Source organism: Ambystoma mexicanum, chromosome 11, assembly GCF_040938575.1.
Source record: "Ambystoma mexicanum isolate Mex_15411 chromosome 11, UKY_AmexF1_1, whole genome shotgun sequence".
NCBI lineage: Eukaryota > Metazoa > Chordata > Amphibia > Caudata > Ambystomatidae > Ambystoma > Ambystoma mexicanum.
Genome location: NC_090934.1, coordinates 582618977 through 583770152, shown reverse-complemented (window position 1 = coordinate 583770152; position 1151176 = coordinate 582618977). Strand labels below are relative to the sequence as shown.

Here is a 1151176-nt window from a genome sequence, read left to right as displayed (position 1 = left end):
TATCCCCCTGATAGCGGCACTTGCGACTGGGAGTGGTCACGCTGGAGACCACGCCAGGGCAACCCCAGCCACCCCAAAGATCGACCAAGACCCCCTATTCAATGGGATAGGTGGTGGGGGTGATTTTCGTAGAGCCATGTTCACCAAGACAGGGCCACACACTGCTCAACGATCTGATAGAGACCTCACCGTTTCACAGAAACCCTGTCCCTGAGTTTGCCATCGAGGGTGCTCCAGCGTCACTAGGCCCAGCCTGGACCCACTGGCTGGAGAGACTTGAAATGTTTTTCACGGTGGCGGAGGTAACGGATGACCGGAAGAAAAAGACATTGGGCCTCATTACGCATCTGACGGTAATCCTGTTGGTGCTACCTGCGGGTTGCTGCCAGACTCATAAAATCTTACCAGCGCCTTACTTCCCAGTGCCACAGGGAGATTACAGCTCCGGCAGCCCGGGAAGTCAGGCGTTGACAAAATGTAAGTCCCCATTTCCATAGAATTCCATAGGACTCTATGGGAGTTGGGACACGGAAGCACCGGCACCGTTGCTAATGGTGCCAGTGCTTCCGTGGCAGGTCTGCCTACTGTGGCCACTGCGCCTGGCAGGGTCAGACCTGTTGGGCACAGCGGCAGGCAGACTCCTAGTTTGCATGTCCGAACAAGGGTGCCAGCGAGCTTACAAGCACCCTTGTTTCCGGACCAGCAAACTTATAATGAGGCCCATTGCTGTTGTTTTACGCAGGGAGTGGCATCCACAAACTGTATAAGGCACTTTCCCCATGGGACGATGTCCTACCAAGATGTGGGGAGAGCACTCATGGAACACTTCAAACCAATGTTGAACATCGATCATGAAAAGTTTCAACTTTGGCAGGTGGCCCAGAGGCCAAAATGAAGTATTGATGGGCTTGTTAACTGGCTGCCTCAGCTGGCAGCAATGTGTGCCTTCCCCGATGAGGAGGGCAAACTGCTTGGCCTGGTGATACAGAGGTGCTGGTCGAACAAACTGCGCGCGCGCATATTTTGAAAGAGCCCAGGATCCCATTGGTGAAGATCTTGGAAGTGGGATGAGCTTGTGGAGATAAGATCAGCGTACATGGAGGGGGCTATGAAGGGGCTTCAAGGAGAAGAGGTGCATGCGATACCCACATAGAGCAAGAGGGGGTCCAATGGGAAGAAAGGGGAAGGCAGTGGGTCGCAGAGGTCAGTGAAGAAAGATGTACCCAGCCATCAATGGGACTGTTGCAGAGGGATACTGCCGCACCCCGAGGGTGTCCGGTGTCAGAAAGGCACTATGGAGGGTGCCACTGAATGGGGCACTTCGCAGTGAGATACAAGGCCCTGTGGCTGGTGACAGAGGGGGCACGGTCACAAGATTGGTGGTGGAGAAGAGGAACGATGGCGCTCACAGGAAGATGGTGTCACTCAAAGAAGACGTCAGAGAGGAAGGTGAAGAAGGAGACGAGTACCAGTGTGCCGTCAAAGGTGCAAGTTCCAGGTATTATGATACACAAGATGTCTTCCTTGGAAGGAGGGTGCGAGAACAGCCTGAGCCGTGCTGTAAGGAGGCCGGGAGAACTGTTGGGAAAAGAAGGGCGAGAGGCGCACGAGGAAAGCGAAAAGGTTGAGCAAAGGAAGACAGCTAGCGGCTTGTGGACTAAACATTAGCATGCCTGTCAGGGCACTGTTCCGAGGTTTTTTTCTCATTGTTATTTGTTACCCTTGGCATGGGATGTTGTGACCTAGACACGTCACCACCAGGTTGCGGGTAGTCACGTGTTTGTGGCACAGGTGATCACAGCACATCACCCACAGAGATGGCTGTGATCACATGTGACTGTACAATAAAAGGGCAGAGCAGCTTCCCGCTCAGCAGTTAATTACTAAATGGTGTGGCCTGCGGTCATTGTGTTGTGTGTTGACTGCCTGAATAACTCTGGGCCCCTGCAATACCAAAGCCATTAACATATCCCACTCACGAGCGTCTACAACCACGTTTTAGCTTACTGCAGCTTGACAGAAAAATATCCATTTGCAAATACGTCTGTTCCCACCCACAAGGGCAGTTCGGTACCGAAATGCTAGGCAATTCTCCTCTGAAGAATAGTACCAACACGTGTTGCAGCCTTATTGGGCCTGATCACTGAGGTGAAGCTTGGCCTCCCTAAGAACCAGTGAGCATGGGTCCACGTCTGGATTACCTTCGGTAACTTAGTGTGAACCCTCAAGTTTGACCAAATATGCAAAAGTGTGGGAGCCCCTATACTGAGGGCGAACACGGTTCAAATAACCTGTTCTGTGTTGTGTACCCCACCCAGGAGGGTCTACAACCACGTGTTTACAACCACTGCACCCTTCACAATACACATTTTCCACACAGTAATATCTTTCTCCATAGTCCACAGGGAGTAAAACATGCCAGTGGTGGAGTGAGGAGCCAATGAAATGGCGGCCCACTGATGGTGCAGCTGCACAAAAGTAGAAATAACAGACACATTGACTAATAACAATGTCTTTTTTGTCCCCCTCTTTTCTCCTTCCTATAACCAGATGGAATCCGTGGTCTCATTGGTGGAGAAAGGGAAAATGCATTTGTTCAAATGAAAACAGCTGCATGGTTGTGGTCCTGCACATACGTATAAAACAGATGTGTTGACTCAGGTCTTATTCTCTCTCAATGCCTCTAACCTTTTGAAGCAATTTAGAAGAATATGCATTGTAGAGTTGGGTCATCTGGAATATTCCATAAATGTCATGCCGCCGTCCTTTGGTGGCCGCTGGCGATTATGGAAGGCTTGGCGGCGCCATTAGATGTTCCGTGTGTTTTTTCTTTTCACTTCCTGGTTTGGCGGTCTAGTCTTTTTCTTCTGTGTTACTTTTCCTTCCGCTTCCTGGTTTATCGGTCTAGCCTTTTCTCTTGTTTCCGTATTTAACCACGCCCCTTTCTGGGCTCTGTGCGTTGCAACTTGTTTCTTTCGCCTTGTTGCCGTGCTACTGTGTTTCCTGTACTTCCCCTATTACCTGGTTTTCTCAGTAACTAAAGCAGTGATACTTTCTACTGCTTCTTCCCTTCCTTTTTGCCTGTTTACTCCGTTCTATAGATTCCCGTGCCTTTCGGGGCTCTTCTATTCCTCCCTGTTTTCCGGATCTCGTTCCGGTATCTGGCAGTGGTGTGTTTTCCTCCATCCCGGGTTTCCCGGGCTTCTCATGCTACAACTTCAAATACGACAGCTTGACTGCTCCGGAAAGACTTTCCTGCCTTTCACCTGCACTCCGGACTCTCCAGTCAACTCCTCCAGCACGCATTTGTTATCAACAACATCCGGCGAGAGGTTTTTTAAGCGGCTGCTTTTTTCCTCTCTTCCTGGCATCTTCGGGACGGGGCCGGCTGTTTTCCTGTTTATCAGGGAATCAGGGTGGCTTCTTCCCGCGGACGACCTTATCTCTTCACAAAGAAGAAAAGACCAAAAGACAAGTCCTACAGACGAGGAAATCTTCTGGAAGAAACAGGTGAGGAGAAAGGGGAGGAGGACATAGACGTATCTGATTTGGAGGAATCTCCGTTATATCCTAGCACTTGTGACAATAAAGTCGTGGTTCGCTGTAGTTTTAAACATCTGTCTAGATGAATACAGTGGCCCAGAGGTGGTAGTGCTGCACTGTTGTGTGTCTGATCACTTGAGTGTGAGCAGATCTTGAAATGATTTATACTGGAATCCGTCACGAAGCAGGCGATCAACAGATTTATGATGTGCAAAACATGGGGTTTCCCTACTTTTAGCGAGAATCGGGTCTGCTATCATATTGCTCATTAATGGGTTGAAGCAGTCACCACCTTAAATGTAGTGCATGTAAACAAATAGTCTTCAATAGTAGTACTGTGCATAGTGGTTACCAAAAACAGCACTGCACTTGATTTGACTTGACATTTATTATGCGCAAATCCTTACGGAAGCAAGCAGGAATCCTGCATCTAGCCAAAGATGTTTATGGTACTTGCTCGTTTAAGTATAGTCACTGAGTTCCTCAATCAGACGAACAGAAACGTTTGAGCGGAAAGCACCAATTGGAGGGGCATTCTGCAACTCAACTGGGAGAGAGTTCCAGAGGTGAGGGCCTTTAATAGAGAAACAGCAATCCCCGGGTGGCGTAGTAAGAGGGGGGACGACCAACACATTTTGTCTGAATGAACGAAACACTCAAGCGGGCTGATGAAGCTGAATTTTAGATATCAGCTATTTGGGTGCTGTCCCCTGGATACATTTGTGAATCAAACACAGTGTTCTGAACGCAATTCTTTTTCTGACATGCAGCCAGTGCAATTTTCTCTGATGTATGTAGATAGGAGCACGTTTTTAAAGGTTATAAATCAATCCAACGGCAGCGTTCTGGGCTACTTTCAGACGGTGTAATTGACTTTCTGGGGCACCCAAAAGAAGGGTGCCACAGTAGTTGAGCCTAGAATAGACCATGGTCCCCACAACCACATCCCGATCTATTTCTGGGATGAACGGTAGGATAGGTTTCAACAGCCTAAATTGATAGAAGACAGCTTTTACTGTCTCCGAGAGCTGTGCGTTATAATCCAAAAATGCCTGCCAAAGGCAACCAAGGTTTTTTTACTTACCTGGAAAAAGAAGTATTGGGTCGAAGTTGGCTGGACAGGAATAGGTGGCACAATACTCCTTTACGAAGATTTTTTGGGCCAAACACTATTACCTCTGTTTTGTTAGGATTAAGCGTGAGTTTGCTTTCCGTCATCCAATCTTTTATGGCATTGGCACAAGCTAAAACATGGTCTGTTGCTTCCAGGACAAATTTTAATCTGACATAAATTTGCATGTCATCCGCATAGGAATGATACTCCAGATTAAATCTTGAAAAAACATTTCCATCAGAGAATTAAGACAGATATTAAATAATATAGGGGACAGTGATGACCCCCAACGAACTCCACAACCGACTGGCAAGACATTGGAATAAAAAGCTTCAAGTTTAACTACTTGGGTCCTATGTTCCAAAAAAGAGGAGAAGCACTTCAAAGTGTCCTCTCAGACTTGAGTCACCGTCGAAGGTCTCTTCAGCAGCTGGCCGAAGTCTACCGTGTCAAAAGCCGCTGATAGGTCGAGCATGATCAACATGCTTAGCTCACTATCATCAGTGGCCCTTAGAATCTCATTTCACACTGCCAGCACCAAGGCGGTCTCAGTCCCATGGCCGGGTCTGAAACCGGACTGGAAGTTATCTAGGATACCATTTTCCTCTATATAAGTCTGCAGCTGTGTGGTGACTATTTTTCCAAAATCTTTGCTGTCCAGTGGAGGCCTGCAGTAGGCCGATAATATACTAACACCTGATGATCCAGAGTGAGTTTTTTTCAGCAAAGGCGTAAGGACCAATTTCTTAAGTACTTGTGGCACCACCGCTTGGGTTAGGGAAGCATTAACAAAATTTGTCCCAAAAAAAAAAAGGAGCACAGAAAGGGTATAACTTAAAAGAAGCACAAGATGGAAAGGAGAGGTTCATAATTGTGGCAAATAATTTTTTGGACCGATATTTTGAGGCAGTAATTTGACTTTAAAAGAACTGTGATTTTGCCCGAACAATTCCGTTTGTAAGCCGCCAGTGCCTCTTTGGCATCATAGCGTGAAGATAGGTCTTTGATTTTTCACCAGATTTTTTCCTTCCTTCGATAATTCTGGTTTAGCTCTCTCAAAGCTTCGGATACCAGGCATTATTTCTGTTTTTATTTTGTGTCCTAGACTTCAGGGGTGCCCTTGCATCACAGCAGTTCTTCAGGGAGGCTATATTAATCTGATAATATTTTTCAGTTATTTTCCACTGTGTATGGTAGAAGATCTGCCACTACTTGAGGTTCTGTGATTGCATCAAGAGCTCTTTTGCTGTGAGACATAACAGAGTTTATATGGATATTCGTCTGTGTAGTAGCCTTATTGAGGTATTACACCTCCTGTTATCGGTCCACAATTAAAAGAAAAGCATCTGGTTCAAAAAAAGCCTAAAAACTGTAAGCTGCCTCCTAAACAGACTAATATGGGGTCACAGAAGTTTTTAATTAAATTGAGGATGGAGGTTGATAGGGGTATGGCCCTTACAAGAGTCTATCATGAGTGGAAAAAGGAGTTTTTCAAGAGCAGGAAGGCAAAGGATTCTCAGGGGTCTGGGAGTGCTCATCTCCAAGGTGAGGGACAGGGGGTGGAAAGGAGTGCCCCACAAAATGATATACAAACTGAAGAAAGCCCCTCTTTTGTCCTAAACAACACCTCAGTTTATCCGTGTGATGAGGAGATTGCATACACGGATGAAGGTGGTGATGTACAAGAACTTTCACATAAGTTCTGACCGGTAGTGGGCCTGGGGGTGGGGAAAGTATGTGCATTGAGGGACTCAATAGTGAATTCACTCCTTGGTAATAAACAGACAATGTCGGGGGGAGGACCTTAATGAGGGGTCCTTGCCGCCACAGCAGAAAATACAGAAACTTTATTCAATATTCTCAAGACTGGTGGTTGTCATTGAATCAGTCTCCCCTCCTTAGGTCCCAATGGGTGCCTTTAGTAAAGTCCCTGTGCCCCTGTACCGGACCATAGAAGAAAAGAGATCATGTTTGCCAAACCGTAAGAAACTCTAACAAAGAAATGCCACTCGTCCTTTCTGTAGATGGGGTAGTCAAGCGAAAAGTGAGGTCAAGGTACCAGTAGGGCAAGGTGTGAAAAAGAAGCCAGAAGAGTGTGCGATCTGTCTCTATTTAAATCAGCTTTTTTGAAAACTCAAATAAAATCCCCCCTAAACAGACAGTATAAACTTTCACTACTTTTTGATATTCCCAGCCTTAGGTTGGTAACTACAGATGACATTAGTATTGTGTAATTTGTGCATGAAGATTGTATAGACATTGTAAAATTACACCCGCATTCACAAATCATTAAGAATGCAATTTTAGCAGAAAATGTATGTTTTCTCTCTTTGGGCTTTGAAGAAGCAGACATGGGGATCTCAGTTGTCTCCAGACTTGCAGCCCCAAAAGATGGGTGTGGTCATAAGGGTGTGGGGCAACAGAACACCATGCAAGTGGACTTCAATGAGTGGCTGTGGCATTCTCTGCAGAGCCCTCAAAGAAAGGCAATCCACGGGGGGGGTTTATTGGGTGGATTATGGTTCTGACAGGGTAAGCAGAGCTGTAAAGGAAATTCGAATTTGGTATTTGTATCCTGCAATTCCAGAGGTTTTTCAAACATCGTGAGTAATCAAGACCTTTTGCCTCGTATGATGTTAGCTGGCTGCAGAAAACCCTGTTGATGGATACGCAGATTACAGAAGGGTTTGACAGTTTTCATTGAAGCACAGCGAGGCAAAAGGCGTTGTCCGTTTGGTGGTATTTTAACAGCCATCAGGGGTAATCAGGGCTTTGCTGTGCGAAAAATAGATTCAGGCAGAAAGGATATGCTCGCATCCATGCTAGAAGGGTCAATTCAGGGGGAGGGGGCAACGAGCAAGTGTCAGCTGGTCAATGTATACCTCTCGAATGGAAGACGCTTTAACTGCGCTTTCCTTCCTAATTTTGGGGGAAATTCCTGAGGAGGGGCATCAGTTATTACTGTAGGGGACTTTAACGGTGAACGCCTAGATGATTCCTGGTATGAAGAACTAAACAGGAAGAACACGTCAAGGGCAGCTAGTGGTAGGGGCCAAAGAGTTCGACAGGAGCTAGAGGTGTGGGATTTGCTGCCTATGAACGGAAATCTGAAGAGTGATGTACCACAGAGTTTTATTTGGCATAATGGTCCTTGGAAATCTTCCTTGGACTATTTCTTTTTGTCCACTGACTTGTTTCAGAGGGGAAGAAAGATGCAGGTAAAAAAAAATGGCTTTTAGTGATCATTCCATGGTATGTTGTGACTTGTCATTTCCTGGGGTAAAATGTGCCAAAGGTACGATTATGAACGTTCAAGTTAACTCAACAAATCATGCTGTAAAATGGTCCCAGAGAATGGCCTTGGCCTTTGACCACCAGATCAGGTGTCTTTTGGGGTCAAAGGGGAACGTTCTGTGTTCGCCAAGTGGCTTTGCCCCTTGTGTTGCCTGAGGTTTGTTGCCTGCTAAACATCTGGAAAAAACGTCAAGGCTGGTGGGGTCCATCCATGGTATCGATGCACTGGTACAGGTGCGTAAAAGGGAGATGCGCTCAGCAATTAGAGCGATACAGAGGGAGAGGCCTTTGGAAGCACTTACAGAAATACGTGAAGTGAAACAGGGCTATAAAAACTGGTTAAAGGGCCAAAGGTTTCTTATGTGACTCAATGAAGCCGAAAAAAATGTTGGGCTGCATGCTGGGAAATAATAACCACTAGGATATGGGAACTGATAAAGCCAAGGGGGACTGATCAATTCTTGCAGACCCAGCTAATACCGGAAGAAGTGTGGGTGAATCATTTTACAAAATATTTGCATGTTAGTTTGTGGGGGCACCGTGTTGGGACCTGGACAACATTGCCCTCTTAATGAAGTTGAGTAAAAGGTCCAATGCTCCAGGTCTAGATGGCTTGTCGAACTTCACTTTTAAGTCAAATGTCCTCCTCTGGGCTCAATTATTGACCAATTTGTTGAGAAACATTTTGGCAAAAAGAGAGCTTCCTGGGGCCTGGAGTGCAGCATTGATTGTTTTAATTTTTAAAGGTGGATACAAGTTATCTCATCTGCACTACAGGCCAATTACATTATTATACGCCTCAAACAAGATTTTTGCCAAGATGATACAGAAAGAACTACATACTTGGGCTGGGGGTGCTAACTGTCTGGCCATTTCCCAAACAGGCTTCAAGAAGGAAGTGGGAACATCCTTCAACAGCTTTGTTTTGGCTCTTCTTTCAGGACAGGCTAAACAATAGGGGGGACCGGTGTACCTGGCCTTCCATGATGTAGGCAAAGCCTTCGACCATGTTAACAGTGCAATTTTGTGGAAGAGCTTGGACGACAATGGATGCCCCTACCCCTGATTGGGATCTTGGTGGCCCTCCACTTGGGGACTAAAATGAAGGTGAGAATGGATTTGCTTGGTTCATTTACAGAGTAGATAGAGACAAATCGAGAGCTGTGCCAGATTTGTGTACTCACGCCATTCCTGTTTAGTTTCTATATTTAGGACATGGTTGCCAGCTGGAACTTAGTGAGGAATAACCCGCCAAAATTGGGGAAAGTGAAATTGCAACATTTAAACTAAGTGGATGACATTGTCATCTGCGATATGACCACCATAGGCCTGCAGGGGGCTCTACAGGCTGTTGATGAATTCCTAAGTAATTTGGACCTCTCATTAAATATCACCTAATAAAACATATTGATGCTGAATGGGGAAAGGTCTAAATAGAAATCATTTACTTGGTCCTTGAATGGCCAAGATTTAGAGGTTGTCAACAAGTACAAGTACTTGGGCTCCTTTATTTATGATGGAAAGGGAAGGAGTGGACAGTATGGAGACCTAAAGTCCAAATTCTTGGCAGCCACAAGTCAGCTAATCCAATTTGATTTTAAATTCGGTAGATTTTCGCTACTGCCTGTGATGAAGTTATTCAGACAACACATTTTCCCAAAACTGATTTTTGGGGCTCAGACTAGGGAAAATAAGGCACCATGGGCAAAGTTGGAGGCAATACTGTTGAGCAAGTTATTGCGTCTCCAAGCATCAGTCCCCGTGGTTGGGATTTTGTATGAATTGGGAACACTTCCAATTCAGACATTAATTGACTGGGGCAAATTGCAGATCTATGCTTGTATAGTCTCCCTGCCAGAACGCCTCCTTTTTATGTATCTGAACGTCATGTACGTAGATGGCAACTGTAGGGTGCTTGTGATTTGGGTTCAACAGTGTCCGCAGGTTCTTTTGAAAATGTAGTCATCAACAGAGAAACTGACCCTGAACCTAAACAAAGTGAAACAAAAACTATACAGATATGCTTGGATACATCTGAGGGTTGACTTGCTGCAATACTAATGTTTTAACAACCACTTTGTTTGGTCGATAAAACATTTTAATATTCTGGCTCCCTACTTGAAGAAGTATACATCCAGAGATTTTAGGTTTCATATGTTGAAGCTAAAATTAAATCTGTTCCCTACTATGGAGGTGCTGGAGATAAGGAGTAAGGTCCCAAGAGGAATTAGACTATACCGACATTGGGTCCTAGAGGATGAAACCTTGAAACATCTGTGTGTATTGCCCTGACTTGTGCTCCTTGTGGAGGGAAAAAAACAGAAAGGCTTTTTAACTCGACGGATGAGGATCGATGGATCAGAATCTTAAACACAAATGAAATTTCTTTATCTTTAAGGTTTTCAGAATTTCTGGATGTTGTTTTAAGAAAAACTTTTTAAAAAAGAGAACTGTTTTTAATTGATTGTATTAATTGGTGATTTTGTAATTCTGATGTGTGAAAAGTTCTGTTTTGTACTAAAACGCACAATAAAAAAATAATAAACTCTGCCAGCTGAGCAGGGTTTGCCAGTGTGAAGTACACTCAACCAGTGGGGAGTGACTGTCATGTAATTTGTGTGTTGCATACATGTCTAGAAGTATGTGGTATACTTCAGGGCATGCTTTAGCTGCGCTTCCATCTGATGAAAGATTTACCATTGAGGTTATATCAAACAAAAACATGTGGCTTGCTATCTTCCACCAAGAATCCAAAAAACAATGAGCTCTTTGAAAAACTGGTTTTCTGAAAAATGAAAATGGTCTGCAGCAAACAGAGATTCCATTCTGGCACTTGAATGGCATTTCACATCACTCACGATGTCAGTAATTTGGCTTTCCAGGGCTTCAACTAGGGTGCACTGGCACCTGCTCACTCTTGGATTCACTGCTGCAGAGATGGATTAGTGTTGTGACAATGCCTTTGGAATTTCCTGACCTAGCACACTGCTTGCAGCTTGTCATTGGGTAGTGTGAGAAACCCGAGGTTATTCTCCCAAGTAGACCTCGGGAATCCCTTATTCAGGTGCACAGGTAAGGGCTGCGCTCCCAGATTCCAAACCTGGGGGTTGACAAGTGAGGGAGGATGACCTTAGTAGGAGAGCCCATGGTTATGCTCAGAGGAATGCCCCAGGTGAGACGCAATACTATGCTGGGGAAAAGGATGAGGAAGACACGTCCTTGAGACATTTATGGGCTGTATCAACTCGACCTCCCTTCCACCCAATGAACCTCCTTTTCGAGAATCCACCATCCCCTCTGCATCTGGTGAATCCATTAGACACCCTGCTACACTTAGAAACCACATTCCCCAGAATCCCTGTTTCCAACCTGAATACTCCCAGTCATTCCTCTTCACTTTCCTTTGATTAATCTTTCCCGAAACCCCAGTATACCACATTAACAACACACTACCATTCCCACAATCCCCCTTGCTCAGGTCACAATAAAAGGTCTGATCATGATGCCTACCCCCGGGGATCCAGACCAGGTCCAGCAACCCCGGAAGCAGGCATCAAGTTATTTTGGGCAAGCCCAAAAACCCCTGCTAGGGGCTGTTTGGGTGCGGTCCTGGTGCCTATGGCGCCAGGCTCATATGGAGAGTCAGTCCTGGTGCCGTAGGCACTAGGCTCATAGAGTAGAACTTACCTGATGCAGACCATGCTGCAAGCTTACCTGAAGCAGACCATGCTGCAAGAGCTCCAAGCCAAATGTGGCTTGGAAGAGACTATTTTACCTAGGAACTATTTTTTACTCGGGCGGGGCTGGGGAGGAATACTTACCTGGGACTACTTTGGAGGCTATTTAAACCACGCCCAAAGAGCAGCACATGCTTTGTGTTATTCTGCATCCAGCAGCGTAACGCTCACCGTGCCCGCAAGTCTGCATCCAGCCTTCTGCCACGCCCGCCTCGAGTTTGGAGCTCCTAGAAAAAGGGAGAAAGAAGGAGAAAAGGTTAGAACAAGAGCAATACCTTTGATCCTTATGTGAATTCCCGATCCATCGCGCCTTCGAGCTGGAAGAAAGAAGTTATTTTATGCACTTCGCCTCGCCTGCTGCAGCGCCACGCTGAACTCACCGGCCTTCGCAGCATCTTCACATTCCACCGCATCCTCCTGCATGTTCCCGCCGCATTCCGGCACCTAAGGAGTAGACAAGAACAGCAAGGTGAGCCAAGGGAATACACAGAGGAATATTAGTAACCCCCCCATAGACTTACCTGATTTTACCACCGGGGGTACTATTCCTCTTCACTGGTCGGCGCAGCTTCCACTGCATCTTTGCCGAACCCCGGCCCCTAAGGGGAAACAAAAGGACAGCAAGGTGAAACAAAGGGACTATCAAGGGGAACCCTCCTCACCACATTAGACTTACCTGATTTTACCGCCAGAGGTATTATTCCCCGAGACTTCATACTTTCTCTCAGTGCCTGAATAAGGGAGAAAGCAACAGGTTACATATTGACATTATTTATCGAACTGTGTTGGAAATACAAATCCTTACCAGAATATTACCGGTTGCCACGAGGAACTCTTCACTAGGGTTAAGCTGCAATCTGCAAGGAATCGGACAAGAGTGAAAGTCAGGCATTTGAACTCTTACGAACTACATACTTTTCGGAGTCAATATTGTTCTGGAACTCACAAATTCCTTCGAGCCAGTGAAGCAACTGGTTATCAACGCGCCCCTGCGCTCAATGCAGGATGGAGAGCTCATCTTTTCAAACCATCAGGTGAGACTATAAGAGGGGACATCAAAGGTGATCCGTGGGGAGAACAGCGGAGGGGTGGGGGGATTTACACTAAACTCCACGGGTGGTTAATTCCCTTTCTCCATTTGCAGAAGAATATTCCTACGGGCCAAGCAAACGAAGCTAGGTGGGCCAGTCCAGTCCGTCATCTCGGCCCTACGCGTCACATTGGTGGAGACCGCAGCTGTCCAGTTCAGATCAATGCCTCTGTGGCAGCCAGGTGAGCGTAACAGGTCTGGTCATTTTCGTTCATTTCACAACCCCTACCAATCTCACTCTTCCAAATGTACCCAAATCCCTAGGAAGTGAACTATAATTCCATTTAACACCTTTTCCCCTTCCAACCCTGTAGGATACTTGGAAATTCTACCACCTTCCTTTTACAACATGCACACCTTCCCATACTGTGAAAAACAACAGACTCGTTCGAAAACTGTTTACCTGACATGGGTCCAACCAACCCAAGGGTCAGGCAAAGTCAGGCAATTTACCAAAATCACACACACCTGACAGCCCTTTCCTTTACCCACAGGGATAAAAGGTGGAGCAAAAGAGCGCAATACGAGCAAGGCATACCGCACAACATGAGAGCTGCCTCAGCACAGCAGTTCAAGAGGAGGAGAAAGATGGCACATACCGAGAGGGTGTCAGGGAGAAAAGCGACCTTGCCCTTCCCGAGCAAGGCCTGTGAGACCTCCACAGAAGGAATCGTAAGACCGTGAACAATAGCCAGCTTGTGTTGCAGCAGAAGTCAATGGTACACAAGACCCTCCTCCGCTTATAACCAAGCCGGGGAGGGACGCTTGTCTCATTGGTACCAAACTTGACTCCAAAGAGAAAGAAATCCAAGCGGTTCATCACAGCCGGTGAGTAGAGGGGAGAGTCAATAAGAAAGAAAACTGTTGAATGAAAAGTAGCAAACAGCTAATTGAACGTTGAAAGTTTTAAGAGCGATTAATGCAAAATGGGGTAAACCAGCAATAGAGGAGTCCGGCAGCACTTGGGTGCTCACTCAGGAAACTCTGGGCTATTACCCAATTGTTGAAACTACCATATCCAGAAGGCCTTGGGAAAGGTGAGAAGAGGGTCAAAGTGGTCATACAGGGGTCTTGTAAAATCCTCTGTACAGTCGAAAGTCTTTGACCCACAGATGATTGTGAAGATAAGGAAAATGAATCCTGCATCGTAAGAGTTGAATGAGAAAGGCATGGTTTACAAGATTGAACCCGAAAGAGGGATGCCAATAAAGATGAGGCGGAGTCTAAAGTCCCGAAATACAGTGTGTTGACAAAAATGAACCCGGCTGAGGGAAGTCCACAATGAAGTGTATAAAAAGACATTAAGATTCGCTAAGGTCACGATAAAATTGCATTAAAAGCCATAGTAAACCCGACTGAGGGAAGCAAACAGTCGGATCTGAACCCAGAAGAGGGGGGTGTCCAAGGGTGAGAAGCTAAAACCCACCGACCCAGGAATACAACAAAGCAAAGTACAAGAAGAAAAGCCTTTTGAATGCATGCTATGTCAGAGTGACACCAGGCAAGCGAGAAAAGCTAATATTCGAAAGGGGTCTGGGCTTGGAAGAGGGGGAACCCAGGAGTGAAGAACGGATATATGATATGGCATTTACAACGTGCCTATACACAAGTGTTTCAAGGTGCGACGAGGCAAGGGAGGGGGACAAAGGAGGACAGACAACTAGCTTACTAGGCCAAGTGACATTGAGATTGCGCAAGTGCAGGGGAGATGGGAGGGGGAAAGTGCAAGGGGAAGGGGAGGGGGAAATGCTGTACATGGGATCAAACAATAAGAAGTGCGGCCAACGGGTGGCAGGTGCAAGAATAAGTGAAAACAGCAGGTGTCCAAAGTACAGGTAGGGGGGCTGTAGGATTACAGATACAGACCCAAGTGCAAGGGTTGCCGGGAGGCAGTGCAGGTGTGCAACTGGGCGGGCAAGGACCTGGGCCTGAGATCAGAGGGTAGCCAGGTGAGCAGTTCAGTTTCAGATAGCAAATCAGCAAGGCACAGGAAAAGAGAAGGCAGGAGCAAAGAGGAAGGTCTTGAGGTGCTTCCGGAAACGCAGATGTTTCTCCTCAAGTTTCAGAGAGGCAGGGAGGCTGTTCCAGAGGGAGGCTTCAGCCGAGAAAAGAGTTCTACCACCATCTCATTGCTTGGAGAAGCGACTGACCCTGAGGGAGTTGGAGGTGGAGGAGCGAAGAGCTCGAGTAGGAAGGTATTTATGAAGAGAGAGTTGGAAATATTTAGGCCCCAGGCCCCAGAAGGCCTTGTGGTCAATGCAGAGGGTCTTGAACTTAATCCTTGCAGCCAATGCAGATTTCAGTGCTGGAGAAATATGATCCCTGGGCTTGAGGCCAAGGACAAGTCTCACAGTCCTGTTCTGGAAGAGTTGCATAGGGTGGAGAGTAGAAGCAGGCAGATTTAGAAAGAGGCTGTTGCAGTAGTCCAGCCTAGAGAGAACCAGAGCTCCGGAGAAAATGAGGTTCTGGAGGAACGAGAGCAAAGGAAGAATACCCATGAGGAGGTGTAGTTGGTAGTTTGACTTGATGTCAGAGATGTGAGGAGAAAAGGAGTGTGTGGAGTCGAAGATGACACTGAGGTTCTTAGTCTCACAGGTGGGAGCCAAGGAAGGCCGGCCACAGAGTGACAGGAAAGGAGGGTGCAGGTGTGCCAATGAGGAGAATCTCTGTCTTAATGGCATTAATTCAGAGATTGTTGGCGGCACACCACTCCTGAATAGCAGACAGTCAGAGATGAGAGAAGGAGAAGAGGTGGCAGAGGGGAGCCTGAAAACAAGCTGAGTGTCATCCATATAGCACTGAAAGTTGCAGCAGAGAGCGGCAATGCAGTGGGCAAGAAGTGCCAGGTATTGGTTGAACAGCCAGTGAGAGAGGTTAGACCCCCGGGGAACACCACAGGTAGAGAGTGAGATAGAGGAAAGGAAGGACCCAGGTTGGACCTGGGAGGGTAGGTCAGAGAGGAAAGAGGTCAGGGCCTGATCAGTGATACCCAGGTTATCACGGAACTGATTGAGCAGGATGGCATGGTTGACTGTGTCAAAGGCAGAAGACGGATTGAGTAAGATGAGAACAGAGGAGAGATTAGAATCGAGGTTAGATAGCAGGTCTTAACGGATGTTCAGGAGAGCAGTTTCCATGCTTCTGGCTGCTCTGAAACAATCTGTTTGTTGTCATGGAGACAACAAACAGATTCAGTATGGAGATTAAGTTGGGAGATGGCTATCTTTTCCAGGAGTTTGCCCAGGAAAGGAGTGATGGAGATCAGGCGATAGTTAGGCAGGAAGGAGGGCTCGGCAGAGGGTTTCTTAAGAAAAGGGTGCATAAGAAAGTGCTTCATAGGGGAAGGGAAAGCTCCAGAGGCGAAGGGGTGGTTGTAGAAATCAGCCAGGGCAGTGGTCCTTGATGGTTTTGGAAGAACAGGGAAGAACCTCTTTTGGCAAGACTTTTATAGATTGGACTTGTCTATAAAACCCTTCAGGGGAGAACAGAGGAAAGGCAGAGAAGGAGGGAGGAGAGGTGGCCATAGGCGGGCCAGAGGTAGAGAGAGTGGAGGGAAGAGGAGGAGAGGACGAGAGAGTGGACAGGATGTCCTGAGTTTTAGAGAAGAAATGAGAAGCCAAGGCCGTGCAGAAGGCCTGGGAGGGGACAGGAGAGGTAGAGACTGCAGCAGAATTGGCCAGCTCCTTGCAGGTTTTAAAAAGTTTGGTCGAGTTGTCGCTACAATCTGAAGAAGAACTCTAGAACATTTTGTTGAAACCTTTACTCTGAACCCATCAGGCCCTCAAAAGCAAGAAAACATAGCTATCGGAGGTCCTGGTATCATTATGGAACTTTCTAGAGATCTGCGCCCAGAAGAGGGGATCCAAGGGTGAAAGGCAGATAATGCTCTGTATAATAAAGAGACTTAACCACCGAAGGCCCTGATTGCTGAGAGCGGAACTATTAGCTCATGCTGGGAAAGCTTGAGCGTGTGCGGTGCTCCAAAATCTTACCTTATCCCGTGCTGAAAAACATGGGGAAGGGAGACCCCAAGTACCTCATCCTGACTTATTATTAGTGAACACTTCCTTCTTTCTTATGAACATTATCCCACACTTCTTTTTGTATCCTTTTATTTTGACAAAAACACCACTAGGACTGCCTCATTATTGTTTGATGGTCGAACATTGCGCCCATCTTAGATTTAGGTTCAGATTAGGCGTTTCTCCAACCTACCGATACAGTTTAATAAAAACCCTTGAAATGTGATCACTTGTGTCTGTCTTTCCTGTTGCCACCATGAACTTGTAATGAGAGTGGGTTGAATGTGTCAGTTGTGGACCAGAGTTTGGTGCACCTGTGGATGGCCAGTGTATGGTCTCTCCTGTTTATAGTTCAAGGGTCACCAGAACCTCTGTATAAGGAACAAGTTACTTACCTGTAACTGTTGTTCTCCAGCATGGATCTGGCATGGATTCACATGCTCATGAATATTTCCCTTCGTCAGGCTGGGAATCCTCGGTAAAGAAAAAATCAGTATCAGTTTCGTTTCTGATCTGTCTTTCTTAGTAGTAACCAATCACTGGTCTCTGGGTCATACTGTCCCCAGCCAATGACTGCCCTCTCCCTAAGCCCCGCCCCTGGCAGCCATGCTCAGATTTGATAGCACGTAAAGTGGCAGTATGACCAAGTGAAGAGCCGCAGAGGGGAAGGAGGGAGGGTTCGCATGTGAATCCATGCCAGACCCATGCTGGAGAACAACAGTTACAGCTAAGTAACTTGTTCCTTCTCCAGCATGAGGTTTGGCATGGGTTCACATGCTCATGAATATAAGAATACATAGCAGTACACACATGCATAACCGTGGGAGGTGGCAAGGCTCAACATTAAGCATTACATAAAACTCAACATTAAGCATCTCTTACCTCCTCACCAGGCTACCTTAAGCGAACAGGTTGCGCAGCACTGCCTGGCCGACTCTGGACTCCTCCCTGGAATCCCAGTCGACGCAGTAGAATCTCGTGAAGGTGCGCGTCGACCTCCACGTAGCAGCCCTGCAGATGTCCAGCAGGAGCACACCAGACAAGAACGCCGTGGTAGCAGCAATCGCTCTGGTCGAATGGGCTCTCGGACGGCCGGGCTACGGTCGGTTTGCCAACCGATGACAGTGCATGAAGCAGCCGGAGAGCTAACTGGAAATGGAAGCCTTCGAGAGAGCCATCCCTTGGTTCACAGGTCCAAAGTTCACAAACAGCTGTGATGTCTTCCGAAAACTCTTAGTTCGGTCCACGTAGAACTTCAGCGCTCTAGCTACATCCAGCGAGTGCAAAGTCCTCTCGACCGGCGACTAAGGCGAAGGGGAAAAAGACTGGTAACACCAAGGGCTCGTTGAGATTGAAGTCCAACAGCACCTTGGGCATGAAGGAGGGGTGCGTCCTCAGCACTACCCTTGTCTCGTGGAAAGTCAAGTATGGAGGCTTGCAGGATAGGGCCTGAATCTCTCCCACGCGTCGTGAAGAGGTGATGGCCACAAGGAATGGTGTCTTCCACGACGGGAACTTCAACAGAGCCCAAAGTCAATGGCTCGAATGGCAGGCCCATGAGCCTGGTTGGCACCACGTTGAGCTCCCACGCCGGGGCTGGAGCCTTCACCGGCGGGAACGATCGAAACAGTCCTTTCATAAACTCCTTCACCAGGCGATGAGACCACAGGGACGACCGTCCTGCAGTTCTGGTGTATCGGAAATCGCTGCCAGATGTATCTTGATGGAAGCATGAGCTACTCCAGCTTTGGCCAGCGACAGTAAGTATGGTAGCACTTGAGGGGCTGTAATCCGTAGAGGGTTAATCTTCTGTGCACGGCACCAGACAGAGAACCTCTTCCACTTGTGTCTGTAGCACTTGACAGTTGAGGACGCCCTGGCCTTTGCAAGAACCTCTCTGCAGTCAGCCGGGATATCGTACCCTCCAAACTCTAGTGCTGCAGGAGCCAGGCCTGCAAGTTCAGTGACTCCGGGTCGTGATGAAGAATGGCGCCTCCTTCTCTGGAGAGAAGATCTGCATCCGTCGGCAGTTTGACTGGTGGGGACGCTGACAAGTCCAGAAGGTCTGGGAACCATATCTGTCTCGGCCACCTCGGTGCGACGAGGATCATCCTGCACCGGGACCTCTTCAGTTGGTTGATGAGCCTGAGCAGCAACGGCAACGGAGGGAACACATACAGGAACAGGCCGTCCCAGGGGAACGAGAAAGCATCGCCCATGCTCCTCGGCTGGGGGAACCCGCTGGCGAACCTCTGCCACATGGAGTTCGTCGCCATCGTGAACAGGTCGATTTGGGGCTTGCCCCATCACCGGAAGAGTTGATCCACTTGTTCCTGGCGTAGTTCCCACTCGTGGCACGAGCGCAGCTTCCTGCTGAGTGAGTCGGCAATGGTGTTTTTTATCCCTGCTAGATTAAAAGGTACCAGAAACATCCCCTGGGCAACGGCCCAGTGCCACAGATCCTCAGCTTCCTTGGACAGGACTGGGGATCTGGTTCCTCCCTGCTTCCGGATGTAGAACATCGTGGTGGTGTTGTCGGTGAAGATCCTCACCACCTTGCCCTTGAGGGACGGGAGGAATGACTTGAGGGCCCAGAACACTGCTCGGAGCTCCAGTACGTTGATGTGGAGCGGCCTCTCCTCCGGGAGCCACAGGCCTCTCGCGTGAAGATCTCCGGTGTGCGCTCCCCACCCCTCCAGGGAGGCATTCGTCGTCACCTTCACCTGGTATGCTGGGGTCTGAAAGTCCGTGCCCGCCGCGAAATGCGTGCTGGTGCCCCACCATTGAATTGCTTGGCGGAATACTTTGTTGAGCGAGATCTTGTCCTCGAAGCTGCCCGTCGCTTGCATCCAACGGGCGTCGAGGAACTCCTGTAGAGGGCGAATCCGAAGCCTGCACAGGCGCACCAGATAGATGCAAGAGGACATCATCCCAAGAAGGGACTTGATGGACCTCACTCTGGCCACGTCCGTGGCCAGCAGACGCTGTTCCTTGCCCAGGATGGCCTGTGTTCTTTCCTCCGACGGCGAGGCCAATCACGACACTGTATCGAGCTTGGCTCCCAGAAACAGCGTGACCTGCGACGGAACCAGGTGGGATTTGGGGAAGTTGATGGAGAATCCCAGGTCCGTGAGTAGCCGGACGGTCTTTGCTGTGTGTTCGACGGTGAGTTCCCTTGTCCCTGCTCGGATGAGCCAGTCGACAAGGTAGGGGTAGACGTGGATCCCCTGCAGGCGCAGCCGCGCCGCCACTGGTGCCAGGCACTTGGTGAACACCCTGGGTGCTGACTTCAATCTGAACAGGAGGGCCTTGAACTGGTAGTGCCGCCCTTGGACTACGAACCTGAGAAACTTTCGGTGTCCTTTTAGGATGGGGATGTGAAAGTACGCATCCTCCAAATCCAACGATGATAGGAAGTCGCCTTCCTCCAGCTGGCCCAGCACGTGCTGGAGGGTGACCATCCGGAACTTCTGTGCCTTGATGTATTTGTTTAGCAGACGCAAGCCCAGGATGGGACGCCAACCTCCTGTATTCTTCCTGACGAGGAAGTATCTTGAGTATACTCCGGAGCCCCGGAGCCTCTTTGGGACAAGCTCGATGGCTCTTTTCTTGAGCATCGCCCTTAACTCTAATAGCAGTTGAGGGAAGTGGTTTTCCTTCCTTTAGAAATTCCAGAGTGTGCCCGTGGGCCAGGGCATCCAGCACCCAACGGTCGGTGGAGATGGACTCCCACACGCTGACGAACTTCGCCAGATGGTCTCCCACCGGGGTGCTTCGGCGGGGGCCCGACGCAACGGCCAGTTCAGTCTTGCCTGGAAGCGGCCTTGCCTCCTAGGCCTCCCTGGCGACGACGGCGAGATCCACCTGACTTGCTTCGTCCCCTGTAGGCTTCTTGCGATGAGGAGCGGGCCGTCTGACGGTAGGTCGAGGAGCCGCCACCGAATCCTTAGGAGGCACCTTGCTTGCCTCCGAAGTTCTGAAAGGGTGGCCGTCGTTGCTGCAGAACTCCCAAGGCCTGAGCCGTCTCTGTGACGTCTTGATGGCCTGCAGCGACTTATCCACTGTCTTTCCAAACAGATTGATCCCGTCGAAGGGCATGTCCAAACCCTTGACTTGCAGGTCCTGGCGGCAATCCGTCGCCTTGAGCCACCCCCGCCGTCGAAGGCAAACGCCGTTGCCCATCTGGCAGAAACCGGTGTCGGCAATGTCCGTGGCCACAGTTATGGCGTGGTCCGACGCCACCTCACCCTCCTGTAGGATCGCCAGGGCCTCTGCTCTCTTGTCCGGGAGGAAGTCCAACAGGGGGGCAATCTTGTACCACAATTCCCTGTCGTAGCGGGCCATAATCGCTAGGGCGTTGGCCGCCTTAATCATTGTCGCCGCCGACGAGATGACTCGTCGTCCCACGGCGTCCAGCTTCTTTCCTTCGCCGTCCGGTGGGGAAATTGAAGATGAAGCCGATGCCCCCCTGCTTTCTTCTTGGCCGCTGCTGAGACGACCGAATCTGGGATAGGCTGTGCCCTAAGGCACAACTGGGCGGCGTCGGGGACCCGGTACTTCTTCACGTACCGGTCCCTCTTGGCAGGTGTCGTGGACGGGTTCTTGAGGAGGGCAAGTCCCTGGTCCCAGATGTCATCCAGCAACGGCACCGCGAGGACCGTCTTCCTCTTGGCCCCGTGTCGTTGGTAGAGAAAGTCTTCCTCCTTCTCTTCGGGGCAGAGCTGAAAAAGCTTGGATGCCCTGGCAATCATGGCGTGGAAGGAGCCAATCTCGTCGGGCGGGGACGCCGGAGGAATCGGAGACGGGAGGCCAGTCCTGTTCCTGTGTAGTCCCTCAGGATCAGGGAAGGGGACAAAGGTTGAGAAGGCAGTGAGGACTGAAGGGGCAGTGGATTAATTCTCCTCCTCTTGTTTGGGGGGCTTCCCGACGGACCTAGTACAGCTGGGTCGTCCATCGGGGGTAGGGGAAGTCTCGTCCTTATCTCCGTGCATGAGGCTTGGACTGCTGTCAAAATGGCCGCCGAGTTGCCCTGCGGCTTGGGTTGCGACGGGCGTGCCGGGAGCGATGGTTGTTCCTCCTCCACGGGAACCTTGTCGTCGTTGCCACTCTCGCTCTCGTCGTCCCCCTCGTCAGGATTCCTCCTGTGGGACCGGGCCTCTTCCAAATTCTCGGTCAGTTCCTCCTCGGAGGTTGTGTCCGTGTCGGTAACGGCCACCGCCCCCCCTCTTTTTCCACCGGGGTCTTCACGGGGGTCTTAAAAGAGGATTCCCTCCGCAGAGGCAGGGAAACTCTGGGCCCTGAGGTCACCTCCACTGGGATAGCCTCCACAGGCTTCGCTAGGGCCGCAACGACTCCCTCGATAGAGCCCTTGGCCGGAATCAAGGCCTTCACCACCTTGGGTGCGCTTGAGGCCTTCACCTTAGTGGGAGGGTCACCGCCTTGCTCGCCTTCGGCCTGATCCTTCGAGATCGACCGGGACCTCTCCAGAAGCTTAGCCGGGTTCTCGGATTTTCTCTTCCCCAAGGCTCGCGGTTGAAGGCATCGGTGAAGGTGCGCCCTGCCTGGCAGCCAAGGAGCCCGACCATTCAGCGCTCCCGGTGCCCGCGGTGCTTTGCCTTTTGTTGGGCCCCGTCGTCGGGGCGCCCTCACAGGACTTAGAAGACCGTTAGGATCGGACTACTTCTTCTCACCTGCTGGGTTCTTCCCTTCCAGCCAGTTGGAGAGACGGGTCCGACAATCCATCATAGTCCGATCCGACATGTTCATGCAAAACGCACAGTCCTTCTCCACGTGCGTTTTGTCCTCGTGGAGGCAGTAAAGGCATTTTGAATGCTCGTCCTCCTTGAACACATTTTGTAGGTTGCATCCAGGGCAGATCCTGAATAGTTTGCCGGGAGTCGAGCTTCCCTTCTCCTGGGCCATGTTCTTCTCGTCCGCGAGGTAGGCCTCAGAAACCTCTGGAATCCTCCAAGAAGCGTAACTCAATGAAAACTTCACCCTTGAGGGGCGTAGATAAATCCGAAACAGGTCCCCGTTGATCGGAAGTAGAAACGGTGGAGCTTGAGGCTCGATTAAACCGAAAAAATGAGATAAATCTCTTTGAAAAAGCGCAAAACTCAGTAAAAGCTCGAGAGCTATAGCACGAGGACTCCCAACACTTGAACGTGCAGTAAAAAATCTGAGGATGGCTGCCAGGGGCGGGCCTTAGGGAGAGGGCAGTCATTAGCTGCGGACAGTATGACCCAGAGACCAGTGATTGGTTACTACTAAGAAAGACAGATCAGAAACGAAACTGATACTGATTTTTTCTTTACCGAGGATTCCCAGCCTGACGACGGGGAATATTCATGAGCATGTGAATCCATGCCAGACCCAATGCTGGAGAATAAAACTTACCTGGACTTTATAATTAAGAGTCCAACAGCTGGTCTATATATGGACTACACCCTATCCTCTTTGGTTACTACACTACTTTGTTAGACTTTAAACCACATAGGCTCATGGTGGGTTTTCATGTGAGATGTTAGCCACAAGGACTCAAATATCAGCTTAGCCCCCATTGCTGTTTGTGACATTATTTCTACAAGTGCTGAAACCAGAGATGATTTTGTTCGCTTTGTGGAGGCTGCAATTGAGTCCAGGCTTGAAAGTAACAACACCTGCAGTTAGAGGCGCCATAGAATATGCTGCTCTGGCAGTATGTAGGTCATGCTCTATGCTGATTTCTGGCTATCCACGAGTCAAATTAGCTACAGCTCAGTGGGAATGATAAATGGTGCACTCAGAATTGTGATTTGCTGGTGGCAATAGCAGCATGTTACTTTGTAGAATACATTCATCTTGGCTCTCATCTCAATAATCATTAGCACTACAAGTGTCACTGTCGCATTTTGGCCTTTGCAGGTTAAAGAGAGATGAATCCATCACATTAATACACTGCTTGCTTCTCCAAGAAGGTTTTCTGGCGTGACATGTATGAATGGGAATGTAGAGAGGCAGATATACACGTCATCTATAGTGCCCGCCCCCTTGCCTCCATCATATTGGAAGAACAACAGGAAAGCACTGTGCATGACACCAGGTACTATCCCAATACCACATCGAAGATATGAGAGACATTATGCGCTCAGACAACCATACCCTTAAACTAACATGGTAGAAGGATGCCTGCAGACACCATTGAAACTAAAGAGCAATAAGTGAAATCTGATGAGAGTAAGCTGAGGTCATAAAGAGAAGACACAAGGACACACTGAAACGATATGCAAATACTTAAGGAATGAAGATGTAACTGAAGTAAACGTATATGCGAATACGAAGAAACCATATATGCTGAGAAGATAAGGGAGTAGAAATGTAGTAAATGTACATAAGCAAAAATGCAAGGTAGATGAGAGATATAGAAGCTTGCTTCAGTAGAAAATATAACACGGGTAAAGCAGCTATGATAATGGGTGTCGACTCTGTATAAATAGTAAGCGAGAAGCCTGAAGGAGAGAGACCATGGCTGCAAAGCTGAAAGGCGCTGGAAAACAGGTTTGTGCAAAGAAGAAAGGGTATGCGCTTGGCTTAGGATCAAGGATTACATAGCAAGAAGCAATTGCAAAGTACGAGAGTCGAAGAGGATAAGCTACATACGCACAACATATTTCTCTTAGATTAAGCAAAGGAGTGAACATTTGCAAGTGCCAAGTATTGAACAATCAAAGATGCTGAAAGCATATGCAAGACGGAGCAACCAAGTCTCCAGAGGCGAAGAGGAGTAATAGAACCCAGCATAATTGAATTGATAGAACTAAATGGAAGGTCAGGAAAGACAGAATCGTGGTCTCCTCACACATGGTGCAAGACCAGTAAACTAGGCATATTCATTATGCTCCAGACGTAGATAGCAATGTGCTTTCACTCCCTTTAAAGTTCAGAGGAAGAGAACAGTCAGCAAGGTCAACTACAAAGAAGCAGCCTTGGCTTATCGCCTAACTGATGAGAGATCGTAGGCTAACTGGCCAAGTGGACAGTTGTCTGATGTTGTTCCCGGCACCTGGGTTTCGTTTTGCTTACGTGCAGCTGACAAGCCGAATGTCCAAGGTTGGGAGAGAATGTCAACCAATTAGGAGGGCCCATGTAGCGATGAGCTATAAATTGTTGCAGAACCCAATCCGCTACTGTTATTCTGCTAGTATCTGTATTATACGTAGTTAAGAGGAAGTTCAAGGCGTGCCTACCAGATAAGGGGCATCCAATGATGCTACTAACACCTAAATGAAATATAAGTATATATGTTCCCCTAACTAATTCCTCTTTTCGATAGGTTTTTTACTGTTTTCCACATAGGATGACGTCTTAGCTGACGTACATCGAGGTATAAAGCTTTTGTATAATAGAAATGTAGTTGTGAGTGTGAGCTGCTATCTTGTTTCTTCACCAGGTTCCCCCTCCTTTATTGAGCTGATAATAAAGTAGCATTTTACCATATTTTTTGAGTCTGTCTGGTTATTTGGGACTGAGATCATTTATTAGTAATTCCATTCGGTACTTGAAACGCTGCAGGTGAAACTACACATTTTGATAGCAGAGGATGGTTCTGGTCCAGTCTCCCGGGTTCTGGTCCATTCTCTCAGATCTTTTACAGGTTCCACCATTATCCACAAGATCACCAAAATTCCTGTATAGAGCGGAGAAAAAGACATGTGAAAACGAGATGGTCGGCAGGTGCCCCTTTGAAGAAATGCCTGTCTGATCCCCACAGACTGACAGCGAGCTGGTCGATGGGGGAAGAGTTGATCCTGAGGGACTTGAGAAGAGCAATGGATATAAGTAGAGCATTGAAAGTGGCAAATAAAAGGGGTGGGGTTTTATTATAAGTGTAAATATATATAGTAACAGGATTTGTTTTAAGAGAGAGATACTTCAATTCCTAGTCCCAGAGGGGGTATTTTTTAGGGATTCCTGAGGTAAGAATGTGTGTCAAACGATAAGATGGGGTACATTGGAGATGAGTTACCTTTACTAGAGAAAGTAAGAGAAGACGATCGTAAAAAATGTAAGTGCACATTTGTTTGGGGTTATAAATATGTCAGCGTAAAACTTTTGATCTGTTTAAACTAAGAAACATAAAAGGATAGTAATAATCTAGCTGGTTATCAGACTCTAAAAAATAAATGATTGACGTCAATTATAGGATAACAATTGAGATAAAATAGTAAGTTAAATAAGATTTCTAGAGTGTCAATAATAAAACAGCAGGCTAGCAAGAGTCGATAGAACTATAAACAAAGGAATAAAGTGAACATTGTTGTATAGACTTAAAAATTGGTTAAGGAATAGTTTTTTGGGTAATTGGCAGCGATTGATGCTGCTTGCCCAAATTGATTGCTGTGATATAATTAAAGTGATAACAGAATAAAAGGTCTGTTAAGTATTAACAGTTAAAAACGACTTGTCATCCTGGGGGACACTCCCTTACTACACTTGAGAAAAACATTATCGAGATACACACCCAACATTAGGAAGTAACATGCCGAGTGGGTACATGCCGAATGGGTAAAAGGCACAGCTGACAAAATGTTCATGCCTTGTCCTCAAGAAGGTTCGCTATCAAGAACAGTATTGCAACACATGACAACATATCTACATGTTCCATATGCAGGGAAGAAGTTAAAGAAAAGGTTAGCCATTTTAGAACTATGGAAAATGTATCAGAGCAAGAAAGAAGACCCCCTGAAAAGTAATGGATTCTTAATCAGCATAAAGGGAAGGATGCATCGCCTTTGGCTCCTCTTTCTACTTCTGAATACAAGAGTACAGACACTGAGAAGCAGGGATTATTTCCTTTAAAGGAGTTAAAAGCAGCACCAGTGTATGTTAATCCAACATACGTGCTCCCCACTTATAGTAGGAAGGACAATATAGAAGAAAGCAAGATTAAAGAATGCAAATATATGTCAGTACGCGATTAACACAAAGAGCGTGATGAAAAAAGCAGAGATAGAAGAAGAAGCTAAGAGACAAAAAGAATGGAAAGACAAAGTGACAATAGTGCAGAATGAGTGAATGGGAGGACGGATATTACCCAAATTAGACTGAAAGGGTATTGACAATGTTCGAGAAAGAGAAGAAAGAGTAACGGGAAAAGAAGGAAATGGAATGAGAAAGGGCATACAAAGAGGAGAAAGAACAAGAGGAAATGAAAGGAAGAATGAAGAAGGTATGAGGAACAAAGGAAAAAATAGAAGAGAAGAAATGTGATGAAATGGAAACAGATTGAAAAAAACATAGGTTGCAGAGAAGGCGAGAGGAAGAAGAGAAAGGGAGATGAGAAGAAGGGAAGAAGAAATCAGAAGGAGTAGGGGACAAAGGGATGACAAAACAGATCACATCGTTAATAGATGTATAATACCAATTGAAGCACGAGAACGATCGGAAGAAGAGAGAGGGTCACAACAGCCCTGCATTGAGCTGCAAGGGATAACGAGAGTACAGCCATGGGCTGATGAGCATGAAACAGAAGGCATAGGGAAAAGGATTGGGGGTTTATAAAGGCAAATGAAGGAGAAAGATGATTATAAGAGCAAAGGGAGCATCGAAGTATCTCCACTGAAGGACAGAGGAGGAACATTGGATGACATAATGATGGATGAGCATAGACTGTTGTCCTTATGTAGACTAGATCTTGATGACAAAGAAAGGGACGACAGTCATAAAAGTTGGGGTATAATGTCAGACTAGGAAAGGGTAGAAAAAGAAAGTGCGTGAAGAGAAGGCGCATGTGGTTTTTCGATAAATCCGAATATAGAAAGAGGGTTAAAGTGGTCAGATTTAGAAGACCCAAAAGAAAAAAAACAGAACCGACACCATAATCTGAAGGACCACGAGTATGATATATCCCCACCTTATGTAAGTAGAATAAGGTCATTGCCAGGACGAAGAAAAAATGGTGAAACTAGACCCACCTGGAAAAGACAAGAAGTGGAGGTGGGTATAATTGTGGAACCAAGATTTACACAATTGCCATTATTAGAGAAAGGGGGAGGATGACCACAATATATAATATATAATGTGGCCACAAATGGACAAAGATCATTTGAAATGTAAATTACCTAGTTTGACTGCAGATGCGGGAAGATGGATTTATGAGTTAGAAAGAATGACAGCGGGAATGATGTTAGCAATGGGTGACATCAAAGGCATATTAGCAGCTATTCTAGGGGAGAGAGCTGACAATATTTGGAGACGAGCAGGATATGAGATTACAACAGGGAAAATGGGTGAGGACGAAGATCCTGTTGCTTTTATTCAAGAACGGTAGGTCATCCTGAGATGAGGCAACCATGGGATAAAACAGTAGCATTATTTTATCTTATTTTATGTCAGGGACTGCCCGAGCCAGTGCAGCGGCAGATGAAGAAACAGGTAGCTATAAAAGCGAAGCCATGGCCAGAAATACAGTTGACTTTCGTACATCATTGTCGATTATTACAAAGGAAGAATAAGAGAAAAGCTGAGAATAGAAAGCAGGAGGAAACCAAAGTTAGTTCATAAAAAATTGTCAAAATGTGCCATAGAAGGAGCAGTATTGAGGAGTGGTGAAGGTGTGGCAACACAGGAGGTTGAGCCTTCACAGCCAAGTGTTGTAGGGTACCCTATAGGATCAAGGTAGGGACATTATCTGGCCAAGAGGTAGATGGAATGGACCTAGAGGAAGAGGAGGCGGATTTCAAAACGTTCAAGGGGGAGGAGGATTTAATGAAGGACAGGCGCAGCAATGCTGGAATTGTGGGTGTACAGGACATATGGCTCAAATGTGCCGTAGTAGCAGGGGTATGCAGCAGAACTGGCAAGCTCCAATAGGGGGATATGCTATTCTACAAAATTTAATACAGAACCACAGGAGTGCTATACTCAAAATTACATGCACAATCTGACACGTGCACCGCAAATACAGCAAACGCAGCAAGTTCTGTTGCAATCACAGTAGCCACAAGGGCAACCACAGGAAGCGCCTACGCAAACACAACAAGTACAGACAACAGGTGACGATGCCACAATGGAATGTGAATACAAGAGCCCCACAAACATCTACACCCATGATAGGGAGTGTGAGGAAATCCTTTTACAGGTACAGGGATTACTTTATATCCACAATAGGAAAGCCCAGAGAGAGACCGGATGTGTTCATTACTATCAGTGTCACCAGACCCCCAAGAGGAACCGAGGGTCAGTGTAATGATAGGAGGCAAGACATTTTCGTTTCTTGTAGACAATGGAGCAACTCGTTCCTGTGTTCGAGAGGGAATGTACCCAATGTCTGCCATTGCCATGAATGTGCAGGAATTCTCTGGGGCTATGAGTTTAGTTCTTTTTACTGACCAACTACCAATTTCTATAGGGGAACATGTCTCTATGCCACTATTGTATTCTCGGCAGCAGACACCAGTTAACATACAAGAATGCAATGTGATGCCAAAACTGAACATGACGATATCTTTCACTGACAAAGGTATAGTGTGTTACACTCTAGGGATACATTAAATGAATGTAAGAAAATTCATATTAGCTTTTACAGGCCAAAAAGCATTGCAAGGAGTTCTTTCAGACCCAGAAGTATGTTGACATAACTTCTTGGATTGATAGGTAAACTACTGAGAATTTTAGTTTAGTCCAGAAATACCTATGGATGATGAGGAAGGACAGATTATCCTCATAGAATTGGAGGAAGTGATAGTGAGGGAAGAAATGGTGATTGTTCATGGGACAGAGGAAGAGGGAAGAACATGGAGAACAGTAATAGCCTTTGATTAAGGATACAGACTAATAGACTTGACAGATGAGGAGCTGTTTAGAGATAAGAATTCAGACGATGAGTTAGTATTTTTCATAAATCTCACTTATTGGATTAAAGCAGAGAATAGAGAAATACCATAGAGAATGCCATTGGTAAAAAAGAATATCAATGTATGTTGTTTGGGTTGAGATGTCCCAAACACTTGGAAGAACCAGTGTGAATATTTCACCTAAAGTTCGTTTTTATACATGTATTTTGTTAACATATTCACTGCATAAATAATCCATAATTAATTTCTTTATACTTCTAAAATGAATATTCCTACGGAAACATAGTTGCATAAAACACAAAAGATGTTTATTATGAAACACATAGGCTTGCCTGGGATGTCCATTGAATTTCAATCCTAATGTCCATCTTCAGGGACTAAGCTCTAAAAAAACAATAAAACACACAATATGTAAGTGGTCTCTCTCATGGGTTATTTCTGTCATATGTATCCATGTATTCTTAATATTTACCAGCATATGTGGTCTTCACTCATAACATCTGTAAAAGATTTGTGTCTTCCTTTCCAGTGGAAGGTTTTTCAGAAGTATTTTCCTATAGCCTGAGATCCTACTGTAGGATCTGCAATGTAAAAAATGTATATGCTGTCTATTCTATTCCATTGCAAATGTTTACTTGGTTTGTAGCCTTAGTTTCAAAAAGTCATACCTTTCCTTATTTGGAGGCATTGTTCTTCAGTACTATTTTCTTCCTGGTGGCCTGCATTGGAAACATATTTACTAAGCTATTCTGCCCATGTTGAGGTTGCTCTAGTAATTCTGGATCTGGTTTGGAGTCCTACCTTGGTTATCCTGTTAGGCGCTTGAGAGGGACACCAGGAACCACTGGAAAGTGGTTGCATGTGTGCCCCGCAGCGCTTTTCTACTCATAATGGCGCTGGTCATTAGGACCGAAATGCATTGGACATCCTAGGCTAGCCTATGTCTCTGACAATAAACATCTTTTGTATTTTATGCAACTATGTTTACGTAAGAATATTCATTTTAGAAATACAACGAAATTAATTATGGATGTGTGCAATGAATATTTTAATGAAATACATGTATAAAAACGAACTTTAGGTAAAATATTCACACAGGTCCTTCCAGATGTTTATTAACCCAAACATACATACATAGATAGAAAGATTCTGCATCCACAGTGTGAGTGGAGTTTCTTCTGGCCACAGGACCAAATCTACTCAGGACCAGAATACATATGTAAATAAACAGTACAGAACAGATCTTTATTCAGGCTTTGCCCACTCCATCCTTTAGATCATGGGTAAAAAAAAAAGAAACCATGGATTCTAGAATTGTCAGCTCCAAGGATGGGTGCCTGAAGGCTGAGCTCCTACACCTGAACTGAATTCCCTACCCTGCCATGGCTGATTCTGTCATTTCTGACCCCAAACAACCTGCAAAGAGACAGAAGGGAAGTGGTGATGGAGATGTGGTCTCTGATGAAAGAGTGGACAAAATTTTGGACCTACTGACTAAGCTGACTCTGGATGTCACTGAAATCAAGGAAAAGATGTCCAAGGCAGATGAAAGATACACTGAATTGGCTACTAGCTTTAATAGAGCAGAGACACACTTGAATGTGGTAGATGGTAAGGTGGAAAAGATGGAAAACCAAATCAAGGATCTACAACTGAAAAATGAGAAGTTTTCCCAGAAACTCTCAGAACAAGAAAATTATTCACGAAGAAGCAATATCCGGATTGCTGGCATTCCTGAAGACTTTGAGAGGGGGAGGCCTATGGAATTTGTGGACATTTGTGGAGAAAATGTTGATGTCCTTACTCAAATTGGACCCTAAGATGAATTTGGAATTGGAAAGGGCACACAGGAGTTTGGGGCCTAAACCTAGCATGGGACAGCGATCCAGGCATTTTGTGGTGAAATTTCTAAGGTTCCCAGTTAAAGAAATGATACTTAAAAAAGCTCGAGAACTGCAAAATCTATCTTGGAATGGACATAGAATGATGATTTTTGGGGATCTCAGCCGAGACATCCTTGACAGAAGGAGAGACTTCAAAGCAGCAAAAGACAAGGCATAAGCAAAGAATCTTAAATATTATTATATGGTATATCCTGCCATCTTCCGTGTTGTTAAGGATGGTAGGTTATTCTCCTTTACTGACAGCAAGAGTGCTGAGGCTTATCTCAGTGATTTGGGGAATGAGGCGGATATGCAACAGCCCATGGAAGCAATTGCTTCCACTTCACAGAGGTTATTGCATTCTAAAAAGAAAAGATTACTTTGTCTGCAATTTTTGTCGAGGTTCACAGTTATATTTTCACTCTCTCTGTAGTGTTTTGGTTACTTTTGTTTCTTTATTGAAGCAATTTAAAAAAAAAAAAAAAAATGTCAGCTTCAGTGATCCGTTGAATCCGTTGAATCTTGTTTATTTATGTACTCTGGGATGCAGGATCTTAGAAGAAAGGCCATGACGACGCTCCTTGTGTGAGTCGCGTCCGTGCGTGATACGGACTGCACGTAAAGTTCATTGGAAATGGAGGAGGAACGGATGTGTACTCAGCGGAGAGGATCTCCGATAGCTCAGCGTCTATTTAGTGTGTGGATGACGGTGCTGAAGAATCGGACTCCTCCGTTTCGCTACAGGTGAGGAGGCGGGTCGGGAACTTTAAAGGCCAGCGAGCGCTGTGTGAATGGATTTGGCGATGCCGAACCACGGAGTGTGATCAATTTCACTATGCCGAGGGCCTTTGTATGAGACGGAGGCTTGCGGTAACGTTGGCTTGAATGCGCGCGTTCACCCACTGCGGCATTCAACAGAAAGGCAAACATGCAGTCCAATGACAGTGTGAACAGATATCCTAAATATCCGTATGTTGCCTCTAGTTTTAAGTCGCCCTTGAAAACCTTTGTCACAATGTCCCCTTCTGCTCAATGCTCACAACACTGGATCTTTGCAATAGGGCAGGGGGCAGTGGCTGCCTACTTGCTATCCTTTTGGAAAAGACTGCAGCTTTATGTATTATTAAGAACAACGTGTTTCGGTGACTGCTGAGTGGCGGTTATGTGCGCATCGCTCTATGCGGATTGGGTTTTGATCCTTTGGTGCACGATGCTAATCCATCCACAGTGACCCGACCCCTGAAATGCAATCTCGGGTCTGAACTGACGGTGACAGCGTTTGGTGTGGTGGATGCACGTCAGTCTGACTGCCTTCTGAGACTTTTGGTGTTTCATCTTTGAACCAAGATAAAGCGGAGTGAATTGGTGTGTCAGCCTGAGGAGAATACCTCACGGAATGGCCTGGCAAGGAAATGTGATGCTTAAATTGAATGAAGGGTGATGTCTCTATCCTGTTTTAGTTTCGTAGCCAGTATACAAAAGAACTGGAAAAGTGTGTTGGTTTCCTTTTGCAGTGACTAGGTAAATGAAGCATCTGACGGGTTCCCTGGTGGCAATGGATCTTTCCTGAGACTGCTCAAATCGTGAATATGTGTGGTTAATGTTATATTATGTGATTCATATGTTGTACTGAAACAGGTATTGGGTTTGGCTGAGCTTAAGCCTCGGATTTGGGTGAAAATCACATTTATTGGTGTGGTTTAGTCATCTTTGTAAAGTTCGCCCTGAAAGTCATACCGTTTGATATTACTGGTAAATGGAAAACAGTACAAAATATGAAGGGTGAGGAAAATATGGGCGCAGATCGAGAACTGTTTGGAGACTTCTAGTTTGTACATCATCCACTGTCTTTGGCTCTAAGGTGCATTATTTCAGGTTTCTTTTTCACTCTGCCTTCGATCTAGGTGGGGGTTCAAAGTTCTAAGGAGGGCTATAAATGGTTTTTCAATCTGGTTTTTGTTCCTGGTTTCAATGGGTGCTGTACTGCCACGCCAGTCGTCGATTTGGGGGGGGTAGGGTGAGGCTGGATGAATACGATTGGGAAGGCGAATGTTTCTATATTTTGATTGATTTGGTGGTTGATATCTTTAGGTTTGAGGGTTAAATACATTTTGGGGTTTATATGATTGTATGGGAGTGTAAAGTGGGGCAGGGAGGGTTGTTGCTTTAAAAGGGAAAATAAAAAATATATTGGGGAATTGAGTCAGGTATGGGCTCTGGAGTGACTGAAATTCTGGACACGGGAATAGTTGTAAATATTAAAACTCAGTGTCACCTGGTAGTAGCACACGGTGTGAGATTAAATTGATGTAGGTTGCTAAGTGTTATATGTGTTTGCTTGTTTTGTTTTTTGTTGTGCTTATCAGTGTTGTTTGTTGTCTTGGAAGCTCGCTTACAACTCCTCTGTTCAATGCTCCCTAGGGGTCCTCTCATTTGCAGGTTGTTTGCTTGGTTGAATATATGTATATGGGGTGAATTGATGGATGATGGCTGAACTACATATAGGTTCTTGGAATGTTAAAGGCCTCAACATCCCACGGAAAAGGAAGGCGGTACTAGCCAGGTTGAGAAGAGAGAAGATTGACATTGCTCTAGTTCAAGAAACTCATTTACTGGATGAGTCAAAACACCTTCTTGCCAATAAATGGTTCACAAAGGTCCTGTTAAATTGTTATGGTAACAAATCAAGAGGTGTAGGTATTTTATTGCGTGAGGGGTTGAATTTGGTGATAGATAAGGTAGTGATGGATGAAGAGGGGAGAATCATTTTAATTGATGCTAATTTAGAAGGTAGTTCTGTCACAATTGGCTCTATTTATGGTCCTTGTGCTGGAGGGAAGTCTTTTTTTGATGGGGTTTTGACACTCCTGCGGGACATGACTGGTGAATATGTAATTTTAGGGGGTGATTTTAATTGTGTACTGGACGGGAGGATGGATCGTACTGCGCACTGTAGATACACGGCTGGGAACTCTAGTAAGGCATTTAGGGATTTTTTGGACAGTCTGAATTTGGTAGATGCTTGGAGGTTCATGCACCCTATTAGTAGGGAATTTACCTTCTATTCACCTGTTCATGATTCTCACTCGAGAATTGATTATTTCCTGATTACGGATCAGTTGAATGACAATCTTCATTCGGTGACTATTAAAGAGAGGGGGATATCTGATCACTCCTTGATGACCATGCGAGTGACTATGGTTCGGGGAGACTCAGGGTTTTCTAAATGGCGAATGAAATCCTATATTTTACAGGAACTGGGGGTAATTGAATCCCTGGAAGATTTCACAAACACTTTCTTTGAACTAAATATGAACTCAGCTTCGGATCATATGGCCTGGGAGGCTTATAAGGCGGCCATTAGAGGGGAAATCATTAACATTACTTCTAGGTTGAGGAAGAAGGGGATTGCGGAACTTAAGAAATTGAAAGATGAGCCGAATGCTGCTCAAAAGCAATATGCAATGTCTCATGAAAATGAGGACAAGAGGGTTATAGGAAATCTGAGGGAACGAATTATACAGGTGATGGATAGTCAATATGAAAAGGGTATGTTCTTTATGAGGCAAAAATTCTGGGAGCAGGGGGACAAAAATGGTAAACTCCTGGCGAGCAGACTTCGTGGTCTCACGGAGAGCTCTTTTGTTCGTAAATTGGAAAGACTAAATGGGGATTTAGTAATCAAAAAATGTGATATATGCAAAGAGTGTAGATCATTTTATGCTACTTTATACCAGGAGGAACAATCTCCAATGTTGGATGATATGGATACATTCTTTGATAAAATTGTTTTGCCCAGATTGAGTGTGAACCAGGCGGTAGTAGTGGATAGTCTTATAACAGAGGAGGAGGTACTGACAGCGATTAAGCAACTTAATAAGGGTAAATCCCCAGGTCTGGACGGGCTTCCCACTGATTTTTACCAAGGAGTGAGTGGTGTGTTAACGCCCTTCTTATGTAATCTATATAATGGTTTTATGAGGGACGGGGTCATGTGTCCCACAATGAAGGAAACCTGTGTGGTGGTTTTGCCAAAACCAGGGAGGGATTGTAGAAAGTGTGAGAATTACAGGCCAGTTTCACTTTTGAATGTAGATCTGAAAATATTTACAAAAATATTGGCTAATAGATTAGATGCTTGTGTTGGCCACTTGATAAGCGATTCCCAGGTTGGATTCATGAGAGGGAGGTATGGATATGATCACATTAGGACACTGATTGACGTTTTGGGATTACCGCAGACTACAACTCGAGATACCCAGCTACTTTTCATGGACGCTGAGAAAGCCTTTGATAGAGTAAACTGGTCCTTCCTGTATCATACCCTTAAAAGAATGGGATTTGGGGACACTTTTATTAATACTATTCGGGCACTGAATTTAGATATTAATGCTAAGGTTTGGGTGAATGGTGCTATGTCTTCATCTTTTTTCTTGTATAGGGGGACACGACAGGGATGCCCATTGTCGCCTTATCTATTTAATTTGGCACTGGAACCGCTCATTGCGTATCTAATGCAGGAACCGAGTCTACGTGGTCTTCAGTTCGGGAATGATGAGGTAAAAGTTCTTTGTTATGCCGATGATATGACGATTGTTTTGTCCAATCCAGCGGAGGGATGTGATCAGCTTAAAAGTATGTTTGAAGAGATGGGTCGGTTTTCGGGCCACAAGATTAATTGGGAGAAAATGGTGGCCTTCCCACTGGATGTAAGTCTCCCGAGGGATGTCTTGGGTTCATGGGATTGTCGTTGGGAAGTGGGTACTATAAAGTATCTGGGGGTTTATTTAATCCGGGATTTGAAGAGGATAGTTGGATTCAATGTGTCCAAAGTACTGGAGACTGTGAAAAGGGATGTACTAAAATGGAGTCTATTGAAACTGGGATTGTGGGCTAAGGTGAATGCAATAAAAATGGTTCTTCTACCCAATGTTCTGTATATTATACAATCCATCCCTTTAAAGTTCACTAGGAAAGTCCTTGGTTCTATTGATAAAGTCTTTCAGTCCTTCCTCTGGGGTGATGGTAATAGACCGAAGGTGCCTACATATATTTTGCAGAGTCCAGTGAAAGAGGGAGGGTTTAGTTACACTGATCTGGGGAAATACTGTATTGGTTTTGTCCTGAAGAAATCACATTTTTATCTCTCTGAAGCGGGCAACTATGTATCTAAATGGCATGTCATTGAAAACTCTCAGGTTTCACTTTATACCCTGAGTACTGTCTACTCTATGGTGAAGCTGCCGAACTCGGGAGTGAAATTGCCGACTATGTGTACTACTAGGGTGGCATTGCATGACTTTGTGAAAAATAGTGGTGATAATGTTTAGATGCATTAAGATGCCTCTCTGTGGCATAATATAGGTCTGCAATTAGCGAATAGGCCTTCATGCTGGAAAAGTTGGATTAATAGGGGTATACTCAAAATTCGTGATGTATGGCACAATGGTTGTATGATTCCCTTCGATCAGCTGAGGGCATCTTTTGGGATTGGGGGTAGGGCACGTGAGCGCTACAGGTCTTTGAGGGCTCTTTTGATTGAACGGACTGGGATGTTGGGTGATGCTATGCCAGAAAGACCCTCGGTGTGCGAGATTGTTCGCTCCTGCCAGTGTACTGTGTCCATGTATATAAAGTTAATGCCGATGGATGATCGGGAGGTGGTAGCGTGGGATAAACTTCGCCAGATTTGGATTGAGGACCTTGGTGTCGATATACCGGTGAAGGAATGGGAATTTCTGCTCCGTGTAGGAGTGCAGTCGAAATTGGATTTGGGGCTCCGTTACATTAGGCAAAGGATCCTTTACAGATTGTATTGGACACCGTCTAGGATGTTGAGGTTGTGTCTCTTGGATAATGATTCCTGTGGGGGGTGTGGATGTGGTGGGGGGACTTTAATGCACATGTTGTGGGAATGTTCCAGAGTGTCTGATTTCTGGTCTGAGGTGTTGGATAGATTGGCCATTGTGGTGGAGGAACAACTTCCACATACCTTTTGCTCCTCTATCCTGTTGTCAAACAAGGGAAGAGGGTATAGGGCCAGGGACAAGGCTGATTGGTTAAACAGAGTTTTGATGATGGCAGCTAACCAGATACTGCGGATTGGAAAGTCAAGGAAGAAACCAAATGTGGAGATTTGGTTGCTGGATGTGCAGACTGTCAAATTATGAAAAGGTTCTGTATCTACGACAAGGGAAAGAAGATTGTTACTTGAGATTGTGGGGATCCTTTAATGAGCTATATGTTTAAGTTTCCTATATTTTATATACAACTATTTGTATTCATTGGTCGGGGGGTTGGATGGAGTGGTTTGTACATCATTGTATGTTGAGCTTTTTTGTGTTGTCTTGTTTTGACGGTTGTGTGTCCAAACATTGTTAAAGAGTTGGATTGTAATATGGTATTTCATTCTTCACTTGATTTATTGGTCTTCATGAGTTATGTATACTTTATGAATATTGTTACTGTTCTACTTTTTACAATCTATGCTTTGTAATGTTTTACACTTTTTCCAGGAAGATTTAAAAAAGGTGCCACGCATCTTATGGACCAATAGTCCATATGACGTGGGTCTATTGAGTGGAGCAGGAGCAGTTAAAATTAAGCTCAAGTCAGGAGCAATTTTGCCACAAGGAAAGCAGTACCTCATGTCCAGAGAAGCAGATGAAGGCATATTTGAAACAATTTCCTCTTTAGTGCAGCAGGGAATATTGGTGCCATCAGAATCCCCATGTAACACGGCTGTGTACTGTGAGAAACCTGACGGTGTCTCCCTGGCTGGTCCCCGGGGATCTGTCATCCAGGTGGCCAAGACACGGCCATCGCTATTGGATCCAGTTCCGGGGTTGGTACAATGATGGAGGATCTCGTAGAAGGGGGGGTCCTTGGGGAGTGGGACACTGATGGCTCAGACGCGGTATCCCCCTTCTTTTAACACCTTTTCCCCATCCTACCACGTAGGATATTCCGAAACACTGTTCCCCCTTTTCCGACAAGAACACCTTCACACAACACGAAAGACAATGGACTAACACCAGACCCGTTTACCTGACATGTACGAATACAAGGTGGAACACGAGAGCATAGGACGAGCAAGGCGGACTACACAACTCAGCCAAGCAATTCAAGAGGAGGCAAAAGATGGCGCATACTTAGAGGGTGAGAAGGAGAGAAGTAACCCTGCCCTTTCCTATCAAGGCCTGTGAATCCACTGCAGACCGAAACATAAGACCGCGAACAAAGGCCAGCATGTGGTGCAGCAGATGTCTGCAGTACACAAGACCCTCCTCTGCTGATTACCAAGCCAGGGAGAGATGCTTGTCTCAGTGGTAACAACCTTGACTCCAAGGAGAAAGAAAGCCAGAGAACCGATAAGAAACAGAACTGTGTTGAACGAAAAGTAGCAAGTGGCTGCACTTTGAACAAAATAAGAACTGTTAAAAATGTTTTGAAGGGGGAAAACTAGCAGTAGAGGAGTCTGGCACTATGTGGGTGTTACCCAACGGTAAAAGACTACCGTAACCAGAAGGCCTTGGGGAGAGGCGAAGAAAGGTCAAAGTGGTAATACAGGGGTCTTCAAAAATCCTCTGTACCGTCAAAAGTCTTTGACCGACAGATGATTATGAAAGTTAAGGGAAGTGAATCGCATAGTAAAAATTAGCACATGAAGTGTGTTTCTTAAAGATTGGCAAGAGTAAACCCGGCAGAGGGATGCTAACGAGAAGGGGCGAAGTCTAAAGTCCCGTAAGTAACTGTTGGTAAGAGTTGGCGAGAGTGAACCCAGCAGGGGGAAGCTGACAACCAGGGCAAAGCCCGAAGAACTGTTTAAAAGGACAGTACATTGTGAAAGCAAAAAGTATTGCAAGACAATGGGAGGTGAAGTGGCCCCCTTGTCATTTGGGGTTCGAGCCCGGCCAAGAGAGATCCAGGGGTGGAAAGTCACCACCCAAGTTCACTGAGAAAAGGAACTATTTTGTTAATCTGTAGAATACGACTTGTGAGGGGTCTGCACCCAGAAGAGGGGGACCCAGGGGTGAAGCAATCACCCGACGTGTTCGTAGAACAAGAACCTTACGCCCGTGCTGGGAAGGCTCAAGCAGTGCTGTGCTCCAAAGTCCCACCTTGTCCCATGCTAAAAATGTGGGGAAGGAAGACCTCAAGGCAATCACATCCTGACTTATTACTTGTGAACACTTTTTCCTTTTTTGCATACCCTATCCCACAATCTTTCTGTAATTAGTTGTAAGGAATTGGCAATAGTTTATTTTAGTCTAGGCATTTTTACTTTGACAAAGATGCCACAAGGACTGCCTTATTTTTCATTTTATGGTTGACGCTTGCTCCCATCTCAGATTTAGGTTAAGCGTTTTTCCACCTTGAAATTACAGTTTAATAAACCCCCTTAAATACACAAAGAGCATCAGGATATGAAGTAATTATTTCGAACCCAGCGATAGAAATGGTTAGATGTAGAGTAGTGAAACCAGCGACATTCATAGCAGAACCAGTAGCGAAAGAGGACTCTGTACATGACTGCACAGTATACACTTAGTTTTATGAAAATATCCCCCATGTCAGAGAAAAGATAAATTTGAAGTACAGACAAGTGTGAGACTGCGTTCACATTGTTCAGCACAGGCTTCAGGATTAGTGGTGCTTATCGCTGTACTCCAGAGGGATAAGGAAGTGACAGTGTACTCTGACTTTGCCTATGTGATGTCAACCGTACACGCAGTCACGCTGGAAAAGGAGGGGTTTCCTCCGCGCAGACGGCACACCAGTGCAACATGCGTCGCTATTGGATTAAATCATTAAGGCATTAAAGTTCCCATTATCCATCGCTGTGGTGAAATGGTCAGCCCATATTAAAAGGGCAGACCTGATTTCTTGCGGTAACAATGCCACAGAAGTTGATGCCAAAAAGGCAGCATATTTAATAAAGTTACTCACCGTAGTGACTACCTTACTCTTAGTCCATAGTCCCCTTTCCTCCATACTTTTGGGACATTCTGTCCCGTGGGACCTGACCAGAGCACTTTTGTTACAAAAGCATCAAATTGAAAATGTGTCCTTCTCTTCTGCGTGGGGTACCACACTTGGCCGTAAATCTGCACTCCTTAGCTCCGCCCCATGCAGCGCTCTTCAGTCCCTTTCTATCGCCAGGTCCGAGACCATTTAAGCAATAATAGAGGATACTTATTAGAGAGGGCAGCGGGCGGGCATATGGAGGAAAGGGGACTATAGACTAGGAGTAAGGTAGTCACTACAGTGAGTAACTTTATTATACTCCTACATCCCGTCCCCTTTCCTCCATACTTTTGGGAGATTAAATAAACTTAAATAAAACTTAAGAGCTCGCCTTACATCAAAATGATGTAGAACCGACTCGGCATCTGAAGCCGGTCTTCTGGGAAGAAGACAGGCAAGGAAATAGACTGGTTCAGATGAAAATCGGATACCACCTTCGGATGGAAAGAAGGATTGGTCCGGAGGACAACCTTATCCTTATGAAAGGTGAGGAATGGGTGCTCTACCGACAAGGCCTGAAGTTCACTTACATGCCCTGCCGAAATCACTGCAATCAGAAAAGCCATTTTCCATGAAATAATTTCAAGCACATTCAGATCCCACCTGGCATGCGGGTTACGCACAGGTGCATATAGATGCAAAGACCTGCAAATTGCCTTTTAATGACAGGGTTTGTCAATGAAAAAGAGCAGGAGCCCGTGGACAGGTAAGCGGCAATAGCCGACAAGTAAGTCCTACAGGAACAGACATGCATGCCCAAAAGCTGCCAGATGAGAAATGAAAGACAGGGATGCATCGATGACAGCTTCTCTGGGGTCCAGCTTTTTAGCTAAACACCAGTGACAAAAACTGAGCCATTTGCTCCTATACTGAGACCTGGTCGAAGGTTTTCTAGCTGCTTGGATAATATGCATATTATCAGCAGACAGATTGAAAACTCTCTAAAGATTTGAACTCAGTCACCAGGCCGCCAAGCTGAATGATTGTGGGGTGCCACATCTGCTGATCGCTCTGGTGAAGCAGCGGAAGCCTGACGGTGAACAGACTGACAGATGCTGAAGCTCTGAAAACCAGAATCTGGCTGGCCACCACGGTGCTTTGAACAGGAGAGTGCAATTCAACGTGTTCCTGAGCTTGCATAGCGCCTGGTGAATCAGAGGAGGAGGTGGGAAGGCGTAAGCCCGAGGGCTTTGAAAACTCTCTAAAGATTTTGCCATGGAATCTCGAAAGCATCTCCCAGGGAAGAAGCTCGGAGCCCTTTCCTGGAAGCATAAAGAGGAAGTTTCTTGTTCAATGATGTCGCAAAGAGGTCTACTTCTGGAGTGCCCCAATGTTGAAAAAGTTCGTAGCTGACCACCACTCGCCGGCTGAGAGAGTCTGCCGCTACATTCAGCGGACCCGGAATGTGTACCGCCAACAGCCAAACACCATGCTAAATGGCCCATTCCCAAGTATGAATGGCTAGATCTACAAGGGGAGGTGACCTGGTACCCCCCTGCTTGTTGACGCAGAACATGGATACCTCATTCTCCGTGCGGATGCGACCACCTTGTTCACAATCCCTGGCTTTAAAGATTTGAGCGCCAGGAAAATCGCCAAAAGTTCCAGATCATTTATGTGAAATTGTCTGTCCTGCAGCGGCCACAGGTCGAAAACCTGAAGATGATCCATCGTCATGCCCCACCCGATAAGGGAGCAGTCCGTCATAATGGTTATCGGAGGGGAGGGCTCCTGAAAGGGCGCACCCACCGACAGATTGCTGGAAGAATACCACCAAAGGAGATCCGTCCTCATGTAGGGTGGAACCGGGAACATTTTGGTGTCCGGATCCACCTTCTGGAGCCAGGAGCTCCAAAGAGCCAACTGCGTAAGTCGCATCTTGAGACATGCCAGAGGGAGAGCAAGCACGCACGAGGATATGAGGCCCAGAAGCCTCTGAAACCACCAGGCAGACATGTTTTCCAACTGAATGAAGACCCGACACATGGTTAACAGATCCGCCATCCTGTCCACCATCAAGCACACTCTGCAGTCAATCGTGTTCCAACGGAAACCCAGGAATATCAGGTCCTGAGAGATCGTTATGGAGGATTTCCGCTAGTTCACCGGCAGCCCAAGGCAGAACAGGAGCTCAAGGCGAGACTGAAGAAAGATTGCTCGAGGCTTTCACTGGACAACGACTGAGCAGAAGCCAGTCATCCACATGTGGATAAACATGAATACCCTGTAGCCTTAAAAAAGCCGCAATGACTGATGTTAGGCAGAAACCTGTGCAGTTCCCTATGGGACCACTGCAAAAGATTTAAGACTACAGGTGTTTGGCAGTAAACCCACTTGGTAGCAATCTGTACCACACAGATTCACTTGGTAGCTGTGGCTGAGCAGTCAGACTTCCCTCAAGAAGAGTTAGGCAGTATACAGAGTATTCACAATAGGTCAAGAGAGCACAGTAGAACAAGTAAACGCTGACCAGGGCTTGGTGTAAAAGAGATATAATTATTTATTTAAAACCACATCTAGAAAAACACACAGGCACTAATAGTAATCAATTCAAAAACACGGTCACTAAAAGATATACACTGCCTTAAAAGAATATTAGACAAGTCTTAAGTAAAGCCCCACTTATCTTCAGACAGCGGTGAGCGCTTAACGTAGATGGCACTCTAATAGTTTGTTTTAAAAAGGGAGAGAAAAGCAGAGAAAAAATTGCAACAGATCCCAATGCTTTTACGAGAACATAACAAGAGAGGAAGGCAAAGTAAAACCGTGAATTCAGAGTCAGTTGCCTGGATCCGCTTTAAGAGGATCGAAACGGAATGTGTCCAAGGTCACACGGTTGCAGTGCACAAAAGTCTTGAAAAGGTTCAAAAAGGAGTTGGACCAAAGAAAGGGACCAGTTAGAGGGTCAAGGCGGCCAGCCCAGTCCAGAAGGTTAAGGAGTTATTATTACCTTGTAGCAATCTTTAGAAAGGGAGGCCTGGCGGACACGGTACCTTAAAGTGGTGAGAAGACTCCAGCGGGGGCAGTTGTTCCTGGCAGCGGGTGCAAGTCGGTGCTTCGTCCGGGGAAAGAGAGGATCTCGTCGTGGAGGAAGACAGGAGTCCGTTGCACTGCCAGGGAAGAAACCAGCCGCAGAGTTTCTCAGGTACAAGGAGCGGTCCGTTGATTCGCGGTTCAGTGGTAAGTGGCTATCCGGCCGTCGGGGTGCTTGGCACGGGCAGTTCGACCACAAACCGGTCTGGGGTGCAAAGAAGGAAGGTAAAACTGGTTGTGCCCACCAGTCAGGGGAAGAAGCCTCTCCAGCCGGGAGATCTTCTCTGTCGTCGGGAAGTGGTGAGTCGGTTCCGCAGGGCTCCACCGGTGGTGTCGTCGTGGTAGGTCGGCTCAGCTTCTCCCTCGTCGGATTCTCAGGTCCTGTGGCGACTTCTCAAGTTCCAGTCCCCAAAGCCCTGCTTTTATGCAGCATACCCCCATTCACTCAGCCTAGCTGTCAATCAAACATGCTAAGTGGTGAGCCGGCCAGCTCTCCACTTGGGCCAATCACACAAGAGTGTGACTTGAGTTACCAAGGTAACTCAGTCCAGGGTGCCTAAACCCCCTCCCACACCCCCTGTGGTACCCAGACAGAGTGGTACCACTTTTGGAGGCTGCTGTGGAGAAGCCCGCCAAAAAGTGGAACAAAGGGCTCGACTTGGGTTGGAGTCACAGAAGAGAACACAGACGCCATTTTAGAATAGAGTCCTGGCAAAAAAATACCAACCGGTGAATTAATATTGATTAAATAAACCGGTGGTATGTTCGAGGCTATGAGAATTAAATAATTAAAGTTGGTAGCCTCAAACAATTGGAAAATGCCATAGGAAAATATTTGCGGTCGAATATAACAAGTAGTTTCCACTGCCACCAGCCAAAACTCGATCAGGGGGGACAGAGACGTGCCCCCTCGACTAACAGACCCCGGGGCAATCGAATTGTCCCGACCAGTACGTCCACAATATGATGGTTTGTACTGGTTTCTGTTAATAATTTGGGACTAGTAAAGCCAATGGTGACTTTATAGGCCCTGCGAGACAGTAGTCAGTCCCAGGGTATGGAGTCTATGGTGGGGGGTCACTATGACACCCCTGTGTTACTGCACGGAGGGTGCCGTGTAACACACATAATAAAAACACATGAGACCCTATGGAGTAAAGGACCCCATAGCCCATAAAACACATTGACAGTCAAAGGAACACCATGAATCATGCCCAAGAGTGGGAGAAAAAAAAAGAGTCTCACTCTTGGCAGGAGGAAAAAAACAAACTCCAGAAATCCAGCAAAGCTGCTGGGGGACTCACTAGGTTAGGAAATTCAGCCTAAAGAGAGAATTCTCCCTAACAACTGACATCATCTTTGTGAAGACACGCAGCGCAGAGCTGAGACCAAAAGGGAGCACTCGAAACTGGTAGTGCTCCTCTTCCAGAGAGAACCGCAGATATTTCTGATGCTGCCTCCAAATCAGGATATGCATATACGCATCCTGAAGGTCCACAAAGCTGAGCCAGTCACCCTTTTGAAGAGAGGACTTTATTTGGCCGGGCGTAATCATCTTGAATTTCTCTTGGGAAAGAGAAAGGTTGAACTGGGAAAGGTCTAGAATAGTGCTCCGGCCAGCCTGGTTGGGTTTTGGCACAGTGAACAGACGAGAGTAGAAGCCTTACCCTCGTTCCCCTAGTGGAACGGGTTCTATCGCTCTGAGATCTAGAAGTCTCTGAACCTCCGCCTTGAGGGAGGGCGTCCCCGACTGCAGAAAGGGAGGATTGAAGGACAGGGTAGAGGGGAGGGGCAAGCGGAAGCCCACCCGAGCGATGGACAAAACCCACCGTTCGTCGGTGATGGTTTGCCACGCCTCAAGATGAGACGAGATTTGTTCTCCCACCGGAGTCTCGGGCGAGCGCCAAAAAATTTAATTTTGCAGACTTTTCGGCAGAGAGACTACCTGTCTTGAAGTGGTGGCTGAAGACCGAGAGAAAAACCAACCTCGTTGCGGTCTCTGATGGGAGTTACCTCTCGGCGGGTCAGACTTACGAGACCTGCGGTCCTGGAACCCTCTGAAGCCTGAGGAGGACCGAGGATGAAAGCCAGATTTCCAAGCATTGACTGGGGCCTTCACTAGCACCGACAGAGACTTGGCAGTTTGCGTGCTGGCCTTGGTCTTGGTGAGCTTGTCATCCGTCCAAGAATGAAACAGCTCTTTGCCATCAAAAGGCAGGTCCAGAACTTTATCTTGGACCTCCTTCGAAAACTTTGTTGCATGAAGCCAAGCTTGACGAGAGGTGTCCACCCCCAGCATGAGGCCTCGAGCCACAGTGTCGACATGGTGGGCAGCAGCCTCCCTCCGGCATATCCTGCGCCAACATCTTGGCATCTGACAGCCCACCCTTGAAGTCTTACAATTTGTCTGCCGGAATGAACTCTTGGAAGTCAACCAAATCTCTCAACAGTTTCATATCTGCCGCTGATAAAATGAGCTCTGTGTTAGCCTGATGCAACTGCAGCGCAGCGTTAGCAAAAATCTTCTTGCCCAAGGAATCAAGCAATTTGTCTTCCTTGGAAAGAACCTGGGCCGCAGCTGTGGAAGTCGCAGAAGCCGGCTTAGATTACAGAGTGGCGGTCGCTACCACCGTCGAGGACGGAGGCGGACATGACGCCAAGGCTACTCCCTCAGAGGTGTGAAGCCTATAACGGGCATCAATCCTTTTATTTATGTGTAGCCCGGTGTGGGATTTATTCCAGACCTTGCGGGCCTCAGCCAGGACGTCTCTCTGGAGGAATAGGCCGGTGCACTCCTGTGGAGAAAAGGTTAGCGTCCCCGATAGCACCCCTTCCTGTGGAGCTGGTGCCTCAGGCACTGGTATGTCCAGGAGTGATATGTCCAGTACCTGGTTGTGAAATGCTCTGACTGAGCAGGGCTGATCATCACTATCCTAGTCTGCCAAGGGGTTGTCTAAAGCATCCGAGTCCCCTGACTGCGATGCGACAGGTGTCAGATTGACGTTGCACTCTGCTGAGGACTTGTCCACCGATGACAAGGGAGGCAGAGGCGGAAGAGCCGGAGGAGGCCCGGGAGGCAGAGGTGGTGCTGCCGTCGGAGCAACAGGTGCCATGACAGGAACCGTCAGGGCAGGCAATGGAGTCTGAGGGCAGATTACTCTAAAGAGGCCCTTAAAGTACTCTCTCATGGGATCAGAGTGCATTAGACTCTGAAATTTCCCAAAAAATGCATCCTCTGGCTATACCTTAGCCGCTGGAGTGGGCAGAGGCCTCTCATGAGGATCATAACCCCACAAACGCAGTAAAGAGGGCTGCCAAGAGGGCCCGCCACCCACCCGGTCTACATAGACCAATGGGGCAGATGTAGGAGGAAGCAAGACCGAATGTGGTAGTGGCATCCGAGCATGGCAGTCATAGGAAGGGTGGAACGGGTTCAAAATGTCACGTGGAAAAAGTTGTCCACCAAAAAGAAGGTTCCCAGCACCCACCGATGATAGCGTAGGTGTGAGGGAAGAACCCAAAATGGACGCAGTAGACCATGCGGGAACACACGCCATTTTGTGAACATTTGATGAGAACTGTGTCACATACGATAAGGCAGTTGACTCCACAGACTGGTCAGGGGACTTGACTGAGATTTTAGCCTTGACACAAGGAACCTCGGCAGAGCCGGTACTATGGGGCCTTGGATGTTTACTGGACATCCTGTCCCTTAAATTATCCCCCAACGAGGAACCTCGGCAAAGCCGGTAACAAAGGAGTTATGGTTGACAACCTCTCCCTGTGCCCCCTCAACAGAACCAGTAACACTGCGAGTGCGGGAAAGATGAGGAATCTACCTCATAGACAAGACCTTAACAGGCCTCTCAGTTCTGTTGGTGCACACCTTAGCCTTGTGAAGAGGAACCTTGGAACAGAGTCCGGTCTTAATAACTCCCCCGAGAGGGGCCTCGAACCGAGGTTCGGTACAGAAAGCTTCAACAGAGGCCTCAGGGCGCACCCCCGTGTCTGCGCGGAAGCTCCTAACAAGGAGACCTCGGAGCAAACTCTGGTACCCAACGCCTCAGCACGACTAGGCTTGCTATTAGCACCTGATCGGTGAACCTAGGATCATGATCCGGTACAGCCAGGCCCCTTGCGGAAACCCTTGGAGAAAATCCTGGTACGCCTATTAGGCCTGAGAGGCACCTCAGGGATAACCCGGTAATAAAGCTTATGAAGCCCCTCCCGGACCTGGAGGACCCCGGGAAGGAGTGCCCCAGCCGGGGTGCCCAGAAAAGTAAAGAACTTACCGGGCGTCTCTTCTTTCCATCAATGAAGAGTTGGAAATGCGATGGAGGAACCTTCTGGAAGATTTCCTCCCACCGACGAAGACGACACTGAAGTGCCCGGACTGAAAAGAAGTCACAGAAGAAACACGAGTCCCAAAGGTGATCCAGTCCGCCCTAGCGAAACAACGCTTGCAAGAGGAACAAGTGGAAAATCACAGACACTCCGGGATAGACGGAGGACAATGCGACAGCAGAACCAAAGCAGGAGAGAAGGACAACGGGACAGAAAAAAGGTCTTCCTGGTGATGCTAGTGCATCCAGCCCCGACCGCGTGGAGAAAAAGACTGAAGGACGATGCGTGGGGCGGAGCTAAGGAGGGCGGGGATACGGCCGCATGCGGTACACCACGTAAAAGAGAAGGACACATTTTCAATTTGATGCTTTTTTACAAAAAGTGCTCCGGTCCCGTCCCACAGGACGGAATGTCCCAAAAGTATGTAGGAAAGGGGACAGGACGTGGGAGTATTTCAAATATTTCTGATTTTGAAGTAGAAAGTGTTAAGCAAATACCAGGGTGATGGATGATGGTGAAGGACGGTTTTAATATGTTATCCATTGTACAGTTAATTGAGCTGCAAGGTCAAGCTTCAAAGGAAGAACAGGATTTATGGAAAAGCCACGGGTGTTTTTTATCCCCCACAGAGGCTATACGGAGACAAGATAGCACTGGAAACCCAGTTATGCCTCTAGCATTATTGAAGGTGGTGCTGGAGCAGCTTCAGTATCCCACGCACACAATTAGAGAGAGTCTTGCTGCCATTATCACAGAAGACTGGTTCACACCAAATTTGTTAGAACACATGGCACAGTTTATTGTGAACTGCATTATCTGTCAGAGGTTGACAGCAGGGCACACTTTGCGAACAGTGAGAGGAGCAATCCCCAGACCCAGTGGTCCTTTTCAGCATCTACATATAGATTATGTGGATATGTTGCAAACATGCAATGTTTACAGATACATGTTAGTGGTAGTATGACCCTTTTCCAGATAGGTCAAGCCAGGTCCATGCATGCACCCCAATGCCACATGTGCTGTCAAGTTTCTCGTAATTGAGGTATTTTCTAGATGGGCTTCTGTTCAGTCTTGCAGTCAGATAATGGGCCGCATTTTGTAATAGAGATGTTTGAACAGATCACTCTTCTATTAGGCATAAGGCACACATTTTTTACTGCCTGTCATCCACAGGCAAATGGTATTTGTGGGAGGTTAAATGGACTCCTTAAAGAAAGGATAGCGAAGATCAAGATGACTTTGAAGAAGGGATGGCTGCATTGCCTACCCCTTGCATTATTTGCACTGAGAAATCAGCCTGGCTCAGATCACCACCTGACCCCTCGTCAGTTGGTGACTGGACGCTGCATGAGAGTGTCCCTTGCTCCTCCCACTCAAACAGAAACTGATGCTCGTAGAGTAGAAAAAGCACTAGGGGATGAGATGCATGATTATTTGACAAACATGACTCCTAGTGTTTATTTTATGTCTCAACAGATCAAAAATCGGAGGGCAGGATTGATTAAGATTGAAGATGACAGCCAACCGACTTGCTGAAACAACCTAGCTTGTATCCAAGGGACCAAGTGCTTATAAGGAACTTTGTCTGCATTTGGAATAAGCCTTGTTTTGATGGACTGTACCTACTAGAGGGGGTCACTCCCACTGCAGTAAAGATCAAAGGAAGAGCCTGGCTGCATCTGAATGACATAGAGCCTTAGAAAGGAGAGACCCTGACCCCTCCTGCAGTCGTTGACAGTGAAGCAAGAGACAAAGCTACCCGAATTCAGATGAGATCAGCTACCAAAAGCCAAAACAAAGAACAGATGAAGTAAAAAAAAAATTGGACCTTTTGAATACTGACTTTTCCCAAGTTTAAGGTGAAAACAAATGAACATTGCAAAGTATCAAATTAACAATTCCAATTAGGCTAAAGAGACAACAGGCCTCATTCTGACCCTGCCGGACTGGAAACAAGGGTACCGGTAAGCTTACTGGCACCATTGTTTCCGGTCCAGCACATTAAAGGTCTGGCTGCCGGAGCAGCTGTGCCCGACAGATCTGACCCTGCAGGGCACAGCAGCCACGTCAGGCAGACCCGTCACAGAGCCACCAGCACTGTTAACAACGGTGCAGGTGCGTCCATGTCCCTATTCCCATAGAGTCCTTTGGGAATCAGGAACAACATTTTATCAGCGCCTGACATTCTGAGACGCCGGGTTTGTAATCTCCCGGTGGCACTGGGAAGTCAGGCGCCGGTAAATATTTATGGGTCCGGCGGTAACCCACCGGTAGCAATGGCAGGGTTACCCCCGGGCCCATAATGAGGCCCAATGCATTGCAGATAACATACAAAAAGAGCACACAACACTTTAGGTTGCCTATAATGTTGTACACATTTCTGCATGATGTTTTCGTATACATATTTCAATCTTATCCAGCTTTAGTGAGATGCCACGTTGATATTGGGAAATCTTTTGGAAAACCTATTATTATTTTCAGAATCATCATTGCGATCATTTTACAATTCCTATTATAAAAAATGTGTGGTTGTTATAAAGAGTAAAAAGAATTGCACATTGATTAAAAAGAATGGGAATTTTCCAATTTATAAGAGACACATTGCTAGCAAGAAGATCGAGGAGTTTATTTGGAATACTTCTTGCAACCTCATTCTGTACAATGTTTTGTCTTTTCTTCCTTATTATGGCATTTCATCAAATGTTCTATAATACAGATTAAGTGTTTAGCGACGAGACATCTATTTGTATCCCTAACAAAAGCACAAGTGATATTTTTCCTGATGTGTCCAAACAAATTATTCAATTTAAGAGAGATGCTGAAGAAGATCATGAGGATATAAATACATACCTTGATAATTAAGCGCATTTAAAGAATAACATGTGGTATCAGCACATGCAGGAGGTAGGGAAGAAAATGTTAGATGAGAGCTTCTCTGTGTGTTCTCTCATCCCTTATGCCATGAGCACAGACAGAACATCAATTGCAAGAGAAATACCTCAGCCACCTAGCAGCATGCACACGAGGACAATTTGAAGGAAGATGGGCAACCCTACGATGGAGATAGACAAAGGCATTCCCATATTATGATGAATACATATAAACGCAGAAAATAGAAAAAGACCTAGATTGGAAAGGCAGAGTGCTCATGTATTCACTCAGTGGTATGACAGGAGACCAGATAAGGAGTGTTAAACAAAAGAGACTGGGTTGTGCAGGCACATGGGAAACACCAGGATTGCCAGGATGCTGGGAGAGACCTCAATTATTAGTATATGCATGAGTAGCCACTGCTGCAGGATGGGAAGACAGAATGGTAGCATGCAGCGCACATTTATTGATGTCGGCACCAGTGCAGGCAGTGAAAATAGTGAATGATGGATGCCTGAAAGAATGAGCCAAGTATTTGAAATGATTAACCTGGGTTAAAAATTAAGCAGGACCTGTATCCATACGGCAATGAAGAATACAACATTGTGCTTCAGAAAAAAAGGGTGTTACCAAAGTCGGAGAAAACAAAGAATTCAAGCAAATAATTGATGTACCAGGAATGAATGGAAGAACTGTCGTGCTATTGTACCACTACTGTGCCTGTGGATCCAAAGCTTATATGCAGCTTCCTAAAAATTGGAGAGGAATATGCTTTATAGTGTTCATACATGTTCCTGCATTGGTGATTCCCCAAAGTGATCTCCACATCGATGACTTTCCAAAAATGGATGCACACCAGAGAAAGAAGAGGTCACAACATTTTTTCTGCAAAATCAATAGAAGCTTACCATGACATTCCGGCTGAGCATAAATTGTTCAGTGGAACAGCAGCGATATTTACAGCCATATTCATGCCAGGAATTCAGAAAGAAGTGAACGCCAAGGTGTTACAAATTCCCAGGTGGGAGCTGCTACAATTAATATGACAATACAAGGATGTAATGCAATTAGAGTAGAATTGAGGGCCATCGGACTTATGATCCTCCAGAACAAGTATGTCCTGGACTTAATTACAGCAATGGAAGGCGGCGGGTGGACCAGGATCGAGCCTTCTTGTTGTACATATAAACCTGCCCATGTGTGACCAACGAAAAGGGTGTCTTAACCGCTAGTCCTCGGGGACTTGTCATCCAGGTGGCCAGTGCACGGCCTTCGCTTTTGGATCCAGTTCCTGGGGGTGGATCACTGCAGGAAGATCACCTGGGTGAGGTGTCTGCAGGGAGTGGGGGTGAGGCAGTCAAAGGCGAGATGCAGTATTCTCCCCATTTAGTTTATCCAACCCACCCTTTATTTTAGAATGTTCCAAGGTCCCAACTCCACCCCCCCCCGCCCTTTTTACACAAACACTTGGCTGAGGAAGAGCGTGACAAAGTAACAACATTAACTTTAACACATCGTACTGGTCATGTCCAGTTAATCGTGTCAGGCAAAAAAGTCAGGCACTTAATTCTAAGTGCATACAAGTGATACCAATTAGCTCTCCTCACACGAATAAAAGGCAGAACCCAAAGACACACTCTGAACAAGGAGGAACACAAGAACAAGCAGGGCTTCTGGGACAAAGGCAAACCTATTGGAGCAGAGCGACGGACCAAGGGGTGAGAGCAGCGGGTTGAAAGAAAAAACAAAGTTCCCTACTGGAGGTCGTTGCCTCCGACAGGCTGCGAGAGACACGTGGAGAAGGCCTGACCCCGCAAGTGAAAACTGTATTGGGTTTCAAGGACACCAGGGGCGAGGCCCAGCCGGTGATACTAACCTTGACTCGTGAATTGTAAATCGTAAAGCAAAGAAGAAACGCACACAGCCGGTGAGTTGGCAGGTGACCTGAAAGACCGGTGCATTTATCACAAGTGAAGGCTGCACGCATGTGAATGAGAGATGAGGAAAGGCAGACCTGTGAGTGAACTTTGAAGTAAAAGGCAGCTGCGAGTTCAGCGATGCTAAGTAACTGAGTGCTCCGATGAAAGGAAGTAGCCCTCTCGAAAGCCTCAGTGAAAGGTAAATTGTTCAAAGCGAGAAAGCGCATATACAGCAAAAGTGATATGGAAAAGTTTAACTCCTAGAAAGGGGAAAGTAAAAGTTGAACTATACATTTTGAGTCGAAGTGGTCCTGCAGTGGTCTGAAAAATTAGCCACGCACATTCGAAAGCCTTCGACATCTGAAAGTGGTCTGAGCCCAACGGGGAAGGGCGACCCCCTTGCAAGTTTGTGTCGAACTTTATTGTGAGAGGTCTGAGCCCCGCATAGGGGGGCCTAAGAGAACTGTGTGGTGAAAGGTCTTAGCCCGAAAGAGGGGGACCTTTGTGAACATTTTGGTTGAAACATTTTTTTTGGAAGTCGAGAAAAGAGACTTCAATATGTAAGGCCAGACGGACCTCGATCCACGTTCCGGACCTGTATTTGTGTTGGAAGCCGAGCCAGAGTGCATCATCCTGCCTACAGGGACAGCCTTACTCTGTGAGGTCTAACGTGGGAAGGAGAGCTGGTTCAACCACATTTATTCATTTCAACATTGATCTTTCCTTTTGCATACATTTCTCCTTTATTCACATTTTTGTACAAGAGATAGGGCAGGCATTAGGTTCTGTTTGCATAGGCCATTTTGATTTGACGGACTCCGCTACGACTGCGTTATTTATTATTTGATGGTCGAGACTGTTCACATCTTAGATATAGGGCAGACTAAGAATTTCCCCAAACCCAACCATGTCAATAAAGGTGTTGAAAACGTGTATCCTTGTGTTGTGGTCTGACTCATGGTACCATGTCTTTCTCACACGATAGAGAGAATAGAACCTTGACAGAAGCAATAGCTATGCGGTGGACCCTGCATACGAAAATGGAGGCAGAAGTAGATGAGACCGAAGATCAATACTAGTTTTGGTGCCTATTCTCGTGGGTTCCAACCTGCCTGGCGAATGCCTTCAAGCTGCTTGGAGCAATACTAGTGTTAGTATTGCTAGGATTCTGTCTTGTAAGAATAACCATACGTCAGTGCAAGAAGCCAGCAAATTCAGCTTTTGCGGTGAAGATAACGATCAACTTTAATGCTTTGACTGACAAGCACACACAGACTAAAAACATCACCCGTGAGCACCTGAAAGGAAGTCCCCTGGCACACCCAGGAACTAAGTTATATTAACCTAAGGATCATAAGAACTATGTGAGACATTGGATGTTCTGTCAACCCGACTGGAGAATGTTACCATATGGCCTAGAGTGTGGATGAGCACATAAAAAATGCAGGCGTCCTGAGGGGGGTGACAAAGATATGGATTCCGAAGAAACAACAGTGTGAAGAAAACTGAGGAGGTGGTTGAGGACTCGACCAGAGGGGGGAATGTAGAAAGGCAGATGTACATGCCATCTCTATAGTACCTGCCCCCTCACCTTCGTCATATTGGCTGCCCCCTCACCTTCGTCATATTGGAAGAACAACATGAAAGCACTGTGCATTACACCAAGTATCATCCCAATACCACGTAGAAGATATGAGAGATGTTATGCGCTCAGACAACCGTATTGAATGCAGCCTCGAACTAATGTAGTAGAAGGATGCCTGCAGACACCATTGAACAAAGAAGAGCTATAAGTGAAATCTGATAAGTGTAAGGTGAGTTCATAAAGAGAAGACATGAGGACACACTGAAACGATATGCAAATACTTACGGAGTGAAGATGTAACTGAAGTAAACGTATATGCAAATATGAAGAAATCATATATGCTGTGAAGATAAGTGAGTAGAAATGTAGTAGATGTACGTAAGCAGAAATGCAAGGTAGATGAGACATATAGAAGCTTGCTGCAGTAGAAAATATAACACGGGTAAAGCAGCCATGATAAAGGACGTCGACTCTGTATATATAGTAAGGGAGAAGCCTGAAGGAGAGATCATGGCTGCAAAGCTGACAGATGCTGGAAAACAGCTTTGTGCAAAGAACTAAGGGCATTTGCTTGGCTTAGGATCAAGGATGCCAAAGCAAGAAGCAATTGTAAAGTACGAAATGAGTCGAAGAGGACAAGCTACATACGCACAACATATTTCTCGTAGATTAAGCAAAGGAATGAACATTTGCAAGTGCCAAGTATTGAACAAACAAGGATGCAGAAAGCATATGCAAGACAGAGCAACCAAGTCTCCAGAAGGTAAGAGGAGTAATAGCAACCAATATAATTGAATTTAATAGAACTAAATGGAAGGTCAGGATTGACAAAATTGTAGTTTCCTCACTCGTGGTGCAAAACCGGGAAACAAGGCCTATTCATTAAGCTCCAGACGAAGATAGCAATGTGCCTTCACTCCCTCTAAAGTTTGCAGGAAGAGGACAGTTAGCAAAGTCAACTACAAAGAAGTAGCCATATCTTAGGGCCTAACTAATGAGATGGTAGACTAATTGGCCAAGTGGGCAGTTGTCTGACATTGTTGCCCGCACCTGAGTTTAGTTTTGCTTACGTGCTGCTAACGAGCTGAATGTACAAGGTTGGGAGTGAATGCCAACCAATCATCAGGGCCTATGTAGCAATGAACTATAAATTGGTATAGGAGCCAATCTGCTACTGTTATTTTGCTATAATCTGTATTACATGTAGTTAAGCGGTAGTTCAAGGCGTGCCTACCAGATAAGGGGGATCAAATGATGTTACTAAAACCTAAAGAAATATAGGTATATATGGTCCCCTTAACAATCCCTCCTTTCGTTAGGTTTAACTGTTTGCCACATAGGATGACATCATAGCTGACGTACATCAAGGTATAAAGATTTTGTGTAATAGAAATGTAGTGAAGAGTGGGTGTCCCTACATTATTGAGCTGATAATAAGGAAGCATTTTGCCATATTCTTTGAGTCTGTCTGGTTATTTGGGCCCGAGATCATTTATTGGTAATTCTATTCAGCACTTGGAACGCTCCAGATGCAACTGCACAGGGACATTTATTTTCCCAAATTGTGTGATCTTCTTGCTTGGTTCAGGCGCCAAAAACCATGTAGGGATCCCCCTGCGCCGACGAAACAACTCATTTTCAGGTTTCCTTAGGCCACCTCCTCTCCTCCTCTCATCCTTGACTGCCTAACCGCCATTCAGGGTTGGTGTGCTAATGATCTCTACATGAATGCCAGCAAGACGGAGTTCCTCCTCATCGCCACACCTTCACCCTCCTTTCCACTCACTCTCTGGCCAGCCTCCCTTGGCCCTCCTTCTAGCCCTACCTGCGAGGCCAAGAACCTCTGGGTCTTCTTTGACTCTACGCTTTCCATCTCAGATGTCTCTAAAAAGTCAAACTTCCTACTGCACCTTCTCATAGGTACTCCGCCTTTGCTCTGCTTCCTTGAGAGGCTCACTGTCTCCCGAGCCCTGGTTCTCTCTAAGCTGGACTATTGTAACAGCCTCTTTCTAAATCTACCTGCCTCTACTCTCCGCCCTCTACAACTCATGCAGAACATGACTGCGAGACTTGTCCTTGGCCTCAAACCCTGGGATCCTATCTCTCCAGGCCTGAAATACCTCCACTGGCTCCCAGTGGACGCAAGGATTAAATTCAAAACTCTATGCATTGTCCCACAAGGCTTTCTGGGGCCTGGGTCCAAAATACCTTCAGCTATCCCTCTGCAAATACCTCCCCTCTCTAGCTCTTTGCTCCTCTACCTCTAACTCCCTCAGGGTCAGTGGTTTTTCAAAGAAACGTGCTGGGGGTAGATGGCTATCTTTAGCTGGGTTCTCCCTCTCGAACAGCCTCCCTGCCACTTTGAAACTTGAAGAGAAGATCTACAGTTCCAGAAGCACCTCAAGACCTTCCTCTTTGCTTCTGCCTTCGCCCCTCCTCTCCCTTGCTGATCTTCTTTCTCTCAGCACCGTGCACCTGGCCTACCCCTCTGTCTTCCGGGCCCAGGTACCTGCTCACCCTGCCACCCACCCGCACTGCCTCCGGGGGAATCCCGAACACGAGGGTCTGTATCTCTGACCATACAGTCCCCCCTTGCTCCCTGCACTTATCAGATAAATCCTATCTCCTGCCTTAAACACAGCACTTGCCGGCTGCACTACCACTGTCTGTTGCCTTTTATTATTTATTTTATTATTTATCGGTTTTTCTCTGCTCCCCCTTCCATGCACTTTTCCCCCTTTCCCTCTCCTATGCACTTGGGCATTCTCAATGTCACTGGGCCTAGTAAAATCGCTGTTTTCTGTTCTCCCTGGCTTCCCCTCCCTTGTGTTGTCGCACTCTGAAACACTCGTGTATGAGCACGATACAAATAAAATACACCATATTATGCCCCTTAAAGCTCATAGTGTGTTCTTTATGAAATTCTAAACTGTATGCGCTCAATTCAATGACCACCATTGTGGATCCACACGAAGGAGCAGGTCAAAAGTTAAGAGGAAGGAATCACAAAATGGCATGGGGGAAATGTGGCGCTGGATTAACGTGCACCAATCCAAATACGTGGCTGATGGAACATGGGCGTTTCTGCCCCAGGGCAAAGATAAAGGACAGTAGGAATACCCTGTTTTACTTTTCCTCACAACTTTACAACCAGTATTACAACAAAGTGCAACACAAACCCACATGTTTCGTTATATAAAAAGCCTGGAAGGGGGCAGTGGGACAGAGGATTGTGCTGGTGTGTACTAACATTTGGCTGTAATTTAACAGACTTGGGGCCTAATTCACAGAACATTTTGCATGGAGCACAGTGACTTTGCACCGTGCTAAATGAGCCTAATTCACAAAAAAGCACTAAATATGTGCAGATTTAGTGCTTCTTTTGTGAATTAGGCTCATTTAGCGCAGTGCAAAGAGTTACTTTTGCAGTGCAAAGTCACTTTGCTCTGCGGTAAACGTTCTGTGAATTAGGCCCCAAGTCTCTTAAATGGCAGCAAATGTTAGTTCACGCCAGCAAAATTACAAAACATCCCCCACAAAAAAACAAGATAAAAACCAGAAATGGTAAAAGCATTTTAGGGAACATGGGATCAGGTGAGCGGGTACCCTGCTCCATCGTAGGGCCAACTCGAGGCTGATCCCTGCCACCGCCCTTGAACGACTTTACTTGAACGGCGTTGAGCCGTGACATACTTTCCATGTTACAATTTCCTTTACCCATTTTTTGCCAATCATGGCCCTCTTTTCCTTGAGGCGTTTCAGGGGTGCCATAGTTTCCATCGTTGGTACTTTATTTATCCATTGTGACCAGGTGTTGACGTTTTTTTCCTGGCCCCTCTTTGGGATGGATGGGAGTGTTTACCTTCAGCACTTTGTGCGCCTTGTTGTAGCGGTTATCAGCTCTGAGGGTCACACATTTGTGGAGGGCTTCCTTTGCCATCTCCAGATATAGGCCAAAATTGGCCTGAGGGCAGAAAGACACCTCAATTTTGCATTCTAAAAAGGACCGTTGGCCTCCCATCCGCCCGGGTGGTGGCCGTCCTTTGTTTTCAGGGGCAGCCACCATCTCCAGGACTGAGCACCCAGTAGTCTGGGATCACCTTTGTTTTCTTTGTTGTGCAACTCTCTGCGCATCTGGGTGCAAAAGGAAACGTGCCTTTTGGCTGTCCCCCATTTCCTTTCGTGATGAAAGGAATCCCTTCTTCCCTTCATTCCACCTTATGCTTCTGGGCCTTCTACCTTCGGGTCCCAGGTGAACTAAAATCTATGTCCAAGATCGATCCGGTGATACCAGCAAAAACCAGTGGAAACCAGAAATAAAAGCACTTTCAGGGCTTATCCACATGAACTGGAAACCAAATTCCAGTTACAACCACAAGGTGGTAGAATAACAACATGCTGCGAATCAGAAGGCAAATAAATTCGCAGATTCTCCCTTGTCGTTGAGTATCTGGTCCTTATCATTAAAGACGCTTCTGCACTAATCTCTAAAGAGGCTGGTACATCGTGAAAATCCGTTTGCTGGATATAGAAGTTAATAGAAGCCAACCCTTTCAACTCCTCTTTTCTAGCTCTGTCCTTCAGCAATGGCACTTGGCAAGCAGTGGAATTCAGCGCTGTTATTTCTTCCCAAGAATTTTCTTCGAAGTACCCGTGCTGAGCTACAGCAGCTCACAAAGGAAAGTGCCTGTCTTGAATTCCTCCATGCGCCTGCACAGTTTCACCGCTGCGTATAGCAACCACTGGGCTGTCAAGGTTTATTGCAAAATGCTTTGGAAGCAGTCATGATAAAATATGGCCCCATCTACTTATGCCTTTTAGAGTCCATAAATATTTTTTCCTTAAGAATGTATGTAATGCTTCTTGTTAACATGGTCAGATGAACAGCACAAGATTGGAGTATACACACATTGTTCTCTCTTCAAAGAACGGGATTAACACCTCTTGTAAATTTCACCCTGCCACCGCAGGACTCTGAAGAATCCCGTGTCACCTAAGGCCGACAAGTACCATTATCTCTGGCTCTCACGGAGGCATTTTCGTGGAACCCGGCCAAATATGCGCCATTTCAATACAATATGCCTTCCAAAACGAAATGTCAAAGCAGTCACTGACAAAGCTCTGTCCTTTAGAAGAAACGTCGATGGAAGCCCTATATTTACAAATAATATGTTAAATAACATTTTTGGGGATTTTGAATTCATTTGTCACATATATAATTGAATTGGAGCCTCTATACCTTTAGGGCAGACCACAATTGAATTGAAGAGATATTTGCGCAAATCACACTTTCTGCCTTTCCGTAAATGTATACAGTGTATGTCCTATATGTGGTCACACTTGTTTATATGTATGTGCACATTGTTTATTGCTAGGGTGACCTGCACGATGATGTATTGAATCAGAACTATACATGGTAACTCTACGCGCCTGTTATCGATGGACTTTGTAATGCATTTATGTATGATGATTATTTGTTATACGATTTTTGTAAAATACGGTCACTTATAATACATTAAAACAATACACTCACCGGGGTGCTGTTGAGCAGCCACAAAATGGCTGTAACTCTCTAAGCCTCTGAGTGTGCCACCGGCTAATTAGTCTTTAATCCCGCTTCTTGGAGACATGAACACGATCTAAACGTGTATTCCGCTGTTGGTGATGCGCTGCCATAACTTGTTATTGTGCCAAACCACCCGGCAATTCTGGAGATTTGTGCACTACGACCTACGGCGGGCTACGCAGACTGCACTTGAAAAGACCTGGCGCTTTCAGAAACCCTGTGACCGCAGGGATAACAATAGAACTGGGGGGTGAGCGCGGTCCGCTGCAGCGCTGCTAATATTTATTGCCCACTTCATACAGATCTGTGACGAGTGCCTTAGGATGTGCGGGAACATGCCTGCTTTGGTATCAGTGAGGAGGGACCAGGGACGGTGCAAGGAATTTTGCCATCCTAGGCAAACTGTCAGATTGGCACCCCCCCCCCACCACGATCTTTCCGGGTCCTAACCGTTCTCAACCAACCGTCACCATTGTGTTACTGATTGCTGCACCCCATTACATTACCTTCACCTAACTCATTGCTCACATCTTTTGCTGTGTATGGATTCCAATGCACTTTCTTCACATTAAACTGCAAGAGCACCAGCATGTCGCTGGTACACTGTATCCAGGCAGGTTGGCTACCTTCTGAAGGCTCTCGGATGCGGTTGTGTGTCAGCTGCACACATGCTCACACAGGGTGATGGCAGGATGAGAGATGGCCAGGAACAGCAACCAAGAGCTAATCGCTTGTGCAGGGTTATTATTCAAAGGGACTCTTTCACAGTGCACGGAGCGTTCATGTCAGTGTGACACTTATTGTACACAGGGATGCACACAGCAGGCTTTGCATGTATTGATGACTGATTCTGGCTGTTAGGCAGAATCCTGTGCAGTGCCCTTAGGGACCACTACACACAATTAAGACCACAAGTGGTAATACAAGTTCACCTTTGGTACAAGCCTGTACTACTATGTTAAAGTGGTAGCAGTAGTGGAGCTGCCAGGCTTATCTCAAGAGTATATGAGCAGTAGCAGAGATTACACAAAGGGACCACAATTACTGTGACTCAAGTAAACACTGACTCAAGGTTTCAGGTAAAAAATACAACTACATTTATTTTTAAAGCATCTGTAAAACACAACACTTCTATAAATTCAAAATCACACATACAATATACTACAACCAACCAATTCTCTTGGCACAGAATAACTCAAGGTAAGTAACTTCTGTTTTTGCAGACTGGTGTTGTGAAATAAAAGACGTTACCGGGGATACACATGCGATCACTTTTTGACAGCTCAGTCGTATTCAAGAAACTCGTATCCGCGGCAAGAAATGTTATCGGGGCAAAAACACACTTAGTACATGGGCTAACCAGAGAGAGTTGGGGGCAAAAATCATATGCAATACTTTTGTCAAGGCAGACAGAAGAACAAGTTACTCTCTTACCTGGTAACGTTCTTTCGATGGGATGGTCCGAAGACGTATTCCATATCTATGACAGTAATCACCACAGCTGTGCTGCTTCGAAAAATCTTTCAGTGTCTGCGTCCTGCGTCGATGACGTTGATACGCTGTCCTCAAGGGCCTCCGTCGAGCCGACGTCACCGGATGTTATAAGTAGGACGCCCGACGCCGGTAGCCTCAGTTGTAGTTCTTTCCTCAGAACATGTGGCACCAATCTTCTGCCCGAACGACTACAGAAAGTCTTGCGGAAACGTAAGCTGCAATCGCATAAGAAATTCTGTAGCGGGGCAGGTAGGGAGGGAGCGATATGGAATACGTCGTCGGACCATCCCATCGAAAGAACGTTATCAGGTAAGAGAGTAACTTGTTCTTCAAGGGGATTTGGTCCTCCGACGTATTCCATATCTATGACAGACTCCCAAAGCAGTACCAACGTATGGAGGAGGGAAAAGAATTTAGAATATAGAAATTTAGAATGCCCAATCAAATTGCAGAGTAAAGGACCGCCTTGCCAAAGGCAGATCCTGCCCATGAATAGAGTCTAGGGAGTAGTGTCGTACAAAAGTATGGACCGAAGCCCAAGTGGCTGCTTCACAGATGTTACGAATAGGAACACCCCTCTGCAGGGCAGTAGAGGCAGCCATACCCCTAGTAGAATGGGCCCATAGGCCTACCGGAGGGTCCTTACCCGCCAAGCGGTAACATTCAGAAATTGGCAAGATAACCCATCTAGACAAAGTCTGCTTAGTAACAGCTTGTCCAAAACGCCTTCCAGCGTAACCTATAAAGAGCTGATCGTCCACTCTGACCTGGGACATGCGTGAAATGTAGAAACTTAAAGCTCTCCTAGGATCCAGCCTATGGAGCCTCTCCTCTTCCTTACCAGGATGCGGAGTAGGATAAAATGCTGGAAGAATGACCTTCTGGCTTAAATGAAATTCCGACACCACTTTCGGAAGAAAGGAAGGACAAACTCTAAGGACAACCCTGTCCATATGAAACACAGTGAAGGGTGGCTTAACTGAAAGTGCCTGCAACTCACTCACTCTGCGAGCGGAAGTGACCGCAACTAAAAATACAGTTTTAAAAGTTAACAGTCTCAAAGGACAAGAATGTAAAGGCTCAAATGGAGCACCCATTAGAAATTTTAGAACAAGGTTTCAATCCCAACAAGGCACCTGGAAAGGTGATGGCGGAAACACATTTGTGAGCCCTTTGAGAAAGGAATCTTGAAATAAGAACACTCCTCAGACGAGCGCTTTAATATGCACGGCGCCGCTAGGTAACCTTTAATGGTACCCACTTGCAGGCCCTTGTGGGCTAACGAAAGCAAAAAAGACAGAACCACAGGAATGTCACATGAAAAAGGATCCACATTCTTAACCCTGCACCAGTCGCAGAACTTTCTCCAACGACAACGGTACAGGGACTTGGTTGCAGGCCGTCTGGCCGAAAGCAACACCTCCATCACGTCTTCAGGGAGGTCCCAATCCTTATACCTCAACCTTTCAGAAGCCAAGCGTGAAGGTTGAGGGATCTGACCTCTGGATGGAGAACCTGACCCTCCTCTTGTAAGAGCAGATCGTCTCGGTAGGGAAGACGACATGGAGGGCAGATGGACAAGTCTAGAAGGTCCGGGTACCACGTTCTCCTGGCCCATGCCAGAGCAATGAGGATCATTTGGGAACCGAACCTCCGTAACCTCCGCAACCTCCGCAGCACTTGGATGACGGGGACTGAAGGAAACGCTTACAGCAGTGGGAAGGACCACTCCACCACGAACGTGTCTCCTAAGGCCCCTTTTGGAGGAAATTCCCGCGAGCAGAACCTTTAGCACTTCCGGTTGACACTGGAGGAGAAGAGATCCACTTCAGGGGTCCCCCAAATGGTGAAGATCTCCATGAGAATCTCCTGAGCCAGCTCCCACTCGTGAGAGATCGCGCTCAGCCTGCTCAGAGCGTCCGCTGTCTCGTTTTCGTCACTGGCCAGATGAACTGCCGAGATCGAAAGTTCCTGCTAGATGGCCCAGAACCAGAGCTGCATCACCTCCCTGCACAGGGAAGTGACCCTCCCCCCCCCTTTTGTTGAGGTAGTGCATGGCCACTGTGTAGTCCGTCAGAATCAGGACATTCTTCCCTCGCACAGTCGGGAGAAAAGCCTTCAGGGCAAGCCTGATGGCCCTCAGCTCCAACAGATTGATATGGAGTCTGGACTCCGACGGAGATCAATGACCGCTGACTGTCAACTCATTGGCATGAACTCCCCATCCCGTGAGGGACGCGTCCGTCACGATCGTCACCTCCAGCCGGGGCAGACAAAATGGAGCCCCCCTCATCCGATTGCCTTCGATGGCCCACCACAGGAGGTCCTGGGCGACCGAGGGCGGCAAATGAACGGGGTCCGACATCCTGCCGGAGGACTGTGACCACTGCATTTTGAGAGCCCATTGCAGAGACCTCATCCGCAACCTGGCCTCTGGCACCAGAAGAATGCAGGATGCCATGAGGCCGAGCAACCTCAAGAACTTGAATGCTGGGAGACTCTGGGCATGCTGAAACTTGTGCACCATCTTCTGAATCTGATGAGCCCTGACCTGGGGAGGAAAACACTGCCCCAGGGACGTGTCGAGCACTGCTCCAATGTACTGGAGCCGCTGAACTGGCGTCAAGTGGGACTTCTTTAAGTTGAGGGAGAAGCCCAGCTTGTGAAAGGTGTGGCAGGTGACGGACAGATGATCCAGGACTTGCTTGTGAGAGCGCGCCCTGATCAACCAATCGTCCAAATAGGGGTAGACGTGAATCCCCCCTTTCCTGAGATACGCTGCCACCACCACCATGAGCTTGGTGAAGACCCTTGGGGCGGAGGTCAATCCGAATGGCAGGACCCGAAACTGAAAGTGCGAGTCGCCAACCGCAAACCTCATGTACATCTTGTGCTTGGGATGGATCGGCACATGAAAGTAAGCGCCCTTGAGGTCGACAGACACCAACCAGTCCTGGAGTTGAAGGGCCTGGAGGACTTGAGAAAGAGTAACCATCTTGAACTTGTCCTTCCTGAGGAGCTTGTTCAAACCGTGCAAGTCCATGATGGTACTCAATCCCCAGTCTTTCTTCGAAATCAAAAAATAAGGGGAATACCATCCCTTGTTCCTCTCCGCTACAGGCACCAGTTCTATGGCGCCTTTCTCCAGCAGGGATTGTATTTCCTGCGCAAGGAGTGGATCCGGACTCTTCAAAGAGAGATTCCCTGGTGGATTGTCGTGAGGTCTCTGCCGGAAAGGAAGACAGTAGCCGTGGGCTATGATCTCCAGAACCCACATATCTGAAGTAATGGCACGCCACTCTACAAGATGCTGCGCCAGCCTTCCCCCAACCGGCGAACCATTGGACATGGCCTCATGACTGAGTTGAAGCGGCTGCGGCAGTGCCTGAGGGCAAAGAGGCGACTGCCCGAGCGGCTTTGTCACCTTGAGTACCCTGTTTTTCCACCTCTGGTACTCCTACGGTGGCCCCTTTGACTTGCAGCTCCTCTCGATTTACCAAAGGATGAGTAATATCGAAAGGAACTTCCCCTCCATTGCTGTCCCCTAAGACGAAAAGGCGAAGGTCGGCGAACTGCAGCGCTCAACGACTTTGCTGCAACTTTGGAGGTCTGCAACCTCTCAAGGCTCTCGTCAGCCTTTCTGCCAAAAAGATGTTAACCATCAAAGGGCATGTTGAGGAGCTGGGCTTGCACATCCAGAGCAAACCCTGACTTCCGCAACCACGCAAACCTGCGTATTACGGTGCTCGCCACCATGGACCGGCTGACACAATCTGCCATGTCCCGACCCGACTGAACGGACTCACACATGGCATCCTTGCCATCCTGCACAATAGCAAGAAAACGATCCCGTTCCTCCCCTTCGGGAATATGTTCAGCCGCTAACAAAATACAGTTCCACAGAGTGTGTGTGAAACGTGACAAGACACACATGGAGTTGGCTGCCTGGAAAGCCATACCCCCTGAATAAAACACTTTCTTTGCCCAGCCATCAAAACGCTTGTCGTCCCTATCAGGAGGGATGGTCGGGTATGACGCCTGCTTTGCCTGGGGCTGTAGCCTTCTGCACCCCCAAACTCTCCGGGGTGGGGTGCGTGGTCAAGTAGCAGGAGTCGCTACTGGCTGGGCGGTGTTTTTGCGGCAAAGACTTGCTCACTGCCGGGAGACTCTCTGGAGCAGTCCAAGCTGCTGCCACCCTTCACTGCAAGGCCATATGAAATGGCATTACCGGGTCAGTTGGTGGACCTTGGTCTAGGATATCCGTCAGGTCATCCTGCAGAAAAACCACTGGTGGCGCAGACCACCCCAAGTGTTCCGTGACCCTCGACATAAGGCGCCGGTACGAGGACTCCGCATGGGTGCCAGTCTCAGGCCTACAGAACTCCACCTCCGGAGAGGTGTCCAGACCACTGGCATCGTGCAACGAATGCCGCAGGTCTTCAATCTGGCTATGACCAAACAAAATCTCGTCAGGTACCTCCTCAGGAACCATACCTTCCTCAGACCCTTCCTCCACCTCAGAAATATAATCCAGAGGCTGGAATGAGGGCACAGTAAAAGGGACAAAGACATTTTTAGCCTTGGCCAGAGCCTTTCTAGGGGGTTCCACCGTGCCACAGTGCTGACAAAGCAGACTCGAAAGGCGTCGAGGGCATCGATGGAATCGGCGTAGAGCGTGGCGCCGACGGCTTCGACACAGTCCTCGAGGGCGGAGCCCCGAGCGTGTCCTTCAACAGCCTGGGCGCCGAAGGCGTCGATGTCTTCTTCGAAGACCTCACAGGCTGCGACGGTCTTGCGGGTGTCGAGGACCGGGACCTGGAACGGGCATGTCTAGAGCGACCATCTTTGTCCGACCGGGAAGGCGTGTGAGTGGTGTCTCTAGCACGTTCACGGCCGGCGTCTTTCGACGGAGCGGATGGAACGGAGCCCTGCGATTGAAAAATTGCCAACATCTCCTGCCGGAATGAATCCCATTCTGCACGAGTGGAGTGCTTGTTGGGACAAGCCACCCACTGACGGGCGGAGACCTCGGATGAGGACGGGGAAGGCGACCGATGCTGGCGCTTCTGTGAGTGCCTCGAAGAGGCAGAGGAATGGCGGGACCTACCCCTGGACCGAGACCCCCCGGACCTACGCCGACGATGCGGAGAGTCACCCCTCGAATCGTCAGTCGAAAGCCCAGTGGATCTCGACTTCCGTGGCTTGGTCACGTTACCTACAGAAAGCTTCTTCTTACGCTCCCGCAAGGCCTTCGATGTAAGTGACTGGCAGTCTACACAGTCATCCGTGTAGTGGTCCTCACCGAGGCACCAGAGGCAGGCGTCGTGCGAATCCGTCAACGACATCTTGGACTCGCAGTCCCAACACTTCTTAAAACCCAGCCGCGGGGTGGAAGAAGACATCATGGAAATCTTCACAACGAACAGGTTCGAAGAACCGAAAGAACAGAACTCAGAAGAACCGAGACGCGCCGAGATCTCCGAAGCAAACACATTCGCAGAAAAAACGGAACTGAGGCTACGGGCGTCCGGCATCCTACTTATAACATCCAGTGATGCTATCCCCTCGAATCAGAGAACACTCGCTGACAGAAATACAAAAGTCAATAGGCCGGAGCCAGTGTCAAGTGGAACCGGGTTCCTGTTGTCGAGAGTCAGACAGTTCAAGATTCAACGTTGCCAGGAGTACCTGGATATTGTCTTTAGAGGAAGCATAAGTTATAAGGAGAAAAGACACGGGCAAGCCTTGGAGGAAGAAAAAAGGGATTCCCAAGCAGAACAGTACCTTATTCAATGAAGAAGCTGGTACCACGGTGGTTGTTCCTGTTGGTTTCCTGCAGACCCACGGTTCCTGGAACTTCTGCAAGAAGGAGGACGTATGGAGGGGTCTGCACCACACAAGGATGAAGCCAGCAGCAACAACAGTGAATAAAAGGTGCGCGCCTTTCAAACAGGAGAGGCTCTTGTGCCGCGATTTCGACCACGAAGGGGATCCTCTGGTTGTGGAAGATGAGCTGGTTGACCCCACCAAGCTCAAGGGAAGAAGACTCCGGACTGGATCTTCTCTGGTCGTCGAAGGGTAGATAGCTCAGGACTGCAGCAGGGCTTCACCGGGACGGGGTAGTTGCAGCAGCCGACTTATTCTCCGCTTCCCTTCGGTTCCTTTTAGTTCCAGTGGCGACTCTGACTTCCAGCCCAAGAGTCCTGCCTTTTATGCGAAAATCCCCCATTCACAGAGCCTGGCTGTCAATCACGCAGCAGGGGGGTAGTCCAGCCCAGACAACCACCTCAGCCAATCATTGCAAAGCACAACTTGGGTTTCCTAGGATACCCTGTGCAGGGGGTGCCTACACCCCTCCCTCACATTCAGCCCACCTAGACACCCAGGCGCCCAGAGGAGGGCTTCTTGGCAGAAGCCCGGCAAAAAACAGTGAACAAAGAAGGCAAACCTGGTTTGCCGCACAAAGTAAAACACAAGAAGGACTTTAACAAAAAGAAATTGCGAATAAACCCGACCGTAGCCAAAAGAAAGAGTATTTGGTCAAGCGGGTTTATGTTTGAGGCTAATATAATAGCCTAAAACAATACCACGTTTATATAGTATAATCGCGGTAGAAAAGTTAGGGTAGATACCACTGCCACCAGCCAAGTCTAAATGTTAAAAGAGCAAAACAAGGCACTACGAGGTACAGATAAAAAGGGCTGAGGATTAACCCTTTCCAGTACTCCATGTAAAATGAGGTGTACTGGATCTGTGGTTAAAGGACTAGGTAAACTTAATGGCAACTTTACCTTTTTCTGGGGGACAGTAGTCAGCCCCAGAAATGGAGTCGGTGGGAAGTCTAAAAGACAACCCTGTTTCACTGCACTGAAGGTGCTGTGTAACACACAAAAGAAGGGGGCTACTGAAGTGGTGTACGCCAGAGTCCACAGTCACAAAAACAGATTAAATACATGTGGCAAAACATGGGTAAGAGTGAGGGAAAAGCTCACACTCTTACCAAGTGGAAAAAAATAACTCCAGAAATCCAGCAAAGCTGCTGGGGGACTCACTAGGTAAGGGAAATTAGTCATAAAATGAGAATTCTCCCTAACACTGGCTGACAAAGTAAAGTAAACAAAGTCTGGCTTTCTTTTGTTTTGCTATCACTCAACTTACCCTCCACACTGAATCTGCTGGTTGTCACTGTGACCATCAGCCTGGCTTTAGAGCATCCAGAGGAACGAAACTGCTCTTCTGAACACCCGTGAAGACCTGCTCTCAAATCTTGACTCTAACTCTCCCCTCTGTCCTCACTCTTCTGGACCTCTCTTCTACTTTCATTATGGTAAACCACAACATCCTGATCACACGTCTCCCTGATAGCGTGGGCATCACTGATCAGACCCTGGCGTGGCTCACCTCCTTTCTCTCTGACCGGCCCTCCCAGGTTGAACTTGGGTCTTTTGTCTCCTCTATTACGCTCTCTACTTGTGGTGTGCCCCAGGGATCTAACCTATCCCCCTGGTTTTTCAATATCTACATGGCCCCCTTGGCCCACAGGATGTCTACCTTTACCTCTGTCAGTGTTATGCGGATGACACGCAGCTCTCTTTCAGGCTACCCTTGGCCTCCTCCTCCTCGCTCATTCCGGACTGTCTATCTACAGGTCAGTCTAGTTTGCTGCTAACGATCTTTGCCTGAATGCCAGTAAGACAGAGATCATACTCATTGGGACCCTTGCTCCCGCTTTCCCACTCTCACACTGGCTGACCTCCCTAGGCCCTACGCGCTCACCTACCAATGAGGCAAAAAATCTAGGGGCTATCTCTCCTTCTCCTCCTCCTCCTCTCACATCTCGGACATCTCCAAAAAGTCCCACTACCAACTGCACCTGCTGAGAGGTATTCTGCCTTTTCTCACTTTCCCCCAGAGACACACCACCTTGCAAGCCATGGTTCTTTCTAGGCTGGACTATTGCAACAGTCTCTTTCTCAATCTTCCTACCTCTACTCTCTGTCCTTTACAACTCATCCAGAACAGAACCACAAGACTTATCCTTGACCTCAAGACCAGGGAGCGCATCTCTCCGGCACTGAAATCCCTCCACTGGCTTCCCAAGGCTGCAAGGATCAAGTTCAAGACCCTCTGCATAATCCACAAGGCTTTCTGGGGCAATGTTCTCTTCCTAAATACTGTCCCTCTAGAGTCCTCCACTCGTCATCCTCCAACTCTCTGCAGGTGAGTCACTTTCACAAGCAGAGTTCTGGGGGTACATCTGTATCCTATGCAGGTGCCTCCCTCTAGAACAGCCTCCCTGCCTCTCTCCGTCTTGAGCCGGAGCACCATAAGTTCCATAAACTCCTCAAGACCTTCCTCTTCTCTTCCTCCTTCTCTCTCCCTCTCCCCTGCTAACCTCTGTTCTTTTTCTCTCCACCCTCCTCTCCTCCCTAACTCTGCTCAGTTTTGCTGACTCGTTGCCTGGTTCACCTGCAGAGCCTTACAGGTCCCAGGCTCCCCCGCCAGTCTTTTGCACTTGCCTCTGGGCCACTGCACTATGTTCAGCATTACTGCACTTTCAGATCACGCTCCATGAGCGGGGCAACCTCTCTGCAGTTAACCCAGGGCCCTGCTGGACTGGACTCATTTGTTACCCCCAGGCCCCTCTTCCTCGCACCTCCATCTGTACACATGCATGACCTAAATGTACCAGGACTAGTTAGTTTGTCTGTCCTGCCGGTTACATGTAATTATAACAAATCCAAAACTACTAATACCATAATAACAAATACCATAACAATGAATTCCCAAATAACACATTCCTTTATTGTTGTTTTTGGGGGTTCCGCCCCAAACCCCAATTTTCTTGTTCTTGATACTTTTCCCCCACCCCAAAACCACAATTCCCCCTTCCAACCACTTTTTTTGTTTTTTCTCAAATTCAATATTTTGGAATTCGTTATTTTAGGTTCACTATAATGGTATTTGTTATTTTGGTATTCATGATAATTACTCCATACCCTCCTGCCCCCCAACCCCCTTTGAGTCCCTCCCCCCTAGCTTGGTTGCTACTGTAACACTTCATGCACTTGCACTAGGAGGTGAAATGCTGCCAGTCTGAGTATGCTAGTTTTTCTGTCAATCACTCGGAAACTTCAAGGCCCAAGAGTTATTACTGTATTTCCTTGTTCACTTCCCGCCTTGAAGTGCTTTGAAGCACTCCACCTGTGTATAAGCACTGTATAAATTAACAATAAAATAAGTAAAAATAAATAAATTAGTGCCATGATGTTCCCTTAAATAGGTTACCTTGCACTCCAGTACTAGAGGAAGTGTGATGGCCCAGCACTCCTCATAGCCAACAACTTCCCCTTTCCTTTTTTAAGCAACAACTGTATTTCAAAGTGACCTACTTGAGCAGAGCTGTGACTGAGCAGTAATAAACTGCACTTACTCAAAAAATCTTTTGCCGTTGGTGCAGCCTGACTGATGGGGCCGAGGGCTGACTCTGAGATGACCTTGGGCAATATGGAGCTATTGGCTGCAGTAAAGCAAGCTCAAAGACATCCCAGGAGTGGATGCGTTTTGGGCAGGAAGTGGGAGGGAATGGCTGGCCATGGGGATCAGCATGACCTTAGATAGTCAATGGACTGCAAGCTCAAATGGGCACAAGTGTCCCGCGAAGGCAGATGGGGCAACTCGGCACGCCCATATTCCTTGCATTTGATGTAATCACTGAAACAATGTCCGAGAATCAGGAATACTCTGCGACCTGCAGGGACACTGGGATTGCCTGCATTCCAGGGTCTCAGTAAACATCCTGTATTTATTCCACGTGGGGCATTCTGTGAATTTCTTGCCTCCAGCTCCCCTGGATGCATTGAAAAGCTATATTCCGAATCCCCAAATGGGTAGCGCGGGGGACTGGCTACATATTTCGAGGTCCTGGCTCTGACAAGAACAAGTGTTGCCTCAAGGAAGGAAATGGCAGCCATGTTATTGATTGACCTTGGAAGGTTGAAATGTGGCTGTAAAATAGTAGGCTGTAGTCGGATGCCGGGTTAACAATTCAAGTTTTATTGTGGGGTTAACCTTACCAATAGCTTCTCAATATAAACAACAAAACGTGGCTCGGTTTTCAGTGCAAGGTTTAAGTAAATCCAGAGTTCAAATAGAATCTCCTCTCGGATTCTCGCCTCGTAAATAATAATGTCAATCTTTTTTACGGACGCTAGCTTTCCATCCGTCCGCCAGCCGTCCCAACTGGGTTGCAAACAAACAAAAAAAAAATAATAAATCCACATGGAATGCGCTGTCCTCTGTTAAATGGCTTACGGCCGGCTCTTCTCCTCAGCGAGTCCGCCTCTGATATGGATCTCTGCTGTGCCTCTCCGCCAGCCTTCTAGTATGCCCAGTGTAGATCACCTGGGGATTCGTCCCATTCCTCTCTGGTCTCCGGCCAGGCTTGCGGCTGTAATCAGAAACAACTGGTGAGATCTCGGTTGCCGCCTTTAACCCATACTCTGCTCCTCCCTTCCATTCAGCCTCCACACATCTTTCCCACCCACTTTCCACACCTGCAGTGCATTTTCTTTCCCCCATCCACCCAGTTTCATACACTGTTTGACCGTCCCACCCTGTACATCTCTGGGTGTACCTATACCTATACGGCATGACTGGACTGTACCTCTACCATTTTCCCTTGTTAATTCTGTCCCTGCCCCCTCCTTGGTACCGCTTCTCGTGGTGGTTTATGGGACATGTAGTTTTACTTAGATCTGCTGGTTTAACCTTTTGTTGGCTGGGTCTAGTTATTAGAATAGGGTTCTCATTTGGCTCTGTTGCCTCTTTGTCCAGAACCACCTCAGGACCCTATGGTTTGAATCTTTTTGGGTGGCGAGCCAGCGGAGAGGGGCATGATCTGTAAAAATGGTACATTTTCGACCTAGTAAGTAATAACAAAGGGATTCTACTGCCCACTACATTGCCAGACATTCTTTTTGTAATGTGGAGTATGGTATCTCATGTGGGAGGAGTTTTCTACTGATGAAGGCTATTAAGCAAAGGTCTTGTTCCGTTCCCTTGGGATAGTACGGCACCTAGACCACGCCCTGACGCATCTGCCTGCAAATAGAAGTCTTCGGAGAAGTCCGGGCAATGTAGGACCGGTTGGGTTGATATTAGCTGTATTCATTGGCGAAAAGCTTGCACAGCGTCTGGAGTGATTTGAAGTGGCCGGTTGGTTTTTATTGCATCCGTCAGTGGTGCCGCTATTGTAGAAAAATGTGGTATGAATCTTCTGTAATACCCCACGAACCCTAGAAAGGTTCAGATCTCTTTCCGGGTTTCCGGTATTCGTAGTTTTTCCAAGGCTTGTATTTTGTCAACCAATGGTGCGATTACCCCACCTCCCACAGTATACCCTAGATAATTGGTTGTCTTAGCTGCCAGCTTGGTTTTCTTGGGTTTGATATGCAGTCCTGCCTCTTGTAAGGATTTAATTAATTTGGTTAGATGTGCTACGTGTTCTTTCCAGGTTTTACTAAAAATCACTATATCATCCAAATATGCAGCTGCGTATGGTTCATGAGGTTTTAGGATCTTGTCCATTAAGGCCTGAAAAGTGGCAGGAGCCCCGTGTAACCCAAACGGTAACACCGTAAACTGAAATAGTCCTTGAGGTGTTGCAAAGGCTGTTTTCTCCTGATCCGCTGGGTTGAGAGGTATCTGCCAATATCCTTTGGTTAAGTCCAAGGTACTCAAAAAGGATGAAGCTCCCAGACTCCATTAGTTCATCTATCCTGGGCATTGGGTAGGCTTTATATCTGGAAATGGCGTTTAGTTGCCTAAAGTCCATACAGAACCGGGTGGTACCATCTGGTTTTGGTACTAGTACCACAGGCAAACACCATGCACTCTTGGGGGGGATAATGGTACCTAGTTTCAGCATGCTATCTATTTCTTGTGCTATCTCCCCCCTTTTTGCGTCGGGGATTCTGTAGGGCCTGAGGCATACAATCTTGCCTGCCTTTGTTGGGATGGAGTGGTAGCCATATGGGTTCTTCCAGGTAGACCAGAGAATGCCTCCGCCACAGGGCCTAAAATGGAAAATAACTCAGTTCTTTGGGTGTCGCTCAACTGTTCCCCCAAGCCCACATCTTGTATGTCACTAGTCGAGTGTGTGAACATTTGTTCCGGGACTGACATTTCTGCAAGAGTTGTACACAATATTGCTGAGTCCCCTTCTTTCCATAACTTGAGGAGATTAATGTGATAGTTCTGATGTTTGTTTTGTCTATCTGGTTGCTCTACCTCATAGTTAACTGTACCCAATACCTTTGTGATGCTGTATGGGCCTTTCCATTGGGCGAGCATTTTGTTTGTGTGAATGGGTAATAACACCAGCACTTTGTCTCCTATTTTAAGCGTCCTACATCTGCTTCCTTTATCATATTTCTCTTGCTTTTCTTCAGTCCGCCCCAGGTTTTCCTGAGCATAGTCTCAGAGTTTTCCCAAGTGGTATCTTAATTCATTAACGTATTCAGTGCGGGTTGTTTCTTCCTATTGTTCCCAAGTGTCAGTAATCCCAAAATAGATTTTGGCTGTCTCCCAAATAATAATTCAAATGGGGAATACCCCGTTGAGGATTGAGGAGTGTCCCGTAGAACCATCAACACCCATGGCAGTACTTTCTCCCACCCCAGACCAGTGAGGCTGGTTGCTCTTTTTATCATTTGTTTGATGGTTTTATTATATCTTTCTACCAGCCCATCCGTCTGGGGATGGTACACAAAGGTCCTTAAATGGTGTATGCCAAGGGACTTGCATACTTCCTTCATGACGCTTGACATAAAATTTCATCCTTGGTCTGTCACAAACTCCAGGGGAATTCCCACTCTAGCAAAGTATGGCAAAAGTAAATCACATACTTGTTTTGCAGACATTCCTCTTAATGGAAACGCTTCGGGGTATCTAGTGGCATAGTCCACTACCACTAGTATGAACCGGTATCCTCGACTGGTGGGTTCCATTGGACCCACAATGTCTAGCCCCATTCACTGAAATGGCTCTTTGATCAAGGGCATCCTTTGTAATGGTGCTCGGGCCGGTATATGGGGGCTTGTTTTCTGGCATATAGCTCACTCTTGGCAATATTTTGTTATCTCAGCGTAAACTCTGGCCCAGTAGCAATTTTGCAACACCCTATTTATAGTCATGTTCTACCAGGTGGTATGGCCATGTGCCAGCTGAATCAGCCCTTTCCTGTAAGACTGGGGAACCAACAATTGCTCCTTCTCTATGTTAGCAGAGCCTTGGGTTACTCGATATATTAAACCGTGTTTGTCTTTAAAGTAGGCAGTAAAAGGGTTGATCCCGCTAGCGTCTAGAGCCTGTTCTCTGGCCCTTTTTAGCATTTCATCCATCCCTGTTTCTGTTCGAAATGAAGGCATATGGTCCTCCACTTTCCAGTCTATGATGGAAATGTCTTTATATTCTTCCCGATTCACTCGGTTTCTCCTTTTCTGCATCTTGGATAATTTTTCCCGACTGCAGGGGCTTCTCTTAACCATCTGTTGAATTCAGGTAGATCTGTTCCTATTAGCACTGGGGCGGGTAGGGTAGGAATAATGGCAGCTTTGATTGGTATTGTATGTCCCTGTAACCCCAACACAATGGGCCTCATTAGGACCCAGGCGGTAAGGGGTTTACGGCGGCGTAAACAGCGCCGACCCTTACCGCCTGATTCCGAGGTCCCTTAGCACCATGGAGGTTTTAACACCTGCTTTTAGCAGGTGTTAAAATCCATGGCGCTAAGGGACCTTGTTGTTAATTACGCCACCGTAATTTACGGTGGCGTAATTAACGCCTTCCCCACTCCCATTATGCCCTATGGGGCAAAAATGGGAATGGGGAAGGGTAAATGGGTTAATGGGGACTTACCGCCCCACTCACCTCGGAATGGGGTGGTAAGTCCGCCAACCACCATGGCGTAAACATAGTTTACGCCATGGTGGTAAAGATACGACCCAGGCGGTAACTTACTGCCTGGGTCGTAATGAGGCCCAATGTCTTTAGCTGGATACCCTTTTACATCCCCATGCACACATTTTATGCCAATGGTTCTCACCTGTTTGCGATCTTGCTCGCTCAAATGGGGCTGTATGGCCATCTGTCGGTTTCCGCTGTCCATCATTGCTTCACGGGGATGTCCATCCACTGTGACCTCTATCAAATAAGGTAATCGTTTCCTTCTGTATTCCTGCGTTTGCATGGACCCGATTTCCATTGGCTCGGTTTTCGTTTTTCTGGAACAGAATCGAGCAATATGACCCCATTCTCCACATTCAAAACATTGGGGTGCCGTTCCTTTGCTTAAGCCAGCCCCAGTAGTGGGTCGGGGTTCTGCACTTGTTCCTGGGTTCGGTTCCTAGCCCTTTATAAGTTCTGCTGCGTAATGTGAAAGCTTCCATACTCGGTCTCAATTGGGTGGCAGGGAAAGTCGGGTGCTCCCTGCCTTCTGATATGCTATTGCCAGATCTATTGCCTCGGCCAATGACAGATGGTGATGCTGCCTAACCCACCTCTGTATGGGTCCTGGAAAGGCATCAATGAATTGTTCCATCATTATTTTATCCTTAATCTGTCCTATTGTGGCAGTGCCGGGTTGCAGCCATTTTTCCGCCAAATCTTGTACTCTGTACAACAATTGTCTTGGGCTTTCGCTGGGTTTCAATCTGGTTTCTCGAAAATTGAGCCTGTAAGATTCCTCATCCATACCGAGTCTTTCCAACATAGTTTTTTTAATCTCGGTATAAGGAGTGTCTCCTGTGGGGTTGGCCGCTTGGTAGGCCCCCTGCATTACCCCCGAGAGCAGGGGTGCTAGATAGAAGGCCCATCTGTCCTGTGGCCATTGGGCTGCTCTGGCTATTCTCTCAAAATTCATGTAGAAAAACCGGAGTCTTCTCCTACTTGGTATTTTTTTTTAATACCGTAGGCGGTATTACTGGATGCGTCCGGGTCATGGCCACTGCTTCTCCCAGTATTCTTAAGGCTTCCGTCCTTGCTCTTGGGCAGCACTTTGCACTTGTGTGGCCTGTTGGAGTGCTCGTCTGTCCGCCTGCGCCTGATGACCTTGCACTTGTATAAGTTGTGGCAGCTGCTGTTCTGCAAGTGCCTTTACCACAGCTTCCATTTTCTTCTGCTTGGGCGTTCTCTTGAATCCCACCGCTGCCACCACTGTAACATAGTAGGCTGGAGTCGGATGGCGGGTTAACAATTCAAGTTTTATTGTGGGGTTAACCTTACCAACAGCCTCTCAATATAAACAACAAAACGTGGCTCGGTTTTCAGTGCAAGGGTTAAGTAAATCCAGAGTTCAAAAGGAATCTCCTCTCGGCTTCTCGCCTCGTAAATATTAATTTCAACTTAATTATTTTTCACGGATGCTAGCTTTCTGTCTGTCGGCCAGCCGTCCCAACCGGGTTGCAAACAAAAAAATAAATAAATAAAGCCACACGGAATACACTGTCCTCTGTTAAATGGCTTACGGCCAGCTCTTCTCCTCAGAGAGTCCGCCTCTGCTATGGATCTCTGCTGTGCCTCTCAGCCAGCCTTCTAGTACGCCCAGTGTAGATCACCTGGGGATTCGTCCCATTCCTCTCTGGTCTCCGGCCAGGCTTGCGGCTGTAATCAGAAACACCTGGTGAGATCTCGGTTGCCGCCTATAACCCATACTCTGCTCCTCCCTTCCATTCAGCCTCCACACATCTTTCCCACCCACTTTCCACACCTGTTTGACCGTCCCATCCTGTACGTCTCTGAGTGTACCTATCCCTATACGGCATGACTGGACAGTACCTATACCATTTTCCCTTGTTAATTCTGTCCCTGCCCCCTCCTTGGTACCGCTTCTCATGGTGGTTTATGGGACATGTAGTTTTACTTAGATCTGCTGGTTAAATGTTTTGTTGGCTGGGTCTAGTTATTAGAATAGGGTTCTCCTTTTGCTCTGTTGCTCCTTTGACCACCTCACAGTGGTGTTGGTCCTGCTTGCATTAGTGCCACTGACCGGAAGGGTTTGCACTGCACACAGGCGGGGCGTCTACAGCAGGTGTGTTAACAAAGTGAGCTAAATTAATGCGTAATATATTGCACGCAGGCACCTCTGCCTACACTCTGTGCTATTTTCCACTGTTATAGTCAGTGAATTTAGAAAGGGTACAAATGGGCGTGCAACCCGAACTATGTTTTAAAGGTGTTTGCAGAAGACGGACTGACTTTCGTATAGTGGAGTGTGAAGGAGACATGGCACACACGAGCATGCAATCTGTACAGTGTCAGTCTCCTAGTGTTGCATGCACAGTACAGCAGAGCACTCATGTTAACGCAGGTACCAGCTCCTGCTTGGGGGATTTGAAGAGGAGGAGGGAGTGTGCAAATGAATCATGGTCGATCTTATCAAGACAAGGCAGTATACTATTAGTGTGGAGTCCTCACCTGTGTGATGTCGGACTGTTCTCAGCACAGTCTTCAGTACAGGCAGGGCCCAGCCCCAGGGCCACTCTCACAGCACAGCAGGGGCCGCCGCGTCCAGGATGGGTGGCCTACGCAACAGGTACTCACTGGCCTGGTGCACTGCACAGCAAAAGGCTGCTCCCGGCCTTCAGCCAGGATGTGCAGTCCACCACGTCTGATGGACGGTCCGGACAGTGGACCAATTCAAGTTAACAGGCTCAGTGCAGGGGGCTCAGCCAGGCTGTGCAGTGCACTGCAGCATTCCTTGATAGACTCGCACCATGACCATCACGACGATCGCTCTTGACTCGAGGGGGCATGAATGGTGCTTCGTTCGTGGCCTGCCACGTGGAGTACACAATGTGCAGGTGCCAGACCCTGCCAGTGCTGCCATGCTCATGCCACTTGTGACCCTGGCCCGACCCCAACCTTCGCAGCGTGGCAGCGCCACCTGGTCTGCCGCTGCTCCAGCCAGCCTCAGCCTATAGACAGTCAGTACCGGTGCTATCACAGACAAGGCAGTTAGTATACAATTAGTGTGGAGGTGTTAAAGCAGCATTTTGCCGCTCTAACATTTCCACATATAGGCAAGCGCCTAACCTTGCCCAGTGATAGCACCAGCTCTGGGCGGGACCCTGGACGCAGATGCCCTGTGGCCCAAGGGAGCTCAGATGGAAACTGCAGCTGTACTCCTGATACGCGTCAGGGAGGAGGCGCGCATATTTGATTGCTGAGGGCCCGGTAGTGAGGACAGGAGCTTCTGTTGTTGATAGCCTCTATGCACAGAATCAATACCAAGCAAAACGAGGGAAGCGAAGTAGATCTTTGTCCCAGTGCAACCCCTACATTCTACTGGCCTCACTGACTTATTTTTTTAAAGGGACAACACTGTGCGTGCAAGTACATGGGCATGGACTGTTCTTTCCACTAGGAGGGGCTGGCGAGGAGAGAAGCTTGCAACACAACAAACAGGGTTGGGCAGAGCAACCAGCACATCGAGCTTTCTGTTTCCCTGCTTGTGATTCATAGACCTCTCCCTACAAAAATGAAGTGCGAAAGTCATTTAAAAAGCATGGTTCATGTCGCTTGAGGACCCTGTTGGGACCTGGTGTATGATGTTCCAAAAGCTCAATTTTGTTGGTATAACCTCTCCTGGTGACCATTTGCGTGTGCTTTTTACACTCTAGTTGGTACTATAAGTTTCCAGAGGGCAGTCATTGGTCTGTTCTAGGTGTAGTAGTAGGTGCTCTTCAAGTCTCCATACTGTACCCCTGAAAAGCCTATACCAATTGTGACAAAGAATTAATTATTAGTATATAACAGCATATGCTGATGCTTGTGGAGCTGTGTTCTACTGCTCACACACAGTGACGGAAGTTTGGCATTGCCTGGTAGGGACGTCTCTAAACATTCCCTTGGGGGGAGCCAATCAAAAAAGCTAAATACGCTGGATGCCTTTGCTAGACAAACCAACCCATCTCCACTGGATAAAACTATTGACCATCAAGCTGGGATTTTTTACCTGCCACTCACCCGATGAGCCATTAAGCCTTAAACAGGTGATGGACAGCATGCAAGCTGGCTTCGCAACTATGATGGATAAACTAGATGGCATTATGACCAATATAACTACTTTTAATGGTAAGATGGAGACAGTATGCAATCGGATGACGGAAGCAGAAACATGAATTGGGACTACGGAAGACCATGTAACTGTTTTGAAATCTCAATGACAAGGGTCACTGTTGACCAGAAACAAGCCTTGGTAAAATGTGATTACTTGGAATCATGCTCATGGAGAAGAAATATATGAATAATCGGCCTGCCGGAAACCTTTGGCAGCGGACCCTTTGAAGTAAGCATTGAGAACCGCCTGATGGATTTGTTTGACAAGTTTGAAAACTTGGCCTCGATGTTTGTGGTGGAAAGGGCCCACAGAACACCGCTGGCATGCCCTAAGCCTGGGGGCTCCCCGCAGGACAATTATTGCGAAATTACAGAGACCGTGACAAGTTACTGCGTCTTGCCAGGGAAAAGGGCCCGTTACATTATGAGAACACCATACTTATCTATATCCGGATCTTTCTTTGGTTGCCCGACAAGAACACAGATCCTTTCTGGCCGTGAAACGCATGCTTCAAGAAAGAGCAATCCCATATGCTATGCTATATCCAGCGCGCCTACAGATTCTATACCAGGGAAAAGCAGTTTTTTTCACTATCCCGGAGGAAGCATGTTAGGCAGAAACCTGTGCAGTTCCCTTAGGGACGACTGCAAAAGATTTAAGACTACAGGTGTTTGGCAGTAAACCCACTTGGTAGCAGTCTGTACCACACAGATTCACTTGGTAGCCGTGGCTGAGCAGTCAGACTTCCCTCAAGAAGAGTTAGGCAGTATGTAGAGTATACACCATAGGTACAGAGATGCAGTAGCACAAGCAAACACTGACCAGAGCTTTGGTGTAAAAGTATATCATTATTTATTTAAAGACACACTTGTAAATTACACTAACACAAAAGAGGTAAGTTAATTCAGCACACAGTCACTATTATATATATACAACCCTAATTACTTATTAGACAAGTCTTAGTGAGAAACACCACTTATTTTCAGACAGAGGTGAGCGCTTAACATAAGATGGCACTCTAATAAGTTATAAAAAAAAGGGAGGGAAAAAGGCAGAGTTATGAAAGCACACAAGTTTCAATACTTTTAAAAGAACCACAGTAAGGCAGGATAGGCAGAGTTCTACTGGAGAGCAAGGAAGTCAATTGCAAGGCCCACTCTTGGAGAGAGCAAGCAGAAGGGGTCAAGGTTCACACAGTGGGGTTATGCCCAAAGAGTCTTGTAGATAGTTCGCACAAAAAGGATGAAATTAAAGTCAGGAAAAGTTAGCTAGGTTGTCCCAGGCCAGCCCAGGTTAGAAAGTCGAGGCTTTACTGTCACCCCGAACGATCTGTCGCAACGGAAGCCAGGCGGGACACAGTACCTTAAGTGTGAAGGAAGCTCCAGCGGGGGCAGTTGTTCCTGGCAGCGGGTGCAAGTCAGTGTTTCGTCCAGAGGAAGAGGAGGTCTCGCCGTGGAGGAAAGAAGAAGGTCGTTGCACTGCCAGGGAAGAAACCAGCCGCGGAGTTCTTTCGGTTAAGAGGTACTACCCTTCTCTTCGCGGTAGTGGTAAGCCGTGGTATTCCGGTTGCCGGGGTGCTTGGCACGGGCAAGGCAGCCACGAGATGCTTCAGGAAGGTGAAAAGAAGGCAAAACTGGTTATCCCCACCAGTCAAAGGAAGAAGACTCTCCGGACTGGAGATCTCCTCTGTCGTCGGGAAAAGTAGTGAGACGGTTCAGCAGGGCTCCACCGGTGGGGTCGTCGTTGCAGGTCGGCTCAGCTTCTCCCTCCTCGGATTCTTAGGTCCTGTGGCGACTTCTGAAGTTCCAGTCCCCAAAGCCCTGCTTTTATGCAGCACACCCCCATTCACTCAGCCTAGCTGTCAATCAAACATGCTAAGTGGTGAGCCGGCCGGCTCACCACTTGGGCCAATTACACAAGAGTGCGGCTTGAGTTACCAAGGTAACTCAGTCCAGGGTGCCTAAACCCCCTCCCACACCCCCTGTGGTACCCAGAGTGGCACCACTTTTGGAGGCTTCTTTGGAGAAGCCCGCCAAAAAGTGGAACAAAGGGCTCGACTTGGGTTGGATTCACAGAAGAGAACACAAATGCCATTTTAGAATCGAGTTCTGGCAAAAAATACCAACCAGTGAATTAATATTAAATAAATAAACCGGCGGTATGTTCGAGGCTATAAGAACTAAATAATTAAAGTTGGTAGCCTCGAACAATGGGAAAATCCCATACAGATATATTCGCAGTCGAATATAAAAAGTAGTATCCACTGCCACCAGCCAAAACTCGATCAGGGGGGATGGAGACGTGCCCCCTCGAACAACAGGCCCCGGGGCAATCGAATTGCCCCGACCAGTACATCCACAATATGATGGTTTGTACTGGTTTCTGTTCATAATTTGGGACTAGTAAAGCCAATGGTGACTTTACATGCCCTGGTAGACAGTAGTCAGTCCCAGGGTATGGAGTCTATGTTGGGGGGTCGCTACGACACCCCTGGGTTACGGCACGGAGGGTGCTGTGTAACCCACATTAAAAACACATGAGACCCTATGGAGTAAAAGACCCCATAGCCCATAAAACACATGGAAAGATAAAGCAACACCTCAAATCATGTCTAAGAGTGGGAGTAAAAAGAGTCTCACTCTTAGCAGGAGAAAAAAATAAACCCCAACAATCCAGCAGAGCTGCTGGGGGACTCACTAGGTTTGGGAAATTAGCCTTTACAGAGAATTCTCCCTAACAAAGCATATTGAGGCTAACATACCAATCATCTCTGGAAGAGGATTCAGGTGTTATACCCCGGTCGCCATCCTGAGCAGGCTGGTTGGAACACTGTCGACTTTAGGAAAGTGGTGGGAGTGATCCTTTTATTCCTTTGGTTCAAATAACATTTTACACGATGCAAGTCATTTTGTCCTAGTAACATGATCACAATGTGAGGTTAGCTGATTTCGTTTTTGAATTGGGCTTGTGCCCTAAGAATAGAGTAATTGCCCAACAGATCATCGTGGGCCCTTGGTAGGCCCGCTAGTAAAACGGCTGCCCCCCATGCAAGGTAGCGGGTTTCTGTTTTGTGTTTGTATGAATTCACAAGTTGGGGAAGTGCACAATTGTTTGGGGAAGCAAGATAGCGGGTAGGGTGGTATACATGGTACGGTCCTGATTTGGAGGGCGATGCAGGAGGGGTGTGGAGAAACAATTTGGGGGAAAATAAGGAAAAAATATATACAGTTACAGAAAGGCACAATACATTTTTTGATGAAAAAAAACAACTCCGGCAGCCTGCTGTTTTTACCAGCACGGCTCCCGCCAGAGTTGTAATGAGGCCCCAAGAGTCAATGGGCCTCATTACGAATCCAGCGGCAGCCGTGCCGGAAAAACTGGCAGGCTGCCGCCAGACCCGTAATACCATTCCGCCTCCGTGATTGCCGGAATCACCAGGGCATTACAACCCCGGTGACCCGGTAATTCCGGGGGCGGAATTCTGTAAATCCCCATTCCCGTGGAATCCGATAGGACTCCATGGGGATGGGGACCATGGAAACACTGGTTCCGTCTATGACAGAGCAGGTGTTTCCATGTGACACCTCCTGCCTGCATGACTCTGAATCAACCGGTCTGGAAACAACGGTGGCAGCGGTTTTACCGCCACTGTTGTTTCCAGACCGACAGGGTCGTAATGAGGCCCAATGTGTCCATAAAGTTAAATCAAAGCATAGGCAACAGGTCAGTGATGATGAAAACCAAAGTGAATCAAGAAAACTCCTGTAGTGATTAGGTGTATGGGGGAGGGGAGAAGGGCTAAGGGGGAGGGAATAAACGGGATAGGAGAGATCAGGCAAAGGCAGGTAACAAACGCATGCGAGAAGGGGGGCGGCACACGGACCTCACAAGCAACCAGACAGATCGTGGGACAACGGGGGTTGCCACCTTTGAATGTTTTCCGAGGAGGGGCACAGAGATGTGGTACACTCGTCAGTGGTGATGAAGGGGTCGGGGGGTGGTAGAAGGAATGGCAAGAGAAGGAAGGAAGTTTATGGAAGCCAGAAGACGCCTTGCAAGAAGGAAGTGGTTGGGCCGAGAGCCCTGGGCCATGACAATGCCAGTCTGATAGACAGTAATGATACACCTAGAGGATGGGAAGTGTGCCAAAAGTACTTCCCATCTGGTTTCACCATTAATGGGTGACGAAGAGAAAGGGGAGAGGACTGAGACCATTTGGGGAGTTCATAGGTACGGAGAGGGAGTGACAAAGAGGATGTCAGAGAAAGTCTGCCTGGAAGAAGCCTTGACGTAGGTGTCAGCGATGGGCAGACCTGGGTTGAAGGCCAGGAGATCTTTCTTGAACTTTTTCCTTCCAGGCTGCAAAAGAGGAGTAGGATAGGTGACAGAGAAGCAGTATGAGTAAATAGGGGAGATAGAGAGCACCGTGGAGGGCAGGGGCAGAGAAAAAAAGTAAACAAAACAAATGGCCAACATGGAAAGGGAGAAGGGACTACATTTAGTCCCTTCTCCCTTTCCATGGTGGCCTGAACAAAGGGAAAAAACATCGGATTACTGGCCCGATGGACGCGCAACGTGTGCAGGCTTAACTGTGTGTTAAGCCTCGCAAACGCACCAATCGTGTGTTTGTTTCATTTATCATAACCCGCCCCAGGTACTAATGTTTCTTACAGAGGTGTGGATGTGTGAGCACTCCTTAAAAACAGATATTAATGCAGGTGGGGCTGCAGCTTGTCAGGATAGATTACAAAGATGGTGCTCTCCATCTCCCCTATTTAGTCTAACTGCTACTCTATAACCTATCCTACCTCTCTTTTGAAACCTGGAAGGAAAAAGTTCAAGAAAGATCTCCTGGTCTCCAAACCAGGCCTGCCCATCTCTCGCTAACACATACGCAGGGACGTTATTTGGGGGTCGCCAGAGGTTGCAAGTGCTCCCTTGCGACCTCTGTAGTCTCCCTTGCGACCTCTATAAAAAAAATCTTTATTTTTTTTAGCAATGCAAGCTCCTGGGCTGTGGCCAGCACCATGTGGCTCTTTAATTCAGGAGTGGCTAGCTTTCTTGTTCGGGCCCCTTAAAAAAAGAAGAAAAATAAGAACATGAGGGCAACACTTTCAGCACTGAACCTAACCTAAATAAGAAAGAATGGGAATGTCAAAAAATGTGTCTTTCTGGAATTCTATACAATAATTGCTAGACTCATTAAAGGTTTATTTCAGGCACACTTCAGGGGGTGAAGTCACTGATTTAGTCTGTTCTCAAACACCTCAACTCAGCCTTTCATCCTTCTGAGGTCGGTAAATGGGTACCAACACAGGTTGGGTGATATTGGGTGTATATTTCTTCTATGTAAAGCGTTTAAGCGTAAGTGCTATATAATAACACATCATTATCATTTGGTCATGGACGTCTGCTTGCAATCACAGTAATTTGGTAATATGGGCCTATACACACTGATCTTAACGATACATATGGCGATCCATTCAGGTGAAATGTACATCACATTATAGTGATATCGTAACCATATTTTTTGTAGTGTACAATGCTATGTGATGCCACTTCCTGTTTTGTCTACGGGTGAAAGGTCGTGTTCCATCGCTTCCCGCGATATCACTTCGGGGTGGGGTCAAATGACATCACTTCCTGTGATGTCAACAGGGGTCAAGGGTCGTGTGATGTCACTTCCGCTACCCCTGGCGTTTTGGTGAAATGAAGTCCCTGCACATACGTCAACGATTCTTCCAGGCAGACGGTCACTGACATCCTCTTTTTTGTTGCTCTCTTTGCGAGCCTATGGACTCCCATATGGTCTCAGTCCTCTCCCTTCTCTCTTCTTCGCCCATTAATGGTGGAACCAGATGGGAAGCACTCTTGCCACACTTCCCATCCTCTAGGTGCATCATGAATGTCTATCAGAATGGTACTGTCATGGCCCAGGGCTATCAGCCCAACCTCCTTCTTGAAAGGCGCCTTGCATCTCTCATCATCTTCCTCCCTTCTCCTGCCGCCACTTCTTCACCAATGACGGGTGCACCACATCCCTGTACCCATTCTCAGAAAACCTTTAACAATGGCAACCAGATTCACTTAGCTACCCTCAACTCTTTCTCTGCCGTTAAACACTCCTCTGACATCTGTCACCGCCTTGATGACTTTGACCTTGATGTCCTCGCTCTCACTGAGATGTGGTTCACAGCCAGCTCTGGCACTACTTTTGACACACTCCTTCCTGAGGGCTACATGATCCTCTCTAAGCCTAGGCCTAACAGGTCTGCAGGCGGAGTGGCCCTGATCTTCCCTGAATGGTTCCCTGCTACTATCATACCCACTGCCTCGTCTGCAGGCTTGGTTGTCTCCTATGCTCTCTCCACCACCGACAGGACCCCTGGTCTGGTCTCCCACTTCCTTTCGGAGTGGTCTAACCTCAACTCTCCTGGCCTTTACCTCCAAGCTTGTCCTCCTCAAAAACTTCAATATTTACCTGGACTCCCCAGATCCGACCACTGGACATTTCCGCAGCCTTTGTGACTCTCTTCACCTCACCATTCTACCCTCTGGTCCAACCCACTCAGCCGGACACACCTTGAATGCTCTCATTTCAGCAGACATCACCATCTCCAACCTTCTCACTAGACCTCCCTCCTGATCTGACCATGTTCTCCTGTCCTCATCTGGATCTCTTGGGACCCCCGACTAAGCCTCTGCCCGCACTGCCAGTCTCCTCCTCCGTCATTCGACTTATGATGCGAGTGTCAGTTGCTGCTTTTGCCGCCACTTTCATTCTCCAACTCCAGCTTATGACTCTCACACTGACACATAGGTCCAATATACACTACTGACTCCTGGATGTCCGGGTTGAACTTGGCAGCCTGTAGCAAGGCAGTTCTTCTCATGTCTGTAGCGATGCAGATGACACAGCCTGAGGTGTCTATATGCGCCACTGTGGTATCCATTGTGTCCTGAGCCACCATCTTTGCTTCTACCAACCCCGCCCTGAAGCACACCTGAATGCACCGGAAGGAAGTCAGCAATTTCCCGCCAAAGACTTTGATTCACGGCTGGGAGCATAGTGTCCGCATTAGACTGACAAAGATGAAGCGAGGCGTTGGAATAGACCTTCTTTCCATATGCTTTCAAGATCTTCTACTCCTTGCCTAGTAGCTCCAAGGACGAGGTAGCCGAGGAAGACTGCGGCTTGGAGTAGAGCGAGGCCGCTGCAATCACTGGGGAATGTGGTTGAGGGTGTGCCGACAGCAAGAGTGGATCTTCCTCCAATTACCTGTACTTGGCGTCGGGACGCCGACTGATAAGCTGTGCCAAATGGCTTTCCTTTTTGGCCAGTGCAATAACATCCTTCTGCATTGGAATCCCCGTTCTACCCTGCCTCGGGTTGTAGAAGCACCAAGTATTCGGCCAGACCTGCAAGCCATTCATAGAATGCTTTGGCTGAAGTTGAGGTCCTCCTCCTCATCAGTGTCAGCCAGGGTGTCCTGCTGGTCTGGAACAGGTGGAGGAGTACTGGGCGCCTAAGGCTGAGGTGTGCTGACCCGAGCGGGAGGCTGCTGTAGAGGCTGGTATGGAACTGCCTGTGCTGCAGGAGGCAGGGATGCCGGAACCGTGGGGCCCGGCGTGGGCAGCTGGGGCTGCGCGGTGGCCTGAGGTGCTGGAGCCATAGGAGGAATGACTGTGGGCGATAGCGGCGGGACTGGAGGCAGCATGTCTCTGATCACATCCCGAAGGATGGCTGCCACCTGAGGGGATCTCATAAGAGTAAGGAATTTTTCAAAAAGCCTGTCCTCACAGGATGGTGGGGCGATAGGTAGCGCAGGAGTAGGAGCAGGGCCTTGAGGTTGCTGAGGCCTGGGAGTACTATGCCTTGCTGCCTGCTGGGGTGTACCTGCCCTGCAACGCTGAAGGATATGCTGTAGGCCACATACCTGGCGAAGACCAATCACACCTCAAAATTAATTCTCCCACCTGCTCCCCAAAAGGGGGTGGCATCAGACGTGCAGCCATTTTATCTGGCGCGGCAACCGATTTGTCGGGCTGCATGCCAAGTGCCTGCATCATGGGGCTTGCCGTGCTGGGCCTGGCCTCCTCCTGGACTCTTAGCAGTGGAGCTTGAGGCCTACCTTGCACATCAGGACCGGGCCTGGTAGGCATCATTCCCTCGGCTGTGTCGTCGGTAGTGCTGCGTACAGGCGCCCACTCAGACATTTGTCCGGTAGTATGGCATAGCCCCTCAGGCGGACACCCAGTAAAAGAACATTTTGGTCCCTCAGCGACATCACCGGCAGGATCTAGCGACCCCTCGGCCTGGCCGCCGGCAGCTGAAGCAGCCTCAGTACCTGTGCTCGAGTTAGAACCTGAATGGTCCCTCCCGCTCAGATGTTTCCTGGGGAACGAGTCGCCCCTGCGGGGTGCGGATGAAAAAAGTGGCCCTACCTTGGGCCTTGAATTGTGTATGACTAAGTTCTTCAAGTCCTCTGGAAGCGATCGTTCAAAGAGCTCTCTCCACCAAGCTAACCTGTTCTTCAGAGCATGCGGTGTAAGCGCATCACACGCAGTACATTCCTCCCAGCCGTAAATGGGGTCAAGGCAGCAGAAGCAAAGAGCGTGGGGGGTCAGACGTAGGGAAGAGCCCCTCACAGGCTGGACACCTGCTGAAGCCCGATGACGTCGACATGCGCGCAGCGGAGCGCGGTGCGAGAGACAAAGTACCTGATTAAAGACCAAAACACAAAAGACTAAAGACCGTATCCGGGGAAGAGCATGTGGAATTACAAGGCCGAAGACAAACCCAGGAGCGCTGGTGAAAGCGGTCTTCACCCGTCGACGGGGAAAAGAGGACTTGGGAGTGGCACCAGTAAACGGAGTCGGGGGAGCATATGCTCCCAGGGCCATGCCTCAAAATTTAAAAGGGAAGAGGATTTTATTCTGGTGAAAAAGGTTGAGTCTCCCGTCCCTAGCAAGGGACGCCCATACAGGATGGAGGAAAGGGGGCGGGATGTAGAAGTATTACGTTGATGTACTTTAAATGAGGAGACGAAAGTAAGTAAGAACGTCTACATTTTATTGGGATTATAAAATCATGGGCCCTGTTAATTGGTTTGCTAAATTCTGACCATTCCCGTGCTTTTTCAAAATTCAGTTGAATAAGTTCATGTTGACAATGCTTTCCTTATCCAAGTTTAGGAGATCATTGAGTGACCCCGTAGATAATAACAGAAACATTATTCTTTTCAGATAGGCTACCCATCGAGCAATATTTGCCCTGTCACTCTTCCAGATCTCCTCTAGAATTATCTTACAGAGAATTGGCATTGTGACTCTGCATAGTACTTAAGAATAACTCAACAGGTGACAGATGGAAGCGGTCAGCAATAAAGGCCAAACCAAATTCATACGACAAGAGTAATTTGGGGTAGATTGTGGTACATATAAAAGTAGTTTACAGGGGGGCGTGGCTAGCCGGAGACACTGCAGAATGCGACTCTGCTGAGCTCCTGATCACTGATCCTGTCCTGGCGATCTAAATCCCCCTTCTGGAGATGCAAGAACCCTGAAAATTTAGGCGAGGGTTCCTCGAGTGTGAGAGACAGTCTGGGCCAAATTTGGAGGTGATTGTGGTGTGGAGAAGGAGTAAAGGGAGTTCCGAAGTGATTTGGAGAGCCTGGGGAGCCAAGATGGCGGGTGCGACTTTGCACGCGGAAGAACGTGGTCACTGAGGACCGGTGCGGTAAGGGGAAATAAAGTGCCCAACGCGGGAAGCACCCCCAATGAGGTGTGGTGGAGGCGAGTCGGGAGGAAGGTGTACGGCCCCTGTCCGCATCGGACTCACTGATCCCATGAAGACACGGAAGCCGCAGTCTCTGAGGAGCATGTCAAGGTACCTCAGAGGGAGCCTGAGTGAGCAACGGCAGACGGAGGCCGGTGCATGGCTGAATTAAACGTGGAAACAGCGACGAGTGTCAGCTGGGTGCTGCTCTCCCCCCTGACGCGTCAGAAAAGCTGCTGAAGGTGCGGCAAGGAAGGCCTGAAGGCTAAACCAAGAGAAACTGGGGGACTCTGCTGGCCTCCACAGGGAACACACTCTGGGACTGGGACAAGGCGCTGGGCGCAAGGAAGCTCAGCCCGGGGAAGGGTTCCCTTAGCCCACTGGGTCACAACAGTGAGTTCTCCATGGGCCTAACCCCAAGATTTTTGGCGAATTGGGAGGGAGGTAGCACCCTTACACTAAGGGATCTTTTTCAAGATGGGGTTCCCATGCAGTTTGAGGCGTGCAAAACGAGATTCGCCCTTCCTGAAAGTGACAGATTCCATTGCATACAAATTAGACATTGGAACACATCCAAAGAGTGCCGACAGGTGGCTAGTAGAGAGCCGGTGGGGTAGGAACTTACAATGAAAGAAGGTGCTCCAAGAAAAGGAATCTCGCGATTGTATTGCTTACTGGATAGGGCTGCAATGGAAGACGAATTGTCATTTATGAAGAGTTGGGAACAAGATTTGGGCATGCCTATATCAGAGGCGGAATGGGGGCAAATTTGGGGGAAGGCCCAGAAAAGCTTGAGGTGCACCATAATTAAAGAATCTGCTTACAAGATATATTTGAGATGGTACATGACTCCACTGAGACGGCATAGGGCAAACCCAGATTCCCCTAGAGTATGTTGGAGGGGATGTGAACAAGTGGGAGATATGGGACACATGTGGTGGACGTGCCCTAAAGCGGCAATGTTTTGTAAACAAATATTGAGCCACATTAAGGACATTTATGTTCAAAGGTGGTGCTCTTGGGGGCAGTAATAGAAGGTGTATATAGGGCAACGTGAGCACCCACATGTTAACGGCAGCAAGAATCACACTGGCACACAAATGGAAGTCGGAACATGGACCGATACTGGCGATGTGGTGGATTTGTATGTGCAACATTATGGCAATGGAAAAAGTTTACGCGTTAGCAATTAATAAATATCAGAATTATGTGACAGTATGGCTTCTGTTTCACAAATTCACAGCCGAAAGGGAGAATCAATTACATAAGTCAGCCATCCTCAAAAATGTCTCGGTGCTGGGGGAACTGTTGCACGGCTTACAAGATGGCCGCTGCCTGAAAGGCAACAGCATCATAATCCTGATCAAAGTGGGGGCGCTGTTGAGCAGCATACAAGATGGCTGCCTGATCGTCCAGCTCTGTACCTAGACCGAATATCCTGATTAATTAATCCGCACAGTGCCAGCCTGACCATATATGGCTGTATCTGGGGGTGTGTTAAGTAACCGGGCGTATTCCAGTCTAAAAACTGAGCAGATCCCGTCACTACAACCCGAGCTATCCGGAACGCAGCGGGGAGCAGATTTGGCACCGGCTGAGAGACACGCTGTGCGGCGGGAGGGGCCGTTGCCTCCTCCGGAGCTCGCAATTCCTGGCCGTTGATACCCGGGTGGAGAAACCACAAGCTACACTACCCCGAATGCCCTGTGCAGATTAAGTGAGGACCACCAACCTTCCTGTCAGGTCCCGGTGGCTGAAGCGGCAGTCACACTGGGATCCAAAACCACCCGCTGGAGGCTGTGAACAAGCGTGGCGCTGCTGTCCCGAACCCACAAGTGAAGGGAATCCTGCATTCGGACGAGGTTGAGACTACTGAGGGAAGACCTTCCCGACAGTCCCTGGACCTGGGGGGAGAACCATTGGCCTCCCCCCCTGGACACAGTCGCCAGAGTAGAGGTGCCCAGGAGGGCTGCTCCGTCGTCGTCAGACAGGCGGGCTGGCATGCTCCACACCCGCGGCGCCGCCGAACAACGAAGACTCAGGATGGGGACGCGGCCAAGGCCACGAGTAAACAGAACTAGTCCACGAGGCCCCTGGAGCTGCAGCCTCTGCCGAGCCCCCGGCGCTCCCCAGATTCCCCACTGGGTCCAAGCACCCATCCACGGCACGGCTGGGGGGGGTTAGTCGTGAGTCGCTCGTGTCCCATGCGAGTCTGATTGAGCCGGTGACACCAAAAGACATCAAAAGGTAGGACCCTCAGTCCCACCCCGCCCAAAGCAACGCCCGCATATAATACGGCAACGTGCGGCTGGAGAGCACTATCTCGCACTGACACTGATCTGGTCCAAGATTAGTCTTTAGACTCCATATCCCCTACAACTCCCAGTGTGCAAAACTCCTCTACACAACAGACTCTGCTAAAGGGCCCACGGCAAGCCCCCCAGCCTGAAAATAATTAAATACATTGGACTGTGAACCTGGGAAGCACTACACCAGACCTCTTGACTCCCATGTGACTCGTCTGGGGGCGCAGCACTAAGACCACGGTCCTGCATTAAACAGTGGTCCCATCTACCAATTACAGTGCTAACCCCGAGCCACAGAACCAGGGGACATTTACAGAACTGTATCACGGTGCAAGTTTCTTACCACGGAAGGCGACCCTATCCTCAGGGGTGCAACCCCTGTGCAGGGGCTCCACGACATACAACGATTACTGAGCAGCGGGGGCCGGGCATTGCCTGCCAGTCACGTGGTGTGAATGATACAGTGGCACAGCGCCACGGGCACACCACTCACACTAAGTGCTACGACCATAAGTCCCTGATTAGGCAAATCTGAGTGCTTAGGGCTGCCAATAGAAATCCTGAACCACAGAAGCAGCGTCACAAACTGATAGATAATATATTGGGATCTGAGCTGCACACACGACATAACGAACATTAAGGTGCATTGATACTGTGGCCCTGCGCACCGCTAACCATAATCATGACTAAAGGCGCCCAAAAAAAAGAAAATGGCCAATGGACTCCTCCACGGGCCCACGATCCGGTACACTTGAATCCCCCCTCCCCCAGTAATTCGCAAATACAACCAATCTAGGGGAATTCAATGGACGACCACCTGTTACAAACTATGCAGAATGTGTTCCTCGCCATTAACGTGAAACTGGACGATATTGTGGGCACAATAGGCTCGCTGAAGGCGAAAATAGAAAAGGAAAGCGGCCGCATCACGGAGGCGGAGGGACGCATCAGCACAAATGAGGACACCAGAGCACGTCACGACCGCATGCTGAATACTATGCAAACAGAACTACAGAAAGTGGTGCATAAGTGCGAGGACTAGAATCAAGATCCCGGCGCAAAAACATCAGGGTGGTCGGGATTTCGGAGGCAGCAACAAAGGGCCCTATGAAACCCTTCATGGAAAAACTACTTAAATCACTCTTCGACCCCACAAGGTCTCCTTGCAGTTCCTTGTTAGGAGGGCGCATCAGACTCTTGCTTTCCCCACACCCCCGCCCAGGTGCTTCCCCAAGAACAGTCATTGCCAGGCTCTTACACTACCGGGACAGAGATATGGTGCTCCGACTCGCCTGGGAAAAAGGCACATTACAATACGACTCTAGGAGAATACACATTTATCCGGACTTTGCAACTGGCGTGCAGATGCAAAGAAGATCTTACGATGCAGTGAAGTGCCCACTCCGAGCCAGACAGATCCCATATTCATTAATGTTTCCGGCCAAGCTCCGAATACAATACAGCGGAAAGGCACACTTCTTCGAGGACCCCGCACAGGCAACAACCTAAGTGGAATCACACATACCTGCACCCGACTACCACAGCACTCTGAAACTGCAATACCACCGAACATGGACGATAGGCAATTAGATGAAAATGATTGAGCGGGTCACATGATACCACACCTAATCCTAACGGATCCAGCACTATGAGCGACAGGCGACGGATACGTAACTTAACAGTCTGGGGTACATTGAGCTGAATGGAAGGCAGCGCTGATGACATATCCCCCATCGGTTTTCCCAATAGTTCATGAGAGCATCATCATCAAGTTGGGGCAGATGGCGAGGGTGGGGGGAGCGGACTTGGGTATCAGGGGAGAACAAAGTTGTTTGAAGTGCAAGTTGACCAGACCGTCGCGGACCAGGTGGCCTGGGGAAGTAAAGTTCATAAAAAATGTGGCGGCAGTTTTGCAGTGGGCACCATACGTATAATATAATAGCACTGGCAGACGGAAAGGATGCAACCAACAACATACCATGGCATCCCAACTGAAATTGATCTCGTGGAACGTAAGAGGCTTAAACAACCCAATTAAGGCAACAAAGATCTGGGCCTACTTAAATCGTCACAACCCCAACATCTTCATGCTGCAGGAGACTCATGCCTTAGAGCCAACGCACAAACAGATGGCATATAAAGAGGGGAGCAACAGATACTACACCAACTATTCTTCTCAGGCTAGAGGTGTGATAACTCTTATACAAAAGAGCACAGACTTCAGAATGGGATCCATCGACAGAGCCAGAAGGCAGATTTGTTGTGCTGTCAGGCACCGTCCAAGATAGACCGATCACCATGGTGAACACCTACGGCCCCAGTGTTGATGATCCGGCGTTCTACATCAAGATAGCAACATTTATGGTCACACCCCAGATGTCCCCATCATCTGGGGCGGCGACTTCAATAAGATTCTGGACCCCTCCATGGACAGATCTAGAACAAAACAAAGAAATATGACAAGGGCCTCCTGGACGATAACACAGATCATGTCACAGTATGGATTAATAGACATCTGGAGATCGGAACACCCTACCCGGAAAGAATACACATATTACTCTACCGTACACGATGCCCACTTCCAAATAGATCATTGGTTGATCTCTGAGGCATGGACTGCCGGGCAATGCCAGACCGCAATTGAACCACGCACGTGGACAGACCACTCGCCCATAGTGCTTGAAATATTCCAAGACTATGCCAATATACCCAGACCCGCATGGAGAATGCCCCCGTCTGCGCTATTAGATGGCACTTTTGCAGAAACACTGCGGATAGACATCGAAATATTCTTTTCTGAAAATGAGGACTCGGTTCCTGGATTCTCCATGGTCTGGGAGACGTTCAAAGTTTAGATATGCAGTGCAATTATCTCTGCCAAAATAGGAACATTGAAGTCCATCAGAAACGAGTTGCAAGAAACTGAAGAGAATTTGAGAAAACTCGAAAACGAATACAGCAGTACGCAAAACAGGGCATTGCTAGGACTAATTAAGGATAATAGGCAAATGTTCTGTGATCTGGCTGACTGAGAAATCTGTTTCATCTACAAGAAAATGCAAGCTAGGAGATATGGTGAAGCTGATCGCCCAGGAAAGCTGATAGCCGGGCTAATCAAAGGAGAGCGAGACCCACAGCACATTAACAGACTTACTAAACCTGATGGGAAAACCACCATTAGGCATGAGGAAATAAACAAAATGTTCAAAGACTATTACCAGGTACTGTACTCCAAAAATGACAGTTTAGATTGAGTATAGTACCTGGCACGAACCAAGCTACCTACCATGGACGATATATCCAGATCTAAACTAAATAGCCCAATCACGATAGAAGACATTGCTGAAGCTATAGCCTCATTAGCATCAAGTAAAGCCCCTGGCCCTGACAGGATTGGCATTGAATTATATAAAACCTATAAAGACATCCTTGCCCCAAAACTGCTTAAGGTATGGGAAGAAGCATGCATAAACAGCAAATTACCTCCCTCTCTTTCGGAGGCGGTAATAACAGTACTTGCCAAACCCGAAAAACCTACAAACCAAATGGCTTCATACTGCCCACTATCCCTGATAAATTCTGACGCTAAGGTCTTCGCCAAAATGTTGGTCCACAGGCTACTTCCATACATGCCCGACCTGGTACATCCAGACCAGTCGGGATTTATACCAGGGAGATCTTCTGCCATGAACCTAGAATGTTTGCTAGGAATCATGGCCCAAATAAACCCTGATCACCCTGCAGAAGCAATGATATTAGACGTAGAAAAAGCGTTCGACTCTGTGTCATGGGACTTTTTGTTCTTTGTTCTCAGATGCATGCGGTTGGGAGCAGATGTCTGCAAATTCATACAACTGCTTTATGCAGAACCAGGTTTCGTACCAATCGAAACTACTCCCAAATAATAAAGCCAGCCAGAGGTACCAGACAGGGGTGCCCATTCTCCCAATCTTATTTGCACTACCGATTGAACCCTTTGCAAGCAGGATCCGCGAACACCCTGGGCACAGGGGTTTGCACATACTGGGACCCCCACAAATAATTTCTCTAAATACCGACGAGACCCTCATATCTGAAACACCCAGAGGTAAACATATCACCGATCCTGGAGGAGGTTAACCTATTTACACTACACTGCATTATGGGATAAGCTCCCGATCTCCATGATAGGCCGAGTAGCTGTCCTAAAAATGATCGTGGCTCCCAAACTTCTTTATTTTTTCACCACTGTCCCGATCTGGCCTGGCCGGAAATTCTTTAATACACTCTGAAGTTTAGCAATGTGGTTTGCATGGGGAGGCACCTCTCTTAGAGCAAAATGGGAATCGCTCACCAAACCGTACCATCGGGGAGGCCTAGCTGCCCCCCACTTTGAACTATATTATTTGACTACCCAGGCCCATTATGCTGGGTTATGGTACAACTCCAACTTTAAACATGCACACGTAGCAATGGAGAAACAATCTGCTGCGCCAAGCGATATAAGAAGCATACTAGTGTGCGACCACAAGACGGATCCCTGCTTGTTTGATCCACTAAGTACAACACTAGACGCCTGGAAACGCATAATGACTTCGCATCACCAAACCAAACAGCCAGAACATTCCATTTTGGTACACCCCTGATTTACCCCCGACCCTGGACGTAGACGTCCAGATGACCTGGGACCCGGAAAGGACAACAAAATTGGGAGACCTGTTCCTGGAGGGCAGATTTGTCTCTATAACCGACTTTAAGGGGAAATTAGGGAACAGCACGATAAAAACACTGCAATACTATCGAATGAGAGATGCAGTAAGGCGGCAATGGCCATCCTACCCGAATGAACCAGAATTCAACGACTGCCTGGCCTTGATAGTACAAAACAATGGCAGTTAAGCGCTCCTTTCTAGGCTGTATGCTATAATACAAGACGCAACCCTGACAAGCCCCAAACTGAGGGAGCAATGGGGAGAAGACACTGGATTAACAATCGAAGTAAAATGGCAAAAAATGTGCGCTTTGACAAATGAGGTGTCTCTCAACGCCTGCCTAAGATGAATTCAATACAAAGTCCTCAATAAGCTACATTATACCCCCAAGCACATAATAAAATTTCACCCTCAAGAGATACAAACTTGCCCTAAGTGCAACACCGAAGAAGCAGACACAATAAACATGTTCTGGCGCTGCCCTCCGATTGCCGACTTCTGGTAACGCATCACACAAATGCTAGGCGACATGCTGGAGATAGCACCAGCACTCCACCCACTGAAATACCTGATAGGCGAAATCGGTAAAGCCAATGAAAAGACCCGTAGACTGTTTAACATTGGGTGTATAATCACTAAGAAATGTATATTTATCAAATGGAAGGCTACAGGAGCGCCAACACTGCAACAATGGCTTGCCTAGATGACCCAGGTCAACAAAAACGAGGATCGTTACGCACAGACCATAGTGGCGACCTCAAGACCAAAATACATTTGGGTTCCTTTCCGAGCGTTCACAGAAAAAGTGGCGCCACAGAACCTCTCATCTGCACTGTGATGTAAACTTTTAATGGTTATGAAAAAACATTGGAACTCCATCTTGGATGCGCATGTTATGGACATTGTATATGTGCTTGTGGTATGTATGCAATACTTGTGATTTACAGTGCATAGTGTGTTTTTGATGCTGCTTACTGTATAGCTCTGCTACAGGTTAAAATAAAGTTAAAAAAAAAATAATAATAATCCTGATCAAAATCCTCCGCACCATGGCCCCGTTAAACCCCTGGCGTACATAAGTATCAAATATAGGGGCACCCAGTGAGCCTAACATCTCCCCTGGCCAAGCACCCTGTGGGTGAAACGGGACGCCGCCCTGCAACGGCCTCGGCGCGGCTCCTGAAGGCGAGGTAGGGGAGGGGTGGACCCTCTGCACCGGAGTGTGGACAGCAGATCGCGACCTGGGTGCTGAACAAGAATGGTCTGCTTCAATGACAGCCCTTGGTTGGGAGGAGACCTGGGGTGCGACCTCCCGGGCAGCCCCTGGGGGCACATCTGGTCCGCTGGGTCCCAACAGCGACATCAACGAAGAGTGGGAGCCTGCGTGGACTGCGAGGAAGGGATAGGCCTGGCGACAGCTGCCTGGGGCAACCTTCATGATCCTTTTCCACAGTGGACCGCAACGCGGTACAGAACTGCGGCTGAGGCAGGGTTCCTCTGACCGAGATATAACCCTTGCACCATGGAGGGATGGCACAGCCGCTGCTTACACCAAGGTGGGTGGCAATTGGGAGGACATAGTAGCACACTGGCACTCTGAGGGTAAGAAGCTTAGCGTGTACCCGGGGCTCCTCTGACCGCCTTCTGGAGCGCTTTTGCCCCTGGAGCGACATTGTAGAACGCAAACACAAGCGGATCCCTTCACAGCTACTCCCGTCGCTACAGCAAACTGAAGGACCCCAGCGAGGCATCTCACACCGCAGCATTGCTGCATTTGTGTACGGTGGACACAGAACCCCTACTACAGGGCCCCGACTACCGAGGGCTCCCGCTCTGCACCCCGAGATTGAGAATGCCTACACACAACCTCCCGTCCCAACGAGTGGAACTGCCTGGGCAACACCTCGTAACTCCTGCGCCTCTGGACCCTGTGGGTGACTTTGTCCTCTGCCCTTGACATCATACGGGGAGATTTACCCGCTAATCCGTATCGATGCCAGCGGTGACGTGAAGGGACAACGCAACACGACTGCACACAGTGGTGGGGAGGACTACCCCTGCATACCAGATAACAATTGCTACAAACTATCCCGCATTGGAGGACAACACCCGCCGCAAAACCCCATCAGCCTGGGGCTTCATAATAAATACACCACTGTACACAACGAGAGCAATACAATATCTCCAACGGGTAGACTAGTGTGTACTTGATAAACCCCCCCAGACCATTAAGTAGATTGAGAGAAACACTGAATCACTCAACAACAAAGATCTACTCTCTGCCACACCACACCCACTACATTCTGGATATCCCGAACAACGCTCACAGACCATTGCTGCTCCAAGTGGTGGAGGAGGGCTGATCCGGCAGGGGCTCCTCCACTGTGCAGAGGATTATATTTGCATGGTGCCGCGATCCAGACAGCGAGGGTATCATGATCACTTCCAGGGTTTCTGAGTTAGGGTCTGGTATTCGGGCCAGGAAGGAATCTTGGTACAGATCTGTAGGGGCAAGATGGGTTTTAGCATGGCAAACATGGCATTCTCACATTCCCCAGTACCAAGATAACCATGGGCTCCCACAGAGATCCAATGTGTTCCAATCCCCTTAAGATGTCCATCCTGCGGGTCACTGCCTAAGTAATCATAGAGAACTAGCAGTTGGGCATAGAGGACTATAAAAGCCCCGCCTCCACAGTAACACGCGTTTTGTGTTAGTTCCGCTGACAGCGGTGTAACGCTACCGGCGCTCAGCTCACAGACCTGCAGAATAATAGAAAAAAGTCATGTTATGAACTTGAATAGCTCACAGAAAATCCACAGACATTAGTCTTCAACGTACCTGACCAGAGTTTTCGGCAGCAGCAGTCCTCCGACAGGTGACTTCATCCTCCGTAGTTCCGCAGTACAGTGAGCAGTCTTTGTCCATGGCTGCAGCTTCATTCAGAGATCTTCCGACCACCGAAAACCTACAAAGACAAAGGTATCATAGTTAGTTAAAGAACATTACATACTGGTCTGAATGAAAATAACAATACGCACATACGTACCTGAAGCTCCAATAAGTTTTATTCCAAAGCAATCCAACGCCCTGCCTCACAGAAAAAAGCCATAGCTTCATTACAAAGGTACGCTGTGCCACGCACCTTTACCGAACTACGCGCGCATACTTACCTCAAAAGAAAACCCATAGCTGGGTACCGAAGGCACACCATTTTGCACGCCTTCACCCAAACTACACACGCATCCTTACCTCAAGAAAAAACCCATAGCTGGATAAGGAAGGCATGCTGGGCCACGCGCCTATTCCTAACTGCACGCTCATCCTTACCTCAAGAGAAGACTACATGTGTTTTCTTTGACAACGCCCAAGCTCCTCAAATGAAAACTCTTTCTTTAGAGAACCTGCAAAAGAAAGTTGTTAAAATCATCAAGAGAGACCTCTCCAATCTCAGAACCTTTTTTTTTCTCACAGAGACTTCAGTGTCTTTCTGACTAAAGACCAAAGACCTCTTCAAGAAATTTAAACACTTACCTTGAGAGGCTCTTCCCGTTTAACAGCATGATAATCTTCTGAGCCTCAACACCAAAGCAGGAAGGAGAGCTCCCCAACAACAAAACACAGGTCAGGAGAGTGTGGGCCTAGGGAACTATAGGGGAGCCAGTCGGGGTGGGCAAACATGGGAGATTCATAGTAGATTTACCATTTATATTGATTCCAGTGTACCCCTCCTAGTTTCTCTCTCTCCCTCCTTTATGACAGAGGAAAATCCTAATTAACCACTATTGCCAGATCACCAGGGTTTTGGACCATTTACGCTCATGTGGGGACAAGGTAAGGATTACAGAGGGAGAGACCTGGGGGACCCCCCTGAAATTGCACCACGACCCCCACCATCGAGTCGGCACAACTGGTGGGGATGCCCAAGGGGATACACAAACACAGATCACACCAGACTGCCCGGTATGCACAGGCCAAGCATGAAAGCAATCTGGGAATGCGCCGGGGGCCCCTACTCAAGCCCCCTCGGCCCCACCACCGGAATGAGGTGGAGTTGCACCCAGGGTGGTGATAAATCCTGCACCATCACGCCCCAAAGCAGGACACGGGGGACTAAACCCGGTCCACTTATGGCACCGCTACAGTCGGAATAATCCCACCACTTCGGGCAGCTACCAGCTGACACCCCCATCAACACGTAACGAGGAACAAAGAATTACTTCCTGGGGAAACACCATGACAGACAAGCGACTACAGGCAGAAAAATAAAGGTTCCAGGTGCCCGACTGTTAGGGAGAATTCTCTGTTTAGGCTGAATTTCCTAACCTAGTGAGTCCCCCAGCAGCTTTGCTGGATTTTTGGGGTTTATTTTTTTCTCCTGCCAAGAGTGAGACTCTTTTACCCTCACTCTTGGGCATGATTTGAGTATGTTTCTTTGACTCTCGATGTGCTTAATGGGCTATGGGGTCTTTTACTCCATAGGGCTTCATGTGTTTTTGTGATGTGTGTTACACAGCACCCTCAGTGCAGTAACACAGGGGTGTCATAGCGACCCCGCAATCTAGACTCCATACCCTGGGACTGACTACTGTCTCCCAGGGCATGTAAAGTCAACATTGACTTTACTAGTCTCAAATTCTGAACAGAACCAGTACAAACCATCATATTGTGTACATACCGGCCGGGGCAATTTGATGCCCCGGGGTCTGTTAGTCGAGGGGGCACGTCTCCGTCCCCCCTGATTGAGTTTTGGCTGGTGGCAGTGGATACTACTTTTTATATTCGACCGCGAATATATCTCTATGGGATTTCCCATTGTTCGAGGCTACCAACTTTAATTATTTAATTCCTATAGCCTCGAACATACCGCCGGTTTATTTATTTAATATTAATTCTCCGGTTGGTATTTTTTTGCCAGAACTCGGTTCTAAAATGGCGTTTGTGTTCGCTTCTGTGACTCTAACCCAAGTTGAGCCCTTTGTTCCACTTTTTGGCGGGCTTCTCCACAGAAGCCCTCCAAAGTGGTGCCACTCTGTCTGGGGTACTTAGGAGGGGTGGAGGGGGATTTAGGCACCCTGGACTGAGTTGCCTAGGCAACTCAAGTCGCACTCCGTCCTGATTGGCCCAAGTGGTGAGCCGGCCGGCTCACCACTTAGCATGTTTGGGTGACAGCTAGGCTGAGTGAATGGGGGTTTTCTGCATAAAAGCAGGGCTTTGGGGACTGGAACTTCAGAAGTCGCCACAGGATCTAAGAATCCGACGAGGGAGAAGCTGAGCCGACCTGCTACGACGACACCACCGGTGGAGCCCTGCTGAACCGTCTCACCACTTTTCCCAACGACAGAGGAGATCTCCAGCCCGGAGAGTCTTCTTCCTTCGACTGGTGGGGATAACCAGTCTGCTTCCTTTTTCGCTTCCTGGAGCATCTCGTGGCCGCCTTGCCTGTGCCAAGCACCCCGGCAACCGGGATACCACGTTTTACCACTACCGCGAATCAAAGGGTAGTACCTTTAACCGGAAAACTCAGCGGCTGGTTTCTTCCCTGGCAGTGCAACGACCTTCATCTTTCCTCCACGTCGAGATCTTCTCTTCCTCTGGACGACGCCGCGACTTGCACCCGCTGCCAGGAACAACTGACCCCGCTGGAGGATCCTTTCCACATAAGGTACTGTGTTCCGCCTGGCTTCCCTTGCAACCGACTGTACGTGGTAGATTTAGCCCCCGGCTTTCGAACCTGGGTTAGCCTGGGACACCCTGGCTAAACTTTTCTGAGCCTAACTAAAACCTTTCTGAACTCCCTGCAAGCCTTTTTAAGCCTGTTGTCATTGTGTGATCTTGGGTGCATTTGTGCCCTGCTCTCTCCAAGAGTGGGCCCGGCCTACGGACTTTGGCTCACAAGTAACTTTTGACTTTCCTGCCTTGTTTAAGAGTTCCTAAATATTAGTGTGGTGTATTTTCCCTACATTCTGCCTTTTTCCCTCCCTTTTTCGTTAACTTATTGGAGTGCCATCTATAGTTAAGCGCTCACCTCTGTCTGGAAATAAGTGGTGTTAACTAAGACTGGTCTGATAAGGAATAAGGGATGTATATATAACAATACTAACTGTGTTTAGAGTGATTTACAATAATAGTGCTGAAGTGTTTCAATCAGTGTGTTTTTAAATAAATAATTATATACCTTGATACCAAAGCTCTGCTCAGTGTTTGCTTGTGCTATTGTATCTGAGTGCCTATTGTGTATACTTTGCATACTGCCTAACTCTTCTTGAGGGAAGTCTGACTGTTCAGCCACAGCTACCAGGTAAACCTGGGTGGTGCAGACTGCTACCAAGTGGTTTTACTGCCAACACCTGTAGTCCTAAATCTTTTGCAGTGGTCCCCAAGGGAACTGCACAGGTTTCTGCCTAACACCGACCCACGGGGACGGCCTGCAGGTGACAACTCTGCTCACCACACCGCACAGCGGAGCACATCACTTCATTGAGGAACGTAGAGCACGAGTAGCGGCAATCCCAGGACGAATCAACCCGCAGACAGCCCTACCATGGTCAACCCCAAGAAACGGGCCGGGATGGACCAATTTGCACTGAACAGCCTCAACTTCCCGCATCTCCAGATCAGAGTCAAACACTATCCCAGATAGACATTGCAGCCCTGAACCAGACCCTATTAACTCTAAAGAGCAGCACAGATAACCTAGGGGCAAAGATAGATAGAGGCAGTGACATGGAAGGTGGATATCTCAGCCATTCAAATTGATAAGCTGTATGGGCGCATAACTGGAGCTGAACAATGAATAAGAGATGGAGAAGACAAAGTGGCCGACCGGCAACAAACTGTAAAGAAAGTACTGGCCAAAAATGAAGACCTGGAGGGGCACTCCAGACGGAACAACATCCAGGTCTTAGGTGTGCCCGAGTCGGCCCCGATCAACTGCATGGAGAAGTTCACAGAGACTCTGTTGGTGGAAATCCTAGGCAACCCCCTCGCTCACTTCAATGTTCATGGAGGAATGGGCACACCAATCACTAGCCGCCAGGCGCCCCTGAACCCCCGTTCATAGCCAGGATCTTCAGCTACAGGGACCAGGATATAATCCTCCGGTCCGCAGGGAGAAAGGGGAACTACGTTGGGGATCCTCCACTATCCGACTGTTCCCGGGCTTCAGCCCAGCAGTTCAAGACCAGCGTAACACATTCCAAAATGTCAAGAACACCTTGCGCAAAAAGGCATCAAATACGCTATGCTATACCCAGCCAAACCTCGAGTTCAACATAATGGGACTACTTTCATTTTTTCACCTCGCCGGAATCAGCAGAGTGCTTCGCAAAAAACCTTCCTGATCCTGGGTGCTCCCCGGACACTCCCCACATCGCTCTTGAATGCACACCACGTGGAGACAACATGCTACATGACCCCGACTAAGGTACGAAGATTGCTCCGGTGCCATGGACGGGGCCCAGGTGCAATACTGAACGGCCAAAGCCATATGGAGCGAACTAGCAGCCCTTAGCACACCACTACCCGCAGCCACTGCAGACTTCTATTATGTTAATGTTGGAAGTAAGAGACAGAAGGGAGGTATCGGGAGCCGGTAGGTGTTTCTTTCTGGCGTGGCAGGGCTCGGGGCAGGGTGAAACACGATGCTGGCTGTTCCGACCGACGTCGCTAGTCAATGAGGTTGTTGAAAGGGGTTTGATGGCTCACACAATACACTACGGACAAGTACACTCGTCCACAATTGAGATCTTATATTTCGGACTTAAATTCAAAACACCCATAACGACTGCCAAGGGTTCACAAGTAATATGGCTACACCTACAGTAGGAGAAACGCCAAGTGGGACACTGTCGATAATGTCTTGGAACGTGAGGGGCCTTATCAACCAAAAGAAATCTCGGCTGATCGCAAACTATAGCAGAAACCACAGGGTAAATATACTATGTCTACAAGAAACGCACCTAGCCGAGGAGCCCCTCTCTCCCTGGACTGGCAGGGTGGGGCATTCACAGATATGAATCCTCCTACACCACGCATGCTAGGGGGGTGGCTATATACATCCACGGTACCCTACAATAAAGACTGCACAAACAGATTAAAGATGAGGAGGGACACTATATAATATTGGCAGAGGAACTGCCCAGCACCAAATTCCTACTAATAAATATATACGCACCCAAAACACTGAATCCCCAGAGTTCTTTTACCAATATGCCAAACACATCCATAGGTTCCCTGGCTACGAGATTATATGGGTAGGTGATTTTAATTTGGCCCTCACTCTAGAACTAGATAGATCCGCGACCACCCAGCAGACTCTCTCTCAAGCAGCTAAAACTTGGTTCTTCATCTCAGATTACCATGACCTCCACGACGTTTGGCGTTACGAACACCCTGTCACTAGAGAATACACATTCTTCTCTGGGGTACAATGTAGTTCTTCCAGGATTGATTACGTAATGGCCACCACCATCATTAGGAAAGTCAGGAAACTATTCTAATGCCAGACCCTTTCTGACCACTCACCAGCATTGGTCCGTATCACAGACCTAACGAGCCCTCCCGGGCTCACAGTGGTGGTTTAGAGCCACAGCCTTAGAGGATGTAGCATTTCGAGCTGAAATAAGCCAAGACATCCGGACCTATTTCCAGGCCAACCAAGGATCGGTACCGGACCAAGGCATGATATATGGGAAGCCTTTAAAGTATACATAAGGGGGTGTTGTATCTCCAAAGAAAGGAGGGTGTTGAAAGCTCTGCGTAGGTCCACACGAATACAGGAAGACACCATTTGGTATCTGTAGAACAGGCAGGGCACCTTAGACACACCTGAGCTCTGCCGAGACCTGAGGGCACATAGGGAAGAGCTGCTTCAGTTAGCATCCAAGGAGGAGAGGTTCCTGGGTGACCCGATACTGGCAGCAAGATATGGGAAGAGGGGCCGCCCAAGTAAAACCCTGGCCTGGGCCAATAGGCGGGAACGACAGGCCATCATCACAGAGATAGAAGATAAGAAGGGGGCCCCTATTAAAGACCTACAGGGGATCAATGACGAATTCCGGGAATATTACAACTGGTTGTACACCTCACGGCCCAGCATGGGGCATGATGAACTGACAATACCTAGATGAGATTGCACTGGGATGGCTGGACCAGGGCGTCTCTCTAAATACTCTGATAACTGAAGAAGAGATTTACAATGCAATAAAATCTCTCCCTAATGGCAAAGCCCCTGGGCTGGATGGTATAACAGCAGAGTTCTATAAGGTGTATGCAGACCTGCTGCTTCGCTATCTCATGGAAATGTACGAAAGCGCATTTGTCACAGGGCACCCTTCTGGAATCCACTAGATCAGCACTAGTGACCGTACTCCTAAAGCCTGGAAAGAACCCTCGATGGTTGGGGTTGTACAGACCACTGTTGAAGATCAATACCGATAATAAAATCCTGGCCAAGATACTAACACGTCTATTACCACACATTCCAACACTGGTTCTTCCAGACCAGGCCGGATTCATCCCCAGCCGGTCCACCCAGAATAACCTGACATGCTTATTCTTCTTAATGCACAATATAGACCCTAAGGTGCCGATGGTGATCGCAGCACTCAATGCTGAGAAGGCCTTTGACTCCTTTGAGTGGCCCTTTCTCTTCGAAGTGCCTTGGCGCTCAGGGTTTGGGCTAACATATATCCACTGGGTCAGACTACTACACACAGGCCCCAGAGCAGCAATATGCATGAAAGGCACGATCTCGGAATATATCTAGCCCACGCGCGGCCCACGCCAGGGCTGCCGCTTCTCCCCCATTCTATTTGCTCTTGCAACGGAGCCCCTGGCATGCCACATAGGTGAGCTACACGCACAACGAGGGATCCGAGTGCGCGCATATCTTACTTATATATCTCTATACGCAGACAATGTCCTTCTTCATGTAAAGTATCCAAGGCAAAACTTAACTCCCGTAACTCAACAAGTTATTAGATTTGGAGAACTGTCCAGACTCAGAATCAACTGTGATAAATCTGAGGTCCTGCCTTTGACCCCTGTAGTCCAGCAAGCCGATGTAGGCGGCAACTTGATGCCCCCAGGGGCTACGCTACCTGGGCATTATGGTTTCCCCGAAAGTGGACGATCTGTATAAGGACAACTATATGAAAGCACTGGACGCCCTAGAACAAAAGCTATAATCTTGGATAATACTCCCCATTTCCCAGGCTACCCGTATAGCCTTAGCCAAGATGGTAATTCTGCCCAAATTATTATACATCTTCAATAATGTTCCGATATGGCCCCCTGCCCACGCGTTAGGAAATTGATAAGGCTGGTATGGGTTGGAGGGCAGCCCCGGATAGCCTATGATACACTCACAGGCCCCTATGAACACGGCCACCTGCAATACCCTGATATATATCTATATTACCGGGAAGCTCAGGTACAGTACATAGCCGAGTGGAAACCCCCTGGGCTCGACTCGCCACACTCCATGCTGGCAAAGGCAGTCGATAACCCAAACAAATTGATAGGTATGATCTGGGGCACAAAAGGGACTACCGCGAGAAGGGAGGTTCAACCTATAGCTGTGACATGTAAAGCCTGGGAGCGGGTTAATCAGCTGCTGGGGACTGCCCCCTACTACCACCCGCCCTACCTATATACAAGATAATTGGGATCCCACTCACACATGAGATGTCTTTCCAAGAGCATTTTCGAACTCTGGGGGTGCAGACCCTGGGAGACTTGGTACAGAACAGTCAGTTCATACAGTGGGAAGAACTACGAACTAAGGGAGCCCATAACACTGTGATTCTCCTTCTCTACTATAGACTCAGGGGATACTTAAGACCAAATGGCCCGACTTTCCACAAGATCCAGCCCCTCACCCAGCACAACAGTATGTGATCAAGCCCCTATCCACTAAAAAACTGGTCTTAACCATTTATAAATTGATTAGATGCGGTAAAGAGGTGAAAAGATAATCATATAAACATGGGAGACTGCGCTGGGTGAACCGCTAAGCAATGCTCAATGGAAAATGGTTTGTATGCAAATCCGACACTTATCCCTAAACTGTCGATACAGACTAATCCACTACAAATTCATACACCAAGTGTACTACTCCCCCCTTAAATTGAGTAGATTCTTCCCAGAGAGATCCCCCACCTGTAAAAGATCATAGAACCAGCTGATTACCATGTAGCCTGGACCTGTCCACATATCAGGACGTTCTGGGGGAAGTTAGAAGGTGCAATGACTGGAATGCTCTCTCCAACACGTGTATACTCCCCAGAATTATGGCTACTGGCCCTGATCGAAGGGGGAACCCACACTGAAAAGAAACTGTTGGGAATGGCCACAGGGATAGCCAGATACCTAGTGGCAAGATCATGGGGAAAGAGCAACCCCTCTATTTGCGAGATGGCTAGAGACCATGAATATGTGCAAACAAAGGGAAATCTGGTATGCGTCACCGTTCCCAACAACCAGCCGCCCATTTGACTACTGGCACCCCTTTCGGCAATACTACATGGACATGGATCAGATTGCACAGCCCTTTGAAACAGCATTATGAGGTTCCAAGCCGGCCGAATGTAAGGATGCTCTGACAAGATCGGCTTGGTGGTTTGAGACTCCCCTCACTCTCTGGCCGGCCTCTCTTGACCCTCCTCCTATCCCCACCTGTGAGGCCAAAAACCTTGGTGTCACCTTTGATTCCACACTCTCCTTCTCTGCCCATATCGCTGATGTATCAAAAAAGTCAAACCTCCTACTGCACCTCCTCAGAGGTATTCTTCCTTTCCTCTCATTCCCCCAGAAGCTCACTGTCTCCTAAGCTCTGGTTCTCTCTAAGCTGGACTATTGCAACAGCCTCTTTCTTAATCTACCTGCCTCTACTCTCCTCCCTTTACAACTTATCCTGACAGGACTGCGAGACTTGTCCTTGGCCTCAAGCCCTGGGATCGTATCTCTCCAGCTCTGAAATCTCTCCATTGGCTTCCAGTGGATGCAAGGATTAAATTCAAAACCCTCTGCATTGTCCACAAGGCTTTCTGGGGCCTGGGTCCAACATACCTTCAGCTATCCCTCCGCAAATACCTCCCATCGCGAGCACTCCGCTCCTCTACCTCTAACTCCCTCAGGGTCAGTCGTTTCTCAAAGAAACGAGCTGGGGGTAGATCTCTGTCTTCGGCTGGGGCCTCCCTCTGGAACAGCCTCCCTGCCACTCTAAAACTTGAGGAGAACCATCTCCGGTTCCGGAAGCACCTCAGAATCTTCGTCTTTGCTTCTGCCTTCTCCTCCCCTCTCCCCTGTTGATTCTACTCTCCGTCGGCACCATGCACCTGGCCACCCTCTGTCCTCTGGGCCCAGGTACCTGCTCATCTTGCCACCCTCACGCACTGCCTCCGGGCCACCCCCTGCACTGGGGTCTGTATCTGTACCCATACAGCCCTCCCCTTTTCTTCCTGCACTTTCAGACCTACACGGTCTGCTGCCATAAACACAGCACTTGCCACTTGCTGGCTGCACTCCCATTGTTTGTTGCCTTTTTATTTATTATTTTTGTTTTTTTTTCCCTTCTCGCTCCATACTCTCCTTTTGTTTCCCCTTCCATGCACTTCTCCCCCTTCTCCCTCTACCCTGCACTTGCACATTCTCAATGTCACTGGGCCTAGTAAGATCGTTGTTTTTGTTCTCCCCTGTTCCCTTTCCCTGCCTGGTCGCGCTCTGAAACACTTGTGTATGAGCGCGATAGAAATAAAATATCAATCAATCAATATAACCTGACATTCAAGAGCCCGTTCAATACAGTATTAACAAAACCCTATGAACAAATCCATGTCCTTAGCTTGATGTTCTGCAAGTCGATGGGGGGTGGTTTAGAGAGGGGGGGATGGTGCGGGGGAAATTGCAACTGAACTATTTGGTTACTTGCTGTTCGAAAATCAATAAAGAAAGTTTTTTTTTTTTAAATGTCTTGGTGCTGTCACCCTGTGGGGTATGGTCCTTGGGTACTAAAGGGCACTCGCTGAACTTTCAGGTACTAAGCTTATCCCGTAATCCAGAAAGACAATGTTGGGCAGTCTTCGGGAGTAAAATTGGACACTTGGATATACCACCAGGGTTATGTTGTGGAAGAGGGCAAGGGGGGGCAGAAGGGGGGAAGATGAGCTGTCATCGAAAAACCTGTGACTTATGTTGCACAGTACATGTTCTGTGTTTTGGTAGCTGTTGAAAAATAATGAAATAAAGCTTGTTAAAAAAGAAGAATAGTTTACAAAAGCAGTTTTTGATTTTCTCAAAGGCCTATTATCAAACCCCCAAACTCTTGTCCCATACATTTCCAATCAGAACACTTTTGCCTCAGATGTGTAACATGTACTCTAACGGATGTGCACCAAATCGGGATGAAAATATGAAAAATACCCCCCAATAGCCTGATTCTTCCTCCCCACCTGATTCTTTTTTTTAAGAATTTTATTTTTGATTTTACATCTGTTACAGAACAATCACACCCACATTAGGGTATGTTCCCCATGTGTCGTCCGAAAATCCCCCCCTTAGCCCCCCCCCCGAGATCATTCCCTCTCTCAGACTGTTGAAGTGTTGGTACATTGATTCATCCTCCTCATGTATCATTAAGTGTGCTGGCTTTAATTATTGGGCAAGTTAAATCTCAGCGTCCTGGGTGCTGTGCCTTTCTGACGAGGAAGATGTATCCTCGTCTGCCTCGTTTATTAGGTATATCATAAATAGGCCCCAGATATCGGGGGGCGTGCATGTTGGGGCAGTGTCTTCATAAAATCAGATTCTATGTCCTGGCAGTAAAGAATGTCTTTCCGCCAGTTGGTAACCGTCGGAGCCGGTCCTCGACCCCACGACATGGCGACTCTTCTGCACGCTAGAGTTAACAGTAATCCAGGTAGTTTCCTCACTGCTGGCGAAAGATGCTTTGTCATCCCAAGTAAGGTTACCGTTGAGATCGGCCGTGTTTCCTCTCCTATGATTGATGATGTCATCTGAAGGACCTGGGTCCAGAATGGTGTCAGCTTCGGGCAGTCCCATGCTAGCTGTATGAAATCAGCTGTGTGACTTCCACATCTTTCACACTTTGCGGGTACATCTGGTTGTTGTCTGCTCTTTTTGGCGGGGGTGATGTATGTTTGGTGAAGGAAATTAAAGTGGATTTGCTTGAGGCGTGAATTAAGAGCGATTTTTTGTGTTTGACGAAGGATAAATGTCCAATCTTCATCTGAAATTGTGAATTGGAGGGAGCTTTCCCATCTTGCTTTTGTGCGTGGGTTGGCCGGTGCTGTGTCTATTAGGATGGATTTGTAAATGGATGAAACTAGTCTGCCCTCGCCTTGTGCCTGGATCACATTATGCAATAGTTGCCAAGTTGGGGGTTGCTGCGGAAAGGAGGGGAATAGTGCTTTGAGAGTATATTGGGTTCTAAAGTATAGGAACTTGTCTAGGGGGGTGTTGCCTCCTCTTTCTGTTGCTTGTTGGGGTGTAATGAAGGTTCCTTCACTGAACAGGTCGCCTAGAGTGCTTATCTTTTCAGAGGTCAGAGGGATCCCGGGTTTGAATTTTACCAGGAGGAGGGGCGAATATCTCACTTAAATTTTGTACTTTTGTGCGAGCTTCTTCCAGATCCCATAGGTCGCGAGGACTACATTCATAGTGTTAAAGGGTACCGGGAGCTGACTAATGATAACCGCCCTCAGTAAGTTGGGGGTTGCCAGGGCACGCTCAATCCGCACGTGTGGTCTGATGAAATGTGTTGCGTACCAGTGGCTGAGGAACTGTGCTTGGGCCACCCAAAAATATCGCTCTAGATCGGGGAGGGCAAGTCCTCCGCTGGATACTGGAAGTGTCCGTGTTGAGTGAGCGACCCTGGCCGGTTTGCCTGCCCATAGCAGCTCTAGGACCAAGCTTTTGACTCTCTTTAAAAAGGATTGTGGGATCAGAATGGGGATGGTAGTAAAAAGGTATAATAGTTTTGGCAGGATCACCAACCATTTTGACAAGTGAGGCTCTTCCCCAAAGGGTCAGCGGGAGAGACTGCCAGCGGTGTACTTTCTCTTGTAGTGTTTTTAATACTACCTCGTAGTTGTCTCGGAATATGTCAAGGTAGCTTAGTGACATCAATATCCCTAGGTATCGTACCCGTGAGGTCTCCCATGTGAAGTGATAATCATCAGTGAATGCTCTGGTCGCCGGGGTGAGCGGGAAGATAATAGATTTAGTCTGATTGATTTTTAAACCAGATATTGCCCCAAATTTAATTACTTCTCTCATCACTGGGTTTAGGTTTTCACTGGGGTTGCGAATGAATAGTGCTACATCGTCCGCATAGAGGGAAATAATCAGCCAGTGTGGGCCGATGTTGAGCCCTCTGTGGAGTTGCTAGGATCGGAGTTTCGACGCTAATGGGTTCCATTATTAGCGCCGACAGCGGACATCCAAGTCTAGTGCCTCGTTGTAAATAGATTGTGGAAGATCTTGCAGAGACCACCAGTATGTTTTCTTGGGGGTATTTATATAGCAGGGAGACTAGTCTAATGAATCGTGCACCTAGGCCCATCTGGGTGAGCACTGTGAATAGGAAGGGCCATTCTACCGAATAGAAGGCCTTTTCGGCATCAAGCAGTACAGTGACAGCATGATGAGTGGGGTCAAAGGCCTCGATAATTCCGAACAGCCTCCTGATGCCAAATGTCGTACTGCGGCCGGGCACGAAACCTGCCTGATCCACGAGAACGAGGGCGGGCATCCGCGGTAGTAAACTGTTTGTGAGTATTTTCGCTAATATCTTGTTGTGGAGGTTTAGAAGAGATATGGGCCTGTAGGATGCAGATTCTTCTGGGGGTTTGCCAGCCTTGTGCAGTAGTATTATATTGGCCTCGCGGGAGGACTGTGGAAGGAATCCCGTGTCTAGTGCCTCTCCGTACACCTGTGCTAGAAGGGGGGCTAGGGTATTGGCAAATGCTTTGTAGAATTCTCTCGTTAAGCCGTCGGGCCCCGGGGCTTTGGTGTTTGGAAGGGTTTTGATGGCTTCTACTATCTCGTCTGAAGTCATGGGTTTATTGAGGGGTTCACGTAGCTCTCTCTCCACCCAGTAGAGCTCAGTGTCATCGAGGTATCTTTTTAGGGTGTCAGTGTCTGAGTTGTGTTTTGAAGAGTACAGGTTTTGGTAAAAGGCTTTGAATTCTTCAGCTATTTCTTAGTCAGTGTGCACAAGCGTGCCTTGTCTGGGCCGTATCCTTTCGACTGTCGTCGGTTTTCTGTCGGCGTTCAGTAGTCTTGCGAGGAGGGCACCTGGCTTGTGGCCTTCGCCGTATTGACTGACTTGACTTTCATTTTAGGAATTTTACCTCCCGTTCCGCCGTGGATCTGAACGTTTCCAGCTCTTCTTTAAGTCCTGCTTGGGAGCGTGGGTCGTTTTTGGTGGAGATTTTAAGTTCAAGGTGTTTTAGCCATTCCTCACTGAAGGTCAGTTCCCGACGGATCAACTTAAGGATGCCGTTCTCCTTAGCCAGGCAGACGCCTCTTATGAAACATTTCCGTGTTTCCCAGATTGTGCTGATCGAGTCCACGGTGCCCAGATTTGTCTCTAAAAATGACAGGATTTCGTCCCGGAGTTCTGAAGCGAACACTTGGTCTTGCAGGGACACAGGTTTTAAGTGTCAGTGCAGTAGGCGAGATTTAGTGATTGACGGGCTGCAGACAAGGGTTACCGGGGAGTGATCTGAGAAAGTTTTAGGAAGGATTTGACAGGGCCCACATCGGAGTGGATCCGTGGCCGAGATGAACAGGTAGTCAATTCTGGAGCTAGTGTTATGCACTGCTGAGTGGAACGTGTTATCGCGCTGCTCCCAGTTGATGTGTCTCCATGCGTCTACGAGATCATAGGCTCTACATATTTCTTGTACCTGGAGGCTGGCTTTGGAAATGGTCGATGTCGTGGTCCGTGACTTGTCTTTCAAGGGGTCGCGGGTAGTGTTTAGATCGCCTCCCCAGATGATCGTCGTGGAGGTTTGTGCCGAGAGGTGTGTGAGCACCCAGTCAAAGTTGTTAGCACCATCTATATTGGGTCCGTAGGAGTTGACTAGGGTGATCTCTTTGTCAGCTACGATCCCTCTTACCAAAAGTGATCTGCCTTCAGTATCTTTCACAGTGTTTATCAACCTGAAGCCTATCTTACCGTTGATGAGGATCGCCACTCCTCTGGCATACGATGAGAATGAGGAGCAGTATCTATGGCAGCCCCAGTGTCGGGCCCATTGGTGTTCTTTTTCAGGTAGTAGATGTGTCTCTTGGAGCATGGCTACATCAATGTCATGTCTTCAGGTACTGTAGGATCTTCCTGGTTTTAGAAGGGGAGGTTGCCTCTCCTAATGTTCCATGTGGCGACATTGAAGTATTTGCTTGGCTTGCGGGTTGAGGCTGGTGTTGTTGCTTTTAAATTGAGAGGACGCAGGGTGCCATTGACGGCTTCTACAGCTGAGTACGGGAGGTTTCCATAGTGATCGAGAGAGAGGGCATAGTGCTGCCTGATGGTCTGGGGGGTCGGCACGGGTGGGTGGCTCGGGGTGCAAACCCATCCCCCTTCTTCAACTTCCTTCCTTACACGGGCAACCCCCAACTCGCCCGTTTGTTCGCTTGAACAGGGTACGGTCCGCAACAGTGCGCGTCCATTACCTGGATTCCCACCCATTAACAGTAAACAATTAAGGTAACTTTTGCGTGCAAGGGGCGCTAGGGGCTTCCCAGGCTGCACGGCCTCGGAGTGCATGACTCCTGTGTTTATTTCGGTGTCATAGCTGCGTTTTATTCATAGAACTTGTGCCTTCCATCTTGAGTTGGTTATGTTGGGTTTCTGTGGGATCTTTCCCTCTGCGCGCGTGCCTGATTGTGATTTGGTCTGGGGCAGCCTGCACAGTCCAGGAATTCATTTGTTTCCTCCGGTGTCTGGAAGAAGTGGACTTTACCACCGTGTTGAACTCTCAGCCGGGCTGGAAAGAGCATTGAATAGGATATTTGATTGTCTTTTAGCCTTTGTCTGACAGAAGTAAAGGATCTCCTTTGCGACTGGACTGCCGGGGAAAAAAGTGTATCCTGTCTGCGTCATGGTGTATTTCACCTTTTTCTCTGGCCAGCCGGAGGATGGTATCACAGTCTTTATAGTTAAGCCATTTCGCAATCATAGGCCTAGAGAGAGCGCCTGGAGCGGGTTTGGAGGATGGAATTCTGTGGGCTCTCTGTACTCTCTGTACTACGAACATGTGAGAGAGTGCTTCTCGACCAAATTTTTTTTATGCCGCTTTTTATTCGAAACGGGGGGGTTCCCTCCCCAAACCCCCCCCTTTTTTTTACCCATTTTATTTTAATCCCGGATCCCAAAATAAATATATAATTTAAAAAAGAGTAATTCGACTTTTTTTTTTCGACCTTATTGTCATTCGAGATTTTTTTTTCGAGATTTTGACCGACCTCCTTCCGGGCCTACCAGGAGCTTTTCCCCAAAGGCGTAAAAAGAGCTGGAGTAAATTTCAAAGTGCTATTTTGAGCCTGAATTCAATACCCAGTATGATGGGGTGTTCTTTGTAGGATGTGTCCTGCTTTTGTTTCCTAATGCCAAACGTTCAGTGTTTAGCCATAGTTTTGGTTTTAAGAGGGTCAGAGAAGGAAAAGAGGACATCATAGGAGAGTGGTGGAGAGAGAAAGGAGAATAATATCAGAAGGGATAGGCTAGCGAGAAGGTTGAGAGAACGATTCAAAGGAAAGAACAAGCATCTGTCAAGCTAAGATGACTAATGGAGGTACTAAGAAGATAGTGGTGAGACCAGTGGGGCTTGAACAGTGGCGCATCCAAGGTACAAGTAATAGACAGGTGGATAACCTTGCTGGGCCCAAAGACTGGTAAGGCCAAAAAAGGGGGTTGTGGACAGGGAAGAGAAGAAGCATGAAAAAGAGACAGAGACAAGCCAGGAGTCATACATCGTCTGATGGAACTGGCAAGCCTACCAAGGAAACTAAGTAACACTTATTCAGAATCTAAGCAACACATACTCATGGAGAATCTGAGCCAGGAGGGCTCACAATACACCCAAGTTAGGCGCTGACTCAAGATGGGCATCAGTCTTGGCAGAAATCTAGAATAAAGACAGACAGATGAAATAGAAATCCCAGCAACTACGGACGAAGGGAGTCACTATACAAATGTAGGTGCCAGAACGGATGCCAGAAAACCAGCAACCCTGAGTACTGAAAGTGACTCCAATAAATGAGTCAAGAAGGCTCTCCCTGACTGCAAACTATATGATATGATATGACTCTGCGAGTCATGAGTTTTCCATTCTCCAAAAAATATGCAAGTCCAACGTCCTAAACTTGTGTGCAAAGACAAGTTAAGAAAGCACTTTTAGCAAGGTATTAGGCTGATGTTAGCTCTTTTAGCAAGGTATTAGGTCCATGGTAGAGATGCAGTGGACATGTGCTTTTCGTGGTGTGACATTGTATAAAGGGCAGACAAGGGTTTGCCACACTTCAGGGAGTTTGTAGGTTGTTTGCTGCATAGTAAAGCACACATGGAGCAAAGTATTTCGTATTAGCATTCACCAAACCTCTATTAGATAAGGTTATGCAGTTTGGATTCATTTTGATTGTATAGATTCTTAGTAAGTGTAGTTAGTTGCTGTAATGAGTGCAAGGTCTGCCATATTAGAATAGGCCATTGTTAAATGCTGCAGATTGTGCCATTCTAGTGTGCTATGCCGCATTTGTGAGTTATAGTTGCATGCGTGGACCGTTAGCTCCGCCCCATTACACAAATTAGTAAGTGCGCCTTTTGTCCATAAAGCAAGTTGTTTATTGTACAACGGCCGGGAGGGGGCTTACATGACATCTAAGAGTCAAACTAACCCTGATCTCTCCGAACCACACAAAGAACACACATTATATATAATTTGCAACAGTTAATACACTTCCCCAGATAACGTTACAAAGTCATCCCCCCAAACATGATTGGTTGTCCTGTACAGTGAAATCGAAAACCCACACAATTCATTGGACATAATCCTTATAACACAATTCCCTAAAAACGTACAATTACAAGGTTTACATTTTCAACACACCCCTTCCCAAAGACCACTCCATATTTGGTGGCAGCCTTGCCTCTTAGTTACACAACAACAGAATTCCTATCAATGAGGCACACAGACCTGACCCAAAAAAACCTAAGCACATGAAGACGAGGGAAACACCCTAGATTCCCTTTTGACCTATTCATGTTTGCTAATCGCATTGTCCAGACCTGTCCGGTGTGCGATTTTTATGACTTCTACGTGGCTGACCTTTTACTATTCACAAGTTCCGCCCACACTCTGACAACACAATCGTTCCCCTAAAATGTATTACTACTGGTCTCCCCAAGTACCCCAGGAGAAGCCACCTGCTTCAAACAACCCCATGAATTCACAAGATGCCATCTCTTACAACAATGAGCTCTCCAGTTCACCAGAGATATCTTCCCTTGCCCTCCAGCACTTGAGCCATCTGCAAACTGACCACATATACCCCATCGATCAACTTGAAAATCCTGCTCCCCCAACTGCTGATGAAGCCTTTGCAAACCTTTGCAATGATGGCAAAAACACCCTTCTGATTAATCCACAATGCAGAGACCCATGATACAGAGAGAAATCTCACCTCATATTTTTCATATATTTTACTAAATTCAAAAAAGACTTCCCATAAATGTATACCATTATGTGTGCATTTTATACATATTATGATCTATTATGAGCGCCATTTATACAGCTAAACTCCATTTGCACATATTGAACGCCTGCTTAACCTGAGTGTGGAGGGGCCCTCATTGTGACAATGTTTCATTGTTATGTTTCTGCGCGCATGCAAATCTAGAAATGTATCACCTCTACACAATATAACCTAAATATAACACTTATCCCATTTACCATAAATATTGTAACATTTGTAGCAATTTGCGAAAGTGATAGAAATGACGATGATGACATGTCCACCGCTTGTCAGTGGTATGGCGCACGAAGTTCCAACTTTTACAATTTCCCAACATTCCCCGTTTAGTTCATCCATTAACAAACCAATTTCCGAATCAGCAATCTCACTATTTTTATGGAACAAATCTTCACAACCGTTTTTTCCCATAATCCTCTGCTAGACAATCCCAATTTGACTCATCATTAGTTCCGCAATCGACCCATTGTTCTACACATTCATTCCAACCTGGGGAAAAACAGAAACTCCCCCTTCAATCATTCCAAAATCTATTTGAGTGCCCATGTGAAGAAAATTGTGTCCTATATCTAGCCTTAGACAGGGTTACAAGAAACATGGCAGTACTCCTAGTCCAGCAGCATTGAAGACATAACTGACAAGAACAAAAAGTGCTAGAGAAAAAAATCAAAACAGTTGAAAGTACTTTTAAGATTATGTTCAACCATGACGGCATCCAAGAGAAAGGAGTCGAAAAAAGTATTGTCAGTAATTCCCAACTCCCTCTCACAGTTTGCAGTTCTGTAATTGTTCGAGCCAAAGCTCCGTAATCAGAGTCATTAGGAGGCACATATGTGCAGCAAGTCTTGCTTAATATATGGCACTCCCCACCGTCCATTGCTGTTAGGAGGTCCAGGATATAACGATTATGCAGGGGTACAAGATGCAAAGCCCTACGTTCTTCTTTGATTGTACTGAACACTAACACAGAGGAATTGACAAATAATACTAACTCGCAATGGGTTATCTGAAGCCATTTTGGATTGACAGAGGATTGCACAACTGGGGCCAACGGAGAGGAGAGAAAAGTTTCAGTACGGCTAAACCGTCGAAAACGAATCAGGAGTGTTCCTTAGAGCCTCAGAAGGTGCCGCTGACACAGTTAGATTTTTTGATCTCCTCAAAAAGTCTGTTTCTCCAGAGTTCTGCAAAGTTTGTAGATTGTCCATGTCCGATGACATAAGGGATGCGGGAGTATGGGGGGCAAACGGGGCACAAATGTGGGTTCAGACAGTGTCGGGTGGCTATGCGGAACCACGAGGATGGGCACGTACAAAGTGGTGATGCTGCATACAGATCTCCAGGCTGGAGGCAATTGTTTGTACGAAAAGAGCCCACATGACCAGAATAAATTGAGAATTCTGCCGTACCTCCAGCCAAATCAGGAATACACAGAGTGGTGCCACAGTTTTGATTTGTACCCACAGACACTGTGCCACCGCCCTTAAAACTCAGAAAGAAACGTGTAAGTAACGGATATTAACAGGTTTCCCAGGTTCCTTGAGCCATGTCAAGAAATTCACATACTTTCTCCAAACTTTTCCATATGCCAAATTAGTTTGTGCCACCCCTTCTTCAGAGAGTCCCACCATCCGTCCAGCCTTGCAATTTATTACCCCTTGCAAGACAATGTGCATCTGCCACTTCTACCTCATCAGGAATAAATAATCTAGGAACACCAGCGGCATAGGGAATGAGGGAACAAATGTAACATGACTCAGTTTCTCTCCCCTTCCCACTCTCTTCATGTGCTGGTACCATATATTATCAGCTGTAAAACTGTGTGCGTCATTTACAATTTCTAAAGTCCCATCAGAATCATCAGATGCAAAATCAGTTTTGAAATTTTGTTGCATCCATTGTACCCAAATGTCCCAATGTTTCCTCGATCTGTACACATTTTTTGTCCAACATGTATGACTCAAAAAGAAAAAAGAACTCTACATTGCCGAGCATATTGTCCTTATACAACCAATTCCTACTAAAACAAGTCTAAATATTAAGACAATTTAACAAAAGACAATTTATTAAAACAATTCTTAGGCTTTGTACGCTCTCCTCCCCCCTCAGCTGGAACGAACCGCAATTGCTTAGATTCTCCATAACTTAATTATTAGTCGACTACTGTCCCTCAGGCGTCAGTGGTGGCATACCAGTGTCCCACAAAACATCGTGGAGATGCACCCAAGATGTGATGCCTTCCACGCTCACCGCCGTAGCAGTGGAGAAGATGACCTTATGAGGTCCGTGGAATCGATGATCGTTCCAGAGACGGACAAAAGAGCGAAAAAAGACCCCATCCCTGGGAAGTAACAATGGATGTTGATGCTTGTTTGGTCTCATGCCGCCTTTGATCTTGTTTTGCTGATCGAGATGCAGTAACCTGTGAGGACACAATTCTGACACTCTTGGTTAAAGCTTTAAGATAGTCCCCAAATTAATTTCCCCAAATTTCTGCTGACTTATGTGCATCAGTACCTATGCGTGAGGGTGAGAGACATTTTTGACAATTGAGTTTAACAAGCCATTGAGACATTCCGTAATATTGGGCCGAGGGTGGTCCAATGAGTACAACCTGTGTCGTAATGCCCAAAAGTGAAGTAATTTCAGTCAACAAAGCATTAAAAAAGTGAGTCCCATTATAGGACCTTAACACTTCACAAATACCCCACCGTGGAAATGCCTCCCTTACCAAGAATCTGGTCACTAATTTGGCATCAGCGTGCACGCAGGGTCCAGCTTCAAGCCATCTGGAAAATGGACACAAAACCACAATTAAATAACGATAGGTGCCACACCTTTGTGCCATATCAATGAAATCAACATGTATTCCTTAAAAGGACCCGAAGGTCAAGGTATAACCCCTCAGAATGCTCCCTCAGTATTTCCTGGATTGAATTCCTTACAGACTGTGCAATTACGAATAAACCTACTCACTTGCTCAGAAGAGGTTTGGCTCAAACCAATCCTCCTGAAGTTCCACTGCAATTTGTCGCCGAGTAGTATGTGCTGGGAAATGCAGTTGCTCCAAAGCCACAATAAGCAACCATAAGGGCATCACTACCTGCCCAGTCAGTTCCTTTCTCCACAACAAATCTGTGGGCGATAGCGTACACCCGCTCTTCACCCACAACTCCTTTTCCTCCTGTGGTGCTTTTCCCTGCAGTTCAACAATTTGTAACAAGGGGACTGCAGTATACGGGACCGGCAATTGTGCCTGTTGGGACATCATTTAAATTTTTGGGATATCTGGGAGCGGCAAATAAGCTGCAGCCTTTGACAATCGGTTCGCAGCATCTTTACCAAGTGCTACAAAATCAGTTTTATGAGTATGCGCAGCACATTTAACAACCCCCTTCCTCCACAGGCAATGTTAGAGTGTCAATTAATCGTGAAAGCAGCGCAGCATGATGGACAGGGGTCCCATCAGATCTTCTAAACCCTGCTCTCTGCCATCTAGATAACCCAGAATGTACTGTAGTGGTAACATATGCAGAGTCAGAGTAGATAGTGACAGCCTTCCCCTTACTGATTTCAAGCCCCTCAATAAGCGCCACCAACTCAGCTGCTTGTGCAGAATAATGTGACAGCAATCGCTTCTCGACCTCCACACGGTACTCACCACCCACAAGACTTACAACTTCTACTCCTGTATGTTTTTCACCAGTGCCCTGATCAATCATTGATGCTCCATCAACAAAAAGTGTTCCTCCTGTCTCCAAATCATCTTCAACACTTGTACTTTTTTCCTCATCTCCCTTGCAGGTCACACAATCATGAACATCATCATCAGGTTGCACTGGGTCAGCCAAATAAGTTGCTGGGTTTACTACGCGACACCTTACTGGTCCGTACAGTGGCATTCGACAAAATAACCTCACACCCAGAAACGAGTAGTCAAAGTTGATTACGACTTCTCCAAAATTGCAAAAACTGCATGTTCCACGTACAGTGTCACAGGGAAGCCCATAGTAATGGCTGATGACTTTTGTATTGCAAAGGCTGCTCCGCAAGATACTGCTCACAGGGAAACTGACCCTGTATAACTGAGTCTAACAACCCACTATAATAGGCCAAGGGTTTGTAACCTAATCATGTTCTCTGTGTTAGCACTGCTGTCATTACCTTCCCATCTGTATGTGAAAAAAGAAAAAATGGATTTTGGTAATCTGGATTCGCCAAAACTGGAGCACTACTGATCTCAGTCTTGAGCTCCTGAAAACAAGTTCTCATTTAATCTGACCTCTGGATCAGACTATTCTCTTTCTGTGCTTCCTTGACAGCTTGCCGCAGGGGCCTTGTGTAACTAGAATAGTCAAAAATCCAAGACCCACAATAGTTAGAGCCCCAAAAACTGTGGCATATGTTTTATCGCAGTTGGTTGAAGCGTGATCTAAACTGTGATGACTCTCTTATGCCTTACCCATCTCCCTGCGGGTGATAACACCTGTCCCAAATACACTACCTCTGACAATATTGCAGTTTTTCATTGGCCACTTTGAACCCCTTCTCTGCGAGCAAGGTTAGAAGTCTGACTGAGTCTCCTCTATACTGTTCCTCCGAAGCACTACAAACAAGTAAATCGTCCACATACTGAATTACAGTAGTGGACATTTGTAAGTTCCCCAAATCCATCTGAAGAACTATGTTAAAAACACTTGGAGATACAAAGTACCCCTGGGGTAACCTTGTGTGTTCAAATCTTTGTCCACAATATCTGAATGCTGTGAGGTACTGGGAATCGGGGTGCAAAGGAAAAAAGAAAGCAGCATTTTTCAAATCAAGAACTGTGAAGTGGGTTGACCCAGTAGGGATGTTACAGAAATTGGTAGCAGGATTTGGTACCACAAGAAATTCTGCTTCAATAATGTTGTTCAGGGGCCGCAAATTCTGAACCATCCTCCAACTAGACCCCTTTGCCTTCTTCACAGGGCACATAGCCGTGTTATATGGGGACACAGAAGACTGTATAATACCTTGCTTCAACAACCCCATAATGGTCTCAAAAAGTCCTTCATTTGCCTCCTTAGACATGGGGTATTGCCTGACCTGTGGTAAAATTGCTCCTTGTTTTAATGTTATTTGCACTGCCCATACACTTTATAATAGCACAACCTCATGGGGATTGCTGGTCCATAAGTGGTTTGGCACTTTCTCCAAATCCTCCTTCCAGTATGGCGATGTTTTTCTGACTATTAATATAGTCTGTGGTACCTCCCGTTGCTCCACCATTACCTGACAAGGCACCCCAACACAATACCTTCTAGTAACAATTGATTTAAAAAAATAAATCTTCTCATTAATTATTATTTTATTGTTGTTTTCATACATAAATGCCATCATCATAGCTAAAAATGTGTACAAAAATGACGCTCATTGATTAACAAATGTTAAAACCTTAAATGGAAGAGATACATTGAACTCTTAACTTGTACTATCCCATTATATAAAAACACCACACCAACCTGTGATCTCATGTATCAAAGCATTTGTATCAATCACTTTCATTAAAAAAAAACACTGTAAAAATCATTTGTTTACAAAAAACCATCCGGTCCAACTTATAGATCTTAGATGCAAGACGATAAGCGTCATCAAACTAAGGGCATCAATATTTCATCTGCTGTTGGCATATATTGTCAAATCACTCCAATATATTCAATTACCACATATTTTTGTGTAAACAAAATACAATCAGATTCCTAAAAGGAATTTAAACTGCAGTTCTTCTTCACAACCACGGCTTCTAGAAGAATGGTACTGATAGTCCCTGGTGTTATCTCCTGTGACTCAGCAGACCGGAGCAAAAATTCTAGGGGTACCCGCCATGTCAGATCTCTTATTCCAGGTACCCAACTTGACACTATCATTACACCATACAAGAATAATGCAGAATGTACTGGCATCCCCCTAATCGCACTATCGCTGCAATACACGGGGAAAAGCACTGCTTCTATTAATGGATACAATCCTGGAGTCGAGCATACTATGCCGTCCTTTGAAAATGTGATCGACATATTAAGCTTGCTCAGGAGGTCCCTTTCCCAAAAGGTTTGCTGAAGTATCTTTGCAGTATAACAAGGGAGCAGATACAATTTGGTTACCTACCTTGATACGCAAATCTTCACTGTATGGAACCGATAGGACAGCCCCAGAAAATCCCTGTGTCTCCATTGCTTTGCCTGATAGGGAAAATCCACCTTCTTTAATAGAGGATGTTTTGGCCCCTGTGTCGATCATGAAAGAAAATGTCCGTTTATCTACCTTTACACCTATCCAGGGTTCCTCTTCTGGATCTGTAGTAACCAATAGAATTGGACACGTCAGATACCTGGGGCTGACCTATTTCTGATACATTTGAGCACCATAGGCCCATTTAACCGGGGCCCCATTCCTCCAAATCCGCAAAATGACCCGACACGTCACGAAAATCCTATTCTACCCTGTGGAAATCCTTTCATCGGTCTTGGTCCAGGTACATACCCATCTGTCCATGCTTGTCCCATTCCAGAGTCTATTTGTCCTTGTTGTCCCAACTGTCCCTCTATGGGGCTGGTTATCATTGCCCCCTCTTAACAAATCTTTGCTAGTTTTTTCTGGACCCGCTTGACCTCAGCCTTTTGTGCCTGGTCCGTACTTTCCTTTTCCTGCCACCTTTTACAAAAATGCACAATGTGTGCCTGTATCTCCTGCCAACTCTTCGCCTCCATCCCTACAACCTTGTCTAGGTCATGTCCCTTTTTCAACATGTGATAAAAAATTGCCACATTTTTTGTCCCATACTTCTCGGCTCTCCACATCTCCTGAATCAACTGAATGTGGGGAGTGGAATCCTCATCTAACTTCATTGTCGTTGCCAAAATGGAATTTATGTCTGGTGTATCAGGATACATTATCCTCAGTGCTCCCCAAACTTATGCCCTATAATTATTGAAAGCTGCTCCATTGTAGGCATTTGTGTCCATGAATGAATTCCCAGATACCCTGTTTTCTTCCACAAATCATCTGCCCGTTCCCTCATCAAGGCTGTGGAAAGATTTGTTTATGTCCTCCAATTGCCAACATGACACCAGCGGTTTGTTTTTCTAGAGCATAAATCCATTTCCCCGCCCCTGCAGTGAGCGAAGGAAGCATCTTCATTAAGTTATTCGGTCCATGTGTGACCATGGCACATACTACGCCCTCTCCTTACCCTTCTGGAGTAGTTGGTATTCATTCACTTTTGCTTTTACTAGGGCTTCCCCTAGCTGTCCTCACCATTTCCCTATGGCCACGCAGGCTCCAGGGAGCACCCGAAGACCACATGGCGTACTTTGCAGAGTCCTTCCTAGAGTGGGAGGCGTAGCCTCTGCTTCCTGTCCTCTTTGCTCCTTGTCTGTCTCCCAGTCATCCTCCTCTTCCTCCTCTGTCCCTTCTATCACATCCACTGATCCTTTTATGGGGACAATCACATCTTCAGGCCTGCCATAGCAGGCCGCATCTCTTCCCCTTCATTCTAACTCTGCTTCTATAGCGATGCTCTCCCTTTCCATGTCCACACTTACTCTCTTTATGACAGATTTATCAAGCCGTAAAAGAATCTGACCATGTCTCCATCTTCCTTCCTTTACTTCCTGTGTTTCCCGGTTCTCATCTTCCTGCTTTTTACTCCTATCCTGTTGTACCCATGCCGCTTCACTCTCTAATAACTGTGCCACTTGTTCACTATTCTGCTGTTCTCTCCTTAATCTATCCTCGATCCTGGAACCAGGGGGCAATTCTCCCCTTGCTGACTCTTCTTCATGCCTGCTCCTTACAATCCTCTCTTGCTCTGGCTCTTCTGGTCACAAGGTTAATGCCAATTATCCTTAAGATGGACTTATTCTTTCCTCTTCCGTTCGGGGCCCGCCAACAACCTTTACTAAATAAGGTGTTACACCCTTCTGCTTTCCTCATATTCCTGTGTCTCGAAAATAGGTGCACACGGAAGTGTTACCCCTGACTGTCTCGTAACCACTGGAGCAGTCACAGGAGAATATGGAGGTTCAAACTCTGGATTTGTACACTCTTCTCCGGGCGACAAAGGATAGCACCCATGGGGGTGGTGCAGAAATAATTCCTAGGCCTTCCTTCCTTGCCACTTCTTCCATAGTCGCAACCTCCTGGGCCTTCCCGCTCTGCTCATATAACCTCCATAGCTCCAAGATATTCAGTCTATTGTCCAATTTTGACCCCTTATGTTTGGTCCCTAAGCAAGTACGCAGATTTTCCAATATATCATTATGTAGGACCACTCACCAGGCCACGGTTTAGACATCTTGCTCTTCGTTTCCCTCAACCATTCCCGATGATACTTCAACATTTTTATTTTATGTCCGGGTAGCACTTGGCATAAATGATTCAGTGAAGTTTCGATGTTTCAATCAAAATCCCCAAAAACCCAATATTATTAAAGAAAACCCCAACCCGTCAATACAAACAATTACTACCAAAAAATTCCTTTTCTGTCCCTTAAAAGATTCTCTCCTCACTCACTGCTTTATCATAAACACCTCAATAACTATGTATTCCTCAACTGCGCACAAAAGACAACAGCTTATTAAAACATGCCGGCCCCAATTCTTTCCATTCCTTTGAGATTTCACCTTCACTCGAGCACAGAAGGAGAGCAATGTTTTCCACTAAAACACAGCTGTATCTCTTCCTCATTTCACTAGTATGGCCCTTTCTACTACAGAGCCATCTTCCCTGAAACTACCAGATGAGACCCACACTATGTTAGACTAACCAAGAAACTCATGGTGCTAGGTCCGCCCACACAATAAGTACAAGTAAGGTCTTCTCAAGATCTACGGGTGGTCTTACCATAAGATGCCACATCACTCTAAAGTGAGGGTTACTGCCAACCAAACAAGCAACCTGAAGGGTATCAAGCCTATCCCCAGGAATAAAACACTGCGCTGAAAGACTACACCCCTAAAACAAACTAAATAATAAAAAAACCCACTTGGTTTACCTGATAAAGATGCATTGACGTGGACGTCGAAACCTCAAAACGCTCCGAACTGGTGCTCCCCAATCGGTTCTGCTTCACAGCTCGGCTGTGGAACTTTTACCTCAGGACCAGACAGGCCTCTTGGTGCCTGAAAACCGCTTCTTTTTCATGCACAAGCTGGTCCCTGCTGCGGAGGACCAGAGTCGAGCTAGATGAACAGGATACCCCCAATATTTTTGCAGAGACTAAATCTCCTACCTGGCTTGCGAAATTGCAGGCGTGGATTCTTTAGCTCTGCCCCTTTACCCAAATTAGGCCCACCTCTAAAATTAGTAAGTGTGCCTTTTGTCCATAAAGCAAAAGTTTATTGTACAACAGCTGGTAGGGGCTTAGTTGGCATCTAAGAGTAAACTAACCCTGGTCTCTCCGAACCACACAAAGAACACACATTATATACACTTTGCAACAGTTAATACACTCCCCCAGATAGCGTTACAAAGTCATCCCCCCAAACATGATTGGGTGCAATGTACAGAGAAATCGAAAACCCAAACAGTTAATTGAACATAGTCCTTATAACACAATTCCCTAAAAACGTACAATTACAAGGTTTACATTTTCAACACACCCCTTTCCAAAGACCTCTCCATATTTGGTGGCACCCTTGCCTCTTAGTTACACAAGAACATAATTCCTATCAATGACGCACACGGACCTACCCCTAAGATACCTAAGCACATGAAGATGAGAGAAAGACACGTAGATTCCCTTTTGACCTATCCATGTTTTCTAATCGCATTGCCAGATCTGTCTGGTGTCCGATTTTTATGACTTCTGCGTGCTGACCTTTCTCTATTCGCATGAGTTCTGCCCACACACTGACAACACAATCGTTCTCCTAAAATCTATTACTACTTGTCTCCCCAAGTACCCCAGGAGAAGCCAACTGCTTCAAACAACCCCATGATGCCTACCTCTTACAACAATGAGCTCTCCAGTTCACCAGAGATCATATCTTCCCTTGCCTTGGAGCATTTGAGCCATCTGCAAACTGACCGCAGTTAGCCCATTGATCAATTGATTATCTTGAAAATCCTGTCCCCAACTGCTGACGAAGCCTTTGCAAACCTTTGCCATGATGGCGAAACCACCCTTCTGATTAATCCAAAATACGGAGACCCATAATACACAGAGCAATCACACCTCATATTTCATATATTTTACTAAATTCGAAAAACTCTTCCCATACATGTATACCATTATGTGTGCATTTTATACCTATTATGATCTCTTATCATGAGCGCCATTCATACAGATAAACTCCATGTGCACATATTGATCGCCCGCTTTAACGGAGCGTGGAGGGGCCGTCCGTATGACAATGTTTCATTGTTATGTTTCTGCACCCATGCAAATCTACAAATGTATCGCCTCTACACAAAATGACACAAAGTGACCTAAATGTAACACTTATCCCAAATATTGTAATATTTGTAGCAATTTGCGAAATTGACAGAAGTAACGATAATGACATGTCCACCCCCCCGTCAGTCATATGGCGCACGAAGTTCAAACTTTTCCAATTTCCCAACATGGCCATTTAATAGAATTTTATTTTTGATGATGGACACAAAGCTCTAAGTAGCCAAGGTCATGATGGAAAGGGTTGCTCAATAGTTTTCATTTAATTGTTGCAAGGGAGGAAGTTCTCACAGGCCTAAAACCAAACTCGAGACAGCAGGTGTCTGAGATGCACGAGAAGGCCCCAGACAGCAGCATTGCCAGAATGAATAACTAGTTTGTCAGCACAGCACCCCCACTGAAAGAAGAGCACTTGGTGCAGTGGTAAGAATGCTTTTGAAAAACAAAGAAATTGATTTCCCAGATCAAGGCGATGACAAGTTTTTTTTATGCAGCCATTCATTGTGAGATGATAACTAGGAGTTTGTTTCCAGAGTTCTCAACATGTATCAAGAAGGGAGTTTCAGAGTGGCTAGGTATAAGGAGCGGGAGGCCAACAGGCCAAATTATGGGAAAGGGATTGTGGTGTTCCATGGGTTGCAACAAAATGTCGGCCTCGCTGATTTCCACTAACTATATGATTGGTTCCGTCTTAGTGGGATGCTACAGCCCGAGCTGTCACCGGTGACACTGTACTATTAGGGTACAGCTTTCTGTTCAATCGCACAATGAAGGGTGCCAGCCAATTAAAATGATGCATTTTGTGCTGCCTGTGAAATTAAGTCATGTTTGAGGGGTGGTATTTTGATAGTCACGATGAAAGGAAACTGCCAATTATATTGCTCAATGTATAGTGTTCTTTAGGGGATTAGTGAAGAGTGGCCAATGGAAATGTTAGAATTATTGTTGCATTTATAAAACATGTTAATCTTGTGGTTTTCAGTTATCAATGTTGTGAACAAGTGTGGTCGTGTTGAGATTTTTTTTTTCAGTTCACTTCCACGGAGCCGTCTGACTCTCCCAGCCGTGTATGCAGATAAAAAGCTCTTTTTCCTGCAATTTTGCCCTCGTTTTTTGACTACTACTTGTATTACTTTGGGATACTTTACCTTTACATTTGGAGGCCCCAATGAGATCTCTTGTTCCCCCAAAGAGCTGGTGGGCTCTTCCTGCAACACACCTCGGGGGCATGGCACCAGCCTGCAGATACCAGTTCACATGCACACGAACCAGGAAGTGAGCAGACACAGTTACCAGAACTTCTGCCTGATCACTTAGGTGGGGCACCAATCCGGATGGTGCAGGCAGTTGAGAGGGGAGACTCTGCATCGAGGGGACTCTGAGTTCTCATATCACATGAGTGTACTGTTGCATTAAAGTGCAATATTGTGGATGGATTTTGTTGGTTTCATTTGTTATTATATTCATCAATAGATTAAGTTGAAGGGGAACTCCTCCAACGCGGGGAAAGACAGCGCTGTGTAGTATTGCATGACGTTTTAATGAGATATTGAAGGAGAACTACTCTGTTGTGGGGAAAGATGACATAAGTAGAATAGGGTGCAAATTAATGTGGGATCTCTCTTTATAAGGGGAAGGACAGTGCTATGTAGAAGTAGAAAGGGATCCCGCAGAGTGACAGGAAGATACTGTAAATATTATTTGTTATAGTTGTGTGTATTTAGAGGTTTTTGTTTTGAGATGTGGATGGTTTGTTTGGTATGAGAAATGTGTGAGTAAGGAGGCACCTTTGGGGTGGGAAGGGAAAACTGGTTTACAATTGTATTTTTTGCAAATTGGTTTATTTTTGGGACGTAGAGGTTTGGGAACATATGACGCTGCTGGAACAGTGTCGGTAGATATTGAGTAGGGAGGGGTGTGATTTATTGACATTATGGATATTCCATTAGAACATGTGTGTAAAACATTTCCGCAGTATAGGGATAAATCATTAAAGTACCACTCAGAGTGGGTACAGGGGACCACAGGGAGGATGCGTAAACAATGGCCCACAGAGGGCACACATACAAAAGATATTTTAGAGCACATGTACACACCTATTGTCTACACAGAGGGTACAAAGCTGAAGAATAGGCAAAGCATATTGGAATTGAGGAAAATGCTTGAAGAGGAGGACACTGCCAATGATGACCCTGCCAAAACTAATAAGGAAGTTACAGTGGCTTCCGTCCTGCCCCTTTACGGGTAGTTTCCTCTACAACAAGCTCCACTGCATGCTATACCAATCCCTTTTATGTCGCTGTAGTAGAGGATAAAAAATGGTCGACAAAGAAACCAACAGGGGCAAATAGATCTACATCAACAAGGGCCAGTAGAGCAACATCAATAGACACAATTACTACTTTCGGAGATGGAGACAAATGTGCAAAAGCAGATGGATGATGTATTGAAAGAAGCAGAGGAGGCGCTTGTAAGAGTAGCACAGGAGCAGGAGGGGCATTGGTAGCAGATACCACTCCCCACATGAAAAACAGCAACAGGGATACACTAGAGAACCAGAAAGCTTTCCTTATCATCTGGATTGAGTAAATCAGTGCACGGTCTTGATAGAAGAAGAACTGGTGGGCTTGTTCTTTGTCTAAGAATTGTTCTGTTCAGGTATGGAACTGAAAAGTGTTTGATTATCAGCTGTGATGCTGTATGCCCTGTAACCTTTTCTTGCCAAAATGTATTAGCATTACATCAACATTTCCTTGGTATCTGGCATCAATTACAACACTCCAACATCAATACATTTCTAGATGTTCAGTTTGATCTTCGCTCAATCCTTCCATACTATCCCAATGGCAAAATCAGCTGCATGTCAAAATAGATCATAATTCTATTTTGCACAAGAACAGATATTTTGTACACACTGTGTAAATCAAACCCAGCAGCCTTTCTTGAGCTGTGGATTAGCCTGCACACTGAAGAATTCCCCCAACCATGCCTGGCGGTGTGGTCTGGAATGGACAAGGGGTCTGGGCTGCAACCACTTGCTATGTGAAGCTGGGCGTGAAGATGACAAATAACCTCGTCACCCTACTTGTCCCCATGGTTCTCTGCCATACCATCCATTGAGGAATCATTGCCAGCATTACTCTGTTATAATCAGATAATTTTAACTCTGTAAAACTTAAATAATAGAACCTCTCACATCTGTGATTAATTGCTTTAAAGACTGTACACACTCTTCATTGCTGTATCGGAAACCAAACATGCTCACCTGACTCTGAATTACTGCAAAATGCAGAAATGCTCTGCAGCGCATCATTAGTACAGAGGAAATCCAGAATGGTATCTCCTGTTCAATTAGGGTTGGTCCACGTAGTTGTGCATCGCAACCACCTTATAACCTAATATTAGCAACAACTGAGTCACCAACACTTTTAAGGTCCCTTCGCCCAAGCACTGTAATTGTACACAGGGGGAATACAAGTGTGTCCAGGATTCCCCAGGTGGTGGGGCACAAACAAAATAAGCACTGGCATTTCAAAGTGGTGTGGGCAATAGATAGAGGAAAAGTAGAAGCTTGCACAGGAGAGGGCATAGGAAGGTATTTGAAAGAACAAATTATTGAGAGAGAGATCGAAGGAGGAAGTTGTAAAGGGGGCAAAGGAGGTTGGAGAGGAAAAGGGAGGAGGCTCAAGAAGCTGAAGGAGGAGGTTGATTTAGGGGTATGACAAGGTTGAAAACATACCCAGAAGATAACATAAGAGCAAGAGATCAGGAGGAAAAGAAAGTTTGGCAAGGAGTAAGCTAAGGATACGAGGGGTCTTAGGAACAAGACTGTGGAACATCGAGGAGGTGGTAGGGGAAGTAGAAAAAGGACTAGAGAAGAGACAGGATGAAGGAGTAGGCGTAGACCTACATAGAACTCTATCAAAAATGAGCATGTTCTGTACCATTGAGGAGAAAGATAGAGACAGTGGATTAGGGAGTAGTGCTACGACTATGAGACATGTAGAATGTGAGGCAAGTCAGAAAGGAATGCACAGTGTTTGGAAATCCAGGTGCTTCTGGTGAAGGCATAGTCCAGCCAAGAGCCTTTCTCCTATGCTACAACTGTTCAAGAAGGATCTGACCTGTGGCTTAGCTAGACGTGCCTGACAGGCAGGTGTTCATCTGGGCCTAAATGGCCCAGAGTAGAAGAGTCCAACAAGTAGAGGGCGAGAAGCAGATGATAGTGCACTGGAACCCAAGTGCCAAGAAGAAAGTGTGGAGATACTTAAAACCCCAGGACTGTGTGCGACAGACCAAAAGCCCAGTGAAAGAGTAAAGGTTTCAATAATCCTGTACAAGGAGGAGCCATCCAGAGCTTTGTTCTGTTCTTTATTTTATCCACTTTGTAAGTACCCCAAACAAACCATGCCTTATATTGACAAAACTGTGGGGCACCTCTGTTGATCACACTCTGCTGTGTGAGAATGCATATATTGTCGCTTACGTCAGCTCCTCCTCTCAAAACGGATCAACTGCCACTACCTTCTGTGCATCTTCTAGAACATGATGTTGGTTCTGCAAAGGAAGTCAGTATACAGGTGCGAGCTGTCCTGATCTTGAACAAAGGTCTTGTCATGAGTTGCTTGCACCTTCCTTTTTGGGGTTGTTAAAGCAAAATAGATGTTCCCTTATGGGGTGTTCTGCTAAACCTTTCTTTCAAGATTGTCAGGGGAACATTTGGAAGTCTGTGGCAGTTTTAGGGAGGAAACTGTGGGAATGGTCTTGTTTCATCAGAAAGATTCAACAGATTAGCAATTTCCATGGGATTGCTACACTGCATATGGCCTCTAAAAGAGGTACCAACATTTACAGTAACGTCAATGAGATCTCAAAAATGTCCATGGAAATAAAACCTATCCCTGTGACATTGTTGCAAATGCTACTTTATGGTGAAATTAGTAACCCTGAGATAACTATTATATAGAGTCCTTCAGTGAGTCACTAATTGTGAGCAACATAATCTTTGCTGAAAACATCCTCACTGTCAGTCTGCTATATTTGGGACAGCATCAGTGTAATTATCACATAGATCTTTGGTTACTCCACACTCGCTTGTCTATTTGCAGTAAGCTGTTTGCAAAACATTTGCATTTTGGACTGCATCTTTGGTATAAATGCTTTAAAGTAGCTTCTTCATAGTATTATCTATATTTGTGCTAACTAGATTTTGAAGTGGAATCTGAGGGCGTCCTCACTTCTTTCCCCAAAATATCTTCCCCCCAATTGGATGTGCGAGGGAGTATCACCTGCAAGGGGGCAGACATGGGGAGTAGGGATGAGGCACCCTTGAGTGAGACACGGTATCCCTATTTCCCTTTCATGAGGAATCAAACGTCCCCCAGCCTTTTATGGGATATTTCCAATCCCTTCCCTATTGTGTCAGAAAACCGTCTCCCAATGTATACATCTATGGTACTGAGACGAGGAAAAGACCGCATAGGAATTTACATTCATGCTTTATTAACTCAGACATACACAAACACCACTGGTACAAGGGAAAGCGTTGACGAGTACCAAGATCATTATGAAATTATGAAATTGATGTGAATAGCCTGCACCTGAAGCCAAAGAGGCGGTATAAATGGCCCGCTCAGGTGAGGCTAATGGGGAGATTGAGATTGCCTGTGGAATGCTTGCAGATGGAGAAGCCGGGGTGAAGGCAGGGAGACGCGTGTTCGAAGCGCTGAGGATTGAACATGCAGGGGACACCCCTGCAACCCCTGATATGTATATATATTTTTTTATAAGGGGAGCCGGGGTCAGTCTCGCAACCCGTCCCCATACATAATGTCACCATATATAATGTTGCCAATGCTTTTCCTGGCAACATTATTACCTCATACCGATTGTGGCTGGCGTTGTCAGAAGGTCTCCGGTGGCAGGAGACCCAGAAAGAGGGCCTTGCTAAGCCAGAAACAGCAGCAGCCACGAAGAACCGGCCGCAGCGGAGAAGGGCACTCGAGAGTCAGCGTTCCCAGTGAGTCAAGTGAGGAGGAATTACTCCCGGACGCTATGGTGCAAGCCGCGCGGTGAAGGAATGTCGGAGTGCTTGAAAGTGTGCAAGCAATAGCAGAGGCAATGTGATTGCTGCTCCAGATAATGTAAAACACTAAAGTTTAATGCTTACGATAACGTGAAGGTTGTTGAACAGAGCAGTTTGTGAATACCAAACTGTAGTCCAATTGGGAAGGCTGAAGGGCCTTAAAAGCAGTACACCTGAAATTGATTAAATTGAATGAGAAGCCTGTGAGCAGTCCAAAATGTCTACCCCTACATGTTCAAATCATAGGGGACAAATCATTGCAGCCGTATTGCTGCCTTTTTCAAAGGGGGACGTTGCCAGGTTAGGGCATTTTGTTTAAATATTGGACATTCGTGTGGGGGTGTAGAAGGAGGCTTGCCTCCCACCCCATAAAAAAATGCAGGAAAACAGCCACAGTGAGTTGGCCTTGCCATGCACTATTGCAACTGATAAGATCCTGTAATATGAAGTATTAGTAATTGCTTTTGTTGGAGCTTCGCAGAGACGGTGGGATCGACTTAAAGATTTCGATCAGTTTGCTATTTGGCCGGAAAAGGTCAATAGTTCCATCATCAATAAACATTGGTCGTAATTAAGCAGGGAATTCATGCAGCCCTAAGTACGGACGTAAATAAATGTTTGTGTTGTGACCGGCATACAACAAGCAGTTGCGCAGAGAGTGATCTGTCTGTGTTTAATCTGTAACAGTACCTGCCACACATATATTTCTGCTTGGACACAGACTTACTTTGCCCATCTTGAAAGGATCCCTTATACACATAGTGCTAGTTTCAGAGAAAGGTTTCTGTGTTTTGAACTCATCATACAATTTAATATCAAAAGCATAAGAGCTGCATAACAACCTTTCTAATAGTATCACTAATCTCTGCCTTGTTTTAAATGTTGACAAGTTCGGGTCCATCACATTAAAATGGATTTCCAATCCGTTTAAACTCAATAACCACTTTGTTAGTTGCATTTGCCTCAATGTGAACAGCTTCTTTAGCAGCAATGCTTGATGCTCTTTTCAGCTATCTAGCCATACTGGTGCAGTTAAAAACAATAGCATTCGTGTGTCCTAGGGGGTTGCGTTATGCCTACTAAACCTCCAGTAAACCATCAAAGCTTAGTTTGATGTTCAATGCTTCATTGGCACCAAAAGCACAGAATGGAATATTGCTTTTCCTCACAACCCAGTTGCCTTTTTCAAACTCTTCCCATATTGCAGGATCTGACTTTTTTTTTTAGCAATAGCAATTTATTTTATTTGAATTTATGTTTAGTGCCGACTATACTCAGAGGAACCAGAGTGGCAACAAGATAGTACGCCATCAGCCCAGAGACATTATGAAGGTTTAATCAATTAAATATCAAATGATTGCTTCCACTGATGAAATGTGTGAATTCCAAATCACCACTTCTAACAATTCTTATACAAAGATTCTACCATTGTCATGTTTACGTCGCCCATTTTCACTCAACTGAACAACACCATACACCTTCTGGCCTGAATCCTCAGTGCTTATAGTCTGCAATGGATGCCACCGAGCTTCAGGTCCATTGCAAAAGCAGCGTGCATTTTTTTTGTAATTGTGAACCAGTACTTTGGGACCTTGAAAATGAAGCTCCTTCCAGCTCACCACGATCACACTAGCATCTTCATGTTCTTCAAGTTTGTTTTGGCATCGGACATGTAGCCTATCAAGATTACCAGTGTGTGTGAGAGAAACCTTTTAACATTTTGTTAAATACGTTTTTTATTAAATATTTATGAGGAATAAATGTTAGATTCAACAGTTAATACAATTATGGGTATTGTCATATCAAATAATCTTATATAAATGCATACATTCAGTTAATATTTAGGCAAATCAAAGTAGTGTATAACTGGAACTAAAGGAACTGAAAAGAGACAACAAAGGACAGTACCAGACACAAAAGGAGGGGAAAAACAGAAGCAAAGATACAAGAAATTAGAGAGCGTTCATAGAGGAGATGTTAAGGTATTCAAAAAGGGGATTCCACTTTTGATTATAGTTATATACATCACTAAGAGTAATGGCACAACCTTTTCCAATCCTATGAATATAGCATGTACGATTCCACCAGGTAGCATGGGATACATGATCAAAACATTTCCAGTTAGATGAAATCAGGTAAAAACCAATGTAAAGCAATAGATGGTATAGATAAGGAGAGAGAATATTAGTTAAATCAGAATAACCACGTGATCCAACGATTAGGTTGTGGAGATTGAGTTGAGCAGTGAAGTGAATAATGTTTTGCAATCTTGTCCAAATTCTTTCCCAAAATGAAAATACAAATTTAAAGTAAAAAAATACAATGTTTAAAATCAGCAATACATTCTTTACAATATCAGACCAGCATAGGTTGACCAGGGTAGGACCAAATCTAGAGATACGCTTTGGTGTTCGGTAAGCCCTACTTAGAACAAAAATGGAAATATGAGTCAAATTTCCGGCCTACCAGACCTTAAAGTCTTGCAATCTAACCTTTTCCCATGTATCAGAGGTGTGTTGATGAGAAAGATCATGGAGCCAGCCATTTTCAACACAATGTTGAATGGAGGATGAATTGGAAATAAGGAGCTTATAGACCGTAGCAGCCTTAGTGGAATTCTTTGCAAGAAGGTTCTGTAACTGTATCGAGGGGATTGAGAAAGGTTTGCATTGACAAGGTAATCATTTTAGCAATGTCATTATACGCAGCATAGTCTGAATTATCGAGGCTTGAAATGTAGGATAGTGGATGAAAGGGGGGTCACAGAATTAAAGTACATATGACATGATAAATACAGGTATTACCTTTACTATACTATTTGTGTATTAGATCAGTTCCCACCTTGAAAGATAAATTCGTGTTAAACCAAAGGCCAATCTCATCTCGCTCTAACATGTCGGAGGGAATGGTAAGCAGATTTGACCAAGCGATTTTGGGAAGATTTTTGAGCAGGGCCATGTTGGACATGTTAAGGAATTCTGTTAGTTGGAAAGGAGCTAACAAATCTAATTCGACCGTACACCAGGCTGGAGAGATATCTGGTAATTCTTTATAATGCAAGCATAAACTGAGTTGTTTTAAAACAAAAGCTTTGTGGTAGGATTCAAAGTCAGGGAATTTAGACCCCCCCCCCAAATGTTTAGGTAATTTAAGTTTTGTTACAGCAATTTTAGGAGTCTTCTTATTCCATAGGAATTTGAGAAGAAGAGAGTCAATTTTATTAAAGAATGCTTTGGGGAAGGAAATGGGTTCCACCGACAAAGTGAACAGGCGGTAGGAGCAACCATCATTTTAATATCAAATTTGAGTTACCACGATTAAATAGATTCTGAAATGACAGTGGGAGAAAAAAAACAAAAGTTATTTGTTCAGAAACAAAACCATTTCGTTTTTCATCCCACAGTCATTTCAGATAACCTGCTCCCACCCCCTCTCTTACCCTTCGGCGGCACACTTTGCTGTGTGCCGCCGACTGGCTGTGTCCCTGCGATGACGGTTCCCTTCACTTCCATGGTCGGGAACCAGCGCTGCAGGGTCCTCTTTATTTCCAACTTTATTTCTCAGGACACACCCGCTCCCCTTGTTCACTGTAATGGCACTGAATGGGAGACTTGCTTGACATTTTCAGCCGTATGAAATGTTCATAAGGCCGAAATTTGATTAAATCTCCCATTTGTTTTCTTTTTTCGATACGATACGATAGTTTATTTACATAGCGCCTATACACAATGTGTTTCAAAGCGCTTCAAGGCAAGGGAGGGAACAAGGGAAAATACAATGACATTCTTACAGACCATGAACAGTAAGGATGTGAAATTAACTATTGTACTCGGCCTGATGCCATTTCAGATAGTACAAGAGCTAAGACATAGATAAGGAAGGGAGGGGGAGAGTGGGAAGGAAATGGAAGCAGGCGACTACCGTACTAGGCCTGACGACATTTCTGGTAGAGCCAAAGAAAAACAAGAGGTGAGGGAGAGGTGTGCAGAAAGGTAGGGGAGAAACAAAACAAGCGACTATCATACTAAGCCTGACAACATTTCAGATAGTGCTGGAGGGGGTGTGGGGAGGAAAAAAACAGTAAGGAGGAGACAGACGAGGTTGCTATCATACTAGGTCCAGGGACAATTCTGATAGAGTAAGTGCATAGAAGAAAGTAAGGGGAGGAGATATGGAAAGGAGGAGAGAACAGAGTTCGCAGTCAAAAGAGTGGAGAAGCAAGAGGGGAGAGTGAATACAATTGCAGAAGTCAGTAGTAACACATAATGTTGCAAGCCGGGATACAAGATTAAGATGGGAACAGCATGATTCAGGGCCACCATGAGTACAAGATGCAAAAGAAGTTCAGCATGAGAGTTGAGAAAGGGTGACGCACCGTGAATGAATGAAGTCCATAAAAGTCAAATCCAGCATTGGCCACAAGACAGTTTGTTTGTTTGTTTATTCACTTTTTATGCGCACCAGACCCGTAGGTAGCAGGGCGCAGTATAAGAAGATACAAGGCTTAAATAGTTACAGAATATAACAGTGTAAAATATACAGTAGACAAATATAGATCTGACATATATACAAGATATACAATATACAAAGTGCAGTTTACCAGATATTACGCTAAGTAATTACAGCAGGTAGTGGGTGGCTCGGGTCGACTAGGGGTCAGTAGAGATGAGATGTTGAATCACATTTTTTCTGAAGTGTAGGTAGGGTTGGTCTACTCTCAGGTCTTGTGGCAGTAGGTTCCAGTTTTTTGTGGCCTTTACTGGGAAGCTATTTCCAACAATCATGGTAAGCCTGTATCTCGGTATAGCCAGGCAGTTAGTGTTGCCAGCTCTGGTAGGTCTGAGGGAAGTTCTCCTGTGCAGTCTGTCTTTCAAGTAACTAGGGGCAGAGTTATTAAGGTCTTTATAGGTCAGAGATAGCATCTTTAGCTGAATTCTATTATAAGTAGACAACCATTTATGTTGGCGTCTGATGGAGGAGATATGGGTTCTTTTATTTATGCCAAGTGCTGCTCTCAAGGCATTATTTTGTAGTGTTTGAAGTCTCTGGGTGGTTCTTTTATTAGCTCCAATGTATAGTGCATTGCAGTAGTCGATTCTGGAGAGTATTATGGCTCTGGCCAAGATCATGCAACTGTCATTGGAGAGGAATGGCTTGCCAGCTCTTATCAGCTTGCAGGTATAGGCCATGTTGGAGGCCAGGGTTTTTACTTGTTTGTCAAGTGACAGGGTAGAATCAAGGTAGAAGCCAAGGGTTTTTACTTCCTTGGAGACTTGGATGATATTCCCATCAATGTTAAAAGAAGAACATTCCTGGCCTAGTTAGTTTTTTGATGTTAGTGTGGGTGCCCAGAATTATCAACTCAGTCTTATCATCATTCAGGCAGAGGCCATGAGTGGCCATCCATGCCTGGATGATAAAATGTAACCTATTCACCAATTCTGTGTCCTTACTATGATCCCCAGAAAGCGGGAGGAGGATCTGTGTAGCATCTGCGTAGTTAGTGTAGGTGATACCCAGATGGTCCAGATCATCTAACAGGGGCTTGGAGAAGATGTTATATAGAGTTGGGGAGACAAAGGAGCCTTGGTGAACACCGCACATGATGGGGGTAGGATCTGCGGCTGGTGATGGAGAGAAGACTCTCATGGTTCTCTTGCTAAGGAATGACTCAATCCATCTGATAGCCTCTTGGGAGAAATGAGCGGCAGAGTCCAGATGTCTACAGAGGACTCTGTGATCCACTAAATTGAAGGCCGCTGAGAGATCGAGAAGTAGCAGAAGTACTGTCCTCCCTTGGCCTGTCTGTTCGTCAATTTGGGATTTTAAGTCAATTAGGGCAGTTTCCGTTCCATGTAGAGGGTGGAAGCCAGATTGTCCATCTCTTAGGAGTTTATGTAGTTCTAGGCGTTTTTGAATCTGGTTGTAAGCAGCTTTGTCCAGTATTTTGAATAGAAATGGTACTGTGGTAATGGGACGGTAGTTGGTAGGGATGAGAGGATCTAGTGTCTGCTTTTTGAGGAGAGCGAGCACCCATGACTGTTTAAGGTTAGCAGGGATGGTGCCTGAGGCAAAGGAGGCATTAATCAATTTAGAGGTGAAGGGAGACAGTTCTCTGGCAGCATATTTTATTAGTTGTGCAGGACAAATGTCACCTTTACAACTGGTAGGTTTACCAATTGTAAGGATACTTTTTTCTACTTCCAAGGTAGACATTTTGGTGAAATGAACAGTTTTGTTACGTGCCATAAGAGGATTGCTAGGCAGGGGGATTTTAGGCGATTCCTGAAGTTTCAGTGTATCTTTTTTTAGCTGTATTTTATTTTGGAGCGTGTTGATTTTATTTGCTAGAGCATGTTGGATATCTGTACACCAAGACTTGTCCTTGGTGCAGATATCAGTTATGGCTATTGGTGACTCTAGTTCTTTTAGTATGGAAAAAGAGCTCTTTCATACTGGAATTAGATTTGGCTATGCGTTCGTCATAAGAATTACGTTGTGCCAGGCACATTTCATTCTTGTAGAGCGAGGAGAGAGGTTAATTTTTATTGTCATATGAGGGGCAGAGCCTCCAAGTAGTTTCACTTTTTCCTTTCAGGATGCGTAGGTCTCTCATCTGAGGAGTAAACCATTTGTTTAGATGGGCTTTGGGTTTGCTCGGTCTAAGATTGAGAGTGATGGTGATGGTGAAACCAGAATTTATCAGGACAGACTGCTGCAGAAGTAGGCTTGAGGGGGGTGAAGGGAGAGCAGGATAGAAGAATCAAGCAAAACAGGCAACACCTGTGTGCGAGAATGGTGAGGGCACAAGGGAACATCACAGGGGGACCAGAGGGGGTGGGGATGGCCTGTGGGGACAGAGGGAGTAACACATGTTGGTGCATGCTTACCTGCTGTCTGAGCAGGGGGTCGGGCCCTAGATCCTCCTGGCCCAAACAGGAATTGCCCTTTTCTTTATCTGCCCTTCGCTTAGGACGCCCGGCAAGAGACGCCCTTGATCTAATAGTTAAGAGTAGGAAGGAAGAGGAAGGGCTAAGAAGGTGGGTGGTGCTTAGGCCAGGTGACCTAGATCTACTTGTACCTGCTCCCCATCTGCAAAGGAAAAGAGGCTGGAGGGCTCCTTAAGTAGAGAAAAAGAGTTGAAAGCAGGAAGGCACCAGGTGGGCAGGGCTTGCGAAGTGGTGAAAGAGAGCAGCAGGGAGGAAGGCACCAGGTGGGCGGGGCTTAGGCCAGGTGACCTAGATCCACTTTCACCTGCTCCCCATCTGCAAAGGAAAAGAGGCTGAGGGCTCCTTAAGTAGGGAAAAAGAGCGGCAAGCAGGAAGGCACTGGGTAGGCAGGGCTTGCTAAGTGGTGAAAAAGAGCGGCAAGCAGGAAGGCACCAGATGGGAGGGGCTTCGTAAGTGGTGAAAAAGAGCAGCAGGCAGGAAGGCACCAGGTGGGCGGGGCTTAGAACAGATGACCTAGATCCACTTGCACCTGTTCCCCATCTGCAAAGGAAAAGAGGCTGGAAGGCTACTTAAGTAATGAAAAAGAGCGGCAAGTAGGAAGGCACCAGGTGGGTGGGGCTTGCTAAGTAGTGAAAAAGAGCGGCAAGCAGGAAGGCACCAGGTGGGCGGGGCTTTCTAAGTGGTGAAAAAGAGCAGCAAGCAGGAAGGCACCAGGTGGGCGGGGCTTAGGCCAGGTGACCTAGATCCACTTGCATCAGCTCCCCATCTGCGATTCATTCTACGGATTCTCAAATCTACCCTGCCAAGTTAGGTATAAAGAGGACCACTTACTGATCATACTTTCAATGGTAGATAAAATAAAATCTGCATTCAGTTTTAAAGAGTGCGAAATTTTCGTAGTAACAATGATCGGAAGGCATTTGAAGCTTGTACCATATAGAGACATCCCAAATCTATCCATATTATCAGAAATCAAAGAGCTATCTAAGGGAAGAATTTCTGATTTGTCAAGATTCAGTTTAGAACCTGAAATTTCGGAGAATATTTTAATGGAGGCAAATAAATTAGAGATAACGGATTGAGAATTAGAAATGTAAAGTAGAATGTCATTGGCATAAGCAGACAAGTTAGCAGTTGTAGAGGTAATGGAGATACCAATAATGTTATAGTTTCTTCATATACTTTCAAGGAACGGTTCCAAAGCCAAAACAAATAAGAGTGGAGATAACAGACAACATTCTCTAGTGCCTCTAAGAATTGGAAAAGAAGAACTTAACGTTTCATTGATGAAAATATTAGAGGATGGTGGAGCATAAAGGATAATTAAAAAAAAATAGCAGGAATGTCGTGCCAAACTAGGGACTTAAACATGTAATACCAACTAATACAATCAAAAGCCTTCTCAGCATCAAGTGTTACAAGTGTACGTTAAACCAGGAAAGATTGTTGAGAAGCTAAGCCATCAAAGAGAAGGAGGCTGTTAGAAGAATCATATCAACCCTTAATAAAACCAGTTTGATCAGCGTTAATGTCATGATTCGGTCTCACTGTGCCGCCATTTTTCCCTCCAAGATGGAGGATAGTCCTTCCTGCGTCAGCCTAGCTACCTTGATTCCAATGGACACAGTGGCTCTGCCCTTGCTGCCAGGGAAAGCTCTTCAGTCGGCAATGACAGCACAATTGTCCGTTGCTACTCCCTCAGCACAACGCTTCGTAGGTTTGCCTCTCTCTCTGCCTAATCTTTCTAATCTTGGGTAACTTGTTTCCTGCTCCTATGTTCTCCCCTTTACATCCTGTCTAGCGGTGCATTCCGTGTGCTGTGTGTTCCGATCCTCAGATCGTTAGACGGCGCCCTGCCGACTCAGAGTCTCACCTTGCAGATACTTTGAACGTTTCCTGTGGTCTTCACCACGCTCGAAACCACAATAGACTCCAGTTTCTCCGTCCCCGGTACGCTACAACATATATCCAATCTGGGGGTTTATACATAGAAAAGATTCCACCCATGATTTTCATCAGGATCTCTCTTTCTTTCTTTCCTACATTCGTAACTTGTTATCATACAGTTGAGGGAGCAGGCATCGTTTCCTGCCTTCTTATCTCTCCAGGCTACGATCAGAACCCCTGCACCGAGGTAATCAAGGACACACAGACACGTGTTCTGTGTCATTCGTTTTGAGTTCCGGGTTTTCATCTTCTACCAATCTCGTAACACCTTCCTCTGTCATCCATAGTCCTCTCGCTGCATTACCGTATTTCTTCAGAAAGATGAGCCTCCCGTTCGTGCTGTTTCTTCTTGGCACAAAGGTATTTAAATAATACTATTTTCACTCCTCTCACTCCCTTTCCTCCTGTATTATGCTCTCATCCTCTTTTCTCTCTTTTTGTCACTATCAAGAGATGAGGCAGTGACAGATGAGAATCCTTCCGTACCATCAGACTACCACAGTGACCACAGTGAGGCTTCCTGAACAGCAACCTTGGTCAGAAGGGGACTAGTTCCACACTACATCTACAGGGTTTTCTTTTTCCCTGGGAGACTCTTATCTCTATACCTTTGAACCTGATGGAGGGTAAGGGTACTCCAGGTGAACTTTTCATAGACATCTGGAATCCTGTTACGTCTGACCAGGTTAGTGGATTATGTCTTTCTGGTAAAATGGTTATGGAAAAAGCTGATTGTGACATATGATCTAAAGATTATTACAGTTAATCGAATCAGGCATATACTTATCAAGTCTATTGGTAAGAATGTTAGCAAAGGTTTTTGCTTCCATATTAAGAAAATAGGTTGGTAATTTTTAATTAAAGAAGAATCTTTTTTGGGTTTAGGAAATAATATTATATTAGCTTCTGTAAAGGAGCTTTGGCTAATGACTAACTTCAAAACATGTTAGAATAGTTGGAAAAGAAGTGGGGCAATAATGTCAAAGAAGGCATCATAAAATTTGATAGGCAGTACATCAGGGCCTGGGGCTTTAACGGTTTTCAAATCTTTAATAGCTTTTTTAATTTCATGAATATCAAGAAGAGCATCCCACTCAGATAGGGAGATCGAATAACTCTGGGGTTATTAACACTAGTCAAGAAATTATCAATGTTATCATTTCCGATAGCAGATTCTGTATTATAGATTTCAGTATAATAGTGTAGAAATGCATCAGATATCTTTTTAGGATTAGTGACAATGGATCCATTGTCTAATTTAATGTGTGCAATTTAATTCTTTTCTCTCTTATGCTTTAGATGAGAAGTCAACATTTGACCTGCTTTATTAGAGCCTCCATAGTACTTGGATTTGTATCGAAGGATAGCATTGCAAGCTTTCTCTGTGAAAAGATTATTGCAACTAATGTGCTTCTCAGATAATTCTTTTAACGTAGAATCAGTCTGATTATTTAAATTAGATAGTTCTCTCCTTTTAATTTCTTCCAGCATATTTCCTATGTTTTCCAAAGGATGTCTTATGAACAACAAAATTAATAATAAAGCCTGAAAGACGCCTTATAAGCATCCCAGTTATTAATGGAGGTGTCTGTGCATCAATTAAAGAGAGAACACTCCGGTGTAAACTGAATAACATCTTTAATACATTTTTCATCCTTAAGAAGTAGAGTTAAATCTCCATCTTCAGGATTTCTTTGGGCTGGCAGACCATTCAAAGGTGGTAAGAACTGGAACATGATCTGAAAAAGTAAAGGATCCAATTTGAGAAGTTAAAATAGCAGGGGTGAGGGCTGGGTTGAAGAAGATAAAATATCATCTTGAAAAAGAAGAATGGGGTGTGAATAAAAAGTAAAGTCAATGATGAGACTAGGGTTAGCAAGGCGCCATGCATCTTGTAAGTTTACATCTTGTATAAAGTTCATGCAACTTTTATGTGTTATAGGGCAGATGTCCCTAATTGGATTAAAATCCCCACAACATATTAATTGATCATAACCATGAGAAACAATATGACAACTAAGCAAAGACCAACAATTTGGGTCAGGGTTAGTTGGATCATAAGGATTCAAAATAGACAGGAATATTATTTAAGCAATAATCCCTGAGGAGGAGGTTGGGGTGTATTACCAAGTAAGGTAATTCCCCCGTGGCCCTTATTAACAGGCCCAAGTATAGCAATAGCCTAAACCAGAGGTCTTCAAACTGTGGGGCGCGCCCCCCCAGGTGGGCGCGTCCGCATCCAGGGGGGGCGCCAGAGCCCAGCATGAAATGTAAAGTAAAAAAAAAAAAAAAAAAAATATATATATATATATATATATATATATATATTCTTTTTTTTTTAGATTGGAGGAAATGGAAAGGGGCAGCTCACATGGTCAGACTGGGCCATAAAACGGTCTTAGGCACCAATGAAAAAATGGCCAGCAGTTGCAAATGGATATTCAGTGTTTAGTCACAGACTGTTTGAATAGTACCCAAGGGGTTGTTTTTTGTTCAAATGTAAACAAATGGTGATATTTAAAGAATATTTATTCAGCAACAATGGTCAAAACTACTAGCTGCATAGTGAAGTAACTCCTCAAACTGGCCTACATTGGCCAAAAAAGTGGCCCATTTTTACTGGCCTACACTAGCATTTTGCATTTTTGGTACAGTCATCTCCCTATTGCCCTATAGGCCAGTCCACGCCTGCCGGCTTATCCATAATGGGTGAGGGGGCGTCCTCCCAGTGGACACCTCACCCATCATGGAGGAGCCAGCCCAGTGAAATACTGAGCACTCCCTCAGCTGTTTTTACCAGCTACTGGGCTGGCTGAACTCTCAAAGGGAAACTCTGTTTGCCTTTGACAGTTTATTTCCCCAGCCGCACATGATCACTGAGCCATGCAACGCTGGGGGTGTTTTGATTCGCCAGCCTTACATAGCTCATTGGAAATACTGGCTGGGGCACTGCATGTATGTATGTGCGATGGGGTGCTCCTGCGCCTCCTCGCACATACGGGCAGAGCAACCTGGAGCGGGGCATTTTAGCAACCACGCGAGTTATGTTTATGGCGATTTATTTTTTATTTAAATGTGTATGGATGTGTGTATGCTTGTGTTAAGGGACTGTGGTGGGAGCAGGATGGGCGGCAGCACTGGGATAGTGGTGGGAGTAGGGTGGGGAGAGCCCACGGTCTGTACTGGGAGTAGGGTGCGGTGACGGCACGCAAACGTTCATAGCGATTTCTACATACTGTCCATCTGGCACTTTTGGGGGGGCCTGAGCTGCCCAAACTTTGATCAGGGGGGGCCCAGGCCAAAAAAGTTTGAAGACCGCTGGCCTAAACAAATGCCCCGGGCATTACCTGACTTGGTAATACCCCTTCTTATCCCCCGGCGGGGGGACTATTGCTATTAGTAACCCGGCCCGTTGGAGCGGGGTACTAAAAACGTGTTTTCTTCCTTTCCAAAACGCTCTGGCGAGCACTTAACTGAATCCCCGGCGGAAGATGGCGGCCTCTGGCCGTGAGGAGGCTCGGAGCGGGGAGATTACCATGTGGTAATTCCCTCATTCCTAGCCTCCTCATTGGCTGGGAAGCTGACAACCCTCCAACCCCCACCGGGTTCTAATAATCATAAATCAATTATGAGCAGTCTGCATTCAGTATCTTCTCTTCAGCTAAAACGTGGCATTTCAGCTTTTTGGAGAAAAGTATTGCAACACTGCCTTTTTTGTTAGTAAATGGGGGGAAAGTAAATTTGACCAATCCACTGTTTAGTTAATTTATTGTTTTCTTGAAAGCAATCTAAAAGAGTCTGCTGTATACATGCTATACCTGTCTAACTTGGCTAAATGAGAAATTACCTTTTTGTCTTTTGACGGGATGATTGCACCTTTCACATTCCACGAAAAAAAATTCTGGCGGATTTTAACAAAAAGTAACAGTTGATAAGCCCTGGCTAAGTTAAGGCAATAATACATGTGAAGAAATACAGTGCTAAAAATGCAATTCGTAAAGGGTCCTTCATAATTATTTCAGTTTCAAGAGCTTCAACATGGGAATTGATATAAACACGTAGTACAGACCACATAAGAGAGAGACCAAACATAAAAATGAAAAAATAAAAAAAGTACAGACAAGTTACACGAATAGCACAGATACACAAGAAGAAAAAAAGAAGAACCGAAATCCAAAACTGGGGAGACTAACAAACAAATGAGGCAACAAGCCAATCAGGGCCTCAAACCCAGTAATAAGAAGAAATGACTAAGACTTTGAACAAGCAGTCCACGCTAGGTAAAATAACAGGTTAAGTCATCTTAAATGCATAATAACAAAAAACACTAAACTTGTTAAAGTAGAAAATGAAGGAACCAAATAGCTCATGACTATGAGGGGGATAAACTGACAGCTAAGAAGGTGAAATATGATGCCAGTAGATATTTCATTTAGCAAATTGGCTCCGAGGATTTAATAATAGAGCGAGATTTATTTCTGGATTTATCCAATACTGGTTTGTTTTCAGACAGAGAGGAGTTGTCGAAACGACTATGAAAGGCATGGTGCTTATTTATTTACTTTTCTAATGAGGCAATGGAGGGGAATGAAGACCAGGACATGCAGAGTCCGCAGTTAATACAGATACAGGAAAAGAAACTTCCATGTGATCTGAATCTAATTCACGCAGAAATGTAAGAAGAGTGTCAAGCTCTTTACATTCTTTTGTAGGGCCATTAGGGAGAGTGAAAATCATGTTGACCGGTTCCAATAAGCCACATCTGATGCCCTTTTCTTGAATAACAGACGAATATCTAAACACTTTTTCCTTTTGGCTTGGGCCTCTCAGGAAAAATCAGGAGAAACGATTTGATTGCCTGCATAGAAGATTGAATCAGGCTTTCTTAGCACGAGCAAAAATGTGTCTAACTTGTTGGTGCACAGGAGACAAATAATAAAAGGCATTGGAGTCTTGCTAGATGATACAACTCTTGGTTTCACCAGATGAGCCCGGTGCACCTCGAGGGGTGGGGAGACAGATATACCCAATGTTTTGGGAATCCAGCTTTGTAGAAATGTAATGGGGTGGTCTCCTTATTCTGAAATGCCATAAATTCTAATATTATTTCTCCTGTTACGATTCTCTAATTCTGTGACACTTTTTTCCAATTGCATGTGCTGTAAATCCTCAAGAAGAAGCGTGCTCCTCGACCACAGCAAATCTGCAAGAGAATCCCCTAATTTCACCCTATAAGGATGGAAAATCTTCTTGAAAATCAAGGGAGCTTTTAGCAAACACATTAATGGAGGTATGAAAGTTGGCAAGCTCTACAAGCATTTTGTCCAAATTACGTTCCAGCTGGAATGGTCCGGAAGGCTCTAGTCTCAAGAAAGTGGTAAAATGTGAAGACACGAGATGATGTAATACCCATCGTAGATCAGCAAGAATAGTTAATGTGAAATGAAACACAGCAGCAATTCAACTAGCCATCAACAGGGGGCACTTTAACTGCAATGTTTTATGCAGCATAGCGCTACCAGAAATAGTCCATAATTACGAGCCAGCCGACCCATTAAAGAATAAGGGTGAAGACAGCTATTTAGTAATCATAACCGTAAATAGCTTTCGGCGCATTAAGCATAAATGCAGGTATGACGAAGCTTTAGAATGTCAGTCTGCTCATTAGTATCTGTGTATATTTTCACTTAAATATACCAATGAGGTGAGATGATAATCAAGTGCCTGAAGTTTCATAGTTGATGTAAGTGAATCATGAAGATTGTCATTTTACCGGATGATGTAGACTCTCTGATTGGGTACAGGTAGGAGGTTTACTTACATCCTGCATTCCCGCTTTCAAGGGTGTACACAGGCTCAGTCTATCCTCAGAATTAGTAACATCCATATAGATTTCAGTGTTTACTATAGAGTTTGAATCCGCCAAGGTCGAGTTAAGTACAGGTATTTCCGTTCGGCAGAGTAAACTTTTGTCTAAAAGGCCAGCCCTCCTATTGTGGACCAGTATTTCTTCAGATCCCAAATGATTGCTTTAGACATAAGGGGGTGGTGTTCCTTGCCTATTAATTGGGTTATCTACCCAAAGGAAAAAGCAAACTTGCTTGTTACTGTCAAGGAAAACTCAGCCTAAAAGGTGACGATTGCGTAGATGCCACACAACTAGTCAGGGCTACCTGTTTAGTATAGTTGTGTGTCAAGGTGTTGTCCGCTTCCAGGGCATCAATTAAAGATTCTATTAGTTTCGGGCCCAGACATGCAATCAAAGAGGTGAGGTGATCTTTTAAGAGTGAAATTAGGCTTTTTTTCAATGTAGGTTCACTAAAGTAGTTGGTAATTTTGCCAGATGTAACAGTACTTCTCAGCTACCCCAGCCAACCTACTAGCAAAGGCCCCAACCTAAACGGTGCAATGACCTCGGAGACAAAGTTCAATTTTCCCAACAGCTGCTGTACTTCCCGCCAGGGTAGTCTTCTCTTTAGATACATTTTCCTCAATCTCAGCTATTAGTCCCTCTGCAATATGCACATCCCTCCAAGGTTGTCAATCTCAATGTCCAGAAATGTCATCAACTCACTGGGCCATTTATTTCTGTCTCTTGCTAAGGGGTCTCTGTTGTTGAATCAACTCCTGAAATGAAGCCCAAGTAAAGACAGTCCTGTGAACCCACTCTGCCCACAAAGAGGAAGTAAGCAAAAATAATGCATCAACTCCCTTTTTACTCCCTTTCCCATGGAGCCGATTCCACAAATTAATTGAAGGATTCAAAGAGGGCACCTAATACTGCACACCACATGGGTGTGGGGTACATTTACCAGCCCAGCAGAACTTCCCTGCACCACCAAACTGGATTCTCAACAGTTACAAGAAGAATGGCTGCACAGGCTCTGCTGGGCACATATGGGGCAAGATGAAACATAGAACACCCTGAGAATGGCTGCAGTATTCTCTTCATGTGCACCAAAAAAAAGAATTCAAAAGCAGCCTGGCTCAGCGCTGCTATGCTGTCAGCTCAAGACTTCTAACTGAAAGAGAATATGTTCTGTGTTCAAAATGATTTTGCACTAGAACATTACACAGTTGGTTCCAGTAAAACACATTTATGCCATCTATCTTCAGGATGAACACCATCAAAGAAGGGCCCGTCCTTCCCTGAAAAGCATTGTCTGTCAAGTAAAAACTGTGAAAGAGCAGAGAAATATGTTTCAGGAAGTACGGCAAGCTTTTACTCTTGTAACAAAGTAACACAGGCAAAACTCTTCACAAGAAGCTCTCTCCCTTTGCTTGTGTCAGTTTCAAAGAACCCTTGTTTTGAACAGATTGCTGTGTATTAGAAGTTGACCAGAGCTATGGAAATGTTCAGAATAAAGATGCAAGGAAAATCGCATTTGTAAATGACCTGGGAAAGTAAAATGAACCTGTGTTGCACTGCTTTGCAAAGCAGTGAGTTGATATTGTACAAACTCAATGGAAATATTACTGTAACATGCCCTGAAACAAAACTATATATATGTTGGGAAGAAAAGCTGCCAAAATATAAGTATATTTAACTCTGTGTATTTTATTTTCTTTACAAAAAGACTTCAGCCGACTAGCTGAGGCTGGCATTCCTGTTAGACCAGTTTGGCAAAGGTCCAAATCTCACATTCCCCATGGTTTCCTATTGACAGGGCAGTGACCCGGTTTTGTGGACTGCCGAGTGTGATAATTACAGGGTGCCTCAGACTGCATGGCAGGGATGCTCTCAAGAACAAAGGGGGACTCCAACCCATGTGTTTCCCTCAGAAGTGTGAACATCCTTTGCATTCAAACTAAGGACTTCAAAGGAGAATCCATGGCAACCTCTGTACAAGGTTGACCAGTGAAGGACATGTGGCGGGGGGGTTGACAAGACTGCCCACTTTTGGGAACAAAGCCGGCCCATGTAATTGATAAGACTTTTCATATAAAGACATTTATTTCAGTAATCTAAAGAAGCAGTAATGTCAAGTGTTGACAGCTTGAATGTAATTTTTGCGCCATGAAAATGAGACGAAGTGGATCTTACTAGCATGTGGAGGATGTGAATGGCATTAAAGTGACATTGCCGGGGGAAATAGTACATGGTACAGTTATGAAACTTCTTGCAAATATGCCCGACCTCGATAAGCTTCAGTGTACCCATTTGTAGATTTTTAGGGGAAATATTTGCCATAGAAATTACGATTAAGATTGCCAGAAGGACTAAACAGCATCGTACAAACTTGGGGTTTGGAATAGTATGCTCCACGTGAAATCTGGTATTTGCCTATATAGTTTTTTATAAGGGTGACATTTATAGATATAAGTGTTTTGCTCCATAACTGATTTTGGCAAAAGTAACTGTGGGATAACAAAGCACCCCATAAAAACACCCACACTAAAACTGAGTCACTTCCTTCAGTCCAATCTGCTTGCAGGGAGGCAGTGAGATTTACAGCCTGACCTATACGATTTTAGAGGTATGTCCAGGTTAGTTCTGCCCACATAGTAAAAATCCTCTGATGTCATCTGGCCTATATAAGGAGGAGACATTCAAAATTCAGGACATTCAAATTCCAACCTGCTATATCCAGAGATCCAGACATTCCACATTTGCACTGCAAGATTCCAGTGCCAGGCCAGGGGTAGCTGATCCTGTTCCATGCAGTACCTCCTATCCAGGCAGAACCACCATCTAGAACTAAAACCTACAAAAATCCCAATAATTCAGGGATAAAGGGGGAAAGGCTGCTGAATCCTTTTGGGATTATCCTGTGACCAGACCTGCTTTGTCAAGCTACCTGCTTTGCCCAGCTGATGAACCCCACTGTCCACTGAGACCAGACCCCGGTTGCCTCACTGAGTCCCGAGTCCCTAGAGGAGAGCCGCCGCTGTGCAGTGACCAGACCCCTGTCCCGCTGTCCAAAGACCCAACTGGCTGTCCAAACTACACCATTCAAGTGCTCTTTGTAAGTATCACCCTTCCCCAGTAACCAACAAGCGGCACCCATTGCAGCTTAATCCGATTTTGGCTTCCCATTCAGGGGTGGTAGTTCGGATTCTCATTACGATTTTTTCATAGTATACCCGACTCCTTGCTACTTCTCCCCACCCACCCAGAATCTGGTTAACAGGGGTTTGAGGGAGTGTTGCAGGGGGAATGTCTAACTGTGGTGCTATTTGAAAATACTACTTGAAAGGTAATCTTGCTTTCATTCAATTGTGCATTGTGTATATTATGTAAGAAGGTTAAACTAAGTGTATCCTATCATTTTTCTGTGCAATTATCACGACACTGGTGATTGCTGCCCTATATTGAATGTGTTTGATTTGTATTTGATATTAAAAATAAATAAATATTTCATTATTACACACTGGCCTGGTTCATGGACCATTGTGACACGGGGTGTACATTAAGGGGAGTGAGGGACGGGTTAGCTTCCTTCTCAAAAATTTGAATCTGAATATAATAAACTTAAAAGCGTTTTAATTGTGTGCTGCATCCCTAGCCAGTAGAAAGAGTCCTGGTCTGGAGTGTGCCGCATCTTTAAAATCCTTAACATGGGGATGCAATCTACAAAGCAGAACTCTCCCTGCTATTGGAAATTTAGTAAGTGCATGTTTTTGGGGGAAACTGGGAGGAGGCAAAAAGTCTACTGGATATCCACCATCACCAGCAGTGCCCCTTCCCCATTCCAGAAACTAAGTCAATTGACACATCAAATATTGCAAGAACATGGAACACTACTCCGGATCGAGCCAATAACTGGCTGAGTCACTGTTGGGATATAACAGTGGGTGAAGCAATATTTTCCTTGTTGTTTTTGGCACAACTCCTACTGGGGAAATAATGAAGTTCTATAGAAAGGGGCTAGTGAAGAGGCCTGGTAACCTGCTCAGTTGTTGTACCTTGACCATGTTTTCAGTAACCACCCCTGGCAGTTGCTCTACAGAAGGTAGGCTCCTCCATGTCCTAATTGTCAAAAGGAACATCCTATAGAATCCTAAAACCATCCATAAATATGTATCCAGCAAGTTTTTCTCTTGGGCCCTGGGGTGGTTAGTCAGTAATGAATGGAGCCATTGCCTGTCCACTGGTGATGGTCCTTTCAGCCTTGTCCCATCTCCTTGCCTCATTAAGGTGGCCCCTGCCCCATGCCCATCCTTACCCCAGGGGAAAGCGGTCCTTTGGTGGTTAGCTTCACACTGCATTTGTGGGCACATTTACACTTCTCGGCCCAGTGGCTTGATCCACTGTTGAACAAGCGGCATGAATGATCACTAAAGCTGAATTTAAAGGACTGGCAGATGTTCCTATTATAGGTGCCCCTAACCTGGTAGGTGGCCACCCTTTTCCTTCTGGATGACCCTTGTGGAAAAGCTCTCACTGGTGCACTTAGGGTTTTGCAACTTGATGGACCAAGCTGCCATCTGCTGGTCCAGTTTGTGCTAGAGCTGTACTTACCCCTCCATACACGTAACCCAACCTTCCATGTCCTTTTGCTCTTGCGTCATTTCAGGCACCTGTTCCATATTGGCCTTAAAATCCCCATCATAATCCAAACAGCCTGTAGTTTAATTCCTTCTGTGCTCCTCTAATGCTCCAATTGTCCCTTGCTCTGGACATTTCTCCATTGCTACTGGTGTGAATGAAAAAGCTTTGGTCCGATTCTCAATTGTTTCCTTTGGCTTAAACCTATTTTGTATTTTCTTTTTCTCTTTCTTGTGAATGTTAATGTCAGACCAAGTAGCATGAAGGGACAACAGGGAAACAATGTCTAAAATCTCCTTTACCCATATATGTTCTTTAACTTGTTTGGACAAGCGCCACACCATTATTGAATACCCAGATAACAAGAGGGCCATGGTGACCACTTCTTTTGGGGCAGACTCACCTGGCCGCACCTGGTCTGGTGCAACCTTTATTTCCTTATGGTTTTATCAGTAGTGGCGCAGCTTAAAGCTGGCACCCCTGGCTGATCTATGGGATCTGGTGCTGTTGGTGTCAATCTCATTGACCCAGTCTTGAGTGAGGGTTGCCCCCATTACTAGCACTATATCAAGACTTTCCACAGGAAGAAAAGGACCGTTTTGCTATTTGGGAGTGCTGGACTACCTATCTTGAGCTTGCCTATCAGCTCCATCTTCAGCAATGGGGGTGGTATGTGCCAATCAAATGCCTAATCTTGTTATCTCGACTTTGTATACAGATGTTGGTAACTGGTGGTGGCGTGAGCTTGGATCTTGCCACACCCCTGGGAACAGACATACCTTCCTGCTCCTTTCTCCAGTTTAGCACGACCTTACATTACAGTCATATTGTCCATAAACTTACTGATGGCAGCTCCTCCTAAACTGGTGGAGAGACGGCAGCTCCACTTCAACTGGATGTTACCATTCTCTTGGGACATCACTCACTGAAGGTTCTTGATGCACATCTGCCAAAATGACTTTTCGGTTAAGCCGTCTAAGCCCATTCTTTGCAGAGAACAGAGTGTCCAGAGGGGTAACTAGACCATGCTTCGTGCTTTCTGAACCATATAAAGGTTTCCTTGCCCAATATTCTCTCTTGCTCAGTACCAACTCTTGGACCCAGGTCCAAAACCCGTAAATCCCCCGGCATAAAGTTCTATGTTGCAGTGCTCTTCCACCATGGCATGGACATCATTCACTGCAGGTTCTTGATGCACATCTGCCAAAACGACTTTTCCCTTCACCCGTCTCAGTGGCCTTTTCTTTGCAAGAGGACAGAGTGGCCAGAGAGGTAACTAGAGCTCGCTTCGTGCTTTCTGAACCATATAAAGGTTTCCTTGCCAGATTTGCTCACTTGCTCAGTACCATCTCTTGGACCCAGGCCCAAAACCCATAGGCCCCCGGGATCCTGTTCTATGTTGCACTGCTCTTCCACCAAAGCACTATCCATCGAGAACATACTCAGTGATTGTCAGCTTAACCTGATGGCCTCCACTTATGAAATGTAAAACAAAGAGAACACCAGAGCCATTACCCATCCAAACCTCCCCATTACAGAACCTCGTCTGCGAGGGGCAGACATCTCCATCGCCTTGTATTGCCCATAGCCGTCTCAGTACCTCACCCTGGTAGGCTCTACTCAACTAGTATCCTAAAACACTGATCCACTTCTTCCTTTGCTCTCGCTGGTGCTTGCCATTTTGGGCCACTAACCATTCCACTGACAAGCACTTGACAAGAAAGCAAGGTATGTTAGCAATTTATATTTCGGCATTGTACAAGTCTTCACACCCTATCTCTTAAGGCGCACAATCATACCCTTTTATTGCATTACAGCAATCAACAAATAAAAAACCTTCCCATCTAAGCATCAAAACCACAATGTGCCCGTGACAACCATGGCCTGCAGTGAGGACAGAGACATTTACTGATGCATCATATCGTTGTACACAATGTTCTAGGCTGCTGTTGTCCCCAGCAATACTCCAGTACACTCTACTCAAGAGGAAAACATTATCCCTGGATAACCGAGCCAGTCCTTGTGCCAAAACAGAAGCAGGTAAACGTAAGCAACCACCTTTCATTCCAATCATGCATCAAAAGCATGATATGAACCCTGATCACCCGCCATAACCCTTTCTCCTAAACTCCACCGCACATAATCTGAACACTACCTGCTTAAAGCCATTACACCGTTGTTCAATAGGGCAGGAGGCAGTGGTCCCTCGCATCTCCTTAAGTATACCCAGGGCTCCCGTTTTATAAACACAGGCACCTCCCTTCTCCCGCAGCACCTACAAACTGCCTGAAGCCATGGAGAGATTGGTAACAACTCTCTAGATGCATGTTCAATCTGCTGAAAGCGATGAGACAATTGACCACCCATCACCATGTATGCTATCACACACAGAGTTTACGTCTTTGCAGCTGGGAAACGTAAAGCTCAGAGCCGGAAGTCTGCTTCACAGCCTGCACCTGTCCATACATGGCTCTGCATATCTGCTTCCAGCCTCCCCGTCAAATGACTTCAAGGTGATAAGGAACCTGCGGCTTCACATTTTGGTAACAAACAAAAAAAAAGGGACACCATAACTTGATGCCCTTTGCTGGCTACTAGTGGAAGAGGATTACCTTTAAAATCTTATGACTCACCCATAGAAAACATGCACCACTTTACACCCCAACAAGAAACTCCAGATGAGCAAAAAAATATCTACTCTGCAACTTGCAAACTGCAACTCTGCAAACTTCTAAATGCAAGCCCTTGCAACTTGCAAGGGATTGCATTTGGGCTACTTTGCATACCGATAATGGCTTACTGAGGTGGCTCAGAACTGAAAGTGAACTTCCAGCAACAGCTACTAGAAGGTGTTGTGCAACGTGTGACTTGGCTCAAATGGACTATCCTACTTTTTTTATTTCGGGTGAAAGTTTTTTTGTTGCAAGTCTTTTTAAACCCACCATAACTTTATTGGCGTTTTGTATGCATGCGCCAAAGACCATACTGTCAAGACCTATGCTGGTCTGATGATCCCTGATAAGTGTGAAACCAAGTATGTAGTTGCCTCGACAGGCCTTGAAAAGGTCTGTTTTGGGTTGATTAAGCTATGTATAAAGTAGCACTGCCCTCTACGTTAGCCAATTTCCTAGAGAAAAGTGTGTGCATTTGGGCTAATGTGCATACCCACAATGCCTTGCTAATGTGGCTCAGAACTGTGAGGGGAACTTCCAGCGATGGCTAGTAGGTGGTGCTGTGGAATGTGTGACTTGGCTCAAATGGACTATCCTACTCTGCAACATAAAATCAAGAAACCCAGAATGGTTGAAAAGGACTGCACATCATCCCAAACCAGTGGAAAGATCCCCCAGACCATACGAAATAGGGAAAAAACCTGCAGATTTCAAAAGGACTTAAAACCAACTTTTTACACAAACCGCCTAAGCCAAGATCTTCCTAACAACTGTAAACACTGCTCTGCCGCCTCTCCCTTCCCTATCCCTAGAGGGCTCTTCAACCCCCTTCCTATACCTCCTCATGTATTAATCCAGTGGGACCCCCTGACCCCGTAGCATTTAGCTACTGAAAGTTGTCGATGTACTTTCTTTGCAGTTAGAGAACCTGAAAGACTAATGCATATCTCTCACGGTCAGTTTGCTGGCCTTATGATTTTCATTGCAACATAATTTCCCATGTGCTGTGAAGACACTTGTTCATAATGTAGCGGGTTACCGAGCCCCAGTTAGCACTTCGAGGACAGTCGGGCCATGGGATCCAAACTTTTCAAAAAATTTAATTTAGCATTTTTAGAAGGGGCCCCAACATGACAACTCACTGGGGTGGCAAAACTCATTCGACAAGCTTCAGCACTATGCAGGGAAGCTTTGGGTCTGGGGCGTGGGTAGGGCTTATTGGCCTAGGGGCAGCCATGCATGGAGTCAAGAGAAAAAGGAGCACCAGGGTCAGGAAAGCTCGCAGGCCTGTGCTCAGGGGAGCAGCCTGTGGGGCAAGAAACGTTGATTAAGCATCAAGAGACACGAGAAGTGTGCCCCAAAATAAAGAATAATAAACAGCTTTACAATGTAGGCTCCCTGTGCCATGGGAAGAAGAGGGGGGGGGGCGGGAATTCCTTTTCGGACATTGCACGCTCCTGGCCCCTCTGCATGTGGCCCCATCTGCCTTTTCACAGGAAGGATTGTGCCCAGCCAAAGAAAGTGGCAATTGTTCATTTCGCTATTTGGATTTTTGTGAAAGGTGAATTGGATCCCCAAAAATTCTGTGTATCCACGCAATTATGTTGTAAAATATACCAGTCACAGAACAATGTGGGTATGTGTTTTTAAAGTAGTGTTCATGCAGTCTGGACAGGACCGTGTGACACAGTATACAGTTCTTTGTCATCCAAGGAATGCCTTTGATCAGGAGTTTATGCAAGAAGAGAAGAAAAAAAAACATTAAACCCTAATCCGTTCCCACAGCACACTAAACGTGATCTGGACAAACACTGCACAAAAGAAGCAAAGCTTGCTGCCAGGACAATGGCAGAAGGCAAAAATTAAAGGCCTGCTGCTGACTCACAATGAGGAAAGCGATTGGATGCAATGCTCCTTCTTGACTGGCATGTAGAGCATACCGTGAATTAGCACGTGGAACATTTTTATGTAGTATTAAAAATAGAACATTGTAAGACTTGCTCGTCACAAACACAAGCGCTCCGACGGATTCCAGTTGCAACAACTCCAACATACATTCAACACTCTGAATATGTGTCGCGAGTCTTCTCCTGGCAGTCTAATTATGCTGATAAAACTCTGAAACCTGAGCTTCGTAGTGTGACCATGCGCCATATTTTCCAATGTCATACCAAATTTCTCCAGAGTAAATGGTGAAATGGCCTTTTCCGGGGAGTGTCCAGCCTCCACAGCCTATCACTGTCTATCATGCTGTGATTAGCTTCTTGATACTACACGTTGCAAAATGGATTTAGCTTCATGCATTGCAACACTTGGCTCCAACTGAAACAAAGAAAAATACTAAAAGCAATTGAATGCAAAATATTTGTGTAATTTCCATCATCAAAACAAATACACAAAACTAAAAAGTATACTATGTTTTGCCACATTGTCCGGCTATATCATTGTGACTAGTTGCCATCTGCAAGGGTGTGACAGCTTTACGTTTTTAAAACAAAAATTAATAAAATGATGCAGATGATTATGTTGCTGAAAGGGGAAACCTACCAAACAGACCCCCCCTTTCATAACACTCCATGCAAAAAGCATAGTGCACTCATGCACCTTTGCTCATGATATGTCCAGCAACTACTCTGCAGTGGCAGCAGGATAGGTTCAAAGGTCACATGCACATTCCTGTCAGCAGCTAGAACACAATATTTCAACAGGCAGGGGTGACACTGAACTCCACGGCACGTCTGGTTAAAAAAATAATAAATATATGTGTCCTAGTCAGCCTTGTGGCATGTTAAACTGTAAATATAAGCAATGCCTGGTTGTGGCTTGGTGGCTACTGGAGAAGTTTTGGATGTACCTCAACACAGCAGGAAGTTCATGACGAACAGATCGCAGAGCATGAGAAAACCCCATTGCATATGTGACAAAAAGCCAGTAATCTGGCCTTGTCAAGATTGGATGGGAATCCAGCTGGGATGGGAGGCCTACCAGAGGAGAAATCCAGAGCCAGTCCTAACCCAGAGTGGACAGTAAAAGTTGAGCGGGCCTCCATTCTGTGCTCCCCAACTATGCAGACCATCATAATCTCCAGCCTTGCCTCCAATGTCAGATACTTGTTAGTGTCTTTCTATTGCTTTCAGAGAACCAGCACAATTGGAAGCAAAGAAAAACCATCAAACTGAAGAAATAAAAGTGAGATCAGAATCATCACATGACCACTGTAGAGATCTGAAGGAGAGAGAGAGGGGTCGACAGGAAGGGACGCAGAAGTGCCAAAACAAACATACACCAGAGTCAAAGGAGCTTTGTGACGAAGTGAGAGATGCAGAGAGAAGCTGCCTCCATATGTGCCTCAGAGTTTGAATCTGTTCATACCAAATAGTGGCCGCATCTACACATACAAGTTAGCGCCAGGCATATGATAAAATTATGTGGACATAGAAGTCAATAGATGGCAAACAAAGAAAGAAACCCTGTACAACAACCACAGGCCCCCTAAACCACTTTGGACCGAAATGGGAGAAAGACCCACCCACTCTTCTAAGGAAGATTTCTGGACAGGTGAGGTATTGGGTGGAGGTGGTACTGCAGTGTGATAGTGCACGTTTGCATGGCAAGTGTGTAGATAATTTAGCGTAAGGAGCGATTGTGAAGCAGATGTTCTTGGGTGAAAAGGAGGGTGTTTCAGTATAGTGGAGGGGGAGTAATAGTGGAGGTGGAAGTAGTGGAGGCGGAAGTAAAATGAAGGAGGGAGTATTAGTGTGGTGGAGGGAGTAGAAATGTGGGGGGGTGCCTGTGGTTCGGTGGAAGGAGAATTAACATCAAATGGTGGAGGGTAAGACCCACAAGGAGTGAACATCGAAGGAGCCACAGATTGGTGGGAGGAGTGGAGAAACCATAACAGGAGAAAGGGAAGTGTTAAGAGTAAGCGTGCTAGATAGGGCCTGAATCAAACCGTGCATTCACAAGTCACGAACCAAATTCCCACTAGAACATTAATCAATAGATAATGTAGGATTAGTTGGGCAGTCTCTGAGGGAGTCTAGTGAAAGAAGGGGTTCAGCATTCAGGTTCTTACCACTGGCAGAAGATAGGACTAGCCAGTAGGGGGTGAACCTTCTGCATCTATTAAACTGGGGTCAGAAACGCCTGGGTTAGGGTGAAGGTTCTACAATAGACAAGAGTGAGAGGGACAGCCAGAGGCCCCACAAAATCATCTATAAAAACCTTGAACAACTGCCTCTGAGACTGGGAGTGATTCTTGAGCCATCCGTGACATGTGTTTCAGTTTTGTTACACAAATACTGTGCAACAGAGCAACTCACTAGTCTGTACACCATAGGTTTTCTGTTGCCTCAGATACATGTAGCTTGTCAGCTAAGCAAAAGCACAAGAATTCAAGTCAACCACCCCTGTCTAAATCCGCTATGTACCGGGCGGGCCTTAACAAAAACAGTTGGTTACTGACTCCCAATATACGTATCATGTCCAAAACTTAACTTTTAAAACACATTTTATTCGAACATCAAATGCATTTATACTTTATGAAACTTTTAAAATTACAAAATGAAAAAATGTGCACTTTCAACAATGCACATTTACAGTGTGGATATATCGAAATGTGGGGTTAGTACGTGGCATATATATATATATATATATATATATATATATATATATATATATATATATATATGGGATACATTACTCACCGTAATCGTATTTCTGATGCTTGTATCTGCTTAGATTCACATGCTGTGCATAGGCCGACATCTAGTGGAAGCTGCGGAGTATTACAGTTTGTTTTTCGAAACTCGAAAATGGGCGTCGACACAGGCGTGCCAGTAATACTATCCCTAGTGTGACGTCCACTGTACCCAAGATCCCTCACGCGTCTGGGATCCTCAGATTGTATTTTTTCTGACATGAGGAAGCATGAGGAGTAGCGTGAGTACAGATAATCCAAGCAGATAGACAGAAAGGTAAGACTACAAGCAATCATGCGCCTTCTCTCGGAGGGGAGGAAGGGTGGGTCGCATGTGAATCTAAGCAGATACAAGCATCAGAAATACGATTACGGTGAGTAATGTATCCCTTCTGAGGCTTGTGGAATCTGCTTAGATCACATGCTGTGCATAGATTAGCGAGCAGTACCCGTAGAAGGAGGTGGGATGTGAGAAGGGTCATGAGCAAACAGGTGTCTTAGAACCGCTTGTCCCACTTGTGTATCTGTCTTGGAATGAGTGTCAATGCAGTAATGCTGAGTAAAAGTGTGAATAGAGCTCCAAGTAGCTGCTTTGCAAATGGTGTCGAGGGGAACATTTGCAATGAAAGCCAGAGTGGCACCAATGCCTCTAGTAGAATGGGCCCTTTGGCGTAAAAGGCAGAGTTTTTCCAGAAAGAGAGTAACACAGCTGTATACAGTTGATAATCCACTTCGAGATCGCACCTTTAGAGACGCGATCCCCCTCTCTGCCTGTAGCTACGGAGACAAACAGTTGATCTGTTTTTCTTAGCGGTCTGGTCTTATTTACATAGTAGAGGACCACCCTACGCACATCAAGGGTGTGTAGTTTCACCTCAGCCGAGCTTTGCGGGTTCTGGAAGAAAGCCGGAAGCTCGATGGACTGGTTTACATGGAATTTAGATATGAATTTAGGTGAGAACCTAGGGTGTGTGCGTAAAACCAGTTTGTCTTTGTGGATAATAAAGAAAGGATCCTGCACTGACAGAGCCTGAATTTCACTGACCCTTCTTATGGAGGTAATGGCTACTAAGAAGGCCGTTTTATAAGTCAGGTGTTTGAGACTACTTTTATGCATGGGTTCGAAAGGGGGGCCCATGAGCTTAGCTAGCACCACATTGAGGTCCCATCCTGGCGGTGGGTTCGAAATAGGAGGGTGAAGTCTCTTTACTCCTTCCATGAAGGCTTTAACTACTGGTACTTTCCACCACGATACTTTGTTATGGGATGTGGTGTAAGCCGAGAGGGCTGCCAGGTGTACTTTCAGAGAGTTAAAAACCAAACCTGCGTCCAGCAGGTGGAGCATGTATGTTACCACGTTGGAAGGAGTGCAATCAACTGGGTTGATTTGTTTATTCTGGCACCAAATAACGAATCTCTTCCACTTGTCAAAGTAACAGTGCCTTGTGTTTGGTTTCCTGGATTCTTTTAGGATGTCCATACACCTCTGTGGTAAATTGAGATGCCCAAACTCTATGACCTCAGGAGCCATGCTGCCAGGTTCATTGAGTTGGGTTCCTGGTGCACTGTTAGACCTTGTTGCTGGGACAGTAGGTTGTACCAGGCTGGGAGTTTGATGGGCTCGCACAGCCATCCTGCGTAGGTGTGGAAACCGTGGTTGTCTCGCCCACATGGGAGCAACTAGGATGAGCGTCATCGATTCCTTGTTCATCTTGTACACCACCTTTCTGATGAGAGGAGTTGGTGGAAAAGCGTACGCAAACATCCCTGACCAGTTCATCCACAGGGCGTTCCCTTGGGAGTCTGGCTGGGGGAACCTGGATGCAAATCCTGGGCATTGTTTGTTTTCGCTTGTGGCGAATAGGTCTATAGTGGGGAAACCCCACTGAGAGAAGAGATCTTCTACGATCTCTCTGTGAAGGACCCATTCGTGTTCTTCTGGAAGGGAGTCTCTGCTTAGGGCATCCGCTAGGGAATTGAGCTCCCCTGGAACATGTTGTGCTGATAGGAAGATGTTCCGTCTGAGTGCCCATATCCAGATTTTCTGGGCAAGCTTGGACAGATTTGGCGAACGAGTCCCTCCTTGCTTGTTCAGATAGAACATGGCTGTCGTGCTGTCCGTCCGGATCTGCACCGACAAGTTTAGTAGATGGGGCTCGAACGCCCGAAGCGCTCGGAATACTGCCAGAAGCTCTAGCAGGTTGATGTGGTTCTTGGCTACTGAGTGAGACCAGAGACCCTGAGCTGTGTGGTGGAGATGGTGAGCTCCCCACCCAGTCAGGCAAGCATCTGTAGTTACCACTGCTTGTACTTCGGGATCGTAAAAGGGTTTTCCCTTTGCGAGATTCTCTTTTGTCCACCAGTGTAAGCTCTGTACGAGTGTTGGCGAAACGACCACTAGATCGTCCCACTGACCACTTGCCTGAGACCACTGTTTCGCCAACCATTCCTGCATGGGACGCATGCGCAGACGCGCGTGGGGGACCAGGTAAATGCATGACGCCATCATGCCCAGTAACCGCATTGCTTTGCGTACCGTTATTTGTTGACCTGACTGATAATGTGGAATTTGCAGTAGTATATTCCGAATTCTCTCTTCCGAGGGGAAGGTCAACCCTTTCTGAGTATCTAGGATTGCTCCTAGGAACTGTTTTGAGGTGCTTGGCACCAGACTTGACTTCTTCTCGTTGATAGAGAAGCCTAACTCGTGGAGGAGGTCGATAGTCCTCTGAATGTTTGACCTGCAAATTCCTGGGGTTTCCCCCGTTATGAGCCAGTCGTCGAGATAAGGGTACACTGGGATTGCCTCCCTGCGTAGGTGTGCAGCTGCCACCGCCAGTACCTTGGTGAATACCCTTGGTGCTGAAGCTATCCCGAAGGGCAGTACCTTGAATTGGTAGTGGCGACTGTCCACTTTGAAGCGCAAGTATTTTTTGTGCGCCGGGAGCATGGAAATATGAAAATAAGCATCTTTCATATCCAAGGTTGCCATGTAGTCCCCCTTTTTTAGGAGGGGGATTACCTCTTGTAGCGTGGTCATACGGAATTTTTGGGGCTTGACATACTTGTTGGCAGGCCGTAGGTCCAATACTGGGCGCATTGTCAAATCTTTTTTTGGCACAAGGAAGTAAGTTGAATAGATACCCTTGTTTACCTGGTGTCCTGGGACGAGTTCTATCGATTCCTTTTCTAGCAGAATGGCGATCTCCTCGAGAAGGATCTTCTGATGTTCTAAGGAGTGTATCTTTTGTCGTGGAGGGTGGTTCCGGGGACGCTGCAGTAATTCTATACAATATCCTGTGGACACTGTTGACAGCACCCATCTGTCTGAGGTGATCCCTTCCCAAGCCTGGGTGAAGTTGGAAATGCGTCCCCCTACTGGGGTTGCGTGAGAAGGGACCCTGAACTGAGCGTCACTGCTTTGGCGGAGGCATGCCACCTCCCTTGTTGGGGCTGCCTCTGCCTCTTCCACGACCTCTCTTGTTACCTTTGCTGTAACTTTGGGTAGACTGCTGGTTGTTGTTCCATTGTGTACCCTGTCCTTGGGCATAGTTGCCTCTTTGTGAATTTTGGCCGCGTGGGCGACGAAAATTACTGTTCCCCCTATGGTTCGGGGGTTTGTTGGTAAGCTGGCCAAGGGATTTGAGAGTCTCGTACTCGTCCTTGGCATTTTTAAGTGCGTCTTCGACCGCTTTCCCAAACAATAGATCTGGTTCCACCGGCTTGTCTATTAATGAAGCCTGTGTTTCTGTTTTGAACCCCGACTGCCGTAACCACGCATGTCTCTTGATAACAGTTCCTTCTGCTATCAATCTTCCTGCGTTGTCTGCCGCGTCGAAAGTTGCTTTTAATATGCAACCAGACACGGCTCTCCCTTCTGCCGAGATCCGAGCCAACTGGCCCTTTAACGGTTCAGGAGCAGAGGCTATGAGCGCCGCGACCTCTTCGCATTGATGGCAGTTGTAACTTGCCAACAGGGTGGTGGAGTTTGCAATCCTTGCTTGGTAGGCGGACGTTGAGGCTACCTTCCTGCCAAACCCGTACAGTCTTTTGCTCTCCTTGTCGGGAGGAGCTTCTGACGACGATAAGGGTGTCCCAGCCCTCTTCCGAGTGTTGGTAACCACTAGGGAGTCTGGTTTAAGATGACCTCTTATATAAAGAGGGTCAGACTGGGCTGCCCGAAAAAGTTTTTCGACTCTGGGGTTGACGGCTCTGGTGAGGTTAGGATTCACCAGGGATGGATCTATTCTACGTTGGATGGATTTAAGGATAGGGATGGTCTGAGCGACCGGCCTCCTCTCTCCCACCAACTCTTCTGCGAAGTCCCTTTCCTCCTGTACACCGTGGGTGTCGATGTGAAAATGTTCTGCTGCGCGAGCAAGAACTTCATTAAGGAGGGGTTGGTTATCAACTGGCGAGTCGGTAACTGGGGCTTCGCTCTCTACCGAGGAATCTACTCTGTAAATTTCCTGCTCATCTTCTACCTCCTCCAGGTCCTCATCCTCCGCATAGTATTCAGACCCGGTTCGTTCCTCCATAATTGAAAACTCCTGGTCCCCTTCAGGGAAAGGTTGTCCTTGATATCTGGGGTGTGGAGTAGAGTATGGAGTAGAGTAAGGCTGCACCTCGAAGGGGTCAGGTCTTTCGACCCGGGCCTTTTTACTTAGGGGGATAGGATCAGAGGAGCCTGAGGGTGTGGCCCCTTGAGGGTCATACGAAAGGAAATGTTCTGGGTTTTTGTCATAAAAATCCGCTAAGGAAGACATCCTTGACATGACCCTGTCTATGTCCTCACTGGACCATTCTTTGGAACAGGGTATGAGTTTAGTAGGCAACTTAGAGGACTTATCAAGGGTACCCTTGCTGGATGTTGATGTCCCAGTAGATTTATGTTTATCTGTCTGCTTGGGGTGGAAGGATGGTCTTACAGGAGTGGAAGGCTGAGCTTTCCGCTGTTTCCCTCCCTCCCCGTGCGTGGAAAAATGTTTTCCCTGCCCCTTGGAGGCCCCAGAGACTTTCGACGCCTGGCGCCGAGGGTCGGGAGAGGTATCTTGTTTCGAGCGTGGGGCCTCGCTGGTGTTAACTGCGCTCTCGGTCTCTTGGAGCGCGGCCTGGGGGTGGAAGTCGTCTTCGTCTTCCGACGATCGAACTTCCGTTAATCTAGGGAGCGAGGCACTCTTGGCAAGAGTGGATGATTGCCTTGCGTCATGAGGCGATCTCGATCGAGAGCGCCCAGAGGACACCGAGTCGGACCGTTCTATCCGTGCCTCTTTCCGAGAAGTCGACGTCGTCGAGGTTCGGTTGGACTTAGTGTGCTTAGTGTGTGTAGGTGTAGCGCTTGCGTCGCCGGGGGTCTTCCCCATAGCTGCCCTGCCGGACAACCTTCCGAGGTCGGGGACCTGCGCTCGGCAGTCTTTCGACGCTGTAATGCCCTCGCCGTCCGAAAGTACGGCGTCGCTGCCATCGCTGAAGGCGCCCTCCGCTGCCATGGCTGCCTGCCTGGCGTGGTGGGCCCAACGCTTTGTCGAACGGTCCTTAAGTGTTTTAGGTTTAAACCTACTACACGCTCTGCAGTTCGCTTCGGGGTGGTCCCTCGGCAAGCAGAGATTGCACGTGGCGTGCCTGTCGACCCAAGGGTATTTGCGGTTGCACTTGGGGCAGAATTGGAAAGGGGTACCCTCCATACGCACCTTGAGGCAGCGGGCTGGTAAGTGTAGGAAATATATAAGGTGTACCTATATACCAAGAGTGAAGAGTATGTACCACCCCCCACTCTCCCTACTTGCAGGGCCGAGGCCAGCGGCCTACTAGGCCCGGGCCGAGGCCAGCGGCCTACTAGGCCCGGGCCGAGGCCAGCGGCCTTCCGAGGCCCAGATCCGTCGTGCAGCAGCCGACGGTCGATGTCTTCTCCAGCCGTCGTCGATTGTCGATGGTCGACGTTGGGGTGGGGAAGGATGTCAATAAATAATTTTAAATTGCAATAATAGCAAAAGTATGGCTAAGGCCAGGGGACTCCGCAAGATGCTTCCGACCAGTATGGCGGAAAAAAACAATCTGAGGATCCCAGACGCGTGAGGGATCTTGGGTACAGTGGACGTCACACTAGGGATAGTATTACTGGCACGCCTGTGTCGACGCCCATTTTCGAGTTTCGAAAAACAAACTGTAATACTCCGCAGCTTCCACTAGATGTCGGCCTATGCACAGCATGTGATCTAAGCAGATTCCACAAGCCTCAGAAATATATATATATATATATATAAGAAACTTGTCAAACCTTGTGTTCATATATATATGTATATACACACACACACACAGTTTGACAAGTTTCTTATTTTCATAGCCATGTGGGGGGGGGGTGAGGAACATGCAACGTTGTTGACGGAACGGGCGGAAGAGGCAGCGAGATGCTCAAGGGGCCTCGAATACAAAACGAGCAGGAACCTCCAGAGGCACATGGTGCCCAAGCACCCCATCGAGCTAGATTACGCGAGCCCAACTGGTCAACCCAGGATAGAGATGCCAACTAACCGATACCACTAACAATTTCCTCCTCTGCATACACCTCTCAAACTCCAAACCAAACATAACCACAAACCTACAGCACAACAAACCGCACAAACTTCACCACATTGAAACAACAAAACAATAAACGCACATAGACTCGCACATCAGTACACGACGACTACCGGCCGCATACACCCCAGGCCCAGCCAACGGACCCACCGGGCTGAGGCTGCCAACAGGACATCACTGCTCTCTTGCACTTTTCCAGCCTCCCCCCACTAACTCACCCGCCCTCCCTCTTTCAGAGCCGCCAGAGCGCCAGGGGACCACTCCCGTGGTGATAGTGCACGGTACAAATGTCCTTTAACATTAACATTAACATATTACTATATTTTGTCAAGTTGCACTGTTTTTTTATATAACCGTTGCTCAGGCAGAGAAATAAGTATTTTTATCCTCTCTTGGCGGATTGTTGTTTGTATCCCCTCGATGTGTCTACATATGTTTCAGCGGAGAATTTAAATGGGACACTATCACTAGTGTCTTTTTCTCTCTTTGCCCGTCTTCAGGGCAGTTCTATTTCTTTCACAGAACACAATCAACGTTTTCACCCTTTTAGTAATTGCACGCACAGTCACCGTAAAAAAAAGAAACAAACACCAATGTAAAAACAGTGATATAACACTAGGGCAGAGGACATGAATCAGGGTCAGTTAGGCCCTCCTTTTTTGTAGAAGACTGACCTGTGTAGTACTTGTAGTCGGATTGGAACAAATTCACTGCTTAGATAGAGAGCACATATCCAATTGTGCATTAAAGGAAGCCATGTTGATGTTTTTCTGTCATCCATATTCAAAACTGTGACAAAAAATAAATATGTGTCACCAGTCTATGTCACTATTGAATACACACATTAATCGTATCACAAGTCAGGTTGATTACTAACCTTGACGAACAATATGTTGTTTACATTCCTTTTGTCTCAGCTTCTGTCTTTATCAGCTTTAATGAGGAAGCTTGTCTTTCTTAATTGATGTTGGTCGTTCTCTAATTGATTTCTAGGATCTGACCTTTGTCCGTTAGCAGATGTATCACGAGATCTGTAACATAATACACTTTCTCAGTGAAAGCAGTATTAGGTTTCTTTCTGTTCTTATTTGAGCAGTTATATACATTTTGCAGGTTTTCAATTATTGATTCCTGTTTTGTTGATGGTATTAACTTATATATTACTACATTATATTACTACATTCCTAGTTCTACAATTTTGCAATACTAATTTGTGCTCACCAGAGCGATTTCTTGCATGTATTGGACACGCATGTTTTTCAACATAAACAGCGATATAACTCGTTTTTTATTATTCTTACAAGCTACAGGTAGATAGAGTATAGCTTTATACCCTGTATAATTTATCAAGTCAAAGATTTTTTTACTCACTTTCTGTTCTCTGTTTATTCCTCTCGCATCTCGCTAGCATTCTATTTCAAAGGTTGCCGAACGTGTGTCTGTCTGCTGCGTCAGCTTTCTTGTTTTTCTTGTATTCAGACACACTTCCTGTATATGAGACAGGACGTCCTGTGGTCATTGTCCGTGTCCTTAACGTCCACCATCTTGTGTAGATGATCGTATATATTTATTATGTTATCATGAGCGATGTGATGGCCCATCTTTTGTTCAAACTTTCATGTAATCCCATACTTAGCCGCCGTACTGGTGACTTGCACAACGGCCCGACATTGTCAAGTCATGTATTATAAATATTTAGACTTAAGGAGGTTGAACATGTATTTATCCTGTGGACCATCTTACTGTGTATATCTCTCTACTTGTAGCCCTCGTATCTATTCTTCCAGTGGTGTTGAGTAATTACGATATTTTGCAATACCTCAGTCACTTTAAAAAAGGTTTTTATCCAAAAAGGCAATGGCGTAGTTTTAAACATTTAGTTAAGGATCTATATATAATATTTCTTTGTTTATTTGTCTAATGCATGGTGTATCTGTCATTCGGAACGTTGCTTTCTTTATACTCCGTGTGTTTACATAATTAGCACCTCTTTGTATTGTGTTGGCACAGGGAAAATAATTTTGATCTCGATACGGTCTTGGTGCCCGGATGTAATGGCACATACTCATCATCAGGGTCCTAAAGTTAAAAGAAATTCACGGAGCATGAACTTGGCTACGTTATAGGTTCGCTCTAGATTGCTTGTAGAATCTTTTTATTAGACATATTGTCAATACCTTATTTATCTCTTCCTCATCAGTGCTGTTGTCGGCAAAGGTGTTACTGCCAGACTTTCCTATGTCTGGAGACTCCAGAACTGTGAATATTGACACTTTTCCTGGTTATCTGTCCGATTTACATTGACATTCCCGATTCTACTGAAGAATTTAGGCCCTTCTTTACTGTATTCAAGTTATAAGTCCACCTTTGTTTGTATGATGAACCAAAAAAAAACAGTAGGTTTGTGATTAAGGCGGATGTAGTGTGCCACTAAAGGTTTGTTTTCAATATTATTCCTGATACACACTCTATGTTCTCCTATGCGTTGTCTTATAGGATGTTTAGTTTTTCCAACATAAAGGAGGTCACAGAGGCTTTTAATCCCATATACCACCCATTGTGATAGACAATTGGTAAAGGTGTCAAATATCCGATCTTTTCCATTTAGAGTGATCTTTTTGATGTTACTGGTCAGAGGGCAAACTGAGCACTTTCCACATCTGAAATGTCCTACTACAGGGGGTAGGTCCCATAAGGTTTTTTGTTTTGCTACTGAGCATTTAATCTCGGGGTAAGTATGTACCAAACTGTCTTTGCTGTTCCTCTGTCTTTTAAAAGCAAATCTCGGCGGGGCTTCATTGAAATCAGCAGTCTTGATGATATGCCAATTTTTTAGAATGGTTTTACGTAAAAGGCTGCTTATAGGGCTATATGTACTCGCGCAGGTGATTTTTCCACATTCATTTTCTGTTGGGGCATTCAAACGTTTCTGTTGGCAGTTTTGGCTCTTTTGTACGCGACATGAGTTTGTTTTTTGGGATAGCCTCTATCCCGAAATCGTTTTTCTAGGACTTTTCCGTGTGTTACATAGTCCGATAATTGAGTGCAATTTCTCCGGATTCTGAGAAACTATCCTACTGGAAGGTTATTTTTCAGACTCGCTGGATGGAAACTGTGGTATTCTAGGGGCATGTTCCTTTCTGTCGGCTTCCTGGATAGCACTGTTTCCAAAAAGCCCTCTTGTGTTTCACAGATTTCTTAGTTCAAAAAAGGCATAGTGTAAAGGTCATGATTCATTATAAAACTATTGTGTCTATTCTGCTGGTTGAGCCAAGTTGTAAATTGCACCAAAGTGTCCGTGGAGCCTCGCCAGGTGACAAAAATGTCATTGATATATCGATGCCATGAAATAATGTTGTTGGTATAGGGATTATTAGGATGATATATCGAATTAGTCTACAGAGTATCCATATATAGGTTCGCAATATCAGGGGCAAAGATTGCCCCCATGCTGGTCCCATATTTTTAATTGTAATATGTGCCTTCATAGAGGAAGACATTTTCAGTGAGTGCTAGCCTCGTACATTTCAATATGAAAGCAGTTGGTACTTTTGAAAGGGTCGTTGTGCGTTTATTGAGATATTGTTCAAGTATCTTTTTTGAATTTTTTTTTATTGTTGTATATGATTAACATTAACCTTTTACAACGATTTCATCATGTATCCAAATCTTTCATAATATCATACTAAAAAAACATTTAAGAAAATACTTTCCCACCCAAAACGGGAGAAGAAAGTACCCTGAAGACATAAGATCTCCTTTTGCTATTGGTCAGGCAAACAGTTGCAGTGAATTTGAGCAAAATTCTGAGTCGTTTACTGAAACAAATTCAGCTGCCCAGTATAGTGATAGTTTCAAACTTAATCCTGATTTTCAAGTTAAGACTCAATTTTACAGCTCTCCAACATCTATATCACAGCAATTGTAATTGCCTGTGAATTACCACCAATAAGTCTTTCCCACCAGGATTCTTGTGTAGAGTATAGAGCAGAATGAGCGAATTTACTAAAGAGATGTTGTCTAGCTTCTGCTGTGCCCTCACAGAACAGCAGTGGATGTTTGATAGACTGCCGTTCTGGGTTTTCACAGATCTTGCAGAGCTTTACTGCCCTATCGCCCATTCCTCTTTTTGCCAAGACTTCTCCTGTTTTGGTAACATTCAACCTCAACCTTAAGAACTTGCTCCTGATTCTCCAGTCGGGGAATCTTACTAGATATTTATTCAAAACACCCAATTTCCGGTCTGTCATCTGGAGGGGGTTCGGGCGTGTGCATGTTCTTATTTTCTCAATAGTATTAGATCCAGTCCATTTCATCCCATTTCTTTTTTGCTTTCATCGGATCTTCAAGTAAAAGCTTAATCTCAATGTCAGTAGTCAGCAGTGATTTTTCCACCAACAGGTTTAAATTGTCCAAGATGGGCGATTTCCCTGACTTCATACGGGCATCTATATCCGCATATAGTGAGTCTTCTTGAGCGGTGATGATCTTTTTGCCAGAGTGATATTAATTTCCAACCTGCTTGTGATGCAAGAGACCTAAGGCCTAATTCAAAACAGAGATTGTCTATTGATAAACTCAAAGGCAGCCCTAATGCATGCTTCCAAACGAGGCCTTCCCATCTTTGCCACTGAGTGTCCCATAAGTGAGGTTTTGCCTCCAATCCATACAGTAAGATCGGGACGATTTTTGCTTGATAAAATTTTAATACTGGAATAATGGAAAATCTTCCATATTTCCCCAAGTATCTTTTTCATCTGGGCCGTCAGAAGTTTAAGCTTCAGGGAAATTTCAAGCTCCATTTTATACACTGCTGGATTAGCAAATATTTTATAACCAAGATAGACCAACTCTTCTACTCTCATTATTCTCTCTCCCCCCAATGACCAATGGTGGTAGGTGACATGTTTGTTTTTCTGTCTATAGACTAAGATTTTAGATTTTGTAGGGTTAATTGAGAGCCCATTTATATTCGCATAATTGAAGAGTCCGTTCAACAATCGTTGTAGTCCTATCTAGGAGAACAACATCCTCTGCATAGGCGAGCCAGTGTAGTTGAACCCCATTTAATACTGGGCTCGCTAGTGCAAAGGGAGCTAAAAAGTCCCCCATGTCAGATGTATAAAGGCTTTGGAGAAGTCCACCCATGCCCCATATAGTTGTTTTTCCCCTTTCTTCTGTGTCTTCTCGCTCAATAGATTTAACATAATGCCATTGACTGCGGTGGAAAGCCCCTTCCTGAAGCCTGTCTGGCATCTTGATATAATCTTTGCCTTTCTTTCACAAGCCCCCAATTCACCTAACAGTAGCTTCATGAAGATTTTGCTATCAATGTCCAGGAGGGCAATAGGACGATAGTTTGCTGCCACCGTCCTGTCTCCCCCCTTGAACAGAGGAATTATAGCTGCAGAACTCCATGATGAAGGAAATTGCTTTCTGGCTACGATCTCCAAGAAAAGCCAGTTAAGCAATTTTGCCCACAAGCCCGGCCTATTCCTCATTACTTGATAGGTGAGACCATTCGGACCTGCCGCTTTTGAGGAAGATCCTTTCATGATCAAGTCTTTAATGAGGGTTTCGTCGAATGACAATTGTTTATCTGCATATCATGTTCAAATATAGTTTTGATCGGTTTCCCGAAATTACATTTTAAATGGCTAATCCAGTCTTCTTCTTTAACCAAATTACAGAGCTGGGTTGCCGAATTTCCCTCAAGTTTATGAATAACAGACCAGAAATCCTTTGAATTCTTTTTTGTAAGTAAATCCAACATATGCTCACCATCTTGCTGATGTCTGGGTATTTTCCTTGATATGGACCAGTCTTTGTAGTTTCTTTTCAGCAATCTTATCTCGTCCTTAATTGCCTCCATATTTCCTTTGAGTTTTTTTAATCAACTGTAGAGTCCTGTTATGTTCTTTTTTCTTCACCATGATCTCTTCATCAAATATATGTTTATGTATATGTTTAGGGCCGTCCCCACTTGTTCTTGGCGGACAAATTGACCAGATGAATTTTGAGAAACCTGAGGGTGAACAGTTTTCATATTGGAGGGATTCCGGCAGCGCTATGAGTTTCTCATTTAGTTTAAATCCCCCTGCTTTATATTTGTGGATCCGGACTCGTCCCTTCCTACATTCCAGTTTTTGTTTGTCTCTCAACTTTATTTCTAATAGTACTTCTGGGAATGAGAGTTCTAACCTCAAGTGGTCACTGCCAAACCCCTCACGAATGGCTAGCGTTACCTTTTGTTCAAATAATGAGTTTGAAATAAAAAGGTAGTCTAGCGTTGAAACCACTGCACCTTGGATTCTTGTTGGTTTTGCAGGTATATCCCCAGGTATGTTTCCATTTGCCATTTTTAAATCCCACAAACTAAAGAAGCCTATCCATGAGTGACCATTCTCTATCACCCTCCGTCCTCCTTGGTTTGTTTGTTCTTTCGATAAATTTAGACATTGGGAATTCAAGTCCCCTCATAGTATTATTTTAGCTTCTGGAAACAATGGTAGCGCATTTTCTAGGGCCTGTGCTAGTTTTTCCAAAAATGCAGCCAAGCCTGAACACGCAGGGTTCCAATAGATATTGCCAATTATCAGCTCCATGACTTGTTGAGAGCTCTTCAACATCGCTTTACAGAATTGAAGCCCTTGTATCTTACAATCAATGGTATGTATATCCCTACATTTAGAGTTCTTAAGAACTATCAGCATCCCCCCCACTCGGCCTCCCTCTAGCTTTTTGAGATGCGGCTTGTGCCTCTACAAAGAAACCCTCTATTGCTATATGGTTTTCCATCCATGTTTCCTGTAGCATGATAGCATCTCCCTCCCCAAAAAGGTAACTTTTCGTGAGCTTGGAGAGGATGTTATTTGGAGCCCGCGTGTTCCAACAGAACCTTTTTAGACCGTCATTTTCAAAGAGGTTTTTGTGCCAGACCGAGTTTCTGCCAAACCTCTGTGAGAATATCTGGCAGCAGAGATAGGCATTTCTATTTAAGGTTGCCCCCGAAACTACTGATGCATTCGTTGCCAATTCAGAATTTGACTTGGGTGTATTTTTGGGCCCTTGAGGTGATTTACTTTTCTGACCCCCTTCCTCTTGCTGTATTACAATCTCAGGCCTTCCATTTGTAACTGGTACATTTAGATTCTTCAGGTCCTCCTTTGCCTCATTGATGGCAGTGTACACCTCTCTTGAGGCGCATCCAATCTCTGCCACCCGAGGTTGTGTTATATCTGGAAATTTCACAAATTCGATGTCATTGCTGTTAATCAGATATAGGCTTGGCACTTTTTTTAGGATTGTCAAGATCACCCCTTGATTTAAGGTCTTTATCTGGTTTTTATTTGCAATTGATTGCATCCAGATAATTGGCATAGCAAATGGTGATGATTTTGCTTGACCTTCCATTTGTTGTTTTGGTGATTCTGCCGAGGTCCTTAAAATTGGGTTTGGGATTGCAAATTCCTCCATTTCTTTTGATTTTCCATCTCCATTCCCAATCTCCACGATTCTCTTGTGCTTTCCCTCCCCCGTCCTTATATTATCGCCGACAACCAGGTTCTTTTGTTCTACAACTGTCTTTTTCAGGAATATTGGGGCGATCTTTAGAGCGATCTTGACATCTCCAATAGTCTCCGCATTTTTAACTTTTTTTTTAACTATTCCTGCTTTTTCCTTCATTTTCAAAAATATTGGTGCAATTGGTGGATTCTTCTTTCTCTTAATTGGTTCTGCGGGTACTATAGAACCATCCTTCTCAAGGTCTGTTTGGCAGCCTGTTGATGTCCTTGATTGTTTTTGATCTCTTTCCTGACTGTCCCTCAGGTCTTTGCGATTGTTCTTTTTCCCACTAAGATTTTTTTGTTTCTTGGGTGGGTCTGTTTCCCAGCAGGAACCTTCCTCAGGATCTACTTCAATTACATCCTGGTCAACTCCTTTTTGATGAGAGTATCCGTATGCAGTCTACCATGGGGGAATACTTCTATACAACAATATTACATCTAAAGTCACCAACAAATCACCTGGGAGGGTCAGCAGATTTTGTACAATTTTTATCATACTTGTGGTGTCTTTTACGTATGATTGCATTTGTTGGACAAAAGGCCTTAGAAACCAGTCTACACATATGGATAACGGTTCTAATATAGAATCAATCGCTGACACTATTGGTCTACCTGGTGGTTTTATCGGGTCTTTGTGGACCTTAGGTAGCAGATAGAATGCTGAGGTAGTTGGATTTGACTTGGTGAGAAAACATTTTTCATCTGTGTCGATCCAGCCTTCGGTAAACGCATGATCCATCAGACTAGTGATTTCTTCCTTGAGTCTTGGAGTAGGGTCTGTTGGCAATTTCCGATAGAAAGTGTGGTCGTTCAACTGATTTGTGACTTCTGTATTATATGCATAATTATCCCATTAAACAATGCCTCCCCTTTGTCAGCTAGTTTTATAACAAACAAGGGGTTCTCTTGTAAGTTTTTTTTAGTGATTGTCTTTCTGTTTGGGATAAATTGTCAGGTGCAAAGTTTTTATATTTTAGCAGTTTTTGTGTTTCTTCAATTATTTTATATTCAAATGCCACAATGGCAGGGCTGTCCATAGAAGTAAGAAGACAGAAGGTTGAGGGTGGTTTTAAGCCTGTTATGTTCTTTTCTTTCTCAGTGCTTGTAAGCTAAGCAGAATAAATTCCAATGGCGAAACACCATTCAGGCACAGTAACTTCAAACAGACACAAATGTCCAAAGGCACCAAATACAGCCGTCATAACAGGAGTGTGACAGACACGCTTGAACCTCCTGGCATCCACTACCATTGGAGCAGCCAAGTGGAGGATTTCTTTTAGTGGGGTAAAAGTAGAGGCAGGCAACCCTGAAGAGATGGAGGTACCAAAGTCAATGTGAGACACAATAAGAACCTATTCTAAAGTGTCCTACTGGAAAAGCAGCTTCACAGAAATATTAGGCAGCTTGTCCATGATCAAATCCTCAGTCTTCTAGGTATTGCGTTTCAGGAAATATCTATATGAAAACAACCTCATTTTTTTGCTCCTCACAGCATAAGAAAAAAATGCCAAATACATGCAACTCAGTTTCATACTCTCTAAAATGAAGCGTTTGTTCCAAACCTTTCGGCTACCCCATGCCACAAAGTATAAGAAGCAAAACGCACCCAAATGTGATTCTACTTCAGGTGCACGAGTAGCGTGTTGAAGCTCAGGTCTCTATGCATGGCAAGAAAGGGGTCCAGGTTTGGACACACTTCTTCCACAGAGTGAACATAATGATTGCTCTAAATATGAAGGTGATGCTTAGATTAACTGGGAGAATCCTACCAATGTACACTTGTCTTTGATTTATTTTTTAGTTTGCCTGAGTTTATCGATTTAGCAATGATCCCCTGGACATTTAATGACCTGAACATCAAATCTCCAGGTTTCTGTCATCTGGACCTACCTGGGAGAAATGCTCCCTTGCTCAGGTTCAAAGGCTCAGAAAGAGGTAGGGAGGGTTGTGTGTGTGTGCATAAGTATGTTTATGTGTGTATAGACATGGATGTAAGTGTGTGTATAGGTGTGGGTGTATGTTTATAGATATATGTATGTGTATATAGGGGTCTATGTGTGTGTACAGTTGTGGGCACATGTGGGTATGTGTCTGTGTATAGGTATGGGAGGGTGCCTGCACATGTGTGTGTCTGACCTTGTCCAACCAACTCGCTGCCTTCTGTTTGTGTTACTCTTACCATTGTTCCCTGTGTCAGGTATAAGGGAGTAGTTTCTTACCTGTAACTCCATTTCTCCAGCGTTGGTATCTTTCATGGATTCACATGTTTAGAATATTCTCCATCGTCAGGCCGGGAACCTCAGTATATTTATGAAAAATTGTTTTCTCTCGGAACACCCTACACTTGTGTGCAATCGACGTCCTTTTGGACTGCTTACGCATGACCCAATAGGACGTACGGTATAAATAGCCCCGCCCCCGCGGCTCCCTTCAGATTTTAACCCCCAAAGTAGTAGGGGCATATCAAGTTTGCATTCAGGGGAGGCCAGCGGGCGCATGTGAATCCATGAAAGATACGAACGCTGGAGAAATGGAGTTCCAGGTAAGAAACTACTCCCTTCTCCAGCATTGGATCTTTCATGGATTCACATGCTTAGAATAGATTATATAGCAGTATTCCTAATTTGGAGGTGTGCAATGCAAACCAATATAACAAGAGCATACATGCCGTCAGCAATAAAGCCCCCAACCATGGCACATTGAAAAAGGGTACTCCCCTCTGTGGGGCTTACCTTACTGAAGCAAGTGTCGTAGGACCGCCCGTCCCATCTGCACATCCGCTGTATGCTGTTGCTCTAGGCAACAGTGCAGAGTAAACGTATGCGGCACCGACCAGGAGGCCGCCTGTCAGATGTCCACCAGCGGGATTCCGGACCACAATGCTGCCGATGACGAGGTGGATCTTGTCGAGTGAGCCTTTGGGCGCCTTTCCAGAGGCTTTCCCGCTTTGGAGTGGCAGAAGGCAATAGCTGACGAAACCCAGCGGGCCAGTCCTTGTTTGGAGATTGGTTTTCCCTTTACAGAGGGCCCATAAGCCACAAAAAGCTGTTTCATACTCTGACAAAACTTCAATGCTATTTTGACGTCCAACGTACGGAGAGCTTTTTCTGTGAAAGAAGCAGCCGAAGCGAAGAATGCTGGTAGCACAATCGAAGAGTGCTTGTGTAATGTAGTTGGAACCTTTGGTATAAAATGAGGGTTAGTTGCCAACACCACTTTGTCTTTAAAGAAACTCAAGTATGGGGGCTCAATCACCAATGCTTGCAGTCTTCTTGCTGAAGTAATAGCTACCAAAAAAGCCATTTTCCACAACAAAAATTTGAGGGGTGATGACAACATAGGCTCAAAAGGAGCCTTCATTAGCACTGACAGCACCAGATTGAGACTCCAACTAGGAGGGAATTGTTTGGCCCGAGGAAAGGTTTGAAATAACCCTCTCAGGAAATGCTTGACTAGTCTGTCACTGAACAACGGAGTCGAGTGCCTTTTTCGGGTAAACCTTGAAATGGCTGTCAAGTGAACTTTTATGGAGGAGAAAGACAATCCTTTTTTCTCCAAGTGTAGCAAATAAGGCAGAACTTACTCTGAGGATATGTTTATCGGGTCCACACCTGGTTGATCCCTACACCACACACAAAATCTCTTCCACTTACATGCATATGAAACATTCGTAGATGGAACCCTCAACGCCTCTAAGATTCAGCGGCAATCTGAAGAAATGTTTAGGGCCCCAAACTCGGAGAAGTCAGGAGCCAAGCCGTCAGGCTGAGGGAGCCCGTGTTGTGATGCCAAATCGCTCCCTTGTCTTGGAATAGAAGGTCCGGCGTCTCTTGAAACCTCACCAGCTCTGCCACCGATAGATGGATGGAGTAGGTCCGAAAACCACGACTGTCTCGGCCAGTGAGGAGCAATTAGAATCACACGGCATGGATATTTGTGAATCCAATGGAGGGTTCATTGAATGAGCGGGAACGGAGGGAACGCATACGCGAACCTGCCCGTCCACGGGAAAGAACGCATCCCCCAGCGAGTTGGACTGTGGCCATCTGCTGGCGAATTGCTTGCACTTCTTGTTCTCCCGGGTTGCGAAAAGATCCAGCGGAGGACGACCCCATTTCCTGAAGATGCTCGACACTTGTTGATCGTTCAGCTCCCACTCGTGTAGTTTGTTCATCTCTCTGCTGAGAGAGTCTGCCTGTACATTGTTCACCCCTGGTAGATGGTATGCCACTATGCTTATTCCTTGTTGCAGGGCCCAATGCCATATTTCCTGGGCTTAGCTTGAGAGTGTTCGGAACGAGTGCCCCCTTGTTTCTGGAGGTAGAACATTGTGGTCGTATTGTCCGTTAATATTCTCACCACTGACCCCTGCATGCGCGGCAAAAACGACATCAGAGCCCAACGCACCGCTCTCAGTTCCAGCACATTAATGTGAAGGGTCGACACCTCTGGGGACCATCGGCCTTGAACTTGCAGGGACCCCAGATGGGCTCCCCATCCTGTCTGAGATGCATCGTCACCACTGTCGATTGAAATTCCGGTTCCAGCAGAGGAATTCCTCTTGTCAGGTTGTCACCACTGAAGCGCTTTTAGAAGCTCGCTGCTGATCTTCGACCTGTCGGACCCCAATCCGTGACTTTGAGACCACCGGTCTGCCAGAAATTCCTGTATCGGTCTCATGAAGAGACAGTTGTTCACTAGCAGGAATACATGACGCAATGGCTCCTAGCAGCGACATGTATTTTCTGACTAACACCCTGGTGCCAGGTCTCCACTCCTCCGCTCTTTGTTTGAGTTTTTGAACCCTCTCCAAGGAAGGCTTCAGTAGTCCTGATTGAGTCTGTAACTCTGCGCCCAAAAACACCAAGCTTCTTGAGGGAGACAAAGGATTTTTCGAAGTTGATTGCAAAGCCTAACCGCTGTAGTAGTTGCATGGTGGCCTCTAGGCTTGCTTGCGTCACTGCCGGCGACAAGCCTCTTATTAGCCAGTCGTCCAGGTAAGGGTAGATGTGGTGACCTTTTCTTCGTAGCCATGCTGCCACCGGAGCTAAACATTTCGTGAACGTCCTGGGAGACGATTTCAGGCCGAATGGAAGCACCTTGAACAGGTAATGACTCTGACCCACCACAAACCTTAGGAATCTTCTGTGTCGTCGATGCATGGGTATGTGGAAATATGCGTCTTGTAGGTCCAACGATGCCATAAAATCCCTGTTGTATCGATCGGATGACCTCTTGAAGCGTAATAATCTTGAACTTCAGGCGTTGCAGAGTCTTGTTGAGAGCTCAAAGGTCTAGAATGGGTCGCCACTTGCCGTTGTTTTTTTTTACCACAAAGTAACAGGAGTAAACTCCCAGGCCTCTCTCGGCCACCGGAACAAATTTTATAGCCCCTTTTTGCAGCATAAGCATCACCTCCTGCTGTAGTATGTGAAGATGGGGTTGCGCCGAATACACAGGTGGAATTTGAGACTGCATGGTCTTGAACTGCAAAGAGTGGCCTAGTTTTACCGTGTCCAACACCCAACGGTCCGATGTTATACTCCTCCATTCATCGACGCGACGGGACACTCTACCTCCCAGGACGTCCTGAAGATTGTCATTGTTGAGACTTTGCTTGTTTACTTTTGGCGGACGAAGACTGTCCACGGAAGGGAAGTAAAGGCCTAAAAGCTTGTCCACTTTGTAAGGCCCCCAGCGACCTTGCCGTATCCGAATCTTCCTTCATGCCTTTAAGGGCGTTGTCGACCTTCTCCCAGAACAACTGCTTGCCTTCACATGGCATGTCTAACACTTTATACTGGACCTACGGCCTAAAGTTTGTACAATCCAACCAGGCTTGCCTTCTTAGCAGTACTCCATTATTTATTTGTTTGAATCCGGACTCCGCCACTCCACAGCAATGTTGATAGAGTGGTTTGATGCCTCTTCCCCCTCACGCACCAGTAACATGGCTGTCTTCCTGTGCTCTTCAGGCAGCTGTTCCAAGATTGGGGCCAAGAGATGCCACATTTCACGATCAAATCTTGCCATGATAGCTAACGAGTTAGCCGCCTTGACCCTCGTCGCTCCCACTGCCAAGACTTTCTTACCAAAGGCATCTTGTCTTCTAGCTTCACTGTCCGGAGTTGTCGTGCACTTGTGTTGCGACGTAGCTTTTCTGTCAGCCGCCGCCGACATTACTGATTCGGGGGAGGGTTGCGCAGTCAAACACTTAGGTGTAGAGTCCGGGGCTTTAAACAACTTCTCCAACATGCCCTTGATTGCAGTCTCCGAAAATGGATGACTCATGGTGCGCAAGCCAAATATGGTCCAGAATGGGAACCCAGAAGACTGACTTTCTCCTCTTCACCATATGGTCAAATAAGAAGCATTCCTTCTTTTCTTCCTCTGGGGTCAGACCAAATTCGATACAGGCTTTCGCCATCATGGCATGGAAGGAACCAATGTCATCTGGCGGTGACGGCTGTGCCGGGCTTCTAGGAGCTTCCACTTCTCCATCCGATTCCCACGTAGGGTCCCTCGAAGGCGATGATGAAATGTCCGAGAAGGAGTCTCTAGGCCCTTGATCTGATTCAGAATAACCGGACGGGAGGCCGGCAAAGCAGCCGTTGACATTGATCGTGGAGGTATAACTGGTATCCCTGGAGGTGTAGCCGTGGGAGGTAGCCTTGCATCTAAATGGCTTAAGAAGGATTGCAGAGTAGACAACACTTGTAGAGACAACAGTGATTGTTGCGGATTCAGCAGAGACAATGAAGAGGAGGTATTTTGCATCAACGAGGCCGTCGACGGGCCTACGCCCTGTAAGCAAAGATCCGTTGGACAAACAACCTGCTCCCGTTCCTCCTCCATCGACGATACCGATCAAGCCGATTCCTGCCGTAATAAGGTATCCGGCAGAACTGTATCATACACTGCCTGTTGCCAAAGCTCTGGAGGATCCACCGTTGACGATGGAAATGTAGGCGCCACTTCTACAATCGTCGCTGCCGGGGTCAACAAAGCCACTGCGGATATTGGCTGCGCAGGCGGTAGCTAAGCCGTCGATGACGGGACTCCCGCTGACGGCAGTGGCAGTTGTGGCGCAGACTCTTTAGGCGACCCCGCCTTTTTTGATTCTCTAGGCCGGTGCTTCGTCGAATCTCTACTCGAGGAAGACCTATGATGGTCTCCTGGGGAGAATCCCCTTAAAGGGTCTTTCTTGTCCTTTTTTGACAAAGAGGAAGATTTCCCTTGTTGACAGCCCTGGTCCACACAATCATGCTTCGATGATGTTGAAGGGGAGTCTTTCGCCGGATGTTTCCCCAACGAGGAGCGACTCTTTTCCTCAGGGCGTGGCTTCTTTGCCGGAGGCTCCGCTGACACAGAGCGACGAGGAACTACAGGGGACTTAGGCCTGTTCGATGTCAGACTATGCACTGACCCTACCTCAGACTGAGGGTAGCCTCCTTCGTTCAGCTACGTTATTAGACGCTGATTACTGTCTTTTAATGTCTTTTGTGAGAACCCCTTGCAAACATCACAGTTGTCCGCAGAGTGATGGGGTAAAGACAATCCATGTGCCCATCTCCATCGTACACTTTCTTCATCCCACACATGCGAAACAGCGCTTTCCCCGACATAGGGAAAGAAAATACAACCTTACACAAAGAGTAGAAACATGAGGTGATCCTGACTACTTTGGAGACGGTTGAAATCTGAAGGGAGCTGTGGGGGCGGGGCTATTTATACCGTATGTCCTATTGGGTCCTGCGTAAGCAGCCCAAAAGGACGTCGATAGGACACAAAAGTGTGGGGTTTTCCAAGGAAAATGCTTTTTCATAAATATACCGAGGTTTCCAGCCTGACGACGGGGAATATTCTAAGAATGTGAATCCATGAAAGATCCAATGCTGGAGAAGCTTAGTTCAGCTGTCACTGGAGGCTCCTGCAGCCCAGGTGATTCTTAGCTTGGCAGCTTGGCACTCACCAGCAGGGAGAGAAACACTCCCAGACCAGCTGTGGAGAAAGTCATTCTAAGTAACCTGCAATAGAAGGTTCAAAATGATCAGATGACAGGATACCATCCTGAGTTTTGTCTAGTAATTACCACACAACAGAACCTTAGCATGTCAGCCCCAAGAAGTGAGTTTCTACTTTCAACCTAGATACACAGACCATGTCCAAGTACTACTTCACACAATAACGACTGCTTCAAAGGGTTCAACAAGACTAGCCACTTAGCGAGGCCCTTACAGATATTATAACTTAAATGTGTAGCCACAGAACATATCTCCACCAACACAAAGAAGTTAGTACAAGAAACTCACCTCTCAGCGCACAGGGAGGTTGGTTGACTAATGTGTCGCTGAGCGCCCTCTGTGAAGGTTCCCACACTGCCCTGCCCACACTCTCTTTGCCCTCTAGACATTTTATCATGCAGTTGGTCTCTGCTGCTGTTGATACAGGTAGGCTTCCCAACCCTAAACATAAGCCACCATTTGATATCAATGCCTAACTAATGGCAGCGGCATCCTGCCTCCAAGTCCTCTCGATTCCCATGGTTCATTGCTTTGAGTGTTCACAGGCACATTGATGGCATAGCAGCTTTATTTTGCCTTCTTGTCTCAGGTGACCTGGCAGCCGTTGCACACCCAGCACCCATGCAGGACAGCGTGAACATTCACTCTCCCACCATTCTCACAGGCCAACAACTGCGTCATCACGTTTATATAGTCGTAGGGGAGCATTCTCCTTTCCGGGCTGGGCCCTGCTCACCTCGTTGTGGTGCTCTGGAGCAACACTTGGAGCGGCCAGGCACACCCCACCCCCATCAGCCTGCCAGTTTGTGCAGGGCCAACTCACATATTGCTGGCCCACACTTACTGGTATACCTTAACAACCCTACTTGGGGCTATCGCTGTATTTATACTGTGATCGTCTTAATAGAACAATAACCTTCATTTACTTTATACCGGTTCACCGTCCGTTATCTCTTTTTGCGGTCTAAGGATAGTGATTTGCTCTAAAGTAATAAGGCCAAGAAAGCAATGTAAATCCACTGTAGGAATGTTAACAAAACATGTTCACCAGTAAAGAAAGCATTGCTGGGCCTTCTGAAAACAGTCAACTTGTAATACATTGGATTCAATTACTGTTGGTAATTGTATTTTTTGAAAAAGCAGCAACAAGCACAGTGACATTTTTTAATTTGGATTTTAAGTGTGCTTCCTAAATTATCCAATTACAAAAGGGTTAGTAATAACATTCACCTACATAAAGCTTTAGAACTATTTGACTCGGAGCAATTCAAGTCTCACTATTTCAACATTCCTTGCTGCTCATTTTTGTATCTATTGTAACTTAGGTTTGCTAAATGATTTATTTTAGCCACAATGTCTGGAAAGCATTAGGGAGTATTTATAGTGTTTTGTTTGGTGCTATTTTACTATTGTTTGAACATTGGGGCGAGTCAAGTAATCTGAAGTAGGCCACGAACTTGAGCAAAGAGTAAGTGGCATGTGGCAGGGAATTTGCTCTCAATCTGACAATTTATTATGATAAAGTAGCAATAATTATTAATGTTAGCAAAACCTTAAACACTCATTTCTAATTTTGTCATTATAAACGAAGGACAAAAATTAAATATACAAGCTACTAAGCCAGCCATAAAAAGTCATCTGCCACCTCAATGCTACATACACACACACACACACACACACACACACACACACACACACACACACACACACACACACACACACACCACGCAATTTCGTATTCGCCAGGAGTTAAATATCACGAGCCAAGAACTAGCTGGGGGGTGCACATTTTGCACCCTAATGATACCACTTGACACAAGTTTGACATGGAACATGACAACGGTCAAGTAAAAATGATCCCTTAATTTGAGAAACCTCCAAAAATATCTATAATAAAAATGTAATAGTTGATCTAGGAAGGAGTACAATACCCATCAGGCCTCAACTTTGAAATTCTAACAAAATGTGTTACTTGGTGTTGCTTTTACATACAAGTGATATGATAGTGCCAGGATGGACTGTCGCAGTTTTCTTAGCTGCAACAAGTAGCATACTGGCACTTATCTTTATGAGGAGGGCAATCAATGCTGGTAAGCAGGAGTCACTGTAGTGCAGCTTTCCTTCAGAAAGATGTCACCTGATGTACCTAGGAACGGATCAAATATGCCCTTCAGAGATTATGCAAAGAACTTGTTTAACTCCTGAAGTGCTAATGGTGAGTATGTTCCTCTGGGATTCCCATAAGAAATCATTGCAGGTTCCGCCCACTCCTGTAGTTAAGTTTAAGGAACACCATTGGTCTGTGCTGCTACCGTTCTAGACTGTCTCTCGCACAGTTCGTGGAGTTGGTCAATAGGAATCTCTGATATTTATGTTGCAGCAAAGGTAGTACAAGACCAGGGAAAAGAAGCTACACAAATAAGGTTTAAGTGGGGTTTAAGTGGGGTGTTCAATCTATGCTGGTAAAGAGGCATTCTAATTGACTCTTGTTAATCAACTGTAATGAGTAAATAGGTGCTACTGTTAACATTGATGTAAAAGGTGTAGCCCTAAAAATACATTGGTCCCTGAACAGGAATCCAATACAACATAACAGCATTTACCATATATTGGTTTTCACACGTGGGGCCACAAAATAAACCTATTTTTGTGTAACAGGCTTTATCCATTATTAAAAAAAAGACAGTGAGCAGAACATAACCTTATCTTGGTGGTCGGGGTGTGGCTAGCAGCCATGCGCTGAGGCAGCAGAATCTCGGAGCTCCCGACAGATCCTTCTTGTAACATCCATAAATGGGTCCGATTTGTGCAGAAACTTCACGCCGGGGTGTCAGAACACTGCAGGAGCAGCTGTTCGGAAAACCGCTGTGTGAGGAAGCAAAGAGCCAGCACACAGCAGCCCTAACAGTGGAAGAGGAGAGTGGGTCCCAAGATGACAGATAGAGACTGACTGGCCTGAAGAGGACGACGTGGTGAGCGGAGTGTGGGCAGGCGGCACCTGAAGGAGCTGGAGCGCTAGTACCAGTGATGCGGCGCTACAGGGGCGTGTGTCCACTGGCTAAAAACAGAGGCGGCCTGCGGCGGAGTGTGGCAGCGAGAGGAGGATGGCGCTACTGAGGCGCATGCCCTCTGCACAAGATAGCGAAGCGGACTTCGTTGGTGAAGGGGCGCCTGTGACAACGAGGGAGTGAGCAGGTGAGCCTACCCAGACAGAGCCAGTGACCCGGCTGGGGATATAAGCATTGGAGGCGGGACCGGGCACACAAGGCACAGTGAGTGGCAGTCTCTCCTCCCTCCGCCCCCCCCCCCCCCCCCCAAGGACAGGCTGAGCTTAAATGGCAGCCGTGTGCGGCCCGAGGGGAGCAAGCCAGCATAACAACTTGCACACAACGTTGTTCAAAGGCAACCACCACGAGGCATTTTAGTAAGCCCGGTGGCGGTCTCCGAGTGCATAGGGCGGGAAGGAGCTGTGTCTCTCCCTGCAAAGCGGATATGGCAAGAGCTCTGCATAATAGCACACGCAAGAGGGAGGGTGGCCAGCATAAGACGAACAGGAGTGGTGGGGCGCTCTGCAGGCACTGACCCCCCGTCTCCCTCGGAGACGCCGGGACGATCACAAGACAAAGTGCAAGACCTGGGAGGGCGCGTCTAAGTAATAACATCACAGCCCTGTCCTCGCCCAGAACAGCAGCAGTACGGCACACTTTCCTGAACCCTGGTGGAGGGCTCCTCGCACACAGGGGGAGAATGTGCTGCTCTCCTCCCAGCAATATGGGGGGGAGAAGAGCAGTGCAGTATAACATATCGCACAAGGAGGGAGGTCAACACACAAAGCACAGAAGTGGAGGGAGAGCAGTGTGGGCACCAGCCTGCCCCCCCACCCCCGACCACCAGCCCCTTTGGAGAAGCCGGGAAGGCTCTTAAGGAAGAGTGCAGGGCAGGGGCACAGTGACTTGGCCGAAGCAATTGGTTTGGGGGTATTTGTGGTTCTGGACTATCAATTCACTGGACTGAGTTGCAGGACCTGCTCAACAGGCAGTGTAATATACTGAGTGCAAGGACATTGGGGCTAGCCCTGCACCCACGCCATCTCTCGGACACCCTGGACTGGCCTGACCGGGCTATACCAGACCAGCTGCGGGAGCAGTCACGAAAACCAGGGGTGCAAGCAATATGCCAGACAACCAATGTGGGGGGAAGGGCAGGCAGACCAGTATGGAGTACTACGCCAACACAACCCACCCTCTTTAGCAGACACGGGCGCACAGAGATCAGACCAGCAAGCAGTGCGCCAAGAAGACGGTCCTATTCTGGAGGCGATAGCAGCACTGAAAACAGCGCTTGAGCACAGAATGTACACGGTGATCGTGGACGTGGGTCTGCTACGCCCGGATGTGAGGTCCCTGACGGATTGAATGGGCATAGTGGAACAGCAAATTCAGGGTAACACTAACAGTATCGCCAGCGCCCAATCCCAAATCACAGAGCTGCTTGGAAGAATACAAACATTGGAGCACAGAGGTGAAGACGTGGAAGGAAGGGCAGAAGAAACAACATTCGTATAGTTGGTCTACCTGAGGGAGAAGAGGCCGGGGACCCCACAAACTATATAGAGAACCTATTGCTGCAGAAGGTGGGTGTAGGTAAACTGTCGCAGGGCTTTGCAGTGGAAAGGGCCCATAGATTCTTGGTTAAAAAGCCCCTTCTCGGCGCCCCGCCGAGGCCCATGATAGCCACAATCATGAACTTCAAGGACCGAGAAAAGATCCTTACTTTCTCAAGACAGGGTGGCGCGATTACCAGGAATTCCTCAAAGCTTGCAATTTACACAGACTACACCGCACGGGTGCAAAGGCAAAGAGCACAGTTTGGACTGACAAAGGAGTGCTTCAGGAAAGCAAACCTACGATAGATGCTACTATACCCTGCTAAACTAAAAGTGCTACACAACGGAAAATCCCACTTCTTTGAGAACACTGGAGAGGCCCATGCCTGGATGGACCAGCAAGGTATACATCAACCGGAAGCCAGGAACAATAACAATAATGGTAACTCACCTCCATAACCACATGAGCAGACATGCTTGAAGAGACCTGAAAGAAACAGACTAACATTAATGATGTTGAACCAAGACCGGCATGATCAAAAAGTGGAAGACAAAGAAAGGGTAACCCAGAGGCTGCCTCGACAGCTGCCATAGCGAGCACCCCCAGAACGCTGGGAAAGTTTACAATGCCAGTTAGAAGGCATTGTGCTGCGGTAGGCCATTCTCAGGGAAATGATAAGTTACTCACTGTAGTGACTAACGTACCCTTAGTCCATAGTCCCCTTTCCTCCATACTGTACGGGCGTCTCATCCAAGGGACAGGAGACAGAACCTTTTTCACCGGAAAAACCTTCTTCCCCTTTAAATTTAGAGGCGCGCCGGGGTGCGGCCCAGGGTGCATGCGCTGCCCTGACTCTGCCCTCTGGCGCCACACCTCAGTCCCCATTGACGCGTCGACAATAGATTTAACATTGCCTAATGACACCAGTATTATTAGGGGGGGAGGTTGGTGGGACGTATCAAGTAAAGTGGACTATGGACTAAGAGTATGTTAGTGACTACGGTAAGTAACTTATAATTACTTTTGCGTCCCGTCCCCTTTCCTCCATACTGCATGGGCGATTACAACTGATTGTAGCCCCAGGGTGGAGAGGAGACCCTCCTTAAGCAAATAGGTTCCTGAGAACCGCATCAGATCTAGAGCCGGCATCCAAACAGTAATGCTTGCAGAAAGCCGAGGGAGAGGCCCAAGTGGCCGCCTTGCTTATGACTTGCCAAGGGGCATGGCGCTGGAATGCGATGGCCGTTGCCTTGGCCCTGACTGCGTGGGCATGCATGTTGTTCGGAAGCGGCAGGTGCTGGCCCTCATACGCTTCTTTGATGGCAGAGACCATCCAGCGGGATATGGAAGCCTTAAAGGTCTGACAGCCTGGCCTTGAGCTGCCGAAAGCGACAAACAGGGCGTCCGACTTGCGGAAGCCGTTGGTCCTGTCCAAGTAGAATTTTAGGGAACGCCTGACATCTAGGCAGTGCAGCACTCTCTGTGCTTCATCCTTGGGATCGGGAAAGAACTTAGGAAGGACTATTTCCTTGTTCAAGTGAAATGCAAATGGAACCTTGGGCAGGAATGGCGGGTGCGTCCGTATGACTACCTTGCCCCTGTGAAAGGTGGTATATGGTTCAGAGGCGACCAGCGCCTGAATCTCGCAGACTTTGCGAGCCGAGGTAAGACCAACTAGTAAGGCCGTCTTGATGGTGACCAGCCTAATTTCCACAGACGCCATTGGCTCGAAAGGCTTGTGTGCCAGGGCGCCCAAGACTATATTACGGTCCTACACCGGGTGCGGTCTCTTGATGGGTGTGTAGAGCATAGCAAGACCAGTCAGGTGTTTCTTGACGATAAGGTTGGAAGAGGAAAAGATTCTTTCCTCCGAGTTCCGAATGAGCAAGGTGCGCCGAAAAGGAAAGCACGTCATCCAAATTACAGGCCAAGGGGTCAATACCCTTGGAGTCTGCCCAGTGGCAGAACCTGGTCCATTTTCTATTGTACTGGGCCCTGGTGGCTTTGCTACTGGCGCCCTGTATGATTTCCAGATTGGCCTGTGAGAGGCTAAGGTGCCTATGCGGTACCACGCTGTGAGGGCTAGTTTCCCTGGCATGGGGTGGATGATCCTGCCCCCCTGCTGTGCCAGAAGATGTGCTGGGCCCGTCAGGAGGTGTATCAGAGGCACCTCCGAGACGTTGACGAGCTCCGAAAACCATGGTCTGGCCGGCCACCATGGAGCAATCAGAATGATGAGGAGTCGGTGCGACTCCTTGTTCTTGCAAATTACCCTGTGGATCAGTGGAGTGGGGGGAAATGCGTAGGCCTTCATGCCGGTCTGCTGGAGGTGAAATGCGTCACCTAGCGAGCCGGGGCCCCTACCCTGCCAGGATGCGAACTGGGGGCACTTCTTGTTGTGCCATGTGGCAAAGAGATCCACTTGGGGGTGACCCCACTTGTTGAAAATCTCCTGAATAACGAGGTTGTTTAGCTGCCAGTCGTAATTGTCCACTCCCAGCCTGCTGAGCCTGTCTGCTTCCAGGTTGGATTCACCCGGGAGGTGGACTGCCAAGAGGAAAATTTTGTTTTCCAAGGCATATTCCCACATGCTGATCGCCAGTCTGCACAGAGGAGGGGATCTGGTGCCTCCCTGCTTGTTGACATAGTACATGCTGGTCGAGTTGTCTGTCTGGATGAGGACACCCTTGCCCCTGAGAAGTGGTAGGAATGCTGTGGGATGTTCTGACCCCCTAGTCTATGCCCTGCAACATTACTGTGTGCTGCTTCCATCAAAAACAACAAAATGGCCGCCGGAAATCCTTATGCGCGCTAAAAATTGCTGAGAAGTGCGCAGGGAAACCTGAAAAATAGGCTGCCAAATCCATTTTGCCTATGTCAGTGGTAAAACAGGAGACCACACTGCCAAATCCTATCATTGGGCTGCCCACAGAGTGAAATGAAACTACTTGAAAAGGCAGTGCTACATTCCAAGGAAAACCCAGAAGTGTTTTAAAATCCGTTTTTCCGTGGCTGTTGAAAGTGCAAAATCATGGTTCCCAAACAACAGAGAAGATCCAACATCCTTGTGGGGTGTTCACCATCACCTTATTTAAGGAATCCCCATAGGCAATGTCAATAGAAACACCTTTCATCATAAAAAAATCCACATTCAAAGGGTGCTTGCTTGGAAAAATATGTCAGATATGGGCGCAGTACTGCCGCTCGCCTGCGTCCTAGCTATCATTAATTATACTGTCAGTTTAAAACTTGTGTCTTAAAATCAAAATGTAGAAAAGAAGAGACTTGCCATCAATAGCAATATGGGTTGCTACAATTCAATTTCTATGTTTTAAAAAGACTGGAGTGAAGAGAATTGTGTGTATATTTGTAGAAAATGTAAATTGTATTTTAGAAAAGCCCCTTTTTAAACAGTGTTTTAAAGTGAACTAATGTCAGCTACACTGGACTTCAAAGACATTCCACAGCTTCTTCCCAAACAAAGGAATCTTCCTCGTGCTCTCTGCTCAGGAACTGGCATTGAGTTGTTAATGGAAGTGGGAGGAGATTTTGGCCTGTTGCTCTGAGTAGGGACAAAAGGCTCCCTTGACTGAAGGGAAATGCAAAACCAACTGCCAAAGGAAGAGAGGCTCAGGTTGCTCTTGGCCCGGCCAAACCTTGGAGGCGGAGCTAGATTGATATGTGTATCTGAAACTTCAAGGAAATATCTTTTTGGAAAAAAACTCATAGAAAACTGTGAACAATTTGGAAAAATCTGTATTTTATAGGTTAATATAAAAATGCTGCTCACAGTTTGAAACTACTCTGAACCCTGTGCGATATTCAGAGACTGGACTACTAAAATGTTGATAGTGTAGCAATTGTGATCATGCTAGGAATATGAAAGTTTACAGGATTATGCCTAGATGTCATGCGCATGTATGTGGAAAAATGTGTACAGATCTGACACTGGGTAACCAACCAAAAGCGTGAAAAACTGTCAGTTTTGAACCAAAACTCTCAAGAAGATGGGACTTGGACGGAGACGTGCCCTATTAAATATGTGATGTGAATATGTATTATTAGCAAGTTGGTGATATTGTAGATATGCTTTCTATGAAAAGAACAAGTTACTTCTTACCTGGTAACGTTCTTTCGATGGGATGGTCCGACGACGTATTCCATATCTATGACATGTAATCACCACAGCTGTGCTGCTTCGGAAACTTTTTTCGGCGTCTGCGTCCTGCGTCGATGACGTCGATGCGCCGTCGTTGAGGGCGTCCTCCGACGTCCGACGTCATCCGATGTGATAAGTAGGACGCACGACGCCCGTAGCCTCAGTTGTAGTTTTTTCCCCCAGAACGTGTGACACTAGTCAACTGCCAGTCAGACACAAAGCCTTGCGGAACGTAAGCTGCAATCGCAAAAGAAATTCTGCAGCGGGGAAGGCAGGGCGGGAGCGATATGGAATACGTCGTCGGACCATCCCATCGAAAGAACGTTACCAGGTAAGAAGTAACTTGTTCTTCGAGGGGATTGGGTCCTCCGACGTATTCCATATCTATGACAGACTCCCAAAGCAGTACCAGAGCAAGGAGGAGGGAAAGAATTTAGAATCAAAATTTAGAATAGCCAATCAAATAGCAGAGCAAAGGACCGCCTTGCCAAAGGCCAGATCCTGTGCTCGGATGGAATCGAGGGAATAGTGACGTACAAATGTATGTACTGAAGCCCAGGTGGCTGCATCACAGATGTTGCGAATAGGAACACCCCTCTGCAGGGCAGTAGACGCAGCCATACCCCTGGTAGAATGGGCCCGCAAGCCAGCCGGCGTGTCCTTACCCGCCAAGCGGTAGCACTCCGAGATGGCCAAAATAATCCAGCGAGACAAAGTCTGTTTCGTCACAGCTTGCCCCAAACGCTTTCCAGCGTAACCAATAAAGAGTTGATCGTCCACTCTGACCCGGGACATGCGTGAAACATAAAAGCTTAAAGCTCTCCTAGGATGAAGCCTATGGAGCCTCTCCTCTTCCTTATCAGGATGCGGAGGAGGATAGAATGCCGGAAGAACAACCTTCTGGGCCAAATGAAATTCCGTCACTACCTTCGGAAGAAAAGAAGGACGAACTCTAAGGACAACCCTGTCCTTGTGAAATACAGTGAAGGGAGGCTTAACTGAAAGTGCCTGTAACTCACTCACTCTGCGAGCGGAAGTAACCGCAACTAAAAACACAGTTTTCAGAGTTAACAGCCTCAAAGGGCAAGAATGTAAAGGCTCAAACGGAGCACCCATAAGAAACTTAAGAACAAGGTTTAAATCCCAACCGGGCACCAGGAAAGGTGACGGAGGGAACACATTAGTGAGCCCTTTCAGAAACTGTGAAATCAAAGGGATTTTAAAGTAAGAACACTCTTCAGACGAGCGCTTAAAGATGGACAGCGCCGCCAGGTAACCTTTAACGGTACCCACTTGCAAGCCCCTGTGGGCCAAAGAAAGCAAAAAGGACAGAACCATGGGGATGTCACATGCAAAAGGATCCACATTCTGAACTCTGCACCAGTCGCAGAACTTACGCCAACGGCAACGGTACAGAGACTTTGTTGCTGGCCTTCGGGCCGAAAGCAACACCTCCATCACGTCCTCAGGGAGGTCCCAATCTTTATACCTCAACCTTTCAGAAGCCAAGCGTGAAGGTTGAGGGATCTGACCTCTGGATGGAGAACCTGACCCCCCTCCCGTGAGAGCAGATCGTCTCGGTAGGGAAGACGACATGGAGGGCAGATGGATAAGTCGAGAAGGTCCGGGTACCACGTCCTCCGAGCCCACCCCGGGGCAATGAGGATCATCCGGGAACCGAAATTCCGTAACCTCCGCAGTACTTGCGGGATGACGGGGACTGGAGGAAACGCGTACAGCAGCGGGAATGACCACTCCACCACGAACGCGTCTCCTAAGGCTCCTTTTGGAGGAAATTCCCGCGAGCAAAACCTTTCGCACTTCCGGTTGACACTGGAGGCGAAGAGATCCACTTGAGGGGTCCCCCAAAGGGCGAAGATCTCCAGGAGAATCTCCTGAGCCACCTCCCACTCGTGAGAGATTGCGCTCTGCCTGCTCAGAGCGTCCGCCGTCACGTTCTCGTCTCCGGCCAGATGAACTGCCGAGATCGAAACTTCCTGCTGGATGGCCCAGAACTCGAGCTGCATCGCCTCCCTGCACAGAGGAAGTGACCCTGCCCCCCCCTTTTTGTTGAGGTAGTGCATGGCCACTGTATTGTCCGTCAGGATCAGGACACTCTTTCCTCGCACAGTCGGCAGAAAAGCCTTCAGGGCTAGCCTGATGGCCCTCAGCTCCAAAAGATTGATATGGAGTCTGGACTCCGACGGAGACCAACGACCGCTGACAGTCAGCCCGTTGGCATGAGCTCCCCATCCCGTGAGGGATGCATCCGTCACAATCGTCACCTCCGGCCAGGGAAGCCAAAATGGAGCCCCCTTCATCAAGTTGCCTTCGACGGCCCACCACAGAAGATCCCGGGCGACCGAGGGCGGCACCTGAACCGGGTCCGACATCCTGCCGGAGGACTGCGACCATTGCGTCTTGAGCGCCCACTGCAAAGATCTCATCCGCAGGCGAGCCTCTGGCACCAGAAGAATGCAGGATGCCATGAGGCCGAGCAACCTCAAGAACTCGAACGCAGGGAGCGTCTGGGCATGCTGAAACTTGTGCACCATCTGCTGAATGTGAAGAGCCCTCACCTGGGGAGGAAAACACTGCCCCAGGGAAGTGTCGAGCACTGCTCCGATGTACTGGAGCCGCTGTGTTGGCGTCAAATGGGACTTCTTGAAATTGAGGGAGAAGCCCAGCCTGTGAAGGGAGCGGCAGGTGACGGACAGATGATCCAGGACTTGCTCGGGAGAGCTCCCCCTGATCAACCAATCGTCCAGGTAGGGGTAGACGTGAATCCCCCCCTTGCCTGAGATGCGCTGCCACCACCACCATGAGCTTGGTGAAAACCCTCAGGGCGGAGGTCAATCCGAACGGCAGGACCCGAAACTGAAAGTGCGAGTCGCCAACCGCGAACCTCAGGTACTTCTTGTGCTTGGGATGGATCGGCACATGGAAGTAAGCATCCTTGAGGTCGAGTGACACCAACCAGTCCGGAAGCTGAAGGGCCTGGAGGACTTGAGAGAGAGTAACCATCTTGAACTTGTCCTTCCTGAGGAGTTTGTTCAAACCGCGCAAGTCCATGATGGGTCTCAATCCCCCGTCTTTCTTCGAAATCAAAAAATAAGGGGAATACCATCCCTTGTTCCTCTCTGCTACAGGCACCAGTTCTATGGCGCCTTTCTCCAGCAGGGCTTGAATTTCCTGCGCAAGGAACGGATCCAGACTCTGCAAAGAGAGGTTCCCCGGTGGATTGTCGCGAGGCCTGTGCCGAAAGGGAAGACAGTAGCCGTGGGTTATGATCTCCAGAACCCACACATCTGAAGTAATGGCTTGCCACTCTACAAGATGCTGCGCCAGCCTTCCCCCAACCGGCGAACCATGGGACATGACCTCACGACTGAGTGGGAGCGGCTGCGGCGTTACCTGAGGGCAAAGAGGCAACTGCCCGAGCGGCCTTGGCACCACGGGTACCCTGTCATCCACCTCTGGTACCCCTGCGATGGCCTCTTTGACTGCCAGCTCCTCTCGCTTTACTGAAGGATGAGTAATAGCGAAAGGAACCACCCCTCCACTGCTGTCCCCTAGGACGAAAAGGCAGAGGTTGGCGAACTGCAGCGCCCAACGACTTCGCTGCAGCTTTTGAGGTCTGCAACCTCTCAAGGCTCTCGTCAGCCTTGCTACCAAAAAGGTGTTCACCGTCAAAGGGCATGTTGAGGAGCCGGGACTGCACATCAGGAGCAAACCCCGACTTCCGCAACCACGCAAACCTGCGTATCACGGTGCTCGCCGCCATGGACCTACTGACGCATTCAGCTAAATCCAGACCCGACTGAACGGACTCACACATGGCATCCTTACCATCCTGGACCATGGCAAGGAAACCATCCCGTTCGTCACCTTCGGGAATATGTTCAGCCGCCAACGCAACACAGTTCCACAGAGTGTGTGTGAAACGAGACAAGGCACAAATGGAGTTGGCCGCCTAAAGCGCCATACCACCAGAAGAAAACACTTTCTTCGCCCAGCCATCAAAACGTTTGTCGTCCCTATCAGGAGGGATGGTAGGGTACGACGCCTGCTTTGCCGGGGCCGTGGCTGCCTGCACCACCAAACTCTCCGGAGTGGGGTGCCTGGTCAAGTAGCAGGGGTCGCTACTGGCTGGACGGTATTTTCGCGACAAGGATCTGCCCACCGCCGGGAGACTCTCTGGAGCAGTCCAAGCCGCCGCCACCCTTCTCTGTAAAGCCATATGGAACGGCAGTACTGGGTCAGTTGGGGGACCAACATCAAGGATGTCCGTCAGATCATCCTGCACAAACTCCCCTGGGGGAGCAGACCATCCCAAGTACTCAGAAACCCTAGCCATAAGGCGCCGGTACGAGGAATCGGCATGAGAGCCAGGCTCAGGCCTACAAAACTCCACCTCCGGAGAGGTGTCCAGTCCACTGGCATCATGCAGTGACTGTCTCAAATCGTCAAACTGACTATGGCCCGAGACAATTTCATCTGGAACCTGACTAGGAACCAGGCCATCAGAATCCTCATCCGCCTCTGAAATATAGTCCAGGTGGCGAAAAGAAGGCACCCGAGAGTGCTTGCTCTTAACCAGAGCCTTCCTAGGGGGTTCTCCCGTGCCACGGGGTACCTCCGACACGAAAGGCGTCGATGGCGTCGAGCGAATCGGCGCCGGCGTCGAGAGAACGGGCATCGGCGCCGAGAGGATCGGCGCCGAGGAAATCGGCGTCGACGTCAGACGCAGCGCCTCCAGCATCGGCGGCGTCGACACAGCCCTCGAGGCCGGAGCCCCGAGCGTGTCCCTCGACGACCCGAGCGTCGACGGCCTCGACGACTTCCTCGAAGCCGGAGCCTCGAGAAAGCCTGTCGACGCCCTCAACGCCTCAGACGTCGATGTCTTCCTCGAAGACTTCACAGGTGCACACGGTCTCGAACACGTCGAGGACCGGGACCTGGAACGGGTACGGCGAGAACGAGTCTCCTTGTCCGAACGGGACCTCTCCCGTGACTCGTGCCGACCACTCATGCGAGCGGTGTCTCTCGACCTCACACGACCGACCCCACTCGGGGGCGCGGACGGCTTAGTACCCTGCGACTCAAGACTCCCGAAGGAAGCCCATTCCTCCGGCGTCGCACGGCTGGTGGGGTAAGCGACGTGCCGGGCAGAGTCCTCCGAGGAGGACCTGGAAGACGACCGGTGTCGGCGCTTCCGAGAACGCCTCGAAGAGGCTGAGGAGTGGCGAGACCGACTCCTAGAAGGAGACCCACGAGACTTCCGACGATGACGCGGAGAGTCACCCCTCGAATCATCCGTTGAAAGCCCCGCAGACTTCGACTTCCTGGGCTTGGACACCCGACCTACCGACAACTTCTTCTTACGTTCACGTAAGGCTTTGGACGTGAGCGACTGGCAGTCGATACAGTCATCCGTGTCGTGGGCCTCCCCGAGGCACCAGAGGCAGGCGTCGTGCGAGTCCGTCACCGACATCTTGGACCCACACTCCCCGCACTTCTTGAAACCCGGACGCGGGGTCGAAGACGAAGTAGAAGACATCTTCACACGAAGGATTTGCACAAAACGAACAGGTTCGAAGAACCGAGAAGAACAGAACTCCAAAGAGTCGAGGCGTGAACCGAGAATCACGAAGCAACACGTTCGCGGAAAAAACGGAACTGAGGCTACGGGCGTCGTGCGTCCTACTTATCACATCGGATGACGTCGGACGTCGGAGGACGCCCTCGACGACGGCGCATCGATGTCATCGACGCAGGACGCAGACGCCGAAAAAAGTTTCCGAAGCAGCACAGCTGTGGTGATTACATGTCATAGATATGGAATACGTCGGAGGACCCAATCCCCTCGAAATAGATTTTCTGTGTAGAAACAAAGGGGAGGTTTTTCCCTGGATTGTATATTGCAGCATCACTATAACACTAGGTTTCCTTCTCAAATCAGGATAGGGGGAATACTCTGACCAATCAGATTCTTAGAGGGTGGGCTTTTCATAATCAGCCTATCCACCCCTTTGGGAAATAGATAAATAGGGACTGTTTAGGACCTACACACACACACATTCACCCATGAACTGATTTACTGGCAAAGCGCTCTGCAGGAGAACCCAGATCCAAGACTCCAGAACTCTGAAAGCAGAATGTCCAATTCCAAAGCTGAACCTTTCTCAGCTTGGCTTTTAAAATCTTGCAACCTGATTTTAACCCCAGACTTCCAAGGGGCACATCAAAAATTGAACAGCCTGGCTGTGCGGTTTTCTGCTTCTAGCCAAGGACTCTTGCCAGAACCCAGAGATCCAAACCAGTAGAGCAAAGTTGAAACCAGATAGCTGTAAACTCCAGAACCAACCCGTCAGATCGAGTCCAGAGTGCCGTGCTGAGTGCAGAACCGGGTGCCTGAATCCTGTCTGGTGGGCTAGCAAAATTCCAGTCCAAAACTTTGACCAGATCCTGACGGGCCTATTCCAAAACCATAGTTGTGAGTATTTAGCATAGAATTGTCCATAGCCAAGCTGTTATCCTTAAGTAATCCCATCCAACCCATTCCAACATATCCAGACTGCATTGTAGAATCTCTTGTCTGTTCTGAATCTTTCCCGCATCCATATAGTCCTTTGTTAATTGTAGTGATAATATCATCTTTGCGCTAATATTTTTGCTAAGGAAAGACAAGTGTCTCGGCGGGCAAAAGTCAGAGCGGAGGCTCCCTGTTCTGGTGGCTGTACCGTTGGGTATCTTGCATCTTCATGGCCTCCTTGGTGCCAAGAAAAGTATTGTTTATAATATTCAAAAGTGCATCTTTCATTTGAAAACCTTGACTCTATCTAAAAAAAAACAAAATGGACCTCTACTAAAACCTTCATAACATCTGAACCGTACATGCTAGAAACGAAATTTAAGTGTCAAATTGAAGCTAACATGCTCTGCTTTCAAACGAACCTAAAACTGCATTCCTTTTTCTTTTTTCTGTAATCACGTTTCTCGCGCGCTGAAAAGTTTGCTGCAAATCTGCATTTGGCTCAATTTCATCACATGTAAAATAGCTATTTCTTGCACTCAACCTCTGAATTCAGTTTCCTATCTGCCAGTCATTCAACCCTCATTGCTAATGTCTACCTGGAACTATCCAAAGCGGCTCCTACTAGTTTTGAATCCAATTTAGAAAATTAGATCCATTTTAGCACTTTTCCCATTCATTTAAAATCACATTCAAAAGCAATTGACCTGTTTTGAAATCATTCCTCTTTCTCTCTAAGCTTGCTGGGGGGAATTGGGATTGAAACTGCATTTGTTGAGTGTGTATATTCCTGAAACCTGTTTTCTCTCCTTCCATCTCTATATCGCATATTAGGGGGGATTGAGTAGTAACAGGGGGAAAGAGTGATTACATTGCATTTGATTGAACACACAAAATTATTATTTCTGTGCTGCATTAATTTCCTATCATTGCATTTGACTGAACCCACACAGTTTTATTCTATGCTACAGTATTCTTCTCATCCATACTCCTACTGATTAAAGAGATTGTTGATTGTAATATCACCCATTGGTGATCATTGTATAAATATTAATAGTGTGATATCTAGATATTGTTCAAATTCATAAAAGCGTGATATATATATCTTGTTCAAATCCATAAAATAAATCTTTTAACTTTGCAAAACAACCTACTTCTTGGTTCGGTGAGAACGGGCGGGGGAGATTCAAAGAGAGGGGCGTGATACAAGGGTACATCATTCAGAAATAAAAGAACTTTAGACATAAAAATATATAATTAAGGGTTCCAGCTGGGCATCACACGCTTTGTATTGACTTGGGTGGAGTGCTGGGTTGAAACCACTTACAATGCTCTGAGCGCTAGCCAGATGGCGTTCAGCTCCAACCAATTGATGTGGTATTCCTGCTCCTGTCGAGTCCAGGTGCCGTGGAACGAGCGATCATCCCTGGTGGCTCCCCAGCCCTCGAGCAAGGAGTCTGTGGTGATGGTGGCCTGTGGAGAGGGTGGCCGGAAGGGCTTGCACGTCCGTAGGTTGCAGTCCATGGACCATCAAGTTAGGTCCGGGTGGAGAGATGGAGGAATGTGGAGCATCTCGTATTGCGAACCCAGCTCCTGACTCCATGAGATTGCAAAGTGCAGCTGAATCCTTCTAATCCTTAGTCTTGTGTGCGCAACGGCTAGCAGGACCGCCGCTAGTAGACCCAGGAGATGTTGGTACCAGCAAGCCGAGGTTACCTCTCTGCTGAGGAAGTGGGCGATGGCCCTCTTGATGGCCGAGATCTTGTCTTCCGAAGGGAAAACCCTCTCGGAGCAGGTGTCCCAAATGAGTCCCAGGAATGTCAGAGTCTGCGTAGGGAGCTGTGACTTCTTGAGGTTGAGCGAGAAGCCCAGATCGTGCAGAGTGTTCATAAGGGCCTGGGAAGAGTGGTGAACCGCTTCCGGAAGCTGTAGCCCTGACGAGCCAGTCGTCGAGGTATGGATAGATGTAGAGGCCCTGCTCTCTGAGGAGGGCCGCTACTGCGTTCATGAGTCTGGTAAAGTCCCTGGGGGCCGAGTTGAGGCCAAACAGGAGTACCTTTGATTGGAAATGGTAGCCCAGGATCCTGAACCACAGGAAAGAATGATGGGGCTGCCAAGTCGGGACATGGAGGTATTCGTCCTTCAGGTCCAGGGAGCACATCCAGTCTCCCTTGACCAATGTCTCCGCAATAAAAGCTGGCATAACCATCTTGAATTTTTGCAGAGGTAGGGAGAGGTTGAGGGTGGAAAGTTCCAGCACAACTCTCAGGCCCGCCTGGTTCTTCTTCTGAATGGCAAAAATCCTGGAGTAGAAGCCAAAGCCTTGCTGGGAGGCTGGAACTTCCTCCACTGTCTAGCTCTCTACGAGCGACCGGATCTCCGCCAAAAGAGTTGCTTTCTCAACCTGTGAGAGTGGAGGGGAGGAGAGGCTGGGATGGGTAGGCGGTACCCCATGGATACTATGGAGAGATTCCAGGGGTCTGTGAAATTCTGGCACCAGAAATGTGCATGGAGGGCAAGCCTGCCACCCACCGGAGACATGTGGACACGAAGGGGCGTGTCATGCTTTCTTTCCCTCAGAGTCTGGGGAAAGGGACTGGAAAAAGCCCTTATTGCCCCCCCCCTTTTTGTTGTTTGCGCCGGTTCTGAGACGGCGACCGGTCCGGCTGTCTGGATCTGCGTTCCTGGAAGCCGCGGAACCATCCATATGTACGACCCTCCTCTGATCGCTGCTGAGATTGGGTGTACTATTTGGGCGTGGTCTTTGTAAGAATGGACAAGAACTTTGCTGTTTTTTGAGCTGTTCTTTTTGTCCAGCTCTTCATCCGTAGAGGAGTGGAAGAGGTCACCCTCCCGAACGGTAGATCTAGAATGCGCTTGGGTTGAATTTCGTCGCCCAGAGCCAGGCTGTGCTCCTCATGTCCGTGGCAATGCAGATGGCACAGTCAGAGGTATCGAAATGCGCCACTGTGGATTCCATGAGGTCATGCGCCACGAGCTTGGCCTCTGCTAGCCCCGCCTTAAAGCGCGATTGGCATTGGGAGGGGAGTTCCGGGAGGAAGTCTGCAATTTCCCGCCATAACCATTGGTTGGCGGCAAACAGCGTGGCATCTGCATTGGCCAGACGTAGGTGCAAGGAGGCGTTGGAGTAGATCTTCTTGCCGTACACCTCCAAGATCTTCTCCTCCTTGCCTAGCAGCACAAAAGAGGAGGTGGCTGAGGATGGCTGAGGCTTGGAGAACAGTGATTCCGCAGCGATCACTGAGGAGTGTGGCTGAGGATGGGTTGAGAGCAAGAGTGTGTCCCCCTCCATCTGCTTGTACTTGGCGTGCAGGTGTCCGTTGACCAGCTGGACTGAGTGGGGCTTGAGCCAACCCTTCTTGGCCAGGGAGACTACATCGGATTGCAGTGGAATCCCTGTTTTGGCAGAGGGGCGTCTTGTGAGGACTTCAGCCAGAACCCCCTCTCCCGGCTGTTTGATCTCGGGCTGAGGGAGGCCTAGGAACTCCACCAGGCCAGCAAGACGTTTGTGGAAGGCCCTGGCTGAGGATGGCGAGTCTGGATCCTTCACCTCGTCCGTGTCCTGCGGATCTGGAGGATCTTGTGGAGGAGGAGGGGTAAATGGCACCAGAGGCTGGGTTATAGAGACCGCAGCCGGAGGCTGAGGAGGCGGCGGAGGTGGCAGAGTTGGCTGTGGAGCCGGAGGAAGCAGTTGCACAGGGGTCAGGGTGTTCGATGGAGGCGTCTGTGGTGCTGCTAGCATGGCAGGGAGGATTTCGCTGACTGTGTCCTTGATGATAACCCCCAAGAAGAAGTATCCGCACGTGGAATTACATGGTTGAAGCCAAACCCAGGAGCGCTGGTGAATTCGGCCAGTTCCCGTCAACGCGGAAAAGGGGACTGTAGTGTGGCACCAGAGGGCAGAGTCAGGCCAGCGCATGTTCCCTGGATCACACCTGTAAATTTAAAGGGGAAGAAGGTTTTCTGGTGAAAAAGGTTCTGTCTCCCGTCCCTTGGAAGGGACACCTGTACAATATGGAGGAAAGGGGACGGGACGTAAGAGTACACACTGTGCAAAAGGAGCAGCGGAGCCTGATCAGGGGGAGGATGGCTGGGAGATTGTTCAAAGGTCAAGTTTGTTGGTTAAAAGTTGGAACTGAGGCGGGAGACCACATAGCTTCTAATGAACAATCCAAAAGGTGCATAGAGCAAAACGGTACACACACCAAGGAAGGCAGAATGATATGGGATGATTGAGGAGCAACTGAAAACCTCTCAGCCTCCCCTACTAAACAGCCGAATAGGATACAGTGATGAAACCTGGAGCAATGAGTACATAGGTGAGGACCCAAGCAGAAACAGGCATGGTAACGAAAACGAGAAAAAGACCCATGGGAAGAGGCAGGCCATACAAAAAGCTGCTATGCTAAGCCTTGAGGGGATAAGCATAGTCACATGGAACATAAGAGGTCTGAATAACCACATCAAGAGACTAAGAGTGTATGCATGGCTAAACAGAATGAAAATGAAAGTGGCACTGCTACAAGAAACACACCTGACAAAGGAAAAACAGTCTAAGATAGCAAGAAAGTGGGGGTGGGTGGGCGGTGTAAAGTATATGGATCAACCTACTCCACCTACGCCAGAGTGGTATTGACGTGGATAGCCCCCAACGTCCCCTTTCAGCTCACAACGTGGAACAAGACAAGCAAGGAAGGCCTGTGATAGTGCATGGATTACTAGAGAATAGAGAAGTGTGCTTGGTGAACACGTACCCACCGAACCATGATGCCACCGGATTTTTTAGAACACTTGCCCCGCTCAACTCACCCCATACAGAGGGGCGGCACACTTCTGGGGCAGCGACTTCATCTGCACACTTAATCCGTTGTTAGACAGGTCAGACACCAAACTCAAGAATTCAGCGCCGCCAGCAAAAGCCTTATTGACACTCCTAAGGCAGCTGGGGTTGGCGGACATCTGGACATAGCGAAACCTGTAGTTACTACCATTATAGTACCCCACACGGAACGCTCACACATGGATAGACTATCTTCACTGGGACAGAAACCCTGAGCAAGTTCACAGACATAGATTTTAAGGCAAGGACCTTTTCGGACTATGCCCAGTTAGTGGTGGTATGGAGGTACAGAACCATGCGGGCCTCTACGTCAACATGGCGATTGAGAACGGAAGCATTATTGGAAAGTGAATTCCAAGATCACATGCAAGAGGCCATAGAGGAATACTTCCAACACAACAGTGTAAATAATTCGGGAACCCTGTTAGATACTTTTAAAGTAGTGGTCAGGGGGGCAGCAATTGGGGAAAATGGGGGGCCTCAAGAGGAGAATGCTAAGGGAGCTGTCTAGCCTAGAAACTGACATAGCTGAGGCTGAGCGGGAAGCCGGACTAACTGGGGTTGAACCGGCCGCAGTAATATCACTAATGCTACAATGCATCACCCTCTGGGAGAAACTGGGCAACCTGTATTATGGAAAATACATACAGAAATTGCATGCTGAGGGCGATAAACCAGGAAGACTGCTCGCTTTGTTAACCAAGCAAGAGGTAAGAAGGGACCCGATCAATGCAATAAGGAACAGGTCATGGGAAATTGTTAGAGGACATCAATCAGGTATTCTCACACTTCTATGCGGAATTGTACTCCTCGAGCCATGGCATGGGAACAGGGGAAAAACAGGAAGCCCTAACCCAAATTGAATTACCTAAACTAACTGAGGAACAAGTAGCAGTACCAGACGCCCCACTAACAATAGAAGAATCTTGAAACAGTAATTACAAACCTCCCAACGGCCAAGACGCTGGAGCCGGATGGACTACTGGGGGAGTTTTACTAGACATATAAAGCAACAATAGCACCCAAACTGCTTGAGGCCTACGAAGAAGCATATACACAGGGTCAATTACCGGATAGAATGTGAGCGTCACTAGTACCCATCCTGAAACCGGGGAAGCCACCCCTTGACTGTGGATCATATAAACCACTCTCTATGATCCATCAGGATAGTAAGATACTCACGGCTACCCTAGCAAATAGACTAAAACAAGTCATACATACCCCGGTGCACCCAGACCAGACGGGATATGTCCCGGGAAGTAACACCACGTGGAATCTGAAGATTACACGACGTCACGTCACAGAACGCACCAATCATAGGCAAGACGAAAGTGTGGTTGCCTCCCTAGACACGGTCAAAGCTTTTGACTCAGTGAACTGGGACTGGCTCCTGCACATATGCAAACACTTTGGGATGTGCACTGGCTTCCTCCGGTGAATCAGGCTGATATTTATGAAACCTATGGCTAGGGTCAAAATGGGCAGACACGACTCGGCAGAATGGGAAATACATAGGGGTACGAAACAGGGCTGTCTGCTGTCACCAATGCTTTATATAGTGGCTTTGGACAACTGGCAGCCTTGCTCAGGAAGTAATACGGCAGCGCAGGAATTAGCATAGACAACACAACTCACCTAATCTCATTATATACCAATGACATGCTCCTGTATGTTAATAACCCAGAAGATAGCCTGACACTTACTGGACATCATAACAGAATTCGCTAAGCTATCGGGCATACGTATCAACAAGTATAAATCCTCCTTGTTCCCCTTGGCGGCACTCAAGGAACGAAATAGTGACCAACTGCCTAGCCCGGGCCTGAAATGGGCGCTGACCTCCTTCCGCTACCTTAAGATAGATATACACCATGACCCAGCAGCGTCACACCGAGGCAACACGTTAGTAGCATTTGGGAAAATCAAAAGGTCTATGGCGTTCTGGAAGACGCTGCCTCTGGGGATGCCGGGCAGGGCAGCCTGGTTAAAAATGATAGCGCTACCCCGCCTCCTGTACTATCCCTACAGCATACCTATAGAATTCTTTACGCAAAACTGAACACAACAATAAGGGAATTTCTGTGGGGTGGGGGGCAGGAATAGATTAGCAGTAAGCATACTGCAGAGAAACTACGACTTGGGCGGGATTAAATTGCTGCACTTTGAGCTGTACTACCTGTAGCGAGCCCTCCATAGAGACACTACTTCAACAGCCCACACTACAACACTTATATCTGAAAGAGATCATATGGATGAAGAAGCCTTTGCACCAGACACTCCCCTTGCCCCACACGCTGGACCTGACCCTAGGGCAAAGATCATGGAAGATCCTGAAAAGCCCAGACCCCTGCTCAGTACATGTCCCTCTAGCGGAACTGGTGAATAGCCTACCAAATGTGCTTAAGGCATACCGAAGACACTGGGAAGCCAAAGGAATAGCCCAAGTAGGAGACCTGTGGAAGGAAGGACAGTGGGTGGAGTTCCAGAGCCTAATGGAAGAGAATAATGTACATAAAGGCCAATTCATGCTATACAAAAGCTTGGTGAAGATAATGAACCAAAGATGGCCAGGCCTTAACACCGGAGAAGGAATAAACAAAGTGCTCGACAGATGGTATGATGTGGCGGAGGGAGGACACACAGTGTCCAGACTGTATGAATTGCTCCTGCATAACCAAAACAACATAGAACTGCCTACACGAGGGAAATGGGAGTTAGAACTTCGGAAAACTTTCTCAGATGAAGAATGGGCAAGAGCGTACATGTGAATCCGATGCGCCTCATTTGAAAATGGCAGCTCGGATCGTACAAAGTCCTAGTGGCCAAACCGAGGCTGTTTACTTTGCCTAGCTGCCTGTGCTAAGGCCCCTGTTCTGCGCCTGCTGCCCAGTTGCGTGGCGACGACGGAGAGGGCAGGAGCCCCCCTCCCTTTCATCCTACAAACTGACACAAAGGAGCTGCAGGAGCAGCGATCCTCAACACATCCTGCTTTGACCAGGCATTCCCTGCAAAAAGCCTCATACCAGGAGGTGAGTCCCTCCCGCTAGAAGCCACCCGCTTCCCCAACAAATCATCCCTGAAACATTCGTACGAAGCTATGTTCGTGAATCCAATGCGCCTGATTTGAAAATGGCTGCTCGGATTGTACACAGTCTTCGTGGCCAAACCGAGGCTGGTTACAACGTTGCATAGCAACATATATGCATTTACCCTGAACCTACCACTATGCTGGCAGGCGGAAGCCGGCACAGGCCCGTGCTAAGGCCCCTGTTCTGCGCCTGTTCGCGCACTGGCGTGACGGTGCAGGTCGCACCTTCTTGGGGCGGTAAGTCGCAAACCTTGCCTCGTCAGTCCAATACATTGTACTCCAAGTGCACCATCACCATACCAACGCATAATCTATGCTCACCCTGTTTTGGGCGTTCCTACAACATCCAAGCAACTATGCCTATGAACCCCTGCTAATGCATCTGTTTGTCTCTGACTCTGATATACAACATGTTCTATATCTGCCTTCTGCATATAGCAGAGCTAACGAAACAAAATTGGATGTTCAGCCACTATATCACACAGGCTAATCTTCCGGGTCTGAGCGTGACTCTATACCATTAGTAGCCACTGTTACCACCCATCAGCCATTTCTGCCGCCCACCTCTGAAATGCTATGCTGCCCAATTTCAATTGCCTACTGTCTACCTGTAATTGCCACCCATGTTTGATTTTGTATGCTGCCAATTGCCTACCCTGCAATTGCCGCCCGTTTCAAATTGTTTGCTGCCCTCTTTGAATTGCCCACCATTCACCTTTGAAATTGTATGTTGCCCAATTCCAATTGCCTACTATCTACCTGAAATTGCTGCCCATTTTTGATTTTGTATGCTGCCCATCGCTTACATTCGCAAATGCTGCCCATCTTAAACTGTATATTGCCCTTTTGAATTGCCCACTGCCTACATTTGAAAGTGTTCCCATTTTTGCTTTGTATGCTGCCCACCTTGAACGGCCTACTGCCCACCTCTGAGTTGTTAACTCGCCTAATTACAGCGTGCGGTTATTTACCGAAGTCCACCAGACTACTCAGGAGCACCCACTCTCTAACATGTCTCCCATACTAGATCTATGCTTGCCCTCACCCCCGCCAAACTAAATCTCACTAGCACACTACTAATTCCACAACACATGACTCAATCTAACTCTCACCCTATGCTGCTCCACATAATAAATCAAAAGGCTACGCTCCCGATTGGCTCGCCTCTTAGCCACCCCCAAAACGCACCCTGTTAAACAACTAAATCACCCACAATCATCAAAGCCAAGCCCTATGCCAAAAACCAACACCAAAACTGTCAACATTATCAGCATCCCTACTAAAACCAATTTAGGGAACAACCAAACACAATTCCAATACGCACTTATCAATGCACGCTCCCACCCAGCACACACCACAGAGATTCACGACCTCATCACCGATCTGAACTTAGACATTTTAGCCGTCACCGAGACCTGGCTACATGAAGCCGCCAGTCCAGCCATCTGTCAAACCCTACCACCAGGCTACATCATCCTTCGCCAAGACAGAACCTCTAGTAAAGGTGGAGGGGTTTCCCTAATTCTTAGGGAAACTATTAGTGCCAGGCAAATAAAAACCAATGAGGCTGACATCTTTGACATGCTATCAGTTACATTTCCCCCTCACCTAATGATACCATAACACTGCACATTGTCTACCAACCTCCAGGCCCAACTCTCGACTTCCAGTCCAAAATGACCCATATTCTAGGGGACAACATCAAAACAAACACAAAAGCCATCCTCCTAGGTGACCTAAACTTGGGCTTCAAAGTCATCAAAGACAAGAAAGGCAAAGCCCTCACCAAAGCCCTCCAAGACTTAGGCTTCCTCCAACTAGTCAATGACCCGACCCACATCAAAGGTTGTATACTAGACTGGATTGCAAATCACAACTGTGCTGCCGACATCACCTCTAACACCCCTTGACCCTGGACCGACCACCACTTACTGCACTTCTTCATACCCTCAAAAACAGTAGGGAACCCAAACCCCACCCACGCCAGACCTATGGCTAGATCCAAGAAGTTACTCACCGTGGAAAGAATCCTCCCTCTTCTTGAAACCTCAGCCCTAGCCCACCCCACATCCAAAGATCCCACAGAACTAGTTGAGATCTACAATACCACGCTTAAAGAGGTACTAGACAATATAGCCCCACTGGAAATAGAGAAGCGAAGCAGATACTTCACGCAAACTCATGGTTCATACACGAATTCCTGGACGCCCGAACCACTAAAAGAGCAGCACTAACCCTCATGGCAAACAAACCCTTCCACCATCATTAGAGATACCTACCTCACAGTAGCTAAACAATACAAGCAAGCCATCTCTAAAGCTAAAGCTGCCACATACAACACCAGAATTGAGAAAGCAAACTCACAATCTAAAGAGCTATTCGCCATCTATAATTAGCTGGCCGTCCCCCATACCTCCAGACAATCTACAGAGAAAAACGAAACATAGTGCAACAACATCCAACACGCCATGTTAAACAAAATCACAACACTTCAAAACAAAATTAGGACTCAATTTGATAAACTACCTAAAAGCATTCCTCCACATCTATGCCCGTGGCGACCCCGCCAGTTCGCAGACTCTACACAGACCACCAACAAACCCACACCCTTTGCATTCAGGGAAGTAACAATCCCTGAAGTCCTTTGAATAATGAAGCGCACCAAACCATTGCTATGTAAAGGGGACACTTGCACAGCCAACCTAGTCAAAGACTGTGCGACAGCTCTAGCACCATTTGTCACCATATTTATCAATGCCTCCTTCGCGAACAGCACTGTCCCACTCGCCCTCAAGGAAGCCTGGGTTCGGCCACTATTACAGAAACCGTCCCTTGACCCCAATTCCTCTATCAACTACCGCCCGATCACAACCGTGCCATTCCTGCTAAAAATTCTGGACAAGGCTGCTTATTTACAGATTCAGTCCTACCTGGAAACTCACAAAATCCTAGGTAAAAGACAATCTGGCTTCTGCCCACGCCACGGCACAGAATCAACTCTACTGGACCTTAAGAAACAATTACTAGAAGCCATGGACAAAGGCAAATCCTCACTCCTCCTGCTCCTGGATCTCTCGGCAGCCTTTGACTTGGTTGACCACAAGATCTTGTGCAAACATCTCACTGACACTGCTCACTTCTCCCAAGAAGCTACAGCACGGATGAACTCCTTCTTGGAAGGCCGAGCCATGACGGTCTTCTCTGACCACGCCTCAGCCTCTCAATCCCCCATTGGATGTGGAGTGGCACAAGGATCCTGTAGCTCCCCGACCCTATACAATCTATTCACCCTCCCACTCTTCAGTGACCAAGGCGTCGACACACTCCAGAAGACATATGCGCACATCGAGGCCTGAATGGCAGCCAATGGTCTCTGTCTAAACGGGGAAAAAACGGAAATCCTACTGGTAGGCCCAAAGAATCCTAAATAAACTAAATGACAAATACAGCTCCTTCAGTATTTAGGACACTGTCATCACAGCCTCCACTGCAGTGAAAACCCTTGGAGTATACCTGGACTCCACCCTATCAATGGACAGGCAAGTCAGCACCATCTCATCATCAGCTCCACTAACAGCAAAAATTTTAAACGCAGTAAAGCCCCAGCTGTCACCAAAGAACCGTCTTAACATTGCCAGAGCCACAATTGGCGTACAACTTGATTACTGCAACATTCTACTCATAGGCACCTCCAATAACACCATTAACAGACTACAAATTGCACAGAACAGTGCCCTAAGAGCCGCCCTCAGCATCCCTAGGAGAGAGCACATCTCCCAGGCGAGAAAAGATGCCCACTGGCTCTCAATCAAGGAACGCATAACATTCAAGGCCCTCACGATCACACACAAATGCCTCACCCTTACCGCCCCAGCCTACCTATCAGAAAGAATACACCAGGCCCCAACTAACAGAACAAAACGTGAACAATACCCCAACCTACCTCAGTCCCAGAATTCAACAGAGCTAAAGCAGGCGGCACACGTTTTGGAGTATTAGCCCCAAAAGCTTGGAATGCACTCCCACTCAGCCTAAGAAACGAAGAAACCCTCTCAGTATTCAGAAAGGTGCTAAAAACAAACCTTTTCAACTAGACTACCCCTCAACACAGTACAGTCCCTAACTCTGTTCCTCTGTAACCTCAGAACACCCTTTCAACCCTGTCATCCAACGCTGTCTGTGAACTTGTAGCAATGCCTAAGAAAGTTACTTGTTCTAATCTGTATTCTCTTCCTCTGAAATATCTGCTATAACCTGTAGGAAGCAAAAGCTCTAACAGCGCCATGATGCCTCCGGGCCGCTAGGCGCTTTATAAATCTAAATAAATAAATAAACATGAACGTTTCCAGAAATGCAAGATTCCAACTAACGCAACTGTATGTCACGCAAAGAGCATATCTCACCTTGAGCAGAATATCCAAGATGGGGTGTAAGACAAAATAGACCTACCCCAGATGTGCAGCGGAAGACGCAGATACGCTGCATATGTTCTGGGCCTTCCCAGTGATAGCGCAATTCAGGGAACAAATCAAAGTAAAAGCTGCGGCAGGGGGAGTTCAAATGCATGTTTGGACAACAGAATCATATTGGCTCTGACTTTTCCCGAGAGGCAATAGAGAGCACATCTGGCTAAAATGAAGCACTTAATGGGTATCCTAACGAAACGCTGAATAGTGATAGCCTGGAAATCCAGAACAGGCACGGCAATCAAGGCATGGCGGACAGACTTGAAGCTATGTTCACTGGCTGAGTCGACAGTATGGACTAGGGCACTACAAAGAGGAGCACACGAATGTAGTGACAGAATAAATGCATGGAACGCACTGGTGCAGGAATTGTATGCATCAAACGCTGATAACAACCTAGAGAGCCGCAGCGAATTAGGGAACTGCAATCACGGATTGGGGCAGAGAGCAGAGGCCCAATAATAGCTGTGACCCATCGAAAGGAGGCGTGCAGATCAGAGTCCATAACTCCCCTCCTAGGAAGATGCACCTAGCAAACCGCATGAGACAATGGGAAAGAGGAGACATAGCAAGACCGGGATGAGCGCCAAGCAAAATAGGCTGTATGACACTCACGCCACTGTGTTGTATTGTGTAAGGTTGTCTGTTGGTTAATGTGTTTCATATAAAAACCAATAAAAAGTTTTTTGTTTTTTTTTTAAACACATTATCTTGGTGGTCTGTGTTTCGTAAAGAATCTCAGACATTAGAACGGTTTTTAACAAAATGCTGCAACCTTAAAGGGAATTGTAATTACTTGGCAATAGCGTGATAACTGTAGTATACCGTCATATTGCTATAAAGTCACTATACCGCTAAAAAAAGAATATAGTGACAACCCTACTCCCAAGTACAACTCTACCAGTGCCAGTTGGGTCCAGTCTGATCTTTACAACCCCCACCCCCTCCTGGCTCTGGCACACACAGGCTGCTGCTCCTCTGCTGGTGGGTGCACTCGCTCCAATCTTTGATCCCCTTCTCTTGGCCACATCCAGCAAATGTGTCCAAGGGCACAAACCACCAGCAGCCAACTTCCTGTGTTCTGCTACACGAAAGGCAGGGTGCATCTCAGAGTCTCCCACTGCATAACCCAGCCTAGTGGCCCGAGGCTCCTGGTTGCATACAGCCAACCTTTCCTCCTCTGCCCCACTAAGGGGCACAAGACCCCCCCATACATTCCACAGACGCACAGGGCCTCACCCCCTTTGACATCCTACAGGCTCCTGTGCAGGGCACTGAGGGGCTGCCCAAAGCAGCAGCCCCCAGGTGTCAAAGATGCCTTGAGACACTGCTCCTCCTTAAGTCTTAAAGTTTGTCCTCCATCTCTGCTTCTGAGAGACCAATCAATTGCGGGTTAGGGGTGACCAGTTCATAGTTAGCTCAGTATTAACGTTTCGAATTTCCCTGTTTTCAGAGTATAGCCCATTGCCAGAACAAAGGTATGCACAGTGGTCGAGCAAACCTAAATAAACAGCATGTACCAACTCCTGTAGAGGGTGTGTAGGTTTATTTGGCCTTTAATATATGTAACCTCTGCATAGGGTGGTATTATTTGGGCCAGGGGTTACACTCCCCTTTAATATACCATTGTCCAGTGGACATTTAAATCCCACTGAGGTTCACTGCCATGCAAGCTCTCACCCAGAGATTCAGGTCCTAGCAGTCAAAATAATTATGAAATCCCTGCTGCTACATGGCGGCTTACATAGAGAATGCTATGGGTGCAACATGTGAGGTGGACGTGGGAAGAGCTTTACATTCCTTTTGGAGGATGGTTGACTCTATATAGGGCCGAAGGGACTGGTAAATTCTACCTCCTACCACATTTGGGACTCAGAGAGCCCTCACCGTTCCCCACCCAGTCAAATGGTATAGCGTCCAACTGGTGGATTCATAACTCAATGACATGTCGCCACCTTTCTTGCGCCTTGACCTTACTTAAACCTGACCAATGATATCAATTCGGGATTGGAACAAACATCCAGTTTGGCAAACTAACTTGCTGATTAGTAGGTTTATCGGTCTACGATTTTCTGTTAATGCTACCTTGACAACAAACACCAACAAGCATTTAAAATGTGCATCTCAAAACCCCAAGAATTGATGACAACTAGCTGCCATTGCTCCAATGGAGAAAAGCAGAAGGCATCTTATTTGGCGATCCAAATACCCACATCCTGCCTTTCCATTTGCAGGCCATGATGTGAAGCTCCCAAAACACGACACCACAATTAGAATTCATTTTGGACTCAACACAATATGCCAAAAGGCTAACTTCCAAATTCAACTTCCAAAGAACCTCCTCGCTCTCCTAGGACCCTATCAAAAGTCACATCTGGTTGAGCCCTGGTTCCTTTTCCGTCTGTACTGCTGTAATAGCAAGCACGCAGAAGCACCAAAAACGCACGTATAAATCAATCACAGCTCACCCAAAACCTAGCAGGAAGTCTAACCCGCAAAATAAAAATCCATTCACTGGCTCCAGATAGAACAGGTAATGCACCCCAAAGTGCTACGCACCACCCCCAAGACTTAAACATTCAGCCCAAATATCTGACAAAGCTTTTTTTTATCCCAATCAGGACAACAGATCATCCACAAAACAGCTGGAATGCAAGACCAACTTCGGAAAAAAAACTATCGGAAGCAAAATTGCATAATGAGCCCTAGGCTATGAATTACCTTCGAGATATAGACAGAACTAAATCATCTGAAGTTCAGGATGTCGTTCAAGACCATTGTTCCCCAAACCCTTTAACAGCTCCCCTACCTGGCAGTCTTAGGCCTACCCGGAGCACTGCCTCATATCAATTCAGCACTTTCCCCTTGTTAGGGAGAATTCTCTGGTTAGGCTAATTTCCCAAACCTAGTGAGTCCCCCAGCCGCTTTGCTGGATTTTGGGGGTTTATTTTTTTTCTCCTGCTAAGAGTGAGACACTTTTTCTCCCACTCTTAGGCATGATTTGAGAATGTCCTTTGACTATGTAATGTGTTTTATGGGCTATGGGGTCTTTCACCCCATAGGGCTTCATGTGTTTTTGGTATGTGTGTTACGCAGCACCCTCAGTGCAGTAACACAGGGGTGTCATAGTGGCCCCCAAACATAGACTCCATACCCTGGGACTGACTACTGTCTCCCAGGGCATGTAAAGTCATCATTGGCTTTACTAGTCTCAAATTGTGAACAGAACCAGTACAAACCATCATATTGTGGAAGTACTGGTAGGGGTAATTCGATTGCCCCTGGGTCTGTTTTCCAAGGGGGCACTGTCCAGTCCCCCCTTGTCGAGTTTCTGGCTGGTGGCAGTGGATACCATGCAAAATATTCCACCAGAATATTTCCTATGGGATTTTCCCATTCATTTTAAACGCACCACTTTTTGGTGCAATGTTAAAGATACCGCCGGGTTATTGATTTAATATTTATTCCCTGGTTGGATCTTTTTGCCAGGAGTGGGTTTTAAAATGGTGTTTGTGCTCGCCTCTGAAACTCAAGCCCTTTGTTCCACTTTTTGGCGGGCTTCTCCACAGAAGCCCTCCAAATGGTGGCACTCTGTCTGGGGTCAACAGGATGTGTGGGAGGGGGATTAGGCACCCTCGACTGAGTTGCTTCGGCAATTCAAGTCGCACTCTTGTGTGATTGGCCCAGTCGTGAGCCGCCCGGCAAACCACTTAGCATGTTTGAGTGACAGCTAGGCTGATGAATGGGGGTTTTGCTGCATAAAAGCAGGGCTTTGGGGACGGGAACTTCAGAAGTCGCCACAGGACCTAAAGAATCCAAAGAGGGGAGAAGCTGAGCCATCTACGACGACGACACCACCGGTGGAGCCCTGCTGTACGAACTCACCACTTCCCTGACAACAGAGGAGATCTTCTTCCCTTTTAGCTGGTGGGACCAACCAGTTCACCTTTTTCACCTTCCTGGATCGTCTCGTGGTCGAATCGCCCATGCCAAGCACCCCGGCGGCCGGATAGCCACGCTTCACTACTACTGCAAATAAAAGGGTCGTACCTTTTAACTGGGAAACTCCGCGGCTGGTTTCTTCCCTGGCAGTGCAACGACCTCCAGCTTTCCTCCACACGAGATCTTCTCTTCCCCTGGACGAAGCCCCGACTTGCACACGCTGCCAGGAACAACTGCCCCCGCTGGAGCTTTCTCACCATTTCAGGTACTGTGTCCCGCCTGGTCTCCCTTGCAACAGATTGTCCAAGGTGCCCCGCAAATCCTTGACTCTCTATCCTGGGGTGACCTCGGACCTGCTAACTTTACCTTTCTGAACTGATCCAACCTCTTTTGACTTTTCTGCAAAGACTGAGTGCATTTCCACTGTGTGATCTTGGGCACATTCCGCCTTGCTCTCTCCAAGAGTGGTCCTGGCCTATGAACTTTTTGCTATACAGTAGACCCTGCCTTTCTTGACTTGCTGTGGTTTCTTAAAAGTGTTGGTACTGTGTTATTTTCTGATTCTGCCTTTTCGCTCCCTTTTTAAACAAATTATTGGAGTGCCATCTACGGTTACGCGCTCACCTCTGTTTTGCTAAATAAGTGGTATCTTAACCTAGACTTGTCGAATAATTAACTATGGGAGGTGTATATACTTATAGTGACTGTGTTTGAACTTGCTTGACATATTAGTGCCAGTGTATTTTTACAAGTGTGTTTTTAAATAAATAATTATATACTTTTATACCAAAGCTCTGGTCAGTGTTTGCTTGTGCTACTGTGTTTTTAGCCCTATTGTGTATGCTCTATATACTGCCTAACTCTTCTTGAGAGAAGTCTGACTGCTCAGCCACAGCTACCAGGTAAATCTGGGTGGTGCAGACTGCTACCAATTGGGTTTACTGCTTACTCCTGTGGTCTTAAACTTTTGCAGTGGTCCCTAAGGGAACTGCACAGGTTTCTGCCTAACACCCCTGTGATGCTTTTAAACTTAAAAATATTACTCAAAATGCTTTAATGTGATGTGCCTGATGTAAAAATCATAATGTCTTTTATATATAGCGCTACACGCCCATAAATCTCAGAGCTCTGAAATAAAAAGACATTATTATCCCACAGAGTGGTACTCAATTTATATACCTCGGAAGGATGAAAGGCTGAGTTGACCCCTATTGGAATTCACACCTGCCACAGGAGGCTGTGCACAGATGTCAGGGGAGAGCGCTCAGCTCACTGTGCTATTTGACCTGTTTGTAGGCTTCATCAAAGCTTTTTTAGTATTCTTAAAGGGAACTCTCGGTTTAGCAGTGGTTGGTTTGTCCCCTTTTCCCCTGCCCCTCCTCTCTGAAATGTTTAACTATTCCTGTCCCTTCACTGATTGGTGCTTTGAAGCAGGTTACTCATGTTGCACATTTAAACCCCAAATAAATAGATTTACCCTGAATAATTCTGCTACAATCAAGAGTTTTGAAATGCACCTTCACCTGGTTTTAATGAGGCATTTGAGCCAACTGCACCCAGGATTTTTAGAGCCTGTTTCCCTTACTTGGAAGGACCAGTGATAAAAGGTATCAGAAGACCGAGGGTAGAGCGGGTCACTTGGAATGACTTGTGTGTTATCATTCTTGGCAATACATTGAAATCCTGAGCCAAAAAGAGCTGACGCCTCGTCCTGTGTTGAGCTGGGCAAGTGACTCATTGTACAGTATCGTGGAAAATATGGTGTTTTTATGCAAAAGTAATCTGTTGGAAGAACCCCAAACGTCTGCCTCAGGAATCAGAGATGCAGACTTGCACTTTCTGCAGGTCTCTTTTTACCCAGAGTTAAAGACCATAAGCTTCAAAGGTTTCAGTTGAAGAATGTAAGGTGAAGCAGAACCAGGTTGAAAGGATCTAAATGGACTAGACCTCTGTTCAGCTGCAGTCTTAGATCCTCATTACGAATTTGGCAGTATTCTGACAGTAAATCCTTTGGAATACTGCCAAATGGAATTACTGTTACCGCCATTTGGTCCCGTGGGTTTACCACAGGATTACAAGTGGTGGTAAGTGGTTATCAGATGTACATTACTCACCTTACTCCTAGTTCCGATGATTGTTTCTCTTTAGATACACATGTTGAGCATATAGTACGACACCTAGAGGAAATTGCAGATGATTGCATCTTTTTTTCGAAGATCGAAAAGGAACGTCGAAATGGGTGTTACTGTAACACTATCCCCAATATGACGTGTAGTGTACCCAAAATCCTTCACGTGCCCAGGTCCCACCAGTTGTTTTTGTTCTGCTGTGAGGGAGGCTTACAAAAGCACAAGTACAGAAAAACAAAGGTGCAAGACATTTATGTTCCTTCTACTCCAAGAGAGTGTTAGGGAGGATTCTCTCTTTAGGCTGAATTTCCTAACCTGGTGAGTCCCTCAGCAGCTTTGCTGGATTTCTGGAGTTTGTTTTTTTCCTCCTGCCAAGAGTGAGACTCTTTTTTCCCCACTCTTGGACATGATTCATGGTATTCCTTTGATTGGTAATGTGTTTTATGGGCTATGGGTCCTTTACTCCATAGGGTCTCATGTGTTTTTCCTATGTGTGTTACACAGCACCCTCCGTGCAGTAACACAGGGGTGTCATAGTGACACCCCACCATAGACTCCATGCCCTTGGACTGACTACTGTCTCCCAGGGCATGTAAAGTCACCATTGGCTTTACTAGTCCCAAATTATTAACAGAAACCAGTACAAACCATCATATTGTGGACGTACTGGTCGGGGCAATTCGATTGCCCCGGGGTCTGTTAGTCGAGGGGACACGTCTCCGCCCCCCCTGATCGAGTTTTGGCTGGTGGCAGTGGAAACTACTTTTTATATTCGACCACGAATATTTTCCTATGGGATTTTCCCATTGTTCGAGGCTACCAACTTTAATTATTTAGTTCTCATAGCCTAGAACATACCGCCGGTTTATTTAATTAATATTAATTCTCCGGTTGGTAGTTTTTTTGCCAAGACTCGATTCTAAAATGGCGTTTGTGTTCTCTTCTGTGACTCCAACCCAAGTCGAGCCCTTTGTTCCACTTTGTTGGCGGGCTTCTCCACAGAAGCCTCCAAAAGTGGTGCCACTCTGTCTGGGTACCACAGGGGGTGTGTGAGGGGGTTTAGGCACCCTGGACTGAGTTACCTTGGTAACTCAAGTCGCACTCTTGTGTGATTGGCCCAATTGGTGAGCCGGCCGGCTCACCACTTAGCATGTTTGAGTGACAGCTAGGTTGAGTGAATGGGGGTTTTCTGCATAAAAGCAGGGCTTTGGGGACTGGAACTTGAGAAGTCGCCACAAGACCTGAGAATCCGACGAGGGAGAAGCTGAGCCGACCTACCATGACGACACCACCGGTGGAGCCCTGCAGAACCGACTCACCACTTCCCGACAACAGAGAAGATCTCCCGGCTGGAGAGGCTTCTTCCCCTGACTGGTGGGCACAACCAGTTTACCTTTCTTTCTTCGCACCCAGCCCGGTTTGTGGTCGAACTGCCCGTGCCAAGAACCCCGGCAGCCGGATAGCCACTCACCACTGAACCGCGAATCACCGGACCGCTCTTGTACCTGAGAAACTGCGGCTGGTTTCTTCCCTGGCAGTGCAACGGACTCCTGTCTTCCACCACGAGATCCTCTCTTCCCCCGGACGAAGCACCTACTTGCATCCGCTGCCAGGAACAACTGCCCCCGCTGGAGCTTTCTCACCACTTTAAGGTACTGTGTCCGCCAGGCCTCCCTTTCTAAAGATTGCTACAAGGTAATAATAACCCCTTAACCTTCTGGACTGGGCTGGCCGCCTTGACCCTCTAACTGGTCCCTTTCTTTGGTCCAACTCCTTTTTGAACCTTTACAAGACTTTTGTGCACTGCAACCGTGTGACCTTGGACACATTTCGTTTGGATCCTCTGAAAGTGGATCCGGCCTCTTGAACTCTAACTTCACGGTTTTACTTTGCCTTCCTCTCTTGTTATGTTCTAAAAATAGTGTTGGGATCTGTTTCAACTTGTTCTCTGCTCTTCTCTCCCTTTTTAAAACGAATTATTACAGTGCCATCTACGTTAAGCGCTCACCGCTGTCTGAAAATAAGTGGGGCTTTACTTAAGGCTTCTCTAATATTCTTTTAAGGGAGTGTATATCTTTTAGTGGCCGTGTTTATAGCTATATTTATATCTCTTTTACACCAAGCCCTGGTCAGTGTTTACTTGTTCTACTGTGTTCTCCTGACCTATTGTGAATACTCTGTATATTGCCTAACTCTTCTTGAGGGAAGTCTGACTGCTCAGCCACAGCTACCAAGTGAATCTGTGTGGTACAGACTGCTACCAAGTGGGTTCACTGCCAAACACCTGTAGTCCTAAATCTTTTGCAGTGGTCCCAGTGGGAACTGCACAGGTTTCTGCCTAACAGAGGAGGAAGTGTGGGTGCATGTGAATCGAAGCAGATACAATCATCAGAAATACAATTATAGTAAGCAATGCATGTCTTCTGATGCCTGTGAATCTTCTTAGAATCACACGCTCTGCATAGACTAAAGAGCAGTACCAGGAGATGGTAGTGGAAGTGTGAAGGGACGGTAGCAAAGATGTCATAGAACCGCTTGAGCCACCTGAGAATCAGACTTAGAATGTGTATCTAAGCAGTAGTGTTGGGTGAAGATATGAACAGAGCTCCAGGTTGCTGCTTTACAAATAGAATCTAGAGGAACATTTGCAATAAATGCCATGGTAGCCTCTGTGCCCAGAGTAGAGTGAGCTCTGGGCGTAAAGTGTAGATCTCTCTTAACAAGAGAGTAACAGTGTGAAGCAATTTACAATCCTTTTGGAAATAGCTGATTCAGAGACTGTGCCCCCTTCTCTACCAGCTGCCACTGAGACAAAGAATTGGTTTGTCTTTCTCAGTGGTTTAGTCTTTTCAAGGTAGTATATGAACGCCCTCCTAACATCTAGTGTATGCAGGCTTCTTCAAGCAGAGTTTGTGGGGTTCCAAAACAAAATAGGAAGTTCGATTGATTGATTCACAAGGTACTTCAAGATGAATTTAGACGCAAAACGTGGGTGTGCGCGCAATACCACCTTATCTTTGTGAATAATCACAAATGGGTCCTGAGCTGAGAGCCTGCAGTTCACCAACTCTTCTTATAGAGGTAATGGTCACCAAGAAGGCAGTCCTATAGGTAACGGCCTTAAGACTAGCCTTATGCATTGGCTCAAAAAGAGGTCCCATCAACCTTGTGAGAACAGCATTCAAGTCCCATCCGGGAGTTGGGTTGGAGATAGGAGGGTGAAGTCTCCTTACCCCTTCCATGAAAGCCTCAATTACCGAAATCTTCCACAATTAGACCTTGCTCTGAGATGTTGCATATGCAGAGAGGCTGGCAGGGTGGACATTTAGAGAATTAAAAACAAGTCCTGAGCCTAAAAGGTCTGTTAGATGAAGGCCTATATCTTAAGGTGAACAGTCAATGGGGTTGAAGTTGTTAGAGTTTCACCAAAGGCAAAACGTTTCCATGTATTGGAGTAACAGTGCCTGGTGCTAGGTTTACGTGCCTCTCTAAGTATGTTCACACATCTATGAGGTAGTTGGAGATGTCCAAACTCTATGACTTCAGTAGCCAAGCTGCTAAATTGAGTGCTTAGGGGCACAGATGTAGTGTCTTCCGTAGGTCTTCTGACAGCATGTTGTATGAGCAAGGCAGTTTCCTGGGAGGGGAGACTGACATTCTCATGAGATGAGAGCACCATGGCGGTTGAGCCCACATTGGTTCCACCAGAAACATTGTGACTTGTTCCAGGTGCACTGATTTTGTGCACTATCCTGTTGAGAATGGCAATCGGGGAAAAGCATAGGCATATCTCCCAGACCATGTTATCCAGAGACCGTTCCCTTTGGACCGCCTCTGTGGGTACCTGGAGGCGTAGTCTGGGCATTGGGCATTCTCCAGAGTTACGAACAGGTTGATGTCTGGGAAACCCTGTCCTGCAAAGACAGAGTAGAATGTGCTCTTGCAAATGCCACTCATACTCTACAGGCAGGAGCAACTCTCTGCTGAGCATGTCTGCCAGAAGATTGTGTTCTCCTGGAACATGCTGTCATAGACGGAACATATGTTTGAGTGCCCATTTCCAAATGTTATGGGACAGATTGGATAGCCCTGGAGAGTGAGTGCCCCCCTGTTTGTTCAGGTAGTACATGGCCATGGTGCTGCCTGTAAGGACAAGAACTGTCCTCCCCTGTAGGTGTGCTTGGAAGGCTTTTAGGGCTCTGAACACTGGAAATAGTTCCAGCAGGTTGATATGATTGGATGCTGATGGGAGCCACACGCCAAGCACTGTCTGTTGAAGGAGGTGAGCTCCCCACCCCGACAGATGCGTCCGAGGTGAGAATGGCTTCGACTGCAGGGGTGGTAAAGGGTTTCCCCTGCAGAAGGTTTTCCTTTGACCACCACTGCAGAGACTGAACGAGGGCTATCGAGACAACTACTAGATCGTCCCACTGAAAGCCACTCCTGCATGCGGCACATGCGCAGACAGGTGCATGTAACTAGGAAGACGCAGGATGCCATCATTCCCAGCAGCCGCATGGCTTTGCGTACTGTTACCCGTCGACTGGGTACACAGTGAGGGACCTGGAACAACATGTTTTGGACCCCCTCATTGGAGGGGATGACGAAGCAGTCTTCTGTCTGAAGGAGAGCCCCTAGAAACTGTTTCACTTGGCTGGGGACCAGACTAAATTACTTCTCTTTGATAGAGGACACCAGATTGAAGAGGAGATCACGGTCTTCTGGGTCTTCTCCAGACACATTTCGTATGAGTCTCTGGTTATGAGCCAGTTGTCGATAAGGATACACTGGGATGGATTGTCTACGTAGGTGAGCCGCCGCTACCGCTAGTACTTTTGTAAACACCCTTGAGGCTGAGGCAATGCCGAAGGGGAGTACTTTGAACTGATAGTGAGTGTTCTCTATCTTGAACCTGAGGTACTTTCTGTTCAATTGCAACATTGCAATGTGAAAGTATGCATCTTTCATATCAAATGTGGCCCCGTAATCCCCTGTTGCAACAGTGGGATTACTTCCTGAAGAGTCGTCATCCTAAACCTCGGAGGCTTGACACATTTGTTTGCAGGATACAGATCTAAAACAGGGCACATGGTTAGATGCTTCTTGGGTACAACAAAGTATATTAAATAAATACCCTTGCTTACCTGGAGATGAGGGATGACTTCGATTGCTCCCTTTTCTGGAAGGACCTGGACCTCTTCCAGCAGGATTTGCAGGTGATCTGCTGAAAGTTGTATGCTCTCGGGTGGATGGTAGTGGGTGGCTTGAGGAATTCTATGCAGTACCCATGAGAGACTGTCTTGAGTACCCACTGATCTGATGTGATCCCCTCCCATGCGTGGGTACACAATGTCAGATGTCCCCTAACCGCGGAGACCTTGGAGGGGACCCGTACTGCTGGGTCATTTGTCAGTTGGGGCTGGGTAGCCTCTGGAAGCCGAGTTCCTCCTCTCCCTACCCTTCCCTTGTCGAAATCCAAGGTGTTGTGGGGATTGGAAGCCACTAGAGGTACCCTGACCGGAACACTAAGGGGTTCCTCCTGATCAGTACTGACCCTGAGGGAACGGTAAAAAGACTGCCGTGCAAAAGGACCGGCAGGTGATAAATAACCCTTGCTGGACAAAGGGTTTGGCCAAGATTTGCCTAAGTGATTTTAAAGCCTTATGCTCTTTCTTTACGGTCGCCAGGGCTTCATCAACCGCCTTATCAAAAAGGCCTGGGTCTCTGGCTTAAATCCTGAGTTTTTTTTACCCAGCTCCGGCGTCTTCCTTAGAAGAGTCCCTTGTAGTTTAAAAGGATATTCTGAGTGACCTGTCCTTCCGCTATCATGGCTAGGAGTTGGGAGCAGGCTGGTTCTGGGACACTATGAAGGGCCTCCTGCAAGAGTCCCCATTGCACATCACTATAGCTCACAAGGAGCGTGGTGTTGTTAGCGATGGAGGTACAGAAGGCAGCAGAGGTGGCACCGGGGGGGGAGGGGGTTGGAGAGTACATCTTTTCTACTCTTGTGTTGACTGCCCGAGGAGTGAGCAAGGTTGTCAGCAGAGAGTGAGCCAGGCGTTTCTTCACTCAGTTTAAGAGAGGGATATCCTGGCTGACTGGGACCTTTTCCTTAAGGATGTTCTCCATGAAGTCTGGAGTCACGGATAGCTTCTTGGGTGGTGATTTTATATCAGCCGCCTTCTTAAGAAGGTTGTTAAAAAGCATCTGGTCGTCAATGGATGACGAGTCGTTGGGTTGTTCAACAGGAGGAGCGTCCAAAATGATGTCCACAGGATCAAGATCATGGGGAGGCCTAGAGTGCCACATGCTCTGATCATCAGCAGGATCCCAGTCTGGGCCATTAGAGACAGAGTCCTGAGCAGTGTGGCCTGGGTTCGGAACATAGTAGATGTCCTAGTTGGAGTCATCCCAATCGCCCAGAAACACATCTACAGCGGGGTTCTTGTGGACGTTGTTCATCCAAGGATGCAAATTGTGCACTTGGTGAAAGGAGTTTCGGGGACTTCCGAGGGATAGGACCGGAATGAACAGGCCTATGTCTCTTAAGGATATCATCAAACTGGCCTGAAAAGTTTATAAACTCAGCCATTTTACCATACTTGTCTCTAGTCCACCCAGAAGAGGCTGATACATCAGTAGAAGGAAAGGGCTGTTCAGTTGGGGCAGGGTCCTGCTGCAAGGCCCTAGATAGAGGAGGAGAGGCAGGCGAATACCCTTCAGGGAAAGGGGAGGCCTTTTTAGGGTCAGAGCCGTGTAAACAGGCTTTAGCAAACGTCTCTCGGAGCTTTGGGAGCATTTTAGACTAATGTGCATTTCGGCATGCCTTTCGATGCCACTGCATCGAGGGCCGAGGATTTAACATGAGCGCCCGCTGAAACAGAAGTGTGCGGGCCACGATGGTGGGTGCGCAGAGGGAGCTCAACCATGAGGCTCAGGGTGTCACGCCGAAGTTTGATGGGCTTGGCCGCGTCAAAGGCTTTCTCGCCGATCCATCGAGGAAAGCATAGGGGTTGTGTGTTTAGGTGCTGGTGTTGCGAGTGTGCCGGGGTGTGATTAACCCCCATCGCACTGTCGGTGGCATGCTGGTCGGGGACAGACACGTGGGAACGTGAGGGTACCACTGTTAAGTCAACGGTCTCCCAATTTGAGCCATGGCTCCCGACAGACGTCTCGTCTGAGGCGCCGGTGGGGGTGTGACTCTCGACCTGCATGGCGTAGGCCACCCAACGCTTAGCGCGCCTGTCTTAAGGTTTTGGGCAGAAAAAGTTACAGGCCTTGCAACGCCGCTCGTCGTGGTCACGAGGGAGGCACTAATTGCACTGGCGATGGGCATCTTTCCAGGGAAATTTGCAGCTGCAAGACAGGCAGAATTTAAAAGGTGTTCGCTCCATAGCAGAGAGAAACTGCAGCCAGACTGAAGGAAAAAGGAGGGGCAAAGAAAAGGCATTCTCGGGAGAAAGTCAGTAATAACAGGACCCCACCCTTCCTACAGAGAGGCCAGGCCGAATGGCCAAGTACGCATGGAAAACAGTCATTGGTAGAAGGATCACTGGAGAGACAGCAACAGTCGAGTAGCCGTCGAAGCAGCCGTCGAGAAAGTAAGCATGAACCGCTTAAAGGAATAGTGTGCTCAGAAATATTATTGTCCCGAGGGTTCCGGCATGTGTTTTTAATCATACGTTGATCGATCGTACAAACATTTCCTATGCATCTTACCGTAGTTTTTCACTTTTGTACACGTGCGAAATCAGGCAGCAGGGCACGGCCATTTTGTGATAATCTGATACTTTGCTGCATCGCCCAAGCAGGACTGCCCTGGCGGCACTAAATCATATCCCCCGCCCCTGAGCCTGACATCACCAAACCTAGTGATATTCTCCGCCTTTCTCCATGACGTTATTGGGCAGCGTAGCCAAACGTGCCCAGTCATCACCTACGTGACGTGACGCAGAACCCAGAAATCAACACACATCATCTCACAACACAGCACGTCACAATTCGGAACATAAAACTGTACTTTAAAATGAAAAGACCTTTTATTTCACAATAAACGCTCTGAGAATATCCAGCGATTGCAATATTCAATCAAATGGGTAATTCTTTTTCTCGGTCCACAAATCTTTATCATGAGTCACGCTGTCTTCCTTTTGGGTACACAAGGTGTTCAATTTGGGTAAAAAGACGCACTTTGGTCGCACGGTGAACTGCAAGGCTTGCGCATCGACTTGGCACTAGACCACCGTAAAGGATGTTATGTTGCTCCTAATCGCTAATACCGCGTAAGGGCATATCGGCCCTTGGCGATCGTCCCAAAAAAGAGTCAAATATATCCAGCTATTGACGTGTATCTACAGCTGCCGGTTGAAAAAGCCATCAGTTGGTATCTGGAATCGTCTGTCAGGCTGAGAGATATCCTGTGTCCGTGGAAGCTGCTGAACCCCCGACAATCCCCCTGAAATGTAATCCTCAGAACCAGTTTATACTCGGCTCTTAACTACACCCCAAAGGGAAAGGGGGAAGTGGATAACACAAGAAACACCAGGCTAGCGACGTCTAGACTAGGTGATGTGGAACCTGCAGTGAATACATAAGAACACACACAATCCTCAAATGACTTAACTACCTTTTGATTTTGAAAACTCTATATCCTTAACTAAAATGTAAAGAATCATATCTGGTTCTTCTCTTTAAGGATCTTAGAGAAGATTGGAGTAATTGCTGATAAAATCTTTCTACCTTCTTTTTTGCTTTGAAAATCTTGAAAAATAACAGCAACTCCTTTGAGTAAGGTAGCCTTAAGAACCTTGACTCATGCCTTTTAAAAATGTATAATGTTCCAGTTATGATGGGCTTAAAATGAATCCTGTTCTTCTTTCTTAATAAATAAAGTACATAGTCTCTTTAAGAACTTGCAAACTTGTCCACACGCGCAATGATTTACACGCGCAGAACACGCGCTGAAGAAAATATGCGCCAGAGAAAAACACGTGCTGAGGAACACACACGCTATGAAAACACGCGCTGAAGAAATCACGTAGCAGTCTTCTCTTGCGCTCGCGGAAACGCGCTATAAACACCCGCGCCATGAACAGACGCGCTGTAGAAATCACGTAGAAGTCTTTTCTCACGCTCGCGTACATGCGCTATGAATCCACGCACTATGAACACACGCGCTATGAATACCCGCGCTGTAGAAATCACATAGCAGTCTTTTCTCGTGCTCGCATACACGTGCTATGAATACCTGCGCTGTAGAAATCATGTAGCAGTCTTTTCTCGCGCTCGCGTACACGCGCTATGAATACACACGCAATGAACACTTGTGCTATGAACACAAGCGCTATAGAATTCACGTAACAGACTTCCGTTGCTCGCGCGCGTTTAAGAATTAAACGTTGAACTTTTAACAGTGTAACATCACAGTTCTACTATTGAATTTACATTTACTTTCTCTAAAAGTCACTAATGAATCTGAGCAACAGATTTACATATCCAAATAAAGTCACTTAGCTTAAGAATGTTTCTTTTCCAAAAGAACTTCAGAAAACTCTCTTGTGAACCTGAATACTTCTCCTGAACAACCCCGAATAAGTAGCCGCTCGACTGCCAGGATTTGAAAGTTCAAATCCACTAGGCCCAAGACTTCAGCAGGAGCAGATACAAACACGTCCTCTCAGCTGGGGTTACGACGATGAAAGGCAGAGAGGGACAGTTTAGAACATTCATTGTTGTCCTGCAGTTCTCTCTAGCCAATCAAAGCTTCTATTGTAAAACTCCATCTTGCCTTGGGCCAGAGCCAGGAATCTGTATAGAAATGTCAAGGCCAAACCAACTGCAGTAGAAAACTTCTAACTCACACAGAAATAAAGGGGAATAATTAAAGGAAACCTGACAGACGTGTATCTGCAGCTGCCGGTTGAAAAAGCCATCAGTTGGTATCTGGAATCGATGCCAATCACTGAATGGCAGGATGTACCTGTTTGGAAAACATAACAGAACTGTGCCTCAGTAGCCGATCTTTATTACAATTTGTCTTTTTACTTATTAATTCAGCATTGTGTTAAAACTAATGATTAGCACAGACATGAAACAATGTGAACATAGAGAAAACAACGTGGAAAGTACTCCAAAATTTGCTTCGGAGGATAGTGCTATGGAGTATGTTCAGCTGTAAATGGGATGCGGAAGCTGACTCTACAATTCGAGGTGCACATAGATGGCATTTTAATGAATTATCAGCGTTGAACCTGGGGGAACCGAGTGGTGGTCTACATGCATCTCGATGCTGAACTGCCCATGTGCACGTTAGAAAGACCAGCACACACAAAGGTTGTACTTGCGTTTCATTGCAATATGCCACACAGAAGAAACAAGTACAATGTACCCCAGCAATAACGGTCAACTAATGATAAGTTGACTCGTTCGGGTATAAAATCGTTCAAAGTCAAACTTACATTATATTCAACATTTCCATTCTCTAGGCGTAACGCAGACCGTAACGCAGACTCCATTCGGCTCCACCATTTTTCATAAACTGAACTTACATGTTCCTTAGTCCAGTTTTGGAATGGAGAACCTTATCATATCTTACATTATTACACCCCTTCTTTAATTAAATTCCTTTTCGGAATGGTACCTTTCTCTCAAGGTCAAAAAACAATTGACCCTTATACTGTGTGCGTTGTGTGGGCTTCCTCAGTTCGCAAGCAAAAATTCCAAGCTGGTGACCTTCACTCAGAATGAAAATACATTCTTAGTTTGCAACATCTTGTCTCACCACATTCATAAGAACTGGAATTGCAAAGCACAGGCACAGGAGGTGTAGCCTAGGTCTCATCCCTTTTGTGGGACGAGCAGTTATTCAGCTATTTGGACAACTGTATGGTAAGGCAACTGCCGAACCCCAAAGTTTCTTTCACACTGTTATCCATGTGGCCCTCCCACGATCAGTGAAGGTCCCACAGTAGATCGACGAAACTGTGAACTGTGAAAGCACAGCGTTACATTGTATGGCAATCGTAAAAATGGTACTAGTTGAAAAAAAATGGACAAAGAGGATACATTTTAAAAGACAAATTGGATGCTTTATTTAGACACTTCATAAAAACATTGTTGATAAAAAAAACAGATGATAATCATATGTACCTGGAAGTGAACTGTTCCACAAGCTACTCTTTAGGTGGACAGGGCACGTTGGCAATGTTTTGTGGCAATGTATGTGTACTAGGAACAAAATCTCTCACAATTCCGTGATTATGCATCTCCAAAACATTAATAAGATCTTTCACAAAATCGAATTCCATTTCCTCATATACTGGCTTCACCATCAATTTTTTCTTCTTTTCGTAAAAAGGCCATAGGGTAGCGAAGCATCCCAAAGTTTCCTGCAGTCCTCGATTGTTCACGGCCTACATTCTCGTTATGCGCTAATACCGCTCGTAATGTCCTATATTTCATCCCTTCTATGCCGAAAAGCAATCTCTGTGGCCTGTACTTTAGGCACATATTATGGAACACCTCCAAATCTCCCATGTGACAGAATTCTGTGAGTCCCTTCAGATCTCTTGATAGAGTTTTATCAAACAAAATCTTCTCAAGGGCTTTGTGTGGAGGTGAAGTTGGAATCAACCACTGCTTCTTCCGTTCCTGCTCCGGCAACAAAGGGCCATGTTAACATTGGTGGAAATGTTGGTTTTCTGTCCAAGAGTGAACGCTGGAACAGTGGTGCATTAGTGACTGCCATTTTCTTTTTGCTGACAGACTGGGACCACTGTGAAATACTTTCAGAACCTTTTTTTTCCCTGCAGCTGAGAATATTTTATTGATGGATTTGGCAACGTGCCATACATCAAAGTGATGGTAAATATTTGGAAACTGCTCTCTCATTGTCTTGGCTATTGAAACTTGTCTGTCCGTGGCTATGAGGTTGATTTTCATTCCCCTCGATTATAAATCTTCCAGTGATTTTATAAAACCAAGTTTCTCCATGGCCACTGAGGATTTACATTCAGACACCTGCACGACCACCAAACTCACAATTGTTTTACTTTCCATGTCTTGAAAGTGGTATGTGCAGTACTTTGCTGAAAGTCCGGGGCTGTCACACTGTCCATCTCCAGCTAACCTGAACCGTTTTTCGGGGAATGTACTTTGAATAGACAACTGTTACATTTTCCAAGCTTGACTAGTGGCAGGGAAAAGATATTGACGTTGATATTTGTAGTACTGCGTTTTAGAAATGAAATGGAGTCCCACAAATTGACAGAAACTGGAGAACTTAATGAAACTAGAGCCACTGAAAAGTAAAGCTGCTGCACACAGTAGATTGGCAGCTGGCAGTTTCCCCAGCATTGGTTGAGCGGACCATGAACATTTTTCATGGAACATTTCACAGGTGGCATGTATTTTAAGGTTACTGCCTTGTGATACACGAGTAACATTCACCAATGGTTTCCCACATATTTCCCCTCTCAATGATTGCACACATTTCAGCATTTTTATAATCTCCATCAAGCTGCTGTCGGATACTATGTATTTGGCCTCTTTTATTAGACTGTCATCCTGCATTAATGTTGTTTCTGACTGAACTGTGGTTGACTTATCAGCCAAACTGGACATAATGTAGTCAAGATCTTTGTCAAGTTCCTCGGTCAACTGTATTGATTCTTCAGTCTCTGTCATTTCAGCGTCTGTTACTTGAATGTGAATCGGAGAAATCATCAATGTCGATTGATTTTTGGGTGGCCCTTTTTTGGCGGGTGTCGATTGTGTCAAGTGGTCTGCGACTAATTGAAAAGCATCTTCAATACACTCAGTTTCATCTTCAAATGGTGGAACAGTCACATTGTAGCAATGGTCCAAAAACACTTTGCTGGCTTCGCCGGTCACATTAAATTCATTTTCTGGCCATTGGGCAAAAGCATCGCGAGTCTGCTTATTGATTTGAGCACGCTGCGCCTCAATTAATAGTTGCTCCATGGTGAAATCAGTTTGGCAAGCAGCATCTCTCATTTCTGTCTGTCTCTGCATAGTTTGTACACCATTGGGCAACTAGAAGACAGGTTGGAAAAAAATGTTCAATGTAAATCCAACATAAAGCATTGGACAATTTACATTGAAAAAAGGCATGTTATGAAGGTGCCAGCACAAAACACTGTTTAAAAATGAAATTGTTTTTAAATTACCTTATCTTTCTTGCTTTTCTTTGAAACCTTCTTAGTGTAACGTCAGCAACAGCAAGCTGGTCCACCGATTCAGATCCACGTGCCTCCTCTTCTATATCCTGAACTTGTATACATCCCTAGAAAAGAGTATCCATTTAAAGTAAGTAATTTGTAATAGAAATCAAATTATACCTTCGCACACATGGCTTACATAGATAAACTTGTACATTGTGTACGTCATTTAGTCAAAATATACATTTTGAATTTCACCTGATTGATGGCTAGTTTACTCGATCAAAGTTGACTGTGCGAAGCACACTGTTCTGAATGTTGCACTCAAGCAATTTGCAAAAACTGCTGGTTTCTAATATTGTCACTGTCTAATAGTATCAGATCTAGGACCGACTTTCTTTCATTCGAGGGAACTGTCAGTATGCATACCTCTGGCTCAACTACGAGGAATGATGTAATTGTAGTCGAAGCTTCAGCATCTCCCTGCAACACTGTACTTGTATTAGTATGGATGAAAACATTTGAAATGTAACACACACAATGTGACAGAGACAATGGTACATATCTATAAAAAAACAAATTAAACATTGTGTAAATGAACAACACGATATGTAAATATGAGATTATCTCATTCGAGGGACCTGTCAGTACGCATACATCTGGCTCTGGATCGACTACGAGGGATGATGTCATTGTAGTCAAAGCTTCAGCATCTCCCTGTAACACAGTACTTCTATTAGTATGGATGAAAAAATTGAAATTGAACACACACAATGTGACGCAGACATTGGTACATGTCAATAGCAAACCACAAATTAAAAATTGTATAAAAGAATGTCACGATACGCAAATATGATCAGATTATCTCAAATTCCATGCATAAAACAATTCCGTAACTGAATAGCTAAGTAAGACTACCTAATACGTGCTCAAAGTGGTTGTTGACTCAAGGCAAGACATGGATGCTGAATCTTGCTCCTTCATATTCAGTGGATAGTCATGGAGTTGTAAAGGGAACATTTTATTTGATTTAGAAATGCTAATGGGAAAAATTGGCATGTACGGAGACAGATTACGAAAACATTATGCTTATTTCAAAGGACACTATAGCAAAGTTATCTGTGCCCATAAATCGTTTTCTATGATGCTCCTAAAACCGAAGACAGATGTTTAGCAAAATGGTCTTTATTTAAAAAGCAATACAATCTTGTAAATATGAAAAGTATTATAAGGGACATTTACACCTAAAACACCAATCGTCCATTTAGTTACCTGTTCACTACCCCAAGGGCTACAGATAAATCCGGAAACGTGACTCACCTGAGGTGGCATGTGAACGAATAGAGTCGGAATTGCATTTGGGAGCAATTTACGAGTCGTTCTGAGTCGATTCTTCTTTGTGTACATGGATGGGTCATACATATGCAGGGTAAAGAGCATGCTGCAGATGCGGAATCGATCACCCCTCGTGTCCTGCAAGACTTCTTTGACTCTACTTTCAAGCTGTGCCGGTGCATATCCGCAATATCTGACCCATTCTCTTATTAGATCTATAGTCTTTGGGAGTACATGCATTGTAGTGCCTTCAGATTTCTCATGGGTCTTAGAAGGGCAACAGAAAATCGCACATGCAGGCATTGTTGGAAATTCTGCACACAAAAAAAAAAAAAAAAAAAAAGGTCAACATTATTCGACAATTACTTTGCATAAAAACGTGAGAAAGAAGGAATTATACCATACATTCTTCTATGCAAGGTATGTTTTGATGACCACAGCAAAACCAGTGTAGCGTGGCCGGCTGTATTATAGGATAACTTTCATAAACAATTCATTGGTGTGATGAAAATCAGAACATGTTACTCATCCCTTGAATGTACTATTGTGCATCAAAAGGAAACATGCTTGTCCATCCCCCCTCCATTATCAAAGGCAGTTGGCACCAGTGGATGTGCGCTGCCAAGGGGTGCTGTCAGGTGCGGGAACGGCCAAGGTGCCAAACACCAGGCGTCCAGACAAGGCCCTGAACACTGCTGAATGGAGACACACTTATGTGGTTTGCAGGAGCGCGGCCTGCTTCAGGGGATCCGGCCTGGAGACACAGGGTCTGAGGAGGGCATGTGAACAATGACCCCTGCGCGTAAAATACCTTTGAAGTGTGCATGGTGTTTGGCAACTTGGCCGTTCTCGCCCCCGACAGCACCCCTTGGCAGGACGGTAGATGTGGGAGTTCTGAAGGTGTGACCGGGCACCAGGCCTCTTCGAGCTGTGACCACTTTGGGGTGTCTGTCTCTTCTACCCAGGAAAATGCGTGCGACAGCTGCACCGCTAGGGTGTATCTGGCCAAGTCGGGAACTCCCAGACCGCCTTGTGCTTTCCCCCGCATCAGTATTCGTTTACCGATTCTGGGTCGCCCCCAAACCCCCACCCCTGACAAATTCCTGCATTTTCCTTTGCAGAGCTGTCAGGGCAGGCCCCGGTATATGGATCGGCAATGCTGTACAGTGATACAGCCATCTGGGGATTAGATTAATTTTTATGGCGGTGATCCGTCCGAACCAGGAGATTTCATGGGACTTCCACCTCTTCAGGTCGTTTTGGAAATCTTTAATTAGTTGCGGGATGTTGCTTGAGTACAAGCGGGATGGGTCGCTGGTGATCTTTACCCCGAGGTATTCGATTGGACCTTTCGCCCAAGGGATCGGCATTAGGGGGCTGAGGGTGGTTCTTTCCTGCTTAGAGAGATTTATTGCTAGGGCTGAGGATTTGTCCAGGTTTACTCTGAACCCTGAAAGGTCCCTCAACTCTTTGATCTCATCCCATAGGGCCCCCGATGAAGATAGGTTGGATGCTGTTATTAACACGTCGTCTGCATAGAGCGCAATTTTATATTCGTAGCCACCCACGGATATCCCTCTTATCCTAGTGTTTTGTCTAATTCTCGCTGCAAAGGGCTCCATGGATAGGGCGAAAATCAAGGGAGAGAGTGGGCATCCCACCCTGGTGCCCCTGGAGATAGGAACTGCTCCGGATCTAGTGCCATTTACCCACAGTTGTGTGGTGGGAGTTTGATAGTTGGCCATTAACCAGGTTGTGAAATTTGGGCCGAAGCCAAAGTGCTTGAGGACAGCCCGAATGTACCCCCAGTCCACCAAATCTAAGGCTTTATGGGCGTCTAAGGATATGGCTGCCATTCCCACCTCCAGTTTGTGGGCACTTTCAATGATATTTATCGTTCTCCTGATGTTATCATGGGCTCCTCTCCCCGGAATGAATCCCGTTTGATCACGGTCAATCAGGTTTGGCAGAATCGCCCCCAGCCTGGCGGACAGAACCTTGGCAAAAATCTTGTCATCTTTATTCAGGAGTGCAATGGGACGGTAGGAGGTGGCCAATTCGGGGTCTTTCCTGCGTTGACCCGGTGACCGACTTTGAGGACAGGAAGGAGTTAAATAGGGCCGCAAACTGCAGTGCTAGAATTCTGGCATACTTTTTATAGAAGTTAGCGGATAGGCCGTCTGGGCTCGGAGCAGTGGATTTGAGGGATTTAATGGCTTCAGTGATTTCTTCGGTAGTGATGGGCGATTCTAGGGATTCCAGCTGGGATGTGCTTGGGGGTGGAGGGGGTATAGATCGCAAATATTCAGGCAGGTTGTCTAATACTGTGGGTTTCCCTGACATTATGGCCTTGTGGTGCCTCACCAGTTTGCCAATTTTGTCTGTCTCAGAGTAACATGTTTTCCCATCTTCACCCACTAGTTTGAGGATATTGTTCCAGCTGCGGATCTTTTTCAACTTTTGCGCTAGCATTTTGTTTGCCTTATTCCCTTTACTATAGTAGAACTGTCTTGTGAAGGCCAGGGATTTGGCCGTTCGATCAGCGCAGTGCATTTCAAGTGCTATTTTGGCCTTCCTCAGGGCTCTCTGTTTTCCTGGAGCTGTGTGACTTCAGTTCGGCCTCTAGATGGTTTAACTTATTCTCCAGTTTAGCTGCCGCGATATTCGAGATTCTTCTCTGTTCTGCTCTGGCGCTAATTAGGGACCCTCTGACGACTGCTTTCATCGCGTCCCAGATGATGTTGATGGGGGTGTGCTCCGTTGTGTTCTCCTCGAAGTAGTTGGATATCGTTTCCTCCACTTCCGCTCTGATGCATTCATCTACTAGTAAGGAGTCATTCAGTTTCCAGTGTCTCGGCGCAGGGTGCTTTTGGCCTGATATTACTAGGTTTACGGACAATGGGGCGTGATCAGATATCATGCATGTGTGAATTTTCGCCTGGTTTAGGCAAGGGAACAGTACCCCGGAGATTAGTATGAGGTCTAGCCTTGAGAATCCTTTATGTACGCAGGAGTGATGGGTGTAGTCTCTCGAGGCTTCATTGAATAGCCTCCAGGCGTCGACAGATTCTATTCACCTGAGTAGCTTAGCTAGGGATAGAGCTTGCACAAAGTCTGTGGGGGGCAGAGTTTTGTCCACTTGAGGGTTTGGCATGGAGTTGAAATCACCGCCCATGAACAAGTGCCCTTCTCGGAAGGCCAAGATGGTCGGGATTAGGTCTGAGATAAAATTGGGTTGGGCTGTGTTGGGGCCATAGATTGAAACGATAGTGATGGGGAGCTCCTCGAATAGGCCCTTGAGCAGGAAGAAGCGACCTTCCGGATCCCCTCTTATTGTGATTTTGGATAGCGGGACCTTATCGCTGGGAGTTGAGCTATTGAGAGCGGTGTGTGCTCGCTGTGTTGATATAGTTTAGAAATTGCTGTTGTTGCGGCATGTTGTAGTGTTGATTGGGAGGCTGGATCTTGGTCGTTCCAGCACTGCGAGCTTTGGAATAGCCCTTCCTTAACCCCACCCCCCATCACCAATTTGAACAAGTAGGAGAAATGCCATCCTACTGCCACTGGGAAAACTGGTGGCACCAATGCGCTTGGAGTTGGCCGACTAGGCCGCCAAACTGAGGTAACTTGGAGCTCGAACGTTGCTCCCACACTGTTAGTGTAGTCGTAGGCCTTTTCCGGTAAGGAACCTACATATTGGGAGGATCTTGATTCATTCCGAGCTGGTGGATTCACTCTGCCTTTAGATCATTAATTCGAGCAGAATAGTTGTCACATCCCCGGGATCCTTGATTCTCTGGTGGAGTTAATGAGTGGTCATCCCAGGTTGGAGTCCTTCTTGGGGAGGGGGGGGGGGGGGTCATGGAGTCTGCGCCTCCTTCCGGCTTTCGACCAGGTTCCCTCCCTGGGTTTTCTGGGGGGGTGCCCAGTTTGATTCTTCGGGTTCCGATTCACCCTCTGTGCTCCTGACACCCATGAATTTGCCCGCCTCTTTCATTGAGTTGATTTGTTTCTGGGCCCCTTCCCATGTGAATCTGACCGAGGTCGGGAATCCCCAGTGGTATGGGACCTTCTTTTTGCGTAGCCACTCTGTGATTGGGCGCATCACTTTTCTTTTGTGGACAGTGTTGTTCGCAAGGTCCTGGTAGAGAGAGATTATGGATCCCTGGAAGGTGATTTGGCGCATTTGCCTCGCGTCGCGCATAATTTCCTCCATAATTTGGAAAAAGTGGATTCTCACCAGGACATCTGGGGGGAGTGTAGATGCCTGTCTAGGGGTTGTTCTGTGCACCCAGTCCAATTCCAGGGGTGATTCATCCGTGAGGGTGATTATGAACCGAAGCAGATCCGAGACGTCATTTTTAAGGTCTGCATCTGGGATGGAGGATGTAGGCGGATATTGTTCCTTTGGGATCGATTCTCTGCATCCTCCTGCTTTGTTTCCAGGAGTTCGCATCTCGCCTCTAGGGCAGCAATTCTATCCCTGTACTGCCCCTCTTCGAATCTTTGGTCACAGACCTCAGATTCGAGTTCGGCTGTTCGGCGTTCTACCTCCACCACTCTTTTGTAAAGAGAGTTGATTTTTTTCGTGACCTCTTTCGTGCTTTTTTGGATTTCTTTGGTTAGTGCCGATAGTAGATCTTGGCGATCGGCCTTTGTGACCATTTGTGACGGGCTGTGAGCTGAAACGGCTGTGGTGGACGTGGTGCTGTTGGTGGGGTCCTCTAACGGGTCCCCCTTTTTGGATTTTGCAATAGATGAGTTGGACATTAGGGCAGTGATGTCCGTTTGCTTGGATGCCTTCCCGCTTTTTGACATTTTGCCTATGTTGGGTGGTCCCAGACGCGCTTTCAGTGGAGTGTTCTTGGCTCCCCTCCGCGAATGATGGACTGCGGGATCGGCACTTGTTTCCCACCCTCCTGGGGGCCGGCTTCTGCCTTGGATCTTCAGATGGGGGATGGGGAGGTTGAGAGTGAGCAACTCCTTGGTGGGCTGATTGTTGGCTGCAGTGGGGTCCGGTGGGCACCTTGATGGGTGCGGAGTTGAAGTGGTGAGGTCGCTTGCAGAGGGTTGAGGACACCGATGGGACTGGGTGGGTGTCCTGATTGAAGCCCCTTAAAGATGGAACCAGTGGCTACAGTTGGCAGGAGGACGGGGAGCCAGGCAGGACTCAGATGGGCCCAATCAACCGCGACCCCCACTCCTCACCTGCTTCAATTCGGAGCGCTGTGCCTTTAAGGGCTGGGCTGTTGGTCTGGCCCAGGGGGAACCACTCGTGCGAGCTGCTGGGTCTGATAATACTGGGGCGACAGGAGACTTGGATGGCCCACCGGCGGGGGAACACTCCATTGGGTTGACGGGCAGCTGGACGATGTCCGAGGCGGGCCCGGCCGCCTGCTTGCTAGGCCTGTTGGTGGATCTCCGGCCCCTGGGATTGTCCTTCGGATCCCCCGCTGATGCGGCAGGGCCTTATGGGTGGAGCACAGGGCCCCGCTTCAAAGCAGCGCCAGCTCTCTGGGGTGCTGGGCGGGCTGCAGCAGTTGATCCAGGCTGGTACCCATGAGATGTCTCTGCCTCCGCCTTCACTTCAGGCCTCACACGGGCATCGGGCGCAGCCCCATGGTTGTCGGAGCTGTGGGGAGTCGCGGGCGATTGCGCATCAGGACAGCGCCGTTGGAGAGGGGACCTGCGGGTGCTGGGCTGGTGGAAGAAAGTGGGATGCTCCAGGGTAATGGGTCTTGATCAGCGGAGACTCTGGCCTGCACCTGCCCCAGGGGGAACCGCTCCTCGTGCAGGCCGGAAGGTCTGGTGCTGCTGGCCCAGGGGGAAACACTCATGCGGGCCGGTAGGTCTGGTATTGCTGGAGGGGCTGGAGGCTTGGATTGCCCACCTGCGGGGGCTCGCTCCGCTGGCTTGTTGGGCAGCTAGATATTGTTCGGAGCGGGCCCACCCGACTGGTTGCTCTGACTGTTTGGCGGTTCTCCACCCCTTAGATCGACCTCCGGGTCCCACTCTGATGCGTCTGGTCTTAAGGGTGGATCTCCGGGCCTCGCTTCACTGCAGCCCCAGCCCTCGGGGGTGTTGGGCGGGCTGCACTAGTTGGTGGATCGGCTCCGGGGAGATCCAGGCAGGCTCCCTCGAGGTGTCTCTGCCTCCACTTCGGGCCCCACACGGGAGACAGGCGCAGCCCCCTGGCTGTCGGACCCATGGGGGGCCGTGGGTGGTTGCTCTTCAGGTCAGCGCCGTTGGAGGGTATCATGCGGGTGCTCGGCGGGTGGAAGGGAGTGGGCTGCTCCAGGCTAGAGTGATTTGACCATCGGAGTATCTCTGTGTGCTGGGGCTCCACCTGCCTTAACAACGGGGGTCAGCCGGGAAGGATGCCAGTGCAGGGCGGCGTTGCAGATCCGGACACAGGCTCACTCGACGGGGTGCTGAGGTGGCCTGCGGCAGTGCGGGCAAGCGGGCTAAAGTCTTTTGGCGGCTTTGGCATGCCTGCCCCTCCCCCTCATGGATGTTCTTCAGGTCTTGGGGTCGCGGCGGCCATCTAGTCTCCGAGCGGGTCCTGATATGGGAACGGTCCAAATCATCTTGGATCGGAATCGGAGCTGGGACCCGCTCGAACGATCGCCACAGCAGAGTTTCCCCAACAAAATGCTTCAATTGCGGGCTCCAACGTGGTCTGGAAACCGCACTTTTGCCAGGCAGGAGCTCCTAGGAAGACATGCTGATCGCGGCAGCTCCGAGCCACGCCCCCTAAAAATACAGTTTTAAAGGTTAACAGTCTCAATGGACAAGAGTGCAAGAGCTCAAACGGAGCTCCCATGAGGAACTTTAAAACCAAATTCAAATCCCATCCCGGTACCTGGAAAGGCGACAGTGGAAACACATGAGCCCTTTCAGAAACTGAGAAATCAAAAGGGATCTTAAAATAAGAACACTCCTCAGACGAGCGCTTAAATATGGACAGCGCCGTCAGGTACCCCTTAATGGTACACACTTGCTGGCCCTTGTGGGCTAACGAAAGCAAAAAAGACAACCACAGGATTGACACATGAAAAAGGATCCACATTCTTACCCTGCACCAGTCGCAGAACTTTCTCCAACGGCAATGGTACAGGGACTTTGTTGCAGACCTTCTATCCGAAAGCAACACCTCCATCACGTCTTCAGGGAGGTCCCAATCCTTGTACCTCAACCTTTCAGAAACCAAGCATGAAGGTTGAGAGACTTGACCTCTGGATGGAGAAGCCAACCACCCTCCCGTGAGAGCAGATCGACTCGGTAGGGAAGACGGTGTGGTGGGCAGATGGACATGTCGAGAAGGTCCAGGTACCACGCTCTCCTGGCCCATGTCGGAGCAATGAGGATCATTCGGGAACCGAACCTCTGTAATCTCTGTAGCACTTGTGGAATGACGGGGACTGGAGGAAACGCGTCCTGCAGTGGGAAGGACCACTCCACTACGAACGCGTCCCCTAAGGCTCCTCTTGGAGGAAATTCCCACAAGCAGAACCTCTCGCACTTCCGGTTGACACTGGTGGCGAAGAGATCCACTTGTGGTGTCCCCCAAAGGGCGAAGATCTCCAGGAGAACCTCCTGAGCCAGCTCCCACTCGTGAGAGACTGTGCTTTGCCTGCTCAGAGCGTCCGCCACTTTGTTTTTGTCTCCGGCCAGATGAACTGCTGAGAGTGAGAGACCCTGCCCCTCCCCCCCCTTTTTGTTGAGGTAGTGCATGGCCTCTGTGTTGTCCGTCAGAATCGGGACATTCTTCCCCCGCACAGATGGCAGAAAAGCCTTCAGGGCTAGCCTGACGGCCCTCAGCTCCAACAGATTGATATGAAGTCTGGACTCCGACGGAGACCAACGACCGCTGACTGTCAACTCGTTGGCATGAGCTCCCCATCCTGTGAGGGATGCGTCTGTCACGATCGTCACCTCCGGCCAAGGTAGCCAAATCAAAGGCCCCTTCATCAGATTGCCTTCGACGGCCCACCACAGAAGATCCTGGGCGACCGAGGGTGGCACCTGACAGGATCCGACATCCTGCGGAGGCTTGCGACCACTGCATCTTGAGAGCCCACTGCAGAGATCTCATACGCAGCCTGGCCTCTGGCACCAGAAGAATGCAGGATGCCATGAGGCTGAGCAACCTCAAGAACTCGAATGCCGGGAGACTCTGGGCACGTTGAAACTTGTCCACCATCTGCAGAATGTGATGAGCCCTCACCGGGGGAGGCGAACACTGCCCCAGAGATGTGTTGAGCACTCGTCCGATGTACTGGAGCCGCAGGGTAGGTGTCAAGTGGGACTTCTTTAAGTTGAGGGAGAAGCCCAGCTTGTTAAGGGAGTGGCAGGTGACTGACAGATGATCCAGGGCTTGCTCGGGAGAGCGCGCCGTGATCAACCAATCATCCAGGTAGGGGTAGACGTGAATCCCCCCTTTCCTGAGATATGCTACCACCACCATGAGCTTGGTGAAGACCCTCGGGCGGAGGTCAATCCGAACGGCAGGACCCGAAACTGAAAATGCAAGTCACCAACCGCGAACCTCAAGTACTTCCTGTGCTTGGGATGATTCGGCACATGAAAGTAAGCATCCTTGAGGTCGAGAGACACCAACCAGTCCTGAAGTTGAAGGGCCTGGAGGACTTGATAAAGAGTAACCATCTTTAACTTGTCCTTCCTGAGGAGCTTGTTCAACCATGCAAGTCCATGATGGGTCTCAATCACCCATCTTTTTTCGGGATCAAAAAATGTGGGGAATACCATCCTCCGATACAGGCACCAATTATATGGCGCCTTTCTCCAGCAGGGATTTGATCTCCTGCGCAAGGAGCGGATCAAGAATCTTCAAAGAGAGCTTCACTGGTGGATTGCATTGAGGCCACTGTCGGAAAGGAAGACCGTTGCCGTGGGCTATGGTCTCCAGAACCCACACATCTGAAGTAATGGCACGCCATTCCACAAGATGCTGCGACAGCCTTCCCCCAACCGGCGAACTATGGGACATGGCCTCATGACTGAGCTGAAGCGGCTGCGGCAGTGCCCGAGGGCAAAGAGGCAAATGCCCGAGCGGCTTTGGCACCTCGAGTACCTTGTTTTCCACCTCTGGTACTCCTACGTTGGCCCCTTTGACTGGCAGCTCCCCTCTATCTACCAAAGGTCGAGTAGTATAGAAAGGAACCTCCCCTCCATTGCTGTCCCCTAGGGCAAAAAGGCAGAGGTTGACGAACTGCAGTGCTCAACGACTTCGCTGCAGCTTTGGAGGTCTGCAACCTCTCTAGGCTCTCGTCAGACTTGCTGCCAAAAAGATGGTCACCATCAAAGGGCATGTTGAGAAGCCGGGACTGTACATCAGGAGCAAATCCCGACTTCCGCAACCACGCAAACCTGCGCATCATGGTGCTCGCCGCCATGGACCGGCTGACACAGTCTACCACGTCCAGACCCGACTGAACGGATTCACACATGGCATCCTTGCCATCCAGAACAAAGGCAAGAAAACCATCCCGTTCCTCCCCTTCGGGAATATGATCAGCCGCCAAAGATACACAATTCCACAGAGTGTGAGTGAATCTTGGCAAGGCACAAACGGAGTTAGCTGCCTTTAAAGCCATACCCCCAGATGAAAACACTTTCTTTGCCCAACCGTCGAAACACTTGTCGTCACTTTCAGGAGGGATGGTAGGGTATGACGTCTGCTTCGCTGGGGCCGTAGCCACCTGCACCACCAAACTCTCCGGAGTGGGGTGCAAAGACAAGTAACCGGGGTCGCCACTGGCTGGACGGTATTTTTTCGGCAACAACTTATTCACTGCCGGGAGACTCTCCGGAGCAGTCCAAGCTGCTGCCACCCTTCTTTCTAAGGCCATATGAAATGGCAGCACCGGGTCAGTGGGTGGACCTTGGTCCAAGATATCTGTCAGGTCATCCTGCAGAAAATCCACAGGTGGAGCAGACCACCCCAAATACTCAGTCACCCTCGACATGAGACACCTGTATGAAGATTCGGCGTGAGTACCAGGCTCGGACCTGCCAAATTCAACCTCCGGGGAGGTGTCCAGACCACTGGCGTCATGCAAAGATTGACACAGGTCTTCCAACTGGCTATGACCAGACAACAGGTCATCAGGAACCTCCTGAGGAACCAGACCTTCCACATCCCACCCTTCATCCACCTCCGAGATATAATCCAGAGGCTGGAACAAATCCCTGGATGAGGGCACAGAAAAAGGCTCAAACACAGGTCTCACTGACTTACTCAGGGCCTTCCTCGGTGTATCCACCGGGCTCCGAGGTACCTCTGATAAAGCCACCTCAAAAGGCGTCGAGAGCGCCGACAGAATCAGCGTTGAATGAGGCGCTGACTGCTTCGGCAAAGGATTCGAGGCCAGAGCCCTGAGCGTGTCCTTCAATGGCCTCGGCGCCGATACCTTCGATGACTTCCTTGGAGGTGGAGCATCGAGAGAGTCCCTCGACGGTCATGGCGCAGATGGCGTCGACGTCTTCTTAGAAGACCTCACAGGCTTCGACGGTCTTGAGGGCGTCGGGGACTGGGACCTGGAGCGGGCATGGCTAGAGCGATCTACCTTGTCCGATCGGAACCTCGATGGCTCCCGATGATCACGCCGACCGCCCGAGCCCGAAGGCGTGTGCGAGCAGTGGCCCTAGCACGTTCCTTGCCGGCGTCTCTCGAAGGCGCAGATGGAACGGAGCCCTGCAATTCGAAAATGGCCATCATGTCCTTACGAAATGCGTCCCATTCCGCAGGAGAGGAATGCTTGTTGGGACAAGCGACCAGCCGTCTGGTGGAGTCCTTGGACGAGGACGGGGAAGGCGACCTGTGAGGGTGCTTCTGCGATTGCCTAGAATGGCGGAACCACTCCGGGACCGAGACCCCCTGGACTTACACTGACGCGGATAGTCGCCCCTCGAATCGTCAGTCGAAAGACCCGCGGATTTCGACTTTCAGGGTTTGGAAACCCTACCTACAGATAGCTTTTTCCGCTCTCGCAAGGCCTTCGAAGTCACAGTCATCGGTGGCGTGGTCCTCACCGAGGCACCAGAGGCAGACGTTGTGTGGGTCCTTAAGCGACATCTTGGAACCGCAGTCCTGACACTTCTTGAAGTCTGACCGCAGGGTAGAAGAAGATGAAGACATGATTTTTCACAAAAACTAAGAACAAAGAACTGATTCAATCGGGAGAAGAACTGAGGCGTGCCAAAATTGCGAAGCGAACACGTTTGCGGAAAAAACGGAACTGAGGCTACGGGCGTCGTACTACAACTGAGGCTACGGGCGTCGCGCGTCCTACTTATAACATCCGGTGATGTCGGCTCGACAGAGGCCCTCTAGGACAGCATATCGACGTCATTGACGCAGAAAATTTTTCCGAAGCAGCACAGCTGTGGTGATTACCTGTCATAGATGTGGAATACGTCGGAGGGCACAATCCCCTCAAAAAGTATATTAAACCTTAGTTGCTTATGACAATTCTTGTATCCAATGGCATTGTTGCCAGGACAAATGCTACCTAGACACTGTACAATATTGAAAGACTATTAGACGAATATTACTAGAGAATTGCAAGACTAAATTCGTTTGACATTGGTATATTGAAGTTACGACTATATAGGAGACAACTATGAAATAGTAGTGGCCTAAGGGACATCACAACTAAAGTGCACTTACTCGTTACTTTGATTCTGAGGGAAAACTGTTGCGAAGTACGTGCATAAGCACCATCATAATCCTCAACACGACCGTGTGAGGCAGGATGCCCTGAAGTCTGGCAGCTCGGTAACGCATTGCGGCCGTGTCTCGCCTTCGGATATGTAGGACAAGCAGCCAGAGTTTTCTCGACAGCATCAGTTCTCCTCCTTGGTTGGCATTAGCGTGCACCGATTGCAGGTGCACCAGGTGGAAACGCCGCCCATGCGACTAGGCCCAGGCTCTTGATCTGTAGAATGATCCTCCCAACTATCGTCCGAAGCCCCATCGTTTCTGCATCTTTCTCTTTTGAGTAATTCCGCCTCGGAATACTCTGGCTCATACTGGTAGGGCTGTATTGTTGCCATTGTGGGGGAAACGAAAATAATTTATAGTAATGGTACTGGTATCTGTTCGCACAGGCTACAAGCAACGAAGTTAGCTGACCAAAGCACAGAAACGAGGCACAGAATACTAAAAAAAAAAAAAAGACAGTGAGAGGAATGGAAAAGAAAATCTGATGTTTCTTGTGAAGCGGTCTGTTTATACTTATTGAGGAAAGAGGCGTCCTGCCATTTCCATGGCTTCAAGTCATTAGCTGAAGCGCAGAGAACGTTGACACGAGACGCGCTTTGGGGTTGTGAAATGGGCGGTACGCGTCCAGTGATGTCAGGCTCCGGGGCGGGGATATGATTTAGTGCCGCCAGGGTAGTCCTGCTTGGGTGATGCAGCAAAGGATCAGATTATCACAAAATGGCCACGCCCTGCTGCCTGATTTTGCATGTGTACAAAAGTGAAAAACGATAAGGTGCATTGGAAATGTTTGTACGATCGATCAACGTATGCTTAAAAACATATGCCCGAACCCTCGGGACAATAACATTTCTGAGCGCACTATTCCTTTAAGGTTAGATCAAGCAATATTAACTTTTACAAGCTTCGCATTTGTGTGACCGACTAGACAGGTGGAAAAAAACAATCTGGTGGGACCTCGATGCGTGAAGTATTTTGGGTACACTACACTCAACGTTAGGGATAGTGTTACTGACACAACCATGTCGACAACCCTTTCGATCTTCGAAAAAAAATGCAATACTCTACGATTACCACTAGATGTCTGACTATATGGACAGCACGCGATTCTTAGCTGTTCCACGAGCATCAGAAATCCCCATTTTCTTGAGTCCATTTTTTTACAAAGTGGTAATTCTGTCCATTTTTGGATGAAAAGTGTAGGATTTGTAAATCCTACACTTTTCCACCAAAAATCGGTGGAATTATCACTCAGTAATTCCACCAAATTTGAAGTTTGGCGGTGTGGGAAAAGCGGCCATAACGGAATTACCGCCACCGTTTTCCCACACTGCCAAACTTGTAATGAGGCCCTTGGTCTTCTTGTATAGTACTTTATCAGGCTGAACTGTCCCCTCCTGCAGCAGAGGGTGCATCTCAATATGGATGAACTTCCAAAGTTAAACCTTCATCCATTTACCCTGCACTGAACTAACATGAATATGTGTAGGATATGGTCAACATGTTCCTTCACCCTACAAATGAATCAAGCTTTCAAGGGGTTTTTGAAGGTACTAAGTGGGTTTTTAAACTATTTTTAATTAGAAGAAAAAATGACTTACCCCTGGTAATGTTCTTTCTACTGGATGTTCCTCCCACGGTTTCCTCATTTTTGATATCACTAATGGCCTGCTTGCACTTTGGAAACTTTTTTGACAGCAGAGGGCAACGTGCATCATCTGGTCGATGTCCCTCGGCAGCTTTGATCCCCATGCTCGGACGACGCAACTTCAACATTGGTATAAATAGCATTCACCATGCCAGTTGCCTCAGTTCTACTTTGTCCCCCTTTCGCACAGCCAACTTGAGGATACCATCCATCATAACTTTATTCGCCCATCAGGTCATCAAAGTGCATCCTATCGCAAATATTATACAACATAATACAAAACAGCAGAAAAATAACAAAATGCAGGAAAAGAAGACATGGAAGGATAGCAGTCTTATTTAAGATATCACTATCTCCATGAGCCCAGTCATATTAGTCCCCACTATATTTCGGCCCAGAGGCGTAAGGTTCGCACCATTTATTGGAGTATTTAACAAGGTTGTTCCAGGTGGGCCATCGAGGACAGGGTCAGGATAAGGACTTATTTGTATCTGACTCTTGGCCATTCATCTACCCCCAGCCCCTCGCTTCTGCCCAGGAACCCCTTGGCCACTCTACAGAGGAAGAGTCCAGGACTGCTCCAATGAATTAAAGCTTTTGGGAAGGTGTCACCTGGGCCTTCTTAAAGTTGAGGGAGACGTCCAGTTTGTGGAGAGAGTGGCAGATGCTGCTGAGAAGTTCCAGAGCCCGTTAAGGGGAACGAGCTCTGATCAGCCAATCGTCTAATTAGGAAACATGTGAATACCCCCCTCCTTAGATTCGCTGCCACCACCGCCATCAACTTGGTGAAGACCCTTGGGGCGGAGGTCAGCCCGAAAGGCAGAATCTGTAAGTGAAAGTGAGAACTGCCAATGGCGAACCTCAGGTAGTTCCTGTGCTTGGGGTGTATGGGCACATGAAAGCATCCTGAAGCTAGAGTGAGATTCAATACTGGGGCTGAAGGGCCTGGAGGATCTGGGACAGAGTGAACATCTTGAATCTGTCCTTTCTGAGGAACTTGATCAAGCGTATCAGGGTCCAAGATGGGTCGCAGGCCTCAGTCTTTCTTGGGAACCAGAAAATAGGTGGATTAGCAACCTTGATATTGCTGCACCAGAGGTACCCTTCCCACGTCACCTTCCTCCGGCAGGGTGAAAATGTCCTGGAGGAGGAGCAGGTCTGCTTCCCGAAGAGATTGCTCGCTCAGGGGACAATCTGAGGGCCAAAAATAGGTGACGGTACCTTGAGCTACTGTCTGTAGCACCCAAGCATCCAAAGTAATGTGTTGGCATCTCGAAGAATGCCGCATTAACCTGCCTCCCACCAGAGTCTTTTGAGTGAAGCACTCTGAGTGGCTTTAGGGCTGCTGCTGTGGCAGAGGGTAATGAGGAGGTGACTGCCTCAGCTGTTCTTCCTACGCTGCCCTTAAAGCCACATGGAAATCTCCTTTGCCCTCTTTGGGCAGATTGGCCTAGACTCTCTGTCCAAATGAAGAGTAGAAGTGAAAAAGAACACCCTCTCCAACTCTGGGAAGGCAGATGTTGAGGTTGAAGGATGGCTGCACCCATGAATTTTGCAGCCATCTTAGAAGTTTGCAAATTCTCTAAGCTTTTGTCAGCCTTTGCCCCCAAATATTTTGATCCATCAAAGGGCTTGTCCAGGAGTCTCGACTGGACATCAGGAGCAAATCCAGATTTTCACAGCCATGCAAATCTGCTTGTGATTGCACTTGCTGTCAAAGAGCGACCAACACAGTGGGAATCATCCAGTCCCGAAAGGAGAGACTTGACATACAGCCTCCTTACCATACTGAATGATGTTCACAAAACCATCCCTCATTTCCCTCTCAGAAATATTTTAAGCTGCTTGGGAGACAACATCCCACAAAGTGAAAGTGTATTTGGCTAATGCACAAGACACATTAATGGCTTTGAGCGCCATACTCCCAGCTGAGAACACCCTTTTCCCTCGCACATCATATTTGATGTCATTCCCATCATGTTGGATATGCAGCAGGTTTAGCTGCCACCAAGCTCTCAAGAGTAGAGTGCCTGGATAGGAAATCGGGGTCAATTGCCGATAGCTTATATTTTCTTATCAAATCCTTGTTGAGAGCAGGAGTGATATCCAGCTTCTGCCACTTTAAGATATTGCTCTGGAGTGCAGAGTGGAAATGCAGTACAGGTTCTTTAGAGGGTACTTTGTCCAGGATATCTGTAAGATTATCCTTTACTATATCATTAGCAGGATGTCCCCAACCCAAAGATTCAGTGACCTCGTTCATCACTGGCCTGTATGCTGCACATGGATAAACAGCTGAGTCTGGGGCAGAAAACTCAATTTCTAGAAAAGTGTCCAAACCACTGGCTTCCTTAGGGCAAGTAGCCAAGTCCTCAATTCGAGATTCCTCTAAAATGAGTTCTTCAGGGACATTGGGTGAGCCAAAACGTTCATAACGTCTTCATCTTCTTCCTCCTCCTCAAAAATATATCCAAAAGACCTAAAGAAGTCCTTCTTCAATAACGGTTTAAAACCCAAAGAGGGATCGGAGGATCACGACGATTGCTTCGACATTGAAGACCTCGACGTTGGGTCCTTTGACTGTGAAGATGTGGAAGCCTTTGGTTTCGATGATTCTCTTGCGGTCGACACCGCCAACGCCACTCAAGTAGGCATCACAGGCTTCTGACTTGGGTGCACTAGTTGGAGCTTTCGATGACTCCCTGCCTACTTTAGAAGGCGCGGTGGGAACATTGGCTATTTTTGGCTCGTTCGAGTGACCAGGAGGGGCCACCTACCATAAAAAACATACATCTCCCAACTGAACTCTTCCCAGTCTGCTAATGAGACAGACCTCTCTGGGAAACTTACCTTCCTCTTGTCGGGTGAGGAATCTGATGATGAAAAACAATGGCGTGTCTTCTTGGATATTCTTCCAAGAAGATGAAGAGTGACGTAAATTGCTCCTTGACCTCGAGCTTAGAATGCGTGGAGTGTTTCTTAGAACTTTGAGGTCACTTGTCTTTTGAACTGTTATCTTCTGAGGATCTCCTTTTTGAAGAAGTAGAGGATGGGGATTTTGAAACGGACCGACCTAAAGTGAGTTTTGTCCTCCTCTCCTTCAAGGCCTTGTTAGCCATGAACTGACAGAAACCTCAGTTATTGACTTTGTGCTCTTTACCGAGACATCAGAGGCATATCCTGCGTGGATCTGTGATCGACATCTTCACCTCTTCAAACCAGTCTTCGAGGTAGACATACTTGGAAAAAAATATTACACAATAGAAGCAGGATATGCATGCAGAAAAACAGAACTGAGGCAACAGGCTTGGTGCGTGCCATTTATACCAACGTCAACGTAACATCTGAGCACAGGGATAGAAGCCACCGAGAGACATCAACCAGACGATGCACAGTGCCCTCTGCTGTCCAAAAAGTTTCAGAACTGCAAGCAGGATATCAGTGATATCAAAGAGGAGGAATCCGTGGGAGGACACAATCCATTAGAAAGTAAACTTTTAAAATGTTAGTTCTACTGCGAACAAACAATTATCAAAACATTCAACAGGTATTGCAACATATTTGTTACCTTTAGCATTTAGGAATAACTTGCTTTACGCTTGCATTTCTAAATTGAATTTCAATGCTTGGGCATTCTTTCAGTTTTCTTCTTTACAATGTTATATTTGCTCCATTGTGCCACTCCATGTTTTTCAAAAGCAGTGAGTGGCCCTCATCTGAAAAAGGGGTCTTTTTAAACAGCACCGGACCTCTTTGATTTGGTTGACTGGCAGTAGTACTAAACAGTGTAATAAACAAGAGCTGGTTGCAGGCCCTGGGTTGCCATCAGATCTTGAATATATGAGAGCAAATGAAGTTGAGGGGTGGTTCTCATCACTCACTTGTCAAGTTGTATGGAAAGAAAGCCTTGCACAATATTGGGGATGAATAACCGCCATCAGTATGACAAAATAATTAGGGACCGGAAGAGGGAAATGAGATGTGAAATGTGGAAGGTAAAGGGCATTAATTTCATCTCAAGTGCCCTTATGCAAATTAGAATCATTAAAAATCGTTCCTGAATCTGGGTCAAATGGTGGCAGTATTTCTTAAAGCAAGAAGCATGGCAAAAGTTGGATATGGTTCTGAATTCAGGAGATTCCCGAAACATATGGCAAGCTCTGGGGGCGGCCAGGGGTAATGTTCATTATAAGATCATCAATCCTGTGAGTGAAGCACAGTGGATTCAACATATATAAACCATTCCAACCCAGTTCACTAATTTATAAGTAAAGAACTGTTGAGAGGGCAGTTTTGAGATTAGCCAACAAGATATCATGGGTAAAATGAAGCATCCAAAACCCCTGGCCCAGATAGGTTAGCTGCCATAATCTTAAAATACTAGAAATATTATTTAAGAAAGTGGTGCCTGAAGGCAATCTTCCGGCCTCATGGCTGACGGCGATCCTAATTTCTGTCTTCAAGAAAGGTAATCAGGCGCTCCCTGAGAATTATTGCCTGCAAGCCATGCTAGATATCTCAGGAAAGTTGTTAGCTTCCTTTATTTTGGACCGCATACAAGAGTGGGCAGAATCTAATAAAATCTTGTACAGGTTTCAGACGAGATTATGACCTGGTTCCTCCACAATACATAATCTTAGAGCCATAGATTTGTTGAGTGATATCACACGATACAAAGGAGGCCCTGCCTTATTACAAGTTATTTGTGAACTTCATGTCCGCATTTGTCCCACTCCCTAGGGAGAGACTTTTGGTTAAAACTCAATACCCTTGGATGACCACCTGTCCTGATATTCTTAGTGAAACTCCTCTACACAGTGTTCAGGTTAGATTACATAAAGGCATAATCTAGGAAGCTTGGATACATGCCCTCCAAAAATAGCGTCAACCCCCATAAAGTACCTTGTTTACGCCGACAACCTGGTGCTTATGGACTTAACATTTGTTGGGATAAGAAAGCTTGCTGAGGGCCTGTGAAAGTATGGCTGCGGAAAATCAGTCATCAACCGCCAGAAGACCCAATTGATACTATTCAACCAGAGGCGTGTGTGCAAGACCTGCTCTGCTGATTGTGGACGCCAAAATCGACTACACAGATAACTAATCGGTATCTGGGTGTGGAACAGGAGTGTAAAAGGAATTACCCAGAGTGTGAAGGCATTAGAAGAGAATTCTGAGGATATTCAAGCAGTGCTTCTGCCCAGCCGTGATATGCGGTGTGGAATCGCTTACGATGGCCAATACGGTCTGGGTTGGCTGTTTGGAGGCTCGCTTCTGGCATAGGATCTTGGATTTGCCAATTCCTGTCCCCCATGGGTCTGTGTTCAATGGAAGCAATGGTCCTCATGAGACGCGGTCTGCTATACATAAAAGCTCTATGCAAACCTCATTGCTCTTAACTAAACGTATTAGGAGCAGATATGAACTTTGGCAAATGTACCCCATATGTAGAATCTTCTCTGGACCGATTCAGGACAATCAATCGATTGCCAAAGTGGAAGCTGGGATACTGGGGTCTCTCCAAAGAATTTAAGATCAAAATAATGGATTGTGACAGAATTTTTTTTTTTTTTTTTTTAATCACATGAGCTTACAGGGTCTCAAATCATTGTAGTTTACATCATATAGGTTATACATTTCAGGTGTCCTGCAGCGTTATCTTATGCTCTGTCCATCTAAACATTTGCTCAGGTTTTTATTGCTGCTCCAATTAAATCGATTTCCCGTATTGGGCAATTTCGCACCAGCAATGAAAATGAAGCGAAGTGAAAGGTTCCGTCATGTGGGTAAAAACGAAAGCTGCATGGAAACAGAAACATGTGCTCACCGAGTGTCCTCGTATGGTGGTATGGTGAAAGCCATCCAGTTAGAGAGAGCGCCTTCTTGTTCTGCTGCCTGAATACGGTAATAATGATTTACAATTGGGCATATACCGTATATGGAGGGCTTTTGAGCAACAGGTGGCAACCAAAGGGATGTGCCTGTAACCCCTTCGTTCATTTTCCTGCACACGATGAGAATGTGTTTGTTGATGATGTATCTATGCATTCTATATTATTGTATTTTAAGGTATTATACTCTATTTTACATACCATATTATTTTGTTTGATTATTTTCGTTTACAGTCTTTTTTTGGCTAAAACACATTAAAGTATAAATAAAGAAAGCATAAATAAAGTAGTACTGGGGGAACATGAACAATTCAATGAACACTTTTACACAAAATATATTAAAATATCATATTTACAAGTAAAACGATGAAAGCCATAGTCATAAAAAGCATAGTTAATTAGCCACCACCACAGTGCTTAGGAAAATAATTGGTGGTACAGAGACCAAATATTGACCAACTGCTGCCATATACCTGGCAGAGAGCAGACGACAGGACCAAGTAATGTAAACCAAAACATTCCCTGCTTTGTGCATCCTTCTGCATGCAAAGTAGAGCATTGTAAAATTATTCAAAAATCATAAAATACTGTGAAGTGTGTGCTTCTCTCAGCGGGGTGTGCGGAATGAGGCCCATAATATCAGGGTGTACCCTTATAGTTTAGAGGGTGAAAGGTCCATTGCAGATGTGAAGGTATTTTCACTTCCCATCCCAGCTTCAAAAGACGCGTCTAATTATGTGAGTACATGATAAAAATACCTGACCAACACCAAGTATCTGGAAAATGCCTATAGAAGGCACATGAGCCAAAATTACTCAATGAACGACTGGCATAACAAATGAAGATAAGTCGTCTGTAAATCAGTCCAGTCCCGCATCAAAAGAAGCATTCTGCCTTTCAGATGGGTCACCCCACTTTCCACATGTCAATAAGAAACAAGCCATAAAGGCTCCCCATCACACATCTGTACATACATACCTAGATGAACCCACATGCCTACAAGCTTAAAAATCTCTCTCTCTCTCTCTCTCTCTCTCTCTCTCTCTCTCTCTCTCTCTCTCTCTCTCTCTCTCTCTCTCTCTCTCTCCTCTCTCTCCCTCTCTCTCTCTCTCTCTCTCTCCCTCTCCCTCCCTCTCTCTCCCTCTCTCTCCCTCTCTCTCTCCCTCTCCCTCTCCCTCTCCCTCTCCCACCCACCACCCCCCCCAGACTGCAGGGAATGCATTTCCCTCCTCGTCGGCACTCTGCAAACAGACTTCTTTAGTCGTTGGCATTCAAGGTCAGGACCTGCTATTTCTAGCCACTTGTATCTCTTACAACACGAGCGATTAGGTATTGGTGGGTGTTTTAATAAGCCTGATAGAGACATCAAGGGGTTCTGTATCATCTCAGATAGCAAGCATGAAGGTCGAGTCTACGACAAAGAACCACAGGAGGTCTGTCCCGTGATGGGTTCACTGTGGGTTACAATTCTACAAAGGTTTCACCAGACAGCAGTTTGGGCTTCAACGCACTCCTATTTTTGGACCTCATAGCTGTTGCTTTTCTTTCATTCCACGCTCAGCTCAGGTCTATTTATTCCCAATGTATCCCCAGAAACGTTCTCGTCATGCATCAAAGTGGGTCTCACATTAATTGGTATGCTAATGTCTTTGTATTCATCCGCCTGAGCTTTGCATCAGGTAAGCATGGCTCTGACCTGGAGTTGGCTCTGACCTGGAGTTGGAAAAGAGTTGGAAACGAGAGGTTGGTAGAGTATAAAGCAAGCGTGTGCAAGTATTTATATAACTTCGACAAAGAGGTGGTTTACCTTTTATTCGCCATACAATAGTCTTTCAAATTTGTTGGCCAGTAGCTTGCTTAGAGTTTGTCAATATGTACACCGAAAGAGGTTTCTTTTATAATATACTCTGATATCAAATGCAATTCTCAGTGCCTTCATTCCAGTTTCTGATGGCTAATGAATGGCTCTAGTGAGGAATGATCCTGTAGGTGCAAAGTAAGGCATATGAAGAGTTGACTGTCATAAACTGTGTCCCGTCACCAGTTGAGAAGATTAACATCGGAAGAAAATAGTTCAATTGATTGGCCTGCGTCTGCACATTTTTTAAACTTGCATTTAATCAAGTTTAAAAATAATCATTAACCGTTACCGGTCTGTCAAGACACCTTGGGGGGAGGGCTATTGCTTTCAACACACCATCGTGTTAATATATGGATGTATGCTAATTCTATTTGGGAGTAAAGTATCAACTTCCTTTACTGAAATGGAATATATGATTGGATTGTATGAACCAATATCATACAAAACAATAATGGACTCACATTGGATAAATTAACTTAAGTGAAGATGGCACGAGTGGTTATTCACAAAAAATAGAAACTGAGTTTCATAGTCAATTGTGAGGGATCAAACGAGTTATAAGTTTTGTTACTCTGCTTTTATACTCTGCCAAATTACTACTGCAGTAGTTTGAGTGCCTGATCCTTGTCCGTGGTGTATTGTGCCCCCACACCGAATGCACCAGACCGTAGTCTGCTTGGGGTAGTGAGCAAAACTGAGGATTGCAATAAGGGAGAGTGGGAAGAGAAAAAGTATATTTGGGAAATGTGGCAAAGGGAAGTGCTTTGTGTAAGGATGGATGTGTGGCATTGCATCTTATATGGTTTGTCTTCTGGAGCAAGTTAGAGACTAGATATGTTTGTTGAGATAGCAAACGTAATTTGGTTCCAAAGCAGTTTTGGATAGCTAGGAATTAAATATCAAATTACTGTTGCGTGCATGAGGGGCTAGTTAAAGGACAAAGTGGCTTTGGTTGGGGAGCAAAGAGCAAGGGATTACAAAAAAAAAGAAAACGCACAGCACACAGAGCCTGCAGTGTTCTAGATGTAATCTGAAGGTTGATCTGTTTCTTTTCCCTCTTTGCCTGCTTCGATCACCAGTTTCCTCTGGTTGAAATCCAGCACCAGCCATGTACTCTCATTACTCTAATCAAGGCTCTGTGCCTTCTCTTTGTGAATGCAGCCCTTCCAATTGTTCTCCCATAAATTAACATTGGAACTCTGCTTTACTCCACGGGCCGCAGCGGCAAAGATGGGACAGGCTATTTGCAAATAGTCTATAAACCTAGGGCAACAGGCCACAGTTGGTGCCCTTACATAATTAACATTCAGAACATATAAACAGGGTAGCATGCAGTCATGCAAATTACTTGCACAGTTTTCCCATATGTTGAAGATACAGTCATGCATGGCCACTTTCCAGTAACATCAAGTTAATGCTGAGGAGTGATATTTTAATAGATATGGCAGAAGTAACAATTTCAAGTTGAAAATCACCAGTCATGCACAATAAAAACTGCTCTCCCAAATCACCAACCCAACACAGCATACAAGCTCCAGTCCACCAAGAACCAACCACCATCAGCCAATGGCCAGTAGTGAAGCACAATGCTTGAGCCCTGGTTTTAGTGTTTTTTTATTCTAACATGTTAATGAATTGAAAAGCTCCACACTGAAGTCAAATACACTGCAATGAGTGTGCAAAGCCAGGAGAGGAGGCGTGCACGCCTCCAATGAGTGCACAAGTATGAAACGTTCTAAATTCCTACAGAGACCACGAGATTGTATGCTGTAGGGCCATGCAGTAGTAAAAAGAGCTCAATATGGCCATTCAAAATAGAGATTAACTATGGACACTACCCACAAGTCTTGTCAAGAGATTTGCAAAATGTGTTTCAAACAAAAACAGATTCACAACTCAAATCTAGCTACTTTACAGCATTATAGTCAAAAACATCTGGATTACCAAAGGTTGCATACCCCTCTATTATAATATTGCGCAGAACAGGAGGGAGTGGTGTGGTCAGGTCGGGAGGGGGAATAGGGATGCTCCCTCTCTGCCAAATAAGTGAAGTTTTAACTGACCTTTGAATAGATTTACAGTTGTGCTGACTTGATTGGCATCGACAGCGGGTTTCAATGGAGCCACGTGAGAAGGGAAAAAGAGTGGAGGCAAAAGGAGACACAAATGGAGCGATTGGAGATTGAGGCTCAGTGGAGAAGAGGACCAGAGGGACTAAGATGGGAAGTAGACAGAAGCAGTCAGAAAGGTACTGAGGAGCAAGATCAACGATAGCTTTGTAGACTAGGAGAAGAACTTGAAAAGAGCTGTGGTGCATGGAGAGCCAACCAGCATTGTGCTAGCAGGTAGTGTTGGGATGCATGTCCAGACCATCGCCCCTCCTAGACGATGTAGATTGTGAAAAATATATCACATTATGGAAAAATGAACCCGGGCGGTGTAAGGGGGTGTTATGTGGAGGGGTAATTAGTGGGAATACGAAAAACATAGAAAAGAAAAAGTTGAGTAAGAAATGTCACAATTCAATTATGTAGACCATAGTATGCTTACACACATGATAATCGTAGCACAAACCAACATCGACATTTACGGGTAGGCCTGAATCCTCGCAGACCGTGTTTTCACAGATAACACAGAACAAATAGGCATCTTTTTTCGCCCTACCACTGCATCTCAATTCTCACGTTCTGCAAAAGTAACACACACAGGCCCCCACATCAGTTAAGGTCTTTCAAATATTTAGGTAGGAATGTGGCTAGCTGAAAAAGTGAAGGCATGCAGCCTATTACCAAGGTCGTATTCTGAAAACAAAGGCAGAGGTCTCGAAATGCCAAAACATGGACCAAGATTTAAGACGTTAAACCCCCCAGAATGATTGTCACTCCATTTGAGCTGCCAGATGTGCAGGCAAATGGGCCTTACATCCTTCGTGAACTGGATTGATTAGTGGGACACCAAGTTCACGCTTGGGGAGGGGAAACTCAAAGAGGAAAACAGAAAACGACATGATCTACTTTTTGTGCCTGGGACAGCCAACAAATGATGCCCATACAGTGGGGAGGGCATGATGGGGGCACCAACATGTCTGGGATGAGAAAAGGGCTGCTTTGTCCGCAAAGACCAGGCTGACCTTGAAGAGCTACACTGATTTCATATTGATAACCAGGTGCATGTCACATGGTTAGGATACAATGTTGGTTGGTGCCAGTTGATAACCAATTGTTTTACAGCATCCCATGATGGATACAGACGTTGCCCACATGTGGCGAAGATAAGTGAACAAATAGCGGAACCAATTGTAGAAGGGTCTATATGTAATCATTAGCATATAAACAGGCGGCAACCAATGAGGGTAGGGGATTAATACTGTATATTGATTACATCATGAGTGAAGATTTGTATATTTAAAACCTGAACCTTGTACGAAAGACGTCAGAGCTCTGTGGCAGTGGATTCATAATACACAATTCGAAAGTGGATAAGCACGCCTAGTTTTAAATCAAAATTTAGATAGTTCCAGTTTTCAGAGCTAGGAAATAGCTCATTAATAATTTAGATTAGGTTGGGGGTGCAGAGGAGAAGTAGCTGACTCTGGTATAAAAAGTCAGAAACATAGATAAGATAAAGACAGTGTCCATATTTCATTGGCATTCCTGTCCCCTGCACACCTCGATTTACTGAACATAAATTTCAGTCAAAGTTTTTAGACCCATTTGTATACTGTTGTACATTTATATGCTGAACCATAAGTAGAGTGAAAACTTTTAATAAAGTTTTTAATTAATTCAATATGGTAGTTTATTCACAATGGGCCTCATTACACGGTAGGCGGTAAGGGTTTACCGGTACCAGTATTTTACCGGTACCAGTAAATCCTTACCGCCTTACTACGAGGTCCCTTTGCGGGTTGGGGATTTTAACGCCTGCTTTTTGCAGGCGTTAAAAACCAACCCGCAAAGGGACCCAGGGAGCAAATTACGGTACCACAATTTGCGGTACCGTAATTAGCGCCTTCACCATTCCCATTATGCCCTATGGGGCAAAAATGGGAATGGGGAAGGGCAATGGTGGAAGGGGGAAATACCGCCCCTCCAACCTTGGAATGGGGCGGTAATTCCCCTTTCCACCAAGGCGGTGCCGGTATTTTACCGGCATGAACCATGGCGCTAATTAAGCCATGGTTCACCGCCTACCGTGTAATGAGGCCCAATGTCTAATATTTACACTTTTTTTTGTCAATCATGATATCTTATCACACATTATAATCAACCAATCATAGACCTAATTTTTGACATCAATTTCAATTAGATAGATTTCATTGATACATAATTTCTTGTACAAATATTCAATATAAACATAAGTTTTAAGGAAAGCTCAACGCGTTTTGAGAGGAATCTCTCTTCCTCAGGAGCAAACAATTATCAGGGTAATTCATAGAAATTCGCACAAAAGTGGCGCACGCGGCTGGCGCACAGTGTCCCCGTGCGATACACTGCGCCAGCCGCGTGCGAAAAAATCCTTTTCATCGCACAGCGTATTCATGGATTTTAGCCTCCGAAACCAGCCGTGGCGCAGAGTGGCGCAGCGACCCTGCAGCAGCGCCAGTTACGCCCCCAAGAATGCCCTCGCGCAAGGAAAAGCCTTCAAAATCCCCAAATCATCGCAAAGGGCTGCGCTAACCCTGGACCAGTTCACAGGGCTGCCAAACAGCAAACGCCAAGCGGGGAACGTGTATTTCAGTGGTTCACGGGAAGTTTCACACGCGATTGTCCTGGGTACGTGTACATCAGGGGTGCGTGGGAAGTAACACATGCGATTCCATCAGGGCACGTGTATTCCAGGGGTGCGCAAGAAGTATCACGCGCAAAAACAGCAGGGTACGTGTATTCCAGGGGAGCGCGGGAAGTATCACACGCAAAAGCAGCAGGGTACGTGTATTTCAGGGGTGCGCGGGAAGTATCACACGCGATTCCATCAGGGTACGTGTATTCCAGGGGTGCGCGGGAAGTATCACACGCAAAAGCAACAGGGTACGTGTATTCCAGGGGTGCGCGGGAAGTATCACACGCAAAAGCAGCCGGGTACGTGTATTTCAGGGGTGCGCAGGAAGTATCACACGCGATTCCATCAGGGTACGTGTATTCCAGGGGTGCGCGGGGAGCACCACACGTGAATTGCACGTGTGGGTCCTCCCAGGTGTTCCCTCTACACCCTCCACGGCCCCTGCAGGTGGCCCACACCACAGGGGCCTACTCTGCACATGTCCCGCAGGCACCGCATCCACCATGGCCATGCCCCCCAGCCAACCCACATGTCACCTTGCACTACTGCCCACCAACGCATGTCCCCCTGCACCCCCAGCCACCAGGGGCACCCTCCACTAGGCCCCCACTCATGTCTCCCACCACCCCCACCTCCCAGCATCCAGGGGCAGCCTCCACCAGGCCCCCACTCATGTCTCCCGTCACCCCCACCCCTCAGCAGTGCAGGGGCAGCCTCCACCAGGCCCCCACTCATGAACCCCTGCACCCCCACCCCCAGCATCCAGGGGCACCCTCCACCAGGCCCCCACTCATGTCCCCCAGCCAACATGTCACCACAATGTAGATTCCTGGCCCTTATGGTCAGCCTTCAAATGCCAAACACCCACCTGAGTATTGCATCCACCCACTTAGAAATGGCAAAAACATGATAGAATCCCAATTGCAAGTTTGGAAATGAACACATGTCCCTCACATACACCCAATGGGTGTCAGTGAATGCCCAAACCCATATCATGATATGCATGAAACCAATGAGATGATACTACACATTGAACTTTGAAGAAAAAATATGTATTAAAAGCAACAGAAATTTAATCAAAAATAAACAAACAATAATGGAAATTTAAAATAAAAAAACCAGCAGGTCCGTGAAATAATGCAAAACCACAAACCATAATGCAAAGGAAAGGTGTCCAAAGTCAGTCCACAAAAGTAAATCCAATGGAAAATTAAAATCGAAAACCATTGCTCCATGGGGAAATCATAAAAAAAATTGAAAATCCAAAAGTCAACTATATACAGATAAACAATCCAGGGTCCATGATCCCAACCGAAGAAATGAAACCTATCTAATAACACTACCTAAAAAAAAAAAAAAACTATACAAAAATGTGGCCCATTGTCCAAAAGGTCCAAAAAAAATGCAAAACCAAAGGAAACCTAACACTAACTACAGAACTATTTACAAGGGCAGCAGGCTAGTCCGACGGCTCACTTCGGGATGTTCCGGGCCAGGGCATCATCGAACTCCTGCTCAATGTCCCGGAGGCGGTCCTCCTCCATGGCCCCGAGGGTCCGCAGGGCCGTCCACATGTTCACCCCAAACTCCCTGCGGATTGCCTCGAGGCACTCGGCCCGCCTCAGGGCCCTCCGCATGGAGTTCTCCGCCCTGACCAGCGTGAGCCGTGCCTCTTCCGCCCGCTGCCGGTCCGCATCTATGGCGTGGCCCAACCGCTGCCACACGGAAGACACTTCCCGTCCTGGGTCCTCCTGCCCTCCGGCCAATGCCTGCCCCTCCGATGTCGAAGGCCCCGAGCCATCATGGCTCCCACCACGTTGCTGCTGCGCCCGTGCACTGCCTCCTGTGGCCTGCACATCCTCCGCTGGCTGGGGTGCAGTCGTTGATGTGGCCACCCCTGCTGGACGTCCGACTCCCGACTATGGCAGGGATACCTCCTCCAGCAGCCTGGCCGCACCGTCAGAGGCAGCTCCACAGGGCACCCAGGTGACTGATGGGTGGGAAGATGGCACGGAGGACGACTGGCGCATAGGGGGTTCAGTTGAAGAGGGGGTCTGAGCAAGCCCCATCAAACGGAGGAATCCGGCCTGGGTGACCTGTCCCAGTAGGCCAACGCGGTCAACGAGCCATTCGAGATGACGTGCAGTCTCCTCATGAAAAGACTGCAGGTCACCTCGCATGGCCCGTTGACGCAACGCCACACCAGTCAGGACAGGCTCAACCCGGACCCGGATAGCCACGTCCGCAGGCAGAGGAAGGCCAGTTGTCGTGAGCTCATCCCCTGCCTGAAAACGGGTCTGGACGTAGGCATCCCTGCTGGTGCAAGATGATGCAGTGACAGGATCAGGGACAGGATTGCACACAGGCACCTCCGCGGCGACCTGTGCTGCCTCCTGTCCCTGGTCCTGCACTGCACCACTAGCACCAGTGGAATCCTCACCTGCAGACCCCGTCTCTGTTGCTTGCACGGCCTCCTCCTCCTCCACCAAACCCCCCACCAACCTGGATGACTCCGTGCCATCTTCCCCCGTTGGGCCCTGTGGGGTCCCAGCTGCCCCTTCTGCTGCCGAGGAGTCCAACTCCGACCTCCGCCTCTTGGACCTCCCCCCGGCAGCTGTGGCCTGGGACGCGGCACCGGACTCCTCACTCCCCGACGAGATCACAACCTGGGAGGGGAGCCGGGCCTTGCGTCTCCGGCTGGCGGTGCGATCCCCACCGCTGTGCTCCACAGCACCTTCTCCGCCCTCTTCATCAGATGACACTGCAGACAGGGAGAAATAAAACACAGGCATCAGGGCACTGTACAATGGACACATACACACATGACAGTTGTACACGAGTGGCATTGGCAAACCTCAGACATGGCATCACAATTGGCAACACACATGTCATTTCAACTTGCACACATGAGCCATACCACAGCCACATCGCAACTGTCAGCACCATCCATACACATACAACAGCATGAGCAGGCAAAGGTGAGCCAGACATCACATGCAACACAGGGAGTGCACTACACATGCACGCACACCACCACACTTGCATGCATGTGTACACCTCAGCCAACTGTCGCAGTGTTCCGATGGGCATCCATGTCACACCTGCCAATCAGGCTTCCACATCCCGCTGTCACATGCATCCATGTTGCATCACTGTTGCATCCTTGTCAAATACACACACATGCACATGTACACAGTGCTGATACATGCAGCTGAAAACAACATACATGCGTGACATCACGAACATGCCTACTTACATACACATTCATCCAAACATGTGTGCCCACACAACTGCATTTGGCATGCAAGCCTACACACACAAGCACCATCCATGTCTCACACATGACAGCCCTCGCATGTGTTAGTCTCATGGTCCTGTACACCCCCACCCATACTCGGCCCCATACAAACAGATGTGCAACCGGCATTGCACCGGCACACTACTGGCACATCACCACACGCACAGCTTACAATCATGATGCATGTACACTTACCGCTCGACTCCAGACGGGTCTGCCTCTCAAGGATCTGGACGTGGAGCGCTGGGGATATGCGTTCCAGGACCCTCATCTGATCTTCCGACAAGTGGCCAGGGCGCCCCTTAGCATCCGCTGTCTTCAAGAGACGCCGGGCCTTGTTCAGGGTCCTGGACCTGAAGTCCTCCCAGCGCTTCTTGACATGTTGGAAGTCGCGGACTGCCACCCCCTCCGCGTTGATGGCAGTCACGATGTCCGTCCAGATCCGAGTCCGTCCTTCCTTGTCGGCGCGCACACTTCCGTAGAGGGCATCATACTGCCCCAGGACTTGCTCCACCAGGACACCAACTTCCCTGGCACTGAAGCTGGTGCCCCTCTCCCTCTCTGGCCGGGGGTTGTCAGTGGTGCCAGATGTTGCAGTGCCCAACATGACAACCCCAGAGGCAGGAGTGGGTGGCCAACTGGGTCCTGGGGCTGGGCTGTGGAGCGATGGAATCCCAGTCGGGAGTCTTCGGTTCCAGCAGGGGTGGTCACAGCAACAGCACCCCTGGCTGATGTGCAGGCAGCAAATGGCAGGGCACGTGGGCAACAGGCAGTCAGGCAGCAGCAGATGGCAGGTGGGAGCTTGCTCGGGGCTCTGGGGGGCATTAAATCGGCTTTCTGGGCAGGAGCGTGGTCTTCCGTGTGCTTACGCGTGGCCAGCTTGATACGGAGTGATTTGGCACGTGAAAATCCTGCACGTCTGCGTGTAATTCGAGGACAGGCCCTTAGCGCGTAAGCGCGTCTGCACACATACGCGATTTCATTGGCCCAAAGGCCCCCATGCGCAGCTATGACGTCACGCGCATGGCCGTAGAGAATGGCGCGTGTAAAAAAAAAAAGATACACGTCCGAGTGTCAAAGCGTGTAATTGGTGGAAATGGCCTCATCGCGTATGCGCGTCTGTGACGTGTGTATAAAAGGTACGTGTAGAATGCCATTTCCTTGTACGTGCTTTTCGTGGAGAGCGAGTGGGTGAAATCTGTACTTCTTGTCGGTTCACACGCGATTTACTTCACGGCGTTTCAAGTTCGTACTCCCTGTTACCTCTGACAGCTTTTTCTCTTTTCCTATTTTTCCTGGGCCTGTTTCCTCAAACAGCGTTCCCTTCTACTGTTGTCCTGTCTCCTCAGACAGCGTACAATTCTTCTTTTGGCAGGGGTGTTGCCAACGCGCACACGCGCATATTTTTCACGCTTTTGCACCTGGCAGACGGTGAGTTGCGCATGTATTTAACATTTGTGCTTGCCCCGTGTGTCGCATACCCCTTCAGAGGTCATTCTAGGCTGCGTGTGACACGCATACGTTCATTCTTGTGTTTCTGGGTGCCACAGCGTAGTGCAGGTTTATTTTTCCACACACTTGGTCTAGGAGGGGTTGCATGCACCTTACTTCCCTTTTTTGGGGTGCCTGTGCGTTGCGTGACCCGTCATCTTTCCCCAGGGGTGACATACAGCCTTGCTAGAGCACTAGGATACGATTACCATCTGGTACCCAACCCCTTTGACCCCCAATTGCCCAGGACAATAGTTCACATCGACTCCCATACGCACAATAACATCAGTGCCATGGCTGGGAGGCGAACAAGCCGTAAGGGTGGCAAAGGTGGCCGAGCCCCAAGTGGTGGCCGTGGTGGATCCGATAGGGGGCGTGGCCGTGACTTGCAGGGTGCCCCTAGCCCCCCATGTGTGGAGGAGCAGTTAGGGACACCCATGCCCCCCCCTCTGGTTGAGGGTAACATGGCTGACACCATCCATGCTCAGCCCTTGTTGGACCAGCCCACTGTGGAACCAGACCTGGCACAGGGTGACTTCATGGCTGACTTCCAGGTCAGCAGGTCTAGGCCACGTGCGCTGGTGCACGTTGGTGTCATCAGGCCACGTGGATCAGGGGCAGCTAGGTCATCTGCTGCCCCGCGTAGGCAGGCTGGGGAGGCTGCAGGGGCAGCTGCGGCTCCATCCACCCCACCTCTCACACACCCAGCCAGGACAGTGTCGGTCCAAGTCCATCATGCTGACATTCCCCCTGACACCATCACACTTGAGCTAATGCCTGCACCAACTCCCATGCTGAGTGTGCAATCCCACACTCCTAGTACAGAGTCCACCGGGGCTCCTGCCCCTAGTGTCCAGAGCGGCGTAGGACACTCAGTATCCCCACCACCTTCCAAGCGGAAGAGGAAGAGTGCTCGTCCAGTAGAGGCTGATGCCCCAGACACCGCTACACAGTCCTGCCCGTCAAGGAAGCCCAGCTTCAATGAGGCCGAACTGAATGCACTTGTAGAGTATGTGTCCGCACATGACCGCGAAATGGTGATTGTTGCAGGATCCAAGACCACACCTGCACAACGTCAGGCACACTGGCAGACCATTGCGGACATCATAAGTGCCCTTGGAATCATGAGGCGCACAGCTACTGAATGCTACAAGCGCTGGAATGACCTGAAGCGCAGGGCAAAGAATAAGCTGGCCTCAAGTCATGCCGCAACTCTAGTGACTGGAGGTGGGTCTCCAGCAGAGGACATAGAACTCACTCCACATGAGCAGGTTGCTGGGACCTACGTCACGGAGGAACAGATCCAAGGCGTGGGAGAACTGGCAGATTACGAGGCATTGTCCGGTGAGTGCACATGCATGTGTGTGTCATCCATGTGCATGGTGTATGTGGGAGGGCTTCTGTTTGGGTGCCAGGTGAGGGTGTGTGCGCCTGAGTGGTTTGGGTCACCCATGTGCCTCATCCAATACATTCTGCGCACCAGCATTTGGGTATAGCAGCATCCCTTCTGCCAACATTAGACATCCAGCCCAACAACACGCCAGTTGCCCTTGAAGTGTCATCTTGCCACAACATTGTTGCTTGTTTTCCTCTGTTTATTCAGGCAGATTGTTTGCATACCACAACTTTTAATCGGCATTTCTCAGTCCTATTGTCACATGTCTGACATGGCTATGGTACAGTGGGCTGGCTTTGTTTCCTGGACATGATTTGTTTAGACATGTCCCTGTGCTATAGGACCATTTTGGACTGGCAGCTCCAGGTTAAACATTTGAATCATTTCAATGAAAAAATCAATTTCATGAGCAAACTGGACTGAATGAACAATTGGTGCCCTCCTCTCCCTCTTCACTTTACGGCTAGGGTACATGCCATCTGTGTGAAGGCATGTGTATTTGACCTGCCAATCACTGGCCAATGTGTGATGCCACTGCTAGGCAGCATGCAGCAAATGTGTTCATCTTCCATCTTGGTGTCATCAATGTGTGCCATCTGCCTACCCTTCACACGCAGTGACGGTGCATGCATGGGAGGGTTTTAGTCCTGTGGGACATGTGTCAATCAAGTACTGTTTCTGTAGCCTCTCAGCCCTAATTGTGTGCCATAGTGCTAATGCCTGTTTCCATTTGTTTTCTTTTATGTCTTTGCAGGGGATGACGCACTTGATACTGCTGGGGTTGTGGAGATGGTGCAGACCCAGGAGGGGTCTGAGGCCCGACCGACCACCAGTGAGGGACGTGGTGTGGTGGTGGGTGAGAACCCACAACTGCTGCAGGTCGTGCTCTCAAGGGGTGTCTCTGGCTGCACCTCCCCGAGCTGTATTCAGGTGTCGATTCGGATGATGAGACCTATGTGCCGTCGCAGGTGAGTGTTCCTGGGAGGGATTCTGTTCTGTCCGACCCACCTGCAACAGGGTTAGAACCCTCAATGGGGATGTCAGTGTTGGCAGGTACGCCTTTGGTGGTTACGGATGCAGGGTCACACTCCGCAACATCTGATCCTGTTCCTGGGCCAGCAGATCAGAGGGGGAAAGCAGTCCTGCAGCCTCAGGCAGTGCCGGCACAGCAAGGTGCAGTTCGCCTTGCCCCAGACAGGTGTGGTGCCCGCCGACGTGGTGGCTGTACGCCACCTGGCAATACCGCATGGGAGCAATCCATATACGGTATGGCAACCCAACAGGCAGCATCATCAGAGATGATGGCTCAGGCCATGGATAAGGTGGCCACTTCCATTGTCCCCCCCAAAAGGCTGATGCAGCGACTACAGCAGGCAACAGACTCCATCTGCCAGTCACACAGGGAGGACATGTTGGCGTCCGACAGGGACAGGCGGGTGGCACTGGCGACTCTGCGGGAAGCCATTTCCATAGAGTCCCAGGGCCACAGGGAAGCCCTGAGGGTGGAATTCCTTCACCTCAGGACGACTCTTGTTGAGCTTGAGGCTTCAACAAACAGAAGGACAGAACAGCAGCTGGAGCGTCTCACACGTACGCTCTCAGCTGAGATGCAGGCAACTAGGGCGGAGGTCCGTGTGTTGCATGGGGACCTATGCACAATTATCCTCCAGAACGAGACCTACCACACCCGCATGCTTGCTGCCATGGAGGAACAGACTAGGGCTTTGCGTGGGCTGCCTCCCATAGTACCACCACCTCCTGATGCAGCTGCAGAGGGTCAGGAGAGCGACAGCAGTGATTCTCCCAAAATAGGGTAGCCATGTAGTCCATGAGCCCATGGAGGTGTTTTTTTTTCTCGCAAGATCCACACAGGTGGTTTTTGGTGTGCACCCTGTCCTCGGACCTCCTGGGTGGCCTCCCCCACCCCCTCGGGCCCATTAATGGCCATTTTTGATTTTTTTTTTTTTTTGGGACAGTGTGTTGCCTTGTGTGGCTCCCGTGGGCATACGCTGCATTGTGGCTGGGCACATGCAGGCTTGTCATGAATTTGGTTCAGATGCTTGGGTTTGTGTGACACACACCCCTCCTGCTTCCCGTTTCCATGGGCTTGCAAAGGGTGTGCCCAAGTGACATTGACGTACATGGTGACGTTGGACTCCCATTCGATGTGTGGGCAGTCTGTAGTCAATACTGTGTATACATTCATAGTGCATATTGTTATTGTATTGTACACTGCATGGTGTATTGATATGTGCCTCTGCATCCATCTCATCCTCCTAATTTGCAGGTCCATTTCTCATGTCTTCACAGGCGGTCCACCTTGGAGCTGGAGTCCATGTTGTAAGCAGTGCACCTACACTCTTGCGTGGCGCTAACACTGTATACTTGGAAGTGTTCGAAGTGCTGGCATCATCAGGTAGTGAGGCTAGCAAATATTTAAGTCTGTAATGTCATGTTTAAGGTAGGTTGGAGGTTGTGAAGGTGATTGGTATTCTTGGTAAGTATTTGGTAATGTGTGTTGTAGGTCCTGCATTACTGTGAGCATTTCATGTGTGGCCATGTTTCCATTAGGGACACTGTAGCTGGTGACACTTGGGGCATGTCGTGGGGATTAATTGTTTTGCTCTCACATTGCATGACATGCCATGGTGTGTTGTGTGGCCGTGCCGGGGAGGGGTTGGGTGACATGGCACTGTTCCCATGTAGTATTTTGTAAGTGGGTATTCATTTCTGCAGCATGGAAGTGTGTCTTTTGATGACACTGCATTAGTGGTGTTTGTGTAGGTAGGGATGCACACATTGTGACACTTCCACATGAACAATCTCAGGCTGCTATGGTTCTGACAGTTGACTGTCCCTTTGTTCGTCATAATTGTCAGGTCGAGTCATCATTGCTTATCAGATGGTATGTGCCAGGGCTGTGTGCACTCCACAGGGGTGTGATTTCTATGTGAAGTAATTAGCCACCAGCTGCGTAAGGGCTGCCTCACCCCGTGCCCTTTCCCCTCCCATGCGCAGCGGGCTTGCATGTGGTTGGGGATGTGGGGGCACCACCATGTCCACAGCCAGGCCCCGGGGTGTTGCAACATTGTGCAGGACACATGCTGCCACTATGATCGTGCACACTACTGGGGGCGCATATAACAGCTGCCCGCCAGAACGGTCAAGGGAGCGAAAGCGTGACTTGAGCACTCCGAATCTGCGCTCCACTATGCCCCAGGTTGCAATATGGGCTGTGTTGTATCTTACCTCGGGAGGCGTGATGGGGTTCCAAATTGGCGTCATCATGTGGGTGCTCAGAGGTTAGGCAATGTCCCCTGGTGAGGAGGTGATGGGTATCATTAGTGGGGTAGTGACATAACTCTGCATCTGACATGCATGCATGTGCAGTGGCATTCATACTCACCAAGCAGCCATGTATCGCCATGCCGCCCAGCTTCTAGGTCCCGGCTTACGGTAGACATTCGGTAAATGAAGCTGTCGTGGGTGGACCCTGGATAGTTGGCATATACTGAGGTGATGATTCCCTTGGCATTACATACTACCTGCACGTTGATGGAATGCCCGTGCTTGCGGTTCCTATAGATGTGCTCAGATGCCGTGGGGGGATTTAGTGCCACATGGGTGCAGTCAATGGCACCTAGCACTTTGGGGAATTGTGCCACACCGTAGAAATCCAGGGCGGCAGCCTGCCTTTCTGCAGGTGTCCTGGGCAGGTATATGTGCCTACGGACTGATGGGCGTGCAGTGATGATGTTCAAGACCTGGTGTAGGCAGCGTGACTGCGTGGCCTGTGACACCCCACCCACTATGGCACTTGTCCGCTGAAATGATCCTGTGGCCAAGAAGTGCAGTACATTGAGGACCTTCTCCAGGGGGCTGAGTGCTTGGGAGCACAGGGTGGGTGATGTGAGGTCATCCACCCACTCACTGACCAGGCCCAGTATTATGTGTGGTGGAAACCTGTACCTCCCATACACCTGGTCATCAGGCATCCCAAAAAGGCTGGTTCTGGGAGTGAAAATTCGGGCCCTCACTATCCTCCTCCTTTGGTAACCCACGGCCACTGCTGCTAGGAACGGTATATTCATCCTGGCGTCTGAGCTTGTTTGTTGTTTGCGCACACTTTTATGCTGCGCGGGTCGACACACGCCTGCTTCATGCTGGCGTACGCGTTTCAGGATTGGACCATTTATTTTTCGGCGCGTTGTAGGCGAACGTGTGAATCTTCCCGCCCACCCGGGGAATACACATAACACGCTCTCCGAGGCCCAGTCGCGAGTAAATATTCCCGCCCACCCCTGGAATACACGTACCCCACTCTCTCAGGCCCAGTCGCGTGTGGAAGTTCACGCGCACCCCGAAATACACGTACCCAGGGCAATCGCGTGTGGAACTTCCCGCGAACCCCGTAATACACGTAGCCTGCTGGTATCGTGTGTGGAAGTTCACGCGGACCCATAATACAAGTACCCTGATGGTATCGCATGGGGGACTACCCGCGCACCCCAGGAATACACATACCCAGGCAAATCGCACGGATGTGGGTGCAGGGGGACATGTGTGGGGGCCTGGTGGAGGCTGCCCCTGCACTGCTGGGTGATGGGGGTGATGGGGGACATGAGTGGGGGCCTGGTGGAGGCAGCCCCTGCACTGCTGGGGGGTGGGGGTGGTGGGAGACATGAGTGGGGGCCTGGTGGAGGCTGCCCCTGGATGCTGGGGGGTGGGGGTAAAAGGGGGCATGAGTGGGGGCCTGGTGGAGGCAGCCCCTGCACTGCTGGGGGGTGGGGGTGATGGGAGACATGAGTGGGGGCCTGGTGGAGGCTGCCCCTGCACTGCTGGGGGGTGGGGGTGCAGGGAGACATGAGTTGGACATGAGTGGGAGCCTGGTGGAGGGTGCCCTGCACTGCTGGGTGGTGGGGTTGGTGGGAGACATGAGTGGGGGCCTGGTGGAGGCTGCCCCTGCACTGCTGGGGGGTGGGGGTGGTGGGAGACATGAGTGGGGGCCTGGTGGGGGATGCCCATGGTGGCTGGGGGTGGTGGGAGACATGAGTGGGAGCCTGGTGGGGGATGCCCATGGTGGCTGGGGGGGAGGGGGTGGTGGGAGACATGAGTTGGACATGAGTGGGGGCCTGGTGGTGCTGCCCCTGGATGCTGGGGGGTGGGGGTGCAGAGGGACATGAGTGGGGGCCTGGTGGGGGATGCCCATGGTGCCTGGGGGGTGGGGGTGGTGGTAGACATGGGTGGGGGCCTGGTGGAGGCTGCCCCTGCACTGCTGGGGGGGTGGGGGTGGTGGGAGACATGAGTGGGGGCCTGGTGGGGGATGCCCATGGTGGCTGGGGGGTGGTGGTAGACATGGGTGGGGGCCTGGTGGAGGCTGCCCTTGCACTGCTGGGGGGGTGGGGTGGGTGGGAGACATGAGTGGGGGCCTGGTGGAGGGTGCCCCTGGATGCTGGGGGGTGGGGGTGGTGGGAGACATGAGTGGGGGCCTGGTGGAGGCTGCCCCTGCACTGCTGGGGGGTGGGGGTGATGGGAGACATGAGTGGGGGCCTGGTGGAGGCTGCCCCTGCACTGCTGGGGGGTGGGGGTGGTGGGAGACATGTGTTGGTGATCAGTAGTGCAAGGTGACATGTGGGTTGGCTCGGGGGCATGGCCATGGTGGATGGGTTGACCTGTGGGACATGAGCAGGGGTGCAGGGTAGTCCCCTGTGGTGTGGGCTGCCTGCCGGGGCCGTGGAGGGTGTAGAGGGAACACCTGGGAGGACCCACACGGCCAAATCACATGTAGCATTCCCCGGCACCACCGAAATACACGTACCCTGCTGAAATCGCGTGTGAATCTTCCCGCGCACCTCGGAATACACATACCCAGGCCAATCGCGTGTGGAACTTCCCGCGCACCCCAAAGTACACGTACCCAGGCCAATCGCGTGTGGAACTTCCCGCGCACCCCAAAGTACACGTACCCTGCTGAAATCGCGTGTGAATCTTCCCGCGCACCCCGAAACACACGTACCCAGGCTAATCGCGTGTGGAACTTCCCTCACACCCCGTAGTACACGTACCCAGGCTAATCACGTGTGGAACTTCCCGCGCACCCCAAAGTACACGTACACAGGCCAATCGCGTGTGGAACTTCCCGCGCACCCAGGAACACACGCACACGCTATTTTTCACACAGCGGGTGTCCGTGTTTGTCGGTACCCCTTTGCACCTCATTTGTCCTAGAGGGCCACTGTATGGACCATTCATCATGGCTGTATATGGGTGCTTTTTGTTAGCGCACATTTTGGCGCACATTTTTTTCAGGCGCAGGGACGCTACCGCCTGCGTTCTTGTGGCGTACTTGTTTGGCCCTGTGCGCGTCTTTGACCATGCGCTGGTTTGCCCTATTCGATTCCATGAATACGGGTTGTAGGCGAGCGTGTGGGCGTTCCGCGCACTTGCCTCCTGTACTTCTCCCGTGACGCCCATATTTTCATGCGTTGTTCCCCATTCCGAGTGTTACGCCCCGTGTTCCGCCTACTTTTGTGATGTGCGCCGCGCTATGTGCGATTTCGCAGTGGCCGTGGCGCACGCTGTTGGATGACCTGTGCGCCGGCGTGCGCGGCGCATATTTTCAGCGCACATCCAATGTTTTTCTCGCGCACGGACTTCCATGAATCTATGTGCGCTGGTTTCCCTGCGATTTTCGCACTTTTACTGCGAATCGCACGTTTTGGCACCTCTGCGCGGGAATTTTCGGCGCACATTAATTCCATGAATCGACCCCTATATTTCGTCTTCAATTTTCAAAATGAAATCTCTTTTCTATAAAACAAATGGCAAATAATCACGTGTTAGTTTGGGCTTTCCATGCTGAAAGATAAAGCAACTGTCCCTGAAGTGATTTAGTAGGTACTTCACCTTTGAACTTTGTGCTGTTAGAGATCACCGTCACAGTCACTTAGTCTTTGGGTAGACCTGTTGAATACATATTTATAGTCTTAATATATTTTAGTGCTGCTGAATGAGTTTGAGTGGTTAAAAATATATAGGGAGAATCTTTTACCTTGTCAATATACTCCATTGTCGTTGGAGATTGTCTATTGAATGCCCTTCCTCTCAGGTGTGAAACCTCTTTCAATTTTAATGGCACTAGGACTAGCCTGAAAAATATATGGGTGCAATGTTGATTCATACATTTTAGAATTACCTCCATATCTTCAGGAAGGCTCAGTCATAGCATCTACATATAATACTCACCAACATATACTGTGGTAATGCTGATAGAGAACTACGTCCGCATGGACTGAAGTGTTGATCTTAATATCTCTTGTGCCGGTTCATTCAAAACTGTTGGTAGAATGTGAGCACAGTGAGTTCTGGAAACGTAGTGTTTTCTACAGTAACCTTACGCGAAATTTAGGTTGCATCTGTGACTATTTCAGGACATTGCAGATATTTAGAGAATACGTACTCACCAAACAATGCTCTTAAGAGATGAATGTCTTCTGATATTGACTCGTATAGATGTTCACTATTTCTTGGTGCTGCGCGTGTCCCTAACAATAAGCGTTAGCGCTCTCGTTAATCAGGGCACAATATCTAGTTATGAACAGAATTAACAATATGCAGAGGCTCTCGAGTATGTTGTACTTCTCTTACCTTGTTTGTATCCCAAATGCCCATAGATTGTAATTTTACGGCTACGAACGCATTCGCCGCGGTCGTTCTTCATGGTAGGACGGTTGCTAAGCAGCGTTCCCTTTATCTACTCTGTGTGCAACACGATAGGCGTTGTCACGTATTGGTCGCTTAGCCTCATGGGATTAGTAATGCCGGCTATATTTGCTCCTTTTCTGCACTCGTCCCTCCCAGCTAAATCAAAAGGAATAAGACATGTAGCATTCACTTTGGCAGCACATTATGTGTTACGTAGTCTGCCGAGTGGTTTCAGGAGCAGGTCGAGTGACATTCAAGGTGACGGGCTGTGTGGAGCGTCTGTGGACGGTGTAGACAGCAAGTAAGTTACATAGGGACCTCAAATGTCTGAGGGGTCTCGCATGAAGAGGTAGGGTTTTGATGAAGTCTGTTTCAGTGTCTTAGCAGTATTCCAGGTTTTGTAGCCAGGCTTCCATTGAGGGGGGTGTTCCCTTCCCCATGTCATCACGATTCTTCTGCGTGCTAACACCAGCATTAGTCCGGTCAGTCTCTGTGTCGAGTATGGGAGATGTTTGGTTAGGCCTAGTAGTGCTGTCTTGGGGTCGGGTGCGATGTGTTCTCCGATTATAGCAGATGATTTCTCTAGCACTTGGCACCAGAATTGGTTTATTGGGGGGCATTCCCAAGCAAGGTGCACAAAGTCTGCGGTTGGGGCGTTACAGCGTTCACATGATTTCGATATCGTTGGCTTTTGCTTATGGAGCTTCACCGGGCTGTAGTATGCTTGATGAAGGTAGTTGAAGTGTATTTGTTTATAACGAGTGTTCAGCGATATTCTTTGGGTCCGTCGTAGAATAAATGCCCAGTCTCGGTCTGAAATTGGGGTACCAAGAGATCTTTCCCATCTCGACTTTGATGTGGGGGGGGTGGTATCTGCCAGAAGCGCTTTGTAGATAACTGAGACCAGCCTTCGTTCTCCCTGCGACTGGATCACTTTGTGTAGTAGTTGCCATGTGGGAGGTTGTTGTGGAAAGGTGGGTAGGAGTGTTCGGAGTGTGTGACGTAGACGGAAATATACAAAGGTGTCTAGTGCAGTGTCGGCCCCACGTTCGCGAGCGAGTTGGGGCGTTAGGAAGACGCCTTCAGCAAACAGGTCATTTAATGTGTGGATCTGCAGATTGTCAGCCCATTGGAGGTACACCATTTCGGCCGTTAGTGTGATTCCTGGGATGAATCTAGCTGGGTGGAGGGGGGAGAATCTAACCAGGATTTTGCACTTCGCTGCCATCTTCCTCCAAACTGCGTAAGTGGAGAGGACTACATGGAGTGTGGCGTGGGGTACCTGCATGTGGCCCATGATGACGGACCGCAGTAGATTAAGGGTTGCGAGAGCTCATTTGATTTGTAAATGGGGCCTGATGAAGTGTGTGGTATACCAGTGGCCAAGATATTCGGCCTGGGCAGCCCAGTAGCAGTGTTCTAGATCTGGGAGTGCCAGACCACCTTTGGAGACAGGTTGGACGAGTGTCGTGTAGGGTTTGCCGGCCCTTGATAAATTCGAGGACCATACTCTGCAGACGATGAAGGACTTTCTGCGGTAGTAGCAGGGGAATATTTGTGAATAAATACAGGAGCTTGGGTAAAATCACCATTTTGACCAGCAAGACGCGTCTCCACACTGTAAGTGGGAGGAGATTCCATCTATTTATTTTGTCTTGTAGTGCCTCTATTACTTTTTGATAGTTGTCACGAAGGAGATCTTTGTGGACTCTAGACATCAGAATCCCCAGATATCTGACCCCGGTATGTTCCCATTTGAACCCGTGGTCGTCGGGGAATACCCTGGAGGTGGGCGTTAGGGGAAAAATTATGGATTTAGTATGATTAATTTTGAGGCCGGAGAGGGTCTCAAACTTTATAACTGTACGCATGACTGGGTTTAGGTTGAACGCTGGGTTTTGAATGTAGAGAACCAGGTCGTCTGCATATAGGGACACTATCAATTTGTGTGGGCCCAGGGAGAGACCCTCGTCTATCTGTCGGGCATGGAGATCAGCCGCTAGGGGTTCCATTACCAGGACAAATAGTAAAGCCGACAACTGGCATCCCTGCCTGGTTCCCCTTTGGAGGATTATGTTTGATGATTTGGTGTTCCCCAGGACGATGCTCAATTGGGGGTGGCTATAAAGGAGCAAGACCAGTTCAAAAAAGTGGTTGCCAAGGCCCATCCGCCTCAGGACCGCAAAAAGAAAAGGCCACTCGACAGAGCTGAAGGCCTTCTCAGCGTCCAGCACAACTGCGACGGCCTGAGATGACGGGTCTAGCGCTTCGAGGATGCCGAACATGCGCCTGATGCTGTATGTTGTGTTGCGGCTGGGTATGAAGCTGGCCTGGTCGCCGAGCACTAGTCCAGGCATTAGAGGGAGCAGTTTGGCGGTGAAGATTTTCGTGAGAATCTTATTGTCTAGATTGATCAGCGAAATTGGTCTATAAGATGCAGTCTTCTGGGGGTTTCCCTGTTTTGTATAAAAGGATAAACTTTGCTTCACAGAGGGTTGGGGTAAAACTCCCGCTGTGAGGCACTCCTCGAATACCTGAAGTAAAATTGGGGCTATGAGTGGAGCGAAGGATTTATAAAATTCTCCGGTTAGCCCATCAGGGCCAGGGGCCTTGGTGTTGGAGAGTGTTTTTATCGCTTGAGTGATCTCTTCCAAAATGATCGGAGTGTTGAGTGGAGTCCGTAGCTCTTCGTTCACCTTGTAGAGTTCGATCTCTTCTAGGTAGCGTAGGAGGAATTCTGGGGTGGCGGTATGTTTGGAACTGTAGAGGTCCTGATAGGAAGCACAAAAGGATTCAACTATATCTTCTTTGGTATTTACCAGGGTCCCTTGGGTCTTTCGGATCTGGTCAACTATGGTGGGCTTCCTATCTGCCACGATCAATCGTGCTAGAAGGGCCCCTGGCTTTTGACCCTCTCCATATTGACGAACACGGTGGCCTCGCGATAGGAATTTTGATTTGCGCTCTGCAGTGGATCAGAACTTGTCCAGCTCGTCTTTAAGAGCTGCTAGAGAATGGGGATCATTAGAGTTGGAGTATGCGTTCTCGAGTGCTTTGAGGCGTGTTTCTGAGCTAGCAAGTTCTCTTCTGATTAGTTTCAATATTGTGTTTTCTTTAGTTATGCAGATCCCCGTAATGTAACACTTCAGTGATTCCCAGAGAGTTCCAGCTGATGAGAGTGAGCCCAGGTTTGTTTCCAGAAAGGAGACAATCTCGGCCTGGAGTTTGCCGGTGAACACCTGATCTTTTATCGCCCCTGGTTTGAATCTCCAATGTGGTCTGCTTGTCTTTTGGTGAATGGGGGCGCAGTTGAGGGTAACCGTGGAATGATCTGAGCGCGTTCTCTGAAGGATTTGGCATTGGCCCCCAGTGGAGGTGGCCGCGCTTGGACACCAGAAGATAATCGAGCCGGGAGCTTGTGTCATGTACCCAAGAATGGAAGGTGTATTCGCGGGATTCTCCATGGCTGTGTCTCCATATGTCTACAAAGTCTTACACCTTGAAGATTTCATGTATTTGTAGGCTTGCTTTAGAGGGGTGGGTAGTTGGTGATCGAGATTTGTCTTTTTGTAGGTCTAATACAGTGTTCAAGTCCCCTCCCCATATGATTGTGGCTGATTCTGTTTCCCCTAAGCGTGTCATTATCCAGTCACAATTATTTGTTTCATCGATGTTTGGGCCATAGGAGTTTGCCAGGACTATTTTGTTGCCTTCAAAGATCCCTCGGGCTAGGAGTGCTCTACCCTCACTGTCCTTGTCTGTTGATAACAATTTGAACTTCAGTTTTTTATCAATCTATCTATCTTAGATAGAAATCCTTCAGCTTTGCTGGCCTCGGAAAATTTTTTCGCCAGAGGGCGCTGCGCGTCGATGATCGCCGAGTCGATGACCCTCGACGGCCTCCGTGCCGACGTCGACGTCATCCTGCCTATAAAGGCCGCGCGCAGCGTCCGTTGCTCAGTTCCGTTTTGTAGTCCCCAGTAATGTTTTTTGGATTAGACTAATCACCTTGAAGGAGCATAGGCTGCAAACCCACAGGAAGTCATACTGCGGGGATGGATGGGAGGGTCGATAAGGAATACGTCGGAGGAACATCCCATCGAAAGAACGTTACAAGGTAAGAGTAACTAGTTCTTCGAAGGGATTGTGTCCTCCGACGTATTCCTTATCTTAGATAGACTCCCATAGCAGTGGTATTGTGACTGGAGGCGGGAGTAATAAAAGTTATGTTACCCTTCCAGAATGGACAGAGTGTAACACAGCCTTGCCGAATCTAGTTTCTTGACTAGAGGAGGAATCCAGGCTATAGAATTTGGTAAATGTATGTGCGGACGACCATGTGGCAGCCGCACATATATCTCGAATTGGCACCCCTCTTTGAAGGGCTGAGGATGTTGCGATACCCCTGGTAGAATGAGCCCTTAGATTTTGAGGAGGCTCCTTTCCTGCCAATTTGTAGCACTCCAGAATGGCTAAAATAATCCATCTGGAGATGGTTTGTTTTGTTATTGGAAGGCCCAACTTATGTCCTGCATAACCTACAAAGAGTTGGTCTGCTTGTCTGATCTTAGCCAATCTGCTGATATAAAAGCTCAAGGCTCGCTTAGGGTCCAGCCTGTGCAGTCTCTCTTCCTCCTTCCCCGGATGAGGAGGAGGGTAGAAAGAAGGTAATATAATCTTCTGAGTGATGTGAAACTCCGAGACTACCTTCGGGAGGAAGTTAGGCTTCACCTGAAGAACAACTTTGTCCTTGTAAAAGATTGTATGTGGAGGTTTACACGATAAGGCTTGCAACTCGCTAACCCTTCTAGCAGATGTCAATGCTATTAGCAAAACAGTTTTGAGGGTGAGAAGCTTCAATGAACAAGAGTGTAGTGGTTCAAAAGGGGCACCCTTTAGGAAGTTTAAAATTAGGTTTAAATCCCATAAGGGAACTTGAAAAGGTTTCGGGGGATAAACATTAGTTAATCCTTTTAGGTATTGTATTACCAATGGAATTTTGAAGTATGAAGGCTCCTCTGCAGTGCGCTTAAAGATTGATAGCGCTGCGAGATAGCCCTTAATTGTGCCAACCTGTAGGCCTGAATTAGCCAGGTAAAGTAAGAATGACAACACCATAGGTGTACCACAAGAAAAGGGTTCAATATTCTTTTCTCTGCACCAGCTGCAAAATTTGTTCCAACGGCAGCGGTATAGAGTTTTAGTTGCCGGCCTTCTGGCCGAAAGCAACACCTCCATAACATCATCCGGAAGGTCCCAATCCTTGTACCTCAACCTTTCAGACACCAAGCGTGAAGGTTGAGGGTCTTGATGGCTGGATGGAGAACCTGACCTTCCTTCTGCGAGAGAAGATCCTCTCTGTATGGCAGTCGAATTGGAGGGCAGATGGACATGTCTAGAAGGTCCGGGTACCACGTTCTCCTGGCCCAATCCGGGGCAATTAGGATCATGGTCTTCCGAAACCTTCTCAACCTCCTGATCATTTGAGGAATGACAGGGACCGGAGGGAACGCGTACAGAAGTGGGAACTCCCAGTCCACTACGAACGCATCTCCTAGAGCTCCTCTCGGGGGAAATTCCCTTGAGCAAAATCTGTCGCACTTCCTGTTGATACTGGTGGCGAACAGATCCACTTGAGGGGTTCCCCAAAGGGCGAAGATCTCTTGAAGGACTTCCTGAGCTATCTCCCACTCGTGAGAGACTGTGCTCTGCCTGCTCAGAGCGTCCGCTGTCAAGTTCTTCTCTCCGGCTAGGTGAATTGCCGATAGAGAGATTCCTTCCTGAATTGCCCAAAACCAGAGCTGCATCGCCTCTCTGCACAGTGGTAGTGAGCCTACGCCTCCTCTTTTGTTGAGGTAGTGCATGGCCACTGTATTGTCCGTCATTATTAGGACGTTTCTTCCCCGTACAGACGGCAGAAAAGCCTTCAGCGCTAGTCTGATGGCTCTCAGCTCCAACAGGTTGATATGTAGTCTGGACTCCGATGGAGACCAACGACCGCTGATGGTCAAGTCGTTGGCGTGAGCTCCCCACCCCGTGAGTGAGGCATCCGTGACTACTGTTATCTCCGGCCATGGTTGCCAAAACATTTCTCCTTTCAGGATGTTCTCCCGACAGGCCCACCACTGAAGGTCTCGGGCTACTTTGACCGGGATCCGAAGGAGATCTGTCATCCTTCCTGAGAACTGTGACCACTGAGTTCTCAGTGCCCACTGGAGGGATCTCATTCTCAGGCGAGCCTCCGGCACGAGAAATATGCAGGATGCCATGAGGCCTAGCAACCTCAGAAAGTCGTAGGCTGGGAGATATTGGGCATTCTGAAATCTGATGACCATCTGCAGAATATCTCGAGCCCTCACCTCTGGTGGCAAGGCTCTTCCCAGGGAAGTGTCCAGGACTGCTCCAATGAATTGGAGTCTCTGTGATGGTATCATCTGTGACTTCTTTAAATTGAGGGAGAAGCCCAGCTTGTGAAGGAAGTGGCAAACATAATCTAGTTGTCTCTGAGCCTGTTCCGAAGATACAGCTCTGATCAACCAATCGTCTAGGTAAGGGTAGACATGAATCCCTTCCCTCCTTAGACTTGCAGCCACAACCGACATTAGCTTGGTAAAGACCCTCGGGGCGGAGGTTAGCCCAAATGGCAGAACTCGAAATTGATAATGAGAGCTGCCAATTGCGAACCTCAGGTATCTCCTGTGCCTGGGATGGATCGGCACATGGAAATAAGCGTCCTGGAGGTCTAGAGATACCAACCAGTCCTGAAGCTGGAGGGCCTGAAGGATCTGAGAGAGAGTCACCATCTTGAACTTGTCCTTTCGGAGGAATTTGTTCAATTCCCGTAAGTCTAAGATGGGTCTCAGTCCTCCGTCCTTCTTCGGTATTATGAAGTAGGGGGAGTACCAACCCTTGTTCCTTTCCGCTACAGGTACCAGTTCTATGGCACCTTTCTCTAGCAGGTCTAAAACCTCCTGCAAGAGGAGCGGATCTGGAAGCTTCAAAGGGTTGTTCCCCGGTGGATGACTCTGAGGGATATGTAGGAAGGGCAGGCAGTAACCTTGGGCCACTGTCTCCAGAGCCCAAGCATCTGACGTAATAGCCTGCCATTCCGTCAGATGGTGAGTTAACCTGCCCCCTACTGGTGTTCTGTGAGGGGAGACCTCAGAGTGGTTTTGAAGCGGCTGATGCAGTTGCCGAAGGTAAAGTGGCTCCTGCTCCTGCGGGTGCGGCTTTCTTTCCCCTACCCCGTCCACCACGGGTAAATCTTCCTTGGCCTCTTTGAGCCGGTCGTCCTCTGCCCTTTCCATATGAGGAATAGTAACGAAAGGACCGTCCTCTCCACGATGATCCCGAAGGACGAAAGGTATTCTGACGGATAGCAGCTCCCAATGACTTGGCTGCTGCCTTGGACGTTTGCAGTTTCTCCAAACTGTCATCCGCCTTCTTTCCAAAGAGGGTAGAACCGTCAAAGGGCATATTCAAAAGCCTGGTTTGCACGTCAGAGGCAAAACCAGACTTCCTCAACCACGCATGCCTGCGGATTGTGGTACTTGCCGCCATGGCCCTGCTGATACTGTCAGCAGAATCTAGGCCAGTTTGTAGGGTCTCGCACATCGCATCTTTACCATCCCTGATGATGTTTAAAAATGCGTCCCTTTCCTCTCCTTCTTGGAGGCAGTCAGCCGCTGATGAAGCGCACTCCCAAAGGGTGTGGCTGAACCTAGCGAGCGTACAGGTCGCGTTAATAGACTTTAACGCCATGCTACAGGCAGAAAAAACCTTCTTAGCCATGGCATCATACTTTTTGTCATCCCTATCCTGCGGAGCAGTGGGGTATGCAGATGTGCTGCCTGATGAGGTTGCAGCCTGTACAACTAAGCTCTCAGGAGTAGGGTGTTTTGACAAATATTCAGGGTCAGAACTAGCCACCCTGTATTTTGTTGACAGTTTTTTATTTACTGCCGGGATAATTTCCGGCGTTTCCCAGTTTGTCAAAATCCTTCTCTGTAGAGCAGAGTGAAATGGAACCACAGGATCCTCCTGTGGGCCCTTGTCCAGTATGTCAGTGAGGTCATCCTGCTGAAAGGCAGGAGAAGGTGCAGACCAACCCATAAATTCTATGATTCTAGACATCAGAGCTCTATATGGAGTCTCCGCATGTTCTCCTGGGTCTGGTTTGATAAATTCTGCTTCAGGAGAAGTGTCCAAGCCACTAGCTTCCTGAAGTGCATCCTGAAGATTTTTTAATCTTCTATCCTCAGAGGCGAAAGTCTCTGGCTCTGGTGATGTGGTCCTCTGTAAATCAATATCTTGGTCTGAATCCTCCCTTTCCTCAAAAATCGAGGTTAAAGGGGGATACTTTGGTTTTTGGAATGGTATAAACCCCATTTCCAATGCAGAAGGAGCCATCATCACAGGCCTTGAAAACGTCGATGTCGTCGACACCGACGTGAAAGTACTCGAAGGCGCCGTGAAAAGCGTCGAGAAATGTGTACTAGGCCTCGAGGAACTCGAAAGGATCGGAGTCCTGCTCGAGAACGACGTCGACGTTCTCGGCGTCGAGTCGGAGGTCTTTTGTCTAACCGTTGGCTGTGGAGTAGCCGTGGTTCTTTCCTTCACCGGCGTCGATATCGGCGTCGACGTCGGCGTCGACTCGATCGACTGATGCGCCGATGAATCCTTCGACAACGGCGTCGATGGCGCCGACCTCTGTTTCGAAGGAGTTTTCGACGATGGCGTCGATGATGCTTTATCTCCCGATGGCTCGAGGCGCTTTCGGGTTGACTTTTCTGCCGGGTACTGCGACTCGCGGCGTTTAGATTTTTTGGGTTTTTTACCCGGGGTATCACCCTCAGCTGTCTTCGAGGGGGACGAGGCCGCTTTCTCGAAGACGCTTAGCATCTTTTTCCTGAATTCCTCCCACTCAGCTTGCGAGCTGCGTTTTGTGGGGCAATGAACTCTCTCAGGAGAACTCGACGAAGATGACGAAGGGGATCTCCTACGTCTCTTCTTCGAGTGTCTCGATGTCGACGAGTGGTGGGAGCCACTTCGTGATCTAGATCGAGAGTGTTTTTTATGGTGAGGAGACGAACGTCTCGACTCTACCGAAGAAGCTTTCGAGGAAGTTAAAGTTGACCTACCTCTCTCGAGCTTCCCCCTACGCTCCTTCAAGGCTTTCGCCGTCATGGAAAGGCATTCCTCACACTCCGAACTCTGGTGCGTGATTCCCAGACACCACAAACAGACCCTGTGAGGGTCCGTCAACGACATTTTCTTCCCGCAGTCTCGGCACTTTTTGAAACCGGACCGAGGGGTCGTCGGGTCGGAGGAGGATGCCATCGATATCGAGGTTAAATATTATATACGTTATCTTGACGAGAACTGAGCAACGGTGTTCCGAGGCACAACGAAGCGCGGAAAAACGGAACTGAGCAACGGACGCTGCGCGCGGCCTTTATAGGCAGGATGACGTCGACGTCGGCACGGAGGCCGTCGAGGGTCATCGACTCGGCGATCATCGACGCGCAGCGCCCTCTGGCGAAAAAATTTTCCGAGGCCAGCAAAGCTGAAGGATTTCTATCTAAGATAAGGAATACGTCGGAGGACACAATCCCTTCGAATGGAAGGTGTATTCGCGGGATTCTCCATGGCTGTGTCTCCATATGTCTACAAAGTCTTACACCTTGAAGATTTCATGTATTTGTAGGCTTGCTTTAGAGGGGTGGGTAGTTGGTGATCGAGATTTGTCTTTTTGTAGGTCTAATACAGTGTTCAAGTCCCCTCCCCATATGATTGTGGCTGATTCTGTTTCCCCTAAGCGTGTCATTATCCAGTCACAATTATTTGTTTCATCGATGTTTGGGCCATAGGAGTTTGCCAGGACTATTTTGTTGCCTTCAAAGATCCCTCGGGCTAGGAGTGCTCTACCCTCACTGTCCTTGTCTGTTGATAACAATTTGAACTTCAGTTTTTTATCAATCAGGATAGCTACCCCTCTGGCATACGAGGAGAAGTACCTATGGCAGCCCCAGTCTCTAGCTCAGCGGTTCTTGGATGTCGGAGTCAGATGCGTTTCCTGGATGAGGGCGACATCAATTTTGTGCCTACGAAGGAATTGTGTCACTTTTCGTGTTTTGGTCGGGCAATTGCCTCCTCTAATGTTCCAGGTTGCTAGCTTGAACGTAATGCGTGATGGTAATCCGTTCAATGGGTTTGTTTCTCCTGCTCGGCAGGGTGACTGGCGTTATTCTGTTCACTCGAGGATCGTCTGTTAATGACTGAAGATTCCTGTGTTGTGGCTCCTTTCACCTGACGGCTGTGGAGCTGGCCGGTGGATCGAAGACTGGTGCATAGTCCCAACTGACGTTGGGCTCTTCCCTGTCCCTCCCCTTCATGGGCAACCCCCAACTTGCCCATCGTGAACCCCCCCCCCAAATGAAGTGTGAACTGTGCTGTGCTCGGGGATCTAGTGCCCATCCAAGGTGCAAAGCTCCCTGAAAAACAGGAGTCTTAGAGAGCCTCCGTGTGACATTGTGACCATGGTAGAGCCTGTCGTTGGCAGGTAGTTTGAGGTATCCCGGTGGATGTCTTCGGGCTCGGTCTCTCCTGGGTGGCCGCGGGTGGTTGTCGAGGGGTCTGCAGCCGAGCCCATCCAGAAAGACGTTTGCCTTTTCTGGTGAATTAAAGAATTGTGCCTTCCCCTCAGGTTGGACATGTAGTTTTGCTGGAAACAGCATGGAATAGGTGAGTTAGTTGTCCTGTAGGGTGTTGCTTCACCCCTATAAAGTATTGCCGCTGCGCCTGGACCGCTGGTGATAAATCTGGGTAGAGTTGGATGTCATCCCTGTCAAATTGGAGTTCTCCTTTGTCCCTCGCTAACCGCAGGATTGTGTCTCGATATTTGAAGTTTAGTAATCTGGCGATAATCGGTCGCGGTGTGGCCCCGGGGACTGGATGACTGGTTGGTACACTGTGGGCTCTTTCCACCACAAAAAACTCGGATAGTGCTGCAGCGCCAAACAGTTCTTTACATAGGTTCTCCATGTACTTCCATTCTGATCGGGAGTTGCCTCTCTCTCACGCCTACCAGCTTGATGTTATTGTGGCATGAGTGATGTTATTGTGGCATGAGTGTCCTTCGGAATCTTCGTTTTTAGCAGAGAACGCTTTCATCTGGCTTTCTAGTGACATGACCCTAACTGTTAGCGAGGTCGTGGTGTCGTCCAGGTTGGAAACTCTCTGCTCCACCAAGTCAAGTCCGTCTCTGTGTTTGTCAAGACACTGCTGAAGCTGGTCGACTTTGGAGGAGAGTGCATCAAGCTTACAGTCAAGGTTGCCGATGCCAGCTTTCAGTTCTAGGAGGATTTCGCGGATTTCAACAGCTGGGGTTGGTTCTTCGTCTTGCTCCATCATGGACTCGGGGGAAGCCGGCTGAGTGTTAGATTTCAGAGTTTTGGCCATGGCGAGCTGGTCAAAGTTCAACTTTTTCTGGGATTTATCGGTCTTGCCCATCCTGGGCTGCTTGTTAGAGAGTTTAAGGGTGCGAGCGATAGGTGATGGTCTGCACCCCTGAGGGGATGTGGCTATGCACTTGAAGGAGTCAGGCGATCTTCGTGGTGGGACCGAGGTGTTCGTACAAAGATGGTGATCGTTGCCTCTTGTAATCTAGGGTGGGTGCCGGAGTTCTTGAGTCGGGTTGTGCGTCGTTAGGTCTCTTGGCTGGGTATAAGATACTGTTGTGATATTTATGCAGGACGCTAATGATGTTGCCAGTACACGTAGTGGCTGCAAGGTTCCAAAGAACGGCTGTTACGGGCCAAATCAGGTGTGGGATGGTTCTCTCGGAAAGTGAATGTGGGCCGCCTTGGTGTCGCATTGTCACCTTGTGATATTTGTGAGCTGACTGTAGTGTATTCCTCAGTTGCCACACCCGTGCCTTAAGCCCCGAGTCTTAATGGTCAAGGAAATGATCAAGCCGGGCCAGGCGCCGATCTCGGGCTAGGGTCCCTCGCCATGGGGGGAGTTACTTGGCACTATTGGGGGTGGAAGGTTGTTCCGCTCCGTGCCTTGCTCGGATGCCAAAACCCAGGCAGTGTCCGGACCCGGGGCACGTGTGGGCCCAGCTATTGGATGGTTCAAATGGCCCACTGTTTGTTGCAGCTGCGGTCAAAATTTGCTTTGTGGATGTGAGGGGTGGCTAGGAGGTGCAGATTTTGCTGTGTTTGCAGGAGGGCTGGCATTTGGTAGGATGGGCGTCAGATCTGAGCCTCTGGGCGAGAGGATGCAGTGCACGGTGAGCAGGTAGATGTAGCTCTGCTGTTGTCCGCGCCAAGGAGCCTGGCCGGTCTGACCGTGACTGTTAGGGATTTGCTACAATGCTTTATAGTCTATGCGAATTGAGCTGCCGAGGTGACTTCCTGCACGGTGGTCAGCCCCAGTGGTGGTCGATACGTGGCCAGTTGTGGATGAAGAGGGGTCCCATGTGCGTGCAGGGGGGTTTTCTGCCTTGCGCGACCAGGAGCCCACCCTTGGCCACATTAAGGGGCAGTGGTGCAGGGTCTTGTAGTATTGCTCAATGCCAGCTGTCCGGCACAGGCAGATAGGGGTGGGGCAGCCACTCATCTAAGAGGGGTCGCAGGAGGCATCATGGCCGTCGACTTGCCTCGTGGGGTGATAAACTGATGAGCTGCTGTCAGAGGCAAGCTCCCCTTTGTTGCGCTGGTTGACATGGTTTTCTTTTAAGGGCAGTTGGGCTAGATGCTGCTTGAAGGATCGTTTATGCGGGGTATGCAGCGCTGTCGGTCGTGATACACGCGGGTACCAGTTCGTTTATTAAGATGGCTGCCCTCTGCAGGGATGCTCCGGAGAGAGGGGGGCAAGCCGGGCGCGAGCTGTGTCCACCACGTACCTGCTGGGGTGGGCATTGTCAGTGGGCTCGCTTCTGCCGTGGAGCTGGGCGTTTCTCAGGATGCCTCTCTCAGGGTCTTGGGCCACCCTCGCCTCGGGTGTACTACCCCCGGCGGGCACTCCAGGCATCATGTCTGGTCACGCTGCTGGGTCTGCAGGTCCGGGGATCAAGTCCCAGTGCGTCTGGCTGCCCCTGTCGCCGGGCGTGTTCGTCTGCGGTCCCGGAGATAAATTAGACCCCTAGTGTGGTTCTTGGAGTCTCCGCGGTTCGGGACGTATTTCGGTCTGCCGGATTAGCTTCTTCCAGCCTCGCCAGGGGTGGGGGTGCTATGCCAATGGAGCCTCGGTGCCTCCGAACACACGCCCCTGGCCCAGTCCGCGCTGGGTTATTGAACTATGCTGGTAAAAGGCGCACCACCTCAGCGCTGCGGTCCAGGGCGGGTCAGGCTGCTCCAATTCCCCTCCGACAGGGCGAGGACTCACTTCAGAGGCTCTCAGGGAGGGCTCCTCTTATTCGTAAGCCACGCTGGTCGCAGGGTGACCGAGGCCTCTTCAGGTCAGCGCTCTATGACAGGGCCTACCTGACGCCAAACAATCTCGCGAGTGGTTCCTCACGCAAGGCGGCCCTCCGGAGCTCTGTAATTGGAACCTTGCAGGCCTGGGGGCACTGGGGACCAGGCTCGTACGGCTGCCGGCATGATTCACATTGTAGGCATCCGATTTAGAGGATTTTTTAGGGAGCTCTGTCGGAGCTCACAGAGGAGTCACCATCCTGGTTGGCCCTCTAGTGCCCTCTGTCAGCACTAACATATATTAAAAAGAGTACAAATATGTTTTCAACAGGTCTACCCAAAGTCTAAGTGACTGTGATCTCTAAAATCACAAAGTTCAAAGGTGAAGTACCTACTAATTCACTACAGGGACAGTTGCTCTATCTTTCAGTATGGAAAGCCCAAACTAACACGTGATTATTTGCAATTTGTTTTATAGAAAAGAGATTTAATTTTGAAAATTGAAGCCGAAATATAATTGTTTGCTCCTGATGAAGAGATTTCTCTCGAAACGCATTGGGTTTTCCTTAAAACTTATGTTTGTACTGAATATTTGTACAAGAAATTATGTATCAATGAAATCAATGTAATTGAAATTGATGTGAAAATTATGTCTATGATCGGTTCACTATAATGTGTGATATAACATATCATGATTAACAAATAAACATGTCTAAATATTAGACATTGTGAATAAACTACCAGTTTGGATTAATTAAAAACATTCTTTAAAGTTTTCACTCTACTTATGGTTCAGCATATAAATGTACAACCGTATACAAATTGGTCTAAAAACTTTGACTGAAATTTTTGTTCAGTATATCGAGGTGTGCAGGGGACGGGAATGGATTCATAATACCCTGTCGCCTTTTCCTTTTTGTATACAAAAAACGCTTGTCTTTGTCAAAAGAGGGTGCACAGAGTCCTTTTCCCTAGCGGGTTGCATTTTCTTGGTCTAGTCATTGGAAGTTGCCCTACAGTAGAAATGGGGTAGGATATGGGTAAGTCGAAGGGAGTGTGAGTAGTGAAGTTGGGGACTTTCTCTAAAAGAAGTAGTAGAGAGGCAGGCCAAGTAGAAGCCATCAACAGTAGGCAAGTTTGCAAGAGGGTGGAGATTAGAGTTTTTATAGATTAACTAGTAAGAATAGATGAATTTTCTGAATGTTAAGGTTGATATGAGCAGCAGAGATGGTGGTACGGATAAATAGTTGCAGTTGGAGGTCGCTATGAAAGAGGACCTCAACATTGTGAGCATTGGGCAATGGAACAAGAAGGTAAGGCAGGATGGAGATAGGAGAAGGCAGGGTATGAATGCTGTAGGGAGCTGGTAGAATGATGACCTGAATTTCTTAACAGTATAGCATAAGACTGCGGCAAGACATCTAGTGATGATTTGCAGTGATTCAGTTGGTTATCGGTTTTGATATGGTTGTGGTGAAGGCGGCAATGCAGAAAGATGTGGGTGTCGTGAGCAAAGAGGTGCTTGTAAAAGCTAAAGGACAAGGCAAGACTTCCTAGGGTACAGTAACTTAGGATGAAGAGCAGACATCCAAGAACCGATCCTTAAGGGCGGGGATGCAGACATGAAGAAGAGTGGGGTCAGAGGTTTGTGAGTTACAGAACATCTTAAAAGAACAACATTTCGGGTAGGATACAATCCAGGCAAGACCAGATTTGCAAAACCCAATGTCCTGGTAATTGAGGAGGAGAGGAGTGGTCCACTGTGTCAAAAGCAGAAGAGAAGTCCAAAAGGATGAGTATTGAAGAGAGCTGGGATGGCAAGCATCAGAGAGAAAGTTAGAAACATACAATCTCGATGGAATGTTTGCTAAGGATCCTGATTGAAATGAATCCCCAGAATATCATCCTTGGTGTGCTTAGTGATCTGATTGAAGACCAACTGCTCAAGGACCACTGAATAATGGGGAAGGAGGGCAACTCTGCGAAAGTTCACCGGGACATTTGGGTGGGCAAAGTATTTCTTCAACATTGGCGTGGAAGAGTCTAGCAGCGAGGAGGAGGTAAAAGAGCTCAGAGATAAAAGGAGGTGATGAAGACTAAGTCTTTGACAATTTGAGGAGCAAACTGGTCAATGGGAAGGCAAGATGGGTTGGCACTGTGAAGGATTGGTGCTAATTCGAAACGGTGGAAGTAGTTGATAGTGGAAGGGGTACAGGGGGAGGTGGAAGACAAAATTAGGGAGTTGGGAGTGAGGAAAGTTGAATTTGAGAGGAAATGGCATGATCAAAGTCACTAGCAGAGGGGGAAGAGGCAATGGAGGGTAAAGAAAAGTTTCAGGGTGTGACTGAGAAGGGAGGATATTATGTTTGTGAGTATTATAACTTAGCAGAGTCCAGTGCAGAGGTGAGGGCAGCAAGGGAATTTGTTTAGGCTAGTTGAAAAGTCAGGATCAGTGATTTGATCCAGCGTCAAACGGCACAAGGCGTTTTTGTTTTTAGGGACTGGATCTCAGAGGTGATCCAGTGTGGGGTACAGGACGGTGTGACTGTGCCTGCAGGATAGTGTTGGTCAAATGGAGTAAAAAATGAATAATGTAAGTCAGAAAAAGCACAGCCAATGAAAGAGGCACGAATAGGGACAGCCATCGTTAGCTATGGGAATGGAGAAGGATATACTGATGACTGATCAAAGGCCAAAATCCTCAATTGTGACCCATGTGCCAGTTCAATCGGAGGAGGAGGAGTTAGTGCAGACCTTGGGACTACAGATGAAACATAAAGCCACCACATTAGCATCAGCAAATGTAAATCCAGTCTTCGGTAGAATCAGAGACCTGAATTTAAGTTGTGTGCTACCCAAATTGTTGGTCAGAAAACTACAGACTTTTTCCGGCGTGCAGGCACAAGTACAGAGATAAGATGCTCTGAACCATTGGGGGCAGGTTTCTTAGAAGGCGCAGGCTATACAACGAAATTACTGCATTTTGGAAGGGGGTGGCAACATTGGCTGCCTACTGTGTGAGCGACTGAGCAGTGGAGAGGTTAATGAAATGGATGGGTCAGAGGATATAAATGTGAATCTCCAAGCACAAGAGGACTGTCTGATAATCTTGAGACTACTCAAGGATCACCTTCACAGTTAATTGAGCTACTTTCCTCTAGCAACCAGATGCTAGCAGGCTTAAATCAATGCACCATACACCAAGGGAAGCAGACAATCTGATTAAGCAATCATCACCCACTATATATCGGCGTTGAATTGCTTATTAAGTCCTGGGAGGATAGCTCAGCGGCAACGTGCGTGCCTTGGAAGCAAGACGACACGAAGCAACACAGGTTTGATACCTATGGGTGTTTAAGCGCGTTATAAATACGCAACTAAGACAAAAACAAAAGCAAACAATTCCTGTAACAGCGCCTCGATGCCTGCGGGGGGCGTGAGTGCTTTAAAAATGTAAAATAAATAAGTGCCTCAGTGGAACTATATGATAGGATCCGCGATGAGGTGAAAACCCATAAGCTGATTTTAAACATTAACATCTTGAGTAATTGGGCTCACTCAGCAAAGTTTGCCACAAAAGTAATGATTGATAAGCAGGTTGAGACAAGTGGACATGTATTTCGTGTGGAAAATGATGCTGTAAAAGATAAAGATCATACAGCATTTGAGAGGATAGGAGGAGGTAACACAGGCTCAAAGCAAATCTAAAAAAAAAGCATCAAAAGAATCGAAAAATGGGGAAGAAAAAAGTCAACCGAAGTCCAATTCAAGAAAGTTCCTCATGAGTTTACATTTAACAGAGGAAGATGTAGCCAGTGCGAATTTTGCACTTGCTGGCCCAGAAGAGTCGGGTAGAGACAATCACACAAAGCTTGCTGCCATATACAGATAGATCTAGTCAAGCAGAAATATGATCTATTGAGTCTATTGATCCAACAAGTATTAATGTAGCTGGCCAAGCATCTTTGAAATCCTAGTCTGAGAATATGTTAGCGAACCCTGCGTGTAAGGAAGCTGATCCTCCCTTATCAGTAAAAAAAATTCAGATCAGGCAGTGCAGATCAGACAATTGAGAAATGACCAAGACAGCTTGGAAATCTGTGGCAAGTCATGCACAAAGGGGTTGGGAGTCCAACAGTGTGTGTTGCACCATAAAAGATATTGCTGGTATTGAGCAGGATGGGGGCGATGTAGAACAAAATCATAACAAGAATGTGGCAAGGCCCCTTAAGGAAAGGAGCTCTGGGAGCCCATTTTTAATATATTCAAGAAACCCAATCCTAAAAAAACTGTAGAATGTCCGTATTTAACTAATAAGCAAGTTGGGAGCCTGAATCTTATGTGACAGAATCGAATACAAATGTAAAGTAAGCAGACGTCTCGCATGAGGGTACCTCATTGCTAAAGCGGGAGGTCGAGGAGAGAGACCATCTTTTCAAACGATTTGGATTAGAGGGAAAACCTTGTATAGTGACCGGTTGCGTGAAACTGATCCTGGTACTAAACGTACCCCTTTGGCATAAGGCTCAACATCGATGGGTGGCATTTCCAAAGCAAAAGAGGTGGCTGAAGATAGGTTATATATTGAACTTGAGTCACATCTGAATGTGGAAATTGTATTAAAATCGCACAAGTATCTTGAAACTGTTGCAGGCAATTGCAGCATTAGATGGGGTTTCATCTTTGGACGCAAGACTAGATTAGTTTCCTGGATGAGGTGTGAACGGCTATTGTGGAAGCATTCTTTAAATCCTCCTTTGATGCAAGGGTTATCCTTGCTAAAAGGGAGGAGTTGTTAAATATAGGATGCATGGTCTACAAAGAGAGGAAGGAGGAAAGGTCCTTAAAATGAGGCATGAGCTGTCTGTTGGGTTGGGTAGAGCTGTAGTTGGTGCAACAGAACTTGTAAAATCCACTAATATCAATGGTGCAGGAGAATTAGTGGAATGGGTTAGTCAGGAGAAGAATGATGACAAACAACCGGATTGAGCTTTGCTATTTGGCATTCTGCAATGCACATTTTCAAAAAGAGATGAAACAGCTACAGATCTCTAATATTAGATGAAACTCAACGTTTGGTTTGGAATACTAGAGGATTCAATTGTTTTCTTAAAAATGAGGACCAAAACTACATTTTTGAAAATTATGATCGAGTCCCATTTCAAGAAACATGGCTCATGTTTAATATCTGGCTAGATATGTTCACAATAGTCCAACAAGCTGCAACCAAAGAGAATGGAGGAGGACTAGCGGGTGGCTTATGGATTGCAATTAGGAATTCCAAAATCAAATGCATAGATGTCATCTCAGAGAACATCCTGGGTATTTTGGCAGCAGCAATTAATACCATTATCAAAGGGGAAAATCCACATATACATAGTGAATTTATATTGGAATCCAGTTGCTGTCAAAATTAATGTTTACTTAGATAGGATATCAGAAATTGTGGGAATTTAGTTAGCTGAAAATTAGGCAAATCTGATAATGACTGGAAATTTAAATTTGCATTGCTACATGAGCTCCAATCCTAGCAATGATTGTAGTAGCCCTAAAGGCAAAAAATGAAGAGCCATGTTTAAAGAATGGAACTTGGTCATAACAAATGGAAACGTGAAAGACGACCACATGAAAAATGTTAACATGGAAAAGTGGAGTTAAATCATCTATAACTAGTGTATATGATTTTTATCAAAAACAATGTTTGATGCATGTACATCGTTTATGGTAGTGGACCCTCATTTAAGTGATCATAACATGAATTGTGAAATTTTGGCTCAGTTCAAAAGTCCATATCTCTAACAATCAGACAAACCTTATTGTTAACTGTAGAGGTAATATGATCAGGAAATTTACAAAAAGGGGCAAGAATATTGGTAAAAGAACTGGAGAATTATATGAACAATGTCACTGAGGGAGAGATAAAAACAGCCTGCACTAGTAAAGCGTTTAAGGACTTCCTATGGGATAGAGAGGAGCCAAGTTGTGTAAGGTCAGGGATAAGTATACATACTCATGTATTTGATAAAGTAGTCTGTGACAGGAAGAAAATATATTGTCTGCCTCTCTGTCAATTGAGGTTAAGGCAAATTGATAGTGAGAATTATAAAAGCAGAAAAAGAGAATTGGCAAGGGTTATAAAAACTGGTTTCAAACCCTTAGGTTGTTGATGGCTCAGAAAGGTGGGGGAGATAATGCTCAACTCCCTAATCCAGAAGAATGCTTGAAACCTCTGATCTTTAATTAATGATACTAGGTATAAGCAAGACACCCTACAAAGTAGCACAGTTAATAAAGCAACTTGGCACTTCTATTGGGTGGAAATGAATTGTATTGAGAGTAATCTTAGATGACAAAGTGATCCTATATCTTGGCATATTGACAGAGACTGAAGACAGAGCAATTAATATCTAAGGCATCCATCTCCAATGCAGCAGGGCCAAACAGATGAACAAATGCGATCCTAAAGCGGAATAAAAAGCTGTGGGCACCTCTGTTGGCTATGCTATTTAGAAATATTCTGACTGACCCATAGAGTAATGCCGGAATTGTGGAAATTGTTTATAATAATCCCCATCTATAAGAAAGGCGATCAGTCAGATCTGGTAAATTACAGACCGATTGCGCTGTTGGATTCAGACAGTAAGATTTTTGATGCTCTGATTCTTGAGAAGCTGGAAGCATGGGTCATGGAAAAGAAAATGTTATCGAAAGTCCAAAAAGGATTTAGGAAAGGCATGGTAACAAGTCTAAATGGCTTGATACAGACAGCTTTGATGGATAATGCATGGTCAAATGGCAGTTCCTCTTTGTATCTAGCAAAGGTGGATTTCACTAAAGCTTTTGATGCTGTGAATCAGCAAATATTATGGCAAAAACGAAGGCTGTGGAACATACAATTTTTTCTTCTTGCAATTCTCAAATAAATTCATGAGGATGATCTGGTTCAGGTAAAATTAGATGGGAATGGGAATTTAACTGATCCTATTGGCACTAGAGGCCTCAGACAGGGCTGCATTATGGCACCCTGTCTTTTAAATTTTTAATTTAGCTGATTTAAATGAAGCTTTTAAGTAAGGTGGCCTTTGTCAGACCACAAATATAAGTTACTCACCGTAGTGACTAACGTACTCTTAGTCCATAGTCCCCTTTCCTCCATAGTGTATGAGCGTCCCTTCCAAGAGACGGGACACAGAACCTTTTTCACCAGAAAAAACCTTCTTCCCCTTTAAATTTAGAGGCGCACAGGGGCACGACCCAGGGAGCATGCGCTGCCCTAACTTCGCCCTCGGCGCCACACCTCAGTCCCCATTGACACGTCGACAATAGATTTAACATTGCCTAATGACACCATTATTATTAGGGGGGAGGTTGGTGGGACGTATGGAGGAAAGGGGAGTATGGACTAAGAGTACGTTAGTCACTACGTTGACTAACTTATAATTACTCTTACGGCCCGTCCCTTTTCCTCCATACATGTATGGGCAATTACAACTGACTGTAGCCCCAGGGTGGAGAGGAGACCCTCCTTAAGCAAATAGGTTCCTGAGAACCGCCTGTCCGAAAGCCGTATCAGATCTAGAGCCGGCATCCAAACAGTAATGCTTGCAGAAAGCCGAGGGAGGGGCCCAAGTGGACGCCCTGCTTACGACTTGCCAAGGGGCATGGCGCTGGAATGCGATGGCCGTTGCCTTGGCCTTGACTGCGTGGGCGTGCATGTGGGGTGGGAGCGGCTTATGCTGGCCCTCATATGCTTCCTTGATGACAGAGACCATCCAGTGGGATATGGAGGCCTTAGAGGCCTGATAGCCTGGCCTTGAGCCCCCGAAAGTGACAAACAGAGCGTCCGACTTGCGGAATCCCTTAGCCCTGTCCAAGTAGAATTTTAGGGCACACCTGACATCCAGGCAGTGCAGCACTCTCTGTGCTTCGTCCTTGGGATCGGGAAAGAACGTAGGAAGGACTATTTCCTCATTCAAGTGAAATGCTGTCTGTTTTGAATATACGCTCGAGTTGGAAACCGGCTTCATGGGACTCACTCCATTGCGGCGGAGTGCTGTAATGTGGAACCGAACTGTAGCAAACTACACACTTCAGAAGCCATCGTAGTACCGCAAGCGGCCCGTCAAGAGACTGCACCGTGTGTGGGACCTTAACATAGTCTTGGGCACCCTGGCGCACAAACCATTCAAGCCAAAGGCGTCCGTGGACATTAGGCTGGTCACCATCAAGACGGCCTTACTAGTCGGTTTTAACTCGGCTCGCAGAGTCAGCGAGATCCAGGCGCTGGTCGCCTCTGAACCATATACCACCTTTCACAAGGACACTACGATGGCGTCTGAAGTGCGCAGTTTGATACAGTTCGGTTCCACGTTACAGCACTCCGCCGCAATGGAGTGAGTCCCATTAAGCCGGTTTCCAACTCGAGGGTACATTCAAAACAGACGGCATTCACTGCCGCAAACCTGCAGTACTCCCAGCAGATCACACAAAAGCTCATTAGTATCTCACAGGTACTTCAGAGGTATGGGGGTATGACCTTCTACAAAATGGCACCTCCTCATTCGTATGCCCGGTATTGAAGCAATATTTTTTGGGCTGAACAAACGATTTATCATCCTGATGAAGGTGGGTTGTTATTCTTTTTGTTTCACCACCGGAGACAAGCATTTGTGTTGTGTATCAGCCTCATTCTTGTTGTGTATTAGCCTTATTCCTATTAGCTCTGACACAAGCATTTGTGTAGCATCAAAACACAAAACAGTGCCTTGGCTGATTAGCCGTTACCATAGACCGACGAAATCAGCACTAATTAAGACAGGGACAGGTAGCTATTTACGGCACAGCCAAGACTCAAAGTCCTATTGACAAATTCATTCTCTGGACTACAAATAGCATTACTAACAGATGTGTGTCCTTGAGCTACATTGGTTGAATTCAGTGGATTTTTTAAATTGTATTTCTTTACACTGCTAATAATTGCTTGTTTTTCTGCAACACATCAGCTCCAGACAATTTTCTGTTTTCTGTTTTGTATATTTGTTATATTTGCTATATTAGTTTCACCCAAACGTTTTCTCTGTTTTACATATTTGTTATTTTTTTTTTGGATGTTATAATTGTTTTGTGCATTATTGGTATACTAAAATATAGTTTTGAATGTGTCCTAGACTTGTTTATCTTGTTGCACTTGTGCTAACAAGCACATACTGCGGTATGACAGGTATCATATTTTTACTAAATTCTGTGATTTACTCACTATAGCAACCAGTTTAGTAAATGCTGGCAGTTCATAATTATTTGTTTAATTTTACTTACACGGGAACACTTCTTTGTTTGCTTTCAGTCTTTTGCTCCATTTAGTTCCTGGGGTTTTTGGAGTTCCCCTTTGTTACCACGTGCCGAAAAGGAGAGCACGTCGTCCAAGTTGCAGGTCAAGGGGTCAATTCCCTTGGAGTCTGCCCAGTGGCAGAATCTGGTCCATTTGCTTTTGTACTGGGCACTGGTGGTTTTGCTCCTGGCGCCCTGTGTGATCTCCAGATTGGCCTGTGAGAGGCTAAGGTGCCGAGGCGTTACCTGCTCAGGTACCACGCTGTGAGGGCTAGTTTCCCTGGCGCAGGGTGGATGATTCTGCCCCCTGCTGCGCCAGAAGATGTGCTGGGCCCGTTGGAAGGTGTATCGGGGGCACCTCCGAGAGGCTGGGTAGCTCCGAAAACCATGGCCTGGTCAGCCACCATGGAGCTATCAGAATGATGAGGAGTCGGTGAGACTCCTTGATCTTGCAAATGACCCTGTGGATCAGGGGAGTAGACGGAAAAGCGTAGGCCTTCATGCCGGTCCACTGGAGGTGAAAGCGTCGCCCAGAGAGCCAGGCCTTGACCCTGCCAGGATGTGAACTGGGGACACTTCTTGTTGTGCCAGGTGGCAAAGAGATCCACTTGGGGATGACGCCACCTGTTGAAGATCTCCTGAATAACAAGGTCATTTAGCTGCCACTTGTGATTGTCTGCCCCTAGCCTGCTGAACCTGTTCGCCTCCAGGTTGTATTCCCCCGGGAGGTGGACTGCCGAGAGGTAAATGTCATTTTCCAGGGCCCATTCCGACATGCTGACCACCAGCCTGCACAGAGGAGGGCATCTCGTGCCTCCCTGCTTGTTGACGTAGTACATGCTGGTCGAGTTGTCTGTCTGGATGAGGACAACCTTTCCCTTGAGAAGTGGTAGGAATGCTCTGAGCGCTAGCCAGATGGCATTCAGCTCCAACCAATTGATGTGGTATTCCTGCTCCTGTCGAGTCTAGGTGCCGTGGACCGAGAGATCATCTAGGGTGGCTTCCCAGCCCTCGAGCAAGGAGTCTGTGGTCTGGGTGGCCTGCGGAGAGGGTGGCTGAAATGGGTTGCTCGTCCGTAGGTTGCAGTCCATGGACCATCAAGTTAGGTCCGTGTGGAGAGATGGAGGAACATTGATCATCTCGGATTGCGAGCCCCGCTCCCGATTCGATGAGGCCGCGAAGTGCAGCTGAATCCTTCTCATCCTAAGTCTTGTGTGCGGCACGGCTAACAGGAACGCCGCCAGTGGACCCAGGAGATGTTGGTACCACCATGCCGAGGTTCCCTTTCTGCTGAGGAGGTGGGCAGTGGCCCTCTTTATGATGAGATTTTGTCTTCCGACGGGAAAACCCTCTCGGAGCATGTGTCCCAAATGAGTCCCATGAATATCAGTCTGCGTAGGGTGCAGCTGTGACTTCTTGAGGTTGAGAGAGAAGCCCAGGTCGTGCAGAGTGTTCATAAGGGCATGGGAAGAGTGGTGAACCACTTCTGGAGATGTAGCCCTGACGGGCCAGTCGTCGAGGTATGGGTAGATGTGGAGGCCCTGCGCTCTGAGGAGGGCCACCACAGCGTTCATGAGTCTGGTAAAGACCCTGGGTGCAGAAATGAGGCCAAATGGAAGGACTTTGTATTGGAAATGGTAGCCCATGGTCCTGAACCATAGGAAAGAACGATGGGGCTGCCAAATCGGGACATGTAGGTACGCGTCCTTCAGGTGCAGGGAGCACATCCAGTCTCCCTTGTCCAATGTCTTCGCTATAAAAGCTGGCATAACCAAATTTTTGCAGGGGTAGGGAGAGGTTGAGGGTGGAAAGGTCCAGGACAACTCTCAGGCCTGCCTCGTTCTTCTGAATGGTGAAGATCCTGGAGTAGAAGCCAATGCCTCGCTGGCAGGCTGGTACTTCCTCCACTGCCTGGCTCTCTACGAGCGACTGGATCTCTGCCAAAAGAGTTGCTGTCCCAACCTGTGGGAGTGGAGAGGAGGGAGGGAGGAGCGGCTGGTATAGGAAGGCGGTACCCCGTGGATACTACGGGGAAGACCCAGGGGTCCGCGAAAATCTAGCACCAGAATTGTGCATGGAGAGCAAGCCTGCTCCCCACCAGAGACGTGGACCCGAAGGGGCGTGTCATGCCTTCATTCCCTCAGAGGCTGACGCTGATGAGGGGGACTGGAAAAAGCCCTTACTCCCCCACACCCTTTTTGTTGTCTGCGCCAGTTCTGAGATGGCGAGCAGTCCAGCTGCCTGGATCTGCGTTCCTGGAAGCCGCAAACCCTCCATATGCACACCTCTTTTCCGATCGCTGCAGAAATTGGGTGTACGATTTGGGCGTAGTCTTTGTAAGAATGGATAAAGACTTCGCCGTTTGTGAGCTGTTCTTCTTGTCCAGCTCTTCATCCGTAGAGTATTGGAAGAGGCACCCCCCTTCGAACGGTAGATCTAGAATGCGCTCCTGGACATCCGGGTTAAATTTCGTTGCCCGGAGCCAGACTGTTCTCCTCATGTCCGTGGCAATACAGATGGCACGCCTGAGGTATCGATATGAGCCACTGTGGATTCCATGAGGTCATGCGCCACGAGCTTGGCTTTCGCTAGCCCCGCCTTAAAGCGTGATTGGCACTGGGTGGGGAGTTCCGGGAAGAAGTCCACAATTTCCCACCATAACCGTTGGTTGGCGGCAGCCAGCATGGCATCTGCGTTGGTCTGACGCAGGTGCAAGGAGGCGAGTAGATCTTCTTGCCGTACACCTCAAAGATCTTCTTCTCCTTGACTAGCAGCACCGCAGAGGAGGCTGAGGATGACTAGGGCTTGGAGTATAGTGATCCCGCAGCGATCACCGAGGAGCAAGTGCGTATCCCCCTCCATCTGCCTGTACTTGGCGTCCAGGTGTCGGTTGACCGGCTGGACCGAGTGGGGCTTGAGCCAATCCTTCTTGGCCAGGGACACTACATCGGTTTGCAGTGGAATCCCCATGTTGGCAGAGGGGCCTCTCGTGAGGATTTCAGCCAGAACCCGCTCTGCGGGCTGTTCAACCTCAGGTTGGGGGAGGCCCAGATACTAAGCCAGGCCAGCAAGATGTTCATGGAAGGCCTTGGCTGAGGATGGTGTGTCCGGATCCTCCTCCTCATCCGTATCCGGCGGATCTTGTGGAGGAGGAGAAGTAGAATGCACCAGAGGCTGGGGTACAGGGACTGCAGCAGGATGCTGAGGAGGTGGCCGAGGTTGCGGAGTTGGCTGTGGAGCCAGAGGAGGCGGCTGCACCGGGGCATGGGGGCCCGATGGAGGTGTCTGTGGTGCTGTTAGAATGCGGGGAGGACTTCCCTGACTGCGTCTTTGATGATAACCCCCCATCTGAGGAGACCTCATGAGGCAGAGAAACGTCTCGAAGAGCACCTCCTCACTGGCCAAAGAGCTGGCAGGGTGTACCGACAGGGTAGCGGGGGGGCTGCTGGAGCCGCTGCGCACCCTGCCCATATGGACGCAAAGGAAAGTTGCCCTGTCCAAATGAAGGGTACACTGTAGGCCACCAACCTGGCTGAGGCCAGTCCCACCTTGACACTCATTTTTCGCTGAATTCGTGGAAGGGCGTCGTACGGGTGCTCCTTTGTGGCGCGGCGGCCATTTTGTCGAGCTGCCTGCGACGTGTTGCTCGGCCCGCTGGGCCCGGCCTTGTCCGAGACTCTTGCGTGTGGATCACGAGGCCTACCCTGCTCCTCGGGCCTTGCCCGGTAGGTGTGACCCGAGGGTCGGTAGAGCTGCATTTAGGCACCCCCTCGGATGTATTGCTGGTATTAGGGCGTAAACCCTCGGAGGTAATGCCGGTTTTAGAGCCTAGCCCCTCGGCCACTGTGCCAGTAAAAGGTCGTAGCCCCTCGGATGTAGACCCGGTACAAGAACCTTCCGGTCTCTCATCACTGCGCCCGGGAGGATCCGTAGATCCCTCGACCCGAAGGCCAGTAGCTGTAGCAGCCTCGGTGCACGTGCCGGTAGAAGGACCTGGCCGGTCCCTCCTGCACGAGAGAGTCCCTGGGAAGGAGTCTCCCTTGCGGGGTGCGCTGGAAAATATCGACCCTACCTTGGGCCTGGTTCGATGCTTCATGAAGTTCTTGAGATCCTCTGGAGGCGACCTCTCAAAGAGCTCCCTCCACGTGGCTAATCTGTTCTTCAGCACCTTCAAGGACAGCGAGCCACACGTCGAACATGATTGCCAACCGTGGTCTGGGCCAAGGCAACGTAGGCAGATGTCGTGGGGGTCTGAAGTTGGGAAGAGCCAGTTGCAGGATTGACAGCTACTGAACCCTGCGCCGGGGAGGAGCGGGACGCCTGAGTACCAAGTATCTGAATGATAGAAAAGACAAAAAAGACAAAGAGAAGAAGTATCTGCGCGTGGAATTACATGGCCGAAGCCAAACCCAGGACCGCTGGTGAATTCGGCCCGTTCCCGTCAACACTGAAAAGGGGACAGAGGTGTGGCACCAGAGGGCAGAGTCAGGGAAGCGCATGCTCCGTGGGCTGCGCCTCTAAATTTAAAGGCGAAGAAGGTTTTTTCTGGTGAAAAAGGTTCCTTCTCCCGTCCCTTGAAAGGGACGCCCATACAGTATGGAGGAAAGGGGATGGGACGTAAGAGTAAAGAGGGCAATGAATTATCTGGAGGCGTATTCAGATGACATTGCCCTCTAAGATGTAACACCTATAGGTCTACAGAGGCTACTTACGGCTTTGGGAATATATGCAGGCACAAATAACTTCCTTATAAATCAAAGGAAGTCCAATGTTATAAATTTCACTAAACATCACAAAACAGTGTAGATTTCAAAGGGTCTATAGATAAGATACAAATTGACTCAGTAAGAAAAATGACATACTTGGGTTCCATGATTATAGCACAACCGAAGAAGGAAACCATTAAGAGGCTAGAGAGCAAAATAGATCAACTGGTCTATCAGATGAAGAAAATGTATCAAAAATACTGCACATTTTCAATTAAACCGTTGCTTACATTTTATATTGGGAAAGTTGTTGCAATGATATTATATGGGACCGAAACAGAGCCAAAGTCATATGGGCTGCCATGGGAGAGACTTGCAGGAAGAATTTGGAAAAGAAGTGTTTAATCTCCTGCTCTCGGTTCGCATGGCATCACAGCGCTATGAACTCTGCCTTTTGTCTCTTTAGGCCAGTTCCATTGCTGCGTGCCTCATTAAACAGTAAAATAATTGTGCCAGTCTATACCTCCCTGTATGAAGATCTGTGAACAGCTATGTACAATAAGATGTCTAACCTCTTATCTAGTATAGAATTATATATAGAATCTATTTTAGCCCATTGTGGAAGATTTAAAAGTGATCTTAAAAATAACGCAGTGTGGGTGAAAAAACTAAAAACTGCATTCTACGTTTTCAATAGCTGACAAGGCATTAGGCACTTTACCGAAATATCTGGAACAATACCCATGTTTTTATTTTTGCAAATAATTTGAATGATATTTTAAAAAAATCATTTACCCACAGGAGAAGTTGTATCTGCTCATTCGAAAAAACTCACGATTCAAGTAATAGCATATGTTATTATTGCAAAGATTCGGAATCAGTGCAAACCCTTAAGCACATTGTAGCAGAATGATCGGCCTTATCAAGTATAAGGACTAAATACCTGAATGTTGAAAGAAATAGGCTTAATAAAAATAGAGGATGATTTATTAATGTATTTTAAGGTTTTATATTTTAATGCGAATATGTTAAGTTATTCAATTGTATAGTTTTAAATAGATTTGAATTATTTTGTGAAAGATCACAGTTTGATCATAACACAATAAAATACAAAACATATACAGTTGATGGTGAAGATGTTGTGATGGGTGGGATGGGCGGTAGGTGAGGGGGATATAGGAGATTGGAGATCCTGTGAGAACAAGAGTGTTGAGGTTGGGGTTGAGGTGTGTGGGTGCAAGGGGAGAGCAGGGAGATGGGGGAAGTGAGGTAGAAGTTGGAGGGAATTGTGGCTGAAGGCTACAGGAGAAGGGGAGGAAAATATGGAGTATAAGGAATGAAGCCAATTCAAGGTGCATGGTGAATGGTAGATAAAATAGGCATTTGAAGATTGGAAAAGAACGCTGCAAGCCAAGGAGAGGGTATGTGGGTGAACAGAAAGATAAGGGGTGGAAAGGGGGGCGTGCTAGAAAGCAGCATGTATACGTTCCGAGTTGGGCTAGAATGGGGTTATAAGTAATCAAAGGAGTCAACATGCCCAAAACAGGGATGTTCCTTGAATCGGCGAGGCAACAGCAGCCCTGCAATGAATGGAGAGTCACTGGGTCAAAGGATCTCTACATGTGGAAGCATAAGTCAGGCAAAGGATGAGCGCAGCCAAGTTAGGCATGAACAGGGACTCTGGCCCAAGCCCCTTACAGACTTAAGCCCCTTACATGCCCATAAAGGCCTTTGCTGCTTTTGGCCCCTAGATGTATAAGCCTGACCTAGACACCCTGGAGAGACTCAATAACAAGGGAGGAAGCATCACATTGCCTTCTGGGTGCCACTTAAGAGTGCTCAAGATGGCTTCCATACTTGCATGTAGGAGGCATTCATGGTCCAGGATGCTTCGCTTTTTAGGCAGGACCCTCAGATGGAGCACATGAACTACTGGGAATGCAGGATGTGGCAAATCAATTTGGGACAGTTGCCCTAGCAGCATGCATATGAAGTAGACAAGGATATGTGCATATAGATTGGCAGAGAGGATGTCAGAAAGCCAGGGAAGATGTGAGACACGGTACAACACCACTTAGGTATCGAGAACAAGGGAAGAATGCATTGTGCTCATGGGTAATGACATAAAGTGGATAATAAGATGGTTAAACAATGCCCAGTCCCGGATGCTCTAAAACATTGGCTAAATGATGTTCATTTTTTTTCTGGCAAAATAGATTATAAAGTTACCTATCCCATTAATTTGACAGTCACCATCAGACAGATTAAACAAAAGGCATACGTTTGGGACAGACACTCATTTACGAATTCTTGATCAGACTATGCCAAACAAGCTGTACCTGTGAATACACCTTTTAAATATATTGTGAAGGAGTAGGATAAGTGCCTGGAAGAGTATCCCTTTTAAAAACCGTCTGTGTCGTTAATGTAAAAATGAAACATCTAGAGATTTCCTGTTGTATTGTCCTAAATTGTCATAGGTGTATATTAAGGGATACGAAGGGACTTTGTATATGGACTTAGAGAATGGTCCAATATTTATGGAAAGAACCATGTTTTCAATAGTAAACTGTATTTTATTTGGTAGGTAATTACTTGTAAGATCAAAGAACTAGGATGAATTGCCGGAAATCTGAAAGGTTTTAGGTTGCTAATTAGTGATGATAGCTCGCAATATAATTGTGAGATTTTATAACTTGTGTTATATTTGTGGTATTATATATAATCCAATTGAAAATGTGGATATGTATTGTATGTGTAGTATTTTATGATATGTGTTTTAACATTTACTGTGTAATGTTTAAGAGGGTCTTATTTAACCATGAACACTTATAAAACAAATAATAATAAAGCGGACAATAGAGGAAATAAAGAAAGAAAAGAAAAAGACTGAAGAAAATGAGGGAATAGTTGACTAAACAAGGGCTTAAGCCAGTGACACTAGCAAGGGTGGTTTTGGTGGAGACATGAAATCGAACTAATGATGGCAAGAACCAATGCAGGCACAAGAGAGAAAGAACATTCTGTGAGGTTTGAACATTGTCTGACAAGTTGGAACAGACCTGTGGTAAAGTCCATGATGGCAGGAGGGAGATCATATTTTGTCTGACACAGGCAGCTGCCTCAATTGTGGCAGAGAACCACTGGCAATCGTTCGCAAAAGGGAATAGAAGAATGACAGTGACAATTGGCACAAAAAGAAAAACAGACTGAGTTTTGGAAGAATTGTGTGGAGCAGGTGAAGAAGGCCACTGGTCGGGACGTCATCTTAGGTGTTAATGTGCTCCACCAATTTCAGCTGATCGTGGAAACAGTGAATAAGGCGCTGTGGCAGAATCAGTGGGAACACACACAACTTATAGCATGATTAAATATTGAAGGGAAGTGGATAAACAAATAAGGAGAAGACCATCACAGAGACAATGTCTGCCGAATTATTGTATACTTAAATTTTTTATAAAGCCAAAGCGCCACAAGCCCGGAGGTCTCGGAGCGCTCATCGACTGAGTGATGTAACTTTAATGCTTTTTTGAAATGTGTCCGAGATGGAATAGATCTTGGTGCCAAAGGAAGATTGTTCCATGATCGAGGCGCCCCAACAGTCAAAGCTGGCACCGCCATATTTCTGAAGTTTATATTGTGGAAGGGCTAGACGGTGAGTATTATTGGATCACAGGACTCTTGACAGGTGCCTTTGTAGGCAGAGTGGCTAGATATATAGGAGAAGACCAGTTGAGGCATTTGCGAGTTTAGGTCAGGGATTTGTAGGGAATCCTGTTCTTCAATGCAAAGCGTAGGCCCCATCTCGCTTCTGAAATATGATGGAACTTGCCCAGTCCACGTACCACTAGAACAGCCCCATTCTGAGATATTTGTAATTTGTTGATATTAGCAGCAGACATGCCAGCCAGGAGACTGTTACAATAGACAAACTTGGAACTGACCAGTGTGGAGGCAATCACAGCTCGATTCGCCTCTGAAAGATATGGATGAATTTGCCCGAGTAGGGAGTTCAGATAGGCACAAGAAGATCGTAAATGTGTGGTGTGCTTTTCAAAAGTAAGCTGGGAATCAAGGAATGCACCCATCGTTTTAACATGGGGAACTCTTGGAATTGAGCAGCCAGCAATAAGGAAACAGCTGTGCGAAGGGTCCAACTTCTTTAACCTAGGGTCCCGAGCCTAAGATCAGCAGTTCGGTCTTGTCATTATGCAGTGCCAATGCGTTTGTTATCATCCAGGATTGAATTAAGGTGAAGATTTTATTCACCATCTGGGTATCCTTGGTGTAATCACCCGTGAGTTCCATCAAGACCTAGGTGTCGTCCGCGTAGTTCGTATAGCGGACACCCATATTGTGGCAATAAGCCCCGAGATTGTCGAGGGGCTTATAGCCATTAGTACCCCGGCCCGTTAGACCGGGGTACTAATTGCATTTTTTCTGTTCCGAAACACGACAGCGTTTTGGAACAGAAAAATAAATAAATAAATAAAATGGCCGTCATGAAAGGGAAAACGTACTCCGTTTTCCCTTTCCATGGAGGCCATCGGGAGCAGACGCGCTGGGAACAGAACTGTTCCCAGCGCGTTCGCTCCCGGGAAAATAAGAAAAAAGAAGGTAAGTGGGGCTGGGAGGGTGGGGAGGGGATAGTTTGCAGGGGAGGACGGTGGAAGGGAAAAAACAAAAAACAAAGCTGTATCTGAGGCCCCGGCGGGGGACGAAGGCAGCTTCCAGCCATGGGGAGGCTCAGAGCGGGGATTGCCCCGTTTCGAGCCTCATCATTGTCTAGATGGCCACCATGCCCCCCACTGGGAACAAAAGGCACGTACGTGCCTGGAAGGGATTCCCGGCCTGGTAATTCCCTGGCAAGGGCCAATCAGAATGCTTGTTGCATTCTGGTTGACCTTCGCCGTGTAAAAATGTCCAATAGGTTTAAGGGCCTGGTGTACAGAATAAACAAGGTAGGGGAGGAGAGGCATGCTTCCTAAGGCACACCACAAGTCTGATGGACAGGGGATGCTTGAAAATGTTCTACAGCCACTCTGGTCACACGGGAGGTCCAAAAAAGACTCCATCCAGTAAGCAGCAATTTTGGAAAAGTGACCGAACTCAATCAGCCTTTTAATGAGCAGGGAGTGATCTACACGATCAAACACAGTGGACAAATCCAAGAGCATTAAAAGTGACTCGCCTGCTGACAATTATGCTCAATATGTTGGACTTTAGGTCGAGGGGCGCTTTCTCAGTCCTATGCCTGGCCCGGAAAACTGATTGGCAGGCACTTAGCAGATCATGTTTCTAAAACTCCTGCAGCTGCATGTAGGGCATTTTGTCCAGGATCTTAAGAAGGAAAGAGAGGTTAGTGATTGGCCTATAATTAATGGCAGCCGCAGGGTCTAGTTTGTCTTTTTTTTTTTTTAGAAGCGGGGTGATCCATGCCTCCTGTGTGGCTGTGACAGGGGATTCTGCAAAGGCGGCATAAATTATCCTGGTGATCCATTGAATAAGGGAGTCAGACTCCCGGATCACTGAAGCTGGGCAGATGTCACCCAGACAAGAAGGGAATAGTTTCTTACCTGTAACTCCATTTCTCCAGCATTGGTATCTTTCATGGATTCACATGCTTTGAATATTCCCCGTCGTCAGGCTGGGGAATATTCAAAGCATGTGAATCCATGAAAGATCCAATGCTGGAGAAGTGGGATTCATGCCAGCTAGGATTTATTTTTTATTTATTTAAACTTAACGCGCCACATGCCCAAGGGCCTCATAGTCCGAACCTCACTCTTGGAGACCTGGGAAAAGGAAAACAGTGGCTGGTAGTAAATCAGCATAAGAGCACTTCAATTGGCGTGCTTTTATAGAATGCTGATGGCCTGATACTTTATCAGTTTGTCCTGAATTGCTTGACACCATAAGTCGCTTAACAATTGTAGGTCTCTTATCTTTTCCTTCTAACTCACGTAAGACAGTAAAGAGATCCCTTGAGCTGGATTTGGCTATGCAAATTCTGTCATAACTGCCTTGCTTAGCTGCTAGAATGGCTCGCCTATATGGATCAACTGATTCCTTGTGTATGAGTGGAGTATTGGGGCAAGATTTTTTTTTCCACCAGACCCATTCTCTGGATCATTTACATTTTCTAGCTTCAATAATCTCTACATTACACCAGATGTTATTCATATTCTTATCTTTTATAGTTTTTACTCGTAGAGGGGCTAGGGTGTCTACTGCCTTCCCAATTGCCGGTTGGAAGGTTGACACCAGATAGTCAACACCCCCAAAACGTCAACCATTAGCAAGGTGGGGAATGACGGTTTCTGTCAGATTCTCAGGAGTAATCTTGAAATTTCTAGCCAGTTTGGTTCTTTTTGTCAGCTTTGACGAATATAGCAAACATACAGGTGGTAGAAGGTCAAAGGAAATAATAGGATGGCCAGAACAAGGGCAACTATCAATATCAGAGAAGAGATTTTAATGTTGAAAGTCAAGATCCAATCAAGAATGTTGCAGCCTTGGAGCGTGGCGTTTTTGTTCGCCAAGGCCCACTGCTTCAACGGCAGGGGTAAGAGATACAGCATCAGGATCTTGGTTATTTTCCCCCCCATAGATTAAAGCTACCCCTTAGTATGAGATGGCCTGGGGGTTTCAATATTTCATTACAACAGGCTAGAAGTTGCTCCTCAAAGTGGGGCATCTGTGTAGGACCAAAAGATTAAAAGGGAGTGTGATAGTCTAGGCTGAGTTTCACAAGAAGGGACTCACAGCTATCTGGACCTGGGACCTTGGAGGTGTGCACGTTAAGTGTAGTTTTAAAGAGTGCCACTGCCCGCACCCCACCTGTAGCGCCAAACCGATCAGACCTAAGTAGGTTATACTCGGGTTGCAAGGGTGGATGCATACGCGGCCGCCTCGTGGATCCAGGTTTCAGTTACTAGAATCTAGATTTGAATCAATAATAAATTATAAAGCTCTACCGCGTGTTTCACAATAGAACGGGTGTTTAGAAGTGCAACCTTCAAGGTGGCTAGCTTCGGAACCTTATGTGTAGCATTGTGGAGTGGGGGAGGGGGTCAGGCCTTAGGTGAGGAGGCCACGCTAAAAAAAGATGGCCTAGAATTTTAACTAGTATTGGCTGGCTGGTTGGTTGTAGATATCAGGGATCAAGGCGACCGGGGGGTGCTCATGTCCTGCAGTAGGTAAAGGAACCGAAAGAAACCTGGCTGAGGTAGAAGTTTTAGTTACTTACCTGTAAATCTATCTCCCCAGCATTGGTATCTTTCATAGAACCACATGCTTGAATATTCCCCTTCGGCAGACTGGGAATCCTCTGTAATTTAAATAATAATAATATACAACTTCTTCCTATAGGATGAAAAGCTACACCCATAGAGCCTCATAGGGCCTGTGTAGCCCCTCACTTGTGCAGTCCCTCCACCACCTTTGGTCCTTTTAGGCTTCAACCAATGGGGTGGGTTTAGGCTCCACCCCAGTCAGCCATCTTCAGATTTTGAACCATTACGGCTAGTAACAGATGACTGACTGGAGGGGGAGCAGCCTATCCCCAGGGGAGGAGGGCAGGCGCGTATGATTCTATGAAAGATACCAATGCTGGAGAAATACAGTTACTGGTAAGCAACTAAGACTTCTCCAGCAGTCAAATATTATCCAACATGTCGGATAGCCAGAAGGTTGAACCTGTGTGTGCATGCGCTATATATATCTTGTGTAAGAACCTTATAGTGTATACAGTAAGGCTACCAGAAAGAACATGTAGAGGGATGGTGGGAACAAACAAGAATCAAAGTAAAGGAACAAGAGGCTGCTCCTACCTTAGGTGAATAAGTGCTGAAGCACTGCATGTCCTACTGCAGATTCCCTCCTGCTGTCCTCTTCCAAGCAGTAATGCCGGGCAAACGTCTGGAGGGTGCTCCAGGTGGCCGCCCGGCAGATGTCCTTCAAAGACAATCCTGCCTGGAACGCAGTTGAGGCTGCTCTCGCTCTGGTGGAGTGTGCCATAGGCACGGCTGGCAGAGGGTTATTTCTGATTTGGTGACGGTGAGCAATGCAACTGGAAACCCAATGTGCCAGACTTTGTTATGCATTGACCCTTGGTTTGTCCTGCAAAGGCGGCAAAAAGTCTTGTTGAAGTCCTGAATTCTCTTATTCTCTCAATGTAGAATTTGAGTGTCCTCGACACATCTAGTAAATGCAGCGTCCGCTCCGCTTGTGTGGCTGCCAAAGAAAGTGGGCAAAACAATTCTTTCCGCTAAGATGGATTCAGATATGACCGTAAGAATTAATGTGAGGTTGTAGGCTGACCCTATCCTTGTTAAAGATTGTGAAGGGTGGCTCGGTGGATAGTGCTTGTAGCTCCCCGATACACCTGGCTGAGGTGATAGCCACCAAAAAAGCTGTTTTCCACAATAAAAACATAATGTCACACCTGTGAATAGGTTCATAAAGTGCTCTCATTAGCGCCGCTAAGACTGTGTTAAGACTCCAGGCAGGAGCAATTTTTCTCTGTTTTGGGAAAAGAGCACATAAGGCCTTTAATGACTGTTTAGACCGCCATGTATGCCACTAGTGTATGTGGATGAGGCCTGGTGGTATAGGCGGAGATGGCCAAAAGATGGACCTTGATGGCCAAACCATTACTTGCTAAACGTAGAAGGTATGATCTGTTCTGCAGATGCCAATAAGGTATCTGTGCCAGCTTCTGAACACCAGGAACTGAACCGTTTCCATTTCTTAGTATATGTTCATCTGGTGGACGGAGCCCTGGCTGCCTGCAGTATACCCCAGCATTCGGGGTGTAGGACAAGATCGTGGGATTTTTGCTGCTGAGGAGCCAGCCCCAGTGGGACAGGCTGGCCGGTTTGTGGTGAAGTAGTTCGCCGTGTTGAGACAACAGGTGCAGGTGAGGCTGGAAGCAAAAAGGCTTCTGCAGTGCTAGCTGAAGGAGTGCAGGTTACCAAATGTGGCATGGCCACGATGGTGCTATCAGTATCATTGTGCAGGGTTGTTTGTTTATCCTGCGCAGCATCCGCAGGATTAAAGGTGTCGGAGGGAACCTGTAAAGACATTTTCCCTTCCATTGTATGGAGAACGCGTCCCCCAGGGAGTATTTCTTCGGCTACCTGGAAGCGAACTGATCGTACTTTGTGTTGGTGTGAGTTGCAAATAGGTCTATGTTGGGTTTTCCCGATCTGAGGAATTATCTGTACAGGTTGCGGTCGTTCTCTCCCATTCGTGGGATTGAAGGAATTGTTGGCTGAGTTTGTCTGTCAAAACATTGTCCTTGACGGGGAGATATTCGGCCCTCAAGTAATTGCCCAGTTCCAGAGCTGTTGAGACTCCATCGAGAGGTTCCTGGACCTGGTGCTGACCTGTTTGTTTGTGTAGTAAATTGACGTGGTGTTGTCCATCTGCACTGTCACCATCTGTCCGGACAGTACCGCTAGGAAGGACCTTCGCGCCCACCGGACGGCACTGAGGTCCAGCACATTTAGTCTTCTCTTCTGAGACCTGGGTGATCTGCCATAGCATGAGCGTTGTGCCGGCGGCGAATGAGACCTGGGTGATCTGCCGTTGCGTGATGTGCTTCGTGAAGGTACGCTTACAGGAACTGAGTGCGTGACCCGGAGTCTTGCCCTTTGCCTCCTATGGAACTTGTCCATAATTCTGCACATGGACTGCAGTAGAAAAGGGTTGAAAGGATCTCTAATGTCTTCCATTACCGGTTCCCAGTGAGGACTGTGCTCTTTAGGCTGTACTGGCCGTTATTCCTCCCCCTGTGAGAACTCCTCCTGTAATATGATGTCAGGTAGTTTGTTCATCTCAGATATAGGAGATAGAGGGGTAACGTTTTCCAACCTATCTAGCTGTGGGTGTATGAGTGTTTAAAACGTCCTCTGGCTGTTGAAAGGGCTCAATGGCATCTGGTGGTGTTGGGGGGCGGGGGTTCAACCAATGGTGTCTTGTCCTGTTCTTGTGGGCATGTTGACTGTTTTCCTGTTGACGACATATATTAGGACGTCGACAAGTTCTTTGTGGTCGAGGATGCCTTCGTTGACGTGTGCTTTTCCGTAGTGTCTTTCGTGGATGGGTGCTTCGTCAACGGTTCTTTCAGCGATGACGATGGCTTAGTTGACGAGGTGGTTGGTTTCACTGGGGATAATGGTTTATCCGTCGTCGATGAGACAGTTTTAGTGGACAGCAAGGTTAGTTTAGCCATGAATGGTGTCCCCATGGACGGCAGTTTCGTCGGCAGTGTTAGGCAGAAACCTGTGCAGTTCCCTCTGGGACCACTGCAAAAGATTTAGCACTACAGGTGTTTGGCAGTAAACCCACTTGGTAGCAGTCTGTACCACACAGATTCACTTGGTAGCTGTGGCTGAGCAGTCAGACTTCCCTCAAGAAGAGTTAGGCAGTATACAGAGTATTCACAATAGGTCAAGAGAACACAATAGAACAAGTAAACACTGACCAGGGCTTGGTGTAAACGAGATATAATTATTTATTTAAAACCACATCTAGAAAAACACACAGGCACTAATAGTAAGCAATTCAAAAACACGGTCACTAAAAAAGATATACACTCCCTTAAAAGAATATTAGACAAGTCTTAAGTAAAGCCCCACTTATTTTCAGACAGCGGTGAACGCTTAACATAGATGGCACCCTAATAATTCGTTTTAAAAAGGGAGAGAAAAACAAAGGATAAATTGAAACAGATCCCAACACTTTTTCACGAACACAACAAGGGAGGAAGGCAAAGTAACACAGTTAATTCAGAGTCAGTAGGCCGGATCCGCTTTAAGAGGATCAAACGAAATGTGTCAACGGTCACACGGTTGCAGTGCACAAAAGTCTTGTAGCGGTTCAAAAAGGGAGTTGGACCAAAGAAAGGGACCAGTTAGAGGGTCAAGGCGGACAGCCCAGTCCAGAAGGTTAAGGGGTTATTATTACCTTGTAGCAATCTTTAGAAAGGGAGGCCTGGCGGACACGGTACCTTAAAGCGGTGAGAATACTCCAACGGGGGCAGTTGTTCCTGGCAGCGGATTCAAGTCGGTGCTTCGACCGGGGGAAGAGAGGATCTTGTCGGGGAGGAAGACAGGAGTCCGTTGCACTGCCAGGGAAGAAACCAGCTGCAGAGTTTCTCAGGTACAAGGAGCGGTCCGTTGATTCGCGGTCCAGTGGTGAGTGGCTATCCGGTTGCCGGGGTGCTTGGCACGGGCAATTTGACCACAGACCAGTCTGGGGTGCGAAGAGAAGAAGGTAAACTGGTTGTGCCCACCAGTTAGGGGAAGAAGCCTCTCCAGCCGGGAGATCTTCTCTGTCGTCAGGAAGTGGCAAGTCGGTTCCGAAGGGCTCCACCGGTGGTGTCGTCGTGGTAGGTCGGCTCAGCTTCTCCCTCGTCGGATTCTCAGGTCCTGTGGCGACTTCTCAAGTTCCAGTCCCCAAAGCCCTGCTTTTATGCAGCATACCCCCATTCACTCAGCCTAGCTGTCAATCAAACATGCTAAGTGGTGAGCCGGCCGGCTCACCACTTGGGCCAATCACACAAGAGTGCGACTTGAGTTACCAAGGTAACTCAGTCCAGGGTGCCTAAACCCCCTCCCACACCCCCTGTTGTACCCAGACAGAGTGGCAACACTTTTGGAGGCTTCTGTGGAGAAGCCCGCCAAAAAGTGGAACAAAGGGCTCGACTTGGGTTGGAATCACAGAAGAGAACACAAACACCATTTTAGAATCGAGTCCTGGCAAAAAATACCAACCGGTGAATTAATATTTATTAAATAAACCGGCAGTATGTTCGAGGCTATGAGAATTAAATAATTAAAGTTGGTAGCCTCGAACAATGGGAAAATCCCATAGGGAAATATTTGCGGTCGAATATAAAAAGTAGTATCCACTGCCACCAACCAAAACTCGACCAGGGGGGGACGGAGACGTGCCCCTCGACTAACAGACCCCAGGGCAATCGAATTGCCCCGACCAGTACGTCCAAAATATGATGGTTTGTACTGGTTTCTGTTAATAATTTGGGACTAGTAAAGCCAATGGTGTCTTTACATGCCCTGGGAGACAGTAGTCAGTCCCAGGGTATGGAGTCTATGGTGGGGTGTCACTATGACACCCCTGTGTTACTGCACGGAGGGTGCTGGGTAGCACATCTAGGAAAAACACATCAGACCCTATGGATTAAAGGACCCCATAGCCCATAAAACACATTGACAGCCAAAGAAACACCATAAATCATGTTCAAGAGTGGGAGAAAGAGAGTCTCACTCTTGGCAGGAGAAAAAAAAACAAACTCCAGAAATCCAGCAAAGCGGCTGGGGGACTCACTAGGTTAGGAAATTCAGCCTAAAGAGAGAATTCTCCCTAACAGGCAGCGGCAAAGAGAAAGAGAAACGTTTAACTTTGTGTAGTTCTCCTTCCAGCAGACCTTTAGCTAAAGGTTTAGTTGAGGATTTTTCACTCCTTTTCTTGCCCTTAATGGCAGAGAGTCTGCTCTTTCCACTGAAGCAGCTCTCCTCTTTGGAGCTTGCTTCTCCGGGTGCCGGGAGGAAGTTGAGGGCGCAGTTTTGCTGGATTCCTCATCAGTTGACATCTGTCTGCCCTCCAGGTGGAGGATCCAGCGTCTTCTTGGAAAAAGTCTGACACATTTTACAAGACTGCATGTTATATGGATAAAGACAAAACAGGCAAATTTTATGGGGGTCTATGATGAAGATTACCTTTTAACCACACCTAGGTTAAAAAGGAAGGTCTTCTCCTTGACAGCTTGTAGCTCGTACTTTGGTCCCAGCAATGAGGTGAGGTGAGAGTGAGCAGCATCAAAACTCTATGTTTTAGGTGGTAAGTGGTGGAAACCTGATCTCAAAGAGTTGTACCAGGAAGCCCCAGTGAAAAAACAAATTTGCTCAAAGAGATGAAGAGGATTCCCCTGATCTGTAAATCTGAAGATGGCTGACTGGGGTGGATTCTAAGCCCTGCCACCTCATTCGTTGGGGCCTAAAAGGACCAAAGCAGATGGAGGGACTCCACAAGTGATGGGCTACACAGGCCCTATGGGGCTCTATGGGTGTAGCTTTTCTTCCTATAGGAAGTTTTATATTATTTTTATTATTTAAATTACAGAGGATTCCCAGTCTGATGACAGGGAATATTCAAGCATGTGAAGCTATGAAAGATCCAATTCTGGAGAAACACACATTGCTGATAGCCCCCTTATCTCTGAACAGTGTGTGGGCCCCGGCCCTTTAATAAAAGACTGTTAGCGTGGGGCAATGAAATCGCACCTACGAGAGGGGAGCCACTCACTTTATGCAAAGGCACTGAATTAATGCAAACGTCTGGATCTGATTGTTTATTTAATTTATATTGCACACATCCCAGGAAGGAGCCTATCAGCGAACCGCATCTGGGTGCAGATGACCTATTAATCAGATAAAGATTACCTGCACCAAATGACCCAGGAAAGTTACCGGAACAGATCCGTTTTTAATTGCTTCCTAAAAATAGAGAGCCCATTTGCCATAGCTGTAGGAGAAGGGAGTTCCAGGCACGAGAAGCTACTGAGGAAAACCGTCTGCGATCCCAGGTGGTAGTTCTGGAAGATGGAGTTGCTAACAGGCCCTTTCCCATAGATCTAATCAGACTGTTGCAGTTAAGTCCTCTAATCCTTCTCTAGAATGACTCAAAAGTGTGTTAAACGAGTCGATAACCAACCAAGGTGGAGCATTTCCCTAGATTGTGTTAGGGCGGTCGCCGAAATTCATGGCAAGATAGCGTGCCAGAATTGTGGCCCATTTAGAGGGTGTCCCAGACTCCAACACACAGGCCCATCTCTCCTGCAGTCTGCGTGATAATGGCAGACATCAATTTCTCGACTGCACAAAGTGATCGGGAAATTGGATGGCACAAGCAGTACCAGTATTCCAACAAGAATAAAGTGATACAGTTGAACAATGTACACAAGTGTGACAAACCTTAGATGTAAGAGATAGTTTAGTGATCCAAGCAATCCTAACACGAACTGGCGCAAACCAGCTAGTATGCACTGGCACTGACCGGCATGGACTTCAGAGTATATACCGAGTCACTGCTGAAAAGAGTATTTCAGCAGTATAGTCATTCTGAAATAGAGGGGAACTTTTAAAGATCACAAGGCAGCAAAAAAGTGTGTTACATTAAGTTGCACTATAAAAACAGGCTAGCAATGCAAATTAAAAGGAAAGGTATTTTCGAGTGCATTTAAAGAACAAACGTGCAAGAATCAGACAAATCGTACTTGTGTGGATGTTTTCGAGGCAGATAATCTAGATATGGGCAGCATGAAAACCAAAGTGCAGAAATGAATAAAGTACAATCTGAAGCAGGTGAAGTCCTGCACAGTTTATAGGGAGAGCATACCAAGTATCAATGACACTATAAAGAGGCTGTTCACAAAGGGGTTGCTGAAGGTGGACCCCCATAAGATTGGTTACTTTGCTCCTAACTTGACCATCTGCTGGAAGACACAGAGTGACTGATGCCCAGACAACGATTTTACAATAAATTGCAACTAGTTGAAAACAGTCCTAATACCGATTGAGTATGTGGGCATGTTGCTATGAAGTAGAACCGGGACAAAATGATGTGCTTGTAGTGGTAGACTGGCTAGTAGATGGCTGCAAGCCTTTTCCACGAGGTACAAAACTGCCTGTACAACATGCAAAATATAGAAATTGGATATATCTTTTTAGATTTGGTATTCTCAGAATGATTACATCAGACAATGGGTCTCATTTTCCAACGCCACTACCACCACAATGGGCTTCATTACAAGGTTGCCGGTCCGGTAAAAGCAATGCCGGTATAACCATACCAGCATCGTTTACTGGACTGCGGTATTACGAGCCGCTATGCCGGTGTTACCGGCAGGGACCCGCCGTGTCCGGCCTCACCGTCGCCGGTATCAGCGACGACACGCGACAGCTGTTCCAGTGACACCGGCATGCCGCAGTTGGTACAAATTAGGAGGTGCACAGACATGCAATCACCAGCATCAACATGCCGGTAATAATGGTAAAAATGATGCCATTAAGACCGGGAGCGCAGCGCAGGCGTTAATAGTAGTCTGCTGTATAGAAGCCTGCCACAGGTGCACACAATCAGCACAGGTGGAGGTAATGGAGTCTGGCACAGCCCAAAAGGAGCACTCCCACACACCACACCCCACCCAAATCCACAATGCTAGCAATAGCACTTGCACTACTGGAGCTGGAGGACATGCTTGCACTGCTACTCCTTGAGGAGGCAGTGGGGCAGAGAATGCAGCAGAGGCCCAGGAGGAGAAGGAGGTCGAGATTGGGCCAGCACATACCCATTGTGCAGGCAGTTATACCCCGCAGGCAGCCACCAATCCCTCGCCTAAGGGCCAGCCCATTCAGCCTAACCCCTGCACAGAACCACACACTGTACCGCCTGGACAGGGACACCATCAACACAACAGTGGACCTCATCCATGATGACCTGGTGAGCCTGATCAATATCCGGACGGCCACCCCCCCCCCTTGCTGAAGGTAATGTCAGGGCTACACTTCTTTGTCACAGGCACTTATCAGCACACAATGGGGCATCTGCATGGAATCTCACAACCCTGTTTCTCCCGTGTGCTCAACCAGGTGCTAGATGCACTCTTGAAACACGCAAGCAACCACATCAAGTTACTACAGACTGCGGATGAGGTGAATGCAACCAAAATAGCATTCCATGCAGAGGCAGGCATGCCAAATGTAATTGGTGCCCTCGACTGTACCCATGTGGAGTTGGTTGTCCGGCATGCTGTGGAGGTAGTGTACCAGAACAGGAAGCTGCACCATTCCCTGGATGTACAGACGGTGTGCGATGCATGCAAAATCATCACGCATTGCTGTGCAAGATTCCCTGGCTCCACACATGATGCCATGGTGCAGCGCAACTCCACGCTTCCTCGCTACATGGCACAACACGCTGCACAACATACCTGGCTGCAGGGTGAGTGTAACCACAAGCCCATGAGGGGTGTTGATTGGGGGGTGGGGGTGTCTGGGGGTCACAAGCATAGACAACGTGCCTGCTGGCTGGCCCATGAGGAGTATTGATTGGGGAGCGGGGAGATCACAAGCATAAACAACGTGCCTGCTGGCTGGCCCATGAGGGGGGTTGGACAAAGCAAAAGATTGCATGCATGAGGAGCACAAGTGGACGCCACAGGCATGATTCCATCATCACTCCAGCAAGCAGCCGTAAGCATCACCAGGCATGCAATGGAGTGCAGAGACACTTGTCTGGGCAATAGAAGTCAAAGTTGGATGAGGAATTAGACCTACCAACCTCTACATTCCCAACCTGCACGACATAAAATCACACACACAGAATGGAACCAGAGCACACACAGCGACCTGGGTGGCTAAATCTATGACCTTAGTAAAAGCAACAGAATGTGCAACACAGGCATTGCTTGCATATGTGCCAGGCCCACACAGCTGTGTGTACTTGCAATCAACAGAGACAGTGCGCACATCACCACATGCATCTGGAACATCAGAAAACATGAACCACAGGTACCACAATGCACCAGCCTGCAGTCACAATGAATGAAATACATGATCTCAGCAAAGGAAATCATGAGTCATAATGCCCTGCCAGAGCTAAATCCATCGGCCACACAGCAAAATCTCAGTCACTGTACTCAGTGCGCAGGTACACCGCAGGTCAGTATGGCAGTCATGTCACCTTAAGGGACATCTCCAAGTACAATGGGTCAAGCATGGAAATGAATAAAATCCTAAGACATGTAGTACCACCAAGAAATGATTGAGGAGCAGGCCCCTTCCAAAGTACCTTACTACCACCATGCCACCCTCCACCCAGCCGTATCACAGAAACGTAACCCTTCACCCGTGGCCCATACCACCAATGTGAATCTGACCAATTCAGATGGGTGAAGGTGTCGATGGAATTTACATGCTCACATGTATCAGTAGATTGCATACGGTGGACACCACGGTGTTACATGATGCACATTAGGCAGATGCACGATTATGCACTGTACATGCACAAGCCATTCCCATCGGAGACACATCAATAAAACCTGAGGACATCATGGACGTTAGGACTTGATTTGTGAGAGTGTAGGTACACATTGAATGGTCCTTGGGACGTCAACAGCACCCCTCCTCCCCCAACATTGGAAGATCCATAAGTATACTTCCCAGGGTCTTTGAAAATTGAAGTCACGTGCAGTAATGAATCCTTAGTTGCATGTAATCATGAATACTGTACAGCCAGTGGTAACATGAAAATCACATATGACTCACAAGTACCCTTCCCATTGCTCCCATGCAGGTGATGCCGGGTATCCCCTGAAGCCGTGGCTCCTGACCCCCATCAGGCAACCAGTTAATTGGCACAGAGAGGACTACAACCGTGCACATGCAAGCATTCGTGTCACCATTGAACAGACATTTGTGCTGTTGAAGGCCAGGTTTCGCTGCCTCAGCAGGTCAGGGGGGAGGGCACTCATTTATGGGCCAGAGGAGGTGGGGTAATTGTGTTAGTATGTGCCGTGCTACACAACATGTGTATCCGGCGCAACATACCCCTGGCCCCTGAAATGGACATGGTGCCACCTGAGGATGATGATGGGGGAGATGGTGGAATTCCTCATCAACACAATGTGAATGAGGGACGTGCAACACAGCAAGATGTGATTGAACACTACTTCTGATGGACTGGAGAAGACAAGGACACTGGGGATGGGTCACATAGGGCACTGTACATAATTAAATTGACACACACTCAAGTCATGTGCTTTTCTTTCTCATAACTTCTGTATTGATCATTGAATAACTATGTACATGTGCCATTGCAGAACTACCAGCGCTATTCCCTTAAATAGACCCCAACACCCCCTCCCCCATTACCCCCACACACAATACCCCAACACCCCGTCCCCCACTAGCCCACACCCAATACCCCACCCCCCAATACTCCCACACCCAATACCCCAAAACCCCCTCCCCCAATACAAACACAACAACTTCACTACTAATTCAACCCAACATGCAGTTCCGAGTTCCCCTATTCACACCCCATTTTGGGGGGGGTGAGCCTGTGTGTGGCGCACACAAGTCGCTGCAGGCGACGCACAGGGCTTGTTTGCGTTGAACTGGCCGGTGTGCCGCTTGACGATGGACCGGGCTGGGGGGTTGTGGTTACATTACGCTGCTCGGCAATGGCAGTTGCTAATTGTGTGATGGACTGCGTCAGTGCAGTCATTGCTGCATTGCCTTCACGGATGTGCCTGGCCACGTGGTACACGGCCCTGCTGACCATCCTTGCATTCTCCTGCAGGCCTTCCTACATGGCCTGCCATGTTTCTTCAGCGTCCAACACAAATTGGGTCACCAGGGCCTGCATAGCCTGCTGCCGGCCTTCCATGCGCGTCAGTCTCCCATCAATGTCCCTGAACTGCTGTGGACCATGTGCTGGCAGGGGAGGTGGGCTGTGAGTGCTTGCCAAGATGAAGACAGCTTCGTCGCTGTAGGTGTCAGGGGCTATATCCACCACTGCGCAGTGTGCCCCTGAGCCATGTGCAGGTGCCCTAGGTGGGCTTCCTTGCCTGGTTGGTGTTGATTCACCCTCCCCTTGTTGGCTGCGGTTTGTTGAGTCTGCCACCTCCTCCTCACTGTGAAGTGCGGATTTGGCCGCCTCACCCTGCTCACTCTGAACTGCAGAATGTGCCTCCTCATGCTCACAGGCCACAGGGGATTACGGCTCCTCCCCTTGAAGTGGATCCTGTGCCCCTGATGTGGATATTTGCCAAGGGGCCTTTGTGGCAGGAGTAGATGTTGGTTTGGGGGCCTTGCTGCCAGGAGTGGATGCAGGCCGGAGGGCTTTGCTGACAGGAGTCGAAGTTTGCTGGGGGGGACTTGCTAGAGGTAGATGGCGGCTGTTCTGGCTGCTGGACGGCCTGTGTGTCCTCTTGGCAGGGGTGCTGTGGCATGGCAGACGTGGCACGCTTCGGTCTCACCGTGGAGGTGGATGGCTCCTGGCTGGAGGTGTTGTATTTGCTGTGGTGCAGACTTGCAGCTGCTCTGAGGGGTGTTGGGGCATGTTCACCCTCGCTGTCTGTTCCTGGGCCTGTGGGGACAGTGAGGCAGGCCATTAGTCATGGGTGTGCATACATCCGACATACATCGATGCTAGTACATTTGGAGTCATGCACATTCTCATGGACTGGGGGATGGGAAGCAGTGTCGGAGCATCCTTCTGGTGCGGACATGTTGTGCAAGGGGTCTGTTGGGTGGCCTACAGGTATGTGTAGTGGTTTGCGTGTTGTGGCCATGCCACAGGGGCTGTATGCCATGTGGTGCTTTATTGAGGAACTGATGTGCACCCATTCTGTGCGTTGATGCATTGATGTTTACACTGCGTGTATGTACATGGTGGGTGTGTCAGGTGTGCAACTGGTGGAGGTGATGTGTGCATCTTGCCGTGAGGTGGCACAGTGGTGAGGGCTGTAGCTGTACAGTGATGGGTATGTGTGTGCGCGCAGGCAGATGGTGCTTGTGTTGGCAATTATGGGGTCATGTGTGGTGTGTCAGTGGGGTTTGTTGGATGTGTTTGTGGCAGCTACATTGTAGTTGTGTGGGAGGTGGCTTTAGGTAGGTGCTGATGCAGCAGAAATTCAGTGCCACCTACTTGGCATTTGGACTTCTCCATTGGGGTTGGGGAGGAAATTGTGTGGTGTGACGGTGGAATTACAGTAAGGGAGACTCACCATCATCATCCATTGTTACAGCTCCCATCTCTGCATGTGATGCCCTCCATTTTCATGACGGTGCTGGAGGTCTCCTCCCATGTGGCAAGCCTGATGGGGGATGGTGGACTGCCTCCTGTGGCCATCCCCTGGCTGTGCTCAGCAGACAGGAGGTTGCAAACACGCAGGCTGAGGTCATCCCACCGCTTGCAGCAATCGCGGAGGCTGCAGGCTTTTGTCCCCACCGCTGAGACCTTGCGGGCAACCTCCTCCCCCACGGCTTTCTTCCAGAGTCGGGCTGCCCACCGCAAGTCAGGACAGAACACGTGTGTCTGCCAACATGTTCAGCTCAACGTCACTGGATCTAGGTTTACGGCGACAGGCAGTGCCTTGTCTGTTCTCCTGTTCAACTGCTATGGACTGAGGATTGCAATGGATTGCGTTTTTAAAGATGGTCGCTGGTGTATTTCCTGTTCCGGCACAATGACGTTGCTTCCGGTGCCGGTATTACCGGCATCGGCAGTGCTGGTGCCTGCAGCATCGTGGATGCCTGCATCGAGGGTTTTGGGGACGTTACTACCATGCCGGAATGTGTGTGAATACTGACTCAGAATCTACTGTAGATTCCGGCAGCAGTGCTACATGGACACAGTAGTACCGGCATTGTTGGTTTTTACATGCAAACTCGTAATGAGGCCCAATGTGTCAAATGTTAGGTACTGATAAGGAATGTTACAATCCCCAACGATTGCAGTCTGCAGGAAAGATAAATATCTAATGCTGAATAGAAACAGAACAAAGATGCAGAGACATACTAGGTCGTATAGGAGCCCATATGAAATGCTTTGGGAGGAAGATGCTAGGAAAACCACACTGAAAGTTCCATATTGCTTACCAATTGGTGGGTATTGTTAAAAGAACTTGCAGTGTATTATCAATGTGCATAAATATATAGTGTCTGTAGGAATATCGAAGTGACAAGTTTAAGGAAGGCATGGTATCAAACAGTAAGACACACAAGTGATCACAGTTCAAGGGTGTTTATTGAACTGCAATTGGGTTTGGAAAACGCCTATCTAAACCTAAATCTAAAGATGGGCGCAAGCTACAACCATCAAATAATTATAACGCAGTCCTAGAGGTGTCTTGTCAAAATAAAATGGCCTATACTGATGAACCTATTGCCAATCCTTACTTCTAAATACAAATAGTATGGGAAACAATATTGGAAAGTGTTCAAGAAATTATATATGTCAGGATATTCAAGCCGTTGGCTTCCCTTCCCCACGTTTTCAGCACGGGACAAGGCGGCACACTCAAGCTTAGCACAGTCTCTGGCTTCTCTAGCATGAGGGTGCAGTCAGTTCAAAACTTCAACATCATGGCCTTCTTTGCCAAAGGTCTCTGCCATTCAAAGTCTCTTTTTCAGAGGGCCTGGTGCAATACGACAAACAACAAAGTTCCTTTCTCCTTAGTGTTTCACACGTACAAATTCTCAGGTGACTTTTCTGTTCACTCCTGGTCCCACCTCTACCAAGCTCAGACCCACTTTAACAAAGTTTTCAATTGATCTCCCTCTGCCGGGCTCGGACCAACTTTATCACCAACTTTTTTTACTGTATCAACATCGAAGACTTTGCTTGACCTATCGCAGGACCACTTTAATTCACAATTCTCTACAACTGCTTCACTTTTCAGCTGGATACCTTAGAGACCTTCGATTGAGCACACGCAAAGTGCTGGACCACTCTGTCAAAGGTATTGTATCTTTGTTTCAAAGTTCAATCACTCATCCGCAGTTCAACTTTACTTATGTCTTTTATCACACGTATTTCAAACAATGATTGTTCCAGTGCTCGCCATATACTGTTGCCGCTTGCAACCTTGGCTTCAACATAGACCAGTCTTGTATCGGTCTCCCCAACTCACCGGCTGTGTTGATTTCACTGAGGCTGCTTTGTTCCTGGAACCAAGGACAGTATCACGACGGCTGGCAATTCTCCCCACCTTGATTATTGACGCGGGAGGGTCCCGGGAATCTCTGACACACAATGCAGGATTCTTCAACCTGATTTCCTGGTCTTACGCTTTCCAATCTCAAGGGCTCATGAAAGCAACAGTTCCTTGTCGAAAAGGTCAAGGGAATTTCCCAACTTGCAATCCCCTTCTGTTTCGCCGTCCTTCGCCTCTTGTTAAACTGTCATCTAGGAACTGCAGTTTCCTCGTGCGCTTTGTCTTGCTCAGAGTGTGCTCTTGTGCTCCACCTTTTATCCATGTGGGGAAGCTTAATGGAAGTCAGGTGTTTGTGTATGATGGTCAGTAATTGCCTGACCATTGTATTGGGACACGTCAGGCATACAGCTCGGGTGTTAGTCTGTTTTGTCTCATAGCGGGGCTGTTCGTGAGAAAGTGTTTGTTGTAAGGGGGTGGCGGGTAGAGTTCCTAAATATCCTCCTTGGTATGTTACGTTACTCAGATTTATAACACGCAGATACACCCGAAGGCATCTTGGCGCAAGGATAGTCACAGTAGTACAACATCAATCTAGGGGACCAATGAAAGAGCACAGTTTTAACAAGCGACGGAAGTGAAGGTGGTTTCGTTGTCAGCCTCAAAGTTAAAGGGAGACAATTCCATAACTTACTAGCGGCCACCAAAGAGGTTCGACAGCCAACTCTTTGAAGAGGAAATCGGGGGATCGAGACCAGACAGTCACTGCTTGATGGAAGAGAGAGGCCAGGAATATAAGGAGTGAATTTATCCCACACAAAAAAAGAAGAAAAAAAACAAACAGCCAGCCTGGTAACATGTCCAGTGAACAAGACAGAGATTTAAAGACTGTTCTTTGCTTCACCGGGAGCCAGTGCAAAGAACGTAGCAACGGGCTAATGTGGGAACCATAAGGGGTGGCTGTCCGAGCAGCCATGTTCTGCAGCAGTAGCAGGCGATTGATTAGGCCAGAGGGCTGGGCCAGGTAGAGAGCATTACAACAGTCCAGCCTGCTGGAAATAAGAGAAGACACAACTGTAAGGTGAAGGGAAAGAGGAAAGAAGGGCAGGATCTTGCATAGGACCCTCAGTAAGAAGTGGCCAGTCTGGTAGGATGGGGTAAAGGTGTTATAAGGAAGGGGATACAGTTTCTCACCATTCAGTGTCCCACTCCACCTCCTCGAAGATCCCTCACCCAAGTGATCCTCCCGCACTGGTCCACCTCCAGGAACTGGATCCAAAAGCGATGGCCGTGTCCTGACCACCTGGATGACAGATCCCCGGTGAGTAGTGGGTGAGACACTTCTGGTTTTTCACACAAGTATATTCAGTGTTGTGTTGTGATTTGCACTACTTTGAGCCTTATCAAATTGTTGAAAAAGTATCCCCAGGCATCTAATAACTGTTTATATCTGAGCTGCATGATAGGAAGTGGGTCCGACCTTCCAAAGCAAATCCAACATTAAGGACTTGCGAGGATGTTAGAGTAGCAGCCGAGAAAAGCAAAATGCCACTGAACACCCAGGTGAGTAGGAGCAAAAGAAGATTAGCTGTAGTCGTGAAGGTATGATACAAGCAACGTTTTAGTTATATATAAAAAGAACTTGCAGGACTTCTCATCCGGATGGTCCTTTGGGCAAGAGAGTAAGCAAAAGGTATCCAGCCGTGTTCAATAAAAGTATATGTTTCCATTTGTGTACTCAGTGTGTCTGAAGGCTAAGTGCATCATCAGGTTTTTGTGTGCGAATTTAAATAATTTACACATCATAGGTGGAAATGGTTAGAGAGAACATGCGTCTCTTTTTCTATAGCAGGTACAGTGTATACCACGAGAAAGTTCAATGATCAACAACTATCAAAGGAATGTGCTGTCAGTTCACTTCATATCCATTATCGTTTGCTGTTGGAACTGGATACCAATGGGCATACTAGGAGTTGTGTGCAGAAGCCAACTTAGACAGTACAGCACATAGGGAGATGTTTGACCTGGAATCCTACATCAGGATGATTGCTGTACCAGTTCCTAGAATAGGATCATTAACTACCATTATCATGAATGGAAATGTTTAAGCATCTTTACAAGAAATTACTTGGCCATGTTGCATGAACAAGGATGTGGTAGTAAGAGCAATGTTTGTAAAAATGTTTAAGGTTAAAGTACACTTATGGATTGCCTCATATTTCGGACTGTAAAATCATGTGAGATAACCCACTGCCTTTGAACCAGCTGTGTTACCTTGATTTTCATTATATGGGTATGATAGCTCCCCTAACATATTTCAGTTACAAGATATTCATGGTGTACTGCAAGCAGCCAATGCATGCAATTATCTGCAGAAAAGGAGAGCAAAGAAATGGTCCCCAAAGTAATCAGATCAAACCAGTACTTAATAGGATTTTATATCACCACATTTTCTGTAATGAGACCGTTATCTATATATTGCTATCCATAAAAACTCCGTTTCACAAACCACACTAGGTGCTCACCAAGCACAAAAATATAATGAAACAGATTCTCAGCTGAAATCTGTTTAAAGTCATGTAGAAGATGCCACTATCAGACAGACAGATTCTGGGGGCAAAAGACAGCACCGTGCAATGGTCGCCATTGAGACATTAAAGCAAATATTTTCTTATATGGTGTATCTACAATAATATAGAATTTTACAAAACTGGCATAGAGGCAAAGTTGTTCCATACTAGATCACATCTGGAAAACAGTTTAGCCGTTTGCATTCATGGGTATGCCTACCAATAAAACACTGCCTTTAATTGTAGGTCCCCACTCAGGAAATAGGATACGTTATGGCAGGCTGACTCCCTAGCGGCAGGGACAACATTACTTGAAAATGCCTCTTGTTAGAAACGATCAATACTTAAGCAATAAGCCCTGAGCTGGGGGGGGGCATTAACCCTTCAGGTAACGCCCCAGGGCCCATAGCTACAGGCCTGAGCAAGCCTAGTTTCTACTTTCCACCCCCCCCTTATTCTGCATGCCTTGCCACATATGGAGACGTACTTGGCGCTGTGACAAAGGAAGGTGTAAAACACGGAAATTCTTGGCAAGAAAGAGGGGAAGGATAGCGGGTCGATGAGGAATACGTGGGAGGAATATCCAGCAGAAAGAACGTGACCACGGATGGATTGTGTCCTCCCACAAATTCCTCATCTTTGATACACTCCCATAGCAGTTTGTCTTAAGAGGTGGGTGCTAAGCATTTCTATTTGTTGATGTTATAGCGAAAAGCCTTGCCAAATGGGGCCTCCTCTCCTGACAGAGAGTAGGCAGTAAAACTTGCTGAATGTATGAAGGGACGACCAGGTTGCCGCTCTGCAGTTGTCCTGCACCAGTACCCCTCTTTCCAGAGTCAAAGAAGCAGCCACTCTAGTGGAATGCACCCTTAGGAATGATGGGGACTGGTAGAAATGCATACAGCAATGGAAGCTCCCAGTACACCACAAACGCGTCCTCTAGAGTGCCTGTTTGGGGATATTTCCTGGAGCAGAACTGCTCACACTTCCGATGGACACTGGTCATGAAGAGATCAACTTGAGGGGTTCCCCAAAGGCAAAGATCTCGAGAAGTACTTCCTGAGCAAACTGACTCGTGGGAGATCGTGCTCTGCCTGCTCTGAGTATCTGCCACCATGTTTTCTTCTCCTGCTAGATGAACTGCCAGAAGAGAGATTCCTTTGCTTAGTGCCCAGAACCGGAGCTGCATTGCCTCTTTGCATAGGGGCAGTGACCCTACGCCCCCTCTCATGTTGAGGTAGTGCATGGCCACTGTGTTGTCCGTCATTATCAGGTCACGTTTCCCCCGTATTGAGGGCAGGAAGGTCACCAGTGTCAGTCTGATTGCCCTCAGCTCCAAAAGGTTGATATGGAGTCTGGACTCCTACTGAGACCAGCGTCCACTGACTGAAAGATCCTTCATGTGAGCTCCCCATTCTGTGAGGGAGGCGTCTGTTAGAACGGTCATCTCCGGCTAAGGTTGCCAAAAGGGTTCTCCTCATTATATTCTCTCTGCAGGCCCACCACAGGGGATCCTGGGCCACCTTTGTCGGAACCTGGAGAAGGTCTGTTATTCTACCAGAGAATTGAAACCACTGAGATCTGAGAGCCCAAAGGAAAGAAAAAAGAAAAAAAAGAGGATGACTTGCAATAGCATACAAGTACTACATGGAAATAAAAAACAGACGATTCACTAAACATCAAAAACTGTGAATCCCTAGTCCTTCACTTGACAGTAAACCCCAAAACAAACCTCAAATTCATATTGGATTACAGACCAGCGACATATGTCGCAACATTTGTTGACGCCTTCATAGATGCCATCACCAACCCAACCATCAAACATGAACACCTGATATTCCTTGGGGACTAACATTTGGTTTGAAGAAGAAAACGCAAACTCACAAAAATCGCTCATTGAGCAACTCAAGACAAGGAAACTACACCAGATGGTTAAAGGAGAAACACACAGCAGGACACACATTTGACGCAATCTTTGCCAACAAAAACCTTATCACCACTGCACCACCAATACAGATACTCTGGAGCAACCACCTCATTATTCCATTTGGGTTCATACTACCAACAAAAGCAGCCAAGCAGCTCAAATAACTTCTGACTATCATGAAAAATAATAGGAAGACCTTCCTTCCAAAAGGTAGCAACTTAATAGAACAACTCAAACTCACAAAACCATCAACCACTCACCTGGACAAAGCCTTCCTCGATGGAAAAATAGGCTTGTTTCATAAATGGATTGCCAAAACAATCGACAACATCTCCTAGGGAAAACCTTTCACCCCATGACGAAAGAGCAATGGCAAAATGGTCTACTCTCCTCCTCAGGGCCATTAAAAGGAACAAGAAGCTTGAACTAGAATGGAGATAAAAATATGACCAGGCAAATAAATCTAAATATCAACAACAAATCCGATCTTACAAAAAGGAAATTCAAAAGGACAAAAAGAAATACTACGACAACCGAATCACCAAAGCCGCCAACTCCCAAAAAGAACTGTTCAACATCATGAACGAAATGTGAAATCCACCAGGATGGAACACTCCAGTACTCTCACAAACTGTGCAACGACCTTGCAGACCACTTAAAAAAATAATAATCTGTGACATCCATTGAATCATACAAAGCAGACCAGTCAACCAAAACACAACCTACCCCGCCAACTGTGGAACCACAGGACACACTCCAAAGCTTCCTCCAAATACCAGTAGAGACATTTCTCAATAGACATAGCAATAAAGCAGACTCCCCGATGGACCCCTGCCCTTCAGACATCTACAAATCAATCCTCACATAGGGCACACCATTGTTATGCTACAGAAACCTCTTTAACCTATCACTCGCAACAGGTAAAGTACTGTGATCATTCAAATCGGCATACATCAAACCATTCCTCAAGCACACAGCAGGCAACTTGGAAGACCCCTCTAACTTCAGGCCTATTTCAAACATTCCCTACCCAGCAAAACTGATAAAAACCTACATCTACGCAGGAGCACGTAGAAAAATACCAGTTGCTGCACCAGGCAGAAGTCAGTTTTAGACCTACGAGAGGGACAGAGGGCGCTTCTATCTATCTGGTTTGACCTAGAGACAAACGCAGACTCCGACACAAACTCAGCCCTGATACTACTGGGCCTCTCCGCAACTTTCAACATAGTTAGCCATGACATCCTAATCAAGAGACTAGAAGAAATAAGAATAACTGATATAGCCCTGCTCTGGATTAAATCATTCCCAACTAATAGAACGGAAACTGTCTGGATAAAACCTTTCAAATCCACTCCACGGGACACCAACTGTGGAGTACCACAAGGATCATCCCCATCCCCACTGCTCTTCAATATCTACCTGACTCCATTAATCAAGCTCATCAAAAGAGACAACCTTACATGCTACAACTACGCAAACGAGACACAAATAATCTATAAAATTAAAGATGCACAAGAAGGGAATACAACGCTGGAAGACTGTCTAAATTAACTATCAACAGAACACAAATGGCCTCAAACTCAACCCAGGCAAGACAGAAATCGTGGTTATATCCAAAAACCAGGAAAATAACCATTATATCCCATGGCCCACAGAACTAACAGCACCCACACCATCGAAAACAGTAAAATAGCTTGGAGTCCTTATGGGCAACAAACTAAGACTGGAACTACAAGTAAATGCAATAATCAAGACATGCTTCTTCCTCCTACACACGATAAAAAGGATCCTACCATTCCTCTCCTTCACCCATAAAACACTTACCATCATCGCTCTCATGTCCAGAATAGGCTATGCCAACAGCCTGCACCTTGGAATGATGGAACACCTGCTGAAGAAATTGCAAAGTATCCAAAATGTAGCAGCCAGATGTCTCCTCAAACGATCACTAAAGGACCATACCACCTCAGGGCTACAAATGCTACACTGGTTGCCAATCAAACAACAAATCACGTTCAAAATGATGAGAATAACGCACAGAGCAATCCATGGCCAAGGAGCATAATTCCTACAAAAGAAAACCATTTACCTACCGACAAGAGCACTCAGATCAAGCAACGTCATCTGCCTGTAACCACAACCACACACAAGAAAAAAAAACTGGGGGTATCATCCTTTGCAATACAAAGGATCACCTAAAATTCTGAAAATTACTTATAAATTGGCCTCAGAACCAGGCGGCAGTGACTTGAAAAACAAAGAACCCACTGGAAATAGGACACGCCTCAACATACGCACATGGAAGTGTAAGGAACACATGGTGGCAACAGTAAAGACAGACACAAGTGATCACTGTTCAAGGGTGTTTATAAACTGTATAAGTAGGTGAGAGAAACGCCTGAGCTAAACCTAAATCTAAGATGGGCACAAGCCACAACCAATAATAAGGCAGTCCTAATGGCGTCTTCTCAAATAAAAAGGGCCTATACTAAAAAAAAACTATTGCCAATCCTTACCGCTAAGTTACAAAATAGTGTGGGATAAAGTTCATCAGAAAAGAAAGAAGTGTTCACAAAATGATAAGTCAGGATGGTATAACTGGGGTCCCCCGTCCCCACGTTTTTTAGCACGGGACAAGGCCGGACTCTCGAGCACACTAATGGGCTTCTCCAGCACAAGCTTATAGTCGTTTCCAAAATATCAGGGCCTCCTGTTGCCAAGTCTCTTTTACACAAAGTCTCTTGCCTCAGAAGGCCTGATGTGCTATTAACAAAAAAAAAAAGGTTCTGTTCAGTAATCTTCCCGTCAGGTGATTTCCTTTCACCCGTGGATCCCCCTCAACCAGGCTCAGATCCTTTTTGTATCCTTGGCTTCCCTCAGTCAGGTTCACATTTGCCATTTTCACACAGTTCACGTATTCGTAATACCTTGCTGGATTCACTTCCCTTCGCTTTTTCTAGCCCCCAGTCAGGATTTCTCTTAAGCCCCCAGTAAAGCTTTCCACATTTATCATTCGTACGTTTCCCTCAGCTGGGCGCACATGCCAGTTTCAGAACGTCAAAACTTTTGAAATGGGTTAAGGACTTTCGATTTTACAAGGGATTTTGGCTCGACCCTTGTATGACCACCTTAACTCATTATGACGGCCTTTCCTACGGCCTCTTATTACCATAACGTTTACAAGAAAAGGGGGCCAGCCAAAGTCTTTCGAATGGATGCCCATGTGGCACCGGACCACCCTGCAGCTGGTCTTTCCCTGGGCCTCAAAAGTTCACTAGCACACAAGTTCTTTGTTCATAACAAGTTGCCGTTTGCAGCCTTCGCTCAACAATATCCAGTTTACCATCGGTTCTCGCTCCGACTCACTTGCTGTGCTGACCTCCTTGTCATTTCTTGTCTCTGGATTCAAGGACAGTACCGCAGTTGCAAGCGCGCCTCCCCGCCTCGGTTATCTGTGCGGGAGAGTCCCGTGCACCGTTGACATCTGTTACACCACACATCAACTGTAGTTCCAGGTCTTATGATTCCTTTCACAGAGGCTTTGCAGGCTTGGGTCAAAAAGGCCAAGGGCACTTCCCAGACCGTCCATCTTATAGCGATTTTGCGATCCCGCAAAATGCAGCAAAAACTGCCGTTTTGCGCAAAATGCCGCAAAAACTGCCGTTTTGTGCAAAAACAGCACCTTTAAATATACATATATATATTTAAAAAAATATTCATCTGCAAAAATTGTTTAAAAAAATATTACTCAGGTTGCCAGGTTCTCAACTTTTTTTTGTTGTTGCAAGAAATGAAATGCGCCAACACATTTCATCACTTGCGCCCAAAAAAAGAGCAGCCCAATTCACAAGGGACACATGAAGGGGCCATTTTATATGTGCGCCCATTCAGATGGCCTTTTTCACCTCCTTGATCAAATAAAGTGGTGTTTCTGCCAATTTAAAATCGCATCACTCATTTCCAACCAAGATGCACTTTTAAATGTGCAGAAATTGTAGGCAACTCTACGCGGACAGGATGTGGGGGTGCTACTGCATAACAGGGTCTTTCCTGACCCTATCATGCATTTCTTTTAAGGTATGTACCGCTGCTGTGTCGCTTGCATTTCTGTTCCTCAAACAGGATAAAAATGCATTTTTTGGGTCGCATTTTACAGTGGCAGGCCCCTGAAGAGACGGCTCCAGGTCGTATCTGCAGGTATCCGCAGGAGAAGCAAGAAGCCAACAATAAGTAAGTGTGGCAAGGGCGGGGACTGAAGCAATTACTTCACGCCATACTACCCTACCACTCATCTAACAAAGCATTACCAGTGTAAATTCAATATAGCTGTAGTATATTTACATCTGAAAACTCCATCCTAGACATGTGAAAAGTTGCATTTAGAAGTGTGCCCAATAGCCTCTCTGTGAATTTAGAAGTGTGCCCAATAGCCTCTCTGTGAATTTAGAAGTATACCCATTAGCCTCTCTGTGAATTTAGAAGTGTGCCCAACAGCCTCTCTGTGAAAGTTACATTTAGAAGTGTGCCCAATAGCCTCTCTGTGAATTTAGAAGTGTGCCCAATAGCCTCTCTGTGAATTTAGAAGTATACCCAATAGCCTCTCTGGGAATTTAGAAGTGTGCCCAATAGCCTCTCTGTGAATTTAGAAGTATACCCAATAGCCTCTCTGTGAATTTAGAAGTATACCCAATAGCCTCTCTCTGAATTTAGAAGTGTGCCCAATAGCCTCTCTGTGAATTTAGAAGTATGCCCAATAGCCTCTCTGTGAATTTAGAAGTATACCCAATAGCCTCTCTCTGAATTTAGAAGTGTGCCCAATAGCCTCTCTGTGAAAGTTGCATTTAGAAGTGTGCCCAATAGCCTCTCTGTGAATTTAGAAGTGTGCCCAATAGCCTCTCTATGAATCTGGAAGTGTGCCCAATAGCCTCTCTGTGAATTTAGAAGTGTGCCCAATAGCCTCTCTGTGAATTTAGAAGTATACCCAATAGCCTCTCTGTGAATTTAGAAGTATACCCAATAGCATCTCTCTGAATTTAGAAGTGTGCCCAATAGCCTCTCTGTGAAAGTTGCATTTAGAAGTGTGCCCAATAGCCTCTCTGTGAATTTAGAAGTGTGCCCAATAGCCTCTCTGTGAATCTAGAAGTGTGCCCAATAGCCTCTCCGTGAATTTAGAAGTATACCCAATAGCCTCTCTGTGAATTTAGAAGTGTGCCCAATAGCCTCTCTGTGAATTTAGAAGTATACCCAATAGCCTCTCTGTGAATTTAGAAGTATACCCAATAGCCTCTCTCTGAATTTAGAAGTGTGCCCAATAGCCTCTCTGTGAATTTAGAAGTATACCCAATAGCCTCTCTGTGAATTTAGAAGTATACCCAATAGCCTCTCTCTGAATTTAGAAGTGTGCCCAATAGCCTCTCTGTGAAAGTTGCATTTAGAAGTGTGCCCAATAGCCTCTCTGTGAATTTAGAAGTGTGCCCAATAGCCTCTCTGTGAATCTGGAAGTGTGCCCAATAGCCTCTCTGTGAATTTAGAAGTGTGCCCAATAGCCTCTCTGTGAATTTAGAAGTATACCCAATAGCCTCTCTGTGAATTTAGAAGTATACCCAATAGCCTCTCTCTGAATTTAGAAGTGTGCCCAATAGCCTCTCTGTGAAAGTTGCATTTAGAAGTGTGCCCAATAGCCTCTCTGTGAATTTAGAAGTATACCCAATAGCCTCTCTGTGAATTTAGAAGTATACCCAATAGCCTCTCTCTGAATTTAGAAGTGTGCCCAATAGCCTCTCTGTGAAAGTTGCATTTAGAAGTGTGCCCAATAGCCTCTCTGTGAATTTAGAAGTGTGCCCAATAGCCTCTCTGTGAATCTAGAAGTGTGCCCAATAGCCTCTCTGTGAATTTAGAAGTGTGCCCAATAGCCTCTCTGTGAAAGTAGCATTTAGAAGTGTGCCCAATAGTCCCTCTCTGAATTTAGAAGTGTGCCCAATAGCCTCTCTGTGAATGTTGCATTTAGAAGTGTGCCCAATAGCCTCTCTGTGAATTTAGAAGTGTGCCCAATAGCCTCTCTGTGAATTTAGAAGTGTGCCCAATAGCCTCTCTGTGAAAGTTGCATTTAGAACTGTGCCCAATAGCTTCTCTGTGAATTTAGAAGTGTGCCCAATAGCCTCTCTGTGAATCTAGAAGTGTGCCCAATAGCCTCTCTGTGAAAGTTGCATTTAGAAGTGTGCCCAATAGCCTCTCTGTGAATTTAGAAGTGTGCCCAATAGCCTCTCTGTGAAAGTTGCATTTAGAACTGTGCCCAATAGCTTCTCTGTGAATTTAGAAGTGTGTCCAATAGCCTCTCTGTGAATTTAGAAGTGTGCCCAATAGCCTCTCTGTGAATCTAGAAGTGTGCCCAATAGCCTCTCTGTGAATTTAGAAGTGTGCCCAATAGCCTCTCTGTGAATTTAGAAGTATACCCAATAGGCTCTCTGTGAATTTAGAAGTGTGCCCAATAGCCTCTCTGTGAAAGTAGCATTTAGAAGTGTGCCCAGTAGTCCTTCTTTGAATTTAGAAGTGTGCCCAATAGCCTCTCTGTGAATGTTGCATTTAGAAGTGTGCCCAATAGCCTCTCTGTGAATTTAGAAGTGTGCCCAATAGCCTCTCTGTGAATTTAGAAGTATACCCAATAGCTTCTCTGTGAATTTAGAAGTGTGCCCAATAGCCTCTCTGTGAAAGTTGCATTTAGAACTGTGCCCAATAGCTTCTCCTTGAATTTAGAAGTGTGCCCAATAGCCTCTCTGTGAATCTAGAATTGTGCCCAATAGCCTCTCTGTGAAAGTTGCATTTAGAAGTGTGCCCAATAGCCTCTCTGTGAGTTTAGAAGTGTGCCCAATAGCCTCTCTGTGAATTTAGAAGTGTGCCCAATAGCCTCTCTGTGAAAGTTGCATTTAGAAGTGTGCCCAATAGCTTCTCTGTGAATTTAGAAATGTGCCCAATAGCCTCTCTGTGAATCTAGAAGTGTGCCCAATAGCCTCTCTGTGAAAGTTGCATTTAGAAGTGTGCCCAATAGCCTCTCTGTGAATCTAGAATTGTGCCCAATAGCCTCTCTGTGAAAGTTGCATTTAGAAGTGTGCCCAATAGCCTCTCTGTGAGTTTAGAAGTGTGCCCAATAGCCTCTCTGTGAATTTAGAAGTGTGCCCAATAGCCTCTCCGTGAAAGTTGCATTTAGAAGTGTGCCCAATAGCTTCTCTGTGAATTTAGAAATGTGCCCAATAGCCTCTCTGTGAATCTAGAAGTGTGCCCAATAGCCTCTCTGTGAAAGTTGCATTTAGAAGTGTGCCCAATAGCCTCTCTGTGAGTTTAGAAGTATACTCAATAGCCTCTCTGTGAATTTAGAAGTGTGCCCAATAGCCTCTCTATGAATTTAGAAGTGTGCCCAATAGCCTCTCTGCGAAAGTTGCATTTAGAAGTGTGCCCAATAGCCTCTCTGTGAATTTAGAAGTATACCCAATAGCCTCTCTGTGAATTTAGAAGTGTGCCCAATAGCCTCTCTGTGAATTTAGAAGTATACCCAATAGCATCTCTGTGAATTTAGAAATGTGCCCAATAGCCTCTCTGTGAATTTAGATGTGTGCCCAATAGCCTCTCTGTGAATTTAGATGTGTGCCCAATGGCCTCTCTATGAAAGTTGCATTTAGAAGTGTGCCCAACAGCCTCTCTGTGAATTTAGAAGTGTGCCCAATAGCCTCTCTGTGAATTTAGATGTGTGCCCAATAGCCGCTCTGTGAATTTAGAAACGTACCCAATAGCCTCTCTGTGAATCTAGAAGCGCGCCCAACAGCCTCTCTGTGAAAGTTGCATTTAGAAGTGTACCCAATAGCCTCTCTGTGAAAGTTGCATTTAGAACTGTTCCCAATACCGTCTCTGTGAAAGTTGCATTTTCAAGTGTGTTCAATAGCCTCTCTGCGAATCTAGAAGCGTGCCCAATAGCCTCTCTGTGAAAGTTGCATTTAGAAGTGTGCCCAATGACCTCTCTGTGAAAGCTGCATTTAGAATTGTTCTCAATAGCCTCTCTGTGAAAGTTGCATTTAGAATTGTTCCCAATAGCCGCCCTGTGGATTTAGAAGTGCGCCCAATAGCGTCTCTGTGAAAGTTGCATTTAGAAGTGTGCCCAATAGCCCCTCTCTGAATTTAAAAGTGCACACAATAGCCTGTGAAAGTTGCATTTAGAAGTGTTCCCAATTGCCTCTCTGTGAAATATCATAGTAGTCTAATACCTTGCCGGGTTGAATTAACTAATCTCCCTAATAACCTCTCTGGGCAAAGCTGTGTTAGATTCATGCCTAATACCCCCCCTGTATAAAGTTGAACTGAGAGAAATGCACCTATTAGCATACCCTAATTGAACTGACTAGTGTCCAGAATAGTCTTGCTGTGCTTAGTTCAATCTAGAAGTGCGCACGACACCATTGAGGCTAAGAAGCGTGCCTTAATATCCTAATTAATCCTAATAGTATATCTATTTCATGTAGAATCTAGAACTGTACCTAATAATCTAATATCCCCTCTATACAAAATTGATTCTAGAGTTAAACCTAATAGCATCCCTGTGTACAGTTGATCCTAGAAGTGTACCTAATAATACCTAATAGCCTAATATCACCTCTGTGCAATTTGAACTTGGAAGTGTGCCTGAACTTAGAACTACAATTAGAAAGCCCTCCTAAATCCACCCAAAGCCTGTACCAAGCATGAGTGCATCCTCAAACCAACAGTTTGTCGGAAACGACCGCCGTGGACCGCCCCCACGCATCGATCTGCCTTCCCTCCCGCCCCCCCTTCCCAAATGACCCCACCCTCCTTCGCACTCCCTGCCATTCCCCTCTCCAAACACCAAGCCAGAGGGACACGATGGTGAGCCAACCACCCTAAGATCACTCCTCCCCTGAACCCCACCACCGACCAGCCAATGTCAACCATGCCTGCCCCCCTCATACCTAGCACACCCCGCCCTGCAAGCGTCCGCCCGCCGCCTTGCCCTCAAAACCCAGCCCCGGCCACCTTCCCCCCCGACCGCACCCTTTCCCCTCCCTAAAAACTGCACGTCTAGCCCTAGCAAGAACCGAAGCCACATCCCTCTCCCCCTCTAACCCCCCCTACCCTCTCTCACACTCCAATTGCAACAAAGAAACTAAAGAGGAAACATACCTGGTCCCCCACAATCTCTCAGCACTCTTCGCCTCCCCTGTCTCGACCCACCTCCTCATTCCCCCACTAACCTCCTTCCCCCGTGGCTTCACCCTTCCTGAAACCCCTCTCCCTCGATTTCTCATCAACTGCAACTGAAACTCCTAACCGCCCACGCCCCACCTTCAAATCCCCCGAACCAAACCCGATCATCCTAAAACACGCAGCTACCCAATCCCGCCCGAAGCCCGCCAATTTGTCTGCTCGCCCACTATTCCCATCGAACATCACCGACCCTCTCCATCCTCCACTCTCTCCGCCACCACCCCCTTCCGCTCCGAGACCAACCTCGCCTGCCAATGTGAACTGCATCCTATTTAATGCACGATCCGTAGCAAAAAACAGACACTGCATCTTTGACCTCCTCGCCTCTGACAAACCAGACCTGGTTTTCATCACCGAAACTTGGTTCTCTGACGACTTCGCCCCAATCGCTAATAAAGCCTCCCCCCCTGAATACTCTCTCATCCCACTGAACCGCCCCTCCAGAGGAGGTGGAGTAGCATTCGTCTTCAAGTCTCTCTTCCACGCCTCAATCATTGACAACCAACCTTCCATTCCTTCCTGCGAATCTCTCCTCGTTAAAAAACTATCCCTCTCCCCGTCGCTCTCACACAGCTTCCTAATAATCTACAGGCCCCGTGGCTACGATAGACAATTCGCAAACAACCTCTGCGACTCAATTGCCACCCTTCAGCTAAACCATCCCAACCTCACCCTTCTTAGAGACTTCAACATATGGCTCGACATCCCCACCAACCCTATGACACACTCCCTGGTTGACAGTTTGGACGCAATTAACCTCCAACCCCACATAAATGGCCCAACTCACTATAAAGGACACACTCTTGATGCCATCTTTAGCTCCAACACCCTGATTCATTTAAAGCTCCCCACCCCGATTCTCTGGTCCGATCATTTCGTTCTCTCGTTCGTCATTCACTCACCCGACCCCCTTCCCGGACTCGAATCGGAACCTCCGAATCTAGGCAAATGCTGGAAAAAACTAATAATCGTCCCTGATCTAGCCGACTTACTTCTCCAGTCCCCACCTCCTACCACCCAACTCAACAATCTGCTAACCCCTGACGCCTTTGACTCATGGCTCAACGCATCTCTGATGCGGCTCACACCCTCTTGCAAACCATCAACCCGCCGTGGCCCCTTCCCCAGATGGTTCACTCCTGAGTTGAAGATCACTAAACGACTATATAAATACCTAGAACGCAAATGGCAGAAAGACAAAACCCAGGAGAGCAGGGCCATCTTGGCCAGACACCTCTATCAGTACAAGGCCGAAATCCGGAAAGCCAAAAAAGCCCACTACAACTCCCGAATCCTAAACTGCAAAAACCCAAGCAAAAAACTCCACAAAATCAACTCCGAATTCACCAATCCGGCTTGTAACACGACCGTCCCGACTCCCTCACAATCACTGTGCGACTCACTCTCCCTCCACTTTTACACCAAGGCCCTAGAAAGAACAAATACTCTAGCCAACAAACTGGCCCTCTTACATCCACCAAGCAATTCTCCCCCCATACCGGCCGGCTCACCAGCTGCGACCACTACGCAGCCAACGTTCGAATCCTTTAGTCCAATATCACCAGAGCAATTTCTCAAACTTCTATCTGCCCGCAAACCATCTGGCTCGCCACCGGACCCTTGCCCAACCACAACCCTCAAAGAAATGTTCACTTCCACCTTCGCAAGAGAACACGCAAGATCGATCATAAATGCCTCTCTCCCCTCTGGTATCTTTCCTGACGAATTCAAACCGGTTCATGCCAAACCCCTAATTAAAAAACCTTCGCTCGACCCTCTTGTGCCCAAAAACTACCGCCCCATCTCAAACACCAGATTCCTTGCCAAACTCATTGACGAAACCGCCTACTCCCAACTAAACGCCTTTGTTAAAGACAACAATCTCCTAGACCCCGCTCAATAAGGTTTCAGAGCCCGTCACGGAACAGAAACCACCCTAACATCAATTTGGGATGACCTTAAAATGACGGCAGACTCCGCGGGATGCACAGCACTAATCCTTCTTGACCTATCCGCTGCCTTTGACACAATCAATCACTCAATCCTTCTTGACTGCCTCCACTCCCTAGGAATTCGTGGAACCGTTCTTAAATGGATAGCTTCATTCCTCAAAGATCGGTACCGAATAACGATACTCTCCACCTATTCCTCCCAAGCCCGACCAGTCGACACGGGAGTCCACAAGGAGCATGCCTATCTGCCCTCCTGTTCAATCTCTACTTGATCACTCTCCCACCAATAATTCGTTTGCACAACATCCTGTGCTACAACTACGCCGACGACACTCAATGAATTCTAAAACTCCTGAACTCAAAACCCAACTCCCGACCAGACCTGGCCTCCTGCCTCCTTGACATAGAACTCTGGATGACCCAAAGCCACCTCCTGTTAAACCCCTCCAAAACGGAAATCATGGTATGTGGCAACACCGAACTCCTTCCGCACCCACTACCCTGGCCATCCGCCATGGGCAACTCACTGACCCCCTCCAACTCAGTGAAAAATCTTGGATGTACCCTTGACTCCGACCTAACACTTTCGCGCCAAGTCAACGTCTCAAAATCCTGCCACTACCACCTTAGAACCCTTAGGTGCATCTTTCCATATCTCTCCTTTCCCAACAGACTCTCTGCAGTCCAATCAATCGTTATATCAAGACTGGACTACGCAAACCCCCTATGCCTCAGAGTCCACGCGTACCAACTGAATAAACTACAAAGGGCACAAAACGCTGCAGCCAAATTGCTACTTGCGCTCGGCCCAAGAGACCACATCTCCCCAGCCCTTAAGACGCTGCACTGGCTTCCAGTAGCACGAAGAGTGACTTTCAAAACCTTGTGCATCTCCTATCGAGCTCTGCACAAAACCGGACCTCAATATCTTCAAGACAAGCTAAAACCCTACCACCCCCCACGCACCCTAAAATCAAGCTCAGCCGACCTAGTCATACCGAAGACAAACTCTAGCAGGTTAGGCGGCTCATCATTCTCAGCCTTGGCTCCCACACTATGGAAATCACTCCCATCCCACATCCGCCTAACTGAGGATTTAACGTCTTTCCGCAAACTGCTGAAAACATGGCTCTTCCCCTAAAACCAACCCAGACCAACAGCAACTCAATGACTCCAATCCATCAAACCACCCGATACGAGAAACCGACAGCTAATAACACCTAATATAAACTGGAAGGACAAACAGAATTAAACGAATAAAGTAGATCAAAGCAGTGAAATGGCTAATAAGAGTAAATCGTACGGAAACAGTAAAGAGGTCTAAACTACAGAAAAGGACAGAAAACATGCGGAATGAACGACCTGAATGGCGTGGATGAACTAGTTAGAACGGATAAAACAGGTGGAACAAATGAATGCGCCTAGTTGAAGAATGCATGAGTGGAAGAACAAATACCTATATAGATCGAATGAGTATGGTAATCGAGTGAATATGTAGATCGGATGAGTGTATGGAATGGATGAACATGTCGAGTGGATGAGTGTGTAGAGCGGCTGGATGTGTAGAACAGACGAGCGTGTAGCACGGATGAGTGCGCAAATACAGAGAAGCGTGTAGAACGCAAGAGTACGTAAAACAGAGGAATGTCCAGAACGTACAAGCGTAAACCGGATAAATGTCTTGAACTGATGAGTATGTGGAGCGATGAGTATGTAGAGCACATGAATGTGGATATCGGTTGAATATCGAAGTGCAGAGCATGTGTAGATCGCTGGAACAGATGTACAGACCCGTCGAATGTGCAGAGCAGATAAGTGGATAGAGCGGACGCGTGGATAGAGCGGACGCGTGGATAGAGCGGACGCGTGGAACGCGTCGATAGTGCGGACGAGTCGATAGTGCGGACGAGTCGATAGTGCGGACGAGTCGATAGTGCGGACGAGTAGATAGAGCGGATAGAACAGATGAATGGATGAGTGATGAGTAGATAGAGCGGATAGAACAGTTGAGTGGGTGAGTAGATGAGTGGATAGAACGGACGAGTGGATAGAACGGACGAGTGGATAGAACGGACGAGTGGATAGAACGGACGAGTGGATAGAACGGACGAGTGGATAGAACGGACGAGTGGATAGAACGGACGAGTGGATAGAACGGACGAGTGGATAGAACGGACGAGTGGATAGAACGGACGAGTGGATAGAACGGACGAGTGGATAGAACGGACGAGTGGATAGAACGGACAGAGCGGATAGAACGGACAGAGCGGATAGAACGGACAGAGCGGATAAAACGGACAGAGCGGATAGAACGGACAGAGCGGATAGAACGGACAGAGCGGATAGAACGGACAGAGCGGATAGAACAGACAGAGCGGACGAGTGGACAGAGCGGACGAGTGGACAGAGCGGACGAGTGGATAGAGCGGATAGAACGGATGTGTGCATAGAGCGGATGAGTAGATGAGTGGACGAGTAGATAGAGCGGACGAGTAGATAGAGCGGATGACTGGATGGAGTAGATAGAACAGATGTGTGCATAGAGCGGATGAGTAGATGAGTGGATAGAGCGGATGAATGATAGAGCGGATGAATTGATGAGTGGATAGAGCTGAGGAGTGGATAAGTATGGAGTGGATAGAGCGGACGAGGGGATAGAAAGGACGAGTGGATGGAGCGGACGAGTGGGTAGAGCGGATAGAGAGGATGAGTAAATCGAGCAGATGAATGGATAGAGCAGATGAATGGATAGAGTGGATAGAGCGGAGGAGTGGATAGAGCGGAGGAGTGGATAGAGCGGAGGAGTGGATAGAGGGGAGGAGTAGACCAGTGGATAGAGCAGATGAGTGCATATAGCGGAGGAGTGGATAAGTGTATAGAACGGATGAACGTACAGAACAGAGGAGTGAAGAGATGAATATATAGAACTTGATATTGCTGCTGATTGCGTGAAAACGCGATTGCTTAAAGATGAGTGCGGGGAGCACATGAGTGCGTAGAGGGGGCGAGTGCGCAGAGGGGGCGAGTGCGCAGAGGGGGCGAGTGCGCAGAGGGGGCGAGTGCGCAGAGGGGGCGAGATGGTAGAAGGGGTGTGTGGGTAGAAGGGGTGTGTGGGTAGACCGGGTGTGTGGGTAGAGGGGTTGAGTGCGTAGAGGCGGAGAGTGCCTAGAGGGAGTGAGTGCGTAGACATTTGAAAGTGCATATATCCCATCATATCTCACCACCATGCTTACTCTCTCCTTTACATCACCACTCCACTAGAACACAGAGATACTATGACACCATTCGGTATAACTGTTCTCATACCAACATCTGCCGCTCACTCCACATCACTCTAAGTAAACACTGCTGGTTACACACCCCCCAGCCAGGCGTTCTCCTCAGGCCTAATGCAGCCACATCCGGTCTGGATAAATCCTGCCAAAACGAACACATACTCCTGATCTCTCGACCACCACACCTACCGCTAAGAAGCAGCTATCACATGGATCCCGCACGAGCTGCACACATACCCGGTGCCCACACACACCTTTGACTCTCTCTACCCTCGCTACTGATCTGAACTTCGGTTCCCAAGGACGTTCAACCTACCAGCGCCTTCAGACCATACCAATGGTATATAAGGCGCTATATAAATGCAAAATAACAATAACACTGTCGCGAGAGCGATTCTATTCAAGGTACTACCCATTTTGATGACAAAAATCGATCGAATGGTACAATTTTACCTATTTCGTCCAGTACTATTCGATCGATTTTTATAAATACTGAACATGTGTTGCGGGGGTGTCACACGTTCCCCAAGTGCAGTATTATTTGGGTTAGGGGGCTACAGGGGTGTTCCCCACTTCCTCAAAATTGGAGGCGGGGACATAAAAAAAAGAAGGTAACGAAAAAGGGGCCCTGCAAAGTCGGATCCGACCCGTGTCAGAGGGATGGATCTGACAACGCAGGGTTGCAAAGGAAGCGGCAGCGACCAAGCAGTTAAGTAGGGGAGGGGTGGTGGTGAAGAACAAGTTACTTACTAACTGGTAACGTTCTTTTGATTAGATGTTCCTACAACGTATTCCTCATCTTAGATGTATTCCATCCAGCTTTGCTGCTCTTCGGAAATTTTTTCGGCAGAGGGCGCCGTGCGTCGATGTCGTTGAGTCGGTGGTCCCACGAAGGCCTCCATCGAGGGTGACGTCATCAGGTGTATAAGTAGCACGTGCGGCGCCCGTTGGCCTCAGTTCTGTTTTTCCCGTTTTTATCTTTGATCTTGTACTGTGAAGATTGTGCCGGCAGACAGGTATAAGCCTTGCGAGATTTGAGATGGCAATAACCCGGAAAAATCTACAGAGGGGTAGGCTGGGAGGGCGATGAGGAATACGTTGGAGGAACATCCAATCGAAAGAACTTTACCAGATGGTAAGTAACTTGTTCTTCGAGTGGATTGTGTCCTCCAACGTATTCCTCATCTTAGTTAGACTCCCAAAGCAGTGTGGACAATTCCTCTGGAGGAGGGGGTAGATTTTTCGATACTCTTAGATGACTGAGTATAGTACTGCTTTTCCAAAAGTTAGCTCCATGGATTGGGAAGCATCCAGGTTATAGAATTTTGAGAAGGTACGTAGCGCAGACCAAGTTGCTGCTTCGCAAATGGATCTTATTGGAACACCTCTTTGAAGGGCCGTGGAGGAGGCAATGCCTCTGGTGGAATGAGCCCTTAACCCTTAAGGAGGGTCTTTTTGAGCTAGTCTGTAGGATTCTGAAATGCAAAGCACAATCCAGCGTGAAATTGTCTAGAGATGTAAAAGCTTAAAGCTCTTTTCGGATCCAACCTGTGTAATCTTTCCTCCTCCTTCGAAGGATGGGGTGGAGGATAGAATGCGGGTAAGACAATTTTCTGACTTAAATGAAAATCAGATATTACTTTCGATAAAAATTATGGTTTTACCCTCAACACAACTCTGTCCTTATGGAACACAGTATAGAGTGGCCCAGAAGACAGTGCCTGCAATTCACTCACTCTTCTTGCTGATGTTAGAGCAACCAAGAAGGCTGTTTTCCACGTTAGTAATCTTAATGGACACGTGTGCATAGGCTCAAAAGGAGCACACATTAAGAATTTCAGGACTAAATTTAGATCCCAGATCGGTACTTGAAATGGGTGAGGAGGAAACACATTAGTGAGTCCTTTTAAGAATTGTATTATCAAAGGAATTTAAAAGTAGGAGCATTCTTCCGATGAGCGCTTGAAAATGGAAAGCGCAGCAAGGTAACCTTTTATTGTTCCGATATTCAGACCTCTATGTGCTAGGGTCAGAAGGAAAGATAATACTTCCGGAATAGAACATAAAAAAGGATCGATATTCTTTTCTCTGCACCAGTGTAATGCTTACCTGGACTCTGCGGGGACCCTCTGGAGCTCCGACTGACTTCTACCTTCCCTTTAGGACAGGACACTGAACTTCTGTGGAAAAAATAACAAAGTTCCCTCCTTAGTTAACCTCCTAGTATAGAAAAACCTAAACAGATATTCCAACACTACTGTGGCTCACCTTAGTGCTTAATTTGATTAGCTATCCATCCTGTTCGTACAGGGGCGCATGTCCTGAAGATGGTAGCCCAGGAGGAGGGACTATTATAATAAGCGTTTAGTTCCTTTTTAATAGAGTAGACCAAAGAAACTGTGGAGTTTTGTAAATAAAAGAGAGTGACAACCTAAACTAACCATGAAGGACTAATGGGGCTGTGAAGAGTCACTAAGCTCGTAGAAAAAACAATGTGCCCTATGGTAGAAACCTACAGGCCATTAAGAAGCGCCAAAAGGGGAAAACCTGTATGCCCAACTGTGTAGTGAGTGGACTAAAAGGTGGCTGAAAATAAGGGTAAGCCTCCATACTAATTCATGGACACGGAGTTCTTTTGAGTGTAATTATAATGACAAACAACTGAGAGGAAATTGCGCAGTGTAAAACATCTTCATTAAATGCGTGACAAATCAGTAAATACTGAGATAAGGTGTAACAAGTCACACAGGAAAAACAACTCGGCAACAAATGTAGAAATTCCCTTCTTTTCTTTACGAGTGAGCAAAACCAGAAGTGCGTGTGTGTCACAAAAGAATATGACTAAACACACACGCGGACCACTTGCAATTAATTTCCTAAACAAGCAATCAACCCTTCATACAAAGAGTAATAAAAAGCAATTGAGCGAGGACAATGTATCTATTAATCCTTCAAAACGAAAATAGTACTTGCGTTTGAACAACGCGTTCTCTCAGAGAGGAAAGGAGTCCGCGCTGACAGGATTCAAAACTTAATGAGTACTTAACTCAAACTAAAGTGGTCGAAGGCAGCAGGAAAGGAGAACTATCTAAATATACTGCAAATACTAAACGGAACTGAAGGCTAAATATCTGTGGAAAAGGGAAACAGCTGTGGGCTGAGGGCTGAAGAATTTGCGGCGAGCGTTACATCTGACAACAGACTAGCGACGCGAAGCGCGAGCCTCTAGATGGGCGTGGCTTATATAGACTGCAATAGGAGAACAACTAGACCCGCTGGCTTCACAATCTGAGGAGGCACAAACTAGCGGGCATTAAGGAACCCAGAACCTATAATTTAAATAGGGAATTTAATTAACAACAACACAACTAGGACAAAACCAGAATTCCCTTAAGAGCCTTCCTGGAGCTGTACTTTCCTAGGACTAGAATGAGAAACTCTGCCTGTGGTCATGACAGTACCCCTCCCCAAGGACTCTCCTCCCGGTTTATGGGGGTGATTTTGTTGAAATTTTTTTTAACAATCTAGAGGCATTTATGTGTTCTTTACGTTCCCAAGATCTATCTAATGGACCGTAACCTTTCCAGTCAACCAGATAAAAAACCTTGTGCCTGACAACCTTGGAGTCTAAAATGTCCTTTACTTCGAATTCAGATTGATTATCTTCAAGTTCAACTGGAGTTGGAACTGGTTGTAAACGAGTATCTGGGTTCACTGGTTTTAGTAAGGACACATGAAAAACTGGGTGAATTTGCATTTTCCGAGGAAGGGTCAATTTCATCGCCACTGGGTTGATGATGGCTTCTATGGAGAACAGACCCAAAAACCTGGGAAGAAACTTCTTCAAACTCTTCAAAATTAGATTTCTGGAAGATAACCAAACAGAGTCTCCCACTTGAAACTTAGGAGCAACACTTCGATGGCGATCAGCGAACTTCTTTTGGGTTTCTTTGGCGGCAGATAAGCTAGCTTGAGCCGTAGTGTGAGCCGTGGAGATGAATTCATGGAGAGTCTTCACCGCAGGCATCTCTAAAGGTTCTGGAGGATCAAAAGCAGACGTTCGAGGATGTCAACCATGTAATGTGTAGAATGGAGTAAGCCCAGTGGAGGAATGAGTCGAATTGTTGTAAGCATATTCTGCCACCCACAAAATATCCAACCAAGAACCTTCCGTTTGGTGAAGCATGCAACGTAAATACTGTTCTATGGTCTGATTAGTGCGCTCCGTTTGACCGTCGGTCTGGGGATGATGACTTGTAGATAGTCAGACATCAATCTTGGCCAAAGCACAGCACTTCCTCCAAAATTTAGAGACAAATTGACTGCCTCTGTCTGAGAGGACAATGGAGGGAAAACCATGCAATTTAACAATGTTCCCCAGAAAGATCTTGGCTAATCCAGAAGCAGTTGGAAGTCCTTGTACTGCTATAAAATGCACCATTTTGGAGAATAAATCAACCACCACTAAAATGGTGTCAAAGCCTTTACATGGAGGAAGGTGGGTAATGAAATCCATAGACAAGGTATGCCATGGACTCGGCGGCACATCCAAGGGTTGAAGAAGACCGGCCGGTCTTTTCGTAGCATTCTTATTTTGCGCACAGTTCCCGCATGTCTGAATGAAATGAATTACATCCTTGCGCCACGTAGGCCACCAGTATTGTCTCTTGATCTTTTCCAAGGTCTTGGTAACTCCTGGGTGGCCCTCGATTAAAGAGCCGTGGTAGTTTGAAATTACTTACCTTCTTAAATCTTCAGTAGGAAGATATAAGCAATTTTGATAATTAGGTATATCCTCCTGCAAGGTGAACTGGTTGCCTCGATTTGTTCATGTATGCAACTTCTCAGGAATTAGATTCCTCTTGACTTCCTTTAAGTAGCTCTTCATAGAAAGGATCCGAAATGTTTAATAATCCTAACACCTTTTCTCCTGTAATGATATTAGTTGGAACCTGAGGAACAAAGGCCTCATCTCCATTACCAATTCGAGACAAAGCGTCCGCCTTTCTATTACGGACTCCTGGCCGAAAGGTAATGACAAAGTCGTACTCAACGAAGAACAGAACCCATCGCAGCTGTCTTGCCGATTGTGCCTTGACTGAGCGGAGATATTGCAGGTTTCTATGGTCTGTAAGAATGGTGACCGTGTGTTGAGCACCTAGCAAATAATGTCTCCATTCTTTTAATGCACACTTGATAGCCAACAATTCCTTGTCTGTAATCGTATAATTTCGTTCTGCAGATGAAAATGTTTTTGACCAGAACGCCACTGGGTGTAAAACATGAGTCTGTGGATAGCGTTGCGATAAGACAGCACCCATAGCAACACTGGAGGCATCAGTCTCCACAATGAAAGGCAAATCGGGTTGAGGATGTCGCAATACGGGAGCCTCGGTAAACTTGGACTTGAGTCTGAAATGCGACATCGGCCTCCTGGAACCATTCAAATTTCTTGTTCTTCTTAAGCAGTGACGTGATGGGATGAACCAACTGTGAAAAAATGTACACAAAACGCCTATAGAAATTAGCAAAGCCTAAAAAGCTTTGGACTCCTTTCACAGAAGTTGGGGCCGTCCATGAAAGAATTGCATCCACTTTTCGAATATCCATCAAATCCCAGAAACTCAACTTCGGAAACATGAAATGAACATTTTTCCATTTTCACAAAAAGGGAGTTTTCTCGCAATTTCTTCAAAACAGCCAGAACGTGATTCACATGTTCCGAGGGGGTTGCTGAAAAAAATCAAAATATCGTCAATGTAGACTACAGCGCAGACATCAAGTAGATCTCTCAAAACATCATTCATAAAACATTGAAAGGCTGCTGGCGCATTGCATAGCCCGAATGGCATGACTTGGTATTCAAAGAGGCCATATTTTGGGGCGAAAGGCAGTCTTCCACTCGTCGCCTTCTTTTACTCGGATAAGGTGATACACCCATCTGAGATCCAGTTTGGTGAATATCCGAGCTCCCTTGATTTGATCCAGTAAATTGGAAATGAGAGGAATGGGATATCGATTCTTGACAGTGATCCGATTGAGTGCGCGGTAATCAATGCACGTTCTGAGATCTCCTTCCTTTTTGGTTACGAAAAAGAGAGGAGAAGCAGCAGGAGACTTGGAGGGACGAATGAAACCGTTGGCTAAGTATTGGTCTAAATATTTCTTCAGATGAGAATCTTCCTTTTCCGTCAATGAATAAATTCGACTACACGGAATTTCACCTCCTGGAAGATGATCAATTTGGCAATCATAGGGTCAATGTGGAGGGAGTACCTTGGCCAATTTTTCTTCAAAGACGTCTCGAAATTCTGAATACTCTGGGGGTAATGAACCAATTAATCCAAGTGTTGAAACAGGAACCTTCTTTGTGAAACAGGGATTTTCCTGGTGGTTGAATTTACAACAAAAGTCTCTACAATCTGCAGCAAAAGTCAGGGATCTAGTTTGCCAATCTATCCTCGGGTTATGTTTCTCTAACCAGGGCATGCCAAGTATAATTTGGAGTTGGGGAGCACTGATAAGGTCAAATGTGATTCTCTCTCCATGTTTCTCCTGACAAAGCATGGTAAGGTTAGCCGTGCGTTGAGTGACAGGACCTGAAGCTAAAGGAGTACCATCAACTGCTGATACATTTTCAGCTTTGTGCTTGTCAACACGAGGAAAACCCATCCGAGTTGCCAAATTTATATCCATGTAATTATCAACTGCTCCACAATTGATGTAAGCTTGTAAAGCATGCATTCTGGTGTGCTGTTCTGGACTGGATAAGGTGATGGGAAAAACAAAGTGCGAGGTCACCAAACCTTTTTCCATGCTCGACAAGCTGACCTCTACACTTGTCGGGCGCTGGAGTTTTCCGAATTCTGGTCCTTCTTTTCTGGGTTGACACTTCCAATAGGCTTCCGGGAGGGTTTAATAGGGCACTCCTTGAGGAAGTGACCAGACTTACCACAGTAAAGACACAATTGCTGCTGCAGTCTCTGGTCTCTTTCCACCTGTGATATGGGTCCTCTAACGGCTCCTAATTGCATTGGTTCAACGTGGCTCTCTGAACTTGCTCTCAACTGATTTTCTTTAGGACGAACAAAATAAGTTCTGTTCTCTGAACGAGAGCGATCCATTTTTCTGTCTTGTAATCGCTGATCAAGTTGAACAGTTAAATCAATAAATTCTGCAATTCCCTCTGGAGGATTAACCACCTGAGCCAATACACCTTTCAATTCACTACATAGCCCTCTTTGAAATAAGGTAGTTGTTTTCTCAGTGGGCCAATTAGTTTCTGCCACCAATCTATTGAAGGTTGCCACATAAGCCAACAATTCCTGGTTACCCTGACGAAGCGAAAGTAACTCATTATCTAGAGCCTGACCCCGAGTATGGCATGCAAATAATTTCTCCATCTCCTTCTGGAATTCTGAAAGATTCCTCAAAATCTGATCATCCCTATTGACTAACGGGATTGACCAATCTGCTGCATATCCACCAAATAAGATAATATGAATGCCACCTTGGCCTGATCAGAGGGGAATACCCCAGGGCGACAGAGAAAATGGAGCCGACATTGGTTAAGGAAAACTGCAAACTTCTTAGGATCCCCTAAAACGCGTTCAGGAGGAGCTAATGGGATATTGCCAGGAACAATTACTTGGACTAGTGTAGGAGGCGTTACAGAAACAGGGGCAGAAGTACTGGCTGTAGGTAAAGGGATTTGACCGGCTTGGGCTTGCAAAAGCTGGCGCGCTAATTCATCAGTGCGATCCCGGTTAACTATCAATTCTCTCAGCAATGCACTAGTCTCTGAGCGGGCCGCATGGACCTCTGCTCTTAACTCCCCCAATAGCTGGGCCAACTGGTCTACTTCAGGAGTCTCCATAATGTCCAGGCAGAGTAATTTTCAAAATATGGCTTCGCGTTCTTCTGTAACGCTTACCTGGACTCTGTGGGGACCCTCTGGAGCTGCGACTGACTTCTACCTTCCCTTTAGGACAGGACACTGAACTTCTGTGGAAAAAATAACAAAGTTCCCTCCTTAGTTAACTTCCTAGTATTGGAAAACCTAAATAGATATTCCAACACTACTGTGGCTCACCTTAGTGCTTAATTTGATGAGCTATCCATCCTGTTCGTACAGGGGCGCATGTCCTGAAGATGGTAGCCCAGGAGGAGGGACTATTATAATAAGGGTTTAGTTCCTTTTTAATAGAGTAGAACAAAGAAACTGTGGAGTTTTGTAAATAAAAGAGAGTGACAACCTAAACTAACCATGAAGGACTAATGGGGCTGTGAAGAGTCACTAAGCTCGTAGAAAAAACAATGTGCCCTATGGTAGAAACCTACAGGCCGTTAAGAAGCACCAAAAGGGGAAAACCTGTATGCCCAACTGTGTAGTGAGTGGAATAAAAGGTGGCTGAAAATAAGGGTAAGCCTCCATACTAATTCATGGACACAGAGTTCTTTTGAGTGTAATTATAATGACACACAACTGAGAGGAAATTGCGCAGAGTAAAACATCTTCATTAAATGCATGACAAATCAGTAAATACTGAGATAAGGTGTAACAAGTCACACAGGAAAAACAACTCGGCAACAAATGTAGAAATTCCCTTCTTTTCTTTACGAGTGAGCAAAACCAGAAGTGAGTGTGTGTCACAAAAGAATATGACTAAACACACACGCGGTCCACTTGCAGTTAATTTCCTAAACAAGCAATCAACCCTTCATACAAAGAGTAATAAAAATCAATTGAGCGAGGACAATGTATCTATGAATCCTTCAAAACCAAAATAGTACTTGCGTTTGAACAACGCGATCTCTCAGAGAGGAGAGGAGTCCGTGCTGACAGGATTCAAAACTTAACGAGTACTTAACTCGAACTGAAGTGGTCGAAGGCAGCAGGAAAGGAGAACTATCTAAATATACTGCAAAAACTAAACGGAATGGAAGGCTAAAGATCTGTGGAAAAGCGAAACAGCTGTGGGCTGAGGGCTGAAGAATTTGCGGCAAGCGTTACATCTGACAACAGATGAATGACGTGAAGCGCGAGCCTCCAGATGGGCGGGGCTTATATAGAATGCAATAGGCGAACAACTAGACCCGCTGGCTTCTGAGGAGGCACAAACTAGCGGCCATTAAGGAACCCATAACCTATAATTTAAAGAGGGAATTTAATTAACACCATCATAGCTAGGACAAAACCCGAATTCCCTTAAGAGCCTTCCTGGAGCTGTACTTTCCTAGGACTAGAATTAGAAACTCTGCCTGTGGTCATGACAACCAGTTGCAAAACTTTTTCCAACGGCAACGGTATAGAGACTTTGTTGCTGGCCTTCTTGCTGAAAGCAACACCTCCATAACGTCATCTGGAAGGTTCCAAACCCTGTATCTCAGCCTTTCAGATACCAAGCATGAAGGTTGAGCGTTTTGACCTGACCCTCCATTTGAGAGAGAAGGTTCTCTCTCTGAGGAAGACGTACTGGAGGACAGATGGATGTGTCTAGAAGGTCCGGGTACCACGTTCTCCTGGCCCAATCTGGGCAATTAGGATCATGCGGCTCCGAAACCTTCTCAGCCTCCTGATGACCTGAGGAATGACGGTAATCGGAGGGAACGCGTACAATAGTGGGAAATTCCACTCCACCACGAACGCGTCTCCCAGGGCTCCTCTCGGGGGAAATTCCCTTGAGCAATACCTTTCGCATTTCCGGTTGATTTCGGTTGCAAACAGGTCTACTTGAGGGGTTCCCCAAAGGGCGAAGATCTCTTGAATGACTTCCTGAGCCAGTTCCCATTCGTAGGATACGATGCTCTTCCTGATCTGAGCATCTGCGTAGTATTCTCTTCCCCGGCTAGATGAATTGCCGTTAAAGAGATTCCTTCCTGAATCGCCCAATACCAGAGCTGCATTGCCTCCCTGCACAGGGGTAGTGACCCCACACCTCCTCTTTTGTTTAGGTAGTGCATGGCCACTGTGTTGTCCGTCATTATCGGGACATTCTTTCCCCTGACAGATGGCAGGAAGGCCTTCAGCGCTAGTCTGATTGCCCTCAGCTCTAAAAGGTTAATATGTAGTTTGGACTCCGATGGAGACCAACGACCGTTGATTGTCAAATCGTTGGCATGAGCTCCCCACCCCAGGAGTGAGGCATCCGTCACTACTGTGATCTCCTGCCATGGTTGCCAAAAAGGTTCTCCTTTTAGGATGTTCTCTGTACAGGTCCACCATAGAAGGTCTTGTCTGACCTTGTTCGGAATCTGAAGAAGATCCGTCATTTGAGCCGAGAACTGGGACCACTGAGTCTTTAGGGCCCATTGAAGGGATCTCATCCTCAAGCGTGCCTCTGGCACCAGAAAGATGCAGGATGCCATGAGGCCGAGCAACCTTAAAAAGTCGTAAGCCTGGAGATTTTGGGCATTTTGGAATTTGGAAACCATCTGAAGAATGTCTTGAGCCCTCGACTTGGGAGGCGAGCTCTTTCCCAAGGACGTGTCTAATACAGCTCCTATGTACTGAAGCTGTTGGGAAGGTGTCATCTGTGACTTCTTGAAATTGAGGGAGAAGCCCAGTTTGTGGAGGAAGTGGCAGGTGACTTTCAGATGATCCAGTGCTTGCACGGCAGAACGCGCTCTGATCAACCAATCATCCAGGTAGGGGTAGACATGAATCCCCCCTCTCCTGAGGTGCACTGCCACCACTACCACTAAATTGGTAAAGACCCTCGGGGCGGAGGTCCACCCGAAAGGCAGGACTCGAAACTGATAATGTGAGTCGCCAACTACGAACCTCAGGTATTTTCTGTGTTTGAGATGAATCGGCACATGAAAATAAGCATCCTGGAGGTCCAATGACACCAACCAGTCCTGAAGTTGAAGGGCCTGAAGGATCTGAGAAAGGGTAACCATCTTGAACTTGTCCTTTCTGAGAAACTTGTTCAAGTTTCTTAAATCCAAGATGGGTCTCGGTCCTCCGTCCTTTTTGGGGATCAAAAAATATGGGGAGTACCATCCCTTGTTCCTCTCCGCTGCAGGTACTGGTTCTATAGCACCTTTCTCCAGCAGGGTTAAAACTTCCTGCTGTAGGAGCGGGTTTGAAGACTTCAACGGGTGTCTCCCTGGTGGATTGCTTTGAGGTTGCGTTAGAAAAGGAAGGCAGTAACCTTGGGCTATTATTTCTAGAGCCCAAACATCTGAAGTAATGGCACGCCATTCTTGCAGATGCTGTGACAGCCTGCCCCCTACAGGTGTTTTGTGATGCAAGTCCTCAAAGCAGTTTTGTGGCGGATGTTGCAGCCGCTGATGGCAGAGAGGCTGCAGCTGGAGCAGCACGTTTTCCTCGTCCACCACGAGTGGCCTTTTTCTGGCCCCTTTGACTGGCCATTCCTCTCGCCTTTCCATATGAGGTACAGTAACAATAGGATTGTCCCCTCCATGACTGTCCTTGCGCACGAAAAGGCTGAGGTTACCTAACAGCAGCTCCTAAAGATTTGGCAGCTGCTTTTGAGGTCTGCAACCTCTCAAGACTCTCGTCAGCCTTGTTGCCAAAAAGGTGAGACCCGTGAAAAGGCATGTTCAGAAGGCGGTTCTGTACGTCCGGTGTGAAACCCGACTTCCATAACCACGCAAATCTGCGCATTACCGTGCTAGTGCCCATGGACCTGCTTACACTATCTGCAGTGTCCAATCCAGATTGAAAGGATTCCTGCATGGCTTCCTTTCCATCTCTAGCGATGGCTAGGAACCCTTCCCTTTCTTCCCCTTCTGGTATGTGCTCCGCCGCCATTGCAATGCACTCCCAAAGATTGTATGAAAATGTTGCCAAGGCACATGTGGAGTTGGCAGATTTTAATGCCATGCTCCCGGCTGAAAATACCTTCCGTGCCCAACCATCCACACGCTTATCGTCCCTGTCTGGAGGGATAGACTGGTATGCAAGTTTGTTAGAAGCTGTGGCTGCCTATATGACCAGACTCTCAGGAGTTGGGTGTTTGGACAGATAGCCGGGGTCGCTACTGGCCGGGCGGTATTTTGAGGTGAGGGATTTATTTACCAGAGGAATAGAATCCGGAGTTTCCCAATTCTTGGCCATCCTATTTTGCAGGGCTACATGAAAGGGTAGTACTGGGTCTTCGGTGGGACCATGGTCCAATATATCTGTTAAATCATCCTGGATGAATATGTCTGATGGTTTAGCCCATCCTAAGTAATCTACTACCTTTGTCATTAATTGACGGTATGATGGACTAGCATGCTCGCCTGGTTCTGGTCTGCCAAAGTCGTTTTCAGGAGATGTGCCAATGCCACTTGCATTGTGTAATGATTCCACCAAGTCCCTCATTCTGCTTTCTTCTGAAATCAAACATTCTGGGACATTTGGGGTGCCATATTCCAGCCGAAAAGGTACATTCTCCTCATCAGATCTCTCCTGTTCCTCAAAAATGGAGGTCAGGGATTTGAAAAACTCCCTTCTGGGGAGAGGCTTGAAAACCTTCTCTGGGAGAGGAGGAAGAGGTCTAGTACCTGGCTCTGAGGACAATACAGGTTTTGTAACCTTATCCTTCTCTTTTTCTGGCTTCCCTGGAGCCTTTGGCGCCGAGGGTTTCGGCGTCGACGTCGATAACGGCGTCGATGACACCGTGGTCGTCGACAGGGTCTGCTTCGAGGGCGTCGAGGCGACCTTCGAAGATTTTCCCTTCGAGGTTCGATGGTCTCGGACGGCGTCGATGACCTCGAGTGGTCGACTCGACTCGAGCGTTTTTCACTCGGCATCCTGGAAGGTTCCCTATCCTTCCTTTTCCGATCACTCGGGCTCGAGGGCGTGCGAGTGTAGGAGCGATGATGCTCCCGGCCGGCTTCCGAAGAAGGCGCGGACCGAGGCTTCGCTTTTACAAATACCTCCATCATTTTGACCCTGAATGCTTCCCACTCTTCGGTAAACAAATGTTTTGTGGGGCATTTCATCTTTTTTGGAGACTCGTCTGACGACGAGGTGGAGGGAGACCTGTGACATTGTTTCTTCGATCTTTTTGACAAAGACGATGAGCAATGGGAATCACTACGGGACCTCGATCGATGCCTTTCGCGTCGAGGAGAATTCTCCTCACGGGATCTCGACTCGACGCTAGAGGTTTTTCAATCGGTTTTTCGACCTACCTGTAACTTTCCTCTCCTCTCTCGCAAGGCCTTCCCCGTCATCGCCTGACACTTCGTACAGGCCTCCATGTCGTGGCCTTCTCCGAGGCACCACAAATACTCTTGATGCGGGTCCGTGATTGACATTTTTGACCCGCACGATTTGCACTTTTTGAATCCCTATTTCGGGGTTGTGGTCGGCGTCGATGACGAGGACCTATTTTGTTATTATATATCTTCTCACAGAACTCGAGGCGCGCCAAATGTCCGAAGCAACGTATACTGCGGAAAAACGGAACTGAGGCCAACGGGCGCCTTCGAGGGACCATCGACTCGACATCGACGCATGGCGCCCTCTGCCGAAAAAATTTCCAAAGAGCAGCAAAGCTGGATGGAATACATCTAAGATGAGGAATACGCTGAAGGACACAATCCACTCGAAAGGTACATTTTGGGTTGTTTGGCTGAAGTGCAAATCAATTTGCGGCGAAATGGACTACAGTCAATTCCGCCGCAAATAATTACACTTTGGTCAAACAACCCAGAACACCATTCAAGGCAGCTGGCCAGCGCACAATTTGCGCTACAACTCAAGCCTGTGGAAATGCGCTGGTCACCTTTGAGAATAAGGTGATCTGCTAATTTCCAAAAATGGGTTGTCTAAAAATAGCATATCCTCGGCTCTATTTTTAAATGCCCCATTTTTTGAGGATCTGGGTCAAAATCTACATTTAAAAAATAAAAAAAATAAAACAAATGGTTACACTATGAGAGGGAAAGGAGAGAGAGGGAGAGAGATGGGTGAGATGTGAAGTGATAGGCAAGAAAGCAGAGGGAGAGCAGTGGGTCAGAGGAAGAAGCAGTGCACAAGAGAGCAGAGGAAGCAGTGATGCGGTGGGCCCGAAATCTGCAAGCAAGTGGACGTACAGAAAGTAGAGGGAGCGTGTGGTCAGTGAGCCAGAAAGCAGAGAGGAAGCAGTTGGTCTGAAAGAGGCAGTGAGCAGCAGATTGGGAAAAAGGATGAGGGAAGAGTGCGATAGAATGGGAGAAAGGATGCAAGATGCAGATGCATCACAAAAGAATGAAGGACTGTATATTGCGGGAGGAATTGAGTGTAAGGTGTGAGTTGGGAGTATGATTTGCAGTGTGGCAGGGGATGGGAAGTGCAAATTGTGACTTGACAGTGTGACATAGCATGTGTGTATTTGTATGACAGAGTGAGAGGTTCAGTAATGCAAGTTGTTATGGGGAGTTGGTGAGATGTGTGATGTGTGTTGGTGAGAGAGGTGTGTGGGTGTTTGGGGGATTGGAGAACATAGAAGGGGAATATGTTCAGCATTACAACTGATAATGATCAATTTAGTTAATACTATTAAATAGGCATGCACATTAAACCAAAAATGTAGCCAAATCAAACACACTTCTGCCAAGCCAGAGACATCTGGGACTCTTCCTATTAAATTAATACAAAAGATACATAATAATGATACCCTGGCTCTCTTGTAGCCTTGCACTCTGCCTATTTCCTGCAATGTGGCAATCTCGCACCTTCCAGTTAATACAAAATGTCCCGCAAAAATGGCGCAATAAATAAAGGTTTGTGCCGCAAAATTTGCCATTTCATGCCGCAAAATCCTGGAAGGTCTGACTTCCCTCCTTGTTGTCCTTTCCGGTATTGCCACCTTTCTTCTCTGTTTGAACTGCCATCCTGGAATAGCTGCATCCTCGTACGTTTGTCCTTGCTGAAAGTGTGCTCTTCTGCTCCTCCTTTTATCCCTGTGGAGAAGGGAAAGGGATGTGTAGTTATTGTCAATTTCCTGACTCTGTCTGACCCCTGCGTTAGGACAAGTCAGGTAAACGGCTCTGGTGTTAGTCCGTTGTCTTCCACGGTGTAAAAAAATGTTTGTGTTGGAAAATGTTTGTGTTGGGTGGACGGGGTAGAGCTAAGTATCCTACGGGGGGGAGGTATTATAAGGAAAGGGGAACTGCATCTCACCAGTCGGCGTTCCACTTCCACTCCCCGAAGACCCTGCATCCAGGTGATCCTCCTCCACTGGTCCACCCCCAGCAACTGGATCCAACAGTGATGGCCGTGCGAGCCGCCTGGATGTCAGATGTCTGGGGACTAGCGGGTGAGACACCTTCAGGTTATTCACAGAAGGACGAAGCCAGGGAGGAAGGGAGCCCAGGATATACCCACTCCCAGCCAAACCTCTACGTTAGGAATCGCCTAAGGGCCAGGCACCTTAGCTGCAGATGAGGGAACATTAACCAATAACTGCCAACCCAGGAGGCCATGCATAGCCTGGAAGCGCCCTAGGAGCTGAGGAGGGCGATGGCAGGCAAACCCCTTTGACAACCTAAGAACAATACATACCCATCTCCACCCAGGGGTGGGGATCGGCCTTCACCACCTTCCTGCCCACAAACCACTAGACGGTTAGACATGTCACTGCTATGCACAGAATCGGGGCAAATGACCCACCACGAAACGCCCCAGTGCACAGCACAAGCAGAGACACCTAACAGAGATCCGAAGCAATGAGGTAAGAAAAAACCCACTAACCGAACCTCTAAAACCCGAACTCTCTGCATACACCTCTCAAACGCTAAACAAACAACCACATCTTTCCACAGAAATGCGCGTGCACTTCACTACATTGCAAAAACAAAACAAACCACACAGTCCTGCACATGGGAGTCTACCAATCCGTAAATCGCACCCATGCTCAGCGAGCAGCGTTAACCGAACTGGAACTGTCAACAGGACATCACAACTCTCACACCACCTTTTCACGCTATACCCTACTAACCCCATCCTATCCTTTTACCTTTGTAAAAGGTCTGTCTTTGGCAGTCCGACTGCAGCCTTCCTTTCAATGCCTGTTATCGTGGAGGTGGACCTATGCTGGTGTGCAGGCAGAGCACTGCATTAAACCATTTCCATATAGCAGAGCAGACGCAGAGTGAGGTGTGAGAGTGAACAGTCATTGGCAGTCCAGCTGCAGTCTTCCTTTCATTGCTCATTTTTGTGGAGGCTGAGCTACGCTGGTGTGCAGGCAGAGCACTGCATTAAACTAGGTCTAAACCGCAGAGCGGACACTGAGTGAGTGTCACGATCCATGCACCTGACCACCTCAGGTATAACATCCCCCTGGCAGCAGTGGGGCTAAAGCCCTTCACACTGGTCCCAAGGGCCTTAAAGCTCCATCAGAAACATGCATGGAGTCAGTCCTGGCACCTTTGCCGCCCGGCTCATTATCAGGAATAAAGCAATACCAGTTTTGGACCTTAATCCAACATGGAGGCCTATTACACAGCTTAGTTGTTTAGAACCAAGCCATGCGGTCTAGTGTTTTGGGTGTGGCTGGGCCTGGAACTACTTTCCCTAGGCTATTTAAACCACACCCAAACAGCAGAACACGCTTCGCGTTATTCTGCACTCCTGCTGCGTAACGCTCACCGTGTCCAGCTCCTGCTCATCTGCTTCTCCAGTGGCCCGATCCTGAAACCCTAGATCCGGATTCCATTAATAACCTGGAAGAACAAGAACAGCATTAGCGAGCAAGAACACTTACCTGTGAAGTAACCGGCCTTGAATCCATCCTGTGCTTCTCTTCTCTTACCTTGCCCATCTTTGGGTTTCACCGCAACCTGCAAGGGAGAAGGAACAAGGTCAGCATTAACAAAGCACTTACCTGGGCAAGCAGCGCTTCGATCGCTCATCACTCCGGAACATCACCGCACCCTGTACAAAGAAGAGAAGAGAACACAGGTTAGCAATTAACACCAATAAACAGTGCTGCGCTCCGCGCATCAATAACTCACTGTGGTCTTCGCCATTACGGCAGCTCCGAGATCGCAACCATCCCTGTGAAAACAAAGAGACATTGTTAGGGAACAGCGTAGTGGAGCAAGACACAGAGAAGACAGAGAAAACCGAGGGAAAGATAGAGACAGAATAAAGACGGAAAAGGCATTATAACTCACCTGGAAGACAGCAAGCAGAGTCGGATTCACAGCCGGTCTGGACCTGAGAACGGACCAGTGAAGCAACTAGGTCCACGGAAACGCCTGCACCAACCACGCACCCCTGCACAGAGGACGGAGAGTTCAAGGCCAAAAACCTATGGTGAGCAATAACCCCACGGGATAACCCCACCAGCATCTTAACTCTCCATTCTCCTGTTATAAGTGCTACCCAACGTCTGGCACATAACCAAGCAGAGAGGGGTCCGGGATAGCGCTTAGACCTCCATCCAGTATCGTGTGGCACCCCCTTGGATACCAGGTGAGCGTAACAGAGAGGGAAGAGAGTAAGTATTCTTTGGCAGTCTGTGAAGACTGAGAAGCAGAGAAGTCTGTGAAGGTAATTGTCAATAACGTGGCTGAAAGTTGTTTCTTCACACGCAACCTTGCTGAATTGTGAACCGTACTGGTGCTCCTTCAGCGACTTACATGGTATTTGGAGCTTGTGCTCACACTCGCCAGGGAAAGAAAATCAAGGTAACTGACTGTGACGGCCCACTGCTGCAGTGTGGTTGAAGTCATTCTATGAAGTTTCATTTCGCTGCACGGTGAACCGTCATAGGTGCTCCTGCAGCAACGTGCTGGAACAACGTATCCGCCCCATACAAATATTATCTACAGATAAGTTAACAGTGTTGCCTCCTATCTGACCGACGAACGCAGGCTGACTGGCAACTGGCTTTTTAACAATTGTATTGCATAACCCTGCATTGGCAGGGTATTAACTATTTATATTACAATACATTTAGCATCTTTTCATGGAATTAGTATTCTGCCACAGACCGCTTCTCGTCTGGAATATCAAATTACCATATGGACTTAATTACTGGCGGATTATTGCTCTTTTTACTATTTTAATATACTCCAGCTTAAAATGACAGGAAAGTCACTACGGAAATCCACGTACAACCTCAGAAATAACAAACCATATGTGAAAGCGCAAGGCATGCCAGAGACACGATGATCAGCCCTCTCAATTTGAACCTGCGACAGATACTGCTGGTGAATCTGGATGTGGGCAAATTACTTCTTATTTTAAAGTATATAATAAAGAAAGTATAAGAGCAAAAATAAATAAGCTCATTGAGATTGTGTCAAGTGAGAGTGAACCCAATCGAAAACACTTGTTTATCATCAGCTGAACGTGAATTACATTTCACACAGGATGATCTCGACAATATTGATAATTGCTGCTGGAATTGTGCTATTCTATGTGCCAGGCCAATTCATGCACCATCCCTGAACAACATGACGCCAGTGCCAAAAACCCAGATAAATCTAGTACTGAACTGAACAAAAACAAAAACATTAACCGTAGATAGTCAGCATCCCCCAAGATATTTCTGTCTAATAGTTCACTATAGGCTCCCATATAGAGGAGCCCAGTATAGGAGTGTCTGATAAATCACAAACAGGGGGATGTCTAATCAGTGATGACCCGGCATGGGGGGGGGGGGTTCTCAACATCGCTATAAAAATATTGCTGAAATTGTGTGGACGCATCCATGAAGATGTCAAAATGCATGGTTTATTGCTTGCTCAAATGTCTTCTGATAAAGTTCATTGTCAAGATAGGCTGAACAATGTAATTGAAAATGAAGATACCAATAAGATCACCCTCACAACAATGTTGAAGTTGAAAGTGTTCAAATGGTAAATGAGGCGGTGGACTCCCCACTAAAATATCCCACCCACAAACAAATTTGAAAAACAAAAATTCAGAAAAAAAAAAACTTAAAGCATCGAGGCGGTCCCTGCTAATAAACCGTTTTAGTCAGTCTTCTTGAGCCTTTGAATTCAACTGTCACGACAGTGTTCTCCCAGAGCCAAATGACAAAAATGGGTGGAGGAAAAAACAGAGACATCAAAGCGCTGGTGTTGATACTATTTGGTTACTGCAAGAAAATGAGAATGTCAGTGTGCTGTCTAGCAATGATAATATTCAAAAGGAAGACCAAATAGTGGCTACAGTGGAAGCCAGTGTTAAACACCCATCCCCTATGAACCAAGTAGACGCTGTTGGGACCAAGAGGGTGGAGGGACGGTAAACCCTGCCACAATTCTGGCCACCAAATAGACAGAAGCCAGGGTAATATTGGAGTGACCCTAGATGCATGAATACGGACCATTAAACATAGAAGCAGTGCTGGAATAAGGAAGCACATAGACGAAATATTCTGAATATTTTTGCCACAATTCCCTGTCTCCGTATATTAAACTCCTGTGATTTTGACTTCATAGCTCCTGCGCGAGGGGAGGATGGTGATATGGCAAATATTCATTGTGTGCTGCCCATGACGGTGTGCCAGAAAACCAGGCAGAATAATTATGGTTTCTTGTATTTTAGTTAGATAAGCCCTGTGTATTGCCAACTACCACTGCATGCTGCGATCATTGTAATAAGAGACCTGCCAATAGGCCCTACTGTTAACATGAACAACAAAAACTAATGATGATTTTGACGACAAGAAAGGATGGCTATGGCTAAAGAAAATGATACCCGGGTTGGAGCACCAGCAGAAGTGAAGTTTGATCATTTTTTGCTGAACACTTCAGGTCATTCACATTTCACGCAAAAGACACAATCCCTTGTTATGTTATGTGACTCCTCGGTATTTATGCTCCAGGAGACATGGTTAATGGACCGCCTTATACTTGATGGCTTCATCATTCATCAATTGTTAGCCAAGAAAGGTGTGAAAGGGTGTACATTTGGAGGTTTAATTATCGGAGTTAAACAAGAGATACACTGAACAATAGTTAAACACTCGGGCAATAATGACCATGTACTGGCAGTTGAATTTAACGTGAATAACGGGATCCATGTGCAGCGCATGCTTATAATTAATGTGTATGATCCCCATGGGACAGAAATGACAGATAATACATTGGAATCGATCAATCTGATTATTACGAACTGGCACACTGATATCGACTGACTTAATTTTAGTAGGTGGAGATTTCAACGCACGATGTGGGGAACATTGCACGAAAGATTTATACACAACTATCAGAACAGAATGTGTACTTCTAGAAAAATCGATTCATGCAAAAGGCAAAAAATTGTTAAAATGTCTAGAATTCATGAACCTCATCATACCCAATGGCTGTACTGTAGGTTACATCCCTGGTCAAACCATGTGGAAATGTGGTAAGAAAATGGCGACCTTAGATTATGTATGCGATAACTCTCCCTTAATAAATAGTACTAAAAATCTAGGTATCACCTTGAACAAAGTTAGTGACCACGCCTTCCCTATGCTTGTGTCTGGATCTAAACCTGATAGAAGAATGAAAATATACAGTTCTGGAGCCAAACCTAGCAGGTAATCGGGTGATTAGTTCTGACCAGAATATTAAAAAGATAAATAAGAAGATGATTTGTACTTTCAATGAGTGCATAAATCTACATACAGGAGACGAGACTGAGGCATGGTTAACTAGGATAGTAAGAGATCCCGCTATATCGAGAAAGAAGATTGTTGTGCTACCTATAAAAATTACAAGTTACTCACCGTAGTGGCCAACGTCACCCTTTCCTCCATACTGTATGGGCGTCCCTTCCTAGGGACGGGAGACGGAAACTTTTTCACCAGAAAAACCTTCTTCCCCTTTAAATTTAGAGGCACGAGGGGTGCGCTCCTGGTTGCATGCACTACCCTGACTCTGCCCACCAACGCCACTCCTCAGTCCCCAGTGACGCGTTGACAATATTTATTATTGTGTAATGACACCAGTATTATTAGGGGGGAGGCTGGTGGGCATATGGAGGAAAGGGGACTAAGGACTCGGTGAGTAACTTGTAATTACTGTTACGTCCCGTCCCCTTTCTTCCATACTGTATGGGCTATTACAACTGAATGTAGCCCCAGGGTGGAGAGTAGACCCTCCTTAAGCAAACAGGTTCCTTGGAACTGCCTGTCCGAAGGCCGCATCTGACTTAGAGCTGGCGTCCAAAACAGTAATGCTTACAGAAAGCTGAAGGGGTGGCCCAGGTAGCTGTCCTGCTTATGACCTGCCACAGAACCTGCGGCTGGAATGTGATGGCCGTGGACTTGGCCCCGACGGCATGGGCATGCATGTTGGCTGGCAGCGGCTTGCGCTTTCCCTCATAGGCCTCTTTGATGGCTGCAACCATCCACCTTGCCATGGAGGTCTTGGATGCCCGATAAATGGGTCGGAGCCCCCAAAGGTGACAAAAAGTGCCCCCAGCATGCGGAAGCCCATGGTCCCATCCAGATCGAATTTCAGAGCGCGTCTGACATCCAGGCAGTGCAAGACTCTATGAGCCTCGTCATTGGGGTCAGCGAAGAATGTAGGTAAGACTAAATCCTCATTTAGATGGAATGCAGAGGGTACCTTAGGTAGGATGGTCGGGTGAGTCCGCAGGTCCACCTTATCCCTGTGGAAAGTGGTATAGGGTTCTGAAGCCACCAGAGCCTGGATCTTGCCGACTCTGCGAGCAGATGTGAGACCTACTAGCAGAGCTGTCTTGATGGTGACCAGCTTAATGTCCGCGGACGCCATTGGCTTGAAGGGTTTGTGCGCAAGGGCGCCCCACACCACACTGAGGTCCCACACAGGGTGTGGCTTTTTGATGGGCGGGTAGAGCCTGGACAGGCTTGCCAGATGTTCCCTGACTATCGGGTTGGAAGAGGAGAAGACCTCCTTCTCCGAATTTCTGTAGGCCCCTATGGCTACGAAATAGGTGCGACATATGTCCACCTGTATGCCTGAGTGGGCAAGATGTGTCGAGAAAGAGAGCACATCGTCCGGCGTGGACCTCAGGGGGTTGATTTTCATAGAATCTGCCCAGTGACAGAACCTGCTCTATTTACTCCTGTATTGGCTCCTAGTGACCTTACTCCTAGCGCCCGGGAGGATCTCCCAGTTAGCCGAGATAGGTTCAGGTGCTTGAGGGTGATCTGCTCAGGAACCACGCTGCGAGGGCTAGCTTCTGAGGCGCGGGGTGGAGAACCTTACCTCCTGGGACAGGAGAGGTGCTGGGCCCAGCGGATTGTGAATGAGTGTTCGGTCCGAGAGGCTGAGCAATTCGGAGAACCACGGTCTCGCCGGCCACCAAGGCCCTATCACTATGATGCTGAGGTGACAAGCCTCCTTTATCTTGCGGCGTACCCTGGGCATCAGGGGTGTCGGCGGAAAAGCATTGGCTGTCATGTCCTCCCATTGAATGTGCATGGCGTCGCCCAGGGAGCAGGGGCTTTATCCCTGCCAAGACCCGTACTTATGGCACTTCCTGTTCCTCCATGAGGCAAATAGATCCACTTGAGGATGGCCCCATGTGTTGAAAACCACTTGCAGCACCTGGTCGTTCAATTGCCACTCGTAGTCGTCTGCTCCCAGCCTGCTGAGTCTGTCTGCCTCCAAGTTGGCCTCCCCCGGGAGGTGGACGCCCCCGAGGTAGATTTTTTCCAGGGCCCATTCTCACATGCTGACTGCTAGGTTGCACAGCAGAGGGGACCTGGTACCTCCCTACTTGTTGACATAGAACATGCTGGTGGAGTTGTTGGTCTGGATAAGGACGGTCCTGCCCTCGATGAGCGGAAGGAAGGCCCTGAGGGCTAGCCAAATGACTCTGAGCTTCAGCCAGTTGATATGCGACTCCTGCTCCTGCCGGGTCCAGACTCCATGGACGCTGTGGCTATCCAGAGTGGCTCCCCAGCCCTCTAGGGAGGAGTCCGTAGTAATGGTGACCTGCGCAGTAGGCTGCCGGAATGGCCTGCCTGTCCGCAGAATGCAGTCCTTGGGCCACCACGTGAGGTCAGATTGGAGAGAAGGTGGTATGCTGACCAGCTCCGCTTGGGAGCCCCTCTCCTGATTCCATGAGGCTGTGAAGTGCAGCTGCAGTCTCCTCATCCAGAGCCTCGTGTGTGGCACAGCCAAGAGGGCCACTACCATGATACCCAGTAGGTGCTGGAACCACCAAGCCAAAGTAACTGGTCTGGTAAAGAAGGGCGTAGTGGCCCTCTTGATGGCCGTAATCTTGTCCTCCGAGTAAAATACCTTCTCGGAGCTCATTTCCCAGATGAGGCCCAGGAAAGTGAGGCTCTGCGTGGGCTGCATCTGGTACTTCTTGAGGTTGATGGTAAACCCCAGGTTGTGGAGTGTACTCATAAGGTGTGGCTCCGGGGATCTTGCCCTGAGGAGCCAGTCGTCCGGGTATGGGTAGACATGGTGGCCCTGGGCCCTGAGGAGGGCTGTCACTGCATTCATGAGTCTGGTAAACACCAAGGGGGCTGAGGTGAGTCCAAAGGGTAGCACCTTGTGCTGGAAATGACAGCCCATGATCCTGAAGCGTAGGAAGGAGCGATGGGGCTGCCAAATCGGGACTTGTAGGTAAGCGTCCTTCAGATCCAGGGAGCACATCCAACCTCCCTTGTCTAGTGTCTCTGCAATGAGTGCTGGCGTAACCATCTTGAATTTTTAGAGAGGGAGGGAAAGGTTGAGGGTGGAGAGGTTCAACAACTCTCAGGGGAGCCTGGTTCTTCATTTGTATGGTGAAAATCCTGGAATAGAAGCCTAATCCTCTCTGGGAGGCTGGTACTTATTCCACTGCCTGGCTCTCGACGAGCGACCGGATCTCTGTCAACAGAGTTGCCCTCCCAATCTGTGGGAGGGGAGGAAGGAGGAGAGGGAGGTATAGGTAGACGGTAACCTGTGGATACTACTGAGAGGATCCACGGGTCCACGAAGTTCTGGCACCAAAAATGCACGTGAGAGGCTAGCCTGGCCCCCACTGGAGACACATGGACCCGGAGGGACACGTCATGCCTTTTTGTTCTCTGAGGCTGCTGCTGAGGAGGGGGACTGGAAGAAGCCCTTGCCCCCCACCCCCCTTTTTGTTCCTTGTGCCAGTGCTGACTCAGCGAGCGGTCAGGTTGTCTGGGCCTCCGTTCCTGGAATTCCCAGAACCCGTCTAACGCCCACCCCTTATCGGAGCGTTGATGCGACTGGGTGTACGCCTTGGGCGTGGCTTTTGTAAGAATAAAGACTTTGCGAGCTGTTGTTCTTCTTATCCAATTCCTTGTCAGTGGTAGAGTGGAAGAGGTCACTGTCCTTGAAAGGAAGGTCCAATATGCGATCCTTGATGTCGGGTTGAATTTTGTAGCCCGAAGCCAGGCGGTCCTGCTCATATCCGTGGCTATGCAGATGGCCTGGCAAGAGGTATCGATGTGGGCCACTGTGGACTCCATGATGTCTTGCGCTACCAGCTTGGCTTCTCCTAGACCCGCCTTAAAGCGTGCCTGGCACTGCACTGGGAGTTCCGGAAAGAAGTCCGATATTTCCTGCCACAACCTCTGGTTGGCAGCTGCAAGCATGGCATCCACGTTGGCTTGACGGAGGTGCAGGGAGGCGTTTGATTACAGCTTTTTCCTGTACACCTCCAAGATCTTCTCCTCCTTGCCTAGCAGCGTCGAGGACGTGGTGGCAGTGGACGAATGAGGGTCAGAATAGAGTAACACCACAGCGATCACTGACGTGTGTGGCTGGGAGTGCGTTGACAGCAAGAGTGTATCCCCTTCCTTCTCTCTATACTTGGCATTGAGGCACCGATTGACAGGCTGGGCCGAGTTTTGCTTGAGCCAACCCTTCTTGGCCAGAGCAACGACATCCTTCTGCATCGGGACACCTGTCTTAGTAGGGGGTCTTAGGGAGAGGACCTCTGCCAAGATCCCCTCCTCAGGAGGCTCTAACTCGGGATGAGGAAGGCCCAGATATTCTATTAAAACCTGCAAGCCTGTCGTGAAAGCCCTTCGCCGACGACAGCGTGTCAGGGTCCTCCTCGTCTGTATCCGCCTGGGTGTCCGGCTGGTCCGCTGCAGGAGGAGGAGTGCTGGGCACCTTGAGCTGCGGTGTGGAGAACGGAGCGGGAGGTTGGCTCGGAACCGGCTACACTGGGAGAGGATTCGAAGGAGCCGGCAGCAGGGGCTGTGCTGGGGCCTGTGGTGCCGGACCCATGGGAGGAATGATTATAGGCACTAGTGGAGTGACCGAAGGGAGCAAGTCCCTGACTTCATCCCTTAGGATGGCACCCATCTGGGGGGTTCGCATCAGCCCCAAAAACCTTTGGAAGAACCTGTCCTCAGAGGCTGAAGAGGAGGCAGGGGATACTGACGAGTAGCTGGGGCTGCTGGGGCCGGAGCACACTTAGTCTGGGTTGCAGGGGGAACCTGCCCCGCGCTACTGATGGATACACTGTAGGCCACATACCTGGTTGACACCATTCCCATCTTGAAACTCGTTCACCTGCCTGCTCTGTTCCTAGGAGTGGCATCGGACGAGGGGCCATGTTGTCTGGTGTGGCAGCCCTTTTGTCGGGCTGTGTGCCACGTGCCAAATTTGTGGTGCATGGCCCTCCGGACACGGCCTCGCCCAAGACTCTTGGTGTTGGAACATGAGGCCTATCCCGCACCTCAGGTCTAGGCCTGGAAGGCGTCTCGTCGCCCTCTGCATTGTTGCCGGTAGTGCTGCGTGCAGGCTCCCCCTTGGACATGGAGCCGGTACTAGGGCGTAGCCCCTTGGGTGCAGACCCGGCAGAAGAACCTTGCAGTCCCTCAGCACTGATACCTGTAGAGTCCGAAGACCCCTTAGCTGTAAGTTCGGTAACTGGATTAGCCTCAGTGCGTGTGCTGATAACAGAACCCGAGCGGTTCCTCCCACTTGGGCATTTCCTCGGGAAGGAGTCGCCCTTAAGTGGTGCGATGGAAAATAACGGCCCTCCCTTGGGCCTCAATCTCTGCTGGACAAGCTTCTTCAAGTCCTCTGGAGGCGACGCTTCGAAGCATTCTCTCCACCTAGCTAGCATGTTCTTCAGTGCGCATGGAGTCAGTGTTGCACACGGTGAAACCTTCTCAGCCGTGGTCAGGGCCAAGGCAGCGGAGGTAAAGAGCGTGGGGGTCAGACCTGGGAAAAAGTCCCTCGCAGGCTGGACACCTGCTGAAATCCACTAAATTCGACATGCGCCAGGCATGAGTGTGACGCCGGAGGACCAAGTACCTAGATGACAAAGAAAGACAAAAAGATAAGAGAGGAATTTGGGAAAGTGCGCGTGGAATTACATGACCAGGCTAAACCTAGGAGCACTGGTGAAATCGTCCTGTTCCAGTTGATGTGGAAGCAGGACTTGGGGACTGGCACCGGTGGGCGGAGTCAGGGTGGCGCATGCTCCCAGGGCCGCACCCCATGCACCTCTAAATTTAAAGGGGAAGAAGGTTTTTATGGTGAAAAAAGGTTCCGTCTCCCGTCCGTAGGAAGGGACGCCCATACAGTATGGAAGAAAGGGGACGGGCGTAAGAGTAAAATATGTACAGCCCTTTTATATAGATGTACAAAGGAAAAAACGCTGGCTGCATATGGGCATTTGCTACATAAAAAAAGAACAGCTGGCCTAGTAGTGAGAGTAACACTGAAATACCTAGAATAAAAGTCACGGCTAATTGGCAAATAATTATAAAATCCCGAAATGATAAAGACACCAAAAAGGTGTGGTGTATACTGAATCTAGCTTGGCCTCCCTCCAAGAGTTTCATAATTAACCCAATTACTGAGAACGTGTGGAGATCCTTCATTGGTGCTAAAATGAAGAATGATGACCCTAATGAAACTTTGTTTAATACTAAAAATGTGAAATGGCCTATGACTTGATATAGCAGATATGACAGCATACTTGAGAAGATGGAACTCACAAGCACCTGGACCTAACAATCTCTCCACAACAGTACTCGAGAGTAACCCGAAAGTATGGGCCACAGTCTTATGTGATCCATTTAAAAGAATATGTAGAGACAGGTGTATCCCAGCTTCATGGGTAAAAGCGATACATATACCAGTGTTGAAAAGTGGTGACCTGTTACATACAGGTAATTGTCGCTTGTTATCCCTACTTGGTACTACTGGAAAGGTGTTTGCAGGATGCGTTTTGACACATTTGCAAGCTTGGGTTACTGAAAATGAGATCTTACATCAATTACAGACATGTTTTCGAGTTCTAGTATCACCCACAATATTAGATGGCTAGATGCCATTATGGCCTAGGCAAAATTGAAGGAGTCCCTCGGTATACGTAATCTTTATAGATTTTAGAGCAGCTGGGGAGAAAGCTACAGGCTCTTGGCTGACCTAAATTTATTCTCCAGATATTAGTTGCTTTGCACACTGGAACAACAGCACAGATATGATTGAGTGACAATGAGCTGCTATCTGAAGATACCCACATAGAGAGAGGTGGGTGAAACGGGTGTAATTCAATTTCTATATCGCTGATCTCCCCACAAAGATGATGCTATGTGCTAAATGCCCCCCGAAAATGGGCAAATGTGTGATTGCGGCCATGCTCTACGCGGACGATCTCGCGTTATGTGATCACATCTATGCAGGTATGAAAGCCATGCTATCCACTCTAGCCAGCTATGCCGATGAAAACGGTTTAGCGATCAGTCTCTCAAAAACAAAATCCATGCTAATTAGTCTACGCCACATCAAGAAACAACCTCTGACCACAAACTTATACAAGCAATGGTTTTGTCCAGTGGTGCTCTATGGTCTTGAGGCACTTCAGTTGAATGACTTAGATTGGTTGAAATCATAAGAGGTTTTTAGTTGGCGGTGTGTGTTACGATTGCCCCCCTCTACCTCCATCGAATTCATACGATTGGCACTGGGACTCTTGTTTTTTTGCTAAGTGGCACTAAAGCATAGGGGTGAGTTTTTTTTTTTTTTAAAAGCTAAAACTTCCCCGCAATGTCCTCTACTTGGAAAGTTGGGAGCCAACTACTGTCTAATACATGACATCAGAAAAGAATGTGGGTTTATGAAATTGCAAAAAAAAGTTGTTTAATCTTTGGTTGGGTGCCAATTTCCAACGCTGCCCTAGCGTCAAAACATTAAAAGTCATTGGTTAAACAAGTGGGACTGGATAAAGAACTATGACCACTTGCAGAAACTGCAGAGTTGTGGCTTAACTGTGAGTTTAAGTCACAGATTCATGAAACTACAACGCTACTTACTCCATTGCCCTGACCCTGCAGTGCGAAGATTTAGATTATTATTACGGATACACCAACTTCCTGTGAGATCTATCCGGGGTGGTCCATGGCAAATACAAAAAAAAGGTGGATTTTGTAGAATTTGTGAACTGAGTGTCCAGAAACGCCTAAGCATGTGTTGACTGAATGTCCCAAGCTGGGACACATTTATATGACAACTTTGGGTCACCTGACACATGACTACAACTCAATCAAAACCTTTGAGTTTTGTCAAAACATTAAATGTGAGGCCACCCAAATTGTGCTTTACAAAGTTTGGTGCCATGTGGAAAAAACTACTGGGTAAAACTCAATAAAGGCTCCTGCTATACACATGGCACAAAATGGATACTGTTAGGATTTTGGAGATTGTTATCAATTTGTGTAGAATCTTGTAACACAATTGTATGAGAGGTGGAAATGTTTTCATCTATAGAAGTTTGGTTTGAGATAATGGGATGATAATGCAATAGCTGGCGTTAGCATATTTCTCTTTTAAAACTATATTGTATATTATGTCAATTTCTCTTTCCTCTCTTATTGTTAAGTATGAAGTATGATGTTATATATGGGTGTATGAATAGTATTTGTCAGGTATTTTTTAGAATGAATTTGTGATTTTTTTGATTTTGTAAAAGTTTATTTTATGAACTAAATACAAACAAATAATTTACCTTTCAGATCCGCCAGACTGCCAGGAGACCACTCTGGTTGTGATAGTGTGCGGTATAAATGTCCTTTAACAAAGATTCTCAGACAGGCTTCTGTCAACCACAAAAATACAGGATGCCATGAGGCCGAGCAACCTTAGGAAGTCGAGGGCCGGGAGATGTTGGGTACTTTGACATTTTTGCACCATCTGCTAAAGATGCTGAGCCCTCAACCCGGGTGGCGAGTCTTCCTCCCTACCCCCTCCTCCCCCACCCCCAAGGCCGAATCCAGGACTGCTCCAATAAATTGAAGAGCTTCTGTGCAGGTGTCAAGAGGCACTTCTTGAAGTTTAGGGAGAAGCCCAGCTCGTAAGTAGCAAGTGCGACTGAGATGAGTGTGTTGCGGAGAACAAGCCCTGATCAGCCAGTCATCCAGGCAATGGTAGATGTGAATCACCTCCGTCCTTAGACTTGCTGCCACCAATGCCATAAGCTTGGTGAAGACCCTGAATGGCAGAACCCGAAACTGATGAGATCTGCCAACCGCGAACTTCAGGTAAAGTAAGCATCCTGCAGGTCCAATGACACCAACCAATCCTGGAGTTGAAGGATCAGCAAAAGAATTACCATCTTTGACTGATCCATCCCGAGGAACTTTTCAAGCATCTCAAGTCCAAGATGGGTGACACTCCTCCTTCCTTCTTGGGGATTAGGAAATAAGGAGAGTACCAACCCTGGTTTCTCTCCACTGCAGGTACCAGCTCTATTGCAACTTTCTCCAACAGGATGAGAATCTCCTGTTGGAGGAGCAGATCTGAATCCAATGAAGGTTGGTGTCTTAGTGGGGGGTGGGGTAGGGCATCCAGGTGTTTCTTTAAGAATGGAGGCAATAACCGTAGGCCACCATTTGTAGCATCCATGCATCCGAAGTTATGCCTCCCCAGCTCCAAAGATGTGACAGCCTGCCTCCTACCACAGATTTGTGGGTGAGGGAGTCAAAGGGGCTATGCTGACAAAGCTGCAGCTGAGGGCAATTCAGAGAGTGTTGCACTGGAGGTTCTACCCAGTTTAACTCCACGAGGTGCCCTTCTCGGACCTCTTTGAGAGTAGTCCTCTTCGCCTTCAAATGGAAGAGTAAAAGCAAAAAGGACATCCTCTCCACCGTTGTCCTGAAGGTTGTGCAGGTTGTCTTATTGAAGCTCCCCAGAGATTTAGCTGCTGCTCTTGAAGCCTGCAGTTTCCCTAAGATGCTGTCAGCTTTTTCACCGAACGACTGAGTCCAATCAAAGGGAATGTCCAGCAAACGTATCTGAATATCTGGCGTGAAACCGAATTGCCTCAGCAATGCCAAGCATCTTAATACCGTACTGGCAGCCATTGCCCTATTACAGAATCAACTGTGCCCAGGCTTGACTTTAACAATTGCCTCATAGCATCCTTACCATCATGAATTTAAAAATCCATCCATCTCTTCACCCTCAGGTATATAATCTCCTGGCAGGGCCGCCACCCCCAAAGTGTATACATTTATTTTGACAGAACACTGGTGGCATTAGCAGATTTCAGTGCCATACTACCTGCACTGAAAATTATCTTCCCTATGGCATCAATCTATCCATTATCCTTGTCAGCTACAGTAGAAAGATAAGCTGACGCCCTAGACGACTATTTTGGATCCTGAACCACCAGACTTTCTGGGGCTGGGTGTCCATTTAGAAAGGGTGGCTCTATGCATGCTGTCCTATATTTATTTGTTAATAACTTGTTCATTGATGGGATAGAATACGGCTGCAGCCAATTCTCCATCACTCTGACTCTCAATGTGCTGTGAAAAGGTAACACTGCTTTTATTGGGCCACTGTCCAGTATATCCTAAAGGTCATATTTTTCAATTATTGCAGCTGGTATAGACCATCCAAGATATTCTGATACCTTACTGATCATTGACCTATAAGATGGGTCTGAGTAACCAACCACCGATGGATTTCTAATATCCGGCTCAGGTGACGTCTCCCAACGGCTGGTCTCTTTCACGGTTTCATTGGGACTCCCAAATTCGCATCCAAATGAAGCCTGGTCCTCCTCGTCCTCGAAGATAGAGCCCATGGATTTAAAGAAATACGGTCTAGGCAATGGTTTATATGAGTCTGTAGAGTCAGTGAAGGTCTTTGTAAGCTGAGGGCTTCGAATACTTCGAAGAATTGGACAGCTAATGCCTCGATGGCTTCGACTTGTAAATGCCTCGACGGTTCGGGAGAATGTCTCAATGGTTTAGGGGAAAGCCTCTTGAACGGAGTCGAAGACCCTGCACCTTTAGCCTTTGAGGAGGAAGATGGTGATTTCACCTTGTGCGTCAAGGAAGGCTTCTTTGATTTGTGTTGAGGAACCTCGCTTCCCGGGCTCTTAGGCATGCGGGAAGGAGACGCATCAGACTCCCTGCTGGTATTTCTAGATACAGAGGGGTGGCCAGATTTCTTCGACTCCTTGACAGGGGCATTTGTAGGAGACGCACTTTTAAAAGTGTTGAGCACTCTCAGGGGGAAATCTTTCCATTCGATGAATTTTTCCAAAAGGACACTATCAGAAGATGAAGAAGTCGACTAAGACCTAAGGCGCTGTTTCTTTTTTGTGAGAGGATGATGGGTGTTGTGAACTTGATCTTGAGCGCTTCTGATGCCTAGAGCGCTTTTTCTCAGGGGACGGGTCCGTAGAGTCGGAGGAAGGTTTTCATTTAGCTGGGTAATGGAGGAGGATTTGGGAGAGGGCTTACCCGCTTTGAGTTTCCCCTTCGTTTCCCGCAAGGACTCAACTATCATGGACTGGCATGACGCACAGTCATCAACCTTGTGGCCTACCCCAGACACCATAGGCAGACTCGGTGCAGGTCTGTGATGGACATTTTTGCCCCACAATTAGCACAACGCTTAAAAACGGTCTTTGGTGTCGAGGACATGTCGAATAGATGATGATTCGACTGCTGAAGTATACACATTATTCAAAATTTGGCTGAGGCGATGTCACTCCGAAGCACACTAACATGGAGAAAAAACAGAGCTGAGGTAACTGTCACCACGCGTGCTTCATATACCAGCGTCAACGTCACAGCCGAGGACAGTACGGAGGCCATCGAGGGCCATGACTCGACGCCGCACAATGCTCGACTATGGAAAGAAAATTCCTAAGCATGCTACAAGCAGACTTGGACAAATCAAAGATGAGAAATATGTGTGAGGAGACAATCCATTTGAAATAAAATTATCAAGTGTACAATGTGCATCCCTCGCTTCTCTACAGACTGGTGCTAGAAGGTACACCCATGAAAACGATCCATGATAATAATGTAGCACACCGAGGGACTGGCAAGAAGTGGAATCAATCACAACTTTGGGTATGAGGGAGACTTCTCAGAAAGCGGCAAGAAGCATCTCCTGGTGATTATTATGTCCCTCTTATCAACTCCATGTGCACCTCATTAGTACCCCTTCTGCTATCTATTTAGCTTTATTGGTGAAGGGATAACATGTTCAGTGAATTAATGACAAATATTTGGCAGTTAAGATGGGTGTATCCAACCATCTATACCAATGTTTATCAAGTTTACTCTGATCGGACAAGTCATGTAAAAGACTACCTCTAGCCTCTCTAACAACTGGTTTCCCCAAGACGACTTAGGCAATCCATTACTTAAGATGAAATGGAAGGTGGTTTTAGGCAAGATTGGTGAAAATTGACAATATCAGAATTTTCATCTCCACAACCACAGCAAGCATGGTCTTGACGTAAACCTGCTCTCTTAATTTTAACTGGTGACAGTGAAGTAAAATGTTTAATTTCATAAATTGTGGACCATGCTTCTCTTAGCCCTTCCCTAGGGCTTATGTTCTCTTCTCATTGCTCATCGTTAAATGAAACCTGATGGGCTGCCCCTGCTAAGCTTACCCTATTTACTCAACATTGTAGCTACATGAGGGCCCTCAATGCAATGAAAATAAGGATTTTTCTAGACAGTATTTAGATTGAAGGTTTTGCGGTCCATGGCAGCGAGTAGAGGAGAAACCTTGTTGAAGCATAACAAACGATACCACGTTGTCTTCTTGGCATGCATAAGTTAATTTTATAGATGCATTTATCAGCCGAATAATTCCATATAAGAAAAAGCATGCTATTGTTTCAGTTGGGAAAATATGCGATAAGGTGGCAGCAAGATGAAAACCAGAATCTACTTTGGCCAAAGTATTCAGTCAAGACCAGAACTGCTGTTCCATAAATAAAATAATGTATTTCCTTTTTATTACTGTCCACAATAATTACCATGTATTACCTGGACGGTGTGCTTCTCCGTAATAAAACATGGGTGGGACGTTATGTGCCTCAGACATGTATACCAATAGAGACATTTGAAAAATAAAAGGGTAACATTGGATACGTGTTTATTCCACATCTCCAGCTGATGAGGGAGCATATTGTTTGTACAACCTCAGTCTAGATCCATCCAACTAAAGGAAACGTTTAATGTCATTAACCATTAATAACAAAAATGCATTCTAATGTTACGAATAGGATGCTGAAGAAAATGTGATTGAGGGGTGACTCATTTTATGATTCAGACGAACCCCACATACAACGCTGGAACTTGTTGCACCAGTCTAGGTGCCTCTGTATTGTCCTCCAAAATACACTCATGTTATCCAAGATGACATCTGTTAAACCTTTGCACAAAGAGAAAATTAGGTGTAACCACCTCATAGTTTGACGCTCTCAGTTGGCTCAACAAAACATGAGCATGGAAATACGACCATGTTAAATTCTTTTATGCTAGTATATCCTTTTTCATTTTTCATTTTTTCTTTTCAAATAAAAAGTAGTATTTTCATAGATGACAGAATCATTATAATAATATGCAGGTAATGTTTAATTCACATTCCTACAATTTGGTTACAAAAGTGGTGTTTTTAGTCAGAAATTGAATGCAGTGGTCAAGTGCAATATGCCTATGCATTTTGGTGTATGGTGTATGACACCATCTTCAGGGCTATGCAAACTTAAATAGGTCATACGTTAAGAAAATGTCATTCCAAAATATAAACGTACCATATTGAGCCAGTAATGTTCAAATATGTGACAGCAAAAGAGATAAAAGGAAAATCCCAATCAGCAATTTATCTCAGAGTGACATCCAACAGATTAAGGTTCAAATGCACTAATCCAAGTAAATTAAAGGTAGTTGGTCATACCTCAATCTCGTGTTCTAATCCACCATCAATCTTTTGTCACGTGTAACCCATAAATTTCATCATACGAACAATCACCCATATTTCTGATTATCCGAAGAAAGCGGTACCTATAATTATGTAATATTCATGATAGAGTGCGTGTGCAATAATTATTAGAACTATGCGTTCGTGCTCACGCAGAGTCCACTTACCTCTAGTGTCAGGCGTAATGTAATGTACCGAGGAAAGCCGCAAGGACGCGCTGCCTTCCTCTGTATTTATGCATCGTCATGGAGACCGAGCTTGGTGTTGTGCTTCGGGTCAGTTGTGCCAGTGCACGTACGGCTCGCGACCCACCCTCCCGTTGCGAGGGCGGGATAGTCCCCATAACAACATTGTTGTGGTTACCCAGTTAGATTACTGCTACGTACGAAGGAGCGCGTTTCTATTCAGGAACATTCTATGCGTACATAGACCATTGTCTCAATTCTACATGGGTGAGAATCACACTCATCTGTGCTACTATGGGTGATGTAATAAAGACGCTCAAGACGATATTCTAGGGATATGCAAATAAGTGTCAAATGATAGTGTACTAATGCTATGGTTCATGTGCAAAATACTGTAAACACACTGAAACTCGCCCCTCACTGTATTTATCATCCTCTCATGTTTCCTACATTGCAACCCCTCTTTTTTCTAGAATTACAAATCCATATGCGTTTATTGGACCTCACATGGTAGTGTGATACTATGTGAACAATTTGAGCAACCAAATTAAGTTGGCAAAGCCTTGTCTTCAAACCAAACTCATTATACTGATCTTTCTCTGCCATTTATATCATGTGATATTTAAAACAGTTGTGATCTCGAATGTATGTTTGTCCACATGGCATTGTTATTCAACATGGTAGTGTGATACTTGCTGTGTGAGCAATTTCATCAACCCAATCCAGTCGGTGAACACTTGTCTTAGTGCCAAACTCATTCTACTGACTTTTCCGTGCCATCTGCATCATTAGATATTTAAAAGTTACTATAACAAGTTTCTGGTAGTTTATTTACACGGCATTATTTTACATCATGTAGAAAAGACAATTATACCATGTACATTACTTTTATACAAAATCTTTCTCAATCCGGTTAATAATAACAGCTGGATAAATTCCCATTATAATCACAAATCACAAGAAACACGTCATTGATTTCCTCATTGAGTCCTTTCAGTGTTAATGTACTCAATCTGTCGATCCAAAAGGATTCTCTCTGATCAAGTCTCTTCTGGATGTTTTTGTGTGCGTCTCCCCTTTTCACAACCTCAAGGATTAGGAACCGAATCTGGGCGAAGTTATGTTTGTTTTCATGCCAATGTCTGGCTACTGCTGAATTCAAGTTCTTGTTACGAATACAAGACCTGTGTTCATTCCATCTGATTTTCGCAGTCCTCCTTGATTGACCTACGTAATAGAGTCCACATGCACATTTTATTGCGTAGATGATACTCTGTGTGTCGCAAGTCGCATAGCCTCGTAGTCTGATTCGTTCTCCTGTGTGCGGATGGTTGACTGTCTCCTCTTTCAGGATGTACCCGCAATTCCTATCAGGTGGCTGCTGTGCAAATATCTTGCACTGTGACACCCCTTTGAAGTGCTGTTGAAGTCGCCATGCCTGTGGTTGAATGTGCCCTTAGCCCATCTGGAGGATCTTTCCCAGCCAATCTATAACATTCAGTTATAGCCGAAATGATACATCTAGATATTTGCTTAGTCACTGCCAGCCCCAATTTACGGCCAGTGTATCCCACAAAGAGTTGATCACACTGACGTAATCTTAAAATATAGAAACTAAGAGCCCTCCTAGGGTCTAATCTATGTAGCCTTTCCTCCTCCTTACTTGCGTGAGGGAAAGGGGTGAGCAGGCAGTTTTATTTAAGGTTTGACCATAAGAACAACCTTCTCTTTATAGAAGATGGTGTGAGGAGGCCCGCTAGAAAGTGCCTGCAACTCACTTACCCTGCGGGGTGATGTAATTGCCACTAGAAGTATGGTTTTTAAAGTAAGGAGCCTTAACGGACAAGAATGTAAAGGCTCAAATGGGACGCATGTGAGGAACTTTAGTACTAAGTTTAAGTCCCACACAGGAAGTTGAAAAGGTATTGGAGGAAACACATTATTAAGACCTTTTAAGAATTGTGTAATCAAAAGGTATTTTGAAGTAAGATTCTTCCTCAGAGGAGCGCTTAAAAATAGATAGCACTGCTAAATAACCCTTTATCGTGCCAACCTGGAGCCCCAGATTAGACAAGTATAACAGAAAAGACAATATTGTGGGAATATTACACTGAAAAGGGTCCACATTCCTATCTCTGCACCAGTTACTGAACTTGTTCCAACGACACCGGTACAGAGATTTAGTTGCTGGCCTTCTGGCCGAAAGCAAAATCTCCATGATATCATCCGGAAGGTCCCAATCCTTGTAGCTCAGCCTCTCAGAAGCCATGCATGAAGGTTGAGTGTCTTGACCTCTGGATGGAGAACGTGACCTTCCTCTTGCGAGAGAAGATCCTCTCTTTGTGGAAGTTGTCGAAGTCTTCGACGACTTGTGTTTCTTGCATGGCACTGGAGAGGTGCTCGACTCTCGAAGAGTCTTGGACGGTTTTACGTCGACTCGAGGTTTTTTGGATTCCTCAACGCTACCGGTCTTGGCCATGGTAGCCTTGGACTTCCCTTTGTCGTCCAATGGAGCGACTTTAGGGGTATGGCTTTTTCGAGGGTCTTTCGAGGGGGTCGGGCCGCATTCTCGAAAACCTCCATCATCTTTTTGCAGAATTCTTCCCACTTACTGGGAGAATCCGATTTAGTCGGACAACGAATTTCTTCGGTCGACTGAAGAAGAAGATGATGAGGGAGATCTATGTCTCCTCTTCATTTTTTTCGATGAGGACGAAGAGTGTCTCGATCTACTCCTGGATCTCTTTGAGTGTCTATGGCGATCCGATTCCTTAGAATCAGTGGTTTTCTTGTGTCTTTTTGACAAAACCTTTTTTGAGGCCTCCCTCCCCACCGACAGTTTACCTCTACTCTCACGAAGAGCTTTTTCGGTCATAGATTAGCAGGACCCGCGGTCGTCGGTTCGGTGACTGGAACCGAGACGCCAGAGACAAATCCGGTGGGGATCTGTGATCGACATCTTAGATCCACAATCTGCACACTTTTTAAACCCAGTTCTGGGTGTCGAAGGTGTCGAAGATGACATTTTCTTCACAGAAAATAGAAGCGCGCCGTTCTCGATAGCGAAGCGATCGGAAAAACGGAACTTAAGCAACAGGCGCGGCTCGAGCTATTTATACCATCGGTGACGTCGACAGAGTACAGACTACGTCGAGGGACAATCGACGCCACGACCTCGAGCACAGCGCCCTCTGCCGAGAATTTTTTTTTTGCGAAGCAGCAAAGCTGGAGATAACGATTGATCACAAGATGAGGAATACGTGGGAGGACACAATCCATTCGAAGAGCCTGTGTAGGGGCGTTGTTGAGGTTGTCGTATAGCGGCACTGGGTGATTTTGCTGCTGCTTTGGAGGTCTGCAGCTTCTCCAAACTTTAATCCGCCTTGCTGCAAAACAATCTCAAGCCGTCAAATGGCATATCTTTGACTGCACAACCTGTGCAAAACCTGACTTCCTCACGCCATTGACCTACTGATACTGTCAGCCATGTCCAAACCTGATTGAAGGCATTCCCCTGAAGCCTCCTTTCCATCCCTTACCATGGATAGGATCCCTTCACATTCCTCACCTTCAGGGATGTGTTCAGCTGCCGTTGTCATACAGTCCCACGGGGTGTATGTAAATCTTGCAAGGGTGCAAGTTACATTTGTAGATTTTAAAGCCATGCTCCCGAAGAGGGAAAATCGAGATCAAACTCCTGCACCCTCACCCCAGGCATATCAACAGACAGAACAGCAGGAAGAATAAGGAACACACTCATGATTTTGCACCAGGCCCCAGTGCGCCCATGGGTGACAAATATGCTGAAAGACACCCACTTCACCAACACTGCAACCTACATGCTACATTAGCCTCAATGCAGCAATACCAGAATCTACAAAACACAAGAATTCCTGTTTAAAGGCTTGCAGATGTTCATATGAATTAACCTAATCAAATGGCACAGTGTAAAGCCATGCTTCAGGAAAATTACAGCCAAGTACACTTGTCTCACTGAACACCAGCTGCAGTGGGGATTCGTGCTGACTTCAGCAATGCGTCTCGCAAACCCAGGAGCAGCTCAAGGCCTCGCAGTAAGATAAGATTCCTTTCTTTCAACAACAGTGAACTCTGGCAGACAAGCATTTTAATTCTTCACAAATACGAGTAATTCAGAGCAGAACACCCAGGGCCCAGAGTTTTTTTTGTATGGGAACGAAAGACATTTTCGCAAGATCCAAACATCATTTGAAATATAATTGTAACAAGAATGGCTCAGCTCTGGCCAATGAACGCTGAGGGGCCCAGGGGGGAAAAACCTGTTCAGCTAAAACTAATGAGAACAAATTCACAATGCAACAATTTTAGAATTGGGTAATGAGGGAGGAGCAGCCAAGCCAGCCCACTGACAGCAAGGTCCAAATGTCCAATGATCAGGCTTCCTATAAGGGCACTATAGGTCACCTATCACTTAGCAGCCAATCTCAGGATGATATAGGTTTCTGGGAACTGGTCCAATTGTGATGTCAGCCCGCAGTGTGTTACAAAGCTGGCTTGCAAGCCAGCCCCAGGGGAGACGGTGCCTGGATTTTCGCTGTGCACCAAGCCCTGTGTGTTTTTTTTGCTGCCCAGAAATAAAACAGTTTGGAACATGCTGCTTCCTTCTTGGACTCTGCTGCATTTCCTTCTTGGGCAAAAGGGAGGTGTTGGTGCCCTCTCTGACGTGCATTGCTCACTATAAGGCCCATGGTGAATGGGCACTGCCTGCACAAGCCCTGCATTGAACTGCCCTTCCTGCCGCTGACCCAAGGAAGCTGTGGGACCCTCGCCTGCACCTGAAGGCCAACGGAAGACACATTTACCAGGTAAAGGCATTGGGGGCCACTTGGAAATACCCCGCTTAAGGTAAAGTGAGAGCCCTGCAGAAGAAGGGGTCCGGTGAAGCGCCTTGATGGGGGGTCTGGTAGCAGAGCAAGTGTCAGTGCAACATAGGAAATATAAGTACAAGTCCAAGCAACCAGCAACATGGGCTTTGAGGGGGAGGGTGTGAGTGTGTGGGGTAACAATGGGCAAATGTTTTAAGTATTAGGAAGTATTGTTGAACAGTATGTTGTATAAATGTTAAATTGTATTGTCTGGATAGGAACTGGAGCTTTTGTGTGTAGGGAGTGTTCGGTCTTCGAGGTAAAAGTTCTGGTGATAACCAGGACTATAGACTTGACAGGCTTGGACTGCAGAAGTATGTAACTAGAGGTATACCTGTGAGTCGGGCGTTGTAGTCTGGATCATGGATGATGTATTCCCATAGTGATTGGTTAGCTGGAGCTATCCTAGATTGCGGAAGGTGTTTGACTGGTTAAGTCTCCTGGAGAGAGGCGTGTTATCCGAGAGGCGGCGCCACGGGTGCAGTTTAAAACAAACACAAGGGAATAAAGAGAATACTCCACCCTGGTGGGTGGGAAAACAGCTGTGGGGGGGGGGTTGTATTGTAACTAGGGTGGCGAGTGTACATTGTCGCAAAATTCGGCGTACCGGTGGTGATCGGCACATGAATTGTAGGGACTGGAGCAGTGGTAGTGGTCCCTTCTTGGATTTATGAGGCTATTGGGTGGGATAGTGACTCCCCACGTATTGGACGGAGTGCTGCGCTGGTAGGTCTGGATGGAGATTACATGTACGGGGTTTGGTATTCCTATGAGTCAGCATTGTAGTTCGATGAGTAGATGAGGATTCCTGTTAATTGAGTGTTTTAGCTCGGTGAATAGATGACGGATTCCCGCGGGAGATAGCTAGAGTCTGCCTCACATTGCGGAAGATAGTTGGCTGGTTAAGTTCCCCTGGTGAGGGTGCGTATCACACGTGAGGCGACGCAGCGTGTGCAGACTGAGTGTATTCGAAAATGATTAATGGATACTCCACTGCAGGTGAAGTGGGAAGACAGTTGTGGGGATCGTGGGGTTTTATTTTGGGATCTTTGTGGGGTTTTGTGTGGGGTTGGAAGCAATGGGTTATTGTTCTGTGTAGGCGCATTTGTCTGTTCATTTGTACTGTGTTTTTAGTTTGGTGACGTCACCTTTAGATTGATACAAGGACACAGAGTTTTGATGGTGAGGAGCTAGTGGTGTTGTTTTGGAGAGGAAGAAGAGGTGACCAAGAGACGGTGCGCGCAAGACACATGTGCAAGATTGAGGGGGTGTGCCGGAGAAGGCAATGGTTTGGTGAAGATGGGCTGTACATGGAGTACACTGGCTACGGTTCAGAGCCAAGGCGGCTCATAGAAATTTTAAAATCAACTTGAGGTGAGGTAAAATGTATCACATAATAGAGACATGACTCCCCTTCAACTGTTATGTAGGACACAGCCCCCATGCCACGATAAATTAGTAAAACAGTGTACAATGGTTCAAAAGTACTGAAGACAAATAAATAAGACTATAGCCGCCCATAGGCAGCTTCTCCAGAAGCGTGCAGCAATTGCTAATGACACACATACATAGCGCTTACACAGGAAAGAAGCTGGAAAAGCACCTTGCTACAGTTGAACTGTGGCACATGATGGAAAGGAAAGTGGTAAGGCGTCATCAGATGCTGAACCAGCACGAGCAGAGGGAAGAGGGGGTCTCACCCTTTTGCACATCAGGGAGTGTAATATTTGATGACACAGATGGTAAGCAAGGAATACATTCCATGAGAGAACTGAAAGCAGCAGCAAGGACAGATACATGGATCATTTCAGCAGACACTACAAGCACCAACACAGGCACTGTCACCACTACAGGTACAGACACAACAAATTACAGCACCACTACCCCAGGACTTACAAGCATCATAACACAGGGGGACTGCACAGCAGACAGCACACGTACAGAACACTGACACAATAGCAACAGTACCGGTTAGATGACTGGGAGGGGTCATCTTGGTGGGGAACCACACTTTCAAAGGAAATGGATTGACATTATACTGTTAATAGGACAGCCCACAGAGAAACCTGATGTGTCTCACACGCACCCTCAATCCTGCGGAGGACAATTGCATAGGGGTGGTGATAGGTAACAAAAACATTTCTTTTCTGGATGACATTGAGGCGACTAGGCCATGCATTAGGGAAGGAACATTTGTGACATCATGGGCAGACTGGATATGACCACTTTATTCACAGATAAAGCAATAACTTGTTTAACACCAAGCATACACATGCTGAAAGTAACGAAGATTGTTTAGGAATAGTGGGCGTGCACGGTACAGAGGGGTGTGGGTAAAGAAAGGTACATTCTGAGCACACCTCTTTCAGCAAGGAGACTGGGCTCATGGATACACAAATAACAGAGCAATTCAATGAGACACACAAGGTGGAGAAAGGTGCACTTGAGGGGGATGGCGTGCCTTTCATTGACGGTTCACCACGGGAGGAGAGAACTCGGGGTAAGGGTGGATGATCCATGTTCCCAACAGACACCATTTGACGACAAAATAACACAGTGCAAGTAGTAATGCCACTAGCGCTTTTGAAAACAGCACTGGCACAAATGCATTAGCCAACACACATTGGGAAAGAGGTCATTGCTGCACGAATTGGAGAATAATGGTTGTATTAAAATTTGGGAGTAGATCCTGATGGGAGAAATATTTTGTCTAACTTCAACAGTAATGAAAGTAGTGGAGTTATACAATGCTAGACTTAAATAAATGAGTAGTTAATAGACAGACTAGGGTTTAACAAGTGGAAATGTGGTGGGATACAGGACATGGGAGTAAATTGTGACGGTTGGGATTGAAAGAAAAAGAAAAAAAAAAAAGAGGGGGGAGGGACAGGTAGCGAATATGTGGTAGCAAATCTCAGTAGTACCAACTTAAAGTGCCAGCAGTTCACCGCGGGGCACACCCGGAGAGTTGTGAGAGGAGCCATAGAAGAAAGATTTAACAACCCTGCGATTCTCTTAATTCAGGAACCTGATCCTCTTAATTAAAACACACAGCCACTTTATCTGACAGATTTACCACCTTGACGCTTCCCTCTTTAGCTTGCCAGTGCCTAATGCCCCTGGGTCAAAGGCGCGCACTATAAACCGCTTCAAGTAAAGTACAGTAAATACAAAGACTCAAAGGCCCATTTGTACACCACCACTTAAACTATGTGTATGTGATCCAAGTGTGTCATGAATATCTTCACCTAAATTAAGTGCAGATGATCAGATGTGTTAAGGATACAGCTACAGTAGTGGTTGTCTACCCATTTTCCAGGTAAATTTCAAAGTATGCAGCAAGTTAAGATCCAACCGCCATTGAACGCCCACCAGGTGGTGACAGGACGGTGCATAAATTTACCCATGGCTCCTCCCACTAGGACACTGAATAGTGTGAGAGTAGTGTAGAGGGGTTAGGTCGAGAAATTGAAGAATAAGACAATTCTCAGGTCTCAAGCACTTCTTTTTCATTTCTTGCCAGATACAAAGGACCCAGGGCAGGCCTGAAGACAACGGACAACTAAATTCCAATGGCTAGGGACTAGAGTGGGACATTTTGCCCTCCTGACAGACTTTGTTAGATGTGTAAGGCGTCAAGCCCTACAAAGCGGTGGCCACCCTGGCAACGAGGGAGCAACAATCAACAGGGTCAACACAAAAGATTTTCATGAACTGCAAGACAGCACAAACGCTCTCGAGTTAGGGAAACATGGCCATCCTATGGTCCAACGCACACAAGCAACTAGAATAGGGACCGACACACCCGTGTGCAAAGTTTAAATGAGTTTCAAATTATATTTTGTGCACCTGACAGCTGTAACACTGCTTTGTTCTCTCTCTTTTCCTTGCACATGCAGGTTGTTGCTTATGTATGTTTTTAGAATTGTGTAGGGAATTTCCTTGATGTTACCTCCCATTCATCGCCCTGAGGCCTTCTCATTAAACCATCCTGAAGCCTTTCCCACTGGAATTGCCCACTCTATCAGAAAACCCAGACTCTTCAGAGCACAATTGCCTGGAGCATATTTCCTTGCTTCCATTGAATAAACAGCCCAAACTTTTCAGAAAATTGAATACAGTGCATATACTGTCCTACCCACATTGAGAAACTCTCAACACGAAATGTCCAGGGGTAGGTTTCATTTTTGCCCTTAGTGATTGTTTAGTTCGCAGAGCTTGAGGTTACTAAAAAGTAATAACGTATTAACGCCTTTCTTGCAATTTTCAGGCGGGCAACTTTATCATCTCATCAGCTGCAAGGACCCAGCAGCGGAAGTGGTTATGGGCAAGCCAATAAGGACTCTTATCCTCATTATGGGACTGATGAACGGAATAATGGGGGGTGGTCATTTAAAAATCATATGTAATAGTGAGCATTACCGCTGTACCCCCTAATAACAATCCCTAACCCAAGCAGGAAGATCTACGGTGTCAGAGGGTGAGGAAAAGACTGCTGCCGGAGTAAGGAGCGGTAAGCGCAGTGTAACTGCAGACACGAAGGGAGTAAAACATACACCTCACACACATAGCAGAAGTAACCAACATGTACAAAATTGGTAGGGACACCACTGGGGAGAGCTGTCCCGACTGCTCTTTAATCTATGCCTTGAGTGCCTTGAGAGAATTGATTGCAACAGAAATACCTACAGCAAAGCACGACACCCATGTATCTCAAAGTGTTCCAAACATGAAGAAGATTGCAAGGGAAGACAGCAACATTGAGATTGATGTAAAAAGAGGCAATCCCCCTATGAAAGAAGATTACATCAAGACACTACCCATGATGAACAACTACTGGCAGCTCATTGAAGAACTGTATGTAGCAAAGGGGCCAGAGAGAGAAGGAACAACTAGCAAATGCACCAGTGAGCATGCTGCAAGAAAAAAAAAAAATACAATGCCTAACCAAGTGGGACAAGAGTGCGAAGTTCGTTACTTAGATGGAGAATGAAGAAGTACCTATGCCAATAAATACTGTGAAGGCACCAGCCTTATGTTACCAGCACAACAGTGAAAAGAAGTGGACGAACATGTTGGATGGAAGAAGGTTGAGACAAGTAGGGAGATGAGAGCAGGAACAGCAGTGCTTGTGGACTACTACTGAGCATATGGATCTAAAGCTCAAGAGAAACTGCCACAGAATTAGGGAGGTGACTGTTCGTTGGTTCACATCAGCATGCCCTTGTTGGTGATGCCCAAGGAAGACGTGAGGCCTGATGACTTCCCCAAGATGGAAAACAACCAAAGGAAGAAGAGATGACTGAACAAAGCACCAAAAGGCCAAACAAAGGAAGTAGAGAAAGACTGAGAAGTGAACAGAGGGGGGGGGGGGGGACTACTTCTCGAGGGAGACAGAAGCAACATTGGATGAAGTACAAGCACACAAAAGACTTCAGCATTAAAACACATGTGAACAGAGAAAGACACAAACTGGCTAGCGTTTTCATGGTTATGGATGCCATCATGACTGGCTGGTGGATTGAAGATGATAAATGAAGCACTAGTACTGAGCGCAGCATCATTGTGCAAGATCAAGATCCATTGCGTGATGTGAGAGAACAGCAGAAGAAGCGATCGGAATGCAAATAAAAGACATGGTGAAAGGAAGAGCCGGACTAAGGGAGAAGATAGCAGTGCGTGACATGGTTCCAGTGAAGGGGCCCCTGAGGGACCCTCGTTTGTGGAAACAAGGCAGAATCACCACACACAAACTGATACGCCAGATACAAGGTTGTATTCCCAAAATCTAGGGTTTATTGCAAAGCAAATAGTCTCAGTTGGCCAACTGGTCCCAAGTCCCGTGACGTGTGTCTACCAGACCTCGGGGGACGCAAGAGAGCGAAATTCGTACAACAGTTACATATATAAAAAACAAGCATCCAGTAATCAGTAGTGTCACAACTTATACCGCCCCCATTGCATTTCCTTTGAACTGGGCACCATGACTGACAATGGTGACAAGTTTGACACCTTCAAACATTCATTTTGTAACAGTTTGCAATTTTGTAAGCCCACAGACATTAAGTCTGTGTTTTAAAGAACACAATGCTTCTGTTTCTACAAGCAAGCTCTGCATAGGGAGAGACACATTTCAGGCCTTGCTATCTCCTCGTTTCTATTTGTGTACCGGGGTATCAACTTGCTCTCCGGGGCTCTACCTGGCTCAGGGAAGTGGGTCCGCAAAGAAGAGCATAATTCAAGTCATTTAATGTTCGCTCTAGAGTTTCTACTGTGCTTACCCAGACTAGCTGGCACCTACTGTTCTGATTAAAATGCCTCACTGCTCATCCTTCAAGGATATACGCGGAAGGGACCGGGCATTTCTGTCTGGTTTACTGCGTTATGTTTCAACATGCCGCTTGCGGCCTTGCATTCTGCACCAGTGAAGCAGAATAATATTTCAGCAAAGCAGTTTTACATGAGGCAAAAAGGCAACGTTAGAGAAGACAGAAAGATAACAAAATGGTGATAAAATGGCTGCACTATGGTTGAGATTTTTCTACACCTTCTTGTTACTAAACACATGAGGCGGTTGGTCTACGGCCAACAAAGTATATTGCCTTCCGATCGAGAATTTCTGGAGTGACAAAACCGTCCTTTTGGCCGTATGCCAAACGTCTCATCCGTATATTGCATCCTCTTCTGACCAAGTATCTGATTCAGATTCTGAATTTTGTGCATTTTTAGTTTCCACCATTGATGGACATGAATTCTTTCACTGCCTTCGTTTCCTCATTTCAATGGGTACTCAATTTAATAGTGCTCTTTTATTCTATCATCTGCACACACCCTTTACTAATTTCGGTGCATTTTATAGGTAAGCAGTGTATGCAACAACATGTCATGAATATTCCTAGTACTGCTACTAGGATCACAAATAGTTTCCGTCCCCATGAATATAATAACCCCCAGAACCAGGAGCCCATATCCCAACCTCCTTCTTGGGTATGGAGTTCAGAGCTTAAGACATGTAGCTTTCTTATTGCTTCAAAAATCGTGGCAGAGTCGTCGTTTACAAATACACAGCACGCTGATCCCACGATTTTGCACACACCGCCAAGATCTATCAGGATTACATCAAGAGCCATTCTGTTCTGGAGTGTCATTAATCTAATCCCTTTCTTCTCTAATGTCATGCTGTATAATATATCTGTTCTTCCGTTTATTGTTTTTTCTAAGATTCTGGATAGTTGTCGTATATTATAGGAGTTTATTGCTTGGGCCAGAAATGGTACAAATGATTTTGCTACGTCTTCTACTATTAATCCATCCTCATTACTCCTTCGTGGCCTAGATCTAGATAGTTTGGCTATATCCGTTGTTTTTAAAAGAAACACTCCTGAGAACAAAAGTCCTAAATAACAAGTACCTCCACAGTTTCTAGGCAACCAAGGATACGCTTTTTCTCCACATATAAAATATACAGGGTCACCTACATACTGGTTCTACTTCCCTCGTAAGAATCGCTGTATTCATACATCTAGTGAATGTCCCTACTGAATAAGAGCCCTTCTTTAAACAAAAAGGAACAGAACGTGGGCTGTAGTTTACTGTATAGGAGGGAGGCACTGCATCTTTATTTCCTTCTGATCTCATACGAAATATGATTACTGATGATTTTTCTGGCACAAACAATCTGTCTTGTGGCATTGGTTTGGGCGTAGCTTTTGGCATCATCATTCGTGCTCTATGAAATATGGAGCAACCTATGGGTCTCATAATTATCTCCTCAAATTAATTCATGTTTGTGCTATCTAATTGACCCGTTCCACTTTTATTCCATTTTCCATAATTTTATGTACTCAGAGATGCACTGCATGCAGAACTTAATCTTAGTGGCTGCACGTACCAACCTATTCCTTTGCCACCATGCTGTGGAAAATGAACACACACCCAACCCAATTTTTCAAAATTGAATGTGTCATATTCATTATTTGCAGTAATGTGTTATTCCCATAACCTTCTCTATGTCTTTCTTCCATTGGGGACAGAGTGGAAGTAATTACATGAACAGGGCTTTCAGTGGTGGAGTTGTTTCTTATGGGCAAGAGAATTTCTAAAAGGTGCATTTCTTCCATGTACCATAATACCAGTGCTGTCGTTACTGGGGCTATTATGCTCATTACGCACATTATTATTGTTAGAATTAGCATACAATTTTTCGATAACTCTTTCTGTGTAATCTTGCAGTTTCTATATTTAATTCATTATCAGCAGTGGTGCAGGAGGAGGCAAAAGCTGGTTCCGGCATTTTCTCTCACGGTCCTCCTTCCTCTGCAGTGTTTGTCGTGAATGTCTCTCGTTGTTGCATTCGTTGGAATGTCGATAGGTTTGACAATGTCAACAGTCTTTCCTGCCAGTTCTTAGCAGCCTGGATTGGTACACGTTGGGCAAGATCTCTGTGCGTCTGCACATTTGCTCAAAATAACTCCAGAGCAGTTATCAATTGCCTTCGTACCATGTGCGCCCCGTTTGTCTGTACGGGTTCAGGACACATGGATTTTGTGTTAGCACCGAGGAGTCTCGATTATTGGGCTGTCCGATTTGTACAACCCTCACGACGCTCTACGCTAGGCCTCCGGTTCCTACTTCATCCAAGAATAGGAAACAAAAATAAAAATCGACAGGAATGCAGGTTTGATCACTCCTCTTTTCTGGGCTGCAAATTGTATCACCTTGCTCCTGGTATCGTGTGATCAATGAACAGTGCAGATGCACTTCCAGTTTGCCTGTGGCACTCTGACAGATGATGGTGGGCGCCCACGTGATGATGCAAATTTCATTTCAGGCTGTGGTGCGGCAATAGATGGTGGGCGCCAAAGCGGTACACGTTTGGTGTCGGCCAGCAGTGATGCAGAATCTGCTGGACAATGTTGGGGCGCTCTTTGTCCTTCCTCTTTCACAGCAATCTCTTCAGGCTTTGTTTCAGGATCAGGCAGTTTTTGTGGCAAAGAACTGGCAATCGTTTTTTTCGTTCCTGGGACCGCTGTCTCTTTCTGATCGTCCCGATCAGTCAGTTTTTCAAGCGGTGGTGGGACCTTCTTGGCGTGTGTCGCGTGTATCCACCCGAATTGCCGTCTGCGTAGTTAGGAGGATCAGATAGGGCCCACGCCATCTGGGTGCTAATGATGTCCTTCGCTCAAAATATTTGATTAGCACCCAGTTTCCTGGCTCCAGTGCGTGTCCCAGGCCAGTCTATCTTATTGGCAACGCCTCCTGCACCTGCTGATGAATCAAACGCAATTTTTGGATTAAAAGATTACAGTAAATGCTGAGCACAGGTTATTGAGTTCCCTCAGCCTTTTTGGCTGAGGTGCACACCAAACATTCGCCGGCCTCCCCATAACGATTTTGTAAGGGGAGAGCCCAGTTCTTGCCTGCACAGATGTGCGCATGCACAATAACGCTAGCGGTAATGCATCTACCCAGCTTAACTAGTTTCCTACGCATATCTTACTTATCTTAGATTTTAAAATGCCGTTGTGGCGTTCAATAAGACCGGCAGACATGGGGTGCCTAGAACAATGGAATCCCTTTTCAATCTGCAGACCTGCACAAATCTGTAATATCACTGCGCCCACAAAATGTGGACCGTTATCTGACCATATGACACAGGGCAAGCCAAAACGGGAGAGGTATTCCTTTAGCATTACTTTCGCCTTGCTCATAGCAGTGCAGTCTTTCAATGGATATGCTTCCACCCATTTGCTAAATGCACATATGACCAACAGAACATACTTCAAGTTTTGGCATCTCTCCATCTCTATGAAATCAAAATGGGTTACCTCAAAAGGCATAGAGGGAGTGCCAAAACTGCTTGTTGGAGTCACCGTTCCCTTCCCCACATTGTGTTGTAGACACGCGATACAATTTTGCACCAACCTCTCAGCATTTTTCTTTATGTGCGCATTCTCCCATACTGTGGCTAAGTGTTGAACCACCTTTTTGGCAAAAATATGAGTAGGCCTGCGAGCCATTGTGACCATTATAGTTACATAGGAGTTTTGCAACATCCAATTTCTATTCTTCTTGTCTACCCAGCAACCCTCTAGATCTAATTCAGCAGAGCCCTCAGCCCACCCTTGTATTTCATCTGCAGTGGCTTCCGCCTGCATTTCTTTGACAGTGGCAATTCTATTCTCTATCATGCAGGGCACTTCCTCTGACTGTACTGTTAACATTTTGGTATTCAAGTCAGTGGCAGTTTGTTTCGCAATTCTGTCTGCAAATGCGTTTCCCTCTCCCACTTTGCATGTTACTTTTTTATGCGCCTCGCATTTTTCTATCGCCAGGTGCTTTGGACACGCAAGTGCAGACAATAATCGTACAATCAAAGGGCCATGTTGTATTCTAGCCCCATGTGATGTTAAGAACCCTCTCTCAGCCCAAAGTGGGCCAAAGTTATGAAACACGCCAAAGGCGTATTGGCTGTCAGTATATAGGTTTACACTCAAATTCTCTGAAATCTCACAAGCTCTGGTCAAGGCTATTATCTCCGCTACTTGTGCAGAGTTGTAGGGGATTATTTTACTCTCCACAATACTTTTTAACGTGGTGATAGCGTAAGCAGCAGTTGATGTGCCATCCGGCAATTTAAAACAGGAGCCATCACAAAACAACTCTCCATCTGGCTCTTTTTGTGGGGTGTCAAATCAATTCTCCCCTTCATTTCTTCCTCAGTAACCATTAAACAATCATGGGGAGGTGATTCATTCCCATCAAGATTTTCCATGGGGATTGGCATTAATTCAGCAGGATTCAAAGCGCTACACCTCATAATTTGGATGTGTGGCGCGAACAGACAATTTCATATCTAGTCAATCTAGCAGAGGTGAGGTGTTGCGTCTGCGTTCTATTGAGTAGAACGTCTATGGCATGTGGAACCATCAAAATTAAAGTGTGTCCCAGTACCATCCCTTCCGTTTGTTTCACTGACGCAGCAGCCGCTGCAACAGCTCGCAAACATCGTGGTAATGCGCGCGCTACAGGGTCCAGCGCAGAAGAAAAATAGCCGCACAGCCTATTTCTTCCACTTTGTTCCTGTGTTAGAACAGCCAGAGCGCAGCCGTCATTCTCATGCACAAACAATCTAAAAAAAAAATCATAAGTTGGTGTGCCCAAAACTGGAGCGGAACACAACACAGTTTTGAGCAACCCAAATGCTCTCTGACATTCTTCACTCCACTGCAAAGGCATCACAGCATCCTTCTTTGTCAACTCCACCATCGGCTTCACAATTAGAGCGAAATTCACTATCCACTGCCGACAATAAGAAGCCATGCCTATTATAGCTCTGACTCCTTTTTGTGTTTTTGGAATAGGCATACCAGAAATGCTCTCTATTCGCTCTGGCGTTAGTCTTCTCCCTTCTCTCGAAAGTAGGTAACCCAAATAAGCCACCTCCCTTCGACAATACTGAAACTTCTTTAAGCTTGCTTTGTGGCCATGCGCTGCCAAATGTGTTAACAACAAAAGAGTACTCTCTTTACAAATCTCTTCTGTATCTGCAGCGATCAACAAGTCGTCTATATATTGTAACGATACACAACCTGTTGGTAACTCTAACATGTCTAGTTGTTCTTTCAATTCTCTGCTATAAATACTCGGACTCTCTGTGTAGCCTTGTGGAATGCGCGCAAATGTGAATGATCGTCCTCCTAATGTGAAGGCGAACAAATATCTACTTTCTTGATGCGCTGGAATACTAAAAAGCGCATTCTTTAAGTCAATAACACTAAAATACTCAGCTGAGGCAGGGATCATGGTCAAAATTGTGGTAACATCTGGGACTAACAGGACTTGATTTACCACCTTCTTTAATGCGCGCATATCAATTATGAAACGGTATGGTACCTCATTACCTCCTTTCTTATACACCGGAAGAATGGGACTATTACATGTACTGCCTGCAATTTCTTCAACCACCCCCAATTTTACCAAATCAGACAATACTTTTCAATCCTTTTTCTCCTTTCGCTGAGATTTTGTACTGCGGAATACGTGGTAACGTTACTCCTTCTTTCAAGGCAATTTTCACTGGTTCTATCTTTAAACATCCAACATCATTGTCATTTATAGCCCAAATACAAGTTGGCACTTCACTTAATTCCCCTGACAAAGGTTTAGACAAGAATTCAGATACTGGTACATCCTGTGGAGAAATGGTCAAAAATACTCCATCTGGCGTACAGTGGATAACTGCACTTAGTTTTTTCAATAAATTCAATCCCAACAGATTCTCCCCACAGTTCTCTGTTAAAAGGAATGTACAGTATTCAGTGAATGGGCCTAATGTTACTGCTACTGGTTGGGACACTGGATTAATCACTGAGGTACCTGCGAACCCTACTGAAATAATTATTTGCCCTGACAGCGGTATTTCTGGAACCAAGTGATGGTCTATCGAACACTTTTGTGCCCCCGTATCCACGAGGAATCTGTGCTCACTATCCCCGGCTGTCATGGGCGCTACTCCCGAGGGGCCAGGACTGGCCCAGCGCCCTCGGAAGCAGACCCGTCTTCCACTACTCCGGACCCAGCAGACCCCTACAGGGGCCCTTTGGACCGTGTCCTGGCGCCTTTGGCGCCAGGCTCATGAAGGGTTTCAGTCCCGGCGCCATAGGCGCCCGGCTCATATTGATAAACAGTGTAATAATGCTTGGGTGGACTTACCTGAGGCAGACCATGCTGCATATTTACCCAGAACAATCCAGTCTGGTTGAAGTCCCCAGCCATCAGGGCTGGGAGGAACTATTCCCTCCATTCAGGAACTCTTTTCTTACCTGGGTGGAACCGGTGGAAGAACACACACTGGAAGCACTTCTCTGCTATTTAAACCACGCCCGATGGAAAACACGTGCTTCGCGTTATTCTGCAGCAGCAGCAGGACGCTCACCGAGTCGGCTCCTGCATTCCAGGTCCAGAGTCATCTTCAGCTTCCGCGCAGCAACCTGTGGATGAAGAAAGACACAGAACAATACTTACCAGATCCCGGAATCCAGTCACCGGCAAAACCTGCAAAGAATAAACATAAGGTTAGAAAAGTGCAACTCGCTCGCAGCTGCGCCCGCTTACCTGATCCATCCGTGATTGCAACAGAGCTAACCGGGGCCTTCTCTTCGGCAGCTTCTCTGCACCTGAAAGGCAAAGGACATAATTAAAAAGGGGTTCGGGTGAAGGCAGTCGCATTCATCTTAACTTACCAGTTTTTGCACGCGCAGAAGCGGCCGCATCAACCGCAGCATCCCGGCACCTGAAAACTAGAAAAAGGACATTATTAGAGGTGCCATTAAAAGCGGCCAACGATCATTATACTTATGTGCATCGGCACGTGCAGTGGCAACGGATATAAAGCCTGCAGCATCCCGGCACCTGAAAACTAGAAAAAGGACATTATTAGAGGTGCCATTAAAAGCGGCCAACGAACATTATACTTACGTGCATCGGCACGTGCAGCGGCAACGGAAAACTACGCCCACAGCATCCCGAGGCCTGAAACAAAGGAAAAGGGACATTATTGAGGTGCCCATCTTTTAAAGCCTAAAGACTACAGTATACTTACAGGCATCCGCTCGTGCAGTAACGGCGGCATCGCTCTTCGGCATCCCAGCACCAGTGCCACAACTAAGGCCGCAAAAGACTTGAGCCTCAACACTGAACTCAACCAGTGACGTAACTGGAATCCACGTACCCCTGCACCAGACGCAGGATGGAGAGCTCAGCATTTATACGCCTAAGGTGAGAGCTCGCCGAGACAAGTAGAAAGCTAGGCTGTGGGAGAAACTGGCGATTGGTGGGAGAAGGAATCCCATCAAACGGTGATTAACCCTTTTTCTTCCACCTGCAGAAAACTTACCCTGCAAGTCAGACATTCGATAAGAGGAAGCCCAGTCCTGAGAGTCGTCCGAGCTCTACGCTTCTCAATTGAAGAAACGATAGCAGCCCAGCCGGGATCAGCGCCTCCGTGGGAATCAGGTGAGCGTTACACCGACTTTCATTTCTACGTAGCGTCCTTTCTGATTCACTGGAATAGACACCGGTTCCAACCTCTGTCTTGGGCTGTCCTATTGGGGAAACAACACATCATCCGATGTGTAATCGCTGCTGTTATTATAATATGCATTCGCATGTGTATCGAAAATATTTCCGCCCCTTCTTTTCTGCCCATTTTGCATATTCTGCTGGCTCTGATTCTGAGTAGAGGTTTGATTCTGGTTTTGGGCACCATTCCCTTGACTATTTTGGTGTTGCTGCATATTATTCCTGTTATGCCCATTTGATCCGGGATGCCCTCTATGCTGTGTCCTCTGGACATACCCATTCCTATTTTGCAAATGTGGGCATTGTGCTCGCCAGTGACCTTCCTCTCTGCAATACGCACACTGATTCAATCCCAGGGGCCCTCCATGTATGTTCGAATTACCTCTTCCTTGGGCGTTTCCTCTACCTCTATTGTGTCCCGCTACTTGCTGGAGTAGCACCCTTGTCTTTAAATTTGTTCTATCCTTCGCCTCTTTCTCTTTCTCTGCGTTCTCTATTCTCATAATATTGAGCCATATGTAGCACTTCACTCAATGTTTTTGCTTGCCATGCACTTTCCAATGTCATTATTAAGTTTTGTATGGGAAGAATTAACCCTCTCACATATTTATCAACAAATGGCCTTTTTCCTGCTTCTGTACTTACTTACATCCTCTCCACTAAAATCTGTAAATACTTCCTCGAATCTATTAAAATAATCTGTGGCTAGTTCATCCTTGCCCTGAACACATGCAGTCAATTTGTCCCATTGAATTCTCTTCTCTGATACAATACCTTTCCATTTCTGTATTATTCGTGCTGGTAATGCCACCATATTTGCCCCCGGTTTCCCTCCCACCTCTTTATTCCTATCCTCTAGTACTAAATCCGCCCATGTGGCGCCATAGGCCGTTGCATCATCCACTTTCCTTATTTGCTTCCATATATCTGCTGGTAATATTACTGGGAATATTACATCTATGTCACCCATAGTGAGTACAGATGATTGCAAGCAGGACTCTTCTTTATAAAATCCAGCGGGATTCTTTCTTATATCGGGAATCGTCTGTTTTATGTTGTTCACTTCCTGTCTGGAAAAGGGGACATGTACATACTGGGCGGTATAATGGGCTGGCGTTACCTGCGCTGCTGCTGTGCCTGATGCAGGAATCTCTACTTTTGCCACAAAGGTAGGTGGGACTTCTCTCATGGGGAATACCGCGCTCACTGTTCCTCCCCCCTCTCTCATCTGTAATAATATTCCCAAGTCAAGTGATAAGGCTGATTCTCCTGTTCCGCGTTCAAATGCCCTCTTATATACTGTTATTATTTCGGGGGGACTGGCTTTATTCTCATTTATATCTTTGTTTATCAGATGTTCAGCCATTATCTGCAGTGCTTTTCTTTTCATGGGCAAGGTATATTCATCAAATATCTCGTGTATCTCCATTGTGGGAATACTAGGATCTGAAATCCATTTTAGCGCCTCTCTTACACATACTCTCAGTCGGTCGCCTGTCTGTCTTGATGCCGACAAATATCATCGCTGTATATAGGGCTCTACCGCTTCAGTTCTATCTCTCCTAATATATCTACTCCTATATCCAGGTGTGGCAAACATTTCAGCATATTCATTATCAAGTTGATTCTTCAGTTCAAAAAGCTGATCTACATGTTCCTCATCTCTTCATCTCTCCCTCTACAACGTGCCAATGCATTCAAATCTAACAATCGTTGTGGTGGTAACCTCCCAATTAACTGTTTCCATCTAGCTACTAAATATTCACACATGCATTCCAACACTACCTGTCTTTCGCTGCTCCTCCTGAAGTCAAATATTGAAGCCATCGCTGCCGTTTCATCATTCCCATCTATGTACATTTCGGCCTGTTCTTGCAACTCTCGCTTCCTCTCCTTGCTAATCGCACTCCGAGTCACTCTCACACATCCACTCTGTCCGGCCCCTTCTTCTGTTTCAACAGCTTCAAGTCCAGTCACGGGAGGGGCAGATGGGACAGAAAAGATCTCTAGAGAGGGGGGTGCGGATGGGATCATGGGAACGGGCTGTATCTGTTGCGATGTTGATGGGCTACCAGGAGGCACTGCATGTGCAGTCTGTGGCTGTGCTAGGATCTGAACAGATGGGAGGGGCTGAGCAACAGGAGGGGATTGAGCAATAGCCACTAAAACTGTCTTTTGAGTCTCTCGCCTTGGGCCTTGTTTCAAAGAGGGGCTTGTGACTGCATACCCAGTAAAGTGCTGCAGCATCCGGGGTGCACTAGCACCTGCCTCATCAGCACCACTAGAAGGTGCCATGTTGACGGGGTCAGCAAATGGATACAACATGTTAGTTAATGCAAGCCAGTAAGTAGCACAACACCCCCTGTGGATGCTTTTGTGCATGAGCATCTTGCCCAGTGCACAACTCATACTTCCCTGATCCAACAGGACTTCCTTCTTGCAAAGGTTTCATAACACAGTGTACACCTTTCTCCTAGATAATCCTCCATACCGGTAGTACAAAATACTGTCAAGCCAAGGACCACATGGTTTGTGTGATGGGTGGAGAAGTCTTCTTTCTCTACTGAATTTAGCGAGGAACTCGCGTAACCAGCTGGCACCCTGTGTAATAGCAGGCATAGACTGTGAAGACTCTGTCACATTAGCCATTGTCTGCGGGAGCACCACCACCTGCTTCTTCACATGATCCTCCAGTCCCTCAATATGAGTCTCCACACCCACCTCAGTAAACGTGTGATTATTCTAGTGAGCAACATTATGCAGAAAATCTCCAGGGTCTCCAGGGTCCATCGGCAACGCTGCCAGCTTTTCATATAGGAGGTTGGTCATCATGTCCTCTACCAGATACCCCCATCAATCCCTCCTTCGGTGTATCCGCTGTTGCCGCCTCTGCTATGCCTCGCTCCACTGGCAAGCCCTCCATGTGTCCCATTCACCTCTGGCAAGGCCTTCTACTGCCTCGGCTGTGCCTCCTCTTACACTCTGGCTGTTCCGAGTCTGCCCCTAGTATTTCTCCCTCTTCTGTTGATGTCATACCCGTCAACCTGTCCCCACAAGCACACCATGATCACCACCCCGTTCCATGACCAACGTCACTTCATCCTTGTCCTCTCTCACAGGTTCAGATGTCCCTAAAAGGAAACTGCACTTCTCCCTGTCGATGACATTGTCCTCAATATTAAAGTAAATTTACTACAAACACCTCAAGTACAACAACGAAGATAAAAACAATGGATGGATAACTAGGTCTCGCAGTACGGAAATTACAGGAAAAGAGAAGGATTTCGTTATCTTTTTGGGAAAATTGAAGACTAAAAGGGGCTCACAAAACCTATTTTTGGGGGTTAAACAGGGGAGCGGGGCAGGAGATATGCGTTTGCATTGTTGGGGTCCGGGGAGGGGGGACAACGCACAAAGCCAAAAGGAGCCCTGCAATTCAACATTAATCAGCACACTATGCCTCCATGCAGTGTTTGACTTTTTAGCTGCTCGAATGAACTTAAAAAAATGTAAATGATACAAATTGGGTTTCCTGGACCTATTCAATGACTAGACACTTTAAAACAAAACGCAAACTTGTTTTTGAACATGTAAAACATGCAAGCCTTACACAGCAATTTACTTGTTTTCCTGCAGAACAAACAATACAACGAAATCCATTCATTTTTAAATAACGTACTTTTTAATGCTCACATTTCTAATTCTACAAGGAAGCATTTCGGTCACTATTACCGTGAGTTTGTTTCGAGGTCAGTGTATGTATTTTTATCGTTTTACCAAATCTGTTTATTTGCATCACTATTCCTGCATATGGTGTTTATAAATTATAAAGAAAACAAAGTCATGCAATTGTCATTTGTATGGGTGCATACATTTTAGCCGAAGGCAAGTAGGGGTGGCCATGTCCCCGCTAGTCACCCATTTGGAGCAAGCATGTGGATGGGTGTAGAGAGGAACATTTGGTGCTTTTATCCTGGATTACACGGGCATTCTGAAAATGTGCTAGTGGAACAAAAACCTCTCATGCATGTTGAACCTGATTAAATGTCGCCTTCGTACATTCACCAATATGGCCACTAGATGGGGTTATTCGCGCACAATGGTAATGAGTTGAGAAAAAAGTACGGTACGCCCCCAGCAATCACACGGCCATTCTAGCACAATTACCTTTCAATTAAGAAAGCAACAGTGGTTCGAGCAGCATTTCCCTAGCGCAGCAGATGTGTGGCTATAACTGCAGGCGACGAATTCCACCTAACGTACCATTAACATAGAAGGCAATTTACGGACTGCAGCATTCTGAAGTGCACAAGTTCCAAACCTGACGTGCCGTTTAACTCATCTAAAGTCGATATGACGGAGGCAAAAGGAACTGCATACGGAAGTGGCTGTCGCAGGAAGCACTGTTAAGAAACGATCTCATAAAAACAGTATTCGTATATTTCACATAATTAAATTACAGCACTTGGCATAGCTATTTTAAAACAAAATTGTTTATTATAATACAAACCTCTCAAATAATCGCCTAAAACAATCTCTTTGAAACTCGCAAAGCTGACTGATACCAAGGTAATGCGTGGAGTGTAACGTTGGATCTGACCCACGAAGCACGACCCAGTGTATTGACCTTTGCAGCTACGCTTGTTCCTTTGGTGCTTGCTAACGGACGGCCACTCAACGCTGTAAAATTGCACTATACGCAAGTCTCTTCCACTTGCTTTTCAATCCATGCTGAGGCCATTCAATCCACCATGGCCGACAAACACAATCTCTAGATACTCTTATTGGGAAGAGATAGGACTCGTGAACACATTGTCTATTGACGACATTTGCCACCTTTGCTCTCCCTTCCTCAATGGTGGTCAGAATGAAAGTCCAGATCCATCTTTGGCCACCATAAAGTCTGGCTGAATATTCAGCAAGGAGCACACCTGAGAAAGATAAAAATCGGGGATAAAATGAGACGTTTTTGCCACACAGTGATCATAAACAGCACACACTGGAAACAGGACGCTTTATATGAAGTTCTGCATGCGGGGCGAACACAGTAGGATGCACCTGCATCTAACTTGTATATATGGAACGGACGGACATTTAACACAAACGCAATGTTTTACAGCTAGACACATACTTGGCTACAATAATACTAAGACAATTCACTAATGAAGACAGATTAACCCAATCCACAGTAGAAATCAACGAGCAATCAGACACGTCAAATTAACCGTGCTATTCTACAAATCATTAAGAGATTAGTCTGAGAAAGCCCAGCGGCTTTGCTACAAAACATTAAGAAACTAGCCTTGTCAAAGCCCAGCGGACGAAACGGATGGCCATGCAGTCAGCCTTTTTCTAATTCAAACAGTGTCTCTCAAAAACAATATCTTGCTTTCCAATACAATGTGTGCAATAGGAAATTAATCACATTTACATACCCATGCAACACAAACATACTATTACTTACGCAATCACAGGGATTTTGTGATGAAACGATGATCCCCACATTTTATGAATAATATGTATTTCGTGAGGCAACACGCCACTCATTAAAACAAAACATTCATCCAGTTTTGGTTTACATAACTTTGTTGAGAAGCTCTTGCACCGGAAACATACAGTCTTTATATTAACCTAGCACAGGGTTGTATGTTAGGGTTTCCATAACTCTGCTGCTTCCTACAGTGTGCATCCTACAACTAAACTTCAAATATGTAGCACAGACTCCTAGGCCAGGCAACCCAATTGGATGTATAACCTGTTGCAGCAGTTCTTTGCTTTAGTTTAGCTAAATATCAGCAAGCGACCACCCCATGGCACAACTAGGGCTTGTCAGGGCAGGGTGGGGTGGGGGTCGGGGTCGGCAACAGACTGGGCAATGGCCCAGGTAAGGGCTCAGCAGGGTCAGCCTGTTAAATTTCCCACCTTGGCGAGAAGCCAGCCTTTTATGATGAACAGACAGCAGCACTGCTAGACAGAGGTAGGCCAGCCCTGCCCAGACCCATATCACCCCCCCCCGCCCATTATGCAGCCAGCGGCTTAATACACTGCTCATTTTTTTTTTTAAAGCAGGGACTCGTCTTCCAAATCAGCATCTTTTTGCAAAACTAAGCATCCTTAAACCGCCGCACAACCTGGACAGTGGGATCCTCTCCCCACAGCATGGTGGAAGAGCTTCTTTATTTGCTTATAACACGCCGTTGACACGCAGGCATCTGGGCACAGAAAAAAACGAGGATACATACATATATGACAGGACAAATTCAGCAGGGCTAGGTAGAAAAAGACCAGAAGAACTGTGAGAGGGCACTAGAATCCTAAAAAGGACTCGTTTTCAACTGGTTTAACAATCTGGTTTTTAAGGCTTGGAGAAAGGTGCTGGCATTTCGGTCCAGGTGTAGGATACTTGGCAGTGAGAGTTCAACTTTCAAACCTATGCAGCCAGTACCGTAAAGGAGTTTCCTAAGCCCCTCGTCCTTTTGAACTTAGTGGTCTTCAAGATTGGCAGAACAGAGGGTGCGAGTAGGTTCATACAAAGAGATATGCGTTCTAAGGTGCCTTACCATACGAGGATTTGTGCACCAAGGAAGCCATCTGGAAATAGATCCGGGCCGAGATGGGAAGCCAGTGTAGTAATTGTCTACAAGATGAGATGTGCTCATGTCTAGGTATACATTTAACCACGCACACAGCGTCATTCTGAAGAATCTGCAGTTGTTTCGTGTATTTTTTACTAGCCCCCACCAATAAAGCGTTGCAGTAGCCGAGGTACGCGAGAACAATAGCTCGAACAATTGAAGTACAATTAGTTTCAGAAATCAAAGGCGTAACGTTCCTCAGAAATTTCAGGTAGTGGTGGCAAATCCTAGATGCATAGTTGGTCTCACTCTCCGTACTGAAGGAATCAAAGAATACCCTAAGGTCTTAACTTTACCCACTACTCGAATGGGACAGTCCTTTATTCTGAAACATAAGTATTCATTCACTAGTTTAGATCTTGCCAGGGAGCTGTCAAAAAGCAAGAGTTCGGTTTTTGCTCCATTCAGGCAAAGCCAATTCTCTGTCATTCAACGCTTTATGACCCCATAGATGGCATTCAGATTTAATGAATCGATGTTATGATCCCCACTGATTTCTGGGATCAGTTGGGTGTCATCTGAATAGTTTGTAAAAGAAATACCTAGGGTCTCGAGTAGGATGAAGAGGGGTCTGACATACAGGTTGAAAAGCGTGGGCGAGATGCAGGCCCCCTGTGGAACACTGCAGGTAATGGTAGCTAGTTTGGAGGAGGCATTTCACAACATACCGAAGATTGTCTATCATAGAGAAAAGATTTTATCCAACTGGTAGATTTGGGGGCGCAGTTGCCCAGATCAGATACAGTGGAGATCAAGCAGTAGTGATTCAGCAGATAAAAAGCTGCAGATAGATCAAGGAGGACCAGGAGACCTATTTTTCCCTGGTCCACCATCTCAAGCATGTTTGTTTGTAGTTCTATCAGATGGGTCTCTGTGCTATGATCGGATCTAAAGCCGGATTGTTTGCAATGAAACACAGAGGAAGATTCAAAGTGAGCCTGTAGTCGATTAGTGGCGACCTTGCTTTGTCCCAAATGTGCAATGCAAAGTTGGAATTGGTGATGGGCCTGAGGTTTTTTGCGTCCTTAGGATCCAGGCCAGCTTTCTTCACCAAAGGGGTGATAGTAACTACCTTAATGGCTTCATTAATTGAGCAATGGTTAAAGGAGGCGTTCATCAATCTGGTGAAGAATGGCGTAAGAGTATAACAAAGTTACTCACCGTAGGGACTACCTTACTCCTAGTCCATAGTCCCCTTTACTCCATATTTGTGGGACATTCCGTCCTTCGGGACGGGACTGAAGAACTTTTGTCAAAAAGCATAAAAAATGAAAATGTTTGTTGTTCTTCTCTTTTTAAGCCGGGTACCGCACACAGCCGTAACCCCACCCTCTTGAGCTCTGCCCCGCGTATCGCCCTTCAGTCCTTTTCTATTGCCAGGTCTGCGACCATTTAAGCAAAAATAGAGGATACTTATTAGAGGGTGGGCGGGTGGGCGTATGGAGGAAAGGGGGCTATGGATTAGGAGTAAGGTAGTCACTACAGTGAGTAACTTTGTTATACTCCTACGTCCTGTCCCCTTTCCTCCATACTTGTGGGGGATTCCCAAGTCTTGGACCTGTAGCTCAGGTCCAAGCAGTGATGTTTACAAAAGGCTGATGGGGAAGCCCACGTAGCCGCCTTGGTAATGGTTTCCCAGGGAACATACTTTTGGAAGGCAAAAGCACTACTTTGCCACGTACAAGTTGGGCATGAATGCCTTTCGGAGGTTGAAGGCCCTGAATGGTATACACTTCTGAAATACAGGAGGCAATCCATCGGGAGATAGTAGCCTTTGAAGCAGGTTTCCCTTTCGGGTCTCCGAATGTAACAAAGAGTTGTGAGGAGCCCCCGAGTTCAGTCGTTCTGTGACGGTAGAACTTCAGGGCTAGCCTGTCATCTAAATTGTGTAAAACTCTCTCTGTATCTGAGGCCGGATTTGGAAAAAAGACAGGCAATGAGATAGATTGATTCAATTGAAAATCAGTCACTACTTTCAGTGGGAAATAAGGATGAGTGCCGAGCACAACCTTATCCTTATGGAAGGTGAGGAACGGATGTTCCACAGACAAAGCTTGAAGCTCGCTTACTTGCCTTGCAACCTTCCATGGAAGGTATTTGAGATGAACCGTAGCCTTAGGCTCAAATGGTTTATGGCATAAGACGGTGAGGATCACAATCAAATCCCATTTTGGATGAGGGTTACGTACTGGTGGAAAAAGATGTAATAGACCTGCAAAATGCCTTTTAATGACTGGGTTCGCTAATGAAAAGGAACAGCTGTCAGTGGACAGGTAGGCGGCAAGAGCCGAAAAAGTAAATCCTACAAGACAAGAATGCACGAAGCTGACAGATGAGATATGAACGAAAGAAAGGAAAGTATCAAATCGTAGAATGTCTGGGGTGCAGCTGCTTAGCTAAACCCCAGTGACAAAACGGCATCACTTGCTCCTATACTGAGACCTCGTAGAGGGTTTCCTGGCCGCTTGGATAATGCGCATATTGTCCACAGACTAGTTAAACTGCGCTAAGGATTTGAATTCAGACACCAGGCCGCCAAGCTGATTGATTGTGGGTAGTGGTGCCACATCGACTGATTGCACTGGTGAAGCAGGTTGGGAATCAACAGCAATCTGATCGGAGGAAGAATCAACAGATACTGAAGTTCTGAGAAACATAATCTGGCCGGTCATCAAGGAGCTATGAACAGGAGAGTACAATTCAATGTATTACTGAGCTTGCAGAGTGATAGATGAATCAGAGGTAGAGGCGGGAAAGCATAGGCTCATGTTGTGTCACAGAATTTCGAGAGCATCCCCTAGGGAGGAGGCCCAGAGACCATTCCTGGATGCATAAAGAGGAAATTTCCTGTTTGTAGAAGTCGCAAAGAGGTCCACTTCTGGAGTGCCCCGTTGGCGAAAAATGGTGGAGAGGACCTCTGTGTTCAGTTGCCACTCATAGCTGGCCGCTGTTTGTCAGCTGAGTGAGTCTGCAGTCACATTGAATTGACCCGGAATGTGTACTGCCAGAAGCCAAATGCCGCTGGATGGCCCATTCCCAAATCTGAATCTCAAGGTCCACAAGAAGTGGTGTTTGGTGCCATCCTGCTTGTTGATATAAAACATTGACACCAAGTTGTCCGTGCGGATGCGGACCACCCTGTTCGTGATGGATGGTTGAACTGCTTTCAGCGCCAGAAATACAGCCAGGAGTTCCAAATAATTTATATGAAACTGCCTGTCCTGCAGAGTCCATAGATCGAAAACCTGGAGAGGATCCAGCGTCGCGCCCCACCCCAGAAGGGAGGATTCTGTGGTAATCATCACTTGTGGGCAGGGCTCCAGAAAGGAGAACCCCACGGTAACATTGCTGGTTGAAGACCACCATAGCAGATTCGCCGTCATGCATGATGGAACCGAGATCATCGTGGAATCCGAGTCCCAAGCCTGACACCAAGAGCTCCGAAGAGCTAGCTGAGCATGCCTCATTTTGAGACGTGCAAGAGGAAGAGCAAGTACACACAAAGCTATGAGGCCCAGAAGTCTCTGGAACCACGAAGGCGTCATGTGCTCTGACTGGATGAAGAGCCGACACGTGGCGAATAGATCCGCAATCCTGTCCGCCGTCAAGTACACCGTGGAGTTGACGTGTTCCAACGGAAACCCAGGAAAATCAGGTCTTGGGAGACCGTCATGGAAGATTTCTGCCAGTTCACGGACAGCCCAAGATGGAACAGGAGCTGGAGGAGAGACTGGAGAATGCTCAAAGCCGTCAGTGTGCAAAGGCTGCCTAGTAGCCAGTCGTCTAAATACGAATATACATGAACACCCTGTAGCCGAAGAAAAGCTGCCATGACCTACATCTTCGTAAAGACACACAGCGCAGAGCTGAGACCAAATGGGAGTACACAGAACTGGAAATGCTCCCCTCCCAGGGAGAACCGTAGATACCTTCGATGCAGCCTCCATATCAGGATGTGCATATATGCGTCCTGAAGGTCCACTACACTGAGCTAGTCGTCTTTCCGAAGAGAGGACTTCACTTGGCAGGGCGTGATCATCTTGAATTTCTCTTGGGGAAGAAAAAGAGTGAACTGAGAAAGATCGGGGATAGTGTGCAGGCCACCCTGGTTGGGTTTGGGCACTTGGAACAGACTAGAGTAGAAGCCCTCCCCCTTGCTCCCCGAGGGGAATAGATTCCACCGTCCTGAGGTTTAGAAGTTTCTGAACCTCGGCTCTGAGGGAGGGTGTCCCGATCTGTTGTAAGGGAGGGTTGAGAGGTGGAATGGGGGGGGCAAGCGAAAACCCGCCCAAGTGATGGACAAAACCCACTGGTTTTCAGTGATGGTCGGCCCCACCTCCAGATGAGACGAGATTCATCCTCCCACCGGAGTCTCGTGAGACCGACAAAAAATACCATTTTGCAGATTTGTCGGCAGGGAGACTACCTATCCCTGGAGAGGAGGCTGATGGCTGAGAGAAGAACCGACCACGTTGTTGTTTTCGACGGGTGCCACCAACCGGAGGTTCAGTTCTGGCCGCTTGGTGGTCCTGAAACCTCCTGAAGCCAAAGAAAGATCAAGACTGAGACCCTGACCTCTGTGTATAAGGGGCCTTAGCTTGGACCTTCACCAAGACCGACAAAGATTTGGCAGTTTGGGTGCTCGCCTTGGTCTTTGTAAATTCCTCATCCGTAGACGAATGAAACAATTCCTTGACATCTAAAGCAAGGTTCAGAACTTTGTCTTGTAACCTTCAAAAACTTCATCGCATGGAGTCATGCCTGGCGGGAGGTGTCAATTCGCACCATAAGGCCTCGAGGGGGGATACCGCAGCTTCCAGCAGATCTTGTGCCAACACCCTGGCGTCCGACAAACCGGCTTTAAACTCGTCTAGCCTATCCGCAGGAATATACTTCTGGAAATCAGCCAAGTCATTCCACAGCCACAGATTAGCTGCTGCCAGGATGAGCTCGGTATTTGCTTGACGAAGTTGGAGTGCTGAGTTGGCAAAGACTTTATTACCCAAGCAGTCCAGAATCTTGTCTTCCTTAGACAGAATCTGAGCCGCAGCCCTCGAGGTTGCAGAGGCCGGCTTGGATTGAAGCGTGGCCGCAGCTACCACCGTCGAGGAAGGGAGTGGGCAAGAAGCCAAGGCTATCTCCTCAGAGGTGTGGAGCCTGTAACGGGCATTAATTCTTTTATTGATGTGTAGCCCTGTGTGGGGCTTATCCCGGACCTTACGGGCCTCAGCCAAAACGTCTGTCTGGAGGAACAGACCGGTGCACTCTTGTGGTGACAGGGTGAACGCTCCTGAAAGCACCCGCCCTCCTGTGGGGCGGGGTCCTCAGGTACTGGAATGTCAAGGAGTGCCATCATATCCAGGACCCAGTCATGAAATGCTCTGATAGAGCAGGGCTGTTCATCGCTATCCTGATCTGCTTGAGGGTCATCCAGCGAATCGGAAGCAGATGGCTGGACCGTCTTAGGTTTTAAAGTGCTATCCCGCTCTGCCGGTGTCTTCTCTATGGAAGACAGCGGACGTAGGGGAGGAAGAGCTCTGATGAAGGTTTAGGCACTGGTGCGGACAGAGCCGGCTCATATGGGGCAGACCCCCACAAACGCAAAGAGGATGGTTGCCAGGAAGGCCCATCACCAACCGGGTCCACATAGACCAGTGGAGCAGAAGCAGGAGGAAGCGAGACAGTATGAGGCAGCGGCATCAGCATGACAGTCATAAGAAGGGCAGAACAGATTTTTACTGTCCACTTAATGTGGCAACGGCTGCTCAGCCCCAAAAAGAAGGTTCCCAGCACCCGACGTCGAGAGCCTAGATGTAAGAATCCAAAATGGCTGCTGTGGACCATGAGGGTTGGGCCTGCCGCAATTTTGTCGATGCCTGAAGAGAACTGCGTCACATGTGTAGAGGAAGCAACCGCCTCCTCAGGCTGGTCAGTGGACTTAAGCAACACCTTAGCCTAGACGCAAGGATCCTCGGCAGAGCTGGTACTGGGGGGTCTTGGATGTTTACTGGACATCTTGGAGGTGGCCCCAAAATTAGCCTCCAGAGCAGGAACCTCAGCAGGGCTGGTAATATAGGAGTTAAGGTTAATGACCACCCTCTTTGCCGCCTTGACAGAACCGGTATCACTTTGTCCCTGAGCGCGGGAATACTGAGGAATCCACCTCACAGACAAGACCTTCAGAGCAGGTCCCTCAGTTTTGTCTGTCCAGACCTTCACCTCAAAAAGAGGAACCTCGGGTTTCTGCCTGGTACGTTTAGCTCCCTCGAGAGGGGCCTCAAGCCGTAGCTCGGTACAGAAAGCTCCAGAAAAGGAGACCTCAGGGCGTACCCCAGTTTCCAAAGCCACAGATGAATTGGGCTGAAGTTTAGCACCTGACAGGTGAACCTCTGAGCGTGATCCGGTTTTGACAGGTCCGTCGTGGGATCCCTCTGAGAAAACTCAGGTACGCCCGTTAGGCCTGCGAGGCACCTCAGGGGAACCCCTGGTAGCAGAGCTGCTCAAGCCCCTCCCAGACCTGGAAGACTCTGGGCAGATGTCCGCAGGCCGGGGCACCATAAAAAGTAAGGAATTTACCGGGCATCTCTTCTGGAAATGAGGTGGAGGAATGTTAAGATCGATTTCTGAACTCTGTCCTGGAGGGGCAGAGGTTCAGAAGGCCAGCCTAGTTTCTTGGAACAGGGTAACCTCTGGACAAGCCAGACCAATCAGGGTAGCGATGGCGGCGGTCAAGACTAGGTCTCAAGAGGGGTGAGGGTAACTGAAAGCCCGCAATGAGCACACAAAGCAAGGACACTTACAAATTACTCCAGGCAGGCGTTATATTAAAAACATAGACACATTTATTACAAGGCCTTTGTAACATCGACCATAGTAAAGAATCACGATAAAACTCAAGTAAACCAACACATCACAATCAATACAATATATATACAAGACCGAGGGGTCTAACGAGTTAGGAGCACGAAATATGCAGACCACCTAGATGGGGAGGAAAACAGGCAGTGTAAGTAATCGTTAGGCCCAGTTCGACATCAGAGACCACCTAACTAGAAGGAAGTCCGAGCCCTACGAAGAGTGGAGCCTTGTGCTCAAAAGTACCTGCACACGCGGGTGCCAACGGGCCAAGGAGTATCTCTTTGGGGGAAATCAGGCAGTTCAGAGAGGTGAACAAACGATGGCTAACAGACCTCCGCTACTCAAGCCGGCCTCCACTTGTGGGCAGAAGCAGGGCGTGAGTACGGAGAAAGGGGTGCTGCTTTTCAACAGCGGGGGAAAGCCACAGGCTCCTGCAGGAGGGAGACCGGTTCAGGGTATTGACTACTCACCGGTTCCCGATGCAGGCAGACCCAGGCGTCTCCGGGTTAGTTTCTTCGCTGGCAGGTTCAGATGCGATTAGAGGGACGGCTCGGCAGCGTGTAGATTCCGCGGCAGCAGAAGTCAGGGTCGAGGGTGTCCCAAATGCAGCGAACATGCACAGTTTGTTACCACAGCAGGGCAACTCAGCAGCCGCTTGTATTCCAGACCCAATGTACACGTCTCACTTCAGACCTGGGAACGCCAAGTGTACGAATCGTGTGAGTGTGTCGTGGGCTCGGATTTCAGCAGCAGCCAGACGGCGGTAACAGAGCAAGGTTCCTGTGTAGGCTGGTCAGTCCGCTGGATGGTCCAAGGACGTTTCCGAAGGCTTACGTACAGGAGTTGGTGGAGATGCCGAGAATAGTTGTTCCCACTATTCTAAAGGGTCGAAGCGCCAGTACAGGCCTTCTCGTACGATCAGAGGCAGAGGGGTCTCACAGGACGACAGCAGTGCAGGGTGCCAAACCTTCAGCAGGTCACCAGTGATTCCTCGACTCAGCTTCTTAGTTGCAGGATACTTGGCTCCTTTATCCTGCATTCGTGAGAACTCAGGAGATCAACATGGTAGTGGCGTTTCCAGCCTCCTCTTATCCAGGGTTCCCTTCGCGCCAAAACGGAGAGGACCCAATGGGAGATCTGCTCACAAAACACTCACACCATACGTGAACCTATCACGGACCACGGTGGTCCCAGGCATTCAAGACACACTAGACTCTCGGGCACCCAGGATGTGTATTGGGACCAGACATCCCAGCCCACATCCTGGAGGCTCACAACAGGCCTGTAGAAGCCCGCAAAAGCATCTGTGTTTCGCGGGAAAGTACATGCCCAAATAAGGATGGACCCCGGTCGGCTCGACCTGGGGAAGGTGAAGGGGCAAGACGGTCAGCGGACAGGACAAAGAACCTCGTGGTCTGGCCATTTTGGAAGCCAGGCCACCCATTTTGGCCAAACGCGAGAAGCGCGGTTAACAGGGCAAAAGGGAGTTCAAAACACAAAGAAACGATTGCTGCCACCAGTCCCGTCCGTGACATACTTGCACAGTTTGTTATAAATCCATCAAGAGTTTCTAGGGTCTGTAGAATGACTAGAGACCCAAGAGTGCAGCAATTTAGCTTACAGTGCCCTCTTGCACAAAAGCTGCAACATGAGAAAAGAACTACGGAAAACAACGTTTCCCGGTACTGACTGTCTTAAGGGCATGTCAGTTTCCCCGTAAGAATGGAGCTAAAGCCCAGAGGAGTGCGGCGGGAGGCCGCGCTTCTCTGGCAAAGTCTAGATCAGGGTGTAAAACAACAGCAAAAAGTTTGGGGGTTGCCACATGGAAGGAAAATTACCTACAATATGAAATCTTTCCTAACGAGGAACCCGCTGAAAGAACTCCCCCCACCGAAGATGACGCTGGAGTGTCCGGATGGAGAGGGAGACGCAATAGAAACACTAATCCCAACGGTGGTCCGCGCCCAGACACTCCAAGCAGAGAGAATGGGGATACGCCCCGCGAAGCGACGTTCGCATGAAGAACAGGACTCAAATCCCAGACGCTACGGCATAGAGGGGGGACTAAGCGACCGCAGAACTGGAGCAGCAAAGAAGGACAAATGGAACAAAGAAAACATTTCCCGGTGATGCAATTGCATCCAGTCCCAGAGAAAAGGACTAAAGGGCGATGCGCTGGGCAGAGGTCAGGAGGGTGGGGTTACAGCCGCGTGCGGTACCCAGCGTAAAAAGAGGACGACAAACATTTTCGTTTTTTATGCTTTTTGACAAAAGTGATCCGGAATGTGCCACAAGTATTGAGGAAAGGGGACGGGACATAAAAGTATTTCTGTTATCCAAAATTTTGCTGGGATAATATTCTCTCGCCAAGAGGTAGGGTGCATGGAACGCAGATATCTTTCCATCTCAAGATTCGTGATATGCTTGAAAAAAAAAACGTTGGTAGTCCATCTCTATCTGTGACCAAGGATGGTCGTATACATTAAGGACCTGAGCTAGTACCCAATTGTACCGTGGGTGGCCTTAAGTTTGTTCGCAAAGGCATGCTGAAATCAAGAGAGTCCTGGTCTGAAGGACAGATGGAGTCTGGGGGCAGGAGTGAACGCTTCTGGGTTTTCAAGGATTTCAAAAAGTTTTTGGAGTCATTGTTTAACCCAAGTATTTCTTTATTGAAGACATTTATCTTGGCACTGAGCTTGATTGTATACTCCCATTACAGTATTTTCCATTGAACCTTATTGGATGCAGAAGGGAGTTTTAATCAAGCTTGTTTTCTGTTTTGTTCAAAATAGAAAGTTTCGGAGTAAACCACTTTTTGAGGTTGGAATTTTACCTCACCAGTTTCTTCTTGATGGGGCGATCTTTATACCACATTTTTAAAATGACTTTGTTAAATGTCTAAACAAGAATTCCAGGCTTGTCAGTGTCTGCTGTAGTGGACATAATGTCTTGGAGACAGCTCACTAGATGCAAAAGTTTGATGTTTTTAAAATTACGGTTATATACCACCTTGATGGGTTTACATTTTTTTTGTAATACCTTCCAGTTGAATGGTAACATTTATTACAGAATGGTCCGACCATATACATGGAGTAGTGTCATTTATGTTTACATTCAGGTTTCTGGATATTACCCAGTCCAAGATGTTACCTGATGTAGCTGTGGGTTCATGGTTCTCTACTTTAAAATTAATTTCCAGAAGAACTTCTTCTAGAGGAGCTGCTTCTTTATTCCTTGGGTCGCGGAGCCATCTATTGAAGCCTCCTGCTACTAAAGTGGCGCAATTAGGGCCATTTGTTGTGTTAATACAAACATTTAAATAAAAGGTGCCGCGACTGCCTGCAGGAGTAGGAGGTTGTGTGGGCAGGGATGGCAAACTGACGTGGGGGATGAAGACAATTTTCATGTTTGTGGGATATTTTAAGGCAATCAAGTGATTGACTCCATGTCATCTGTACACCACTGGGTTTTTTTGAGAAAAAAAAAACGAGTTGTTTTCTAGTAGATTAATCAAATGAAACAACAAAAAATAACAGACTACACATCCCAGAATCCATTACACAAAAGCCCAGGACTGAAGAACATACGTTAAACGGCATGGAGTCACCTTGCTTAAGGGAATTTGATTTGTTTGGGGTTATGTGTGTCCTGAGTGGAGTTGACTATTGTAACTCACTATTTACGACAGCCCTGGTACCTACTCAGGCGGCTACAACTTCTCCAAATTGCCGTGGCAAGAGCTGTTCTTCGCCGACCATTTGGCACACACATGTCCCCTCTGTTGAGAAAACTCTACGGCTCCCTATGGCAGCTCGGATTATGTTTAAATCTATGTGTATGGTTCATCAAGCCTATTATGGCATGGGAGCAGAGTATTTGCAAGCATAATTTGTGCAATATGTCCTGGCTCGCGCCCTTCGTTCCCACTCAGCCCTCTTGATAGCTGTCCCTCGGTTTAGGCACACCCGCACTGGGGGTCGCGCCTTCTCCATTGTGCTCCCCCTTGATCTACGGAGGGTTGACGACCACCTTGCCTTCCGGCGTAAACTGAAAACTTTGCTATTTTAGAACGCACTCTCCTGTTGGTATTAGACTGTCCTTGTTTCTCCAGCGCCATGATGCCTTCAGGCGTGAGTGCGCTCTATAAATTCCGCTTACATAACATAACATAACCAGGAGTAATTTTGCACGCATATGTGTTATTTACGGTGAAAATATTGTATCTGCAAAGATAGAAAGCAATTATTAACATAGCCAGCTGCTTTGACTTGTGTACAGTGAAAATGTTTTCTTTGTTACTAATGTAGGTATGGAAATCACATTTACCTTCACTATTTGCCTAGTGTTGCAATCGCATGTCCAAGTTGCCATCATTTGATAGGTTTTGCCAGTATGTTAACATTCAACCTACACTTTCAAATGAGAGCTACGTTTTTGAAAAATAGATTACACAGCAGCTATAGACACTTGTGCGGCAGCAACATCTAGGCAAGTTCCCGTCCTTTAGACAATGAACATAAACATGGGTTAATGAAAATTAACTCCTGTTTGTAATATTGTGAGTACATTGTCTACTTATCAATTTTAATTACAAGGCAATAAAATGTTATTTAAATTGCAATGATCTAATGATTTTGGAGAGGGGATGCACTGTGGGGTAGCATTAGGGGAGCGGCGCTTCCGTATTCTTGTGTTTCGCCGTGTGCGCAATATTGTCTAGAAACTGCCCTGCACATGGGCTAAGCACACAAGGAAGCAACCAGTGTTAGTAGCCGCATCATTGGAGCAACTATTGGCTCAAAAGCAAATAACTCAAAGAGATCACGGACTCGTCACGAGGCAAGGAAGGTGCAGCAAGTTTTAGCGTGCCACTGAGTTATGTTATGTAAGAAGTTGCTGACTGTCAGAGAGCCAATTAGAAGAGCCATGGGGTGGACACCTGTATAGAAGCAATGAGGTCGATCAAATCAATAGGGACTATGTGGTTTGCGCAGTGTCACCAGTTCCTATATAAACCTCGTGCCCAACATGAGCACATGACGTTGTGTTTACATAGTCTCATTTTATTGTTTTTGACATTTTATATTGGATACAACTTTTTATAAAGATGTTGTTTTACTATATTTTGTATAGTTAGCGCACATTGCTTCAATGCGCATTGAATAACTGATTGGTTATTTATTTAACCAAAGATAAAATTACTAGAGTTCTTGGGTGCAGTGTAGGAGTGGGCAGGGAGTGTGACTGCTAGGTGGACGAGCCCCGAGTTGTTGATTTTTAGTGTTCTGTTAGAAGCCCTGTAATAATCCTCTTTCTCCAACAGAGAGCGCCCTGTACACACTAACACAAACGCTGATGGTAAATCTCTGACCAACACTGCCTTGGACACACACATTTCTTTCCTCTTCAACCAGCTGTTGCCAGAGGTGGCCCTAGGCTAATATTTCTGTGGCGGGATTGAGTTAGTTGGGGTGCTAAGCCTTCAAATGTTCGGAAGAAATATCGAAACGGCCGAAGCCTCACATACAGTTTTGCAGCTGTCCTAATTGGTATATATGTCCTGCAATTTACAGACATCTCTTTAGGTAAATATTGTGACCAATCAAAACAGAAGAGTCTATTATTTAATTAAAATGTTTTCTTACTGAACCACTGTAAGACATTATAGAGCCACAGCTTGCGATAAGCAGGAGCGCGCGAACAGCACAGAGTGGAAATGGCGGGGTGTCCCGGTGCTCCTCCTAGGTGAGAGAACTTTGGCCTGCCGGCGTAAGAGACCCTGAGCTCCTTACCAAGAGTCACCTTAACCTGGGGCAGCAGTGTGCCTACTGCGCATGTGAGAATAAAAGACAGTGGTTACTCACAAACAGTGTACCATTTATTCAGAACAGACAAAACGATTGTGGTCATTCTGATGTTCCCATAAAGCTCTTTGCTTTTATGCAAATCGCCAGGATTGGGTTCTAGATAGAGAAGCTGTGTTGCGCAACCTCGCCAGGGGGTCACGTCACTTGGCCCCACCCCCACCGTCCCAAATCCCACCCCTCCTAAGAAGTGACAGTTCTCCCAATACATGTCTTCCATTTCCAGCACTGCATCCAATAAAGTTGCTAATAATTAAATGGTTTACAATTGCTGGGCCTTTGATAACAGTGCATCCACAGGCACTCTTTATTGTCCGTGTCCTGTTCTGTCCGTCAACAGCCCTGTAGTCACCATAGCCCAATGGTCATTGCGCCACTGGCTGTTGCCCCCACTGTTTTATATTCCAAATAATATATCTTTTCACGCTTCGCTCGACTTGGAAACACGCAGCCCCGCCCACCACTGACCTCCCCCACCCCCGAACTGGGTTGTCCTCTTCTCACAAAGTTACATTTCATTCATAAATGACATCAAATGTAGCGGCAATTTGCTGCTGAGAGTTTTTGTCAGGTGCCACAGTGAAGCGGACGAGGTTATTTTGGGGCAGTCTGTGACATGCTCCTGCAGGCTTCCTGGTTGTCTAATCGGTTTTAAACACTTTGTTTTCAGCAATGCAGGCCTAACGGGCAACATGTATTAATGGTTGTATTAGACACTGATAACAGTGCAGTGTAGGCATGCCCCTAAACACACACCAGAAAAATGCAACCCACTAAGGAAAAAAGGCCAAGAGATTCTTGCGAGGATAACAAGTTTTAATGATACAAAAAAGACGCGTGACAGCAAAGAACTCTGCTGCCCAAGAACGTTCAGGGCAAAAAGGGTGCCAATATTCTCTATTTTCTTTTCTCTAATGTGCTTAAGGTTTTGTTAACTAAATGCACAATAAAGTAAAAAAAAAAAAATGTTGGTTGGTGAAACCCTATACATGGTCAGCCTGCTCTTAAGGAGATGCCAAGCCATTGGCCCCAGCCCTGTCCGTCCGTCCGTTCTCGATCACGTGGGGTCTGCTGGGCTCATCTCCGGGGAACCAACCAGTAGGCACTTAGTTACAATATGAGACAATGTTACTCTATCATTATGGTTTATAGTGAATTGTTCGACAGTCAGTGTCGAAATACAAAAGTTTCGACACAAAAGGATCAATTTTTTTTTTCAAATGCATGTTTCTTTTTTGGGCTATCCCCCCCCCCCCCAACCCCCTGTTTTTTTGTGAAAACCACACATTTTACTAAAGTCCACATTTAAAAAAAAGCATTCGAAAAAATGTTTTTCGATCCTTTTGTTTCAAAACTTTTGTATTTCAAAACTATGTTTTCGAAACTTTGACGGGACACCATCATTATGCTGTGCACCTGGGAGGCTTGGAAACTGGCATTGGGGGGGGGGAGAGGGGAGTCTTGAGGTCAGGCTAACCCACACATCCTTCACTCATTCGGTATCGCACCATCCGCACCCAAGGCTTCCACTCTCGTTTTGCCCTATAATGTAATCGTCCCTATACCTAGCATTACAGATCTTGTCACTGTGAAATGGCAGTTTTCTTTATGGCCAGTGTGTTTATGGTTGGTGGTCTGGGATCATTTACTATTGTGGAATTCAGGGGTCTTGGGACTGGGGCAGTTGTAGGGGCTGTAACTCAATGTTGGCTGGGTGGGGGTCGGAGCCTGCGCGGGCCTGGCTGCTATAATCGTGCTATAATCGTGCACAGCGAGGCACTTTGTACCGTCTCATGTCCTTCTGTGATATATTCCTTCTCGGGATAACACATATTGGCAACAGATGTAGAACAAAGGGAAGTTTCTTTGGAATAACAACAGTGTGGGTCTCTCTTTCTCATCAGCGCTTGGGCCTATTCAGGTTTGTTAATTGGGTTCGTGCTCTATCTACTGCACTGCCATGCAGGTCCAAATGTTTCTAAACATCTACAGTTCGCATAGTATTGGGTCTGTGCAGGGTCTCTTAGTTCGCCACCCTACCCCATGGCACATCACAGGTGTCTTCATGGGATTTGCCTTACCTTAAAGCGCATAGTGGGGGTGGCATAGGTTAATTTCCTTCCAAACAGCATTGGTGGCCATTTTCTCTTAAAAGTGTCAAGTGTTTTATATGCAAATGATGTGCAGCACAGTATGTATAACATGCACGCCTTCTCACAACCAAGGATTACAAGCAGATTGTTTTAAAACAACACCTTTTCTGAGATGAGTACGCCTTGAAGCTGTGTTCTAGAGATCACGTTGCACAATGTCAAGTGAGCAATAATACATAATTGCACGCATTTAGGTTCATATAAAGCCTTCTGGTGTCTTAGTGTAGATTTCCATCATGTTGCACATGGATGCAAAATGGCATGCTCTAAAATGCCAGGATTCACAGGAACGGATTAGAGTTCGGTTTCTGCATGTTTTTAGGAAGCAAGACTATAAAGCAAGTACTTACGTCAAATGAGAAAAGTTGGTAGCAGTTTGTCTACATTACTAGCTTGGCTTCACTTTACAATTTCCACATTTAAAAGATATTTGCATTACTATGGATCTATGGGACTTGCCGACCTGTGCTTCCCGACCTACATCATTGGTACGATTCTGCACCCCCTTTTTCACCTAGTTCTTTACGGACTGTGGCTGAGGGGGGATAAGGGAGTTTCTCGAATACCCCTTCACTTATCTACACATTTCTCTGCCCCCCCCCTCAACCCCCATTTTTATCCATTATCAACGAATTGCATTTTCAGGACCAAGTGTTCTGAAAAGGCAATTAACCAACCAATTGTTGTTATAATCCCAGCATTCCACCACCAGGAGGCCAATGGCACTGTGATGCAGTTAAGTGTACTCCATGAGCAAAGTAGCGAGCATAGTAGCTTTCAGGACATCAGCAAGGTAACTAGAGGGGCTGTCCAAACAGAGACAGGACTATGGGCTGTTATTAGGTATTTACTCAAGGAGGGGGGGGGGGCTGCATGTGATAGTCAAAGGTTGCAACTCCTGCAAATTGAATCAACTGTGTAGTAACAATCCACGGCAAACACTACTTTTTACCTAGTCATGGATAAGTGTACATCAAAACAAAACATGCACTCTATTCTTAGTACTATTTGGTACAGCTTTTAATATATTGCTGCCATATTTATTATTTTGAATATTCATGGGATAGCATTGCTATTTCCCTCTGTGCAGATGTCCAATTCTCTTACAAAACAACAGTCGTGGGCAGTGAGTACAAAGAGGAAATAATCCACTAAACTGCAAACATAAACCAAGTAAAACAAATTGGTACAAGGATATACTTCTCATAGTAAATAAGAAAAGGAAACCACATACATGGAAAGTCTTCCAATACATGTTGGCCTGCAAAGCGCAGTTTGAATGTACTAAACGTGTATTCACAGAAACAAGGCAAATATATTAAAATAACTAGTTTTCACAGATTTCTGGTCATTCACTGACCTTACACAGGGCTGGGTCCTAGGTGGATGCCTAATGGCTGGTAGTTGGAGATGCTTTGAGCCATAAACGAGGTGACTAATTCCTGTTTCTGTGTATACACGTTTAGTACATTCTAAAAACTAACTGCGCTTTGCAGTCCCCTTTCTTTAAAAATCCTGTTTTTTTATTTACCTTGCCTTGACTCTTTGTAGGGGAGACCACGCCTTGGGTCCAGAGAAGGCTGTTACCCACAAAAAGCCGAAACATCTGGTCCCACTTGTAGAACTTTGAATGATTCATTTTCGTGACGTCGACCTACCATAGGGTCACCCTTTAGCCTGGCTATGGCAGACCTACCCAAGGTCTTCCACCTAGAGTAACAACAACATTTATGCTCTATCTGGTTGTTAATGCTATCCCATGAATATTCTAAATAATATATATGGCAGCAATATATTAAAAGCTGTACCAATTATTACTAAGAATAGAGTGCATGTTTTGTTTTGATGTACAGTTATCCATGACTAGGTAACAAGTAGTGTTTGCTGTGGATTTTTACTACACAGTTAATTCGATTTGCATTGAAATAAGTTGCAACCTTTGACTATCACAGCCAGGACAAACCCCCCTCTTGAGTGTATATATACCTTCAGGACATCAGCAGTCTGTTCATAATGGGTTTTGGGAAAGTGCTCCTCCATTACATACAAGTTGCCACTTTCAAGAGGTGCGTTCCCTTCAATAAGCTTGACAGGGAAGTACTGGCATACCATCAGTAGCCCGAAAAGACAGGTATCCCGGCAAGCCACATAACAAGAGGAACTGTCCCCACCTCGGGGTCAGCAGGAGCCTCTATCCCAGTTTAAGAGATTCCCTTTTCCCAGCCATAACAGGCCGCTGGGGCATTTGAGTTGGTTATAAAAGTTACAATTCTGAGCCCTTCCACAGTGGTCACCAAACATTCTTACGCTGTTCCGCTCATTCAACCCACAACCCTTCCTCCCCGCCCCAAATAAAAATACTGTTGACGGACCCCAAAATGCCAGAAGCGCTTAGGTTTTCTATTAAAATCAGTCACTGTACTCCCTTTGTAAAGAGACTTGTGCTCGACCTGGACATCCTTACGCGCCCTAGCCCAGGCTACGGGACCTTTGTGGGTCGGACATCCAGCTTCAGCACACGCACAGCCAAAAGTCCGAGCAGAAAGAAAAACATAGGTCTTAATAAAAAACTGTTTGAAAGATGTGTGTGGAGGTAGGGCAGAGCAAATGCACAATTTGTGGGCACAAACGTGAGGAAGAACTATGGTCATTGTGCACACATAATGGGCCTCATTACGAGTTTGGCAGGTAAGTATTAGTGCCACATTACCACACCACGAACTACAGGTTTGGAGACACAGCAGAGGAAACACCTCCAACAGAATGCTGCAGGTAATTCCTCTGCCTTACTCCTCAACAACTGCCAAATCAGCGGTATTACCGTTGGCGATCATTTTGCCGAACTCCCCATGGAGTCCTATGGCCTCTAATTATGGGGACTAACACTAACTACCACCAATTGTAATCCATTGGTAATACAGCCAGACCAAGTGGTGTTAATGGTAATAGAGTTTGGTGCTATCTCGGTGTTATTACCACCGAGATACCACCAAACTCATAATGAGGCTGAATGTTGGGACATACTGCATGATTTACTTCGCCAGAAGCAGCATGAAAGAGGCCAGCACTTGCATACTGGGTTGGAGTCAGGTTCAAAACAGAAACTCAAAAGAGAAAATTCAAAACACTGCAAGATCGATAGATAATAACTTTTGAAGCATTTAACAAGTTGTCCCCAAACTTTCGAGTTTGGAGGGGGCCGTGCCATACATTTGTAAATTTCATCCAAATCCGTCTAGTAAGTCAAAGGTTTGTAGCAATAGAATGGTGGGAAAAGCTGGTGTGTTTGTGTGCAGCAGATTTAACGCAATAAAACCCTTGAAAATCAGCAGGTGTGGGAAGTCATGCCCAGCTTAACTCTGTGAGCTCCTGTTGATGTATTCAAAATGCTATGTCCCTCATAATGCCATTTTGTATGTCATTGTGAATCCCTTCTCGTATAATACGTGTGTGCTCATTCATGGGCTTAGCAAAGGTCACGCGCAGAGTTAACCACATCCACTGAATTAAGGGTTTTGTTGCGTTACATCTGCCCAACTTAACTAAGGTCTTTTCAGTGAATTTCAAGGGTTTAGTAATAACAGTTTTTTTTTTTTTAACGGGCCATGTCCACTGTACATGTTCCCAATATGTTTCTTTTGAACCTACTAGGTGGCCACATGTCTTTCGGGCCCAGGCTGAATATTTAAAAAAAAAAAACACAACCAGGCCACTAGCCATGGCTTTTGGCCATGATCTTCTGTCACAGCATTTCTTTTGGGCCCACTAGGTGGCCACTGCCCGGCCAGCGAACATGGCCTTCAGCTTTGCCTACTGTATTTTAAAGAACTACTTTTCTTTCTTACTCACTAGCTATGGCCCGGGCTTCACGGCCGCCCCATGCTCCCCCTCTACAATCTACGTCCCCACTGGCAATAATCTAGAACTTGCAGGCTATGTGGCGATACATTGGAGACTGACCGGCATGTCTTAACCCAGTGTCCTAGATCGCAATCTGTGTATGACTTGCGGTACGCTCTATACCGAAATGAAAGCAGTGATCAATTCTGGAGCTTTTTGTATGGTGCGGAATCTCTTGCCCTTACTGCAGGGGCGTATCATATCTGGGAAAAGGTGAAATCCAGATTAAATGTTTGAGTTTCTTTGTTACTGTGGTTACTTTTTTCCATATGTAAATGTTTATAATGGATTTGTTTAATTATTTTATTACACTAACTGTGTGCTTTAAATCTGTTAATCTTTTTCTTATGTTTTTATGTAGCGCAAAAGGTTAACTAACCATATGCAAAAAAATATATATTTATTTCCCACCTCCTCCACTGGCATTATTGGGAAAGATGTTAAAAATTAAAAGTTTCATTAAGAAAGCAAAAAAAACTCTTTTGGACTACTGCCGTTCATATTCCTATAGAGAAAAAGTCAACATTTCTACACAGCACACAGCAAAAACCACTTGATATAATTGGACCAGGTACGAAACAACTTGGGCATGAAGCGGTGTCTCGATTTCTGGGAGGGCTCTGGGGTTATTCCATCCAGTAATAAAATATTTGATGGCGAAGGGGCCGTTGTAAGGGTGTCGAAGAAGGAAGCCCAGGCAAAGGTGGCATGTTTGTGGTTAAAGAGTTATATAAATATAAAAGAAACCTTCACTATACAAATCTATAAAGAGAAGTTTCCCTGCCTCAAACTAAATCTCAAGCTACTATCAGAATGTCCGTCCAAATGAAAATCCACCATCCTCTGTCAGAATCTACTTTTATCCCTTACACTACAACTAAAACCAACATTGTCCAGCAGAAAGTTCTTTCTCTAGCAGAATGACTCCTTTCTCCTAGTGTATGGATAGGGTTCCCTCAAAGTTCTCTTGAAAAGACAATACCAGCGGAATGACTCCCTTCCCCTAGCCTACAGCAATCTCTCAAAGTTTTCTCTCCAGGATAATGAATACCTTGTCTTGGTGTATGTATCATGTTCCCAAAAATGTCCCCTTGAATACAAATGCCAGGAGGAATGACTCCCCTCCCCTGGCGCTTCTTCAGCAAAACTGACTGGCTTTGATGTTCCCACCAGGAGTATGAATCCCTTCTCCTGGAGTTTGTTTCTCACTTGCGATTTGCCTTGGCACTTTTTCACAGACTCAACAAAGTTCTGAGTCTTAATATTGGGGCCCCAGACCCTTCTGTGCTGTTTAGTGGACTTATCCCTGCCACTGGTACAAAGAAGATTTCCTCGGATGCGCTTTTTAATCTTGTTCAGGTTCCAGGCCCTTTAACCACTTGGCCTGGCCAGAAGCAGAGTCCTCTTAACTCCCCCCCCTGTCCCTACCAGTCCGCCTGTACTTCCCTGTTACCTTCTGGGACTTGCTTGCAAGGCTCCAGTCTCTCCAGGTAAACTGGGGTCGGTCTCCTTCCCGCTTCCTGCAGCCGCCTGCTTCTGCGGTCCTTCTTATGGGCTTGCTCCGCCCGAGCGTAACATCAACACCTGTTGTCAATGGCTCATTGGGATTCCTCACACCTCCCGTGAGCCACCTCGCTCCAGTACTAGGAAACAGCACTGCCTGGCCGACTCTGGACTCCTCCCTGGAATCCCAGTCAACGCAGTAGAATCTCGTGAAGGTATGCGTCGACCTCCATGTAGCAGCCCTGCAGATGTCCAGCAGGGGCACACCAGATAGGAACGCCGTGGTAGCAGCGATCGCTCTGGTCGAATGGGCTCTCGGACGGCCGGGCAAGAGTCGGTTTGCCAACCGGTGACTGTGCATGATGCAACCGGAGAGCCATCTATAAATGGAAGCCTTCGAGAGGGCCTTCCCTTGGTTCACAGGTCCAAAGTTCACAAACAGCTATGAAGTCTTCCGAAAACTATTTGTGCGGTCCACGTAGAACTTCAGCGCTCTAGCTACATCCAGCAAGTGCAAAGTCCTCTAGGCCGGCAACAAAGGCGACGGGAAGAAAACAGGTTACACCAAGGGCTCGTTGAGATGGAAGTCCGACGGCACCTTGGGCATGAAGGAGGGGTGCGTCCTCAGCACCACCCTCGTCTCATGGTAAGCCAGGTGTGGGGGCTTGTAGGAGAGGGCCTGGATCCCTCCCACTCGTGGTGCGCAGGTGATGGCCACAAGAAACGCTGTTTTCCACGACAGGAACTTCAACGGTGTTCAATTCAGAGGCTCGAATGGCGGGCCCATGAGCCTGGTCAGCACCACGTTGAGCTCCCACGCCGGGGCCGGAGCCTTCACCGGCGGAAACGATCGGAAAAGTCCCTTCATGAACTCCTTCACCAGGCGATGGGACCACAGGGATGAGCGTCCCGGAGTTCTGGTGTAGTGGGAGATAGCCGCCAGATGGATCTTGATGGAGGCATGGCCAGCCCCGCCTTGGCCAGCGATAACAAGTACGGCAGTACTTGAGGGGCCGTAATCCGTAGAGGGTTAATCTTCTGTGCCCGGCACCAGACAGAAAACCTCTTCCACGCCCTGGCCTTTGCAAGCACCTCCTTGCAGTCCGCCGGGATATCGTACTCTCCAAACTCTAGTGCTGCAGGAGCCAGGCCTGCAAGTTCACAACCCTGGGTCGTGGTGGAGGATGGCGCCTCCTTCCTCTGGAGAGGAGATCTGCATCCGTCAGCAGTTTGAATGGGGAGACGGGACGCGGACATATCCAGAAGGTCCGAGAACCAGATCTGTCTCGGCCACGCCGGTGCGACGAGGATCATCCTGCAATGGGGCCGTGTGAGTTGGTTGATGAGTCACAGCAGCAACGACCTTGCCCTTAAGAGACGGAAGGAACAACCTGAGGGCCCAGAACATGGCTCGGAGCTCCAGGACATTGATGTGTAGTGACCTCTCCTCCGGGAGCCAAAGGCCTCTTGCGCGGAGATCTCCAGTGTGCACTCCCCATCCCTCCAGGGTGGCATCCGTCGTCACCATCGCCTGATGTGCTGGGGTCTGGAAGTCCATACCCGCCACGAGCCGCGCAGGTGTGCCCCACCACCGGATCGCCTGGCGGAAGGTCTCGTTGAGCGAGATCTTGTCTTCGTAGCTGCCCGCCGCTTGCATCCAATGGGTGTCAAGGAACTCTTGCAGTGGACGCATCCACAGCCTGCACAGGCGCGCGAGGTAGATGCACGAGGACATCATGCCGAGAAGGGATTTGATGGACCTCACCCTGGCCACGTCCATGGTCGACAGCCGTTGCACCTTGCCCAGGATGGCCTTCGTCCTTTCCTCTGACGGAGAGGCCAATGGCGCCACTGTATCGAGCCTGGCTCCCAGGAACAGTGCGACTTGCGACGGAACCAAGTGGGATTTCGCGAAGTTGATGGAAAATCCCAGATCCGTGAGCAGCTGGACGGTCTTCGCTGTGTGCTCGACAGCGAGTTCTCTTGTCCTTGCTCGGATGAGCCAATCATCCAGGTAGGGGTGGACGTGGATCCCCTGCAGGCGCAGCCGCGCCGCCACTGGTGCTAGGCACTTGGTGAATACCCTGGGCGCCGATTTCAATCCGAAGGGGAGGGCCTTGAACTGGTAGTGCCGTCCTTGGACTATGAATCAAACTTTTGATGTCCTTTTAGAATGGGGATGTGGAAGTAGGCATCCTCCAAGTCCAGCGACAATAGGAAGTTGCCCTCCTCCAGCTGCCCCAGCACGTGCTGGAGAGTGAAGTGACCATCCGGAACTTCTGGGACTTGATGTACTTGTTTAAACGACGAAGGTCCAGGATGGGTCGCCAGCCACCGGTCTTCTTTCTTACGAGGAAGTATCGTGAGTACACTCCGGAGCCCCAGAACCTCTTTGGGACAAGCTCAATGGCTCCTTTCTTCAGCATCGCCCTTACTTCCAGCAGCAGTTGAGGGACGTGGTTTTCCTTCCTGGTCACGGGTGGAATGCGGGGGCACTTTTTTAGAAACTCGAGAGTGTGCCTGCGGGCCAGGGCATCCAGCACCCATCGGTCAGTGGAGATGGACTCCCACACGCTGACGAACTTCGCCAGCCGGCCACCCACGGGGGTGCTCAGGTGGGGGCCCAACGCTACGGCCAGTTCAGTCCTGCTTGGTAGCAGCCTGGCCGCCTTGGCCTCCTTGACGATGACGAGATCCTCCTGACTTTCTGCGTCCTCTGTAGGCCTCCTGCGATGAGGAGCGGGCCGCCTGGCGGTAGGTCGAGGAGCCGCCGCCGCCAAATCCTTTGGAGGCACCTTGCTTGCCTCCGGAGTTCTGAAAGGGCGGCCGTCGTTGCTGCAAAACTCCCAAGGCCCGCGGCGTCTCCGTGTCGGCCTTGATGGCCTGCAGTGACTCGTCCACTGTCTTGCCAAACAGGTTGTTTCCGTCGAAAGGCATGTCCAAAACTCTGGTTTGCAAGTCCTGGTGGAAATCGGTTGCCTTGAGCCAACCACGCCGGCAAAGGCAAACACTGTTGCCCATCTGGCGGAAGCCGGTGTCAGCAATGTCCGTGGCCACCGTTATGGCGTGGTCCGATGCCACCCCGCCTTCCTGCAGGATCTCCAGGACCTCAGCCCTCTTGTCGTCTGGGAGAAAGTCCAGCAGAGGAGCGTTCTTAAACCACAGCTCCATCGTAGCGGGCCACAATCGCGAGGGCGTTGGCCGCTTTAATCATCATTGCTGCCGACGAGATGACCCGTCGTCCCATGGTGTCCAATTTCTTCCCTTCGCCGTCCGGCGGGGAGGTCGAAGTTGAAGCCGTCGCCCCCGATGCTTTCTTCTTGGCCGCCGCTGAGACCACCGAATCCGGGGTCGGCTGCGCCCTAAGGCACATGGGGGCGGAATCCGGGACCCGGTACTTCTTTTTGTACCTGTCTCGCTTGGCAGGGGTCATGGACGGGTTCTTCAGGAGCTCCAGCTCCTCATCCCAGATGTCGTCAAGTAAAGGGACCGAGAGGAGAGAGGACCATCTTCCTCTTGGCCTCACGCCGTTGATAGAGGAAACCTTCCTTCCTGCCTTCTGTTCTAAGGGGCAGAGCTCGAAGAGCTCGGATGCCCTGATGATCATGGTGTGGAAGGAGCCAATTTCGTCGGGTGGAGAGGCCCGAGGAGGAGGTGATGGAAGGCCCATCCAAACGTCGTCACCACTGTCGTCATTCGTCCCCGTCGTGGCAGTCTCTGTTCCCGTGTCATCACTTGGATCCGGGGAAGGAGATGAAGGCTGTGAGGGCCGCGCAGGCTGGAAGGGCGGTGGGGGAGGAGTTCTCCTCCGCTTGCTTGGAGGGCTTCCAGACGGTCCAGGCTCCGCTGGGTCATCCGTTGGGGGTAAGGGCAACCTTGTCCTTATCTCTGTACACAAGGCCTGGATCGCCATCAAGATTGCTTCTGAGTTGTCCTGTGGCCCAGGTACCGGCTGCGACAGGCGCGACGGTTGGGGAGTGGAATCCTCTGCCTATACGGGAACCGCATCGGTGCCACCGTCGCTTTCTTCGTCCGCCTTGTCAGGATCCCTACCGTGGGACCGGACTTCCTCGAACCTCTTGTCCAGGATCTTCACGACTTCAGCCAGCTCCTCTTCAGAGGCTGTATTCGTGTCTGTGATGGCCACCGGCCCACCACCTCTTTTTCCACCGGGGTTTTCGCGGGAGTCTTATCGATGGGCTGAAAAGAGGATTCCTTCCGCGGTGGCAGGGAAACTCTGGGCCCAGAGGTCGCTTCCACTGGGGTAGCCTCCATAGGCTTCGCCAGGGCCGCCACGACTCCCTCGATAGAGGCCTTAGCCGGGTTAATCAAGGCCTTCACCACTTTGGACGCGCTTGAGGCCTTCACCTTGGGGGCGGAAGGTCGCCGCCTCGCTCCCCCTTGGTTGTCTCGTCGGGATCGACCGGGACTTATCCCAAAGCTTACCCGGGTTCTCAGCCTTCCTTTTCCCCGAGCCAGAGCGTTGGCTCGTGGTTGATGGCGTCGGTGAAAGTGCGTCCTGCCTGGCAGCCGAGGAGCCCGACCGTTCAGCGCTCCCGGTGCCCGTGGACTCGTGGTGCTTTGCCTTTTGTTGGGCCCCCATCGCCTGAGCGCCCTCAAAGGTCTTAGAAGACCGCTCGGACCTCTTCTTCTCACCTGCTACTGGGCTCTTCCCCTCCAGCCAGTTGGTGAGGCGGATACGCCGATCCTTCATGGTCCGCTCCGACATGTTCTTGCAAAACACACAGTCCTTCTCCACGTGCGTTTTGTCTTCGTGAAGGCAGTAGAGGCATCTAGAATGCTCGTCCTCCTTGAAGACATTCTGCAATCTGCATCCAGGGCAGCTCATGAACAGCTTGGATCCGGGCGTAGTGCTCCCTTTATCCTGGGCCATGTCCACGCGGGGTAGGCCTCAAAGATGTTCTGGAATCCTCCAAGAAACGGAACTCGACGAAAACTTCGCCCTTGAGGGGCGTAGAAAAATTCCGAAACGGGTGCCCATTGATCAGAAGTAGAAACGGTGGAGCTTGAGGCTCGATTGACCGAAAAAATGAGATTAAACTCCTTGAAAAATCGCAAAACGCAGTAAAAGCCCGAGAGCTATAGCACAAGGACTCCCAACACTTGAACGTGCGGTCAAAATCTGAAGATGGCTGCCAGTGGAGGGGCTTAGGTACAGGGCAGTCATTGGCTGGGGGCAGTATACCCAGAGACCAGTGATTGGTTATTAGGAGAAAGACAGTTCAGAAACAAAACAAACTGATTTTTTCTTTACCGATGATTCCCAGCCTGACGACGGGGAATATTCATGAGCATGTGAATCCATGCCAGACCCCATGCTGGAGAAAACTGGGTTTATAACTGTGGGATATATAGACCCACTCGACGGCATTGCCCCACATCACAAAGATGCATTTGCGCAGAAGCAACCAGGCTGCGCTGGCTCCTGTGCGCACAAGGAGCTCAAAACTGCGTTTTGGCAGCAACAAAAAAATGGCTGCACCATCCTTCCTAGCACACTTCAGGAATGATGGAACAAGGGGACACAGTGAAAAAGTATGCCAGTGTGTTCTGAAACATATAAATGGAATCAAGTGAAAAGGCAGCACTGCTTGGCGGAAAACCCAAAATTCCCCTTCAAAATGAAACATTTTCACCCTTTAAAAATTCTGCTTTGACGCTAATTCCATCTGTTCATTCTGAAACCACTGTGATTAAAAAGGCCCCATCATGCCCAGGATATGTCACTGTGCTTCACCAAAACCAGGTATAATTCCTGAGTGACAGGCACAGTCAAACCAACTCTGAGAAAAATCAATAAGCAACTTCACTTTCACTTGCACGGTAATACGCGTTTATTTCTTTCCAAAAGTATCCAGGCTCAGCAGTTCAAAGAGACTTTAACTCTCTGAGCCAGGTCAGTGTCAATGTATCTATGCTTTAGATAAAACTCCTGCATTCGAGGAAATTATTACAGCTGCAAAGACAGTGTGGCAATCTGGTGGAGCTGCCAAACCGAATTTAAAGAAAAAATGCTAGCATTTTTCAACACGTGTAAAAATGGGCTTAGCCGACTGAAGAAAGAAAATGGCCTATTTAAAAATAAATTGTTACTGGTAATGCAATCATTGAACGGGCACCCCCCAGAAGTAGCATTCCTTATGGAGATACTGTAAGAGGATTCAATTCAACACTACAGCTAAGTCAACGCCTAGTCTATAATACTGAATGAAAACCCTTATTGATATATCTTTATGTCCAGTTCATGCGTTCTGGATGACTACCCCTATATAACACCCCTCTCTTGGAATCCTCCTGACCCCACTGAGCCAAGAAGTAGTTCTGTTTTGCAAGTTAAAAGGTTTATTTGATCATTTAAACAATAGATATAGATATCACGCTTTATAGTAAATTAATAATTGAATATCACACTTAATCTGATATGATAAATATTAACAACGGAGAATCTGGCACTAGCACACTTCTTTATAATCACTAATGAGTTGACATGAAATGGATAAGATAGCACACTGGTAAATAGGAACAAAAGAAGAAGGTGGTAAAGAATGCTTTATGTAAGCTCAGGTGGATGCACTATTCAATTAATGCAGTACAGAAAATACTCAATATGATTTCAACCAAACAATGTAATCACTTTTCTCTGGCTATTCACTCCCCCCCCTTTATGGGATGCAAGGAAATGGGAGGAAAGCACACAGTTCTCAGAAATGCAATCAATGTAATTCAGTTCAATCCCCCCAAGCACGCTTAAAGAAAACAGATAGGAGTTTTGAAAACACAGGCCCAAATACTTTTATATGTGCTAGCAATGGATGAGAAATATGCTGGAAATGCTTTTAATTCCCTTTCAGAGGTTCAGGGTGAGTGATATCTAGTTAATATTAGCTCAGGCTCACTCTTGCAATGATTCAGGGATAGTTTTTATGAGGCAAACGATTTTCTGGCAAATGGAAGGCAAGCAGCAGCTGATTTTTACACGTGAAGAAATTTGCAAATCGCGGTAAAATTCGCGAATGCGCCGAGCGCTATTACAGAGGAACTACAAGGACTATCACTATCGTTTTGGGGTCCTAAGAAAGCCTAGGATCTCAGCTTCCAGATGAAAGTTACTGCAAGTCTCTAAGACAAACGGTCGCGGAGATATGAGCGATTTAGTAAAGGTCGTTTTTGGTTTTGCAAATTTTAAACGCAGCACTTTTTCAGTTTTAAAAATGATGGCAGGATAACACAATTGCTAAGCTGCAGTTCTACTTAGATTAAAAATGGATTGAATTATATGATTTTAACTAAGAGATGTGTGCTGAGTTTTGCTGAGTACTCACAAGAGATTTTAAACAGGAAGGCGGCTTTGTCACGATCTGGTCAACAGGTCTGGACTTCGGACGGTCTCTGGGCACAGCGTCTGGTCTCTGGAACTGCTAACATGGGTCTGGGTCAGCTCTGCTCTCTCTCTGGGTACAGCACTGCTTCTGGATTCTGGAGATTGAGGGATTTGAAGTCTCTGTTTATCTTGGAGTCTAAGTGTTGGCTCTTTGAAAGTTGATGAGGTAAAGTATGAATTTTCCGGCAGAGCTTCCAGCTGCAAATGGATTTGAAAGTCCCTATCTGTCCTGTCTCTCTGCTTTTATGTGTTTTTGCAAGTGGGTGTGTATGCAGCACCACTAGACCCTAACCCCTCTCCACTTCCATTGGTCAAACTTCCATTTCTCCCTTGATTGGGGAAGGAACTGTGAGTCAGAGCGACGTCATTTTACAGCCTGCAGAAAGTCCACTCCTCCTGTCAACTTACACACAAATCTAGATTTGAACCAAATACATATTTGCAAAGGTACATATTGTTTTAAAATCATATGCACCCCTCACATATCACAGGAGGTATCTCCTGTTCAAACTCTGCTCTTCCTGGGAGCTTGCATTCAGAAATGGCAATATTTTGCACTTTTTAACTGGTTTGCAATACCGGACATTAACCCAAATTTACACACATGTGCGCAAGGAGTATGGACATTAGTTGATGAAGTGTCAGATTTTTCACATGCACACATTTAGAGTAATATCCACTTTTCCGCTAACCCCCCCCTGAACATACCACCAGGTCCTACCATGTCTTAAAACGTGAGCAGAAAAATCACAAGAATTATGGTATCATTTATAAAATTTTCACATGTCCGCTCTATGAATGATCCATCTTTTTAAAGTTATGTTCTGGCTCCAAAGGGGTGTGGTTTACCCTCAGCACAAGGTTGAATTTCTGGTTTTTCCAGTTCTGCCAAGCCAGCTTGCTCTCACAGGCAGTGCTCCTCCCCTTTCCTTCAGGAGGAAGCCACTTTTTACGACCATTTACGACTCCTGCCATAAACCATCTGCCTGGGTGAAGGGGGTTACATTGTTCAGAGCTCCTGTATTCTGTAGGGGGCTCCCCTTAATTCAATTATCAGAGAGATGGTATATCCTTAGTGTGGCCAGCAAAAGGCATATAGGCCTGGGAACACAGTTGTGACTCAAGTTTCACTCCTGATGGGGGTAGCTGTCAAGCAAAATCAAGTTCCTTAAGCCAGACTTTCAGCTAACTGTCATGTTTTTTTTGTTGCTTTTTAAATTAACTTGCAATTTTACACATGCAGCTAGAATGCTGATTCTAAGTGCAAAACTATGACATTTCAACAGTTACAAAGGCATGTGACACCAAACATAGGTCACTCATTTAATCTAAACATTTTCGATTTTAGTGTCTTTAAATCCAGTGCAACTTAAACTGCTGACTCCATAGCAGTTTTGTTATAAGCATTGTTTTGGGCTCTTCATTTCCCAGATTTTGTAAGTACACAAAACTCCATTCTGCCAAATGTCTGCTGGTGTCCAGTGAGTTTTTAGATGTGTTGCAATGTTTAAAATAGACATTTTGAGCCTGCCTTCAGAGAAACACAGGGTGGTTTTAAAGCGCTTTGAAGCTAACCGGCGCTACTGTTTTTCCTTTGGCAACCCATTTCCCTCATGGCAACCCGGCCTATCATTCTCGCACTGGTGGGTGGCAAGTGAGGCAACCATTTTGGTGTGCGCACAAACTGCGCAGCTTTCCTGGATTTCGGCGCACATGTGGGTTTTCCACCATCTTGAATTTTCTAAGCCCACAGCACCAAATGTTGTAGCATGATAGCTTAAACGTGGGTCAGGACACCCAACAATACATCTAGCTGGTATAAATTGTACACTATTCAGACGCACTAACTACAAGCTAGCATTGCATGCCGGATTCACCATGGGATCACGAGGGGTACTAATCCTGGTACACAAAAGACTCCCCTTTGCGCCTGTGTCCATTATACACGACACAGGAGGGAGATTTGTACACACGACAGGGACCCTCTGGGAACGCACTGTAACCATGATAGCTGTATATGCACCACCTAACTTATTAACCCCCCTGACCAATGACATTACGCCTCTAATCGCGAACAATCCTGCAGACCTCACACTAATTGGAGGAGACTTCAACGAAGTAATGAATGTAGACCTTGATAGAACACATGTAAGATCTAGGAACCCGGATGTACGCACCAAACTCGCTACATTCACTAATGCACTGGGGTTACAAGATGGGTGGAGGGCGCTACACCCTGACACAAGTGAATACTTATACCACTCCGGAGCACACGCCTCACTGTCTAGGCTAGACTATTTTTCCCTACCACTAAATAACATGCATGAAGCATGTGAGGCACAACTACTCCCCAGAGGTATATCAGATCACTCTCCGCTCACAATAACTATTAAAACCGATAGATCAACCCCCCCGCCTAGCTGGCGATTGAACGGCTACTACCTAGGTTTCCCAGAACTAGTAGAACACATCCAAAAGACTACTGAAGCATATTTTGAGATAAATACCGACTCTGTAGATAGCCCGGTGACGTTTTCGGAAGCGTTCAAGACAGCGCTCAGAGGTGAAATCATAGCCTGGACCACAGCCCACAAGAAACAACACCTTAAAGCAATACGTGAAGCCGAAGCAAAAGTACAAAAAGGAGAGGCTGATCACCTAACCCAGGACCAACCGGAAACACACTGCGCACTTCAATTAGCACAGACACAACTGAAACACATAGCTTTAGACAATGCGAAACAGGCACATACAGCGATGAGGGCAAAGATATACGAAACAGGGGACAAAGCCGGGAAAATACTGGCATGGCTAGAACGTAGAGACCTGGGCCTCACTCAAATTAGGAAATTGACTACAGAAGAACCAGAACCACTAGTAACAGACCTAGATATAGTGGAAGGCTTCGCAAAATACTATGCTGAGATATACAAAGCACCACCCTCACCAGCCGCGACAGACATCCTGGAGGAAATTACCCTCCCCACCCTAAACGCACAACAGTCTAACTTATTAGAACAAGAAATCACTGAGGAAGAGCTAACCCAAGCCATGTCGGAACTCCAATCGGGCAAGACCCCAGGCCCGAACGGCTTCCCCATCGAAATATGGAAGAAAATAGGCGCGAATGTAATCTCCCCACACCTGCTACTCCTATTACAGCACTCACTCTCACAGGGCTATCTCCCCCAAGAATTAAGGAAAGCCACGATAATAGTTCTGCCCAAGGCAGATAAACCAGCCGATAAGTGCAGTTCCTATAGACCTATCTCTCTGATAAACTGCGAGGCGAAAATACTGGCGAAGGTATTAGCCAACCGGCTGCAACAAGTCATACACACACTGATACATCCAGACCAGTGTGGATTCATGCAACAGAGGTCCACTAGGCAGAACATAAACAGACTGCATACAGCGTTAGAAAAACTACCCGAAATACAGGATCCCATGGCCCTACTCGCCATAGATTTTGAAAAAGCCTTCAACTCCGTCTACTGGAAAGCAATCTGGGTAATTATGCAGCGCATGGGCACAGGACGGTATTTTAAGAGCTGGGTCAAACTGCTATATAACCTCCCAGAAGCGGTAACAAAAGTGAATGGACACGTTTCAAACCCTTTTCAATTAGGCAAAGGCATGAGACAAGGCTGACCCCCATCAGCCTTGATCTTTGCTATAGCAATTGAACCCTTAGCAATTCTATTTAGATCTACACAATCATGGAGTGGCTTCAGGTGGTCGAACAACTGGGAGGACAAGGTATCCTTATACGCTGATGACCTGCTAATATACCTGATGGACCCACGCAAATCCTGCCCCACAGTGACGCGATTACTAATTAGATACAGCGCGTTTAGCGGTCTCCGTGTCAATTGGACTAAGTCCATACTATTCCCATTGAAGCAAACAGACGAGTGCCCCTACCGTGTGGAGAAAGAACAATTCAAATATCTAGGCATACAGATTACGAATAACCTAACAGACCATGTGCCCAAGAACCTACACCCAATAACGGCGAGATTCAAGGAAGACGTCCGTCACTGGATGTCCTTACCACTAACACTATTAGGTAGAGCTGCACTTTTTAAGATGCTGGCGCTCCCCCGCTTTCTCTACATATTACAAAAGGCACCACTATCTATAGCGCCCAGTGAATTCCACAAAATAGACCAGACACTAAGGAAATTGCTATGGAATGGGGGTCCCCCTCGTTTGGCACTCACCACACTACAAAGATCCATATGGGAAGGCGGAATTGGACTCCCCCGCCTGCAAACCTACTACTGGACCAGCCAGATGGCAATAGTGAATGGTAGACTCCATGGGGACACCACACTACCGCATAACAGAACGCAAGACCCCAACCAACAAGAAAGACCCATTATGAAACACATCTACTGCAAAAAAGTCTGGTCTGTTACCCCGTCCATGATTGCACACATAACTCGCATATGGACAGATGCACACAAATACTTAGGCTGGGGAAAAAAGCTAACTCCAGTACAACCACTGTGGAACAATAAAAACCTCCCGGAAGTGAATAAACTACCGAAATGGCACTCTTGGGCCCAATTAGGCATTACCAAAATTGAGGACGTAGTGAAAGAAAACGAAATAATATAATTCACAGACTTAGCCGCTGTCTTCGCACTCCCACCAAATGAGCAGTATCACTACACCCAACTTAAACATGCGCTACAGGCCCATCTCCCCGAAATGGTTGACATGCCCGACTATACCCCGCTAGAATGCAACCTATTCCCAGAAATGATTAAGCACAAAGTTACATCCACCATGTACAATGCCATAACCTCCTTTGCTACTGGGGAACTGTCGGGTCTGAAAACCAAATGGGAAAGGGACGTGGGTGCCATACTCCCAGAGGAATGGGTAACTGCTTTGATGTTCCCCAGAGAATCAGCTCTATTCTAGGCGCAGACTAATGGAACTGAAGATATTGCACAGAATTTATTACCCAAGGGTAGCATTATTTAACTGGGGCAAAACCACAGACTCATCCTGTCTGAGATGCAAAAGGGATGAGGGCTCTTATTATCACATACTATGGGAATGTACCGTAATTCAGCAATACTGGCAGCAGTGCTGCAATGAACTCTCAAGGGTCATGGGCAAGACGATTCACAGAAGCGCGAAACATCTACTGTTGGGGATAGAAGTCGTAGAACTATCACTCTACGAAAAACTGTTTTTATCTACCACTACTGCACTTATCAAAAGAAACCTAGCACAACTCTGGGGTTCTGAGACAACACTGAGCTACGCGCAATGGACCACGGACGTGGACATCTGCATTGCAATGGAAAAAAGAGTCTACACAGCTAGGGGATGTCCTGAGAAAGCCCAGAAAATATGGCAAAAGTGGGAAGACGCACACAGAGGTAATCAACATCAGTAGACCGAGCCAGCACCCAAAGACATGCACAGGAAACTAGAATTACGTAAAATTTGCGCGACAAATGCAACAAGATGTGTTTAGAGACTCCGTCGCATTGGACCCATGGTGTGAAGTTGTTGTTGGGCGGGAAAGGGAAATAAGTGTTACCTCGTTGCGCGAGGCTGTATGTTTTTATGTTTTCAAAAACAATAAAATGTTTGATTAAAAAAAAAAGAAAAAAATTGTTGAAGGAAAGCCTGCTTACTTAGCAATGTAAAGGGGCTTTGTTGCTGGTGAAAATGCATACATGGGTTATTTTCTTTCACAGGTTTGTTTAATTCAGGACCCAAAAATCAGGAAATGAACATTTTGAACCAATGTTATTCCAGATGGCAGACTGAAACTTCCCCCAAGGGGAAGGGGACTATCATAAAAACCCTCAGAAGATACTGACAAACCCCTGATAATTAAGGGAGTTGAACAGACTTTTGTCTCTGCTGGGATCCAAACAATGAAGCTCCCAGGGAAGGAAGCCTGAGGTGTGATGAGGGCAATATAACTCCAGTCAAGGGAGAATCCCTCACCCTGCACTAAAGGAAAGGGCAGGAAAAAAAATTGATTCAGGAACAAAGACTACCATTTGTTCCCAAAGACTATTGCAGGAATAAACTTCAAAGACTTCTATCTTTGGCGCAAGAAGTTGGAAAATTGTAAAAATGTTGCTGTTTAAAAGTGATTTTTCATGCTTGCTTTTAAGAACAGAAGTTATAAAATATGACAGGTTACAAGCAAAGCATCCATGTTATGAATGTGAAATTTTGTACATACATCCCTGGGGATAATTCGCATCTGTGTACAAAGTTATGTAATTTTAGGCTAAATCTTTCATGTTTAAAATTACCAAAATGTATCAGAATGGCGAAACAAGGTCCCACAGACTTGAGGATTGGACTGATTTGTGCTGCACATAATATGTAACCTGTGTGTATAATTTGCCAGGAGATTGCAAGTGCACAATTGTAGGTTTTTGGCAAAGTCGGATTTTTAGTAAAGTAAATGTGGGAGTTTTTGGACATTGTAAAACTCACCCCATAAACCTGACATCATCCCCTTGGAAATCCAACCAGTTGAGAGCAAGGCGGAGACTAGCACCCCTGCCCAATCCAAGTAGTTTAGGGGCGTGCGTAGTTAACCCTGCCCAGCCTATACTTTGATGATGTCATTTTGCACTATAAATAAGGGTCCCTCACAAGACTCTAGACACACAAGCTTCCTGATTTCCTGCGCTGCGTTCCTGTACCTGTAATATTCCACATCCAGACTCCAACTACAAGGCCAAACATTGCTGATCCTGCTCCAGGGCCAATGCAGAACCCAAGCAGTGCTGATCCCTTTCCCAGCAAGGCCTACAATATTAAAAACCCACACATTTCTGGTACTTTTGGCATCCTGATCCAGCTTGGCTTGCTGCCAATCTCTGCATACTGCTGCCATCCTGCTACCCTGATGACTTATATTATCCAGTGACCAGAATTGCCAGTCCAGAAGTGGTGCTCTGTTACCAGTCCCTGCCCAGCTCATCCTGTCCCGCTGATTTTTTCCGACTGTCCTTTGTTAGACCAGAACACTGACTGACCAGAATCCAAAAACGAAAAAGTGGACTGTGTATCAATTGCCACCCCACCTAAACCCATAGCCTATCTTGTCTTTGTCGTAATCCCACTCTCTAAGTCACCCTACCCTTGTCCAGATACCTTGTTCAAACTGTCACAATCATTCCTGCCACCCTGCCTTTGATTTCTAGTGCTAGTGTCAACTCTGTAGTAATTCTGCCTTGTGTAAATCCTAAACTATTAATCCTATTTCGAGTGATCGGACTGGTTCCGCCAGGGCGGGCGCTGGGGAGCTAAGGTTGAATTAGCGAATCAACCCTGGAGCTTACTGTGTCCCCCTTTGGTAGACTAGCCTGAATGCTCTAGTGTAGACTAAAACTGTTCTTGTCAAAACTGATTTCCTTTCCTTTTTAACCGCTCCATTGAACTAAAAACACACCTTTCTAGATCTTGCATAACTCATTCAATTTACCAGCTAGAGACTTAATTTCACTTCCATATTGTACCTGTGATCTGTAGCTATTCCCCAACATAATAACACAATCAGTGTATTTCACCCGTTTTTATTAAAAACCGTTTGGGTAATTTCAGGCGGGAATTGCAAAGTTTGCAAAGTTTCCAACGTGTCATTTTTGAAATCTGTTTTAAATCTTCCACTCAATTTTTAAACTGTATGCTCTTGCTAATCCATTGCTTGTGATTGTTAGTACCTTAACATTGTTGCTTTAGTGAAGAACTATTTGTTTCAAGGCTTTTGCACACATTCATTATTTTATTCATCCATTTCCGAGTGTCATTTTTAGCATTGCCAGGGTTTAAAATCAGTTTTTCTCTCTTTTTTTGGGGAGGCAAGGTCGGATTTTAATTCTGTTTCCTGTTTGTCATTTATGATTACCTGCTGCTTCTGTTTATCCATTTAGAATTCATTATTTGTGGGTTGAGGGAATATTGCAGGGGGAAATTCTAACTCAAGTACTATCTTACCTAAAATCAAAAAGTGCTCTTATTCCCTGGTGTTTTGTAGATGTGTCAATAGAAGGGTAAACTAGGTGCATTGCTTACATTCCTATTGTTATCACCCCATTGGTGATTCCTGCCCCATATTACAAAGTGTATGATTTCTTTTAATTTTCAAATTAATAAATAAATATTATATTTTACCAACCAGCCTGGTTCATGGTCCATTGTGACCCGGGGTATTTGAAGAGGTTGTGTGATATGAGTGGTGTACCATCTCAATATTGAATCTAACATAAAAACATAAGCATTTCAATCGTGTGCTGCATACTAGGCCGAGACTAATGTGTGCGTCGCCTGATTGAAATCCTTAACATAACGAGTAGAACCAAGGTGCGCCGAAAAAGAAAGGTAGGAAAAATGCCATTTGGAGGAGGAAAAAGGATAAAATGGCATCAGGCTAGAGGTGGGGAAGGGAAAGAGGACACCGTGATATTGGGGAGTGGGGAGCAGGGGACCAAGTTCAGAGCTTGAACATTTTCACCTAACTAGGTTTTTCTGGGGATAACCAAGGTTATAGTAAAAAACTGGATCGGGAATGAAAGTGAGTCACAAGAAAATAGCTGTGATTCTTCGCAAGGGTTTACGGATAGCCAAGGTTATTTGAAGTATTTTTCACATATAACCGCTGTTATGGGGAAAAACGGGTTTTAAAAAATGAGATTAAAGAAGGAATTAAAAAAGCAAAATACAGCTACAGGTTGGGGGCAATGGGTGTGACAGAAGGATATGGGTATTGGGTTGCTTTAAGGAACCGAACAGTGTAATATGGAAAGTGAACACAGCCGAAGGCTACGGCTAGTGGGATTTAACAAAACCTATTGGGGCAACATGTCAAGAGGTGCAATATGGAAAGTGGACACGGCCAACGGCATGGCCAAAGGCCATGATTAGTGCTCCCAAAAGAAACCTAGTGGTATGGCCACGGCTGAAGGCCATGGCTAGTTGGCCCATTTATGAAACCTATTGAAGCAATATGTAGAGTGGCCAAAGCTAAAGGCCATGGATGGTGGGACCGGAAGAAAGCTATTAGGGTAACATGTGAAGGGTAGTTGGCCGAGGCGAATGGTCAAGGGCAAAGGCCACGGCTAGTGAGTAAGAAATAAAGGTAGTGCTTTAAAATATACTGTGGTCACGGCAAAACCTTTAGCTTTAAAACGCATTCCGTCCGGAGAAAGCCTCCTGGTAGCTCGCAAGACATGAGGTGTAGCCCGCATTACCGCTCAAAGTTAAAAACTTGTTTTCAAAAATAGATTAGCAGTTTGCGAATTCCATTTTTATTAGTAGCAAACACACTTATTTGATTAAAAATAAGAGTACAAAACGTATTATGTCACCAGAACTTATTTATAACCAAGGCATAAAATGAACAGCATTTCAGGGTTCGAAATTGGAATTCATGAAGGAGCTGCAAGTAGCTCCTGGGTGTTGGCATTCCCCCTTACCAGGACTGATCGTGATCAGGAGCTATTAAAGCAAAGTCTAATAAAGTAGTTCTCAGGATGGGGCACATTAAATGGATGACTAAAATTTTGAACAGCACAGTTTTTGTTTGGCTACTTTTCATTTGGTAATTAACTATCTTTCCTACTGCATCCATAAACCTAGTGAGTACATTTGTTCGTCAATCTACCAATCACTGCTGTCTCTTTACTGCCACAACATTTCTATCTATTCTGCCATCTACCTCTCTCCATGCAGTTGTTTTGTGTCAAGCACCTATGACCAATCATGCATCCAAGGTCTTCTAGAGGTTTACAAAGCCACATTTATACACATTTCCAAGACACATAGTGAATGTCAGATAGATGAACAAATAACTTACCCCTGGTAATGTTCTTTGGACTGGATGTTCCTTCCACATTGTTTGATATCTCCTTCCAGCGTCAGCAACTTCGGAAACATTTTTCTCAGTAGAGGACGCTGTGCGTCGTCGACTATGTCTGTGGACAGACTCTGTCCCCTCTCAAGCATAACTTTACCGACAGTATGTATAGCACGCACCACGCCTGTTACTTCATTTTCTAGTTTTTCCTCTTTTGGTATCAGAACACAGGCATTCAGCGAGGTCAAAGACCAGGAACAAGGGAGGAAGGTGTAATACATGGAAATTGTACTAAAGGGTAGGATGGGATGGGCAATGAGGAAAACATGGGAGGAACATTCAGTCGAAAGAACATTACCAGGGCTAAGTCATTTGTTCTTTGAAAGGATTGTGTCCTCTCATGTATTCCTCATCTTTCGATACACTCCCAAAGCAGTATTGTGTTGGAGGTGGGAGTAAGAATTGCATTTGTCATTAATGCTGTGAAGTACATCATTCCTGTCCTGCTTCCTGTCCCGATGCAGAGTCCAGACAGTAATGTTTTGTGAAAGTATGAAAGGACGACCAAGTGGCTGTTGCACATATATCTTGTACTGGTACCTCTCTCTGCAATGCCAATGAAGTGGCCACAACCCTTTTTGAATGCGCTCGCAAGCCCACAGGAATGCCCTTTCCGGCTAAGTTATAGCATTCAGTGATGAAAAGAATTATCCAGTGGGATAAAGTTTGTTTAGTCATCGCCAATACTAGTCTGTGTCCAGTGTACCCAATAAACAAATGTTCATCTTGCCTCAGCTCAGATTTGCCATTCGAGAGATGCAAAAGCGTATAGCCCTTTTGGGGGTCAGGGCAGTGAAGTCTATCCTCCTTACTAGGGTGAGGTGGAGGGCAAAAAGCTAGTAGGACTATTTTCTGAGAAAGGTGAATCTCTGGTACCACCTTTGGAAGAAAGGTGGGACGGACTCTCAAGAAGACTTTCTCCTTGAAGGTGGTAAATGGCAGTTTGCAAGACAGAGCTTGACATTCGCTCAATCTGAGTGCCAATTGTTAGGACAGTTTTTCTGAGGTCCAACTAAGGGCTTAGTAAAGCCATTCAACTGAGGCAGTACAAGACTTCACTCTTAGTATAAGGTTGTACCACCAGAGTTCAGGGTAGCGTAGACAGAGCAGCCAGACTTACTCTCTTTGGAGGGAGAGAGGGCTGTAGAATGAGTACAAAAAAAATTGTAAAATAAATGCTTCAAAGAAACACTATCTATTGTAAAAATGAATGGTTTATTTAAATACAGGTAGGCCCAGATAAATCTTGGGGGGGAATAAGTACTATCACATTATATATAACCACACTTATAAAAACACAACAGTTAGTTTGTAGTCTGTCTTGAATTGAGAAGGATATGAGGTGGTGATCAGTCCAGGCACATGGTTCAAATAAGGTAATTGTGAGACCTCAATAACGTCAATTGAACCATGTGCACCACCTCATATCCTTCTCAATTCAAGACAGACTACAACCTAACTGGACTAACGTCCTGGCCCCACCAGCACCGACTAGAAATAAGCGTAATATAACTATGGACAACCTACGACCGCTACTCCATCCCATTCCTAACCCCCTATCCTACGGCTCAGACCCAGCAGCTCTAGGAGTTATACAACTTAGCGCTTAACCAAGCCATTTATAAACTAGCACCTTTAAAAATATGCAAAGGGAAACCACAAGCTCACATCAATTCCTGGTTTATTCCTAATCTTAAAACTATATGGAACGAAAAAAGGAGTGTGGAATCCCTTTGGAAAAAAAACCTTCGGCTGTGAACAAGGAGAATCTCATCAAAATCACCACAAAATGTAAATCAGAGTTCCTACAAACTAAAAGAGATCCGTAGAATGACAGAATGATTCAAGCCAACTCCAGTGCAAGAGAACTTTTTGTCATTCTAAGAGAATTAGAGTCTCCTCCTCCAACGGACACGTGCATCAAAGATAAGACTTGGTGTACAAACATTCAAACTGCGCTCTCCAACAAAATGGCACTCCTACAAGAACAAATTGAACTTAAAAAAACAAAACCTCTCATCTAATGACTCAACGCTGCAGGAAGCGCTGTCGACTCTTACAAAACAGGGTAATCAGTTCAAATTTGCCCCGGTTTCTATTCACGAAGTGGAGGACACAGTAGCCTCTCTTAAACCTAAATTCCAGGGGGACTCCTGCCCGACAACAATAATCAAAGAGGCAGCTACCTACCTAGCACCCTTCATCACTACATTAATCAACTCTTCCTTTGACTCCTGCACCGTCCCAACCAACCTAAAAGATGCCTGGGCACACCCTCTCAGAGAAACCCAATCTTGACCCTAACATTCCTACCAATTACAGACCCATAACAACCGTCCCATTTGTCTTGAAAATTTTAGACAAGGCGGCCTATCTCCAGATTCAGGCCCACTTTGAGGTTAATAACCTGCTAGGACTCAGTCAGATTTTAGACCTAGACACGGCACAGAATCGGCTTTTATTGACTTGAAAAACAAAATGGATGAGATCAGGGATAAAGGTGTAATGGCCCTCCTCCTATTACTGGACTTGTCTGCTGCGTTTGATTTAGTGGATCATAAAGTGCTTTGTAATAATCTGACCTCAACTGCCCACTTTTCAGAGGAAGCTACCGCTTGGATTCAATCCTTTCTGGATAATCGCTCCATGAGAGTGTTCTCACCTACTGCTTCAGCAGAGCCTGCACCTATGACCTGTGGAGTACCACATGGCTTGTGTATCTCCCCGACAATGTACAACATTTTCACCAAGTCCCTTTTTGATGACCTTGACTGTCTGGGTGTCACCTACACTAACTATGCAGATGACACTCAGATTCTCATTCCTATCACAGGTGACTGACATTGACCCAGCCCGGTTGAATAAAATTTACCTCACCATTCAAGCATGGATGGCCACTCATGGCCTCTATCTTAATGACGAAAAGACAGAGCTCTTACTTATTGGCTCATCAGAAAAAACTGAACAAACTAAGTAACCAGTTTCAGTAATTCAACATTGATGGCATAAACATCAAAGGTTCTAAAGAGGTAAAAACATTGGGCTTTTACCTGGACTCAGCTTTGAATCAACAGGCAAGTCAATGCGACCACCTCAGCCACAGCTTACACTTGAAAATTAATTAATGCATGTAGACCATTTCTCTCCACAACAAGTTGTACTACTCTAGCTAGAGCTTTAATTCTCTCAACATTAGACTATTGCAGTGCACCCTATCTAGGGTCCTGCAAACATAAGATTAACTAACTGCAAATACTGCAAAATAATGCTCTAACAACTGCGCTAAGTATCCCCAGAACACAGCACATCTTGGACGTCAGACGTACCACCAAATGGCTTTCAATCAAAGACAGAATTAACTTTAAATCACTGACCTCACCCACAAATGTCTATCCAACACAGCCCCCAAATAATAGTGGATATATTTGCCAAAAAAACATCAGAACGTACCACCAGAACCTTGCACTCAAACTGCCCGAGATACAAGCTCAAAAAAGCAGGGGGAAGCAGCTTTCCGGTTATGGCAGCTCAGCTGTGGAATTCCATGCCTGTAGCCTTAAGATCAGACCCTTTTTACTACAGTTTTAGGAAAAAGACCAAAACTTGGCTTTTTTCCCCCTTGATGTGTAACCATGCTTCACGTTGCTATCCATGTACATTTGTTTTATTACGCTGCCTCCCTGCAGACATATGTAAATTACCCTTTGTAAATTCAACTGTATTGTATAATCTATGATCTGTAAATACTGTTAAGTATCTGTTTTACCTGTAACCTGCTTATTCAACTACCTAACCTGTAAATGCGCCCAGATACCCCATGGTTTGGTGCGCTATGGAAAATAAATAAACAACACTATGCTTGAAGGTGCACAGACCAAAGCATACAACCTTATTTGGAACACCAAACAGTAGTTCTAGGAAAGTCAAAAAATAGTTACCTTTGGATTACTTACAGTAATACAAGGGTAGTAGGCCACAGTAAAACAAGGATAGTAGACCCTAACAGTTGTGCCGTGACGCTCAACAAGAAATCACACAGTAATTCAACTGGACAATATACTTTTCTGAATAGTGGAACACTTATTCTGGGAACAGTAAAAACCTATAAACTTATTTTGTGATAACCCAGTTATACTAGTTGAGTAAAACCTAAGGATGTAACATTATATCACAGATGCGTTTGAGATTAGTAAAACACAGATTGAGATAAACAATAACTCTTGCAACTTATTTTAGGATGACAAACAGCTACCACAAGGTAAATAAAACCTATACACTTTTTAAAGGAGCTATCAGCAAGACCCAGTTGGGAAACTTATACACCTATTCTCTGAAAGAAATAGTTAGTGAAGCCAACAGCATTACTTTTGGGAAAGACGCACAGCCAATTTACAGGTGAGTAAAATAACCTTACAACTACTTTCTATTAGAATGGCGAAAAAGTTTCTAAGGAAAGAAAGATGTTGCAAATACTTTTCAGAATGGCAGAACATTTCTACGGTAAATAATACATTTTGTAACTGTTCAATCTCAGAGTTAAAGGTACCAACCAACTTCTTTTGCAAGTGAGTAACTTTTAAACACTTATTCTCTTTTCTATGCAAAAAGCCCAATCCTTAAGAGTCGTTCCCTTATTCTTGGCGCATGAGTGTTCTCAGTGGCTGAAGGGGGTTCACTAGGGTCTAGTGACCAACAGGCAGGTTAGGGCAAGTTCTTAAGTAGCAAAAGTCAGGTTTCCTAGGGAAGACTGTTTGAACAAGTAAGTACTTTACTTTTAGAGTTAGTCGAGGGTCCCGGGGCTTCACAGAAGACACCCTATGAGGATTCCAGCAGGGGCCCGAGTACACTGGACTCCCAATCACAGAAAACAACCCAAAACTACACAGGAATCACAAGAGACTTCAGTTAAGTAAATACCCAAGCCAGCACAGTACCTCAGCACAGAAGATTTTGAAGCAGGAGGAACTCAGGATCGGCAGCCAAAAACCCAGTCGTTGAATTCCATCATCAAGAAGACAGGACACTGGAAAGACTTTTGCAGCAAAGATCACGTGGAAGATTCTAGACAAGGTTTTCCTCATGGCTGGATGCAGCTCTGGGGATTTGGCACCTTTTTCAGCAGCACAGAGACAGAATATCGCTGGTCGGATTCTCATCGTGTGCAAGGTCCAGCATTCTGGTAAGGGGCCTTTTCGAACTGGAATCGTGCCTCTGGAGATCCAGAAGGATACCCAGGAAGTTTCAGCGAGATTCGTAAGACCCCGCACTGTACAATGGCTCGAGGTCCCAGGGTATTGCAGCCCCACATGGTCTTAAAACAGCGTGGGATGGCTCAAAATGCAGGTCTTCTTGAGCCTAGTGGGTCTCACTAGGCTCTGGGTGAGCGTTTTTAGAGCTCTGAGGTCGATTGGCAGGAAGGGCTACAGCCGGCTCTGGTTACACAGCAGGCTCTCAGGTTGCTTGAAATCATCTCAGCTGTGGTTTCTTCAGCTTCCTCTTTGATTTTGGTTCCAGTGGTCGACTGCCTCTTCATCTTACAGGATCAGACTTTTATGCAGGAAACCAGTCAAACACCTTTGCAACATTCAAACGTGGGGGGTTGGCAGCCCTTTCAGGACAGCCAGACTTCCAGTTTCAACAGGATTCTCGCAGTCAGGCTGGAAGACAAAGGGCTGCAGAGTTGTGGACTCCTCCCTCGCTTCTTGCCTTCACAGACACTCTGGAGCCCGGGCGGGGTATCCACAGGATTCCTGCCGAAGACAAAGTTAATACAATGAATTTCCCGCCCTGGATGTCAGGAGAAGGAACAAGAAAGGACAAGAAACACTGAAATGCCAAAAAAAGACGACAGGGGCCATTTCGGTAAAATGAGCACCCATGGGTGCCTTTACTGCGGCTGTGCAAACAGCCAACGGTTAAGGTGCACCAAAAAAAGGTTCACTGCCACCAGCCATTAAGTTTGTCCTTGTAACATAAATGTTACATTTAAAATGAGAAAGGAGATACTCAGAATCTCCCCAGGACTCCACATATGGTGACGCTATCAGCGGAATAAAGTCCCGATTGTAGGGATTCACATTGCATCCTTGCCTTCTTTAATTATATTCAGGAAGCCATCTCTTTCCTCACCCTCTGGAATATGCTCAGCTGTCATAGCTCTAACATCCCACAAAGTATGTGTGAACTTGGACAGAGCACATGTAGTATTTATAGACTTAACAGGCATGCTGCTGGCCAAAAAGACCCTATCGGGAGGGATAGTGGGATAAGTGGCTACTCTGGATGTGGACGTAGCAGCTTGTATGATATGATATATGATATGATGATATGATATGGCATTTGTAACGCGCCTATACACAAGTGTTTCAAGGCGCGACGAGGCGGGGGGGGGGGAACAGGGGAGACAGACAAACGATCCTACTAGGCCAGGTGTCATTCAGATCGCGCAAGTGCATGGGTAGGGGGGACGGGAAAAGTGCAAGGGGGAAAGGGAGAGGGGAAAGTGCAGTACAAAGTGATTAGTAAATACAAGATAAATAATATGGGCCAGCTGGTGGCAAGTGCAGGATAAGTGCAGACTAGTGCTGGGAGGGGGGGCTGTAGGGATACAGAGACAGTCCCGTAGTGCGGGGGTTGCCAGGGAGGCAGTGCAGGGGAGAGTGGCTGGGCCAAGGGGAGAGTGGCTTGGCGAGTGGCCCAGTTGCTGATTCAGTACAGTTTCAGTGATTTAGCAGGGGCGAGGGGGAGAGAAAGCAGAAGCAAAGAGGAAGGTTTTGAGGTGCTTCCGGAACCGGAGATGGTTCTCCTCAAGTTTCAGGGAGGCAGGAAGGCTGTTCCAGAGGGAGGCCCCTGCTGCGGAGAGAGATCTCCCCCCAACTCGTTGCTTGGAGAAGCGGCTGACCCTGAGGGAGTTGGAGGCGGATGAGCGAAGAGCTTGAGAAGGAAGATATTTAGGAAGAGAGAGTTGAAGGTATTTTGGCCCAAGTACCCAGAAGGCCTTATGGACAAAGCAGAGGGTTTTGAACTTAATCCTCGCAGCCACAGGGAGCCAGTGTAGCGATTTCAGTCCTGGAGAGATACGGTCCCTGGGCTTGCAGCCAACTTAACTCTCAGGGGTTGGTGTTCTGAGAGAAAGTTTGGGTCCATATTGGAAGGTTTATATTTCCTTGTAAAGTTATCTGGATTAGTATCTGGGTATCCCAGTTTGCAATAACCCTCTTCTGCAAGGCAGAATGGAAAGGCAAGATTGTATCCCTTTGTGGGACCTTGCCTAATAGATCAGTCAGGTCGTCCTGCTGGTACACCGTAACAGGCCTCCCCATACAAGGTATTCCGTGACTCTATTCATCAGCTGTCTATATGAGGCTTCAGCATGCTCAGCTCAGTCAAGACCACCTTCACTCTTCAAGTTGTCATATTGGTTTTCCATCTTGGATTCGTCAGACACCAGGGCTTCTGGAACATTTGGAGTCCCATATTCTAGGCCGCATGGAGGTGTGTCTTGATCTGAAGTCTGTCTCCTCAAAAATTAAAGAGAGGGACTTGGAGAAGTCTTTTTAGCAAGGACTATGCTGTCGGTGATGTCATGCTCGAGAGTGGACAGAGGCTGTCAAGGGACAGAGTCGATGACGCACGGCACACTCTACCGAGAATCATTTTTCCAAAGTAGCTGACACCGGAAGGAGATATCAAAAAGATGAGGACTACGTGGGAGGACAGAATCCATTCGAAATGTTTGTCTGGCACCAGTTGCCTTGGGGAACCAAAGGTAGCCGGCAAGGATGCTGTTGTAAGCGTACTGCACTTAACTCTTTTTTACTCAAATGAGTCTCCTGCCCCACGCTGTCACAAGCAGGGAACACAATTTCACCATTGTAAATATTTTATAAAACATGTAGCATTTTGCTGCGTGACATATCAGGTTGTACAGTTTTATACAATCTCCGCTATTTTGGTATTAGAAATGCAAGGCTAGCAATGAGGCTTATTAGAAGTGAAAATAGACTGTTCATTTTTGCAATATGTAGAACTTTGTTTTGAAGAGCAGGACGCTTACATCATCATCTTTGTCGGTTCTGAAGCGCGGTACGACTAAGGAAGGCAAGACCTGCCCTAGCACATACCTTTTCAAGTGAAAACGTTAGGGAATTAGGTTCTTAGCATGTATAGGTTTTTATTCACAACACATTTATGTTTCCTTTTCTAGGAGGTTGTATATTACAACCTGACTACTTACCAGGGATAAACGAAAACACAGGTGATTCAAGCAATGTACATGATAATGTAGAGGTTTTCTTTTTGTGTGTGTAGAGTATTGTTACCAACAATTGCCAAACCTTTTTGTTTTGTTTCCCTTTGTTATTTTAGTGCACATCTGGAGTGTTGGTACACATGTATAGTATTAGCAAGGTGTGTGGCAATCATGTTCTGATTTTTAGACCGTAGCAGCTCACTAACTTGATTTTCAATGTTTTGTTTTCTTGATTGTATTTGTTTTCATTTCCATTTGCTTGTTTATTTTTGACTATATCAAAAGGGTTCAGCCCCGAGGACGGGCAGGGTCCGAAATGCATTGGCAATATTGGACCCATGTATAAACACTGCCTCAGTTCATAATTAAAAAGAATTGTGTCTATTACCTAATGTAGTGTTCTCTGAAATGACTTGAGTTATAGGAGATTTGAAATGTCTGCAGCCCATTTTTTAAACTTTATTTAATTATGCTTAACATTACAATCGGAGGGTAAGCAGCAGGCAACAGACATTGATCACAGTAAAAGCATACACAGACTGTGCGCAACAACGATATATGGGACCAGAAGGGTATCATAATAGTAGCAAGTCAATGAGCATGCATGGCATGACAAACTGAGCAAACCAAGTCGAGTCGTTGCGGGGGAGAGGACTGTGCAGAGGAAGTCATTAGATTCAGTGGAAATGGATGCAAGGTAGGAACTGAACAGGGGGCCACACATCTCTGGGTCTGGTTATTGGCAGCAATTGGGATGCCCATGCTTCCTCTGTGTCTAATGCCCAGGTGAAGGCAGCCAGCCACTGTGCATGTGTAGGTGCCCAGGGGCGGAGCCAACACAGCAAGATACATCGTACCGCAAGTAGCATACACAGGGCAGCAAGCCTACGGGAGTCATGGTGGAGATCGGCAAAGTCATGAAAGAGGCATTTCAAAGGGGAGGGGGCGAACTCATGGTCTAGGATAGATGAGATTGTGGAGCATACATCTCACCAAAATTGCGTAAGGGAGGAGCAGGCCCAGAACATGTGAATATAGGGGGCATCATCCGACCTGCATCTGGGGCAGCAGGGGGAATGGTCTGGAAACATTTGATGTAGTCGAACTGGTGTATAGTGGTGCCTGTGAAGAATTTTGAATTGAATTAACTTAAAACGGGAGTTGAATGAGACTTCATGAGTGCGGGCACACAACCATTTCCAGCATTGGTCGGTTACTTCCATTTCCAGGTCACCGGTCCAAGACTTTCTCAGCACATCAAATGTGGGGGGAGCTTTAGATTGTAGTAAAGAATATAATCTGGAGATTTTCCCCCTAGTATTCATGTTATTCATTATTTCGGTCAAAATCAGGTCATCAGGGGGTATGACAGGGAAACTGGGGTATCGCTGATTGAGAATTCTGCGAAGAACTGAGTACTGGAGCCATACAGGTGACTTCTGCCGCAGGGATAGCTGCAAATCGGTCCACTTGAAGTGGTCCTGGTCAAAAACGTCTCGGATGGCTTCAAAGCCCTCCTCCGACCAGATTCGTATCTGTGATAGGGGAATACGGGGGACCCCAGGAAGGAAGTTCCAGAGAGGTAAGCAGCTGTGGAATGGATGAGGGTTATCAGAAAGTGTCCATAATCTAGTGAGTGCCTTGGATGTGACTCCTACCGGATCAAGAGCATTACTATTGTGGTTGGGGGGAACAATTGCCAGGGTGCGAATAACGCGATCCCCTACCGCTCGACGTTCCAGTCGTAGATGCCACGGGGGATTCATGGTAGCAAACCAATGCGATGCAAATTGCGCTTGGGCGACCAGCCAATATTTCTCAAAGTTGGGGGCACTGAAGCCACCGTATTCCACAGGGGTAGGTATCGTATTTGAGGCGGACTGCCCCGGATTGCCACAAGAATTCATTAAGTGTGCAGTCCAGTAATCGAAAAAATTCTCTGATCGGCCACAGGGGAAGATTGAGAAAACGATAAAGGAGTTGGGGAAGCACTACCATTTCTTAGACGCCGAGTTTACCTGCAAGAGATAATGGAAGTCTGGCACAGCCCTGGCATTTCGTCATAAAAGTGGACAGATAATTCAGGTAGTTGGCCTCATGTACCCTATCTCGCGTGCGGGCCACGACTGCTCCAAAATATGTGATTTCAGATTGTGCCCAAGTGAAGCCCATGAGATCAGGAGGATGGGGGGGTGGCGTCAGTTAGTGGGAAGAGTGTTGATTTGGTACAATTAACTTTGAGAAAGGAAAGTTCACCAAAGTGTATGACGTCATCAAGAATCGGGGCGAGATTACGTTCAGGGGAGCGGACAAATAGTAGGGAGTCATCTGCGTATAAAGAAATAATATCAGGTGAGCCTAGTAGACGCAAACCACGGTGCGAGTGTACCTGCCGTATTCTATCCGCCAAGGGTTTGATGGCGAAAATTAGGGGAGAAAAGGGGCATCCCTGTCTCGTGCCTCAGGATATACAAAAAAGGGGTGAGTACCCATCTTCCGTGCGAACCCTGGCTACCAGGTCCGAGTACAGTAATTTAACCCACGAGAGAAATCGGGGTCCAAAGTTGCATTTTTAAGTACCCGCCACAGGTAGTTCCAAGACACAGAATCAAATGCCTTCTGCGTATCGAGGGCCGCTGCCACAGCATGGGTGTTTGGGATCAATCCTGCTGATGATGTTAAAGAGACGACGCAGGTTGATACAAGTGGACCGGCAAGGGGTAAACCCAGACTGATCAGGATGTATAATGTGAGGCATGTAGGGAGTTAGTCGCATGGCCAGTACCTTAGTGTAGATGTTAACATTGCAGTTTATAAGCAATAGAGGGCGATATGACTCACATTGGGTGGGAGGCTTGCCGGGTTTAAGTAATATGGTTAAGATAGCTTCCCGGAGAGAGTCGGAGGGAGTGTGCCCGATATGCAGGATTCTTCCCAGAACGCTAGGAGGTGGTGAACCAGACGAGATTTATACAGCTCAGCTTAAAAAATTCGATGGGGAAGCCGTCGGAACCAGGAACGTTACCCGAGGCCCAGGAATCAATGGCCGCAGAGATTTCTTCGGAAGAGATAGGCAAGTCTAGAGCAGTGCTAGTGTCATCGGAGAGAACAGAGAGAGGGAGACCATCCAGGTATGCATCTATATCTGATTCCGGGATAGTGTCGGTGTTCGTGTACAGGGAGGAGTAGAACGAACAAAACTGTTCATTAATATCTTGTGAGCGGAGGGCCAGAGAGCCATCAGTCCTTTCAATGGCAGAGATATGTGGTGATCCAGTTTCCTGGCGAAGAGGTCTGGCCAGTACGTGGCCAGGTCGTTGGCCCTTTCCGTAATATCTCGCCAGGCCAGGAAGAATTTCCTCTCCCTTTCAGCTTGGGTACGGATGTTATCGAGCTTAGTGCTGATGTTAGCGAGAATGGTGCAGGGCATATTGGGCTTCGAGGGAGGAGAGAGGAGATTCACTTAATGATATGTCTCTACAAAAAGTCCTAAGAATCCCTGACTCCTTGGAAATAGCTACTCCCCTGATGTAGGCCTTAAAGGATTCCCAGAGGGTGGCTTGCGTGGGGACAGATCCGGCATTCAACGTGAAGTAGTCATCGATCGCCAATTCTAGGTCAGTTTTGAAGGCCCCATGTAACAATGACTGGGGCTTTAGTTTCAGGAGCGGAACTCGCAATGATCCGCACCCCAGGCTAGGGAGATAGTCACGGGGGAATGATCAGAGTGAGTTCTGGGGAGGATTAACATTTGTGTAACATTTCTAAGTAGTATGTTGGAAATAAGCCATCTGTCTATCCTAGAGTGAGAGTCATGGACAGAGGAGTAGAAGGAGTACATACGGGAGCCGCGGTGAACCATTCTCCATGCATCATAGACCTCCAGTTGTGACAAAGATTCAAGGACAACTTTGGCAGCCCTAGAGAGTTGGCGGGGTCTGGTGCCTGACCTGTCCCAGTCGACATCAAGGATTGTGTTGAGGTCACCGCCCCAGAGAATGGGGACCAGAGGAAACCCAACCAGTAGCACAGTGAGGTGAGAATAGAACTCGAGGTCATCTATGATGGGCCCATACACATTGAGAAGCACAGCCGCTCTACCATTCAAACAACCATGGAGCAAGACGTAACACCTTAGGGGATCTATGCGGGAAGAAATAGATGGAACTTAACACTCTTGTGCAGTAGAATCATGACATCCCTGTTTTGAGTGGAACAGTCAGTATAGAATCTTTGTGCGCCCCATGACTTTGCAAATTTTAAACAACCATGCGACTTGGCATGTGTATCTTGCAAAAAGAGGATCTTGGCACTGTTTCTTTCTACATGTAATTGCACGTTCCTCATCTTTTTAGGATTACCTAGTCCCCTCACATTCCAGCTCATACAAGTCAAAACACTGTCAGCCATTTTGGACATTATAAAAGGGAATCATCACAAAGCAACAAAGCCATACAAAGCGTGCCCAGTCCAGTTGGTACAAAATGAATCCATCCAACAAAATCGTCTGTGACAGTATGGTCCCATGCCACCCCTCCAATGCAGAAGCCAAGCAATTTTCACATAACATCCCAACTCACCCACCCCAAACAACTTCCCACTCCCAAATAGAGGGATAACATTGAACTCACCCACCCCCACCTACATCCCTCCCCCAAACGGAAGAATGGACCCCATCCCAGAATCAAACAAACTCATAACTTTGGCAACTTCGCCTGGTGGCCTTAGCGCCAGTCAAACATGAGCACACTCGTGCTGGGATAGTGACTACGTCACTGTGGCATATGAGCATTGAGACAATACACTGTTTCAAAAGCAAGGTGCAAAACAAAGGAATCTAGTCACCGCTCAGAGGGACCAGTTCAATAAAGGATACATTACAAGGATCTCCTCGAAGTTGGGCCCATAGAGGGGGAACCACCAACATAGTAAGTAACCCAGAGGCAGACCACAGAGGAGCAACAGCAGCACTGGGGCCCCACCAGAAGGGGGAAATGTATGTAGTAAACATCGTGCAGCCAAGACTGAAGAAGAAAGCAGGAGTCCGGAAAGCTCAAAAAGAGAATGCACACCCGGGCATCCATCATAACGAGGTCAACCATGGAAGTGTTCCTCTATAAATTTGGTCGCTTCTTCAGGAATGGTGAAAAAGTGGATCCGGTTTGCATGCTCAACCCTAAGCTTGGCAGGGTACAACAGGAGTATTTCACACCCAGGTCACGTAGTGTCATGAGGACAGGACGATGGAAGTGTTGGTCACGGTGGAAGCGCCATTAATACACCCTTCACGGCGTCCTGTGCAGCGTTCTAGCTGTTACGTTCTGTGCACTTCATATTGAGGTTAGCCACGCCCCCTCCTTGCGTTGCAACCGTTTCCTGTTCTGCGCTACACTGGTGCCTTTGGTTCCCGTGCCCTCTGTATTTTCCTCTCCGTCTGGATTTCTCTCATCTGTAGCGTCCTTGTTCCTGATCCTTATCTATTCCGCCTCTAGCTGTGCTACTCTCGGCATCTTTTCTTTCTGTTTATGCCGTTTCTCTGCCTGCGCTCGGGCTTTCACTATCTTCTGTCGGATTCTGAAGCTGGACCTGTTGCGTTGCACTTACCGGTTCCCCTGCTGCGGACCCTCTTGTACTTATTTCCTCGTGGCGCTTACTCTAGCGCTCTTCAGTGACTGTATTCTTCCCGGAACTGAAAGATCTTTGGACTTCCATTCAGCCCTGTGCACATTCAAATAATTCAGGGGTTTTTTCTGCCACTGGCTTTTTCCCCTCAACAGGCTGTGCAGGGAATCCTCCGCCTTCTGCCTTCTTACACAACCACTGTGGCGAGTTCCCGGAACAGACCATATCTCTTCTCTAAAAAAAAGACTCCGGACCGGACTACGCAACCTGCTGAAGCTGAAATATCTTCCTGCGAATCAGACACCGAATCACAGGTGAGCCCCACTATTGACACGTAGTCTCTTCTTTACTGATAAAAAGGGTTTGCGTTCCAGCTGAACGGCAGTAGAGAAATCAGGGTAAAGGTGAATTCTGGAGGATCCCAAGTGTAGCTCGCCCTGGCTGGCGCGGCGCTCAGCTGAGCATCCCTGTCGTGGTAGTTCAGCACCCTCGCAATAATTGGATGGGAAGTGGCTCTAGGTTTAGGTTTGGCTGGGAGGGCACGGTGGGCTCTCTCGATGGCAAATTGTGGAGACAATTTGGGGGAATTTAACAAGGTTAAGAGAGTTTGTTCCACGTATTCCTCCATAGGACCGTCAATGTTGTTTTCAGGAACACCAATAATGCAAATATTATTGCGCCTAGAGCGCGATTCAAGGTCATTGTTCTTCCTACTGACGACCTGAACCCTGCTGGATAGGGCGCTCACCTTGGCCCAGAGGGAGACAATGTCGTCTTCAGCGGTGCCCACCCTGCTCTCGACCTCAGAAACCCGGCCGTCTGTCTTCTCCATATGCGCCTTAATCGAGCAGATCGTCCCACTCATATCGTCCAACTTGGAGTGGAGAGCAGTGAACCCCTCCAACATGTATTCGAACATTTTAGATGAGTCTTGATTGTCCAGGGCTGATGCTGAAGCCATCACGGATTCGGGACGTGGCTCCACCGACTTCTGCGTTGCCTTCGTAAACATATTAATTGTGCCTTGTTTCCTGTTTTTACGGGCATGCTGCCCAGGTATGTGTCTGTCGGCCAGCGCTTCAATAGTGTTGCACAAGGCGCTGTGAGCTAGTTGCTGGTAGGGGGGCTCAGAGGGTCCTGTTGAGTGGGATAGTGCCAAAAAAGATGAGGAGCGCAACAGGCCGCTCCTCTGGTGGAGGGAGCGGCAGCAGAGTCAGGAGGTTACCTGTCACCTCCAAATTGTGTATGCTATTTTACAAGAAGGGTTGTAGCCTCCCACGTAAACACATTAACCAAGGTGTGTTGAAGGTTCCTGTACGAAGCAGGGTTGCCAGAGTCCCACCAGTACACGCCCTGGTTGGGTGGCAGGGTAGTTGTGACAGTTGTGCAGGCCGCAGGGTTGAGCAGCAAATGTAGACAATGTAAGAAGGTAAAATCCACGTGCGGGCCTGACCAGATTCAGCACCAGTGGCAGCAACAAAGAGAACTGGCAATAGCGGATCTAATGGGTGGGGGATCGGGGGGGGAACAGGACTCAGGTCGTAGCATGTGGTGCACTATGCATTCAGGGGGTCTAGAAACAAGCCTCCAAGTATGTGAGGAAGTTTAGTGCATACGCCTTTGCCAAGGACCCTGCGGGCGGCGGTGTATAGGATGATGGCCCAGGGAAAGCAGGGAAGAGCCGTGGGCAAAGTGGGCCTGGTCGTGTGTACAGTGAAGTTGGGGGGGAACTCGTCAGGCACAGCTAAGATTGTAGTGAGTTCCCACTCACGTCAGATTGCAGCCGAGCCACTTGGAATAATAGTTTGGCCTCACTTACTTCTAAGGATGTGGCGATGGGCTGTCACAGCGGGGAGCCCCGTCCGAAGCACTGAAACGGCCCGGTAAGGCCGGGGGCATGGCAGCTCACACACTGGAGCCCAGCTTTGGAGGATCCTGGCACCGAAGGATTCCAGGGCACAGCTTCCCGAACAGAGCGGGCACACAGCAGCAACACAGCGGCCCTGGAGCAGCGTGCGGGGTCGGGCCATTGGTGAAGGGTGTGAGCGGGCTGGATCCCAATGCCCGGAGGGGCCGCCAGAGGGACGCGGAAGCCCGCTGCTCCACCCAGCATCGCACAGAGAAGGCGCGAGATCCGCTCGAGTATACGAGCCAGCGCCACCCCTCTCCCAAGCAGGCCCTCGGCGCCCCAGCATCAGGTGTCCAAGAGGGAGCCGGGTCTGGAGCTGCTCCTCGGGCGTAGCCTGGAATCCCCCGCGGCAGCGAAGTTAGCTGTAAAACTCCACTGTCCCAACTTGGAGAGAGCTGGGATTTGGCCAGAGGGTGTAGAAGGGCCTTGTGTCCCGGGATGCTAAGTGGCAAAGCAGTTTGCAAGGTCCAAATGCTATTAATGTAGAATGAAGGATGTGCCCAGCACAGAGCTAAAGCTCTACGTGGCCATCTTAGCCCGTGGGCAACATAGCCCCTGTTTGCAGTCCATTTAAGGACAAAGCGAGATTGCATGTTCTTTTTCAGGGACGACTCTGGAACTCATTAGGCGAAAACAAATCTTTCCATGACTCCCCAATCTAGTATGCAGTCTAAGGAATAATGTGGTCAGCAGTTTTCTTTGTTGACATTGACAGCCACAAGGATACAGTGCTCAGGCCGCTTCTTAGCAAATGTCAAAACCTAGAGCTATACCACCCTTCTCGATTCTTGATTCTCGATTTCAAATCCTATATAGTACCCCGTTAACTTCTTGACTTCCTGGCCACAACTATTTCTCCCCCTTGTTTTGGTGTTTGTCAAGCAGCTACATGCTCATGCCCCAGTTGTGGGTTCCCCTGGTATTCAGAGAAAATGTAATGAAAAAATTTGAAAGCGCATTTACTGCACATTCGGCAGTTACAAAAATGCTGAAAATGATTTTAACGAATGAGGAGAGCAGGGGTGTGCCCAGCTACCGGTGTCCTCCACAAACTATAACATGGATTGCAGGGGACAACGTTTTTTTCCTTTTCTTTTTTTAAAAAGGGACCCTGCAGCGGCAATTCCGACCCACGTTGGGACTAGGGAACTGAAGTTGCAAGGGGAAGGAGTCATCGAGGCATGGGAAAGAAGTGTGCCGCTGAAAGGTAAGTAGGGAGCTAAACAGGTAGCAGGTATGGGGATGTGAGAAAAAGTGATCTATGTGATCGCTGCACAGTGCAATTTCCGTATACAACATTTTCATCGCTGGAATTCTGGACCGTGCAATGTTCACATATGATATGATAGGTTATTTATAACACGCTTAATACCCAGAGGTTTCTAAGCGCAGACTGGGGGATCGAACCTGTGGTGCTCTGTGTCGTCTTGCTTCCAAGGCGAACACGTTGCCGCTGAGCTATCCTCCCGAAGACATAGATCCATTCTCCTCCTGTGCACCATTAATATTGCACTCCTTCCAGAAAGCATTTTCTCTCCCTTGCTTAGGGGATTTTGTCAGGCTGAAATATCACAACCTAGCCAGCATCCCTCCTGATTACAGGGGAAGTGGGTGTAGTATCCATGCTATATACTTCCATGAATTGGTTAAGTAGGCTGCAGCCAGTAGTACAGTTGGTGCAACAGCCTGTTCAAGGTTCTACCAACAGTAGCTTTCAGTGTCCACATCTTCTCCTTCTGGTTCCTGCTCTGCCACTCATTCTCCTTCACTCCCCTTTCTGACCATTACCACAAAGTCTGGGGACACCTCTAGTGCTTGCGATTAGGATGACTGGGCAATACATCTTTCGATTGGCTATTTCCCAATCTCACTTTTCCCTCAAAGTGTGGTTGGTCATTTCCCCTTACAGGCTTGTAGCTTTTGTTGTTTTTGCTATTCTATTAGCGTTTACAGTAGCTCTGCACACTGCAAACCAATGAATTCCCAGACATGCTATAGGAGCCACCCCCTCCCACCCTCACAACACCAATAGCCAGCAGGAAGCCACACCAGTGATTTAAATTCAACCATCCAGTCAGCTCCCTAGAAAAACGGTACACTAAACACCGGAACACACAACTCGACACTTCCAGAGCACAGTGGAAAGGCTCTCCTGACCTCCACCATTCAGGAGGGGTTGTACGTACAAAACACATATCCAGACCTTAGACCACACAAACATATCAACTCCAAATTCCCAAGGAAAAAGGATTAAACACCTGTACAGATAAAGAAGTCTGCAAAATAGAAAGGAAAGGAAAACCGCTGCTCGTCAAACAAAAACCTGTGGCATGAATTTGAAGTGGCTACCAACATTTTAAATCCCTCTTCTCAGAGGTCTCAGCTACAAAGCCTCAATGCCATTAAGATAACTGCAGAGTACAATCTGACTGTGTTAGGCAAGATTGTATGCAGTACCCTGTGGGAGACTGCACCAGCCTTGTCCTCTTGGTAATAGTTAACCCAACCTTTGGTATAAGTCTGTATTACACAAGTTGGTAGAGTGACTGAGCAGCCGGGCTTATCTCAAGAGGGGTCAATGTGAGCTGTAGGGTTGCAACATAGTGACGGTGACATGTATCCAAATAACACTTATACTCAAGGTTTCTTGATTAAACAATATTTATTAATTTAACAGTTTGAATAAACCTTCTTTAGAAGAGAGCAGATATGTAACACTTAAACATACTTCAAAATACACTCTGTTTCAATAAATCAGTAGATACCCTTTGGGGATGGCACACCTACACTTCCTACATCCTGATGTGACTTCAATTACTAGGACACTGTGGACATTGATATATCACTGGTACATTTAGGGCAATACGGAGTTTGATGTCAAAAAGGAAAAGGTTAGGGAAGGAAACAATGGTTAACTAGTTTCCCAAACAGGTAAGCACTTTTGAACCCCCCAATGCAATGTCGATTAACCCTTTCCCACCTATACAAGTAAAGAATGTATGACTTTTTGGAAGGACAGATTAAACATAAAGTCAGAGGTTAGAAGAGTCTTCAGGGAGCCAGGACAGGCAATGTCAATTGAGCACAGTCTAGGGGAGCTGAGGCACTTTTTGAAGGTAATTAAAAGGTCTTCCACAATGTTATAGAGAGTTTTGAGGAAAAATAAGTCACTGTTGGGCTACAAGCTGTGAGGCTTGTGAAAGGCAAAGCTGCAAGCAACCCTGCAAAAGGCAGAAAATGCAAGTCTCAACTGAGTGCAAGTAAGCTACACAACAAGAGGTAAGAACCTCTTAGTTCACAGTCCCTTTCTGTTGTTCCTGCACCTCAGTCGTGGGGACAAGAGGGAGGACGTTTGGAGACTCCTGCACTACGATTCGACGGTCGACCGCAGCAATGGGCAAAGTTCAGATCAGCGGCACTTCGCAGTCTCAGCTTCTCGCGAATAGCACCACCACGGTTCTTGCACACCTTGTGGACTTTACTTGCTTCTGGGGTCCAGCACTCTGTTGAGGTAGCTCAGGCTTGGTCAGCCCTGCTTCGAGGGAGTCCAGAGGATCTTCCTGGAGCTCGGGTCTGGCTTAAAGACGATGCACTCGATTCTGGTGTTCCTGTCCCTGGCACTCGGTTCCTGCAGCAGCAATGAAAGTACAGCCAGCAAAGAGAGGATTTCCAGATGAGTTTGTCTTGGGGTTGATTGGTCCCATCAACACAAGGGGTGAAGTCGTCATTTGCAGGGCGTCTCTAGTCGTGGCGAATTCAGAGCTTCAGCACTGCAGCAGGGCTTCACCGGGCAAACCAACGGTCCAGGAGTTGCAGCAAGCATCGCTTCCAAGTTCTTCTTCGGATTCCTTCGTCCAGTGATCGACTCTTCCTTCCTTGCAAAAGACCTCGCCTTTAATGCAAGCCTCTCCCATTCATTTGCAGCCTAGCTGTCACTCACACAGCAGGGTGGCTGTCCTCCAAGGACAGCCAGCCGGCCAATCACCTTTGGGTGCGTTCCTGTAACCAAGGAGACTAAGCACAGGGAGTTTCGGGAACCTCCCTCACTTCCTGGTCTGCCAGACACGCTAAAGCCAGAGGCGAGCTTCAGCAGTGAACCCCGCCAAAGACAAAACGAACAAAGGGACCAAACCTGGTTTGGCGCGCAGAGTAAATCTCAAGAAGGACCTTTCCAACAAGAAATGGTGAAAAAAGAAGACCGGGCAATTTTTACAAAATGGGCACCCATGGGTTCTGTACCATGGGTTCTTTACTGTAGCTGCAAACGCAGACCACGGTAAAAACACACAATGGTAGGAAAAAGTAAACCACTGCCACCAGCCATTAATTGTAGAAAGGGTAACATAAAAACGTAACATGAGAAAGTAGACAAAGGGGATACTAAGTAACCCCTCCAGCACTCTATGGAAGATAGTGTGTGCTAGGTATACAAAGTTACAAGAGGTAAGTAAAGTCAATTTCACTTTACTGCTCTTGGAAACAGTAGTTCAACCAAGAGAAGGTATTTAAACCTTTGGGAAATCTGAAAGACTTCCATGTGCCACTACACTGAAGGTGCTGTGTGTCACAAAGTAAAAAGATGATGCCTATGGGCTTGTCAGGCTAAAAAACCAAAAGAAACAGTGTTCAAAACAAAGAAAAATACACAAGAGAGTGGAAAAAAAGGTCTCACTCTCTCCAGGATAAAAATTAAAAGTCCTAAAGTCCAGCAAAAAGAGCTGGGGGTCTCTAAGGTAGAAAGGAATTAGCCCATTTCTGAGAATTCTCCCCAACAGACTGGCTGAGCTAATCAAGGAGTAGACACCTTAAAGAGGCAGTATAATAGAGGTTTTGTTTTCTCAGTCTGGAAGAAGGGAAGCTGTGAATTTAGAACAAGGGAGAGACCGGGAGAGCTGAAAAGTGTGAAAAGGGCAGACTCCTGGCGAGACAGCAAAGAACAGGGCACCATAACCCTTATAAACCGAGGCCACCCTATCCCTTGCAGAGAGAGTGGCATGGCACACAGCCAGCGCCAAATCTGAGTATGCTGGGGAAGATCTCAGACAATGGTGAACTCTTATGGTCCTTTTCATTAAGATAACAAATCGTACGATGGATGGGATGGAGAATAACTCACACCAAATAAGAAGACAGACTAAGGAAGTTGGCAAAGTGTCTGTTTTATTCTCAATTTCCAAAACTGGGAGTACAACAGACGTCACATACATGGTCTCAATGCATTTCATAAAAAATATATCTCTTTTATAGCAAAATCTTATCATACATGGCGCCATACTATGTGGCAAACTAAAAAAAGCCTACATGGGATTGGACTAAGGGGAGTATCTAAGTATACTTTCTATAAGGGATTGGATTGTGATTGGGTCTCTATAGTCAGGTGGGCAACTCATGCCCTCCCTTCGTGCAAGTCATCTTCAACAGTAATAAAGTACACAGCATATCATTGGTTCTCAAACTATAAGGCCCTTCGTTATATGGCCCTCTACACTTGGTTGGCACGCTTGTACCCTTCTGGAACATTTGATTCTCTAGCAGCACGTAAGCTGGTACCCCAGGTGCTGGTGGGTGGACTTGACCGTACCTCCCCAACCAATTAGCCCATCATCTCTCATCACTAATTCTGTACGCCATTCAGATGGTCTTTGAACTTGGCTTTGTAGTAGCTCTTCTCTAGGAATAAGGGATTGTAAGCAGGTTCTTATCAAGGTTCAGGCTTGCATGCCCACATCTATTCCCATCTTAGACTCACGTTATCAGAGACCGTGAATCGACCCATTTTATAGCATTTAATATTCCTGAATAAAGAAACTTGGCACTCATGGTGTTTTCTTTTTGCAACTTAACAAAGGATGCCTCAGCGTCTCACATTCAATGCTCTTCCAAGACTGATAACCAGTTTTGGATGCTTTAGTCTTTGACACAAGTCCAAGCAGTCTTCCTTTGGTCCATCTTCGAGCCTCAGCTTATTTCTTTGCTGCAACACACACACAGCTATCAATTCTCAATTCTCCTTTCTCCACTGGTTGAGTTTACTGAAATTGTGACATCAAATGCCCAGGATTTTTTTGAATATATATATGGGATACATTACTCACCGTAATCGTATTTCTGATGCTTGTATCTGCTTAGATTCACATGCTGTGCATAGGCCGACATCTAGTGGAAGCTGCGGAGTATTACAGTTTGTTTTTCGAAAGTCGAAAATGGGGCGTCGACACAGGCGTGCCAGTAATACTATCCCTAGTGTGACGTCCACTGTACCCAAGATCCCTCACGCGTGTAGGATCCTCAGATTGTATTTTTTCTGACATGAGGAAGCATGAGGAGTAGCGGGAGTACAGATAATCCAAGCAGATAGACAGAAAGGTAAGACTACAAGCAATCATGCGCCTTCTCTCGGAGGGGAGGAAGGGTGGGTCGCATGTGAATCTAAGCAGATACAAGCATCAGAAATACGATTACGGTGAGTAATGTATCCCTTCTGAGGCTTGTGGAATCTGCTTAGATCACATGCTGTGCATAGATTAGCGAGCAGTACCAGAAGAAGGAGGTGGGATGTGAGAAGGGTCATGAGCAAACAGGTGTCTTAGAACCGCTTGTCCCACTTGTGTATCTGTCTTGGAATGAGTGTCAATGCAGTAATGCTGAGTAAAAGTGTGAATAGAGCTCCAAGTAGCCGCTTTGCAAATGGTGTCGAGGGGAACATTTGCAATGAAAGCCAGAGTGGCACCAATGCCTCTAGTAGAGTGGGCCCTTGGCGTAAAAGGCAGAGTCTTTTCAGAAAGAGAGTAACACAGCTGTATACAGTTGATAATCCACTTCGAGATAGCGCCCTTAGAGACGCGATCCCCCTCTCTGCCTGTAGCTACGGAGACAAACAGTTGATCTGTTTTCCTTAGCGGTCTGGTTTTATTTACATAGTATAGGACCGCCCTACGCACATCTAGGGTGTGTAGTTTCACCTCAGCCGAGCTTTGCGGGTTTTGGAAGAAAGCCGGAAGCTCGATGGACTGGTTTACATGGAACTTGGATATGAATTTAGGTGAGAACCTAGGGTGTGTGCGTAAAACCAGTTTGTCCTTGTGGATAGTAAAGAAAGGATCCTGCACTTACAGAGCCTGAATTTCACTGACCCTTCTTATGGAGGTAATGGCTACTAAGAAGGCCGTTTTATAAGTCAGGTGTTTGAGACTACTTTTATGCATGGGTTCGAATGGGGGTCCCATGAGCTTAGCTAGCACCACGTTGAGGTCCCATCCTGGCGGTGGGTTCGAAATAGGAGGGTGAAGTCTCTTTACTCCTTCCATGAAGGCTTTAACCACTGGTACTTTCCACCACGAGACCTTGTTATGGGATGTGGTGTAAGCCGAGACGGCTGCCAGGTGTACTTTCAGCGAGTTAAAAACCAACCCTGCATCCAGCAGGTGGAGCATGTATGTTACAACGTTGGAAGGAGTGCAATCAACCGGGTTGATTTGTTTATTCTGGCACCAGATAACGAATCTTTTCCACTTATCAAAGTAACAGTGCCTTGTATTTGGTTTCCTGGACTCCTTTAGAATGTCCATACACCTCTGTGGTAATTTGAGATGTCCAAACTCTATGACTTCAGGAGCCATGCTGCTAGGTTCATAGAGTTGGGTTTCTGATGCATTGTTTGACCCTGTTGCTGGGACAGTAGGTTGTACCAGGCTGGGAGTCTGATGGGTTCGCACACCGCCATCCTGCGTAGGTGTGGAAACCATGGTTGTCTCGCCCACATGGGAGCAACTAGGATGAGCGTCATCGATTCCTTGTTCATCTTGTACACCACCTTCCTGATGAGAGGAGTTGGTGGAAAAGCGTACGCAAACATCCCTGACCAGTTCATCCACAGGGCATTCCCTTGGGAGTCTGGCTGGGGGAACCTGGATGCAAATCCTGGGCATTGTTTGTTTTCGCTTGTGGCGAATAGGTCTATAGTGGGAAAACCCCACTGAGAGAAGAGATCTTCTACTACGTCTCTGTGAAGGACCCATTCGTGTTCTTCTGGGAGGGAGTCTCTGCTTAGAGTATCCGCTAGGGAATTGAGCTCCCCTGGAACATGTTGCGATGACAGGAAGATGTTCCGTCTGAGTGCCCATATCCATATTTTCTGGGCAAGCTTGGACAGATTTGGCGAACGAGTCCCCCCTTGCTTGTTCAGATAGAACATGGCTGTCGTGCTGTCCGTCCTGACCTGCACCGACAAGTTCAGTAGATGGGGCTCGAACGCATTTAGCGCTCGGAATACTGCCAGAAGCTCTAGCAGATTGATGTGGTTCTTGGCTACTGAGTGAGACCAGAGACCCTGAGCTGTGTGGTGGAGATGGTGAGCTCCCCACCCAGTCAGGCATGCATCTGTAGTCACCACGGCTTGTACTTCGGGATCGTAAAAGGGTTTCCCCTTTGCGAGATTCTCTCTTGTCCACCAGTGTAGGCTCTGTACGAGTGTTGGCGAAACGACCACTAGATCGTCCCAATGACCACTTGCCTGAGACCACTGTTTCGCCAACCATTCCTGCATGGGACGCATGCGCAGACGCGCGTGGGGGACCAGGTAAATGCATGACGCCATCATGCCCAGTAACCGCATAGCTTTGCGTACTGTTATCTGTTGACCTGACTGATAATGCGGAATTTGCAGAAGTATATTCCGAATTCTCTCTTCCGAAGGGAAGGTCAATCCTTTCTGAGTATCTAGGATAGCTCCTAGAAACTGTTTTGAGGTGCTTGGCACCAGACTTGACTTTTTCTCGTTGATGGAGAAGCCTAATTCGTGGAGGAGGTCGATAGTCCTCTGAATGTTTGACCTGCAAATTCCTGGGGTTTCCCCCGTTATGAGCCAGTCGTCCAGATAAGGGTACACCGGGATTGCTTCCCTGCGTAGGTGTGCAGCCGCCACCGCCAGTACCTTGGTGAATACCCTTGGTGCTGAAGCTATCCCGAAGGGCAGTACCTTGAATTGGTAGTGGCGGCTGTCCACCTTGAAGCGCAAGTACTTCCTGTGCGCTGGGAGCATGGAAATATGAAAATAAGCATCTTTCATATCCAAGGTTGCCATGTAATCCCCCTTTTTTAGGAGGGGGATTACCTCTTGTAGCGTGGTCATACGGAATTTTTGGGGCTTGACATACTTGTTGGCAGGCCGTAAGTCCAATACTGGGCGCATTGTCAAATCTTTCTTTGGCACAAGGAAGTAAGTTGAATAGATACCCTTGTTTACCTGGTGTCCTGGGACGAGTTCTATCGCGTCCTTTTCTAGCAGAATGGCGATCTCCTCGAGAAGGATCCTTTGATGCTCTAGGGAGTGCACTCTTTGTCGTGGAGGATGGTTCCGGGGACGCTGCAGTAGTTCTATACAATATCCTGCGGATACTGTTGACAGCACCCATCTGTCTGAGGTGATCCCTTCCCAAGCCTGGGTGAAGGTGGAAATGCGTCCCCCTACTGGGGTTGCGTGGCAAGGGACCCTGAACTGAGCCTCACTGTTTTGGTGGAGGCGTGCCACCTCCCTTGTTGGGGCTGCCTCTGCCTCTTCCACGACCTCTCTTGTTACCCCTGCCGTAACTCTGGGTAGACTGCTGGTTGTTATTCCATTGTGTACCCTGTCCCTGGGCATAGTTGCCTCTTTGTGAATTTTGGCCGCGTGGGCGACGAAAATTACTGTTCCCCCTCTGGTTAGGGGGTTTGTTGGTAAGCTGGCCAAGGGATTTGAGAGTCTCATATTCATCTTTGGCATTTTTAAGTGCGTCTTCGACCGCTTTCCCAAACAATAGGTCGGGTTCCACTGGCTTGTCTATTAAAGAAGCCTGGGTTTCTGTCTTGAATCCCGACTGCCGTAACCACGCATGTCTCTTGATAACAGTACCTTCTGCTATCAATCTCCCTGCGTTGTCAGCGGCGTCGAAAGTTGCTTTTAAAATGCAACCAGACACGGCTCTCCCCTCTGCCGAGATCCGAGCCAGCTGGCCCTTTAACGGTTCTGGAGCAGAGGCAATGAGCGCCGCGACTTCTTCCCATTGATGGAAATTGTAACTAGCCAACAGGGTGGTGGAATTCGCAATCCTTGCTTGGTAGGCGGACGTTGAGGCTACCTTCCTGCCAAACCCGTAAAGTTTTTTGCTCTCCTTGTCGGGAGGAGCTTCTGATGAAGATAAGGGCGTGCCAGCCCTTTTTCTAGTGTTGGTAACCACTAGGGAATCTGGTTTAAGATGTCCCCTTATATACAGAGGGTCAGACTGGGCTGCCCGGAAAATCTTTTCAATTCTGGGGTTGACAGCTCTGGTGAGGTTCGGATTCACCAGGGAAGGATCTATTCTTCGTTGGATGGATTTGAGGATAGGGATGGTCTGAGCGACCGGTCTTCTCTCTCCTACAAACTCCTCCGCGAAGTCCCTTTCCTCCTGTACACCGTGGGTGTCGATGTGGAAGTGTTCCGCTGCTCGAGCGAGAACCTCGTTAAGGAGGGGCTGGTTATCAACTGGAGAGTCAGTAACTGGGGCTTCGCTTTGTACTGGGGAATCTACTCTGTAAATTTCCTGCTCATCTTCTCCCTCCTCCAGGTCCTCATCCTCTGCATAGTAATCTGTCCCGGTTTGTTCTTCCATAATGTCAAACTCCTGGTCCTCTTCAGGGAAAACTTGTCCCTGGTAACTGGGGAGTGGAGTAGAATATGGAGTGGAGTAAGGCTGAACCTCGAAGGGTTCAGGTCTTTCGAACCGGGCTTTTTACTTAGCGGGATAGGATCGGAGGAGCCTGAGGGTGTGGCCCCTTGAGGGTTATATGAAAGAAAGTGTTCTGGGTTCTTATCATAAAAATCAGCCAAGGAAGACATCCTAGACATAACCCTGTCTATGTCTTCACTGGACCATTCCCTGGAACAGGGTATTACTTTAGCAGGTGATGATTTATGGGACTTTTCAAGGGTAGACTTGTGTTTGCTTGTCTGCCTAGGGTGAGAGGATGGCTTTACAGGGGTGGAAGGCTGTGCTTTCCGCTGTTTCCCCCCCTCCCCGTGCGTGGAAAAATGTTTTCCCTGTCCCTTGGAGGCCCCAGAGACTTTCGACGCCTGGCGCCGAGGGTCTGGAGAGGTATCCGTGTGCTTCGGGCGTGGGGCCTCACTGGTGTTAACCGCGGTCTCGGTATCTTGGAGCGCGGCCTGGGGGTGGAAGTCGTCTTCGTCTCCCGACGATCGAACTTCCGTTAATGTGTGTAGCGAGGCACTCTTGGCAAGAGTGGATGATTGCCTTGCGTCGTGAGGCGATCTCGATCGAGAGCGCCCAGAGGACACCGAGTCGGACCGTTCTTTTTGTGCCTCTTTCCGGGAAGTCGACGTCGTCGAGGTCCGGTTGGTCTTAGTGTGTTTAGTGTGTGTTAGGTGTGTAGCGCTTGCGTCGCCGGGGGTCTTCCCCATAGCCGCCCTGCCGGACGACCTTCCGAGGTCGGGGACCTGCGCTCGTCGGCTGTCTTTCGACGCCATAATGCCCTCGCCGTCCGAAAGTACGGCGTCGCTGCCATCGCTGAAGGCGCCCTCCGCTGCCATGGCCTCCTGCCTGGCGTGGTGGGCCCAACGCTTTGTCGAACGGTCCTTAAGTGTCTTAGGTTTAAACCTACTACACGCTCTGCAGTTCGCTTCGGGGTGATCCCTCGGCAAGCAGAGATTGCACGTGGCGTGCCTGTCGACCCAAGGGTATTTGCGATTGCACTTGGGGCAGAATTGAAAAGGAGTACCCTCCATACGCACCTTAAGGCAGCGGGCTGCTAAGTGTAGGAATATATAAAATGTAACTATATATCAAGAGTGAAGAGTATGTACCACCCCCCACTCTCCCTACTTGTAAGGGCCGAGGCCAGCGGCCTACTAGGCCCGGGCCGAGGCCAGCGGCCTTCCGAGGCCCAGATCCGTCGTGCAGCAGTCGACGGTCGATGACTTCTCCAGCCGTCGTCGAGGTTCGACGTTGGGGTGGGGAAGGGAATGAATAAGAATTATAATTATAATAACAGCAAAAGTATGGCTAAGGCCAGGGAACTCCGCAAGATGCTTCCGACCAGTATGGCGGAAAAAAACAATCTGAGGATCCTACACGCGTGAGGGATCTTGGGTACAGTGGACGTCACACTAGGGATAGTATTACTGGCACGCCTGTGTCGACGCCCATTTTCGACTTTCGAAAAACAAACTGTAATACTCCGCAGCTTCCACTAGATGTCGGCCTATGCACAGCATGTGATCTAAGCAGATTCCACAAGCCTCAGAAATATATATATATATATATATATATATATATATATATATATATATATATATATATATATATATATATATATATATATATATATATATATATACACACACATATGCGGCACTGCCTGCAGTCGATTCACTACGTATAGCCAACCTTTATGATTACTTAGTCTACTTGCCTTACGGCATCTGTACAGTTATAAAACGACTTGCATTTTCTGCAGTGCTTCTTCACATGTGCAATCTTTATTCTGCACATGAAAGTCTTCGATTCTTTACTTCACCATCAGATTCTATACGGTCTATGCCTTCTCTTCTCTGCTCATCCTTCTCTGTGTGTCACACTCATTTCTTGTGAAAAGAAGAGGCTGGTGACGTTACATCTTCACACGTCTTTGGGGTTCTCCCTCAGGTGACTCATCTTTTTGGGGATAAATCATATAGGGCTTTCTCAGTGTGTATACCTTGTCTCAAAGGCTCTTTGTGGTATAGGTATCATTACTGGCATTGCACATGTCGCAATTTCCAGTTTCCAACATATAGGCAAAATAGGTGCAATACTTCCTGCAGAGGCATTCAGCTGCTCCTCTCGATTCCCCTCTTTGGTTGAATTATCGACCACTCCTTTACCAGTCTCCACATCTTGGTATCTTGTTATTCTTTCTTGAAACAGTGCGTCTTTGGAGTCCAGACCTTAACCACTCCCTACAGAGATCCTGCTGATTTTACATGTTCTTCAATACATCCAGGCCGTCCTGCTACTTATGGTCTATCAGGGCAATTCAGTCTCTTCATCTCTGCAACTACCACCTCTTTGTGTCCTTTCTCAGGATATGTAAGCATCTTGCTTTTCCCCGCAGGTTTCTTTTCGATCTGTGTAGTCTTGATATAATCATCCTGGAATGGAAATGACCATTTTCATCTCCATCACAAAGTGGCCCACTGTCCTTGAAATTGGCCTTTTGTCATTCATGCTGCAAGATGAACGAGACATCTGGCATTGTACTCCCGAATTTCTCTAGAAATAAAAGTTTGTGTTGTATCCATGGCATAGGTCATGAGTGCGCAGACATAGCAACTCTCCTTACATGTCTTCTCTCCCACCTTTTTCATGTGCTGATACCACATGTTATTCCAAGTGTGCTCTACTGCCTAGATGACATGCATTACTTATCGTAATAGCATTTCGGAGGGTTGTATCTGCTTAGATTCACATGCTGTGCATATAGTTCGACATCTAGTGGTAACCGCAGAATATTGCATCTTGTCTTTTCGATGATCGAAAGGGGACGTCGAAATGGGCGTGCCTGTAACACTATACCTAACGTGGCGTGTAATGTACCCACAATCCCTAACGTGTCGAGGTCCCTCTGATTGTATTTTTTCTGCCGTGAGGGAGACTTATGACTATCGTGAGTAAGTGAGTACAGGAAAGAAAGAAATAGTAGTAAGATGTCTATGTAAGTAATGCATGTCTTCGGATGCTTGTCAATCTGCTTAGAATCACAGACTAGCAAGCAGTACCCGGAGTCGGAGGTGGGATGTGAGAAGTAATAGTAGTGAAAATATGTCTTAGTACTGCTTGTCCCACCTGAGAATCAGACCTAGAGTGAGTGTCTAGGCAATAGTGTTTTGTAAAGATGTGTACAGAACTCCAGGTTGCCGCTTTGCAAATGTACTAGAGGCAATTCATTCTATGGAAGCCCCAGTGCATCGCATAGAGTGTGCTCTATGCTTGAAAGGCAGATCTCTCTTGGCAAGAGTGTAGCAGAGTGTGATGCAATTGACAATCCACCTAGAGATGGCTGATTTAGAGACAGTATCCCCTTCTCTACCAGCTGCTACTGAAATGAAAAACTGGTTTGTTTTCCTTAGTGGTTTAATCCTTTCCAGGTAGTAAATGACTACCCTACGCACATCCAGTGTGTGTAGGCTTTTTTCCGCCACGTTAGTGGGGTTCTGGAAGAAAGATGGTAGTTCGATTGACTGGTTCACATGGAACTTATAAATAAATTTGGCCGCAAACCAAGGGTGAGTGTGCAGAACCACCTTATCTCTGAATTGTGACAAAAGAGTCTAGTATAGAAAGGGCCTGCAGTTCACTGACTCTCCTTATTGAAGTGACTGCCACTAGGAAGGCGGTCTTCTGAGTAAGAGCTTTGAGACTTGCTTTATGCATAGATTCAAAGGGAGACCCCATGAGTCTGGTTAATACCACATTAAGGTCCCATCCCGGAGCCAGTTAAGAAATGGGGGGATGAATTCTCTTAACTCCTTCCATGAAAGCTTTAATAACTGGGATCTTCCACCACAACACTTTGCGTTTGGACGTGGTATAGGCTGAGAGTACAGCTAAGTGAACCTTCAGGAATTAAACACCAGACCAGAGTCCAGTAGGTGAGTCAGGTATAACACAATATGAGTAGGAGAGCTGTCAATGGGATTGATGCTCTTGGATCTACACCAGATGATGAAGCGTTTCCACTGATTGGAGTAGCAATGTCTGGTGTTAGGCGTTCTCGCTTCCCTAAGAATATCCATGCATCTCTGAGGAAGTTAGAGATGCCCGAACTCTATGAACTCAGGAGCTAGGCCACTAAGGTCAGAGTCTGCGAGCATGGGTGAAGTGTTTCCCCCTTGTCCTGAGATAGATGTTATATGGGAATGGTCATTTCATCGGAGGAGAGAGCGACATGTCCATCAGATGGGAGAACCAGGGTTGGCGGGGCCACCAATATCATGGTGACTGGTTTCTGGTGGAACTTGTGCACAGTCTTGTTGAGTAGGGGAGTCGGTGGAAAAGCGTAAAAATTTTTCCTGACCATGTTATCCAGAGACCGTTACCCTTGGATCGGTTCTGAGTGTACCTGGAAGCGTTATCTGGGCACCGAGTTCTCCAGAGTTGCGAACAAGTCGATCTCTCGGACGCCCCATTCTGCGAAAACGTTGGAGATGAGGTCTTCGTGTAGTCGCCAATCGTACTCTAAGGGCAACAGGACGTCTCTGCTGGGCACATCTGCCAGAAGATTGAGTTCCCCTACAATGTGTTGAGACAATAGCCCATTTCCAAATGTTCTGTGACAGTTTGGACAGCCCTGGAGAGTGAGTGCCCCTTGCTTGTTCATGTAGTACATTGCTGTGGTGCTGTCTGTGAGGATCAGTACTGTTTTTCCCTGCAAATGTATCTGAAAGGCCTTCAGTGCTTTGAATACTGCTAACAGCTCCAACAGGTTTATGTGGTTGGATGCTGCTGCTGGGGACAGAACGCTGTGCACCGTCTGTTGAAGAAGGTGTGCTCCCCACCCCGTGAGAGATGCGTCTGTCGTGAGAGTGGCTTCTACTGCGGGGGTAGTGAAGGTTTTCCCCTTCAAGATGTTTTCCCTCGACCACCACTGCAGAAAGAGAACAAGGGATGACGAGACAATCACTAGATCGTCCCATTGTCCGCAACTTGACACCACTGGCTGTTGAGCCACTCTTGCGGGAGGGACCAGGTAAATGCAGGATGCCATCATCCCCAACAGTCGCATGTCCTTGCGTACAGTCACCTCTCGACTGGCTACATACTGAGCGATCTGAAACAGCATGTTTTTAACCTTCTCATTGGAGGGGAAGACAAGGCCGTCTTCTGTCCGAATTCGAGCCCCCAGAAGAACAAGTTATTTCTTACCTGGTAACGTTCTTTCGATGGGATGGTCCGACGACGTATTCCATATCTATGACAGGTAATGTCCACAGCTGTGCTGCTTCGGAAAATCTTTGGCGTCTGCGTCCTGCGTCGATGACGTCGATGCGCCGTCCCCGAGGACCTCCTCCGACGGCCGACGTCACCCGATGTGATAAGTAGGACGCACGACGCCCATAGCCTCAGTTATAGTTTTTTCCCAGAACGTGTGCCACCAGTTTTCTGCCAGTCAGACACACAAGGCCTTGCAGAACGCAAGCTGCAATCGCAAAAGAAATTCTGCAGCGGGGAAGACAGGGAGGGAGCGATATGGAATACGTCGTCGGTCCATCCCATCGAAAGAATGTTACCAGGTAAGAAAGTAACTTGTTCTTCGAGGGGATTGGGTCCTCCGACGTATTCCATATCTATGACAGACTCCCAAAGCAATACCAAGCAAGGAGGTGGGAAAGAATTTAGAATACAAATTAAGCATGCCCAATCAAATTGCGGAATAAAGAACTGCTTTGCCAAAGGCCAGATCTTGCCATCTGATGGAATCGAGGGAGTAGTGACGTAAAAAAGTATGTACTGAAGCCCAGGTGGCTGCATCACAGATCACAGATGTGACTAATAGGAACTCCCCTCTGCAGAGCAGTAGACGCAGCCACTCCCCTGGTAGAATGGGCCCGCAAGCCAGCCGGAGGATCCTTACCCGCCAAGCGGCAACACTCGGAGATAGCTAAAATAATCCAACGAGACAAAGTCTGTTTCGTCACAGCTTGTCCCAAACGCTTTCCAGCGTAACCAATGAAAAGTTGATCGTCCACTCTGACCCGGGACATGCGCGAAATATAAAAGCTCAACGCTCTCCTAGGATTAAGCCTATGGAGCCTCTCCTCTTCCTTACCAGGATGTGGAGGGGGGATAGAACGCCGGAAGAACAACCTTCTGGCTCAAATGAAATTCCGAAACCACCTTCGGAAGAAAAGGACGACGAACTCTAAGGATAACCCTGTCCTTATGAAACACAGTGAAGGGTGGCTTAACTGAAAGTGCCTGTAACTCACTCACTCTGCGAGCGGAAGTAACCGCAACCAAAAACACAGTTTTCAGAGTCAACAGCCTCAAAGGGCAAGAATGAAAAGGCTCAAACGGAGCACCCATAAGAAACTTAAGAACAAGGTTCAAATCCCAACCTGGCACCAGAAAAGGTGACGGAGGGAACACATTAGTGAGCCCTTTCAAAAACTGCGAAATTAAAGGAATTTTAAAATAGGAACACTCTTTCAGACGAGCGCTTAAATATGGACAGCACCGCCAGGTAACCTTTAATGGTCCCCACTTGCAAGCCCCTGTGGGCCAAAGAAAGCAAAAAAGACAGAACCATGGGAATGTCACATTCAAAAGGATCCACATTCTGAACTCTGCACCAGTCGCAGAACTTTCTCCAACGGCAACGGTACAGAGACTTAGTTGCCGGCCGCCTGGCAGAGAGCAACACCTCCATCACGTCTTCAGGGAGGTCCCAATCCTTATACCTCAACCTTTCAGAAGCCAAGCGTGAAGATTGAGGGATCTGACCTCTGGATGGAGAACCTGACCCCCCCCTCCCGTGAGAGCAGATCGCCTCGGTAGGGAAGACGACGTGGAGGGCAGATGGACAAGTCGAGAAGGTCCGGGTACCACGTCCTCTGGGCCCACGCCGGAGCAATGAGGATCATCCGGGAACTGAACCTCTGTAACCTCTGCAGCACTTGCGGGATGACGGGGACTGGAGGAAACGCATACAGCAGTGGGAATGACCACTCCACCACAAACGCGTCTCCTAAGGCTCCTTTTGGAGGAAATTCCCGCAAGAAAAAACTTCGCACTTCCGGTTGACTGGAGGCGAAGAGATCCACTTGAGGGGTCCCCCAAAGGGCGAAGTTCTCCAGGAGAATCTCCTGAGCCAGCTCCCACTCGTGAGAGATCGAGCTCTGCCTGCTCAGAGCGTCCGCCGTCTCGTTGTCGTCTCCGGCCAGATGAACAGCCGAGATCGACACTTCCTGCTGGATGGCCCAGAATTCAAGCTGCATCGCCTCCCTGCACAGCGGAAGTGACACTGCACCCCCCTTTTTGTTGAGGTAGTGCATGGCCACTGTGTTGTCTGTTAGAATCAGGACACTCTTTCCGCGCACAGTCGGCAGAAAAGCCTTCAGGGCTAGCCTGACGGCCCTCAGCTCCAGCAGATTGATATGGAGTCTGGACTCCGACAGAGACCAACGACCGCTGACTGTCAACTCGTTGGCATGAGCTACCCATCCCGTGAGGGATGCGTCCGTCACGATCGTCACCTTCGGCCAGGGCAGCCAAAATGGGGCTCCCTTCATCAGATTGCCCTCGACGGCCCACCACAGAAGGTCCCAGGCCACCGAGGGCGGCACCTGAACAGGGTCCGACAGCCTGCCGGAGGACTGAGACTACTGGAGCTTGAGTGCCCACTGCAAAGATCTCATCCGCAGACGAGCCTCTGGCACCAGAAGAATGCAGGATGCCATGAGGCCGAGCAGTCTCAAGAACTCGGACGCTGGGAGATCCTGGGCAAAATGAAACTTGTGCACCATCTGCTAAATGTGAAGAGCCCTCACCTGAGGAGGAAAACACTGCCCCAGGGACGTGTCGAGCACTGCTCCGATGTACTGGAACCGCTGCGTTGGTGTCAAATGGGACTTCTTTAAATTGAGGGAGAAGCCCAGCCTGTGAAGGGAGTGGCAGGTGACGGACAGATGATCCAGGACTTGCTCGGGAGAGCTCCCCCTGATCAACCAATCGTCCAGGTAGGGGTAGACGTGAATCCCCCCTTTCCTGAGATGTGCTGCCACCACCACCATGAGCTTGGTGAAAACCCTCGGGGCGGAGGTCAATCCGAACGGCAGGACCCGAAACAAAGTGCGAGTCGCCAACCGCGAACCTCTGGTACTTCTTGTGCTTGGGATGGATCGGCACATGGAAGTAAGCATCCTTGAGGTCGAGAGACACCAACCAGTCCTGAAGTTGAAGGGCCTGGAGGACTCGAGAAAGAGTCACCATCTTGAACTTGTCCTTCCTGAGGAGTTTGTTCAAACCGCGCGAGTCCATGATGGGTCTCAATCCCCCGTCTTTCTTCGATATCAAAAAATAAGGGGAATACCATCCCTTGTTCCTCTCCACTACAGGCACCAGTTCTATGGCGCCTTTCTCCAGCAGGGCTTGAATTTCCTGCGCAAGGAGTGGATCCGGACTCTTCAAAGAGCGGCTCCCTGGTGGATTGTCGTGAGGCCTCTGCCGAAAAGGAAGAGAGTAGCCGTGGGTTATGATCTCCAGAACCCACACATCCGAAGTAATGGCTTGCCACTCTACAAGATGCTGCGCCAGCCTTCCCCCAACCGGCGAACCATGGGACCTGGCCTCATGACTGATTGGTAGCGGCAGCGGCGTTGCCCGAGGGCAAAGAGGCAACTGCCCGAGCGGCCTTGGCACCTCGAGTACCTTTATTTCCACCTCTGGCACTCTTACGATGGCCTCTTTGACTGTTAGCTCCCCTCACTTTACTGAAGGACGAGTAATAGCGAAAGGAACCTCCCCTCCATTGCTGTCCCCTAGGACGAAAAGGCGGAGGTTGGCGAACTGCAGCGCCCAACGACTTTGCTGCAGCTTTGGAGGTCTGCAACCTCTCAAGGCTCTCGTCAGCCTTGCTGCCAAAAAGGTGTTCACCGTCAAAGGGCATGTTGAGGAGCCGGGAATGCACATCAGGAGCGAACCCAGACTTCCGTAACCACAGAAACCTGCGCATTACGGTGCTCGCCGCCATGGACCGGCTGACACAATCCGCCAAGTCCAAACCCGACTGAACGGCCTCACACATGGCATCCTTGCCATCCTGAACCATAGCAAGGAAACCATCCCATTCATCCCCTTCGGGAACATGTTCAGCCGCTAATGCAACACAGTTCCACAGAGTGTGTGTGAAACGAGACAAGGCACATATGGAGTTGGCCGCCTGAAGCGCCATACCCCCCGAAGAAAACACTTTCTTCGCCCAGCCGTCAAAACGTTTGTCGTCCCTATCCGGAGGGATGGTAGGATACGACGCCTGCTTTGCCGGGGCCGTAGCCGCCCGCACCACCAAACTCTCCGGAGTGGGGTGCCTAGACAAGTAGCAGGGGTCGCTACTGGCTGGACGGTATTTCCGCGACAAAGACTTGCCCACTGCCGGGAGACTCTCCGGAGCAGTCCAAGCCGCCGCCACCCTTCTCTGCAGAGCCATATGAAAAGGCAAAACCGGGTCAGTGGGGGGACTGAGATCAAGGATGTCCGTGAGATCATCCTGAACGAACTTCCCTGGGGGAGCTGACCAACCCAAGTACTCGGTGACCCGAGACATAAGGTGCCGATATAAGGTGCATATGGCTCTGCAGAGAATGAGTGCCAGGCTCCGGCCTACAAAACTCCACCTCCGGAGAGGTGTCCAGTCCACTGGCATCATGCAGCGATTGCCGCAGGTCATCAAACTGGCTATGGCCCGAGATAAGTTCATCGGGAACCGTAACAGGAACCAAGCCGCCATCAGAGCCTTCATCACCCTCAGAAATGTACTCCAGGCGGGGAGAGGAAGACCTCTGGGGACCAAAGCAGTGCCTGACCTTAGCCAGAGCCTTTCTAGGGGCAAACCCCGTGCCACGGGGCCCCTCCGACACCACCGCCTCGAAAGGCACCGAGGGCGCTGAACGAGTCGGCGCCGACAGAAAGTCGACGTCGAGCGAATCGGCGTCAGCTGCAGCGCCGCCAGCATCGGCGGCGTCGACACAGGCCTCGAAGCCGGAGCTCCGAGCGTGTCTCTCGACGACCTAGGCGCTGACGGCATCGACGGCCCCCTCGGAGGTGGAGCCTCGAGAAAAATAGTCGACGACCTCGGCGCCACCGGCGTCGACGTCTTCTTCCAAGACGGCACAGGATCACGCGGTCTCGAGCGCGTCGAGGACCGGGACCTGGAACGGGCATGGCGAGAACGGCTACCCTTGTCCGAGCGAGACCTCTCCCGCGAGCCATGCCGACGACCCGAGCCCGAAGGCGTACGAGCGGTGTCTCTCGACCGGTGCCGACCGACCCCATTCGGAGGCACGGACGGACTGGTGCCCTGCGATTCAAGAATCGTTAGCATCTGCTTCCCGAAGGAAGCCCATTCCTCCGGTGTCGCTTGCATGGAGGGATAAGCGACCCGCCGACGGGCGGAGTCCTTGGAAGAGGACGGGGAAGGCGACCTATGCCGGTGCTTCCGGGAATGCCTCGAAGAGGCGGAGGAGTGGCGAGACCAACTCCTGGAAGGAGACCCACTGGACTTCCGACGATGACGCGGATAGTCGCCCCTCGAGTCATCCGTCGAAAGCCCCGCAGACCTCGACTTCCGGGGCTTAGACACCCGGCCTGCCGACAGCTTCTTCTTGCGTTGCCGCAAGGCCTTTGCCGTGAGCGACTGGCAGTCGACACAGTCGTCCGTATAGTGGGCCTCCCCGAGGTACCAGAGGCAGGCGTTGTGCGAGACCGTGACCGACATCTTGGACCCACAGTCCCCGCATTTCTTTAAGCCCGGACGAGGGGTTGAAGACGAAGAAGACATCACCACGAACAGGTCTTCACAACAAACCGAACAGGTTCAACGAACCGAGAATTGAAAACGGCAAACTCCAACGAGTCGAGGCGTACCGAGATTCACGAAGCGAACACGTTCGCGGAAAAAACGGAACTGAGGCTATGGGCATGGTGCGTCCTACTTATCACATCGGGTGACGTCGGCCGTCGGAGGAGGTCCTCGGGGACGGCGCATCGACGTCATCGACGCAGACGCCAAAGATTTTCCGAAGCAGCACAGCTGTGGACATTACCTGTCATAGATATGGAATACGTCGGAGGACCCAATCCCCTCGAAACTGCTTGACTTGACTGGGGTCTAAGCTGGATTTCTTCTAGTTTATGGAGAATCCCAGACTGAATAAGAGGTCTATAAACCTTTCAGTGTTCGACAGGCATGTTCCGTAGGAGTCCCCTGTTATGAGCCAGTTGTCGAAGTGAGGATATACTGGGATGGATTGCCTTAGCAGGTGTGCTGTGCAACTGCCAGTATCTTTGTAAATACCCTTGGGGCTGAGGCAATGCCGAAGGGAAGGACCTTGAACTGATAGTGTTTGTCCTTTATCATGAACCTTAGGTATTTCCTGTGTGCTGGCAACATTGCAATATGAAAGTATGCATCTTTCATGTCCAATGTTGCATGTAATCCCCCTGCGTTAGTAGAGGAATTACCTCCTGCAATGTTACTATTCAAAGCTTTTGTGGTTTGACAAATTTGTTTGCTGGGCACAAGTCTAGCACAAGGCGCATGATGAGATCCTTTTTCTTCGGTACAAGAAAGTACACTGAATAAATACCCTTGTTTACCTGTATAACGGGGACGACTTCGATTGCGCCCTTTTCCTGCAGGATATTGACCTTTTGCAGCAGGATCTTCAGGTGTTCTGGTGTTGGGCGGCTGGATCTTGGAGGTCTGTATCGAGGTGGCCGGCTGAACTCTATGCAATAACCGTGGGTGACAGGCTTGAGCACCCACTGGCCTGTGGTAATCGCCTCCCATGCATGGGAGGTGACCCGGAATTGAGAGTAATTTCTGACAGGAGGCTGGGGAGCCTGTGGGAGTGGCGTCGCAGCCTCTTCCTTTCCCACAGCGTTGTCCTCTGGGTGGATATGGGTTTGCGGAGGCAGACCCCTGTCCTGAGGACCAATTGTTGCATGTGCCATATTGGTTGCGTGGGGAACGAGAATAGGATTGCACACGAAAGGAGCGGCAAGAACTTTCCCCTCTCTGTTGAAAGGGTCTCTGAGTGATTTGATTCAAAGTTTTTAAAGTACTGTGTTCTTACTTGGCCGTTTCCAGTGCCGCATCAACGGCCTTGCCAAATAGGTTTGAGTCTTCTACTAGTTTGTTGATTAACAACGCCTGTGTCTCTGGTTTGAAATCCAAGTTTTTCAACCAGGCAGGGCATTTCAAAAGGGTACCCTGGGCCAAGGTTCTCCCTGCCATCTCAGCAGCTTCTAAGGTGTTCTTGAGGATGTTGTGGTTTACTTGCTTACCCTCTGATACAATTGTAAGCAGACGAGAACGCACTGGTTCAGGGACCTCCTGTAGGCCCTCCTGCAGAAGGTTCCATTGGACATCAGAATAGCTGCCCAACAGCGTGGTGTTGTTGGCTACGCGGGTAGAATATGCTGCCGCAGTAGTGATTCTCTTTCCAAAAGCATACCATTTTTTACATTCTTTGTCAGCGGTGCCTCGCCTGTGGACAAAGGGGCCCCTGCCCTCTTCCTTGTAATCAAAGAGAATCTGGGGTGGCATGACCCCTAATAAAGGAGGGATCAGAAGGTGATGGGCGAAAAGCTTTTTCCACCCGAGGGTTCACAGCCCTGGTTTGAGAGGATGTTAATAAGGAAGGGGCTGGTTGGGAATGGGGCAGCTTAGGGCTTGGGGCACTCCAACCTGCGATGTATTGTGTTTGGGCAGCCAGGTAATAAAAAGGTACATGTCCAGGTACTCCAGGCCATCCTGTTTGTACGGACGGGCTAAGGTATCATAGGCTACCATGGGTTGTTTCCCTGCCCAAACTAGCCTCGCCATCAATCTCCGAACCGGGACCAATAGTGTGTGGGTGGCCACAGGGGAACATTATTAAAGATATACAGGAGTTTAGGGAGGATTACCATCTTTGCTAGTGCTATGCGGGCCACCTGGGATATGGGGAGTAGGACCCATGATTCCACTCTGTTCCACTGCTTCCACGTAGTTGTCTTTATATAGGTCTTCTCGCAAGGTGGAAACCATGATGCCCAGGTATCGTATCCCCTGAGGGCACCAACGAAACCCATCGGCCACGTCAGTTCGCTGCACACTAGGGGTAAGGGGAAGAACCTCTGACTTGTTCCAGTTAATCCTGAGCCCGGACAGCTCACCGAATCGGACCACCTCCTGCGTCAGTGGGCTAAAATTCTGTAGGTGGTGCTTGACGTATAGTAGGATGTCGTCCACATAGAGGGACACAATGGCGATGTGTTTGTTAATTAATTTGATCATGCGCACCAACCCTTTGGGCAGCTGGGCGCAACAGTATAAGACGTCTCAAAGCTTAGTTACAGTGCCTGTCACAGGCTGGTGCATACTTGTGAATACAATGTACAGTATATGAAACAGTACAGACATTTGCCATTCGAAGAGCATGGAAGGTATAACTGATCAGATACATGACAAGGGTCAGGCTTAACATTGCGTATATTTAGGGAATGCCTACGGCTATGGACAAACAGCTCCGGTGTATAAATTGAAGTAGTAATGTTAAGTGCAATGGTTGTCGGAGTAGAGTGGCAGTGGGAGGGATAGGTAGATATGGGTCATTAGTGCGAAGCCATTTGAGAGCATTGATTCTAAATCTGGCGTAGGGTAGGGGGCGTCTGAGGTGAATTGGGAGTGTATTCCATGATTTTGCAGCTTTGACTGGGAAGCTAGTTCCTCCAGCCGTGGTCAATTTAAATCTAGGGATTTCAAGCAAGAATGTATTGGCAGATCTCAAAGGTCGGGTTGTAGATTTCCTGGAGATTTTTTCTGATAAGTAAGGATGTGCTAGATTGTTTAGGCATTTGGAAGTTTTAAGGTGGATTCTATCCTTTATTTTTAGCCAATGGGCCTCTTTCCGGAATTTAGAGATGTGCTCTCTAGATGGGATGTTAAACGCTGCTCTTAGGGCGTTGTTTTGCAATCTTTGGAGTTTGTCAGTGACATACGTGTTGGCTCCTGAGTACAGGGCGTTGCAATAGTCTAGTCTAGCATTAGCCAGGGTGACACAGCTGGCACTGCCGGTGTGGTCTGGCAGCTCGGATTAATTTACAAGTGTAAGCTGTTGTGGAGGAGAGCGAGTTGACTTGCTTCTTCAGGGTGAGAGAAGAGTCCAGATAGAATCCTACAGTTTTTACATTGGGCATAACCTTAATGATATTGTTGTCGATGTTGAAGGATGCGTAGTTTGGGGTTAGTTTATTTAGGTTAGAGTCAGGTCCGAGGAGCAGAATCTCAGTTTTATCGTCATTCAGGCAGAGGCCATGGGTCGCCATCCATGCCTGAATGAGGATGTATATCTTATTCACCAAGGCCAGGTCCGCTTCATAGTTGCCCGAAAGGGGTATGAGGATCTGGGTTTCATCTGCATAATTAGTGTAGGTGACGCCCAGTCTGTCCAACTTGTCAAATAGTGGCTTGGTGAAAATGTTATACATGGTGGGTGAGACACAGGATCCCTGTGGGACTCCGCGTGTTATTTGGATAGGATCAGCGCAGGTGGAAGTAGAGAAAACTCTCAGTCCGGTTGGCTAGAAAGGATTGGACCCAGGATATAGCTTCCCCTGTGAAGTTAGCAGCGAGCCTGAGGTGGCTGCATAAAACTGCATGGTCCACCACGTCAAACGCTGCTGACAAGTCCAGTAGCAAAGCTGTTTTACCACTATCCTTTAACTCCTCAATTTTTGTCTTAATGTCTAGCAAGGCTGTTTCGGCACCATGCAGGGGGCGGAATCCCGATTGCCGAGAGTCTAGCAGATGATTAGCTTCCAGGTAGTCTTGAATTTGTAAATAGGCTACTCTGTCAATAATTGTGAGTAGGAATGGCACGGTAGTGATGGGTTGTAGTTAGTTGGGATGGATGGGTCAAGGGTTTGTTTTTTGAGTAAGGGGAGGACCCAAGATTCTTTCAGGTTAGTAGGTACTGTGTTTGATTTAAAGGAGGAGTTTATGAGCTTCGAGATAAAAGGAGCTAAGTCTCTGGCTGCATCCTTTATTATTTGCGCTGGGCAGCTGTCACCCTTGCAGTTGGAGGGTTTTAAGGAGAGAATGACCTTTTCGTTATCAATGATTGAGATGGTTTTGAAACTGAAAGGTGGAATAGTATTGTACTCAGTGGGCGGTGGTGTTTGTTGATCAGAGAGGGGCAGAGAGTCTTTTTTTTAGTTATTTTGAGTTGGAGGGTGGATATTTTATTCGATAGGGCATTTTGTATGTTAGTACACCATATATTGTCCTTAGGGACAGTGTCTACTGGTTGTAGGAGGGATTCCATTTCCAGGAGGATGGAAAAGAGTTCCTTAGTGTTTGATTTGGCTTTTGTGATTCTGTCGCTAAATAGATTTCTTTTTTGTGTTGATAATTTCTTTCTTATAGCGTTTGGATAGTTAGGCTAATTTGACTTTGTTGTTGTCGGTAGGCGAGTTGTGCCAGATAGCTTGAAGCTTTCTTTTCTGCTTTCTTAGATGCTTGAGTTGGGGTGTGAACCAGGCATTCAAGTGTGCTTCCTGTTCGCCTTTGCACAGTTTAGTTGGTGCAATGGTGTCTAGTGCCGTGGTCATAGCATTGCTGAATGTGTCCACTAAGGGGTCTGGGTCGGTGTTGATCTGCAGGCCATTAATAGCGGGGAGGAGGAGCGGGATGAGATTTTCGGCAGTAATATCTTTTTTACTCCTAGTAGGGAGGGAGGATATCATACGGATGGTTTTAGGGCCGAGTAGATCAAGTGTGGCAGTGAAGTTGATTAAGTAGTGGTCCGTCCAAGGTTGTGGGATGATGTCAGTGATGGCAATGTTACAGTTAAGTTCGGATACCCAGTCGAGGGTTCTACCTTTTATGTGGGTAGGTGAGAGGACTTTTTGGGTGAGCACCTGGTCATTAAGTAGGGCTGTTACTGAGTGGGCATGCTCGTTGTGTGGGTCATTGAAGCCAACGTTGAAAACGCCCATCAGCAAGGTTTGGGAATGCTTTTGCGAATTTTTCACTATGAGGCTAGTAAGGTCATCTTCGAAGGTTCCTAATGGTCCTGTGGGCCTGTAAATCAAATGGATGGTCAGCGTGCGGTTATTGGATAACAGCAGATTAGCTGTGAGTATTTCACAGGATGAGCAAGGAGGTGAGGTGGCAAGCCTAATAGGCAAGGTAGTTTTGGAGATGATGGCTAGGCCACCGCCTTTGGCATTAGGTCCATCCACACTGAGGATATGGTGGCTGTCAGGTACAGCTAACATCAGGGTGTGTCCCGCCGCCTCGCGGAGCCAGGTCTCTGTTATGGCAAGTAGGTCCAGACTATCGTTGCTTAGAATGTCAGCAGTTTCGGTGGCATCGGCTACCATGGATCTGGCGTTGATGAGTAACCCAGTTAATGTCTAGCGTGTAATGTGTAATCTGTGTGTAAGCAGATGCCCCTATGTGCATGCAATTCTCGGATATGGCATGCTAGTGGTTCCATGGCTAGGGCGAACAGAACCGGGGAGAAAGGGCAACCCTGTCGTGTATCTCGGGTGGAGCAGATGTGTTCCGATGTCATGCCGTTAGTGTATATTGCTGCCCGGGGCCGTGTACAGAATTTTGACCCATCGGATATATGTCAGCCTGTACCCGGATCGACGTCTGGATGGGCCTGCTGTGGGGCAACCTCGGAATCATCCCCCGCGGAGAGGTCCAACCACTGGAAATAACCTGTAGAGCCTGGGACGGAATATGTCGTCTTCTCGACTCCTCCCCTCACTACCTGCCGGGATTCCCGATCTACAACATAGCTGGGATCCCACTGACACACGAAAAATCCTTAGAGAACATTTCCAATCGCTATGTGTATGATCCCTTGGTGATGTGGTACTCGACAATCACTTCACAACCTGGGATGAACTCCAAACAGCGATTAGAACACCTTGACCCTGTTCCACTATTGATATGATAGTTTATTTATATAGCGCCTACACACAATGTGTTTCAAAGCACTACAAGGCAAGGGAGGGAACAAGGGAAAATACAATGACATTCTTACAGGCCATGAACAGTAAGGATGTGAAATTAACTATCATACTCGGCCTGATGACAATTCAGATAGTGCAAGAGCTAAGACATAGATAAGGAAGGGAGGGGTGAGTGAGAAGGAAATGGAAACAGACAGGCGACTACCGTACTAGGCCTGACGAAATTTCTGGTAGAGCCAGAGAAAAACAAAAGGTGAGGGAGAGGGGTGCAGAAAGGTAGGGGAGGAACAAAACAAGCAACTATCATACTAGGCCTGACGACTTTTCAGATAGTGTTGGAGGGGTGGTGGTGAGGAAAAAACCAGTAAGGGGAGGGGGAGGAGACAGATAAGGTTGCTATCATACTAGGTCCAGGGACAATTCTGATAGAGTAAGTGCATAGAAGAAAGTAAGGGGAAGAGATAGGGAAAGGAGAAGAGAACAGAGAGTTAGCAGTCAAAAGAGTGGAGAAGCAAGAGGGGAGAGTGAATACAATTGCAGAAGTCAGTAGTAACACATAATGTTGCAAGCCAGGATACAAGATGAAGATGGGAACAGCATGATTCTGGGCCACCATGAGTACAAGATGCAAAGGAAGTCCAGCATGAGAGTTGGGAAAGGGTGACACACAGTGAATGAAGTTCATAAAAGTCAAATCCAGCATTGGCCACAAGACTGTGAAACCAGAATTTATCAGGACTGACTCCTGCAGAAGTAGGCTTGAGGAGGGTGCAGGGTAGAAGAATTCAGCAAAACAAGCAACACCTGTGTGCAAGAATGGTGGGGGCACAAGGGAACATCACAGGGGGACCAGAGAGGGTGCGGGTGGCCTGTGGGGACAGAGGGAGTAACACATGTTAGTAAATGCTTACCTGCTGTCTGAGCAGAGGGTCGGGCCCTGGGTCCTCCTAGTGCGAACAGGTCCAAACAGGAATTGCCCTTTTCTTCATCTGCCCTTTGCTTAGGACGCCCGGGCGAGAGAGACGCCCTTGATCTAATAGTTAAGAGGAAGGGCTAAGAAGGTGGGTGGTGCTTAGGCAAGGTGCCCTAGATCCACTTGTACCTGCTCCCCATCTGCAAAGGAAAAGAGGCTGGAGGGCTCCTTAAGTAGGGAAAAAGAGCGGCAAGCAGGATGGCACCAAGTGGGCGGGGCTTGCTAAGTGGTGAAAAAGAGAGGCAAGCAGGAAGGCACCAGGTGGGCGGGGCTTGCTAAGTGGTGAAAAAGAGCGGCAAGCAGGAAGGCACCAGGTGGGCGGGGCTTGCTAAGTGGTGAAAAAGAGCGGCAAGCAGGTAGGCACCAGGTGGGTGGGGCTTGCTAAGTGGTGAAAAAGAGCAGCAAGCAGGAAGGCACCAGGTGGACGGGGCTTGCTAAGTGGTGAAAAAGAGCGGCAAGCAAGAAGGCACCAGGTGGGCGGGGCTTGCTAAGTGGTGAAAAAGAACAGCGAGCAGGAAGGCACCAGGTGGGCGGGGCTTGCTAATTGGTGAAAAAGAGCGGCGGGCACAAAGGCACCAGGAGGGTGGGGCTTAGGCAAGGTGACCTAGATCCACTTGCACCTGCTCCCCATCTGCAGAGGAAAAGAGGCTGGAGGGCTCCTTAAATACGGTAAAAGAGCGGCAAGCAGGAAGGCACCAGGTGGGCGGGGCTTGCTAAGTGGTGAAAAAGAGCAGCAGGAAGGCACCAGGTGGGCAGGGCTTAGTCCAGGTGTCCTAGATCCACTTGCACCTGCTCCCCATCTGCAAAGGAAAAGAGGCTGGAGGGCTCCTTAAGTAGGGATAAAGACCGGCAAGAAGGCAGGCACCAGGTGGGTGGGGCTTGCTAAGTGGTGAAAGAGTGGCAAGCAGGAAGACACCAGGTTGGCGGGGCATGCTAAGTGGTGAATAAGAGCAGCAGGCAGGAAGGTACCAGGTGGGGGGGGCCTAGGCCAAATGAACTAGATCCACTTGCCTCTACTCCCTATCTGCCACTATTACAGATCACGGGGCGTCCTAAAAAAATAAGTAGGCCACCTTCCCGCAAACTTCCTCACCTCACCCAGCCTCGAGTTACATTACACAACCTCTATCCCCCCGGAAACTGGTTTCCACAATTTACCTACTAGTCAGAAACGGAAAGAGTGGGCAGAACCAGAGGTATAAAATCGCTTGGGAAACAGCCCTTGGAGAGCAACTGAGCGAGGATCAATGGAAAATGTTCTGCATGCAAACCCGCTACATATCCTTACACGGCCAATACAGGCTAATCCACTACACATTTCTCCATCAGATCTACTACTCTCCCAACACCCCAAGTAGATTCTTCCCCGATAGGTCTCCAAACTGTAAGAGGTTCAGAATCCAACCAGCAGACTTCTATCATGTGGCTTGGGTTGCCACCGCATTTGTTCATTCTGGTCAGACATAGAAGGTGAAATGGCTGAAATACTACCCTCTCCTAGGGTACACTCTCCAAAACTCTGGCTGTTAGCCCTGATCGAAGGGGACACCTGCATGGAAAAGAAACTCTTGGGCATGGCCTCTGTGCTGGCAAGATACTTAGTGGCCAGAACATAGGAGTCATCCAATCCCCCTACAGTCCTGAAGTGGTTGGAAGTAATGAATCAGTCGGAACAGAGAGAAACTATGTACGCCTCCACACTCCCCACCCCAAACCGCCCATTTGACTATTGGGCTCCATTTAGACAATACCAGGCTGACATCGCCCCGGCTTCCCAGACACCAGCAACTACCCCAGAGAGTAAGGAAAGATACAATTCCGTAACCTCTGAACTGTCTCCATAACGTCGCCTTAAGAGCTAAATGGCGAATCGGAAAATACCACACGATGCCTTCTATGTGCCAATGTCATCCCTAAATCTAACTGGTGAATGCCAAATTGTAATGCTGTGAGTCCAACGGGAGGGTGGGAGGGGTGGGGAAGTGTTATTTGTACTGTTGTAGGGATTGTTGTATGTACTCAACTAACAAAACACAATAAAGAAAGATTAAAAAAAAATAAGGATGGGGCGATGCACCTCTTGATGGAATTAAGTAAAGGGATAAGTAAATTAAGTAAAGGGAATTAAGAAAAGGGATAGCCTGGCTGGCAGGAGGCTTCTCCTTTAATACTCCTTCAAGAAGTCTGAATCTAACACTGCCTCTTGCGTGGCGATCAGTAAGTGTTCTGCTGCCTTTTTCAGAATGGTGTTAAACACCTACAGGTCCTCTACAGATGATGCCTGACGCAGGGGAGGGTAACGGAGGTGGGGAGGGTCCATACATATGATATCAGGGTCCGGGTGGGGGACAGCCAAGGCGGTTCATCCCCCCAATCCTGGGTTTGATCAGTAGTATTCACAAAGGGATCATCCTCCTGCAAATAAGGGTCAAGAGCCTCTTCTTGATCGGTAAGAGAAGAAAGACCTCCTCATGAAGAGGGCAAGATGTCTTCTGAAATTTGGTCACTGCAGGATAAAGGTCGTCTTCACTAGGCCTTTTAGGGGTGAACCTCTCAGAGAAGTCCACTAATGTAACCAACCTGTCCATACACCATTCACATTTTTCTCTGGTCCATGGAGATGAGTCAAAAGGGTTCAGAGGGGGAGAACGGGTTCCTCCTGTGGATTTTCCAGCCTAGAAAACCGAGATGATATAATAATAATAATAATAAAAATTTTGCATTTATAGAGCGCTACAAACCCTCAGGTATCTGAGCGCTGCTTATTATTGCCCACGGTGTGTGATGCTCATTTATCGACCTCAGAAGGATGAAAGGCTGAGTTTGGCCCTGCCGGGATTCGAACCTGCGTCAGCAGGCTCTGCACGGATACCAAAGCGAGCGCTCTACTCGCTGAGCTATTTGACCGGCTATTGTCAAGGAGGGTCCTAGATAAGGTGTGGGGACTTTCAGAATTACCAGGTTATAGTCGCTTTTCCTCCATACGCCCGCCGACCCCTCGAATAAGGTTCCTCTGTTATTGCTAATCGGTCTTTGACCTGGCGATAGAAAAGGACTGATGGGCGATGCGCGGGGCGGAGCCAAGATGGGCGGGTTACGGCCTCATGCCGGGCCCCGCGCAAGAAAGAGAGGAAGAACACATTTTTGGAAAAAATGTGGATGCTTTTTACAAAGTGCTCCGGTCCCGTCCCACAGGACGGAGAGATGTCCCATAAGTATAGAGGAAAGGGGACTATGGACTAGGAGTAAGGTGGTCACTACGGTGAGTAACCTGGTAATACTCCTACGTCACGTCCCCTTTCCTCCAAACTTATGGGAGATTCCCAAGCACTCCTTAAAGGAACTACGGGTGGATGGAAATACCCCTCACTGAAACAGGTTCTGCAGCACAGCCTGACCAAACTGAGCGTCAGCCCTTTAGCTCATGTCGAGACAATAATGCTTACAGAAAGCAGATGGGGAGGCCCAAGTAGCTGCCCTAGCGATGGACTCCCAGGGGACATATTTCGGGGCTGCCTTGCCCCGCAACAGGTGTGCATGAATACCGTTAGGAGGTTTCAGCCCTTGGACGGTGAAAGACTCTGTGATGCAGGCGGCAATCCACCGAGAAATAGTTGCCTTAGACGCCTGCTTGCCCTGAGGGTTACCGAAGGTCACAAAAAGTTGAGAAGAACTCCTAACCTCAGAAGTCCTGTCCAGGTAGAACTTGAGAGCTCTCGGACATCAAGACAGTGTAGAACCCTCTCAGCCTCAGAGGCAGGGTTCGGAAAAAAGACCGGTAGGGAAATAGACTGATTCAGATGGAATTCAGTCACAACCTTCGGCAGAAAGGCCGGGTTCGTCCGAAGGACTACCTTGTCCTTGTGAAAGACCAAGAAAGGATGCTCCACCGACAATGCCTGGAGCTCACTTACTCTCCTTGCTGACGTAACTGCGACCATAAAGGACACTTTCCAGGACAAGTACTTGAGGTCCACAGTAGCCATTGGTTCAAAGGGTTTATGGCACAGCGCCGTCAGGACCACATTTAGGTCCCACGGCAGGTGCGGATTACGAACCGGAGGGTAGAGGCGTGTCAAGCCAGCAAAATGCCTCTTCACCACTGGGTTAGTCAGGGAATAAGAACACTGGTCTGTAGAAAGATGAGCGGAAACCGCTGAGAGATCAGTCTTGCATGACAGAACATGAACCCCTGACTCTGCTAGGGAGGACACGAAGGACAGCACCGTGTCAATCGTGGCCACCCTTGGATCCAACTTCTTCTCCAAACACCAATGACAGAACCTGAGCCATTTACTCCTGTATTGGGATCTGGTCGAGGGTTTCCTGGCTGCCTGGATAATACGCATGTTATCCGTAGACAAATTCAGATGCTCTCTCTAAAGACTTGAACTCAGGCACCATGCCGCCAAGCTGAGCGATTGAGGGGAGGGGTGCCACAGCTGCCGTTCCCCTTGGTGAAGAAGATCGGGAGTTACTGGTAACCTGATCGGCAGATACACTGACAGGTGTTGAAGCTCTGAGAACCAAAACTTGGCCGGTCACCACGGGGCTATGAGCAGAAGGGAACAGTTCACCGAACTCTTCAACCTCCAAATTGCCCAGTGAACCAGAGGCAGAGGCGGGAAGACGTAAGCTCTCATGTTGTGCCATGGAATCTCTAGAGCATCCCCCAGAGAGGAGGCTCCCAGCCACCCTCTGGAGGCATACTTGAGGAAGCTTCTTGTTTACCGCTGTCGCGAAGAGGTCCACCTCCGGTGTGCCCCAACGTGAGAAAATCCATGAGAGGACCTCCGCCTTCAACTCCCACTCGTAGCTGACCACTGTCCGCCGGCTGAGGGCATCCGCTGTGACATTCAGCTGTCCCGGGATGTGTACTGCAAGCAGCCAGACACCATGAAGCACGGCCCACTCCCATATCTGGATAGACAGGTCCACGAGGGGGGGGGGGGACTTTGTTCCCCCGTGTTTGTTGATGTAATACATTGACACCACATTGTCCATGCGTATGCGGACCACCTTGTTGGCAATGAGCGGTCTGAACGCCTCGAGCGCCAGAAAAATTGCCAAAAGCTCCAAATGATTTATGTGCAGGAGCTTGTCCTGAGGCGACCAGAGGTCTGAGACCTGAAGAAGATCTAACGTCGCACCCCACCCCAGAAGGGAGGAGTCCGTCGTGATAGTCACCATGGGGGCCGGGTCCTGAAACCCTGCGCCCACCGACAGTCCAGGTCCACTCTCATGGAATCCGGAATCATTATCTGCTTGGAATCCGGGTCCACCACCTGACGCCAGGAACTTCAAAGAGCCACCTGGGTCCGTCTCATCTTGAGACGAGCAAGAGGAAGAGCCAGCAGGCACAAGGCCATGAGGCCCAGAAGCCTCTGGAACCACCAGGCCTACATGCTCTCCGACTGCACAAACATCTGACACGTGGCTAACAGATCCGCCATTCTGTCCCGGGTCAGGTACACTCTGCAGTCGATCGTGTTCCAGCAAAAACCCAGTAAAATCAGGTCCTGCGAGACCGTCATGGAAGATTTCCGCCAGTTCACCGACAGCCCAAGATGGAACAGGAGCTGAAGGAGAGACTGGAGATTGCCCGCTGCTGCTAGCGGACAAGGGCTGCGTAAGAGCCAGTCGTCCAAATACGGATACACATGGATACCCTGGAGACGAAGATAGGCCGAAATCTCCGACATCATCTTCGTAAAGACGCGCGGCGCCGAGCTGAGGCCAAAAGGAAGCACTCGAAACTGGAAGTGCTCCTCTCCCAAAGAGAAGCGGAGATATCTCCTGTGTGGGTTCCAAATCAGGATATGCATGTACGCGTCCTGAAGGTACACAACGCTGAGCCAGTCGCCCGCCTGCAAGGAGGAGCGTATCTGGCTGGGCGTAATCATCTTGAATTTCTCTTGGGGAAGGAAAAGATTGAACTGGGAAAGGTCTAGGATGGTGCGCAGGCCAGCCTGGTTGGGTTTGGGCACCGTAAACAGCCGGGAGTAGAAGCCCTCCCCTCGCTCCCCGAGGGCAACGGGTTCCACAGCTCTGAAGTCCAGAAGTTTCTGAACCTCGGCTTTGATGGAGGGCATGCCCGACAGCTGAAAAGGAGGGTTGCAGGGTGGGGTAGGGGGTAGAGGTAAGCGGAAGCCCGCTCGAGCGACTGACAAGACCCATCTGTCTTCTGTGATGGTCTGCCAAGCCTCCCAATGAGACGCAATGCATCCTCCCACCGGAGTCTTGGGCGAGCGCGGAAAACCCTCATTTAGTAGGTTTATCAGTGGCGGTGCCACCTGAACCTGAGGAGGAGGCTGAGAAGCGGGAGAAAAACCGCGTCCGTTGTTGCCTATGGCGGTTATTCCCCGCAGGGGTATCCACTCTGCGAGATTTGCGGTCGAGGAAGCCCCTAAAGCCAGAGGAGGGTTGACTTTGTGACAACGGTCTCTGGGTTTTGAAAGGAGCCTTAACCAGGACAGACAATGACTGTCTGCGTGCTATCCTTCGTCTTGGTGAGCTCTACATCTGATGTAGAATGAAAGAGCTCCTTACCATCAAACGGAAGTTCCAATACCTTGTCCTGCATTTCTTTTAAAACCTTAGTGGCATGCAGCCACGCCTGCCGTGAGGTATCAACCCCCAGCATAAGTGCCGAGCCGAGGTGTCTACGTGATCCGACCCTGGCGTCGGATAGGCCACCCTTGAAGTCTTCCAACTTCTCGACCGGGATGTGCTCCTTAAACTCCGACAGACCTTTCCACATCCGCATGTTAGCTCCGCTAATATCAACTCAGCATTGGCCTGCCTGAGTTGGCAAAGATTTTCCTCCCTAGGGAGTCAAGGAGCTTGTCCTCCTTACCCAGGACCTGAGTAGCCGTCGTGGAAGAGGATGCTGTAGGTCTGGATTGCCAAGTGGCCGCAGCCACCACTGTGGAAGAGGTGCCGGACAAGACGACAGGGCCACCTCTTCCGAGGACTGTAGCCTGTTCCTCGCGTCAATTTTCTTACTGACAGAGTCCCGAGTGTGGCTTTTCCTAGACTCTTCGGACCTCGGCCAGAACGTCCTTCTGCAGGAACAGGCCGGTACGCTCCAAGGGAGACAGGGTGAACGTCCCAGAAAGCATGCTCTCCTGCGGAGCGGGTGCCTCAGGCACTGGAACATCTAAGAAACTCATCATGTCCAGTACCCGGTCATGAAAGCCTCTGATAGAGCGGGGAAGGTCCTCGTTGTCCTGATCGCCTTGAGGGTCATCTGACAGGTCAGGATCCTGCTGATCTGTGTCAGGCACTGCCTTGTCCACTGGAGACAATGGAGGCACAGACGGAAGAGCCGGGGGAGGCACCACGGGCAAGGGAGGCGCCGGCTGAACCACGGGAGGAACGGGTGGAGCCGGAGACGCAGGTGGACATATCTCCTTGAAAAGCCCTTTGAAATATTCCCTCATGGGGTCGGTGCGCATAAGTGCCTGAAATTTACTGAAAAAGGCGTCCTCAGGAGATTGTTTCGGAACCTGAGGAGGCCTCTCATGAGGTGGACAAATCCAGGGACGTAACGGGGAAGGGTGCCACACCGCCCCTCCACCGACGTATCCATATAAATCAAGGGCGTCACCCCCGTTGGCAACGAAACATTGTGTGGAAGAGGCATCCGGGCGTTCCAATCATAAACCGGCAAGGATGCACAAGGGACCGAGCCCTACACCAGAGGCCGATGGCATAGTTGTACCTAAAATGGCCGCGGTGGTCGTGGCGGGAACGGGCGCCATTTTGACCTCATCTGAGGGGAACTGCGGCACGTGAGGAAGTGAGGCAGGGGTCCCCGTCGATGGATCAGGGGTCTTAATCTTAGCCTCAACATAAGGAACCTCGGCAGAGCCGGTACTATGAGGCCTGGAATGTTTTTGAGACATACCAACCGCCAAATAAGCCTTCGAAGGAAAGACCTTGGCACTGCCGGTAAAAGAAGAACTTTGCTTCTTTGCCCCCTCAACAGATCTGGTGTGACCATAAGAGCGGGAACGGTGAGCAACCGCTTTCACCGACAAGGCCTTGTCCGGCCTCTCAAAACTGTTGGTAGCTTTGGCCTCTGAACGAGGGACCTCTGACCCAAGCCCGGTAACAGCCTTATCTGCACGGGCCTCGAACATCCGTTCGTTAACAACAAGCCCAGCCAAGGCCTCGGGGCGCACCCCGGTGTTGTTTTTGAGGGAAGCAGACAGAGAGGCCTCAGAGCGAGCTCCGTTACCCCATGATTCAGTACAACTGGGTCTACAAACAGCCCCCACAGGAGGGGCCTCGGAGCGTACTCCGGTGTTCACAGGCCCCTTACGGAGACCCTCGGAGAAAACTCCGGTAGAATTATTAGGCCCAACGGGCACCTCAGGGCGAACCCCGGTGACAGAGCGATCAAAGCCCCTCCAGGACCGAGAGGAACCCGGAAAGGTATCCCCCGGCCGGGGTGCTCTGAAAAGTAAAGAACTTACCAGGCGTTTTTTCTTCTCGTTGATGAACGCCTGAAAATGTGAAGGAGGAGTTTGTCAGAACACCTCCTCCGACTGCTCCAACCGACGTTGAAGTGCCTGGACCGAAAGGGAGTCACAGTAAAAACAGGAGTCCCAACGGTGTTCCGGACCCAAACACTCTAAACAAAGAGGATGGGGATCCGCCCTCACGAAGCAACGGTGACACAATGAACAATCTGGAAAGTCTAACTTGAAAGACATAGACAGGCTAATAAACAAACGCTAGCGAGAGCCAGAGAGGAAAAAAGGGAAGAAAATCTTCCGAGGATGCAAGTGCGTCCGGCCCCGATCGAGCGGAGAAAAGGACTGATGGGCAATGCGCAGGGCGGAGCCAAGATGGCCGGGGTTACGGCCGTGTGCCGGGCCCCGTGCAAGACAGACAGGAAGGACACATTTTTGGAAAAAATGTGGATGCTTTTTACAAAGTGCTCCGGTCCCGTCCCACAGGACGGAGCGATGTCCCATAAGTATGGAGGAAAGGGGACGGGATGTAGGAGTATAACCCTCCTGCTCTTCCTGGCATTAGACCTGTCCCTTTGTTTACTGTCCGCTGAAATGATCTTAGCGAGACTCTCGCTAATGTTCGGCATTACCGGGAGAGGTTTAGGCTGTTTACACGGTTGTGCTATAGACTTCCGACGCAAACGGAGCTATATGCATCGGCGCACTCTTAGGAGGCGTCTCAACGGCCTTGTGAGTTTTGGTGCTGGCTCCCTTACTCGTAGACTGCCCGGACGCATGCCGCTGATGTGGTTGCGGGGAGGGAGGCCAATCACACCAATCGGTGGGTGCAATCGAGGAACTCGACGTACCCGTTGGCACCTTGGTCTTCTTTGACTGATCTGCCGAGGCGGTACTGGGGGCTGTGTGTTTGGTCCTATGGGTATTGTGTGCGTCCCGGTCACCGGGGTGTACCTTCCCCATAGCAGGACTATCGTCATGCCTGGTGGGGCCGGGGATAGACGTCGTGGAGCGCAAGTGCTCCGATGTGAGGTCAAGCTCATCACTTTCGGTGGCTTTGGCAGCGGGGGAGCTACCCTCGGCCTGCGACATAGCGTAGGCCACCGACCGCTTCATTTACACTGGTGTGCAGCTGTTTTGTATCCAACAGAAGAACCAAGTTACTTCTTACCTTGTAACGTTCTTTCGACGGGATGTTCCTCCGACGTATTCCTCATCTTAGATATCTTCTTCCAGCTCTGCTGGCCTCGGAAAATTTTTCTCTAGAGGGCGCTGCGCGTCGACGTCCTCCGAGTCGATGTCCCTCGACAGCCGCCGTATCGACGTCGACGTCATCCTGCCTATAAAGGCCGCGCGCAGCGTCCGTTGCTCAGTTCCGTTTTGTAGCCCACAATAATTCTTTCTGGACTAGACTAATCACCCTGAAGGAGCGTAAGCTGCAACAACAAGGGAAGTAGAACTGTGGGGATGGATGGGAGGGTCGATGAGGAATACGTCGGAGGAACATCCCGTCGAAAGAACGTTACAAGGTAAGAAGTAACTTGTTCTTCGAAGGGATTGTGTCCTCCGACGTATTCCTCATCTTAGATAGGCTCCCATAGCAGTATTCTATTATTGGAGGAGGGAGTACTGACTTCACGCTGTCTTCTATTGATGAATAGAATGCAGTACAGCCCTTCCAAACCTAGTCTCTTGACTGGAGGAGGAATCCAAGTTGTAAAATCGTGTAAAGGTATGGACAGACGACCATGTAGCGGCCGCGCAGATGTCTTTAACCGGCACACCTCTTTTGAGGGCCGATGAAGCTGCAATACCTCTGGTCGAATGAGCCCTAAGGTTTTGAGGGGGCTCTTTCCCTGCCAGTTTATAACATTCCAGAATGGCTAGAATGATCCATCTGGAAATGGTCTGCTTAGTTATTGGTAACCCCAGCTTGTGACCTGTGTAACCTACAAACAGCTGGTCTGCCTGTCTTATCCTGGCTAGTCTACTGATGTAAAAACTTAAAGCCCTTCTAGGGTCTAGCCTGTGTAACCTCTCTTCCTCTTTCCCCGGATGAGGAGGAGGATAGAAAGATGGTAGGGTAATCTTCTGAGTGGTATGGAATTCAGAAACCACCTTTGGGAGGAAATTAGGCTTCACTTGCAGGACAACTTTGTCTTTGTGAAAGATTGTGTGAGGGGGTTTACAAGAAAGAGCTTGTAATTCGCTCACCCTTCTAGCAGATGTAAGTGCTATTAATAAAACAGTTTTAAGGGTAAGGAATCTTAACTAACAAGAATGGAGTGGTTCGAAAGGTGTGCCCATCAGGAAAGTTAGGACTAAGTTTAAATCCTATAGGGGAACTTGGAATGGTCTTGGGGGATAAACGTTGGTTAACCCCTTTAGAAACTGTATTACCAAGGGTAACTTGAAATAGGATGGTTCTTCCGCAGTGCGCTTAAAGATGGATAGCGCTGCGAGATAGCCCTTAATGGTGCCAACTTGAAGGCCTGAATTCGCCAAATATAGTAGGAAGGACAAAACCATTGGTGTACCACATGAAAAAGGATCGATATTCTGTTCTCTACACCAGCTGCAAAATCTTTTCCAACGGCAGCGGTATAAAGACTTTGCTGCTGGCCTCCTTGCCGAAAGCAACACCTCCATAACATCATCAGGGAGGTCCCAATCCTTGTACCTCAGCCTTTCAGAAGCCAAGCGTGAAGGTTGAGGGTTTTGATGTCTGGATGGAGAACCTGACCTCCCTTCTGTGAGAGCAGATTCTCTCTGAGTGGAAGTCGAATTGGAGGGCAGATGGACAAGTCTAGAAGGTCCGGGTACCACGTTCTCCTGGCCCAATCCGGGGCAATTAGGATCATGGTTCTCCGGAATCTTCTCAACCTCCTGATCATTTGAGGAATGACAGGGACCGGTGGGAACGCGTACAGAAGCGGAAACTCCCAGTCCACTATGAACGCGTCTCCCAGAGCTCCTCTCGGGGGAAATTCCCTTGAGCAGAACAGATCGCATTTCCTGTTGAGGCTGGTGGCGAACAGATCCACCCGAGGGGTTCCCCAAAGGGCGAAGAACTCTTGAAGGACTTCCTGAGCTAGCTCCCACTTGTGGGAGACTGTGCTCTGCCTGCTCAGAGCGTCCGCTGTCAAGTTCTTCTCTCCGGCTAGGTGAACTGCCGATAGAGAGATTCCTTCTTGGACTGCCCACAACCAGAGCTGCATCGCCTCTCTGCACAGGGGTAGTGATCCTACGCCTCCTCTTTTGTTGAGGTAATGCATGGCCACCGTGTTGTCTGTCATTTTCAAGACGTTTTTCCATTGTACAGCTCGCAAGAACGCCTTCAGCGCAAGTCTGATGGCTCTCAGCTCTAACAGGTTGATATGTAGTCTGGACTCCGATGGAGACCAACGACCGCTGATGGTCAAGTCGTTGGCGTGGCCTCCCACCCCGTGAGTGAGGCATCCGTGACTACTGTTATCTCCGGCCAGGGTTGCCAAAAATGTTCTCCTTTCAGAATGTTCTCCTGATAGGCCCACCACTGAAGGTCTCGAGCCACCCTGTCGGGAACCTGAAGAAGATCTGTCATTCTCCCTTAGAATTGTGACCACTGAGTCCTCAGTGCCCACTGTAGGGATCTCATTCTCAGGCGAGCCTCTGGCACTAGGAAAATGCAGGATGCCATGAGGCCTAGCAACCTCAAAAAGTCGAAGGCTGGGAGACGTTGGCATCTTGGAACTTGGTAACCATCTGTAGAATATCTTGAGCCCTCACCTCTGGTGGCGAGGCTTTTCCCAGAGAAGTGTCCAGGATCGCTCCTATGAACTGGAGTCTCTGCGATGGTATCATTTGTGACTTCTTTAAATTGAGGGAGAAGCCCAGTTTGTGAAGGGCGTGGCACACGTGATTTATCTGGATCTGAGCTTGTTCCGAAGAAACAGCCCTGATCAACCAATCGTCCAGGTAGGGGTACACATGAATCCCTTCCCTCCTTAGACTTGCCGCCACTACCGACATTAACTTGGTGAAGACCCTCGGGGCGGAGGTCAGCCCAAATGGCAGCACTCGAAACTGATAGTGAGAGTTGCCAATTGCGAACCTCAGGTATTTCCTGTGTTTGAGATGGATAGGCACATGGAAATAAGCGTCCTGAAGGTCCAGAGATACCAACCAGTCCTGGAACTGAAGGGCCTGGAGAATCTGAGAAAGAGTGACCATCTTGAATTTGTCTTTCCTGAGGAATTTGTTCAATTCTCGCAAGTCCAAGATGGGTCTCAGTCCTCCGTCTTTCTTTGGAATGAGAAAGTAAGGGGAGTACCAGCCCTTGTTCCTCTCCGCTACAGGTACCAGTTCTATGGCACCTTTCTCTAGCAGGTCCAACATTTCCTGCAAGAGGAGCGGATCTGGAGCTTTCTGAGAGCTGATCTCCGGTGGATGACTCTGAGGTATGCGTAGGAAAGGCAGGCAGTAACCTTGGGCAACTGTTTCCAATGCCCAAGCATCTGACGTGATAGCCTGCCATACCGCCAGATGTTGAGTCAACCTGCCTCCTACAGGTGTCCTGTGAGGGAAGTCCTCAGAGTGGTTTTGGGGCAGCTGATGCAGATGCCGATGGTAAAGAGGCACCTGCTGTTGCTGCGGCTTTTGAATATCTACCCCGTCCACCTCGGGTAGTTCTTCTTTGTCCCCTTTGAGCCGGTCGTCCTCTACCTCTTCCGAATGCGGAGTAGAAGCGAAAGGACTTGCCCCTCGCAGAGGTTCCTGTGGGACGAAAAGGTGTCTGACGGATTGCAGCGCCTAGGGATTTTGCTGCTGCTTTTGAAGTTTGCAGTTTCTCTAAACTGTCATCCGCCTTTTTCCCGAACAAAGAAGATCCATCGAATGGCATGTTCAAGAGCCTGGCTTGCACATCTGGGGCAAAACCAGACTTTCTCAACCAAGCGAATCTCCTGGTTGTTGTACTTGCCGCCATTGCTCTGCTGATACTGTCAGCCGAATCAATGCCCGTCTGGAGGGATTCGCACATAGCGTCTTTACCGTCCTGTATGATATTCAGGAACGCCTCCCTTTCTTCTCCCTCCGGGATGCAGTCAGCCGCTGTAGAAGCACACTCCCAAAGTGTATGGCTGAATCTAGCAAGGGTGCAAGTAGCATTAACAGATTTTAACGCCATGCTACATGCCGAAAAAACTTTCTTTGCCATAGCATCATATTTTTTAACGTCCCTGTCCTGTGGGACGGTAGGATAAGCCGCCTTGACATCGGTAGAAGATGCTGCCTGTACCACCAGACTTTCTGGGGATGGGTGTTTTGACAAAAACTCCGGGTCTGTAGAGGATACCCTGTATTTTGTAGACAGTTTTTTATTTACTGCCGGGACGACATCTGGGGTTTCCCAGTTCGTCATAATCTTCCTCTGAAGAGCTTTATGAAAAGGCACCACTGTGGGCCTTTGTCAAGAATATCCGTGAGGTCATCTTGTTGGAAAGATTGTGAAGGTGCAGACCACCCCATAAACTCTGTGATCCTGGCCATTATGTCTCTATAGGGGGTTTCAGCATGCTCCCCCGGGTCTGGCCTAGCAAACTCCACCTCAGGGGAAGTGTCTAACCCACTTGCCTCATGTAAGGAATCATGAAGATCCTTTAACCTGCGTTCTTCAGAGGAAAATTCCTCTCTAATTGGGGTTACAGGTCCCTGCAACTCAAATGTGTCTTCCTGTTCAGACAATTCACCCTCTTCCATAATTGAGGACATAGTTCTCAATTGTTCTGAACTCATAAAGGGTGTAAACCCCATTTCCAAGGCAGAGGGTGCCGAACTTGTCATAATCGGCCTCGAAAACGTTGATGTCGTCGACGCCGAAGGCTTCGAGCGTGGCGTCGAAAACAAAGGCGGAGGCCTCGATGACCTCGACAGAATTGGGATTCTGCTCGACAATCTCGAAGCCATCGTCATCGAGGACCTGGGGATAGTCACTGGGTGTGTCGTAACCGTGACTTTTCTTGGCGTCGACGCCGGTGTCGAAGCTGGCGTCGAGTCGACAGACCCGTGTGTCGAAGGTCCCTTCGACAACAGCGTCGAAGACACCGACCTCGGCGTCGACGGAACCTTCGAGGAAGATTTGGAGGTCATAGTCCTACTCGAGGGTTCGAGACGCGCTCGAGAGGTTTCCTTCGCCGGGTACTGCGACTCGCGGCGTTTTTGACCTTCGGGTCTTTCGACCAGAGCATCACTCTCGGCAGTCTTCGAGGGGGTCGAGGCCGCTTTCTCGAAGACGCTCATCATATTTTTGCGCAATTCCTCCCATTCAGCCCAGGAACTATGTTTCGTGGGGCCAGGGATTCTCTTTGGCGAAACAGAGGAAGAGGAAGACGGAGAAGGGGATCTTCGACGTCTCCTCTTCGAGTGCTTCGATCTCGAGGAGTGATGGGACCCACTCCGAGACCTGGAGCGCGAATGGTGACGAGGAGACGAATCTCTCGACTTCGTCGACGAAGAAGCTTTAAAAGTCTTACCTTTCTCCAGCTTCCCCCTATGCTCCTTCAGGGCCTTAGCTGTCAAGGACATACAGTCCTCGCACTCCGAACAATGGTGTTCAGCTCCCAAACACCACAGACAAACTCTGTGAGGGTCAGTCAGCGACATCTTTTTCCCACAATCTCAGCATTTTTTGAAGCCGGATCGAGGAGTTGTCGGTTCCGACGAAGAAGCCATCGAGTACGGATCGAATAACTCGAGGTAAATAGGTTTAACCTGACAAAACTGAGCAACGGTATTCCGAGGCACTGAGTAAGCGCGGAAAAACGGAACTGAACAACATACGCTGCGCGCGGCCTTTATAGGCAGGATGACGTCGATACGGCGGCTGTCGAGGGACATCGACTCGGAGGACGTCGACGCGCAGCGCCCTCTAGAGAAAAATTTTCCGAGGCCAGCAGAGCTGGAAGGAGATATCTAAGATGAGGAATACGTCAGAGGACACAATCCCTTCGAAAAGTTATTCTTGCTAAGCTTGGATTTGGCACTGTCAAAGGTCATTTAGTAGCCAGCCAGCCAGCCATCCAGAGCGCCCTCATAGCCAAAAACTGCAGAGTCATGGATTGCAGGGCCAGCAAAATCAAAATCCACATCACAGCCAAGGTTCATAAACTCTCGCTTGTAGGCAGTCTTCACCTTGGCACTCTTCTTCCCTGTGTTGGGTGAAAAGGTGGTGTCTAAAGTAAGCTTCAAACCTTTGGCGATCTAGTCCTCAAGTGATTTCAGTGCCCAATGTGTTGTCTGTGTTCCATTTCTCTGTGAAGGTCAGGCCATACTCTGCCCACTTATACTTCGTCTCCAAACTGCCAGTAACTTTTCCAGTGTTTGTGTTTGAGGAGCCGGATGTTGTGAATTCCACTCCGCTTTCAGATTTGGTCTTCACATTGTAAGAGGATTCAATTCAACACTACAGCTAAGTCAATGCCTAGTCTGGGATACTGAATGGAAACCCTTATTGATATATATTTATGCCCAGTTCATGCGTTCTGGATGACTACCCCTATATAACACCCCTCTCTTGGAATCCCCCTGACCCCACTGAGCCAAGAAGTAGTTCTGTTTTGCAAGTTAAAAGGTTTATTGGAGAATTTAAACTATATATATATATATATATATATATATATATATATATATATATATATATATATATATATATATATATATATATATATATATATATATATATATATATCACACTTTATGATAAATTAATACTTGGATATCACACTTAATCTGAGCAGTAATCAATAATGGATAGCCTGGCACTAGCACACTTGTGAATAGGAACAGAAGAATAAGGTGGTAGAGAATGCTTTATATAAGTTCGGATGGATGTAATGTTGAATGAAAATGCAATACAGAAAATACTCAATATGATTTCAACAAAACAATGTAATCACTTTTCTCTGGCAATCCCCTCCCCCCTTTATGCAATGCAAGGAAATGGAAGGAAAGCACACAGTTCTCAGAAATGCAATCAAATGTAATTCAGTTCACCCCAGCAAGCTTAGACTACAGAAGTTTGAAACACAGGCCCAAAATGCTTTTATATGTGATAGCGATATATTGGAAAATGTGCTAAAATGATTCCATTTCCCTCTGGAGGTTCAGGTTGAGGATTAGTTGGTTCAAATTAGTTCAGGCTTACTTTAGAAATGTTCTAGGAATGATTGGCAGGTTAAACGAATTTTTGGCAAATGAAAGCAAGGAAGCTGCTGTTTTCACACGTGGAGAAATTTTCAAATCGCAGCAAATTCGCGAGTGCGTTTTTCGCGATTTGAAAATTTCTCCACGTGTGAAAACAGCAGCTTCCTTGCTTTCATTTGCCAAAAATTTGTTTTACCTGCCAATCATTCCTAGAACATTGCTAAAGTAAGCCTGAACTATCACTTGTGCAGATTAATACAGGGTGCCAGCTGACCAGATACACATATCACCACGCTGTGTTACGCTGTAAAGCACTCCTCAAAGGAACGCTCTAAGGAAAAGGTCTGTTTTGCAAAAATAAAATATAAACTTCTGTAAGTCAGGACAGAGACCAATCTCTAGAATGACGACCTTGGTAGATATGAAAATAGCCAGAGAGCACTTCTTACATAAGTTATTTGTGAGAGGTGAGTGGACTCATCAGGACCAAACGGTTTGGTTGCAGGCAATCGCGAAACAGGTCACTGAAACAGGGTCAGATATATGGGGAGATCAGGGTCCCCTACATGTGGCCCTGAGTGAACTATATTTGGCCCCGAAGGCCAAAGATGAGCACCACAAGATTGCCAGGGTAGCGGCATATTTATATTTACATATGGGAGCCATGCAGGACAAATGTGCTGAAGGCCAAGATCTGGCGAGTAGGCAACTGCTGGCATTACAGAAGGCCCAATCTGATCTGGACTCTTCTGAGCAGAGGCTGCTCAGGAGCCAGGAGTCAGAAAATGACAGCAGACGGTACATCACTAAAATAAAGGAGGATATGGATGTGCTGCAACAGGAAAAGGCGGACCAGGATACCAGATTTCTGGCCTTGCAGAAGGAGTACCAAGAAGGTTTGGACTCCCTACTGCAGAGCCAGAAAAAGCTGGAGCAACAGTTAGACTTCAATAGGGCATGTGCTGAGCAGGTAGTCACCCTGCAAAGCTACCTAGATAGGGAGAAGGCAGAGAGCAATAAACTGATTTTGAAAGACCTGGATACCCAGGCAGAGTTTGACCAGGAGCGCCAGAAAACTGGTGCCTTCCAAAGGCAAAGGGACGACCTGGCGGCACAGATGCAGGCTCTTAGTCAGGAAAGGGATACCTTAGGCCAGGAAGTCTGCCACTTAAAAAGGAAAATGGAAGAAAATCACCTGGCCCTCCGGGACTGGGTGACCTCCAAAAAGAACACCAGAACTTGTTAGAGCACACCAGGAAGGTGGAGGATGCTCTGGCAAGAAAGGAGCAGGCCAATAGGGACACAGCTCAGGAGGTAACCCTCCTGCAGCAAAAACTGGCCCAGTGCTCCAGGACCAATCAGGAGGCACAGAGAGAGAATGAGGCTCTCTGCCAGCACAATGATAGACTCCAACAACAGGTAGCGATGCAGGAGAGACTGATAGAGTCTAGAAAGGCCTTAACTGAGGAACTGAAGGCGCAGGCTCTTGCATTGCAACAGGGAGCAGGGGCGGATAGAGATGAGGTTCGCTGGGAAAGAGAAACTCCTGAGCATAACCCCAGGAGCCCTAGTACCAGAGGCCTTTATCTCTCTGTCCCTGGACTCTGCCACCCCCATGTCCCCTGGCGCACATGAGCACAGGGCCACAGGGATGGCAGATTACTATCCAGCCAGAAGCATGGGGCTCATAGGCCAGTACCACCCAGGAATGGAGGGGCGGGCATCCGGGTATGGGCACCCAAGCACAGTGCAATTTAATGGGGAACCCCAGGAGAGTAGGCCCATTAAGGGCATCCTGAAAACCTCTGCCCAGTTAGGTCAGTGGGGGGGTACCCATCAAATCCTGGCAGCAAGGAGGGATCTGAAGACTCCTCTGAGCGGTACAGGACACAGGAGACCAGGTCCCCACATTCTGCCAGCCATTCCCAGGCTCGCAGAATCCGGGAAAACCTGGAAGAACAGGCGGGAACCTCTGGGAGCAGTGCCTCTGAGTCAGAAGATGAATTGACCAGGGTTACCCGGACCAAAAGGGCCAATAAGACAAAAAGGGCCTTGCTTAAGGACCCCTTAAAGCAGATTAAGGCAATCAGGAGCGTCATCACGCCTTATCATAAGAACGCCAAGTATTCTGTTTGGGAGCACTTAGAGTTGTTTGAGCAAATGATGGAGACTTTCCATTTGAAGGACAGCCAAAGCTGTATTCAATATGTAAAGTGGCCCTTCTCCCCGGAATACTCCAGTTTCTTTGCGGGGCTGGAGGACCAAAATCATTTAAGATGGTCTTCTACTCATAGAAATCCTCAAGAGGCTCGCAAGGCAGCCTACAATTTACAATGTGGGGAGGATCAGGCCCCACAAGAGTTTGTGCAGGAGTTAAAGCATGCTTTTGCACAGACCACAAGAAGGGTGCGCACGGATAGCAGAGAATTTATTAATACGATTTTCCATGCCTTGCCCAAATACATAATGACCCAGCTCGTGAGGGATTTTCACGAGAAAAGATCTTTAGACTGGGTCATTGAACAGGCGACCCAGATCTATGAGGTGACGAAGCCAATAGAAAATAAAAATAATGCGCCCAAAAACCCCAAAGCCAACAACACCCCTGCTGCTGCCGAGGTGGCAGAGGTAAAGGTCACCCCGTTTTAGATTTGGAGATGGGGGGGCCTAAAAACCTACCTGCACCTAATAATGCTAGGCCCAGAAGGTCCTCGGGCCAGTCACAGACAGGGAGCCAGGGGGGCAGCCCCGCAAATGGGGTCCCTCGCTCTCCTGATTATGTAAGCCCCCCGTTACAAGGGAAACAGACCCATCCTGGGTTATGTGTGGACTCCTCCAGCCCAAGGGGGGGGGGTCCAGCCAAGCACCTAACCCAGAGAACTTCCCTCCCAACTTCTCACAGGAGGGCAGAAACTCACCAAACCCTGGGCAGAACTTCTTCCCCAGGTATCCACCCAACTTCCAGCCCCAAAATCCTCCACCCTTCTTTCCCCAATTCCCTGAGCCCAGACAACCGAATCCGGGAGAGGGGAGGCCAAGGGTGGAGGGGTATCCAAATCTTCCCAACCAGGGGTACTACCAAAGAAGGGATAGCTACCCTTCCCGGGATCAGCCCAGGGGAGAAAACAGGGCCCCGTATCAGCCCGAGCGGGTTTCCCAGTTAGAGCGCCAGGTTCAAAACATGGCGCGGGATCTGGGTCACATACTGAGGGCTCAGCAGAACCCTCAGATCGGCATGCCAGGGCAGAACGCACCCAACTCTGGACCTGGTGCTCCAGAACAATGACGGGGGCAGCACCCCGATAACTCACCGGTTCCCAGGGAGGAGGCACAAAGGGAAGGGGGGTGTAAAGCCTTGGAGGAAGCTTCCTTCCTCACTTGTAAACAGCCCCTGGAAACCCAGGAACCGGCAACAAAATCTCTTGCCCCTGAAAGTCTGCCTCCTAAGGAGCAGAGGGGGGGTAGGAGAAACAAAAGACCCAAACAGACTCAGTTTGAGGAGGAGGTACAGATCTTCCAATTTAAGGGAGAGGGATCCTCAGAAGATCCTGGGAAAAGGATCTTCTCCTTCAGAGATGGGGGAACTCCTCCCAAGGAAAAATGGGCCCCAAGGGATTCCAATCCAGACTGGGGAGATATGGAGACTGAGCTACCGCCGCCCATCATCTCATCCCAGAACCCACCATACCAAAATCCCCTGGTTCAAACCCATCCTGATGACTGCCTCCAAAAAGGGTGGGGCGGCCCAGAACCGGAACCAGGGGAACCCACAATGGCTCTGATCTCCAGTTGCCAACTTTTTCTTTCAGATTCCCAAGGCTCTCCACAGAAGTTTGCCCAAATTTCTTCTCTTGAAATGTCCAAAACCAGAAAGTTAGCCCACCAGTTGTCCAAAAATGTGCATTATCTGTGCCCCCTTGAGGAGAAGGAGGGAAGATACTATGCCCCGGTACAAGTACAGGGGCAGGGTACAATTTTAGCGCTGGTGGACACGGGATCTCAAGCTACCCTTCTGTCCAGGAGGGCCTTTGATGAACTGAATGCAGGAAGGGGAGGGTATTACCAAATTCCTCTCACCTCACTTCCTGGACAACTCCAGAACTTTGACGGGAAGGAAATTCCCGTCAAGGGGACGGCAGATTTGGACATTAAAATTGGGCGACACAAGGTGAAACACCCGGTCATAGTAGTGACTCCAGAGGGCACCCCTTGTTTACTGGGGAATGACCTCCTGAGGAGGTTGTCACCCTTAATAGATTGCGTAAACAAGGTCCTCTGGACCCAGACTAGCCGACCAATAAAATTAAAACAGAGTGTCAACCATGTTAGTTTAAACGGCACCTGCCACATGGTTGAACAAAAATCTGACCAAGTAGAATTTCACTTCCAGAACAACCAAATTCCAGATGTGACAGTAATAGCAGTAGGACAACAGACTGGTGATGGGGGGGGGGTCCTCTCTATTTCTGAAAATCAACCTTCCTTCCAGTTTGAGGTGGTATTCCACACTGGAAGGAAACACCCTGAAATTCTTTACTAATCCACAATCAGAAACTCCCACTCCTATAGTCCAGAAAGATGTGAAATCAGCTCAGAGCCTGGCTGAGATTCAGCAAATTGGAGAGCAGTTGTTCATCCCTGTTCAGTTAAATGATGGGAAGGACTCTGTTCTCGCTCGAGTGTGTGTGAACAACGGTAAGAGCTTCATCAGCGAAGCCATGTTTCGCCAACTCCCAAAAGATCCAGCCATTCCCACCTTCAAACTGATAGACAAATGGGAAATGGACCTGGAAGCACCTAATTCCAAACATCTCCTGCCAAGCAGGTGTATGCTCAAAATCTCCATTGGCAACAAGAGCATAGTCCACAATTGTTGGGTCGTGCGAGACGTCCCTGCCGCCTTTTACTTAGGCAGTGACATTCTCAATCGCTTTGCCATAAGTTTGGACCTAATAAACTTCAAAGCTTGGTCCCGATTAGCGGATAATCCGATGGGCTTTGATGATCCAGAAAAAGCATTTAGGTCAGCTCAATTGCTACCTTATGCAGTTGAAATTCAGATCAAAGAGGAGGTCACCATCCCAGAAAGGACCAGACAATTCTCCCTGGAAGTGAAAGTTAAAAGCGGACAATATTTGCAAAACCCTGATGCTTACATACATCTAAACGCTTCGCTCCAACAGCAAGGGTTGGGGGTAAACCCAACTCCATTAGTCAACATAGAACATGACACCATTCTAATAGAGGTGGATAACAGCGACTTGAAGAGTATTACTCTAGCCGCAGGCACCATTATTGGAATGGCGGTTGATGACCGACATTTTTCCATTGATTTAGGTAATGAACTGTTGGGGCCAATCTCCAAGGACTGCTTTGACAGTGACAGTGATGACAATACGACACCAGACAGGATTTTTACCCGGCATGGGGGGAACTTCCTGGTGTACACTTCTTGCCCTTATGGTAAGGAAGATGTGACTTGTGACTTCAGGAGGGATGAGGTGATTTTCCAGGTCCATGAGGGCTGCCTTTCCCACCTGAAGCCTCCGGTCCAAATCAGCACTCTGACCAGGGACTTCTCCACCCAGCTGGAGGAGGCCGCGGAGATAGCCAAACCAGAAGTCTTTCCAGGCTTCAGGCAGATGGTGGAAGAGAGAGTCAACCTAGCTGATGCCTGTGTGACTCTGGAACAAAAGCAAAAGTTGAAACAAGTTTTCTTGGATTTCCAAGATCTCTTTGCGGTAGACTCATATGACTGTGGTCGCACTGACATCCACACAACAACAATCCCCACGGAACCTGGCATGACTCCTGTGTTTGTGAAGCAATATCGCTTGCCTCTCGCATCAATGGAGTCCCTTACTGAAATAATTAAAAACCTTGAGTCCCGGGAAATAATCCGTCCAGTCCACAGCACCTTCAATAATCCGGTGCTGGGAATATTGAAGCCAAACGGCCAGTGGAGACTCTGCGCCGACCTCAGGGAGCTCAACAAACGGGTCCATACTTCCCGATGGCCTCTGCCCTACATTGACCAAGGGCTGGCCAGATCCAGATGTCACAGGTATTCACTGCAATAGACCTGACCAATGGGTACTGGACCGTGCCTGTCAGTAGGGAGGACCAATACAAGCTGGCTTTTACCTTTGGGGGCCAGCAGTATACATGGACCCGGACTCCCTTCGGATACCTCAACTCCGGCAATGAATTCAACATTTTCCTACATAAGGCCATGCCCGACCTGGGTGCGAGGGGTAACCTGGCTTATGTAGATGATGTCCTCATCAAAAGTTCATCTGTGGAGGAACACATAGCGGAGATCCGTTATGTTCTGATCCAGTTGAGGGCCGCCGGAGCAAAACTTTCCTTTCAGAAAGCACAGTGGTGTAGAACCCGTGTTAATTTCTTGGGGCATGAGATTACTCCTCAGGGTCTCTGTCCCCAGGAAAAGAAAGTGGAAGCACTTCAGAAACTGAAAGACCCCACAACTCTGCGGGAACTAAGGAGCCTCCTTGGACTGACTAATTACAGCAGAAAGTTCATTGAGGGCTACGCAGAGATCACCAGACCCCTGATTCATCTCCTGAAGGGGGGGGTCAAGTGGGAATGGGGTCCAGAACAAGCCGAGGTGGTAAAACAACTCAAAAGAAGCCTCTCACAAGCGCCCTGTCTAGCTTACCCTGTCAGAAACAAGGAGTTCTTCCTGGAGACGGGGTTCTCCAATACGTGCTTGACGGCAGTATTATACTAAAAGCATGACAAGGTCAATAAAGTAATCTCCTATGCGAGCAAAACTTTATCCTCTGTGGAGAAAAAATTCAACGATTGTGAGAAGGCACTCCTGGCAACGGTGTGGGCATTGAAGAATTACCGCCCGTTTATCCATGGGGAACACATCATAGTGGAGACTCCACACCAGCCTCTGCAATATCTCCAAAGTGACAGAAACCGGGCCGGAAATGTGAGTAATTCCCGAATTACTTCCTGGATTCTGTCAATGCAAGGCTTTCCTGTGGAGGTCCGATATGGCCAAAACAAGAAGAGTCCCCTCGCGCAAGGTCTGGCTGACTTGCATGATTGTGCCAGAGAAAACTGTCTCGAGGACGAAAGTCTAAAAATCAAGGACAACATGGAGGCATACCTTAATTCCCCCCACAAAGTCTTTGAAGAGGACAAGTGTGAGGGAATGCCCACTGTCTATGTGGATGGATGCTCTTACCATTTTGACAACAATGGGGAGAAAGAACTGGTGGCCGGCGTAGGGAATGCATGGGTGAAGGAGTTCCCAGAACCCTCCGCTGGATACAAAATTGGTCCCCGAAGTAGTCAGGTGGCAGAATTGATGGCTGTGCATCAGGCCATCCTCACTGCTGTCCAGCATCAACCCCACAAACTGGTCATAATCACAGATTCGGATTATGTACGGAACGGGTTCGTGGAGCACCTGGTTAATTGGAAAGCCAGAGGCATGTTATGTGCTAACAACAAACCCTTGAAACATGGGAAGTTGATCCAAAACATTGATGATCTGGTCACCTCGAATGAGATGACCATCTATTGGAAAAAGATCAAGGGTCATTCCAAAGTAGAGGGACCAGACAAAACTGGAAATGACTTAGCTGATCAGCTGGCCAAAACCGGGGCCATCCAAGGGGATCTAATTGAGATTGAGTCCCTGTTGGGGGAAATCCAGGTCACTGCCATCACTAGGTCCCAGACAAATGCTCACAACGACCTTTGAATTGCACAATGGAGTAAGGAGACCCCTGATGCTGATTTGATTACCGCTCAGAAGGGGGTTCCAATAATTGGTAAATTTTACCAGCACCTTGAGGACCCTGAGAACTTTCCCCTGACGGATACCGATTACATTGGGAAAGAGGACCTAAGAGTGTTGATGAAATGTCCAAAAATGTTCTGGATCCAAGACGGTTTGCTGGTAAGGAAATCCAAAGCTGGCCACGATCAGTGGGTAGTTCCTACCTCATTCCGAAGCCTGATGTTAAGTCACGCCCATGATGCGGTCATAGGGGGTTTCACACAACATTGGAAATCTTAAGAGAGGTTGCATACTGGCCACACATGGGGCAGGACCTCGACCAATACTTGAAGGGGTGTCTTGTGTGTGCACAATTTCAGCCATCATCCCTCACGCACCGTGCGCCTCTCCAAAAGCGGGGGATGACACTGCCATGGTCAGATTTACAAATCGACTTTGTAGGCCCTGTGATTCGCTCGTCTAGAGGAAACAAGTATATGTTGACCGTTACATGCTTGTTTACCAAGTGGGTGGAATGTCTCCCAGCCCCAAATTGCAAAGCAGAAACTGCAGCTGCCCTGATGATTAACCACATCTTTTCCCGTTTCGGTCTACCTCAAAGGATTGAGTCAGACAGGGGTAGCCACTTCACCAGTGAAGTAATGACAAAGATGTGGGAGATACTGGGGGTCAAAGGGAAGTTGCATATTGCTTACCGGCCAGCTTCTTCTGGGGTAGTAGAGAGATATAACCGAACCATTGTGAGCATATTAAAGAAGTTTGTGGCAGATTCGGGGCCAAGTTGGGATATCCGATTACCTCTGGTCCTAATGGCCATCAGATCTACCCCTTCATCTGCAACCAAAATGTCACCATTTGAGTTGATGACTGGGCGCAAGATGGTGCTTCCTCAGCATTTGCTCTACAGGACCCAAGAGCAGACACTGATAAATGCCTCCACAACTCATGAGTATGTGGAGAATTTAAGGAAACACCTTCAACATGCTTTTGCTTATGCTCAGCGGAATCTAGAAAGATCAGCTGATAGCATGAAGACCCACTATGACCTGAAGACTTCCAGGAAGGAATATCAGGTGAGGGACCGGGTCTATCTATACAATTTCCAAAGGAACCAGGCCAAACAGCGAAAATTTTTGCCTACATGGAAGGGACCCTTTGAGATTATAGACAAAATCTCCCCTCTGGCCTACAAGATCCGCATCCCCAAAGGCGGTTTGGCAGAGGGGGAAGACAAGTGGGTCCACATAAACCAGTTGAAGTGTTGCCATCCCAGGCACACTCTGCAACAACTGGAGGAATCCTCTGGAATACTAGAGGGTACTGTCTCAGATTAATTCAGTTCTAACTTAAAATATCCTACATATCGCCGATCAAATTCTGAGTTTCTCAATGTGGGCGTTTTCGTTTTTGAATGCAAAAAGAAATGTGCATGTCCATATGTTTTGACTATAAATTTATGTGCCACCCCACTATATCAATGGTGGGGGAAAAATGTCTATGAATAGGTATTGCCGCTCTTCCTTTGTCGTCCTAGTAGAAGGAAAACCTGCAGGCTGGCCAAGGAGGACGATCCGGAGACCGGGAGCAGAGACGCAAGGGGCCCAGGGTACCGCCCAATATTCCCATCAGGACCGGCGAGGAGAACCGATCGATCAGTACTGGATGGAGGAAAAGATGCAGAACTGTGCCATTTGCAGAATTGGAAGAAGATTATGCGGACAGACCAGTGCGTTGTCGGGGGGAAATTCTGCCGGGGTCGGCCGGGCCGTCCGCAGACCTCCGGGCAGGGAGGCCCCAACTCCTCCCGTATATCCCAAAAGAGATAGAGTATGAGACACATGCAAGAAGCAAGGTGACTCTGCTGTTTATTAGACAAAAACGGCAGGGATGGGTCAAGGATCGTACGCGTCCGTCCTGACACACACACAATCGTGGGGCTCGCAGGCCCTTTTTACCTTAGTATGACGCGCTACTTGCGTCACCTTGGAAAGTTAGCAAAAACCTATCGCCACTCTTAATTGGTTGCTCGAGTGGTAGGGTTAGTATAGCATACGTATAGAGAACAATGTTAGTGGACAAGGGTTAGTCAGGTGATATATCTGGGTTGTCCCTACAATTAGATACATGAGAATTGTTACATGAAGACCCCTGATGATTGGTTAATGTTAATGGCGTCAGTGATAGGAGCCCCATGTTCTGATTGGTGCGCCCGCGAGCTTCCCAGTCTGGGACCATCGCTGTTCCTAGCTCTCGGTGTACCTGTAATTTGCAACAATGTTTCACTATGAGTACGTGCAGACAATGTGAGGACTTATTCATAAGCTGGAAGGCCGACTACTCCCACTGTCGCAGATGTCCATTAAGCCTTTTTATTGTATCTGCCTTGTGTCTTGTAACGAGGGATCCAGACGCCTTTTCTGGTCTTGGCATCCTGTCAGGTTCAGCTCGGTCACGTGAGGTGGGACCGTGTTTGAGGCAGAATTCTGCACAATTAATATTGTTTTTCCACTGTGTGCCTGGTTTAATTTGCAGGTGTGACTTTAACGTTGGTGTGCGGCGTGCGAGGTTGCAACATCGTGCCCTTGATGGTCTGCTTTCGGAATGTGGGTTTGCAACATTGCGACCTTGGCTGTTTGCTTTCGCCTGGCTCATTCTGCAGGATCAGCAACCTGACTCTTGTTCTTTTAACGTCCATGGAAGCTCTTGCTTGCGGCCTACTTAGGCCTGGTGTATAGGTGGAACCGTTTGGTGCACAGGCGCTTTAGGTTATAGTATCATATTGTCTTACGACCAGTATCGTGTCTTCGTTATATTTCTCATTATGGCACCTGGGTTTAGGAGAAGCGTAAGCAAGCTCTTTAGATGGGTTCATGATGCGTCTTGCGTTTCTGCATTTTGAGAGCCTTTGTGGAAAATAATAAAGATGCACGTCCGTGAGTATGTCTGTCGCCTACGTCATAGCACTGAGTATATTCTTCGTGTAGATTGGTGCAGGAGTGTCCAGTGTGTATATTTGCACAGGTGTGCTGACCGTTGACTAGGTCGTCATGGCATCTCTAACGACGTGTAGGTTTTAGTCTAGTTGATCCGTGCCGCAGGTGTCGGCATGGCCAGGGCGGGCTGCTGGGCAGGCAGATGGACACATCCGTATGTTCCTGTACCAGGGTATTTGGTCGTCTGGTAGATGGGCAAACTCTTCTCGTGGCGGGTGCCTGGGCCGTGATCCTTTAGGCCAAGCGCGAGAGGGGAAGGACGGGAGCCTGGTTTTCCATTCTCCCACTTCAGTCCCCCCTCTGGTCGACTTGTCGACCACAAACATATCCTTTTCGTTATCTCCTCTTACTCTCCATATCTTAGTTATTCCTCCTAAATGTCCATAGTGGTTAACATGATCTTCAAATGACCAATACATATATTCACAGGTTCCTCCAGGAGTACAGTATACCCATTTCCCTATGTAGCTCCTGGGGTTTCTTGGGTTCTCGATCTTCACAGATGGTGGGTCCAGGTGGTTGGTGATGATCTGATTGCGCAACTTCTCTCTCTCTTGTATGATTGTGCCTGTGTGTTGGCCGTCATCTGCTGGCATCAAGGGGTGCATACCGACCATTTCAAGCAACTCGTCAGTGGTGCGTGCCTTCCGGGCCTTCCAAAATCTTATTAAGATCAGCGTAGCTCCAGCCAAAATAGTACAACCAACTATAATTTTCAGTCCTTCTGACAGCCAAGATGGCATCCATGACCATAATAGTGAAAACCAGCTCTCATCCTTTTTCACACCTTTACTTTCATCCATCATTTTGGAGTGCATCTGGGCCAATTGTGAAACTGCTTCTGTCAGTGTACCATTGTCAGCATCGTTGGCAGGAATGAACGTGCAGCATGATTGTCCCATCTTTGCGCAGACTCCTCCTTCCATGGCTGTGAGGAGGTCCAATACATATCTGTTCTGAAGTGCTACCATCCTTATAGCTCGCAGCTCCTCTTTTATTGCGTTGAATCCATTTACTGTAGAATTGATGGTCATCATTAGTTCCCATCTAGTTATCTGGAGCCATTTTGCGTTTGCGTAAGCCTGCAGTCCCGGATGTATTATTGATGAGAAGAACATTGCTGCTCTGCTGAATAATCTGTGTTCTGGCGGAATTGAAGTGAGTGCCGTTTCCGATCTTCCCCATAGGTAATTTCCTGTCACAGGTTCTCCTTGTCTTTTCCTTCCATTTAGGACAGAATCATTGCTGTTGTTCCTGTTCCCTGGCCCCTCCTGAGGTGGTGCAGATCTCTTCTTCCTCTTGTCCCCTCCATCCATTTTGGGAAAGTTCACCACATTCACATGCTTCTGGGGTACCACTAGTGATGGTACATTGATGTGCACCATTGTGCATACACCATTCCACAGAGGGGGCAGTGTATGGTATGCCTTTTCTCCACAGGCCCAGTAATGGTCCATTATCACTGCTGTTCCTGCTCCCCCCTCAGGTAACTCCATCACGCTTGCACAGTTGGTGTTGTATCCTACGTCCACCTCTCCTTTATGTTGGTAGCATACCTTAGGCGCAGTCAGCGGCAGTATTGTTATTGGGTCTTCATCCGTCTCTATCCACGTGAGCATGGGTACGTACTTGATCCAAGTCGTCCAACATCTGTGGTTGTGTGCATCGATAGTTGAAATAGTTTCTTTTGTTACCATGTTGCTGCCAATCACTCCTATCTCCCATTTGTTGTCCAGGTACACCTTCCCCGTTATCGTCACCAGTGGCCTCTCCCAACATCCTGGTTTACCAGGAACTTCAGTGGCGTACCAATCACATGGTAAATACTGCAGTGTTACTTTCTTTGTTTCCCCTTTTGCAGGACCACTTGTTATGTATCTGAATGCTTCAGCATGTAGACTGCTCTTGTGGTAACTCAAATAAGTCTTGAGGAAGTTGTTTTCGTATGGGTATGAGTCTCGTGTTTTCCACACCATATGCACCACTGTCCCTTGAAATATTCCTTTCGTTTGGAACAGTGCCAAGTATATTATGCATCGTGCTGTCTTTTCATCTATTTCTGTGGCAACGAATGTTTGAGAAGCGCTCATGGCGTATGGTATTAATGAGCAAACGTAGCAGCTGTCTTCTGTTGTCTGCTTACCAATGCGGGTCATGTGTTGGTACCATATGTTGTTTGAGACGTGTGCTGAATCTTGTATATAATTGTCAATACCTTTATTATCTGAGTATGTGCTGCGTTGAACTCTATTTTGCTTGTGTGCAATTTTACTAGTATCACCTGACGTAACACCTGTTGCAGCTGGGGATGGGGGTGTATTAGGTTTGGGTACAGCAATAAGATGGATAGCATAGCTGTACTGCCATACAGAGGCAGCCAAGAACCCGGTGATCATCAAAATCCCTATTATTTTTATTGCAAATGCTAATTTCACCGGCATTTTGCTCTTACCTTGCTGCAGTCCGGCAGCGTATTCTTGCGACGTTAAAGTTGCCCGCCTGAAAATTCTCAATATGCTGGTTATTAAATGTTAATTGATGTTTTTTAAGCTCTCCCTATCAAATAGTCATTCAGTGCCCAGGCGAAGACCTGTTCCCACGCTAATCTAAGCGATCTATCTCTTAGGACAGGCAAGTATGGGTGGAGGTGGGGCATTGAATATTCTATGGCCAAGAGGAATGCTGTGTAGTAGACATGTACCCTTCTTTTCAGGTACGTTGGCCTCCTTATTTCATATACAAATTGGTGTGACAATTCTTCTGGGTAGTTATCGTCTGAGGGTACCATCTACTCCTGGGCAGTGAATTTGTTAGTTATCTATTTTCTTAGCAGTACAATAATACGCAGTTCCTGCATGTGCGAGAGAAAAGAAAAGAGAGCATTCACGTGTTTACATGTGTACGTGTGCAAGACAATGTCCTTCAGTTCAGTTATTACTGCAGTGGGGGTGGGGGTCAATGGGCAGGGGGTTTGGGCTCAACTGGCGGAAGTATCTTTACTCTTTGAGCGTGTGACCATGGGGTGGGCAGTATGGGGATCACCCCTTTCTTCTTCAGTTATTGTCTCTGGGGAATCTGGGTAGTGACAGGGTATGGGAACACTTAGGCCGTTAGCTGTGGTAGAACTCTCTTCCTCCGTTGGTGATGTTGTTGTTGTTCTCCCAATGGACCTGTCGGTGGCGCTGGGGCGGGTCTGGAGTTTGTAGATCTTTACATCGTGTAGGTGGTTCCAGGCACGCTTGTCCTGTAGCTTTACTGCTCTCGTTGATACCTCCTCTACCAGATGGGGGCCAGTGAATCGTGGACTGTTCCACTTCCTGTTGAAATTGCGAAGTAGTACGTGGTCACCTTTAGCAATTTTACACAGTCCTTCCTTTTCCAATTCTTTATCCACGTCTTCTTGTTGATTGCTGTTAGACCCGCCCCGTGTGCGCTCGAGCTGTTGAGACACAAACACTACACTAGTAATCAAAGAAGACACATATTGGTACATTTCATCACCAAGAACACTTGCTGTACTCTCGTGGTCGGTAAATGCTCTTGATGTTGGCGTTAGGGGAAGGCGCATTTGACGTCCGGTAACCACCTCGTGAGGGGTGAGGTGGTGGTCGGACCCTGGTCTATTCCTTAGCTCAAATAGGGCTAATGGAAGGCAATATAACCAACTCTTTTTTGTTGTTTGCTGTATCTTTGCAATTGCTTCCTTTAATAGGCCATTCAGGCGTTCACATACACCGTTGGCCTGTGGGTGGTATGCACATGCAAATTTATGCTTGATGTTCAGCAAGGATGCGATGTGCTGGAACATTTCGTTTGCGAAATGTGGGCCATTGTCTGACCTTAACACCTCGCACACTCCCCACCTGGGGAAGACCTCCCTTACTAGGAATTTAGCTGCTCTAAATGCATCTGGGTGTGAACAGGGCCCTGCTTCAATCCACCTCGAGAATGGGCATACTACTACAATCATATACCTATTTCCTTGACATATGTTGATCATATCAACATAGTCAATATGGAGATGCCGGAAAGGTCCCTCTGGCCGGGGTATAGTGCCCCTTATCACCTTTAGAGTATGGCCGGCCGTAAACTGTTGACATGTGAGACAATTGCTGATAAAATTTGACACATGAGAATTTAACTCGGGGCAGAACCAGTCTTCCCTAATTCGTGCTGCAATTACTTCCTTGCCTGTGTGGGCTGGATGATGTAGTTGGCTCAGGGCGGTGTTCAAAAGTGCCAATGGTATTACAACCTTTCCAGTGCCACCCTGGCGCCATAGTGCGTCGGTTGGCGACATTGTGCATCCTCTTTTTACCCATATTTCTTTTTCGGCCATTGGTGCAGCCGCTTGTAGCTCCATAATCTGTGTGGCTGGGAGATGGGTGTACCCTTCTCTTATCAACATCTCCTTAGCCATTCCCCTCCCTCTCCCTCTCTGTGACTCTGGGGGGTTCCATATCTCACCAAAGTATGCAGCATACTTCGCATGTGCGTCTGCTGCTGCATTCCCTTTCGAGACGTGGTCTTCACCATTGGTGTGTGCGGTGCATTTTACTAAAGCTAATTCTTGGGGGTCATTTATTACTTCAATTAGTTCAGCCAATAAGAGGGCATGTTGCACTGGAGTGCCATCAGCTCTCCTAAACCCTCTTCTTCTCCATTTCGACAGCCCTGAGTGGACAGTGGATGTAACATATGCGCTGTCTGAGTATACGGTCACTCGTTTGTCAAAGCTTTCTTTCAACGCCAAGATCAGTGCAACTAATTCCGCTGCTTGAGCGGAGTAATGCTGTGGTAATTGTACACATTTCATGGCCACACACACCGGTACCTCCATCATTTTTACCACTGCTGCCCCAGTTCTCCTTATACCATCCCTTTGGTCGATAGTTGATGACCCATCAATAAACAGGAGCTCACCTCCCTCTAGTGCGTTTTCTTCAACCTTTCTAGTACATGAGTAGATTTCAGTTATTTGTGTACAGTCGTGGGCATAATCTCCCTCCTCAATTACTTCTGCTAGGAACCTTGCAGGGTTGACCGTGCTACATCTAACAATTGATAGTTCAGCTCTGGATAGGATGATCTCATAACCTGATGCCCTCTGCGTGGTTAGGGTGGACTTAGGTTTATTCAATATTGCAAATAGTGCATGCTCCACAAACAGTGTAATTGGGCACCCCATGGTTATTGCTGATGCTTTTTCTACCGCGAAAGCAGCTGCGGCGAGACCTTGTTCGCAAGGGAAATGACCTAACATCACAGGATCCAAGTGGCCACTGTAAAATGCTACTGGTTTGTAGCCCATGCTTGTTTTTTGAGCCAACACTGCTTTCATTACTGCTGAATCGCAATGTGAGAATATAGAAAATTGTCGCTCATAGTCTGGGGATGCCAGTACCGGAGCAGTTGATATCGCATCTTTCAATTCATCAAAAGCTTCTTTCATTTCCATCGTCCACCCCAGCTTTTTCTCCCCTTTATTAGCTTCCTTTAACGCCTCAAGCAGGGGTCCTATTTACGAACTGTAATCAAATACCCATGCTCTACAGTAGTTGCACAGCCCCAGGAACTGCTGCAGTTCCCTCACTGTTTGTGGCATTGGGGTGTTTGAAATGGCCTGTGCTCTTTGTGGTGCAATCTTTCTTCCATGTTGGGATATAAGCTGACCAATGTAAAGTACCTGTTCTTGACAGTACTGTATCTTTTCCATGTCTACCTTGTAACCTTTTTCAGCCAATATTGTCAACATCTTTAAGGAGTCCTCTCTGCATGTTCTTTTGTTTGTACTGCAAATTATTATGTCATCCACATACTGCAACACTGTGCTTTCCACTTCAATGTTACCCAAATCCATCTGTATTACTCTGTTGAAAATTGAGGGTGATTCGCAATACCCTTGTGGCAATCTGGTGTGCTTCCACTTTGTGTTTCTGTAAGTGAAGCTTGTCAGATCTTGTGAGTCTGGGTGCAATGGTATTGAGAAAAAAGCATTTTTAAGGTCGATCACTGTAAATCGTGATGCTTCTGCTGGAATGCCACACAATATTGTGGCCGGGTTTGCTGCTATGGGATATTCTGCTTCTACTATGTTGTTCAAGGGCCTGAGATCCTGTATGAAGCGCCAAGACCCCCCTTTAGCCTTGCGCACTGGGTATACAGCCGTGTTACATGGTGATTCTGAGGGGACCAATATGCCATTATTTATAAGGGCCGTTATGGTTTCATATATGCCCTCATCTGCCTCTTTTGATAGTGGGTACTGTTTCACTCTGGGGAGTATTGCACCTTTTTCAATTTTATCCTTACTCCCTCTATACTTTTTATGCACCCCACGTCATAGGGGCTAGTAGTCCACAATGATTTGGGTACCTTTGACATATCCTCCTTAAAGAAGGGGACTGGGGTGCATGCGGGTGCCTCAAGTGCCATTGCAATTTTCTGTGCTACTTGTTTGTAAGCCACTCTTAGCCATATTTCCACACTCATCATAAACACCATTTCACCCTCCTCCTTTTCTTCTGAAAACAGCTCCTCATCTGACACCTGGGTGAGCCTACATCCTTCTGCTAGTGCTATCACTGCCCTCCATGCTCTTCCTTCTCTGTCTTGGGCATGTACAGCAATGTAATCAGCTGTTGCAATAATGCTCTCAATGTCCATTAGAACCACCTTCCCCTCTGGTTCATTAACAGGTGTTTCTGGTCTGAACAGATAGGCTGCTGGCCTCCTCCATATTTTCCCTTCTATCCCTGGCATCCATGCAAATGCCATATCTGTCCCATACTGGAATAGTTCGCCATCTACTGGCTCCGCCCTAATCGCTGTCTGTCCGCAGTATGCTTGCATAATCTGTCGTGCTGTGAGCATGTTAATCCCTGGAGTAGAGCAAATTATGCCGTCCTCAGTAAAGGAGATCGTCATATTCAACCTGTTCATTATGTCTCTCCCCAGTATATTTACTGGTGAGGCACTATAATATAGAAGTGGAACTGACAGGTCATAATCTCCAATAGATAAAGGAATGTTATCAGTAAAGGGAACCAACCCTCTAGCCCCAGAGAATCCTTGGGTGTTCATGGCTTCGCCTGACATCTTAAATTTACCTTCCCTTATGCAAGACCGGGTCGCCCCGGTGTCAACAAGGAATGATAATTTTTTGTCACCTATCGTTACCTCTATGCGTGGTTCCTCCGCACTATTAGGTGTTACTGACAGGATGGGACACACCAAGGCCGTCTGTGGGCTGTCCTATTGACGGTACAACGATTGACCATTTCCTGTGTAAGGGTTGTGTCCCAAGACCGTCACCCTACCCAGTTGTGTTTGTTGTGCTTGGGGTTGTTGTGTCATCGCTACCTGTTGTTGTGGCAGTGAATATGTCTGTGGCTGTTGTTGTGTTATTAGTTGTTGTTGTTCATTTCCCTGTTGCAACGTCTGCTGTTGCTGTATGCCCTGCTGTTCCTGTGAGGGCCTTGGTTGTCCCTGTTCACTCCATGATGGTGTTCCTGGTCTAACTCTACACGTGCGTGACATGTGCCCTAATAGTCCACAACTCCAACACACCGGTGGTTCCCTACTCTGCCATGGGAAGCTCCCTGTGTTGTCCTGGTATACTGGTTGCCCTGTGGGGTAGGAATTTCTAAGTCCTCCCACCTGCTGTTGGGTGTTATATCCGTATCCTCTCCCTCTCATAATTCCTCCTCTCCCCCGGTTATAATTATAATACCCAGCTCCTTGCATTGGGTGTCCTCCTCCCATGTTGGTTGTGTATGGTTGGAGTGGCGGCGCCTGTTGTGTTATAGTCTGTGAAGGTGGTATTTGGGAGGAATATTGTGCAGCCACTACTTGTGTGGGGCTTTGGGTCATTGTTGTAGGCGTAGTTATTAGTGCCCCTTCCATTGTGTATTTAGTAAGCTTTTTCTGTACTAGTTTAGTCTCTTCCGTTTTCCTGTCCTCTTCCTTTTGTTTCATTTTTCCTTGCCATGTCCTGCAATGATGCACTATAGTCAGTTGTATTTCTGGCCATGGTTTTGCTTCCATTCCCACTACTTTCTTTAATTGTTTCTGAACTCCTTCTGGGAGCCCTTGTACTAGTATATGATAAAATATTGCTGGTGTTTTATCCCATTGCTCTCTAGTTTCCATGCGCCACTTCTCTTGGATTTCCTAGATATAATCAACAGGATCTTCATTCTCCCGCATCTTGCGGGAGGTAATTGCTCCTATGTCTGATGTGTCTGGGTACTGTACCCTCAGTGCCTGCCATAGTGCATGTCTGCAGTTTGCGAATGGTGCCCCATCATGCGATGTGTTTGTTATTGTTACCCCAGGGAATCCCGCTCTCTTCCAAATGTGATCCGCTGTATCCCCTAATATCGATATTAAAAGGCCCTTTACATCCCCTACTGCCAGTTTCTGTCCTGCGGTGTGTTTTTCCATTTCATATATCCACTTACCCGCACCTCCACTTAATGATGGGAGCCTGCATTTTATATTGTCTTTGTCTGTATGCTTCCAAGGGACATACTGTGGTCTAACCCCTCCTCTCTCCAGAAGTGGCATTAAGTTATGTCTCGTTTTACCCTTTATATTCCATAATATCGAGTCCTCACACCCTTCCTCCTCTTCCCTCTCTTCTACATCGTCAATTTCGTCCGTATTTCCCCTGCTCGTAACTCTTTCTTCTCCATCTTTTCCCCTTCTTCCATCATTTCCTGTATTTAATGTGGGCATGTGTATTCGTCTTTCCTGCCTGCGTCTAGGGAAGTCCCTAAGCCGACATGCATAGGGTGTCAGTTCGTCTGTGAAGGGCGCGAGTTTTATTGTGCGTAACGAGCGTGAGGTGGTTGAGCATGTAGGGTGCGATGGGGGAGGGCGTGATGGGGATGGTGATGGGGATGGTGCGGCCTCATGTGTCTGTCTTTCCGCTATTCCTTGCTCTCCCTCCTCACTTCTCTCCAGCTCATCCTTTCTCCTACTGATCCATGGTGAGTCCGTGTTGGTCCGGGTGATGTATAGTTTATCTAAGCTTTCCCTTTCACTTTTTCTTCCTTCCTTCTCCACTCCTTCTTCCTCACTACAAAAGTCAGTCATAAACGGCACCCCCCACTCGGTCTTTTTCCCCTTGATTGTTACTGTTTGTAAGTCTATTAGGTCCAGTTCTCCTTTTTCTCCTTTATCAACCGCTCCCCTTTGTGCTGATGTTGTTGCTACTTCTGTGTTTCTATATACATCCCCCCATTCTTCACTCTCCCTTCTCCTATCTTCTCTTTCTCCTTCATTTCTCTCCTCCATCTCCCTATTTTCCTCCCTTTTCCTTTTTAATTCCTCCATCACTTCACTGCTCATCTGTTCCAATATTCTTTCATCCTCTTTCTTCCTTTCCCATTTCACCCTTTCCCTTTCAACTATACTCTATCACCCTCCCTTCTTCGTATTTCTTAGTTGTTTCTGAGAGTAATCTCCTCTTCCACATTGCCATTTCTTTTTCTTTTTCTTCTTCTTCCCTTTTCTTTTCTCGCAGCACTACTCTTGATACCCTTTCTGCTGCTGCTTTTACCCTTTCAGCTTCTCTCCTTTGCTCCTCATTTTGTTCCCTTATTTTGTCCAATTCGTTCTTACCTTCTTTCCTTTTCCTCGCTCTCTCTCTCTCTCCTCCCTCTCGAGCTGCTTGATCAATTCATTCTGCTCATCCCTTAACTTTGCTAGTCGTTCCTCCAAAATCTCTTCCTTTTGTCGTAATAGCTCTTCCCCCCTCATTTCACTCTCCCTGGTATTATCCTCGTCTGTTTTCTTTGCTACCTCCTTCTCTTCTCCTGTTAATGAACCTCGTAATTTTAATAATATCTGTGCAGCTACCCACTCATCATTTCCTATTTCCACAGTTTGTTCTTCTCCAGTCCTCCCCTCCCCTGCTGGCATCTTCCTATGAGCCACAAATGGTGGAGGGCTGTATGCCGGGTTGAAGTATCCCTCAGCCGCCCTTAACTGTCCTCTTTCTATTTCTCCTAATTCTCTTAAAGGGTACAACCCCCCTCCCTCTGTTTTCACTCCCTTTGCTAGGGGTATATCGTTGCTCGGTTCCTTTTTTATTTCATCTGATGTATTATTCTTTTCTCCTCCCTCTCCGTTCCCCGTGTTCTTTGGGTCTTCACTCCCCTTTTTCCCATCCTCTCCTTCCTCCTTAATCTCTTTTTCTTCCTTTATTTCCCCCACAGTGAACATCCCGTTTGGTCCTGGTCGGGACCCTTGGAACATCCTCCATAAGTTAAACACCTCCACGTGGTTTGCCAACTTCTTCCCCTTGTATGTATTGTGCAGATGGTTTAGCAGTGAATGTTGGGCATATGGATCGAAGCTACCGTTAGGCGGCCATGGTGTTAGCATTTTGTTGTCTGTCCCCTGGGTCCATTCTATGCTGTACTTAATCAGTTTCTCCCTATGGGGTGGCAGTGTTGTGCATATGTGTTGTAGTGGGGTAGTGAGGGTGTTCCCCCCACCCTCCCGATCCTGTCCCGTATGACATAGTAGCGCTCCACTTGTTACCCTTCCCCTATCTGGTAGTGGTTATCTCACTAGCAGTGTACAATATACAACCTTATATCGTTACCTGGCCCCGTAAGGTTGGGGACTTACGATAGTCCGCTAAGGAAAATTATTAAAATATGGTATTTACATTTGTGTATGTTCTTCGTTCTGTTCTTCCTTTAGAAAACACCCTTACGGCCCCCTGCGGCCGAGGCGCACGTAGCCCCCTGCGGCTGCGTACCCCTTGTGACGTTCTTATACAGTCGTCCTATTTTCATTTGCTCCTCCTCCTTCTACTACACTTGCCGTGGCCGGCGTTCTCCGTGCGCAGCCACGTCCCCCGTTTCGCCTTTCCCCAATCAACTCATTTACCGTTTATCTCCGTTTCCACTCCCTTACCACAGTTCTCTTCCCCACCCCTCTCAGAAGGAAAGATGCCTTGTGCTCACGATATCCTATGAAAGCCCTACTGGTGACATCACCGATCTCTTCGAGCTACTGGTAAGTTCTTCATATATTCTTTAAGTTCAAAATACACTTGCAATCTACCCCCGTTAACCTCACAGCTGTCTTCCTGTCACTCCTGGAACAAGGTAACCAATAATATAATCGGACTGCGCACGCTGCGTCGCCTCGCGTGTGATACGCCCCTCGACAGGAGGGCTTAACCAGCCAATTATCTTCTGTATTGGGCAACTAACTAGCTACCGCCTACAGGGAAACGTCATCTACCTATCGAGTTTCTTGCTCGAACAATAGGGATCCTCATCTACTCATTGATAAATAAATGCCAAATCGTAGGAAACCACACACACCCACCCTTACACGTAGTCGCGACCTAGGCCAATCAGTTTCTACAAGCGGCCGCACGTGATGTTTTCGTGCTCCGCCCCCCCCTCGCGTGACGTAGCCGACTGCTCTCGCACTCGTTCGGCTACCATTCATTCCATTGCCAACACTAAATTGTCAAACCTTCGCCGCGCACCTGTGCAACACCTCCCACCTCCCGTATTTAATTCCTCCCCCCTTCCTCACAATCTCACATTGCTTGTTGTGCGTGGTATGCTCACCAAGTTCTCTTGATGCGGGGCCGCTCGACTGCGTGCACCCCTCCAAGCGGCTCGCCACCTCCCCTCGTCTGGACCACGTCTGGACACTCGCCAACCGCGGGTGGGATACTTCTCAACCGGCTCCCGAGGGCCAATATCCGGATTGCGCTGTCCGGTCTTCTCACAGTCCGCGATGGTCCTGTAGTCCTCAGAAGGGGGCAACGGCAGAGGGGGCCGCGCCGCCGGGCCTCCTCGCAACGGGAGTAACTGGAAAAAGTAAAAATGAAAAAGCGGATCTTAAACAGATCTCAGCAGTGCCTCCAACTTGTCGGGGGGAAATTCTGCCGGGGTCGGCCGGGTCGTCCGCAGACCTCCGGGCAGGGAGGCCCCAACTCCTCCCGTATATCCCAAAAGAGATAGAGTATGAGACACACGCAAGAAGCAAGGTGACTCTGCTGTTTATTAGACAAAAACGGCGATGGGTCAAGGATCGTACGCGTCCGTCCTGACACACACACAATCGTGGGGCTCGCAGGCCCTTTTTACCTTAGTATGACGCGCTACTTGCGTCACCTTGAAAAGTTAGCAAAAACCTATCGCCACTCTTAATTGGTTGCTCGAGTGGTAGGGTTAGTATAGCATACGTATAGAGAACAATGTTAGTGGACAAGGGTTAGTCAGGTGATATATCTGGGTTGTCCCTACAATTAGATACATGAGAATTGTTACATGAAGACCCCTGATGATTGGTTAATGTTAATGGCGTCAGTGATAGGAGCCCCATGTTCTGATTGGTGCGCCCGCGAGCTTCCCAGTCTGGGACCATCGCTGTTCCCAGCTCTCGGTGTACCTGTCATTTGCAACAATGTTTCACTATGAGTACGTGCAGACAATGTGAGGACTTATTCATAAGCTGGAAGGCCGACTACTCCCACTGTCGCAGATGTCCATTGAGCCTTTTAATTGTATCTGCCTTGTGTCTTGTAACGAGGGATCCAGACGCCTTTTCTGGTCTTGGCATCCTGTCAGGTTCAGCTCGGTCACGTGAGGTGGGACCGTGTTTGAGGCAGAATTCTGCACAATTAATATTGTTTTTCCACTGTGTGCCTGGTTTAATTTGCAGGTGTGACTTTAACTCCGGTGTGCGGCGTGCGAGGTTGCAACATCGTGCCCTTGATGGTCTGCTTTCGGAATGTGGGTTTGCAACATTGCGACTTTGGCTATTTGCTTTCGCCTGGCTCATTCAGCAGGATCAGCAACCTGACTCTTGTTCTTTTAACGTCCATGGAAGCTCTTGCTTGCGGCCTACTTAGGCCTGGTGTATAGAAGGAACCGTTTGGTGCATAGGCGCTTTAGGTTATAGTATCATATTGTTTTACGACCAGTATCGTGTCTTCGTTATATTTCTCATTATGGCACCTGGGTTTAGGAGAAGCGTAAGCAAGCTCTTTAGATGGGTTCATGATGCGTCTTGCGTTTCTGCATTTTGAGAGCCTATGTGGAAAATAATAAAGATGCACGTCCGTGAGTATGTCTGTCGCCTACGTCATAGCACTGAGTATATTCTTCGTGTAGATTGGTGCGGGAGTGTCCAGTGTGTATATTTGCACAGGTGTGCTGACCGTTGACTAGGTCGTCATGGCATCTCTAACGACGTGTAGGTTTTAGTCTAGTTGATCCGTGCCGCAGGTGTCGGCATGGCCAGGGCGGGCTGCTGGGCAGGCAGATGGACACATCCGTATGTTCCTGTACCAGGGTATTTGGTGGTCTGGTAGATGGGCAAACTCTTCTCATGGCGGGTGCCTTGGCCGTGATCCTTTAGGCCAAGCGCGAGAGGGGAAGGACGGGAGCCTGGTCTTCCATTCTCCGACTTCAGTGTGGGTCAAAACCCTTGTGCACCCGACTCCCCATCGACTCAAATTCAAAGGGCAGTCACGTGGGGGGATTTGTTGGGTGTCCTGACCCACGTTTGAGCTATCATGCTGCAACATTTGGTGCTGTGGGCTTAGAAAATCCAAGATGGCCAAAAAGCCCACAAGTGCGCCAGAATCCAGGAGAACCACGCAGTTTGTACGCACACAAAAATGGTTACCTAACTTGCCACCCACCAGTGTAAAGAAAGATCTTTGTTAACAAAATCCACTGTTACTAATGTCAAAAAGTTGCTGAAATCGTGACTCATTGGACCACTTTAAAGATTCAACCCTTTTGTGGGGTTCCACATAACCATCTTACTGTAAGGAGCCCCATCAAAACAATGTTAAGCAAGGATTATTTACTACAATGTAATAACCATGCCTGTTTGGAATGCATTAATCCAAGAAAGATCCCAAAATTGCATGCAGTACCAACAAAATCCTCAAGGCGGCGCTAGCGGTCTAAACTCTGACAGGAGAACTGAGTGCAGTTGCTGACAAAGGGATTTGACTCAGCTGACTTCAAAGGCTGCATTTTAATTAAAAATTAGCCACCTGCTGTTCCCAGAGGCCTGAAGCCTGGGAAACCCTCTCACCTCCAGAGATTCACACCAGGAGTTAGAATCTCACATGACCTCTTGATTGATAGAAGGCAGATTGGCTGGGAGCCTCCTGGAGACCACACAATAGGCTCTTGCAATTGAATAGGATATGTTGATTTTGACTGTTTCCTGTCAACAAAGGCCTACCTGCCAGAAGACACGTGTGACTGACCCACCCAAGTCTTGGAGGCGGACTCCAACACTCTGAGAACTGAATTGAAAGCAAAATATATATTTTACAGAAACACTGATAACTCTTTGTAATCAAATGACAGAAATGTATAACTTTGAGAGCCTTAATTTAAAAAATGTACCTTCAATTCAAGCCCAAACTCCAATTTGTGTGATGTTCTGGGGCAAAACCCCGCCATTTATGTATACTACAGACTCTGTGTTTAAGCTAGAGACATGTTAATTTACTGGAGCATGTATGGACAGGCCGTGTACATGTGTACAAATCTGGAGAAAAATCTGATGTTGCAAAACCACTAAAAAGCACAAAATATTGCCATTTCTGAATGCAAGCCCCCAGGAAGAGCAGAGTTTGAACAGGGGCTACCATCAGTAAATGCATGATGGGTGCATGTAATTTCAAACCACTGTGTAGCTATGAAATATGTCTTTTTGATCAAATATAGATTGTGTGTAATTTGACAGGGGAGTGTCCTTTCTGCAAGCCATTAAATGACATCATGATGACACTTCATTTCATTTCCCCAATCAAGAGAGAAAGGAAAGCTTGACCAATCTGCAGTTGAGAGAGGGGCTGGCTAGTGATGCTGCACACACACCCACTTTCAAAACACATAAAAGCAGACAGGACAGATAGGGACATTCAATTCCATTTGCTGCAACGCGCTCTGCCGGACCACACAACATCCAGAAGATACTAGATTCCACACTTAGACTTTAAAACTCCAAAGAACTTGAGTCAGAACTCAAAGCAAGGGCCTAAACCCACAAACTGAGAACTCTTCTCAGCGGGCCTCAGCATCCAGCAAACCTAACAGCGATAGCAGCATCCAGGAGCCGTGCAGATCAGCGCTGGGTCCAGAGAAAGCTGTGCAGAAAGATCCAGAAGCAGTGCTGTACCCAGAGAAAGCAGAGCAGTATCCAGAACCAGAGGCAGAGCAGAGCTGACCCAGACCGCTGTTCGCAGAACCAGAGAGCTGACCCAGACGCTGTGCGCAGAGACCGTCCGTGGCGAGTGAAGAAAACCTGACCAGATCCCGGACGAGCCCCCAATTTGTAAGAGGATTCAATTCAACACTACAGCTAAGTCAATGCCTAGTCTGGGATACTGAATGGAAACCCTTATTGATATATCTTTATGTCCAGTTCATGCGTTCTGGATGACTACCCCTATATAACACCCCTCTCTTGGAATCCCCCTGACCCCACTGAGCCAAGAAGTAGTTCTGTTTTGCAAGTTAAAAGGTTTATTGGGTCTCAAAGTTATACATTTCTGTCATTTGATTACAAAGAGTTATCAGTGTTTCTGTAAAATATATATTTTGCTTTCAATTCAGTTCTCAGAGTGTTGGAGTCCGCCTCCAAGACTTGGGTGGGTCAGTCACATGTGTCTTCTGGCAGGCAGGCCTTTGTTGACAGGAAACAGTCAAAATCAACATATCCTATTCAATTGCAAGAGCCTATTGTGTGGTCTCCAGGAGGCTCCCAGCCAGTCTGCCTTCTATCAATCAAGAGGTCATGTGAGATTCTAACTCCTGGTGTGAATCTCTGGAGGTGAGAGGGTTTCCCAGGCTTCAGGCCTCTGGGAACAGCAGGTGGCTAATTTTTAATTAAAATGCAGCCTTTGAAGTAAGCTGAGTCAAATCCCTTTGTCAGCAACTGCACTCAGTTCTCCTGTCAGAGTTTAGACCGCTAGCGCCGCCTTGAGGATTTTGTTGGTACTGCATGCAATTTTGGGATCTTTCTTGGATTAATGCATTCCAAACAGGAATGGTTCTTACATGGTAGTAAATAATCCTTGCTTAACATTGTTTTGATGGGGCTCCTTACAGTAAGATGGTTATGTGGAACCCCACAAAAGGGTTGAATCTTTAAAGTGGTCCAATGAGTCACGATTTCAGCAACTTTTTGACATCAGTAACAGTGGATTTTGTTAACAAAGATCTTTCTTTACACTGGTGGGTGGCAAGTTAGGTAACCATTTTGGTGTGCGCACAAACTGCGTGGTTCTCCTGGATTCTGGCGCACTTGTGGGCTTTTTGGCCATCTTGGATTTTCTAAGCCCACAGCACCAAATGTTGCAGCATGATAGCTCAAACGTGGGTCAGGACACCCAACAACATCCAACTTCACCAGCCCAAAGCTATATCCTTTGTTAAAAATATCTTTGGCAGACTTGCCAAGGTCAGCATAAAATGGTCGGACAGTCACTGTTGGGACAGCCATTGTACCTGATCTTGGACTGGGCAACGCTGCGTGCAGGCAGCTAGAGGGCGAAGTCAGGACGCCTCATCATTGAAATGAATAACCTCAGCCCTTTAAGATGAGTAGCAATTACCCTGGAGATGGATGGGGATGCAGATTTTATTCATACATCAATAATCAAAACGACTCGGGTCGCTGGCAAAAAGGATAACTGTTTTATTGCCAATTATCTAAAACAGGGAGTACAACGGACATCAACGGATGTCTCAGCGCAAATTCTCTCAATGTATTACAAAAAAAGCTATCTTATATAGCGGAAAATCATCATTGATGACTTTAACCTACGTATTACTAATGTCATCCTACGTAGCAAACTACAAAACAACCTATTGAAGAAAGTGATTGGGTCTAAGGGAATATCTAAGTATATGTTCTACACTAGTATGGGACAATGACAAAGTAATTGGTTTCTTAACATCAGGTGGGGCAATTAAGCCCTTCCGTCAAAAAGGCCACTTTGAACGTCACTAAATATACAATGTCCGATTGACTCTTAATTACGTGGTCCCCTAAAATTGGTTGGCACTCTGACCTCTGCCAGTACTTTTCCACCTATGTCTAGAAGCACGCTGATTGGACCTCCAGGTGCTGGTGAGCTCACCTAAAACAGAGCTTCCCACCAATTAGCATATCAACCCATCATCACCTCAGTGGCCTGCTGGCAATTAAGACTTAGAACTTGTCTTTGGAAGTGTTCTTAGCTCTGAGAATTCAGAGGAGTGAAGGCACACTCTGCCCTCATGTGTTGCTATGATAGTCCTGTTCGTCCAACTTCATCTGTCCACGTGACTGTATTTATTTTCAAGTTTGTTTATTGGCATTTATCATAAAGCAGTGACACATGGCAGGTCAATCGTGCCATATAATGCAAACTCTTTGGAATAATATGATAGTGAACAGAGGTGAGGGGGGAGTGAAAAGAAAGGGGAAGAGCGAAAGGTGAGGAAGGAAGGGAAAGAAGAGAAAGAAAGAGAGGGGGGAGAGGGGGAATGAGAGGAAGCAAGAGATATAAAAAGAGAACGTTCCAAACAGTAAACTGATAACATTAACATAAACTGTCTCCATATCTAGTCTTCATCGTACATTTACCAAGACTTCAGTGGGGGGTGTTGTAGGGAAGGGGGGATTCTTGAATGCAGCAATTTCCTTAGGTATTTGGGGGCCTCCCTCACGGGTTTCTAAGTTTTTGCGGTTCAGCATGGTCCAGATAGTGCTTGCTCATGGGGGTTTATCGTCTGAGGGGTATGTTATAGTTCTAACTATCTCCCTCCATGCTTCTAGGGTGGAGCTGGACTCATCAGTGGATCTGGCAACGCTATCCTCCCACGCCCTAGTTTCTGCATCAATCCATCTAATAAGTTTGCTGCGTCAGGCGCCATATCTGGGCCCCGCTGGCTTTCTCCAGGACATGGCGATATGTCTTTTGGCCAAAAGGCACAATAGGTCCATTAATTTCACCCGATGCTCAAGTTTGGCCAGTCTGGGGTACGTTCCTAGGAGGCATTATTCGGGAGTCCATCTGTAGCTGGAGGTTCCTGCCTTCTCGAATGTCAGCTTGACCTTTGCCCACAGGGATTGTACTGTGTTGCACTCCCAAAACATATGTATGAGATCAGCCCTGTGTCCGCCCTACACCGTGGGCAGTCAGAGCTCGCATTTTTGTTAAATGTCGCAAGTCTGTGTGGAGTGAGATATGTCCGATGCAGGACGTTTAGTTGTATAAAGCGGAATCTGTAGTTTCTCGACACAGCCTTAGGAAATGTTGGCGCCGTGGTCCATTCTGCCTCCGAGAGTTCTCGGCCAATATCCGTTTCCCATTTGCTTTTCAGGGTCTCTCCCTTTGGGTTGGGGTTATCATTGAGGTGGCTGTATATTTGGGAGACCAGTTTCTGTCCCTCGCCTAGGTTATATAATAGAGTTGTGAGAGGATCAGATTCGGGTTCTTCTGGCCAGGTGTCCCATTTGTGTCTTACTATTTCTCGTATCTTTCGATACAACAAGTATTGACTAGTGGGTATCCCGTCCATGTTCTGTAGTGTGCTGAACTCTTTTAAAGGAGCCTTCTTCGTATAGAACTCCCCACATGTAAACCCCCTTCTTCTCCCAGGCCCTGAGATGCAACAAGTCTGAGTCTGATCTACACAGGTCCCAAATCATCGGTATTTCTGGGGAGTACAGGTGTGTTAGGTTTCTTAGTGATTTCGTTATTTGCCAAATTTGTTTCCCCAGGGTGGCTATAAAGGGTGTGTCACTCAGCAGGTGTTGTGGCGCCTAAATAAGTTCTTTAAGTTGCAGTGGAGAGATCAGGGACTGTAGCAGGGGAGTCTCGGATGTGTTCTCGTCAGCTAGCCATTTGGACACAAAACTGAGTTGGGCTGCTAAGTAATATTTTTCAAAATGCGGGAGTTGGATTCCGCCCTGAGCGTATTGTAAGACTAGTGTGGAGTGTGCTATTCTATGCCTGCCCCGCCCCCAGATAAAATCTCGAGTTATTGACCCTAATAGGCGGAAGAACGAGTTCTTGATGTAATACTGCACATTTTGGAACCTATACAAGAGCCTAGGGAGAACTATCATTTTGGTTATCGAAATTCTCCCCATTGCCGACAGTGGGAGTTTTGCCCAGAAGGACATTGATCTGCGCAGCGCAGGTATTGCTGCATTTGTGTTATGCTCGTTTATCAGTTGGGGAGTGTGCATGATCTGGATACCCAAGTAGCGGAACTTGGTGGTCTGCCACTGTATCCCTAGTGTTGGGAGCTCCTCCGAGCATCTGTCCCTAAGGCCTGCTAGTGGGAATAGGCAGGACTTTGCCTTGTTGAATTGTATGCCTGAGACTTTGGAAAAATTGTCAAGAACATCCAGCATAGTTGGGACATTGAGATGCGGGTCTCTGACGTACAAAAGCACATCATCCGCGTAAAGTGAGATTATGTGATCTATTGCCCCTAGCCTTATTCCGGCATCAAAAAATTGTTTCCGAAAATAGATCGCTATGGGCTCTAATCCCAATATATAAAGCATGGGGGATAGCGGGCAGCCTTGGCGGGTACCTCTGCATATCCCCCAAACTTCCGACACGTGTCTCCCAGTTTTTACCCGTGCTCTTGGTTCAGTGTAGAGTATTCGGATCCACCTGATAAAACGTGGGCCAAACCCGAATTCCTTCAGGACCGCTAATAGCCACTCCCAGAATATGGAATCGACCGCCTTGATGGCGTCTAGCGATAACAGGGCGTAGGATTCAGTGCTCGCATCTGTTTGTGTAATGACGTGTTGAAGTCTGCGTAAGTTCATGGTCGTGTTCCGGCCTGGAACAAACCCGCACTGATCTGAGTGTACGATATCCCCTATCTGTCTGGACAGTCTCTGAGCTAGGATTGTGGTTAGTAGTTTAACATCATGATTGAGCATAGCTAGCGGGCGATATGAAAGTGCTCCGCTGGCTTGTTTGGCTTAAGAACTGGGATCACTAGGGTTTCCCTCATGCTGTCAGGTAAGATACCTCGTTCGTATATTTCCTGGAAGACCTCATGTAAGAGTGGTATCAGAGAGGAACTATAAGTTTTGTAAAATTCCGAGGGCAACCCATCGCTCCCTGGAGCCTTGGCCGTAGCTTGTGCTTTAATCGCTTCGGCAATGTCTTCTGTTGTAATATCTGCCTCTAGTTCTTCGGCCTGTGCTGGAGAGAGCCTAGGTAGCCCTATCTCTTCTAAGGTACCCGCTATGTGGTCCCCAGATATTTTTATTTCGTGGGAGTATAGGTGTTTGTAATAATTCTTAAAGGTATCATTTATTTCCTGTTGGGTCTGGTGTGTATTGCCCTGTTTGTCTTGGATCAGGGTAATGGTGTGTCTGGGATGTTCCTTCCTGCAGAGCCAAGCCAGGGGCCTACTAGGTCTACCTGCTTCTGTGTGCGCCCTGTTCGTTCTGGTGGCGAAATCAAACTTAGCGAGCCTGCTCCAAGCGTTTGCCAGTACCTCCCCCCTAGTCACCACCTTTAGGGCCTCCCATACCGTGCTTACATAGTCTACGCTTCCCTTGTTTAGTTCTATGTAGTCGTCTATCGTATCCTGCAGTTCATCTCTGAATGTTTGGTCCTTCAGGGCCATTGTTGGCATGCGCCACATAGGAATGGGGGGCATGGGGCCAGCACGATTCCAATTTACTATTAAGGGGAAGTGGTCCGAGATTGTCCTTCCTAAGTATTCTGCTCCCTCCATCTGAGATAGGTGTTCTCTGCCGACAAAAATGTAATCTAGCCTCGTATGGAGGCCATGTGGGGATTAGGAGTAGTTTCGTGTGTGGGGGTGAAGTTCCCTCCATATATCAGCCAAATCTAGTCTGTCTATCAGCGTGTTTAGTGCTGTTGTGGCAGCCATAGTGGTGATAAGCGGCGGTAGCGACCTATCTAGCATGGGATCTCGCACGCAATTGAAATCGCCACCCCAAATGAAAAGGCTGTCTCTATGTAGAGTGGTTATGTCGTACATCGAGGCCAAGTAGGCCGGGATGCTGTTAGGTAGGCAAGTGTTCACTATGCATAACTCTTGCTGTTCGATATGTCCCCATACAATCACATACCTGCCCTCTGGATCGCTAACAAATTTGGATAGTCGGAAAGGGAGCTGGGGGTGAATCCATGTGTATACCCCTCTAGCATATTTCGAGTAACCAGTACCAAATCCCTGTCCCCCCAGTGTTCCTGAAGTTTGCCCATAGATGTCGTTGTGCAGTGCGTTTCTTGTAAGAGTGCTATCCCAACCTTTTTCCTGTGTAAGTATGACTTAATTCTGTTCCTTCGGAGGTAGGTACCAAGGCCCCTCACGTTCCATGTCATTATTTTCACATTCCCTGCCATGTTACTTTAGGCTGGAAGTTGCTGATTACGGTGTCCTGTAGGGAGGTTACCCTCAAAGTGTCTCCCCCTCTGACCCTCTCCCCCTCGTCCAAGTTGATATATGGAGACTTACCAACTGTTGTAACTTTCATCTGAACGGATGAATAACCAAAAACGTTTAACTGCAAACTGCCCCCAGCAGTTGCTTCTAACTTGCAGCGCTCAGGGGCTCCCGAGCCTTCTGGGCCTCTCCAGGCCTTTTGGTGCAGGTAGTGTGTAGGCATTTGACCTGCACTTTCTGTGAGGGGGCGTGTCAGCGGTGTATTTGCTCGTGGTTCTTTGTGGTCCTGCCCGACGTAGCTATATTCTCAGTTCGGTCCCTTGCAATATCTGGTTAAGCGTCTCATCTCCAACGTGGGACCTTCCATAAGTGTTCATTTTGTTGTTGTTCACTTCGCTCCTATCTGTTTTCCTGAGGATCCTCTCCGTTCTCCGCCAAATTATTGTGCTCCATCCACATGGTTGCCGCCGCTAGGGTCTCTAAGAAGATTGCCTTCCCTTTATATAAAACTTTAAGGCAAGATGGGTAGAGCAACATGTATTTTATGTTAAGTGTTCGTAGCCTGGCTTTCACTGGTATGAAAGAATTTCTGGCTCGCTGTACCGTGGGGGTATAATCAGGGTATAGGACTATTCTGGAGTCCTGTCTTCTAATCTCTTCGCCTTCTCTGGAGTGACGCAGTATTGTTTCCCTATCGCGGAAATTTAGGATTTTCGCTATTATCGGGCGCGGGTGCGACCCCGGCGGGGGATGCGTTTGAAGAGATCTGTGGGCGCGCTCCACTGAGAACCCCTGGGAAAGTTTTCCCGACCCTATTTCTTGTAGGAGCAATGTCTCTATAAAGTCTGTAGGGTCCAAGCCCTCCATGTCCTCCGGGACCCCCAGGATCCTAACATTATCGCGCCGAGCGCGCCCCTCCGCATCCTCAGATCTCGCCTCGCTACTTTCAGTTCCAATTCCGTTACCTTTGCCTTCAGGTCTGAGGTGTTAGCGACGTTGTCTCGCAGGGTAGCTTCATTCGTATTTACTCTCTCCGTTAGGTTGCAGGCATCTTGGCGCATGAGTTGCATATCCGCCCTCATTTCCCCTATTTTTGTTTCGATAGAGGTGCGTAGTGCTGCAATAGCTTGAAGGACTAGTGTGTCTTTAGGTTCTGTTTCCAGCTGTGGTGGCGCTGCATTGGGGTCGGGGTCCTGCTGCAACGGCTGCTTGGGCCTGACCGTCGTGCAGGAGTCCATTGTCGTTGATAGTTGTGCCTTTGCTTTAGGCGGGGGCATCTCTGCCTTTAGGTCCAGTGTACTGTTCACGCAGTAGTTAGTTCAGTAGTTGACACTAGTTAGGCAGGATACTTTTTAAGCCTTAGGTTCCTTTATGACCAGTTGGTCGTAGTCCCTGGGTCAGCCCTAGTAGCAAGTTCTTGTTTACGTTGTGCCGTGGGTCAGTTCCACTTATAAGTTCATACGTCGCCCCGGGTTGTGCCTGTGGGGTGTGATCCTCGGTGCGTGTGTCGAACCTCCCAATTGCAGCGAGGATAAGCTGTGCTGCAGGTGTTACGAGCCTCCCACCCAGCCCGTGATGAACAAAGGATAATATGTGGCCTCAATGGGGTGGGGGAGGCAGGGTCTGCAGCTTGTCTCTCCCCAGGGTCTGTTTGTAAGTACGTCCGTGGGCAGGGAGGGGGACTCGAGTCCGGGACTCACCCCTCTACGCAGCAGGCCTCCACGAACGCCACAGTCCGCGTTCTGTTCCCCAGCGCCAGGCTTCTCTCCTGCTCCTCCTCTGATTCAGCGCGACGGGGATCACGCTAATGTGTCTCCCGACTTGTGCCGGCAGCACCGTTGCTTCGCTGCTTCCTGCTCTGGCCAGGACCTCCCTGGGATGCCGATTAAGGAAGGGGGGAGCCCGCGTCCAGGGCTCCCGCTCGCCCAGGTGTCCGCCTCTTCCTCCCGGTTCTCCCCGTGGCTTTAGCTGCACACAGGGCCAAGGGCTGCACCACCAGATCCCCAGCAGACCAGGGGCAGGTCGTCACCCTTCCGCAGACAGCACGAGGGAGGGACAAACGTGGGGGAGTTCCGCACTGGTCCGCCGGGGTCTCAGAACCTTGTTGTCTGGGAGCTCCAGTCCCCCTCCCCCACTGGTGTCATGGGCGCCGCCATCTTGCAGGGCCGAGGGGCACCTCTTCTCCAGCCCCGTTTCTGGACTTGCCCGGCTCGGTTTTTCTTAGGAGCGGCTTCCGGGTATGGGGAAGAGGTTCCTCTTTCTGGAATCGTTATTTCAGGCGTATGTGGAGTTATTTATTCAGCGCGATTACGCCTGTAACAGGATCACGGGCAGGAGCTTCTCGAGCACACGTCTTCACGGCATGCTCACTGGCCACGCCCCCCTGTCCACGTGACTGTAGACCATGATTTCAAGCCTTTTGGTGTATTAAAATACTATTTTCTAATAGACCTCTGACGTCTTCGTTGTTTTGTTCATGCCTTCTGAACATGAACTTGTTCTTTCAAACGATTTTGTATCCAATGTCAGCTCACTCCAGCCTGATAAGACCTTGGCTTCTTGGCTTGGCTTCATGGCTCATCCATCCTCGCCTCTTCGAGATTTACTTTTAATTCATGTGTTTTCTTACTGTGACACACTGAGAATGAGGCCTTCTTTGTAGAGTCCAACACTGCTATAACATGTAGTGGAAACATCCATCTTTTACTCTTTATGCATACATGTATATATTGGCGCATGCTGCAATCTATTCATTATAAAGCCAACCTCCGGATTACTTTGTCTGCTTGCGTTTCTTTTGCATCTTTACACGTGTAAACTGCTTTGATATCTTCATCCATTTTATGGCATAAGCTTCTTCACCTTGATCCCAAGATGTCACTTTTCCTTTATACTTTCTTGATGCCTTATAGAATATCTGCATTCTCTAGTCTGCATCTTTTCCATGCACGTCAGCTCAGCTCTGTGTGACATCACCATTCGTCTATGCCATTCATTTGCTCTGCTTCTTTTGGGATTTCATCCAAATGACCATTATATTTTCTTGTATGCAATGGGAACCTTGCCTCCAAGATTCTCCTAGGTACTGGTATTCCCACTGGTACTGCAAGGTTTTCGCATTCGGGCTCCCACCATATAGGCAATATGGGTGAGGTGGTTGAGGTGGGGGTACTTGGTTCCTCCTCTACATCGTAATTGAGGGGAAGACACTTATTGCACCGCCGGTGCTGGTCTTTCCAGGGGCATTTTCCCTTACAGGAAAGGCAAAATTTAAATGGTGTCCTGTCTCTAGCTTAGGTATGTGAAAGCGACGGCAAAACCAAAAGGGCAAAGAGAGGGGAGAAGGAAAGGCATTCTTCAAACTAATAGAAACCCCCAGACCCTTCTCTCACTACTGTATAGGCTGGCCAGAAGGCCCGGCCACGCGGTCGACAGCGCAGACCGGAGCACCAGCAGTAGAAGTCTGTTTGCTGTCTTCGGCAGCGGTTGAGGAAGTAATTGTCAAAGAGGGGACAAATATATAAATGACGGAGGTCGGGAGTTGAACAAGTTACTTACCAACACTAACATTCTTTCGACTGGATGTTCCTCCCAAGTATTCCTTATCTTTGATAAGTCCACTTCCAGCTTGCTGGCCTGCCTCAGAAATTGTTTTGAGTAGCGGGCGCTGCGTGTCAACGTCCCTTGAGTCGGTGTCCCTCAAAGACCTCCGTATCGGCGCCAACGTCATCATAGGTGTATATATAGTCTCGCACATCGTCCGTTGCTCAGTTCCGTTTTGAGGTGCTGTTGTCCATTATGAGATGGTTAGTACCCTTGAAGGAGTGTAGGCTGCAACTACAAGGGAAGTTTTACTGCGGGGTAGGATGGGAGGGTCGATAAGCAATACGTGGGAGGAACATCCAGTGGAAAGAACGTTAGTTGGTAAGTAACTTGTTCTTCGAATGGAGCGTGTCCTCCCACGTATTCCTTATCTTTGATAGACTCCCAAAGCAGTAATGTGTACAAGAGGCGGGAGTAAAATTTAGTCACTTTTTAAGAATGCAAAGAGTGCAACACAGGTTTCTCAAATTTAGTCTCCTGGCTAGTGGAGGAATCTAGACTGTAGAACGTGGTGAACTTATGTGCGGACGACCATGTGGCAGCCGCACAGATATCTTTAATTGTAACTCCTCTTTGTAGAGCTGACGAGGCTGCAATACCCCTAGTAGAATGAGCCTGGCGGTGTTGAGGAGGATTTTTTCCTGCCAATTTATAGCACTCTATGATAGTTAGTTTTATCCATCTTGAGATGGTCTGTTTCGTGATAGGTAACCCTAGTTTATGTCCTGTATACCCCACAAACAACTGATTTGCTTACCTAATCCATACAAGTCTGTTAATGTAAAAACCCAAGGCACGCTTTGGATCCAGCCTGTGCAATCTCTCTTCCTCCGTCCCTGAGTGAGGAGGAGGAGGGTAAAATGAAGGCAAGGTTATTTTTTGTGAGATATGAAATTCAGAGACAACCTTTGGGAGGAAATTCGGCTTCACTTGAAGAACTACTTTATCTTTGTGAAAGATGGTATGTGGAGGTTTGCAAGATAAAGCTTGTAGTTCGCTCACTCTTCTGGCCGAAGTTAAAGCCACTAGGAAGACTGTTTTTAGAGTGAGAAACCTTAATGGACAGGAAGGAAGAGGTTCAAATGGAGTGCCCTTTAGACATTTTAAGACTAGATTTAAATCCCACAGGTGAATTTGAAAAGTAGTTGGGGAAAGACATTAGAATTTGTTCCAACGGCAGCGGTATAAGGATTTAGTTGCTGGCTTTCTGGCCGAAAGCAACACCTCCATTACGTCATCCGGGAGGTCCCAATCTTTGTATCTCAACCTTTCAGAAACCAAGCATGAAGGTTGAGAGTCCTGATATCCGGATGGAGAACCTGACCTTCCTCTTACAAGAGAAGATCCCATCTTTGTAGAAGACGAATCGGAGGACAGATGGACATGTCTAGAAGATCCGGGTACCACATTCTCCTGGCCCAATACGGGGCAATTAGAATCATGGGTTTCCAGAATCTCCTGAGCTTCCTTATTATGGGAGGAATGATGGGGACTGGAGGAAACGTGTACAGAAGTGGAAACTCCCAGTCCACCACAAACGCATCTCCTAGAGTTCCTCTCGGGGGAAATTCCCTTGAGCAGTATCGTTCGCATTTCCTGTTGACACTTGTTGAGAACAGATTTACTTGAGGGGTTCCCCAAAGGGTGAAGATCTCTTGAAGGACTTCCTGAGCTAGTTCCCACTCGTGGAAGACTGATCTGCCTGCACAGAGCGTCCGCCGCCGTGTTCTTCTCTCCAGCTAGGTGAACTGCCAATAGAGAGATTCCTCCTTGAATTTCCCAGAACCAGAGCTGCATTGTTTCTGCACAGTGGCAGCGACCCTACGCCGCCTCTTTTGTTGAGGTAGTGCATGGCCACTGTGTTGTCTGTCATTATCAGAACATTTTTCCCCTCTACTGATGGCAGAAAAGCTTTCAGTGCTAGCCTGATTGCTCTCAGCTCTAATAGGTTGATGTGTAGTCTGGACTCCGATGGGGACCAACGGCCGATGATGGTTAAGTTGTTGGTATGGGCTCCCCACCCCATGAGTGAGGTGTCCGGGACTACTGTTATCTGCGGCCATGGTTGCGAAAACGGTTCTCCTTTCAAGATGTTCTTCCGACAGGCCCACCACTGAAGGTCTCGTGCTACTCTGTTCTGGCTTTCTGGGAGATCTGACATCCTTCTGAGAATTGTGACCACTGGGTCCTTAGCGCCCACTGGAAAGATCTCATTCTCAGGCCAGTCTCTGGCACTAGAAAAATGCAGGATGCCATGAGGCCGAACAACCTCAAAAAATCGAAGGCTGGTAGACGCTTGGCATTTTGAAATCTGATCACCATCTGTAGAATATCTTGAGCCTTCACCTCTGGTGGCGAGGCCTTTCCCAGGGATGTGTCCAGGACTGCTCCAATGAACTGGAGTCTCTGTGATGGTATCATCTGTGACTTCTTTAAGTTGAGGGAGAAGCACAGCTTGTGGAGGAAGTGGCGAACATAATCTAGATGAATCTGAGCTTGTTCCGGGGACACTGCTCTGATCAACTAGTCATCCAGGTAGGGGTAGACATGAATCCCTCCCCGCCTTAGACTTGCTGCCACAACCGCCATTACCTTGGTGAAGACCCTCAAGCGGAGGTCAGCCCAAATGGCAGAACCAGATAGTGAGAGCTGCCAATGGCGAACCTCCAGTACTTACTGTGCTTGAGATGGATAGGCACATGAGAGTATGCATCCTGAAGGTGCAGACATACCAACCAATACTGAAAATGGAGGGCCTGAAGGATCTGAGAAAAGGTTACCATCTTGAACTTGTCCTTCCTGAGGAATTTGTTCAATTCTCGTAAGTCCAAGATGGGTCTCAATCCTCTGTCCTTTTTTGATATTAGGAAGTAAGGCGAGTACCAACCCTTGTTCCTCTACGCTACAGGTACCGGTTCTATGGCACCTTTCTCTAGCAGGTCTAAAATCTCCTGCATAAGGAGTGGGTCTGGAAACTTCAAAGAGTTGCTCCCCGGTGGGTGACTGAGGAGTGTGTAGGAAAGGCAGGCAGTAACCCTGGGCAATTGTTTCCAATGCCCAAGTATCTGACGTAATAGCCTGACATTCTGTCAGATGTTGAGTTGACCTGACTCCTACTGGTGTTTTGTGTGGAGAGACCTCAGAGGGGTTTTGGAGTGGCTGGCGCAGATGCTGAGGGTAAGGCAGCACCTGCTGATGCAGACTTGGTACCTTTGACCCGCCCACCACGGGTAAATCGCCTCTGGCCCCTTTGAGCTGGCTGCCCTCTGCCTTTTCCGAATGCGGAGTAAAATTGAAAGGGCTTTCCCCTCCAGGACGTACCTTTGGGGCGGTTTGGAGTTTGACGAACTGCAGCTACAAGGGATTTTGGCTGCCGCTTTGGAGGTTTGCAATTTCTCATCAGCTTTCTTGCCAAATAGAGAGGTGTCGTCAAAGGGCATATTTAGAAGTCGGGCTTGTACATGAGGAGCAAAACCAGACTACCGCAACCACGCAAATCTGTGGATTGTGGTACTGGCCGCCATGGAGACCTGTTTGGAGGGACTCACCTCGCATCCTTCCCAGACTTGATGATATTCAAGAATGCGTCTCGTTCCACCCCTTCTGGGAGACGGTCAGCTACTGATTAAGCGCACTCCCAAACGGTGTGGCTGAATCCCGCTAGCGTGCAAGTGGCGTTAACGGACTTAAGTGCCATGCTGCATTCCGAGAAGGCCTTTTGGGCCATGGCATCAAATTTCTTGTTGTCCCCATCTGGTGGTATGATGGGGTACGCCGATTTACTGCTTGACGAGGTCGCAGCCTGTACTACCAAGCTCTCTGGGGTCGGATGCTTAGTTAAGTACAAAGGATCTGAGGCTGACGTTCTGTATTTCGCAGAGAGTTTTTTGTTTACTGCTGGGGTAACCTTCGGTGTTTCCCAATTTGGAGTCATCTTTCTCTCTAATGCTGCATGAAAAGGAACTATAGGGTCTTCTTGAGGTCCTTTATCTAAGATGTCTGTCAGGTTATCTTGTTAGAAAGGGGGTGCAGGTGCTGATCACCCCATAAACAACATAATTCTCGCCATGAGAGATCTATAAGCCATCTCTGCATGCTCCCCAGGTTCTGGCCTGCCAAAGTCAGCCTCTGGAGAGATATCTATGCCACTGGTATCCTATAAAGACTTCTGAAGATCTTTTAATCTGACTTCCTCCGATATCAGCTCCTCTGGAATAGGAACTCTTGTAGTTTGTAAGCCAAACAGCCTTTCATTATCAGAGTCTTCCCCTTCCTCATAAATAGAGGACAAAGCTCTGAAGTAGTCAGAGCGCGGGTAACGGGTAAAACCCATTTCAAGTGATGAGGAAGCCAAATTGGTCGACACTACTTGGGATAGGGTTATAGTTGTCGATGTAGACATCGTAGGTCTCGACAAACTTACAAACGGCGTTGATATACTCGAGTATGGCCTTGATGTCGTACAGAGAATCAGAATTCTACTTGATGTCGTCGATGTGGCCGAAGCCCCATTCGATGCCTTCGAAGGATCCTTCGACGCCCCTAGTGCCGATGGTACGGTCGGGGCATGAGGCTTCGATGGTCTCTCCTTCATCGAGGTTGACGACGGCATCGATGAAGTTGTCTTATCTGTCAAAGGCGCCTTCGATGACGCTCTCGAGGTTTTTTATTTTACGAGGTCGACGATTCACAGCGTTTCTCTTTTTCTGGTCTTTCACCTCCAGGCATCTGCGAGAGGGACAAGGCCGCGTTCTCGAAGACCCTTAGCATTTTTTTGCGAAATTCCTCCCACTTAGATGGAGAGCTGTGTTTAGTAGGGCAGGCAATCCTTTCTGGTGAGTTGAAAGATGAAGAGGAAAGTGATCTATGACGCCTCTTCTTAGTATGTCTCTATCTGGTTGAGTGGTGAGAACCACTAAGATCTCAAGCGGGAATGTTTTCTCTGATGGCGAGGAGACGAATGTCTCAACTCAGGTGAGGACAATTTCGAAGGGGTAGAGGATTTAACGGTCTTACCTTTTTCCAGCTTCTCCCTACACTCCCTCAAGGCTTTTGCCATCATGGACATACTTTCCTCACACTCCGAACACTGGTGCTCTAAGCCCAGGCACCACAAGCAGATCCTGTGAGGATTGGTTAACGACATCTTCTTTCCACAATTCCGGCATTTTTTTAAACCAGATCGTGGCGTCGATGAAGCGGACGAAGATGCCATCATAGATTTGAAGAATCTTTCAAGAAAATCGAAGTTTAGGAAAGATTCACTGAGGAACCGAGCATCGCATCTCCGAAGCGTGGAAAAACAGAACTGAGCAACAGATGCTGCATGAGACTATATATATATACCTATGATGACGTCGGTTCCGATACGGAGGCCTTCGGAGGACACCGACTCGAGGGATGTCGACGCGCAGCACCCTCTACTGGAAAACATTTTCTGAGGCAGGCCAGCAAGCTTGAAGTGGATTTATCAAAGATAAGGAATACGCGGGAGGACACAATCCATTTGAAATAACAATTTTGCAATAAGTAGGAGCTCTGCATAAGGCGACCAGGTACCTAGGCAGAAAAAAGCAATCTGAGGGACCGCGACGAGTAAGGGATTTTGGGTACACTACACATCACGTTAGGGATAGTGTTACAGGCACGCCCATCTCGACTTCCCCTTTCGATCCTCGAAAGAAAGATGCAACACTCTGCGGTTACCACTAGATGTCAGACTATAGGCTCAGCATGTGATTCTAAGCAGATTAACAAGCATCAGAAATGTGTTTACCCCTCATTATCTTCCTCTGCATTTCTCTTCTCACTACTTTCAAATCAGTGCTCAAATAAAAATCATGAAGTATATCATAAAGAGTTCTCTCTCTGGGGAGAACTATAGGAGACTCTACCTTAATATAAATGAATAAATCAAGAGCAGTACTTGTAGCAGGAGGAATCATAGTAGTCCCTGTCTCAACAGGAGCGATAATTAAATAGGGAATGCTAAACAGAAGCAACAGAAAGACACGGAGTATGGTGGCACACAGGTTTATCATAAACCAACATATCAATCCCCAACAGTTGCAACATTCTGGACTTAGCTGAGCTTGCTCATTCTTTAAAACTATGCTACTTTCAACATTTCTCATTTTGTTATACTCAATTAAGGAAGGAAAAACACTACTCCGACAACTGTAGTATATTCGGTAACTTGCATTAACTCTGCTACGATTGCTATAAGCAGCCTCATTATTAGGCCATTTTTAGGATCCTGTAAAAACATGTGGATATCCACATCTCTTGTTACAAGTGCAGGATAAGCCCGAAGAATAAACACAAAAATAGCAAGCACGATATGATGCACATTACTTTCGGGGAGAACCATAAACTCAGCCGAGCAAGTATTCAGTAAGAAATTAATCGGCGTACTGCTCCCTTTCCCAATTATCGTAATCAAATTCGAAATCTAGTTCAGGCATATTTGTAATGTGTCAACAACTATCAAAGATTCATTTTCAAAGAACTCGGTGGCTCAAGAAACACATTTGCACGCCTGCTATAATATCTATTAGGAGTGTCCAGTGAGACTCAGAGTGGAAATGCAAATCTGCATTTATTTGTCAATCCGTTGGTTTATCGTCCTTCCTAGTCATCGATTGAGTCTGCACATACTGAAATTATTCTTCCAATCTTGCTTCTGGATCGATCATTGGGGTGCGACTGTCTCACTGGTGTAGAGCTTGATGTCGTTGAGATGAATCCAAGCTCGTCTGGCTTGAACTTTTACTGCTGAGGGAGTAATGGCCTCCACAATGTACGGTCTGATAAATCTTGGGTCATGCCACTTTCTAGTAAAGTTACGGATCAGCATTGTATCTCCAGCAAACAGTTTAGGTGCTGATAATTCAGGAAATCCGGTTGCTGAATGGTTTTCATCTGTGGTCTGAGACCGACCCCCCCTGGGGCTTGCATTGATCTGAAATGACAGAGATACTGGCGGTCATGCATGTCAAATATTCATTTAATTCATTTTCTAACATTTTCGCAGTGCTCTGGGCATCACCTCTACTCCCCAATGGAGGAGTTAAAGGCATTTGCATTAATCTTCCTGTCACTAGCTCGTGGGGTGTGAGGTGGTGGTCAGAACCGGGCTAATTCCTTAGGGCATATAAAGCTAGGGGTAGGCAATATAGCCATCCCCTTTTCAGTGTCAATTTAAGCTTGCCGACTCTTTCCTTTAGAAGGCCGTTGAGTCGCTCATATATTCTATTCGCTTGCGGGCGATAAGCAGAAGAAAACCTGGGCTTAATATTCAGTAATAATCCTATTTTCTCAAATACTTCATTAACAAAATGTGGCCCATTATCGATCTCTGCACCTCTCACCCTCCCCATCTTAGAAAGACTTCACATACTAAAAACCTTTCTGCGAAAGTGGCATCAGGGTGTGTACAGGGACCTGCTTCGATCCACCTGGAGAAGGGACACACCGGCATCAGGGTGTGTACAGGGACCTGCTTCGATCCACCTGGAGAAGGGTCACACCATCAGATACCTGTATCCATTACATACTTGCAGCATATCAACATAATCGATATGTAAATGCTGAAAAGGACCCTTCAGTCGAGGAATTACTCCTCTAATCATTTGTAGTGTATGTCCAGCGGTCAACCTTTGACATACGATGCAGTTTACTAAACAAAATGCAACGTGTTCTAACAGGTTTGGTACAAACCAGTTTTCTGCAATTGTTGCAGCAAGACTCTCCCTAGTTACATGTGCAGGGCAGTGCAGCTGTTCAAGAGCTACCTTTAACAATGCTACTGGAATCACTGGCTTTCCAGTGCTGTCCTGCCACCATAATGCTTCTGTGGGGGATAAGGAACACCCCCTCAGTTTCCATAATTCCTATTCTTCCTGTGGTGCACTACCTTGAACCTCCATTAACTGGGATCTTGGTAAAATGTCATCTACGTACTGTATCACAGTGCTTTACAAATCAATATTGCCCAGGTCCATCTGTAGGATTCTTGTTAAAGATCGATGGAGACTCACAGTACCCTTGAGACAGCCTTGTATGTTTCAGACTGATCTGGCGAAATGTAAATTAAGTCAAATCTTGTGAGTCTTTGTGCACCGGGATTGAGAAAAACACATTTTTCAAATCAATCACTGTAAAATATTGTGCTTCTACTGGGTTACTGCATAGTATCGCCGCTGGATTAGGAACTAAAGGAAACTGCCTCTAAAATCTGGTTAATTAGCATCATATCTTGTATAAAGCTCCACGACCCTCCCTTCGATTTATTCACAGGGTATACTGCGGTATTGCATGATGATTCTGACAGTACCAGAATACCTTGCTCGATCAGTGCTGAGATAGTCTCAAAAATGCCCTCGTCTGCCTCTCGAGACATTGGGTATTGTCTTGCTCGAGGTAAAATCGCTCCTGGTTTCAGCTTTATTTTAAGCTCCCCTACTCCTTTTAATAGGCCTACATCATAAGGGTGTGTATGATATGATGTAGCGTTTATAACGCGCCTATACACAAGTGTTTCAAGGCGCAAGTAGTCCATTAAACGCTTGGCACTTCTCCAAAAAATGCTGGATGCTGCTGCATTATCGCCATGCACTGAGAGATCTCCTTTTTCTCTATTCTGATCCAGCATGTAATGCTCATAAAGAACACCACTTCATCATCTGATGTATCATCTCTAAACATATCGTCAGTGACGTCAGTCAATATCATCTCTAAACATATCGTCAGTCAATCTGCACTATTCCCCAATGGCAATCACTGTTTTCCATGGTCTACTCTCGTCATCCGTTCCTTCGAGCATTGCCATGTCCCCTCGAACTATGGCTGCATCTAATTTTAGAGGGATGGTCCGTCACCCCTCTTCGTCCATAGGTATCTGTGGTCTAAACAAAAATTCATCAGGTATCATTATAGTCCTTCCCACTAAGCCAACTAGCCAGGTCAACAGAATGCTCACCCCATAAAGCAAAACTTCAGGTTCTATCAGCACTCCTCGCAGAGCCATTTACCCTGTGAATGCCAATATACATTTGCCCACATTCATATAATGTATCCCAGCAGTGGCTCACACTATACCTTCATCAGTGAAAGAAATAGTCATGAAAAGCTTGGTCATCAAGTCTCTTCCCAAAATATTAACTGTTGTCTGGCGTGAATACAACAATGGAACAGACATGTCACATTCTCCTATAGAGACTGGTAATTCATCAGTAAAAGGAACTTGACTTGTAGCTCCAGAGAATCCATGAGCATTCACGACATTTCCCGACATTGGATATTTTCCCTCTCATATACATGAGCGAGTGTCACAAGTGTCTACTAAAAACTACAAAGATATACATGAGCGAGTGTCACAAGTGTCTACTAAAAACTACAAAGATTTGCATCCTATTGTCACATCAACCCGTGATTCCTCTTGGAGGTCTGGTGTCACAGATCGTACTGAACACATCAAGTCGCCCTGTGAGCTGTCCAAGTGTGGATACATGCATACCTCTGTACCTGTGAAAGGGATCCCTCCCACCACAGTGACACCCCCTATCCTATGCATCAATAAGTGTCCTGTGTTTGCGTTCTGCTGTATCTGCATGGCGGTGTGCTGCGACTGCCCTTGCAGTGCAATCAATGGTGCTTGCTCTGGTTCCTGTGTCTGTTGCATTTGCGGCGCTAGTGCCCGATACACTGTCTGATCTGGGCGAATCCTTCCCTAGCTTGTGAGCTATTTGCTGGAGGATAAACTGTCCCCCCCCTCTTGAGAACTGCCCATTTTGTACATACCCTTGGCTTTGCATATGCGCGCAAAGTGCCCGGTCATCCCACATATCCAACATATAGGAGGACCCCCCCCCCCCGTCTTCCTCGTCCCCCTAGGATGAATCCTCCTTGCGCACTCCGATTCTCCTTCTGAAACCCATTTTGAGTGTTTTGAAATCCACCCCTTCCTCTGTAGCCAATGCCTCTACCTCGTGATACAAACCCATTCCCTCCTTGGTCCATGGGCGCTGATTATTCGCCTGCGATATAATCACTGCTTACTGTACTCCTAGTCCTTCTCAGCTTGTCAATACCGCCCCTTCTATGGCATATTTTGACAATTTCTTCTGAACTAACTTGGCTTCCTCAAGTTTTCTAGCATCGTCTTTCTTCCTGTTTTTCTCTTGTAACAGCCGATAGTGATGCACTATAGTCAACTGTATTTCAGCCCATGGCTTTGCCTCCATTACCACTTGCTTCTTGTGTTGCCTCTGTACCTGCTCAAGCAATAGCCGACATAAAATGTGGTAAAATACTGCCACCGTTATTCCCCACGGTTCGTGGTTTCAAGAGTCCAGCGTTCCAGAATGTCCTGAATGTAAGCAAGCAAACCCTCATCCTCTCGTTTTACGTGTCATAATCGCAACCATGTCTGATACACCAGGATACAGTACTCCGAGCTTTCCAGACGTCTGCCCTATCGTTATTAAATGGCGCTCCATCGTGCACAGTATTTTGTGCCGTGACACTTGAACAGCCTGCTCTCGCCCAAATATCATCAGCTCTTTCCACAAGAACAGCTGCTGGGAGACCCTTAATATCTCCTATTGCTATGGTATTTCCTCCTGTCATTTTTTCTAACTCATAAATCCATGTTCCCACACCCATCGTTAAAATGGGGAGTTTGCACCTCAAATTATCCTTATCCATCTGTGGCCATGGAATATACTGTGGTCTCGCCCCCCCCCCCCTTTTCCAATAAGGGGAAACTGCATAAATCTCAATCGGCTCCCATCGTCTGCCTATCCAAACTGGTGACAATGGTTCCTGATCTCCTTCTTCCAGGCAATGACCTTAACCTGTTTACTTATGGCGGCGATTCTCCCTTCTTGCTATACAATCGTCCTTTAGGGCGCTCCGGATATGCTATAGGATCTGGCGTTCTTTCCTTAGGTTGTTCTAGATCAGACCATCTTACTTCCTTCTCTGCCTGCAGGCCTTGCTCGCGGGCACATGCACCTCCTCCCTCTTCCCCACTGAAGACTTCTCTTTCCTCGTCTGACATATCTAGTCCCCAACTAGTGTGACCCATCCCCTTCACCCTGGTCTAAGGTCAGTCTACTTAAAGAAAAGGCTCTATGCTCAAGACGAACAGGATTATTCTCTTTGCTTCGTGATTGGAAAACTAGGGTTTGATCTCCCTTCCCTCAGCTTCCCGATTTGCCACCTTCTCTTATGTCCTGATGGGCCTTAGCAATCCTATTGCCGATGCTCCCTATATCGAAATCCTCTTCTACTGTTACCCTAGATGGCCCTGACATTGCTCCCTGTAACAGGAGGAACTCTTCTATACTGCTCCATTGTTTTACTGGACTTGGCTCCATTAATTCCTTTTCAATGCAATTGGTATCGTGTTCCCACTGTCTCCCTTTTCATTCTAATTCTTAATCTACTTCTCTTCGCTTACTTGCTTCCCATCTAACTCTTTCTTCTTCCCTTCTTATCCTGTCTCTCATTAGCCCTGCTCTTTTCTTTCTCTTCTCCTTTGTATTCTTTGTGTCTTAATTTCTGCGCTTCCTCCTCTTCCCTCTTCCTTTCTTGCTTATCCCGTTCTTCTATTGCTCTCTGTCTGTTGTCATACTTCCTTTGCTCCTCTGCCCTTTCTTCTGTCTTTTGTTGCTACTCCCGATACATCTGTTCTCGCCCCCGTCTGCTCTTCCTTTAATGCTCGTCTTCTTTTCTCGTTACCGGTCTTCCCTATCCTGATCGTCATGATCTTCCCTTTGCCTAACTTCCTCAATGCTTTTCCAATCTAGCTTGAGTAATATCTGTCCTCCCATCCATTTGTTCTATACGAGTGTTACTTCGTCAGCTCTATCCTTCTCTCCTTTCCATCTCTTGATCTCTTGTTCTATCCCTGTTGATATATTCGATTGCTCGCTTTTCTCTTCCCTATTCTGTAAGACCTTAACAATCTCCTCTTTTTTCTTAGTCTCCTCTGGACGGTCGTCACTATAAGCAGGCGGTTCATATAATGGTTTACTATACCCAGTCGCAGCTTCCAGTTCCCTTAACAGATACAATCCTACGTCTTCCGTGCTATCACTTTTTACCTCAGGCGAGGCAAGGGGAGCAAAAGGCTCGACACCTTCCTCTTTACACTGATTAAGCATCCAATCCTCAGGTGGTGGATCCTCTCTCTCTTCCTGGTACATCTTCCGAAGCTCTAAAATAGCTAACCTTTTCTCCAATTTCTTTCCCGTGTAGGCAGCATGCAAGCATGTGGTCATGTGTTGTAATACTGCTTTCGACAATGATCCCCTTGTGGCCATGGCACACACATCTTATTTGCTGTGCCTTTCACCCACTCTGCACTGTAATGTTTGAGCTTGGGCATGTGTTTTGGCAATGTCTTACATAAATGCATCAGAGCATGTGTTTTGGCAATGTCTTACATAAATGCATCAGAGAAGTAATGTCTCCCATTGTGACAAGTCTCAAATGACTGCCAATACTTACCAGTGTTTACAAAAATACTTTTTATGAAAACAAATATGAGCGTGCTCCAACAATCGCCACTCAAATCCTCTATTTGTCAATAAACTCAGTCTACCTCTGCGCCGGTACTGACAGTTTCTCTAGATAGATTCTATGTCTTCTTAACCTTTCCTCAACTTTCTTTATACAATTGTCGCTCAACACCTTAATATACCACAAATACACAGACAGACTAGTTGACTCTTCACATTTATCCTCAGTGAACACTCCTCTTGTATGTGCCCCTAATAATACCCTGATCACAGGATTTGAATTGTGATCTTATACGGACCTGTCCGATACGTAGCCTAGTTGTCATGCACTTCAACTGAAGTGCATGACAACTCCTTCCAAAACCCCTTGGGTTAGGATTCCTGGGCCTTCTCCCTCTTATTTACACACACAATAAACATTTAAAAAAAAAAAATCACCCTTTACTTTTACTGTTACTTTTAAACTACACGTTACTTTTAAACTACCACACTTTTCCCAGTTACTTTTAAACTACCACAATCCCATCCCCTCAGTTTGCCATTCCCCTTAGTCTACTCACCATTCGCTCGTTCAGCTCGAGGTCTTCGATATCGACTCCCCACTGCAATCAACCATTTTCGCCATCCGTCCGCAAAGTGCCTGTGGAAACCAGGAAGGATTTCATCTAAGAGGGACCCATCCCACAGTCTCGATTTTCTTGCAAGAATTCTATATCGGCCGCTCTCCACAGAAAAGCCTGCGATCTTCTGGCTAGATGGCGGAGGTTACTTGATCGTCCGAATGGGTTTTGCTACCAAGCCATCCTCGGCTACAAAGTGAACCCTTATGGTCCTTTTAATTAAGGTAACATTTCCTACAATGGATGGGATGGAGAATAACTCACACCAAATAAGAAGACCGACTCAGGAAGTGTCTTTTATTCTCAATTGTCTAAAACAGGGAGTACAACAGACGTCGCACAGCATGGTCATAATGCATTTGATAAAAAATATCACTTTTATAGCAAAAACACTTCATATGTGATGTCATACTATGTGGCAAACTACAAAAATCTACATGGGATGTCATTGGACTAAGGGGAGTATCAAAGTATGCTTTATATAACGGATTGGATTGTGATTGGGTTTCTATAGTGAGGTGGGAAATACATGCCCTCCCTTCGTGCAAGTCATCTTCAACAGTAGTTAAGTACACAGCATATCCTTGGCTCTCAAACTATAAGGGACTTCGTTATATGGCCCTCTACCACTTGTTGGTATGCTTGTACCCTTCTGGAACATTTGATTCTCTAGCAACACCTAAGCTGGTACCCCAGGTGCTGGTGGTTGGACTTGACTGTACCTCCCCACCCAATTAGCCCATCATCTCTCATGCCGTCTGCCATTCAGATTGCTTTGTCCTTGTAGTAGTTTTCTTCTCTGGGATTATAAGGGAGTGTGAGCACGTCCTTCTGAAGTTTCAGGCTTGCATGCCCAGATCTATTTCCACCTTGGACTCACGTGATCAGAGACCGTGAATCGACCCATTTTATAGCATTTAATTGTCCTGAATACACTCATGGTGTTCTCTTTTTGCAACTTAACAAGGGATGCCTCTGAGTCTCACATTCACTTTTCTTCAAGGACTGATAACCAGTTTTCGCTGCTTTAGCCTTTGACACCAGGCCAAGCAGTTTTCCTTTGATACATCTTCGAGCCTCGGCTTATTCCTTTGCTGCGACATCAATCCTCCTTTCTCCACGGGTTGAGCTTACTAAAAGTGTAACATCGCATATCCAGATTCTACACATATAAAAATTGGTGGCACCGCCTGCAGTCTATTCACTACGTATTGCCAGCCTTTATGATTACTTTATGATTGTGTTGCGGCATCTGTACAGCTATAAAACGACTTGCATTTTCTGCAGTGCTTCTTCATACGTGCAATCTTATTCCGCACATGAGAGTCTACTTCATTCTTTACTTCGCAATCAGCTTCAATAAGGTCTATGCCTTCTCTTCTTTGGTCATCCTCCTCAGTGCTTGCGACATCACAAGCCTCTTCTTTTCACATCTTCACACTTCTTCGGGGCTCTCCATCAGGAGACCATGCTTCTTACCGCCACCTACTTGGTATTCAAGGTAAGTCACAGCACCCTGACCTATCTGGCGATTTGAAGCCTTGATAGTCAGGCCATCATCATAAATGGCTTGTAGGAATCACCCAAAAAGACCACACAAAAAAAAAGAAAAAACGTATGGCATATTTGTCCGAATTTTGGCTATATGAAAATCTCGTATAGTCTAAAAATTCAAACAAATATGCCATACAAAATATTACTGTGAAGAAGGGCAGAAGGGTCAGCGTGGGAGTCCCCCGTGCTCTTCTGTACTGTAATGTGAGCAGGGGTCCCCTGCAACCCTGACTCAAAGAAAAAAAGAAAAACGGACTCTGCGGCGCCGGTTCCCATACACGCAAATGAAGGGAACTGGTGTCAGGATGGGAACCAGCATCTCAGAGGGATGTTGGAAAAGGCGGCGAAAGGGAGGTGTGCCGCCCGCAGGAAAGTAAGGGGGTGGGCAAAAGTGCAAATTCTGAAATGTTCAGGGGAGAGAAGATCAAAAGTTATTTTCAAAAAAATTACTTTGTCTTTTCTCTATTGAACATTTGAGCTACAGTCTTACCACCCAAATCTGCTTGTACTACCGGTTTCAAATGGAATAGGTGGTCTTCCCAGGTCTGACTGAAGACTAAAATCTAAATAGGCAATGCAGAAATGGTCTACATCCTCTGAAAGATGGCAAAGCGTTTTTAAGCTAAATGGCATAACTGTGAACTGGCAGTACCCCTCTGGTGTGGAAAATGCTAACCTCTCCTTTGCTCCATCAGGCTAACCTGCCAGTACCCAGTCACGAGGTCCAAGATACCCAGGTGCTCAATCACTTCATCTGCACGCAGTATGGGATGCACATTTGTCTTGCAGAGTTGAGGCCTTTGTAGTCCACACAAAAGAGGATTTCAGTTTTCCCATTGCTGGACCTTTTAGCATGCTCGAAAATGGATCCAAGTGAAAAAACAGGGTCCAGAGGTTGATGGAAGTCCTTTCCTTTCGTGCTTCGCAGCCAAGAAGGCTTTTAGCGAACACTTGCATGGACTGCCACTTCCAGTGAGCAGGTTCCTGGTATCCGTGGTCTCTGCTTGCAGTAGGACTTGTCCAGGAAGCAGGTCATCACAAATGTTCTTCTAGGATGGTTGAAGGAAAAGGCTTTCACTTTTCTTGGAAGTCTGTCTTCGCCTCTATGGAAGATGCCTTTGGACAGACTGTGCCCTCAAAAATGTGTCTAGTGTAATCCTTCTTCATTAATCCAAAGAAGACTCAAAAAGGAGGTGGGGAGTGGGCAGAAAGTGGTCTCACACCAGTAAACAGGCAATCTACAGCAGATTGGTTCCCTTCTAGCCAACTTTAAAGGGGTCCAATTTTGGCTGCTGTTTCTGAATCTTCTGCCTAGTAATTTCATACCAAGAGTGTTTTGTGTGCAGGAATCCAGGAGGTGGAACCGGAAGCTTAGGAGCCCTGGGAGAATCCAAGATGGTGCTACTCTTCTGTGGACCGATGCCTCTCTCCTGGCCAGTCTAATCCTACCATCTTTTCCCGTCTGCCTATATCAAAGATTCTCTGTTAAATACCAGCCTATTGTGATTTACAATGGCCTCCTGCCAGAACCTATCCAATGAAGCACTGGCTCTCTGCGTGCCACCTGGGGGAAATTCCTGACTTCCTGCAGGTGACAAACCTTTCCCAAAGTAGAGAAAGGCTTTTTGCTGGGACTGACCACAAATGGTCTGTTTTGAGTGGAAACTCATTCCCAGATAGTTACAACTTGGGAGATGTTAGCCAACAATAAATTGACACCAAAAGACTTTGGCCAGTACAAGTTTGAACTACCCGAGACCACCATGTCATAATCAGGCGTAGCTTAGAATTTCATCTGCCGATTATGCTTTTCACCATGGATAATTATGTAAGGGGGATTAAATTAGCAGAACTCACTTTCAAATACAAATCCAGCTATAACAGTTTCATAATAATTTAAAACAAATTAATGTAACAAAGCATCAGTCTATTCTGCCCTCGCAGAGGTCTTCTCTTGCAGTTCTAACCAGGGAACGTACCATTAGACTTCAGAAACCAGGTAGTCCCCTGTGATCCCCATCAGATTAAGAACCCCGACAGCATTTGATTATTCCCTTCCTATACACCAGGGTTGTCTAACTCTCCCAGACGTGACTCGGCTCTGTAGTTTCCGAAGGAGGCACCAAAATGCACAGTACAGAACATACAGAAAGCTTCAGGCTATTGCAATATACCCGCCATTTAATGGTCATCTAAAAGACATTATTGAAATGGAGGAGAGTTCTCTGGAATCCAAGCAAAAATGTATGCTACTCCAGGAGTGTAAGAAACAACCAGTTGAAGTTCTACACCCTCATCAGACAGGACATTTCTAGAATCCTTTACAATCTCGAGAGCTCATGCTGGAAATGTCTCATACAAACACCGGTACCAGAATATTAAAAATTGGACCATAAAGGGCACACTTAAGTTTTCTCTTCATGATACTTTCTATGCAATGAAAGGGTTGTTGGGCCTGATGGTTTAAAATTAATATCTGAAGTAGCATGCTTGGAATCATGTTTACCCTTATCCTTCTGTATCAAGCTGTACCATAAGAAGGTAAAGCAGCTCTCTCAAGTGGCGATCGTGTAACCCGCAAGAGTCTTCAGTACCAAACAACAGAGTAATTGAGATTAAGATTGGTCTACTCTGAGATTATGGACCTGTGGCTACCATCCTATTCTTTCAACTATTTAAATGGAGCCTGATCAACCCAATGCAGTGCTCCAAATAATATATGGAAATTGGGTTATTTTACTCTGTATTTTTTTTAAGTTGGGGTAAAATGATTTTTTAGATAATAAAAATGTAAGTCCAATTCCCAATGAAAGTATTTTATAAGCGTGGAAAAATATTGAACTGAAAAATAAAAATATTTTTGTAATAAAAATGTCTTTGCACCTAGTTATTCATGCACATTAAAAGACACATATTTACTTCTTCAGATCAGGCATTATAATAGTTTTTTTCCTGTGGTACAACATGCACTACTGGTCCAAAAGTGCCCATGGAGCTGTGTGGGTGAAAGTAGGAGCACATGGTTCTATGCGTTTCTTAATTTTTGTTGGCAGTATTTCTACTCCGTATTTTTTGGGAGTATTTGCCTATGATCAGGGAGTGAAAGTGTCCGATACACCCCTTATCTGTACGGCTGACCACATGGCAAGTAAGACTTGAGCAAACTGATCCAAGGTCTTGGGTCCCCTCTTCGGTACTATACTTGCTTTGCCTGTAAAGAAATGCGGGTCCAGTAGTAAATGATGGGTGGTGTTCACAACATGAACATTGATAGGCATTCTGGATAGCAGCATGCTTTCAAGATTGGAACCAACTGTCCATGAAGCCCACAAACTGGGGTAGCAATTTTCTGGCAGAACCGTTTGCCATCTGCCCTATGTCTAGTACAGAAACCTCTTTACATACAGCCGAAGCACAGCCGTTCAGGATGAAAACAACCATCGCCTCTGGTCCTTTTACTTTTACCTGCATATGCTGAACAGGATTTCTACAGGATTTGGCATGATTCCCAAACACAAGCAAACGACTGCAATAGATGCAAATTGTCCAGACCTGTGAAACAGGCCCTATGTGGGTCAGCAACACAATGGAGACAAGAGCAGCAAATGCACACCTTCACACCAGTGACAAACAGCATGCAGAACTGTCACCAATAGGAGCTACTGTAAGTAATATGCAATTCCTAAAAGTTAATTGAATCTTTTTTTGTTTTAAGTTTGAAAACTACTTGCATCTAAATTTTTATTCATCCCTATTAGCAACACCCGGTAAAGCTGATCTTGAACAGTCCTAGCTGTGTTCTGTCCCGACAGACTTTGCTTGCTTGAAGGCAGTGGCCCTTAGGAAAACAATACATTCTGTTGAAATTCAACAGAACCTGTGCCATGACTTTGCCCTTGTCAAGAGGAGTGAATGGATAAACGCATCTATGTCCAACCTCTTCCTTTATAAAGAGAAAGGTTTACTCTTTCTTTGAATGTTCTGTTCAAACACTTGATGCTTGGGATAAACTATAGTGCATCAGGATTCTCCTGTCTTGCAAGGATAAAGCCTTAATGCACTTCTGTGCAGTGTGAGGGTCACAGTGACGAGCATAATTCTTGACACTCCCTACACACAGTTTAGGCGTTATTGATTGGTAAGTATCGAATCACTAATCCATTTATAGGGTTGAGGGCGGCTTTGAACTGGGGTGGGAGCTTTGAAATCCAACCCCTGCAACACACAGTACTGGGCCAAGGGCCCTGGTAGATCTGCTTTCCAGGTCTACAAAGCCTATGGTCAGTGGTTCGGAAGGAGTCAGTCGCATACCCCTTTCTTTTGGCTTTCGTGGAGCTGTGCAAAGGGTATGGGATATAACTACAATGTGGTCCCAGATGATGTTTTGGTCTTTCCTATTCAGAGTCAACTGTTATGGGGTCCAGATCATGTACTAGGGCTAAGACGCCAAATGTGTCGAGTGATTTGAGAACTACATCCACAAACCATTTCCTAGACTATACAAAGTTGCTGTGTTTTTTAAATTCTCTATTGAATTAATACTTTATTTTGGATAGTACATAAAAAAGTAGGTAACATTCATATAAGTAAATGTTAAAACCACAAACACTACTAAAAGTATACCAATATTGCCATTTTAACTATGATCTAAACAGTTTAAGCTATAGAAAACTGCATCACAGTGTTATTCCGCTAAATCAAACATACAAATTCTGCAAGACAACGTCATAAGTTCAGTTATTAAGCATAGCAGCAATTATAGCCTCCATGTAACTGTAAAGGAAGTAGAATTATGTTCAAGCATTAACAAATCATTCAATGGTAATCTATAATTAGCTATATTATTAAATCTCCAAAACTGTACCAAGGTTCTTTGTTGTTTTATGTCCCTATAAAAAATAATGTGTTTTAAAAAAGTGAAAAGTGCAACTAGGTTTCTTTTTCCTGGGACATGAGCTCACAGATCTTGCCTTCCATGTATTCAAGGGCCAACGTCCTTGCTGAGTATTAAAAGGAAGCAGGCCAAGTTTAAATCTTACAAGGATTAACCTACAGGAGAACTTTAATAGTTTAAGCAAATAATCTGCAAGAGTTGCAGTCGATGCCCAGGAGAGATAGCCCACTTAGGTCGTATTCTTTTTTTATCCCCAACACAAAAGGATTTCCAATTAAAGTTTTCCAATATGCTCATTATCTTGTTCTTCAGACACACCCCTTAATAAGCTAAGATTTTCATACTGATCCCCAGCCCCAAATGCAATCTGCAGATTGCATTTGGATATGGGTCAACAAAGGGTTTTGATGGCACTAGTTAGTAAATCTTGAATCACGGTTTGCGTAATGCCTACTTCTAAACTGGATCATAACACAGGCTCCAGCACAACATACCCAACTGCCATCAGTCTGTTCCCCAAGCCCAACAAAGCTGTAGTGTCCCGGTTGTGGAGAGATACGGGTCACTTATATTTTCAGATTCCGAGTGTCCTAGAAGGGTACATTTGTTGCACCAGTGGTTCCAGTTCTTGCACTTTACTGGTCTCATTTTCCCCTTGATCAACAGAATAGGCAAGAAAAACTGTGGTTGCATTTCCCAAAAGGTTCATATGGTCTTCCTTTTTTTTTCCCAGCATAGGATGACGCAATAGGTTCAGTTTTCCCACAGGAGTAAAAATAAAAGGGAAAAAAATGACTAAAAGATTGGGGGTGATATGATGGGCTTCCCTGGTCAAAGCACAGGTCTTTCAAATTGTGGAAGTTTAGAGGTCCATAACTCTTTTTATACCACTGATGGTACAGATAGCAGGTAGGTTGGCTGGGGCAGAAATTCCCTTTTCCCTGATCCTACCGGCATTATAGGGGTATGGTTAAAGGTAAGACCAAACAAACTGATTTCAGGTAGACAACTTGCAGTTATCCCCTGGTTGTTTGGATGGTGTCCTCCAATGTGAGTTGTATAACATTTACTCCTCTCAGTAACAAGGGAGGAAGTGATTTGATGAACTGTTCCAATGCTAGGGTGTTCTTTACTGCCTGTAGGGAGAGGTCGTCCAGCCATTTATTAATGATCTACATATTCTGTAATGCCATCTGGTGGGGTGCCTCTTCTCATTAACGCCTAAAAACCTCCCCCGATCCATTTAGTCCTGCCTGTGCTATTTAGCGTTGTGCCTCATCCTTTCCAATATTCCTCATTTCATATCTTTTTAGAATGTGGTTTGCTCTGGATTGGGCAGTTGGTATGTAAGTTTTATCTCGGGTCAGCATACAGAACACATACTTGCTGCATCAATCTTTGGGGCATTTAACGGTTTTGAGTGCAGGAGTAATGTTTCCTACTCTAATGTGTTCCGAGTTTATAGACTTTGCCGGATGCCATCTATAAGCCTCTAGGTCATTTCCCCTTTTTGGATACGAAAAATAAGGCATTTTCACTACAAAGCGTTTTTATAAAAGAGGGCATTAGTTGGACGAGCAAGGGACCATTTGTGACAAAACTTCACAATAATTCATGGCTAAATTATGTTTTTCTTCCCCAAAACACTGAAGGAGGAAACAAATGTATTCTGTTTTAGCCATTAACAATTAGTATTATAAGATGAAACCACAAAGACAATATTACAATTTTGAAAGTCCAACACCATTTAAAATACCAATAAAAAAGATGGTTGTTCGTTTTTTAACAATGTGTTCCTAGCCTTTAAATCCCATTTTTACAAATATACAGACATATGACACAAAGTTCATATCATAAAATTTCATAAATATGCTCACTGCTTTATTAGCCTGCCCAAGTCCTGTTAATAAAATGTTTTCTAAACAATTGCCTTCTAAGATCATGCAAAATAGGGCACATCACAAAAAGAGTAAAAGATTTTCTTTGCGGGCGGACCTGCAGGCGCACTCTTTGTGGCCTCTCAACTAGTTAATTTGTGCCAGTAGAGGTATTTAAGAGTATCATTAAGGAGTGTCCTCCTGTGCTCCGGAAATCTAAAAGTGCTTACAAGACTGCTATCAACAGGACGCATGCGCGCTGCAGCAAAGAAGGTCATTGATGTTAAACCGCAAATTTGCTTCAACATTCTTGCTCGGTCTAGCCATGCCACCTTGTGTTTGAGAACTCTCTTGAATTCAACCAAGTTATTGAGTTGACAAGAGAAATGCCCTACCTACCTCGCCAACATGACTCCATATTTACACCATGTGTACTTCTTCTGTGTTGGGTACAGATGAATTTCGGGTCACTGCATTTAGTCCATCTGGGTTTATAACCTTGAATTTGTTAATTTTAACAAAAGACCCCGGAAACCTGCATTCAGCGAGGACAGCAATGCTATGCAACCCTAACAGAGACCTTTGACAATCTTCTTGTGTACTCAGGCCCAGGACAGTTACTTTTCTTACAAATTCATTTTGCGGTACATCTATTCTTGAGCAATCTGTGTATCCCCATATTTCGCTGCCATATGATGCAGATGAATCGGACTTACTGGGTGAACGTACTACCCTGCTTTTGAAATAAGATTGGCCTGGGTTGAACCTTTGAGTCTGGTTCAGGTGATCTCACTTACACCACACATACATACAAGAGCCACCTCCACTAGAATGCAGCTACCCAAGGCAATTCGGAATAGCTGCAGACATATGGTCTCACACAACCTCCCCAGTACTCACAATATTAGAATGCAGCTACCTAATACAAATTTTGGTCTAGCTGCACACCTCACTTACTCCACTGACCTAGACTATGGTCCCAGAGGGCGTTCAACCCACAGCGCTTTGAGATCACACCAATGGTGAAAGGTGCTATACAAATGCCCAACAACATGTGGCAGATAAACAGGACACGTGACATGATAGGTTGTAAAAACATTGACATGGTGGGCAATTTGAAAAAACAACTTTTTTTTTTTTTCTTTTTTTTTTTTTTTTTTTTTTTTTTAGGTACTAGGGTTCCTCTACCAAAGCAAAAACAATTACTATTTTTTTTAGCATAAAGTGTAGAACAGGGATACACTATAGGACATCCAGGTTTTATTTACTGGCAGGGGTGTACCACCCAGCTAGCTTTTCGCTTCTGGGGGTTAACCAACAAGCTTGCTCATATGGAAATGGAGAGCATCTCACTGCCACAGTTATAGTGTCATGTTCAGTTTTCCTTTCATTCAGCTCAGCTCTCTAGGGCCACTCCCTAGGTATAGGTATTAATCAGAGATGCCCTCAAGAACACACCAATTCTCGAAGACAGTTGAAGGATTTCTATTTGAGAATTTTCAAAGGGGCTCGCTAAGGGAGTATATCTCATTTCATCCAGAGAAGGGTGTTTTCTCCCTAACCCAGATGTCCCTCAATCCCTGAATTGTCAATAGTGATTGATAACACCGTCTAAAATCTGCCTAGCTAAGAGTGATGGCATATAGGAAAACAGCTTATCTTAAGCTTCCTCTGGGAACAATCTAGGTAGCCCCTGCTCCAAGTTCCCCTAATGTAATGCAACATAGGGGTTTGTGTATTCCAGAAAACTTGCTCCACTTGGTTTTATCCTTCTGCGGTTTGCTCTTCATCTACCCATGTATCTCTGTCTCTATCACTTTCTTTCTTCTACTCCTCTCTCCCCCTCTGTCGCCCTCTCTCCCTCCATCCCCTACTACTGCCAATATTCCCCTCCCCACACCACTGTAAATATAGTTGACAACTTTGCAAAGGACTGCAGTTTTTGACTCATATTTACAGTTTGGTAAATCGGACAACTGCAAGCGCTTATTCGTAAAGCCTAAGAACTGGAATTTTAAGGCATCTAGTTACCATCAAGGATAAGTTTATATAGACTGTGGATTAAATACTCAGCTCTTTAAAACAGCAACCATCAACCTTGCATACTGATTACACAGATTATTATGTGCATTAACAGGAATTACACATTTACATTTTTGAGCAGAATCTGATTTGTTTCAAGAAAATTTATATTTAAAATTGTCTTGAAAACACACAAGAAAGTAACGTTGGTCAGCGTTGTCTTATTTGATTTAATTACGAATATTCAACAATTAGAATGCTTTTTAGCAAGAATCCCTGCTGCACCCTTGTACTGTAGGCAGTGACTCAATGTGCTGGGAGGATAGCTCAGGGGCCACTAGTTTCGGTCAGAGGCAAGACAATGCAGAGCAACAAAAGTCAAAATCCCGGTCTGGTGATTCGAAACTGGTGTCCAGTATTAAGCGCGTTATAAAGGTTTAATAGAAAATTTGAATGGGATGGCTTCCCCTTAACAAATGAGGACAAACAGCATTTTGGTAGCAAAATGTGCTCGATTTTTGTTTCTAGAACCATTTTAGAAGACTGGTTTTCTTTGTTTAACTGTGACATTAAAAATAGTGATTGGCCAGGAAGGAGGCTGGCGGCTGGCTACCCAAGCAAGTGTATCATCCAGGAAATCAAAGTAAAAGTCAGGAGATGAGAGGTATGATCAATAGTGTAAAAGGGTAGCACAGAGATCAATCTTTTCTGTTGCAAGAATGTTGAAGATGTGGAGAATCGCTGTTTGCTAAGGAAGACAAACTGGAGTGAGTCGCTGAGTGGATTAGCTTCCTGGCACGTAGTGATCTGGGAACAAACCACTTATTTCAAGACAATCGAATAGTGGGGCCAAACAGAAAAAAAGGCACATTGCTGGGATATGGAAGGTCACTGGTAAGTTTTTTCCAAGTGGTATATAACAGCGGTAGGTATGAGCAACTCCAGAGTGCCAGGTCGATCACCGCTTCCAGCTTGAATGGGTTAAGAGGCATGCATTGCATTTGCCCAGACAAGTATCAAGCTTTCCCCTTACTTGGGAACTATGTTTTTCTTTGTTGCTTGATTGTCTTAGCTCGTAACTGCACGACACTTGCATATTAGTTGATCTCTGAGGATTGCATATCACATGCACATTTATATTTCGAATGGAGGAATTCAAACTTGCACTTTTCGGAAAGCAACTAAGGTCAACTCAACGCTCTATGCTAGTAGTTGTCACAGGAAATCAACCAAAAACATACCGGCAGGGGGGTTCCATAGAGCTTGCAGGAACTGAAGTGAAAAACTGTTCTTTGAGAAGGCATGTCAGATTTCAGGCAAAGGGGTATTATGTTAGGCAAACGCATGATAAGATGAGGAACATGGATCGAACTACAATGATGAAGGCTCATCGTCAGCAAGTTAGAAAGAAGACAATCCATTGATATTACACTTTATTTGAAAGATTCACATGTCATTTGTAAGTTAGTACAGAAACACTGGCACCTACTTAGCATGGACAAAGTCCTTATGCCTTTCATTGACAACAAATAGTTTTGTGTTTACAAGGACACCGACTATTAAAAAACTATGTCAATCATTTTTGGATACCGCTAAAACTCAAGTAACCAGTGGAACTGATTGGCTTAAAACTACAATATGTTTTTTCATAAATGCGGCACATGCAGCATGTGCAAATATACACACAAGGATACAGATACTTTCTTGTAAAAAGATGGCAATGAAATATTAATCAAAGACTTCATAAACTGTAAAACGACACATGCTGTTTATGCTATAATATCCGTCCGTAAGAAGCCATATATTCGCAGTACAATAAGATAGCTAAGAGTGCATATAAGGGAACACCTATCTAGCCTCCCTAATCCAGATCCAAGGTAACCATTGGCATACCACTGGCAAGAATGCCACCAATCGGATAATAAGAGCAATTTAAAATTTCTTGGCCTAATGAAAGCCAAACTTGGTAAGGCGGTGGAGACCTAAAACTTACTTTAAGACAGATGGAGGCGAAATATATATGCAGACTTCGTAGTACAATAGAAGGACTCAATTCAGAGCACAAGAAGCATGTATTTCTGTCAACAAATTTGATGCAAGTCTCTGTACTAGCTTTTCTGGATAACCTTGTCTTGTAACACATGTACAGACTGTCTCAAATACCTTTATGACTCATGTCTGATGATGAAGTTCTTGCTATGTTTAGATTATGTTTACAGAATGCACAAGTGTCTTAGGATATAGGCTTGTTTATATCAGAGAGAACAATGAGAACGTCCGGAATGTCTTAAACTATGGACATAAACACCTGCATGTTGAAAAATGGCATCTGTGCCATATTATGAACATAGTTACCAGTTGGATAAGCATTTAATTAACTTTGATGTAAGTACCCAATCTGTTGTGGAAGAAGACTAGTGTTTCTGTATATAACAGAGTAGAAACTAATACCATAAATGTCTAATCAAATGTTGAATAGATATATGGGGAGAGATGAAGCACCCAAAAGAATCATCTGGCCATCCCAAGTCAAAGATTATTATGGAATATGGGCACTCATGTAGCCTGTAGCTCATAAGACAACATGGCAGTGTTTGGTGAAATTAAGCCCGCTATGAAGAGACAGAGTGTATTAATACCTTTACAGTCTTCTATTACTAAATCGCTGAATATATCAAAGTCGTCTTGATATTAGGGCAAGCAGTGTATATTAGACTGCCACGAAAATAATTCACATTGCACGATAAGTGGTATCCTAAATAGTCGCAATTGATGTTTAACCTTATAATGTAACCAATGAGGATAGATTTTCAGAGTGATTGTGGCAATAATATTTTCAATTTTATATCTATGAAAACATATGCAATTAATGATAAGAAATCCAGTGGAGTTCACCCGTTCACAAGGGTTGTTTTGTTTACTATTGTGAAGGCATGTGCAACGTCACACGTTATAAATATAACTAAATGAACCAATATGGCGCCTGCGTGCAAAATACATGCGGGACGCCAAGGATGAATGCGAAAAAGGACACATTTTCAAAAAATAATTAAAGCGGGGAACAAAGTGATTACAAAACACTATTTTGCTTGTAACGTAGAGCCCATCAAGACCGTATATGATATAACCAAATTCTGCATGGTATTCTAACCTGGAGTGGAGTATAGAAACTACCCATCACAGCATATACATATAATTATATATGTTATGGTTCTTGCATCTACTAATTCAGAATTGAATTATATATTGATCATGCAACTAAATAATATGACAAAAGACATCCGAAGGTGCAAGTCAAATTAAGACTATATAATACTTTAAAAAGCCATACTTGGTAATAATTGAGATAAGGTAGCTTATGACAAAATCATTTTGATTGAATTTGTAGACAACAGTCAAGAAGACTCCTTGGTTAAATCCTATAATTACCTGCACATCATAATAAGGAATAGAACTTACATATTTTTAGGTAAGTTTATGCCCATACTAATCCTTAATCAATGGAGGGACAAGAGGAGATATCTTATTTGCACTAACAGCATTCTCCCAATCCCAATTTCAGAACATCTCAAGTAAGAGTATTTGGCGAGTGTAACACTCTCAATCTTGTCCACAAGATGGAATACTAAGGGTAACTAACGCACATGAATTATGCACCAGATTAAGTAAAAAGTAAGATATAGTGACACAAGCCTATTACTAATGACTCATAGATGGATGGCATCATCTATGGTTGTAGTAAACGTCCACTGTTGTCTATTCAATGGCAAACCTAATATCATATTGGGTCACTATTTATATCAATGTTGGCTTTTGGATTTTTGGGTGCTTCAACAAACCCACAGACTTTAACTTAATGAATGACAATAATATGCATGGCTCATAGATAGAATATGTAAAATGTTTCTTTTAGATACAGATATAATACCTAATATGTTGCATTTAAATATATTATGTCTTTTGTTTGTATCCCTTTTTCTGTCCCCCCAACATTGGCCTTGGTATGTATATATTAATCATGGTATTATTATTATTGGTGTGATTATGTAAGATTCAGCCTTGAAAAAGACCTAGGGTAGAAACATGTCGGCTGTGGCAACGACAATGAAAATGTATTTCTGATAATCTCGATTTGTTTTTTTTTACTATTAAATTAACTACAAGAAGAAGGAATATTATATCCTATTTACGTTTCCAAACGTTACTAGATTAGTTTGATAGGAAATTATTTTGAATGGCGAGCGTGGGATAGTGGTATATCCCATAACCTTTTACCATGTTCTTGGCTAGGGTAGCGCCTACAATTATTGGTTCTACAGCTCACTGGCAAGTCCTATTTCTGGTGGCAAAGCGCACTCTGAAGCAGTTACCCCTGTGGTTTTTCCCCATTTTTTGGGATCAAACAAGTGTCAAACATAATCAGGTCTGATGTGTAAAAGATGCAATCACAACATAATCCAGGAAACTGTGGTCACAGAAGAAAAAAAAAACATTGGATTAGACAATACACACCTGCTTAAATTTTCCTCTGACTTTATCCAAGTTCTCTTGAAGTTTATCATTGGTGGCGTCATCCCAAGGGAATTCAGAAATCATTCCTTCCAAAATATCCAGAGCTTTCAACTTTTTCCTGTAAAAGGAGTACAAGAAAGTTATTTTTGCACATCTAATAGGTTAGAGTCAGACAAAAGTTGATATTTTGGGATAGTTTGTTTAGTGCAAGGACACTACCCAATTCTGAGTGCGGAGATCTGCACAGCTACATGACCACACATGCACATAGTAAATCCTACTCATGTTGAAACCTAGGTAAATAGGTGTCCTTACGATGGAACATGCAAATTAACTTTCATGTGTTGAGGTATTTTGGTTATGTGATGGGTTTTCTACAGTGTGTCTTTATTCTTCCTCAGACACTTAAAATCCATCTCTGCACTTTCTTTCAAATAAATTGAATTTCTGGAGGGAAAACAAAAAGTTAAGCAGCTTGTTAGCATAACATCAACTACACACTCTTTTATAATAAAAAACAAATTGTACTGCCAGCTGACTTTCAAAGCACCGTCCAAAAATAAAACCAACCACACCTACATGAACATCACCAAGGGGTGAAGGAACAAGAAGGATACACGCTGGAAGGATTCAGGGGAAACAATCACTCCTACCGGGGAGTGTCCACTGCGTTTGACAAGGATATGCTTCCACATGCATAGATTGTCATTCTGTTTGCAGCACTCGGTGTTGGCAGCTTTCTTTGCATGCAAGACCTGGAAATCACAAGCAAAACAGGTGGAGTTCTGCACCCTCAACAAAGCTCAAAGGTAGTGAAACCCTGGTTGGACTAAAAGCAAGTGGAGCTCAATGACGCAGTTAAACAGGCCTCGTAGGCAAGACACACCTCCAAGTCAGGTAATCCAGAAACCATCAGTACAACGCACAGCAACTTGTAGGATGGAATTTAAGTTAAAAACAATGTACAATGACATCTGATCAGAGATGCTGCTATTTCATCCAAGTCTCCCCACCAATTGACAATAAGCGGAGGGTAACTCAGGGCCAAACATGCTCACCCTGAGAACAAGGCAATGCCATGCATCACAAGTCTGATTCCCTAGAACCTGACGGAGGAGCATTAAGCACAATATCAAATTACAAAAGAAATAAAAGGTTAACTTCTCTCAGAACCTAGTAGAGCTTTAGGATTAAAAAAACAATGATACCTAGTGTGTTGGTGAAGCAGACTGCACCTTATTTCTGTGTGATCTGTGAACACACGAGCCATAAACAGAGACAACCCACAGCCATGATAGCAGATGACGTGGCAATCGCTGACATGTCAGAGAATGTAGCGCACAGAGAAAGAATATGACCACCACCCAGGGCTTGTCCCGATTTGTTAAACCTGTAGTTGCTTGGTGATAAACAATTATGGTTAGAAACTAACCCCACTGGTACCTTGCTCAAAATCTCTTAGCAGCCTCTTGGTCGGAAGGCAACACTTGTTACAACATTTCTCTTCTTGGTGTATACACAAGTAGGCAATTCTGGTTCCAAGTTTTCTTCTCTGGGGTTTTCCCAAAAGACTTTCTTCTTTGCCACTTCTCGTTTGTTCACATTAATCGATATTAAATATATTCGGCTTGGTTTCATTAAATGTTCAGTATTCAAAAACATTAGTGACAACTTTCTTTCACAGAGCGCCCCGGTGTCGGTATTCCCTCTCTGAACACTCACCGGCTCTTCGGAGTGGCGCCTTTCAGTTGTCAGGTCTCGCAGCGGACGTCCCTCTGTCCGTTCTCCCATCTAGATGAGCCTCAGGTAAACAGCACGGCTGTCTCTGGGAGCAATAAAAGCTCTGTTGATCTTTCGCGGCTTCTAAAGTCTGCTTCATGTAGCTTCGGTAACATCTTCCTTGCAGCTGGGCTTCTCTTTAGTACACCATCTTCTGCTGTGCATACACTGCAGTTCTTCAGATTTCCACCAGTTGGGGTGACTTCTATTGGCAGGCTTCTCACCTTGGTTGCACCAGCAAAGAGGACAGTTGGATCTTTCGCTGCTGCGTCTGCGCCTCCCACACAAATCCAAACTGCTTCTTTCTCTGCTTCAACTTCATCACAACACGACCACGACTTTGTCAGCGGATTCTTATCCAGGGATTTAAATATCCTGCTCAGGTGCTCTAATTGACTGTGACTAGACCACAAATTCACTCTTCTCAGTTGCAATGGCCTCTGAGCACCTCTACTTCATCCCAGTACTTTTGGCATTATGGGAATTGAATTTCTTAAGAGAATGAGTGATATTAAGCGGTTCTATTTTATTTTCAAGTACAATAGATTGTTCTATAGAGTTACCAGAAAAAAGGGTTTTGTGAAAAAGAGACGGCATCATTTGATATCATACAGGCAGTACAGGTTTGGCGAAATAATAGTTACAGAAATGGTCTAAGCAATTCAAGGTGAAGATGGACTGGTTAGAATGTATTGAATAGCCCAGTTTTGATAAAACTCTTGATGTTTTGTGGGATGTTTTAACCCACTTAGGCTCTGCTATGCTGCAGCACTGTGTTATGATGGTGCCAGAAACCCCCCTTGTGCGCACCAGAACCTCTGAAAATCGCGCTTTGCAACACACAAAAAGATGGCTGCCCAACCTGCCACGCATGTTGTCAGTGGTGGAACAGAGATCTCACTCCTGGAATATGTCACTGGGCTCCACAACGGGTGTAAATGGAGTACAGAAGGAAAAAGCAGTGTTTTGCTAAATGAAACCTCTGTCTTTAAATCCCTTTGTCTTTGTTGCTGAAACGGCAGAATGCCTTTACAGAACCCCCTCAAACATCCAAAATTCTTGCTGGGTGCTATAATTCACTTAGTCTAAAAGATCATTGTGAACTTGCAAGGTCCTGAAAAGCCGAGAGCATAAAGAAAATTCCACAGCAAAAGTGGCCTGTCTGTGGATCTGTCAAAAACCTGGGTGCAGTACCCTGGGCCACCTGAATGACAGTTGTTTAGAGCCTGCCTGATTAAACTTTAAACATGTATATAAATTGAAATCAAATGTTTGCAATCTAAGAGGCCTGTTACTGAGAGTAACCTACGTTGTAATTGTTTCGATCCCATGGTTTAAAACCTTGAATAAGTATTCTAGCTGCCATTTTGAAATCACAAGTTTGCTTTAAGCTAAGGGAAAATGCAACAGAATTAACAATTAAATCAAGCCTGGCTAAAATCTACCAAACTGGAATATCAGGTTTCTCCACAGAAGGATGGCCTTTCCCCCCACCAGGAAGGAAATCACACCAAAGTGATAATTATAGGGTTTGGAAAGAACCTGGTCTACAGAGGCAAAAGGGAACAATGAACAGCTGCCACTAAGGAAATGCAGGGTGTGAGGACAGTCGTAAATGGCCTCTGCCAAGAGCAAACAGGGAGGAGACTGCTTCTGAACTGCACGGAGACAGAAGGGGACGGAGACAAACAACCAACTGGGGCCTAACCTTCACAAAGAACACTTTTTAAAAGACTTCTAATTTGCCAGTGAAAATTGTGTAAAATATAGCAGTAACAGATTTGTGAATCTAAATTTTGGCTGCACGTTTCAAGAGGCGGCAAAATCGTGTGACATGTTCTGGAAAGAAACGACAGAAAATGTTTATACACAATGTATTGCTGCTAGAAGTATGAAACTTTATACACTTATGCCCATGTTAAACACGCACACTTGTAGAAATATGCTTATAAATTGGACACTGTGTTCCTGATGAGAAGGGTAAAATTCTTTGAAAAGCCGAGACGGGGTTTGGAGGGATAGCTGCTATATAAAATATGTTATCTGTATATGTGATTCTTATAGAGGTTGCACATGTGTAAATATGTATGGTGCCAAAAGTAGATTTTGTGTTCAAGGGGCCAGGGGGGGATCCTCAATCTCATAAAATCACACCATAAAGGTGACACCCTGTTTCTCTCCTCCTATCAAGGCAGAGAGGAGACTGACCCAATCAACTGTCAAAGGGGCGAGCTTAGGATAAACCAGCCCACACACCCCTTTATCATAGCATAAATAGAGACAGCTCACCACTCAAGGACAGACAGATTCACTCACTATCCCGATGCTGGCGGAGCACCCTGCTAATAAACTTTACATCGTCCTTGCTCCAGACTCCAGAAACCTGTCAAAGCAGAAATCCAAATTCCAGCACCAGAATCCCACAAACCTAAGGGGAAGCATCAAAATACAGCCGGGCTGCGCTGTACTGCTTACTTGCTGAAATAATTACCATCAGAACTAAGAAGGGCAGATCCAATTCCAGTTCTGTGCCGTGCTGTGACCAGAGCCATTGCATATCCAGTCCAGTCCTGTGCCGTGCTGTGACCAGAGCACCTTGCTGATTGTAGACCCAATCCGATGTGCCAAGGTGTCTTGTCCTAGAACCAGATCCAATTCCCTGACAAGAATTTTGACGGACCAGAATCCTGACGGTTCCGTTTAAAAACATATCTAGAGAATATCTATAGAAAGAACTGTGTCACTAGCATATGTACCTTACTTAGTCAATCCCTATCTTAAACCCATCCAATCCTGTATTCAGAACTTGTATTGTTAGGAGTATTTTTAAGTTGTCTGAACTCTTGTCCAATCCCTCCTATCTTCCTCCTGTGCTAGTATTGCTAAAACTATCTCTGCGCTGATCTTTTCTCATCTGAAAAAGGCGAGTTTCCTCTGCAGGCAGTCATTCTGATCAAGTGGCTGTGTTCCTGTGGGGTATTCGTTTGTTCATAGTCATCCTCTAGTGTAAGAAATCCTTTTTGTCATTTTAAAAGTGCATTCCTGTTTTCCCTTCTTGCGCCTATCTCGAAAAAAGGACCTCCACTAAAACATCCATAACTCCCTCAGTTTTTGTGCTAGAAACGAAATTCCAACTTCTGCTTGTAGCTAACACCCACAGCTTTAAATTGTATCTAAAACTGCATACAGTTCTCCCGTTATCGTGATTATTGCGCAGTGAAAAGTTTGCCACAAATTTCGTTTTTGGGAAATTCTGACACGTGTGAAACAGCTTTTGATTGCTTCCGACTTGCATTTTAAGATTTCAAATTGTTTCTGGGTATTAAATCATTGCTTGTGTTTGTGTGCAACTATCCAAAGCGGCTCCCATAAGAATTTATATCAATTTCAGCATTTTTGACCATATTTAGTGTTTTACCCAGTTCATTCTAAGATAACTTTAAAAGCCATTCTGACAGCTTGACAGTCAATTCCGTTTCTCTCTTGTGTTTGCTGGAGGAAAGTGGGATTGATATTTTCTGTGAATTCTGCCATTCCTGAATACCTGCTCTCTCCTCTTATCTCTTTACATAGCCTATTGGGGGTTGAGTGGTGTGCAGGGGGAACCTTTAACCACAGTGCTATCTGATCTGCGCACACACACACAAAAGTATTATTTCTGTGCTGAAGTGTTTTGCTCACTATTACTCCTGGTGTATTAAAGAGATCATTCAGTGTTGCATCACCCCATTGGTGATTATGGTGTACCCATTAAAACAGTGTGATTAAATTGTAAATACATAAATAAATATTTTAACTTTGCAAACCAGCCTGATTCCTGGTTCAGTGTGACCGGAGGGGGGTGGGGGGTTCCAGGAGAGGGGCGGGATATGAGTGGTACATCGTTCAGAATAAAGAACTTTTAGACAAAAATAAATAAAGATTTCAGTTGTGCATTACACGCTAGGTGTTGACTTGGGTGTGTGCCGGATTGAAATCACTTACAGAAGACAGCGGTAAAAATTGAATTGGGGTGATGATTTGCCAGCACCGGCAGTGGTTGTCAGAGTGGGCATACTTTTACTGGCCAGTAGTTTTCTTTTCGCTATTATTTTGTCTTGTAGTGAGAGGATTTTGGAGGCTAGTGCGTGCTGGATGGTGGTGCACAAAGCTTTACTTGAATTAGTGGGGATGGTGGAAGAGATGGGGGCTTCCAGCTCTCATAGTTCTTTGCTGTTAGAGGAGGTGTTTATGCGCGTATTCAAGGAAATCGCTTTGAGGGCTATAGCTGCTGATTTGTAATTTTTACTGCCTGCCAAGAGTGCGTTGGAAGTAGCCGTGGTCGGGCTCTTTTTATATAAATGTTCTAATGCTCTTTTATTACGTCGAAGAACAATGAGCTCTTCATTGAACCAGAAGTTGTTTCGTTTGGTATTGCAGGGTATTTTAGTCGTGAGCAGTGCTACTGCTTTGATGCTTATTTTCAGACAGTTGTGGTAGATCGAGGAGGTACTCTCGGGGTTAGAGTTGGGAATTGTGTGCAGTTCAAGGGATTTGGACAAGGCAGGATTGACATTTTCTGCTGTAAGTTTGCGGGTATTTCTCACCGTAACGGGACAGAGTGATGGTTGATGTGTATGTATCCTGTGTCAACATATTGAAGCTTATTAAATAGTGATCTGACCAAGGGATTTTAGAAAGATTAATGTTTAGTGTTAGGATCCAATCTAAGATTCTACCTTTGGAGTGGGTGGGGGAGTTGACAATTTGGGTGAACTGCATTTCGTGTAAGGTCATGTAAAATGCAGCAGCTTTGTGGTCTAGTTGGTCATTGAATCCAAGGTTAATGTCACCTAGGATAATACATTTGGTGTTAGGTTTGAGGCGGGGGTGATGAGTAGGGGAATGTCTTATTGGGTGATTAGCATCATTTGGTGCTCCATATATGATAAGGAAATTAATTGTAGTTTTGGGGTCGGTAGAGAGCTTGAGTTCATGGCCCACTATTGGGTCAAGTGCGCAGGATCTAAACTGCAGTGTGACTTTGGCTATAATAGCTACTCCTCCTCCTGTCGCCCCTAAGGATGGTATAATCAGGAGGGATGGCCAAGGCAAGTAGGGGGCTGGAGACTTGGTGTAGCCAAGTTTCCGTAACAACTAGAAGTCTAGCTGTTGGTCCAGGAGAAGATCATGTATGTCAATGGCATGCGCTCTTAGGGAGCGCACATTCAGCAGTGGAGAGCGGTGGTGAGCCCTTGGTTGGTTGGCAGGGGAGATGCAAGGTTTGTGCGGAAAGTCTCAGCAGCCTGGTGGTCCCCAGAATGGGGCGGGAGATGGAGGGAGCAGATCTTGGAATTATTCCACTGAGACGTAGGCAACGTAATGTTCCTAGGCATGGGGCGGTAGATGGTGGTGAGCTAGCGTGTCTGTTGGAAGTGGTGTTTCTAAGGGGTTTGATCAGGTGTTTCGGTCTTATTTCACCTGTGGGCTGGGAGATAATGGGCGAGGTACGGCCGCGCCATGTGACTGGGTGTTGGAAGGGGGAAGCTTTCGCTAGGAAGTTTGTAGGGCACAGTAGAGGGTGGTGACAGGGACACCCAAGTCAAGCAAGGCCATAACCAATCTGAAGGTATGTGCCGAACATACAGGTATCTAGATATCTAAGCAAAAAGACGGGGATCAGCAAGGTCTGCGTGTGCTGACAAGAGGGGAGGTGGCTGGTAACATCTTCGGTGAAGGCAGCAGTAAGGGAGATCCTGTCGAGGAATACAGGGCGGGAGAGCTTTCTTAATTGGGGAGCACCTGTGGAATTGTGGTCTCCTTACCTTCTCCACATTGCCACTCAACTCTTGCTCAGTTGTCAAACACTCCTCCACCTTCTGCAGTCACTTGAAGAACTCAACCTCGATGTTCTTGGTCTGACCGAAACGTGGTTCACGGCCAGATCAGTCACAAGTTTTAACACTCTCCTCCCTGATGGCTACAAGATCCTCTCCGTGCCCAGATCCAGCCATCCCTTGATCTTACCAGATTGGATCCCTGCCTCTATCATTCCTATGCATGTCTACTCCTCCTTTGAATGCAGGTTCTCTCGCTCTCTACGGGCCGCTCTCTTACTGTGTCTACTATGTACCGGCCGCCTGGCCAGGTAGCCTCCTTCCTCTCCGAGTGGGCAGACCTCTCCTCCTCCCTCCTTGCCTGTAGCACCTCCTCGGAGACCTCAACATCCACCTGGATGCTTCCTGTCCTTCTCTAGACTCTTTCGCAAACCTCTGCGATTCTCTTTCTCTCTCTTCTCTCTGACCCGACTCACTCTGCAGGGCACACCTTGGATGTTCTGATCTCCTCAGACCTCCCCGCTCTATCCCTCACACCACTCCTCTCTCCTAAAGTGACCACTTTCTCCTCTCCTCTCATCTCATCTCTCTCCCTCCTTCCCTCCCTCGACTCCTCAGGCCGAGCCAACTCCAGCACTGCCACCCACCTTCTTGGTCCTCCGACCCATGAAGCGTGTGCCAGTTGAGGATTTTGCCGCCACTTTCTCTCCCCCTCTTGCACCTCTGGCTGACTCCCATCCTGACACAGCCCTTTCCAACCTCCATTCTTCTATCTCTGACACTCTTGATGCACTTTCCCCAGTCAACAGGATCCGCTTGAAGCCCAAAGCCAAGTGCAACTCTTGGTACGACTCAGGCCTCGTCACCCTTAAACGGAGGTTTAGGGTTGCTGAGACGAAATGGCGGGCATCATATGCACCCTCTGACAAACTGGCCTACCGCCAGCTCCAAAGGCAATACCGCCTCTCTGTCCACACTGAGAAGCGAGCTCACAGCCAAGCCTGCCTCTCTGCGGCATCTAACAACTTTGCCAAACTATCTGTAAGGAGCTGGCCAATTCTGCTGCAGTGTCTAGCTCTCCTGTTCCCTCCCAGGCCCTCTGCACGGTCTTGGCTTTGCATTTCATCTTTAAAACCCAGGACATCTTGTCCACCCTCTTTTCCTCCTTCCTCTACCTTTTCCCTCTACTTCTGGCCTTCCTGTGGCCACCTCTCCTCCTCCCGTCTTTTCCTTTCCTCACCCCTCACAATATTTCTAGACAAGTTGATCTATGACAGTCTCGTCATAACAGGTTTCTTCCCTGTTCATCCAAAACCACCAAGGACTATATTGACACCCTCAGTCCAGCTTTGGCCAACTTCTGCAACCACTCTTTTGCCACTGGATCCTTCCCTTCCCCCCTGAAGCACTACCTTGTGCACTCTCTTCTTAAGAAACCCTCAGCCAACACCTCCTGTCCGGCTAACTATCTCCCGATCTCCATTACTCCTTTTCGGGGCAAACTCTTGGAAAAGCGGCCCATCTCCCAGTGGTGTAACCATCACAATGAATCTGTTGGTTGTCTCTATGACCATCAGTCTGGCTTCAGAGCAGCCAGAAGCACAGAAACTGCTCTCCTGAACATCCGTGAAGACCTGCTCTCAAACTTTGACACTATCCATCCTTCAGTCCTCATCCTCCTCGATCTCTCTTCTGCTTTTGATACTGTCAACCATGCCGTCCTGCTCAACCGGCTCTGTGATAACCCTCTCAGGTCCAACTTGGGTCCTTCCTCTCCTCTTTCGCTTTCTCTCTCTCTCTACCTGCAGTGTTCCCGAGGGTCTAATCTTTCTCCTTGGCTGTTCAACCAATAACTGGCACCTCTCACCCACCGCATAGATGCTCTCTGCTCCAACTTTCAATGCTATACGGATGAAACTCAGCTCGCTTTCAGGCTCCCCTCAGCCGCCTCTTCTCCCGCTCTCATCCCGGATTGTCTGTCCGCAATCCAGGAGTGGTGTGCCGCCAATGATCTCTGCCTTAATGCCAGTAAGACGGAGATCCTCCTCATTGGCTCACTAGCACCTTACTTTCCTCTCACTCGCTGGCTGCCCACTCTGGGCCCTCTCCCTGCTCCTACCTGTGAGGCTAAGAACCTTGGGGTCATCTTTGACTCCACACTCTCCTTCCCTCCACACAGCTCAGACTTCTAAGTAGTGAAACTACCAGTTGCACCTCCTCAGAGGTATTCTTTCTTTCCTCACTTTCCCCCGGAAGCTCACTGTCCCCAGAGCTCTGGTTCTCTCTAGGATGGACTACTGCAACAGCCTCTTTCTACATCTACCTGACTCTACGCTGCGTCCTCTACAACTCATCCAGAACAGAACTGCAAGACTTGTCCTTGGCCTCAAGCCCAGGGATCTTATCTCTCCAGCGCAGAACTATCGTCATTGGCTCGCAGTGGTGGCAAGGATCGAGTTTAAGCCCCTCTGCATCGTCCACACGGCTTTCTGGGGCCTGGGACCGCAATACCTCCAACTCTCTATACCAAAATATCTTGCTACTCCAGCTCTTCGCTCCTCCACCTCCAACTCCTTGAGGGTCAGTCACTTCTCCAAGCAACGAGTTGGGGGCAGATCTTTTTCTTCGGCTAGCGCCTCCTTCTGGAGCAGCCTCCCTGCCTCTCTGAAACTTGAGCAGAACCATCTCTGGTTCAGGAAGCACTCAAGACCTTCCTCTTTGCTTCTGCCTTCTCTCTTTCTCTCCCCTGACCTCCTTTCTCATACACACACTGGTCACCGGGCAACCCTCTGAATTCGGGACCAGCTCCCTGTCTAACCAGCTGCAAAACCCTACTGACTCTTGGCACCCCCTGAACTTGTGGTCTGTATCTGTAACCCTACAGTCCCCTCTCCTGCACTTATTAGACACATGTTGTCTGCACTTCTAACACTAGCACGTGCCACCCGTTGGTTGCACTACTTATTTCCCGATTCCTTGTCCTGCACTCGTCCATCCTCCCATCCCCTCCAACCCCTGCCACTTCTCCCCTCCCCCCTGCTCTTGTGCGATCTGAATGTCACTAGGCCTAGTAAGAGCATTCTTTTTGTCCTCCCTCGGTTTACCCTGCCTTGACTTGTCCCGCCTTGAAACACTTGTCTACAAGCACGTTATAAATGTTTTATCATACCACCGCTCTGCGTCATGCACCATAGGATCCAGGCCTGGGGGGTCTACCCCCTGCTGTCCGGTGCCACCCGCAAACCTCTGGCACTGATTGCGAGTCAGACAGTTCATTTCTGAGCAGAATCAGAATCTATAAAGTCAGGATTAGCGGACGAGCAGAGCAGGAACTACAAAGCACAGGTCTACATGCAACGCCTGCTTCCCCAAAAGGGGGCTGGCAGCCTGTGAAGTTTGAGGTTTCGCATTCGGTTCTGCAAAAGCATGAATATATAAAAACACAAGGCAGCACTGGTAGACCCAGTAAGGGTAAAATAATCAAAAGGTAAAGTCAATTAGCGATTAGGGCTAGGTAAAAGAATCAAAAGGTAAAGTCAGTTAGCGATTAGGGCTAGAAGTAATATGAAAATACTAGTAACAATGGAATTCGGAGAGCAATTAATAAGGTCTTGTTTTATGATGGCAGATCAAAATTAAACTGATTACATTATATTTATGGAATAAGAGGAATAAGTTCAAAAATGGTACAAATCAATTTAAAGTGCACAATGTCCCTGTTCAGGGTACGTCAGTGTCTTATGTGCATAAATCATCAACTAGATGGCTGTAGTTTCAAGAAAAAATTGAATTCCATAACTGATAGCCAATAACAATTCCAAGTAAAGTGAACATTTGACACTTTTTCCTGTAACTTATTTGCCTTTGTCTTTCAAGGTGTTTTTCAAATTAAAATGTTTTGAGTCAAAAAGGTGGATAAATAAAAATGAGGGGCTTAGAAGACAAATGTATAATAAGGAAATACAATTGGCAGAATACAAAAACAGAGAAAGCCACAATACAAAGAAGTGAGGTCTAGCTCATCGGATTGGATAGCAGAATTATACCCACAGAGACCAGAACGATGTTGATGACAAAGACTGTGTTGAGCAGGACATCATAGATATATTAGGAAACACTATGCTAAGAGGGGTGCACCAGCAAAAGTGAAAGCGATGCCACAAGTGTAATACAAAGCTCCCAGCAAAGGCAACTCCAATGCAGTGCAAGTGCGAGCAAGGAATCCCAAGTCCTGGCCACGCAAACAGCGAGCGTGTCTATCAGAAACCTCCTTGACTACCGGCGCATATGCAATTTGCGGAACAGGGACTGCGCAATTACAAGCTTTACTGGCACAGTTATGAGGAGTGGGTGCTCATAGTCTGGTAACTACCTATTCCTGCACTATGGCTAACTGAGGATCTGAAGAATTTGTGTAAGGAATTTCCCAATGTGAGATGAACCAGACTTTTACTGAAGAATCAGGGACTGTGATTTAGTGCTACAATCTCTGAAGGGTTTATCTGAATCAGCTCAAGAGTGAGTACGTCTGAAGAGGTATGCCCGTGGTTGATTGAAGACAGTGGCTGGCTGAAGGGATATGGGTTAGGGTGCTGAGTTTGTTCAGGCTAGAGATGCTTTGAGGGTTAAGTAATTGGGTACTCCCTGAATTTTTTTGTTAACGGGTGGCAAATCTGTTGGAAGGGAGAATCTAGGAAGAAAAAAAGTAAAGTACAGACTGACTACCCCTCTCTAGAAGTCCTGTATGAACACAGGGCTGGGTGGAGGAATACTGCTTCTATATTAAGCAGAATTAACACCTTACCGGGAACACTTCCTGTAAGTCAATGCGATGTTGTAAAGACATAAATCTTTTTAATAGTAATATTATAAAAACATCATAAAAAACATTACAAATTTCCACTTAAATCAATCATACCTTTCATACAGTTCATAGCTTTTTTTTTTTTTTTTACAAAAAACGGGGTTCTACAGCTTCAATTTTCTTTTTAGCATAACATTTGTTGTTAATGTGCATGACATAGGAAAAAAACATTTGATTTTCCTTTTGCGGTCGACATATGTTTCGGCCCTGGACTGTGTACCACCTTTGTCTGAGGTGGTCAGTAATACAAGTGTTGGGCCATCTTCAGAACATTCGTAATTTCTAGAAGATCAGTTTCGTTCCCCATTCACATAGATTGCCAAATCTAAAACATAAAATAGATATATATTTTACTATACAGGAATATAGTGTTACCCAAATTGACTGACTGTAAGGTGATGGCCACGTTAGACTATTCTAGACCATCAACGTTCCACCCACCTGTGATTCATAGCCTATAATTAGGACAGCTGAGGTCAGATTGCTGGGTGTAACAGTTGTTTATCATCCAGTATCTGGAACCCTAAATCAAAAGGGAAAAGAAAAATCAGGGGCCTGATGAATTGACCTTTGATTATTTATGTTAACTACATTACCCCTCGATGGTGAACTTAAGGGAGGATTGCGTCTGTCAAGGTGTTTTAGGTACCACTCTTCATCTATTGAAGAGGGACGATGGAAAGCTCGTCTGGTTAGAGCATCAATGTACTTTCAGGTTCTGTAACGATACCTGTTGAAAAAGGTTAGAATATTGATATTGCCGTAGGCATTTGAATATAGTTTGTAAAATCATTGCGCATTTCAAATCTGTGGCTGTAGTGACGTACGAGATACGGCGCCCATTTTTAAAGCGTCAATGTTTGTATTAAAAAGTTTTAGTAGTTATTATTCCTCAATGCGGCCGGGGATGCCACTAATCAGGCTTCACATACGGCATGGTCCTAGTGTGTTTGATGTTAAACACATGACCTCGTAATTCAGAGGTACTCTTTTCAAGATGTATATAGATGGATACGTATTTTTGGCAGAGTAATTGAACAACATGTGCTATAATGCGTCAGGAAACTCACCTTTTTATTTGTTCGTGTACTGCTCACGGTTGCCGACAATCGGAGAAACCGCAGCGTCTTCTGTTGGATCAGACAGCTTGTTGTTCGCGCTATTGTCCTTTTGAGAGTCACCTGATTCGCACTGTCAACGCGTGATGTGACACATGACCAAACTTAGGTCACCTGATTGTCAATGTTATTGTATGTAGTGTCACGTGACAGCAATTTCAAACGTGTCATTACTGTACGTGTGCTGAATATTTATATCTATGACCTACATATCAGAGTCTCAAGACTTCTGTTATTACAAATAATGTAGAGCACATTGATAGCTGCATATTTGATCCGGGGCAGTGTCGTAATATTTGTAAGGCTCCCGTACTGTTTGAGAGTGGACTCCTCCATGCCAGGTCAGATGACGCCTTATAGGGAGGAATGTTGCATATAAATGCAATGTATAATTATGCATAATTGTAAGTCGATGCCATGTTTGTCAAATAGAAATTCGTAATGAAAGTACTTGGAAAACAGGCACTACTGAGCAATAATCTAAAGAGGGGAAAAAGTTTTATGGGTAAAAAAGGGACAAAAGGCTCGCTGATCATTTATTACTGACTGATATAGAACCCAGTGATATACTGACAAGCATAATTGTGGCAGAGCATACGGGCATCTATAGAGCTATTGTAAAACTCTATTAAATGGTAAGAAGAAAAAGTGGCAGAAAAGGCCAGCAGGATACAGCGCATAGAACGGTAACTTATGTGGCTGTGATAGGGCTGCGGCTGAGAGCTTGAGTAGGAGCCTGCCAAATTCCCACTGGAAATTGGAATTAGAGAAAGAAAGGGTTTGCTCTCAAACTGCGCACACACATAGAATAATAAGCAATTGTAAATTAAATGAGTGGTTTTAATCAGAATTGGTGCAGCCTGACACGTGTTTCGAGCTTCCCGCTCTTCTACTGAGGCTGCTTGTGCAAAATTATAAAACATTGATGTACAACGAAAACATTTGTTAAGCATGATTCAATAGCAAAACAAACCAGTCCCCAGACCCAGGGCAAGGAGGCAGTTAGGGTTTGCCAAACCAACACATTGAGTATATGGTTTAAAGTAACAGACAGTTGCAACGAATGCACATATCAAATCAACCCAATTCAAAGAAAGAAAATGAAAACACAAAAAGTGCGTAATTCGGTGGAAAAAACATAACACATTATAAAACAATGAAAAGAGGGAGGAGAGAGAAAAAAGACAAAAGAACAACAAAATTATTCAGTGAGAGAAGATGCTCATGGTAATCAGCCAGAAATACATGTATAAGGCCACTGACTGTTAAAATTGTACCTTAATCTTGGCTAGTGTGTATTTTGAATACTAGAGAAAAATGCAAAATTAAAAAATGTTTTATCAAGTGGCAACTTAATGAATCGAATACGATAAAAAGAGGGGTTGCAAATATGTTGCGTCATAGAAAATTGTTTTAATATTATATATATAGTTTTATACCACTTACCAAAGGTAGAAGTTGAGTAATCTGACAAAGTTAGGCGTGGGCTCCCTATAAAGCAAAAGACGGGATGGCTATTTATGTAGGAATCTGACTGACTAGATTTCCACCTAGCAGTCATTTGAAAATAAAGAAATGACATACCATTATTTTGCAGTTGCACAAATGAATTTTCAGTAAATTATTATCTTGCTGCAGCACGGGCAGGAAACGAAGAATGCAGGTGCGGCAAGAGCCAAAGAAAACAAAGCAACAAGAGGTCAATTAGCTAATTGAGTGGTTTATCTCTGTGGACATCTGAAGCAGCAAGAATTCTTGCTGGAAGGGTCCGTGTACAAATTGTCAACGTTGACTCACCAGTACTTTCACTGCTATGTGGGGAACTGGAGCCAAACGGGAACCCTCTGTGTGCCGAGTATAACTCGGAGATGTGAGGGAAGCAACAGTGAAAACGCCCGTGCACAGGCGAGTCACCACAGAGTTAACGGGAAAACAAGAGCGCCATGATGGACTAGTGTAGATATCATGTAAAGGAAATCATTAAGGCTACTCCATATAGACAAGGATATGTTTTGAGGTGTGCGTATGCCGGAAATAAATTGCGCATGGTAAATGCACAAATAGAATTGGAATTACAAAAAAATAAATAAATAAATAAATAAATAAAAAAATTTTAAAAAAAAATTGCGAGACAGAAGGACACAGATCCGGAAGACATTAGTTAATTAATTGGAGTATGAAGTCACTTGAGCTGTCAATAAGACTTACTACAGACAGTTGATCGGAGTTGCAATGGGGGCAAGTTATGCCCCAGCGTTAGCTAACATTTTCATGCATAATTATGAACAACAACTCGTTTTCTCTAACCAGCTTTTCACGCCACATATTCACATGTGGAAACGTTATATCGATGATGTGCTTTTGGTTTGGAATGGTTCTATTGAGCTTTTAAATGAATTTGTTGCTTATCTCAATTCCAACAATTGGGGCATTCAATTTACACACACGTATAGCCCCATATGTGTTAATTTCTTAGACCTTACTATCAGTATCTCAGATAATCAGTTTGTAACTAAAACTTTTAGAAAATCTACATCCGTGAATGCAGTTCTGCATGCTACTAGCTGTCATAGGAAAACTGTAGTTTCCAATATACCCAAAAGCGAATTCATTCGGGCAAGACGGAATTGTCTGCTTACGAAAGACTTCGACCAGGAATGTTCATTGATACGCCAAAGGTTTATAGCTAGAGGCTATGACGTACGCTCAGTAGTAAAAGCAGAACATGATGTACGGACCATGAAGAGATGCGATCTACTCACTCCGAAAATAAGGAACGAGACTGTTCATTCTCAGAAACTCAAATTTATTACTAGATTTAATTCCGATAGTTCGCTGCTTTACAATATAATCAAACGGCATTGGCACATCCTACAACTTGATCGTGATATTACTCCTTGGGTGGACAACTCACCAAGTTTTATCTATACTAAGGCAAACAACCTCAAGAACATACTTTCTCCTTCATTCATGTCAATCCCACCCAAGCAACATACTTGGTTACACCAGCCCCCACGCCCTGGTTTTTACAAGTGTGGGGGCTGCTCCACGTGTTCACATGCACTGGAGACTACCTCCATCGACTTCGGACACTTAGGTACACATAAGATTTTGTCTTTTATTAATTGTAATTCGAAATTCTGCATTTACTGTATTAAATGTGTCTGCGGCCTATTCTATATTGGCAGTACAATACGCCCGCTGAAAATTCGTATCAGGGAACATCTGTACTCAATTACTCAATCTGACTCCAAATATCCCCTAGCTTTGCATTGGCAAAGATCCCATCAAATGGATAACAAGACAATGATCAAATTTGCTGGGATGATGAAGGTGTCACTTCCACAACGTGGAGGCAACCAGATACTCAAACTTAGACAATTGGAAGCCCGATTGATTTGTCAATACCGTACTGTAGAGTTTGGCCTGAACACAGACCATGAACTATCTGTCTTTTTGTGATTACATGTTGTTTAAAAGTTATGGTACACGTGTGTTTTTTAAGGTCTTCGCACATGTCATGCCAATAGGTACCGATTATTTGTATGGATGTCAATGGTAATCAGCCGCTATCTACATGTCATTACTCAACTATCATGCTATCTACCCGGGTGCAGCGCCCCCCCCCCCCCTTTTTTTTTTTTTTTTTTTTTAATGAATACACTTGCTAGCATGGGCGCAACCGTTTTAACACAATCCTTGCATATCCAGTCAGGTCGAGGCGCACTTCCTTTATTTAGCATCTTTTTCAGCACATGCAACACTCTTTATTATAGATGCAGGCACAGGTGTTTTAAAATACACTACTGCCATCCGTGGACAGCTCAAGTGACTTCATACTCCAATTAATTAACTAATGTCTTCCGGATCTATGTCCTTCTGTCTCGCAATTTTTCTTTTTTTTTAAATTTTTTTATTTATTTATTTATTTTTTTGTAATTCCAATTCTATTTGTGCATTTACCATGCGCAATTTATTTCCGGCATACGCACACCTCAAACATATCCTTGTCTATATGGAGTAGCCTTAATGATTTCCTTTACATGATATCTACACTAGTCCATCATGGCGCTCTTGTTTTCCCATTAACTCTGTGGTGACTCGCCTGTGCACGGGCGTTTTCACTGTTGCTTCCCTCACATCTCCGAGTTATACTCGGCACACAGAGGGTTCCCGTTTGGCTCCAGTTCCCCACATAGCAGTGAAAGTACTGGTGAGTCAACGTTGACAATTTGTACACGGACCCTTCCAGCAAGAATTCTTGCTGCTTCAGATGTCCACAGAGATAAACCACTCAATTAGCTAATTGACCTCTTGTTGCTTTGTTTTCTTTGGCTCTTGCCGCACCTGCATTCTTCGTTTCCTGCCCGTGCTGCAGCAAGATCATAATTTACTGAAAATTCATTCGTGCAACTGCAAAAAGAATTCTTGCTGCTTCAGATGTCCACAGAGATAAACCACTCAATTAGCTAATTGACCTCTTGTTGCTTTGTTTTCTTTGGCTCTTGCCGCACCTGCATTCTTCGTTTCCTGCCCGTGCTGCAGCAAGATAATAATTTACTGAAAATTCATTCGTGCAACTGCAAAATAATGGTATGTCATTTCTTTATTTTCAAATGACTGCTAGGTGGAAATCTAGTCAGTCAGATTCCTACATAAATAGCCATCCCGTCTTTTGCTTTATAGGGAGCCCACGCCTAACTTTGTCAGATTACTCAACTTCTACCTTTGGTAAGTGGTATAAAACTATATATATAATATTAAAACAATTTTCTATGACGCAACATATTTGCAACCCCTCTTTTTATCGTATTCGATTCATTAAGTTGCCACTTGATAAAACATTTTTTAATTTTGCATTTTTCTCTAGTATTCAAAATACACACTAGCCAAGATTAAGGTACAATTTTAACAGTCAGTGGCCTTATACATGTATTTCTGGCTGATTACCATGAGCATCTTCTCTCACTGAATAATTTTGTTGTTCTTTTGTCTTTTTTCTCTCTCCTCCCTCTTTTCGTTGTTTTATAATGTGTTATGTTTTTTCCACCGAATTACGCACTTTTTGTGTTTTCATTTTCTTTCTTTGAATTGGGTTGATTTGATATGTGCATTCGTTGCAACTGTCTGTTACTTTAAACCATATACTCAATGTGTTGGTTTGGCAAACCCTAACTGCCTCCTTGCCCTGGGTCTGGGGACTGGTTTGTTTTGCTATTGAATCATGCTTAACAAATGTTTTCGTTGTACATCAATGTTTTATAATTTTGCACAAGCAGCCTCAGTAGAAGAGCGGGAAGCTCGAAACACGTGTCAGGCTGCACCAATTCTGATTAAAACCACTCATTTAATTTGCAATTGCTTATTATTCTATGTGTGTGCGCAGTTTGAGAGCAAACCCTTTCTTTCTCTATTAAATGGTAAGTATGGCAAAACAACTGTCAAGGTTCTATGGATAAAAATGGACAAACAGCTCGCAAATCATTTATCACCGACTGATATAGAGACCGATGATCTATTAGCAAGCGTGATTTTGGCAGAGCTTTCGGTCATCTGTGGAGCTTTTGTAAAACTCTATTAGATGGTGAGTATGGCAAAAAAACTATCATACCAAGTACATGCTTAAGATCAAATTACAAGAAAGCACTCCACCCCACAGCGATATTGAGCCCGTGTTTGACTGTATCAAGATTATAAATCCATTTTTGCTCACTTCTAGTGAGGATCAAATCTCTGTTGCCACCTCCTGGGGTCTGCTTGATGACCTGGATGACACACCATATCAAGTCAGTGCATTTGTGTTGTTTTGCTGTAAAATGAGCAACTAGAGCATGGGTGCACAACATACGGCCCGCGGGCCAGTTGCGGCCCGCCATGCTCTTTTGTCCGGCCCGCGAGGCACAAAGACTTTCCTAATGGAGGGCGGCCCGCGCCGCCCTCCATTAGGAAAGTCTTTGTTGTCTTCCGGGCCGGACAAAACACTGGCCGTCATTGGCTCAGCACACATGCACCACGTTGCTCCTACGAGCCACGTAGTGTGTGTGTGCTGACCCAATGCAGGGCCAGCTCTACGGCTGGCGTGGTCCATAAGGCTTGATGCCGGAAGGCATTTCAGCCTTCGACCACGCCAGCCGTAGTACGATTCCTGCTTACCTGCCGCTTACCTGCCTTCCAGCACGTCTCCGGTAAGTGGTCTGTTTGCGTTTGTGTGTCGGGTCTGTTTTACTTTGTTTGTGTGTGTATGTTGCGATGGGGGTGGGGGGGGGGGTGTCGGATGTGTATGAATGTTGGAATTTGAATGCATTTTATGTGTATGATGAGATGCGGGGGTGGGGGGTGTCGGATGTGTATGAATGTTGGAATTTGAATGCATTTTGTGTGTGTGTTGAGATGCGGGGATGGGTGTCGGATGTGTATGAATGTTGGAATTTGAATGCATTTTGTGTGTGTGTTGAGATGCGGGGATGGGTGTCGGATGTGTATGAATGTTGGAATTTGAATGCATTTTATGTGTATGTTGATATGTTGAGATGCGGGGGTGGGGGGGTGTCGGATGTGTATGAATGTTGGAATTTGAATGTATTTTGTGTGTGTGTTGAGATGCGGGGATGGGTGTCGGATGTGTATGAATGTTGGAATTTGAATGCATTTTATGTGTATGTTGAGATGCGGGGGTGGGGGGGGTGTCGGATGTGTATGAATGTTTTGATTTGAATGTATTTTGTGTGTATGTTGAGATGCGGAGGTGGGGGTGTGTCTGATGTGTGTGAATGTTTTGATTTGAATGTTTTTTGTGTGCTGAGTTGGGGGGGGTGGGGGTTCGGGTCTGTATGGGTGCATGTTTGTGTGTGTGCTGAGTTGGGGTTGGGGGGGTTCGGGTCTGTGTGTGCTGATTTGGGGGGTGGGGGTTCAGGTCTGTATGGGTGCATGTGTGTGTGCTGAGTTGGGGGGTGGGGGGTTCGGGTCTGTATGGGTGCATGTGTGTGTGCTGAGTTGGGGGGTGGGGGTCCGGGTCTGTAAGGGTGCATGTGTGTGTGCTGAGTTGGGGGATGGGGGGTTCGGGTCTGTAAGGGTGCATGTGTGTGTGCTGAGTTGGGGGGTGGGGTTCGGGTCTGTATGGGTGCATGCTTGAGAGTGTGTTTGGGGTATAGTGTTTGGTTGGGGGTGAGGGGGCCATGGGGCATAGTGTTTGGTTGGGGGTGAGGGATAGGGGGCATAGTGTTTGGTTGGGGGGTGAGGGACAGGGGGCATAGTGTTTGGTTGGGGGTGAGGGACAGGGGGCATAGTGTTTGCTTGGTGGGTGAGGGACAGGGGGCATAGTGTTTGGTTGGGGGTGAGGGGCCCATGGGGCATAGTGTTTGGTTGGGGGTTAGGGGGGTGAGGGGGCCATGGGGCATAGTGTTTGGTTGGGGGTGGGGGCCATGGGGCATAGTGTTTGGTTGGGGGTGGGGGCCATGGGGCATAGTGTTTGGTTGGGGTGGGGGCCATGGGGCATAGTGTTTGGTTGGGGGTGAGGAGCCCATGGGGCATAGTGTTTGGTTGGGGGTTAGGGGGGTGAGGGGGCCATGGGGCATAGTGTTTGGTTGAGTGTGAGGGACAGGGGGCATAGTGTTTGCTTGGGGGTGAGGGACAGGGGGCATAGTGTTTGGTTGGGGTTGGGAGCCATGGGGCATAGTGTTTGGTTGGGGGTTAGGGGGGTGAGGGGGCCATGGGGCATAGTGTTTGGTTGGGGTGAGGGACAGGGGGCATAGTGTTTGCTTGGGGGGTGAGGGACAGGGGGCATAGTGTTTGGTTGGGGGTGGGGGCCATGGGGCATAGTGTTTGGTTGGGGTGGGGGTCATGGGGCATAGTGTTTGGTTGGGGGTGAGGGGCCCAATGGGCATAGTGTTTGGTTGGGGGTGAGGGGGCCCATGGGGCATAGTGTTTGGTTGGGGGTGAGGGGGCCCATGGGGCATAGTGTTTGGTTGGGGGTGAGGGGGCCATGGGGCATAGTGTTTGGTTGGGGATGGGAGCCATGGGGCATAGTGTTTGGTTGGGGGTGAGGGGACCATGGGGCATAGTGTTTGGTTGGGGATGGGAGCCATGGGGCATAGTGTTGCACTCCAAGAGTGAACTCAATAATAAAGCTAAAACAGGCACAGTTAGGAGATGTACATCCTTTGCTTTTTTGAGGAAACCTGACTCAACGAAGGCCATACTCCTCTTGTGTAACCCAAACAGCAAACTATAGGAGTCCAAAATAACGGAATGTCCAATCAAGGGTCAATAAAATATATATAATTTAATTAAATAGACGATATACAATAACTAAATCGAAATAAATGATAGCAATGGAAAATGTGTAGTACAAAATGTAAGTTTGAAATGCAATAAAAATCGTTACCCCTCAAAAACATCTTTTTCCATGTGTTTAATACAAATTGGGGGTTGAAAAAGCCTCCTGACATGTCCCGCCTACCGCCCCGCCCACTTTTACTTTTCGGCCCACTATAGCCCTCATGTAAGGTACTTTCGGCCCTCTGTCAAAATCAGTTGTGCACCCCTGAACTAGAGGGTAATTCTCAATTTTATTATGAATACACGACTTATGTTCACAGATTCTCTGACGTATTGGCCGTTTTGTTTTACCTATGTAGACCAATTCACATTGCCATTTAATAGCATACACTACCCATGGAATGAGACAATTAGTGAAATCCTTTAGTTGGATTACTGTGTTTCGCAATTTGATGTTTTTCATAGTGGCAGTTTGCGCACAAACCGAGCACTTGCCACACCGGTGATGGCCTTCCACAGGGGGTAGGCTCCACAGGGATGTCTGTGATATTCTGGCTGTGGTTGTGTTAGGGTATGTATGGACAAGGGTATCTTTAATATTTTGTTGTCTTTTGAATGCAAAACGGGGCACTGATGGATTAAAATCCTCCGTTTTGATCATGTTTCAATGTTTTCGAATAATCTTTCTAAGGTGGCTACTAATAGGGCTATAGGTGTATCGACACATGTTATTTTATCCTCTGTATGGCGATGTGTTGGTTCAAGACTTGAAGTTCTGTTAGTGTGCAGTGCTCTTTTATACGCCCGTTGTACTGTGGTTTTAGGATACCCTCTATTTCTCATTCTGGATTTGAGAGATTTACCATGTTGTTTGTACATTTCTATTTGTGTGCAGTTTCTGCGGATACGCAGAAACTGGCCATAAGGTAAGCCTTCTTTCAGACTTTTTGGGTGGAAAAAAAATGTCTTTACAACATAGCATTGACTTAAAGGAAGTGTTCCCGGTAAGGTGTTAATTCTGCTTAATAGAGAAGCAGTATTCCTCCACCCAGCCCTGTGTTCATACAGGACTTCTAGAGAGGGGTAGTCAATCTGTACTTTACTTTTTTTCTAGAGATGCTTTGATACAGAAGAATGCCACAGTCTGTCCCAGAACAATTGTGGCAAGATCAGCAATTGTAAGCAAAGGAAAGAGGAGAGCCCTGCAGATTATTTCTGTTTCTCTAGAACTGGGTTTGTAGGCCTATTTATGCAATATTGTGGCATAAAAAGGCCTGAATAAACAGAGCAAGAAGCCGTAGTGTGAGCCTTTCATTCGCGGGTTGCTGGCCAAGGTGCAAGCCCAGCTCTAAAACAATTGGGTAGGATACCACACAAAATCCTCTCAAAATGCTTTCTGACTAATCAAAATGCTTTCAGGAGCAGAAGACGACGAATGAGTGCAAATGAAGGTCACGTAAATTACAAGATTTGGAGTAGAGGGGGCGGGCAGTATTTACTGGTGTGAATGGCAGGGCCAGACGTTGCAAGAGGAACCAGACAGACAACACAGGAGAATGGGGGGGCGGTTGCAACCCTAGCCACGGGGCAATGCCGGTAGTTTTGTGGCTAGCAACATTGCAATGCTATTCTAAGCCGGACAAACACTGGAAGTTTCAGTGCCTGAACTGCCCTCAACTCCAAGCAAACAGAGGAGCAGTTGCTTCCCCTGGCCCTTCTTTACGAAATGTGAAGGCTGAACCATTTCATGAACAAAAACAACCTGCAAAATAGTGGTTAGGAGGAATGCCAGGGAGAATGGACGTCATCCTACAAACCTTGATATCCACTGACGAGGAGGGATTCTTTGTAGATTGTGACATTAATGGCAATATATGCAATCTGTCTGATACAGGGGCAAACAGATCTGCAATTAAGAGTAAGTTTGTTCTGAATGTCCCGTTCTCCGCAGGCTGTATGGACCTCAAATAATCCAGTAGCGATCCCTTGACATTATCAAGTGGACCAATTTCAGAAAAGCATGCCTTTCTCTTAAGACCATTATCTCCAGTAAATTTGCGAAGGCATCATCTATTGTGCAAGTCATGATGTACAATATTGTCATGATCACTGACCCAAGAACACAGTCACCACACAATCAAGTCATGGGGGTAATGGGTCACAGGACGCAGACACACAGGGGACCCAGCTGGACTAAGTCCTGGCGCCTTTGGCACCAGGCTCATGTAAGAATGTAAGTAGGAACACTATTATTGTGCAAGAGCGCTTCACTCACAAGAACTTTTCCACATGCTTTTATTTCGGGAAAATGTCCACAAGCATACCGTTGGGTGTGGCTCTCCAGGCCCAGACTACACCTGCAGACTCTAGAAACTGCAGAGTGTGGCAGGGAGGCCAGGACCAGTCGGAGCGGCCCCAGGATTTCATCTATATAAGCTGTGCTAGCCCCAATGCCAGCGCTTCACGTTACTTAGCATTCACATGCAACGTGACGCTCACCGCCGATTGGACCAGCTTTCTTACCATTTGGATCCCAGCGTTTTTCCTGCACACTCACCTTCCGGAATCCAGCATTCAGCAGCGCATTTGCAGACTCATCCTCTGGAACCCAGCGATCTGGATCCCGACGCTGCGCTCCTCATCCACGGAATCGATTCCTGCAAAGAAGATGAAAGACAAGGTTAGACAAGCTATCACCCATCAGTCTAGGGTCACTCTGCATTCAAAACACGCGTGCATCCCTAGAAGACCACTTACCTGTTACCGGACCATCGTGGGTTAATTTCTCGCTCACGCCGGCTACCATGTCAAGCTCTGCAACTGCTGCAAGGTCCGCAATACCACCTACACGGAGAGAGAGAGAGAGAGAGAGAGAGAGAGAGAGAGAGAGAGAGAGCAAAAGAACATTAACGAAGGAGTGAATAACAATACAGGAACGAACTATACAAATACAACAAGAGCAGACAAAGCAAACAGTCGAGGAAAGACAATGACACACTGAAAAACTCACCTGGAGAGAAGTGGATTAGTGCAGCTGGACTGGGCTACCACGTGCAGGGACCAGTGAAGGAACTCGGTCCCGGTCAGACAAGCGCCCCTGCCAGAAGTAGCAGGACGTAGTGCTCACCAATAATAATCATCAGGGGAGCTTTCTAAGGGCAGCGCAACCTGTAGGAATCGCGTTCTGGGAGGAAGAGTCTGGAAGGGGATCTGGATCACAGACTGGCATACTCACGTCCCTTTACATCTCACAGGAGCAGTTCTGAGCAGCGTTACCTATTGCTGCAGTTCACTGCATAAGTGCAGGGGGAGAAGCTAGATGAGGGCGGCCTAATTTCCGGGACGGCTGCCACCGACACCCCAGCAGAGACCAGGTGAGCGTAACAAATATACTGAAATACAGACAGGGTGTTCCTAGATATCATGAACAAGCATGAGAATGAAGTAATGGCCTTCTTATAAACAGAGGAGAAGGGAAAGAGTAGTGACAATGAAAATAAACAAGGTGATTTAGAACGGTTTTCAAAGGTGCCCTAAGAATTGCGCTTGCAACATTCAAAACGATGGAAGTATAATTTGCAACACAAAGCCAGTGCACATTCAAATAGATACCACAAAAACATGTGAAACCTGACACAGAAGCAATAACTTCAATATTTAAATGTACTGTTAGATCATGAAACGCTTGCACCAACTACAAGACCATAGGCCAAACCTACCCATAAAGAAACCGGACAGCAAGGTATATAAATTTGTTCAAGATTTAAGAGTAGTAAATGCTGCTTGGCCCTCCTTTCCTGTAGAACCACATCTGGCGATTATTATCATGTATATACCGCCCAAGGCTGTTTATTTCACCGTTGTGGATTCATATTCAACCTTCTTGCCCATGCACCCAATTAGTCAATAGCTTTTTGATTTTACCCACTTAGGAATTTATGGGGCCAATTTACCAGCAGGATACACTTTTCACAAGCCCTGACAAAAGGACTAGATTTTACATTCCTATAAGGTTCAACATTGGAACACTAAAAGGACAGACTGTTCGTAGCATCACCCTCTTATGAAGCGTGCAAACAAGTCATTTCAATTGTTAGCTGCCGTAGCCAAGAACATGCACAAAGGTTTCTAGAAATGATTACAGCCGAGTAAAGAGAAATGTGATGAATCCTTCAGAGTCATAGTGAAATTACAACCTAAAGTCTCCTTCCATGTGGCCAGGGAAAGGCAACCGCTACCTGATCCTAACGTGGGGTGGTACTGGGATGGGAGGAGAAAGCTATCAGTGGAAAAGTGGTGACTGTTAGGAGGGACACAGTATTCATTCTCTTCGGAGGATGAGATTTACCTAATGCCCATGTTTTTAATGGCATGCTGTCACCGTAAGATTGCCTCTCGTAACATTGACCAATGTGCCAACTATCAGGACCCTTTTTATAAAAATGGTGTACAAAGAGATCAGGAATTACTGCTTCCAGTAGTTATGATTCTGTATTACGTTTTGATCTCCGCTCTAAGGGAAAACCATTACTTCCTTTAAAATCCTCCCTTAAGTGCAAATCCTATAAATCACCCAAACAGATTAATAAGGAAACAAACAAGAACATTATGGACATCAACTGCCATAATACTCTGTATTGAGTTGACGAAAAGGGATCCAGAGTTACTGAACTCTGTTGAGGGGTAGTTGTTGTAATGACTACACCCGAGCAAGACCTTTAAACATTTAAAGATCTTTCAGGTGCGGGCCAAAGAGAACCAGCAGGGAGAAGCAAGAGTTGCTTGCTGCTGACGGACTACTGGTTTATTCAGGGATGCGCAGCGGCAAGCAGTAGTGAAGCCAGCCATCCCAAGAGAGAGGGAAGAGCTCCGTGTCCTGTGACCGGCTCCAGTATTGGGTTTTCACCAGAGTGAAGGACATATTGAAGGAAAAGAACGTTTTATTATACATTGAGTGGAACTTTACAATTGAAGAGAACTTTCTTGAAACTGAACTTAGGTTTAGAAAATCCAGCATTGATCCAGGGGGAAAAGAATACAACCCTAGTCACAAGGATTCCTGTTTATGTCTTTTGTGTTTTAATTAATAAGTTATTTTATAGAGTTTGAAATAGCCAAACCATCCCTGCATTATTTTGTTGTGTGTATTAGTGAAGGACAGATACTTTTGGACAATAGGTCATCTTTCTTTAGCCTTAGTTTATTAGCTAGGGAAATCCTCATTAGGCAAAGATAGGCGTTTTTCTCACCCCTTTTTATTTAATAAAATGGCAACTTGTGAGAAATCTATACCTGTGTCTCTGCCTCACATTTCTTTTCTCTTTAATCATTTTTATTGTTTTTATAAAAATAATAACATAACATATGAAAGTATGCCATTGCTTGGGAACACAGTACAGAAAATAATAACAGAATCAGAGTCTCCCCAACAGAGGAGAGACCCGGCGGGTTATAATACATCAATGTGTCTGGTACAAATACAGATACAACAGAAGGCAATGATATCGCTCCCCACTTCTCCATCCTCCAGGGTTGTCCCAGCGAGCCAAAGAAACAGTAAGGCCTAGTCTCTCCCATTGCTCAAGAGTCCATGTGACGGCAAAAGAAAGCAGTAGAAATGAAAATGTATCGAACACAATTATCCAGATTCCCCTACCCTTCCATCCCTTCTCATCAACCCCAAACGTTCTGGAATTTACAAGGGCAGCCCCTAGCTTGGTATTCCCGCTTTTCTAAGGACATGCATCTATCAACCTCCATGGTCCAGCAGCTGATCTTGGAGTTGCCTGCTGATCCCCAGTTAGTCGCAATGACCTTTTTAGACAAATCCAGTGAGACCGAGAGGAAAGCCCTCTCATTTTTAGAGAACTCAGTTTCCCCCTCACACACCCAGCAGCACTAGCTTGGGATTGCAGGGGGTTTGGGACCCACACATAGTGGACAGCCTGTGCATTTCCCCCAGAACGATTGAATTTGTACACATTACCATACCATGTGAAAAAATGTGCCTCCCTCCAGACCACATCGCAGACAACCATCGTGATCTGCAGCACCCCAGTGGTCCATGTTGGTCCTTGAGTAGTATACCCAGTGTAGGATTTTATATTGGATAAGGCGGAGCCTGGCAGCTATTCCGACCTCCTGTGGGAACATGACTGCTTCCACCCATTCCTCGTGATCTAGGGGACCTACATTCCTTTCCCATTTACCCTTAAGGCGGGACAGTTCCTGGGCCCCAAACACCATCATCACCTAGTACAATGTGGAGGTGGCCCTAGCAACAATGCAGTTAGCGAAGATGTTAGTTTCTACGGGTGAGCACCTAGGGATCTCATGCAGAGCTGGAAATTGGGACCCAAAGGCATGCATTAGTTGCATATAGCAATATTTCTCATTCCCAGGTAGCCCAAATGTCTCACGCAGGGACTCAAACGGAAGCAGTCGTCCATCATGTATAACATCAGCCAAGATGTTGATTCAGTGTCTTTCGCAGCTCCTAAAGTGGCCCATATTGCATAGTTCTGGTAAATTACAGTTCCATAAAGGTTGGTCCAATGTCGGTCTGCTCCCCCAGCCAATTTGGCGATGGTATTCAACCCATACCTCGCGAGTATCACAGATAATCTGAGGGATGACCAGTGCTCCTTCCCATAGAGCACTTGTTTTGGTGGCCTCCCTCCCATCCATCCCGTTTCATTACATTTAATAAAAAATAAGAAGTGGAAACTGTATATGTAAGACACCAACCATCCACTGAAATAGCGTTTTCAATATAATGGAATATACCAACAAAAAAAAATATGCCGCCAACAGAATTACCTCACAGAAACTGCACAGCAAAAAGCAAGAGCATACCTACACAGCAGTAACACCAAAAGTTCCTAAGACACTAGTAAGTACACTACATTTATTTCATATATTTCTACATTTTCTATATTAGGTACACTAAAACTAATATTTTTATTTTTTACACAGAAATGTCCAGTACTTTGGAATTTGTGGAAGAAAATTTCCCACGAGATGAAATGAGTGAAGACAGTGATACTAATGGTAGACACAACATTTCTCTATATAAGGCAATTAATAACCATTATTTTATGTGTACTTAACATTTTTTTTTTAACATACCATACAGACAATCCGTATAATATACCAAGAGAAACATTACAAGATCCTCTGAAACTAATGGAACGAAAAATGGATGTTAATGAAAAATGTAATTCTTATAAAACAGTTTATTGAGGACCACATTAAAGAAAAACATTAAATATCACTGTCCCACATGTACCTGTTTCCCCTCTCCATGTCCCAGTCAACTATCCCCAAACCCTCCCCAAAAGAAAAACGTTACGATGAGACTTCCATCCCTTCCTCCCCTCCCATACATCATGTCCAAACCACTAATTCTCCTGTATTTGTTTCAGTTTCTGCTTCCCCCTCTCTTTCGTAATTTTTATACTGTTAAACGATAATAACATTTTAAGTGTGTTCTTAATATATGCCTGTGTCGTACTTCTTTTTAAAAAAAGGCAGTTAGGTTGTCCGCGGACTGCAAGGGTGTCCGTTATGTCCCCAATTTTAAAAAAATGGCAATGTCCTAAGGACACTATACCTGTCCCTATGTTCGTAATTAAACTGGAGGTGTCCTTAGAACACACAAGTTGTCCGCCTTTCTGCATTTAACCAAAATGGGGGTGTCCTAAGAACACTAAACCTGTTCACACTGTCCGTAGTTATATGAGGGTGTCCGCAGGACACCAAATCCTTCCGCATGTCCGTAACTATTCAAATTGCATTGTCCGCAACCAGAATGAATATGTCCGTAGAACACATAGCCCATCCGCCAAGTTAGGAGGCACATTTATTTTGTTCGGGGACTTCAACACTGTCCGTAGAACAGCCGCGCGCATGCGCACCACACCCTTGGTTCCTACGAGCATCGCGCCTGTCCATAACTGTCTGCCGCATATGTATCGCACTTTTAATTAGTTCGGGGACCCGAACACTATCCATAGAACACCCACGCGCATGTGCACAACTGTCCCCGCGCATTTGGTGTCCTGCGGACAGCCGTCCCATTCGGGAACGTGTCCGCAACATCATCATGTGACCCCACCCATGCTGAGCATGTGTCCTTATTTGCAGACACTGTCTGGGCCCCCGAACATTTAAAACGTGCTTTTTTGAGCAATCCAAGGTATTTTACAGTAAAAGTTCACCATTGCACATACATACATTTTGGAACTTTTTGAGCCCTTTCTTGGTGTTCGATCTGTCCGCAGACAGCGCAGGTGTCCGCGAAGTGCGCACCTGCACCCCTATAAAAGGCTACACCCCAGAGCTGCCCCTCATCCAGTTTTTGGACTTCCAGGAGAGACACTACTCCACACTGCTGGATTGCTCTTTTGTGTTCCTCAAGTCCTAAGTTCTTGCTGGTTCCAAAGAACATTGAAGATGGCATCCATGGCTGTTCCTGCTGCAGTTGCTTCTGCTCAACACCACCCCCACCCCCTCCAACACCTCCCCAAGGGCCTGCAAAGGGGAACAGGCGTGAGGATGCAGAGGAGGATGAAGAGAATGAGGTAGTGGAAGTCCCTACTACTAGCACTCATCGTGAGTCTTGGGTGTGGCGGTTATTAACCACTCTTGATGGAAAGCCAAAAGCTTGTGCGAACAAGGTGATCTGCACTCATTGCCGCATAGTGCGGAGTCGTGGCTATCCTGGTTCGTATAGCTATGGTACTACATCAATGAAGCAACACCTAAGGTCATTCCACGATGGGGCTATTCGTAAGGTTGTACATTGCGATAAACGTAGTAGGTCGAGTTCCTCTGCAGCATCCTCCATTTCTGCTCCTGCCACCACAGGAGACACTCCTGTGGGACAGTGCATCCCCCCAGCTGCCTCGCAGGCCATTCATGATGCTGTTGACCCTTACCTTTCGAGGGTCACAATATTATGAATGTACTGCGACACAGTACTCTGCAGGGGGGAGAACCTTCAGAGTGCTTTCGAGACTACGGTCAAGGAGCACGAGAAGAACTGCCCACTACCTAAATAAGGCCCACTCTATATCTTCCTATCTTCACCTGCCCTTTCTTATCCCCGTGGTTGGTGTCCCTTCCTTACCCTTCTTTCCCCTCCTTTCCTTGTGTGTCGTTTAAAAAAAACAAAAAAAATATAAACCAACAAAAACAAAAAAAGGCTCTTTTCAAAGCCGCCTTTCACAGTCTAAAAATAGAAGTGCCAAATAAATGGTTCAGGGCCCTATGCATTTTTTAGAAGTCTGCTGACAGTCCGCAGACTTATCATTTTTGGGGTGCTGCCCTATCAGAACCATTGTACTTTTCTCTGGGAGGAAGTGGTGGCTCGGAAAAGAGCAAGTTTGTGGTAGTTTTTTTGTGTTTTGAAAACTTCAAATGGTCAACACTAGTGCAAATTGAAGTGCTATAATTCAACAAAAGGGCCGCAATGCATTTTGTATATTTTGCAGAAAAATCTGATTGCCAGCATAAGTAAGATGTACTCCATCTATGCGAAAAATATGTGTGCTATGAAACATCATATTTTCATTGTGATAAGAGGACATGCCAACATCTCTCAAAAAGGCACAAACAGCCTTATTGACATTGCGCCTCGCTTTCTCCATTTGTGGACCAAATGAAGAAGAACGCAGCCACATTTGTCTCTGCGCAATAGGGGAAAAAAGTTACTTGGAAAACATGTCCATGACCTTCCCAAGTTCTTCTTTCATTGTAAATTGCAAAGAAATTCCAGACACATGTCCTAAACTGTTCCCTCCACAATGAATAATAATAATGTCTGGATGACACGGTCACCAAAGTAGCACAAAGAGGTACCAAATCCAGCCACTTCATTCCATGCACCCCATGCCAGTGCACTTCCACATGAGAGAATCCAAGATGTGCAGCCACTCCACAGCGATCTGCATGCACCTCCAACCAATTTGTTCACGAATCTCCCAAAATCCAAACAATCTGCTTTCTGAAACACACAGCCATAGCTATCAGCTCTTCTCTCAGGAAAAAGACTTTGACAAACTCTCTCCTTAAAAAACACACCCAGTAATACTTAATGACCAATCCATTTCTCTGCTTAGTCTCATATGCATGCCTCTCAACCCCAAAATCCCTGTATGTAACATGCGGCGTCCACGGACAACCGTAGTTGTAACGCTTACCTTAGACTCTGCGGGAACACCACTCCAACTGACCTCTTCTCTTTTCTCAGAGTGCGTTGTCACCTTTCTCTCTCTCTTTTGGCTGAAACTATCTGCAAGTTCGCAAAGAGTCTAAGAACAACTAAAGAAAATACCAGGACCTATTTAAGGGGGCTTTCCCTGATAACAGAGGAATAGTGATTCTATCTCAATCTGATTCTGAATCGAAGTGACTCCAACCCCCCTTACCTTAATTTATGGTATGGTGAACTATCCATCCTGCAACATATGCAGGGGCGCAGGTTCTGAAGATGGGATTGATAGCGCACAGGGCTGGAAAAACAGTATTTTACTGACAGAGGAATGAGGAGGTTGCTATAAAGGAGAGTTCCGTGACTACAACTCCTATGGCCAATTCTAAACTCAAGGCAATGTAAACACCACAGTGAATTCTAGAGGAAATATGGAGCAACCTGATTTGCCTCTTTTCATCCGAAATGATAAGCAGAAAATGTACACATTAATACAACAATTGCCAGAACAAACAATGCGCCTACAGACACATGGATGCAGGTTTTTTCGAACGCTAGTTCGTTTAGTGAGGCGGCGTGACTTGTAACAGCGCATGCAGGTTGTGAGGTGAGCACTTTGTAAAAACAAGTGACGAATTACTGTAACAACTGCCTGCCATAAACCATAACCATAAAACTCCTCACAACACCAGGGTACTTGCTCTTCGCTGAGGTAGTCGAGAAACAATTGGAACAGTTTTCTCTCAGAAACCTCAGACACGTCAGGAGCCGGGGAAGGACAGGACAGTGGAAGGGCTGGGCACTGTGAAGAGACCGGGAAAATTACTTTGACGACTGAGGGCAAGAACTGTGACAGAAACAAATAGGGAAATCGGAGAATATCTCTGACAGGAATCCGGACCGCGGTAAGCGTCGCTGATAACAACAGATGCGAAGCGCGGAACAAACAGAGGGAGGGGCTTAAATACTCTATGAGCTGCAGCAACTAGACTTCTGCCTGAAATTCAAGGTGCATATTCAGACCGCCATGTTGGAAGATGAGGAAGTGGTTTTAGATCCGCTAACCCACTAAGCTCTCCCTACTCTTGGACCAGGAATTGTAGGCAACTACCCAGGAAACCTTGGAGATCTTTTTAAGAGGGATACCCGTGGTCATGACAGCAGTGTCCGTGGACAAATCGAAACATCTGATTGCGGGGAATGAAAATTTAAATAGTGTGCCCCATTTCCCCTCTGAGGTTGGCTCTGAAAAGAGCCTTTTTTTTGGTTTTTTGCAGATGCTTCAGAAAAACCTTTTATTTTGTATTTTCTTTTTTTTCTTATTTTCCTCCAAAAATCTTCACATAAGTTGCTCCAAAGCAACCCTTATGTTCCATAACAGCATGGCATTTCCCATAAAAGATAAAGACATGCCATGTTCTTCAAAATAAACAGTACCAGAATCAATGTTCTCATTATTACAAAAGAACATACCAGCTCTAAGCATGAAAGCAAACATGCCTCGTTGATTGCACACCTCGCAATATTTTGCTGAGGACAAAAAACAGAACAATTGTCCCATACTGCCTAGGTACTAAACCAGAAACAATAACTTTGGCATTTGGAAGTATTTTCATTACTGCCTGAACCCAGGATTCCAAATCTGCAAACAAAGTAGGGGCACTGACTTAGCCCAAATGCAAAGAACAACAGTGCAAAACAACTACATGTGGACTGTTCACCCTGCGCAAATCTCCACAAACGTGTACAATTTCCTGCCCATTGAAACCAGGCACAGTGCTCCACACTACCTCCACTCCTTTATCAAAATTGTTTGCCACATTCCTGCATTTAGCATACTGCTCCAAACCATGCAAAAACATCTCTCAAACCACCAACACCCTGACTTTCTCAACCTCTGCCATCTTCACTACACACAGCCTCTTCCAACACAAACCACAACCTCAAAATCTGATTGGCTGATCCCTACAGTCCCCTTTCTATGCTGGATTTGCTGAAAAACCCTCGATGTGGCATGCCCTGTCCGCGGAGCGCGTAACACTGGGGCAGCCCTTCTACCCTTTCCACTTCTCTCTGCACCATTTCCTCATTGGCTACTGTTAAGCAGTCACACAATCATCCACCAATCACATTCAAGAACTTTACATCTAACTCCATCATCACACATCAGCACTTCAGATGTACTATTGATCACTCTCAGTACAATTGGGCTGTGACTGCAAAGGACCTACAGCAACCACTACTATAAAACTCCAAGGTTTTTACTTGCAAATTCATGCACATCCACATGCATGAACACAGACCACAGGTATGAATATTTTCTGCACAGTACATGTACAGCTCTTCTAGGAATACATATAAACAGAGTAACTGCCACTTACCCTGTATAAACTGTAAAATAAAGTTACTGTAATTTCTCCCATCTGCTATGATGAACTCACAAATTTTTGTTTACACACACAGCTTTTTAAATTCTTTTATTTCATATTAAAAGATGGGGAAATAACAGTATAACTATGAAAAAGGCTGTCTAGCGTGTTATAAAATTACACGCAGCCAGGATGAGTACATGCATCTTCATTCAAGCACACACACACACACAATATCATTAGAAAGGCTCCCAGGAGAAACACCACCAATGCCTCTATATCAAATCTTTCTGCTTTATTTCCCACACCTTCACAAATGCATACATTGCATGCTTTTCTGTACAATCCCTGCCATTTACCCTCTAAAAATACCAAAAATGCATATGACTATTTCTTCCATCTCAACATCTAATAACATAGCCTTAAAAAAAGTGTGCTCTATACGTTTACTATTATACTCATTTGTAAAACATATTCAACTAACGGATTCTAAGTAAAATATACAGGATGCACATAGGCAAAGTAAAGTGCATGGGCATACTATGCTCAGTTATAAGAAAACACTACTACTACAAAAACAAAAAAATCAATGTCTACATTAACAAAAGTGCTATAAACCCACATATTCACTAACTTCTTTCTTTTACAATTGCAGTGACGACCACTCTCCTAAAAACCAGCAGCATCTGAAGTACGAAAAAGAACTTAGAAGAAACCTACTCTTCCCATACAAAAAAGTAAGTACAATAGTAACATAATATTCTAACTGTTACTCAAACACACTAACATTTTAGTATTGTAGAACAAACAAGTGTATTAACCCTCTACCATTAGATGTAGTATTAGTGCTTCCCCTTACCAGCTGCATACTTTATATTGTCATCTGAAGCCCAGTATAGTAACACACAAATACAAGAATAGCCTTCCCAACTTAATGTAGCGGTCCATTGCACAATCACACACCTCCACAATCATCCTTACCATCATACTCGGACACTCGTGCACAAAGCACGCATACACTGCACAACAGCCCAACGCACACTTTTTTTTTCTCCAACAGACCCCAAGGAATGCCTACCAAAAAGCAACTCCATAGAAAGCAATGCAGAAGTAGAGCAAATCCAAATAAGTGTCCAAAATAAGCATCCATCTCTATCAGATTTTGTTCAAAAAGTTCAAACAAAACAGCTAATACAGTCAATTAAGCGAAACAAAACAAAACAACCTTCCAGTACAGAAACGTTGCCTCCTCTATCAACATGTAAAACGAAACAGAAAGGAATTAACAAGACTTCAGCTACCACTACTGCTAACGCTGCACCTATAACTCTTAATGTAGTGGCAAGTAACCATACCCAAAACATATTTTACAAAATATGTTCCGCCACAGTGTCCTTCAGAACCTTATAAAAACAGGAGAGAAATCATGCACAACCCTTAAAACCTACCTCATAGACAGTGCAATCCTTCTCAAAAGGAAGTTATTTATTTTAGTTTTAAACATAATGAAACACTAACAAAACTAACTAGTAAACTACAAAAAAGACTTCTCAAATGGAATATCAACAAAAATAGCTTCTTAAACATCTGTGGAGGTGAATGGAGTCACACCACGAGCACAGAACCATATTTGAATGAAGAAGCATATAGACAAAATCAAACAAACCCAACTGCCATACATAGCAGTGGACGAGGGAATGAAAAACGTAATTAACACCATTATGGAACAAGAAACTCTGCTCACAAAAATATCCCCAGAAAACTCAGTATCACCTCTCCATTCTACTGACCCAAAACGTCCAGTCTACAAATGGACGTGCACATCAATGTGTAACATTGCCAAAACATCTTTCAAATCTTTACGCCAGTTCCTCAATCAGTATGTAAAAGGCAAAGACAAATTCAAAATGAAACTACTACAAAATATGGATGCCTGTCCAGTGCGCAAATACTCAGGACTACAAGGACATTCATTAGCCTGCATTTCAGGACCTATTTGGAAAAGTACCTTCCTTCATATCAAAATGATATCAACACATCATTCAACTATAAGAAATCTGGTCCATAAACTCTACTATGCTAACAGTCCTGCTTTAGCACAAGCAAATTTAAATAACAATCGTCTACATGGTACAGCCAAACAACTACTCGATGAAATAGAGCATATCCAGACAAAATATTTTGGAAGTGAAAGCCACTTACAAAATGCAATAGCTTTACAACAAACTAGCAACTACTGTACAAAAAGCAACCTTCTATTAAACACATACAAAAAAGAAATACTAAGTACCAAGCCATGTGCGTGTGTGTTGCTGCAGGACTTTTTATAAAAGTAGCACAAAAACTGCAGGCATAGCGTACAAAATAGAAGACAATGAAGATTCCAAATGGTTCTAATTAGCTCTCTACCTTATAGCAGAAAACAAATACGAAATTACTGACCCCTTAATACTTTGCAATTACTGCACTGCAAAACTTGACACCAAACACCTTCACGTGCTATCACAAATAAATTGTAATTATTCCCACTACCAAAACCCTTGGAACAACTAAATATATATGAGAGCATCATAATTCAAACAGTGCACCCATTTCAAGCAATAATATGCCTTCAATCAAAAACAGCAAAATTACCCCCCTCTGAAATAGTGAAAGGCATTTGTGGCAAAGTAGTTCATTTACCATTAGATCTCAAAGAAAATGTACACACTCTAGGAGTGCAACGGCCAATAGATTAATCTTTAATTGTCTTAGTAAATGGCGTACCTACAAAAGACAAATTTGGCAACAACTCGTGGACGTACATAAAGTTAGACAAGCCCTGCAAAAAACAATGAATACTACAAAGAAATAAATATTGAAGAAAACTTGAGAGAAACCATTGAAATAATTCAAGACTCACCAGCAACTGGTCAATTTCAACTTCTAAATCCTGCTACAGAAGAACAAGTTACTCTCTTACCTGGTAACATTCTTTCGATGGGATGGTCCGACGACGTATTCCATATCTATGACAGTAATCACCACAGCTGTGCTGCTTCGGAAAATCTTTCGGCGTCTGCGTCCTGCGTCGATGACGTCGATACGCCGCCCTCGAGGACCTCCTCCGATGGCCGACGTCACTGGATGTTATAAGTAGGACGCACAACGCCCGTAGCCTCAGTTGTAGTTTTTTTCCTAGAACGTGTGGTACCAGTCTTCTGCCAGTCTGACCACACAAAGCCTTGTGGAAACGTAAGCTGCAATCACATAAGAAATTCTGTAGCGGGGAAGGCAGGGAGGGAACGATATGGAATACGTCGTCGGACCATCCCATCGAAAGAATGTTACCAGGTAAGAGAGTAACTTGTTCTTCGAGGGGATTGGGTCCTCCGACGTATTCCATATCTATAACAGACTCCCAAAGCAGTACCAATGCAAGAAGGTGGGAAAAGAATTTAGAAAACAGAAATTTAGAATGCCCAATCAAATTGCGGAGTAAAGGACCGCCTTGCCAAAGGCCAGATCCTGACCCCGAATGGAATCGAGGGAGTAGTGACGTACCAAAGTATGTACCGAAGCCCAAGTGGCTGCATCACAGATGTTACGAATAGGAACACCACTCTGTAGGGCAGTAGAGGCAGCCATACCCCTGGTAGAATGGGCCGGTAAACCGACCAGTGGGTCCTTACCCGCCAAGCGGTAACACTCAGATAGCCAAAATAATCCAGCGAGAAAGTCTGTTTCGTCACAGCTTGTCCCAAACGCTTTCCACCTTAACCAATGAAGAGTTGATCGTCCACTCTGACCCGGGACATGCGTGAAATATAAAAGCTTAACGCTCTCCTAGGATCAAGCCTATGGAGCCTCTCCTCTTCCTTACCAGGATGTGGAGGAGGATAAAACGCTGGAACAACCTCCTTCTGGCCTAAATGAAATTCCGACACCACCTTCGGAAGAAAGGAAGGATGAACTCTAAGGACAACCCTGTCCTTATGAAACACAGTGAAGGGTGGCTTAACTGAAAGTGCCTGTAACTCACTCACTCTGCGAGCGGAAGTGACCGCAACCAAAAAAACTGTTTTAAGAGTTAACAGTCTCAAAGGGCATGAATGCAAAGGCTCAAACGGAGCACCCATCAGAAACTTGAGAACAAGGTTCAAATCCCAATCGGGCACCTGGAAAGGTGACGGAGGGAACACATTAGTGAGCCGTTTCAGAAACTGAGAAATTAAAGGAATTTTAAAATAAGAACACGCTTCAGACGAGCGCTTAAATATGGACAGCGCCGCCAGGTAACCTTTAACGGTACCCACTTGCAGGCCCCTGTGGGCCAAAGAAAGCAAAAAAGACAGAACCACAGGAATGTCACATGAAAAAGGATCCACATTGTTAACCCTGAACCAGTCGAGAAACTTACGGCAACGGCAACCGTACAGGGACTTTGTTGCTGGCCGTCTGGCCGAGAGCAACACCTCCATCACGTCTTCAGGGAGGTCCCAATCCTTATACCTCAACCTTGATCCTGACCCCCCTCCCGTGAGAGCAGATCGTCTCGGTAGGGAAGACGACATGGAGGGCAGATGGACAAGTCGAGAAGGACCGGGTACCACGTCCTCCGGGCCCACGGCGGAGCAATGAGGATCATCCGGGAACCAAACTTCCATAACCTCTGCAGTACTTGCGGGATGATGGAGACTGAAGAAACGCGCACAGCAATGGGAATGACCACTCCACCACGAGCAGAACTTCTCGCACTTCCAGTTGACACTGGAGGCGGAGAGATCCACTTGAGGGGTCCCCCAAAGGGTGAAGATCTCCAGGAGAATCTCCTGAGCCAACTCCCACTTGTGAGAGATCGCGCTCTGCCTGCTCAGAGCGTCCGCCGTCTCGTTTTGTCTCCGGCCGGATGAACTGCCGAGATCGAAACTTCCTGCTGGATTGCCCAGAAACAGAACTGCATCGCCTCCCTGCACAGAGGAAGTGACCCTGCCCCCCCCTTTTTGTTGAGGTAGTGCATGGCCACCGTGTTGTCCGTCAGGATCAGGACATTCTTCCCTCGCACATTCGGCAGAAAAGCCTTCAGGGCTAGCCTGACGGCCCTCAGCTCCAACAGATTGATATGGAGTCTGGACTCCGACGGAGACCAACGACCTCGGACTGTCAACTCGTTGGCATGAGCTCCCCATCCCGTGAGGGATGCGTCCGTCACGATCGTCACCTCCGGCCAGGGTAGCCAAAATGGAGCGCCCTTCATCAGATTGTCTTCGATGCCCACCACAGAAGGTCCTGGGCGACCGAGGACGGCACCTGAACAGGGTCCGCCTTAAAGCCGGAGGACTGAGACCACTGGAGCTTGAGTTCCCATTGCAAAGGTCTCATCCGCAACCTGGCCTCTGGCACCAGAAGAATGAAGGATGCCATGAGGCCGAGCAATCTCAAGAACTCGAACGCTGGGAGACTCTGGGCAAGCTGAATCTTGTGCACCATCTGCTGAATGTGATGAGCCCTCACCTGGGCAGGAAAACACTGCCCCAGGGACGTGTCGAGCACTGCTCCGATGTACTGGAGCCTCTGAGATGGTGTCAAATGGGACTTCTTTAAGTTGAGGGAGAAGCCCAGCTTGTGGAGGGAGTGGCAGGTGACTGACAGATGATCCAGGACTTGCTGGGGAGAGCGCGCCCTGATCAACCAATCATCCAGGTAGGGGTAGAACTGAATCCCCCCTTTCCGGAGGTGCTTTGCCACCACTACCATGAGCTTGGTGAAGACCCTCGGGGCGGAGGTCAATCCGAACGGCAGGACCCGAAATTTAAAGTGCGAGTCGCCAACAGCGAACCTCAGGTACTTCTTGTGCTTTGGATGTATCAACACATGAAATAAACATCCTTGAGGTCGAGAGCCACCAACCAGTCCTGAAGTTGAAGGGCCTGGAGGAGTTGAGAGAGAGTAACCATCTTGAACTTGTCCTTCCAGAGGAGTTTGTTCAAACCGCGCAAGTCCATGATGGGTCTCAATCCCCCGTCTTTCTTGGAAATAAAAAAATAAGGGGAATACCATCCCTTGTTCCTCTCTGCTACAGGCACCAGTTCTATGGCGCTTTTCTCCAGCAGGGATTGAATTTCCTGCGCAAGGAGCGGATCCAGACTCTTCAAAGAGAGATTCCCCGGTGGATTGTCTTGAGGCCTCTGCTGGAAAGGAAGACAGTAGCCATGGGTTATGATCTCCAGAACCCAACCATCTGAAGTAATGGCGTGCCACTCTGCAAGATGCTGCGCCAGCCTTCCCCCAACCGGCAAACCATGGGACATTGCCTCATGACTGAGCTGAAGCGGCTGCGGCGTTGCCCGAGGGCAAGGGGGCAACTGCCCGAGCGGCCTTAGCACCTCGAGAACCTTGTTTTCCACCTCTGGCATTCCTCGATTTACCAAAGGATGAGTAATATCGAAAGGAACCTCCCCTCCATTGCTGTCCCCTAGGACGAAAAGGCGAAGGTTGTCGAACTGCAGCGCCCAACGACTTTGCTGCAGCTTTTGAGGTCTGCAACCTCTCGAGGCTCTCGTCAGCCCTGCAGCCAAAAAGATGTTCCCCGTCAAAGGGCATGTTGAGGAGCCGGGCCTGCACATCAGGAGCAAACCCCGACTTCCGCAACCACGCAAACTTGCGTATCACGGTGCTCGCCGCCATGGACCGGCTGACGCAATCTGCCATGTCCAAACCTGACTCAACGGCCTCACACATGGCATCCTTGCCATCTTGAACCATGGCAAGGACACCATCCCGTTCGTCCCCTTCGGGAATATGTTCAGCCGCTAAGGAAACACAGTTCCACAGAGTGTGCATGAAACGGGACAAGGCACATACGGAGTTGGCTGCCTGAAGCGCCATAACCCCTGAAGAAAACGCTTTCTTCGCCCAGCCGTCAAAACGCTAGTCGTCCCTATCATATGACGCCTGCTTTGCCGGGGCCGTAGCCGCCTGCACCACCAAACTCTCCAGAGTGGGGTGCTTGGACAAGTAGCAGGGGTCGCTACTGGCTGGGCGGTATTTTTGCGGCAAAGACTTGCCCACTGCCGGGAGACTCTCAGGAGCAGTCCAAGCCGCCGCCACCCTCCTCTGTAGAGCCATATGAAACGGCAGTACCGGGTAAGTTGGTGGACCAAGGTCGAGGATATCCGTAAGGCCATCCTGAAGAAACTCCCCAGGGGGAGCAGACCATCCCAAGTACTCTGTGACCCTTGACATAAACCGCCGGTACGAGGAGTCGGCATGAGTGCCTGGCTCAGGCCTACAAAACTCAACCTCCGGAGAGGTGTCCAGCCCACTAGCATCGTTCAGGGACTGCCTCAGGTCCTCAAATTGGCTATGGCCCGAGAGAATCTTGTCTGGCACCGTATTAGGAACCATGCCATCATCGGAGCCCTCATCCACCTCTGAAATAAACTCAAGATGGTAGTAAGAAGGCATAGAATGTGAACCAAAGCCATGCTTGACCTTGGCCAGAGCCTTTTTAGGGGGTTCCACCGAGCCTCAGGGTACCCCCCGTCGATTCGGCGTCGAGTGAATCGGCGTTGACGCCGTCGACACAGGCCTCGAGGCAAGAGCCCTGAGCGTGTCCCTCGACAGCCTGGGCGCCGATGGCGCCCACAACTTTTTCAGAGGCGGGGCCTCGAAAGAGTCCGTCGAGGACCTCGGCGCCACCGGCATCGACGTCTTCCTCGAAGACACCACAGGTTCACACGGTCTCGAGCGCATCGAGGACAGGTACCTGGACCGGGCATGACGAGAGCGATTCCCCTTGTCCGAGCGGGACCTCTCCCGCAAATCGTACCGACCACCCGAGGGCGTGCAAGCGGTGTCTCTTGACCGATCATGACCGACCCCACTTGGAGGCGCGGACGGACCAGTGCCCTGCAATTCGAGAAACGCTAACATTTTCTTCCCGAAGGAAGCCCATTCCTCTGGCGTCGCCTGCTTGGCAGGGTAAGCGACCCACCGACGGGCGGAGTCCTCAGAAGATGACGGTGAAGGCGACCGATGACGGCGCTTCCGGGAGTTCCTCGAACAGGCAGATGAGTGGCGGGACCGACTCCGGGACCGAGACCCACTGGACTTCCGACGACGACGCAGAGAGTCGCCTCTCGAATCGTCCGTCGAAAGCCCCGCAGACCTCGACTTCCGGGGCTTGGACACCTTACCTACCAATAACTTCTTGCGCTCCCACAAGGCTTTAGACGTGAGCGACTGGCAGTCGACACAGTCATCCGTGTCATGGGCCTCCCCGAGGCACCAGAGGCAGGCGCCGTGCGAGTCCGTAACCGACATCTTTGACCTACAGTCCCTGCACTTCTTAAATCCCAGATGCGGGGTGGAAGACGAGGTAGACATCCTTCACGAAGAAGAAACTTCACAAAATGAACAGGTTCGAAGAACCGAGAAACAGAAACTCCAAAGAGTCGAGGCGCACCGAGATTCCCGAAGCGAACACGTTCGCGGAAAAAACAGAACTGAGACTATGGGCGTTGTGCGTCCTACTTATAACATCCAGTGACGTCGGCTGTCGGAGGAGGTCCTCGAGGGCAGCGTATCGACGTCATTGACACAAGACGCAGAAAGATTTTCCGAAGCAGCACAGCTGTGGTGATTACTGTCATAGGTATGGAATACGTCGGAGGATCCAATCCCCTCGAATCCAATATTTTAGACCATTATACAATTCATCCTTTACACTCTAAAGACACAAAAGATGATGCACTGGAAATGTACCAAATGCGACAGGCCAAAGGATCTCCAATCAGCATACGGGAAAAAAGTATAGAAGCACAAGCCTTTCCTCTACTCTTTCCTACTGGAAAAGGAGGAAGGTACGATGATAGTCCCACACAGATAACAGCATCAGAATATCGCTCTTTACGAATGTATTCCGTCGACCCCAGATTCAGACAAAACATGGAATACATATTCCACCTTCTCTTTGAAAGTGAACTAGCAACTCTATGCTACGGAGTTCCACACTCATTAAAATCAGGTACCCATTTTCAAAATATGTCAGTTAAGCAATTATTACAAAAAGTGCAAGAAAAAGATGAGATTTTACAGTCAAGTATTACAAATCTTTTAGCAAACATTTGTGGTAAAAAAGAATACTGGTTCCGACGTCATGGAGGTGTAAGCTGTATGATAAGAAACCTTGGCCCACCCACTTTGTTACATTAAGTTATGCAGAATATGCATGGGAAGATTTACATGATTTCTTACGCATAGCAAACAAAAACAAAACAAAACAGATATAAAAACACCAGAACTCTGCTCTTTAGATCCTGTAACGGTATCAAGATATTTCCATCATCGCTTCATTGATATGCTACACTTTATTTGTAATAAGACTGTTCCTCCCTTCGGAGAAATTCAACACTTCTTTTGGAGAAAAGAATACCAAGCCAGAGGAGCACCACACATCCACATGCTATTATGGATTAAAGATGCTCTTAAATTTGGTCAGGACAGTGATGCCACTGTTTTGCAGTTCGTCCAAAAATATGTCACTTGTGAAATCCCTTCACAAACAACACATAGTGACTTTCATGCGCACATTTTACAATTTCAAAGACACAAATGTGGGAAATATTGTCGTCGCAAATATTTAAAAAAAAAAGGGAAATACTACACCAAATGCCGCTTTGGTTTTCCTAGACCAGTTTCAGCAACAGGTCAAGTAAACAACTTCATGTCTTCAGTCAGACATAGTGTCAAAGGTAAATCACCTAAGAACACATATTACATCAAAAGAACAGAAGAATCAAAATACAATCAACGATTACAATGCCATCATTGCCCTCCTATGGAATGCAAACATAGATGTGCAGTACATTGCAGACAATTGCACTACAGTTGCACGATATGTCAAAGCCTACTTAACCAAAGCAGAGAAAACAGAGCTTCAGGACCTCTGGGATGACATATCATCTGACAAAACACTATCACAGAAATTGTACAGCTTAGGCATAAAAATGCTCTCTCATAGAGAATGTGGCAGCCATGAAGCTGCATACCGTTTAACCGGTGCTGCCTTCTATGGAAAATCTGACAATATAGCATGGCTAAGTCTTGGTCCTGCTAAATCTAGAAAGAGTTCTCAAATCATATGAGGACATAGAAACAATAGCCAAAAATCATCCTAACAGCCAAGACATTTTGAAAAACAATTTATTAGACACATACTACCCAAACAGGAGTACTACTTTGGAAACCATGTGTCTCTACCACGTAGCCCAAAACTTCACATACAAACATAATAGTAAACCAGATAAAAAGAAAGGTAGATACAGAGTGGTAAGTTGTGAAGGCAGTTTAGTGAAACTTAACAAACACAGCTTAATTAATCATATAAAATCGTCATTAAACACTCCTCAACATAAAGAGCTGTATTACATGTCCCTGCTACAACTTTTTAAACCATGGAGAAAAGAAGGAGAGTTACTAGATACATATGACTCCTATGAAGACGCTTTCAAAGCAAATGAAAGCACGATAACAGACGTAAATTTTACAGAGTACCAAACAATGTGGCACAATGAACAGCAACACGAAGAACTACTGCAGGCCCAACTAGAAGTGGACACTCCCGACAGTAGTCAACCTTCTGTAACAGGAAGCCAAAAATCACTTGGACAACCACTAATAGCAAATGAGGCAGAATTAGCCATGACAGAAGTAGAAAACATCATGAGTCAATACGAACAAGTTACAGAAGACCTCGCTGTACTGAAATCACAACTGAGCAGCGTAGCATTTTCCAAGATATAACAAAACAAATTGAACATGGTGTGCAACATGAAAATAAAACCTATACTGCTATACGTGAGTGGTGAAGCTGGCTCAGGCAAAACATTCTTAATCAAAATCAGCAAGTTTCTCCAACAATTGACAAACTGTCAGCTGTTGTAATCGCCCCCACAGGTTTATCTGCCTACAACATAGGCGGTGTCACTTTACACCGATTACTATTCCTTCCAGTAGAACACCAAAACAAATGAGACTATTACAAACTTTCCACAGATGCCGCAATGGAACTACGCAAAGTTTTCAAACAAATGAAAATGCTGCTAATAGATGAGGTGAGCATGGCCTCCAACCTAATGTTGGCTTTGATTCACCTCAGATAACAAGAGGTACTCAAAACAGACTACGAAGAACTCTTTGGAGGAAAACACATTATTGTTTTCGGAGATCTTCTTCAACTGACACCAGTGAAAGGTGATCTATTTTTAAAACCTTAGGGCACAAACTGCCGTAAAACTCTTGGCAGCATAGGAAATGTCAACCTTTGGAAACATTTCCAATACAGAGAATTAACAGAAAACATGTGCCAGTCTGCAGACCTCACATACGCCAACATTTTAAAGAGTATTATAGTTTGTGTACTATCTCAAGAAGCACAATCAATATTAAAAACCAGGCACATCCATGCACTCTATGGCCATAACTCATGTGCTACTGATGTCATGGAACAATTAGCACACAAAAATGTCAATTGTATGTCTTTGATGCCAACTCTTGCAAGCTGTTCAAAATACAATGAAACAATGTTGAAAAAAGAAATGCAACCAATAATTGAAATTTGCTCCACAGATAAACTGGACGTACATGGTATGACACTACCCATGTGTCAACAAGCCACAACAAGATTAAATACCTTAGAAAACTATCTCCAACACAGCTGGTTTGGAGAAAATATAAAAATTATCTTTAAAATGTGGAGTAATGCTTAAACTTAACCTTGACGTGGAGCAAGGACTAGTTAATGGAGCACTTGGTACAGTTGTTGGCTTTCAAACATACCCACGTGACAACAACATTGTTTGTCAATATTCTCTTTGACAAACTATCAGAAGTTAAAAGGAGAGGACGCTCAACAGCCCGCTTCCTTCTTTTCAAAGACATTTATGTACTCAGAGAACAGTTTTCACCAACTCTAACATACGCAGTTACTATTCACAAATCACAAGGTCTTACCCTAGATAAAGCATTGATAGATATTGATAGCAAAGTCTTTAAAGAAGGCATGAGCTCTGTAGTACTATCACGCTTACGTACACTTGACGGGCTATTTCTAATCAACTTTGATGCAAGTAAAGTAAATGCTGATATTCCTTGCATTCTAGAATACTACAGACTGTGTTCACTCTAAACCCCCATCTAAAAACCAAACCTGTTCTGCAAAAAGCAAAACGTTGTAAAAGAAAACAACTTCAAACTGAAATGATACAGGACCTCACTGCAATTCCTCCAAAGAAAGTAAAAGAAGCTAATACTTCATCAAGTACCACAACCAAAGAAGAATCTACTGGTCAAAGTAACTCAACTACTTCTTCAAAGAAGCAACACACACTCCGAACAAATGACTGACACAGAACTGCCAGGACCATTCAAATTTTCTAATATAACTGGTGTAAATTGCTACGCAAATGTAGCAATAAATATTCTATTCCAATTGCCACTAATTATTGACAACACTTACTTACACAGTACAGACCAATTGTGTTTGCAAATGTTAGTCCTTCATAGAAATGCAACCAACAATCCAGACAACAATTACAGTGTTCATGGAATAAGACAAGAATTGGACTACTGTGCTGGAATGGTCAAATTCACTATAAATTGACAAGAAGATCCACAGGAATGTCTAATGTACTTACTACAGGTTGTGGAAAACAGAAACATACCTATAAATGGAATCTTCCAGATTTCATACATGTAGAAACATACATGCACTCTCTGCAGCCATGTGGCACAGGAACAAGTCCCTAATGAACGCTTCAAGTATGTATCTATACCTAACTGTGAAACCATTCCATTTCAGCAACTTGTACAAAATGCAAACCATGGCAGATTATGTACTACCTGCAATTCAGATAATCGCTCCACCTTACAAATACAGACACATAGGAAATATGTAATAGTAATGCTTTTACGTTACAATGTAGATGGTACCAAAAACAACTGTAAGCTGACTGGATTCACACATGGTCAAGTATTACTTGGTAAGAAAACCTTCACAACAATAGGTATAATCTACCACGCAGGAGCCACAACCAATGCAGGTCACTACACTGCATATATAAAAAAGAATTGTGGATGGTTCGAATGTAATGATAGTACCATTACTCTAAAGCAGAGATTACCAGCAAATCTTGTAAACACTTACTTAATATTCTTAAAACCAAAATTTAATACGTAATATGTGTATGAACATAAGCAAAACTTCAAAACTATGCACAGTTAGAATACGCCAACGGGTATCTAACTACCCCAAAAATCTGCAACAAGCCAACAGATAGAAGATTAGCAAGAAACAAGAAATAAACAGTAAAACAATGAAAGAAATATATTGTACCACAACAAAGAAGGTTTTTTTTTTAATCCAGCATGAATTTTTTGTTCCCCACGGACCCAATGATTTAGAAAACAAACATAGAAACCGAGCAAATTGCGCAGTACACTGGTTTGAACTATAGTACTTGTAAAGTACTAAATATGAGGGACAAAAAATACAGAAATGTCTATCATGCAATGCACTAACTCATTATGAACTACCTACACTAACATATGATCTTTTCTTTTTATTTTATTTATTTATTTATTTACATTTATAGAGCGCACTGCAGCCCATAGACATCGAGGCGCTATTACATGAAGGCGTAAGCAGCAAGATTGTGTAAACATAGGAAACAAAGGTACTTAGTTACAGAGAGAGGAGCGGAACATAGTTACAAATGATGTTCGTGAGCCTGTAGATATAAAGGCAGGAAGGTTTAGACAAACAGCCTGGTTTTTAAGGCTTTTCGGAAGGCTAGGTGAGAGTCAATCCCCCTGAGGAGCGAAGGTAGGGCGTTCCAATGTGAGGCTGCTAGGGCTGAGAAGCTCGAACCGCCCGCACGTACTCTACAGGTTTTGGGAGTAGAAATCAGGTTGGTGTAGGCAGATCTGGTGGGCCTGGCCGAGGAGGGTCGTGAAATTCTCTGGGCAAGGTAGGGGGGATCAAGGTCATCGAGGCATTTATGGGTGAGGGAGAGGATTTTAAAGATGATCCTCTGCCTAATGGGCAGCCAGTGGACCTGCCTCCTAAGGTCAGAAATGTGGTCTTTCCTGGAAAAACCTGTAGCGGCCCTGAGGGCGTTGTTCTGGGCAAGCTGGAGTTTGGCGATGTTTTTTCCGGAGGTCCCACCAAGGAGTGCGTTGCAGTAGTCCAACCTAGATCCTATGATGGCCCTAGCAATAGTGAGGCCATTTTGTGAGGATAGGAAGGGTCTTGCTGCGTAGATGAGTTTGGAGTAGTATGCTGAAGAGGAGGCTATGGCATTGACATGCTTATCCATGGTGAGATTAGAGTCGAGGTAGACTCCAAGAGTCTTGACTGATTGGGATACCGCAATCGGTATGTTGTCGATGGTAAAAGAGGTGTATTGTTTGTCAAGGTTGCCTAGAATGGTTGGTGACCCAATAAGTAAAAGCTCGGTCTTCTCGCTATTGAGACAAAGCCAATTGTCAGCCATCCAGGCTTGGATGGTGGCGTAGATGGAGTTGAGGGTGTTTTTGTCCAGCTCATAGTCACCTGTAAGCGGGATGAGTACTTGGGTGTCATCCGCATAATTCGTGTATGAGATGCCCATAGAATCAAGGAGATTGAAGAGAGGACGTGTGAACAGGTTGTAGAGGGTGGGTGCTATGCAGGAACCCTGGGGCACCCCACATTTGATGTGACTAGGAGATGCACATGCTGAGTCCGAGAAGACTTTCATGGCCCTTTCCTGTAGGAATGAGGTGATCCATGCGCATGCTTTTGGGGAGAAGTTGGCTGCTATAGAGAGATGGTGGCAGAGTGTGTTGTGATCAACGAGGTCGAATGCTGCTGATAGATCAAGGAGGAGCAGGAGTGCTGGTTTGCCTGCGTCACGAATGTCATCCATTTGATTTTTTTTATCACATAGATCGAAAAAGAATGTCTGGTCCAATTACCCATGTCATGAAAAAACTGCATACAACCACAAAAAAACTCAACCAGTAAGTATACAATAAATGGACTCACAAACACTGCTGCGTAACACACCCATTCAAGCAAACATCTAACCATAGACCACAATCCAAAATATTTACTTCCATGGGTATCTTGTTACAAACTCTACAATCTTAACTGCATAGCCTAGCCAAAACTTCACATACAAAATTTACAAATGAAACAGTACACAAACTTTTGGGTTGTGGATATTTGATGAGTGTTTGATTCTATGGGTGTGTTATGCTGCGGTGGTTGGGGCCTTCTGCCATGCACCCAAGACTCTAGGCCCTGGCCACAACCACCGCAGCATAACACACCTATGCTACCAAACATTTTGACTGTGGTATGTGGGCTGCTTATAGGGGATATGAATTAGAATCAATGCTCTACTAACAAACCAAAACCAACATCATACTAAAGTACTATAGCTAGTAGTGCATTTATCATGTCCGTGGACAGCCGCGATGACCGCGGACTTGGCGAACACATCAGGGACACCTGCCACCTAAAGAAATACAGTATTTGACCCATCTCTTACTCCCCAACCCTCCCCAAGCACTCCTACACACCAACACACTCCCCAAACAAGCATTTTGGCTCTTTTTGCCGCTGTGCTGTCCGCGGACCCAAGACGGCGAGTGCATCGAAACAATGTGATGCACCTCACGCCTCAATTCAGCCAATTAGCGAACACGTTGCGTGTCCGCAGACATGACACAAGCCAATTAACCAATCAGTGTCCTGTCCGCGGAGCGAACAGGGAAGTGTGTCCGTAGAGCGGACAAAGATATCACTAATTATTTTGCCTTACGTTTTGATCATTTAAAACAAAACTACTGAACGGATTTATACCAAATTAACAGCAGCACGCTTTCGGGACTAAGCCGCCGTTCCTGCCGCAAATTTGGTGGAAATACGTCCAGCGGTTTGGGCTGTAGCCGTGAGCAAAGTTTTTTCCCATTATGTCCATGGGAAAAAAAGACATTTTGGGACCCCCCTATAACTTTGCCCCACCTTGACCAAATGTCACCAAACTTTGCAAAACAATTCAGAGTGGGCCATATACTTTCTTTTTTGCAAAGTTTGGTGAGGATTCGTCCAGGGGGAGCGAAGATATAGGCCGCCCAAAAAGTGCTCTTCCTATGGATTTAGCAACAACCATAACTACATGGCGCCTACCGCAGATATATATATATGATACTTTACTCACCGTAATCGTATTTCTGATGCTTGTATCTGCTTAGATTCACATGCTGTGCATAGGCCGACATTAGTGGAAGCTGCAGAGTATTACAGTTTGTTTTTCGAAACTCGAAAAGGGGCGTCGAACCAGGGCGTGCCAGCAATGCTATCCCTAGTGTGACATCCCCTGTACCCATGATAGCTCACGCGTGTAGGACCCTCAGATTGTATTTTTTCTGACATGAGGTAGCATGAGGATTAGCGTGAGTACAGAGTATCCGAGCAGATAAGATAGATAGACTACAAGCATCCATGCGCCTTCTCTCAGAGGGGAGGAAGGGCGGGCGCATGTGAATCTAAGCAGATACAAGCATCAGAAATATGATTTCAGTGAGTAATGTATCCCTTCTGAGGCTTGTGGAATCTGCTTAGATCACATGCTGTGCATAGATTAAGAAGGAGGTGGGATGTGAGAAGGTTCATAAGCAAACAAATGTCTTAGAACCGCCTGTCCCACTTCAGTATCTGTCTTTGAATGAGTGTCAATGCAGTAGTGCTGAGTAAAGGTGTGAATAGAGCTCCATGTAGCTGCTTTGCAAATGATGTCAAGAGGTACATTTGCAATGAAAGCCAGAGTGGCTCCAGTACCTCTTGTAGAGTGGGCCCCTGGCGTAAAAGGCAGTGTTTTATCTGAAAGGGAATAGCACATTTGGATACATCTGACTATCCACTTACAGATGGCATTCTTAGAGACGCAATCTTCCTCTCTGCCTGGAGCTATGGAGACAAACAGCTGATCTGTTTTTCTTAGCGGTCTGGTCTTGTCTACATAGTAGAGGACCGCCCTACTCACATCTAGTGTGTGGAGTTCCACCTCAGCAGAGCTCTTGGGTTCTTGGAAGAAGGCCGGTTCTTAGGTGAGAACCTGGGGTGAGTGCGTAAAACAAGTTTATCCTTATGAATAGTAAGGAAAGGATCCTGCACTGACAGAGCTTGAATTTCACTGACCCTGCTTATGGAGGTGATGGCTACAAAGAAGGCAGTTTTATAAATCAGGTGTTTGAGACTAGATTTGTGCATGGGCTCAAAGGGAGGTCCCATGAGCTTAGCAAGTACATGAAGGTCCCAACCTGGTGGTGGGTAAGAAATTGGAGGGTGGAGTCTCTTTACCCCTTCCATAAATGCTTTGACAACTGCCACTTTCCACCATGACACCTTGTTATGGGAAGTGCTGTAGGCTGATAAAGCTGCCAGGTGCACTTTAAGTGAGTTAAACACTAACCCTGCATCTAATAGGTGGAGCATATAGGTGACAACATTAGAAGGAGTACAATCAACTGGGTTGATTTGCTTATTCCGGCACCAAATAACACATTGTTTCCATTTGTCATAGTAACAGTGCCTTGTGTTGGGTTTTCTTGACTCTTTCAAGATATCCATACATCTCTGGGGTAAATTGAGATGTCCGAACTCTATAACTTCAGGAGCCATGCTGCCAAGTTCATTGAGTTGGGCTGAGGATGCACTGTTAGCCCCTCGTGCTGGGAGAGTAGGTTGTACCGGCACAGGAGTTTGACGGGGTCGCACACCGCCAGTTTGCGTAGGTGTGGATACCATAGTTGTCTTGCCCACATAAGAGCAACCAGGATGAGCGTCATTGGTTCCCTGTGGATCTTGTTCACCACCTTCCTCATCAGAGGGGTTGGTGGAAAAGAGTAGGCAAACATCCAGGACCAATTCATCCATAGGGCGTTCCCCTTGGAGCTTGGCTGGGGGAACCTGGATGCGAAGTCTGAGCATTGCCTTTTTTCACTTGTGGCGAATAGGTCTATATTGGGGAAACCCCACTGAGAGAAGAGGTCTCCTACGACTTCTTCGTGTAGTCTCCACTCATGTTCTTCTGGGAGGGGATCCCTGGAACATGTTGGGATGACAGGTAAATCTGTTTTAATGCCCATTTCCAAATTTTCTGGGCAAGCTTGGACAGATTTGGCGAACGAGTGCCCCCTCAGTGATTTGGGTAAAACATTGCAGTCGTGCTATCTGTTAGGACTGACTGGTTGGATAGGAGGGTTTTGAATGCCGAAGCACTCTGAAGACTGCCAGAAGTTCTAGCAGATTGATGTGGTTCTGAGCCACTGTGTGAGACCAGAGACTCTGAGCTGTATGGTGAAGGTAGTGGGCTCCCCACCCTGCTAGGGAGGCATCTGTTGTGACAACGGCCTGTATCTCTGGATCGCAGAAGGGTTTCCCCTTCGCTGGTGGACAAGAGAGAATCTTACGAAGACTCTACTAGCGTTGGCGAAACGACCACTAGATCGTCCCACTGATCACTTGCTTGAGACCACTGTTTCGCCAACCATTCCTGCATGGGTCCCATGCGCAGGCACGCGTGGGGAACAAGGTAAATGGAAGATGCCATCATGCCTAGCAAACGCATCGTTTTGTGCCCCCTTATCTGGCGACCGGCCCGATAATGAGAAATTTGCAGCAACAGATTTCAAATTCTTTCCTCTGATGGAAAGGCCAACCCCTCTTGGGTGTTTAGGACAGCTCCTAGGAACTGTTTTGAGGTGCTTGGCACCAGGCTTGATTTTTTCCCGTTGATTGAGAAGCCCCTGTTATGAGCCAGTCACCCAAGTAAGGGTACACTGGGAGTGCCCCCCTGCACAGGTGCGCTGCCACCACCGCCGGTACCTTAGTGAATACCCTTGGAGCCGTGGCTATTTCGAAGGGCGGCACCTTGGTTCGCCACCTTGAAACGCAATAATCTTCTGTGCACTGGGAACATTGAAATATGAAAATAGGTATCTTTCATATCCACTGTTGTCATGTAATCCCCCTTTTTTAGTAGGGGGATTACCTCTTGTAGCGTAGTCATGCAGAACTTTTATGGCTCGACATACTTGGTCGCAGGGCGCAAATCTAATACAGGGCGCGTAGTTAGATTTTTTTTTGGCACAAGGAAGTAAGTTGAATTAATACCCCTGTTTACCTGGTTGGATGGGATAACTTCTATGGCGTCCTTTAATAGTAGCACTGTTATTTCTTCTAGAAGGATCCGCTGATGTTCCTCTGAGTGGACCTTTTGCCTTGGGAGGTGGTCACGAGGACGTTGAAGTAGTACTATGCAGTAGCCCCCTACTACTGTGGACAGCACCCATCTGTCCGAGGTGATACCCTCCCATGCATGGGTGAAGTTGGAAATGCGTCGTCCTACTGGAGATGTATGGGAGGGTACCTAGAGCAGAATGTCACTTGCTCTGAGATGGGGTGCCACCTCGAGCTGGGCCCCTGCCCCAATTACCACAACCTCTACATTGTCCTCGTGGATAGTCTTGAAAGGTTTGTCCTTTGTTGTTGCCATAGGAACTTTGGCCTTGGTTGTATCCTGATCCCTTCTGAGAATTTTGGCCCTGAAAGCGGCGAAAATTACTGTTACCTCTTTGCCCCATGGGCTTGTTTGTGAGCTGACCTTTTAGGATTTTAGAGTGGCACACTCATCCTTTGCTGTCTTAAGTGCTTCTTCTACAGCTTTGCCGAAGAGCACATCAGGTTCCACTGGCATATTTATTAGGGTGGCCTGTGTTTCTGGCCTGAAGCCTGATTGGCGGAGCCATGCGTGACTCTTTATAATAGTGCCCTCTGCGATGACTCTCCCTGCATTGTCAGATGCTTCAAAATTTGACTTGAGGAGACAAGTAAATACAGCTCTTCCATCTGCTGCCACCTGAGCTAGTTGAGATTTAAGTGGCTCAGGTGCGGATGAGTGTAACACAGAAACCTCCTCCCACTTATGGCAGTTGTAACTTGCCAAAAGCGTAGCATTGTTAGCAATTCCTGTTTGACTGGCTGCAGAAGAGGCGACTTTTCTGCCCATTACACGTATCCTCTTGCTCTCCTTATCCGGAGGAGCCTCGGAGGAAGCAAGGGGAGTGCCTGCTCTCTTTCGTGTGGTGGTAACAACCAAAGAGTCTGGTTTTAACTGGCCTCTTATGTATAAGGGGTCTGAAGGTGCAAGTCTGAAGTTTTTCCACATGCGGGTTAACGCCACGTGTGAGATTAGGTGCCTCCAAACAAGGTTGAATTCTATGTTGCACCGATTTTAGCAGTGGGATAAACTGCCCTACTGTCTTTTTGTCTCCCAATAATTGTTCAGCGAAGTCTCAATCTTCCTGTACCGCCTGTCTGTCAATACGGAAGTGTTCTGACGCCTTGGCTAAGACTTCGTTGAGGAGGGGTTGATTGTCTACAGGGGAATCTACCACTGGAGGGTCCTGATTAATAGGAGGATCTATGGAATGCATGTTCGCCTCCTGGTCTGGGTACTCATCGTCCCCATAATAAAGTCTGTCTGTGTACTCATCAATAAATTGAGGGTCAGATGTTTCCACAAATGAAAGATCGTCCTGGTCTTCTGGATCTATTTCAGGGTCATATAGATCTGCCCTATGCGGGGACCTCAGAGCGAGCCCTCTTAGTAGGGGGTTGAGAGGCAGAGGGTTGAGGGCCAGAAGGGGCTGAGATGGGAGGAGTGGATTGAAAACTTTGAAGGTAATCTGGATTTTTTTCAAAGAAATTCGCCATAAAGGTCATTCTTCACATAACTATCGATATCCTGCGAAGACCATTCCTTTGAATTTGGGATTACAATGTCAGGAATACCCATATCTTCATTAGTAAGAGGTATAAGCTTTGGCCTAGAGCCCGTAGTTTTCTCTATAGGCTTGGATAAAATTCCCTTTTCTGAAGACCTGTCCCAAGTAGGACTCTTGTCCCTATGAGGGTGTCATGATCTCTGCTTCCAAAAGATCAGGACTTGCCCGACTCCCTTGGAAGCAGACCCATAACCCCGGTTCCGAGTGCCAGCCAGTCCCAATTGGGACCTTTTGGACCCTGTCCTGGCGCCAGTGGCACCAGGCTCATAAAGATGCCCAGTCCCAGCGCTGGAAGCGCCGGGCTCATAATGCTTGGGTGGACTTACCTGCAGCAGACCATGCTGCTTACTTACCTGCCAGTTGAACCCCTGATCCTCTTCTGTTTGGGACTACTTTTCCTGTTGGGTGGGGCAGGAGCCACTCCCTAGGTTCAGAACACTGGAACTCTTCTGGAAAGCAGGAACTCTTTTCTTACCTAGGCGTGGCTGTGGAAGGAGACACCTAAGCACTACAGAAGGCTATTTAAACCACACCCGATGGATGAATCTTGCTTTGCGTTATTCTGCATTCTCTACAGCAGAACGCTCATCGTGTCTTCTGCTTCTGATCCTGGGCCTAAGGGAACAAAGGCTTACCATCCTGGAATCAGCAGCACCTGTAAAGACAAAGAAAGAACAGGTTAGCACTACGGTCTTCAGTGGCAGTGCATCTCTTACCTGGCCCATCGGCTGTCACCAACGCCTCGCGCTGCATTCCGGCATCTGAAAGACAAAGGCTTACCTACTCTTCGCATGCTCCGGAGGTCTTCGCACTGCATTCCGGCATCTGAAAGACAAAAGCTTACCAGCTCTTCGCACGCTCCGGAGGCCTTCAGCGCTGCATCCCGCATCTGAAAGACAAAAGAAGGTGCGTTTATAGACATTGGGCAACTTTATTACTCACGTGCCATTACTCCTTCCCACGCCGAATCCAGTGGGTATTCCAGCACCCTTCAGCTTCTCTAAAGCTCCGAACTTGTACCTGCAAGATAAAAGGGACAGTTAGTGCGCAACGTGAAGCAGGCTACAAGCGCTTACTTACGTGCTTCCAGGCGGTTCTATTCCTCACGCGGGTTCGATCCTCAACTCTCATCAGCCCGCCATCCGCCATCGCCGGAACCCTGCAAAACAAGAGATATCATTACAAAAGACAAGACATTTGAAGTGCCCAGAATTTACCGTTCGTGCAGTTAACGACGGACTGCAGTCCTCTGAGGTCAAGAGGCCTGCACCCTTATCCAGTGAAGAAACTGGTTACGGCACCCTGCCCCGAGGCAGATGGAGAGCTCGGCGTTCACTTACCTAAGGTGAGGGTGTTAACCTTTGGGGTTCTACAGGAGAAGAGAAAGGGAAGAGGAGAGAGGCACCCAATAACCCCAGTCCATTAATCCCATATTTTCTATCTGCAGACATCTTACTCTTCGAGTCAGACATACAGTGCACAGAGGTCCAGCCCAAAGAGCCAACCGTGTGTTACACATCACCTTTGAAGATACGGCATTCACCCAGTCGAGACCGGCGCCTCTGCGGGAATCAGGTGAGCGTTACAGAGGGGTCTTAGAAGATTTTTTATGGTGTTTTTCCCCACCTTGGTGCCCAGAGGAGTGTGTAACAGACTTTTTGGGGCTTGACGTCTGACTTCCTTGCCGTCTTTCGACGTTTTAGCCCTGTCGTGTGGCGATCTTGAACAAGATTGCCCAGAGGACCGGGACTCAGTGGACCATTCACGGAGTGTCGAACGTTGTAGAGTATTCGACTCATCTGTCGAATGTCGACTGGGGCTTGTGTGTTTTGTGGTGTGTGCTTTTGTAGCGCTGTGGCCGCCGGGTGTTCTCCCCACAACATGGCCACCAGCCTGTGCTTGAGTAGCTGAAGTTACTCTGGTGCCCTCGCAGTCCGAAAGTGCGGTGCCGCTGCCATCGTTGAAGGCTCCCTCTACCTCCATTGCCTCGAGTTGCCTGGCGTAGTGGGCCCAGCGCTTAGTGGAACAGTCCTTCAACATCTTAGGCTTGAAGAGCTTGCATGTTCGACAAGACGTTTCGACATGGTCTCTCAGGAGATACAAGTTGCAAACAAAATGTTTGTCCACCCAGGGGAATTCACGGTTACACTTGGGGCAAGCCGGGCGAACAAAGTGTAGGAAGGGGAGAATATGCATTCTAAAATAGCCTCCTAACAATGGCCTCCCCCCTCTCTCCCTACTGTCTGGGAAGAGGCCCGGGGCGGCCAATGGTCTCCAACAGCAGTATTCTTTCTCTTTCCTCGGCGTGGTGTTATGGCAGTCAAAAGGATAGAAAGAAAATCGAACGTCATTTTACAAAGTCAATGGCTTATCGCCAAAAGGAACTCCGCTATACGCGTCTGGCTAGCATGGCAGAAAAAAACAATCTGAGGGACCTCGATGCATGAGGGATCATGGGTACAGTGGACGTCACACTAGGGATAGTATTACTGGCACGCCCTGTCGACGCCCCTTTTCGAGTTTCGAAAACAACAGCTGTAATACTCTGCAGCTTCCACTAGGTGTTGGCCTATGCACAGCACGTGATCTAAGCAGATTCCACAAGCCTCAGAAATATGTATATGGGATACATTACTCACTGTAATCGTATTTCTGATGCTTTTATCTGCTTAGATTCACATGCTGTGCATAGGCCGACGCCTAGTGGAAGCTGCAGAGTATTACAGCTGTTGTTTTTGAAACTCGAAAAGAGACAGACATCGACAGGGCGTGCCAGTAATACTATCCCTAGTGTGACATCCACTGTACCCATGGTCCTTCACGCGTCGAGGTCCCTCAGATTGTTATTTTTCTGACATGAGGTATCATGAAGTGTAGCGATAGTACAGTTGTATCCAAGCAGATACGTATCGGACAAAATCATAAGCATCAATGCGCCTACTCTCCGAGGGGAGGAAGGGTGGGTGCATGTGAATCTAAGCAGATACAAGCATCAGAAAACGATTACGTTGAGTAATATATCACTTCTGAGATTTATGGAATCTGCTTAGATCACATGCTGTGCATAGATTAGCAAGCAGTGTTAGAAGAAGTGGTGGGATTGATTAGGCTTGATTTCTTTCTCGTTGATGGAGAAGCCCAATTGAAAGAGAAGGTTGATAGTTCTTTGAATGTTTTGTCTGCAAATAAGGGGATACTCCCCTGTAATCAGCCAGTCGTCCAGGTAAGGGTACACTGGGATTGCCTGCCTGCGCAGGTGTGCTGCCAGTACCTTCGTGAATACCCTTGGAGCAGATGCTATTCCGAACGGCAGCCCCGTGAATTGGTAGTGCAGGTTCGCTATCATGAAACGCAAACATTTTCTGTGCGTTGGGAACATTGATATATGAAAATAGGTATCTTTCATATCCAGTGTTGCCATGTAATCCCCCTATTTTAGTAGAGGGATTACCTCTTGTAGAGTAGTCAAGCATAACTTTTGTGGCTTGACATATTTGTTTGCAGGGCACAAAATAATAATGGCCGCATTGTTAGATCTTTCTTTGGCAAAAGGAGGTAAGTTGAATAGATACCCTTGTTTACCTGGTTGGCCAGGACGACTTTCATGGCGTCCTTTATGAGAAGCATGGCGATTTCCTCGAGGAGGATGCCCTGGTGTTCTTTGGAGCGGGTCTTTTGGCATGGTGCCAGGGTCGCTCATGGAGCTCTATACAATATCCGCCCGCTACGGTGGACAGCACCCATCTGTCTGAGGCGATTCCCTCCAATGCTTGGGTGAAGTTGGAAATATGCCCTCCTACTGGAGAGGCATGGGAGGGCACCTGAAGCGGGATGTCACTGTTTCTGAGGTGAGGTACCACCTCTGGAGGAGGGACCCCTTCCCCGACCACGTGATCTGCGCAGTCCTCTCTGGTAATTTTGAGAGGCTTGGCCTTGATTATTCCCCCACGCGGTTCCCTGGAGTTAGTTATAGATGGAAGCCCTCTGGGAAATTTTCTGCGTGAGCGACAAAAATTGCAGTATCTCCTTTGGCCAGGAGGTTTATTGGTCAATTGTCCCAATGACTTCAGTGTTTCATATTCTTCCTTTGCTGTCTTCAAGACGTCCTGAACGGCTTTGCCAAAGAGAACATTAGGCTCGAGGGGCATGTTAATGAGAGTAGCCTGCGTCTTTGGGTTACACCCGGATTGGCGTAACCACGCGTGACACTTAATAGTACCCTCAGCTACGATTCTGCTGGCATTGTCTGAGGCGTCAAGATTGCGCTTAAGCAAGCAGCTAGAAACTGTCCTTCCTTCAGAAGCCAACTGTGCTAATTGAGACTTGAGGGGTTCCGGGGCTGAGGAGAGTAATGTGGAGACCTTGTCCCATCTATGGCAGTTGAAACTGGCTAATAGAGTAGAGTTATTAGCTATTCTGGTCTAGAAAGCAGCAGAAGAGGCAACCTTTCTGCCCATAGTGTATAGCCTCTTACTTTCCTTGTCTGTAGGAGCCTCAGAGGAGGCTAGGGGAGTACCTGCCCTTTTCCTTGTCGACGAGCGAGTCAGGTCTTAGTTGACCCCTGATGTATAGCGGGTCAGATGGTGCAGGCCTGAAAAGCTTTTCTATGTGGGGGTTCACCGCCTGCATCTGATTTGGTGTTTCTAGCGAGGGCTGTACCTTTTGCTGGACAGATTTGAGAAGTGGAATAAATTGAGAAACAGCTTTCTTATCTCCAAAGATCTTGTCAACAAAATCTTTGTCCTGCGGATCTTCTTGAGTAGATATTTGGAAGTGCTTGGTCGCTTTAATGAGTACTTTGTTTAAAAGAGGCTGATTATCTATGGGTGAGTCTACCACAGGTCGGGGTCATTATTCACTGGGGAGTCGATGTTGTAAATGACAGTATCTGGGTCACCCTCATCGTCCTCATTATCTCCATAATACGGGTCTGCGGCCTACTGACTATAGATCCTCATTATCAGTGTCCGGGTCATATAGTTCAATGATAGTGGGACCTTGCACTGCCTCACTAGGGAGAGACCTTTTAGCAGGGGATTGAACAGGGTTTAGAGACCCAGAGGGCGCTGTTGTGGGAGGGGTGGAGTAAAAACCTGCAAAGTAATTAGGGTCTTTTTCATAAAGATTTGCCATGAAAGACATTCTACGCATGACCCTATCTATATCCTCAGATGGCCATTAGGCAGAACATGGATACATTTCTTTGTCGAGGTGGGAGGCCCAAACCTTCTGGAGTGGGTGGGAGTATAGTAGAAGGCATAGCCTTTTTCTTTAGGGCTGAAGATAGGGAATCCTGAACATGAGGTTGCTTACTCTTGTGAGGGGCCTTATGTGATTTATTTCCATTAGGGGTCTTGGAAAAACTCTTCTTAGACTCCTTTGGGACGTGCTTTTCTATTAGATGGGCTAGTCCCGCCTGTATGGGCTTTTTTTAACCAATTTCGATGTAGGACGTTGAATTTCGGCTACAGGCCTTTCCAAAGTCTCGTCATCGGATTTGCGATCTTTGGGAATATCTGTATACACAACGTCTGATCTGTCTTTCGACAGTGGGGATTTGTCATGAGGCGATCTGGAGTGCCCGGAGGACAAAGAATCAACAGACCATTCCCTAGACGTTGTGTGTTGCCATTTGCTCGACACGTGTCTCGAGTCTCGGCGGTGGGTTGTGTGTGGCGTTAGTGTCAGCGATTCTGCCACCGGGTGTTGTCCCTGTAACAGGGCCGCCAGCCTGTCTGTTGGGGACCTGTGCCTGGGAAACCGGAGTAACCCCGTCGGATACTGCAGCGTTGCTGCCATCGCTGAAGGCACCCTCAATTTCCATGGCCTCGCGCTGCCTGGTGTAGTGGGCCCAGCGCTTAGTTGATCGGTCCTTCAAAGTCTTGGGCTTGAAGAGTCTGCACGCTAGACAAGAACCCTCAACGGGGTCTCACGGGAGACACAGGTTACAGACAAGGTGTTTATCGATCCACACGAATTTAAAGGGGGGTCCTGTCCATACACAGCAGCTAGGCAAATAATGTAGTGTAAGAAAAGGGGTACATACATTCTAAAATTACCTCCCCCCTCTCTACTGCGTGGGCCGAAGCCCGTAGCAGCCTTTCAAGGCCGGAACAGATCCGTCGACGGGAATCTTTCGACGGTCGTTTCTTGTTCTTCACCGGTGTCGGGTGTCTCAAAAGTTGGTGATTATAAAGGATAGTAAGAATAACTATTGTTAATTTGATAATAATAGATGGCGATAAGCCAAAAGAGGAACTCAGCTATAAGCGTCCATCTATGATGGCGGAAAAAAACTATCTGAGGGACCTCGATGCGTGAAGGACCATGGGTACAGTGGACATCACACTAGGGATAGTATTACTGGCACGCCCTGTCGACGTCCCTTTTCGAGTTTCGAAAACAACAACTGTAATATTCCACAGCTTCCACTAGATGTCGGCCTATGCACAGCATGTGATCTAAGCAGATTACACAAGCCTCAGAAATATATATATCAAGAGGTCATGTGCATAAAGCAAAACTCTCTCTCCCCCAAGGCCTTTTAAATCTTCTCCAGTCAGAAGCCGATCGCAAGTGGTTCAATAGCTAGAGTGGACAGCAAGGGAGAGAGGGGGCATCCCTGCCTCGTTCCCTTGTCGCAGAGTAAAGAGGATACCCTATTAACCCAGACAACCGCCTTAGAGGAGGGGTAGAGTAAGGTGAGCCCATTTAAGAAACTCTCCCCAGACACCATATGGCCCACGATGTATCAAAAGGCAGTCCAGTCCACCGAGTTGAATGCCTTCTTGAAATCAATGGATAGAACGGCAGTCGGTTCAGGCATCGCTGAAGCTTGGTCAATCGCTAGTTGGACACAACAGAGGTTCATCCTCATGGATCTAGAGGACATGAACCTGCATTGGACCGGGTGAACAATCGAATCGACCACCCCCAGGAGGCGATTGGCAAGAATCTGCGCTAGGACTTTAGATTCCCCATTAATAAGTGATATGGGCCTGTAGGAGGCACATTGGTCAGGTGGCTTCCCAGACTTTGGAAGGACCATGAAGAGCGCCCTTCTCAGATCCAGGGGGAGGTGCCCACCCAATACGCACTGCGGAATGAACGGTGTATGGGTCCAACAACTGCCTCTCCAGCCGCTTCCATATCTCTACCGGGTAGCCGTTAAGTCCCAAAGTCTTACCGGAATGCAGTTCCCCAATCACTGCAGCTCCCTCCTCGTCCGTTATATCAGCTTCTAGCCCTAGCGTCTGTTGTGTGTTAAGGCAGGGAAGTACTACCTGGTCCAGAAAAGTTGGCTCCTCTGATATTCCAGGCACCTGTGAGGGGGAGTAAAGTGACTCGTAGAAGGCTGCAAATGTATCAGCAATGTCTGCGTCTTTTACAGCCGTCCCACCCAGGGCACCCCGTATCTCATGCACATATCATAGCCCCTGACGCCACTTCTCCAACCATGCCAGTGCCTTTCAAGCTTTGTCTCCGGTCTTGTGGATTTGGCTCCATCTTGCCCAAGGGGCCTGCCTAGCATTATCTAAGTCCATGTTTCGTAAAACCTCCTGTGCCATAACCTGCGAGTCCCATGAGCCTGAGGTAAGGAAGTCCTCCTCGACCCTAATGGCGTTTGCCTCTGCTTCCTCCACCTCTTTCGTGCATTTGGTCTTTATTGCCGTGACTATTGATATCGCTTTCCCCCAAAAACGGTTTTAGAACCCTCCCACAATCGGGCTGGGCTGGCCACCGACCCCTCATTTGTACTCTGCCGTTTTCTGGGACATCCCTTCTATCACCTCCCAGATAATATGCATTAAAACGACAGGCTACAGAGGGGTTTGGTGTCCCACTTGCAGGCTGCAGGAGGGGGGTGGATGGGATGAACCCCCCTTGCCAGAAATGTAGCTGTCAGTAGCCTGTGCGTAGTGTTCTGGGGGATAAAGAAATAGTCAATATGTGACACAGAACCGTGTGCATTAGAGGAGAAAAAGTATCCCACTTCAGACCCATGCAACATTCTCCAAGCATCAACCAGACCCAGTGTGTTGGCGAAGGAGTACAATTTGGTGGTCGCAGTTGGGTTCCTATTGCTGACTTGTGTGCGATCCAGTCCCAGGTCCATGACCTCACTGAAATCCCCCCCCCCCACTACTCATACATCAACTTGGGTCTGCAGCATCAGAGGCTGAATGCCGTTCAACGGGTCAAGCGTGAGCAGAGGGGGAGCGCAAAGAGCCATAATGCCCCAGGTGGCTCCCCATAATCACCCTCTAAACAAAACATATCTACCCCTAGAATCCGTCTGTACTTCTTTAAACTGGAATGGGGTCCCTTTATGGGTAAGTATTAGTGTGCCTCTCGAGAATACCGCATGAAAGGCTAGTGTATAGTTAGTTCTTTTAAAAAGGTGGCACTCCGTTCCCATCAAGTGCATATCGGTTAACAGTGCAATGCTTGGAGAGTACCGGTTAAGGAACTGAAGCACCAGACGCCTTTTAATACTAGAACTGTGTGTGTGTGCGTGCGTGTGTGCGTGTGCTTGTGTGTGTTTTCTCCTCCCCCCCCACTCCAGGGAAAACCCACCCTTCCAACTTATTGTATACAAACAGAAACCCTTTCTCCCACCCTGTAATCCCCTCCCCACACCCCTCAACGTGAAGCACCGGTCGCCTGAACACTGCACCAACTGGGCACGGAAAACCAAAGCCAAACATTTGCGGGATACCTACTGTGACGTCTCTATGCGCACCCCTCCATTTTCCAAGGCCACCAGTAATTAATTCCCTGCTTTGGACAGCTCCAAGTCGGGGCCAAGACCATCACAGTTGCCCTTCATCCGTTGCCCACAGAGTCGTTTGCTGGGCCAACTTGCACGGGCGGTCCCGTCGGTTGTGATTCAAACAACTGGGGACTGGTCAGTGTCTGGGTCTCGGCATGGGCGGCCCTTTGACAGTTACGGCGTGGGCTGCGATAGTATTTTAGTTTCCAACCATGTCCATGCCTCCCAAAGGCTGTTGAAAAGGTGTGTGGTATCCTCGTGGTACACTTTAAACTGCACCAGGAAAAAGAGAGCAAATTTTGTCGCCAGCGATTGCAGTTCCTTCTTGACGGAAACAAACTGTCATGCTTTCTGGACCTCCCTGGTGTAATCATTGAGGAATCCATGACAGTAGCCATTATATGGGACCTGTGGCACGTGCCATCTGCAGTATGTCGTCCAGGTCACGGAAGTTCAGGAGTTTTGCAATTATTGTGCGTGGCAGTGCCCCTGGAACCGGGTGACCAGTCAGGATCCTGTGCACTCACTCGATGGAAAATAATTTGGAAAGCTTCTTGGGAGCAAACAGCTCGGTCAGCCATTGCTACAGGAAGAGCTTGGTGCTGGGCCCTTCGTCCTTCTCTGGCACCCTGAGGATCAGTTCTCTAGTTGTGTAAGCTTCTGTGTGACTGCGGTGAGCTGTTTTCCATGCGTTTATTTGCGTCCTCCAAGTCTGACATTCATTGCTCTGTTTCACCAACCCTAGAAGCCATATTCCGTAAATCGTGTCGCAGGAAGGACATTTGTGCAGAAAGGCAGTCAATCTTTTGTTTGACGACGGAAGACCTGGATGCTCCTATGGTTCCCATGAGGTCCCGGAGGGAGATTTGGGGATTGTAACAAAGGCATGGTATCAACAGTAAGACAGACACAAGTGACCACAGATCAAGGGTGTTTATTGAACTTCAAATGGGGTTTAAAAAACACCTATCTAAAACAAATGGGAGCAAGCTACGACCATCAAATAATAACAACACAGTCCTAGTGGTGTCTGGTCAAAATAAAAGGGCCCATAATAAAACCTATTGCCAACCCTTACCTCTAAATACAAATAGTGTGGGAAACAGTTATGAAAAGGAAAGAAGTGTTCACAAATACGAAACGTCAGGCTGTGCAGGCCATTGGCCTCCCTTCCCCACGTTTTCAGCATGGGACGATGCAGTTCACTCAAGCGCAGCACAGTCTCTGGCTTATTTAGCACGAGGATACAGTTCAATCATTAGCATCCGGGCCTTCTGTGCTCAAGTCTCTTTGATTATCATGGGACCAAATAAACAATATGTTATTTTTCTGTGTAGATTTTCACAAGTACTCAATGTAGGTGATTCTCTATTCACCCCGGATCCCCTCAGCCTGGCTAACATCCCTTTCCTGTAACACAATGTTCGTAGGATATTCCTTTTCAGGTGGCTCACAGTTCACCCCGGATCCCCCTCAGTTGGGGTCAGATCTACCTCAGCCGGGCTCAGATTCCCTTTTAACACAATTAGTCTCCCTCGGCCGGCTCGGACCAATTTCAATTAATATCAACTATCAAAGACTTTCAAATGTGCACAGGGTTTGACTTGACCCATTGCAGTACCACTTCGATTTCACAATTCCTTTCCTTTTAACATTTGCCACCTTTCAGTTGGATACCTAAGAGACATTCGAATGAGAATACATGTGGTGTCGGACCACTGATTAGGGTACCGTATATTGGCTTCAAAGTTCAATCACTCATCTGCTGTTTTAATTATATTTGCGTCTCTTGCCACATACCCTTCATACACTGTTCTTTAGTTTTCTCTATACAAAGTTTCTACTTGCAACCTTGGCTTCAACACAGACCGGTCTGTGGAGGTCTGTTGAACCTGATCTTAGAATTTGGTTGCGAAGGTAGTGTGCAAGATTGTTTTGGAGGAATTCAGGGCCTTTCTTGTGGAGGGCATGAATGGTAATGAACATGACTTTAAAAGATGCACGACAGCTGATAGGCAGCAAGTGGAGCACCCTGAGAGCAGGTGAGATGTGTTCTCTGGGGGACAGTTCAAGGAGAAGCCTTGCTGGAGTTTTTGATCCGTTGTAGCTTTCTGAGTTAAAAGGCAGGGGCACCTAGTTAGAGCGAATTGCTGTAGTCTAATTGGGATAGGATGATGGCCATGATTGCAGAGACTCTAGGAGGGTAAGAGAGACAAAGAAAGATCTGCTTGAGCATGCAGAGGTGGAAGTAACATGATCTGGAGATGAATTAATGTGATGAGATAGGGTTAGGTCTGAGCTAAGGGTGCAACCCAGGTTTTTGAATGAGGACAATACAGCGGGTGGGAGTCCTAAGGAGGGCGGGCCAGAGGGTGGGTTATGGGAGGAGAGCAGTTTTGCTGAGGATTGGGATTTCGGTTTTGCCAGGAGTGAGGAGGAGGTGGTTGTTCATCATCAAGCTGTCTTAAGTCTGAGGCAGGATGCAAGATCTGGGTGGGGTGAAGAATGGGAGTTGGGGATCTTGACAATGATCTGTGTCTCATTGGCGTAGTTGTAGCAGGTGAGGTTGTGGTAGTGGATGAATGCAGGTAGAGGGGGAACATGTGAAGGTGGAAAAGGGGTGAGGGAAGATCTCTGAGGGTCCAGCCTGGGAGTGGGCAGATGAGAAATGGTAGAGAATGGCGATTTGGGTAGCGGTTTGAAAGGAAAGAGGGGATCCATCTTAGGGCGAAGTCCCTGATGCCTAGGGAGAAGAGTGACAGTGGTGTGGTTGATTGTGTCGAAAGCTGCCGAGAGGTCAATGGGGATGAGCACAGTGCAACCTTCTGTGTCTGCTGTTCTTTTCAGGTCATCCCTAATTGAGACATGTCGGGATTCGTTTCCATGGAGGGGTCTGAGACCTGACTGGGCATGGGTCAAAAAAGCCATGGGATACTGCAAAGAGGCTGAGCTGGAATTATGCTGTGCTATCCGGGAGTTTGCCAATGAAGTGATTGTTAGAGATGGGGCAGTATTTGGAGGGGAAGAGGGGGTCAAGAGGAACTAGTTACTTACCCCTGATAACATTCTTTCGACTGGATGTTCCTCCAACGTATTCCTCAACTTTAAAATGCAGTGTCCAGCTTCGGCTGCTTCGGAAATGTTTCAGCAGAGGGCGCCCCGCGTCGACAGCGTCAAGTCGATGTCCCTCGAAGGCCTCTATCGAGTGTGACGTCATCGGCTGTTCCAAGTACCACCTAGACAAGGTCGGTTTAGAAACAGCCTGGCCTAGTTTGTGTCCTGTATACCTCACAAAGAGCTGGTCGTCCACTCTCACCTTGGACATTCTGGAAATATAAAAGCTTAATGCTCTCCAAGGGTTCAACTTGTGGAACCTTTCCTCTTCCTTACTAGGATGTGGAGGAGGATAGAAGACTGGCAGCACAATTTTCTGACTTAAGTGGAATTCCGAAACTACCTTGGGTAGGAAAGAGGATTTCACTCAACACAACCCTGTCCTTGTGGAATATAGTAAAGGGTTGCTTGGAAGAATCACTCTACGTGCAGATGTTATAGTAACCAATAGGATTGTCTTAAAGGTCAACAACCTCAAAGCACATGTGTGCAAGGGTTCAAATGGGGCACATATTAGAAACTTCGAAACCAAGTTAAGGTCCCAAACCGGAACCTGAAAAGTCGATGGCGGGAACACATTTGTGAGCTCTTTTAGAAACTGACTAACCAGTGGGATCTTGAAATAGGAAAAGTCCTCGGATGAGCACTTAAAGATTGAAAGCGCCGCCAGGTAACCCTTAATAGTTCCAACCTGAAGACCTTTGTGTACTAATGAAAGCAAAAAGCAAAGAAAATCCGGATGCGTACACTGAAAAGGATCAACATTCTTTTCTCTGCACCAGTCCCAAAACTTGTTCCAACAGCAACGGTACGGAGACTTTGTTGCTTGCCTTCTGGCCAAAAGCAACACCTCCATCACATCATCCGGGAGGTCCCAATCCTTATATCTCAGCCTTTCAGAAACCATGTGTGAAGGTTGAGAGTCTTGACCTCTGGATGGAGAGAAGAGCAAATACTCTCTTTGTGGAAGTGTTATCAGTGGCCAGAAGGACGTGTCCAAAAGGTCCGGGGACCACAGTCTCCTGGCCCAATCCGGAGCAATGAGGATCATGTGGTTCCCGAACCTTCTCAACCTCCCGAGAACTTTGAGGAATGATGGGGACTGGAGGAAACACGTACAGTAGCGGGTAATCCCAATCCACCACAAACACGTCTCCCAGAGCTCCCCTCAGAGGAAGTTCCCTTGAGCAGTACCACTCGAACTTCCGGTTGGCACTGGTTGCGAACAGATCCACTTGAGGGGTTCTTCAAAGGACAAAGATCTCTTGAAGGACTTCCTGAGCTAGTTCCCACTCGTGGGAGACTGCGCTCTGCCTGCACAGAGCGTCCGCTGCTGTGTTCTCCTCTCTGGCTAGGTGAACTGCCAATAGGGAGATTCCTTCTTGAATTGCTCAGTACCAGAGCTGCATTGCCTCTCTGCACAGTGGTAGTGACCCTACGCCTCCTCTTGTTATGGAATTGCATGGCGACCGTGTTGTCTGTCATTATAAGGACATGCCTTCCCTGTACAGACGGCAAAAAAGCCTTCAGCGCTAGCCTGATTGCGCTCAGCTGGAGACCAACGACCGATGTCTGTCAGATCGTTGGCGTGATCTCCCCACTCTGTGAGTGAGGTGCGTCACTACAGTTCTCTCCGGACATGGTTACCGACGGTGTTCTCCCTTCATAAGATTTTCCTCGCAGGCCCACCACAGAAGATCCTGTGAGACTCTAACCAGAATTTGAAGGTGGTCCGACATCCGCTGGGACCATTGTGATCGGAGAGCCCAAAAGAAAGCTCATTCTCAGGCGGGTCTCTGACACCAGAAAAATGCAGGATGCCATGAGGCCGAGCAACCTCAAGAATTCAAAGGCCGGAAGGTGTGTTGAGCCTTCATCCTGGGTGGAGAGCACTTTCCCAAGGACATGTCTAATACAGCCCGATGTACTGGAGCTGTTGGGAAGGTGTCATAGGGGACTTCTTGAAATTGAGGGAGAAGCCCAGTTTGTGAAGGCAGTGGCAGGTAACGTTGCGATGATCTGAGGCTTGCTCGGGAGAACGCACTCTGATCAACCAATCCAGCTAGGGGTAGACATGAATCCCCTCCTCTCCCGAGATGCGCTGCCACCACCACCACCATCAGATTGGTGAAGACCCTCGGGCAGAGGTCAACCCGAATGGCAGGACTCAAAACTGATAGTACGAGACACCAACGGCGAACCTCAGATATTTCCTGTGCTTGAGATGTTTCGGCACATGAAAATAAGCATCCTGAAGGTCCAATGACACCAACCAATCCTGTAGTTGGAGGGCCTGAAGGATCTGAAAAAGAGTGACCATCTTGAATTTGTCCGTCCTGAGGAACTTGTTCAGGTATCTCAAGTTCAAGATGGGTCTCCGTCCCCAGCCCTTCTTGGGAATCAAACAATATGGGGAATACCAACCCTTGTTTCTCTATGCCACAGGCACTGGTTAGCGCCTTTCTCTAGCAGGGTCAATATTTCCTGCAGAAGGAGCGGATCCAGAATACTCAAAGAGTGATTCCTTGGTGGATTGGTCCGAGGCTTCTTTATAAAAGGAAGGCAGTAAGCGTGGGCTATTGTTGTCTCGCCATTCGTCTAGATGCTGAGCCAGCCTGCCCCCCACTGGTGAGCTGTGACTAAAGGCCTCAGAGCGGTTTTGAAGCGGCTGTTGCAGAGGACAATGGCAAAGAGGCTGCTGCTTGAGCTGGCTTGGCACCTCTACCTCGTCCACCACGAGGACATTTTCGTTGGCCTCTTTGACTGGCCATTCCTCTTGCCCATTCAAATGTGGAGTAGTAGCGAAAAGATCTACCCCTCCACTGCTGTCCACTAGGACAAAAAGGCTGAGGTTGTCGAACAGCTGAGCCTAAAGACTTGGCAGCTGCATTACAGGTCTGCAACTTCTCAAGGCTCTCGTTAGCCTTGCTGCCAAAAAGATGAGACCTGTCAAATGGGATGTTCAGAATTCTAGCCTGCACATCAGGTGCAAAACACTAACTTCCGCATCCACGCAAACCTGCGTATCACGGTGCTCGTAGCCATGGACCTGCTGATGCTATCTGCAGAATCCAACCCAGACTGAAGGGACTCACACATGGCTTCCTTGCCGTCCTTAACAATAGCCAGGAAGCTGTCCCATTCTTCCCCTTTGGGAATATGCTCTGCTGCCACAGAGATGCACTCCCACAGAGGGTACGAAAATTTTGCCAGGGCACTAATGGAGTTGGCCGACTTCAAAGCCATACTCCCTGCCGAAAATACCTTACGCGCCCATCCATCCACGAGTTTACTGTCCCTATCAAGAGGGGTGGTAGGGTACGCTGCCTGTTTTGTGGTAGCTGTGGCTGCCTGGATCACCAGACTCTCGGGTGTGGGGTGAGTCGACAGGTAGCCAGAGTTGCTACTGGAGGGGCGTTATTTTCTTGTATGAGACTTGGCCAAGTTTTTTTGCAGAGCCACATGGAATGGTAACACTGGATCTGTAGGTGGACCCTTGTCCAAAATGTGTTAAATCATCCTGATCATAATGCACAGGAGGTCTAGACCAGCTTGAATAGTCAACAACTCTCGACATAGGTTGCCTGTATAAGGAGTCGGCATGCTCCCCTGGGTCTGGCTTGCCGAACTCCAGCTCAGGAGAAGTGTCTGTAGTACTTGCACTATGCAAACTATCACTGAGATACTGCATCCAACACTCCTCCGAAATGAGGCATTCAGGCACATTAGGGGTCCCAAACTTGACACCAAAAGAACATCATCCTCATCCGAACGCTCCTCCTCCTCAAAAATGGAAGTGAGGGACTTAAAAAATCCTTTTTCGGTAGAGAGGCATAGCTTTTCTCTGGGCTAGTACCCATAGGCTTCAAAGTTGTCAAAGGCGTCGACTTAGACTGTGCAACTGCCTTCCTTGGAGGGAAAAAAGTGCAAATGCCATCGAAGGCCTGACCCGGGTGGAGGACCCGAAGGGCACTATCGACGAGCGTGGCGCAGATGACATCGAAGGCTTTGAAGGTTTAGAAGGTGTAAAAGACCTTGACCTCTCTCCACGTCTCGAGTGATCCTTCGATACCTTGTCCGAACGAGGCCACGAGGGATCTCGATGAAGATCACGCAGTTTACTCGGGCTCGAGGGCGTGAGAATCCGGCCGAGACCACTCCCTGCCAGCTTCCACAGAAGGTGCGGGCAGAGCTATGCCCCGTTTATCAAAAATCTTAAGCATCTTCACACGGAAAGCTTCCCATTCTGCCGGCGTCAATTTTTTTGGACGGGCAGGTCACCCTCTCGGGGGTGCCGCCTGACGAAGACGACAAGGAGGGCGACCAGTGGTGCCTTCTTCTCGAACACTTCGACAAGGACAAAGAGTGGTGGGAACCACTCCTAGACCTTGAGAGCTTGTCGTCCTTCCTCTGTGGAGAGTTGCCTATCAACTCATCGGTCGAAGGCCCAGCTGGTCTGGACTTATGGGGCTTGGACTCCTTGCCAATCTTAAGCTTCCCCCTTTCGTACCATCAAGGCCTTTCCAGTCATAGAGTGGCACTTGGAGCATGTATCTGTATTGTGGCCCTCGCTGAGGCACCACAGACAGACTCAATGTGGGTCAGTGATGGACATCTTGGAGCCACAGTCCAAGCATTTCTTGAATCCGGCCCGAGGTGTCGTGGGAGTAGAAGACAGACATTTTCGGCTCCAACAGCAAATACTTCACACAAGTACGAGTTTCACGAAGCAAACGCGTTTGCGGAAAAACAGAACTGAGGCAATGGACGCCGTGCGTGCTACTTATAACAACTGATGACGTCACCCTCGATGGAGGCCTTCGAGGGACATCAACTCGACGCCATCGACACAGGGTGCCCTCGGCCAAAAAATGTCCAAAGCAGCCGAAGCTGGACACTACATGTGAAATTGGAGGGGTTGGAGGGGGCTGGCCCACCATTGGCGATCCAGTCAGTGGTTAATGGGAAGGGGTGAACCCCCTAGGAGAAGGGCCTGTATGGTGGGATTGGAGGCGGATCCGGTGGGACTGAGGGGGAGAAAGGGCATCGGAAAGCCATTGCTCAAATTGGTTTGGGGGAGGGAGTACCTCCTTGGAGGGAGTGTGAGGGAAGGGAGTAGAGTAGGGAGTTGGACAAGTGCAAGCAGATTATTAACTTGATCCAAAGGGCAATCCAGGAGGACGCAGGTGGGGAATGATGCAGGGTAGAGGAGGAGAGGGTGTTCTGAGGGAGAAAAAGATCACGGAACAATCAGTCCGGATTAGGGGGCGGGGAGAGAATAGATTGGTGGAGTTGAGCACAGCATCCAGGATGTGACCTGCTATGGGGTGGGCCCCGATATAAGATGACACAAGTTGAGCGCTTCAATGAGAGGGCGGCTCATGGGGTTGGACGGGTTGTTAAACCAGATGTTCTTATCACCTAGTAGGGTGATTGAGGGGTGTGAGATCACGATGGGCACCATGGAGTCGCTGAGAGAACATGCAAAAGTTATGTTAAAACCCAGGGGTCTGTAAAACGAGAAGGAAGGACAGGATGAAAGAGGTTGACAGTTGGAATTTGACAAGCAGGGATTCACATTCTTCGCCACAGGGTTGTTTCTCAGAGTGTAGGGGTGTGAGGTGAGGTTTGTGGAAGATGGCTATTCCCCCTGCTCTGCTGATCTGTTGTTCATGATAAGGGAATAACCCGCAGAAGGCCTTGTGTGCAGTAGGAAGGAAGTCGTCAGAGAACCAGATTTCGGTAATGAAGAGGATTTCTGAGTTTTCGTTGAAGAGGAGTTCAAATATAATGTGTTTGTTTCTGGCAACAGACTGGTGTTGATGAGCATGCAAGAGAGGGTGTGTGCTGGGCGCTGGCCAAAGGAGGGGGACGTTTGAAAGGGGTTTTGGATTTTGAGAGGAGGTGTAGGGGGACAGATAGGGGGAGCGTGTGGAGTTACAAAGAAAGAGGGGTTGAAAGCAGTGAGAAAGGAAGCAGTGAAGGTGAAGGGTTAGGGGGAGAAAGTGATCGAGAGAAGAGCGGGCGGGCGTGCACCTTGGTGGGGGAGAGGGTTTGAGGGGCTAGTGGAGTTACCAGGAGAGTGGAAGAGGATGGATAGGGTTGGGGGGCAGGGGGTGAATCGGATCGCAAACATGGGGGGATCGAGGGAGCAGAGGGGAAGTCTATCTGCGCGTAGAGGGGCATCTGTGTCTAGTGAGGGTGCCATAGGAGTATGAGTTAGGGTGGGAGGGGTTGCTGAGAGGTGAGCCTTTGCCAGAGCTGCGCTTAGGGATGAATAAAGATGAGGGGAAGGTGAGGGGAGAGTGCTGTCGAGTGGGAGGTTGGGTGAGGGACTTGGATATGAGGGGTGTCTGTGCCCTGGGGGGGGGGGTTGGGTTGGTGTAGCATATAAAAAAAAAGCCTAATTATTGGGGGAAGTGGGGGCTGCTGGCTGAGGTTTTTGATGGGGGGGCGATGGAGGGGGAGGAGGAGGAGGGCAGACGGGGGAGGTATGGTTTCTGGTACGCCAGATAGCTCCTCTAGCCTTGGAGCTGTTGGGCATGGTGGGGCAGTAGTCTAGGAGCGTAGGAGATTGGGAAGCAGAGACTTTGACTGAGATCAGGCGAGGGCAGGTAGCGGTGCCTGAAAACAAAGTTGAATTCAAAAGGTGCAAAGGGCCTCAAATGCAGCAACAGTCTAACAAGAGCAGGGCTTAAAAGGCGTATATTCAGAAACAGTGTGGCGAATTGCCAATCTTCAAAACATGAACAGCACCTAGAAAAAAGTTGCAACATAGGAGCTGTACACCAGCATATGGCGGTTTGCCAAGGAAGCAGGGGAGGATCATAGCAAGGCATAGCGTGATGCAAGTTTCAATATATGCAGGAACACAGAAGTAAATTATGCATTAGAGATATACAGCAGTGGGTGTGTTTTATTCGAGCGCAGTAATGGATGTGCTCAGCACCTGTGACACCTTACCTTGTTGTAGCTGGAGGAAGTGCCACCAGGTGTCAACCGGCAAACAGGGAAGGAAGCAATGTTTCCTGTAGAGGATATCGAAGTCCTGAACAATAGAAATATCTTGACTCTATTCCATTAAGTGCCTTTTTTGTGTTCAATTTCTTCCAAGGATATTGAGCTAGTGGAGTTTGTGTAAGATTAATGAACCGACATTGTGGCAAAAGACGTGGCATCTCATTTTGTGAGTGATATTCTAGTATCAGGAGTTGATGAATTAGAGCAAATGGGTTATGATCTAACTAGACTAAAAGACACCAGCCTGAATAATATGCACATACGGGAGGCAAGGTCAGGCAGCTAACAGTCCCCTTTATTGCCCTTGAAAATCTCATGTGAGCTGGGCACTCGCAAGAGCCATAAGGGTGTCTTAATGGATTCCTTTGCATACCAGGAACTTGGGACGGTTTGTAGCTCCATGGTGTGCTTAATACCCTTGCATCTCAGTAGGAGATAAAATGCCAGGGTTATTAGAAGAATGACAACAATGCATGTTATATCATGGAACTCGAGAGGCCACTGGCATTTTTTAAATGACTTGAATATCTGTCACAAGTTAAAGAACTTTGATGTAATTATATTACCAGAAACCTTTATGAGATATTAATACACTCTGGATAGCTATTTCCTGGATATGCAAAGAGCCTCTTTTGGCAAATCTGGCAGACCCCACGTTGGGGGCCAAGGTGGGGCCCGCTTGTAGCAGTAAATTCATGTTGGGTTTACAGAGTTGAAATCTGTGACAACTCCTTCACCAGCTTGCTGCCTCTCCATATTAGTAGTAAGAACCCACTTTAGACCTTCTCCAGGTCAACATATATTGGGTTGTGGCAAATAGGACTTTTAACATGTTTATTTTTAAATTGGTGAATATTTTACATACGTGGAGTGAAGACTTCTCAAATTAATTCATAATAGTAGAAGACTTTAATTCAGACTGCTTCATTGATGATAAAAGCACTCAATAATTTAATGTCAATCACGACCCATCATATTAACCAACAGAAAAGGGGGTAAACAATGGGTACTCTTAATCAATTAATGGAACTTGGTACGATCGAATGGCAATATTGAGGGACATTTCTGGTAATCCAACCTGGCAGAGAGGACACCAAATGTAATGTGAAGATTATATTTTTGTATCAGAAGTACTTTTTTAAAAAGGTGTCAACTCTTCAATGTTCTTATGGCAAACCCATTAATATGCTATGCTCCTTTTTTTAATGTTGGGAGTAAGACAGGAAGTAGCTCCAAACGTTCTAGTTTCCATGGGAAAGAAGAGACTGAGCTGGTGTCCACAAAATATTAAAAGGTCTAATAAGATCATCTTAAAACTCGATCTATTATCGATTGAGAGTAAATTGGAAATCTTCACTCTATTACCTTTTCCAACTTTTATTTCCAGCGCTATAGAGAACAATCTTATAAACACTAATAATCCACCCAAACGTACTCAAGCATTTACTAACGAGATCCAGAAATATAAGAAAGAAAGAAATTAGAGGCAATATTAAATTAATTTGTAAAAGCCTTTAAGATTGGTTGGGAAAAATAGAAGCAAGCACAGTGATTCGGTAAAAAAATTTATATAGTATCAAAGTTATACTGAATAGCTTCCTCCAACAGGAAGGTGAAAAGATGCTGAAATGCATGATAGAGAAGTCAGATATTAGTTACTGGAGAATGACTAATGATATGGGCTGCTCTCAAATTGTCCATTCAGGAGAATCCAGTTCAGGAATCGATCTGGGTAGCCCACCCTTCAGCCTCTTATGCCGAGTCCCCCCAAAGAAATCATTGTAGCAACATCCATGGAAAGTTGGCACTCAACCTTTGATGTACAAGAGATTGTTAGAATAATTAGTAAGAATGGGAACTTTCGTGCTCCCGGTCTGAATGGTTTATGTAACAGAATCTTCAAGTACAGTCCTGACTCCCAAGATGGCCGACGGCAGGAGAAGTCGCGTTTGAATCGTGCTCTCGCCAGGCTGCTGACAAAAAGCACATCTATGTGAAGATTTCCAAGTGGTTTCACCCCGGATTTGCCCCTGAACCTCTTGCTTAGCATCGGGCGCAGAGGCGACCTAACTTTTACCTGCGAGACCCGTATTCGGGGGAAAAAGAGCACCCGAGAGATGCGACAGCCCCTCCCCCACCAAGAGAAAGCCCGCCAAGAACATGGAGACTGAGGTTGTTGTTGGGAGTGGAGGAGTACGACACACGGAGGCCTGGGGGCGACCACAAGCACCCATCGCGCACCTCCGGATGAAAAAACACTATAGTTCCTGAAGCTGCGGGCCCTCGCTTACCAGTTGGAAGCAGCATCCCCGGGTCCAGGCAGGGCGGGGGCGTTTGACGTCTCGCTCCCTCCGTCAGGGAGCGCTGAGGCCCAGATGCGGACCGCCGGGCAAGAGCGGGTGGCAACGCGGCCACAACCTGCCCCCACGGGGACACGCATCAGGGACACGCAGCCGCTGATTGGAACGGACCCCACGGCAGCACCAGCGGCCACGACGCGAGGAGGCGGCGCCAGCCATAGGACCAGTGCGAAGGATCTTCGGCAGCGGAGGCGAGGTGAACCGGAGACAGAGGTGAGTGCGCCGGCACTAGCACTCCTCTTCCCATCGCGAGCGGGACAGGAAGGGCTCGAACAGTTTGTCAAGCACTGCTCCTTCAACAGAACCGCAGCACACCCCCCCCTTCCACACCTATCTTTGACAACAGGGGGGTAAATTGCAAGGGGGGGCTGCTGCATCAAGTGAGGGGGAACAAGTCCCCAATTGAACAGGGGCCAGCTGACATCTTCGGGGAAGTATCAGGGGACCCAGCACTGGTTCTCCGCACCGAGGCAGCCATAAACCAAATGCCCTTGGACCGCGCTCTCAGGCGCACAAAAGCAGAGCAGGGGGAAGCTCTACTTTTATCCGAAGCCAACATACGTGCCCCACATCAAGCACAGGGGCGACAACCAGAGACTAATTAGAGCCTCATCCACGAGCAAGAGAAAAGGTCAAGGGCTAAAGGGAAGGTGGCGTATCCCAAACTGCATCGCAACCCCCCAGACAGGATTGGAACCTGTTACAAATGTGGTCCTCAGATGCATCATTGATCCCAAAGGACCGGCCAGGCGAAGAACCTGCACCAAACACTAGCCCCGCTAGCCAGAGCTCCCTTCCACCGGTTTGTGGAGCTTCAGGACAAGTTTATGTCCACGGTGCAGGAACAATTTACCTCTATGAGGAGTGACATGAAGCAGCCAGTCCAAGAGTTAAAAATAGATGTGGCCAAGATGGAGGAAAGGACAGACACTCTAGAAAGAATCGTGCAAAATGTGGAAGAGGAGAGGAAACAGAGCAGTGAAACACAGGAACACCTGGTCCGGTTAACCCATAACCTGGAAATTCAATGCGAGGATCTCGAAAACCGCTCCCGCAGATCTAATATTCGCATTAAATCTATGCCTGAATCAGTGACGGACAAAGACCTTAAGAGTGCAGTGCAAGAAGTCTTTAGGGACATAATGGAGGAGCACGAAACTGAGAGAATAGGGATTGACAGAGTCCATAGGGTGGGTCCGAAAAGAACAGGTGCCCGAGGAGAGAGGCCAAGGGACGTGCTTGTTGCCCTATCATTATATCCAGAGAAGGAGCAGATTCTAAGGAAGGCGAGGCAACTAGACCACATTAGGATGAATGGGGTGGAAATCCAATTATATCAAGACCTGGCCTCAGCAACACTTTTAAAAAGAAGGGAGATGGCCCCACTGGTGAAGGAGTTGGTGGCGAAAGAAATTAGATACAAGTGGATGTTTCCATTTGGTCTTCTATTCGAGTGGGAAGGTAAACAGAGAAGAGTGACCATCTGTGAGGAAGGACTCCATACAATGGGCCTGCAAGCGGAGGACGACGTCGCAAGAGGGGACAAGACAAGGGAGGACTCGCACAAGAGGACGAGGGGATGGGAGGGGATACGGCACAAGAAGAGACAAAATGGCGGGGGAAAAGCAGGACACCCAGCGGAAGAGAAGAACAAGTTACTTCTTACCTTGTAACGTTCTTTCGATGGGATGGTTCTCCGACGTATTCCTTATCTTAGATATCTCTTTCCAACTTTGCTGGCCTCGGAAATTTTTTCTCTAGAGGGCGCTGCGCGTCGACGTCCGCCGAGTCGATGTCCCTCGACAGCCGCCGTATCGACATCATCCTGCCTATAAAGGCCGCGCGCAGCGTCCGTTGCTCAGTTCCGTTTTGTAGCCCACAATTCTTTCTGGACTAGACTAATCACCCTGAAGGAGCGTAAGCTGCAACAACAAGGGAAGTAGTACTGCGGGGATGGATGGGAGGGTCGATAAGGAATACGTCGGAGGAACATCCCATTGAAAGAACGTTACAAGGTAAGAAGTAACTTGTTCTTCGAAGGGATTGTGTCCTCCGACATATTCCTTATCTTAGATAGGCTCCCATAGCAGTATTCTGTTATTGGAGGTGGGACTACTGACTTCATGCTTCCTCTTATTGATGAATAGAGTGCAATACTGCCCTTCCGAACCTAGTCTCTTGACTGGAGGAGGAATCCAAGTTGTAAAACCGTGTAAAGGTATGGACGGATGACCATGTGGCAGCCGCACATATGTCTCTAACCGGCACTCCTCTTTTGAGGGCCGATGAAGCTGCAATACCTCTGGTCGAATGAGCCCTAAGATTTTGAGGGGGCTCTTTTCCTGCCAGTTTATAACATTCCAAAATGGCTAAAATGATCCATCTGGAAATGGTCTGCTTAGTTATCGGTAACCCCAGCTTGTGACCTGCGTAGCCTACAAACAGCTGGTCTGCTTGTCTTATCCTAGCCAGTCTACTAATGTAAAAACTTAAAGCCCTTCTTGGGTCCAGCCTGTGTAACCTCTCTTCCTCTTTCCCCGGATGAGGAGGAGGATAGAAATATGGAAGGGTAATCTTCTGAGTGATATGAAATTCAGAAACCACCTTTGGGAGGAAATTAGGCTTCACTTGCAGAACAACTTTGTCTTTGTGAAAGATTGTATGAGGGGGTTTACAAGAAAGAGCTTGTAACTCGCTCACCCTTCTAGCAGATGTAAATGCTATTAATAAAACAGTTTTAAGGGTAAGAAATCTTAACGAACAAGAGTGGAGTGGTTCGAAAGGTGTGCCCATCAGGAAAGTTAGGACTAAGTTTAAATCCCATAGGGGAATCTGGAATGGTCTTGGGGGATAAACGTTAGTTAACCCCTTTAGAAACTGTATTACCAAGGGTAACTTGAAATAGGATGGTTCTTCCGCAGTGCGCTTAAAGATGGATAGCGCTGCGAGATAGCCCTTGATGGTGCCAACTTGAAGGCCTGAATTCGCTAAATAAAGTAGGAAGGACAAAACCATTGGTGTACCACATGAAAAGGGATCGATATTCTTTTCTCTACACCAGCTGCAAAATCTGTTCCAACGGCAGCGGTATAAAGATTTTGTTGCTGGCCTTCTTGCCGAAAGCAACACCTCCATAACATCATCAGGGAGGTCCCAATCCTAGTACCTCAGCCTTTCAGAAGCCAAGCGTGAAGGTTGAGGGTTTTGATGTCTGGATGGAGAACCTGACCTCCCTTCTGTGAGAGCAGATTCTCTCTGAGTGGAAGTCGAATTGGAGGGCAGATGGACAAGTCTAGAAGGTCCGGGTACCACGTTCTCCTGGCCCAATCCGGGGCAATTAGGATCATGGTTTTCCGGAATCTTCTCAACCTCCTGATCATTTGAGGAATGACGGGGACCGGTGGAAACGCGTACAGAAGCGGAAACTCCCAGTCCACTATGAACGCGTCTCCCAGAGCTCCTCTCGGGGGAAATTCCCTTGAACAGAACAGATCGCACTTCCTGTTGACACTGGTGGCGAACAGATCCACCTGAGGGGTTCCCCAAAGGGCAAAGATCTCTTGAAGGACTTCCTGAGCTAGTTCCCACTCGTGGGAGACTGTGCTCTGCATGCTCAGAGCGTCCGCTGTCAAGTTCTTCTCTCCGGCTAGGTGAACTGCCGATAGAGAGATTCCTTCTTGGATTGTCCAAAACCAGAGCTGCATCGCCTCTCTGCACAGAGGTAGTGATCCTACGCCTCCTCTTTTGTTGAGGTAATGCATGGCCACTGTGTTGTCCGTCATTATCAGGACATTCTTTCCTTGTACAGATGGCAGAAAAGCCTTCAGCGCAAGTCTGATGGCCCTCAGCTCTAACAGGTTGATATGTAGTCTGGACTCCGATGGAGACCAACAACCGCTGATGGTCAAGTCGTTGGCGTGGGCTCCCCACCCCGTGAGTGAGGCATCCGTGACTACTGTTATCTCCGGCCAGGGTTGCCAAAACTGCTCTCCTTTCAGAATGTTCTCCTGATAGGCCCACCACTGAAGGTCTCGAGCCACCCTGTCGGGAACCTGAAGAAGATCTGTCATTCTCCCTGAGAATTGTGACCACTGAGTTCTCAGTGCCCACTGGAGGGATCTCATTCTCAGGCGAGCCTCTGGCACTAGGAAAATGCAGGATGCCATGAGGCCTAACAACCTCAAAAAGTCGAAGGCTGGGAGACGTTGGTATTTTGAAACTTGGTAACCATCTGTAGAATATCTTGAGCTCTCACCTCTGGTGGCGAGGCTTTTCCCAGGGAAGTGTCCAGGATCGCTCCGATGAACTGGAGTCTCTGCGATGGTATCATTTGTGACTTCTTTAAATTGAGGGAGAAGCCCAGTCTGTGAAGGGAGTGGCAAACATGATCTAGCTGGATCTGAGCTTGTTCCGAAGATACAGCTCTGATCAACCAATCGTCCAGGTAGGGGTAGACGTGAATCCCTTCCCTCCTTAGACTTGCAGCCACTACCGACATTAACTTGGTGAAGACCCTCGGGGCGGAGGTCAGCCCAAATGGCAGCACTCGAAATTGATAATGAGAGTTGCCAATTGCGAACCTCAGGTATTTCCTGTGTTTGAGATGGATTGGCACATGGAAATAAGCGTCCTGAAGGTCCAGAGATACCAACCAGTCCTAGAACTGAAGGGCCTGAAGGATCTGAGAAACATTTACCATCTTGAATTTGTCTTTCCTGAGGAATTTGTTCAATTCTCGCAAATCCAAGATGGGTCTCAGTCCTCCATCTTTCTTTGGAATGAGAAAGTAAGGGGAGTAACAGCCCCTGTTCCTCTCCGCTACAGGTACCGGTTCTATGGCACCTTTCTCTACCAGGTCTAAAATTTCCTGCAAGAGGAGCGGATCTGGAGCTTTTTGAGAGCTGATCCCCGGTGGATGACTCTGAGGTATGCGTAGGAGAGGCAGGCAGTAACCTTGTGCAACTGTCTCCAATGCCCAAGCATCTGACGTGATAGCCTGCCATTCCGCCAGATGTTGAGTTAACCTGCCTCCTACAGGTGTCTTGTGAGGGAAGTCCTCAGAGTGGTTTTGGGGCGGCTGATGCAGATGCCGGTGGTAAAGAGGCACCTGCTGTTGCTGCGGCTTTTGAATATCTACCACGTCCACCTCGGGTAGTTCTTCTTTGTCCCCTTTGAGCCGGTCGTCCTCTACCTCTTCCGAATGCGGAGTAGAAAGGACTTGCCTCTCGCAGAGGTTCCTGTGGGACGAGAAGGTGTCTGACGGATTGCAGCGCCTAGGGACTGTCATCCGCCTTTTTCCCCAAACAAAGAAGAGCCATCAAATGGCATGTTCAAGAGCCTGGCTTGCACATCTGGGGCAAAACCAGACTTTCTCAACCAAGCAAATCTCCTGGTTGTTGTACTTGCCGCCATTGCTCTGCTGATACTGTCAGCCGAATCAATGCCCGTCTGGAGGGATTCGCACATAGCGTCTTTACCGTCCTGTATGATATTCAGGAACGCCTCCCTTTCTTCTCCCACCGGGATTCAGTCAGCCGCTGTAGAAGCACACTCCCAAAGTGTATGGCTAAATCTAGCAAGGGTGCAAGTAGCATTAATAGATTTTAACGCCATGCTACATGCCGAAATGACTTTCTTAGCCATAGCATCATATTTTTTACCGTCCCTGTCCTGTGGGACGGTAGGGTAAGCAGTCTTGATGTCAGTAGAAGATGCTGCCTGTACCACCAGACTTTCTGGGGATGGGTGTTTGGACAAAAACTCTGGGTCTGCAGAAGATACCCTGTATTTAGTAGACAGTTTTTTATTTACTGCCGGGACGACATCTGGGGTTTCCCAGTTCGTCATGATTTTCCTTCGAAGAGCTTTATGAAAAGGTACTACAGGATCCTCCTGTGGACCTTTATCAAGAATATCCGTGAGGTCATCCTGTTGGAAAGCCTGTGAAGGTGTTGACCACCCCATAAATTCTGTGATCCTGGCCATTAAGGCTCTATAAAGGGGTTTCAGCATGCTCCCCCGGGTCAGACCTAGCGAACTCCACCTCAGGGGAAGTGTCTAAACCACTTGCATCATGTAAGGAATCATGGAGTTCCTTTAATCTGCGTTCCTCTGAGGATAACTCCTCTTGAACTGGGGTTGCAGATCCCTGCAACTCAAATGTCTCTGCTTGGTATGATAGTTTTCCCTCTTCCATAATTGAGGACATTGTTCTCAATTGGTCTGAACTCACAAAGGGTGTGAAACCCATCTCCAAGGCAGAGGGTGCCAAACTTGTTGTAATCGGCCTCGAAAACGTCGATGTCGTTGATGCCGACGTCGAAGGCTTCGAACGTGGCGTCGAAAATAAAGGCGGAGGACTCGAGGTCCTCGATGGAATTGGAATTCTGCTTGAGGATGTCGACAATCTCGACAACATCGTCATCGAAGACCTGGGAATAGCCACTGGGTGCGCCGCAACCGTGACTTTTCTTGGCGTCGACGCCGGTGTTGAGGATGGCGTCGAGTCGACAGACCCGTGTGTCGAAGGTCCCTTCGACAACGGCATCGAAGACACCGACCTCGGCGGAACCTTCGTCGACGGCGTCGACGGAACCTTCGAAGAAGGATTCGAGGTCTTAGCTTTACTCGAGGGTTCGTCACGCGCTCGAGAAGCTTCCTTCGCCGGGTACTGCGACTCGCGGCGTTTTGGACCTTTGGGTCTTTCGACCAGAGAATCGCTCTCGGCAGTCTTCGAGGGGGTCGAGGCCGCTTTCTCGAAGACGCTCATCATATTTTTTCGGAATTCCTCCCATTCAGCCCGGGAACTATGTTTCGTGGGGCAAGGGATTCTCTTAGGTGAAACAGAGGAAGAGGAGGACGAAGAAGGGGATCTTCGACGCCTCCTCTTCAAGTGCTTCGATCTCGAGGAGTGCTGGGACCCGCTTCGAGAGCTGGAGCGCGAATGGTGACGAGGAGACGAATGTCTCGACTTCGTCGAGGAAGAAGAAGCTTTAGAAGTCTTACCTTTTTCCAGCTTCCCCCTAGGCTCCTTCAGGGCCTTAACTGTCATGGACATACAGTCCTCGCACTCCGAACAATGGTGTTCAGCTCCCAAACACCACAGACAAACTCTGTGAGGGTCAGTCAGCGACATCTTTTTTCCACAGTCTCGGCATTTTTTAAAGCCGGACCGAGGGGTCGTCGGTTCCGACGAGGAAGCCATCGAGTATGGATCGAATATCTCGAGGAAATTGGATTAATTCTCTACGAAACTGAGCAACGATATTCCGAGGCACTGAGTAAGCGCGGAAAAACGGAACTGAGCAACGGACGCTGCGCGCGGCCTTTATAGGCAGGATGACGTCGACGTCAATACGGCGGCTGTCGAGGGACATCGACTCGGCGGACGTCGACGCGCATCGCCCTCTAGAGAAAAAATTTCCGAGGCCAGCAAAGCTGGAAAGAGATATCTAAGATAAGGAATACGTCGGAGGACACAATCCCTTCGAAATATAAATCTTTAAGTTAAAAACAGTAAGGTCAGTTTCAAGAATGGTGAAGGCGGGAGAAGATAGATTCAAGGGAACCACGGAATACCATTTACTCGGCGGCCCGGCAGAGGTTCCGGTGGGGACACTATCTGGGGCTGAGGGAGATGCAGGGTTTAGGATTCCCTGCAAATTTAGTCTTGAGTCATGAGAGGGCAAGGAGCGATAGGCACAACGCCATAGCAACCTTAGGTGCCTGGGCCCTCCTCAGGATCAAAGTTGAGTTTTGGTTAATAGTTGGGGGTGAGTTGAACAGTTTGGGGGCCAGAGGGGGTGTGGGAGACTCCGGAAGAGGGATGGGATCACAAATAGCGGGAAAGAAGGCAATAGTAACAGACTAGACGAGATGGGGAATTTCAGAATCTTCTCACTAAATGTAAGGGGGCTGAATTCGCTGGTGAAGAGGAAAACATTGGAGGCACTGGCTAGAAGGGAGAAGGTGGACTTTGTGCTCCTCCACGAGACTCATATTAAGGCACTAGATAAAAAGAAGATACTTCTGAGAGGGTACACGATCTGGGCGCAGGCAAATGCAGGGGATAAAAGAGCTGGAGTGATGATTGCAGTAAGGGGGGGTTTAGGGGCAATCCTCATTGATACGCAGGTGGATAGGGAAGGGAGGCTCACATTTGCAAACCTCAATAGATATTCGCCAAATACAGGACAAGACGGATTTCTGAGAGACACCCTAGGGAAACTAGAGGGATTTGCGAAGGGTGAGATAATATTGGGAGGAGACCTAAACTTAGCCTGGCATCCCAAGCTGGATAGGAGTGTGGGGGGAAGCCATGGTCAAGGAGCCCCGTCCAAACAACTTAAACAAAAGATGGAAGAACTGGCGCTACATGATGCTTGGAGGGAAAAGAAGTGTCAGGCCAGCAGGTTCACGTATTACTCGTACGTGCATAACACGATGTTGAGGATTGACTACTTCTGGGTGTCGGTGGGATTGCTGGGGAAGGTCCAAGGTATAGATTTGGGCGCTATCACTCTATCAGATCACGCTCCGCTAAGCCTGGATATCCAGATCCCAGGTAGAGGAAGGGGTCTCTAGAGATGGAGACTACCTCCAGACATTCTTGGGGACCGCGTGTTCAGAGGGACAGTGGGGGACAAAATTAAAGAATATTTCGACCTAAATGACAATGGAGAAGTACCGCTGAGGTCTGTCTGGGAGGCATTCAAGGCAGTAATACGCGGGCACATAATAGCCCTAAAAGCCACCAAGGACAAGCAGAGCTACGAATGGGAAAGAGCACTGGAAAAGAAAATAGCGGACATTCATGGGGAGATGGTAGTTAATCCCACAAGAAGCCTCAAGAAGGCGTTGAAGCACGTGCAGGGACAACTAGACATGCTCCAAAACAAAAAAGCAGAGAGATCCCTACTCCACCTAAAGCAACGATACTATATTAAGGCCAACAAGGCAGACAAATACCTAGCGAGACAACTCAGAGGGAAACAAAACACATTGGCAATTTTGAAGGTTAAGGATGCTCATGGAGAGATTCAAACAAGCAATAGGGGCATAGGGGAGGCCTTCAAAGCCTTCTACAAGGATCTCTATGTGACAGAGCACCCGAACGAAGAAGAACAAGACAGGTTTCTACACTCTCTCCCCATCCCAACAATAACAGAGGAGGACAAAAAGTTGCTGGACTCCAGGATTACAGAAGAAGAGGTCCATAGGGCAATAAAGGGACTCCCGAACAATAAGGCACCAGGTCCAGATGGCTTTACGGCCCTCTTCTACAAAAAGTACGCGGTCCCAGTACTAACAAGGCTGCTCAATTCATTCAAGGGCAGTGGAACCATAACCCCATCCATGAACGAGGCGAAAGTCCTAGTGTTCCATAAAACAGGCAAAGATCCCGTTCTCCCCGGCTCGTACCGCCCCATTGCCCTGATTAATTTAGACGCAAAAATATATACCAACGTACTTGCCGCCAGGCTGTCACCCCTCCTTCCCTCCCTAATCAACACTGATCAACACTGATCAATCAGGCTTTATCCCTGGCAGACAAACACACAATAACCTAAGAAGAATAATCCACCTGGTAGAAAAGATAGGCTTCACTCACACACCAGCGGTACTGCTCTCCCTAGATGCCGAAAAGGCTTTTGGCCGGGTAGAATGGTCCTTCCTATTCAGAACGTTGAAAAGCATAGGATTTGGAGACCACTTTATTATTAATATGGTAAAAGCCAACTATAACTCCCCATCGATAAGAATAGCAATAAATGGGGATGTAACGGACAGGGTTGAGATATCGAGAGGCACGAAACAGGGTTGTCCCCTTTCCCCTCGTCTTTATGCTATTTTCTTAGAGCCTCTCCTAATTAAAATCAGGGAAGCGGTAGGGGTCAAGGGGATAGAGATGGCGGGCAGACAACATAAAATGATTGCATACGCGGACGACATGCTGTTGGCTTTGGAGGACCCAGAGAATTCCCTAGTACAAACCCTAAAAGAATTGGAAGAATTTAGGGGGATTTCAGGTCTAAACATAAACAGGAAAAAGTCAGAAATGATGCTCTTAGTGGGAGACAAAGGGGCTCTGGGCAAAGTGGCAGGTATGCTAGATCTAAACATAGCAGAAGAGGGTATCAAGTACCTAGGGGTGACACTTATGCATAAGGTAGACGTGATATACAAGAGCAATTGTCCTCACCTGCTGGAAAGAGTAAAGAAGGATCTAGACAGATGGTCCCCACTTCGGGTCTCATGGTGGGGTAGAATCCAATCAGTAAAAATGAACATTCTTCCCTGGGTGCTTTATTTTTTCCATGCCCTCCCTGTGACAGTGTCAAACTCCTTCTTTAAATCATCCGGGGCTATTTCGATGTATGTGTGGAACAGGAAACCCCCTAGGGTTGCCAGGGCCATCCTCACGGCACCGACCAGGGCAGGGGGCCTATCACTCCTGCACTTTAAGAAATATTATCAAGCTGCACAACTCTGGGTCCTGAGGGAATGGCTGGGGGAGGACCAACGTACCTGTTGGGTAATGCAAGACAGGGCAGTAGCTAGGACCCCCCCCGTGAGGACCTACTGTGGAAACACAAACAACACAGCCATCCGAATCTTCGCATTAGTGACCACCATTGATGCATGGGACGATCAAACCAGGAAGGGAATCATGACCACTCCTTTGGCCCCCTTTACACCCATATGTCGAAACCCTCTATTCCCACTGGGATGCGACTCCGGAGGATTTGAAAAATGGGAAGATGCAGGGTGCAGGAAAATCGGAGAAATGATACAGGATAAAGAATTAAGGTCATTTGCGGAATGCAAAAAAATTTGGAATCTGACAGATGTTGACAGATATAAATTTGAGCAAATAAAGCACTGGCTCACCACCCCAGAAATATTTCAGGCAGCGGCACAGGATCTAACACCTTTTGAAAAATATTTAATAACCAATCCCGGCGACAGAAAACTGGTGTCAACACTATACCACTTCATTAATACACCAGAAGAAGAAATCAAATGGACATACATGAAAAGATGGGAGGGCACGCTGGGGGAAGAAAGTTCTAGACAGCAGTGGGAGGAACTGTGGGTTGGTATACCAAAACTCACCCGGGCGGTCCAGACCAGGGAAATGTGGCTCAAAATCATCACGCAATGGCATTACACTCCAGAGAGGGTCAAATCAATGTATCCGGAAATGTCGGCTCGCTGCTGGAGAGGGTGCCCGGAAACGGGCACTTGGAGGCATATTTTGTGGGACTGTCAGGGTGTAAAGGGCTTCTGGAGGGAAGTGCAAACGGAAATGGCAAAAATGTTCCCAGATGCAGCCCAAATGGGGGAGCGGGTGTGGCTGTGCGGATTTTTGAACCTACACGCCAAAAGACTCCACAAAGCACATTGGAGAAGTTTCATGGGCCTAGTTATTGCAGCCTGGGCTACAATTGCCCAAAATTGGAAAAAACGAGACCAGCCATTAGTATTTACCTGGCTACAAAAAGTCTGGTCTCAAATGACAATGGAAAAGATAACACATCACCTCCAGGTTCAGAAGAACTCCTTCACGAAGGAGTGGGGGGCAGTGCTGGATTACTTGAAGTCAGACTATATGGAACAATGGTCCCCGCACAATATTAAAATCTCAGACATTTTCGGCGCATAAACTTCTCCTGAAAGTATAACCGCAAGTGATCCTACTCTTCCGGTGGGTGGGGGGAGGGGGGGGAGATTGGAGAATTAATGATTTGATGTTAAATATGTTATAAAAAAAAAGTACAGTCCTGAACTGTGGGCAAACATCCTATTTCAGAAGGTTTTAAAAGAGAAAGTTACTCCAACCACGTGGAATATCGCATGTGGTACCTTTTTTTAAGAAAAGCAATAAAGTAGATCCTCTGAAACACTTGTGTACAAGCGCGATAGAAATAAAATATCAATCAATCAATTATAGGCCTATTGCGTAGTTGAACACTGACGCAAATGTTTTCTCATCACTGGTTATTAAGGAATTGAATCAATGGGACCAACAAAGGGGTATTCTAAAAACAAATCAAAAAAGGGTTCCGAAAACTAGTTGGAACAAACTTACTGGGTTAGTATTGTATGGCTATATTATCCAGGAATAAAGGGGCGCCACAAGTCTTTGTTGGGAGTATAGAATGAATCACAAGCATTTGATTAAGTCAACAGAAATCTTCTCTGGTCGAAATTAAAGTTATGGGGATTTCAAATCAATAACATTTTAATATTCTTCCACACTAATACAAATTTAAAAATCAGACAACCTTCAAGGACATCTTACTAGGGAAATTAATACCTACAGAGGTTCAAGGAAAGGATGTATTTTGCCCCCCCCCTACTCTTCAACTAATATCATTCTGACATGGGCGAAGAGTTAGCTAAATCGACTTTTATTTCTCCAAATATCTATGGTATAAAGCTGTTCTGGTTATTCTATGCAGGTGAGGTTATTCTGCTAGACTGCCCCCGAACAGGATTACATAGATTACTCGTAAACTTTCAAAATACATACTCCCTCTAATGATCTACTCAAATATTAAAAAGACCAAGATCCTACATATAACACAGCAGCATATAAGAGGAGCAGCTCGACACTCACCAGTGAACTCGTGGTAGCCTCATGGGTGGAGCGCACTCCCCCTGTGGACAACACAATTGATCTTAACTTTGCCGCATTTTGCAACACTTTGTCAAACTAAGGACAATGAGACATCCACGACGAGCAGTTTGAATTTACTCACACGCCAGCTTATGGCTATCCCCAACACCAGTATCTGCATCAAAATGGCTGCACTGCTTGCGGTTTGACAGGCTGCTCTGATTTGCTTCTTGTATATCTGGTTGCCTAGCAAAAGGCAACAAAGCACTATTCAGACCCAATCCGATCACCGGAAGGCGTTAGCCGGCCCCTGCAGGTAAGGCCTCGTAGTGAAGGAACCTGTCTGTGCCTGTCCATGCCGGATCGACCTTTTTCTGTGAGAAAAATGCAGGTCCTATTTCTCCCACGGCATCCCACAGGCTTCCTCTAACAACCTATTCCCTGACAGCTAAAGCCTACACACAGAAGGATCTCTCGCTCACTCACCTGCCTAGCCATAGGAAGACTCAGTAAGTGCAACATTTAAAATTTCTACGAACATTACGATGAACACTCTAACCTTCTATCTAACGCCTTTCTGCAACGTCACTGCCTCTAGCTTTCGCAAGTACTCGCTTGATTTGAGTAAAACATTCCAATTCACATACTATCATACACAGTACAAATGTTTCGCGGCAGGATGCTAACATACTAGTTAAAGCCATCCTCCCTTGTCAAAAACATTCAGAAAAACATGTTTGTTGAAAATTATTGCTGCCTTAGATTTCAATTGCGTCATTAGACATCCTGTCAGTATTGCCAGTGATGTGCATCCCCCTATGCAAATACCACCTGAAACTTTAGCCTGCCTACTGTGATAGTATGACCCACTATACAAGCCTTCTACGTGTACTACTGCTTGCTCACCATGAAGCAAAAGTAGGAGTACTCTGCATACACCATGTTTGCAAAGACACTATGCATGATTAGCATTTTTAATGTTAGTAGTAACATCATGTGATTTGCATACATCTACGCCGGTTAGTTCAGCTCATCACTTACTCACCAGTTCCTTAACACAATAGATTGCTGAACAATTATGTACCCCGTTTATCTCTCACCACATGCTCTGATGTAGCCACCTGCAACATGAGGTCTGACTTATCCATTTCATGTAAATTGACTTTTAGAATTGTAACTACATGTTCTGATTTAGCTGCCTTGCAATATGAGGTCAGGCTTTTCCATTTCATGTACATGGCCTTTTCCAATTGTAACCACATGCTCTGATGTAGCCGCCTTGCAACATGAGGTCAGGCTTGCCCACTGTGTGTATTTGGACAGTACAGCTCTTTGTATTGAATGTAACCATTTTAAGTTTAAAGTGTCCAGATGCCCGAGGGTTCAGCGCCCTATATAAATGTAAAAAAATAAATAAATAAATCAACATCCAATAGGTAAAACACAAAATTGAATTGGTGGTTGTCAGATCAATAACTAGAAATTGTGGATGATCTGCAATATATTGGTTTTACCATGATTGCAATACCTAACCAAAAATCAATTTAATGAGCCATTTGAAAAATAAAGCAACTTTCCTTATGACTCAAATGAAGCATTTTCATAAACCTTTTGGTACATTTACGATGCTTCCAGCAATAAAGTTCTATGAAGGAAAAGTTAATCCGGCTCTTATATGGTCGCGAAATCCACCATCTTCTTTTTGATCTAGATTTATCCTATTTGGAGGGGTTTGTGTGGAAAAATGTATTACCGAAAGCTATCCCTAGGACAGCAATAGGATTTGAAGTAGCGATTGTCATGTTGAACACAAGGCTTCTTGAGGACTTGCCTTTTGTTATGCAAAAAACGTGCAGATGCTCCTCCAAAATCATTCTATGAAGCATACCAAACTTCTAATAAGAAGGAAAGCAATGTTTATGTAACGAAGTTTGAAGAAGAAATAAGCCGAAGAGCACTCTCTTGAGGATATTACAGAAAACATTTTCCAGTTGAAAAATAGGTTCTGGCCTTATGACTGGCGTGAGACATGCCAATCCAGATAAGCAATTTAACAATATAAGCAATTTAAAGATTTAGCAGCTATGCACAAACCACTAGCTAGCCAACTGCCTTATTTGATGAGTTTTCCTTTCCCTTGGTCGAGAGCTACCATAATGCGGTTTCATTTTAACCTCCTTAAAACAATAGAGTATATATATATGTGTATCTGAAAAGGCTCCTCAGGTTCTGGTTGAACAAATTAGAAAATCGATAACATCTGGTCTTGTACCGCGAAGCCGTGTACTACTGAAGAATCCTATGTTTTGTGAATTTGTAACTACGTTTTCGTAATGACTGACATTTTTTACTAAATTCTTTTTAACGGCAATTCGATTGCACTGACATTTGCTCTCCTACAGTTTTTATATAGGATACATTTGACTTGTTTATAAATAGATGGATTTTAAATGTTTTTGAAAATGATAGGAATTCAATTGTTTTAAATTGTGAAATAACAAATAGTGCCTGATGTTGACTTTTATATATTTTAACTGCACTTTTTCATTTGTATTTTCCTTTGGTTTTCTCTTTTCTGCATATGAATTCTGGTAATGTACCATGTTTTTATATGAAGGTTGGTAATTTCTTTTTTGCCATTAAAATGTTTATTTTTTCATTTGTGTAAGGTGTTAGAAAACATGAAAACAAAACAAAATACAAAACTTTAGCTCAACTGAGGACGATAGTTGCCATAGAGATAGGGGCACAAAATTCACACAAAATTGACACAGATGCTGTGTAAAGTACTAAATATACAACAGAAGCTTCACTGCCTTTCCACCTACAATCAGCAGGGTTGGTGGAAAGAAAATGGCAGCCTTAAAAATAAGATTGCAAATATATGTGCTGAAACAGGTCTGACGTGGCCAGATATGCTGCCTCTAGCTTTAATTTCATGTGTGGAAGAGCAAACAGGGTTAAAGGTTTGAGTTCACATGAGACACTGACCAGCTGATGCATCTGCCAACAGCTCCATAAGATGCAGTTGAAAGGTGACGCAATACTAAATCAATGCAGAGTTAGTGGAGGTTGTCGATTGTATTTATCATTAGGAGCAAGAGTCACTCCGCAAGGGGTAGTGTCACCAGTTTCAGACAGGTGAACGGGTCGTCATAAAGAAATAAATTACTCACCGTAGTGGCTAACGTACTCCTAGTCCATAGTCCCCTTTCCTCCATACTGTATGTTGAAAAAGGGATGCGAGACGGAACCTTTTTCACCAGAAAAAACCTTCTTCCTTTTTAAATATAGAGGGGTGCTGGGGTGCGGCCCAGGGAGCATGTGCTGCCCTGACTCCACCCTCCGGCGCCACACCTCAGTCCCCATTTGACGCGTCGACAATAGATTTAACATTGCCTATTGACACCAGCATTATTAGGGGGGAGGTTGGTGGGACATATGGAGGAAAGGGGACTATGGACTAAGAGTATGTCAGTCACTACAGTGAGTAACTTATTACTCTTACGGGACGTAAGAGTAATAAGTTACTCACTGTAGTGACTGACATACTCTTAGTCCATAGTCCCCTTTCCTCCATACTGTATGGGTGATTACAAATGATTGTAGCCCCAGGGTGGAGAGGAGACCCTCCTTAAGCAAATAGGTTCCCGAGAACCACCTGTCTGAATTACGGAAGCCCTTGGTCCTGTCCACGTAGTTTTTCAGGGCATGCCTGACATCCAGGCAGTGATGCACTCTCTGTGCACCGTCCTTAGGATCGGGAAAAAACGTAGGAAGGACGATTTCCTCGTTTAAGTGGAAAGCAGACAGCACCTTGGGCAGAAATGCTGGTTGTGGCCACAGGACTACGTTGGCCTTGTGAAAGGTAGTGTATGGTTCTGAGGCAACCAGCGCCTGTATTTTGCTGACTCTACGCGCCGAGGGGAGGCCAACTAGTAAGGCTGTCTTCAGGGTGAGCAGCCTGCTGTCCACGGATGCCATTGGCTCAAACGGTTTGTGTGCCAAGGCGCCCAAGACTATGTTAAGGTGCCACACATGGTGCTGTCTCTTGACGGGTGGGTAGAGCCTTGCGAGTCCCGTCAGATGTTTCTTGACGATAGGATTGGAAGAGAAGACGCCTTCCTCTGAGTTCCTGTAAGCTCCGATGGCTGCGAGGTAAGTGAGGCAGGTGTCGACCTGCACGCCAGAGTGGGCGAGGTTCGCCAAGAAGGAGAGAACTTTGTCCAAAGTGCATGCCAGGGGATAGATTTCTTTTGAGTATGCCCAGTGGCAGAATCTGATCCATTTGCTTTTGTACTGAGCCCTGGTAGCCTTGCTCCTGACACCCTGTATGATCGCCGGATTAGCCTGTGAGGCTGGGCCCTGTCCCTGCCAGGAGGCAAACTAAGGGCACTGCTTGTTGTGCCAGGTTGCAAAGAGATCCACGTGGGGGTGACCCCATCTGTTTAAGATCTTCTGAATAACGAGGTCGTTTAGCTGCCACTCATAATTGTCCGCTCCCAGCCTGCTGAGCCTGTCCACTTCCAGGTTGGACTCCCTTAGGAGATGGACTGCCGTGAGGTAGATGTTGTTTTCCAGGGCCCACATCCACATGCTGATTGGCAGTCTGCACAGAGGAGGGGATCTGGTGCCTCATAGTACATGCTGGTCGAGTTGTCCTTCTGGATGAGGACAACCCTGCCCCTGAGAAGTGGAAGGAATGCCCCGAGTGCTAGCCAGATGGTGTTCAGCTCTAGCCAATTGATGTGGTATTCCTGCTCCTGTCGAGTCCAGGTGCTGTGGACCGAGAGATCGTCCAGGGTGACTCCCCAGCCCTCGAGCGAGGAATCTGTGGTGATGGTGGCCTGCAGAGTGGGCAGCCAGAAGGCCTTGCCCGTCCATAGGTTACAGTCTCTGGACCTCCAAGTTAGGTCCGGATGGAGAGATAAGAGGAACGTTGATTATCTCAGATTGAGAGCCCCGCTCCTGGTTCCATGAGGTCACGAAGTGCAGCTGAATCCTCCCCATCCTTAGTCTCATGTGCGGGACGGCTAATAGGACCGCTGCCAGTAGACCCAGGACATGTTGGTAGCACCATGCCGGGGTCACTTCTCTGCTGAGGAAGGGGGCGGTGGTGCTCTTGATGGCTGAGATTTTGTCCTCTGACGGAAATACATTCTCGGAGCACGTATCCCAGATGAGCCCCAAGAATCTCAACAGTCTGCATAGGCTGCAGCTCTGACTTCTTGAGATTGAGCGAGAAGCCCAGATCGTGCAGTGTGTTCATAAGTACATGGGATGAGTGGTGAACCGCTTCTGGAGATGTAGTCCTGAAGAGCCAGTCGTCGAGGTATGGATAGATGTGGAGGCCCTGCGCTCTATGGAGGGCCGCCACCACATTCATGAGCCTGGTAAAGACCCAGGGGGCCCGAGTTGAGGCCAAAAGGAAGGACCTTGTATTGAAAATGGTAGCCCATGATCCTGAACCGTAGGAAAGAACAATGGGGCTGCCAAATCGGGACGTGTAGGTAAGCGTCCTTCAGATCCAGGGAGCGCATCCAGTCTCCCCTGTCCAATGTCTCCGCTATAAAAGCTGGCATAACCATCTTGAATTTTTACATGGGGAAGGAGAGGTTGAGGGTGGAAAGGTCCAGCACAACTCTCAGGCCCGTCTGGTTCTTCTTCTGATTGGCGAAAATCCTGGAGTAAAAGCCAAAGCCTCTAAAAGCCAAAGCCTCGCTGGGAGGCTGGGACTTCCTCCACTGCCTGGCTCTCTACGAGCAACCGGATCTCTGCCAAAAGAGTTGCTGTCCCAACCTGTGCAAGTGGAGGGGAGAAGGAAGGCGGTACCCGGTGGATACTACGGAGAGGATCCAGGGATCCACAAAATTCTGGCACCAGAAATGTGCATGGAGAGCAAGCCTGCCCCCCACTAGAGACACGTGGACCCGAAGGGGCGTGTCATGCCTTCTTTCCCTCAGAGGCTATCGCAGGGGACGGGGACTGGAAAAAGCCCTTACTGCCCCCCCCCTTTTTTGTTGCTTGAGCCGGTTCTGAAACAGCCAGCGGTCCGGCTGCCTGGATCTACGTACCTGGAAGCCACGGAACCCTCCAAACGTACGACCCCTATCTGAGCGCTGCTGAGATTGGGTGTACGATTTTGGCGTGGTCTTTGTAAGGATGGATAAAGACTTGGCCGTTTGTGAGCTGTTATTCTTTTTGTCCAGCTCTTCGTCCGTGGAGGAGTGGAATAGGCCCCCCCCCTCCTCGAACGGTAGATCTAGTATGCATTCCTGAACATCCGGGTTGAATTTTGTTGCCCGGAGCCAGGCTGTCCTTCACTTGTCAGTGGTGAGACAGATGGCACAGCCAGAGGTGTCAATATGGGCCACGGTGGATTTCATGATGTCATGTGCACCAGCTTGGCCTGGGCTAGCCCCGGCTTAAAGCGTGATTGGCTTTGGGTGGGGAGTTCGGGAGGAAGTCTGCAATTTCCCGCCATAATCTTTGGTTCACGGCAGCCAGCATAGCAATCGGCCTGACACAGATGTAAGGAAGTGTTGGAATAGAGTTTCATGCCATATGCCTCCAAGATCTTCTCCTCTTTGCCTAGCAGCACCGCAGAGGAGGAGGCTGAGGACGACTGAGGCTTGGAGTATAGTGATGCCACAGTGATCACTGAGGAGTGCGGTTGAGGATGGGTCGAAAAGCAAGAGTGTACCCCCCTCAATCTGCCTGTACTTTGTGTCCAGGCGTCGATTGACCGGCTGGGCTGAGTGGGGTTTGAGCCAACCCTTTTCGGCCAGGGAAACTACATCGGTCTGCATAGGAATCCCCGATTTAGAAGAGGGGCGTTGTGTGAGAACTTCCACCAGAACCCCCTCTGCCAGCTGTTCGACCGCGGGTTGGGGTAGGCCCAGATACTCCGCCAGGCCAGCAAGACGTTTGAGGAAGGCTCTGGCTGAGGATGGCGTGTCTGGATCATCCTCCTCATCCGTATCCTGTGGATCTGGGGGATCCTGTGGAGGAGGAGGAGGAGGATTAGTTTGCGCCGGACGCTGGGGTACAGGGACTGCGGCCGGAGGCTGAGGAGTCGGCTGGGGAGCCGGAGGAGGGGGCTGCGCCGGGGCCTAGGGCGCCGACGGAGGCGTCTGTGGTGCTGCTAGCAGTGCGGAAAGGACTTCGCTGATGGTGTCTTCATTGACTGAGGAGGTGGCAGGGGATGCTGACTGGGTAGCAGGATTTATTTATTTATTTAGCAGGGATGCTGCTGGAGCAGCTGCGTACCCAGCCCATACGGACGCAAAGGAAAGCTGCCCTGTGCAAATGAGGGGTAGACTGCAGGCCACGTACCTGGTTGAGGCCAGTCCCACACCTTGACACTCGTTCTTCCCCGAATTCCTGGAATGGCGTTGCATGGGTGCCTCTTTCTGGCGCGGCGGCCATTGTGTCGAGTACCTGCCATGTGCCTGCGACGTGTTGGTCTCTTGCATGTGGCCTTCTCTGCTCCTCGGACCTAGGCCCGGTAGGTGACACCCTCGACCCGGGGGTCGGTAGAGCTGCGTTTAGGCGCTCCCTCTGACGTGTTGCCAGTATTAGGGCATAGCCCCTCGGCCATGGTGCCGGTACAAGGGCAAAGCCCCTCGGGTGAAGACCCGGTAAAAGAACCTCCCAGTCCCTCAACAATGTCATTGGGAGGATCCGAGAATCCCTCGGCCCGGAGGCCGGTAGCTGCAGAAGCCTCGGTGCACGTGCTGGTAGAAGTACCGGACCAGTCCCTCCCGCGCAGTAGAGTCCCTGATAAGGAGTCTCCCTTGGGGATGCGATGGAGAAAATGTCGGCCCCATCTTGAGCCTGGTCCGATGTTTCACGAAGTTCTTGAGGTCCTCTGGAGGCGACTTCTGGAAGAGCTCCCTCCACCTGGCTAGTCTGTTCTTCAGCGTTTTCGAGGACAGAGAGTCACACGCTGAACAAGATTGACAACCGTGGTCTGGGCCAAGGCAACGTAGGCAGAGGGCGTGGGGTTCCGAAGTAGGGAAGAACCCGTTGCAGGATGGACACCTGCTGAACCCTGTGGAAGTCGACATGCATTGGGGGAGGGGCGTGACGCCTGAGGACCTAGTACCTGAATGATAAAAAGACAAAAAAGACAAAAAGAAGTATCCGTGCGTGGAATTACATGGCCGAAGCCAAACCCAGCGCTGGTGAATTCGGCCCATTCCCATCGACGCGGAAAACGGGACTGAGGTGTGGCGCCAGAGGGCGGAGTCAGGGCAGCGCATGCTGCCTGGGCCGCACCCCAGGGCGCCTCTAAATTTAAAGGGGAAGAAGGTTTTTTCTGGTGAAAAAGGTTCAGTCTCCCATCCCTTGGAAGGGACACACACAGTATCGAGGAAAGGGGACAGGACGTAAGAGTAACACAGAAGAAAGCTTCCTAGAGGTGAGGTGGTTTTGCTCTGAAGAAATGATGTTGACCGTTGGCTACTGGGTACACAGCAAAAATGTTTCCATCTGGACCCATGTTAGCTCTGAAACACTTGTGTACGAGCGCAATATAAATAAAATATTAATATCAAAAGGGAATCAGTGGTGCAAAGATCGATGTGACAGCTACTAATCTTGACGCTAGCTAGTTATTTTGCTGGTTTACCTTTCCTAATTGTGCCGTCACTCTGGTGAGAGAACACAAGACTAATGCCAGAGAAATTAGAAAAGTGGCATGTGAAAAGAAGTGTACAAGAAATGACCACAGTGGAAATTAAGAATTGGAAGGAGAGGTGCTCTTTAATTGGGCAGAGGGCAATTGCAGTGCTGCTTCATGTGAATGCTGAATAATCAGGTTCAATACTGGTGTGAGTTAGTGCACCAACCAACAGATACCTTCCCTATGTAGAGCTTTATCCGAGTGCGTAACATACAGAGCGCAAGGCACTTGGAAAGGCAGCACCTAATTCAGAACGACCAGAGAAGAATAAATTACTTACCCCTGGTAATGTTCTTTCTACTGGCTGTCCCTCCGACTGATTCCTCATCATTGATATCAGAGCTATCCTGCTTGCAGTTCAGAAACTTTGACAGCAGAGGGTGCTGGGAGTCGTAAGGTTCATATCCCTCAGCGGCTTCCATCCCAGGGCTTGGACGAGACATCGGTATAAATAGCATGCACTGCGCCCGTTGCCTCAGTTCTAGTTTTCGCCCCCTTTCGCACAGCAAACTTGAGGATACATAACCCACATTGGTGTTGAAAGAGGAAAGTATATTAAAAAAATTCACCAACAGTCAGAGGGAGGGGTGGCTGAGAGGGCAATGTGGAATCTGTGGGAGTAGAAGCCAGTAGAAGAACAAGTTACTTTCTTACCTGGTAACGTTCTTTCGATGGGATGGTCCGACGACGTATTCCATATCTATGACATGTAATCACCACAGCTGTGCTGCTTCGGAAACTTTTTTCGGCGTCTGCGTCGATGACGTTGATGCACCGTCATCGAGGACCTCGTCCGACGTCATCCGATGTGATAAGTAGGACGCACGACGCCCGTAGCCTCAGTTGTAGTTTTTTCCCCCAGAACGTGTGACACTAGCCAACTGCCAGTCAGACACAAAGCCTTGCGGAACGTAAGCTGCAATCGCAAAGAAATTCTGCAGCAGGGAAGGCAGGGCGGGAGCGATATGGAATACGTCGTCGGACCATCCCATCGAAAGAACGTTACCAGGTAAGAAAGTAACTTGTTCTTCGAGGGGATTGGGTCCTCCGACGTATTCCATATCTATGACAGACTCCCAAAGCAGTACCAGAGCAAGGAGGAGGGAAAGAATTTAGAATCAAAATTTAGAATAGCCAATCAAATAGCAGAGCAAAGGACCGCCTTGCCAAAGGCCAGATCCTGTGCTCGGATGGAATCGAGGGAATAGTGACGTACAAATGTATGTACTGAAGCCCAGGTGGCTGCATCACAGATGTTGCAAATAGGAACACCCCTCTGCAGGGCAGTAGATGCAGCCATACCCCTGGTAGAATGGGCCCGCAAGCCAGCTGGTGGGTCCTTACCTGCCAAGCGGTAGCACTCCGAGATGGCCAAAATAATCCAGCGAGACAAAGTCTGTTTCGTCACAGCTTGCCCTAAACGCTTTCCAGCGTAACCAATAAAGAGTTGATCGTCCACTCTGACCCGAGACATGCGTGAAACATAAAAGCTTAAAGCTCTCCTAGGATCAAGCCTATAGAGCCTCTCCTCTTCCTTACCAGGATGCGGAGGAGGATAGAATGCCGGAAGAACAACCTTCTGGGCCAAATGACATTCCGTCACTACCTTCGGAAGAAAAGAAGGACGAACTCTAAGGACAACCCTGTCCTTGTGAAATACAGTGAAGGGTGGCTTAACTGAAAGTGCCTGTAACTCACTCACTCTGCGAGCGGAAGTAACAGCAACTAAAAACACAGTTTTCAGAGTTAACAGCCTCAAAGGGCAAGAATGTAAAGGCTCAAACGGAGCACCCATAAGAAACTTAAGAACAAGGTTTAAATCCCAACCGGGCACCAGGAAAGGTGACGGAGGGAACACATTAGTGAGCCCTTTCAGAAACTGTGAAATTAAAGGGATTTTAAAGTAAGAACACTCTTCAGACGAGCGCTTAAAGAAGGACAGCGCCGCCAGGTAACCTTTAATGGTACCCACTTGCAAGCCCCTGTGGGCCAAAGAAAGTAAAAAGGACAGAACCATGGGGATGTCACATGCAAAAGGATCCACATTCTGAACTCGGCACCAGTCGCAGAACTTACGCCAACGGCAACGGTACAGAGACTTTGTTGCTGGCCTTTGGGCCGAAAGCAACACCTCCATCACGTCTTCAGGGAGGTCCCAATCCTTATACCTCAACCTTTCAGAAGCAAAGCGTGAAGGTTGAGGGATCTGACCTCTGGATGGAGAACCTGACCCCCCTCCCGTGAGAGCAGATCGTCTCGGTAGGGAAGACAACGCGGAGGGCAGATGGACAAGTCGAGAAGATCCGGGTACGTCCTCCAAGCCCACGCCGGAGCAATGAGGATCATCCGGGAACCGAACTTCCAGAACCTCCGCAGCACTTTTGGGATGACGGGGACTGGAGGAAACGCGTACAGCAGCGGGAACGACCACTCCACCACGAACGCGTCTCCTAAGGCTCCTTTTGGAGGGAATTCCCGCGAGCAAAACCTTTCGCACTTCCGGTTGACACTGGAGGCGAAGAGATCCACTTGAGGGGTCCCCCAAAGGGCGAAGATCTCCAGGAGAATCTCCTGAGCCAACTCCCACTCGTGAGAGATCGTGCTCTGCCTGCTCAGAGCGTCCGCCGTCACGTTTTCGTCTCCGGCCAGATGAACTGCCGAGATCGAAACTTCCTGCTGGATGGCCCAGAACTCGAGCTGCATCGCCTCCCTGCACAGAGGAAGTGACCCTGCCCCCCCCTTTTTGTTGAGGTAGTGCATGGCCACTGTGTTGTCCGTCAGGATCAGGACACTCTTTCCTCCCACAGTCGGCAGAAAAGCCTTCAGGGCTAGCCTGACGGCCCTCAGCTCCAACAGATTGATATGGAGTCTGGACTCCGACGGAGACCAACGACCGCTAACTGTCAGCCCGTTGGCATGAGCTCCCCAACCCGTGAGGGATGCATCCGTCACAATCGTCACCTCCGGCCAGGGAAGCCAAAATGGAGCCCCCTTCATCAAGTTGCCTTCGACGGCCCACCACAGAAGGTCCCGGGCGACCGAGGGCGGCACCTGAACCGGGTCCGACATCCTGCCGGAGGACTGCGACCATTGCGTCTTGAGCGCCCACTGCAAAGATCTCATCCGCAGGCGAGCCTCTGGCACCAGAAGAATGCAGGATGCCATGAGGCCGAGCAACCTCAAGAACTCGAACGCTGGGAGCGTCTGGGCATGCTGAAACTTGTGCACCATCTGCTGAATTTGAAGAGCCCTCACCTGGGGAGGAAAACACTGCCCCAGGGAAGTGTCGAGCACTGCTCTGATGTACTGGAGCCGCTGTGTTGGCGTCAAATGGGACTTCTTTAAATTGAGGGAGAAGCCCAGCCTGTGAAGGGAGTGGCAGGTGACGGACAGATGATCCAGGACGTGCTCGGGAGAGCTCCCCCTGATCAACCAATCGTCCAGGTAGGGGTAGACGTGAATCCCCCCTTGCCTGAGATGCGCTGCCACCACCACCATGAGCTTGGTGAAAACCCTCGGGGCGGAGGTCAATCCGAACGGCAGGACCCGAAACTGAAAGTGCGAGTCGCCAACCGCGAACCTCAGGTACTTCTTGTGCTTGTGATGGATCGGCACATGGAAGTAAGCATCCTTGAGGTCGAGTGACACCAACCAGTCCTGAAGCTGAAGGGCCTGGAGGACTTGAGAGAGAGTAACCATCTTGAACTTGTCCTTCCTGAGGAGTTTGTTCAAACCGCGCAAGTCCATGATGGGTCTCAATCCCCCGTCTTTCTTCGAAATCAAAAAATAAGGGGAATACCATCCCTTGTTCCTCTCCGCTACAGGCACCAGTTCTATGGCGCCTTTCTCCAGCAGGGCTTGAATTTCCTGCGCAAGGAGCAGATCCGGACTCTGCAAAGAGACGTTCCCCGGTGGATTGTCGCAAGGCCTGTGCCGAAAGGGAAGACAGTAGCCGTGGGTTATGATCTCCAGAACCCACACATCTGAAGTAATGGCTTGCCACTCTACAAGATGCTGCGCCAGCCTTCCCCCAACTGGCGAACCATGGGACATGGCCTCATGACTGAGTGGGAGCGGCCGCGGCGTTACCTGAGGGCAAAGAGGCAACTGCCCGAGCGGCCTTGGCACCACGGGTACCCTGTCGTCCACCTCTGGTACCCCTGCGTTGGCCTCTTTGACTGCCAGCTCCTCTCGCTTTACTGAAGGACGAGTAATAGCGAAAGGAACCACCCCTCCACTGCTGTCCCCTAGGACGAAAAGGCGGAGGTTGGCGAACTGCAGCGCCCAACGACTTCGCTGCAGCTTTCGAGGTCTGCAACCTCTCAAGGCTCTCGTCAGCCTTGCTGCCAAAAAGGTGTTCACCGTCAAAGGGCATGTTGAGGAGCCGAGACTGCACATCAGGAGCAAACCCCGACTTCCGCAACCACGCAAACCTGCGTATCACGGTGCTCGCCGCCATGGACCTACTGACGCATTCAGCTAAGTCCAAACCCAACTGAACGGACTCACACATGGCATCCTTACCATCCTGGACCATAGCAAGGAAACCATTGCGTTCGTCCCCTTCAGGAATATGTTCAGCCGCTAACGCAACACAGTTCCACAGAGTGTGTGTGAAACGAGACAAGGCACAAATGGAGTTGGCCGCCTGAAGCGCCATACCACCAGAAGAAAACACTTTCTTCGCCCAGCCATCAAAACGTTTGTCGTCCCTATCAGGAGGGATGGTAGGGTACGACGCCTGCTTTGCCGGGGCCGTGGCCGCCTGCACCACCAAACTCTCCGGAGTGGGGTGCCTGGTCAAGTAGCAGGGGTCGCTACTGGCTGGACGGTATTTTCGCGACAAGGATCTGCCTACCGCCAGGAGACTCTCCGGAGCAGTCCAAGCCGCCGCCACCCTTCTCTGTAAAGCCATATGGAACGGCAGTACCGGATCAGTTGGGGGACCAACATCAAGGATGTCCGTCAGATCATCCTGCACAAACTCCCCTGGGGGAGCAGACCATCCCAAGTACTCAGAAACCCTAGCCATAAGGCGCCGGTACGAGGAATCGGCATGAGAGCCAGGCTCAGGCCTACAAAACTCCACCTCCGGAGAGGTGTCCAGTCCACTGGCATCATGCAGTGACTGTCTCAAATCGTCAAACTGACTATGGCCCGAGACAATTTCATCTGGAACCTGACTAGGAACCAGGCCATCAGAATCCTCATCCGCCTCTGAAATATAGTCCAGGTGGCGAAAAGAAGACACCCGAGAGTGCTTGCTCTTAACCAGAGCCTTCCTAGGGGGTTCCCCGTGCCACAGGGTACCTCCGACACGAAAGGCGTCGATGGCGTCGAGCGAATCGGCGCCGGCGCCGAGAGGATCGGCGTCGACGTCGAGGAAATCGGCGTCGAGGTCAGATGCAGCGCCTCCAGCATCGGCGGCGTCGACACAGCCCTCGAGGCCGGAGCCCCGAGCGTGTCCCTCGACGACCTGAGAGTCGACGGCTTCGACGACTTCCTCGGAGCCGGAGCCTCGAGAAAGCCTGTCGACGCCCTCGACGCCTCAGACGTCGATGTCTTCCTCGAAGACCTCACAGGTGCACACGGTCTCGAACGCGTCGAGGACCGGGACCTGGAACGGGTACGTCGAGAACGAGTCTCCTTGTCTGAACGGGACCTCTCCCGTGACTCGTGCTGACCACTCTTGCGAGCGGTGTCTCTCGACCTCTCACGACCGACCCCACTCAGGGGCGCGGACGGCTTAGTACCCTGCGACTCAAGAATCGCCAGCATTTTCTTCCCGAAGGAAGCCCATTCCTCCGGCGTCGCACGGCTGGTGGGGTAAGCGACGTGCCGGGCAGACTCCTCCGAAGAGGACCTGGAAGACGACCGGTGTCGGCGCTTCCGAGAATGCCTCTTAGAGGCTGAGTGGCGAGACCGACTCCTAGAAGGAGACCCACGAGACTTCCGACGATGACGCGGAGAGTCACCCCTCGAATCATCCGTCGCAAGCCCCGCAGACTTCGACTTCCTGGGCTTGGACACCCGACCTACCGACAACAACTTCTTACGTTCGCATAAGGCTTTGGACGTGAGCGACTGGCAGTCGATACAGTCATCCGTGTCGTGGGCCTCCCCGAGGCACCAGAGGCAGACGTCGTGCGAGTCCGTCACCGACATCTTGGACCCACACTCCCCGCACTTCTTGAAACCCGGACGCGGGGTCGAAGACGAAGTAGAAGACATCTTCACACGAAGGATTTTCACAAAACGAACAGGTTCGAAGAACCAAGAAGAACAGAACTCTAAAGAGTCGAGGCGTGAACCGAGAATCACGAAGCAACACGTTCGCAGAAAAAACGGAACTGAGGCTACGGGCGTCGTGCGTCCTACTTATCACATCGGATGACGTCGGAGGAGGCCCTCGACGACGGCGCATCGACGTAGAACGCAGAAAAAAGTTTCCGAAGCAGCACAGCTGTGGTGATTACATGTCATAGATATGGAATACGTCGGAGGACCCAATCCCCTTGAAATAACATTACATAGGTTAAGTCATTTGTTCTTGTAATGGATTGTGTCCTCCGAAGCAATCCTAATCTTTGATAGACTCCCATAGCAGTTAACTAGAAGGAGGTGGGACCAATGGTTTTCGGTTACTGGTTTATTTTGTGCAAAACAGCTTTCCCAAACCTTGCGTCCTAATCAGACAAGGTGTCCAGACAATGTTTTGAGAAAGTGTGTATCGAAGACCACATTGCAGCGTTACAAATGTCCTGCACCAGTACACCTCTTTACAGAGTCGAAGTGGTTGGCGCTCCTTTGGTGGAATGTGCCCTTAGATTTTTAGGAACATCTTAACCGGCCAAAGAACATTCTGAAATACATACACAGAATGATCCAGCGTGACAAGGTATGTTTAGTCACAGCTTGACCCAGCCTGTGTCCAGTGTAAACAACAAAAAATTGGTCGTCTTGTCTGACATTTGCCAATCTGGCAATATAAAAGCTCAAAGCTCTTTTTGGGTCAAGTCTGTGCAACCTCTCTTCCTCCTTGGAAGGATGATAAAATGCAGGTCAGATAGTCTTGTGTGTCAGATGAAATTCAGACATCACCTTGGGACGGAAGATGAGGCGAACCCTGAAGACTTCTTTCTCCTTATAAAATGTTGTTGTTTAGATTAAAGAGCCTGTAACTCACTCACTTTGCGGCCAGAAGTGATGGCCGCCAAGAAAATTGTCTTGAAGGGCAATATGAACGGACAAGAATGGAGAGGTTCAAATGGAGCTCCCATCAAAAATGTCAGCACCAAGTTCAGATTCCAAGCTGGGACTATAAAAGGAACCAGTGGGAAAATATTTGCCAGTCCCTTGAGGAACTGTACGATAATTGGTATTTTAAAATAAAAGTCTTGCTCTGGAGTGCATTTGAAGATGGATAACGCCGCCAGGTAACCTTGGCTGTAGACACCTGTAGCCCCGGATGGTCCAGGTGCAGCAGGAAAGAAAGCCCTGTAGATGTATCACGAGTGAAAGGATCAATATCTTTAGCTCAACATCAGCTGCAAAATATATTTCTAATTTTTTAAAACTCCATTTCATTTTTAATCATTCAACAGCACAATAAAAAGTATCAGGTATCGGGCTCTTACATCTTCTACTCGATGAGGAAATATATCATCTATATCATCACCTTACATCTATAAAAAAAAAGATTTATCAAAACAAATCAACATACTATCTACATCCCAGCCCTAACCTAGAGTACAGTGACAAAACACTATGCACAGAACAGACGACAAGAAAAACATAAGAAACACACATCCCCATTACTAACCCACCCCCAATCACAAATAATTCACAACCTGCACTCTATCTGTTATTAACCATAAACTTCATTGAAAGGCCCCCACAATTCCAAGTTTGGGAGTATTTGCATATCCAGTAACCAGCCTTCCACCCACATTGTTTGCTGTTTTCCATACCTTCAGTATTTGTTTAGTTGCCACTAGACAGGCCTTGTTAATCCATCATAAAGACTCTCCACCAAAATCACATCAATTTTTGGTGACTGCAGAATCACATCTGACGAATTCCGTGGGAATGAGATGTTCCAGATTGTATCAAGTCTGTCCAGCACAACTTTCCAAAATCTCACCACCCTGAAAGTCCCACAGCATGTGCAACAATGGACTTCGATCTCTCTGACATCCCAAACATTCATCACTACCAGTCAATCCGAAAATGTTCATTCTCACTGGAGAACAGTAAAGACGGCCTAATATTCTTTGATGAATATAACGCAAATTTAGATCTGCCTTAGCCTTAACAGGGACTTTCCAAAGACCCTCCCACTCTTTCACAGAAATGCTCCCACCCACAACTCCTCAAACCAAGACTGCCTTAGTTTCTCCCAAGAATTCAGTAGACGACCTTCCACGGGCATGAGTTTAAGAAAACTTGACACATTTTGCGGCATTGCATACAATAGATTACAAATCTCTGGCTTCTGCAGCATTGGTGCATTCAACATCCGCTGCCTTTCAGAAATCAAATTCCTCATAACCCTATATCTGCCAATCTCCCTCTTGTTCAGTCCATACTTCTCTCTCAGACTTGTAAAGGGCCCCATTCCCTCATCTCTCCAGATGTCCCCAATAGTCAAAATGCCTCTGTTAACCAAACTACGCCAATTCAACTTTCTATTATCAATCTGCAACTCCGGGTTAAACCAAATTGACGCAGCTTTATACATAAACAGCCTCTGCCCGCAACCCAGTATCCATGATGGTAATGCGTCCTTTGTAGCCACAATTGGCTGTAAGTTCGCTGCCTGTCTAGGCAGTTTACCAAATGAATACAGACTCACTACCTGATATGATTGCAACTTCCCCCTTTCTATTTGTGCCCAGAAGATATCCAAACTGCCTTCCTCTCTAAAATAACTGATTTCTTTAACAGAAATACCCTACAATAGTTCTCAAGTATAGGGTGCCCAAATCCCCCCTCCTGAACACAGCGGACCATAATATAGCATGGTATCTTTGGCCTCTTCCCCGTACACCACACGAATTCCTGAAAAATGTTATCTATAAATTTAAGGACCTTTTTTAGGAAGCCGCAAAGGTAGCGACTGTATAATATACAAAACTTTCAGCAGTAGCATAATTTTGATTGTATTCACCTTTGCCCAAACACTCAGCAGAATACGTCTCCATCTTTGAATGGCCCTCCGAAGCACTTCAATTAATTTGCACACATTGTAATGTACAATTTTCCTCACATCACGGACACGGTAGATCCGGAGTGCAAAATATTTAGGGTTTTCCCACTTACAATTCCAATCCATTAATGGAGTCTCTCTGACTGGCAATACTACAATTTTCCCCCCCTAATTGATTTAATGCCCCGAAAGCAACCTCACCTCTTCAAACATACTCTTCAATGTAGGACCTCCAACCAGATTTCGCAAAAAAATCGTGACATCATCAGCATAAGCAAGAACCTTAAATTTCTCTGCCTCCCACACTCAAACCACATATTTCAACGGCAGCAGTATAATACTTTATTTGCTGCCCTTCTGGCCAAAAGCAACACCTCCATCACTTCATCCAGGAGGTCTCAAGCTTTGTATTTTAACCTCTCAGAAAACAGGTGTGATGGTTCACAGTTCACAGTACAGTGAAGAAGATGACCTCCCTCTTGCCAGAAAAGGTACAATCTGAGGAAGATTGTTAAGGATTTCAATTGGGCGACACACACCGGACCGGGACCCTTGCCCTTAGCCTTGGATGTAGCGCACAATTGGTATGGTTTCTCTTCATTTTCTGTGAATTCAATTTGAGATGGCACACAACCCGTCTCACACCCCCTTTTACAAACACCCTGGGTCACAATGGACCATGAACCAGGCCAGTTGGTGGGAATGCAATATTTATTTATTTTAAAATTCAAAGAAATTACACAAATTATAATATTTGGCAGCTATCACCAATGGGGTGATAATTACACCGAAAAACACTGAAATACACTTGGTTAACCTTCTACAAGAAGATATCCAAAGCACAAATTAATATGAGCAGTATTGAAATACGGGTAGCTAGCACCCGAGGTAAGATTTCCCCCTCTCCTAAACCCCAATGAATCAAACTGCGAATGGATAGAAATAAGCAGCAGCGAGTCAGGGATATGAGATAGCAAACAATCAAAATCCGACCTTCCCTCACAAAATAAGAGGCAACACGGATTTTAAAGCCCTTTGCAATGGCATTAAATGACACTCAGAATTTGACAAATAATTAATGTACTATTAAATCAATGAAGCAAATATGCGTGGCTTGTCACTAATTCTTAACTATGATTTCTCATAATAGCAGGAAGGTATAAACACTAGCAATGACAAGGTGAGGGATCAACAAAAGGCATACAGTTCAACAAGGGAGTGGAAAGCATAAAGGCTTTTGATTCTGTCAGGTGGCCGTGGTTGCTGGCGACCCTGGCGAGCTATGGTATGGGGCCTGGATACATAAGGTGGGCGGAGATGCTATATAGTGAACCGCTGGCCAGGGTCAAAACGGCATCAGTGATATCTGAAAGATGGCAACTTAGTAGAGGCACCAGACAGGGGTGCCCATGGTCTTCAATGCTCTATATACTGGCGCTGGAGCCCTTAGCAATATACCTTAGACAACAATACAACACCATAGGTATCGAGATAGGAGGCGAACGACACTTGATCTCCTTGTATGCAGATGACTTGCTGCTGTACTTGAGGCACCCGGAGGAAAATCTCCGGTACATCCTGGAAATTATGGAGAGATATGCGGGGTTGTCTGGTATAGCGGTGAATCCCCGGAAATCCAGTATTGTCCCGTTAGGCAGTTATAAGGGGATCCCTGTGGGATGGTTGCCGGTGTTACAAACACCATGGGCGGTTAGTACCTTCCGGTATCTTGGGATAGATGTGTACCACACAGTGGAGGAAGAGCACAGGCACAATACCGAGGTAGCCATTCAGAAAATAGAGAAGTGTATGCAGTTCTGGGTGAAGTTGCCCTTAGCAATGATGGGAAGAGGGGCAATGCTTAAGATGGTGGTCCTACCTAGGCTCCTACATTATTTTGGGAATATCCCATACATGATACCCAAGAAGTTCTTCACTAAACTGAACAGCTTGTGTAGAGATTTCCTGTGGCATGGTACCCGGAATAGGGTGGCACTATGGAAGCTGCACAACTTTTATGAAAGAGGGGGATAAAACTGCCTAATTTTGAGGTTTATTATGTAGCAAGCCAACTGCAATATATCGCTAAATGGCTCTCAGATGAAGTGACTCCCGAATCCAGGTTGTTTGGACAGGATTGTGCCCCATTTTATTTAAGAGAGATGATCTGGCTATCCAAGACAGAAATGGAAGGGCGGCCTAAAATGATGATGCTGGGTGGAAGATGTGGCGCCGGGGATGCCAGATGATGGAAAACCCATTCCCATGCTCCCCGCAGGTACCACTAGTTGCACTAACAGAGGGAGATAGGCAGCTGAGAATGATAATCGGGAACCACTGGGAGTTGGTTGGGCTAGTGACAATGGGAGATTTCTGGCGAGAGGGGACCATCACAGAGTTTGAAGTGCTGGGGGAGGAAATTGGGTTACATACGAGCCAGTATATCACGTATCACAGAATGGTGCGGATAATTAGGAAAACATGGCCCGAAACGGTACTGGAAGAAGAACCAGACGCTAGCATTGATACAATTTATGATATAACGGAGGGAGGGCACGAGAACTCTAGACTGTACGAGATGATAATGTTCAAGGTTGGGAAGGAATTAACACAACTAAGACTAGACTGGGAAGCGGAAGTAGGAACCTCGATAGAGGATGGGATGTGGGAACATGCCCTGGGATACCACAAGAAGGTGTCGAGGAATGCGAGACTAAAACAGATACAATTATATATTACCCACAGGGTATATATGACACCCCAGAGGATATCCAGGTTTGAAAATGCTGGTAGACAGGCATGTCCCAAATGCAATGAAGAAAAGGCTGGCATGGTGCACATGTTTTGGTCATGCCCAGTAATCGAGCGTTTCTGGGGTGAAGTAGCACAGAAACTAGCGGAGAAAGGGGTTGCGATTGTCATTGATACAGCTTGGGCATGCTTGCTGGGGGGGTTCCCCAGATCGCAGAAACTTAAGCATGTTAGCAAATTGAAAGATCTATAATATGTGCTCGCAAAGAGAAGAATTGCCATGGGATGGAAGACATGTCACAAGCCACGGGTGGTGGTGTGGTGGAAGGAGTTACAGAAATGGGCAGAGGTCGAAACCATGGTATGGCAAGAGGCGAGCAATGTAGGGGGAGATGAGGAGGTGGGAACGATGATGGCATGGAAATCATTGATAGCAGAATTGTTTGGAATAACACAAGGCCTGACAGACCCCATGGAGTGCGAGACCCCACCATGCGAGGCAGACACAGAAAGCATGGAATAAATTGTCTCGAAAGGGAGGGTGGGATAAGGGGAGCAGTGACTAAATTAAGCAATGAACAATTGAGCTGTCGATATTTGTACTGCGTGTTTGGTTTGTGTTGTTTTGTTTGAATAAGCAATAAAAATTGCTTTAAAAAAAAGGGAGTGGAAAGCAAAAACACGATGCAGTCGAATCACACGTTTACTCAATTGCAGTTTTCAATGTCAAAAACGGTTTCTATGAAAAATGGGTGAAATATTCTCGGAATGCGGTTTTTGGGCTGGGGAATAGATGCACATCACAGGGACAATATAGAAGTGAAATGATGTCTCTAGCGGAAGGATTGGATCAGATTTGCAAGATAAAAGGAGGTTCAGTTTTGGAAAAATAAAGATGTTAAAGAGAGAAAATCGGTTTGGAAAGAAAAAGACAAAGTTTACTTATACTAGATATATCAAGAAGCTAGCGCTGCCCATCAAACAGGTTAAGCGGCCGGATGAACCCGATCCACGTCGCGTTTCTCTTTATGTGGAATTACTTAAATTATTCAAAATATTACCAAGAAGTTACAAGATGGGGTGAATGAAAGAATGGCGCTAGCACTAGGAATCAAGGACAGGATGCACAAGAATTCTGACAGTTGACCAAATTACCAAGGCATGGATAGGATTACTTAGAAAGTACAACAAAGACAAAGTATCAAGATGGGGTAGGCTGTGTGTTGCTATGGGATGGGGAAATACTCACAGTCCACGCTTGTGTTTGGGATTTTGGGACAGTCTACCGGGTTCTGGCCACCGCACGGCGGGCACCCCTTGCATCGAACAGCTGGGGAATTCTGGTCCCTGGCTGACAAAGGTAAAGCTGGAGGGCAGGGGTATGGCGGGAATGCAGTTAGTGGGCAAAAAGCCGGTCTGGTCACAGGATGCTCCCCAAAAGGGTACCACAGCTTTTCTTCTTTGTTACTGGGATTTTTAGTGGGATTTCTGGATCAAGGCCTTGCTGAGATAGTGTTAGTTATGCTTTCGCCTGGCAGTAGAATCTGGAATCTGGCAAGATGAATGTAGAATAATAGGATACATGGGAGCTGGAAATTCAGGAGAGAGTGTGGCTAGAGTTCTGTCAGCCTTCCTTATTTATAAGGCATTGTGACATCATAGGATTATATGGTGGGGCAGGCTTAGCTGGGCACACCTCTAAACAACTGGATTGGTCAGGGGTGATTGTTACCGCCTTGCTGTCAGCTGGTTGGATTTTTAGGGACATGACATCAGCTTTATGAGGTGGGCTTTACAATGCAAAGAATCGTCCCGCAGTTACTTTAGCTAAAATCATTCTTCACATAAATCACACATTTGCACAATTGTGCCATTTTTACAAATGATCTAGGCAGATTACATATTTCACGCAGAGCATGACAGTCAAACTCTCTAGTTTGTAAAACTGTTTTGTTAATCTAATAATTTTTCATCATTTTCAGTGCTAAATATTCGGCCTAAAATTCTATAACTTTATACATGGGTATAGATTATCATAAGGCAAGTATTGAATTGCAAAGTGGCATCATGTACACTTTCCTCAGAATATTCACTTCTCTGCCATTTCTGTTCCCAATATGGCAGTGAAGGCTACCACGTCTGGTTTAAAAGCCACAAAAATTACATTTAAACTGTTAACTTTTTACATTCTTGCAAAGTCCTGTTGCAGAGATAAAAGTCTTTAAAGTTCATTAATAAAATAGTATTTTGAGACAAATGGTCAGCATTGTCTCCCAAATAAGGGCATAGCTTAGAAGGCTGCTCTCGAGTTGGCTTTGAAGCTCCCAGTAAAAGTTGTGAGGACGTGTGATTTCCTATTTCACACGCATGTGTCCCAGAATCTCTATAGTAAGAGGCCTCTGCCCAGACAAAAGTCTGATGGGCATGGGATGTTTAGTGCTTTCAGTCCATTCAAAGTTTTCAAAGGTAGCAATTAGCACGCATGTGTCCTAGAACCTATTGTAGCTCCTTTCGGGGGTTAGGCCACTCCTGTTGTCAGCCAAATGTCCCTTGAGCCATGGCAGAAAACCTGTTTGGGCTGATTTCCCCAGTGTAGCCACTGCCATTATTTCTTTATTTTATTTTGTTTTGAATCAGAAGCAAGCCTGTTGAATAAAACATCCCATTTTTGTTTTCCAGCAAAACCCCCTTTATATTACTAGGCCAGGACAAGGTTTTATTCAACATTGTACTTTTAAAACAGGCATTTGTTTGGTTTGCAAAAGCCCATTTTGACACATGGTGAATGCTGCTGGGATTTCTCTTTTAAAAGAGTTTTCTCTTCCATCTGACTTCCCAATATTGTTTTGCAGCCGTAGTCAGCTTCTTTTATACAGCAGTTTGTTCAAGACACAAGTTCACTGAAATTGACATATGCCCATAAAGCTAGGGTTTCTTGAAGCATTGATTTTTGAAATTTTGTAACCCAAAAGACAAGCGTTTTCCCATGCAGCCGAAAGTAAAGCTTCTGTTAATTTCCCAGTTCTGGCCTGAAGCAGCCTGTCATGCAGGGATAATGTTCTCTTCTGCTAGAGCACAATCTGGATATGGATGGGCATGGCAGGGCCTCGTTGATAAAAGCAATGTGATGTTGAATATATGAAAATTGAGTCAGGGCAGCATCCTTTTCAATGTAAAATATTCCCTTTTCAATGGGAATCTTTTGCAAGCAGCACAGCAGCGCTGCTTTTCAATTGGCTTCTTTTGGTGCAGACAAGAACACATACTGGCGGCCTAACCGAGTGTGCTCTCCGTTCCAACTTGCCCAATAGTTGTTTGGCAAGATGGAGCAGCCATCATTCTGTAGCTGCAAAAATGCAGTTTTGATCATGGATGGGAATTCTGCGGAGTCAGTCAATGTACCCCACAAATCCACCCCTCCCCCCCCCCCCCCCCCCCGACTCTTCTGAAACTTTCTGTCGAGGGAGAGTAGGGCAAAGTGGGTTCATTGGTAGGGCAAAGTGGGGTCCATCAAGTGGAGTCCTTCCATCATGGAGCGGTACGCCACGATCCTCCCGTTGTCTCTCGTTGGTGTGGAGCGACACCCACAGCTTTCCCTTGGGTCTTTCTTTGTGGTGTGGAGCTACATCTCAGATTTTTCTTTCCAGGTGCCCAGGGTGGTCCTCCTTGGTCCATGAAGGGTGCAAACAGTATGAATCTATTGAATAAATAAGAAACGGTTAGTACATTTTCCCACTGACTGTCTTCCAGGAAGGTTGACAGCAGTGGGACACAAATGCATTCCATTATTACAGTAATTTGATAATGAAGACAAATGATCATTCATCAGACACAGATCGCTATTGATTTGACAAAAATGCTTGGGAATCCCTTTCGTCCTGACAATGAAGAAAATACTCCCCGTTAATTAAATATACCTATGAACCTACCTGTTCCCTTCTGGATCTTCTTTTTCAGATTCTCATTCTCCAGATGTCTCCTGTATTTGATTTTCTCTTGGCTCCACAATTAGCTGTAAAGTGTGCCTAATGTGTCAACTTTTTAACTGATTAATATGGACCAACTTCTCTTCTGTCAGCTCTCCTTTGGGGATGTAGATTTTGTAGGCGACAGGTGACATTTTATCTATAATTTCAAAAGGACTGCGCCAGTTCGGTAAAAATGTCTGCTCCTTGGTCTGGTTCCTTTGGGAATTGTACAAGTAGACCCTGTCTCCTACTTGGTATTTCTTTTTGTTCTTTTTAAGTCATATTGAGTCTTTATCCCCTCTGATGATTTTTCCATATTCCGCTGAGCGTACGCAAAAGCATGTTGAAGGTGTTTTCTCATATTCTCAACATACTCATGTGTTGTGGAGGCGTTTATCAGTATCTGCTCTTGTGTTCTTTAGAGAAGATGCTGAGGTAGCACCATCCTTCGTCCAGTCATTAGCTCAAATGGAGACATCTTGGTTGCAGAAGGAACAAGTTACTTACCTGTAACTGTTGTTCTCCAGCATGGGTCTGACATGGATTCACATGCTCATGAATATTCCCCGTCGTCAGGCTGGGAATCCTCGGTAAAGAAAAAACCAGTATCAGTTTCGTTTCTGATCTGTCTTTCGTAGTAATAACCAATCACTGGTCTCTGCGTCATACTGACCACAGCCAATGACTGCCCTCTACCTAAGCACCGCCTCTGGCAGCCATCTTCAGATTTGGAAGCACGTGAAGTGGCAGTATGACCAAGTGAAGAGCCGCAGAGGGGTAGGCGGGAGGGTTCGCATGTGAATCCATGCCAGACCCATGCTGGAGAACAACAGTTACAGGTAAGTAACTTGTTCCTTCTCCAGCATGGGGTCTGGCATGGATTCACATGCTCATGAATAAAGAATACATAGCAGTACACACATGCACAACCACGGGAGGTGGCAAAGGCTCAACATTAAGCATCACATAAACTCAACATTAAGCATCTTACCTCCTCACCAGGCTCACCTCAGGCGAACAGGTTGCGCAGCACTGCTTGGCCGACCCTGGACTCCTCCCTGGAATCCCGGTCGACGCAGTAGAATTTCGTGAAGGTGTGCGTCGACCTCCACGTAGCAGCCCTGCATATGTCCAGCAGGGGCACACCAGATAGGAACGCCGTGGTAGCTGCGATCGCTCTGGTGGAATGGGCTCTCGGACGGCCAGGCAGCGGTCGGTTTGCCAACCGATGACAGTACATGATACAGCCGGAGAGCCATCTGGAAATGGAAGCCTTCGAGAGAGCCTTCCCCTGATTGACAGGTCCAAAGTTCACAAAGAGTTGTGACGTCTTCCGAAAACACTTCGTGCGGTCTACGTAGAACTTCAGCGCTCTAGCCACATCCAGCGAGTGCAAAGTCCTCTCAGCCGGCGACGAAGGCGACGGGAAGAACACAGGCAACACCAAGGGTTCGTTGAGATGGAAGTCCGACGGCACCTTGGGCATGAAGGAGGGGTGCGTCCTGAGCACTACCCTCGTGTCGTGGAAAGTCAAGTACGGGGCCTTGCAGGAAAGGGCCTGGATCTCTCCCACTCGTCGTGCGGAGGTGATGGCCACAAGAAAAGATGTTTTCCACGATAGAAACTTCAACGGGGCCGAGTGCAGAGGCTCGAACGGAGGTCCCATGAGCTTGGTCAGCACCACGTTGAGCTCCCACGCCGGGGCCGGGGCCTTCACCGGCGGGAACGATCTGAACAGTCCCTTCATGAACTCTTTCACCAGACGATGAGACCACAAGGACGTCCGCCCCGTGGTTCTGGTGTATCGGGAGATCGCAGCAAGATGAATCTTGATGGACGCGTGTGCCAGACCAGCTTTGGCCAGCGTCAGCAGGTACGGCAGTACTTGGGGAGCCGTAATCCGTAGAGGGTTAATCTTCTGTGCGTGGCACCAGACAGAGAACCTCTTCCATTTGTGTCCGTAGCATTTAAGAGTCGAGGACGCCCTGGCCTTTGCAAGAACCTCTCTGCAATCGGCCGGTATGTCGTATCCTCCAAACTCTAGCGCTGCAGGAGCCAGGCCTGCAAGTTCAGCGACTTCGGGTCGTGGTGGAGGATGGCGCCTCCTTCCCTGGAGAGTAGATCCGCGTCCGCCGGCAGCTTGATCAGCGGGGACGCTGACAAGTCCAGAAGGTCCGGGAACCATATCTGCCTCGGCCACGCAGGTGCGACGAGGATCATCCTGCACCGTGACCTCTTGAGCTGGTTGACGAGCCGGATTAGCAGAGGCAAGGGAGGGAACGCGTAGAGGAACAGGCCCTCCCAGGGGAACGAGAAAGCATCGCCCATGCTCCTCGTCTGGGGAAACCTGCTGGCGAACCTCCGGCACTTGGTGTTCGTTGCCGTCGCGAACAGGTCGATCTGGGGTGTGCCCCACCGTCGGAAGAGGCGATCCACCAGATCCTGCCGTAGTTCCCACTCGTGGCACGAGCGCAGCTCCCTGCTGAGTGAGTCGGCGATGGTGTTTTTTATCCCTGCCAGATGAAACGGCACCAGAAAAATCCCTTGGGCGACGGCCCAATGCCACAGGTCCTGCGCCTCCTTGGACAGCGCTGGGGACCTGGTTCCGCCCTGTTTCCTGATGTAAAACATGGTGGTGGTGTTGTCGGTGAAGATCCTCACCACCTTGCCCTTGAGGGACGGAAGGAAGGACCTGAGGGCCCAAAACACTGCACGGAGCTCCAGGACGTTGATATGCAGGGACTTCTCCGTCGGGAGCCAGAGTCCCCTTGCGTGCAGATTTTCGGTGTGCGCTCCCCACCCTTCCAGGGAGGCATCCGTGGTCACAGTCTCCTGGTGGGCTGGGGTCTGGAAGTCCATGCCCGCCGTCAGATGCGCGCGGGTGCCCCACCACCGTATCGCTCGTCGGAAACTCTCGTCGAGCTTGATCCTTTCCTCGAAGCTGCCCGTCGTCTGGATCCAGCGCGCATCCAGGAATTCTTGCAACGGGCGCATCCGGAGCCTGCACATGGGAATGAGGTAGATGCAGGAAGACATCATCCCGAGGAGGGACTTGATGGACCTCACCTTGGCCGCGTCGGCCACCAACATCCGTTGCACCTTGCCCAAGATGGTCCTGGTCCTCTCCTCCGACGGGGAGGCCAGAAGGGACACTGTGTCGAGCCTCGCTCCCAGAAACAGTGCGACTTGCGCAGGCACCAGGTGGGATTTGGCGTAGTTCACAGAGAATCCCAGGTCTGTGAGGAGTTGGACGGTCCTTGCCGTGTGGACCACGGCGAGCTCCCTCGTGTTGGCGCGGATGAGCCAGTCGTCCAGGTAGGGGTAGACGTGAATCCCCTCGCGGCGCAGCTGCGCCGCCACCGGTGCGAGGCACTTGGTGAATACCCTGGGTGCCGACCGTAGTCCGAAGGGAAGGGCTTTGAACTGGTAATGACGCCCTTGGACCACGAATCTGAGGAATTTTCGGTGCCCCTTTAGGATGGGAATGTGGAAGTAGGCATCCTCCAAATCCAACGACGATAGGAAGTCTCCTTCCTCCAGCTGACCCAGGACGTGCTGGAGGGTGACCATCCGGAACTTCTGCGCCTTGATGAACTTGTTCAGACGTCGCAGGTCTAGGATGGGGCGCCATCCTCCCGTCTTCTTCTTCACGAGGAAGTATCGCGAGTAGACTCCGGAGCCCCGAAGCCTCTTTGGGACGAGTTCGATGGCGCCCTTTCTGAGCATCGCCTTTACCTCCAGGAGAAGTTGAGGGACGTGAAGTTCTTTCCTGGCCACGGGGGGGGACGCGCGGGCACCTTCTTTGAAACTCGAGCGCGTGGCCCCGGGCCAGGGCGTCCAGCACCCAACGGTCGGTGGAGATGGACTCCCACACGCTGACGAAGCCCGCCAGCCGGCCTCCCACCGGGGTGCTTCGGTGGGGGCCCGACCCCACGGCCGGTTCAATCCTGCTTGGATGCGGCCTTGCCGCCTTGACCTCCTTGGCGACGACGGCGGGGTCCGCTAGACTTGCCTCGTCCTCTGTAGGCCTCTTGCGACGACGAGCGGGCCGCTTGACGGTAGGAAGCGAAACCGCCGCCGGAACCTTTGGAGGCGCCCTTGCCTCCGCCGCTCTGAAAGGGCGTACGTCGTTGCTGCAGGACTCCAAGGGCCCTGGCCGTCTCAGTATCCGCCTTGATGGCCTGAAGGGAATCGTCCACTGTCTTCCCAAACAGGTTGTTCCCGTCGAAGGGCATGTCCAGGACTCTGGTCTGGACGTCCTGCCGAAAGTCTGTAGCTTTGAGCCATCCACGACGTCGAAGGCAAACGCCGTTGCCCAGCTGGCGGAACCCAGTGTCGGCGATGTCCGTCGCCACGGTGATGGCGTGGTCCGACGCCACCTTACCTTCCTGCAGGATCTCAAGGGCCTCCGCCCTCTTGTCGTCCGGCAGAAAATCCAGCAGGGGAGCTATCTTGTACCAGAGCTCCCTGTCGTAGCGGGCCACGATAGCCAAGGCGTTGGCCGCTTTAATCGTCGTCGCTGCCGACGAGATGACTCTACGTCCCATAGCATCCAGTTTCTTTCCCTCGCCGTCCGGCGGGGAAGTCGATGTGGAGGCCGCACCCCCCCCCCGCTTTCTTCCTGGCTGCCGCGGAGACGACGGAGTCCGGGGTAGGCTGCGCCCGGAGGCATAGGGGGGCCGTGTCCGGTGCCCGGTACTTTTTCTCGTACCGGTCTCTTCTAGCTGGCGTCGTGGAAGGGTTCTTGAGGAGGGAAAGGCCCTCATCCCAAATGTCGTCCAACAGAGGCACTGCGAGGACCGTCTTCCTCTTGGCCTCGCGCCGCTGATAAAGGAAGCCTTCCTTTTTCTTCTCCTCAGGGCAGAGTTGGAAAAGCTCGGAAGCCCTGGAGATCATGGAGTGGAAAGATCCGATCTCGTCGGGCGGAGAAGCCCTGGTGGGAGGCGACGACGGAAAATCCTCGTCGTATGCCTCGTCGTCCGTACCCGTCGCTGCCGTGTCAGTCCCCGTATCATCCCCTCGGGTGGACGGGGAGGAGGGCTGGACGGGGCGCGACGGTTGAAAAGGAGGTGGTGGATGGATCCTTCTTTTCTTGGTAGGGGGAACACCAGAAGGTCCCGGTTCTGGATCCCCCGACGGGAGAGGTTCCTCCGTCGGTAACGGTAGCCTCGTCCTTATCTCGGAGCATAAGGACTGTATGGCCAACAAAATGGCCGCCGAGTTGTCTTGCGGCGCTGGCAGAGGGGAATCCGACGGGCGAGCAGGGGCCCCGTCGGTATCCTCGACGATGTCGTCGTCGTCACCTGCCTCGGGGTCCATTCCGGCGGGCTGGCCTTCTTCCACGCCTAGGCCGTGGCTTAAGACCTCGATCAGCTCCTCTTCTGAGGTTGAGGCCGAATCTACGACGACGCCCTGCCCCCCTTTCTTCTTCCCCACGGAGGGTTTCACGGGGGTCCTATCGATGGGCACAAAGGAAGACTCCCTCCGCGGAGGCAGGGAGATTCTGGGCCCTGAGGTCGCCACCACTGGTGTAGCCACCACAGGCTGAGCCAGGGCCGCCGCGACCGTTTTGAAAGAGGGCTTGGTCGGATGGATCAAGGCCTTCACCACCTTAGGTGCGCTCACCGCCTTATCCTTGAGGGAGGGGGCACTGCCACGCTCCTCCTCTGCCTTAGAGCTCGACCGGGGCCTCTCCAGGAGCTTCGCCGGGTGCTCGGCCTTCCTCTTACCCGACCCAGAGCGTTGGCTCGTGGTTGATGGTGCCGGGGAGGGTGCGCCCTGCCTGGCGCCCGTAGAGCCCGACCGTTCGGCGCTCCCGGTGCCAGCGGACTCGCGGTGCTTGGCCTTATGTTGGGCCCCCGTCGCCGGGGCACCCTCAAAGGTCTTAGAAGACCGCTCGGATTTCTTCTTCTTCTCGCCAGACGGGCTCTTACCCTCCAGCCAGTTGGCGAGACGTTGATGGCGGTCCTTCATGGTCCGTTCCGACATGTTGCCGCAAAACGCACAGTCCTTCTCCACGTGCGTCTTGTCCTCATGAAGGCAGTAAAGGCAGAAAGAGTGTTCGTCCTCCTTGAAGACGTTCTGCAGCTGGCATCCAGGGCAGACCCTGAACAGCTTTCCGGGCGTCGAGCTTCCCTTCTCCTGGGCCATCTCCGAGACCGGGCCTGAGAAGCTTCTGGAGTCCTCCGAAGCGTAGCTCGACGAAATCTTCACCCTTGAGGGGCACAGATGAATCCGACACGGGTCCCCGTTGATCGGATGTAGGAGCGGTGGAGCTTGAGGCTCTTTTGACCGAAAGAATCGAAGTTTTTTTGTGAAAAAGCGCGAAAAACAGCACTAACGCTCGAGAGCAATAGCACGAGGATCCCAACACATGAACGTGCGGTAAAAATCTGAAGATGGCTGCCAGAGGCGGTGCTTAGGTAGAGGGCAGTCATTGGCTGTGGTCAGTATGACGCAGAGACCAGTGATTGGTTATTACTACGAAAGACAGATCAGAAACGAAACTGATACTGGTTTTTTCTTTACCGAGGATTCCCAGCCTGACGACGGGGAATATTCATGAGCATGTGAATCCATGCCAGACCCCATGCTGGAGAAGGTGGTGTAGATCTGATGACCATCAGGACAACCGGTAATCATGTCCCCAACTTGGCCCAGAATCTGCCGCAAACTTTTTTACAATGCTCACAACTGTTTTGTTGTACCTCTCGACTTCCCCCACTAGTGGACAAGTGGTATGCAATGTGAAGTTTCCTTTTTACCCCAAGTATCTCCCACATCTTTGTCATCACTTCGCTGGTGAAGTGACTACCTCGGTCTGACTAAATACTTTGGGGTAGGCCAAAACGCTAGAAGATGTGGTTGATCATCAGGGCAGCTGCTGTTTCTGCCTTGCAATTGGGGGCTGGGAGAAATTCCACCCATTTGGTAAACAAGCCTGTTACTGTTAACATGTACTTGATCCTCCTAGAGGAGCGAATCACAGGCCCGATGAAATCTACTTGTAAATCTGACCAAGGCAATGTCATCCCCCTCTTCTGGAGGGGAGCTCAGTTTGTGAGTGAAGTTGGCTGCAATTGTGCACACACAAGACACCCCTTCAAATATTGGTCGAAGTCCTGCCCCGTGTGTGGCCAGTATGCAACCTCCCGCAAGATTTCTAAAGTACTGTGAAACCCCTGATGACCGGCTGTGGCCACGTCATGGGCGTGACTAAGCATCAGGCTTCGGAATTAGGTAGGTACCACCCACTGGTCACAGCCAGAGATGGATCTCCTTACCAACAAACCGTCTTGGATTCGGAACATTTTTGGACACTTCATCAACACCCTGAGGTCCTCTTTCCCAATGTAATCGGTATCCGTCAGGGGAAGTTCTCAGGGTCCTCAATATGTTGATAACATTTTCCAATAATCGGATCCCCTTTTGTGCCATGATTAAATCAGCATCTGGTGTCTCCTTACTCGACTGGGCCGTTTAGAGTTCATTGTGAGCATTTGTCTGGGACCTAGTGATAGCAGTGGCCTGGATTTCCCCTAACAGGCACTCGATCTCAAGGAGATCCCCCTGGATGGCTCTGGTTTTGGCCAGCTGATCAGCTAGGTCGTTTCCATTTTTTGTCTGGCCCCTCTATTCTGGAATGACCCTTGATCTTCTTCCAATAGATGGTCATCCCATTAGAGGTGACCAGATCATTGATATTTTGGATTAGCTGGACAGGTTTAAGCGGTTTGTTATTAGCACATAGCATGCCTCTAGTTTTCCAATTTACCAGGTGCTCCACGAACCTGTTCCGGACGTAATCTGAGTAGGTGATTATGACCAGTTTGTGGAGTCAGTGTTGGACGGCAGTGAGGATGGCCTGATGAACTGCCATCAACTCTGCCACCTGACTACTGTGGGGACCGGAATTTGTACCCAGCGGAGTGTTCTCGGGCATCATTCACCCAGGCATTCCAAACGCCGGCCAGCAGTTCCTTTTCCCCGTTGTTGTCAACATGGTAGGAGCACCCGTCCACATAAACAATGGGAATTCCCTCGCAATTGTCTTCTTCATAGACTTTCTGCTGTAAATTCAGGAACGCCTCCATGTTGTCCTGGGTTTTTAAGACTTTCGTCCTTCAGACAGTTTTCTCTGGCACAATCATGCAAGTCAGCTAGACCTTGTGCAAGGGGACTCTTCTTGTTTTGGGCATATCTGACCTCCACAGGAAAGCCTTGCACTGAGAGGATCCAGGAAGTAATTCTGGAATTACACACATTTACTGCTCTATTTCTGTCACTTTGGAGGTATTGCAGAGGCTAGTGTGGAGTCTCCACTATAATGTGTTCCCCCTGGATGAACAGGCGGTAATTTCTCAATACCCACACTGTTGCCAGGAGTGCCTTATCACAATCGTTGAATTTTTCCTCCACAGAGGATAAAGTCTTGCTTGCATAGGAGATGACTATTGATCTTGTCGTGCTTTTGATATAATACTGCGGTCAAGCATGTATTTGAGAACCCTGTCTCCAAGAATAATTCCTTGTTTCTGACAGGCTAAGCTAGAGAAGGCGCTTGTGAAAGGCTTCTTTTGAGTTGCTTTACTGCCTCAGCTTGTTCTGGACCCCACTCCCACTTCACCCCCCTTCAAAAGATGGATCAGTGGTCTTGTGACCTCTGTGTAATCCTCAATGAACTTTCTACTGTAGTCAGTCCAAGGTGGCTTCTTACCTCACACAGAGTTGTGGGGTCTTTTAGTGTTAGGAGTGCTTCCACTTTCCTCTCCTGGGGACGGAGACCCTCAGGTGTCGATCTAGAAAAATAGACACCCCTCGATTATAAGGCTATGGATTATGTTGGCCGAAGACCAACCGTCTCATATGGATTATGTTGGCCGAAGACCAACCGTCTCATGCATCTAGTATTAGAAATAGATAGCCATAAGCTTGACTGAGGTGCGGCCATTTTGAAGCGACTGAAATCGCCATTTTGTTTTCTCTCTAACATTTGCTTTTTGCCTCATGTAAAACTGCTTTGCTGAAATGTTATTCTGCTTCACTGGTGCACAATGCAAGGCCGCGAGTGGCATGTTGAACATAATGCAGTAACTCAGACAGAAATGTCCGGTCCCCTCCCTCGCATATCCTTGGAAAGAGAGCAACAAGGCATTTTAATCAGTACAGCAGGTGCCAGCTAGTCTCGGTAAGCACAGTAGGAACGCCAGAGCAAACATTAAATGACTTGAATTATGCTCTCCTTTGCGGCCCCCCCTCCCTGAGCCCGGTACAACCCTGGAGAGCAAGTTGACCCCTCCGGCACACGAATAGCAACTAGGAGATAGCAAGGCCAGGAATGTGTCTCTCTCTATGCACAGCGGCTTACAAAATTACAAACTGTTACACAATGAATGTTTGAAGGTGTCAAACTCGTCACCATTGTCAATCATCGTGCCTAGTTCAAAGGAAATGCAATAGGGGCGGTAAAAGTTGTGACACTACTGATTACTAGATGCTTGTTTTGTATATAGGTAACTGTTGTATGAATTTCGCTCTCTTGCGTCCCCTGAGGACTGATAGACAAACGTCGCGAGGAGTGGGAAAAGTTGGCCAACTGAGACTATTTGCTTTGCAATAAGCCCTACATTTTGGGAATACAACCTTGTGTCTGGCGTATCAGTTCGTGTGTGGTGATTGTGCCTTGTTTCCACAAACGAGGGTCCCTCAAGGGCCCCATCACAGGAGTTCTCATGTCCCAAGACGTTGACACGGGTCCTGCACCACTGTGCCTTTTGGAAGGACTTGCTCTGGCAACTCTCAACTGGGTCAGAATATAACGGATTTCCGTTAAGTGTTCCCCCACAGTTGAGCTTTTGATTAAAACATCATCCACATAGGCCACGTTACCCCTTCCACCCAAGTCGGCATGGCCTTATGTAGGAAGATGTTGAATTTGTTGCCGGAGTTTATGTATCCGAAGGGAGTCCGGGTCCACATGTACTGCTGCTCCCTGAAGGTAAAGGCCAGCTTGTATTGGTCCTCCCTACTGACGGGCACGGTCCAGTACCCATTTATCAGGTCAATGGCAGTGTATACCTTTGACCCCTGGATCTGGGCCCATCCTTGGTCAATGTATGGGAGAGGCCATCGGGGCATGTGGACCCGTTTAATTAGCTCCCTAAGGTCTGCACGGAGTCTCCATTGGCCATTTGGTTTTAAAATCTCCAGCACCGGATTGTTAAAGGTGCTGTGGACTGGACGAATTATCCCACGGGACTCAAGGTTTTTGATTATTTCCGTCAGGGACTCCATGGATGCGAGAGGCAAGCGATATTGCTTCACAAACACTGGAGTCATTCCAGGGTCCGTGAGAATATTTCTAGTATGGATTTCGGTGCGACCACAGTCGTACGAGACCACTGCAAAGAGATCTTGAAAATCTAAGAACACCCGTTTCAACTTTTGCTTTTGCTCCAGACTCTCACAGGCATCAGCTAGGTTGATCCACTCTTCAACCATTTGCCTGAAGCCTGGAAAGACTTCGGGTTTTGCTATCTCAGCAGCCTCCTCCAGCTGGCTGGAGAGGTCTCTGGTTAGAGTATTGACCTGGACAAAGGGTTTCAGGTAGGGGAGGCAGTCATTGTGTACCTGGAATATCACCTCATCCTGCCCGATGTCACAGGTCACCTCTTCCTCCCCGTAAGGGCAAAAAGAGTGCACCAGGAAATTCCCCCCCCCTTGCCAGGTGAAGATCCTGTCTGGTGGTAAGTCACTGTCATTGTCAAAACAGTCATTGGGGATTGGTCCTATCAGTTCATTGCCTATATCCATGGAAAAATGTCGGTCATCAACCGCCATTTAAATAATGGTGCCTGCGCCCAGAGTGATACTCCTGAGGTTCAACCCCAACCCCTGCTGTTGGAGATGGGCATTGAGGCGTACATATGCTTCAGGATTTTACAGTTTCTGTCCTCTTTTGTATTTCCATGTATTGTTTTATATAGCGCCTTAATCCAAGGCGCTTTACAGTTAACAACAAGAACACATTAAACAGTAAAAGCAATAACAGTAAACATGAATCAAACCAGAAAATCGGCATGTAGAACAATGTGCATAAGAAAAGGGGAAAGGAGAGGAAAGGGTGGGGAAGGAGGGACGAGGGAGAGAAAGTAGTGAGTAAAGTGAATAGTACGAGGAAGGAGACTTTAGAAGAGAAGGGAAAAGATAAAGAGAACAAAAAGAAGGGTACTAGAGGGAGGGAGAGAAGGGGGAGAGAAGGGTGAGAGGGGGAAATAAGTCAGGGGGGAATGAAGAAGGGGTGATTTCAATGAGGAGCTGAAGGAGGAATAGGTAAGGGAGGAGCGGATAGAAAAGTGTAGGGAGTTCCAGTGTAAGGGAGTGAGGAGCTGAAAAGAGCGGAAACGAGTGGAGGCACAAGGGCGTGGGGGGAACCTAGAGTACGAAGAGATCTGCAGAACGAAGAAAGTGAGAGGGGTGTAGAAAGAGAGAAGAGAGGTAACGAGGCCATGAAGCGATTTAAAGACAAGACAAAGGAAGTGGACTTTAAGTTGTGAGTGTAAAGGAAGCCAACCTAAGTGAGAAAGGGAGTTGGAAATGGAGTCATGAGGGGAGAGAAGACAGAGGGTGCGGATGGCAGTGTGGTAAAGGGATCTGAGGGGGGCAAGATGGAAAGCGGGGAGACCTAAGAAGAGAGAAGAACAATAGAAAAGGTTGAAATAATGAGGGAGGAAATTAAGAGTTTAATAGCATGAAAGGTGAGAGGGACGGATTTTACGGATGTTAAAACTATGGTAGCGACATGCTCGAGAGGTGAGGGAGATATGATGAGTAAAGGAGAGGGAAGAGTCAAAGTAAATGCCAAGATTACGAGAATGGTCTTTTAATTTTTAATTCAAGTGGAAATTGTCGGGTTTGTACTGGCATGGTGAACTCCTCTCCAATTTGAACTTCAACCGCATATAGCAGCAATTGGGCTGACCAAAATGCTTTTTCAGAATCCCCGTGGGATTGCCCCCTAGTCGGGACCAGGCTTTGTAATTCATCAGGTCCAAATTAATGACAAACCTTATTGAGAATGTCACTGCCTAAATAGAAATACAGCAGGGACATCTCGCACAACCCAACAATTATGTTCTATGCTTTTGTTACCTATAGAAATTTTGAGCATACACCTGCTAGGCAGGAGATGTTTGGTATTGGGAGTTTCCAGGCTAAGTTTGCACTTATCGATCAATTTAAATGTGGAAATGGCTGGATCTTTTTGGAGCTTTCTGAACATGGCTTCGCTGATGAAGCTCTTACAGTTGTTCATGCGCACTCGGGCGAGAACAGACTCCTTCCCCTCATTTAACTGAATAGGGATGAACAACTAATTTTCTGAATATCAGCTAAACTTTGAGCTGGTTTCTCATCACTTGACTATAGGATTGGGATTTTCAAATTGTGAATGAGTATAACATTTCTAATTATTTCCTTCCAGTGTGGAATGCCACTTAAAACTGGAAGGAAGGTTGATTTTCAGTAATGGAGAGGAGTTCCCATCACCAGTTTGTTGTCCTACCGCAATTACTGTCACGTCAGGTATTTCATTGTTCTGGAAATGAAACTCAATATGATCAGATTTTTGTTCAACTATGTGGCATGTGCCCTTTAAATTAACATGGTTGACACTCTGTTTTAATTTTATTGGCCTGTTAGTCTGAGTCCAGAGGACCTTGTTCGCAGTCTATTAGGGGGGACAACCTGCGCAGGATGTCATTCCCTAGTAGATAGGGTGTTCCCTCTGGAGTCACGACTATGACCGGGTGTTTCACTTTGTGTCACGCAATTTTTATTTCCAAATCCGCAGTCCCCTCTACAGGAATCTCCTTCCTGTCCAAGTTCTGGAGTTGCCCAGGAAGAGGGGCAAGAGGGATCTGGTGTCTCTGCCCCCTTCCTGAATTTACTTGCTCAAAGGCCCTTTTTGACATTAGAGTGGCTTGGGATCCAGTGTCCACCAGTGCTGAAAATGTACATTGCCCTTGCACTTGGACCGGTGCACAAAATCTCCCCTTTCCTCAAGCGGACAAAGGTAATGTGCATTTTGGGCAAGCTGGGTTGTCAATTTCTTTATTTTGGACTCCGACCCGGTGGAGTTTTGGACAATTGTCTGTGCCGGATATTTCTCCTACCCACCCTCTGTTCCCTGGGTTGCAGATTTTCGGGGGCAAGAGATTTTTGTTCCGGTTCCCGAGTGTCCAGAGGATTTTCACGGGTGAGGAAGGAAGCTTCCTCTAGGGTTTTATACCCTCCTTTCCCCCGTGCCGCCTCCTCTGGAACCAGTAAATTGTCAGGGTTCTCTCCCCGTCATTGTTCTGGGGAGCCAGACCCTTGGTTTGAGGGATTCTGAGCTGCCATGTTCAACTGAGGGTTCTGCTGAGCCCACAACATTCGACCCAGATCCTGTGCGAGGTTCTGGAACCGGCGCTCCAGTTGGGAAACCCGTTCAGGCTGGTACAGGGGTCTCTGTTCATATCTAGGTGGTTCTTGGGAAGGGTAACTAACCCTTCTCCCGGAGTAACCTAGGAGTTGTGGATTTTGGTAACCCTCCACCCTTGGCCTACCCTCTCCCAGATTGGGTTGTCTGGGCGTCTGAAAGCGGGGAAAGAAAGAAGAGTTGTCCTGCAGGTTGGGGTTTTGTGGATACCGGGGAAAGAAGCTTAACCCAGTATTTGGGTAGGTTACTGCCCTCCTGGGGAGTCCATGCATACCCCAAGATCGGTCGATTGCCCTTTTATCTGTCTGGGACTGATATAATCAGGAGAGTTAGGGGTCCCATTGGTGGGATTGCCTCCCTGACCGCCACCTGTTTGTGATTGGCCTGAAGGCCTTCTTGGCCTTTGCTTTTGCTGGTTTGGGATTGGTGCATTTTTAGGCTCCCCCATTTCTAGGTCCGAAATGGGGGCAACCTTCACCTCCGACACCTTAGCAGCAACCAGGGATGTTGGGTGGCTTGGAGTTTTTAACCTGATTTTTATTTTCTGCAGGTTTTTGGACTTCATAATCTGGGTAGCCTGCTCTATTACCCAGTCCAGAGGTCTTTGATAATGGAAATCCCTCATCACCTTTGGGAGCGCATGAAAGTAGGTAGTGATAAACTCTCTGCTATCCGTGCACACCCTCCTGGTGTTTTGGGCAAAGGCGTGTTTTAATTCTTGCACAAACTCTCGTGGGGGCTGATCTTCTCCACACTGTAAATTGTAGACTGCTTTGCAAGCCTCTTGGGGGTTTCTATGGGTGGAGAAGTGCTTCAAGATGGCCGCCTTGTAGGTGGACCATCTTGAATGTTTTTGGTCTTCCAGTCCAGCAAAGAAGCGGAAGTATTCTGGAGAGAATGTTAATTTGGCATAATCTATACAGTTCTGGCTATCTTTTATGTGAAATGTGTCCATCTTTTGTTCATAGAGTTCCAAATGTTCCCAGACAGAATATTTTGCGTTTTTATTGTACAGTGTCATGAAATTTCTGATGGCCTTGATCTGTCTAATGGGGTCTTTCACCAGAACTCTTTAATTTATATGCCTTCTTTCGCCGCATCACCGGAGACCATTCGCCCTGAGACTGAGAGGCGCTGCTGTTTGAGGTCCCCTCATGATCATCTAGGCACTCCCTGATTCTGTGAGCTTGGGAGGGGCTCGCAGAATGGTGGTGCCTAGTTTCCTCTCCACTGTGGCGCACAGGAGAGTAGTCTTCTGACTCCTCCCTGCTTCCAGGGTTGGCAGAGTATACCCCCCCCCACTGCCCTGATTGGGTGGAGGTCTTCAGGATGCTTTTTTGGGGCCTCTTTTCCTGTTTTTGTGCAAATCGAATCAACTGGTGCCTTTGGAGGTAGTGATTCTGCAGATCTAATTCCCTGACTTTCTCCTCATAGGAGGATTCCCGGTCAGAGACATAAGCCATTATATTTTTGTATCTATACAGGGACGCCCTTCTAACAATTTATGGGGGGCCCTGACCTGTCAGCTCCATCATGTTAAGCTTATTTAATTCTGATGCCTCATGGTTTGTGGCTAATGTGAACCAGTAGACATGAACTCAGCAGTGCACAAAGTATTAAATGGGTTCAAGTCCCTTACTACAGAGGTCATCATACTATGATCAGGGGTTGCCCTGTCCCTCTCGACCTGTTCAGGGTCCCTCCAATTTGGGTTGAATCTAGTATACTCTTTCTCCTCAGCTCCTACCTCTTGATAATAGGCAAAGATCTGAGCCTTTTGTTTAGCTATCAGGGCTTTACTGGCCCCTATGACCTGTTTTTGAGCTGCCACCTGCTGGTGGAGTCAATTTTTTTCCTCACAGGGGGCCTCATTATCCCTTTGCGCTGCCGGTATAATTTGGGAACAATGAGTCAATTTTTGTTGTAGTTTGTGCATTTTAGGTTTGGGTGTTCTCTTCCAGAGAACCTTCTACCCGTCGGTTGTGCTCCAATAACTTTCCATATTCTGTTTTGAGTTCATTTAGTTTCTGGAGGCCCAACTCACTTTCCTGTAAATCTCTTTTTAAATTGCTTACTTCCTGACATAGGGCATCTTTCTCCTTATTTAGGGTGCCCCTCTGTTCAGCCAGGTCATCCCTTTGTTGCTAGATGGCATTTAGTTTTTGGCGTTCTTGATCAAGGTTAGTCTGGAGATGAAGTTCTCTATTTATTAATTCATTACTCCCCTCTTCCAATTTTTTTTGATCTGATCCTGTAAAGTGACTATTTGCTCTGCGCTGACATTATTGTATCTCACTTGTTTTAATTTCAATTGCATCTCTTCCAGAGTCAACCTTTTCTTGACACTCCATTCTTAAGGCATTTAATTGGGCCTCTTGGTCTACATTATTTTGCTGTTGGAGAGCCAAGTCCTCTTTTAATACTTTTATGTAATTTCCAGATTCTGCCTCAGAATCTTGTCTTTTATGCAATTTTTGTTCCGCTAATTTTAGTTCAGTCTGTATTTCAGTTAAGAGTTCAGATTGATTTTGCGCAAGAGTTGTATTTTCCTCATGCGTTTCCCGCATCACTCCAATATGGAGATACATGCAGGCCGTATTCTGACAATTTTAATCTGCTCCTCTTTAATTTTCTGACCGACATTCCCAGGTTCAATTGGGCCATTTCCTCTCCTCCACCGCACTCTCCACCTGTGACGTCCTTCAGAGCTCTATCCTCTCGTCGTGGCTCTTAAACCTTTACCTTGCCCCTCTGGCCCACCTCAATTCCAGTGTTATGCAGACGACAGAGCTCTCCTGTAAGATTCCCTCTGTTGCCCCCACTTCTTCCTCTCTCATTCCGGACTGTGTGAACGCTTTTCGTGCATGGTGCGCTGCCACCAATCTCTGCCTTGATGCCATTAGGATAAAGATCCTGCTGAATGGGAACCCTGCACCCCCGTACTCTCTCACCCTCCATGGGTCCCCTCCCCTCATCCTATGGTAAGGCTAAATACCTTGCGTCATCTTTGACTCTTCTAGCTCTATCCTGCTCCCTTCACATCGCATACCTTGCCAAGAAGGCCCACTTTCAGCTGCACCTCCTCAGAGGCGTTGTCCCTTTTGTCACCTTACACCAGAAACTAATTGTCTCCAGAGCTCTGGACCTCTCTAGGCTGGACCACTACAACAATCTGCCTTTATCCGCCCCCCTTCAACTAATCCAGAATCGGACTGCAAGACCTATCCTTGGCCTCAAGCCCAGGGACCGCATCTCTCCAGCTCTAAAGTCTCATCACTCATGCTCACACATTTTGTAATTAACTTAGGTAGTAAATTCTGTATGGTTGCTTTTACAAATATAAAATCAATTCTACTACTGTAGACCCCATTACTCCATGTAAATTTGCCATCGGATGCTCTGACCATCAAAGGGGTCAGGTCAAACATGGCCAAGCCAAAAAGTCACGCCATTCCCTTACTCGTTTAAATGTGGCCATTCTGGATGCCTTGGGCATCACATACACCAATTATGCTGATGACACGCAGGTCCTCATCCCCCTTACCGGCGATTTATGAGGCCAACATGGTAACCCTTAAGTCCATATATTCCACCATCCAAACCTGGATGGCAGAAAACTGGTTATGCCTTAACAATGAAAAAAAAAGAACTTCTGCTAATTGGATCACCTGCCACCCTCAGGAAACTGGACAAACCATACAGCTCTTTCACGATTGACAACATTCCAATCCCTGTATCGCAAACTGTTAAGACCTTGGGGGTTTACCCGGACTCCGAACTCTCTATTAACAGGCAGGTCAATGCCAATGCATCTACTGCAGGCTACCATTCTAAATTGCTTAACGCATCTAGCCCCAACAGAACTATCCCACTATTGCAAGAGCAATAATTGGATCTCTGTTGGATTATTGCAATGCCCTCTTTGCAGGGACGTCTGCATAAAACATCACCAAACTGTCCAGAATAACGCCCTTAGTGCTGCCACCAGCATTTCCAAGATGGAACATATCTCAAACCAGGAAGCAGGGTCACTGGCTCCTTATTTAAGAGCAGATAGTCCTTAAAACTCTTGCCTTGATGCAAATTCGTTCATAACTTGGCACCGCTGTACCTTGCTCAAAGAATAGTCAAGCCTATATCAGCCAGACCCAAAAGAATGTCCTACACCAACAGGATCTCCATTCCTAGGTCCCAGAGAATCCGTCCAAGAAACATCCAGTTTCCCAGTCATGGCAGCGACCCACTGGAACACACTACACCCTCACCTTAGAAGTATTGAGTCGAATTTAGCCTTCAGGAAAGAAATAAAAACTATGTGGTTTGTTTAAATAAGTATCTCTGGTGCCATTGTCCCATGTAGACTGCACGTTCCATTCTATCTAGGATGTAACTTTCATTGTAACTGTATGACAAACCAAAACTGTAACCACCTCGGTATGTGTTCCTTGATGTAGTATCATTGTTAGGTTACAAGCTCACTGTAACCATGAGCTAAGTAACCCTCCTGTAACTAAGACAATTTCATGCAACCGCACCTGGATGCCCTTGGCTGCTAGTGTGCTTTACAAATTCAAATAAGTAAATAAATACACGCTTGAGTCCTTGATGAAGGGGTGTCTACAGCGAGACGGTCCACATTGAAATCCACTGTCAATAAGCGCCCCGGCCAACCTTAGATTTTTTTACCAATCATGCCAGCAAAGAATAGTGAACTGTTTTCACTATTTGTCACATTCCCACCCAGGGAGTAGGGGGCGGGGATTTCATACAACAAATACTAATGTACCCCTGCTCTTCGACGGGAGAGCAGAGAGCATCACTGCCAGAAGATGTTCATCTTCCCTGATTCCATTAAAGGGAATAGTGGGAGTACTCAGACCTGGGCGCAAGGTAAAGCCTGCCCCTACGACGACCAGATAGAGGAGGAGCGGAAAGACGGAAGAACAACATGTAACCATCTGAGAACAATGCAGAGGTAAGCCAAGTTTTCTGAAGACAAAAGACATGTGCAGAGAGGAGTTCTTTAAGGCCTGCGGAATTAGCTAGAAATAAACGGTGGCCTTGTGTATTCCAGGATAGCAAGAAGAACTGGGCTAACTGACACACTGATATTCAATCCAGAATGCCCAGAGCCCGTGACCAGGTACTGTGCAGTCTACTTTTGGGTCTAGGGGCCCAGCCTTCCTTTCCCTTCTCCTGTATCGAAACCCAGAGCAAATCCTCATACATACCACATGCCCTACAGTGGGCGAGTGGGTGGAAAACAAATACCTCAAAACCTAAATCAAATAAAGCTTTAGCATTCATACAAATTCGATCAGCAATCAATGATGAAACCGTTATTATTAACACCCAATGCGTGTGGCTGCCAAAAACTGGCACCTCTAAGCTAGTAATGTCTTCAGAAGTGAGCTTGCCTAAGTCCGGGATAAGCTGGAATAAGTGTAATAACCAGGTACAGTTCATAAACGGGCTGATTTGTGAAGGTTCGAGTTCTACTATCTTGGCACACTTAGAAAATACTCGTCTTCCACCACACCCCTGAGGTAGCCTCTCCTTCCATAGAGGACTTGCTCCATGGCTCCACAAACAAATGCCAGGTTCAATTTATACAGAACTGGGGCAGAGGCCAGAGTATGCGACTGTCCAGGAATCTGTTTATTCTGCTCGCCTTCCCGCTTAACCACAGGGGGCTTATCACAGAAACCTGTTGCACATTTGCCCACAGCGTTGGAGGAATGGCAAAATTTTTCAGTCAGAGGGCCTGTAGGGGCGAGCCATTTATCCAAGGGTTCATGTAATACCACTTGTCTTTTGGCTCCATTGAGTAGGTTATTGGTGACTAGATACTTGCCCGCACTTATTTCATCACCATGGAGTTCTAACAAAGGATTAGCCGATAGGTTGGTACTTCTCAAGTTTGTGAAGCTGGAGTTTTTGGGGGCGAGTGAATTAGGCTTCAAGTTCAGGAAATGGTTTAGCAATGACTCATTATCAATTAGGACCAAGCTTTGCAGGAGGCTGGCGGGATGTACGTCACATTTCTCCATGTCTAGTTTCCCACCCGTTTCGTTTCTCAATTTGGCCATTGGGACTGTATTTTTAAAATAGGCAGTCAGTTTTTTTTGGGCAGGGTGTAGAAAAACACACACTTTCTGTTTTGCTTTCTTGGAGCGCTGATTTAAGGCTTTAATGGTAGCAGCTGGCAAGGGACTGCGCCCTCATTTGGCAGCACGAGACGCTGTTCTCCGGGGGGGACTGGCTTAGGTTGCTTCGGTGGATGGATTTTACCCATAATAGGCCCAAAACACAGAGCAGGCAGGGATTGGAGCACCGCTAAACACGTAGACAGAAAACACAGGAAAAACACACAATCAAAGGTATGAAAGTCCCAATTTTGTAGAGCCATGCCATATCTGCCAATAACTGGCATCACTCTGCAGGGACTCCGCACTATATGCAAGTATATGCAACAGAGCTCCACCTTCTGTTGACTTCCAGTGAAGAAAGACTGTAGGAACACCAATACGACCTCAGCTGCCAATAACTGCAGTCACTCTGCAGTGACTAGAGAGTGCTATAGAACCCCACTGGTGAGAGTGCACACATTCCAAGATGGCGTTTCAAGATGCCTGCCTGCACTCTGCCATTAGTGGGATGGCTAGTGATGTCTGGCGTGCTTCCTTTATGAAAGCAAAAACGCCTGTACAACACAGGCTGTTCAGATTAGGCAGATGGTGAAAGGTAGGATACTTGCGAGGGAGATCGTTTTGCCGCTGTTTGCCTGGACACGTCCAGATGTAGTTACTGTGTCTCTGTAAGCATGGGCACAATCGATTGAGGGTTATACACCGTTTGTAATAAGCATTCGCCGGCATGGGAAGAAAAAGTGCATCAGACAAAAACACACGGATTTTGACATTTGTCATTGTGGCTGATCGGGTTGCCTTTTTGTAATGGAGCATTTTCTTAGGCCTTTGTGAGGACTCATATTTCAGACTTCTATCTACTGAAGATCTCCTTTTCGAAAGAGTAGAGGATGGGGATTTTGACCGACCTAAGTGAGTTTAGTCTTCCTCTCCTTCAAGGCCTTGCTAGTCATGGACTGACAGGAACCACAGTCATCGACTTTGTGCTCTTTATCGAGGCACCAGAGGCATATACTGTGCAGATCTGTGATCGACATCTTCGCATCACAGTCCGCAGACCTCGTAAAACCAGTCCTCGAAGTAGACATACTCGAAGAAGAAAAAAAAAAAGAAAAAAGAGAAATAATATAATGTACTACGCAATAGAAATTTGAATCACTGAGGCGAGTGGAACTATTCCGAAGGGTACTATGCATGGGAAAAATAGAACTGAGGTAAAGGGTGTAGTAGGTGCCATTTATACCAACATCGATGTTGCGTACGATTGTGGAGATGGAAGCCGCTGCCGATGCACACAATCCTCTGCTGTAGAAAAAGTTTCTGAACAGCAAGCAGGATATCAGTAATCTCAAAAATGAGGAGTCTATTAGAAAAAGGTTATTCTGTCAAATATAGTGAAACCTGCAGAAACGACAAAGAAACTTCAGCAAAGGAGATGCCTAGACCAATGCAGAAAACGAATCTAACAGAATGTTGTACTAAATGGGTGTATTTTCTGCATATCAGACATCTTTACATCAGAGCCGAGCAGTGTATGACAGATGGCAAGATTATTATTAGCAAAAATCCAGTGTGGGCAAGTGAACTTTTTAGGAGGTAAGCTTTATTATTGCATGTCCTTAGCAGAAAGAGTTGGAAACAATAGTGACACCAGGAGTCTGCCTGCCTTTTAGTGAGGGTGAAGTGCCAGAAGGACAATATTAAAATGATCTTTTCAAAAAGCACACTGACCTTCAATGAAACAATACCGGGTGGGGGGTGATGGAAGTCCACTGCTGGTACAGGCTGCCACATAAAATATCTGTACTGTAACCCAACACATCACAAAGTCAAAAATCCTGAAAGAAGTGCATAATACACTTGCAAACACCTTGGTAAACAATATGCACAGTGGGACTGATCCAGAGAAGTGGATATCAGTAAACACCAATCTTTCTTTGGTGCACTTTCTTTTGCCAATACTGAATTTTGCAGTAACCTCTCACTTACCAAATTGTTCAACAGGAGCAGCAATCACATTACCTCAGCAGAATGCAAACCTGAGTTAGCTGCACTCAATGGAAGACATGAGCAAAATAATGCAAAATTTGCAAATTATTAATTTCGAATATCAGATATGCAGGCCTGGTGATTGAGAGGAACATCGCTTTCACAGATGTGCAAGATCAGAACAGCCAGCTCAGATTTATCCATAATGATATCAACCACGAGACCTAGCCAGGAGCGCTAATGGAAGATACAGACAACCAGAAACAATGGGGCTGTGGAGACATGCTTGAAAGTTTGTAACTGGCGCTGTGACATCACAGCAGCAGCTTGCTTATTCAGCACTATTGGGCCTGTCCGAGCAACCTAGGCCTGAACATACTGGCTAACTCCAGGAATTTAGACAAGATCTAAATCGACCTAGGTGGTCCAGAGACATCTGAGGGATGCAAATTCCAAGAGACGTGAACCGCTACAGACTGAATGCACCAGAGGTGAAACCAGATTTGTGGATTAGCATGGGTACAGACTTGCCTCTGTGGCCAAGAAAATACACACAAATCCAACCTTTGGGCAAAGTAAAGACTGACCAGATATTTTTATTTATTTGCTTATACTGCGCCGACAGCCTGCGGGCATCAGGGCGCTGCAACAACACACCAAGACAAACGACTAGGACTATTAACTATTGAGGGCAGCAGGGACATCATTTCAGCAAAATGCCAGGGGTAACTGAATAACCAGGTTACTCACCGTAGTGACCACCTTACTCCTAGTCCATAGTCCCCTTTCCTCCATACTTATGGGACATCTCTCTGTCCTGTGGGACGGGACCGGAGCACTTTGTAAAAGGCATCCAAAAAATGTTTTAAAAAATGTGTCCTTCCCCTCTTTCTGCGCGGGGCCCGGCACACAGCCGTAACCCCACCTACCTTGGCTCCACCCCGCACATCGCCCATCAGTCCTTTTCTATCGCCAGGTCAGAGACCGATTAGCAATAACAGAGGAACCTTATTAGAGGGGATGGCGAGCAGGCGTATGGAGGAAAGGGGACTATGGACTAGGAGTAAGGTGGTCACTACGGTGAGTAACCTGGTTATACTCCTATGTCCCGTCCCCTTTCCTCCATACTTGTGGGAGATTCCCAAGCACTCCTAACAGGAACTACGGGTGGATGGAAATACCCCTTATTGAAAAAGGTTCTTCAGCACAGCCTGACCAAACTGAGCATCAGCTCTCGAACTCATGTCAAGACAATAATGCTTACAAAAAGCAGAGGGGAAGGCCCAAGTAGATGCCCTAGCGATGGACTCCCAGGGGACATATTTCTGAAAAGCAACCGCAGCTGCCTTACCCCGCACCAGGTGTGCATGAATACCTTTAGGAGGTTTCACCCCTTGGATGGTGAAAGACTCCGTAATGCAGGCTGCGATCCACCGAGAAATAGTCGCCTTAGACGCCTGCTTACCCTGAGGGTTACCGAAAGTCACAAAATGTTGAGAAGAACTCCTAAACTCGGAAGTCCTGTCAAAGTAGAACTTAAGAGCCCTTCTGACATCGAGACAGTGCAGAACCCTTTCGGCCTCTGAGGTAGGGTTCGGAAAAAAGACCGGCAGGGAGATAGACTGATTCAGATGGAATTCAGTTACCACCTTCGGTAGAAAGGCAGGGTTTGTCCGTAGGAAAGACCAAGAAGGGATGCTCCACTGACAAGGCCTGGAGCTCACTCACCCGCCTTGCTGAGGTAACGGCGACCAGAAAGGACACTTTCCAGGATAGGTACTTGAGGTCCACCGTGGCCATGGGTTCAAAAGGCTTATAGCACAGCGCCGTCAGGACTACATTTAGGTACTACGGCGGGTACAGACTACGAACTGGAGGGTGGAGGCGTGTCAAGGTTGTCAAGCCTGCAAAATGCCTCAACCACTGGGTTACTCAGAGAGTAGGAACATTGGTCTGTAGAAAAATAAGCGGAGATCGCTGAAAGGCAAGTTCTGCATGACAGAACGTGAACACCCGACTCTGCTAGGGAGGACCACGAAGGACAGCACAGTGTCAATCATAGCCACCCTTGGGTTCAACTGCTTTCCCAAACACCAATGACAGAACCTGAGCCATTTAACTCCTGTATTGGGATCTGGTCGAGGGTTTCCTGGCTGCCTGGATAATACGCATGTTATCCGTAGACAAGTTAAGATGCTCTAAAGACCTGAACTCAGGCACCATGCCACCAAGCTGAGCGATTGTGGGGAGGGGTGCCACATCTGCTGTTCCCCTTGATGAAGAAGATCGGGGGTCATTGGTAACCTGATCGGCGGATACACCGACAGATGTTGGAAGTTCTGAGAACCAAAACCTGGCCGGCCACCAGGGGGCTATGAGTAGAAGGGAACAGTTCACCGAGTTCTTCAGCTTCCAAATGGCTCGATGGACTAGAGGCAGAGGCGGGAAGGCATAAGCTCTCATGTTGTGCCATGGAATCTCGAGAGCAGCCCTCAGAGAGGAGGCTCCCAGCCCCCCTCTGGAGGCATACCGAGGAAGCTTCTTGTTCACCGCCGTAGCGAAGAGATCCACCTCCAGTGTGCCCCAACGCAAGAAGATCCCCGAGAGGACCTCCGCCTTCAACTGCCACTCGTAGCTGACCACTGTCCGCCGGCTGATGGCATCCTCTGTAACATTCAGCTGGCCCAGGATGGGTACTGCAAGCAGCCAGACACCATGAAGCACGTTCCACTCCCAAATCTGGATGGACAGGTCCACGAGGGGGGGAGACTTCGTTCCCCCTTGCTTGTTGATGTAATACATCGACACCACATTGCCAACAAGGTGGTCCGCATGCGCACGGACAATGATCGGTCTGAACGCCTTGAGGGCTAGGAAGATCGCCAGAAGCTCCAGATGATTTATGTATAGGTGCTTGTCCTGAGGTCACCAAAGGTCCGAGACCTGTAGAAAATCTAACATCGCACCCCACCCCAGGAGGGAGGAGTCTGTCATAATTGTCACAATAGGAGCTGGGTCCTGAAACCCCGTGCCCACCGACAGGTTGCTGAGAGATGACCACCATTCCAAGTCCACTCTCATGGAAGCCGGAATCATTATCAGCTTGGAATCCGGGTCCACCGCCTGACGCCAAGAACTCCGAAGAGCCATCTGGTTCCGTCTCATCTTGAGACGAGCAAGAGGAAGAGCCAGCACACACGAGGCCATGAGGCCCAGAAGCCTCTGGAATCGCCAGGCCGGCATGCTCTCCGACTGCGCAAACATCTGACACGTAGCCAACAGATCCCCCATTCTGTCCCTGGTCAAGTACACTGTGCAGTCGATCGGGTTCCAGCGAAAACCCAGGAAAATCAGGTCCTGCAAGACCGTTATGGAAGATTTCCGCCAGTTCACCGACAGCCCAAGATGGAACAGGAGCTGAAGGAGAGACTGGAGATTGCCCGCTGCTGCCAGCGGACAAGGGCTGCGTAAAAGCCAGTCATCCAAATATGGATACACATGGATACCCTGGAGATGAAGATAGGCTGCAATCACTGACATCCTCTTCGTGAAGACACACAGCGCCGAGCTGAGGCCAAAAGGAAGCACTCGAAACTGGAAGTGTTCCTCTCCCAGAGAGAAACGGAGATATCTCCTGTGTGGGTTCCAAATCAGAATATGCATGTACGCATCCTGAAGATCCACCACACTGAGCCAATCGCCCATCTGCAAGGAGGAACGAATCTGGCTGGGCGTGATCATCTTGAATTTCTCTTGGGGTAGGAAAAGATTGAAATGGGAAAGGTCTAGGACAGTGCGCAGGCCAGCCTGGTTGGGTTTGGGCACTGTAAACAGCTGGGAGTAGAAGCCCTCCCCTCGTTCCCTGAGAGGAACGGGTTCCACAGCCCTGAGGTCCAGAAGTTTCTGAACCTCGGCTTTGAGGGAGGGCGAGCCGATAGCTGAAAAGGAGGGTTGACGGGTGGGGTAGGCCGTAGTGGTAAGCGGAAGCCCGCCCGAGCGACTGACAAGACCCATCTGTCTTCTGTGATGGTTTGCCAAGCCTCCCAATGAGACACAATGCGTCCTCCCACCGGGGTCTCGTGCGAGCGCGGAAAAACCTCATTTAATAGGTTTATCAGTGGTGTTGCCACCTGAACCTGAGGAGGCTGAGGAGCGGGAGAAAAACCACATCTGTTGCCTACGGCGGTTGTTCCCCGCAGGGGTATCCACTCTGCGAGATTTTCGGTCGAGGAAGCCCCTAAAGAGAGAGGAAGGTCCACTTTGCGACAACGGTCTCTGAGTTTTGAAAGGAGTCTTAACAAGGACCGACAAGGATTTAGCTGTCTGAGTGCTGTCCTTCGTCTTGGTGAGATCTACATCTGTTGTAGAATGAAAGAGCTCATTACCATCGAACAGAAGGTCCAACACCTTGCCCTGCACTTCTTTTGAAAACTTAGTGGCATGCAACCACGCCTGCTGTGAGGTATCAACCCCCAGCATAAGGCCCCGAGCCGAGGTGTCTAGGTGATGAGCCACAGCCTCCAGGAGATCCTGGGCCAAGACCCTGGCATCGGATAAACCCCCGTTAAAGTCTTCCAGCTTCTCGACCGGGATAAACTCCTCAGACCTTTCCACATCCGCATATTAGCTCCCGCTAACACCAATCCAGCGTTGGCCTGCCTGAGCTGCAGGGCCGAGTTGCTAAAGATTTTCCTCCCAAGGGAGTCAAGGAGCTTGTCCTCCTTTCCCAGAACCTGAGTAGCCGTTGTGAAAGAGGATGCTGCAGGCCTGGATTGCAAAGTGGCCGCAGCCACCACTGTGGTGGAGGGCGGCAGACAAGACGACAGGGCCACCCCTCTTCCGAAAAATGCAGCCTGTATCTCGCGTCAATGTTCTTATTGACAAAAGTCCAGAGTGTGGCTTTTCCCAGACCCTGCGGACCTCGGCCAGAATGTCCTTCTGCAAGAACAGGCCGGCACGCTCCGAAGGAGACAGGGTGAACGCCCCAGAAAGCACACCCTCCTGTGGAGCGGGTGCCTCGGACACCAGAACATCTAAGAAGCACATCATGTCCAGTACCCGGTCATGAAAAGCTCTAATAGAGCGGGGCAGGTCCTTGTTGTCCTGATCACCCTGCGTGTCATCCGACAGGTCAGGATCCTGCTGAACCGTGTCAGGCGCTGCCTTGTCCCCAGGGGACAATGGGGGCAAAGGCGGAAGAGTCGGGGGAGGCACTGCAGGCAAGGGAGGTGCCAGTGGAACCACCGGAGGAACGGGTGGACCCAGAGGCGCGGGTGGACATTTCTCCCTAAAAAGCCCTTTGAAATATTCCCGCATGGGGTCGATATGCATTAACGTTTGAAATGTACCGAAAAAGGCCTCCTCCGGGGACTGCTTCGGAACCTGAAGAGGCCTCTCACGAGGTGGACAAATCCTGGGACGTAACGGGGAAGGGTGCCACACAGGCCCCTCCAACGACGTATCCACATAAATCAAAGGTGCCGACCACGCAGGCAACAAAACATTGTGCGGAAGAGGCATTGGGGCGTTCAAATCGTAAACTGGCCGATAAGGATGCGCACAAAGGACTCTTAAGTTCACCCAAGGAACCAAGCCCTACACCCGAGGCCGATGCATAGTTGTAGGAGCAGCACCCAAAATGGCTGCCACGGTCGTGGCGGGAACGGGCGCCATTTTGTCATTGCCTGAGGGGAACTGCGGCACGTGAGGAAGTGAGGCAGGGGTCCCCATCGATGGATCAGGGGTCTTAACTTTAGCCTTAACATAAGGAACCTCAGCAGAGCCGGTACTATGAGGCCTGGAATGTTTCTGCGACATACCAACCGCCAAATCAGCCTTCCCAGGAAGGACCTCGGCACTGCCGGTAAAAGAAGAACTTTCCTTCTTTGCCCCCTTCAAAGATCTGGTGTCGCTGCAAGAGCGGGAACGGTGAGAAACAGCCTTCACCGGTAAGGCCTTGTCAGGCCTCTCAGAAATGTTGGTAACTTTAGCCTCTGAAAGAGGCACCTCGGACCCACGTCCGGTGACAGCCTTATCCGCGCGGGCCTCGAACATCCGTTCGGTAACAGCAAGCCCCACCAAGGCCTCGGGACGCACCCCGTTCTTATTTTTGAGGGAAGCCGACAGAGGCCTCAAAGCGAGCTACGGTATCCAACGATTTAGTAGAACTGGGTCTACAAACAGCCCCCACAGGGGGGGCCTCCGAGCGTGCTCCGGTATCCACAGGCCCCTTACGGAGACCCTCGGAGAAAACTCCGGTACAATTATTAGGCCCAACGGGCACCTCAGGGCGAACCCCGGTGACAGAGCGATCAACGCTCCTCCCGGCCCGAGAGGAACCTGGAAAGGTATCCCCCAGCCGGGGTGCTCTGAAAAGTAAAGAATTTACCGGGCGTTTTTTCTTCTCGGCGATGAACGCCTGAAAATGTGAAGGAGGAGTTTGTCAGAACGCCTCCTCCCACCGCTCCAACCGATGTTGAAGTTCTCGGACCGAAAGGGAGTCGCAGTAAAAACAGGAGTCCCAACGGTGATCCGGATCCAAGCACTCTAAATAAAGAGGATGGGGATCCGCCCTCCCGAAACGACGTGACACGATGAACAATCTGGAAAGTCTAGTTTGAACAACATAGACAGACTAGTACACGATCGCTAGCGAGAGCCAGAGAGGAAAAAAGGGAAGAAAATCTTCGAAGATGCAAGTGCATCCAGTCCCGAACGAGCGGAGAAAAGGACTGATGGGAGATGCGCAGGGCTGAACCAAGGTGGCCGGGGTTACGGCCACGTGCTGGGTCCCGCGCAGAAAGAGAGGAAGGACACATTTTTGATAACATTTTTTGGATGATTTTTACAAAGTGCTCCGGTCCCGTCCCACAGGACGGAGAGATGTCCCATAAGTATGGAGGAAAGGGGACGGGACGTAGGAGTAGTTACATTACATGACCCTTGACCTCTGATGACATCACAGCAAGTGATGTCATATGACCCCAAACGAATGGAATGCACAGGAAGCAATGGAACACAACCGTTAACCCCTTGCCAAAACAGGAAGTGCTCACACATAGCATTGCTTCTAAGTACACTATGAAAAATATGGTTACAATATCACTAACGTGAGATACATTTCATACAAGAATGGATCACCATATGTATCGACAGAAAAAAAACATGCTATAACTTCAACTTGCGAAAAGCAAAATACATAGTCTGAAATTGATGCTTATTTTACTCTAAATGCTTTTTGGAGGATTTTGTCTGCATTGTGAATTTGAGGTGTTTAAGAACAGACTAAATCAGGGACTCGCCCCCTGAAGTGTGCCTGAAATAAACCTTTAATGAGTCTAGCAACTATTATTTAGAGTTCCAGAAAGACGAATTATGTTTTATTCCTATTGTTTCTTATTTAGGGTCACTACTCAAAGTGTAACACTTGTGCAACCACCTGCTTTTTAAGAAGCCTGATAAGAAAGGCAGCCACTCTAGAAACAAAGAGGCACATGGCATTGGCCACAGCCAAGGAGCTTCAATTTGTAGGGGTAGCAAGGGAGACCTCAGGGGTCACAAGGGAGACCTCAGGGGTCACAAGTGCGTCCCTGGAGGGCAGAGAACAGCCAAGGGACTTATCCCGAACGGTATGCAAATGTTTCTTTTGAATGATAGCTGTGTATAACCCAAAAACTTTAATGTAAAGTTTGCTTTGAGTACCATGACAGAGTTGGGCGGTATACTGGCCTGCAGAAATAAAATACGAGATCCATTTACAGTTTTAAGCAGACTATTAGTGGTCTCCCTTTTAATCAGAGGGACAAAGACTACTCAATGTCAAGAATCTGTACGCAATAGAAGTCACGTTTAATCAGAACAACTTGCCTTTGAATTGGCTCACAGTACAAATAACTATGTTCTGCATTTGGTGTGATACGATATGCAACCGAGAGGTTTGAATTAACTGACCCTTACAAAAGGATCATTCTGCCCATTACATGTGTAGACGCAGTTTCCTCTTGCTCATTCAGTCTTTGGTGCAGCCTTCATAGGGTCGTGAGGAGTCTTTGCACCAGCAACGAGCAAATGTTACCATTAGGAGTTAGCATACACCTGAAATACATGGATCCTAAAGACAGCAATGAATGAGTTGACGATGCGTGAGCAGAAATTCAAAATAAGGTCCATTGGTTATCTTTAATGAACAGATTCATGAGTTTTAAGTGCACATAGCAAACATTTAGACACTAGTAATTTGAATAGTTAGTAGCAGGGGTATGATGAGATCCAGAAGGTGGTCATAAGAAAACAGGAGTGCTGGAGAAATAAAATGATTTGCTAGAAGCACAAAAGAGGGGAGTGCTGTAGCCGACAGTTTAATTTCTGTATGATCTGTGGACGACTGGCATTACTTACCGTAATAGCATTTCTGATTATTGTATCTGCTTATATTCACATGCTGTGCATATGGTCCGACATCCAGTGGTAACTGCGGAGAATTGCATCTCGTCTTTCGGGGACCTAAAGGGGACATCGGCATAGGCGCGTCTGTAACACTATCCCTATCGTGGCGTGTAGTGTACCCAAAATCCATCACGCGCCGAGGTCCCTCCGATTGTATTTTCTCTGCCATGAGGGAGCCCAAGACTATTGTGAGTGAGTACATGAAGAGAAAAAGTAGTAAGACGTCTATGTTCCTTCCACCAGAAGCGGGGAGGTAGGGAGGGCGCATGTGAATCTAAGCAGATACAATCATCAGAAATGCTATTACGGTAAGTAATGCATGTCTTCTGATGCTTGTTAATCTGCTTAGAATCACATGCTGTACATAGACTAGCAAGCAGTTGCCGGATTTGGAGGTGGGTTGTGAGAAGGAACAGTAGAGAAAAGATGTCTTTGGACTGCTTGTCCCACCTGAGAATCAGAACTAGAATGAGTGTCTAGGCAATAGTGTTTTGTAAAGGTGTGTACAGAACTCCAGGTTACAGCTTTGCAAATGGACTCTAGGGGAACATTTGCAATGAATGCTATGGATGCCCCAGTGCCCCGAGTAGAATGTGCTCTAGGCTTGAAGGGCAGTTCTCTCTTAGCAAGAGTGTAACATAGTGTGATGCATTTGACAATCCACCTTGAGATAGCCGATTTAGAGACAGGATCTCCCTCTCTACCAGCTGCCACTGAAACAAAAAACTGGTTTGTTTTCCTCAGTGGTTTCGTTCTTTCCAGGTAGAACATGACTGCTCTGCGCACATCTAGTGTGTGTAGGCTTCTTTCGGCCATGCTAGTGGGATTCTGGAAAAAGGTAGGTAGTTCAATCCGATTGGTTCAAATGGAACTTTGAGATGAATTTAGGCACGAATCTGGGATGAGTGCGCAGAACTAACTTATCCCTGTGGACTGTAACAAAGGGGTCTAGAACAGAAAGGGCCTGTAGTTTGCCAACCCTTCTAATAGAAGTGATAGCCACTAGGAAGGCCGACTTATAAGTAAGGTCTTTTAGACTTGCGTTATGCATTGGCTCAAAGGGAGATCCCATGAGCCTGGTTAAAACCACATTTAGATCCCATCCAGGAGCTGGGTGAGTAATTGGAGGATAAATCATCTTAACCCCTCCCATAAAGCCCTTAATCACTGGTATCTTCCACCACAAGACCTTTTGTTGTGATGTGGTGTAAGCAGAAAGAGCAGCCAGATGAACCTTTAGGGAACTGAAGACCAACCCTGTGTCTAACAAATGGGTGAGGTACAACACAATGTGTGTGGGTGAGCAATCGATGGGATTGATGCCCTTGGTATTACACCAGATGACAAAATGTTTCCATTTGCTGGCATAGCAATAACGGGTGTTAGGTTTTCTAGCTTCCCTGAGTATGTGCATGCACCTCAGAGAGCTGTAGGCGTCCAAACTCTATGACCTCAGGAGCCAGGCTGCTAAATTCAGAGTTTGTGGGTATGGGTGTAGGGTCTCCCCCGTCCTGAGACAACAGGTTGTATGGGCAGGGTAGTTTCACTGGTGGGGAGAGGGACATTTCCATTAGATGAGCGAACCAGGGTTGGCGGGCACACATGGGGGCCACCAGTATCATGGTAACTGGTTCCTGGTGCATCGTGTGCACTATCTTGTTGAGAAGGGGAGTCGGGGGGGGGTTCGGTGGGGGGACGTAGACAAATTTCCCTGACCATGTTATCCAGAGACCGTTCCCCTTGGAGGGCTTCTGGGGGTACCTGGAGGTGTAGTCTTGGCATTGGGCGTTCTGAGTCGCGAACAGGTCGATCTCTGGGAAGCCGCATTTTGCGACGACGTTGGACACAATGTCTTCGTGCAGACGCCATTAGTATGCTATGGGCAGGGGGAAGTCTCTGCTGAGAACATCTGCCAGAAGATTGTGTTCCCCTGGAACATGTTGTGACAACAGAAACATCTTGTGTTTGAGAGTCCACATCTAAATGTTGGAATATTTGGATATAGCCCCGGAGAGTGGGTGCCCCCCTGTTTGTTCAGGTAATACATGGCTGTAGTGCTGTCTGTTAGAATCAGCACTGTTTTCCCTTATATTTGCATCTGAAAGGCTTTTAAAGCCTTGAACACCGCTAATAACTCCAGTAAATTTATATGGTTGGACGCTACTTGTGGGGACCACACTCCATGCGCTGTCTGCTGAAGCAGGTGAGCCCCCCACCCCGTGAGAGATGCATCTGTCGTGAGAGTGGCTTCCACTGCAGTGGTGGTGAAGGTTTTCCCCTTCAAAAGGTTTTCCCTTGACACTGCAGAGAGAACGAGGGCTAGCGAGACAACTACCAGATCTTCCCATTGTCCGCTGGCCTGCCACCACTGGCTGTTGAGCCACTCTTGCATGGGACGCATGCGCAGCCGCACGTGGGGAACCGAGTATATGCATGACGCCATCATTTCTAGCAAGCGCATGGCTTTGCGTACTGTCCCCTCCCGACTGGCTACATATTGATGGTTCTGAAAAAGCATGTTCTGAACCCTCTCGCTGGAGGGGAAGACAAAGCCGTCTTTTGTCTGTATTAGAGCTCCCAGAAATTGTTTTATTTTGACTGGGGACAAGACTGGATTTTTTCTCGTTGATCGGGAACCCCAGACTGAACAGAAGGTCTACGGTCTTTTGGGTGTTCAAAAAACATGTGTCGTATGAGTCACCTGTTATAAGCCAGTCGTCGAGGTAAGGGTAAACTGGGACGGATAGTCTGCGCAGGTGTGCTGCTGCTACTGCCAGGACTTTTGTAAACACCCTTGGCGCCGAGGCGATGCCGAAGTGGAGCACCTTGAATTGGTAATGCCTGTCCTCTATCATGAACCTTAGATATTTCCTGTGCGCTGGCAACATTGAAATATAAAAGTATGCATCTTTCATGTCCAATGTTGCCATGTAGTCCCCTTGTACCAACAGTGGAATCAACTCCTGTAGCGTTACCATGCAAAACCTCTGAGGTTTTATGAACTTGTTCGCTGGGCGCGGGTCTAGAACGGGGCGCATGGGGAGGTCTCTTTTGGGTACAAGGAAGTACACTGAATAAATACCCTTGTTTACCTGAAGAATAGGGACGGCTTCTATGGCGTCCTTTCCCAGCAGCGCTTCCACCTCTTGATTCAGAATCTCAAGATGGTCCGGTGAGAGGCACCGTGAGCGTGGTGGTCTGAATTGTGGAGGTCGGGCAAATTCCATGCAGTACCCGTGGGCGACCGTCTTTATGACCCACTGGTCTGAACTTATCCCCTCCCATGCCGTGAGGAAAGATGTGAAGCGCCCCCGACCGGGCTAACATGGGAGGGGACCTGGATCTGATGGTCATTTCTGACCACAGGCTGCGGCTCCTCTAAGTTTGGGGCCTCTACCTCTGGCTTTGCTGCATCGCTGACCCCTTGGTGGGTAGTATGCGGGGCTTCCTGATGTTTGTCCAGCATTAAAGTCTCCCGTGCTATAGTTGTTTTGACTTGCACGGGACTGCCCTCGAAAGGACCGACGAGAATTATTTCCCCTTTGGGGGGCGGGGTGGGAGGTTTTTGAGTAATCTGTTGCAGGGACTTAAGAGTCATGCTCTTTTTTGGCCGTTTCCAGGGCCTCATCGACTGCCTTTCCGAAGAGGTTACTTTCTTCAATGTGTTTGTTGATGAGAGCGGCCTGTGTCTCAGGCTTGAAACCTGAGTTACGAAGTCAAGCGTGCGGCTTAAGTAAAGTGCCCTGGCCCAGAGACCTGCCGGCTGTCTCAGCAGTGTCCAGAGTGTTCTTTATTACATTCTAGTTTACTTGCCTCCGTTGAGCCACAATGGTGAGTGAGAAGCCTGGACCGGACAGGCTCTGGGACCTCCTGGAGACCTTCCTGTACTAAGTTCCGTTGAGCGTTTGCATAACTCGCCAGCAGCGTAGTGTTATTCCCTATGCGTGTGGTATATGCAGCAGCCGAGGTAACCCGCTTACCTAAAGGCATACAACCTCTTGGATTCTTTATCCAGAGGCGCCTCCCCCGTAGCAAGGGGTACTCCTGCCCATTTCCCGGGTGGTAGTCACTACTAGGGAGTCTGGGGTGGCGTTCCCTTTAATGTATTGAGGGTCCCAAGGAGCTGGCCGAAATAACTTTTCTACTGTTGGGTTCACTGCCCGGGTCTGAGCTGGCGACACCAGGGAGGTGGCCAATCTTCTTTTAACAGAATTAAGGAGGGGAATGGCCTGGCTAGAGGGGGATTTCTCCTTGAGAATGTCTTATACAAAGTCCTGCTCAGGTACCGCCTCTTGAGTAGTGATTTGGAAGTGATCTGCTGCCTTCGTTAACATGGCATTGAAGGCCATTTGATCGTCTACAGGCGAGGCCTGGCGAGCCGGGGTGGACGGAGGAGAATCCAGGCACAGAACATCAGCGTCCTGATCTTGTTGGGGAAGCGTCCATGGGTCTGTCCCCACTTGCTGGGTTTCTTCCCAATTGTCTGTGGCATCCGCCTGGTCCTCATTGTAGCCCTGCAGGAAGGAAGGATCTTCATCATCACTGTAAATGTCTTAATAAGTATCAATCAGGATAATGTCTTCATGATGGACGGGGACCAAGGCTGATCTTCTTGGAAAAGTGAAGCCAATGCAAGATTAGTTTCTCCACGAGATCTTTTCGGGGAAGGATGTTCATAAAAATTGATAATTTTTTCAAGACGAAGACGATCCATGCACCCTTCAAATTTCTCCCTTGTCCACTTAGAGGAACTAGAAGGGCCTACGGGTGGAAAAACGTTGTCTTCCGCCCTTTGAAACTGAAATTCGTCACTCAGGGTGTTGGAAAGAGGTTCCTGACTGTCCTCCTAGGTCTTGCGAGAATCAGGGCACCATGGCGTATCTATAGATTTGTCCGCGGCCTGCCCCATGTTTTTCGACGGGATAGATATCAGCCCAACCGCCTAAGTAATTCTTGCGATACTGTGTTCAATCACCGCCGAATCGGCGTGAGTTAGTGGGTCCAAAGGTCTATTGGTAGATTTACCGCCTACCGCGGCATTAGAGGGCCTAGCAGTAGGTTTTTCGCCTTGATGCCTAGTCGTAGATTTTGGGCCTACTGGGCCTTTTGGGAACATCGTAGCGTCGAATTTCCGCACTTCGACTTGTAAACCTGATTTAGGGGTAGTGTCCTTGTTTGACTTGGAATGCCCAGTCGCAAAACGCTGCTGCGGATGCGGCGAAGGCTGTTGATCTGAACAATTAGAGGAATCCCCTGAAATTTTTGACTGCCCTGCTGGCACTTTCACCTTTTTTGACGTACCCGTCGAAATAGGTGGAGGGGTTGTGTGTTTAGTGTAATGCGTTCTTTGTACGCCCCTGTCGCCGGGTGTTGTTCCTGAAGCGAGACTAGCGTCAGGCCTTGAAGGGTCGGGGACGGGCGTGGCGGACCTAGAAGTGTCCGCCTCGAGGTCTATCACATCCGCAACGGATGTTTGGTCATCAGAGGTGCCCCCATCACTTTCGGCGGGTGTGGCGGTGGGGGAAGAGGGTTCCGCCTGCGACATACCGTACGCAGCCCACCACTTAACACAGCACTCCTTAAGAGTCTTAGGCAGAAGTAGTTTACAAGCCACACACCACTTCTCGTTGTGATCTAAGAGGAGAGAGGAGTTGCACTTCCTGTGCTCATCCTTCCACAGATATCTGACCCTACACTTATGGCAGAACCTAAAAGGAGTCCTTTCCATAGCAAGGCATAAAATAAGCAGTATTGCATCGTATTTTGCGATACGATACGGCTTATTTGCTTTTTATTTCAATAATCATGTCGCACTAACTGCGACATGATTTCTAGAGCGAGGATTGTAGGCTTTGTCAGCATAGCCTGTGCCTGGAGTGCAGAGAGCACACAGGCGAAGGCAGCGGCTCCCGGGCTGGGCTGAAACTGATGCATTTTTTTTTATGTGCGCAGCCCGGGCGCCGTGTAAACACATGTGCAGAGCAGCCCATATGCCGAGGCCGAGCACGCAAGAGACAGTTTCTCCAGCCATCGTGGTTGCTGCTGGTAAATTCATGTGAATTTTATTTTTCGTAGGTGCTGGGGCACTGTAACAGCCTGCAGGCATATTGCCTTTTAATGTTCGTTGAAGAGCAGGACTGCAGTGGTTTGCTGCGGTCTCGCTCTTCAGAGAGCATTTAGAAAGCCTTGAGCCTGCAGGCAGTGTTACTGGTGCGGGGCTCACACTGCCCTAGCACTGATAACAGCCTGTAGGCATATTGCCTTCTTAATGTTCTTTGAAGCATGGGGCTGCAGTGATTTGCTGCTGCACTGTACTTCAAAGAACATTTACAAGGTATTTATGTAGGCAGACCTACCTACATTTGAAAATCAAAAACCCTGAGATTTCTGCGGTCCGTGCTTCGCTGCACCTCTAATTACTATAAATTCTGTCCTTGTCTGTCCTATATTTAAAAAGGGGGCACATGCTTACAAAAATAGCCTTACGGTGCAATAGATCTCCCAATACTTAAAGCCACATGACAAAGAAATACGGTCATAACTTTGGCAGGAGACGCTATACATAGGCAAGATAACATAATTTAGCGGGACCTTTATTTGGGCTTTCTTGTTCAAAATAGCCAATGCCTGCTCCTTTCTGATCACTTATAACAAAGAGGTGTTAGTTCTTTAAATGCCTCGATGAGAGCCCTGTACACTTTGCAGACTGAGCAGCAATGTGCACTCTTTCCATCACAGGCATCCTCAGATCACTGCTGAGGGACGAAAGGCACTGCTTTTATTGCAGGCCCTGACAATCCCAGAGGCTTTATGCTCTTCCCTGGAGACCCAGAGAAGAGCATGAAATACCCATGGGATACAGAACAATACCAGAAGTTAGGCAGGTCTGGCTGCGTTATCAGTGCGGGTTGTGTGCTGTCAAGTGTCTGGAAATATTTCTCCCGCCATGATTGGCGGGAGATATATTATTCGCAGCCATTTGCTAATGCTCAACCTGGCACTGATGATACAACCTGTAGGCAGGAGGCCTTCTAAATGTCTTTTATGCGCTGGATTACAGTAGGGCCTGCTGAGTCATGGCTCAGCGGCCCCATTTCAATATGATCTTTGCGGGGTTCCTTTTGGAGCTGAGAAAGTCAGACACCTGTGCGTACATTCTAATGAAGACCATAAAATACAGCCAGGGGGTTAATAGCTGCAGATTATCACAAGACTGCCAAACAGCAGAGAACTGAAACACTAAACTTCCCCTGAAATCCTACTTTAGTAGCAAGGGGCTATTGTAGAGCCACTGGACTAAAAAAGCAACAAGGCGATAAGAACACTTTTAGATACCAGAGAGGCCCAAGGAAGGTGATGGCCTGAAGGACTCCAGCTAGTGCATCTTATGTGTGCACTGCAAAGTGCACATTTAAAGACTGGAATAGAAGATGTTTGTTGCCATGCCATACAATTCATGACTGCTAACATGCAGGCAGCTGCTGGGGAACCCCACGAGACTCGGGACCCTTTCAACTAAAAAGTTTGAAAGGCCATGATGCCGCCCCTGGAATGCAATGATTTGCTGCTGCCCTCACGTCAAGAGCATTTAGTAGGCATGCATATACCCACAGGCTGTGTGGCATCAAGTGTCTGGGAATGATATTTCTCCTGCTTGATGATTGGCTTGAGATATATTATTCCTAGCCATTTGCTAGCAGTTGTGCCTGCACTGATAGCCTGCAGCCATGAAGCCTTCTAAATGTTGTTTCAGTGTCAACATAATAAATGGACGGTGCCTGCTCTGCCCGTTTAAAAAGGCCTGGAGATTACTGCTGTAATACATTGAATGGTTAGCCGCACCTGTGCCTTATTTGGGCTTGTTGCAATTAACTACTCGTCCCTTTAAAAATAAAGATATCAAATTTGCTAACCATTTTGGTTGGATTGCTAAACATTTTTTTTTTATTTAGCCATTTCTGCTAATCAATTTTGCAAAACTAATTTATGCCTTGTCATAGCGAAAGGTGTAAACAAAGATAACCAGACCTAGAAGGTAAAGAGGGGGAAAGAGGAAAGACATAAGGAAGATATGGCCACCCCGACCCCACTCTCCCTACTGTTAAGGCCGGCCAGAGGGCACGACCACGTGGATGCTTCAGCAGCCGGATCTTAGGCGCGGAAATCCACCACCGTAAACAAATCCCCTGCAGTCTTCGTCAAAGTTGTACCTGCCGTCGAAGTGACTTAAAGGGGAAATAACCAACAAGTCAGTTTAAGATAAACAATGTCTCTTATGTAAGAGCTCCGCTATAGGGCGACCAGTTATCTGGGTGGAAAAAACCAATCTGAGGGACCACGGCACGTGAGGGATTTTGGGTAAACTACATGTCACGACAGGGATAGTGTTACAAAGCCTATGCCAACGTCCCCCTTCGGTCCCTGGAAGACAAGATGCAATACTCTGCGGTTACCACTGGATGTAGGACCATATGAACAGCATGTGATTCTAAGCAGATTAACAAGCATCAGAAATATATGATACATGGACAGAGCAAAGCCGCAGCCATTACATAATGACACAGCAGCCGCAGCACTGATAAGGCAGGCAAAGCAGGGAGAAAGACTATTGGTTGGCATGCACACGGAAGCCCATAAGGCTGTGCGTATGTTACGTAGGACTCTGCCCAGGGCTCAGGTATTCCCAGCTTTCCAACTCATGGACTTTGTTGAAGAAGAGCTGCACCCCGTAGGAATGGAATAAGAGTCACATGGGCACCAGGTGCCAGATCAGGCTTACATAAAATGGAAAGAAACCACTAAAGATGGTACTCTGAATCACGTGGGTAGGCAGAGCGGATTTGTAAAGGACATGGATGGTGCTGTTAGGCCGTAACATCTAAGGCGGAGGATGTGCCATTAGAAACTACACTGTCTGTTACATTAAGTGTATGGTCGTGGCTTTTCTGTACACTCCCATTTTGTAAATCACCATTAAAAAAATATATATATATGCCCCCTCTTATGCCAACCTGATGATGGGACATTGGGAAAGATTCGAGGTATGGAGAGAAGAGACTGAAGCCTACACCGATAAAACCATCATATGGCTTGCTATATCGGTGACATCTTCATAATATGGAGAGGTGGCCAAGATGAATGGATTGATTTTATTAAACATCTCAACAACAATGATCATAATCTAAAATTTACAGAGACACATAGTCCTAAAACTATTTTTTTCTCGATGTCACTGTCATCATTGAAGGTGATCGGCTGAAAAGTGAACTATACTGCAAGCCCACTGGTGTTAGTACTCCCTTACACGCCACCGCTCCCCTTCCAAGAATCTGATCTGGAGCATCCAGTATGGGGAATTTGTCAGACTACAGAGGAACTGTTCTAACATCGAGGCCTATGACAGAGAAAGTAAGGCTCAGTGGCAACGTGCACGCCTTGGAAACAAGACGACACAAAGCAACACAAGTTCAATCCCCGGGTACGCGCTTAGAAACCTCTGGGTATTAAGCACGTTATAAATACGAAACTAAGTCTAAACTAAGATCACGGCATGGAGCTTCAAACAGCAAGCCCATCCAAAAAGAGTCATTGAACGTGCATACATTAAGGCACGGATCTGTGACAGAACAACACTTCTATTAAACAATACACATGGAAAAGATATGGCGAAGGATGTGACTCGCTTCATTAACTTATGGCACAGATGCTGCATCGATTAGAAATATTCTCAAGAGGCATTGGAGGAGTCCAAAGGTAGATTAAGATCTTAATCAAGCATTGGGAACCCATACTGACATCAGTTTTCGGAAATGTAAATCCTTTAAAGATACAAAGGTCAGTTTCATGCAGAGTGAGAACAAAAATGCAACAAATACATGGTTAGGTGAAGCCCTATTAGGATTCTACAAGTGCACCAGATGCAAAATTTGCAAGTTTTTTCTCAATACCAACATCAAAATCAGCAGCAAGATAACTTGCGAGTCAGATTTTGTGGTATACGTACTCAAGTGTACTTGTAACAAGTGGTACATCGGGAGTACCAAATGCAAACTCAAGTTACGCATCCCACAGCATGTAAGAGCGATCAAAAATCAGGACGCAACATACTTTATTTTATTTATTTTTATTTTGTATTATCTTTTTGCGCTCCAAGATGGATAAAAGGCCTCAAGTGAGGTACTGAGCAGATCATAAACATATGCTGTCCGGAGCTAAAATAGTCTAATTAAACAAGTGGGCTTTTAAGGCCCTCCTAAACTGGACCAATGACTGACAGGCTCTGATCTCCATACCCTATGGCGAAACACTTTTTTGGTATTCACAGGCTGGTTCTTGGACGTAGAGGTGGCGATATGGAGAGGTTGCTACGACAACAAGAGACGAGGTACATTATCGACTTCGAAACCAAAAACCCAACAGGGCACAGCATGGACGAAGAATTACATACCTTTTTAGGTGTATGAACAGTATTTATAACACCATCACATTGACCTTTATTAAGAGACAAGCTCTTCTCCATCCCCTGCTGAAATCACTTATTCCTGATAATCTTCCCTATTCTACTGGCCAAGAGGCAAAATTATCTATCTTTTCTCAATTGATATCAAGTGATAATTGACACTCTATAGTCTGATTTTGCACAGTCTTTTGTAAAGTTCACGTAATTAATATGAAATGTTGGAATCTTTTATGTTTTAGATATTTACTCCTCCTTTCTTTCCTCCCCCTCACATTTTCACATGTTTCAAACTCAATTAATTCATTGTTCAAATATTACTCACACACAGGAATTAGACCTTCGACTAGAGGGAGTTAGAGGGCTGGGTAGTACGTGCGTACGTGCACGGGAGTACGTGCACGGAAAAACAACCAGCAGCATTGTCCATTACAGTTTGTGGTGTTATGGATGAGAAAAGCACCTTCGCAGTGGGAAAAAGCCTCTTCACTACATTTAGCAACCTCTTCAGTCGACGGAACAAACCTAAACAAGACACGTAACCCATTTGCATGCCGCTGTAGTGGATGACGATAACATCAACAGGAGCCAAAGTGGCCAGGTCGACTCCTTCCAAACTGAAATTGCTATCAAACTGTCTTTCCAGGGCATACTTGTGCAGATCTATCACAAAAGCATCACCCAAACTCAACACAATGTTTTTCGCCACATCAGCCAGCCTCACTACGCACAGTAATGTACAACAGTATGACCGCTCCTTCCTCTGAACCACACCCACAGTACCTGATTGGATAATCCCCAAAGTCCCATGTCCATTGGCCAGCATGGTGAGAAGCGCAGACTGTGGAAGATTGTGGCATGTGCGCTTCCCAAAGTACCGTGAGGGCCGCACCCCAGTAAAGCAGAAGCAGTCATTCTTCCCTTTCCACTATCTTTTGTACACCACTACCTCATTGGGTACGAGTAAATAGGCACACACGATTCCACCAATGCCATCCAAGACGTTAGCCTCTAAGACTGTCAGTTCTGCACAACACTTTGTAGGTACCGTTACAAATTCAGCCTGTAAGTGTCACTCGACAGAACGTCCAGTAGAAAGTTCAGTAAAAGATTGCAAGATCTGTGCATCCACATGAGCACCGATCACCACAAAATGGAGGTATGAAAACTTTTTCTGCAGTATGTTTACAACTGTGTTATGTGCCTCTGCGCACGATATCTGCCAACAAGCGGCCATTACGTTCTTTAAAAGCATACTGTTTTTTTTCCCATCCCCTACCATCAAGTGCCACTTCAGTGGTATGTGCTTGCAGCGTTTTCATTTACCCATATCATACATTGTAATATCGAAACAGGAATTTCTGCTTTCCTTCCGACAATGCTACAAAATGTTTTCCCCACTAACCCACCTCTTACATAAATCATAATAATATGCCACCAAAAGCAGCACTACATGTATCATACCAACGGAAAGCAAGTTTCCAAAAGGTCACTGTCTGCACAGCTGTGCTTCTGTCTAGGCTACGCTATTGCAACAGGCTCTTTTTAAATCTGCCCGCTTCTACTCTCCGCCCTCTGGAACACATCCAGAAGAGGAGTGCGCGACTTGGTATGGTATCTCCCCTGCACTGAAATGTCTGGAATAGCTCCCAATGGCTGCGAGGAATGAAGTGAAAAGACTCTGCATTATGCCCAAGGCCTTCTGGGCCCTGGGACCTCAATACCTTCAACTCCTTCACTTCCTATATATCTCCGTGCTCAAGCTCTTCCCTCATCTGCCTTCAACTCCCTCAGGGTCAGTCGCTTCTGCAAGCAACCAGTTGGTGGTAGATGTTTTTTTTTCCAGCGGGGGTCTCCCTTTGCAACAGCCTCCCAGCCTCCCTAAAACTTGAGGAGAACCATCACCGGTTCCGGAAGGAAGCACCTCAAAGCCTTTCTCTTAGCATCTGCTGCTTCTGCTCCTCCTGTTGTCTCTGTCTCCCCTATGCTCCCCCTGCCTTGCCTTGTTGCGCTTTGCTAAACGTGTGCATAGGCGCATTACGAATGCCATAGCATACAATTGCACATCATATGATATCATACACACAATGCATTCATAACAGTAGGATGCCTACCACTTAACTTGTTCACTGTAAAGTTTTTTTTAGATTTCCCGCAGTACCCCACTTACTTTACACTTTTCAAAAAATATCGTTCAAATGCAGCACTGCATGCATGTTACGATCTTCAAACAAGTACATACAGTTCATGCATACACCCAGGATGCCTGCCTTACACACTTCCACCATAGCCTTCTGCACTTCTTTGTACAAAGAGACCTTCTGCCAAAGTGTTTGTTTTCACACCAGAACCACAAACCTTATTGAACAGTGTCTTTTTGCTCCACAGTTTCATTTCCATGGCTCCCATCCTAAAAATGGCTGGAGGTGGCATGTGTAATCGTGAAACTATAGGGTAATCTGCTGAGTTTTCGTGCTAGGAAGGGGGGGGGGGGAGTGTGAAACAGGGTAGGGGTTTGGATCTGTAGTCTCAGAAAATATGTTTTTTTTGTTTGTTTTTTTGTGTCCTGTTTTTGTTATGTACTTATGTCTCCTCCTGACATTTCTACCGGCTGAAGGTCAACGCTTCTCTTACATTTCTACAGGATTCTCTGCAACGCTTCGTGCGGAGTGGCAAACAAAACAGCATTGCCAATGGAGGACAAAAAAATGCCATTTCCTTGGAACCACTGCAAATCTTGCTCGTTAATGCGGTCATAGTCGGTGCAGAACATCCCAGCACTACATAAAGTCACACATGCTTCTGTTCATGAAACACCTCCCGACCTCTGGCTGTGGATAAATTACACTGGCATGGTCCCATGCACCTCTTGGTGGTATGGGTGAGAAAATCACCTTTGCAGTGGGAAAAATCTGCATCACTGCTGTCATCAACTTATTGAGGTGACGGAGCAAACGTGAGCACGACATGTAACCCAAATGTAGTGCTCCATAATGCACGACCACAACATCCACAGTACCGACAGAGGCCACACATGTACAAAGGAGAACCATGGCACCGAAACCCCACTCACAGACTGTGCCCCAAAAAGCCTCCACTCCTTCCAACTGAAAGTTAGTAGCAAAGCCTCTTTCCACGGCATACCTGTGCAGATCTTGCACAAAGGTATCACACACGATCAGCACGCTGCGTCTGTCCATCTCTGCCAACTTCACTGCATCGAGTATTGGGGAAATATATCACCGCCCCTTCCTGTGTACCACAACCTCAACACCTGATTGGATAATTCCCCAAAGTTCCATTTGCAAAGGAACCATGCTCAGAAGTGCAGAATGTACCACATGTGCTTTCCCAGCTACAGCGAGGGCCACAACCCAGTAAAGCAGAGGCAGTCCTTCTTCCGTTTCCACTATTGTATTTGCAACACTCCCGCATTAGGTAGTATTAAATAGTCACACAAGCATGTAGCATTCACATCCAAGACCTCCGCATCGAACCCTATCATTTCTGTACAGCACTGCAGATATACCATTACACACTCGCAGTACACGTCTTGTGTCATGTGAAAGCACCTCCAGTTAACAGTTCTCCAAACCTATCCACGCTTTCAGCTTTCACATTCACCCAGAGCGGCACCCAGCAGCACGAACTGCAGGTAGCAATATTTTCTTTCCTCCCAGCATTCCACCAACTGCAAAGATACAGTACTTCCAAGTGCAGTACAGTAGTTCGTAATCTGCGCAATGCACACTACCCAAGCACATACACTATGCAGTTGAACCCTATGCACTGGTATACACACAGTTTCTCACCACAGTACTCAGTAGATCCACTGCAGAACTGTTCACTCCATAAGCTCCTGCCATGCACTGGAAAATGTACCATGTGCTAACAATAAGCACACCCATGGAATCAACAATGCATGCATAACTCACAAACCAAACAATCTGAAGAGTAGTTGCAAGCAACCCCCATAGCTGTTCGTGTAAGGCCTCCAGCCATGCATCAAAGACGCCAGGGCCTCACCACACACAGCACACCCTAGGACACCCCATGTTTTACTGCTCGCGTCATGTGTAATGCACTCCCCATATGCAATTGGGCCTGCCAACTTTCACCCTGGCCACATCTTTGCATGCATGGCTCCATGGCATTGCGTTGGCTGTGCTGAACGGTATGTGAATGGCTATGTACATTCTGCATATTGCAACTTTATGATGCTGAGGACTTCCTTTCATGGCGCAATATGATAAAACACTCAAACAAGGGTCTAGTAAAGGGCAACCCATAGCAAACGGAAATGCTAACATATGGCTCCCTAATGTGCAACACGTGCAATGACCGACACCATGTGCTACTGAACACATATCAACTCACTTTGGTTGCTCCACCACCCATTCTTCAAATGTCATCATCCTCAGAGAGATGCAGAGTTAACCCTGCATTGCTGCATTATGTTGTGCTGGCTGTCGTCAAGGGCTAGGCTCTTGGGTGCATGGCCAACGGCCTACGGCCTCATGAATGGGAACATTTGCCACGTACCACAATCGACAAACATAACATAGAATGGGTGGTGTAAAGGGCAAACCATACCAAACGCAAATGGCGACATGTGGCTCCCTAATGTGCAATAATCTACACCATATGGTACTGTACGCATACCAGGTCACTTGTGCTGTTCTACCACGTCGACAATGTCCTGCAGAACCATTTTTTTTAATGTCACCACCATCGAAGATATGCATACTTAAAACTGGATGTCTGCATTATGGTGGCGTGGCTATGGTGCAGGCCTAGGCTCTTCGGTGCCTGGCCTATGGCCTTTTGCCATGCACCCACAGTCTAGGACTTGGCCACACACAGTACAACATAACACAGTCATGCAGGTGAACACGTGGCCAGGTACATGCAGTTCACCCCTAGCCACTTCTAAGCATCCAGTACTTCACCACTGCACCCAGAGGACACACTAGAGGACTCGTCACTGCATCAGGTCCAGGCATGGACTAAACACTATACAATGTGCAACCAATCCCCACAACCATGAAACCAACATTGTATGCAATGATCACAAACCACACACCGAAGGCAACCATGTGAAACCTACTTCACCCCATGGCACATACTTGTCGGTGCAAGGTGCCCACCCATTCATCGAAGGGGCTACCGTACTGCACTGTAGGTTTCAAGTTTCATGTGGTCTTCATTGTACTCCCCTTCTGCCATTGCTCTACCATCACTGACCATGGCAAGAGGTCGCTGCACCAGGTTTCGTGCCGTAACGCAGGCTGCCTGCAGTCCCCACACAATGTAGTCGCCTTTGGAGGCACCCCCGATTTGGCGCAATATGCACGAATACTACAGGCACACGACCGTCTTCTTCCACCTAATGACATATGAAATGAACCACTTCTCGCTCCCCCACCCTTTCCATCCCTTCTTCCCACCGCCACATGGCGTATTTTAAGTTTTGCAATGCACTCTCCTTCAATTGAGCTGCCACCAGTCACCATGGTAAAAGGTCGTGGCAGGAGCTATCGTGCCGTAATGAAGGCTGCCTGCATTCAGCACACATGGTACTCGCCTGAGCAGGGAACGCCGAATTGGCGCAGTTCGCACGGATACTGCAAGCAAACCGTCTTCAACCACCTAATAATCACATATTTGAGATCAACCACTTCTCACTCTGCCACGCTTTCCATCCCTTCGTCCCACCACTACATAACGTAAAGTATGTTTGTCAGTGCCTTTCGGCGCTGCAATGTCCTCCGATACACCATGGCGGTGTTTCCCAAAAACGTTGACGCACAGCACGCTTCCCTCCGCCAACCACCGGCCGCGTTCAATGTTCGCCGACATCACGGCGTACTGCAAGCTAATGAGACTTCTGTCTGCGGAGCGGACCCAGATATCACTATTTTTTTAGACTTACATTTTAGTTCTTTGCAACAAAAGTATTGGTCGGATTTCCACCAAACACACAAAAGCACGCTTTCTGACCCAAGCCCCCGTCTCCTGCCGCAAATTTGATGAAAATCCTTCCAGCCGTTCGCCCTATAGCCGTGCGCAGAGTTTTTCCCCATTCAGTCAAGGAAAAAAAAAATGGGGACTCCCCCTATAACTCCCCTCCCCCCCCCTGCACGAAACCTCAGCAAACTTGCCGAAAAAATTCACGGCGGGCCATATACTTTTTTTTTGCAAAGTTTAGTGATAATTACTCCAGGGGGAGCGAAGTTATCAGCTGCCCAAAAAGTGGTCTTCCTATGAGTTTTGCAACTTAACCATAACTACCGCGGGCCGTGTAATGTATTATATATAATATATATATATATATATATATATATATATATATATATATATAGGATACATTACTCACCGTAATCGTATTGCTGATGCTTGTATCTGCTTAGATTCACATGCTGTGCATAGGCCGACATCTAGTGGAAGCTGCAGAGTATTACTGTTTGTTTTTCGAAACTCGAAAATGGGCGTCGACACAGGGCATGCCAGTAATACTATCCCTAGTGTGACATCCACTGTACCCATGATCCCTCACGTGTATAGGACCCTCAGATTGTATTTTTTCTGGCATGAGGAGTCGCACGAGTGCAGATTACCAAGCAGATAGATAAGACTACAAGCATCCATGTGCCTTCTCTCAGAGGGGAGGAAGGGCGGGCGCATGTGAATCTAAGCAGATACAAGCATCAGATATAACATTACGGTGAGTAATGTATCCCTTCTGAGGCTTATGAAATCTGCTTAGATCACATGCTGTGCATAGATTAGCGAGCAGTGTTAGAAGAAGGAGGTGGGATGTGAGAAGGGTCATGAGCAAACAGGTGTCTTATAACCGCTTGTCCCACTTGAGTATCTGTCTTGGAATGAGTGTCAATGCAGTAGCGCTGAGTAAAAGTGTGAATAAAGCTCCAAGTAGCTGCCTTGCAAATGGTGTCAAGGGGTACAATTGCAATGAAAGCCAGAGTGGCCCCAGTGCCTCTTGTAGAGTGGGCTCTCAGCGTAAAAGGCACAGTTCTTTCAGAAAGGAAGTAACATAGCTGGATACAATTGACTATCCACTTCGAGATGGCGCCTTTAGAGACACAATCTCCCTCTCTGCCTGTAGCGACGGAGACAAACAGTTGGTCTGTTTTCCTTAGCGGCCTGGTCTTGTCTACATAGTAGAGGACCGCTCTTCGCACATCTAGAGTGTGTAGTTTCACCTCAGCAGAGCTTTTGGGTTCTTGGAAGAAGGCCGGAAGCTCAATGGATTGGTTAACGTGGAATTTTGAAATGAACTTAGGTGAGAACCTAGGGTGTGTTCGTAGAACCAGTTTATCCTTATGAAGAGTAAAGAAAGGATCCTGCACTGACAGAGCCTGAATTTCACTGACCCTCCTTATGGATGTAATGGCTACTAAGAAGGCAGTTTTATAGGTCAGGTGTTTGAACCCATGCATAAAGCCAGTCTCAAAGGGTGGCCCCATGAGTTTAGCAAGCACCACATTAAGGTCCCATCCTGGTGGTGGGTTAGAAATTTGAGGGTGGAGTCTCTTTACCCCTTCCATGAAGGCTTTAACCACTGGTACTTTCCACCGCAAAACCTTGTAATGGAAGGTGGTGTAGGTGGACAGCGCCGCCAGGTGTACCTTGAGTGAGTTAAATACCAACCCTGCATCCAGCAGGTGGAGCATGTAGGTGACAATATTGGAAGGAGTGCAATCAACCGGGTTGATTAGCTTATTCTGGCACCAGATAACGAATCTCTTCCATTTATCAAAATAACAGTGCCTCGTGTTTGGTTTCCTAGATTCCTTTAGGATGTCCATGCACCTCAGTGGTAAGTTGAGATGCCCAAACTCTGACTTCAGGAGCCATGCTGCCAAGTTCATTGAGCTGGGTTGAGGATGCACTGTTTGACCTTGGTGCTGGGATAGTAGGTTTTGCCAGCACAGGAGTCTGATGGGTTCGCACACTGCTAGTCTGCGTAGGTGTGGGAACCACGGTTGCCTTGCCCACATGGGAGCAACTAGGATGAGCGTCATCGATTCCCTGTGTATCTTGTTGACCACCTTCCTCATGAGAGGGGTTAGTGGAAAAGCGTAGGTAAACATCCCTGACCAGTTCATCCACAGGGCGTTCCCCTTGGAGTCTGGCTGAGGGAACCTGGATGCGAATCCTGGCCATTGCCTGTTTTCGCTTGTGGTGAATAGGTCTATAGTGGGGAAACCCCACTGTGAGAAGATGTCTTCTACGACTTCTCTGTGTAGACACCATTCCTGTTCTTGTGGAAGGGGATCTCTGCTTAAAGCGTCTGCTAGTGAATTGAGATCCCCTGGAACATGTTGAGATGACAGGTAAATGTTCCGTCTTGAGTGACCATGCCCACATTTTCTGGGCAAGCCTGGACAGATTTGGCGAACGAGTCTCTCCCTGTTTGTTTATGTAAAACATTGCTGTCGTACTGTCTGTTAGGATCTGTACTGGCAGGTTCAAAAGGTGGGGTTTGAACGCCCGAAGCGCTCTGAAGACTGCCAGGAGTTCTAGCAGATGGATATGATTCTTGGCCACTGTGTGAGACCAGAGACCCTGAGCTGTGTGGTGGAGGAGGTGTGCTCCCCACCCTGACAGGGACGCATCTGTAGCGACTACAGCTTGTACCTCCTGATCGTAAAACGGCTTCCCCTTTGACAGGTTCTCTCTTGTCTAGCAGTGAAGACTTTGTACAAGTGTTGGCAAAACAACCACTAGATCGTCCCACTGACCACTTGCCGGAGACCACTGTTTCGCCAACCATTCTTGTATGCGCAGGCGCTCGTGGGGGACCAGGTAAATACATGACGCCATAATTCCTAGCAAACGCATCGCTTTGTGCACCCTTATCTGGCGTGCGGGCTGATATAGAGGAATTTGCAGTAGTAGATTCAGAATTCTTTCCTCTGATGGAAAGGCCAACCCCCTCTTGAGTGTTTAGTACAGCTCCTAGGAACTGCTTGGAGGTGCTTGGCACCAGGCTTGATTTTTTCTCATTGATAGAGAAACCCAATTCGGAGAGGAGGTCGATCGTTCTTTGGATGTTTGATCTGCAAATTACTGGGGTCTCCCCCATGATGAGCCAGTCGTCCAGGTAAGGGTACACTGGGATTGTCTCCCTGGGTAGGTGTGCCGCCGCCAGCGCCAGTACTTTGGTGAATACCCTTGGAGCTGAGGCTATGCCGAAGGGCAGCACCTTGAACTGGTAGTGCTGACTGTCCACCTTGAAGCGCAAGAATCTTCTGTGCGCTGGGAACAAGGAAATATGAAAATAGGCATCTTTCATGTCCAATGTTGCCATGTAATCCCCCCCTTTTTAGGAGGTGAATTACTTCTTGGAGAGTAGTCATGCGAAATTTTTGGGCTTGACATACTTGTTTGCAGGGCACAAGTCTAATACTGGGCGCATTGTCACATCTTTTTTTGGCACAAGGAAGTAAGTTGAATAGATACCCTTCTTTACCTGGTTGTCTGGGACGAATTCGATCGCGTCCTTTTCGGCAACTGGGCGCTTGACATGGTTACAAGCAGATAAGAATATACATGGTTGTTGAATACACACGGTTGTTCTAGTACAGGACAGTAATTACACATGCAGACTTCAGCATGTTATACATAATTGATACAGTCTGTTGTGGAACATGGAAATACAGGTAAGATTACATAAACATGGTTTCACAAGTGTGTAGGCTAGGTATGTCAATAGATATATGTACACGTGACTCAGGAGCAAGTTTCGCAGGTGTGTTGGCAATGGATATATGTACAAGTGACTCAGGTTAGTGAGAGTGAGGGTTAGACTTCTTTGGCGATAAGCCAAGTTTTGGCATTTTGTCTGAATCGCTGATAGGAGGGTTCGGTTCTGACAGCTAGTGGTAAGGAGTTCCAGAGTTTCGAGGCTAGCACTGGGAAGCTTGCACCGCCTGCTCTTTGGAGCTTGTGTCTAGGGACATTTTGACTGTGGGATTGGGCTGATCTGGTTGGCCTTAATGAGCTGTTTGGGGTGAAGTTGTCAGCCAGGTATTTGGGGGCTTGATTGGTCAAGCACTTATGGGTGAGAGATAATGTTTTGTATTCGATTCTCTGGGGTATCGATAGCCAGTGTGTGGTTCGTCTCAGGTCAAAGATGTGTTCTGTTTTAGATATGTTCAGGGCTGCTCTGAGAGCGTTATTTTGAATTACTTGGAGCTTGTCAATGTTCTTTTGACTAGTGCCTAGATATAATGTGTTGCAATAGTCAACTTTCGAGAGAATTGACGCTCTGTCAAGGGTTGTGCAGTTGGCTGTGGAGAGGTAAGGTCTGCAGGCGTTTATGAGCTTGCAGGTGTAAGCGGTGGAGGATGAGATGGCGTTGATTTGTCTAGTCAGGGTGAGGGAAGAGTCGAGGTAGATTCCTAAGGTTTTTACATGGTTGGAGACAGCGATGTTGTTACCGTCAATGGTGAATGATTGGTAAAGTTTGTCAATGTTGTTAAGTCTGGGTTGGGAGCCTAGGAGAAGAAGATCATTCTTGTTGTCATTGAGGCATAGTCCATGCTTGGCCATCCAGTCTTGTATGATAGAGTAGATGATGTTGAGGGCTTTGCTGTCAGAGGAATAGTCGCCCGTTAGAGTGATGAGTATTTGAGTGTCATCTGCATAATTTATGTAGATGACACCCAAATGATCCAGTATGTCAAATAGAGGTTTGGTAAACACGTTGTATAGTGTAGGCGAGACGCAAGATCCCTGTGGGACGCCGCATGTAACAGGGGCTGGTTCGGCGGCAGCGGTGGGTGCAAATACCCTCATGGATCTATTGCTCAGGAAGGATTGGATCCAGGCGTTTGCTTTGTCGGAGAAGTTGGCTGCAGAGGATAGGTGTTTGCAAAGAATGTCATGGTTTACTAAGTCGAAAGCGGCTGATGGGTCAAGGAGGAGTAGGAGGGCCAGTTTTCCGTTGTCTTTCAATTTGTCCTTTTGTGTCTTGAGGTCGAGTAGAGCGGTTTCTGTTCCATGTTTAGGGCGGAAACCAGATTTTCTTAGTCCAAGTAGATTGTTATTCTCTAGGTGACGCTGGATCTGCAGGTAGGCTGCCCTGTCTAGAACTTCTAAGAGAAAAGGCACTGTTGCGATGGGTCTGTAGTTGGTGGGGATGCTGGGGTCCAATGTAGGTTTCTTGATCAGTGGTAAGACCCAGGAGTCCTTAAGGTTGTCAGGTACTATGCTTGAAGTGAATGAGGAGTTAATGAGTGAGGTAATGAATGGAGCTAGCTGTTTGGCCGCGTCTTTGATTACTGGGGCAGGGCAGGTGTCGCCTTGGCATTTGGATGGTTTCAGGGTGGATATGATGTCTTCAACCTCTTTGGTGGTGATGGTAGAGAATTCGAACGGGTTGCTGTGGTCTGTTTGTTTGTTTGATGGGGGAGAAGGTATTATATTGTTAGCAGTCATAAGGCTTGCTTTTTTAGCTTCAATTTGAGCTTGGAGCATGGTAATTTTGCCAAGGAGGGCTTCTTGTATATTTGTGCACCAAAAGGTATCTTTAGTGCATGTGTCAGGTATGGGAGATGGAGATTCAAGTTCTCTTTGGATATTGAAGAGCTCTTTTGTGTTGGAATTGGCCTTGCTGATTCTTTCGTTGTACATGTTTTTGGTTTTGATGATGGCTTGCTTACAGTTGTTGGAGGCTGAGGAATATGTCAGCTTGTTGTTGATTGAGGGGGAATGTCTCCATACTGATTCGGCATGTCTCTTGATTTTTCGAAGCGTTTTTAATTCAGGGGTGAACCAGGAGTTGAGGTGAGCGCGTGGTTTGGCTTTGAGTGGTGCAATGGTGTTGATAGCTTTGAGAATAGTTGAGTTGTAAAGATCAACTAGATCTGTGGGGTTGGCAATGGTTGGTGTGAAGTCAATGATAGGTTGTATTAGTGGGATAAGTTTATCAGCTGTGATATGCTTACTGTTTCTAGTGAATGCAGGCGTGGCATTAGGAGAGGGTGGTGATGCGCGTTTGTTTTTGTTGATGGTGAATGTGATTAGGTGGTGGTCAGTCCAGGCTCTTGGTGTATTGGATAGGAGGGTGGTGTGGCAGTTGAGGTCTGCTAACCAGTCTGAGACGGTGCTAGCGATCAGGTTGGCTTTGTCGTCTTTGGTGTCGTTATAGCCAAGATTGAAGTCGCCTAGTATGAGTAACTGTGAATTGGGTTTGGTGTTGTTGGAGAGGAGGAGGGTGATGTCGTCATTAAAGGTGGAGATGGGACCAGGTGGTCTGTAGAGGAGATGGATGGTGGTGGTGTTAGTGTTGGTTGAGGCTAGCTTGATGGTTGTCAGTTCAGCAGAAGGGAATGTTTGGTTGACTATGTGTCTGATATTGAGAGAGGTCTTAGCTATAAAGGCGACGCCTCCGCCTTTGTTTGTCTGTCTGTCCTGGTGGAATATGGAATATTCCTTAGGGATGGCTAGAGCAAGGGCTGGTCCTGATGCCGCGTGGAGCCATGTCTCTGTGATAGCTATGAAGTCGAGGTTGTTGGATGTGATAATGTCAGCTAGGTCGAGTGCATGTGCAGTTAATGATCTTGCATTAATGAGAGCACCTTTGATGGTTTGTGTGATGGGCTGTGGTTTGCTTGTGTGTGGTGGTGGTGGGGTGGGGTTGTGCTTGTTGTCTGGCGATAATGCGGATTGTGTGGGGGGAGTGGCGGGGTTAGGTTTCCGCTGTACAGTGTTAGGAGTGCAAATTTGGTGCATCCTGGAGCCTAGTCTGCGGTTTCTGTTTGTAGTTGTGCTAGGTAGGGTAGTGGGCAGGTTGGTCGCATGTGGCTTGGATGATATGAGGAGTTGTTGGGATGGGTGTTCATGGGCCAGGATGTGCTGATTTGGAAGGCACGGTGGTAGAAACCAGGTTGGGGCTATGTTGTCGGGGAGTGTGGGGGTTGGCAATAGAGTACGTTTGATGATTCGGTGGCCTAGATTAGGGAGGATGTATGCTGGTAAAAATCGAGTTGGGGCAATGTTAACAGAAAGTAACAGGTTGGGCATGGTGATGTGGTGACTTCCACTGTGTGGGTTGCGGGTATAAAGCGTGCTGGGGGTTGTGTGGTGGAGCGGTATGGCACAGAAAGTGGTGAAAAACCACAAGGCAAGGAATGTCATTCTCTTGTCTGGCTTTTTATGATGGGAGTGATGGGGATAGGCTGGCCGTGGGGTAAGAAGTAGTGGTGACTCTCGGTCGCAATGGTGAGTAGCAGGATAGGTGTAGTGCCTATAGAGTTGGTATATAGCAAGCTAGGTGTGGTGGTGGTGGGTACGGTGCATTGCACACTAATTCAAGACATGAGTGTCTATCTGAGGCGTTTTTCTAATTGACAGAGTTGGCCTGTTTGAGTAATCCAAATGCAAACGTCTGTCTGAGATGGCTCAGAAATATGGTCGCAGAGAGAAGTACGATGGTGTTCTAAAGCTGTGATTAGCTGACTCGCCGATTGTAGGGTGCTTCAGAGTCAATGGTCAAGTAATGTAACAGTAAATAGGCAGCTGTAGATGCAGCACAGAATAAGCAGCAGTTGATGCATTGATAATGTGCGTTATTCCTAACCCATAAATTCTTCTGCTCTCCTTGTCCGGGGGAGCCTCAGATGATGATAGAGGAGTCCCCGCTCTTTTTCTGGTGTTTGTGATTACCAAGGAGTCGGGCTTCAGTTGACCCCTTATGTAAAGAGGGTCTGACTGGCCGGTCCTGAACATCTTCTCAATTCTGGGGTTCACAGCTTTGGTGAGATTAGGAGTGAGAAAGGGAGGATCAATTCTACGTTGGACTGATTTGAGAATGGGAATGGCTTGAGCAATGGGTCTTTTGTCCCCCACTAGCTCCTCTGCAAAGTCCCTCTCTTCCTGCACCCCCTGAGTATCTATGTGGAAGTGCTCCTCAGCTTTAGCCAAGACCTGATTTAGAAGGGGCTGGCTATCTATAGGTGAGACAGTAACCTGTGGTTCCTTGCTAACCGGGGAGTCCATATTGTAGACTTCTGCATCGTCTTCCTCCTCATCCTGGCCCTCATCATCTCCATAATACTCGACCCCAGTTTGGTCGTCCAGCACCAGTACGTCTGGGTCATCCTCATACTGTTGGTAAGGCTGAATATAGTAAGGGTCTGAAGACAGTCCCTGAGCTGGAGTATCAAGCCGAGATCTCTTATTAGGAGGCTGAGGGTCCTTGGATCCTGAAGGAGTAGCATTGTCAGGGGTATTGCTAAGAAAATGCTGTGGATTTTTTCCATAAAAATTAGCTAAGGAAGACATTCTCCTCATCACCCTGTCTATGTCTTCAGTGCTCCATTCTCTGGAACTGGGGATGACAACCTCCTGTTGAGGTTCATCTCCTAATCCCATATCGAAAGGAGTGGGAGGGATGAGCCTGGGTGTAGTGACAGGGATAGGGGTCTTAGATTTGTCCTTATCTGATGACCTGTGTTTGTCCTTGTGTACCTGGGGTGCAGAAGTTGAAAGTGTAGACTTTTCCTGCAGTTTGTCCCCTTTCCCGTAGTGGAAGAGCATTTCCCTGACGGTTTGGCCTTTTCTGAATCTTTTGACGCCTGGCGTCGAGATTCGGGGGTACTCTCTCTTTTGAATGCGCACGTCGGGACTCGGAGGCAGGCGTTGAACGAGCTGCCGGAGCCGACTTTGGGTGTGCGGCTTGGGGATGGAGGTCGGATTTGTCTTCTGACGAACGTACCTCTGTTACTTTAGGGAGCGAGGCACTCTTGGCAACTGTGGAAGGTTGCCGTGTGTCATGCAGCGATCTCGACCTGGAACGCCCAGAGGACACCAATTCAGTGGACCGCTCTCTTTGTGCCTCTTTCTTCCGTGAACTCAACACGCGTGTCGAATCTCGGTTGGCCTTAGTAGGTGTAGAAGAAGATTGGGTAGCGCTTGTGTCGCCGGGTGTGTTCCCCATAACTGCCCTGCCGGACAATCCTCCGAGGTCGGGGACTAGCGTTTGGGTGTCTTTAGACACCCGTGCCCTCGCCGTCCGAAAGGGTGGCGCCGCTGCCATTACTGAAGGCACCCACCGCTTCCATGGCCTTGAGCTGCCTGGCGTGGTGGGCCCAACGTTTAGTGGAGCGGTCCTTGAGTGTTTTTGCTTTAAAAAGCCTACGCGCTCTGCAGTTAGCTTCGGGGGGTCCCTCGGCAAGCAGAGATTACAGGTGGCGTGTTTGTCAACCCAAGGGTACTTGCGGTTGCATTTGGGGCAAAATTTAAATGGAGTACTCTCCATATGTCACCTTATGGCAGCGGGCTAGTGTGTGTAGGAAAATAAAGAGTGTAGAGTATGTTTCCACCCCCCACTCTCCCTACTTACAGGGCCAAGGCCAGAGGCCTTCCGAGGCCCAAAGTCCGTCGTGCAGCTCTCGACGGTTGTTTGTTCGTCGGACCGGCGTCGATCTTCGATGTCTCGACGTGGGAGTGAAAGAACGGGGAAATTAATATTGATTTAAGGCAAAATGGCTTAAAGCCAGGGAACTAAGCGCAATGCTTCTGACCAGTATGGCGGAAAAAAACAATCTGAGGGTCCTACGCGCATGAGGGATCATGGGTACAGTGGACGTCACACTAGGGATAGTATTACTGGCACGCCCTGTGTCGACGCCCATTTTCGAGTTTCGAAAAACAAACTGTAATACTCTGCAGCTTCCACTAGATGTCGGCCTATGCACAGCATGTGATCTAAGCAGATTCTACAAGCCTCAGAAAGAAATATATATATATATACACATATATATATATACATATACACATACTAGAAAAACTTTGAGGGAGGTTATGGTTAAGTTGCACTACTAAAAACCTTTGAAATTCACTAAAGAAACGTGACATTATGGTTCAAAGTACAATCGAAAAACCCCTGAAAATCGACAGTTATGGTAGGCTAAGCAACCATAACTGCCCGCACCACTGTACACTGGTAACACTAACACCCAGGACATCAAAGATGACATCACAAATGTCATTTATGACATCACTGATGACATCACATGTGCATTTACTTTTCAGACGAGGGGTTGTGAATGTAATTTTAGCAAAATAATATCAGGGATTTTCAGGACATGTGTAATAAAGTACATACTTCATCACGTAATGTAGTGTTACAAATAAAATTCCATTGCAGTGTTCTTTCTAGTACAGGAACCTACTCATACAGAAATGTGGGTATTGGCTGCAGTATACACCACAGACGTGCTAAGTTTGTACTTTCCAAAGTTGAATAATCAAAAGGTGAATGTTTCTGTATCACACTTTTGTGGTCTGTGAAACATGTACTAAGTAGCTAATAATGCATCACTTACTACATATATCTAGTACTACACACAAAACATAAATAGACTACAATGCATACAAAGATGGGGCTTATATGTGGAGAGTAAAGTAAGCATACAAGAGGCAGTATCATTAGCAACTGTGTATAATCTACATGATAGGATTCACGCACAAAAATGATTGCTGTGTTTCAGGCCTGCTTCTTCCACTATATATGTACATCAAACGCTGCGATTACATTCTAAAGAAAGTAGTGTAAGAACGTGTGAAAATAGCAACATTAGTTTTGAAAGTGAAGTTTCTGACTGTCATTAAATAAACCCACCTGGCCTAGATATGGCAGTGAACAAAAACGAAGGGGCTGCACATGTGATGTCACCAGTGATGTCATCAATGACATTTGTGATGTCATCTTTGATGTCCTGGGTGTTAGTGTTAGCAGTGCACAGTGGTGCGGGCAGTTATGGTTGCTTAGCCTACCATAAATGTCGAATTTCAGGGGGTTTTCGATTGTACTTTGAACCATAATGTGACGGTTATAAAGTTTCTTTAGTGAATTTCACAGGTTTTTAGTAGTGCAACAACCATAACGTCCCTCTTGCAAAGTTTTTTTGCTAAAGATGATCGGTTTACAGTAGTGCCATGTAACCATAATTTAAAGCAATTTCTGACTCATTTAAACACCTTGCGGAGAATACCACTTGACAATATGTTGGTGTACAGCACGGTAACGTGTCCCAGAATCCGTAAACACAACAGTGAGATGTTTCTGTCGTGGACAATGTGGAAACAGATTTCATATTGATATAGGAACGTCCACATGCAACATGTGCCTTGCACAGCACCAACACATATGGGTAGTTAGCCATTAACAATGTAGTGCACATTGCATACTTTCAGCAAAAGTTTTAGTTATCTGAAAATGACATCAGCTAAGGCCATCCATCCTCCACAAGAAACAACAGTACTACTGTAATGAAGGAGCATGACAAACACTGCCCCAACCTTGGAAATAACAAACGCGCAATATTTTTGCACCGGCCACCCACTCCCCCATATCACTGTTTGATACGTCTTTCCTCATTTCCGTTCGCAAATGGCCTTATTAGCTGTCCTACCAAAAAAGAAAGCCATCCGTTAAAGTAAATGTTGCATTAAGAACCACCTTTCACAGTAAAGGACATAGGCGCAATAAGATTTGACAATAATAGTAGAGATGGGCAAAGCATTAACGTGTGCTACGGAAAAATAGGATTTCTGGTTAAACAAAATCCTTTTTCAAGATGGCCACCATCGAAAGGAAAGGCGGTTGTTCCATACATAGCCCCTCTTCGCTTTCCATTACAGCAAGGAAACAGCAACAGTATGTACCGTGACTAAGAACCTGTAAATAAACATACAGCAACGTATAACGTGGTACTTTACATTTCGAAATGATGCACATGAATTTAAACGAAAACGGTAACATTTTAGAATTTGGAAAGCACTTTCATTTAACAAACAACTGTCAGAGATGAACGGACTAATTCCATTTCCAAATAATTTGTAGCAAAGACTCTAAATCCAACATTGAAAATGTTCATGGAGAGACACATGCAGTTAATTTTGCATACACAAAGTATGTGTTTCTGTTGAAGCACTTGATTTGTTTGCACAGATATTTCCAACATGGCGGCATCACCGTTGCTTTACACCACCATAAATGATATGAAGTCGTTCCTTGTCGCTAGTTCAGTGTAGGGACAGAGCGTCCCTGGTCTGTCATCCCATAACATTATAATGGACAGGCACCCGGTCACCAGCAGTTGCCTCTGGCGTGGAAAGAAGCCGTCACTTGGCATCTGAAAACCGTGGCACGCACAGTACGGCAAAATGTAGCAGACGGAAAACGTAAGAGAAAGTCTGTGTCAATACCCAACCTTTAGGAAAAATTTCAAAAACAGACACAAAGATTTTGAAAATACTACACAAATGTAAGTGGCCAAACATGACATTTTAAAGAAATATTAGAGTTCACCATAGGTACATATAATGACACTCTACAAACGCAGATAAACAGCACTCACCGTAAGGGTTAAAAAAAGGACAACTACACAGTGAGATGGTAATTCAGTTATGGAGGCATGATGAATAGACGAGCAAGAAAAAATTACATGTCGTAATGTTACACAAGACCAAAAGAACGTGCAAACTGATACACAAAGCTATGTGGGCAAGCATAACATTTAAAAGAAAAAGAAATAACGGTGACCAATGGTGACTCTTAGCCTGCAAACGCGAACTATGTACACTCTCTGTTATTGGAGGAAAATTACAACTCCGCAAATATAAATTACTTCAGTTATATTGTCACAATTAGTGTACAGTCTTCAAAATTAAACCTACATCTTCACAGCCTCCATTATTATTGCCAAAGTCAGACAGCAAACTGTTTGCATCAAAGAATATTCGTGAACTGATATTTCATGTTCCTTACAAGCGTTTTTAAACTATAACCATATCAAATAGTATTTTTTTCCAAGCTTTGATTCCTTGCGTAGCTTTTAAAGTTTCCCTTTCTCTCAAGGTCAAAAAACAATAGCCCCTTATGAATTGACTTGAATGCGTGGGCCTACTGAGCTTGCAACCAAAAAAGCAAATCAACTGACCTTCTCTCAGAAGGCAAATACATTCTCACTTTGCAACAACATATGAGCATCCTATCATGAGAACCGCTACTCCCATACGTCGCGTAAACTACTGTTTCCATCAAACACTCCAGGTGGCCGCCTCAGATTTCAAAACATAGGACGTCAGTCTGACTTCAATATTAATCTGAAAACATTACAACACAGACGCAGGCATTGCTCGCCGTACATTGAGCACCAACTTCCACTTTACCATATGAATTTGGTGGCAGGAAACCTGCCCACAACCACCATGCACCCAAGACTGCAGGCCCTTCCCACAACCACCTGAGTGATGTGCGGTAGTACCGGTGTATCTATAGGTGTGGTATGCTTCAGGGGTTGTGGCCAGAGGCTAGACTATATGACTGTATGTATATAGACTGTATGTCCTCAGATATTACAATGTATGGGTGTGCAGTGGCTTATACCTTCAGTGCTCAAGACTCTACACACTCCCCACAATCATTTGATCGATAAGCAATACTACAGGTGTATCCATTGCTGTGACATGCTGCAGTGGTTGTGGCCAGGGCGTACGGTCTTGGAAGTATGGCCTACGGCCATGCATCCAAGACTTTAGGCCCTGGCCACAACCACTGCAGCATGTCACACCCATGGCGGCGTACAAATGAATAGCACACCCATAGAAAATAAATAATTTAATTATGGCATGTAATCCATTTCAATGTTCGCTAGCACCACGCGTGTCCTTGGAACAGTTTCAAGTTGCCTGCGCACAGCACGGACTGAAATACTACCCCTATGAGACCCCTCATTTTCTGTAATTACAAACATCCCGAACAAGGCAGGCATAGAGAATACATCATTAACACCTACCGCCTGAACAAATACAGTTTTTCACCCATCTCTTACTGTCTAAACCTCCCCAAGTACTCTGACACAGCAAAATAGTTTCCGAAATAGCATCCAACAATCTGACGCAGAACACGGCTCACTGCAGCCAATCGGCAGAGACGTTGCGTGTCCGTGGTCATGGCGCCAGCCGCTTAGCCAATCGGTATCTTGTCCACAGAGCGAACAGGGAAGTGTGACCGCGGAGCGGACATAGATATCACTAATTTTTTTGCTTTATATTTTGGTCATTTAAAAAAAACTACTGGACGGATTTACACCAAATTAACAAAAGCACATTTTCGGGACCAAGCGCCGCTCCTGCCGCAAATTTGGTGAAAATCCGTCCAGCGGTTTGGGCTGTAGGCGTGAGCAAAGTTTTTTCCCATTATGTCTATGGGAAAAAAAGATGTTTTGGGACCCCCCCCCCTATAGCTTTTCCCCCCCCTAGACCAATCCTCACCAAACTTTGCAATTCAGAGTGGCCCATATACTTTTTTTGCAGTTTGGTGAGCATTGGTCCAGGTGGAGCGGAGTTATAGGCCGCCCAAAAAGTGCTCTTCCTATGGAAACAGCAACTAACCATAACTACACGCAGAAACAAGCGATGGGGACCTGCACTCCAAAGCGGCTCTCTGTATACTGCAGGCAAATACAAACTCTGACTCTGCTTCTTTCAAGTGTTTGCAAAAATTCCAGTTTCATTTGGGCATCATAATAGACAGAAGAAAGTGATAAAAAAACTATGCGTTTCGCAACCAACTGGTTCTGATACATTACTCACCGTAAGGGAGTAGTTTCTCACCTGTAACTCCATTTCTCCAGCGTTGGCATCTTTCATGGATTCACATGCTGTGAATATTCCGTCCACTAACATTTCCTACAACCATAAATGGAAAAGGTTCTGTACAGGGTGTGTGCAGCAGCCCAACTTTCAACCACTAGCCATTAAACCTCAACAGGTTCTCCCCTACCTACTCAAACTGGCAAAAGCGATCTCCTCTATAAAATTACACTTAGCTGCAATCACTACATTCACAAGAAAAAGAGGATTGCCCCCTATAAAGTGACAGGCAGCTCAAACACTTCCTAAAGGGACATTGTCATACTTTTCCTCCAAAGAAAAGAATTCCACTGCTTTGGAGCCTAAATCTGGTCCTGGCTGGTCTCATGAAAACCCATTCTGAATCGCCATCAACGTCACTCTCAGGAGGGCGCTAAAGGGCCGACCAAGATGGCGGCTCCCCTGTGAGCTCCCAGAAGGATCCCTTATCAATCCTGGCTAACCATTGCAAAACTGATGCTGTTCTGACCCGAGAATGCAGGTTGGAAGCAATTAATTAACAGAGCACCTGTGGAGCCCGAAATCCAGGAGAAAATCGACCCAGAGGGACCCGAGTCACCGAAGCATCGTGGCATTGACAGCCGGCTCGAGGCAGGCCGCACTCCCGAAGCTCAAGTGGACCTTTGGGCACATGGATCAGCAGACCAGTAAGCCAATACCTGCTGCAACTCAGTGACAGCTGCTGGTCCGCCCCGCCGGCGGAGTCGGAGGGGCGCGGCGGGCGAGGACCGCGGCTTCATGCCAGCTTCCCGTGGAGCGGGCGGAGGGAACCAAGGCAGAACAACAGCGCAGGGGCTGGAAGCGGCGCTCCTGTCTGGCCCGAGATAGAAGTGTCCACCCGGATGCACTCCGGAAGGACGAGAAGCGAGGCCACACCACGAGGTGCGGCGCGAAGTAAGTGCCAGGAGGATGTGATCAACGGACCGAAGCGGCCCCGCAGTAACAGAACGGGGCCGGGCGGCTTCCTCGCAGCGTCCCACTCACCCCCTCCCCTTCAATCAACCGCAGAGGGAGGACAACACACTTCAAGCGGGAGGTGAGCACCGCGGCACCCAGCAGCCCCTCCACCCCCGGCCAGTGCGGAGAGAGGGGAGACAACTGCCTGGCTATGTGAAGCACACAGGAGTTAGCTGACAACTTCAGAGGCATCCCCTCTCGAAGATAACTTCACCCATGAGCAAACTCCGGGGGCAGCACAACAAGAGGCACAGGCCATATGCCCAGCAATGACCAAACCCACAAACGCTGGACACCGGATGGGGCCCGGACCCTCCCTCCACAGGGGGCACCGGCGACACACGCCGCAGCGGCGACACACGCCGCAGCGGCCCGAGGTGACTGCGGGCTCTGCAAAGAGGAAGCAGTGCAGCAGAAGTGGTGGAAGACAGAGGCACCACTGTAGCGTAAATACTGGGCAGCATTGACCTGACCCGAAAACCGTTTCACATGGACAGGGCTCCCATAGCCCACGCTTTTGAACCTCACAGGTGATACCGGATAACACTCCGACCCTAAAGATACCATTGGGCAACTTTACAATACTGGCACAGCTCCATACCGAATAACATTCAGGGCAAATCGGCCACTGGGCCGATAGTCAAAACCGCACCACCATCGGTGCTACAGGGCCACATAGGAAACACCAGACGACCACCCGCCCAAAGCTCCCCCCGGAACAAGGCGCACTGGTATGCACTCACCGGACTTGGTGCACCGCGACCCTGACACCTACCCAAATTTGAAAACTCCACAGCAAGACAACGTAAATCCGACAAGTCACAGAGGAAGCTCAACTTCGACGCAGGGCCTGCACCTAAAAACTCAAGGCCAGAAAATCACCCAGACTCCCCACAAAACCACATGAGCCCAGAAGAGGAGCAACCACAACAGGTAGATATCCGAGAGATCCTAATGGACTTAAAAACAAGGAATGGCAACTAGGACAGTAAGATCGACTCGCTATCGTCCAAGGTAGACTTGCTTCAACATCGCCTCGACAAACACAGAGACAGACTGGACAACGTCGAACAGAGAGTCTCAGACCTGGACGATGGCGCAGCATCACTAACATTAAGAGTGGCAACATTAGAAGGCCAAATGAAAGCAGCCATGACCAAGAACAAGGACCTAGAGGGATGCTCCCGTCGAAACAATATAAGGGTGGTTGGAGTCAGAGAACAGCACAGCAAACACAAAACAAAATGGAGGACCAGATAGAAAAAATATGCAAAGACCTCTTCGGCAGCTCAGCTCTATCACAACTATTCGTCGTAGAGAGGGCACACAGGATCCCGGCAACTAAACCCACCCCGGGAGCACCTCCCAGCCCGATCATAGCTAAGCTGCTGAATTACAAAGATCATGACACAATTCTAAGGCTGGCGAGGGAGAAAGGCAACCTGCAATACGACGGAGACGCCTTACAAATATATCCAGACTTTTCCCCAACAGTCCAGGCCCAAAGGAGATGCTTTGTAACAGTCAAACATCGACTACGCGAGAATCAGATGGTATACTCAATGCTCTTCCCCGCGAAACTTTGCATCCAATATAATGGAAAAGTATATTTCTTCAACTCACCAGAAGACGCCAACTTATTCCTTGACAGGCACGGTTGCAAGGTCCCTAATAATGTCCCAGGCGCGCCCCCGAGAGAAAGTTTGAGAAAGGAGCTTCCACCCTTGGGAGGATGCTAGCGCCCTACGCGCAGCAACATTAACTTAATTTTGGGGGGTTTCAGAACGGAAGATTTGGGGGTTGTCCATGTAAGGTACTGTTTGTTATGGGTAGATGCCGGGCTGTTCGCCCCCCCCTGAGCCGCCACATCCCTCCGTCCCCGGGGATCAAGTCAAACAAGCGCACACATGCTTGCACGGGGATCGTCGAACTGCTGCTGGTCACCGAGAAAATACGTACAAGCTCTGTGCCATGAACAACAAAATTATCCGACCTATTCAAGGTAGGAATGTGGAATATCAGAGGAGGTAACATACCGTCCAAAACTAGAAAGATTCTGCAATACCTAAAGCGTCACAGCGTGGATGTAGCTATGATACAGGAGATTCACCTGTTACCACACAAAGAGCGTATCTGGGCTCGAAACTGGAGCTGTCATCATTCATTTTCCTCCTACTCATCGTATGCCAGGGGAGTGGCCATCCTCAAACCCAAAAGCCGGCTTTTGCATGATAAAAGTCGAAAGAGACACAGAGAGTAGGGCTCTCCTGGTGCAGGGCGTCATAGCCGGGAGGGAGGTTATATTTTTGAACTCCTATGGCCCCAATGTGGACAGGGAAAACAACTTCGACTGGGTGCGCTCTCACCTTACGCAATACAACACAGCAACTATAATCTGGGGCAGAGACCTAAATACACATCTAGAACCACAGAAAGATAAATCACAGGCCCTAACAGCCCAACCGTCCAATGCCAGCCTCCAAGTACAAGAGATATGCAGAGCATATAATCTGATCGACATCTGGAGGCATGGGAATTGGGAGAACCGTGAATACACTTTTCACTCGGAGGCCCACCACACGAGCTCATGCATAGACTACCTCCTCGTCTCAGTACGTAGTACGCTCCAATGGGGAAAATGCCAAATCCTTTAGAGAACCTTCTCAGATCACGCCACTGTGACACTTGAATGCAACATTCCTAACGGCAATCCAAGAACACCTCACTGGCGTTTTAAACCCGGAGCACTAACTGACCAAGTATTTGCCTCCAAACTACGAGAGGAAATCACATCCTTCCTGGACCTCAACCAAGACACAGTTCCATCAGTAGGGACGCTGTGGGAAACATTAAAATGCTACATAAGGGGGGTATGCATTGCTAAAGAAAACGGGATATTAAAATTAATACGTCGTGAATTGGCCTCCAGCAAAGAACGCCTGAAAGCCCTAGAACTACAATACACCTCTACAAACCAATTGCACACCCAAGCGGAACTCAAAGACGAATTACTGAAATTCAGAGCTGCAACAGAACGGGAGCTGAAATTCCTACCAGATATGCCAATATGGAGAGGGGCAAAGACCTGGAGCCCTCCTGGCCTGCCTGATTGCCGCAGACAGGAAACCAACTCTCGTAGAAAGAATCCGCTCTACACAAGGTACATTGGTTCATACGGAGGAAGAAATAGTTGAAGTGTTCTGTGCCTTCTATCAGAACCTTTACAGTGCAGGACACCCAATAGACACTGAGATCCTACGCAACTACCTAGCTGACACAGAATTGTACTGGGTAAAGAGAGAACTTTGTGAACCCCTAAAAGACCCTATCTCACTAGAAGAGATCCTAGAAACAATAAAAAGCCTAACCAAAGCCCCCGGGCCAGATGGCCCGACTGGGGAAATCTATAAAGCTTTTGCCCCCATTCTAGCTCCTATCCTTTTAAAAGTTTACGAAGAGGCAGCAGAAACAGGAATTCTCCCTCCAACGCAAAGGGAAGCCAACGTAATCATTCTGCACAAAAAAGACAAACCGCCCGAGGAATGCGGATCTTACAGACCAATTTCCTTAAAAATGTAGACAATAAGATCCTGGCCAAAATTCTGTCCAACAGGTTACTCCCTCTGATACCAGCGCTGGTACTCGTCGACCAGGCAGGCTTTCTACCCGGCCGCAACACGACGTTCGGCATAAGAAGAATGTTCGCAGCCATGGAGGCGCTTGACCCCTGACACCAGGCAGTCGCAGTCCTTCTTGACGCGGAGAAGGCATTCGACTCCGTCGAATGGCCTTTCATGTTTACGGTACTCAGGCAGCTTGGACTGGGGAATCGTTTGTTAAACTAGTTTCGCTACTATATATTAAACCCCAATCAGCCATTATTCTTGGTACAACAAAATCAGCAGAGGTCAAAATCCAACGCAGATCCAGACAGGGATGCCCACTTTCAGCTCTAATATTTTCACTGGTGATGGAAGCCCTGGCATCAGGCTTGCGTTCACGGCAACTCCAAAGAAATCTTTCTATAGGGCCCCACAAACTAATTATCTCTCTCTACGCTGATAACATAGTACTATTCATTCAAAACCCCAATGAAAACTTGAACCCCACAATGCATGAAATAGTTAAATTTGGCACAGTTTAAGGCTTGAAAATTAACCACTCCAAATCAATCATATTCCCCTTAACCCCCAGTACCAGGAAATTTGAAGATGACTATAAATTTAAGTGGGAGTGTTCCAAAGTGCGGTACCTTGGGATCCTTCTATCCCAAAACTACCACGATATCTTCCAAGATAACTATGAGACGGCACTGAAATCGCTCCAAGATAAAGTGAGCAGATGGAAATCATTACCACCGACGCTCTGGGGGAGAGCATCACTGGTCAAGATGGTAATTCTCCCTAAACTTCTCTATTTGTTCGCCTCATATTGGAATTAATCTGGGCCGGCAAACCAGCGAGGGTGGCTTACTCAACACTTATTACCGGTGTCCGGGGGGGGTCTGGCGCTCCCCGACTTGGAATGTTACTACTGGGCCACTCAAGCACAATTCTTGAGCCACTGGTATTCCACCCATTTCATCAGACCACATGTCCAAATAGAGCGCACCCTAGCTTCACCTAACCTATTAAGAGTGGTCATCATCAACCAACAACCAGTGCCCCACACCACACTAAACGTGGTGCTGTCCACTTAAGCAATCTGGGGGAAAAAAAAAAAAAGAAAAATCGCCCAAAATACAGGGTGCAAATCAGATACTCCCCCCCCCCTCCTTCCAGTCAGATTTATTCCGGGGGTTTACCCCTCACAGCTAAAAAGGTCTTTCACCAATGGGCCAACAAAGAACACTTACACTCACTAGGTGATCTATTTGTCGAAGGAACATTCATGACACCACAACAAGCCAAAGAGAGGCAGTTCCACCTCGCTCGACACATTCATGTACTTTAGGCTGCGCTATACTATCCAGGCTTTCTTCCCTTCATTCCCACAACAGCCACCAACGTGGCAATTACTTCACAGTGTGATACAGGCACAAGGGGAGGGAAAGATGGTCTTGTCAATATACAGATCGCTCATAACTGACACAGCACCAGAAAATACATGCGCAAAAGAGAGGTGGGAAAAAGCACTTCGGGTCCCCATTCCTGATGAAGAGTGGGAGTACATACTTCAGATTCAGAAAGTTGCACTGATTTCGCGCTTTAAAACTCATCCACTTTAACTATCTACACCAAACATAGCCAAAAGAATCAAACATAGACCACAGTCAGCAGCAAAGTGCGATAGGTGAGGAACACCAGCAGCTGACTTCATCCACCCCGCCTGGAGCTGCCCAGCAGTGACCCAGTTCTGGTCACAGGTCCTCCAAGAGAAAGAAGCAATAATCAGAGAGGAACTAAGACCCATCCCCACAATAGCGCTACTCAATAGTAAAGGCGAATGAATTGTCAACCTCCTCGACTCCAGGGCAACCAGATGATTGAGTAAAAACATAAATCTGTACATAATTGAGTGTCTGTGACCAACGCGAAGCACCGGAGGGGGAAAAACTTTAAAAACAAAAGATTTCACACAATCCGGGGGTGTGGAGGGAAATCTGGGTCGGGGCGCAGGGGAACGTTCCGGCACAAGTTGACTGACCTGCAGTTGGGCAGTCCAAGTTTTGATTGCAACTGTAATACTAAAATGTATAAATAAAGTTTTTTAAAAAAGAAACGTCACACATCAAGTTTGTGACATGGAAAGTGGCATTCTTAATCACCTTTGCATCCTCCAGACAAGTCTCTGAACATCACGTTTTAGCAGTGGACCCTCTGTATCTCTGATTCACGAAGAACAAGGTAATCCTTTCCACAAATCCTCACTTCATCCTAAAGGTACCATCGGAATTTCACAAGAATGCAATCATCACCCTGCCTACATTCCTTCAAAATGCCACATCACCAGCGAAGAGAGCTCTACACTCTCTGGACGTAAAAAAGGTGTTCAAATATTATCTGGACCGCACAAAATCATTCAGAGCAACAAAAACAACACTTTGTCACCTTTGGCCCCTCAAAATAAGGGGAAGGCCATCACAAAACAAGGCATCTCAAAGCAGATATCCTCTGCGATTTCCTTCTGCCAGGCAAAGGCCAACAGGCCACTGCACACTGCAGCTAGGGCACACTCTACAAGGGCCTGAGCCACCTCAGCGGCTCTCTGAGCGGGAGTGCCCATCAAAGACATTTGCCAGGCAGCAACACAAGCAGGGCCTCACACGTTTACCAGGCACTACTGCCTACAATGCATAAAGATAAATAGATGTACCCTTGCTAGTGAACAATACTCAAGGTAATAATTGGGGTGGACCAGTTCAAGTATTAAAGCTGATCAAAAACTTGTTTTAGTAAAGTGGTTGGTTGCTAAATAGCAGATCCAATCAGGGGGTCAAAGACATGTACAAACCATTCACTGTGTTCAGAAATACATAAATGCAAAAAACAGAGATTTATTTTCTCATACGGACTAACACATAGTGCATAGATTTAAAAAAATAAAACAGTGCTGTAGAGTACAGCATACATGTGCAAAAACAATACTAGTTCATAATTACATCACTTAACAAAAAAAAACAAAGAAATGTAATATATACGACCAGATAAACATAAAATCCTGTATGATTAGTATACAGATAGGTTTCAATAATTTCATTATTGTTTGACAATATACATGTTGATATAGGTGAATAAGTGTTTTTCTAAAAATCCAAAGTAAACAACTTGAGAGAGACAGGAGGGACTAAATGGCTTCCCAAATCTCATTAAATTTCCTAATTTATGGGTAATTCCTTTTTATAGTTAACATTTCTTCCAATTATGATAAACGTTCCAGGGTCTTGGGGAAAACAAGATATCTTTTAGGCCAACGTGGCAGAGACTGAAGGTACAGAATCTCGTACAAAGAGGAAACAAACAAACAAGTGTTCCCAGTTCGAATCGCGCTTCGGCGGATTTGCATCAAATTGCGTCCGCCATCATCAGGGCTCCGTTGGGGGCGACCCTGCCGGTGCTTTAGATCCCAAGTACTCGGTTCTGAATCACAGAGGGGCCAGGGGCTGAGCATTAGGTTATCCTCCGGTTTGGTCCTGCTGGGAGATGTGGACCCTTGCAGTGGAGGATAAGCTCTACATCATGGTGCTGCTGAACAAGTAAGGATGATTCACTGCAGGGAGAAAGGGTTGGACGTGCTATTGTTATTATTCCTCTTTACTTCGAAACAGCCAACAGATTGCTGTAATCGGTTCCTGGAAAGGTCAGGGTAACTTTCGTAGGACGAGCACCCGTGTATGTCTCCACATCAGGTAGCGTGCTGGCTAGCTGGGGTGGACTGCTGCTAAGCGTACTCAGGACCCTGCCTACAACAGCAGCACGCAGAAGACATGCAGATGGGACGGGTAGTCCTTCAACGGCTGTTCTAGTAAGTTAAGTCCTGCAGCTTCTGGGGTATTTTTTCTTATACTTATATATGTACACTTCTCGCATAAATGCAGAAAAATGCTAACGTTTCTAATCTGTTTTTGCCTGGTTTATCTCCTCCTAACACGTATGCTATCAAATATATTCACAGCATGTGAATCCCTAAAGATCCAATGCTGGAGAAGAGAGTCGTTTCTTACCTGTAACTCCATTTCTCTAGCATTCGTTTCTTTCACGGAGTCACATGCGCCCTCCAGCCTTCGCCTCCAGGCAAACATTCTCTACAGGGGAGTTATCCTCCAGCTGTAGTGGTTACAATCTGAGGGGAAGCTGCTGCGGCACAGCTATACACTAGACATCCTATTGGTGGGGACCAAAAGCACCCACAACAACGTTGATGGGACAGTGAAGTTGTCAAAGTTTTGCCAAAGGAAAATTACTAAATCAAATTAACCAGGGATTCCCAGCCTGTCGATGGGGAAAACGTATTTATGATGCTTGTATCTGCTTAAGAGTCATATGCTATGCATAGGCCGACATCTAGTGGTAGCCGCAGAGTATTACATTTTTTGTTTTCGAAATATGAAAAGGGACGTTGACAGGGCGTGCCAGTAATACTATCCCTAGTGTGATGTCTACTGTACCCATGGTCCTTCATGCGTTGAGGTCCATCAGATTGTTTTTGTTTCTGACATGAGGTAGCATGAAGTGCAGCTTGAGTTCAGATGTAATAAAGCAGATAGTAGGTAAAGCCACAAAACGTTTATGCACCTTCTACTCCCCAGGGGAGGAAGGGTGGGCACATGTGAATCTAAGCAGAAACAAGCATCATAAATATGTTTACAGTGAGTAATGTATTCCTTCTGAGGCTTGTGGATCTGCTTAGATCACATGCTATGCATAGATTAGCTAGCAGTGTCTGGAAAAGGTGGTGGGTTGTGAAAAGGTACAGTGGCAAATAGAGTTTTAGCACTGCTTGTCCCACCTGTGCATCTGCTTTAGAATGTGTGTCAATGCAGTAGTGCTGAGTAAAAGTATATATGGAGCTCCATGTTGCTGATTTGCAAATGGTGTCCAGCAGGACATTTGCAATAAATGCCAGAGTAGCTCTTGTACCCCTGGTAGAGTCAGCTCTTGGTGTGAAAGGCAGAGTCTTGTTGATGGCACATGTGACCGAAGCTCGCAGGAGCTTACATTGGTTGCCAATTCGGCAAAGGCAACAATATAAGGGGCTAGTTATAGTTTAAGTGCCTCTACAATGAGGCCCCTTTGTATCTGAAAACCAGGATTACAAGGAATCCCATCAGACTTACCTTAGGTTCTGTTAGGCAAGATTTTCATAGAAATGGTAAATCTTGCTGACCTCGGTCAACCCCAGAACATTTTGCTTTTATACCTCTGAGTGGGAACCTTTTTCCACACTCACAGAATCTTTTACTATTTTTATGGGTGTCAGTTTTTAGAGTCTCCATAGTGTTTTTTTTTTTAAGTTATCCTCTTTATCAACTTATTGGCAATAAGTGCCTGTTGTTGCTGGGTTACCCTAGGCCCTCCCCTTTTAACTTTCTCTGCCCAACCTTGAGAGAAGTACAGTTCAAGGGTAGAAAGGATCTTTGGATCCCTTTTACATTTTGTTAGGTGAAACCAGCACACCCCACCTTATGTGGAGTGCTGGGGAGATACAATGTATCCCCTTTCACACTAAAACTGTAACAATTCTGTTACAGGAACAAGCTTACCTTCAATGGCTGGTGGCAGTGATACCTTATATTAATTTGATGCACCTTTACCGTGGGCGGTGTAAACGGCAGCAATAAAGGCACCCAAGGGTGCTCATTTTACCAAAATGGCCCCGTCTTCTGATTTGTCATTTTAGTGTTTCTTGTCCTTTCTTGGTCCTTTCCCAGACATCCAGGGCAGGAAATTCCTTTGTGTGATTTTTATCTTCGGCAGGAGTCTCCTGGACTCCCCGCCCAGGCTCCAGTCTGTCTGTGAGGGCAGGAAGTGAGGGAGGAGTCCAAAACTCAACAGCCCTTTTTTTAACCTCCTTGCCTGAATGGGGACAAGTCACAGTGGGGTGTTGGTTGTCCCGATTGGACAACCAGACTGCCCCTTGTTGTAAAATGCAGGGAGAGAATGCAGAAGTTGTGTTGTAGTTCCTGTTAAATAGTGCGAGCCTGGAAGCTGAAGACAAGTTGACCACTGGAACCAAAACCGAAGAGGATGAAGGAAAAGCAGCTGAAATGATTTCCAGCGACTGGAGAGCCTGATGTGTAACCGGAGCCTGCTGTCGCCCTTCCTTCCAATTGACCTGGGGACTCCAAAAACGTCCACCCTGACCCAGAGCCTGGTGAGACCAATTAGACCCATGACCACCTGCATTTTGAGCCATTCCACACATTGCTGCGACTTTGCGGGGCTGCCATACCCCAATACCCTGGGACCTCAAGCCATTGTGCGGCGCACTGTCTTCCGAATTCTGAATCTCACTGAAAATTTGTGGGCATCCTGGTGTATCTCCAGAGACACAAATCGAGTCTGAAAAGTCCCCTCAACAGAGTGCTGGACCTTTTTAACACGGGAATTCAACCACGATTTTATGTCTTCTTCTGTGCTTTTTGAAAATGGTGCCAAATCCACAGAACCACATTGGGCCGCGAGGAAAACCTTGCCTAGAGCCTTCTCCATTGATCCCTGCTGCAAAGTTCCTTCTGAGGTCTTGTTTTCTGTCACCACGACAAGGAATCCACTGACAGGGTATTTGGCTGCAGATCCTGAAGTCCTCCTGCTGCAAAACCTTCTTCAATGCTGAGTTTCTGTGTTGACTTGGGTATGTACTTATCTTAAGTCGGTTAGTATTTCTGTGCAGCTGTGGGGTGTTTTCTCTGATTGGGAGGCCTATCGTCCAGTGCACCCAGTCCCACTGCTAGAATCCTGCTAGGTTGTCTTCCGTGAAGCCCCTGGGCCCTCTTGTAACTCTAGATGTAAAGTACTCACCTGTTTGACCAGTCTTCCTAAAGAACTCCGACTTTAGCTAATTTAGAACCTATCCTGACACTGCCTGTTGGACACTAGATCCTAGTGACCCCCCCCCCCTTCTGCCACTGAGAACACTTATGCTCCAAGAATAAGGGAAATACTTTTAAGGGATTGGGCCTTTTGCCTAGAAAAGAAAATAAGTGTTTAAAAGGGACCTACTTGTAAAATAGTTGGTAACTAACTCTTGGAGTGAACAGTTGTAAAAGTTCTTACTTACCTAGGATGTGTGATGCACTATTCTTAAAAGTATGGTTAACATCTCGCTTTCCTGTTTTGCCATTCTAATAGAAGGTAGATGTGAAGGTATATTACTCACCTGTGATTAGGTTGTGCCTCTTCCCAAAAGTAATGTGTTGATTTCACCAGATTATTCCTGTGAGGATAATTGTATGAGTGTTCCCCAAATGGGTCTGGATTTCCCTGACTTGCTGCTAGGGTGTACAGAATAAGTCTGTATTAGGTTGTTGCCTACCTAAAATAACTTTGAGTCATTCAGTAAAGTGTAACATTAGGGTTTACTTTCCCTGTGCTATCTAACCCATTGACTTTGGTTCCAACTGTCCCTTATAAGTCGTACATAAGTAACTTGCATTTCTGGGAAAGGTCTAACCTAAACTTCATTGGGAGATTGAAAAAGTATATGGGTTTTACTTACCTTGAGTTACCCGAGTGTCATCCCAAAAGTTACAAGAGTTACTGCTTATCTCGATCTGTGTTTCACTGATCTCAAAAGCACCTGTAATTGAATATTACATCCTTAGTTTTACTTACCTAGCATAACTGTGTGTTATCACAAAAGTAGTAGTTTTTTTTACTGTAGCTGGAATAAGTGTTTCACTATTCACAAAGCGTATATTGTCCAGTTGACTGATTATGTGATTTGTACTGAGAATCACTGTACAACTGGTAGGGTCTACTGTCCTTGCATTACTAAATGTAAGTGTGAAAGTAACCATTGGTTTTTGCTCCCCAAGAATGGGTGTGACCTATACTGAATGTATATGAAAAGGTTGTGAATTCCCTAGAACTACTGTTAGGTGTTCCAAATAAGGTTTATACTTTGGTCTGTGTACCTTCAAGTATAGTGTTGTGGTTTTATAATCGTGATTACATATAAAGTTGTGATAGTACTTATTTACGACTAGATTTATCTGGGCCTACCTGTATTTAAATAAACCATTTATTTTTACATACATAGTGTTTCAGCGTTTCTTTGGACCATTTGTCTTACAATTTCATTTGTACTGATTCTACAGCCCGCTCTCCATCCTAGAATAAGCCTGGCTGCTCTGTCTTCTCTACCATGAACTCAGGTGGTACAGCCTTATACTAAGAGCAGAGTCTTGACGTTTATTTTAGGTGAAAAGCTTGGTTAATTGACCTGATGAATTTCATCTTCCCACTGTTTTGGTTCGCTCTCCACCCCCGCCCACACTTTCGATGACTAGATTTTCTCCCTCTTTGTCTTATGTTTTTTTCTTTGTGAGCGCCCTGAGGCCTATGGGTTAGTGGCACTATAGAAGAGAGCAGATAGATAAAGATTAGCATAGTTGTATGCATTTCACTATCCATCTGCAGATGGCGTTATTTGAAACGTGATCACCTTCCCTGCCAGGCGCCATGGCTACAAACAGTTGGTCTGTTTTTCTCAGCATATATTTTTTTTACTGTTAGAAACCTGAAGGTGTCTCCCTAACTAGTCCCAGCGATCTGTCATCCAGGTGGCCAGGACACGGCCATCGCTATTGGATCCAGTTCCTCAGGGTGGACCAGTGAGGGAGGATCCCCTGGATGGGGGTGTCCTCAGGGAGTGGAAGTGGGACACCGGCGGGTGAAACGCGGTATCCCCCTTCTTTCAACACCATTTCCCACCTTTTTTCGACACAAACACCTTTGCACACCATGAAAGACAACGGACTAACACCAGAGCCGTTTACCTGACATGTCCCAATACAAGAGTCAGGCAAAGTCAGACAATTGACCAGAATCACACACATCTGACGACCCTTTCCCTTCCCACAGGGATAAAAGGTGGAGCACGAGAGCACAGGACGAGCCAAGCAGATTGCACAAGGAGAGAGCTAACTCAGCATGGCAGTTCAAGAGGAGGAAAAAGACGGCGCAAAAACGAAGATGCGACAAGGAGAGAAGCGACCTTGCCCTTTTCAAGCCATGCCAGTGAGGCCGCCACAGAAGGGATCGTAACAGCGCGAACAATAGCCCAAGTGTGTTGCAGCAGATGTCAACGGAACACAGAGTATGCCTACACTGATAAGCCGGACAGAGGGAGATGCCCGCTACTGTGGTGCCGGCCTGACTCCCGATACGAAGAAAGCCAAGCTATTCATCACAGCCGGTGAGTCGAGGGGAGAACCGAGAAAGAAACCGAACTGAGTTGAATGAAAGTCGCAAAGTGGACCATTGAGGAAAGTTCAAAGAGCTATAAAACTGTTTAGGGCAGACTAGCTGCAGAGGGTCTGGCACCACATGGGTGCTCAATCGATACCATGCTTGAAGCAAGCTACCGATACAAGAAGGCTGTAGGAGAGCCGCTGGGATAGTGGTCATACAGGGGTCTAGCAAAAAACATGTCCAGTCGAAAGTCTTTGACCGAAAACCATTGACAAACGCAATGGAAGTGAATCCCACATCAAAAGAAAGGAATTGTTAAATGGCAAGAGTGAACCCGAGGGAGCGATGCCAATAAAGAGGGGCAAAGTCTAAAGACCCTATCAAATTGTTCTGGGGTCCATTGGGAGGAGCTTGGCAACACTGAGGGAGGTGTAGGTGGGGGTTCTGGGGCAGGGGTCCGTTTTAGATGCATTACCCCTGAAAGGGTATCCTCAGTGGTTGAATAATCCTTGTACCTTTGAGGCTTGGGGTGTCACAGATTTAGAGTTTTTAGATGTTCAGGTCTTCAGTAGTGTGTCAGGCATGTTTTTTTATTTAAGTCGCTCAATTTAGAGCTTATTCCCGTGGCCGTTGACGCGTCTTTCAACGCTCGGGCGCCGGAACCAGAGGACTTCCCAGATTTGGATGCAATGTCGGAAACTGACTTTGGTGTCTGTTTCGAGGGCCTGTCATGTGGTAACCACGATGGGCTAGAGGACAGGGAATGTTCGGACCTTCCCTTCGACACCACGTGTTGCCAATCGGTCGATGACGTGGTCGACTTTTGGCCATGGGGTATGTGCTTGGTGTGGTGTGAACTGGGGGGTGTCTGAGCTGCCGGGTGTCATCTCCGTAGCAGAACCGCTGGCCTGCCTGTTTGAGTCGGGGGCTCGCACACGGGAATCCATTGGATCCTGATCGCCCTCTGCGTAATTTAGGATGCCAACGATGGATGCTCCCTCGACGTCAGTGGTGGCCTCGGTGGACCCAGCGTTTAGTCTTGCGGTCCTTAAGAGTTTTCGGCCTAAACTATTTGCAAGACTTGCACTGTTTTTCGGCATGGTCCCTAAGAAGGCAAAGGTTACACACTCTGTGTGAATCCTTCCAGGGAAACTTCATGTTACAGGAAGGACAGACGGAGTATTCCATAATGTATAAAGATGGCAGCCTGGCAGAATCTATGGGAGTGTAGGGGAATATACATTCTGTAAGTGAGATGGAATATGAACCTCCCCACGCTCTCCCTACAATGCAGGGCCGACAAAAATAGTCGAGACAGGCGTCGTTGTCGTCGACGAATGGTCTTGTCCTCGAAAGCCATTTCCAGAGATCTTGCAGTGTACGGTTGTCAAAAGGACTGAAGGTTTGAACTTTTACTAAGTAATGGCGTCAGCCAAGAAGGAACTCTGCGATATGTGTCTGACTATGATGGCGGAAAAAAACAATCTGAGGAATCTCGACGCGTGAAGGACCAGGAGTACAGTGGACGTCACACTAGTGATAGTATTACTGGCACGTCCTGTCGACGTCCCTTTTCGAGTTTTGAAAACAAAAAATGTAATAGTCTGCAGCTACCACTAGATGTCGGCCTATACACAGAATGAAATCTAAGCAGATCCACAAGCTCAGAAATATATATATTTCCATGTTCAGGTGCCACATCTTTGGAAAGGGCCAATATACAGCTGTATGGAAATAAGCCTGATCTCTTCTTTTGCTGCCTGGTTTCCTTACTGGATTTTTTGGTGATGGGTTGTGGGATTCGTTAGTGTTAAGAAATGCAAAGAAGAACAAGTTACTTACCAACTGTAACGTTCTTTCGACTGGATGTTCCTCCCACGTATTCCTCATCTTCTGATAATCGTTATCTCCAGCTTCGCTGCTTCGGGAAAAAAATTTCTCGGCAGAGGGCGCTGTGCTCGAGATCGTGGCGTCGATTGTCCCCCGACGTACTCCGTACTCTGTCGACGTCACCGATAGTATAAGTAGCTCGAGCCGCGCCCGTTGCTTCAGTTCTGTTTTTTCGATGAAATATATATAGGAGGAACACCCAGGCGTGTCCCATGACCGATACATTCTTTGTGAGAGGAAAGTGTAAGAACACGTAAACTGTACTGTGGTGTTGGATGGGAGGGTCGATGAGGAATACATGGGAGGAACATCCAGTCGAAAGAACGTTACAGTTGGTAAGTAACTTGTTCTTCGAATGGATTGTGTCCTCCCACGTATTCCTCATCTTGTGATAGGCTCCCATAGCAGTATCAATTTTTGGAGGTGGGAGTACCATTTCAGTTTTCGTGGACAGAATGCAGAACTGCCTTTGCAAATAAACCCTCGGTAGAGGAGGCAGTGTCCAGACAATAATGTTTAACAAAGGTATGTATTGTTTTCCAGGTTGCAGCTGCACAAATGTCTGCTGCCGGGACTCCCCTCTTTAGAGCCGCAGAAGTAGCCATTCCCCTTGTAGAATGGGCACGAAGCCCATCTGGTGGTTCTTTTCCCGCTAATCTATAGCATTCAACTATAGCTAATATGATCCAGCGGGAAATGGTCTGTTTTGTTACAGATAAGCCTAATTTTTGACCAGTGTAACCCACAAACAGTTGGTCATCTTGTCTCAATTTAGCCATCCTAGATATGTAAAAACTAAGAGCCCTCTTGGGATCTAATCTGTGTAATCTCTCCTCTTCTTTGCCCAGATGAGGAGGAGGATAAAACGTAGGAAGTACAATTTTTTGTGACAAAAATGAAGGTTTAACTTTAAGGACTACCTTATCTTTATAAAAAATTGTATGTGGTGGTTTGCACGAGAGAGCCTGAAGTTCGCTAACCCTGCGGGCTGATGATAGGGCCACAAGGAGGACAGTTTTTAGAGTCAAAAGCCTCAATGGACATGAGTGCAGAGGCTCAAAAGGTATGCAAGTCAAGAATTTTAATACTAAATTTAAGTCCCAGGCTGGTACATGAAAAGGGACTGGAGGGTATACATTAGTGAGCCCCTTTAAGAATTGAAGTATTAACGGTATTTTGAAATATGAAACCTCTTCCGAGGAGCGCTTGAAAATGGATAGCGCAGCAAGGTATCCTTTTATTGTTGCTATCTGGAGCCCCAGATTAGCTAGATGTAGCAGAAAAGAAAGCACCATTGAGGTGCCACACTGAAAAGGATCCACATCCTTGTCTTTGCACCAGTTACTAAACCTATTCCAGCGATATCGGTACAAAGACTTTGTTGCTCGTCTTCTGGCCGAAAGCAAGATTTCCATTACGTCATCCGGAAGATCCCAATCATTGTATCTCAACCTCTCAGAAACCATGCGTGAAGGTTCAGTGTTTTGACCTCTGGATGGAGAACCCGAGCTTCCTCTTGCGAGAGAAGATCCTCTCTTTGCGGAAGACGTATTGGAGGGCAGATGGACATGTCTAGAAGGTCCGGGTACCATGTCCTCCTGGGCCAATCCGGGGCAATTAGAATCATGGTTTTCCTGAACTTTCTCAACCTCCTGATTACTTGAGGAATCACGGGGACTGGGGGAAACGCGTACAGCAGTGGAAACTTCCACTCCACTACGAATGCGTCTCCCAGAGCTCCTCTTTGAGGAAATTCCCTTGAGTAGTACTGATCGCACTTCCGGTTGATCGCGGTGGCGAACAGATCCACTTGAGGGGTTCCCCAAAGGGCGAAGATCTCCAGAAGGACTTCCTGAGCCAGCTCCCACTCGTGAGAGACCGTGCTCTGCCTGCTCAGAGCGTCTGCCGCCGTGTTCTTCTCTCCGGCTAGGTGAATTGCCGACAGAGATTCCTTCTCGTATTGCCCAGAACCAGAGCTGCATGGCCTCTCTGCACAGTGGCAGTGACCCTACTCCTCCTCTCTTGTTGAGATAGTACATGGCCACTATGTTGTCCGTCATTATCAGAACATTCTTTCCCTGTACACAGGGCAGAAAGGCCTTCAGAGCTAGTCTGATTGCCCTCAGCTCTAATAGGTTGATGTGTAGTTTGGACTCCGATGGAGACCAACGACCGCTGATTGTCAGATCGTTGGGGTGTGCTCCCCACCCCGTGATTGAGGCGTCCGTCACTACCGTTATCTCCGGCCATGGTTGCCAAAAAGACTCTCCCTTGAGAATGTTGTCGTTACAAGCCCACCATAGAAGATCCTGAGCAAACTGTGCTCGGGACTTGCAGAAGATCCGACATATTCCCTGAGAACTGGGACCACTGAGTTCTGAGTGCCCATTGAAGGGATCTCATTCTCAATCTGTCCTCTGTTACTAGAAAAATGCAGGATGCCATGAGGCCGAGCAACCTTAGAAAATCGAAGGCCGGTAGACGTTGGGCATTCTGGAATTTTGTTACCATCTGCTGGATGTGGAGAGCTTTCACTTAGGGAGGCGAGGCTTTTCCCGATGAAGTGTCCAAGACTGCTCCGATGAATTGGAGTTTCTGGGATGGTATCATGTGGGATTTCTTGAAATTGAGGGAGAAGCCCAGTTTGTGGAGGAAGTGGCAGGTGATCGAAAGATGTTCCTGAGCTTGTTCTGGAGAACTTGCTCTGATCAACCAATCGTCCAGGTAGGGATATATGTGAATACCTCCTTTCCTGAGACTTGCTGCCACAACCGCCAACAGTTTGGTGAAAACCCTCGGGGCGGAGGTCAACCCGAATGGCAGAACTCGAAACTGATAATGAGAATTGCCAATCGCGAACCTCAGGTACTTTCTGTGCTTTGGATGGATTGGCACATTAAAGTAAGCATCCTGAAGGTCCAATGATACCAACCAATCTTGGAGTTGGAGAGCCTGAAGGATCTGAGAAAGAGTCACCATCTTGAACTTGTCCTTCCCGAGGAACTTGTTCAAGTTTCTCAAGTCCAAGATGGGTCTCAGTCCTCCGTCCTTTTTTGGGATGAGAAAATATGGGGAGTAGCAACCCCCGTTCCTCTCCGCTACAGGTACCAGTTCTATGGCACCTTTCTCTGTCAGGGTTAAAATTTCCTGCAACAGGAGCGGATCCGGAATTTTGACGGAATTGGCTCCCGGTGGATGATTCTGAGGCCTTTTTAGAAAGGGGAGACAGTAACCTTGGGCTACTGTTTCCAGTGCCCAAGCATCTGCGGTAATGCCCCGCCATTCCTTCAGATGTTGAGATCCTGCCTCCCACTGGTGTCTTGTGTAACAAGGTCTCAGAGGGATTTGGAGGCGGCTGCAGGAGTGGCTGAGGGTACAGATGCCGCTCCTGAGGCTGATTTTGCACCTCTTCCCTGTGTTCCACGAGGGAAGTTCCTTTTGCCCCTTTGAGAGGCCCGTCCTCTTCCTCTACCAAAAGAGGAGTAGAATCGAAAAGAACTACCCCTCCAGAAAGATGAGCCGGAATAGGGTTTTAGAGGCTGGCGCAAAGAGGCGCTAAGTGATTTAGCTGCCGCTTTCAAGGTCTGAAGTTTTTCAAGGCTTTCATCAGCCTTTCTGCCAAAGAGCCTCGAGCCATCAAAGGGCATGTTGAGGAGTCTAGCTTGCACATCCGGTGCAAATCCCGACTTTCTCAACCACGCAAATCTGCTTAGCACAACGCTTGCAGCCATGGATCTGCTGATACTATCAGCAGTATCCAGTCCAGACTGGAGGCATTCCCCCATTGCCTCCTTCCCGTCTTTGACTATATTCAGGAAGCCTTCCCTTTCCTCGCCTTCCGGAATATGATCAGCCGCTGCCGAAAAACAGTCCCACAGGGTATGGGTAAACCTGGCTAGGGTACAGGTGACATTTGCCGACTTAAGTGCCATACTGCCTGACGTGAAAACTTTACGTGCCCAGGCGTTAATTTTTTTATCCTCTCTATCTGGAGGGATAGTTGGATAAGCAGTTTGTTTTGAAGTGGATGCTGCTTGAATGACTAAACTCTCTGGAGTCGGATGTTTATTCAAATATTCAGGATCCGATCCAGCTGGTCTGTATTTTGTTGGAAAAGTGCTGTCTGCAGCAGCAATGGTTTCTGGTTTCTCCCAGTTTTTATCCAGAGTCCTTTGAAGGGCCATGTGAAAAGGGAGAACAGGATCCTTCTGAGGTCCCTTGACGATAATATCCGTTGTGTCATCTTGTTCAAAAATGGGTGAAGTATTACTCCAACCCATGTATTCAACTACCCTGGTCATAAGACCCCTGTACCCAGCATCTGCATGCTCTTCAGGATCAGGTTTGGCGAACTCTAATTCTGGGGATGTGTCAACTCCACTGGCAGAATGTAGAGTATCACTCGGGTCTCTCATTCTGGATTCCTGGTCAATAAGTTCTTCAGGAACTTGATAAGTAACTCCCAAAGGAGTAACTTCGTTGTCTTCTTCTGAAGCAGACTCTTCATAAATCGCAGACATAGACTTGAAAAAGTCTGATCTGGGCAAAGGAGTGAATCTCTTTTCTTCCTCTTCCATCTGCTTCGAAGGAAATGGCAAATCCCTCGAAGTTTTCGAAGATGACTTCGATAATGGCGTCGATGACGCATGTGGTTTTGGTGTCGAATTTATCGACATCGAGGGCGTCGACGAAGTCGTCGAAGTCTTCGACGATTTGTGTTTCTTGGCCGGCACCGGAGAGGTGCTCGACTCTCGAGGTTTCTTCAACGGTTTTACGTCGACTCGAGGTTTTTTTATTCCTCGACGCTACTGGTCTTAGCCATAGTAGCCTTGGACTTCCCTTTGTCGTCCAACGGAGCGACCTTAGGGGTATGGCTTTTTCGAGGGGGTCGAGGCCGCATTCTCGAAAACCTCCATCTTTTTGCGGAATTCTTCCCACTTACTGGGAGAATCCGATTTAGTCGGACAACGAATTTCTTCGGTCGACTCTGATGAAGAAGATGATGAGGGAGATCTATGTCTCCTCTTCATTTTTTTTCAATGACGACGAAGAATGTCTCGATCTACTTCTAGATCGAGATCTCTTCGAGTGCCTATGGCGATCCGATCCCTTAGAATCGGTCGCTTTCTTATGTTTTTTTGACGAAACCTTTTTTGAGGCCTCCCTCCCCACCGACAATTTACCTCTCCTCTCACGAAGAACTTTTTCGGTCATCGATTGGCAGGAGCCGCAGTCGTCGGTTCGGTGACTGGAACCGAGACACCAGAGACAAATCCAGTGGGGATCGGTAATCGACATCTTAGATCCACAATCTGCACACTTCTAAAACCCAGTCCTGGGTGTCGAAGATGATGACATTTTCTTCACAGAAAATAGAAGCGCGCCGTTCTCGATAGCGAAGCAATCGGAAAAACGGAACTGAAGCAACGGGCGCGGCTCGAGCTACTTATACCATCGGTGACGTCGACAGAGTACGTCGGGGGACAATCGACGCCACGACCTCGAGCACAGCGCCCTCTGCCGAGAAAAAATGTTCCCGAAGCAGCGAAGCTGGAGATAACTATTATCACAAGATGAGGAATACGTGGGGGGACACAATCCATTCGAAGTATAGATTGATGCGAGATTGCTTGTAGTCACAGCTGGAGGATTCACAGGGCTTTAGTATTGGCAGGAAAACAAATATTAAAGGTCTGCAAGACCAGGAAATAGCCATAAGTGGAGGACTGGCTTGCTGAGTTACAAGTCATATCTAGTTTTGAAACAAGGCAGGGAGAATCTGCATTTGGAATTGTGGGCGCTTTTTAAGGGGTTCCATGTGATTTCTTTGCCTGCTTTTACATCACCAGGCTTTTAAATTTGCACATCCATCCCCAAACCCCTCACCCACACTTATTTTTTTACTATTGCCGACCCGCCCAAACCCTTAATTTGTCTCTTTCCCACCCCCCCTAAAAAAAAAATTAAAAAAAAATCGATGAGCACATACGATGTAATGTGCACGTTTAAAAGCCTGGCGATGTAACAGCAGACGATGAAACAACGTCGTACCCTTTTAAGGATTTGTATGGTTATTAATAAAGGTCTTATGCAGTGTTGTGAAGGTTGATTGAGATAGGGTTACGATATATACAGTTCAGATTTCTATTTAATGTATATGCAAGTGTGATTGTCTTGTGTTTGCAATATGTCATGAAGGATTACTGAAATATTTAGTGGCACATCGAATTTGCATTGTTTTTTGATCCTGTATTGTGTAGTTACATTGGGCCTCATTCCGAGTAGGGCGGTAAGGGTTAACGGTCACCGGTAACTAGACCGGTGCCGTTAAACCCTTACCGCCCTACTACGAGTTCCCTTTGCGGGTCCTTCCTTAACGCCTGCTTTTAGCACCCGCAAAGGGACTCTGGGGTCAATAACGGTACTGTAATTTACGGTACCGTTATTGCCGCCTTCCCCCTTCCCATTGAGCCCTATGGGGGCTCGAATGGGGAATGCCTCTGGTGAATGGGGAATCCCTCCGACCTCGGAATGGACCGGCAATTACTCCATTCACCAGGCCGGAGTTTGGACAAGTTCGGAGACAGCCATGCCGCAAATAGCGGCATGGTTACCTCCGACACGGAACGAGGCCCATGGTCTTGTTTGTTTGAAATGCAAAGATATGCTTTAAAAAAAAAAAGAAAAAAAGAAATGCATAGAAGTTACCTCAGACTACATATTTAATCCTAAATCTCCAGAGGCCTAACACAGCCTATGTGAGCGCCTTAGTAATGTGGTGGAGGCTTCCCCTTCAAGCCATGATGTACCTGCAGTTCCAGCAGTCTCCAGCTATGGAAACGATGGAGCAGGAATGTCGCAAACAGCTTAACCCTCTCTGTGTCGCACCACAGTATTCAGTCTTCAGCTGTAGTTGCTTACCAACCAATATATTTATTGGAGACCTAGGAAAGGTGTACCATAGCTGACAGGATCAGTCACTTGCTTGTCATGGCTTTATCTATAAAGTCCTGCTACCTTACTCCCAGGCCTACCAACGTATCCTTCTTGATTTACATCATCCTGTCTGATCTCTGCTCTGCCATTTCATATCAGTCTTGGGTGTTTACACTCTGTACTCAGAGTCTACTCCTAAGTGCCACAACTATAACCAATAGACTTCATAGCACGAGTTAAGAGCAAAACATTGCAAGATGTAAACCTGGCCCTTGCATGACAACCTAAGGTGTATGGCACTAAGTTGTGGTGGTTCTGTGAAGTGATTGAAGCACTGACCAATCTGGAAACATCTCTAGGGAAAGCGCAGAAACTAGGAATAAAGAATAAAAACCCAGCCAGTGATTCCACACTTGCACATGAGCATTAGTGTACTCTTCTTATAACCTATCTGAAGGCATTCTCTTTAACAGTCATCTTCCTCAAGTAACCTGTGGAAGCACCACCTAGTCTACTGGCTTTGTCAATGATACAGAAATCAAGAGGCACAGAGTAGTGGCAGCTTCATGCACAAGGGCAGACTATACCTTTCTCCTTTTCCTCTCCGCGTCATCAGTAACATGACATGGTCTATGTGAGGGGTAAGTGGGCTTCTCCTCGCACACTACATCTGGGGAAGCTTTGTGTGAAGCAGTGCTTTGTACTTTTTCTGCCTCCAGTCTTTTACACTGATTAAAAATGCTATCTGAGGGCAAATGCAGGACATGCTCAGTTCTGGTCATAAAACTTAGGACGATTACACTCCCTGGCACAATAATGTTAACATGTTGTGTTAACCCGGTTTACAACACATCCATAAATCATAAATGGCTGCAGCACACATACACACAACTAAATGATCAATATGGCACAACTGCACTTCAACTATATTGGTATTGGGAAGTGCTCAGGAACTACACTTCCGAGCTTCCACTATGCCGATTTCTTACCCTTGGAGAGCTGGTTTGCACCGGCTACTTAAGCTTGCTACATTCAATTCCGACATTTGATTGTTAAGAGTGCATGTATACGTATGTTGTGAGTTGCTTGATTTATTTGAACTCCTTTGGTTGCAGAAAGAGAATAGAAGGATAGAGGACTTATTGTTTTAGAATTTTTTTGATCTGTTGAGACTATTTTGTGATTAATTGCACTTACGAGCATGTGTGAGGGTTGCTGTGATGGGAAGTGCTCAGGAACTACACTTCCCATCTTCTGCAGTGCTGATTTGTTACATTTTTGTTGGCGAGCGACTGGCTTGCGATTGTTTGCAGGCAGTCTTATAGGACTGTACCCCAGCGCTCATTATGGTAAGACTGTTTTCCTAATGAACTCAAGAGCTGATCTTTACCTTTTTGTCATTAATTTGGTCGGTCTTTTGGGACAATACCTTGTTTATCATGCCCAGGCCCAACGACCTGCTTAGGCCTAAATCTTTTATAGAGTTGCAACCATTGTGCAGCGTTGTCTTGTCATGGCCTTTGAACCCACGACAAATAACTTGCTGCATAACTCAAATTTGATAGCAATTAAAGAACTAGGTAAAAACCGAATCTACTTGGAAAGATTCACAGAGCAGTTGGGTACTTGTATATACATATGAACAGAGAGCAAGTACTGAGAATTTGAATCAGGACATGATAGTTACCAATAATCCTAAAGCAGCTACAGAGGTGGATAATTCCGCCACTCCCCCCCGCCCGATTGCCTCAGTACACCGCTATACTCAACTGTTAGATGTGGACATGTTAACGTCTACATCGCCAACTGATTTACATGGTCCAACAGATATGGACATTTTAACATGTACACCCGTATTTGATTTACAGAATGTCAAACGTCCATATTTGCCCCCTTTCTTTGTGTCTGACGAACCATCTAATGTGAGCCTAGGTGAAGGTGGCAATACCCAAGTGCAGCCGATCCACCATCTAGACATGTGTAGAGCCTCTTTGGTTCAGGATGATATATGCTCAGTTAATATCGAAACTGTGGTTAAAATACATACGCCCATTACATCTTCTATAATTATGTCTACTCAGGGTATGACTAACTTCCTAAAATGTGTGAGGTTAAATACTCGGTTATTAGTCAAACATGCCGTAGATGTTGCAGATGATATTATAACCCACCAAGTTGATATCTTTGCAATTACTGGGTCATGGCTACATGACGCAGCTGGCCACCTTTTTCCTTAGCCATTCTTTCAGGTTACAAGATCCTTAGAGCAGACAGAAAGCTGGGCAGAGGAGGTGGTGTTGCTCTGATATTTTGATCATCCTTGATGATCGAGGTCCTTTAGGCTGTGACACTACATGCGAAAATCTGAACAGATCATACAACTGTAAATCTCCTGCTCTGATATTAAAAACACTGCTATGCAAACATGTCCTGCTCAATATTGTGGTATAATGCCAATGCTCAAGTCCTCAACCAAATGTGTTGTCCTTGGAGACTTTAAATTATGGCCAAATGACTCAGATTCTACTGCGGCAGATATAGGAGTCCGTTTTAATTGACTTGGGCTTCATCAGCCATGTTTCGGACCCAACGCACATCAAAGGGAAGATGCTTGACTGGCTTACCGGTCACAATGTACTCATTAATAAGGTAGAACTTGTTTCTTGGCCACGGTCAGACCACAGTCTCATTTGCTTTAATATTGTGTCCATCACGCAGATTAAACTGTCTAAACCACAGCGAATTACGATTACATATAGGAATATACGAAGGTTACTGCCCAAGGCCAATGCACTTCTCATAGAAGTTCTTTTGCATCCTTTGGCCAATTATGAGACTACTGCTGAGAGTGCAGATTATTATCAAGAGACACTCTCTAGAGCAGTAATCCAGGTTGCTCCTCGCAAAACTTGGAAGGTTTTCAATAAGAAATCTAAATCCTATTATTCTCCGGAAATACATAATCTGAAAATGGCTAAACACAAAGCCTTTGATAAATGGCTGAAATACAACTCTGAGGACAACAGAGAGATGTATGATCAAATAGCTAAAGATCCAAGTCCTCCATTATTCAGGCCAAAATGTATGTGTATGATGTTAGGATTGTGAATGCTAGCTCGGACACTAAAGAGCTCTTTAGAATATGGAAAGAGCTGGAGAATCTATGTCCTGCAACACCTAAAATCAAGGACAAGCCCTGGTGCACGACCATTCAAGGAACCATGGTCAATAAGATTAAGTTGATTCAGGAAAACATTTCAAGCAAACAAACCAAACTCGAGATCTTTAAAAAAAAAAAAAATAGTCCATAGGCGCCCCTCTGCGAGAACGAACACGGCTAAATGACCTGTTCGTTGGGAAGCGTCGAGAGTCTGCAGCCAACTTTACCTCACTGTACCTTTGGCAGAAGGGAAATATCCATTTTCATATCATTCTTTGTCCCACCCACATGGGCAGTCCAGCACCGAAATGCTATGGCAATTCTCTTCTGAACAAGAGTACCAACAGCAACCCCATACACGTGTTTCAGCCTTGTTGGAGGTCGAACTGTGCCTCTCTCAGCACAGTGAGCAGGGGGTCCATGTCTGGATTACCCTAGGAAACTTAAGGTGACTAAACAGAAGAACCCAGACGTGCACCCCTTGCTCGATGTGCTCAGAGAGGCACAGCTCCACCTCACTGATGAAGCCCAACAAGACTGAAACATGTGTCTGGGGTTGCTGTTGGTCCTCTTGTTCAAAGGAGGTTTTGTCTGGCATTTCTGTGATGGATTGCCCTTGTGGGCGGGACAAAGATTGATATGCAAATGGATATTCCTCCTTTGCGAAAGATACAGTGAGCTAAAAGTGGTGGCTGCGACTCTCAACGCGGAAAAAAACCACAGAACAGGTTATCATGTCATGTTCTTTCTAGAGAGGTGCGTCTGCTACCTTTTTTTAAACCTTGAGATCTATGTTAGAGGTAGATATTCCCAAGACTGACACCATCAAAATCTTTTTTTGAGTTCAGGTCAGGTACAGTATAGAACTGGAAGCAGCTAATATCAGACCAGCTAAAAGGAGAGGTGTGCTTAGAGAAGGTGGTGGAAGGGATGTATACGATTTGGCAGAATTCTTTGCAGCCAAATTGATTGCGGTCAATTCGGCCGCAAATACAATTTTGCCACAGCCAAACGTTAACCCCCCCCCCACAGCCCTCAATACATTGCCCCCACCAATCCCCTACTTACCTTTTGATGTCTGTTTTTCTACTGACCCTGCAGCGTCAGTTCCGTCCCTCCTACGCGGGTCGAATCCGACGCTGCAGGGTCCCCTTTGCTTTCCTTTTTTTTTCCTGTCCTCTGCCTCCAAACCTCTGGAAGCAGGGGGACACCCCAGCTAACCCCAAAGGCCATCACTACCAAACATGGAGAGCGGGGAACACCCCCACTAACCCTAAAGACCATCACTGCCAAACATGGGGAGCAGGGGAACCCCCGCGCAACCCCTGCTCCCCATGTAGTTATTACCCAATATGATCATTTCGAATCGATCGAAATGGTATTCGCCGAATTCGGCCCGATGTACCATACGATCAACTCAAAACGATCAATTTGGGTAATAACGTAAAAAGCATGTGCGCCATCACTGACCCAAATTTCATCAATAAATCTTTCTTGGAGAGCTCCTTACCCTCTTCTATTAAGAAGGTCAGCTGCAATCTGGATTCCGTACTGTTCCTGGCACTGAAACAGCACTTCTTGATCCGAAAACGAATATTCTACACCCAATGGAGAACGGTGGAACTACACTACTCATGCTGTTGGACCTATCTGCAGCGTTTGACCTTGTAGATCACAGCTGACTGGTCAATAGTGAATTTAATTCTGCCTTTCTTTCACCTCCGAAAGCTAATTGTGTCGTCCTTTCTGTCTAGCCGCAAAGCCAGAGTTTTCTGTTGCGATGCCATTGCCAATGATTTTGAGACGACATGTGGGGTTACTCAGGGATCCTGTTTATCCCTTACATTATATAACATTTCCACAAAGCCACTGTTCGATCTGCTCGACGCCAGAAATGTTTCACATACAAACTACACGGACGATACTCTGTGATTAATATCACTTTCTTGTAACTATGCTCAAGACACAGAGAATTATTAATGTGATCTACTGCTGGATTCAGCTTTGGATAGCCCTGAACGACTCCAAAACAGAGTCGATAATGGCAAGCACAGCAGTGCGGCTATGGAAGCTTGACTCCAAGTACAGGGAATTCCTGCTAGCCTGCTGTTTCATTGCTACTCTGCCTAAAGTTAAAAAGTTGGACGCTGCGTTTGATCAAGAAATGAATATGAAGGGCCACGTGAACAGCCGGGTATCCTGATCTTCATATTACATTAAGCTGCTTATTCAGCTAAGACCTTTTCTGATGCATAACTACTGTGCTCCCATTGCTAGAACAATCATCAGAGCCAAATTAGATTACTGTGCAAGCCTGTTGCAGGGTATTGGGAAAGGAGAAATAACCAAACTTCAGGTTATTCAAAACAATGCTGTAGAAGATTTGGGTAAGAGTGATCACATCTTTGAGGCCAGGTAAGCACTGCACTGACTTTCCAGTGGATGCAAGGATTATTTTCTGCTTGTTATCCTGGCCACATAAATGTCTTTACGGCCAAAGCCCAGCTTCTTTCAGACAGGCTGTCTTGGCTGCCTTCCAGAAGAATGCGGTGATCAAACAATATCAATCTCCTGCACGTGCCGAGATCTAAATTGACCACTGTCAGCCAGGAGACAGTTCACCATGCAGCACCCAAGTGTTGGAATGCTTTACAACCTGACCTTACGGCTTGCATCTCCCCAACTTAATTCAAACGTGGACTAAAGACTTATTTGAATGAGTTTTCTACTGCCTCATTTCTGAGTCTATATCTGCTAGGTTCTCGTTACCAGTTTGTCTTGTTAGGCCTCCTATGCCTCTGGGCCTCTTGCCTCAGCACTCTAAATAATAAATACAATTAGCACTTCTGTCTACTCAGTAGTATATGTTTATTTATTATAAATTGTTTTTTTTAATGGGAAACTGAGGTAGCAAACAGGTGGAAGGGGTTGGGGTGACTTATTTTTTATTTTATTTCCAGGAATAACATGCCTTTTTTTTTCCAAAATAACTTAAAAGCAAAAAGCCACCTTCAACAAAGTATATTTAACATGCACAAGGTGGCCCCCATAGTAGTGTCTAGTGAAAAAAAAAAAATACAAGTTGAACGAACGGGTTACAATCATTTTGTGTCGTCTTGTATCACTATTTTGCAAATGAAATAAGTGTTTGGCCTGGGTTTTACGTCAGGTTAAACACCTTCACATTTCCAAAAAAATAAAATTGCCAGGAAATTCATATTTATCTTAAAGTGAACGGTTGAAATCAAAGCAGCATAAACATTTTACATTAACAAATGCAAATAATTATTATAAAACTGACACTAGGGTGACTGAGTTATTGGTTTATCCTACCCGAGCTTGTCATCTTCATTGGTACAGGTGTTTAGCAGACTCTTCCAGGTCAATGCAAATCCAAGATAAAAGCCAATCTACACATTTTTTTAAAAAAGTAGAAGTACAGCATTATCTTAAAATAATATCACAAGGAAAGAAAATGAATGTATTATCCTTGTAAATACATTTTGCAGCACAGTTGTTAGGCATAATGCAGTAGACCAAAAGGAAAACCATTAGAAGAGCATTTTATACAGTTCTTGTAGCTCTGCCAGCAGCCGAACGCGAACCCAAACACCAGAAGTGCAAATAGCGAAATTGAAAAAAAAGCAGTCACGTATTGCGGCAACTATTTTCTGTGGGGCAATTCACTATTAAGTGGGCACATGTAAACTAAATCATTAGTACATTAAGTCTACACATGGTCGTGAATTACAACAGGAAACTGCATATGCAAACAATTAGCAAAGCTCATCTTAGACTGCAGATGGATACAATTACCGGGTACAGAAGAAAACAAAAAGCTGGGACAAGAACTGGAAGGCAACCTTTACAGGTTCCCCAAAAAGCATACAAAGCCACTCCATAGTCTGGTACCACCTGAACACCAGCCCGCCTACAAACTCTTCAGATCGGTGGTCGAGCCTTAAAGGAATAGCCACACGACACCTCTGAACACCCACTAAGCATCTAACAGCAATGCATTGTAATAGTGTTTTCTACACAGCATTACTTAATTTTGCATGAACTAAACACTGCAACCCAGCTCTGTTTAGCATGGCCATTTTATGGTAACTGACAGTCATACCGGGTAAAGTTAATAACTGGCCCAAACACTTGTGTATAGGCGTGTTACAAATGCCATATCATATCATATCAAGGCACAGATTATATCACAAACCCCACCCGCCAAAATGTGCACGTCTATGCCCATCTCAACATCTTGATGCAATCACTTGTAGCGATGGAAATGCGGGTGACATGCAAAAGATCTGAAGTTTGGCTGTTTGCATTTTGCAAAGCATTCTAAGGCAATGTGATTTGTTAAAAATAGAGACAACACCTTCCATTAACATGTATTGTGGAAAACAAATTGTGTGACGAGCATGTTGTCAACATCTCTCAAATTCATGTTCACAAAACAATAGAATTTACATTTTATCATTCCTTTCCGCCAACACAAGGTTTTATTATACTGTCTCTCAAAGGTCGACCACACTACCAATTTATGTTTTACCTTTAAACTTTAGTATGGATGGTTTGTACGTCTTTAGGTTGGAACTGGAGTATACTGATGAATTCCTGTGCCATAACGAAGTTGAATGATGGAAGACATACACTTGGTGTAGGGTTTGAAATGATGATTCAATGCTCGGGAGCTAAAGCAAACTCCTGAATATCTGGAATCACGCAGTAGGCAGGGGCTACGTCTGGGGACCTAGGAGTCAGTACGTAGCGTACTGCAAATCTAAGTGACTTTATAGAGGTCTATTATGTATGTTATGTTATGTTAACGGTACTTATATAGCACACTGTCACCAACGGAATTGGTCCCCAAACGCTCTGGAGGATCTGTAAATGAGAAGGTGGGATGGGTTAGTAAGGTGAAGAGGGGGCATAGGATAGTGGGAGGAGTGGTGTACTGTTGGCAGCTTCAACTCGGTAGACACCGGGTGCTGAGCTTTGGTGCAAGTATTGGATCGGTGTCAGTCCGCGTGTGCTGTTGGTGCGGCTTATGTGTTGTTGCAGTGTGGTGAAGTGCGTGCAGCTGGTTGTCCGAGAGATGGTTGTGTGAGTTTAAGTATGCAGAGTGTTAGAGTTTATATTGGTTAGTGGGTTATGTGACATTTAACATGCAAGCATTCACAGTTCTATCTAAGTGTGGTACTTGCTGCCCTACACAATTCAGTCTGAGTGTGGCACTCACCACCCTAACAATACCATCCAGATACCGCACAGGCCAATGTTCATAATTCTATCCAAGTGCGGGACATGCCAACATTCTCAATTCCTTTTAAGTGTAGTGCTTGGCAATCTTCATAATTCCGTCTAGGTGCGGCACTCACTAACATTCACAATCCTGTCCAGATACGGCGCAGGCTAGTGTTCTCAATTCTAAGTGTGGAATATGCTAGCATAATGCTCTATTATTCTTTAAATATCTTCTAGGTGTGTACTAATGCTTCTTTATACACATTCTAAATACACAAAGTTAATGTTCCATTGGTATACTTGTATAGCACCCGTTGGCCTGGGAAGCCAAAGGTACCTCCTAGGCTTGAAGGAGCTAAATTGCTCCAAGCAATTTTGAACCCTGTTGGCATCGTTCACAGAAGTATCAACTGATGGTAACATTGCAAGAAAAAACATTGGAGATGGCCATGGGCTGTACGTATCTAACTGAGGAAGATCCCCCCCCGCCCTCCCAACAATGGATCACTCTTTGAAAGGACATTGGGGCATCATGTCTTGCACAGTCTGTTCTTCAGATGCAGATAACAAGGAAGCATGAGCTACAGTTCGTCCCCGGGTCCCCACAAATGAGTGAATTTAGCATTCTATTATATCACTTCACTAGACCAACAGGTAGTCATCTGTTCAATGGAACAACACGTTACATTAGTAGCACATACAGTGTCTAACATGTATCTTCACATCTATCACAGTCGTGACTTAGTTTTGTATGGAAGGCTGTTAATGACGCTTAATTAAGATACATTATTTGGCAGATAACCCACAGTAGGGCTGGGGCATAAATCTGGCTTTGGTACCAATGGAAAAAGTGGCAAAGACCCGCAAATGGCAATTCATTCCTTTTGTGAGACAGGTTGAGAAGCCCCTATGGTGGAGCTTTTCGGTAAAACGTGTTCCAAATTGTGCATTTTACAAAATATGTTTTCAGTGATGCAGGCGAAAAGTAGTACCTGCACAGTGAATTAACTCATCAACCCAGTTATTGTTATGTTATGTTATTTTGCATTTATATAGCGCCTTATATACCATTGGTATGGTCTAAAGGCGCTGGTAGGTTGAACGCCCTTGGGAACCGAAGTTCAGGTCAGTAGAGAGAGTAGAGGGAGTCCAAAAGTGCGTGTGCGCACCAGGTATGTGTGCAGCTGGTGCGGAAATCGAGTGGTAGCTGCTTCTTAGCTGTAGGTGTGGTGGTTGAGAGGTCAGGAGTATGTGTTCGCTCTGGTCGGTTTTACCCAGAACGAGTGTGGCTGCGTTAGGCCTGAGGAGAACGCATGGCTGGGGGGTGTGAAACCAGCAATGATTACTTCGAGTGATGTGGAGTAAGCGGGAGATGTAGATATGAGAACAGTTATACCGAATGGTGTCATAGTATCTCTGTGTTCTAGATGGGTGGTGGTGTAAGGGGGAGTGTAAGCGTGGGGTGTGGTATGATGTATGTTTTCAAGTGTTTCCTTCATTCCAAAGCATATTTAAGTATCGTCCGTTGCACATATTCGTCCGTTCCTCATACTCGTCCGCTCCACACATTCGTCCAGTCATTATCGTCCAGTCCGCACACTCGTCCAGTCCGCACACTCGTCCAGTCCGCACACTCTTGTAGTTTATACTCGTCTAGTCTACATACCGGCTCCAGATAGAACACTCTTTCAGTCCACAATGGTCGTCCAGTCCATCCACTCATCGGAAAAGCCAACTACTTGTCTGCTCTGTCTGTTCATTCATTCCATACACTCATCTGCTCTATGTTTTTTGTCCGCTCCATGGATTCATCTGTTAGGCACACTCGTCCGCACCACACATTTACCCGCTTCACCCAATCGTCCGCTCCATATATTCATCCGCATCAGACACTCGTTCGCTCCGTAAACATATCCGTTCCATACGCCCATCCACGCTACACATTTACTTTTTCGCTCTCCTCATTCATCCGCTCTCCACAATCAGCCGCTTCGCACTAATCTGCTCTCCACACTCGTCCCTTCTCCACGCTCCTCCGCTCTCTTCTGGTCCCTACACTCGTCCGCGCTCTCCACACCTCATCCGCTCTCCACACCTCATCCGCTCTCCACACCTCATCCGCTCTCCACACCTCATCCGCTCTCCAGTCTTAACCGCACGCTTCCGTTTAGTGAATTTGTCTGTTCTGTACGCTTCATCCATTCTAACTGTTTCATTTATGTCATTCACAGTATTCCCTTCTCATTCATTATGTCCCTTTCATCGGTTCAGATCTCCAAGTTTCTCAATGATTTATTCCTATTTTCTGTTTCACTGTTTTGATCTACTTTACTCGTTTAGGCCTGTTTTGTCTTTCTAGTTTACATTCGAGTTTATTTAGCTGTCATTTCTCGCTTCATGTAGTTTGATGGGTCAGTATTATTGTGATGATGCTAGATTGGTTTTATGGGAAGAGCCAGGATTTCAGTAGTTTGCGGAAGGACGTTATGTCCTCAGTTAGGCGGATGTGGGGTGTGAGTGAGTTCCACAGGGTTGGTGCCAGGGCAGAGAATGATGATCCGCCTAGCCTGACTGAGTTTGTCTTGGGAATTACTAGGACGCCGGCTGAGCTTGATCTTAGTGTGCGAGTGGGATGATAAGGTATTACTTTGTCTTGAAGATATTGCGGTCCACTTTTATGCAGTGCTCGATGGGAGAGGCATAAGGTTTTGAAAGCTACCCTACGGGCTACTGGAAGCCAGTGCAGTGTTTTAAGGGGCTGGGGATATGTGGTCTCTTGGATTGAGCGCAAGTAGCATTTTGGCTGCCGCGTTTTGTGCTCTTTGGAGTTTATTCAGTTGGTAGGCATGGATTCCGAGGTATAGGGGGTTTCCGTAGTCCAGTCTTGATATAACGATTGATTGGACAGCGGAGACTCTGTTGGGAAATGAGAGGTATGGAAAGACGCGCCTAAGGTTTTTAAGGTGGTAGTGGCAGGACTTTGAGACATTGTTGACTTGGCGCGAGAGTGTTAGGTCGGAGTCTAGGGTGCATCTGAGATATTTTACTGTTTTGGAGGGTGTAGGTGAGTTGCCCATGGCGGGTGGCCAGGGTAGTGGGTGCGGAAGAAGGTCGGAGTTGCCGCAAACCATGATTTCTGTTTTGGAGGGGTTTAACAAGAGGTGGCTTTGGGTCATCCAACGCTCTATGTTTACAAGGCAGGATGCCAGGTCGGGTTGGGAGTTGGGTTTCGAGTTCAGGAATTTTAGAATTAGTTGAGTGTCGTCGGCGTAGTTGTAACATAGGATGTTGTGTGAACGAATTATTGGTGGGAGGGTGGTCATGTAGAGATTGAACAGGAGGGCGGATAGACATGCTCCTTGAGGGACTCCCGTGTCGACTGGTCGAGCTTGGGAGGTAAAGCTGGAGAGTGTTGTTATTTGGTGCCTGTCTTTGAGGAATGAAGCTATCCATTTAAGAGCGGTTCCACAAATTCCTAGGGAGTGGAGGCGGTCTAGGAGGATTGAGTGATTGATCGTGTCAAAGGCAGCGGATAGGTCGAGAAGGATTAGAGCGGCACATCCTGCGGAGTCTGCTGTCATTTTAAGGTCGTCCCAGATCGAGGTTATGGTTGTTTCGGTTCCGTGCCAAGTTCTGAAACCTGATTGGGCGGGGTCAAGGAGATTGTTGGCTTCGACAAAGGCGTTTAGTTGGGAGTAGGCGGTTCGGTCAATGAGTTTGGCAAGGAATCTGGTGTTTGAGATTGGGCGGTAGTTTTTGGGCTCGAGAGGGTCGAGCGAGGGTTTTTTAATTAGAGGTTTGACGTGTACCATTTTGAATGCTTCGGGAAAAATACCAGAGGAAAGGGAGGCATTTATGATAGATCTTGCGTGTTCTCCTGCGCTGGTGGAAGCTAAGATTTCTTTAAGGGGTGTGGCTGGGCAGGGGTCCAGAGGGGATCCAGATGGTTTGCGGGCAGATAGAAGTTTGAGAAATTGTTCTGGTGATATTGGACTAAAGGATTCGAACGTTGGTTGAGTAGAGGTTGCAGTTCACGGGCTGGCCGGTGTGGCAGGGGGATTGTTAATTGGTTGTATGAGAGCCAGTTTGGTGTTTAGAGTTTTCGTCCTTTCAATAGCTGTGGTGTAAAAGTGGAGGGAGAGTGAGTCACACTGTGATTGTGACGGGGTCGGGACGGTTGTATTACAAGTTGGGTTGGTGAATTCGGAGATGATTTTGTGGAATTCTTTGCTTGGGTTTTTGCAGTTTAGGATTCGGGTGTTGTAGTGGGCTTTTTTAGCTTTCCGGATTTCGGCCTTGTAACGGTACAAGTGTCGGGCCAAGGTGGTCCTGCTCTCGAGGGTTTTCTCTTTTTGCCAATTGCGTTCTAGGTATTTGTAGTGTCGTTTACTAGTCTTCAGCTCAGGAGTGAACCAACTGGGGAAGGGGCCATGGCGGGTTGATGGTTTGCATGGAGGGGTGAGTCGCATCAGAGATGTGTTGAGCCATGAGTCAAAGGCCTCAGGTGTTAGTTGGTTGTTAGGGTGGCAGGTAGGTGGTGGAGACTGGAGGAGTGCCTCGGCTAGGTCCAGGGTGATTATTAGTTTTTTCCAGCATTTTCGTAGGTTAGGCGGTTCAGATGCGGGTACGGGTAGGGGGCCGGGTGCGGGGATGGCAAACGAGAGAATGAAGTGGTCGGACCAGATGATAGGAGTGGGAGGCTTTAACCGAATCTGGTTGTTGGAGCTTAAGATGGCGTCGAGAGTGTGTCCTTTAAAATGAGTCGGTCCGTTTATGTGGGGTTGGAGATTAATTGCATCTAGACTGTCGATCAGGGCGTGTGTCATAGGATTGGTGGGGATGTCGAGCCATATGTTGAAGTCTCCGAGAAGGGTGAGGTTGGGATGGTTTATTTGGAGGGTGGCAATAGAGTCGCAAAGGTTGTTTGCGAAATGTCTATCGTAGCTAGGGGGCCTGTAGATTATTAGGAAGGTGTGTGAGAGCGACGGGGATAGGGATAGTTTAACGAGGAGGGATTTGCAGGATGGAATGGAGGGTTGGTTGTCCATGATTGAGGCGCGGAAGAGAGATTTGAAGACAAATGCTACCCCCCCTCCTCTGGACGGACGGTTCAGTGGGATGAGGCAGTAGTTGGGCGGAAAGGCTTCATTTGCGATTGGGCTGAAGTCATCAGAGAACCAGGTTTCGGTGATGAAATCTAGGTCTGGTTTGACGGAGGTGAGGAGGTCAAAGATGCAATGTCTGTTTTTTGCTACAGAGCGGGCGTTAAATAGGATACAGTTCACATCGGCAGGGAAGGTTGGTTTTGGTGCTGGAGCGGGATTGGGCGGAGGCGGAGAGAGTGGAGGGAGAGGGAGAGGGGTAGGGTTGGTGATGCTAGGGAAGAGAGGGCGAGCCGGAAGCTTTGCTGGCTTCCGGCGGGGTTGGGTGGATGTGTGTTGTGGGATGATCGGGTTTGGGGAGGGGGATTTGAGGATGGGGGGAGGGCGGTTGGGAGTTTCGGTTGCGGTTGAGGAGAAATCGAGGGAAAGGGGTTTCAGGAAGGGAGAGGCCACGGGGGAGGGGGGAGATTGTGGGAGAGAGGTGGTGGGTCGAGACAAGGGAGGCGAGGAGAGCAGAGAGGTTGAGGGAGACCAGGAACGCTTCCTCTTTAGTTTCTTTGCTGCGATTGGTGTGAGAGAGAGGGTAGGGGGGGGGTCAGAGGAGGAGACAGAGGCAGCTTCGGTTCTCGCTAGGGCTAGGCGCACAGTTTTTAGGGAGGGAAGGTGGCAGTGGTATAATGGCAAGGCGGGGGGTGGGTGATTGCAGGGTGGGGTGTGGTAGTGGGGGGAGCGGGCATGGGCAGTGCTGGCGGGTCGGCAGTGGGGTTCAGGAGATGAGTGGTCTTGGGGTGGGTGGCACGCCATCGTGCCCCCCTGGTTGGGTGTTTGGTGAGGGTGCTGGCAGGGATTGCGGAGGATGGTGGGTTGTCTTGGGAGGGGGGGGGGGAGGAGGGCAGATCGGAGTGTGGAGGGGGTCCATGGGAGTCGTTTCTGACGGGCACTGGTGGAGTTGGTGCACTCATGATTGGTGTGAGCTTTGGGTTGATTTAGGAGGGTTTTCTGATTGTGGTTCTAGGGTCGGTGACTCACATTTATAGGTACACTTCTGGGCTCAGCTATTCAGGACTAATTGGTGTTTCTAAGCAATTGGGTATACTTCTAAGTGCAACTTGGTACGGTTCTAAATGCAATTGGGTACACTTTCTAAATGCAGTTGTGTATACTACTGAGTAGAGCAACTTTTCAGAGAGGCTAATGGACGCAACTTCAAATGTAGTTGGGTATACTTCTAAATGCAGGTGGGGACAGTCCTAAAATCAACTTTCTCAGAGAGGCTATTGGGTGCAATTTCTAAATGCAATTGGGTACACTTCTAAATGTTGGTGGGAACAATTCTAAATTCAACTTTCTCAGAGAGTGTGCAGGGTACAGTTCTAGATGCAGGTAGGAACAGTTCTTAATTCAACTTTCTCAGAGAGGCTAATTGGGCACAGCTTCTAAATAAAATTGGGTATATTTCTAATGCAGGTGGGAACAATTCTGAATTCAACTTTCACAGAGAGGCTATTGGGTGCAGCTTTCAAGTGCAATTGGGTACACTTCTAAAATGCTGTTGGATACACTTCTAAATGCAAGTGGGAACAGTTCTAAATTCAACTTTCAGAGAGGCTATTGGGTGCAGCTTCTAAATGCAATTGGGTACACTTCTAAAATGCTGTTGGATACACTTCTAATTGCAAGAGGGAACAATTCTAAATTCAACTTTCTCAGAGAGGGTGCAGGGTACAGTTCTAGTTGCGAGTGGGAACAGTTCTTAATTCAACTTTATCAGAGAGGCTATTGGGTGCAGACTTTCAGGTGCAACTGGGTACACTTCTAAATGCAAGTGGGAACAATTCTAATTCAACTTTCTCAGAGAGGCTATCCAGCGCAACTTCCAACTGAAAATGGGTACACTTCTAAATGCAATTGGGTACACTTCTAAATGCAGGTGGGAACAATTCTAATGCAGGTGGGAACAGATCTAAATTCAACTTTCGCAGAGAGGCTATTGGGCGCAGCTTCTAAATGCAATTGGGTACAATTCTAATGCAGGTGGGGACAATTCTAAATTCAACTTTCACAGAGAGGCTATTGGGTGCAGCTTCTAAATGCAATTGGGTACACTTCTAAATGCCGTTGGGTACACTTCTACATGCAAGAGGGAACAATTCTAATTCAACTTTCTCAGAGAGGCTATCCGGCGCAACTTCCAACTGCAATTGGGTACACTTCTAAATGGAGGTGGGAACAATTCTAATGCAGGTGGGGACAATTCTAAATCCAACTTTCTCAGAGAGGCTATTGGGTACGCTTCAGGATGTGAGTGGGAACAACTCTAGTTCAACTTTCTCAGAGAGGCTATTTGGCGCAACTTCTAAATGCATTGGGTACATTTCTAAATGCAGGTGGGAACAATTCTAATGCAGGTGGGAGCAATTCTAAATTCAACTTTCACAGAGAGGCTTCTAAATGCAATTGGGTACACTCCTAATGCAATTGGGTACAATTCTAATGCAGGTGGGAACAATTCTAAATTCAACTTTCACAGAGAGGCTTCTAAATGCAATTGGGTATACTTCTAAATTCAACTTTCGCAGAGAGGCTTCTGAATGCAATTGGGTACACTCCTAATGCAATTGGGTACAATTCTAATGCAGGTGGGAACAATTCTAAATTCAACTTTCACAGAGAGGCTTCTAAATGCAATTGGGTACACTTCTAAATGCAATTGGGTACACTTCTAAAATGGCGTTGGATACACTTCTAATTGCAAGAGGGAACAATTCTAAATTCAACTTTCTCAGAGTGGGTGCAGGGTACAGTTCTAGTTGCGAGTGGGAACAGTTCTTAATTCAACTTTCTCAGAGAGGCTATTGGGTGCAGACTTTCAGGTGCAACTGGGTACACTTCTAAATGCAAGTGGGAACAATTCTAATTCAACTTTCTCAGAGAGGCTATCCGGCGCAACTTCCAACTGAAAATGGGTACACTTCTAAATGCAATTGGGTACACTTCTAAATGCAGGTGGGAACAATTCTAATGCAGGTGGGAACAGATCTAAATTCAACTTTCGCAGAGAGGCTATTGGGCGCAGCTTCTAAATGCAATTGGGTACAATTCTAATGCAGGTGGGGACAATTCTAAATTCAACTTTCACAGAGAGGCTATTGGGTGCAGCTTCTAAATGCAATTGGGTACACTTCTAAATGCCGTTGGGTACACTTCTACATGCAAGAGGGAACAATTCTAATTCAACTTTCTCAGAGAGGCTATCCGGCGCAACTTCCAACTGCAATTGGGTACACTTCTAAATGGAGGTGGGAACAATTCTAATGCAGGTGGGGACAATTCTAAATCCAACTTTCTCAGAGAGGCTATTGGGTACGCTTCAGGATGTGAGTGGGAACAACTCTAGTTCAACTTTCTCAGAGAGGCTATTTGGCGCAACTTCTAAATGCATTGGGTACATTTCTAAATGCAGGTGGGAACAATTCTAATGCAGGTGGGAGCAATTCTAAATTCAACTTTCACAGAGAGGCTTCTAAATGCAATTGGGTACACTCCTAATGCAATTGGGTACAATTCTAATGCAGGTGGGAACAATTCTAAATTCAACTTTCAAGGAGAGGCTTCTAAATGCAATTGGGTATACTTCTAAATTCAACTTTCGCAGAGAGGCTTCTGAATGCAATTGGGTACACTCCTAATGCAATTGGGTACAATTCTAATGCAGGTGGGAACAATTCTAAATTCAACTTTCACAGAGAGGCTTCTAAATGCAATTGGGTACACTTCTAAATGCAATTGGGTACACTTCTAAAATGGCGTTGGGTACATTTCTGAATGCAATTGGGAACAGTTCTAGATTCAACTCACACAGAGAGGCTATCCGGCGCAATTTCTAAATGCAATTGGGTACACCTCTAAATGCAATTGGGTACACTTCTAAAATGGCGTTGGGTACATTTCTGAATGCAAGTGGGGACAATTCTAATTCAACTTCTTCAGAGATGCTATTTGGCGCAACTTCTAAATGCAATTGGGTGCACTTCTAAATGCAATTGGGTACACTTCTAAAATGGCGTTGGGTACATTTCTGAATGCAAGTGGGGACAATTCTAAATTTAACTTTCACAGGGAGGCTGTTGGGTACAGTTCAGATGTGAGTGGGAACAATTCCAATGTATCTTTCTCAGAGGGGCTATCCGGCGTATTTCTAACTGCGATTGGGAACAGTTCTAGATTCAATTTTCATAGAAAGGTTATTAGAGATTCCATATAAGTGTGGCGTATGCTAGCAATCATTAGTTGACGTTATACTGCGGGCCATTGAAAAGTAGGTTAGAGTGGCAGGAGCTTTTGGAGTAGAGTAATTGCTCTACCCCTCACCCAAGCCAACACTTACGGTTTTGTCGATGTCAGGTGGCTTCCTTAGCTTCCCCTGCGGACACCTGCTGACACCTGCTGACACCTGCTGACACCTGCTGACACCTGCTGACACCTGCTGACACCTGCTGACACCTGCTGACACCTGCTGACACCTGCTGACACCTGCTGACACCTGCTGACACTTCCTGGAGCCGCCTCTGTTGGAGCCGCCGTTGGCCTTGGGGCCCTTAGCCGCTGGGGGCTGCCGGGCAGGGGGCTGCCCTGGAAGGAGCAGTGATGAAGGGAGGGATGGGCGGGAGCTGGACTAGGGTGGGGTGGTGGGGCAGGCTGGGAGGCGGGCGAGCGATGCCGGAAGGGGGAGGCAGGGAAACATGGGGCAACGCAGGCCCTGGGGGATCAAAATTTAGCACAAAAACAGGCAGAATGGGGTCGCGGATGAGGCCGCACTCACCTGCTACTTAGATGGAAAAAGCACAGTGACTGAAAAACTGGCGGCACTAGTATGTTGGGTCTGCACTTTGAGCATTGTCCCATTTCTCCAAAGGCCACTCCATGCCTGGTATCACTGCGTAGTTGGCAGTCAGGCTATTTGTGATGCCTAGGTGATGGAATATCAAGTCTCAGAACTAGCATTGAACATTTTATACTAGCTTCATCCATTGTCGATATCTCTAGACAAATAAACTAACGTGTCATTTCCTCTCAATAGATGGCACAATCTGGTGCATACTGTGCAAACACCTAGCGGATTCACAGCGGCCTTGAAACAAAAGAGCATTGAGTGGCCCCTGCATGCTTTGTATGTTCCAGCCGCAAAGAGCTTCCAAGTTCTTCTAGACTACATGTTGCTATTAAGCGTGTGGAAGACATTTCAGCAGCATAAAGTCTATTAAAACCTTTTTGTGAAGGATCAAAATGATGTCCCATCTAAAAATGATTTGGAAAAATATAAAGTCTCACTTGTCATCAGTTTATACATTGTTATCAAAAAGTAATGTTGCAGCGTCTTGTTAGTCATCAAATGTTCTCCGCTCTTTTGCAATCACAAATCATGATTAACATGTAGAAAGTGTATTGTTGCATATTGATGAGGTATTCTGGTGGCATAGGTGGGAATGTGAACTGGAATGATGTATAATGAGTAGCAATGGTCAAAACTACCAGAAGCTCGGGGCATCAACTTCACACAAAGTCCCACAATATCCCCAAAATGTTTTCTCACTCTAACCAGATGTTTGGCCTCCGTACCTTATAAGGAAGTTAAGGCCAGTACGTATGCATGTGCGACAAGCAGGTTGCAGGTTCACATACCAGCAAGCCTGACTCAGCCTTTCCTCCCAGCTAGGTTGATGAACTGAGCACAAATATCTATTGGGTAAGAACACATTTTACAAGTAATGTTTGCACTGTGCAGCTGTTCCTCACCCACAAAGATCTGCCACTGAGCTTAGCCATGCCTTAGAGTTCTCACAGAGCAGAGCGTTGCTCTGCAGCAGGTATGTGTGGGCGAGAACCTGCTGCAGAGTACAAACATTGCTCAAGCTGCGGCTGTAGGCAGTCAAAGGGGAAAGTGGTGAGGCAGTTGGAAGTGGGTGACAGCACACCAGGTGATTGATTTAGTCTTTGGTAGTTGCTGGGTAGAAAGGGAGAGACCACAGGCTCTAAGGAGGGGTGGACAAGGAAGGATTGTAGGATGCCATGCATTTTATTATTATTTTCTATAGCGGAATGAGAAGTTCTGTGGATATTTATATGTTAAATTATGGTTAGCTGATGCATCCCCTCCACGCCTCCTGCAATCCTGGTCCATGTCGACTGGTCAAATAGCCGACACCCAATATCAAACTAAATACACAAAGTACAGCTCCAGAACTAAAACCTAGGGCTAAAGCTACAAAAACAAAATCCTAAAGTATTTGAATGAAGGTGTAAAATGTTACACATGCTAACAGGGCCATTGGCCATTCTTTCCCTGGATGCTGTGACTTTCCAGGGAAAGGTAAATACCTTTCTGTGAGGGGTCAAAGTTAGTGACGGACACAATGTTGGTAGTTTGTCGAATTACTTTTATTCAAATAATAAAAGGGAATGGAAAAATGCCTCACTAGCCCTAACTGTATCTGTGGTTTGCCTGCCTCAACAAAACAAACTAATGAGATAGTCGTTGGCAAGATGTCCAAAACGTTTGCCGTCCTGTGTCCAAAACCGATTCTGACCCTTAAACGCTGAATACTACTAAAGGTGCAACAAGGAGAAAATAAAAGTGTCCTTCAGCTGCTTACCAGCAGCCTTTCTCAGCTCTTATGCACAAAGTTCCAAAATGGAAAGCAAAATGCAAAATAAGTGTCTTTAAAACAATGTTCCACACAATTAAAAGTAAGATTATCTTACTTGTTGGTTCGCTTATGTTTGAGAGGGGAAGGGGGACATTTTCTTTCCTTGGTGTGGATCTGGTTATGCCAAGATGGACAATCCACTTCCCCTGGTCTTTCCTACAGATTGCTACTTGTGAGCAACTACCAAAAACAATGTTCTCCCTGTCTCTGACAAACTCGGAGTACTCTCCTGCCAAGTACCGTAAATTATTTTATTCCCAGTATCACTGGGACGAGGAATAGTGGGAGGGGGTTTCCTAATGTTTTTCTCTTCACACCTGGACTAGGAAAAATAGCGTTATTTTTAATGAGCATGTGCGTTTAAGCTCAAGGTGCACATGCTTACATGTTCCAATTGGTAATTTGGTAGTACTTCTGTTTCTACGTGCTCGAAATCTGCCCTTCTTCTCCCCACCCCCTCCCCCTTTTTGGTACCTGGCGTGACGGGACAACCACACACTTTGCCGACCGGCCACTTATTCTGCTTTTGCTGTGCTTGGCAAAACGTTGCCCTCTCCCCTTCTTGCCGCCATCACCAGCCACCAAAACCCTGGTTCTCTGGGTTTCTTCTCCTTAATTGTAGAAGTCTCACTGGTCATCTGCAGCTTGCGGGTTGTAAGACATTCTCTGCTGACCGGCACCTTGTCTACCGGGCTGTCGCGAAGGGCGTTGCACGGCTTCTTTTTGCGACTGACTGCGAGACTGCTGCCATATCTGTGTGTGCATGGCACCTGGTCTCAAACACTGGGGTTCCGCCTGCCAAATAAGTAGGGTGTTGGTTTGACTGTCGTGCTCGGCCAAGATGGTACCTATAGCACCCGGCAAAGCTTCTCCTGCTGTTTCGGTCTCTCTGCGCTCGACGGGTCATGCTTCTCCAGTTCAGTCCTTCACTGGACTGCCACCACCACTGCTACAGCTACTGCTGCTGCTACTGCTACTGCTTCTGCCGTCACTCGTTTAGTCCCCCTTCCGTTTTTATTTGATCAATATTCTCAGTGGCTGGGCAACCACGAGTGTTGCTGGTACTTCTCTATTGTTTCCGTGCTGGGGCTCCTTGTCACAGTCAAAGAGTTATTCTCCACAGGGCTTTCATGATTCTTTGTCCTCTTTGCATCCTCATGTGAAATTGATTCAAGTTTGTCTGGGACAGAATGGATGAAAGTTATAGGGCCTACAGGGCAATCTTCTACTTTCATCATGAAGGAAGAGTTTTCTAGAGCTGGAAACGGTGTGCATATGCAAACCTCGTCACAGGACACAGCTGATGCTCTGGCAATTTGTCTCCCCTCTTCTATGATCTATTTTGCCCGAGTGTTACTACAGACAGCTATCCAGCTATATGCTTTAGGAAACTCTGTCTCCAAGTAGACACTAATTATTTTCACTTTTGAATTCCAATGAACTAGAAAGACCATTTCCCAGAGGAATGTCCTTATTGCTACCAGAATGCTTCTTGTATGTCTGAATTGTCAATTCCCTCTTGATCCATTCATTTATTCAGTATCCGTTCAGTGCCATCAGGCGCCTTAAAGCCAATCCAAACAGGTCTGGCATGGTTGTGTTGTTGTTTTGCTGTGTTTTTTACGCAATTAGTCTTTTTGTCACTTTAGTGAATTGTTTGCCCCCAAACCATGATACCCAAACCTCCCACCATCTTTGGAGGTGATATAAATGACAAATGAAATGGAAATAAATTGTTTATATTTTTTTTCTAGCCTGAGACTGGCAGTGGCAGAACGTCTGTTATATAGACCCCTCATCTGAGAAAATCAAGGGCACCAAAGGTTTGGCACCGATACTATTATCACTTGTCAATAAAATAATGTTCAAGTTCCCATGTTTACAACATCACATACTTTGTGGGGCATGATTTTTAATTAGCACCCTGGGCGGGGGCACAAGACAATCTGGGTGCTCGGAACGCAGGCTGAATCCTTTGGTATAAGCCTGCATTCCGAACTCACTACGGCTGTGCGCCCCTCGCCTGGTCCTACCTTGCTTCTTCCCACCTCCCCCCATACCACCCTTAGCACCCGAAAGTAACCACACGCGGGGGCTAATGGTGAAGTTAAAACTTTAAAAAAGGAGAAACTTGCATTTTTCCTTCCTGTGACCCACGTCGGGAACAGGAGTCAGTCTTCAGTTTTGATGAATGAACACTGAAGACGGACTCGGTTGGAGACACTGTCGCAGGACAGATTAAAAACATTGTTTTCCCTTTTTTAAATGTTAGCATCGCACTTAGCACCTGTGTGTAGTTACTGGCTTGTGCTAAAGCCGATATGCCCCGAGGCAGCGGGCTGACCCGTTCGGTAAAAACACCACCGTCCACGTTAAGGGACTCTTGTTTGCTCGGGCCCTTAACTTGGGCTTAACTGCCTACAGCCACATGGTCGGTGAGGCATATCGCCTCAGTAGAAATCGCTATATATGTTTCAAAGGAGGTTCTGTAATTGTTATGTCTGATACGTATGTCAAAACTGCACAAACACACATACACGCAAAGTCTTTCTTAACTTGGGTGTGTTTATTCTTTTATGGAGAGTTCCCTCCGTGTGTCAGTCCTGATGCCTTCTTCCAGCTGTGTCTCCTAGAATGTGGAATCTCACAGCCAGAAGTACATCATCGGGATCAGAGGGTTATGAAGGTTCTAATAACCGTCAACAATATAACATCTCCCTCCCTTAATATTGCATATGCACAATAACTATATACAGTAAAAATAAGAAGAAAAGAAAACAAAAAAAAAACACAAGAACAGGAAACTCAACAAAAAAAAGAACACATCAGGTTTAGTTCAGTCAAAGGATACTCGTTGTAACTTCTTCTTTAGACTCATAATGAATCTAATGCCATGCTGATTGTTCACTAATAATAATATATGAAATCCTTTTTCACATGTGGCACCCTTTTCCTGGGTTCCAACACAGAGGCATCATTGTTCATCATGTTTTTATGGCACGTAGATTTATGTGACGTGGGCACATCCTTCTTAGGCATATCTCTCCACTCCATCCCATTGGTGTCATCAATTATCTACTTGACATTTCCATCAGCCATAACAATGTCATCACATGACCACCTGCTTCCATCCTCTAATGTCACAGATTTATTTAAACAGCTCACAACCTTTTGTGGAGAGCGATATCTGGACTCTCCTTTCATGACTCTTCTGGGCTCCTTCACTCTGATCCAACCTCCTACCTTTGCTTTGCTTTCTTTCACATGTTTCTGGCTATCATAATATTTTTTATATTTCTCTTGTTTATCCTTTACTCTCCTTATAACTGCTTCCATGTGTAGTGATAAGCTGCTAGGCGCTTGCAGTAACCTGCATTTGCACTAACCCACTGAGCTATCTTGTGTGTATTAGAGCCTATTCGAAGCGTGGAGGAAAATGCTGACATCAACCAGGACTCTTAAACTGGATGAGCCTGCATGCTTGCAAGGGGTTAATTGCAAAGGCCTTTCTTTTGAAGACATAAAACATCGTGCTTTAGCAAGAGGCTCCATGCAGTTCGTGGGAGCCAGGCATAGTTTTGCCCGTCTTCGCTCTGCGAGTCAGGTGCACTGATAAGACAAGAATGCAAAAAAACACAGTGCCCGAAGCCTGGGAGCCAAGACTGGCTGTTTCCAGTCTTGTAACTTTCCAAGCAAAAAACATGTTTACTGCCAGGAGGGAAGAGCCTAGAAGCTTCTCGAAGAGCTGACACGTCATGATGATTGACGTGCAGCTCCTAATAAGAGAACTATACTTGGACCAGGGAGGGGGGACTCATCCTGGACTGTTGGAAAGACGTGCGCATCAAGGACAGTGCCTGGACGACCAGCTGTGCGCTATCAGGGCCGAGGCTCCTAACATCACATCCCCGCTCTGGTGTAGGACTGTGGGGGCTTGGCCAGTCCTCCCCTCCTCTGCTGAGGAGTGCCGGGCACCGGTAGCGGCGAGGGTCCTGGATGTGATCAGATCGTATCTTCATCTACATTTCATTAGGAGCGTAAGACCAAATAATTGCATATTCATCTGTGATTGATAATTGGCATTATATAGCTTGCACTCTCTATTTCCACATTATTATAAATTGCTGCTTAGTTTGCATTAGTCATTGTAGATAATAAATGCAAGCATCATATTCTGTGTGATTGGCTTTTTTCCAGACTGAGTTCATCGTGCTTCTTAAACCTTATTTGTGTGGGAAGGTAATTAGGAGTGATTTACTTTGCACAAAGGGCTGGATCCCAGGGAGGTGTGGGTACTGTTTATCACTACATTTGGCGCTGTGAGCAGGGTTTACGAGCACGATGCCCTTCTGGAAAAAACATGCAAAAGATGAATGCAATGGGGAAGATAGTGCACTCTGTCACATTCCAGGATGGCCGGCATCAAATGCTTGGTCGGGTGTGGCAGATATTTTGCATCGGTACTCGGCACCGAGGGCATGGGACATGCTTGAAAATGATGTTTCCCCGGCGGTAATTAGTAAGTGCTTGGAGAGTTTACCGCTTGAGAAATGCAGAAAGGAGCTAAAGGCAGCAGGGAACATAGGCTGGTTATTCCTGCAGGCGCTCAGAAAGGTGCATGAGAATGAATTGCTTAAAGATGCTAAAATTAGTAAATTAACAGACGAGATATCCCTGCTCCAAGAGCAACAAATTATTATGAGAGAGACCCTTGAATCGTCCGTTAAACGGGCTGATCAGATGGAGGACAGGTGTGCCTCTTTAGCTGTGCGTGTAGCCACGCACAAGCGCAGACAGCGGCGGGGCAATCCGTCAAAGATAAGGATTCGCGCGCTAATTAGGAAAGATAACTGGGACCCAAATTTATGGTCGGGTGAAGTCAGTGATAGTGAAACTGAGCAAGCACATGACTGGAATGAGTCTGTTGAAATTAGACTTGCTGAATTAAATTGGTCTGATGAAGAGGAGCTGGAATGTGCTCCAAAGAAATGTGTTTATCCAGCACGGCCGTTAATCACTAACAAATCAAAAGGCCAAGCTGGCGGTGCAAATATTCTAAATACAAGGATTGTCCGTGATTATACACAGACAGAGCTTTTAGAGATTGCTAAGTTATTTAGACAGAAGCTAGGTGAAGCACTTTTGACTTGGTTCCTTCGCATCTGGGACACGGGTGCCGATAGTATCTTCTTAACCCCAGAGGAACTGTTAAAGATGGGTTCACTCACTACTAATGTGATGTTGGGACAGATAGTGCGCGGTGCGCTCGGACAGCAAGGTTCTCATTCCTTGTTTAATTGGCTTCAGACTGCCCTAATGAATCTGTATGGGAGTCCAATGGATATGGAAGAGAGTTGGGGCTGTTGGCAGTCACTAACTGAAGCAACAAACCAGCTTAGAGAGATGGGTTTGCAGTGTGCACTGTACAGTGCAAATTTTGCAGGGCCTGACATGGAGTTGTTTACAGCTGGCATGCGCGCACGTTTGTTAAGAAATGCACCGAGTCACATGAAGGGCGCATTGCTTTCATTGCTGGGTCCAGCGCAGGGCAAAGCCATTGGTGAAGTGGCACTTCTGTTAGGGCAACTAGAAGGGCTGGATGTACGCAAAGCAGCGCGTTTAGTGGCTGCAAACAATGATTCAGAAAATAAGCGTGGTAAAAATGTAAAGTCTAAAGAGAAAGCTGATACTGTTGAGATCACACGCAAACAAATGTGGGTGGACCTGCTAAAAGCAGGAATTCCAAGGGAAGAGATAGATGGTAAACCCACATCTGAGCTGCTTGAGAAATGGAAGAAAATAAAAAGACAGGGACGGGAAAAAACTAAGCCCTCTGCCCCCTCTGAAGAGGAGGTGTTAAAGCCCAAAGTGCGAGCAAAAGGTTACCCTGATTTGGCAAAGAACAAGTGGGAGGTCCCAGACCCCATTTTTGATTGAAGGGCTGGCTCTGTCTTTGAGGTACGGTTAATAAAGAGAACTAGTCCCAGAGACAGACGCCCTTTTGTGCCACTTACCTTGTACTTGGATGAGAAAGTAAAACATGTTTTGGCTCTATTAGACACAGGAGCTGAGGTAACCATTCTAAATGGCAATCCCAGTAAATTGTCTGGTCCCAGAGTTTTGGTCAATGGTTATGGGGGAGCAGAAACTGTTGCAAAAGCCTTTAATGTAAAAATGTCAATTGGCAAGGGATTGCCTTTCACAGCAAATGTTTTGATTGCAGATATACCAGAGTACATCCTTGGCATGGATGTGTTGTTGGGCAAAAGTGTGACTACATATTTAGGCGAATTTGTTTTTGGCAATCGAAAAATCCATGTGAGAGTTGTTAACCCTGTTGTGGTTGGGCATGCCAAATGGTCCCCCTTGCATTTACCTCCTCCTGCTGACCCAGTGTGTGTGAAACAGTACCGGTTGCCAGGAGGACATAAAGAGATTGGTGAAACTATTGAGTCATTGGTGAAAGCTGGCATAATGAGGCCGGCAGTCAGTCCATTCAACTCGCCGATCTGGCCTGTCCGCCGCCCGGATGGGGCATGGCGTCTGACAATTGATTACCGCATTTTGAACAAAAAGGTGCCGCCCTTAGCCGCGGCGGTGCCAGACATCATCACCCTGATTGAAAACCTTACGAGAGAAGTGGGTGAATGGCATGTGGTCCTTGACCTGGCCAATGCATTTTTCTCCATTGATATTGACACTGAATCACAAGACCAATTTGCTATCACTTGGGGAGACAGACAATTTACCTTTACTAAATTGCCCCAGGGGTATGTGCATAGTCCCACTCTGTGTCATGGATTGATTGCCAGAGACTTAAAGATGGTGCAATTGGATAATGTATTTATTGCTCATTACATTGATGACATCATGCTGACTAGTGTTGAGAAAGAACATGTAGAAAACGCTGCTGAAAAGTTGATCACACACATGCAAAATCGGGGGTGGGCCATAAATCCCAAAAAGTTACAGGGGCCTGCTCAAGAGGTGAAATTTCTAGGTGCAATCTGGTCTGGGTCAGTTAAGAAAATTCCCGACCCGGTAATTGATATGGTTCAGCAGATGGCTCCACCAGCAGATAAAAAAGAGGCACAAAGATTCATTGGGTTAATGGGGTTTTGGAGAAATCACATACCTCATTTAAGCCTGATACTGAAACCCATTTACAAAGTCACCAGAAAGAAACATGACTTTACATGGGGCCTAGAGCAACAGACTTCCTTCCAACAGGCTAAAGATGCATTGCAAAATTACATCACGCTGGGGCCCCTGACAAAAACTGATCCTTTTGAATTGGAAATTCTTGTCTACAATGACGTGGCTGTGTGGAGCTTGTGGCAAAAGCAAGGACATAAAAGAGTGCCACAGGGGTTCTGGTCAAGGAAACTCACAGATCCTATGACAAGATACACTCCTCTTGAGAAACAAGTTGCTGCAGTGTACTGGGCTCTAGTTGAAACTGAAAGAATCACAGGCGAGCAACCAGTGACAATTTGCACAGAAATTCCAATCATGGGCTGGGTGCGTGACACTGCTGCAAATGGGAAAAGTGGCAGAGCACAAGACGCCACTCATGTCAAATGGAAATGGTATTTACAGCAACGTGCGAAAGCTGGCCGCACAGGGGTTTCCAGACTGCAAGAACAAATGCTGGAGGCAGCAGATCTGGATGCGATGCCTGAACCAAACACCCCTGTGGCGTTGCCAGAATCTCCCTTCAAAGTCGCACCCGCCTATGATACATTGGCAGAAGAAGAACAAAAGTCTGCATGGTTCACGGACGGCACGGCAAAGTATGATAAAGGGCAAAGACACTGGCAAGCTGTCGCATTCCAGCCCCATCGAGAAACACTGCTAATGAGAGAAGGTGTGGGAGGATCAAGTCAGTATGCTGAACTGCAAGCAGTGGCCTCCGTGATTGAACAAGTGAAGGAAACAGAAACTGCATACATATACACAGACAGTTGGGCCACATATCAAGGCCTGACACATTGGGCACCGGCATGGAGAAGAGATGGTTGGCAGATCAAGAACACGCCGATCTGGGGAGGGCCAGACATCTGGGAAGAGATGTGGTGCAAAGGTGAGAGGTGCAAAATCTGCATTGGGCATGTCGATGCACACATGCCCCCTGACACCTCACTGGCTGCCCTGTTCAACAATGAAGTGGACCAAATGGCAAAGATTCGCCCAGTGACAACACCGCAAGAAGCTGAGGTGCTGCAAGGGATGGCGGATTGGGCACACCAAACCTCAGGGCATCTAGGGCAAACAGGAACTTACCAATGGGCAAAAAAGAGACAATTGCCCATTACCATGGATCAAGCCAGACAAGCTGCCTCCCAATGTTCCGTGTGCAGTGAAGTGAAGCACTACCCTCTGGAGAGGAAGCCTCAAGGCCCTTTGAGAAGAGGTGAAAGAGCTGCTAGCGTATGGCAAGTTGACTACATTGGCCCTTTACCGCCCGAGAATGGAAAGCATTATGTGTTGACCATGGTAGACACATATTCTGGACTGTTATTAGCTTATCCAGCTGCCCATGCAGATCAACGGGCTACCTTGCAAGGCATGGAATACCTCATCAGACACTATGGCATCCCGGATGAAATCCAATCAGACCAAGGCAGCCATTTTGCTGGACACAATGTGCAAGACTGGGCACTAGAGCAAGGCATAAAGTGGACACTGCACATCAGCCGATACCCAGAATCCTCTGCTTTGGTGGAACGTAGCAATGGGCTGCTCAAGCAACAAATAAAGAAGCTGACTAAGACTCACACTCTCAAGGGGTGGTCCAAACATCTGGCACATGCACTGTTTGAACTGAATAATCGTCCACTGGGAAATCGCCAAACACCCTTTGTGAGACTGACAAGTGAGAAAGTGGAATCTACAAAGACTCTTGTTGTGTGGAAAACCGACAAAGAAGCTAAGCTGCCTGTGCAAGCCACTGCAGGCAGCATTGGACTTGATCTATCTACCTGTGAAGATGATGTTATACCGGCGGGGCAAACCAAATCCATCTCGCTGGGTATTGGCATCAAATTGCCGGCTGGCACTTATGGACGCATTGCTGCACGATCCAGCCTGGCAAAACAAGGCATTGACATATTAGGAGGTGTGATTGATCCTGATTATAGAGGGACTGTTTCGGTACTTTTACATAATGCTGGTGCATCTGCAGTACCATTAACCAAATATGACCGAATTGCACAATTGATTTGTGAACAAGCAGTTGTCCCCCTAGTAGTAGAAAGCAAGCAATCTCCAGACACTACATTGAGGGGGGAAGGAGGCTTCGGTAGCACAGGAAAAAAGGTGTGGGTGCACCATCCTAACAAAAAGCCTGAGGCTGGGGAAGTGTTAAGTCAAGGTGTTGGAAGTACTTATGTTGTACTTTTGCATAATTCTGATGTGCCCGTTTATATTCCCGCTACTAGGCTCACACCACGAACGTAGAGCAGTATGAAGGGGATGGGACTTGCCTTGCTGTGGGAGCTCCTGGCCTGCCAAACCAACGCTTTCTCTGTAAAGAGTGGGTTATTGCAAGACACTACATGGACTCTGAGAATCGCATGCACTACACCTGATGCTCCAGTCCTGCGTGATAACTACAACCGCACCGTAACCTGTGAGAAAAGCGTTACAAATGAGTATCCACATGGAACTGCAAGAGTTCTAGATTGGCACATTGTTGGACACCTTTTATCACTAACTCATATGACTGGCGCCTACGAGATTTTAGGTCCAAAAGTTTCAGTGAATGGATCAAATAATTTGTTTGATGTTTCATGTTTCTTTTGTCCCAAGAACTGCAACGAGTGTACTCGCCAAGATTTTCTGGACTATAACTTAGCCACATGTTCTTCATATAATTGTACGTTGAAACAGCCTATACCAGATGGTAGTATGGTGTTTGTATCAAAAACCAATATTGTACATGGTAGGCATCCCACTTGGAGGATGGTGTTTTTCAAATCTCACAAAGTGGAGTCGGTGAACTTGCTAGATTTCCCAATAGTAAGACAACATTTAAATTGCAGACATGTGATGCACGCTTCCATTATTTCAGAGGTACACTTAGACATAGACTTGTCACGGGGCAATGTCTCCTTAGTACTACCAAGCTGCTATAAATGGAGTCAATTTCTATGGCCCATCACCAAATTGCGCGTAGCTAGGGGTTTAGATTCATTGATTGCGGGTGCAGCGGGAGTGGGAACGGGGGCTTTAAATGCTTTTGACATAGAAACTGTGCGCAACAAGTTAGCCACTATGGGTTCTGATGCCAGCGGCGCTATAAAACTTCTGGCTCAGTGGGGCCCATTGATAAGTCCCACCCTGAGCAACACTGCTACAAGTATTGGCAACCATTGGAAGTGGCAGAATTTCAGCTATGAAGACATTTTCTCTGCCATAGGACAGGTCAACAAAACTGCTAAAGACACACGATGTATTTTATGGCAAACTTTGCTAAATCAGCAGGTGTTGGCTTTCCGCTCCGAATGGGGGCGACTATCTTCAACCCACTGGCACACAGAGCTACAGTTACCAGCAGACATATGGATTAGGCCGCTTGCTTTTGATTGCATGAATAACACCTGCCATGCGTTAATGCAAGTGAGTAGGACCGCTTATGCTCTAGAAATATGGTGCCCTTTTATAGTACTGCCTATGAAAATCAATGGTTCCTGGTGGGTTCCGCAAATACGAGGGGAATGGTTAGACAGCCAAAACTACACCATCCACAGTCACACCTGCATGCCCTGGGATCAGGGGTGGGTGTGTCCCCTGACTGGGAGGGCTCCGGACCCATGTATACATCCCGTAGCAGGGGAGTGCACCTGGATGCAATACCACATAAATGGGACTGACATCTTTCAGATAGATCAGCATACAGCTTGCGTAGTTACTAATCATTCCTTGCTTATTAACAATTATAGGTTATTAGGGAATCCTCAAGTATTTTGTGTAGATCAAGTTGTGACTATCCTAGACATTGTTACTCATACCCTATATTCTTTAACCCAGTGGTCTCACACTACTCTGCATGCTGAGCTCACGCATTTGCTTAACTGGACTCTATCCTATGGAGTGATTACTGCCCGGCTTCAAGCTATTAGACAATTTGCTCAAACTGCTTGGAAAGATTTCCAGACGCTAGCTACCTCAGTTATTTCTGCAGAGTACAAGCTAATAATAGACAGAAACCAATTGATCAAAACTGCTGACCATCTGCAATCAGTTACTACTCACCACTGGTGGGATATATTCACTGGATGGTCTCCTTCCTCCACTAAACTGCTTAATATAATACTGCACCCATTGCTGTGGTTGCTGATTTCCCTAATATTCATACTTATCGTCTTCATTGGGCTCTTGCGCAGAATGTCTTTCCTTTATACTAGAATGACTGCGCTAGAGAAACGCTTAATTGGCCTACAGCACACTGTGCATGCTTCCAGATCATGGAACTGAGTCAGCATTTTCAGGCCTCACTTCGAAAGGGGTGGAATGTAGTGATAAGCTGCTAGGCGCTTGCAGTAACCTGCATTTGCACTAACCCACTGAGCTATCTTGTGTGTATTAGAGCCTATTCGAAGCGTGGAGGAAAATGCTGACATCAACCAGGACTCTCAAACTGGATGAGCCTGCATGCTTGCAAGGGGTTAATTGCAAAGGCCTTTCTTTTGAAGACATAAAACATCGTGCTTTAGCAAGAGGCTCCATGCAGTTCGTGGGAGCCAGGCATAGTTTTGCCCGTCTTCGCTCTGCGAGTCAGGTGCACTGATAAGACAAGAATGCAAAAAAACACAGTGCCCGAAGCCTGGGAGCCAAGACTGGCTGTTTCCAGTCTTGTAACTTTCCAAGCAAAAAACATGTTTACTGCCAGGAGGGAAGAGCCTAGAAGCTTCTCGAAGAGCTGACACGTCATGATGATTGACGTGCAGCTCCTAATAAGAGAACTATACTTGGACCAGGGAGGGGGGGACTCATCCTGGACTGTTGGAAAGACGTGCGCATCAAGGACAGTGCCTGGACGACCAGCTGTGCGCTATCAGGGCCGAGGCTCCTAACATCACATCCCCGCTCTGGTGTAGGACTGTGGGGGCTTGGCCAGTCCTCCCCTCCTCTGCTGAGGAGTGCCGGGCACCGGTAGCGGCGAGGGTCCTGGATGTGATCAGATCGTATCTTCATCTACATTTCATTAGGAGCGTAAGACCAAATAATTGCATATTCATCTGTGATTGATAATTGGCATTATATAGCTTGCACTCTCTATTTCCACATTATTATAAATTGCTGCTTAGTTTGCATTAGTCATTGTAGATAATAAATGCAAGCATCATATTCTGTGTGATTGGCTTTTTTCCAGACTGAGTTCATCGTGCTTCTTAAACCTTATTTGTGTGGGAAGGTAATTAGGAGTGATTTACTTTGCACAAAGGGCTGGATCCCAGGGAGGTGCGGGTACTGTTTATCACTACACCATGTCTACAGTCTTGTTCTTCTTCAGCGTTAACCAAGCTGGCCTCAGTCTATTAGTGGCTATTCTTCCCCTCATTAACGTGAATGGTTCTTCTTCCGTTGTAGAATGTGGTGTGACTTTATAAGTGATCAATGCCTCCTTGAGAGTCTCTCTCCAGGGTAAATTGTTTGCCACAGCTAATTGAATGGTATCCTTTATAAAGCGATTCATTCTTTCCACCAATCCATTGCCCATGGGATTATATAAAGCTGTGGTCTTGTGTTTAATAGCTCTCTCTTTGAGAAACCTTTGTACATCTATTGACATAAATTGTGCTCCATTATCTGATATTAACTCTTGAGGCTCACCTTCCCTATTAAAGATTTCTTCCAGAAATTTCTTTACTTTCATGGCCGACACTGACTCCTCCATAATGCCACATTCTACCCACTTTGAGGTATAATCAACCAACACAATGATGTAAACTTTGTGGGGTTCCAGTATCTCATATGGACCCGATATGTCAATGGCCAACTTTGTCCAAACAGAATCCGGTATCATTATGGGTTGTAATGGTGTGGCTCTGGTAATTTTTCCTTTGTCACTTACTGCACACGCTGAGCATTCTCTTACAATGTTTTCCAGCTCACTCCACATATTCAGCCACCAAAATGTCTCTCTTATTCTCCTTTTTATTAGGTTTCTCCCAATATGTCCCTCATGTGCTATCTCCATAATCTTCTCCCTTAAACTTGAGGGCGGGACAATGCGATCACCACGGTATATACAGACTTCATCACAAGACATTTCCCCCTTCTTACTCTCCCAAGATGAAACTCCTTCAGCTACATCTTTCCAATCACTCCTTATTGCTTTCCTTTGCTGTTCCTGTTCTATATCCGTCTCTATAGCTCCAACCCAATCTTCCTGGGTGAAACCAGGATGTATTTGTGCTATCACACTGTCCATTTCTACTTCCTCTTCATTGGTCTCTTCCTTCATTGAGGAACATGTCAAGCGAGAAAAGCAATCAGCATCTCTGTTTGTTCTGCCTGGTGTAAAACTAACGGTAAGATTGTATTGCATTATAATTAAAATCCACCTTCTGATTCGAGGAGACATTAAATGGGAATGCTTTGGATTCAAGATATGTATAAGAGGTTTATGATCTGTCTTGTTTTCAATGGGGCTTCCCCATATCAACCCTTTGAAATGTTCCAAAATCCACATCACCGCCAAAGCTTCTTTTTCTATCGTGGAATAATTTTTCTCTGCATCCTTTAGTGTCCTAGAAGCAAAGGCAATCGTAACCACAATTACATTTTGAATCTGTTCTAATACACCTCCCAGTCCTACGTTGCTTGCATCAACCGATATAATAGACCTAGCTCTGCAGTCAAACATCTTCAAAACAGGAGCTTTGTTTATCAGAATTTTGATTGCTTCTAACTCATTTCTGCATTCAGCTGACCATTCAAACATTACACCTTTCTTCATCAAACTTCTCATGTGGTTCGTTCTATCAGCATAGTGATCAATAAACTTGGAGTAATACTCAGTTAAACCCAACAAGCTCCTCAATTGATCTTTGTTGGACGGTTCAGGCAGTTTGAGTATCGTGTCCACCAGGACTTCTTTAGGCTTTATTCCATTGGCGTCAATACAGTGGCCCAGGTATGTTACCTCACTTTTCTTTATTTTACATTTTTCAATTTTTAAAGTAAGTCCTTTTTGTTGTAAAATCTGTAAAACTCCGAAGTTTGGCATCATGATCTTCTTCTGACATAGCTGATATTAAACTATCATCTTGGAAAAAATATACTCCGCGTAAACCTTCAAAAAGATGTTGCATCAGTCTTTGAAAAACTGCAGCTGCCGATGCCAATCCGAATGGCATTCTCTTGAAACGGAAAGCACTCAAAGGCGTTATAAACGATGTGATATGCTTAGATTCTTCCTCCAAAACAACTTGATGATATGCGGAGGATAAATCGAGTGTGGTAAAGTATTTAGCAGGTTCCATGGTGGTGAGCATCTCTCCTATGTTTGGCAGGGGATGGCGATCCACCCATATGTTGTTGTTTAGATCTCTTAAGTCGACACACATTCGGATTTCTCCCTCTGGTTTTCTCACTATCACAATGGGGGACAACCATTCCGAGCTTTCTATAGGCTCCATAATGTCTTGAGAACACAATTTTTCCAATTCCTTCTTTAAAGGCTCCCGGGTGCCAACCGGTATATTTCTCAATTTATGTACAATCGGTTTCGCTCCCTTTTTCAGAATAATACGATGCTTAAAACCTCTGAGCATGCCTATTTTGTTGTTGAATAGCTCTGGAAAACATCGTACCAAACTGGCAGCTGAATCACAACACTTGTCCATGACACTCAAAATGGAAATGCTTTCTCCTGGATGAATTCTGATCTTCAAGGCTGCTTGCTCCCACCAGCCAACTATAGCAAACCCTTCACGGGCCACATACAACTTGCAATAAGTTTGCCTCCCTTCAAAAGTCAACTGGACCCAAACGTAACCCACAATATCAATAGGAGATTTGCCATATCCTGTCGCTCTGACTTTGGTCAGGTGTAAATCCTCAAGTTTTTTTCTTTAAAATTCTCTGAAATGTGTCTTCGTCTACTATAGTATACGGGGATCCCGTATCAACCATAACTTGTATAGTAATCCCATCAATAGTCATTGGTACCCATGAACCAATTCGCCTTTCTTTGGAAGAGAGATCCAAAATGTGTACTTCCTCCTCAAATTCGGTCGTCACTGCTACCACTTTATCAGAATCAGGAATCTTTTCCACAGTTCTCACCCCCGAAGCAGTGCCTCTCATATGTTGACGATAAACCCTGTTGCCATTTCCTCGCATAACGCCCCTCCCTCTTCCTCTGATGCTTCTACACATCTTGTCATAGTGTCCCATCTGACCACATCTGAAACATTCAACACCAATTGCTGGACAGTCTTTATCTGGATTTGCATGTTTGTACCAACCACACCTACTCCAATTGGCTTGAGATCGTGAAAACACTTCCTTATTTTGCCTGGAACTCACATTCACATCGGATCTCACAATATTTTTCACCATGGCAATCAACGCCTCCTCATCTTTACTTGTTTCTTCACACTGTATGGCTTGAATAGACCCTTTATCAGATAAATCCTTTTTACTTTGTACTTCCCTCATGCACTTATCTCCCAATTCAATGGACCGTGCTATTTCCAAAGTTTGTTCCAAAGATGGGTTTTTCGCCTGCCAAAGTCTTTGTTGTATCTTGGGATCAGCGACATGAAGAACAATTTGGTCTCTTAGATATTCATCTGCCAACCCAGTGAAATCACATGTAGCTATGAGACCCCTCAATGCTGCAACATACATGTTGATAGATTCATGTTTTAATTGTCTTCTGGTAAAAAATCTATATCTCTTTCCAAAACAACATTAGTTTTGTTCCCAAAATGTTTGCCTAATTTCACTAACGCAGTGTCATATTTCCTGGTCCCAGATGCAGCATCACCAGACCCACCTGCACCATCACCATTACCAGGCAGGGTTCGAAATATTCTTAAGGCTTCAGCTCCAATACAATTAAGCAAAGTAGCCTCCTTTAAATTGTCATTAAATTTGGCACCACCAATGGCCCTCATATAGACCTGAAAATTGTCCAGCCATTGCTCCCACGAAGAAACTGAGTTCCCAGGCTGGGCCAAAAAAATTTCTGGAGCCGCTATGCTTTGCATGTCGAGATATTGAAAGCCTAACTTCTCCAATGGTAGTTATACCTATTGCCACCTTTAAGTGATCTCTCCCGTGGTGATTCCCCAATTCTATATAAACATCAGCACTGACACTTTTCAAGCTTTATTTTCAGTTCAACTGTCTTTGTGCTTTTAGGTCTGTGTTTATTTGTCCTTGTTTATTTGTCTCTCGACCTGCGGTTCACTTCCAAATCACACATCAAGCCTTTGTGGCACAGTATTTGACACTTCTCTCGTTATTGTCCACCAAGATTGAACCTTTAGAACTAGCTTCACATATCAGCTACACATGGATGCAGGACAACTGATAACATCCGGTATTTCTGTGGAACACTGCTCTTAAATGGCTACAATTTCATTGCACGTATCACTAGCAACTGTTGTGAGTGCGATTCACTTCGTATGATCCTCCGTACATTATTACCATGGTAACTGGGAATGCAAAATGGCCGCACGTAGAGCACGTCGTTAGGTGCTTTACTCTATTGTTTCACTCCCAACGTCACTTACTGCACGTCACGTTCATCGCCATACATGGATGCTACAGGGTAGCTCGTGCGGAATTCAAATCATGCAGCCAGAAGCACTCTAACGTATGGTGAGACTCTTCATCAAATATTAGGCATCGAAAGATTTCTCCACACTGATGTCCATACCTCCAAACGGACGCGCAGCTTCCAAGTTCCTGGGTTCACGCCATCTGTAACTATTTTACGTTGTTCGATTCGCAAACTAACGCTCGTCAAGGGAACTCTCCTGTACAGCGTTGAGACGGCTCTCCTCGTCGCCACTTGTTATGTCTGATACGTATGTCAAAACTGCACAAACACACGTACACGCGAAGTCTTTCTTAAGTTAGGTGTGTTTATTCTTTTATGGAGAGTTCCCTCCGTGTGTCAGTCCCGATGCCTTCTTCCAGCTGTGTCTCCTAGAATGTGGAATCTCACAGCCAGAAGATCATCATCGGGAACAGAGGGTTATGAAGGTTCTAATAACCTTCAACATTATAACAGTAATCAAAATATACCTTTTTAAAAGTAAAGGCTTCGGACCGAAAACGTAATTTCAAATATTATAATTTTACCATAGATGCACAGGAGAAAAAAAGGCCAGGAAACGCCGAAATCGCCACAAACAAGGGATCTTCAAACACTTATATGGGCAGATCTGCTTTTACATCATCATGAACAACCATCAGTAAGCATATGCATGTCAATCCGTTTCGCAATCCAGGGATCGAAATTGGGACTGGATAAGCAGGAGCTAGAAGTAGCTCCTGGATATTCAGCACTATACCAGTGACCAGGAGCTACTACAGCCAGACAAGGAGCTAGTACATAGCATTCCACAAATTTAACTTCCACATAAGATGCAAAAATATAATTTTGCTTTAAAATGTCTTACAAAGTTGTCCTAGTGTTTATTTATACAGTTAAATTCACAAGCGTGCTTGTTCAGCATCAAATGGCCTAGGTAGCCAAAGGTAGGAGTTGGTAGTGGGTTGTGTCAAGCCAACCAGGCTCTTCTATGGTACAAACAAGAGCTAAATGGCTTTCAGCTCCCCTTAATTTGAACCCTGTAATCTTAGCTACCCAAAGCTTTGTTGCATGGTAAAATAAACACTTCACCAATATCACCAATTGCAACACCTGCACCCAAATATCTCTTTTACACGCTCCTAAAGCGCTTGAAGTATTGATCATCAACTTTACCCAGACTACAGTCTTGCCTAGTGTGGCGGAAATGACAAAGATTTGAAGGGGAAGATCTTGAAAGGTCAAATGAGGGCATGTTGTGGGAACCTAAAAATATATTTTTTGAGTGCTACCTACTTGACATTTTGAATAGGTTGAGAAGCACCACGTAAATTACTGGTACCGATTGTGGTAAAAGATTGGTTAATTTTGATAAAAATGCAATTCGAATCAGCTGAACAAGCAACACTGTCAAGACAACCATTGCAGCCTTTCTTAGCTCAAACCTGTGTTGGTAATGTGCTTCATTCATGTGCCATTTTGTTTAATGGTTCAACCTTCAGCAAAATAGCACAATTTAGAAATTATTAGGACTACAGCCCATGTCCAAAAACACAAATCCTCCCTGCAATAGAAACAGCATACAGGCAGCAATGGACAATACACTTTCAGAAAAAACACTTTAGTGGGCTGGTAATGGTCAGTGTAACAGCCAAGGATTTAGTAGCAAATATTTCACATACAACTTTTCAAGTGTCAATTTTTTGAAAATAACATGCACTTACCTCTATTGCAACGGAGAATCATGGCTTTACAAAACCAATTGAGCGTCTTCAACTCAATGGTTTAGAAGCGTGACATGTGAGCATAGCCAAATCACATGAGAAGTTTCCACAGATCAGTATCAAGCTGATGTTTGGTATTTATGTAAATCGGTGAACAAGAAAATCAATGTTGCTGAGGAAGGGAGGCGAAAAGAAATGAGGAGTGGAGTTTTGATTAACTACTGAAACGGTCCCAGTCAAAGAACCACCTATGGAGTTGTTGAAAAGTGGCAATCACTTCTGGAACATATAGCGGACAAACATGCGCAGGACACAAACAGAAACGTCCATGCTTTTGAACATCCACCACTGAGCGAGGAACAGTGAGAGGAAGAAATTTCTGGAGCATGGCTCACCCCCTCCTAAGGCGCTATAGAGGACTGACTGGGACACTGGATTGACTAACAGTTTGAACTGACTTACTGAATTTTACCACTTGGATGATTTAGAGGTATTCCAAAGCATCCGTCTGAAATATATTCCTAAAAGAGTGCATTTTAATATTTTTGGCTAAAATCAGTCTTGGGTCACAATGAAAATCGGTTTAAGGAACAGGAAAGAACTGGTGCAGATGCAGTGGGCAAGCAAGATTGTGGCGAGTTGCTGCATGGATCAGCTTCCTTAAAAGAATGAGTTTGCCAAGCCAATATATGAAAAACTGAACTTTGAATACATGACCTATTAAGTCACAGCAATGGCTAGCCATTGCCTGGAAAAGTTGGTGTCCATGAGCTGAAGTATCAGCAGAACATTGTAAAAAGCATATCCTCCGAAGGGCAACCTGATCAACTAATCAAGAAATGTGTTTTATGTTCACTGTTATATACATAGTTTGTGCTTTTACTACACCAAAATTAATGAAGGTTTTCATAGATCACTGGAGAATACAGGGATTACATGCATTTAGGAAAAGCAGCAATGAATGGCCCCACATTCCTACCCTGCTGTTATGGCAGATCCTCCAGACTCATGTCCTCTCCCAGAATCAATGACCCAAAGTCCTACTCTGTCCACACCAAGGACAGTGTTCATCACTCTGGTCACATCGCTACAGGTGACTTGGCTCCGGAGGACTGTGATGGTTGCCAGACACTCATCTTGCGAAATTGGAAATATGCAGTCATACCAACGAAGGACATGTGGCTGCAGGAGATGTTCTCCATCTGCAAAATTGAAAGGGTTGCATTTCGACTGCAAAAGAAAGGCAACGTTTTTGAGGGTATTTGGGGTGGATTTCCATAACGGAACTTGATCGATTGTCTATTGGCAGAACATTGGTGGACACTGGAAGATAAGTTAACCGGATGATTATTTGAGGGGTTTGGGTTGTTTGGGTGTGTGTGTTTTTCTATCCTTTTCCAGAACCTGTGACATCAAGTTCAAAAATTGCAAATAAAAAATAAACATTCCTACCGTGCATGTAGAGGTGAAGGTTAGGCTGTGGAGAAGAGGGAAGAGACTTGTCCACCATGATTCAGCCAGTCTAACCACTGTTGCCAGATCACAGTTCCAACTCCCAGCTAGGCAGATTCAGCCTTTTCACTCGCTCCAGCATATGAACAAGTTACTTACCCTGGTAACATTCTTTCGACTGGATGTTCCTGCCACGTATTCTGCTTCTGAATTCTTTTCTTTTTTTTTTGCAGAGGGCGCTGTGCGTCGTCGTGGTCGACTCGATGTCCTTCGGGGGGCTACCCCTCAAGGTTGACATTGAAGGTATAAATAGCACACACTGCACCAGTTATTCAGTTCCGTTTTTACACTTTGGATACGGCACGCTTTTGGTTCTCCCAAAACTGCAACATATCCTTGAGAATGGCCTCATCATCGGCTTCATCAAGCCCGAAGACCGAGAGTAATAAGTGTATCGATTACGGTGCCAAAATGTCGATAACCGATCGGTTCTGTTTGTGGTTTCTTGGCGTCGACCACAGAACAGCAGACAGTGGGTCATGCCAGTCCATGACGGGTAAGCTAAGGGAAAACGGTAAAACAAAACGCTCTTGTTCACAAAGTGGTTCGAACCACTCCTCAGCTTTACCAAAAAAAAAAAAAAAAGCAAAGATGCCATAGATCCCCTTCCTCATTCTCTAACCAAGTAAGTTGGCAACTCCATCAGAATGGGAGGTATTTAGGTAGGAGATACTTAAAATCTTCGAGAAGACATCCCAAAAAGGATTACTGGAAGTCCTTAATTTCCGATTTCCAAATAGCATGAGCTATCGAATCAAGATACACAGCCCTTTGGGCTCGAATACAGTATATCTAATGTTCCTGAGGCCCTCGTATCAAAGGAATCTAGAGTGAGGGACCTGTGTGAAGACCTGCGAACAGCAAGTGGCATTGATAGCTCAGCAAAATTGATGTTTGGGAAGCAAGATCCAGCAGAACATGCTGATGCATCCTATAGACAGTTAATTTAAACGGTAACAGAATTCTTGTGAGGAGGGGCAGGCCAGCTCCTCTTGAGCAAGATATCATCACTGACATCTTGGATATGGGCCCACAAAAGGACCCTGAATGACCATTCCATATAGCCCTTCAGAAGAGGGTGAAGGCAAATTGGGAGGTGCCGGAAACCAGCCTGGCTGAAAAATCTTACAAAAAAATACAGGCATTCCAGTAGCGTCTTAGTACCTATCTAGACACCCGACACCAGAAAGCTTGCTGGTCCAGGCTGCAGCTTCCACGTCAAAACAAGCAGCATACCCCACAATACCGCGGGAATAGGACTAATACGTGGGAGGACACAATCCATTTAATAAACCCATGTACATTAATAAATCCAAGGTTTTAAAGTGGAACAACAATGATATGCTAGTATTCACCACAGTAATTTGACAAGACCGGCAAGTACATATACATAATGGCCGAAGCACATGCATACATGTTCATCGGCAGGCTGAAGGGGTGATGTGGAGAGAATTTGATGACGAGTCTATTCAAAGACATATTCCTTAAAACGCACTAAGCTCTCTGTAGAGGCAGTATTGTGCAGGGATGAAATCGTAGAGGTACTCTCAGAATAAATTGTGGAATAGGATTCGATCTCTGTGTCGGCACCAACAATAGGGTGAATGCCTCATGAATTAGGTGACCCTCAAATTAACTGGGAACTAGGAATTGTTACTTTTGAAATGTATCAAATTATTTTAAATGCCATTATAGCTTTTAATTTAGGCTAGAGGAGAGAAATCAGTGGACCCGGTCGCAATTCTGCTTGTGATAAGCTACAAGAAAATGCTCTGTTGCTAGTCGCTTGGCTGTCTTTTTAAAAGCGAACAGTGGGATCTTTGTTAAAGATATAACTATTCACACAACAGAGTACTGCTGGCCTTGACATTTCATCCGATAAGCTATCTGAATTACACAGTCCCTGTGAGGGTTTTAACTTAAATATGCGCAAATAACTTCCTTGGACATTCACATTTGGTAAAGATTGTTTTTGTCAATTTGTGTTCAGCCATCCAAGTAATCTAAAATGGGGACACGTTACCTTTTCCAAGTACAAAAATGATTGTGTTGCAGGCAAACTGATGTTTTTTTTTTTTAATAGTGTCAAAGGGTTTTTTTATTCATGAAAATGGATAGCACTCAGATAGCGGGGAGGCAGGAGTGATTCGAATGCAGGCGAGGCAGGAGTGATAGAATGCAGGGGAGGCAGGAGTGATAGAATGCAGACTGTAGCCAGGCCGGGATGATAGTACGATGGAATGAGTTTGCCTTGGAAGCACTTGGAAGCAAGAAAACGCACAGTAACACAGGGTCGAATCTCGATCCCGTGCTTAGAGACTGGTCTCAGTTATGAAGCGCGTTATAGAAGATTAATCCGAATAAAATGTGACTGACTTCAGTTTATGAGAAGAGAGGTGCTGAATTCTTTTTTGGTGTGCTCTCAACCTGCGGTGCCGATATTTACATTACTGTGTCAACGTCTTTTTCATAAATTATTTTTTTGAAACAAAAAGAATGTGCAACGCACAGACAAAGGGTGTCTTGATATGGGTTGCAGACAAGCCTCTTCTGCATTTCTTTGGTAACAAGTGAGTGCGTCAAGGAGTTCATAGTACGCGGATGTCCGGCTGCCACACACGTGAACAGGTGGGGTGTGTGCTGTAATCTGTGCCACATGAGCAATCTAAATTAATTTGACCAGGTTCGACCGCTCGTTACAACAAAATAGCTCTGCCGAGCAAGGCTGGGTCGCAAGGTTCAGAGCATGCGGAAGCGATGCTCTGTAGAAAATACTACTACACTAAATTCCAAAGATATAGTAGGATACTATAATACTGATTTTATGTTGCTCTACCAGGGATAAAGCACAGAGTTTCAGGAAAGGGCAGCCTTCTTTGCTGATCGCTAGCCACATCACCTTGTATGGGGATCTTGTATATAGGTTGTGTGGATCAACGGCGCATGTCTTAACCCACTCATCATAGCCCTGCAACATCACTAGGCATTGCTGGCAGCAGAAACATCAGAATGGCCATTGGAAAGCATGCTGCTCGCTCAAAATCATCCAAAAATGCGCAGTAAAAATCTGAAAAATAGCCCGCCATCCACTTTTACCTATCTTAGTGAGCACAGGAGATCACTGACCAAAACCACTATTGAGCTATCCACCAAGTAGCCTGAAACCACTTGGAAATAGCAATGCTGATTGCCAAAAGAAACACAGAGCTGTTGGGAATCCGTTTTCTTGATTGTCAAAAATGTGCTAAAATCATGGCTCACACAACACCTAAAAGATCCAACCTCTTTGTTGGGTGTTCCACATTGCTCTACAGCAAGAATCCACATCAATACAATGTCAGCAAGAATCATATGCTATCAAGCTAAATCCCCTTTTAAAGATAGACAGCTGTCAAAAATGGGTTTAGTACCGTTACTCGCCTCTGTCAGGTGCTGGCGATTTAAAATTCTGACAGGAGAGCTGTGTTTCAGAAGCTAAATATGCCAAAGAAGAGAATTCCATCAAAATGCCATATAGAGTGCTACACAGTGATTTCATGTTGAAAAAGACTTGATTTAAAGATATATTGCTTATTTTAAGTTTATAAAATGTATTTTTTTTCACAAGGAACTCTGTTGAAATTGACTAGAAGGTAATCTGATTTAATTAAAACTTCAAGAGGCCTTCTGTCCATGGGAACCCTTCACACCTGGCCTTCCTACCAACAAGAGAGGATATCGCATGGACATGTTAATTAGAACTGTTGTGAGAGGAGGAGATTTCCCCTGCTGGCAGGAAAAAGACAATAGATTCCTTGACTGAATGGAATATGCTAAATTTGGGTGCAACTGGCCGACAAGTGCTCTGGGAGAGACAGGCCATGGGACCTCTGAGGCAGCCAAGCTTCTGGGGGCAGAAATGTCAAACTTTGAGATTCTTAAAATGACAAATTCACTCACAGTTCAAGACTAAGCTGGACGCTCTGTGATGTTCTGAGACCAAACTCTGGGATTTATTAATATTGCAGCTGTAGTGTTTTTGCTATGAACATAAGAACTTACATTAATATGCCCAGAGAGGATCTGCATGCATGTATCAAATTTGGTGCAGAACCAATATTGCGAAATCCACCAAAAGCGCAAATAAGTTGTCATTTCTGAACCCAAGCACATAGGAACACGGGACTTGAACAGAGACATGCCTTGAGTAATCTGTGATGTGTGTATGTATTATGAACAAGTTGTGCACCTTGGAAATGTGTTTTTTATGAAAAAGAGATTTTCTCTGTAAAAGCAAAGGGGAGGGTTCTTTCCTTAAGCCATAAACATGACACCTGATGACACAGTATGACACACTACTCCCTTCTCCAGTCAGGCGACAGGAAATTCTCTAACCTATCAAATCCTTAGGTGGTTGGGCATGTAGCATCAGCCTCTACACCCACTTTGAAAACACATAAAAAGGGACTGCTGAGACCCAGATAGAACACTCATTTTATTCCACTACTCACCGATTCCTGCAAAGCACTCTGCCGGACTAGATCCAGATAATATCCAGATAGAGACTCAAGATCTAGATCCAGAGACCAGAACTTAGAATCCACACTCTAGAACCAAGCTCTAGAACCCTGAAGCAAAGGCCTAATTCACAAGCTGAATCCATCTCAGCAGGCCTTCAGGATCTTTTGCAACCTGATTCTAACCCCTAAACTTCCACGGGGCGTAACCAAACCATTCAACAGCCTTGCTGAGCTGTATTGCTTCTAGCTAAGAACCCTGTGCAGTATCAGGTAATATTATCCCCACCAAAAATATCGCCATACATATGGTTGTCGGGAACGGCCATAGGCGATATTTTTGGTAGGGATAATTTATGGGGTAAATGGGTGGGGGGCTTGAGGGGGTGTCCCCCGCTCCCTTTAAAATTATATGGGGGTTTTGGGGGTGTCCCCTGCAGGTTCCATGCGGTAATATCGCCACAAAAATATGGCAACATTTTTGTATGGCGATATTTTTGCGGGGATATTATCACATGGAACCCCCTGTGCTAGAACCCAGATCCAGACCCAGAGAGAGCAGTGCTGTAACCAGACCTGTCAGATCCAGTTCAAGAGATCTAGACCGCCATGCAGTGCTAAGAGCAGAACCCAGAGGGCCTGAGACCTGTCCGGTGGCGAGAGTGAAGCCAAACCCCTTGACCAGATCTTTGACGAGGCGCATTCCATTCCAAAACTAGGAGTGAGTATCTAGTCTAGAACTGTACGGAACCAATCGCTCAGTTTAAAGTAATCCTCTTCCGTTCATTTCAACCTATCCAGAACTGCATTATAGAATCCTGTGTTCATCCTGTTGATTTAAAATCTGTAAAGCGCCATCTGTCATTCTGAAATCTTGACTTTATTTCTGTAAATCTACCTCCAAAAAAACATCCATATCTTTTGAATCGCACGTCCTAGAAGCAAAATTTAATGTCATTTTAAAGCTAAGATCCCAAGCTTTCCAACAAACGACATTCCAATTCATTATAGTTTTTCCGTAATCACGATTTACGCACGCGGATAAATTGCTGTGAATTGCAATTTAGCTCCATTTCACCACTTATAAAAATAGCTGTTTCTTGTTTGCAACTGCTGAATTTCGTTTCCAAGTTGATAATCATTCATGAATCATTGCTAGTGTTGACCTAAACCAATCTAAAGTAACTATCACTCCTCCTGAATCTCTTTTAGTAAATTAAAATCAATTTAGTAGATTTTCCCATCCATTGCAATCGCATCCAAAAGCGTTTTGACCTGTGTTTTAAAATCATACCTGTGTTTTCTAAGTTTGCTGGGGGGAACCGGAATTGAACTGCATTCTTGATTGTATTCCTGAAACCTGTGTGCCCTCATTTCCATCTCTTCATATTGCATAGGGGGAGAGTGAGTAGTCATAGGGGAAAAAGTGACCATATTATCTTTTGATTGAAATCATATCAAGTTTTATTTCTGTGTGGCATTCTTTCCCATTATTGCATTTCCTTGAATTACATAAAGTAGTCTCTGCTACAGTATCCTCCATATTCATACTCCTAAGTGATTAAAGAGTGTCAATTTTGTAATATTACCCATTGTTAATTACCGTCCATATTCATAAGTGTGCTATTCAGATATTATTTTGTTCATAAAAGTGTGATATATATATTGTTTAATTCTTCAAATAAATCTTTTAATTTGCAAAACAAACCTACTTCTTGGCTCAGTGAGGTCAGGGGGATTCAAAGAGAGGGGCGTTATTAAGGGTTCATCATCCAGATTTAACAAACTTTGACATAAAAATATATAAATAAGGGCTTCCATTGGGCATCCCATCCTAAGCATTGACTTAGTTGGATTGCTGGATTGAAGTCACTTACAGTTGAGAAGAAGTCTTTTCATCATGTCATTTGAAGTGGGGGCAATACAGCATACATTAATTGGGGTTCAATTAAAGACAACATTTACTTCAGTGATTATATTTCTTGTGCATGCCACCACATCTAGTTATTGAAAATAGTGCAGTTAGAACTGCTCTCGTGAAATGGTAAAGACTGATCGCCTTGTGTCCATTAGTAGAGCAACTCTGATTCATAGACTGGTTTAAGAAAACGCAAACCTGCACACATTTGTGTAGTAGTCGTAAATATAAAAAAACCTCCTATTTGGTGGGAATATGACATGCATTACCGTAATAGCATTTCTGATGATTGTATCTGCTTAGATTCACATGCTGTCGACATCCAGTGGTAACCGCAGAGTATTGCATCTTGTCTTTCGGGGACTAAAAGAGGACGTCGGCATAGGCATGTCTGTAACACTATCCCTATCGTGACTTGTAATGTATCCAAAATCCCTCAAGCGCAGAGGTCCCTCCGATTGTATTTTTTCTGCCATGAGGGAGCCCAAGGCTATTGTGAGTGAGTACATGAAGAGAGAAAGCAGTAAGACGTCTATGTTCCTTCCACCCCGAGCGGGGAGGTAGGGAGGGCGCATGTGAATCTAAGTTGATACAATCATCAGAAATGCTATCACGGTAAGTAATGCATGTCTTCTGATGCTTGTTAATCTGCTTAGAATCGCATGCTGTGCATAAACTAGCGAGCAGTACCCGGAGTTGGAGGTGGGTTGTGAGAAGGAACAGTAGAGAAAAGATGTCTTAGTACTGCTTTTCCCACCTAAGAATCTGACCTAGATTGAGTGTCTAGGCAATAGAGTTTTGTAAAGGTGTGTACAGAACTTCAGGTTGCCGCTTTGCAAATGGACTCTAGGGGAACATTTGCAATGAATGCTATGGACGCCCCAGTGCCCCGAGTGGAATGTGCTCTAGGCTTGAAGACAGTTCTCTCTAAGCAAGAGTGTAACACACAGTGTGGTGCATTTGACAATCCACCTTGAGATAGCCGATTTAGAGACAGGATCCCCCTCTCTATCAGCTGCCACTGAAACGAAAAACTGGTTTGTTTTCCTCAGTGGTTTCGTTCTTTCCAGGTAGAACATGACTCCCCTGCGCACATCTAGTGTGTGTAGGCTTCTTTCGGCCATGCTAGTGGGATTCTGAAAAAAGGTAGGTAGTTCAATCGATTGGTTCACATGGAACTTCGAGATGCATTTAAGCATGAAACTGGGACGAGTGTGCAGAACTAACTTATCCCTGTTGACTGTAACAAAAGGGTCTAGAACAGAAAGGGCCTGTAGTTCGCTAAACCTTCTGAAAGAAGTGATAGCCACTAGGAAGGCTGTTTTATAAGTAAGGTCTTTTAGACTTGCTTTATGCATTGGCTCAAAGGGAGATCCCATGACCCTGGTTAAAACCACATTTAGACCCCAAACAGGAGCTGGGTGAGAAATTGGAGGATAAATCCTCTTAGCCCCTTCCATAAAGGCCTTAATCACTGTTATCTTCCACCACAACACCTTTTGTTGTGATGTGGTGTAGGCTGAAAGAGCAGCCAGATGAACCTTTACGGAATTGAAGTCCAACCTTGTGTCTACCAAATGGGTTAGGTACAACACAATGTGTGTGGGTGAGCAATCAATGGGATTGACGCCCTTGGTATTACACCAGATGACAAAACATTTCCATTTGCTGGCATAGCAATAATGGGTGTTACGTTTTCTAGCTTCCCAGAGTATGTCCATGCACCTCTGAAAGAGCTGTAGGTGTCCAAACTCTATGACCTCAGGAGCCAGGCTGCTAAGTTCAGAGTTTGTAGGCATGGGTGTAGGGTTTCCCCCCTGTCCCGAGACAACATGTTGTACGGGCAGGGTAGTTTGACTGGTGGGGAGAGGGAGATTGCCATTAGATGAGCAAACCAGGGTTGGTGGGCCCACATGGGGGCCAACAGTATCATGGTAACCGGTTCCTGGTGCATCTTGTGCACTATCTTGTTGAGAAGGTGAGCCCGGGGGGGGGGGGGGCGGGAAGCATAGACAAATTTCCCTGACCATGTTATCCAGAGACCGTTCACCTTGGAGCGGTTCTGGGGGTACATGGAGGCGTAGTCTTGGCATTGGGCATTCTCCTGAGCCGCAAACAGGTCGATCTCTGGGAAGCCACATTCTGCAAAGACATTGGACACAATGTCTTCGTGCAGGTGCCATTCGTATTCTATGGGAAGAGGGAAGTCTCTGCTGAGCACGTCTGCCCGAAGATTGAGTTCCCCTCGAACATGTTGGGACAACAGAAACATCCTGTGTTTTGTTTTGGGACAGCTTGGATAGCCCTGGAGAGTGGGTGCCCCCCTATTTGTTCAGGTAATACATGGCTGTAGTGCTGTCTGATAGACTCAGCACTGTTTTCCCTTGTAGTTGCATCTGAAAGACTTTTAAAGCCTTTAACACCGCTAATAACTCCAGTAAATTTATATGGTTGGACGCTACTTGTTGGGACCACACTCCATGCGCTGTCTGCTGAAGCAGGTGAGGCCCCCCACCCCGCGAGAGATGCGTCTATCGTGAGAGTGGCTTCCACTGCAAGTGTGGTGAAGGTTTTCCCCTTCAAGAGGTTTTCCCTTGACCACCACTGCAGAGAGAGAACGATGGCTGGCGAGATAACTACCAGATCTTCCCATTGTCCGAAGGCCTGACACCACTGGCTGTTGAGCCACTCTTGCATGGGACGCATGTGCAGCCGCGCGTGGGGAACCAAGTATATGCTAGACGCCATCATTCCTAGCAAGCGCATGGCTTTGCGCACCGTCACCTCCAGACTACTACATATTGAGGGATCTGAAAAAGCATGTTCTGAACCCTCTTGTTAGAGGGGAACACAAGGCCGTCTTTCGTCTGTATTAGAGCTCCCAGACATTGTTTTATTTGACTGGGGACTAGACTGATTTCTTCTCATTGATAGAGAACCCCAGACTGAAGAGAAGGTCTACGGTCTTTTGGGTGTTCAAAAAACATGTGTCGTACGAGTCCCCTGTTATGAGCCAGTTGTCGAGGTAAGGGTAAACCAGGACGGATAGTATATGTGCAGGTGTGCTGCTGCTACTGCCAGGACTTTTGTAAACACCCTTGGCGCCGAAGCGATGCCGAAGGGGAGCACCTTGAATTGGTAATGCCTGTCCTCTATCATGAACCTTAGATATTTCATGTGCACTGGCAACATTGAAATATAAAAGTATGCATCTTTCATGTCCAATCTTGCCATGTAGTTCCCCCTTTTTCAACAGTGGGATCACCTCCTGTAGCGTTACCATGCAAATCTTCTGAGGTTTTATGAACTTGTTCGCTGGGCGCAGGTCTAGAACACGGCGCATGGTGAGGTCCTTTTTGGGTACAAGGAAGTACACTGAATAAATACCCTTGTTTACCTGAAGAATAGGGACGGCTTCTATGGCGTCCTTTCCCAGCAGCGCTTCCACCTCTTGATTCAGGATCTCCAGATGGTCCGGTGAGAGGCACCGTGAGCGCGGTGGTCTGAATTGTGGAGCTCGGGCAAATTCCATGCAGTACCCGTGGTTATCCCCTCCCATGCCATGAGGAAAAATGTTAAGTGCCCCCCGACGGGCTAACATGGGAGGGGACCTGGATCTGATGGTCATTTCTGACCAGAGGCTGCGGCTCCTCTAGGATTGGGGCCTCTACTTCTGGCTTTGCCGCGTCGCTGACCACTTGGTGGGTAGTATGCAGGGCTTACTGATGTTTGTCCAGCAAGCCCTCGAAAGGACCAACGAGAATTATTTCCACTTTGGGGGGAAGGTTTTTGAGCAATCTGTTGCACGGACTTAAGAATCTCATGCTCTTTTTTGGCCGTTTCCAGGGCCTCATCGAACGCCTTTCCAAAGAGGTTACTTTCTTCAATGGGTTTGTTAATGAGAGCGGCCTGTGTCTCAGGCTTGAAACCTGAGTTATGAAGCCAAGCGTGCCGCTTAAGTAAAGTGCCCTGGGCCAGAGACCTGCCAGCTGTCTCAGCACTGTCCAGAGTGTTCATTACATTCTGGTTTACTTGCCTCCCTTCGGCCACAGTCGTGAGAAGCCTGGACCCGACGGGTTCTGGGACCTCCTGGAGACCTTCCTGTACTAGGTTCCATTGAGCGTCTGCATAACTCACCAGCAGTGTAGTGTTATTCGCTATGCGTGTGGTATATGCAGCAGCCGATGTAACCCGCTTACCTAAGGCATACAACCCCTTGGATTCTTTATCCGGAGGTGCCTCCCCGTAGCAAGAGGTACTCCTGCCCGTTTCCGGGTGGTAGTCACTACTAGGAAGTCGGCGTCATGTGCCCTTTAATGTATTGAGAGTGCGAAGGAGTTGGCCGAAATAACTTTTCTACTCTTGGGTTCACTGCCCGGGTCTGAGCTGCAACACCAGGGAGGGGGCCAATCTTCTTTTAACAGAATTAAGGAGTGATCTGCTGCCTTCCTTAACATGGCATTGAAGGCCATTTGGTCGTCTACAGGCGAGGCCTAGCAAGCCGGGGTGGATGGAGGAGAATCCAGGCACAGAACATCAGCGTCCTGATCTTGTTGGGGAAGCGTCCATGGGTCTGTCCCCACTTGCTGGGTTTCTTCCCAATTGTCCGTGGCATCCGCCTGGTCCTCATTGTAGCCCTGCAGGAAGGAAGGTTCTTCATCTTCACTGTAAATGTCTTGATAAGTATCCATCTGGACAATGTCTTCATGATGGATGGGGACCGAGGGCTGATCTTATTGCAAAGGTGAAGCCGATGCAAAATTAATTTCTCCACGAGATCTTTTCGGGGAAGGATGTTCATAAAAATTGATAATTTTTTCAAGACGATCCCTGCACCCTTCAAATTTCTCCCCTGTCCACTAAGAGAAAGTAGAAGGGCCTACGGTGGAAAAAAGTAATCTTCCACCCTTTGACACCGAAATTTGTCACTCAGGGTGTTGGAAAGAAGCTCCCGACTGTCCTCGTATGTCCCGTGAGAATCGGGGCACCATGGCGTATCTCTAGATTTGTCCGCGGCCTGCCCCATGTTTTTCGACGGGATAGGTATCAAACCAACTGCCGAAGTAATTCTTGCAATACTGTGGTCAATCACTGCCGAATCGGTGTGAGTTAGTGGGTACGAAGGTCTATCGGTAGATTCACCGCCTACCACAGCGTTGGAGGTCCTAGCAGTAGGTTTTTCGCCTTGAGGCCTAGTCGTAGATTTTGGGCCTACCGGGCACGTCTGAGCGTCGAATTTCTGCGCTTCGACATGTAAACCTGATTTAGAGGTAGCGCCCTCGTTTGACTTGGAATGCCCAGTCGCAACATACCGTACGCGGCCCACAGCTTTACACAACACTCTTTAAAGGTCTCAGGCTGAAGGAGTTTACAAGCCGCACACCGCTTCCCGTTGTGATCTAAGGGAGGGGAGACAGGAGTTGCACATCCTGTGCTCATCCTTCCACGGGTATCTGACCCTACACTTAGGGCAGAACCTAAAAGGAGTCCTTGCCATAGCGAAAGGTGTAAACAAAGATTACCAGACCTAGAGGGTAAAGAGGATATTCATAAGTGTGCTATTCAGATATTATTTTGTTCATAAAAGTGTGATATATATATTGTTTAATTCTTCAAATAAATCTTAATTTGCAAAACAAACCTACTCCTTGGCTCAGTGAGGTCAGGGGGATTCAAAGAGAGGGGCGTTATATACGGGTTCATCATCCAGATTTAACAAACTTTGACATAAACATATATAAATAAGGGCTTCCATTGGGCATCCCATCCTAAGCATTGACTTAATTGGATTGCTGGATTGAAGTCACTTACAGATTGGGGGCTCGGTAGCTGGGGATTCTGGATTAGATCTACCACTTGTGCAGCTTAATACAGTGTCCTAACTAATAGGATACATAAATCCTGTTGTACTACCACACTGTGTTACGCTGTAAAAGCACCCCTCAAAAAGGAACGCTCTCAGGAAACTGTTTTGCAAAATAAAATAATAAACTTCTGTAAGTCAGGAAGGAAATCTATTTCCAGAATGGCAACATTGATAGATATCAAGATAGCTAGAGAGCACCTTTTGCCTAAGTTGTTTGTGAGAGGTGAATGGACTGAGCAGGATCAGAATGTGTGGTTGCAGGCAATCACACAACAGGTCACTGCAACTGGGTTAGATATCTGGAGAGATCAGGGTCCCTTAAACATGGCCCTGAGTGACAGCAGGATTGCCAGGGTAGCAGCATATTTATATTTATATATGGGAGCCATATAGGACAAATGTGCTGAAGGCCAAGATCTGGCAACTAGGCAACTGAAGGCATTAGAAAAGGCCTAATCTGATCTGAAATCTTCTGAGCAGAAGCTGCAGAGGAGCCAGGAGTCAGAAAACGAAAGTAGGCAGTATCTAGTTAAAATAAAAGAAGACATGGGTATCCTGCAACAGGAAAGGGCAGACCAGGATACCAGAATTCTGGCCTTGCAGAAGGAGTATCAAGAAGGTTTGGACTCCCTACTGCAGAGCCAGAAAAAGCTGTAGCAACAACTGGATTTCAATAGGGTATGCGCAGAGCAGGTAGTCACCCTGCAAAGCCACCTAGATAGAGTGAAGGAAGAGAGCAAAAAACTGATTTTGAAAGACCTGGATGCCCAGGCGGAGTTTGATGAGGAGCGCCAGAAAGCTGGTGCCCTTCAAAGGCAGAGGGACGACCTGGTGGCACAGAGGCAGGCTCTTGCTCAGGAAAGGGACACCTTAGGCCAGGAAGTCTGCCACTTAAAAGGGAATCTGGAAGAAAATCACCTGGCCCTCCAGGGACTGGGTGATCTCCAAAAAGAGCATCAAAACTTGGCGCACACCAGGAGGGTGGAAGATGCTCTGGCAAGAAAGGAGCAGGCCAGTAGGGACGGGACTCAGGGGGTAACCCTCCTGCAGCAAAGACTGGCCCAGTACTCCAGGACCAACCAGGAAGCACAGAGGGAAAATGAGGCTCTCTGTCAGCACAATGATAGGTTCCAGCAACAGGTAGATATGCAGGAGAGACTGATAGAGTCTAGTAAGGCCTTGATTGAGGAACTGAAAGCACAGGCTCTGGCAGGGCAACAGGGAGCAGGGTCTGATAGAGATGAAGTTCGCTGGGAAAGGGAAACACCTGGGCATAACCTCAGGAACCCTAGTACCAGAGGCCTTCACCTCTCCCAGTCCCTGGACTCTGCCAACCCCATGTCCCCGGGCGCACATGAGCCCATGGCCACGGGGATGGCAGATTACTATCCAGCCAGAAGTATGGGGCTCATAGGCCAGTACCTCCCAGGATGGATGGGCGGGCATCTGGGTATGGGCACCCAAGTACAGTGAACTTAAGTGGGGAACCCCGGGAGAGTAGGCCCACTACGGGCATCCTGAAAACCTCTGCCCAGTTAGGTCGGTGGGGGGGTACCCATCAAATCCGGGCAGCATGGAGGAATCTGAAGACTCCTCCGAGCGTCCCAGGACACAAGAGACTAGGTCCCCACATTCTGCTAGCCATTCCCAGGCTCGCAGAATCCGGGAAAACCTGGAAGATCAGACAGGCACCTCTGGGAGCAGTGCTTCTGAGTCATGAATGGACCATGGTTACCCAAACCAAGAAGGCCAATAAGGCAAAAAGGGCCTTGCTTAAGGACCCCTAAAAAAAAGATTAAGGCAATAAGGAGTGTCATCACGCCTTATCACAAGAACGCCAGGTATTCTGTTTGGGAACAGTTGGAGCTCTTTGAGCAAATGATGGAGACTTTCCATTTGAAAGACAGCAGTAGCTGCGTTCAGTACATAAAATGGACATTCTCCCCAGAATACTCGAGTTTCTTTGCGGGGCTGGAGGACCAAAACCATTCAAGATGGTCCACATATAGGGCGGCCATCTTAAAGCACTTTTCTGTTCATAGAAATCCCCAAGAGGTTCGCAAGGCAGCCTACAATTTGCAATGTGGGGAGGATCAGGCCCCCAGAATTTGAGTTGAAGCCTGCCTTTGCGCAGACCACCAAAAGGGTGCGCACAGACAGTAAAGAATTCGTTAACACGTTTTTCCATGCCTTGCCCAAATACATCATGACCCAGCTAGTGAGAGATTTTTATGAGAAAAGATCACTAGACTGGGTCATTGAACAGGCCACCCGAATCTATGCGGTGCAGAAGCCCATAGAATATAAAAATAATGTTCACAAAAGCCCCAAACCAACCAGCACCCCTGCTGCTGCCAAGGTGGCAGAGGTAAAGGTTGCCCTCATTTTAGATTTGGAGATGGGGGGCCTAAAAACCTGCCTGCACAGAATAATTCCAAGCCCAGAAGGCCCTCGGGCCAGTGACAGACAGGGAGCCAAGGAGGTAGTCCCACAAATGGGGTCCCTCACTCCCCTGACTATGTAAGTCCCTGCTACAAGGGAAACCGACCCATCCTGGGTTATGTGTGGACTCCTCCAGCCCAAGGAGAGGATCCAACCAAGCACCTAAACTCAGGGAACTTCCCTCCTAACTTCCTCCAGGAGGGAAGAAATTCACCAAACCCTGGGCAGAACTTTTTCCCCAGGTATCCACCCAACTTCCAACCCCAAAATCATCCATCCTTCTTTCCCCACTTCCCTGAGCCCAGACCACCTAATCCGGGAGAGGGGAGGCCAAGGGTGGAGGGGTACCCAAATCTTCCCAACCCGTGGAAACGACCAGAGAAGGGATAGCTACCCTTCCTGTGATCAGCCCAGGGGAGAAAACAGAACCCTGTATCAGCCTGAGCAGGTTTCACAGCTAGAGCGCCAAGTCCAAAATATGGCACAGGATCTGGGTCGCATGCTGAGGACTCAGCGGAACCCCCAGATGAGCATGCCAGCGCAGAATGCCCCAAACTCTGGACCTGATGCTCCAGAACAATGACGGGGGCAGCACCCCGACAACCCACCGGTTCCCAGGGAGGAGGCACAAGGGGAAGGGGGCTGTAAAGCCTTGGAGGAAGCTTCCTTCCCCACTTGTAAACACTCCCTGGAAACCCAGGAACCGGAAACAAAATCTCCTACCCCTGAAAGTCTGCCACCCAAGGAGCAGAGGGGGCGGGTAGGAGAAACAAGAGACCCAAAGAGGCCCACTTTGAGGAGGAGGTACAGATCTTCCAATTTGAAGGAGAGGGATCCTCAGAGGATCCTGGGAAAAGAATCTTCGCCTTCAGAGACGGGGGAACTCCTCCCAAAGAAAAATGGGTCCCAAGGGATTCACATCCAGACTGGGTAGATGTGGGGACTGAGCTAGTGCCGCCCATCATCCCATCCCAGAACCAACAGCAAGAAAATCCCCTGGTTCAAACCCATCCTGGTGACTGCCTCCAAAAAAGGGGGTGGAGGGGCGGCCCAGAAACGGAACCAGGGGAACCCAAAACTTCTCCTATTTCTAGTTGCCAACTTTTTCTTTCAGATTCCCAAGACTCCCCACAGAATTCTGCCCAAATCTCTTCTCTCTCCATGTCCAAAACCAGAAAATTAGCCCACCAGTTGTCCAAAAATGTGCATTATCTGTGCCCCCTTGCGGAGAAGGAGGGCAGATACTATGCCCCGGTACAAGTACAGGGGTAGGGGACAATTTTGGCACTTGTGGACACTGGATCCCAAGCTACCCTTCTGTCCAGAAAGGCTTTTGATTAACTAAATTCAGGCAGGGGGGAGAAATACCAAATTCCTCTCACCTCTCTTCCTGGACAACTTCAGATCTTTCACGGGAAAGAGATTCCCGTCGAGGGGACTGCGGATTTGGACATTAAAATTGGGCGATACAAGGTGAAACACCCGGTCATAGTAGTGACTCCAGAAAGCACCCCTTGTTTACTAGGGAATGACCTCCTGAGAAGGTTGTCACCCCTAATAGATTGCGTAAACAAGGTCCTCTGGACCCAGACTAGCCGACCAATAAAATGAAAACTAAGTGTCAACCATGTTAGTTTAAACGGCACATGCCACATGGTTGAACAAAAATCTGACCAAGTAGAATTTCACTTCCAGAACAACCAAATTCCAGACGTGACAGTAATAGCAGCAGGACAACAAACTGGTGATGGGGGGGGGGGGGGGGGGGTCCTCTCTATTTCTGAAAATCAACCTTCCTTCCAGTTTAAGGTGGTATTCCACACTGGAAGGAAACTCTGAAAATTCTTTACCAAGATGAGAAATCAGCTCAGAGCCTGGCTGATATTCAGCAAATTGGAGAGCAGTTGTTCATCCCTGTTCAGTTAAATAATGGGAAGGACTCTGTTCTCGCCCGAGTGTGTGTGAAAAACGGGAAGAGCTTAATCAGCGAAGCCATGTTCCGCCAACTCTCAAAACATCCAGCCATTGCCACATTCAAACTGGATTGACAAATGGGAAATGGATTTGGAAGCACCCAATTCCAAACATCTCCTGCCAAGCAGGTGTATGCTCAAAATCTCCATAGGCAACAAGAGCATAGTCCATAATTGTTGGGTCGTACGAGACGTCACTGCCGCCTTTTACTTAGGCAGTGACATACTCAATCGCGTTGCCATTAGTTTGGACCTAATAAACTTCAAAGCTCGGTCCCGATGAGTGGATAATCCCATGGGCTTTGATGATCCAGAGAAAGCATTTAGGTCAGCTCAACTGCTGCCTTATTCCGTTGAAATTCAGATTGGAGAGGAAGTCACCATCCCAGAAAGGACCCGACAATTCTCCCTGGAAGTGAAAGTTAAAAGAGGACAGACATTGAAAGACCATGATGCCTATATTCATTTAAATGCTTCTCTCCAACAGCAAGAGTTGGGGGTAAACCCAACACCACAATATAGAACATGACACCATTCCAATAGAGGTGGATAACAGCGACTTAAAGAGTATCACTCTAGCCGCAGGCACCAATATTGGAATGGCGGTTGCAGACCGACATTTTTCCATTGATTTAGGAAATAAACTGTTAGGACCAATCTCCAATGACTGTTTTGACAGTGACCGTGATGACAATACAACACCAGACAGGATCTTTACCCGGCATGGGGGAAAACATCCTGGTGTACACTTCCTGCCCTTACGGTAAGGAAGATGTGACTTGTGATTTCAGGAGGGTTGAGGTGATTTTTCAGGTCCACGAGGGCTGCCTTTCCCACCTGAAGCCACCTGTCCAAATCAGCACTTGGACCAGGGACTTCTCCACCCAGCTGGAGGAGGCCGCTGAGATAGCGACACCAGAAGCCTTTCCAGGCTTCAGGCAGATGGTTGAAGAGAGTCAACCTAGCTGATGCCTGTGTGACTCTGGAGCAGAAGCAAAAGCTGAAACAAGTTTTCTTGGATTTTCAAGATCTCTTTGTGGTGGACTCCTAGGACTGTGTTCGCATGCGACATCCACACAACAACAATTCCCACGGACCCGGGCATTTAATCAGCTTAAGTGTTGCCATCCCAGGCACACTCTGCAGCAACTGGAGGAGTCCTCTGGAACACCGGTGGGGGCCGCTCCAGATCAATAAAATTCCAACCCTAAAACCATTCGACACAGTCTATAAAATACAATAATAAGAATGCAAATGTCTCCCGATTTATAAAATGTATATGCCCACCCCACTACATTAATAGTGGTGGGGAAATGTCTACGAATATGTTGTTGCCTTGTTGCTTTGTCATCCTAGGAGAGCTAAACCATGGAGACTGACCAAGGAGGACGACCCGGGGACCGGCAGCAAAGGTCTCAGGGGCCCGGGGTATCGCTCAATACTCCCATCAGGACTGGCGAGGAGAACCGATCGATCCACCCCTGATGGAGGAAAAAGGGGGTTTCATACATCACTTGAAATCTTTAGAGGTTGCATACTGGCCACACATGGGGCAGGACCTCGACCAAAACTTGAAGGGGTGTCTTGTGTGTGCAAAATTTCAGCCAACATCGCTCACACACCGTGCGCCTCTCCAAAAGAGGGGGATGACACTGCCATGGTCAGATTTGCAAGTCGACTTTATAGGGCCCGTGATTCGCTCCTCCAGGGGAACAAGTACATGATGACTGTGACATGCTTGTTTACTAAATGGGTGGAATGTCTCTCGGCCCCAAACCGCAAGGCAGAAACAGCAGCTGCCCTGATGATCAACCACATCTTTTTTCCCATTTTGGACTACCCCAAAGGATTGAGTCAGACAGAGGTAGCCATTTCACCAGCGAAGTAATGACAAAGATGTGGTAGATACTTTGGGTTAAAAGGAAGCTACATATTGCTAACCGACAAGCCTCTAGTGGAGCAGTAGAACGTTACAACAAAACCATTATGAGCATCTTTAAAAAGTTTGTGGCAGATTCTGGGCCAAGTTGGGATATCCGATTACCTCTTGTGCTAATGGCCATCAGATCTACCCCTTCATCTGCAACTAAAATGTCACCGTTTGAGTTGATGACTGGACGCAGGATGGTGCTTCCCCAGCATCTGCTTTACAGGACCCAAGAGCAGACATTGATCAATGCCTCCACAACTCATGAGTATATTGAAAATCTAGAAAACACCTTCAAAATGCTTTTGCCTATGCTCAGCGAAATCTAGAAAGATCAGCCGATAGCATGAAGACCCACTATGACTTAAAGACTACCAGGAAAGAATACAATGTAGGAGACCGGGTCTATCTATACAATTTCCAAAGGAACCAGGCCAAACAGCGGAAATTTCTGCCTACCTGGAAGGGACCTTTTGAAATTGTAGTCAAGATCTCACCAGTCGTCTACAAGATCTGCATCCCCAAAGGCAGTTTGGCAGAGGGGGAAGATAAGTGGGTCCATATTAATCAGCTAAAGTGTTGCCACCCTAGGCACACTCTGCAGCAACTGGAGGAGTCCTCTGGAACCCCAGAGGGGGCCACTCCAGATCAATAAAATTCCAACTCTAAAACCATTCCACACATAGTATATAAAATACAATAATAAGAATGCAAATGTCTCCCGATTTATAAAATGTATATGCCCACCCCACTACCTTAATAGTGGTGGGGAAATGTCTACGAATATGTTGTTGCCTTGTTGCTTTGTCATCCTAGGAGAGATAAACCATGGAGACTGACCAAGGAGGACGACCCGGGGACCGGCAGCAAAGATCCGAGGGGCCAGGGGTATCGCTCAATACTCCCACCAGGACTGACGAGGAGAGCCGATTGATCCACCCCTGATGGAGGAAAAGATGCTTAACTGTGCCATTTGTGGAATCCGGAGAGATGATGCGGACATCCCAGTCTTGCGAAGTTCCATCGATGAAATGTCAACGGCCATCTCAAGAGGGGGGCTTGTGGGATGTTTTAACCCACTCACCCAAGCCCTGCAACATCACTAGGCATTGCTGGCAGCAGAAACATCAGAATGGCCATTGGAAAGCATGCTGCTTGCTCAAAATCATCCAAAAATGTGCAGTAAAAATCTGAAAGATAGGCTGCCATCCACTTTTGCCTATCTTAGTGAGCACAGGAAATCACTGGCCAAAACCACCATTGAGCTATCCACTAAGTAGCCTGAAACCACTTGGAAATAGCAATGCTGATTGCCAAAAGAAACAGAGCTGTTGGGAATCCGTTTTCTTGATTGTCAAAAATGTGCTAAAATCATGGCTCACACAACACCTAAAAGATCCAACCTCTTTGTTGGGTGTTCCACATTACTCTACAGCAAGAATCCACATCAATACAATATCAGCAAGAATCATATGCTATCAAGTTAAATCCCCTTTTAAAGATAGACAGCTGTCAAAAATGGGTGTAGTACCATTACTCGCCTCTGTCAGGTGCTGGCGATTTAAAATTCTGACAGGATAGCGGTGTTTCAGAAGCTAAATATGCCAAAGAAGAGAATTCCATCAAAATGCCATATAGAGTGCTACACAGCGATTTCATGTTGGAAAAGACTTGATTTAAAGATATATTGCTTATTTTAAGTTTATAAAATGCATTCCGCATTCTGTTTCACAAGGAACTCTGTTGAAATTGACAAGAAGGTAATCTGATTTAATTAAAACCTCAAGAGGCCTTCTGTCCATGGGAACCCTTCACACCTGGCCTTCCTACCAACAGGAGAGGATACCGCAAGGACATGTTAATTAGAACTGCTGTGAGAGGAGGAGATTTCCCCTGCTGGCATGAAAAAGAGACAATAGATTCCTTGACTGAATAGAATATGCTAAATTTGGGTGCGACTGGCCAACAACTGCTCTGGGAGAGACAGGCCATGTGACCTCTGAGGCAGCCGCGCTTCTGGGTGCAGAGACAAACCGTTGTGTGTATTGAATTGAAAGCAAATGTATGTTTTATGAAATTGCTTATAACAAATTTTACCAAGCTGACAGAAATGTCAAACTTTAAGATACTTAAAATGACAAATTCACTCACAGTTCAAGACTAAGCTGGACGCTGTGTGATGTTCTGAGACCAAACTCTTGGATTTATTAATATTGCAGCTGTAGTGTTTTTGCTATGAACATAAGAATTTACAGTAATATGCCCAGAGAGGATCTGCATGCATTTATCAAATTTGGTGCAGAACCAATATTGCGAAATCCACCAAAAGCGCAAATAAGTTGTCATTTCTGAACCCAAGCACTTAGGAACATGGGACTTGAACAGAGACATGCCTTGAGTAATCTGTGATGTGTGTATGTATTATGAACAAGTTGTGCACCTTGAAATGTGTTTGTTATGAAAAAGAGATTTTCTCTGTAAAAGCAAAGAGGAGTGTTCTTTCCTTATGCTATAAACATGAAACCTGATGACACAGGATGACACACTACTCCCTTCTTCAGTCAGGCGACAGGAAATTCTCTAACCTATCAAATCCTTAGGGGGTTGGGCATGTAGAATCAGCCTCCACACCAACTTTGAAAACACATGGAAAGGGACTGCTGAGACCCAGATAGAACACTCATTTTTTCCACTACTCACCGATTCCTGCGAAGCACTCTGCCGGACCAGATCCAGATCCAGATAATATCCAGATAGACTCCAGATCTAGATCCAGAGACCAGAACTTAGAATCCAGACTCTAGAACCAAGCTCTAGAACCCTGAAGCAAAGGCCTAATTCACAAGCTGAATCCTTCTCAGCAGGCCTTCAGAATCTTTTGCAACCTGATTCTAACCCCTATACTTCCACGGGGGCTAACCAAACCATTCAACAGCCTTGCTGAGATGTGTTGCTTCTAGCTAAGAACCCTGTGCTAGAACCCAGATCCAGAGCCAGAGAGAGCAGTGCTGTAACCAGACCCGTCAGATCCAGTTCAAGAGATCTAGACCGCTGTGCACTGCTGAGAGCAGAACCCAGAGGGCCTGAGACCTGTCCGGTGGCGAGAGTGAAGCCAAACCCCTTGACCAGATCTTTGACGAGGCGCATTCCATTCCAAAACTAGGAGTGATTATCTAGTCTAGAACTGTACAGAACCAATCGCTTAGTTTAAAGTAATCCTCTTCCGTTCATTTCAACCTATCCAGAACTGCATTATAGAATCCTGTGTTCATCCTGTTGATTTAAAATCTGTAAAGCGCCATCTGTCATTCTGAAATCTTGAATTTATTTCTGTAAATCTACCTCCACAAAAACATCCATATCTTTTGAACCGCACGTCCTAGAAGCGAAATTTAACTGTCATTTCAATATAGTTTTTCCGTAATCGCGATTTACGCATGTGGAAAAATTGCTGCGAATTGCAATATAGCTCCATTTCACCACTTGTAGAAATAGCCGTTTCTTGTTTGCAACTGCTGAATTTCGTTTCCAAGTTGATAATCATTCATGAATCATTGCTAGTGTTGACCTGAACCAATCTAAAAGTAACTATCACTCATCCTGAATCTTTTAGTAAATTAACATCAATTTAGTAGATTTTCCCATCCATTGCTATCACATCCAAAAGCGTTTTGACCTGTGTTTAAAATCATATCTGTGTTCTCTAAGCTTGCTGGGGGGAACCGGAATTGAACTGCATTCTTGATTGCATTCCTGAAACCTGTGTGCCCTCATTTCCATCCCTTCATATTGCATAGGGGGGGAATGAGAAGTCATAGGGGAAAAAGTGACCATATTATCTTTTGATTGAAATCATATCAAGGTTTATATCTGTGTTGCATTCTTTCCCATTATTGCATTTCCTTGAATTACATAAAGTAGTCTCTGCTACAGTATCCTCCATATTCATACTCCTAAGTGATTAAAGAGTGTCAATTTTGTAATATTACCCATTGTTAATTACCGTCCATATTCATAAGTGTGCTATTCAGATATTATTTTGTTCATAAAAGTGTGATATATATATTGTTTAATTCTTCAAATAAATCTTTTAATTTGCAAAACAAACCTACTTCTTGGCTCAGTGAGGTCAGGGGGATTCAAAGAGAGGGGCGTTATTAAGGGTTCATCATCCAGATTTAACGAACTTTGACATAAAAATATATAAATAAGGGCTTCCATTGGGCATCCCATCCTAAGCATTGATTTAGTTGGATTGCTGGATTGAATTCACTTACAGTTGAGAAGAAGTCTTTTCATCATGTCATTTGAAGTGGGGGCAATACAGCATACATTAATTGGGGTTCAATTAAAGACAAAACTTACTTCAGTGATTATATTTCTTGTGCATGCCACCACATCTTGTTATTGAAAATAGTGCAGTTAGAACTGCTCTCGTGAAATGGTAAAGACTGATCGCCTTGTGTCCATTAGTAGAGCAACTCTGATTCATAGACTGGTTTAAGAAAACGCAAACCTGCACACATTTGTGTAGTAGTCGTACATATAAAAAAAACCTCCTATTTGGTGGGAATATGACATGCATTACCGTAATAGCATTTCTGATGATTGTATCTGCTTAGATTCACATGCTGTCGACATCCAGTGGTAACCGCGGAGTATTGCATCTTGTCTTTCGGGGACTAAAAGAGGACGTCGGCATAGGCATGTCTGTAACACTATCCCTATCGTGACTTGTAATGTACCCAAAATCCCTCAAGCGCCGAGGTCCCTCCGATTGTATTTTTTCTGCCATGAGGGAGCCCAAGGCTATTGTGAGTGAGTACATGAAGAGAGAAAGCAGTAAGACGTCTATGTTCCTTCCACCCCGAGCAGGGAGGTAGGGAGGGCGCATGTGAATCTAAGTTGATACAATCATCAGAAATGCTATCACGGTAAGTAATGCATGTCTTCTGATGCTTGTTAATCTGCTTAGAATCACATGCTGTGCATAGACTAGCGAGCAGTACCCGGAGTTGGAGGTGGGTTGTGAGAAGGAACATTAGAGAAAAGATGTCTTAGTACTGCTTTTCCCACCTAAGAATCAGACCTAGAATGAGTGTCTAGGCAACAGTGTTTTGTAAAGGTGTGCACAGAACTTCAGGTTGCCGCTTTGCAAATGGACTCTAGGGGAACATTTGCAATGAATGCTATAGACGCCCCAGTGCCCCGAGTGGAACGTGCTCTAGGCTTGAAGACAGTTCTCTCTAAGCAAGAGTGTAACACATAGTGTGGTGCATTTGACAATCCACCTTGAGATAGCCGATTTAGAGACTGGATCCCCCTCTCTATCAGCTGCCACTGAAACGAAAAACTGGTTTGTTTTCCTCAGTGGTTTCGTTCTTTCCAGGTAGAACATGACTGCCCTGCGCACATCTAGTGTGTGTAGGCTTCTTTCGGCCATGCTAGTGGGATTCTGAAAAAAGGTAGGTAGTTCAATCGATTGGTTCACATGGAACTTCGAGATGCATTTAAGCATGAAACTGGGACGAGTGTGCAGAACTAACTTATCCCTGTGCACTGTAACAAAGGGGTCTAGAACAGAAAGGGCCTGTAGTTCGCTAAACCTTCTGAAAGAAGTGATAGCCACTAGGAAGGCTGTTTTATAAGTAAGGTCTTTTAGACTTGCTTTATGCATTGGCTCAAAGGGAGATCCTATGACCCTGGTTAAAACCACATTTAGATCCCAAACAGGAGCTGGGTGAGAAATTGGAGGATAAATCCTCTTAGCCCCTTCCATGAAGGCCTTAATCACTGTTATCTTCCACCACAACACCTTTTGTTGTGATGTGGTGTAGGCTGAAAGAGCAGAGAGATGAACCTTTACGGAATTGAAGTCCAACCTTGTGTCTACCAAATGGGTTAGGTACAACACAATGTATGTGGGTGAGCAATCGATGGGATTGACGCCCTTGGTATTACACCAGATGACAAAACATTTCCATTTGCTGGCATAGCAATAATGGGTGTTACGTTTTCTAGCTTCCCAGAGTATGTCCATGCACCTCTGAAAGAGCTGTAGGTGTCCAAACTCTATGACCTCAGGAGCCAGGCTGCTAAGTTCAGAGTTTGTAGGCATGGGTGTAGGGTCTCCATCCCCCGGCCCAAGACAACATGTTGTACGGGCAGGGTAGTTTGACTGGTGGGGAGAGGTAGATTGCCATTAGATGAGCGAACGAGGGTTGGTGGGCCCACATGGGGGCCAACAGTATCATGGTAACCGGTTCCTGGTGCATCTTGTGCACTATCTTGTTGAGAAGGTGAGCCGGGGGGGGGGGGAAGCATAGACAAATTTCCCTGACCATGTTATCCAGAGACCGTTCACCTTGGAGCGGTTCTGGGGGTACATGGAGGCGTAGTCTTGGCATTGGGCATTCTCCTGAGCCGCAAACAGGTTGATCTCTGGGAAGCCACATTCTGCGAAGACATTGGACACAATGTCTTCGTGCAGGTGCCATTCGTATTCTATGGGAAGAGGGAAGTCTCTGCTGAGCACGTCTGCCCGAAGATTGAGTTCCCCTCGAACATGTTGGGACAACAGAAACATCCTGTGTTTTGTTTTGGGACAGCTTGGATAGCCCTGGAGAGTGGGTGCCCCCCTATTTGTTCAGGTAATACATGGCTGTAGTGCTGTCTGTTAGAATCAGCACTGTTTTCCCTTGTAGTTGCATCTGAAAAGCTTTTAAAGCCTTGAACACCGCTAATAACTCCGGTAAATGTATATGGTTGGACGCTACTTGTCGGGACCACACTCCATGCACTGTCTGCTGAAGCAGGTGAGGGCCCCCACCCCACCCCACGAGAGATGCGTCTGTCGTGAGAGTGGCTTCCACTGCAGGGGTGGTGAAGGTTTTCCCCTTCAAGAGGTTTTCCCTTGACCACCACTGCAGAGAGAGAACGATGGCTGGCGAGATAACTACCAGATCTTCCCATTGTCCGAAGGCCTGACACCATTGGCTGTTGAGCCACTCTTGCATGGGATGCATGTGCAGCCGCGCGTGGGGAACCAAGTATATGCATGACGCCATCATTCCTAGTAAGCGCATGGCTTTGCGCACCGTCACCTCCAGACTACTACATATTGAGGGATCTGAAAAAGCATGTTCTGAACCCTCTTGTTGGAGGGGAACACAAGGCCGTCTTTCGTCTGTATTAGAGCTCCCAGACATTGTTTTATTTGACTGGGGACTAGACTGATTTCTTCTCATTGATAGAGAACCCCAGACTGAACATAAGGTCTACGGTCTTTTGGGTGTTCAAAAAACATGTGTCGTACGAGTCCCCTGTTATGAGCCAGTTGTCGAGGTAAGGGTAAACCGGGACGGATAGTATGTGCAGGTGTGCTGCTGCTACTGCCAGGACTTTTGTAAACACCCTTGGCGCCGAAGTGATGCCGAAGGGGAGCACCTTGAATTGGTAATGCCTGTCCTCTATCATGAACCTTAGATATTTCATGTGCGCTGGCAACATTGAAATATAAAAGTATGCATCTTTCATGTCCAATCTTGCCATGTAGTTCCCCCGTTTTCAACAGTGGGATCACCTCCTGTAGCGTTACCATGCGAAACTTCTGAGGTCTTATGAACTTGTTCGCTGGGCGCAGGTCTAGAACACGGCGCATGGTGAGGTCCTTTTTGGGTACAAGGAAGTACACTGAATAAATACCCTTGTTTACCTGAAGAATAGGGACGGCTTCTATGGCGTCCTTTCCCAGCAGCGCTTCCACCTCTTGATTCAGGATCTCCAGATGGTCCGGTGAGAGGCACCGTGAGCGCGGTGGCCTGAATTGTGGAGCTCGGGCAAATTCCATGCAGTACCCGTGGGTGACCGTCTTTATGACCCACTAGTCTGAAGTTATCCCCGCCCATGCCATGAGGAAAAATGTTAAGTGCCCCCCGACGGGCTAACATGGGAGGGGACCTGGATCTGATGGTCATTTCTGACCAGAGGCTGCGGCTCCTCTAGGATGGGGGCCTCTACCTCTGGCTTTGCCGCGTCGCTGACCACTTGGTGGGTAGTATGCGGGGCTTACTGATGTTTGTCCAGCATTAAAGTTTCCCGTGCTATAGTTGTTCTGACTTGCACGGGACTGTCCTCGAAAGGACCAACGAGAATTATTTCCACTTTGGGGGGAAGGTTTTTGAGCAATCTGTTGCACGGACTTAAGAATCTCATGCTCTTTTTTGGCCGTTTCCAGGGCCTCATCAACCGCCTTTCCAAAGAGGTTACTTTCTTCAATGGGTTTGTTAATGAGAGCGGCTTGCGTCTCAGGCTTGAAACCTGAGTTATGAAGCCAAGCGTGCCGCTTAAGTAAAGTGCCCTGGGCCAGAGACCTGCCTGCTGTCTCAGCACTGTCCAGAGTGTTCATTACATTCTGGTTTACTTGCCTCCCTTCGGCCACAGTGGTGAGAAGTCCGGACCCGACGGGTTCTGGGACCTCCTGGAGACCTTCCTGTACTAGGTTCCATTGAGCGTCTGCATAACTCACCAGCAGTGTAGTGTTATTCGCTATGCGTGTGATATATGTAGCAGCCGATGTAACCCGCTTACCTAAGGCAGACAACCCCTTGGATTCTTTATCCGGAGGTGCCTCCCCGGAGCAAGAGGTACTCCTGCCCGTTTCCGGGTGGTAGTCACTACTACGAAGTCAGCGTGATGTGCCCTTTAATGTATTGAGAGTGCGAAGGAGTTGGCCGAAATAACTTTTCTACTCTTGGGTTCACTGCCCGGGTTTGAGCTGCAACACCAGGGAGGGGGCCAATCTTCTTTTAACAGAATTAAGGAGTGATCTGCTGCCTTCCTTAACATGGCATTGAAGGTCATTTGGTCGTCTACAGGCGAGGCCTAGCAAGCCGGGGTGGATGGAGGAGAATCCAGGCACAGAACATCAGGGTCCTGATCTTGTTGGGGAAGCGTCCATGGGTCTGTCCCCACTTGCTGGGTTTCTTCCCAATTGTCCGTGGCATCCGCCTGGTCCTCATTGTAGCCCTGCAGGAAGGAAGGTTCTTCATCTTCACTGTAAATGTCTTAATAAGTATCCATCTGGACAATGTCTTCATGATGGATGGGGACCGAGGGCTGATCTTATTGCAAAGGTGAAGCCGATGCAAAATTAATTCCTCCACGAGATCTTTTCGGGGAAGGATGTTCACAAAAATTGATACATTTTTTCAAGACGATCCCTGCACCCTTCAAATTTCTCCCCTGTCCACTAAGAGAAAGTAGAAGGGCCTACGGGTGGAAAAAAGTAATCTTCCACCCTTTGACGCCGAAATTTGTCACTCAGGGTGTTGGAAAGAAGCTCCTGACTGTCCTCGTATGTCCCGTGAGAATCGGAGCACCATGGCGTATCTCTAGATATGTCCGCGGCCTGCCCCATGTTTTTCGACGGGATAGGTATCAAACCAACTGCCGAAGTAATTCTTGCAATACTGTGGTCAATCACTGCCGAATCAGTGTGAGTTAGTGGGTACGAAGGTCTATCGGTAGATTCACCGCCTACCACAGCGTTGGAGGTCCTAGCAGTAGGTTTTTCGCCTTGAGGCCTAGTCGTAGATTTTGGGCCTACCGGGCCTTTCGGGAACGTCTGAGCGTCGAATTTCTGCGCTTCGACATGTAAACCTGATTTAGAGGTAGCGCCCTTGTTTGACTTGGAATGCCCAGTCGCAAAGCGCTGCTGCGGATGCGGGGAAGGCTGTTGATCTGAACAATCAGAGGAATCCACCAAAATTTTCGACGGCTCTTCTGGCGCTTTCACCTTTTTCAACGACCCGTCGAAATAGGTGGAGGGGTTAGGTTTTCAGTGTAATGTGTTCTTTGGACGCCCCTGTCGCTGGGTATTGTCCCTGAAGCGAGACTAGCGTCAGGCCTTGAAGGGTCGGGGACGGGCGTGGCGGACCTAGAAGTGTCCGCCTCGAGGTCTATCCTATCCGCAATGGATGTTTGGTCATCAGAGGTGCCCCCGTCACTTTCGGCGGGTGTGGCGGTGGGGGAAGAGGGTTCCGCCCGCGACATACTGTACGCGGCCCACAGCTCTACACAACACACTTTAAAGGTCTTAGGCTGAAGGAGTTTACAAGCCGCACACCGCTTCCCGTTGTGATCTAAGGGAGGGGAGACAGGAGTTGCACATCCTGTGCTCGTCCTTCCACGGGTATCTGACCCTACACTTAGGGCAGAACCTAAAAGGAGTCCTTGCCATAGCGAAAGGTGTAAACAAAGATTACCAGACGTAGAGGGTAAAGAGGGGGAAAGAGAAAAGACATAACGAAGATATGGTCACCCCCGACCCCACTCCCCCTACTGTTAAGGCCGCCCAGAGGGCCCGGCCACGTGGATGCTTCAGCCGCCGGATCTTAGGTGCCGAAATCCACCACCGTAGACAAATCCCCCGCAGTCTTCGTCCAAGTTGTTACTGCTGTCAAAGTGACTTAAAGGGGGAATAACCGACAAGTCGGTTTAAGATAAACAGGGCGACCAGTTATCTGGGCGGAAAAAAACTATCTGAGGGACCTCAGCGTGTGAGGGATTTTGGGTACACTACACGTCACGATAAGGATAGTGTTAGAGACACGCCTATGCAGACGTCCCCTTTCGGTCCCCCAAAGACAAGATGCAATACTCTGCGGTTGCCACTGGATGTCGGACCATATGCACAGCATGTGATTTTAAGCAGATTAACAAACATCAGAAATATTTTTTTATCCATTTGTATTAATACCACTGCCTCATCTACAGTGGTGGAAAACCATCACATTACAGGTATCCACACATTGAATTCAATTTTGTACATCTTAGATTTAAAATGCAGGTGGGATTCATAATCTGGATGCTGGTGGAGGGTAATGTCAGTGTCATGTATAGTGTCATGAAATCTGTAACAGACGCAGTGCAGGTGAAAACAGGCAGTCAGGGGATCCTGTCTGGCACTGAATGATGCAACTGCCTCCAAGTGTTCAAAAGAGACTAAAAACGAATTCTGGGTTCTTTAGAGTTTTTATTTTAGTTACCACTGAGGATAGGGATTACTGAACCAACAATGACAGGGTGTTGAATCAGTTTTCCACTTCTTATAGGGCGTTTCCTCTTTATCTAGGTCAGTGTTGCAGTTAACGGTGGTAAAGACACTTCAGCAACAGTTGTGAATCATGGTACGATGTTCACCTCTTTAGTCTTTTAGCTGGCTCCTCCTTAGATTAGGCATGGGAAGTGAGGCATCTAATTCGATAGGTGGAGCTTTGATTGAACTAGAGCTTCCTCATATAAATGTGCATGTGCTGTGGATTGGGCGGCAGCTCAGCACACAAACGTCTTAAAAGATTGATACGATATTTTGGGCCCCATATTCATGACAACCTGACCAGGAATGCATTGCCAGCATAGCCAGCTGCTGCATTTCTCTGCTGCATGTTCGATTCCTCAATCCTCTGTGCGTATAAAACTTTCCCTGTGACCACGTGAAGCTGCCTAGTGGCGTGTCGCAAACCATGCTCACGTTACGCAATGGTATTTGGTTTTCCATTGTGGGCATCATTTGTCAAGCAGAGTGCCATGCACAGGAGCTAGCAAGCAACACTTAGTAAGCACCATTTGTCCCACTCTTCTGAAAAGGGGGTGACGGTGGAAGAGCCATTGTATACCACCTTCACAACCAGCATCATGGTAGGTCAGAGGTCTCTAACCCCCAAGCACCCATCCCCTTTCAACCCCTAAGCGACTATCACAAAGACAACAGGCACACTTTCATCATTGCAAATGAGGCTCTACTTCTCCCTCGACTACTGGACCTCAAACACCAAACAAAACGTTCCTTCCTTCCACTCCACACAACATGGACGTTGCCTGGGAGGTAGGGATCCTTACCTTCTACATTCCTGCAGAGTCAAAAAGGAACATACAGAGGCTTCAGTGCAGAGGACATCAGTAGATGGAACGCAAGCAGAAGTGATCTGAACAATCATGAGGGCCTGTGAGGGAATGCAGAAGCAAAGAGAAGATGGAAGCAACGGCTTACCTGCCAGTGCCCATAAACAGCAATTAACCACTGCAGACATTGTGTGCGCCCTACAATAGAAAGATAGGGATTACAAGTGGACCGAAGACAACTAACATAAAAGAACTACACTAGGGAGCTTGATGCCCATTTTAGGGAAGCATTTCCCTACTCCCCAACTACTAACCTCACAGGTGAAGCACTGTGGCAGCCATAATGCGTCAGTGATTTGAATTCAACAACCAATCCAATGTAACAGCCATTTCACTGGGTACTTAATTGTAATTATTTATACAACCCTTATACACAAGTGGAGTCCATCAAAGCGCTTGAAGGCGGGAAGGGAACAAGGGACTACAGTAGTCATTCTTAGGCCTTGAAGTTTCCGAATGATCTAACAAAAAAATAGCATACTCTGCCTGACGGCATTACTCCTAGTGCAAGTGCATGAAATGTTCAGGTGCGACCAAGCTAGTGAGGGGAGACAAAGAGACAAGGGTGGGGCAGGACAAACAAACTTACTAGTCCTAGTACATTCAGGTAATTCAAGTGTACAGACGGAAGTGCGAGGAGGGGGTTTGGGAGTGGAAGAAGTGCGCCCAGTCCAGCAGGGCCCTGGGTTCACTGCAGAGAGGTCGCCACTCTCCTGGAGCGTAAGCTGAAAGTGCAGTAATGCTGAACATAGTGCAGAGGCCCGGAAGCAGGTGCAAGACTGGTGGGGGAACCTTCGATCTGTAAGCCTCTGGAGGTGAACCAGGCGAGCAGTCAGCAAGAAACTGAACAGAGTTGGGTAAGAGAAGGAGGAGGGAGGCAGGAGAAAAAAGGAAGAGGTTAGCAGGGGAGAGGGAGAGAGGAGGAAGAGAAGAGCAAGGCCTTTAGGAGTTTCTGAAAGTGGGAGATTCGGCTAAAGGCAGAGAGAGGCAGGGAGGCTGTTCCAGAGTGAGGCACCTGCAGTGGATAAAGATCTACCCCCAGTTCTCGGTTTGGAAAAACGGTTCATCCGCAAAGAGTTGGAGGACGAGGAGCAGAGGGCTCTAGAGGGAGAGTATTTAGGAAGAGAGCGTTGTAGATAATGTAGGCCCTGGTGCCATAAAGCCTTAATAAAGAAATTACCAGTCATACATGCGAGTGTTTATTGCAATACATTTTACTCTACTCGTCACATGAATAACAAGTTGTAGTCAATACTTGGAGGATCTTTTACGTTTACCTTCCCCAAGAAAACAAGTAAAATACACAATCAAAAACAAAATTAAATGAATTAGTGGGGGAATATTACAAGAAACTAACATCTCTGCAATTACTGCTCCTTTTTTATGCTGGTTACTTTGCCAGGAACCTTGAGGTTTCTTTGTGATAAGCGTACCATGCAAAACAAACAAATAAATGGTGAGATCTGCTGCTAACAACTCAGTAACATCAACTGGCCAAAAGTATGTGGTTCTACAGGGTCAGATACCAGCGCAGTTACCCCAACTATTAAAAAGAAAAGAAAAGAAAATGTACTCCCAGATGCCACCACCATTTCTAGAATAGTTACAAACAATGGAAGCTTTACACCCCATGATCAACAACACGAATACCATGGTCGGCTTAGCCAATGGTATTAAAAGCACGAAGCAAGTAAAACATATCGACGTTGGTAGACACAGAGGCAAAAGAAGGTATTTCTACAGTGAAGAACCAGGTTACAGGGGATGGCAACAGTTTTGATACAATTTCAAATAATGGTTAGCAGCCAACATATACTTGGAAGAAAGGTCTAGGTTTTTGGAATTACAGACAACATTGAAGGAGGGGATCCGGTGAGGTTTAGAACACTGGCTCTCCAGAACAACTTTGACCTACCACTTAAGATTCAGACATAGCACATTATTAGACTGTGTAATCTTACTGAAATGGATATGCCAAGACCAGTCGTTTGCTTCATTTGACACAAACATACCACTTTAATTGTACAACTGGTTAAGGGGAAAGAAAAAAATTGTCTCAATAGAAGAACAAGTTACTCACCAACTGTAACGTTCTTTCGATTAAATGTTCCTCTCACGTATTCCTCATCTTAGATATTCATATCATCAGCTTTGCTGCTTCGAGAAAAAAATTCCACATCAGAGGGCGCTGTGCTCGATGGAGGGGCGTCAATGTCCCTCGAGGGCTGCCGCAGAGTGTCGATGTCATCCACAGTATAAATGGCTCGAGCCGCGCCCGTTGGTTTCAGTTCTGTTTTTTCGATCTCAATTGATGAGTTGATAAGGCCTACCCTTAGACTGTAAGCTCTCAAGGTACAAGGAATGTAAAATACATAAATTGTACGGCGGGGTAGGTTGGGAGGGTCGATGAGGAATAGTGAGAGGAACATCCAATCGAAAGAACGTTACAGTTGGTGAGTAACTTGTTCTTCAAATGGATTGTGTCCTCCCACGTATTCCTCATCTTAGATAGACTCCCATAGCAGTGATAATTTGGAGGAGGGAGTACTAATTAATTTTACTCATGGACCGTATGTAGAACGGCTTTAGTAAAAAGACCCCCTTGGGCTGAGGTGGAATCGAAACAAAAGTATTTCACAAAGTGTGCATTGACGACCAGGTGGCCGCTGCAGAAACATCTTGCACCGGGACACCCCTCTGAAGAGCCGAAGTCGCCATGCCCCACAGGGGTCTGCAACCTTTGGCTCCCAGATGTGTTTGGACTACCATTCCCATGATCTCCTGACATTGACTATGCTGTACAGGCCGGATGGGAATGGTAGTCCAAACACATCTGGGAGCCAAAGGTTGCAGACCCCAGAATGAGCCTTTAGCCCATCTGGAGGTTCTTTACCTGGCAGCGTGTAACACTTAAGGTCTGTTGTGTTACTGCAAGGCCCAATTTGTGGCCAGTGTATCCAATGAAACGTTGGTCACTTTGTCGAAATTTTGCCAGTCTAGAAATGTAAAAGCTGAGAGCCCTATTTGGGTCCAGCCTGTGGAGTCTTTCTTCCTCCTTACTTGCACGAGGGGGGGGGGGGACAGAAAGATGGCAATGTGATCTTCTGAGACAAGTGAAAGTCAGAGACTATTTTTGGCAGAAATGAAGGTTTGACTTTAAGTATAACTTTGTCTTTATGAAAGATGGTGTGAGGAGGCTTACAAGAGAGATCCTGTAACTCACTCACCCTGCGGGCTGATGTAATAGCCACTAGTAGGATTGTCTTCAAAGTGAGAAGCCTTAGCGGCAAAGAATGCAAAGGCTCGAAAGGAATGCATGCAAGGAATTTTAATGTTATGAGGTATTATTTGGCATTTATATCGCACTCTATACATCATTGGTATGATCTCAAAGCGCTGGTAGGTTGAATGCCCTTGGGGACCGCAGTCCAGGTCAGTAGAGAGAAAAGGTGTCGTAGGGTGCGTGGGTGCACCAGTTATGTGTGCAGCTGATTTAATTGCCGGATGGTAGCTGCATCCTAGCGTTTAGGTGTGGTGGTGAAGATATCAGTTGAATGTGAGCAGTCTGGTGGGTGGACACCCAGGCTGGGTTCTGGCTGCGTTAGGCCCGTAGGGCACTTATGGGAGCAGCTAGGCATGAACGTCATGGGATAGCTGCGTTTTATTGGAGTGATGAGGTATTTCATGGGGTGAGGTTCGTATGTGAACAGCTACGTCAAAATGATCAGGGGTATATCTGCATTCTAATTGTGCGATGGTAAAGAATAGAGAGTAAGCATAATGTTATAGGATGCGAGTGTTTACGTGGATTTATGAACCAATGCAGCAGGAGCAATTTATAGGTTGAAGTTGCTGATAATATTTGTTCTTCTATCCAAGTGTGGCACTTGCCGACATTTACCAACCTGTCTAGATGTGATGCAGGCCAATGTTCACAATTCTAATTAGGTGTGGTATTGCTAACATTCACAATCCTGCCTGGGTCTGGCGCAGGCTAATGTTCACAATTCTAATTAGGTGCGACATTGCTAACATTCACAATCCTGCCTGGTGTAGCGTAAGCTAATGTTCACAATTCTAATTAGGTGCGGCAATGCAAACAATCACAATCCTGCCTGGTGTAGCGTAGGCTAATATTCACAATTCTAACTAAGTGTGGCACTGCTAACAATCACAATCCTGTCTGGGTCTGGCACATGCTAATGTTCACTATTCTAAGTGCGGCATTGCTAACAATCACAATCCTGTCTGGGTCTGGTGCAGGCTAATGTTCACAATTCTAATTAGGTGCGGCATTGCTGACATTCATAATCCTGTCAGGGTCTGGTGCAGGCTAGTGTTCACAATTCTAATTAGGTGCGGCAATGCAAACAATCACAATATTTTCTAGATGCGACGCAAGCTAGAGTTCACAATTCTAACTAAGTGTGGCAATGGTTACAATCACAATCTTATCTAGATGCGTGGTGTGGGCTAAGTGTGGGATTGCTAACATTCGCAATCCTCGTGTGCTACATTTGTCTGGGGCGGTCACCCTAGGGTGGGCTGGAGGGCACTGACCAATGAATACTCCAGGGGCGGTCTGATGGCACCAGACTTTGAACTCTACTATCTGGCTGCACAGGCACAATATGCTTCCCTTTGGGCTACAACATTTAATAATCCGGTGGGTCCTACGCCAACTCAACCTGAGAAAGAGGCCATGCTAGCGCTTCACCAACTCACGAGGTCCACCTGCAAACATTATAACTCACTGAAACCGTCTAAAGTGACAATCACGGCATGGGCCAAAATAGTCGAGATATACGGCACTAACAAGATATATCATCCAAGTATGCCGCTTTGGGGTGCCCCGCAGGCTCCCTTTAACCTAGAGGGAGAGGCAGCCCACCAATGGACAGCTAGGGGCATAGCACAATGGGGTCAACTTTTTACCAGTGGGCACTTTATTCAATGGGAGGACATCAGGGACGTGGTGGGGAACACACCTGGGACCAGACATCAGTACATCCGTATGCAGGCAGCCTCCCAGAACATGTACCCAGCCTTTCCTGATGAACCTCCACTTAACATGGCACTGGGATACGTGTTCGCAGGGGGATCTCATAAGATAACGGCATCGGGTATGTACAGAATTATACTCCAGACACGCCCTTCGGAGCAACGTACAGCTAAGGCCAAATGGGAACAAGACCTGGGGGAGGAGATGGGAGATGTTGAATGGTCCCAACACTGTGCACTTGTTAGACAGATCTCCTGCAACTCCAAATACAGATTGATTCATTATAAAATACTACAAAGAACACACTACACCCCAATGAGACTTAAACACATATACCCTGCAATGACAGGGAAATGCCCGAGGTGCCACGCCGACAACGCAGACATTTACCACATGTTATGGGCCTGTGTAAAACTGCGGGGTTACTGGGGGGAAGTATGCCAGGTGCTAGATGAGATGGCCGACCATCCCATTGAGTGGACTCCACGAATGTGCCTGCTGGGGACTTGTGAGAAAATGAACCCGATATGGCGGAAACTACTGAACTTAAGTTTACTATTGGCCAAGAGAGCGATTTTGCTCAAGTGGAAAAGTGCGAATCCCCCAACTAAAGCCGATTGGATCAGGGACATGGCGTGGGCAAACGATATGGAGGAGGTGTATATAGACACGGTGCTTCCCAGCTCAAGGCCCAAGAATATATGGGGCAGATACAAGGCATACTTGGCCGAGAGGGTCGAGCAAGTTAGCCCTGATCATGAATAGAAAATGTTATTGCAACTGTGCATTATGTGAATGTGTCAATGATATAACTAAGCAACTGTACTGACTGTGTGCAACGAAAAATAAAAGTTTAAAAAAAAAAAAAAAACATTCGCAATCCTGCCTGGTCTGGCGCATGCTAATGTTCACAATTCTAAGTGCGGCATTGCTAACATTAACAATCATGCCTGGTCTAGCGTAGGCTAATGTTCACAATTCTAACTAAGTGTGGCACTGCTAACAATCACAATCCTGTCCGGGTCTGGCGCATGCTAATGTTCACAATTCTAAGTATGGCATTGCTTACAATCACAATCTTATCTAGATGCGTGGTGTGGGCTAGTGTGGGATTGCTAACATTCACAATCCTATCTGGGTCTGGCGCATGCTAATGTTCACAATTCTAAGTGCAGCATTGCTGATATTCATAATCCTGTCAGGGTCTGGTGCAGGCTAATGTTCAGAATTCTAATTAGGTGCGACAATGCAAACAATCACAATCTTGTCTAGATGCGTGGTGTGGGCTAAGTGTGGGATTGCTAACATTCACAATCCTGTCTGGGTCAGGCGCAGGCTAATGTTCACAATTCTAACTAAGTGTGGTGTTGCTAACATTCACAATAGTGTCTGGGTGTGGCGCAGGCTGATGTTCACAATTCTAACTAAGTGTGGCATTGCTAACGATCAGAATCTTATCTAGAGGCGATGCAGGCTAAGTGTGGGATTGCTAACAATCACAAATCAGAGGTAAGGTAATGTTGAGTGGCAGGGTTTTCCGGAGTAGAGTAATTGTTCCATGTCCCACCCATGCCACACTTACTTTGATGGTTGCTGGCTTCCCCTGCGGACACCTGCAGACACTTTCAGGAGCCGCCTCTTGTAGGATTTGCCCTTTGCCATGGGGCCCTTAGCCGCAGGGGCTGCCGGTCAGAGGGCTGCCTGGGAAGGTCAGTTATGAGGGCGTAGTAGACCAATCACTTCGGGAGGCAGGACTGGGAGGTGGGGTAAAGGAGACCAGGAAGCTGGCAGGCTGGGAGGGAGATCCCAAAGCACAAAATTACATTTTTGGGCCAAAACTATGGTGGAGGGGGCCAGGGGCAACTCACCTTGCAGAGGAAAATTGAAGCAATACTAAATTTAGATCCCAAACAGGGACTCGAAATGGGACTGGAGGGTACACGTTAGTGAGTCCCTTTAGGAATTGCACAATCAATGGAATTTTAAAGTACGATACCTCTTCTGAGGAGCGCTTAAAAATAGAAAATGCAGCCAAGTTTCCTTTTATTGTACCAATCTAGAGGCCTTGATTGGCCAAATGAAATAGGAAACAAAGAACCATAGGTGTACCACATAGGAATGGATCCACATTCTTATCTTTGCACCAGTTACAGAACTTATTCCAACGGCACTGGTACAAAGATTTTGTTGCAGGTCTTCTGGCCGAAAGCAAAATCTCCATTACGTCGTCCGGGAGGTCCCAATCCTTATATCTCAGCCTCTCAGAAACCACGCCTGAAGGCTGAGTGTCTTGACCTCTGGATGGAGAACCCGACCTTCCTCTTGCGAAAGAAGATCCTGTCTTAGTGGAAGACGTATTGGAGGGCCGATGGACAAGTCCAGAAGGTCCGGGTACCATGTTCTCCTGACCCCATCCGGGGCAATTAGGATCATGGCTTTCTCACGGGGACTGGAGGGATCACGTATAGGAGTGGAAATTCCCAGTCCACTAAGAACGCATCCCCTAGAGCTACTCTTGGAGGAAATTCCCTTGAGCAGTAGAGTTCACACTTCCTTTTGACACAGGTTGCAAACAGATCCAATTGTGGGGTTCCCCAAAGGGTGAAGATCTCTTGAAGGACTTCTTGAGCTATATCCCATTCTTGGGACACTGTGCTCTGCCTGCTCAGAGCATTTGCTGCTGTGTTCTGCTCTCCGGCTAGGTGAACTGCCACCAGAGAGATTCCTTCTTGCATTGCCCAGAACAAGAACTTCATTGCCTCTCTGCACAGTGGTAGTGTCCCTACGCCTCCTCTCTTGTTGAGGTAGTACATGGCCACTGTGTTGTCAGTCATTATCAGGACATTCTTTTCCCATACAGAGGGCAGAAAGGCCATCAGCACTAGTCTAATTGCCCTCAGCTCGAAAAGGTTGATGTGTAGTTTGGACTCCGATGGAGAACAAAGACCGCCTATTGTCAGATCGTTGGTGTGGGTTCCCCACCCTGTGAGTGAGACGTCCGTCACTACTGTTATCTCCAGCCATGATCACCAAAAAGATTCTCCTTTGAGAATATTGTCCTTGTAAGCCCACCATAGAAGACCTTGAGCCACCCTGGCCGGAACTTGCAAAAGATCTGACATATTCCCAGAGTATTGGGACCATGGAGTCCTGAGGGCCCATTGAAGGGATCTCATTCTCAATCTGGCCTCTGGCACCAGAAAAATGCAGGATGCCATAAGGCAGCGCAAACTCAGAAAATCGAAGGCAGGCAGATGCTGGGCATTCTGGAACTTTGTTACCATTTGCAGAATGTGATGAACTCTCACCTCGGGAGGCGAGGCTTTGCCCGAGGAAATTTCCAGGACTGCTCCGATGTATTGTAGTCTTTGGAATGGTATCATATTTGACTTCTTGTAATTGAGGGAGAAGCCCAGTCTGTGTAAGAAGTGGCAGGTCATGCTCAGATGTTCCTGGGCCGGTTCGGGTGAACGTGCCCTGATTAACTAATCGTCCAGGTAAGGGTAGACATGTATCCCACCTCACCTGAGACTCACTGCCACTACTGCGATCAGCTTGGTGAAAACTCTCGGGCGGAGGTCAACCCAAATGGCAAAACTCGAAACTGATAGTGAGAACTGCCAATCGCATACCTTAGGTACTTCCTGTGCTTGAGATGGACCTGCACATGAAAGTAAGCATCCTGAAGGTCCAATGATAACAACCAGTCCTTGGGGTTGGACAGCCTGAAGGATCTGAGGAAGGGTTACCATCTTGAACTTGTCCTTCCTGAGGTACTTGTTCAAGTTTTTTAAGTCCAAGATGTGTCTCAATCCTCTGTCCTTCTTTGGGATGAGGAAGTATGGGGAATACAAACCCTTGTTCCTCTCCGCTACAGGTACATGTTCTATTGCACCTTTCTCTTAAAATTTCCTGCAACAGGAACGGATCTGGAATTTTGACAGAGTTGTATCCCGGTGGATGGTCGTGAGGCCTTTTTTGAGAAGAAAGGCAGTAACCTCAAGCCACTGTTTCCAGTGCCCAAGCATCTGAAGTAATGCCCCATCATTCGTTCAGATGCTGAGAGAGCCTGCCTCCCACCGGGGTCTTGTGGGTCAAGGCCTCAGAGTGGCTTTGCAAAGGCTGAGGGGACAGATGCTGCTGCTGGGGCTGATCTAGCACCCTTTCCTCGTCCACCCCAAGGACATTTTCTTTGTCCTCCTTGACTAGTCTGTCCTTTTCCTCTTCCAAATGAGGAATAAAAACAAAAAGGACAACCCCTCCAGGAAGATGAACCCGAGTAGGAGTGTTGCCGAGGTTGTTGTATGGAGGCGCTAAGTGACTTAGCCGCAGCCTTAGAGGTCTGCAGCTTCTCCAAACTTTCATCCATCTTGCTGCCCAACAACCTCAAGCCGTCAAATGGCATATTGAGAAGTCTGGTCTGCACATCCGGTGCAAAGCCCGACTTTCCCACCCACGCAAACCTGCATAGCACTGTGCTGGATGCCATGGACCTGCTGATGCTGTCAGCAGTGTCTGGTCCTGATTCAAGGCATTCCCCCATAGCCTCCTTTCCATCTTTCACCATCGCAAGGAAACCGTCTCATTCCTCGCCCTCAGGAACGTGTTCAGCCGCTGCACTAATACAATCCCACAGGGTGTACGTGGATATTGCAAGGGAGCAGGTTACATTTGTTGACTTTAAAGCCATACTGCTCGAAGAAAAAATCTTGCAAGACCAGGCATCAATTCTCTTATCGTCCCTATCTGTGCGAATAGAAGGGTATGCAGATTGTCTAGTGGATGTAGCTGCCTAGACTACTAAGCTCTCAGGTGTAGGATGCTTATTTAAATAGTCAGGGTCAGAAGAACAAGGTCTGTATTTCCTAGCAAAATTTTTGTTCACCGCTGGTCCAGATTCTGGGGTTTCCCATGCGGCCATAACCTTCCTTTGAAGTGCTGTGTGAAAAGGAAGAACATGATCCTTTTGAGGACCTTGACTGAGAATGTCCGTCATGTCTCCCCGTTCGTAGGTGGGTGAATTTCTGTTCCACCCCATGAATTCCACCACCCTATTCATAATACTTCTATATACTGAGTCTGCATGATCAGCAGGGTCAGGGTTGTCAAATTCCAATTCAGGTGACGTGTCTATATGTCAGAAATCGGTCCCAGGTTCGCAACATCCCTCCAGTTACCTTGTCCGCTCGCAGGCAGCAGCGGGTGCTTTTACCGGATGAAAGACGGGGGGCGGTGGTGTCTTGTCCACGAACTACCTTTTGCAGACCCCTTCGTCGGAAACCGTGTTTCCGACGCATTGTGTGGAAGTTACCATGGAGACTACGGCAGTGGACGCGTAGTTTCCCACGTGATTCTTTACGCAGTGGGTCACGTGATTGACTTACTGCCGGTAGCTGGGTATTTAATTCTCCCTCGCCCTCCAGTCGCTGCTTCTGATCGTGTTTTGACAGCAGCTTTTGTTTATGCTTGGATTTCTGGTTCCTTCTGACCTCGGATTACGTATTTTGGATTTCTCGCCCGGATTGCCCTTCTATATTGCTTCTAGGAATTTTGACCTTGGATCGTTCTAGGATATTCTTGCCCAGTGATTTTGTGTTAGTAGGTTTTGGACCTTGGAGGCTGGTGACCGCTTCCTCTCTGATACTTCCTTCTAATTACTTGCTTTCTTGTTTTCTTACTCTCCTATCTTTTGTACCACTGTCCCTCCTTCCCGTGTTGTCTTTAGGCGTCCTCGTGCCGGCGGGCACAGGTTAGGTGCTGGACTAGAGACTTCCCTAGCACTCTAGGCGTCCTCGTGCCGGCGGGAATAGGTTGGGGTGCTGGACTAGAGACTGCCTTGGCACCATAAGCGTCCTCGTGCCGTCGGGACAGGCGATTGGTGATTTGGACACAAACCCGGAACTGGATTGGAATCCTGAGAGACGACAAGGACAAGTACTCGCCTGGGGTCTCACACATCCTGAGAACACTGGTAAGAAAACTTTCACTCTCTTGCCATTTCTCTGTACCTCTTGTTACCTTATTGCTAAATACCTTTTGTTTTCTTGTGGTCTCCAGAACTCATCAGTCTTGAGGATCAATTTGTATGGGACTTCTTTGCTTAATGCCACGTTTCTCTGCAGGTTAGTCTTTTGATGATTGTAGATCTTTATTAGAGGGTTTCTATATTAGCTGGTAATCAGTTGTACTTCTCTGCAGTTATCTGGAGTACCTGGATATCCTCGAGAGCGTGAAGCAGTTGCGGTTCCAACGAATTTACACCATCTTTCGATCAATTAGTTTCTCAGTTTGTCCTCTTGTACCCCTGAGAATCACATTGATAGGAAGAATTAAATACTTCACGACGTGTCAACAAGGAGCACTTCGTCTAAGGGTTCTGACACTATACCACTAGCTGTTTGGAGGCAGTCAGAGGTCAGACATTTTGGACTGAGGGTCAATTAGTTCTTCAGGAACATCCCTTGTACCATATTTTTGTTCCTCATAAATACAGCCCATATACTTCGAAAAAGTGTTTTCTTGGCACAGGGTGAACATTTTTACCCGTGGTTTGTGAAGGCATTGACCTTGGTTTCGCCAAAGGCTTCGATACCGGTGCTGAAATCAAAGTTGTCCTCGACAAAGGCGTCAATTTTGTCGACGCTGGCTTCAATAAAGTTGAAGGAGCTTTAGATGCAAGAGCCGTCAAGGAAGGTGTCGACGCTAACTTCGACACTGGCGTCGAGTAAGTCTTCGACAGAGGCGTTGAGGAAACCTTCGACACAGACTTAGATGACGGTTTGGCAGCTGACGCCATTTTGTCTGGTGTTGTCTTCGGTTTATGCACCGATAGGCCGGTCTTGCTCTTTTTATGAGGTGTCGGGAAAGGGTTATCTCGACAACATCCTCGATGATTTTTCACCAGATTTAGAGTTTCTAGTCTCTGACCTTCCTCTGTCATCTTTAGAATGAGAAGGGCATGGTCTTCACGAGATTTCTTCGAGGGGGGGTCTGGGCCGTATTCTCAAAGATTTGCATCATCGAGGCTCTAAAAGCCTCCCATTTTCTAGGGGAATCATGTTTTGATGGACAGGTGATAACCCCTGTATCAGAAGGACGACGAAGGAGGAGGAGATCCGTGACGCCTGTTCTTCGCCTTCTTCGAAAAAGACAAAGATTTTCTTGACCGACTCCTCTACCTAGATTTCTTCGATTTATGTTGGGACTTTTCCCCAGACCGCACGCAGTCTTCATTTTTCTTCGAAGAGGCCTTCGAAGATTCCTCCCCGTTCCCTGAGAGCTTTATTCATCATAGCTTGACAGGAACCGCATTCGTCAACTCGATGGTCCGGACCCAAACACCAGCGACAAACTCGATGGGGGTCAGTTATAGACATTTTCTTCCCGCAACTCTGGCACTTTTTAAAGCCAGTTTTAGGGGTAGAATGGTTCGATGAGGAAGACATCTCGAAAGACTGAAGCACCATTTTCATACAGATGAAGCTTTGCTTTCGGAAAAACGGAACTGAAGCCAACGGGCGTGGTTTGAGCCATTTATATTGAGGATGACGTAGACACTCTACGGCAGCACTCGAGGGGCATCAACGCCACGACATCGAGCACAGCGTCCTCTGGTGTGGACATTTCTTTTTCCAAAGCAGCAAAGCTGATGATACGAATATCTAAGATGAGGAATACATGGGAGGACACAATCCATTCGAAGGATAGGTTCACATCAGAAGATGTCTCCAATGCATCAATGGGCAAACGCAAGAAGCTTCTACATAGATAACTTAATTATCATCAAATACATCTATGGGATGCATTAATGAAATAAAGAAATAAAAAAACCTGCAGATAATAAAAAGAAAGATTCAAACTGCAGTTCCTACAGCCAATTCAGTTCTATTCAATCACTAATTATCGCTAATAAAATTAACAGAAATATGCACTATGCGCATTTGAGCAATTAGCATGAATAATGCCACAGTACCTAAAATCACAAAAAATTATTTCATGTGCAACAATTTATCTCGAATTATAGCAAATCACCACCAATGACTTACTACTGTACATTTAGGTCACATGATAAACAATCATTGAAATTATATAGCTATCGCAATGTTCACAGAGAAAGACCACCTCATTGGAATTATACAGCTATAACAATGTTTGCAAGGAAAAATCACCCCATAGTAATATTATCATAGGACACAAGTGCTTTTATCTCAGTTTATGGCATATAGCCACCACTTGCTTAATGGCAAGGGTATGTCCGCTGCATTAGGAGAGCACATAGGCACACAAAAGACGTTCAAATCCTTTGGTTGCATTCAAAGAAAATCCTGCGTCTACATGCATACCCAACAAACAAGTGTCATCATAAAATGATTTACTTATCACACACAAATTGGATGACATTTCTCCTGTTAATGGTTTTCCAGGCTTGTATTAAATCATTTGTCACCAAAAAAGTAACAACCTCAAGAAGATGATTTGCATGTGATTATCTCTTTTACCATACATGTCTAAGTCCCTCAGGATTGAATTCCATCAAGCCCTCCTCGGGATTCCCTATGCGAGAGAAGAACAAAAATGGTTCAGGACCTCCTTAGTTTCTCAGTAGAAAAGGCACTCCCCAAGTATGCCCTCGATCCACCACGAGACAAAATAACCAAGTTGAGGTAATCTGATCGACAGAACTCTCAAAGCAAGACTATGTAAAGAAAACAGCCTAAGACAAGGTCTGGGTACAAGGTATTGGGCCTTAATGGTCTCAGACAGCACTCTTCCATACCCCCTCACCCCCAATCAACAAAAAACGGTATGTGCATACTCATCTTGTTAGGGTGCACCCACTGTTTCCCACATACCTATTAAAGGAACCACAAGACAGGTTTTAACCGGGGTATACACCTGGCCATTTACCACCTATTTAACTACCTCTGTACATTACGAACGTTCTGAGAAGCACACATTTTCCCAGTACATTACATTCCTTAATTTCAATGTGTAAGCATTTCTGAGATGGCACAGCTCAAGCAGAACTTCCTTCAGAGGTGCACTTCTAGGTAATTCTAAGACACACTTTACAAAGTTTATCTTTTTTGCTGCACCACACACCAACCTAGATCTTTGCCTGATGCCACAGTCATGGCTTGATCTTTTTAAATAAATCTTAGCGGGGCAGACTGCTTTAGCACTATACTTTTATCTCCCAACACGTCTGGTCAATAATAGGTATCCAGTCATTGCTTCGACAGCCAAACCATCGACAACCATACCCTTGAAAAAAAATGCATCGAAAAAAAACCCATTGAATGCATTTTTTTCAATGGTAGAGGGTTTAGTTTAGCAAAAATTGGTTTTAAATGTTAAAAAAAAGGGTGGTTGATGGAACCCCCCCATTAAAAAAAAGAAAAAATGTGCATTCAATTGTTTTTTTGTCGATGCTTTTTATGCTTTTTTGTGAAGAGTATTGTTGTCGATGGTTTGACTGTCGAAGCAATCACTATAAACCCAATAATACACTTTTGTCCACATGTGGGACCCAACTAGTTTTTTTATTAAGCCTAAACCCCAAGAACTCCTATTCAGTCACTGTTTCCATTTAATCCTTCCCCTAGGGATATCATCATCCTAGGGGACCCCATCGGCTTGCAGTCCATGCATTCAATTTTACCTTGGCTTATTTGCCAATCACTATGCATAACGCATGTAAAACAGATAAAACTCTAGGCCGTCTTCAAAATTACGAGTGTCATCAGCATATATAAAGAAACACAATTAATCAAGACCATAAGCAAAGGACAGAAAAAATGATATTGACTTGTAACCATATTTCATCCAAAAAATAGAAATTATTAAACACAGTTCATTGTTAGCACTTGGTAATATCAAACCTACAGTAAATGTATTTTATTTCGCAACCACATCTGTATATGGGTGAACCCCAAATCCATTCAACCGCTTTGTTCCGGCGTACTTTCATTCGTCTACATTCATACTCTCCCACACAGGTATACCTATTCGCTAATAGCCTTTTCAAATAATACAGGCTTCACACAGGAAAATATTAAGGCTACTTCTTGTGCACCCCATTAATCTAATGGTGTAGCTTTTGCTCAACAGTTACGTCGTCTACACTGTTTGGGCCGGACTGAGCGAGCCTTTTTGATGTGGCTCTCAGATGAATCCTGCCTTTTCAGGAAAAAGGTGAGTGCTTCAATGTGCCACACTTTCTACGCCTTGGTGCATTGGCCGCTTCTCTCCATTGGTGACTCAGCAGGCTCAGGGTTCTCGCAAAATTCTAATTTCTGTTCCGATGTCTGTATCAGATAGATGAGACCATTACAAATTCCGGATCATACCCAATCATTTCTGTCTTAATGCTGCAGGCTTCGGATATGCTCTGCACTCAAAATCTTTCCCCGCTGGCCAGTGAGGTGTGGCTGTCACTCTGCAGTAGTTGTGTGGACTGTTTCTTGGATGTCCATTATTTGCCCGTTTAATTCAATCACGGTGATCGTCAGCCATGTCTGCTTCCAGCGGTCCACATGATATATGATATGATATATGGCATTTGTAACGCGCCTATACACAAGTGTTTCAAGGCGCGACGAGGCAGGGAGGGGGGACAGTGGGAAGACAGACAACGATTTTACTAGGCCAGGTGTCATTCAGATCGTGCAAGTGCATGGGCAGAGGGTAAGGGAAAGTGCAAGGGGAAAGGGAGAGGGGAAAGGGCAATACAGGGGTGGTAGAATACAAGATAAATAATAAGGGCCAGCTGGTGGCAAGTGAAGGTAAGTGCAGACAAGTGCTGGGAAGGGGGGCTGTAGGGATACAGAGACAGTCCCGCAGTGCAGGGGTTGCCAGGGAGGCAGTGCAAGGGGGAGAGTGGCTGGGCCAAGGACCGAGATCAGTGAGAGTGGCCCAGTTGTAGATTCAGTGCAGTTTCAGTCAGGGATTTAGAAGGGGAGAGAGGGAGAGAAAACAGAAGCAAAGAGGAAGGTTTTGAGGTGCTTCCGGAACCGGAGATGGTTCTCACCAAGTTTCAGGGAGGCAGGAAGGCTGTTCCAGAGGGAGGCCCCTGCCACGGAGAGAGAGATCTACCCCCAACTCATTGCATGGAGAAGCGGCTGACCCTGAGGGAGTTGGAGGCGGATGAGCGAAGAGCTCGAGAAGGAAGATATTTAGGAAGAGAGAGTTGAAGGTATTTTGGCCCCATGTCCCAGAAGGCCTTGTGGACAATGCAAAGGGTTTTTAACTTAATCCTCGCAGCCACTGGGAGCCAGTGCAGAGATTTCAGTCCTGGAGAGATACGGTCCCTGGGCTTGAGGCCAAGGACAAGTCTTGCAGTCCTGTTGTGGATGAGTTGCAGAGGGCAGAGAGTAGAGGCAGGCAGATTTAGATAGAGGCTGTAACAGTAGTCTGGCTTAGAGAGAGCCAGGGCTCTGAAGACAGTGAGCTTCTGGGGGAAAGAGAGGAAAGGAAGAATAAATCTAAGGAGGTGCAGCTGGTAGTGTGACTTCTTAGAGACGTCAGATATGTGAGGAGAGAAGGAGAGTGTGGAGTCGAAGGTGACCCCGAGGTTTTTTGCCTTGCAGGTAGGAGCAGGAAGAGGGCCAAGAGAGACCGGCCAGAGAGCTGCAGGGAAGGAGGGAGTGGGTGTGCCGATGAGTAGAATCTCAGTCTTACTGGCATTAAGGCAGAGGTCATTGACGTCACACCATTCCTGGATAGCAGACAGTCAGTCAGAGATGAGGGAAGGATAGGAGGAGGCCGAGGGTAGCCTGAAAATGAGCTGGGTATCATCATAGCACTGAAAATTGGGGCAGAGAGCGGCGATGAAGTGGGCAAGGAGTGCCAGATATTGGTTGAACAGCCAGGGAGAGAGATTAGATCCCTGGGGGACACCACAGGTAAGGAAAAAGATGCCAGAGAGGAAGGACCCCAGTTGGACCTGGGAGGGTCGACTGGAGAGGAAAGAGGTCAGCCATGCCAGAGCCTGACCAGTGATACCCAGGTTATCACGGAGACGGTTGAGCAGGATGGCATGGTTGACAGTATCAAAGGCACATCATCAGCAAACACGACAATACCAGATCTTTTACCCTCCAGCACTGTCCAGTTTGTCTCTACATGGTGGGCCTTTCCCACAACATAATTGATTTAGTATACGAAGAACATGGGAGGCTATTACGCACCAACGCCTAACACCCAAATCTACATCAAATGGTTTTGTGATTTCCAGGTGCACAGGATGGAATGGTGATCCACCCCAAACTAAAAAAGTCTTGTAGAGGAGGTCCCAGACATGGCCTGTACCCTTGCCCCTCATTTCGAGGTACCAGGAGAGTACTCACCAAGGTATGTGACGTATGAGGAACAAATGAACCAACAAAGAGCTGCACTGGGACTCTGCCCAGTATACATCAGAAGATCCATACCTATTGAAGCGCCCCTAACCAGACAACCCTGGGCAGCACGGTACCCTATCAGACAGCAGTACCAGCCGCTGATACGAAATGAAGAGTACCTACAGACGGTCCATGAAGAGACCCAAAGAGCCCTAGTGGAAGGCCAGTGGAAATGACACAAGGGCCTGAACAGACTCATGAAAGAACAAAAGCGGCCATCGAAGATAGCACGCCAGTGCAAGTCGCTACGAAAATAAATGTAATGGACACAGAGAAGAGACAATGTTAAAACCTAAGGAAACGTTGCCACAAGACAAGATGGAAGCAACTGACCAGTTAAACGTGTGTAAATAGGCTTGGAACGCAAGAAGCTAAAGAAAACGATACTGCTTGCAATGCATAGTAGAAGATTAGAGCGGCAAGCGCCAACCATATATCTACCTCAAAAAGGCACATTATACAAGTGCTACTCCATTTTGTAAAAGCAGAAATGTACCCAGGTTGCCAGAGGCCTGGCAGGCCAAGTTTCATAACCCAGCCAAAGGCAAGAGAAGGAGCGGAATCGAAACTCAACAAAGAGCGGCTCATGCCTAGGAAATCGAGGTCAACCAGAGAAAGGGAGGAGAGCGTCAGCTAACAAGACTCAAACTTCAGAGCATACCAGCCTGCCCCATGAAGGTCAAGATAAGGGTGGCCCATGCAGGTGGCGAGGCTGAAACATAATTAAATGCACTAAAAGCTGGAAACGGAACCAGATTCATGGTGAACTAACATGTGACCAGCCAGGCGCGAAGAAGTACCACCGCCTGATGTCATCCAGGATGCCATAACTTTTCCCGATAAGAGGCTACAGTTTCGAGGCCATACCCAGCCAACTAATTGACGCATAGCCCTAAAATACTGATTGATGGAAAGGAGGCAGGGTGAAACTTGGGACACCAGGCACATGGGTGTCCATTCTGCATGCCGCTAATTAAAATGGGGATTTATGTCTAGGGGTGTAACCTGCCCAATCACAATGTATCAAGTTATCTGGAGTCCTATAGATAGTAAAACCAATAAGACGTCATACTTGTAGTGACGTCAATCACGTGCGATGTAGTGGGATGGGCGTAGACGCCCACCCGATAAGAGTTATCCAATCCGCATGCCCTATTATCATATACAGATATAGCAGCTATACTTAAGTTAACTTTCCTAACCAATTGTATTGCATGTCGAGTTTTTTAGACCTTTTTTTCGCCTCTTTCATTGGACGAAGATGCTCTTTCTTACCCGATAGATGAACATGCTGCTACTTGGAATCAAATCTATGAACGTTCATTGCCAAACTCATTTCATTAATAGGAAAATAAACTACAATCTAGTAGGTCAAACATATTCAACGTATCTTGGTTGCAGGAGTTTTGCCTATAACTATTACTGTTCGACTGAAGTTCGAGGAAGTTGGAGCGGGACAGGTGATCGCAATGCTGCTGATTTCCATTTGTTTCTCTGTTTGATGTACTTGTCAATAAACAGACTTCCCTTTGCCAAATTACTGAGTCCTCATTATTGAGTCGTGTTGAAGTAAGTGAATCCTGCAGCCCCAGGCCTCACATGGTGCAGCTATCTTGTTTTACAGGTACTAGAGGGTGCCCACTGATCTATGGGCCCGTCAGTGAAACCCCACTCCTCTGTACACTTGGTAGCAGAGGATGGTTTCGGCCATTGATTATTGATTAATATAGTTATATGACACCTACAGACCGACGGCACAAAGTAACTCTGGGCCTTTGGCAATATCACAAGTCATTTCGCCATTCCGGCTGAGTAGACGGAGAAGCTCCTCGTGGACAATGATAGTGTAAGTCCATAAAAAATCTGCAGTGGGTCTGAAGGAACCCGCCTTTCCAAGCATAACCCTTCTCATTCCAACGGGCAGCCAATCGGACGAAAAAACCTTAAAAGGCTGGAAGAGGAAGGGGCGGTGATCCCGAAGTTCCAGAGAGGAAAAGATGCGAGCGGTGAGTGAAACAATAAACTTGTTACTTTGGCAAATGTCTTGTAGGCATTAGAGCAAGTAAGGGAAAGGTAACGGTGGGTGGCGGAGAAAAAATTTAAATAATCAGAAGTAGAGAAGATTGTATATATATAGGGGGTAATGACTCGAGCATAAGAGATAAAGAGTGGATACCGGGGGGACACCTGAGAGAAAAACAAAGGGTACCAGGGGGACACCCGAGATAAAAACGAAGGATTACCAGGGGGGCACCTGAGATAAAAAAACGTAAGGATTCGCCTTGTTCCTGCGCTTTAATACAGCGGTCAGAAGAAATGTGAACTCATAGCCCATATAATAAGGGACAATTAGACTACGATGACGTTTAAAGACGCATCAAAGGAGTTTGTTTACTGGTGTCTGTCTGTCATATGTGTTCTGTTGTACGTCAAATGTAATAGAACTGTATTGCTGATTTTCCAAAATGAAATTTGGTTTTACACGATTCTGTAACTGAGAGGGAATCGCCAATGAATTGATGGTTTTGAGTTAATTGATAGTAAAATTTTGGCAGGAAAAGATTGGATTGGAGCTTGCGTATCTGGTGCTCGCTCATACTAGTAGAAGGATAACAAACTGTATAAATATTGTTGGTGACGGAATCGAAAAATGGGAGGTCACCCCACTTGCGCATCTGTGCATGCAACTACCTAGGCATGCTCCTAAACTAAAAAAGTATAGCACAGAGTGGGTTAAGGGTACTCCCCACAAGATGTTTATGCCGTGGCCACATAATGGATCCTTATCTAAAGCCGTCTTACAACATATGATGACTTTTCTACATGCCACATATACGGGCAAGAAGCCCGAAAAATGTCTTGCTGTTCTAGAATTTTGGAAGATGTTTGAAGAGACGAAGGTGGAAGAACCACCCACAGACTGGATACTAAATTATGTACGGAGGGGGGTGAGACACCTACCACGCCACCAGCCCCGCCTGAGCCAGTCATTGAAGGGAGTAAGACAAAGGGGCTTTACCCGCTAAGAGAATTTAAGGCAGCCACGGGGTATAGCAACCCCGCATATGAGTCGCCTACATACAGTAGTGGCGACAATAAGGGAAGGGAACAGGAAAACAATATTGCCTCCGTTGTCCCGAGGGACAAGGAGAGACGCGAAGATGAAGGAAAAGATTGGGCACAGAGTTGTACACCTCCTGATAAGGAGAGAGAGGGAAGTAAACGAAAGGGAAATGAAGGTAGAATTGATGAGATAGCATTCGCGAAAGACGAATGGCTGGGAGGCCAGATATTGCTGAAGTTGGATGGAAAAGGAAGCGATGATATAAGGCCAAGAGAGAGATCTGATGAGACGCAAAGGAGAGAGAGAGAAAAGGAGATGGAAGTAAGGGATGAAAGGACAAGAAGGAAGGATAGGCTGAAGCGAGAACAGCTATATCGCGAAGAGCAAGAGAAACAGCTTGATCGCAAACAAGAGGCAGCCTACGACCAGTACAGACAGACTAAGCAAAGGCTGTAAGAAGAGCAAAGGGTATAAGAGAAGAGAAGAGAAGAGAAGAGAAGAGAAGAGAAGAGAAGAGAAGAGAAGAGAAGAGAAGAGAAGAGAAGAGAAGAGAAGAGAAGAGAAGAGAAGAGAAGAGAAGAGAAGAAAATTAGAAGAGAAGAGAAGAGAAGAGAAGAAAATTAGAAGGGCAAAGGAATGTAGAAACGAAAGGATGAGGGAAGTAGACAAGGTTAGAGAAGAAACGAGGAAGTGCAAGGAAGTAGATGAGGAAATAGAACGAAAGCGCAGACAGAGGAGAGGGCACAGGATCTTGAATATCTGGAGCGGGAAGTTAAAAAACCCAATCCTGTTGTAGAATGGGAAGACATAGAAGAATTCTTTCCAGCACACGACTCGGTGCAAGGTAGCATCAGGGAAACGATTGATAAAATATACCGTGAGATGGGGCTAGAACAGATATCCGATGGGGGAAGGGAAGATGAGCGCTTGGAGAGCACTCTGCTATATGACACTGAGGATGTCACTCGAAGTAGTGGAAGCAGGGGACGGTCCTTAGACAGGCTGGAGATTGGGCAGAACGAATAAGATGCAAGGAGTTGTGTAAACTGGGAGTATTCAGGATCTGACACCGGTGGAGAAATGGAGGATGTAGCACACGAGGAAGGGAGACGGTGTGGGAAAACGGCTCCCAGGGGACCGAGGGGTACGATGGTCAGACGCTAGCGAGTCCACAAGTAGGACACCGAAGACTGCTGTGCAGTCCGGCCGACATGAAGGAACACCCCATGGTCAGAGGGGGGGTCAGCACCTACCTATGCAGACAGATTAAGGGCATTGTCAGGAAGACAGCAAGGCGGGAATGCCACCCCAGCGGTAGACAGAGGAGCTATGGGGAAGGAAAAGGAAGACTGCACATTCCAATTCCTGTTGCTAGAAAAGGGGGGGAGCAAGACCACAATATATTCCATGGCCACACATGGACCGAGAGAACCTTAAAAATAAGCTTCCAATGCTGACATCGGGAGCCGGAAAGTGGATACATGAGTTAGAGAAAATGACGGGGGGTGTCATTTTAGCTACAGGTGACATTAAGGGCCTCCTAATTGCCATACTTGCTGAAAGAGCAGATGATGTATGGAAACGGGCAGGCTACCCTCGGGTAACCATAATTGACACCTCCCATGACGGAGCGCCATTTAATAATTGTAGAGCAGCGGTGTGGAAAGCTCTGTGAACGCTATATCGACACTTCAGATATGGGAGCTATAATGACTCGGAAAATGAAAGAGTCGGATGATCCGTTGATTTATATCCAGAATTTCCAAGACTCGTGGGTGCTCGAAACGCATGAGACCTGGACGAAATCTATCCCTGTATTCTACCATATATTATGCCAAGGGTTGCCTGAACCGGTGCAGAAGCAGCTCAAAAAATTGGTAGGAGTAGAAGCAAAGCCATGGGCCGAAATACAGTTGACAATTGCACACTACTGCAGATTGTTGCAAGAAAAGAACCAGAAGAAGGAGGCAACTCGTAAGGGTGAGGAAGCAAAGCTGGTGCAAAAGAAACTCTCAAAGTATGCTCTCGAGGGAGCCATGCTGACAAGCCCAGCTGAACCAAGCATGCAATCAGTAGCTAACCCATCCCAGAATAACCAAGGTAGCGCAGGATTTTACCCGAGGGGAAGGGGTTTTGGAGGAAGAGGATGGCAGAGTAATCAGGGTGGGTTTCGAGGTAACCAGGGAGGCTTTCAGAATAATCAAAGTGGCTTTCAGAACGCGCAGATGGGCAGTCCAGCTACGCCAGATGGACAGATGGCCTGACCACCGCCAGTGTGTTGGCTGTGTGGAATGACAGGACATGTGTCGTGTGTGTGCAGAGCCAAGGCATGTGGCAAAATAGCCAAGGGATGGGGGCAGGCATGGTGAATCAGCCTGCCGTTCCGCAGCAGGGCAGTGCACAAAATCACACAGTTCAAGCAGCAGGCGCCAGGCCTGCAGCAAGGTGCACAGCAAGTGGTTCAGCCCCCGCATATGGGGAACGTACCGCAGGGACAATCCAAGCAGGCACCACTGCAAATGTCACAGGGCAATAGCTCATGAGGGGGAGTCAACCCTGGGGCTGGGGGAAATCTGCAGGTATCCAGTGGGTCGAACTTGTATGAAATAGGACAGCTCACAGGGGACTCTGATGTGTTCAATCCTTTCAGTGACACCAGACCCTAATAGGGAACCTAGGGTGAATGTCGTCATAGGGGGTAAAGAATATTACTTCAAAGTTGACACAGGTGCGACACACTTGTGCATATGAGAAGGCAAGTTTTCCTTGTCCGGCGAGGCCATAGATACTCAGAGTTTCACGGCAGCTCACAGTAAAGTTCCCTTTACAGACGCACTCCCAGTCTCTGTGCGAGAGCGCAAAATGAATGTACCCTTATTATATTCACGTCAGACCCCAGTGAACATCCTGGGGCGAGACTTAATGACCAAGTTGAATATGACAATCTCGTTTACTGAGAACGGCATAGTGTGCTCCACTCCAGGAATGCATTATTCGAACGTGTGCGAAATGATCAGAGCATACTCGGGACGCATAGCCATGAGAGCTATACCGTTAGAGACAGAAGTCTTCGCATATGGCGTGCGGGTGCTCATGGCGGGATTGCCAGGCCTCGCAGATAGAACTATGAGGACACCTGATGAGTTTCTATTCAGATGCAGAATACCTATGCACGAAGAGGAGGGACAAGTATTTCCCTTAACGATACAATCTGCCGCAGTGCGAGGGAAAGTGGTATTGGTCGAAGGATATGATGACGAAGGCAGACCATGGGGTGCAATTATCGCCATCGAAGAAGGGTATCGAGTAACTGACGCCACCGATGACGATCTGTTCGAAGAACACCCTGACCTAGAAGAGACAAGGGTGGAAGTAAGTCTCATATTTTGGGTCAAAATGATCAAACGGGAGGTGCCACAGAGAATGATGTTGGTGCTGATATGTCCAGAATACTTTGATGATGACATGGCCCAAGTGCCTGCCGCGGTACGGACTACAGGGCCCTATGACGTAGGCCTCCTGAGGGAGGCAGGTGAAGTGAAAATTAAACTGAAACCAGGAGCAATTTTACCAAGAGCACGACAATATCCAATGTCCAGAGAGGCAGATGAAGGAATCGCGAAGACAATTTCCGCCATGATGGAGCAGGGCATTCTAGGGACGTCAGAATCACCTTGCAACACGGTGATTTACCCTGTCAAGAAATCAAAGGGAGGGTCTTGGCGTTTAAGCCAAGATTTCAGAGCATTAAACGATATAGTTGAAGCCGAATTCCCTCTAGTCCCTAATCCATCCACAATTCTATGCAACATACCAACTGAGGCAAAATATTTCACGGTGATTGACTTGAAAAATGCGTTTTTCTCAATCCCGTTGCACCGTGACTCTCAGGACCTGACGTCATTTACTTTCAGACAAATGCGCCTGAAAAGCACAAGGTTGCCACAGGGGTACTGCGAGTCTCCATCCATTTTCAACAGAGTCCTGCAGATGGACCTAAGCAATATTGCAGTAGACCGTGTTGTTTTGCATTATGTGGATGACATTCTGATCTGCAGCATCTGTCCAACTACTGACTATCCTGGCTGAGAAAGGATATAAAGTTGATATGGAAAAGTTACAATACTGTCAGCGAGAGGTGCTGTACATAGGCCAGCTAATCTCACACGAAGGGAAAAAGGTAACCCCAGAAAGGGCTGAAGCTATCATGAACACGACTAAACCACTCACGATAAAACAAATGCAAAAGCTTCTTAGGCCTGTGCAATTATGTCAGAGCATGGGTTTTCGACTACAGCTCGTTTACCAAGCCCTTGCTTCAGGCTTTGAAGAAGAACCAGGCAACAAAAGGAGAAACTGAGTGGACTGAGGCAATGGAGAAGGGGTTTGCAGAACTTAAGGGGGCAATTTGTGCGTCCCCAGTTCTCGGGATTCCTAATTATGCAGAGGAATTCTACCTGTTCTCACATACCAATGGCAATTTTATGACGGCAGTACTCACTCAGCGAACCTCACTGGGGTACAAGCCCCTAGCGTATCACAGCGGGAGTTTGGACCCGGTCATGAAAGGCCACTTTCCATGCGAACAAAATCTAGCTGCTGCCGCGTTCGCCATTGAAAAGGCGTCATCTATTGTGATGGGGTGCTCCATGACATTGTAAGTCGAGCACTTGTTATTCGCCATATTAGAAAAACCAAAGGGCACGCTGACATCTCAGAGGGCATCGCATATGAAGTGATTATCTCTAACCCATCGATCAAAATAGTGCGATGTAAAACTTTGAACCCAGCCACATTCATAGCTGAGCCAGTCGCAGAGGGAGAACCTATACATGACTGTTTGAATTATGAGGAATTCTATGATGAAATCCCCAGGGTAAAGGATAATGCCCTGGCAGGTGGCAAAATCGTGTTCTTTGACGGTTCTTCAAGAATCAATCAAGAAGACGAACAAAGATATACAGGCGTGGCTGTGGTAAAAAACCTAGCGAATGGATTGTTCCAAGTACTCGTCAGTGCGCGAATACCCTCTCACTATTCTGCGCAAGCTGCAGAACTATTGGTGCTGATACTCGCCACTGAGAATCATGCAGACCAGGAAGTAACTGTGTACAGTGACTCCGCCTATGTGACGTCCACAGTACATGCAGGTCTAGCGCGCTGGAAAAGGAGGAGCTACCTCCGAGCGGACGGCACGCCAGTGCATCACGCAGCCTTATTGGACAAGTTGATAAAAGCACTACAGCTCCCAGTGTGCATAGCGGTCATGAAATGCGCCGCCCACACCAAGGGGACAGATTTTGTGTCACGTGGAAACCATGAAGCGGACACAGAAGCCAAGTGCATGGCATCCAAAAATGAAACAATCATGGACGTGGCAGTGGCATGTACCCATGAGAGGATGATGGTAGCACGAGCCACACCCGAGGCCTATAGTAACATGGGGCAGACTCAGCTAATGGAACTCCAAGGGGAGGCACCTCGGGTGGAGAAAAATTTGTGGAAGCGCCGAGGGTGTTCTTTAAACTCCTCTGACGGGTTGTGGAGGCAAGACAACACTGGTAAACCAGTGATGCCTGTCACCCTGCTAAAGGTAGCATTAGAACAACTGCACTACCCCATCCACATGTCAAAAGAAAATCTAGCTGCAACGCTTGCAGAAGACTGGTTCACGCCGAATTTAGCGGAACACGTTGTGTTTTTCATGGTGAACTGCATAATCTGCCAGCAATTCACCGCTGGGCACACATTAAAAGTATTGAGAGGAGTTATCTCAAGGCCAAATGGACCCTTTCAGCACTTACACATCGATTATGTCGATATGATTCAAGTGTGCAATGGGTACAGGTATTTAATTGTGGTGGTGTTTCCATTCTCTAGATGGATAGAAGCAGGTCCCTGTACACACCCCGACGCTACCTGTGCTGCCAAGTTTCTGGTGAGGGATGTGTTCCCTAGATGGGGGGTGTGCTAGGTAATGAGATCAGATAATGGGGCCCACTTTGTTAATTCAATTTTTGAACAGATTAGCTTGTCGCTTGGTATAAAGCACAAGTTCTCGTCAGCGTATCACCCGGAGGGGAATGGGATATGTGAAAGGCTCAACGGCCTGTTAAAGGAGAGGATAGCCAAGTTGAAGCTCACATTAAAAAAGGGATGGTTGCACTGTCTACCACTGGCATTGTATGCACTTCGGAACCGACCAGGCTCCGACCATCATCTCACGCCGCACAAGATAGTTACAGGCAGAAGGATGAGGACCCCTCTTATGCCCCCAAGATAGAGCTAGATGTGATGCCCAGCCGACTAGAGAGGTTCTGGGAACAGAGATGCAGGAGTACCTTAACTGTATGACATCCAGCGCCTCTGTCATTTCAGGCCAGCTGCAGCGACGGCGAAAAGGGGACAGCGCAGCACAAAACACATCAGGAAGTGCTGAAGCAGACACCGCGCAAAGTCTACATGCGCCTGTCTTCCCTGGCGGCTATTTGCTCATAAGGAACTTTACCAGGAAGAGGTGGGATGAGCCGCGATTCAATGGCCCTTTCATCGTAGAGGACTGCACCCCTTCCGCCATCAAGCTCCAGGGCAGAAGAGCATGGATCTTCATAAATAACATTAAACCTTATATAGGAGAGAGCCCCCAAGCTACATCTAACCACGAAGAAACCACAGACAACGGGAAGAACCTCAGCACGTGCAGACGAGAGCTATGATGAGGAAAAAGGACACATGAGCAGGAAAATCAAGACACAGAACCCAGATGCAAGTTGTGACATAAAACTGTAGTTTCTCCAAGCAAAGGGAGATAAGGACATAACGAACACTCTGTGTATTCTAGTTGCAGGGTGAAGAAGAGAATCGCACATATAAACCGCAACACACTGATGATACGAACTTTTGAATCAAGCCATATCCGAACATTATTAGTAAACGAGACTTTGATGAACTAAGAGCAAAAGTTAAGAACATCACACAGTCACCTGAATCAACCAACACCCAGACTTTGTTTTGCAGAACGTATGACATCCCCCAACAGGAAAATTACAAGAGATGTGCTGTCCTGTTTTCAGTTAGGGCTAGAGACATATCCATCGTGTGTAGGGAGAGTTAGCAGTATCACACACTTTGTCAAAGATCCAACCAACGAGAAAATAATCTGGCAACTACTGACTGTCATCGCGGAAGCCTTCGCCGAGCTACCCGAGCACAGCAAAGAGGGCACAAATGAGAAATACCCACGACATGTCGGGAGAACAACTGACACACGAACTTTCATCATAGCCCCAAGAAACCTAGCTAAGTTGAACCAGCTGTGGACTAAACTAAATCACCTCAAGAGGCCTGCAGATGTTGACGACATCACCTTCCTTAGAGATCCGACCAAGGCCCCACACATGGGCACACTCCTCCACGGCATAATACTTCAGGTGGAGCCATCCAACTTCCAGCGAGAGTAACTTAGGAGATTCTAGAAAGACTTTCTCGGTGGGACAAACCGAGGACAGAGAGACACAGTTCTTCAACTTTCCGCCACAGGACGGATCGAGGAAAGTAGAGACAAGAACTACACCATCCTATTTTTCTTTTGAGTTTTTCCTCTATTTTTCCGTATTTTTATTTTTCTTTTTTATGTTATGTTCATGTTTTATTTTTACAACATTTTATTTTTGTGTGATTTTTAGCAGTTCCACCTTTTCATTCCTTCGCATTGAACAGGTTCCAGCATGTCCTCAGGACCAAAGCAAATTTGAGGAGTGCACTGAGACCTTACCTACTATAGATATGCATTATGAATGTGATGTACCAAGGTTGCTAGCCTAACCCTTTTCCATAGTCTAGCAAAAGGAACTGTACTGCATACCCAGAGATTACCGACAGCACCCGCAAGAGGGGGGACATTTGTAAAGCACTCCTCACTTTTATAGTAATGAACTGAGCTACGAGATCAGTGCAAGAAGAGGAATAAATAACTCACTATGGACTGGTTTGAAATGGGGACACAGAACAGTAACCTGGTTTTACCACCAGCACAGGGGCGTCCCCGCTTCCCTGGAAGGAAATGCTGCCAGATGTCCTACAAGTCCATTATGTGTATATGCGTAGTAGTTATCGTTGACTATCAGAAATGCTTTCTTTATTGGTGCACAAAGTGTCCCTATATCAGTGCACCCACCAGATAATGAACGTCTGGGGCCTACGAAAGCACCCAGAGCCTATATAGTCATTCCAGTCCCAAGAAAACCTGATGGTAAAATTAACGAACTAAAATTAAATATAATTAGCAGTGATTTAGACACATTTGGGGTAACAAATGAAGAGAAAAGCTGGAGACAGGATCAGCACGGAATGAATGAAAACGCGGCACTGTCCACTGCACGCACCCACACACAGGATGCACACAGACAAGGGCAAGTGTCAATGGCTACAGGGCCTCCAACGAAGGCTGCAGAGAAGGGGAGACAGCCTGCCGAACAATCAGTTCCAGAAAATAGTGGAAGTAACCAAGAAAAGTGAGAAACCCAAGAGAGAGGGCATAGCAAAATCCCTCGAAAGAACAGAAATAGCCACAAATGAACTCACAGAAAAAACGCAAGCACTGATAGATTATTTGTTCCCATTCATTGTCAGAGCAAAGAAACTGCATGAGGAGCTGAAAAATAGAAATACAGAGACTGTAATAACGAGCACGCCAGCTCGAACACTACTAACAAGCACCAGATCTATGACACAGCCACATGTTGGGGAGTTGGTGAGCCAATGGCGGCTGGAGAACCTCGATGAAACATTACAAAAGGGAAGGAAAAGAAACACAAAACCTTGTCCTACCACAGCGATACAGGTAATGAAACCCGCTCCGCTAACAAGCATGCCCAAGAATCCTCCAACAAGAACGAGTCAGATAGACGCATTTAGAGATGTGGTTATAGCTAACTACAAAAGGACATTGATGATTAAGAGAAACCCACATGAAGACAACAATGAACTCAATGATTCCCTTGACAGCACAGCACATCTTGGAAACAACATATGGTACCAACACAAGAAGGAAGTAGGACGAAGGCAGTCAGAAGGAGAATGCTTCGTCTGTGCTCTCCTGCCGTACAGCATGGGCAAATCCAAGATCTTCGTAGTTGTAGAAATTGATGTACCCACAGCACACTGTATGTCACACGTAGCAATGTGCAACACCAGAGGACAATTTATGGGAAGAGAAGCCTCCTTGATATGGGCCAACGAAAAGGACTACCCAGACGAAGATGGCTACGTCCAGGACATTAAGACAAGAAACAGGGCGCACACAAGGAATCACGTGATCAGATACGAGAATCCTGACATCAAAGGATCAGGAATACGATGGGTAATAAACCCAAGATTGAACGTTCAAGAAAAAACTGCAGAAGAGGCTCAAATCTGGAAGAACAGAGGCCAAATGCAGATTTGGGGAACAGTGGTCTCCCCAAATGGATGGGAAGAAGGAGTTGTAATCTGCCAAGCTTGTATGGTCCTTGGAGCATGCCAAGAAGCAATAGAGAATTCGCAGAGGTTATGCAAACCTTTATGGCCAAAACTGGTAAAGCTGCTAACATGGGTCGAAGACAGAGGAGGACCCCTGCAGATAGTACCACTGGAAAGCCCAAAACTATGCTTCCGAAATAATGGCACGAGGAAGATGGAAGAGAATGTAAACTGCGCACAAATCTTTGAAGCCCCAGGAATGACACAAGGAACCGCAGTTATTATGGACCATTACTGGGCGTATGGATCCAAGGCATACATAAGGCTGCCGAAAAACTGGGGAGGCATATGCACACTAGTGAACATCCACGTTCCCGTGCTAGTGATGCCCAAGAAGGACCTGAAATTGGACAGTTTCCCGAAAGCAGATGCTCATCTATGAAGAAGGAGATCTGTGGAACTGGTATCCAGGATGAAGAGAGAAAATTACTTTTCTACCAAATCAGAAGAGGCATTCCATGCAATCCCATACGAACACAGGGTGTTCAGCCTCACCTCAACAGTGTTCACCACGATGCTCTTGCCACACATCCACATTGGAGTGAATGCTAAATGGTTGCAGATAACCAGATGGGAGTTATTGCAGACCATCAATACCACTATAAAAGGATTTAACGCAATCAAAGAAGAGCTGAGAGCAATCAGACTGATGAGCCTCCAAAACAGATATGTGCTTGACATGATCACAGCAAAGGTTGGAGGTGTTTGTGCAAAAATCGAAGAATCATGTTGCATGTTTATACCATCACACGATGAAGAAAACGGAACCTTAACAGAGGTCATAAGTATGTTGACAAACCGGAAAAACCGGATGATCGATGAAAGTGATGAAGTGGACGATAACAGCTGGTTTGGAGCCCTGTTCTCATGGGTCCCACAATGGATGGCAGATATAGTCAAGTTTCTGGGAGCTTTACTAGCAATGGTACTGCTAGGATTCTGCGTTATCAAGATAATCATTACACTGTGCCAGAAAACTGTGAAGAAACCCATAGGGATGAAAATAATGGTTGATGTCGAGCCAGGGTGGAAGCCCAGAGACCTGACTGATGAAGAAATAAGAAACTTTGTGAAGGCCAGTAAATTTGCACCAGAAGGAACAAAGTTCACATATCCTAAGAAACAAAGAAGATATGAAGGAAAATGGATCTACTGCAGTCCAAATGGACAATGTCAGCTAATGACATGGAACAAAGACGAACATGTGAAAACAGTAGGGAGTCTGAAAGGAGTGATAAAAATATGGACTTCAAAGACTCACACTTTCACACCATCATGTACAAACCCTGAAGACGATGAACATGACACTGAAGAATCAAAGGAAATAAGTGCAAAAGAGATCGCAGAAGTGGTTGATGAATCGACCAGAGGGGGGAGTGTAGAGGAGGTCCCAGACATGGCATGCACACTTGCCCCTCATTTCGAGGTACCAGGAGAGTACTCACCAAGGTATGTGACGTATGAGGAATAAATGAATCAACAAAGAGCTGCACTGGGACTCTGCCCAGTATACATCAGAAGATCAATACCTGTTGAAGCGCCCATAACCAGACAACCCTGGGCAGCATGGTACCCTATCAGACAGCCGTACTAGCCGCTGATACGAAATGAAGAGTACCTACGGACGGTCCATGAAGAGACCCAAAGAGCCCTAATGGAAGGCCAGTGGAAATGACACAAGGGCCTGAACAGACTCATGAATGAACAAAAGCGGCTATCGAAGATAGCACGCCAGTGCGAGTCACTACGAAAATAAATGTAATGGACACAGAGAAGAGACGATGTTAAAACGTAAGGAAACGTTGCTATGAGACAAGATGGAAGCAACCGACCAGTTAAACGTGTGTAAATAGGCTTGGAATGCAAGAAGCTAAAGAAAACGATACTGCATGCAATGCTTAGTAGAAGATTAGAGCGGCAACCGCCAACCATATATCTACCTCAATAAGGCACATTATACAAGTGCGACTCCATTTTGTAAAAGCAGAAATGCACCCAGGTTGCCAGAGGCCTGACAGGCCAAGTTTCGTAACCCTGCCAGAGGCAAGAGAAAGAGCGGAATCGAAACTCAACAAAGAGCGGCTCATGCCTAGGAAATCGAGGTCAACCAGAGAAAGGAAGGAGAGCGTCAGCTAACAAGATTCAAACTTCAGAGCATACCAGCCTGCCCCATGAAGGTCAAGATAAGGGGGGGGCCCATGCAGGTGGCGAGGCTGAAACAGAATTAAATGCACTAAAAGCTGGAAAATGAAGCAGATTCATGGTGAACTAACACGTGAAAAGCCAGGCACGAAGAAGTACCACCGCCTGATGTCATCCAGGACCCGAGGATGCCATAACTTTCCCGATAAGAGGCTACAGTTTCGAGGCCATACCCAGCCAACTAATTGACACATAGCCCTAAAATACTGATTGATGGAAGGGAGGCAGGGTGAAACTTGGGACACCAGGTACATGGGTGTCCATTCTGCATGTCGCTTATTAAAATGAGGATTTATGTCTTCGGGTGTAACCTGCCCAATCACAATGGACCAAGTTATCTGGAGTCCTATAGATAGTAGAACCAATAAGACGTCATACTTGTAGTGACGTTAATCACGTGTGATGTAGTGGGATGGGTGTAGACGCCCACCCGATAAGAGTTATCCAATCCGCATGCCCTATTATCATATACAGATATAGCACCTATACTTAAGTTACCTTTCCTAACCAATTGTATTGCATGTTGAGTTTTTTAGACCTTTGTTTCGCCTCCTTCATTGGACGAAAATGCTCTTTCTTACCCGATAGATGAACATGCTGCTACTTGGAATCAAATCTATGAACGTTCATTGCCAAACTCATTTCATTAATAGGAAAAAAAAACTACAATCTAGTAGGTCAAACATATTCAACGTATCTTGGTTGCAGGAGTCATTTTGGTCTAAAGGAATTAGAAAAGTTGCAAAGGGATTGAGTGGGAGAGATTGTGTACAGAAATGTGTAGGGGGCTAGAAGAAAACATGTGGTCAACATCAAATTTCATAAAACAATAAAATAGAATAACTTCCAAAACATGGACGTTAGGGAAGGCAGAATAATTGTAGCTAAACTTTGCATGCACAATTGGGTTTATGCCACCAGCACTCACTATTGGGCCTCTTATCCCATTCAGATAGGTTTATGCCAGAAGTAAGTTCTTGCCCAATGATATTCAAGGACAATGAGTCGATGTAATGGCTTATAGGGACAGGGGAGTACTAAAAGACACTCACCATGACGTCAATTTGCTGGAATCCTGGTACATTATAAATCCCACATATATAAGCACATATGTTGTGCAGACTGTGGCAGAATGTTTTCATTCAGATGTTTTGAGAAAGTTGTCAAAGATGCACATATCCTCACACGAAGAAACAATGTAAAAGGTAAAACACGAGTAGGAAATATCCAAAACAGCAAACTTGAGGAGTCATAACAAGCAGAGTAAGACAGTTCATAATGGGAACATTAGCAGGTCTCACAAAATATCAAACAGTATTGAGAACCAGAGAACAAAGACCAGGTCAGTTGGTATTCGGTGAGGGAAGAGGTCAGCAGGGGGCAGTCAATGTTGCAGGTGTCAGGGCTATGTCACGAATTGTGGGGTGGGGAGGTGGGGTGCAGATTCTGTGATGGGGTGGTGCCAAGCCACATAGATGCAGGCAGGAACCCCAGATAGCCTGGCACATTTTGGAGCATCGTCTTTATTTTTCTAGATGGAGCGTTTTAGAGTCGAGACAGGCAGGAATTCATTGATCCAGTTCACTGGGTTTAGGCCTAGAAAGGGATTTCCAGTTTAGTATGATTGTTCTCTTAACCAACATGGAACTTCTGTAGCGCCATGTCCTCATTGGTTTGGGCATCTTCCAAAGCACGTTATCATCGCAAGTACAAAGATATATGCTTTAGTCAGGCGGTCAGTTTCCAAGACAAGGTTTCTCTTCATCACTCCCTTGCAGAAGTTTAGTTTTAGGGCACAACCATATCAAGTGGTTTATTGTCCCCCTTGAGTTGTTGACTTCCCATCAATCCTTGCTCTGGATGAAGTGCCTCTTTGCTCATATGGAAACGTGAGCAATGCACCAGTTTCAGCAGAATGATTTGACTAGATCTCCTGCATGTCAAGTGAGTTGAAGCAAACACTACTCCAAAACCTATTCAAAGTCTAGCTATTCTCCAGGTTCCTGTAACCAAATCCACCAGGTCCAGGGCCCTGATAGGTTAGCAACAAGCAGCGTTTACACAGAGGATGCTGAATGGCACCACTCAGTAGCTTGATGCAATGCCATTCTTGGTGACGATGGAGAGGCTGAGAGCTCCTAGACTTTCACGTCTAGCCGTTCTCAACAGCCTTTACTCCAAGAAACCCCACTCATCCAAGTTCTATAGGAGACCCACATTTCACCATCCAGCATGTAATCAACATAGCAGATGCCAGCAAGAAAACAGTTGGCCCACAATATTTCCTTGCCGTGAATCTTGATCAACGGATCATGCGAGAGTGAAGCTTCGGGGAAGACATGGAGGTCAACACCCAAAGTTTTGAGTAGGGAGTCCTAGCTGTCGCGCATAAATTAAGTCACTGGATTACTTTCCTTCATGTGTCTTGCAGACAAGGACACAAAGGCTTGAGCCTCTGGAGATTCAACCAACACCCAGACATCTTCTAAATCATTTATTAGTGAACCAATGTCAAGGCATAGATAGGTTTTCAGAAATTTAGCAGAGCTTCCTAATTAAAAGTGGATAAGCAAACAAACATATTTGATTATCATTTTTTTTTTACTAAGGTTTATGATAGATTTGTTCTAGAGATTGAATGTTTTCATGAGGCCATTGGATTGACTATTGAAATACCATTACATTTTGGATTAATTTTGAGTGATCTTAAAAGTAATGCCAAGGAAGAGAAGTAGGATGATCAAAGATCAGGCTGATAAAAGAAGTTTTGGGATTATGTAAAACAAAAGTTTTATTTTCCAAATCCTTTAATATATTTTAAATTCTCAAAATAGACATTTTATGCGTTTACGCCGCAATGCTTTTATGGATAATATTGGAGCATGGTTTAAAATTTAATATTCTCAGAGACTCTGCAGACTATATGGATGTGAAATAGAAACTGCTCCACATACAACTCAAATGAGAAATTCAGCCAGAAATATCTATTGGGGTATGGGAGGTTTGTTGGGAGTATAGAGGCTATTGTGTATGACACGTTTTGGACACAAACCCATTCTGGATCTTCCCTAAGTGTAGTTGCTGCTGCTCATCCTATCTGGATGGAATTTGAAAGTATGGTTTGAAATATGTTAATTGTAGTAATTGTTATGATATTTTTTATATGTATGTATTTTATAAATTTTCTTACTGTTTTTTAGAATAATTAGTTGTAATGTTTTGTATATTTTTCATGTCTGTTATAATTTATATATCTTGTGTAAAGGTTGTAACGGTTAATCATATACACCCAAAAAAAAAAATTAGCAATTGTTTACTAATTACTAATATTTTTTATGTCACCAGAGGTTATTTGTACCCACAACATCAAATGAGCAACAATAGAGCATTTCTGTGCACCCCTGAAGACGTTAGTGAGAGGAGCGTCTGTGAAATGTAAAGGTTAGCTGCATGAATGGGCACAAATAAATAGCTATGATAAAAAGGCTCTGAAAACAAGTTTTCATTGCAAGGCTCTGTACAGCTGGATACAGTAGGTGTTGCATAGGGTAGAGTCCCATATACAATATGTTTGCCTCATCATTTGCTGTGTAAGGAGATGTTCAGAAGGATCAATAAACAATTAACTTGCAATGTTAAAGAAAAGGTCATAGCTGGAGACTAGGTACATGGTATGGTGTTGCAGCAGGCAGGATAATTGTCAACTTCAGATAGACAAGATAGCCCTGCCCATCATTGATCAACTGTTATCAATACAATGTTAAATACCACCTCTAGCCCAAACCAGGTAGGCCCAAATGCACCATTCCAGCCCAGTGTACCCACGAAAGTGGTATTTATTGCCATTAGTACTCTGTGCCGCCATCTTGGGTGTTGATGCTTTTTCTTTTTAAGGGAATCAGGCATTACTCAATTCATGCTTCCCTTAAAAAGAAATTAAACATAGGTGCATGATGGCAAAAAACTATTTCCAGGAACTGGAGGTGGACTAGAAGGAGCCCAGGTGTGTGGGCAACGTGACTGCCTGGGGGACTTGGGTGGTCTGAGGCAATCCAATGGAGACTCAGACTGAGGCACAGCCTCCAAGGAACCAAATCACTGCACACAGAACTCCAGGTCAAAATGTTAATTCTGTGTTAAAAGTGGCACAGTCACCGTCCGGCACCAAGACCCACCCCATATTACAGCAAAAGACCAGGATCAATTGAATTAAGTATGGCCCCTGTGTAAGAAATGCATGGTGCAATAGTAAGAGACACAAGTGACCACAGTTCAAGGGTGTTTATTGAACTTCGCAAGGGTGTGATAAACACCCATTTAAACCTAAATCTACAAATGGGAGCAAGCTATGACCATCAAATAATAATAATAATGCAGTCCTAGTGAAGTTTTGTAAAATAAAAAGGGCCTATACTAAAAAAAACTATTGCCAAGCCTTACTACTAATTTACAAATAATGTTGGAGTAACATTCATGAAAAAGAAAAAGTGTTCACAAAATGATATGTCAGAATGCTCTGGCCGTTTTCCTCCCTTGCCCATGTTTTCAGCACTGGGTAAGGTGAGTCACTCGAGCAAAGCACACACTGTGGCTTCTGCGGCACGAGGATGCAGTTCAATTTCCACCAGTTCCGGACGTTCTGTGTCCAAGTCGCTTTAAGGCTTGCAAGTCTCTTTACTCAGAGGGCCTGCTGCACAAAAACAATAAGTAAACGTTATTTTCCTTTCACCTGTATTCAAGTAGGGTGTTCACCCTAGATCACCCTCAGCCAGGGTCAGATCCCTTTCACACCAATGTCAGCATTCTTTCTCGGGTGACTCACGGTTCACCCCGGATTCCCCTCAGCCGGGCTGAGAACCCGCTCAATTAGTCTCTCTCAGCCGTGCTTGGACCAATTGCGATGTACATTAAACTATCAAAGACTTGGAATGTGCACAGGGTTTAGCTTGACCGGTTGGATGACCACTTCGTTCTCAATACTCCTTTTTCTCACACTCCACATTAGTTGGACACCTAGCACAGACTTTCGAAGGAGCACCCAAGTGGCGTCGGAGCACTCTTTGTAAGGTATCTTTACTTGGCTTCCCAAAGTCCAGTTACTCCTGTTGGTTCGCAATTATATTTGCAGCGCTCATCACAAATGCCTCACACAATTTTCTTTTTATACAAAGTTGTGGCTTGTAACCTTGGCTCAAAATACAAGCTGGTTTGGCAACAGTCTCTCCGACTCACTGGCTGTGCTTTCTTTTCTGACGCCGGTTTGTTGTAGGAGCCAAGGACAGTACCACAGCGGAAGTGCTCCTCCCCGCCTGGGTTATCGACACGGGAGAGCCCCGGGTAACTCCGACACACTTTGCAGGTTTGGTCAGCCTTCGTTCCTGGTCTTCGGTTTCTTACTTTCCAAGGTTCACTAAAGAAACGTCTTTAGAGGTCAAGGGTACTTCCCTCCTTGCGACCCGCTCTGGTGTCGCCGTCTTTCTCCATGTATCAAACTGCCATCTTGGAACTGCTATCTCCTTGTTTGTTTTGCCTCGCTCAGAGTGAGCTTTTGTGCTTCGCCTTTGATCTGTGTGGGGAAGTGTGATGAAGTCAGGTGTGTGTAATAATCCATAATTGCCCGACTATGGTTTTGGGACATGTCAGGTATGCGGCTTTGGTGTTAATCCGTTGTTGCTCACCGTGGGCTGTCCGTGAGAAAGTGTTTGTGTCGGAAAGTGGGTGGGGGGGGCCAGGGGAGAGGTTGAGATCCTAGGTATACTGGTAGCATGTGGAAAAGGTGTTATAGGGAAGGGGGAAACCGCGTATCCGACTTCCACACCCCGAAGTTCCCTCATCCAGGTGATCCTCGCACACTGGTCCACCCCCAGGAACTGGATCCAAAAGTGATGGCCGTGTCCTGGCCTCCTGGACGACAGATCCCAGGGGACTAACATGTGAGATGCCTTCGGGTTTCTCACACCTGCCATTGACAGGCCGCTGGATACATTATTCACTGCCAATGCATTCTAAATGTGCAGCATTAAACATTTCCAGATGAGGAAACTAGGAGCTGCCCAAGAATCCATCAGGTACTGGAGCCTCAAAGTAGAAAAGTCAGAATGGAGTACTGCATTGTGTCCGTCCAACTGTGATGGGACTGTTGGATTTTACCAGTAGGCCCATCTAAACACTTTGGATATAGACATCATTGTAAATGAACCAGGACTACACAAGTACCATCCTGATAAATTAAGAACATGGCTTTCACGCTCCAGCAGGGCATCGGACATGGGCAGTAATGGCCCAGCAGCCCGAGCCATGGTAGGCCCGATCGAGGAATGTGAGTTATCAGTCATGTCAGGCCCCCCCCCACCTATGCCAGGGCACGCAAACACATTTACACCCCAGGGTTCATACAGGGTGCAAATAACTTTCCTTTTTACTCCCTCCCCCACTTCCCCGCCTCAAGAGAGAGAGGGAGATTAATGCTGCAGCCAATCTCCCAGGAAAATGAAAAATGATGGCCGTCGCCATAGGGATAAAGGGACTATGTCCCTTTTCCATTGCAATGGCAGCAGACAGAGCAGGACGTGTGGCAGACCAGAGCTCAAAACAGGCAAGTGTGGAAAGAGGGAGGGGGTGAGAGAGTGGTTTTGTTTAGTTTGGGGAGGCAGGGAGAGAGGTTCCCTGTTGCCTCCTCACATTGAAGAACAAAAGAAAGAAAAAAACGGTGCCACCAGGGCAAGGGATTCATGTGGCTGAACAGCTGGTGGAGAATGTATATTCTCTCCAGGTGTTCCAGCCACCTGATCGGCCAATGGCCTTTCCCCGGGTGCAAATACAGGTAAAAGATGGTCTTCAGAAAAAACAAGATACGGGGCGTCATTACAAGTGAGGCGGAACGGGTTAACGGGACCCGCTAAAGGAGGCGGACTCGTTAAACCTGTTCCGCCTCATTACAAGCTCCCGTCGCGGAACCCGGTAAGTAACGCCTGGTCAAACCAGGCGTGTTTACCGGGTCCCACGAGGGGAAGAGGGAGCAAACAACAGACCGCTCGTAATCGGCCCGTTGTTTTCTCCCTCCCCCATTCCCATTCAGCCCTATGGGGGCTGAATGGGAATGGGAATGGGGAAGGTCCGGGCCCGGGTACCTGGAGGGAGGAATTACTGGGCCCTCCGAACTCGGAATGGGCCGGTAATTCCCCATTCTGGGAACCCGGACCTGATTTTGCCGGCAGCCATGCCGCCAATAGCGGCATGGCTGCCGCCAAAGTCGTAATGAGGCCTACAGTCTCTTCACCAGGGTTCCTGTGAGCATCAACCAAAATAGATGTATGAGACTTTACAATGAAAGAAGCACATGCTTAATGAAAACAAAAAACAATTACAACACACAAAGAGCAAAAAGTAAAAGACTTTACATTAAAATTCGCCACAATGATTAATCTTAACTCAAATAACCAGGCAAAATAAAAAGCCCATGCTTTTTCCACCAGACAAACTAAGTGTACCTCTCCTTTAAGGTTAAACTAGAAACACCATGAGCAAAGATAAAAAGCAGACAGATTATCGATACAAAAATGGGAAGCATCTAATGTACTGTGTCCTAATTTTGAAAAGGGACGATTCCCCCTCATCTGATGGCCATTAGATTTATAAAAACCTTTGCAAAAGTTTATTGCGCTCTAAAGTATTTATACTCCAAACATATTGTTAGAAAATTTTGCAAAGTTATGAGGAAGACAATGACTCCAAAGGATAATCTATCTTTTACAGGAAATCAATATGCCATCAAAGATCTGTCCACTGGAGAATCCACAGAGGACAATGAGTTTCCCTTGAATCTTACAACATATATGAAGATCAGTTAGCCCCTTTATTGGTTAAAGACTATGAAAAGCTAAATCTGAAGGTAGACTACTCACAGAATTCAACAGAGGCCTGAAATCGATCCTCCCCAATCCAGGTAGAAATAAAGAGGGGATGTGCTTACTTTAGACCAGGGTTGTCCTACGCTAGGTGTCGGGGCCAGAAAAATGTAGGATGCCCCTCTAAATGCATGCAGATTTTATGAGGGATAGCCTGAAAACCATTCAGGATTCCGTCCGTCGAGGCTTGGAGTTGGACAACGCTGCGTAAGACCCGCAAAATAATAGAAGGGGTAAGGTCGGGTATATGCTGCTAAACTGTTTCTCAGGGTGACACAGCATCCAGTGTCTGATTATGGGTTAAAGACTAAAGAAAGGCCATGAGAAAAAGCTTGCTCGTGTATACAGAATTAATTTACTAGAAGTATTTTGAGAGAACAAAATCAGTACAGGTTTGAATGCATTTTTATAAAATTGACACCTAGTAAGTAAGTTAGAACCTTTGAGCCCACACTTGGCCATTATTTCGGGGTGATAGCCCTTACTCAAGGCTCGTTTAGTACGCATTTTAGTTTTGGGTGACAAACAATTATTGATAAATCATTATAGAAACAGAGTTAGTAATAACACATTTGCTAGCAAACCTTTTTATGGTCCATTACAAAATGACATGTCCTGAATTCACTAACAAACAAATAGGAAGAAAATGTGGTTCTTTTGATGAGACACATTGATGGCATTTTGGTGCTGGAAAGGAACATGTGAGGAACTGGAGCTACACACACAAAGATCAAAAAAGAACCTTTGAACATTCAATGAACATGTACGCATCATTCTGAATCCATCAATTTCTTAGACCAGACTACATACATACAGGACAAAAACACTGAAACGTGTATACATCGCAAACCCACAGAAATAAATTCAATACTGCATGCAAATAGTAGCAACAGTACAAGTACAAGCTGCAATCTTCTGAAAGGAGAGTTCGAAAGAGTGAAAAAAGCAGTACTAAGATAAAGGATGTGGTTACCAAAAAACATTGAGCACAAACCTAACAAAAACGAACAAAGGCAGAACAATACACAATATTCTGGAGAAAGTGCCAAAGCATAAATTACTTGAGAAAAATTGCCATTTACTCATGCTGGACCCATTTCTAAAAAGCTTTATACTGATAAAAGACAAAGAATAATTCTTTACAAGACAGAAAAGCTGAGAAATATCCTACGCCAAAGCTACATGGCACCATGAAAAACCATGACAAATATGCTTGGCATCATACTGCCATTTCCAAGGCACTGGGGAAAACAAAATCTCTGTATTTACGGAAAGTAATTTTACTTTTCATTCAATTATTTGCACATGTAATCAGATAGATAATCAGTACAAAGAGGAAGGGAGTTTGAATCATTTATTTGCAATCAATAACAAATTTGTGATTTCATCATTGGCAAGATGAAAATACTACAGATAATCTAATCTGGAGTCAATCAGATCTGTAGGTCTACAAACGATAAGGACAATGGCAAGAGAAGATTCTCCTAGAATACTAATATGACAAAAAAGAAGCCTCATTTATCAAGCTACGCGCAATAACTGCAGGACTCAAACAGACCACAAATCTTTGAATTTCCTACTTACTAAGGTTTAAGTTACGAATCGGACATGCATTACTTACCTTAATAGCATTTCTGATCATTGTATCTGCTTAGACTCACATGCTGTGCATATAATCCAGCATCTAGTGGTAACCTAGAGTATTGCATCTTGTCTGTCAAGAATCGAAAGGGGACATCGACATGGGCGTGCCTGTAACACTATCCCTAACATGACGTGTAGTGTACCCAAAATCCCTCACACGTCGAGGTCCCTCCGATTCTATTTTTTCTGCCATGAGGGAGCCTTATGACTATTGTGAGCGAGTACAGAAAGAAAGAGAAGTAGTAAGATTTCTATGTTCCTTCCACCCGAGCGGGGAGGAAGGGTGGGCGCATGTGAATCTAAGCAGATACAATAATCAGAAATGCTATTACGATAAGTAATGCATGTCTTCTGATGCTTGTGAATCTGCTTAGAATCACATACTGTGCATAGACTAGCGAACAGTACCGGAGTTGGTGGTGGGATGTGAGAAGGAACAGTAATGAAAAGGTGTCTTCGTACTGCTTGTCCCACCTGAGAATCCGACCTAGAACGAGTTAGACACTCGTTCTAGGCAATAGCGTTTTGTAGAGTTGTGTAAAGAACTCCAGGTGGCCGCTTTGCTAATGGACTTGAGAGGAACATTTGCAATGAATGCTATGGAAGCCCCAGTGCCCCGAATAGAGAGTGCTCTAGGCTTTAAGGTCAGATCTCTCTTGCCAAGAGTGTAGCAGAGTGTGATGCAACTGACAGTTCATCTTGAGATGGCTGATTTAGAGACAGGGTCCCCTTCTCTACCAGCCACCACTGAAACAAAAAACTGGTTTGTTTTCCTTAGTGCTTTAGTTCTTTCCAGATAGTACATGACTGCCCTGCGCACATCCAGTGTGTGTAGGCTTTTTTCCACCACGTTAGTGGGGTTTTGGAAGAAAGTGGGTAGTTCTATTGACTGGTTCATACGGAACGTGGAAATGAACTTGGGCGCAAACCATGGGCAAGTGCACAGAACCACTTTATCTCTGAATCGTGACAAAAGGGTCTAGGATTTAAAGGCCTGTAGTTCACCGACTCTCCTTATAGAAGAGACTGCTACTAGGAAGGCAGTCTTGTAAGAGTGCTTGGAGGCTTGCTTTGTGCATAGGTTCAAAGGGAGACCCCATAAGTCTGGTTAATACCACATTCAGGTCCCATCTGGGAGCCGGGTTAGAAATAGGGGGATGAATTCCTTCAACCCCTTCCATTAAAGCTTTCATTACTGTAATCTTCCACCACAACACCTTCTGCTGGGACATGGTTTAGACTGAAAGTGCAGCTAGGTGGACCTTCAGGGAGTTAAAAACTAGACCTCAGTCTAGTAGGTGAGTCGGGTAAAGTTCAATATGAGTCGGCAAGCAGACAATTGGATTGATGCTCTAGGAATTGCACCAGATGACTAAGCGTTTCCATTTATTGGAGTAGCAATGTCTGAAGTTAGGCTTCTTGCTTCTCTAAGTATGTCCATGCATCTCTGAGAAAGTTGGAGATGCCCGAACTCTATGACCTCAGGAGCCAGGCCGCTAAATTGAGAGTCTGCGGGCATGGATGAAATGTTTCCCCCTTGTCCTGAGATAGAATGTTGTATGGGCAAGGCAGTTTCATCGGAGGAGCGAGAGACATCTCCATCAGATGGGAGAACCAGGGTTGTCGGGGCCACCAATATCATGGCGACTGGTTCCTGGTGCATCTTGTGCACAATCTTGTTGAGTACGGGAGTCGGGGGGGTGGGGGCCTAAACACATTTCCCTGACCATGTTATCCAGAGACCGTTCCCCTTGGATCGGTTCTGAGGGTACCTGGAGACATAATATGGGCATTGTGAGTTCTCCAGAGTTGCAAACAAGTCGATCTGTGGGAAGCCCCATTCTGGGAAAACGTTGGATGCAATGTCTTCGTGTAGTTGCCATTCCTACTCTAAGGGTAGTGGGAAGTCTCTGCTGAGCATGTCTGCCAGAAGATTGAGTTCCCCTGAACATGTTGGGACGGTAGGATCATCTTGTGTTTCAGAGCTCACTTCCAAATGTTCTGAGACAGTTTGGATAGACCTGGAGAGGAGCGAGTGCCCCCCTGTTTGTTCAGGTAGTACATGGCCCTGGTGCTGTCCGTGAGGACCAGTACTGTCTTCCCCTGCAACTGTGCCTGAAAAGCCTCAGTGCTTTGAACACTTCCAACAGCTTCAACAGGTTTAGATGGTTGGATGCTACCACTGGGGACCAAACGCTATGCGACGTCTGCTGATAGAGAAGACCCCGCACCTCCCCCACCACCCGTGAGAGGACGACAAGGCCGTCTTGTGTTCGAATTAGGGCCCCAGAAACTGCTCGACTAGGCTGGATGACTTCTGATTTATGTAGAATCCCAGACTGAAGAGTAGGTCTATAGTCTTTTGGGTATTTGACAAGCATGTTCCATAGGAATCCCCTGTTATTAGCAAGTCATCGAGGTAAGGATATATTGGAATGGATTGCCTGCGTACGTGGGCTGCTGCAACTGCCAACACCTTTGTAAATACTCTTGGTGCTTAGGCGATGCCGAAGGGAAGAACCTTGAACTGATGGGGTTTGTCTTCTATCATGAACCTTAGGTATTTCCTGTGTGCCAGCCACATTGAAATATGAAAGTATGCCTCTTTCATGTCCAATGTTGCCATGTAATCCCCTTGCATTAGCGGAGGGATTACTTCTTGCAGCGTTATCATTCGAAACTTTTGTGGTTTGCCGAATTTCTTTGCTGGGTGCAACTCTAGCACAGGGCGCAAGAGATCCTTTTTGGGTACAAGGAAGTACACTTAATAAATACCCTTCTTTACCTGAAGAACGGGGACGACTCCGATTGCTACCTTTTCCTGCAGGATCCCGAACTCTTGCAGCAGGATTCTGAGGTGTTCCAGTGTTAAACATCTGGACCTAGGTGGTCCGAATAGAGGTGGCCTGCTGAACTTGATGCAATAACTGTGGTTGACGGTCTTGAGCACCCACTGGTCTGTGGTAATCCACTCCCATGCGTGTAAGAATGATGTAATATGTGCCCCGACCGGGGAGGCATGGGAGGGGACCCGGATCTGAGGGTCATTTCTGACTGGAGGCCAGGGAGCCTCTAGGGGAGGCATTGAGACCCCTTCCTTTCCCGTGGCGCTGTCCTCTAGGTGGATACTGATTTGAGGCAAGAGACACTTGGTCCGAGGAACATGTGTTACCTGCTCCATATTGGTTATGTGGGGAACAAGAATAGGACTGTCCGCGAAAGGAGCAGCGAGAACTTCCACCTCTCTGTTGAAAGGGCCTTTGAGTGATTTGGTTAAAAAATGTCAAAGTCTTGTGTTCTTTCTTGGCAGTTTCTAGCGCTTCATCTACAGCATTGCCAAACAGGTTAGACTCCTCCACCGATTTGTTGATGAGAAACGCTTGTGTCTTCGGTTTGAGCACTCGCGTTGACATCAGTGCAGAGCCTGCTGATGCAGGTTTGAATCCCGGCAGGGCCAAACTCAGCCTTTCATCCTTCTGAGGTCGATAAATGAGCACCACACACCACGGGTAATAATAAGCAGCGCTCAGATGCCTGAGGGTTCGTAGCGCTATATGAATGCTTTATTATTATTATTATTATTAATAATATTATTATTATTTGAACCTTGAGTTCTTTAACCAGGTATGTCATTTCAAAAGAGTACCCTGGACCAGGGTCCTCCCTGCTGTCTCCGCAGCATCTAAGGTGTTTTTAAGGATGCTATGGTTTACTTGTTTATCCTCTGACACAATCGTGAGCAGGCGAGAAGGCACTGGTTAGGGGACCTCCTGCAGTCTCTCCTGTAGCAGGTTCCATCGAACATCACAATAGCTGGCCAACAGCGTGGTATTGTTGGCAATCTTGGTGGAATATGCTGCGGCAGTAGTGACTCATTTTCCTAGGGGATAAAGGTTTTTGCATTCCTTGTCCGGTGGTGCCTCACCTGTGGACAAGGTCACTGCTGCCCTCTTTCTTGTTGTACCACGAGAGAATCTGGGGTGGCATGACCCCTAATATAGAGAGGGTCAGTAGGGGAGGGGCAAAAACGTTTCTCCACCCGTGGGTTTACAGCCCTGGTCTCTGAAGGTGTCAGTACGGAAGGGGTGATGCACTTTTTAATGGAGTAAAGTAAAGGGATACCCTGGCTGCAGGAGGCTTCTCCCTTAGAATATACTCCACAAAATCTGAGTCTTCTTTCATGGCTATCTGGAAATGCTCAGGTGCTTTTTTTCCCGAATGGAGTTAAACGCCATCTGGTCATCTATAGGAGATGCCTGACCATGATGGGTTGTCCACCGGTGGCTCATACCCCAATCTGGGGCCTGGTCAGCGGGATCCCCTCAAAGGGATCATCCTCTTGTAAATAGGGGTCATGAGGAACCTCCTCTTGATCCGTAAGCACAAAGACCTCATCTAGTCGGCAAGAGGTTGTCTGGAAATCGGTCACTGTAGGGTAAATGTCTTCTTCACTAGGCCTTTTGGGCATGGTGAACTTTGGGCTTATTGGCTGGCAAAACAATCTTTGCGAGACTCTCGTGGATGTTCGGCACCTCCAGGAGGGGATTAGGCTGTTCAAGCGTCTTTGTCGTAGATTTCGACGTTGCTGGAACATTATGCGTCGGCGCGCTTTTAGGCATCTCGACAGCCTTGTGAATTTTGGTGCTGGCGCCCTTGTCTGTGGAGTGCTCGGACGCATGCCGCTTAGGTGGCTGCGGGGAGGGCTGCCAACCGCGCGGATCAGCGGGTGCCGTGGAGGAGCTCAGCATACCCGTTTGTTTCTTGGACCGTTTCGACAAATCTGTTGAGGCGGTACCGGGGGTTATGTGCTTGCTTCTATGAGTAGCGGGTGCGTCCCTGTCGCCAGGATGTACATACCCCATAGCAGAACTATTGTCCTGCCTGGTGGGGCCGGACAGTTCGGAGCGCGATCATTCCGATGAAAGATCGATGGCACCCGTATCGGAGCCACAGCCGTCGCTTAACTCCTCGTCACTCTCAGCACCTGTGGCGGCGTGGGAGCTACACTCGGCCTGCATCATGGCGTAGGCCTCCCACCATTTAACTCGACGCTCCTTGATCGTCTAAGGATGCAAGAGCAGACAAGACCGACAGGACGCCTCGTGGTGATCGCGAGGGAGACACTTATTGCACCTCTGGTGCGTGACATTCCAGGGGTACTTGCCTTTACAGGTTGGCCAACATTTAAATGGTGAACTGTCCATAGCTCAGGTGTATTAAAGTGACGGCAAAACCAAAGGGGCAAAGAGAGGGGAGAAGGAAAGACATGCTTGAAAAAAAATATAGACCCCCAGCTCCCACTCTCCCTACAGTATAGGCCGGCTAGAAGGCCCGGCCACGCGGTCGACAGCGTCGACCGGAGCACCAGCCGTAGAAGTCTGTCCTTTCGATGTCTTTGGCGGTGGGCGAGAAGTAATCATCGAAGAGGGTCATGGAAAGAATATAATTTTGCAATTTCTAAGAGCTCCGTATAAGGGGACCAGCTAGCTGGGCGGATCAAAACTATCTGAGGGACCTCGACGCGGGTGGGTTTTGGGTACACTACACGTCATGTTAGGGATAGTGTTACAGGCACCCCCATGTCGACGTCCCCTTTCCATCCTCGAAAGATAAGATGAAATACTCTGCGGTTTCCACTAGACGTCAGACTATATGCACAGCATGTGATTCTAAGCAGTTTCACAAGCATCAGAAATATAGTTTTCACATTAATAATGTGCGCAAGATATGCCTCTACTATGCTTTATTCTCAAATTACAAATTGGCACAAGATGTCTGCATCTTCCATTTCCTGGTTTATCAAGTATAGTATCAGGCCACGTAAATTCTTAAAAATCACAGAGCGGCAGGGCAAGTTCCTTAGTTTACATAATATACCTAAGAAATTCACCTGCCCCATGGTGACGGGTAACAGAATATTTGTCACTGCCTTCTGTAAAATGGTGCATCATGTCATGATAAACACACTTCATATGTGGTGCAATGCTGCCACCCAAAGGGAACCCATGCACAGTGAAACTTCATTGCCATTTACTGCAAACAAAGATTTGCAGTAAATTTCAAATACAAGTTTCAAACATCACCATACTCGCCAGGAAGGTGGATTACAGTGAAAATGATACTCTCCCTTCATAAAATTATCACCACTGTTAGGGGCTACATAATTTTGCAAGCCCTGAGTAAGTTAAGAATGTAGTCCTTATTTTAATCAAAACACAAGGTAAACCATTCCAATTTCCTCAATTTTTGAAAATCATGAGTCATACGTGAATGAGCAATGACCTGCACTCCAATTTTTTTGCACAAACTGACTTCCAAGAAAAATATTGTACTTGTGGAGTTGCCATCCACTTTAAACAAATATATATATTAGTTTCAATGCATATATTAATTGGCTGAACATGCCCATCAGCCTTACAGATAACAAATAAATACAGAGGGTAAAAACATTGGAAATACACACATAGAAGCCTGTCCCCTGCTATCATCCATACACTCCATGAATATGTTTGGACCAGTAGTACATATAGTGCAAGAGGATGAAACACTACTATTAATAATGCTCTATAATCGGGTTTGGGAGTGTAGTCAAACGTGCACTGCCACAAACATATGTTGATACGATAATTACAGTCACAGATTAATAGTAATACACACATAATATATAATATTTGCACAAGTGTATTTAATCAAATTCTGTTCAGCCGACACATGTTTCGACCAAACTGGTCATTCTCAAGGCTGCTTTTAGGAACAGGATACATAAAAATTGAAACAGAAAAGGTAAAAAGTAAACCGCAAACGCAAGGAATAATAAAATAACATACCAAAGAACAGTTGAAAGATTCAGGGTTGGGCGAAAGACAGAAAGAAAACAGTAAAAAAGGGGGAATTAAGGCTTGATAACACAGTCATTGTAAAATTCTCGCTTTATTATTTAAAAGATATTGGGAAGTGTGTTAGCCTCTCATTTGTTCCAGTGCCTCCACATTGTGGGAGTTAAAGGCCATAAAAGGGTAAAAAGAGATGGTGAAGAGTCCAAGTGTACAGAGTAAGATTAATCGTAGAGACATAGTTAGAAGGATTGGGTTAAAGATGAGAGCACACCTGTCCAGGTGTGTCCTGCAGTTCAACAGCATGCGTAGTGTAACATGCACCAGAAATGATGAATGCAAACTTACCACGTTATCTTGAAACGGCAGTACGAGTTACTAATAAACATAAATGACAGGGATAGTTAAGTAATTCTACTAAAGTAAAAGCACAGAAATAACAAGGTGTAGAGATATGGACAAAGGAAAGAAGCAACATACCATAAGGAGATGTCACAAGAGGTAAAGTTGTGCGGCAAAATATCAGCGAATAAAAGTTGCAGTTCAAAATTGCTTTAGATAGGAAAGTCACCTGCGCTACTTTAGACTCAGAGCGGCAGAGCAGGACATGTGGCCTTCATACCCGGACGAACCCCCAGAGTCCCCGGAGATCTGCTACATTGCTAATTCTGCAGGGAGTAGGGGCATAATATCCACCCTGTATAAAATGCTGATAGCACAGTCTGCAGAACCATCCCACTACATTGCTAATTCTGCAGGGAGTAGGGGCATAATATCCACCCTGTATAAAATGCTGATAGCACAGTCTGCAGAACCATCCCACTACATTGCTAATTCTGCAGGGAGTAGGGGCATAATATCCACCCTGTATAAAATGCTGATAGCACAGTCTGCAGAACCATCCCACAAGTTTCGGGATGCATGGAACCAGGAACTGGGGTTGGCAAACACTGACGACATGTGTGCGAAAATGTGTACACACACATGCAAGGTCTCCCTCAACTCTAGATTTAGATGTGTGCAATATAAACTCCTTAATCGCCTGTATTATACTCCTCATGTGGTGGGGAAATTTGCACATAATCAACCCCACGTCTGCCAGAGATGCAGATCGAACGAAGCGGATCATGCCCATATGTTCTGGTCCTGTGGGGCGCTGGCCCCGTTCTGGGAGGCTGTGCTCGAGGCCCTCTCAGAGATGGTGGGGTTCCGGATTAATCCTGACCCCCTGGCTGTGTTGTTCGGACTATGGGAGGGAACTGGGGCAAAGCGGGTTGCTAAATTTTTGAATGTGGGGGCCATAGTGGCTAAGAGATGCATCCTGCAGTGCTGGAACCGGTGATTTCCCCCCCCCCCCCACTTCCCTAGAAATGTGGCTAAAGGCTCTCACCTGTGAGGAGGACTATATCAATACATTACCGGTGAATGCTCGCCCCAAAAACGTACGGACAGAGTTTTGTAGCTATTTGAACAGCAAAGCTGACTTGGAGCTCTTATCCTCGCCCCCATCACCAGATCAGGCAGATGTGTAACCTGAACTATGAGCAGCCTCACTAGACTCGATTTGATCTTGAGAATGTGCCTGTTTTATTGCTAATGCACTGCTCGTTTGTCCATGTCCTTAAGTATGTAACACGGTTTGTTGGTGTAGTGTGTAATGCACCTGCTACTGCTCCTTGCCAATAAAGAGAAGTTTAAAAAAAAAAAAGATAGGAAAGTCACATCTAGATCAAGCAAAGAACAGAGCAGAGAGCGGCATCAGCCTTCTGTGCAAATGAAACATACAGCTATTCAAAAAGCAGCATATTAAAATGCATTCATGCCTCACCTAATGGTGTGGTATATATAGATGAATCAAGTACATAGATTGAGATAAATCCCATTCATTGGAAATCCAGTTGATAGTTATGGCGGTCAGGGGTTCATGCCTGTTAAGTAAAAAATAAAAGAATGCAGCTGAAAAAACTGGCACCTAAAAGAACGAAGAATTCCCTAAATGGGATAGATTGGCACCGATGATTTAAAATGCAAGGAAAATAAAGACATAATGAGGCTAAAATACCTTGCGTCACCAATTGCAAAGGATGCTTAGTTGAAAAATACAGGAGTAAGGCTTTTTTGAAGTTGCCATAACAAAAGGAAAGGTCCGTACAATTGAAAACTGCAATGTCATCATCATTTTCGGGAGTTGTCAGCACAATGAACGAGCGTCCGTAAGCATTACAATGCAATGACATTATTGCACGTGTTTGACCTCCAAATGGCGTGTTCTCCTTCTATCCACAGTAATTGGGCTGATTCCCATGGGCAAGGTGAACACTGCGCGAAAGCACTCCCTAATATATGAAGTGCAGATTGGTAAGTCGCGGGTTGAACGTATGACGTTTTGCCGCGATGCCGTCATGTGCAAAAGTGCGCGTGACGTCATCAGTAAACAATTAGAAAAGACAAAAACGCTGTCACATAGGGTCCCAAAGTAGGACAAGGTAAAGGACCCATAAGGATGGGCAATTGAAAGCAAGATCAATAAACATCAAAGAAAAAGGGGCGAGCCAGTAGGCAAGCAATAGTTAATGTCAAACTAGATAATGTGAAATTTGCATAGGAAATAACTGATTAGAAGCGTGGCAAGCCTTAGTGCGACAGGTCACACCGTCTATGGACTATAGGGCCATGGGCATGTGAGATAACCGGGGTGGAGGGGGCAAACCACCAGCAATGTTAACTAAACACAGATGGTCACACAGATAGTCACACTAGTAAAAGGTACAGAGGTGCCATAAGCAAGTCATAGAAATAGATGTAAAAATGACCGTAAGTGGACAAAAGCTCAAAAAAAGATTAAGAAAATGACAAATGCAAAATCTACCAAACAAACGAAGTTTGGGAAAATGTATGAAATACTCAGAGAATATCAAGTACTTCTGCAATGATAAGGACTATAGACAGGGTAGGGTGTATACTTTTCAAACAAAATATGATACTACTTCTAAATCACAGAAGACCTCTTACAATACCACTCCAGTAACTTCGGGCCCAGATTCTGAGGGAGAAACTATTACTATTTCAGAAGCTGACTCAGATAAAAACGACTCAACTAGACGTTTCAAGAAGGGCAGCCAACACAATTTCAATATGAAACAAGTCAGATTTTGCAACCCTCTCACATCAAATATTTCAACGCCAAATGTCACACCAGGGGTAGGAGGGGGGTAGCGGAGGTTCAAAACAAAGACTCTGGTCGCTGCGGAATTCTGACAACATTCAATACAAAGAAATAAATAGCCTAATGAATACACCTAACTTGGTTGTTAATCTTTGTGATCGTATCTTAAATGAAAATGAAATTAGAGTATTGAATAAAAGGAGTGTCATTTGCACCAACCTCTAATACTGATTTTGTGACTTTTCAAGTAGACTTGTTTAAATTTGTAAGAAAACAAATTAAAAAATTAAAAAAAATCTTTGAAACCCAAATCCGAATGTATGTGCCTAAACCCACACTTGATCCTTTGAGTGCACCAACATAGATATTGCTAACACAGTGATCCTATTATCATTGGAACAAGACTCTGATAGAGACAGAGGAGACCTGTGCAGGTAAATTGGTGTCAAGGCCACACATTTAGATATACCAGAACTTAAATATAGATCCAAATTCACCACACAATTGTGGACAGAGAATGTAATTGACACCTTTGATCGAGCTTTGATCAAAGACATACACAATCATCTTGATAATCCCCATCGGTGCAAGAGAAAAATGAGATCTAACCTTGATAGTTTAGAACACAAAGCATTGGACGATCTAGACAACGATTGCTCAATCACTATCAAGGAGGTGGACAAAGGAGGGAATATTATTATCCTCAACACCCATGACTACATCACAATGGGCACAAACCATCTGGCCACTCCAGGATGCTACAAACAACTCAGTAACAACCCTACTAAAATAATTGTACAAGATCTACTTTCTCTCATTCAGGAATGATATCTATTAGGGTACCAACCCTCTACTTCTTACCTAAAATACATAAAGAGAAATTACCAGACGTTAGACCCATCATGAGCAGGATTGGCTGGGCGACTGAGGGTATTTTACAATATCTGGACAAAATTCTTAAACCTTATGCGTCTCAAATGACAACATATCTAAGAGACAGTACACAGGTCTTACAATTCTTGAAATCAATCATATGGAAGAGTGATTATCTTTTAGCGACTCTTGACGTCACTGCCCTGTACACTAACATTGATCACGATCTAGCAATAAAGGCTGTTGATTACACCTTTTGAAACTCTTCTGCATCTTACTACAACTATATTGAGATGCGCAAGTGCTTTTTGAGATTTACACCAACTAACAATGCCTGTATCTTTAATGGTACCTATTACTTGCAATCAAAGGGGGTGCTACGGGGGCAAAATTTGCACCCTCTTTAGCAAACCTCTTTATGGCCCATTATGAGGAAACGCATGTTCTAAACAATTAAGCTTATGCTAGCAATCTGATAGCCTGCAAACATTATATAGACAATGTTCTAGTCATTTGGCAGAGATCACAAGTGTCCTTTGATGAGTTTGTTAAATAGGCTAATGCCAATGAATTTGGAATTACCTTATCTGGACATGCCAGCAGATCCGAGGTTACCTTCTTGGAACTTGATATTTTTGTGGACAATGGCCAACTGGAAACCAAAACCTATAGAAAACCCACTGATATACATTCCATATTGCATGCAAAGAGTTGCCACCAGCGATCCCCCATAGAAAACAAATCTGGAGGGGAGTTCTACAGGGCCAGGCGTAATTGTAGCAAAACTACTGACTTTGTGGAGGAATGTGCTGTACTTACACAACGCTTTGTCGAAAGAGGATACAAATCCAATATGGTTATGAAAACATGTGACAAATACCAGTCGATTCAACATTCAGAGTTGCTCGAACCACGGGTCAATGACACCCATTTGGCGAGGAATCTAGCTATCAATACTCAGTTTTCAAAGGATTCCTCTACCTTGTATAGATTTCCATCAAAACCTTGGCATCTTCTTCACCTTTATACTGATCTCCTACCCTTCCTCTCTGACAAATCCAAGTTTATCTACACTAGAGCTAACACACTTAAGAATAAAGAGAGTCCCTCATTTTTTGATCCCAATGGTATGGGGCACCTCCCTGAGACTAACTGGCTACAACCACCTCTAGGTTTCCACAAATGTGGCAATGTACTGTGTGTAAATATGCTCACATGGATTGTCAAGAATTTACTGATGATACTGGAATCTTTATCAACTGTAAAACTATGTTATGTTGTCTATGCCCTAATTTGTGTTTGTGGAAAACTGTATATAGGCAGCACTATTACACAGTTAAGGATACGAATTAGTGAACATCTGGCCAGTCTTATGAAAAATGACCCTAGACTACCTCTTGCCATGCATTGGCAACTTGAACACCAATTGTCTGACAAATAAGTTTTGAAATGTGTTGGTCTAATGCGTGCCAAAAAAGGCAAGCGAGGTGTCGACCTATTGCTGAAACTGAGACAAATGTAATCCAAATTGATTTGTTTTTGCAATGTACTTCTAATGGTCTAAATACGGATCACGAAATATATGTCTTTTTGTAAATCAATATCAGTTGTGTTGTAACAATGTAAATGGTGATGTATTTATAGAACAACATAATACATATTCATAATTAGGATATTTTTGTGTTCTTGGATATCAGTTGCCTCCGGCCTCCCATGTTTTGGGTACCTACATGACTTGTCCTGTTACGACTGTATGTCACTATGGGCATATTTTTCAAATAGTATTTTTCTTCACCAGGAGGAGCTTGTTTCTCACCTCGTTTTCACTTATTGCTTTGTGACATCAGGGATGTCTTTACCTCAACCTAATATGCTTTACCAGTTCGACTTACTATTCCCAATCCTTGGAACCCATCTGATGGGTTTCTCTTGTACTCATCACTATTATTCTTTTGGGGTCTTTTGCAGGGCTGGTGCTGTTCCCTTGTTTAATACTTTTGTCAGGCCTATTGGCCTCGTCAGTGTGTGATGCTTTATTTGTTTCAAGCAGACACATATTTGCTGTATTTGTTTTTTCTGCATCTATGTATCTGATACACTGACTGTCCATATTGTTTGTTATCTATGCGCTTTGTGATTGTACTTGGTTTCTATTACTGATCACGTCACGTTCACTTTTTACACGTGACACCACCGTGGCAACACATCAACTGGTGTATTGTTGCCACTTATGATAATTTGACATCTATTTCTATGACTTGCTTATGGTACCTCTGTACCTTTACTAGTGTGGCCATCTGTTTTAAGTTAAATTTTATGGCTGTTTGCCCCCTGTTTTTCTCCCATGCCCATAGCCCTATAGTCCATAGACGGTGTGACCTGTCGCACTAAGGCTTGCCACCCTTCTAATCAGTTACTCCCTATGCAAACTTCACATTATCTGGTCTGACATTAACTATTGCTTGCCTACTGGCTCGCCCCCTTTTCTTTTCTTTTTATTCATCTTGCTTTCAATTGCCCACCCTTATGGATCCTTTACCTTGGCCTACTTTGGGGCCCTATGTGACGGCATGTTTGTCTTTTCTAATTGTTTACTGGGGACGTCATGCGCACTTTTGTGCATGACGTCATTGCGGCAAAACGTCATCTCCTGCGACATTCAACATGTAACTTACCGGTCTGCACTTGATATATTAGTGAGTGCTTTTGCACGGTGTTCACCTTGTCTGTGGCAATCAGCCCAATTACTGTGGATAAAAAAAAGAACACGCCATTTGGAGGCAAGACATGTGCAATAAATGTCACTGCATTGTAATGCTTACGGACGCTCGTTCTTTGTGCTAACAACTCACGAACATTATGTGACATTTGCAATGATGACATTGCAGTTTTCAATTGTACAGACCTTTCCTTTTGCTATGACAACTTCAATAACGCCTTACTGGTGTGTTTTTCAACCACTCATCCTCGGCAGTTGGTGACACGAGGTATTTTAGCCTTATTATGTCTTAATTTTCCTTGCGTTTTAAATCATCTCTGCTAATCTATCCCATTTAGGGAATTCTTTGTGCTTTTAGGTGCCAGATTTTTCAGCTGCATTCTTTTATTTTTTAATTAACAGGCATGACCGCCTTACCGCCATAACTATCAACTGGGCTGCCAATGAATGGGATTTATCTCAATCTCAGTACTATATTCATCTATATACACCACGCTTTACTTTTACTTTATTTTATTTGTATAGCGCGGCCATAGACCCGAAGGCATGAGGGTTCTACAAGACAAAGAAAATTACAATAGACATATAAAAAAGCCGAAAGCAAAGAAGTCAGATTAAGATGAATAAAAAGTCACTGACAAGGTAAAAACAGATTAATTAAAAAGATAGGTCTTCAGCTTTTTTTTTTTTTTAAACCTCAAGCGATTCAGTGGTTCTCATCTCAAAAGGAAAGAGCATTCCATACTGGGGGCCCAATAGCAAAGAAGGTTGAGTTGGCCACCTTTCCAGTGCGACATTTTGGAACAAACAGAAGGAGCCAAGTATTGGAGCTCAGGGTTGTTGTTAGTTCTTGTAGGGAGGAGCTGTTGTAAGTAGTCCGGCATTTTACCCTGTAGGGATTTTTGTATAATCGTCAGGGTTCTGAACAGGATTCTAGACTCCACTGGAAGCCAGTGTAGAGCCCGTCTGGCTGGTGTAATATGGTCTCTACGCTTGAGTTTCATAACAACTCTAACAGCGCCATTTTGACATACTTGAAGTTTGTTGTGATCGGATTTATCCAATCCTAATAGAAGACTTGAGCAATAATCGATTTTGGATCCTATTATAGCTCTAGCAATAGTATCTGTATTTTCTTGGGAAATAAAAGGTCTTAAGTGTGGCAACAATTTTATGTAATGGGCACATGATAAGACCAAACTGCTCACGTGTTGCTTCATAGATAATCTCTGGTCAAACGTAATACCAAGCGTTTTCACTTTTTTTAGCGGGGTGATAGTTTTGTCTCCTAACTGAAAGCTATCATAATTAGGACTACGTTTTTTCAATACATGTGAAGATCCAATAACGAGAAGTTCAGTTTTGTATTTATTTAGTGCTAATTTATGGATAACCATTGAGGTACAGATCCTGATGATAAAGAAGCGTTACAGATTGCCGTAATGATAGTAGGGGAACAAGCTTTAATTATCATGGTGGTGTAAATGTCATCCTTACATTTTGTGGCTTTCAGTTGTTTAATAGTAGTTTCTAATTATTCTTACGTGATAGGTTAAACAAAATTAAAACAAATAAAAAACTGGAATAACAGGGGATCTTTCATAAATCCACTCTGCTGACTTTTGTTCACTGCATTCTATATGTACACTTGGACGCCTTTTGAGAGGCTAGTCTGTCAGCCGACACTTGATTCTTTAGACCTACTGCTTTTAGGTTTAAATTAAGTCCATACGTACTGTCGCATCTTTGCTGAGTTAGGTGGAAAAAGAGTCTACTGAACCACCTTACAAATAGTATTTTATCCACATACTCAGAGTGCAAGAAATGCGCCAGACTTATGATGTTGCGTTACTCAAGTTTTAATTTATGCCCATACTGATGACATGTGTTTCGGCTACTGAAAGCCTTCCTCAAATCAGGGCTAACAGCATTCGTATAACTAGTCATATGACGATCAATATAATGAGTAAATCAAAATGACAAATTCAAAAATCAAAGTTGTAACTGAAGATTTCTATAAACTAGCAGAAAAGAAAGGCAAACATTTTGTGTAAATTCAATCTAACATTCAAGGAATACACATCCATTCAAAACCTGATGGAAGATACATCTGTGGTGATCAAAGAGGCCGAAAAAGGGGGCAACATAGTGATTATGGAAAGAACAGACTACTAACAAATGGCCAAGAATCAATTAGACAGTCCAGGATGCTATAGAAAAATACCAACCAACCCAAAGAAAGATATTGTAGTGGAATTAGGGAAAATGATCACCAAATGGACGGCCTTTTGACAGATGATGAAAGTAATTTTCTAACGATAAAAGAACCTGTCACACCAATCATGTATTTTTTGCCTAAAGTTCATAAAGACTGACAATATACCAGAAGGAAGACCCATCCTCAATGGCATAGGCTGGGCAACGGAAAACATTTCAGAATACTTGGACCATGTGCTGAGACCCAGAGCAAGCAAACTCAAATCATATATCAAGGATACCACAGATGTGATCATCAAGCTCAAAAATATTCAGTGGAATGAAGGATTCAAACTGGCTAGCCTAGATGTCAAAGCCTTATACACATCTATTCATCATCATTGGGCAATGAAAACAATTGAATACTCATATAAAGATGAATCAGCTTCCATGTATCTACAAATTGAGATGATTAAGAACATGTTGAAGGCGACATTAGAGTATAATATTTTCAACTTTGACAACAATTTCTACCAACAACTAAAGGGTGTAGCCATGGGCACGAAATATGCCTCTGCACTGGCAAACTTATTCATGAAGCTATAATGCAAATTCATAAGTCTGGCGCATTTCTTGCACTCTAAGTATGTGGATAAAATTCATTGCATTCTAATTTGTTGCTTTTTTCCATGATGTTTTCTTTAATAGTGTGTAATTTGTATGCATGGTTTGTTGCTTTACATTACAGCAAGTGGGATTATCTTTGATGGTTTTCTCTGTGATACTATGGTTAGTACTTTCAAAATACAAAATAGTTCTTTATTGTTGCGTTGAGCACTTTCAATTATTTTATTGAAGACATTTTGTTTGGCCTCTATAATAGCCCTTTTATAGGAAGTGGCTGCTGGTTTATATTTGCTAAGATGCATAGGTGTGCCATTGGCCTTCCACGCATGGTAGGTTTTTAAGGTTAACGATTTCAGAGATTGTACTCCGGTGTGAACCAGGCATTACGGTTAGTTTCGGGCTTTGCCATTTTCTTTTTAATAGGAGCTAGGATGTTGGCAGCTCTTTCCAAGTTCGTGGAGATCAAATTAGATAATTCTTCAGGAGTATCTGCATTAGATTGATTCAATGAAGTATTAAGTAAAGGTTCCATTTTTTTTAGGGTAATATTTTTCAAGTTGCGATGAGATACTACAATATTATTTAGACGTTTCGTTTTTATGGGAAAATCCACTGTGATAGAGAAATTTGAAAAGAAATGGTCAGACCAGGGACACGGTAGGACTGATATATCCCTAGAATGAACGGCACGGCCAGCCACCCAATCCAGGGTGTGGCCCAATATATGTGTTGGCTCTTGGATGAGTTGGGAGAATTCCGATTCGTCTAATGCGTCCGAGTTCAAGTGCAATCTTGTCCTCCCTATGGTTGAGCCATATCTTGCAGAAGAAGGTATTTTGCATTAGCCTTAAGAGAAGAGAGTAGAAAAGTTGAGATATTCTTAAAGTCTGTAAATATGGTAGGGGTTTTACAAATTAAGAGTATATTCAATGTGCTCTCAGCATTCAGGCTAGTTTTAATACAAATGGAGTCGACTCCTTCCATGACAAATTTCCTGTGCCACCAGCCACAGCACTGCGGTAGCAGTCGCGAGGAAGTGCTCCCCCCCACCCTTGAAGGTGAGGGAGCCCACACGCAGCGCCACCGACGCAACCAACGATATGCCGGAGGCCTAGCCACTTGTTACCCTCCTCGGCATCCTCCCTCCAAAATGGCCGCCGCCATTGCTGCTCACTACGTTGCCTAGCAACGCACCTTAACTTCCCCAGAAGTCCGCCGGCAGGCGGAAGGCCCACAACAGCAAGGCCATTTCCTGTTTGCCCCTGTTCGCTCCTCAGAGCGTAATATGAACTACCCGAGGCTGAACTTGCATCTCATATTGCTGTGGAATTTACTTCGCAATGCGGCCAATCTCAATACCATACTGATATTCATGCGAGTACCTTGTTGCTCTTGCTGCCAACCCGACTTGCCGCAGCCTTTGCACACAAATGTTAACGCGTAAATAACCTAATCTGCCTGTTTTCGCTCACTCTACTTGCCCTGCCTACCCACAAGGGCATGGTCTCGCTCCAATTCTCAGACTTGTAACCTAGCACACTAAAGATTGAGATTATATAGCGCCTGCCCTTGGCATTCTGCCTCGGCAACCCTCACCTCGCTCTCTAACCCAGTGCTGCCTATATGCTCCTGTAGTATCACATTGCCACATCACAGCCACTTGCGCCTATGTCAAATCTAGATGCTGCCCATGCATTTCACATTATACCCTGCATTTCCTGCTCATACCCAGCCCTATTTTACAGCCAGTGATTGTGTTACCGACATTAAAAACTGCCTACTGCATCACCTGCACTGCTCATAACCTGCCATACTATACTGCCACTGTGTTGGCACGTCCTAACACTATACATGCACTCCACGCATGACGCCCCGTCAGCCAGCTACCTCATTGTTCAGATCTTGATTTTAGGTGCTAATCTGCATCCCTGTGCTATTCTGTATTTAGGTGCTATTCTGCATCCCTATGCTATTTTGCATTTGGGTGCTATTCTGCATCCCTGTGCTATTCTGTATTTAGGTGCTATTCTGCATCCCTATGCCATTTTGTATTTAGGTGCTATTCTGCATCCCTGTGCTATTCTGTATTTAGGTGCTATTCTGCATCCCCGTACTATTTTGTATTTAGGTGCTAATCTGCATCCCTGTACTATTTTGAATTTAGATGTTAATATGGTGCTAATCTAGGTAGGCTGCACCAGCTGCCAACACTAGCTATCTGCCTGCACACTGTATTTTACCCTACAGCTAGAATTCTGATTCCAAGTAGGCTGTACCTATTGAACTATTTGCTATTTGCCTGCACACTGCATTTTGCCCTATCGCCAGATTCTTGAACCTAGGTAGGTTGCACTAGCTGCTACTATCTGCCTACACACTGCATTTTACCCATTATATGACCTCAAGCGAGTCAACAAAATGTTCCTCCCAGGCATTTACTCAATACTATTGAGAATTATTCTCCACTTTATCAAATCCGCATGCCCACCTAGCTCTGCCTTCAACACGGTCAGCCTAGGCAACACTTCACCCCTCCTCATAGAGCCTAGCATCACAATCATACTTCCCCAACTCGCTCCTCCATGCCTCTCGGATAGGCTTACTAGACTACGGTCCAGACTACCCAAACTACATGAGCCCCGAGCCAGGGACTCCACCCAATGCAAACTAACCAACCGAACTTCCATTAGCACCTGCGCTAACCTCACGTTAAAAAAATTCAAACCCAACTCTCTCAATACTACGGCAACCAGAAACAAAGCACTCAATACAGCGACCACCACCACCCCTACCAAAACCACCGCCCCACCCATAAAAGGTGCCCTCATTAACGCACGTTCCATAATTGCCCATGCCACGGACATTGCAGACCTCATCTCAGCTGAAGACTTAGATTTCTTAGCCATAACTGAGTCCTGGCTCCATACAGCCGCAGGACCAGCCCTCTCGCTAGCCATCCCCAACGACTACACCATCATCCGAGAGGATAGAACTGAATCTAGAGGCGGAGGCCTGGCCATCATTGCCAAAACTCACCTCAACATCAGACTCGATTCCGCTACACACCTCTCATCATGTGAATCACTCACAGCTTAACTGCCTACTACCAACTCCCAAACGATATCCATTCACCTACTCTACCGACCGCCCGGTCCCCTGGGATCTTAGTGCCATCCTTACCGACAACCTAAAAAACTCCTCACAATGCCTCCTCCTAGGAGACTTCAACCTAGGCTACAAAGACCCCACAGACCACCAGGCCACCCTCATCAATAATACTTTGTCTGAACTAGGCTTCACACAAAAAGTATCCAGCCCTACCCATAACAAAGGGAGAACCCTGGACTGGATTGCAGACTACAACTGCGCCTCATCTGTCACCAATAACACTCCTCAACCCTGGTCTGACCACCATCTCCTCTCCTTCTCCCTTGCAGCTTCGAGTCCCATAACCAACATGGCGCTAGCCGCAGCCATCCCTACGAGAAGCAAGAAAAACATTACAGTGGAAAAACTGATCCCTCTCAACCAACTCCCTGCTTCCAACCCCTACGACCTCGTAGAAGGTTATAACACCATGCGCACAGCCTTAGACGCCATTGCACCACTAAAACTTAGAAAATGCAAACTAAAAAAGCACCTCAACCAATGGTTCTCCAGCCACCTGGAAAAACGCAAACTTGAACAAGTCTGGAGACAATCTCCTACAGACCACAACAAGTTATTGCTCAATAAAATAACGGCCAATTACAAAAAGGAAATCATAGCTGCCAAACAGGAATCCTATAACCAGAGAATTGCACAATCCAACTCCAGTACCAAAGAGCTGTTTACAATCATCAAAGAATTGGAAACACTGGTGCTAATTCCAGATACCTGCGTGAAGAACAAACAATGGTGCACTAGTGTCCAAAATGCACTAAACAACAAAATCTCAGGTCTTCAAACCAAAATTGAAAACAAGAAAGATTCCCTCACCAAAGCAACCAACCCCACTAACACACCCCTCCCCCCCCCCGAGCCCTTCACCTACACCTAACACCGCTCGCTTCAGCTTCTCCAGTCTCTGTCGAAATGGAAAAAATCATTCTCAGCCTTAAACCATCCAACTGTAAGGGAGACCTTTGCCCCCCACAAATCATTAAAGATGCGGCAAGAGACCTCTCGCCATTTATCACCAGACTCATCAATGCCTCATTCTCCTCAGGAACAGTCCCCAGTAACCTCAGAGTCCTGGGCCCTCCGCTTCCTCAAAATACCTTCCCTTGACCCTTCCATCCCGACCAACTACAGACCCATTACCACCGTCCCATTCCTGCTCAAGATACTAGACAAGACAGCATGCCAACAAATCCAAAAATACCTTGAAATAAACCACCTCCTAGGTATGCAACAATCAGGCTTCAGACCCCAACATGGGACTGAAACGGCCCTAATTGATCTGAAAGCCCAAATAGACACCCTTAGAGACAACGGGAAAACTGCACTACTACTCCTAATAGACCTCTCCGCGGCGTTTGATCTAGTTGATCACAAAATCCTATGCAATCATTTAGACTCAGCTGCCCACTTTTCCCAAGAAGCCATTGGCTGGATCGAGTCATTCCTCAGCAACAGATCCATGCGTGTCTTCTCCACCACTGCCGCTGCTGACCCCATCCCCATCACATGCGGAGTCCCACAGGGCTCCTGCGTCTCCCCTACCCTGTACAACGTGTTCACGAAGCCCTTGTTTGATGATCTAGATGGCCTGGGTATCACCTACACCAATTACGCTGATGATACACAGATCCTCATCCCGCTGACGGGAGATTACAACCAGGATTTGGCCTTGGTGAACAAGGTGTACCTCATCATTCAGGCATGGATGGCTTCGCACAGTCTATGCCTGAATGATGACAAGACTGAACTCATCATCCTTGGTTCCACCTCAAACCTAACCAAACTAGACCACAACTACACCAACTTCATCATAGACGGGAACCCGATCAAGGTAGCCAAAGAAGTGAAAACTTTAGGAATACATCTCGACTGCGCCCTAACCTTCCACAAACAGGTTAGCTCTGTGGCATCCTCCATGGCCTACACATGTAAGCTTATAAGAGCAGCCAAACCCTTCTTATCCACCCAGAACTGCATTACACTAGCCAGAGCCCTGGTATTATCCAAACGGGACTACTGTAATGCCCTCTACGTAGGAGCCAGCAAGCAAATTACCAACAAAATTCAGACGCTACAAAACAACGCTCTCAGAGCAGCACTTAGCATTCCCAGGAGAGAACACATTTCCCAACATCAGGAAATCCCATAACTGGCTCAACACCTCGGACAAAATCCTGCTTAAAGTAGCATCGCTAACTCACAAATGCCTGAACAACGCTGCCCCACGCTACCTGGTAGACAGAATATGCAAATACACCCCCAACAGACCCACCAGAACCTCCAACGCAAACCTGCTCACAGTTCCTAGGTTCAAATGCACCAAAATGGGCGGCAACAGCTTCCAGGTGAAAGCACCCCAACACTGGAACGCCCTACCACCATCCCTTAGGACACCCCAAACCTATACACACTTTAGACGCAACTATATCCACTGGATAAAGAACAAGGACCACTAATACTTCTAACCGCTAACACCACACTGCCGCAATCCTGCAATGTATGTTTATCTGTAAATTTATAAAATATTTGTATTGTATATCCTTCTGGTAAAACTGTACACATTGTCCTTCATTTCATTGTCACATTGTAATACTGTAATGCAATGTACAAGCAACCTGTAACCAAGCTTTGAATAACCATGCTACTCATGCGCCCTCGGGTCTGGTGCGCAAGACAAATGAATAAACTTAACTAAACTAAACTTCCCATATATTAAAGGTTACTTTATATATAAGGGCAAGTCCCCCTGCCCTCACCTCCTTTTCCTATCACTTCTAATCATTCCATAACCTGGGGGGATAGCTAAGTTGAGTGAGGGCCGTGCATCTGCATGTGCCCAAGTCTCCGAAATAGCACATATATCAAAATAGTATTTAAAAGAAGGAACTTAATATTCGAGTGTGGAGTGAGCAACCTTTTAGTTTCAGATTTATGGAAGGTGCTTCCATCATTATAGCTGTATCATGGTTGATTATGTGGGGATCAGCACTGGGTAAAGCATCCTTAACCAATAGAATGGGAAGTTCCAAACTAACGTTTGGGTTAGTGGGTAACGGGGTCAATTGCAGTAGAGAGGCGAGTACAGGCGGAGTCATATACAAAGGTTCCAAACTGTGCACAACACACGAGTGTGATGCTGGAAATGCATCGGAGGAGCAGGGCCTCCGTATCCTTGTCCTTTACTGCCTTTTATCGTGTGTTCTGTCGTGTTTTCCGTTCAGGAGTTCATGTGGGACTCCTGCCAGTGCAGCTCTCTGTTTTGGTTTGGTGTATAGACCCATGGGATACCCTTATTGCACCCATGGGTGGGGGTACAACCCAGTGCCCCTAGTGTATGTTTTTGGGCACCTGTGTGTGGCCCACAGAGCAGTGTATGGGCTGGTGGCAGCTCCATGCCGAATTTGACAGGTGCTCCGAGTATCCTCCATTTTGGGATACCCAGGCGCTGCCATTGGAATCAGTTGATTCTTGATAGGAAACAAGATGGCCCCTGTTGCCTCTTGCTTTCTATTGCCCGTTACCTTGTTTTCCCAAAGTCCTGGGAAGCCCTGACTCTGTCCCTTCCCCCTGACTGGCTGTTGGGTGGAAGTTCCATATATGGTGTTGTGAAGTCCAGGCCAGACTGGCTGGAGCCTTCCCAGTGACTGTATGTTGTGGGTACACCCTGTGGGTGGGTCCTAGGTGAATGGAGTGTGTGACGAATATGCACTTCTTGTGGATGTCTAGTTTCTGGGGTTTGACATAATGATTGAGACAGCCCTGCCCGAAACTGGTATGAATGCAGTGCGGAGTGATGAATGGCTGGGTACTTGTCCCAATACACATAACTTGTTGTGAGTGTCTGGAGAGAAGTGAATGGCCTGAATGCACTATGCACCTGATTGGCTGCCTGCCTGCATGAATGCCCTTCTGACCGATTGGTTGCCTCAGTGTGACCCAGCAGAATGAATGGGAGATCAACTACTATATCTGGGGGGCTCTCACTGCTAGAATTCGTGTTCAGAAGCTGAAGAGAAACTTGAGTTGAAACTGAAGCTTAACCTTGAAGCCCTGCTGGAAGAGAAGTCTTGATGCTGTTCTACTTCATCAATCTGAAAACTGCTGTGTCTCCAAGGACTGATCCAGAGAGGACCTTGTAAGGTGCCCTTTTCCCCAAGTTACGAGGGACCATCGTGCACCAGCTGATCTTTGCCAAAGCTGACTGGTAGACAGACTTACGACAGGCTGCCGACCGGAGATGGAGACCGCCGCGGAATTACAAGGAGAAGCGCCCAGACACTTATCCATCATCGTCGCCGACCAGAGCAGCCGTGCTCCCTTTACCGAAGTAACATTTGATCCAAGGACGCTCTCGCCTGCACCGTCGACTGCTTTGTCCCACCAGAGAAAGTCGAGGCTGCCTACGTGCCAAGGAGCATCCGCCGGTGGGTTTCCCGCCACCTGACGATCTTAGAGACGCCGGACGACTCGACACCCTTGCGGGGCCACAGTTCTTCACAATCTCTTTGCGGTCCTGAACGATCGTCATCGAGGTGCCCCGCACGCCTCTTCCTTGCAGGATGCCAACACTCCGTCGTCGCCGAGCACCACTAGGAACGAAGCTGCCGCTTTGCCATCGTCGTTCACCCCTTTTTCCTTGTGGGATCTCGACGATTCCATGGCTTCTGCCTTAAAGGGAGACGCTCAAGAAGGATCCGCCGACGAACTCTGATATTCCAGGTACATAGGGGTTGTAGAACTATTTTAGAAAGAAATAAGACTCTTTTGAACAATATATGGACTGGGCTTGTACGATATATCTTTATTCACAGGTTGCCCAGGTGGGGGGAGGGGGATCTCCACACAGAATTGTGCCCATTTGGTAGGGGTTAATATTCTGCCAATTGTTCTACCCAACTGCTTTCCTCCTATATCTATTGTTGGTTACTTTTATTCCTTGATCTGTGTGACATTTGACCAGAGTATAGTTGGTGCACTTTAATGAGATCTGATAATAATTATGGTACCACTTTAGAACTGTATATATTTGCCATTGTAGATTTTCTGAGCACAAAGTGAGTTATTGCGATGGTGTACATAACCTTGAATATTAATTATATAAAGACTGTGTTTTAACTAATACGGTGTGTGGACATTGCTTTGTGGGGGCTTGGGGACTACCCTGTACTGAAGAACCAGCCTGCATCACCTCCTGAGAAGCTAGGCCTTGATTGCTTGTCCATTGCCAACTTATAGAGAATCTTGGCTGGGGTCCTCTGTGCCTCTCCTCTACGATATAGAGAGAAGTACAGACCCCACCCCTCCAGTCTTTACAATGAGTTATTGCCAATTTCCTTCAATAGGTGCAGTGTGTTGATGTAATTTATAGGAGTACCTCCGAGCATTTACTTTGGAGCATAATTGAGTACTTATGTCATGTTGTTTGATCAGCGTACCTCTGGCTGTTTCTAGCGCAGCAAGCACCATTAGTTGAGGCACAAATGCATTTTAATATGCTGCTTTTTGAATATCTGTACGTTTCATTTGCACAGAAGGCTGACGCCTCTCTCCGCTCCGATCTTTGCTTGATCTAGATGTGACTTTCCTATCTGAAGCAATTTTGAACTGTGACTCCTATTCGCTAATATTTTGCCGCGCAATTTTACCTCGTGTGACGACATCTCCTTATGTTATGTCCCTTCTTCCCTTTGTCCATATCGCTACACCTTGATATTTCTGTGCTCTTACTTTGGTAGAATGACTTAGCTATCCCTGTCATTTCTGTTTATTAGTAACTCGTACTACCTTTTCAAGATAACGTGTTAAGTTTGCATCCATCATTTTGGGTGCATGTTACACTACGCATGCTGTTGAACTTCAGGACACAGCCTGGACAGGTGTGCTTTCATAATCTTTAACACAATCCTTCTCACTATGTCTCTACGATTAATCTTACTCGGTACACTTGGACCCTTCACCGTCTTTATTACACCATTATGGCCTGCAACTCCCACACTGTGGAGGCACTGGAACAAATGAGAGGGTAACACACTTCCCAATAGCTTTTAAATAATAAAGAGAGAATTTTACAATGACTGCGTTCTCAAGCCTTAATCCTCAATTTTTTAATGTTTTCTTTCTGTTTGTCTCCCGCCCAACCCTGAATCCTTCAACTGGTCTTTGGTATTGTCAGTCTAGAAATCTAATTCGAGACCGCAAACGTATTTTGGTGGCCGTGGGCCAACCATCTCATGCACGATACGACAGAATATAGGTTTTCGAGTGTTCTAATGAACAGCCATTTTGATGTAACAAGAATCGCCATTTTGTTTTCTAACCATTGCTCATTGCTTTCTGTTCCTATTGCTTCACAGTATATTTTTCGCTTACACTGCTCGACTGAGGAACAATGCTGTCTGTATATGAAAAGGAAAAGGCCACAGAGCCGAGAGGATAACAAGAGTTTCACTGAAACACAAACGTAGGCAGCGCCAGGAAGAATACCCGGCTCCTTCCTTAATGTAGCCTTGAAGCAGAGCCGCAGGGCATTTAATCATTTCACAGCTGCCAGCCAGTCTTATTATATGGTAGAATATGTTAGAATAATACCACTAAAGGCTTAAATTATGCTTTTCTAACGGCCCCCTTTGCTCAGCCCGCTAAGAGCATGTCGGCTCCCAGGACGCGAATAGCACCTGATAGATAGCAAGGTCCGGAATGTAACTCCCTCTGCATGTAGCTTGCTTCCAAGAACAGAAGCGCCATGTTCTATTCAATAACCGAAAGATGCCTATGCACTCACAAATTGCAAATCGTTACTAGAATAGATGTTTGAAGGTGTCATAGTGGCCGGAGATGTCCATCGTCACACTAAGTTCAAAGAAAGCCAATGAAGAGGGGTGTTAACCATGACATAGCTGATTGTTTGATATGCATTTTGTATATATGTAACTGATGTACGTAATTCGCTCTCTTGCGTCCCACAAGGTCTAGAGATACATGTCGTGGGGCGTTGAGACCGAGTTGGCCAACTGAGACTTTTGCTTTGCAATAAAACCCTAGCTTTGGGAATACAACCTTGTGTCTGGCGTCTCCATCGTGTGTGGTGACTCGCCTTGTTTCCATAGACGTCAGGGTCCCCTAGGGGCCCCTTTCAAGATGGCGCCCAAATAGGGACCTTCCCCCACTTGTTCCTTAGCGTAATGTTGTAATTGAGAAAGGCAGAGAACAGCGAGGACGGGACGATCGAGCCGGGATCAAGAGGTGTTCGGGGCGCCCTGTAAAAGTGATGAGACTCCTTTGCAGATCTGCACACATCTGATCCCTGATCGACGTACCTAGCTAGAGAACAAGGAGGCGAGGGTCCCGAAACGAGGCGGAAGCCAAGAAACGCAGATACGACGTCCTTTGGTGCGTCAGTATACAGACGACTTGATTTATCAGGTGAGTCATTCCCCGATTCATAGCATCCTGATATTGGTTGAGAGTTGACTTTGCAAAATCAAGCGCCCTAGGTAAGGTTGATTAACCAAGGGAAGGTTGAAAAATGCCTGGGGTATTGTCCACCTTAGCGGGGTTTTTCCGCTGTGGTAGACAATCTTTGGAAGATGGCCAAATTGTACCACCTGGGGGAATGCCGGCGTATTGGATGTATGTGAATATGGAGTGGGTGCGATAATATTCTGTGAGACTTGGCATAGGCAAACCAGAAAGCAACAAGACCACAAGTGGCCGATTAATGGTAGTTTTGAGATGGCGAGGATAGATAACTTGGAAAGGGTGTTGATAAGAAAGAAAGCGTGTCCTGCGGCATTTGAAACTATTAAAGACTGGAGAAAGTAAGCAATGCTCCGATTTAAAAGCAGAGCAAAGCATGCGCGCAGGCATAAATCAAAAGGTGAGGTAGCGGAAGAGAAAGAAGAGGAGGAGTGGACTGAGAGTCTAAGAAGGGCAGGCAGGCGTGACCAGTTGAATATAGAAAAGATATACCCACAACGAGAATTAACATGACAGATGAATTGATCGAAAATATATTGACTCATACAAAACAAGGCCCAAGATCAGAATAAAGACCAGATACGTTAGTAACTATTGCCCAGACCCCGTCCGTAGCTCAAGCTCCCCCTCCGGTAGCTCAAGCCCTCCCACAGCCACACACTGCGCACGTTAACACTTCCTACTAGCCAACCAGGCCCACAACAGACACTCGCTGTTCCCATTGTCCCATCCGCACCTCCCGCCTTAGACTCAGTACCGTCCGTTCCTCCCGGGGTTGAAGTTGAAACCGCGGGGGCAAGAGGTGGGACTGACCAACGGCAGTGCACAAGGGTAACCCGCAGCGCAATCAGCAAGGAGAGGAAGGTGGAATTGCAGCAACAGGCAGAGATGTATATAGACGGGAATGATGGGACGGCAACATTGGCTTCGATATATGACTTTCGTAGAAGCAACGAAAGACAGGTAGTGTTGGAATGCATGGGTGAATATTTGGTGGAGAGATGCAAACAGCCAATTGGGAAATTACCACCGCAGCGATTGTTAGATCTGAATGCATTAGCATGCTGTAGGGAGAGGGATGAAGAAGTAAGAGAACATGTGTATAGACTTTTTGAGCTTAGAGATGAATTAGATAATGATTATGTCGAAACATTTACTGCACCTATCAAAGTGTTTACTGCACCTGGGTAAAGGAGTAGGGAAGTCGGGAGACCGGGGATGAAGGAAAAGGGGTCGCATAATAAACGGCAGCAGTTACCATCGCCGGGGCAGAAGGAGATGGTGAACGAATTATCGTTGCTAAAACAGGTGGGGGCAGACTTAAAGGAATGTCTAATTAAGACACGGGTATTAATGCAGCAAGTAGTAGGACATAATAGAGGGCGAGGGAACGCACAAGTGAGGAGTAGTTTGAATATGTATGGGGGGAACAGTGGGGCCGAATCAGTGTGCATATTGTAAAGAGGAAGGACATTGGCGAGCGCAATGCCAGCATTTACAGAACAGAAATGGGTCTGATCAAAGGAGACAGCATAGAGGACACCCAAGAGAGAATGGACCAAATAGGAATAGTATGCAGCAGCATCTTAATAATGGAGGTAATCAAAACCAAGGCCAAAACCAAAATGCCCCAAACCAGAGTCAGGGACAGCAAAATCAACAATATGGAAATCAGAATGGGGGAAATAGAGGGAAGAGTGGAAATGTTTTCGATACACGGCCAAACACTTATTATAGTAATAGTAATGATTACACATCGGACGATGTGTTATTTCCCCAATAGGACAGCCCAGGACAGGGGTCGGAACCAGTGTCTATTCCTGTGAACCAGAGAGGACCCTACGTAGAAATGAGAGTCGGGAATGAGGAACACCGCTTTCTTGTAGATACAGGAGCACAGAAGTGTTCAATAGACCATCACTTGGTTCCGAATATACCATTGTCAGGGCAAAAGAATATTTCTGTAGGGTTCGCAGGTACACCAGTCATAAATCCAGTGTCCAAACCAGTCCCAGTTACCATAGGACCATTCACTGAACGTTGTCCTTTCCTTCTAACAGAAAATTGTGGACAAAATTTGTTGGGATTGAATTTGTTGAAAAAACTAGGTTCTGTTATACATTGCACGGCAGACAGAGTGTTTCTAACGATATGGCCACACGATGCCCCCGTGTCAGAGTTCATGTCCGAAGCGTTACCAGGGGAACTAAGTAAAGTACCAACCTGTATATGGGCAATGCATGACAACGATGTGGGATGTTTAAAGATAGAGCCAGTAAAGATTATTTTAAAAGAAGGTGTTACCCTACGGCGAATACCCCAATACAAAATTTCGGTTGAAGGTGAGAAAGGATTGAAGAGTATTGTTACCGATTTGATGAAATTAGGGGTAATAGAGGAAATCACAGGCAGTACATGTAACAGCCCGATCCTTCCGGTTTATAAAAAAGGAGGTAATGAGGTACCATACCGTTTCATAATTGATCTACGCGCATTAAACAAGGTAGTACATCCGCAATTTCCTTTAGTGCCAGACGTCACTACAATATTGACAATGATACCTGTTTCAGCAGAATATTTTAGTGTAATAGATTTGAAGAACGCATTCTTTAGTATTCCAGTCGACAAGGACAGTAGATACTTGTTCGCGTTCACATTAGGAGGACGATCATTTACACGGAATCCACAAGGTTACACGGAAAGTCCAAGTAATTACAGAAGAGCATTAAAAGAGCAGCTAGACATGCTGGAATTACCTGTGGGTTGTGTACCTTTGCAATAGATAGACGATTTATTACTAGCTGCAGACACAGAGGAGATTTGTAAAGAAAGCACTGTATTACTACTGTCACACCTAGCAGCACATGGCCATAAAGCTAGTTTGAAGAAATTTCAGTATAATCGAAAGGAGGTAGTTTATTTGGGCTACCTACTTTTGATAGGAGGGAGAAGACTAACGCCAGAACGCATAGAAAGTATTTCTTGTATGCCTATTCTAAAGACACAAAAAGTCGTCAGAGCCATAATAGGCATGGCTTCATATTGCCGACAATGGATTGGTAATTTTGCGTTGATTGTGAAACCATTAGTGAATTTGACTAGAAAGGATGCGGTTATGCCTTTGCAGTGGGATGAGGAATGTCAGAGAGCATTTGATGGATTGAAAACTGCATTATGCTCTGCTCCTGTTTTGGGTACGCCGAACTATGAGAACATTTTCAGACTATTTGTATGTGAAAGTGAAGGATGTGCATTGGCGGTTTTGACACAGGAACAAGGTGGAAGAAATAGGCCGTGTGGCTATTTTTCATCTGCGCTGGACCCTGTAGCGCGCGCACTACCACGATGTTTGCGATCTGTCGCGCCGGCTGCTGTGTCAGTGAAACAAATGGAAGGGATGGTATTGGGGCACACTTTAATTCTGATGGTTCCACATGCCATAGACGTTCTATTAAATAGGACACAGACGCAACACCTCACCTCTGCTAGATTGGCAAGATATGAGATTATCTTGTTTGCGCCCCATATCCAAATTATGAGATGTAGCGCTTTGAATCCTGCAGAATTAATGCCATTAACCATAACAGAAATTGGGAAGAATGAATCACCTCCCCACGATTGCTTAATGGTCACTGAGGAATAAACCAAGGGGAGAGTTTATTTAAATGATATTCCACAGAAAGAGCCGGATGGAGAGTTATTTTGTGACGGCTCATGTTTTAAATTACCAGATGGCACGACAACTGCCGCATACGCTATCACTACCCTAGAGAGTGTTGTAGAAAGTAAAAGAATCCCCTATAATTCAGCACAAGCTGCGGAAATAATAGCAGTAACCAAAGCCTGCGAGATTTCTGAAAATTTGAACGTGAATATATATACTGACAGTCAGTACACGTTTGGAGTGGTTCATAACTTTGGACGACCCTGGGCTGAGAGAGGGTTTCTGACATCACATGGTGCCAGAATTCAACATGGCCCTTTGATTGTACGATTGCTGTCTGCACTCACGTTTCCAAAGCGCCTAGCAATAGTGAAATGCGAGGCACATAAAAGAGTAACATGCAAAATAGGAGAGGGAAACGCGTTTGCAGACAGGATTGCGAAAAAAACTGCCACCGATTTAAATACCAAGATAATGACGGTTCAGACAGAGGAAGTACCCTGTATGATAGAAGATGGAGTTGCGACTGTCAAAGAAATGCAGGCCGAGGCTACGGCCAATGAAATACAGGGATGGGCAGAGGGATCTGCTGAGTTGGATTTGGAGGGTTGTTGGGTGGACAAGGGAACTAGAAACTGGATGTTGCCAAATTCATATGTGACTGCAATGGTCTCAATGGCCCACAGTTCTACGCACATCTATGCCAAGAAAATGATACAGCACCTTTCTACAGTATGGCAGAATGCGAACATAAAAAAGAATGCAGAAAGGTTGGTGCAGAACTGTATCACGTGTTTACAACACAATGTAGGAAAGGGAACAGTGACACCAACAGGAAGTTTTGGCCCGCCCTCCATGCCGTTTGAGGTAGTTCATTTTGATTTCATAGAGATCGAAAGGTGCCAAAACTTAAAATACGTCTTGGTGGTAATCTGTGCATTCAGTAAGTGGGTGGAGGCATAGCCTTTAAAAGACTGCACAGCGATGAGTACGGCAAAAGTAATGTTGAAGGAGCATTTTTCCAGATTTGGCTTGCCCCGTGTCCTATGGTCCAATAATGGACCACATTTTGTGGGTGCAGTGGTGTTACAGATATGTGCAGGTCTCCAGATTGATAAGAGATTCCACAGTTCAAGGCATCCGAGCTCTGCCGGTCTTGTGGAGAGGCACAACGGATACTTAAATCAAAGATTAGCAAGATTTGTACGGGAAGCAAGTTGAATTGGGTGGATGCATTACCAATAGCGCTATTATGCATGCGTACGTCTGTACAGGCTAAAACTGGGCTCTCCCCATACGAGATCATAATGGGGAGGCCGGCAAATGTATGGTGCGCACCTCAGCCAAAACAACTCAGTGAGATAGAACATCCTGTGCTTAGTACTTATTGTGGCCTTTTAATGCAGAAATTGCGTTTGATTCATCAGCAGGTGCAGGAGGCATTACCCGTGCGGTATACCGGTCCGGGGCACGCGCTGGAGCCAGGAGACTGGGTGCTGCTAAAAAATTCAAAAGAAAGTCATCATTAGCACCCAGGTGGCGCGGGCCCTATCAAGTACTTTTGGCGATGCAAACGGCAATCCGGGTGGATGGAAGGAAGTCGTGGATCCATGCCACCCATGCCAAGAAGATTCCAACTGCACTGAAAGTCTTGCCTGACACTGATGACTGGGAAAACACAGCGGTCGCAGAGACAAAAGAAACTGTTGCCAATGTGCAGCCACCTGATCTGCCAAAACATGAAGTGAAACTCGAAACAAAGCCTGAGACGATTGTCAAAGAGGGGGAAGGGCAAAGAGTGCCCCAACGTTGCCCAGCAGAATCAACATCACTGCTGACCGACATGAAATCTGCCTTGCAAATACCAGCAGAAACAAATCGTGTACCCCTTTGGCGCCCACCAGCACTTGCCAGCACGCCAAAGACCGAATCTGCATTATTGGCGCGGCGCACACCAGCACCTGCAGAACCACCGCAGGCTGACTTCAAGTCTGAATCTGAAAGTGCACCGGCACTGTTCACGGATCATACGATACCAGGAGCAAGGCGATACAACCTGCGGCCTCGGACGACAAAGTGATCTGCATTATTTTTCTTTTGGTGTTTATGTCAACCTCTGGTTCAGCTCATGGACGGAGAAGGAACCAGTGGTGTAGAGGAGAGAAGCGTGAGAATTGTGCAAGTCGGACAATTCAAGACTCGCAGCTCCTCGGTGCGATCATAAAACTACATGTGTCCGGAACCAGAGCGGACAAGCTGGGCGCGCTTGATACTGAGGCGAAAACTGATCAAAGGTCCTCTGAGCAGTATAAAAAGGGACACGTGATCTCGCCTAAAAACGAATAATCGAATCCAGGCTAAAACAAAAAAAAAAAAAAGGACAGGCAGAACTGAACTGGGAGAATTTCATTGAACTTATAGACATCAGAGCAAACGCGACGAAGAGAGATATCCACAACGAACTGTGATAAGAAAGAAGAAGGACGACGAGAAATATTCCGGGACCGATTCCAGCCTCCTCCTGCACCAGCACTGCTGAAAATGAGTCAGTTATAAAGACTATAACTTTAAGAAAAACGCAGGGTAAAACAAATTGTATGCTGACACTAACGATAATGATGTGCTTTATGAGCGTGGTAGCACCAATATCAACAGCCCTAATATTATGGTGGGTAGAAACAATACACCCATTAGAGCTGTTTTTACCAATAATTAATATATCCACTACTGAAAGCCCGGTCCAGGTGATCACTTATACCCTACCCCCAATGGAAGAAAAACACAGGGAAGGTTTTGGGAATAATACATTATTATTAATCGTGAACATAACACATGCAATCCTGAAGAAAACAAACTGCTGGGTATGTACCCATTTACCAAAGCATGCTGGGAAAGGAATAGGGTGGTATGTGCAGCCGTTACCATTAAGTTCTGCATGTAGTACATCTTTAGGTGCAATGTTCTATGGGAAGTGGAATAAGAGTAATACGGGTCAATTAGACAGAACCAACATGAATGAGTTTGAGGAGATAATAATGAAGCCTGTGGGTTGTTCCATTTTCCATAAAACACAAGTAATAACCCCAGAGCCCACGAGGAAAAGCACACGAAAAATAACACGACAAAATAGACGAGATAGATTGTCCCCGCCAGAAAAAATATCTGTAATGACGTTTCGTGTAAGAACAGAAGGGAACAAAGGTGCGATTCCCCCATCTTACACAGTGAATTATAGCCCAAGAGCTGTCCCGTTTTGCCTGAAAAAGAAAGGATCTTTTTCGGTGGGAACAAATACTGTATGAATACGGTGGTACTAAAATGGGAAATAGAACCAGTATACGTAGGTGATCCAGTTTATTTTACATGTGGAGAATAAGCATACCCTTGGTTGCCCAGAAACTGGGGAGGTACATGTTATCTTGGGCTATTGTTCCCAGGAGTATTCCTCTTGGAAACAGCAGCCATGGCCAAATTATCCAGAACTAGAGTCAAAAGGACTGACAAAGGTGTTTTAATAGCAACTGATGTAGCAAAATCATTTGTTCCAGTCTTAGGACAGATAGTGAACTCCTATAATATAAGGCAATTGTTCAGAATCCTAAAGAATACAATAAACACAACAACAGATATATTATTCAACATGACGTTGGAAGAAAGAGGAATCAGGTTAATGACGCTGCAAAATATGGCTCTCGATGTAATCCTGGTTGATTGTGGGGGAATTTGCAAAATAGTGGGATCGGCATGTTGGGTTTATGTCGATGACTATTCCCCCACGATCTTTGAAGCAATAAAGAAAATGCACGTTCTAAGCTCTGAACTCCCCGTGGGAGAAGGGAGCTGGGAAATAGGATCTTGGTTTTGGGGAATACTACGATCTTGGGGGTGGAAGCTGATCTCGATACTAGTAGTGGTGTTCGGAATATTCCTAACGTGTTGTTGTTGTATACATTGTTTACCCATAGTTTGTGCAGAGGTAACTGAGGGATGTACGGAAGGATGCATGCAAATGATAAAGAAAAAACAACCTCATGATCGAACTAGCCCAGACCCAAATGAGACGAGAGTAATGAAAGAGTTGATGGCAATAGATATTACTGAAGGCAATGATGACCACGATAGCATGCTAGATTCAGACATAAGTACTTCAGATTCATCATCACTAGAGGAGGTTTCAATAAATAGATGAGACGTTTGGCATACGGCCAAAGGAGGGTTTGTCAGGCTAGAAATCTAATTCGAGACCGCAAACGTATTTTGGTGGCCGTGGGCCAACCGTCTCATGCACGATACGACAGAATATAGGTTTTCGAGTGTTCTAATGAACAGCCATTTTGATGTAACAAGAATCGCCATTTTGTTTTCTAACCATTGCTCATTGCTTTCTGTTCCTATTGCTTCGCAGTATATTTTTCGCTTGCACTGCTCGACTGAGGCACAATGCTGTCTGTATATGAAAAAGACAAGGCCACAGGGCCGAGAGGATAACAAGAGTTTCACTGAAACACAAACGTAGGCAGCGCCAGGAAGAATGCCCGGCTCCCTCCTTAATGTAGCCTTGAAGCAGAGCCGCAGGGCATTTAATCATTTCACAGCTGCCAGCCAGTCTCGTTATATGGTAGAATATGTTAGAATAATACTGCTAAAGGCTTGAATTATGCTTTTCTAACGGCCCCCCTTTGCGGAGCCCGCTAAGAGCATGTCGGCTCCCAGGACGCGAATAGCACCTGATAGATAGCAAGGTCCGGAATGTAACCCCCTCTGCATGTAGCACGCTTCCAAGAACAGAAGCGCCATGTTCTATTCAATAACCGAAAGATGCCTACGCACTCACAAATTGCAAATTGTTACTAGAATAGATGTTTGAAGGTGTCATAGTGGCCAGAGATGTCCATCGTCACACCAAGTTCAAAGAAACCCAATGAAGAGGGGTGTTAACCATGACATAGCTGATTGTTTGATATGCATTTTGTATATATGTAACTGATTTACGTAATTCGCTCTCTTGCGTCCCACGAGGTCTAAAGATACGCGTCGCGGGGCGTCGAGACCGAGTTGGCCAACTGAGACTTTTGCTTTGCAATAAAACCCTAGCTTTGGGAATACAACCTCGTGTCTGGCGTTTCTATCGTGTGTGGTGACTCGCCTTGTTTCCATAGACGTCAGGGTCCCCTAGTGGCCCCTTTCAATATGTTATTATATTATTCCTTGTGTATACGGTTTACTTTGTTACCTTTTCTGTTTCAATTTTGATGCATCATGTCCCTAAAAGCAGTCTTGAAAACGACCAGTTTTGTTGAAACACGTGTCGGCTGTACAGAATTTGATTAAATACACTTGTGCAAATATTAAACGGCTGTACAAAATTTGATTAAATACACTTTTACTATTAATCTGTGACTGTGATTACCGTAGCAACATATGCTTGTGGCAGTGCGCGTTTGACTACACTCCCATACCCCATTGTATTAATTCTGAGCATTGTCAGGGTAGGCTCTGTGGGAGTGTACACGCAGTGGACCTTTATACTTCGTTATATTTTTGGTGGATATTATAGCGCATGGGTACTTCTTTGTCAAACCCTCTGCCGTTAATCTAGACTACTATTAATAACGCTTGATCTGAAGACGTAAGAATGTACATTTTAATGTGCACGATTAATCTGCTGCAAAGAAATAATTACAAAACAATTCTGTTTTACAGTAAAAACACTTCCATTGGGAAGATCCTTTTTTGCTCACCCAAAAATAGTCTTACTTCCAACTTTAAACAATAGGGAGTACAATACTCCTGCTTTAAAATCTTAGCATTAATGGCTATGCTGCAATTCTTATTCAGAATGCAAACATACCTCATACTGTTCCAACATGGCACCAACAATAGACATTTTATTTCACCGTTCTTTTCTGCGCATACAGGAAACTGTAAAAAAATGAAGAATAACACCCTTTGCGCTGGCAAGTAGAGAGCTTACAGAGAGCTTTAGAGAGCTTACAGGTAACCTATAAGATTCACTTGGGACTCATTACTGTGATCACATTCATTTTATACTTTGGTGTAAATTTAAAACAATAGACCTTTATTAACGCACACTATCTGGTGCACAAAGTATACTGTTATTTGATAAGCATAGAGGGATCCACAGCGATGAGCTTAAGCAGAGGAGTTATACTTTAGTACTAAATCAAAACCGTTAACTTAAGCACCTACATACTACACTGTCACAGCCTTATGGGACTTGCCAAACCAAAATGGAAACCTAGCAATTGTGTATTGCAACACATGTCAACAGTATGCAAGACCCTCCTCCGCTGATTACCAAACCGAGGAGAGACTCCTCTTTGGAGTCAAGGTTGGTACCTCCGAGAGAGGAAAGCCAAGCGGTTCATCACAGCCGGTGAGTCGAGGGGAGAGTCGATAAGAAACGGACCTGTGTTGAACGAAAAGTAGCAAGCGGCTAATCGAACGTTTAAAGGTATAAAGGAACTATGGAGAAAGGATGGAGGGGGAGGGACCCGCAACAGAGGCATCAGGCACCACGTGGGTGCTCACACGGGAAACTCTGGCGATGACCCGATGGTAGAGACTACCGTAACCAGAAGGCCTTGGGAAGAGGTGAAGAGAGGTCAAGTGATCACACAGGGGTCTTGTAAAATCATCTGTACCATCGAAAGTCTTAGACCGACAGATGATTGAGAAAGCTAAGGGAAATGAGTCCTGCATGGTGAAAATGAGTACATGACCAGTGTGTTGACAGGTATGAACCCGACGGAGGGATGTCCACAATGAATTGTTTGAAAAGACATTAAGACTTGTGAATGCAAGAAAGCCACTGTGAACCTGAAGGAGGGAGGCTAGCGTATGAAAAGGAGTCTGAACCCAGAAGAGGGAGATCCAGGAGTGGAAAGTCACCACCCAAAGTTAATTGAGAAAGGAATTGTTTGATTGATTTGTTGAATACAACTTGTGAGGGGTCTGCGCCTGGAAGAGGGGGACGCAGGGATGAAGCCGTCACCCAAAGTATGTGGAGCAGAAGTTTGTATTTGTTTGTTGAATGCATCAGGCCCTCGAAGTCAAAATACTTTTTATTGGAAAGAGACTTAACTATTGAAGAACCCGATAGCTGGTACGGTACTGCTGACTCGTGCTGAGAAGCCTTGAGTGTGTGCTGTGCTCAGGAGATCCACCTGTCCCGTGCTCAAAATGTGGGGAAGGGAGACCCCTGGCAATCACATCCCAATTTATTATTTTATGAACACTTCTTTCTTTATTGAGAACATTACCCCACACTTCTTTTTATATTTAGAGGACTGGCAATAGGTTTTCTTAGTATAGGCCCTTTTATTTTGACACGACACCACAAGGACTGCCTTATTTTCATTTGATGATCGAGGCTTGCTCCCATCTTAGATTTAAGTTTAGGTTAGGCGTTTTTCCACCCTGCATTTAAAGTTCAATAAACACCCTTCAGCTGTGATCACTTGTGTCTGTCTTACTGTTGCCACCATGAGTTCCTTACAGCTGCCATTGATTCTGGCAGGGGATGGATGTGGATGAGGCGAGAGCAAAAAGCCTGGAACAATGTTCGAGGGATACATACATACATATGATGATTGCAGAGACGGGGGTCTTCAAGGGCAGTCTGGAGACACCAGGTCTGCGGTGGCTATGTGGACAATGGTCGCAGTGCAGAAGATTCCTTTGAGGTGTACACATGGCGTTTGGCACCTCGAGCGCCCCCATCCACCCAGCCCACTCGGAAGCGCACAGTGATAGGTTCGAACTACCATTGATTCTGCCGTGGGATGGATGTGGAGGCGAGAGCAAATGGCACGAAAGAATGTTCAACGGATACATAAGGTGTGGAGCCGAGATGGCAACTGCGACTAAAGACACCCAAAACCCCACCCCGGTGGGTGTTGCCCATAAAGATGGCTGAGAAGAACAAGTTACTTACCCCTGGTAACGTTCTTTCGACTGAATGTTCTGCCCACATATTCCTCATCTTTGATATATTCAAGTCTGCTTGCAACTTGCTTCGGAATAAATGTTGTTCATAGGGTCGAGGGTCGTGCAGCAGCGAATGTTGGTCCTCGACGGTCTCCATAGAGTCCCTTGTGACCTATACATTGGTATATAATGGCACGCGTGGTGACTTACCTCGGCTCTTCGTTTTTTCCTTCTTTAATTAGCATACTGTGTCACAGGAGGAGATTAGTCTTGACGTTGGGAGAAAGGAAAGTGTAAGACACGGAAATTCAAGGCAAGAGGGGATGGATGGGAGGCCGATGAGGAATATGTGGGAGAAACGTCCAGTGGAAAGAATGTTACCAGGGGTAAGTAACTTGTTCTTCGAATGGATTGTGTCCTCCCACTTATTCCTCATCTTTGATAGACACCCAACGCAGTTTGAGTTTGGCAGAGGGTGCTAAGAACGGACTTTGTTAATGTTATGGAGGTCAGCCTTGCCAAATTTGGCTTCCTCTCCTGAAAAAAAAAGAATCTACACAGTAGAATTTACTAAATGTATGCAGGTACTTCCATGTTGCCGCTCTGCAAATGTCCCTCACTAGTACACCTCTTTCAAGAGGCGAGGAAGCAGCCACTCCTCTAGTAGAATGCGTCCTCAGACCTTCAGGTGAATCCTTGCCTGCCAACGAGTAACTCAGTTATACACATAACAATCGTATCTAGAGATGGTTTCTTTTGTGACAGATAAGCCTAATCTTTGACCAGCATAACCAATAAACAGCTGATCATCTTGGTGAATATTTGCTGCTCTTGTGATATAGAAACTTAGTACCCTCTTTGGGTCTAGGCGATGAAGTCCATCTTCCCCCTTAAATAAAGGAGGATAAAAAGATGGTAGTGCAATACGCGGTGCCAAATAAAATTCTGACAACTTTAGGCAGGAAAGATGACTTAACCTTTAAAACTACCTTATCCTTAGAGAAAGGTTATTTGGAAAATAGAGCCCGTAGATAACTTACCCTACAGGCAGAAGTGATGGCTACTAAAAATGCAGTTTTTATGGCGAGCATCCTTAAAGCGCACGAATGTAAGGGCTCAAATGGAGCTCCCATAAGACCTCTTAGTACAAGGTTTAGATCCCATGATGGCACAATGAAGTGACTAGGCGGGGACACATTTGTTAAGCCTTTCGGAAATGGTGTCATAATCGGCACTTTGGAATATGATCCCTCATCCGGAGATCTTTTGAAAATTAAAGGGCCGGTAAATAGCCCTTCACTGTGGCTACTTGCAATCCAGAATGAGTTAGATGGAGCAAGAAAGAAAAAACATGGGGAACTTTACATGTGAAAGGATCTATTTTATTTTCCTTACACCAGCTGCAAAATCTATTCCAACGGCAGCGGTACAGGGATTTGGTTGCTGGTCTTTTAACCGAAAGCAACATTTCCATTATGTCTTACGGAAAGGTCCAAATCCTTATATCTCACCCTTTCAGACACCAGCGTGAAGGTTGAGAGTCCTGATCTGTGGGTGAAGAATGCGACCTTCCTCTTGCGAGAGTAGGTCTTCTCTTTGGGGAAGATGTTGGAGGGCAGATGGCCATTTCCATAAGGTCCGAGTACCATGTTCTCCTGGCCCAATCTGGAGAAATGAGGATCATGGTTTTCCCAAACTTCCTCAACCTCTGCATTACATGAGTAATGACGGGGACTAGCGTAAACACGTACAATAGTGGAAATTCCCAGTCCACTACGAACGCGTCCCCTAGAGCTTCTCTTTGGGGAAATACCCTGGTGCAGAAAAGCTCGTACTTCCGGTTGGCACTGGTCGCAAACAGATCCATTTGAGGGGTTCCCCAAAGGGCAAAGATCTCTTGAAGGTCTTTCTAAGCTAGTTCCCAACTCATGGGAGATCGTGCTCTGCCTGCGCGAGCGTCCGCTGCTGTGTTCTTTTCTCCGGCTAGATGAACTGCCAGAAGAGTTATTTCTTCTCTTAGTGCCCAGAACCAGAGCTGCATTGCCTCCCTGCACAGGGGTAGTGACCCTATGCTCCCCCTCTCTTGTTGAAGTAATGCATGGCCACTGTGTTATCCGTCATTATAAGGAAACTTTTCCCCATGTATCAGCGCTAGTCTGATTGCCCTCAGCTCCAAAAGGTTGATATGGAGTCTGGACACCGACTGAGACCAGTTTCTGCTTATTGAAAGCTCTCTCATGTGCGCTCCCGATCCTGAGAGGGAGGCGTCCATCACAACTGTCGTCTCCGGCCATGGTTGCCAAAAAGGTTCTCCTCTCATCACATTCTCCTGGCTGCCCCACCAAAGGAGATCCTGGGCACCCTTTGTCAGGACCTGGAGAAGGTCTGTCATTCTGCCGGAGAATTGAGACCACTGGGATCTGAGAGCCCACTGAAGGGATCTCATACTCAGACGGGCTTCTGGCACCAGAAAACTGCAGGATGCCATGAGGCCGGGCAACCTTAGGAAGTCGTAGGCCGGAAGACGTTGGGCACTCTGAAATTTTTGGACCATCTGCAAAAGATGTTGCCCTTAACTAGGGTGGCAAAGCTCCCCCCCACCCCCTGAGGCTGAATCCAGGAATGCTCCAATAAATTGAAGCTTCTGAGAGCGTGTCAAAATGGGACATTCTTGAAGTTCAGGGAGAAGTCCAGCTCGTGGAGGAGGTGGCAGCTGATCCTGCGATGGCCCTGACAGTGTTGCGGAGAAACCGCTCTAATAAGCCAGTCGTCCAGGTAAGGGTATATGCGAATACCCCTGCCACCTCCTTAGACTTGCTGCCACCACTGCCATAATCTTGGTGAAAACCTTTGGGCGGAGGTGAGGCCGAATGGCAGAACTCGGAACTGATAATGAGAACTGCCAACCGCGACCTCAGGTACTTTGTGCTTCTGATGTTATCTGCAGCTGAAAGAAAGCATCCTGAAGGTCCAATGACACCAACCAATCCTGGAGTTGAAGGGCCTGAAGGGTCTGCCAAAGAGTTACCATCTTGAACTGGTCCTTCCTAAGAACTTGTTCAAGCATCTCAAGTACAAAATGGATTGCAATCCTGCGTCCTTCTTGGGGATTAGAAAGTAAGCCGAGTACTAACCTTGGTTCCTCTCTGCTACAGGTACCAATTCTATTGTACCTTTCTCCAATAGGTTGAGAATCTCCAGTTGGAGGAGTGGATCTGGAACCAAGGTTGATCTTGCTTTTGGGGGCAATCGGAAGGTCTTTTTAGGAATGGGAGGCTGTATTGCTTGCCAAGTGCACAGACAATTAGTTATCACCAGTACATTTGCAGAGCACAGAAAATATTTTGAACGCAGGTAGACTGTGTTAGGCAGAAACCTGTGCAGTTCCCTTAGGGACCACTGCAAAAGATTTAGGACTAGAGGTGTTTGGCAGTAAACCCACTTGGTAGCAGTCTGTACCACACAGATTCACTTGGTAGCTGTGGCTGAGCAGTCAGACTTCCCTCAAGAAGAGTTCGGAAGTATGCAGAGTATACACAATAGGTACAGAGATACAGTAGCACAAGCAAACACTAACCAGAGCTTTAGTGTAAAAGTATATAATTAATTATTTAAAAACACCTTGTAAATTACACTAGCAACAAAAGAGGTAAGTAATTTCAGCACACAGTCACTCATTTATATACAACCCTATTCACTTATTAGACAAGTCTTAGTGAGAAACACCACTTATTTTCAGACAGAGGTGAGCGCTTAACATAAGATGACACTCTAATAAGTTGTAAAGAAAGGGAGGGAAAAAGGCAGAGTTAAAGAAGCACACAAGTTTCAATACTTTTTCAAAGAACCACAGTAAGGCAGTGTAGGCAGAGTTCTACTGGAGAGCAAGGAAGTCAAGTGCAAGGCCCACTCTTGGAGAGAGCAAGCAGAAGGGGTCCAGGTTCACACAGTGGGGTTATGCCCAAAGAGTCTTTGGAGATAGTTCGCACAAAAAGGATGAAATTAAAGTCAGGAAACTTTAGCTAGGTTGTCCCAGGCTAGCCCAGGTTAGAAATTCGAGGCTTTACTGTCACCCCAAACGATCTGTCGCAAGGGAAGCCAGGCGGGACACAGTACCTTAAGTGTGAAGGAAGCTCCAGCAGGGGCAGTTGTTCCTGGCAGCAGGTGCAAGTCGGTGTTTCGTCCAGAGGAAGAAGAGGTCTCGCCGTGGAGGAAAGATGAAGGTCGTTGCACTGCCAGGGAAGAAACCAGCCGCGGAGTTCTCCGGTTAAAAGGCACTACCCTTCTCTTCGCGGTAGTGGTAAACCGTGGTATTCCGGTTGCCGGGGTGCTTGGCCCGGGCAAGGCGGCCACGGGATGGCTCCAGGAAGGTGAAAAGAAGGCGAAACTGGTTATCCCCACCAGTCAAAGGAAGAAGACTCTCCGGCCTGGAGATCTCCTCTGTCGTCGGGAAAAGTGGTGAGACGGTTCAGCAGGGCTCCACCGGTGGTGTCGTCGTTGCAGGTCGGCTCAGCTTCTCCCTCCTCGGATTCTTAGGTCCTGTGGCGACTTCTGAAGTTCCAGTCCCCAAAGCCCTGCTTTTATGCAGCACACCCCCCATTCACTCAGACTAGCTGTCAATCAAACATGCTAAGTGGACTTGGGCCAATCACACAAGAGTGCAACTTGAGTTACCATGGTAACTCAGTCCAAGGTGCCTAAACCCCCTCCTGCACCCCCTGTGGTACCCAGACAGAGTGGCACTACTTTTGGAGGCTTCTGTGGAGAAGCCCGCCAAAAGGTGGAACAAAGGGCTCGACTTGGGTTGGAGTCACAGAAGAGAACACAAACGCCATTTTAGAATCGAGTTCTGGCAAAAAATACCAACCAGTGAATTAATATTAAATAAATAAACTGGCGGTATGTTCGAGGCTATAAGAATTAAATAATTAAAGTTGGTAGCCTCAAACAATGGGAAAATCCCATAGAGATATATTTGCGGTTGAATATAAAAAGTAGTATCCACTGCCACCAGCCAAAACTCGATCAGGGGGGGCGGAGACATGCCCCCTTGAACAACAGACCCCAGGGCAATCGAATTGCCCCGACCAGTACGTCCACAATATGATGGTTTGTACTGGTTTCTGTTCATAATTTGGGACTAGCAAAGCCAATGGTGACTTTACATGCCCTGGGAGACCGTAGTCAGTCCCAGGGTATGGAGTCTATGTTGGGGGGTCGCTACGACACCCCTGGGTTACGGCACGCAGGGTGCTGTGTAACCCATATAAAAAACACATGAGACCCTATGGAGTAAAAGACCCCATAGCCCATCAAACACATGGAAAGTTAAAGGAACACCTCAAATCATGTCTAAGAGTGGGAGCAAAAGAATCTCACTCTTAGCAGGAGAGAAAAAAATAAACCCCAAAAATCCAGCAAAGCTGCTGGGGGACTCACTAGGTTTGGGAAATTAGCCTTACAGAGAATTCTCTCTAACAGACGGAGCAATAACTCACAACCAGATACGCAGTTAGAAATAATGAGCACTTATATGGCTATTTATTCATAGCTAAGAAGCAACAAGTGATAAAACAGAAATAAATCACAGAGAAGATAGAGAATTCAAAAGAAGATACATCACTGTGGGCGTAACTGAATCCCTCATTTCTCCAGATGCGGCCGGAAGACCCAGGTAACAGCCAGGCAGAGAGCACAACAGCCCACAGGAAGGTCGGAACAAGGCGCCCCCCCCCCCTCCGACTGAGGTCTTTGTGTTTTTTCCCCCTGACCTCTCCAGAGCCTCCCAATATATGCCCTCATAGGGGTGGCAATTTCTCGAACCTTTTGGCATTAGCACTTGCGCATTGTTGAGTGACCGTTGGTTGCCGGCCGGGTCAACCGACAGTAACCCCCAAGGAGCAAAGCTTCCCCCTTCTAAACACCACGGAAAAACAATTCCATAACTCATAGCAAGACACAACAAAACCAGCTTCCCAGCACACTGTCCTTGACTAAAGTCTGCATACCAGGCTCAGCAACGGAAAACATTGAAAGCAGGTCTTTTAGCAAAGCAAGTGCAGTTTTCACTGAGGCATGGAATAAATATCCATTATAGCTCTGAGTGCCCCCAGAATGCACTGCACATCAGTGCCATGTTTTAGCTCAAGCATAACAGAGGCAGTAACCGTGTGCTACTGTTTGTAGGACCCATGCATCCGAAGTTATGCTTTGCCAACTCTGGGCATGGTAAGACAGTCTGCCCCCTACCACAATTTTGTGGTTGAAGGAGTCATTTTGCTGTTCCCACTGCAGCTGAGGGTAATTCAGCGGGTGTTGAACGCAGAGTCCTTCCTCCTCTACCTCTTCGACGATTTGGTCTCCTTTGACCGCTTTGTGAAAACTGACCTCTTCCTCTACATATGGAGGAATAGAAATGAAAAGAACGACCCCTCCATCCATGACCTGAAGATTGAGGTTGTCTTATAGCCGCTGCTAAAGGTTTTGCTGCAGCTCTAGAAGCTTGCAGTATTTCTAGACTGTAAGAGAAGTACCGTCAAACGGCATGTCTAGCAAACATGCCTGAACATCCACCGAAAATCCAGATTTTATTAAACAAGACACACGTCTATGTACTGTGCTGGCAGCCATTGCTCTACTGACCTAGTCCAATGTATCCAAACTAGATTGTAGGTATTGTCCCATGGCATCTTTGCCATCTTGTATCAGGCTTAAAAAGCCTTCTCTCTCTCTCTTCTCCCTTTGGTGTGTGCTCTGCTGCTAGAGCAGCCACACCCCAAAGGGTATGGGTGTATTTCGTTAATGCACTGGTAGCATTGGCAGATTTTAGTGCCATACTTCCTGCAATAAATACTCTTGCCTAAAGAGTCCACCCTCCCATCTTCTTTATCTGCTGGAGCAGAAGGATAGGCTGCAGCCTTTGAAGAAGCTGTTGCTGCTTGAACCACTAACCTTTGAGGCGTTGGGTGCCTTTTCAGAAGTGGAGGGTCTACCGAAGCAGTCTTGTATTTCTTTATTAGTAACTTATTAACAGATGGAATAGAATCTGGCTTCAACCAGTTCTCCATTACCCTTACTCTCAAGGCTGCATGAAATGGCAATAGAGCTTCTTTAATTGACCCACAGTCCATCTCCACAGTAGCAGCAGGTCTGGACCATCCCAGATATTCAGCTACTTTACCAATAACTGCCATGTAAGAAGGATTAGTGTAACCAGATATTTCAGCATTACCAAACATTTAGAGTTCCATATTCATACCCAAAAGGGGGCTGATCCTCTTCCTCCTCGTCATCTGCAAAGATTTAACCCATCTGCCTAAAGAAATCAGGTCTAGGAATGGGTTGGAAGAATTGAATCATCAGGAAAAAAGATGCATTCTTTGAGAGCAAAGAATGCTTTGATGAAGCTGAAGGTGTTGAAGGCTTTGACGGCTTATTCGAAATGTCGACGAATGCGTCGACAATTTATGTCGCTTCGAAGGCTCAATATGAATTGTATGCCTCGAAGGGTCAGGTGACAAACAAATGTTTTGATTCCTTCGAAGGTGGCTTCGATGCAGTTAGTGAATGCTTTGAGGCAACAGACACTGGCTTTTTCTTGTGCGTAGAGTAAGATTCCTTCAATTTAAGTCGAGGAACCACTCTTCTCGGGCTCTTAGGCGCACAAGAAGGGGACACACAGGACACCCTGCCGGTCTCATTAGACGCCGAGGAGTGGCCACTTTTCGTGAACTCCTTTAGAGGCACATTCTGAGGCGCGTGTTTTTTTTTTTAAATGTCACATTTTTAAGCGGAAGTTTTCTAACTCCTCTGAATTATAGTTCTTTTTTGGGAAAGTAACTCGTTCAGAAGAGGAAGACGGAGACGAGGACCTGCAACGCCCTTTCTTACCCTTTTTATGGGAAGAGGACGAGTGTTGTGAACAGACCTCGAAAGTCTATGTTTTGAACGTTTTTTTTTTACAGGAGAGACATCTCTCGTGTCAGAGGAGGATTTCCTCTTCGAAGGGGTAAGGGCCGGGGATTTGGGGAGGGGCTTACCTGCATCGAGTTTTCCCTTCTTTTTCCATAAAGGCCTTAACCATCATCGATTGACATGAGCCACAGTTGTCGACATTGTGGCCCGATCCCCAAGCACCACAGACAAACGCAGTGCGGGTCTGTAATCGACATCTTGGCCCAATAGTCTGAACACCGCCTGAAGCCCGTCTTCGATGTAGATGTCATATCGAAGTAAATAGCAATTTAATCGCTGGGGCTAGTAGCTCCAAAGCACGCAGCAATGCAGAAAAAACAAAACTTCAGTAACGGTCAGCGCATATATCTATATATCTATCAGCATCGAAGTCACGAGGGATGCTACGGAGATCGTCGAGGACCAAGATTTGATGCTGCACGACACTCGACCCTATGAAAAAAATTCCAAAGCAAGTTGCAAGTAGACTTGAATATATTAAAGATGAGGAATATGTGGGAGGACACAATCCATTCTAAACTGGTTTTGCGCAGGCAATAAAAGGCTGTGGATTTTATTGCACAATACATCAGTGATGAGGCACGGGCAAAAGGCCACCAAATTTCTTTCATGTACCTCCTAGAAGGTTGGACGTGTTGTTGACTTACTAAAAAATTGAAAAAACTATTCATATTAACTTTTTTTTGGTATTTACTTCGGTAATGTTGATGACACAAAAACTACAAAAATTTTATTGATGCGGTTGCAGTCCCATGTGTAAAAATCCCCTGCACTGTCCGTCTTCACTGGGGAATTTCACACAAATGGTTCAAATGGCACAGGCAGGTATTACTCATCGAACGCGGAATCCAGGCCTTCCATGATTCCACCACTGCTCCGATGAGAAGTGCAGGCCAGTGTCATTGGAACCCCGTGACGGAGGAGTTCGGGTGAACGTGCGCGCATAGCCTTGCCAAGGATAACAAGTAAGGGATAGATGTATGGAATAGTGTGAACAGGTGGATATTGAAATTACGGGTGTGGCATGTATGCGGTTTGTTTTGTTTTTTCAATAGTAATTTGTTTAGGAGAATATTAAGGAAATGAAAATGGAATGGTAGGGAGCCTCCCCGAGTAAGGGGAGAAGGTGGCGCCACTTATAGTGTGAAAAGAAAATACATAGGAGCCCCATATAATTAGAGGTCTTGGGAATAGGAGTTGTTGTTTTAGCTTGATTTTTAATGTGCGAGTGGCAGAGGGGAGAGAGAGAGAAAAAGACAGAGAGAGAGAGAGAGACAGAGAGAGCGGAGGGGGCGTTAGTACAAGCATAAGGACAGCAAGGGTGCCACCACCATCACCATGGGAGGAGAAACCCAAATAGGGTATATGTGCAAGGCCCTACCGCTGTATCGACACAGACTTGAGAAGTACCATAAACAGTGGGTGAGAGAAACAAGAGATGGGGGCGGTTGGGATGCCCCGGCCATGGCCAGAGCAGCGCTCCCACTACAAGGGTATGCTAGAGCATATGTCCATATTCCTAACAGTCAGGGGAAACAATTACAAAGAAGGAAGGAAATATTAGACCTTTGGAAGATGTTCGAAGACATGGGAGAGGACGGAGAGGACGGTAGCAGGAGCGATTACACAGGACGAGAGGGCTGGGAAGTGACAGAGCGCAGAGGGATATACCCACTGACAGCCCGCCCTGCTGTGGGCTATACTAACCCAACATATGTATCCACAGCAGCAACAGCCCCACCACTCCCATATGTGTCCCCTCTAGATGCTCCAGGACATGCCAATGTCAATAAGAGAGATTTAGAGGTGGCACTGGCCTCAGCAAGAGCAGAATTGAATAGACTGAACAGTGCAAATCTAAGTGAAAGCTAACAGACAGGAAGAACAGGCACTAGATGGATGGAAAGCAGGAGATCTCCTATTCAGGATAAATATTACACCCACAATAAACGTGCATGTAGAAAAGGAGGGAAAAGGAAGTGAATGGACGAACAGTCTAGGGTGGAAAGCTTATGAGATGGGAGGTTAAAGGAGCAGGTCTGGCTGGATGGCGATAGCAAAGAAAAAGGGAAGCGGTAAGAAGGCCAAGGGGAAAAAAAAGGTACGAATGCAAATGCCTCTTATACATAAGAGGGCCGGCAGGCCTCATTATGTACCATGGGCACAGATGGACAAAACAACCTAATCATTTGCTCCCAGCCCTTACGGTGGGTGCAGGGAAGTGGATCTATGCATTTGAAAAACAGATGGCAGGAGTGCCCTTAGCAGTCAAGGACATCAAAAGCCTATTGGTAGCTACTATAGGATGTCAAGCAGCCAACGGGTGGGTAAAAAGCAAGCTACCCAGGAGTAACTTTGGGAAACTATGCACATGATGGAGCATCCTTTAATAAGACCCGAGAAAGAAATCTAAGACGTGCTACGGTGAGCATTCCCTGGCACACCCGACTTACAGTCTATCATGCAATGTACTATGGCCGATGATGAAGAAGACCCTGCTCAATTCATTCTTTAAGGTCAGGAGATGTGAGAGGAGAAATGGGTAATGCATGGGCTCAATCAATACCCTTTTTCTGCTTCATTGTTAAAAAGGGCCTGCCCAAAGAAGTGCAGAAGGCACTAGACAAAATTGTGGGGGTTGAGGCAAAGGGGTGACCTGAAATACAGAGCACAATAGTACACATTTGCAGAAGAATAAAAGAGCATGACAAGAAAATTATTCCGAGGCAACAAGCAGAGGAAGCAAAACTAGCAAAAAACAAGTTAGCTAAGGTCGCTGTGGAAGCGTCAGTTTCCACGCAAGTACAGACAGAAGTGGCAAGATACAGCCCTAATTCGGCAAACACCAGAATAGCTGTGGTGTGGTCAGAAAGAGGACAAGGGCAGTGGGGCGGGAACACACAGTACCCCCGGCCCACAGAGGCAAGGAAGACAGCAATGAGGTAGAGGCATTTCTCAAGAGAATGTAGAAGCAGGCAGAGGATGGGGTACAGTTACGGTCAACAGAATTATGTGACGCCACCTCAAGGGGCCCCTCAAGGGCAGACTCCCAGAATGACCTCCATATCCCACGAAATACACGAAGTTGCCCCCGCAGATACCAGCCCCTCCTTCACAGCAACAACCACAGCAAACGATGCAACAAAATATGCCACCCCAACACTTTCCAGCAGACAGGTAACACAAACCACTTTAATGGAACGCCCAATGGCACGGTTGCCCGGTTCCAAGTCCGGTCCCGTCTATGACCCTTAACCCTGAAGAGGAACCCTTGGTGGGGCCAGCGATAGGTAACCAGAAATACATTTTTATGGTTGATTCGGGCGCTGAGAAATCATGCATCAGTGTAGGGGACTTCCCATTATCTGGCAAAACTGTCGATAAGCAGGGATTCTCTGGAGCCATTTGTACAGTTCCATATACTAAACATTTGGATTCAAAGGTGTGGGGGGTGGGGTGCACACCCCCCTATTGTACTCAAGAGTTCTCCTGAAAGCATGCTCGGCAGATCTGCTTAGCAAGTTGAACATGACAATCTCATTTACTGATCACAGCATTGTCTGCGCCACACCATGGATATGCGCAATGAGAGCGATGGTCATAATACATGCCATGGCACGTGAGGTGGTGGTCAGAGGAATATCCAAAGACCCAGACATGTTCATCTATGGTATAACAGTACTCATGGAAGCAGTGCCACAAATTGCCAAGGCCTGCTGGAGAGTGTACCTGCCCCCAATTCTGGGGCCACTACAGGGCGCAAAATGAAATTGGTTGGCAATCTTGTCTCCAGACTTACAAGGGTTGGTGGTATCTGCAAAAGGAGTGGTCATCCTCGGAACAGACAGGCAACAGTGTGAATGGCGTACTGTACTATGCATCAATCCCACCGTACCCCTCAGAAGTAACAGATGCAGAACCTTTTGAAAAACAATTACAAGAGATCATACTAGAGATTTGTACCCCCTGTGAGATCGTGGTGCAGCACAGAAGGGTGCAGTGTCCCCTCGTGGCCTTTGTAGCACCACCTGCCTTTATTGAGGCACATTTGGAGTATGTGTCCGCACAATTATAGATGACCAGCCAACATGAAGGAAGGCTTCTAAAAGAAGGGACCCCAGTACACATTAAATGGAAGGTTCGAGCAGTATTACCCAGAGTGAAACAGTACCCACTATCAAGGGAGGCATCAGAGGGAATAAAAGACATGATATAGGCCCTATTCAATCACAATAACATCCAAGTGCCCAGCACGGTCATCCAGTACGTGGACAACAACTTGCTTGTGTGTAGCGACAGTGAGCAGGACTGCCGAAGGGACTTCATTACTCTCCGACAACATTTGGCCCACAAGGGGTACAAAGTTGACAGGTCCAAACTCCAGTATTGCCAACAGGAAGTACTGTACGTATAATTACAATTAGTTATTTATAAATGTACTTAATACCCAGAGGTTTCTAAGCGCTGACCCGGGGATCGAACCTGTGTTGCTCCGTGTCATCTTGCTTCCAAGGCAAAGCGCGCTGCCCCGGAGCTATCCTCAGCGTTGGAAGTTTCAGGCCGGGTGAGGGACAGGAGCCGGCGAAGGATGATCGGAGGAGCTGAGGGACGTCACGCGAGTCAAGACTATTCAGGTAGTTTTCCAACTGTGTTGCTGCGATTCTTTCTTACTTGCAGGTGCAGATCGGGCGCTGGAGCTTGCTGGTAAGCGATAAAGGTGCTGAAGCAGAATAACTTGAAGCAATGCTGCATGCCTGGGAATGGTTTTTATAGGTAGCCACTCCCATCAGCTAGATGGCACCTTCTCAGTGATTTACTTGGCCTGTTGGTCGGCAATATTAGTGGAACCAGAAAGTTCCTGATAGTCTGTGCTCCGTGATGGCAAGAAGCATCAGGCGCACCATAATGGAGTCCAACTGGTGAGAGTGTCCCTTGTTTGTGTCTGGGGAAGTGGCCTGACCCGATACTGAAAAGGTGTGCAAATAGTGTGGTGTGGTTTTAGTGATGGGCATGACACTATCTCATAATCACAGCACTACATGTAATACGTGGGGGGCAGGTATGATCTGGTCTTCTATGGGGCCCCTTCTTGGTTAGGAGCCATCGTAAAGATGCCGGTACCGGTTATCGTGTTCATCTTGGTCATCTTCGGCACCTGCCAAATGGAACTGTGCAGTTGTGCCAAAGCAGTGCCTAGTAGCGCAATGATGATGGGGTCAATTAGTGTTTCAAAAGTACCTCACAATGCAAAAGAGAATGAAATACAAACTGACCACCCCATCCCTCGAATGGTCCCTATCCACTTTGGAGATGAAGTAGACCACCTATACTACACCATCATTGTCCCACCCTCTGATCCTGAACATTATGAGGAAGTATGGGTCGATTTAGTAGGACATAGGGGATGTATTTCTATGACATGGACACGCAAAGAATACACACAAGCAAGAGAAAGTTTGCGGTCTGCATGTAGAGCTTGGATGCCAATAAAGGGAACCCCACCATAAGAGGCAGCAGTGAGAAGGGAAAGTGAATGCATGTATGCAGAGGAATTGGTTACTGTAGAAGTAATGAAAGGGGGGGAACGTTGGGAAGGAAATAAACCTATCCCACCCCATAGGTGCTTTAGAGTAAGGAAAATCCCACAAATACACTTGTGATGTGCAAGGGGGGAGTGGTGGGGGGGTGCTAAGAGACCCTGCACAGACACAAAAGTATGCGGAATATAGATGCTTAGACTTGAGGCCTAATTCACAGAACGTTTTCCAATGGGATTGCGCTATTTTAAAACGCTTCTGTGAATCAGGCCCAAAGTGTGCGCATATAAACAGGCGCCATTTTGTAGCTATGGCAGAAACATTCGGGCCTGCATGGCTGCACGTTAGACACAGACCCCAAAGTTAACGAAGAAACTTAAAAAGGCCCAACCACCGATGATAGAGAGACCCACGCTGTTAGCTTCCATAGAAACTCTACTTTGTTCCACAACTGTTGCCAATACGTGTTATCCTGAGAATATACCCTGCAGCCCACGAGACAGTCCCAGGCGCCTCACAGTGCACGTAAATCACAGCCAGGCCAAAGCAGGCCTCCAACCCCCTCCCAGCCAACCACCCACATTTTGTCCGATTCCCAAAATCTCGCTATTCCGCGATAGTATGTGGCCCCAGACCACCAACCATAAAATACTCAGCCCCCCTCCCAGCCAACCACCCACATTTTGTCCGATTCCCAAAATCTCTGTATTCCGCGATACTAGGTGACCCCAGACCACCAACCATAAAATAGTCAGCCATTAAAGATCTGAGGAAACAACTGTATCATCTTAAGCCCACTATGAGAAGAGTTGTAATGCGAGGTACAGGGAGGAATAAATTATAGTCCAAAGCGAGGGTGGAAGCCTTGGGTGCGGATGGTGCGATACAGAATGAGTGAAGAATGTGAGGGTCAGCCTATTTTTGTGTAATTAAAAGTTGCTATCCTTGCAAGAATCTCTTGGCCTTTTTTCCCTACCGGGTTGTATTTTTTCTGGCGTGAGCATTAGTGGGCGTGCCTTCACCCCGCAGACATCTATGTAAGCGATGTATTGTATTGCTATTTATAAAATCGCTTATTCCAAAGTGCTGTGCAAAATAATTGCAGTACAATAAGCAGCGATGCTTAAAAGACATATCCAAAGCAAATGTTAGGCAGTAGAAGGAAGAAGGTAGGAGTTAAGGCAAGAACAAAAAAAGGGAGGGGAGAGGAACAAACTGTGAAATGAGAGCGCTCCAATGTTTTTGAGTGAGGAGGAACAAACGCAGGACTTTGCACATGGTGGTTTAGGCACAACAAGTAAAAAGAGGAATGGAGCGAGGAGGGGACAATAAGGAGAGTAGAATGAGATAAGTGAAGAAAGATAAGGCGGGGCAATGCCATGGAGGCATTTATAGACAAGACAGAGAAAGCAGTAAAGACGAGATTCAAAAGCTAGCCAGGATAGGGAATGGAGAGCAGACGAGATGGTTACGCGAGAGAGGAGAGACAGAGTGACACAAATTGAGAGATTGAATAAGGGCGAGTTGGTAAGCAGGAAAGACCAGCAGAAGTGTTGTGACATCACAAATGCAGAGATAGAAAGCAAAGTTCAGATTTTCCAAATATTAAATAGTTGGAATTGACAGCTATGAGAAATATTAGAGGAAAAGGAAAGTGCAGAATCAAATGATTACTCCAAAATGACGAGCAGTATTGGGAAAAGGGAGTAGAGTAGAGTGGGGAGATAGAAGAATATATGTATGTGTTGAAAAGAACTTCAGTTTTAGAAGGGAACAGGTGAAGGTAACGAGTTTACATCCATTACTGGATTTAAAGGTAGACAGACAAAGAATCGTGAAGGCTATCAAAGACGTTCGAGAAGGACAGTCAACCGCATAGAAGAGAAAAGATAATCCAAATTTGGCTATGACAACAGAGAGAGGGGAGTTATAGAGAAAAAGGACAAGCAGGCCAAGAACAGAGCCTTGAGGAACGCCAAACTGCAGAGGGAGAGAGGATGAGTAAGTGTCGGCCCAGGAGACAGAGAAAGAGCAAATCAGAAAGATAAGATGAGAACTACTATAGAACAGAGCTGGAGAATCACAGAGCAGAAAGTGTGCTAGGAGATGGGTGGTCTACAGTATCAAAAGTGGCAGAAACAGAATAAATTAATACTTATAGTGGCAAGCAGACAGTAGTGAGTTGGAGACAGGAGTAGCACAGTTTCAGTAGAGTGCATGGAGCAAAGGTCAGATTGGTGGAGATGAAGAGAATGCTGGTTAAGATATTCAGAGACGAGAAGAAACCACACGTTCTAGGAGTTTGTATAGAAAAGGGAGATAGGACGATAGAGGGGAGGGGTGATGTAGCATGTTTCAATGTAGAGATGACTGTAGCAGAGGAGAGGGAAGGGCTTAAAAGCATAGTTAAGTAAGGGATATGTGAAGGAATATTTTGGGATAGGAACAGAGGGAAGAGGATCATCGGGAGAAGAGCTAGAATGAGCATGATTAAGAAAGGAGAACATGTCAGAATCAGAGAGGGAGAAAGATGGGGAGAGGTGGTTTGAGATAAGGCAGGAGGAGAAGAGAGAAGGGGAACATAACTGAAGCATGTGTTCACTGCATTACAAATGCAGATAAGTACACAGATCCCCACATGCTGCAATATTTGCCCCGTTCAACTTACCTCAGAGCCTGTTTTAGAACCGTTCAGCACCCCATATTGATGTCCCTCATTTACACCCGCGTGTACTCCTTCAGAATAACCTTCTTCGTAGCCTTCACCATGAAATCTGTGAAAAGAAAGATTATAAAATGGAAGATGAATAGTGCATCCCCTTTGCGTGCTCTAAAGATATGACTTTACAACAAAATAGGACGCTAGGCTATTAATCTTCATTACATACTTTTGCCATGCCCCATCTAAATTGTTTTCATCTTTGCCTAGGTTTTCAGTACTAGTTTCTCTACGACTTTCTCTGCTCCTTTCTAACTCATTAATAACTTTTACCTCTGTTGCTTTGGTTGGAAAGCAGTTCCTTTCAATCACTCCTTTCAGAAAAGAAAAGGTTTCAACTATTGCCCCTGTGAGTATTCCTGCCAGTAAGACACTGGCTGCAGGATGTTTGTTCTGCTGTAAATGGTTAGCTGCGACATCAAGCTTAAGCTCCGAGTAGGGGGTTCCTGCTTGATTACTGCTAGGAAAGCAGGGAATGAAAAGTAACTGTTTATGTATACACAATGGATGCCTCCAAGTAATTGAAAAGCAGGACTTGGGGGCACATTCTGCAGATTATTTTACATACGTACGTTTAAAAAAAAAAAAGATGTCAACATTTTTTATTATGGGGAATTTTTTACAACCATAACATGTTTCCTTTAACTTCTGCCCATAACGGTTGCGGTTTACATCATTGGGACAATTTGGGGGACAAGGAGAAACTCAAGTGCAACACGCTCAATTTGAGAACGAACCAGAAAATCGTGTTGAATCATGAATTTGATACACCAGTCAGACCGACTCACCCCTTCAACATCACCACCAGGCCAATTAACTGTGTACCAAATGTGGATAGTAAAAATGACAATTACAACAGTACTTAGAAACTGTGGGAATCCGACATGAAGTGCTATATAAATCACCAAATAATATAGTCACCATCTCCTCCTATCTATGGTCTTCAATCTGTTACATGGAATTTGGAGGTGTGGGGGCAATATGTGTTTCAGGATCACACATTTTGTCTAGCCACCATATTCTGTATTCAAAAGTTGTATACTGGAGGAAATGTATATGTTCCTGAAGCGTCATGCTTGCGTTTGCACCCGAGCATCTCGTGGATGCTTCTGCCATCACTGAGTTGCTACAGTTTAAAACACTGTAACTGCATACAACATGCTCATAAGCATCTCATAACATGCCCCACAGAAAGTATTAGAGTCAGTCACACCCCACTGCATCAGATTAAAAGGATTGACTATTATTGTTATGGCATGTCATATTAGGTTATTGGGATCTATACTGTGCAAAGCTGTGCCATGTCTTCATAGAGCTTCGCTGTTTTGTTGACATGTGCAGATCGGGAGTACCCAGAGCTCTGTTTCTAGGGGTCTGTGTCGAAAGCATAGAGGCATTTGTGCCCATAGGAAAGCCTTGCATGTATATGGTTCCAGGATGCAGTGGCTGGGGCTGTGATATTAGTTTATTGTAGAGGTGTAGCATCCTGTTTGAGGTCCATTTGGAGGAACTGCTGCAAGCACCTGGCTCAATGGGTAAGCCGTTAAATGCACTGCTGGAGTATTTTACAGCAGAGCTTCAATCTGGATTTTACAACGTATTCCAGAGAGCCGCCTTTTCGAACACCAGACAGCTTGATGGTCGCCTGTCACTAAATACGCTGGGCCTCTTGTTTCCTGCATGGTTCATCGTGCTGCTGACATAGGGAGGCCCTAATGGAAAGATTGGTAGACCGGGTTCAGGCCGCTGAAGTGTGCAGGGTGAAGGGCGGCCGCTGCCAGCACACCCTAGCAATAATGTATTGAGATAGGGCAAAGGTGTGCGACCTGGGCGCACACCCACATCCCTGCTTCGTGTGCGCTCCTGGCCACGTCACAGAGCAAACATAAGTCCCACCTGCGAGGACTGAGCTCCGAAATGCAGAGACGAGAAAGAGGGGCGCTTGGCTTTTTTTTCAAAAGCTAAAATTGGATTCGTCAGGGCAATATGGCATAGTTTTGTTTCTCCCCAAGCAGCCTGCGAAAAATGAAAAAAAATGGCCTGGCACCTAGAAGGACGTAAGAGGCAGCACCTACTGTCGCTACTCGCCTGGGTCGCCCCAGAGCCATCGCCCCCTGGGCAATTGTGCTCCGGGCAGTCGCCCGCTTCGACCGGGCCAAGAAACGGGCCTGCATAGTGCATACCACCATATATGCCCTTTAATCCAATGCTTGTCAAGTGTTAGAGAATGTTAGTTCAGGAGTGGTAGCGGGGGTTCTGCTATGAATGGTTAGAGAAAGTCAGTGAACAAGTGATAGCAGAAGACTTCCTGAGGAAGCTGCCTTTAATTCTGTGTGATGGCTCTGGAGTTGCAACTTAAAGATTCGCGCCTTGAAACACTTGTGTATAGGCGCGTTACAAATGCCATATAATATCATAGCATATATCATATCAAAGATCAGTTACATAGCGGCTTGGAGTTTGGCAGCAACCAGGTACGATGGTAGGGACACAGGCTTTATTTACTGATCCAGGAAGCCCACATTCCATCCGGGTGGGTTGCATGCCTCCTTCCGCGAACAGCTCAAACGTAGTTCCATGCCATTCTCCCAAACGTAGCCCAAATCTAACCCCCCCTATCTCCCTTGCACCCCAGATTGTCTCTCAACTTGCTTGATCTCACCACCAGCTTCTAACCCTGGATCCCCATTGCTTTGCAATTGGATGCAGTGCTCTGGTTGGAACTGGGAGCAATTTTCACGACAACGTGCTTTTCAGGGAGAAGCAGATGAGTCGACCAAGGGACAGGAGTCAGAGGCTTTGTGGGGTAGGGTGGGGGCGAGGTGAGGCATGGATGAGCCCAAACTTCTCACAGAGAGACCACGGGGAAGATACCCCACACAGACCACCAACCTACTAGCTGTTGTCAACTTCACAGCCTATCCCACCTTGTCTTAAAATAAGTCCAAATGCAGTAAGGAACTGTAACAACATTTCTGATTGAGGGGCACAGCTGAGTTGAGAAAGGACCTTCTGAATGCTTACCCCACCAATCCATCTTGCACAGTGTCCGTGTTAGTCTGTGTGCAATATTCATTTTGAATTGCAAGTTCTGGGTGACGAACTCGCTGTGTGATCTTGGCCACATTTCCCATGTCCTTGCGGCGGACGGAGGGGGGCGGCTCGCCAGGGAGCAGAGATTAAGCAGCTCAGGGAGAAGGGGTGCAGGAAGGGGTCCACACAGGCAACTGCCTTTGAGCTTGCCGGTCAAAAGTTAATACTTTTTATCCCATAAAGGAATGCATATTCCAAACGCAGTCTCAGAGATGCTCTGAAGACACGCACCTTCTGCACGCCCTCTACAGATTTGTGTTGACAGAGCCTTTAAAGTGGGGCCCATTTATAAGCGATGGCTCATTTAACAAGCCATTCCTTTAACACAACAGTGATAAGTACTAAACACAAGGCATTTTTATTCTGAAGGCCATCCCTGAGAAAGTTAACTGTCATTTTATTTCCCAAGTTGTCTAATGGCTGGCTTGGGACATGGACTTAATGCATCCACTCAGCATCAAAGGACTTTTGATTTTCTTAACACGCCAAACCACTGACAGACGACTCCTCAATGTGACTTGGCACCTTTATTAGGAAAGCAGGTTCATTGTGTCACTGTGCAGACCGCAGTTCATGGCAAATCAATGCAGTGATACGTGTGCAGCAATGATTTGTCTATGTTCTGCTCCTCTATGTAACAGCACATATGACTGTTTTTTCTAATGTGACCCATGTCCATAAAATAACACACTGGAATTGTTTATGTATGCAGCTCTAACGAGTGTGCCATACTGTCCCCACAAAACACATAAAGCAATCAAAGAAATTGCCTCAAATTGTAAATCCACTAGGCCAAACACCCTTTCTACACTGCCACTCCATGATTTTCACAAGCTGCAGGCCAGCACTAATAAGAGATGATAATGCCTGTTCTGTTAGATAAAGCATGGGCTTACTCTTTTTTTGCAGAAATACCCCCCCCCCCCGTCCCCCAGGCCTGCGCAATGGTGAGGAGGTAGTGGCTGAGGAACTGTGGGCCCTATACCACGTATCGGAAGCCGTTTTTTTAAAAAATGTTTCATCAGCTTATTACTGGTCAGGCTAACGTTTCTGTACAATTTTCCATCTTTATTGTGTGTCTCTTGTAGGATATCCGTTCCGCTGTATAGGTATAAATCCCTAAAGATGTTCCAGTATTGGGGGACTGGGGAGGCTCAGACAGAGCCAGCCCTTAACCTAAAATTGTCCAGAAGCAAAAGAGCCCTTCTACCCCATTTGAGTCGCTGATTTGGCAGCCATTTCATCCTCACATCCAAAAACGTAAAACAGGGGTGTCAATTAGCGCCAGCCCTGTATAACTCACACATGGGCGATTTTAAGGACTACGAACATAGACTAAGATCCTTTCCACCTACAATTGTAGACACGAAAGTCTTGCGCCTCCTATACGCTGATGATATTATTCTAATACACCAAACAGCAATAGGCCTTCAACGCCAACCGAATAATTTGTCAGAATATATAAAAGGACAACAATCTGCAGCTTAATAAAGAAAAAACTAAAATCATGTCTTTTGAAAAATCAACTAAGAAAGTTACAAAGCCAAAATGGTACCTGGATGGTGCACAGCTCGAAAAGGTAAATATGTTTTAATGTTTGGGAGTAATACTGAACAACAGCCTTCTGGAAAAGCAAATGCAGGAAACGCTATGGCAAAAGATCTAGCCTTTTAGTCTCTCAGACTAAAGCAATCTACGGGAGGTTTGGCTGCTTCTCTTTCAGACCGATTTTGAGATTTTATAAAGCTAAAGTGATTCCATCAGTGTCCTACGGAGCTGAGGCAATGCCATTGATACCGGCCAAAAACTGGAAAAGCTGGAGATCTATTTCTGGCGTAAGGTCTTGAACTTACCATCATCAATGAAGTAGCCTCTATTCGATGCAAACTGAGCCTAGTGTCGTTAAAAACGACAATTGATTGAAATGCATTAATGTTATACGGGAAGACCTACTCCTTTCCAGTCCAAAGATTCTTGAGATCATCCACATAGAGATTGAGGGAGGCAAAAATAAAATGTTAAGAAGCTGGTCGATGATGAAAAAGAATGGAAGCTCAGAAGAATAACTCAGAAACAACCCAACTAAAGTAAAAAAGAAATTAGATGAATGGGATTGGATAAACACTCTAGAAGTAGCAGTAAGAAGCAAACGAACTATGAGTCTCCCGATAAACACAAAGAAGGCAAACCAAATGTTAAGATACTTGGAAAAATGTCCACACAAAGGACTTTGGAAACACGTTATGCAGACATGCTCAAACCTTCTAAAATCCAACAAGATCTTGGCTATAAGAGGCAAATCAAGTAACAACAAGTGCCGCTACTGTAAAAAAGAAAGCCAGGTAGAAACAATCAGACACCTATTATTATCTTGCTCAGGAACAAACAAAGCAAGAAATATCCATTTGGGACACCTTTTCGCTGATCTAAGGACACATGAAGAAGCAGCCTTGGGATCCCGTCTGATGAGGGGCGAGAAACCATCATGGATGATCGCAGTAGCACAGTTTATCGACTTAGAAAAGGATGCAGACGAAGAACGAGCGGCTATGTAGAGGTAGAGCTCACATAAAGAATAAGATTATCCAAAGAGGACTACTAAACAAGAACAATAAGAAACACTAAGAAAGAGAAAAACTTAGGATAAGACTGAAACAGACCGATTTATGGTCAGACTATTTTAAGGAATTTCTTCCTCTTCCACAGAAGATTTAGAAGTGGAACCTGGAATTGGATTTGGGCATATATCCTGAAAGGAATACTCTTGTAAAACAATTAAATCAAGAAATAATAATAAAAAAAATATATATATGCAAGATGTCCGAATGAGTATGTATGGTTACAAACAGCACCAGCCTTGTGTCTGTTATGTATGTACTGATTCACACATACAACCATTTTATTACAGACTTGTTTATCAAATATAGAGATCTCTGATCATTGTTTTATTCCCAAAATGCTCTGTGAATTAAAGCAAAGCAGACAGGAACACCCATTTGTGCCACGTGTCCCCTTTCCCTCTCTCATAGGGGTATTTTGAGAGAGTACAATAGGAGTGTAGCAGACTGTCCACCTTGGAATGATAACCTTCTGTCAGAAAATAATTTATATGGTTAGTCTAGTGTTAGCCCTTGCGAAATACAAGAGAGGTGGTTCCAACAAGTGAGGTGGTTCCAACAGAACACTTGCAACACAGGGCGAGTGGTCAGTGGGCCCTCAGACCACGGCAGGTTGATCACACCAGTGTGCCAGTACAGGCAGTTGTAAACTGCATTCAGGCAAGGCCTTGGCCAGCAGCAGCTTTGTTTTCACATTAGATTTCGTCTTTAAAGTACTTGAATTACAACGTAACGAAAGCAGCTTAATTTGTTTAGCAACGATTTATCGATATTGAGGAGGGTTTTGTTGTGCGACAGAGGTGTAGTTTGGGAGTGACGTGTACTAATCAGGGGGAGCATTCTAGTGTTTCACCCATGGCACATAATTGGCTAGGAACTGCCATGGGTATGACTACAGTGTGCTTTAGGTTAAGAAGGTTTTTACATAGAAATTCTGACAGTTCATAAGCATTGCGATAATAGCCGTTTTTGTTGCCCAACATAATGGTACTTAATTGATCGAGCTTGGGAGGACGATGAAATAAAGCAGTCCTTTTCAGTTTTAAAATTGCGCAGATTGGTCCAATGTCAGGAAAACACTTAACTCATGAACTATCCGCCCGACAATTATGTGGTGGGGGGGTGGAGCGGATCAGTGAATAAAGAAATGCCTTATAAAATCATGACTTTTCAATGGTCATACTGCCTAGACTAAAACAACAAAATCATAACTGTAAAGTATTACAATACCCCACAGGAACCCACAGCAAATCCTCTTCTTGTGTCAAATTTTTGTCCTATCTAAGCTTCTTGAGCGTATTGTCTATTCACAAATTGCATCTTTTTTATCTGATCTATCTCTTCTCCCCTCCACTAAGTCTGGTTTCCAGCCCAGTCACTCCACTGAAACAGCCCAGACCTCTGTACTCAACTCTCTTCTCACTGCTAGTTACTCGAAACATCATTCTGTACTTATTCTTCTCGACCTATCTGCTGCCTTTGCGACAGTGGACGACCCTTTGCTCCTCGACTCTTTTTCCTCTTTTGATTTCCGTAGTTCTGTCCTATCCTGGTTTTCTTTTTACTTATCTAATTGAACTTGCTCTGTATTCTGGGGCAGCAATACCTCCCCTTCTCTCTCTCTCGGTCACAGAGTCCCACAAGGGTCTGTTCTTGGTCCTTTTCTTTCTTCCTTGTACACCTCTTTTCTCGCTCCTATTATCTCTTCCTTTGGAGTATCACATCACTTCTACGCTGACGATACTCAGCTCTTTCGTTCTTTCTCATCTTTCACACCTGATATCCAGATCACCCTCTCATCTTGCCTCACTGCCATCAAGTCATGGATGACTTCTCACTTTCTTACTAAGTGCCGGAAAGACCAAAGTCCTTTTCTTTGCCGCCAATATTCTTCCATCCCTGTCTCCTCCTCCCTCTAATCTCTCTATCCCCCCACTGCTCGCTCACAATATTGGTCTTTACTGTGATTCTAATCTCTCCTTTTCCTATCATATTTCTCTCACCTCACGTGCCTGTCATCTCTACAACATACGTAAAATGTGTCCCTTTCTTACTTTTCACGCCGCTAAGCTTCTGGTTTCCTCACTAGTCTTTTCTCAACTCTTTTACTGCTCTGTTCTATTCTTTGGTCTTCCCTGTTCTCATCTTGCCCCTCTGAAATCAATCTATCACTTCTATTCGCTCACTTTGTCTGCTCCCTTACCGAGACTCAATTTCCTCTTCTCTTGACTCTCTGGTGGCTTTCTTTTCACTCTCAGCTCAAATACAATTTCCTTTGTCTAGTGTTCAATCTCCCTATGGTCTTACCCCTGATTACCTTGCCTCTCTTCTCTCATTCTATTCTCCCCCATCGGCCTCTCCGTTCTGCTGAACTTTTCCAACTTAATGTTCCTCGTGCCCCCTGTGCGCAATCCCGCTTTCGATCTTTCCAACTTCTTTCCACCCTTCACTGGAACCTCCTTACTCTATCTCTCCGCTCCATTGCCTCCTATTCTCTGTTTCGCTCTTCCTTAAAAACTCATTTACTAAAGTCATCTGTTTGATTGTTACTGGTTGACTTTGAACACCATCTTCTATTGCTGATTTTAATGTACAAAATTATAGGGGGTAGAGTCAAAAGCTTCCCTAGCCTAATGCGTAATGGGGGTGGGGGGTCAAGAAACCTTGCAAAAAGAACTGTGTGATTAATAGTTCTGAAGAAAAGGGGTCACCGTGGGGAACATAGAAAACAATGAGGATTTATTTTGACATCTTCTTTGTGCCGTAGCATAATACAAACAACATAGAAACGTGCATGTGTATTCTGCACAGTAGTGGGTTAGTATCTTTGTGACAGTCTAAACAATGTCTTATTACTGCACAGTTAGCATTCTCGTAGTGGTAACATTCTATTAATATATATTGTTCATAGAGGGCGCTAGAGAGCCATCCAAGATGGCCGCCTCCTAGAGAGCTCCGTGTGGCTCTCCATTAATCCTGCGACATCCTCGCCTCTGCGGCATCCAATTCACCCAAATCTGCTACCAGGTGCGCTAGGAAGGCGCCTCTGATCACCCCGAGACCTTTTTCCTCCCCAACGGCGAAGCACCGGCCGAGATCCTGCTCGAGCGCCAAGGCCCGCGGACCACACCAGCAACAGGCCAAGAGGGGAGGAGCAACCCGGGCCCGAAAGCGCTGAAGTAGCGGCGAGCCACCCGGCGCCCAGAACTGGCAGCGACCCGCTGGGTCAGAGACCGAGGGCACACCAGAGAACGGGTTGACGTGCGCACGACAGCGCCCAGAGACACACGGTCTCCGTCCCCGCAGCGACCAGGCAGAAAATCCAGCGGAGATCGCCAGACACGAAGGTAGGATCCCCATCCAGCGCGAAAGGTCGGCTTTCCCGACCCACCAGGCTGCTCAAACCCCTTTCGCCAGACACCGTGTAAACTCAGGAGGCGCAACGACAAGCCCCACACAGACTGCCTGCCTTGGCGCCCACCCGAATAACGGCCACAGAACATTCCCGCTGCCCCTTCATCCCGACGCCGCACAAGCCCCATTACCCGGCAACGACTCCCCACTCCAAGGCCTGACCAAGTCCCAACAGACGGCAACCGGAGCGCCCGCCAAAAGCGACGAAGATTACCCCCGCTGCCAGGCGCCACGAATCCCCCCTTCAAAATCGGGTGCTCCAAGCACGCACATCACCTGCCCCATAATCCGAGCGAACCAGGCCCCACACTCAGCTGCTTCCAGCTCGACAAAGGTGGACATTGTTGGCCTCTCTCACAAAACAGCGCAATACCCGCCAAGACCGGAAGACACCCTAAATCTCTCTCACTCAGCGGAGAGCACGAACGCGCTCCGGCACGGTGAACACTCGCCATCCTCACCAGGTCGAAAGCATCGGACTCGCTATAAACACCAGTGGGGGGTGGTCAAGCATTCAACGCAGAAACAAGAGCGTAATGGGGAAAACAGACAAAACCCAAAAGAAATTGAACTTCGACGCAAGCCATACCAGCAAACCCCCCAACGAAGGGAGCAGAACAGCGTCCCCAACACCCGCTACTTCCATGTCGGACGAGCAGATACCAAGCTTCGACATTAGGGAAATCCTGATGGACCTCAAGGCGGGGATTGGTGACCTAGGCAGCAAACTAGACAATCTCTCGTCTAAAGTAGACCAACTCCAACACAGGCTCGACAAGCACGCCGATAGGCTCGACACGGTGGAACAACGGGTCTCCGACCTAGACGACGGCACGTCGGCACTGACCACGCGGATCTCCACCCTTGAAACCCAAATGAAGGCAGTCTGTGCCAAAAATGAAGACTTAGAAGGGCGCTCAAGAAGAAACAACATCAGAATATTAGGAATCAGGGAAAAACAACTTCAAGGCAAAATGGAAGACCATGTTGAACAGATCTGCACAGCGCTCTTCGGGAATGAACTTTCCCAGCTATTCGTAGTCGAGCGCGCCCACAGAATTCCAAATTCAAGACCAATCCCAGGCGCAAACCCACGGCCAATTATTGCAAAACTGTTAAATTACAAAGATCGCGATGCGATACTCAAAGCAGCCAGGGAAAAAGGGAACCTCCAGTACGATGGAGATCCAATTCAGTTCTTCCCAGACTTCTCCCCCAGCGTACAGACTCAGAGACGCTCCTTCACCACCGTAAAGAGGAGACTGCAAGACAACCAAATACTCTACTCAATGCTATACCCGGCAAAGCTTCGCGTTCAACATGATGGGAAAGCGTTCTTCTTCCACACACCTGATGAAGCCAACGACTACCTGGACCGAGCTGGCTGCAGGCCTGCCCCAAACAACCCCAGGCCGCAGCGCGAAAACCAAAGGCGCAGAGAACCACCATAATAATCGTCCCGGGCAGCCGAGGGAGACGACCTCCTGCCTCCAGCGCATCCACGCAAACCCATGCCGCAGAAAGTGACACTTCTAGTTCGTAGGAGAGCCACCCTTGACTCCCGGGAGGCACCTAGTGCCCCACGCACAGCAACCCTTACTGTTTGTTGATGAAAAGGGAACATCGCGGGTCTGTTGGGGTTTGCCCGCGCGTGGGAGGGAAGTTAAGTGTACCACACCACCTCCAGTTGAGGTGGGTATCCTCACAATGGTTCAACAGTGAGGAGCATCCAGGTTCCGCGCCATCTCCCCCACACCCCCCCGCTTCACTAACGCAAACACAAAGCCCAACCTCCGAACCTCCCGACTCCATTCTATCCGCCAGATCACTCCCAACTACAATACCAACAATCTTGAGAAACAGACGACGAATCAACATAGACCCTAATTTACTCCATTCAAAGTCATAACCTGGAACATAAGAGGAGGCAATGTCCCATCGAAAACCAGGAAAATCCTCCAATACCTAAGGAGACATGAAGTGGACATAGCCATGATTCAAGAAACACACTTGCTCCCAGGGAAGGACCATCAGTGGGCCAAGAGTTGGGGATGCCACAGGTACTTCTCCTCTTACTCGACATATTCTAGAGGAGTAGCGATCCTTATACATAAGAGGATTGGCTTCCGCCTTGTCCACACATCCAAAGACATCGAAGGGAGGACAGTCCTCGTAAGTGGCATCATAGATGGCCAAAAAATCACCCTTGTCAACTCCTACGCACCAAACGTAGACGGCCCTGACAACTTCAGCTGGGTGCTATCCCATCTCTCGTCTCGAGACCCCGCAACCATAATCTGGGGTGGGGACATGAACACAGTGCTGAACCCGGTGAAAGACAGATCCCACGCTACCCCACACCCTCCGTCCAGAGCCTGCCTCCAAATAAAAGAAATATGCAAAGCATTCGACCTGAAAGACTCATGGAGAGCATCAAACGGAGAGCGGCGAGAATACACATTCCACTCCGCACCACACAACTCTAGCTCTAGAATCGACTACCTTCTGACCTCAAGGAACGGCCCATGGACCAGCGGCTCATGCGACATCCAACCAAGAACTCTCTCAGACCACTCCCCAGTAACTCTCGTCCTCATCCCGGCTAATCCCAAACCTCCCCTAACGAGGTGGCGCTTCAAAACAGGCTCCATGCGAGACGAGGTCTTCGCGACGGAACTGGAGAAGGAGATCTCGATGTTCCTTGAAGCCAACACAGGGTCAGTTTCCTCAGCCAGCACGCTCTGGGAAACTCTGAAGTGCTACATCAGAGGGGTCTGCCACGCCAAAGAAAATGGCATCCTGAAACTCATAAGGCGGGAGCTGGCAACCAGCGAAGAGAAGCTAAAACAGCTAGAACTTCAAGGCACCGACACAAACAACCCAACAAGATCAGTCGCCCTGAGAGAAGAGCTACAAAGATTCAGGAACGCCGCCGATCGCGAAGTGAAATTCCTAAACCGCGACAGATTGGTCAGGCAATACGGCGAGGGGCAAAAACCGGGCGCTCTTCTGGCAAACTTGGTCAGAGCCGACAATAAACTGCCCCCGATAGAAGGGATCAGGAACAAACAGGGACAAATGGCCCACACCGACGAAGACATGGCAGAAGAATTCAGGCTGTTTTATCAAGAACTCTACAGTACTAGACACAACGGAGACCCAACCGCCGCAAGGGAGTACCTAGAGGATACTGAACTGTACTGGGTCGAACAACCCCTGCGAGAACCGCTGAATGAGCTAATCACTCAAGAGGAGATTATTGATGCCATAAAATCCCTCCCGAACTCCAAAGCTCCCGGCCCAGACGGCTTAACCGGGGAGTTTTACAAAGCCTTCGCACACACCATCGCTCCCCTTCTGACGGCAGTTTATGAGGAGTCGTTGGAGAAGGGATCCCTCCCCCACTCTACCCGAGAAGCCAACATCATCCTTCTGCACAAACCAGGCAAACCATCGGAGGACTGTGCATCATACAGACCCATCTCCCTCCTCAATCTCGACAACAAGATACTCGCGAAGGTACTTACCAACAGACTACTACCACTGATGCCCACCTTGGTACTAGCAGATCAGGCAGGCTTCATACCGGGCCGCAATACAACCTTTGGCATCAGGAGGCTGTTCAGCGTCATCGAAGCTCTCGATCCCTCAGCTCAAGCAATCGCAGTCCTCCTCGACGCCGAGAAGGCATTCGATTCAGTGGAATGGCCGTTCATGTTCTCCGTACTCACCAGAATGGGGCTGGGTGCGCGCTTCATCAAACTTGTTTCTCTATTGTACAACAAGCCACGCTCCAACATCATCGTAGGCACGGCAAAATCCGCTCCCATAGAGCTCCAACGGGGCACCAGACAGGGCTGCCCGCTCTCAGCACTCATCTTCGCCCTGATAATGGAACCGTTGGCCTCCAACCTAAGAGAGCATAGACAACAAAGAGGGCTCGTAATCGGACCGCACAAGCTCATTACGTCCCTCTACGCAGACGATGTGGCATTGCTCATTCGGGATCCCGAAGAAAATCTAAACCCGGTCATGAGGGAGGTAATCAAGTTTGGAACAGCCTCCGGCCTGAAGGTCAATCCAGCGAAGTCCATCATATTCCCGCTGACCCCTACTACCAAACCATTCGCGGATGACTTCCAGTTCACATGGAAAACGTCCAAAGTCCGGTACCTGGGGGTCCATATGTCCCTGAGTTACCACGAGGTGTTCCGCGACAACTACGAAGAGGTAGTCAAGTCCCTCCAGGAAAAAGTGACGCGGTGGAAGTCCTTACCGCTAACGCTCTGGGGGAGAGCTTCCCTGGTCAAGATGGTGATTCTTCCAAAACTGTTGTACCTATTCACCAATATCCCTATACTGCTACCCCAAACCTTCCTGAAAAGACTAAAGAGTATGGTCCTTGAGCTGCTCTGGGCAGGCAAACCAGCCAGAGTGGCGCACGCAACGTTGACACTCCCGGTGATGAGCGGGGGCCTCGCCCTCCCAGACCTGGAGAAGTACTTCTGGGCAGCCCAGGCGCAATTCCTCAGCCATTGGTACGCCACCCATACAATCAGACCTCACGTGCAGGTGGAGCGAGCCCTGGCTACCCCAAACTTGTTAACAGCAGTCGTCTTCAGCCAAATTCCCGTCCCCAACTGCACCATGAACGCAATGCTTTCAACGTACAAGGTCTGGAAGAGACTGGCTCAAATATACGGGATACAACCTCGATACTCTCCGTTATTGCCTGTAAAGTTCATCCCAGGAGTTCCACTGACATCTGAGAAAGTATTTCACCAGTGGGTTGACAAATTACAAATAAAGACCCTGGGAGACTTCTTCACGGAGGACGGCTTTATAACACCACAACAAGCAAAATCGAAAGGCGGCAACACCGCACTTGACACATTCCTATATTTCAGGACCAGGTACACTCTACAAGCTCTCTTGCCAGACTTCCCCCAACAACCCCCAACCTGGCAACTACTCCACAATGCCATACAGGCGCAAGGCGAGGGCAAGCTGGTGTCGCAAATCTACAAATCCATCATCACAGACACGACACCCAAACTTACTCAGGCAAAGACCAGATGGGAGAGGTCCCTACACATGACCATTCCAGAGGAAGATTGGACCTACATCCTGAAACAGACACAAAAAATAGCTCTCAACTCTCGCCTTAAACCAATTCATTTCAACTTCCTCCACCAGACCTATTACACACCAGCAAAAGCTAACAGACACCACCCGGAGGCGGATGCGAACTGCGAGAGATGTGGGATGCAACCAGCAGACTTCGTCCACCTCGCATGGGAGTGCCCTGAAATAACACCCTTCTGGAGCCGAGTCTTGGAGACGACAGCAGCAATAGTGGGTGAGGAGATACAACCGAGCCAAACGGCAGCCTTACTCGGCATGACAAAATCACTTTCCGCCCCGTCAAGGACATTGGCAGGACTCCTGTTGACACTTGCCCGCAGGAGAGTGGCTATGGCCTGGGGTCGAGGCCCCCCTCCAACAATCCCTGCCTGGCGCAGGGACATTCTTTACTGTCAGGATGTGGAAACGGACTTTATTAAGTCACTACCCTTACATGCCCGCCCACCTGACATCTGGGGCCCGTTAGTACAATTCCTGTTAAACGAAGCTGAGGAGACACCTGACATTCGGCCAGGCACCCCTGGCACAGGAACAAGCCAGCTGTGATGACACAGAGCTAACAACACCGGCCACATGTCTCAAGTAACCGGAAAAAGACTGCACACCCATAGGAGTCACAGGACTGAGCGGGGGGGCAGGGGGGAGGAGAGGGCGGGAGGGAGGTAGGACATGGCGCAGAGTTAAAACCACCCTAATGTGGGTGCGTAGTTGTTTAATGTTTTAAAAATCAAAAATAAAGGTTTTAAAAAAAAATAAAAAAAATAAAAAAAATATATATTGTTCATAATCACAATACATAAAAAACGTTGTCGACACTTTGATGCGTGTTTCTGGTTCGGTAATTGATTGACAGGGGGCAGTGTGATAGAAATGGAGCAGCGCTGCACAGTGGGTACCGACCCGTCTTCAGGACATGTAGGTCAAAGGTCAGACTGATTTAAAGGAGGTGCGTCATCCTAAGGTAAGAAGGAAGACTGTGTTTAAAAACGGTGACCTGGTTTGAGTACAAAAATTGTGAAAGTATGCAAGGAACTAAGACCTACCAAGGAGGCGTTTGTTCGACGCGCTGGCTATGGTCTTGGAGTAGTGCAGCTGCTTCTAATGCGGCTACCGTGGCTATCTGCAGACGTAGCGAACCTATTCATGGACACTTTCGAAAAGAATTCTATCTATGACGAACACAACACCTTCAGAGATTCAATTGGATGTTGGTTGCGATATATTGACGATGTTTTTATGATCTGGAAAGACACTGAAGAGAACCTCCATATTTTCCTGCAATGGTTAAGCTCACGTAATGACTGCATAAAGTTCACTATGGACTACAGCAAGAAGCAGATTCCTTTTCTGGACCTGGAAATCTCTAAAAACGACAACCAGACTCTCAGTACCACTCTATATCGTAAACCTACATCCAAAAACATGTTACTGGAATACTCCAGTTTTCATCCTTCAGGCCTCAAGACTAACTTGCCTTTCGGCCAATTTCTACGCATCAGACGAAATTGCTCCACTTTAAGTGGATATGAATCGAAAAGCAAAGAACTAGCAACAAGGCTAAAAGAAAGAGGATACCCAAGCCATATTGTTCGCCAAGCCCATAAAAGAGTGAAACACACCAATCAAGATGCCTGCCTCACTCCAACCACCAGAGACTGATCAGAGAATAAAATGACTTGCATAACCACCTTTACCCCCATGGGCAACTCTTTGAAAAAAGTGATTTTGAAACACTGGGAAAAACTTCACACAGACTGCTTTAAACCAGAGAAACCAAGATTTGCATTCAAACGGAATCGCAATCTCAAGGACCTTCTCGTACACACATACACAGAGTCTGACGTCACCAGCAACATCCAAACCACACTCTGGCGATTACCGCCTGTCAAAGGCCATTTCAAGTGCGCCAACTGCTCTGTCTACAACCTAACAACCAACCTCAAGAGTATTGACCTAAAAGGGAACCCATGGACATTCAACTCCTTCACCAATTGCAAAACAAAGTGGTCTGTCTACATTATAAAATGTCCGTGTGACCTCATATACATAGGCAAATCCAAAAGAGAAATTAGATTACGCATTTGCGAACATCGGTCGTGCATAAGACATCAAGTTGAAGACAAACCTCTAGTAGCCCATTACAAGAAAATGAATCACACCCACAATGACATTTTCTGGGCAATATTACAAACAGTGCCTCACCCTTTCCGTGGAGGTAATAGAGACCTGGCCCTCCGCAGACTTGAGCAAAAATGGATTTACTGCCTCGACTCTGTCAAACACGGCCTCAATATCTCAATCGAGTGGAACCTCTTTTTCAACAGATAACTAACCCAGCCAATAACTGACATTACCTCTATTGGTTCACATCCTGGCGCCCCAACTCAACTAGTAGCAGCCTCTTCGCACACTAATACCAAATGTTCGTTTGTACAATTGTTATTAAATGCATTTTTTACACTTTTTAAACAAAAATGTTGTCAACTTTTCCTCTTTCTGTACTGCAGCCTACTCAGGTTAATAATTGTAATTTGCATTGTGCATTGGCTGTTTGTTGTTTTTTCACCTACAGTAAGGCACAGTTGGATGCGACACTATGAAAACACACCTGTGCTCACTACTGCTCTTGGTCATGCTCTTTTTGTCAATCATTCAGTACCCATAAGCACTCTTCCCTCATTTGATGACACTACTCCCTTTACGCACGCGCAGCATTAGTGGCCGCTTCCATTATGGCCTTCCGGCTCGCATCCACAACACTATTCCCTAACGCATGCGCAGTCTCAGCGGCCTCGATCTGATTTACATCGAGTACCCGCCACTGCACATGCGCAATAGACTGATTCCGAAAGTACCTCGCCGACTCAGACGAAGGTAAGACTCTAGTCGCTACTCTGCCCCCTGCCTTGATGCACGATCCAAGCCCAGCACTCCGATAGTGCATTACTCGCGCTCTTCTGCCCTCGATCTCCCAACGAGCAGCGGCCACACGCTCACCATACACGATCGCTTGCTCTGAGCCTCCTCAGACGACAGACTCGCGATCCCGTGCACTACGCGGCCCCCCCACAACACGCAAACCCTTCTCTCAGTAATCTGTGGTAAACGACCAATAAGCACGCCACGCATCGCATTTTTGATGTTTTTGACATAGTCACGTCTCCGACACCATATGATTAGGACCACTGCCTACGATTACTTGCTCAGTGAATCTGCATATTTGATACCTGCAACTATGTCACTGTGCACACTTGTCACCGTGCACAAATGGGGCCATCCTCCCCCACGGCAGTCATTGTTCCTACACGTTTAGCACAATAAGGCTAATTAATAAGCATGCTAGGTAACGCATGGAACTCACCCCTCCTTCAACCTGTTTTTATCACAGTCTCAATGACAGTTTTAAAATTAGCACTTCCATCTCTAATAGTCATTTATTGAACCTTTTTACTCAGATCTGGGCTTCTGACTTCTGCAGATAGCCACGGTAGCCGCATTAGAAGCAGCTGCACTACTCCAAAACCATATCCAGCGCGTCGAACAAACGCCTCCTTGGTAGGTCTTAGTTCCTTGCATACTTCCACAATTTTTGTACACAAACCAGGTCACCATTTTTAAACACAGTCTTCCTTCTCACCTTAGGATGACGCACCTCCTTTAATCCAGTCTGACTTTTGACCTACACGTCCTGAAGATGGTTCGGGACCCACTGTGCAGCGCTGCTCCATTGCCATCAGCCACTGCCCCCTGTCAATCAATTACCGAACCAGAAACACGCATCAAAGTGTCGACAACGTTTTTTATGTATTGTGATTATGAACAATATATATTAATAGAATGTTACCACTACGAGAATGCTAACTGTGCAGTAAAAAGACATTGTTTAGACTGTCACAAAGATACTAACCCACTACTGTGCAGAATACACATGAACGTTTCTATGTTGTTTGTATTATGCTACGGCGCAAAGAAGATGTCAAAATAAATCCTCATTGTTTTCTATGTACCACACGGTGACCCCTTTTCTTCAGAACTATTAATCAAACAGTTCTTTTTGCAAGGTTTCTTGACCCCCCATTACGCATTAGGCTAGGGAAGCTTTTGACTCTACCCCCTATAATTTTGATACCAGCCACCTTCAAGAGTCAGGCCCCCACAAAAAAAAAGAAAAAGAGGGTTTCGCCCATTTATATTTTATCCTATCCTGATTTTAATGTACTACCGATTGCTCTCCGTGAAGCGCTTTGGTAAAAAGCGCTATATAAAATATAATAAAATACAAAGTTGTATACAGTGCTTTAAGTGGGCCAGGGGCAGACGCGGTCAGGACTCGGCAGTCTCCAAAAAGTAGGGCTGAGCCGGGGCCCTGCCGGAGCACCCTGGTCCCACCACAATGTTGGCGGGATGCATTATCCCACCGCTGCCAAGCGGCAATTGGAGATGCGCCTGCCATTAAGTGAGGCGAGATGACAGAAGTGCAAGTCAGCCACAGCGTTGATGTAGTTGACTGGCACTTCTGTCAGTCACTGTAAGTTCCTCTGGTAACCCCTCTCTTGAGGGGTCACCAGAAGAAGTTACTGTCCCTTTGTTTCCCCAGGTCGCTGAGGCGTCTTTAACCCTCAGCGAACCAGGGATTCCCATTAAATATTTCAGGTTTATAAAAGATGACTTGAAAAGTACTCAATTCAAGCCATCTTTTATAAAGCTTTGCCGACGCCTCAGACTTTGCCCATCGTCAAAGCTTTATAAAAGATGGCTTGAATTGTGCACTTTTCAAGCCATCTTTTATAAACATAGAAATGTTTTTAAAAAATGGCTTGAAAAGTACACAAAACCATAAAAGGTACGCACACAAAAATATCAATCTTATTTATTTGTGTGCGTACCTTATTATGGCTTGTGTACTTTTCAAGCAATCTTGAAGTACACAAAACATAGTAAGGCACGCAAACAAATATATAAATGTAAGCATTTATATCATACCTGCCTAACCTCTAGGTTTAACCAGGAGACTCTGGGTTTTTACACTCTTCTCCGGGTCTCTGGGGAAGAGCGCAGAGTCTCTGGGTTTTCCAGCACAGGCCCAGGGTTGCTGCGGCTCGCCCATGCCTCCATGCGATTGGCCAGAAAAGACTAATGCTGGTAGCCAATCGGGTGGAAGCATGGGCGGGACGTGGTAGTCCTTTGAAGTCACTTACCTTGTCTAATGTCACTCCTTCCTAGCCACAATACTGAGGCAACGTCACAGGGTGCATTGAGTGAAGTTAATTACCTAGGGTCACGTCACCTTCAGTGTCTTAACTCGTCCACGATGTGAGCTACTGACAACAGTGATTAGTCATATCCCGGCCCTCGTGTGACAACACTCCATTTTGTCATGTTACTGCTGATGTCTTTTCTTCCACGGCATACCTTTCGGAGGGAATTAAAAGCTACTGGAAAACGGTTGTTCGTGCCATTAAAAAATGAACATAAAGTTAAACAAGCACTGTGGAAAAAGTTTACCCAAAAGTGCACCAATAAACACATGCACAAAATAACGTGACTTGCCACACATGGAACTGACAGCAATGATGGGCGGGGAGTCTTATGTAGACTCAGCGCTTCCAACAGTCTCTTAGCTAAAAGTAATATACTAGCCAAAGCAGTGGCGCACACCCATTGGGCAGATCGGCCTTTAGACCCCCCCCAACCACCCGCCGAAATCTCAGTCCTTTCTTGCCTTTTCCAGACCTTTTACCTTTTCACTTTCATTTTATTTGTTTTTGCATCCCTTTTTCCACCACTATTGTTCTGGTCATTTGGCCATTTTATTGTACTTTTACCTTTTTTTTCCACAAACGTTTTTCTTTCCTCCCTCTTCTTTCTCGCTTTCATCTTTAATTCTGCATGTATTTACTCCCCTTTTCTATCCCTATCTTTTTATCTTCTCTTGCTTTATCCTTGTTCCGCATTATTTAAACACACTTTTTGCAACCTTTACAGGACTTGATTCCCGGCAAATCACTATTTGCTTGCTTATTTTTAATGTTGGGATTTATCAGCTGTGGTATTGCATCTTAACCTAGGTTGCCATAGGTAGGATTAGATCATTTCTCAAAATAAATACATCTCCACTTGCGATTTCCCATTGTACTTTTTTGTTATGGTAAGCGCCGAATAATTTTCCTTCACACCAGATTGCTTTTTCAAAAGTTGAGTGTTTTTATTCCAAATGTAACTTCTTGTTTTCCACTCTCAACCTCTTATTAACACTCTCTACATGTGTTTCACCCTTGTTTTTACAGGGGATCATATCAGGAGAGATTTGACTGCTATTATAACAGAAAAAGAAAAAAGAAAGCCATTCATGCTTTTGTATTTGATTCACCAAAAGAATTATTTAAGCAAGAAACACATTGCTCACATGTTGTAACACATTTTTCAAGAATTAGTCATGTCAAAAAATATATATCAAAATAACGCTCACCAATAGTGTTATCTTTTAAGCTTGTTGTGCCACATTTAAATCCTCCGACTTTTACGTTTCCCTTGGGTTCTGTACCCTATTTTAGCAAAAAAGAACATATATTTCAGATTGGAGGTTACAAAGTAGAACCTGGTTAGGATACATCCTAAGTGAGCAAATAATTTGCTCAAAGTAGCTTTGGGGGAATCAATGTTTCCTCATCTTACCTTAATAGAATGATCCGCTTGTCACTCTCACGCTTATTTTCTAACGCGTTTAGCAGTATCCCTTCGCACGTTTAAATACTCTTTTCGCGTGTGACGTCATCACGTCCGTGATGACGTCATCACGCGATTACGTACGCCGTATCGGCCATTTTGAGTGTCGCTATTGCTTTTAAATTTAAAGTTGGCATTGTGTCATTTAAGTATTTTGACGGCATTATTTAGTGCCGCTCGAGATGGGTGAGCTTGTTCCGCATTATGGCTCTTTCTCTCCATTTGCAAGATTAGCACGAGCACCATGAATGCCATCTAATTTGGGGATACATTAATGAAAGAATAGAAGTACTGCCCAACATCAGAACGGTCTAAGGCTCAACTATACGCAGAGGTTGTTAGTCAGGTTTGGGTTTTTTGTGTCTAAAACATGTGGGCGGGGTATTGCCAAAAAAGGGGCGGGCGTCGGTGACATCATTCCCTGGGTTTCTTGTCTACAAATGTAGGCAGCTATGATTTATATATTTATGTGCGTACCTTACTATGGTTTGTGTACTTTGCAAGCCATCTTTTATAAACAGATATTTATAAAAGATGGCTTGCCTAGTACACAAACCATCATAAGGTATGCCTAGAAATATATAAATGCTTACATGCATTTATATATTTGCTTGCATACATAACTGTGGTTTGTGTACTTTTAGGCCACGCCCACCCCATAAGCCACGCTCCGAAATGAGGGCCCCCCCCTCCTCCTCTCGATTTCTTAACCCACTTAAAGCCCTGGTTGCATAGTACAATAGCTAATTAGCAAGTGCCCATACTTGAATGTCCACGAGTCATCAAGACAGTAAAACATTATTGAATTGAAAGCTAGATAAATAAGAGGCGTCACCAGTGCTGGTCACTGGGCCGGCTCTCGCCGGATCCGAGATCCGGCACCAGATGTGTAGCCGGATCTCGGGATACGGCCAGTCAGCCGCTCCACACCCTTGCTCTACGCTGGGGAGAAGGGGAGGGAAAAAAAGCACCTGCGAGCAAACTGTAACTTCCTCTGGTGACCCCATGCAAGAGATCACAAGCAGAAGTTACAGTCCTCAGCCACGACCCAGGTCCTCAGCCACGACACACTTTATTTATATATACAATGTTTGTCAGATACATGGACTTGATTTATTTATTTATGCAATGTTTGTCGGATTCGTCTATCCGACAAACATTGCATAAATATACAGGTATCTGACAAACATTGCATAAATATAATACCCCTATTTACATCACACATGATGCAGCCACCCAACTGCTTTGAAAGGGAAGCTGCAGGAGCTGTGCCGGGTGTGGTTTAAGTAAAAGAAAAAAGTTGCTTATGGCGAAGACAAAACACCATGTTTGAATTGTACCAAAGGGGGATTTTTTTTTAATAAAATGGGATGCACATTGTGCATTTTAGAGAATATTTACACAGCAACACTGGTCAAAAGTATTATCCGCACAGTGAATTAATTCATCACCAGTGCCATGGAAGTGGTTTAAAGTGGGATTGATATACAGTTTGCAAAAGACGCAGCATGAAAGAATTGCGCGTTTTAAACTATTATTTTGGACATTTCCTTTGATAGGTCAAGTGCCACCTCCGCACCACTAAATCCCGCTTCCTCGGGCAGCGCCCCCAAACTCCGCCCCCACCCCGGCCCCTGTGATATCCCCACCAATTTATTTCCATTTTCACCACTGGCCGTCACTGATACTCCCCGCTCCAAAAGGAATCACCCACCGCTCTTCAGCCATCACAATACTGTCAAAGATGTCATCCTCTGCTGCAGCCATGGTTTTGACACAAAGTTTATGATGGGCTGTACGAGCACATCAACCAATTTTGCAAAGGAGAAGCTGTCCTACCAACGCGTACTTGTCACGTGACTTTCAAATTACATGAAACGTACGTCCACTCTACCTCGTGATCTCTAATCTCGTCACGTGATGTTACGCGTACCCGGAACTCCCGAGAATGCAGAATTTGTAGCGAGCCTCATGCGGCTCACTTAAACTCCGGAGAATCGGAGATAGAGAAGGCCGCAGCCATCTCTCTACTTATTTCCCGGGCGGATTTACGGTAAACCAGGTTTTATATTTCATGACAGGTCCTCCTTCTACCACACAATCGCAAATAATCTGTGAAGACGGGGCTGTGAAGGCATAAAGGGGAGGTTTGAACAGGACTTACCAAGAACTACTGGTGATTAAACAAATTGGGTGTCACCATAAACGTCCTTAAAGCTGGTCTCTCACATTTGCCAATGTGATCCATTACCTCCACGTCCACTCTTCCCCGTCCCAGTACTTACCTCATGAGGCCCTTGCCTCCGACACAGGCCTTTCTTCTATTTCATTAAATCCCTATAACTCCTTCCGCACATCAACGTCACACAGTTTTAATTTTTTCTGCCTCTGGCAGGTTGGACTTTTTCTTCCCGGTGCGAGGCACTGGGAGCACCGATTGCTGGCCCTCTGGGGGGGGCTGTGTGGCGGGGCCTTCGGCTCCCTCGAGTGCGGCGCTGCTCCTGGGTCCTCTGCGGGCTTGGGGTCCCAGTTGAGCTTGATTGCCTCGCTCAGTTCTTTGTTGGACTCCGGTCCCGCAGCATGGGCATTGTGTCACGGGTCCTGCTCGGCCCGGGGGAAGGTAAGGAGAGCGGTTGGAGGGGGCTCTGTACTTGCTGTTTTTCCCCTCTCCTGCTGGTATGGCCATCTTGGCGTCCCATTCATGCTGGCTCCTTGGTGTGCCTTATGAAGGCTGGTGCCTCGCCCAGTTGTGTTTTGTGAGATTGTAGGCCGGCGCAAGGACATCACGGCCTGGGTCCTGCAGGGCCCGGGATGCGGTAAGGAGTTGGGGGCTTTGTGAAGGTTTGTGCCCTGATTCTCCTGCCGCCGGGGCTGTGCAACGACATGCCTCCTGTTTGATGCGGCATTGCCTAGGGGATTGTTTTGTTTGTTTTTTCCCCCCTTGGTTGGTGCCTTCTGGAGGGGGTACCCATTAGCTCGACAGGCCGTTTCCTCGTGCTGTGTGTACACATCTTTATTGGCTGCATCTTTGAAGACGCTCTAGCTGAGAAGTGGGGCGATAAGAAATGATGGCAAGCACTTGGCAGTATGGGCTAGCCTTCCTTTTTTTGTGAGGCCTCTCTGCTTTTGTGAGGCCTCTCTTGTCGTGGGGTGACGGTGGCAGAGAGTCTTTGAAAGTGCAGAGGCTCTGTTCTGTCGCAGGCATGTCACATGCCACCCGCTCCTCAGACACACACAGCCCAGGATGCACCGGATATTAGCTACATTCTCTGCGTGCAGCCTGTGAAAACGGCACAGATTTGGACACGTCTGCAAGCACTATCTTACGGCCGGAAGGGTAGCAGCCTGGTATAGTCTACACTTCGGGGGTTCGAGTCTCAGCGGGGCTGACTCCATGCATGCCAACATTCTGTGACCAAAAATCTGTAGGAATCTTAAAGTTTCAAAAATAGTCAGGCGAGGAGGTAATGATAGGAATAGGGCGCATCAGCAGCCCATTGTCATTGAATGAGACCGCCGCCGCGGGTGCATTCAATGACAATGAGGCGCCTGCCACGACTTCTGCCACCACGCCAGCTTGGGGGAGCCCTTGAAAGACTCCCCCCGAGTTGGCGTGGTGGGGGGCTAATGGTGCCTTTTGTGAAAGGCACCCGCGGCAGAGAGGCGCCCTTAGCCCACCGCCGTGGGCGCCTTTTACATCAAAAGCCTGCATGCTGTGCCTTCTCCCGCTACGCGAGCTCGGGGAAGTCCTTGAAAGACTCCCCTGAGGTGGCGTGGTGGGGGGCTAATGGCGCCTTTTGTCAAAGGCACCCGCGGCGGAGGGGTGTCCTTAGCCCACCGCTGTGGGCGCCTTTTACATCAAAAGCCTGCATGCCGCACCTTCTCCCTCTACGCCAGCCCAGGGGAGCCCTTGAAAGATTCCCCCGAGCTGGCATGGGCAAAAAAAAATTGTACAAAAATAATAATAATAATTAATTTTTTTTACAAAAAAAATCGGTATTTGGTGCCAATAAATCGGTAGGCGGTAGGACTGCTTAAAAAGCGGTATCCTACCGCCTAAATCGGTATGGTTGGCAAGTATGTGACTCGGCCCTTTATCCTTCCAAGGCCAACGCATTGAGGAGAACCATTTAGGGCATGGGGTTTCCATCTACTTGATGCAGGGCTCAAGCCACCTTTCAGTCATGTGCTATGTATACAAGGGGCGAGTTAGTGGTGTTTTTGGGTCTGTGCTAGCCATGGACGCAGGCTCCTTGTCCTGTCCTCTTTATCTGAACTGCGCGGGGGAAGAACGAAGGAGATGAATTTCTTTTCCCTTGTCCGGCATGGAATTATAGAAACTGCTAATGCATCATGGAAGTAACGGCCATGCAGGGGGTTCCCAGTGTCTCTTCTTTTAGGGCCTAGATCTTCCGGTGCCGACATGTTGCTTTCACGCCTCCTCTCAGACGTGTGGAAGTATGTCATGGCCTACTGGACTACTGGGCCGGCCTGTATCTTCATTTTGATAGGTCAGATATTTTTGTGGGCTGACAAGCATGCTGTTATATTCAACGTCCTGTAATTTTGCTCTGGTGCAAATGCAGTGACTGGCGGTTTTCCCTGGTTCCTCGTCTCTATCTTCTCAGAGGTGTATGGGACCGGTGGGGTTCGGCTTCCTGAGTAATGGGCTCCTTCCGGAGGGGGGTATCAGTTGCCAAACCTGTCTCCTCCTGTCCAGGTTTGCATGGTTAGTACTTTGGTTCCCAGCTCACGGACCAAGTAGTTGGCCATGGGATCCGTTCTCTCCGAATTCTTGTTGTGGGTTACCGTCTTGGCCATTCCTCTCCCTGTTCAGGGTCAAGTTTTCTACTCGCAGGTGTTCCTGGTCCCTATGCCTTCTAGGATGTGTCACCTGCTTATGTGTCTCGAGGCCCTGCACTGCTTGTCCGGATGGAACACTTCAACGTGGAGGCTTTGCGGAAAGTACTCTGGATGTTGTGCAGGGGGGATTGGATGAGATCACAGCGTTTTCGGTTCCGAGTTCTCCCGTCCCGGGTGTGATCGGCTCCCGTAGTGTTCTCCATGCTGGTGACTCCCCTGGTGGTGCATTTGCATCTGCAGGGAGTGCATATTTTTTTCCCTACCTGGACAATTGGTTGGTCGAGGAGTCCTATCGGCAGGCTATCCTGCCTCGTCTCCCTTTAGTCTGCCAGGCATTGCGGGACTGGGGTTTGCTAGTGAACTGGCGGAAGTCTCAGCTGGAGCCTTCTCAGGATCTAGTTTTCATTGGAGCACTGGTTTGCACCAGGATGGAGAGAGTGTTCCTGTCCCTAGGGAGGGTCCGTCACTTGCTGGCTGTTCTGGGCAGGGTTCTCTGAAGGCAGTATGTCTCGGCTCACCTGTTGCTGAAGTTACGGGGCACGTGGCATCTTTTGTGTTTTCTAGTTCCTTGGGCCCGTCTTCAGTTACGTCCCCTGGTGTCTTATACTCTCTCCCACTGGCTCAGGGCGTCTCAGCTTTCAAAGCTTTGATCTCAGTGTCCCCAGCGCTGTAAGTCTCCCTACTATGGTGGCGGGGGTTCTAAATCTACATGCTGAGGTGTCCATGGTCCTTCTTCCTGTGGCCTCTCTTACTACCGATGCCAGCAGAATGGTTTGGGGGGTCTACATTGGGGGTCCTCTTAGCTCAAGGGTTGTGAGATCTGGGGAGAGCTGTCGATCATACAATTGGCGAGAGTGGTGTGCCATTCTCCAAGCTCTGGTGTACTTGGAGGAGTTGCTGGACGGTCGGGCGGTTTTTGGTCCGAACGGACAATACAACGGCCTTGGCATATGTCAACCGCAAAAGGGGTTCCGGCCGCTCCTTGAATGCTCTGGCAGCACTGATAGGCACCTGGGGGGGGGGGAATTGCATCTGGTTTCTCTGGTGGCCTCACATATCAGGGGGTGGACAATTTTCAAGCGGATCTTCTGAGACGCCGGTTTCGCTCCTCTGCGGAACTGGTCCTGACGGCACAGGTCTTTGCGGTGACCTGTGTCAGATTAGGGTCCCCTGTTCTAGACCTGTTTGCATCCCCGGCCTCAGCAGAAGTTCCCCTCTTTTGCTCTCGGTTTTCAGGCCGAGGGGATTGGTGGGTGGACGCCCTCTCTGTGCAGTGGCCTTGGGGTTTTCCTTTATGCCTTTCCACCTATTCCCCCTTCTGCCCCGGGTGGTTCGGTGCATCAGTGTCCAGGGTGACTGTGTTGTTGTTAGCTCTGCTCTGGTCCCGCCAGAGTTGGTTCCCCTCTCTGTTGGAGCTTCGGTACTAGGAACCTTGGCTGGTTCTGAGGTGGCCGTGTCCCCTTCAAGGGGATCTGCGGTTGGAAGTCCGCCGGATGTAATGGGCAGTGTGGCTATTGCTCAGTCTAGACTTATATCTCAGGGGTTCTCAGGTCCTGTAGTTGAGTCCATAAAGGATGCTCTTAGACCCTCCACTCTGAAGGTGTTTGGCAGGCATTGGGGCCATTTCCGAGACTGGTATGGGCGGTCTGGGATCCCTCCCCTGTGTTCTGGCCTCCCTGCTATCCTTCAATTCCTCCAGGAGGGGTTTGGACAAGGGCCTGTCGGTTTTTCCACGCTTCGCTCTCTGTGGGCCTCCATTAAATTCCTTTTGGGGGACTTTGTTGGTCACTTGGATGGGGAGGTGTTGTTGGGGAAGTTGCTCTGGGGTTTTTCTTCTTCCTGTCCTTGTACTGATAAAGGGCTTCCTCCTTGGGATCTCCCTCTTGTCTTACGGTTCCTTCAAGGGCCTCCTTTTGAGCCCCTTTCTGAGATTGATATCAAACATCTTACACTGAAATCTGTTTTTCTTATTGCCATCACTTTTGCCTGTAGGATTGGGAAGATTGGGGCTCTGTTATGTCACCCTCCTTTCCTGAGGGTGCTGCCGGACTCAGTGGTGCTGAGGTGTGGTCTGAAGTTTCTCCCTAAAGTTGTCTTTCGGTTTTTCACACCTCTCAAGATCTGGTTCTCCCTGACTTCTTTCATGATCCGAAAACGCCTGAGGAGGTGGCTTGGCATAACATTGATGTCCGACGGGCCGTGTTGGAGTATTTGGCTAGGTTTGCTCTTTTCCGCCAATCTGATAGTCTTCTGATTGCTTGTGGACCGGCTGGGGCTGGGCGTAAGGCATCTGTGGTTTCTATTTTCCGGTGGTTCCGTGTTGTGATCTCCATGGCGTATGTGGCTTCTGGCCTGCCTGCGCATGATCAGGGGCGGTCCAGCAGGGGTTTGGCGGATTCCTGGCCCGATGCAAGGAGGGTTTCTCTGCAAGAGATTTGTATGGCTGCCGCCTGGGCTGGTCTAAGCCCAATGATCAACCGCTATGGGTTGAGTTTCTCCCACTCAGGGTTTGGTTCCTTCGGGGTTGGAGTTTTGTCTGTGGGGATATGAATTAAGAGTTATTGTAGGTTTGTGTTTTGCTGCACTGTTTTTAGCTCTGTCTCTCATTGGGACGTTTTTCCCGTTGCTGCTTTGGTATACTTCATGAGGTAAGTACTGGGACGAGGAAGAGTGGACGTGGAGGTAATGCTCTGATTACTTACTGGTACTCTTCATTACTCCTAGTCCTACTCTTCCATGTCACAGTACTGACAACCCGCCTCACCCTCCCTGTGGGGAAGGTCCAATGCTCCGGCTTGGTAATATGAAACTGAGTGACGTGGATGTGCGGGAGGAGTTATAGGGATTTAAAGAAATAAAAGAAGGTCCTGTGTCGGAGGCAGGGGCCTCATGAGGTAAGTGCTGTGACAAGGAAGAGTAGGACTAGGAGTAATGAAGATTACCGGTAAGTAAACGGAGCATTCCAATCTGTAGGAGTTTATCCAGTCCAGGATTTTTCTTTGCATTCTGGGACTTGTAGTCTAAGTCTTATAATGGGAAAAGCAGAACTACAGGTCCCAGAATGCAAAACGGGACTGGATAAGCACCTACAGATTGGAATGGATCATGTTGTTTTTTATGGTCTCTTGCTGGATTAGGGCTGCTCGCTCCCTGCATGCAATCACTACCCTGTAGCCCACCTGTCCCCCACATTGACTCACAAGCAAAGGGTTGCTTCAATAGAAACAAAACAATGAAAGTTTCACATTGTCCTAACTAAAAGGACATGTGAGACTTCATGCAGCACCTCTCTCCTATAGTCATCAGTGCATCTACGCATCTCATGTCAGGACATGCACTGCATTTCAGATTTTTCATCGTGGGTATAGACGTGGTTGGTGTCTTTCCGGGTGACTCAACTGCATGGCTATACCTGGAGTTGGTAATGGTGTCTTTGTGAGGCAGCCGTATTTTTACTAGATCCCCTTCACTGACTTCTGTGCGGAGGATTCTCTGCACGCGTCACTGCGCTTTTATCACGTCCTTGCTCTTCTGTATTCTGTACACTCATGTTGATGTCTTCGTCCTGCCTAACTTTGAGTAGCCATCGGGGTACCAACGTGGATGCGGCCCTCCTTCTTAACATTTGGAACAGCAAGACCCATGTGATGGCATTGGGGGTCAGCCGGTGGGCCCACAACGCTTCTTTGACTGATCATCCCCGCTGCGCCCGCTAGTTGTAGGGCACACTTGACAAAACGTCTTGCTTTTTCCACCAGCCTGTTTGCTTTGGGGGAGGTAGAGACTCGCTCTTGATTGCTGAATGTTATGCTTCATGAGGAAACTTTCCATGTCTCTCGAGACTAGCTGGACACTGTTGTCTGGCACAATTTCCTTGTGCAACCCCTCTCTTTGAACGACTCAGTTTGACTGTGGCTGTGGTGATGTGGGGAACAAATTCGACCTCCACCCACTTGGACGGACAGTCCACAATAACTATTCATACTTGTTGTTGCTTGGCATGCTGTCCAATGGGCCTATAAAGTCCAACCCTAACGAGTGCCAAACACCCGAGGGGATTTCCGTGTGGATCATGGGTGCTTGCCTCACTTTTAACCTCTTGTCACTGTTGGTACATTCGTGGCACCTCTCAATCATGGTTCTTACTTTCTGGTCCAGACCTGGCCACCAGTAGGCATCCTGCACTCTGTGCCATGTCAAGTTGCTGCCCAGGTGACCTGCATGAGCTCTGCATAATATGACCTTCTGCCTACCTTTTGGAGGAATTTTCTGATCCCCTCTCATCACCTGGCCATCCATCTTGACGATTTCTTCGTTGACTTTCCAAACGGGCACAGCCCTTCCGGGACCGCCCTCTCACTGGGCCATCCACTTCAGGCCCATTCCGCAACTCTGCTCAAAGCGTCATCTTGCCTCATTTCTTCCTTCCAATGAGATTCACTCATTTCCATGAACTCTGTTACTAAAATCCCTGATGGACGCCTCTATGCACGCATCCTCAAGAAACGTGGTGCCTGGGGCTTTGCGATCGAGTAGTCTGGACATGCAGTCCACCTGGGCGTTCTTCCAGCCAGCGATGTGTATGATTTCGTAAGGGTAGTGTAGTTTTGCTGCAATTCTTGCCCGTCATGGCGTTGCGGTTTTCGTCCCTCCGGGACTCAGCATGTACACAAAAGGGTTGTGGTCGGTGATCAGCTGAAACCTGGTGCCCCATATGTATGACCTGAAATACTCCACAGCCCAGGCACACACAAGCATCTGTTTCTCGACTGTGGAGCAGTTTTTCCTGGACTCAGAGAGTGCTTAGGATGCAGAGGCGGCTATATTTTCAGTGTCTCCTCTTCTTTGGGTGAGTGTGGCCCCTAGTCTGTAGGCACTGTCATCCGTCGTCACGTACCCTTCCCACTCACGGTTGAAAGGTTTCAAACCTGGAGCATGCAGGATCCTCCACTTGATATAATTTAATGCAGTCACTTGATGTGTCTTCCATGCATACTACATGCCTTTCCTCTGAAGCGCCCTCAACGGAGAAGTCGTTTCGGAGAATCTGGGAACAAATTTGGCATAGTACTCTGCGAGTCTCAGGAACGATCGAAGTTCATCTTGGGAGGTCGGGCCAGGGCATTGGCAGTGGCTTGTAAAAGGTCCTTTTCCAGGCTCAGCCCTTAATTCGAGATCCAGTAGCCCAAGTACTCCACCTCATGCGCCCCAAATACACACTTTTCGTAGCGCAGGCAAACTCCTGCATCTTGGAGTTTGCTCAGAACTGGTCTCTGCACGCCATCATGTGTCCTCACGTCTTAAGCATACACCAGGATACCGTCCTGGAAATACGACACATTATTGATGCCGTGGAGCAAGGCGTTCATCATTCTCTAGAAAGCTGATGCAGCCAACGACAAACTGAAAGGCATGAAGGTATATTGGTACATGCCGAACAGCATGATGAATGCTGTGAGGGGACACAACGTTTTGTGTAGGTCAATCTGATGGTAGACGTCTCGCATGTCAGGTTTGGAAAAGATTTTTGCCTCTTTCATCATCAGAATTATTTCATTGATGCTGGGCAAGGGAAATCTGTCTGTAACCACCTCCAAATATTGGCTGCGCAGGTCTAGGCAAACCTTTAGATCATTTGACGATTTCTTCTTGATGAGGACCGCAGGCCTTAGCCATTCTGAGGATTCAATGGTTTCAATCGTGCCCTCTTCAACCATCTTTTGCAGATGAGACTCTAATGCCGATCTCGCTGTTGCTGGGACAGGTCTGACTTTGTGCTTCACTTGTACGGCATGCAGCTTTAGCTGAATCTTGTGAATATAGTATTTTATCTTCCCTGATGCCTCAGAGAACAGCGTGGGAAACTCATTTCGTAGGTTCGACGCTGCTCCTGCAAAGACCAATAGCACTTTTTCGTTGGTGTTGGGGTCCAACCAAATGCTACCTTTTTGCTGGTCATCCCATCCCAGCACTGCTGGATGGTCTTTTGAGAAATATACTTTTGTCGTGGTATGTCTTTCCTTGAGCTCAAGTTTTGCTTTGCTGTATCCCAAAAGGTCCACCGTGGCTGCCCCAAAGACTGTGGGCTTGTGTCTGGTGCTTCTGATTTCTACCAAATCGCACCCCATCATATTTCTGTAGGTTTGTATGGGGAGGATCGTCGGGTCCGACCCCAAGTCGGCCATTACTCAGGTTTCATTGTCGTCCACTTTCACAGTGCAGTGGGATTTTTCCCTCCTCCCGTGCGTCGAGGTTGCCATGACCACTGTGGGTCTGTCTTCTGCTTCCTCTTCATCGCTCATACCTGTGTCCTCCTCAATGTACGTAACTTTCTTTTTTTTCCACGTGCAGGCAACAGCCATGTGCCGGATTCTCCTACGCCCGGAGCACTCCTTTTTCCTCTCAAGGCAGTCTTTAAAATTGGCTAAATGCCTGATGCTGATGCACCTGTAGCATTTCGGGGGTTCTCTCCACTTGGGGCCTCTCTCTTTGTTGGAGTCTCGAGACTGTGTATCCCGGTGTCAGCTCCATTGGACACTTGCCATTTCGGGGGCTGGCGTGGACCCCACCCATCTCCGTGCACCTGCTTGATGTTTCCTCATCAGCTCTTGCTATCTGAATTGCCTTGTTCAGGTCCAGCTCCTTCTCCTGGATGAATTTGTCCTGAACATTGCAGGAACTGGTATCGACAACAAACATGTCACATATGACTAGCGCCACATTATCCCCAAATCCACATAGGGCCGTCATCTCTCTCATGCGGGTGATGTAGTCATCTACTGGCTCACCGCTTTCTTGTTGAGTCTGTGTGTTCCTTGTTGGAGAAACTCTTTATGATGTGATGAACAGCCTCATTGTACACATCGTCCCCCTCTTTAGTCACGCAAATATGCATTGTCGTTTGAGAAGCATGGCTTTCTTCCTAGCAGCTGAATAACCAGTATCACCCAAAGCCACCAAGTAAGTGGTAAATAACGGCTCCCACTGTTGCCAGGGAATAGCAGACGTCCCTGGGGACTGGAGGAGCACGGGAGGCAGCGTGGCGCCTTGCATGGTGGCGGCACAGATACATCACAGGTCCTCGCCACCAATTATGTAGTGGCCCAAGGAACACCAACATGATGAGGAGGTGGTTTATTAGCACCTTGTAATAAATAGAAATTCACTACTTGGTTCTCAGTTGATCAGCCAACTTGGCTTCACTGCACTGATGCGTCATTCACTGTCACGATGTGCCCACATATATAGACATGTGCTCCCACAAGGCTCCAGCTGGCCATGGAATTACGCTCTTTACATCCGTGTGCAGGATCAGGGTGCCTGGCTGCACTGTGGAGGCTGCGGGCCTCACTTGAGGAAGGGCGCTGGGCACGACCGTAGCCCTTGCGCTCCGCCTCGCAAGACCGTGATCTCGCAGGGACAAGTCCTCACAGATTCCTTTCAGGAACGTCAGAGTCTACATCATGAAAGTTTGACCTATGACTGACTGCCTCAGCCCTAACATTCTTCCTCAGGTCATTGACCTTCAGACATGGATTCACCGTGTTATGAAATAAATAACCTCAGTAGTCCTCATGGAAGCAAACTCAGCTGGATGAAACTTCATTCACCCCTAATGCCCTTGATATCGTTTTTGCTAGATCAAGTGAAAGGTGGCAAGATATATAGGCAGTTAGCTCGAAGCAGGGTGCGATTACCACTTGGTGCAAGTAAGAGCTGAAAAGAAAACTACATTCCACACCAAGGGCCGGTTTGTAATGTCCTCTCTATGTGCACAGTCCTGTACGTCTTGGAGGACAGGCACACTCCTGTCCCCTTTCTGTTGTTATTGGGCAGGACAAAGGCTGATATGCAGTGAAATTTCTTCTCTGTGAAAGGGACAGTGAGCTAAAGACTTGGTAGAGTCTCTCCCAGGGGTTATTCACCCAAGAACAGGTCATTGGGCTGTGTTCGTGCTGGTAGAGAGATTCCCAGACCCCCCTTTGTTTTCCATTTCTATTGTTGTAGTCGGTTGCGTCCCACCCTGTGAATCTGTAGGCAGGGTTACCGCCTTGAGCACCAGTTTCAGAGTGAACATTAAAGGGATTGCACCTACATAATAATCTCCTGTGTTTCATTGCTGCATTGCTATTCTTTTTATTATTATATTACATATGCAAGCGCGGATACAACATTGGCGACGAGAAGGTCTCATCCATCGTGCCCCGCGATAAGAACAGCAGTGCCCCCCTGGGTCCGCACCGGTCTCCTGCTCCAGCGGCCCGTTGGCCTGCAACGTCTCATTTTCCCTGCACGTCAAGGATGACAAGCGGTATCCATACAGTGCTCAGCAGCAGCAGACTCACATCTGCACGTCGGCAGGCCCGGACAGCCCTACAAACCTTATGACCACGTTCTCACACGGCAGTGCGTCTGGTCCACCGGAACTTACAGTGACCTTCTTAATTACAACAAGCAAAAAGCTGGGTGTTACCACCCAGCAATGCCTAATGCTCTCATAAAAATCAAGATTGAACTGCACACTTGTGATTATTCTGATATTGTAGTTTCTCGTCTGTAGATAAATATATTCAATCATAAATGTTCTGTCTTTCTCAAAGAATGGTGAGTCATTCACATAGTTTTTTGGGATTAAGTAGAAAACCAATTTAATTCAACATCAAATTATGTTCAGATTGATTTGTCTGTAGCAATACAGTTCCTAGGTCAAAATATGGCTCAATATAACGGGGATTTGTTCCATCTTCAGGGCTTAAATACAACCATAAATTACAGTAATGTGAAAGATGTTACAATGTGTGAAAAGTACATACCAAGATCAGCCATTGTTAGTTTCCACATGAAAAAACAAAAGAAATATTGGGGGGTGCTGTTGCACGCTGACGGAAATGGCTGCCTATTCGGAGTGCTCCGCAGCCTGCAAGCTCCTGAAAGTGAAATCCTGCAGCCTATCTCCCCCAAGAGTGGCGTTCTCACCAAATCCATAGAGCGGAGACCTGGGGGCATAATTTGGTGGACCCTCGGGGATTGAGGTGGCCCCATTCAGTGATAATCGACCGACACGAACGGTGCTCCATGTCGGAGCTTGTGTGGCCTGCGCAGCTCCACGCACCGTCTGGGCCGTAATACGAAGGTGGAGTACCATCCTGAGCAAGTCGGCTGGTTGGACCAGGACACCGGAACGGGTGCGGGCTGAGCGGTTGCAGACCCACTCCTGGGGCTGCCGGACCCCGACTCAGGTTGAAGCAGGCACTGGAAGAGCACGGAGCATGGGATGAGAGAAGCGCCTCTGCAGGCCCACTCCCCGGCAACGCTAAAACAGCGGGACTCCTCAGAGGGTCGCGTGACGAGCGGCTCTGCAACGGGGCATACTGGCCACCCCCAAGGGGTACGCACCAACGCGGGACACTGGAGGCACAGGCTCCCGAAGAGACCGAGCAGCTGCTACGACTTGTGCCCACACCTTGCTCCGCCCTCACGATTGCAGTCCTCCAGTGCAAAACACCGGCCCCTTCTTGAAGGGACGCACTAAAGCGGGGCCCCAGGGGACACACGTTCCGCACCTGAGCAGACTACTGCCACAACACTATCCCATAGCCTGCCCTGCTGGGCCTTTTGGGTGGTATTGGGCCACAACACAACCCCACAGACACCTATAGACTCGAGCCCTGGGTCCCGGACTGCTGCTGTGCAAGGGTGACACTATTACATTAGGCAAGAAGGAGATGCTCCAATATATATATACGATAACCCCACAATCCGTTCCTGAGACCCCGCACACTGAATTGGGGGCTACGCGCCAGCTATCTGCCCTATTACACAGAACCGCAGCAAGTGGGCGACTGTGTGAACTCCATATGCTTCAATACGGATAATAACTAGTGACCCCCTAGCCAGAGCTGAAAACAAGGGACAGTATAAACATGTCATGATCTCTGCTTCCAAAAGGTCAGGGTTTTCCCAACTCCCTTGGAAGCAGATCCATAACCCAGGTTCCGAGTGCCAACCAGTCCCAATTGGGACCTTTTGGACCCAGTCCTGGCGCCAGTGGCACCAGGCTCATAAATATGCCCAGTCCCAGCGCTGGAAGCGCCGGGCTCATAATGCTTGGGTGGACTTACCTGCAGCAGACCATGCTGCTTACTTGCCTGCCAGTTGAGCCTCTGATCCTCTTCTGTTTGGAACTACTTTTCCTGTTGGGTGGGGCTGGAGCCACTCCCTAGATTTAGAACACTGGAACTCTTCTGGAAGGCAGGAACTCTTTTCTTACCAGGAACTCTTTTCTTACTTAGGCGTGGCTGTGGAAGGAGACACCTAAGCACTACAGGAGGCTATTTAAACCACACCCGGTGGATGAATCTTGCTTTGCGTTATTCTGCACCCTCTGCAGCAGGACGCTCATCGTGTCTTCTGCATCCAGTCCTGGGCCTAAGGAAAAAGGCTTACCATCCTGAATCCAGTCTTCAGCAACACCTATAAAGACAAGAAAGAACAGGTTAGCATTCCGGCATCTGAAAGGCAAAGGCTTACCTACTCTTCGTGCGCTCCGGAGGTCTTCATACTGCATTCCGGCATCTGAAAGACAAAAGCTTACCAACTCTTCGCACGCTCCGGAGGCCTTCGGCGCTGCATCCGCATCTGAAAGACAAAACAAGGTGCGTTTAAAGACATTGGGGAACTTTAATACTCACGTGCCATTACTCCTTTCCACATCTAATCCAGTGGGTATTCCGGCACCCTGCAGCCGCTCCGAACTCGTACCTGCAAAATAAAAAGACAGTTAGAGCGCATCGTGAAACAGGCAACAAGCGCTTACTCACGTGCTTCCAGGCGCTTCTATTCATCACACGGGCTCCATCTTCAACTCACTTCAGCCCGTCATCCGCCATCGCCGGAACCCTGCAAAACAAGAGACATCATTACTAAAGACTTTAAAGACATTTGAATGACTCGAAACTTACCGTTCGTGCAGTAAACGACGGACAGCAGTCCTCTGAAGTCAAGAGGCCTGTGCTACCTATCCAGTGAAGAAACTGGCTACAGCACCCTGCCCCGAGGCAGATGGAGAGCTTGGCATTCACTTACCTAAGGTGAGAGCGTTAACCTTTGGGGGTCTACAGGAGAGGAGAAGAGGAAAGAGATAGGGACACCCCAATAACCCCAGTTCATTAACCCCATATTTTCTATCTGCAGACATCTTACTCTACACGTCAGGCATACAGTGCACAGAGGTCCAGCCCAAAGAGCCAACCGGGTGCTACACATCACCTTTGAAGATACGGTAGTCGCCCAGTCAAGACCGGCGCCTCTGCGAGAATCAGGTGAGCGTTACAAAACATTATACAGCTGCCGGTGACCAGGCCAGCACCAAGTCTGCGGTGTCGAACAGGAAATTATATCGTGCCTCCTATGATGATGAATATATGTGTATTGGCCTACGCCAAGCTGCTTATAAGCCACTTGTGAGGAAAATCTAAGTTGCAAGGTCTTGACCTTAGATCAGTGTAAACCGCCATTTTAGGTCTATCCACCATTTTAGGTTCTCGCTCTTAAAGTCACCATGTGTTCTAAGATGGGGGACAATGTCATTCCGAATGCAACATGGCCGTCTTGACCTCTGTGTATAAACTAATGTATAACTTGCCTGCAGGCTACATGTTGGGGTCATGAACTGAGACCTTGTTCTTCGCTGACCTGTGTGTAGAGGATTACTTGCACCAACGAAGCTAATCCACGAGCATATGTTAAGAACAATGTATTCAAATACTGAAATGTGAACACTTGTTTGACTACATTGTATAAAACTGTTTAAGAAGGCTCAACACGAAATCCTAAAATACACTGTTACTATTAAGGCTTGTTAGTGAATACATTAAAAATAAAACCTAAACGTATAGATCAGGGGTGCACAACTGATTTTGACAGAGGGCCGAAAGTACCCTACATGATGGCTATAGTGGGCCGAAAAGTAAATGTGGGTGGGGCGGTTGGCGTGGCGTGGCAGGAGGCTTTTTCAACCCCTAATTTTTATTAAACACTATGCCCCATGGCTCCCACCCCTCATGCAAACACCATGCCCCAAGGGCCCCACCCCTCAAGCAAACACTATGCCCCATGGCCTCCACTCCCCAACCAAACACTATGCCCCATGGCCCCCACCCCTCATGCAAACACTATGCCCCAAGACACCCCCTCAAGCAAACACTTTGCCCCAAGACACCCCCTCAAGCAAACACTTTGCCCCATGACACCCCCCTCAAGCAAACACTTTGCCCCATGACACCCCCCTCAAGCAAACACTATGCCCAATGACACCCACCCTCATGCAAACACTATGCCCCATGGCCCCCACTCCCCAACCAAACACTATGCCCCATGGCCCCCACCCCTCATGCAAACACTAGGCCCCAAGACACCCACCCCTCATGCAAACACTATGTCACATGGCCCCCACTCCCCAACCAAACACTATGCCCCATGACACCCACCCCTCATGCAAACACTATGCCCCAAGACACCCACCCCTCAAGCAAACACTATGCCCCATAGCCCCCACTCCCCGACCAAACACTATGCCCATGGCCCCCACCCCTCATGCAAACACTATGCCCCATGACACCCACCCCTCATGGAAACACTATGTCCCATGTCCCCCACTCCCCAACCAAACACTATGCCCATGGCCCCCACCCCTCATGCAAACACTATGCCCCATGACACCCACCCCTCAAGCAAACACTATGCCCCATAGCCCCCACTCCCCGACCAAACACTATGCCCATGGCCCCCACCCCTCATGCAAACACTATGCCCCATGACACCCACCCCTCATGCAAACACTATGTCCCATGGCCCCCACTCCCCGACCAAACACTATGCCCCAAGACACCCACCCCTCATGCAAACACTATGCCCCATGACACCCACCCCTCATGCAAACTCTATGCCCCAAGACACCCACCCCTCAAGCAAACACTATGCCCCATGCCACCAAGCATGCACCATGCATACATACTCATACAGACCCCAACGCCCCCACCCCTGCATACAAACTAACAAGCATACACCATGCACCCTACAGACCCGAACCCCCACCCCCAACTCAGCACACAAACCCACAAGCATACACCATGCACCCATACAGACCCGAACCCCCCACCCCCAACTCAGCACACAAACCCACAAGCATACACCATGCACCCATACAGACCCGAACCCCCCCACCTCCAACTCAGCACACAAACCCACAAGCATACACCATGCACCCATACAGACCCGAACCCCCCCACCTCCAACTCAGCACACAAACCCACAAGCATACACCATGCACCCATACAGACCCGAACCCCCCCACCTCCAACTCAGCACACAAACCCACAAGCATACACCATGCACCCATACAGACCCGAACCCCCCCACCTCCAACTCAGCACACAAACTCACAAGCATACACCATGCACCCATACAGACCCAAACCCCCACCTCCAACTCAGCACACAAACCCACAAGCATACACCATGCACCCATACAGACCCAAACCCCCCACCCCCAACTCAGCACACAAACTCTCAATAGCATACACCATGCACCCATACAGACCCCACCCCCAACTCACCATACAAACTCACATGCATACACCATGCATCCATACAGACCTGAACCCCCCCCACCCCCAACTCACCAAACAAACTCACAAGCATGCACGCATACAGACCCGGACCCCCCACCCCCACATCTCAACATACACTGAACGTGCACACAACAACAAACATTCAGGCAGACCGACCCCTCCAACCCCCCCCCCCCAGCATCTCAACATACACTTCACTTGCACACAAACACATTCAGGCAGACCCAACACACACCCCACCCGCGCATCTCAACATACACTGAACTTGCACACAAACACATTCAGGCAGACCCGACCCCCACACCCCACCCCCGCATCTCAACATACATTGAACTTGCACACAAACACATTCAGGCAGACCCGACCCCCACACCCCCTCCGCATCTCAACACACACTGCACTTGCACACAAACACATTCAGGCAGACCCGACACACCCCCCACCCCCGCATCTCAACATACACTGCAGACATACAAATGCAAACACACCCAACACACCCCCCCACCTCCGCATCTCAACATACATACAAAAACAAAAAACACAGTCAGGACGGACCCGAGACAGACACGCACACACACACACACAAACATACAGCCCCCCACCATGTACTTACCCAGACGTGCTGGAACGCTGGCGAGGCTTCTGGCACTACGGCTGGCGTGGCAAGCAAGGCTGAAATGCCTTCCGGCATCAAGCCTTACTGGCCACGCCAGCTGTAGTGCTGGCACTCCATTGGTGCAGCACACACACACTACGTGGCTCATAGGAGCTGTGTGGTTCGTGTGCACTGAACCAATGAGGGCCAGTGTTTTGTCCGGCCCGAAAGACAACAAAGACTCTCCTAATGGAGGGCGGCCGATGCTGCTTGCGGGCCGCCCTCCATTAGGAAAGTCTTTGTGCCTCGCGGGCCGGACAAAACGGCATGGCGGGCCGCAACTGGCCCGCGGGCCGTATGTTATGCACCCATGGTATAGATGTACGAACTCGGCACGAACCCTAGATCCGTAATGTATTAAGAAATATTAACTGGGAAATGGGTTGAACATTGTGTTTTCGAGGTTATAAAGGGTGCGACTATTCTAATGTACAGTCCCACTCACTGAGCATACCGAACCACGCTGGAGTTCGCTGTGTTGTACTGAGGGCCGATAGCTATCTGTTGCTTTTGCCTTTGAAACTGTTCAGTATAAAATAAATTTTGTATGTTCCTTTGTAACCCGTGTTCGGTGTATTTCCTTTTGGGGTACTCAGCCTCGATATTTTCTCTTTGTTTTCACAGTTGGCGCCCGAATGGGGACCCTCAAGATTGATGCCGGATCATCAAAGGTTGACACACGCTATCGGACCGGGATCGGACGGTGTGACAAAATAAAGGGGCCCCTTTCTGAAAGAGATGCGACGCCTCAGCAGCACTGCACGACCCGATCCCTGGGCGATTAGCTTGTGGTCTGAGACGGCATCTTGACGAGGGCCCACTTATCGAGGCGGGCAGATTTGCCGAAATCACCAAGCACGAGGTAAGATTAGTTAGAAAAGAATCTTTGTAATCCGATCGGACCTCCTTAGGATTGATCAGGTGAGTCGTGACCCGATTCTTAAGTATCCTGATAATTTGTTTTGGCGCATTGTATCTGTAAATACAATCATTGACCAGGTAACGCCAATAGTTTGATATGCCTGGGAAATTGTCTACCTGCTTCAGGGCGTTATTCCGCAGGGATAGGCAATCTTTGGAATTTAGCCGTCCAGCACCACAGGAGGGGGCGTTCCGGAATATATCGGGAAAATTTGGATTGAAGGAACTCCGCTCCTAAGCCATGGATTGCACGATGGACAATACATAATGACTTAAACTTGATTCGCTGTGCCACAGGAAGCCAATGGAGTCGGCGAAGCACCAGTGAAATATGGGCACCGTAGGGGGAGCCAGTGGCCAATATGGCTGCCAGATTTTGCATACGTTGGAGCCGTTGGAGCAGGCCAATCAGTTGGGATAGGTACAGGGAATTACAATAGTCCAACCGTGAGAGGACCAGCGCCGCCACCACAGAGGGACGCATGGCTTCCGGGATCATAGGCAGGACCCCCTTTAAAACCCTGATCTGGTGATGGGCGGACTGACAAATGGCTGAAACCTGATTTAACATGGAGAAGAAGGCGGAAAGAATAACCCCCAAGTTCTTTATCTTGTTGACTGGACAGGGTAATGGACCCAACGATGTGGGCCAAAAGGCGGGGGTCCATAGTGAAGGGTTGGGGGGACAACCCACTGGCATCACTCCGTTTTATCGCCTTTAAGCTTAAGCCAGTTTTGGTCCATCCAGACACCGACTGCTTTAAGGCAGTCGTGAAGACAGGCTGAGACCGCGGGTTGATCCTGATCAAGCCGGATCAGGATTTGGGTGTCATCCGCGTAGGAATAACAGTTGAGTCCATAGGAGCGAATAAGGCAAACCAGTGCCCAAATATAAATGTTGAACAGAATCGGGGAGAGAGAAGATCCCTGAGGGACACCACATGTAAGAGCACAAGGGGCAGAGAGAAAGGGAGGTATAGCGAGAGTCTGGGTGCGGTCTGAAAGGAAGGAAGTAAACCAGGCAAGAACGGGACCAGAGATCCCAATATGTGCAAGACGTGATAGAAGGATAGGATGGTCCACCGTGTGAAACACGGCAGACAGATCTAGTAGGATCAGGGCCCCTACTCCGCCCGCATCGAACTAGTCTGGACATATCGTCTTGTACTGAGACAAGCACACTTTCCGTCCCTCTCCCTGGCCTAAAACCTGCTTGGGCATGGTTAAAGATATTTGAAGATTCCAGGAAGGAGGACAGGAGAGGCGTGGCCAGAGATTCCAAGAGTTTAGCCAGGAACGGAAGTAGTGAAATGGGGCGAAAATTGGCAGGGACGGTGGGGTCAAGTGAGGGCTTCTTGAGGAGAGGGATAACCCTCGCAGAATTCAATTCCGGGGGGACCAGTCCAGATTGGCAGGAGTTATTAATATCCGCAGTAATTTCAGCCAAAATGTCAGGAGCGATCGTTTTCATGATAGTAGCAGGAATAGCATCCTCAGGGGAGGAAGATTTAATCTTAAGCATGGCATTGGAAGTATAGTGTTTAATGATATTTAGCACAGACAAACCAGACATGCTTCCGAACTTCAGTGGCTGATCAATGGTAGTTTTGAACTCCCTCGCATTGAGTATTTAGAATCCATTTTATTAAAGAAAAAGCCTAGACCTGCAGCATTTGATGTTTTACAGAATTGGAAGAAAGAAGCTTTAGCACAGCTCAAGAGTAGAGAAAAACATGCACGCCGTCATAAAACGAATGCCGAAAAAGCGTTGTTATATGACCAAGATAAACATTCTGAGTCGGCTAGGAATATGGATAGGACTTTCTCACTTGGCATTCAGAAAATCTATCCTTCTAAAGACCTTTATGTTTCCAACAAATTTATTGACAAATTGTTAAATGAACAAAGGCCTGGTGCCTCTGCGCCACCTCCGTATGTTCCTGTACCTGCTGCTTTGCCTCTTCCTGCTGTTATTCCTGCTCTTCCTGTTGCTGTTCCTGTCGTTCCTGCTCCTCCTAATGTTCCTCTTCCTCCAGTTGTTGTCCCTCCACCTGCTCCTCCACCTCTTCCTATTGCACCAGTAATAGTACCTCCATTGAACTTGCCTGCTCCCCCTCTTCCAAGTGGTCCTGCGCCGCTTGTAGTCGATCAAGGAGTGGGATTGAGGGTTGTCACTCGTAATACTGTACCCCCAGAGAAGAAACGTGATTTGATTGCATGGGCTAAGCATTGTATGGAAAAAGATGATCGAGCTAATGTTTTTGCCACACTTTCTAATATGGACAATTTCCCTGAAATAAATGTTTTTATTGAGGGATTAGGGATACACTTATGTGTAAGGTGGGGCAAATTAAATAAAGGGTTGAGAGATCTGAACACTTTAGCGTTTTCAAGAGACACTGTGAAGAAAGTACATGAGCATGTCGAGAGGATATTTGAGTATAGAAAGTAGTTGGAAAGGTTACAGAATGAGGATGACGACAAGGATAGTATGTATGTAAAGAAACGGTTCCTTCCTTGTCGGAAATCGATGCCCGAAGAAACACGAATTTGTACGAAAGATGCGATTAGATGGATTTCAGACATATCGATAACTCCAGTTGAAGTATGTGACACGTATAGTCAGTATACGGTAGAAATGCAGAGGAAAGTGATACAGGTAATGGTAGTGTACCTGCAGGATGAATGTGTAAAAAGAAAGATTTGTTGTCCCACAGAGTTATTGAGTATTTATAAGAGAGCTTTTTCACTTGACACTTCTTTGGCTGCTTTAGCGCTCGACTTGGCTCTATTGCTTAGTAAACGGTTGGAGTTGCCCACTTCTTAGTTGCCTATGAGAGAGGTTCCTGCGACATTTGTCCCGAAGGTTGAGATTGCGGCCGATGCTGCGGCGGGTACAGTTGCTGTGAACACTCCTGCACATTATGTATCGCAGTTTGTTCACGTCCCGTTCTCAAGACAGGAAGTGAATACCATTGGACAATCTATTCCTGACATTAGGAAAAATCAGACAGGATTCTATAAAGAAATGGAGTCTGTCTTGCAATCCTCGGTATTCACTTTGGGTGATATTGATCTGTTATTTCCTGTACTCCTGCCCATAGATTTGTGGAAACAGGTTAGGACTATAGACGACGTACCAGGGTTGGGAGATACATGGGCTAACATAATTAGACTCTATGGAGAAAGGCCAGCTGGTGAGAGGCCGCCTCAGGTGATACTAACTTTACCTGATATAATTATTGCAAAATTGAAAAACTATAATTCCTGAAAAGAGAATTATTTGGGACAAGTGTACGGCCTGTGTCCAAGGGAAGTCTGAGGGTGCTACCGAGTTCTTCAGTCGGTTCAAACAGGTATTCTCGGATTTCAGTGGACAAGACTTAGGCGCAGAGTCTGGGAAAAGATTATTTGTGGGCAAATTTGTGCGTGGATTGCTGCCTGACATCCAGTCACAAATGATGTCTTCTGAGAGCGCTTGGCAAGCGACGTCTCAATCAGAAGTACTGCACATGGCTCAGTACTATGGGAATCGTGTCAATAATGAAAAGGAAAGAGTCAAGAAGAGAAAAGGTGATTTAAAGACTAAAGTATTATTACAGCAAATTGTTAGAGGCCCTAGAGGGGGTAGTTCGCAGATTAGAGGTCAGTATGTTCCACAAGGAAGTATGCCCTTGGGTCCTGTAAACATTAACCAGTGTGCCTATTGTAGACAAGAGGGTCATTGGCGTGCACAATGCCTGATCCTGATAATGCATTTGGAAACATTGGTAGACGATCCAGAGGTCGCCCGGGTCTGGGGGGCCCTGGTAGAGGTCAGTTTACACAGGATCCACAGAAACCTTTTTCGCAGGATAATCAGACTCCGTTTGTGGATACTAGAAACATATTTGATCATCCTTCTACCGCTAACCTCTCTGAAGAGCTTCCTTTTGATGACGTTTCGTTAGGATTGCCCGAAGCAGGGTTTGGAACCAATGCCTATTCCCATTAATCAGAAAGGTCCCTACGTTGAAATGATAGTGGGAAATAGGAAACATCTGTTCTTGATAGATACTGGGGTACAGAAGTGTTCCATTGATCATTCTCAGGTTACAAACATTCCAATGTCAGGGCAAACCAATGTTTCTGTAGGGTTTTCTGGCAGACCAGTTGTTTGCCCAGTTTCTTCGCAGATACCTATTTCTTTGGGTCCCTTTACGGACCACTGTCCGTTGCTTTTGACTTCAAATTGTGGAGAGAATGTGCTGGGGTTGAATCTGTTAGAATTAAATGCGGTAATTCATTGTTCTTCTGACGGAGTGCGTTTGACGATTTCACCACAGCAACCTTCTGTCTCACAATTCTTAATCAGACCTTTACCGCCAGAATTCAGTGATGTACCAGAGAGTTTATGGGCAATTGACGACAATGATGTCTGTGTTTTACAGATCGAGCCTGTTAAAATAGTCTTGAAACATGGAATAAAGCTGCCACATATTCCACAATATAAGATTTCAGTTGAGGGCGAGCATGCTTTGAAATGCATTGTTTCCGATTTTGTACATCGCGGAGTGATTGAGGAAATTGCAAGTAGTTTGCGTGCCATTAATAAGGTTGTCGCTCCGCAATTTCCAATTGTGCCCGATGTGACGACAATATTAACCATTATCCCAGCTTCAGCTACTTACTTTAGTGTGGTGTATCTGAAGAATGCTTTCTTTAGTATTCCTATACACAAGGACAGTAGATACTTGTTCGAGTTCACCTTAGGGGGACGCTCGTTTACTTTTACCCGTGCACTGCAAGGTTACACAGAAAGTCCTAGCATCTACAGTAGGGCTTTGAAAGAAACAGCTTGATACCCTTGAATTGCCCTCTTCTTGTACATTGCTTCAGTATGTTGATGACTTGCTTTTAGCTGCAGATTGTTGTCAGGAGGTCACCTATTTAGGCTATCTCCTGTCAAAGGAGGGAAGAAGATTGACACCTGAAAGGAAAAAACTATTTTCTGGCATGTCTGTCGCAAATACGCAGAAAGAAGTTAGAGCCTTGATAGGTATGGCTTCTTACTGTAGGTTGTGGATCCCAAACTTCTCACTAGTGATTAAGCCGATGTTGGCTTTGACGAAGAAGGGCATTTCTCCGCCATTGCCGTGGAACACGGAACACCAGCAATCATTTGATCTGCTCAAGACTGCATTGTGCTCGGCACCGGTTTTGTGCACACCAAACTATGAAAAGGCCTTTGTGTTGTTTGTGCATGAATGTGATGGATGTGCTTTGGCTGCATTAACGCAGGAACATGGAGGGAAGAATAGGCCATGTGGTTACTTTTCTTCCACCCTTGATCCTGTAGCATGCGCTTTGCCAAGATGCTTGCGAACTGTCGCTGCTGCTGCTGCGTCTGTAAAACAGAGTGAGGGAATGGTCCTAGGCCATGATCTAACCCTGATGGTGCCTCACTCTGTAGATGTTCTACTGAACAGAACTCAAACGCAACACCTCACTTCCGCACGGTTGACGAGATACGAATTGATCTTGTTCGCTCCCCACATACAAATTAAGAGGTGTTGTGTTCTTAATCCGACTGAACTCTTACCTTTCCCGCGAGGTACTGCTTGCAGTGACGAAGAGTCACATGACTGTCTGTACAATAACGAACAAGAGACAAAGGGTAGAATCGATCTAAAGGACACTCCTTTGAATAATCCACAAGGGGAACTGTTTTGCGATGGGTCTTGCTTCAAACCTCCGGATGGTACATCCACAGCTGCTTATTCAATCACCACATTAAGCATGGTTGTGGAAACCAAGAGAATCACACATAACTCTGTGCAGGCCGCAGAGATTATAGCATTGACCCGAGGTTGTGAACTTTCTGAAGGACTTACAGTAAACATATATACTGATAGTCAGTTTGCCTTTGGGGTGGTTCACAACCTTGGTCTACTTTGGTCAGAAAGAGGGTTCTTAACTTCACATGGTACAAAGATTCAGCATGGCTCCCTAATAGTACAACTGCTCTCAGTGCTTGCACTCCCTACTCTGTTAGCTGTCTTGAAATGTGCAGCACATCAAAAGGTTATAGATGATATAGGAAAAGGGAATGCTTTCGCTGAGCAGATAGCTAAACCGACTGCCACCACTCTTTCCACCGAGATGTACAGTTCAAGGGAGACCATAAATGCCTATTCAATGGATGAGGGTGTTGACTCCGTAAAGGACATCCAAGCCGATGCCACACTAGAAGAATCTAAGAGATGGGCAGAAGGCTTAGGATGATGATGGGTGTTGGGTGGATGTGGTTGAAGGGAAATGGCTACTTCGTGACGCATATGTAATGATGATGGTCGTCAGGGCTCATGGCCCTACATATAAATGTGCCCAGAAGATTACAAAAATGTTGAAGAAAGTTTGGGCGAATGACAAAACCTCTAAAATAGCCCAGCGCTATGTTCAAAACTGCATGATCTGTTTACAGCACAATGTGGGGAAGGGAACATCAACTCCCAGGGGAAGTTTTGGTCCACTTTCTGTCCCCTTTGAGGTTATACACTTTGATTTTATCGAAATGGAACGGTGTAATAACTTGAAATGTGTTAGTTGTCATCTGTGCTTTTAGCAAATGGGTTGAGGCTTTCCCTGTCAAGGATGCTACAGCCATGACTACTGCAAAAACTATGTTAAAAGAATCTTTCCCTAGGTTTGGGCTACCAAGAGTCATCTGGTCGGACAATGGTCCACATTTTATCGCTGCTGTAATCCTGCAGATATGTGCGGCATTGCAGATCAACAAACGGTTCCATTTGGCCAGACATGCTCAGAGTGCCGGATTAGTAGAAAGACACAACGGCATCATCAAGAACAAGCTCGCTAAGACGTGTGCCAGCACCAAACTGAAATGGCCGGACGCCTTACAGATCGTGTTGCTAGCTATGCGTACAACCCCTCAAACTAAGACTGGGCTCTCTCCATTTGAGGTGGTAATGGGAAGACCTGCGAATATCTGGAACCTTCCGAAATGTCGATCTTTAAAGAATGTTGAAAATGTACTTCTTTCAGATTACTGTAGCCAGTTGACTAAAAACCTATATTTGATTTATCACCAGGTGCTAGAGGCTTTACCTGTGCGATACGAGGGCCCAGGTCATAGCATCCAGCCTGGAGAGTGGGTATTAACAAAGGCATTGAACGGTCTTCTTGCCTTGCACCTCGGTGGCGGGGCCCGTTCCAAGTCTTGCTGGTCACACAGACTGCGGTGCGTGTCGCAGGCAGAAAACATTGGATCCACACGACGCATGTCAAGAGAATTCCTCACCCAGTGCCATACGATTCAGAAGAAACAGAACCCCCCCACCAATACTGCAACCAACGATCCCGAAGCAGTAAACAGCAACAAGAGTGCATCAGAGTCTTTCTCTAAGCCCGAGAGGCCTGGGGAATTAGCTATTTTGTCTCCACACTCTCCAAAAGTTTCGTTTCCGGAAACTGTCGTTCCGGATCTTGCATCTTCACTTGCTCTTGATACGCCGCTTCCAACGGGAAGTGATGACACATTGTTCACGGATCAATCAGTAACGGGGACAACAAGGTACAATTTGCATTCAAGAAAATAGACTTGCAGCACGGTTCGGCTGTGCATTCGAAGAAGAAAGGAAACTCATCAAGGGCTTGCTTTTTGCCCAAATAATTGTTTGAAAAAGGGTATTCTGTTTGCTAGGGTTGTGGAAGGACTAAGAAGTCGCGCGGCCGGGAGGTCACCAGCAAATAACATTGGGGTTTTTCATTTGAAGACTGCAATGCCTGCAACCACTACTGCTCGTACAGGACTGGTAAATGATCGTGTGACCAGCATTGAGAATGGACACATTGTTTGGGCCCCGAAAACGTACTGCTGTCTTTTTATAATGTCAATTGGTTTCATAATAGTAACTGTGCTAAGTCTCTGGTACCTGGAAGAAGTGCATACATTCGAGACCTTGTTACCGACTGAAAATGTACCCACTGTTTCTACTCCCTTCGTGCATTTGCATACTCTGTCTCTTAGAGACTCCCAGCATAGACAAAGATATTACAACAATACCTTGTTACTTATCATGAATGCTACACATGCCATTTTTAATAGGTCCAACTGTTGGGTATGCTCGCATTTACCGCAGCATCGGGATAAGGGGCTAGGTTGGTATATTCATCCTTTACCTTTGACAACTGCTTGTTATGCTTCTCTTAGAGCACTGTTCTTTGGCCGTTGGAAAGATAGCATCTCGGGGAACTTTGATGGTACTAATTTGAATAGTTTTGAGAAACGTGTTCTGACTCCCCTGGGATGCTCGCCTTTTGCAAATAGAAGTAAGCCTAACGTTGCTTCTATTAGGCCTTCTGATAGACTGTCTCGTCCTTTTCAATCTTTGATTTCTTTTAAGATGGCTCCGATAGGCAATAAGGATGCCATGCCTCCTTCATACACTGTTAACAATAGCCCCTATTCAGTTTCTTTCTGCATACGGAGGAATGGTACTCAGTCAATGGGAACTTTTAAAGGTTGTGCCAACATTGCAAATTTGACTGGGGAAGACAGACCTTTGTATGTAGGTGAACCTGTCTACTTTGTTTGTGGTAATGTAGCATTTCCATGGTTACCCAGGGATTGGCAGGGAACTTGTTATTTAGGCATCCTGATACCCGGGTATTCATAGCCAGTACTGTAGAGGTTTCAAAGGCTCGTCCACGACGGGACGAGAATGGTGACACTCCAGCACAGGTTCTGGGGGACGTAGCGAAATCATTTGTGCCATTTTGGGGACAGATAGCGAATTCGAAGACATCAGGAGACTAGCGAGAGTACTGGAGAGAACCATCAACCGGACCACGGACATACTCTACAATATGACGTTAGAACAGAAAGCAATAAGATTAGTAGCACTTCAGAACCGTATGGCATTAGATGTCATTCTAGCTGAACATGGTGGAGTGTGTAAATTGGTGGGGTCTGCTTGCTGTGTTTTCGTGCCAGATTCTTCCCCAACTATCTTTAAGGCAATACAAAATCTGCACGTCCTTAGTTCAGAAGTGCATGTTCCCGAGGGAAACTGGGATCTTAGCGCTTGGTTCTGGGACTTCTTGCGATCTTGGGGTTGGAAGGTGCTTTCGGTCTTGCTGATCATTTTGGGAATTCTGTTGTTTCTTTGTTGTTGTATACCGTGTTTACCTAGTATATGTTCGATTCTAGGGGGATGTTGTGCACAGGTGATAGGTACAATAGGACATAAGGTACATGCCCCAGATAAGAGCTCCAAAGAATATGTGTTGAAAGAAATCCTGACAGACGATCTAATGGCAATAGATATTTCTGACAGTGATTCAGGGTGTATGGATGTTGAGACGTGGAGTTGTTTGTAAAGTGACCAGAAGTAGTTTAGCGCCTGGCATAGGCCAAAAGGAGGGTTTGTCGAACAGGAAATTATATTGTGCCTCCTATGATGATGAATATATGTGTATTGGCCTACGCCAAGCTGCTTATAAGCCACTTGCGAGGAAAATCCGCGTTGCAAGGTCTTGACCTTAGATCAGTGTAAGCCGCCATTTTAGATCTATCCGCCATTTTAGGTTCTCGCTCTTAGTCACCCTGTGTTCTAAGATGGTGGACAATGTCATTCCGAATGCAACATGGCCGTCTTGACCTCTGTGTATAAACTAATGTATAACTTGCCTGCAGGCTACATGTTGGGGTCATGAACTGAGACCTTGTCCTTCCTTCGCTGACCTGTGTGTAGAGGATTACTTGCACCAACGAAGCTAATCCACGAGCATATGTTAAGAACAATGTATTCAAATACTGGAATGTGAACACTTGTTTGACTACATTGTATAAAACTGTTTAAGAAGGCTCAACACGAAATCCTAAGATGCACTGATACTATTAAGGCTTGTTAGTGAATACATTAAAAGTAAACCCTAAACGTATAGATGTACGAACTCGGCACGAACCCTAGATCTGTAATGTATTAACAAATATTAACTGGGAAATGGGTTGAACATCGTGTTTTCGAGGGTATAAAGGGTGCGACTATTCTAATGTACAGTCCCACTCACTGAGCATACCTTTTTTTTTTTTTTTTTTTTAAATATATTTATTGATTTTTCAAAAAAAACTTATACAAACAGCATCATCCACATAGCAATCAGTTATATATCCACAATAACTTCCCATTCCCTCCTCCCCCCCATGCGAACCCGGACCGGGGTTGCGCGGTCTGCCATTGGTGTTAGGGTGAGCCCGGGCTGTCCGGGTCATCACCTGAGGTACTGACTTCTTTAGGACGGAACAGGGCTGTCGTGAGGGCTATCCATTGCAAGAGGTCTTCCGAGTCACCTGTCTTCTGCTGTCGCTGTGCCAGCTCCCAGGCCCCGGTTTCGGCCATAGACCACCTACGGAGGTCTTCCCACCATGTCACAAGTCTAGGGGCCCTGGGGCACTTCCAGGCCATTGCGATGCGCCTTTTTGCGAGGATGTACATCAAGTCCTTGAGCCTATTGAGGGGTTTGTTTTTTTTGCCTCGCGGGTATGAGCCCAATAGACATGCCTTAGGGGATTGCACGTCTAGCGTTATGTCCTCCTCCGCCAACCTGGTCTGAATTTGCGACCAGAAGGTTTGTATATCCGGGCAGGCCCAAAACATGTGGGTCAGTGAAGCCGCGGGTTCTTGGCACTTGGGGCACGGAACTACGCCGGCACCATTGAATCTCGAGATGACAGCAGGGGTAAGGTAGGCCCTGTGGATGATGTAAAATTGGATAAGCTGGAATCGGGCATTCCTGGAGACTTTTTTATGGTAATGTGTTATTGTTTCCCACTCCGTGTCTCCGAATAGCGTGTTTAGCTCGGCTTCCCATTTACCCCTGCATGTGAGTTCGTTATGTGTGGTGTTGTCAATTAGGATCTCATAAAGCCTAGAGGTTTCATGTCCCCCCTCTGCAACGCCCACCAAATTCTCAATGGACTCGTGTCCGGCGCATTGGGATTCCGCTTCCGGCCATCGCTTCCTAAGCCTGTCCATCACCGCCCCATGCAAAAGGAACTGACCCAGTGGAACCCCAGTCAACTCGTGCAGTTCGGAAAATGTGTGAGTGCCCTGGTCGTCTATCAGATCGCCCAGGGTGGCAACACCGGAGGGTTCCCACATATTCCGGATCGCCTTCCGGTCCTCCGGTCTAGTGGACATGATGGCGGCTATAGGGATTTGTGGGGAGTAGGGGTCGGTCAACCCGACCGATTTGCAGGCCCGACTCCAGATCCGAGTGCCTAGGCGGATGAGGTATGCATCCAGCGTTTTAGGTATTGGTCTGATCCAGAGGAGGTCCCTAAGCAACCAAGGTGCGTCTGGGGGCTGCAATAGGCGTGTGTCCGTCGTGGCATCATCGGCCATCCACTGGATCACGTGCTTAAGCTGGGCCGCTATGTAGTAGAGCTCAAAGTTAGGGGTCTTCAGGCCTCCCCTCTCGTACGGTCTTTGAGTTACGTCTAGGGCCACTCTGTGCCTCCCCTCCCGCCATAGGAGTTTCCTACATAGTTTGCTCAGGTCTTTGAAGAAACGTTGGGGGATGTTGTAGGGGACGTTAGTGAAGAAATGTAGAAGACGCGGGAGAGCAACCATTTTGAGGAGTCCCGCCCTGCCAGCCATTGAGAGGGGCAATTTACACCATAGGTCAATTGATTTAGCCAGTCCCTCCCTAGCCCTGCCCGTGTTTAATGCGTGTTCGGCCTCGGGGTCCCGGTGAATCGCGACGCCCAGATATTTGAACGTGGTGGGTTCCCACTTCAGGGCCAGAGGGGGGAGGTGTTCTTTCTCGGTTCCACTAAGTGCAGCCAGGGGGAATAGGCAAGACTTGCCGTGGTTAATCTGGATCCCGGTGCATCTGTGGAACCCATCTAGGGTTTCGAGAATGTAGGGGAGAAGAAATTCGGGATCCCTTAGGTAGAGGAGCATGTCATCCGCATACATGGAGACAAGGTGGTTCACTCCATTTACCACTATCCCCCCGTCTCCATACTCCTGCCTGAGGTATGCCGCCACTGGTTCAATCGCCAGGATGTAAAGGAAAGGGGATAGGGGACACCCTTGCCGGGTGCCCCTGGCCAGACTCCATTTTTCCGAATAGGTGTTGTTGGTTCGCACTCTGGCTGTGGGATTAGTGTAAATGAGTTTGACCCAATTCAAGAAAGCCGTTCCGACCCCCATCTTGTCAAGGGTGGCATAGAGCCATGTCCATCGGACCGAATCAAAGGCCTTAGAGGCGTCTAGGGACACAACTGCATATTTACCGGGCAAGCCGTTTGTGCTGTGTATCACATGATGCAGCCTTCGCAGGTTCTCAGACATGGTGCGGCCCTGCATGTAGCCTGTCTGATCTTGGTGTATAAGGTACGGGACGGCTGTACGCAGCCTTCTGGCCAGTAGTGCGGTAAGGATCTTATTATCTACATTCAGCATGGATAAGGGGCGATATGAGCCGCAGTCAGAGCTTTCCTTGCCGGGCTTAAGTAAGGGGATGATGGTAGCTTCGGTCATGGAGTCGGGGAGGTGACCTGTTTCATACGCCTCGTTATATACTTTGGACAGTAGGGGGGCCAGTATGTCCTCATAGGTCTTATAAAATTCGCCCGGGAGACCGTCCGGTCCCGGCGTTTTACCGGAGGGCAGTGCCCTAATGGTGGCTGCGACCTCTTCTGGGGTGACAGGGCCTCTGAGGGAATCTGCCAAATGGTCCTCCAGGCGAGGGAGCCTGATGGCGTCCAGGGCATCTTCGATCGCGTGGTCTGGGGGCTGGGCTGGATCAGAGTAAAGGGTTTGGTAATATTGCTTAAACTCTGCGTTAATACCCACTTGCGTGTGAAGGGTCAAGCCGTCTGTATTACAGATGGAGCATATGGGGTGTCTGGGGGTTTCTCGTTTATAGAGCCATGCAAGGAGTTTCCCGGGTTTGTCGCCCAGGGCGTGGTTCCTTTCCGTGAATTTGGCATAGCTGAGCCTCCCCAGCGTCTCCCAGTGTGTTAGGCATGTTTGTTTAAGTTCAATCATTTTCTGCAGGTGGGCGGGATCAGGGGACTGGGTGGCTTCGAGGTCTTGGAGTTCGGTCTCAGCGTGCTCTAGCAGGGTCGTGACGGATTTCAAGGCCCCTCCGGCCGCGGCTATCATTTCCCCTCTAGTTACCACCTTGTAGGCTTCCCATGCTGTGCCCAAGTATCTGACGCTATCAATGTTGGTTTGCCAGTAGTGTATGGAGCCCTCCCTGATTTGTTCATTGAAGGCTTTATCTAATAGCGCTTCGCTTCTTAATTTCCACGTCGGGATGGGGGGCCGGGGGGCTGTGGTCACCCAAGAGGTCATCAGTGGGGAGTGGTCTGAAAGCACCCTGGCCAGATACTGCGTATCTTCAAACCCGGCCACGTGCTCTTCGCTAATGAACAGGCAGTCTATCCTGGTGTGGACCTTATGTGGGGGAGAGTAGAAGGAGTAGCCTCTGATTTCGGGGTTTTGCGCTCTCCACAGGTCTTTCAGGGCATATTGCTGTGTGAGGGCGTTCAGTATCTTGGCGGGTGGGGAGGGGTCGCCATGCTTGCCATCCGATCTATCTATGCGAGGGTTTAAGGTACAGTTGTTGTCGCCTCCCCATATCGTTATACATTCGTTACTCGGGGACAGCCGGGCGTACAACGAACGAAAGAAAACAGTGGCATCATGATTCGGGGCATAAGTGCAAATCAGGCGAACGTCACGCCCCTCTATGGTGCCCTGAATTAGGGCCATCCTACCTTCATTGTCCGTCTTGGTGTGGATCAGCTTGACTGGGACAGAGGGGGCAATCCATATCAAGACTCCTCTGGAGTAGGTGGAGTAGGAGGAACCCACTAGGGTACCTCGCCAGACCTTAGCTAGCGCTGCAAGCTTAGGGCCACATAAGTGGGTCTCCTGAAGGAGAGCGATTCCGACTCTGTGGCGCTTCATGTAGGCGTAAACGCGGCGCTGTTTGATGTAGCTGTTTAGTCCCCTGACGTTCCAGGACATGACTCTGATCCTCTCAGCCATAGTCTAGGTGTGGTCGTGTTGCTGTGGGAAGCCTGAGGTTGAGGTGTTCGGTGAACTTGGTCGTCCTGGTAGCAATTCCGCTGCGCTTGGTCCCGGTCCGGTTTATGTCCGATTCAAACGGTGATCCCAACTTGGGGTTCAGACCCCCATGAAAAACAACGTCTAACTTAACTACAAACACAACACGTCTAGCGAGGTTGCCCTTGCTCTGACATCCCCGTTTATGCCCCATCAGACCGAGGTCTTCCGGTGCCCTACGGGCGGGTGAGCTCACCCAAATTATCCTGGGGATAGGAGAGGGGCTACCTCTGAGGGTGTTATCAGGAGGTGCGCCACGACCAGCGCGGCTCCGGTACCATCAGTGTCGCCACTCTTACTGGCATATTAATGTACAATCGGCTACTGCAGCCAGTAAGTGGTGAGAAGAAGTCCCTTTGTTACAGGCGGCTAGGGCCCGCGCTGCCTCCGTTCAATGTCTGGGATCTGTTCACTGTCCATCCATTCGCAGGCCTCTGCGGGAGTGTCAAATAAACGTGCCTTATTGTTGTGCAGGACCTTGAGTCTGGCTGGGTAGAGGAGTAGGTAGCGCAGGCCTGCCTCCTTGAGTCTTGCCTTGGTGTGGTGGAACTGGGCTCTGCTCCTTTGAACCTGCAAGGTGTAGTCGGGGTAAATTGCAATCTTCGCGGCGTCCCTCTGTATGGAACCGCCCATCCTAGTAAAGGCCAAAATGGCCTCCCTGTCCCTGTAGTTGAGGACTTTGGCTATTATGGGTCTGGATGGGCTCCCCGGTGGCGGCCTCCTGGCTAGGGAGCGATGGGCTCTTTCTATGGTGAAGCCCTGCGACAGTTTCCCAGCCCCAATTTCCTGTATGAGCAGGTTCTCGATGTAGTTGGTGGGGTCGCTGCCCTCGATACCCTCGGGCAGGCCGATGATTCTGATGTTATTCCTGCGGGCCCTTCCTTCAGCTTCCTCGGCCCTGTCTTCCAGATTTTTCACTCTTTGCGCCAGAATGTCCACATCCTTTAAGAGTTGAGCTTTGGCGTCTGTGTTGTCCCGGACTTGGATCTCAAGAGCGTCCGTTCTGCCGGTGATAGAGCGCACATCCTGCCTCAATAAGTTCAGGTCGATGGCGACCGCGTCTATTTTGTCCTCCATGGTTTTCTGGAGTGTCTTGATGGCCTCTAGCAGTTGGGAGTTGGCCGGCTCGGGCCTCTCGGAGCCCGACGCCTCCCCAGGGGCTGGAGCCTCCCTGGGTTCGGTCGCTCCAGCGGCCGCGAAGGACTCCATGGTAGTTTGGCGGTGCTTGCTACGGGCGCCCTTAGTGGACATGTCCTGTCCGCGGGATCTGCCAGGGCACTATATGGTTCACTGGCGCCGGCATGGGATGCTTCGTGAGGGGGGGGTTGTATGTTGTATGTTGTCCGGGCAGTATCGATGGGCCGCTCGGCAGGGCGGTCGGGCCCAATCCTGCCGCAAGGCTCCTCGCTCCGGGCCCAGCAGGGGTGCAGTTAAGGCCGCAGTTAAGGCCGCTCCAGGTGCCCCCCCTCCGACTCCTTACCGCGCTTCTTCGGGACGCTGGAGCGTGAGTCTCAGCTTAGGCCACCGCCGCCGCTTCAGTCCGAGTTCCACTAAGGCAGATCCCCGGTGAGCTCCTCTGGGGTCGATCACAGGGCTCCGCTACAGCGCTGGGCCAGGGATCATCATGGCCGCCATTTCCTGCCCTCGCATGGCGTTCTGTTTCTTTTCGCTGGTGCGGGCCAACAGAGGGATGTGAGGTTCCCAAACTTCGACAGCAGGCGGGTCACACCTTCACACGACCTGTGTTCGTTTTACGGATGACTGCAGTCAAGTTAAGCGATGGTTGGCGGCGGATCCATAATCGTATCGAGCGGAGCTGCGCCGAACACGTCTCTCCTACATGGCGGTTAGCCACGCCCCCCCTCACTGAGCATACCTAACCACGCTGGAGTTCGCTGTGTTGTACTGAGGGCTGATAGCTATCTGTTGCTTTTCCCTTTGAAACTGTTCAGTATAAAATAAAGATCTTTCTATGTTCCTTTGTAACCCGTGTTCGGTGTATTTCCTTTTGGGGTACTCAGCCTCGATATTTTCTCTTTGTTTTCACAGCGGGACAGGCAGCGCAAGTATATATCAGTTTTAAAGATACTAAGAGACATTCAGCCGGAGAACCCCTATGATGGGCAAGGGATCCAAAAACAAAAAAAGAGGCCCCATGGATACTTTCACATCTACCCTTTCACCGGAACCGAATCAGTCTGCACCCCAAGAGAACCCTCCGACAGAACCACCTGAGCAAAACATGACCCCCATACATGGTGGCGATGGAGAAGGGATTTGCAGCGATCAACAACAAATTGTATGATATCGGTGAGAACATAGCCTCCATACCGTCGGATATACGACACATTAACGCCAGAGTCTCAGAAGCGTAGGAGAGAGTGAGCACCCTAGAAGATGTGACCGCCTCGCACAACAAAGACATAGCACACATCCGCAATGACATCAAGACACTGCAGGCAAAATGTGATGACTTGGAATCGCGGTCACGACGTGATAATATACGTGTGGTCCGGATAGCTGAATCGAGACTCAACGTGCCCATGGAACACTTTATGGAAGAGCTGCTCCGCACACTGTTCCCGGATAATCAGCTCTCAAGTCAATTTCTGGTAGAAAGGGCCCACAGGATACTGTCCCCTCCCCCGAAACCAGGAGCTCTGCCCAGAACCATCATAGCACGTTTGCTAAACTTTAGAGACTGAGACCTGATCCTAAAGCTAGCATGAGAAAAACCCCCGCTGACATATGACTCTAATCCTGTGCATATATACCGAGACTTCTCGACCGCAGTACAATCAGCCAGACGCACCTTTGATGGTGTGAAGAAGTTATTGAGAGAAAGGGGGATCATTTATGCTATGATGTACCCGGCGAAACTTTGCATCCAACTTTCGGGCAAATCCTACTTCTTCGAAACACCAGAAGAAGCCTTAAAATATGTGAAATCGAAAGCCCCCAACACGGCCAAGAACAGCTGAACGCCTTCCTACACGCTACAGAACCAACTCCCCGGATTGCTCTTCACAAATACCACACAGGAGGAGCCATGTGATGGCAGAGATGACACCTCCGAAGGCTGCGGCACCGGACCCGGCGGCGAAGCACGCCGCCTCCTTTGCTGCAGTAATGCAAGAAGTAATGAGGGATACACCACGTGATTGGGACGTTGGTGAGAGAGGGGGGAGGGAGAGGGACGGGGAAGCTCCTCCATGTTGTGGGGACAAGTTTGATGATGATATGTTAAATATAAAACCTGGCATGGCGAACCCTGAGAGACTTATGTTCGAACACCACAGTCACCGCACACGCTTCACAGAGCGGGAAGAATGGCAACGCAAGATAAGATGATGAGCACTAGGTTGCTATCCTGGAATATAAGAGGCCTGTCTAACCCAATCAAAGCTAGAAAAGTCATGGCTTACGCCACTAGACACCATACTGACATCCTGCTTTTGCAAGAGACCCATGCAATGGAAAAGGTAGTAACATCCCTAAACACCTCTTGTGGTCAACAAGTGATTACCACTGACTATTCCTCACAATCCAGAGGAGTGGTGATAATTATACACCGAAGAACAGGCTTTACTATAACCAAAACTAAAAGTGATCCAGAGAGCAGATACGTAATTATATGGGGAACGCTTCGAGGACAGGATATAATACTCCTCAACATGTATGGCTCCAACGTCGACACCCCAGAGTTTTACCACCAGATACTCTCGTTGATATTGCCTATAGGTGAGGTGAGGGTAATTTGGGGAGGGGATTTCAATACCATCTTAGACCCCGAGATGGACAGAACAACCACAAGTGGTAGAAAAGAGATGAAGGCGGCTTTAACCATCAAACATGCTATGCGACTGCTACCGTTGGCTGACACGTGGAGGGAACTGCACCCGCACCAAAAGGAGTTTACGTTCCATTCATTTGTCCATGGGTCGAGCTCCCGGATAGATTACTGGTTATGCTCCACGGAATGCATTCAGGAAACTAGGGAGTGTACCATACTACCAGGCACCCTTTCAGACATCTCCCCGGTCATACTAGACATTCAACTAGGCTCCATACCCTGTAGCCCCCGACTATGGAGGGTGACGCCCCAACTCCTAAGAGATGAGGCGCTGGTGGAGTCACTTCGTATAGAGCTAACCGACTTCTTTGAACGCAACGAAGGCTCTGTTTCATTGTTCACCACAATTTGGGAGATCTTTAAGGTATGGTTGAGGGGGCCGCCAATTGCCATGGTGCATGGTAGACTGTAAGAGATCTGCTCGGATCTAACCTGGACCGAAGCTCATATAAAAGAGGCAGAAGAAGCGTATACCAGATCGCCTGATCAAGACACCCTTGCATATCTACAAGAAGCCACTGAAACATTTAACACATTAGCAGACCAGGACGTCTACTACATGTTACATCCCATGAAAGCCAAGAGGTATGGAGAGGGAAATAAATCAGGGAGACACCTGGCCAGCCTTGTCAGGTCAGAATTAGGCCAAGGGCAAATCACCAGCATCACAGATGCACAGGGAATAACTCGCACAAATTAGACAGGGATGAATGAAGTATTTTTGCAATATTACTCCGAGTTATACAATAATAAGGACCAGACGATAACTGAAGAGCTACAGCAACACTTAGACTCTTACACACTCCCAAGGCTCACAGATGAGGACAGGGAAATTCTGGACACCCCGCTGTCAGAAGAGGACATTACTCAAGCAATTAAAGACTTAAAGAAGGGCAAAGCACCAGCAACAGACTGCATCACAACAGATTTATACAAAGTATTTGTCACTGATCTGGCCCCTCGACTTCTGAGAGTATGGGAAGAATCCCAGGACAAAGGAACTTTACCAACATCCTTACGTGAGACCATAATCTCAGTCTTATTGAAGTCGCACAAACCACCTCATGACCCCTCCTCATACAGGCCTCTATCTCTCATCAGTGTAGATGCAAAAATCATAGCCAAAGCCATTGCCAATAAACTGAATCCATACATGAATAAACTGATCCATCCGGACCAATCCGGCTTTATACCATCTCGCTCCACAGCCCTAAACCTCAGCTGATTTTTTTGCAATCTCATCCCAAATGGACCCCGAGAAGAAAACTTACTACAGTAACGGTAGACGCCGAAAAGGCGTTCGACTCCATCTCCTGGAGGTTCATGTACGCCATCCTCCAAAAGATGGGATTCGGCCCAGGATTCCTCAGGAACATACAGACACTATACTGTAATGCCACAACCAGAGTCCGGACAAACGCGACCATCTCTGACAGCTTTGGACTACACAGAAGTACGAGGCAAGGATACCCCCTCTCCCCATTGATATTTGCTCTTACCATAGAGGGAATGGCAGCATTCTTACGGACCAAACGTGCGTGGAGAGGAATACGCATTATGGGCAGACCCCAATTCATCTCACTCTACGCTGATGACACTATGTTGTACATCAGAGACCCAGAAATACATCTCCCCCCGATAATGAAAGACATTGCAGAATTTACAAAATATTTCGGATATAAGATTAACCAACTCAAATCCGAAATAATTCCTTTAACCAAAGCTGCCTCACAGTCGGAAGCAACCGCCCAGTTCCGCTGGTCGCCTACCACGGCCAGGTATCTAGGGATCATTATGGCAACGGACAAGAACACATTGTACTCTAACCACTATGCCCCCTTCCTAACACAGATGGAAACTAAGCTTAAATTCTGGGCGAAGCTACCACTATCCATGTATGGCCAGATATCCTTACTTAAAATGGTGATCGTCCCCAAATTGCTATATTTCTTCAATAGCATTCCTATTTTGCCGGGCCGCAGATTCTTCGAGACTTTACAGAGACATAGCGCTCATTTTGTGTGGGGAGGCATTGCACCCAGGATCAGCTGGACCAAGATGTGCAAACACTACGATACAGGAGGTCTGGCCGCGCCGGACTACTTGCTATATTATTATGTGGCCCAAGCCCACTTTGCCAGATATTGGTCCCAAGACACAGAACAGTATGCACATATACATGCTGAAGAGTTTGCGCGGCCCTGAAGGACCTGCGAAGGATGCTGTTCACCAAGGTAAAGGAGGAGAGAATAGGGGCAGACCCAGTGACTTCGACAGTTCGAGCATGGATAGAGATCCTCAAGAGAGTCCAATGCGACACACCTACTGGCCGCACGCCCCGCTGTGGGCGCATCCGGACTTCAAACCAACTCTGGACCGTACCTTGCTGGAACGCTGGGACCCGGAAGGCGGAGCCAGATTGGGCGACCTTTTCCCTGAAGGACGCTTCATAACGATAGCCGAATTACAGGACAGAATAGGCAAAGGCCTGACTCCGACATTACAGTACCATCGCCTAAAGGCAGCCTGCAGAGCGATTTGGCACTTGTTCCCTGAGGAACCCCTGGTACATAAGTTCCTTGCGGACATACTAACACCAGCAGGGTGCAAGAGCAGCGTCTCCGAAATATACAAGAAAGTACAGGCGCGCACCCCCTAAGCCAACACAATGCGCTCTAAATGGGAGAAAGATCTCAACGTGGAAATTAATGAACAACAATGGGCGCACTACTCTCTGAACGCCAATTTCCATTTCATCCAGTTCAAAATCCTAAATCACTTGCATATTACTCCAAAAAAGATTTCCAAATTTGACTCCTCCAAACAATCAACTTGTCCTAAATGCGGAACATTGGAGCCAGATGCGATACATATGTACTGGCACTGTTCACCGATTCATCAGTTTTGGGAAGAAATGGCAGAGAAGATGAGTGACATAATGGATACCCAAATCCCAGCGACCCCGCTAAAATACCTGCTAGGGGACATTGAATAGTCCTCAGTTAAGGTCCGCAGACTATTTGCTGTAGTGGGAGCAGTAGCCAAGAGACATATACTCCTGAAATGTAAGTCTAGATCGCCCCCCACGGTCCAAGCTTGGCTCAAAAGTTTGGCTCTCACACAGGAAAACGAAGAGTCGTATGTACAGGGCATTCAAGCCCGTTCTAGACCTAAGGACCTATGGGCCCCACTGCGAGCATACCTCCAAGCCCCGATGGTTAGTTTGGACGAAGAGGGGAATTAGACAGAGAAAACTAATGTTAAATTGTGTGCGAACTGATAAAACTGAATTTTATGAGTTGTATGGGTAAGTATACATTTATCCCGAATGTTTGAAATAGCATGTATGTTCTTTGCCAAATGCCGTGCCAGAAATAAAGGTTTAAAAAAAAAATAAAAACAGAAATATCATTGTGAACCTCATACATACAAGTTTTCACATATGTGTTTTCCGTAAACAAAATCTCATTGTTTTATACCTTACTGTATGATCCTTGTCACTGTTGGTTCAAAGGAAAAGAAAGATATAGTAAGCGCGTAACCTACAACCCACTGTGCTATGTGCTATATAACATTTGTATCAAATCAAAATGGAGGTATTTTACCATAGGAACTTTGATCTCTGGTTTCAAATCAATACCATGGGCTGTGAAAGTAAATGTTGTGTAAATTTCCATTAGTTGAACAATCGCGTGAGTGTGCCCTTTCTTTTCCTCTACAAGCACTTGTGTCATCTTACCTGGCTCCTTCAGCGGTACTCCCAATTGAAGCCGCTTCGTATATGGTTGTAATTTATGGTTGTATTTAAGCCCTGAAGATGGAGCAAATCTCCGAAATGCATCGGCTATTGAGCCATATTTTGTCCTAGGAACTGTATTGCTACAGACAAACCAATTTGAACATAATTTGATGTTGAATTAAATTGGTTTTCTACTTAATCCAAAAAAACTATGTGAATGACTCACCATTCTTTGAGAAAAACAGAACATGTATGATTGAATATATTTACCTACAGACAAGAAACTACAGTATCAGAATAATCACAAGTGTGCAGCTCAATCTTGAGTTTTATGAGAGCATTCAGCGTTGCTGGGTGGTAACACCCAACTTTTTGCTTCTTCTTATTTTGTGGATCCCAGGGATCAACTTAAGCCTGGTAGCTCCTACATAACCTGGTTAACAGCAAACTAAATACTAACATACTCAACACATTAATCTATTGTGGTGCCCACCTCTCTCTCCATTTTCTATTCTTAATTACACTGCCACGGAGGAAAGCTGTTAATTTTCGGCACATTTCGTATCACACATGTTTTCAGTGCATCGCCAAGGAGGAAATTCAGATGCATACTCAAAGCCATTCCCTTTAGGAGAGCATGTGATTCGACAGGCCTATGTGGACAGCATTACCTCCTAATATAAGCACATGCAGCACCTAGCATCTATAAAACCACACTAAGGTGAGAACTGCATTCAGTCTTGTGTGCTAGAAGTAAATCACTATGTCAGATAATGAGATGGGCAGCAGCTCACGTAGCCCACCAGCGAGCTCATCCCCTCGGAATCCTTACAACTCCAAGCCATACAACCTTTTGACATTTCAGACACAAACAGCCTGGCGCCAAGGTGGAACAGATGCTCAAGGAATTGAATATTTACATTGATGCAACTGGCGTCAGGGAAGAACGCCGCCTCCGAGGCATACTGCTGAACTCGCTAGGCCCCTTTTTGAGAGACATTTTGAAATGCCATAAGACTGAGACAAACAGTAAAATATTGCGATTTTGACCGCTAATCCACAGAGGAAGCTCAAAAGTCGCAGGCCATTGCAGGATGTGAATCACCCAACTTTAGAAAGAAACTACTGCAGAAAAGCAGGACCCTTGAGGAAATTCTTCAACTCGCCAGAGCAGACTCTGCACTGTCCCTGCAGACGGAATCATTAAGTAACATTAAAATAACACAACTACATCACTAGCATCCCTGTGCCCTGTGCGCATGTCAGAACGGAGCCAAGAACAAAAGAAATGCTACAGATGTGGCTACAACTTCCCGCACATCGGGCTACGCCCAGCTGTAGGCCACCACTGTGGCAAGTGTGGAGGGGGAAACCACTTTCAGTCGGTTTGCAAAACATCAAATTCTTTCAGACAGCCGAGAGCAACCAAGATAATAGATGACGAAAAACCATCGCCCGCGGCAGGAAAGTCCTCGACCAAGAACATGGCGATCTCCAGCGCCCAGCAGACACAGCTCGCATAGCAGAACAAGAGACTCAGCTCACAGAGGCAGGCGGCGTGACAACAGAAGAGGAGACACTGAGCAGCCCAGATATAAGAGTGAATCACAGAGACGTGCACTGCAACAGAAACTAAGATACCTGGAAGCTTCGCCGAGATGGAGGTATGAGTCTAATTCATTATCATCGAGTGGTGACCGGAAAAGAGGATACGTACACGCCATAGGAAATGCAACAGCAACCCAATACAGCCCTACCATGCTGTTGCAAATAAATGGACCAAATTATGAATTCCTAATGGACACCGGAGCTATGGTGAATGTCATCAACAAAGAGACCTACAAGTCTCTCAATCACAGGAAAGAATTAAAAAAGGCAGATATTGATGTATATCCATATGACACAAACACACAGCTTGACTGCAAGGGAATGTTCAAGGCCACATGTACATACAAAGACAAAAGCATGAAGATCAAAATGTATATAGTCAATGGTGAAGTTCCAGGTGGAAGCATCCTTAGCTTCCATTCAGCCACCGTGATGGGCCTGGTGCATGTGATGTATCAGATCATGTCTGCTTACACGACCAGCCCGAAAGAGATGGTGACAAAAATGTTCCTGTCACTGTTTAAAGGTCTCGGAAAACTAAAAGGTAAACAAATCAAGTTGCATATTTATTTATTTTGTAAACATTTTTTATATGGTTTATTCTAACCTTTAAAAACATTTTTTTAGTATTTACATCAAATTCAACAGTACATATTAAATACATTTCAAATCAATTTCCCAATACTCATACATTTTTAAAGCCTAATTTACAACCTAATTTATAGTTTCTAAATGACAATTGATTTTTCACTGAACCTCTTAATTATGTCTTCCAAAAAGAATGTTAGTGCGATTTGTTAATTTTCTTTTTGAGTCCTCAAAACACATAGCCCAGAACTCATCTGCGCTCAATGTTTGATGTTCTGCTAATATCTTGCGTAGCTGTTTAGTTCTTTCTTCACGTAGTGTAGTACAAAATAGAATCAGATGTTTTAAAGATTCCACATGATTGTTACATAAGCAGCATTTTGTGTCTTTGACTGGACTCTTATCCCAGTGTGCTAATACTTCTCTGGTTTTAAAGGCATTCAAGCGGAATTTCAGAAATAAGTCTCTTCGAAATTTGTTCGGAAATTTTTCCAAATACTTCTGGATTTCATTGAGTTTTTTTGCTTCTGGGGGAGCCAAAAGCATCCGTTTTTGTTTACGTCTCACCTCTCCGGTTTCGTACCAGTCTTGTTGCCAAAGTTTTTTCTTTGCTTTGTTTGGGTTTGAATGAAGCATTTCAATATTTAAGTCGTAGTGCTCCATCACTTGCTCACCACGTAGCGACTACTGTGCCAGCATATTGGCTTTATTTGAGCCGCCTAGGCGCTGTAAAATCTCAAATTGGGGAAGTATCGGTTTCATGGTTATCTTACGGTAAAGTGTTAGCATATTCCAAACAACTCTGGGACTTTATAGAAGTCAAGTTTAGTTCATGCCTTATGCACACTCTTGGTATCCCCTTGGGTAACCGCAGCACCTTCGTCCAAAAGATGTTTTCCAGTGTGTTCCAGATTGTATTAGGACATCCCAAGGCACAGTCTGCACCGTGCAGCAAGGCTGGCACTGCCTTTTGTTTATAGAAGCGTATAGCTTGCATCTATGAACATTTTCTGTATCTTTTTTGCAGAACTGCTGCCTGTAATGCTAGTTGTCGACATTTGGCTTTGATGGTTGTCACCCAAATCATATCGTTTCTGCTCGAGCATTCCTAAATATATGGTGTTTAGGACAGACTTCACTTGTTCTTTACCCAAAAACCATTTAAATTTACTTTTGGCAGTGGTTTTGTGTTTAATTAGATCTGCAGGTACAAGATTTCCGATTTCTTGGTGTCAATGCTTAGCCTATTCTTGACTGAATATTGTTCAATTAGGTTTAGTTTCCGCTGTAATCCTATTGGAGTGGAGTCTAGCAGAACTAAATCATCGGCGTAGAGGATCCAACTACGTTCTTTATCACCAATTTTCAGATTAAATGCAACAAGATTGTCAAAGTCGTCCCCTATATCCGATATGAAAAGATTGAACACAATAGCGGCCAATGGGCATCCTTGTTTTACACCAAAATATGTTTTAATTGGGTTAGACAATGTGCCACTTCGATCCAATCTGACTTTTGCTGATAGCAGGCTGCTCGGGCAATTCCACTTCAGCATTTTCGCCCACAATAACTCACGATTGATGCTGTCAAATGCATGCGAGAGATCGATAAATGCGAGATAGACACACTTTGCAGCCCTTATCGCTTCCATCTTCATGATGTTTAGGATAAGTAGATTGAGGCCACAACCTACCCCTTTCACAAAACTGGTTTGACGAACGTCAACCCGTGGGTAGTTTTGATCCATTCCAGTAGTTTTTGTTGTAACATTGTGGCATAGATTTTTCCAATAACATCTAAGAGTGCAATCAGTCTAGAGTCTTTGGGATTCGACCTGTTACCCTTTTTAAATATGGGCACAATAATTGCAGACTTCCATGAAGCTGGAGATGTTTGTTCTTTAGCGATCCTCGCAAATATCAGTGCACAGAGTTCAGCCTATTTTTCTGGATGTTGTTTAAGAGTGAAGTTTGTAAGACCATCAGGTCCAGGGGCTCTGGATGAGCTGGCTCGATTGATGATAATTAGAATTTCATTTTCGTCAAATTTTCAATCCCATTCAGCCGCTGTTATTATAGATAGGTCATTGTGGTCGCTCTTCTTTGCATATAGTTATTGTAGTGTTGTTCCCAAGCGTTTGTAGTTACCATGTTCACCTGTAAGGCAGATTCGGGACAAGATTCGTCTTTTATTAACCTCCAAAATTCACAAACATCTTTGTTGTTAAGTCTCTTCAGCATGGATTCAGCGTCTTGTTGTTCTAGCTGAGATTTCTTGTATTTTTGTTTTGCAGCTTGTGCATGTGTGCGTCTTGTATTCATCTCCAAATGTGCACCTTTTCTAAGATCTTGTCGGAGAGATCTTTTCCTTTGTGCAAGAGCTACATCATAAGCATGTTCGTGTTTAAATGCAAGATTTCTCAGGCCTTGTTTACGCTCAGTGAATTGTTTTAGCGTAGATGAATACTCCACATTATTGGATTGAGACCTGTAAATATCGATTAGGGAGGTTGCTTCTGGTTCTTTTCAAACAAAGCCTACTAGAGTCCACTATAACTTCTGGTACTCCAATAATAGTTTGCTTGTTTCCTATGCCCTTTAGCTCTAACATAACCAGGTTATGGTCGCGTTGAGGTGTGACCTTGATTTGCATCTTCTGGGCGTGATTACCCACGTTTGAGGATAGAAAGAAGTAATCTATTACAGATCGTTGTTGATCTCTTATCCAAGTAGATTGTGCAGGTATGTCACCCTTGCTGTTCCCATTCATCAGGTGCAATTCTCTGACTTCCATCTCCTCACACCATCTGACAGCTAAACGTTCCTTGCGGTCAATTTTTCCCCCAGCAGTGCGATGCCTCCAGTCAATGCAGTTGATATTCAGGTCACCGCATAAGATGATATTCGGTATTTCAAAGTTCTCATTCAAATCGTCTATGATCTGAGTTATCTCATCTATAAATGTCCAGGGGTCAGTTACCTGATGTTGCCAATAAATGTTTAGTAGGTAAATTTGATTAATATCCTGGTTGTTGTCTCCCTTATGCACTAGCTTGCTTATTTGGACGTATGGAGACTTATTCCAGGATTCAGTTATTCGGAACCCAGATTATTTCCTTACCATAGTCAGAGGTCCAGCCATCAGTCTCCCCTTATTTTATTTTTTATGGCAGGATTGATTGCCACTTCAAAATGATCAAGGGACATACATCTAACCATGTTTCTTGGAGGCAGAGTACATCTAATTCATCAATCCAGGTCCAAGGCGTGGTAAATAAATGGGCAAAACCTCTGGTGTTCCAAGTGCCCAGGTTTAGGCTTGAACTTTGTGAAGAATCCCGACATTAGCGTGAGCTGTTTCCAGCCAAAGCTGTAGCCAACGAACTCCAATCTCTTGCTTCATTTTCGACATTCCCCACTTTTGATTGTTCCATTATTGCTTTAATCTGTTCTTCATTTCCATCCACTGTTATGGTGACCCATGCGCCCAAAGGACCAACTGCCCCAGAGAACAAGGCATTTGAACTTCCAACTACACAGTTCTTTTTTATGTCGTCATTTACGGATACTGTATTTTCATACTTCTGAGATGGTATATGTTTGAACAGACCAGTTTGTTGGATCCCCAAATGTAGTTTATGAGCAGGTTATAGTTATGATTCATCATTTTTCATTTCATTGATGTCAAAGCCGAACGACAATAGACAAGGAACCGCATCTAATAGCATGGTACAGATTATTTTAGAGTCAATATGTAGTTTTACTTTATCCTTCGGCTGGTCTTTAAAAAATTTAACAGTTTTGATGTCACTGGATTCAATCTACCTCAAGGTCGGTACATGATGAAAAGCCGCAGGATGTTTGGTCTATTCAAAATGTGTTCTTCCTTTGTACCAAGTATCCGTTCTAATACCATAAGATAGTTGGCTAGTTGCTTCGGGGCTATGTTGTTCAAGGGTCTTTTATGTTTCACTTGATTTGTGGCCTCAGTTGTTCCTGTATCATGCGCCTCTTCTAAAGTCTGATCATTGAAAGCGCACGCTTGCCGAGGGTGCACAAATCCTATCTCTGATGTACGACAACCCTTCTTATTATATGTTGTAGGAGAAGTCTCATTGCGTTTGTTGGCGGCAGATGTCTCTAAATTAAGGCAACGGCCCCATTTTTCTTCCAGCATAACCAAGGTTGCATTTACTAGTCTGGTTGCCTTTGCTGATATCAAGTTTTGAGAGGCTGTGTCCAATTTTCCACGGGGCCTGTTCAATACATCCCAACGATCCTCAAGTGTTGTCATTTTCGGTTTTCTTTAAGTTGCGATAGTTTCTGCTCAGCAGATGGTAATTGAGAAAGATTGACCATCACCAATTGTCTGCCATTTGATTTTGGTATCAGGTCTGTTAGTTCTGGGATGTTGCAGCTTGTCGAGGCAACTATGGGAATTGTGCAGATGTCATCATGAATCTGTTCCTCTTTGTCCTCTGTGTCACTCATGTCTTCATATAAAGACATGTTCATTATTTCATTTAACACTTCTTCGTCTGTTTGTACTTCAGTTATTACAGTGTTTATTTGCTTAGGTGTGCCTACCTTTTCTTTAGGTTCTCCACACGGTCAGTACATCCAGTATAAACAGTTAGAATCACCAATTTAAGATTTCGAAGGAATGTTCTTGAGCTGCTGTTGCCACAGTTCTTCTTTTTTGCTTGATATTTTGTTTTCTTGATTTGTGGCACAGTCACTTTCTTCTTTTCTGTCGTCTGATTTCCAGCAGAAAAGATTGGGAACACAGGATCTGTTCCTTTAGTCAGATCAATACGTTCCAACTGTATGTGATTGAGCCCAGCAATCCCATCTACATTTTTTGATGTTGAATGATTTGATGGATTTTCAGGCCCAGCTTTTCCTGTGTTCTTTAGGGTAAGCTGAGTGGCCAAGCTATCGGTTACTGGGCAATCTGTTATTATCGTATCCCTATTATTACCCAGACCACTTTGGTCAATCAGTTCATCCGCCCCCTGGCTTAGAACCAGGTTTGACGCTACCACAAATTGTTCATTAGTTGAATGTGTAGATGTAATCTCTACTTCTGAGGACGAAGGATTTGTTTCATGATTACACTGAGCATGCCCTTCTTGACCAGTAGTAGCTACTGGGGGATTATTATTCAGATAACGGCTACAAGATCCAGTCTCCATGGAATCAGGTTGTGTTATTGGTGACACTTGTTTTTGTTTTAGTAAGCTTATAGCTTCTCGGGCAACTTCTGCAAGGAGTTTTCTGTCTTCGCTGTTGTTTCGTTTCTGGTCCGCTAGCACTTTCAAGGAGCCTTCCATATTTATGTGTTTCCAGAATTTTTAGTACAAGAGAACTACTGTCATTTTCCATTTTTGACATTTTGATGTTCATAGGAGCATTCAATGCACTTAAATCTTTTAGGTTTTCATTCAAATGCTCATACATCTTCAAGTAAGGTGCTAGGGTAATAGATATGGCTGACATTATAATCAGTTGCATCTCTTTCAAGACAACAACACCAACTGCTTACAAGTCCTTTTTTGCCACCTTGTTCCGACAGTGGGCAGCGGAATACATCTGCCTTACTTTTGGAAAGGCACGTTCTGCCAGCGAAGAATCGGAGGAGGACTCATTCGAAGAGGTTTCAAAACTGTTAACACACAATGAGTAGGAAGGAATATTGGACTTGATAGTTGGGCTGTGTAGGTGTTGGAAGGCCACGAGCTTGGGTGTTAACCAAGTGGTTTGTGTTTCTTATTTGGGAACAGTTTAACAGCGGTGACCAACTTGCCTCGATTCTCTTCTGTTTTAACACCCCACTTGCCCATTTATTCCCCAAAGTAGCAGTTGTTACGCTCACCTGGTAACCACAGGGACGCCACCCAGCCAGGTTACTCGCTGGTATGCTTCTCCGCTTTGCCCTGATGTGGTCTGCGGGGAAGGTTCTGCCTGAAAATACAGGAGGATTGTGTTCAAGACTGACCGACTGGAGTAAGTATCCTCCCTCCACCCCCGTATGATTTCAGTGCCTCAGGCGCCCTCTCCTCGCATTGTGGTCGAATTAGGCGTGCTCTCCATCCTGCCTTCTTTGCAGGGGCGCGTTGTCTTTCATGGTCGAGTTACTTCACTGATGCTGGCCCGTTTGATATTGTTCAGGTAGGTCTTATTGCTGTTCTTTAGTTTTGTTGCTATCCTGCATGCCTTGCTTTGTTTAAAATGTCTATTTTTTTCTCCCTTAGGTATGCAGAGCTTCAGTGCGGCGAACTGGCTTGGTTGAGCCCTGCTGGTAAATTATGGCACATTAAGAGCACTATGATGCTGTAAGTGAGCGCTATGCACATCGCTGCGAAGTCTTGCCTTTGCTAACCTGTGTTTTCCTTCCTTGTAGGTAGCAGTGTTCTTCAGCGCGAGTGGAATGTCCGGAGTGGTGCCAGCCGAGAGGCAACCAGCCAGGTAAGCCTTTTGAGCAGTTCATAATTTGTAAATGTCTCTACTGCTTTCTTTAATGTTGCCTCTATCTTCCTCTTTCAGGTTGTTCTGTCCGGGAGGTGTGCAGATTCGAGGAAGCTGTTCTCAGTAGCTGTGAGTGTTTAAAGATGAAGACTGCAGGTAAGATGCTGCTGCTAATGATGTTCCTTTTGTCTCCTTGCAGGTTCTGCTTCTCCGAGGTTCGAGGGACTAGCTGGACACGGTGAGTGTCACGTTGCAAGCTGCAAAGTAACACGAAGTGTGTTGTCTTGCTCGGGTGTGGTATAAATAGCCCCAACAAAATAGTCCAGGTAAAGTAGTCCCTAGGCTACCACACCCAAAACACTAGACCGCATAGCTTGGTTCTTAGGAACCAAGCTGTGTGGATGCCTCCATGTTGGCTGACAATACAATAAAGTAGTCCCCAAGCACATTGTTTTTCATGGTGTATGAGCCTGGCGCCATAGGCGCCAGGACTGGCCCCATGAGGGCTTTTGAAGAGGATGCCAGGCTCTAGAAGCGAGAGTCCTGACTCCACCTGGCCAATGGGTTTGCCAGAGGGGGTTTTGGGCGAGGGTCGTGACAAGTTGACGGTGATGTGTCTTCCTTATCAGTCAACTGCTCTTTGCATGGTATGAAGTCATAATTTTCTGTGATGCTCATATTTTTGGATAAGTTTCTTTATATTAATCGCAGAATTTAATTGTGTGAGATCCATCAGTTACTTATTCACCCCATCCAAAGACTTCCTCCGTTCAGTAGTTACACTGTCAGGTTGTCCATTCAGGCCTGATCTTTTTTCTAGAGATGTGGTTTTCCAAGTCTCTGTCAATAGCAGGGTTGAATCACAAACAGTATTTAACTGTAAAGTATTTGCTGGAATTGTGTCATATGTATCATAGAACACAGAGCTCAGTCTTTGGTTGTTTTTTTCCATACACACAACTCCTTGACCTTTAGACATCTCAGTTGAGATCTGTTTCCTTATGCCTCTGTTTAGGTCGGGAGAAATGCTGGCTTGTCTATTTAGGTTCTCACTGCTTACAGCAAGGTACTCCTCAGCAACACAGTTACTAGCATGTTTGCACTGTCTCCTCTGTACCGTGGATTTCCAGCTCTCGATCCCCTGTGCCAGAGTCAATGGTCAGCACTGAGTCCCGCCCCATGGGGAGAGGCTCGCTGACGTCAGCACAGGCTCCACCCACTGAATGGCACTGCCCACCAAGACAGGGGAGCGCGCCGTTGCACAACGACACCGCGGGATTCACACTGTCCATCGCGGTCGCGAGTGCATGGCCAGCCAGGATGACACCACGCGCACCCCGGCATGAAAGACACAACCCCACTAAAGGAAGGCCCAGAACGAGCCCTCCAAGCGAGGACACGCAAGGACGGAACGATGCACACCACGCTGCCAGCTGCCATGCCCTCACGCGGTATGGCATATTTCGTTTGTCACTACAGGAGAGCGTTCTTTGTTCATATCTTTGGATGTGACATTAAATGGAAATGTGTTCGAGGTATTTAAGACTCTTGAGGTTTTGGATTCAGGAGCTTGGGATATACTTTCCGGGCCAGGTGGGGAAACAGGAGAGAGGACATGATTCATTTGTATTAGTTCAGAATGTTCAGATTGTGTCAATTCAGTCAATTCAGTGACGTGCATATTCCTTAAAGTGTTAAGAGTTTTATTAACAGTTTTGTTGTTAAGAGTGCATATATCATTTGCACTTACTTGATTTCCCAAACTCAGCACGTCAATGTCCCACCGTAGTTGCATTTGCAGTAAGCGGCACGTTACAGGCTGTGTAGCTCTTATGGCCTTAGTTTACACTGCTGGCTCCGACACCGGCTGTAAACGGGCTTGATTCTGCATGTTCTTTCTTCTTGCTGGAGACGCTCTCGAGAGCTCTCCAAGACTCTCTAAGACTCAGGTCCGACTCTGCGTCTTCTCCGCAGAGGACCTTGAGTTTTGACAAAAATGCTCCACCTCCACTTCTTGGCACAATGAAAGTAGAAGAGTTACTGCTCCACACTCCTCTCTAAGAATCGTGTCCGACTCCAAGTTGCATATTAATACTCACATTCAAATGATAACCCAACGTTACCAGGGAATACCCCTCAACATTCAGAAACATGTGGAGGACGAAATACAGATCAGGATATAATTGAACCAGTGTCGTGTCCCACGCCCTGGGTGTCCCCCATTGTGCCTGTCCCAAAACAATGGAGAATAATACAAGCATTTGTATTTGTGTGGACATAAGGGCACCCAAATTTGCAATAGAAAGAGAGCGTCATTTGGTGCCCCTAATGAGCAATATGATGCACTTGTTGCATGGGGCAAATGTCTTTTCCAAGCTAGAATTAAATAAAGGCTATCATCAGCTACAACTGCATCCGAAATCTCGTTATATAACCACGTTCTCCACACACTTAGGGCTCTTCAAGTATTAACAACTTAGTTTTGGGGTATCTTCTGCAGCAGAGAATTTTAGAAATGAGACACACCAGGTCATCAAAAACATTTCTCATTGCCTGAACTACAGCGATGATATTTTAATCTTCGGAGCGACACAAGAAGCTCACGATGACACGCTCAGTCAGGAGAGTGTGCATGGCACTTGAAGAGGCACATTTAACACTAATCACTGACAAGTGTGAGCTCAGCAAATTGACGCTCAAATTCTTCCGGCATATCTTCTCGCACAAAGGTCTGCAACCGGACCCCGACATGGAGCAAGCGCTCGTAGAAGCCCCTGAACCAACCTTGTGTCTGCCGTCAGATCATTCTTAGGAATGGCAAGCTACTGCACCAGCTACATTGAGGACTTTGCTTTTGTCAGCACGTCCCTCCGCTTACCGGCAAAGGGCAAGAGTTTTCCTGGTCAACTGACTGTGAGGAGGCATTTCAAGAAATTAAAAATTGCATTGCCTCTGCCTCATGCATGGCCTACTAAGACCCAGAACTAGAATCCGAATTGACAGTTGGTGCTAGCCCCGTTGGCCTTGGGTCAATTTTAGCGTAAATAAAACCAGGCGCAGCACCAACATTGGCAAGATGTGTCGTGGCATATGCAAGTCGCAGTTTATCTCCAGCTGAGTGTGCCTATTCACCGCCTGAGAAAGATAGTCTTGTTGTTGTATGGCGTGTGAACGTTACAATCTGTTCTTATATGGCCGACCATTCACCATTGTTACGGACCATCAAACCCTCACGACCATATACGGCAAACCAACGGCCAAAATGCCACCTCGCATCACAAGGTGGGGACTACGTTTACAAGAATATTCCTTCACCATCATCCATCACCCTTGCAAAGACAGCGATCTTGCTGACTTCCTATCTAGATATCCTTTACCTGCCAAAATGACAGACAGTCCATCAAGGCCAACCAATACTTAAACTACCTTGTGAGTAATGCACTGCCAAAGTCAATCACGTTACTGCAAATACTAGAAGGCATGAAGAAAGGCAAGCAGCTCACAACAGTAAGGAAGTGTGTGACATATGGCAAATGGCATCACAAGAACAAGCACAAACAGCCTATGTCAGCAGCAGAAGAGAAACAATTTTAGACATTCCACCTCATAAGGCACACCCTGTCCCTCTCTCCGGAAGGGCTACTTTTAAAAGAAAACAGGATAGTAATCTATGCAAGCTTACAAGACCAGGTACTTGCTGTGGCACACACGGGACACCGTGAAATCATGTTCACAAAGAAACAACTCAGAAACAAAGTGTGGTTCACGCAGATGGACGATAAAGTTGAACAGACACTCAGGAAATGCCTAGCGTGCAAGGCCGTCGCTCTGTGCACATTTCCTGAACACCTTAAAATGACAACAACGCTACTGCAAGTGTGGGACGAGGTTGCCGTCGATATGTTAGGTCCACTGGCCAACATGCAAATATGTACTGGTCAGTGCTCCAGATACGATTTCGAAGTGGGAGTATTTTACTCCCTCTTTTTTAAAGTTGAGAGTAAAATGATTTTTTAGGGAGTAAAAGTGTAATTCCAATTGCAAATGGGAGTAATTTATATGCAGGTAAAATATGTTTTAAATGTAAAATGTTTTTGTAATAATGATTTCTTTGCACTTAGTTATTCAGGCGCATAAAAAGATAGATACAGGTTTGCTTCTTCCCATCAGGCAGCAATAATAGTAGTTTCTTCCTGTGGTACTACGAGCGTTACTACGTGCAATACTGGTCTGAACATATCATGGAGCTCTGTGGGTGAAAGCTATTTTTTAGTTGGGAGTATTTGTACTCCCCACTTCTATTTTTTGGGAGCATTTGCCTAGTTTTAGGGAGTAAAAGTGGTCGAAACACCCCTTATCTGTAGGGCTGGTACCGGTAATAATGGACGAGATGTCTAGATTTCTGGAAATTCACTTGATCCACTCCACGAGTGCCACGGTGGTCATTCCAGTGCTAGACAAAACATTTGTTGACTGTGATCTCCATTATTGTGAAGTCAGACAATGCACCCCCATTTAGTGGCCATGATTTTGCCATGTTTGCAAAACACCTTGGTTTCCAGGCCCGCAAAATTACACCTCTCTGGCCACAGGCCAACGGAACAGAGGAACGATTCATGGCCAACCTAAAACGTACCCTCCAAATCTGCTCGATCACCAAGGGATCATTCATGCAGGCCACCTGCACACTTCTCCGGGATTACAGGAACACGCCACACAGTTCCACAGGAACATGTCCATCAGCACTCATGTTTGGTCGAATGGTATGAACCACTCTTCCCCACAATCCCAACAGCATGCCATCCAGCAACAGTGCAGACAAAGCCCGGACAACGGATCATGAGAGCAAAAGCTAAATGAAGGAGTATGCTGACCACCGAAGGAAGGCAAAAATCAGTAACTTTCAGCTAGGGGATCAAGTACTTGTACGTCAAACACAGGACTCCAAGGAAATCCCTGCCTTCAAACCAGAACCCATGACAGTGACTCACGTTCAAGGCACCATGGCAACAGCAGCCATTGCCACTGGCACTGTCACCAGAAATTGTTCATTCTTTCTGTCATTTGAAGGTGACCTGACTTGCAAGAGAGATGAATCAACAAACTGTAATGACTCGTCTGATGCGGACTCTGAGTTCATGGAAGGCGACGTGGACACAGATAGCAGCGAGAGTTATCGTAATGGTAGAGGTACTCCTCCCATGCAAAGCCCCTCTCGGAGAAGGGTGTGCAAGTCATCCAGATGGATTGAAGAAATGGGTTAAGAGCCCCAGTCCTCTGGTGAGTAAGGGGAGATGTAATGTCTTCTCTCTATGCACAGTCCAGTAGTTCTTGAATGACAGGGACCCTCCTGTCCCTTTTCTATTGTTGTGATGGGTTGTGTCCCACCCTGTGAATCTGTAGGTGGGGTTACCGCCTTCAGTGCAATTTTCAGAGTGAACATTAAAGAGATTGCACCTACATAACAATCTCCTGTGTTTCATTTCTGTGTTGCTATTGCTTTTATTATTAGATTGCATCTGCAAGCGCGGATATAACACGGTTGTATGAATTTCAGTTCAGGCCATGTGTCTATATAACGCTTTTATCGCTTTCCAGCACTTTGTGGATGAAGGGCTCCAACATAATGTGGATGCATTTGCAATGGTATTCATTGATGACATTCTGGTCCATTACAAAACCACTTATGTACATGAGCAACATGTGGACAAGGTGCTCCAATGGCTAAGGGAATACCAATGCTTTTCTTAACTAAACAAATGCACTTTTCATGTAACATCAGTTGTGGTTTGGGGGCTTTCTTGCCCCTGGAATGGGTTACAATGGGCTTTAAAACGGTGCAAGCAATGCTGGATTAGGCAGTCCCTAATGGTGTAAAAGAGTTACACGTTTTGTAGGATTCACAAACGTTTACTGTAGGGTCTTGCACGTTTTTTCCAAGGGGTTGATGTTATCACTGGCTTGTTAAGCATAGGAAGTAAACTCAAATAGTCATGTGAAGCTGACTACGGCTTCCGGTTGTTGAAAAAGACATTGGGCCTCATTACGAGGTAGGAGGTAGCCATGTAGTTATTAGCACCATGGCTACCCCCTTTCCGCATACCGGGTCCGGGTTCTCGGAATGGGTACTTACCGGGTCATTCCAACCTTGGAACCATTCTGAGAACCATTCCCCATTCCCATTTGAGCCCTCATAGGACTACTAAATTGGAAAGGACACTGACAGTCCCAGAACCAACAGGGAAGCTCCCACAGTACCAGGATGGATGACACCAGATAGACTGAAACACAGGTGACACCCATGGAGACACTCCGCTACCCCAGACAATCCCACCAACAACCTCACCCCCCCCCCTTAGTTGCCACCAGGTACCAAGTGTCAATTGAATTGTCAAGGTACTGACAATCGCCACACTAGCTGAGTGGCGGACATTGGCAGATGCTCTGGCCACAGGAGTAGGAAAGGAGGACCAGTGGGGCTGTGAGGGAGGCTGGTTGAGGTGGGGAACAGATGTGAAAGAGACATTGAATGCAAGATGGGCCCTGATCAGATCTGTGGCGCATCAGGAGAGACTACACAAGCCCAGCGCCTCAATTCAGGATAGAGATGCCAACTAACCAATTCCACTAACAATTTCCCCCTCTGCACACACCTTCCAAACTCCAAACCAAACACAACCACAAACCTACAGCACAACAAACCGCACAAACTTCACTACACTACAACAACACAACAAAAACACACAGACTTCCACAACAGTACACGACGACTACCGGCCGCAAGCACCCCAGGCCCAGCCAACGGACCCACCGGGCTGAGGCCGCCAACAGCACATCACTGCTCACTTGGACTTTTCCTGCTTTATCCCACTAACTCGCCCTCCCTCCCTTTTTCAGAGCCGCCAGTGCGGCAGGGGACCACTCCGGTGGTGATAGTGTGTGGTACAAATGTCCTTTAACATTAACCTACATCCTGAAAAGGAACTGATGCTATGGATGCATATAGAGACAGTATGACTCATTATGAGGTGGGTGTAAAATGTTGCAGAATTACCATTAGCGCTGTGGCATAATTACTGTTGAAAACCACTGTAGAGTGGCAATGCCTTCGATTTCTAGCAGAATTACTGTCATCGCTGGAAAATTGGTGTAATTGCCGAAGAATAATTGCACCAGTTGAATTAGTGCAGAGCGGGAAGTGTCATGCTGCATTGTGGGAAGTTCAGCAACTGCCACCTTTAAGAACACAATGCATCCTGAATCACCCATTTCCTGTTGCCACCCGAGCACAGAGGTAGTGACAAACATGCCTGTAGAGAAAGGCAAGGGGAAGCTGCCAGAAATACGGCTGAGAAAGTGCAAGTTTAGTGAGGCGTAACTGCAGTCCTTGTGTATGAAGTAGTCAGTCATGGGGAGAAATTTTTGGGGCATATCATAGAAAAATGCCAGTCCAAAAAAAGCCATCTGGACTGAAAAAAGTGACAATGTCATGGCAGTAGGCACATAAACCCAAAACAATGACGATTGCAGTAAGCAGTGGTGTCATGCATCAGCCCCTGCTACGGCGTCCGACGCGCATTGTGGGCACCTGCTGATTGTATCCACGCTTGTGCTGGCACTCACGTGGGGTGCCCAGACTGGGGACCCGCTCTCACCTGCGGGATTGTGGTCATGCATTCTCCTCCAGGACTCTGCCAGGCGCAGGCACCCCAGGGATTGCGAGGCGGCCTTTCCAAGCCCTGGGTTCTGCATACAGCAGGGCGCCGCCCTCTTCTGTGTCTCTTACTTCAGATGACATTACGCTGCAACGTGACCCTAGACACTGGATTTGTTCTATCAAGCCATGTTGCTTAGCAATGGTTACAATCAAGCCTTGTTTTCATACAGGGAAATGAAACCCCAGTTGACGCGGCACTTGGCACGTCTCAACACTCTTGTTGCCATACACTCCCTCTTGCTACTCTTTGCATCCCTGCTGGAAAATCTGGGGTACCTGCTTGTGGTACAGGGAGAACCGCCCTATGTACTTTCCCTGAAGGATTACATTTTCGGGGAATAGAGGTAGGGTGGTTTTCTCGCGTCGCAATTACATCACACCCCATTTTGAAGAAGATTGCTGGACTACATTGTGGCTCCCCCAACCAAACGACCTTCCTCATCAGGCACACGACCATCATGTTCTTCTGTTCTTGACAGGTGGAATGGCCTCGTCCAGGGTCTGCAGCCTACTGTTCATCCACCGGGTGGAGACCGCTACCACAGGAGGTGGCATAGAGCATGAGATCTGGGAGGAAAAGCTAGTGCTATTCTCCACATGGCAGGTACCGAAGGCATTAGCAAAGTTGAAGTTAGAGCATCCAGTCAACCTAAGGCTGGTGAGAATTAATTTCACCTTGCTAATGGGAATCTATTACCTGACGCCCTAGCCTATGCATGCGGCTGGCTGCATAGTCAGATGGCCACAATGGACAGGCCAATGACCTGCCAAAAGGCAATGGAACCAATGCCATAGCTACAACATGCATGTGCATTTCATGGTGGGATATCAAGTCCCCATGACTGTCAAAATAGAAATGTACCGTTGCATACATGTACATGTGACCCCAGGCAATCTGGAGATGAACCTATCAGAGTAGGTCATGGCCCAACTAAAACTCATTCTGCCCACATCCATCCACGAAACATCCAGATGCCAATCAACCCACATATGAAACACCAACACCAATGACTGGCCTGACACATGTAAATGTCATATGATCAATCCCATCTGTCAAAGAGGGCAAGTCCCCATGTCTCCTTACCCCAGTAAAACCTTGCAGGTGCTGTGTGTGGTACCTGACACACTAGCCTGTGCATGTCCCATGCTGACCACAGAGAGAAATCCACAAGGTGGACTTCACACCTAATACCATGCCACATGAAAGTATGCCCTCACTTCCTGCAAGATGGGTTTACAACAGAGGTCATATGTTGCAATAGTTGGGTAGACCTCCTTCTTCACATTAACCCACCATAACCCCATTATACTTATTTAGCATTGTTCAAAGTGCACAAGAGTATTGCAATGCCACGTACCAGTCTACATGACAACTGACTGCATATCATTCATTACCCAACCCAACAGGTAGGCAGTCCACCCAGGGAGGTGAAGTCAGGCCCTGTTTATCTGAGCTCACAACTACAGGTGCTTCTACCCCTGCACCTTGCATCCATGGCACAGTGTGCAAGAGTGGAGAAGAAGACCCCTGCAAAAAATCATCGGACACCAGCAGTAGCATGCCAACTGTACACACCAGCCACACTGGCACTATCCCACCAAGTTTGGCCACTGACACCACAAATCCTGATGCTGATGCCAATGCTCAGCCACCACCAGATGCCATCTCAGCTGACACAGCTGTCAATGCCACAGCCCCACCTACTGTCAAGACCTCTAGTCTGCAGGCCCCTGTAGAGACCAGTGATGACTCCCATTCCACCCATGCACCCATATGAGGTGACACAGGCAACCACTCTCCTGGCCCCTGACTTCCCCCCCTCTCCCCCCTCACCTTTTACATCTATCCAATGTTCCATGCATCCAGACTCTGGCCTACGGACCGAGGATGATGGTATTGGTGTAGTAGATGCAGAGGGCAGCTAACTGAGCGAGAGCCCTAGAAGAGATATGCAGGAGGCTCAATACCATCAAGAAGCACCAGGAACGCTTTGCGAATATTGACAAGCAACAACTGTCTTATCTGCAGGCAATCAGGGATGTTGTGCAGGGATCATCCCTCAGAATGGCAAGGTCCATGGATCAGCAGTGCTGTCATCTGTCAGCGGCAATGGCATCAAACATTGTAGCGGGTAAGGGGCCACAGAGGCATTCTCTGCAGTTGCAGGACCATACAGAGTACCCGGATCCAGTCTTTGCAACACATCCAGGCCAGGAGTTGGAGCTTCCGCGTCTGTTGCACCCGTCATCTCACACATGGACATGTGGCGTGCGTGTAGGCAGAGCAATCTGCTATGCCAAAGAGGTCACACAAATGTCACTGTAATACATGTTACACACATGCCAGGCACAAGGGGGGTGGGATGGCATGTGTGTTGGGGATGAGGGAGGTAGGTGGGAGTGCATGTGTGTTAGGGATATGGGAGATGGGAGGTAAATGGTGATTGTTTTTTCCCCCACTTTATTTTGATTTTAAGTAACAAGCGAATAGCAAATAACAATTAGTCCATGCATATGAAGGCTTAAAAGATCAACAGAATTCTGTCCCATTGGAATTATATACAATCAATTATATACATTGCAAACAATTAACCCCAGTACCCCCATATACAATACACTTGTTCTGTTGATATAACTGAACAAACAACATAGACACAACACAAAAAGATACCACATAAAAACAAACATACCAAAAACATATACCTGCCAATCTACACTACACACCAATAACCTGTACCAAAGGCCAACATCCCTTCTCAATATTTGCACATAACCTGCACTCAGCCATATAAGTCATTAAAGGGTCCCCGATACTCCAAGTATATTCCCTCCTTATTTTGTTTCCTCATCCTGGGTTTTTCATACCTGGACAATGTTTGCAAATCTGTCACCCAGTTATCAAGTAAAGGCTTTTTCCTCGTCTTCCATACTCTGAAGATATTCTTTGTCGCCACCAGAAGTGTCCTATAAATCCAGTCAGATCGGTCACTGGAAACCTCACATCTGCCCTGAATTGAAAGCAGAATAAAAGTAGAAGAAGACCTTGGAAACGTTACACGCAGAATAGTATCCAGCCTATCTAACACTTCCCTCCAGAAATCAACAACCCTCGGACAATCCCATAATATATGCAGCAAGGAGCCTCTTCCCCTGCCACATCCCCAGCATGTCTCATTTTCAAGCATACCCAGGTCAAACTTCTCCACCAGGGTCCACTATAGACGACCTAGGATTCTTGAATGCGTATAACGTAGGTTTAGGTCAATTGTTTTCGCTTTCGTAGTTACCCTCCACAACCCTTCTCACTCTTTTGTCATTACATTATTACCCAGCTCTTCTATCTAGGCTTGCCTCAATTTTTCCCACAAAGCTATATACAAACAATCTGTTGGCATCATCTTTAGATAGGTCGACACCATTCATGGCGGCTTGTCAAACAGGTCACAGACCTCTGGTCTATTTCCCATTGGAGACTTCAGCATCTTCTGTCTCTCTGTTATTAGGACCTCTAAGTTTTTATATCTCCTGAGCTCTCTCTTGTTTAACCCATCTTTTTGAACTAGGTCTGCAAATGGTTTCATTTTACCATCCAACCATACATCTCCAATCTTCATAATACTCCTTTTAACTCCGCTTCGCCATATCAATGTTTTATCATCTATGTGTAAACCAGGGTTATGCCCTATAGACGCTCCATAGTACATATAAAGACCCTGAGTACAGTCTTTGATCCATGATTCAAGCGCAGTTTTGGTTGCACTAATAATCGGCAATCTAGCTGACAATTTAGTCATTTTATAAATTAAGTATAAACTATCTAAGTAATATTGTAAACATGTCTCCCTCTCTATTACCATCCACAATGGACCAAGACCATCATTATTCATAAAGTAATTGGCAGACTTTTTCAGCAGAAAGCCTTTACAATAGTGTTCTAATATCGGATAGCCAAAGCGACCTTCTCTTACATTTCTAACCATAATATGCTTTAGAATTTTTGGTCTTTTCCCAGCACCCTCAAGGAATCCCTGAAAGACTTTGTCAGTACACTTAAGCATACGCTTGGGGAAATTCAGGGGAAGAGATTGGATTACATATAATATCTTGGAAGAAGCAGCATCTTAATAGCATTTATTTTTGCCCAGACACTTAAGGCTACTCGTTCCCATTTTCTGACATCTTGTTGAAGTACCTCCTATTAACCTATTAGTATTAAACTCAACAACCTTTTTTACATCACAAACCAGATATATCCCTACGTATTTCACACTCGAATTGACCCACTGACGATTCCAATTTGACAGCCCACTACATACCGAGGATTCATTAAGCGGAAAAACCACAGACTTACCCCAATTAATTGTATGTCCCAAAAGTCGACCAACTTCTTCAAATAGAGTTTTCAGTATCACCCCACCACATCATCTGGGTTCGCCAGAATTACTGTCATGTCATCTGCATAGGAAAGCACTTTAACCTCTCTATCTCCTACTTCCAGACCATGAATGCTAGACTCCTGTCTAAAATAGGCTGCTAAGGGCTCCAATGCTTCATTGAAGAGAAAAGGGGATAGTGGACACCCTGTCTACTACCCCTAAATAATGGGAAAGATGCAGAGACTTCAACATTCAGCAATATTCTAGCAGTAATGTGTGATTGCAGTGCACCGATAGCTAAATGTTCTATAAAATTATACAGGTAATCCATCGATGCCCAGTGATTTCCCTGTATTAAGATGACTGAAAGCCATCAACACCTCTGCAACATTAATCAGGTTATCCAGCGAATCTCTACTCTCACTGGACAGACAAGGGAGATTCACCTTCCCAAAGAAGCTAGTTAGATCTGACCTAGAAGGATAAAGCTTGTATATAGATTTGTAAAATGATCGGAAAGATTCACAGATATCTTTCCTTTTGACCACCATTTATCCTGAATCATTATCTATCTTGTAGACATATGACCTTTCCACCATGCCCTTTAATTGTTTTGGCAGAAGTCGACCACTGCAGTCTCCATCTTCCCAATATTTCAGTTTTTAAAAAAACATTCCCCTTTCTGCCTGTGAATCCCTGCACATTTAAGTGCCTCCTTAGCCCTATCCATCTTCAATTTGTCTACAGTATTCCTTGATAACTCATATTGCCTTTGTAGTTCCCCAAGGGCACTCTCCATTCTCTTTAAGTCTTCTAACCCTGGCTTCCTTATCCGTGACATCCAATTAATCAGTTCTCCATGAATAGATGCTATGAAACTATCCCAAACTATCAGAGCATCTGATGAACCATTATTCTCCTCAAAAAATAACTTAATGACATTTTTCAATCCCTTCAAGGCCTCCTCATCATTCAGAACAAATAGCTTCAGACGCCATCTAAGAAAGTCACACCTTCGATTCTCCATATTCAATGCCAGGAATCAGGGGTTGTGGTACAGGAGAAGACGTGTATTGCCTAGATAGGGGACAACACTACAATTCCCAGCAGGAATGGGAAATGGGTGTAGTTTTCTGAAGCGCGCCGGTACACAGCTGCATTCCTCAGTCACATTGTTTTCTCCACAAGGGGAAAGCGTTGTTCTATGTACAGGGGTTTGTGTCAACCCATAACTGGGGCATGGTGTTGTCTCAGTGTCATTGCTTGCTATATGTTTGATGTAGCTTTAAGTCATGCTTTGTAAGTCATGGTCACTAACATGCAAAAGGTCATGTATACTGCTCCATGTGTTTTGTGAAAACTTATGTTATGTTCTACTAGTTTATGAAGGGAGAGTCAGGTTAGGTTTCCAGGGTATTACAGTATCAAGTCGGGAATTGTATGTGATTTTGCTGTTTATGTCTAGTTGTCTTCCCTTCCTTACCTTTTATTAGTCCATCCCTTTTCCCTAACTCCTTCTTCGCCCCATTGGTTGCCACGTGGCTACCTGTACTTCAAAAATCCAGGCGCCCGTGCCAACCACGGTGGGAGGGTCGTTCCATTCGGCTTCTGTGGTTCGGGAGAGGGGATTGATATCTTCCTCCCTTAGTTCCATTTGTGACAGAATAATCAGCCCCCGATTTCGGGATTACTGAACCACCCAGGCCAAATGTAGAACCCTCCCGCTTTAGCAGAAATGCTGAAGGCACTACAGGATTTTCAGGTGGAAGTAGTACATGTAAGACAGGAATCTAGTACTCTGAAGGCTCAAGTGCAAGGATTAGTAGCACAAGGGACTCTGTTGGAGGAAGCAGGGTCCTCTACCGGCAGAACCGTAGCTAGAGCGCCCACTGTAGTGGTTCAAGCTCCTAGTAGTGTGCCCTTGGCAGCGCCCGAAAGATTTTCTGGAAACCCTAAAAAATTCATGATGTTTTTGACCCAGTGTAGGTTACATTTTCTTTGTAAACCCTCTGCATTTGAGACTATTCAAGCGAGGACTGCCTTTGTAATTTCAACAGGAGATGCGGCAGCTTGGGCGATGCCATTGTACAAAAAGATGACACGTTACTTTATCATTGGGATCATTTTTTGGCAGAATTTGCTCGATTGTTTGATCTAAGGGAAGTGTCATTGGGACAAGATAAGGAGTTATTGGCATTAAAACAGGGTGCCAGAGATTTGGTCTCTTATGTGACACACTTTTATAGACTGGTAATTGAAACAGATTGGCCAGAGAATAAACAGACCATTCTGTTTTATCAAGCATTGAAAGAAGAATTAAAAGACACTATGGCACAGGTAGAGCCTCAGCCCAACACGTGTACAGCTATGATTGACTTTGCATTAAGATTGGATCATCGGATGAATGAACAAAAGGGAGACAGGAAAAAACCAGAGGTGGTACCCTTTGTACGGTTGGATAGAGGAAGGGTGAACAGGAAGGGTGAGGGTGAACCTATGCAGATTGAAGAGGTCAGGGGACCATTATTGGCTATGGAAAAGGAGCAGAGAAAAGCTAATAATTTGTGTTTGTACTGTGGTCAACCTGGACATTATATTTGTACTTGTCCAAACACTCCCAAGAAGGTAGGTGGCGGAGAGAAGAGCAAAGGCGAGTCAGGAAAAGGCTTGGGCCGGCCTTAGGGGGAACTCAGGTGTCAGGCTCAGTGGTAGAAAGGTTCCCCACTTGGGTAGCAAATACTACACGAAAAGGTAACTCCCATTTGTATATTTTGGTAACTTTATTTTTTGCCTGTACAAAACAAATGGTGTCAGCCATGGTAGATTCGGGAGCAACTGGAAATTTTATTGACATTGACTTGGCCAAAAGGTTGGGGTTGCCATTAAGAGAAAAGACTCAGGTGGAAGGGGGGCAAGCCGTGGATGGGTCTCCTTTAATATCAGGACCCATTTGTCAGCAAACTCAACCCATAGAAATGAGGTGTCAGTCAGGACATGTGGAGGAAATTGTACTGGATTTAATCGCAGCTCCCCAGTTTGGTCTTATTTTAGGAATTCCTTGGTTGACTCAGCATAATCCAAGAATTGACTGAGCGGCTAGGGAGGTTTTTTTTGAGAATCCAGAATGTATAGGTCACATTGAGGAGGAGGTGAGTCCGGCATTGTTTTTGGCAGATCAGCCACCGGCAGTTCAAGTGGTGGGGGCTGTGGGGTTACAGGTTCCGGCTCAATATCAAGAGTTTGTGAATGTGTTTGACAAAGGAGGAGCGGAAAGACTGCCGCCCCATAGACCATATGACTGTGACATAGAGTAAGAACCAGGGGCTAAATTGCCATGTAGCAGAATATACGCATTAACGGAAACAGAAAATCAACATCTGCGAGAGTATTTGGATGATATGTTACAGAAAGGATTTTTTCGACATTCTACATCATCAGTCTCATCCCCATTGTTTTTTGTTCCGAAAAAAGAGGGTACGTTGAGGACATGTATTGATTATCGTGCATTAAACAAGCTGACGGTAAAGAACAGATATCCACTACCTTTAATTTCTGGACCGCTGGATCAAGTAAAGACAGTAGTGGTGTACACAAAACTTGATTTACGTGGAGCATATCATTTGATTCGGGTCAAGGAAGGGGATGAGTGGAAGACTGCATTTAGAACTAAGTTTGGATTATTTGAATATTTGGTTATGCCTTTTGGTTTATGTAATGCCCTGTGGCATTTCAGTTTTTTATGAAGGAGGTATTAAGTGAATTTTTGGACATTTCTGTTATTGTATATATTGATGACATTTTAATTTATTCAAATTCACAAGAGCAGCATGGGAGCCATGTAAGGGCAGTGTTAAAAGAAATTACAAGAACATCAGTTATATGTGAAATTAGAAAAATGTGCTTTCCATGTGAAAAGAGTGGAGTTCTTGGGTTTCATATTGACCCCGGAAGGGATAATTATGGACAAAAGCAAGGTGCAAGCAGTTCTGGATTTGCCCACACCCCAGTGTATTAAAGATATTCAATCTTTTTTGGGTTTTGCTAACTTCTATAGATGATTTATTACTAATGTTTCACAGACTGTGGCATCTATAACAAGATTGTTAAGTAAGGCAACCCGTTTTTGTTGGGATGTGGGGGCTGAAAAGGCTGTTCAAGAACTAAAGATGGCATTTACCTCAGCCCCAGTATTACGACATCCAGATCCTGATAGGATGTTTCAAGTGGAAACTGATGCGTCCAATGTGGCAATAGGTGCGGTGCTATCTCAGAAGGATCCAGAAGGGATTTGGCACCCAGTGCCCTACTATTCACGAAAACTCACTCCTTGTGAACAAAACTATTCCATCACAGATAAAGAACTATTAGCTATTAGGGCAGCCTTTTTGGAATGGAGACATTATTTACTGGGAGCCAAGCAGCAGGTGGTGGTAGTGATGGATCATAGAAATCTACAGTATTTCACGACAGCTCACACATTGAGCCCTAAGCAATTAAGGTGGTCCCAATTTTTCAACGAGTTTGATTTTGTGGTGACCTTCAGGCAGGGGAAAAGAAATGGAAAGGCAGATGCATTATCTCGTCAACAAAATATGGACAACGTAGTATCGGAGACAAAATCTATAATCCCGGCAGAGAAGGTGGTAGGGGAAGTTGTCTCCAAGTTGATGAAGCAAGTGAAACAGGCAATGAGGAATCAAAAGAATCAGAGTTGGGGAGTGAATAATCCCTTGGAAACATTTAAAAATAACCTCCCTTACTATGATGGGCGGTTATATTTGCCTAATTTGGAACTACAAAGAAAGGCTATGCATTGGTGTCATAACTCACCCTTGGCCGGACATTCGGGTAGTAAAAAGACACAGACTCTAGTAGAAAGATACTTTTGGTGGCCAAATATGAGACGAGAGGTAACTAGGTACGTGCAGGAATGTGAAACATGTGTACGAAGTAAAGCAGATCATACCAAGAAGTCAGGTCTACTTAAACCATTGCCTACTCCAACTAAAATATGGACACACATATCAATGGACTTTATCACAGACTTACCACCGGATGATCAGTATGATACAATATGCTTTTGATCATCAGACAGAAGGCTCGAGACAATCTTGAACACGCAAAGACTCAATATAAGATGTATGCAGATAAACAGAGACGGGAGGCTCCTCAGTACAAGGTGGGGGATAAGGTGTGGCTATCCACACGTAATTTGCCTCTAATAGGATCTCAAAAATTTGCTCAAATTTATTGGACCCTATGAAATTTTCAAAAATGTGTCAGAAAGTTGCTGTAAATCCACCCGGTATTCCATGTGTGTCTGCTTAAACCTGCAGTGCCTGGAACACGTGTGCAGAGACCTCCAGCCATCCACAAAGAGGGTCAGTTGGAATATGAGGTAAAGAAGATTTTGGACTCGAAAAGGAGAAGGCAAGTTTTATGGTATCTGATCCAGTGGGCTGGATACGGACTGGAAGATTGTTCCTGGGAACCTGCTAGTGCAGTTCATGCACCTCGCCTGGTAAGAATGTTTCATGCTAAATATCCAGAAAAAGCAGGTCCTGGGAAGAGCGCTGGAAGGGGAGGTACTGTCAGGAATCAGGGGTTGTGGTACAGGAGAAGACGTGCATTGCCTAGATAGGGGACAACACTACAATTCCCAGCAGGCATGGGGAATGGGTGTAGTTTTCTGAAGCGCACCGGTACCCAGCTGCCGGCACTTTGCATTAGGAGGATGTGCTCTTAACGGCCGCCCGCCCATGCTCAGGTGCTGATAATTGATGTTGGAGAACACGGACGGCGGCAGCAGCAGCAGTGGAGCAGCGACGTGAGAGACGGAGGCAGGCAATTCGAGGCAGCTGAAGGACTAACGCTGACCATGCGTGATGGCTTTCGCATCTCCCGAGTCGCTGCGGTGAACGCTGGCTAATGTGTGATCTGCTCTCTTCCGTCAGGTCTGGGGCAGCCGCAGGAGGCGGCCGGACACTCAGTTAAGTGTTTGTGTGTTCTGCGTCCTCCGGGACCGCGGCAGTGACATGTATTGAGCAACGCTCCAACTCGTTGTTGTCCGGACGTTATTGAGGAAACGTCCGGACCATTAGTTACGTGTGCCTTCTTGAAGTGTGTCCTCTTAATAGTATAATTTGTGCTATTTGCTACTATGAACCATATGTTTGGATGCTACGGTCTGAACTACGGCATGGATATGATTGCTAATCAGAAACGACCAAAGGCCTGCTAAGTCTGCATTCCTCAGTCACATTGTTTTCTCCACAAGGGGAAAGCGTTGTTCCATGTACATGGGTTTGTGTCAACCCATAACTGGGGCATGGTGTTGTCTCAGTGCCATTGCTTGCTATATGTTTGATGTAGCTTTAAGTCATGCTTTGTAAGTCATGGTCACTGACATTCAAAAGGTCATGTACACTGCTCCATGTGTTTTGTGAAACGTATGTTCTACTAGTTTATGAAGGGAGAGTCAGGTTAGGTTTCCAGGGTATTACAGTATCAAGTCGGGAATTGTATGTGATTTTGCTGTTTATGTCTAGTTGTCTTCCCTTCCTTACCTTTATTAGTCCATCCCTTTTCCCTAACTCCTTCTTCCCCCCCATTGGCTGCCACGTGGCTACCTGTACCTCAGAAATCCAGGTGCCCGTGCCAACCACGGTGGGAGGGTCGATCCATTCGGCTTCTGTGGTTCGGGAGAGGGGATTGATATCCTCCTCCCTTAGTTCTATTTGTGACATTCAACTTCATGTTAACTAGGGAATGATCTGATACATTTTCCTCCCATATGTCCACAGTGACCATTTTCTCCACTAATCTGTCTGAAAGCAGGAAGTAGTTAATTCCCGAAGAAAAGTTTGAAACATAACATATAGCGGCCATTGGCTAGATATGTAGCAGAATTGGATCAAGTTCTATTACTCCACATTGAAAACAGACTCACAATACAAATACATAAACACACAGATGCATTTACAACAAATCCAATCCGTAACACAATGGACTGATTGTCAGTACAAATACAGGCATTTGATTTGTTGATCTGAACTATCCCTCCAGAACTCCATTCCCTGTACCTTCAGTAATATCCCTTTATATTCATCTCCCTCTAGCCTGACCACTAGTAAATATGACAATTTCATATAGTGCATCCATCTACGTCTAGTCAATCTAATCAGCTCATTTGCCAATTCTTCTATTATGAAGAACATTCCACCTCCCATTATCTCAATGTAAAATCATTCCCACCTCTATAGGCATCACAATCCCCTCAACCATTGACATCTTGGACACTGCACACCTATGAGTGTGACAAAAGAAGTGTTAGATTTGAGATTCCAGTCCACCTGGCAAAAGGCAGTAATTCCATCAACATAAACAACCCCCCTCTATGTGTGCGTGTGTTGTCCACTGTGGTATTACTGTAATGATCCAAAACTCTTATTAATCTACTTTATATAAAAATACATTCTCAAATCCTTGTTCATAGTATCACTTTATGTGGCTATCTGGACTATTGCAATTCCATACATTATAATTTCTAGCTCTACACAAGGTTATTTTTATCATGCTAAATTTGGTCCACATTGCAGTATATACATTGCGTTAGTCAATCTAAAGTCATGAACAAGATTACACTGCTATAATTGTCCCTCAGTGTGCTGCCTATTCGTCCCCCACCTCCCTTACCTCCCACACCAATACTGCTTCCGCTTCCTCTCAGTTTAATTCCAGAAGCTCTTCGTTACGTAGTGTTACCCACATCCGTAATCCTCACATACTTAGTTGCAGCACCGAAGCAAAGTTCACTCATTATATCCTGCTTCCGCTGATGCGTTCCCAAGCCAATTCGTAAGCGGCAGTAACGCAATACAATCCGGATGCATTATTCTTGGCGTGAGTTACGCAAATGGTTACTGCTGCTCAGCATTTGAAAGTGCCCAAGGTCAACCCGGAACTAGACTAACCGCGCACATCATGCAAGATGAGTTCTTTCCTCTAATGCGCGCGGCTTCGCGCTCCAATGAAATCACAAAAACAAGCATGATAACCCCCAAAGGTAACAGTCACCAAGTAAGCCACATTAATTTTATACAAAAGCCCTAAATAAAAACTTAACATTAAAAGTAAAGGCCTGAAGAACCTCATATATGAAAACACAGCAAGTCTTACAGATCTCCAAACTCCACATAGTTTTCCCAACTTGTGATAAAGCATAAACTCACTATCTCTTCTTTTTAGTGTGAGTGCTCCTCTGTACATCTGAAGTTGCCCCCATAGGTTCAGTATCAAGGTCTGACAAAAAGGCTTCTGCATTTTTATAATCTGTGAAAGAGTGCATTTGGCCATCCAAAACAACATGGAATATTGCAGGATAAACCATGTAGTACTTTAACTTCTTGTTTCTTGCCTTTTCTTTTGCCACATCAGATGTTCTTCTTTTTTCCAATACATCTCTGCTTAGATCTCCAAATATCATTATTTTGTGACCCCGCCCAAGAGAGATCAGCAATTTCACGAGCCTTTCTTAACATCATTTCTTTAATGGGTAATCTTAGAAACTTCACGATGAAGTGTCTTGGTCTCTGGTCCAATGCAGTTTTTTGACCCACTGATCTGTGAGCCCTTTCTATTTCTAAGGGTGTTTTAGGATCCACATTGAGTAGAATTATTAATGTTTCTCCAGAAATATTGTGTTATTACCTCGCTCCACATTCTCTGGAAATCCAGCAATCCTAATGTTGTTTCTCCTGGAAAAATTCTCCTGTTCAGACAACTTGAGAGACCGCTTCTTGTTTTGGAGATGCAAAACCCTTATCTAGTCCGCCAATCATAAGTCTTGTCATCCACCAGAGTAACATGTTCCTCCATTGAACCGACCCTAGTGTTGAGCTTCAAGTATCTTTCACCTTAATCTCAACAATGTCCGCTGTCACTTTGGTCAAAAGGTCCAGCAATTTATCATCTCTCCTCTCAGCCTTATCATCACCTTTCTGTCTCTTAGCAGGCTGGGCCACTTCAGCTGTAGATGGATCAGTCATTGTGGCAGAGGCGTTTCAATATCTCAGGGCCCAGGAGCACAGCCTTCACGCTGCCATTCCTGGTGCTGACAATTCTCAAGGGTGATTATTGTAATGGAAATGAAAACACGCATACACTTGAACAGATGTGAGCATAGTCATCTTTGAGTGGGTGTGACAGATTAACTATTTGACTATATCCAATTGTGTGAAAGTGAAATCAAATGTCCTTAAAAGAAGTTCTTAATCAATTCTTGCCTAACAAGACATCCATCCTTGCCCTCATCACGTTCACTCGGTGGCAGCAAGTGGTGAACAGCATGTGTGTCATCATCTTTGGTGTTTTGGGGTGCATGTTGGCATCTGTGGACAGGGGAACATTTTTTGCAAATGCACATGTTGGGCAAAATTGGACATACAATGAAGATTTTCCCAACTTTGTCTGTCATGTACATTAGTGCACCTCCTGTCTGATGGAGACACCAGAACTGTTCATTTAGCTGTCCAAATGTATGCTCGGGTCCTGATATGTTCCTCATTTAGGCCTACTCCTGTGCTGTTCGTGGGTTCCAAACAGGTGTCATCAGCCAAAGGAGCTGGGGACAGCCAGAGTCCCCTGCAAAGGCAATGTGGATAGGTGTTGGTAACAGAAATATGTGCACGTGTGAGAATTGGTCATGACATGATGGTCATCGTGTCTGCTCCTGTACATATGGGACATTTGAAATCATTAGTTGTCTATCCCTACATTATATAATACCTCATGGAATAAAGGGGGAAATATTTAACATCATTTCGGTAATCCCTCATTTCACTCATCACTAACCCACATGAGGTAACAATCACACAATGTAAATGGATTGCCAATGAATATGTTGTCTATGGATATCCAGTACTGAGCTGTCATACATGTGCTCTGATAAGCATATTGGTAATCTTGTGGACTTTGTTATAGTGCTCCTGCTCTTGGTAAATGACATTCACAGGTTGCAGCATTCATGCCATCAGTGCCTGTCACTGCTGCGCTGTCATCGTGCACAGGAAAACTATGCTGTGTCCTGTGTTGGTGTTGTTCCCCTATGCATTGTGGTACCTGTAGGTGACTCTTTGTTCCATTACTTATTACATTCTGGATCATGTATTTGTGTCAGACTTTTCCATCATCATTCAGGTTCTTGACGGGTGTGGTGCTGCTTCTTATGTTCTGTGTCAGAGGTCAGGTCCTTCATGCACAGGGCTGTGACGGGGCATGCATTATATTGACATCAAATAGGTGTTTGCCACCCTCCACATCGTAGCTACCTTTTTGACTTGAGAAGCCTGTGTGTATTGTATGATGGCAATTGTGGAATCCAGGTCAGTTGTCCTCTGTGGGTTTCCATATTTGCTGGCACTGTACTGTTTTACAGGGCCATGGCATCATGGGTGGAACCTCTGAAGCGGACGCAAGGGTGTATCACAGTGAGGTCTGCATGACAGGTCACTGGTACTGACATGAACGTGGACTAATTTAAGCCAGCTTTTCATATCTTATACAACCTGTAGCCATGAAAGGTGTTCTTTAAACATACATCACACTTTTAACATAGAAATGTAATGATGCATATACCGTGTGCGACACTAGCTGAACAAGTGTTCGTAGGCTCTGCAAGATCAGCCGACGTCCAGGAAATGGTGCTTTCCTGTTCTGGCAGATCGGCTGACCACAAATGACAGCTAACAGCCTGTTTGACTTCACACCATTAGGTGTTATCTGAGAGCAGACTTTTAACCTCACACAGCTAAAGTGTTATAACTGATAAGGATTCAAGAACAGGAAATTGACAGACGCGAACAGAAGCATCTTGGACATTCACAACGTCAAGGGCCATAGGGTACCATAGAAAAAATAGGGAGCAAGTAAGAGAGATGTCCCTTGATAACAGACAGCCGACTAAGATAGCATTGCGATGCTGTGATCGTGCAGAACTTCACAAATGCCATAGACTACAGTGAAGGAATTTACTAAACTGGGGCAGCGATCTCATGTTGAGTTGCAAAAACCCCATCTAATGGAGATTTACATAGGAGTTCTACCTTGGGAGAAACCTGAGGGTATTTTCCCAAATAGACCTCGGGAATCCCTTATTCAGTTAGCCAGGCAAGGGCTGTCGCTTTCAGATCCTAACCCTGGGGGTAGATGAGCAAGGGAGAATCAACTGGGCAGGGAGCCCAGGGTTATGCTCAGAGTAATGACACGGTATAATACTGAAGTGGAAAGTGAGGAGGACAAAGTCCCAGGTGTTTTTGTTGGTTATGCAACATCTACCTTCCTTCCTTCCAAAGAAGCTCCCTTGATCAAATCCCATCAACCCTACAAATCTGGCAAATACCCTAGGAACCCAAACCCTGTTACTTTCAAAACCCACAATTCCCAGAATCCCTGTTTTTCTGTTTCCTATCCGAACCCTCAGTCATTCTTCTCCATGTCCATTTGATTATGATTTGTCACACTCCCAATCTACTCAGATGAAACACTACCGTTCCCACAATCCCTCTTGTTTATTTCATAATGTAACCCTGGTCCTTCCCGTTTGCTTTACAAACCCTACCAATCTCACCCTTCTGACTTTACCAACCCCCCTAGGATGAACAACATCATTTCTTATGACAAACCCTTTCTTTTTGACACAAACACTTTCTTACCCCATGGAAGACAGCAGACTAACACCAGAGGTGTTTACCTGATATGTCCCGACACAAGGGTCAGGCCGAGTCAAGCAATTAACCAGAATCACATACACCTGACGGCCTTTTCCTTTCCTCACAGTGATAAATGGTGGAGCATGCAAGCACAGGACGAGCAAGGCAGACAGCATGACAGAAGAGCTAACTCAGCACAGCAGTTCAAGAGGAGGAGAAAGACAGCGCAGACCGAGACAGTGACAAGGAGAGAGTCGACCTTCCCCTTTCCAACCAAGGCCCGTGAAACCTCTGCAGAGGGAATGATAAGTCCAGGAACAATAGCAGCGCGTATTGCACCAGATGTCGACGGTACACAAGACCCTCCTCCGCTAATTGCCAAGCGGAGAGAGACGCTTGTCTCTGTGGTACCAACCTTCACTCCGAGGCAAAAGAAAGCCAAGCAGTTCATCACAGCCGGTGAGTCGAGGGGAGTGTTGATAAGAAATCAAACTGTGTTGAATGAAAAGTAGCCGTAGGTTAAGTTGAGCTTTAAAAAGCAGAAGGATACTATTAATGAAGGAGGGGGAAAACCAGATACAGAGGAGTCTGGTACCCCGTTGGTGCTCACGCAGGAAACTCTGTGGGATTACCCAACGGTAAAGACTACCATATCCAGATGGCCTTGGGAATAGGCAAATAACGGTCAAAGTGGTCATACAGGGGTCTTGTAAAATCCTCTGTACCGTCGAAGGTCTTTGACCGACAGAGAACTGTGAAAGCTAAGGGAAGTGATTCCCATATGGTAAAAATTAGTACATGAACTGTGATTTGTGAAGATTAGCAAGAGTGAACACAGCCGAGGGATGCTAATGAAAAAGGGCAGAGTCTAAAAGTCCCATGAGGAATTGTTGGTAAAGGCTGGCAAGACTGAGCCCGGCAGAGGGAAGCAAACCATCCGAAATAGTGTGGGGAATTAAGTGAACCCAACCAATGAGTGTATACAGTGAATGATCTGTTACAAATGTCTGCAAGAGTGAACCCAGCTAATGGAAGCCAACATCCAAGAATCGGCAAGAGTGAACCCAGCAGAGGGAAGCCGATAACCAAGGGAAAAGACAGAATTCCTGTGTAAAAAGAAATTGAGATTCATAAAAGCAATAAGCATTGCAAGACAAGGGGAAGGGAAGTGTCCCCCTTCTCATCAGGGGTCAGAGCCCAGCCGAGGGAGATCAGGGGTGGAAAGTTATCACCCCAAAGTTCACTGAGAAAGGAACTGTTTTATTAATTTGTTGAATACGATTTCTGAGGAGTCTGTGCCCAGAAGAGGGGGACCCAGGTGTAAAGCAATCACCCAAAGTGTTTGTTGAACAGAACTTTGTGTTTGTTGAGAGCATCAGGCCTCGAAAGCAAGGGACTTTTCATTCCAAAGAGACTTAACCATCAAAGAACCTGATAGCTGATACAGGACTGTTAGCTCCTGCTGGGAAGGCTCGAGCATGTGCTGTGCGGGAAGGCTCAAGCATGTGCTGTGCTCCAAAGTCCCACCTTGTCCCATGCTAACAAACGTGGGGAAGGGAGACCTTACGGCAATCACATCCTGATTTATTATTTGTGAACATTTTTCTTCTATATTTTGAATATCGTATCTCACACTCTTTGTGTAATTAGTTGTAAGGAATTGGCAATAGTTTTTTTTTAGTATATGCTTTTTACTTTGACAAGACGCCACAAGAACTGCCTTATTTTTCATTTGATGGTCAATGCTTTCTCCCATCTTAGATGCAGGTTAAGCTTAGGCATTTTTCCACCCTGCATTTACAGTTTATTAAACACCCCTCAACTGTGATCACTTGTGTCTTTCTTTACTGTTGCCACCACAAGTTCCTTTCAACCTCCAACTAACAAAGTGATACACTAGCTCCCTCACTGTTCCAAACAAGAGGCTATGACGAACTCACACATGCAGGGCAACCATGTTACTTGATAGATATATAGCCCAGCACAAGGATGTGAGAGGAAGGGAAATCAGGAAGCCCAACAGACCTGCCAGTCCATTCAAGCTGGAGGGGCTGAGGAAGGGTGCAGAGCAGCAGCAGCATAGGAGCGAGACGGCCAGTCCCAGCTAATTTGAACTCTTCAACCCAAGAAGGAGCTGTTTCATTTGAAGCACACTCCGCTCTAAACGTGAGTGACAGGTGGGGGCTTGCTTTGTTCATGGAAACTGATGGCATATAGTTTAGTATAGTGTAGCATAGCTTAATGAGAGATCAAGGTTACCCATGCATTTAAACTAAAACCACAACTTGTTCTATTATTTACACATTAAGAAATGCTCTTTGCCCACATGGCAATCTTGTTCATAGGTGTTATGTTATGTTATATCTGCTTTTGCTTTAGCTTGTTTAATGAGAATAAAAACCCTCAGAAGATAGGGGTCATATTAAATGCATTAACATTATAACTCCTCTGTCAAGATAATAATTCAGAGTAATGCGTCAGAGTGGTATCTCTTTGAGTCTTAGAATTTTACAATTCCTGACTGTATATGTTTAATCATGTTGATGAGCACATGAAAGTAGGCATGCCTATCTTTTAGCGCTGAAACACAGCCTAGGGAGAGTTGTCACATGAATGGCTAATGACCAGGGGTCTGTTTTGACAGCCTCAAATGAGTTGGAGATAAGAGGCTTGTGGTCACACCTAATCCAAGGCAATCAAGACATGTGGCACCCCAGATAGATGGGACTTAGAGATGACCGTAGCATTGCTAATAAAATAACTTCATGCCCCAGTCATGATAAACGGACCGGGCAGAAATATATTTTTCTAAAAAGCTTTTTAATCAAAAGAGGTTAGCTGGGTACATAAGATGGCTCATCAGGAAATCAATATTTCCATCCATTGCAGAATAGCAGTTTTCAAATTGGCCTAGGCTATCGCACTGTCAGGGAGTTAATATAAACTTTACAGTAGTGGTGCCTGCCTTTTCAAAAGAAATGAGTGGGGAACTAGTACAAAAATATGCACCAGACTGGGGAGCGCCAGCAAAAGCGCATGTAGGGCATGATCTGGAATGTCCAGCGCATGGGATTCCAGTGTTGAAATCACCCCCACCACAGAGGCAGTATCCAGTCAAGCCACTTGCAATTGCCCACATGCAAACCATAGTGGACCAACTAATGAACTAGGGGGTTATTATGAAGCAAGCAAGCCCACATAACAGTCCGGTGCTGCCCGTTTTAAAACCTGATGGTACTTATTGTTTTATTGTGGACTTTGAAATTTTGAATGCACATTGTAAGACAGAGGCAGTGCAACGCCAACACAGTTCTGTACTTCTAGCCAATTTACACGGATGCAAATATAAAACAAACCTTGATCTAGGCAATGGGTATTTCACACAACCTTTAAGTGTAGAATGCCAGAAATACACTGCATTCACTTCTAAGGGCACGCATTTCCAATTCACTAGAATAATGCAGTGGTATAAGAATTAGGCCAGCACATTCTCAAGTAGAATACAGAGTTTGCTGGCAGACATTCCTAACTGTTGGCAATATGTAGATGACATTTACATCACCCATGAGAATCTCAATGAACACTTGCAACAAGTAGACATAGTCATTCACACATTGGCTGCAAAAGGGTATCTGATTAAATTCAAGAAATCAAGAATAGCTCCTTGTGAGGTTACCTTCTTAGGATTCACTCTTATAGATAAGGGCAGAGACTTGTCAGCAGATTTTCTTGAAAGGTGTGCCAGGATACGGCCTACCAAAACACTCGGACAATTGCAAGCAATATTAGGGCTTTTGAATTTTGGCAGATCCTAAGTATCTAATTTTGCCAAGATCGTGAAACCAGGGCATGCTTTCATAAAACCAAATTTCAAAGCAGCTCATTGGTTGCCAGAACACACACACATTCTGCACCATGTGTACTCATTAATGACTCAAACAGGTCCTTTGCAAGACAGAAATACAGAAAAAGGCTTAGAAATTAACATGTTGGTGGGCGATAATGCTTTCACATACACAGTTTGTAATTTAGACGAGACTAAACCAAATGTATGTAAATCACATGTATATTCCACACCTGAATTAAGATTTAAACTTGAGGAAAAGATTCTTTCTTCAGTTCAGATGATCATTCAGAAAGAAAATAAATATACCTTTAGCGCAACTTGAAGCTGCCACAAAAGCTAGCGTGCTCAGTGCAAAGGCATTACATACTAGATGGATTCAATGGTCAACAGGCTTCAGAGGTAAAGAATCATTATAAAGTAGAATTACAAAGAATGAGTGGATCAACTTGGACAATGGATATAGAGCCAGACACCTCACTGCCTGACATGCCATTGTTTGATTTTTTTCTAATAGTTTACTGTGATGGCTCTGCCATAACAGTTGTTGGAACATGTTCCAAATATGCTGCTGCATGTGTAGCAGTTGTAGGACATTTTACACATGAAGATGCATTTTATACATACTGATATTGCAAAAAAAGCATCTGGGAGACATGTCTGACCAGACTGCTGAATTTCATTGGTTACTGCTTGCATTCTCAGACTCTGAGAAGCGCACACTAGTAGTCTCAGATTCAGATTACATTTCCAGGGTTTATAACACTGATTTGCATTGGAGGATTCAAAATGACTTTAGAGACCTTAGGCATACAATTATTGCTTCCAGGCAACTCTGGAGACAAGTGTGGGACCTTAAACAGACTTACCCTTTGCTATGGGCAATGCACACAAGAGCACATGTTAAAGGGCACATTCATAGCATTGGCAATGCATTAGCAGATAATTATGCCAAAGAGCACACAGTGAGAGAAACAATAGCAGCCATAATTCGCTCAGTAACTGCAATGGATGAGGAAATAAAAGAAGCTTGTTTGGGTATTATACCCAGGCCGAAAGGTTTCCCAAGTATTTACATTTATGACATTGAGAATAATAAAGCAGTAGTCACAATTCCTATGAAAAAAGGGGATCCTATTCAAAGATTAATCCCTAATAGAGCAGACAGGAAAAAGCTAATAGCAGCCACACATGCTGGACTTACATCTACCCATTTTGGGTTTACTGCAACTTCACAGCTGCTCCTTGACAGGTATTGGTGACCAGGAATAAGGCAGCAGGTTAAAGTATACATAACGAACTGTGACACATGTCTGAACACAACTGTGGACCAGAGCAAAAAACCTAAAAAGACTCGTTTAAGAAAGGTAACATCGCCTTTTGAAATTCAATATCTGGATCATATAGGCCCACGACCAGCAATAAATAAGTACAAATATAGTCTAATAGTGGATTTGTGCACTAGGTTCACCTGGATGATTCCTCAAAAGAGAGCAGACTGCAAATCAGTCATACAGACATTCTGGGGTGTAGTGTCCATGACAGCAACTCCAACGCTCCATGCTGATGGTGGTCCAGCTTTCGCAGGGTGGGCCCTGAGAAAGGCATTGGAGGCTTAGGGATCAGAGCTGCACTTTTCTAAACCCGTATTATCCAGAGATGAAAAGGGCTCATAGGAAGGGCAAACCACTCAATAACGTTGTGCCTGACTAAATACATCCTTTCAATAGGGGGGGTAACTGGGTGGACCACATGCCTCTAGTGATCAGAAGTTTAAATAATTTACCATGCCAGTCTCTATGCAACGGTAAGACTCCATGTGAACTCTTGTTTGGGAGAAAGATGTTTATGCCTGATCTGCATACTCTCTCCAACCCCCTCTATAGGCAAGAGCAACTACTGGCAACAATGCTGCTGTGGGTATCCCTGCACGTGAAAGCTGCTGAGGCCAGTCCTGAGACCACACTTAAAGCAGGAGATTGGGTCCTGGAAAAGATCCATGATAAGACTCTGTTTGGCCCATCCTACAGACCAGCAGTGCACATAATCAGATTGAAAGGTTGCAGAATTGCTATCCTGCCCACAATACCACCCAGGAGAGGCACCAGACAAGTTTCTGTGGATCATCTGAAACCCGCTCCAGATGTTTACCGCAATGTTTCCATGAAATCATCCTCTTCCAGTTGAGGAGCCCGCAGAAGAAGAAAAGATGCAGATCCGACAAATGATGATGATTGTCGTTCAAGATGAGGAAGAATATGCCACTCTTCACTACAACTCCACAATTCAGGGAATTACTACAGGTCTGCCAATTTGGAAACAGAAAGCCTTTCCTGTTGCTAATGCAACGAAATAATGATTGTGGACAGACTTTCTGAAACGGTGTTATATAATGCTGGCAGTATACTTCCTTCTACTGTGGCTGAGCCTCACTGTGTCTCTCATCTCACCGACTTTGGGGCATTTTTTTTAGCAAGGGTTCCACCCTACCTGCAAACAAAGATGTTCTAAAACCTTTAAGTTCTTCACACATGTTAGAGAAAAGAGAGCTTCAAGAGGCAGGAACTCCAGCCTCAATACAAATGTTTCCTCTAACCATGGATCATGTGTGGATGCCATAATGTAAGACATCTAATGGGCCAGCCAAGCAGCTGCAAGTTCACACCTTTTCTGTGATTGATGAATCCAGACTGTTTGCACCCAGTAATCCTGTGCCCAGAACATATAGAGAACTGTTAACAACCAGGCTCCAGACATTTGCGCAAAATGCGTTGTTTGATGCTTTTGATGATGTTGATGATCTCCATGAGATGGGGTCTCATGTGCGTTAAGTGCAATATTGCAATGCCTTTTTACTTGTCAAACGTGAGCCCATCCTGTTGCCCAAATACACTTTCTGGGAATTCTGTGCAGTGCCTTTCCAAACCGATAGTCCTGAATTCCAAGCACACACTCGCAAGTTTTTAGTTATCTAGGTCTCGAATTGCTGCTTAATTGATTTTAGTTCTGTTGTAGGATCTACCTTTTAGAATTGCATTATATTTTAATGTATTTTACAATAATTTGTATGCACATTTAACATTGATTGTAGGGCTTTTATAATCTTAGCTTGAGGCTGATTGAAACATTGTTGCACTCGGGTTATGCTTGAATGCTGCCTGTTTGTGGAAATCTTATCACGAGCTGTGCTTCCGTGCTTCTAACTATATTTCCCTTATTTTTGTAGTTCTTAGCTTTTCTTAAAGACGACATAAGGCACGTGAGCACCGGCGCGTCAAAGTCTTTAAAGCCAGCATTTAAAAAGCGAGCACTCTCGCACTCACACGTTTTTAGTTATCTAGGTCTCCAACTGCTGCTAAATTGATTTATCACTGTTTTAGGATCTACCTTTTAGAATTGCATTATATATAATTGTATTTTAGAACAATTTGTATTCACATTGAACATTGATTATAGGGCTTTTATAATTTTAGCTCGTGGCTGATTGAAACATTGTTGCACTCGGATTACGCTTGAAAGCTGAAAGCTGCCTGTTTATCACAAGCTGTGCTTTCATGCTTCGAAATAAATTTCCCTTATTTTTGTAGTTCTCAGCTCCTCTTGAAGACGATGGCAGGCGCGTCAGCACCGGCACGTCAAAGCCGGTTTGTGCCGGTTAGTGTTTGGTTGGTTTTTGGGTGGTGGTAGATTTTGGACGTGCTTTTTCGCTGCGCAGTGTCCAGCGCTCTGGTGTCTGACTGTAAATAGAATGTACACACGCTGCAACCATTTGGCAACCAAACCAAGGAATCAGCGGGTAAGACTTGCTGCCTTATCGGAGGATGTTCTTCCACTTCATGCCTCACCTGTCCCTAATGCATCGGATGCAAGATATGCCTTTTCCAGCCCACTTTCCCTTAACTACTGTTGACCTGGATGAGACAACCGTAATTTTGACTCAATTTGAGAATAAAACACGCATAACTGATAATATGTTACTGAGCCAAAAACCCTCCTCGCCCATACAAAACATGTTTAAAGTGTGTTCTACTTAACACACGCTCCCTAGTTTGCCATGCAGTAGAAGTGGCCAACTTTATATCGGAGTCTAAACCTGACGTTATGGCCATAACTGATACTTGGCTTCACAAAGCTGCCTTAAATAACACACTACTGGCATTTTCAGAGGGATACGATATCTTGCATGTTGGCTGGATACAGGAAGGGGTGGTGGAGTTGCTCTGATTTTTAAAATGAATCTTAACATATATTTCTCATAAGCCTCATCTTGATCATTGTGTTTCCATGCTAGTTAAGCTAAAAATTAATCCTGTTACCACACTTAGCATCCTGCTATTATACAGCCACCTGAAGTGATGCCCTGTTATGCTTGATTTATGCTTTATCCAAAAAGGCGCGGGTGCGCAATGCATTCTAGGAGCGCTTGGAGCCATGTTGGATATTTACTTCATACCGCAGTGAAAGGCTGCACACATTTTGCTGAGTGTTAGATTCATAGTGTTGAGACAAACATGCTTTTCCAAACCTGGTATGCGGTCATGGCCATTTCTGCTGGGAAAGCTAACGTTGTTATGGCTTGCTACTGTTCCCTGTGGAGCATGTTTTTAGAGAAGGGAGGCGCTGCATTCCTTGGGGGGAGCTTTCGATTGTCCCATCTAGCAACAGACGGCTGTTCCTCAACTGCCCAAGTGCAATTTATAGAATGTTCGAGAATTAACTCCCCTTTGTGGAGTGTGCATATAGACAGAAACCCGGAGGGGGTCAGGTGAGACTTCAGCCGGAGAAGGACACTTGCGTCCGGCCTTCCTGTGAGCTGTGGTGCTCTCGGCCTGGCTGTTCCCGTGGTCTTCCAGCCGCTTCTGGACGAGATGAGGAATTCTGTTACGCTCACGGTGATGTATTTCTTTTTGACTTCTTTACTTCTTCTGTGATTTATGTCCTTATTATTTTTATGAGTTATTTTTATATACTTGTAAGCTTTGAATAAATAGCCGTAAAGAGCTGATTATCTTCTAAGAGTGCGTGGCTGTGAGTTATTGTGTCTGTCTGTTTATGGTTCAAAGTATTTGCTCTTTAATTGCATTGATGATTTATGGTTGTTTCGTGCACTTTTCGGGGGAGAGCAGTACATTTTTGGCGTCACGAACAGGATGTACGTGATGAGTTGTTCCGTTCATCTAAGTATCTGTTGAAACATAGATAGGATTTGGTTGTCGTGTAAGTGAAATTTTTGAATAGTGAAGTTTTTTTTTCTCTTTTGTAACTGTTTGAGTGCCTATAGGAGTGATTGCAGAGTGGAGAAGAAAATATATATATTCAACGAGGTTTTGCTTTGCTTGTGATAATGAGTAGTTTGTTCAAGAAGAAGAACGTTACCGCTGGCGGTGACTGTTCTGATGTTGTTATTCCAGGTTGGACTAAGAGTCCGTATGATAAGTTGGCTCAAGCGTGGGCATGTGGTGCCGGTTTAAGTGAAACTTGGGATCAAGGATTGGGAAATGCCGATCCGACTGATGTAATTACATGCTTGCAACAAGTTCCAGTAGAATGTGGTAAAGAATGCGCGGCATTAGGTAGGCGAGGTTGGATTTTTTTGCATGCTTATAGGAAAATACATCAAATGAAGGTGGACATGAAAAACGAGATTTTGCGATTAAAAAGAGAACTAGCTGCAGAACGGCAGACTGCGTTAATACAGCAGATTCAAATGAAACTGTTTAAAGATAAGGCTGACACATATCAGGCGGTGGCCGAGATGGCAGCAGTCCGAGTAGCTCGATATAAGTATAGGAAAAGACGGGGAAGGATCAACAAAAGAAAGGTGGCAACTGTAATCGCTACAGCTGGCGTAGACTGGGATCCGGACAAGTGGGATGGTGATATCTTTGATTCAACCAGTCTAGAAAGTAGTTCCACAGAGGAGTCTGACCCCAAACCAGAGGCGAAACAGAAAACAGTGGCGTTGAAGCCTGTTAGGAGGCGGCGAGCCGGACCACACCTGCAGAATCCTGGTGGTGGTATGGTGGATTTAACCACTTTTGAAGATTACACACAACAGGAGGTTGGGGAAATTATTACCCGTTTGAGGCAAAAATCAGGGGAAGCTTTATTGACATGGATGGTGAGATTGCTAGATGGGGGGTGCTGCAGGGTTGTTGGTAGATTCTACCGATTCACCGCGTTTTTTACCCCTGTCAATTGATACCAATGTACAGGAGGTCTTAAGAAGAGGACCGCCCCCTGACGCAAATGGTCAAGATACGCAGGTGTCTTTGTTGCACCTGGTAGCCCAAGCATGTAACCGTAAATACCCTATTACCACAGATTGGCCCAGTGAAGAAACGAAGTGGTATACATTGAGAGAAGCAATTCAAAAAGTCAGAGAGCATGCTATGAAAGAGGCGATTCACATAGATGCTCCTGATCACATGGGAGCCGTGCCACTCTCAGTTTCAACTCGAAACATGGTGATTAGCACTGTGCCACCCGCATACAAAAGTATCATTATGACTTTGCTCGTAGGCATGACGGGCAAGGCTACTGATGAGGTAGCAGATGCCATTCGGCAACTTGCAGATTTGGGAGAGTGGGATAAGAGCGATAACAAGCCACGGGAGAGAGAGGGGCGTAGTGAGAGGAGAACTGAAGGCAGGCGGCAAGATAGCAGAGACTCCCGAGTGTCCCGAAAAGACATGTTTTTGGCTTTGTTAAAAGATGGTGTGCCACACGAAGAAATTGATGGCATTGAAACCAGAGTAATGTATGAATTATACAAAAAACGAGGACTTGCAGCCAAAGAGCGCTATAAACAGGTTAAAAAACAAGTAGTTACTACGCCAGAGGGGGGCGCCTCACCTTCTGCTCCCCCTGCGGAAGAACAAGACGAAGGGTCTATGGGGACACCTTCCCAGTATCAGCCGACATACGCTGATTTGAGAAAGGTGGTGAGCGCGATGTTAGAGGCGGAGTCGAGTCACACTCATTCGAAGTTTGTGTAGGGCTTCGGCCAAGCTCCGGCAGCGTCTGCCCGCATAAAAGTGGATAGGCGGCCTCATGTTGATGATAAGATTTTTTGGGGGCCAGGAAATACACAAGGGGTGCGAGCACTGATAGACACCGGGGCGGAGGCCTCTTTGATTCATGGTAATCCAACACGATTTAAAGGCAAACAGTTTACAATTACAGGTTTAGGGGGAAAGGAGACCCCCGCAGTGCAAACACGAGTGGAGATGAAAATAGGCAATTTAAAGAGGCAGAAATACCAAGTGTTGATTGTCCCGATACCTGAATATATAATTGGCTTTGACATTTTGGAAGGGCTAACCTTCGGACTTGGCGGTAAAACATACCAGTTTGGGGTGAGTGCATTGATTTGTACACCCATTACTGCAGGCAAATTGAAGATGCCCCCAGTGCAAGTGCCAGTGGCAACCAAGCGGGTAGCTATGAAACAATACCGCATTCCTGGGGGCACAAGGAAATCTCAGACACCATTAAAGAGTACGTGGAGGCGGTTTTTTACGCCCTATTACCTCCTCATGGAACAATCCGCTCTGGCCTATTAAAAAGGGAGATGGGTCGTGGAGGATGACGGTGGATTACAAGGAGTTGAATAAACACACTCCTCCCTTAGTGCCCGCAGTCCCAGATGCTATTACCTTGATTGAAAATGTCCACAAGTTCGAGGGGACTTGGTATGCAGTGATCGATTTAGCTAATGCATTTTTCTACGTGCCAATTGCTGACGAGTGTCAAGAACAGTTTGCATTTTCGTGGGGTGGACGTCAGTACACTTTCACGAGACTACCCATGGGGTACATGCACAGTCCGACTATTTGTCACCGACTGGTGGCAGAGCACTTAGACAAGATACCGTGTAAACCTGACATACAGATCTCTCATTACATTGATGATATTTTGATCCAGGGCAAGGATGAGCACAGCGTGCAAAGTCAGCTAGATGTCCTTATGGAAGGATTGAAAAAAGGAAGGGTGGGAGATTAATCTGAGTAAAATTCAAGGTCCAGCTGAAACAGTGATATTCCTAGGGATTCAGTGGCATCATGGGCATCGAGAAATGGTGCCAAAAGCTCGACAGAAAATACTTGAATTCACCACTCCAACGAACAAAAAGTAAGCTCAGCAGTTTATAGGACTTTTTGGCTTTTGGAGACCGCACATTCCGCATTTAGGGCAGTAATTGGCCCCCCTCTACAGGGTAACACGAAAGAAATATGAGTTTCAGTGGGGGGAAGAACAGCAGAAAGCCTTTGAGATGGCGAAAGACACAGTGCAGCAGGTGCTTGATTTATGGCCCTTGAAGGAAGGCAAAGTGGAATTAAATGTGTCTGTGCAAGACAATTATGCTAACTGGAGTGTGTGGCAGAAACAAGACAGGAAACGTGTGCCATTAGGGTCTTGGAGTCATAAGTTGCCCGCCGCTGGTAACTCATATACTCCGTTTGAGAAGCAATTGCTGGCATGTTATTGGGCTCTTGTTGATACTCAGCAGATGACGTTGGGTCATGATGTATTCATGAGACCTGAAATACCAATCATGCAGTGGGTACTGAGCTCTCCTAAAACACATTGTATAGGACATGCTCAAGAAGCCAGCATAATTAAGTGGAAATGGTATATTCAAGACAGAGCCAAATCAGGAAAGGGTGGAGTGGCAAAATTACATGAGCAAGTAGCCAACATACCGCCCTCAGATTACATACCACCAGAAGTGGGGAGTACCTTACAGTGATTTGACCGTGGAACAAACAGAGCATGCTTGGTTCACGGATGGCTCAGCCCGATACGTGGGAACTGAGCGGTACTGGAAAGCAGTGTCGTGCAATCCCAAAACCAAAAAGATGTTGACGACGACAGGGAAAGGAAAGAGCAGTCAGTTCGCAGAACTTTACGCAGTTTACCAAGTGTTGAAACAAGAGACCCCTGGTCAATGTTATTTGTACACAGATTCATGGTCAGTGGCGAATGGATTGGCAGTGTGGTTGCCAACTTGGCAAAAGAATGGATGGAATATTCATTCAAAAGAGTTGTGGGGAAAGGAACTCTGGCAAGATATTGCAGAAATGTTGTTACAAAGTGAAGTCACTGTATATCATGAGGACGCGCATTGTGCCACAGATTCATTAGAACGTTGGTTTAATTCTGTTGCAGATGAACACACCAAGATTTCCTCAGTGGATGCAGAGGCTCGGGAGGACGATATGGAGGGTTTGGCCAAATGGGCCCATCAGAAATGTGGGCACCTTGGAGAAAAGGCTACTATCAGGTGGGCACAAGCTCGAGGCATCAGTCTTCCCTTAGAAATAGTGAAAACAATCATTTTGCAATGTCCTGTGTGCCAACACCAATTGCATAGACCTATACCTCAGATTGTTCGAGGCACATTGAAAAGAGGAAAATTACCAGGTCAAATTTGGCAGATTGATTATATCGGTCCTATGCCAAACAGCAGAGGTTGTCAGTATGCATGCACTATTGTGGATACATACTCAGGATATTTGATGGTTTTGCCGTGTAAACGTGCAAACCAATTGAACACCATCAGGTTGTTAGATCAGATCATATTACATTATGGAGTGCCTTTGCAGATTCAAAGTGACAATGGGTCCCATTTCAAAGGCAAATTAATCCAAGAATTTTGTCCGGAAAAGAGCATTGAATGGATCTACCACGTGCCCTACCATTCAGCTCCGGCAGGGCTAATTGAACGCATGAATGGGTTACTGAAAGAACTGTTGCGCAAATCTGGAGATTGTGTATTTGATGCGGTGCAAGTGTTAAACAATAGGCCTGTGTATGAACATGAAACTCCTTTGATGCGATTAATGACTCCTAATTTACAGGTTCAACCCAATTCAGTCAGAGAAACACTGTTATACTGGGAAATTACTCCAGGTTCTTTAGCTCCCTATCGAGCAACTCCAGAGTCAGCAGGGGTAGACTTGCATTCCAATGAAGAAATCAGATTAGATCCCAGAGGAATAGGTGTAATTGAAACAGGAATTGGAGTACAGATTCCCCCAGAGCATATGGGATGGATTGCCCCTAGATCTGGCCTAGCATTGAAGGGAGTTCAAGTGTTGGGAGAGGTAATTGATGCTGATTACCAAGGCGAGATTAAAGTCATCCTAATGAATAATGGGGATCAATTGTTATCAATCCACAAGGGTGATCGAGTGGCCCAATTGATAGTCATTCCCATTAAGTTGTCCATGATTAAGAAAGGGGAGCCTCCTACAGTGTTAACTACCCATTGGCATTGCGGTTTTGGCTCTTCAGACAGTATGGTACCGGGTGCAAAGGTGTGGGTGGAAAAGCCAAGTGGCCCACCAGTGCCAGCAGATGTCATTGCATCAGGCAAAGATCAAGTGGTTTTAGTTATGGAGCCTGGTAGAAAGAAATGGCAATATGTACCCGCAGACAAATGTTACCTGAGAGAGTGATGTGCAACACTGATATCTCTTTTCTGGGTTTGCTTTGTAGATCCTGGGTCTGGTTGGTGTAACTGTGGGACTAAATGGACTCCATTTGGGCGAATTAAGCAATCTACTGTTACCAATGACAAATGTCACATCTGTGCCAGTGATCAAGGGGATACTGATAGTGATGAATAATGGTGTCCCCAAGCAGCCCTATGCCAGTGCCGAAAAGCCCGCCAGACCGCAGTCATGGATGTCATGATCTCTGCTTCCAAAAGGTCAGGGTTTTCCCAACTCCCTTGGAAGCAGATCCATAACCCAGGTTCCGAGTGCCAACCAGTCCCAATTGGGACCTTTTGGACCCAGTCCTGGCGCCAGTGGCACCAGGCTCATAAATATGCCCAGTCCCAGCGCTGGAAGCGCCGGGCTCATAATGCTTGGGTGGATTTACCTGCAGCAGACCATGCTGCTTACTTGCCTGCCAGTTGAGCCTCTGATCCTCTTCTGTTTGGAACTACTTTTCCTGTTGGGTGGGGCAGGAGCCACTCCCTAGATTCAGAACACTGGAACTCTTCTGGAAAGCAGGAACTCTTTTCTTACCTAGGCGTGGCTGTGGAAGGAGACCCCTAAGCACTACAGGAGGCTATTTAAACCACACCCGATGGATGAATCTTGCTTTGCGTTATTCTGCATCCTCTGCAGCAGAACGCTCATCGTGTCTTCTGCATCTGATCCTGGGCCTAAGGAAAAAGGCTTACCATCCTGAATCCAGTCTTCAGCAACACCTATAAAGACAAGAAAGAACAGGTTAGCATTACGGTCTTCGGTGACAGCTCTTCACTTACCTGGTCCATCGGCTGTCACCAACGCCTCGCGCTGCATTCCGGCATCTGAAAGACAAAGGCTTACCTACTCCTCGTGCGCTCCGGAGGTCTTCACACTGCATTCCGGCATCTGAAAGACAAAAAGCTTACCAACTCTTCGCACGCTCCGGAGGCCTTCGGCGCTGCATCCCGCATCTGAAAGACAAAACAAGGTGCGTTTAAAGACATTGGGGAACTTTAATACTCACGTGCCATTACTCCTTTCCACATCTAACCCAGTGGGTATTCCGGCACCCTGCAGCCGCTCCGAACTTGTACCTGCAAAATAAAAAGACAGTTAGAGCGCATCGTGAAGCAGGCAACAAGCGCTTACTTACGTGCTTCCAGGCGCTTCTATTCATCACACGGGCTCCATCTTCAACTCACTTCAGCCCGTCATCCGCCATCGCCGGAACCCTGCAAAACAAGAAACATCATTACTAAAGACTTTAAAGACATTAGAATTACTCGAAACTTACCGTTCGTGCAGTAAACGACGGACAGCAGTCCTCTGAAGTCAAGAGGCCTGCTCCCCTTATCCAGTGAAGAAACTGGTTACAGCACCCTGCCCCGAGGCAGATGGAGAGCACGGCGTTCACTTACCTAAGACATCTTACCCTTCGAGTCAGACATACAGTGCACAGAGGTCCAGCCCAAAGAGCCAGCCGTGTGTTACACATCACCTTTGAAGATACGGTATACGCCCAGTCAAGACCGGCGCCTCTACGGGAATCAGGTGAGCGTTACAGAACGCAAAGCCTACCACAAAACTCCCGTCCAGGCGCTATGGAAACCTCGGATACCGACCAGCTAGCCCAGTTACTTGGGGAACTAAGGGCAGAAGTGCATGCAGCCCTTCAGGAAATGAACGCTCTAAGAAGGGAACTGATTATTTCCAAGGAGCGAACAGATGATCTCGCTAGACAATTGCTACAGTCACAAGCCGGACAGACCCCGTTACCCGCATCTGGGGGAAATCTTCCTTCTACATCCTCTATGAATCCAGTGCAGATCAACCTACCTGGGAATGTACCTCTGGCTCCGCCCGAACGATTTTCTGGTGACCCAAAGAGGTTTGCAGTATTTATCAATCCGTGCCGGTTGCATTTCTTATGCCGGCCAGCAGCCTTTCCAACTGATCAAGCTAAAGTAGCTTTCGTGCTTTCGTACCTTAGTGGCAATGCGGCAGACTGGTCGATCCCTCTAGTAAATCAAGATGATCCGGTCCTCCATGATTTTCAAGCTTTTCAGCTCAGTATGGAAAAACTGTTCGCAAGACATTCACAGGGGCAGGCCTTGGACAATGAGCTTCTTTCGTTGCGACAAGGTAATCAAGACCTTTTGGCTTATATTGCGTCTTTCAACAGACTGATAGTGGAAACTCAATGGCCTGAGGACAAAAGGATTACGCTGTTTTATAGAGGTCTACGTGGAGAGCTCAAAGATGTGTTAGCCCAAGTAGTGAATCCCCCACAAGATTGTTCGGACTATATAGACTTAGTCGTTCAAATAGATCACAGACTGCAGAACAGGAAGGCCGATCGTTCCAAGTTTGATGCTCGAGTATTTTCCAAACCGCCAACTCCTTCCAAAGGAGTAGACTCCGGGGAACCCATGCAAATAGGGGGTCTGAAAGGTCCTCTAACACAAAAGGAGCGGGAAAGGAGAAAACAGTTGCAATTATGCCTCTATTGCGGAAACTCAGGGCACTTTCTTCGAGACTGTCCGGTGAAACCTGCCAAGAAGGCAGTAGGAGCTGCAGTTACCAAAGTTACAAACTCTGAGCAGGGAAACGACCTCGCCCGACAAGAATAGAGGTCCTCTTGCCGAGCGTGAAAACCAGTTCCGTGACCTCGCATTTCGTGATACCTATGGTCCTCATTAGCCCTGATAATCCGGATCGATTACATGCAATTGAAGCTTACGTCGACAGCGGTGCCATCGGCAATTATGTGGATCATGAAATGGTTTTGAGGATGAATCTAACTCTTTGTCCCAAGGCTGTAAAGGACGTCATTACTACGGTGGATGGTACGGAGATAGCCTCCGGGCCAGTAACGCATACCACTCAAGAGGTGAGGCTAGTAAGTCAAGATGGACACCATGAGAAGATCGTGTTCGATGTGATCAAGGCCTCTCAGTTTCAGATTATTCTAGGAATACCTTGGTTAGAGAAACACAATCCTCTGATCGATTGGCGAGCAAGAACGGTCCAGTTTCCAGAATGTGTCTCTACTTGTCACCCTCCACCTGGTGTTGCACTGGCAGCAATTTCTTCAGAGACTCCCCAGTTACCTCCCGAATACCTAGAATACCAAGATGTTTTCCGGAAGGATCAGGCTAACTCTCTACCTCCTCATATGTCTTATGACTGCCAGATAGACCTGATACCTGGATCTACTCCTCCTTGTAGTAGAATTTATGCCCTCACCGAGCCTGAGAACCTTCACCTTCGACAATACCTGGATCAATACCTGGCAAATGGGTTTATTCGTCCTTCCAAGTCCCCTGCTTCTTCAGCTTTGTTCTTCGTTCCAAAAAAGGAAGGAGACCTTAGAACTTGTATAGATTATCGCTCCCTGAACCAGATCACCGTTAAGAATAGATATCCATTACCTTTGATCCATGAACTCCTGGACTAAAGTCAGAAAAGCATGCATATATACAAAGCTGGATCTTAGAGGAGCTTACCACTTGGTACGAGTAAAAGAGGGCGATGAATGGAAGACGGCCTTCCGCACCAAGTATGGGCTATTTGAATATCAGGTCATGCCCTTCGGACTTTGCAATGCCCCGGCCGCCTTTCAATATTTTATGAACGATGTCCTCAGAGAGCTCATAGATGTGTGTGTTGTTGTTTACATTGACGACATCCTCGTTTATTCTTCATCGGAATCTGAACATCGGAAACACGTGAAAATGGTCCTCAAAAGATTGCGTGAACACAAACTTTTCGCTAAGTTGGAAAAATGTGTTTTCAACGTGACTGAAGTTGAATTCTTGGGATTCATATTATCACCTGGCGGAGTGAGTATGGATTCAAAGAAGGTCGATGCAGTTCTCAAATGGCCATCACCATCCTCCGTAAAAGGTGTGCAAAGCATGTTAGGCTTTGCTAACTTTTACCGCAGGTTTATCCCCGAATTCTCTCGAATAGTCCAGCCCATCACTGCCTTGTTAAAGAAAAACAAACGTTTTGAATGGTCTACCGAGGCGGAACAAGCTTTCCAAGATTTGAAGACTAAATTTATCTCTGCACCAATCTTAAAACACCCTCGCCCCGAACTCCCCTACATCGTGGAAACTGATGCTTCAAGCCTTGCCATGGGGGCAGTTCTATCACAAAAGGACCCGGTAACCAATCAGTTGCATCCCGTGGCATTTTGGTCCCGCAAATTCTCGCCTCCTGAAATCAATTACACGATTACTGACAAGGAACTTCTGGCTATCAAGTCTGCCTTTAAGGCTTGGCGGCATTATCTGCTGGGGGCCCGACACACCGTTACTGTGATTACGGATCACCGAAACCTGCAATATTTGAAAACCGCAAAAGCCCAATCCTCTAGACAACTCCGTTGGGCATTATTCTTTGCCGAGTTTGACTTCATAATTACCTATCGACCTGGTACAAAGAACGGTAAAGCTGATGCCCTTTCTCGGATGGGAGTGGAAGAACACTTGATCAACCCTAAACCTGTACCAATCATTCCCGAACAAAGAATTCTGGGTGTAATCGCCACAGAATCCATAGAGGAAGTTGAGGATAAAGCCAGGCAACTTGTAACTCCAGCAGACATACAGAATTGGCATCTGCAGGGAAAGGACTTTGCAGTAAAGGACAACTTATTGTATTTCCAAGAACGATTATACCTACCCAGCACAGATTTACAGAAAAAAGTAATCTCTTGTTATCACGATTCTTTAATGGAAGGACATCCCGGTATGGCCAAGACCTCAGAAAAGATCAAGCGCTACTTCTGGTGGCCGTCTTGGAAAAAAGATATCAGAGACTTTATAATGTCCTGTGGAGTATGCGCCCAAAACAAGAGTCAAAAGGAAAGACCAGCAGGCCTCTTACGCCCTATTGACATCCCACCTCGCCCTTGGCATACGCTTTCTATGGACTTCATCACCGATCTACCTCCATGCTCCGGATACAATACGATTCTAGTAATCGTGACTTATTCTCCAAGATGGCGCATTTCATTCCACTCAAAGGCTTGCCAACAGCAGCAACTCTGGCCCGAGAATTTCTCGAAAACATCGTCCGACTGCACGTTTTTCCTTCGGTTCTAATTTCGGATCGAGGTAGTCAATTTATTTCTCATTTTTGGCGAAGTTGCTGTCGGTCGGCTCAAATTGATGTGAGACTATCGACCAGTCACCACCCTCAGACCGACGGACAAACCGAGAGGACCAATCAAACTCTGGAACAGTATTTACGCTGCATGCTGCAACAAACTGAAAAAACTTGGAAAGACATCCTTTGGATAGCCGAATATGCCTACAATAACTCTGTCCATTCGGGAACTGGGAAAACCCTGTTTTTTCTTTTGTACGGCAGTCACCCTCGAACCTCGGAGTTGGATCCCCTCCAAGATCTTGAAACACCAGCAGTAGACTACCTGCATTCTACAATCACCCAAGCCTTTAAGGAAGCTGTTTCTCACCTTCAAAGGGCTAAAGAACAATACAAGAAAGGAGCAGATCAACATCGGAAGGAAGCCCCTCAATATCAAGTAGGGGATCAAGTCTGGTTATCCACCAAATATCTACCTCTAAAAGGGCCACGCACATTCAACCCAAGATACCTTGGTCCCTATTCCATCACTACCATAGTAAACCCAGTAGCGGTCAAGTTGGACTTGCCCCCGCACATGAAGATACATCCGGTCTTCCACGTCTCTCTATTAAAACCCGTGCAACCTCAAACCCGACTAACTAAATCTCCAAAACCTATCCTAGTTGATGGAGAACTCGAGTTTGAAGTCAAAAGCATTCTGGACTCCAAGATCTCCAAATCTAAACTATTTTACCTAATTGACTGGAAAGGCTACGGCCCGCAAGAGAGATCCTGGGAACCTGCTGAATATGTCCACGCTCCTCGCCTAATCAAAAGATTTCACCGAACATTTCCTGACAAGCCAAAACCCCCGGAGAAGCCCGGTTTGGGAGGGGCCTTGAGGGGGGGTACTGTCATGATCTCTGCTTCCAAAAGGTCAGGGTTTTCCCAACTCCCTTGGAAGCAGATCCATAACCCAGGTTCCGAGTGCCAACCAGTCCCAATTGGGACCTTTTGGACCCAGTCCTGGCGCCAGTGACACCAGGCTCATAAATATGCCCAGTCCCAGCGCTGGAAGCGCCGGGCTCATAATGCTTGGGTGGACTTACCTGCAGCAGACCATGCTGCTTACTTGCCTGCCAGTTGAGCCTCTGATCCTCTTCTGTTTGGAACTACTTTTCCTGTTGGGTGGGGCAGGAGCCACTCCCTAGATTCAGAACACTGGAACTCTTCTGGAAAGCAGGAACTCTTTTCTTACCTAGGCCTGGCTGTGGAAGGAGACACCTAAGCACTACAGGAGGCTATTTAAACCACACCCGATGGATGAATCTTGCTTTGCGTTATTCTGCATCCTCTGCAGCAGAATGCTCATCGTGTCTTCTGCATCTGATCCTGGGCCTAAGGAAAAAGGCTTACCATCCTGAATCCAGTCTTCAGCAACACCTATAAAGACAAGAAAGAACAGGTTAGCATTACGGTCTTCAGTGACAGCTCTTCACTTACCTGGTCCATCGGCTGTCACCAACGCCTCGCGCTGCATTCCGGCATCTCAAAGACAAAGGCTTACCTACTCCTCGTGCGCTCCGGAGGTCTTCACACTGCATTCCGGCATCTGAAAGACAAAAGCTTACCAACTCTTCGCACGAACCGGAGGCCTTCGGCGCTGCATCCCGCATCTGAAAGACAAAACAAGGTGCGTTTAAAGACATTGGGGAACTTTAATACTCACGTGCCATTACTCCTTTCCACATCTAACCCAGTGGGTATTCCGGCACCCTGCAGCCGCTCCGAACTTGTACCTGCAAAATAAAAAGACAGTTAGAGCGCATCGTGAAGCAGGCAACAAGCGCTTACTTACGTGCTTCCAGGCGCTTCTATTCATCACACGGGCTCCATCTTCAACTCACTTCAGCCCGTCATCCGCCATCGCCGGAACCCTGCAAAACAAGAAACATCATTACTAAAGACTTTAAAGACATTAGAATTACTCGAAACTTACCGTTCGTGCAGTAAACGACGGACAGCAGTCCTCTGAAGTCAAGAGGCCTGCTCCCCTTATCCAGTGAAGAAACTGGTTACAGCACCCTGCCCCGAGGCAGATGGAGAGCACGGCGTTCACTTACCTAAGACATCTTACCCTTCGAGTCAGACATACAGTGCACAGAGGTCCAGCCCAAAGAGCCAGCCGTGTGTTACACATCACCTTTGAAGATACGGTATACGCCCAGTCAAGACCGGCGCCTCTACGGGAATCAGGTGAGCGTGACAATGGATTCGTGAAATGCGACAAACACATCAGGAGCAAGTGAAAACAACCTTGATGCCCGCCGTGCCAAAGTCGTTTGTAGGAAGGACGAAACACTCTCCTATGATTACCCAAGAAGAGAATATGTGGATATATCTGGCACAGCAAGTACTGAATATATCACACTTTTGTCTTACTGATGTGCCCAATGCTGAAGCTTTATTGACTACATGTTTAGTAGCGGTGCCGACGCCTGTTCCGGTTTTGAAGCATATCTTCGGCGTTACACATAATGATTCTTTAGTTCAAGACTCAGACATGAGACAATCTTTTTCAGTTTATGAATATTGTCGGTTCTGCCAAGAGACTGACAAGGAATGGAGAAATTTGACACGGGTTATTACCTACAATATAACAAGGTGATGTGTGTTACATTATGACATGCAAAGCACAAGAAATTGGTAAATGCCGACAAATAGAGTTGACCAATCAGTACAATCATAATCTGTTCGAGAGGCGACTATGTTCGCGAATGTCACGCAAATGCACCAGTGTAAATAACACTATGTCTTGCAATCATACAGTGATAACTGCTAGTCATTTGAATCATGTGAAACTTCCAACAGGATGGCTCTTTTCATGTGGTAACATTACATATACTTATATTCCAGCTAACATTTCTGGAGGTCCATGTGCTTTGACTCGATTAGGACTAATGATGTTTCCTTTACACTCAGCGATAACTTGAGGTAAAAGGTCAACCTTTGAATCTGTAGGGCTATCTCCTGACTGTGATTCACATGTACATCTGTTATCAGAAGCTGAGGTTCTAGCATTGACCCTTTCATTAGTAGGTGTTTGGGGTTAAACTGCTGGAGGTTACAAATCTTTGATGAAATTAGCGTGTTTAGTAGTTAAAAGTCTTAATCATACTTCACAAGCTTTAGAAGAATTACTCCTTGATAGTCAAGTTATTAGAAAAGCAACTTTGCAGAACAGAGCTGCTGTTGATTACCTATTGCTAAAACATAATTTAGGGTGTAATGCCTTTGAAGGTATGTGTTGTTTCAATTTAAGTGACCACTCACGATCTATTGAAAGTCATATTCGAGGTTTGAGGGATCTCATTTCTCAAGTGTCTCAAGATCGTAATAGAAATTGGTGGGATTGGTTATTTTCATGGATACCTGATATTGGGGGTACACTACGTTACATTTTTGCTTGCATTTTTATTATACTGTCTATTATAATTGCTTGTTGTTGTTGTATTCAATGTATTCCTAATTTAGTATTAACCTTTCGTAGGTTTCAGAGACCGGTTCCTGTGCCACCGGGATACGGAAGATAAATATCCAAAGGGTGGAATTGTTATGCTTGATTTATGCTTGATCCAAAATGGCGCTGGTGCGCAATGCATTCTGGGAGCGCTCAGAGCCATATTGGATATTTACTTCATACCGCAGTGAAAGGCTGCACACATTTTGCTGAGTGTTAGATTCACAGTGTTGAGACAAACATGCTTTTCCAAATCTGGTATGCGGTCAAGGCCATTTCTGCTGGCAAAGCTAACGTTGTTATGGCTTGCTACTGTTCTCTGTGGAGCGTGTTTTTAGAGAAGGGAGGCACTGCGTTCCATGGGGGGAGCTCTCGATTGACCCAGCTGGCAACCGACGGCTGTTCCTCAACTGCACAAGTGCAATTTCCAGAATGTTCGAGAATTAACTCCCCTTTGTGGAGTGTGTGTATAGGCGAAATCCCAGAGGGGGTCAGGTGAGACTTCAGCCGGAGAAGGATGCTTACGTCCGGCCTTCCTGTGAGCTGTGGGTTTCTCGGCCTGGCTGTTCCCGGGGTCTTCCAGCCGCTTCTGGACGAGATGAGGAATTCTGTTACGCTCACGGTGATGTATTTCTTTTTTACTTCTTTACTTCTTCTGTGATTTATGTCCTTATTATTTTTACGAGTTATTTTTATGTACTTGTAAGATTTGAATAAATAGCCGTAAAGAGCTGATTATCTTCTAAGAGTGCGTGGCTGTGAGTTATTGTGTCTGTCTGTTTATGGTTCAAAGTATTTGCTCTATAATTGCATTGATGATTTATGGTTGTTTCATGCACTTTTCGGGGGAGAGCAGTACATGCCCTTGTCTGAAGAATAAGTTGTGGCCCTTCTTGGTTTTATAGCTAAACCACATTCACCTCTACTAGTTTTGGGTGATTTCAATATCCGGGCAAACAACACTTTGAATCATGATGCAGTGTCCTTATTGCATACGTTAGCCTCCCTTGGCTTTAAACAACATTCTACATCAGAAAAACATACTGGTGGAAACATTCTAGACTGGATTGTGACTACAAATATGCATATTGTATCTGCCTCACCCCAGACCTGTCCTTGGTCAGATCACTATCTCTTTGGCTTTGAGATCTCTCTTTCGTCTGCCATTATGAAATCCCCTTTGCCTAGGAAATGAAAAGGGATTACCCATGAGGACTTTGCTTCAGCTGTTCTCCCATTATTACCTTCCTTGGACACTGATGTGCTGCTTGACGACTTCATGGCATCCCGTAGGAAGGCCCTCAATCAGCCGTATGAGTTGTTAGCACCTTTTAAACAATCTACCACAAAAAACTTCCTTCAATCTGTGGTTCTCGCCAAAGGTGCTCTCTGCTACGGCAGCTAAAAGTAAAGCTGAACGCTGTTGGTGCAAAACCCCAATCGATGCAGCTTTTGATTCCTACAAGGCTTCTGAGAAGACTTCAAAAATATCTTGTTGAAGTCCAAGGAAGCTAAACTTAATGCTAGGATTGTGACAGCTAAATCCAAGCCTCAGAGAACTGTTTCGAGTTCTACAAGAGCTTAAGGGAAGCCCGGTGAATCATCTTTCAGAGGTAGATAATGAATGGTGTCAGAAGATTCACGACAGCTTCACTCAGAAAACGAAACTGCACCAGCATAGTATTGCAGACCAACTCACTGTACTACAATCTTGGGGTAAACTAAGGTCCCTGCTCTCTCGCCTAAAGTCCCTCCACCTCTTTGCTTCTCCTTTCAAGAGGTATCTGAAGAAGAAATCATGGACACTGTGCTTAAGATGAAACCAACATCATGTAAAGGGGCCATATTCCCAGGCTTGCTGTTCAAAGAGTTTCTGAGCTCCCTTGTGCCTTGGGTGACTGTCTTTGTCAATCGTTCCTTTTCCAAAGCCTCTTTTCCAGACACTATCAAGGAGGCTTGGATCTCACCATTGCTGAAGAAGAAAAACTTCAATACCAGTGATCCTGGAAACTTCGGGCCATTACAAACGTTACATTCTTGTTGAAAATACTGGGCAAACTGGCTTTTAATCAGTATCAAAGTTTTGTGGAACACAATGTCATCCTCGCTACAGGTCAGTCTGGGTTCTGTTGGATCTTAAATCTAGCATTACGGACATAATTGACAAAGGCGGCCAGGCATTGCTACTACTTCTTGATCTGTTGGTCACCTTTGATCTGGTGGATCATGCCCTGTTGGCTGATGGACTGGTCAAGGGTGGTGGATGCAACAGTCATGCAGCTGGTTGGTTTAGATTGTTTCTTGGTCCTAGGACTGCCTATGTGACTAAAGATAATGCACAATGACAAATGGCCTCCTTGATATGTGGTATAACCCAGGACTCCTGCCTCCCACCCCTTTTGTTTAATGTCTATTATTATGCGATCTGCTATCATCCCTCGGGGGTACGTTTTGCGAATTATGCAGATGATACACAGATTTTGATTGAACTATCGGGTATCTATAGTAAAGACCTAGAAAGGCTGAATGAAGTCTCTGGTGCTATACAGTCCTGGATGGCCACTAACTCTCTGGCCTTAAACAACAAGAAAACTGAATTATTTATTCCATGCACTCCAATAAAGCTGAACTATCTTGATTAATCATATAACAGTTTTTCCATTGCGGAAAACATCAGTAAAGTTCATTATTCTATAAAAACATTGGGAGTCTATTTTGACTCCCACCTATCCTTCAAAAATATGTCTTACATCTCAAATCATCCTGCTCATATTATATTCACTTATTTTGGCAGATACGTCCATACCTCTCACAGTCTAATAGGACTATGATTGCAGCAGCTATTATCAATACCAAACTGGATTACTGCAATAGCCTGCTGGTTTGTTCTTCTCAGGCAAGTATGAAGAGTCTTCAGGTGATCCAGAATGGAACGGTCTGTGCCGTTTTTGGTATGGCTCATCAGCACCATTTCATGGAGGACCGTATTAAACCGCAATGGCTGCCTGTCAGTCAAAGGATAAGGTTTAAAGGCACTACTCTAGTATATAAGGGCTTGGCAGGGGAAGCCCCTGTCTGTCGCTCAACCAGAGTCTCCAGGGTTCCTCTTAGGCATACTCTTCATTCCAAAATCATCAGGACATCATCCTCCATCAAACTCAAGTACTCTTGAAAATAATTGCTGGCTCTGGCTTTCATGCTTGCGCCCCGAGTCTTTGGAATCCACTCCCTTCTGTTTTCACGGGTTGTGCGTTGAGTGCCCAGTTCAAGAAACAATTAAAAACATATCTTTCTGTTCTGGTTATAGGCTAAGCCTCTTTTTTGTATTCTGCTTGGCCATTCCTCTCAACCTGATTCCAGTCCTCTGCATGTGTTTTCTGTTGTCATTGTTATGTGAACGCCTTAAGGCCCTTGGGCGTATGGTGCTATATAAAAACTGAATAGATAGATAGTTAGACAATTCCCATATATTTCACTGAGACCTTACCAAGCAGTGGATTACATGTTAGAAAATCAGTATAAATTCCCTCCAGAGCCATATGATGCACAGCACATATATGTTGCAGATTCAGTTGTTTTTGACAGAGCATACTTTTCAAACATGACTGAATAATCATGGTGGGAAAATGTTCTTCTGTGGTCTTCTTGGGGTCAGCAGAAATGGCAAATCAAAGGTGTTCACACGTTAAGCATGGCATGTAGATTCCCACATTTGATGTATTTTTTTTTAATTATATGCAGTTCCAGACCACTTGCAGTAATAGGAACTTGAGCTTCTACCCTGACTGGAAGAGGGAATAAGGCGAGTTCTGGAGTGTGGCCTATAAAGAAGAAAAAGCATGCAATGGCACCAAGCATATTACCTATGCATCAGGGAGTCCTGCATTATCGGTGGTTCAAGAAAAGGAATGCAATAAAAGAAAAGCAGTAACCAATGTGGGTCCATATAGGGCTTGGAATTCCCATAACACTTCCCTGACACAAGCTGCATCCATAGTTAAGCTCTGCCAAGGAATGCTTTCGTATGATATCACCGTGAGTGAGGTGATACAATCTCTAGATAACTTCTTAAAAGAAGAAATTTGGGCAGCTATCATGCAGTCATCTAATGTTCTCAGGGGCACACATAGTGTGCATGTCAGGAGATCAGCTACCTACACCACCTCTGACCCTATAGTACCTTGAGAGGCGGAACAAGCATCAATAACAGGTAAGACTTACACTTGGTCACAAGCAATAATGCAAATCCTATAGACTGAAATTGAGGCAGTGCGACTAGGATTTCATGCATCAGATTCTAATGATCAAGCACTAGAGCAGGGCTTCTATGCGCTAAGGGATGTCATTACAGATGTAGTGGGATTGGTTCAGAGTGACCTGTCTATGATTAGAAGTGACCAAGAAGCCGCAGTAAGTCTTTTCTGTGGTAACAGATTTTCTGGACACTCTTAGCAGATGAGTCCCAGACTGTAATGTTGTTGACGAGGAGAGGAAATTACTGACGGGCCCATTGGTCAGTACTCACCCTCGAAAACTAGTAATACAAGATAGCTGCACCATGCGAGGACAGAGTGCAGGATTCACATACTCCAGCAAGGTTCAATAATCAGGACTCAGTAAATTGGCAAAGGGAAGTCCATTTAATGATACATACATCAGCAAAATCCGTCATTATTGACATCTAATTCTACAAAGAATCATCATGCAATACAATTGGTTGGGAAAGGTAACTTAAGTATAGGTGCTATATCTGTATATGGAAATAACGCAAGTGGATTGGATAACTCTTATCGGGTGGGCGTCTACGCCCTTCCCTCTACAACACATGTGATTGACGTCACTACAAGTACGACGTCTCATTGGTTATAGTGTCTATAGGATCCTAGATTACATGGTCCCTTGTGATTGGTTACACCCCTAAGCATAAATCTCCATTTTAATTAGCAGCATGCAGAGTAGACACCCAGGTGCCTAGTGTCCCAAGATTCACCCTTCCTCCCTTCCATCAATCAGTGTTTTAGGGCTATGTGTCAATTAATTGGCTGGGTATGGCCTCGGATCTGTAGTCTCTTATCAGGAAAAGTTATGGCACCCTCTGGTTCTGGATGACATCAGGCGGTGGTACATCTTCGTGCCTGTCTGGTCAAGTGCTGGTCCACCGTGAATCTGCTTCAGTTTCCAACCTTTTGTGCATTTAATTCTGTGTGCGCTTGGCCACCTGCATGGGCCTCTCTTATCTTGACCTTCACGGGCGGGCTGGTATTCTCTGTAGTTGGAGTGTCCTGAGCTCATGCCCACCTCCCCTTCTCTGGTTCACCTCGATCTCCCTGGCATAAGCCTCTCTTTGTTGAGTTTCGATTCCGCTCCTTCTCTGGTCTTTGCTGGGTTTCTAAACTCAGTCTGTCAGGCCTTTGGCCGCCTGGGTACATTTCTGCTTTCACAAAATGGAGTCGCACATGTACATTGTGCAGTATTGAGGTAGATATATGGTTGGCGCTTGCCGCTCTACTCTTCTACTAGGCATTGCAAGCAGTATCGATTTCTTAGCCTCTTGCATTTCAAGCTTATTTACACACATTCAACAGGGCGGTTGCTTCCATCTTGTCTTATGGCACCATTCTCTTACGTTTTAACAGTGTCTCTCCCCTGCATCCATTATCATTATCCTTGCAGTTACTAGTACTGGCATTCGTGCTTTCAGTAGCCAATTCTGTTCATTCTCTGGGCTGCTCGGGCCCTTGGTTTATTTTCATTGGCCTTCCATTAAGGCTTTAGGGGTCTCCTCGTGGACCGTGTGCAGGTATTCCTCATTTCGTATCAGTGGCTGGTATGGCCGTCTGATAGGGTATCGTGCTGGCCAGGGTTGTCGCGTTATGGCTGCTTCAACCGGCATTGATCTCCTTACGTACAAGGGGCAGAGTCCCAGTGCGGCTCTCTGTTGGTTCATTTGCTCCTCATACGTCACGTACCACGGCGAGTACCTTACTGGCAACTCGCAAATGGGGGCAGGGGTGCAGGTCATATTTGGGACCTCGTCTAAACTCCCCCCCTCTGGTCGGTTCATCGACCACTCCTACTTCCTCCTTTATATTCAATTTCTTTGATTCCTCAGCTTCTTGCTCGTCTCCTGGGTTTACACAAGAAGGCGTGAAAGTATGCAATGTTGGTGTCCATATCTTTATCACCCCTTTCAAGCTTCCTGCTGTTCTCACATGCTCATCTTTGTTCCAGGTCATCAACTGGCTTTTGTCCATTTGGACTGCAGTAAATCCATTTGTCTTCGTACCTTCTTCGTTTCTTGGGATAAGTGAATTTTGTTCCTTCTGGTGCAAATTCACTGGCCTTCACAAAGTCCTTTATCTCCTCATCTGTCAGGTCTCTGGGCTTCCAGCCTGGCTCGACATCGACCATAATTTTCATCCCAATGGCCTTCTTTGCTGTTTTGTGGCACTGTGTGATGATTATCTTGATAACACAGACTCCTAGCAGCACCATTGCTAGCAAAGCTCCCAGAAACTTGAATATATCTGCCATCCATTGCGGGACCCATGAGAATAGGTTCGCAAACCAGCTGTCATCGTCCACTGCATTTGTCTCAACGGTCATCTGGTTTTTCAGGGTAGTTAACATGTCTATGGCCTCTGTGAGGGTTCCATTTTCTTCGTCGTGTGATAGTATAAATGTGCAACATGATTCTCCAATTTTTGCACAAACACCTCCATCCATTGCAGTGATCATGTCAAGCACATATCTGTTCTGGAGGGTCATCAGTCCGACTGCCCTCAGTTCTTCCTTGATTGCGTTGAACCCTTTTATGGTGGTATTGATGGTCTGCAGTAACTCCCATCTGATTCTCTGCAACCATTTAGCATTCACTCCAATTTGGATGGGTGGCAAGAGCATTGTGGTGAATACTGTTGAAGTCAGGCTAAACAGCCTGTGTTCATAGGGAATGGCATAAAATGGGTCCTCTGATTTGGCGGAGAAGTAATTCTCTCTCTTCATCCTTGACATTAGTTCCACAGACCTCCTTTTCCTCAGGTGAGCGTCTGCTTTTGGGAAACTGTCCAAATTCAGTTCATTTTTTGGGATCACTAGTGCAGGAATGTGGACATTTACCAGTGTGCATATGCCGCCCCAGTTCCTTGGTAGTCTTATGTAGGCCTTGGATCCACATGCACAATAGTGGTCTATCAGGACTGCAGTCCCTTGCAACATCCCTGGGGCTTCGTATATTCTCCCGCAGTTTTGATTCTCCCCCATTTTTCTCCTGCCATTACTTCTAAGGCACAGTTTCGGGTTTTCCAGCTGTACTATTTGCAGGGGGCCTACTCTGTCTTCGACCCACGTTAACCGCTTTACCAATTCTGGCCAGAGTGGTTTACATAGTCTTTGAGAGTTTTCTATGCCTTCTTGTCAGGCTCCAAGGACCATCCAAGCTCGGCAGATTACAACTCCTTCTTCCCAATCGTCGGGGGAAACAACTGATCCCCAGATCTGCATTTGGCCTCGGTTCTTCCATATTTGCGCTTCTTCTGCCATTTTCCCTTGGACGTTCAGTCTTGAGTTTATTTCCCACCTTATTCCTGATCCTTTGACGTCAGGGTTCTCATATCTAATCACATGATTCTTGGTGTGCGCCCTGTTTCTTGTTTTGATGTCCTGGACATATCCGTCTTCATCAGGGTAGTCCTTTTCGTTGGCCCATATCAACGAGGCGTCTATCACCATGAATTGTCCTCTGGTGTTACACATTGCTACATGTGACATGCAGTGTGCTATGGGGACATCTATTTCTACAGCCACAAAGATTTTGGACTTGCCCATGCTGTATGGCAGGAGTGCACAGACGAAACATTCTCCTTCTGATTGCCTTTGTTCAACTTCCTTCATGTGCTGGTAGCATATGTTGTTTCCAAGATGGGCCGTGCTGTCCAAGTAATCGTTTAACTCATTATCGGTTTCATATGAACTTCTCTTGATCCTGAGCGTTTTTCTGTGGTTGGCTTTCACTATGTCTCTGAATCCGTCTGTACTGCTCTTTCGTTCAGGCAGACTCTTGGGCGTTATCCTTGGAGGGGCAGTTTCATTTCCTGCCCTGCAGTAATAGGGGGAGGTTTTGCGCTTCTTTTCCTTCCCTCCTGCATTCTTTTGTAGACCTCCTCCCACCGCATGTGATTTATCATCCTTCCAACATGTGGCTGTGTCATAGGCTCAGTAGTTACTTCTGGCGTTGGAGCTGGCATGCTCGCTATCACAGTTGTGGTGGTTGTCTTGCTCAGCTCCTCCTGTAGCTTCTTTGCTCTAAGTATGAGTGGAAACACATACTCAACTACCGCATGTGTTTTCTCAGTGAGTTCTTTTGTGGCATTCTCCGTTCGACTGAGGGATTTTTGCTATGCCACCTAGTGTGGTCCCTCGCTTGATTCCCTATTCTCTGGAGCTGTTTGTTCCACAGGTGCCTTTTCTTTTTTTGGTTGTTCCGGCCTGGGGTCTCATAGCCATTGACACTTGCCCTTGTTCGTGTGCACTCACTGTATGGGTGCGTGCTGTGGACAGTGCTATATTATCATTCATTCCGTGCTGACCCTGTCTCCAGCTTTTCTCATCATTCATAACTTCAACCGTGTAATTATCACTACTTATTACATTCAGATTCAGTTTGGTTGCATTACCATCAGCTTTTCTTGGAACAGGGATGACAATATATGGTCTGGGTGCTTTTGCAGGGCCCAGACGTTCATTACCTGGTGGATGCACAGACATTGGGACGCTTCGTGCACCGATAGAAAATGCAGTTCTAATTGTTAACGATACAAATACTACAATAATCACAATGCATATACATATGGTGGCCTTGAAAGACAGCTTGCAGCATCTCCTTCCAGGGAACCGTGGGCACCCTTCCATTGGTGGCACGACTAAGTTACTGTTTTGGGCCCCCATTTCAAATACGTCCACAGTCAATAGTTTATTTTTCTTCTTATTCTGTTTTCGTCGTTCAAAGTTCAATAAACACTTAAGTGACAAGTGCAGTTCAATGTCCCCCCTCTTACGAGTGATGATGATGATAGTCTCTGAGTATGGAGTACAGTTCCTTAACTAGACTATGGAAAAAGGTTAGACTATCGTTTTCAACACATCATAATTATCCTGTATTTGTATGGCCAGCGTATTCCCAGGGAACTCTTCCAACTCGCCTTGGCCCTGGGGACATACAGGACCTTGATTGCTATGACACCATGAAAGGATGGATTCGCTACAAATCACACAAAATAAAATTTTGAAAAAATTAAAATAAAAATAAAAATAGAAGTGAACATATGAGAAGGTAGGAAAAAACAAGAAAAAGGTTGACAAAAGTAAACACGGCAGTGAAGTTCGTGTGTCTGTTCCTTTCACTTGGTCTTTCGAGGTCGAGTTGCGGAACAGTCTCTCCCTCCCCCATTTATTCCACTACGGAACGATGATGCAAAAATAGAAAAAATAAGAAAAATAGGAAAAGAAGTTCAAGATGTCGTTGGCCTTGTTTCCGCCTTTTCGGTCTGTTCAACGTTGGAAGCATAAAGAACTGTGTCTTTGTTTCCTTGCTCTGTCCCCGGCTGGGGGATGATGGAAAGTTTTATATTGGATCTCCCCCTTCTAAGGCTCTTCTTAGGGTTCATAGACATAATTTCGAATACAAAATATTCGAAAGTCAAAAAGTCGAAAAAAAAACGTCGAAAAAAAAATGTCGAATTTTTTTTTAATGACGTTTTTTTTTCGAAATGGGGGGGTTCCCCCCCAACCCCCCTTTTTTTTATTTTTACCTATTTTTTTCACAGGAACTAGAGCCCAAAAAAAAATATCGAAAAAAAAAACAATTCGACATTTTTTTTTTCGACATTTTTGATTCGACTTTTTTGACTTTCGAAATTATGTTTTCGAAATTATGACTGGACACCCTTCTTAGCAGTGGATGTCCATAATTGCTTCTTGGTTGTGATGCAATAGCCCTCAGGAGCCGATTCAATTGGGCATTTTTTGCTGGATCATTAAGAAAAGTGGGCACATCAATGTTGTGGGGTCTGCCCACTAGTTCTGGAAAGTTTTCAATGAGATGAAAGAAAACACGAAACGCATACCGACTGTCTTCGGGTGTTAATGACATTTGCTCTAACGCTTTGGCTCTTAGGTCACAGGCCTTTCATGCTTTGTGATCAGTCTTTGCCTCCTCGATCTGTCCCTCGCCGTATAGTCTCATAGGAATCTCCTTAAGAATTCTCGCTGGAAGTTGGACAGTTCCACTTGGAGCATAATGCCATGGAGAAGAGTCTTAATGTGTGGGAAATTGACTGGATCTCTAAGGAGGGTAGCAACAGTGACAGCAGCAAGCCTTCCCACCATTTCTGCATAGTCTGTGACTAGCCTAATCAGGACGTTGTGGGCTAGCAACGTGTCTGCAGGGGACAGGGACATTTGGTTTGTTTTGCTGGGCCCTGATCACAAGTCTTTTTGTTGTCGTGAGCAGGTCTTGCACTTTCCTGCTGCGTGGTCTGCTACCACATTGTTCAGTTTACTCCATATTTGATTCAGGATGTGATTATTTCGGGGCTCTCTGATGAAAGTCAGGGTATCTGTGGTTCTCCCGACAAGTTCTGGGCACTCCTTAATGATTCGAAAGAATAAAATGTAGGTAACTTCGTCAATAACTGCTTGAGGTGGGAGCATTAGCCTTTTGTTCACTGTGCTCGGGCAACTCAGCGAAGACCTCTGCGATGACAGTCAGTAGTTGCCTGATTATCTTCTTATTTTCTGGATCCTGAATATATTCTGTGACACTTGTTTGTCTCCCTATGAGTGAAGGATAGGACAGTACTACTAGCTGAAAATAGGTGAGCACATCCCACTTGAGACTTCTGCTGGGTTGAACCATATGTCTGTGAACAGAGTCTTGAGAATGGATGCTTCAGGATACCAGTTTTAGTTTACAAGAGTGTCCTGTTTTTACAGTTTATCAGAGTCTGAGAGTTCGTGTTCAATGCTTTGTGGCTCAACGTGATCAAGCTATCAGTGTCACTGCAGGTTCAGAGTATGTAACTTTTTCCTTTACCCTGCGAGTTCAGCTGCACTTTGCGTTCATTTGAAGGTCTTGTACCTCATTCAGTGCCTGGAGGAGAAGTTCAGTGTACAGCCACAATTTTCACAGCGAGTTCCTTAGTTTGTGTTTTCTGCTTGTGCGTCTTTCTTCCTCGCCATAGACCTTGTCTGCACGTGCTGCGGTCCTTCCCCGTTGTCTGTGGATTCCTCGGCAGTAGATGTAGTAGGAGTGCCCTCTCCTATAAAGGGTTTTATATCGTTCAGGAAGATCCAGGCTCTTCTGCCTTTGAGCTTGACAGCTGACGGGGTGCAGTCCTCTACGATGAATGAGCCATTAAACCTCGGCTCGTCCCATCTTTTTCTTGTGAAATTCTTCACAAGGACGCGATCTCCAGGGAAGACAAGGGGCGCGCATGGGCTGTGAGTTGTGCCTACATAAGCACTATCTGTTGTGTTTTGAGCCGTGCTGTCCCCTTTCCGCCGTCGCTGCAGCTGGCCTGAAATGACAGTGGCACTTGTCGTGAGACAATCCAGATAGGCTTTCATCTCCTCTCCTAGAACCTCCTAGTTGATTGGGCATCACATCTAGCTCTGTCTCGGGGGGTAAGGGGAGTTCTCATTCTTCTCCCAGTAACTATTTAGTGCGGCGTAAGATGATGGTCGGAGCCTGGTTGGTTCCAAAGCACATACAATGTCATTGGTAGGCAGTGCATCGATCCCTTTCTTAATGTGAGCTTCAACTTGGCTATCCTTTCCTTAAGCAAGCCATTGATCCGTTCACATATCCCGTTTTCCTCTGGGTGATACGCCGATGAGAATTTGTGCTTTATACCAAGCAACAAACTAATCTGTTCAAACAGAGCATTTACAAAATGCGCCCCATTATCTGATCTTATTACTTCACACACCCCCCACCTAGGGAAAACCTCCATCACCAGGAATTTGGCAGCACAGGCAGCGTCAGGGTGTGTACAGGGGCCTGCTCCTACCCATCTGGAAAAGGGACACACCACCACAAGTAAATACCTGTACCCATTACACACCTGAATCATATCGACATAATCAATATGTAGGTGCTGCAAAGGTCCATTTGGTCTGGGGATGACTCCTCTCACTACTTTTAATGTGTGCCCAGAAGTGAATTGCTGGCAGACAATGCAGTTTACCACAAAGAATGAAACCTGCTCGTCTAGATTCGGTATAAACCAGTCTTCCGCGAGCGTTGCAGCAAGATTTTCTTTTGACATATGAATGGGGTAGTGAAGCTGTTCTAGCGCTACTTTTAGAAGAGCGACAGGCATTACTGGTTAACCAGTGCTGTCTTGCCTCCACAATCCGTCAGAGGGGTTTAAAGAACACCCTCGACGCTTCCATACATTTTTCTCCTCCTGAGGTGCCTCCCCCTGGAGCTCCATTAATTGAGACTGCCCCATATTGCTATAGGCTTCTGGAGTGGCTCGTGCTACCATCATTCGTTCATGGGTACGTGCCACCTCCACGTCCATGATTGTTTCAGTTTTGGATGCCATACGTTTGGCTTCCGTGTCCGCTTCATGATTCCCACGTGACACAAAATCTGTCCCTTTGGTATGAGCGGCGCATTTCATGACCGCTATGTCCACTGGGAGCTGTAGTGCTTTTATCAGCCTGTCCAACAAGGCTGCGTGTTGCACTGGCGTGCCGTCTGCTCGGAAGTAGCCCCTCCTTTTCCAGCGCGCTAATCCTGCGTGCACTGTTGACATCACATAGGCGGAGTCGCTGTACACTGTTACTTCCTGGTCTGCATGGTTCTCAATGGCGAGTATCAGTGCCAGTAGCTCTACAGCCTGCGCCGAATAATGAGATGGTATTTGTGCACTGACAAGTACTTGGAACTCTCCATTCGCCATGTGTTTCACTACGGCCACGCCTGTATACCTTTGTCCGTCTTCTTGGTCGATTCTAGAAGACCTGTCAATAAAGACGATCTCTCCACCTGCCAGGGCATTTTCCTTTACCCTGGGGATTTCATCATAGAATTCCTCATAATTTGCACAGTCATGCACAGGTTCTCCCTCTGTGACTGGCTCAGCTATAAACATAGCAGGGTTCACAGTTTTGCATCGCACTGTTTTGATCGATGGATTAGAGATAATCACCTCGTAGGCAGACGCTCTCTGATAAGTCAGCCTGCCCTTTGGCTTCTCTGGTATGGCGAATAGCGAGTGTTCAACATATAATGTCATGGAACACCCCATCACAATGGATGATGCCTTCTCAATGGCGAACGCGGTGGCAGCTAGATTTTGTTTGTATGAGAAGTGGCCCTTCATAACCGGGTCCAGACTCCCGCTGTAATAGGCTAGGGGTTTATAGCCCAGTGAGGTTCGCTGCGCTAGCACTGTCGTCATAAAATCGCCATCAGTATGAGAAAACAGAATTCCTCAGCATAATTAGGAATCCCGAGGACTGGGGCCTTACAAATTGCCCCCTTTCTGTAAACCCTTTCTCCATCGCTTCATTCCATTCAATTTCTTCTCTCGTCACCTGGGCCTTTTTAAGGGCCTGCAACAAGGGCTTGGTATACGAACTGTAGTCAAAGATCCATGCTCTGACATAGTTGCACAGGCCTAGGAAGCTTTGCATTTGCTTTACTGTGCGCGGCTTGGCCGTGTTCATGATAGCCTCAGCCCTTTCTGGGGTTACCTTTTTCCCCTCATGTGAGATCAGTTGCCCGATGTACAGCACCTCCTGTTGGCAGTATTGCAAGTTGTCCTTGTCTACTTTGTACTCCTTCTCAGCCAATATAGTCAATAGCTGGACAGAGTTGTGTCGGCATTGCTCTTCAGTGATGCTGCAGATTAGAATGTCATCTACATACTGCAAAACAACACTGTCCACTGCAATATTGCTTAGGTCCATTTGCAGGACTCTGTTGAAAATAGATGGTGACTCGCAATACCCCTGTGGCAGCCTCGTACTTTTCAGGCGCATTTGTCTGAAAGTAAATGACGTCAGGTCTTGTGAGTCACGGTGTAATGGAATCGAGAAGAATGCATTCTTCAAATCGATCACCGTGAAGTATTTCGCTTCAGTGGGTATATTGCACAAAATTGTGGATGGATTAGGGACTAGAGGGAACTCGGCTTCGACTATGTCGTTCAATGCTCGTAAATCCTGGATTAAATGCCAGGACCCTCCCTTAGATTTCTTGACAGGGTAAATCACTGTGTTGCATGGTGATTCTGATGTCACCAGGATGCCCTGCTCCATCATGGCAGAGATTGTCTTTGCGATCCCTTCATCTGCTTCCCTGGACATGGGATACTGTCGTGCCCATGGCAGAATCGCTCCTGGTTTCAATTTAATTTTTACTTCGCCGGCCCCCCTCAGGAGACCTACATCATAGGGACCTGTAGTCCATACCTTGGCCGGCACCAGGGCCATGTCGTTATCAAAGTATTCTGGACGTACTAATGCTAACATCATCCTCTGCGGTACCTCCCGCCTGATCATTTTGACCCAAAATATGAGACTCACTTCCACCCGCGTCTCTTCTAGGTCATGGTGTTCTTCGAACAGATCGTCATCGGTGATGTCAGTCACTCGATACCCTTCTTCGATGGGGACAATCGCACACCAAGTTCTGCCCTCATCGTCACATCCCTCAACCAATACCACTTTTCCTTGCACTGCGGCAGAGTGTATCATTAAGGGAAATACTTGTCCCTCCTCTTCGTGCATGGGTATTCTTGGACTGAATAGAAACTCATCCGGAGTTCTCATAGTTTTGTCTGCGAGGCCTGGCAACCCCGCCATAAACTCTCATACGCCATATGAGAACACTTCTGGCTCCAGTGGTATGGCTCTCATGGCTGCACGTCCGGAGTATGCTCTAATCATTTCGCACACATTTGAATAATGCATTCCTGGGGTGGAGCACACTATGCCATCCTCAGTGAATGAGATGGTCATATTCAACTTTGTCATCAAGTCCCGACCCATGATATTTACTGGGGACTGACGAGAATACAATAAAGGTACATTCATGTCCCACTCTCCCACAGAGACTGGGAGTGCATCAGTAAAGGAAACTCTGCTATGAGCTCCAGTAAAACTCTGGGTATCTATTGCCTCGCCGGACAAGGAGAACTTTCCTTCTCGTATGCACGAGCGCATTGCCCCCGTGTCAACTAAGAAGGAATATTCTTTCCCCCCTATGGTGACATTTACCCTAGGTTCCCTGTTAGGGTCTGGTGTCACTGATAGGACGGCTCACAGGGGACTCTGATGTGTTCTATTCTATTTCATATACAGGTTCGGTCTATTGTATACCTGTGGGTTTCCCCCACCAGAATTAGTGCCCTGAGACACTTGCGGCGGTGTCTGCTGGGGTTGCCCTTGTGGTATATTCCCCATGTTCAGTGGTTGGACCACTTGCTGTGCACCTTGCTGCAAGCCAGCTGCCTGCTGCTGCACGGTATAGTTTTGTGCATTGCCCTGTTATGTGGTAGCCGGTTGATTTACCATGCCTGCCCCCATCCCTTGGTTATTTTGCCACATGCTTTGGCTCCTGCACATGCGCGCCACATGTCCTGTCATTCCACACAGCCAACACACAGGCGGCGGACGGGCCATCTGTCCATCTGGCATAGTCGGACTCGCCATCGGTGCGTTCTGGATACCGTTTTGAACATTCTGTAAACCTCCTTGGTTACCTCTAAAGCCTCCCCGATTGCTCTGCCATCCTCTTCCTCCAAATCCCCCTCCTCTCGGGTAATATCCCGCGTTACCCTGATTGTTTTGTGGCGGGTGAGAGGCACGTTGTGCACTCGATTCAGCTGGACTTGTTAGCATGGCTCCCTCAAGAGCATACTTTCAGAGCTTCCTTTGCACTAGCTTCGCCTCCTCTCCCTTATGCGTTGCCTCTTTCTTCTGATTCTTTTCTTTCAACAGTCTACAGTAATGGGCAATCGTCAACTGGATTTCGGCCCACGGTTTAGCTTCTATTCCTACCAATTTTTTTTGCTGTTTTTGCACCAGTACTGGTAACCCTTGGCACAATATATGATAGAATACAGGGATAGATTTCATCCAAGACTCATGCGTTTCGAGCACCCACGCGTCTTGAAAATTCTGGATATAAAGCAAAGGATCCTCTGACTCCTTCATTTTCCGAGTCATTATAGCTTCCATATCAGATGTGTCTGGATATAGCGTACGTAGCGCTTTCCACACTGCTGCTCTACAGTTGTTAAATGGCGCCCCGTCATGAGAGGTGTTAGTTATGGTTACCCTGGGGTATCCTGCCCTTTTCCACACGTCGTCTGCTCTTTCACCAAGTATAGCAATTAGAAGACACTTGATGTCCCTTATGGCTAGAGTGACGCCCCCCGTCATTTTCTCTAGCTCATGTATCCACTTTCCGGCTCCCAAGGTCAACATTGGAAGCTTATTTTTAATATTCTCTCGGTCCATGTGTGGCCATGTAATATATTGCGGTCTTGCTCCCCCCTTTTCTAACAGTGGGAATTGGAATGCGCAATCCTCCGTTTCCTTCTCTATACCTCCTCGGTCTCTTGCCTGGGCGGCGTTCCCACCTTGCCTTCTACCTGGCAATGCCCTTGGCCTATCTGTATAGGCAGGTACCGACGCCCCCCTCTGACCGTCGGGTGTCTCTTCATGTCGGCTGGACTGTCCAGTGGACTTCGGTGTCCTATCTATCGACCCGCTTGCATCTGACCATCGTATCTCTCGGTTCCCTGGGAGTCGCTTTTTGCACCGCCTCCCTTCGTCATACGCCACTTCCTCCGCTTCTCCATCGGAGTCTGATTCTGAGTACTCCCAATTTACACAACTTCTCGCATCATCTTCGTTCTGCCCAACTTCTAATCTATCTAGGGAACGTCCCCTACTCCCACTACTTTGGGTGACATCCTCAGTGTCATATAGCTGAGTGCTCTCTAAGCGCTCATCTTTCCTTCCCTCTTGGGAGATTTGTTCCAGTCCCATCTCATTGTATATTTTATCAATTGCTTCCCCGATGCTTCTGGTGTCGAAGTCATCATCAATAACTGTCCCGCTTGTACCTGGTACTGCATCGCGTGCAGGGAAGAACTCTTCTATGTCTTCCCAGTCTACAACAGGATTGGGTATTTTCACTTCCCGTTGCAAGAATTCTAAATCTCGCACCCTTTGCCTGCGTTTACGTTCTGCTTCCTCATCCATTGCTCTTCGCTTCTTCGCTTCCTTTCTAGCCTTATCAACTTCCCTCATCCGTTCATCTCTACGTTCCTTTGTCCTTCTACTTTCCTCGTCTTCTTGCTTTTTTACCTTTCTTTCATGCACTCTCTTCTCTTCCTCTAACCTTAGCATGTTCTGCCTGTACTTTTCATAGGCTGCATATTGCGTGCGACTGAGCAGTATACCTTGCTCTTCGTGATATAGTTGTTCTCGCCTCAACCTATCCTTCTTTCTTTCCCTCTCGTTTCTTATGTCCACTTCTTTTTCCCTTTTCTTTCTTTGCGCCTCATCAGACCGTTCACTCGGCCTTGCACCATCACTTCCTTTTCCATCTAACTTCAACAGTATCTGCCCTCCCATCCATTCGTCCTTTGTACATGTTAACTTATCGGTTCCTTTCCGCTTCTTTCTCTCTCTCTCTCTCTCTCTCTCTCTATCTAGAGGTGCACTCGTTTGTGCCTGGTCCTTCATTTCCTCACCTCGCCTCTCTTTTCCCCATGGGACTGTGGAGGCTGAGTCAATTTCCTGTTCCTTCTCTTTCGTCTCGTTACTGCTACACGCAGGTGACTCATATGCAGGGTTGCTATAACCTGTGGCTGCCTTAAGCTCTCTTAGTGGGTAAAGACCCTCTGACTTACTTCCCTCAACAACTGGTTCCGGCGGGGCAGGTGGCGCGGTAGGCGTCTCACCCCCCTCCGTACATACATTTAATATCCAGTCTGCGGGGGGTTCTTCTTTTGCTTGTTCAAACATTTTCCAAAGCTCGAGAACAGCAAGGCGTTTTTCGAGCTTCGTCCCGCTATATGTGGCATGTAGGAAGGTGGTCATGTGCTGTAAAACAGCCTTCGACAATGACCCATTTTGGGGCCACGGCATAAACATCTTATTCGCGGTGCCCTTAACCCACTCCTGGCTATATTTCTTCAGCTTTGTTGCATGTTTTGGACAACTGCTTGCATAAGTGTTCAAGGGTGGAAACTTCCTCCATTCTTAGTTTCGTCTCCAACAATATTTCACACAGTTTTACTACTATGAGCGAGCACCACATACGCAAGCTCCAGTCCAACTTTTCCGCCAAGCTCTACACCAACAGTTTCGCTCAACACTTCTCAATTCAGTGGAGATTCCCTCTCAATTACAGAATCGCATAAAACCAAAATGCATTACAATTAATCAACAGTACAACAATTTCACATTTGACATATAAAGGACATAAGAAGACCTATAGGACAGACGCTTGACAGACTAGACAGACGCCAGCTGGTCATACGTATACCTGCCTTCTAATTGTTACCCCGTCATGGGATTTGAACGAACCCCTTTATGACATCTTTAAACATCGTAGCCTAAAGTCCCCCCTCTGTGGGCTCTGGGTTCAAGTTCCTTCTGGCCACTCTTTAAAGCGCAGGAACAAGGTAAATTTTCTGAGGTGCCCCCCCCCCCGATGTATTCCTTATAGTTTTTTTTTCTCGGTGCCCCCCTCCAGTATTTTTCCCAATTACTTCAGGTGCCCGGGTTGTTACCCTCTATATCTCTACTGTCTTTCCTACTTTTAACTGTATTAATCTTCTCCACCCTCCGTTACCTTTCCCCTTCTTACTCTAAGGAATAGAAGACATATGCCAAGGTAACAGGTTTCGTTGTTTTCACTCACCGATCGCCTCTTTTCTTCTCTGGAACTTCAGGATCACTGCCCCTTCCTTTTCCTGCTTTTATGGTTTTCGTCCGATCCGCTGCCCATGGGAATGAGAAGGGTTATGCTTGGAGAGGCGGGTTCCTTCAGACCCACTGCAGATTTTTTGGGAATGGTTACACTATCATTGTTCACGGGGAGCTTCTCAGCCTACTCAGCCGGAATAGCGAAAGGACTTGTGTTGTAACCGAAGGCCCAGAGTTACTTTGTGCCGTCGGTCTAAAGGTGTCTTATACTCTATCAATCGATAATCTATAATCGATGGCCTAAACCATCCTCTGCTACCAAGTGTTGACAAGGAGAGGAAATTACTGACGGGCCCATTGGTCAGTACACACCCTCAAAAACTAGTAATACAAGATAGCTGCACCATGCGAGGACAGAGTGCAGGATTCACATACTCCAGCAAGGTTCAATAATCAGGACTCAGTAAATTGGCAAAGGGAAGTCCATTTAATGATACATACATCAGCTTATGGAAATCAGCAGCATCCCGAACACCTGCCTTACCCCGACTTCCCTGAACTTTAGTCAAACAGCCTCTTTTTTGGCAAAATCCGTCATCATTGACGTCTAATTCTACAAAAAATCATCATGCAATACAATTGGTTGGGAAAGGTAACTTAAGTATAGGTGCTATATCTGTATTTTGAAATAACGCAAGTGGATTGGATAACTCTTATCGGGTGGGCGTCTACGCCCTTCCCTCTACAACACACGTGATTGACGTCACTACAAGTACGACGTCTCATTGGTTACAGTGTCTATAGGATCCTAGATTACATGGTCCCTTGTGATTGGGCAAGTTACACCCCTAAACATAAATCTCCATTTTAATTAGCAGCATGCAGAGTAGACTCCCAGGTGCCTAGTGTCCCAAGATTCACCCTTCCTCCCTTCCATCAATCAGTGTTTTAGGGCTATGTGTCAATTAGTTGGCTGGGTATGGCCTCGGATCTGTAGTCTCTCATCAGGAAAAGTTATGGCACCCTCTGGTTCTGGATGACATCAGGCGGTGGTACATCTTCGTGCCTGTCTGGTCACGTGCTGGTCCACCGTGAATCTGCTTCAGTTTCCAACCTTTTGTGCATTTAATTCTGTGTGCGCTTGGCCACCTGCATGGGCCTCTCTTATCTTGACCTTCACAGGCGGGCTGGTATTCTCTGTAATTGGAGTCTCGTGACCTCATGCTCACCTCCCCTTCTCTGGTTGACCTCGATCTCCCCGGCATAAGCCTATTTTGTTGAGTTTCGATTCTGCTCCTTCTCTGGTCTTTGCTGGGTTTCTAAACTCGGCCTGTCAGGCTATTGGCCGCCTGGGTACATTTCCGCTTTCACAAAATGGAGTCGCATGTGTACATTGTGCAGTATTGAGGTAGATATATGGTTGGCGCTTGCCGCTCTACTCTTCTACTAGGCATTGCAAGCAGTATCGATTTCTTAGCCTCTTGCATTTCAAGCTTATTTACACACATTCAACAGGGTGGTTGCTTCATCTTGTCTTATGGCACCATTCTCTTACGTTTTAACAGTGTCTCTCCCCCTGCATCCATTATCATTATCCTTGCAGTCACTACTACTGGAATTTGTGCTTTCAGTAGCTAATTCTGTTTGTTCTCGGGGCTGCTTGGGCCCTTGGTTTATTTTCATTGGCCTTCCATTAAAGCTTTAGGGGTCTCCTCGTGGACCGTGTGCAGGTGTTCCTCATTTCGTATAAGTGGCTGGTATGGCCGTCTGATAGGGTATCGTGCTGCCCAGGGTTGTCGCGTTATGGCTGCTTCAACCGGTATTGATCTCCTTACATACAAGGGGAAGAGTCCCAGTGCGGCTCTCTGTTGGTTCATTTGCTCCTCATACGTCACGTACCACGGTGAGTACCTTACTGGCAACTCGCAATGGGGGGCAGGGGTGCAGGTCATATCGGCGACCTCCTCTACAATGTTTCATGGCCAGAACAAATAAATGCACTTAACTTGTCCAAGGTTGCAAAATGCCAGGCAATATCAGGCTCTACGTTCTTGTTACTTTGTGTACTTACAAAACGTTTTACAGCATCATCTGCGTGGGTACCAGGATTGACTAGTTGGATTTTGCATTGTGCGTTAACTATTCCCCTTCAGGTAACACCTTCCCTGGTATGTCGGGAACTGCATTCCTGGGGTAATGTGCACTTAGTTAATGACACTTGGATCAGCGAAGACTATGTAGTACCTTATTCACAGGCATGTGTGTCACCTTCAAGTCCTGAAATAACACTGTACTCATTAAGTGAATGCAAAGGGTCTACTTGCATGGTCTGCGTGTTTGCAGAGCCAGTGAATTCCTGTGACCCTAGCACTAAATGCACACTTCATGTTATGCCAATTGCATTTTTCCACAGTCAAGTGCACAGTTTATCTAATGGCTCATATCTGGTGCAATTTGATGATTCCTGTTGCATGTTGCAATTGGAGTTCCAACCCTAGGTACTGTGAGTCCGCAAGTTAAGTGCTGTGGGTTTATTCTGAATCCACCCAGGCCATCACAATTCAAATTCCTACAGCGGCCTAGTCTCAATTTAAAACCATTACAATTTCTAGAATTGAGCTTGCATATGGCATGCCTGCAAAACATGCATCTAAGAGTGTGCAGCCAGTGAAGAGTCTTATCATGAAGCACACTCCATCCACAGTGGTAAAACAGATTGCATCTCTACTAGCCTCCAAAGATGCAAAAGAAGATGCCATGCACTCTTAAATCGACAGCTCACAATTAACTGGCCCGAATACAGGTTTTTCTGTGGTTATGATGGCTGCCACAAAATCTCTTCAAAAAGGGCTGACCACGACGGACACATACATTAAAACACTGATTTACTCGCCAATTAGTTCATTTGGTGGACTGCTGCTAATACTTGGGCTTTCTCTTTTGTGCTGCTCTAGACACTGTGAGAAACCTCAAGGTGTCTCACCAGCTAGTCTCCAGGGATCTGTCATCCAGGTGGCCAGGACACGGCCATCGCTATTAGATCCAGTTCCTGGGGGTGGACCAGTGCAGGAGGATCACCTGGATGGTGGGTCTTTGGGGAGTGGAAGTGGGACACAGAAGGGAGAGCTGTGGTATCCCCTTCCTTATGACACCGTTTCCCCATCCTACCTAGCAGGATATCTAGAAAGTCAACCCCTCCCCCCTTTCTTGGAACAAACACTTTTTCACAGACAGATTACCGTGAAAGACAACGGACCAACACCAGAGACGTATACCTGACATGTCCCAAGACAAGGGTCAGGCAGAGTCAGGCAATTGCAGATAACTACACACACCTGACTTCCCTTTCACTTCCCCATCGGGATAAAAGGCAGAGCACGAAAGCACAATCTGTGCAAGGCCAAACGCACAAGGAAGCAGCTATTCCAGGACAGCACTTCAAACGGAGGAGAAAGGCAGAGAGACCTGAAAGGACAACAAGGAGGGAGTTGCCCTTGCCCTTGCCCTTTTCAACCCAGACCTGCGTAGCCTCTAAATAGGGAAACGGAAGACCAGGAATCGCAGCTTGCTAATGGTGCAAAGGATATCAGCGTTACATGGGACCCTCATGCACCTACAGCCAGGGTGGGGACAAGAATTTGCCATCGTGGTTTCGTCCTTGACTCCAGAGGCAAGAGACACCAACAGAGTTCAGCACAGCCGGTGAGTCGGAAAGCGCTGATAATGGACTGGACTGTGTTGGACTCAAGGTTATGAAGAGCAACATGGTATGAGAAAGAATACTCAAGTAAAAAGGTCTTTTGTGAGTAAAATTTGCATCAGATTTAGATTTGTCTGGCGTCACATGGGCGCTCATTCGAAGGACTCTAACCGGTGCCCCACTCCTGAACATGGAGAATGTGTTGAATAAGGGAATCCAAGTGGTCCTGCAGCGGGCTATGTCAAATCCTGTGCATAGTCAATAGTCTTCAGTTATTATAGAAACTACAACTACCAAGAGGCCTAAGGGAAGGCCGGCGTGAGGTGTCAAAATTATCATACGAGGGTCAAGCCAAACCCCTTGTACAGTTGAAAGGTTTTGACACGTTGTGGAGGCAAATGTGAACCCGACTGAGGGATGCCTGCGAACTAGGGTGATCAGTAAAACACCTGTGAACATTTTGACGACAAGTGTGAACCCACTGAGGGAGGCTAACGTTGAGAGAAGGATCAGAGCCTGGCTGAGGGGGGTCCAAGGGTGAAGGGTTATCACCCGGCGTGAAGATTAGCAGAAGGAAATTTCGTTTTATTGTTTTTGGCACATCAAGCCCTCTGAAGCAAGAGACTTTGTATGAAAGAGACTTGGGCACAGAAGGCTCTGATAATGAGAAAAGGAACTGTAACCTCGTGCCCGAGAAGCACGGGAGTGTGCTGTGCACAAGAGTCCTGCCTTGTCCGTTGCTAAAACCATGGGGAAGGGAGACCCCGGCCATAACATGCTGACTTATCATTTTGGGAACAGTTCTTTCTTTTCTTGTTAACATTATCCCACACTATTTTGTAGCATAGCAGTAAGCAATGCCAATAGTTTTCTTATACTATATGCCCTTTTTATTTGACTAGACTCCACTAGTTTTATTATTATTTGATGGTCGTAGCTTACTCCCATCTTAGTTTTAGGTTTAGATTAGACATTTATCACACTGATTTTACAGTTTAATAAGCACCCTTGAACTGTGATCACTTGTGTCTATCTTACTTTGATACCATGCCTTTCTTACAACACTGAATTGTGAATGTTCGCAACATGAAACGCCTCGAAGCAACTCGTTTTTGGTTCAGAGCTGAGCTAAGCAGACGCCTTGGTACCAGCAATGTGCTGAATTTCAAAAACATTTCATTTTCTCATTGATCAGGAAGAAGTCAATGGTATCAGCTATTGCAAGGTACTCGGTGTGCGCCAGGGAATCACTTCTTTTCAAGAATGTGGGGTCATAGTCTCATCGTCCAGACTTGCATTGTGGCATACTCGACTTGCGAAAACTTTGTTCGTGAGATGTGTGTGGCAGCCAGATATTCTTCCCTCAAGTGTTCTATTGTGATTTCCTTGAAACCTCCAAGAAGCCACGGTTCACCATAGGAACTTTTCAAGGAAAAGGAAACCTATGATATGATATGATATTTTATTAATATAGCGCCTATACACAATGTGTTTCAAAGCGCTTCAAGGCAAGGGAGGGAACAAGGGAAAAAGCAATGACATTCTTACAGGCCATGAACAGTAAGAATGTGAAATTAACTATCATACTCGGCCTGACGACATTTCAGATAGTGCAAGAGCTAAAACATAGATAAGGAAGGGTGGGGGAGAGTGGGAAGGAAATGGAAACAGACAGGCGACTACCGTACTAGGCCTGACGACATTTCTGGTAGAGCCGGAAAAAAAAATAGAGGTGAGGGAGAGGGGTGCAGAAAGGTAGGGGAGGAACAAAACAAGCGACTATCATATTAGGCCTGATGACATTTCAGATAGTGCTGGAGGGGGCTGGGGAGGAAAAAACCAGTAAGGGGAGGGAAGAGGAGACAGACGAGGTTACTATCATACTAGGTCCAAGGACAATTCTGATAGAGTAAGTGCATAGAAGAAAGTAAGGGGAGGAGATAGGAAAAGGGAGAAGGGAAAGGAGGAGAGAACAGAGAGTTAGCAGTCAAAAGAGTGGAGAAGCAAGAGGGGAGAGTGAATACAATTGCAGAAGTCAGTAGTAACACATAATGTTGCAAGCCAGGATACAAGATGAAGATGGGAGCAGCATGATTCAGGGCCACCATGAGTACAAGATGCAAAAGAAGTTCAGCATGAGAGTTGAGAAAGGGTGACGCACCATGAATGAATGAAGTCCGTAAAAGTCAAATCCAGCATTGTCCGCAAGACGGTGATGGTGAAACCAGAATGTATCAGGACAGACTCCTGCAGAAGTAGGCTTGAGTGGGGTGTGGGGGAGCAGGGACTCAGAGAATGACGAAAGCAATGACTATATCTAGCTGTCTCCCGTGAGACCAACACACCAGCAAGTGAAACAGCTGTGCCTCCAGGCGCAAAGCCTGATTCAAGCCAGACACAAGATAAAACATGCCTACTCTCAAACCCTGGGGCCCAAGGAGCTTCCACAGTCGAGACAAGTGGTGGATGCCTCTGGCTCCAGGAGTGCATGGCAAAATAAGCCAATGGCCATGTTCTTGCAGAACGCTGACATTAAAATCTTATTTCCTTCACCACTTTGCTTCCTAACGTACATCAAAAGAAGATTAGCAGAAAACCCTGAGATCAGAAAGCCTGAAATGTTGCGGAATCCATCACTACTGGCATCACAATCAGGTTCCACAGAACTGAAAATATACTGCGTTATACCTCAAGATACAAGTTTGCACACACAGCATACATATGTATTGGATGACCTCCACTTGCAAATCACTGTGGGTAATAAAGGCACTCACATTTTGGTCTACCTCAAGGAGCACAAATTTAAACTGTGGACACTTTACACATGTGGTCATACGCTCAAGATCACATGTTCTAAAGCACATTGGGTCTGAAAGCCAGGAGCCAAGTTATGCCAGTTAATTTCTAATGGGTTCCTAAAGAAGCCTGTGTCTTACCTTGAAACTATTACCAGCAAGGAGTTCGAAGTAACCTAATTATCTCAAATTAAATACATGCATTCATTCATCTATTCTTAGCTATTTCCAGTAACAGAATATTGAACTTATCCTGAATACCTCACTGTTAAATATATGTGTTCAATTATGCTTGTGTTAGCCATAACTGCTAACTGTTTCAAAGTGTGATGCATTTATTAATTTGATTTTTTCTAGCACCTACAATATGTTTCGAGGCGCTCATGCATTCACCAAGCAACTCATTTACTTGTGCATGCAGCAATTATTATTCACCATTGCTAGGATGTGTATGCTTTATTTTGTGCCACCAACATAGGCGGCCTGTTTTGCAAATATAGCTCCTGGAATTTTTAATGTTTTCACAGTGCTACACATCTCTGATCAAGAGAGTACTTTAAGGCAATGGCGTTGTTTCCTGTTCCTGTACACTTTTCCAGATGCCTGGCTGCCACCAATGTCACATGTGTGCAGTTCAACGCTGAAATGACATTAGATAAGTGGGCAGCAACATCAAAGCAGGCCTTTGTTGCATTTACCTGTGCAGGGGTGTTGGGCAGGATTATGTGCTCGGGTGCACGCTGCATTAGCGGGTCCAGCGCCTGGCAAAGCACAATACTAAACTTGGGCTGCAACATGCAATGCAGCATGCCCACAGTGTGTTGAAAGATGCTTGACACACTGACACAAGCGGTTGTAGGTGAAAGGGTCGACTGCAATTGATTCGAATGCAATAGTTTCGAGTCAAAAGGACAGAGAAAAAAAAAAGTTTGAATGTTTTTTGTTTTTTTGTGGTGTGGTTATTGCGCTGGGGGATAGATATATATCACAAAGACACTGTAGAGTTGAAAATAGGTCTCTAGCTATGAAACTGGATGAGTTATGCAAGATATAAAAAGGTACGCTTTGAGTAAAATGAAGCCGTGAAATAGGAAAGGAAATCAGTTGTGACGAGAACAGTTTTACTTTAAACAAGAGTATTCAGACTAGACCACCAAAGATGAACACAGCAAGATCCAAGGTTGATTCGCGAGTTCAACCCTGTCAACCCAGCGCCCATCCTTAGCGGAAACCAGTCCGATCACTCGATATATGACTAATGGTTTAGGATTACACAAGACAAAATTGAAAAGAGATGGTGCTAGCACTTAAAAATTAAGGACAGGATGGGAGGATAGTTCTAACAGTTTCAACAAGTTATCAGGGTAAGATAGGATTGCTTAGAGAGTGGGATAAGGATAAAGGCAAGACAAGGTAGGCTATGTATTTCTAAGGGGTAGGGATCATACTCACAGTCCACTTTCTAGTTTTGGGATTTTTGGACAGTCAACAGGGTCGGGTCACCACACAACTGGCGTGCCTGGCAAAAGACAGCTGGGCAAGGTCTGGTCACCGGTAGCGAACAGCTGGGCAATTTGGGTCAATGGATGGTAATTCTCCTGGCAAGCCAGGCTGGTTCAGGATGCTTCCCAAAAGAACACCACAGCTTTCCCCTTTGGTTAATTGGGATTTTAGTGGGATTTCAGAATTGAGACCTTGCTGGAAGGGTCAGCAATGCTTAGGCCTTGTAGTTGGGATCAGCAAGATGGATGGAGCAGATCAGGAACGCAGCGCGGGAACTTCAAGAAGAGTGTGTGTGTGTAGAGTCTTGTCAGGGACTCTTATTTATAATGCATAGTCACATCAACAAAGTATATGGTTGGGCAGGCTTAACTAAGCACACTTCTAACCGACTGGATTGGTCAAGGGTACTAGTCCCCGCCTCGCTCTAAACTGGTTGGATTTCAAGGCATAATGTCAGATTTATAATGTGAGTTTTACAATGTTCAAAAACCTCCCACAGTTACTTTAGCTAAAATCTGATTTTGCCACAAATGGTACATTTATACAGTTGAAGTCTCTTAGCAACTTACATAAACAGGTTACATATTTTATGCAGACAATTCCACTCTAAGTCTGAAATCTGTGAGACATTGTTTCGCCCTTCTAATACTTTTTGGTAATTTTGAGTATGAAAGATTCTGCCTAAAATTCTCTAACTTTATCCACGTGTGTGGATTATGATAAGGGAGGTAAGTATTAAAATGTGCAATGACATTGTGGCTACTTTCCTTATAATCCCCAATTCTTTGCCATTTCTGTCCCCAAGGTGTCAGTGAATTCTACAATGTCTCAAATTATAAACCCCGGAATCACATTTAAACTGTGAAATTTTCGCATTTTTACAAAGTCCTGCTGCAGAGTAAATCTTTACATTTTTATTAATAAATATTCTTTGGAGGCAAATGTTCAATCTGTTCCCCATGTGTGGGCCTGCCTTCCAAGCCTACCCCCTTCAGGGGCAGGGTCATCATGTAGATTCCCTTGAAGCTTCCTGTAGAAATCACAAGGAAGTGTGACTTTTTTTCTCACATGTCCATATCCTGAAGGTTCCATTGTCAGAGGGTTCAGCCCTGACCAGATTCTGTCCAAACTAGTAATTATCACTGAAGTGTTAGTATGTACTGAGAGTTTATGATGGTTCCCTTTCTTGGGGAAGCCTTAGCTCTGCCAACTGGAATAACCAGTTTTTGGAAGCTTGCACAATCTAGCCAAGGCCGTTTTAAACCTTTATTTTCTTTTATTTGGCCCTGAATAAAAAATACAAGCCTGTTGAATAGACAGCCCATATGTGTTTCCCAGCAGCCAACCCCTCCTCATTGCTAGGCACAGACAGGCTTTCATTCAACATTTTATTTTTCTTTAAAACTGTCATTTTTTTTCTTTAGTTTGCAAAGCCCATTTTACACATGTGGTGCAAGCTGCTAGTACTTACTTTGCCTTTTAAATTCTATTTGACTTTCCATCTGGATTTCCACAATGTTTTGCAGACATAGTTATTTTCTTGTGGGCATTAGTTTATTTGAAGTACAGATGCACTGAAATTAACATAGCCCAGATAGCTGGAGTTTCTTTGAACTACTGATGTTTGACACTTTGTAACCCAAAAATGAATGTGCTTCTCGTGCGGGTAAATGAGGTTTCTTTGGTGATTCTTCTCAGATTTGGTTTGACAGAGCCTGTCATTCAGGGGTCGGGCTTGGTTTTGCTGAAGCACAGTGGGGATATGAATGGAGAAACAGGGCCTTATTAATACAGTAGTTTGAGGAAGAACCGATGAAAATAGCATCAGTACAGCATCAATTTTAAAGGTGAAATGCTTCCTTTTTCAATGGGAACTATGGGCTTTCAGCAAAGCAGCACTGCTTTTTCACTCTATTCCTTTTGTATATGTCAAAACACACTGGAAAGCTCCCTCAGTGTGTCCCCTAGTTCCATCCTGCCCAATATGTGCTTGACAAGATGGTGCAGGCATCTTTTTGTTGCTGCAAAACGCAGTTTTTAGGCCATGGTGTTCACTGGAACCAGTGCAACCATTGTGCTGTTTCTGCAGAAGCGCAGCTTGGTTTTGGAGAAATTCTGTTCAATGGGTCAATGTAGCCCACAGATTATCCCCCTGACTCTTCTGAGATCCTTGTCGAGGGAGAGTAGGGCAACGTGGGCTTCATCAGTTAGGAGTCCTTCTTCCATCAGAGAGCATAATGCCATGATTCTCTCGCTGTCTCTCGTTGGAGCGTGGAACGACACCCACAGCTTTCTCTTGGATCTTCGTTTATGGTGTTGAGCAAAATCCCCTGATTTTCTTTGATTTCTCCCTTCCAGGTCACCGGGGAGGTCCTCCCTGGTCTTTGAATAGGCGTAACCAGTTTGAATGTATTAAATAATTAAGAACTGGTTACTTCATTTTCCCACTAACTGCCTTCCGATAGGGTTGACAGCAGTGGGACACGCATACTTTCAATAATGACAATTGATAGTGAAGAAAAATACTCCCTGTTACATAATTATACTTATAAATCCATTGTTCCCTTCTGATTCTTCTTTTTCTTATTCTCATGCTTCAGATGTCTCCTCTATTTGATTCTCTCTTGGTTCCTCAATTTGCTGCAAAGTGTGCTTAGGGTGACAATTCTTTAGCTGATTAATATGGATCCATTTCTCTTTTGTCAGTTCTACTTTGGGGATGCGGATTCTGTAGGCGACAGGTGAAATTTTATATACAATTTCAAAAGGACCACACCAAGTGGGCAAAAATCGGCGCTCTTTGGTCTGGTTCCTTTGGAAATTATACATGTAGACCCTGTCTCCTACCTGGTATTCCTTTTCGGTTATTTTTAAATCATATTGAGTCTTCATACCCTCTGCAGATCTTTCCAGATTCCGCTGAGCATATGCAAAAGCATGTTGAAGGTGTTTTCTTAGATTCTCAACATACTCATGAGTTGTGGAGGCGTTTATCAGTGTCTGCTCTTGTGTTCTATAGAGCAGATGCTGAGGTAGCACCATCCGTCGTCCAGTCATCAGCTCAAATGGAGACATCTTTGTTGCAGAAGGTGTAGATCTGATGGCCATCAGGACAAGCGGTAATCGGATGTCCCAACTTGGCCCACAGTCTGCCACAAACTTTTATATAGAATGCTCACAATGGTTTTATTGTACCTCTCAACTCCACCACTAAAGGACAACCGGAATGCAATGTGAAGTTTCCTTTTTACCCCAAGTATCTCCCACATCTTTGTCATCAATTTGCAGGTGAAGTGACTACCTCGGTCTGACTCAATCCTTTGGGGAAGGCCAAAATGTGAGAAGATGTGGTTGATCATCAGGGCAGCTGCTGTTTCTGCCTTGCAATCTGGGGCCGGGAGACATTCCACCCATTTGGTAAACAAGCATGTTACGGTTAACATGTACTTATTCCCCCTAGAGGAGCGAATCACTGGCCCGATGCAATCTACTTGTAAATCTGACCAAGGCAGTGCCATCCCCCTCTTCTGGAGGGGAGCTCGGTGTGTGAGTGAAGTTGGCTGAAATTGTACATAAACAAGACACCCCTTCAAGTATTGGTCGAGGTCCTGCCCCATGTGTGGCCAGTATGCAACCTCTCGCAAGATTTCTAAAGTAGTGTGAAACCCCTGATGACTGGCTGTGGCCGTATCATGGGCGTGACTTAGCATCAGGCTTCGGAATGAGGTAGGGACCACCCACTGGTCACAGCTAGATATGGATCTCCTTACCAACAAACCGTCTTGCATTCAGAACATTTTTGGACATTTCATCAACACCCTGAGGTCCTCTTTTCCAATGTAATTGATATTCGTCAGGGGAAAGGTCTCGGGGTCCTCAATGTTGTGGGATGTTTTCACCCACGCATCCAAGCCCTACAACAGTACTGTGAATTTCTGGTAGCAGAAACATCAGAATGGCCACCGGAAAGCATGCTGCTCGCCAGAAATCATCCAAAAATGTGCAGTCAAAATCTGAAAGATAGGCTGCCATCTACTTTTGCTATGTCAGTGAGCACAGGAGATCACTGCCTAAAACCACCATTGGGATACCCAAACAGTAGCCTGAAACCACTTGGAAAAAGCAATGCTGATTCCAAAGGAATACAGATCTGTTCAAAAATCTGTTACTTGGTGTCAAAAATTGCTAAAATCATGGCTCACAAAACCACCCAAAAGATCCAACCTTCTCAGGGGGTGTTCCACATTATTCTACTGCAAGAATCCACATCAGTACAATATTAGCAATAATCCTATGCTATCAAAGTAAAATCCCTTTTAAAAAATAGACAGCTGTCAACATGGGTGCAGTACCGTTGCTCGCATCCGACAGGGGCTGGCGATCTAAATTCTGACAGGAGAGCTGTATTTCAGAAGCTGAATATGCCAAGGAAGAGAATTCCATCGAAATGCCATATAGAGTGCCACCCAGTGATTTCATGTTGAAAAAGACTTGGTTTAACGTGATATTGCTTATTTTAAAGTTTATAATGTTATATTTTTTTTATAAGGAACTAAGTTGCAAGTGACTAGAAGGCAGCCTGATGCAGTTCAGACTTCAAAAAGTTTGCTTTCCCATGAGAACCCTTCACACCTCAGGCCTATACACCAGAAGGCAGGCTATAGCATGGTCATGTTAATCAGATGGAGAGTGGCACCCAGGTCTGCTGCCCTCAGTCAAGACAATGGATTCTTTCAGCTGAATAGGATATGCTGATTTGTGTTTCCCTGAACAACTGCTCTGGGAGAAACAAGACATGTGACCTCTGAGTCAGAGCCAAGCTTCTGGGGGCGTAGATAAACCAATGGGTGAATTCAATTGAGAGCAAATATGTTTTATAAAATTGCAATTTACAAAGTGTTCCAAGCTGACAGAAATGTACAACTTTGAGAGTCTTAAAATGAAAAATGCACTCACAGTTCAAGACTAAGTTGGACGCCGTAGGATGTTCTGAGGCTAAGCCCTGTAATTATTAATATTGTGGATGCAGTGTTTATGCTAGAAACCTAAGAACTTCCAGTAATATGCTCAGAGAGGGTGTGTAGGTCTGGGTAAAATTGGGGCCGGACCAATATTGCGAAACCCACTAAAATCGCGAATAAGTTGTCATTTCTGAACTAAAGCTCTTAGGAAATTCAGAGTTGGAACAGAATGCACCTTAATTAATCTGTGATGTGTACATGTATTCTCAACAACTTGTTTATCTGGGAAACATGTTTTATTATGAAAAATTGATTTGCAAGTAAAAGCAAAGGGGAGTTTCTTCACTAGATTGTAAAATGGCAGCATCACTCTGACTCATTCTGACTCACTACTCCTTTCTCCAGTCAGGGCACAGAGAATCCTCTAACCTATCAGGATCCTCAGAGGGTTGGGCATAGAAAGTCAGCCTCCACACCCACTTTGAAAACACATAAAAAGAGACTGCTGAGACCCAGATAGGGACTTCTCTTGCCACTACTCACCGATTCCTGCGAAGCACTCTACCAGACCAGATCCAGACAAAGACTCCAGACTCCAGAGACTCCAGATTCCAGATATATTCAGAGACCAGAATCTAAAACCCAGCTCTAGAACCTTAAGCAGGGGCCTAACCCAAAAGCTGAACTCTTCTCAGCAGGCCTCAGAATCCAGCAACCTAACCAAACTATTCAACAGCCTTGCCGTGCTGTTCGCTTCTAGCCCAGGACCCCGTGCCAGAACCGAGATCCAGAGAAAGCAGAGCTGTGTCCAGAACCCATCAGATCCAGTTCAAGAGACCTGACCAGAGGCCGTGCTGTGAGCAGAACCCAGAGGGCCTGAGACCTGTCCGGTGGCAAGAGAACCACAGCCCAAACCTGACCAGATCTGTGACGAGGTCCATTCTATTCCAAAACTAGGAGTGAGTATCCAGTCTAGAACTGTACAGAACCAATCTCCTAGTCTAAAGTAATTTTATCCCATCCATTTCAACCTGTCCAGAACTGCATTCAGAATTTTGTGTCCATCCTGTGATTTCAAATCTGTAAAAGCGTCATCTGTCATTCTGAAATCTTGACTTTATTTCTGAAACTCTACCTCCACAAAAATGTCTGTATCATTTGAACCGTATGTCCTAGAAGCGATATTTAACTCTCATTTTAGAGCTAGGATCCTCAGCTTTCCAACAAACCTAAAATGACATTCCAATTCTTTATATTTATTCTGTAATCGCAATTTACGCACGCAGAAAAAGTGATGCGAATTGCAATTTAGCTCCATTTCATTTTCTGTCAAAATAGCTGTCTTTTGCTTGCAACTGCTGACTTTCGTTTTCAATCTGATAATCATTCATGAATCATTGCTAGTGTTGACCTGTACAAATCCAAAGTAACTATCACCTACCCTGAATCTCCTTTAGGGCATTAAAATCATTTTAGCATATTTTCACTTCATTGCAATCACATTTAAAAGTATTTTGCCTGTTTTAAAATCATACCTGTCTCTCTAAGCTTGCTGGGGGGAACTGGAATTGAACTGCATCCGTGATTGTATTCCTGAAACCTGTGTGTCCTCATTTCCATCGCTTCCTATTGCACAAGGGGGGAGTGAGTTGTCACAAGGGAAAATGTGATCATATCATCTCTTGTTGAAATCATATCAAGTTTATTTCTGTGTTGCATTCTTTCCCACCTTGCATTTCCTTGAAACCATACAAAGTATTCTCTGCTACCTTATCCTTTTTATACCAACTCCTAAGTGATTAAAGAGAGTGTGTTATTGTAATTTTACCCATTGTTGACCACTATTATATTCATAAGTGTGCTATCTGATATTATTTTGTTCATAAAAGTGTGATATATATATATTGTTTAATTTTCCAATAAACCTTTTTAATTTGCAAACAAACCTACTTCTTGGCTCAGTGAGGTCAGGGGGATTCAAAGAGAGGGGCGTTATATAAGGGTTCATCATCCAGATTTAAGAACTCTGACATAAAAATATATATAAATAAGGGCTTCCATTGGGCATCCCAGACTAGACATTGACTTAGTTGGAGTGCTGGATTGAAGTCACTTACAATGTGTTGATAAAATTTACCAATAATTGGATCCCCTTTTTGTGCTGTGATTAAATCAGCATCTGGGGTCTCCTTACTCCACTGGGCAGTTGAGAGTTCATTGTGAGCATTAGTCTGGGACCTAGTGATAGCAGTGACCTGGATTTCCCCCAACATGGACTTGATCTCAAGGACATCCCCCTGGATGGCTCCGGTTTTGGCCAACTGATCAGCCAGGTTGTTTCCAGTTTTGTCTGGCTCCTCTATCCTGGAATGACCCTTGATCTTCTTCCAGTAGATGGTCATCTCACTAGAGGTGACCAGATCATCAATATTTTGGATTAGCATGCCATGTTTAAGTGGTGTGTTGTTAGCACAAAGCATGCCTCTGGTTTTCCAATTTATCAGGTGCTCCACAAACCCGTTCTGGACATAATCTGAATCAGTGATTATGACCAGTTTGTGGAGTTGGTATTGGACGGCAGTGAGGATGGCCTGGTTAACTACCATCAACTCCGCCACATGACTACTGCTGGGACCAATTTTGTACCCAGCGGAGCGTTCCGGGGTATCAATTCACCCAGGAATTCCCAACGCCAGCTACAAGTTCCTTTTCCCCGTTGTTATCAACATGGTAGGAGCACCCGTCCACATAAACTGTGGGCCTTCCCTCGCCCTTGTCCTCTTCATAGACTTAAAAAAAAAATGTATTGATTTATTCAAGCAAAAAACAATACAAACCAAACACGCAGTGCATATATCAACAGCTCAATTGTTCATTGATGAATTCCGGCCACTGCTCCCCTTATCCCACCCCCTTTTACGAGCCTATTTATTCCACACACTCTGTATCTGCCTCGCGTGATGGGGTCTCACTTTCTGTGGATTCTGTCAGATCTTGTATCGTTCCGAACAACTCCGCTATCAATGATTTCCATACCATCAGGGTTCCCGCCTCCTCTTCTCCCCCCACAATGCTCGCCACTTGCCATATCATGGTTTCTGCCTCCACCCATTTCTGCAAATCTTTCCACCACACCTCCCCCCGTGGCCTGTGACATGTCTTCCATCCCATGGCAATCATTCTTTTTGCGAGCATATATGCTAGATCTTTCAGTTTACTAACATGCTTAAGTTTCTGTGCTCTGGGGAACCCCCCAGCAGGCAGGCCCAGGCTGTATCTATAATAATCGTGACCCCCTTTTTTGCTAGTTTCTGTGCTACTTCACCCCAGAAACGCTCAATTACTGGGCATGACCAAAACATGTGTACCATGCCAGCCTTTTCTTCGTCGCATTTGGGACATGCTTGTCGTCCAGCATTTTCAAACCTAGATATCCTCTGGGGCGTCATATATGCCCTGTGCGTAATATATAGTTGTATTTGTTTTAGTCTCGCATTCCTTGACACCTTCTTGTGGTACCCCAGGGCACGTTCCCACATCCCGTCCACTATCGGGGCTCCTACTTCCGCTTCCCAGTCTAGTCTTAATTGTGTTAATTCCTTCCCGACCTTAGCCATCATCATTTCATACAGTCTAGAGATCTCATGCCCCCCCCTCCGTTATATCATATATTGTTTCTGTTATAGCATCTGGTTCTTCTTCCAGTACCGTTTCGGGCCATGTTTTCCTAATTCTCTGCACCATTCTGTCATATGTGATATACTGGCCCATATGTAACCCCATTTCCTCCTCCATCACTTCAAAGTTTATGATAGTCCCCTCTCGCCAGATATCTCCCATCGTTACTAACCCCACCGTCGCCCAATGTTCCCTGATAATCATCTTCAGCTACTTATCTCCCCCTGCCAGTGCAACTAGTGGTATCTGCGGGAAGCATGGGAATGGGTTTTCCATCATCTGGCATGCCGGCGCCACATCTTCCACCCAAGTATCATCATTTTAGGGCGCTCTTCCATTTCTGTCTTGGGCAGCCAGATCATTTCCCTTAAATAAAATGGGGCGCAATCATGTCCAAACAACCTGGATTCGGGGGTCACTTCATCTGAGAGCCATTTAGCGATATATTGCAGTTGGCTCGCTAAATAATAAACCTCATAATTAGGCAGTTTTATCCCCCCTTTTTCACAAAAGTTCTGCAACTTCCATAGTGCCACCGTATTTCGGGTACCGTGCCAGAGAAAGTCCCTACACATGCTGTTCAGCTTAGTACAAAACTTCTTGGGTATCAGGTATAGAATATTCCCAAAATAATGCAGGAGCCTAGGTAGAACACCATCTTAAGCATCGCCCCTCGTCCCATCATTGCTAGGGGCAACTTCATCCAGAATTTCATACACTTCTCGATTTTCTCAATGGCTACCTCGGTATTGTGCCTGTGCTCCTCTTCCACCGTATGGTACACGTCTATCCCAAGATACCGGAACGTACTAACCGCCCATGGTATTTGTAACACCGGTAACCGACCCACAGGGATTCCCTTATAACTGCCTAACGGGAAAATACTAGATTTTTGAGGATTTACTGCTATACCAGACAGCCCCACATATCTCTCCATCACTTCCAGGATATACTGGAGATTTTCTTCCGGGTGCCTCAAGTACAGCAGCAAGTCGTCCGCATATAAGGAGATCAAGTGTCTTTCCCGTCCCACCTCAATACCTATAGTATCGTATTGTTGTCTAAGGTATATTGCTAAGGGCTACAGGGCTAATATATAGAGCATTGGGGACCATGGGCACCCCTGTCTGGTGCCTCCACTAAGTTGCCAACTTCCAGATATCACTGATCCTGTTGTGACCCTGGCCAGCGGTTCACTATATAGCATCTTCGCCCACCTTATATATCCAGGCCCCATTCCATAGCCCGCCAGGGCCGCCAGCACCCATGGCCACTTGACCGAATCGAAAGCCTTAACCGCGTTCAGGGACACAATTGTCATTTCGCCCTCATTCTTACTCCCCCATTCAACAACCCGTTGGAGTCGTCTATGATTTTGTGTTATATTTCTATTCGGGACATAGCCCGTCTGGTCAGGGCGTATTAGCTTGCCAATAACTCTCTGCAACCTGTTTGCCAAGACAGCCGTCAATATTTTGCTGTCTTGGTTCAACATTGACAATGGTCTGTAACAGCCACAGCTATGCCCAGGCTTGTTAGGTTTGGGAAGCAGTATTATGATCGCTTCTCTAAGTGACTCCGGCAGCCGTCCCATCTCAAATGCTTCATTTAACATTTCTAACATTGGGGGGAGCACTTACTCTCTATATACTTTATAAAATTTGCTTGGAAGCCCGTCTGCCCCCGAAGTCTTACTAGTAGGTAGCTGCCTCACCACTTCTTCTAACTCTTCCAAAGTAATTGGTGCGTCCAGCTCTTCTCTTTCCTCAAGACTTATTTTAGGCAATCCTATGTCCTCCAGTGTATCTGTTATCACTCCAAGACTGTTTCCCACATCCCCATATAGTGACCTATAATAATTTGCAAACTCCTGATTAACTCCCTCTTGGGTGTCAGCTATACTACCATCTTCTCTCGTTATCGTTCTAATCGTGGGTCTGGGAGTTTTGCTCTTGTATAACCATGCCAACAGCCTTCCTGTTTTATCCCCTCCCGCGTGCTGTCTCTCTATGTATTTTTTATAATTGAGGTTGCAAAATCTTTCCCATTGCTTCGTGCATTTCTGCTGCAGTTTAAGTATCAATTCCATATCTTGTCCTCCTCCCTTCAATGCCTTTTCCAGTTCCCTTTCCGTTTCTTGTAGGTCAGCCAGTATCCCACCTTGCAGACCCTTTGATTTTGCTATGGCTGCCCCTCGCATCACTACCTTGAAGGCTTCCCATAATGTGCTCGCTGAGTCCACTCTACCTGTATTTATCTCAAAATAGTTTATGATCTCCTCCCTTATGTCTTCCCTGAAAACGGGATCCTTAAGTGCCTCTGCCCCGAGGCGCCATGTCGGAATCCTTGCCCTCGGGGGGCAATATTGCCACTCAAGAACAAGGGGCGAGTGGTCCGAGAGGACCCTCGCCTTATATTTCGCCTGAGTAATCTCAGTTGCTACTTCCGACGTAGCAAAAACATAGTCCAGCCTTGTATGCAACTGCTGCGGGGCGGAGTAGTGCGAGTACTGCCTTTCCTGGGGGTGTCTCGTTCTCCACACGTCTACCAGACTCAAGTCTTCTAGCAATGTCTGCAGTGCCTTAGCCGCTGGGGCGGGTCTATCAATCTTTCCATCCGATCTATCCTCCCTGGGGTTCAATACACAATTAAAATCCCCACCCCAGATCACTGCACTACCCATACACATCCTAAGGTTAGTGCATAGAGTTCTAAAATATGCTGCCGTATTCTGGTTGGGGGCATATGTATTTACAATGCTTATTTCCCTATTCTCCACCAGTCCCCTCAATATGACCATCCTCCCATCCGCTTCCGCCACTTCCTGCAACCGTTGAAACGGAACATGCAGCGCCACCCAAATGAGTACTCCTCTAGCATAAGCAGAGTATGTCGATCCCACCACAACCCCTTTCCATTTTTTTCACAACCGTCTCCATCTTTTCCCGTGTCAAGTGAGTCTCCTGCAACAGCGCGATGTCTATCTTTTGCCTGCGCAGGTACAACATAACCTTGTTCCTTTTTAGATAACTATTAAGTCCTCTGACATTCCACGTAATTATTTTAAGGTCCCCGATGGCCCATTAGAGTTCCCCTTCTCCTCCCATCGGTGCAGTCCAGATCCCACTTCCGTCTCAGTCTATATAGGCGTGTTTCCCGATTCAAACTTCCCTTAACTACAAACACCCCAAACACCCTTCCCCATTCCCACCCCACTACACACAACTCTGTTCCCTGCCCCCTCCCTACCCAACCCCAACAAATGCCCAGCTCCATCCCTGGATTTCAGGCCCACCCGCATCTGGTCCGTCCCTGTGGTACTGAGGACTAGGACCCCGTGGGGCGTCACCAAGCTAATAGTGACCTAACTAAGCGTAACGCTACGGGGGTTCCAAGGTTGCTGCCCAGGAGCTCCCGCTTATATAATTATGATTAACCAGTCCCATCGGATCTTGCAAGCATGTACTTGCCCAGCAGCACATTCCAACTGGACTTTATTTACTACTATATTCTAGTCCCAATGTCTTGCGCTGTGTCATCTAAGGCTCTATAGCAGCACGTTACTTATCTCCTTCAGCTCCCTTCCGGATACCCGTTTCTTGGGGGTGGCTCTGTGCATCCAACCAATCCATGGCGTCTTCTGGCGTTTCAAAAAACAAAATGTTGTTCTTGTAGAACACTTTCAGTTTGGCCGGGTAAAGCAACATGTATCTATGACCTGATTCTCTGTGTTCTTTTCAACGCCCCGAAGTTCATTCTGCTTCGTTGTACCTGGTATAGTCCGGGTATGCTGTGATTTTCGCCATCCCCCTTTCAATTGTTCCGCCCTTCCGGAAGAATTTGAGTATTCTTTCCCGATCCCGATAGCAATCAATGGGCTGGGAGGGGCCCCCGGGAGCGGCCTTCTTGTCAAATCCCTGTGCGCTCTTTCAACAGCAAACCCCTGGGTCAGTGTTCCTCCGGTTATTTCCTGCAGTAACATGGTTTCCACGTATTCCGTTGAGTTGGCCCCTTCCATTCCTTCCGGTACTCCAACGATGCTGATATTGTTGCGTCTGGCGCGTCCTTCTGCCTCCTCCGCTCTGCTCTCAAGGTTGCCCACTCGCTGTACAAGGGCATGGAGTTCCGATCTGTGTGCAGTGCATTCCGCCGTGGTTGGGGCCATCTCTTTTTCAAGGTGTCCAGTGCGCTCCGTAAGCGATCTCACATCTTGTCTTAGTATGTTGACATCTTCCTGGACCGCTCCGACCTTAAGGTCCCGCGCCACTTTTAGTTCGTTCATGGCCAAGCCTAGCTTAGTCTCCCAGGCAACCTTCAGGTCCGCAATAGCAGCAAGCACCTCCTGGATTGTGCCCGGAGGCTCCTCCGTCACAGCAGTATTTTTGTCCTTGCTTCTAGCCCCCTCTGCCCCTGGAGGTGTTTTAGCATAGGCCTCCAGCGTGGGCTGCTTGTTCTTTGGTCTCACAATTTTGTTGGACATTGTGCCGTGCCAGCTGGGTGTGGGCCCGTAGGGTCGCTTTTTGCTCGAGGGTCCACGTGGCGTCGGGCTATTTCTGATGTTTGGGGCTTGCTCTAGTCGCGTTAAGGGTGCCCCCCTTCTGTCCACTGCACTGCCAGAATGGGCTGTGTCCTCCCACGTACTTGCCCATACGCTATATCATTCCGCTGGCCCCCGCCGCGTCCTCCCTTGTCACCAGTGGTCGGGCGCTTTTGTCAATTCCACACTCCACTACTTCCGGACCTTACAGGGCCTCTCTGCAATCTGGCCTTCAGTTTGGCTCTGCCACTCTGTGCCACTCAAGCCAGAACCAATTGCTTCCAGCGTGTGCACAGGCTTCAACAAGAGTTTCAGGGTGGGCTGCCTTTGTTGTTCTTTCCAACTGGTGTCAGGGCCCACTCATGCAGCCTATTGTATATTCTCTTCGTTGGTAGTTGTGTGGGAACTTCAGCTCTAATAAATGGCACCAGCTTCGGTGCGACCCTGCTTCATCTACCGGCTATGACACAATTCCGTCTGTCCTCTTCCATGTGCATTATCATGCCGCTGCTCGTGTGCTGCAGCTGGCTGTGTCGGGGGCCTGAACTCCCCGGCTCACTCCAGGGCCGTGTGCGCCGCGCCATGGATCAGCTGTGCGCCGCTTGGGGGCCCGGCTGGGCACCACCACCGGAGCACCACCGCCTCTCAGCGGAGCCTCAGCGCCCGGGGGGGCCTCTTCTCAGCCTCCATGCACCTTACTCATGGTGCGTCGGCTGCAGCTCTCGCAGATTGTTCACTCACCGGGGGGCGGACCCACCCGGTACACCGTCTCCTGGTGCTCCGGGTCCTCGCTGGGGCTTGCACCCCTCAGTTCGCCCAGCTCCCGGGACCAAAATCCTCACGGGCCCCCTCTCCGTCGGGCACTCTGCGGTTCACATGCAATGCGCGCCGAGGCGCTGTGTCGGCCACCTATTTCGCGGTGCCCAGCGTCCGAATGCTCGGGGTGAACCGCTCTGACCTTCTTACGTGTGTGGGAGTCGGGATGGGCGGGCACTCCCCGTCTCCTCTCCTGTTGCAGCCTGATGTATTTCGTCTGCTCCAGCAGGCTCTTGCCAGCCAAGTCCTTGCACTTCTCCTGAGCCGGGCACACGGGCCGGGAGCTTTATTTCCCACAAAGTCGCGGCTGGCTCAGTCAGTTCGTGCCAGCCTGCATTCACGGCCGGGGCCTCGCTCGCGGTCAGTTTGTGACCCTTTATTCCGGGTCGGCCATTTTGTCCGTCCCCTGATCTCGGGAGCTACTTTCCGACAGCCACAGTCACTCCGCCTCTGCACCGATCACCATCACGAGTCGAGCAACTCCCACTCCAGACCTTCTTATTTATTTATATGTGAAGCCAGCATGCTTTTTCTTCCTGAAATCAGCTTAATCTGCAGGATCAATGACGGATCTCCAGGAGCTCCCCGAGAGCACGTCCCTTCACGTAGCCATGAAGCCACGCCCCCGTCCTCTTCATAGACTTTGTGCGGGGAATTCAGGCACGCCTCCATGTTGTCCTAGGTTTTAAGACTTTCGTCCTCGAGACAGTTTTCTCTGGCACAATCATGCAAGTCAGCCAGACCTTGCGCTGCGCAAGGGGACTCTTCTTGTTTTGGGCATATCTGACCTCCATAGGAAAGCCTTGCATTGACAGAATCCAGGAATTCTGGAATTACTCACATTTTCGGGCCGGATTCTGTCCCTTTGGAGGTATTGCAAAGGCTGGTGTGGAGTCTCCACTATGATGTGTTCCTCCTGGATGAACAGGCACTAATTTTTCAATGCCCACACCATTGCCAGGAGGGCCTTCTCACAATCATTGAATCTTTCCTCCACAGAGGATAAAGTCTTGCTTGCATAGGAGATTTATTGACCTTGTCATGCTTTTGATATAATACTTTCGTTAAGCTTGTATTCGAGAACCCTGTCTCCAAGAATAACTCCTTGTTTCTGACAGGGTAAGCTAGACAAGGCGCTTGTAAGAGGCTTCTTTTGAGTTACTTTACTGCCTCGGCTTGTTCTGCACCCCACTCCCACTTGATCCCCCCCTTCAACAGATGGATCAGGGGTCTTGTGATCTCTGCGTAATCCTCAATGAACTTCCTACTGTAATTAGTCAGTCCAAGGAGGCTTCCTAGCTCCCGCAGAGTTGTGGGGTCTTTAAGTTTTAGGAGTTCTTCCACTTTCGTCTCCTGGGGACAGAGACCCTGAGGAGTTATTTCATGTCCCAAGAAGTTGACACAGGGTTCCGCACCACTGCGCCTTTTGGAAGGATATTTTTGCTCCGGCAACCTTCAACTGTGTCAGAACATAACAGATTTCAACTATGTGTTCCTCCACAGTTGAGGTTTTTATCAGGACATCATCCACATAGGCCAGGTTACACATTTCACCCAAGTCGGGCATGGCCTTATGTAGGGAAGATGTTGAATTTGTTGCCGGAGTTAATGTATCCAAAGGGATTCCTGGTCCAGGTGTACTGCAGTCCCCGGAAGGTAAAGGTCAGCTTGTATTGGTCCTCCTTACTGACAGGTACGGTCCTATACCCATTGGTCAGGTCAATGGCAGTGTATACCTTTGACCCCTGGATCTGGGCCAGTCTTTGGTCAATATATGGGAGAGGCAATTGGGACATATGGACCCGTTTATTTAGCTCCCTAAAGTCAACACAGAGTCTCCACTGGCCATTCAGTTTTAAAATCCCCAGCACCGGATTATTAAAGGTGCTTTGGACTGGATGAATTATCCCACGGGACTCAAGGTTTTTGATGATTTCCGTCAGGGACTCCATGGATGCGAGAGGCATGCGGTATTGCTTCACAAACACCGGAGTCATTCCAGGGTCTGAAGGAATGATTATAGTATGGATTTCGGTGCAACCACAGTCATACAAGTCCACCTCAAAGAGATCTTGAAAATCTAAGAACACTTGTTTCAACTTTTGCTTTTGTCCCAGAGTTTCACAGCATTAGCTAGGTTGACCCGCTCTTCAACCATTTGCCTGAAGCCTTGAAATACTTCCGGTTTTGCTATCTCCATGGCCTCCTCCAGCTGGGTGGAGAGGTCCCTGGTTAGAGTATTGACCTGGACAGAGGGTTTCAGGTAGGAGAGGCTGTCACTGTGGACCTGGAAGATCACCTCATCCTTCCTGATGTCACAGGTCACCTCTTCCTCACTGTCATTGTCAAAACAGTCATTTGGGATTGGTCCTATCAGTACATTTCCTAGATCCATGGAAAAATGTCGGTCATCAACCGTCATTCCAATAACAGAGCCTGCACCCAGAGTGATAGAGGGTCGCTGTTATCCATCAATATTGGAATTGTGTTGTGTTCTACATTGACTAATGGTTTTGGGTTTAACCCCAAAGCCTGCTGTTGGAGATGGACGTTGAGGTGTACATATGTGTCAGGATTTAGCAGTTTCTGTCCTCTTTTAATTTTGTATTCATGTGGAATAGTCTGGTCCGTCTTGGGATGGTGACCTCCTCTCCAATTTGAACTTCAACTGCATATGGTAGCAATTGGGCTGACCGAAATGCTTTTTCTGAATTATCAAAGTCCATGGGATTTTCCCCTAGTCCTAGGACCAGGCTTTGTAATTTATCAGGTCCAAATTAATGGCAAAACGATTGAGAATGTCACTGCCTAAATAAAATGCAGCAGGGACATCTCATACGACCCAACAATTGTGTTCAATGCTTTTGTTACCTATAGAAATTTTGAGCATACACCTGCTAGGCAGGAGCTGTTTGGAATTGGTAGTTTCCAGGCCCATTTCCCACTTATCTATCAACTTAAATGTGGGAATGGCTGGGATCTTTTGGGAGCTGCCTGAACGTGGCTTCGCTGATAAAGCTCTTACCATTGTTCACACACACTCGGGCGAGAACAGACTCTACCTCCCCTCATTCAACTGAATAGGGAGGAACAACTGTTCTCTAATTTTCTGACTATCAGCTAACCTTTGAGCTGGTTTCTTATTATTTTTGACTAGGGAATTGGGATTTTCAGATTGTGAATCAGTATAAAATTTCAAAGTTTTTCCTTTCAGTGTGGAATGCCACTTGAGACTGGAAGGAAGGTTGATTTTCAAGAGCAGTTCCCATCGCCAGTTTGTTGTCCTACAGCAATTACTGTCACGTCAGGTATTTGATTGTTCGGGAAATGAAACTCAATATGATCAGGTTTTTTGCGCAACCATGTGGCATGTGCCATTTAAACTAACCTGGTTGACACTCTGTTTTAATTTTATTGGCCTGTTAGTCTGAGTCCAGAGGACCTTATTCACACAGTCTATTAGGGGGGACAGCCTGCGTAACATGCCATTCCCCAGTAGACAGGGTGTGCCCTCTGGAGTCCCGACTATGACAGGGTGTTTCACTTTGTGTCACCCAATTTTTATTTTCAAATCTGCAGTCCCCTCGACAGGAATTTAATTCCCATCGAAGTTCTGGAGTTGTCCAGGAAGAGGGGTGAGAGGGATCTGGTATCTCTCCCCTTCCTGAATTTAGCAGCTCAAAGGTTTGACAGAAAAGTGGCTTGGGATCCAGTGTCCACCAGCGCTGCAAATGTACATTGCCCTTGCACTTGGACCGGGGCATACAATCTACCCCTCTCCTCCTTCTCCGCAAGCTGGGTGGTCAATTTCCTTATTTTTGACTCCGACACAGGGGTAGTTTGGGCATCATTCTGTGTTGAAGTTTGTGGATCTGAAAGAAAATGTTTACATTCTGATATTTGGGGACTTTCGGGCTCCACTTTTTCTGATTCTGGGCTGCCCCCCCTCCCCCTTTTTGGAGGCAGTTCACCAGAATTGATTTGGAAAGTTTGGGAATCCTCTTTTAATATTCGATTTTCTTGATGCTCATTCTAGGGTTCAAAGATGGGCCATTCTGAATCAGTGTGGTCACGGTGAACGTGCACAACCTACTGTTTTTCCTTTTGCAATCAACTTAGTCAAAATCTAGTATGATTGAATGGAGTGCAAACCCACTGAAAAGGTGCCTCTGTGAAATGGCACACGAGTAAAAGTGAGAAATAAACCTTGGCCGTGAAGCCACCGGTGCGGGCTGCACTCCCAACTACCACAATGTGGTGTAGTTCCTTTGATGGATTTTCATGAAAAATGTATCTCAAAAATATTTCTCTAATTCGAGTGATTTTTCAAAATAAGACTTATTTATGTCCACATTGGTGCTATACAGTTATAAATCACTGTTCTGGCAGATGCATCAAATGAGCTGCTATTGGCCTAAGCATTTTGGATATGTATCCTTCCTCAGGGCCAGCTCATGCTGGTTAATGTAATTTCTTAACCAATTACTGTTTGGAGTAATGTCCCACCATACGTAAGAATGCAAGTCATAATCAATGGATCCACATAGCATAACACGTGATGTTCATTTCACATTGCAGTATAGTTGTCGGAGCCATCATTTGCAAGTACAATAAGCAATCATTGCAAGGTAATCAAATGTCGTGAATTTCATAATCAATACGGTGCGTAGTTGCCGCAGATTCATGAACCTATAAGTCATAACAGTGCAAGAAATATCAGGTCGTCCATTCTGTTTAAGCAATAATATTCAATATCAGTGTAAAATATATTTAGCACATACATACGTGTCACAGTGGTGCCACGTGTGGTGTAGAGAGGAACAGGAGGAGAAAGAGAAAGTCTCAGTTATCAAAGTAAATTTGGTAAGGGTATTGTTAACTCTGCACTCTACGAATGTTAACTGCTGGTAAAATACAGGCGTAGTGACCTGTATCTGTTCTGTCCAATGTGTAATCTAAAACACATAAATTACAGGTTTTATGTGGAGGGGGGCGGTAAACTTGATGATCACCGCTAATGTAGTCTGATATGGTGTCTCACGCGATAAGATGTGAATCTTACCTTAAAGTGCAAAATACGGACTGAAAGGTCTGGTTTCTGATAGTAACAGACGCGCGTCAGCGTTGTAAAGTAAGTTCAAAATCATAATCGGAAAATCGTTCGGTCTGTGCGTACAGCTGATGAGCTGTGTGCGGCGTACGGTGCTTACCCTGAAACAACTGAAGAAAATCTGCGAAGCCGCAGAGGGTGCGCGCGCTTTGTGTTTGTGTAGAAGATGTTAGGGAAAGGTTGCCATAGAAATGCGGGATACGTGAAAAAGACGGCGGCCATCTTAGGATGGTGTGAATTGTACAGTTAGTTAGTCAGTGCTAACGTGTTAATGATCTATTACTGCATGAGATATTGTGAATTAGGCCAAAAGGAAACTAAAGATTATGAAAGTGAATGACCTCATTGTTATGAGTAACACAAAACAGATAAAAATAAAAAATAAGGATACCACACGCATTCAAACCAATACGGATCCACAGAGTGAGATCAAGCAATTGGAGTATACCATCAGGAAGATTATAAACCGCAAATTAGACGCTGTAACACTCAGCAGTATTATAAGGCCCAACGGACACCAAGGGGACTACGTATACCATTACACCCCACACTTTGCAAAGAAAGCAGGGACTTTGTGGAAAAATGGGAACAGATTCTTAATAAGGGTTCACTGGACTTAATATTATTGACCATCAGAGAACTATCACGTAATCTCGAACAGCTAGAGAAAGAAATTGAAAGTCTATCCAAGGATATCACGGCCATCACTGATGCCGAACCCTTCACAGAAATACTTGCAGATATCAACAAGAAATTAGAAAGCTACGAACAAGATTTAGAAGCACGGAAGGTAAGAAAAGTTCATACAGATACATATGACTATCTCAATAACGAGGTATATACCTGGACAGCCAAGTATCAACAACAAGGCCCACGACCCAACAAACCACCCAAGGCAACAGCAGCTTGGAGTCGGACACCCAAAAGCAAGGAGATAATACAGCAGCAGAAAACCAAACCGCTGGTGCATCAGGAATTGATTCAAGACAGATGCAACCAACAAACGTAGCAAACGCCGGTTTTTTAGACAGAGGAAGAGGACGAGACAAGGGAAGAAGAAGAAACCAAGGAATGTTGACCATACTACAAATTAATTGGACCTAGTAGTCAATCTATCCAAAAGAATTCTTTCTGTTCGAGAGATACAGACCCTTGCCTGAAATGTATGCCCACATATAGCACTAACAGATTTCAAACCGAAGTCGAATTATACAAGCGAGTTTGCAAATTAAAGTTAAAGACATTCTTCGAAGAGACTTCACCATCCACAATGGCATCAGAAACAACTACAGAATACATTGAGTTCAAACCCAGCAGCACTTTCTGTGCACCAATTAATGTACCTGCAATAGACATTTTCCAGAAGATGGTACTGAATGATTTGAAGAAAGTACAATTCCACGCACCCAAGAGGCATAACCTCAACAGAGGAGAATTATCAAAAATGAAAGCTCTGTTTACCGATGATTCTATCACCATCCGACCAGCAGATAAGGGTGGAGCTATAATGATACAAGAAACTACTCAGTACCACGAGGAATGCTTACGGCAACTATCTGAAACCAGCACATGCGTACAATTACAACAAGATCCGACACAGGACATCAACAAGGAGCTAGAAGAAATACTAGACAGAGCTGTTGACGAAGATTGGATTAGTACAAAAACCAAATCATATCTGCTAACCACACATCCCAAAATGCCTCATCTATATACTTTACCTAAAATCCACAAACGTTTGGACAATCCACCAGGGGGGCCCATAGTGGCTGCCGCACAATGTATCCTACAACCACTCGGGACCTACATCGATTTCTTTCTGCAACCCATCATTCAATCCACACCCACATATGTGAAAGATATGACCCATTTTCTTAGAACACTTGATGAGATTACACTATCAGCAGAGGACATACTATATATGATTGATGTTGTCAGCTTATACACAAGTATCCCTCACAATCTTGGACAAGAAGCGGTTGAGACTTTATTATTACAAACAGGGACTATCAGAGCTAACAAGGAATTTGTAATGATTCTTTTGGACTTCATTTCTAAACACTCTTGCTTTAAGTATGACCAGAAATATTATTCACAGGTCTCTGGGACCGCTATGGGGGCCACCATGGCACCAGCATACGTGAATTGCTTTATGTATCAGTTTGAAATCACCAACGTTCTCAATAATCACGGATGGAAGCCACATTTGAAAACCTGGATTTGTTACATAGATGACATTTTCGGGGTATGGACAGGTAACGGAAACGAACTGGAAGAATTCCTAGTGTACCTCAATGAGATTGACAGTCGCATATAATTTACATTGGAGATAGGTCATCCAAACATCCATTACCTCGATGTGCAAACACTAATTACTGATAATAAAATAAATACCACCCTCTACACCAAGCAAACCGACCGGAACAACCTTTTGCATCGCATGAGTTTTCACCCCCCCTAACACTTTACGTAATCTCCTCTATGGACAAATGCTGAGAATAAAAAGGATCGTCAGCGATCCAGAAGATTGTCAAATACAACTGCAGAAGCTACATGAGAAGTTGCAACTGAGAGGTTACCCTGAGACCGATTTATCAATGGCCTGTGCCAAAACTGACACACAAGAATGAGAACAGCTTCTAACTAAGAAAACCGAACGAGCAAGCCCCGAGTTAGTGTTCGTAACCAAATTTTCCATCCAAGGTAAACATATTAAGACTATCATTCAAAACAGAAGGAACATACTCACAAGTGATGAAAGAACGAAAGATCGGTTTCTGCAACCCCCGGTGTTTGCATACCAAGAAAGTAGTAATTTGCGTAATATGCTAGTCGATACTGAAGGCAAAGCATCCACGGTGAAATCAGACAAACATCCGGGAACATACCCATGTATGAGTTGTGGCAATTGCAACAATGTCATCAAAGGCAACATAGTAACACATCCACGAACAGGGGGAAAAATCAAGCTGAAGCAACACGCCACATGCTTATCCGAAAATGTAATCTATGCGCTCAAATGCCCCCGTGGGAAGTATTATGTGGGCGAGACGTCACACAAGGTCCGAATAAGGATGAACAAAGATCAAACATAAGAAATAACAACCAGACTTCGGCAGTCGCAAGGCACTTCAAAGACAATGGACACTATCATCCATCTACGGTTCGTAATATTAGAAGTGATACCAACCACAGGACAGAACTGAGACATGAAGAAATGGCAAGCACAGAAGGAAGCCTTTTAGATTGAGAGATTAGACTCGCTGACAACCAATGGAATGAATGAAGAATTGTATCTCAGCTGTTTTTTGTAATGACAATTGCATTTCACCAAAAAAACGTGATATTGTTACTGAGATTGCCATGCTCACACGATGCACAAATATTCCATTGTAGCATTTCACCATAGCTTGATATTCTTACTGAGATCATTTTTACGGAGTAGGTAATGCTCACACTATGTAAAAGTATCCCATTGACAGTACAGATCAGTGTGCGTCACAATATATGAAGTAGCATACACACTTACTTGAGAGAGTTAGAGCGACCGATTTATACAGAACAATGATTATGCACTCAATTTGCATATTTTCCAAAGCAGCCTCATATTTCTTCTCTATCACCCAGACTGATACCCGAACCTTCTATTCCTCCCTAACGCAATATTTTTTCTTTCCTTTTTTCTTATTCTTTCTTTAATGTTTCTGTTCCCTTTTTTCCTCTTCTATGATACAATAATTGCACGTAGATATACGTTATATTTTCCATCCAGCATTACATCTCTGTGCAACTACAAGATTTATGCATGTACATGCCTCGTCTCGGACGAGCCCACACATTATCACACATACGGGATTGTAGTTCACAATACCTGATGTGTACACCATAGTAGAATGAGTGACACCTTCACTCACTTTCATCTCACTTGAGCCTACCATAGTACTAGGGTGGCCAACTGTCCCGGATTACGCGGGATTGTCCCGCAATTAGGGACTCTCTCCTCCAGTTTGCAGAGTCGCTGTGCGGGACGCAGGTTGTCCTGACTTTTGTCAGGACAACCTGCCTCCAGCACAGCCAGTCTGCAAACTGAAGTGGGCATGTACACAGCACGGCGCTGCCGCCTGCTGCTTTCTTTCTCGGGTGGCTCTGCAGCCTGGCTCCTTTTGAGCCTACAAGTCAAGCTGTAACGCTCTGACACCTGGCTTAATTCAAATGCTAATGCTTTGTTCATGGGGTCGTGATGGTCATGTTTGCAGTTAAAAAACGTGACCATCACTTCCCAAGGACAAACCATTTGCATTTCAATTAAGCCAGGAATTAAGAGCCATTAAAAAAATGACCTGACTAACTAACTTTACAATTCACACCATCCTAAGATGGCCGCCGTCTTTTTCACTTATCCCACATTTCTATGGCAACCTTTCCCTAACGTCTTCTACACAAACACAAAGCGCGCGCATCCGCGGCGGCTTCGCAGATTTTCTTCAGTTGTTCCAGGGCAAGCACCGTACGCCACACACAGCTCATCAGCTATATGCGCAGACCCGAACGATTTTCTCGTTATGATTTTGAACTTGCTTTACAACGCCCAGGCTGCGTCTGTTACTATCAGAAACCGGACCTTTCAGTCCGTATTTTGCACTTTAAGGTAAGATTCACCTCTTATCGTGTGAGCAGTGCTGGTCATTGGGCCGGCTCTCGGCAGATCCGAGATCCGGCACCAGATGTCTAGCAGGATCTCGGCATCCGGCCAGAGTCAGCTGCCCAAGCCCATGAACCCCGCTGGAAAACTAAAAAAGAAAAAAAAAGCGACCGCGACGGCAGCATTGCTTTTTACCGCGGCTTTAGCACTAGTGTGTAATGCACAATGCTCATTGTGCATTACACACCAGTGACAAAGCCGGCGGTACAAGGCAATGCTGCCGTCGCAGGCGCAATTTTTGTTTTTAATTTTTTTTTTTCGAAAGTATTCGAGCATACGGGCCCGACCCCTCTAGACCACGCCCCCTCGGGCACCATCCCCCCCCCCCCAAACTCATCCCCCACAACGGCCCTTGTGTTTTGGGATCCCCCCACCACATTTTTTCCATTTCCAACACTGCGTGTGAGACACCATATCGGACTACATTAGCAGTGATCATCAAGTTTACCGCCCCCTTCACATAAAACCTGTTATTTATGTGTTTCAGATTACACATTGGAGAGAACAGATACAGGTCAGTACGCCTGTATTTTACCAGCAGTTAACATTCGCAGAGTGCAGAGTTAACAACAATACCCTTACCAAATTTACTTTGCTAACTGAGACTTTCTCTTTTTCCTCAAGTTCCTCTCTACACCACATGTGGCACCACTGTGACACGTATGTATGTGCTAAATATATTTTACACTGATATTGAACAATTATTGCTTAAACACAATGTACAACCTGATATTTCTTGCACTGTTATGACTTATGGGTTTATGAATCTGCACCGTATTTATTATGAAATTCATGCCATTTGATAACCTTGCAATGGTTGCTTATTGTACTTGCAAATGATGGCCCTGACAACTATACTGCAATGTGAAATGAACATCACGTGTTATGCTATGTGGATCCATTGATTATGACTTGCATTGTTACGTATGGTGGGACATTACTCCAAACAGTAATTGGTTAAGAAATTACATTAAGCAGCATTAGCTGGCTCTGAGGAAGGATACATATCCGAAATGCATAGGCCAATAGCAGCTCATTTGATGCATCTGCCAGAACAGTGACTTATAACTGTACAACACCAATGTGGAAATAAATAAGACTTATTTTGAAAAATCTCTTGAATTAGAGAAATATTTTTTTTAGATACATTTTTCATGAAAATCCATCAAAGGAACTACACCGCATTGTGGTAATAGGGAGTGCAGCCCGCACCGCTGGCTTCACGACCAACGTCTTTTTCTCGATTCTGAATCAGTCCCCACATCCACCCAGTCTTCATTTAGACCTCTTGGGACCAATTTTTCTTTGGGAGAAGTTCCCCCCGTCCCTGAAGGAGAAGATCTTTTCCCCCCAGAATCCTCTAAGGATTCTTCCCCTTCAAACTGGAGGACACTAACTTCCTACACAAAATGGGCCTTTTTAAGGTCTTTATTTCTCCTACCCACCCTCTGTTCCCTGGTTTGCAGATTTTCGGGGGCAAGAGATTTTTGTTCCGGTTCTTGGGTGTCCAGGGGCTTTTCACGAGTGAGGAAGGAAGCTTCCCCTAGGGTTTTACACCACCTTCCCCCTGTGCATCCTCCTCTGGAACTGGTGAGTTGTCAAGGTTCTCACCCCGTCATTGTTCTGGGGTGCCAGACACTTGCTTTGAGGGGTTCTGAGTCGTCATGTTCATCTAAGGGTTCTGTTGAGCCCTCAACATGCAACCCATTCCTGGGCAAGGTTCTGGACCTGGCGCTCCAGTTGGGACACCCTTTCCGGCAGGTACGGGGGTCTCTGTTCAAATCTAGGTGGCTCACGGATAGGGTGTAGTACCGTAGTACCCTGGATATTGTGAATTTTGGTAACCCTCCACCCTTGGCCTCCCCTCTCCCAGATTGTGTTGTCTGGTTTCCTGAAAGCGGGGAAGAAAGGAGGGTTATTCTGCGAGTTGGGGTTTTGATGGTACTGTGGAAAGAAACTTAACCCGGGATTTGGGGTTTTACTGCCCTCCTGAGGGAAGTTTCATGGGGGAGTACTTACCTGGCGGGACCCCCCCTTGGGCTGGAGGAGTCCATACATACCCCAAGATAGGCCGGTTGCCATTGTTCCTGGGACTTATATAATGAGGGGAGTTAGGGATCCCTTTGGCGGGATTACATCCCTAACCGCCCCCTGTTTGTGATTGGCATGATGGCCTTCGGGGTCTCTGATTTTGCTGATTTTGTGTAGGTACATTTTTAGGCTCCCCATCTCTAGGTCTAAAATGGGGGCAACATTCACCTCCGTGGCCCTTAGCAGCAGCAGGGATGTTGGCTTATTCTGGGTTTTTGGCCAGATTTTTATTTTCGGCAGGTTTTTGGACCTCATAAATGTGGGTCGCCTGCTCTATGACCCAGTACAGAGATCTTTTGTCATGGAAGTCCCTCACCAGCCGGGTCATAATATACTTTGGAAGTGCATCAAAGAAGGTAGTTATGAACTCCCGGCTATCAAAGCGCTCCCTCCTAGTGGTTTGTGCAAAGGTGTGCTTGAGCTCCTGCACAAATTCTCGTGGGGCCCGATCTTCCCCGCACTGCAGATTGTAGGCCACTTTGCGAGCCTCTTTGGGGTTTCTGTGGGCGGAAAAGTGTTTCAAGATGGCCACCCTGTAGGTGGACCATCTTGATTGGTTCTGATCCTCCAGTCCAGCAGAGAAGCTGGAGTACTCAGGGGAGAAGGTCCATTTAACATACTCTATGCAGTTCCGGTTGTCTTTCATGTGAAAAGTGTCCATCATCTGCTCATAGAGTTCCAAGTGTTCCCACACAGAATATTTTTTGCGTTTTTGTGATATGGGGTTACATAACTCCTAATGGCCTTAATCTGCCTAATGGGGTCTTTTGTCATAACTCTCTTGAGTTTATTTGCCTTCTTTGGCTTAGTCACCCGAGTCCACTTGTCCTCAGACTTGGAGGCACTGCTACCTGAGGTCCCCTCATGATCATCTAGGTGCTCCCTGATTCTGTGAGCTTGAGAGGGGCTCACAGAATGGTGGGGCCTAGGTTCCTCACTCCTGTGGTGCACAGGAGAGTAGTCTTCTGACTCCTCCCTGCTCCCAGGGTTGGCAGAGTATCCCCCCCCACTGCCCTGATAGTGTGGTGGTCTTCAGTATGCTCTTTTTGGGCCTTATTTCATTTGGTTTTTCATCAAATTGAACCAACTGGTCCCTTGGAAGGTAGTATTTCTGTGGGTCTGATTCCCTGACTCTCTCCTCATAGGAGGTTTCCTGGTGAGAGACATCAGGCTTTATATTTTTGTACCTGCACAGGGACGCCCTTCTATCAATTTCCGAGGCGCTCTGACCTGTCAGTTCCATCATGCTTGGCCTATTAAATTCTGATGGCCTCATGGTTTCCGGCTCATGTGAATCGGTAGCCATGAAGTCAGCAGTGCACAACGTGTTAAATGGGTTTGAGTCCCTTAGTACAGAGGTCCTTATCCTATGATCAGGGATTGCACTGTCCCTCTCTACCTGTTCAACGTCCCTCCAGTTTGTATGAAATCTAGCACCCTCTTTCTCCAACCTCGCTAGTTTTCCTTTTTCAGCCCCTATCTCTTGATAGTAGGCAAAGATCTGAGCCTTTTGTTCGGCTATCAGGGTTTTACTGGCCTCTATGACCCGCTCATACGCTGACACTTGTTTGTGGAGCCCATCATTCTCTTCACAGAGGGCCTCGTTATCTCTTTGTGCTGCCTGTATAGTTTGAGCACCCTGAGCCAATTTTTGTTGCAGGAGACTCACCTCCTGAGTTTGTGTATTTTTGGTCTGGGTATTCTCTTCCAGAGCACCCTCTGTCCGTCTGGTGTGCTCCAGTAGATTCCCATACTCTGTTTTGAGTTAATTTAGTTTCTGGAGGGCTAACTCACTTCCCTGTAATTCTGTTTTTCAATTGCTTACTTCCTGGCGTAGGGCGTCTCTCTCCGGATTTAGGGTGCCTCTCTGTTCAGCCAGGTCATCCCTTTGTTTCTTGATGGTATTTAATTTATGGCGCTCTCGATCAAATTCTGCTTGAGAGTGGAGGTCTCTCATTAATTCATTATTTTCCTCTTTCTATTTCTCTATCTGATCTTGTAGGGTAACTATCTGCTCTGCGCAGACCCTGTTATCGGTTAATTGTTGAGTCGGCTTCTGTTGACTCTCTTCTAGAAAGTCAATCTTTTCCTGACACTCTATTTTTACTGCTTCGAGTTGGGCCTCTGTCGACATTATTCTGTTGTTGGAGGACCAGGTCCTCTTTTAATTTTTTAATGTAATCTCCAGATTCTGCCTCAAACTCCTGGCTCTTTTATAATTTTTGTTCCGCTAATTTTAGTTCAGCCTGTATCTGAGATAAAAGCTTGGATTGATTTTGCACAAGAGTTGTATTTTCCTCATGCTTTTCCTGCATCACTCCCATGTGGGCCACGATTCTAACAATTTTGATTTGCTCCTCTTTAATTTTTGGGGTCATATATAACTCACTCAATGCTTGGTGTAATCGGCCACAGTCCTGCCACATGTCCATGTTCATGGCGGTGAGCTGTTGAGTTATTTCTTGTAGCCAGACGTTTTCATCTTTTTCTGGCCATTCACCTCTGTCAAATAGCTTGTGCAGAAGGTACTCCCTAGCTATATTGATTTCTACTGTGGTAATTTTGGACATGTTCTTTCTTTTATTAATGTATTTATTTATGTAAGGGTAACCTGTATTCTATTGCTTTCTGTCTATTTTGGGGTTGATTTAGCTTTAATTTTCGAGACCCAGGCCTGGTACTTATATTTATGTTTGGGGAGCGCTTGTACAGTGTAACCCAGTATTCCAACCACACAAACTATCACGACCTTGCAGGTACTTGTGATACTTTCACTGCTGTGTTACACTGTCACGGGTGGCAACCAAACTCAAATCCTGGCTAACGAGCCCCTAAATTTGTTAAGGATTTCAAATTGGCGACACACACCTTGGTCTCGGCCTAGTAAGTAGCGCACGACTCAGATGCCTTTCTCCTTATTTTATGCAGATTCAATTTGAGATGGTACACAACTCGTATCACACCCCCTTTTTCAAATACCCAGGGTCACAATGGACCATGAACCAGGCTGGTTGGTGAAATGCAATATTTATTTATTTATTTATTTTAAAATGCAAAAGAAATCATGCAATTTTTAATTTGGGGGAGCAATCACCAATGGGGTGATAATCACAATGCAAATGGAATCAAGACACTTGGTTACCATTCTCCTAGAACATATGCACAGAACAATTGAATAGGAACACTTTTTGATTTTAGAAAGATAGCACCCAAGTTAAGGTTTCCCCCTGCAATGTTCCCTCAACCCACAGATAATCGAATTCTGAGTGGATAGAAAGAAGCAGCAGGTAATCAGGACAAAGAGGCAGAGGCAGAATAAAAATCCCTCACAGAATAAGAGGCAAAAACGGACCTTAAACCCTTAACAAAGGCCTAAAATAACAATCGGAAATGCCAAATAATTAATTGTGTGGTTAAATTATAATATACATGTGTTTTATCACAATAGCATGAATGTTATATCACAGGCAATCACAAGGCAATGGATCAGCAAAAGGCATACAATTCGAAAATGAGTGGAAAGTTTAGAGCATGCTGCAGCCAAATGACACGTAAGAAAACTTGCAATTTTCTCAATTCCCGCTTTAAATTACCCAAACGGTTTTTAATAAAGACGGGTGAAATACTCTGATTTGGAGTGTGGTTATTGCACTGGGGGGTTAGCTACATATCAAAGGGACACTATAGAGTTGAAAATAGGTCTCTAGCTATGAAACTGGATGATTTTTGCAAGATCTGAAAAGGTGCGCTTTGAGTAAAATGAAGCCGTGAAATAGGAAAGGATCAGTTGTGACAAGGAAAGTTTTACTTTAAACTAGAGTATTCAGACTAGACCATCAAAGATGAACACAGCAAGATCCAAGGTTGATTCGCAAGTTCAACCCTGTCACCCCAGCGCCCAACCTTAGTGGAAACCAGTCCGATCACTCGAAATATGACTAATGGTTTAGGATTACACAAGAGAAAATTGAAAAGAGATGATGCTAAGGACAGGATGCGTGGATAGTTCTAACAGTTTCAACAAGTTATGAGGATAAGATAGGATTGCTTAGAGAGTGGGATAAGGATAAAGGCAAGACAAGGTAGTGTCAGGGGCAGACCTGGGGGGGCACGCAAAAAGCATGCAGCGAAGCATGCAGCGAAACCTAAAGTGAAGAAACTGGTGGGTGCCCTGCACTATGGGCCACGTGTTGTGGATGTGTGTAGTGTTCAGGTAGGATGGGGAAGGGTGCTGCCATACAGGAGACTGCTTTGTCCTCCCTGTAGGCTGCAGGCACTGCAAGTGCATCGAGACTACACTTCCCAGCATGCCTCGCGCACAAACAGCCAATCAGGGATCGGATCGGGCGTGGTACGCCCCAACGCGCATGCGCGAAAACACCGGCACGGGGCTTGTGCTCGAGATCGCTGGGGAGAAGGACGTGAGACACCGAGCTCCGCAGGAAAACTCGTGCGAGGGGCCCCGCCCCGCCTGATTGAGAATCCGGCCCCTCGCCTATACTCAGATAAGTTGGGGACGCATACCCGGGGAATCGAAGCCGCGCAATACTCAGTCCTGAGAAAGCCCGTAGAGAGAGTTTTGGGAAGCGCAGGGGGCACAGTCTCCCAGTCCATATCGCTCGCCCCTGCGCCGGCATACGAGATAAGTACAAGCCCTGGGATAAAAAGTGTTTAGCAGCGCGAGTCATGCAGATATGAGGAACGCAACATTGGCATCGTAAAACGGAGAATACCCGCGCCCCAAGCCACGCGTGGCGAAGCTCGCGCTGGCATTTTACTAACGACTTGTTTGCTAAAAAGACAAGCACGGCGAGCGGCATAGTCCGTGGGGAGCCGTATCATTAAGCCTGGGAAGAAAGTATGAATGCGGCATGGAGTGAATGACCTTGTGTATGTATGACCAAGAATAACACATATTCTTTCTTTGTAGCGGAAGACGTGACCAGTCTACACCGTTTTCAGAGACGCAGCACAGACAGACAGCTTTCCAAGGACCGAACACTTGGACCGGACAATGAACCCAAGCTAAGTGTTGCATGCTAGTTTAACTGTGACAGTGGTTGCCCACTGCCAATTGAACTGCTCAAAGGGGTCAAATGTTGTTTGTGATTCATACTTCAGAAAGCGTACTGTTTGGCCCAGCCTGTAGGCACTGCAGGAATTATCATGTGGTGTGTTATGAAGATGACGATGAAGGTGTGCAGCAGTTGAGCCTCACCCAATTTCCCTCTACCTACCCATTACCTCGCCCTACTCCTTTTCCCGGTTTTCCCACAACCCCCCAACCTATCCAATCAACGAGACCCTAACCCTCTTTCCCTGCCCTAGTCACGAAGGCCTGCGTAAGCTTCGTTTTACAGGTATCAAGACCAGTGTGGGGGTAGTTGGTACATCCACTCCTGCGCCAGGTACCGGTGTGCAACCCTAACAGGTACGCTATGTATTTCTAAGGGGTAGAGATCATACTCACAGTCCACTGTCTAGTTTTGGGATTTTTGGACAGTCAACAGGGTCGGGTCACCACACGGCTGGCGCGCCTGGCAAGAGACAGCTGGGCAAGGTCTGGTCAACGGTAGCGAACAGCTGGGCAATTCGGGTCACTGGATGGTAATTCTCCTGGCGAAGGACAGCTGAATGGCAGGATTGCAGTGGGCCTGCAGGAAATGGCAGCATGCCAGGCGGGTTCAGAATGCTTCCCAAAAGAACACCACAGCTTTCCCCTTTAGTTATTTGGGATTTTAGTAGGATTTCAGAATTGAGGCCTTGCTGGAAGGGTCAGCAATGCTTAGGCCTTGTAGTTGGGATCAATAAGATGGTTGGAGCAGATCAGGAACGCAGCGCAGGAACTTCAGGAAGAGTGTGTTTGTAGAGTCTTGTCAGGGATTCTTATTTATAATGCATAGTGACATCAGCAAAGTATATGGCTGGGCAGGCTTAACTAAGCACACCTCTAACCGACTGGATTGGTCTGGAGTGCTAGTCCCTGCCTCGCTCTCAACTGGTTGGATTTCAAGGCAGAATGTCAGATTCATGATGTGAGTTTTACAATGTTCAAAAACCTTCCACAGTTACTTCAGCTAAAATCCGATTTTGCCACAAATGTTGCATGCAGACAGTTGAAGTCTCTTAGCAACTTACATAAACAAGTTACATATTTTATGCAGACCATTACACCCCAACTCTGAAATCTGTGAGACATTGTTTCGCCCTTCTAATACTTTTTGGTAATTTTGAGTGTGAAAGATTCTGCCTACATTTTTGAAGCTTTATACACGTGTGTGGATTATCATAAGGAAGATAAGTATTAAAATTTGCAATGACATCATGGATACTTTATAATCGCCAATTCTTGCCATTTCTGTCCCCAAGGTGTCAGTGAATTCTACAATGTCTCAAATGATAAACCACAGAATCACATTTAAACTGCGATATTTTCACATTTTTACAAAGTCCTGCTGCAGAGATAAAAGTCTTGACATTTTTATTTATAAATAGTCTTTGGAGGCATATGTTCAATCTGTTCCCCATGTGTGGGCCTACCTTCCAAGGCTACCCCCCTTCAGGGGCAGGGTCATCATGTAGATTCCCTTGAAGCTTGCTGTAGAAATCACAAGGAAGTGTGACTTTCTTTCTCACATGTCCATATCCTGAAGGTTCCATTGTCAGAGGGTTCAGCCGAGACCAGATTCTGTCCAACCTAGTAATTATCACTGAGGTGTTAGTATCTACTGAGAGTTTATGGTGGTTCCCTTTCTTGGGGGAAACCTTAGCTCTGCCAACTGGATTAACCAGTTTTTGGAAGTTTGCACAATCTAACCAAGGCAGTTTAAAACCTTTATTTTCTTTTATTTGGTCCTGAATCCAGCCTGTTGAATAGAAAGCCCTTATGTGTTTCCCAGCAGCCAACCTCTCCTCATTGCTAGGCACAGAGAAGCTTTCATTCAACATTTTACTTTTCTTTAAAACAGGCATTTTTTTTCTTTAGTTTGCAAAGCCCATTTTACACATGTGGTGCAAGCTGCTAGCACTTTGCCTTTTAAATTCAATTTGACTTTCCATCTGGATTCTCACACTGTTTTGCAGCCGTAGTTATTTTCTTGTGGGCAGTAGTTTATTAGAAGTACAGATGCACTGAAATTGACATAGCCCAGATAGCTGGAGTTTCTTTGAACTACTGATCTTTGACACTTAGGAAGCACACATTTTTGGGTTACAATGTGGATAAATGAAGTTTCTTTGTTGATTCTTCTCAGATTTGGTTTAACAGAGCCCGTCATTCAGGGGTCATGCTTGGTTTTGCAGAAGCACAATGGGGATATGAATGGAAAGACAGGGCCTTATTAACACAGTAGTTTGAGGAACAACAGATGAAAATAGCATCAGAACAGCATCAATTTTAAAGGTGAAATGCTTCCTTTTTCAATGGGGACTTTGGGCTTTCAGAAAAGCAGCACTGCTTTTTCACTCTATTTCTTTGTTATGTGTCAGAACACACTGGCACGCTCCCTCAATGTGTCCCCTCGTTCCATCCTGCTCAATATGTGCTTGAAAAGATGGTGCAGGCATCTTTTTTGTTGCTGCAAAATGCAGTTTTGAGGTCATGGGGCTCACTGGAACCAGCGCAACCATTTTGCTGTTTGTGCTGACGCGCAGCTTGGTTTTGCAGAAATTCTGTTCAATGGGTCAATGTAGCCCACACCCTGGCGGTACAGTGTTATTAACGGCCCATCAGTTAATGCCCATAGTGATGGCCTGACCCGGCGAAATGGGTGCTCTTCTTGCCAGGCCTCTCATTTGCCATTCTGCCACTTGCTGTCTGTGGTGCTGCTGTGCATGCCTCTGCAGCCCAGTGTACAGCAGGAGCTTGTGCCTCTCAAGGTTTGCTACTGCTTGTGTGGCAGCATGTGTTTGTGAAGTGGATTTGGAGAAGGTGTGGGCTTTTATATACCCTTTGAGGGCCCATTGGGTGCACCACTGGCTTAATTACCATCACCTGTATGCATTTAGCTCCACCTTTTGGTCAGTGGTAACTGCACTTTGTTGTTGGTGGATTTACCACCCATTTGTGGCGGTATTTCAGCTGTATTTCCACTTGTAATGCAATGGAATTACCATTTTTATTTATGGCGTTAATTGTGCCAGCGGAATTACTGCAGTGGATAATTCTGCCAATTTTCAGCACTAATTCTACCTGCGGTAATTCTGCCGGTAGAAATAACACAAATTGCCAGTTTCCCTTAATTCAGTGAAGTGCTACTGAGAGTAAAACGACTAATTCTTATACATCATACTGGACATGTCCCATTAATCTGGTCAGGCAAAGTCAGGCACTTGACTTTAAATGCAAGCACCTGATACCAATTAGCTCTCCTCACACGGATAAAAGGCAGAACATAGTGACACACTCTGAGCAAAGTGGAACACAAGTAAGTGCAGAACCTCTGGGGCAAAGGCAAACCTACTGGAGCAGAGCGACGGACCAAGGGACGAGAGCAGCGGGTTGAGAACCCCAGGAGTTCCATACATGAGGTTGTTGCCTCAAAAAGGCTGTGAAAGACACGTGGAGAAGGCCAAATACCAAAACAGAAGGCTTCATTGTGTAACAAGGACACCAGTAACCCACCCGGGTGAACGTCAGAGTCAGGGAGGTGAGGCCAAGCCTGTTGTACTAACCTTGACTCGAGAATTGGAAAATGTACAGACAACAAAGAAATGCACACAGCCAGTGAGTTGGCAAGCGACCTGAGAGACCAGTGTGTGTTAAAGAAAGATTGAAGTTGCAACATTATATCACAAGTGAAGGCTGCACGCGTGTGGATGAGATGCAAAGAAAGGCAGACCTGTGAATGAACTTTGACGTAAGGACAGCTGTGAAATCAGCGATACTGATTAACGGAGTGATCCGGCGAAAGGAAGTAGCCCATTCGAAATTCTCTGTGAAAGGTACATTGTTTGTAGCGATAAAGTGAATGAACTGTAAAAGCGAAGGGATCAAAATAAACCCGGAGAGAAGGGGAGAGTAAAAAACTGAACATTGAACTTTAAATTTGAGTCAAAGTGGTCCTGCGGTTGTTTGTAGAGAAAGCCACACACATGTGAAAGTCTTTGACACCCGAAAGCGGTCTGAGCCCAACTGAGGGAGACCAGAAGTGTAAGGTTTGATGTGAACTGTTGTTTTGAAGAGGTCTGAGCCTGAGTGGGACCAGCGTGAACTATTTGTTAAACGTTGTTTGAAAGACTGGAAAGAGAGACTTTCTTGTGGAAGGCCAGGCGGGTCTCAATCCACGTTTTGAACAGTTTTTATGTTGAAAACCCGAGCCAGAGTGTGTCATCCTGCCTACGGGGACCGCCTTACTACGTGCTGTCTAACGTGGGGAGGAGAGCTGATTCAGCCGCATTTATTCTTTATATTTGAACACTGCTTTTCCTTTACATACATATCTCCTTTATATACTTTTGTACAAGAGATAGGGCAGGCATTAGGTTTTGTTAGCATAGGCCATTTCGATTTGACTGACTCAACTAGGACTGTTTTATTTATTGTTTGTTGGTCGAGACTATTCCTATCCTACCTATAGGGCAAAGTAGGAGTTTCTCCAACCCCCTTGAAACTATAAAGGTTTTACAAATTGTACCTTTTGTGTCCGTGTCATACTTGTGATACCATGCCAGCCTTACATAAAACGGTCTTGGTACCCATTCATGGAGTGCTAGAGGACTCCATTGATGATCAACAGCAGTGAATGTGCAATGGTAATTCCTCTATATTTTGAAGGTAATGTGGAAGAAATATCTCCAGTCAAGTGTTTAAATATAGCCTTTTCCCTCCACTTTTCCTCCAAACATCGAACATGGTAATGCTGTAAAAGTGCCAGTAATTCCATCTCTGTCACTTTTCTACCCCATTGCAATATTGTGAATGAGGCTCAATGTGTTACTGGTCTTTGACATCAAGAGAATAGTCTCCAGATAGATAATTAGATAATGATTAAATAGATAGATAATTAAAAGTATTCTTACTAGCAATAAGGAAGCCACAACTGACTACGTTAAGCATCATGGACCTAATGAGAGGAGAAAATGGAGACCCACAAACATTCCTTTTTGACATTTCCATGTGATATTAAAGAAGGGTAAACCTGATATGGAACACCTATGGAAAATGAGAAGGAAGAATCCCTGAGATTCAGACGCAAATCTAGTCTTCTGATAATTGTGTATTCCTTAAAAGATGAATGCCCTCTATCCTGCAATGACTGTACATTACTTAGGCTTGAACTCTTTAACACTTATTCCAAGACGAAGACCTTGCACATTGTCTGCAATATGAAAATGATGCTTTTGAAACCTATTTGATAACACAATGGGCCTCATTACGAGCTTGGAGGTAAAAAATACAAATTACCGGCATGGAGTAAATACTGTGTACATGTAGGAAAGAGGCCGCTGACAGTGGCCTATTACGAGTTCGAGTGCACGAGCTTAACGGCATGCCGGTAACGACATTAACGGCATGCCGCAAAAGCCCCCAAAAAGCCGCTTAGCGGCATCATGGAAAGCGCTGACAGCACTACCACCACCGTCCACCCCTAAACAACAGGCCCGGCACCAATGGATACGGCATTAGCGGCCCCCGCTATTAGCGCCCCCGCTAATAAGCAGAACCGGAAGGAGCGCCATCGCACCGGTACGGGAAAAGGCATGATGGCCATCTTGAAAAACACAATCCATTGCCATCCTCACTACACAGGACTTGGAGCCTCATTGCGAGAGCAGAAATATAACATCACCACCAGCATCATTCCAAAACAAGTAAAAAAAGGCGCGGCCAGGCAGCGCACAGAGCGCTTTACGGCGGACGAGCTAATAATGCTCGCTGAGACACTGGCAGAGAATGCTTAGGTTGTCTTTTCCAACAACCTCAAGCGAGAAGCCCAGATACAAAAAAAAAGATCTGGCAACTTGTTGCCCAAAAAGTGAGTGCAGTCGGCAACACGCCCCGCACAGTTAAGGACGTGCGCAAGAGATGGGACGACCTGCGTCTCAGAGTCTGAAACATAATGTCAGCCAACCGGAGCCATGGTCTGGCTACTGGTGGTGGTACTAGCTCCCCTATCAAACGGTGGGAGGAAATCTGCGCCAGCACCATTGGCAACAAGGCAATCGAAGGTGTTGGGGAGATGGAACATGGCGCCACATCATCGGCAGATGGAGGCGAGTGCCCTAAGAAAACACTGTAATGCATTGTATGATGATAGTACACCAATTTGACCGTGCCATGAGGCGATGCATGGGCCAATACAGACACATGGACCCATCCCTGCCTAGATGCCGTCGTCAGCACTGACACATCCACATGCATGCAGCATGCCAATGCCATACCTGACACAGACCCCACAAACATGGAAACAGCATTATTCACATTGCACGCAGTCCACAACAGAAATGCATGTCACACAGCATACACCACCTCAAACATGTGTGACCCTGACGGATGCCTGCATGCTCCACCCATATAGCAAGCAACCTGATTGCGAAAACTCCAATACACATTCCCCTCTAATGTGTAGAACAACAATAATACCAATGTCTGAATGATGCTTGTAGAACCATCACTGATGCCGTCCCTCTCTCGGTCCCCCACAGGCTCAGATCCTGACAGCGAGGCCCGGGACTCAGCTGCACAGGCAACAACACCCCGGAAGAGGGCCAGGGGCATGGAGGGAAGGCAACAGGCCTTCAACATCGAAAGGGCCAGGCAAGCCACAACTGGCACAGAAGGGGAAGGCACCAGAGGAGGCCACATCACTGGTGCGGCTAAGGGCCACTACCACACCTACAGTCCCCACACCATATGTGTCCCTTGCACAGGAGACAGTGGCCGATGGGGCCCTCTCAGCTGTGAACAGCTCTGTTATTGAGGTGACAGCCACGGCACACCAGATGGACGAGGATGCGCAGAGCCAAGGCCAGGTGTGTGTCCCTGTGGAGGATGACACATCAGACATACCTGCCACACCCAGTCACCCCAGGTCACACCATTGTACTCCACCTATGACAGTACACAGGACCAGTCTGGAGGGGAGCCAGGTCAAGGGAGCATGAGCCCCACAGAACACACACACGATTTTTCAGATTTGACACATGCAGCATCCACCTCCACTTGTGTCTGTGATGGGGGGCAGCAAATGGAACATACAGTGCAGCGCCAGGAGGAGCTGACAGCCCTAGTCAGGCAGTTTGTGTCTGACGGTGCCCAGGCAAGGCAAGAGGGGCGGGACAACACTGTGTCCCTGAAACAGGCAATTGAGGCCAGTACCACACGCATCTGCGAGGAGGTGTCTGCTCTGAGGCAGGTCCTATGCCGCATAGCGAATGCCATGGAGTCAGAGCGTCCTGCACCGAGACAGGAGCAGCGGGCACTGCTTCATCATGTAGCTCAAATCTGACCAGCCCCCTTCGTAGGTCTGCACGCACCTTGCGGCGATCGGACATGCCGCAACCAGGTGCGGGAAGTGGACAGTAGTAGATGGGGCAGCCTGATAAAGGCAATTGACGCAGTAACCTGCTGCATTAGCTTGGACACCATGTCTGGGGGATTTGTGGGGGGAGGGGCAGGAGGAGGGGGAAAGAGTGTGTGGGGGAGTTGTGGGGGCAGGGGGAGAGGGTGTGTGGGGGAGTTGTGGGGGGAGGAGGTGCAGGGGAGTTGTGGGGGAGGGGGAGGGAGGAGAGGGTGTGTGGGGGAGTTGTGGGGGAAGGGGGAGAGGTTGAGGTTATGAGCACTTTTAACTTTTGACACTTTAATACACCCGTTGTGTACAATAAAAAATACTTGAGTGGACATTCCTTATTGTGTATGTGTCATGTATTGGTTTAAAGTGCATTGTGTCCATGTACTCCCACACCCAGTGCCCTCAGTCCCACTTTCATGGCACCCTCTGCCCCCATGCGTCTCAGAAATATTGGTCAATCACAGACTGGCGCACGGCACATCCCTCCTGTGCATCGCCACCGCGATGATGTGCGCCTACATCCTCTTCATCTTCTTCATCACCTGGTGGTTGCTGTTCAATGTCAAGGGGCAGGGGTAGGGGCACGTCCCGTCAGATGCACATGTTGTGCAGCATGACACATGCCATGACGATCTTGGCCACCTTCTCATGCCTGTAGAGGAGTGCGCAACCCGACCGGCTGAAACAGCGAAAACATGCCTTCAACAGGCCAAAGGTCTGCTCGATGACCACACGGGTACGGGTATGGGCACGATTGTAGTTCTCTTCGTGCCTGTTCTGTGGGTTCCAGACAGTGGTGAGGAGCCACGTCTTCAAGGGATAGCCACTATCACCTGCATGGGTGCAGAATAAGGTATGTGTCAGTCAATGATGGACAGCTGAACTTATCACACTTGCCTGAAGATATTAGTAGTACACATGCACATGTCCCTGGTTGTATGCACACATTTTACCTTGCCACAATGTGTGCTGTGACATGGTCTTATGTTGTGGATTGCATCTTCAAGATGATACACGGTGTACACTGCCTTGATGTTGGTCATGCACTGAGGACGCATACCGCTGAGTTTGGATTAAACATGTGAAGTGTTGTGTTCAGTACGATTTACTTACTGTCAGCGTTGGCAGTAGTCTCTGCATTAATTCACGTTCAGCGCTCATTATTCCCATGTTGACATGCTGCGCTACTGTGGTGGTGGCCCTGTGACAATCAGTGGATCCCCTTGGTGGATTTGATTTGTGCACTCTCATGGATGTTTGTCCTGTGTAGTGATTTGCTGCACACATTTACATTGTGCATACTCACAGCATGTTTCTGGATTGTGTTACGGAGGGCGAGGACTGATGATGGGTGGTGGATGTGTTGTGGGATCTGGGGTGGCAGGAAATTCGGCATGTTGTGCTTGGTGTGCTGCTTCCATCATTGCTATGGGGATTGGTTGTCCTGTTCAGTTTGGGATGCTTTGGTGCACAGTGTTTTTGGATGTGGGCATTGTGCAGTCACCACAACAATGACACCATGGTGGTGTGTGCATCTCTCCCCACATTACGCTGCCATGTGCTTGTCATGCAACTTACCAAGCAGCCAGACACGTCATCCTGCATGTCACTCCATGTAGCATGGTAGTGTGGAGTTGCGCAGGACCATTGAGTCATAAGTTGATCCGGGGAATTGGGCACAACAATGTGTGATGATCTTGCTGGAGTCACATACCATCTGAACATTGATGGAGCGATATAGCTTATGGTTGCGGTACACCGCCTCCGTTGCATGCGAGACCACCAATTCCACATGGGTGCAGTCCAGTGCACCAATAAAGTTTGGCATGCCTGGCCTGCCAATGCATGAAAGCCAACTTTCATGTTAAATATCTCCTGGGCAGTTTATGGTAGGAATATGTAGTTCCTTAGGTGCTTCAGGAGTGCATCCAGAACTTAGTTCAGCATTTAAGAAAATAAGGGTTGTGCTATGCCATGCATCTACCCCACTGTGTGCTGGTAGGTGCCTGTGGCCAGGAAGTGGAGCACAGACACTACCTTCAGTAGAGGGGGGATGGCGGTGCATATTTTAATCAGGCTGACAATGTCATCATGTATCATGTCCACAATGGTGGTGATGGTGTCCCGGTCCAGACGGTACAGGGTGTGGATTTGCTCAGGGGTTAGGTTGAATGGACTGGCTCTGATGCGAGGGATTGGGAGCTGCCTGTGTGGTACCACTGGCTGCACTGGTGGGGCTTGCTGGGCCTGTATCACCCTCCTTCTCCTCCTGTGTCTCCTTTGTGGTGCCTGCTGCTGTTGTTGTTGTTGTTGTTGCTGGTGTAGCAATGCAAGCAAGTCCTCCAGCCCCAGTATTGCTACTACTAGTGGAATCATTTTGGTGTGGAAAGGGGTGTGGTGTGTGGGTGTGCTCCTTTTGTGCTGGGCAGGGCTCCATTGCCTCCACCTGTGCTGATTGTGTGCACCTGTGGCAGTTGGGAACACTGCACATAGCTGTTTACAGGTGCTTCACGATGCCGGTATTGCCGGCATCCCGGTATCCCTTATTAGCGCCTTCATGATGCCGGTATTTGCATGTCCGCCAGACTTGTGATGTCCTCCTGTTAGCAGCATCCCGGTATTGCCAGCCCGAAGGGCCACGTGCCCGCGCGCATACCGCTATTAGCGCCCATGGTATCAACGGCACCGCTAATACCGGGTTCTTGATTTGGAATAGCCCGGAGCGATATGCGGTGCCGGTAATCCCTTACCGGCATCGTTTTTCCATTACCTCCAATCTCGTAATGAGGCCCTATATGAGGTAAGGGAGCTTGATTGCATCAGTTCTTTAAAGAGAACAAAGTGAAACCCCTAAACAATTTGTAATATTCCAGGTTCTTGGGTTATTTTTGTTTAACAGAAACAGAGGACAAATGGCCGAGGCAGCCAATCATTCTTTTGGGCCTATGTGGACTTTTCCAGATACATCTATTTCAAAACTCCCATTGCACCGGGACCTTTGGGCAACTGGAGTTGCCAATTTGATTAAAGTTTGTCCCAATATCTCCAATAGCCCTTTGAGAGATGCACCTGGAACCCCTGCCCATTCCTTTACCCCTTTTCACCTAATCAATGGTCAATGCCAGAACCCCCTTTCCTGCTCTCCTCCACCAATCACTCCAGCACTCCCTTTCTGCCTCCCCCGACACATATACCTGCACTCATCACACCTTCCCCACTGCCATATTGGCCAGACTCCTCTTGCGTTACATGCATTCTGGAAAGGATGCTTCACACTGGATTACGTGCAACGCCCTTATTCCATAATTCATGGCATGCACCAATATTTTCTGGGGACGACCAATGAGTTCTTGGACTCAAATCCTTTTTAACCATTTAGGAATTGTCCTGGATCATCACATTCTGTTAGTTCAAGAAAACAAAATGTTTGTCGCATCCTGAACAGGTCACTTCTATTACCATGTTCAAAACTCCCAGAGGCGCTTGTAAGGCGTAGTCAGCAAAATAAAGTATTTTCTGCCTATTTTTTCAAAATATTATGGCAACAAATACCTTGCAGATAGAGGCTTAACTTTATATGGGGACTTGTAGAGGCCCACAAACTTTGTAAATTGAGCTAGGGCATGAATAGTTGTTAGCCAAATCCACAAATGTTTTGTATGCATGTAAGGTATATAGCGCACACATAACCGGGGGCGTGGCTTGGAGCCGATGGAGGGCAGAAGCTGATCTGCCGGGCTCCGGCCGAGACGCCGCTTCCTGATCCTTCTTCTCCGGTACAAGAGTGGTTGCAGCCAGCGGAAAAGCACGCATCGGTGGGGGAAGTGCTCCCCATTAGGAATTACTCGAGTGTTGGAATTTTCGGAGCCCCCGTGAGGAAGAGCGGGCTCCGGACCCCACCCTCCCCTCCACCGCGCATTGATCCAAGATGGCGCCTGGCACAGCTTCACGCAGCCCCTGAACCAGCGTCCCCTGACGGAGCGCTTTTGGGATCGGCAACAAGGCCGGGGGGGCGACCCCTGTCTGACACTGGTTCGGAATCGACACAGGCCCCCAGGCCCCTGACTCCGTTACCCTGGGCTGGCCCAATTTATGCAACGCGGACTACAACTAGAACCACGTGGATGGCATCACATAAAGAGAAGCTCGCCACCTCTGAGAAGCAGCACCCCGCCCCACGGCCATCACCCGAATGACCTGATTCCAGCCGAAGCACTCGGGGGCCCTGAATCTCAAGGTGCGTGAGCCTACATAATACCCTTTGGTGGGCCCCTGACCACCACCGCACCCTTGGGCCGCCTGCACTTGGCTCCCCGACTCGGCGATCTACGTCCAGCGGCTTCAAGATGGCCACCAAGAACAAGAGCAGGGCCGCCACCATGGAATCCTTTGTCTCGACCAAGGCGAAGACCTCCACCCAGTCCAGACCTAGCCTCTCCGAAAACACTCATCCGAACGAAGGGGAGGTCAACGACAATCGCTCTCAGATATTGGATGCCATTGCCTCACTGAGAACCCACATTGACTCCAAGATTGATGAGTTCAAAATAGACATACAACTCATCCGCCAGGATGCCCGCAACTTGACGGAGAGGGTAACGACCGTCGAGAATTCCACGACGGAGCTGTCCGGGGCCAACACAACCCTGAAGTCCGAAGTCTCCGATCTAAAGAGGAGGGTCGCCTTCCTGGAGGAAAGGGCGGAGGAAGCCGAAGGACGGGCCAGACGGGGGAACATCAGGATCCTGGGTATCCCGGAGGGAACAGAGGGCCTAAACACCACATCCTATGTCGAAACCCTTCTGCTACAAGAGATCGGGGCCGGAAAACTAACCCAAGGCTTTGCGGTCGAAAGGGCACATAGATCCCTCCAGAGACGTCCTCCCCCCCGGCTCGCATCCACGGCCAATAATAGCCAAAATATTGAATTTTCAAGATAGAGAAACCATCCTACGGCACTCCAGGGAAGCAGGTCCCATTGAAAGGGGGGACTCAAAAATTACTATTTACCCCGACTACACCCAGAAAGTGCAGAGGGAAAGGAACTCATTCGTCCCGATCAAGGCGAAGCTTCGCCAACTGGACATTAAATACAGGCTGCTGTACCCCGCGCGCCTGAGAGTTGTTTATAATGGGCGAGCGATATTTCTCGAAAACCCGGAGGCGGCCAATATGTGGCTAGAAGATAATAACCTAGCCGATGGCAAGGATCCTCCTCGGAATGATGATTAAGTCCCGAGTCTCCTCGCACCACCAGTAACCGGACCCCAGCAGGTAATCCAAACAACAGTTTAACTTACGGAAGCGGCCCTCGCACGGCCCTGCCGCCTCGCACCAACCCTACCCCCAGCAGAAAATCCAATTGGGCCAGTTCACCGCCCGACCCAGCTCACGCCCGATTCCCGGATGGGTTCAGACGGCTCGAGAGCACCTGAGCACCGCGACAGTGTTGTAGTCGCTGGGCGCACCAGTTTGTGTTATGTTATTAGTTTAGTTGGTTTTGCAGTCTACGAATCATCAATGTTGGTAAAGTATAAGATGGTGGCAAGTTACGACACAAGACTTCATGAACCAGGGGCCCCCCGCCCGCAGAACGCCACCTGTGGTTCGTTGTGCCACCGGGCCAGCGGGCCAGAACTCCAGGACGAATTCAGAACACCGATCCGATGGCGTCGCAACTTGTTGTGATGACATGGAATGTGAGGGGAATGGCTTCATACCTCAGAAGGAACCGCGTACAGTCCTACCTCAGGAGGAAGAAGGTCTCGATTGCGCTATTACAAGAGACCCACCTTACAGCGGACTCCATGTCTAAGTTAACAGATCGATGGGATGGGACCACGAGGGGGTCTCCTTACTCCAAATATGCGAGAGGCGTACTGATATGGGTGAACCCGAATGTGCCTTTCCAGCTAGAAGGCTGGGATTCTGACAAGGAAGGGAGATATACATCAATGTGGGGCACCATAGAACAAACCCCAGTGTGCTTCATTAACACATACTTTCCGCAGCATGGAATCCCGTCATACTTAAGCACGTTGAGTGCTAGACTGGCACAACACCGAGGCAGGACCTTCGTGTGGGGGGGAGACTTCAACTGCGTCATGGACTTAAGCAAGGACAGATCACGCCCTCCTCCTCAGCCAAGCAATCCCGCATCCACCTCCTTGACGGAAACACTCGACCAGCTCAACCTGGTAGACATCTGGAGAGTGCAACATCCAGAGGCCAGAATTTACTCACACTACTCAGCTCCACATGGCGTCCGCACAAGGATCGACTACTTGTTTGTTGATAAGGAACAATCTCCACTGGCCACATCCACTGAATATTTGGGGAGATCGATCTCAGACCACTCCCCGCTCGCCATGCATTGGCAGCTGCGTGGACCCAAACCTCCAATTCCCATGTGGATGATGCCTACAGCAGCGTTGGATGATCCAGAGTTCAGAGAGGACCTTGCTGAGAAGCTAGAGGAATATGTCGAAATCAATAAGGGATCGGTGGCTACCTGGTCCACACTGTGGGAGGCCATGAAGGTGGTTACCAGGGGAGAAATCATTTCAAGAGCGGGCGGAACCCGCAGACAACTACAGTCCTCTCTTGAGGCCCAGGAATTAGAGATCGCAAGACTAGAGTCCGCCCCTGACATTTCCCCAGAGTCCGAGAAGATCCTTAAAACAGCCCGTGTAAAATGTCAGGAATCATGGGTCAGACTGGAGAAATTTGACTTCGCAACACATACCGCCAGATCCCACAGCGAGTCTGACAAACCCGGCAGATTGCTTCCTGGCTCTGCAAGCGGGAACACCCTAAACACCTGCCAACGGAGATAAAGGACGAAAAAGGAGTAACTCACAAGACGCAGATGGAGATCAACAAGACTTTTGCTAAGTTCTACTCCAAATTGTATGCCCACGAGTCCCAGGTGCCCGCTGCAGAATTAATCGAAACATTGGAGGAGATAGGCCTCCCTCAAATCTCCAGCGAGCAGAGGGAGGAACTGGACTCGGAAATCCCTTCCGAAGATGTGACAGCGGCCATCAGATCGCTCGCCAATGGCAAAGCCCCCGGCAGTGATGGTCTCCCGCCCGAATTCTACAAGACCTACGAACCCATTCTCACCCCCATCCTACATGAAGTTTATCAAGAAGCCTACACAAATGGCATCCTGCCCAACACCATGAAAGAGACCATAATTATTCCAATGCTCAAGCCGCACAAGTCACCCACCGATTGTGATTCTTATCGACCTTTGGCCATGCTGAATTACGACAGCAAGATCCTCACTTCTATATTAGCCAACAGACTCGCCAGAGTGGTAGGATCCATAATTCACGAAGATCAAAATGGATTCGTCCCAGGACGCAACACCACGGCCAACCTCAGGAGACTACAACACATCATGGCCGAAACCCACGACCGAGAGGAGGACCTGGCGATACTGTCACTTGATGCCATCAAGGCCTTCGACTCTATCTATTGGGAGTGGCTTGTGGAGGTTTTGAGGGGCTTCGGCTTTGGTGCGGGCTTCATCAGATGGATCCAGGTACTTTATAATTCGCCAATGGCAAGGGTTAAAACAGGCAGAATTGTCTCGGGATCCTGGGCAATACAAAGGGGCACGAGACAGGGGTGCCCACTCTCGCCCATGCTGTATATATTGGGCCTAGAACCAATAGCCATATACTTTCGCCAACAGTTTTTTGATGCGGGCATTAAGGTGGGCAACGTTTACAACATAATTTCATTATACGCGGATGATGTACTTCTCTACTTGAGGAACCCTGAGCTCAACGCACCCACAACGCTAGAAGTTCTCGACAATTATGCAAAGTACTCAGGGATACAATTCAGCAGACACAAATCAACTGCATTCCCCCTAGCTAGCCTGAGGGGCATTGCAGTAGACGACCTCCCGCCTATCGGAATACAGTGGCAACCTGACAAGTTCCGGTACCTGGGAATCAATGTGGGTCACACCCCGCTACTCACACACGAACATAACACTATAGCAGCAGTTACCGGCCTTCGGCGTTCAATCAAATTTTGGTCCAAACTACCACTGTCAATGGTGGGTAGAGCGGCGATTGCCAAAATGATAATCCTTCCTCGATTCCTGTATTTCTTTGCCAATATTTGCCACTACGTTCGCCCGCCTTTCTTCAAGACACTAGAGGCCATCATCAAGGACTTCTTGTGGGGTCCGCGCAGACACAAGCTCACACTGGCCACGCTGTCTCTCCCACATAAGGAAGGCGGAATAAAACTCCCAGACCTTCACCTTTACTACTTGGCGGCCCAGCTCAGTCACATTACGAAGTGGCTGTCTGATGACACATCGGCCGAACTGGAACTACTCAGGCAATCTTCCACAAACTTAATCCCCAAAGAAACTCTATGGTTTCCCCCTCGGCTACCTCCCGAAACTCCGCTGATTGTCAAGCTGGGCAGGCAGATATGGGCCAGGGCCTGTCACATAAGGCAAGTGAAACATCCGTACTCACCGGATAACCCCATAATGGTGGATGTGTGCAAGTCGGAGGCGGAACTTCCCACTCCCAGGAGATGGGAGGAAGCAGGCATATATACATGAGGAGACATGTTCACTGATGGGGAATTCAGGGACTTCGAGTCGTTACAGAACATTGAAGGACTAGCCAAGGGCCAGTTCCTCTGGTACCTCAGGATCAAACGGATCGCTAAGAAGCAGTGGAACAGCTGGCCGGAAGAGCCCACCCCAGACCCACTGCTACAGGAAATGCACGACCTCTCAGATGGATGGAGACCAGTTTCCAGACTTTACAACAGACTCATAGACAAGCCTAACCCCAAAGGTCAGGCACTGAAGGCGAAATGGGAGGCAGATCTTGAATCACCACTTACTGACAAGGAATGGGAGAGAGCACTGATCTACCCCAAGAAAGTGTCCCGGAATTCCAGATTCGGACAAATACAGCTGAATGTCCTTTACCGGACATATATGACTCCCCACAGGATTGCCTCATTCAACCCGAAAATACCCCCGACGTGCCCATGGTGCGGAAATGACAAGGCAGACATGATCCACAAGTTCTGGTCCTGCATCAAAGTGGAATCACTCTGGTTCAAAGCCAAACAATCCTGCGCAGAAGCTGGCATGGTAAGATACGACTGGACGCCCGGAGAGTGCCTACTAGGTATATATCCTAGACCGGGCAAATTTAAACATTTGGTGAAATTAATGGACATCTCATGCATTTTGGTCAAGAGAACAATAGCGATGGCCTGGAAGACTCCAGCGGGCCCCAGCCATGCCCGGTGGCTGAGCGAACTGGCGAGATGGACGACTGCTGAAACCAGGGCCTGGCAAGACGGGATCACAACCAGCGGAGAAGCCACAAGTGGAACCCTGGACTCCTGGAAAGCCCTCCTGAGTGACATGTGCTTCAAGGCAGACTATAAGCCTCCCTGAGGGACTGTAGCGTCCTACAACACCCGATTTTTCATACTGATACAGAGATGGAATTACCCGAATCTGTTACCCTCGCTTCCTGTAACATCGGAACTATAATTTTTACTTGCCACCAAACATCTCATAATTAACGCTACATGTAGACTGCTGTGGTTTTGGTTGTTCTCACGTTACTTTTTTTTGTTGTATCGTTTCTTTATTACTACACTCGTAAGTTTGTAATGTTTCTCACTTTCTTGAAAAAACCAATAAAATACTTTACAAAAAAAAAATAGCGCACACATAACCAGGAAGAAAGGGAGCACTGTACACAAGTTAGTGTGTGATTTACTGAATGTCATAAGTAGTCGTGGTGGCCTCTTAGTTGATGAGAGTGGGTATGCTCGGCCTTGGGTTCCTGTGGTCCTGTGGTTTAATTTTCATTGCTAACACTGCTAACCATGCATGTATGAGATTTTCAGGAAGGTGTAAACCAGATTGTTTCCTATAGAAACAGCCTAGAATTAGCACCTGTTTATGAGCAGGCGGATTCCATAGGAATCCATTAATAAAAGCTGCCTGCAAACCTTAATTTGCAGGTGGCATTTATTTTTTTTGCAAAATGGAGAGTAAAACTGAAACTTAAAGGGGGTTTTGCCTTGTTTTACTACAGTTTTGCACTCCGCCTTGCAAATGTTGAAAATTGCATGCAATGCAGGGGACCCAACAGCACTTTTGTGCTAGGGTTGGCAGTCTTCTGCATGCAATTTGCATTTTATTTCAAATGACCCCCAAAGTGTCACTTCCCAAGTTGCATTTTTTGCAAGACCAGTATGCGTTCTCGTGTTGAGAGTTTCGGGGTTGGATAATTCATGTGCTTTGCACTTAACTATTGCGGGGGCAAAATGAAGCTATAGGGCATTTAATACACCAGTTGCATAGGGTCAATATCATATCATATAAGGGTTCCGGCAGAGGTTATAAAACCTTGCAGTTTCCACAGCATGTCAATATCATAATTAGCACCATGGGCATAGCAAGAGTCAGTATAAATGCTTGTAGATTTATCTTTAGCAGTAATACTAGCACACCTAACTGCAGTCAGTTTTGCAATTTGAGCAGAACGGGTATTGCAAGTGATAAGCTTCTAATACTTCAGAGTGTGTACACACCGAGTAATATGCTGTACATTGACCCTCGGGATCCCTCAAGTAAGGCCCATCAACATAGAGAATAAGCTCTGTGTTTTGCAGTTGTACATCCTTATGGTCTAATCTGGGATTTAGGCAGTGGTACTAAGTAGGTGATCATAGCCATCACCATAGGAGGGTGTCTGGAGCATGGTTCAGAAGAACCCAAGAAATAGTTACATTAGCAGCAGAAAATAGTCGCTTTTCATATATAGTCAAACATGAATTAGAAATGTGTCGAGTTTTTCCTTTCAAGAATTAGGAGATAACAACATGAGGTACTGCCACAGTCACTAGTCACATAAACAACAGTGTCTGCCTTTTCTACCAACAGAACAGTTGCATCAAAGGTTTGAAGACATACATAATAAATCATTTTTTTTAATTGCATTTTTCAGATTATCATTTCATACCTGAATTATAAATTCCATTTGATTGTTGCCATGTTATTGCCTTAAAACACCAAAAATGATGATAGTAAACACTCACTCAAACAAAGATTAGTCCATTATGTGCAAATATATCCACATTCAAATATTGAAATTTTGGATTTGCCACAGCTCTTAATACATGCTTTATTCTCTTTCAAATGTAGCTCTTTTTGAGTTTGAAAACCTTCTAGGATTCTAGGAACATCAGCTTGGAATTCCATTTATTCAGGTATCCGGAATGAATGACGTATTGATTTTAGTGATAAGCTAATATAAATAATGTATAAAATAAATATATATAGATATTGTGTAAAATTCATACATTGTCAATTGTCTATAAATTATGATTGGTGTCAATGGTGGCCTCACAGATAGACTAGAATAATGGATTTCAAGGTTTTTCTTTGATTCTAACAGAGGTATGTGGCATGTATTGACCCACTTTTGGCTCTGCTATGCTGCATCACTCTGTTATGATGGCGCCAGAAACAGCAAAATGGCTGCATAACCCATGTGCACTCCAAAACCCCTGAAAATTGCGCTTTTCAATGCGCAAAAAGATGGCTGCCCAATCTGCCAGGCATGTTGTCGGTGGTGGAACAGAGCTCTCACTACTGAAATGTGTCACTGGTCTCCACAACAATTGAAAGTGGAGCGGAGAAGGAAAAAGCAGTGCTTTGCTAAATGAAACTCCAAGATTACTTTAAATCTCTTTTTCGTTGTGCTGAAACTTCAGAATGCCGGTACAAAACACCTTTCAAAAAATGCAAAATTCTTACTGGGTGCTACAGTTCACTTAGTTTTGAAATCATTGTGAACTTACAAGGTCCTGAAAGGCTGAAAGCATAGAGAGATTTTCACAGCAAAAGTGGCCTGCCTGTGGATCTGTCAAAAATCTCTGTCCAGCAGAGGGCTGCTGTGATGACAGCTGTCAGGGGCCTGGCTGATTAAACTTTAACATGTATACACTGAAAATCAAATGTTTGCAATCCAAGAGGCCTGTACTGATAGTAACCCATATTGTAATTGTTTTGATCCCATGGTTTATAATCTTGAATGAGAATTCTAGCGGTTATTTGATATAACAAGTTTGTTTTGTGCTAAGAAAAAGGCCACAGAATTTAACAATTAATTTAAACCTGACTGAAGCTGCAGAACTTGAGTAACAGGTTTTTCTCACAGAAAGAAGGTATTTACCCCCAGCAGGAAATCACACAGAGGCGTTAATTACAGGGTAGAAAGAACCTGGTCTACAGAGGCAAAAGGAACAATGACAAGCTGCAGCTCATGAAATTCGAAGTGTGAAGACAGTTGTAAATGGTCTCTGCAAGGAACGAACTTGGGGGATGGCTCCTGGGCTTCCAGGGAGAGACCAAGGGGTGGGGCTAAACAACCATTTGTTGCTTAACAAGGACAAAGAACACATTTTAAAAAGACTCATAACGTACTATTTAAAATTGTGAAAAATATAAAAACAGAGTTGTTAATTTAATTTCTGGCTAAACGGGTGAAGAGGCGCCAGAACTGTGTGACATGTACTGGACAGCAATGGCAAGAAATGTGATTTTACGCAAAATGTATTTCCGCTAGATTTGTGAAACTTTATACACTTACTCCCATGTTAAACACGCACACTTGCAGAAATTTGCTTAAATATTGGACATTGTGTTCATAGTGAAAAGGGCAAAATTCTGGGAAAAGCAGAGACAAGCTCCCACAGCTACGGGGTTTTGAGGAATAGCTGCTATGTAAAATATGTAATCTGTATATGTGATATTCATAGAGGTTGCACATGTGGTAATATGTATTTTGCCAAAAGTAGATTTTGTGTTCCAGGGGCTAGGGGTGGATTCGCAGCCTCATAAAATTGCACCATAAAGATACGACTCTGTTTCTCTGCTCGTATCAAGGCAGAGAGTAGATTTTGACCCCATCACCTTTCAAAGGGGCAAGCTTAGGCTAAACCGGCCCACACACCCCCTTTATGATGTCATTTCATATCATAAATAGAGACAGCTCACCACACATAAAGACAGATTCACTTACTATCCTGATGCTGGCGGAGCACCCTGCTGCTGAATTCTACATCTTCCTTGATCCAGACTCCAGAAACTTGGCAAAGAAAAAAGGCCCACTTCATAGCTGAACCCTTCTCAGCTAGGCCTCAAATTCCAGAACAGAACCCCACAAGCCTAAGAGGAAGCATCATAATACAGCTGGGCTGTGCTGTTACTGCTTGCCTGAATTGAAACATCCTCAGAACCAAGAAGGGCAGATCCAGTCCTGTGCCGTGCTGTGACCAGAGCGCCTTGCAGATCCTGACCAGTCCGATGTGACCAAGCCGTCATTCCTAAACCAGATCCAATCCCCTGACCAAAACTGACAGCCCCATTTAAAAACGTATCCATTGAGTATAAATAGGAAGAATTGTGTCACTAGCATATGTACTTTGCATAGTCTTATCCCTATCTTCGACCCATCCTATCTTGTATTCAAAACCTGTGTTGTTAGGAGTATCTTTGCCTTGTCTGAAACCTCTCTCCAACCCATCCTATCTTCCTCCATAACCAGTATTGTTAAAACTATCTTTGCGCTGATCCTTTTCTCATCTGAAGAAGGTGAGTTTGCTTAGCAGGCAGTCACCCTGATCAAGTGACTGTGTTCCTGTTTGGTATGCGTTTTGTTCATAATCTTCCTCTATTGTAAGAAACCCTTTTGTCAATTTTAAAAACGCATCCCTGTTTTCCCTTCTTGCACCTATCTCGAAAAACTTCCTCTACTAAAACGCCTGTAACTCTTTTTGTGATAGAAAAGAAATTTCAACTTCTGCTTGTAGCTAACATCCATATCTATCCATCGCACCTAAAACCGCATTCCAAATCCATGTGATTCTCCCGTTATCGCGAATATCGCGCAGTGAAAAGTTTGCTACAAATTTTCGTTTTGGGAAATTTTTTAATGTGTAAAACAGCTTTTAAGTGCTTCCGACTTGAATTTTAAGATTTCAAATGTTTTCTTGGGATTACATCATTGCTTGTGTTTGTGTGCAACTGTGCAAAGCGGCTCCCATAAGAATGTATAACAATTTGAGCAATTTTGACCATATTTGGTGTTTTTGCCCAGTCCATTCCAAAGATAACTGTAGAAACCATTCTGACAGCTTGACAGTCAATTCCGTTTGATCTTTTGTCTGAAAGGGGAAAAGTGGGATTGATATTCTGTGTGAATTCTGCCATTCCGGAATACCTGCTTTCTCCTCCTATCTCTTTACATTACCTAGTGGGGGTTGATGGGTGTGCAGGGGGAACCTCTAACCACAGTGCTATCTGATCTGAACCAACACAAAAGTATTATTTTCTGTGCTGAATTGTTTTGCTCACTACTTACTCCTCGTGTATTAAAGAGATTATTCAATGTTACCTCACCCCATTGATTCGTAATTGTTGTGTACCTCTTAAGACATATTGTGATTCATTTTTAAATACATAAATAAATATTTACCTTTGCAAACCAGCCTGATTCCTGGTTCAGTGTGACTGTGGGGGAGGGGGAGCTCCAGGAGAAGGGCGTGATATGAGTGGTATATCGTTCAGAATAAAGAACTTTTAGACAAAAATAAATAAGGATTTCAGTTGTGCACTACATGCTAGGCATTGACTTGGGTGTGTGCCAGATTGAAATCACTTACAGTTACCAGAAGTAAGGCCCAGGCACAAGGGTGGCATGTTTTTGGGTATAGACTTGTATTGATCACAAACATAAACGATTGGGGAAAAGGCCTCTCTAACCCTAAATCTAAGAGGGGTTTCTGTACCTCAAAATAACCAATGAAAATAGTCCGGATGTACAAAAGTCGAAGTGTTTCCCATTTACGTCTCCTAAACCTATTACTGTCCCTCACTCTATAAACTAACAAAATGGCGCAGGGATGATCTTATTCTAAAGAAAATAGTGCTCATCAAGCAAACATAAATGTTCTCACTCCGTTGGGCTTTCAAAAGGATTCAAAATAATGTTCAAGAAATAGTGTTACAATATTAGGGGGGGTTCCTTTCCCCTAGACTTCAAAAGTGACAAGAGTTTTTCCAGTCTCTTCTTATAAAACACAAAGTAGTCTTCCAAACAATACTACAACATGCTTGTTATTCTTAGGCTTTTTAAACCCCTGTTGTTCCAGCTTTTTATTTTAGGTGTGAATCCCAGACTCTCAATTCTTGAGTGGTCTTAGTGTACTCTCCTGCCAATACCCAGTTATTTCTTAAATTCTCCTTCTTTCTCATGTAGGGCTCCAGTCCCTGTTATTTCTGATTATCTTTGGGGTCCCAGACCATTTTTTCTTAGTCTCTCTTTTGGGTGTGAGTCTCAGACTTGTAATTGTTGTTAGCCTGGTTCACTCTCCTACAAAGCTAGTGTCTCTTTTATCTTGCGCCTGCTTGTTATGCATTCATTTTCCACATATCCCTTATTGGTTGGGGTAACTACTCCCCTGGTTTTCTGTATTTTTTCAGTGTATTAGACCAACATTTTCTCAGACCCTTATTTGGTCCTTTCTGTGCTTTTCTCGGCTTCCCTGGACCTCTTCTTCCTTCCCATCAACCCGCATACATTCTCGGTTCACATCCTCTGGGCTGTGGGATTCTGTCCTGAAGCTCCTGTAACCCTCACGCTTGTTCTTTCTTTGTTTTCTCGTTCGCAGTGTTCCATATCCGTCTTGCAGTCGGCCCTTGCCTCTGCATTGCTGTGGACATGATAAGACGCTCTGTCGCCTATTCAGTAAGTGAGCTTCGGAGTAGCTGGCTTCCAGGCTATGTTTGTTCTCTCTCCTTCCCCAGCAGACTGCGTCTTCTCTCTGTGCTGATCTACCATTTCCTTGTTCCACTCTCTAGCTGGCAGCTTCATTTCTCCGGTCACAGCAACCCAGAGGGATCTCTCTCTGCTTCTCGGCTGTACTACATTTAAACTCATTCATTGGGAAAGGGAGATTCCCAAAAGAACTAGACTGCTCACTTTGGTTTGCCGGAGTGATCTTTATCTTCGCAGTTGTGATGAATTCAATGGAGTCATCACGGATTCCCCGGCGGTAACCTCCTCCCATGTGACCAGGGGACAGCAGCCGCTACCTGAACCTGATGGTGAGAAACCTGAAGGTGTCTTCCTTGCTAGTCCCTGAGGCTCTGTCATCCAGGTGGCCAGGACATGACCATTACTATTGGATCCAGTTCCTTGTGGTGGACCAGCGCGGGAGGATCACCTGGATGAGGGGTCTTTGGGGAGTGGAAGTGGGAAACAAAAGGGTGAATGCGGTGCCCCCTTCCTTATGACACCTTTTCCCCATCCTACCCAGTAGGATATCTAGAAACACCCCCTCCACCTTTCATGACGCAAGCACTTTCTCACAGACAGATTACTGTGAAAGACAACGGACTAACACCAGAGCCGTATACCTGACATGTCCCAACACAAGGGTCAGGCATAGTCAGCAAATTGCCGATAACTAAACTCATCTGACTTCCCATTTGCTGCTCCATAGGGATAAAAGGTGGAGAACAACAGCACACTTAGAGCGAGGGCAAATGCATGAAGAAGCAGCTATTCCAGGACGGCAGTTCAAACGGAGGAGAAAGACGGCGAGACCTGAAAGGACGACAAGAAGGGGTTTGCTCTTGCCCTTTTCAACCCAGATCCACGGAGCCTCAGAGAAGGGAAACGTAAGCCTGGGAATCGCAGATGGTTAATGATGCAAAGGATATCAGCGGTACATGGGAGCCTCCCGCACTGATAGCCAGGGCGGGGAGAAGTGTTTGCCAATGTGGTACTGTACTTGACTCCAGAGGCAAGAGACACCAACAGAGTTTGACACAGCTGGTGAGTCGGAAAGAGCTGATAATAGAATGGACGTGTTGGGCTCAAGGTTGTGAAGACCAACATTGTAGGACGAAAGAAGACTAAAGTACAAAGGTCTTTTGTGAACAAAATTGGTATCAGAGTTAGAGTGGTCCGGCGCGATGTGGGTGCTCATTCGAAGGATTCTGACTGGTGGCCCGCTCCTGAACAAGGAGAATGTGTTGAACTGGGAAATCAAAGTGGTCCTGCAGCGGGTTATGTTGAATCCTGTGAATAGTCGAAAGGCTCCGGTTTTTGTAGAAATTACAAGTACCAAGATGCCTTAGGGGAGGCGGCGTGAGGTGTCAAAGTGGTCATACGAGGGTCAAGACAAACCCCTTGTACAGTCAAAAGTCTTTGGCATGTTGTGGAGACAAATGTGAACCCGACTGAGGGATGCCAAGAGAAAGCTAAGCAATGTGAACTTTGCATTTTGGCAAATGTGAACCCGGTTGAGGGATGCCTGCGAATTAAGGTGAGCAGTAATATACCCGTGAACATTGTGACGACAAGTGTGAACCTGAATGAGGGATTTCCACAGTGAGTGGTTGGTCAGAGCCCGACTGAGGGAGGCTAATGTTGAGAGAGGGATTGGAGCCTGGCTGAGGGGTATTTAAGGGTGAAGAGTAATCGCCCGACGTGAAGATAAATAGAAGGAACTTTTGTTTTGTTGTTTATGACATATCGGGACCTCTGAAGCAAGAGACTTTGCATGAAAGAGACTCGGGCACAGAAGGCCCTGATATTGATGAAAGGAACCGTAACCTCATGACGGAGAAGCCCAGGAGTGTGCTGTGCTCAAGAGTCCCACCTTGTCCCATGCTAAAAACGTGGGCATGGGAGACCCCGTCCATAACATCCTGATTTATCATTTTGCGAACACTTCTTTCTTTTCTTGTGAACATTATCCCACACTATTTTGTAGCATAGCGGTAAGGATTGGCAATAGGTATTTTAGTATAGCCCCTTTTTATTTGACTAGACTCCTCTAGGACTGTATTATTATTATTTGATGGTCGTAGCTTGCTCCCATCTTATTTTAAGGTTTCGATTAGGCGTTTATCTCACCCATTTTACAGTTTAATAAACACCCTTAAACGGTGATCACTTGTGTCTGTCTTACTTTGATACCATGACTTACTTACATGACCCTGGGGGCAGCTATATGAAGGAGGATCACATGCGTGGAGACGGCCATTGGGTAGATGTCTTGGCATCATTGGATGAGACATGCCATTCCTCATTTTCTCTTGAAGAAGACCCTTTGATGCCCAATACCCTAATGGCCTATTGCCATACATTTATTCCCCCTTTAGGGAAAATAGAGAAACATTTTCCCAAAACCCTTTCGGCCAAATTTCCATCCATGGTCTAAAAAGTAAAAGCTGCAAGAATACATTTTTCAGGTCTAATTCCCCTTCATGTAGAACTGCCTTACATGGAACCATTGAGAGTTGTTTGCCAAGTAATATGCATCAGTTAACATCAATGGACTAAAATTCCCACAACCACCAAATAACTGGGACGAGGAGGAGGAAGAAGAGAATGATGCAGAGGAGATGCAGCGTCAAGCTCAATACGCGTACTAGTTGTTTCCAGAAGGCACCTGTGCGCGGGACTTTTAATATGTAAAGCCAACTATTGGACGCTGCTGTTTGGGAGAAGACGTTGCATCTCTCTCCGAGGTAGCTGGAACCAAACTGGTGTGGGTGAAGAGGAAGATGAATGGTGTGCGAACAGGACATGCCGCAGAGATTCCAAGTACCAAGGGAAGATTGATACCGGGACCTGAAGGAAGGCAGATGTGAGAAACAGAAAGATTTGGAAGCAGTCCAGAGTGGAAAGCAGGCAGCAAAGCTGTGCCTGGTAAGTGCGAACAGGAACAAAGATGCCACACAGAGCCGATTAGTCAACCCTGGTGCGTTTCGGCGACCGCACCAAGCACAGTTTGCAAACTTTAAAGCCATAGAGACAGAAACAGTAAGAAGATTGTTTTCAAATCAAGAAGGCATATTGCAAACACAACCCCCAGTCTTATATGAGTGCATGGGGTGCCGATATGGGGCACATTTGAAGTGAATGTTGAAACAACCATATATACAGAACCAGAGAAGATATATGCAATTTTGGATGTAAAAAGGAAACTGTTAACAATGGAAATATGAAGTCCTGGCAGGTGAGTAAACCAGGCAACTACAAGTGCATAGGAAGTCCTGGCAGGGGAGTATGCCAGGCAGTTGCAAATTTACAGGATGTCCCAAAAAAGAACTGTTTGTTGAACAAGGAAGGAACTTTTTGAAAGAAGGAACAACGAGGCTAAGTAGCATTGTACCGAAGAGGATTATTGTGGGCAAGAAAGACACAAAGAACTGTTAGACCAAGAAACATAAACATTGAAGAATCCAGGGGAAAGGGATCACCCTCTGCAACCAAGGTTATCTTACCTTGGGCGACTTTTATGTTGGAGCTCTTCTATTTTTCATTAATGAACACTTTTTGCAATCACCAGGTTAAAGACATTTCCCGCCTCATCTTATTATTTGGTTTGTAGTGTGAGGGTCAGGGTAGAAGGTTTGGACACAGGGACGGTTTTGATTTTGCCATCCTGTCACAGACAGATCCTTCGTTTTTGGTTTTAGGTAGGGAAATTCCTCTTAGAGCAGGGTTAGAGAGGCCTTTTCCCAACCTGTTTATGTTAATAAAAGTCTTTAACCAAAAACATGGTGACTTTCATTTCTGACTCCTGACACAGTCCTCTTCCTCATCTCAGTACATGGTCTCAGATATAATAAGTCGATAGTGGTTTGCTTTTTACTCTGCATGAATGATGTAGTTGGAGTGGTTTCACAGTAAAACATATCAGTCACATGAGGGCAGTTGGGAGGGGAATTTAATTCCTGACAAGGGGTTACATTTCTTTCAGCAGAATTATACTGCATCTCCTGAAAATGATCGTCCCCAGTACCATAAGGGGCTTCCCTTTCCAGGAGATCCTTCTGCTGCGAACCGCCCCCAGGGGGATTATTGTACTGTGGACACACCACCCTGGCCCCCTGGGAAAGGTCTTCCACTAGAGGAGCAGGGACGATATCCTCAGATTCATCACAGTATATTGAAAAGACTTGGGGTGATCCGGCTAGAATGGTCCCTATGGCTCTGTCTGCCTTCCTGTGGGCTCCATCAAACCTAGCCCAGACGTCCCTAACTCCACAATGTCCCCAGTGCTACACTATTGAACGGTCACCCCTCCTATCATCGTCTTGCTTTGCTGATGTGGATATACCAAAGGACCTACCGTTCTCCGACTAACTCCCTTTGGGACTTTACATGGGATTCCCCAACTCCTCTGATGGTCAACTCCAAAGATTCTCTCCACTCTCTCTTCCCTCTCTCACTCTTTCTCTCTCTTCCCATCACTACTTTTCTCTCTCTCTCTCTCCCTCCACTCTCCTACCATTCATCTTACTAGTCTCCCTCTCTTTTTCTCTTCCATTAACACCTGTCCAGGATTGAGGTTGATAGGCATTGCGGAAGAAACAGCGGTACCAAGTTTCTTATACAACAGTGAACACTGCAAGGAGTTAGGGATTGAAGTCCACGTAATTCCCTATCACCACCTCTGGGCTAGGGAAGGTGCTGCCAATACCCTGGTAGGAGGCCTACCCAAGGTTCAGAGGTGTCCCTGCTCATTTCTGACAGGGGCATGGCACTGACTCTGTCACAATCCTATCATCCTTTTCTTTTTTTTTTAACTTGTTTATTTATAGTTCAACACACAGTATAACAGAGCATTAACGATGCTTACATCTCACAGGACATATCAGACCATAGTGTCCCGTCCCCCACCCCCAAATTCCCGGAAGGCAGTGATTTGTGTCTCATTCGGCCTGGGCAGGCGGCGAGCCCTCCCCTAATGTGTGGAGGGCTCTCGCGATCAAGCGTGGTTTAAAGGTCAGAGCCGGGTAGTTCTGGTCATAGTCTAGGACCAGGGCCCAAATGTCAGTAAATCGGTAGAGCAGACCCGCTTTGGCTGCTGTGACCTTTTCTGCTATCAATATGTCCCATAATTTAAGACACCATAGGGTCATCAGTGGTCCGTCCGTGGACTTCCAGGTGCGGGCCACCGTGGTTTTGGCGGCCAACAGAAGTTGGGATATCAGCGCCGCCCTCCTCCCCGTTCTCGGGTATACGCCCGGGAGTGGGATTCCCAGGAGGACCTGCTCGGGCATCAAGGGGATTACGACCTGGGTGATGTCCTGAATGGTGGCCAGACACTGGGTCCAAAATTCCTTCACTCTAGGGCAAGAACACCACATGTGGAAGTAGGAGCCTGGGTTGCCACAGAGGCTCCAGCAGTGGGGGTCCAAGGCGCTCTGAAAGTGGTGGAGGCGAAGGGGAGGGTAATACCAACGCAACAGGAGTTTGTGGGCGCATTCCCGGTTGGTGACGCAGCGCGATGCCGTGCGTGTTCTGGTCCAGATATCCACCCATGTGTGGTCCGCAATCGCATGGCCCAGGTCCGCTTCCCAGTGGCCCATATAGGAGGGCCTGACACGGAGGGGGTCTTCCAGCAATAGTTTGTAGAAGGCCGAGATCTTTCCCCGGGCTGGCAGGTCCTTCATTGTGAGCTCCAGAGGGGCCAGGGGCCTTGTTGCGGCTGCCCGGGTCTGGGGGTCGGAGCACCAGTGCCTCAGTTGAGCATAGGTAAATCTGTCTGCCTCTGTTAGCTGGAAGGTTGATTTACAGCGTTCGAAGGTGAGGGGGGCACCCCCTTCAAAGAGTTGCCCCAGAGTTTCGAGGCCTCCCGCCACCCAGTTCCTAAAATTCCATGGGCGGGCCCCCGGGGTGAAGGCGGGGTTGAGGAAAATCAGGGAGGATGCGCTGAAGCCTCCTGGGATGTCTCCCCATTTGCGGGCCCACTCCCATGCCTTTATCAATTGCGTCGTGGCGGTCAGCACATCTGGCCAGGTGCGGCGTAGCGTGGTAGGAATTAACGGGAGGAAGCAGAGAGGGAGGCGGGATTGTTCAATCTCTACCCATTTCGGGCATCCGGAGGCGAGGTCCCATGCTTGGAAGTGGGCCAGTTGCGTTGCAATATAGTCTTTTCGAAGGTCCGGCACCCCGAGTCCCCCCAATCTCGTGCTGGCCATCAACGTTCCCTGAGGGATCTGTGGTTTCTTGCCCTTCCAGATGAAGCCACTGATTTTCCTTTGAAGTCGTTGCAAAGGGGGGAGGGGAATTGTGGTTGGGAGGGCAGCGCACATATAGAGAAATCGAGGAAGAAGATTCATTTTGCTCGTCGTTATGCACCCCAGCAGTGAGATCTCTTGAGTTTGCCAGCGGGCTAGGTCCTTTTCCAATTCCGCAAAAAGTGGGGGGAAGTTGACCTGGTAGACCTTCGTAGGGTCGGCGGGAATCCGAACCCCTAGGTATGGGATCGCTTGGGTGCTCCATTGGAACGGGCTATGGCTCTCTAGGGCTTCCCTTTCGCCCGGGGGCAGGCCCACTCCGAGTGAAATCGATTTGTGGAAATTGATAGTGAAACCTGAGACTCTCCCGAAGGCCTGGAATTCCGCCAGGGCCACCCTCGTGGAGTTTCTGATGTTTGTGATGGTCAGCAGTACATCGTCTGCATAGAGAGCAATTTTGTGGTGGGTCGTGCCGATCCTCAGGCCAGAGATCAGGGGATCCCGGCGAACTTGCTGGGCCAGCGGCTCCATGGCCAAGGCAAAAAGCAGGGGGGATAGCAGATACCCCTGTCGTGTTCCACATGTGAGAGGGATAGGGTCCGACAGGCGGCCATTGACTCTTAGTCGGGTCCTCGGGCCCTGGTAGTTCGCCAGAGCCATCCTCATAAAAGTAGGTCCAAAGCCGAAGGCCGCTAGGGCGAGAGACAGATAGCGCCAGTCCACCTTATCGAAGGCCTAAGTGGCGTCTAGCGCGATCAGGGCTAGCTGCTGGGTGTCCTTACTGGTGATTTCAATCAAGTCTAGTGCCCTGCGAATGTTGTCCTTCGTTGATCTGTGGAAGAAAAACCCCTTCTGATCCAGGTCTATTATGCTTGGGAGAACAGGAGCAAGGCGGTTGGCCAGGACCTTGGAGTAGATGTTGGCGTCCAAGTTCAACAGGGAGATGGGCCTGTACAAGCTATTCTCTTGGGGGTCCTTTCCAGGCTTGAGAACCAACACAGTGATAGACTCCTGCATTGATGGGGTGACTGTGCCAGAGGCCACAAATGAGTTGAATAGGCGGGTCAGAGGAGCCACCAGTTGAGGGCGGAAGAGTTTATAAAAGCGTGTGGAGAACCCATCTGGGCCAGGGGCCCTTGGCTTTAGACTCTTAATGGCCTCCTCCACTTCCTCATTGGTGATAGGTGTCTCTAGCTCCTCTCTCGCCTCTGGTTTCAAAAGCGGTAGCGACGCCTCCTGAATGTAGGAGTGCTGCTCATCTGGGTCCCCCGGGACAGCTGTCATTATTTCTGATTGGTGGGCGACCGCCAGACGTAATTTTTCGCCCTCCATGTGGTGGATCTTCCCTTGTGCGTCGCGGAGACCCAGGATGAAGTTTCTGCTCTTTTCCTTGGCCAGCTTGTTGACCAGTAGTTTATTAGCTTTGTTGTTATGAGCGTAATACCACTGTTTGGTTCTGGTCAGCAGATTAGCCGTAGCATCGGCGTAATGCGCCTCAAGTCTTTTCCTTGCCATTTGTAGGACCCTATAGGACTTCAGGGACCAGCCCTTACGTTTATGGGTGGCTTCGGCCTCATGAACCTCAGCTTCCAAAGTGGCACGTGTCGCCCTCATCTGTTTGTGGTACGCGGCTCCTTGGGCGATCAGCTCTCCTCTAAGCACCACCTTCATGGCGTCCCAGGTATTAGCCGGGGAGGTGTCCTCGTCGGGGTTTTCCGCAAAGAAGTTTCTGATTGTTCTGGTGATCGTGTCTCTCGTTGCCATGTTCCCCAAGATAGGGTCGTACAAGGCCCATTGGCAGCGGGGAGGGGGATGCGGGTCGTGCACCCGCAGGGTCAACGAGATCGGAGCGTGGTCCGAGAGGATCCGGGAGCCAATTATGACATTGTCCGTAAAGGTCAGGATCTGAGGGGAAACCAGTAGTAAGTCGATTCTAAAGAAGGTACGGTGGACGTACGAATAGAAGGTAAAGTCTTTCTCCTCCGGTAATAGCACTCTCCAGGAGTCAACGACGTTCAAGGCGTGGAATAAGCAGAGCAGGGCTGTTGCCAAGTTCAGGTCCCTGGCCGTTGGGGGTGAGATCTATCCCTGAGGGGGTCCGGGACCCCGTTGAAGTCACCGCCGACCACCACTTGCCCTTCGATAAATGGAAGAAGGGAGTCCTCTAAGTCCTGATAGAATCCCACCTGGTGCTCATTCGGGGCGTAGGCCGAGACAAGGGTGTAAAGGTGGCCGAGGACAGAGCACTTGACCGCCATAAATCGGCCCTCGGGGCAACTCAGCGAGTCCAGGATCTGGGGCCGTAAGTCCTTAGCGAAAAGAATAGCGGTGCCTCCCTTCTGGGTTCCGTTGGAGGCTAGGAATTGGAGAGGATAGAGTCTACTTTGTGAGCGAGAGAAGTCTGCTGGGAGTAGGTGCGTTTCTTGTAAGAAAGCAATTGAGGTCCCCTCATTGTGCAGTCTTTGGAGGAAGGATTTCCTCTTCGGGGGGGAATTCAAGCCTCTGACGTTTAAGATGGTGAACTTTAATTTTAGGTGTGGGGGGCTGGTGCTCCAAGTCCAATTTCTGCGGGGGGGGGAATGGGACCGGATTAGGTCGGCCATAGCTGTGAGAAATACGCTGCATTGGGGTCTCCTGTGGCTGAGGGGTTTTTAGAAATTGTCTCCAACGGGAGATAAGAACTTCCAACGGCGGCCTCCAATGGGAGGGCCAAACTGTGACTGGGGGTGCCGATTTTGATCAGTCGGTGGCTCCCCCGGCCACTCCAGATGTCACAAAGTGACATTTCCAACATAGTTGAGAGTCTCTCCAGGGGTAAAAAAGGTGACATCCACCCTGGAGGAGGGTATGGACCGCATTGGGTCCACGGCGAGCTTGCGGGTATTCTGGTGGTTCCTGCGCTATGTGTGCTTTGGAGCTACCAGCCCCTGTTATCTAGGTTTACGGTTTCTCTGCACCCTTGACCACGGGGTCCGCCTTGGCTTGGGCAAGGGGGCGTCTTGTCCAGAGCTTGTCTGGCTTGAAGAGTGCGGTTATGTAGTCCCAGGGGAGTCCGGGCGGAAAATGGATGCTGCGTCGTCCAGGTGACTAATGGTGCGGGGAGTGCCCTTATACGAAAACTGTAGCGCCGTGGGGAACAACCAGCGATAGCAGATCTGCGCTTCTGAAGGGTTAAGGGGGGAGAGATCCTGGAAAATCTGTAATGGGGAGCCCTGGAAGGAGAGTTCATCCTTTGAGTGGCCTATCTCTGAGATGGCCTCCTTGGTAGTGTAGAAGTGCACTCTTGTGATGACGTCTGGAGGGGGATCCGTATCCAATCCTCGGCGGGTGCGCTACTGATGAGTGCGGTCAAGCAGGAGCTGCGTCTCATCCAGGTCTCGCAGCAGGGATTGAAAAAAGAGGCTTATGTATCCGGGAAGCTCCTTATCAGTGATCGCGGAGGGGACCCCGCGAATGCGGAGGTTATTGCACCGGGAGCGATTCTCCAAATCCTCCTGTTTAAACTCAAGGATTTCGGTTCTGTCCATTAGTGCCTGGATGGAGCGCTGGACCTCCGTCAATGCATTAGAGTGATCCGTAGCCAGCTCCTCGGACTCCCCCAACCTATGTTCGATGTTGCTGACTGGTTCTTTTTGCTCCAGTTTGGTCGTTAGGACCTGAATTCCGACTTGATGTCGGTCATGAAAGCCTGGAGGTCTTCTTTAGTTGCGAGCGACCCTTTATCTTCGGTGGATTTCTGGGGGGTGAGTTTGGGGGGGGTCTGTCTTCTTCCCCCTCTCCGAGGCCAGCAGCATGGTGGAGATGTCACCAGATTTAGTGGTTTTTAAAGCTTTAGACATGGCTCCAAGGTGAAGGACTGCTTCAGGGGGCTCGGCAACTGCGCACCGGGACTCCAGGCGCTGGCCGGAGGGTCTGGGGATAGCAAGGGCTAGAGAGATGGAGTGGGCCGGGGTGCCCCAGGAGGCTGTGCAGATAGTCAATGGTCAAATCCCCTTAATAGTGGTCAAATACCTTGGTGGCGCCGCTCCCAGAGGCCGGGTGGTTTCAGGTCCGCAGGTCATTAGGTCGAGCTGCAAGCGTCGTAGGTCCGCTCCCTTCGGCTGTAGGAATGGGGGTGGGCAGGGGCACCCCAGGAAGTCAGTGGTGTAGCATAGTCTGCAGGAGAAGGGGAGCCCCTCCTCTGGGCCACAGAGAAGCAAACGCCAAGCCGCATCGCTGGAGGGAGGTAGCGGGTGAGGGCCGGAAGATGTAGCCGGCGGCTCAGGCCCCGCAGGCAGGCTCGTGCGCGTGGAGGACCGCCGCGCCACCCCGGGCCAAAAGTCCTGGGCCAGCCGAAGTTGAAGGGAGGGGCCGCTCAGCTAGGCAGCGCCCGCATCGACGTACCTCCGGTTGAAGCTGGAGGGGGGCCGGTCTCCGAAGCCGGGCTCCGGCGGGCTAGATGCGGCCAACGAGCCATGGGGATAGGGGCATACAGGAGCAGTCGCCATCTTGGGGGATCATCATGCTGGTGCCAGAGAGCCGCCCTCGCCGCGTTTCGGCAAGCCCGGGCCCATTAAGCGCCCAGAGTGCGGACAGCGTTGCAGGGGAGGCTTCCGCAGCACATCTCAGGTCGTGCAGGTGAATGGCATGGCAGGAACTGGAGGAATTGTGTTAATGGTCGCGGACCCATGCAGAGGCCATCAATGGAGCTGCCACATCGCTGGTGCTTCAGGCCATGCCCCGCCTATCATCATTTTCAATCTCCTCCTTGCATTTCAATTATATTTTTATAGCCCTATAATTAATTAAAGACAAGGATTTACTTTCCTGAAACCACCCCAAAGTAATTTATAAAAATCCAAAATACCTGTTTTTATTATCTATTCACATTAACATGGTATAGACCTGTAGCCTGTTTCTTTTTTCACCCTGGCTCACCGGTTTGGCCAACACTACAAGGGCATGGTTTGGCCACTGCATGACCAGCCCTCTTCATCCAGTGGAGCTGCAGGACAAAAGTTAATCGGGCAACCTGCAATAGATGATATAATGCAAATTAACAGGAAATGGACTACAGTGAGTCTCTAATTGATAACAACGCACACAACACGGGAGAAGATTTAAGCCAGTGGGCAATCTTAGTATTTATTTATTTGTATTTGTAAAGCGCTTACGCCCGGGGGCATCAGGGCACTTTTGTGGGACCAGTTACATACAGAGGAAGCATACAGCAAAACATTACAGTATTAATTAAGCTGAACAAGCGTTCTTTTGCCACTGCCGGTATGGGGGTCCTGGGTGGGTGTAATGAGATAGATGACGAGTATTTTAGGCAAAAAGCAATTTTTTCAGGGCCTTACAGAAGGACCCGTATGGCTCCTCTACTCTTAGGTTAGGACGGAGGGAGTTCCAAAGGTTTGATGCACCGTTGGGAAGCAGGAGCCTCCTCCGGCTCGTTTGCATTTCTGTGCTGCTAGGCAGTGGGGTGGACTGACCTTACCTGTCTGGTGGTATTGGTTATCACGATTTTTTGTGACAGGTATTCCGGGCCATGTTAGAGAGGCATTTGTGGGTGATGGAGAGTGTTTTGAACATGATCCTTTCGCGAATTGGAAGCCAATGGGCCTCTCTTCTTGCTGCTGAAATGTGTTCACGTTTCGAGAGGTTGAGTGCTAATCGTAATGCATTGTTTTGAATTACCTGGAATTTGCTGATGTTCTGTTGAAAGGTCCCTGCGAAAAGGGCATTGCAGTAATCAAGTCTTGCACCAGTGACCACTTGGGCAATGGTAAGGCAGCTGGTGGGTGTGAGGAATTGCCTGGCTGCATTAAGAGGTTTGGCAGTGTAGGTGGCTGAAGAGGGTATGGCGCTCACTTGTTTGGATAGCGAGAGGGAGGCATCCAAATGGATGCCCAGGGTTTTTACTGAGGCTGAAACTGGAATCTGAATCCCATCAATTGTGACTGAGGTGAAATGGGTTTGAGCTTCTTCATTGTTGCTAGGGATCCCACCAACAAAATCTCTGTCTTATCGTCATTGAGGCATAGGTGATTCATGGCCATCCAGGCCTGGATGGTCGAGTATATTTTGTTAATGTTAAGGGAGTCGTCATCATAGATGCCCGATAGGGGGAGGAGGATTTGGGTGTCATCGACATATTTGGTGTAGGATATGCTGATGTTGTCCAGGAGATCAAAGGGGGGGTTTGGTGAATATGTTGTAGAGGGATGAACCTCACCCCGTACCCTCATTTTAGCCCCTCGCCTGTAAATAATGGCATTCTCTGATTGCCCTGTAACATTGGCGCTATTAACTACTTCATAAGGCACTCACATCAATCTAGTTGGAGTAGAGCAGGCCTATGCTAGCTCCCCGAATCCCTTTCCATTCAATCCCCCTTAAAGGCACTGTCAATAGATATACAATATAGAAACCCTAACTACTATACACATGTATAAAGTTAACCATAATGTTGTGCACCGTTGGGGCCTAAAGTCTTTTCTTACCAGTCTCAGGTTTATATACAAGCACCGTAGTGCACAGTGCCACTGATTCTTTCCTTAGCTCTGAGTGCTCTGTAAGGACTGCATGGTGGCAATAGTAGGACAGGCACAAGTGACCACAGTCCAAGGGTGTTTATTGAACTTTTGCAAAGGTATGATAAAGGCCTATCTAAACCTAAATCTACAGATGGGAGCAAGCTATGACCATCAAATAATAATAATAATGCGGTCCTAGTGGAGTCTTGGCAAATAAAAAGGGCCTATACTAAAATCCTATTGCCAATCCTTACCACTAATTTACAAATCCTATGGGGGAAAGGTTCATGAAAAAGAAAGAAGTGTTCACAAAATGACATGTCAGGATGCTAAGGCTGCTGTTGGCCTCTCTTCCCCAAGTTTTCAGCACAGGGAGAAATCCGGGTCACTCGAGCAAAGCACACACCGTGGCTTCTCCGTCATGAGGATACAGTTCAAATTTCACAGTTCAGAACCTTCTGGGTCTAACTCTCTTTACTTCTTGCAAGTCTCTTGGCTCAGAGGGCCTGCTGTACAAAAACGTTCTTTTCTTTTCACCTGTATTCAAGTAGGGCATGGGTGCACAACATACGGCCCGCGGGCCAGTTGCGGCCCGCCATGCCTTTTTGTCCGGCCCGCCAGCAACAAAGACTTTCCTAATGGAGGGCGGCCCCCAAGCAGCATCAGCCGCCCTCCGTTAGGAAAGTCTTTGTTGTCTTCCGGGCTGGACAAAACACTGGCCCTCATTGGTTCAGTGCACATGAACCACGCAGCTCCTACGAGCCATGTAGTGCGTTTGCGCTGCACCAATGGATTGCCAGCATTACGGCTGGCATGGCCAGTAAGGCTTGATGTCGGAAGGCATTTCAGCCTTGTCACGCCCACGGCAGCCGTAGTGCCAGAAGCCTCGCCAGTGTTCCAGACCGTATGGTGGGGGGGCTGTATGTTTGTGTGTGTGTCTGTCTGTCTGTCTCGGGTCCGTCCTAACTGTGTTTTTTGTTTTTGTATGTATGTTGAGATGCAGAGGTAGGGGGGTGTGTCGGGTGTGTATGGGTGTTTGTATTTGTATGTCTACAGTGTATGTTGAGATGCGGGGGTGGGGTGTGTCGGGTCTGCTTGAATGTGTCTGTGTGCAAGAGCAGTGTGTGTTGAGATGCGAAGGGGGTGTGTGTGTCGGGTCTGCCCGAATGTGTTTGTGTGCAAGTTCAGTGTATGTTGAGATGCGGAGGGGGGGGGTGTCGGGTCTGCCTGAATGTGTTTGAGTGCAAGTGCAGTGTGTGTTGAGATGCGAAGGGGGTGTGTGTGTCGGGTCTGCCCGAATGTGTTTGTGTGCAAGTGCAGCGTGTGTTGAGATGCGGAGGGGGGGTGTGTGTCGGGTCTGCCTGAATGTGTTTGTGTGCAAGTGCAGTGTGTGTTGAGATGCAAAGGGGGTGTGTGTGTGTCGGGTCTGCCCGAATGTGTTTGTGTGCAAGTTCAGTGTATGTTGAGATGCGGAGGGGGGGTGTGTCGGGTCTAACTGAATATGTTTGTGTGCAAGTGCAGTGTGTGTTGAGATGCAGAAGGGGGGTGTGTGTCGGGTCTGCCTGAATGTGTTTGTGTGCAAGTGCAGTGTGTGTTGAGATGCGGAGGGGGGGTGAGTGTCGGGTCTGCCTGAATGTGTTTGTGTGCAAGTGCAGTGTGTGTTGAGATGCGGAGGGGCTGTGTGTGTCGGGTCTGCCCGAATGTGTTTGTGTGCAAGTTCAGTGTATGTTGAGATGCGGAGGGGGGGGTGTGTCGGGTCTGTCTGAATGTGTTTGTGTGCAAGTGCAGTGTGTGTTGAGATGCTGGGGGGGGGGGTCGGGTCTGCCTGAAGGTTTGTTGTTGTGTATGCACGTTCAGTGTATGTTGAGATGCGGGGTGTGGGGTCCGGCTCTGTATGCATGCATGCTTGTGAGTTTGTTTGGTGAGTTGGGCGGTGGGGGTTTCAGGTTTGTAGGGATGCATGGTGTATGCTTGTGAGTTTGTATGGTGAGTTGGGGCTGGGGGTCTGTATAGGTGCATGATGTATGCTTGTGAGTTTGTGTGCTGAGTTGAGGGTGGGGTGTTCGGGTCTGTATGGGTGCATAGTGTATGCTTGTGGGTTTGTGTGCTTAGTTGGGGGTGGAGGGTTCGGGTCTGTATGGGTGCATGGTGTATGCTTGTGGGTTTGTGTGCTGAGTTGGGGGTCGGGGTTTGGGTCTGTATGGGTGCATGGTGTATACTTGTTACTTTGTAAGCAGGGGTGGGGGGGTTGGGGTCTGTATGAGTATGTATGCATGGTGCATGCTTGGTGGCATGGGGCATAGTGCATAGTGTTTGGTTGGGGGTGGGGGCCATGGGGCATAGTGTTTGGTTGGGGAGTGGGGGCCATGGGGCATAGTGTTTGCTTGAGGGGTGTGTGTCTTGGGGCATAGCATTTGCATGAGGGGTGGGTGTCTTGGGGCATAGTGTTTGTTCGGGGAGTGGGGGCCCTGGGGCATAGTGTTTGCTTGAGGGGTGGGTGTCTTGGGGCATAGTGTTTGCATGAGGGATGGGTGTCTTGGGGCATAGTGTTTGCTTGAGGGGTGAGGGCCATGGGGGATAGTGTTTGCTTGAGGGGTGGGGGCCATGGGGCATAGTGTTTGCATGAGGGGTGGGTGTCTTGGGGCATAGTGTTTGCATGAGGGGTTGGTGTCTTGTGGCATAGTGTTTGCATGAGGGGTGGGTGTCATGGGTCATAGTGTTTGGTTGAGGGGTGGGTGTCTTGGGGCATAGTGTTTGCTTGAGGGTGGGTGTCTTGGGGCATAGTGTTTGCATGAGGGGTGGGTGTCTTGGGGCATAGTGTTTGCATGAGGGGTGGGTGTCTTGGGGCATAGTGTTTGCATGAGGGATGGGTGTCTTGGGGCATAGTGTTTGCTTGAGGGGTGGGGGCCATGGGGCATAGTGTCTGCTTGAGGGGTGGGTGTCTTGGGGCATAGTGTTTGCTTGAGGGGTGGGGGCCATGGGGCATAGTGTCTGCTTGAGGGGTGGGGGGGCATGGGGCATAGTGTTTGCATGAGGGGTGGGAGTCTTGGGGCATAGTGTTTGCATGAGGGGTGGGAGTCTTGGGCCATAGCGTTTGCATGAGGGGTGGGTGTCATGGGGCATAGCGTTTGCTTGAGGGGTGGGTGCTTTGGGGCATAGTGTTTTCCATGTGTTTAATACAAATTGGGGGTTGAACAAGCCTCCTGCCACGCCACGCCCCACCGCGCCTACCGCCCCACCCAAATTTACTTTTCGGCCCACTATAGCCATCATGTAAGGTACTTTCGGCCCTCTGTCAAAATCAGTTGTGCACCCCTGAAGAAGGGTGTTCACCCTGGATCTCCCTCAGCCGGGCTCAGATCCTTTTAACTCAAAGGTTCCAGGTTGGATACCCCTCTACCAGGCTCAGATCCCTTTCACACCAATGTCAGAGAATTCTTTCTCGGGTGACTCAAGGTAAACCCCGGATCACCCTCAGCCAGGCTCAGATCCAGCTCAATTAGCCTCCTTCAGCCGGGCTCGGACCAATTCCGATGTACATTAAACTATCGAAGACTTTAGAATGTGCACAGGGTTTAGCTTGACTGGTTTCATGACCACTTCGATCTCAATATTTATTTTTCCCACACTCAGCATCAGTTACCTAACAGAGACTTTTGAATGATTGCCCACGTGGTGCTGGACCACTCTGTGTATGGTATCTTTGCTTGGCCTCCCAAAGTTCTATTACTCCTGTTGGTTTTCAATTATATCCATGTCACTCATCGCAAACGTCTCACACACTGTTCTCTTTATATAAAGTTACCACTTGCAACCTTGCTTCAAAACACAAGCTGGTTTGGTATCAGTCTCTCTGACTCACTGGCTGTGCTGTCTATTCTAACACTGCTTTGATGTAGGAGCCAAGGACAGTACCACAGCGGCAATCGCTTCTCCCAGCCTGAGTTATCAACGTGGGAGATCCCCGGGTACCTCTGACACACTGTGCAAGTTTGATCAGCCTTTGTTCCTGGTCTTCAGTTTCTTACTTTACAATGTTCACCAAAGTAACAGTCTTTAGAGGTCAAGGGTACTTCCCTCCTTGCGACCCTCTCTGGTCTCGCCGTCTTTCACCTTGTATTAAACTACCATCTTGGAACTGCTGTCTCCTAGTGTGTTTTGCCTCACTCAGAGTGTGCTTTCGTGCTCTGCCTTTTATCCGTGTGGGAGAGTGTGATGGAAGTCAGGTGTGTAATAATCTGTAATTGCCTGACCTTGCCTGACCATGGTGTTGGGACATGTCAGGTATATGGCTTTGGTGTTAGTCCATTGTCGTTTATGTTGGGCTGTCCATGAGAAAGTGTTTGTGTCAGGAAAGGGGTTGGGAATTGCGTTCCTATGTATCCTACCTGTTAGGATGGGGAAAAGGTATTATAGGGAAGGGGATACCGTGTCTCCTGTGTCCCACATCTACTCCCCAAAGCCCCCTCATCCAGGTGATCCTCCCACGCTGGTCCACCACTAGGAACTGTATCCAAAAGCGATGACTGTGTCCTGGCCACCTGGATGACAGATCCCTGGGGACTAGCGGGTGAGACACCTTCAGGTTTCTCACAGCTCCCTATGCTATATTAATTTCCCAACTCACCACTGCCTCCCGGGATTCTTACTGCAGAGCGCCATGCCCTGTGACGATTCATGGGATCATGTCACTTCTTCCCAGGGGGAATCCCTTCCCTGTAAGGCTAGGGAGGTGAGCCCACTGCACAACATTCCCCCAGGGGTAGCTGAATGCAGGACCTCACAGGGAGAGACTCCCTTCATGGGGACAAGGACTTTGTTCTGTGATGGAACTCCTTAACCCTCTTGCCTGTGAGTCCTTGAAATCTATCAAATCTGCTGAAAAAAAAACACCTTAAAGCACTACAGTATGCTATGACAATCAATGCTTCTTCCTTTCATTCTGTGAATGTTGATGCCACCAAGAACAGGAAGACTAGACATACAGTCAGCCTTCTAGTCATATTCAAGGAGTACTGTACAAAAGAAGATGAATGGGGTTATACAAACTACTCCTTTGGCAAGTACAGAAGGTACTGCGAAGAGGTGGCCTTGGGGAGACGTAAAACATGCCCAATTGACACAAACAAAGGACTGTGACACTTCGCTGTGGAGGAACCAACTGAATGGAATAAAAACAGAGAAAGGACCTAATTATAGGTGAAGCAGGCATGTAGCCTGGCAGACCCGGAAAGTTCAAACCTGGGAGCAAGAAGCAACGTTGTGGAAGCAAATCTCCAGTCGGGAGGACACCAACGGCAAATTGCAGGAGTCTTTTTCAGGTCATCCTCAAGCAGGATTTACTGGAATTTGGAAACGGACAAACGGTGTTGTGACCTCACAGAGGTGGACTGGGCTGTCCATTAACTGCACCAATACCGTCTTGTGGGGGAAGCTGCAAAGTCGAAGCACAGCAGCCGGGAGCGGAAAGAGAAAAAATGTACTTTGGGAATGCATCAACCCGATACCCCAGGAAGAACTGGTGACGTGGCTCCAACAACGAAGAGGTAACTGGAGTCACGGGAGACCTGGAAGAGGATCGGGAAGGGTGCTGAAGATAAAGAAGACATCAAGAGTAATCTCCCTCGCCTCAGTCATTGTATTAAAAGTACCAAATTGGAAGAAGACATCGGGAGTAATCTCCCTTGTCTCAGTAATTCTATCAAGAGTATTGAAAGAAGAGAAAGCCTCAGGAGAAATATCCATCATTTCAGTACTTGCACCAGAAGTAATGAATGGAAAGAAATCCTCTGGAGTAATCTCCCTCATCTCTTCAATTGTAATAAAAGCATTGAAAGGAAAGAAAGCCTCAAGAGTAATCCTCCTCATCTCCAGAGTTGGGACAGTAGTATTAAGTGTGAAGATTACTTCACTAGTGATCTTCCTTGCCTCAGTTGTGTTAAAGAGATGGAAAGAGAAGAACATATCAGGAGTATTCCCCCTCAACACCAAAAGAGACATTCAGGCTAGAGAGTGCCACAAGGATAATCTCCTTTCTCAGAGTGTCAGAACAAGTCAAGGACGCTACGGGAACAGTTCGCATATTTTTACTGACAAGAGGAGAGGAAGAATGAAGATAAACTACTGTGTGTTGGAAACAACAGTAATGTTTAACTTTTAAACAAGCCCTAAGAGAAGCCCAATTACCTGGGCATAAGTGTATATATGAATATAAAAACAATCCAAACATCCTGCACAAACGATTCACAGGGTATGTTATTAGTGTTGCACACCGCACAGCTAGATTGGACTGAAACTTGTTCAACATGGCCGCCTCTTTCTCCCGACTAGAATCGGGCAAGTTACATGTGGGGTTGCTATGGTAACAGACGCTGTCTAAACAATACGGAATAAGAAGCGCCGGCCGACACACACGGCAGAGCAATGGTGCAGGATTTAGAAAAGGCAAGAACACCAACTATCGAGTGGGTAAGAATTCAGATGTAGCATTGATAAACATCGGCTGGTTACTGCTTAGAGACAGAGCCCAGAAGTATTTCATACTCATTATTCAGGTGAGTCTACTAACAAACAGAGAAGGTGCATGGACAAGTGATGTTCCGTCGCCAGTTCCACAATGCATCACATTTCTAGGAGCTGAACTATGACCTGATAAATGTAAGACACGTCAGGGCCCTTGTCATGTACATTGGTGAATATGCTGTGGCAACGCAGTGATTTAGATTTTTCGACTTTCCTGCCACACAGGATTGATGATCATACCCTGGGGATAAACGCACCTGGAGGAATATTCATCAGTGTTTCATGAGTTAAGACATCCCTGTAACACTGAAAGGCCCACACCAGCAAATTAGTAGTACTATGAACCTAACACGTACAATAAAACTACAGGAGAGGTCACCTTGTGTAAAATTTCTTTCACAGGAGAACACTCTTACTCTGTTTGCCCCAGTACCACGCACGCATGGCGTACATCCTGATGGCATCCTTGACTCTCTGTGCCCCATTCATACAGCACGGTATGCCATTTTCTGTCCCAAAGAGGTTCAGTTTTCTAGCTATTTATTGAGCTTTTTTGAAGGAATATCCTGGACATAAAACACTCATTCCATTTAATTTTTCCTTTTGTAGATACATACCGCAGGCAGTGTGGAATCGCTGCCACAGCTCCTGTCTTAATGAAGGCCATTACATTCAAAACTGATAAAATATAATAGGCTGAAACACTTCTGTGTCGACTTTTTTGTTCTGTTTTAGTGAGCCAAAATGGCAAAAAGACATACTCTTTGTATATTGTGTTACTGGAAACCCCTGACAACCCAAGGATTTGGCTGTTATAAATCATCAAATGATTTAGAAATGTATATTTGTTTGAATTATGTTTTTTATGGGTAGTGTGTTAGGCTCACTAAACCCTGATGGTATGGTATGTCGTGTATGGTATGCACATCACATTGTTATAAAAAAAATACACAGCAATTGTGTTTGAAAATTGACTGAGTAGACCTATTCTTTTCACAAATGTGGTCTTGTCCAGATCTGCTCCTCCATAGAGGAGACATGACCCCTGAGGGACTAGCAAACACTCACTAGTCCCTCGCAGTCATCATTGAGTGGTCTTAGAATCAGCCCACTACCATCTTACATCAGGATACTTAGGGGTTACAAATGCTCAGGGACAGATTATGCCATGTTTTACTGGCCACGTGTCCTGCTGATGTGAAACGTGTTGGGACTACTTGTGCTCTGTGCCAGAAGACTGCCCCCTGTGATATCTCGAGCACCATTACAGCCTCTTCCTATTATTGAGAGACCCTTTTCTCGGATCAGAATGGACATAATAGGATCATTGGAGCTCTCTAAGTTTGGAAATAAGTATATCCTGGTCATACCCATACCCGAAACCCAGAAGCTTTTCCGCTCAAAAATAACATCTCCCAACAGATCTTAAAACATTTGATCCCCTTTCTATCTAAGGTTGGGTTTCCTCAGGAAATTCGGATGATCCAGGGTAGTACTTTCATGTCCAAACTGATGGCCAATGTATCTCCTGCATACCTCTGTGTACCATCTGCAAATGGGTGTCTTGGTGGAGAGATACAACCGAACTTTAACGAATATTCCAGAAAAACTGGTTGAAGCAGATGGGTGAAATGTGGACATCAGGATTCCTTGGGAGTTGGCTATGGTCGTAGGCTAGAGCCCGATATGTGCGCACTGCACGCCTGAGTTGAAATGAGGAGTTGAGCTGCGTCGCTGTAGTCAAAGGGGCTGCTGGTACGCAGTAAAAATGATAAGCATTCGGTTGGATATTGACCAGCAAGTCGCGCTCTCTCCCAAGGTTACATCAAAATAGACAATGTCCATCAAGTCCTCAAAGATAATCCTTAAATGGATATGTAAATGTAGTTTATTGACTCCTCCAATCAGCCGACACGTGTTTCGACAAATGTGTCGTTATCAAGGCTGATAATGTGCAATGACAGTAATTTATACATTGGCGTCATAAATGATGTTCCATTTAAATGAAAATTATATCACAAAATTCATTCGCAAAATCAATATTGACATCATGCCATTAGAAAGATTGTTTTAAGATACCCATTACGTGGACATCGATGTCAAATGTTGCAGGTAGGTTCATGGGGGGGAACATGAGGACAATAAGTTAACAAAACTAATTGTAAGTATTGTAAATCAAACATGCAAAGTACAGGTGTGGACAGCACTTGAGAGTGACATCAATATAAGTTCTCCCAAAGTGAACAAACAATAGTATTGGTTTCCCCACTGAAGCACCATATGTATTATCTGTGATAATTAGGATTATTTATTATTATCTCTTGCCCCTAAAATTCTAATTTGTGGATAAGAGCGGGAAAACAAAATCGCTCACCTATTGTATTTGACCCCTCAAATATTCAAGAAAGCGAAATTCTCTTAGTCAGTTGTACCATTGCAGAATTCTGTAGTGTTCCTGCCAATAAGTCAAATAGTGTAAACTTAGAACGTGCGTGTTAGCATAAGGAATTTAGTAAATGGATTAGTTGTGGAGAATAAACGCTCACCTTGTCATGGGCTGAATCCCTGAACTATCTGGTGCGCGGGCAGCAAAACTTGTACCTCCGTCCATTGCGCCAATATATACTCTGTGAGGTGGAGTTCGCCCGACGCGTAGAAGACTATAATTGAGCATGCGCGCATACCGAGGCCACTGCTCTGTACGCGCATGCTCAGTTCGCATAGTAGCATTGCACTGACGCGCATGCGTAGAAAATCCAGTTTAAACTAACCATTCATATGGTCCTTGTATTGAATGTTGCTTAGCAACAGATCAGATTAGATGTGAAACGTGGCTGTTAAGAGAATATTATGTGTGAATGCGAGACTATTAGAAGTCTGTTGATATTGTATTATTGATTAATTAAAAATCAAGCTAAATGTTCCCAAGTGTGCTGTCCTGAACTGAACAATGTATGTTACCTTAACTGAACTCTAACCGTTTCTAAATTCATCTTATCATATGCGTACAGTTCGCCCTACAAAGTAAATGCCATCGAATATTCATATTAATCCATCCGAAACTTGTGCATGCATTGTATCATATATGTTTGAACTATTACGTTCTATAAATCTGATAAATTGATGATTACAAAATCTGTTAAAGAAAGACATTCACAAAAAGACATGCATCTCATGGTCGGTATTGAGACCGATATACGTACACCGATAGAGGCATAAACACTTGGCCTCCAATTGTCTAAGTTTTAGAGTGATATCTCCTCCTCTTTTGCCTGGCTTCACTTTCATAAGTCCAATGAAACGTGGGGAAAAAGTATCCCTCAAAAAATTACCACAAGATCAATCAATTACTATCAAGGAGGCAGATAAGGGGGCAACATAGTAATACTGAATACCACAGATTATCTTCATATGGCCTATCAACATCTAGAGACCTCCAATTGTTATCAACATCTGAAGACTAATCCCACCAAGGATATTGTTAAAAATATGCTAGCCTTGATCAGTGAATGGCATTCTTTAGGGTACTTAACGGATGATGAGAAACGGTTTTTGAGTATTACAGAACCCACCATGCCCACTATTTATTTTTTACCCAAGATACATAAGGCCTTTACTCATCTTCCAGAAGTCAGACCTACAATGAGTGGGATAGGTTGGGCTACCGAAGGTTTATCTCAATACTTGGATAATGCTCTCAAACAATATGTAACTAAAATGCCTTCATACATTAGGGATACAACCCATGTATTACAACTATTAGAACAAACCCCATGGCAGCCCCACCATGTATTGGTTACTCTTGATGTATCTGCTCTGTATACAAGTATTAAACATTATTTAGCAGTTGCATGCTTAGATTATACTTTTCGCAATGACTCAGCCTCATACAGAACTCATGTAACAATGTTGAAAATGTTTCTCAAATTCACACTGGAGAACAATGTCTTTTTATTCAATGAACAATACTTTGCTCAGGTGAAAGGTGTTGCAATGGGAGCTAAATATGCCCCGTCTTTGGCAAATGTGTTCATGGCACAGATGGAAGAGAACCATATTGTTAACAATGAGATGTTTAAATCATATATTGTGCTATGGAGGAGATTCATAGATGACATTTTTATGATCTGGTCGGGACCTGTTAAAGAACTACCTAAATTCTACTCACACATTAACACCAACACATATGGTATTAAATTCACAGCACAACATAGTAATTACACTATTGACTTTCTTGATCTTACGATTTTTATAGAAGATGGGATCATTAACACCAAGACTTTTCGTAAACCATCCGAGGCCAATTCTACTCTTCACTCTACAAGTTGCCACCGTTTATCAACAATTCAGAATATTCCAAATGGGGAATTTTATAGGGCACGCAGGAACTGTAATAGAGATGAAGACTTTAAACAGGAATGTGAACTTCTATCAACCCGGTTCCATCAAAGAGGTTACACTCAGGATAATATTAAGAGAAGCCTCAATAAATATCGTTCACTTGCCAGATCCACCACATTACAGTCTGCTAAACATGAAGCCAACCAACATAGAACAGTGGATGTTATTACCAAATATTCAAGGGACTCTACGATTCTGTACAGGCTGTTACATAGACATTGGAATCTACTACTCTTGGATAAAGACATAAGACCTTTTCTGGCTGACAAACCTAAATTTGTCTTCACCAAATCTACAACATTACAGGACAAACTAAGTCGCTCATTCCTACAGATCCAAAATACCAACATAAATGTTAATCCCACTTGGCTACCTGCTCCTACAGGGTTCCACAAATGTGGAACCTGTTCTATATGCAGATTGTAATGCTGTTCGGAATACGGTACTTAATGGCAACAATATACAGATCAAAGATTTCATTAACTGCAAAAGCACCCATGTAGTTTATGCTTTAAAATGTGTATGTGATAAGACTTATATAGGTTCCACTATTAGACAGCTGCGCTTCCGTATACGGGAACACTTGGCCAGTCTGGCTAGCCAGGACCCTAGACTGCCTTTAGCCCTTCATTGGCAGACTGAACATCAAACAGCCAATAAGAGTGACATACGTTTCATTGGACTTGTGAAAGTGAAGCCGGGCAAAAGAGGAGGAGAATATCACTCTAAAACTTAGACAATTGGAGGCCAAGTGTATATGCCTCTATCGGTGTACGTATATCGGTCTCAATACCGACCATAAGATGCATGTCTTTTTGTGAATGTCTTTCTTTAACAGATTTTGTAATCATCAATTTATCAGATTTATAGAACGTAATAGCTCAAACATATATGATACAATGCATGCACAAGTTTCGGATGGATTAATATGAATATTCGATGGCATTTACTTTGTAGGGCGAACTGTACGCATATGATAAGATGAATTTAGAAACGGTTAGAGTTCAGTTAAGGTAACATGTATTGTTCAGTTCTGGACAGCACACTTGGGAACATTTAGCTTGATTTTTAATTAATCAATAATACAATATCAACAGACTTCTAATAGTCTCGCATTCACACATAATATTCTCTTAACAGCCACATTTCACATCTAATCTGATCTGTTGCTAAGCACCATTCAATACAAGGACAATACGAATGGTTAGTTTAAATTGGATTTTCTACGCATGCGCGTCAGTGCAACGCTACTATGCGAACCGAGCATGCGCGTACTGAGCAGTGGCCTCGGTATGCGCGCATGCTCAATTATAGTCTTCTACGCTTCAGGCGAACTCCACCTCACAGAGCATATATTGGCGCAATGGACGGAAGTACAAGTTTTGCTGCCTGCGCACCAGATAGTTCAGGGATTCAGCCCATGACAAGGTGAGCGTTTATTCTCCACAACTAATCCATTTACTAAATTCCTTATGCTAACACGCACGTTCTAAGTTTACACTATTTGACTTATTGGCAGGAACACTACAGAATTCTGCAATGGTACAACTGACTAAGAGAATTTCGCTTTCTTGAATATTTGAGGGGTCAAATACAATAGGTGAG

The 1151176-nt window shown here is 46.7% G+C and overlaps 1 protein-coding gene across 2 annotated transcripts; it reads right to left on the bottom strand.

Moving 5' to 3' along the window:
* Positions 1–396541: 396541 nt before the first annotated feature.
* On the bottom strand, positions 396542–949293 carry LTO1 (LTO1 maturation factor of ABCE1). 2 transcript variants are annotated; one of them, XM_069623448.1, is made up of 8 exons: positions 949134–949268; positions 947163–947238; positions 926373–926478; positions 880189–880288; positions 829877–829926; positions 765464–765540; positions 561309–561426; positions 396542–396997 (listed from the first exon to the last, which is right to left on the bottom strand). In XM_069623448.1, exons 4-8 carry the CDS (start codon positions 880241–880243, stop codon positions 396929–396931), a joined length of 369 nt encoding a protein of 122 aa, XP_069479549.1. In that variant the 5' UTR covers positions 880244–880288; positions 926373–926478; positions 947163–947238; positions 949134–949268; the 3' UTR covers positions 396542–396928. The 2 variants fall into 2 exon arrangements, with proteins under 2 accessions (XP_069479549.1, XP_069479548.1); XM_069623447.1 differs by lacking the exons at positions 829877–829926; positions 880189–880288; positions 947163–947238 and having other exon boundaries at positions 949134–949293.
* Positions 949294–1151176: the final 201883 nt, after the last annotated feature.

Excerpts from the sequence above, each read along its gene's own strand:
- LTO1 (XM_069623447.1), bottom strand. The coding sequence starts at position 949,186 with ATGGCTGCAGCAGAGGATGACATCTTTGACAGTATTGTGATGGCTGAA. Across the intron at positions 926,479-949,133 it reads ATTGTGATGGCTGAAGAGCG|ATTTCATGGTGAAGGCTACG; the intron begins GTGGGTGATTCC and ends TTCTTTTCACAG. Across the intron at positions 765,541-926,372 it reads GTTCTAAAACAGGCTCTGAG|ATTGGCTTTTATCTTGGATT; the intron begins GTAAGTTGAACG and ends AAAAATGTGTAG.